At 38.9% G+C, this 1,153,433-nt stretch overlaps 1 protein-coding gene, 2 long non-coding RNA genes and 1 other non-coding gene across 11 annotated transcripts; all 4 read right to left on the reverse strand.

Moving 5' to 3' along the window:
• Positions 1 to 47,852: 47,852 nt before the first annotated feature.
• Positions 47,853 to 62,641, reverse strand: LOC122450849. Its single transcript, XR_006272242.1, has 3 exons — positions 62,631 to 62,641; positions 61,469 to 61,471; positions 47,853 to 47,987 (listed from the first exon to the last, which is right to left on the reverse strand). It is a non-coding gene; the product is annotated as an uncharacterized LOC122450849 (long non-coding RNA).
• A 51,794-nt stretch (positions 62,642 to 114,435) lies between these two features.
• RALYL (RALY RNA binding protein like) lies at positions 114,436 to 888,391 on the reverse strand. Of its 8 annotated transcripts, none has more exons than XM_043483548.1 (9): positions 888,118 to 888,391; positions 543,375 to 543,653; positions 269,987 to 270,062; positions 241,079 to 241,111; positions 203,667 to 203,714; positions 192,026 to 192,189; positions 169,068 to 169,181; positions 149,436 to 149,608; positions 114,436 to 115,413 (listed from the first exon to the last, which is right to left on the reverse strand). In XM_043483548.1, the coding sequence occupies exons 2-9, from the start codon at positions 543,628 to 543,630 to the stop codon at positions 115,396 to 115,398; spliced, it is 882 nt and encodes a 293-aa protein (XP_043339483.1). In that variant the 5' UTR covers positions 543,631 to 543,653; positions 888,118 to 888,391; the 3' UTR covers positions 114,436 to 115,395. The 8 variants fall into 8 exon arrangements, with proteins under 8 accessions (XP_043339483.1, XP_043339485.1, XP_043339482.1 ...); XM_043483550.1 differs by having other exon boundaries at positions 269,987 to 270,086; positions 888,118 to 888,215; XM_043483547.1 differs by lacking the exon at positions 888,118 to 888,391 and adding an exon at positions 887,204 to 887,796 and having other exon boundaries at positions 269,987 to 270,086.
• LOC122451580 lies at positions 688,311 to 688,417 on the reverse strand. The gene has a single exon (XR_006272474.1). It is a non-coding gene; the product is annotated as a U6 spliceosomal RNA (small nuclear RNA).
• Positions 888,392 to 952,336: 63,945 nt separating the features above from the next.
• On the reverse strand, positions 952,337 to 973,811 carry LOC122450802. The gene is made up of 3 exons (XR_006272229.1): positions 973,640 to 973,811; positions 957,608 to 957,613; positions 952,337 to 952,347 (listed from the first exon to the last, which is right to left on the reverse strand). It is a non-coding gene; the product is annotated as an uncharacterized LOC122450802 (long non-coding RNA).
• Between the last annotated feature and the right edge of the window lie 179,622 nt (positions 973,812 to 1,153,433).

The raw sequence follows: 1,153,433 nt of genomic DNA on the forward strand, positions 1-1,153,433 counted from the left end.
TCTGCTTCCCTTTTAGTACTACTGTTGCTGCATGTCATAGGTTTTGGTATTTAATATTTTCATTTATATGTTTTCAGATTTTTTTTTTTTGTTTGTGTTCTTCTTTGCTTTCTTCTTTGAACCAACAACTGTTCAGTACCATGCTGTTTAGTTTTAGATGTCTGTGATATTTCCAGCTGTTTTTTTGGTAATTGATTTCTAATTTAATACCCTCATGGTCAGAAAAGATGCTTGATATGATTTCAGTCTTCTTAAGCTTATTGAGACTTTTTTTTGGTGTCCCAACACATAGTGTGTTCTTGAGAATATTTCACATGCACTTGAAAAGAATGTGTATTCTGCTGCATTTTGATTAGTTGTCCTGTATAAATTTATTAAGTGCATCTCGTATAGTGTTTCCTTTAAGGCTGAGGTTATTATGCTGTCATTCTGTCTGGATGATCTATTCACTGACGGAAGTCAGGTTGTTAAAGACTTCGACTATTATTATGTTACTGTCAATTTCTCCCTTTAGGTTTGCTAATAATTTCTTAGTATATTTTGATTCTCCTATATTAGGTTCATTTATATTAATAGTTGATGGATTGTCCCTTTATCATTAATACTGTTCATATTTGTCTCTTGTTACTTTTTGGCTTGTCTATTTTGTCTGAAATAAGTATGGCTATTCTAGCTTTCTTTGAGTGCCATTTGTTTGGAGTATTATCTTGCATCTCTTTGCTTTTAAGCTCACGTTTACCTTTAGGGATGAGATGAATCTCCTGTAGGCAGCATGTAGTTGGGTCTTGTTTTTAAATCCATCTGGAGACTGAGTCTTTTGATTGGTAAATTCAAGCCATTTACCCTTATGGTGCCTGTGTGTGTTCTCTGTTGCTTCAGTCCTGTCTGACTCTGTGGGACCCCATGGACTGTAGCCCACCAGGCTCCTCTGTCCATGGGATTCTCCAGGCAGGAATACTGGAGTGGGTTGCCAATGCTCTCCTCCAGGGGGTCTTCCCGACTGAGGGATCAAACCCGCGTCACCTGCATTTCCTCCCCTGCAGATGGCCTCTTTACCCACTGAACCATCAGGGAGCCCTTACACTTAAGGTGATTATTGACAAATGAGAACTCAGTGCTGCCGTTTTATTTTCTGGTTGCTCTGTATCTCAGTTGTTTCTTTTCTCCTGTGTTTCTATTACTTTAGTTTGATAGTTTTCTATGAAGCTTTCTGTTTCCTTTAAAAGATTTTTGTGTCTGATCTATTTTTATATTTTGTTGTTTTCATGAAGTTTGTATCAAACATCTCATAGATAAGATAGTAGTTTTTCTGCTGAAAGCATCTTACCCTCACTTGCCTCTCTCTTCCTCTTTTATGATTTTGTTGACTCAAATGACCCTTTTCTATATCGCTAATTTTTCCTTCAACCTTCATGCTGTGATTGTTTACCAACCTATTCTGATGCAGAGCTGTAACTTTACGATTTTTGCCTGTTTGTTATCCTACTCAAAATTCTGTGTACTGCTCTCTTTTTGTTTCAGGTAGAAAAGTTCCTTTTAACACTTCTTGTAAGGCAGATCTGGTGGTGATAAACTCCCTCAGCTTTTGTCTGGGAAAGCCTTTCTTTCTCCTGCATACCTGAACAACTCTGCTGAGTACAACATTCTTGGCTGAGAGTTTTTAATCTGTCAATATTTTGAGAGTGTCATTCCACTCTTTCCTGGCCTGTAGAGTCTCTTCTGAGAATTCTGCTTTTAGCCTAATGGAGGTTCTTTTGTAGATTATTGTTCTTTTTTTTTCCATTGACTCTTTAGAGAGTTTTAATATAGCATGTCTTGGAGAAGATCTTTTTGTGTTGAGATAATTGTGTTTTCTTAGCTTCATGGAGTTGTGTATCCAGTTCCTTCCCCCGGCTTGGGAAGGTCTCAGCTATTATTTCTTTAAAGAAACTCCCTGCTCCCTTCTTTCTCCTCTCTTTCTGGGATACCCATTGCCTTATGCTGCTCTTCCTAATTAAGTCAAATATTTCTAGTAGAATTTCTTTACTTTTTAAAGCTCTCAACTGTCTCACCTTTTCTACCTGTATTATTTCTAGATTTCTATCTTACAACTTTCTAATTCTCTCTTTCATATATTATGCTCTATTTCCAGTGCTTTCTAATGCATTCTATATCTTGATTATCAAGTTATTCAGCTCCAGAATTTCTGTTTGGTTCCTTTTTTGCATTCTAATCTCTCTGGTAAAATATTTATTTAATTCGTTAATTTTATTTCTGAGCTCATTGACCTGCCTTTCTCAGTGTTCTTATTGCTCCTGAGTTTCTTCATGATAGTGTTTTGTATTCTTTATCAGTTATATCACAATATTCCATGACTTTAAGCTTGGTTTCTAGAAAAATATGTTTTGTTTTTTTTTATGGTGCTTGATGAGTTCTTCCAATGCCAATGCATCTGAAGTATTAATAGCAGATACTTTTCTTCTTTAGGTAAATTAAAAAAAAAAAACTGACTCTAACAATTTTACAGGTTAGTAATTAGAAGTCTTCGTTTTGTTTTTCAGGAGATGGCGTCACAGTTTCCTCTTACCCGAGCCGCTTCCGGCCACACTGGGGGTTAACACTTTGACCTTCCCGCCGCCTCTTGCAGAGGCGCTGCCTTGCCAGCTTGTTCCTTCTCTGCCTCCGGGCTCACGGGTGCTCTGATGCTTTGCTGTGCCGGATGTCACCCCCGGGATACTGCGAGGGCGGGTGTTTTGGTTGCATTTAAGGCTGCCTGGGTCCCGCCCTCCACTGCCGTGACGGGGGAGGGAGACAGTGAGACGGAGGCTGAAGGTGCCTCGGCGGCGTGTGGGGCCGTGGTGTGCAGGTGTGTCCGCTGCAGCCGCGGGGGCCGGGCCCGTGACTGTCTCTGCGGCTGGAGGGAAGGGTCATGTTCTCCTCCTGCTGCTGCCCGGCTCCCCGTGACCGTGGGACCTGCTGTGGCTGGAGACCAGAGCCGCGCGCACGGCCTCCCCGGCTGGGGCAGAGCCGGGGCTGGACCCCATACCGTGAGCCCAGGGCTCTGCTCCAGCCTATCTGGCTTCCCAGTGGGGAAGGGTTAGCCATTAGGGAAGAAACGTGGAAGGCCCTGAAGGCAGGGCAGCGAGCATAACCAACCAGTTACTGACTACCATGGATAGCAGTGCAGAGAGTTTGGGGACCAGAAACGAGAAGACTTGCTTCTCTTTCCATCTCTGATCTTAACTGGGTGCGGGACTGTGGGAAGTCGCTGGAGCGTTCTGTCATTCCATCTCTTTCCCAGTTGAGTGGAGAGGTTGGTCTAGCTAGTTTCCAAGGTCCCTCCCAACCTTAAAAGTCGTCATCCATTCTGCTGTGGGAAGGTATGTTTGGAGAGTGTCACAGAGCATGTGAAGCTATTCATTATTTCCATGTCAGTTTAAGATGTGATGAATGTCTTTTCTCTGTTTCTTTGGCATCAAATATGTGATTTTAATATAGGACATAACCAGAACTGTAGTTGCTTGCAGGGGTGATATTAAAAAAGTTTAATAACCACTTTGGCATAGGCACTAACATCATACAAGCACCAGAAGTGTGAACAGGGAGAAAGGTCATCTTGTGCACGCTAGCCAAGTGTCAGTTCTGATTGCTTGCATGTTTAACTCTCCTTTAGACGGGGAGTCAAGGTTAGGAACTGTGTCTCTCTAACTTTGGATCCCAAGTTCTAATGCTCACCTCAGAGTAGGTGCTCAACCTGTATTTGTTAGGTGAACAAATAATTTTCAGTGTCTCCTTAGTGATTCACAGGTTCATGTGCTCAGTGAATATAGTCATATCTCATGAGCTTGTAATGAAAGAGAAGGATGCCCCCCAAAGTCCTGTTTTCAGAAGACAGCTGCCAACCCAGGGGGCAAGAGTCACAGAAATACTCAATATACTGGGCATTCATTAATTTCCAACGAGATTTTATTTCTTCCTTATAGAGTCAATTATATCATAAAACTTGAACTACATACATTTTATTTTTTTCAAGAAAAAAGTATTTCAAGGGCAAAAAACTCATTACTTCTTCACACTTACTTTGTAAGCCGTGACATTTTTCAGTTACAAAAAAAAAAAAAAAAAAAAAAAAAGCCAATATAGGTTTAAGTCTTATCAGCATCTCAGGGCTGTCCTTCCTTAATCTCTTCCTGACAGTTTGTCCTTTCCCTTATTATCTAATCGTGTTACTCTGTGATTCTGAGCTTTCCACCAGACCAGGATGGCTGAGTCATCATTTTGAATTTATCTTGGAAGCAGCTACAAGAAGAAATAAAAACCTTGGCCAACAATCGTTGGTTAAAATTTCTCTTCCTTATATCATGGACTGTACAATCTCCAGTCCCCTTGTCTCCAGACTACCATAACCACAGCATCAGTGCCTGGATCAGAACAGGTAGAACAATTATATTAAAAGCATGGAACTCCAAAAAAATGTTTAGAAAATGTATATTTTCAAAGCTGTAATGACTTCACGTGCTTTTTTTCCCCTTTTCTTGTCTCTTTTTTTCTTTCCCATGGAATAGATCTCTTTGTCCATTTCTCCTTTGCTGTACAATATTTAGATTTCCTCTAATATAAACACTTGCTAATTTCCCCACAGGATTTGAATATCCTCCAGTAGAACATGTTAGTATCTGTTACAGATTTCTTTTCAAATAGATTCGGTTCTTCCATGTTTTGAGTTGATGGCATGTGTGTGAGTTAAAGCATGATGATGGATGTGTGACATGTGAAATGGAAGTATCCAGGCATGGCATGAAGACTCTGGACTCTGCAGCCTGAGTTCAAACCCTGCCTCTGCCCTGCCCTCCTCCCCCCACTGGATGTACGTCCTTGAGAAAGTTGCTTTATCTGAGACCTGGTGTTCTGGTATTTAAAGGGGGATGGTAATGATACCTAGACTGAGTCCCTGGCGGCTCAGAGGTAAAGAGTCTGCCTGCCAATGCCTGCCAAGGCAGGAGATGTGGGTTTGATCCTTGAGTCGGGAGGATCCCCTGGACAAGGAAATGGCAACCCACTCCAGTATTCTTGTCTGGGAAATCCGTGGACAGAGCTACAGTCCATGGGGTCACAATGAGTCAGCCATGACTTGTGACTAAACAACAGCAACAATGGTATCTAGGTTATTGAGGTCTTATAGCACACTTAACATAGGGTTTGGAATACAGTAAGCTCAAATAAATGTTGCTTGAGAAGTACACATATAATGGAACTCTAAAGCTCATATAGATACGTATTAGATATAACATTTTTTGCATGACTCAGCAAAAAATCATGGTTAGCTGTTCCAAATTTCATTTTTCAGATGAATTTTATTCCTTGACTTTGATTGATTAATTCATTCTTGCCTTTTTAAAACTTATGCACAGCACATTGTGAATACTAATGTAACCGCAGTGGTCATATTTGGCTGTTACCTGCCTCTAGTCATTGAGCATTAGAGCTAACCTTCCTTTACTACTTGGATAGTCATGGTTTAAATCCTTCTTGCCGTGATGAGCTACCCAGCATCTTTTCCAAGAAAATGTTTCTGTATTCCTCTCTTGCTTCTACTTATACTTCTTCAGTTATTGGCTATATTCACGCATTGTCCTCTATTTCCAATGTTTTCTATTCTCTCAGCAGCTTCCCTGGTGGCTTAGACAATAAAGCGTCTGCCAACAATGTGGGAGACCTGGGTTTTATCCCTGGGTCGGGAAGATCCACTAGAGAAGGAAATGGCAACCCACTCCAGTATTCTTGGCTGGAGAATTCCCTGGCTGGAGGAGCCTGGCAGGCTACAGTCCATGGGGTTGTGAAGAGTCGGATACGACTGAGCGACTTCACTTTCTCTTCCCTCAAGTCAACCCCAAATGGCCACGGTCCTCAAAACACTTGATTTCCCCAAGATAGCACTCACAGAAAGCACCTGTGTGAGTTAGACTGTTTTCTGAAGGATTTCCTAATCCGAGGATTGTGTTTCAGGTGATCCAAAATGGGATATTTCATATTTTCCTCCTAAGTGTCCCTCTTCCTCCCACCACAGGAAGCTTCATTCCTGAATCTTCTGTCCTCTTGCCTTGGGCTGCCCTCCTCTCTCCAAAGCCTCCCTACCCACGAACCTCCGTCTCCCGCATCCCCCAGAGCTCGCTGTTTCTCCGAGCCTATCGTGCGGAACCATTCAGGCCTCGGTACTTTTGTCTGAGTTCACTGTGGCCTTTGTGCCCAGGGCTTTATTTTTCTAAACAAACTTTTTCCCCTCAAGAGGAAATCTGCTGCCAGCTTTAAAAACAGTATTCCCTCACCACCCTTACCTCAGAGATGAATAAGCTAGAACTCTTCTCATCACCAGAGTTTCTTCTCAGCTGTGTCATACTTTAAAATCGTGTGTCGGGTCATGTCAGTCATCTGCCCCCAACTCTCTCTGGCTTCCCGGCTCACTTGGAGTAAGAGTCGAGGTATCTGAAGTGTCCACAGGGCGACAGGTCCTGCCTGGCCCTGTCTCCGCTTCCGTATTGCCCACTCTCCTCCTGTGTTTTCCCAACAGCAGTGGCTTCTTTGTTGTTCCTTGAACCCCAAATCGAAAAGCCACATATTCACCAAACATGTGTCCCCTTTAGGGCCTTTCTAATTTTTTTCCTTTCATCTGGAAAGCTGACCCCTAGAAAACTCTCTGAGAGAGAGGTATGAAGGAGTAAGGTAATTTTAGAAACCACAGACTTTTAATAAGGCCCAACCACAAGTTCTGCATGTGCGTGTAAGGCAGCATTGCTCCAAGTATTGGCCATGAACCTGGTGCCCTGGTGCCGATTTCAGCATAAGCTCATGCAGCTTCAGCATCCCTCAGTCACAGGAACGCCTTCTAAAGGCCTGGGGAGAGGCCTTATCAATGTGCTTAAAGGTTGTGTGTTTGCATAAAAGTTGCCAAAGTATTTTAGCCACATTTGGTTAAAATGATGACCTCTTTTCATGCTGACTCACCTTTGTCATATTTCTCAGGTTGGGTGGTGGTGAAAGTTCACAGGGAACTTAGATCTGGCCCCAGGGAAGAAGAGTTGGGGGTGCCTTTTATCTGACTAAAGTGGAATAAGCTTACATGGCTCAGAGTCATTGCTGTGTACAGTTAAGTTTTTGTTCACTGTCTGAGTGACTTCCGGGAATGCTACAATCTACAGTGCTCGACCCCTAAGGCCAGGAGGCATGCTGTGCGATGCACGCATCCTTCGGTGCTCAACACCAGAGGGGGAAAGGTAGCGGGGAGGAAAAACTGAGGAATCATCAGAGCCCGAAATTAACTGGCAAAAGTTCTTCAAAATCTTTCAGCTCATCTGTGGAAGAAACTGACATTTTCCCACTTTTGAAAACAGCCGTAAGGATTTATATGCATTACCTGCAATAAGCTGAAACAAATTCGCTGAACCGCACGCACTGCACTCGTGTGTGTGTGTGTGTGTGTGTGTGTGTGTGTGTGTGTGTGTGCGCACGTGCGTGTGTGTTAGTCGCTCAGTCGTGTCCGACTCTTTGCGGCCCCATGGGCTGTAGGCCGCCAGGCTCCTCTGTCCGTGGGATTCTCCAGGCACGGATCCTCGAGCGGGTGGCCATGCCCTTCTCCACGCCCCCCTCTGCTTTCTCTTTCACTGTTCATGTTGTTTCACTGCGAGCACAAACTTGTGAAGCTGAGCACCTCTAACGAATGACATTACAGATTCCTGTCCTCTGACGTGACGTGAGACAGGCTACCCTGCAGCTCAGGCTTCTGTGGATCCATCTTCGATGAGCTCCTATCAAGTTTACCCATCAAATTATTCTGAAATTTTCCTCTTAATCTCAACAAAATACTAACGCGCAGCCGCCTGACATCAGCAGCACTCAGCTGATGCAGTTAATGGTTACCATCCATCCCCGCTCGCTTGGGTCTCCCACAAAGCGGAATGCTTAGCGCTAAAATTGGAAAAATTCTTGGAAAACTATGACAGCTTGGTCACCCTGGGTACTTTTGTCATTTTTATCAAGAATGAGAACCTAAGTGATAGCTTCTGGGACTTCATCTTCTCTCTGCCATAAAATTAATCTTTGTTTCTCCGGTCTGCTGATAATTTATTCCTACTTGAGGAAGAAATATTTCTCCTTCTTTACAAATATGGTCCCTACCCCTGTGTCCTGACATTGGCCCTTGTCTTTCGAATGTTGTCTTGTTGATCGGTCTCTCTTTTTCTGCCCTTTAAATGCTTCCCTGTCCACTCTCTCCCTCTTATAAACACACAACTTCCCTCGACCTTTTCTCTCTTAAGCTCTCCTTCCATCTCTTTCCCTCCTACAGTAGAGTTCTTGAAAGTAGGCTAAAAACTCTGACTGAACACTCTCATTATACCTTCTCTTGCTTTTGTCCTCAGTATTTCACCAAAATCTTTCTTTTAAGATCAGTAACAATCGCCAAGTAGTTCAACTGATAGTCTTTGCTATTTTTATCCTTTCACTCTGCTGGAGTCTCTGATGCATTTTCCTGGTTGATTTTCCTCCTTGAAATGCTTTCCTGCCTTGGTGTCTTTACACTGCCCACGCCGATGCTCCTTTCAGTTTTTTGAGTGTTTTTCTGTTTCTTCTACTGACTTATTTTTCTCTTCCCATCCCCAAAAAGTTAGTGTTCTTCAATGTCTTGCCTGTAATCTTCTCTTTCTATATTCCACTTGTTGGCCACTTAATCTATTTCTGTGATTTTAACAATTATTTTAAAATTGGTTACAAGTCCTGCATCTTTATATCCAGACCTGGAGACTGAAACTTTTTGTCCTAGATATACTTTATGGATATCTTTAGCCAGAAATCCTTCTGAACTCTAACCTTAGCATGAAATCAACCTGAGTTTAGCATATTTTCTTCCCCATCCTTGCTACTTCTCATAGAAGAGAAGTCTTCTCAAGTTCTCTGCTGCTTCTAATAATAGTACACTTGTTTTTATGGTTATCTTTGCTTAAAATTCAAAATTGCATTTCTCCAGCTTAAAGATTTAACCAATCATCAAACTTCATGGAGTCTCTTGTATCTATGTTCCTTCTTTGTATTTTTACTTAAATTTAGGTGTCATTGATATACAATATTAAGTTACAGATGCACAATATAGTGATTCACAAATTTATACTTCATTTATTATAGTTCATTTATATTACAGTTCTTATAATATACTGGCTATATGCCCCATTTTGTACAATATATCTTTGTAGCTTATTTTATCCCTAATAGTTTGTACCTCTTAAGTCCCCATAGGAAGCCCCAGTAACTCAAAAGTTAAAGAATCCACCTACAATGCAGGAGACAAGGAGACGCAGGTTTGATCCCTGGGTCAGAAAGACCTCCTGCTGAAGGAATTGGCAACCCACTCCAGTGTTCTTACCTGGAGAATCCCTTGGACAGAGGAACCTGGTGGACTATAGTCCACAGAGTCACAAAGAGTCGGACATGACTGAAGTGACTTAGCATGCAGCAAGCATATATATACATACATATGTATAAAGTAGTAATAACAAAAACACAGAAATCTTTACATGGAATACCTTTATTTCCATTATTAGATGATGTGACTATTTGATTTCTGAACCCACACTTTATCATTTAGAGAGTACTTATGCAGTTCTTACATTATTCTATGTTAAATTTTGCAGCCCCAATAGGAAGATAGGCCCCATGTCTCATAAGGCTAATCTTGTATCTCCCATAGCTCCCACTGTGTAGACCTCAGCTCAGTAAACCTCTGGGGACTCTTCTTTGATGGCAGGTGAACAAACTTACCACGAGGAGAGTAAAACCATCACCATGGGGACTGTGTGCCTGCCTGATCTCATTCTTCACTGGCATTTCTAGTTTCACCATCTCGTTGACTCGTTATGTAAAGATCTTTATCGTGCAGTTAGCATCTGCAGGTAGGTGTGGGGATCACAGTTTCCCGGGCTTACAAAGCTATTTGTGATCTGATGACTGGAGATATTAGGTGACTCATTTTTAAGTGTCCTGGGGAACTGTATCAAGGGTGCAGCTCATGATTTAATGAATTGACTCAAATCATCCCCTTCCTACACCTCACTGACTTTTATGACTCCTATGGCTAGCTGTCTTTATTTTTCTCTTTTGAGTATATCTGATGGGAGCAGTCTGTTTCCCCCCAAATTTCTATATAATTCTGTTAAAGATGTTCTGCATTTGTTAAATTATGCTGAACTTTTAAGAGAAGAAGCAATGCAAAAATTAACCAAGATTCAGAAGACCTAGACACTGGTTCAGGTGTTGGCTCTTTAAATAGAAAGGGGTCTCTAGACACATATCCTCACAGCTCAGCTTTCATCAAAAATGACAGTTTTGAAGATTTGGACTCTATTACTTTATAAGTACTGAATTTTTAGTTGGAACCATTTCTGAAGAAATATTTTTTGCCAAACTCCCACAAAGAGTCATTGCTAAGATGCTGCTAAGAGAAAACAGCTGAAATGTGTCTAATATATAATTTATTAATTATAACCAGCTGCAGGGAAGGGAAAGTAGCTACTAGATGGTGGGATGAAAGAATTAATTTTTAGAAAGTAAAAAAGTAAAAAAGGGAATTATCTTCTAGATAGAGGAGTGACTGGGTAATTGACCCTGAGCTGGAAAAGAAAGCTTAACAATAACATAAAGTGTTCTTGGGAAAGAGGATCAAAGTTCTCTTTGAGGACTTTTAGCCAACTAAACAATCAGGTGGAGCTATAATAGTACCCCAACAATTTTTCCATCCAATGAAGAAACTAAAAGATTTGGTGGCATTACATTTATTGGCTAACAGAAGGCAGATAGATCCAGAGACACGGTGGATCCCCAGGAATCTGCCTCAGATCTTTAGAATCAAAGGTCTCAGTCCTGCTTCAGATAAAGATGGAATGACTTCTCTTCTGCCATCCCCCTATTATGAGCCTTTGCTTCTTTTTTCTTTTTTAGGTGTTTGAAATATAACTGTATTCAGATACTAAATGAAAAAAAAAATGGGGATGGCAGTAACAAAGAAGATTCCACCTCTCGATTCTGTCATGTTACTATTCATTGTTGTTGTTCAGTCGTTCAGTTGTCTCCAACTGTTTGCGACCGCATAGACTGCAGCACGCCAGACTTCCCTGTCCTTCACTGTCTCCTGGAGTTTGCTCAGACTACGTCCACTGAGTCAGTGATGCCATCCAACCATCTCATCCTCTGTCATCCCCTTCTCCTCCTGCCTTCAGTCTTCAACCCAGCATCAGGGTCTTTTCCAATGAGTCAGCTCTTTGCATCAGATGGCCAAAGCATTGAAGTCCCATCTTCAGCATCAATCCTTCCAATATATATTCAGGACTGATTTCCTTTAGGATTGACTGGTTGGATCTCCTTGCAATCCAAGGGACTCTCAAGAGTCTTCTCCAGCACCACAGTTTGAAAGCATGAATTCTTTGGCCCTCAGCCTTATTTATGGTCCAACTCTCACATCTGTACATGACCACTGGAAAAATCATAGCTTTGACTAGATGAAACTTTGTTGGCAAAGGAATGTCTCTGCTTTTTAATATGCTGCTTAGGTTGGTCATAGCTTTTCTTTCAAGGAGCAAGCATCTTTTCATTTCAAGGCTGCAGTCACCATCTGCAGTGATTTTGGAGCCCAAGAAAATAAAGTCTATCACTGTTCACATTGTTTCCCATGAAGCGATGGGACCAGATGCCATAATTTTCATTTTTTGAATGTTGAGTTTTAAGCCAGCTTTTTCACTCTTCTCTTTCACCTTCATCAAGAGGCTCCTTAGTTCCTCTTCACTTTCTGCCATTAGGAAGGTGCCATCTCCGTATCTGTGGTTACTGATATTTCTCTTGATTCCAGCTTGTGCTTCCTCCAGCCCAGCATTTCTCATGATGCACTCTGCATAGAAGTTAAATAAGCAGGGTGACAATATACAGCCTTGACATACTCCTTTTCCTATTTGGAACCAGCCTGTTGTTCCATGTCCAGTTCTAACTGTTGCTTCTTGACCTGCATACAGGCTTCTCTGGAGCCAGGCAAGATGGTCTGGTATTCCCATCTCTTTAAAAATTTTCCACAGTATGTTGTGAGCCACACAGTCAAAGGCTTTGTGTAGTCAATAAAGCAGAAGTAGATGCTTTTCTGAAATTCTGTTGCTTTTTTGATGATCCAATTGTTGTTGGCAATTTGATCTCTGGTTCTTCTGCCTTTTCTAAAACCAGCTTGAACATCTGGAAGTTCACAGTTCACATATTGCTGAAGTCTGGCTTGGAGAATTTTGAGCATTACTTTACTAGCATCTGAGATGAGTGCAATTGTATGGTAGTTTGAGCACTCTTCGGGATTGCCTTTCTTTGGGACTGGAATGAAAACTGACCTTTTCCAGTCTTGTGGCCACTGCTGAGTTTTCCAGATTTTCCGGTGTGTTCTGTGCAGCACTTTCACAGCATCATCTTTTAGGATTTGAAATAGCTCAGCTGGAATTCTATCACCTGCACTAGCTTTGTTCATAGTGGTGCTTCCTAAGGCCCCCTTGACTTCAACTTCACATTTCATTATGTCTGGCTCTAGGTGATCACACTATTGTGGTTATCCAGGTCATTAAGACGTTTTCTATATAGTTCTTCTGTGTATTCTTGCCACCTCTTCTTAATATCTTCTGCTTCTGTTAGGTCCATACCATACCTGTCTTTTATTGTGCCTCTTTTTGCATGAAATTTTCCCTTGGTATCTCCAACTTTCTTGAAGAGATCGCTATCTTTCCCATTCTTTTGTTTTCCTCTATTTCTTTGCACTGTTCACTTAAGATGGCTTTCTTATCTCTCCTTGATATTCTCTAGAACACTGCATTCTGTTGGGTACATCTTTCCTTTTCTCTTTTGCCTTTCACTTCTCTTCTTTTCTCAGCTATTTGTAAGCCCTCCTCCGACAACCACTTTGCCTTGCTGCATTTCTTTTTCTTGGGGATGGTCTTGCTCACTACTTCCTGTACAATGTCACGAACCTCTGTTAATTGTTCTTCAGGCACCATGTCTATCAGATCAAATCCCTTGACTCTATTTGTCACTTCCCCTGTATAATCGTAAGGGATTTGATTTAGGTCATACCTGAATGGACGAGTGGTTTTCCCTACTTTCTTCAATTTAACTATAGCAGTTTTATATTTGAAACCAAAGCAGGAAGCAATGATGTTCCAGCACACCTAAACATGCAGGTCCAAAAAGTGAAGGCATGTTTAACCTTCCCATTCACTCGGAAGCCCATCCACCTCCTTCAGCGTCCAGAGATGAAACACATGCTCTGCTTCACTGTGTGGGAAAGTGGCAAACATGCTGCATCGCTGACATCGCAGGACAGTGGCCTACGAAGGTAGACCTCTGACGCGGGGCCCCAGCCTCACTAGCTCACGGGGCAGCCTCTCCATCTGGGAGAGGAGTGTCTGGGCAGCCTCTGGATCGCGCTCCTACTGCGCTGCCCAGCCTGGGTCCACGACCACCTCTGGCGGGGCAAGAGCAGGCTCCGCAGCAGACTCCAAGTCAGGGTCTCTGGTCAGCTCTCCAGCACGCCAGGGGAAGGGCTTTCCAAAGGTGTCGTTACTTTCGACACAAATGCCACAGTACTGAAGATTCTTCTTTTGGTGGAAGACAGTTGACTGGCCTTAACATTTGCGTCCTTAATGTCCACTCTTGCCACACAGCACAGCGGGATGGTCTCACACGTTGGTCTTAGATCTCTGTGCCGGTTAGGCACGTTCCTGTAAGCCCTCTCGAGGTTACCTCGAATATTATAATGATACACTGAGCTTGGACGTAACACCCAATTTCTCCTGACCAGCTGAATCCCAGTCGTTGAACTTAATAGGCCCCCTGTTGGTATGGAGCACAAGGGGGATGTATCTCAACACCCAAAGGAGCTACATACGTCTCAGGTTCACCTGTCAGATGATGTTTCACGAATGTGGTTTTCCCAGCACTACCATCATGAACCAGGTTTGAACAGAACCTGGGGTTCTCCTTGGGCAGCTTTCATAGTGTTACTTCCAGTAGCATCTCCGTGCCTGTCTGACTGAGGGTTGGAAAGATAGAGGATGCCCTACTTTTTTCCTATTATTTTTTCTGAACCGGTGGCCTTGAGACCTTTCTGAGAGCCTGATCCATTGCTTATTCCACGTTTTGCCTTTTGGTTTCAGTTCTCATTGGCAGGACCACCTACCCAGTGGGCATCTGCAGGATCCTAACTGACCTGGAGACTTGCATGGGCAGTCAGTTTCCTGACAGGGACAGCCTGTACTATGAAAGATTCAGTCATGTCCGTCTGCAACTGTTTGGAAGCAGAAAACTCCCTTTATTGGGTTACCGGGAAGACACCTGTGGCAGTCTACAGTCAATAAATTCCAAAGCTTGTTCTAAGTGCACATATATGGTGGCTCAGATGGTAAAGTGTCTGCCCGCCATGTGGGAGACCTGGGTTCGATCCCTCAGTTGGGAAGATCCCCATGGCAACCCACTCCAGTACTCTTGCCAAGAAAATTCCATGGATGGAGGAGCTTGTTGGGCTATAGTCCATGGGGTCGCAAAGATTTGGACATGACTGAGCGACTTCACTTTCTTTTCTTTTCCTGTTGGAAATGTGGAACTTCTTTGTACATCTGACTATGGAGAGCCTATGAAGTGCCAGGCTTTTTCACAGGCATCTTTCATATTTCTCACAGTAACTTTGAAAGTAGATATTGCCATGCCCATTTGACAAAGAAGAAATTGGATTTTAAAGACCTTAAGATGTCAGAGTTGAGAGGTAATGGAAGGTGCCAACCGTATTCAAACCCAGCTTGATTGATTCTTTCCACTACTCCGCTGAGCCTGCATGGCTCTGAATGAATCAATTAGTTTTGTGTGGTTTTTCCATAACTACAATACAAATTGTAATATTTGCCTATAGGATTGTTGTTCACTTAATGAAATGTATTTATTATGGGCTACAATTTATAAGGCTAAAGTTTTGATAGAATCCAAAAGATAGAACTGAAAGGTCAAGTACTTGGCCTATAGAATGACTTTTTAATAACAACCACTTCGTGCCTCTGAGACATTTATGTATCAGGCATTTTGTGAAGTTTTAAAATGTCAGAGTGCCTGATGAACAAACCGCACCTCCCACCCCCGTTCCACACCATCAACTGTGAAGGGAGCGTGTCTATTTTATTCTCTAGTTTCTGGAAGAATCACTTAATTTCTGATTCTGACAAACAGCATGAAACTACTCAAATAACTGTCTCTAAAATGGTAATTTTTATATTCATGGCACTTTTTGAGTATTACTGACATATTCTCATGTGATGACTTGGATTGACAACACAGAAAAACTATTTTTTCTCTTGATTTGCTCTTTGTGGTAGACTAGGTTCTAAATGAATATGTTTACTTGAGCGTTGAAAGGTACTGTTGAAATGATGTGAGAAAAATCCCATTTTAAGAACTATGTTACCAGATTACTCTAAATTTCTCCCAATGTGTTAATAAAATGCAGAGCCGGAGCTAGGCATTTTTGTGCTAGAGGCAGTTTTTCTCCAGGGGGTTTCCTTTTCCTCTGCTTTGCTTTACAGACTGTCAAATAATGGAGTTTTCTTTGGAATTCTTTTGAAGCAGCAGTAGTTTGTTGCTTATCCATGAATAAGCAAGTAAAGTGGTCATCTATTTTGCTTAAGAGATCTTAATTTTTTAATCATATTAGCTAATAATTCATATGGGCAGGCACTCTGCTAGGCATTAGCATGTAACATCACAATCCCATGAGGCAGGTGCTATTGTTAACCTCACTTTATAGAAAAGGAATCTAAGAATCAGAGATGTTGAGGACTTGCCCAATTTCACACGGCGAGAAAGCAGTGGAGCTTGAGTTTGATCCAGGCTATTGCGTGGTCCCAGGTCCAGCATCTTAACCTCCCTTGTCTGCTGTTACCTCCAGGGCTGTGAAGCAGCCCCTGTATTTCTCACAGAGCCACTGGACACAAGTCTGTCTTCCTGAGACTTGCAAGAGTAATTTAAAAAGAGTGTTTATAATACTTCTTACATTTGTGCTTGAGAGTAATGACACTGTTCCCTTAGTCTGTTTCTCTCTGAACAGTCTGAAAGAGGTTTTAGAATCAGAATTAATTAAGGTTTTTACAAATATTTTGTTTGAGCTTTTACCACTGTGTTTTTGGCCTGAGTACTTTGTCTTCATGAATAATCTCTTGTATGTTGGTCCATGACTCACTGAATGAGAAAACACAGTTACCAAACTGAAAAATAATACTAAGGGCGTAAAACATAATGAGTCATTTTAGATCTCTCTTTCTTTTTTTTTTGGTTCCAATCAAAAGCTTAGAAATTTTTAGCTGTTTCTGTAAGAATATTTGTATTATAAGAAGAGTGAATGAGCTTTTAAATATAATGTGAAGGCAGAAGTCAATAGCCTTGAGGTGTCATCTGAATTTTCCTTTTGATCTACTAAGTGGTTTAGAATAACTTTTCTTTTGCTGATTTTATTCACACTGAAACTCTTCCTCCCTCTCTTCCTATTGCTTTTACTTCAAAGTGTGCTGATTAATTTTATTTCTATTCAAATATCATGTGCAAAAAATTTAGGCAAATGGTTTTAGCTTGATAAAGTAATTGTTCTTTGTATAAAGTATAACCTTATTAATATTGTGAATATAATTGATATGATTATAAAGCAATCATACTTCAACAGATACTGCAAATTACTCTGTAACCACATATTTTGAGGTCAAGTGTAGCTTTCAGGTCACACATGAGCACTGAGCATAATGTACTCCTTTAAATTTATTGGGATGATATCAGGTGTAAATCTACTCTTGATATCAGTATTGAAAAAATTTCCCATTGAACATTTGCTTCTTTATTACTTTGACCAAAGATTTGTTATAAAATTTAATATAAGGAGGTACAAATAAAAATGTTCTAGCTAGGTGAATACTGGAAGATCAAGGAACTCCTAGACTACACTTGTGAAGATTTTGTTAAATGTAAAATCCTACTTCACGTTCTCGGGTTAAACTTTAACAATGGCAGTTGCAGCAGTAAGAGAGATTAATGGATGGACCTAGAGTCCCTCATACTGCGTGACGGGAGTTATGGAAGAGAAAAGCAAATGTCATAATCAGCGTTTATCCATGGAATCTAAAAAATGGCACAGATAAGTGTGTGTACAGGGCAGGGACAGAGACGCATAACTAGAGGACAGACGTGTGGACAAGGGGCAGGGGGCGAGACAGACTGGGAGAGCAGCTCTGTGACACTCACACACACACACACAGACACACAGATACACACACAGACACACACAGACACACACACACAGACACACACACAGACACAGACACACAGACACAGACACACAGACACACACACGCAGACACACAGACACAGACACACAGACACACACACACACACATAGACACACACACAGACACACACAGACACACACACACACAGACACACACAGACACAGGCACACAGACACACACACACAGACACACACAGACAGACAGACACACACACAGACACACACGCACGGACACACACAGACACAGACACAGACACACACAGACACACAGACACAGACACACACAGACACACACACACAGACACACACACAGACACACAGACACAGACACACAGACACAGACACGCAGACACACACACGCAGACACACACAGACACAGACACACAGACACACACACAGACACACAGACAGACACAGACACAAACACACACACACACAGACACACACAGACACACACACAGAGACACAGACACACACACACAGAGACACGCAGACAGACACACACACAGAGACACAGACATACACACACACAGACACACAGACAGACACACACACAGAGACACAGACACACACACACACAGACACACAGACAGACACACACACAGAGACACAGACACACACACAGACAGACACACAGACAGACACACAGACAGACACACACAGACACACACACACAGACACACACGCAGACACACACACACAGACACACACAGACACACACACACAGACACACAGACACAGACACACAGACACAGACACACAGACACACACACGCAGACACACACAGGCAGACACACACAGACACAGACACACAGACACACACACACACAGACACACACAGACACAGGCACACAGACACACACACACAGACACACACAGACACACACACAGACACACACAGACACACACACATAGACACACACACAGACACACACGCATGGACACACACAGACACAGACACACACACACACAGACACACAGACAGACACAGATACACACACACAGAGACACACAGACAGACACAAACACAGACACAAACACACACACAGAGACACACACAGACACACACACAGACACACAGGCACACACACAGACACACACAGACACACACACACAGACACACACAGACACACCCACAGACACAAACACACACACACAGAGACACACAGACACACCCACAGACACACACACAGACACAGACACAGACACACACACACAGACACACACAGACACACACACAGACACACACACACACAGACACAGACACACACACACAGACACACAGCACACACAGACACAACACACAGACACACACACACAGACAGACACAGACAGACACAGACACAGACACACACACACAGACACACAGCACACACAGACACACACACAGACACACACACACAAACAGACACAGACACAGACACACACAGACACAGACACACACACACAGACACACAGCACACACAGACACACACACGCAGACACACAGACACACACACACAGACACACACAGACACAGCACACACAGACACACAGACACAGACACACACAGACACACACACAGACACAAATGCACACACACACACAGACACACAGACACACACACACAGACACATAGACACACACACAGACACACACACACAGACACACACAGACACACACACACAGACACAGACACACACAGACACACACACACACAGACACACACACAGACACAAACACACACAGACACACAGACACACACACACAGACACACACACAGACACACACACACAGACACACACACAGACACATAGACACACACAGACACACACAGACAGACACACACAGACACCCAGACACACACACCCAGACACACACAGACACACAGACACACACAGAGACACACAGACACAGACACACACATACACAGACACACAGACACACAGACACACGGCCGGTGGAACACAGACAGCTGGTGGGCGCTGCCCCATAGCACAGGGGGCCGGCTCGCAGCCCTGCGAAGACCTCCAGGGGCTGGAGGAGGGAGGGCGAGAGGAAGGCTCAGAGGGAGCGGACGCATGTCCCAGTAGAGCTGATCCACTTTGTTGTATGGCAGAAACCAACACAACGTTGCAAAGCAATTATACTACAATTAATGAAACACAAATCTCCAAGAAAAAAATTAACTGATATATACTAGTGAGCATATTAAATGCCTTTTGTGTGTTACTGTATGCAACTTACAACCTTAAAAGACGATATATGTTGATATTATCTACGCTTTGCAGATGAAGAAACAAGTGCAGTTAGGAAGGTTGGGTGCCGGAAGTTCATGGAGCGAAGTCAGTGGCATAGCCTGAGTGAGAACCTCTTTCTGTTCAGTATCAATGACAGTTATCCTCCAATTAAAATAAATGAATAAATTTTAAAAAAAGATGGTGTCCTTAACCATCAATGCTGTTAGCAGTTGCCTAAAGTAGCATTGGCACATTCTAAAATTAGCCCTTTTTTTTCTCTTTGGTTTAAATATACACCCAAGAGTTTATACCTTTGAAATATGTTATGACAATATATGATGTGTTAAAAACATATTTTATTGATGAGGTCATTAATATGTGAAATTAATAAACTTTCAAGTACTTTGAATTGAAAATGTTTTTGAGACTGTAATGAAGAAGTAAACAAAAACTATATGTAAAGAGTTACAGGAAACAGTTTTAATATTTGGAGAACATTAAAGTTTAAAACTTGATGTTTCTCCATTGCTCTTGTAAAAGAAGCCCATGGCCAGTTGTGTTTGCAGTAGAGAGCTCTGTTTACTAATTGCCAAATGGATGGAAGAATCAGAGACTTTTGCAGCTGGAGACCTTAGAAGTTATCTAGACAAACAACTCAAAATTTTCCAGACAGATGCTCATCTCATTTTCTGTTAAACACCTGCAGTGATGAAATGTGCCCTCACTTCTGGGATGTCAGATTTCATTTTAACAGCACTTGTTAATTCTTTCTTTCAGTTGAACCTAAATCTATATCTATAATTTCTATTCTATCACTCTCTTTCCTTTCCTTATCCAAATGACAGCCCAAATCTTGTTTTTCTGGTTCTGATGTCCTCAGTTGTTCCTATGTGACATGATTTTGTTTTATTTTGTCATTCTGATGGGTTTTCACAGAATATCCTTCATTTAAAAATGTTTGTCCTTAAGTTTGTGGCTTCAAACCAAAGACAATGCTCAAAGAACTGTTAGTAAACTGCAGAAGTGTTGCTATCATCCTTGATTCATACACTGTGTTTCATGTGAATAATACATCAAAGACTGAACATGGTGATTTTATGCAAACATTCTAAAGGCTACTTAAAAACTCTGGGTATTAAAATGTACATGTTATGAATTTGGGGACTGGAAAAAGAAATTAGTAGGATCAAGAAGTAAGTTGCTAAGAAGTTTGAAAAGGAGGCTGCTGAGATCGAAAAGGTCTTCCTCAAGTATCTACTTTAGTCTTGAGAAAATGGTTGTGAATACGGTATCACCAGTAACAGCTCCCGGTAGAAAGTGGAGACCTGCAAACATTAAGTGAGCCCTGGGATGTGGAGAATTATTATTAAGTCTGATTATGGATACTTCATTTTTTCTGCATTTATGGCTGGTACTTCAAGGAATATTGTTTGAGTTTACACATTTTAAAACAAAGATATTTGCTGTTAGCAAATATATTTCACCAAGCCACTCTAGAGTCTGACTGTTGTCACAAGAGTCAGCAGTCACTTTTAGAAAGCTGACTACAGTGCACACAAGTAGCATTTATTGATGTCAATTTTCTTTTCAAATTGTGGTAAAATGCTGGAGTCAAGTTCTGATAAGCTTTCACTCATGAGATAAGTTTTGGATTATATCACATCACTAACCAAACTTATAAAATCTTCTATCTATTGCTCCAGATTATCTTTAAATTTGGAGTAAGTCATTCCCATAGGCTTTACGGAGACTAGTATTCTAAGATTACCCAGAGTGTTTACCTTTGGTCCAGTCAGAAGGTCAACTGAAATGAACCTTGCTAAATAACATCAGGACAGTTTAAGCGCAGTTAGTTCACCAGGAGACGATGTGAACCTCACCGCTGAGGCTGTCCTGCAAAGTGGCTAGTGATAGCGAGAATGCCCATCAGCAGCCAGGGCCTGCTTCTTGGCACAGCGCGTCGTCACAAGTCACCCGGGCCAAAGTAAAGCTAGCTCTGTATTCATGTTTGGTTTTGTATACCTCACATTTCTTAAGAGTTTATTTGGCTTAAGGGGCAAGATGGCAATATTGGTAAGAAGCTGGGAGGATTCAAATTCTTCAAAGCAGATGATGGTCCTGCTGCTGAGACATTTTCATGTAAATTCATGTGTTGTTGCATGTATCTTCTTAGTTCAGTTCAGTCACTCAGTTGTGTCCGTCTCTTTGCAACCCCATGGACTACAGCATGCCAGGCCTCCCTGTCCATCACCACTCCCAGAGCTTGCTCAAACTCATGTCCATTGAGTTGGTGATGCCATCCAACCATCTCATACTCTGTCGGCCCCTTCTCCTCCTGCCTTCCCAGCATCAAGGTCTTTGCCAAGGAGTCAGTTCTTCACATCAGGGGGCCAAAGTATTGGAGTTTCAGCTTCATCATCAGTCCTTCCAATGAATCTTCAAGACTGACTTCCTTTAGGATGGACTGGTTGGATCTCCTTGCAGTCCAAGGGACTCTCAAGAGTCTTCTCCAACACCACAGTTCAAAAGCATCAATTCTTCAGTGCTCAGCTTTCTTTAGAGTTCAATCCTCACATCCACACATGACTACTGGAAAAACCATAGCTTTTACTAGACAGACCTTTGTCAGCAAAGTAATCTTTCTGCTTTTTTTAATCTTTAATCTATTTTTTTATTGAAGGATAATTGCCTTATAGAATTTTGTTGTTTGCTGTCAAACCTCAACATGAATCAGCCACAACATGAATCTGCTTTTTAACATGCTATCTAGGTTGGTCATAGCTTTTCTTCCAAGGAGTAAACATCTTTTAATTTCATGGCTGTAGTCATCATCTGCAGTGATTTCGGAGCCGCAGAAAATAAAGTCTGTCACTGTTTCCATTGTTTTCCCATCTATTTGTCATGGAATGATGGGACTGGATGCCATGTTCTCAGTTTTTTGAATGTTGACTGTTGAGCCAACTTTTTCCCTCTCATCTTTCAGCTTCATCAAGAGGCTCTTTAGTTCCTCTTCACTTTCTGCCATAAGGGTGGTGTCATCTGCATATCTGAGGTTACTGATGTTTCTCCTGGCAATCTTGATTCCAGCTTGTGCTTCTTCCAGCCTGGCATTTACCATAGTGTACTCTGCAAATAAGTTAAATAAGCAGGGTGACAGTATACAGCCTTGATGTACTCCTTTCCCAATTATGAATCTTGTAGTTTTTTTCTTGTAGTTTATTTCTAATAGTGTTGTGATCAGAAAAGTGGCTTGATCTAATCTCAGTTTTCTTAAATTTACTAAGGCTCACTTTGTGGCCCCAAATGTGGTCAGTCCTGAAGAATGTTACTTGTGCACTTGAGAAGCATGTATAGTCTGCTGCTTTTGGATAGAATGTTGTATAAATGTCTATTAAGTCCAACTGGTCTATAGTGTCATTTAAGGCCTGTGTTTCCATATTAAGTTTTTGTCTGGTGATCTGTCCATTGATGAAAGTGGGATATTAAAGTCTCCCACTATTATTGTGTTACTGTTGATTTCTCCCTTTCTGGTTGTTAGTATTTGCCTTAATATTGAGGTCCTCCTATGTTGGGTACATATATATTTATTATTGTTATTTCATCTTGGATTGAACCCTTGATCATTATATAGTGTCCTTCTTTGTCTCTTATATTAATAACAGTCTTTGTTTTAAATTCTATTCTGCCTGATACAAGTATTGTTATTCCAGCTTTCTTTTCATTTCCATTTGTGGGGAATATTTTCTCCCATCCCTTTACTTTCAGTCTGTTTAAGTGTCCCTGGGTCTGAGATGGGTCTGTTGCAGACAGTAAGTATATGGGTCTTGTTTTTGTATCTGCCCAGCCAGTTTATGTCTTTTGGTTGATGCATTTAATCCACTTATATTTAAGATACTATCGATATGTATGATCCTATTATCATTTTTCTAATTGCTTTGGGTTTATTTTCTGTAGGTCTTTTCCTTCTCTTGTGTTTTTTGCTTAGCATTTGTTGTAAAGCTGGTTTAGCAGTGCTCTTAGCTTTTATTTTTCTGTAAAACTTTTGATCTCTCCATCAAATCTAAATGAGGGTCTTGTTGGGTAGAGTATTGTTGATTGTAGCTTCTTCCATCACTTTAAGTATGCTGCGCCATTTCCTTCTGGTTTGTAGAGTTTCTTTTGAGAAATCAGCTGATAACCTTATGGGAGTCCCCTTGTATACTATTTGTTGTTTTTCCCTTGTTGCTTTTAATATTTTATCATTGTCTTTAATTTTGATTACCGTGTGTCTTGTTGTGTTCCTTCTTAGGTTTATCCTGCCTGGGACTCTCTGCACTTCCTGGACTTGGTTGACTATTTCCTTTTCCATGTGAGGGAAGTCTTCAGCTATTTTCTCTTCAAATATTTCCTCAGGGCCCTTCTCCCTCTCTTCTCCTTCTTGTACCCCTATAATGGGAATGTTGGTGCATTTAATGTTGTCCCAGAGTCTCTTAGACTGTCTTCCTTTCTTTTCAGTCCTTTTCTATATCCTGTTTTGTGACAGGGATTCTACCATTCTGTCTTCTAGGTCACTTGTCTGTTCTTCTGCATCAGTTATTCTGTTATTGATCCCCTTCTAGTGTATTGTTCATCTCTGTTTGTTCTTTAGTTCTTCTAGGTCTTTGGTAAACATTTCTTGCATCTTCTCTATCCTTTTTCTGAGGTCCCAGATCATTTTCACTATCATTATTCTGATTTCTTTTTCTGGAAGATTTTCTATCTCCACTTCATCTAGTTGTTTTTCTGAGGTTTTATTTTGCTCCTTCATCTGGGAAATAATCTTATGCCTTTTCATTTTGATTGGGCTTTCTGTGACTGTGACTTTCTTTCTGGACTTTAGTTCTGGACTTTCTTGTGGGACTGTAGTTCTTCTTGCTTCTTCTGTCTGCCCTCTGGTGGGTGAGGCTTAAGGGCTTGTGCAAGCTTCCTGTTGGGAGGGACTGGCGGAGGGCAAAACTGAGTCTCTCTGGTGGATAATGCTCAGTAAAATTTTAATCCGATTGTCTGCTGATACATGGGGCTGCAGTCCCTCCCTGTTAGTTGTTCAGCCTGGGGCGACCCAGCCCTGTGGTCTACACACTCTATGGTAAAGCTAACGGTAAGCTGCAAGGGGGCTTATGCCAAGGGGCAGCTCCCAGAACTGCTGTTGCCATTGCCCCCGTTTCTGTGATGAGCCTCTGCTAGCTCATGACTCTTTGGGAGACCCTCCAGCACTCACAGATAAGCCTGGGTCAGTCTCCTGTGGGGTCACTGCTCCTTTCTCCTGCGTCTTGGGGCACACAAGGGGTTGTTTGTGCCCTCCGGGAGTGGAGCGTCTGTTTCCTCCAGTTTCGTGGAAGTCCTGCAGTCAAATCCCACTGGCCCTCAAAGTCAGATTCCCTGGGAATTCCTACTCTTTGCCGGATCTCAAGGCTGCTGTGGGGCTCAGACTTTCATAATAGTGGGAGAACTTCTTTGGTATTATTGTTCTGTAGTTTGTGGGTTGCCCGCCCAGTGGGTATGGGATTTGACTTTAACATGCACCCCTCATACCATCTCACTGAAGCTCTTCATTTGTCTCTGGACATGGAGCATCTTTCTTTGGTATGTCCCAGCATCCTCCTGCTGATGGTTGTTCAACATCTAGTTGTGATTTTGGCGCTCTCACAGGAGAAGATGAGCAAAGACTCTCACAGGAGTCCTGCTCTTCCATCTTGAACCAATCTCCTACAATTATCTGTTTTAGAGGAATGAAGAGTCTTCACATTAACATAGAATCTTATATTGGCCCTAAGAATTTTTCAGGTGGATAGAAAAGACAATATAATACCATTTATTTTTTACAAAAAATGGAAAGTTTATGTTTCTTAGGACTATTTCACATAGACAGTATGTATACTGTATTATGGACCTAATACCCAATATAATCCAAATATTACTAATTGTAATGAATAAGTTATTTAATTCCAAATGAAATGAAATTTTAAACAGAGATGCTATTTTTTCTTAGCTTAGGCTATCACATTCTTCATAATTTGTTAAAAATATTACAGATCTTATCCTAGGGAAGATTCACCAGAAAATTGTGGCATTGTTTTTAGAGGTATGAATTTAAGAAATGTTATTTGAGAAACTCCTTGAGTGGTCCTAGAAAATCCACTTAGAACATCTCTTTCAGAGTTTATTTTTGAGAATCAGGATGATATTTGTGTTTTAACCTATATTACTGACATAGAAATCAAGATATGAACTATGTTTGAGTAGCTTTTCTCTTTGGACAGAAGACCACGGAAAAGATATAATGAAAACACACCCACTTGTCCACATTCTACTGCTGTCATCTAACCACAGGGAGAGAGAGATGGAAAGAGAGAGAGACATTAACAACAGAAACAAAAAAACAATCCTTGAAAGGTAAAAACTCACATCTATAGGGTCTGGACTGGCATTCTGTTTAAGACTTTCTTTTCTTTGATTGTGAGGAATAGACTTCTAAATGTATAACTTCATAGACTCTCCAAACTTACTTGAGTTGGAAAAAAATGACTTTTTTTTTATAATTTCAAAAAATAAAAGACTGCTGAAAGGAAGAACACTTGCTGTCATTACATTCACTTAAATGAGGTGCCACAGACTTTGAAAGTAATTCTAAAAGGGAAATAGAAGGAGCTTGAACAATGAAAGTGTTACAGGATTATGTATGGTGAGCTGACAACATCATTCACTTTTCATTGTGCATTTATATTCCACCTTATTTCCAAAAGGTTGAGAAAGGCTAACACTTATTTGGAAAAATACATATTTGATATTTTAAAAAAGACAGTCATATAACCTTATTATACTGTTACCACACTTAGAGTATAAGAATTTTTACCACTCTACATTAGGGTAAATGCAAAACATTTTCCAACATGTCATTTCCCCCCCTTTTTTGGTGTGTGTATGGATTTATGAAAGAAACATTGACTGGTAGTTCACATGATGCTGTTTTAAATAATTTTTGGGGTGGAGATGGAGGAAGTAATTTTTTTTATTTAATTGCTTTCACCTAAGCCAAAGTGATACATACATAGAAATATCACATGTGAAAATCAAAGTATGGTCTCTTTGTTAATATTCTGTTTGCCATCAGTTTAGTTCAGTTCAGTTCAGTCACTCAGTCATGTCTGGCTCTTTGCGACCCCATGGACTGCAGCATGCCAGGCCTCCCTGTCCATCACCAGAGTTTGAGTCAGTGATGCCAACCAACCATCTCATCCTCTGTTGACCCATTCTCCTCCTGCCTTCAATCTTCCCCTGTCAGGGAATGTTTGACCGGAGGATTCCTACATGCTGTCTCTCATGAGTCCTTTGTCCCTCTTCAAGCAGAACAGCACGCTGCTCCCAGGGACTGAGGTCATTGTGTGAGGCAAGCATGAGCCTCCTTTAGTAAACATTCTCCTTAGGACAAAACAGCTTAATCTCCTTCTCCTTTCTTGAGATATGGATTGTCTCCTGACCTTGTGACTAACATTACCCCTTGTTCCCTTGGTAACGGTTGCTGTACATTTGGTTTTCTGATCTCTATCATTCCCGAAAGAAGTTTCTTGTACTGCAGCCTATATATACTCATAGAAAAATCATTAAAGCACCTTTGCTCCATCAGAGCTTAAGTCCCCGGGTCTTTTTTGTCTCTCTCTCTCTCTTTTTCTGGCTGACTCTCTGGAGCGTGGAGACCCGTCATGCTCACTTTTCTGCCCGGGCTTCTAAGACCCCCTCGAGACGGAGCCTGGTGCCTTCGTGAGCGATGCAAGTCCTGTATCAAGGACTTTATTGGTCCTCTGCATAAACCAAGGGATATCAGCCTCTTTCTCTCTTTCACTTTTTTTATTGTCGACTCCGTACCACAAGGTTCCGGTCCATTAAAGGACCCCAACATTTCCCAGCATCAGGGTCTTTTCAAATGAGTCAGCTCTTCACATGAGGTGGCCAAAGGATTGGAGTTTCAGCTTCAACATCAGTCCTTCCAACGAACACCCAGGACTGATTTCCTTTAGGATAGACTGGTTGATTTTCCTTGCAGTCCAGGGGACTCTGAAGAGTCTTCTCCAACACCACCGTTCAAAAACACCACACGGTTTACCATAGTTTTGCTAATAAAATTACTTGCAAGAAAACCCTTTAAAAGAAATATATTTGACTTTGGTCATGACTCAAAGATGTTCTGTCCAGAAATTCAGGGCCTATGTGTTGTTGTGAAAGAAATTATGCAACCCCTTTTTAGCAGCAGTGAGTTTCTTACTTTTGTGTAATCAGTGAATGGAAAGCAGTGATTAATGAGCTTCTTGGCTTGCTCTTTGTCTCACTTGTGACACATTTCGCCAAGTGCTTCAGCCTTCCTAAGCTCAATTACCAACTCAATTATTAACAGTTTAAATTTCTGTGAATCCTTCAAAGCAATTGTGGTAAATAGGAGTCATAAATCTCTGTCATTTTCTTAATAAGAAATGTATATTCATTGACCAGCATTAATAAGACACTAGTCCTTATTTAGATAATCTTCAAATTTGTAAGAAATTTAGGTTCTTCAAAATCTTGGGTGTATATGTGGTCAGAAAACTCATTTTTACATTTTTATTATGCTTCCTAACTTACCTTTATGACTTTGGACCATGTTTCTCAAAATCTTTGTTGTGTCTCAGTTTCATTATTTTAAAAAGGCAAAAGATAATAGTGGCAATGACCTCTCAGGCTTGGGATAATAAAAATACTTTGTAAATAAAAGTCACAGTGAGTTGTTACTTGTATTATTGTGGACCGATTAAAGGAACTGTGGTTTGCCACCATCTTCATCACATTGTCAAGTAGGAAGACAGGAAATTACACATTGTCCATTCTGCTTTGTCTATTTCTAAATGAATTGATTAGGTATTCCCACCACAAGAACTGTAAATATTGTAAACGATCTCAAAGTGAGCAGAATATGAGAGGCCACTTGATGTGGTGGAAAGAGCATAGACCTTGGGTCCTGGCTCTGACACTCATACTGTGACCTCAGGAAAATCATGTGGCTGAGCTGAGCCTCTGCTCCCTCAGCTGCAAATGAGATTAATAAATAGGTGTCCTACAGGATTGCTGTGAAGACTGAAAACAGTAAACAGAGCCTAGCGCCTCTCACAGTGTACATGCTTCTCTGATGCTGAGCGTGTGCGTGTGCACTCAGCCGTGTCCAGCTCTTTGCAACCCTATGGACCATAGCCTGCCATGCTCCTCTGTCCATGGGATTTTAGCTCCTCTGTCCAGCTAAGAATACTGGAGTGGGTTCCTTTAATGCTATTGGCTGCCAATCAGCTATTTATATTTCTTTTCCTTTCCTCTACCCTGGATTCAGGAGAAGGAAACGGCAACCCCCTCCAGTATTCTTGCCTGGAGAACTCCATGGACAGAGGAGCCTGGCCAGCTACAGTCCATGGGGTTGCAAGTCAGACACGACTTAGCGACTAAACCACAACCAACCTGGCTTCTGTTCTCAAGCTATGTGATCAAGCACATGTCACTTAAAGTGTTAGTCCCCATCTATAAAATGAGGGATTTGGATAATTGATTACAAAACCCCTTTACATTTCTTGCATCTGGTGACTCCAGAAATGAGTGATGTGCTGCTGTGGCAAGACTTGCCCAGATCGGTCCTTGAGATGCTGGTGATGATTGGGCCAGCTGTGGATGTGAACTCATGAAGCTGTGCTGGGGTCCCCAGGATTCTGGAGGCCGACCATAAAGAAAGCCAGAGAGTCATGCCAAGGAATAGCACAAACCATTAGAGACCCATTCCTTCTACTTTATATTGGGATTTGGTTGCCACTTCTCTGCAGAAGAGACATAAATGATGGATATAACTTCCAAAGGTAGCCTACTAAGTCAGGAAACTCCTGTGGAATGCCCTTCCTGCCTCTGCCTACAGTGTGAGGGGTCAGAGTTCTACCTGCCCAATTTGCCCCAGGCTTTCCTATATAAGTTGCTCTCTTTTCAATTTATCATCTAGTATGACTCTCCAGATCAACAAATTCTCAGTCCTCTGAGTTCATTTGGATGAATAGTGCTGAGTACTTGTTAGGAATGGACAACAGTGGTTACTTCCTCTAATGTGATAGACTTTATCCAAAGTGAAACAGATTTGAACAAGCATAGTACGTGCTTCTGAACAGTGGCCCAGACCTCCTGGAGGGCAGCTACACGGTGATGGAAGCTCCATGTTCTTACCAGTGACAAAGGACATCATTAGAAAATGGCGGAGTCTGTGGGTGTCTCCAATGGTTTTCCACCTCTTTCTCTTGGTTCAACACTCCTGACCTTTTAAATTTAAATTTACTTGCCTTGGATTTGCCCACTGACCATTTGATTGATGGAATATAAAATGACATTAAAAAAACCCCACAAAACATCTAAGGTTAGGTATTGCCCACAGATAATTCTTCTGGATAATCAGTAAACTATCCTAATCTGTAATACCATCCTTACACCCAAATGAGCTGGGCCTTTGCCCTGCTCCTGTTCTTCATCATTTGTGACATTCTCCATGGTCAAAGAGTTCATGGGTCCAACTGGACATACCTGTGCAGTTTTTGCAGCATCAGCCCGTTTAGACCATGGGGTCCAACTGGACACACCCAAGGGCTTCCCTGGTGGCTGAGTAGGTAAAGCTTCTGCCTGCAGTGCGGGAGAGCCATGTTCAATCCCTGGGTTGGGAAGAGCCCCTGGAGAAGGAAATGGCAACATACTCCAGTATTCTTGCCTGGAGAATCCCATGGAGAGTGGAGCCTGGTGGGCTACAGTCCATGGGGTCACAAAGAGTCGGACACAACTGAGCGACAAACACTAACGCTATGCAGTTTTTGCAGCATCAATCCTTTTAGACCATGTTCTGAATATTCAGGGCACCAGAATTCCACTCCCCAAAAGCATTATACTTAGCAGAGTCTGAATGAGTCCCCTGAGTTTGACATCTGGCAAGATTAATGACAGACTAGTCCAGATGGAGAGGAGCATCAGTGGTTGATCCTAGAGGTGGCTAAAGAGTGGATTGTGCTTGTGCAGGGAGGGATGTAGGTACAGCCTGAATGTGTAGGCTGGAATAGACATTCTTATGGCATGAGAATCTCCATGCCAGTGCAGTGGATTTGGGGTGCCAGCAACAAGGGTCAAAGTGGGTACTGATGTGGAAACGGCTTGTCCTAGACTGCTACTTTCCTGGGTGGCAGTCTGAGAAATCTAAGAACCACAAAGGGAGGGGGATATAACATTTTATTTAAGAGTTTTTTGGCTTGATTTATAACTTTAAATATTTAGACATGTTCCATGTGACTCCCCTGGTGAGTCAGCTGGTAAAGAATTTGCCTGCCATGTGGGAGACCTGGGTTTGATCCCTGGGTTGGGAAGATCCCCTGGAGAAGGGAAAGGCTACCAACTCCAGTATTCTGGCCTGGAGAATCCCATGGACTGTATAGTCCAGGAGCTTGCAAAGAGTTGGACTCAACTGAGCAACTTTCGCTTCACTTCACTTCATGTGACTCTATGTTACTCTTGTTCCAAGCTTCCCAAATATCAGGCGATTTGCTTGGTTCTATTTAGAAATTCATCCTTGAAGTCCAAATAGAAACAGGATTCTCCCAACTTTCTTGTCCTTCTCAAACACTAGTTCTCTTTCTTACTTGAAAAGATAAGTGAAACCCCAAAGTTGATTTCACAAGTGTTCATTTACCATTTCCTATGATTATTGCCCTTGACTTGGAAGGATTTATCTTATGGACCCTAGGAAGGATGTGCATAGTGACACGGGGTGTCTATAGGGCTACTTAGAAAAATCGCAATTCTGACAGTTCTCAGTTCTTAGACCTGGGGGGATGTTGACAGTACCTCCTGCCCTCAACTTTAGTATTAATGCCTGCAGAGCTGGTGAGACTGGCAGGGGTTTAGTTCACAGGCCTGAGTCAAAGAATTTTAAACATTTGTGGGTTTGACACAACAGTTTTCCTGATATTAGGCCCCACAAAAAAGGAAAGAAAAAGAAAAAAAAAACTGTGGTTAAAGCACAAAGAAGGGGTACTACTGACTACCTTCAAAAAGATGTTGGAATGTGATTAATTTTTATAAATGTATTGGAAAAGATCGCTAGTTAATTGTATTACTATCCAGAGTGGGAGCATCTCTTTCATAAGCTCATTATTCTGGAGTCTTGCACATCAATGCTCACGATCCCCTAGGTACAATAATAGCAAAGCTTATTTACATCTACCTCTCATTTGAAGTTATTAAAATGATAAATATTAATAGCTGCTATTTGGAATCTGCCTCTACTTTAATACTGAGGTGATAGTGTAGTTGAGAACTTCATGGCTCATCTAGACAGTCTTGTTTGCTGTTTAAATGTTCTAAGCTTCATTTTCATGATGATGGTCATTAACAGGGAAGCTGCGTTGGTAACTGAGTCCATTTTTATAAAGGAAATCAAGGAGTGACAAGAATTGTAGTTGCTTTTATGTTCTAGAAATTATTTAGGTTTTAGCAACTACAGAGGAATTACTGCTACTGTGGATCTGGATATTTTCTCTTTTCTTATTATGCTTAGGATTGCTTATTTTTATAGTTTGTTGATCTTTCAATCTAGGAGGAAAAATTATCTCATTATTTTCCCCTAAGAAATAATAATAATTAGTAGATTTTAAGATGATCACCTAATAACCTTTCATAAAAGATTATTAAAAATTCTGCTTCACTAAATTTTCTATGTTCACCCAATATTACCTAGGGGATGATTTTGTGCCTGTTTGTCCATAACATTTTTTTTTCTTTTATGAAACGTCATGGAATGAGTCGTTTGTTAGGCAAAAAACTGTGTTGTCTAAAAACTCTTGTGTAAGGAGAAATCAAAGTGACTGCTATTGCACTGTTTATAATAGCCAGGACATGGAAGCAGCGTAGATGCCCATCAGCAGAAGAATGGATAAGAAAGCTATGGTACATATACACTGTGGAATATTACTCAGCCGTTAAAAAGAATACATTTGAATCAGTTCTAATGAGATGAATGAAACTGGAGCCCATTATAGAGAGTGAAGTAAGCCAGAAAGATAAACACCAATACAGTATACTAACACATACATATGGGATTTTAAAAGATGGTAACGATAGCCCTATAGACAGGACAGAAGAAGAGACACAGATGTATAGAACAGACTTTTGGACTCTGTGGGAGAAGGCGAGGGTGGGATGATCTGAGAGAATAGCATTGAAACATGTATATTATCAAGTTCGAAACAGATCACCAACCCAGGTTGGATGCATGAGACAAGTGCTCGGGGCTGGTGCACTGGGATGACCCAGAGGGATGGGATAGAGAGGGAGGCAGGAGTGGGGATCAGGATGGGGAACACATGTAAATCCATGGCTGATTCATGTCAATGTATGGCAAAAACCACTACAATATTGTAAAGTAATTAGCCTCCAACTAATTAAAAAAAACCACACAAAGTGACTGCTGTTATACTATACTGTTCCAAAGCCTCTCTACCCACCTGCAAGACAGGCTACCAACTCAATTCTTCAAATAGTGTAAAAAAAAGATAGTGAATGTTACCTAATGGTATGACAATAGGAAAAGCTGAGCAAGATATTAATAATTATCACTGCAACTCCTTTACTGCAAAACGGAATAAGGAACGACTACTAAACTATCTAATTTTTCTAAGATAAAAACATGGAATAAAGCATAATAAAATGAGAAATAGAGTTGACAATAGGCTACAAAAAGGATGATTTTTTTTTTCTAAATCTGACAGCTCACATATTCCTGGTGTGTGAGCTACTCATGCTTTGCCTGAGAATAGAATTTACAGAGTTAGAATAATATGGAAGGAGAATGAAAAATCCCTCAGAAGTCTAATTTCACATGGAAGATGCAGTGCATGTTCCTGAGACTGTGGTTCCCCTGGGACAGCTTCAGTGATGCGCTCTAAGATGGACAGAGCTGAGTTGATAGCCTGTTCTAAAAAGACAAGGGGGTGTTCCCAGATTTGGATCATGTTGCCCATTCTGCCCCCAGTGCTCTCTACAAGCAGCAAGAGTGGAAAGTCATCACTGCAGTTTCACCCGGGGTGTCAGCTATCATCAGCATTTATTTTCTTAGAGAAAAATGTTGTCCATTAATGTAAATACATTTAAGTGTGCTGTGAAGACAGCCAATATTTAATAGTAAGAATTCTAATAAATCAAAGGCATCTTCAAAATAATATAATTTAATATCAATTAATGGGGTTGAAATTATAATTTGTTCCCTATAATACTTACTGTAGTTTGACCAAAAAAGAAAATGAAGATGACATAACCTGACCAATGTTTCCGGCTTAAATCATGTCCCTGGTTTTCACTGACTATGTGGTCTACATCAGAGTGGTATTTTTGATGGAACTACAGGATACATTTCATAAAGGATAAGGGACAAAGAAATAAATCAAGAATAATTTCACTGGCAGAGTGAGCTCCTCCTGCTGCCTTATTTTATTTTTTGAGACCCAGGAAACTTAGAAGATTGTCAGTGAAGTGGATTAGCATTTAGATACATAAGCAAACGCAAAGCCTTTGGCTTTTCTTCAGTTTTATCCCTTGGTGTCATCCAGGAAGCTGGTTGGCCTCACATCTGATACAGGAGAGCGGAGGCACAGAGGAGGTGTCAGTGACCTAAGGGAAATGTCTGATGCAATCATAAACACCAGAGTGATGCCAAACTTTCCAGCTTTCTGGGCTCAATGTTATTGCAATGACTGATAAAATAATTGTATTCTTATTTTGAATTTTATCACAGAAAACTTGGAATCCTCTTGTGATTGGTGGGACTTTCAAGGGTTTGATTTGGGTCATGGGGTGTCCTGATTGTTGCTTATAAGCCTGTTCTTTCAGCTCTTCCTTCCCAGTCCTCTAGACTTTTTCTGAACATTTAGGTATAATTTCTCCACGCTACTCTAGCTTTTTCTTGCCTACTTCTACTCAAAATAACAAAGAGATTCTTTCCATAATGCTTCAGGTCCAGGGACCTACCTTCCACTTACCAGCTGGAAAACTAAATTTTCATACCGTTTTTGCATAGAGAGCAATTAAGACATTGTGTGTCAACCTGGATGTTGTCTATCACAATCAAAAGGCTTATGAATATGTTTTTCTAAACTCTTAACTTCTTGAGCTCAAGACCTCCTTATACTCTTAAAATACTGAAGGACCTAAAGAGCTTCTCTTTATGTGGGTTTATATGTAGTGTGTTAGTCACTCAGTCGTGTCCAACTCTGTGCGACCCCAGGGACCGTAGCCTGCCAGGCTCCTCTCTCCGTGGAATTTCTCAGGCCAGAATACTGGAGTGAGTTGCCATGCCCTCCTCCAGGAGATCTTCCTGACCCAGGGATGAACTTGGGTCTCCCGCATTCCCGGCAGATTCTTTACCATCTGAGCCACCAGGGAAGCCTTATGTGGGTTGTATCTCCTGATATTTATCCTACCAGGAATTAAGAGAAATGTTAAAACTATTTATATATTAATAGTTTTCCTAAATTAACAATAATATACCCATGCAGTTAACTTTTTATGAAAAATAATCATGCTTTCCAAAATAAAAAAATTCCTGAGAATGATAACCTCGTACATTTTCACAATTGTTTTATTTTTATTTGTTTTTTTATGGTTTGTATATTTTTATTTTATTTTTTAAAGCTTTTTAATTTGTATTGGGACACAGGTGATTAACAAACAGTGTTGTGATAGCATCAGGTGAACAATGAAGGGACTTAGCCGTACATATACATGCATCCAAAATCCCCTCCCATCCAGCCTGCCATATAACACTGAGCAGAGTTTCATGTGCTACACAGTAGGTCCTTCCAGGTTACCTGTTTTAAATATGGACATGTGTCTACATCCATCCCAAACTCCCTAACTATCCTTCCCCCCACTCCGTCCCCTGGGCAACCATAAGTTTGTTCTCTAACTTTGCGACTTTCTGTTTTGTAAGTTCATTTGTATCATTTCTTTTTAGATTCCACACATAAGGGATGTCATATGATGTTTGTACTTCTCAGTCTGACTCACTTCACTCAGGTCCACACCGTCTAGGTCCATCCATATTGCTGAAAATGGCATAATTTCATTCTTTTTAAGACTGATATATATGTACCTCATCTTCTTTATCCATCCCTCTGTTGATGGACATTTAGGTTGTTCCGTGTCTTGCCTATTGTAAACAGTGCTGCAATGAACACTAGGGTGTATGTATCCTTCTAGATCATGTGTTTCTCGAGATACATGCCCAGGAGTGGGATTGCGGGTCGTATGGTAACTCTTTGGGCTTCCCTGTTGGCACTAGTGGTCAAGAACCCTCCTGCCAATGCAGGAGACGCAAGAGATGCAGGTTTGATCCCTGGTTCAGGAAGATCCCCTGGGGTAGGAAATGGAAACCCACTCCATTATTCTTGCCTGGAGAATCCCAGGGACGGGGGAGCCTGGTGGGCTGCCGTGGATGGGGTCGCACAGAGTCGGACACGACGGAAGCAACTCAGCAGCAGCGGCAGCAGCAAGCGACCCAGAACAGCCCGCGTGGAAGCTCTAGTTCTAGTTTATTAAGGAACCTCCATGCTCTTCTCCACAGTGCCAATTTACATTCCCACCAACAGGGTAGGCAGGGACCTTTCTCACCACACCCTCACCAGTATTCATTGTTTGTGGATTTTTGATGATAGTCATTTGACTGATGTGAAGTGATATCTGATTGTAGTCTTGATTTGCATTTCTCTACTAATTAGTGGCATTGAGTATCATTTCATGTGCCTCTTGGCCATCTGTATGTCTTCTTTAGAGAGAAGTCTATTTAAAAGCCTTCTTCCCTTGTTTTGACTGTGTTGTTGGCTTTGATGCTGTTAGGCTTCACGGGCTGCTTGTAAATTTCAGAGGCTAATCCTTTGTTGGTCCCACCATTTGCAAATATTCTCCTCCAATCTGTGGGTTGTCTTTTCATTGTATTTATTATTTCCTAATAGAATACAATGGATTCACATTTCTGCTTCTGCGTGGAAGATGTTACAATACAGTGTTTTGGTTAAAGTATATGAAGAAAATCTGGATGAAGTTTATGGAGGATAGGTAGTATTCAAAGAAGTATTTGAAAAATTCTTTGGGAGGAGTACAGTCAGTTCTGCAATAATGATTCCTAAAAAGCTCTGGAAAAAATCATCTGAAAAGGAGGTTGGGAATGGATATAGCACTTCAAACCTTCTCAGTGAGATGCAAAGAACTAGTTAGGAATCAAACTTAAAAATGAATAGGAAAATAAAAAGTGAAAAAAACAAAGAAAGAAGCCCAAACGACAGTAACAACAACAACAAAACCAGGCTGGCATCTAGTAAAATGATAGTACTGTTTGCACATTAAATATAACAAATGAATAAACGCTATAATATAGCACAGTACCTTGCGAAAGACCCACAGTTTGTTCAGGTCTGGCACCCTGGCCAGGCTACCTACCGGCTCCCAGGTCTACCACTCTAAGAACAAAAGGAAGAAAACAAGAGAGACAGAAAAAATGAGAGAAGAGAGATGATGTAAGAAAGGAGAACACAGACACAGGGAAAGTACAAGGCGGACAGAGAGGAAATGGGGAAAACTAAAAAGGGGAGAGGGTGGGACCCACGTCCTTAGCAGCTGGAAGGGTTGCACTTTGTGAATTTCTGCATAGCGGTGGTGGGAGGGTGATGTGAAATCTAATGGAGCATTGGAACATTGGATTGCACGGCTGCATCTCAATATCCTTGTGAGACGCGTGCGTGTGTTTTATGTGTGTAAAACAGCTCGTTGCAGCTTGGTGTAGTTTTCTGCATTCATCTAGTAGGAATGTATTCCAATTGTAAGAATAAATTCCAATTTTCAAAACAAACATCAAAGTAGAACTATTTTTGTAATTTTTCAGATAATTGTATTCATATTGTACCAATTCAACAAGTTGTAGGTTCTTAAAAGTAAATTGCAGTGTGGAATCTAAAACAGTATTAATGAGATTTTTGTGCTCTTACGTTAAAGTCACATACGATTTTGTAACATCTTTTGGTCATTTGGTGAATACTGGTTCACTTAATTATGCAGATCTTCCAATGGTGATACATTTCATTGTACAATATTTTTAAAATTACGTTTGTTAATATCACCACTAAACTCATAAGAAAAGTTGCTGGAGAGCCACATTGTAACAGATTAAGCTTCCCTAAATTCTCAATATTTAAAAATTGGTTATTTTACTATTTCATCCGAGACATCTGAAGTGAAACCGGCGCTCTCTCTTTCTCTTTTGACTGAGGGTGTGGATACGGAGGTGAGGAAAGCAAGGCATGCTCGTGTAGCTTGGTGCCACTGCCTTGATTTGGACTAAGACGGCAGCATTTTCACCCACTGGTTTTTGTACCTTCACCGTGCAAATGTCAGTAAAAGGAAAAAGATAAAAAATGTCTAAGTAGTTTTATGAAAAAATTTAGCCTTTCAGATTCCCTGAAAATATCTCAGTTTGCACTTAATAACTTGAGAATTGTTCTGTGCCAAAGTGCCTAGTGCATCTGACCTTTTCCTTTTATCGTATAGAATATTGGACAAAGCTCTGAAATTGCAGCATTTCTTAAATAGCCTTAAATAGCCATAAAATTCTTAGAGTGAGTTCTAGGTCAGCTCTTTTCAATGAACTCTCTTGGAAAGTGGAATGGAGGATAATAGAATACCTTTTCTTCCCATTAAAAATATAGTTCTAGGATTTAAAAAGCCATATAGGAAAAATGTTTCACGTACATATTTTTTGTTTCATCTGAACATTGAATTTTAATAGCCTATATAAAGCATTTTATTACACTGAGGGATTTTATGTGTTAATGTTGACATTTTAGAATGTCAGTGGGCTCAAGGTCTGAGAAAGAGGGTCCTGAATGGTGTTTTGAAAGATCACTTTCTCACCCCCACCCCAGGACCATTGGTTATAAAGACAATGGACTTCCCGGGAAATACTGTATTGAGGCTGGAAAAAGTAAGAGAAGGAAGTCTAATTCTTTCTCTTAGGAAGAAGAAAGACATACAAGAAGAAAACTTTTTAATAATTTTCATTCTCTGTTAGTTGATATATAATTAGAAATTAGGAGACCCAGTAACCCCAATCCTGAATAATTCCAGCCAGCATTTGATACTGGGAAAGCCAGGTTGTCTCCGTTCCCGCAGTTTGTCACACAGGTTTGTGCATGTCTTTGTCGAGAACCTGGAAAGAAAAACACACGGTTGTGTTTGCAATCACATAATCCATGTAGAATCCCAGGGACGGCGGAGCCTGGTGGGCTGCCGTCTATGGGGTCGCACAGAGTCAGACAAGACTGAAGTGACTTGGCAGCAGCAGCAATCCATGTATTTTCCCCACTTATACATGATCCTGTTAGTGAAGTTTTCTCTACAGTCTTAGTTGATAGATTTCTGTTTCTTCTTTACATTGCCTACTAGAGAATTGGGAAAGAACTATAGAGACTAACGGTTTGAAGCATATAATGTTGCTTGAAACCACATGGAACTGTTTATATATGAGTTATTAGCAAGAGAAATTTCCAGTTAGAAATTAGAAAAACAGTATATAGGTTTAGGTTTGGAAACACAGAGACACGCACATGCACCAGAAAAAAATCTCACGAATAGTAGTGGTATAAACAAGACAGCAGTTTCTTTCTTTCATAAGCTAAGCCTGAAAGTTGATAATTCAGGAATGGTACAGGTTTTCCCCTATGTGTCAGGCATCCTAGTTTCTACGTTTCTGCTCTGCACCTCAGTAGTCACATTCCTGTTACCTTGCGGGATTCATTCTGGGATTCCCTGCAGATACCAAAATCTGTGGGTGCTCAAGTCTCTTGCAAAAAATGGTGCAATATTTGCCTATAAGCTACACATATCCTCTCATATACTTTAAACCATCTCTAGGTTACTTATAATACTTAATATTTAATAAAATGTAAATGCTCTGTAAATAGGTGCCAGCCTGTGCAACATTCAAGTTTTGCTTTTTGAAAATTTCTTAATTAAAAAAATATATTAAATCCCCGGTTGGTTGAATTTGTGAATGTAAAGCTCCTGGAGACAGCAGGCTGCTGGAGCTCTAGAGGTCATGTCTACATTCCAGGCAAGCTACAAGAATAAGAGGTTCTTATTATCCTGAGGTTATCTCCTTCCTTCCTGGAGACCCACATAACATTTTTGCTAACAACTCCTTGGCCCACATCTAGTCACATGATTTAGTCATAGAGCTGTGAGGGAAGAGGGAATACTTTATTTTTTAGTTGGACAAATGGATATCTGGAATAAAATTAAAGAACTATGTCTCTGCCACAGAAATATTGTTTGGTTTTTAAAAAAGTTTTGTTTTTCTTGCTTTCATTTAATTTTTATGTAAAATTTCTAACACGTGCCAAATAGTATATAAACTCTTGTACACCTATTATTAAATCATGGCCAGTGTTTTTCACCTGTATTACCACTGTCTTTCTTTCTCCTGGTTTTTATCCTTTATTTTATAATTGAGGTGCAATTCACATAGCATAAATGAGCCATTTTAAAGTGAACAATTCAGTAGCATTTAGGGGGCATTTACAATGTTGTACAATTACTTTGTTACCCACAAAGTAAGTTATCCACTGAGCAGATGCTTCCATTCCCCATTCCTCTCAGAAACCACCAATGTATTTTCTGTTTCTTTGATAGTTTTGTTGTCTGTGTTGTGCTTATTTTTGTTTTTTCTCCAATTATTTTATTCTTCCTGTTTTTAAACTGAAGAATGGTTGTTATTCAATATTGGTTTCAGGTGTACAAGAGAGTGGTTCAATATTTTTACAGATTATAATTGATATAAAGTAATTATAACATATTGGTTATATTCTCTGTGCTAAACATTATATCCTCATATCTTCTTTATTTTATAGTTAGTAGCTTGTACTTTTAACCCTCTGCACCTATCTTGACCTTTCCCATATCTCTCTCCCCACATGTAACTAGTACTTAGCTGTCTATATCTGTGAGCCTGTTACATTTTCTTATATTCACTTGTTTCTTTTATTTTTAAGACTCACATATAAATGAAAACAGTATTTGCCTTTTTCTGTCTGATACTTTATTAAGCATAATACCCTCTATATCCATCCGTGTAGTTGTAAATGGCATAATTTCCTTCTTTTTTTATGGCTGAGTGTTATTCCACTACGTATACACCACATCTTTATCCTTTATTTGTTGATGGTCACTTAGATTACTTGCATGTGTTGGCTATTGTAAATAATGCTTCTATGAACATTGGGGTGCATATGTCTTTTCCATTTAGTGTTTTTTTCCCCTTAGAAATGTACCCAGCAGTGAAATTTCTGGATTATATGGCAGTTTTATATTTGAGAACAGGAACGTCACTGTTTCCTATAGCATCTGTACCAATTTACATTCCCACCAACAGTGTCCTTGAGTTCCATTTCTCTACATTCTCAGTAACATTTGTTTTTTTCTTGACTTTTTCACAGTAGCCATTCTGACAAGTGTGAGGCTCTATCTCATGGTAGTTTTGATTTGCATTTCCCCGGTGATTAGCGGTTGGAGCATATTTTCATGGGCCTGTTGGCCATCAGTGTGTCTTCTTTGGAGAAAGGTCTCTCTGTGTCTTCTGCCCGTTTGTAAGTCAGGTTGTTCCCCTGTTCTGATATTGAGCTGCACAAGCTGCTTCTATTTTGGATCGTGCGTTCATGTAGCGGCTTCCGTTGTGTCCTACCTTTCGCTGCCCCGTGGACTGTAGCGGCCAGGCTCCTCTGTCCTTGGGATCCTCCAGCAAGAATACTGGAGTGAGTTGTCATGCCTTCCTCCAGGGGGTCTTCCCAACGCAAAGACTGAACCCTTGTCTCCTGTGTCTCTGGCATTGCAGACTGATTCTTCACTGCGGGGCCACTAGGGAAGCCCTATATTTTGCATATTAAGACTTTATCAGACTTATCATTTGAAAATACTTCACTAGGTTGTTCTTTCATTTTATCGACAGTTTAACTTGCAGTGCAAAGCTTTTAATTGTCTCCCATTTGTTTATTTTGCTTTTTTTTCTCCCTTTTCTGAGGAGGCAGATGCAAAAAATTACTGCTAAGACTTATGTCAAAGAGTACTGCCTGTATTTCCTTCTGGGAGTTTTATGACTTTTAGTTTTACCTTTTGAGTCTTAATCCTTTTTGAGTTTATTTTTATATGTGGTGAGAGAAAATGGTCTAATATCATTCTTTCAGACTTGATTGCCAAGCTTTCCCAGCACCACTTATTGAAAAAACTGTTATTTTCCCATTGCATATTTTTATTGAAGATATTAGCCACAGGCGTGTGGGTTTATTTATTTCTGGGCTCACTATTCTGCTCCACTGACTCATGTACCTGTTTCTGTGCCCTCCCCTACTGTTTTGATTGCTGTAACTTTGTAGCATAGTCTGAAGTGAGGGAGCACAGTACTCCAGTTTTGCTCTTTATTTTTCTCAGGATTGCTTTTGCTAGTTGAGGTCTTTAGTGATTTCATGTAAAATTTAGGATTATTTGTTCCAGTTCTGTGAAAATGTCATGAATATTTTGACAGGAATTACATTAAATTTGTATACTTCTTTGGGTAGTATGGACAGTTTAGCAATATTAATTGCTCCAATTGATGAACATGGGATATCTTTCTATTTAGATGTATATATTATCTTCAGTTTTCTTCATCAAAATTGTATAGCTTTCAGAGTATAGGTGTTTAACCTCCTTAATTAAGTTTATTCCTAGGCATTTCATTCTTTTTTGTGTGTGATTTTTAGTAGAATTGTGTTTTTTTTTTCTTTTCCTTTTGATGGTCCATTGTTAGTATACCAAAGCAACAGATTTTAGGATATTAATTGTATATTCTGCATATTTGCTTAATTCACTTACAATTATAATGTTTTTCTGGTGGAGATTTTAGAGTTTTGTATATTGCTTTCCTGATGGCTCAGTGGTAAAGAATTCATCTGCAATGCTAGAGACTCAGGTTTGATCCCTGGGTCAGGAAGACCCCCTGGAGAAGGGAATGGCAACCCACTCCAGTACTCTTGCCTGGAGAATCCCATGGACAGAGGAGCCTGGTGGGCTGCAGCCCACGGGGCCACAAGAGTTGGATATGACTTAGCAACTAAACCACCACCATATATAGCTACATGTCATCTGCAAATAGTGACAGTTTTGGATGCCTTTCCAGTTTGGGTGCCTTTTATTTCTTTTCCTTGTCTGATTGTTATGGCTAGGACTTCCAGTATTATCTTTTTAGAAGAAATACATTTATTTTTGGCCGAGCTGGGGCTTTGTTGCTGTGCACGGGCTTCCTCTAGCTGTGGCGAGCAGGGGCTGCCCTGCTCTGGTGCATGGGCTTCTCATCGCAGCGGTGTCTCTTATTGCAGAGCACAGGCTCCAGACACACGGGCTTCCGTCGTTGCCGCGTGTGGGCTCAAGCTTTCAGCTCCGAGGCTTAGTTGCTCCATGTCATGTGGAATCTTTCTGAAACAGGGATTGAAGCCCTGTTCCTTGCATTACAACCCGATTGCTATCCTCTGTATCACAAGTTCAGTTCAGTTCAGCCGCTTAGTCGCATCCAACTCTTTGCAGCCCCATGGACTGCAGCACGCCAGGCCTCCCTGTCCATCACCAACTCCCGGAGTTTTACTCAAACTCACGTCCATTGAGTCAGTGATACCATCCAACCATCTCATCCTCTGTCATCCCCTTTCCCTCCCACCTTCAATCTTTCCCAGAATCAAGGTCTTTTCCAATGAGTCAGCTCTTTGCATCAGGTGGCCAAAGTATTGGAGTTTCAGCTTCAACATCAGTCCTTCTAATGAATATTCAGGACTGATCTCCTTTAGCATGGCCTGGTTGGATCACCAGGGAAGTCCCCAATACTATGTTAAATAGAAATGGCCAGAGTGGGCATCCTTGTCTTATTCCTGACATTAGAAGAAAAACTTTCAGTTTTCACCATTGAGTATGTTAACTGTGTGTTCGTCATAAATAACCTTATTTATGTTGAGTTTTATTCCCTCTAAAACAACTTTGATGAAAGTTTTCTTTTTTTTGATGAAAGTTTTTACTGGAAATAAATGTTGAATTTTGTCAAGTGATTTTTTTGTGTCTATTGAGATGATCATGTGATTTTTATCCTTCATTTTGTCTTGTTTCTTTTTTTTTTAAACTGCTTTATTTTTAATATTTTGAAGTATAATTGATTTACAATATTACATTGGTCTCAGGCGTACAGTATAGTGATTCAGTATTTTTACAGATGATACTCCATTAAAAGTAATTACAAGATAATTGCTGTATTTCCCTGTACTGTATATCCTTATTGTTTATTAGTTTTTTGAGGAATCTCCATACTGTTTTCCATAGTTGCTACACCAGTATACACTCCTATGAGCAGTATACAAGAGTTCAATGTTAACATTCCTTACCAACATTTGTCATCTGTAGGCTTTTTTGAGGATAACCATTCTGATGGTTTTAATATGCATTTCTCTAATAATTTGTGATGTTGATCATCTTTTCATGTGTCTCCTATCCATTTGCGGAGAAGGCAATGGCAACCCACTCCAGTGTTCTTGCCTGGAGAATCCCAGGGACGGGGGAGCCTGGTGGGCTGCCGTCTATGGGGTCTCACAGAGTCGGACACGACTGAAGCGACTTAGCAGCAGCAGCAGCAGCTAGCCATTGGTGTGTCTTTGAAAAAAATATGTCTTTTATATTTCTTTGAAAAACCCATTTCTTTTAACTGGGTTGCTTGTTTCTTTGATATTGAGTTGCATGAGCTGTTTATTTATTTTGGATACTCATCCTTTGTTGGTCATATTATTCGCAAATACGTCCTCCCATTTTGTAGCTTATCTGAGTGCTGAGTGGGAGCAAACAGGTGTGTATGGATGCTCTCCTAGATTGGAGTCTGGGCTTCTTACAGCCCTCTGCAGCCCCACTGGCTTTTAAACCAGCTGAGGGAACTTGCCTTTTTGGTGTTGGACCCTAGGGCTGGGGTGCAAAAAAAAAAAAAAGCAGGAATCCCTCCCTCCCCAGGGAGGGTCCCCGAGCCTGCCAGGAGTGAGGGTCCTGACCAAACTGATTTTCCTCCCTTCCTACCAGTGTCAGTGAGAATCTTTTTCTTTTTGCTTTTAATAGACTTGGTCATAGAAGAGACTTTCTGCCAGTCTCCAGATTTTCTGTGAGGAATTTCCACTATTTTCAGGGACAGTTCTCCATATGCAGTTGTATTTTTGGTGTGTTTGGTCAGCATTCTCTTAGTTAGCTATCTTGATTGTATTTGGAATGGTCTTATTATCTTTTATTAACAATCTGGTGATTTTACTTCATGGCCATCAAGACACAAGGGAATATCATTAATCTTATTTTTTAAAAAATATTTCAATAACTTTCTATTCTTGCTCAAAAATCAACTGAAAACTAAGATACAAGTATTTCAATTTATTTGAGATAATTCCTTACTTTAAGGTTGCATTCTTTACTTTCTAATAAAAGCTTTATTTCAGGCCTTCAAAAATGCTGGATGAAGATAATATTTTCCTTGAATACCTCTGAAACTATAAAAATAACCACCTTTGGGTATTCTGTCTTGATTATTTATGGAGATTACTTTTTTAAACTGCCTGTTTTGTAATTATTAATCTGTGCTTGGAATATTTTATGTTCTTGGTAACTAGATTGATTTTCAGTAAAGTGAGTAAAACAGATTCTTAAGTAAAATCCAGGAGGAAGATTTTCACTTAATATCAATTACATATTATTGAAGATTTGATATAAGTTCTTTTGATATAACATCTCATTTCACTAATAATGGAAATAGTATATACTAATCTTGAAAAGAATTACATTTAGCACTATAGACCACATTCAAGTGCAAATACACTTCAAATGCAACTAACTTGATAAACAATCATAGCTTATAGGTACACAGTTCCTTATCCATTACCACATTTTTTCCTTCTAACTACCTCAAGTAGTAGGCAAAATCACATTATCATAAAATCTAAGCTAAAACAGTTACATTTTATGGTAAGAAGCAGTTGGAATGGTCCGGGGCTTCTTAGTGGGGTTGGATGTGAGTGGTGGTGTTAAAAGTATTTGTGTGCATGTAAGGGTAAAGATGCAAACACAGGACGCAGTTTCAGAAAAAAACTTATTTTATTTTTCTTTTATTTATTCTTATCTATTTTTCTTTTTATTGCAGAAAAAACATGTAAGATGTATCAATATTCATATACCAAGTGTATGGGTGTTGATGACTGTCCAACATGCTCAGTGTTTAATGTGTGGGAAGGGAGTTTGCCTGGCAGGACCATGAAGTACAAGCACCTTCTTCTACCAGAGAATGCAGGGACAGGAGCTGTTACCAAGTCTAAACTCTGAGTTCTTGCTGCACGACAGGCCAATAAATCCAGAGACAAATTGTTATGGCAAGGAATGGCAACTTTATTTGGAAGGTCAGCAGCTGAGAAGATGGTGGACTAGTGGCCCTGAAAACCACCTTATCTGAGTTATAATTCAGGCTTCTTTTATACTCAAAGGGGAGGGGATGTGGATGGTTGTCACAAACTCCTTGGTGCAGGAATCCTTTGTTCTTGTAGCTATCCAGCAGGCTTGGTCACAAAGTCCCTATAAACCTCTGACAAGACAACTGTTATTTTCTGTTCTACAACTTTTTATCTCTATGCGAATGGAAGAGTGTTATACCTTTAAGGTAAGAGTCTTGAGAATGGACTCTCATGTATATTTCAGGCTGTAGGCATCACTCTTACAGGTGCATAGCCAGCATGACTAAACACAGGCAAAAAGCACAAAGGTTGGAGCTAAAGAAATAGATCCAGCATGGAGTCAGCTCTGCTCTTTGTTACAGAAGGACTAGACCAGAGTTGGCCAGAAGAAGGAGTATGGACTGGTATGTACTGGTATATGTACTGCTGGGAGTACATATAACAAGTATCTGAGGAGTTAGGTAAACATACAGTGTATTACTGTGTAGGTCTGGGATGGGGATCCAGCGTGCTTGTTTGAAAAGGCACAGAAATGAACTATCAAGGAAATTAAAGCTCATTCTGGGGTAGTAGCATTTGTGATGCATCTGGGAGCCAGTGTCAGATTTGGGAAGCAAAGGCAGTGATTTAAAATCCAAGACATGAAGGAGAACTTTTTGTTTTTAAGACAATGATGAATTTATTAATGAGTCTACCAGTTTGAAAGCAGAGGACTGGTTAAGATATAAGGAAGAAGCTGAATTATTAGTATGTGGGTTTTACAAAAATGCAGTGGTTAGCAATGGACAATTTATGACTAGTGTGTCTCAAAAATGTAGACAAGATCTTTAGGAACACCTATCATGAGTGATGGGATCCCAACCTCTCAAAGGATTCAGAAGCTAATGCCTTAATTTTGGGAGGAAAGAAATGGGAAGAGTAAATAAGAAAACTTACAATCAATATTTAACAGGAGAAGGGACAAAATATATTAGGAGACAATTTACAGAAAAAAAAAAACACCAATGGCAAAAAATCTTAAGAAAAGTTGTCCAATATTTTTGATAATAACAAAAATACGATAAATAAGAAAGATAACCTTTAAAACTATTAAGTTGGCCAACATTTTAACGGTGGTAAAGTTTACTTTACTTTCCTATGGATACTGTAACAAATTATCACGAATTGGGTGACTTAAACCAACATAAATTTATTCTACAATTCTAGAAGCCAGAGCCTGAAATCAGTCTCACTGGGCTAAAGTCAAGGTACTCACTGAGCTGGTTCCTCCTAGAGGACAATTTGTTTCTAGCCTTTTCCGGCTTCTGGAGGCCATCTGCATCTCTTGGTCCATGACTGTTTCCTTGCATCACGCCTGTGTCTTGCTTCCACCAGGGTGTCAAATTCTTCTAAATTAAATCACTCTTATAGAGACATTTTTGGGTGCACATTCAGGTTATCTAGGACAGATTCCTTAAGATCCTCATGTTAGTCACATCTGCAAAATCCATCTTGCCATATCCGTGGATATTCTGAACTCCAAGTCCTGTGTGTGTGTGTGTGTGTGTGTGTGTGTGTGTGTATGTGGGGTTTCCCCACACATCACCAACAAGCAGTTATTGTGCACCAGCCGCAGCACGTGCAGCATGGCTCAGTCTCAGCTGTGTCCGGCTCTTTGTCACCCCGTGGACTGTAACCACCAGGCTCCTCTGTCCATGAAATTTCCCAGGCAGGAATACTGGAGTAGGTTTGCCATTTCCCTCTCCAGGGGATCTTTCCTACCCATGGATCGAAACCATGTCCCTGGTGTCTCTTGCATTAGCAGTTTCTTTACCACGAGCTCCACCGGGGAGGCCCTTAGAATCTTATCATGTGCTTGGGTAGATGTGTTCCCAACGTTTGAATGAAGCTCCTCCCCTAAGTGGTAGGAAATGGATTTTTTAATATCTAAAGATCCAAACCACCATCCTTCTTTTTGGTGGTGGACACACTGTAGTGTATATAAGAGTTGAAACATAACATTGTACACATGAAAATTATATAATGTTACAAACCAGTGTTACCTCAATAAACTTTTAAAAAAAGAATATGGTCAAATTGTAGCAATATAATTAAATAAAAAATCCATTTCCTGCCACTTACCTGAGGGAGCTTCATTCAAATGTTGGGAACACATGTGCTTAAGCATAAGACAAGATTCTAAATGCACTGCCTTCCTCACTCTATACAATGTGGTGCAAATACAGGTAAACACTGTGAAGAAGTTTTCTTTCTCTTGGGTCACCCGGCTGGCCTAAAGCTGGGATATGGTCTTTGTGTGGGCAATTGCTCACCGCATCCTCATCCCAGGAATGAGGCCGTTCTATAACATGAAGTCACCACAACTCAACTTTTCTCCTCTACCCTCGAAGCTGTTAAGAACACAGCTCAGTTATTCAGTCACTTTTTCTGGAATTAGCTACTTTCCTGGGTTGGGAAGATGCCCTGGAGAAGGAAATGGCAACCCACTCCAGTACTCTTGCCTGGAAAAGCCCATGGACAAAGGAGCCTGGTAGGCTGCAGTCCCATGGGGTCACAAAGACTCAGACATGAGTGAGCAACTTCCCTTCACTTTAAGGGTAGAATGTTCCAAACTTTCTTCTCTGAGTTTCTGTCCTGTCCTGGATCTTGACTCAGTGATTCTTCACTAATAACATATTTTAAACATTTATCATATCCTGATCACTTTTATATCATCACCAGATGGTCATTTGTGTGACTAGACTCCAAGAGTTTTTAAAGCCTAGACTAAAAAAAGTACTATTACATTTTTATGAGCTTGTTTTGTTAGAATATGGGGATAGACCACACACTTGGGACTGGCAGAAGTGTGGTTTCTTCTGAGAATGATAGCCACTTTAGTTTTCAATCATTCTTGGAAGAAATCAGGATAATGTACAAGAGATGGGTCTTAGGCTGAAGTGAGGAGTCACTTTGCTCTGATAAATAGAGTGTTGTTAGTCATGTTGGTGAAATCAGTAAGCTGCTCTGAGTCATGGAAAGTAGGTCAACATTGAGGAAGCTAGTCACCTGGTAAGGAAAATAGGATAGATCTGGGCTTCTGCAGAAGTTGTAAGCTAGTTCTTATATTTTCTTGCTTTCTTTATATCTTTAGCAACATATCATTAAATGCAACAGTCTAGCATCAATTGTCCCATGGGGAATTTTGGATGCATCCATCATTGAAAGGACTGATGCTGAAGCTGAAGCTCCAATACTTCGGACACCTGATGCAAAGAGCTGACTCATCGGAAAAGACCCTGGTGCTGGGAAAGATTGAAGGCGGGAGGAGAAGGAGATGACAGAGGATGAGCTGTTTGGATGGCATCACCGACTCGATGGACATGGGTTTGGGTGGACTCCGGGAGTTGGTGATGGACAGGGAGGCCTGGCGTGCTGCAGTCCACGGGGTTGCAAAGAGTTGGACACGACTTAGTGACTGAACAACAATAACATTACATTATGGTAGAAAGAAAGGAAGGAAGGAATGAAAGAAGGAAGGAAAGAAGGAAGGAAGAAATGTCTTGTCTACTGTAAATAATTCTGCTATGAATATTGGGGTGCATATATCTTTTTGTTTTCTTTGAGAAATGCAAGTGGAATTGCTGGATGATATAATAGCTCTATTTTTAGTTTTTTGAGAGACCGCCATAATATATTTCACAGTGGCTGTATCAATTTAAATTCCCACTAACATTGCACAAGGATTCCCTTTTCATCACACTCTCACCAACAATAGTTATTTCTTGTTTTTTTGATGATAGCCATTCTGACAGGTGTGAAATGATATTTCATTTGATTTGCATTTCCCTGATGGTTAGTGATGCTGAGTATCTTTTCGCGTGCCTGCTGGCCATCTTTGAAAAATTGTCTATTTCAGACTTTTTCTCATTTTAAATTGATTGCTTGTGTCATTGATATTGAGTTGAATGGGCTCTTTATCTATTTTGGATATTAACCCTTATCAGGTAAGTCACATGGAAATAGCTTCTTTCATTTAGTAGGTTACCTTTTCCTATAGTTGATGATATCCTTTGTTGTGCGAAAGCTTTTTTGTTTGATTAGGTCCTATTTGGTTTTTTGTTTTGTTTTTACTTTTGTTTCCCTTACCTGAGGAGACAGATCCAAAAACATATAACTCAAACCAATGTCAAAGAGTATACCATCCATGTTTTGCCCTAGGAGTTTTCCTGTTTCATGTGTGACAGTCGTCTTTAGTCCATTTTGAGTTTTGTTTTTGTAGATGATATGAGAAAATGGTCTAGTTTTATTCTGTTACGTGTAGCTATTCAGTTTTCATAACACCACTTACTGAAGAGACTTTCCCATTGAATATTCTCATCTCCTTTTTTTGTAGCTTAATTAACCATGAGTGAGTGGGTTTGCCTCTTGGTTCTTTATTCCATTTCATTCCTTTGGTTTGTGACAAGTCAGACATAGGAAAGGGGATGTGAACTCAAGCAGTGTGCATTTTCCCGCTGGCCACCTCACAGAGAAGTGAAAGGTTTACGGGGGTTGAGAGTGTTCATGATACGAGGCCACTGAACGGGTGCGGGGAGTCCAGGGGACCTTGGGGTGCAGAGGAGGAGTGACAGGAAGGGGGGTGGGTTGAAGGGGAGCATGGGAGAGGCTGAGGGAGAGGTCATGGGGGACATCGGCGTCAGGTCTGGGAAATCTGGAGGGGCACGTGTGACGAGTCTGTTGCAATCTGGGGTTTTAGGATGTGAAGGCTTGAATGTGATGGACCTCAGAGCCCTTTCCAAGTTTATGACAGAAGAGACCAGAGCTGTAGGATGGTGTTATGATTTAGGGACCCACTGAGGGGCCAGATCCCCTGATCCGACAATGGATGCTGCAGCCAAACAGTATCACCATAGAAGATTCGCTACTCTTTTTGAGAGTTTGGAGGTCAAGCTTGGTCCCATTTTTCAGACCACATCCCAGGACTTCCTGGGTGGTCCAGTAGCTAAGACTCCCTGCTCCTGGTGTAGGGATCTGGTTTCCATCCCTGGTCAGGGAACTAGATGCCATGTGCTGCAACTAAGACCAGGCACAGTCAAAATATATTAATAAGTAAAACATTAAAAAAAATTACATCCAAAAGGTGGGTCAGCAGGGATAGAGTGTTAGACCCATATTGGATCTTAACCAGGTATGGGCGCTTGCTCAGTCACTCAGTCGCGTATGACTCTTTGCGACCCCATGGACTGCAGCCTGCCTGGCTTCTCTGTCCACGGGATTCTCCAGGCAAGAATACTGGAGTGGGTTGCCACTTCCTCCTCCAGGGGATCTTCCTGACCCAGGGATTGAACCTGTGTCTCCTGCCTCACCTGCATTGGCAGGAGGATTCTTCACCGCTGAGCCACCTGGGAAGCCATAGCCAAGCATAGCCTCTACCCAAAAGGCATCCCTAGAAGGAGATGGGCCTCACTGTGTCCACAAGGGAGCTGAGGCTGTGATCTAGACTGGGGCTTCCTCCAAGAATAGAGGACCTCTCCAGGCACACACTGTCTGACAGAGGGCCTCTTGATCTCTGGCTGATCGGCATCCTATCTTGGGTGATCAGCTCAAGGGGAGTGGAAGGAGATCTCGGGCTAGCCAAGAGGAGAAATTCACCAGTTTTGTAGTGATTCATGTGAAGCACCTGGAGATGTTGGCAGATCGGGATGGATGGTCCTCAAGAGAAGGTGGAAAGAGAAAGGGTATCTCACAGCATGTCTAGATTCTCCCTGGCTGAGCCGCTGACTGCACAAGGAAGGTGTTGGGGGTGAGAGGTCCTAAAGCCAGGGCGGGAGAACATGGGCATTCCACTGGGAAGGGACAGTCAGTAGGTGTGGGACCCGCTTGCAGGTCCTTATTAAACCTAAGGATTAATATCAGGTTTCCCGCATTGCAGGCGGATTCTTTACCAGCTTGTTGCTTATCTATTTTATATGTTACAGTTTGTTAATCGCATATCCCTAAGTTGTCCTTCCCCCTCCCCTCTCCCCTTTGGTAATGACAAGTTTATTTTCTATATCTGTGAGTCTGTTTCTGTTTAGCGTATATGTTCACTTGTATTGTTTTTTTAGATTCCACACATGACTGATATCACATGGTGTTTGCCTTTCTCTGACATTTCACTAAGCACATTTTTAAGTCTATCCAACTGCTATGAATAGCAGTATTTCATTCTTTTTAGACTTCATATTATTCCATTGTGTCTCTGTCTGTTTTCTATCTATTTATCTATCATCTCTTCTTAAAACAACTGTCTGTGGGCACTTGGGTTGTTTTTATGTCTTGACTATTGTAAATAGTGCTTCTATGAACATTGACGTGCATGCAGGTTTTTCAAGTTGCAGCTTTCATTTTCTCTGTGTACATACTCAGGAGTGAAATTGCTGGATCATATGCTAATTCCATTTTTAGTTTTAGAAGAAACCTCCATACTCTTTTCCATAGTAATGCACCAATTTATATTCCCACCAAAACTGTACAATTGTTCCCTTTTCTCCACATCCTCTCTAATATTTGCTATTTTCTTAGACTTTTTGATGACGGCCATTCTGATAGGACTTAGTTGATACCTCATTATGGTTTTTATTTGTATTTCTTTAATAATGAGCAACTCTGAGCATCATTTGAGGTACTTATTAATTATCTATATGTCACCTTTGGAAACCTACATGGATCACAGCCCTGTCGTGGGGCCTGGGTAACTCAATGAAGCTATGAGCCATGCCTTGCAGGGCCACCCAAGATGGATAGGTCATACTGGAGACTTCTTACAGAATGTGGTCTACTGGAGGAGGGGATGGCTGGAAAGGGTCAGTTTTCATTCCAATCCCAAAGAAGGGCAATGTCAAAGAATGTTCAAACTGCAGGGCAATTGTGCTCATTTCACATGCTAGTAAGGTGATGCTCAAAATCCTTCAAGCTGGGCTTCAGCAGTTTGTGAACTGAGAATTACCAGATGTACACAAGCTGGGTTTAGAAAAGGCAGAGGAACTAGAGACAAAATTGCCAACATTCATTGGATTTCAGAGAAAGCAAAGAAAGTCCAGAAAAACTTCTGCTTCATTGATTGTGCTAAAGCCTTTGGGTGGATCACAACAGGCTGTGCAAAGTTCTGAAAGAGACGAGAATGCCAGACCCCCTTATCTGTCTCCTGAGGAACCTGTATGCGGCCAAGAAGCAGCAGCTAGGACCTTACATGGAACAACGGACTGGTTCAAAATCGGGACAGCAGTATGACAAGGCTGTATATTGTCGCCCTGCTTATTTAACTAATGTGGAGGGTACACCATGCGAAATGCCGGGCTGGATGAATCTAAGCTGGAATCAACATCGCCAGGAGACGTCAGCCTCAGATACGCAGATGATGTTACTCTAAGGGCAGAAAGTGAAGAGGAGCTAAAGAGCCTCTTGATGAGGGTGAAAGGAGAGTGAAAAAGCTGGCTTAAAACTCAAGGACCAAAAAGCAAAGATCATGGCTCCTGGTCCCACTCATCATCTCTTACCAAATAGAAAGGAAAAAAGTAGAAGCAGTGACAGATTTTATTTTCCTGGGCCTCAAAATCCTGTGGACGTTGACTACAGGCATGAAATTAAAAGATGCTTGCTCCTTGGAAAGAAAGCTATGACAAACCTAGACAGTGTATTAAAAAGCGAAGACATCACTTTGCTGACAATGTCTGTATAGTCAAAGCTATGGTTTTTCCAGTAGTCATGCATAGATGTGAGTGTCATATATATCAACATGTGTGTGTATTTTTTAAGCCATTAGTCATTTAAGTTTGAACACCTTCTAAAAGCTCTGCAGTTTATACTCCCCTGACATGTTTTATATTTCTGATTAAATATTTTAGACCTTTTCCTTTATTCTTTAACTGCTTATAGTTAAAAAAGAAAGTTGATTATAGTTGATTTTATGACCTTTGTCTGTTAACTTTCATAATAGCTTTTTAAGAGTTTGAGTCACTGCCTTTACTATATATGTACCTTTACAGTAAGTTTTAAAAATATATTTCCTTATTTCTTGTTATGGATTTTTCTTTTTCACTTAAATATTGCCCTTTAATATATTTTGCAAGGCTAGTTTATTGCTAATAAACTTTTTTAAGTCTCTGCTTATCTGAGAAACTCTTGATCTATCCTTTTCCTGAATGATAATTTTGCAGCCTGATGTATCCATGCTTGGAGGATTTTTGGCTCTCAGCACTTTACATAGTGTCATTTCATTTTATTCTGGCATGCAAAGTTTCTGCTAAAAAATCAGGTACTAGCCTTATGGGAGTTCCCTTGTATATGATTCTTGGCTTTTATCTTGCTTCCTTTAACAGTCTCTCTTTAACTTCTGTCAGTTTCATTACGATATATCTTGGTGTGGATCACTTTAGGTTCCTCCTGTTTGGGGCTCTCTTCGCTTCTTGGATTTGGATTCTGTTTCCTTCCCCAAGTTGGGGAATTTTTCAGTCATTATTTTGTCAAATATATTTTCTATTCTTTTCTCGTTCCCATCTCTTTCTGGGACCCCTGTAATATTAATGTTACTGCACTTGATGTTGTTTCAGGTGTCTCTTGAGGTATCTTTGTTTTTTACATCCTTTTCTTTTTGCTGCTTTGGCTTATTTTCACTATTCTTGCTTTCAGGTCACTTACGCACGCTCCTCTGTCACCCGGTCTGCTCTTGACTTCCTGTGGGGTACTTTTCATTTCAGTTGTTGCGTTCTTCAGCTCTAGACTTTTTCATATTGTCTAATTCTTTGTTGAAGTTCTCACTGTTTTCTCCTATTCTTTCCCTGAGTTTGGTGTGCATTTTCATGATCATTGCTTTGAGTTCTTTATCTAATAAATTACTTATCTTCATTTCATTAGAATTGTTTTTCTGAAATTTTTATCTTGTTTTTTCATTTGGAACATATTCCTCTGTTTTCTTATTTTGTTTGATTGTCTGTGTTGGTCTCTATGAGTTAGTGAAATGATTACCTGTCCCTGTCTTAAAGGTATGTTTTTTTAAAATTTATCTATTTTTTTATTAAAGGATAATTGCTTTACAGAATTTTGCTGTTTTCTGTCAAACCTCAACATGAATCAGCCAAAGGTGTACATATATATCCCCTCCCTTTTGAAACACTGAAGCAACCTAGATGTCCTTCAACAGATGAATGGATAAAGAAGTTGTGGTACATATACACAATGGAATATTACTCAGCCATAAAAAGGAACACATTAGGGTCAATTCTCATGAGGTGGATGAACCTAGAACCTGTTATACAGAGCAAAGTGAGTCAGAAAAAGAAAGATAAATATCATATTCTAACACATATATACAGAATCTAGAAAAGTGGTACCTAATTATTTACAGGGCAACAGTGGAGAAACGGACATAGAGAGAATAGACTCATGGACGTGGGGAGAGGGGAGGAGAGGGTGAGAGGTCTGCAGAGAGTGACGTGGAAACTCACATCACCGGATATAAAATAGAGAGCCAATGGGAATTTGCTGAATGACTCCGGGAACTCAAGCAGGGGCTCTGCGTCCACCCCGAGGGGTGGGGAAGGGAGAGGGATGGGGAAGGTATGTCTTTATGTGGAGCGCCCCTATGCAGACTGTCTCAGATGGATTTGATGGGAAGCCAAAAGAGTTCTGCTTTGGAGCCAAACTGGTCATGAACCAAGGTTTTTCCTGGGCGGGCCAAGCCCGCCGCTTCGGTGGAGCTGTGCAGGGCCAGGGTCTGTCCTGGACGGGACGGAGGTCACCGCCTTGGCTGCAGAGGCAGAGGCCGGAGCAGAGCGCGATGGAGCTGAGGATGCGCGAGAGTGGTCCTGGAGGGCTGGCTAAAGCAGCGGGCTCTGCTCGACGTGCCGCCTCCGTGCGGGACGCGGAGCGAGGGAGTTTAAGCGCGGAGCCTGGGTTTCTTACAGCCCTGTGACTCACCCGACTGAGCCCTTTAAGGGGATTTGTCCAACACGGGAAAAGCTCACGTCCTGTGGAAAAGCTCCGAGTTTCTGATTTCCCCTTCTACCTTTGGGTTGCTCATCAGAGCTGCGGGTCCTGACTAGACTGCATTTCTGCTCCTTCTAAGCATCTCGATGTGATTTCCCCTTTATCTCCCTCGTTTAGAAGAGCTACTCTGCTTGCCTTTAGGTTGTTTCCAGAGAGTTCCTCTCTCTGTTGTACTTTTGGTGTGTCTGTGTGAAGAGGTGAGCTCACCGTTTTCCTACTCTGTCATCTGAATCTCCTCTCTTCAATTGTTTATACAGTCTTATTTCTTCTTCATCCCCATAAGAAAAGTTAAAAAAAAAAAAAAAAAAGCACAAATCCAGGGGACCTCAGTGGGTGGAGCTGTGTATATCCCAAGGGACATTTGGCAATGTCTGAAGAATTCTCAGTTGTCACCGTTGCTGAGGGGGAGTGGGACGATTGCCATTAGAATCTAGGGAGTAGAAGTCAAAAACGCTGTTAATATCTTACAATGCACAGGGCGGCCCCATACAACCCAGAGTAAACTGTTCCAAAATGTCAGTGTTACTGCTGTTGGGAAACGCTAAACTGTAATCCAAGAGAGATTTGGATGTCAATTTCACCTCCAGACTACTTACATAGTTCACTTTGTTTATTGAAAAAAACCTAAAACTTGAGAGAATAAGTGATTTCAGAAGCTAAAATTTAGAAAACCAGACTCAGAAGACATTTTCAGCATCTTGGTAAACCAGAGGCACTCAGAATTTTGAAGTGTCATTTTCCCTGTAATGCTTGGCTGACTGTTTCCAAGCTGGTTTACCAGGACTCCATTCACTTGCTCAGTATGAAAGCAGCAGTTTAGGTCAGCTGGTTCTTTTTCTGAAGCCAATTCCTTAGGGGAAGGGGAGGATCCAATCATATCAATTGTCAGATAGCTGGAGCCATATCTAACTTTTCAGCAGTGATAGCCCATCATCTTCTGAGTGATACTCAAATATCAAGCATGTTCTAGTGAGCTTGGATAGCATTTTTTTTTTTTAATCTTCCAAATGATTTCAGGGATAAAGTATGAGAACAGTGGTCATGTTGGGAAACTGAGTGCCTTTTTGGGCTGTGTTTCTCAGGGCGTGTGTTGGAGGAGGCTGTGCTGTGGGGACACGGCCACACTTCCCAGTCCACACGCATTTCGCCATCCTCTCCGTCACCACATACGGTCACCTTGAGAGCAGGGCTTACATTGTGAATGTCCAGTTTATCAACAAGAATGCAAAGTAAGAACATTATTTTGTACAGGACAAGTCATACTTTATAGTATCGTAAGAGTTTTTAAAACCTTTATATTTTGGGAATGCAAATCAGCTACCATTTCCTTTTAACACAAGAAACTAACTCTTTTAGAAAAGTTGGCCAATTTCCTTTGTATGGCTCAAGCAGAGTACATTCTTGTCTTAGAAGGCTCTAATGACCTAATTTGATAAATTGAAGAGATAGCAAGATTCTCATCTAAGGTACTTTATTTATGCTAATAAAGGATTTCTATTTTACATTTCATCTAAAATTTAAAGGCTTTTTTCCTCACTTGTGTTTTGATAGAACAATGTCATTTATTCCAGATTTCTTACTTATGAAAATGGCTATATTGTAGATTACTATTCTTGGAATTGGAAATACAGATAGGCATGTCATAAAAATAGCAAAGCATTTATTTCAGAAAATATGCTGAATACAGTAATTGGCCACTAAAAAGATAAAGTTACAATTAGGGCTTTTTCCAAGAAATGAGAACCTGAGGATTTTATAATGAGATCATTTCTTCTAATATCTGGCAGGCTTCATTTTCACAAATTCTATTTTAATATACATATGGGTTATTTCATTCTAGGTTATTTTATTTCTACTACCTAGGGGACTATAGTTTTCTTTCATCTATGAAAGAGACTGTATAATATCCTGATAAATTTAGTATACTCTTTATATTATGGTGTTAGCCATGCAGAAAAAGACATAAATATCTTCTCTCTAAAAGGAGACATTGCATTATAATTAGATCATTAACTGTGGTGAGTTGGTCATATTTACAGGAGAAAAAAAAAGTCTATTTTTTTCTTTTTTTGTCATGCACTCTTGGTTTATATCTAGACAAAAGAAATTGAACTTTGTAGCATTTTTCTGACCATCTTGGTGAGAAATTTAGTTCTCCTCAGTTTTCTTGTTTTCTTGTACTCCTATTTAATTCCAGTTAATAAATATTAAATAGTTGTCTGTGTGTCACTGTAATGGGAGGCCATGTTCTTTATTCATGGTGCATTTTCCAACATGAGTTACCTCATATTTGAGAGCAGAGCTGATGTAGAAGGCATTCATGTACTGTTTTTTCCCTTAGCATTATTTTCTTTTTCTATAAAAGTACATTTTATAGTGATAAGATACAACTGGTAAAAGCAACTTGAAGGATAAAACCATGCTCTAGATCCTTAACAAAATATTTACATTCAGGTTCAGCTTGCCTGGTGTTCTGCAGTCCATGGGGTTGCAAAGAGCCAGACAGGACTGAGCGACTGAACTGAACTGAACTCAGCTCCTTCAGAATACCATGATTCTGGAGGGCAGAGCATCCTTATTGCGTTTTCCTCAATATGCCATTATTTCTTTAAATGAGGGAAACCTGTCCTTTTAAGTTTGAAATGTCCTGGCTTGACTGTTAACAGACTCTACGTTTGGCAGATGATACACAAAACGGCTTGGTTTACGTGTTAATGAGAAATTACGACTTGTCAAGTGGTTTCTAGCTCAACTGTAATGCACCTGTGTGCATTTATTTTGTAACTGAAATACGTTTTAAAAGATTAGCTTTTTTTTTTTTTTCATATTGAGCTCCATGAGCTGTTTGTATACTTTGGAGATTAATTATAGTCCATCACTTCATTTGCAAATGTTTTCTCCCATGCTGAGGATCATCTTTTCGTGTTGTTCATGGTTTCCTTTGTTGTGCAAAAACTTTTACATTTGATTAGTTCCCATTTATTATTATTTTTTTAACTTCTTATTTTGCATTGGAGTATAGCCAATTAGCAGTTTTGTAATGGCTTCAGGTGAACAGTGAAGGGACTCGGCCCTGCATAAGCTTGTGTCCACACTCCCCCAAACCCCCTCCCATCCAGGCTGCACATAGCACTGGGCAGTCCCACATGTGGTACAGTAGCTCCTTGTTGGTCATCCATCTCAAACATAGAGCATACACGTCCACCCCAAACTCCCTGACCGTCCCTTCCCCCTGCCCTTCCCCCTGGAAACCGTAAGTTTGTTCCCTGAGTCTGTGAGTCTGTTTCTGTCTTGTAAGTAAGTTCATTTGTTTCATTGCTTTCCATATTCCACATATAAGGGATAAGGAGTCATACAACATATCTGCTTCTCTGTCTGACTTCTCTCAGTATGACACTCTCTGGGTTCATCCATGTTGCTGAAAAAGACATTATTTCATTCTTTTTAATGGCTGAGTGATATCCCATTGTATACATGTACCACATCTTCTTTGTCCATCCCTCTGTCGATGGACCTTTAGGTTGCTTCCAAGTCTTGGCTATTGTAAATAGAGCTGCAATGAACACTGGGTGCATGCATCTTTTTGGATCGTGTTTTTTCAGGGTATATGCCCAGGAGTGGGATTGCGGGGTCACATGGTGTCTCTATTTTTAATTTTTTAAGGAGTGCCCGTACTGTTCCCTGTAGTAGACGTACCAGTTTTTACATTCCACCAAGAGTGTGTGGGTGAGACGTGGGTTCCCTTCTCTCCATAGAGTCAATTCCCAGGCAGGTTGATAAGAGGTCCGGGGTCCCTGAGGGGGAGAAAGGGGTCTGGGGCTCTCAAGGAGGCGATACAGGTCTGTAATTCTCAAGGAGGAGGAAAGGACAAGCGGCTTTTTTCTACATTCCTTCATAAGGATTATATAACAACAATGTATCCTGCTTGAGGAGAGTTTCTCTTTCTTGAAAAATCTTCTGACTAGTCATGTCATCTTAAAATGTATATTATGGGAGTGATCTGGTAAAATCTTTGCAACACTGAGACATTCCTTTGATTTATTGTAATAATTAATTAAAAAAAGAATATAGCTCCCTTGCTTAGACTGGTAAGTGGGGCACTCTCCGCCCCCTTCTGATGTCTGTGTCAGAACCTGTCTTTGTCCTCTTCCACTTTAACAAACTCTGCCACACAAAAGCTCTTGAGTGGTCAAGCCTGGTCCCTGGTCCCGAAGCTAAATCTTCTTCTTTGGAGATCATGAATCTGACATTGTTCACTGTAAGCTATCAATATGTCATTTAGGCTTTTAAAAATACTTTTTCTATGGAAAAAATGACCCTCAAAACTTACTTTAAAACCACAGATATTTTTATCTCATGGAGTTTCTGAGGGTCAGTAGTCCATAGGTGGCTTTGCTGGGTGATTCAAACTTGGGGTCTGTCATGAAGTTGCAGTTAAGCATTTGGCTGGCGTGGTGATTGTCAGATCACTGAACTGGAACTGGATGATACTTTCCTAAGATGACCCTCTTACATTGCTTAGAGGTAAGAGAGTCTTCTAAAGGACTCTTTAGATGTCCTTTAGGAGGGACATCTGTCCAAAGGAAGGATGCCCTACTTCCTAGCTGGTGACTGGCCGTGGGTCTCAGTTTTTCATCATATGGGATTTACTTCAGTGTCCTTTGATATCTCCCCTGTGATCAAAGATAGAAAGATGTAGATACAATAACTTTTATGATCTAGACCTTGGAATCACATACCACTTATTCTGCTCTTTTTTTAAAATTTATTGGAGGCAAGTAATTGTGTCCAGCCCATACTAAAGTGAGGGGAATTAGGCTGTACCTCTTGAAAGGGGCAAATCGAAGAATTTGTAGGCTCCTATTTAAAAAAACCTATTAAAACCCTTATCACAAAACAGTCTTCTCATATGCAAAATCCACTTTTTTTTCCCTCCCAGTACCCTTTACTGTCTTATGCCACTATAATATCACCTTGAAGTTCAAGATCTTGTCACTGAAATCAGATCCAGGTGCACTTGAGACGCCATGGGTATAGTTCTTTTAGTCCAGCTCCTTAAGTACAGTTTCTCTAAATCTGAAAGCCTGTAACTAAAGAGATAAGTATGTTCCTTTTTACATGTCAGTCACCTGGTGATGGAACAAGCATTAAAATAAGATTTCAGAAATTTCTGTATGAAAGAGAAACATTCTGAAAGTTCATCTGGGCCAGGGTTGGAAATTCTTGGATGAGGACTCAGTTCTATCTACTCCTCTTCGTTGAACCCTCTGGACTGTTGGTTCTACTCTGCGAGTCATTCTCTTCCCAGGAATGGTAACTCATCTTTACTGCTTCATAGTTTTTCAAGCATTTCAATGCCAAAATTTGTGGGTATAAAGACTGCGTTCATCAAGTGTCATTTATGTCCTTTTTCTTCCAAGCTGGAAGTGCTTCTGAAAACATAATTCTATTAAGAACTCTGTGGGTTTCCTGTGAATCTTAGTAAGGATTCACTCCTTTAGATAAAGGCCATCCCCACAAATCACATGCACATAAATCTCTTTGGGATAAGCCCCTTCTCTATTTTAAGCTTCTCCTGAGATAGCTGAGAGATGGAACCCTTAAGCTTCTTAGAAATACTGTTGTTGGGAGACACGCCTCAGTCAAACATACCCTATTGTTCTTTGGCCTAGGCACAGCTTAGAGCTCCAACTTAGAGCTCTTGGCAGCCTTAAGGAATAATTTTAATAAAGATTGAAGCCATGTTCTTTGCTTCATCACAGACCAAGTTTTTTTGGCAGTGCTCTGAATCGCATCTTTATTTGGAAGCCATTTCTTACTTTTAGCATCATTTGCAGTCTAGTGAGGCTGGGAATCTTCAAGCCAGCAAGTCCTGGTTCCTTTTGATTTAACAGTATTTTTTTTCTCATCTCTATACTCTTACACTTTATTATAAGCTTCAAGGATACATGCAAAAGAATGAAATTAGAACACTTTCTAATGCCATACACGAAGATAAAATCAAAATGGATTAAAGACCTAAATGTAAGACCAGAAACTATAAAACTCTGAGAGGAAAACATAGGCAGAACACTAAACGACATAAATCAAAGCAAGATCTTCTATGATCCACCTCCTAGAGTAATGGAAATAAAAACAAAAATAAACAAGTGGGACCTAATTAAACTTAAAAGCTTTTGCACAGCAAAGGGAACTACAAACAAGAGGAAAAGACAATCCTGAATGGGAGAAATAATAACAAAGGAAACAACTGACAAAGAATTAATTTCCTAAGTATACAAGCAGCTCATACAACTCAATATCAGAAATCAAACAACCCAATCAAAAAGTGGGAAAAAGACCTAAACAGACATTTCTCCAAAGAAGACATACAGATGGCTAACAAACACATGAAAAGAGCTCAACATCGCTCATTATTAGAGAAACGCAAATGAAAGCTACAATGAGATATCACCTCACACTGGTCAGAATGGCCATCATCAAAAAGTCTGCAAACAATAAATGCTGGAGAGGGTGTGGAGAAAAGGGAACACTCTTGCATTGCTGGTGGGAATGTAAATTGATACAGCTGCTATGGAAGACAGTATGGTGATTCCTTAAAAAAGCTTGGAATAAACCCACCATATGACCCAGCAATTCTTCTACTAGTCATACACCCTGAAGAAACCAAAACTGAGAAAGATACATGTACCTCAATGTTCATCACAGCACTGTCTACAATAGCTAGAACATGGAAGCAACCTAGCTGTCCATTGACAGATTCATGGATAAAGAAGCTGTGGTACATATACACAATGGAATATTATTCAGTCATAAAAAGGAATGCATTTGAGTCAGTCCTAATGAGGTGGATGAACCTAGAGCCTACTAACAGTGGAGAAACAGACATAGAGCTCAGACCCAAGGACACGGGGGCGGGGAGGTGGAGAGGGTGAGGTGTTTGCAGGGAGTAACAGGGAAACTCACATACCACATGTAAGATAGATAGCCAATGGGAACTTGCTGTATGACTCAGGGGACTCAAGCAAGGGCTCTGTGACCATCTAGAAGGGTGGGCTTGGAGGGAGGTGGGAGGGAGGTTTGGGAGGGAGAGGACGTGGGTGTACCTCTGACTGATTTGTGATGTCTGACAGAAAACCACAAAATTCTGTAAAGCAAATACACTTCAATTAAAAAAAGAAGTGTCAAAAATAAATAAAAAAAAAGAATAAACCAAACGACAATTTTAATATTATGGTTAAGCCTTTGCTAGATCACATAATAAATTAGATGCATTTTCTAATTTCTGCATAAATGCAAGTTAAAGTCATGCTAAACTTTCTGTCACTACAGAACAAGGACTTCCTTTCCTTCAGTTTCCAGTCCCATCTTCCTCAACTCCCTTCAACTTCCACCAGAAGCCTCTTCAAAGTATAGACTTTTACTCAGAGTCCACTCAAAGCACTCTAGACTTTCTCTGCCACCTCCTTAAAGTCCTGCCAGATTTCCCTCTGCCAGCTTCCTCAGCCACGCTCACATTTTCCTTCATCTACTATGCGAGCTAGGAAAGCTATGGCAAGCCTAGACAGTGTACTGAAAAGCAAAGGCATCACTTCGGTGAAAAAAGTCTGCACAGTCAAGGCTATGGTTTCTCCAGTAGTCAGGTATGGATGTGAGAGTTGAACCGTAAAGAAGGCTGAGCACCCAAGAACTGATGCTTTAGAACTGTGGTGCTGGAGAAGACTCTTGAAAGTTCCTTGTACTGCAAGGAGATCCAATCAGTCCATCCTAAAGGAAAATCAACCTTGACTGTTACTGACAGCAGAGATGCTAAAGCTGAAGCTCCAATCCTTTGTCCACCTAATGCAAAGGGCCGACTCATTGGAAAAGTCCCTGATGCTGGGAAAGATGGAAGGCTAAAGGAGAAGAGGGAAGCAGAGGATGAGATGGTTGGATGGCATCACTGACTCAAGGGGCATGAACTTGAGCAAACTTTGGGAGAGAGTGGAGGACAGGGAAACCTGGCGTGCTGCAGTCCATGGGGTTGCAAAGAGTCAGACACGACTGAGTGATTGACCAACAATGTTGAGAGCGCTCCACTTAATAGTTGTGAATATTTTTAATTGCTGTCTACTGCTATGTAACAAATTACCCCAAAAGTTAGTAACTTCAAACAACAAAATTTTGTTATCCATGTAGTTTTTAAATCCACGAGTGAATTAACTCGATTCTGTCTTCAGTGCTCTTTTGAGGTTACACTCAGCATATTGGCTACGGCTGAAGTCATCTGAAGGCTTGACCGGGCTGACATTTCTGATTCAAGGATGGCTTCCTTACGGGGCTGCTGGCAGGAAGACTTGGCTGCTGGCTGGCTTTTGACAGTAGGTTTATTTCCTTATCACTTGGGCCTTTCCACAGACTGTCTGAGTTTCCTCACGACATGGCAGTGGTTTTCCAAGAGGGAGTGAGAAAAGAGAGAAAGAGGAGGGAATGCTTTTCTTTTTTTTATGACCTAGTCTCCAAAGTCACATATCATCACTTCTGCTTTTTTGTTTTTGCTTTCTATTTGTAGGAATTCACTAAGTCCAGATCTCACCCAGCAGGAAGAGAGACAAGCCTCTTAAAAAGAGGGATACCAAAGAACTTGTGGGTATTTTTTGAAAACACCAATCCCCAATTTGTTTTAGTGTTAGATCTCTAGTTAAATAAATCCACTGCTCGCCACCAGCTATTTTAATGAAGTTTCTCCAGTTATTTATTGGTTCAGTGGAGAGTTCCTGTAGGAGATTCTTCAAGAAGAACACATGGGTACAATAATTCCTCTGTTCTGCATTTTCCAAATTCTTTTGGTACTTAAATTCATCTAGGCTAGATGAAAATTTGTATGTACACTCATTGCTTGGAGTACCTAGTAGATAGTGTGTGACTATTCCTGGAGTTCAATGTGTTTATGTGCACAAGATAGTTTTCTTTCTTTCATAAGTAGCTCTTTTTTGGTCAGAGTTAACATTGTTGTCATTTTACCCATGTCATTTACCATGTATCTGCTTATAGTGTATCTACACCGTTTTTTTATTCCAGAAAATGTCTTGAATTTTGAATTATGATTTTAGATGTGTATGTGTGTATATATGTGTGTGCTCAGGCATGTGTGACTTTTCAAAGACCCCATGGGTAGCCTGTCAGGCTCCTCCTCTGTCCCTGGAATTTTCCAGGCAAGAATAGTAGAGTGGGTTGCCATTTCCTCCTCATGGTTTCAGATACTTGTATTTAATTGTTTTAGATTTCCTCTTCAGAGAAACACACACACACACACACACACATATATATATATCTATGATTTTGTAAGTTGCATTATACCCTCCCCACCAAGAAAGCTATGTTGATGTCCTAACCCCGAGTACCACAGAATATGAACTTAGAGGGAAATAAGGTCAGAGCAGATGTAATTATTTAAGATGAGGTCTTGCTAGAGTATCATGGGTCCCTAATCAAATATGATTGATTTTTTTTTATAAGAAGACAGCCATGTGAAGACAGAGAGACACTCAGAGAATGCCATTTCTTTCATGTCAATTAAGATTGGGATTGGAGTTATAACAGAGTAAAAGCTAAGGAAAACCAAAGATTACATGCAAATCACTAGAAGCTAGGAAGAAGCAAGGAAGGATTCCCCAAAAGATTTCAGAAGAAGCATAGTCATAATGACCCCTTGATTTTGGACTTCTGATTTCCAGAACTAAGAGACCATAAATTTCTATTGTTAAGAGTCACCCAGTTTGTAGTTTTTGGTCTAACCACCCTAGGAAGCTAATGCAACAATCTTCTTTGCATGACTTTTATTTATAGCATTTTGTCTCTAATTCCTTTTATCTTTATTTCTGATCATTTTTCTCCTTTCAAAGATTCTTTCTGCTGCTATGTTAAGAGCACTTTATTTAGTATAGGATGCTTTTTCTGCCGTCAGGATTGCTCTGATTTTAAAAATCTGTTTCAATGGGATCATACTCTCAACTGCTTCCGTTCTTCTTTTTCATTTGCTAGCAGGTGATACCTCTAAACAGCACTGCATCAGTTTTCCAAAGTGTGTCCCTGTCTCTTCCTAAGACAGTCTTTCTGGAGCCCTTCCTATAAGTCCCTGTAGCAGTGTTAACAAACCTCAGACATACCTTCAGAAATCTTACTTTTTCAGCATGGAGATCTCTTCTTTGGGATCGCCCAAAGATTCGCCCTGGTTGGTCCTACTTACCACTTCTGCAAAGACTTTCCTACACAACTTTGTACATTTCCTGTTAGGCTCCCCAAGCTGCTCTAATCTGGGGGAACTTTTCCTCCTAATAACACAATGAGTAGTGGTTATGACCATTTTTTTCATTTGGAGGTCTATTTGTATGATAGGCTATAATTTGGGATCTAACTTAAAAGTTGAAGTGAAGCAAAAACACTAGGCTTCCTGTCTTAAATTAGGCTCTGCATCCTCATGTGTTTTGGTGCAGAGAAAACTATTTCCCTGGTTTCTAAAAAGCTGGGATCATTGATGCTACGACAGTTCTTTAATTTTATGAAGTTGAAATGGACTCCATTTCTGCTTTATCAATTCAGAGATTTATGAAAGTCATAGTGGAATTTATACCACCTGCATACGATGTATATAGGTATGGATTAAAACAAGGGCTTCCCTGGTGGCTCAGACGGTAAAGAATCTGCCTGCAACGCGGGAGACCTGGGGTCAATCCCTGGGTCAGGAAGATCCCCTGGAGGAGGCCATGGCAACTCACTCCGGTGTTCTTGCCTGGAGAATCCCCATGGACAGAGGAGCCTGGCGGGCTACAGTCCATGGGGTCGCGAAGAGTCCGACACGGCTGTCATTAACACCCACACACTGCAAGATGGGCAGCTTCCCCAACCTCTATTTCCCTTATTTATAAAATGCTTCTAATATTAGTAAATTTGCAATAGCTCTTAGTTTTGTATTTGCTAATTCATGTGAGTACAATACTTTTAGCCTAGAGCCTAGCATATTTTAGGCATTCAAAACTGGTATGTGTTATTATTCAAAATAATATGAATATTGCAGTCAGTGAATCAATTCTGTACAAGCTAATTGGGCTTACTAGCCATTTTAGCATTATAAAACTGACTTCAATCACAAAGCTCTTCTGAAGTCCTGGAATACATCCTCCTGTCAAAGGAAATGGAGAGGTGATTAAAAAGCCCTGGTTAGAGAAAGATACTTGCAAATTTGTTTTCTCACCTAGCTTAGAATGGCACATGCTAATACATTTTATACTCGGCACTCTTGATTCTTTTAAAGCCTTGGATTAAAATGAAAATAATTGACTTGGAAACTGCATCATCTGACCATTTCAGGGAATATTCAGCAGCTCCTGCTCTGGACCCAAGTGCCTTTAAAGCAAATATATACCCAGGTACTTTGTTCATTTTCTACTTGGAAAATAATGTTATTTCCTTCACACCAAGTGTCTAAGGACTTCATTTAATTCTTTTATGGGAATTCAAAGCTCATAAAGAGAACTGATTGTAGAAGACTGGACCTGTGTAGAAGATTGGACCTTTTCATTCTGTGGTAAACAGGGACAAGTTGATTTGCTATCTGGGTGTTATGTGACTATTCTGGTGTCATCATATTTGTTTAAGCTGTAATTTGGATCGCGGTTCCCAAACCTGGTTAGCCATTCGAACCACCTGAGGATCTGTTTAGACAAACATATCCCTATCTCCCACATCTACGGAGACATCATCTATCTATTAGAAAGTTCCTCAGAAGCTTGGTGAAGTCGGAATTCGGGATGTTTCTGACTAGCCTGTATTTTGCTGGACTTAGGTAATAAGGCCAGAAAGTGGTTATGCAGTTAGAACTCTTAGAAGAACAGCATCAGCCTCACCTGGGAGCTTGTTAGAAATGCAGAACTCAAACCTTTACTTAGATATGCTGTGTAAAACATATATTTTAGCACAATCCATAAGTGATTAGTATGCATGTCAAAATTTTAAAAGCACTGACATTGACCTTTTGTCCATAATGGTTTCCCTGGTGGCTCAGTGCTAAAGAATTCAGTTGCCAGTGCTGGAGACGTGGGTTCAATCGTTGGATTGGAAGATCTCCTGGAGAAGGAAATGGCATCCCACTCCATATTCTTGCCTGGGATGTTCCATGGACAGAGGAGTCTGCTGGGATACAATCTGTCAGGTTGCAAAAGAGCAACTAAACAGCAACAGACTTTTCATAGAATAGATTTTGACCTTTTTATCCAAAAATTGAACATAAAAATTTCATGTGCCAACCGAACAGAAAAGGGAAAATATTGTAGGTTATTCTATACACAACATCAAATTTTTATTGCAATTAAAACCAACCTAGTTCATTGTCTAGTCTGAAGTTAGAAATGGGTTCACCTACTGCCACTCATTATTTCTGTGCTGCTTATAAAGATATGCAGCTGGGAAGCTGGAGGCCTAAGTTTGAATTGTACATTATTCTTGCCTTATTGACATATGAAGTTTGTAATAGAAGCAGCAACAACTGCAGAAAAGCAAAACCTAGAAGTGAAAGGCTTGTCCTACCCTTCTTGAGGAAAATAATTTTCCAGTGTGGGACACTATGTTTGGTGAAAAGATTATTAATTTTTCCAGTGTGTGCTCAGTTGCCCAGTCGTGTCTGACTCTTTGCAACCCCATGGACTGTAGCCCGCCAGACTCCTCTGTCTGGGATTCTCCAGGCAAGAATACTGAGTGGGTTGTCATGCCCTCCTCCCGGGGATCTTCCTGACGCAGGGATTAAGCCTGTATCTCTTGCATCTCCTGCATTGCCAAGAGCGCCAGCTGGGACGTCTCCTTTGGAAGCCCAGAAGTGGGATTGCTGGATCATATCATAGTTCTGTTTTTACTATCTTAAGGAAATCAGCTGGTAAAGAATCCTCCTGCAATGTGGGGAGACCTGGATTCGATCCCTGGGTTGGGAAGATCCCTGGAGAAGGGAAAGGCTACCCACTCCAGTATTCTGGCCTGGAGAATTCCAGGGACAGTATAGTCCGTGGGGTCACAAAGAGGCGGACACGACTGAGCGACTCTCACTTTCACTTTTTCGAGGAAACTCCGTGCTGTTTTCACTGTGGCTGTACCAGGGTGCATTCCCTCTAACTGTACGCTCTGCCTCCTTGCCAATATTTTTTGTCTCCTGCCCTTTTGATGATAGCCATTCTAACAGGTGTGAGAAGATACTTCACTGTGATTTTGATTTGTGTTTCCCTGATGATTAGTGATGTTGAGCACCTTTTCATCTACCTGTTGGCCACTTGTGTGTCTGACTCAGAAAAATGTCTATTCATGCCCTAACTGGTTTGTTTTTTGCTTTGTGTGGTATGAGTTCCTTGCATTTTTTGACATTAAGCTCTTATCAGATATGCAGTTTGCAGCTATTTCCTCTCATTCTGTAATCCGCCTCTACATTTTGCTGGTGGTCTCCTTCACTGAGCAGAAACCATTTCGACTGATCTACTCTTACTTGTTTACATTGTACAGGAGGCCGGGATCAAGACCATCCCAAGAAAAAGAAATGCAAAAAGGCAAAATGATTGTCTGAGGAGGCCTTACAAGTATCTGGGAAAAGAAGAGACGTTAAAGGCAAAGGAGAAAAGGAAAGATATACCCATCTGAATGCAGAGTTCCAGAGAATAGCAAGGAGAGATCCAAAAGCTTTCCTCAGTGATCAATGTGAAGAAATAGTGACTTACATTTAGTCCTGCTATAATAAATGTTTGGAGGAATAGTAACATTCTTGCAATAAACTGAAAATATTTTAACATGACTATTTTGAGTAGTGACACATGCTTGGATGCACAGATTATGATGTGCTTGTTTAAAAAAATCCATTTCATTTTCACAGTGTAAACACAGCAAGTTTGTTACGGGGCCTGAATTTGGAAAATAGCTATTGCAGTTTAGAGATTAATATTATTTGGGAGAATTCATTTTCTGTCATTAAATCAATGATCTGAACTCTTCAATGTCTCTGTGTTTAGATTATAAACTTAATAATGTAGTGGAAGGTTGCCCATTCTCAAAAAACAGTATTTTCAAAAGAAATTGATAACATCTTACTAATTCTAGTTTGTGACTTTTTATAATATACTCTTTGGTAGAATGATTATAAAATGATTAATGATTTGTTAACTATTTCCTACACTTGCCTTATCAGAATAACTGGGAGATTTTAAGTTCTAAAAGCAAGTCTCTTAAACAAATTATTTGCTAGATTTAAGCAAAGCAAATACAAAAAAAAGGCAACATGTATTTTACCTGTCAGAAGTATAAATAAATCTTATCAGCTTGGTTGGGATTATAAAATACATTTTCTCCTTCTCAGGCAGAAACACACATAAGAAAATGACTTGTACAGTTGAAAATGATGGACAGCTGGCTTTTAATCTGAAAATGATTAGTACCGAATGATAGCTCATGAATATAAATGAAAGAACAAAGAGATGAAAGAGTGAAGAAATAATGAGATCAAAACTGTGCGTATCTTCTATGTGTTTAAGTCATATTTATTCTCAATTTCTGAACATTATTTTCAATAAAGTATTGAAACACCATGGCGCCTTGGCACAAACTCCTTTTTCTTTAACATGTGCTCGCACTAAGCTGGACTCAGCCCTTGAAATGCCATGGACTCTGTTTACTATAGCCCTCCCAAATTCCTTTTCCTCTCTATAAATACATTCTTTTTTCCTTGCCAAGCAGGAACTTGCACGTGATCCAGTTTTCTAAAATATATATATGTCTTGCAAGCTTGTTTATTCAGGTTAGTATTTTTCTCGCATTTGTAGGGAACAAAGAAGATCCACAGACTCTGGGACCAGTGAGGAAACAGGTGTGGAACCCATTGCTGCTCACTGTTCTTCCCACTGACCCTGGAGTTTGAAGGTGGGTCTTTCTCCTGGACCAGAGTTCATACCCTCTTTGTGTTTGAAGCCTTCTAGTTTTTTTCTTTTTTTTCTCCTTTAATTACTAAGGAAAATATATTGGTGAAGCTCTCCAGGTTTCATCTGAGATTGATGAAAAGTTTTCACCTTTCTGGCTGAAGCCTTGTTCTACATGCAAGCACTAAAGTGGTACTTTAATCTGATTTTGAGATCTGTCTGCTTCTACCAAGCAGTAGTGTAGTAGTGTTAGTTGCTCAGTTGTGTCTGACCTTTTGAGACCCCATGGACTATAGCTGGCCAGGCTCCTCTGTCCATGGGATTCTCCAGGCAAGAAGACTGGAGTGGGTTGCCATTTCTTTCTCCAGGGGATCTTCCCGACCCAGGGACTGAACCTGGGTCTCCTGCATTGCAGGCGGATTCTTCACTCTCTGACCCACGAGAGTGAAGCTATGTGAAAACACCTTCAGCCCATTTCTTTGGAGTGCGGGTGTTTCAGCCTTTAGCCTATTCTGTGTTGGGTTTTTAGCCGTTAGCCTATTACTTTGGAAGAGGCTCTATTCTGGGAAATCAGCTAAGACTTTGACCTGGCTCCTAGGGGACCAGCAGTTTTTTAAAAATCAGCTAGTATTTAAGCTTGCCAGTGGTTTAAATTGAGCTGTTGGAGCTGTCTAAAAATTGATCTTTTACTCTATTAAAAAAAAAAAAAAAACTCTGAGAAATGGGATCTCAGTTATCTAAGTATTTTGAAGGTGTCTCCCCTACATGGTATCCAGCTGATTTTACATTTAAGAATTGAAAGCCTTCCTTTTGTGTATTTCTAACTAAACTAACTGACCTGACCAAAGACAGTTTAGAATATCAATGACCATTGCGGGGAACTTTTGAAACCCCCAAGCTTAATTTTCTAAAAACTCAAAATTGGACTATAATCACTCAAAAATTTCCAGAACTCGGTGGGATGCTTGTCTTGATTGGTATTTTGAGTCCCCTCGATGTTATCAGGAGTCTAAACTTGCCTCTCTGCAAAATAAAATTTTAAGTTTAACTGAGATAAAAGATAAAGGAAAGAGAAAACGGCTCCCGAGGCTTCCAGCCCTTCCCCCTTGGACCTGTGTCCGCACCTTCTCTCTCCTTTGTCTTACATTGCCTACACCTCCTGCAAGCTCTCAGCTTCCCCACTCTGGTCTCTCACTCAAGTTGCCTTTTTTTGTTGAAATTCTCCCCACATCTTTTCCCACTGAACTTATCAGAACATATGTTTTCTAAAGTGCAGACTTCTGAGGACCTCAAAGCTAAATCCTTAATTTCTTACACGCCTTGACTAATGCTTAACTGTGAGCCACAGGCAAAGATTTTTTTCAAAGTAATCAAATGTTCTCACAGATTTGCTGGCGAGTCTAATATCATCATTCACATTTACCGGCCTGGTTTTTCTGACTTACATCAGTTAGTTTGTATGCTTGTTGGTAAGACCAGGCCTAGCACTGGATGAAAATCACTGATTCAATTAAACCCTATTCCTCTAGAATAAAAACTGGGAGATCATTCAGTTAACTTACATGATCAGGCTTCGGCAATTGCTAGCTTTTTGCTTAGGTCCTTTGAGAGATACACAGCATTTTCTGCTTAGTTTTTCTGCCCACTCATTTATTAAGCCAAGGGACGTCTCAGAAAAGTACTGTGCTGGAATTTCTTCCTCACAGGGAGGAACAATTCTAGTATTTGACAGTAGTCATGAAAGTATCCAACCAGGTGGATTAAATAATCAGTTGACACCTTTTACTTGTTCTGTTTCTGACAGTACTAGACCTGATTCTAGAAACACTGGTTATTTGTCCCTGTTGAATCGGCTACTATCTCCATTATGGGCAAAATCTCCAATTAATGATGACAAAATTCACAGTTCACCTTCCATCAAGATTTAAATAGATCCCTCCAAACTTCTTCCCGGCTTTTGAACTGTCGTGTTGGAGAAGACTCTTGAGAGTCCCTTGGACTGCAAGGAGATCCAACCAGTTCATCCTAAAGGAAATCAGTCCTGGGTGTTCATTGGAGGGACTGATGCTGAAGCTGAAACTCCAATACCTTGACCACCTGATGCAAAGAGTTGACTCATTGAAAAAGACCCTGATGCTGGGAAAGATTGGGGGCAGGAGGAGAAGGGGACGACAGAAGATGAGATGGGTGGATGGCATCACCAACTCAATGGACACGAGTTTGGGTGAACTCCGGGAGTTGGTGATGGACAGGGAGGCCTGGCATGCTGCGGTTCATGGGTTCACAAAGAGTCGGACACGACTGAGCCACTAAACTGAACTGAACTGAAAGTAAAGGAGCCCTTTAAGGCACATTGATAAAATCCATAATAAAATATCACCAGGCTCGTGGCCTCACCGTTCCCTTATACTAGCCTCTGTAATACTCCCATTTTACTAATGAGAAAACCTAAAGCCTGAGGGTGTCTAGGACCTCCAAGAAATAAATAACATGGTTGTCCCACAATATCCTGTTGTTCCTAACCCCATACATTATTAACATCCATTCCCACCAGAAGTAGATTCTTTATTATAATTGATTAATGCAGTGCATTCTTTATTATTCCAGTTGGAGAAGCAAGCTAATACCTCTTTGCTTTCACATGGAAAAAGATCATCCAGGTAGTAATGCTTCAGGGTTTTATTGAATGCCCTCCGATTTCTCACATACCTTTAATGCTAATCTGGATGTTATAAAGTTTCCTAGAGGTTCTGCTGTGTTTAAGTTTGTTGATGATTTCTTTGTTTTCCTTCTCATGCCTTATCAAAGAAAGACAATATCTACATGCTAAAGCTTTTATTCTTAAAGGGACATAAAATCATCAAGGAAAACTTGCTTTCTCCCCCAGACTTTGCTTTGATATTTAGGGCATGCATGTGTGCTCAGTCACTTCAGTCGTGTCTGATTCTTTTCAGTCCCATGGACTGTTGCCCACCAGGCTCCTCCATCCGTGGGACTCTCCAAGCAAGAATACTGCAGTGGGTTGCCATGCCCTCCTCCAGGGGATCTTCCTGAACCAGAGATCAAACCCATGTGTCCTGCATCTCCTGTACTGCAGGTGGATTCTAGATCGAGATAGACCTCATGGTGTCCCAAGTTTCCCCAAATCCAAAACTAAGCTCTAACTGCAAGGTTTTCTTAGCTAGTTTTTTATTGCCAAAAGTGCCTTCCAAATTTCTCTCTTTTGCCAAACCTCTGTATGGTCAAGTTATATTTAGAAAAGGCAGAGGAACCAGAGATCAAATTGCCAATATCTGCTGGATCATCAAAAAAGCAAGAGAATTCCAGAAAAACATCTACTTCTGCTTTATTGACTATATCAAAGTCATTGTGTGGATAACAACAAACTGTGGAAAATTCTTCAAGAGATGGGAATACCAGACCACCTGACCTGCCTCCCAAGAAACCTGCATGCAGGTCAAGAAGCAACAGTTACAACCAGACATGGAACAATGGACTGGTTCAAAACTGGTAAAGAAGTCCATCAAGGTTGTATATCGTCACCTTGCTTATTTAACTTATATACAAAGTACATCATGTGCAAAATGCCAGGCTGGATGAAGCACAAGCTGGAATCAAGATTGCTGGGAGAAATAACAATAACCTCAGATATGCAGATGACACCACTCTTATGGCAGAAAGCAAAGAGGAACTAAAGAGCCTCTTGATTAAGGTGAAAGAGGATGGTGAAAAAGCTGGCTTAAAGCTCAGCATTCAAAAACCTAAGATCATGGCATCCAGTCCCATCATTTCATGGCAAACAGATGGGGAAATAATGGAAACAGTGCCAGATTTTATTTTCTTGAACTCCAAAATTGCTGTAGATGATGACTGCTGCCATTAAATTAAAAGATGACTGCTCCTTGGAAGAAAAGCTATGACAAACATAGACAGCATATTAAAAAGCAGAGATGTTACTGTACCAACAAAGGTCTACCTAGTCAAAGCTATGGTTTTTCTAGTAGTCATGTATGGATGTGAGAGTTGGACCATAAAGAAGGCTGGGTGCTGAAGAATTGATGCTTTTGAACTGTGGTGTTGGAGAAGACTCTTGAGAGTCTCTTGGACTGCAAGGGACCCAACCAGTCAATCGTAAAGGAAATCAGTCCTGAATTTTCACTGATGGAAGGACTGATGCTGAAGCTGAAGCTCCAATACTTTGGCCACCTGATGTGAAGGGCTGACTCATTGGAAAATACCCTGATGCTAGGAAAGATTGAAGGCAGGAGGAGAAGGGGATGGCAGAAGATTGGATGGTTGGATAGCATCACTAACTTGATGGACATAAGTTTTAGCAAGCTCCGGGAGTTGTTGATGGACAGTGAAGTTTGGCATGCTGCAATCCATGGGGTTGCAAAGAGTTAGACACGACTGAGCAACTGAACCAAACAGAAGTGAAATATTTTTATCTTAGATTGAAGCCTTCCCTTGCAGACAGACTACTGCTTCATCTATAGCTCAAGTCCTTTTGGAAATGATTATCCCTACCTGGGGGACTCTTCTTGAACTTCATAGTGATCAAGGAACCCATTTTACTGGTCAGTTACTTTGACAAGTGTGAACTGTTGGCTTTATAACTGTTTGGTTTTATAACATTTTCAATGTGATTAACACCCCCAGTCCTCTGGTTTAGTCAGTTGCACTGATGGCATTATTAAGACTCAATGGCCAAATTTGTGGAGACCCTTTAAATACCTTTACCAGCTGAGCTACAAGGGGCACTTCCCTAGTGGCTCGGACGGTAAAGCGGCTGCCTACAATGCGGGAGACCCGGTTTTGATCCCTGACTTGTGAAGATCGCTTGGAGAAGGAAATGACACCCCACTCCAGTACTCTTGCCTAGAAAATCCCATGGACAGAGGAGCCTGGTGGACTGCAGTCCATGGGGTCGCAAAGAGTCAGACTCGACCGAGTGACTTCACTTTCACTTTAAATACCTGTCCAAAAGCATTGCTATTTGTCCTCCTAAATCTCAGATCCACTCCTTTTGGAAGGATCATAAACTCTCACCCTTTGAGATAGTCAAGTTATATGTCAAATGTACTTGTCTTCTACTTTTTTTGACTCACTATTGCTGAGTTGGGAGATGCTCCAATACTGCAAAGGCTTAACTGCTTCCATTACAAGTAAGCATGCTTTGGCAGAATAATCCTTTCACTGTGCACTCTTAGGAAACAAAGACCCTAAGCATCAGACCTTGCAATTGAAGATTTTGTCTATTGGATTTCCAAGGCACCACCAGAAGTCTCTTTGGTCTCGGTGGAGAGGCCCTGATCAGGTACTGCTAATCAACACTTGTACCACCAAACCTCAAGGAATAGATAGTTGTATTCAGACAACACATGTACAGAAGCCCTGACTAGACCTGCACATCGTCCGGTGACCAGAAAGCAAGTGTTATCCAGAATTAAAGCAGATGACACCTGATGACATGGTTTTCCCAAGATATCTTTGAAGGTGAAAGTGGCTCAGCTGTGTCCGACTCTTTCGGACCCCACGGACTATAGAGTCCATGGAATTCTCCAGGTCAGAATACCGGAGTGGGCAGCCTTTCCCTTCTCCAGGGGATCTTCCCAACCCAGAGATCCAACCCAGGTCTCCCGCATTGCAGGCGGATTCTTTACCAGCTGAGCCACAAGGGAAGCCCAAGAATACTGGAGTGGGTAGCCTATCCCTTCTCTAGGGGATCTTCCAGACCCATGAATTGAACCAGGGTCTCCTTTACGGCAGGCAGATTCTTTACCAACTGAGCTACCAGGGAAGCCCCTGTCACCAAATCTTTGATGATGATGTAACACTTCAGATGACCTCTAGTTAGACTTTGATCTTTGGTCTTAACAACCTATGGACTTTAGATTAAAAATGCCAGAGAGTTCTCTTCTTACCCCTCTTGTTACTCAAATGTAACCTCAATAGATTTCTGACCTATATGCTTTCCTTTTGACATGAGACACTACATACACCTAGGAAAAGTCTTTTCTTGTGCTGAGGGATAAAAAGCCACTGGAACTAGAAAACCTGACGCTTGCTCAATAAGATCAAGAGAAAGATCTTGATGAAAGTGGGAAATGTAAAAAAAAAAAAAAAATTAACAAACAGAAACTTCAACTCAATAGAGTTGGGAGCACAGAAGTGGGAGGTCTCATACCAGGTGACAATACAAAGCTCAACAGGAAGAAAAAAGAATTACTTCTTTGTTGTCAATGACTCAAGTCAATAAAAAGCCATGGCCTTTTCGTTTACTATAGCTCCCCCAACTTCCTTTTGCTCTCTGTAAAAGTGTTCTCCTCTTCTTTCTGTGCAGAATCTTATATGTGGCTCTCAACGGTTGTAGACCCAGAATTATGATTCTCTGTTGATCCTGGATAAACCCATCTTCGCTGGAGAACTACCTGGCAGTCTATTCATTTCATCTCAAGAGACCATGTTCCTCTGTGGGACAAGTGCAGTGGACAGCTGTTCTACAGAAAATATGCATCATTTACACCCCAAAGTTTGCGAGGCTTTATCCAGGTTAGCAAAAGAGGAATAGTAATGAGTCATTCCTGAAAGGTGACCAAGAGCTGCCCAGTCTTCCCATTACCTAACCTCATCATGTTCTTCCACATAGCTAGGGATGGGGAAAGCATAAAGGACGTGCTGGTACATCAGAGAAAGGGGCACGTTAGAACTAACGGTGTTACTTCCTTTAAATTTTGTAAAGCTTTCCAGACACAACCAAGGGAAAAGAGAGTTATTGCCGAAGTAATGAATCCCCTTACCTGCTACTATTCCCCTTCCAACCCTAAGGAAGATGTCTTTGCCTACTGGAAAATTATAATTTATGTGAGGAGATCACCAGTGAAGGGTTATGTCTTGGGGAATGGTGAAGGGTCTTGTGATGGCCACAGAGGACAATATTCAGTCCATTAGTAAGTTTCTACAGAGACTCTGGATGGTGGCCAGGGTGCTTTAGGATAGCAGCCAAAAGTGATCTTAGATGTAGTTGGTGATTTTGGAGTCTTCTCTGGAAAATACATTGCTTTTGGAAGGGCACAGAGTCAGCTGAGTCACACTGGGGTGTCTGTCACATTAAAGAGTTCCTAGCTGGTGTTCCTCCAACAGTTATCATGAGGCTGATTTTCAGAGAGATCTCAAACATTCAGTTCAGTTCAGTTCAGTCGCTCAGTCATGTCAGACTCTTTGAGACCCTGTGAACCGCAGCTCACCAGGCCTCCCTGTCCATCACCAACTCCCGGAGTTTACTCAAATTCATGTCCATCGAGTCGGTGATGCCATCCAGCCATCTCACCCTCTGTCGTACCCTTCTCCTCCTGCCCCCAATCCCTCCCAGCATCAGGGTCTTTTCCAGCTTTTCACATCAGGTGGCCAAAGGATTGGAGTTTCAGCTTCAGCATTAGTACTTCCAATGAACACCCAGGACTGATTTCCTTTAGGATGGACTGGTTGGATCTCCTTGCAGTCCAAGGGACTCTCAAGAGCCTTCTCCAACACCACAGTTCAAAAGCATCAATTCTTTGGCACTCAACTTTCTTTATAGTCCAACTATCACATACACACATGACCACTGGAAAAACCATAACCTTGACTAGATGGACCTTTGTTGGCAAAGTAATGTCTCTGCTTTTTAATATGCTATCTAGGTTGGTCATAACTTTCCTTTCAAGGAACAAGCGTCTTTTAATTTCATGGCTGCAATCACCATCTGCAGTGATTTTGGAGACCCCAAAAATAAAGTCTGACACTGCTTCCACTGTTTCCCCATCTATTGCCATGAAGTGATGGGGTGGTGCCATGATCTTAGTTTTCTGAATTTTAGCTTTAAGCCAACTTTATCACTTTCCTCTTTCACTTTCATCAAGAGGCTTTTTAGTTCCTCTTCACTTTCTGCCATAAGGGTGGTGTCATCTGCATATCTGAGGTTATTGATATTTCTCCCGCAATCTTGATTCCAGCTTGTGCTTCTTCCAGCCCAGCGTTTCTCATGATGTACTCTGCATATAAGTTAAATAAGCAGGGTGACAATATACAGCCTTGACGTACTCCTTTTCCTATTTGGAACCAGTCTGTTGTTCCATGTCCAGTTCTAACTGTTGCTTCCTGACCTGCATACAGGTTTCTCAAGAGGCAGGTCAGGTGGTCTGGTATTCCCATCTCTTTCAGAATTTTCCACAGTTTATGTGATCCACACAGTCAACATTAATCAATCTCAAACATTAGTTTCTTTAATTTTACACCTAAATTTTACATTTTATATTTTTTTCTATGATCCACTATGATTATTTTTTTTTTTTTTTTTTTTTGCAAAGGGATATCTTATTGAGCACAATTTGTTGTAAAGACTACTCTTGCTTCATTGAATTATCTTTGCATCTTTGTCAAAGGTCACTTGACTCTTTGTGTGATTCTATTTCTGGGTTTTCCATTTTGTTCCATTGATCTATTTGTCTATTCTGTCACTATTCTGTCAGGTAACCACACTGCCTTTATTTTACAATTTTATACTAAGTCTTAAAGTTGGATAATGTCTACCCTCCAATTTTGTTCTTCTTTAGTGTTGTGCTGATGATCCTTTTTTTTTTTCTCTTTATGTTTTCATGTGAATTTTAGAATGGATTTATTAATATTTATCAAGTATGTCCTGGAATATTAACTGAGGCTGTGTTGCATTTATAGATTAAATTGGGAAGAAATAGCATGTTCCTAATATTGAATCTTTCAATTCATGAATATGAAAGATTTCTCCATTTAGATTTTATTTATTTATTTAATTACTTAAGGAACTGATTTGTTTCATTTTAGTTCTCCATATGTATATTCTGTATAAATTTCATTGAAATTTATACTCAAAATATTTTGGAAATCTGAAGCTTTCTCTTGTTGATTTCTGGTTTAATCCCATTGTTCTGATAATACATGATTTCTATTCTTTCGAATTTGTTAAGATGTGTTTTATGACCCAGAATATGCTCTATTTCAGTTCCACGTGGGCTCTAGAAGGGTGTATATTATGCCATTGTGGGATGAAGTATTTTATAAATGTCAATATCCAATTAATTAATGATGCTATTTAGTTTGACTATATCCTTACTGGTTTTCTGCCAGCCGGATCTATACTAATTATTGAAAGAGGGGTGTTGAAGTCTCAAACTATGACAGTGGATTTATTTATTTCTCATCAGAGTTCTTTCAATTTTTGCCTCAAGTATTTTGACACTTTGTCACAGATGTATGCATTTTAAAGATTGTTTAAATATTGTTCTTCTAGTAGAATAGAACTTTTAAAAATTATGCAGCAGTCTTCTTTATCTCTGATAATTTTCAGTGTTCTGAAGTCTGCTTTCTAACCCATGTCTTTATATTTAGAGCAAGTTTCTTATAGAAAACATATAGTTGGGTCTTGCTTAGACCATCTTTTTAATTGGTATATTTAGATAATTCACATTTAAACTGATTGTTACTAAAGTTGGATTAATACCTACCATGTTTGTAACTGTTTTATGTGTTCAGTCGATTCAGTCATGTCTGACTCTTTGTGACCTTATGGACTATAGCTTGCCAGGCTCCTCGGTGGGAATTTTCCTGGCAAGAATACTGAAGTGGGTTGCCATGCCCTCCTTCAGGGGAATCTTTCTGACCCTGGATCGAACCTGCATCTCCTGTGTCTCCTACACTGCAGGTGGATTCTTAACCCACTGAGCCACCGGGGAAGCCCAACTGTTTTATACTCATTGCATTTGCTATTTCTTTGTTTTTAAAATTTCCACCTCTTTTTCTGCCTTCTCTGGTTTTCATTAAGCATTATATATTGCTATATTTTTATATTCTCTCTTAGATACTTAAAGATATTTCTTTGGTGTTTGCCTTAACATTTTCAATATATATTTTCAACTAATCTAAGTCAATTTTCAACAAACACTATACCATCCATGAATAATGCATATACCATATAGCAGAGTAATCTCAATTCTTCCCTCCCATCCCTTTAGCAGTTTTGTTATTCATTTTACTTATCCATATGCTATATTTACCCAACATTTTGTTACTATTATTAATTATGGAAAAGATAAAACATTTTATCTTTATTCTTTCTCTAAACTTTCTTCCTTAATGTAGATTAATTTCTGACATATATTATTTTCCTTCTTTCTTTCTACTTATTTTTAAATTTTTTGTCTGTTTTCTTTCAAACTGTATCCTGGTGCCTAGGAGAGTGCTTGCAGTATAGTATCTGTTGAGGGAATAAATGCTGGACAAGAGAAGTGGTAGGGTGTATTCTTTCATAGTCATTAAATTAAAACAAAAGGTATCTAACATATAAAAATTTCTAGTAAACATAGCTTTTTTATGTAAAAATGTTTTCTTCTATTCCTAGTATTCTAGTATATTTATGCAAAGGGTTTAACTTTATCAAATGATTTTTCTGAATATATTGCAAAACAAGTAACATAAAAGAGTGGTTAAAAACTGGAGATTGCTTCTGACATTTTTGCTGGTCAGCTGTACTGGTAAAAAATTCTCTCAATTTGTCATCTGAGAAGGTCTATTTCTCTTTCACTTTTGAAGAATCACTTCATTGGCTATAGTATTTTAGATTAGTGGGTTTTCCCCCACCAACTGAAATATTTCAGTAAAAATCTTCTTGCTTGTATGTTTTCTGATAAGAAATATTACGTAATTCTGTTGGGGTCCTTTAATGGACCGGAACCTTGTGGTGCGGAGTCGACGATAAGAAAGTGAAAGAGAGAAAGAGAGAGAGAGAAAGAGAGAGAGAGAGAGAGACCAAAGAGACCCGGGGACCTAAGCTCTGATGGAGCAAAGGTGCTTTAATGATTTTTCTATGAGTATATATAGGCTGCAGTACAAGAAACTTCTTTCAGGAATGATAGAGATCAGAAAACCAAATGTACAGCAACCGTTACCAAGGGAACAAGGGGTAACGTCAGTCACAAGGTCAGGAGACAATCTATATCTCAAGTAAGGGGAAGGAGATTAAGCTGTTTTGTCCTAAGGAGAATGTTTACTAAAGGAGACTCATGCTTGCCTCACACAATGACCTCAGTCCCTGGGAGCAGCGTGCTGTTCCGCTTGAAGAGGGACAAAGGACTCATGAGAGACAGCACGTAGGAATCCTCCCGTCAAACAGTCCCTGACATAATTCTTATTCTTTTCCTTCTGTAGATAAGGTGCTATTTTTCGCTAGTTCTTCCAAAACTTTCTCTCTCTCATCCCCATGGCTTTTAAAAAAGTTATCTGTATTTTTAATAGATTTAAGTGTAGATTTTTTGGTATGTTTCCTTCTTGATAGTCTCTGAGATTCCTGGATTTGTGGTTTGAGGTCTGTCATTAACTTGGAAAAATACTCTGTCATTATTATTTCAAATATTCCTTCAGATTATTTCCCTCCTTCATGCTATTTCTAGTGTGTGTAGGTTACATGTTTGTAATTGGTCCAAAGTTCCTAGGAATTCTATTTTTTCCATTCTTTTTTTCTTCTTTTCTCTCTTATTTCATAGGAGATTTCTAGTGATTTACCTTCAAGCTCACTGATTTCTTTCTTAGTTATTTCCAGTCTGCCGATGAGCCCACTAAAGAAACTCTTTCCTTCTCTATGGCATTCTCAATTTATAACCTTTCCTTTTGATACTTAGAGTTTTCATTTCTCTGCCTACAGTACTCATCTGTTCTTATAAATCGTCCATTTTTTTTTTCCAATTACAGGCCTAAACATATTAATCAAAGCTGTTTTTAATTCTGTATCTGATAATTCCAACATCTGTCTCATACCTGAAACTGGTTTGGAAGCTTGACTTTTCTTTTCAGATTGTGTTTCTTTTGCCTTTTAGCCTGTCTTGTAATTTTTTTGTTGGTAGACAGACTAGATTGGGCAGAAAATGAGCCTGTGTGAGGTTTTGTGTTAATCTAAATAGAGCTGAGCTATGTTTAACGTTTACTGTAGCTGGATGTGAAAGAAACTTCAGTAGTGTCCTTGCTTTTTTCCTTATTTTCTTTTGTCTTTTCCTAAAAACTCCTTATTAAATAAATTCTGTATCATGCAATCTTTCAGTTTAATCCACTGTTGTTATACAATAGCTCTGTTGATACAGTGATGTGGAAGGAGAAGTGGTCTGTGATCTTCTGATTAAATGTCAGTTTTTTGAGAGGCTGGGTCTCTGGACTCACTTCAGCCGTGTCTCTTATTCATTTTTTACCTCCTCTTAAGCGACACAAAGTCTAGAGGGCGCTGAATTGGGTAACTGTTCTCAGTGGATAAGGTGTGGGAAAGTCATCTTATTTGGAGAACAGGTTTTTGTTCTGGAGGCTACTTTGGGAATATTTCAAAATGGTTAATTTTCTCTCTCTCTTCCCTAAACCCAAGGGTAGTCTTTTTGTACTTTCACTTTGAAAACTTGGTGAGCTTCCTGGAAGTAAAACCCATGAAAGAGTGGAGACTCCTTAAGACTGAAGTCACTATCATAGTACTCTTCACTTAACTTCCAGTAACTGGTCAGATCAACCAATAGACACAGACTGGCTGAATGGATTCTACAAGGGACCCACTTCAGACCTAGGGACACTCACAGACTAAAGTGAGGGATGGAAAAAGTAGTCCATGCAATGGAAATCAAAAGAAAGCTGGAGTAGCAATATTCATATCCAACAAAATAGACTTTGAAATAAAGACTGTTACATCAGCCTCTGAAACATGCATGCCTGTTCCCTCATTAGCCCCACTTTTAGCAATCTGTCCTACAGAAAGATGAGCACAAATGTCTAAAATAAAAGCATATAAAGATTGTTTAAGGGAATTGAAATAGTGCTCTATCTGGTATTGAAACTAGTCAAATAAAACCAAATTACCACTTGCCAGGTGTTGTAACAGGGATTGTAGCGTCAAATAGGAGATTGGACTCACTGCCATCAGATGTCCATCCCCAGTGGTTATGCTGTGGTGTGAAGCTCCAGTATGCCTCCTCTATGTTCTCTGTTTAAAGAGTATCCAGTGGTTCAATGTTAAGCACACACTCTTCTGAAAAAGGATGAATTTTCATCATCATATACAGAAGAAAGTCACCATGAGACAGGGCACACAAAATGTCACACTGTACATTTTACTTATATATCTTGTTTCTTCCTATTTATTTGTTATGCTATTTTTTAACTTATTGTATTGGCATGCAATATTATATTAGTTTCAGATATAATCATTAGCTTCATTAATGATTATTTTAGTGATTAGTGATTAGATATTAGTGATTATGTATTGTATTAGTGATTCAATATTTTTCTAGATTATGCACCATACAGAATTATTACAGTATTATTGACTAATTGACTATACTCCCTATATTGTACATTATATCCCTATGACTTATTTATTTATTTTATAAGTGAAAGTTTGTATTTCTTAAACCCCTGAAGCTATTTTTCCCATTTTCCCACTCCCTTTCCTTCTGCTGACCATGGTTTGTTCTGTATCTATAAGTCAGCTCTGTTTTGTTTTTATATACATGTATATACCAGTAAGGGGGTTCCCAGGTGGTGCTAGTGGTAAAGAACCCCCCTGCCAGTGCAGGAGATGCAAGAGACACAGGTTCAATTCCTGGGTTGGGAAGATTCCCTGGAGGAGGGCATGGCAACCCACTCCAGTATCCTTGCCTGGAGAATCCTCTGGACAGAAGAGCCTGGAGGTTTACAGTCCATGGAATCACAAAGAGTTGGACATGACTTAGCAACTAAACAATAATTACAATATAGTATAATACAATATATACTATATATATATATATACAATATTAATATATATAAAATATACACAATATTATATATATATGTATATATATAATCACATCTTCTTTATCCATTCATCTATTGATAGGCACTTAGATTGCTTCCATATGTTGACTATTGTAAATGATGCTGTAATGAACATAGGGATGCATATATCTTTTTAAAGCTCCATTGGCAGACATTTTAATTTTTTAATTGGAGTCTAATTGATATGCATCATTATATTAGCTTCAGATGTACAACATAATGATCTAGTATTTGCATACATTAAGAAATTATCACAACCTGTCACCATGCAAAGTTAGGAGATTTTTTTTGTAATGACAACTTTTAAGATATATTTTCTTAGCAACATTCAGGTTTGCAACACAAGACTTTTTTTAAAGTGGGGTATAGTTATTTTCTAATTAGCATTTTTTCTTTGAGTAAGTGTCTAGAGTTGGTTTGCTAGATCTACAGTAGTTCTATTTTTCAATTTTTGAGGAAATTTCATAAAGTTTTTCATTTACATTCTCATCAACAGTGCAGGAGAGTTCCCTTTTCTCTACCTCCTTGCTCATAGCTCAGTTGGTAAAGAATCCACCTGCAATGCAGGAGACCCCAGTTTGATTCCTGGGTTGGGAAGATCCTCTGGAGAAGGGAAAGGCTACCCACTCCAGTATTCTGGCCTGGAGAATTCCATGGACTATACAGTCCATGGGGTTATAAAGAGTTGGACATGACTGAGTGACTTTCACTGGCCAATACTTGTTATTTTTGTCTTTTTGATAATAGTCACCCTGACAAGTGTGAGTGATCGCACATTGTAGTTTTGGTGTGCATTTCCCTGATGACTTGTGGTAGTTAGTATCTTTTCATGCATCTGTTGGCCATCTACATGTCTTCCTTGGTAAATGTCTGTTCAGGTTCTCTGTCTATTCTTTAATAAACTTGTTTGTTTTTTCATGTTGAATTTTGTGAGTTATTTATACCTTTTGGATTCATGCATGCTTGTGAAGTTGTTTCAGTCTTGTCCAACTTTTTATGACCCCATGGACTGCAGCCCTTCAGGCTCCTCTGTCCATGGGATTCTCCAGGCAAGAATACTGGGGTGCTGGAGTGCGTTGCCATGCCCTCCTCCAGGGGATCGTCCCGAAGTAAAAGTGAAAGTAACTCGGTCGTGTCTGACTCTTTGTGACCCTGTGAACTATACAGTCCATGGAATTCTCTAGGCCAGAATACCGGAGTGGGTAGCCTTTCCCTTCTCCAGGGGATCTTCCAAACCCAGAAACTGAACCCAGGTCTCCCACGTTGCAGGCAAATTCTTTACCAGCTGAGCTACCAGAGAAGCCCCCACCCAGGGCTCAAACCCACATCTCTTACCTCTCTCCCGCATTGGCAGACAGGTTCTTTACCACTAGCATTGCCTCGGAAACGTACATTTGTATATTAACTTCTTACTAGATATTTACTTGCAATCATGTTCTCCCATTGAGTTGTTGGCCTTTTCATACTGTTGATGATTTTCTTTCTTGTTCAGAAGTCTTTCAGTTTGATGTAGTCCCATTTGTTTATTTTTTCTTTTGATGCCCTTATGTGAGGTGATAGATACAAAAAGAAACTTGTGTGACTGATATCAAAGAACATATTGCCTATGCTTTCTTCTGGGAATTTTATGGGTTCAGGTCTGACGTTTATGTCTTTAAACTCCTTTGAATTTATCTTTATATGTGGTGTGAGAATGTGGCCTAGTTTCATTCTTTTGAACACACCTGTCCAATTTTTTCAACACCGTTTATTGAATGAAGAGACTGTCTTCTCTCTACTGTATACTCTCTGCTCCTTTGGCATAAATGAGTTGACCACATAGGCCTGAGTTTATTTCTGGGCTCTCTATTCTTTTCTATTGATCTATGTCTGTTTTTGCACTGGTACCATATAGTTTTGATTACTGTAGCTTTGTAGTATAGTTTGAAATCAGGGAGTATGATATCTCCAGCTTTGTTTTTCTTCCTTAAGATTGTTTTTATTTCTTGTCATTTAAACTGTAAGCTCCATTAAACTGTAAGCTCCAAACACCATTGTGTTTCCAGATCCAAAATAAGGCCTTACATTGCAGTGGATTTTTAATGAAAATTTTAATGAAAGCTGGTAGTTTTGTCCATCATCTTGCTCAGACACCATTTCTTCAGCTATTTTCATCTGGTTTTCATTGACTGGCTACCATAGACTCTGAAACACCTATGTTTCTTGCTCATCAGCTCCTCTGTGGATGCCAACATTACCTCCCTGGCCTTTACCACCTTTTGCCACTGCACTGAGCAAAACTGTAACTGAGGGAAGATTGAAGCACCAAGAGATTTAACAATATGTCCCTCAGGGAATCACCAACTGTGACTAAAGACCTCGCCAGAGGTGGTACATGAAGGTAGGGGAGAGTGGATATGATGATGACAGGGAAGTGTGGTTGGTCAGATTTTGCCTTGTTTCCCACTTTGAATTTATGTAATTTTAATTTTATATTCAGCCAGTATACTTAGTTTTAATTGGGCAAAATAGAAGGTAAGCTATTAGGTATTAATATACCCTAAGAAATTGTTAAGAGACAATTTTCATGGGTCTCTTTTGCTTATACATGTTTTGCAAACAGAGGCCCTGTCAGCCTGTGTTCTGGACTGTCTTTCCAAGAATGTTTTTAGAGTGAACAGCCTTAGAAGGTATAGTGTCTCTCTCCAAAGAAAAGGTGAACTTTTATACTGTCCAGTATGAAAAAGATGGCTCCTGAGAGGACAAAAGTAGGTTTCCTTGCTGCTCTGATTAGAGATTTTAGCTGCCTGAGCTTCGGGTTCCTCAGCTGTGACAGAAGCCAAGTGTGTAGATGGCATCCACCACGGCCTCAGCTGATCACCAGCACTTAGGACAAAGGGAACTGGCAAGCCTAGATATGAAGATCACATTGCACATTGTGGCATAAATGAAAGTGAAAGTCGTGTCTGACTCTTTATGACCGCATGGACTGTGGCCTGCCAGGGTCCTCTGTCCATGGAATTCCCCAGGCCAGAATACCAGAGTGGGTAGCTCCCTTCTCCCAGAGAAGGCAATGGCACCCCACTCCAGTACTCTTGCCTAGGAAATCCCAGGGACGGGGGAGCCTGGTGGGCTGCCGTCTATGGGGTCACACAGAGTTGGATATGATTGAAGTGACTTAGCAGCAGTATAAGCGGCAGCAGCAGCAGTTCCCTTCTCCAGGATATCTTCCCAACCCAAGGATCGAACCCAGGTCTCCTGCATTGCAGGTGGATTCTTTACTGTCTGAGCCACCAGAGAGGCCTGGTGGCATAAGTAATGTAGGCTTTTGTGTCTTGACCCAGAAGCCTTGTGTCTTTTTCAGTATCAATAAAGTAATAACAGGTCAACTTATTCATGTAAAACTTGAAACCTTTCACAGTTCTCACTTTGTCATTCCCTCCAAAAGCTTCTTAATAAATTCTGTTTTTATTAAATGTAATTATAATTTTTCACTTTCAAAGTGTGCTTTGAAGACAGAATATTTTAAAATGCAAAGTCTTTTGACCTCCTTGCTGCTGAAATTAAGAAATAACATTAAATTTACTGTGAGTTATTAATATTAACAACCTGATATATGTAGATAACCACTTGATCTAGTGAAGCAGGTATCAATGATTTATTAATATTAAAAACTTCTAGGTTAATATAGTGGTATAAATTATTCTATCTCTTCTTTCATTTTGCAGTCATCCAAGACACAGTCGTGGCATAGCTGGTAAAGAATCTGCCTGCAATGTGGGAGACTTGGGTTCCATCCCTGAGTTGGGAAGATTCCCTGGAGAAGGGAATGGCTACCCACTCCAGTATTCTAGCCTGGAGAATTCCATGGGCCATATAGTCCATGGGGTTGCAAAGAGTCAGACACGACTGAGTGACTTTCACTGTTGGGGTCTTCCCTGATAGCTCGGTTGGTATAGAATCTGCCTGCAATGAAGGAGAGCCTGGTTTGATTCCTGGGTCTGGAAGATCCGCTGGAGAAGGGATAGGCTACTCACTCCAGTGTCCTTGGGCTTCCCTTGTGGCTCAGCTGGTAAAGAATCTGCCTACAGTGTGGGAGGCCTGGGTTCCATCCCTGAGTTGTGAAGATCTCCTGGAGAAGAGAACTACCCACTCCAGTATTCTGGCCTAAATTCCATGGACATTGTAGTCCATGGTGCTGCAAAGAGTCAGACATGACTGAGTGACTTTCACTTTCAAGATACAGTAGATGATTCTATTTAGTGATTTAAAAGGAGAGATTTATTTTATGTTTGTATGGCATTTTTCTCCCTATTGAATTCTTCAATTTTCTTTGCTTATTCATTCCAGAATATTTCTATAACTCTATTTCAGATACATTTGCTTTTATATTATTTAAAGTAAAAATGGGCATTTAATTTATTGAAGCATGTATCAATTCTATGTAGGCCTGTCAACAGAAAGTAGTTTTTAAAAACTGATGTTTACAGGTAAGAAAATAACTATGAGAGTAAAGGATTTGGAGATACAAGATACTTTATTCACTGTCATATACAGTCTTTATTTCCTTGTTTTGTTTTTGGATTAAATATCTAATCCCAATCTTAAGTATGGGATGGTATTAATTAGTAAAATTAATAATATGGGAATACACCTCAGTGAATCTATGGATAGAAATGAAAGCAAATCAGTGGCAAACATTCATACGGTGTTTGCTGTCTACCAGATTTGCTAAACACTGCAGCTGAACTGAACTGAACTGAACTGAACTGAAGGAAATTGAGCCATAGGAAGCTCAAACAACTCCCTTAATGTCACACAACGAGGTTATGGCCGAAGGATTTCTGATCCTAGGGTCTATATTTATACCTACCTCACTATGTTGTCTTTCTTAAATTTCATTCTATTTCCCTGATGGCTCAGAAGGTAAAGAATCTGCCTGCAATGCAGGAGACCTGGGTTTGAGACCTGGGTTGGGAAAATCCCCTAGAGAAGAGAATGGCAACCCACTCCAGTATTCTGGCCTGGATAATTCCATAGGCAGAGGAGCCTGGCAGCTACAGTCCATGGGATCACAGATTTGGACATGACTGAGCAACTAAAATGGCTGTCTGAGGAGGCCTTACAAACAGCTGTGAAAAGAAGACAAGTAAAAAGCAAAGGAGAAAAGGAAAGATATTCCCATTTGAATGCAAAGTTCCAAAGAATAGCCAGGAGAGATAAGAAAGCCTTCCTCAGCGATCCATGCAAAGAAATAGAGGAAAACAACAGAATGGGAAAGACTAGAGATCTCTTCATGAAAATTAGAGATACCAAGGGAACATTTCATGCAAAGATGGGTTCGATAAAGGACAGAAATGGTAAGGACCTAACAGAAGCAGAAGATATTAAGAAGAGGTGGCAAGAATACACAGAAGAAATGTACAAAAAAGACCTTCACAACCTAGATAATCATGATGGTGTGATCACTCACCTAGAGTCAGACAGCCTGGAATGCGAAGTCGAGTGTGCCTTAGAAAGCATCACTATGAACAAAGCTAGTGGAGGTGATGGAATTCCAGTTGAGCTATTTCAAATCCTGAAAAATGATGTAGTGAAAGTGCTGCACTCAATATGCCAGCAAATTTGGAAAACTCAGCAGTGGCCACAGGACTGGAAAAGGTCAGTTTTCATTCCAATCCCAAAGAAAGGCAATCCCAAAGAATGCTCCAACTACCACACAATTGCACTCATCTCAGATGCTAGTAAAGTAATGCTCAAAATTCTCCAAGCCAGACTTCAGCAATACGTGAACCATGAACTTCCAGATGTTCAAGCTGGTTTTAGAAAAGGCAGAGGAACCAGAGATCAAATTGCCAACATCCCCTGGATCATCGAAAAGCAAGAGAGTTCCAGAAAAACATCTATTTCTGCTTTATTGACTTTGCCAAAGCCTTTGGCTGTGTGGATCACAATAAACTGTGGAAAATTCTGAAAGAGATAGGAATACCAGACCACTTGACCTGCCTCTTGAGAAACCTATATGCAGGTCAGGAAGCAACAGTTAGAACTGGACATGGAACAACAGACTGCTTCCAAATTGGAAAAGGAATATGTCAAGGATGTATATTGTCACCCTGTTTATTTAACTTATATGCAGAGTACATCATGAGAAACGCTGGGCTGGATGAAGCACAAGCTGGGATCAAGATTGCTGGGAGAAATATCAATAACCTCAGATATGCAGATGACACCACCCTCATCTCAGAAAGTGAAGAAGAACAAAAGAGCCTCTTGATGAAAGTGAAAGAGGAGAGTGAAAAAGTTGGCTTAAAGCTCAACATTCGGAAAACTAAGATCATGGCATCTGGTCCCATCACTTCATGGCAAATAGATGGGGAAACAGTGGAAACAGTGGCTGACTTTACTTTTTTGGGCTCCAAAATCACTGCAGATGGTGATTGCAGCCATGAAATTAAAAGACGTTTACTCCTTGGAAGGAAAGTTATAACCAACCTAGACAGCATATTAAAAAGCAGAGACATTACTTTGTCAACAAAGGTCCATCTAGTCAAGGCTATGGTTTTTCCAGTAGTCATGTATGGATGTGAGAGTTGGACTGTGAAGAAAGCTGAGCACTGAAGAATTGATGCTTTTGAACTGTGGTGTCGGAGAAGACTCCTGAGAGTCCCTTGGACTGCAAGGAGATCCAACCAGTCCATCCTAAAGGAGATCAGTCCTGGGTGTTCACTGGGAGGACTGACGCTGAAGCTGAAACTCCAATACTTTGGCCACCTGATGCAAAGAGCTGACTCATTTGAAAAGACCCTGATGCTGGGAGGGATTGGGGGCAGAGGAGAAGGGGGGCGACAGAGGGTGAGATGGCTGAATGGCATCACCTACTCGATGGGCATGAGTTTGAATAAACTCCAGGAGTTGGTGATGGACAGGGAGGCCTGGCGTGCTGTGATTCATGGGGTCGCAAAGAGTTGGACACGACTGAGTGACTGAACTTAACTGAACTGAGCAACTAACACTTTTTCACACAAGAAACAGAATTCCAATCTGTTTATATCCTTCTTTCATCCCACATTAAATTATCATTTTTTTAATTGATCATAATCTACTTCCCCTTCCTCAAAAAAACCTGTATTTTCCTTTAATTACACAGTGTTATATAGTTAAACACAAAACTGCACAGGGTATAGTCATCTAAGACTTTAATAAAGAATATTGGCATAGCAGGAGAAAGATGACACATAAATATCAGAAAGGTGTGAAACATGTAGCTATAGCTCATAGGGCTTTTTGGTTCTTTATTTTTCCACAAAATATGCTTCTTCTTCAGATTGCAAACCACCAACACAGTGAAAAATACCTTGGTCTTAAGGGAATCAAATCACAATTTGATGGGGGTCTTTTAACAAGCTGCTGGTCACTTTGCTACAAGCCACACCACATGACTGATGAAATCAGGTGCAAACTATTAATATTTCTTTTTATAATATATGAAAGTCTTCAATAGTTTCTATTGATATGCATTCAGATTTAGTAATCTTTTCTTCTACCATGCTTAACCTGTTGTTAATTCCATTCAGTGTACTTTTTTTTTTATCTCAGATAATGTATTTTTTCATTTTCAGAAGTTTGATTTGGGAGTTTAAAAATATCTTCCTTGTCTCTACTTAGCACATGCAAATTTCTTCTAGGTTCTTGAACATAAGGAATGCAATATAATAACTGATATGTTATCCTTGCCCATTATCTGTTATCTGTATCATTTTTGGTTCAGTTTCATTTGATTCATTTTTCTCCTCATTATGGGCCATGCCTTCTGTATTTTCCATGTCCGATGATTTTTGATTCAATGCCAGAAAGCATATTGATCTTTGCGTCTTCGTTTAATTTTTAGTAGGTGGTAACAGAGCCACGTTTAGCCTGGGGATAATTTTTCTCCACTCCTGAAGCAAGATCCCTTTTACTTCTATAACTTACATCCAGTGAATTATGAAGTTTCCCACTGTAACCATTGGGTATTGACACTGTTTCAAGTGCTACGAGATTCCTGGGCACTATTCTTTTTCGGGGATGGTTATTCTTCAAACTCAGGTAGTTTCCACATATGCAAGTGCTCACTAGCACTCAACTCAGTACTTAAGGAAGAATCTCTAATGGTTTCTGGAGGTATCTCTCTGTACAGCTTTTGCCTCTTCCTGCACGGCCCAGTACGACGTCTTCAATTCACGTACACTAACTTAGGGTTTTGCCTACGCTGCTCGTCTCTGCCATCACCTAGAAACTTATCTCCAGACAGTAAACTGGGGCAATTTTAGGACTCACCTTATTCATTTCCTAAATCTCGGGACACCATTCTTCATTTAACTATGTCAAAAGCTATTGTCTCATATATCTTGTTAGGTTTTTAGTTCCAGTACCTGTGACTCCATTTTGACTGGGAGGGAGCAGAAGTCTGTTCATTTTCAATAAACAGTGTAGACAAGCTAATAAAGAATGCCTCAAGGATTTTTAGATTTTAAACAGCATATTTTAATCACCAGCAAGTTTTTTCTTTCTTGACCAAGGGTCAGTTCCATGGTTCCTGGCTTCCCTGGAAACAAGCATAGAAGTACCAGAGACCAAATGCAAATTATCCTTATTCTTGCATAGGTCCCTGGAAATGCCACTGTTGCCGGCCTCCGTATGTTTTCCTGCTGCTTGCTGTTGTCTCCTTTGCTGCCTGGCTAGTGCTATCTAACTGTCTCAAGCCAAACTGAACCTGCACTCCTATTATACCTCCTTCATTATTGTACTGTTTTACATTTATCACTCTGCATTATAATTATGGATGTACATATCTGTCTCCCGATGAGATCATAGGATCCCTGCAGAGAAAGATTATGTCTCTATAGCCCCAGTGCCTGATCTTCTTGGGGTTTCATAATAACACACTGACTGAATTAATGAATAAAATGAATGAATATTTGAATACAAATTATTTTAACCAATAACAGCACAGCATATTTGGAAATTAATAATAGAACTGTAACAAAGCATTTTAAAGTTGTTACCTAAAATTGTGCTCAAAATAGCTGAATTGCATGGAAGAATAATGTTATTCCTTTTAATTTTTCACTTTCTCATGGAATCATTTTATTGTTTCAAGAAATATGGCTTAAAATAACTCTTTTATACTTTATATTTTATATATATATTTTTATATATATTTTAAAGTATATTTTATACTTTATATTTCAGAGACTGATTTAGTTGAAACTTCTCATGACTTTACTTAAAATCTTGTACACTAACAGGACAAGTTGGATATTACTATCATAGCTTTTGTAGTTAAAAGACCATATGTGACTCAGACGGTAAAGAATCCACCTTCAATGCAGAAGACCTGGCTTTGATCCCTGGTTTGGGAAGATTCCCCCCAGAAGAGGGCATTGGCAACCCACTCTCATATTCTTGGCTGGAGAATCGTCATGGATAGAGGAGCCTGGCGGGTCCATGGGGTCGCAAGGAGTCAGAAAGGACTGAGCGACTAAGCACAACATACATCTCCAAGGTGATAATGTAGGATTTTCTTCTATAACTGAACATACTTTTGTTGTTCTTGCCTCACTTATTTTGAGCTGCAGAAAATTAATTCTTTCACTCTTAGGTGCCAAGTTTAACCCAGAAGTTCTTCGGCTATATTTAGATGTTATTATTTAAGTTGGTTGATTCTACACACGTCAGTAGGAATTCCTCTCCCTTTCTCTTCCTCTGAGTTGCTCACAAGCCAAGCAGAACGTACACAGATAAACTTCAGGTCAGTTAGGGTGAGTGAACAGAGGCGGCGCGCCCAGCCGTTGGACTTCTTGCTGCTCGCTCTGTGTGAGTCCCAGGTCCGCAGTTCCGTCTGGGAGGAAGTCTGTAAGATGGCGCCGGTCGGGCTGCCACCCACGCGCTGACGCCCTCCTGCCCCGTGCTCGGCAGACCATGAGTTTGTACAGTTCTGCGCCCGCTGCGACCGCGCAGAGCACTGCGCATGTGTGTCACGAGGTACGTGCTTGGTCGTGGCCTACCTTGGGAGGTACACCTGAATGGGCTTCACCGCCATAGCTCTGGCTGCGGCCGCGTCGCGGTCACCTTGGAGCGACCCCGTGGTTATGCTGTCTGAGGTAATGTCATGGCTGCTCTTATGGCTGCTGCGTCAGCCAGGGCAGAATGAACGTGTGTGCAGGTCCTCCAGCTCCTCGCGTCTTCTTCCAGCCTCTTAGCTCACGCCTTGCCTACCCTGGGTTCAGTGAAAAATGCGAACGCAAGAGAGTTGGCGTCCTGAACCGGATCAGCCACATTACCGTAGCTTTAACATGGCCATATTTGATGCCGGCTGTATCCGCTGCCAGCTGTCTTTGGTGGCTTCTGGATCAGCATATTCCCCCGAACATATGTTGATCCAATGTTTATAGCTGGTGCTGAGGCTGTTATGAAGGAAAATAGAACATTTTGTGTGATGACTACTGCTATTAATCCACCAAAAATCAGTGCTTCACGTATTCTTTTGCTTCACAGGTAGAGCCTATTCCTCTCTCAGAGACTCACACGCTGCATGTATTTGATTCATTTGCCTCAACGTGGAATCTTCAAAGGACTTAGAAGGCATTTTACCTCAGTGTTCTCTAACACTTGCTAAAACTACCCTTTAGGAATCCTGGGAGGTAACCAAAATGAATTGAACATTATTTAACTGAGACATTCTGAAGCTTCCCAGGGTGTGAGGTCTTCTATTGCTTCATATCCTTTTTGGCTACTCTTTTGCTGTAAACAGCAGCTAGATTTCTTTCCTGATAGATTTATTTCAGGTTATCAAACATTTATATCTTTGGCTCTTCTACTCTTCAGGCATAGAATGGGAAGCTTTTATTCTAGAAGTCAAATTGGAAAAAGTCATTCTTATTCATTTTATTTTTGCTTGAGGCTATAGCTTGAATTCTGGTTTGAATTACTTTGCATTATTCTTCCATTAGGTAGGGATCTACATTCAACAGATGGTCAATAAATGCTCTATTTAAATTACATATAAAAAATAAAAATGACAATTCAGTTGGCACATGAGAAAGAAAATCTAATATTTCACAGTCACCCTAACTTTTGTAAAGGTCCAGTTTTGTTGATTATATAACGAAATGAAACTCTAATCTAGTTCATTGTATAGATGATAAATAAGCTTTACTAATGACATTAATAAGATAATAAAATCTAGAGTTCAGCACAATTTAATGACAGAAACATTTTTCATAATTACAGTAGTGAAATTACTGATAGATTTTTGATAACCATGCTTTACTCATTAAGTATGAATCTCTATGAGTGGTTTAAATCTGGTGTGAAACCTTTAAATCTGCATGCAACCTTCACGGCATCTAAAACAAAGCCATATATATAGGTTGTGCTTAAACTAGATAAAAGGGAAGAGAATGAGAATGCAGTCCTAATAAGAGGGTTGAAACAGCATTCTTGGACTTGCTGACTTGCTAGAAATCAGTGAGTCCACACTCAACCCAACCAGGATAAAACAACTGATCCTTGGGAGCCAGGCTCTGTGCAGTGTTCCCTTCGGTGATTCATGTCTGGCTTGGGTGGGCACCTCATCCTTCAGAGTAGGTTGCTGTGCCACCATTCAGTATAAGCACAAAAGGATCACTCAGTATTTACTCTGTAGTTTATGCTTCTGTCAACCTCCTTAGATTGTGAATTCTTAAAAAATGATTTTGTTTTACAATCCTTTGTGTCTACAGGATGTTATCTATAAGCATTGAATGAGAGCGAATGAGTAAACAATTATAAATAGTGCCCACCTTCATTCCTAGTAAATAGGGTGTATATATATGCATATGTACATGCATAGTTTTATTAAATATAAATGAGAAGGGGGAATAAGAGCATTAGCAACTCCCAGAAAAGGCAGAGGTTTTCTAGCCAGAATAGTGTATAAATTACAATGGATATTATACAAATATTTAAAATGCAATTGGCCCTTGAACAGCACAGACTTGAAATATGGAAGTCCACTTACACCTGAATTTTTTTCAGTAGTAAATACTATAGTCCTCCAGGACCCGTGGTCAGTTGGATCTGTGGAGGAACTGTGTATTTGGCTGATGGTAAGTGATATGAAGATTTTTGACTGCTTGAAGGGTTGGCAACCCTAACACCAGATTTGCTCAAGAGTCAAATGTGTTTGTTTAATTTTAATGAAATGAGAGACTGAAGTGTGCTTGTTTTTGCTAAAAACATTTTACTTCCCCAATGACTCCGTGGTAGAGAAGCTCCCTGTAATGTAGGAGACACAAGAGATGCAGATTTGATCCCTGGGTTAGGAAGATCCCCTGGAAAAGGAAATGGCAACCCACTCTAGTATTCTTGCCTGAAAAATCCCATGCACAGAGGAGCTTGGTGGGCTACAGTCTAAAAGGTTGCAAAAGTTGAACATGACCAAGCACACACGCACATAGGAAAGTAGGAACAGAGAAGCCCAGATACGTAAATTGATTCCAGATAATTCTGGATGTCAAATGCTGGATTGAGTATTTAGGGAATGCCAAGTCATTCATGTTTTAAAGAGTAATGTAATTTTGTTTTTTAAACAAGGAAAGTAATGTGACCATATCTGTGCATTAGAGAGACTTAGATAGTAAGAATATGTATTCTATTTAAAGATGAAGGTTGAAGATTAATAAATTGAAAATATACTGAAATGATAAGTGGTCTTTTTTTTTTTTTAATGACAGACTAACTTTCACTGCATTGCAAGAGTTAGAGCAAGGTGAAAGAGAAAGTATCAAAATGAAAAAAGGTCAGTAAAAATGCATTTGGTTTCTGAGAGTTTCTGATAGTAGTTTTGACACTTTTTAAAAGATAAAACCTTTTATATTAACTACAATGAACTAATCTCATTTGACTTGCTTTGAAGCCTACAGTTGTCAAGAAGGAATTTAACGCATGCAAAATAACTCAGGAAGGCTAAAGAGAAGGCTAGTCTTTTACACAGGCTTTTTTCTATTTATCTATAAAGAAAAGATGCTTTCAGCCTTACAGCCTAACAAACAAAATCATTAAAAAGTTAATAATACTTTCTCCCAAGCGTAAGGGTAAAACTAGAATTTTGAAGATATCTAAAAATAACATAAACAGAACACAATGCATAAAGGCAAATTATGACTCCAGAGAGGATTTTTACATCAAAGTTTCTTTCACTGGAATAGAAAATTGACAGCAAAGCTGAACCTGGATGCTCTTTTTGTCTGTTTGTTTGGAGGTAAACAGAGAGAACTGAAGTCGAGAGAGGAATAAGTGGCCCTGAATGGGACTGTTCTTTCTAAACTTTAAAAATTGTTGGTTTTGCTTTCAGCAGCTGAGTTGTGTCTGACTCTTTGAGACCCCATGGACTGCAGCACCCCAGGCTTCCCTGTCCTCCACTATCTCCCAGTTTGCTCAGATTCACGTCCATTGAGTTGGTGATGCTGTCTAACCATCCCATCCTCTGCAGCCCCTTTCTTATTTTGCCTTCAGTCGTTACCAGCATCAGGGTGTTTTCTGGTTTGATCAATTCTTTGGCGCTCAGCCTTCTTAATGGTCCAGCTCTCACATCTGTACATGATTACTGGAAAAATCATAGCTTTGACTCTACAGATTTTTGTCAGCAAAGTGGTATCTCTTGTTTTTTAATATACTGTCTAGGTTCGTCATAGCTTTCCTTCCAAGGAGCAAGCGTCTTTTAATTTCGTGGCTGCAGTCACCACCTGCAGTGATTTTGGCTCAAACAGTAGTAATGCTATACAGTAAGAAGCCAGAAGACTGTGAAATTCATGGGTGGCTTTGCTCAAAAGGCTTTCAGTTTCAACTTGAAAAGGAGCTAACTAAACATTGATTATTGGGGCATGGGACAGAGTTGTGGACGGGATATATGTAGAAGACATATTTTGACAATTTCAGTTTGGCTGGCATTTCATTAATGTCCAAAACAGACAAGCAAAGAATATCTTTCACTGGGCTAGTTTTGCCTATAGACTAGATCCTCCAGGAGGTATATAACCTGTTATGTACCTGTGTCAGGCTAATAATTTGGGGCATTTTCTAATAGATGATCATTAAAAATTTCTTTGACACAATTGTTTGTGTATGTGTGTTGTGTATATGTGTTGATGTGAAGGTGAAAGGTAGAAGAATGGAGAAGGATATCTGGAGGTTGATCTCTCATTTAAATATTCCGCAAACAGAAAAGAAGATCTGAATTAGTAAGGTTCCATCCATTCCTTCTTTATTATTAGCCTTCTTTGAGCAAAGGCGAAGTCATTTTTTCAAGAAATGTCTTGGCAAATAAAATTTTATACTTCTTCTATTTCCAATAACTCAATTTAACACATTTTATGAATTTTTGCCTTGACTTCTTCCACTCCTTAATTCTGCCCTGATTACCAGTGAATAAGGTCTTTTTCTGCTTAAGTTTTACCCTGAGTGTTGAATGGTATCCAAAGGGAATTTAACAAGGAACTGAGGGCTGAGATTTGAGTTTCTAAGATAGATTATCCAAAAGTGGGTGTGAAGTAGTTCACTGCTATCTATAAAAATTGTTAGACACAGTTCACCCATGCCCCTAATTCTGAGGAGGGCTTCATCTACAGGATGTAGAAATATTTGTAACAGCTTGTAACAAGCTGTTGAAGTCTGCTGATTATTCTTTCTGATAGATCTCTTGCCCCAGTTGCGATATTGTAAAATGACCATTTGTAGGTTCAATACAAAGGTTTTTGGTTCAGTGAAACCAACATGTACTATGTTTATATGTAGTAGTGATACTGTAGGTGCATTTCTCTATTTCAACAGTGATTGCATTAAGCCTGGAGATTGCTTTGGGTAGTATGGACATTTTAACAATTAATTCTTCTAATCAAGAGTATGGGATATCTTTCCATTGTGAATCACCTTCAGTTTCCTTACCAATATTTTATCATTTTCAGCATATAGGTCTTTTACCTCCTTGGTTAAGTTTATTCCTATATATTTTATCTTTTTTGGGTTAAAAAATATTTTGAAAGTTGATTTATAATACTATATGCTTTCAGATATACAATATAGTTATTCAATATTTTTATGGATTATACTCCATTTGAAATTGTCAGATATTGGCTGCATTCCCTGTGTTGTGCAGTATATACTTGCAGCGTGTTTATTTTACACATAGTACCTTGTACCTCTTAATCCCCTAGCTTATCTTGCCCCTTTCCCAGCTCTCTGTCCACAGATGACCACTCATTTGTTCTCTATATCTGTGAGTCTATTTCTGTTTTATTATGTTCATTTTAAAAATTTACTTTTCAGATTTCACATATAACTGTTAATATGCAATATTTGCCTTTCTCTGACTCATTTCACTAAGCAAAATACCTTCCAGCTTTATTTATGTTGTTGCAAATGGTACATTTTGTTCCTTTTCTTGGCCGAGATTTTTTTTAATCCATTTGGCTGTTGATGAAGTATTAAGTGTCTTCCATATTTTGGTTATTGTAAATAATACTGCCATAAACATTGGTGTGCATATATATTTTTGAATTAGTATTTCTGTTTTTTTCAGATGTCCACCCAAGACTGGAGTTGTTGATCTGCTAGAGTGTCTGAGGAACCATGGACAGAGGTTTGTGACATTGTACAGGAGGGAGTGATCAAGTCCATCCCCAAGAAAATGAAATGCAAAAAGGCAAAATGGTTGTCTGAAGAGGCCTTACAAATAGCTGAGAAAAGAAGAGAAGCTACAGGCAAAGGAGAAAAGGAAAGATATTCCCATCTGAATGCAGAGTTCCAAAGAATAACAAGGAGAGATAAGAAAGCCTTCCTCAGTGATCAGTGCAAAAAAATAGAGCAAAACAATAGAATGGGAAAGGCTAGAGATCCCTTCAAGAAAATTAGAGGTACAAAGGGAACATTTCATGCAAAATGGGCAGAATAAAGGACAGAAATGGTATGGATCTAACAAAAGCAGAAGATATTAAGAAGAGGTGGCAAGAATACACAGAACTGTACAAAAAAGATCTTCATGACCCAGATAACTACAATAGTGTGATCACTCACTTAGAGCCAGACATCCTGGAATGTGAAGTCAAGTGGGCCTTAGGAAGCATCACTATGAACAAAGCTAGTGGAGGTGATGCAATTCCAGCTGAGCTATTTCAACTCCTAAAAGATGATGCTGTGAAAGTGCTGCACTCAGTATGCCAGCAAATTTGGAAAATGCAGCAGTGGTCACCAGACTAGAAAAGGTCAGTCTTCATTGCATTCCCCAAAAAGGCAATGCCAAAGAATGCTCAAACTATTGCACAATTGCACTCATCTCACACGATGGCAAAGTAATGCTCAAAATTCTCCAAGTTAGGCTTCAGCAGTACATGGACCAAGAACTTGCAGCTGTTCAAGCTGGATTGAGAAAAGGCAGAGGAACCAGAGATCAAATTGCCAACATCCGTTGGATCATAGAAGAAGCAAGAGAATTCCAGGAAAACATCTACTTCTGCTTCATTGACTATGCTAAAGCCTTTGACTGTGTGGATTACAAGACTGTGGAAAATTCCTCAAGAGATGAGACTACCAAACCAACTTACCTGCCTCCTGAGAAACCCGTATGCAGGTCAAGAAGCAGCAGTTAGAGCTGGACATGGAACAACAGGCTGGTTCCAAATAGAAAAAGGAGTACGTCAAGGCTGTATATTGTCACCCTGCTTATTTAACTTATATGCTTAGTACATCATGAGAAATGCTGGGCTGGATGAAGCACAAGCTGGAATCAAGATTTCCGGGAGAAATATCAATAACCTCAGATATGCAGATGACACCACCCTTATGGCAGAAAGTGAAGAAGAACTAAAGAGCCTCTTGATGAAAGTGAAAGAGGAGAGTGAAAGAGCTGGCTTAAAATTCAACATTCAAAAAACAAAGCTCATGGCATCACTGCATTGCAAATAGATGGGGAAACAATGGAAACAGTGATAGACTTTATTTTCTTGAACTTCAGAATCACTGCGGGTGGTGACTGCAGCCATGAAAATAAAAGAGGCTTGCTCCTTGGAAGAAAAGCTATGACTAGCATAGGCAGCATATTAAAAAGCAGAGACATTACTTTGCCAACAAAGGTCTGAACAGTCAAAGCTATGGTTTTTCCAGTAGTCAAGTATGGATGTAAGAGTTGGGCCATTAAGAAAGCTGAGTCCTGAAGAATTGATGTTTTTGAACTGTGATGCTAGAGAAGACTCTTGAGAGTCCCTTGGACTGCAAGGAGATCAAACCAGTCAATCCTAAATTTAATCAATCCTGAATATTCATTGGAAGGACTGATGCTTAGAAGAAATGGAGCAGCCATCAGAGTCAACAAAAGAGCCTGGAATGCAGTACTTGGATGCGGTCTCAACAACGACAGAATGATCTCTGTTCATTTCCAAGGCAAGCCATTCAATATCATGGTAATCCAAGTCTACGCCCCGACCAGTAATGCTGAAGAAGCTGAAGTTGAACGGTTCTATGAAGACCTTGTAGAACTAAAACCCCCAAAAGATGTCCTTTTCATTATAGGGGACTGGAATGCAAAAGTAGGAAGTCAAGAGATACCTAGAGTAACAGGCAAATTTGGCCTTGGAGTACAGAATGAAGCAGGGCAGAGGTTAATAGAGTTTTGCCAAAAGAATGCATGGTCATAGCAAACACCCTTTTCTAACAGCACAAGAGAAGACATCATCAGATGGTCGACACTGAAATCAGATTGATTATATTCTTTGCAGCCAAAGATGGAGAAGCTCCATACAGCCAGCAAAAACAAGACCAGGAGCTTTGGTTGTCACAGAGCCCTTCTGCCAGTCCGCAGGTTGTTTTCAGTTTGATTTATTCCCCGTGACGATGCCCTCTTGATGGGCTTGTGCAGGGAGGTGAGCTTGGAGCCATCCTCCCCTGCCATCTTGATCCCCTTCCCTGTTTCTGCCCATCTTTAATTCTAAAGTTGTCACCATGTCATTAGAAATTCTACATAATCATAATGGCTGCACAATTTGCCAATGTTCTTGAAACATATTGAGATATATTGTCAAATCCCTTTCCAGAAAGTTTGCCAGTTAATACTCCCACTAGCATTTTATGAGAGTACTTACATATGCGAATTTAAGAGTTTGACCCCTACTGTTTCCTAATCAAAATCGAATATTATATATGCTTTAATATCTGCTATTTTTATAGATGTTAAACAGAATCTCAATGCTACTTTAATTTGCAATCTGTTTATGTTTATTAGCTACTTAGTCATAGCAGAATTTCAATTGTGTTTGGATCAGTCAGAAGAAATGGCCCACACATAACGCTATAAGGCCCCAGTCTAGAAAGAGATGCAAAGTTTATCAGAAAAGATATGGCTACACAGAGCAGAAGCAGATGAAATGTGTATCCATACAACTTGCTTATTGTTCTCACGCCCTGTGGGGCTGGCAACTTTTCCAAAGGGGAGAAAGCAGCAGAATTATCACTTCACCAGTTTCTGTTATATTCAGTATCACATCACTACTGCTAAGGAGTAATCCTCACAACTCTCCTATAAGGTTATGCAGACAAATAAGTCACCCTGGTTCCTGAGCCAAGCTCATTAGTAGGAAGACCATGTCCAGTTCCGGGCATCAGTGCTCAGGTGATAACCCTGTCTCCAGGTAGCTGGGATTCGAAGCTGTCAGGGTTTTGCAAATTGTTTGTGGCATTTGCCAAGATATCTAGTGATGTGCATGAAGTCTCTCATCAGTTTAATATTTTCCTAAATTGGATATTACTCTTAAACCTTCAAAGCTTCTTACAGTTTATTTGTTTGATAATGTTGGCTTACAAACATTCCTTTTTTTTCTTTTTCTTTTTTTGGTGATAAAATCTTTTCCCTACTGAGTTCTTACAGTTTTTATGCATAGAAAGTTCTTCTGTATCCAGAGAAGGGATAGTGTTAGTTGAGAGCTTAGAGTGTTTTTAAAGTTTGATTAAAAATACTAACTTCAAATGTAAATGTTTATTGTGATAAGCAGTGTAAGGATTGGCATTAAATTTTATATATATTTTAAGTACCTAATCAACTGCCCCAGATTTATTTATTATTGTATCATTTTTATTGATATAATAAATACTTTTATCAAATATTAAGTTCTTACATATAATGGGGTCTTTCCAGGGTGATCTAGTCTATTTAATAATCTGCTGCCATTTTTAAAATTCTTTCCTACTTTCTTGGTCTTTGATTTCTTAACATTCTGGTTTAATTATTATTGTAGTGGGATACCAAGTTCTCCATCCTTCATTGCTTTCCTTCAGATTTCTTTATTATTAATTTTTTGTTATATATTTTATTTATTGGCCAAAAGGTGGAATTTAAAATAAACAAGATTTCCATTAAAACCCAAATGTCATTGATGCTGTCACTGGTTTTATGCCATTGCAAGGCACTGAGCTAGATGCTGAATGTTGAACAAGCAGACAGAACCCATTCTTCTCAAGAGCTACAGTTTAGTCAGGAAGACAGGCAGTAAAAAACATCAAGAAGCATGTAAATTACAAATCATGAAATGCCACAAAGAGTAATGGAGTCAGGGCAAAGGGTGGGGCAGACTGCCTCAGGATGGTGTAAGCCCTTAGCTGGTAACGAAGAGGTGGAGGGTCAGCCTTCTGGACACGAGACTAGCAAAGGCGAGAGGCTGAAGTGTGAGAGACCCCAGTTTGTTGAAGAAAGAGAAGAGGCAGGGAAGGCCGGAAGGGGTTGGCTCTTTGGAGCCTCGCGGGGAACGCCAAGGGCTTTGGGTTTACTGTAATGGATTTGAAAAATATTTAGGCTAATTGAGATAATGTTTAGGCTAATATTGAGGCTCATTGAGAAAACATTTAGGCTTTGAATAAAGGTGTCACAACTTACACTGAAATTTTTAAGAAGATGACTTTTAGATTGGACCTATCGTTTCAGTTTAGTCGCTCAGTCGTGTCCGACTCTCTGAGATGCCATGGGCTGCAGCACTATGGGTGGTGTAGAAACGAGCTAATTTGAGGGGCGATTTCCAGAATATTAGATGGAATTGAGAAAAGTAAAAGGACCCAGGGTCTATTTGAGGATAGAAGCAACAAGATGCAACGGGAGATTGGAGACAGACGTAAGAGAGAAGAAATCTAAGATGATGACTCAGTTTCTGGTTTAATGGAGAGTAAAGGGGCTTCTCTGATGGCTTAGCAGTAAAGAATCCACCTGCAATGCATGAGACATAGTTTTAACCCCTGGGTCAGGAAGGTCCCCTGGAGGTGGAAATGGCAACTCAATCCAGTATTTTTGCCTGGAAAATCCTATGGGCAGAGGAACCTGGTGGACTACAGTCCATGGGGTCACAAAGTCAGACACGACTGAGCAGGAACGCAGTGAGTAGATAGGAGTAACCATTAACAGAGATGGATTCTCTAGAATAGGTTCCATTTTGGGTGGAAAATCAAGAGCTGAGTTTGACATGTTTGTGGGGCATCTAAGTGAAACTGTCCAATGAAAAGTTGGCTGTAGAAAATGAGAGGCCAGGAGGGTAAGTAAACTTTCGGGATTTATCAGCATATAAAATGGCATGAAAGCAAAAGCATAGACAAGATCTTTGAGACTTAGGGAAAATTTTATATTGAATTACTACAAGGATTGATTTATTTAAAACTTCAAAACTTACCAGCTAGTAGCACCTTATATCTATTCATATATTCATACCTTTTATTCTATGAATAAAATTTTGTGCTCTGCATTATGTAGTGTTGTGCATTTCTTATTGGGTTTATTCCTAGTATTTTAAGTGGATACTTTAGCATTATTAAAATGATTATTATTCATTAGATTTTCCACAGTCATTATTTGTATAATATAAAGCTATATTCACTTTTTATATTAGCTCATAATTAAGCCTAATACTGTTTTTTTCTTACTTTCTTGGGTCTTGAGGTTGACAATCACATCCTATGCAACCAAGAAATGTTCTCATCTTTCTAATTGTCATGCTATTAATTTCTCTTTATTGCTTTACTGCACTAACTTCCTCATCTAGAACAGTTAGAAATATTAAGCAGAGGGTATTCTTGTATTAGTGTAAGTTCAGTTGTGATGTCTTATAGTATCAAGTGTAATGTCATTTTATGATGCATGTAAGGCTGCGTGTTGCAATGGTTTTTCTTTAGTCACCAAGCCGTCTTCCGCTCTTTTGCAACCCCGTGGACCTTCCAGGCTTCTCTGTCCATGGCATTTCCCGGGCAAGAATACTGGAATGGGTTACCATTTCCTTCTCCAGTAGGTCTTCTTGACTCAGGGATCTGACCTGCATCTCCTGCATTGCAGGTGGATTCTTTGCCACTGAATCACCAGGGAAATATTTGCATGGTTGCTCATGCACAGGTATGTACCTATCTATGTATGTGAGTATGAGGGAATTTTTGTCATGAAGTCCTAGTTAATCATAGAGAATCTTTTACATCTTGAAGTTTTTGCTTATATTTTTATTTCAGTTATGTCTTCATTAGAGAGCTCTTTATATTTGACTTTTGGGTGTTACTTTTTGATCAAGATTTTATGTGATAGTCATACTACCTTCATAAAGTGAATTGGGTAGACTAAGTCTTTTTTATGTGTCTTAAAATGTATTTCACGGCACGGAAATGAACTGTTCTCTGAATATTCAGGAATAGCTGGGGATATTTGTGAAACCACTGAACTTAAAGTCCTTTTGAAGATTTATTTCTTCATTTTTAACTTTTTAGTGTCGTTTTTCTTATGACTCTTCTAAGCAACACGCCGCAGATATAGCTAACCCGATATTGGTTGTTTTTACCACTCCATAGGATGATTAAGCGGTTTCATTTATTATTCTAAATGGTGTTTCTCATTCTGTATTTAGGCGTAAAAATAAAGCTTTGCTTCAGGCTCAAGCGCCTGCCTGCCCGCCCCCCTGTCTCCCTCCTTCCCTCCCGCGGTCCTCTCTCACCTTCCTTTCTCCTCCGGGGGTGCAGACGGTGCCCTGCTCGATTTTGCCATCTTTGAGAATTTATCAGGTACACACTCCGTTTCTTATTCTGTTAATGATTGCTTTTATATAAAATATGGGCTGGACACTTGCCATGTTAAACTTCACCATGGTTGAGGGTTTCATCTCTTTTCCTCACTGATGCATTCCAAGAACCTAGGAGAGGGCCTGACGCTCTCAATGCACAGTCATCTGTTAAATGAATGGATCTATACAAGATAAGGCATCAACATGATGCCTTCTCTTGTCCTCTACTAATGAACTGTTCTACCTCAATCTGGAATTATTAACCAGGCTGTTGTCTAGCAGCAATTATATTTACATAAAATTATGTTTTTTTATGTACTTTTTGCTCGTTATTTTTATATTTCATTTTATAAATATCATAGCAGTTGCTGCTGCTGCTAAGTCGCTTCAGTCGTGTCCCACTCTGTGTGACCCCATAGACGGCAGCCCACCAGGCTCCCCCATCCCTGGGATTCTCCAGGCAAGAACACTGCATCATAGCAGTTATGTATGTGCAGTTCTCTATAATTTATTGAACTGAGTGATTATCATTAGGTATTTGTATTATAAGTGTCTCTATCAATGTTGTTTTTAGTTTTTGAAATCATATAGTATAATACTTCCAGGTTAATTTTTCTGTAACTTTTTTAGAAGCTCAACATGAATGGTATGTGTTCTGAGTCTATAGATATCTGAAATATTTCCTTGGTGCCTTAACACATTAAATGCAGGTTTGCGGGTGTAGCATTTTAAACATAAAAGGTTTCTTCTCAGAACTTTAGTTTTCCCTATTTTGGAATGACTGAGAACTTCCTAGGTTTTTTTCTTTATTTTTGGATTTTATATTTTTCCTGTAGGTGATGTTGGATTTTCTTTTAAAATTGATATTTTTGAGAATATGGTAAGTCTTTTCAGTCTGTCCAAATTTTCTTCAATTGTGTCTGATTTTCACAACTTTTGTTTTGATCTGGTTTCTTCCTGAGGATCCCCTGTGGTGTTTATGTTGGGTCTTCCTTCTCTGCCCCCAGGGTTTTTTGTTTTTTTTTAATTTATTTTCAATTGAAGGATTACCACCAGTGTTTAATGTCATCTTTTTTTTTTTTTTTTAATTAATGTCATCTTTTTATATGTTCACCTCTTCACTTTTACTCTGTACTCTTTGGAAGTCTCTTAAATTTGCCCTCCAAAACAATTATTTGGTTTGATGAAGCAAGAAGTTTGCTTTTGTTTATTTTGTTCTGGGGATTCTTGTATTTTCATTAAAAATTACTGTGCTTATATCAGTCCTTTTAAAAATGCATGTGTGGTCAAATTTTATTACATTTTCATTATCTTATACCTTTAAAAAACAGAACAATTGTTTTAAAAACATTCTCCTGTTTTATGAAAAAGGTACTTTTAGAAATTTGATCATTTTCTTCATTTTTGGCTGAAACATCCCTTCTTCTTTACAATGTCCTTGTTTTAGAAATATTTTGTGTTGATTCTCTCTCTGGTCACACACCCATCTGTGAATGCAGGGTTGTGTTCCCTGTTTTCAGTCACAGGGCAGGTGCGGGATTTCCTGACGGGCTCTCACTGCCCGCATGCAGGTCACTTCCCTGTTCAAGATTCGGGCTTCCATGGCAGGTTACTTGCCATAGTTAGTCTCTGGTACAATTTGCAATACACAGAAAGACTTTGGCTAGTTCGATTTTTTCTGGGATTAACAGATATTTTCTCCTATTTTACTATTTTTCTCTCTGCCAGAATAGAGCACCAAAAAAGGAAGCTCTTTATTGACACATATTATTTAAAAACAAAACCCTAAAAACTTTTTCCTCTAAGATTCACTACTTCTAATTAGCTTCTTATTTTTTTTTTTAAGTAACTACAACAATTATTTGGGATTTTTGTCCAGCTGCATTTAACAGAAAGCACAACTCTAAGTTATCTGAAATAGGAAACATATTCATTAACTCACATAATAAGTCTAGTGGCTGTGTGGATCCAGGCCTTTTCATTTAGTGGCCCAAAGACATTATAAAATCCCAGGTATTTTCCTTTTTTTTTTCTCTGCCATTTTTAATATGTTGGCTACTCTCCTCATCATTGAGAGGTGGCCCAGACCTCACATTCTCACACAGCTTGGCTTGCAAGCAGGAACAAAGAACCCAACTCTCTCCTCTGTCTTCTGAGGAGCAGGCATCCTTTCTGAAGGGCGATCCAGCAGGAACCCCTTCATATCTTGTTAGAAAGAAGTGTGCTGTATGCTTCTTCCTAAATAATTTGTTAGAGAGATACATTTCTATAACTGGCTTATGCCAGTGGTTCTCACCCTTGTTCAGCCGCTAAGTTGTGTCCAACTCTTTGCGACCCCATGAACTGCAGCACATCAGCCTTGCCTGTCCTTCACTATTTCAGGATCTTGATTCAAAGAAGGGGTGGCTGACGGGCCATCATTTTTATGCTGTTCAGCTGCCCGCCATGTTGTGTGCTGGGTATTTAAGTATCTCTATAGCTGTGGAAAGGAAGGAGCTAATGGGTATGCAGACATGTGACCACTGTGACTGACTTGGAAGACAGTGCCATTGTATTTGGGGAATAGCTTTGTTTTCTTCAATATTTGAGGAATCAGGGTAGAAAGTTGTGGTGAATCCAAGCTTTGCTCTTTATACTTTGGAGCACCTATGCTTCTGTGTTTCAGCAGATTGATCAAAGTTAAGTTAAAAAATGCATGTCCGTCCGCTTCCATCAGAGCTGTAAGGAACAGGACTTCGGCATAGAGTGTTCTTTTTAAATTGCAATGTTGTTTTAAACTTTTTTTTTCTATCTTTATTCAGCCATTTTCCAATATTATTCCAATTTAATTAGCTTTTTGTTTGTTTGTTTGATTGCCCAAGTAATTTAAGTACAGACAGGGTTGAGAACCACTGACCTAAGCCAGTTATAGAAATCTATCTCTCTTACAAGTTGTTATTTAGGAAGGAGCAGATAACACAAATCTTTCCATCAAGATATGAGGGGATACCTGCTTGATCTCCCTTCAGAAAGGTATGCCTGCTCCTCAGAAGACAGGGGTGAAGGTTGTAAATGTTGGTATTTTCTTATTCACTAGACTAGGTGCCCTGAGCAAAGAGACTGTGCCACACCTGCATGCCCAGCATCAAGTACACATATGGGATACGGTAAGGGCTCAACACAGGTTTGGTGAACAGATGAACAGGCTACTCTGCTCTGAGCAGACCAGGCTAGTCACAGGCCAGACTCATGGAGCTGTTTGTCAACCTAGAGTGCGGGGACTTGCGGATTCCTTACTTCTCTAGAGTCTATTCTGGACTCAGGAGCCCAAGTGGTTCTTTTAAGTTGGATCATATAATTCCTGCACTCAGAATCTCCCCCATCCAGTGCAGCTGATGCATCCAGTGAACTCAGAATCGCTTTTACGGCTCTGTGATCTGATCTGAAACCATGGCTTTTCTTTGGCCTCATCTACTTTCCTGTCCCACATTTCATTCTAACCCAGCTGCAGCGCCCTCCTTGCTTTTCCTGACACGCCGAGTACATCCGTGCTTCAGGGGTTTAGGTCCTGCGCCTCCCGCTCAGGACACTTTGCAGGAAATGGCCCTTGGATCGCCCCTGGCGGACTCCGCGTCCTTGCCAAACGCCCCTGCAGGGAGCCTTCCCTGAGGAGCCTGTGGGAGCACCCGTGTAGAACCGCACCAGGCTTGCATTCCTTCCCAGCTTTTCTGGTCTCTGTTGATCATCACGATTACCTGCAGCACTATACACTGGCTTCTTAATTGGCCTATCGTGTGTCACTTCCCTTAACATGTAAGCTTTTCAAGGACAGGGCTTTTCAGTCTTCGGTGTTTATAGTCGGACCCTATTGTTAGGAGTAGCGCTTAGCACAGAGTTGGTACCCAATTAAAAACTGACCGATTAAAGGATCTGTGTTCTTTACTTGGAAACTGGAGCTAACCACAGCTCTCCTGCAGTTTTTCTGTGCATTCGTGATAATGCATACAAAGGTATTGATGTAGTTCTTAGAACATAGTAGTTGCTTAACAAATCATAGCTTTGGCGCTTTTTTTACAGTAAGGTAGAAACTCAGACCATACCCTCTTTCATTTAATTCCACAGACATTTATGGAGAAATGACTAGTTAAGTCAAAGGATGCAAAGATAGAGAAGACATAGTCCTTATTATTAGAGATGCAACAGAGAAACACGGAGGCTATGCTACAAGCTCGGGCACCCCAAACTCTTGCATGAACCATGTTTAAGTCCCTAGAGTGGTTCTAAATATCTCAAAGGCTGACAGGAAGTCTTTTCATTAACACATAAGAAATTCACTTATAAGTTCTTCCTCTGCCAGAATGGCTTAGAACATTAGAGTAACACATCACTCTTTCTTTAAGTTTTGGTCTTTGGAATCTGAACCTCTCTAGAAAAGGTAGATCACAAACTTACAGATTTCTGATTCATTCAAAGACTTAAGTTTCTACCTTTTACATGTTATTTATACCACTCACATATCTATATCATCAATATGTATATTTCTATGTACCTATATATAAACATTTTGAAATAAATCACACACTTTCATCATTCTAAAGTACTTTAAGCCTGCAAAAGCATAGAGAAAATGAAATGAACACCAGTGTGTATGTGTGTGTTTGCTCAGTCGTGTCTGACTCTTTACAACTTCATAGGCTGTAGCCTGCCAGGCTCCTCTGTCCATGGGGTTTTCCAGGCAGGAATACTGGAGTGGGTTGCCATTTCTAATCCAGGAGATATTCCTGACCCAGGGGTCAAACCTGCATCTCTTCCATCTCCTTTGGTGGGTGGATTCTTTATCACTCTGCCTGATCTACCTTTGATTCAAAGCATTTGATTCAAATATTTTTCCTAATAAATTAAAAAATCTTACAGATGCTATTGAATACCCTTATTCTATTCTCCCTTCTTTTTCTTAACAGAGATAGCCCTGAATTTGTTCTCATTACTGTAAGCTTTTTAAATTTAAAAAATTTTTTCAATTGGAAGATAATTGATTCAAAATGCTGTCGTGATTTCTGCCCTGTGACAATGCAGATCAGTTATAATCACGTACACACGTCCCCGCCCCCTCGAGCCTCCTCTCCCCTCCCAGCCCTCCCGGCCCGGTCGTCACAGAGCAGCAGGCTGGGCCCCCTGGTATGCAGAGCGGCCCCCCAGTGATCTGTTTTACACGTGATGGTGTATATGCGCCAACTACATCCTCAATCTGCCCTTCCCCCATACTGCAGAATTTTTTTGCTTTGTTTTGCAACTACTAAATCCTAGATATGGTTTCATTCATATTCATATTAAAGCAAAACAAAATAGGAAATCTCATTTCAAACTCTGGGTGTCTGCCTTCTCTGGAAAAATCAGGAAAACGGGTGCATCCAGGTCTGCGTTTCTGAAGTAGGCAGCCATTGGGTCTCCTCATCTTCATAGTTGCCTTGAAGGTCTACCAACTTCCTTCAGGCCTGCTTTGTGCATTTGTGTTTCTTATCAGGCCTCTGCAGGCATTTGCACGTGTAATTCCTGTTCTCTGAACTTTATTTTTTTTTTGAACTTTAATACATTTAAAATAGTTTCTTCTTATCTTCTGTGTCACTTCTATCATTTTTTGTGTATTTCTGCTTTGAAAACTGTTCTTTTGTTGAAGCAGGTGGATGCAAAATTGGTATTTCCCCTTTCCATGATCACTAGTGCTCAGCTTACCGAACTTCCCAAGCCATGGGCCTGCTGTCCCATGTTTTTTTCTTGAATTGAATGCATTGAGAAATGCCACTTCTCTTTCTTTCATGAGACTGATGTAATCTGAGTTAGAAGTCCACACTCCTCTCATTTCTTAAAATCTTCCTTGTTACTTATTAAACTAAACCTTCAGGGATCATAAATCCCCAATAATCTATATTTCGTTAATCTGGTGTATATTTTGTTCCATCCTTGTCATCAAAGGAAATTCTTAAACCAAGAATGGGTAGTGAATAAAGAGAAAGACCCATGGTTTTATATTTCAAAGCCTGTGTGGAGAAAATCAACTCCAACACAAAGGATTATTTCATACATTTGAATTATTCATTTTACTTTGGGAGCAGTTAATGAATATCTGAGAAGGTGTACTGTTTTTAATTTATAATAATAAACTCTATAGATGCCACACTGTTCATTGTCCACTATGAGGATAGACAAATGGCAAATTTGGAAAAATATACACATGCGTATTTTCCTAGTAGACAGTATCTCCAACAGTTCTTTTCTGGAGCATCAGATTATGCCAGGCAAACGCGTCTACTTGACAGCAGACTGTGAAATCACTCTGTTGATTTTATTCTCCTACAGAAGTGTGCTGTGCTTAGTCGCTCAGTCGTGTCCGACTCTCTGTGACCCCCTGGACTATAGCCCACCAGGCTCCTGTCCATGGAATTCTCCAGGCAAGAATACTGGAGTGGGTAGCTATGCCCTCCTCCAGGGGATCTTCCCAACCCAGGGACTGAACCCAGGTCTCCTGTATTGCAGGCAGATTCTTTACTGTCTGAGCCACCAGGAAAGCCCATTACAGAAGCATATACAGGCTCTTTGCAGCTTCAGAATTAAAACACAGCAATTACAAAATCTCCAATGCTCATTATGGTTAAAACTGGTTTACTACATTGTGGTTTTCACATTTTCTTAAAAAGGAAACACATTCCTGATCCAGCCTCTAGGTTGTAGTGGGCAAATTGTTAAAGACTTTAAATAGGAAAATGCAATGTATTTATTTTCTTTAATAACAGAGATCCTTTTGTTCTTCAAAATTTGTTTTTTTGATATTCTTTGTTGGATGAAATTGTGTAAGATTTCATTAGTTTACAATTAAAAGACAGAGAAAGAGGATCACTCATCTTAGTGAAATTAAAGTAGAAAAATAAGACAAAACACACAAATGTGATTTTAGATCCTCAATTTCTTTGAAAAGTGGCCTTAAACCTCCAAAGTGCTCTTGATGAGGTTGCATGTTTTCTCTCTGCTCTTTAATGAGCTGACAATCATTTAGTAGCAGAGTTTAGTTGGGCAGAGCATAAATACCTGTATTCAAGTAGTTTTGCCTTCTATCCTGAAATACTTTCTCAAAATTCTGTATTTGGATTAAAAATGTGCTTCCTAGAAATATAAACCATACTATGCCTTCCATCATGGGTTGAGGGCCCTCTGACTTTCTATTACATACCAAATTAATGTGCCCCAGAATATGTCATCCCGTAAAACGTGTAGGCATATAGAACATGTAATCTGCATATTAATAAGGTTATGCTGCTTTCATTATTCCACTGATTTTGTGACATTGCAAAGGACTTAAAAATTCAAACTGAGTATTAAAACTAAATGCACCCCCAAAGAAAGATACACACCAACTTTGTTTTAAAAGAAGCAGTATTTATTAAGAAATTATACACTTAATTCTCCTAGTCTGTGAAGATGGTTTCTTCCATTTCCACAGCACAAGACAACAGCTAAGGGCATTTGGAAAGCACTTGCAATGCCAGGGAATGGAGAATCCTTAGTAACAGGAGATGGAATGAAGAGATGTATGCACTAATTTGAACTTTTGGATCCAAAGGCAAGACAATCTTCCTTGCCAATCTAGTTCTTATCTGTATTGGCATTAAAATCCATCCATGGGATCTCCTACCCAGACCGAAATACTGGGTATTAATTGGATCATTTCAGTTCAGTCAAGCAGAGGATGCTCAATTTAATTACAGGTCAAACCAACAATCCTTTAACTATTGAATCACATCTGAAATATTTGCATTCTTTATTAATAAAAATGGTGCTTATTGAGGGCAGAAATACAATTTTTCAAGTATTTTATCCTTATGATCTGAAGTACTTTAAACTATAAGTTAAAAATAAATTATAAAAACTAGCATACAATGTATCTTTTCTTACATGACATTGTTGGAAATAAATAAGTTTTAAGTTTATAATTGCAATATCACCTGACTTTTATATATGATCAACAGTAAAACATGCTAATCATAAAAATAGCTTTTACAAATATACATTTGTATACAGTGTCTCCCTTACCATTCATAAATGTCCTTCACATTTTAAGACTTAAAAAAAAAAAACATAATTAGCAAAGGGAAGAACACATTTACAATCTAAACCATAAAAACCTGACAATTATACAGCTTAGAACATAGAAGAAATGGAATTTCTAAAATTGAACAATACTGTCCATTTTATTTATTTGGGTTTTTATAAATTGAACCGAAGATGCTGCTATCCTGTAGGAAACCTCCTTTCACATTTCTGGGGGTTTTCACAGTTTCTCTTTTCTGCTTTGATGGCATCATTCATTACTTCAAATCACTTTATCTGTAGAAACTGAGAAAGAAAAATTATTTAAAATAAGAAATTTTTATTTCATTGCTGACAGCATGCAAAGATATATAAGTTAGATTTCAAGGCTCAATGAGGCAAAAGTCAAAAGGAGTCTTAGATGTCTAGGATAATTAATTCTGAGAAGCTTTAAGTTCTCAGAGCCTTTGTTGTATACAATACTAAAATTATCTATGTTTGTAGCATGATATGATTTTTTTTTAAAATCCAGTTGATTTACTGACTGAGACCAACAATTATTTTTCAATTATTTGTCGAGGTCAGAAGAGAACCACTAGTAGATCTAGGCTAAGAGGCCTGAGCTGCTCAGGAAACTTTACTGCCCCTAAAGAGTTAACATGGAGAATTTTTCACCTGGAAAAGGCTTTTAAGAGCGCATTCCTTAGCCTTACATACCTAGGATAGGAGAAAAAATCAATACAGGGAAATGATCTGAGTTACACAATGCTGGTTACAAAAGAAGGAATCCAGAGGCAGGAAGGACAGTGAAAGACTCAGGCTGCAACCATGAGCCAGGAAACACCATTTAAAAGTGAAAATTCAACTGGTTGAAGAACTGAATTGAGAAACTGAATATGAATATGAAGATAAAATGATGCAAGATTATTTAGACTAGTGGAGAAGGGCAATTATTTATTCTAGAATTCTACCAAGTTCAAGGTCTTTGTGTTTAGGTAAAATATATACTTAAACCTACTATCCGTCAACTTCACAGATTTTTTTGGCATTAGGAAATCTATGTCTTAGAGTCAAAGACAAGCAAATCAGTTTGGATGGGAGATGCTGCTGAGAAGATCATACATCAGCTATCAATATACCTTGCAGCACTCCTGGTTATCACTCCCAGGGGAGAACTCCAGACATCTTTGTCTTGGTATTGTGGCACCAAAGCTGTCGAGCCAAACCTGGTGTGGTCGGGCACTGGACGGAATGATACTTTACAGCTCACTGTGTGCTAGTCCCTACGGTTGGCGAGCCTCCCTGAGAGTGAATGGGGTAAGTCATCTACGGGCATCCCGCCCTGCCTGAGGAGCCGGAGCCCGCTCTCCTGGAGTCTGAACACTAGAAGACAGAGGCGTGTCCAGGGACCACTGCTTTACACCTTTATGCAGGACAAAGGAACACTCATTTAACCTAAAACCAGGAAAGTATTGGGTTGGCCAAAAAGTTCATTCTTTTTTTTCCCCCCTGTAAGCTGGCTCTCACTGCCTTTAACTTTATTGGAAACAATTTTGTTAGACTGTATTGTGACAGATGTCATATCAGTGTGCATTAAAAAAAAAAAAAAAGAACCTTATCAAAACTGGTGAATTTTTGTGTAGCCATTTTAATATTGAAGATGGAAAAATCAAGCAGCATTTCTGGCATATTATCCTTTATTATTTCAAGAATGTTAAAAATGCAACCGAAATGCAAGAAAGAACTTGTGCAGTGTATAGAGAAGGTTCTACGACTGATCAAACCATGTCAAAAAGTGGTTTGTGATGTCTTATGCTAGCGATTTCTTGCTGGACGATGCTCCAAGGTCCAAGGACACCAGTTGAAGCTGATAGCCATCAAATCAAGACGTTCATTGAGAACAAAGTCACACCACACGGGAGATAGCCGGCATACTCAAAAGTATCCCTGAAAAGCATTTGCATCAGCTTTGCATGTTAATCACTTTGATGTTTGGGTTTCACATAAGTTAAGTGAAAAAAACCCTTCTTGACAGAATTTCCTACATGATTCTCTATTGAAACAAAACGAAAATGTTCCATTTTTGAAACTAATTGTGACAGGTGATGAAAAGTGCATACTGTACAATAATGTGGAATGGAAGAGACCATGGGACAAGCCAAGGGAACCACCACCAACCACACCAAAGGCAGGTCTTCCTCCAAAGACGGTAACCTTGTGAATATGGAAGAATTGGACGGGAGTCGTCTATTTTGAGCTCCTTCCAGAAAACCAAACAATTAATTCCAACACTCCCAATTAGGCCAACTGAGAGCATCTCTCCCTGAAAATCGTCTGGAATTAAGTCAACAGAAAACGCGTAATCCTCCATCAGGATATGGCAAGACTGCATGTTTCTTTGATGACCAGGGAAAAGCTGTTACAGCTTGGCTGGGAAGTTCTGATTCATTTGCTGTATCAAGCAGACATTGCATCTTTGGATGTCCATTTATTTTGGTCTTTGCAAAATCCTCTTAAAGGAAAAACAGTTTCAATTCTCTGGAAGATGATTCTTTGCTCAAAAAGATAAGTTTGGGGAAGATTTTGGAATTACGAAGTTGGCTGAACAATGGCAGAAGGTAATAGAACAAAAAAAAGGTCTTGGTGAAAACGAAAAATGTGTCTCTTACTTTTACTTAAAAACCAAAGGAATTTTTTGGCCAGTCCAATATGTCCATACAAAGCTCTGAGGCTGACAGAAGCTTTGTGGGCTCTTTACTTCTCAGTAAGAAAATGCTGCAGACCAGAGCCCTGTCTCGTGAGGCTGAGTGAGGGCTGGCAGGTCACGTACACAGGCTGCTTTTTCTGGTAGTTCCTGATGCCTACGAGTGGCCGGAGAACCCGGTAACCTGACCTTTTACTAAAGTGTTGAGGCCTGTGATACAGATATTAAGAAAAAGATTGATATAGCAGTTGAGGTGGTGAGAATGGCCCTGGACATCTTCAGCTTTATGTCACATGCCCAGTCAAGATCCCAGGCTGAAAGGGACTCAGGGAGCCTAGATGGTATTTTCTCTTCTTTCATGGGCATGTGCCTTTCACACTCAAGAACAGATGTACGTCTCAATGGTTTCAGTTAACTGGATGTCGTCTTCCTTAGTGAGTACATACCTTTTAATTCTAGGAAGACTCAGAGTTGACTCTGATATGTTTACAGGAACAGAAATCAGTACTAATATTTCTGTGTTAAGAAATCTGTGAACATTTGGTACTGTAAACATGTGTTATTTCAAATAATTTAGTCTATTAATGTGACAGCCTTGTGATTTTGTCTTAGACTATGCAGTTAAAAATTGAGACATAATATTTCAGTTTTGTGATCTGTCTTATATCCACATCTTATATTCAAATATGATACTGGAAAGTCTAAGAAAACTTTAGGACATCATATTAATACATTTAACTTATTAGATTTTAAGAATTATTTCATTTTCAGAAAGATTTTATTTGTTAAACCAGACAAATGAAGTACTTAAAAAACATGATAAGCAATATGTTAAATTTACAAATGTCATTTACAACATTTAATTAATCAGGGACAATTATTTTTAAAAGAATTCTTAGAAGTACTTTGTAAAATTTGCTTTACTTATAATCCTAATAATTAATGCCTAACAATTTTGAGTTAAAAACTTACATAAATTAAACAACTAAAAATAGCAAAATATATACCCTTAATAATCTTTTCTCCAGTCAAAGCATAGAAAAAATCACCAGGAAAGAAAGTTCACGGGTTTGGCTTAAGTACACTTTAATATTTTGACATTCTCTCTCTTTCTGCTTCTTTCCCTTAGTCCTGCTTCCTTTTTCTTCTTCTTATCTTCTTCTCACACAATATATATTATATCCTTACTAATAAAATATATATGTGATTTTAAAAAATTAAGACATTATTCTATGTGTTCTTTATGTAGTTCCAGGCTGTGTGCATTTACATGAGAAGAGACAATGAAATCTTGAACTTAAGGGTCAAACTCAATGTGCTACTTTCTGTGTGGTGTAAAGAAATTTTGTACATTTCTTATATACATGTATCAAAAATTATCCCTTATAAATGTGGAATGAATACCTTAATAAATAAAATTAAACTTAGCCTATAGAAGGATAAAAGGGGAAAGTGAAAGCCGCTTAGTCATGTCCGACTCTCTGTGACCTGACCGCATGGACTATACACTCCATGGAATTCTCCAGGATAGAACACTGGAGTGGGTAGCCTTTCCCTTCTCCAGGGGATCTTCCCAACCCAGGGATCGAACCCAGGTCTCCCGCATTGCAGGCAGATTCTTTACCAGCTGAGCCACCAGGGAAGCCCAAGAATACTGGAGTGGGTAGCCTATCCTTCTCCAGGGGGTCTTCCCGACCCAGGAATCCAACTGGGGTTTCCTGCATTGCAGGCGGATTCTTCAACAACTGAGCTATGACTGACTTGCAAGCATGAGCCGTTGTGGTTTGGGGGTTCTGAGGACCGATTCATGTTGCAGGAGGCTGCATGCCTGCACTGCAGTCTTCCCTCCAAGACCTCCATTGATCACTTCACTATTACAGATGGGACTTGCTTAAAATGCTGCAGTGGCTGTGTATGCAAAGTTTACTAATCGTGCTTCTTCAGGTTAAGTGATGGCAGATTACATGAAGTGGCTGTTATTAACCATATGGATACAGGCATGAATATAATTCTCCTTATCTAAACCAACAGCAAAATAGATTCACCCTGCTTTCCATAGAACTTGTAGTCTGGGAAGAGACTAGTTGTTTGCTTCTAAAGACATGAGAGAAAGGGAACAACTATGACATTCTTGCTGCCTTTTTCTCAAAAACTACTGTCACTTAAAGAGATGATTTGTTTAGTATAATGTGAAACTAATTGTGCTTTCCTTCTGTTGAATAGTGGGTAATTTATCTACTGGCTGTACAGGAGCTTGGATGCTTTTAAAATAAATTCTCCTGATGATGAATGCATTTTCAACTCTCAGTGTCTCCTATTTCTGAAAAACAAGAAAAAGAGCCACTCACATGGGCTTAGTTTGTATTCAACCAAGCAATTTACTTCTATTCGACAACGTTGAAAAGGAGAGTATTAATCTACAGAGAAAGCACATTTAATTTTAAACCTCATGAACTAATATATTTGAAATAAAATAAGCACAGCAATATATTGAATAAACACACCTTATTTAGAACTCTACCACAAAAACATACTTTAAAGAAAGTTTTTCACGTCAGAAATGCTTGTTATCTTTTTTGAATTGAAATTTATAATCTATATTTCTATAAAAGCAAAAAAATTAAAAGAAAAATGTGAGTAATGGAAGTTATATAATATTTTATGGAAAAGCAAGTCTCATGAGCAGGAATAATCTATATTTTTGACACCACTAATCATGTTTACTGAGTATTATTCAACCATCCACTTTTTATAAACAATGTGAGTACATCTGGCTTTTACAAATCCCTTATTACAATTGGGATCCAATTCAATCCAAATTTCTAAATAATATAAACAGAATCCCAGAAGTGACTGTTTATTATAAATTAGAAGTTACCTTCTATTGATAAGCTCCGGGGCCAAAATTGCATTGTACTTTAAATTGGAAGACTGACCACAGAAAATCCACAGTCAAGTGAAAACCCAGAGGGTAGCGACTCATGCTGTGTCTACAAATGAAGGCAGCTGCCCTAGTCTGTGATTCTCGGAGGCTGACAGCCTCTGACCCTGGTGACAGGGACGGACCAGGGTAATTAAACAGTAAGCTCAGGAATCCCACCAGGGGATTAAAGGCAGAAAGGGGATATCGGGAGCGTGAGAGATGTTACAAGCTTGTACAGTTATTCCGGTGGGAGTTCTCCGGCTTCAGTTGTCTAACTGCCGTCAAGCATTTAAGTTGGGTGCAACTGCTGACTGACCTATAACGCTCGTTAACTCCAGTGCTTCTCGGAGAGTCAGGACCCCGCTGGCCGCCCATCTTCTGGATGTGCTACCCGGTCACTCGTACTGCTTCTTTCCTATCTCCATCCCATTTCCGCCCTCCTTAATTAGCTTTACCTCCAATTCCTAACAGTTCAGCTTTATCGTCCTCACTCATTATTCTGTCCATATTCCCATATCTTTATCTTATGCTCCATCTGTCTTTCAACATTCATTAGTGTGACCATGGGACAAAACCCTAGCTATTTATACTATAGTGGTTCACATATCTCCAGATCCTTAGGCTTTATTTCATACCAAATGAAAAGATGAAAAGACAAAGAAAATCAGTCATTTTCTATAAAATCATTGGATTTACTACAAAGGTAATGCTCAGATGTTTGATGTCCTCTCTTATAAAATGAAGAAAAATAGAAAGCACTCTTATAAAACCATCAGAAAACGAAAAAGAAAACAAAATTAATGTTAATTTAACTTTATTTACCAAATCCAAATAACTTGTATTCTTACAAATATTGTAAAGTGATTGCCAAACTTATGACATTCATATTTTAGTTTATGACATTGATGGTATAGATAAACTATAGTTTTTGATATTGAATTGAAAATAATGTGCTAATGTAAAATGACAATTAAAAATGCCATTTTCTTTATGGATATTTGGTTTGGGACAAGGCTTACTGTATGTGATTTTTAAAAAACTCTTTTCAGAGTTAATTATATCATTTTGTATCTAATTACTGCTATCTCTAACAGATACATTGGTACAGTAATAGTTTTTACATTCTGACACACAGATCATTTGTTTCTAGAGTCCACTTCATTTAATTGAAATCACAAATTATGTTCAAATAAGAGGTAAATATTGTCTTCTTTTGGATTCATTAGTTCATTGTTTACCACAGTGAATAATGTGTTTAGTGTGATAAAAGGCAGCAGCATCAGGAGCCATCCAGTTCTCTGTGGTCACTCCAGAGCGTTAGTAAACCAGAGTAACGGAGTGGTTAAGAAAGTGATTCGTGGGTGAAGAAGGACCTTGCCTGACTCCCCAGCCAAGGCAGGAGGGCTTTCCCTGGTAACCACTGCTGGTGGGCACACAGTTTTGACTTAACCAGCTTAGGAGGGCACAGAGCTCTTCACCTCACAGAGACTCCTGCTCCATTTGTGGACGAGAGTGGGTAGAAGAGAATTTGCTTCTTGAGTCTAAATCTGCTAATTGGCTGAGCTAGATATTGAGACAAAACCTAGAGAGTGTGGTAACACCAGACAGCCAGACCTAATTTGAGAGCTACAGAGATACCAGGAAGATCCCATCCATGGGACAAGAATTCAGGTCATTTCTCCAAAATAGTAAGAGAGAGGAAGGCAGAGACCAGCTCTACGGGGAGTGGACTGGTATTAGACAAAACATTAGGGCGGGAATCTGAAGAATAAGACTTCCTTGTTTTGATTCACTTATTCATTTCTATATTTGGACCCCATTTGTTACCAGGAAGAAAGTAGGATCCAGTTTTGAGAATAAACCTAGAGAAACTAATACGCTTACAATAAGAGAAACAAGAATGTCTTACAATCTGTGGCATCTGAATTACTCAGCTAAGACTCCCTTAATTTGCCCCAAGCAAGGTGATTGTGTTTGGGCTATTCTTAGTGTCTGCGGCTGGGTTAAGACGCTGGGCATGGACAAAAATCAACATAATAAATTTTATGTATATAGTGTGTGAAAGTTCATAGAACACTTTAAGTATGTTCTGTTTGATTTTAATTACAAACCAGTGAGGTAGGTCATTGGGCAAGAATCATCCTCATATTAGTCACTTATCCTTAACTTCAGGAGTTGGTGATGGACAGGGAGGCCTGGTGTGCTGCAGTCTATGGGGTCGCAAAGAGTCGGACACAACTGAGCCACTGAACTGAACTGACTGATCCTTGGATCAGACAGTGAGTGTCTTGACTAAATCAAAGCCGTGGTGCTTTATTTAGGGGCGGTGCTTTCTGCAGCATTCTATTCTGCCTAGTTGTGAGGAGGAAGACAGTAGGGAGTCAGGCATGTGTATGCTCAGTCGAGTCCGACTCTTTACGACCCCATGGACGTAGCCCGCCAAGCTCCTTTATACGTGGGATCTTCCAGGCAAGAATACTGGAGTGCCTTGCAGTTTCCTCCTCCAGGGGATCGAACCTAATCTGCATTGCAGGCAGATTCAGACTGGGCACGATATTAATTTTAGCACAGGTCATCTCAACTGGGATGTGAAAACACACTGGTGTTCTACTGGTGAGTGGGGTAAAAGAGAAGGAATTACTGAGAAAGTACTAGGATTCGTATATAGCCCACCACCTACCTTTCTCTGTTTGGCTTTTTTAAAAAGTTCTGCCTTGCATTAATTCAAATCATTAAAATTAAAATCTTACTTTAGGCATCTGTCTATAGGAGACCTTTTATGTTGTAAAAATACATTTGATTAAGAAAAAATAATGTTTAACTTCAGAGTAAAATTATCTAATGTGGGTTATAAGTTTATTTAAAATGTCTGTGTAAAAATTTAATTAAATACTGACAAATAATTGATGAATTATATGATTTATCAGAGCTTGAATGTTCTGTTCCACAAAGTAACACATTAATATTTCTCTTAATTCTTTCAAAACTGTTCTCTGATACTTTCTGAAGATACTTATGATTGTGTTTTGAGTGTTTTGGGCTCACTGACAATCATATTTGAGTAGCTGAGTTGATAAATCATAGTAATCTTATTTGGCCCATAACTGGTATTTGATCATGCACTGATTTCAATTTCTCATGCTAATTATATAGTGTCAAACAACCATTAGTTACTCCCAATGCTAGTAAAAGATAATGATAATTTTAGGATAATACTCCAAATTGCTTAAGTTAATTCCAATGCTAGAAGCCAAATGCTGATTAATGCTAAGATTATTATGAACTTTGAAATTTTACACATTTTTATTGCTTTATACAGTTCTTTCAGTAACTGCTTTTGGCACACAAGAAGAAATATTTTAAAAATTATTTTATATATAACTGAAAATGTGATTTAGAATTGATTGGTTTAGAGGTTGAAATTTAAAACCCCTTGACAATAATATAGTTAATTCACAACCATTCAGAATAGCTAGGGAAAGGTTTTCATGGTTATTTAACAATTTTCATTTAATTTAATTAAATTTACTGTATATACTTATCAAATAATTAGAACATAATAAAATATCTTCAATTTTAAATTGAGCAAAATTAATCTGAGAGGACAAGTGAAATAGTAAAGTGAAAGAAATAATTATACTATTATTTTATTAATAAAGTGTTTTTGTCAATATATTTGAGAAATTCAGTTGATTAAAAAATCTTAAGGTTTAAAGCTTTGGGATACTATGAAAATACTCTTGGCACTCAAATTACACTGGATCTAAGAAAATCCTGAATAATTCAGAGAGATCTCAGAGTCATATTGCCTGATTACTAAAAAATAAACCCCAGGATTGTAAAACAAGAAGGAGGTATTGGAAATTGGACTTTGTCTTATAGGACAAATTTATATTATACCACCCATCAGTGCTTTTTTGAAATAGGTTTTGGATACCAGCTCACTTACCTCTGTTTTCTCCTTAATACTCTAAGAGAAGGTAGAATTTAGAAATAGTATCAATTATATGATCATTCTGGTATGGGTCAAGACAAATAAGAGCTTGGAGCATTTTAATTCAATAAATTGATGAAATAATTTAAGATAAGCTGTGTTCTGGAAGATTTCTGTGAACAAATATGTCCTCAATTTTTATTGGAAGTGATTTTTTCCTTTATAATTAGATTCCTCTAGGAAATCACACTTTATGGACCTGAACAGAAGGCAGTATCATCATCTGTTCATCGGCTTTGACTTTGGAAATCTAGGAAAGACTCCTGACCACTAATCTGTGCTGTGTGTTAAAGAGGAAGGGCACTGTGTTTGCCTAGCTTTCTGTAATTATCACCTACACCTGGTGTTTATTGCTGAGTAATCCCTCTGTGGTATTACCTGGCACATAAATGCAATATCTCCTACAACTGCTATGTACATGGGAAACTATAAATGATTTCTATAGCATTTTACACATGCTCAAATCTTAATGAAGAGAAGTCTGAGGCAATAAGGAAAGAAAGTCACCTACCTGGGGTCTTACTGAAAGGGATAAAATAAATCCAGTCCAGAATCACACTGTGGCCCTTATTTGAAGGCCTAACTAAAATAAATACTTGGTTTGGAATAAACATCAAAGAATAGGTGGCTCATGTCTGAATGTAGGCAACAACATGCTCTCCGCCCAAAACTTCCTCTAAAAAATGTGTGTTCTCGATGAGAGGTGCTGGGAAAATAATGGTTCAGATGAAGTTTCAGACAGAATGTCCCCAACGACTTGTTGGTTTGTTCAGGCCTCAGGAGCTGCATTTTGTCTAATGGGGTTTTGGTAGATGAGTGCTCGGAAGCCAATAGAGAAGCCTTTTATGACACTATTCTGCAGATTCTCTATTTTTCTGCTAACAATGTAGGCAAGTAAAAGAGCACAGGAAATTGGCTTCTGAGTCACAAAGAAGAATTACAAATGTTTACTTATTTGCACATAACCTTAAAACCTTTTAAATAAATAAACTTTATTTTAGAGGGTCATAGGTAATGGTATTTTGTAATTGGACTTCTGTATCATGTTTTATTTTTATAGCACTATCAATGGCTACATAACTATAAGGTGATAGCAGCTACCCATTATTAATATTTTAGTGTAATCATTTCATTGGCTGAACCCATTTGAGTTGTGAAAAGAAGTAACCAATTTTATCTAAAGAAAATATACCATAAGAAAATACTATACCTCATATAGGAAAGACATCAATTTTATGGTGAATGTCTTCAACCTGATTTATTTTCCTGTTGGGCTGCATGAAGCTCAGGCTGGAATCAAGACTGCTGGGAGAAATATCAATAACCTCAGGTACACAGATGACACCACCCTTATGGCAGAAAGTGAAGAACTAAAGAGCCACTTAATGAAGTGTAAGAGGAGAGTGAAAAAGCTGGCCTAAAACTCAGCATTTAAATAACTAAGACCACGGCATCCAGTTCCATCATTTCACAGCAAATAGATGGGGAAAAAGTGGAAACAGTGACAGACTTTATTTTCTTGGGCTCCAGAATCACTGTGGATGGTGATTTTAGCCATGAAATTAAGATGCTTGCTCCTTGGAAGAAAAGTTATGACGAACCTAGACAGTGTATTAAAAAGCAGAGATATCACTTTGCTGACAAAGGTCCTCATAGTCAAAGCTATGGTTTTTCCAGTAGTCATGTAGGATGTGAGTGCTGGACCATAAAAAAGGCTAAGCATTGAAGAATTGATGCATTCAAACTGTGGTGCTGAGAAGACTCTTGAGAGTCCCTTCGACTGTAAGGAGATCAAACCAGTCCGTCCTAAAGGAGATCAGTCCTGAATATTCACTGGCAGGACTGGTGCTGAAGCTAAAGCTCCAATACTTTGGCCACCTGATGCAAACAGTCAACTCATTGGAAAAGACTCTGATGCTGGGCAAGATTGAGGGCAGAACTGGGTGACAGAGGATGAGATAGTTGGATGGCATCATTGACTCAGTGGACATGAGTCTGAACAAGCCCTGGGAGATGGTGAAGGATGGGGAAGCCTGGAATGATGCAGTCCATGGGGTCGCAAATAGTCGGACACGATTGAGCACTGGACAATTTACTTTCAGAAATAGTTACTCAATTTAGAGATAGTTCAAGGAAAAATGTCCTTGCTTAGCATTAGTATTTACAGAGCTCAAATGTGGCCTCAATGATTAGAAAATAAAATTAATCTTAAATTTTAAGGCTATTTAAAATTCTGGATAAAGTTTGACACTGACTTCATAGTTATTACTTTTTATATAAATACAATGATAATTTAAACTTTTTCAATTCATACTAACATTTTTCTTACAGTAAAAGTTAAGAAAAAAAATTTAAAAGAGATGACATTGAATGCTTTTTATAGAAACAAAAATTGCAAATTTTGAGCACACAGATAAAATCCAGAGGAATGAGATGCATCAAGGTATTTAAATGAGAAGCTATGCGCCTGATTAAAAAGAAATATCAAATTCTGTAACATTTGGCATACTTTCCTAATGCAAACTAACAAGTCAATTTGCATGTAAAATTTCTGCCAATTTCAAGCAGAAAACTACAAGGCAGACGACTGTAGGAGGGTGATGGCCAATCAGAATGTCATTCAGTCATCATCTCATCAAGTGTGGAGTGCGGGGCAGCTCGGCGGAGCTCCCTGTTCTCAGAGTGGTAAGAACAGCTGCAGGTGCCCGAGACGCTGTTAGGTGGGAAGATGCATTCGAGACGTGGACTCCACCGTGAGAAAATTGTCCCGCCCGGTGTTCTTACAGTTCTGATTGCATTAAAGAGAAAGTTTCTGCTCACGCTTATTCTGACATCTCTCTACCACTGTCTACATTTTCTTGTCTTTGTTTTCAGTGAGAGACGGGAGGGGGTGAGAGAGAAAAACAGGAATGCAAGATTTTTCAACATATGAAAACAGCAAACTAAATTTAAAAAGTCATGTCTTTTCATTATATTTATTTAAAATATATTCCTTACTTACGAAAAGGATAATATGGTTTTCCATTTACTGGACTGAACCAAAGTTTAGTTTTAAAGATACGTTTATTATACATTAAAAAGATAAGTCAATTTAATTTTAAAGTTAAGTTAAATTATCATCAAAGATCATAAAGGTACAGCACTGATTAAAATTAATATCATCTGTAAATACTAGTCTGTGGATCTTACAGACCCTTATTGAATTTTGAGTCTGCCTTTATTATCAGGATGACCTTAGGGACGTTACTCTCTTAAACCAGTTACTTATAAAATACCTATTCCCCAACATTATTTTAGTCAATAAATGAAATGATGTATATAAAAAAAACCTCATTATTAATCCTGGAAGGAAATGAAAATGGAATAAGTAGTTTCCTTGTCCTCTTTTATTTTTTGACTTGGAATGAAATAAAAATCTTCTCTCTCTGTGCATGTGTGTTTATGTGTATGTATATATTGTATCACACATTTTCAGTTTTCTGCCTTTGTAAGACAAGCTATTTTTCTACATTTTTGAAATAATTAAGCCCCCAAAGATTCCACACCTTATCCAATTCACAGAGCTTTAAATGGCAGCAGCTTTAGATGTTATTTCCAGTAGGCCACGGGTTAGCAAAATTTGCTTTAAGGAAATGTTACTGCATATTATTAATATGTATTCCTAAAAATGTGTGTGGCAAGGTAGAAAATATCAAACATGTACAAAGTATCCAGAATACTTATCAGGTTCCAGTTGATAAGAATTCTTATCAGTCTTCCAAAGGCCTGAACTTTCATCTCATCCCAGGTTACCCTGGAGCTTGTCATTTTTCCATATTCAGAGCAAGCCGAGAGGTTGTTGGAGTTTCTTGAGGGGAGATTCTGAGGTAGAGCGGGGCTGATGGTGCAGACTGGTTTGCTTTCGCCAGAGTTTTAAGCACGGGGACCAGCAAGACACAGGCCCCTGCTGCTTCGTAATAAAGGCACACGGTGTGGGTTGTGGAGGGGGAATGTGAAGCGAAGATGCCCTTTGCAATTCAAATGTTGCCTGGGTATAAACTTCATATCATTGCAGGCAAATAGATTTAGGAATTCACTTCCAGAATATGGGGCAAGGAGTGTAAAAGGTCAGCACCATTTAGACAATTAATTTCTTTTCCACTGGGACCCTGTCAGCTGAGCTATGAATCAAATTGAAAAAAATCTTTTTTCCCCTTTCTTTCAATTTCTGATTTAATGAAAAGCTTTCACACCTTTTCTCATTTCTTCTGTCACAGATTATTAGATTCAGTGTAGCTTGAAAAGGTATAACATTAGTTCCATCAGAAATACTGCTGTTAATGACTTTCTTAGATTGCTCAAGCACAAGTTTCTGGCTCTGATATTTATCAAATGATCATAGTCATTTAACTACTTTAAAAATTTTTGTTCTGAAGTTTTTTAAGCTTATCACACTCAATATTTTAAAAACCAGCAATAAAAAGTCAGTAAAGTCCTATGTTTATAATACTTGGTAATAGATCAACTATATTTGGAACATTAAAATTCAAAACTTAAAAAAAAAGAGCTAGTCATTTGGTGGGTAAAATTCTTAGGCCAATAAATTCAACAACCTTTGTATAAGACAATTGGAGGTTAGTATTTACAATTAACTGTCTCTTTCTGGAAATGTCTATTAAGCCATCCAATGGATAAATGTTGGAACATCATCACGTGTAATTTGAATATACTTTAACACTGTGGATAAATGAATTGCCTGATGTATCTAAGAAATAGTTTCTGATATTTCCAGATAGAATAATACTTGTGAATAACATTTTAGATTTAGAATAAAGAAAATATAACTGAAGTTTTCAGTGTTTTACAGATTTGATATTGTAGAAATAGAAATTATCACTAATATACAGATCTGGAAGAATAAAATGATAATTAAAAAAATGTAATATCATATAGCATTAGTGTCAGAAGATTGAAGGAATATATTAGTATTGTGTCAGGGATCCAACATTCATTATTTAATAGGATGAAATGAGTTACTTCTGTGGACATTCTTTGAATGTAAAGATAAGTAGGAAAGGTTTAAGACACTAATCTTCACCTGGCTGTTGAACAAATGCAGTGAACACATTCACACGCACTTCCGTGCCTGGAGTCTTTACCGACACACAGCTGTCCATTTAAAAACAGTGAGCAGTGGAAAGGCACCAGAGAATCTAACAGAATTTGCATATGCTGTGCCACAGAGCACACAGGATGCTTCAGAAACCAGGTCTAGGTCTAGTCTGTGACTCTAAAATGATGTTTCCATGGCTACAGGGCAATTTAAAGAATGCCCCTTACAAGATGCAATTTGTATTCTCTATGTTTCCCCTAAACTGAAAGTAATTCTAGTTAAAATGACCCTTTAAAAGTCAAATGAAGCAAATCTACACCTACTAGGCAATCAGTGAATTATTTATTTCCCATGAGTGACTGACAGGAAAATGGGAGGATTTTAAAAAACATGTAATAAGCTTTGTTGAGCATACTCATAAGCACATGTGTTCACTTATTTCAAAATTATTTTATTGAAATAATAAAATCATCAATTTTAATAATCAATACAATTATTAATAAATAATAAAAATTAATTCTTTTGATTCTCTTATGCTTTACATCATTTCCTCAAACTATTTTTATTTCTTAAGGATGAGTGAAAGTCGCTCAGTCATGCTTGACCCTTTGTGACCCCATGGACTATACAGTCCATGGAACTCTCCAGGCCAGAATACTGGAGTGGGTAGCCTTTCCCTTCTCCAGGGGATCTTCCTGACCCAGGAATCAAACTGGGGTTTCCTGCATTGCAGGCAGATTTTTTACCAACTGAACTATCAGAGAAGCCCTTTATTTCTTAAAAATACTGTATATTTGTTCCAACAGTATCTTATAATTTACAGAAAAAAGGGTCTTTTGCCTTCTTAGGTAGGTTTAAGATGATGATGAAAGAAACTGAAGGTAACACAAACAGATGGAAAGATATAACAGGCTCTTGGATTGTTAAATGACCAAGTGTCAGTCATTTAAATATTCTTAAAATGACCATACTATTCAAGGCAATCTATAGAGTAAATGCATTCTTATAAAAATACCAATGGCATTTTTCACAGAACTAGAACAAGCAATTTTAAAATTCATATGAAAATACAAAGGAATCCAAATAGCCAAAGTAATATTGAAGAGTTGGAGAAGTCGCGTTCCTTGACTTCAGACTATACTCTAAAGTTACAGCAGCCAAAACAGTACAGCACTGGTGCAAAAACAGACACTGAGATCAACGGGGCGGAATAAAGTCCAGGGAGAGACCCACGCACTCACGGTCAGTCAGTCTGTGGGAAAGCAGGTGAGAACATACGGTGCAGAAAAGACGATCTCTTCAACAAGTGGTGCTCAGCAAACTGGACACTTACATGTACCAGAATGAAATTGGAATATTCTCTTACAACACATACAAAAATAAACTCAAAATGAATTAAAGACCCAAATGTAAGACTGGATACTATAAAGCTCTTAGAGGAAAACATAGGCAGAACACTCTTTGACATAAATCCCAGCAATATGTTTTGGATCTGTCTCCTAAAATAAAGGAAATAAAAGCAAAAATAAAGAAATGTAACCTAATTAAACATAAAACCTTTTGCGCAGCAAAGAAATCCACTGACAAAGCTAAAAGACGGCCTACTGAATGGGAGAAAATATTTGGAAATGATATGATTAATAAGGGATTAATATTCAACCCATATAAATAGCCTGTTCAACTCAGCATCAAAACCAAATAATTCAATTAAAAAATGAGCAGAAGAACTAAACATTTTTCTGAAGCACCTCACACCTTTTAGAAAGGCTATCATCAAAAAGAACATTAATAACTGTTGGTGGGGATGTGAGGAAAAGGAACTTGTGTACGCTGCTGGTGGGAATGTAAATTGGTGCAGTTACTATGTAAGACAGTATGAAGGCTTCTCAAAAAGCTAAAAACAGAACTAGCATATGACGCAGCAATTCCATTCCAGGTTATATGTCTGAAAAAAACCAAAGACACTAAGTTGAAAAGAAACATGCATCCCAATGTTCATAGAAGCATTATTTATAATTGCCAAGATACGGACGCAACCTAAGTGCCCATCAATAGATGAATGGATACAGAAGACGTGATACATATGTATTTAAGGATGCTACTCAGACATAAGAAAGAACAACATGCTGCCATCTGCAGCAACATAGATGGATCTGGAGGGTATTCATGCTGTGTGCATGCTCAGTCATGCACTGAGTCGTGCACTGAGCGCTCAATCGTGTCTGACTCTTTGCTGCCCCGTGGACTGTAGCCCACCAGGCTTCTCTCTCCATGGAAGTGTCCAGGCAAGAATACTGGAGTGGGTTGCCATTTCCTTCTCCAGGAGATCTTCCTGACCCAGATGTCTCTTCCATCTCCTGGGTTGGCAGGTAGATTCTTAACCACGGAGTCACCTGGGAAGGTGTTACACTAAGTGAAATAAGTCAGACAGAGAAAGACAAATACTGTATGATACCACTCATATGTGGAATCTAAAAATATACAGCAAACCAATTGTTACCGGTGAGGGGAGGGGCGATACAGGGGTAGTGGGGAGACACAAATTACTGGGCATATGATAAGCGTAATGCAAAGTGAATAGACTTGAGTACACAATGGGGGAAGATAGGGTGGGGCAAATTGGGAGCGTAGCATTGAAACATACACAGCACCACACGTGAAACAGAGAGCCAGTGGGAATTTGCTATATGATGCAGGGAGCTCTACCTGGCGCTCTGTAACAACCTAGAGGGGTGAGATGGGGTGGGGTGTGGAAGGGACGTTCAAAAGAGAGGGGACATATGTATGCCTATGGCTGATATGTTGATGTATGGCAGAAACCAACACAGCATTGTAAAGAAATTATCCTTCAATTAGGAGAAAAAAAAAGATAGGCTCAACGACATATTGTACATGAGGAATATAGCCAATATGGTACAGTGACTGTAAATGGGAAGTAGGACTTTAAAATTGTATAAAAATTTTTAAAAATTAAAAAAATTAGCAAATTTTAGTAGCTTTAAATATCACATATTTTTTTAATACTAGTTTCATTAAAGGTAAAACTTTAGAAAGTGCTGGTTGATTACTGGTGGTTAACAAAATTCACTTTGTATTTATACTTCTATTTACCTTTTACAGGCCCTCTATCTAAAGTATCTATCATATTTATTTTCTTCAGGGAATTCCAAATAGACCTTTTAACTGGAAAGTTAAAATTTAAATAATGAAGGATTGCTTAACAATGAACAATCAAGTAACCATTAATTGAATACTCTAGTGATTGTGTTAATTTTATGGAGTAGGTTCAGATTGAATATGTTTTAGAATATGTCTCTAACTGGAATGTTAACCTCATTCTATATATTTTAACCTCAGATATGCAGACGACACTGCCCTCATGGCAAGAAAGCAAAGAGGAACTAAGAGCCTCTTGATGAAGGTGAAAGTGGACAGTGAGAAAAGCTGACTTAAAACTAAACATTCAAAAACCAAGATCATGGCATCCAGTCACTTCATGGCAAATAGAAGGGGAAACAATGGAAACAGTGACAGACTTTATTTTTTTGGGCTCCAAAACCACTGCAGATGGTGACCGCATTAAAAGTCACCATTAAAAGACACCTGCTCCTTGGAAGAAAAACTATGACAAACCTAGAAAACATATGAAAAACCAGAGACATTACTTGGCCAACAAAGGTCCATCTAGTCAAAGCTATGGGTTTTCAAGTAGTCATGTATGGATGTGAGAGTTGGACTATAAAGAAAGCTGAGCGCCAAAGAATTGATGCTTTTGAACTGTGGTGTTGGAGAAGACTCTTGAGAGTCCCTTGGATTGCAAGGAGATCCAAACAGTCCATCCTAAAGGAAATCTGTCCTGAATATTCATTGGAAGGACTGTTGCTGAAGCTGAAACCCCAATACTTTAGGCCACCTGATGCGAAGAACTGACTCATTTGAAAAGACCCTGATGCTGGGAAAGATTGAAGGCAGGAGGAGAAGGGGACAAAAGAGGATGAGATGGTTATGTTAGGCAATTAGAATAGGAAAAAGGAGTCCCAAATAGCGGTGGCTAAAAGACAAAGAAATGGAAAAGCCCGTGAAAATAGAACAAAGGAAGGTCCAAGGACCGGAATGAGAACTGCAGGTGAAAGAAACAGCCCTCCTGGCTAGCACAGTTTATATAGGGCAGGCTCAGGGGGAAGAGAAAAACATATAAAAAGAGGAGCCAAGATTGTGCCTCTCTCTTCTCTGCTCCTTTTTTGGGTTGGCGCACCCTCACACTTCGAGGATGTATTTTTCTTTGCTTGCCAAATAAAACTGAGCTGTAACTGAGCTGTAACACTGGTCTGCCACTTAAAATTTTAGCTGCAGCAAGACAGAGCTGAGGAAATTACACACTCCCATGACAGCTGGATGGCATCACCAACTCAGTGGACATGAGTTTCAGCAAACTCCGGGAGATGGTGATGGACAGGGAGACCTGGTGTGCTGCGGTCCATAGTGAGTCAGACATGACTGAGTGACTGAACAACAATATAAAACCAGAGTATAGGGCTTCCCCAGTGGTGAAGAATCTGCTTGCAATGCAGGAGACACAGGAGGCACAGGTCTGATCCCTAGGTCAGAAAGCTCTCCTAGAGGAGGAAATGGCAACCCACCCCAGTATTCATGCCTGAGAGATCCCGTGGACAGAGGAGCCTAGTGGGCCACAGTCCACAGGGTCACAGCACCCGAGCTTGAGCACCAGTGAATCAGAATGTAAGCTTTCACTCATCTACCTCCCAGAGAGTTTTCTCCTTCTTATTCACTTTCTTTCACCAGGGCTTAAAATGGTGCCTGTGCATAATAACCATCTGATGGGCATTTGCCAGCTGTCTGAATTAAAACGGCAGGAACGGAAAAACACACATCTACCCTCAGCTGTTTATGTTTTATGGCGCTCAGTGTCACTGAGGACCTTCTGTCCAGTAGTTTTTGCCTTTTGGGATTTGGGAATAATTTATAGGAAGAGAAAGATAATTTTGCCTCTTCAAATCTTATAAGAATTTATTGACTTAATGTTTGGTGAGACATCATGAGAACAACATGATGGGCCTTTTGTCCTTTTGACGTAAAAATAGGCATTATGAGCAGACTACACAGACAGGCTCCTTTAAGAATCCTATGTTACCAATATGAGTGTGTAGAATCTTACTCATCCTTAATGGAATAATGGTTGTCTCCCAGTTAGAACAGGATGCTTATTTTCCATAGATAAAACTTTGTGCGTGTGTGTGTGTGTGTGTGTGTGTTTCATTATTTGGATTGGAGTCTCTGCATTCAGATTGAAGACAGCTACTGGAGCCTGCATGCCTAGAACCTGTGCTCGGCATTGAGAAGCAACCACAGTGAGGAGAAGCCCTTGGGCCACGACTAGAGAGTAGTCCTCGTTCACTGCAACTAGAGAAAGGCCCAATCAACAAAGACCCAGCGCAGACAGAAAATAAATAAATAAAACTTAAGAACAAATAAAAAGGACAAAGGGACCAAATTCCCCTCACTGCTTTTCTTAGAGTGTTTCTTTGGAGGTCAAGTGAATCTGGATCCTTCTTCCAATTTTTGACACAGGAATAAATCTCAACAGGAATTAATCCCACTCCCTAATATTTACAGTGTAGAGATATCTCCAAAATCACGGGCCAAATAAACTCTGAAAGTGAAATTGTTAGTCACTTAGTCGGGTCCGACTCTTTTGCAACCCCGAGGACTGCAGTTCTCCAGGCTCCTCTGTCCATGGGATTCTGCAGGCAAGAATACTGGAGTGGGTTGCCATTTCCTTCTCCAGGGATGTTCCCCACCCAGAGGTCAAACCCAGGTCTCCCACACTGCAAGCAGATTCCTTACTGTCTGAGTCACCAGGGCAGCCTACATAATAATGCTGAATTTTACTTAAGCCCTGTGATCCTGAGAAACAGTGATGGTCAAGAATCCCGCTCTCCCCCAGGGCCCCCCATGCCCCCGGTCACTATTTCACCCTTTGTGTTTCTGGAAATGTTTCCTGCAAAGAACCACTAGGATTCTTGCAAGATCACCGATGTTTCCTTCTTTACCTATGATGCAGCTAGACACAGAGGCATTCTTATTCTTGAACCCATAAATGACTAGCTAAACTGTTTTATCCTTGTTGATCAATGATAACAAAATTCTCATTAACCAAACTTTGGATAAACTTCTGCCTTCTGGACACTGAACTTTGGCCCACCATCAACCTGAGCCAACATACAGTCCCTCCGGAAGAATCCCTCCTGGAAAACAGGCCGCTCCCATTATTTCCATTCACCCCATTTTCTAACATTCAGTTCTTTCTAGTCTTGTTTACTCCTCTCTATTAAAAGAAAAATCCGTTTGGCCTGACTCTTGAGATACTCACAGATCTTACATTCAAGCCTATCAGAATAGTTCCATCTTTCCTTACAATGATTCTTTCAAATAAATCATCTCCTAACCTTAACCCTAACTTAGTAAAGTCCATATACAGTGCAATTTTTCTTTGACATTAATTTTGTGGTCACTTTGGTGCTTGCATGCATGTAAATGTGTGAATGTTTACTCAAGAAATTGCACTTTCTCTTCTGTGTTGGTAGCCCAGGGTCTTTTTGTTGCCAGAATTGTTTTATGTCTCCAACAACTTTCATAACTAGCCTTGTGAAGTCTGACAGCATTAATACTTCAGATTGCTCTATTTTCCTGCAGCACATTACAGCATTACTAGAAAAACAGTGCTTTTTCCATCTTTTTATACACTTAAGACTTATTTTTGGACTGCTTCTCATTTCTTTTTTTTTTTTTTGCTTCTCATTTCTAAAGGACTTCAGTACCATTCTCTTCATCTTTTGTTTCTCTCCACACAGGAGCTCTGGGATTGTGAAAATATCTTATTTTGTTTGAGTCTATACTCTAGATTTATTATTCTGCCTCTTCACAGTAGTAGAGAGACTAGATTTATTATTCTGCCTCTTAACATTAGTACAGAGACCGTTTGGAAATTGCCTGTCTACCACAATACTTTTAACATCTCAAAATTCCTTAACTCTAGAGACCACATTGCTCTCCTGCTGAAGTCAGAATCATAACATCTAGTATACTTATCTGGGCATAGTTTAGTTTTGAATTCTCTGAAATTTATTTTCTTATGAACTTGTAATTTTTTGGGTTTTTGTATACTTTGGGGGCTTAAAAACTGCAGATGGGGAAACTTAGGTTCTGTTTGTTTTATAGCTTGGTGTTCTAGCTTTCCTAACTAAATTTGGGTTACTTAAATTCGCATTTTCATCCCTCGCAGGAGGTAACAATACAAAATCACAGAAAACCAACAGTGCCATGCTGACTTTGATGTGTGGTTTTAAGCCTCCTGCTGTTCCTCCTCAGCGCCGCGACGGTGCAGGTTGCTGCCGGAACGACCTAGTGAGTGAGTTATAATGAAAACTGTTTGTTCCTCTGCTTTGAGTAATATTGCTGTAAATCACAGAGAGCATCACACACAAGTGTTATTTAGAACACAGTACATAATAAAATGCACTTAAAAATGATACAAGCACTCCCAGTTTGAGGTAATCTGAGGATATGTTTCTCGCTTTCTTTAACAAATATTCATTAACATTAACTCGCGCTAAGCACCGCACTAAGGAAAAACACCAGAGAATACAGGCCCTGAGAAATTCACAAATCAGGGAGCCAGAAAGAAAGGAAATCACTAACCACAACATAGCAAGTTAAGCGTGAGGAGACACATACACTGGGGTCTAAGAAATAAGCAAACCCAGTGGTGTTCAGAACAGGCCGGGGCCCTTGTGCAGGGATGGATTCATGACATGTGACGTAGGTCTGAAAGAACAGCATGTGCTGACCAGTCAGATGGAAAAAAGAGTGGGGACGGATACTCAAGGAAGGAGGGACAGCGTGTACCCACATGTGTGATAGGATGCGTCAGATATTGTCAAGTAACCCAGCATCCCTCTATTCCACCCACCTCACTCATCCCTATGTCCTGCCAGACCATGAAGGCTGGGTTATGCATGAGAAATCCAAAACCAAAAGAAACCATCCAGCCTGCAAGGGGTGGAAATGAACACTTTTAAGAAGTAGTAGCAGCAGTGAAGTGAGTGTCCGAATAAGCTTCTGCACAAGTTAGGGGCCTCAATTAACTCTGGGAATATCAGGAAGGTTTCTAGAGGGTATGGCATTAGGGATTTATTTTTATTGAAATAAAAATGGATTTTCACCAGAACAAGGAAGAGAATGCCACTTCAGGAAAGTCAGTCTCCACTCCTAACTTACATTTCAGGCAACTTTTATTTATATAAGGGCAATCACACAATACTCTTTTGTACAAGGTCTCTTTCACTAAGCATGATGTTTCTAAAATTTGCCCACATTGTTACACATATCAATAGTTTGCTCTCTTTTATTACTGAGTAGTATCCATTATGTGAATGGACCCCACTTTATACATCCATTTTCCTATTGATGAATTGTTTCTGGTTTTGGGATACTATGAGCAGAACTGCTAAAAGGTTCTTATTCAAGTACTTCCCAGACACATAGTTTCTTTTCTTTTGAAGGCTTAGGAGTTGAACTGCTGCCTCAGTCATGTCTAGTTTTATAAGAAATTCCCAGACATTCTAAAGGACTGTTGCATTGTATCTGCCTAAGCATGTTGGACAGTTTCAGCACTCCACATCTTTGCCAACATGCCAACATTTGATCCTACCAGTCAATTTTGAGCATTCTGGGGGAGGGTGTTTCCTGTTGCTTTGTTGTTGGCTTAATTTTTATTTTCATGAATACTAGTGGTTTTGAGTGAATTCTTACGTGTCTCTGTCTTCTTTGGTTAAGAGCCTATTCATCCTTCTTCATGTACTATGTGCTTTATCTCACGGGCCCTCAGCCCTGGCTACACACTAAGCCATCTTTGGACTTTTGCTTGGGCCCCACCCCCAAGTTTAATCTGATTTAACTGTTACAGCGTGAGCGCCCTGTCACTGGGATTCATAAAAAGGCACACTTGGTAATTCTATGTGCACCTGGATTTGTAAACTCTGTCACTGTAGTCCAGTGATTCTCAAACTATAAGCAACAGAACCACCGAGAGGGCTTGTTAACACACAGGCTGCTGAGCTTCACCCCCAGAGTTTCTGATTCAGGGAGTCTGAGTCAGAGCCTGAGAATACGCTTTTCTGGAAATCTGCCTTTCTGAAATGTTTCCACACGATATGGTGCTGCGGGTCCTGGGATCACCCACTGAGAACCACATCCCAACAGACACTAAAGTCCATCCTTTCCGTTTGGTATGTTCTGTTGGTAACGCCATCTAAGCCTTTGTTTTCCTTGTACAAGCTTTTTCTTTAAGAATGAAACCCCAAATATGTCTCAACCTTTGTGAAGTCTGTCCAGATTCATTTGTTCTGTCATTTCACTCCCCATATGCTACTGTCCTGATGCAGGGATAACTGCACTTGTCACACGTTTTTGTTAATGTTTGTTTATTTTTTCTGGTTACAGCACGATCCTCTCCTACCCAGTGAGTGCTCCATGGAATCAGAAGCCACCGCGCCGTGTTCTTTGTTCAGCAACTAGCAATATCTGGTACATTACTGAGTTTCTGTTATTTCATTCAAAAATTTCTTGGTTCTTTTAATGAATGAGTGGCTGGATGACCACAGGAAATATGATATTTAAGGCTTCTCACATGCTCGGATTCTTCAAAACCACAACTGACCATCTTTTAAATTAAACTGGTGGACAGATCTCATGAGCCAGAAAACAAATCTATAACAAAAACTAAAATAAAAGCCGTATGTCACTGTAGGCTACTATTAGTATTATCTTGTTTTTTTCTTTTTAATTCATTAAAGGACTTGAAAAGGAATTCTTTTGAATGAAATAAGCTGGCAAGTACAAAACCAAGGAAAAACTTTACAAGATGAAAACAAAGTATAATTCTTCTCAGAAAATGACATTTGTTTCCTGGAGGCTTTCTTATCAAACAAGAAGTGCCTTTCAAACAAATTTGACTCTCTAGAGACTTTAAAGACACAAGTTTCCATATGAAAGACTATGTTGCTAGAAATTCTGTAATATTTTATTGAAAGCTTCACTTGCAAAATGAGATGGCAGCTATAATATTAATAATGATAATAGCTGCAATTAGCTTTTTAAATTGTGTTGGAGAGTTTGTTAAGTGTACATCATGAATTATCTCATTTAATCCTTCAGTTCAGTTCAGTTCAGAACTTACGAGAGCCTTATGTTGTTCAGTTGCTAAGTCCAGTGTGACTCTTTGAGACCCCATGGACTACAGCATGACAGGCTTCCCTGTCCATCCTCTCCCTGACTTTGCTCAAACTCATGTCCTTTGAGTTGGTGATGCCAAGCAACCATCTCATCCTCTGTCGTCCCCTTCTCCTCCCAGCCTCAACCTTTCCCAGCATGAGGCTCTTTTCCAATGAGTCAGTTCTTCGCATCAGGTGGCCAAAGTATTGGAGCTTCAGCTTCAGTGTCAGTCCTTCCAATGAATATTCAGGGTTGAATTCCTTTAGGATGGACTGGTTTGCTTTTCTTGCCTTATTTCGTTCAGTCATGTCTGACTCTTAGCAACCCCAAGGACTGCAACATGCAAGGCTTCCCTGTCCTTCACCATCTCCCAGAGCTTGCTCAAACTCAAGTCCATTGAGTCGGTGATGCCATCCTACCATCCCATTCTTCTGTTGCCCCCTTCTCTTCCTGTCCTTGCCTTATGAGGGGGTGTTATTATTATTCCACTTTCATAGGTAACAATGAAAAGAAGTTAAAAGAACTTAAATGATGTGTTGAAGGCCAGTATTCAAGCCTATTTCTATGGAGAGTTGCCAGGTAAATTATAGGAAGCTCAGTTGAATTCAGATTTCAGGTAAATGATACTTCTTTTGTTACAATTATATCCCATGGAATATTGGGAGCATAATAACATTAAAAAATTATTCATTGTTTATCTGAAATTAAAATTTAACTGGTATCCTATGTTTTTATTTGCTCAATCTGGACAACCTACTTCTATCTCACTCCAGAAAAACTTGCATCAGACCCCTAGGTTACACGCACCTTAATTCTCTCTTATATACAGGTAATTCCTGATTTATTTACATGACATTGTGGCATAAACGTCAAACATTTAACACAGCCTCAAGAACCCTTTAGGATGTGGATTCCATTTTGCGGACCTCCACCACCGGGGCACCCCACATGTGCTGCGGGGCAGGGGCTGGGCGGGGCGTGTGTCTGGGGTGAGTGTGTCCGCTGCGGGCGGAGTGGGCCGAGCTCAGAGCCGGGACGGGGGAAAGGTGTGGGATGCCGGCATCGCCGTGGGGACCTATGGCTCTCCTTTGAGGAGGTGGACAGCTAGCAGAGAGCTTCAAACAGAACGACCTGGCTGAAGTTTTTACAGGACCAAACTGACCACGGCTCGGAGAAGGCCGAGGGGTAAGCGGGGAAGCAGGGAGCGTCCGCGAACATTCAGGCAGCGGCTCAACCGGCTGCTTTCCAAGCACTCTTGGCCCTCAAAGATTTTACGGGCTCAGGCTTCCAGCCCCGGGTGATAACGTCTAACGTGGAGCGGGAGAGAGGGCTATCGCTCCCCCAGTTTTAGTTGTGGAGTGCGGGGTGGCTTCACACGGAGGCCTGAGGGGCCCGGTTCCAGGTGCGCCGCGCGGGTGTTGCATCCTTGGCTGCAGAGGAGGCAGCCCTACTGGCAGAGAGCGACATTCCGTCACCAAGGCAGCAGCGCAGGCTGCGGCACGGCTGTTCTCCGGGGAGGACAGGTGAGGGGCTGGCGGCGGGACACGCGCTCCCGCACACGGCCGGGAACCCCCCCTCGCCCCGCCCCCCGCCCCGGGGTCCCCGAAACAACCGGAGAGGCTGGGCGGGGGCGGCGAGGTCCTGCAGCCCTGCGAGGGCTCCTACGGTGCTCTTAGACTTCTGTTGTTAACTTAACCGGGACCTAATTTACACCGAGATAGGCATGGAAGATCCAACCAGTCCATCATAAAGGAGATCAGTCCTGGGCGTTCATTGGAAGGACTGATGCTGAAGCTGAAACTCCAGTACTTTGGCCACTTCATGCGAAGAGCTGACTCATTGGAAAAGACCCTGATGCTGGGAGGGATTGGGGGCAGGAGGAGAAGGAGACGACAGAGGATGAGATGGCTGGATGGTGTCACCGACTCGATGGACATGAGTTTGAGTAAACTCCGGGAGTTGGTAATGGACAGGGAAGCCTGGCGTGCTGCAATTCATGGGGTCACAAAGAGTCGGACACGACTGAGCGACTGAACTGAGGCATGGAAGCTTTCAGGGTAACAAGATTAAATGAATGAAGCTAAACACACATGCAAAATACAAATACCCTACAATGAAACTGCAAACACGTAACAAATTTTTCACAGAAAGTCTACTCTGGGCTATGAAAGACATAGATAACCAGCTTGTCCAAAGGCATAAAGATCTGAACTGCTTCTGTCAGATGGAAGAGAAGAGTTCAGTTTTTAACAACTCAGCCACCTAGCCTTCCAGGGAAAATGAAAGTTTACCCTAATGGGCTAAGCAGAGTTCTTCAGCTAAAATAAAAATGATTGAAATCAAGGGAGATGCCAAACAAACTAGCGTGAGATTCATTCTGAGGAACATTTATTACAGAAAGGGCAGAGGAAGAGGGTGGATTCCAAGGTGGGACGCCAGAGCAGAAATGTCAGCCTAGCACACCCTTTACCACAGACCAAAGGCTCAGCCATAGCCCATTTCCCTTGGGCAGCGCTGGTCACATGCTCCAGGACTGGTCATCCTATCCCTGACCCTTCCAAATTATGGGCGGAAATTTTCTTTCTGTCCTCATTATCTGTGGTCAGGAGGATTGGGAAGACAGCCTATGATGGCGTGCCAGAGGTTGAGATGAAGGTCTTGAATACAGACTCAACTCAAAAGGCTGAGTAAACACTTTCTTGCTCCCTTGTGGTACGTACCACTGACTAACTCACCTGGCACCACCTTTGGGAATGTGCTTCCCAAATTCTTGTTTGTCCTCTAACTAGTATTTAGTCCAAATGACAACATTAAAAAGAGACTGAAGCATGGAGGATATGGCGGAGCATTCAGGTGAAGGATTTAATTAAGAAAGGAACAGAAAGCTTCAAAAAGAAGGAAATATTTTCAGTCAAAGACCAAGAATATTGATTAAAATGCTTTATGCATTCCAGTTTTTCAGTGGTGTATCAGAATGCCTGCTTTGAGTTCTCTTCAATTACAGCATTGGATTTGCGGTCCACACCTTTCCAAGCATGCACAGAAACTCAATAGCTTGTAAGCCCAGGTGACTTCCTGCTTAGTTGAATATTTTGTTAAATGCTGAAAGATGTACCATAATGTAGTACTCAAGTTGCATACCTAAGTATGAGACTCTCTAGCTAGGTAATTCTACTGTGGATTCTTACTAGATTTGCCTGATTTGACTACATATACTCAGCAGAAGTATTTACAAGTAGAATTCAAAAGAGCTCCAATTCTCTAATGCATTTAAATGTTTGCACGATCTAGTTTCCTTTGGGATTTGACGTCACTCTGTCATGTCAAACCTCAGAACGATAAAAGGACAGATTCCTGAACTCTTCCCCATATAATCTATTTTAGCATTTTAAGAAGCACCTTAGGCCTTTGGATATAAGTCGACCAAAAACTTTGCTTTGGAAAACACTCATCAGACTCTCAACGTCTCCTGAATGAAGCTGACAGGATGTGATGTCCTTGGATGTACACAGTCACCTTTCTCATTTATCTTTTCTCATGCACCTGGGGAGATTTCATTTGCCCTTTTAAACTAGCAGGGCACAAATCAACTCCGAATGTTCATTGGAAGGACAGATGCTGAAGCTGAAACTCCAATACTTTGGCCAACTGATGCGAAGAACTGACTCATTGGAAAAGACCCTGATGCTGGGAAAGATTGAGGGCAAGAGAAGAAGGGGTCGACAGAGGATGAGACGGTTGGATGGCATCACCGACTCAGTGGACATGAGTTTGAGCAAGCTCCAGGAGATAGTGAAGGACAGGGAAGCCTGGTGTGCTGCAGTCCATGGGGTGGCAAAGAGTCAGACACAGCTTAGCGACTGAACAATAACAAAGCCCTTACTTCTCTATAGAATTTCCATTTCGGCACAGATTACTTCTTTATGGGTTATGTCATTTTATATGAAAGGGGATTACAACTCTGCTGGGTATGGAAAAAGTAAAAGAGTTTGAAAGGCAAGTATTTTATTTGTGAAGTTTTTAGTAGTTTTACCAAAAAATCTACTTAGCTATCTGTCTGTCTATCCATCCATGCTCCCACCCCCCACATAATACGAACCATCTAATGTATTTTGGACCTTAAATATACTTTCCATAAAATGATCTGAAAACAATGAAAGGTGATTTGAATATTCTTTCTGCATCTTAGCAGATGCTGTTCCTTAACTCAGCATCCTTTGAGGTAAATTTCTAATATCCCTTCTGCCAGGACCCTTTGTTGACTTCCCAGGTATGTGTGATTCCCCAGTTGTAAATTGCATCTTTCATATGGGTCTTATCATGATACACTGCTTTGTATGTTTTTCTTGTAGCCTTTATCCTCAGTTAATTCACTGCCTTCTTGAGGGGGAAAAAAAAAAAAGATTTCCTTCATTATTCCCACAGCAAAAATCTCATTAGTGGTCAGTCAATAAATATTTGCTAATGGATTTTTTCAGAAATGAGTATGGTAGCAGTTTGATAATGTATGCACAATATGTCAATCTAGAGTTCAATTTAAAACATATTCAAACCTTAACGCACAGGCACTAATGAAATATATGGGCATAGATTATTATAGAGTCACAGATTTTCAGCCTTGGCTGACTTCTCATAAATGATCAAGTCCAAGCCTATTACTTTTACATAAGGAAATCAGTCTTCTCTAGGCACTAAACTACTAAAGAACCATTTACTTATTTCATTTTACAAAAAAGCAATAATTTTAGTTATCTGCACAGCTTTTGTAGCACCTGGTTCATACACAACAGGCACCTAAACATAGATTGAATGGATTGCTTAATGGAAATGGAACCCACTAACTGGATATTTAGATCTAGACGATGTATAGAGCCAGAGTTCGTGCCGTCAGCTTTTCACAAGCTCTGCAAGGGGTGCCACCACTTATGGCTGTGCCTCTAACACATTTTTCCGGGTCTCTCTTGTTTGAGATACAAGTCTTGTTTCCCATTCATTTTAGATTTTCTCTGAGCAGCTGCCTAAGCATATGGATACCAGCTCTTCTTTTTAGTTCCAACTATAATCCCTAAAAACTTAATTATTGATAGACTGCATTCTTGCTGAATCTGTAATCATACCCGCCCTTCAAAAAGAGAAGATACGTGTCTTTCCTTTCCAGGAACCAAGGATGACTCAGATCATGTGGTCTGGAAAAGAGAGAACAGTAGAACAGGCAATTTTCTCTTGGCCAGTTCCTAGGAGTGACTCCGCAGTCTCCATTTAGACCACAGGGACTGAATTTACTGACTCTCACTCATATTTTTCCAAGTCTTAGAAACAAAAGGAGATACTGGAGACAGTGTCCTTACCTCCCATTAGCTAAGCTCCCCAGTTATAAAGCAGAGGTTGAAGGAGAAAAAACCTGAGGACCTCCGGCAGCAAGAGTTCTAATCAGTTACTTTCTGTGCATTTAGAGCGTAAGCCAAGCACCGTGGTTTGGCTTCGTTCTCCTGGCTGCATGCTAAAGCCTTGACCATCAGAAATGGTGTTCCTGGAACACAGATTCACTCAGAGGAAAGATCAAACAGAATCGATTTTAGAAATTTCCCATCTAACTTTGCTATTTGCAAATAAGAAAGTTGAGAGTCAGAGAAGTCACACTGAAGGTGAATCGACTGGATCAGACAGTGACAGGTCTGGGACTAGAATGGGCCTTGCCATCTTTTTCACGGCAGCTGGCATTTTCTACCTTTCTTCCTCTTACTCCTAGCTGGTATTTGCGGTGAGCTCATGCACATGTACACGAGCTGTCTTGCATCCAAGCCTCTCACTTTCCTGAGTTCTTCCTGACTCAGGGACTTTTCCTCCGATCCCACGCCCATCAGCCCCTCTGACCTGTCTTAGTCTCGGAGGACAGCCATCACTTTTCTCTTGTTTATCTCCTCTTCTTTCCTCTTGTCCCTCACGGTATAGGGGCTCCTGTTCACTCTATGCCTCTGTTTCCTCCTTCTCAGTCCCCCCTCTGCTCCCTGACTTCCCTGCTCAGGTTCAATTCCAGGATCTCTCTAGTTACCCGCTCTTTTTTATTATGTCCTCAACTCTACTTATTGGTTGTGTTTGATTTATTTGGCAACAATCCAACCGATAAAATCTGACGGAGAGAACCCCACAACTATGCTGGCTGACGCCTCCATAACAGCGGTTCTCAAAGAGCTCCCCACACTGCCAACAGCAGCACGAGGTGGGAACCTGTTAGAAACGTGAGTTCCCAGACACACTCAGCGAACCGAATCAGAGCCGCTTGGAAGGGGACACAGCAATCTGCATTTTTAACAATCTGGAATGGGAGTTAACAAGCTCCAGGTACTTCTGATACACCTTAAATTCTGCACAATACTACTCTAATTCTTGGTCTTTACACTCAGCTAGCTATGGACATTAACCATCAGTCTTTATATATTGTCAAATTAGTGGTCTTCTATGCTTTTCATATTAGCTTCTTCAAATCTTCTCAATGCTCCTCAAATCTATGATAATGCCCATCTCTCCTCACTCTGTGGAAACAGTGACAGGCCTTATTTTCTTGGTCTCTAAGATCACTGTGGATGGTGGCTACAGCCACAAAATTCAAAGACTCTTGCTCCTTGAAGAAAAGCTATGACCAACCTAGACAGCATAGTAATAAGCAGAGACATCACTTTGCTGACAAAAGTCCATGTAGTCAAAGCTATGCTTTTTCCAGTAGTCATGTACGGATGTGAGAGTTGGACTATAAAGAAGCCTGAGCACTGAAGAATTGATGCTTTTAAATTGTGTGCTGGAGAAGACTCTTGCGAGTCTCTTGGACAGCAAAGAGATCAAACCAGTCAATCCTAAAAGAACTGAACCCTGAATATTCATCAGAAGGACTGAAGCTGAAGCTGAAACTCCAATACTTTGGCCACTTGATGTGAAAAGCCAGCTTATTTGAAAAAGCCCTGATGCTGGCAAAGATTGAGATCAGGATGAGAAGGGGACAAAAAAGAATGAAAAGATTGAATGTCATCACTGACTCAATGGACATGAGTTTGAGCACAGTCAGGGAGATAGTGAAGGTCAGGGAAGCCCAGCATGCTGCAGTCCATGGGATCACAGAGTTGGATACAATTTAGCGACTGAACAACAACTCAGGCTTCAGAGATTATCACCCTCTGATTTATAGTTCATGCTTGAACTCCCTTAAGGACCTGCCACCACATTCCCAGACTTAATGCAGTTTGTTGCAATGAAACAGTGTCTCTCTTCATGTCAAAGTTCAGCCTATACACACATCTACATCCAAGATTCCTTTCCTATCAGTACCAGGGACTTTCTCCATTTTTCCTCACCAAGTTCTCTCTCTCTCTCTCCTGGCCTCTTCCACCCAACTTCATCATAATTTAAATTCACACACTTGGGGATTTTGATTCGAAATATGATAAAAAGCACTGTAGATGTTTAAGCAAAGGAGCAGCATTGTCTGGGTTACAGTTTAAAATGACTTTTATCCTTCATGTGCAGAGAGTGGATTGCATGGGCTGAAGCAAAAAGATCAGTTTAGCTGTACTGGAGATGTAACTAGCGTTGGGTTATGATTTGGAGGTAGAATTAATGGGGACAGGTGGAACAAATCAAAAGCAATCTCAGTCTTTTTGGTTTTTAACAGCTGTGTGGATGATGATGCTATTTATGAGAATGAGGAAGACTGGAAAGGAATAAGATGGCTGGAAAAATCAAGAATGTTTCTGGCATGTTAAGTTTCAATTGCTCATTGAACAGTTCTGAGGAGACAGGCATCTACTCGAGTCTAGAATTCCTGGAAGACAAAAGAAGTAGAAATATAGATTTAGAAATCATTGGCCTATGAATAATACTTAAAGCTCTGGTATTTGATGAAGTTACACTGATAAAGTGCATAGAGAGAGAAGGTAACCCTCGACAAGGCCCTGGGCTACTTCAGTTATTAAAGTGGGGATGTGGAGGGAAAAGTTTCCAGCACAGATGAGTGAGAATGAGCAGTTGGTGTTCTGAGAAATTCTCCTAAACAGTTTCCAGCCAAATTCCACTGAGGGGTAAATTGAAATAAGAACAGAGCAGAGCAGCAACCATGAGTAATGGCATCATGGAAGCGTCCTGAGACCTCCACAAGAGCAGTCACACTGAGACAGTGACAACAGGAGTCGGATTGGAATGGGTTGAGGAACTTGTGTTGGTGGATTAAAGTCCTGCCTGAGGAGAAGCAGAGAAACTCGTCAACCTTTCATTCTAGTCCCTGCTCAATAGATTCCAGAAATCAAAACAGTCCTAGAAATAGGTGCTTAAACCCTTCAAACTGAGGCAGACTTTTGTAGAAATAAGAATGGTTGTTAAAGGCTCCTATCTCAAAAGCTTAAATAAAGGTACCATGCAATTTAAATAGAGCTGGAATGCTAAAAAATCAATATAGAATTCCATACATGAAACAAGGGCAGGGTAGTTACCATGCTAAAATAACAGCCACAGCAAAATTACCTCAGCAACAACGGGTATTAAAACAGATTGGAATCTGATATTACCTAGGATTAAGTCAAGTTTAATATAACCAGTCCATATATGTTTGAGAGCTGGCAGCACACACACAGACACACACACACTTGCCTTCTCATCATTTGTATTAGGCAGTCCCTTAAAGATAGCATATTTAATTTCATGGCTGATAAAATATGAGAAATAGCATCCTCGTCAGCATATATTTACCAAGTCCCTGGTGTGTTTATACAGGAAAGAACATCTGGAAATGAGCAGCATAATTACTACAACATTGGGAAAATAAAACGCCTAAAGAATCAGGTCTTAATCAAACCCACAGCTCGTAAGAGCTGGTCGTCAAGCCGCCCAGGCACTTGAGATGATAAACTGGCCTCACGCTAAAGGGCGACCTGAGCGAACAGTGTCCAAAGCGCTGCTGACCACGGAGCTGACGCAGTCGGAACTGACCGGGGCCTCGCGTCTTCCAGTAGACGACTGTTTAGTTGCCGGGATATCATACGCGTCTACGGCTCATGCTAATGGCGCAGACGGAGGATTCCTGCTGTGATGAAGCAGTTGACAGACAGAATTTTTCATCTGAGCCTGCAAATGTGCCCAATTCTAACCTATCATGTTCTTGTTCGTTCATTTGTCCCCTCAAATTTTAAATTAGCAGAGATATATTGAGCACTTATTATGTGCAGAGCACCGCCCACGTTCGCCTTGAGCATGCACACGGCGGGAAGAAATAAGCCCCCGAGCATCCAGCTCCACCTTAGAACGACCGCGGCGCGGCCACGCGGGCACGGGCTCCTACCAGCTCGTGGGCGCCGTCCTCGTCGAAGTCCTCCTCCACGCCGTCGGTCAGCTCCTCCCCGTCGGCGTCCGGCGCCCCCTCTGCCGGCTCCTCCGCCGAGTGCTCCGCGTTCTCGGACACGCACTCGTCCTGGATCAGCTCTAGGCTCGCTTCCAGCTGCTTCTTCTGAGCTTCTGGGGAGGGGAGAAAGCAAACGGCTGCTACCTTGGGGTGCCCACGAGCCATTTGGATAAGCCATGAAAAAGCAGTCTAGGAATGGGTCAGCTCTGTGCGAGGGAGGGTGTGAGGAAGACAAAGGCATGTCAAGGTCGGACTAATTCAGCTGTGTAAAGTGTGTTCACAGACAGGCGTGTGTTTACATGTAAGCTTATTATGTGTTACAGAATTAGCAAAGTTTGCGGAATCCAGCGGGTCCGTGCATACAGAGAAACAAAGATTTACTAAACAGATTAATCTTCCTGGCTGTATATAGTCCTTTCTGATAAGGACGTTTTCTCTGAGGAGAAAATACAGCAACAAAAAAAGGGGAAATCAGATAAAACATTGAACTTGTTCACTCAAGGATGGAGGACGAAGAAAGCTCATCAATAAGTTCAAGCCCAAGTGAAAAAGACAAAAACTCACTAGGAAAAAAAGTGCAAAAGCAGGTATGTTGGCTGTCAGACAGCATGTCCATGTGACCAATCCTTTGGTACTGTATTCTAAATTTTGTTGGTAGATGTGATTAACTGCAATGGTTAAAATTCTGGGGTTGGAGAGCCGGGTTCAAGGTCGAGCTTCATCACTTACCAGCTTTGTGATTCTTAAATGATTAACCCTCCGTGTGCCTCCATTTTCTCACCCACACAATCGGGATAGATACCGCTTCAAGTAGTGAATCCAAGCGCTTAGTAGAGTGATTTGCAAATAATAAGTGCTCAACAAATGAAGCTACATTCTACATGAATAGAATTCTTTCTAATACCAGGGTGTGCACATTCCATTCACAGAAATTTGCCTAAGTGGGAATTATGCAGACAACAAAATAATTATTTTCCCTAGTGGCTGGTTTGCGTCTTTTGTGAAAATATCAAGAAGCATTGAGTATTGAATAAATGAGATTGTTCTTAGGTACTTCCTTCTCTTATTCCCATGTGAACATAACTATCCCCAAAACTGGGTGCTTCTCACTCATTTTGACTATTATTATTTGGTCAGATGGTTACTCCATTGTTTGCTTTGAGTTTTAAAAGATGTTACATTTTGAGTGGGCTTATATTTTATAGCAGTAAGAATAGTTTATAGGGCCAAAATATTTTGGGGATATTCATTCCTGGACTCTTTCATAATATGAGTTAAAAAGAAATAAACATTTTCATATACATTTTGACTCAGCACAAATCTTTGCAAATATGTAAATCAATAAATGGATAAACTTTATGTACAAATAAGCAGAGATCTTCTATAAATAATTTAAAATTGCAATAATAATTACTTATGAAATACAGATGTAATGTCAAGGAGATACTGTGGGTTCAGTTCGACCATTGCAATAAAGTAAATATCAAAATAATGTGAGTCACATGAATTTTTTGGTTTTCAGTACATATAAAAGCTATGTTTACACTATAGTCTATTAAGGGGGCAATAGCAGTATGTCTAGAAAACAATGTACATACCTTAATTAAAAAATACTTAATGGCTGAAAAATTGTAATCATCATCTGAACCTTCAGTGAGTCATAATCATTTTGCTGGTGGAGGATTTAAATATTTCAAGAAACACCAAGATGAGACACAAAGGCATGAAGTGAGCAAATGCCGTTGGAAAAGTGGTGATGATGCCTCTAAATGAGCTCTTGCATTTTAAATCTCCAAGTAATAAAGTTTATGTGTTGAAAACAAGACAGAAGCGTTGTGCCCTGGCCCTGCTGCAGAGGCCAGACTGATGGTTCCAGCTTAGTTACTCACCAGTGGATTTATACACAGAGGATTGGGACTGTTCTGGCTACTTGGTCAGGCCATACAAACATATTAAGCTGAAAACCTTTCAAAATAATATGTAGATGAGGAAGATTAACGAAGTTTATATTTGGGAAGTGTTTTGCAGAATGTGGAGGACAACATAAATGTGTATTGTTACATACAAAAGGGTTACATGTACTTCCTTGTGAATATGTCAAGATAACAAAAACGAAATCAACAAGTCTGAAACAAGAAGCCTGATAAGATCAGAGAATAACAGTGAAAAATCCTGTGGAACTGAGGTTGTTCAAAAGAAAAGAGCTGACATACTCAACCAAGGCTAAAAATAATTAGTAGAGGCATTTTAAAATGACAAAACTTTGATACTTTCTCTTCACATTTACTTTACATGTATAGATGCGGACTATATATTCCTTGATAGATATTTAAGTCAATTTGCTAGCTTCAGATTTTTCCATGTAGCAAAATAATGATATAAACTCTGCTTTGAAAGCTATACATTTTATCCTCATTTGCATACCTGAATGTTCTGATGGAAGCAAGAGGCATAAATTCTCCCCTTTTCTCTGACATCTAAATAAATTTTACGTAGAAAGTCCTATGATCACTACAAAGTGGTTACTGTTAGAGGTTTTCTTTTTTCCTAAATCTAGAAAATGATTTATTATTTTATTTCCAAATAGGGAAATAGGTTAAAGAAAAAATAAGTTTAATGTAGAGAAAATAACCTAAATATCTGGATTAAAAGGAAGGTAAATCAGGCAAGAGATACAACCAAAACCACAGTGAACTTGACTGTTACTGAAAATTGAGAAGTTTTATTCATTTCATCTCTCTTCACATATCATTGCTTTCTGCAGTTCCAGACCTTTAACTTAGGCTGACCAAGCTACACACATGACTCGTAAGTACCTGCTGAGAAAAAACTGTGACGAAAAACAGACTTACCATATAATCCACTCCTGATTACATATGTAACCCCACTCCTGAACATATACCCAGAAAAGATGAAAACTCTAACTGGAAATGACACATGCACCCCAATGTTCACAGCAGCCTTACTTTCAATAACCAAGATATGAAAGCAGCCTAAGTGTCCATCAACAAATGAATGGATGAAGAAGATATGTCTCACACACACACATACATACACACACAATGCAATATACTCAACCATAAAAAGAATGAAATAATGCCACGTGAAGCAACATGGATGGACCTAGAGATGATCAGACTAAGTGATGCAAGTCAGATAAAGACAAATACCATACAATATCACTTATATTTGGAATCTAAAAACAGTGCAGAGGAACTTATGTATTGGGTTAGACAAAAAGTTTGCTCAGGTTTTCCAGTAACACCTTATGGAAAAACCTGAACTTTCTGTCCAACCCAATACAACAGAGAAACAAACTCACAGACAGAAAAACCTGTGGTCACCAGAAGGGAAGGGAGGGGAGGGACACATCAGGAGTGGGGGATTAGCATACATAAGTTGTCACATTTAAAACAGGTAAACAACCAGGATTTACTGCATGGCACAGAGGACTACATTCAATATCTGGCAATAACCTATAATGGAAAAGAGTAGAAAAAAAAGTGTGAATCATTTTGCTGCACACCTGGAACTAAGATGATATTGAAAATAAACTATATTTTAAATTTTAAAACAAGCTATGACGGGCAGACTAGTGAGAGCATGAAAAGCTTGGACTCCTCCGGCATTAATCATGTCATGCGCTCCGCTCTGCTGCGTCTATATCACTGATCCCTTGGATGGCACCTGGATTTGCTACTCTGGTCTGATCTTCTACTCTTTCTCCTAAGTTTGTACTTGGCACTTGATGCCCTTACTTCTAGCCACTTTGGGTCACTACATTGCTTGCTCAAATGCTCTCAAATGCTGGTGTTGGCATTTTAAGATCAAAAGGAAAAAAAAAAAAAAGACAGAAAATGAAGGTTTGGGATTGGATAACTATTATTTTATTAAAAAATGTTCCCAATCTTACAATCTTTCCAACTGCCAAACTTTCTTATTTTAAATCATTGTGTTTATTCTTTTGTTATCATACATAAATGGGCTTCTGGTTGAAATTCACATTCTATTGGAAATTCATTTGATCTGGTATCTCTATTTCTTCTCTAATGATATCAGGAATATTGGTTCTTTAAGAATTCCCACTTTTTGATATCAGAAGTTTATATATATATATATATTCCCCCCACCCCCACCCCTGAAAATCTCTGGTCACAGAATCTATGCAGGACCAGATTTTGGAGCTGTGTTGTTCTCATTTGGCTTTACATAACAATATGATTCAGTTATCTTTGGAATCCAAGCTGACTTTCCTGATCTTCTTAGCTGAATACAATCCCTTCTCCTTTGATTAACCAAAGCTTGGATCAAATAGTTCTCCTGTGGTCCTCTCCTTTTCTCATTAGTGTTTAAGCTTCCTTGAAACTTGAGCTATTGCTTCAAAAGGTCATTGTCACACTCTAAGAGGATAATAAAGATACTGATCTTTTGTAAAGTGAAAAATGCAATACAAGTCAGTTATCAAAAAATATTTTGATGTGCGCTGAATGCCTCACACACAGAAGAGAGAAGGTATTAGAGAGAATATAGAATTTGAGATCCACACTTTTGCTAATTATTAGTTCTAGTAATTGTAATTTTCTTTTCTGAAAGATAAGCATAAAAATAACATCTTTCAGAAGGTCTCAGTGTACTGAAATGAGGAAAAAGAAGTGAATATGTTTTTAAATAAAGGCCACACAAACATGTTACCTTAAGAGGTTCCAAATAATTATTGAGTTGAATCTGTATTGATTGCTTAATGGCTACAGATAAACTGTCCATGGCAAAATAATTCATCACTACAGATCATTAAGAATTATATATTACAAAGACAATTTTGGCTTTGACATGGTCCCTTAATTTCTGTTTAGACAGACTATGTTTTAAGTTACTCTGTTTTGTGTGTTAATATGCAACATACCTGGAACTCCTCTGATGACCTATTTCAAAGGCAGTTGTGCATTAATATAGCTTACTGCAAAATACCCATAACATTCTCATTCATCCACTCATTAATTTGAAAGCTAAATGAATGGGAGATATTATCTGAGTTGAGAAAAAAGGCTTAATTGATTCATAGGCGTTTAACAGAAATATAATCAATATGTGCTTTAGTAATGTGGTCATCACAATTTGTTGTCATTATCACTGGAAAATGTTATAATCACTAAACGGTGATAAGTTTCATGAAAAAAGCACACATGAAAGCTTATCTTGTTTATTAAACTGTTGGTTCACAATAAGAGTTTTGATCGTTACTACATTGCTGAAATAGAAAGAAAGTAACTTGTTTTATTTGAATAATTATCTAATTTTACTTCCACTAGAAATGAGTAGCTTAGTAGTAGTTGTTAGTTTTTTAGTTTATTCTTAATGTCATAGCAGTCTCTTTAGCTGCATTTTTTTTCCTACTTATCATTTTTACCTTTTATTGTGATTGTATGTGTGTGCATGCATGTGTGCATTTATATCTCTACGACTGAAGTTTCTTTGGGTCAGAAACATTTTTATAGATTTTTGTAACTTGGAGCCTTATGTGCAAATTAAATATTTGTTGAATATATTCCTGAATTTTTATGGAACTAAAAAAAATGAGAATAAATGTTTAGGCGTCAAATTCTTTTCACAGAGTCAAAGTGATTTTTGAATTTGGCACCATGGTAGCAAAAATATAAATTCAGCAAGGAACTAAAAGAAACCTCCTTGCCACATTCTACACAACAGCCCCGCACAGCTAAGGCAAAGTCAACTGCGGAGTGTGAGAGAGTCTCAGAGAAAAGTTGTTCACGGTTATACTGACAGGTCTTGATGAGAAAAATAAACTGTGAAGACTTCAGGTGTAGGAGGGAGGCAGGTGCCTTTGAACACTGGTGTTGGGAGTCCTCACTGACTTTTCAAGTCAAAGTAAGTGTGACGACAACATTTCTTTTGGGAGAAAAGTGAGTTAGTTTTAGATTTTTTAAAAGAATATGTCAGGAGCCAAAAAGTTCACAGCTTGTGCTTAAAAGGTATCTCTAATATTATATAAATTATGAATTCCAACAGAAAAAAAGTTTATTTGGCTGCAAGTTAGTGGGTGCTAGGGTTTCCCTGGTGGCTCAGATACTAAAGCATCTGGCTGCAATGCAGGAGACCTGGGTTCAATCCCTGGGTTGGGAAGCTCTCCTGGAGAAGGGAATGGCAACCCACTCCAGTATTCTGGCCTGGAAAATCCCATGGATGGAGAAGCCTGGTGGGCTACAGTTCATGGGGTCGCAAAGAGTCAGACACGACTGAGCGACTTCATTTTCACTTTACCCTTAGGCACTGAGACATCCTGAAGGGCAGACTTATTTCTCATTTTCCAGAAGGAGAAAATGAGGCACACAGATGTTTGGTAAGGTGGCCACAATGAGCTGGAATTTTCATCTCAGGTTTTCTGACTTCATAGCCTGGGTTGTTTGCTAACATAGCTCAAGAAGAAGACCTAATTTAACACACCAGGTGAGTGCTGAATCGGAAACCAGACAATGTTTTTTAGCTTTAAATTTTTTTAATTTTAAAATCTTTTGTTGAAGTATAATTGGTTTGCAATCCTGTTAATTACGCTGTAGAGCAAAGTGATTCAGTTACACTCACACACACACACAAATGTGTGTGTACACTCACAGTCTTCTTTAAAAAGCACTCTTTCCTATTAGGGTTTACCATGGGCTATTGAATGTAGCTCCTGGGGCTAAGGGACTGCTTCTACAGTGAGGTAGAAGCCTGTTAATTCATCCTATATATAAAAGCTGACATCTGCTAACCCCACCCTCCCACTTCACCCTCCACCAGGCCCGGTGCCCTTGGCAAGCACAAGTCTGCGCTTTACATCTGTGTCTGAGTCTGTTTCATAGACAGGTTCCTTTGTGTCATATTTTAGATTCCACATATAAGTGATACCATCTGTTGTTATCTTTCATTCTCTGACTTAACTTCACTTAATACGATAATCTCTAGTTGCATCCATGTTGCTGCAAATGACATTATGTTGTTGTTTTTGTGGCTGAGTAGTATTCCATCATATATATATATATGTGTATATATATATACACCACATCTTTTTTATCCATTCATCTCTCCATGGACATGCAAGCTGTTCCTATATCTTGGCTATTGTGAACAGTGTGGCTATAAACATATGGGTGCATGTATCTTTTGAATTATAGGTTTGTTCAGATATATGCCTAAGAGTGGGATTGCTGGCTCATGTGTTAATTCTGTTTTTAGTTTTCTGAGGAACATCTATATTGTTTTCCACAGTGACTGCACCAACTTATATTCCTACCAACAGTATAGGAGGGAGGAGCCAGATAATTTTAAATTCAAGAATGAAGAAGTAAAAAAAAAAAAAAAAATGAAGAAGTCTGCTTAAAGTAAACAATGGCTGTCAAAGGCAAAGACGTGCAAGTGACAGGTAAATACTTCTGTTTAAGAAAAAAGGCCTCAGGTTCTAAAAAGCCCTAAAAAGAAAGAATTTGATACTAAATTTCAATTCTCACACTCAAATACTTTTTCTGTACATCTCATTTCTATTTCAACACATGTATATGATCTAGAAAACAAGTTAGAATTGTTGGGATTTATGTTAGAAGCATTTTTATTAAATTCAGTTTGCTGTAGAGCTATTATCATTAATATAACTCTGAAAATTGGTTGAGTTGGCAATTAAGCTTTTTGAAATGCTGGCTTAATTGCTAGCTAATTGCTAGCTGAATTGTACTTAGCAGATGGTTGGAAAGGATGTTGACATAAAACAGTCACATTACTCATCAGAGTCAGCTAGTATCCTGAAACCATTGTTTTGGCATTGGAGTATAAACTATATTTTTAAAAAATTCTGCAACACCTGTATATAACATGAATTTAACTCAATTATTTCAGTAAATGTCAATTAGAAAGATGTACATTTTATGACTGTCATTACTAATAATGACATAAATGAGCATTAGGGAAGTTATTCAAGGGGAATGTTTTTAGATTAAAATACTAGTTACATCAGTACATTCTGGGACAAGATGACCTCATAGTATTCACAAGAAGCACCCTTGATAGTAGAGGTAACCACAAATTCAATAAAATCATTAAAAAAATTACTGAGGTACTGTGTTTGTTTAAAGCCCACTAATTTTAAGGAACAGATATTATTTTACACATAAGGATCTTTCCAAATTTTTTGCAGTTAGTAAGTCCTGGAAATGAGTTTCTTGCAGGATGTGAACCTAGCTCTGTTTAATTTCCAAGACTGGGCCCTTGCATGTTTTCACAGTATAAATCTATGTGTCCCATGGAAGATGAATTAGGGCGGAAACAAACTAGAATTGGAGAGAACAGCTAAAAGTTCTTCAAACAATGAGGAAAGGGCAACAGAGCACGTGTGTGGGCTTGGGTATTAGCAGTACCATTGGGAAAAAGCACAGAAACCATACAGACTTAACAGGAGCAGAAGACATTAAGAAGAGGTGGTATAAATGCACGGAAGGACTATACAAAACAGATCTTCATACTCAGATAACCATGATGGTGTGATCACTCACCTAGAGCCAGACATCCTGGAGTGTAAAGTCAAATGGGCCTCAAGAAGCATCACTATGAACAAAGCTAGTGGAGGTGATGGAATTCCAGCTGAGCTATTTCTAATCCTAAAAGATGATGCTGTGAAAGTGCTGCATTCAATATGCCAGCAAATTTGGAAAACTCAGCAGTGGCCACAGGACTGAACAAGGTCAGTTTTCATTCTAGTCCCAATGAAAAGCAATGCCAAAGAATGTTCAAGCTACTGCACAATTGCACTCATTTCACATGCTAGCAAAGTAATGCTAAAAAATCTCCAAGCTAGGCTTCAACAGTATGTGAACTGAGAACTTCCAGATGTTCAAGCTGGATTTAGAAAAGGCAGAGGAACCAGAGATTAAATTGCCAACATTCACTGGATCATAGAAAAAGCAACAGAATTCCAGAAAAAAATTCCTGGGAAAACAATAGAAAGAGTGACAGACTTAATTTTCTTGGGCTCCAAAATCACTGCAGATGGTGACTGCAGCCATGAAATTAAAAGATGCTTGCTCCTTGGAAGAAAAGCTACGACAAGCATAGACAGCATATTAAAAAGCAGAGACATTTCTTTGTCAACAAAGTTCTATCTAGTCAAAGCTATGGTTTTTCTAGTAGTCATATGTGGATGTGAGAGTTGGAATCTAAAGAAAGCTGAGCACCGAGTAATTGATGCTTTTGAACTGTGGTGTTGGAGAAGACTCTTGAGAGTTCTTTAGACTGAAAGGAGATCCAACCAGTCCATCCTAAAGGAAATCAGTCCCAAATATTCATTGGAAGGACAGATGCTGAAGCTGAAACTCCAATACTTTGGCCACTTGATGCAAAGAGCTGACTCATTAGAAAAGACCCTGATGCTGGGAAAGATTGAAGGCAGGAGGAGAAGGGGACGAGAGAGGATGGAATGGTTGGATGGCATCACTGACTCAATAGACAAGATTTAAGCCAGCTCCGGGAGATGGTGAAGAACAGGGAAGCCTGGCATGCTGCAGTCCATGGGGTCGCAGAGAGTCAGACACGACTCTTTGAGCAAGTGAACAACAATCAGAAAATAGAAGGTGTTGAGTAAAAAGATGCCAAAGGTCAGATTTTGCAACACTTGTTATAGTAGGGTCAGAATATGATGTTGAGGTCGGCAGTGTGGTTGACAGGATTTATTACGTGGTGATGTGACTGAAGTTGGACATGGAAAGAAGTGTGTATTTAGAGGAGAAAGAGGTCAGCTCTGAAAGGCGATGACTGTGCCGTTACAAAGAAAACCTTCCTGTTACCCTCAGCGTGACTGCTCTTTGACAGCCTTCATTCTAACTATGGTCCTGATTTGCTTTTTCTTAGAGTGTTTACTTTAGAATCCTTGCAACTGTGGATTCTTTCTATGCTTCCTTGAGGTGTACATCTTTTTACAAATCTGGCATATCTTCTCAAGCCCTGGAGGCCTCCCTTTGACATGCAATCATCAGAAAAAGATGGGACGGCCCCTGTCTCCCGGTCTCCGTGGGCCCGCAGGAGCCTAACTTCCACAGACCCAGTCCGCAAATACAGATGGCCTCCTGGTCAACATATTGACCAGCCTCCCTACTGACATCCTCCAATACAGCTTCATCATCACACTCCTGCCTTTAAAAACCCTCCTGCCTTTTGTTTTAGTAGAGTTGAGTTCAATTTCCACCCCCTATTGCAATAGTCCTTTTTTTTTTGAAATTGCAATAGTTTTGACCCTGACCACAGCAGTCTTGAGTGAAGTCTTCCTTGTCATTTTTAACACATGTCCAGTGACACTTATGTGATGGATGTCACAGGATCTCTCCAAGAAGTAGTTGGGAAAGTTCTGATCCTTTTGCTAAAGACAACTCAATCTTGTTCCCCGCCCCCTTCCCAATAAATTGGGCTTCTTGAAAACAATTTTTGTAGTTAAATATTTCCACAAGATTTGTTAAGAAAAATAGCAAGTCCGACTTGCTTCACAATTCTCAGCTCTTTAAGGGCTTTACATTTGCATAGCTGATCTGCTAAAAACTTGGCTTTGTTTCCCAAACAGCATGTTTCTATTGCTACTTCTTGATTAGTTTTATTCATTGTCTACTGACATCACCCTTGGGAGGCTGGAGACTCAGTTCTCTGTCTCTAAGTCCCCACTTCCCATCTCCTTAGAGAGCTATATTGTAAACTAGATTAGATCAATTTTCAGTTTTTACAGAAATTTAACCATGTAAATGCTTTGGGAAGCTAAGCCGTTAGTATATAATGAGTAATTTTTTCTTTTCCAAACAGCATTTTACTTTCTTTGGAGGTAAAAGAAACACCCACTTCCTTTGAGTGTTTGTGTGTTGTTAATCTCCCTACGGCTCTTTGACTTGTAGAAATGCTTATGCAAACTTACCTGCTCCTCAACCGCATGTGTTAAGTCTCATCTCAATGAATTCACTTCCCCATCTATTAGCCACTGGATCCATTTCATCTTCTTGAAAAAGTCTCTCCCAGAACTTCTGGACTGGTCTATGTGGACTCCATTCTTTCCAGGTCTCTTCCGTAACTCATATGCTAGAATCTTCCTCACCATCATCCTGAGGATGCCCTTTGCCTTCGGATTCCTTGCTTTGGGAAAGTCATGTTTTTCCCTTTTAGAGTTTAACTCTTTGCTTTGGGAATTAGGTACGGAAATACAGCCTGCAAATACTCTTCTCAGAATTTTTAGGGCATGTTTTCTTTGCCTTCCAGCTTTTAGTGTGGTTGCTGAAAACTGCATTGGCATTCTGATTCCTCTTTCTTTATATAAAACATTTTCTTTCTCCTTTCCTCTATGTCTCTCTGGGAGCTTGTAGGATCTTATCTTTGGCCCCATGTTCTGAAATGTCACTGTTTCCTGCTTTGAAGTACATCAGTTACAGGCACTCAGAGGATCCTTTCAATCTTGTTGACTATGTTCTTCAGTTTGGTTAACTTTTTCCCTGAAAAACTTTCTTTGGATGATCCTTCTCCCCTTTCTTTCTGAAACCCTGCATTTCAGGTATTCATCCAGTAATTTCCATACCGTTCCCTTCCTATTTTCCATCTGTAGTTTCTTTTGTATAGTCTGGGAGAATTTCCTCAGTTTTGTCTTTCAATTCTGTGTTATTTATTTGTGCTATCATATCCTAATTTCTAAAAGCACTTTTATCTGCCTTTTAAATACTGAGTTTTAATCTTGTGCTCTTATTTCACAAATGTGTTATCTTCTCTTTCTCTCTGAGGGTATTAATCAGTGGTTCGCTGTTTTATTTTGAAGTTTTATTCTTCCTGCACAATCTACTTCCTCCAGTTTTTTAATTCTTTTTTGGTATTTGCTTTTAATGTTAACTGCTTTCTACCGACCTTGTCTGCTCATATTAACAGTATTAAAATATGGATGGACGGTTTTGTAAGAATAACGGGATCTTGTTTCTGCAGGGTGATACTGTTTCCCTGGCTTGTATCCATGCCAATGTCCTTAAATCTTTTTTCTTAAGCTGCTCATATTCCCAATTAAAACTTCTTCCGGTGGCCTACCAGTAGTCTGGCAGCTGAAGGGGAAAAGAATTCTTGGAATTTCTATAGTAACTGTGTAAACTTCTGCTTTTCTCCCTGTTAAAAAACTGCCTTCAAATTTGTTTAGTTGTCTATTAGCTCTGAAATCTGTTATTTTCACTTTCTTAGAGGAAACTTCTTAGGACTTCTAGTGGACCAGAAAGAGTTGAGAATGGTGACATAAGAATCTGTTTCCTAACAGACTTTTAGTCATTTATACCCTGTTTTCCATAGGAATATGATAGCTTTGATTCTGAGTCTTTCGGAAGTTCTGTGGTTAAAACTGGACTCATTTGTAGGATGTGTTAAGTCAGGCAGAGTTCTCCATCAGCTATCCAGCTTCTAAAATTTTGTTCTCACTCTCTTTTACGTCTAAGAATTTTCATTTTTAAAACCTAGACATTATTTTAATGCAGTATTGGGAGGGAGCAGAGTTTAATTCACGTGTGCAGTTCAACATCTGTAACCAGACACAATACCAATCTAATCCAAAGTCTAAGTGAAAGCTGTTAGGTTCTCAGAACAGAAGGAGCAGTCACTATAGGCTGCAGAGCAGATTATATCTGGAGCAACATCTTCCATTCTGAGTACCACAGTCTGCAGTTGATAAACTATAGAAAGACCAGAGAAGACAGATGACAGTGGTTCAAGATGCAAAACTAAAGTACAGGAGAAGTAGCTGAAAAAATCACTGATATTTATCCAGAGTCGACAAAGGTCCATCTGGTCAAAGCTATGGTTTTTCCAATAGTCATGTATGGATGTGACAGTTGGACCATAAAGAAAGCTGAGAGCCAATGAATTGATGCTTTTGAACTGTGGTGTTGGAGAAGACTCTTGAGAGTCCCTTGGACTGCAAGGAGATCCAACCAGTTCATCCTAAAGGAAATCAGTCCTGGGTATTCATTGGAAGGACTGATGTTGAAGCTGAAACTCCAATAGTTTGGCCACCTGATGTGAAGTGTTATGCCCGATGTCCGAATCCCTGAGCGGGAAGAGAGAAGGCCTCCAAGATAATGCAACTCGCAAAAAGGGAAGTTCATTGCTGACTCGAGTCAGGGCTCCTGCCGCATCCAACGCAGTGGTGCGGGGTCAGAGAGCCCCGAGCCCAAGCTGTTATACAAATTTATAGGGTGAGAAGCGGATTGGTTACACGTTTGTAAAGCAATTTCATTGGTCAAAACTTTCGAGCCCGCGGGACTTTCCTGGGGGTCTCCGCCCTGTTCCTAATTTCCTAATTGGCAAACAGTGGTCAGTATTAAGTGCCTAATTGGCTAATTGGTTGTATCCAGGTGGCCTGATAATCTTACCAAGTAGGAAGGCCTACTCCTAATCTAAGCTGCGTTACTTCTGCTCACCTCACAGAAGAACTGACTCATTTGAAAAGACCCTGATGCTGGGAAAGATTGAAGGCAGGAGGAGAAGGGGACGACAGAGGATGAGATGGGTGGATGGCATCACCGACTCAATGGACATGAGTTTGAGCAAACTATGAGAGTTGGTGATGGACAGGGAGGCCTGGCGTGCTGCAGTCCATGGGGTCACAAAGAGTTGGACACGACTGGGCGACTGAACTAAAATGATCCAGAGAATAGAAAAGGCTTCAAAGATTCTTTGACCAAAATTTGAATGCAACTAAGTTGAGCATCTATGGCCACTTATATTGACTTCTGATTCAGAAGTTTTAGGAGGGTTACAATACTACAACTCTTTTGTATATTTAATTGGCTACTACATTCACAAGAAATTAGACATTTCAGCTTGGTTTCAGAGGGCATAAAAGGATACATGAACCAAATGCAAACAAAGTCCATTTCAGCTCAGTATAAGGAGCACTGATGCACAAGTATGTGGTATTTGCTTGTAATATTCTAATTTGGGGGCATTATTTTTTTTAAAAATCTATATTTTTTGCCAAATATATTCAGTTCAGTTGCTCAGTCATGTCCAACTCTTTGTGACCTCATGGACTATAGCACGTCAGGCCTCCCTGTCCATCACCAATTTCCAGAGCTTGCTCAAACTCATATCCATCGAGTTGGTGATACCATCCAATCATCTCATCTTCTGTCGTCCCCTTCTCCTCCTGCCTTCAATCTTTCCCAGCATCAGGGTCTTTTCAAATGAGTCAGCTCTTTGCATCAGGTGGCCAAAGTATTGGAGTTTCAGCTCCACATCAGTCCTTCCAATGAACACCAAGGACTGATCTCCTCTTTGATGGACTGGTTGGATCTCCTTGCAGTCCAAGGGACTCTCAAGAGTCTTCTCCAACACCACAGTTCAAAAGCATCAATTCTTTAGTGCTCAGCTTTCTTTATGGTCCAAGTCTCACATTCATACATGACTACTGGAAAAAACATAGCTTTGACTAGACAGACCTTTTTCAGCAAAGTAATGTCTCTGCTTTGTAATATACTGCCTAGGTTGGTCACAGCTTTTCTTCCAAGGAGTAAGCATCTTTTAATTTCATGGCTGCAGTCACCATCTTCAGTGATTTTGGAGCCCAAAAAATAAAGTCTGTCACTGTTTCCACTGTTTCCATCTATTTCCCATGAAGAGAGGGGACTGGATTCCATGATCTTAATTTTTTGAATGCTGAGCTTTAAGCCAACTTTTTCACTCTCCTCTTTCACTTTCATCAAGAGGCTCTTTAGCTCCTCTTCACTTTCTGCCATAAGGGTGGTGTCAGCCATGTATCTGAGCTTATTGATACTTGTCCCAGAAATCTTGATTCCAGCTTGTGTTTCATCCAGCCCAGCATTTCTTGATGTACTCTGCATATAAGTTAAATAAGCAGGGTGACAATATGCAGTCTTGATGTACTCCTTTCCCAATTTGGAACCAGTTTGCTGTTCCATGTTCAGGTCTAACTGTTGCTTCTTGACATGCATACTGATGTCTTAGGAAGCAGGTAAATTGGTCTGGTACTCCTATCTCTAAGAATTTTCCACAGTTTGTTGTGATTCACACAGTCAAATGCTTTAGAGCAGTCAATGAAACAGAAATAGATGTTTTTCTGGAACTCTCCTGCTTTTTCTGTGATCCAACAGATGTTGGTAATTTGATCTCTTCTTCCTCTGCCTTTCCTAAATCCAGCTCGAACATCTGGAAGTTCATAGTTCACATATTGTTGAAGGCTGGCTTGGAGAATTTTGAGCATTACTTTGCTGGCATGTGAGATGAGAGCAACAGTGTGGTAGTTTGAACACTATTTGGCATTGCCTTTCTTTGGGATTGGAATGAAAATTGACCTTTCCCAGTCCTGTGGCCACTGCTGAGCTTTCCAGATTTGCTGGCATATTAAGTGTAGTACTTTCACAGCATCATCTTTTAGGGTTGAAATAACAACTGGAATTCCATCACCTCCACTAGCTTTGTTTGTAGTGATGCTTCCTGAGGTCCACCCAACTTTGCACTCCAGGTTGTCTGGCTCTCGTGAGTGATCACACTGTCGTGATTATCTGGGTCGTGAAGGTCTTTTTGTATAGTTCTGTGTATTCTTGCCACATCTTCTTAATATCTTCTGCTTCTGTTAGGTCCCTACCATTTCTGCCCTTTATTGAGCCCATCTTTGCATAAAATGTTCCTTGGTGTCCATAATTTTCCTGAAGAGATCTATAGTCTTTCCCATTCTATTGTTTTCCTCTATTTCTTTGCAGTGACCACTGAGAAAGCCTTTCTTATCTCTTCTTGCTATTCTTTGGAACTCTGCATTCAAATGGGTATATCTTTCCTTTTCTCCTTTGTCTTTAGTTTCTCTTCTTTTCTCAGCTATGTGTATGGCCTCTTCAGACAGTCATTTTGCCTTTTTGTGTATACGAAACATATAGGCAGGATGAATTTAACCTATGGGACTGAAGTGTTACCTCTCTAAATGGACATTTCTGTATTTAAAAAAATTCTATAGTTTTTATCAAACATATTGGCAGGATGAATTTATCCTATAGGACTGAACTGTGACCTCTCTAAAGGTCAGGTCTAATGGGTAGGATAGGTTAGCTAGTTTCACTGAAATTGTCCAAGTGAGTCTGACAGGTCACGCATGACACCTACCACTGAGAATAAAGTTGAAGTAAAGGATACTTGATTGCCTTTTCATATCTGAGAGTCTTTGCAGGAAATTTGATTTTTTAAAAGACGTCACTGTCCATTGTATGATACCATCTTTAGTTCTACTTCTCACTCCTTTTACCTTTTATGGCCATTTTGCATCACTGTGTAAACCACATATAAACTGCGCTCTTCGTATGTGTCAGTTTATGACTCTCTTTTAAAAGGATCATCTACGAAGGACAATTGGAGGCTAAACTGCAATGTGTTATTTGTTGTTTTTAATAATCCATAGTCACCATATTCCAAAGTAATTTTACTTGAATTATTCAAGTAGGAAAAAATAACACTTACAGAGTGGATTCATATTAATCATGATTTAAAAGCTAGAATATATGTTTGAGGCCATAATCCCTTCCTCTAGTTTTCATTTGAGGGGCCTGAGACCTAGAGAAGTTAAATGACTTGCTAAATCATGCCTAGAACATAGTACAGAGTGTTTGAAGATTTAGAAAAGTTAGTGAAAACATGACCTTGTTCTGAGGAAGTTCATATCTCAAAGGAAGAGACAGGATACCATGCAAACATTTATTAGCAGTAATTTAAGGCATAAAAAATCCAAAATGATGACATTATAACCTCACTACAGTTACTCCTGATCACTCAGGACTTCATACAAAAAAGGAAAAAATGATCTTATGAAACTGGAACTCAGGACGAGTTCCATGCTGTGTGGTTTATCCTGCTTGTAACCCTCTATCTCTTTGCTGCTACTATCCTAAGCTGGAAATTTTTGTCATCAGATGGAATAAATTGGAAATGAGAGGTCTATAAAAAGAGCAATAGTGAAGAGTGAATATTAGCTACTGAATAACTGGCCTATAATAAAATAAACAATAAAATGAGTATCCCCTTAAATTCAATAAGGAGGTATTGGGCACTTAAAAAGATTTAAAATATTTCTTTCCACTTTCCATCATGTAGTAGAGACACCATACCTACAACCCTGATTTCTTTTCATAAAGAAAATTTAGAAAGTGATCATCTTAACTCCACAAATATGAATATTGTTCAGGAGACAATTACTAAGAGAATGAAATTACAAATTAAATAATTCCATTTTCTTCCTACATGTTCAAGTAGGAAAGACATAAATATCAAAGGCTTAAGCCTATCATTTTAAAGATAACTGCCTTGTGACTGGGAAAGTTGAAACACATAGAAAAATAAGGTGACAGCCTTTCATGAAAAGAAAATGCAAGCTTTGAATTTTAGTGTCATGTTTATAGATGATCTTCTAAGAAGATATGTGGAAGGCATTTTTCATTGCAGGAAACTGTAAGTTATAATATGATGGAATAAGGATCACATTTTTCTCTTTGAGGTGATTTATATTTAAATGAGTTCTCCATAATCCTTTAAACTGAAGTGCAAATTGGTTATCAAAGTCCTTTGCTGTAAGGGTTGTTTTACATAATAACGAATTTCACAGAAGCTCCTCAAAGGGAAACACTGATTTAGGCAACATCACAGGATATTTCAGTTCCGGCAACAGTTTAGATTAGTGCCACAGACAGCAGATAAAAAACTTTCTGAAATCTAAATTTCTCTATTAAGAAGTACAGGCAGCATATCTTTTCTCAATAGAAAATGTGACAGAAGTTTTTAATAAAAATGATCTTATTTTGTTTATTATTTATCTATCATTTCTCCTCCACACTAACTCAATAAAAGTTAGTGAGAATCTAGGTACATGGCTTATGATTTAAAAAACTGGTGTTGTGAAAGTCGTAGGAAGTATTTGTTTGCCTATATATGCTTACATTTCTGTGGACACTAAATGGCTCCAATTATACAGCATTTATTCTGGGCTAGTAAGTAACTTACATTTGCTACTTGACTCACTTCTCACAATGTCAGGTAGCCATTACTGTCCTCATTTGATAAACGAGAAAACGGGGGCTAAGTGGCCTGTGAGGATTTGACCCACAGTGTACGTCTCTCATCCATTAGGCTCGACGCCCCCTCAACACCAGCTTCATTCTTCCACCCCGCATCACTAACCACCCGAAGGTCAGCGCTGGTCCCCTGCCCAGGGACACGGGCAACAAACAGGCTGGATCGCATCATCGGCTGCTACCCGGGGAGCCTCACTGCGGGGAGATCCCGGGCGGAACCCGAGGCTGATACATCAGAGGAGGCACTGCTTTCCCTCACCAGACCTGGCTTTGAGACTCTATCTAGGTCTATCACAAACCTTTTATGTGGTCATGGAAAAGTCAGTTTACCTCCGTGGGCCTTCCTTTTCTCATCTGCAAAATGAGAAAGCTGGATTTGATAAGCAGTTTTCAAAATTGTCTTGCTTAATTTTGAAAAGTGAAGCTCTTTCGGCCAATGAAATCTTATGATGAATTTCAGTGTATAAAACAGACCTAGGTAGAGCCACACTGTTTGGAGAACAGGGCTGGGTTTGGAGGAGTCGTGAGTTCCTCTGTCTCCGACGTCTCCTTTCAGCTCTCAGCTCATTTTCAAGGAGCTTCTGAGACATCAAAGACCCAGCAGAATGCAATTTGCAATTTAGGCACTAGCTCATCTCTAAGTTTATGCCAGTTCTGCTTAAAATGTTTTAAAACTCTCGGTTGCCATATAAAAGGGTATTGGACTAGGGAACTCAAATCGGCACTCTGTAACTATCTAGAGGGGTGGGGCGGAGTTGGGTGGGGTGGGAGGGGGTCCCCCAGGGAGAGGACACGTGTGTACCTCTGGGTGATCCATGTTGATGTATGGCAGAAGCGAACGCAATGTTGTAAAGCAATTATCCTCCAATTCAAAATGAATAAATAAATAAAGAGTATTAGCATGGAACTAGGGTCAGGGCTGATATTTCAAAGAGAGGACATTAAGTTAAAGAATTAAGTCAAATGACACAGCCTTGGGTGGCCAGGCATATGGCTGAAGCTGAGTTCTGAAGTTTTGTGGAGCTGCAGCAATTTAAGAGTGGGACTTTACAATCATGGCTTCTGAAATCTGTTCAATTTTGCTGCAGTTAATTTAATTAAATATGAATATAATTTTAGCTCTGATAGAATATTCAATTTATTGATTTAATTTTCTTAAAGGTCACTTGATATTGAGATATAAACCTTCAATATAATCCAACTGTTACTTATTAGTGTCAAAATACTTTTCCTTTCCCCTCTCCTTTTAAAAATATGAATTTTAGGCAAGCTGACTCATCTTCTCTGAAAAGTAAAAAGTCAGATTCCATCACCGCAGTCCTAAGTTTAAAGACAACGTTTGTGTATCTGTGCTAAATGCTGTCAGACTCAGCCAGTGTGCCTGGACCTGCTCTGTCTTGGTGACTGACAGGGTGTGAGTGGTTCGATTCCAACAGGTCTGCGGCCGCCGCTCTTTTTCACTTACCAGCCTCCGCCTTCTGCTGCTTCTCAATCTTCTCCAGGCGCCCTAGCAAGGAGTCAATTTTAGTTTTGATCTGGGTTAATTCTTTCTTGATTGTCTGTAACTCATCTGATTTCACTGGAAAGGGGAGAAGGGAAAGAATGCAATAGAAGGTCAAATGCACCATGACCCGATTAGAACGTAACTCTCAGACACCCTATATTTCCTCAACACTCTGTCACATCCCACAGGATACCTTTCAATCTTATCTGTTTCTCATTGCTTCCAGTGATCCAGGAATACTGGATGGCTTTGCCAACTACAAGCAGTGATTCTCAGCATTTGACACTGAACCTTTTCAGTGTCAGAAGGTTATGCAGTGGGACAGAAGGATCTAGAAATGTTTTATGCAATAACTAAATGATACTGAATTCGGTTTCGGCAAATGGTAGAATAAGTCTGTGCTGTCTGATGGATTCAGATTGAGAAATGATTAAATCATGACAGCTAAGTTAATACTACTTTGAGGAACTATGTTGCAATATCTGTTTCAGCAGTCCGTGATATTTGTAATCCAGTTCCTTGATGACTGATTGAAATCAGGGCATAACATTTATCCTCTAAAGAAAAATCTTTAATGCTAAAGAACTCTCTCTAACTTGCTGGACTTCTGCTACTTTCTTTATTAAAAATTGCAGCAGTGGGTTGAACATGCCTGTTTTTAAGCCCTGGGGCTAGAAGGAAAGGATATTCACTGAAGCTCCCACTGATATTTTCTACAGTAGTGATTCCTCTTCGAGGTTTTGGGTGTTTAGTGGATCTAACTAAAAATGGGATTAACACAAGATTGACTATTTTTAATTTTTCCAGGTAAAGATGTTAAAAATAACAAACATCTACTATCAATGATAATAACAATCATTTTATAAAGAGATGGGCTTAAGAAAAGATCAGTTCGCTATTTAAGGACAATCCTTTCAATGAAAAATGCTAAAAAAAAAAAAGAAAGAAAGAAAAATGCTTATGGTTATGAAAAATTTACTGCCCTGTTCTTATTTTCTCATTTCTCTGAGAACCACTGGAAAGTTTGTCATGAACCCTCAGTAATAAGATCAAAGATTTTTAAAACTATAACTCCAGAAGAGCTATACTTGTCTATGAGCTTTCATTAAGTGAGTTTTTGGGTACCCATGCCTCAGTGGAGAGCTATGCTTCAATATCTGCAGTAAGGATCTTGATGTTAGCCTACTATCCATCTCTTTCACTTTTCCTTTCAAGTTTATAATAATCTTGGTTGGATATTCCTGAAGAAATTGAGTGTTTAGTTTGAGTCTTTAGTCTTCATGAATTTTTGTAAGTAATAAAAAACTAAATGCAATATATATTTGCTTGAAACAGAACTGTCAACTAAGGCATATGATATAAGCTATATGATAAAGTATGCATCAATATACATTAATTGCTCACCAGACTTTCTCCAATATAAACACACAAAAAATTTTTCTATTATAAAATAAGAAATTTTCCATAGCAAGCAAATTTTTATTTATTATATAAAGTTGTTTGCAAAATGAAAACTGCAAGAATAAGTGACCCTGTAGAGAGTTTCTATTATGAAGAACCAGATTGAAAGGAGAACACAGTTTAAAATAGAGAATTACTCCTACATCAATTATTTCCAAGACATCAAAGTGCCATTGTTGAATCTCAACTAAATTTGAAAATCATCATCTGTCATAATTGCAAATTGACTCTGCTTTGAAGAATGATTTTAATTTCCTTTGACGGAAGCATGTCATGTAGTTTTACTTAAATCTATCAAACGTGATAGAAACTATTTTGTCTTAAAACATTAGATGTCGAGCCAAGAGAAATGGGACTGTGGCTGGAAACTAATAGAATGTATATTTTTAGTAAGTGGGGTCACCCCTCAGCCCAGAAATGAGGTTGACTAATTATCTCCTTAAAAAAACATAAACTAATAAATCACTAATACCCCACTTAATAGAATGTCTTTTAAGATTGCAGTGATATTACTACAAAATTTGGGATTACTTGTGATTCAAGCTTAGATAAAACTAACGATGTAACCTGTCTTCTCCTCTCTGGTCCCTACCAGGGAATTCTGAATTAAACCTCAGCCCTGTGCAAACAGCCCTGCCCAGGCTTGGGATGGTGAGCAGCAGATGCTCGTTGCAGTCCTGCAAATTAGGGCTTACACAATCTTGACTGCCTCTTGAGTGACTGGGAAAGCTGCTGGCTTCATGCCCTTCAGGGCTCTGCTCGGGAGAAGGCTGCCCGCCCACCTGGCCCGTGGTCCTGGAGCCTCCCCTTTCAGCGGGGTTATCTGTAGGTGGGGTCTGGGTCTGGGCTGTGGGGTTATCTGTAGGTGGGGTCTGGATTTGGGCTGCTGTATCTGGCTTCCACATGATGCTGCTGAGACAGGCCATCTCTGTGTCCGATATACTTTCCTCTGTAATCTTTTCTGCCCTGTTCTACTTTGGGAGGTGGGGCTCTTGTTTCTACTGAACCTGGGATTAAGCTCTTGTTTGTTTTTACTTACTCTGCCAAAATAGATGTATATTTTACAACTATAGATTTCCAAACCTAAAATTTTTAAAATTTTGCAGCTTAGATGTTGGACATTTTTTTTTAAAACTTAAGGTCAGTTCAGAATTGAGGAGAGTCTTAGGTGTAAAGCATCCCTCTCCATTTTCCTTTCTTTTCTTTTTACATCTTTCTTTTCCTGTCCATTTCCATTGAACTCTTAATTGGGTTTCTGCTTTTAGTTCATGTCGCCTCTTAAATAGTGAATGCAAAGTCATATATACAAAAGCCATAAATCCTCCCTATTGAAGACTTCCAGAATGTTCCAATTTCTATAGGAAAAAGACCAAAAGCACAAAGAAAGCTGAGCACCAAACTTTTTTGAACTGTGGTGTTGGAGAAGAATCTTGAGAGTCCCTTGGACTGCAAGGAGATCCAACCAGTCCATCCTAAAGGAAATCAGTCCTGAATATTCATTTGAAGGACTGATGCTGAAGCTCCAATACTTTGTTCCCCTGATGCGACTCATTAGAAAAGACCCTGATGCTGGGAAAGACTTAAGGCAGGAGGAGAAGGGGACAACAGAGGATGAGATGGGTGGATGGCACCACCGACTCAATGGACATGAGTCTGAATAAACTCCGGGAGTTGATGATGGACAGGGAGGCCTGGTGTGCTGCAGTCCATGGGGTCAGACACAACTGAACAACTGAACTGAACTGAACACATGCACCATTCTTCAAACTGGTCTCCAGGGTCTGCTCTAAAGTATATTTCCAGGTATATATTCCATTGTTTATCAAAGCAACGTCATTTGAACAGAATAACTTAATGCTTGATCTAACAGTGTGTGCAACCAGATAGACTGATTTGCATCTATGTTTATTGGAGAGTCACTTGTAATTGCTAAGATTCAGGTTCTTTATCTTCAACTTCTACCCTCTACCCTAAAGACTTGTTATGAGAATTTAATGAAACAATGCACATAAAGCACTTAGCATCATGACCAGAATATCATTAAGCAAAACACATGAAAGAAGCAGAAAATATTATTACCATGATTTACATACCTTTTCCAGCAAAGAGTTTTTCTTTTCTCTGTTATGTCTATCTGCTTTTTGGAGCTTAGTTTTAGTCTTACCTCCCCTATTAATTCTTCTTAGCTCAGCCCACTGGAAGGTAGATCTCTCATCTGCAATCTATTTAACAGCATTTCACATTTACTGATAGACACCATATGCTTGTTGGTTTTTCCTTTATATATCTACTTTTCCTATTAAATTGTAAGCTTTTTGAGAATGAAGATCTAATTAGGCATTGAAGAATTTGAGGCGTCATGTTTTCTGTGTTTAATAAGCTCTTTCTCTTCTTATAATAAGCTCCGTGGACTTCCCTGGTAGATCATACGGTAAAGAATCTGCCTGCAATGTGGGAGATCTGGGTTCCATCCTGGGTGAGGAAGATCCCCTGGAGGAGGGAGTGACATCCCATCCCAGTATTCTTGCCTGGAGAATCCCATGGACAGAGGAGCCTGATGGGCTACAGTCCCTGGGGCTGCAAAGAGTTAGACATGACTGGCAACTAACACTTTCCCTTTCTTTCTCCTCACTGACTGATGAGCCTCCTGATGCTTACCATGAGGTCCTGGGCTTTAGAGTCTGTCCCCCTTAATTAGAAAATGCCATCCATGGAAAAGTGTTTAGATTTCTGGTTAAATTATTCAGATCTCTCATGACACAACATTTCAAAGAGAAGAAACTTTGGGTGGTTGTCTGAAACAATGTGTATTAATGAACTTACCCTTCATAGGCTCTCTACAACCAAACTCTTTGAATAAAGAGAGGACATCCAATTCCTTCCTTCCACTTTCTCTCCTTTCTGTCCCCACCTCTAGTTCCTTCCTTCCTGCCTGCCTTCATCTTTTTGCATTCTTAATAGAACTTAGTTCAGTGTATTAAACACAGTTGTTCTTGTTGTTTAGCTGCCCAGTCATTTTTGACTCTTTTTGACCCACAGATTGCAGCATGCCAGGCCTCCCTGTCCCTCTCATCTCCCAAAGTTTGCCCAAGTTCATGTCCATTGCATCAGTGATGCCATCCAGCCATCTCATCCTCTGACGCCCTCTTCTTCTTCAATGCTCAATCTTTCCCAGCATCAGGGACTTTTCCAATGAGTTGGCTGTTCACATCAGATGATCAAAATACTAGAGCTTCAGCTTCAGCACCGGTCCTTCCATCAAGTATTCAGGGTTGATTTCCGTTAAGACTGACTGGTTTGATCTCTTTGTCGTCCAAGGGACTCTCAGGAGCCTTATCCAGCACCACAGTGTGAAGGCGTCTGTCCTTTGGTGTTCCGCCTTCTTTACGGTCCAGCTGTCAAACCGTACTTGACCAGTGGGAAGACCAGAGCCTTGACAAATTGTTGTTTGATATAAATCTTTGTTGGTAGAGTAATGTCTCTGCTTTTCAACACACTGTCTAGGTTTGTTATTGCTTTCCTGCCAAGAAGCAATTGTCTTCTGATTTTATGGCCGCAGACACCATCACAGTGATTTTGGAGCCCAAGAAGAGGAAATCTGTCACTACTTCCACCTTTTCCCCTTCTATTTGCCATGCAGTAATGGGGGCAGATGCCATGATTTTAGTTTAGTTTTCTTAATATTTAGCTTTAAGCCGGCTCTTTCACTCTCCTCCTTCACTCTCATCAAGAGGTTCTTTTGTTCCTCTTCCCTTTCTGCCATTAGAGTGGTATCATCTGCATATCTGAGGTTGTTGATGTTTCTCCTACCCATCTTGATTCCAGCTTGTAACTCATCCAGCCCGGCATGTTTCATGATGGGCTCAGTGTATAGGTTAAACAAACGGTGACAGCAGACAGCCCTGTCGTACTCCTTCTCAAACTTGAACCAATCAGTTGTTCCATACAGCGTTCTAACTGTTGCTTCTTGACCTGCATATAGGTTTCTCAGAAGACAGGTAAGGTGGTCTGGTATTTCCATCTCCTTTAGAGCTTTCCACAGTTTGTTATGATCCACACAGTCAAAGGCTTTAGCATAGTCAATGAAACAGAGGTGAATGCTTTTCTGGAATTCCCTAGCTATCACTATGGTCCAATGAATGTTGGCAATTTGATCTCTGGTTCTTCTTTCTTTTCTAAACCGAGCCTGGACATCTGGATGTTCTCATTTGCATAATGCTGAAGCTTAGCATGCAAAATTTTAAGCATGACATTACTAGCCTGAGAGATGAGTGCAACTGTCTGATTGTTAGCACATTCTTTAGTACTACCCTTCTTGGGAATTGGGATGAGGATTGACTTTTTCCAGACCTGTGGCCACTGTTGGGTCTTCCAGATTTGCTGACATATTAAATGCAACACCTTGATGGCATCATCCTTTAGGGTTCTGAATAGCTCTATTGGAATTCCATCACACCTACTGAATTTATTAACAGCAGTGCTTCCTAAGGCCCACTTGATTTCACTCTCCAGAATGTCTGGCTCTGGGTGACTGACCACACCATTGTAGTAATCTAGTTCATTAAGATCTTTTTTGTTTGCTTTTTACAATTCTTCTGTGCATTCTTTCCATCTCTTCTTGACCTTTTCAGCATCTACTAGGTCTTTACCAGTTCTGTCCTTTCTTGTGCCCATCTCTGGGTGAAATGTTCCCTTGATGTCTCCAATTTTCCTGAAGCGATCTCTAGTCTTTTCCCTTCCATTGTTTTCTTCTAGTTTTATGCACTGTTCATTGAAGAAGGCCTTCTTGTCTCTCCTTGCTATTCTTTGGAACTCTGAATTCAGTTGGATATACCTTTCCTTTGCTTTTTGTTTCTCTTTTTTCTTCAGCTATTTGTAAAGCCTCCTCAGATAACCACTTTGACTTCTTGTTTTTCTTTTTCTTTAGAATGGTTTTGTTCACTGCCTTCTGTACAATAGTACGACCTCTGTCCATAGTCCTTCAGGCACACTGTTTACTAGACCTAATCCCTTGAATCTATTCATTACCTCCACAGCATATTCATAGGGGATTTGATTTAAGTCATATCTGGCTGGCCTAGTGATTTTCCCCACTTCCTTTAGTTTAAGCCTGAATTTGGCTATGAGCAGCTGATGATTTGAGCTACGGTCAGAATTAGCAAATATTAGAAAATCTGTAGGCATGCTTATGTATTACAGATATGGCCACTTCATGCCAACTTCAAATAGACCAACAAATTTTATTAAAAGCTTTGTGTGTGTCCTGGCAATACTTTTGGATTGACTGTCTAATGGGGAGACAGACAGGTCTGTCTCCCCATATATATATATATATATATATATATATATATATATAATGGAAATATGCCTTTTCTCCATCAGGAGCACTGTGATGAAGGAATATGAAACTAACCCATGACTTGGGCAAGACTCCTTTCCCAGTTCCACCTTTGTACTCAATGGATAATCTTCATCGTTAAAGATGTGTTGTAGAGGATATAACACCATGAGTTATTTTTATATAGAGTAGCAGATAACATGAGTCAGGAGTATTTCTTTTACTAAGAATAATATTTTAAATCAACTTGTTGTTATGCAATTGTTCCCTAATACAGACAAGCTGGAAGCTTGGAAAGATTAGATCTGATTACTAAAGATTATGTCTCTGGAGAAGGAAATGGAAACCTACTTCAGTTTTCTTGCCTGGGAAATCCCATGGAAGGAGGAGCCTGGCAGGCTATAGTCCATGGAGTCGCAAGAGTCAGGCGTGACTTACAGACTAAACAAAAATAACAACTAAGTAGAATTCTAAAGATGTAGTTCATGGTCAACTATGACATGTACAGAAAAAAGAAAAATGCAAAAAGCCGAAATAATACTGATGACACACATTCTATAAATATTTGAGAATATACTTTGTGCAATGCAAAGGTGACTTGAAGGACAAATTTGTAATCTAAAATGGAATGATTAGATGTTCATGGAAATAGCTTTAAAATTAAGCAGAAAGGCTTAAGTATCCTAATCAGGAAGATGAATAACTGGTTTGGCTTTAGAGGACAGATACCATGTTTGTGGCACAGAAGGGTCCAAACTTGTTTCACAAGAATGGTATTACCTGGGTTGGATTTGAAAGACAGGTAATTTCATGAATGACACTTATTTGTCTATAAGAGGTAGATAATGTGTTGGTAACACATTTCTTGTGATAAAGGAAAGGACTTTCATATGGAGGTACATGAACATGAGTCTGGAAACATTTACGTGTTCAATTAAACTAGGAGGAGAGTAGCTGACAACTGGGAATGTCAGTGCCAGGAATGGAAGACCAGATATGCCTGGGGAACTACAATGTAGAGTTTGGATTCTTACCTGCTAAATGATAGTAATTTTGAGTTTTGAGTGAGCAAGTGACAAAGCATTTAGTTTAGAATAATCTTGCAGTTGGTCATGCAATTAATGAGATTGGGGGAGAATACAGAGTCAGGAAAATTAATTTGTAAGAGACTATTAGAGTAGTCAAGGATCTGCTTATTAGGCCCAGGCCTAGGACAAGAACAGAAGAGAAAGAAACAGAGGCTAGAAACATTACGTTTTACTGACTGGACCTAGTGCTCACAAACTTTTATAATCCCACCCTGGAACAACATGCTCAGTTGTGTCCTACTCGCAACCCCATGGACTATAACCCACCAGGCTTCTCTGTCCATGGGATTTTCCAGGCAAGAGTACTGGAGTGGGTTGCCATTTCCTTCTACAACTTTCTTTCTTTTTCTTTCTGGAACAATTACAACTTTTCTAGCGCTGTTAGTGGAGCACAATGAAAAAACATAAATTCTACAGTAGAACTGTATGCCCCAACCACTAGTGCCGAAGAAGCTGAAGTTGAATGGCTCTGTGAAGACCTACAAGACCTTCTAGAATTAACACCAAAAAAGATGTCCTTTTCCTTATAAGGGACTGGAATGCAAAAGTAGGAAATCAAGAGATACCTGGAGTAACAGGCAAGTTTGGCCTTGGAATTCAAAATGAAGCATGACAAAAAAAGCTAAAAAAAAAAAGCTAACAGAGTTTTGTCAAGAGAGCACAGTGGTCATAGCAAACAGTCTCTTCCCACAACACAAGAGATGCCTCTACACATGGATATCACCAGATGGTCAATACTGAAATCAGACTGATTATTTTCTTTGCAGCTGAAGGTGGCAAAGCTTTATACAGTCAGCAAAAACAAGACGGGGAGCTGACTGTGGCTCAGATTTTGAACTCCTTATTACAAAACTCAAACTTAAACTGAAGAAAGTAGGGAAAAACCACTAGGTCATTTAGGTATGACCCAAATCAAATCGCTTATGATCATACAGTGGAAGTGACAAACAGATTCAAGGGATTAAATCTGAGGGAGTGCCTGAAGAGCTATGGGCAGAGGTTTGTGACATTATACAGGAGGTGATGAGCCAAAAATATCCCCAAGAAAAAGAAATACAAAAAGGCAAAACGGCTGTCTGAGGAGGCCTTACAAGCAGCCGAGAAAAGAAGAGAAGCGAAAGTAAAGGGGAAAAGGAAAGATATTCCCATTTGAACGCAGAGTTCTGAGAATAGCAAGAAGAGATAAGAAAGCCTTCCTAAGTGAACAATTCAAAGAAATAGAGGAAAGCAATAGAATGGGGAAGACTAGAGATCTCTTCAAAAAAATTAGAGATACCAAAGGAAAATTTCATGCAAAGATGGGCTCAATAAGGGACAGAAACAGTATGGACCTAACAGAAGCAGAAGATATTAAGAAGAGGTGGCAACAATACAAGAAGAACTATACAAAAGAGATAGCGATGATGGTGTGATCACTCAGCTAGAGCCAGACATCCTGGAGTGTGAAGTCAAGTGGGCCTCAGGTAGCATCACTATGAACAAAGTTAGTGGAGGTGACGGAATTCCAGCTGACTATTTCACATCTTAAAAGATGATGCTGTGAAAGTGCTGCACTCAATATGCCAGCAAACTTGAAAAACTCAGCAGTGGCCACAGGACTGGAAAATATCAGTTTTCATTCCAATTCTAAAGAAGGGCAAAGCCAAAGAATGTTCAAACTACCACATAATTAAATTCATTTCCGTTTAGCAAAGTAATGCTCAAAATTCTCCAAGCTAGGCTTCAATAGTACATGAACCAAGAACTTGCAGATGTTCAAGCTGGATTTCGTAAAGGCAGAGGAACCAGAGATCAAACTGCCAACATCTGTTAGATCATAGAAAAAGCAAGAGAATTTCAGAAAAAACATCTACTTTTGCTTCATTGACTACGCTAAAGCCTTCGACTATGTGGATCACAACAAACTTTGTAAAATTCTTAGAGATGGGAATACCAGATCACCTGACCTGCCTCCTGAGAAATCTGTATGCAGGTCAAGTAGCAATAGTTAGAACTGGACATGGAGAAGTGCACTGGTTCCAAATCTGGAAAAGAGTATGTCAAGGCTGCATATTGTCACTCTGTGTATTTAACTTATATGCAGAGTACATCATGCAAAAAGCTGGACTGGATGAAGCACAAGCTGGAATCATGATTGCTGGCAGAAGTATCAATAACCTCAGATATGCAGATGACACCACCCTTATGGCAGAAAGCAAAGAGGAACTAAGGAGCCTCTTGTTGAAAGTGAAAGAGGAGAGTGAAAAAGTTGGCTTAAAACTCAACTTTCAAAAAACGAAGGTCATGGCATCCGATCTCATCATTTCATGGCAAATAATGGGGAAACATTGGAAACAGTGACAGACTTTATTCTCTTGGGCTCCAAAATCACTGCAGATGATGACTGCAGCCATGAATTTAAGACATTTGCTCCTTGGAAGAAAAACTATGACAAACCTAGACAGCGTGTTAAAAATCAGAGACATTACTTTGCTGACAAAGGTTTGTACAGTCAGAGCTATGGTTTTTCCAGTAGTCGTGTATGGATGTGAGAGTGGGCCATAACAAAAGGCTGAACACTGAAGAATTCATTCTTTTGAACTGTGGTGTTGGAGAAGACTCTTGAGAGTCCCTTGGAGAGCAAGGAGATCAAACCAGTCAATCCTAAATAAATCAATCCTGAGTTAGAAGAACTGATGCTGAAGCTGAAGCTCTAACACGTTGACCACCTGAAAAGCAAAGAACTGTCTTGTTAGAAAAGACCCTGATGTTGGGAAAGACTGAAGGCAGGAGGAGAAGGGGGTGACAGACGATGAGATCATTGGATGGCATCGCTGTTGCAACGGACATGAGTTTGAGCAAGCTCTGTGAGGTGGTGGAGGACAGGGAAGCCTAGAGTGCTGCGGTCCACGGGGTCACAAGGAGTCAGACACGGCTGGGGGATGGAGCAAAGACAACAACAGTGGAACTGAGAAAACCATTTCAAATGCTCAAAGGCCATGTTGATATAAAGATTTTATCAAACATTTTCTTTCTTTTCTGCCTGCATTTTAAAGTCTGGTTATGTTAATGAGCCACATTAAAACCTAGCAGAAAAGCCAAGCGCAGACGCTCACAAATGTATTTATTCATTTTAAACACGCTGTAACTGTTTTGATCTGGCTGCTGTGTGGCTAAATATCAGGTGGTGATTTCAGCAAGGACTTATTACTCTGTTTACACCAAGTGCTTGTCAGTGTCCAGACTGTGAAGCCACATGTGTCTGAGAAGTTCCGTGTGTTTACCAGGATGAGCTAAGTAAAAAATATCCAAGAAGTTGATTATCAAAATGTAAAGAGTTGAAGTGTATGCTGAGATCTCCACATTTAGCTTATTTCATACGCACCTAACCCTGTGTTATGTGATGAGTTCTGTATCCACCTCAAATTTTATATGTGACAGTTCTGGCCCCAATGCCATCCACAGTGTGACTCTATTTAGACACAGGGCATTTTTAAGGAGGTAATCAAGTTAGGAGGTCACCAGACCCAGGAGGCCCTAATCCCGTACAACCAGAACCCTAAAAAATACACATATACAGAAGGCCAAAGACGTGGAGACTCAGGGAGAAGATAGCCACCAACACGCCAAGGAGGGGGGCACCCAGACGCCTCCCTCAGGCCCTTCGAAGGAACCAACATGAGCGACACCTGGATCTCCAACTCCCAGCTTCCCGAGCTCTGAGGACACAGATCCTGTCCTCTAAGCCGCTCAGGGTGTGGTACTTTGTTACGGCAGCCTCAGCATGTGAACACAACCATCACATAAGTTTCTTAAACTATTAATGTCATTTTGATCAGACAGAACTTTTCTGAGAGTCTTTCCCCTCAGCCCTGCATAAAATTTCAACCCTTCAATAGTCTCCACGGTTTTTCACTCTCCTGTTAACCGTCTTTATCTTTTGTTTTGTTTAATCATAATATCCTTGGTTTCTTAACTGACACTGCTAGTGATAAATCTTTGCTTCGGACAGTAATAATAACAATATTATTATCACTGAGGCTTATTCTTAAGTCTTTCATATGGGAGACACTATTCTAAGAGCTTTGCACGTGTTAACTCATTTAATCCTCCCACAAACTTTATGGAAATGGTGGTGAGATTATCATTCCCACGTTATAGATGAGGAAACTAAGGCACAGCAAACAAGGAATCTTCCCGCAAAGCACACAGCTTGCAAACGGCAGAGCCACGACTGGATTCAAGTTACAGCAATTTCATACCCCATCCTCTTACCTAACAGTGACAACAAACCTCCCCAACCATTCACTGTTTGACAAGACTTGCCTAAGAACTTTACATGCATCAGTCATTCAATTCCCGTGACAAAGTGTTATATATAAAGTACTACTATTTCCATTTTACAGATAGGAAATAAATAGAAGCACACAGGGATTAGAGGATTTCCTCACGACCACAGTGTTAGTACGTTGTGCAACAAGAATTCCACCCCAGACAATCTGAGAGTAAAGCTTCTGCTCTTCTCCACTCAGGGAAACAGAAGTCTCTCGTACTTTCTTTCCAAATCGTCCTATCCTTCTAGGCACAATTCAGTATTCTCTACTAAGCCTTCTCTAACCCTGCTGGCCAGATATTTAAAAGCATAATAAATACCTTGGCCAAAATGATGGACGAAAAGGGATATTTAGTGATACTTTGCTGGATATTAACATTTGTTTCTCTGATTGATGCTTCAACTCTGTACTAAAATCATATAGGTTTGGGGGGAAAAACCAACACAACACTTCCTTAGTGTTGAGGATAAGGTCTCAACTACTACTTCTTAAATTTAATTGAACTGCCTTTAATTGCCTCTTAGGTGTTTCAGGGATCTTACAGTTGTATGTCACTAAAAACTGCACCAACAGAACTCCAAAGGCATAAAAATTTATTGGGATTTCTCTTGCTAGACCTTAGGATTTAAATTAATTACTTAAATTTATTTAATATTATATTTTTTTCAAAAGGGTGATTTTTTTCTACTAAGAACATCTGCCAAAGCTCATAGATGTTTATGTCTTCTCTTTTATAAAGTGTTTATTAGCAACATCACATCTTTATTTTATGATTCTATGATATGGAATGGGACAAGCTGGTTATAGTTTTAGCTCAAGTTGATTTGAAAAGGGACAGAAATACCTAGTGGTGATGTAATTTTTTAAAAGAGCAATCCATTTAAAAAGCTTATCAGTATTCAACCTTGGCAAATTACAGCACTAATATATTTTCTTTATATAGTTTTTCTCCTCAGTAGAATTAAGCATTATTAAAAATTCTGAAATAAGAAATGACAAATTGCCTAAGCTATAACATTAATTTCTTCCTCCTCTAAACTTACCAAATCATTTAGTACTGGGAAATAGTTATTAATAAAGGAGCAAAATATATACCTCGGCAAATAGTCATTCACTTAAGCCAATATTAACATAGTATATTTCACACTTCACTGAAGTTTTTCATGTGTGATTTGAATTTGAAAATTATTGTTGTTCCCACAGACCAGGCTAATTGTAAAAGTACTATCAAATAATCAATGTTTGTATTCACTCATATATACTCATATATACATAGTTCTATGTATAATATAGTCTGCTAATATACTTTCAGAGAGAATGTACAATTGTGAGTCTAGTTAATCTTGCCGATTAAGTATATAAATCTTGTTTAGATTCATGTTTCACTAAAATAACACTAAACTACAGTTTTTGTGAACTGAGTCTTTAAATATATAGAACTGTATGAAAAGTGCACAGAACTGATCAGTCTGTTGCCTTTAAATATTATTAATTGTATTTAAATTAGCATATTTGAGAATTAATACATCCATAATAAATTTCAAATAATTATTTTACTAGATGGTCTTTACAGAAAGCTAGTTTGGATTATGTTCTCAAGTAGCTGACTTTGGCAATTTGTGCTTCTGCAAACGTCCTTTCATTACTGATTTATTCCAATGTAAAAAAAGTCGTTAGACTTTTCAGTACTTGGGGATTTCTGAGAGATAGAAACATGCTATGCCTGGATGACTCTACCCCCAAAATATAATATTAAATTAAATAATAAAGTAAGATAAACTGGCTGACATGGAAACTGAAGGAGCATCCATATATACCTATGAGACCTCATAGCCTCTGAGAAAAGGCATGAGGTTGGAGTGTTTGCACATGCAGGGGCAAGAAAAGACACTAAATTTATAGATGTTCAGAAAAGGGCTAACTTGCCTCTCCTGGAAGACTGGAAAGAATGTTAATGTTCCCTGGGCAGGTTGGGCAAGAAGGAGTCCATTACATTCTCTTAGAGTGGTGAGGAGTATACCTAACACCTTGCAACGGATAGTCCTGGATAGTCTGGGAGAGCCTGAGAGTCCCATCGACACTAGAGGCGCTCCCTGTGGGGAGAGGCACTGTTGAGTGGACAATTAGCTCAGATGGTAAAGCGTCTGCCTGCAATGCGGGAGACCCAGGTTCATTCCCCGGGCCGGGAAGATCCCCTGGAGAAGGACATGGCAACCCACTCCAGTACTATTGCCTGGAAAATTCCATGGATAGAGGAGCCTTGTAGGCTACAGTCCATGGGCTTTGCAAAGAGTCGGAGACGACTGAGCGACTTCACTTATACTGGTGAGCAAAGAAGTCTTCTCACATGTCCTAACAGAGGCCCAAGATAGCTACTGCTCAAGGTGATTAGAGCATTGACTTTTAGTTCCTCACTTCCTGAGGGACCAACATAGCTTCAGATGCACAAACGTCAGGGAATTATACAAGAAAGCAAGTGACTAACAGAGCAGGCTTTTGCAAGAGAGTGAAAATCGCTCAGTCGTGTCCAACTCTTTGTGACCCCATGGACTATCCAGTCCATGGAATTCTCCAGGCCAGAATACTGGAGTGGGTGGCCTTTCCCTTCTCCAGGGGATCTTCCCAATCCAGGGATCGAACCCAGGTCTCCCACATTACAGGCGGATTCTTTACCAGCTGAGCCACAAGGGAAGCCCAAGAATACTGGAGGGGGTAGCCTTTCCCTTCTCCAGGGGATCTTCCCGATCCAGGAATAGAACTGGGGTCTCTTGCATTGCAGGTGGATTCTTTACCAACTAATCTATCAGGGGAGCCCCGTTTTGCAAGAGAGAGATGAGGCAAATAACTGAAGGAGATGGATACTATAGAAGCAAAACCAGTGATAGAAAATGTTAATAAAAGTTCCATGGCCTTAACCCTTATTCAGGCTTCTCAGGTAAAGAATCAGGCTTGTTGTAGTAGAGAATCCACCTGCCCATGCAGGAGATGCAAGAGACACGGGTTTGATCCCTGGGTCAGGAAGATCCCCTAGAGTAGAAAATGGCAACCTGATCTAGTATTTTTCCAGTATCTTGCCTGAAAATTCCATAAACAAAGGAGCCTGGTGGGCTACAGTCAGACATGACTGAACAAAGCATAGCAGCAGCAACCTTTAAACAGGAGCAAAATAAAATAAGAATTTCTAGAACTAAACACTTGATTTTTGAATAAAAAAGTGTTATTAGTAAAACTGCTAAAAAAGCAAATTTAGGAGAGCAAAGGTTGAAAGAAACCATCACACAATAAAGAAGAGTAAACATAGAAGCAATCAAACAAAAAAGAATGATAAGGACACAGGGGACAGAAATTAGAGCCCACACATGCAAATATGTGTCAAAAGGAGGAGAGACAGGAAGAAATTTTCCATTGATGACACATGAGAAAGACGAGATTGTCTGCAGAATAAAAAATATAACAAGCAATTCTAAAACTTGTATGGAACCACAAAATGGGACTTTATCACTAACGCAATTTTAAGAAAGAAGAAGGCTGAAAAAAGCATAATGCTCCCTGATGTCAAACTATATTCCAAAGGTATAAGTAATCAAAACAGAATAGTATTGGCCCAACAACAGACGTGTGGATCAGCAAACAAAACAGAGAGCCCAGAAAACAACCACCCACCCATAAGTGGTCAATTAATTTATGACAAACGAGCAAAAAATGCACAAGGGGAAAGAAGAGTCTCCTCAAAAAATGGCGTTGGGAACACTGGACAACTATACACAAGAGAATGAAACTGGGCCACTTTCTTACACCACACCCCCAAATTAACTAAACGGATTAAAGACTTGAATGCAAGACTTAAAACCATAAGCCTCCCAGAAGAAAATGTAGGCAGTAACCTCCATGACACAGGTCCAGGCAATGATATTTTGAATATGACACCAAAAGCAAAAGCAACAAAAGAAAAATAAGCAAATAACTATAGCAAACATCAAAGCTTCTGTACAGCAATTAAAAAAAAAATAAAAAGGCAACCTAATAAGTGGCAGAAAATAATTACAAATCATATCTGATAAGAGGCCAATATGCTAAATATGCAAAGAACTCATACAGCTCAATAGCAAAAATAAATAAATAAATAAAATTCTGATTAAAATATGGGTGGAGGGTCTGAATAGACATTTTCCAAAAGAAGACATACAGATGGCTGACAGATACATGAAAAGATGCTCAACATCATTAATCATCAGGGAAATGCAAATAAAAACCACTGTGAAAAACCACAGTCTGTGAGGAACTGATGCTGATGCTAACTTTATGTTCATATCTTATGCTTGTCCCTCATGACAAAGATCTCTTTAGAAGAGGCCTGCTAGTTAAACCTAGTGCTTCCTTGGTGGCTCAGATGGTAAAGAGTCCACCTGCAATGTGGGAGACCTGGGTTTGGTCTCTGGGTTGAGAAGATCCCCTGGAGAAGGGCATGGCAACCCATTCCAGTATTCTTGCCTGGAGAATCCCCATGGACAGAGGTGCCTGGGGGCTACAGTCCATGGGGTCACAAAGAGCCGGACATGACTGAATGACTAAGCACAGTTAAACCTAGTATTTAACCTTCTTTTTCTTTGTCCTCCATTTCTACTTTTTACACATTTCTGCTCTCTATGTAATAGGTTATTATATGTCATCTCCATTAAATTCATATATTATATTTATGTGCTTTGCTTAGTTTTGTTTAATGTAAGAATTGCACTTTTATTTTTACCATTTTTTTCTTTACACTATAATTGTGAGGTGTAACATTATTACAGGGAGTTGTTTAATATATATTTAGAATTTAACAAATATTACTGAAAGCAATGCCTCTGAATCTGCCACTGAGGGAAATACAAAGCATTCTGGCAGGTCTTGGGAAAGAAGAATGGCGCTGGAGGAATCAATGTTCCTGACTTCAAACTATACCACAAAGCTACAGTCATCAAGACAGTATGGTACTGGCACAAAAGACAGAAATATAGACCAATGGAACCAGATAGAAAGCCCAGAGACAGACACAGCACCTATAGGCACCTTATCTTTGATGAAGGAGGCAAGAATATACAATGAGAAAAGGCATTGTCTTCAATAGTTGGTGCTGAGAAAACTGGACAGCTATGTGTAAAAGAATAAATTAGAACACTTCCTAACAGAAAATAAACTCAAAATGGATTAAAGAACTAATTGTAAGACCAGAAACTATAAAGCTCTTGGAGGAAAACATAGGCAGAACACTCTGACATAAGTCACAGTGAGATCTCTATGACCCACCTCCTAGAGTAATGGAAATAAAAACAAAAATAAATAAATGATACCTAAATAAACATAAAAGCTTTTGCACAACAAAGGAAACCATAAATAAGATGAAAAGACAACACTCAGGATGGGAGAAAATAATTACAAATGAAGCAACCGACAAAGGATTGATCTCCAAAATACATAAGCAGTTCATGCAGCTCAATATCGGAAAAAAAAAAATACAACCCAATCAAAGAATGGGCAGAAGACCTAAATAGACATTTCTCCAAAGAAGACATATAGATGGCCAATAAACACATGAAAAAAATGTGCAACATCACTCATTATTAGAGAAATGTAAATCAAAACTACAATGAGGTATCACCTCACACCAGTCAGAATAGCCATCATTAAAAAAATCTACAAGCAATAAATGCTGGAGAGTGTGTGGAGAAAAGGGAACCCCCTTACACTGCTGGTGGGAACGTAAATTGATACAACCACTATAGGGAACAGTATAGCGATTCCTTAAAATACTAGAAATAAAACCACAACATGACCCAGCAATCCCACTATTACCACATATACCCTTTGCTATCTTTAGTCATGTCTGACTCTTTGGGACCCCATGGAATGTAGTCCACCAGGCTCCTCCGTCTCTGAGAATTCTCCAGGCAAGAATATGGGAATGAGTTGTCAGGCCCTCCTCCGGGGGATCTTCCCAACTCAGGGATTCAACCCAGGTCTCCCACATTACAGGCGGATCCTTTACCATCTAAGCTACCAGGAAAGCCCAAGAATACTGGAGTGGGTAGCTTGTCCCATCATCTCCAGGGGAACTTCCCAACCCAGGAAAAAAACCAGAGACTCCTGCATGCAGGTGGATTCTTTACCAGCTGAGCTACCTAGGAAGCCCTATATACTCTGAGAAAACCATAATTCAAAAGGACACATGTACCCTTAAGTTCACTGCAGCACTATTCACAATAGTTAGGACACAGAAGCAACCAGATGTCTGTTGCCAGATGAATGAATAAAGTCATGGTACGTACATACAATGGAATATTACTCAGCCATAAAAAGGAGTGAATTTGGGTCAGTTCTAGTGAGGTGGATGAGCCTAGTGCCTGTTATACAGAGTGAAGTGAGTCAGAAAGAGAAAAACAAATATCAAACATTTAATGCATATGTATGAAATCTAGAAAAATGGTACTGAGGAACCTATTTGCAGGGCATAAAGATGCAACATAAAGAACAGACTTGTGGACACAGTGGGGGCTGGAGAGGACGGGAGGAATTGAGGGAGCAGCACTGAAAAACATACATTACCGTACGTAAAACAGGAAGCTCGTGGGAAGGTGTCCAACACGGGGAGCTCAACCAGGCGCTCTGTGACAACCCAGAGGGGCGGGACGTGGTGGGGGCTGGGAGGAAGGCTCAAGGGGCAGGGAACATGTGTGGTTTGGGAGTGATGGAGTACAGTCTTTCTAAAATCCATGTCTTCGATGCAAGTTAGAATAGGTATTGTTTGATTTTAGGAGAGGAATAAATAAAGTAGTTTTATCTATGAAAGTTTAATATATTATTATAGTCACGAATGAAAAAGAGGGATGTCGTAGAATATCCAAATTAAGACTGTTGTGAGGGAAGAGATAGAATTAAAAGCAAATTCATTAAACAAGCATAAGGAAAGGAAGAAAAGAGGAAACGATAATTTAAATCCTTGGAGTTAGGATGGATGAAATATAAACTAATCTAACAAGCTAGTGAGTAAAACATACATAAAATAATTAAATTTCCCTGTAAAAAACAAAGACTTTCATATTGCTTTCAAAAACAAGGCCCAGATATGTTATTTTAGGAAAAAATTAATGCAAAAATAAAGTGATAGTGGTGTTGGTTAAAATGTTCTCTCAAAAGATAAGTCCCGATCCCAGTACCTGGAAATGTTACCTATTTGAAAATATATCTTTGTAGATGTAATCACAATGTTATTGAGTGAGTCCTAGTTCAATATGACTAACGTCTTCATAAAAAAAGGAGAAGATGCATAGACACAAAGACACAGAGGAAAAGCATGTGTGATGATGGAGGAGGAGACCGGAGCATTTGGTCAGTAAACCCAGGCATGCCAAGGATTGCAGCATTCCAGAAGCTAGGAGAAAGGCATGGAACAGACTGTCCAGAAGACAGTCTCAGACTGTCCGTGCAACTTCCAGAGACAGAGCAGAGCTCTGCGACACCTTGATCTCAGATGTTCAACTTCTAAATATCTGTCATTAAACCATGCAGTTTGTCATAATTTATCACATGTGTCCTGGGAAACTAATGACAAAGAAAGGTGGAAAATAAATGGTAGACTAGGGAAATGCAAACCAAAAGAGAGTCTTATCAGTAAAGAACCAAGCAACGTATCGAAAAAAGCAAAATTCTAGAGTACAGATAGAAAATGAAGTATTATATAAATGTGAATATGACAATTCTCCAAGAAGTTTTAGAGAAGCAGCACTAAAAAGGGCACAGACATAAGATCCTATACTCTAGAAACAGATGCTCTAGAATCAGGCCGTGGTTCCGGGCTCTGTTATTAAATAGCTCTGTGACTTTAGGGATATTACTTAACTTTTCCACACTTATAAAATGGGAATGATAACAATACTTCAGTTATTGGCAGTTATGAGAAACAAATGAATTAATATATTTAATTTATACATGAAAATGTATGTATTAATAATGTGTTTAAAACAATAGCTACCATAGAACAAACATCAAAAAAATGTTAGCTATCATTTAACTATTACTGTAAAACATCATATAAATACCAGCCAAGCAACATGGAATATAAAATAAAACCTCAAGGAAAGAAGAACTTTATAAGGTCACTAATTGGTAGAGAATTTTAAGTAATCACTTTCAGAATTTCACTCATCAATTTGCCACAAAAGAACAGAGTCTACAGATAATCGGATGATACAACCAACAAGATAAAAGACACACATAGTATTGTACCAAAGGCAGAAAATAGATTCTATTTCCCACTCACAAAATCTCGTTATTATGAAACCAAGAGAAATTCTAAGGTACTCAAAAAAGATTTTATAACTCACATTCTCTCTCTATGACCCAAGAGATTAGAAATCAAAAATAAGAGGCCAGAAACAAGTTAACCATTTGAAGATCAAGATATTTACACCAAAATAACCCTTGGAAACTATCACTGTTCGCTGCAAAACTGTTTACGGCAATCAAGTGGTTGAGTTGTACAAAGCTGCATTTGCCCAAGAATGGCCAGAAACCACTGGTTCTAAACCAGGGTGGTTACATCTCCTTAAGGAAAACAGAAATGCATAAGCACACATACAGTTGTTAGAAAGACTGAAGAGTGCTGCTGGCCTTGAAGGTTTGAAAGTTAGGGATGCTGAATGTTCTGCAAAGCTTGGAATATTCTTACACAACGTAGAACTGCCATGGCCAAAACATCAATAATACTCCCATTGCTAAACAGTGTTCTAAAAGTGACTCCAGGGCAAAGCATCCACAGATGCTCAAGGTATTTCTATTTAAAATTAACTTAATACAACTATGGTAAAAAAAAAAAAAAAAAAAGTCTTCTATAAACATAGCAGACAATTCAATGCTCAATTTTCCACAGCAAGAACCAAATTCAAGAACTTTCTTTGTTTTTAAAAATAGACAGCATATAAGATTGTTTAGAGATTGTTGCAGAAACTCATTTTCTTTTATTACTAAGACTCAAAAAGAGAATTCACATTTTTTTATCCACAGAAGAATTAGATAAATGGATGAGTCAGTATATGGGGAAATGTAAATCCACGTAATTTGCTATTTAGTTTAGATTAGCTAATTCAAATTGAGTGTACCAAACTTAGTTAACAGAAGCAACAGTGCTGAGGGTAACTATTTTTCACACTTCTTCGTATAAAAACAAAGTATCTCAACAGTGTTCTTTCTTAGTATTTCTGATGGCACAAAGGTACAAGGCAATGTTCTAGCGTAGACAGCATATGTAGGGATGAGGATGAAGGAACATGGGTTTAGTGTTGGCTCTACCATCCAACTATGGAACATTCTCTGTGCTTCAGTTCAGTTCAGTTCAGTTCAGTCCCTCAGTCGTGTCCAACTCTTTGCGACCCCATGGACTGCAGCACGCCAGGCCTCCCTGTCCATCACCAACTCCCAGAGTTTACCCAAACTCATGTCCATTGAGTCAGTGACGCCATCCAACCATCTCATCCTCTGTCGTCCCCTTCTCCTCCTGCCTTCAATCTTTCCCAACATGAGGGACTTTTCCAATGAGTCAGTTCTTCGCTTGATGATTTAGCTGCTCTGTGCTTACCCATGAGTAAAATTAAGATAAAGGATTTGCTTTGCTTGTCTTGAAGGCCAGAAGCAAAGTAACTGGAAACCCCCTCCGGGGACCTAAGGGGCTACACCGGAACCCGCCTTGCCTCTGCCTCATCTCCCACCCCGTTTCCTCTTCACTCTGCGGCCCTGGTCTCCTTGGTCCAGGGCAGGGTCTCGGCACTGACCCTTCTCTCTGCGCAGATGCTCTGCCGCCAACAGCCCCACGCGCACACTCCTCCCCTGCTTCCACGGGCTCTCTGCTCAGACAGCGCCTTGTCAGAGAGGCGGCCACACACCATCCCGTGAAACACAGCTCTCCTCTCTCTCTGTTGCTTGGTTCTACTTTATTCTTTGACATAGTGACAATCTACCGCGTTAAAACCTCAGATTTTACCTCGCTTGCTACTGTCTGTCTCTTCTCTGTAGACTGCAACCTCAAGAAATGCAAACTGCTATCTTTACCTTAGGAATAATATTCTCGTAACAAAAATTTTTTGGATCTGTCCATATAAAAACTTAACAATGTGTTCAGTTGGGAGGTGTGTAGCTCTACTTTTTATTAATTCATGTGAGGTTATATCAATATTATGCTTTTATGACATTATGTATGTTTTCAGACACCAATCTCCTGATTTAGAATAGTATGGAAAGTTACCCTTTTAGCCTTTCTACTATTTCCCTCTTAGCTATCCCAGGGCTCAAATATTCAAAACATGCACCGATTTTGCATACTGCTTCTCTGAAAAGATACTCTATGACTCTTTTTGGAAGTGAAATTTATTTCTTCACCAAAAGCAGCATGTTATATTTCAAGACTTGGATGTGTCACAAGCTAGGTCTGCCAAGAGCATGTTCTCGGCTCCGATAAAACACCTTCCCGATCGCTCCCGGGTTTGCTAGTCCTGTCCGTGTCCGCCTCCCGCGCTTCTCCAGTGTGGTGCAGTGGAAAGCAGAGGCCGTTGCCTATCCGTTTGATATTTCGCTCATGCATCGTACGTAGCAACCCTGCCATAATTCTTGATTAATTTACTGAATACAGACATTCATGCAATGGTACACACCCCCACCCTTCTTTTCGGGGAAGCGAAGATTACTTACATTTCGAGCCGGATGAAGAAGACCCGCTGACAGCAGACCTCGATCCTCCTTTCATGGAGAAAACTCCTTTTCCCCGGCGGGTGGTCGTCACTGCCGCTCGGGGCCGCTTCAGCGGGATGACCGCGCGGGGCGGCGGAGGCACACGGCCGTGGTAATCAAACAACCTTCACGAAACACAAACGCGGCTGAGAGCTGGCTTACACCCGCGCGTTCTACCAAATGTCTGAGATGATTAAGAGAATGGCCTTGCAAAAAATGTCAGTAAATTTTTTAATATTGTAATCAGGAAGATTCAATTTCACTAAAGGAATAGGATGCTAATATAGTCTATGCTTTCTGAACATTAAAATCTGACTCTTCATATGAACTCACTTTTATTAAGGCATGAAAAAACAAAGAACTTTGCAATATGTCGGAGTTAGGCTGACCTTCATTGCCTAGTATATTTCTTTGCTTGGTTTAACAGATTTACCCTTCTTAGCAACAGAAATCTTCCTTTTCCACGTCAGATACTTAGTAAGACATTGGTTTGAAAGGAGGAAAAGATCATGCAGAATCAGGGACAGAGCAAAGAAAATCAGTGTATAATCAGAAAGCTCAGAAGGGGGAAAAATAGAAGTATGACTAGTTTAAAGAGGGCAGCTGTGAGAGAAAAATCAACATGGTTCCTTCCCTCTCACTAAGGACTTTCTTAAGTAATGAAAAGTCTTTCCGACTACAGAAAAAAGGGAGCTGAACTTGGATGAAAGGCTGGTAGAATGAGGACAACACTTTCTTGACTAAAGAACTGATAGAAAATGTTATCAGGATGATATTTTATTTTTCTGACCAGTTGGTAGATGTGGAAATTGAGGCTAGAGATATTTGTAGTTAGCTATTAAAATTTCTCTAACAAAGAATACCAATAAAACTCTGAAGCTTCTGCTTAAAAGCGAAAAATGATATTCACTATAATCAATGTATTTGCATTAGACAATGAAAGAGATAAAGTATAAGAGTATTTACATATTTATATAAATATGTAATTAATATATTCAAAGTCTCATACTGCATACACACAACAAATTTTTGTGACTAAGCATATTTGAGCAGCATAAAAGGACCAGAGGGAAAAATGATACATATATATACTCATCTATTTTTAAAACTATTTGCCAGTGAGCCAGAGGTATTATTGCATTGTCTACTATAAATAAAATAGCATTATTGACTTAGAATGATGGTTATTATATATTTTATTATGACACTATTATATAGATTCTCATAACTGGTTTAAAACAGTCAATAGAAAATCTATTGTGAAAGACAGAAATGAGAAAATGAGAACAGCTTTAAATTTTAAAATATTTAAAACCTTGTATAATTGGTTATTTCAAAAAATTACATCTCATTTGTATATACAGACAGAAATGTGATAATCTCTTTTTGGAAAATAGTATATGAAAGACAATGATTAAGATAGGCTGGTTTCCAAGTATTCATTCAGAAACACTGAATACCAAGACACTGGGGGAAGAAAAGTTGGATACACACAAACCACATTTGAAGCAGACCTTGGTACTAAGAATATCTTTTATATTAGAGAGCTAAAGGATCCAAAAACAATGATTTGGGAACGTGCTAGGAAATACTAAGAGATGTCTGGAAAGGAAAAGAAATGAAAGGAGACAGAGTTCAAGAGAGGGGTCATCCTCTGTGCATAAGCGAAGTCCATTAGAGCCGAGGAACTGCCAGCAAAGAACAGGTCATGGATGTCCACACATTAGAGTTGACTTCAAAGGGTAGAGGCCGATGAGGCCAAAAGGTGCTGTGAATCATATTCATACCACTAGGGGCTCGAAAATCAGAGGGGTCAACTAAGCCTGCCCCTCATTTCAATCACAAAACAGGACCTACATTATCTATTTATACATTGAATTCACAGAGCAACCTGTCAGTGAACCAAAGTACAAAAGGTGCTTTTCATGAGCTACCACCCCCAAAGTTATTGCAAGAACAGAAATGTGACAACTGACCCATCTCTTCCAGGGTGGAAGTTGCTGCTTGAGATGAAAGGGAAGCTCTTTTGGAGGAACCGTTTCCCTAGGACGTCAAAATGCCTTTTAGCAGGTTCATGAAATAAACTAATCTACACACTGAGTTAAGAAAATCTCTAAAGCACAACTGAAATATAAAATGGTGTAAGAGTGATATAACGGATATCAGGTCAAGTGAAGACATCGCACTCCATACTACTTTAATGATAGTGCAATTCAATAATATTTTATACAAACTGCACTGTTCATCAATATATCTGTTGTTTTCCCTCGGACAAGGACTACAAAGCTTCCAGTGTTGGCCAGGTATGATCTCATGTTGAAAAAAGAGAGCTGCGTTTGTTCACTATATTTGTGACCTATTTTTAGCATGGGATGTACGTTTTAGTAAAGCAGTATGTGTTGTGTTCTTTGTCGTAAATTCCTATAGGGAGAGGCCCTTGTTTTCTGAATATTTGGATGTGTGACTACAAAGAAAGATGACTCCTTTCCCGTTCAGAATCGGGTAAGGTTTTGTCAATTCATTCTGTCTCTCTGTTGGGAAGATATGCAGTATTAGAACTTGATTTTGATAAAAGTGATATTGTAACACACAAAGCTAAAAGGACATTTCACATGAGAGCATGATTTTAAATTTTAATGGAGCTGGATGTTTGTTACTTTCCACTGGGCAAAGCTGAGCTTACCAGAAACCAAAAGAAGGAAGACGGGGAGTTGTTTTCAAGCATGAAAACATATTCATAACAAGATAAGGAAGGGAGGCAGGCTGTTCTCTGGGCCTGCAAGATGTAGGAGTTCTTCCAAATACAGAAGGAAGCAGGTAAAAGGCAGCCTATGAAGGAGACAAGAGTTGGCTTTCTCATCAGAATCCTGTCTACAGCAAATCAGAGAAAATAGTCCAAGAGAAATTTCCATCTGATAGAATTCAAGGGAATCCAAATCTCCAAGGTCACTTGAAAACTCAAAATTCCTTCCTTTTTCTTGGTATTTTGTTCTTCCACTCTCACAACTGTATTCCCTTTCCCTTCCTTTAATGGCCCTTCATTTTCCCTAATACTGTTAGAATACTGTTTTTCCCATTATGTTTACAGGTCAAACAAATAATGATTTATAATGAAGTCAAACACATAATTCTCCTTTCTCTAAGGCCTATTTTAAAACAAAAGCTTTAAAAGACCTACTCTCAAGCAATAAATAAAGTAAATGTCAGATTTTAATAAAAACAACAGATTGAGGAAGTCTGAGGGTCTGTTTTATTTAATAAACATTTCTACTTTTCATGTGGCCATTTCCTGTTTGGAATTTTGTTTGCTTTAATAATATCTGAGATGTGTGATTTCATTATCAAACAAAAGCTGGAAAATGGTAAGCAATTTTAATATTGATTTATTTGATGAAAAATAGACACAGCTTGTATCTAGAAAGAATAAGGATATTATTTTTAACAGTTGCTTTTTGGATAAAGACAATTTAATGGCATATTGATGTATAAAATGAATATAATTTTGAATTCTTGTTTTTACTAAAAGCCTGTTATTATTAAACTTCAACAATAAAAAAGCAACATTTTAATGCATTTTCAGAAAATATATTTAGAAAATAACCTCCTATCTCTTACCCTAAAACAATTACTGTCATTTTCTAATCTTTTTTCTATAAGAATTTGTTTGTATTTTTTTATGTAACTGAAAACATAATGTATATACAGTAACGTATCCTGGCTAATCCTCTTTGGTTTATATTAAAAACATTTCCCACATTTGCTAAATGGTCTTCCTAATGTTTATTTTTAGCTCAGTTGGTAAAAAATCTGCCTGCAATGCAGGAGACTCCAATTCAATTCCTGGGTAGGGAAGATCTTCTGGAGAAAGGATAGGCTACTCACTCCAGTATTCTTGGGCTTCTCTTGTGGTTCAGCTGGTAAAGAGTCTGCCTGCAATGCTGGAGACCTGGGTTTGATCCCTGGGTTGGGAAGATCCCCTGGAGCAGAGAAATGCTATCCACTCTAGTACTCTGGCCTGGAGAATCCCATGGACTGTATAGCCCATGGGGTTGCAAAGACTTGAACATGACTGAGTGAACTTAACTCATTCACAACATTTATTTTAAGTTCTGTGGTGCATTTTCTTTTTTTTTTTTTTGGTGCATTTTCATAAGTAGATATACCACAGTCTAATAAATCATTACTTGATTGCTGGACTTTTAATTTGATGCCCATTTTTCACTGTCATTGGAAAGACTGATGTTGAAACTGAAACTCCAATACTTTGGCCACCTGATGCGGAAAGATGGCTCATTTGAAAAGACCCTGATGCTGGGAAAGATTGAGGGCGGGAGGAGAAGGGGATGACAGAACATGAGATGGTTGGATGGCATCACCAACACAATGGACATGGGTTTGGGTGGACTCTGGGAGTTGGTGATGGACAGGGAGGCCTGGTGTGCTGCGGTTCATGGGGTCGCAAAGAGTCAGAAATGATTGAGTGATTGAACTGAACTGAACTGAACTTCCACTGTCAACCAATGTGATTTTAAAATTCATGAAAAAAATTGAAAATGTAATATTTGTGTATTATTTTGTCACTGAACACTAGATTATCATTTAGATAAATGATAACTTAAAAATCAGTAATTATCTGTTTTCTTCTAAATTTCCCACATAAAAATGATTTTTCATTTTCCTTACTTATGAACCCAAATTTACAGTCACTATGTGATTAAGTACTAACCAAAAAATGTAGTCTGGACTTCGGGTTAAACAACCGGCCTGCCCAGAACCAAAATCTGACCACCTATTCAGGGCCATGTTCTCCCTGGACCCTTTTAGCAGATAAACGAAGATCAACAACTCTACATTCCGAGATCTCTGGCTGTGTCTTCATTCAAGCTTGTTGAATGACAAGAAGGGTTTCTGTCTTCAGCTTATTTGACTTCTGATAAACATAGTCTATCAAGCCAAACTAAGACGCCTATTCATTTTTTAAAAAGGCTATATTTGAAATCCACATGAATTATTCTAGCCTATTAGAATATCTGATTTCTGTACTGTTTGAACTACTCAAAATTCATAAAATCTGTTTATAATTTCTACCTTGACTTCAAATAAATAAGCTTTTGGTTACAGCTGAATCCAAAAAATGCTTTTTATAGGCACACTTCACTTGAGACCAGTAAATAAGTAATTCTCATTTCTGTTTTTTTGTCACTAAACATTTCCACAATTTTCTGTGAAGCCACCCTTGCCAACAGCCCAACCCCTACCAGCAAGCCCCATCCCTAATCGTGTACAAATGCTTCATGAACATGCTTTTAAAGGGTTGACTGTAATCATCAATGATCTATTTTAGCAATGTTTTGACCTTAATCTAATCTTTATATTTTGTACAGTTTTGCTGTCTTCTATATCTTGTATACAGCTTTGGTGAATTAAAAAGTGAATGGATTCAAGTAGCAATTGATGCTGTTGCTGCTAAGTCACTTCAGCCATGTACAGCTGAAGTCTGTGTGACCCCATAGATGGCAGCCCACCAGGCTCCGCCATCCCTGGGATTCTCCAGGCAAGAACACTGGAGTGGGCTGCCATTTCCCTCTCCAATGCATGCATGCATGCTAAGCCTCTTCAGTAGTGCCGGACTCTCTGCAACCCCATGGACAGCAGCCCACCAGGCACCTCTGTCCACCGGATTCTCTAGGCAAGAATACTGGAGTGGGTTGCCATTTCCTTCTTGTGAGGTTATAAATCAGTAAAATGATTCTCCTATTTAACTCTTATAATTCTGTTACGTGTGTATCATTAAGCCATTTTGCCCATGAAGGAAACTTGTGGGAAAGGGATGAGATAACCTCCCCTCCCAAGTTTAACCAGTCAACACCCGCACATTGAGGCCTGCAACTCACCTTCTGACTCCGTATCACATCCTCTGTCAACTGTGCCATGCTAAGGCTTAAAACAAATGTTTTAAGTGGAATCCCATTCTACCAGATGGTAATTTAAAAATTTGCATAATGAAACAGACGTTGCTTCTTGCTAATATGTTTTTCCAATATTCATGAATATATACTGTGCTCTATAATCAATGATCTGAGACAAGTACAACTTGACTTAGAGTTTTTTCTCATTAACTGCAGCTCTGGTAGCTTTTCCTATGTTAATTTACTCAGTGTCAAAATGGATCCAGATCTGAGCAATGCCCCATTTTGAATCAGTGATGTGTATGTGTATACACACACAACACACACACACATATATTTGTGGTCAAGCAGCTCTAGTATTTCTTTCTTTTTTTTTTTTTTTCTATCATTAGAAGTTTGCTCATTACTAGAGGTTATAAATGTCTCAGTGCCTTTCCTGGTACTATTGAAGAGAGGTTGGATTAAAACTGCTGATACCTCAGAAATTGAAAACATTCCTTGGGGGTATGAATTATAGGTATACTTCTCCTTTTACTTTACTTGGGGTAGTACAAATATAATGCCTTTCATTTAGAGTTATACTTGACCTTTGAAAGAAAAAGCCATTGATGCTGTAATTATCGGGCAGTTTTTGTGTAATACACAAAGATAACTGTTTAGAATAAGCTCTAAAGTCTATTATTTAGTGATGCTCTTCCCTGCTGGCTCAGACAGTGAAGAATCTCCCTGCAATGTGAGAGACCCAGGTTTGATCCCTGGGTTAGGAGGACCCCCTGGAAAAGGGAATGGCTACCCATGCCAGTATTCTTGCCCAGAGAATTCCATGGCCAGAGGAGCCTGGAGGGCTACAGTCCATGGGGACACAATGAGCTGGACACGACTGAGAGACTAACACTTCACTTTCACTTCATGATTCCTGAAACCATGGAGAGCCACTAAAGTAGTTTTTGGAAAAGTTACTGTTGGATAAATGTATTGAAACATTCACATTAAGATGGAACTTTGTGTAGAGAAGTTTTCTAAGCTAAAACAATGCAAGAGTTGAAAATTGCCAATTATATTAGAATTCCCAAGCCTGGCAGAAATAGGCTAACAATAGGATGTAAATGAATGTCAGCTACTGAGATATTATGTCTCAGCTTCATGTGAGGCATTCAGTAACATCTGGAGTTGGGACTTGGTAAACCACACTTCTGTGGGGGCCAGCTGGCTCCTTGCTAGGCTCAGCCAATTTAAGGACTTGAGAAGGAGACTAAGCTTGGAACCGGAAGAGAGGACTTGACCCTTTCTGTTTTGCTTCCCGGTTTTGTCTTGGCTTCTTGTTTTTTCAGTGTTACTCCAGCCTCGTTTCTTCACCCTGACAGCAGCAATGCATTCCAGCAGCAGCCGCTGAATCCAGTTTGGATACTTTTGCAGCTTTTGCGGAGCAGTCTTCACACTCCCTCAGAGACCCAGGCAACAGTTGGGTCTGGGTTCCAGCCCCGTGGGTTTCTTCTCCGGGTTCAGATACAGAAGCAGCAACCAGGCAGAACTTCCTACTCTCCACGGGAGCTCTGTAAGTCTCCTTTTCTAGACTGGTACTTGATAATCCTACCGTTTCCTGTTTTCCAGCCCGAGAGGTGGCAGAGGCAGAGGTGTAGTTTGCTGACTCCATCATACCACTGTGGGTTTTGTGTTGTTTCTCTGTTTTTGCCTTTTTGGTTCCTTAATACATAGTTAGAAAGTTTTTTACAAGCAATTCTCCTTGTTCAGCATAACTCTATGTTTCTGTGTTCCTGACGGAAAACCAAGCAGCGTGCAGGGAATGGAAATAGCTGAGTGTTGATAAGAGTGTTCAGCTGCAGCTGGAATGCTCTAGGGGGCAGGAGGAGGGACAACCAAACAAAAAGAATGATCCAGAGGTGTCACAACAGACTTCTTACGGAAGGACGACTGACCAGTCAGTGTATTCCTCAGTCACAGGGGCATTGCTACTTGACTATCAGTGTAAGAAACATGTTCTCTATCACCATTAGTGGTTACTGTCGGCTACCAGTAGCTAACATTGATTAAGTACCAAAAACACACCAGGCATAATGCAGGTCATAAAAATATGCTACTTCATTTAATCCTCAGAACAATAATATGGGGTAGGCATTAATTTCATGTTCACTTCATTGATGAGACAGGTTTTGGTGGCATTAAATAAATTGCCCACACTTGTGCCATTAGTAAAAGGAGCAAAAAGTTAACGATAAACACAAGCAGAATGCAACTAAGGAGGAATTACTGTGGATAAAACTGTTGGCACAGGCCTGTTAGGCTATTTCTCTTGTCCAGCCTCTCCAGCCTTTTCCCTTCCTGGGGAATCTGTGTTCACAGGGAACTCCTGACTGCGTCTACTATGGCAGATGCTTCTCTCTCTCTTAGCCAAACGCAGAAGGTGAAAAATAAACCAAGGAGAGCACAGACTGCTCAGACGGTCTGTTAGCAGCACACCCATACTGATCTATAAACCAACAGACACCTATAAACCACCTATAAACCAAACAGGTTTTATATAAGACAAACAAGTGATTTTGGAAATTATTCAGAGTTAGATTTTTTGTGTGTGATGGAGAACCATCTGAAAGCTTCAGGCTCTGTAATTACTTGCGGATTAAGGCTCTTGTTCATTTGCTTGTAAAATATATTTATCTATCATCTATCTACATATAGATCTTACAATTTTTTGAGCTATAATATATGCATAGTAAAATGCAAATATTGGGTGAGTGCTAATTCACTTCAGGTGGCTGGCTTTTTGTGACCCTGTGGAGTGTAGCCTGCCAGACTCCTCTACTAATGGAATTCTCCAGGCAAGAGTACTGGAGTGAGTTGCCATGCCCCCTCCAAGGGATCTTCCCCACCCAGGGATCTAACGTCTCCTGCATTGGCAGGCAGGCTGTTTACCTCTGGTGTCACCTGGGTCGCTGAGAAAACTGTAAACCTGACTAGTTGCCCAAAGTTTACAGCTTGATTACCAGAATTTGGGTCTCCTACCATTGACTCCACTTTAGGTAGAAATTCTTTAAATGTATAAGGAAGTCACATGATAGAAAATATGTAAGAGGTAACAATGTGAAGATAGTTTCATATTGACAGTCTAAAATATATTAGTTGGCAACTTTATTCATAAAAATGAAGACAGTGTTCTGCATCCTGAAACACAAAAGAGTACCAGAAAATGTTTTGAAATTGTCAAAAACTGAAATATTCAAATAATCAAAAGACTACTTAAATGCTATCCTTTTTTTTTTTTATCATAGTAAATGGGATTATTTTAATGCTGCCGAATCTTCACATCATTGTTAGGATGGGTTATTACAAGCTATTAAATATTTAAAATTAAATATTATATTTTATATAAATTGTAAAAATTGAGAAAGTCATCCTTAAAAATTTGTATTTGGTCATAAAAGGGTGACTAGAGGAATCACTTGCTTAGCTTTGAACACAGTGGTGCTAAAGGTATGGCTGTGGATTTGGTTTTGTGTAGACAAGGCTGCTTCCTTTTATGTAAAACCATAGGCCAGTATTGCTACCCTTCTGTTTTGCGTATCTGCACAGCTGGTTACTGAATATAAATGGAGACCTAGTTTATGATTGTAGTTCTGCCACTAATTAACTATGTGACCTTGGAGAAAGCAAAATGTCTCTAAATCTAAGGAGTTGAATTAATAACCAAAGTTGAGTTTCCAGTATGTGTGAGACTTAATGATAGTGCCTGAGGACACAATAAGCAGAGCTGAGCATCTTTCCTGCCCTCTGGGAGGAAGGAAGGCACGCAGAAATAAACCAAATATTGTCACTGCAGAGAGAAATTTAGCAAGATAAACAAGGAGCGGTACTGTGAAGGAACAGTAACAGGTGTGGAGAGGGGAACAGAGAACCTCATTTAGTCTGAGAGAGGAGTCCATGCTGAGACCTGGAGAATGGAGTCCTTAACTAGATGGTGCAGAGAGGCAGGAGGAGAAGAAGTGAGGAGAGGAAGGGCCCCAGACAGAAAGGGACATGGGGCTCTCCAGGGACTGGAAGAGGACCCGCGCGGCTGAGCAAAGAGAATGAGACCCTTACAAGGGATTACGGAGCTTCTTCCCTGCGTAAATGTCTGTTCTGTTTTTCTAACTTTGCGTTTTTATGCCTTGGGATATTTGTTTGTTTGTTTGAATAGAACTTTACACAATATTTACTTTGTTTTCATATGTGTGTGTACGGTCCAGTGACCTACACACATTCAGTCCTTGTTTTGCATACCTCTACTATCAGAATTTCATTTGCCAATGCTAAGTTAAATAACTCCAGTCCCCCCAACAGCAAAAGTCAAATTTCAGTTTTACCACGTATATTAACTGTGAGTAATTTCATAAAGTCCAACTTTGCTGCTGGGTTTTCAGTCCACGAATCTCTACCTAACTAACAGGTATGCGTGATGATCAGTGATCAATCGTATCACCTCTTTCAAAGTCTGTTGGTGATTTGTCATTGTGTATTTGTTAGTTCACACACAGATCTCTCTGCTTCCTGGTGATGAATCCACGTGGAATTTTATGAGAATGGATAATCAAAAGAGGGAATCAGTACAGCAAAGAACTGAAGAGTGAAAATGGGGATAAAATTAAAATTAAATGTAAATGGAATTATAGGAGAAATAGCTGATTGTAGGGATGTGGACACTCTCCCACTCAAGAGACTCTAGAGATGGAGACAGGAATTTAGTAAAATAGAACACACTGACATAAATGAGGAAAGTGGTTGTGATGTGTTAAAAAGGGAGGACGATGTCCCAGAGGAAGTGAAACTGGCAAAGAAAAGGAATCATCTTAAGGATTAGGGGTAGTTCTCAACACTGATAAAGTGTTAAAGCTGACCCAGTATTAGTAGTATAACAATTCACCGAGGGGTAAAAGAGGTGCTTGCCCCATATCACAGTGAAAGAAGAAGGCTAGTACTATTCAAATCACTTTCAATAAGTCATTTTTACAAGAGACAAAACACACTAACTCTTAGTATTTTTACATTACAATGTTCAAATTTTAAATTAGTATACTAAATAACTGTTTCACTGTATTTCCCTATATGTATGCATGAGGAATTTCTATATATGTATACATGCATAATATATTTATAACATAGACTTTTTAACATTTTGACAAAAGTTTTTTAAAGGTCATGGAAAATCCTATTTCCCACGTTGATTATTAACATCACTCTGCATGGTTTCCTTTTATGGTCCCACACTACCATGCAGAGCAAGACTTGTCCATAATTTTTACTGAATTTGTGTGTTTTATGAAAGTGGATGTATTTTAGAAGGTTGGACTCATTGTCTGAATTTATAAATCTCTCAGTCTTGAAGAATTCCAAGTTAAGAATTCCAATTTCAAGATCTGAAAAATAACATTGGTTAATAAATCTTTAGAATATCATCCAAATATCAGAAACCAAATTTTAGGCTTAAGTACCACCAAAGTCTAAAAGCCCAAGATCTACTATACTGCAGTAGGTACAATCTAAAGAGGAAAATCTGTCCCTCTTATATTTTAATGGGACTTACTTTTTTACTGTAAAATATTATTTAAATGTATTAATCAATAATATCTGTGAATGAAAGGTACAGAAGAGTTAAAAGATAATTTAAACCGAAGGGAAACAAAGATGAGAAATTTACATACCGATTGTAGAAATCATCTCTGTAGTAATCATAGTCAAAGACATAACCACTGAGGAGGGAAACAAGAAATTAGTTGTTGACACTGCAATAATTTTGGTATTAATCTATAATGTGAGGGCAATATATTTATATTAATTTTATATATTTATCTTCCAATGTAATTATGTATCCAAAGGGCTTTACAAGATAATGTCCAACTGGATATAATGCCATGTCAAACTCTTATTATATGTTTGATAATGTAAACACTGATAATGGATTGAGTGGTTTCAAATGAAAATGAGAACAGGTAGCAAAATTAATTTTTTAAATACTTGTAGTACTTACTTGTAGAACCATTTTTCCCCAGACAAGATATAATATAGCTATTCCTTCTTCCTAAGGTATATATAATGAGGCTAAATAAACAATAAACAAATGGTATAGAAATAATATAAATGAAAAAGTTTAATGTAAGAAAAGTAAATACAAATGTGGTTTCCTCAGAAATTCAGCATTTTCATTTTAAAAACTTGCTATTCAGTACTTTATGTAGAGAAAAATTAACAAAAAAGAAACTTTGAGTCTTACCAACAATAACAATATTATAGGGCACTTAAAGAAGAGTTAATAAGTACATTTCAGGGATAAGACTATTACTAAGCTCTTTAAATGAATGTATAATAAATTTTCCCCCATCTACTTATGTAATTCTTAGAGTTAACAAAACACTTTATATGCATTATTACCTTTTATTAATAATTTTAAGCTCTCAAAACAGCTCTATTGGTTACTGCAACTGGAAAAAATTAAAGTGCAAGGGACCTCAGTGGCTAGCTCGAATTTTATATCTAGTAAGTGACAGGGCTGAGACTGGAGGGAAAGACTTCTGAATCCACTTCTGGAGCTGTTTTTCATCACCAGGCAGCCCTCCTCAGCCTGGAAGAAATTTAATCTTACACTAAATGGAGTACTGGTATTACAGGGGAGTAATCATTTTTAATATTTGTTCATTTATTTTACTGTTATAAAATATGCATAACTAAATTTACATTTCTAATCATTTAAGTCCATTTTAAATGTCAAGATTCAATGGAAATGTTGTGCAATTAACCATTTCCAAAAATTTTTTATCATCTCAAACAGAAACTCTGTGTCCATTAAACAATATTTCCTCATTCCCTCACCCCCCTGACCGTTCACCAAGCCTCAGTGACTGCTATTCAACTTGCTATAGCTGTGAATTTGTGTATTCTAGGTACCGCATATAAGTGGAATTATATACTCTTTTTCCTTTTTGTTTGGCTTATTTTACCTGGTGTAATTCTTCAAGGCTTATCTATGTTCTAGCACATATCAGAATTTCAATCCCTTTTTATGCCTGAATAATTCTCCACTCGTGTGTGTATGTGTGTGAATTTTTGTTTGTCTGTTCATTTGTTGATAGAATCTGAATTGTTTCCATCTCCTGGCTGTTGTGAATAATCCTACTATGAACTTTGGTGAGCAACCATTTTTTGGGGGGCTCCTACTTTTATCCCTTTTGAGTATATACCTAAAAGTAGAATTGTTAAGTCAGATGGTAATTTTGTATCTAACCACCATACAACAGGCAAGTAATTTTATATTCCCCAAATATCAATTTAATGGTCCTTCATAACTTTTCTTTTGTTAAGAAAATTGAAAGAACACATTGAGGAGGGCTTGTCATTCATGGCTTTCAGGATAGATTACGCATTTGTCCTCACACCCATTATGTACAGGGCAGGGGTACTGACCTAGCATGATTGACTTATCAGATAGGGCTGGTTCCTGTCCAACACAGCCTGACTGAACACAGTGAGTTTGAACTCAAGTTCTGAAATGTAAAGTGGAGACCTACTTCATGTAAATGTCTAGAAGGAGACTGAGCATTGTCTAACCAGAGCAACACTGCTGTTTATCTACCTCTGCTAGCCAGAGAAGACCAGGAGACCACTGCCAGAGCAGTAAGAACAAAAGTGGCCTCTTTTGCCCCACAGTTGCAGATTGCTAAAGTTATAATGATTTATTTATGTTTTAGTTGATATTACTGGTGTTAGACTCAACTATGGCATTGAGTCTAGGGATTTTAAAGACAACCTATTGGCTATCATCAAATTCAAGGGATAAATTTCACCTCAAAACTTTCCTGACATAGCAGTGCATATAATCTTCATTGTGAAAGCCAAACTTTTTGAAAATCTCAAGTTTAAGGTTATGCTACATTCATACACATTTGTCATAAGTAATCCCTGTTATCTCTTAGGGTTGGTCATTTTTTTTCCATTTATTTTTATTGATTGGAGGCTAATTACTTTACAATATTGTAGTGGTTTTTGCCATACACTGACACGTGTCAGCCATGGATTTACATGTATTCCCCATCCCGATCCCCACTCCCACCTCCCTCCCCACCCCATCTCTCTGGGCCTTCCCAGTGCACCAGCCCGGAGCACTTGTCTCATGCATCCAACCTGGGCTGGTGATCTGTTTCACCCTTAATGATATACATGTTTCGATGCTGTTCTCTCAAAACATCCCACCCTCGCCTTCCCCCACAGAGTCCAAAAGTCTGTTCTGCAGACAAATGGATAAGGAAGCTGTGGTACATATACACCATGGAATATTACTCAGCCACTAAAAAGAATTCATTTGAATTCAGTTCTAATGAGATGGATGAAACTGGAGCCCATTATAGAGTGAAGTAAGCCAGAAAGATAAACACCAATACAGTATACTAACGCATATATATGGAATTTAGAAAGAGGGTTGATCATTTTTAAGAGCATGTTGCTAGATGTCCACAACTTACTGATCTTACAACTGAAAGTCTGTGTCCTTTGACCGACACCTCATCGTTTCCTTCACCTCCAGTCCCAGCTAGCCACCATTTTACTGTTTCTGAGTTTGGCTTTTTCAGATTCCACATATAAGTGACACCACGTAGGATTTGTCTTTCTCTGACTTCTTTCACTTAGCATAATGCTCTCAAGGTCTGCCACATTTTCATAAATGACGAGATTTCCTTCTTTGTCATGCTGAATAATACTCCATTATATATACACAGCACATCTTCTTTATCCATTCAGCTGATGACAGACACCTTAGGAAGTGATAGTTACATGTTCTGATGGACCTGTTAACTAACTCTATGGTGGTAATAACCTCGTGGTATGTAAGTGTGTCAAATTAATATCTTGTATACCAGTCCATTCTAAAGGAGATCAGTCCTGGGTGTTCACGGGAAGGACTGATGCTAAAACTGAAACTTCAGTACTTTGGTCACTTCATGCAAAGAGTTGACTCATTGGAAAGGGCCCAGATGCTTGGGAGGGGTTGGGGGCAGGAGGAGAAGGGGACGACAGAGGATGAGATGGTTGGATGGCATCACCGACTCGATGGGCATGGGTTTGAGTAAACTCTGGGAGTTGGTGATGGACAGGGAGGCCTGGCGTGCTGCGATTCATGGGGTCGCAAAGAGTTGGACACAACTGAGCGACTGAACTGATGCCTTAAACTTACACGATGTTCTATGTCAATTATACCTCAACAAACCTGGGAAAAAGAATACTTCAGTTAAATACAAATATATGTGTAATAGCATTCCTGTTTGGATAACACAAAAGAGTTTCCTACCAGTCAAAGCAAAGGAAAAAGAAAAGACAATTAAAATAGTATATCATTTTAAGAGTTTTGTTGAGGCATAGTTTATGAAACATGGTACCTGAGGAGAGAAACATTCTAGGTTACTGAAACAATATTCTTGGTGCCTTTCCATACATAATCTGATTTGCCCTTGACAATAACCTATAAGATGGAGAATATTACTCCAACTTTATAGGACACTGAGGCCTAGAGATATTAAATACCCTAAATAACACAGATAAGTATTCTAGCATAGTCATTCATATGCTCATTTACCAAAATGTGATTAAGGACCTATAATCAGGAACTATATTAGGCACTTAGGTTTAGAAGTGAAATAGTTTCTTTTTTGCTCACAAATCTCACAATCTAGTGGTGATTAAGATGGTCCTTGATATCTTGTCCATCTTGACTAAACTATAGGCAGATTTCTTCCTAAACATGGGCCTCTGACCTCTCTTTTGTTAGAGCATTTAGTTAGAACACTCTGTAAATTGTAGTTGTAAATTCCCTGCCACTCACACGTCTAAAACTTCTCCCAGTCTTATGCCTTGTCTTTCTTAAGGACCTGGGAACTATCTTTGAAATTAAATAATACCAGTCACACTAATGATAATAATTATATAATGTTGAGAAGTTATTTACTTGAATAGATAAATTTGATATTAAGTATCAGACATGGTGATAGACATTTTAGATGCTTTAAGTAGCTATTGTTTGATGGGACAATGGTTTTCACATGGTGAAAATTCTCAATATTTTCTGATGTGACTGAATAGAGAGAATATGTAGCTAAATTGTTTCATCTTTTATTCTGAAACTCTTTTTAAAAATATTATAATATCAGAGAGTAGAGTAAGGTGAAAATATGACATGTTACTAATGTGGATGTCAGTGATGATTCTACTCATAATTCTAATACCTTTAAGAAATACCTCAGTAATTTACCAACCTTCTGGAAATTGAAGAGTGCATGAGAGAAAAATGTTCATTTTTATTTTTTTTCAGTTGATGCTTAAATTATCTTGTCCAATCTGCTTATTTTTTGTTCAATTCTGACTGGTGAGGCATATTTGCAAGGACAAGTTATAGCTAAGCACCCTAAATTGTTTGAACTCCAAGTTGCACTTTCTGCCATCATAAACTCAATTTCACCTGTCAAGTTAAAAATGAAATAAAATGTACAAGCAGTTCTGTGTAATCTTGACAAGGCTGCTTTTGCCTTTAAGGTCTGGACTTTTTGCAGAAGTGCCATGGCTGTAGTTGGTTCAGGGCCTAAGCTGTAAAATCAAGCTGGGTTTCCAAGGAAGAGAAAGAGATTCAAGGAGATGAAAAGAGATCAGCAGAGAACAAGTCTGATCTGTGATTGCCAAGTGCTTTCCTCAGTATTCCTCCTGCTCTCAATTCTGTCTTTTTGTTTCCTCTCACAGGTTCTCCCTCATAAAAATCCCTTCTTTTTTTTCTTTCTGTGTGAACCTCTATTTGAAATTAGCTGTCAAAAAGTGACATTTCCAGGAGTCATATCCAGCACTGTAAGTATCTTATGTATCCTAGAATTGTGGTGCCAGGAAAAACTTACCTATTACATTAGAAAAGGTCCTCTTTCCCTGATATAAGCCAAGAGGGATGCTGTTATGCTCATGAGTTAATCTATTTTGGCTTCCTTTTTTGTAAATTAATTTATTTATTTTAATTGGAGGCAAATTACTTTACAATATTGTAGTGGTTTTTGCCATGCATTCACACAAATCAGTCACGGGTGTACATGTGTCCCCATCCTGAACCCCCTCCCGCCTCCCTCCCCATCCCATCCCTCAGGGTCGTCCCAGTGCACCAGCCCTGAGCACCCTGTCTCATGCATCCAGCCTGGACTGATGATCTGTTTCACATATTTTGGCTTTTAGACAAGGAACTTTCGCAACTTTCACTGTGGTAGTTTTGTGTGACAATCTGGTTCTTAGGCCATTAAAATAAAAATGAGAATAAAAGAGATGTTTAGGACACTGTCCAGGAGGAAGTTCATTCCAGTGACTGAAAATGTTTTTGCCATTTGGGAGTATGGTCAGTGACAAAGGGTAAGTACTTGACTTTCTAGAAAAGTGAAACAGTAGCTTTGAATTTAACACAGTTTATATTTGAAATTTACAATATTGTACACATTTACAACATTTATTCTACTTTTCAATGTACCTTTATTCTATTTGCTCAGATCCCTTAGAAATTTAATGGGAAATAGGAATTGGTAAAATGATTGTTTAGAGTTGCACACTCACATTCTTTCTTTCATTATTGGGGATTGAATGAGACCTAGTAACTTTCCTGGAATTTCACTGAAACTGTTTCATTTATAGAAGAAGAAATCACAATTCATTGGGTTTTGCAAAATATGTGGTCCATTTTATATACCCCTTTTGAATTCATAAAACCAGTTCATATGAGTAGACTAATACACGGAAGTACTTTTTATTTTTTATCATAGAATGTCACTAAAATATGATCTTCAGAATATTAATAAATTTCTTAGCACAAGGATGGAGCATTTTAATTGTTTATTAGCAGACATCCTACAAATAATGATTGAAGCCTTCTCAATTACTATATGTGGATCCATAAATTAAATCAAATAATCAATTACTGAAATTTGTTTTAAATATAATATTGGGAATTGTGAATAATGATATCATATCAGCAAAGCATGGCTTCTAACCTCAAGGAATATCAAAGTTTAAGGGATAGGCAAATACACAGATGATCATAATTCAAAGTCAAATTTGACAAAATTTGACTTTGACAAAATTAAAACTACTATAAGGGCTTATAGGCAGAAGAAATAAGATGTGGTTGGGACAAGGACTCAGATAAGGTTTCATAAGAGAGATGATGTTTTAATTAGTCCTTGAAAAAAGATATAGGTATTTGACAAGTGAATGTTAAAAGGTAGTCCTTCTAGAAGGCAAGATTTAGTGGTAGAAAATGTGGAACAAGTATGGAAGTTTATGATGTTATTCCTTCTTTATCACAGCTGTTCTTCAGATACCTACAGAAGTTGTGAATGCAAAAGTTATAATATTGGACAGCTGAATTTCCAGAGTAAATTTCCCTATGGTTGAGGTTCCCAGTGAATCAAAAGTTTCCTCAGAGATACATACAGGATTCTAACTTCTAACTTACAAAATCTGATGTGGGTTTCTGACTGTCATAGTGTATACAGTTGAACAGACTTATAAATTTTGCTAAGATAACATGTGGACAAAAATCTATTTTCATTAAGGAGTACAAATAAACAAATAAATAAATTTACTTTGGAGTATGTGTGGGTGTGTGTGGGTGTGGTGGATACACAAAACCACACAGATTCAAAATGCAAAAACAATGGAATAAGCTATTAAGTCTACACTGCATTGGCAAAACACTCAGATTGACTACCAAGGATTCTGGAATGGGGAAGGAGGCTGGCAGGGACCCAAGGATTATGGCACATTCATAGAATATCTGGCTAACTGTGGATCAGGACCCGACAGCTTAGAAAGGTGAAGTGACTAGGAAGTTCAAAGATTAAAACAATCCACTCAGTTCATTTAAGAGCTCTGGTCTTTTAGTTGTGAGTCAAACTAACGGTCTCACACATTTAAAGGATGATTAATTGAAGGACTGTGTGAAGAATAAATTCTAGGAACAAGAAGGAGGAGGGAAAAAAAGAAAAATATTTTTCTCTCTCTTGCTGAGTTAACATAGGAATTCTGATTTTGGAAGTATCTTCTTAAATGGGGTATGATTCTTACCCTTTTCTATGCTGTGTTCCCGTAGGAAGGATGTTCACAGATGTAGCTCCAAAACTGTGTTTACACAATTCTTTGTTGTTTTATTTTTTACAGAATGTAAAAAATAAACAAAAAAGAACAGCAACAAACCCTCCAATGACTCCCCATGGTCTCCAGGTGATGGTCAGACTCCATACTTTCAGCAGTCTCTACATGCAGCTCCTTCTTCTGACATTCTTTAACAATTCCTTTAATTCCTCTTTTATTCACTCAGACTTCCCCAGTAACCTACTTTCTGGGTGGAAGAAAATAGCTCATTGCTCTCACACACAGGTATTCTTGTATCTCTCCACAATCATCTGCATTAGCCCAACTGGCAACTCAGCAGAAATTTCGTTATGGGACTTTGCTCAAGCTCTCCATTTGTCAACACACGAATCTTCTTTTTGTTGAATATGTATCCATACTTAGGGCCTAACTCAAGCCCTATCTCTTCCACAATTGAAAAGTTTGTAGAGTTAGGTTAAATTCCACTTACTGTGCTATTCTTTGATTACAGCTTTTTGTATTTACATCTGACTCATGCTTGTTAGTTCTCTTCTTTTCTTGTCATACAGCTTATCTAATATATAGATTTGTCTTAGACTTTCACAAACCAATCTCTCTATTCCATTTATCATTCCTGTCTTCCATCTTTGAACTTAATCTAATTTGTCTGATTTTCTTAACACTGAAGCTTTCAGAGTAAAATATTTCAGGATGATCCTTGTCAAAATCCTGTAGCATATTATGCATCTTCTTGTCCTAGGTGAATTTATTCACAAATGTGTGGACTATATTCTTACAGCTTCTTAAGCATGCTTCAGTCTAAACATATTATATTGTAATTGACAATACATGACTCTATCTCACAAGATTGTGAGCTTTGAAAACACAAGGCATTCATTTTTCCTTTTTAATTGGAGGAAAATCAGTTTACAATGTTGTGTTGGTTTCTGATGTATAGCAATGTGAATCAGTCATAACTACATATATATATATATATATATCCCCTTCCTCTTGACAGAGGGTGTTTGTAGCACCCAGTAGATATTTTTTTAATTGAATATTTGATTTCTGTGGAACTTTTCACTATACTATTTATTTTTATTGCTCTTTGTAAGGAAATAAAATGTCTCTAGTAGAATTTTAAAGACCTGAAGATTAATATTAGAACATACAGATCATTACAGTTAGGTTGGACCATGTTGGGTTAGAACTTTTTGCCAATAAGTATCAATTTTTTGCCTCTTAGCCTAAATCTACCTCCTTTTTGCTCTTGCTTTGTGATAATGGAGCTGAATCTTGTAAACATTTCTCCTTTGATAGCTGGCATCATAACTGAGTGACTGAGCAAACACACGCCATGTTAGAGTTAGCAGAGTCTTTATGGAAGAAAACAGAAAGGCATTGAAGAGAAAGGGGCTTCTTTTCCCAAATGCCCACATGTTTTCTTCCTTGCTTTTTCTGCACAGCTGAAAAAGCTTTTTCACACCACACAGGACATCCATGGAAGCTCACTGGCACCCCAGAAAGTGGGTGCCTACACATTATCCCCAGACCATCAATACTTCAACGAAGCTCTCTGACATGCAGAGGGCAGAGGACACCTCTCTCCTAATAAGATGTGCTTCTTAGCCTAGGAGAAGGAGGGTCTTCTAGGATGTTCCTTCCTTAGATACTCTCCTTCAGCCACAGAGATATTAATTGTTCCCTACGCTTTCTCCTCTCATACTGCTTTTCAGCCTCTTTTATCCTTCTTATGGAGTTAGCCATATTTTGCTAGGTAATAATGATTCATACTGGTGGAAAGATTGGCAGTAAAATTAGAAATGAAAAAGGAGAAGCTACAAAAGACACCACAGAAATACAAAGGATCATAAAAGACTAATACAAACAACTATATGCCAATTAAACAGACAACCTAGAATAAATGAGCAGATTCTTAGAAGGGTACAACCTACCAAGACTGACCAGGAATAAACAGAAAATATGAAGAGACTAATCACAAGTACTAAAATTGAAACAGTCATTAAAAACCTTCCAACAAACGAAAGGCCAGCAGCAGACAACTTCACAGACAAATTCTGTCAAACATTTAGAGAAGAGTTAACACCTATCCTTCTGAAAGTCTTCCAAAAAATTGTAGAGGAAGGGACTCTCCCAAATTCATTTTACAGGGCCACCATCATGCTGGTAACAAAACCAAACACAGATGCCGTAAAAAAAGAATATTACAGGTCAATGTCACTGATGAACATAACATAAAAATTCTCAACAAAATACGAGCAAACCAAATCTAACAACACATTAAAAGGATCATACACCATGATCAAGTGGGATTTATACAGACATGCAGTGTCCTTCAAATCTGCAAACCAATCAGTATGATATGCCACATTAACAAACTAAAGAATAAGAACCATGTGATCATCTCAATAAACACAGAAAAAGCATTTGACAAATTTCAACACCCTTTAGTGATAAGGAAAAAAAAAAACTTCTGAAATTGGGCATAGAGGAATAAAGATCATCTATGATTCCCTGATGGCTCGGATGGTAAAGAGTCTGCCTGCAATGTGGGAGATCCAGGTTTGATCCCTGGGTTGGGAAGATTCCCCTGGAGAAGGAAATGACAACCCACTCCAGTATTCTTGCCTGGAAAATCCCATGGATGGAGGAAACTGGCAGGCTACAGTCCATGGGGTTGCAAAGAGTCAGACATGACTGAGTGATTTCACTTTCTTTCTTTTATGAGAAACTTACAGCTAATGTCATTCTCAGTGGTGAAAAGTTGAAAGCATTTCCTCTAAGATCAGGAGTAGAACAAGGATGTTCATATTTATTCCACATATTTTTTGAAGTCCTAGCTGCAGCAATCAGAGAAGTAAAGGAAATAAAAGGAATCAAAATTGGAAAACAAAGTAAAACTATCACTCTTTGCAGAAGACATGACACTATACATAGAAGGTCATGAAAATACTACCAGAAAACTACTAGAGCTCATTAGTGAATTTAGTAAAGTTGTAGGATACAAAGCTAATACACATAAATCTCTACATCCCTATACACTAATAAGGAAAAATCAGAAAGAGAAATTATGGAAACAATCTCATTTACCATTGCATCAAAAAAGAATAAAATAACTAGGAATAAACCTACCTAATGAGGCAAAAGACCTGTAGTCAAAAAACTATTAGACACTGATGAAAGAAGTCAAAGATGACACAAAGAGATGGAAAAGTGGACCATGTTCTTGGTTTGGAAGAATCAACATTGTGAAAATGACTATATTACACAAAGCAATTTAGAGATTCAATGCAATACCTATCAAACTATCAATGGCATATTTCACAGAACAAGAACAAAACAAATATAAAATGTGTATGGAAACACAAATGACTCTGAATAGCCAAAGCAATCCTGAGAAAGAAAAATGGAGCTGGAGGAATCGGGCTCCTTGACTTCAGACTATACTATCAAAATGGTATTTTTATTGTGCTGGCACAAAATACAGAAATACAGGTCAATGGGACATTGATCATTTTATTGTGCTGGCACTGGCACAAAATACAGTAGTCATAACAGTATAGTTCTGGAACAAAATACAGAAAGATCGGTCAATGAGACAGGAGAGAAAGTCCAGAGATAAACTCATAAACTTATGGTCACCTAATGTAACACAAAAAGCAATAATATACAATGGAGAAAAGAGTCTCTTCAACAAGTGGTGCTGGGACAAATGGACGCTCCACATAAAAGAATGAATTTGGAACATTCTCTAACATCATACACAAAAATAAACTCAAATGGATGAAAGACCCACATTTAAGATCAGATACTATAAAACTCCTAGAGGAAAACATAGGCAGAAAACTCTCTGACATAAATCACAGCAAGATCTTTTTTGATTCATCTCCTAGAGTAATGAAAATAAAAGCAAAAGTAATCAAATGGGACCTAACTAAATTAAAGAGCTTTTGCACAGCAAAGGGAAACATATACAAAAATGAAAAGGCAACCCATGGAATGGGAGAAAATATGTGCAAATGAAGCAACTGAAAAGGAATTAATCTTAAAACTATGCAAACCGCTCATGCTGCTCTATGCTAAAGATATAAAGAACCCAACTGAAAAGTTGCAAAAGACCTAAGCATTTAACCAAAGAAGTCATATAGGTGGCCAAAAAGCACATGAAAAGATACTCAACATCACTAATTATCAGAGAAATGAAAATCAAAACTACAGTGAGGTATTACCTCACACTGGTCAGAATCGTCATCATCAAAAAGTCTACAAATGATAAATGCAGGAGAGAGTGTGGAGAAAAGGGAACCCTTCCCTACTGCTGATGGTAAAGTAAATTGGTAAAACCACTATGGAGAACAGTATGGAAATTCCTTAGAAAAACTCAAAATAGTTACTATATGAGCCAGCAATCTCCTTCCTGGCCGTATACTCAGAGAAAACAACAATTCAAAAAGATATATGTACCCCAATGTTCATTGCATCAGTGTTTACAATACCCAGGATATGGGAACAAACTAAATGTCCATTGGCAGAGATGGATGGTATATCTACACAATGGAATATTACTCAAGTCATAAAAAAGAATGAAATAATGCTATTTGGAGCAATGCAGATGGACATACAGACTACCATACAAAGTGAAGCAAGTCATACAGAGAAAGACAAATATCATATGATATGATTCATATGTGGAATCTAATTAAAAAATAATATAAATGAACTTATTTACAAAAGAGAAACAGACTCACAGATTTCACCTATGACTACCCAAGGGGAAACATGCTGGGGGAGGGATAAATTAGGAGATTGGGATTAACCTACACAGACGAGCCTGGGGGGCTACAGTCCATGGGGTCACAAAGGGTCCAACATGATAGGGCGACTTTCACTTTCACTACCGTAATTAGCCTCCAACTAATAAAAAAATTAAAAAAAAAAAAATAGATAACTAACAAGGACCTACTGTAAGCACATGAAACTCTACTCAGCATTCTGTAATAACCTATATGGGTAAGAAATATGAAAAAGAATACATAGGTTACTCATGGTATCTAACACAAGGTAAATACTATGTAATAATTCCCAGCCTATAGCAAGTTCAAGTTTTGCTTTTGGGGTCTTTCTGGAATAAAGTTGCAATACATTTGAGTAAGTACACATTTTAGCATTTTAGCTATTCAAAAACCATGTATATCCCCATTTAACTATTCACACTCAGAAAGTGAAAAATGGTAGTTGCTCAGCCATGTCCAACTCTTTGCAACCCCATGGACTGTAACCTGCCAGGCTCCTCTGTCCATGGGATTCTCCAGGCAAGAATACTGGGGTGGGCTGCTATGTCCTCCTCAAGGGGAATCTTCCTGACCCAGAGATCAAACCTATGTCCCTTCTGTCTCCTGCACTGGCAGGCATGTTCTTTACCACTAGTGCCACCTGGGAAACCCTCACTTTGCCGTGCACCTGAAATTAACACATTATAAATCAACAACTCTCCAAAGGAGCTAAACAAGAGAGTGACGCATGTGATATACAGTCAAAGGGTGCACATTGTTTATTTGTAAGGGAACCTTTGTTTCATAGCTTGTACAGTTGATATTTTTATTTTTACTATTATTTAATTTATTGAATTATAATTTTTATGAACAGTTTTCCTTCAAGGGTTAACAGATCAACTGCACATGTTCTCCATGGTAGAAACTAACATAAAACTATCTGGGAGCGATGTCAAATGGGAATAATAGTAATAATAATAACAATATCATCAATGATAATGTTTACTGAATGATTATTGAATTGTCTTAATAATCTTCTTAGTATTAATATTATCCTGATTTCAGAAATAAGAGAACCAAGGCATCATCAATATGACCAATTAAAGTCCAGAGCATAAATCACCTTGTCTATGGCCAGGTATTTTTGTAAGAAATATTTAGGTAGCTTTTCCAACTGCAGACTCAGTATAAACCAGGGGAGTGATACCACTACTATAAAGCTAATGCAATCTTAGAAGGCATTAAATGAACTGTAGTTTCTTTTAAAAAGGAGGTGACAATTCGAATGGACTTTCACTTTTGAGACATCTCTGTAAATGTTTAGTTCAGTGTATTTCAGTGAAGTTTCAGAAGGATTTCAACCAACTGGCACACACACAGGTGAAAGAAAAAAGAATGGCAAGAAATCTCAGAACAACACCCCTGCATAAAAATGGCTGAATTAAATAAGAATATTTGGCCTAGAGAGAAAAGCCTTTGGGAAGGAAGGAAGCTAACTTATTTACATATATGAAAGGCCATCTAGTGGAAGAGGTACTGAATTTATTCACTGTGACACCAGAAAGTAGGACAAGTTTAAAAGAGTAGTAACTACAAGAAAGAATGTTACTGTTAAATGTAACAAAGAAATAGAATGAGTCCCAAATATCTTGAGATTTTTAGTAGTTTATGAAAAAGAAAAGAATCATAAAAAGGAAAACACTGTGACAAAACATTGTATGATCTAGCATGTGGAATGAAGTGTTAGTTGCTCGGCAGTGTCTGACTCTGCGACCCCATGGAGTGCAGCTCACCAGGTTCCTCTGTTCATGGAGTTCACCAGGCAAGAATACTGGAGTGGGTAGCCAAACCTTTCTCCAGGGGCTCTTCCCAAGTGGGAGACTGAATCTGGGTCTCCTGTGTTTCAGGCAGATTCTTTACCATCTGAGCCATCATGATCTAGCATGACAGTGTAACAGACACATATGCTTCCAGAAGAGCCCAGAAAAGATTTGTTAGGGATTTTATAGCGAATTAATGCATTACATGTTTCTGGGAATGTTTACATGTAATGTTTACATTACAGAAACATTACATGTTTCTGAGAATTAATGCATTACATTTTCCAAGCTGAAATTTCATGATTTTTATTAAAATCAAATTACATGGCTAAAATGTAACATTTAGCTATTCACATACATTTTTCAGGAAGGTGGTGACCTGAATCTGACTTTCTTTCCTATTGGCATCAGTTCTAGACTCCTCAATTCAGTTCAGTCCCTCAGTCGTGTCCAACTCTTTGTGACCCTGTGAATCGCAGCACGCCAGGCCTCCCTGTCCATCACCAGCTCCTGGATTTTACTCAAATTCAGGTCCATGGAGTTGGTGATGCTATCCAGCCATCTCATCCTCTGTTCCCCTTCTCCTCCTGCCACCAGTCCCTCCCAGCATCAGGGTCTTTTCCAGTGAGTTAGTTCTTCACATGAGGTGGCCAAAGTATTGGAGTTTCAGCTTCAACATCAGTCCTTCCAATGAACATTCAGGACTGATCTCCTTCAGGATGGACTGGTTGGATCTCCTTGCAGTCCAAGGGACTCTCAAGTCTTCTCCAACACCACAGTTCAAAAGCATCAATTCTTGATTCCAGCTTGTGCTTCATCCAGCCCAGCATTTCTCATGATGTACTCTGTGTATAAGTTAAATAAGCAGGGTGGCAATATACAGCCTTGACGTACTCCTTTTCCTATTTGGAACCAGTCTGTTTTTCCATAGCCAGTTCTAACTGTTTCTTCCTGACCTGCATATAGATTTCTCAAGAGGCAGGCCAGGTGGTCTGGTATTCCCATCTCTTTCAGAATTTTCCACAGTTTATTGTGATCCACACAGTCAAAATTAATCAATCTCAAACATTAGTTTCTTTAATTTTACACCTAAAGTTTACATTTTATATTTGTTTCTATGATCCACTTTGATTAGATTTTTTTCAAAGGAATATCTGATTGTTTGAGCACAATTTGTTGTAAAGACTACTCTTGCTTCATTGAATTACCTTTGTATCTTTGTCAAAGGTACTTGGCTCTCTTTGTGTGATTCAATTTCTGGGTTTTCCATTTTGTTCCATTGATCTATTTGTCTATTCTGTCACTGGTAACCACACTGCCTTTATTTTACAATTTTATACCAAGTCTTAAAGTTGGGTAATGTCTATCCTCCAACTTTGTTCTTCTTTAGTGTTGTGTTGATGATTCTTTTTTTTTTTCTCTTTATGTTTTCATGTGAATTTTAGAATGGGTTTGTTAATATTTACCAAGTATGTCCTGGAATATTAACTGAGGCCGTGTTGCATTTATAGACTAAATTGGGAAGAACTGGCATGTTCCTAATATTGAATCTTTCAATCCATGAATATGAAAGATTTCTCCATTTAGACTTTATTTATTTAATTACTTAAGAAACTGATTTGTTTCATTGTAGTTTTCCATATGTAGATCCTGTACAAATTCCATTAAAATTTATACTCAAGATATTTTGGAAATCTGAAGCGTTCTCTTGTTGATTTCAGAATTTTCATCTCTTTCAGAATTTTCCACAGTTTACTGTGATCCACACAGTCAAAGGCTTTGGCATAATCAATAAAGCAGAAATAGATGTTTTTCTGGAACTCTCTTGCTTTCTCAATGATCCAGTGGATCTTAGCAATTTGATCTCTGGTTCCTCTGCCTTTTCTAAAACCAGCTTGAGCATCTGGAAGTTCATGGTTCACGTATTGCTGAAGCCTGGCTTGGAGAGTTTTGAGCATTACTTTACTAGCATGTGAAATGAGTGCAATTGTGTGGTAGTTTGAGCATTCTTTGGGATTGCCTTTCTTTGGGATTGGAATGAAAACTGACCTTTTCCAGTCCTGTGGCCACTGCTGAATTTTCCAAATTTTCTGGCAAATTGAGTGCAGCACTTTCAGGGCACCATCTTTCAGGATTTGAAATAGCTGAACTGGACTTTCATCACTCCACTAGCTTTGTTCATAGTGATGCTTTCTAAGGCCCACTTGACTTCACATTCCAGGATGTCTGGCTCTAGGTGAGTGATCATACCATCATGATTATCTGGGTCGTCTAGACTGCTATACTCTCTTAAATCAAATTGATTCAGGATTAAAGAAGAAATGAAAATTTAACTTTCATATTATCTAGAAAGAAATAAAAAAGAATGCTTTTTTCCAAAACCTATAGGTAACAGTAAGAACGTGACCAAAAAACTTGCAACTTTAGATGTTTCATTGTAAAAGACAAAAGGTGAAGAAGAAAGAAGTTCCGTCTTAATCTCATTAAAAAATTAGCAACATAGTACCACACTTACGGCAGAAAGCAAAAAAGAACTAAAGAGCCTTTTGATGAAAGTGAAAGAGGAGAGTGAAAAACTTGGCTTAGAACTCAACATTCAGAAAACTAACATCATTGCAACTGGTCCCATCACTTCATGGCAAATATATGGGGAAACAATGGAAACATTGTTTTTGCTTTTACTGGGCTCCAAAATCACTGCAGATGGTGACTGCAGCCATAAAATTAAAAGACGCTTACTCTTTGGAAGAAAAGTTATCACCAACCTAGACAGCATATTAAAAAGCAGAGACATCACTTTGTCAACAAAGGTCCATCTGGTCAAGGCTATGGTTTTTCCAGTGGTCATGTATGGATGTGAGAGTTGGACTGTGAAGAAAGCTGAGTGCCGAAGAATTGATGCTTTTGAACTGTGGTGTTGGAGAAGACTCTTGAGAGTCCCTTGAACTGCAAGGAGATCCAACCAGTCCATCATAAAGGAGATCAGTCCTGAATGTTCATTGGAAGGACTGATGCTGAAGCTGAAACTCCAATACTTTGGCCACCTGGTGCGAAGAGCTGATTCATTGGAAAAGACCCTGATGCTGGGAGGGATTTTCTGTTGGAATCCAGCTGCTTTACAATGTTTTGCTAGTTTCTGCTCTACAGCAAACTGTGTCAGTTATATATATATATGGAAAAGTCCTCAAAAAAATATTGTCAACCAAATCTAACAACACATTAAAAAGATCAAACACCACGATTAAGTGGGATTTATCACAAGGATGCAAGAGTTCTTCAATATATGGAAATCAATCCAAACTATATGATCACATCAATAGATGCAGGACAATATGATCCCACCAAGAACATGGTATATCTCTCTTTGTGTTTGTGTTATCTTTGATTTCTTTCATCACCACCCTATAAGTTTTCTGAGTATAGGTATTTTGCCTCCTTAAGTAATTATATCCCTAGAAATTTTTTTTATTCTCTTAGAGGCAATGGTAAATGGGATTGTTTTCTTACTTTCTCTCTCTGACCTTTCATTACAGGAATGCAATCTATTTCTGTATGTTAATTGTGTGTACTGTAACTTTACCCAGTTCATCGATCAGCTCTAGTAGTTTTCTGGTGGCATCTTTAGGATTTTCTAGGTATAGTATCATGTTATCTGGAAACGGTAACAGTTTTGCCTCTTTTCCAATTTGGATTCCTTTTATTTATTTTCTTCTATGATTGACATGGCTAGGGCTTTCAAAACTATGTTGAATAACAGTTGTGAGAGTGAAAATCCTTGTCTTGTTCCTGATCTTAGACGAAATGCTTTCAGTTTTTTCACAGTTTTTACAGTTGAGAAAGATGTTCCCAGTGGGTTGTCATATATGACCTTCATTATGTGGAGGTAGGTTCCCTCTATCCTCATTTTCTGGAGAGCTTTCATCATAAATCAGTGTTGACATTTTTCAAATGCTTTCTCTGAATCTACTGATGTATCATATAGTTTTCATTCTTCAGCTTGTTAATATGGTGTATCACATTAGGAAAAAGACTACTCTAGTAGTCTTTCCTGGAGAATCACATGGACAGAGGAGCCTGGCAGGTAACAGTCCATGGGATTGCAAAGAGTCAGATATGACTAAAGTGACTTAGCACATCACACTGATTGATTTGCATATATTGAAGAATCCTTGCATCCCTGTGATAAATCCCACTTGATAATGGCATAGGGTAATCAGTGATACTGGCCTGTGATCTTTTTTTTTTTTTTTTGGTGATATCCCTCTCTGGTTTCAGGTATTGATGGCTTCATAGAATGATCTTGGGACTCTTCCTCCATCTACAATTTTTTGGAAGAGTTTGGGCTTCCCTGGTGGCTCAGAGGGTAAAGAATCTACCTATAACATGGGAGACCGGAGTTCAATCCCCGGGTCGGGAAGATCCCTGGAGAAGGAAATGGCAACCCACTCCAGTACTCTTGCCTGGAAAATCCCATGGATGGAGAAGCCTGGTGGGCTATAGCCCATGGGGTCGCAAAGAATTGGACACGACTGAGTGACTTCACTTTCACTTTTTCACTTTTGGGAAGGATATGTGTTAGCCCTTTTCTAAATGTTGGATAGAATGTCCCCGTGAATCCATCTGGTCCTGGATTTTTGTTTGTTGGAAGTTTTTAAATCACTGTTTCAATTTCAGTACTTGTGATTGATCTGTTCATATTTTCTGTTTATTCCTGGTTCAGCATTGGTAGGTTGTACCCTTCTAAAAATCTGTTCATTTCTTCTAGGTTGTTCATTTAATTGGCATATAATTGTTTGCAGTAGTCTCTGATGATCCTTTGCATTTCTGTGGTGTCAGTTGTATCTTCTCCTTTTTCACTTCTGATTTTATTGATTTGAGTCCTCTCCCTCTTTTTCTTGATAAGTCTAGCTAAAGGTTTATCAATTTTGCTTATTTTCTTAAAGAACTGGCATTCAGTTTCATTGATCTTTACTATTGTTTTCTTCATTTCTATTTCATTTATTTCTGCTCTGATCTTTATGATTTCTCTTCTTTTACCGACTTTGGGTTTTGTTTGTGCTTCCTCTGGTTTCTTTACATTGAAGGTTAGGTTACTTATTTGAGATTTTTTGTTGTTGTTTCTTGAAGTAAGATTGTATTGCTATAAACTTCCCTCTTAGAACTCCATTTGCTGCATCCCATAGGTTGTGGATCAACATGTTTTCATTGTTATTTGTTCTTAGGTACTTTTTTGTCTCCTCTTTGATTTCTTCAGTGATCTGTTGGTTATATAATAGCATATTGTTTAACCTCCATGTTTTTGTATTTTTGCATTTTTTTTGCCCTGTAATTGATATCTAATCTCATAGTAGTGATTGAAAAAGATGCTTGATAAGAATTCAATTTTCTCAAATTTACCAAAGCTTTTCATTTTTGACCCAAGATGTAGTCTATCCTGGAGAATGTCCATGTGCACTTGAGAAGAAAGTATTCTGTAACTTTCTGATGATATGACCCATAAATATCAATTAAGTCTGTCTGGTATAATATGTCATTAAAGGCTTGTGTTTCCTTATTAATTTTCTCTCTGGATGACCTATCTATTGGTATAACTAGCGTGTTGAAGTCCCTTCCTAGTATTGTGTTACTGCTGATTTTCCCTTTTATGACTGCTAGTGATTGCCTTTGTATTGAGGAGCTCTCAGTTCAGTTCAGTCACTCAGTCATGTCCAACTCTTTGCAACCCCATGGACTGCAGTATGTCAGACCTCCCTGTCCATTACCAACTCCTGGAGCTTGCTCAAACTCATGTCCATTGAGTCGGTGATGCCATCCATCCATCTCATCTTCTGTCAACCCCTTCTCCTTTCACGTTCAATCTTTCCCAACATCAGGGTCTTTTCCAATGAGTCAGTTCTTCACATGAGGTGGCCAAAGCATTGGAGTTTCAGCTTCAGCATGAGGAACTCCTATGTTGGGTTTATAAATATTTACAAATGTTATCTTCTTGGAAAGATTCCATCATCAGTATACACTGTCTTTCCTTGACTCTTGTAATATTCTTTAAAGTCTATTTTATCTGATACGAGTGTTGCTACTCCAGCTTTCTTTTGATTTCCATTTGCATGGTGTATCGTTTTCTATTTCCTCACTTTCAGTCTGTCCTCACTTTTCAGTCTGATTTCCTTGTATGTTATTTTTACTTTTCCATTGCTGCTTTTAATATTTTTCATTGTATTTAATTTTTGTCAGTTTGATCCATATTTGTCTTGATGTGTTTATCTTCAAAATTATTCTCAGTGGGATTCTCTGCACTTCCTGAACTTGGTTGACTATTTCCTTTCCCATGTTAAAGAAGTTTTTAACTATAAGATTTTCAAATATTTTTCTCAGACCCTTTCTCTTTTTCTTCTTCTTCTGGGATCCCTATAACTCAAACGTTGGTGCATTTAATGCTATCCCATTGGTCTCTGAGACTGTCTTCATTTCTTTTCATTCTTATTCTGCTTTATGGCAGTTATTTCCACCATTCTGTCTTCCAGCTCACTCATTCATTCTTCTGCCTCAGTTATTCTGTTATTGATTCCTTCTAGTGTACTTTTTTTTTTTTTTTGTTCAACTATTGTATTATCTGTTACTATTTGTTTTTTCTTTATTTCTTCTAGATGCTTATTAAACATTTCTTGTTTCTTCTCCATCTGGGCCTCCATTCTATTTCCAAGGTCTTGAATCATCTGTATTATCCTTACTTTGAATTCTTTTTAAGGTAGATTGCCTATTTCCTCTTCCTTTATTTGGTCTTGTGGATTATTATCTTGCTCCTTTGTCTGCAAAATACTTCTCTGTCATCTCATTGTGTCTAACTCACTGTTTTTGGCCTTCTTCCCACACACTATAGGGTCGTGGTTCCTCCTGCTTCTGGTGTCTGCCCCCTGGTGGGTGAATTTAGTCCATAGGGCCTGTGTATACTTCCTCCTGGGAGGGACTGATGCCTGCAATCTGGGTGAAGCTGGGTCTTGCCCCTCTGATGAGCAGGGCTGGGTTAGGTGGTGTGTTTTGGGGTGGGTTTATGGGCTTAGTAGAACTTCAGGCAGCCTGTCTACTGATGGCTGGGGCAGTGTCACAGTGCTCCTGTATTCTTGGTTGATTGGCATGAGGCTCCAGCACTGGAGCCCACAGGCATTTGGGTGTTACCAGGTCAAGATGATTCCATCTTGATATCATGGACAAATATTCCCTGCGGGGGAGGGGGGGGGGGTTGGGCAATTCTCTGCAGGTCCAGATCCTGGACTTGGTACTCCAACCCTGGATACTGTGGCCAACTCTTGGCCTGGGAGCCAAGACACTGCAAGTATTGCAGCAAGGCAAAGAGAGAGAGAGGAAAAAGTAAGAAAACAGATAAAACTCAAACCAAATAGCAAAAACAAACAAGCAGTAACAATAACAAAAAACAAAGAATGCAGATAACAAGAGAACAATCAAACTCAGTTCAGTTCAGTCGCTCAGTCGTGTCCGACTCTTTGTGACCCCATGAATCGCAGCATGCCAGGCCTGCCCGTCCATCACCAACTCCCAGAGTCTACTCAAACTCATGTCCATTGAGTCAGTGATGCCATCCAGCCATGCCATCCTCTGTCGTCCCCTTCTCCTCCTGCCCCTAATCCCTCCCAGCATCAGGGTCTTTTCCAATGAGTCAACTCTTTGCATGAGGTGGCCAAAGTATTGGCGTTTCAGTTTCAGCATCTAAAGAACTCCAAAATGAAAGCAAACTAAAAAACAAAATTAACAGGGAAAGAAAGCAAACTAAAAAAGGTAAAGATAAAGAAAATACACAAAAATGATTTAAAAAGTATCAAAACAAGACAAAATAAAGAATGATAAGAAAAAACAAAAAGTTAATGTAGAAAAATTAAAAAATATATTAAATATTTTTTAAAAGAAAAGTATTAAATAATAAAAAACCACCACAACCACAACAGAATAAAATGAAATAAACAAAAATAATGGTAATAATAATATCTTCTAGAGACCTCTGCTGTCAGCATCCCTTCCCCGACAGTGAATCACAGCCAACCCCCGCCTCCCAGGAGGCACTCCAATACCTCTAAGTAGGCCGTTAGAGCAGCAGTGGGTACTGTGGGTGCAACTCAGCCTCTGACCTAGCCCAACTCCCACGTGTACATGGGACTCCCAAAGTCCACAGCTGCTAAAATTAGATGAATCTCAGTTGCGGAAGCGTTTGTTGTCCATTCAGATATTCTTCAGATGCAGGATTTACCAAGCTGATAGTGGGTATTTAATCTGCGGCTTCCCTGGTGGCTCAGATGGTGAAGAATCTGCCTGTAATGCAGGAGACCCAGATTTGATCCCTGGGCTGGGAAAATCCCCTGGAGAAGGGAATGGCAACCGACTCCAGTATTCTTGTCTGGAAAATTCCATGGATGGAAGAAACTGGTGGGCTACAGTCCATGGGATCACAAAGAGTCAGACACGACCGACTGACCAATGCTTCTGCACTTCAGCCATCTGTGGCTTGTGCATCGACAAGGAAAGATTTCCATTCCTCTTCCTTCGTCACACAGCCTTTGGGCCTCAACTTTGATTTTGGGTCCAGCTCTGCGTGTGGACCCCCCCTGAGTGTCTGTCCCCTGCCCCGGTGAGAAAGAGTGAAAGCAACACTTACAGCTCAGGCCAGGAGGAATAAGGCAGACAGAGTTGGGGTCTGTGTGAAGTGCCCTCAGTGGCAGCGACGGACCGGAAGTTGCGACAGACTGGGGCGCTCTCTTTCCGGTGAGCGTCCCTCCCGCGATCCTGGAGTGTGTGTGGACTGAGGAGGCCTTGGCCTGAGGTGCGGGTGAGCTTGCTCAGACTGGGGCCTCTCCCGGTGTCTCCAAAGGCAGGGGGCTGCACGAAGGGAAGGCATTGCAGGGGTGAGCCTGACCCTTCGACAGTGGTACCTTGCTTCTCCGGCGTCCTGGGCTTCTTCAGCGAACTTCCCCGTTGGGGAGCGCCTTCCTGCTGTCCCGTCAGGTCAGGTTTCCTCTTCACTGCCGACAGCAGTCCTCTCCGTGGGTCGGCTCTCCAAACCCCACGTCCCAGCGCTCAGTCCCCCTCTGCGCCAAGAGACACACAACTCAGCCTGGGGCGTGCAAGACTGCAGCGCTGACCCCGCGTGTAGTTCTCACTTTTTCCTGCTTCGCAGACCAGCTGCTGTGTTCCCTTCTGACCGTCTGAAGCGCCTCTTCTGCTCCAGCTGGTTTCCCTGCGGAGGGCCTTTTCTAAGTGTAGGGATTTCTTTTCACCTTCAGTTACCTGTCGAGGTTGCTGGTCCCTTTCAATTTTCTTTTCTGTTTTTTTCCTTTCTTCTATCGAACTTGGTTGTGTGGGGATTTTTCTTGAGCTTCGCGGTGTCTCAGGTCTTCTGCTAGTGTTCAGCTGGTGATCTGTGAGAACTCTTCCATTTGTAGATGTACTCTTGATGTACTTGTGAGTGGAAGCAGATTCTGTTTCCTCCTATTTTACCCTCTTTAGATTAGAATTACCAAGCAATGTATGACATTAAAGATATCAGCTCATTTGCTTTATCCTCTTTATTAAATAACATCCTTGAAGCAAAGGCTTAGTCTTAGCCAAGGCTTCTTAACTTATTGTGTTGATGGATTAGGTCTTTAATTTTAAAATTACCAATCCATCACAAACTGATGATTTCAGAAAATACAAAATCATACAATTAGATGTCACAGCAGTATCAAAAATGCTATAAAAGTTTCTAAATGCTTACTCCTCTTCTTTTTTACCTTAACTAGCCGTAAACTGGTCAAAAACAATTCATGGATGGGCATTGTTTTACTGAGATGATGGTGAGAAACACTAGTCTAGTTTACCTTTTTATCTTGCTTTGCACCTGGCAAGATGACTTTAACAGAATTTTACACTGCATAAATTTCATCCAAATATAACTGATTTGATATTCAGAACTAAGCATACAGATCTTGGAAATGAAGTCTTGATTAGAATGAAATGATATCATAACATCCACTTCTTGTTTTTAACTTTCGCTTTGAAAGTTTGAATGTTAAGCAATTACCACTGCTCAACAATATTGTGAACTGCAGAATATTTTCAGCATACTAGATATTTAAATAATTTGTCACCGTCCTTCACTTGTCATTGTCAAAAATAAGTGTCTAAACATTTTACAAAATTCTCCAGCAATGGTAATTTGGTGTGATCTTTGCATGGAGGGAAAGCTCAATATTCAGTCACAACAACAGGAAACTCTTCTTGTGTAGTGGCTGGTTTAGAACAGCAGCTGACGTCATTATCACATAATATTTTCCACACACTCTTACAGTGCCCTTCAAATAATGAATTGATGCACTTATTGGAATTGAATGGCTGTTCATTATACAAAGGGCAGAGATGCTATAAAATTCCTTCTCATCAGCTTCAAACCAAAACCTGATGACTAAAGAAACTTAGGATTAGGATGCTCCAATTTATTGGACAGACCCTTAATCTGTGACTTGGTGGACTTACACAGAAAGTTGAAGAACTTAGACTGCCATGGGCCTGCTGAGATTAATGTGGATAATCAAGGGCCTGTGGTCAAGGAACACAGTTTTATTTATTTATTTATTTTTCATTTATTTTTATTAGTTGGAGGCTAATTACTTTACAATATTGTAGTGGTTTTTGCCATACATTGACATGAATCAGCCATGGATTTACATGTGTTCCCCATCCCGATCCCCCTTCCCGCCTCCCTCCCCATAAATAACTTCTCTAGAGACTGTCACTTCTTAAAAAAGGTTTTCAAAATTGTTAGTATCAAGCTGGGCTATAACATATACTTCATTGAAATACCTCCTGCATGTTATGATAATTTAGCCAATTTCTGAGACTGTCTCAGAAATGTCTCATCAAGTATTCCATCTTTTATATTCTTTTTATTGAAGCCAAAGAGAAGTTATTGTCAAGGGTTGCCCACAACTGAGTCAAACTATAGGCACGATTATATCATTTTGAAGTTGAACATGGTCTGCTGGCTGTAAACACTGAGATTTAATGGGACCTAGTAAAAACAACAAAAAGAAATAATAATGTTTTTAAAAACATAAAATATATGGGACTTGGCTTTTCATTTTAAAATTATGCCTTAGTTAGCATGCCAAAATATAGCTGCTCAGTGCGTTTTTTTTTTTTCCCTGATAAGCTTTTGAAGTACAAGTGATGCTAGGCTTTTGCTAATATTTCAGTTAAGCTCAGTCACCCAGTCGTGTCTGACCCTTTGTGACCCCATGGACTGCAACACACCAGGCCTGCCTGTCTATCACCAACTACCAGAGTTTACTCAAACTTATGTCCATTGAGTTGGTGATGGCATCCAACCATCTCATCCTCTGTCTCCCCCTTCTCCTCCTGCCCTCAATCTTTCCCAGCATCAGGGTATTTTTCAAATGAGTCAGTTCTTCGCATCAGGTGGCCAAAGAATTGGAGTTTCAGCTTCAGCATCAGTCCTTCCAATGAATATTCTAGACTGATCTCCTTTAGGATGGACTGGTTGGATCTCCTTGCTGTCCAAGGGACTCTCAAGAGTCTTCCCCAACACCACAGTTCAAAAGCATCAATTCTTTGGCGCTCAGCTTTCTTATAGTCCAGCTCTCACATCCATGCATGACTACTGAAAAGCCACAGCCTTGACTAGACGGACCTTTGTTGGCAAAGTAATGTCTCTGCTTTTTAATATGCTGTCTATGTTGGTCATAGCTTTTCTTCCAAGGAGCAAGTGTCTTTTAATTTCATGGCTGTGGTCACCATCTGCAGGGATTTTGGAGTCCCCAAAAATAAAGTCTGCCACTGTTTCCATATCTATTTGCTATGAAGTGATGGGACCAGATGCCATGATCTTAGTTTTCTGAATGTTGAGTTTTAAGTCAACTTTTTCACTCTCCTCTTTGACTTTCATCAAGAGGCTCTTTAGTTCTTCTTTACTTTCTGCGATGAGGGTGGTGTCGTCTGCATATCTGAGTTTATTGATATTTCTCCCAGCAACCTTGATTCCAGCTTGTGCTTCATCTAGCCCAGTGTTTCTCATGGTGTACTCTGCATATAAGTTAAATAAGCAGGGTGACAATATACAGCCTTGACGTACTCCTTTTCCTATTTGGAACCAGTCTGTTGTTCCATGTCCAGTTCTCACTGTTGCTTCTTGACCTGCGTACAGATTTCTCAAGAGGTCAGGTGGTCTGGTATTCCCATCTCTTTCAGAATTTTCCACAGTTTGTTATGATCCACACAGTCAAAGACTTTGGCATAGTCAATAAAGCAGAAATAGATGTTTTTCTGGAACTCTCTTGCTTTTTCGATGATCCAACAGATGGTGGCAATTTGATCTCTACTTCCTCTGGCTTTTCGAAATCCAGCTTGAGCATCTGGAAGTTCATATTTCATGTACTGTTGAAGACTGGCTTGGAGAATTTTGAGCATTACTTTACTAGCGTGTGATATGAGTGCAATTGTGTGGTCATTTGAGCATTCTTTGGGATTGTCTTTCTTTGGGATTGGAATGAAAACTGACCTTTTCCAGTCCTGTGGCCACTGCTGAGTTTTCCATAGTTGCTGGCATATTGAATGAAACATTTTCACAGCGTCATCTTTGAGGATTTGAAATAGCTCAACTGGAATTCCCTCACCTCCACTAGCTTTGTTTGTAGTGATGCTTCCTAAAGCCCACTTGACTTCACATTCCAGGATGTCTGGCTCTAGGTGAGTGATCACACTATCATGATTATCTGGGATGTGAAGATCTTTTTTGTATAGTTCTTCTGTGCATTCTTGCCGCAGCCTCTTCTTAATATCTTCTTCTGTTAGGTCCATAGCATTTCTATCCTTTATTGTGCTCATTTTTGCATGAAATATTCCCTTGGTATCTCTAATTTTCTTGAAGAGGTCTCTAGTCTTTCCCATTGTGTTGTTTTCTTCTATTTCTTTGCATTGATCACTGAAGAAGGCTTTCTTATCTCTTATGCTAATATTTGGTCACTATTGATTATGCTGTGATAACTGATTTGTTCTGCAGAGTTAAGCAGGGAATCTTTTGAATCAAAAAATATTCTGTATTTTGAAAATGTCATTAAAAATGTTTAAAAGGTCACAACTTTGAGATTGAAGAAATAAAGTTCAGCCATTCTTGGCTGTATGAACAGGATTTAATTGGAAAGTGAGGCTTTAAAACTTCTGCCGGTGCTTTTATAATGCAAATCTGGGATTCGTAATGCCTCTGAAAGCAATAAATAACTTTTTATGTATTTTTCTGAATAATTAAGGGTATTATTTAGGTCTTCATGATGACTCAAATGAATATGAAACTCAGAAGAGAGCATGAAGTGTTAGTGTGCATGAAACTGGTAGCTCTGTAAACAAAAAGCCTAAGCCGTGTTCCATTTCAGTGGCTACTGATATGCCGTATGTCTTTATGGACATTACATTATCCTTCTGTCTGTTTTCTTGTATTGAAAGAATTATAGTATCTATAGTATCTATTTTATCTACATGAGAATTAGTAATGATTCAATGAGCAACAAAAAATAAAGGCTAATCAATACCTTGAGCCCTCTATGGAGAGTATTTACTGCTAGGGAATTATTTAGATAATCAAGTATGATTCAACTAGAAAGCCAGCTTTAGGTATATTTTATGGAGCTAAAAAAAAGCAAGAATTTATTCTCTTCAAATAAGCTTAACTAATTTTCTTTCCTTTGAGCTGGGTTGATTTCAGATGAATGAAAGAAAGCACTTTATTTTGCATACTTATTTTTAGTGAGTGATTGTGTTCAGGACAGATTCAATAAGCACATGAGACTAAGATTTTATTTCAAATTGGATGAATAGCCCTCTCTTCATGCAGTATTTCTACATATGATCTCTAAACTGTCTGAGCCACCATTTCTACTTTATTCATAAATACATTCAGTAAACCTATCTATCATCAATCAGATTATATGCTTACCCTTTCCAATGTGGCTTCACATTTTCAAAACTAATTCCTCAAAAACAGTATTAGTGGCAATATGGAAACAGTGGTAGTTGTGTTAGTTAACATACCTGTCAAAGCTTTAATTGTTTTGATTTGATTCCATAATATCACTCAAGATTAGTTCTTCTTATTGTGGAATTTTATGTATGCCAAGTTTAGCAATTTATTTTCTTATATATAGGTATTTGATGTCTATAGATTTGCTTGGATAAGTTAGAATTGTGTGATAAAGACAGGATTTTAAGTCTTCCACAGATTTTGTAGTCTCATTAGACTTGCCTTTAAAAATAATTATAGGGTGAAAATTGTAATGGCTGAGAGTTTAGATGGTACAGTTAGAGTGGTCAATATTATTTTTACAATTTTAACAACATTTATGTTAAACAGTCTTATAGCCTGTATGATACTAGATTTGTTGTTGGGTTGAATGGACTTAATGATTGAACAGGTGCTTTTTATTTCTACATGTATTTATATCAAATGATAAATTAATTTTAAATGACAATTATGATCAAAGATCTCATCCAAATTTTGGAGGGATGCTCCTTATGATATATAATGACAACAATTTCAAAATAAAACTGATATGAATTGTGACATTTGGCTTAATGTGACATTTTATTATATGAACAAATTAGATCGTAGTGAAAGTGCTGATAGCACTCTTTTGAAATATCATCAGCTATAAAGTCCTGCACCACTGCGTTCTTTATAAGCAGAACTTAAATAAATCTATTTAATGATCCTATGTATTTTCTTCCCTCCAAGTAACACTATATTCCTGCCTGCTATAATCTGCAATTACTTCCTTTTCCCCAAGGAGAACATTTCACTGAAGCAGTAAAAGCTGTTTCAGTCACAATCAGCCTGTTTCCTAAGACATTTTTTAAATTGTAAGAATTGAGGAAGACTCTTTGATGACTGTACTGTTTTTTAGTATTGAAGCATAATGATTGCTTCTTAAAAGTGTGTCCTGAAACCCATGCATTCAAGACACCACTGTCAAAATATATACATACATGATTGATTATCCAATTTATTGGTGATATTGTGTATGCTATCATAGTGCAGTTTAAATGGTTTTGACAAGTACAGAAGAGTGTCATTGACAAGTGCAGAAATAAATGATGGGTTTAAGCGTTCAAATGTTTTTATAGCATTTTACTGAGTGGCAGGTTGATAAATTAAAATTACAGTTGTAGCATCAGGCCTGAAAGCACAACTGCTTTAGATTACAAAAATAGCACTGTGGAAACTTTGTGTACTCTCCAGAGAAGTAGCCTGGAGGACCTTGGAAAAAATGAAACAAGTGCAGTTGCTGAAAGAATCATTAATTTTGTGGTAGCACAGTGTCTAAAAAAATTTAAAAAAAAAGATTTTTAGAAGAGGAAAATTGACTTTATCCCCTTATCCATTTTTCCCTGGAGACCTAGAGAAAATTGGATCCACACCATCAAAAGATAGGTTTTGAATTGGCCATTAGTGATCCCATGATGTCTGATGGGTGTATTTAAAGCTTAGAGGCAGTTTCTTGTTAACTCTTCCTTAGTTTCAATGTTACACCTGGATTTTAACCTGTCATTCTGTCACCACGATCCCACCAAATTCAGTTGAACTTCCCTAAGACATCACTCCATCACTCACTGACTTTGATACTATTAAAGAAAACAATATTTCATCAGGCATATCTTTTCCATTCATTTTTTTTCTTTGAGATTTGTTTTGAACAAATGAAAATTACATACATTTAAGGTATACAACATGATGTTTTGAAATTATGTACACATTATGAAGGGGGCTTCCCATGTGGCCCTAGTGGTAAAGAACCCGCCTATCAATGAGGAGACATTAGAGATGTGGGTTCGATCCCTGGGTTGGGAAGATCCCTTGGAGGAGGGAATGGCAACCCACTCCAGTATTTTTGCCTGGAGAATCCCATGGACAGAGGAACTGTGGCGTTGGAGAAGAAACTTGAGAGTCCCTTGGACTGCAAGGAGATCCAACCAGTCCATCCTAAAAGATATCAGTCCTGAATATTCATTGGAAGGACTGATGCTGAAGCTGAAACTCCAATACTTTGGCCACCTGATGCAAAGAGCTGACTCATTTGAAAAGACCCTGATGCTGGGAGGGATTGAGGGCAGGAGGAGAAGGGGACGACAGAGGATGAGATGGTTGGATGGCATCACTGACTCAATGGACATGAGTTTGAGTAAGCTCCGGGAGTTGGTGATGGACAGGGAGGCCTGGCGTGCTGCAGTCCATGGGGTCACAAAGGGTCAGACACGACGGAGCGACTGAACTGAACTGAACTGAATCCTAACAGGTGAAAGTGATGTCATTCTGCTCAAGTTCTGATTCTTTTGAAGTCATGCCTGAGCTACTGCAACAGTGTTCTAAGTGACTCTGTTACAACCTCACTTTGGAGAACATTCTTCAGTTAAAAGCAAAACAGACAAACAAATAGACATAGAATAATTCAAAGTGAAAAGTGAAGGTGAAAGTCTCTCAGTCGTGTCTAACTCTTGGCGACCCCATGGAATAGTCCATGGAATTCTCCAGGTCAGAATACTGGAGTGGTTAGCCTTTCCCTTCTCCAGGGAAACATCCCAACCCAGGGATCGAAGCCAGGTCTCCCGCATTGCAGGTGGATTTTTTACCAGCTGAGCCACCAGAGAAGCCCACAATAATTCAGTGACTCCACTAAATCCCTAGAAGGTAAAGACAGTTCCTTGCATTAGTATAATTTCTCTGTAAACAACCACTAATTTGACCCGCCAATCTTAGTCTCTCCTATCTTTTCATGAACCTTTGAGTTTGCTGGACTGGGGTACCTGATGTGCTTGCTGCAGCAGTTCTCCCTGCTGCCTGTTTTTCCTTCCAATTCCCTCTTCCGGGGATGCTATTCTTAATACTTCTCTATTGAATTCTTAGTTCACATGGAGGATAGACTCAGGTTCTCCTTTTTGTTTTAAAAATTTTCTGGACAATTTGGCCAGTTTCTTTAATGTCTCAATTCCTAGATCAAACAACATTTTAATTCCTAAGAGATTAGTCAACACCAGTCATTTTATAGTGGTCTGTAATTCTCTTGTTTACTTTTTGAAGCTCTTTTATAATTATCCCTAAGGTGGCATTGCTTTCCTATTTTCTTGATCTTATTGAAGTTTTAAATACTGTACTTGTTATTTTATATAAATGTAAGCACATTCCAAAATTGTGTCCTGTCTTTATGCTATTTTTTTCTTGTCTATCTTCCTCAAAGATCTCCAAGGTAAAGTCTTTGTTCACAACTGTGCTGATTTCACTCTCTTCTGAGCTTCTTTTCCAAGAATTCATTCCATTACTACTTTTCTAGAATATTCAGGCCTTTGGATTTAATTAGCTAGAATTTCTGTCATTCAGAAGTACTCACTGCTTTAGGAAAGATTTATAATATAACTTAGTTGTTGCACAAAGTGTTGATGACAAATGATACCTATTTTCTGTTTACTATATGTCAGATACTGTTCTAAGCACTTTGCAATATTAACTCCCTCACAACATGCCAAATAGTTAGTTATTACCTCAAGGGAGAAAATGAAGGTTCAGAGGACTTAAATTGCTCAAGGCACCTAGCTGGGAAATGACAGAATGGAATTCAAATCAAGGAAATCAATGGCAGAATTTAGTCTCTTAAAACAGGCAGCTATGGTATAATAATGTAAAGCATCAGTAAACACAAAGTTTCAAACAAAATGTGGATAGAAGTAAACTAATGTAAATCTTTGACCTAATAAGAATGTCAAAGTGTAATAACATCTTTATAACACCAGCAGAAGTATACTGAAGCTCCAAAATCAGTTCTAAGACTGGAAAGAAAAGGGGAAAATATTCCCCAAGGAAAATTATTTGACAAAATGTAGGTGTTGGAAATTATATGAGGAATACTTTTAGCTGCAGAGTCCAGAGTTTCGGTTCAGTCCAGAGCTTTGCTCTTTTGACAGTGTAATCTCCTTCTCAGTTGGACTTAGTAGAGTAGGTCAGGGACCTCTCAGGGTTGCAGGAACTCCAGGCTTGGCTGGGGCATGATCGGCTCACTCTTAAAGCCAGTGCTTTAACAGATAAATATAATAATTTTGATAATTTTATCCTTGATGTGTTTTTGAATCTCTCTCAGCCAAGCCTGAAAAACAATGCATTCTGAGCTATATTAATAAAAAAATTTAAATTCTTCTGAGTTATTTAAATTATTCTAATACAGTGAAAAAAGCCTGAAAAAAAATATTTACCCATGCAGTAAATAACCATCCTCATAATAAAGCTACTTATAGGAAAATTCATCAACCGAAAAATTAGTGTGATTCAAAATTTCAATTCCAAAATACAGCTCATTCATATTAAAAGTTTTCTTTGAAGAAGGTTAACTTCATGCTAAAGAGATAAGAGGAAACAATTCACATGGAAAATTTCACTTTCAAGTGGCTCAGTGTCTGCAGACTGTGGACACAGCCGCTTGCTCTTGAAGGGAATCCATGCATTGTCTTGACATGTCCTTTTACTCTGTGAATCTCAAATGTCAAGTGAACGGGAGTTTCCTTTCCCTGCATCTCTTTCTTCATTAAGAAGCTGTAAAACTTCTCTAATGCAAGACATTCTAAACTAAGATTTATATCTTAGATTCTTAATTGAGACCATCACAGGGTTCTTACTCACTTTGCTGAATGCAACCTTCTCTCCCAGTTGATTTCCAAAATCAGAATCTAACGATGCCACATACAAGAAAACATTTGCCAGAAGAGTTTTCTAAATCACTCTAAAATGTAATGTTTTGAGGATGAACAGACTATCAGCCACCTCGGACTTTTTAGCAGTCAAGCTAAGTTTTGTTCTAAAAACAGTTGATTTTTCTTTTCTACTATTGAGAGGTGAGTGAGATAGGAAAATACTTGAATTTTTGAATCTATAATTTAAATTTATTATATTTGTAATAAAATGTATTCTATGTGATATATTTTAATCAATTTACATATGTAATACATGTCACATATAAACTATACTTACATTAAATATATTTATGATTTTAAATATAAAGCATTTTATTTTCATATAACAAAATATTTATTAAATATCCCAACCTTAGGTCTAGGACAACATTGGAATGAGGTTTATGCACCTGAGCACAGGTGGTGTGCTCCCTATGAACCGTGGTGACCCTCAAGGCACATCTTCTGGTATCTTTACATCTGTCCTGGTGTCTGATGGAGAATTCTAGATCACTGTGTCCACCTCCACCATACACATCCAAGACAAGAAGATACCCATGGGAAGCTGTGTTTCAAAGATTTTCTGAAGAGATTCCACCAACCTTAAATGTCTGCACAAACAACCTGTGAACGTTTGTAAGGACAGGATGAGGGAGACTGCAACCACGATGTGGACAGTGTTTCCAGGCCTGGCTGGTATCAGAACTGCCTCAATAGCTTTGGAAAATACTGCATCTGTTGACCTACCTGAATTAACAGACTCAGACTCTGGGATGAGCCTTCATGTCACACTCTAGACTCAAGTTTATTTTTAATTTTTCCTAATGACATTATTTTACTAATATTTCACTGGTGCATATGAAAGAAAGTTCCTCTCATTTCACCACACCGTTGAAGGTCTAAGATCTGAAATTTCATTTAACTTCCTTTCATAATTCCCTAACCTTCTTCTGTAAGCAAATATTTATTTGTGTTATAACTTTCTGTGACAATTTTTTCCACTGGAATCTTTGTGTTTTTTTTTTTTTAAATCTTTGGCTTGAATTTATGTTTGTAACATTTAAAGTTTTTCTTCATAATTACTGTAGCACATTTGTCAAAGGAGGAATTTTGCTCCCTAATTTACATTAAGAAGAGATGCATATTAAAGTTTTATCAGTATTTTTTCTATTAAAAATTTAAATAATAATTATTAGTGTTCATCATTGAAATATGAAACAGAATATCTGTACTCATGTTTATTCCATTTACAATTTTTATGTCATAAAAACAACAAAGCTGTTTATTTAACTTATAAGTTAATAGCAGAGCACATCATGTGAAATGCCAGGCTGGATGAGTTATAAGATAGAATCAAGTTTGTAGGGAGAAATATCACCAACCTCAGATATGCAGATGATACCACTCTAATGGCGGAAAGCAAAGAGGAACTAAAGAGCCTCTTGATGAGGGTAAAAGAAAAGATCATGGCATCCAGTCCCATCACTTCATGGCAAATGAAGGTGAAAAGGTGGAAGCACTGATAGATTTCCTCTTCTTGGACTCCAAAAGCACTGCAGATAGTGACCGCAGCCATCATGAAATTAGAAGATGATTGTTGCTTGGAAGAAAAGCTACAAGAAACCTAGAGAGTATAATATTAAAAAGTAAAGACATTGCTTTGGCGAGAAATACAGTCAAAGCTATGGTCTTTCTGGTAGTCATGTACGGATGTGAGAGTCGGAACATAAAGAATGCTGAGCATCGAAGAATTGATTCTTTCAAATTGTGGTGTTGGAGAAGACTCTTGAGAGTCCCTTGGACTGCAAGGGGATCAAACCAGTCAATCCTAAAGGAAATCAGCCCTGAATAGGAAGGACTGATGCTGAAGCTGAAGCTCCCTGGAAAAGACCCTGATGCTGGGAAAGACTGAGGGCAGAAGAAGAGGGCAACAAAGGATAAGATGGCTGGATTGCATTCACTGATTTCAATGGACATCAGTGAGTTTAGTCGCTCAGCTGTGTCTGACTCTTTGCGACACCATGGACTGCAGCACGCCAGGCCTCCCTGTCTATCACCAACTCCCAGAACTTGCGCAAACTCATGTCCATCAAGTCAGTGACGCCATCCAACCATCTCACCCTCTGCCGTCCCCATCTCCTCCTGCCTCCAGTCTTTCCCAGCCTCAGGGTCTTTTCCAATGAGTCAGTTCTTCGCATCAGGAGGCCAAAGTATTGGGGTTTCATGAACTTGGGAACTCCAGGAGATGGTGAGGGGCAGGGAGGCCTGGAGTGCTGCAGTCCATGGGGTCGCAAAGAGTCAGGCAGGACTTGGCGCCTGAACAACAGCAACATAAAGCGTCCTTTTGGTTTCCACATGTAAGTCAAGGGGTAAACTAAGAGCAGAGGTTTATTCTCTGAGCTATGTCAGAGTTATCTCAATGAGAGCTACGAACAGTGCTAAGAACAATGCTAAATCCTCGATCTAAATTTTCTTTTTTGATCTCCTTTTCACAAATTAGGAACCTGAGGCTTGGGAGGTCAAGCAATTGCAGAAACCAATAAAACTAGCTTATAAATGTCAAAGCCTGTGAAGGCAAAAGCAAATTCTAGAAGTACATGTATACATAAAAGTGCTTTCAGACTCTGTCAGGCAGTGGACTGAAGCATGCAATATTTAGTATTGATTTAATCATTAATATAAGTTTTACTGACTATAGAATTAAAATTAATGTAAGTAAGGTGTGCAGAGCTCTAGAAAAACTCAATCGTATATACTCACATGTCAACTGATACCACAGGCAATACATCAGATTATATATTCCCTTTGGCAAGTGACTGGATTAATTCAGCCACAAATTTGAATCATGGTTCTTATAGTAGATTGCCTGTTGCCCAGTAGGCTAATAAGTGTCTATTATGTTCATTATCACCTCTTACTGAACAGGGTAAGGAGTGAGATTCATATATACTTTTGAACGGTCTTATTTAAAATCATTTTCTTGTAGGGGAATGGAGACATTTCACTACAATCAAAATAGCCGGTCAGCAGGACTATTTGGGCTGCTTGTTTCACCCCACTTTATTTTAAGACATATCTAAGGAAAGCAATATATTCCTGCTGTCACACCGGTTTTCCTATTTTGAGTAGTATTTGTGGAGTAATGGATCATTCTTTTCGGGAAACTTTTTCTCAGTCCTCTCATACCGAGTTCTAAACTTCTGAGATGGTTAAAACAAAGATTACTCAGGGTCTGCCCTTGTAAAATAGAAGTTTGCAATAAATGGGTTTTTGTCTCAAAGTAGTCAGGGGAACAGGAAATGCGGCTGAACAACTGTGTCAAGTGAGGCATGAAGAAAAGCGATTTCAGCCTCCGGACTTGAGGGCGGGACGCACATAAATTCAAAATAAAAGATTACTTCAGGCTTAAAGGTTTTTAACAATGGGAGCTGATGATGAATGAAGGAAGAAGCATGCTCTTAACGATTTTTTGGGGCCAGATCAACTTGACCTTTCATTTTTCATGAAGTCCTCCAATAAGTGCCTCTGCTCCGTTTTTCTCTCCTAGAAGCCCCAATCACTAGAATCACAATCACTGTGATTCTTATGATTCAAATGGCCTCCTGAAATACTTTTAGGAGGACTGGAAGGACGGAGGGAACAGTGTTGTTCAATGAGTGAGAGAAATATTCAATGACTGAGAACAAAGTAATAAAAGAAAACCAATGCCATCATTGAAAAATGTAATGCCATCCAATGTTTCTGGTCTTCACTGCCTACATGTGATTTTTTTTTCCTCATCAAATAACAGCATAATTTCTTCTGAACTAGACGTCACATCTTCCAATGCTTTCTGATATTTTAACATCTACCATAATGCTGCAAAAGTCCTTTAGTAAGACATTTTGGTATGTTAGTGAAAGATTACATGGTAGATCAGTGAAAACATTTTTGCAGGGTCTCAATTAGCTAAATGCCTAAAAATAGTACATGTGTATTCTTGTCAACAGTATATTATTGGAACATGTTCTGTGACTCAGAATGATACTATCAGAGAGGGCAAGGTTAGTCTTCCTTAATCTGCTCCAGGGTTCCTCAGCTTTGTGTTCAAAGAAGCAGTCAGTGTAAGCAGTGGAGAAATAAAAGTGAAATGAGAGACAGGGGAAAAGATAAAGATTTTGGAGACAGATTTAGAGGAAAAGGGGAAGAAACACCGACTGGGGTAGATGAAAGGGAACGGTACAAAAATGAGCAGAGTGATTAGGCAGAGTGAGGCTGTGGTTCAGGGGGGTTTTTAAAACCATCAAACCATACCTTCATCTGATGAGATAATCACTGTGAACCTTTTTTAGCTCTTACAGAGGATACAGGATTTCATATGCACTGGGTAGTTAAATTTCTGAGATCACTAAACAATCCAAAGAGCATTTTAGTTGTCTTTTAAAGGTAAATAGCCACATGGCTGAGGAAATGATGTATCAGTGGTAGGTTATGACCTTGAATATGGGGTTTGATGACTGAAAATATTGTCTCAGAAGACTTTGTTAATTTGAATTAAAGATCAATTAGAGAACTGAGATTTTGAAAATTTAGACATATACTCACCCAACTGACAGGAAAGGCTCCTTTGACTCAAGTCTATGAAAAAAATTTGAAAAACTTGTTTTAATATAACAATGTTCTATACACTTAAAATTACTTTTACATAAATGACAGAATTATTATACTTGTTTGGAGGAAAATGCACAATTTAATTCCATTAAAACACCATAAATAATATATTAAGACCTAATCTAGACTAATTCAAATTCTGGCTGGATTAATGCAGAAGCTAAATAAGATGAGAGAGACATGGAATGGAAATGTGGCATTTAAATAATACATTAAGATAATATTGTTAGTCTAATTCTGATTTGTACTTTCTACATTTATGTGTTTTCTTTTTTAATAGTAATTTGTGGAAGTTTTAATACATCTGTTTATGGTTGTTGAAGTAATGAAGTGATTTATAATGCATTTGGTTAAATATAGACTGAATAATTTATTTCCAGTGAATATTTTGTAATGAAGAGAGAAGCAGCATACCATTCATCGTCATGTATTGGAAACAACCCCTCTTAGGGCAGGGGGAGCCAAATTGGGGTACTTCTGCCTCCTCTGTGTTTTTTACAAGCTAGTTGTTTTTTGTGCTTCTTAACGTAGTGAAGGAGAATTATAATCCTGAAGCTTCTGGCTACTTGTGGCGTCTTGTGAATGCCAATTAAAAATCTCCTGGGGCTTACTTTTGCCACTATAATATAGGCTAGGATTGCTCTTAGCTAAATTTCTGATTTCGTAAATTAACTGTTTGTGAAAGGTAAATGAATCAAGAAAGGATCTACTTCTAAATATTTCCCAATTAATAGCTACAGAGACCAGCTGGTAGGTGTATACGGATCACTTCATTTTCATGTAAGTTTTTCAACTTTTAATTATGGGTCAAATGTACGCAAATATTGAGGGCATTTTAATCTAAATCCCAGTGTTTAAAAATTTTAAGAAATTTTAATCTTTTAAAATATTTTATTGATATATAAATAGTTGTAGGAAAATGTCAAGAAATTTAATTCTGTACCAATATTCACTGATCGCCAGATGATTGTGTTTTGACATGGGCAACTCTAAAGGGATTATTTTAGATTTAAGTCAAACACCTTTACTTTTCTACAAGTCTAAACAATGAAGACACTAATCTTTCTTTTTTTTTTTTTTTTTGGTCTCTATTTCATTCTGTATATATATAAATGGCTTATTAGAAATATGCCTTGTCCACTTACTGGATGAGCTGCTGTGGCTCTCTGCCTAAAGCCCTGCTGCTTTAGTGAACAATACTATAGGAGGAAGGGACTGTTTTAGGGAACAGGCACCCTAGAGTCCCTCTGAGCAGCAACACTTAGGAAAAAAGCAGAGAAAATCAATTTCTGGTCTTGAGTTGGAGACATATATTTATGAAACCTTTTCCCTTACTGAATTCCAATATTATTAAGACTTCCACATAAATTATTGGTCATATTATATGCTTGTTTTCCCCATATATTTATGACATGGATAGGCAAACAGATCTAAGAGAAAAACTTTGAGGATAAACAACAAAATATGTTTCTTTGTTTTATAACATATGACCAGTGACAAATGATCAAAAGAAATTGCCTCAAAGAAATGAGGGGGATTCTATATAACATGGTTCAGGAGACTGTTTACTTATTTGGACCATCAAATCATCATGATATCACTGCTCCCTTATTTTTCTGTCTAATAATACTTGAGAAATAGCCAACATGTGGGTATTAATAGAATCCCTTGTCCCCATGTTTGCCAATGATTCAACCTAAGATCAATCAGACTTCACTTTAAGTGTGTTATTTGCATGTGTAAGGTGCTTGACCTTACAGAAAAACGTCTATTTCTGCTTGATTGACTATGCTAAAGCCTTTGACTGTGTGGATCACAATAAACTGTGGAAAATTCAGAAAGAGATGGGCATACCAGACCACCTGATCTGCCTCTTGAGAAATCTGTATGCATGTCAGGAAGCAACAGTTAAAACTGGGCATGGAACAAGAGACTGGTTCAAAATTGGGAAAGAAGTACATCAAGGCTGTATACTGTCACCCTGCTTATTTAACTTATATTCAGAGTACATCATGAGAAACGCTGGGCTGGAGGAAGCACAAGCTGGAATCAACATTGCTAGGAGAAATATCAATAACCTCAGATATGCAGATGACACCACCCTCATGGCAAAAAGTGAAGAACTAAAGAGCCTCTTGATGAAAGTGAAAGAGGAGAGTGAAAAGTTGTCTTTAAGCTCAACATTCAGAAACCAAAGATCATGGCATCCGGTCCCATCACTTCATGGCAAATAGATGGAGAAACAGTGGAAACAGTGACTGACTTTATTTTTTGGGGCTCCAAAATCACTGCAGATGGTGATTGCAGTCATGAGATAAAAAGACACTTACTCCTTGGAAGGAAAGTTATGACTAACCTAGACAGCTTATTAAAAAGCAGAGACATTTCTTTGTCGACAAAGGTCCATCTAGTCAAAGCTATGGTTTTTCCAGTAGTCATGTATGGATGTGAGAGTTGGACTATAAAGAAAGCTGAGTGCTGAAGAATTGATGCTTTGGAACTGTGGTGTTGGAGAAGACTCTTGAGAGTCCCTTGAATAGCAAGAAGATCCAACCAGTCCATCTTAAAGGAAATCAGTCCGGAATATTCATTGGAAGGACTGATGCTGAAGCTCCAATACTTTGGCCACCTGATACAAAGAGCCGACTCATTAGAAAAGACCCTGATGCTGGGGAAGATTGAGGGCAGGAGGAGAAGGCGACAAGAAAGGATGAGATGGTTGGATGGCATCACTGACTCAATGGACATGAGTTTGGGTAAACTCCGGGAGTTGGTGATGGACAGGGAGGCCTGGCGTGCTGCAGTCCATGGGGTCACAAAGAGTCAGACACGATTGAGCAACTGAACTGAACTGAAGGTGCCCAACTCCAGTCTCCTCTCTCTCCATTTCCCATGGTCTCAGCTGGCCCCATGCCTCTCAGTGCTGTGTGCTTCTTAGCACTGAGCAATGCAGCGAAAGAATGTGAAAACATTGAATGTCTGACTCCTCTTTCCCGCTCCACATCTCAGTTAGCAATGCTCAGCGAGTTTTTCTTCTATATTCCTCTTCTGTCTCTCATCACTCAGTTCCCAGGCTTGTTCTCCTCCCTTATCCCAGCCTGGTCTCTCCACATGTAAATTCTTTGTTCAGAGTTGCTCCAGCTTGATGCACTTGACTCACACTAAGCTTCCTTCCATGTTGCTGCCCACACCACTTGTTTAGGGACTGCATTATGTCATTTTCCTTATAGGCATCATGTGCATGTTAGTTGCTCAGTCACGTCCGACTCTTGTGACCCCATGGACTGTATGTAACCCACCAGGCTCCTCTGTCCATGGGATTCTCCAGGCAAGAATATTGGATTGGGTTGCCATTAATAGAAGCAAGACCCACCACTTGCCTTTCCCTGTGTGATTACTAAAATTCTGAATTTAGAATGTGTTTAAAATAATTATTGATTGATTTTCCTTTTTTTTCCCTGAAGGTTTCATGTAAGTAGCTGGTAGATTGGAGCATATAAGGTACATATGTTGCCCCCGACCCCAGTGGTTAATATGATTAGTCTTACTAGTTAGTTAACCTTCTTCCACTTTTACCACATCACTCACCACTTCAACTATCTCCTTCCAAGTTCTCAACCAAAGATCTCAGAAGAGAATCCAAAGTTTTTGGAATGATGCTGGACAGCATTCTGACTGATGTGCTTGCTATAAACTAAGGGTTTACACATCCTGCTCACCACCTGGTTTTACACAACCCACAAGCTAGGGGAGTTTTTTAAGTTTAATGGTTGGAAATAGCAAAAGAAGAAGAATATTTTGTGAGCTTTTGAAAATTCACATGAAAATTATATGAAATACCAATTTCAGTGTCCATAAATAAAGTTTATTGGTACACAGTCATGCTCATTAATTCATACATTGTTTAAGGAGGTTTTGTGCTGTAATAGTAAGTTGAGAGTGGCTGAAACAGGAACTTTATCTTAAGATATTTACTATATGATCTTCACAGAAAAAAGGTGCCATTATGTGAAAAATGATATTGTTGGAAGGAACTAGAAACAACTCAAAACTGGCACTCTTTATTTTGATACAGACTTCAAAGTTCAAAATAATTTGCATTTCTTCTCTATATCACCAAGGCAGTCTCTGAGCCTACTGAAAAAATAATTTCCCTAAAATACAAATTTCGTGTTAACCACTTTTCTTGATAATGTTAATAACCGTAGAATGATGCCCAAACTTTCCAGCTTGCCATTTGAAAGCTTTTCACAAACATGCCTCATATCAACTTTCCTTGTTATTTTTTTTAAATCATTTCTCTTGCCAACCACATTATTTCAGGAGATTTGTCTATTTATAGCCCAAACAAATCTGGTTTAGCTTTGTTTTGGTATAATTTTTGCTCCTTTACTGGAATACTGTTTTCCCCTTCCTTTCTCTATCATGCTCTATTTATCTTTTGAGTTTATCTAATTTGAAAAGTCAGTCCTGACACCTTCATCTTCCAGGGACCATCCTGTCTCTAAGCTTCTATTACTTATTATCTCTATCACTATGTCATAGTCTCAGGACATTAATCCTGGTTAATAGGCTAACTGAGAGTTTCATTAAGACTGGTAAGAATATTAAACTTGCGTTTCTGCTTGGATAAGAAGTCCTGACACTCTGTGTTAAGCCTTCCAATGGACTCATGTAAGATGTACTTGCTGATGCTATATGAGCTGAGCAGAAAGGCAAGATTATTGTCCATTAGTCACTATAAGTCATGAAGACAAGGTACCAGGGCTTCCAAGCATTTTCAGTGGTGACAGGGGACAGGAAATCTTAGTGGGGAGCACTACCAGGAAATCCTGTCTCGTGTCTTATCCTCAAGATGATGACACACAGCAGAGGAAAAGGACAGTTGACCCACACTGAACCCTGCTGTGTTTTGTAACCAACTATTCAGTCGTTGCTCATTACGTGAAGTCAGCTTTTCTCACCTTGAGATGATTCAGAGCCTTACATTGTTCTCATTAATTATATAGCAAACATCATAGTCAACTCAAGGGGCTATTGTGAAGAATACAGAAAAGCTAGCACAGTTTCTGGCAGAGAGGGGATCTTGCCAGCTACGACTGTCCCAAAGACATATATTAATAGTTAACTCTAAGGGATGAAACTGCCTTTAATCTATGGATAGCTCATTTTTGCAATTTTAGTTCTGAAAAATGAAAAAAAAATGTGTAAAAGAAAAAAAAACTATTAGGAGAAATACACCTTTTGAGAAAATTGTTTATCAATTTTATCCTAGGCAACAGGTGATTATGTTGTGATATGCCCAGAGAAAACTTTTCTGAGCCTTTTTGTAAGGTAATTGTTTTGCCAAGAAAAGGATTGATTTTATCTTTCCTGATATTTTCTTTGAGCATGAAATAGGTGGTGCATTTGGTAATACTTTATTCAGGACTCCCTAGAATTAAGAGTAGAATAAGATAAACAAATGATAGCCTTCAGAAAAATAAGACCCAGTAGAGAATAAAATGGAATGAGAAACGAAGATCAATGTTTGGGGCTAGAAGATTTATAATACTTTGTATTTAACAACAATAAAAAAACTAAGCTGTCTTTACTAAGGGCCAAGATTACTCAAAATGCTTTATAAACATTGGCTTCTTTATGCATCATGATGCCTCTGAAGTAGATCTTATTTTGCAGAGGAGGAAACTGATCCCCAATGATGCTAACTGTCTTGCACAAGGTCACAGAGCTGAAGAGTGGTTGAACCTGGATTTGAATTTAGGCATCTGGCTCATATCTTGCACGGTGTGCTGCCCGGCATGTCTGTTTATTCTGTTGGTTTTGTTTTATTTGTATGTGTGCCTTCTGACACCACCACATTCTCTCTCTTTATACATTCAGTGCTCTACTGAGAAACCATGTCTGATTCCAGCTCTATTCCAAATGATGGATATTCATAAACTTATGTCTGCAGCACCACGCTATTTGTCAATGCATGGCTGTATCCACCCACCATACTTCTCCAATTGTAGATGCCTTTAACTTCACGTTTCAAACAAAATTCGTCTTCTTCTCTCCCTTTGCTCCTCTTTACCCTTAACTCAGTATCATAACCAATCACTCAGATAACCAAAGTAGAAAGGTTGGAATCTTTCTCCTTAATTCCTTTCTAGCAACGCTCACTTTCAGTAGATTCTCTTAGTTCTGCTGTTTTTATTTCCGAAAGTCCTCTTCATTCTGTTTTCCCCTGTCAATTATTATCACAATTCTAGTGATCATCAACTTTTACATGGGCTAATAAAATAATGTCCTCAGTGGCCCCCCTTCTTCTGTATTTCTTTGGAATAGCTGTGTCTACCAGAAAAAACTCTCTCTCTACAATACAAATGCTATCATGTAATTCCTTTCATTACACATATCTGAGTGCTTCTGGGAACTATTCCTTTATTAGGCACCATCGGGTGGTTAGGAGTGCTTCATAACTGTTCCCATAGCCCCCTGTAACACTTAATCATGATGTATTATGATTGCAGGTGTATTTTGCAAGTTCCTCTTTGAGACTGTATACTCCCTAAAGGTAGTGACTCACTGTCTTTCAAATACCCACAGACATGCCTACTTCATAGGAGTGTCTCAGTAAGTGACTTTGTCAAATGAACTTTCCATGCCAGGCTCCTTGACCCCTACTTCCATTATTTGCCTACAGAATAAGGTCCCAATTCTTTAATATAACTAAAGTTCATTCACAGTCTGGTTCTAGGATGCCTTCCCAGCCTTTGTCTGCTACCACTTTAGATTCTATATTTCAGCCACACTGAGCCAGCAGCTCACTGTTGGGTGGCATCTTCTTCCTCGAATCCATGTGCTTTGGTGTTTTGCAGAAATGACTTCAACCACCTTGGTTCTTGAGGTAGGAGTACAAGGATTGGCTCCTGGAGGAGGATTATAAAACTAGTAATCTTTTATGAAACTAAAGAGACATAAATATGATCCATTACTATATTTACATGATCTTGTGGTTAAAATTTTGAAGCAACAGCAATTCTTTACTACTATTTAATCTCTCCTCTTTAGCAATGATAACCCACCCCGACCGACATTTCAGATGGATGTACCAAAGGAGGCAATTTGCATAATCAGGCTGCCAGACTCTCGTCCTGACTCTACCGCCTTCTGATCGTGTGATCCTGGAAAAGTAAGGTGCTTTTCTTTGTACCTCAATGATCTCATCTGCAAAATGGAGGTGATAATAAATCTAACTCTTAATGGGCGTTGAGATAATTAGATAAATAACTAAATACAGCACTTACAGGGGGCCCAGGTTTGGGAATAAATTGTTGTAGCAGTTATATATGTTGGGCTATGTTGGTGAGATATGCTTGAGGCAATAGATGAAAATGCAGGCCTGGAACTCATCTGAGGAAATAGATTTAAGAGTCACGTCATCTACGCAAAGTTAGTATGTGACATCATAGGAGATAATGAGGGTCCCCAGAAGGAGTATGTAGAATGGGAGAAAAGGGTTTGGGGAGAATATATGGGGTCACTAGCAGGCTTCCAGAGGTCAGAGGGCAGGAGAACCGTGGCCATTGGCACTCATCTGTAACTGGCAGGACACCCAACAAGAGCTGGTGGCCCTCCATGTGGGCTGAGGGAGCAAATCTTCCTGGATCTCTCATCAGCCTTCAGTCAGTTCTATGGGATAGGAGTAAATTCAAAAAGGGAAGGTTTCTCTTTAGAAGTAGCTCCCATGTGCTAAGCCAAGAAAGGAGGAGAAATGGAGGAGGATTACATTCTTAAATATAGATCAGAGTCTATTTATAGGTCAAAGCTAGTACTAAAATCCAGTGATATTTGAAATATAATTTGTAATGAATGAATGAATTACTCTATTAAAGGGATTACTCTTTTATTTCATTGCATACTTTTTTTTTCCTCAAAAAAAGACTGATCTTCGTCTACATTTCAAATAGTGTTTTAAAGACAAACATGGGTGCAAAGGTTTTATGCAGAGAATGGTGTGCTTGATTCTTATCTGTTCCATCACGCTCTCCACAAACCCCAGGAGAGAGTAATAATGATCACCAGAGGCAGAGCTAACTATGTGCCAGAACCGACACTGGGCTCTCTGACACATTTAACTTTGAAGAGAGCGGATGAGAAAATTAAAGTTCAGAAACGTTAACTAATTTGCTCAAAGTCACACAGAAAATTTATAGAGGCTGCATTCAGTTGCAGGCCTGTCTCCCACGTCTGTATTTGAGCCTCTGCTCCATCCTCTAAGAAATGGGAGAGGACACGATAAATGCTATGCTAGCTAGACCTCTGGTCTCTCTGGCCCCTCAGGGGACACAGAGTGGGCCAGGTCACTGTGAGTTAATACTTGTTAACCAACTGTTCCTTACTTATGGAATAATTTGATACATTACTTTATAAATAGCTTAATAACCTTAAGGATTACAGGAATCTTATTTTGATACTTAAAAAATTTAGTCTGTATTTCATCCCCCTTCACGGATCACAGCCTTCTAGCAGGCTTCCAGTGGGAAGTGGGAAGGGGCTTGCATAACTCAATGAATCTATTAAAGCTATCAGCCAGGCCATGCAGGGCCACCCAAGAAGGAAGGGTCATAGTGAAGAATTCTGACCAATCATGGTCCACTGGAGGAGGGAATGGCAGCCCACTCCAGTATTCTTGCCATGAGAACCCCGTGAACACTACAGAAAAGCAAACAGATGTGAAATGGAAAGATGAGCCGCCCAGGCTGGATGGTGTCTAATATGCTTCTGGGGAAGAGTGAAGGGCAATTACTAACAGCTACAGAAAGAATGAAGTGACTGGGCCAAAGAGGAAAGGATGCTCAGTTGTGGATGAGTCTAGCGGTGAAAGTAAAGTCCAATGTTATAAAGAATAATATTGCATAGGAACTTGGACTGTCAGGTCTATGCATCAAGGTAAATTGGGCATAGTCAAGCAGGAGATGGTCAGATTGAACTTTGACATCTTAGGAATCAGTAAACTAAAATGGACAGGAATGGGTGAATTTAACTCAGATGACCATATATTTACTGCTGTGGGCAAGACTCCCTTAGAAGAAATGGAGTAGTCCTCACAGTCAACAAAAGAGTCTGAAATGCAGTACTTGGGTGCAACCTTATAAATGACAGAATGATCTCAGTTTATTTCCAAGGCAAATCATTCAACATCACAAAAATCCAAGTCTATACCCCAACTACTCATGCTGAAGAAGATAAAGTTGACTGGTTCTATGAAGACCTACAAAACCTAGAAATAGCACCTAAAAAGGTGCCCTTTTCATCATAGGGGATTGAAATGCAAAAGTAGGAAGATTAGAGATACCTGGAGTAGCAGGCAAATTTGGCCTTGGAGCACAAAATGAAGCAGGGCAAAGGTAATAGAGTTTTGTCAAGAGGATATGCTGGTCATAGCAAACGCCCTCCAACAACTTAAGAGAAAAATCTACACATGGACATCACCAGATGATCAATACTGAAATCAGATTGATTATGTTCTTTGCAGTCAAAGATGAAGAAACTCTATATAGTCAGCAAAAACAAGACCTGGAGCTGACTGTGGCTCAGGTAATGAGCTCTGTATTGAAAAATTCAGGCTTAAACTGAAGTAAGTAGGGAAAACCACTAGACCATTCAGATATGACCTAAATCAAATCTATTATGATTAAACAGTGGAGGTAACGAATGGATTAAAGGGATTAGATACGGTAGACAGAGCACCTGAAGAACTATGGATGGAAGTTCATAACACTGTGTAGGAGGCAGTGACCAAAACCATTCCAAAGAAAAAGAAATACAAGAAGGCAGAGTAGTTGCCTGAGGAGGCTTTACAAATAGCTGAGGAAAGGAAAGATGTGAAAAGCAAGGGAAAAGGGGAAAGAGGTACTCAACTGAATGCAGAATTCCCAGGAAATCCAAGGAGAGATAGGAAAGCTTTCTTAAATGGATAATACAAAGAAATAAAGGAAAACAATATAATGGGAAAGACTAGAAAGCTCTTTAAGAAAATTGGGGATATCAGGGAACATTTCATGCTAAGATGGGCACAATAAAGGACAGAAACAGTAAGGATCTAACAGAAGCAGAAGAGATTAAGAAGAGGTGGCAAGAGTACACAAAAGAATTATACAAAAAAGGTTTTGATGTTCCAGGTAATCATGATGGTGTGGCCATTTGCCTAAAGCTAGACATCCTGGAATGTGAAGTCAAGTGGGCCTTTGGAAGCATTGCTACGAACTAAGTCAGTGGAGGTGATGGAATTCCAGCTGAGCTGTTTAAAATCCTAAAAGATGATGCTATTAAAGTACTGCACTCAATACGTCAGCAAATTTGGAAAAGTCAGCAATGGCTACAGGACTGGAAAAAGTCAGTTTTCATTCCAATACCAAAGAAAGGCTAAGCCAAAGAATGTCTAAACTACCATACAATTGCACTCATTTCACATGTTAGCAAGGTAATTGCTCACAATCCTTCTAGTGAGGCTTCAGTAGTATATAAACTGAGAACTTCCAGATGTACAAGCTGGGTTTCAATGAGGCAGAGGAACAAGAGGTCAGATTGCCAACATTTGTTAGATCATGGAGACAGCAAGCGAATTTCAGAAAAAAACATCTGCTTCATTGACTACACTAAAGTCTTTGACTGTATGGATCACAACAGACTGTGGAAAAGAGACGGGAGTACCAGACCATCTGGCTTGTCTGCTGAGAAACCTGTGTGCAGGTCAAGAAGCAACAGAACTGGACATGGAAAAACTGACTGGTTCAAAATTGGGAAAAGAGTACGGCGAGGCTGTATATTGGCTCTTTGCTTATTTTATTTCTATGCAGAGTATATCATGCAAAATGCCTGGCTGGATCTATCACAAGTTGGAATCAAGAGTGCTGGGAGAAATATCAACATCCTCAGATATACATATGATTCCACTCTGATGGCAGAAAGTGAAGAGGAACTGAAAAGCCTCTTCATGAAGGTGAGAGAGATATGATAATGGCATCCGGTCCCATCACTTCATGGCAAATAGAAGGGGAAAAAATGGAAGCAGTTACAGATTTTATTTTCTTGGGCTCCAAAGTCACTGCAGACAGTGACTGCAGTGACTGCAACCATGAAATGAAAAGACATTTGCCCCTTGGAAGGGAAATAATAACAAACCTAGTTGGTGTATTAAAAAACAAAAACATATTGTGGACAAAGGTCTGTCTAGTCAAGGGTATGGTTTTTCCAGTAGTCATGTATAGATGTGAGATTTGGACCAAATAGAAGGCTGTGCACCAAAAATATTGATGCTTTCAAATTGTGCTGTTGGAGAAGACCCCTGAGAGCCCCTTGGCCTGTAAGGATATCAAACCAGTAAATCCTAAAGGAAATCAACTTTCAATATTTATTGGAGGGACTAATGCTGAAGCTGAAGCTCCAAAACTTTGGCCACTTAATACGAAAAGTCAGTCGGAAAAGACCTGATGATAGGAAAGTTTGAAGGCAAGAGGTGAAGGGGGTGGCAGAGGATGAGATGGTTAGATAGCATCACTGAATCAATGGACATGAATTTGAGCAAACTCTAGGAGTTAGTGGAGGAGCCTGGTGTGTTGCAGTTCATGGGGTTGTAAAGATTTGGACACAGCTTAGTGACATAGTGAACAGCAGTACCAACTACATTTCATCATTAGTCATTTGTAATCTAAACACATCCACATGACATTTTCATCCTTCTAAGGTCCTCTTGCTTTTTTCTCCAGGCTAGAATACTGGAATGGGTAGCCTTTCCCTTCGCCAGGGGATCTTCCCAACCCAGGGATTGAACCCAGGTCTCCCACATTGCAGGTGGATTCTTTACCAGCTGAGCCACCAGGGAAGCCCAAGAATACTGGAGTGGGCAGCCTGTCTCTTCTCCGGGCGATCTTCCCAATCCAGGAACTGAACCAGCGTCTCCTGCATTGCAGGCAGATTCTTTATCAACTGAGCTATCAAATTCACCTCAAAGCTGTGGCGAGCCAGGCTCCTCCAATCCTCTGGTGGAATTTCCCTACAATGGATTCTTTTTCTCTGGGAGTTTAAAAACAAAAACAAAATAGAAAAGCTTTCCTCCATATTTCCTGTGACACTTTTTCAAATCTCCGCCTAGGCTCTCAGGCTCCTTGGCACATTCTCTTCACAGTCACCACCATCTGTGTGGCTGACCCCAGGGACAAGTTGATGGATGGCTGTGGTGTCAACCAAGAATCTCAGGGGCGGCTTTGACACTCACAGTGATGACTTTTGCCACCTTGGAAATTGAGGCTGCAGGGCTCACGTCCCTTGGACAGGCATAATGCACTTTCCTAGCCGTACGGGGAGGCTCGAGCCACGGAAGAGGGATGGAGGTAAAGAATGGAGAGGAATCTCCTGGTAAGAAAGACCATCAACCATTGGCAGGTTCCCCTGGGAGACTTGAAGCTCTTTCTCTAACAGTCCTGCAAGGTTTAACAAAGTGTCTAAACACTGCTCTGTCTGATTCCAGAATCAACCTCGTCACCCCTCACATTGCAGGGGAAGGCACACAATTCTGGATGTTTCTAGTGAAATAAGAAAAATTATTTTCTGAGAAGACTTTCAAACTCCCTTATTTTCACATTGGAAGACTTTCTCCTGTCAGTTCCAACCCTATATAGTGAAGGGAAGTTAAATTCAAGAAAAGCTAGCAAGTGGTTGCTCACCTGTCTCTTTCCATTGTCTTATTTAGTTACTCGCTAATAGCTGTTAAATCCTGCAGAGAAATTGTGCAGCTGCCCAGAGCACAGACAGGAAGGCAGGTAATCAGTCACAGAGCCACCCAGCTTCCCATCTCAATCCTCAGTTCCGCACTGTGCAGAATTCTAAGGTCATGATCTTTTCTCCTCCATTTTAAACTAAGCTATCAGAGCCAATACACTTCTGTGCAGTCTTCTGATCGCCAGTCATAATGAGTTGTTCAGAGTGTGAATGGCGCTAAATGACACAGTATCCGGATTTGCGGGGCTGCCCCAGTCGGCTGAGATGCGTGTCCACTTTTGTCCTCACAAACCTCTCCAGCCCACACACAGCCCCTCTGCCTTCCCCCAGCCTCCAGTGCTGGCCGGTGCCCCACATTCTCACACCCGTCTGGTCCCAGGTGCCACCTCGCCCCTCTCCTCCGCCCTCTCTTCCTGACACACGAGAGGCTCCTTCAGCCTGAGTTGGAGCTGGTGTCCGATCCAGGCTTGGAAACAGCTCATGTTTATGTGTGTGGCTTAACTCAGCCCCTGCTCTTCCCAGTGACACGCTTGTCCCACTGACAGTCTCCTGGCTGAGTTCTCGTCTTGGAAAACTTGGGTTCTTTCAAACACAGTTCCTCAACTGGCTGGTTTTAAAAAAAAAAATTCTGGCTGTTAATATCAGACTTTAATGAACTCCGTGGTCACAGTTGGTCACAACTGTGATGCGAATTGTCTGCCTGGGCTACTCAGTATTACCTCTTTCTGGACTGCATTGAAAATTCCACCCGGCTGGTGAGGCTGTTCCAGGGCAAGGATCCGTGTTAGCATCCCTCTAACTCTGCTGCTGTGTCTGTCTCACAGGAGCGTGGCTTTATGGTTCTAGGTTCCAGCCCCTCCTGGGTTGCTCCTTCTGCAGGATCTGACCATGACCCCAGACCTGATGGATGCACTTTTGTTAAAGATTCCAACACTCCCCAGAATGCTGAGTCCACTGGTGAGTTACTAGTTAACACGACCTTTGGAGAGCACTGCCCCAGCTGACTACTTCTTCCTGAAAACATTTTCTTCTCTGGGTTTCATATCACTTAGTGTAACTACCTCCTCAGTTGTTTCTTTCGAGTCTCCTTTGCTAGTTCTTGACTTCAAATATTAGTGTGTTTTAGAGCCAGGTCCTTGGAATTCTTCTCTTGTCCATCTTTAATTACACTTTTAGTGTTTGTCTCCACCCAGCCTCACGGCTTCGAGTACCATCTACATACGGATGACTCACAGATGTGGATACCCAGTCCAGACCTCCACCTGAACTCCAGATTGGATATTGAACTATTTACTTGACATCTTCAATTGGATGTCTGAAAGATATCTCAACTTTAGTATGTCTAAAAGCTGCACTCCTAATCTCTACCACCTACCTGGGCATTCTCTGACTCCTGCTATGAGTATTTCTTACCTCATTTAATTGCAACTTCACATGTTTGGATGCTCAGTCCAAAAATCTTGAAAATATCTCTAGTAGATAGCCTGACCATCATCAGTTCCTTCCATCCACCCATTAATAGGTGAAGTCTACACCCCTCAACTTGTATATGGACTAGCTTTGAGACTTGCTTCAGTGAACTGAATACTTGACAGATGTAACGTTGTGCAGCTTTCAACCTGGATTTTACAAGGATAGGCAGCATCTTCTTCCTTCTTGGACTCAGTCTCTAAGTGAAACTCTGATTACTTTGAGCCCTCAGTAGTGTAATAAAGTCTGAGCTCATCACATGGAGACACCATGTAGAACAAGATGCTCAGCCACCCCAGCAGTTTGTTCTAGGCGGCTCCAGCTGAGATACCAGATATGTCAGTGCAGAAGCCTTCTTGGATACCACACAGAGCAGAATCACTCAACTGAACCCAACTTAGATTCCTGGGTATGACAAATAATACATTTTTTAAGCCAGTAAATTTTCCATAGCAGTGGATAATGATATCCTTGACTCTGTACGTTCCCCAGCAGTCCACATTCAATCTGTCAGCAAGTCTATTGGGTCTACTTTCAAAATATAACCAAAACATAACTACTGGTTTCATCTCAGATGCTACCGTTTTTATCTGAGTCTCCATAATCTCCTACCTGTTTTCCCATGTTCCTCCCTGACCTTTCATAACCTATTCTCAACACAAAGCTGAGATGACCCTTTAAAACTGAAGTCCTGTCATGGTACTACTTTGCTTAAAACCTTCCAAAGATCTTCCATTTCACTCAGAGTAAAAGCCGAATAATTTCAATGGTCTATAAGGTTATAAGGGCTTCCCTGACAGCTCAGTTGGTAAAGAATCCGTCTTCAGTGCAAGAGACCCTGGTTCGGTTCCTGGAGAAGGGATAGGCTACCCACTCCAGTATGCCTGAGCTTCCCTTGTGGCTCAGCTGGTAAAGAATCCACCTGCAATGCCGGAGACCTGGGTTTGATCCCTGGGTCGGGAAGATCCGCTGGGGAAGGGATAGGCTACTCATTCCAGTATTCTTGGGCTTCCCTTGTGGCTCAGATTAAAGAATCCATTTGCAATGTGGGAGACCTGGGTTGAATCCCTGGGTTGGGAAGATCCTCTGGAGAAGGGAAAGGCTACCCATTCCAGTATTCTTGTTGGAGAATTCCATGGACTGTATATTCCATGGGATCGCAAAGAGGTGGACATGACCAAGCGACTTTCACTTGATTTTCATAAGGTTTTACATGACTTGGTGCTCCATCAAGTCTCTACCATTTGCTTGGAGAAAACCTTCCTCCTTGCTTTCTCTTCAACACATGGATACGCTTCTGCTGTAGGGCCTTCGTGCTGCTAGTGCCTCTGCCCAGGATGCTTTTCTTCTAGGTAAATCCTCATCTGTTCATCACCTCCTTCAAGTCTTTGCTCAAATGTTACCTTCTCAACTATGTCTTCATGGAAAACCTTATTTCAAATCACAAACTTCTCCCGTTTCTGCTTCTTTATCCCACTTTCCTTGCTTTGCATTTTCTTTCATACCTCCTACCTTCTAACTTAGGATTAATTTAATTGTTTAGTTTTGTTTATCATCACTTACATCACGCTAGAAGGCAAGGATAGGGATAAGGAGCCTAATTAGTTAACAGCTGGCACTCTCAATTCCCAGAAACGAGTTCAGCCGGTGCACAATAATGATTTCATGAATGATTGTATCAGTGAATCTGTATTTTCTTCTCCTCCACTAGATCCATTGAGAGTCTTTAATATGGGCTGAATTTGGTCCATCCCTGAGCTAGCCCTGTTTACAGAGGCTTAGAGATAAGTCATTCTTCCAGGTTGGAGACTGTGTGAGCCATTTAAAATTGTTGCTATCAGAGATCCTCCTCCAGGTCTCCATCATTCTGCCATATACTCTTGAGAGTGACCCCATGCAAAATTCCTGTTTTGTCCTTTATCTCTCTAACCCCACCCCTCTGTATCTATCAGTTTGATTTGTCTCGAGCATTTGGTTTCTCTTTTGGCTCCTAATAGGTTCTAGTGGTACCATCTCAAGATCCCTAGTGAAGAGCAGCTGAGGGGGCCGCCCTGCCGCCTTCTCATCCTTTTTCGGTCGGTATCCCAGGACTGGGGCTTTGTTCTGGATCAGATCTGTGGTCGGTGCTCATAGCTTGGCTACTGGAAGACAATTCTCTCTGGCCAGGCTGAGTATAGAATGTCTGTCCGATAACTGCCTGTCCACATTATTCTCATCTATACACAAAGCCATTCTTTTTTGCATTTTATGTCTTCAGCATTATACTTAAAAAATAATATGCTTGATTTTTCAATTAAAAATGAATGCCTGGTATTACTTATTTCTTTCCTACTATCTTTATGGGTTTTTTTCATGCCACATTTCAACTTTTTTACACCCGATTTAGTTCTTATTTTAAAATATTGGTTGTATGATATTTCTTTTGTCAACCCTCTAAATGTGAGCTGTGCTATATTGAGCTTAGGTGATAAAGGGTAAAACAAATGAGAAAAACAAAGTCTTCAGCAAATCAAGAAATTAGACATTCCAATTCTACTTAAGTTCTTCTAGAAATGCCTTCACCCTGATGTTGTGGATAGTTTTAGTAAGGTACCTCTAACAGTTGCTAGGCAACCCAACTCGAAACGCTATTTCACACATGCTCATCTGTATTTTCCCTCTGCTTCCTTTTCAAAACTAGCTGTTGGCTGGTGTATTATTTTCCTAAAAGGACGTCTGATACGTTTACCCGCTCTGGACTCATTATGACCGGCTGTCCTGCCGTGAGAGGTTTTCCCGGTGAAGAGTCAGAGGTTCTGCGCTCTCTTCCTGCGTGGAGCGTGCACTGCGAGCTGAGGCTGTCGCCGGGCTTTACACAGAACCACTCCTTGCTGTTTGCAGCTCGCTGCACTGGGCGCTTTCAAAGCACCAGCGAGAGCGGGGCGGCAAAGTGGCTGGGATACGGCGTTAACTACCACGGGACGGTCAGTGTCAGGCCGGCACCGCTTGCCTCCTTACTGGCTCCCCAACCTGTAGTCGGAAGAGCTGCCATCCCCATGCGTCCCTGATCAGCTATTTTACTGCACCACTTGACGGGCTCATAAATGTTGAGTTTTTTGTTTTTGAAGACCGGATGACTTCAGCTGCGTCCCTGCCTGCACCCTACTCCTCTCCGCACTCTGAGCTCCGGAGCCTGCCTTCAGCCCAGGCAGGGATCCCTTCAAGTGGGCCGCTGGCCTGAGCTGACCTGTAAGACAAATGTTAATGAAGTTGCCCTTTGAGAAAATTAACTTTTCTAACAACCGCAGTGACTGAGAGTCTGGCTTTGAAGATGAAGGGCCCTGTCTGCTGGACTGGTCTCACCAGCACTGAGCACAAAGTCCTCATGCCTCCTTGCTTGTGTGCGTCTGTGCCTATCATCCACCGCTGGTAAAATCTGCTTTTCAAATCTCTCTCTCTCTGGTTATAAAATTCTCACTAGAGATAATTGGCAGTAGGTATTAAAGTTGCAATAAAAATATTATCCATATCCTCACTGTCCAAAGACAATTACAGCTAATATTTTGATCTTTATTTTTTCTCTACATATATTTGTTTCATTTGTAAGTAATTTTGGTTTTCTGTGTCTAGGATCCATACTGTTTATATAATTAGATGCTATTATATATGCTGTCTATATAATTTTTTTTTAATTCAACTCTTACATCTTTTCCTTTGTTACTTGAATACCTTGTGAGCATTCTATCTAGTGGAGGTGTCATATACATTACTGCATAATATTTGGGTTGAATCACATTATTCAATATTATAAATAAAACTGCAAAGAACATCTTGGGAATAATTTCACTTTTTTTATGTTTTAAAATGTTTGTGATTATTCACTTGGACATACTTCTGGAAATGGAGTTACTAAGTCAAAAGATATGAATATTTTAAGATACTGGGTAGAGTATGAAGGAATAAAAGCATAAACCTGCTAGTGAAGAGCCTATGCCTTACTTTACTCTCTAGATGAGAAAGTAAACAGCAAGATTCCAGAATGTTCCAAATGGGGATGAATGAAGAAATCAGTACTGACATTTAATATGCTCCATCTTGTGACCGAGCCAGGCCACTGTCTTTTGGAAGAAAAAGTCCAAAAGCAGGTTCCAGTCGGGCAGAGAGCACCCTGATGCCTGCAGTGCTCTCACTCTCGCTGTCTCATCACGCAAAGCGTGCAAAACGCAGAGTGAGACACGGAGAATGTATCACACAGAGGCGCTAACACCCAAGTTCTGCTTGTCAGGAGGCTTTTGTTCAACAGAAAACCTTGTTTTTACAAATGAAAGAAAGGAACTATTTCATGACATGTGGGACATTCTAAAGCACAGTAAAATCACCAGCTGGAAGAAAAGAGTTGTGTGTCTCCACCACACCGGCCAATTATAGGGATGGGGTGAAATTTCGGCTCCTTCTCTCCCATGCTAGGTTTATCACTCCTTTCCTGTTTCTCCCGGTTCCAGAAGACGAGTGTTAAGTCGCAGGTCTAGAGGCCCCCGCGTGAAGATCAAAACACCCAAGCGCGGTTTTTCTTCCTGCCTCCAGGGCTGGGTTGCCCACTCTTGCTTTCGCCCCCTTGCATCAGGCAGCTGTGTGACCGATGTGAACCGGGGCTGGTCTACAGACCTAGGCACCCTGGGACTTCACTCTCTTGAGTTTCACGCGGTTCATCACAGGATAGTAAATTGCTTTGGGAGAAGCAGAAAGGAAGGCTGTGTGGCTTGTTGCACTGCCGTTTATCCTTGATTTTTGTTGGGAGACTTCACGAGAAAACTCCCATTAGTTTAAAAATAGTGTGTGTGTGTTGTGTAACTATTACTGAGGGTTGTATCTGCTGTTGAGATGCTGTTTAGATGATATCATGTGCAATAGTAATCCTCTCAGAAGACAGAGTTAGGGAAAAAATCAATTTCTTATCACAGATTGGAGGGCTTTCTTTAAGAGATGATTAATAGATTATCATGAATTCCCTTTTGGGTTGACTGCTAGCAATCTCATAGCCAAGTCTGATGCCCACTTTTAATATCTTATTAGTGTATACTTTTTCTAAGTATAATTTTCCTGATCCTACCCACCCCCCGACACACACACACTCCAACTTCTACCTTGTTCTTGGCTCTTACGTCTTAAAATTGATTGTATGATTTTTGCTTCCTTTGATTTTATCATAAGTTGCCTCAAATCAAACAAATACAACTATAGTCTTTCAAAAAGTTTTAAAGATGAATTTTCTGCATCAAGGAACTATACTATTCAAGCTCTTTGTACCAGTACCATGTTTTTTTCTATAAGCAAGAATATATTCATGGATATTTATGCATTAAGAACATAACAGAAGACTGCAAATAGGTCATCCTTTAACCTAACTGAGAATTGCCTGCAGCAGAACTATTTTAATGGGTATTATGTCAGCATTTCTTTAAACATTTTACATTAAAAGGTTTATAAATTATATTTGCTTCATGTTGAAATATGAGCTATATACTATAAGTAAGCATAATCGTTTAAGTCTTCTCTTTAGGCAGTTAAAGGAAATGTTAACCTGTTTAGTTAACTCTGAATTTTAGCAACATTATCATAGCTCACAGCTCATTTTAAATAGCTTCTTAAAATACTTTGTTATGGAACTTTTAAAAAAATTATCATAATAATGAGAATAGCTAAGAGATGGAGAACATCTATCAGGGTTCCAGGCTCTTTAAACACATATTATCTTTCAGAAAACTTTTCCTCTTCCTTTATGAAGCTGAAAAAACTAAAGAATAAGCTCCACTTTGAATTACTGGTGGTTTTAGTTTAGCTGAGTTACTGGTGATTATGCTCTGCCGGTTTTAGGATCCAGGCCCTAAAACTCTCCTCATCAGCCGTGTGCACAATTTTGAAGCAACCACAAGGTAAGTGTTTGGAACCTATTCTGGCTCAAAAGCATTTTATGTTTGCTTGGCAAGTGTGAATTAAAGAGAAGTCACCCTCAGTTCCCCAGATATGTTCAGCTTTGAGTTTTCGAAGCATATGTTTAGTGCATATTTTCTCTCATGGATATGGGCAACTGCACTTTTCCATGATAGTAAGTTGGTTGCCCAAGGAAAATTGGATTAGAAGCAAGAAAAAGAGAGAGAGAGAGTGATTTGAGAGATAATGACTTCTACACAGCCCTGGCGACAACTTGCTTTCAAACTGAACCTTGGAGGCATATCAAGGCTGGGCCTGTATCCATCTCAGGACAGGATGCATTAGTACAGGGGGGAGAAATACATTTCCCTGTTCTCCATTCAGTCCGTTTAAAAGCCCCAGGGCCCAATTCTGAGTGGGTTCACTGAACTCGGCAGGTGAAATAGACGCCTTTACCAGTGCAAAGGGGGGCATTGATGCTGGAAGGACTGAGCTTCTGAAAGTGAATGTGGATTACCCTTTGACCTTATACAAGAAGATGTAAAACAAATGATCAATAGCTAACTGGTAAACATCTTTTTAGCACACAGAGCAAATCAATACAGTGGACATACCCAGACTGCTCTTCCTTCGTATTGATTTTTGGTGTTCAGCATTAGGTGAAATTAGCTTCTATTGCTTTCATTTCTATTGTGAAGGTTCTGCGGGACACTGTGGATCACCCAAGGGTCCCTCTTTGCTGTGCTGTGCCAGAGTCACCATGAGGAATGGTAGTAGAACTCAATACGTCAAATGGTAAACAAATCACCACAGATATTCTGCTGCAGAGTCACCTCACTCGGCCCACACTTTGAAAGTTTTTTGATCATTGAGTGTCCTTTAATGTAACCTGCATTTGTGGCTTTCACCTCTAATTTTGGTGATCTTAAAATGATAATACTATAGTTTACTATGTGACCATCTTAAGGAGTCTTGAAGGTACTTGAAGTGGCAGTCTTGATTTCCATGGTCATCTCTGTGGGGTGGGAAGGTTGCTATGAAAAACAACTTTATAATAGCAACAGAGCTGTATTTAGGGATGATCCTTAGTGATATCCGTGCGATGAGTGGAGTGACACTTGATGCCTCATGTGTCTTACTGAGCTGTCTCCCTGTGACCTGGAGAGCGTCCTCTGGGTGTTAGAACCTGTGCCCTTCAGCTTTGATACATAATATCTTTGTTCTCTAGTTGTCAGCTTTCCTCACATCAGAGAGGAAAGGTCTGTCTCCTTTACAAGCAGAAGCAAAACCATCATACAGCTATTCTCATTTAGCAATTGTTTGGCACTAATTGGAACTTGGCATGCTGGGAAACTCACTTCCTGGGGGAGAGTGATTATTTCAGAGCACCGCGCAGATACTTGTAATGTGCATAGCACATGTGAAGCAGCAATTGATGAAAAGTGACAACATTCTTCCTAGAGAATGGATTTGCTATTCATCATTAGGACTAGGTCTGATATTTATGGAGTATTCACAAATGATTAATTACATTGCATTTACAAATAGCCTCTAATACGAGACATTTTTATTTTTATAAGTGTTATTTTAATGAATTGTCTGTCTATGAGTTCATGGGCAAGACTGAAATAATTTTATTTTTTACTTCTTTTCCCCAACCCCAGACCCGAACTTGGAGAAGGAAATGGCAACCCACTCCAGTATTCTTGCCTGGAGAATCCCAGGGATAGAGGAGCCTGGTGGGCTGCCGTCTGTGGGGTCGCACAGAGTCGGACATGACTGACGCGACTTAGCAGCAGCAGCAGCAGCAGACTTGAACTTGCTGCTGCTCATCATGCTTTCTTATTCCTTTAGGAGAATCATGTGATCACCTCCCACACCCCCCAGTTGCCTAAGCTAGAAACCTGGGACATATTTGTAACTCACACTCATCCTAACACCCCATTTCCAGTCACTCATCATTTTCAAATGGCTCCTTGTTGCCGGCAGAATAAGAGCCAGATTCCTTTGTGTGGTCAGCAGTCATAGAGAGATGACTGAGCCACCATGCATGGTGATCCAAGAGGTGTATCGCAGTTCTCAGCACCAACCGCTGGCTTTGTCTCTGTGACCGTGTGTCCACGCGTTCTCTACCTGGCACGCCTGCCCTCAAGTCCTTTGTCTGCACAGTGAGTGCCTGCTTCTTCAGAAGTTGGCCTAACTTCTAAAGAAGCAGGCACTCACTGTTAACCAGGCCTTTCACTTCCTGTCCACCAGGCAGAACCTATAATTCTCTCACGTATTTCCTCATAGAACTGTATGTGTCCTTCATGTATGCTCCTTACCTATCTGTGTATCTAACTCATGTATATGATATTAATATGCTGAAGTCTTATTATGCTTTTTAAGAATAGCATCTCTGTGTACTGTGATAATCTAGCAGAAGTGATATGCTTAGTGAAGGTTGGCTAAACTGAGAATCCTGTTAGAAGTAACAAATCAAAGCAATGCCTCCATGAATAGCCCATGGTAAATACTACTTTGTGGTTGATGACGCAGGTAAAATGGACATAAGTGAAGAAAAAAAATCTAATGGCAGATCACTGACATCCCCAGTAGAGGAAATAGATGGAGAGACACAGTAGTTTAGGGCACAAAGATCAATCAGAGGTTACTCATAACCATAAAGATTGTTTCCTTTTATTTCATCATGCTCTCTCCTTGCCCTGCGGCCTTTGCATTTTTGGATTTTCTGGATCATTTGTCCAGAAGAGCAGCTACCTCAGTGCCTACACCATAGTAGACACAGAAGGAATATGTCTTGTATGAAAGAATGAATGAACAAATGAAACTATTCTAGCTCTTTCATTTTACAGATGAGGAAAGAAACCCGAAGATGCAAAGAGTTGCAAAGTAGAAACCACCCTTTTTCAAGCTGCTACTGTATTCCCTCCACTGAACACAGTGTTTTCATCTCAATTATTCCATTTTATATTATCAAGAAAAATGATATAGCTATTACATCAGGTAAAGAACTTGAAACTCAAAACCTGTGCCCTGTGAGAACACAGATCAGTGGCAACTCTTGCTGTTATGCTAAGTAGAGTGTACAGGCTCTCCTTTGTCACCTGCTGGCAAGATATTCATGGACAGAAACATAATTGATTATTGGTTTTGGTGGGTAGAAATCTCTGTGTTTTAGAATTTGCATTGTTTATACGGTAGCAGGTGAGTAAACACAGGGAGTTGTGATCAAGTGGCAATATCTTTAGACTTGAAGGTTGAATTCCTAATCTTGTTACCTTTTTCCAGGAAAATCCTTTATTGACTTGGAAACTTGGTTTTCTCATCTATGAAGCAAGGCACACAATACCAACGTTGTCGTGTTCTGCAGTGAACCAATGAATAATGACTGTGAAATCACAGTTGGTCTACATAAAGTAAGGTATTATTATTATTAAGCTTATGTAAGAATGAGGGCATGTGTATAAAAGGGATTTCTGAACTGCATGCTCACGCTCTTTTGTTCCCTCTGTTATTGTTTTTCTTGCAATTTCAGAATGTCTCAGCCTTCTTTTGTGTAAACAGATGAAACTAGGATAAATAAGCATTTCCCCTCTAATGTTTTGTATACAAAATATCAGATTTAAATAAACTTCTGCTTCTAAGTCTTCTGAATTCACAAGTCAACATAACTTAGAAAAATAACAGTTAAAAAGACATTTGTTTCTTGTCATAAGCTTCTATTCCCAAAAGAAAATCAAAACACTCCAAGAACAGGGAAAATGTGAAATTAACATCATTGCACAGATAGTGCAAGTTCTTTGATGAGAAGAAAAGTCATTGGCAGCTTTTTCTGATAATAATTGAAATTATGATATTTCAAAAATTCTGCATTAGCTGGAAATCTGTGCATACATTTTAAAATCTATCTGATTACAAATTATTTACACTTCTCAGTTTCTTAAACATTGTCCGTTACCTCTAACAAGGTACAGAAAGCATCATTTGGCATTTGTTGATGGCTTCATCTCTGAGTTTTATTATCAGTACTGCTTTATGGCCAATTACCAACATTTGATAAGTCCTGTAGCTTTCTCTTTTTCTATAAAAATGTTTATTAAATGAAATAAAAGGGCACGGCCAAAATGAAAAAGCAATTATATTTCCAGTGTGTCTTTTCAGATTGCTGATGGTCATACCTTAGAGATCCCTGGGGCATTAGGCGTGAAAAGGACCTTAGAACTCATCTAGTTCTGACCCTTTTACTTTACAGTCCGAGAAATGAAGCTGTGAGTAGCTGAAAATGAGATAGGCTAATTTTCAGAGAACAAAGGCAAGAACACAGCTCCAAGCTATCTTTTGAGGGCTCTTCATGCTATAGTATATCAGAATATAATCGATTTTGATATGCATAACTCAATTCTCCTTTATTCAAATGATATCAGGGAAAAGGGGCCTCGCTCACCACTTACATTAGCTCTTCGGATGTGGACCCTGGTGAATGAAGATACGTATCTGGGACAGGGCCAAATAAATTGGATGATAGGCAATCTCAACAGCGTGAAACAATTGGCTAAGTCTAACAAAAGGGGATTTAACAGAGATGCAGAGTCAGCACTTAGATTACAAAAAGCGATGGCAGAAGTACATGAAGTGGGACATATAGCTTAGCAGCAGAACTTTTATTTTCCCTAAAGTGGCTGTTTTTAAAGAATCAGAATTTTCATGAGTTTAATCTTGACATCTTCTCCAAATCAGTTGAATTTTACTTAACCAAACAGAAGTCTATATAGAACAATACAGTCTAGTCTAAGTAAGTGTGTTCTACTCCATCCGCCTGAAATTGAGATCATAAGCAATGACACTAAATTGGGGCATGTAGAGGAGAAAGACCAGACTGTTAAACTGACTCAGATTCAAGTACCTTAGGGAAGATTAAAGGAATCAGTTAATATCTCTCTAGAAAAGAGAAGGATTTTACTTGTTTTTTTTTTTTTTTTTTTTTTTTGATGAAATAGAGGTGAAAGAAACACACTCTTTGGAAGAGAGAGGCTGAATGATCTGTTGGGAAGAAGTCAGGACATGGCATCAGAAACCATGAGCTTGATTATTGGTGCCATCATTTACCAACTCGGTGGACATGAGTCTGAGCAAACTCTGGGAGTTGGTGATGGACAGGGAAGCCCGGCGTGCTGCAGTCCATGGGGTCACAAAGAGTCAGACATGACTGAGTGACTGGACTGAACCAAACCATTATTTACCAGTGGCATGACCTAGGGAAGATTTCTAAGAAATGGCACATCAGGTTCTTGATCAGCAAGATGAGAGTAGCACCATCTACATTGCAGAATTGCTGTGAAAATTAAATAATATATATAAAGTACATGTAGTACATGACATGCACTAGTCAGCAAATATTAACCTTTTGTTAGGTAGAGTCATGAGAGATTTTTATTAGATTTTATTAGAGGAATATCTTGTAGAAGGGTTGCTTAAGTGAAGATGAAAAGGTTAGGACAGTTCCCTACCAATGCTCCTTGATATAGATATACGACCAGCATTTTGCTGTACTTTATGCCAGTAAGGATTTTTCTTCAGAATATTTGATTCTTTACAGGTTATATTCTCTTTTAAAACTGTAAGAATTTTTACTACTACAAATCATAAAATAAACCACTTCAGCATTCTTGCCTTGAGAATCCCAGGAACAGTATGAAAGGCAAAGAGATATGACATTGAAAGATGAACTCCCCAGATCCACAGGTGCTAAATATGCTACTGGAGAAGAGTGTAGAAATAGCTCCAGAAGGAATGAAGAGGCTGAGCCAAAGCAGAAAAGACATCCAGTTCTGGATGTATCTGGTGGTGAAAGTAAAATCTGATGCTGCTAAGAACAATACTGCATAGAAACCTGGAATGTTAGGTCCAGGAATCAAGGCAAATTGGAAGTGTTCAAACAGGAGATGGCAAGAGTGAATGTCAGCATTTTAGGAATCAGCGAACTAAAATAGGCAGGAATGGGTGAATTTAACTCAGATGACCATTATATCTACTACTGTGGGCGGGAATCCCTTAGAAGGAATGGAGTAGCCTTCATACTCAACACAAAAGTCTAAAATGTAGTACTTGGGTGCAGTCTCAAAAACGACAGAATGGTCTCTGTTTGTTTCCGAAGAAAATCATTCAGTATCACAGTAATCCAAGTCTATGCCCCAACCAGCAATGCTGAAGAAGCTGAAGCTGATGGTTCTATGAAGACCTACAAGACCTTCTAGAACTTATACCAAAAAAAGATGTCCTTTTCATCATAGAGGACTGGAATGCAAAAGTAGGAAGTTAAGAGATACCTGGAGTAACAGGCAAGGTTGGCCTTGGAGTACAGAATGAAGCAGGGCAAAGGCTAACAGAGTTTTGCCAAGAGAACACACTGGTCATAGCAAACACCCTCTTCCAACAACACAAGAGAAGACTCTAGACATGGACATCACCAGATGGTCGACACTGAAATCAGATTGATTCTTTTCTTTGCAGCTGAAGATGGAGAAGCTCTATACAGTCAGCAAAAACAAGACTGGGAGCTGACTGTGGGTAAGATCATAAATTGCAAAATTCAGACTGAAATTGAAGAAGGTAGGGAAAACCACTAGACCATTCAGGTATGACCTAAATCAAATCCCTTACAATTATACAGTGGGAGTGAGAAACAGATTCAAGAGATTCAATCTGATAGAGAGAGTGCCTGAATGATGAATGGATGTCCATAACATTGTACCAGAAGCAGTGATCAAAGCCATCCCCAAGAAAAAGAAATGTGAAAAGGCAAAATGGTTGTCTGAGGAGGCCTTACAAATAACTGAGAAGAGAAGAGACATGAAGGACGAAGGAGAAAAGGAAAGATATATCCTTTTGGATGCAGAGTTCCAAAGAATAGCAAGGAGAGACAAGAAAGCCTTCCTAAATGAACAATGCAAAGAAATGGAGGAAAACAACAGAATGGGAAAGGCTAGAGATCTCTTCAAGAAAATGAGAAATACCAAGGGAACATTTCATTCAAAGATGGGCTCAATAAAGGACAGAAATGGTATGCATCTAACAGAAGTGGAAGATATTAAGAAGAGGCAGCAAGACTACACAGAAGAACTATACAAAAAAGATCTTCATGACCCAGATAATCATGATGGTGTGAGCACCCACCTAGAGCCAGACATCCTGGAGTGCGAAGTCAAGTGGGCCTTAGGAAGAATTACCATGAATAAAGATAGTAGAGGTGACGGAGTTCCAGCTCTGGTATTTCAAACCCTAAAAGATGATGCCGTTAACATGTTGCATTCATCATGCCATAAACTATGGAAAACTCAGAATTGGCCACAGGACTGGAAAAGGTCCGTTTTCATTCCAATCCCAAAGAAAGGCAATGCCAAAGAACGCTCCGACGACCGCACAATTGCACTCGTGTTACGTGCTAGTAAGGTGTTGCTCAAAATCCTCCAAGCTTTAAAGTATGTGAATTGAGAACTTCCAGAAGTACAGATTGGCTTTAGAAAAGGCAGAGGAACCAGAGATGAAATTGCCAACGTTTGGTGGGTCACAGAAAATGCAAGAGAATTCCAGAAAAACATCAACTTCTGCTTCATTGACTATGCCACAGCCTTCGAATGTGGATCATGACAAACTGTGGAAAATTCTGTAAGAAATGGGAATACCAGACCACCTGACCTGCCTCATGAGAAATCTGCAGGCAGGTCAGGAAGCACCAGTTAGAACTGGACATGAAACAACAGACTGGTTCCAAATTGGGAAAGGATTATATCAAGGCTGTATATTGTCACCCTGCTTATTTAACTTATATGCAGAGTACATCATGAGAAATGCTGGGCTGGAAGAAGCACAAGCTGGAATCAAGATTCTCAGGAGAAATATCAATAACCTTGTGGCAGAAAATGAAGAGAAACTAAAGAGCCTCTTGATGAACATAAAAGAGGAGAGGAAAAAGCTGACTTAAAACTCAGCACTCAAAAAATGAAGATCATGGTATCTGGTCCCATCACTTCATGGCAAATAGATGGGGAAAAAATGGAAACAGTGACAGACTTTATTTTCTTGGGCTCCAGAATCACTGCAAAGGGTGAGTGCAGGCATGAAATTAATAGACATTTGCTCCTTGGAAGAAAAGCTACGACAAACTTAGACAGTATATTAAAAAGCAGAGACATCACTTTGCCTCCAAAGGCTCATATAGTCAAGGCTATGATTTTTCCAGTAATCATGTATGGATGTGAAAGTTGGACTATAAAGAAAGCTGAGTGCTGAAGAATTGATGCTTTTGAACTGTGGTGTTGGAGAAGACTTGAGCGTCCCTTGGACTGCAAGGAGATCCCACCAGTCCATCCTAAAGGAAATCAGTCCTGAATATTCATTGGAAGGATGGATGTTGAAGCTGAAACTCTAATACTTTGTCCACCTGATGTGAACAATCGACTCATTTGAAAAGACCCTGATGCTGGGAAAGATTGAAGGCGGGAAGAGAAGGGGATGGCAGAGGCTGAGATGGTTGGATGGCATCACCGACTTGATGGACATGAGTTTGAGTAAACTCTGGGAGTTGGTGATGGACAGAGAGGCCTGGCGTGCTGCAGTCCATGGAGTCGCAAAGAGTTGGACACAACTGAGTGACTGATCAACAGATTCATAAAATAGTCCTTGCTTACTCACCTGTAAAGTGCAGAAATGGGCCTCTTATTTCCAGGTTTTGGTCTGTATGGTTTTGGTTCTCCTGCCATATTGATATCTGAAAACATAAAATAAAATAGCACTGATTAAGAAAGTATTAAACCTGTTGTGAAAATAAATCATGAAATCGCATTGTTTTGTTTTTATGTATAAAATGTTATATGACATTCATTTATTCACAAGTGTTTTTTGAGCACCTACTCTAGGCCAGGCTCTGTTTCAGATATGTACCAAATCCGTGCCCTCGTGGGACTTGTCTTCTATGGGGAAGGAGGGGATAGATAGTAAACCACAAACATAGCAAATAGGAAAACGATGTAACATATCAGAAGGTGCAAAGTACAACGAAAAAAGCAAATATTGGAAAAGGTAGAGGGGTCAGGAATGCTCGCTAAAACTAGAAAGGGAGAATGATTATAAAACATACTCCCATAAAAATTAATTTAAATAAAAGCAAGAGGCAGAGTGAGGTATCCTACTGATTTGCAGTTTTGCCTGGAATGTCTCTGTATAGACATTTTCATAGAATGAAGCTTTGTTCATGAGAGGAATTGTTACATTCCCTTTGGTAATATCTTCTCCACTTAAGCAGAGAAGTGTTAGAAGGGTGGAATTATAAAGCATACAAGGTTTACTGAGGGAACAACAAAATGCATTCAGTAACTGGCGTGTTCAATTACAGAGTTCTGGAGAGATCTGAAGGAAAGCACAGCATGTCACTTGCTTTCAAGAACCAAAACTATAACAAAGTCTCTAAGATAAGACAAGAAGATGCCTAAATTAAGTACATGACAAGACAGCATTTGCATCAATTACCAACCTTAATGTTTTTTTAAAAATGTGTAAAATTGTTATGAAGTTGGGTGATAAAGGTTTGGGAAGTGATATAAACTATTATATTTAATAAAGTTAACATTTCCAGAGGATGATAAAAAAGAAAATCTAAAGGAGGTGAACTTTAAGAAAAGCTTTGAAAGAAGTGAGGGACATCATTTTGACAGAAAAGAAAGGCAAATTTCTATTTCTCATAAGTGAAAAACGAAAGTGATAGCCGCTCAGGTTGTGTCTGACTGTGCAACCGCATGAACTGTAGCCTGCCAGGCTCCTCCATCCATGGGATTTTCCAGGCAAGAATACTGGAGTGGATGGCCATTCCCTTCTCCAGGGGGTCTTCCTGACCTAGGGATCAAACTCAGCTCTCCTGCATTGCAGGCAGATTCTTTACCGTCTGAACCAAATACAGGGGACTACATACACTGTCTGGAGATGGATGAACCACCCATCAGTAAAAGCAACCAAAATATGTAGATGGAAAATGATGTACCTCTTTTAAAGTAACTTATATTGGCATGTAGATGATTTACAAGGCTGTGTTAGTTTTTGCTGTATAATGAAATGAAACAGTCATGCGTATACCTCTGTCCACTCCTTGTTTAGGCTGTATTCCCATATAGATCATTGCAGGGCATTCAGTGGAGCTCACTGTGCGTACAGTAAGTCCTTGTTAGTTATTGATTTTATATATAATACTGTGTAGATGTCAATCCCAGTCTCTCCACTTACCTGCCCCTCTTCCCTCTTGTTACCCACAGATCCCACAGATTTGCTTTCCACACATCTGTGATGCTATTTCTGTTTTGTAAATAAGTTCATGTTACACATTTTTCAGATTCCACATATAAATGATTTCATATGCTATTCATCTTTCTCTGTCTGACTTACTTCACTCAGTAGGACGATCTCCCATTCTAATCAGGTTGTTTCAAATGGCATAATGTTATCTCTCTTAAAAAACACATTGGGCTAACATCAAAGTAAGGAGCTCACAGAAGCCTGTATCTGCGTGGGCGTGGCAAGTCAGTGGAGATGGAACACTGAACCCGGCTTGGGCTTGAGGACGTCTGCGGAAACCAGAACTTGAACTTTAGTTCTCACATCCTTGGGAATCCCAGGGGACAGGAGGCAGGGCCCACGTTAAAGGATAGGAAATATATGCTCATCTAATTCAACAGCCATATGTGGGGAAATCCTTAACTAGGAAGAGAAGGAAGCCTCTGCCACCTCCCAAAGAATATCAATATAAAATCCATACTAAACACTATACTCAATAGTGGGTTACTGGGCACATTTTCTTTAAGATCAAGGGATTTACTATCACCATCTCTATATAACATTGTACTGGATATTGTAGACAGTGAAGTAAGACAAGAAAACAATATCAGAAATGGGAAAGAAGAAATTGTCATAATCGCTGGTAACATGTGGGTCCAAAAAAACTCTGAGGCATCCACAGATTACTACAATTAAAAGAGAGTTTTATAAGTTTCTTATATTCAAAGCCAATATACAAAATTTAATTGCATGTTCCTACATAGTAATGCATATTTAAATATATCATTTTAAAGGATGCCACTTATGAAACATACAAGTACCAAGGGATAAAATATATTATAAAATTTGAAAGATGTTTATGAAGAAAATTATAACTCTGTATTGGGAGATTTTACAGTTAATTTACATAAAAAGAGAATTTGGAAGTCTTGATAAATAAATATCTCAATTCTCCCCAAGTTGATCTATTGATTCTACATATTTACAATAAAATCCCCAAATATTCTTTTCATGTCTGTGTGGCATTTGACATGCTGATTCTAAAATTTATATGATAGAGCAAAACATCAAAATAGCCATAATATACTTGAAAAGAAAAGCTGGCAAATTTGCCTTATCAGGATTTATTTTAAAGCTGTAATAATGAAGACAGCAGTTTAGATACAAAAAGAGAAGACAAACCAATGGAACAGAGTAGAGAACCCACAAACTGACTTCACATATAAGAAACACTTAAATTATGATGGAGCCGGCTCAGCTGACAAGTGAGTAAAAGGTAAACTTTTGATGCTGTAACAATTGGTTATCGGTTATTATTGGTTACTGGTTATTGTAGCAAGGACAAATATGAAATTGGACCTCTAATTTCATCATACAGAAAAATAGATTACTTATTGGATCAAAAACCTAAATGTAAGAGGCAAATATAAAACTTTTAGGAGGAAGTATAGCAGGATATCTTTATGAGATCAGAGTGTGGAAGGATAATCTTAAACCGGACATAAAGAGCTCGAGCCTTAAAGCATAAGAATGAAAAATTCTACTGTGTTAAAAATCAAGTGTTTCTGCCCATCCATCAAAGTCATGTTAAAAATGAAGAGTCACTAATTGGATAAAGAAATCCTTAATGAAGGATTTGTTTCAGGAATGTATAAAGCATTCATGTAATAGGAAAAAGAGACAAACCACCAAATAGAAAATTGGGCAAAAACTAGTTAAGGCACTTTACAGAAGAGGAAATATGAATGCTGAATAAACACATGAAAATATTCTCAACCTCAGTAGAAGTGGTAAATGCAAGTGAAACCACAATGACATAGAACTGATACCCACTGGATTTACAATAGTTTGCAAAGTCTGACAATATCACAAGTTAATGAGGCTTCGGAGCAAGTCAAACTTGTATACATTGTGACTATAAGCATAAATTAGTAAAACTATTTTAGAAATAATTTAGTAGTTTATAATGCACATAAAACGCTAAGTCCTATGAACCAGGAGGCATGCACCTATAGAAACTTTTGAATGTGTGTATCTTATAAGACTGTTTATTGCAGTACAGTAAAAAAAATTCATGGAAAAGCACAAACATCCATTGGCAGATAACTGGATAAAAGAATGTTGTGATGTATTTACACACAAGCATACTACAAAGCAGTAAAGTGTAGTGGGTAGAGAGAGAGAAACACTGAGCTATCGGCAACATCACTGAGGTACTGATGAACCTCAGGAACATAACACCGAGCAAAAAGATGATACCCTGGACAAACAGTCACAGACTGAATCCTTTTATGTTAATAAAAATACAAATTTAAACAATACGTTGCATAGGAATGAAAATACGTGCAATAAAACTAAGAAAAGCAAACAGAGATAAGCAAATTAGTTCAGGATGAATGTTGCCTCTAAAGGGGTAGATAAGGGTATGGATGGGACTTGTGAAGGGTATCTAAAGGACTTCAAAGTTAAGCATAATGTACTATTTCTTAAACTGGATAGAGGAGGTAAGTTTATAATATAGCATCACTCTGTATAACTTAAATATGTTATAAATTTTATATAAATATTAATTTTCTTCATATATTTAAATTTAATGTCTATCCAAAAATTTAATTTGTATGATAATTAATGCAAAATTACAAAAGAAAATGATAACAAACATGGTAAGCTGTGTGTTGATAAATATTCAGGTCAGGGCAGAGAATTTTGGTGAATAAGGATTTCAGTAGAGATGGTGAGTGGGGAACTAGAAGAAAAGAGCTGTTGGGAGGATGGATTACTGGATGAGAGAAGGTTATTAGAGCCTCCAGTTAGAAATTTTCATCTGGTTTGAGTGGGAAATAACTTTGGATTGTGAGTAAAAAACAGTCCTGAGAATGAATTAGGAAGACACTGACTCTTGTATAATTTGTAATAAGGCCCAACAAAGATCTCGGCTGTCTAACCCTTCACATATGACAGAGTTGGAACAAAAAAAGTGAGTGTAACAAATGAAGATTTCTATTATTTTTATAAGATCTGTAATGATGGTAGAGGTACATATCCAGGAAATATTATTAGACTCACTATTGTATTTCTATCTTAGACTTCTTTACTTTTGAACTGAAAACAAAAAAAAAATTCTCATAAGTAAATTAAAAAAAAAAGACTTGAGACTTAAGACTATCAAAGCAAGTATTGTAACATTTATTTTAAAAATAATCTGTAGCTAGTGGTTCTGAGTTTGACAGTGGATCCATACAAAGGTGGAGCTTCCTATGTGGCTCAGACAGTAAAGAATCCACCTGCTAAGGCAGGAGACCCGGCTCGATCCCTGGGTAAGGAAGATCCCCTGGAGAAGGGACTGGCTACCCACTCCAGACTCTTGCCTGGAGAATTCCATGGACCGAGTAGCTTGGTGGGCTACAGTCCGTGGGGTTGCAAAGAGTCAGACACAACTAACTAACTAACTACATACAATGGAGGGCTTCCCTGATGGCTCAGTAGTAAAGAGTCTGCCTGCCGATGCAAGAGATGCAGGAGCGATCCCAGTGTTGGGCAGATCCCCTGGAGAAGGAGATGGCCACCTACTCTATTATTCTTGCCTGGAAAATCTCATGGACAGAGGAACCTGGGAGGCTACAGCTCATGGGGTCACAAAAGAGTCGGACGTGACTTAGTGACCGAACAACAACATACAATGGCTGTATGTGTGCTCAGTCGTGTCTGACTGTTGTGGTCCCATGGACTACAGCCCACCAGGCTCCTCTGTGGGATTTCCCAGGCAAAGATGTTAGGGAGGTTTGCCATTTCCTACTCCAGGGGATCTTCCCCACCCAGGGCTTGAACCTTCAACTTCTGCATTGGCTGGCAGATTCCTCACCACTAGTGCCACCTGGGAAGCCCCAACATACAATGGAAGATGTTTTATGAAAGGTTGTTGCACAGCAATTTCAGACATCAGCGTCTTGTTGAAGGTAATAGAAAGTGCAAAAAATCTTTTTTTTCTCATAGACACTGGATAGTGTCTGAACACTGAATAGTGTTCAGATGCATCATTTTCCTTTGAATGTTTATAAGTGTATGCTTAAATATGGAAATTTATGCATGTTACACTGCTATAGTAAAGGTCGTCCATGTCCTGGTGTTAGTGGACAGGGACGCGTGTGGGAGGGGATGGATGTACACGGGGGAGCAGGAACAATGGGCATGAGCTCAGGAAATCAGGGAACATAAGGCATGGCCAGGGTCTGGATGAGTGAGCGTTTCCTTTGTGTTTAGCTTTATTGATACAATAAATACATTTCATTGTGTTTTTGGAACAATCCATCTTACTTGGAAGCCAAAGTTCAGGTTCTTCTATCTCAAGAGCTGTTGGCCTTGAAGAACGCCTACAGACAGTGTAAATGGCCTCTGGACACTGAACTTTGAGGTCAGCTGCAGAGAGACCTCCCAAGACTTCCTTGGTGCAAGTCACCCACAGGAGGGACTAGAGGAGGAATGACCGAGGCTCAATTTTCTGCCACTCTCACGAGATGGGAACTTCGGAATAAAACGGTGAGATACAAAAAATAAAGTGATGTTTCTTAAATTCCTGAGTTTGCAAAGATTCACACTAAGTACTAACATTTAAAAATCTTACATTACCCTTAAGAAAGAATGTAGATTTAATCATCGCAACAACTGCTTTTGAAATGGGTCAAAAAAATCCTAGTTAAATTCCTACTTGTTATGCAAAAGTACATATTGAGGTATTTATATACCAAGGTGATGAACTGTATTATCTGAGTATTAAAATCATATTCTCATAGAGGGCATTGATAAAACTAGACAAGCACTATGAAACAGAAGTGTCTTGAAGAGTTTCTGTTTGGGTTTGAGACAGGCTGAGACCTGGAGCCCTTTGTGGCCAGGCTGCAGTGTTGGCACCTAGACAGGTGTCTCCTCAAGCAACAAATTACAGAAATTATAAGGGGCTAAAAATAACTGCAGAAAGTGAAGAAGAACTAAAGAGCCTCTTGATGAAAGTGAAAGAGGAGAGTGAAAAAGTTGGCTTAAAGCTCAACATTCAGAAAACTAAGATTATGGCATCTGGTCCCACCACTTCATGGCAAATACATGGGGAAACATTGGAAACAGCGTCTGACTTTATTTTGGGGGCTCCAAAATCACTGCAGATGGTGACCACAGCCATGAAATTAAAAGAGGCTTACTCTTTGGAGGGAAAGTTATGACCAACCTAGACAGCATATTAAAAAAGCAGAGACATTACTGTGTCAACAAAGGTCCGTCTAGTCAAGGCTATGGTTTTTCCAGTGGTCATGTATGGATGTGAGAGTTGGACTATAAGGAAAGCTGGGAGCTGAAGAATTGATGCTTTTGAACTGTGGTGTTGGAGAAGACTCTTGAGAGTCCCTTGGACTGCAAGGAGATCCAACCAGTCCATCCTAAAGGAGATCAGTCCTGGGTGTTCATTGGAAGGACTGAAGCTGAAGCTGAAATTCCAATCCTTTGGCCACCTGATGAGAAGACCAACTCATTGGAAAAGACCCTGATGCTGGGAAAGATTGAGGGTGGGAGGAGAAGGGGATGACTGAGGATGAGATGGTTGGATGGCATCACCGACTCAATGGACATGAGTTTGAGTAAACTCTGGGAGTTGGTGATGGACAGGGAGGCCAGGCATGCTGCAGTCCATGAGGTAACAAAAAGTCGGACACGACTGAGCTGAACTGAACTGACTGAACTGAACTGAAAAATAACTTCAGGCATACACAGTTGGGGCAAATTCTGGACAAAAAGATACAAGAAGACCAAAAAAGCCCAAAACCACTATTGAAGAGTAGGGAGCAAAAGCTGGGGGTCAGAAGAAAAGCAGAGTGCTGCACAGGATCCCTGCACAAATGCCACCAAAGGAGTGGGCAACCCACCTAAGCCACCCCTCCAGCCCAACCTCTGAAAGCACTCATACCCTCACCCTATAGAAGGAGTCAACTTGCATCCCCTGAGTAAACAGGCAAAGAAGCCAACAAGTGAACCTGCTGGTTGCTTTCTCTGCCCCCTGCTGCATCATGAGCCCAATAAAGCCTTGCCTGAATTGCTTGTCTGGTCTCTGATCGATTTCCATTGATTAAAGAGGTCAGGAGCACTGGTTGGTAACAAGTTCACCATATATCACACCTGTGTAGAGACACCCCCCCAACCCTGTCCAGGCGTAGGGACAGTGCAGCTAAATGGAGTTAAGCTTTATCTACGCCTAGGAGATGACTTCCCTGGTGACTCAGATGGTAAAGAAACCACCTGTGATTCAGGAGACCTGCGTTTGAGTCCTGGGTGGGGAAGATCCCCTGGAGAAGGTAATGGCTATCCACGCCAGTATTCTTGCCTGGAGAATCCCATGGACAGAGGAGCCTGGTGGGCTACAGTCCATGGGGTTGCAAAGAGTCAGACATGACTGAGCAACTATCACTTTCTTTCAGGAGATGACTAGAGACCCCAGACCTCTACATGGAGGGAGAAGAGGTATTTGCACTTTGTCATATGACATTATGAGCCTCGGTAAGAACCAACTGTGAAGCTTATTGAACAGATCCTATATCTATTTTGAAGTTTTAATGTTTCAAATGAACATGAAAAAATGTGAAAAAATTCAAATGAACTCCAAAATAGTCCTTATACTATTAAATTTCAATTGAAAAATACCCTGTTGGGTTGCTAACTATATCTTTTCACAGTAAATTGCTTGAAGTATATTAAGTGTTCCAAAAACTAATCAATTTTCTTCTTTATTTTTAAACTAAATAAATGAAGCTAATACCATGAGAGAAATATGCTATAAAGTCACAGAACTGAAAAACAGTCAATGAGCTGAACCTATTCTGGTTTGAGGTAAATGAGATGAGGCTAATGGAGACAGGTACCGTTCCAAAGCATCACCCCTGAAAATGATATCTGACACATGCAAATATATTTATTGGCCAATTCTTGTTAGGGTACTACTAAAGGCGATAGTAAAAGAATTCCATAATTTGATGCTTTGGACTCTTGGGAAGATACCTCCAATTCTAAACCCAAACAGATGTGATTCTCCTTTGCACTCCCCGTTTTACTTCATTACATCCTTCTCCCAGAACTGACCACTGAGTGTTTGTCCCTTTGACTTTGGACTTCTAAAGGGTAGTCACAGCTCAACCTCTCAGGCCCATCAGTATCCTTCACAGAGCTGTTGGTGTGGTAGGTGCCCTAGGAGTCCATGGGCTAACCAAACTCATATAAGCCACAAGATGTGTTCTTGCATCGGTCGTAATGTGTCCAGCCAAACACGCTTTGTCAGAGCATTTCCTAAAGTGGTATTTATCTAAACAATGTTTTGGAAGGTGTTAATAAGTATGTTGCCAAACAAATAAGTCATGGTAAAATAAATTTGGTATAAATGTAATAATATTTCTCTTTCTCAGATATTTGTAATGCATACTGAGGGAAACAAATTCTGGAAACAAGAAACATCCAATAGCGTTTAACTCAAATGAATATGAGAGAGAGAAAGACATAAGTTTTTGGACAGCAAAAAAGATGTTAACATCCAGCAAAACAGAATGCCTCTGAACGGTGGTTTATGAGATACCCTGAAATATATGCAAAAATGTTTCCCATTTGTTTCTTTGTTGTGTTTTCAATTTGGAATATCCCCATTTGAAAAGATAATTTAACATTTTAAATTACACTACTACAATAAACAAATACTCGTTATTTATCCCTGCCAACAGTGATCCCTGATGGCATCTGTTATTTCTAGAGAAATTTGTGCTTGATTTTGAAGTGACCTCTAACTGATAATACGGCATCCACATTATCAAGGGTGGTTTTTTTTTTTTTCCAATGAGGAAAAATGAAAAGAGATATTTTCTAAAGAAATTAATTAAAAGTAGCACCTTTACTCTTGGGATTGTTTTGTGTTTGTTTCTTTCCTGAGGTTTAAATAAAAGTTTAAATAATTCAGCCATGGCATATAGACTGCCAGGAAAAGTCATTCAGAGTCATTTATTATTCACATTTGGAAGATTTAGGGATTCATTACTGTTCCATTGAATAAAAATTCAGGAGGTAAAGAAAATAATCTGTTTGACAAGTGAATGCGTAAAACCATACATTACCCTAGTATAAGCAGTATACCGTTAAAAAGTGCTTTTGCAGTTATTATTAGTTCAGAGCCTCAGAACCATCATGTGAAATGAGCAGAGCAGGGGTCTTTATTTCTGTGTCATCTATATAGATGTTTGAGATATTGAGAAATTAAATGGCTTTCCTAATAACATCGTCAGCTCGTTTCGCTCCCGTCTTTATTATTGAGCATGGCGCAGGTGCCAGGCCCTGAACTAGTAGGAGGGGGGGTGCCCTGCCCCTGCCCCTCGAGAGATGGCTGAGAGCTGGACACTGCACCTGACTCACGTTCTAGAACTTTCTGTACGATAGCATCGCTCTTAACCAGACTTCGGATGCCATATTTTTTAGCCACTTAAACCTGGTTTGGCTGTGGAAAGACCTGTAAAATAATACATTCTGAACCCCCAGGAGTTTGGCATCACTGAGGAAGATGTATGATAAAAGAATGCTGTAGGGAGATTTGGCTGGCAACAGTGGGGAAACACACCTGACTTTCAGCTGAGCTGCTTGTGATGTCTTGGCCAGGCAGGCTCACAGCCCTACGGTTTGATGGGGCTGCCCCAGAGTGCTTCTGGTTTAGTTGCTAAGTCATGTCCGATGCTTGCGCCCCGTGAACTGTAGCCCCCCAGGCTCCTCTGTTCATGGGCTTCTCCAGGCATGAACACTGGAGTGGGTAGCCTATCCCTTCTCTAGGGGATCTTCCAGACCCAGGAATCAAACCTGGTGTCTCCTGCATCGCAGGCAAATTCTTTACCAAAGTGCTTTTACTCTGAGAGAAATATGCACCAGATTTGCAGAGGCAAACGTATGTTCTAAAATATGACCATTTGAAGCATTTTAAGCCGAAATCTGAGAGTGGAACCAATTCCGCACAAAAGTAAATGGCTTTCTAATCTTGTTGTTTTTCCCTTCACAGAATCAAAGCTAGTTTTCATACTTGATATATATCCTTAATAGTATGTTAAAATATTCTCTGTTATGGGAATGAAACCGTAGTCTAATTTTACTGGGCAGTCACTGAATTGTGACCGTTTTAATGAGCCTTTGGATCTAGTTTCATAAATTGGCTCTGACACAGCTCTATGGCACACTGGCCTCTGTCATTAGAATGTGAATGCAAAGATCACTGGTTGGCCAGATTCCCATCTGTTACCAGAAAACACCCTGACGCTCCCAGGCCCCATCTGCAAGGACAAATGAAAAGGGAAACTTGAACTTATTACTAATTAACTGGGAAATCTGATCATTGTATGTGACTTACTCAGATTCAAACTGCTTTTAACTCCAATAGAAACTGAAGTAAAAAAAAAAAAAAAGAGTAGGCATATATACTTGGATCCTTATTTTTATTTATGTCTATTACTGCCAGTGGTTATATTATGAAGAAAATAGAGATGATGCAAAGCATTCATTTTCATTGATCAAATAACAACTGAACGTACAGAACGTGCCAGGAACTGTGCTAAGGATTTGGTAAACAGATATAAATATTGTCTTTGTTCCCAATTTTAAATGAGAAAATACTTCTATAGGTGTTGAGGAAAAAATAATATCAGTAATAATTATTAGTGGAAAGCATTCTCAATTCTATTTTTACATTGATATGTGTAACTATATTAGCCCAAATATTTTCATAGGTACTGTCTTTTTACCATTCATAGAGTACTTTTCCTCACATATTTTTTTAATAAGTTAAAACTTCTCCAACATGTCTAATGTCCTTTTGACTGTTTCAGCAAATGTAGATGCCATCCAACCACAAGCATTCTCAATTTCTTTTCATTCTGGTATAAAATACAACTATCTAATTATAAAGGAAGCACCATCAAAAGACTTTTTTGCCAAGTTGAGTTATTTCAAAGCATTGCATAGAAAAATAAAATTAAATCATGTATATCTTTGTAACATTCATTGTTTAATCTACTCCAGTCCTTTGCTTCTGTAAGAATTTGTCTTTTCATTTGTGAGATTTTCTTTTAATAATGGAAATTTTTAAAAACTCAAAATTTGAATTTTGTGAAACATTCCAATGAGAGGTTTCCAATTACTTTTGAGCAAAATGTAATCAACATTAAAAGCATTTGCAAAGTAGTTCTTCAAAAGCTCAAACATTTCTAAAATTCCAGTGATGACAGGTGGCAAAGGGAGACTATATGGTAACATACTTATGCTGTCTTTTTAGTTCAAAATAAAATTCATCAGCAAAATTTTGTAGTCTGGTTTTCTGACTATATAAACATAGTTCAGTTTAGTTCAGTTGCTCAGTTGTGTTCGACTCTTTGTGACCCCGTGGACTGCAGCACGCCAGGCCTCCCTGTCCATCACCAACTCCCGGAGTTTACTCAAACTCATGTCCATTGAGTCGGTGATGCCATCCAACCATTTCAGCCTCTGTCGTCCCCTTCTCCTGCCCTCAATCTTTCCCAGCATCAGGGTCTTTTCCAGTGAGTCAGTTCTTCACATCATGTGGCCAAAGTATTGGAGTTTCAGCTTCAGCATCAGTCCGTCCAATGAACACCTAGGACTGATTTCCTTTAGGATGGACTGGTTGGATCTCCTTGCAGTTCAAGGGGCTCTCAAGAGTCTTCTCCAACACCACAGTTCAAAAGCATCAACTTTTCTGTGCTCAGCTTTCTTTTTAGTCCAACTCTCACATCCATACGTTACTACTAGATAAATCATAGCTTTGACTAGATGGACCTTTGTTGGCAAAGTAATGTCTCTGCTTTTTAATATGCTGTCAAGGTTGGTCATAACTTTTCTTCCAAGGAGCAAGCGTCTTTTAATTTCATGGCTGCAGTTACCATCTGCAGTGATTTTGGAGGCCAAAAAAATAAAGTTTGTCAGTGTTTCCATTGTTTCCCCATCTATTTGCCATAAAGTGATGGGACTGGATGCCATGATCTTAGTTTTCTGAATGTTGAGCTTTAAGCCAACCTTTTCACTCTCCTCTTTCACTTTCATCAAGAAGCTCTTTTGTTCTTCTTCACTTTCTGCCATAAGGGTGGTGTCATCTGCATATCTGAGGTCATTGATATTTCTCACAGCAATCTTGATTCCAGCTTGTGCTTCTTCCAGCCCAGCGTTTCTCATGATGTACTCTGCGTATAAGTTAAGTAAGCAGGGTGACAATATATAGCCTTGACGTACTCCTTTTCCTATTTGGAACCAGTCTGTTGTTCCATGTCCAGTTCTCACTGTTGCTTCCTGACCTGCATATAGGTTTCTCAAGAGGCAGGTCAGGTGGTCTGGTATTCCCATCTCTTTCAGAATTTTCCACAGTTTATTGTGATCCACACAGTCAAAGGCTTTGGCATAGTCAATAAAGCAGAGATAGATGTTTTTCTGGAACTCTCTTGCTTTTTCGATGATCCAGCAGATGTTGGCAATTTGATCCCTGGTTCCTCTGCCTTTTCTAAAACCAGCTTGAACATCTGGATCTTCATGGTTCATGTACTGTTGAAGCCTGGCTTGGAGAATTTTGAGCATTACTTTACTAGCGTGTGAGATGAATGCAATTGTGTGGTAGTTTGAGCATTCTTTGACATTGCCTTTCTTTGGGATTGGAATGAAAACTGACCTTTTCCAGTCTTGTGGCCACTGCTGAGTTTTCCAAATTAGCTGGCATAATGAGTGCAGCACTTTCACAGCATCATCTTTCAGGATTTGAAATAGCTCAACTGGAATTCCATCACCTCCACTAGCTTTGTTTGTAGTGATGCTTCCTAAGGCCCACTTGACTTTGCATTCTGGAATTGGGCTTCGTTTGTGGCTCAGCTGGTAAAGAATCTGCCTGCAATGCGGAAGACCTGGGTTTGATCCCTGAGTTGGGATTTTCCCCTGTAGAAGTGAAAGGCTACCTACTCCAGTATTCTGGCCTGGAGAATCCCATGGACTATATAGTTGGACATGACTGAGAGACTTCCACTATGTAAACATAAAATATTTATAAAATGTGATACAGCTCAGTCTGCATAAATCAGAAATCACACGATTGCATTTGTTTAATGTAATTATGTGTTGTTTATGTATCATAACCAACTCCAAATGTATTTTAATTTGTATGTATCCTAAATTACTAAGATCATTATTTTTTACCCCCGTTCTGTATTCCACTCAAAGCTGTATTCAAAGTATCACTACAAAGGTCACATTATTTTATCTTCAATGCTGAATTTTTAAACTAAATTTAAACCATCATTCACATACAATGTCAGCAATTTCAGTCATCATTTAGTAATCAAGAATAAGGCGTTTTTTTTTACATATATGTATCTATTATTATAAATGTTTATTGATTTTCTTTTTTTGTTCTTGTTTTTGAGATTTTCTTTTCATTCTAAACTTTCGATTGTATGTTGGAGTATAGCTGATTAACAATGTTGAGATAGTTTGAAGTGGACAGCAAATGGACTCTGTCATACATATACACATATATCTATTCTCCCCCAAGTTGTCATGTATGGGTGTGAGAGTTGGACCATAAAGAAGGCTGAGCACCAAAAAATTGATGCTTTTGAACTGTGGTGCTGGAGAAGACTTGAGATTCCCCTGGACTGCAAGGCGATCAAACCAGTCAATCCTAAAGGAAATCAACCCTGAATACTCATTGGAAGGGCTGATGCTGAAGCTGACTCATTGGAAAAGACCCTGATGCTGGGAAAGATTGAGGGCGAGAGGAGAAGAGGGTGACAGAGGATGAGATGGTTGGATGGCATCACCAACCCAGTGGACAAGAGTTTGAGCAGACTCAGGGATGCAGTGAAGGACAGGGAAGACTGGCATGCTGCAGTTCACAGGGCTGCAAAGAGTCAGAGACGACTTACCAGCTGAACAGTTCTCCCCCAAACTCTCCTCCCATCCAGGCTGCCACATAATCTTTAGCAGAATTTCCAGTGCTATATTATAGGTACTCATTGGTCATCCATTCCGAATATAACTATAAGGGTTTTGGTTTTAAAATAAATATTTAATGCACATAAGCAAATTAACTTATGGCCTTTTAAAAGTTATGAATAAAATAATTAACTATTGTTATGTAAAAGCCTTTAGACTAGTTATTATGGCTAGAAATTGCTCATAGGATGAGAATCCAGGATGATAAGTGATTCCTCAAAAAAAAAAAAAACACCTTATTTTTCCCACCAGACCTGGTGAACAGGCTTGGCCCAGTCTCGGCCCATTCATAGTAACCCCTGCTCCACCAGATCCGGTGGATGTGCTCATCCAGGCCTGGAATGGCTTTACTGCAGCCCCCATACCACTGATCCTGGAAGGTGTGCACATGTCACGTGAAGAATCCCACTGAACGCCTCGCATTTCTGGGCCCTACGAGACTGAAACACAGACAGAGCCTGGCACCAAAGCACTGCACAGACAGACCACAACGCACACCCAGCCTTCCAGGGACTGCTCCTTCCAGACGGGCAGGGACAGCAGTTTCGTCTTATACTAGAAACAAAGAATCAGGCAACAGGAGGAGACAGAGAAATATAGTTTGAATGAAAGAACAAGAAAAAACTACAGAGAAAGACATTAATAAAATGGAGATAAGCATTTACTTGATAAAAGTTTAAAGTAATGGTCATAAAGATAATGAATTTAGATAAAGAATGGAAAACATGGCAACATTTTCATCAAAGAGATAGAAAATAAAGGAAAGGTCTGATGCTTTGGAACTGAAGAATATGATAGCTAAACTGAAAAAGACACTAGGGAAATTCAACAGCAGACTGGATGATGCAGCAGAATGAATCACTGGACTGGAAGACAAACCAATGACAATCATCCAAACAGAGCTACAAAAAGAAAAATAAATTAAAAAGTCAAAATTCTTTAAGGAAACTTTGAGACACCATCAAGTGGAATACATTCTCGTTATAGGGCTCTCATGAAAAGAACAGGAAGAGAAAATGCCAGAAAACGTATCTGAAGAAATAATAACTGAAAATTTCCCCAACCTGAGGAAAAATATAGATATTCAGGTGCAGGAAGCCCGAAACATCGCAAATAGAATGACCCCAAAGAAATCCACACAAAGAAGAATTGTACTTAAAATTGGAAGAGTTGAAGAGACATCAAAAACATAAAACGTGATGGGGGAGTAAAAATGTAAACATTTAGAATGTGTTTAAATTTAAGTTGCTATCAGTTTAAAACAGGAGCAATATGTGAGCCTCTCACTAACCGCAAAGCAAAAACTCATAGTAAATGCACAGAAGAGAATGCGGAAGGAATCTAGACAGAACAAGCAAGAAAGCCACCAAACCGCAGCAGAAGAGAGACAGGGAAGAAGAAAGAAGCAGGAGCAACTAGGAAAACAGACGTCTTTACCATCCCAGCCACCAGGGAAGCAAACAGACACCAAATGTACACAAAATGCCAGGGATTGTTTCATTTTATTTATTTATTTTTTCAGTGATTATTTTAAGTGTAAATGGGCTAACTTCTCCAATCAAAAGATAGAGTGGTTAAGTGAAGAAAAGACGGAAAAAGAAAAAAAAAAAAAGACTCACACAAGACCCATCTATGTGCTTTTCGTAAGAGATTCACTTCAGAAGTAAGGACACACAGAATGAAAGTGAAGGGGTGGACAAAGTTACTCCAGTCAAATGGAGACGAAAAGAATGCTGGTGGACCTGTACTCATACCAGACAAGTAGGCTTTAAAACAAGCACGTGTAACTCTATGGCTGATTCATATCAATATATGACAAAACCCACTGAAATGTTGTGAAGTAATTAGCCTCCAACTAATAAAAAAATAAATAAATAAATAAAAATAAAATAGTCCACATCCTTGATAGATATTAGAAATAAACAATAACTTAAAACTTGAAAAAAAATCTCTTTCACAAACATATTTTATAAAATAAAATGTTAGGTAAGTTTCACCAGGATAATATCTTACATAAAAAAAAAAAGAAAGTAAAACAAGCACAGCAATAAAGAAGAGCATTCTCAAAAAAATTCTCAAAGAAGAGCATTATATTATTGATAAAGGAGAAATCCAGTAATAAAATATAACATTTATAAATATATATGCACCCACCACAAGAGCACTCAAATATGCAAAGCAAATATTAATGGACATAAAGGGGGAAATTGACAGCAATGCAACAAAAGCAGGGTCTGTAACACATGACTTACATCAATGAATAGATCAAGCAGATAGAAAATAAATAAGGAAACAGACTTTGAATGGCACACTAAACCAGATTGACTTAATAGATATAATCAGAACATTCTGAACTGGAAAAGGTGCAAGCATGTGGAGATTAAAAATATATGCTATGGAATAATCAATGGGTTATCAAAAATCAAAGAAAAAAATAGAGAATAGATAGAGACAATGCAAACATACAACATCTAAAATCTATGACATGGAGCATAAGTGGTTCTAAGACAAAAGGTCATTGCAGTTAAAGTCTGTGTCAATAAAGAAGAGAAATCTAAAACAATATACCTCATTCCTAAAGAAATTAGAAAAAGAAAAAGAACAAGGCCTAAAGTCAGTAGAAAGAAAGAAATAATAAAGATTAAAGTGAATCAGATGACTTCACTAGTGAATTCTATCAAAAATTGAAAGATTTAAAACCTATACTTTTCAAACTCTTCCAAAGAATTGAAGAGGGGAGGGCCACATTTTACAAGGCCAACATTACTCTAATATTGAACCTGGACAATGTCACTACAGAAATTTCTTTAATGAACATAGATGCAAAAATTTTCAACAAAATACTAGCAAACTGAATTCAAGAACACATTTAAAAGGTCATAAATCATAATCAACAGGGATTTATTTCAAAGATACAAACAGCATTTAACATTCCCAAATTAGTGTGATACACCATATTAACCAGACAAAAGATAAAACTCATATTATCATCTCAACAGATGCAGGAAAACCATTTGACAAAATTCAACATTTATGATAAAAGCTCTGAACAAAGTGAGTGTAAAGGGGATGTATCTCAAGATAATGAAGACTATGCATGATAAACCCACAGCTAACATCATAACTGTGAAAAGCTGAAAACTTTTTCTCTAAGATCAGGAACAAGGCAAGGATGCCCACTTGTTACTTTTATTCAACACTGTATAGGAAGTCCTAGCCAAGAAAAGTAAATGAAAGGCATCCAAATCAAAAAGAAGCAAAACCATCACCATCTGCAGATAACATTATACTTTATGAAGAAAATCTTAAAGACTCTGTCAAAAAAGCTGCTACAACCCTAAAGACTCCACCAAAAAGAAAACCCTGTTAGAACTAACAAGGACTTCCCTGGTGACTCAGATGGTAAAGAATCTTCCTGCAACGCAGGAGACCTGGGTTCGATTCCTGGGTTGGGAAGATCCCCTGGAGAAGGGAAAGGCTACCCACTCCAGGATTCTTATCTGGAGAATTCCATGGACAGAAGAGACTGGCAGGGTATAGTCCATGGGGTTTCAAAAAGTCAGACATGACTGAATGACTAACACTTTCATTTCACTTTTCAGAACTAATAAATGAATTCAGCAAAGTTGTGGAATACAAAATCAACCTAAAAATCAGTGGCATTTATATACACTAATAAAAAACTGTCAGAAAGTGAAATTAAGAAAGCAATATCATTTACAATTGCATCAGAAATAATAAAATTGCTGGCAATTCAGTTAAACAGGTAGGTGAAAGACCTATATTCTGAAACCTGTAAGACACCAATGGAGAAAATTAAAGAAAGTGCATATAAAGGAAAGGTATTCTGTGCTAATGGATGGGAAAAATTGATATGGTAAAAATGTCCATGCTATCTAAAGTAATCTACAAATTCAATGCCATCCATTTTAAGACTCCAACAGCATTTTTCACAGAACTAGAATAATTCTAAAACTTGTATAGAACCACAAAAGAGCCTGGTTAGGCAAAACAGTATTAAGAAAAAAGAAAAAAAGCTGGAGGTATCATGCTCCCTGATTTCAAAGTACACTACAAAGCTACAGTAATGGTATCATAATAAAAACAAGCACATAGATTGATGGATCAGAGTTGAGATCCCAGAAATAAACTCACAATATATGGAAAACCAATTTAGGACAAAGGATCAGGAACATGCATGTGATGGAGAAAGGACAGTCTCTGCAAAAACTGGTATTTGGAAAATTGGACAGCCACAAGCAAAAGAATAAAACTGGACCACTCTCTTAACACTACAAAAAAACAATAACTCCAACTGAATTAAAGGCTTGAATGTTGAGATATGAAACCATAAACATCCCAGATGAAAACAGGGGTTACCCTCATGACAATGTCAGCAAAGATTTTGTGGATCTGATTCCAAAGGCAAGGGTAAGAAAAGCAAAAATAGACAGACGGGTCTACATCAAATGAACAGTGAAGGAAATCATCACCAGAATTAACAGACAGCCTGCTAGATGGGAGAAGATATCTCCTAACCACACATCTGACAAGAGGTTAATATCCAAAATATATAAAGAAGTCATGCAACTTAATAAAAAGACAAACACCAGGTTAAAAATGGGCAGACGATCTGAATAGACATTTTTCAAAAGAAGACACACAGATTGTCAACAGATATATGAAAATATGTTCATTATTACTAATTATTGGGCTTCCCTGGTGACTCAGAGGTTAAAGGGTCTCCCTGCAATGTGGGAGACCTGGGTTCGATCCCTGGTTCAGGAAGATCCCCTGGAGAAGGAAATGACAACCCCCTCCGGTATCCTTGCCTGGAAAATCCCATGGACAGAGGAGCCTGTTGGGCTACAGCCCATGGGGTCTCAAAGAGTCGGACATGACTGAGACTTCACTTTCACTTTCACTTACTAATTCTTTGGGAAATGCAAATCAAAACCACAGGTGTGAGATACCACTTCACGCCTGTTAGAAAGGCTATCATCAAAAAGATAGGAAATAACAAGTGTTAGAGAGCATGTGGAGAAGAGGAAACCATAAGGCAGTGTTGGTAGAAATGTAAATTGATGCAGCCACTGTGAAAAACATTTGGAGAATCCTCCAAAGGTTAAGAATACATCCACCATATGATCCAGCTATTCTACTTCTAGGTATTTATCCAAAGAATAAAAAAGAAAAACTTTAGTTTAAAAGATATATGTTCACAGAAGCTTTATTTATAATAGCCAAGCTATGAAAACAACCTAAGTGTCCATCAATGTATGAATAGATAAAGATGTTGTGTATATACACAATGGAATATTTCTCAGCCATAAGAAAGAATGAAATCTTGATGTTTTTAACATGAGTAGACTTGATGGTATTATATTAAGTAAATTAAATTGAAAAGGTGAAAGGCAAAAATGATATGATGTCACTCATATGGAGTCTGAAAAAAGTGAACAAAGCAATATAAAAAACAAACTCATAGACGTAGAAACAGGCTGGTAATTACTGGACTGGAGGAAGCAGAATGGCTGAAGGGCATCCGGTGCCTGGAGATGGGTGGTGACTAGGCTTTGGGTGATAAACACTTTATAAGGAACACACACGTCTCATCATAGCGTTGAACACCTGAAACTTATATAGTGTATATACCAACTTTATCTTAAAAAGAATGAATCAAAATTATTTTAAGGGCTCCCCTGGTTGCTCAGTTGGTAAAGTATCTGCCTGCAGTGCAGGAGACCTGGGTTCAATCCTTGGCCCTGGAAGACCCCCTGGAGAAGGAAATGGAAACTCACTCCAGTATTCTTGCTTGGAAAATCCTATGGACAGAGGAGCCTGGCAGGTTACAGTCCACGGAGTCACAAGAGTTGGACAGGACTTAGCGACTAAACCACCACCAAAATAATTTTAGGGGAGGGAGGTGGAAGGGATGTTCTAGTGGGAGGTTTACCTATGGTTGATTTATCTTGATGTTTGGGAGAACCCAACACAATCCTGTAAAGCAATTATCCTTCAGTTAAAAACAAATATATTTAAAAAAATAAAAGCCATTTTAGTTGATGTATAACTGACATATAACATCACAGTAGCCCCAGGTGTACAATATAATCATTTGATAGATGCACAAAAGTATCATCACAATAAGTGTAATTAACATCTATCACCAGAAACACATACAAATTATTTTTTCTGATGATAACTTTTAAGATCGACTCTCTTAGCAACTCTCAAGTATATAATACAGTATTATTAACCATGCTGTACATTGCATTCCCGTGACTTATTTGTTTTATAATTGGGAGTCTGTACCCTCTTCACCTATTTCACCCACCCTCCACCACCCGACCCCGCCTTGCAACTCTGACAACCACTAGTCTGTTATCTGTATCAATGATACAGAGATCGATGAGCATAATGCCATCAAAGTACATCCATGTTGTCACAAATGGCAACATTTCCTTCCCCTTTTTTTACCCATTCACTTATTGACAGACACGAAGTTTGTTTCACACTAAGTGAGTTAATTTTTTTAGCAAATATAAAAATGCTGCAGTGAAATAAGCCTGCAGATATTTTTTCAAGTTAACATTTTTATTTTCTTTAGATACATACCCAGACGTGGACTTGGCTGGGTCATATGATAGTTCATAATTTTAATTTTTTCCTCAAAAGGAATTCTTGATGTCTAGGTTAGGTATTTGTCTCAGGGGCTCAGAATTACAAATAATTGGTGGAATGTCTAGAATTTGGATTTAAATAAATATTGCTTATTAGTGACTTAGGGGCACTAAGGGAAAAATTTAATGTCACAGATATGTAGTGGGGTTAATAGTAATCACTTAATAAAAATATATTAGATTTTGGACAATAGAGAAGACTAAGTAACAAATAAGTTTCTGAATTATAAACTAATCTGCACAATATCTATGCAATGTTCTATATCATTTTTACCATTTTACAGGTAATTAAATTTTAAGCAAAAGAGAAAAATAGCTTGCATAAGTCTACTCAGGTAATGTTCTCGCAAAACCCACATTTAAATTAGATTCTTTCTGAATCCAAAAGTACAGTCTTCAAATTATACCCCAATTATCTGTTCCTGCTTTATGGGTAGAAATTTTATGCTATTGTTCTTGGCAATCACAAAAGCTTGAGAAAAAGAAAAGGAGAGATGCTTATCTCCACTGGATATTGAATGACCAAGGTGGCTTGTTTCATGAGTTAGTAGCGTCTGGTGAAGATCTTTGAGGGACATGATCTTGAGCGCATGCATTAGTGAAGGAGACAGATTCCAGGGACTTTATATGAGAGTGATTGATCGTGATTGATTACCGTGGTAGCTTAAAATTCCACCTATGTCCATGTCCACAAACTCTTGCAAACATGTAGTAAGCTGAATAATCATCCCCCAAAGGCATGCATGCCCTGAGTTCCAGAACCTGTGACTATGTTACAATACAGAGCAAAGGGTAACTAAGGTGACTTTAAAATAGGGCGATTAGCCTACCTTACCTGGGTGGATGGAGTGTAATAACAGTGATCTTTAAATACGGAAAAAGTCGGAAGGTCACAGTGACGCAGGGTGAGAAAGAATCAACCTGCTATTTTTGGCTTTGAAGATGGAAGAAGGGGACCATGAGCCTAGGAGTGTGGGAAGCCTTTAGCAGACAGAAAAAGACAAGGAGACAGAGTCTCCCTAAGCGCCCCAGAAAGGAACACACCCAGCTGAGACGTTTACTTTTACCCAGTGAGACCTGGGCTGAATTTCTGACCTACAGAACTCTAAGATAATAAATTCATAATGTTTTAATTCTCTAAATTTATGGTCCAGGCATGCTTAGGAGATAATGCAGGTTCAGTTCCAGACTACCACAATAAAGCTGATTTTCTCAATAAAGTGAGTCACATGAACTTTTGGGTTTCCCAGTGCATACAAAATTTATGCTCAGCTGGTAAAGAACATGCCCACCAATGCAAGAGACACAAGAGACACAGGTTCGATCCCTGGGCCGGGAAGATCCCCTGGAGAAGGAAATAGCAACTCACTCCAATTTTCTTGCCTGGAAAATTCCATGGAGAGAGGAGCCTGGCAGGCTACAGTCCATGGGGTCGCAAAGAGTTGGACTCAGTTGAGCACATGTGCATGCCCACACACACACACACACATAGTATAGTTTAGTAAGTGTGTAATAGCTGTATGTCTAAAAATGTACATTCCTTAATTCAAAAATACTTTATCATTAAAAATGCTAACTATCATTTGAGCCTTCAGTGAGTAGTAATCTTTTTGCTTGGCTTGATATTGCTGACTGCTGACTGATCAGGGTGGTGGTTGGTGAAGGGTCAAGTGGCTGAGGCAATTTCTTAAAATAAGAGAACAAAAAAGTTTGCTGCCTTGTTTGGCTCTTCCTGTAGCATGCAATGCTGTTCAATGGCATTTTACCCATGGTAGAACTTCTTTCAAAACGAGTCAGTGCCCTCAAACCTTGCTGCTTCATCAAGTTTTGGTGATATTCTATATCATTTACTGTCATGTCAGCAATTTCCACAGCATCTTTATCAGAGGCAGATTCCATTTCAAGAAACCACTTTCTTTGCTCATCCATAAGAAGCAATTCTTCTTCATTAAAACTTTATTATTGAACTTGCAGCACTTCAGTCACATATTCAGAATCTACAACTAACTCCAGTTCTCTTGCTAGTTACCCATCTGCAGTTTACTTCCTTCACTGAAGTCTTGAATCTCTCCAGGTCATCCTTGAAAGCTGGCATCAACTTTTTCCAAACTCCAGTTAATGTTGAGATTTGACCTCCTCCCGTGAATCAGAAATGTTCTTAATGGCATCTAGAATGATAAATCTTTCCCACAAAATTTTCAATTGACTTTGCCCAGATATATCAGGGGAATCACTATCTATGGCAGCGATAGCCTTACAAAATATATTTCTTAAGTAATAAGACTCAGAATTCAAAATTTCTCCTTGATTCATGGACTGCAGGATGGATGTTGGGTTAGCAAGCATGAAAACATTAATCTCACAGTACATCTCCATCAGAGCTCTTGAGTGACCAGGTGCATTGTCAATGAGTAGTAATATTTTGAAAGAAATCTCTTTTTTTTCCTGAGCAGTAGTTCTCAACAGTGGGTTTAAAATACTCAGTAAATCACACTGTAAACATATGTGCTGCCATGCAGGCTTTGATGTTTCATTTACAGACCACAGACAGAGTAGACGGAGCAAAATTAAGATGCCCAGGATTTTTGGAAAAGTACATGAGCTTTGGCTTCAACTTCAAGTAGCCAGCTGCATTAGCCTCTGACAAGAGAGTCAGCTTGTCCTTTGAAGCTCTGAAGTCAGGCATTGATGTCAGCCCTTGCTATGTAAGTCCTAAGTGACTTCTTTCAATAGAAGTCTGTTTTATCTATATTGAAAATCTGTTGTTGTGTGTAGCCACTTTCATTAAGCGTCTTAGCTAGAGCTTCCGGATATCTCGCTGCAACTTTTACTTTATCACTTGCTGCTTCACTTTCTGCTTTGATGTTATGGAAATGACTTCTTTCCTTAAACTTCGTGAACCAATCTCTGCTAATATCAAACTTTTTTTTTTTTTTCCTGCAGCCTCCTCAGCTCTCTCAGCCTTCACAGAATTGAAGAAAGTTAGAGCCTAGCTTTAGGTTAGGCTTTGACTTAAGGGAATATGGTGGCTGATTGATCATCTATCTGGACCATGAAGACATCCTCCTTATCAGCAGTAATGTTACTTTGCTTTCTTATCATTTGTGTGTTCACTGGAGCAGCACTTTTAATTTCCTTCAAGAATGTCCCCTTTATATACACGACTTGGCTAACTGTTTAGTGTGAGAGGTCTAGCTTTCAGCCTTCGACATGCCTTCCTCACTAGCTTAATCACGTCTAGCTTTTGATTTAAACTGAGAGACGTGTGACTCTTCCTTTTACTTGAATACTGAGAGACCATTATAGGATTGTTAACTGATAATTTTAATATCATTGTGTCTCAGGGAATAGGGAGGCCTGAGGAGAAGTGGAGAGAGGGGTAAACAGGTGAAGCAGTTAAAATGCCCACAACATTGACTAATTAAATTTGTCATCTTATATGGGCACAGGTCCTGGTAACCCCAAACAGGTACAATACTGATATCAAAGATCACTGATCATATATAGACATAACAAATATAATAACAATGAAAAAGTTAGAAATATTACGAGACAACCAAAATGTGACATACACACAAAATGAGCAAACGCTGTCGGAAAACTGGCGCTGATAGACTTGCTTGATGCAGGGTTGCCACAAACCTTCAATTTGCCAAAAAAAAAAAAAAAAAAATTCAGTATCTGCAAAGTGCAGTAAAATGAAGTATGCCTATCATTTGTTAAAGCAGCAATAGAAATGTAAAATAATACTCCTTTCTTCAACAAGTAGAGTGTAATTCACTTCTGTGTGAGTGTGGGCTGGACTTACATCTAATGAGTAGAATGTGAGACCCACTTCTAATAAACAGAACTTAGCAGGAAACGGAAAGGGCTTCCCGGTGGCTCAGCTGGTAAAGAATCTGCCTGCAATGTGGGAGAACTGGTTCGATCCCTGGGGTGGGAAGATCCCGTGGAGAAGGAAACTGCTACCCCTCCGGTATTCTGGCCTGGAGAATTCCATAGACAGTGTGCTGAGCGACTTTCATTTTCACTTTCACAGCAGAAAATGGAATATTACTTCCTAGATCAGGTTATAAAAAGACGGCGTCTCGCATCTCGGGGACACCCCCTTTTTCTTGAGTTTCCTCCACTTTCCCCGGGCGCCTGGCTGCCCGTCATAAGTCACTCTGCGAAGAGGCCGCATGGTGCAGAGCTAAGCACCGCCAGCAACCGCGTGAATGAACGAGGAAGGTCTTCCCCAGTCAAACCCTGAGGTGGTTGCAGCCCCAGCTGACACCTGCACGGAAGCCTTGGGAGAGACTTTAGATCAGAACCGCCCAGGAAGGCTGCTCTGAACTCTTTTCCCCCAGAACCTATGAAACAGTCAGAGCTTGTTATTTTAGATTGAGGCTTTATGACAGCTTGTTATGTAGCTACAGATGACTAACGTTGGTCGTGGTTTGGTCTTTGAGCTGTGTCTGCCTCTTGCGACCCCACGGACTGTGTAGCCTGCCCGGCTTCTCTGACCATGGGATTCTCCAGGCAAGAATATGGGAGTGGGTTGCTATTTCCTTCTCCCATAGATAATGAACACAGTTTCTCTAATGTTCTTTCTTCCCCCTAAAGTTCTTATTTACCTACTAAAAGAGAGAACAAGTAGAAAAGAAAAATGAAATGCAACTTAGGTGAATATTTCTCTTTTTCTACAAATAGGGTGATGTGAATGTGCTTATTTCACTGGTAAGTTATAAGAAAAACATGCAATATTTTAAATGTAACAATGGATACATACAAAAGCTGATATTTCTAGAAATGTAATGTTTTAAGCTTTTATTCAGATTATAAATGGAATTAAAACACCAATATTCAAATAAAGTTTCTCAAAACACAGTTTTACTGAGAATACAATCATCCATTTTTTACACATATTTTAATGGATCAGAGCTGTCAAAACTACTGTGATAAACTAAGGCAATTAACCTCTGATTTTTTCCTCTATTCTTTCTTCTATTTTGCCTTTCCCTTGAAGTCTATACTTAATAGAACAAAGCATGTCATAAACTGAGATTAATTAATGGGTTTTTCTAATTTGCTGTATAGTAATATTCTGTAGGCTGTAATTTATGAAGTTTAATGATTTCCAGTCAAATATATATACTTATATGCATATATACATCAGCTAAAGAAAATAGACATTAACTTCTTGATACTTCTAAGTTGAATTTCAAATTGAATATGATTATTGAAACAGAGCACCTTTTTTTCCTATTATAAGTGTAATTTGTCTCAACTAGAGAAATATATTTTCTATTTTCCACACTACACTTATCACATGAGAAGTAGCCAAGTTCTTTCCATCCTCTTTTTTAATTTGACTAACATTCAGATCACAAATTCAGCACTCATAATTTCTTTTAAATAGAAATGTTATTTAATCAAATCCACTGCTCTTGTATTGTTAAAATATAATTCCCCAAATTCAGTTTTAATATTGACTTATATGTTAATCAGCTCATGTTCAGATATAAACGAGATGTACAAACTGCACAGTGGGGATTTGTCTGCATGAGGTTGAATGTATTTCCCTAATTAAATTCTGCATAGTGAAAATCATTATTTTATATAAATCAGTATCTGTGATTGATTACTCAGTGAAATCAGTATCAGTTTTACCTTTTGAAACTAACTCCTAAGGAAATTTCTAGTGGATAAAGATTATATAGACTGCCAAGCTTCTCTATCCATGGGATTTCCCAGGCAAGAATACTGGAGTGAGTTGCCATTTCCCTCTCCAGGGGATCGTCCCCACCCAGAGATCAAACCCTCATTTCCTGCATTGACAGGCGGATTTTCACTGCTAAGCCACCAGGGAAGCCCGAAGTCCTCTACTGCTACAGTAATATTTGATATTAGATCTGATCTGAGCTTAATTTATAGCATATAGTCAAATATTCATGTTATCACAAATATTTATAAATTCTACTAATATTCAGTTCGGCTCAGTTCAGTCGCTCAGTCATGTCTGACTCTTTGTGACCCCATGGACCACAGCACACCAGGCCTCCCTATCCATCACAAACTCCCGGAGTTTATTCAAACTCATGTCCATCGAGTCGGTGATGCCATCCAACCATCTCATCCTCTGTCAGTGGCCAAAGTATTGGAGTTTCAGCTTCAGCATCAGTCCTTCCAATGAACACCCAGGACTGGTCTCCTTCAGGATGGACTGGTTGGATCTCCTTGCAGTCCAAGGGACTCTCAAGAGTCTTCTCCAACACCACAGTTCAAAAGTATCAATTCTTTGGTGCTCAGCTTTCTTCACAGTCCAACTCTCACATCCATACATGACCACTGGAAAAACCATAGCTTTGACTAGATGGACCTTTGCTGGCAAAGTGATATCTCTGCTTTTTTAATATGCTCTCTAGGTTGGTCATAATTTTTATTCCAAGGAGTTAGCATCTCTTAATTTCATGGCTGCGGTCACCATCTGCAGTGATTTTGGAGCCCCCAAAAATAATGTCTCTCACTCTTTCCAATGTTTCCCCATCTATTTCCCATGAGGTGATGGGACCAGATGCCATGATCTTAGTTTTCTGAATATTGAACTTTAAGCCAACTTTTTCATTCTCCCCTTTCACTTTCATCAAGAGGCTCTTTAGTTCTTCTTTGCTTTCTGCCATAAGGATGATGTCATCTGCATATCTGAGGTTATTGATATTATTCCCGGCAAACTTGATTCCAGCTTGTGCTTCATCCAGGCCAGCATTTCTCATGATATACTCTGCATATAAGTTAAATACGTAGGGTACTAATATTCAGTAACAACAAATTAGCTCCACATCTGTACATAGAAGATGTGGAGTTCTACTTCTCAGAAGTAATTTTTCTCCTTATTTTAAATTTTCCTTGTTAGTGAATCAACACATATGTTTTTACTGCTAAATTTAAGAGGGGGACAAGATATAGTATCACAGAAAATTTCAAATAAGAATGGTTGAGTTCGTGGTTGTTATCCCTAAATCAAGTAAGAATTGATAAATGAGAAAAATAATTTGTGCATATTTTTAAAAGGGAAAGTAATCGTGATTTTATTCACAGTGTAATCAAAATGTGCTTCCATTAAATAAAGGAAAATGTGCTCATCTACAAATCAATTAGTTCTGCTAACAAAAAGTAGAACAGCTTTTTAAAGTGTGTCTTTTATTATGCCTCTGCCCTGCATATAAAGCTTGGATAATAAATCATGACCAGCAATATGAATATTAAAATGTGAATATAATTAATTATGCACAACTGCATCCCTCCTCAGAGTGGAGCTCCGCGATCAGCAGGTGATGCTGTATAAATTATTATGTTAACAGGGGAATTGTTGGGAAGAGAGTCACATTATGAGTGGGTTCCTAAAATATGTACAAAAATAAAATGACATTAAACCATATCAATATTTTATCTTAGAAATGTGACAATTCAATGTGGGCAAAGCCAACATTTTCAACTGTAGGTGTGGTTTGTGGCGATGATGTAACTGTTACTAGAATGTGTTAGCATGTTTAAACTTCTATGTGTAGGAAAGAATAGGAAACTACTCCTGAGGGACTGCTACATGCCATCTGTGATTTTAGGGAAGTTATTCAGGTATTTTTATATGCTATCCCCATAATCTTTTCCCTTCATCTTAAGTGCTGCCTATTAATAAATTTGTATCACTCATACTTTTTATTTACCTCTCTTTTTTGCTTTACTGTTTCTTTTCTTGCTTACTTAGAAATTAGGCATCTAAAATGTCTGAAACATTTTATCACTTCATATTTCAATATTCCTGCTATGTTTTTGGTGGGGAGAAGGTTGTAGATGCCATATGGGTAATAAAATCCATGGTATGTTGGTATAGATAATGTATGTCCCTTATACTTTATGGGTATATTACTAACATCAAAATTCAAAAAGCTGTAGGCTACCTTTGTTTGTTGGTGGCAATAAATTAAAACAATGTTTCTATAAATCTTTTTGGAGATACTAGGGTTAACCACATGATTTAAAACTCCAACTTCTGTACTTTTAACTTATAGGTAAAGTGTCAAGGGGACTTCCTGGGTGGCTCAGTGGTAAGGGAATCTGACGCCCGCCAATGCAAGAGACGCAGGAGATGCCAGTTCGATCCCTGGGTTGGGAAGATGCCCTGGAGGAGGAAATGGCAACCTATCGCAGTATTCTCACCTGGAGAATCCCACGGATAGACGAGCCTGGAGGGCTACAGTCCATTGGGTCACAGAGTCAGGCATAACTGAGCCACTGAGTGCACACACACACACATACACACACACACACACACACACGCACACGCACACGCACACACACACACACACGCATGCACACACACACACACACACCCACGCACACACACACACACACGCACAGGTGTTAAGACCACTCAGTGAAAGGTTGATTTTTTCTTACAATATGCCCCATTTTACCTTTCTTGTAACAGCGGTCAAGTCATAAAACATTTGCAATAATGATTACATTAAGTGGATTACAGATTCAGTGACAACATTATATAATTAACATCTTGGATTTGTACTGTGGCTGTATAATTCTCTTATTAAGCTTGCATTAGTATGTAAAATATGTGCATTTGAATATGGTAAAGCAACATAAGATAGGTAATCTCCTATTTCTTAAAGAGGCAGCTTTATAAAGACACAGCACTCACACACATACAAAGTCAACCATGTTGAAAAATCTACGAATTCAGTAAAAGCAACAGTTCACCAGTTCTAACTAGAAAATCTTTAAACGTTTCAATGTGCCTTTGCAAGATGGAAATAAAGTCCACTTTATTCCTGGTTACAGCATTTGTTAGACGTGTGGGCATATTGAAACAGTACAAAAGAAGCCTCAATAGTCATTGAGATTTAAAGTACCTGCTGTACATCTGCGTCCTTGAAGCCTTAAGAAGGTTATTCTGTTGACAGCATGTTGCTCATGTGGGCAGCTGTGACAGAAAAGACTGATACGGGGTCAGCAATGATTTTTAATATCCCTTCAAAAAACTGTTACTTGCTTTAGGGAATGTAGCATCTGTCTGTAGGAGATAGGACGGCCTCTTTGGCCACATGAGAATCTTATTCTGACTCAGCCCCTCTCTCGTAGCTTCAGAGTGAACACATGACATTTCACCATGTTTCAATAGCTCCTCTAGATTGTACGTATACACTCTCCCTGTTAACTTGACACTCGAACCTCAAGGTCCCATGTGCCTAAGTATCCATATATTTGTAGCTGATCGTAGCACCAGGCTCAGGAGCAAGACTACGTGGGATCAAATTCTAGTTTTGATACTCACTAGACTGGAAGTGAGAAAATTATCTAACCTGATGCCTCAAAAAAAAAAAATATTGTACTACCTCAAAATGCTTAGGGGAGTAATTATGTGAAAGAGTATATGAAAAACTCTTAGAGAGAGGTTGGCATATCATTTTATGACACTCAGTGGTTAGCTGCTGTGGTGGTTATTTTTATTTCAATTCTTATTCTTCATCTTATTATCATCTACCTCCCACGCCTATTGTTGTTCTTCAGTCGCTCAGTCATGTCCAAGTCCTTGCAACCCTAAAGACTGCAACAGGCCAGGCCTCCCTGTCCATCACCAACTCCCAGAGCTTGCTCAAACTCATGTCTTTTCAGTCAGTGATGCCATCCAACCATCTCATCCTCTGTCGTCCCCTTCTCCTCCTGCCCTCAATCTTTCCCAACATCAGGGTCTTTTCCAATGAGTCAGCTCTTCACATCATGTGGTGAAAGGATTGGAGTTTCAGCTTCAGCATCAGTTCTTCTAATGAAATTCAGGATTGATTTCCTTTAGGATGGACTGGCTTGATCCTCTTGCAGTCCAAGGGACTCTCAGGAGTCTTCTCCAACACCACAGTTCAAATGCATCAAATCTTCAGTGCTCAGCTTTCTTTATGGTCCAACTCTCACATCCATACATGACTACTGGAAAAACCATAGCTTTGACTAGGCAGAACTTTGTTGGCAAAGTAATGTCTCTTATTTTTAATACATTGTGTAGGTTAGTCATAGCTAAACTTCCAAGGAGCAAGCATCTTTTAATTTTATGGCTACAGTTACCATCTGCAGTGATTTAGTAGCCCAAGAAAATAAAGTCTGTCACTGTTTCCATTGTTTCCCCATCTATTTGCCATGAAGTAATGGGGCCAGATGCCATGATCTTCATTTTCTGAGTGTTGAGCTTTAAGCCAGCCTTTTCACTCTTCTCTTTCAACTTCATCAAGAGACTCTTTAGTTCCTCTTTACTTTATGCCATATGGATGGTGTCATCTGCATATCTGAGGTTATTGATATTTTTCCTGGCAATCCTGATTCCAGCTAGTGCTTCATTCAGCCCAGCATTTCTCATGATGTACTCGGCATATAAGTTAAAGAAGTAGGGTGCCAATATACAGTCTTGATGTACTCCTCTCTCAAATTGGAACCAGTCTATTGTTCCATGTCTGGTTCTAACTGCTGCTCTTGACCTGCATACGGGTTTCTCAGGAGGCAGGTCAGGTGGTCTGGTATTCTCATCTCTTGAAGAATTTCCCATATTTTGTTGTGATCCACACAAAAGCTTTAGCGTAATCAATGAAGCAGAAGTAGATGTTTTTCTGCAATTTTCTTGCTTTTTCTGTGATCCAACAGATGCTGGCAGTTTGAACTCTTCTTCCTCTGCCTTTTCTAAATCCAGCTTGAACACCTCGAAATTCTCTGTTCACATACTGTTGAAGTCTGACTTCTAGAATTTTGAGCATTACTTTGCTAGTATATGAAACCAGTGCAGTTGTGTGGTAATTTGAACATTCTTTGGCCTTGCCCTTCTTTGGGAGTGAATTGAGAACCGATCATTTCCAGTCCTGTGGCCGCTGCTGAGTTTTCCAAATTTGCTGCCATGTTGAATGCAGCACTTTCACAGCATCATCTCTTAGGATTTGAAATAGCTCAGCTGGAATTCTATCACCTCGACTAGCTTTGATCATAGTGATGCTTCCTAAGGCCCATTTGACTTGGCATTGCAGGATGTCTGGCTCTAGGTGAGTGATCACACCTTCGTGGTTATCTGGGTCATGAATATTTTCTTTGTACAGTTCTCTGTGGATTCTTGCCACGCTTTCTTAATATCTTCTGCCTCTGTTAGATCCATACCATTTCTGCCCTCTATTGTGCCCATCTTTGCATGAAATATTCCCTTGGTATCTCTAATTTTCTTGAAGAGATCTCTAATATTTCCCATTCTACTGTTTTCCTTTATTTCTTTGCATTGGTCGGTCACTTAGGAAGGCTTTCTAGCTCTCCATGCTATTCTTTGTAACTCTGAATTCAGATAGGTATATCTTACCTTGCCTCCTTTGCCTTTTGCTTCTATTTTTCTCAGTTGTTTGTAAGGCCTCCTCAGACAACCATTTTGCCTTTTTTGCATTTCTTTTTCTTGGGGATTATTTTGACCACAGCCTCCAGTACAGTGTCACGTACCTCTGTCCTTAGTTCTTCAGGCACTCTGTCTATAAGATCTAATCCCATTGTGGTTTTGATTTGCACTTCTCTAATAATGAGTGATGTTGAGCATCTTTTCATGTGTTTGTTAGCCATTTGTATGTCTTCTTTGGAGAAATGTCTGTTTAGTTCTCTGGCCCATTTTTTGATTGGGTCATTTATTTTTCTGGAATTGAGCTGCAGGAGTTGCTTGTGGAGAAGGTGAGGGTGGGATGTTTCAAAAGAACAGCATGTATACTATCTATGGTGAAACAGACCACCAGCCCAGGTGGGATGCATGAGACAAGTGCTCGGGCCTGGTGCACTGGGAAGACCCAGAAGAATCGGGTGGAGAGGGAGGTGGGAGGGGGTATCGGGATGGGGAATACGTGTAAATCTATGGCTGATTCATATCAATGTATGACAAAACCCACTGAAATGCTGTGAAGTAATTAGCCTCCAACTAATAAAAAAATTAAAAAAAAAAAAGAAAAAAGAAAAAGATCTAATCCCATGTATCTATTTCTCACTTCCACTGTATAATCATAAGGGATTGGATTTAGGTCATACCTGAATGGCCTAGTGGTTACCCCTACTGTCTTCAGTTTAAGTCTGAATTTGGCAATAAGGCGTTCATGATCTGAGCCACAGTCAGCTCCCAGTCTTGTATTTGCTGACTGTATAGAGCTTCTCCACCTTTGGCTGCAAAGAATATAATCAATCTGATTTCAGTGCTGACCATCTGGTGATGTCCATGTGTAGAGTCTTCTCTTGTGTTGTTGGAAGAGGGTGTTTGCTATGACCAGTGCATTCTCTTGGAAAAACTCTATTAGACTTTGCCCTGCTTCATTCCGTACTCCAAGGCCAAATTTGCCTGTTACTCCAGGTATTTCTTTACTTCCTACTTTTGCATTCCAGTCCCCTATAATGAAAAGGACATCTTTTTTGGGTGTTAGTTCTAGAAGGTCTTGTAGGTCTTCATAGAACCATTGAACTTCAGCTTCTTCAGCATTACTGGTCGGGGCATAGGCTTGGATTACTGTGATACTGAATGGTTTGACTTGGAAACGAACAGAGACCATTCTGTCATTTTTGAGATTGCATCCAAGTACTGTACTTTGGACTCTTTTGTTGACTATGATGGCTACTCCATTTCTTCTAAGGGATTCTTGCCCACAGTAGTAGATATAATGGCCGTCTGAGTTAAATTCACCCATTCCAGTCCATTTTAGCTTGCTGATTCCTAAAACATCATTGTTCACTCTTGCCATTTCCTGTTTGACCACTTCCAATTTGCTTTTATTCATGAACCTAACATTACAGGTTCCTATGCAGTATTGGTCTTTACATCATCGGACTTTACTTCCATCACCCGTCACATCCACACCTGGTTGTTGTTTTGCTTTGGCTCCATCTCTTCATTCTTTCTGGATTTATTTCACACTCTTCTCCAGTAGCATATTGGGCACCTACTGACTTGTGGGGTTCCTCTTTCAGTATCCTACCATTTTGCCTTCTCATACTGTTCATGGGGTTCTCAAGGCAAGAATACTGAAGTGATTTGCTATTCCCTTCTCCAGTGACCACGTTTTGTTGGAACTCTCCACCATGACCCATCCATCTTGGGTGACCTTACACTGCATGGCTCATAGTTTCATTGAGTTAGACAACTTTGTGATCCATGTGATCAGTTTGATTAGTTTTCTGTGATTGTAGTTTTCATTCTGTCTGCCCTCTGATGGATGTGGATAAGAGGCTTGTGGAAGCTTCCTGGTGGGAGTGGGTAAAATTGAGTCTTGTGCTGGTAGACAGGGCCATACTCAGTTCAGTTCAGTTCAGTCACTCAGTTGTGTCTGACTCTTTGAGACCCTATGGACTGCAGCACGCCAGGCTTCCCTGTCTATCACCAACTCCCAGAGGTTGCTCAAACTCATGTCCATTGAGTCGGTGATGTCACCCAACCATTTCATCCTCTGTTATCCCCTTCTCCTTCTGCCCTCAATCTTTCCCAGAATCCGGGTCTTTCCCAGTGAGTCAGTTCTTCACATCAGGTGGCCAAAGTATTGGAGTTTCAGCTTCAGAATCAGTCCTTCCAATGAATACTCAGGACTGATTTCCTTTAGGATGGACTGGTTGGATCTCCTTGCAGTCCAAGGGATTCTCAAGAGTCTTCTCCAACACCACAGGGCCATGCTCAGTAACTCTTTAATATAATTTTCTTCTGATGGGTGGGGCTGTGTTTCCTACCTATAGTATGGCCTGAGGCCAAACTATGGTAGCTGTAATGGTATAGATGGTGACCTCCTTCAAAAGCACAGATGCCAGCATGCTTTGGCTCCCAGGACTGTTGTAGTTAGTGCCTCTGACCCTCAGCAGGCCATTGTCAACCCACACCCCCGCCAAAGACTCCCGGACACTCACAGGCAAATCTGGCTCAGTCTCTCGTGGGGTCACTGCTCCTTTCTCTGGGTCCTGGTGCACAGGTTTAGTTGTGCCCTCCAAGAGTGTTTCCCTGGGGGTTCTCAGTGTTTTTGCTGGATCCCCAGGTTGGGAAATCTTTGTGGGCCCTAGAAATTTTGCAATAGTGCAAGGACTTCTTTGATATAATTGTTCTTCTGCGGCTCTGTAGTAGGGATAATGGCGCCTCCTCCAAGAGAACCTATGCCACACGCTCTACCTCCCAGGTCCCCGTGGAAGGTCAATGGGACCCAGGCCTCTGCAGGAGACACTCAAACACTCAAGGACAGTCTGGCTCAGTCTCTTGTGGTTTTGTTTGAGCCCTCTGATTGTCTCTGGAAGGTCTGAGATTTGATATAAAATGTGATTGTGTTCTTCCTACCATCTTGTTGGGGCTTCTCCTCTGCCCTTGGATGCAGGGTATCTCTTTTTTGGTGGGGTCCAACATTCTCCTGTTGATGGTTTGTTCAGCAGCTAGTTATGATTTTGGTGTTCTCACAGGAAAACATGAGCACGTCCTTTTACTCTGCCATCTTATATGTGGGTTGTATAATGATGCCTATTGGGTGGTGTTATCCATCAGTCCTCTTTCCTCCTTATCTTTCTGTACTTTATTTAATAAAAGAGGAGTGGTTGGGATGGGTAGAGTTGCCTAGAGGGAATGTGCAGTACTTATGAACCATCTTTTCCTTTCTTCTTCACATTGAGAAAGTAGAGAGTGGTACCCAACTTGAGTACACTTCTAAATATTTCAAGAAACTCACTCATAAAATGTAATGATTTTAATATGAAAGGACTACTGATACCTTTGTCATTGGATGTCTACCTAAATACTCAGCTTATCTGATCTTCCTGGAGCTACCTTCAAAGGAAAAGGGGAACTTGGGAGCAGGTAAGTTGGGACAGCCTACTCATTGGAAAAAGACCCTGATGCTGGTAAAGACTGAGGACAAGAGGAGAAGGGGACAGCAGAGGATGAGATGGCTGGTTGGCATCACCAACTGAATGGACATGAGTTTGAGCAAACTCTGGGAGCTAGTGAAGGACAGGGAGACCTGATGCACTGCAGTTCATGGGGTCACAAAGAGTCAACCATGACTTAGTGTCTGAACCGCAACAGCAAAGATGGGATGGTTGATTAGCAGGGGGCAAGGATCACCATTTTGATTTCATAATTCAAATCTAGATTCTGCTCTGTCACTGACAACAAGTATGAGTTATCCATGGAGGGTAATTGGCATTTGCAACCATAGACTTGCCTGAAATTGCCTCAACCTGGGGACAACAAGTTGCACATGTCAGAACTTGTTGGAGTGATGCCACTAATTAGATATCAGGCCGATACCTAGACTCTCCAGAGACCAAACTCCTTGCCAAAAGAGCCTGTTTAGGCCATCACTCATACTTATGATCACATAAAATAGGCTCAAAGCAAGCTGATGTGCCCACAAAAGGAATAACACATTCTCAGAGTCAGATGTGTAAAAAGATAATGTCTAGAGTCCCGTTACCTCCTCTTGTCCACATAGGAGCAAAGTTAGTGCAGGGAAGAAAGAGGGGGCATCAGAGCAGGTGGGCCCCAGCCGCTCCCACTGGCTGGAATGGCCGGTTGACCACCTTCAACCAAGAGCAGAAAAACAATATTGCCGGTGTAAAATCATAACAAGATAGAAAAAGTCTGAGTCCCATGACAAGCTACCACATCAGTCACAGGTAGACTGTGTTCAGACATTAATGTGTGAAGTGGATTTCTATCTTGTTAAAAGCCCTGCATTTTGCTACAGTGCCTAATACCCATCTAACTAATATAGTATTAGTGCATCATTTCTTAAATGATTCTTTTAACTCTTTAATGAGCAACTAGTCTTGATCATGTGGGATAAAAAGCTTTTTATGTACTACATTGTAGATGCCCAAAGATGCTATATCTTTTCTCTTACCAGTATATACGCTGTGAACTTTTGCTTGATTGGTTTAAAATTCAGATCAACTATCATTTCTCCAGGGCAATTTTTTTTCTTGACTCCTTGGTAAAGTTCCTTTCTCCATGCAGTTCAAGTGTACGTCTTTCAGAGTATATAGAATATATATTTTTTGGTGACTTTCCCAAAAAAAGTGCCTAATAGTTTCTTAGCACATGATAAGTGTTTAAAAATGGTTTTTAAGATAAATGAACACAGGACTCAAAAGAAGGATAATTAGAAGTTATGCTCCAGACAAAGTGACATGACCACAAGTCTGTAGAAAAGTGTTAGGAGCAAATGCATCAGTCAGTGAAGTCAGTTAACACATTATTAAAATGATGTGGATGATAAATTATAAAAAGGCCATAAACAATGTTAGTGGTTGGGGTAAGAAACACTGCAAAAAGTTAGTAGTATTTATTTTCTTACAACTCCCATTATGTGTCACAGAAGGATTCTCATATCTAGACTTTGTGTCTCTTTGAACATTTGGCATATAATTTTTTTTCAACTTCACTACCTCAGTTGACTAGTTATTGGACAGTGGGGAGGTTAACTTATCATTCAGCTCAATTCTCAGAACAATGCCACTGCCACTGAGGAGAATTCTCTCTTCAGAAAGTATCGAAAACAGAAATGATCAGGTTAATTGCAGAGAACAGATGTTAGGACAAGTGAAGATTGCCAAGGAAAATAGTAAGGAGACAAAGGGCATAAAAGACAAGAGAAAATGGCAGGAAATGCCTGCTCATTGATACTTTGTATTGTATCAAAACCTACATCAAAATATAATCAATAGGTTAAAGAGTAATGGCTTGTATTCATAATGGTATTTGGGAAACTTTGGTATGATTACACAGTTCTAGATTATTAAACAAATATTAGGGTTTCCCTGGTGGCTCAGACAGTAAAGATCTGCCTGCAGTGCAGGAGACCCGTGTTCGATCCCTGGCTCAGGAGGATCCCCTGGAGAAGGGAATGGCAGCCCGCTCCAGTGTTCTTGCCTGGAGGATCCCATGGACAGAGGGGCCTGGGGGGCTACAGTCCGTGAGGTCGCACAGAGTTGAACACAACTGAGCATGCATACACGCACAAACAATTATTAAACATTTGCATTCAACCAGTCTGCAGACTCCAGATTCTGATCAAAGGACAAAACACTGCATAGTTTGAAGTCAGGATGCAAAGTCAGTGTATTTGAAGTGATCCATTCATGTAGAATGCTAACACAAGGAAGCGATGCTTTACTATAAGCTATATATATATATATATATTTTGCCACAGTAGCTATTGGCTTCAAAAATCTTCCAGACAATGTACCACTTCCTTTGTTTTTTATGTCACTGAAAGAGTTTCAGGTATAGAAACCTGAGGCAGAATTATAATAGGTCATCTTTTTCTTAGTGATTTTCAAAGATTAAATACGAGAGTCAGGCTAGAGGTAGATCTTATTATTTTTCATTTGAGCTGCTTCTCTCCTATCTTACTCATCTTCCATCCATATTATCCACATACTCTTCAAGCTTGTACTGCGATGACTAAAAGGTACATATTTTATTTGACATTTGGGTAAACTATGCTTAACATTCCACTCCAGACCTACTATTTCTACCTGCAAAGATACAGTTGAGCTTTCTGTTCAACTTTCTGTTGAATTATGGCCAAGATTTAGAGGAAAAAAATATGAAAAGAATTCAGAATCCTTTCAAGCAGTGAGAAGATTAGATGAATTCCTTCAGCTAGTGCTACAAGCTACCTGCCACCTTAGTGGGTTACAAAATTATACTTCCCCATCCAATGAGCTAACAACAGATTCAAGAGATCATGATAAACTGGAAAATAAAAGTGATTCACTAAGTTACAAAACAAATTCTCAGCTGAAATATGTGGACTTGTCTTTTATTTGGGACCATGCACATGGAATTAACTCTAAGAAAAATTTCAAGGCATTTACCTGTATCTTGCTTAGAATCTGAGAGAAAATATAGGGTCCAATATTTTCCTTTGGGCTCAAATACATGATAAAGAGACACATACCTATATTATGATCTTGGATTCTGAGTACAATGGAAACTCTATTCTCCTCCCTAAGTATCCTTAAACTCTGAAATGATGGAAAAATAAGTAGAGAAAAGACAAATTAAATTACATCATTATTACAATTTTTCTGTTAATTTTTTAAATATTTAGTGCAATCTGTTAAATTTTGTTACTTAAGTTACTTAAAATAATAATTATAGCTTAATAATAGTAAAACATCTACTATATTTATATCTTCCCTTTTAGGCATTTAAAATATTGAAAGAACCAGATGTACTAAAGTTATATATTTAGTTTCATGAATGTTTAAGACATTATAATTGTTTGTATATTGGATTAGTTTTATAGAGAAATTCAATTTCTTAGAAAAGAATTAACTTAAATTTCAAAGACTATATTAAGAATAAGCACTTATTTTTATTTTAATACAATTACCAAAAGTGTAAGTATAACTTAGTTATGTAAGACTAATGAACCTAAATCTTAAGAAAATTAAGACTTGAATGTGTAACTTAATAGATTAAAAGTTAACTTAAATAAGCAAAAATGAGCTTACTTAAATAAATTTAACTTCCTTAAATATTTAACGTTACACAGGGAGCACCTGAGACGTGGAGACCTGGGTTCGATCCCTGGGTCGGGAAGATCCCCTGGAGGAGGAAATGGCAACCTCCTCCAGTATTCTTGCCTGAGAAAACTCCCATGTGCCTGGTGGACCACAGTTCACGGGGTCTCAAAAGAATCAGACACAACTGAGCCCCTAAGCGACAACATTAAATTGCAGCCCGTTATTTGGTTTTTAAGTAAATCTCATTAATTATTTTGAAGGACTGTATTACAAAGCCTTTGGCTGTGTGGATCACAGCAAACTGAAAAATTCTTAAAGAGATGGGAGTACCAGGCCACCTTACCTGTCTCCTGAGTAATCTGTATGCCAGTTATGAAGCAACAGAAGTAGACATTTAAAAATGGACTGGTTCAAAATTGGGAAAGGGGTATGTCAAAACTGTATATTGTCACCTGTTGGAATCAAGATTTCTGGAGAAATATCAACAACCTCAGATATGCAGATGATGCCACTCTAAAGCTCGAGAGCAAAGAAGAACTAAAGCACCGATTTTATGAAGGTGAAAGAGAAGAGTGAAAACGCTGGCTTAAAACTCAACATTCAAAGAACTAAGATTATGGCATCTGGTCCCATCACTTCATGGCAAATAGAAGGGTAAAAAGTAGAAACAGTGACAGATTTTATTTTCTTGGGCTCCAAAATCACTGCAGATGGTGACTGCAGCCATGAAATTAAAAGACTTGCTCCTTGGAAGTATAGCTATGACAAACCTAGACAGCATATTAAAAGCAGAGACATAAAAAAAAAAAAAAAAAAGCAGAGACATTACTTCGCCAACAAAGGTCCGCCTAGTCAAGGCTATGGTTTTTCCAGTAGTTATGTATGGATCTGAGAGTTGGATCATTAAGAAGGCTGAGACTGAAGAATTGATGCTTTTGAATTGTGTTGCTGGAGAAGACTCTTGAGAGTCCCTTGGACTGCAAGGAGAACAAACCAGTTGATCCTAAAGGAAGTCAATCCTGAATAATCACTGGAAGGACTGATGCTGAAGCTGAAGCTCCAATCCTTTGGCCACCTGATTGGAAGAGTAGACTCATTGGAAAAGACCCTGATCCTGGAAAAGATTGAAGGCAGGAGGAGAAGGGGGTGGCATCACCAACTCAACAGACAGGAGTTTGAGGAAAATCCGGGCGATAATGAAGGACAGAGAAGTCTGGCAGGCTGCAGTCTATGGGGTTGCAAAGGTTTGGACACAACTTAGTGACTGAACAACAATTATTTTTCAATGTATGACAGTCAGGTAAATTGCCAGATTTCTCTGTATTCCTTCACTTTTATGCATGAAGCTAGTTTTTTATTGAGCTAGCTTGGGGAGTACTAGGCCATTTTAATGCAACTTCTTATCAGGTTATAAATATAACTTATTTTTCTCCCTACAATTATATGAGAAAGAATGCCTTCCAAGAGTTGTGTTTGGTGGCATAGTCCAATAAAATTAAAAGGTCACAAGACTCCAATTTGTGGACCAAGACTGATCCCCTGGTTGTCTCTTCATCATATACTCTGCCTTAGCCATGTTCTGATGAAGAAACGGCCATGCTCTTTCTGAAGTAGAAACTTACTCTTTGCCAAATTGTCTGAGAATTTTAAAAAGTATGAGTTTTTTCAAAGGACTCAAAGCATGAGTAGATTCTATGTGTTTTTAAATAGCTTTTTCTTTCTGATAAAAAATATTATGCCTATGTCAATCTAAATAGGTTATATACTTGTGACAAAGCTAGTATTTATTGAATAAATTCTCTTTATTATTGTTATATCATATTTTTTGGGGGGTGACTGTCCCCCATCCTGTGGGAGGTGGTAAGGGTCTACTGCCTTGAATTCAAATTGTTATTACAGGATGAAAAGAGAAAAAAAAAAGTTTTTTTTTTTTTTTTTTAGAAAAAACTTTTAAATGTTGATATCCAGAGGGGGCTTTTTTGATTCTGAAACTAGAAAACAATCTTGAAAGCCAGGCTTTGTTGAGAGATAAAAGAATTTCTACTCCTTTACTCTTCCCTAGTAAATACCAAGAGACAGCCTATAGGCCCAACCTTAGGTCCTTCCATAGCCTAAAGAAGTTAGCGCTTCCACTAATCTGCCTGAACCATGAGGCTCGTTGCCTCAGGAAGAAACATAACATATAAGACAAGTCCAAGCCAAAAACTATAGAAATGGAAATCGAACACTTTTAACTGCAAGGGGTCTAGGAAGGAGACAGGGGTCGAAGTAGGAGGAATGCAATGTGATCGAGACATCAAAAATGCAGTGATTGGATTGAAGGAGAAGACAAAATTATGGGATTTTTAGCCAGTTTCTGTGTGGGATTCTGAAGGACAGTTTCCAGACTGATATAACTTGCCTAAATAAGATATACCTCGTGAGTGTAAAATTCTATGTGCTACCGATCAAGTGGGAGCCTTATGCAGAAAACTGAGCAGTTGCAGAAAAATAGAGAAGCCACGTTTTCTTTGCATTACTGAGCAGAGGAGAGTAACCTCATGACATCAGCTTACCCAGGAGAGTCACTTCTGTGACAAGGTGTGCCTAGAAACACTGCGCTCTGCCCCACAGCACAATGAAAACCACAGAGCTGATGGGGAAAAGTGGGTCCGTGTACAGCGCTCAAACACTCCATCAGTGCTACATTGAAAAAAAGGAGCCTAATAAAAACAGTAGCAGTTTTACGAATGCTATGCTGTTGAGAAACACATAAACATTGCAATAAATACAGCACTTTATCTTGAAAAAAAACCTGACACTTGCTTGTGGAAGGGTTGTAACTTGTGAGTCAAGGTGAGTTGGTGGAAGCGGTGGGTGGGGTGGGGGGTGATTTGAAATCACAGGGGAGCCTGGAGCAGCAGGTATGGAAGGACTAAGGTGACTGGTGCATTTAGCTGTGGGTGTTTGAGGGTATGTTTCTGTGTGTGTGTTTCCTTGGCTAGAGTTCAACTGGGTGAATGTTTTATGCTTACTTAATGTTCAACCCACTCCAGTATTTGTGCCTGGAGAATCCCATGGACAGAGGAGCCTGGTGGGCTACAGTCCACGGGGTCGCAAAGAGTCGGCACGACTGAGCGACTTCACTTTCACAAAGTTTCTCATAGATAAACTTATAGACACAAAGAGATAATTCCTGTTATGCTTACTCTTTAGTAGATTAGTTACTTTGGAACAGATTCACAGTTTCAGAATAACTGCCTGCACTTTAAGGGTGAATATCATCATCTGTGGTTCATCATCTCCAGTGCAGATGAAACGGTTGAAAACGGAAGCACCATTCGGATACCGGTCCCAGATCTCGGCTTCTCTAAATAAAACGATTCCCTCTAATTTTAGTATCAGCAAAACGGAAGGCAGTTCGGGGCCTTCTATGAGTGATCCTCATTTAAGAAATCTTGAACAACCTTGACCTTTCGTGAGTAGATTAAGCTGGTGATTTTCAAAGTGTGGTTCACAGAGAAACACCAGAGCCCTACGCAGGCTGCGTTGTGTTTTAAAGGACCCCGCAACTAAACGGGTCTAGTTTCTTCCCAGACAGGCCAAGCACTTGGTGCTCCGAGCCTGCTGGGGTAGGCTCGCATTTCTTTGACTCTTTTAAGGCTGTGACTTCCTGCTTTACTTCTTTGGGACGCAAAGAGACAAAGGTAAGGGCAAGAGAATGCCTGGCTCAGTCCAGCAGCACTTTTAGGCAAACCGGAGCAATGCTGGGTTTGTGGGTGGGCCTCACAGTGGGGCTCCCAGGCCCCCCTTCACCCCTCCAGCCAGAGCGCAGCAGCGTCTGTGGGTCAGGGGTGTTTCCGGAGCTTTGGGCTTAGCCTTCAGGATATTGCTGAGTGAGCAGTAACAGAGAAGGCAATGGCACCCACTCCAGTACTCTTGCCTGGAGAATCCCATGGACGGAGGAGCCTGGTGGGCTGCAGTCCATGGGGTCGCTAAGAGTTGGACACGACTGAGCGACTTAACTTTCACTTTTCACTTTCATGCACTGGAGAAGGAAATGGCAACCCACTCCAGTGTTCTTGCCTGGAGAATCCCAGGGACGGGGGAGCCTGGTGGGCTGCCGTCTATGGGGTCGCACAGAGTAGGACACGACTGACGTGACTTAGCAGCAGCAGCAATCAACTATTTGCTCCTATTCCATCCCTCTCATAATTCTCCAATATTTCCTCCTTATTTCCTTTTATTTTTTAAGTTGTGATAAAATGTAACACAATTCACCACTTTAACTGTTTTTAGCAGCACACTTCAGTGGCATTAACACCGCTGTGTGATCATATTACCACATCCATCTCTAGAACTATCTTGTCTTCCCAAAATGAAACCACCTACTCATTAAACAACACCTTCTCACTTCCCCCGTGCCCCCAGACCCTGACACCCACCATTCTGTTTTCTCTTACTAGGAGTCTGACCACTCCAGCTTACCTTGAATAAGTGGACATTTGTCCGGTTTGATTCATTTAGTGTAGCATCTTCAAGGTTCACTCATGTAGTAACATGTGTCAGAATTTAATTCCTTTTAAGATTGAATAATGTTCCTCTCTAACTTTCTTTAGATGTTGACCCCAAAAAGTACTAAGCATTTATTCCTAGACCTTCTATGTCTTGGCCTTTTTTGTGGCCATGCTTAGGATAGGGTGACCAGATGTTCATGGTTGACAAAATCGGCTTGAAAATGCTGTTATTGCTCAGGCTTTTCTTCTTCAGACTAAATAATTCGAGCTTTTAAAACAGTGAGTTCCACCCAGTAACTCTCCAGCTAGGAATAAAATTGATGACTGAAATGCTGAAACCATTGTCTTAGACCAATCTGTTTTAAAATACGGAGTACAACTTGACAGTGTTTCCGCGAGAGGTACGTTCAGCTTGATGAGGGCAAGACAATTAAGCAAGAGTGCTGGGTGACATTTTCTGGGCCGGTACCTTCTATTTTCTGATACTCATTGTGGCTGAACTGTTTCAGATGGAGGAGTGAAGAATCACACTCAAATGCAAAGTGACATTTGAAGCAGAGGAAAGAGCAAAGCGGAGAAAACTTCTCCATTTAGCTTTACCCCATGTCAGGGAACCACTGTCTTATTTTAGAATGCTGTCATTTTAAAGCTTTGATTGCGTTCTATAGAAATGATTACATTAATCCTGCAGTCAATTTGTCTGAAGTTAGCAAGTGTACAGCTATCAGAAGTGATACAAAAATAATTGAATACATTTTTAAAACTAGTAGATAGTGTGACTCTAATTTATTTTCTTGGGATTGCCAGGAAATAGCAGGGGAGAAATAACTCTATCAGGCACCAGACAAGGGATAGATAAATTGAATAATGCCAAGCTTAATGTTATTCAGTGATCTCACTTGGTCAATAAGTAGCCTTAACCTCTGCTTTCAATTATTTTTCCCCTTAGGAGCACACAAAATTTAGGACAACTATCTATTCTTTCCTGATTTAAACTGTATGTGCCCAAGTCAGCCTGATGGATAACCTAATCCGATTGCTGAAGGACAAGCTGATTCTCTGTAACGGTTCGCCAGGACCAACACGTCACGTGTTATCCTAGGAAAGGTATTGTTTCCCTTGGGGGGTGTTCCATTATATCTGCCTTTCCTTTAAATGCTTGATGCACTTTGAAATCATTGCACTGACCTGCAGGAATTGATGTCTATCTCTCTCAATTTTCTGTAGCTGTTTCTTATGCCTGGAGTCACAGTTACAACATACGTAACTGAAGGCAGAGAGCCGATAAAACTCGAAACAGGAACTAACAGTTATTTGGGCGTATCCCCCTTTCTTCTTTTGCATAGAGTCAACTTTTGGGGATTGATTTTTTTTTTTTTAATCGAGTATTCTTGTTCTAATTAACTTCCTGGACTCTACCATTGTTTTCATGAATTGATCAGTTACCCCTTGCTTGTAATTGTATACTATCTGCTGAGGACATTTTTTTCAGGAAAACTAAAATTGCATGATGGAGAAGGAAATGGCAACCCACTCCAGTATTCTTGCCAGGAGAATACTATGGACTGAGGAGCAAGGTGGGCTACAGTCCACCGGGTCCAAAAAGTCGGACATGAGTGAGTGATTAACACACAAACACAAAATTGCATGATAGTTCAAGTTATCACAAAAAAATTTTAAAGTGCTGTATTATAAGATACAAACTCCTTTTGTTGGCAGAAACTTTTGCTATTATATGTGAAATGCTAACCAATTGTCCGTGAAGGTATTTGATGTTATACTGGATATTTATCCATTAAATTCATAAGGCTATAGTCCAATGCCTGCCTAGAGACTTGCCAGGATTTTTCTATCTAAACTCATAACAGACAAGGTTATCAAGGACATTTGAACCTTTAAAAATTAATCCTGATTTGACTATCAACCTCTCATTTATAAGTTTTCATCTCTTTTTTGTCTTTACGTCCACTCCATTCTGCACCCTACCTCAGACTTGAGGGGGAAGCTAAATTAAAAAAAATAGCCTTGGAAATAAATGGCCAGTCTAATTTCCAAACCTTGGATAATATTGGTTCACATTTTTAACCAGCTACCAACTTAAAGAATATGTAGTACAGACAATGATGAAAATTAAATCTCATTAAACTAAGCAAGGTTCTTACAGGAGGGGTTGTATATGTGCTATTCATGTCTGTCTGTCCGTCTGTCAGGCTTCCCTGGTGGCTCAGACGGTAAAGCGTCCGCCTATAATGCGGCTGTTGTTCAGTTGCTAAGTCATGTCCGACTCTGCAATCGCATGGACTGCATCACGCCAGACTTCCCAGCCCTTCACTAGCTCCAGGAATTTGCTCAAACTCATGTCCATTGAGTCGGTGACGCCATCCAACCATCTCATCTTCTATCACCCCTTTCTCCTCCCACCTTCAATCTTTTCCAGCTTCATGGTCTTTTCCAATGAGTTGGCTCCTGGCATCAGGGGACCAAAGTATTGGAGTTTCAGCTTCAGCATCAGTCCTTCCAATGAAAATCAGGGTTGATTTCCTTTAGGATCAACAGGTTCTCCTTGCAGCATGAGGGATCCTCAAAACTTTTCTCCAGCACCACATTTTGAAGCATCAGTTCTTTGGCACTCAGCCTTCTTTATGGTCCAATTCTCACATCCATACATGACTACTGGAAAAATCATGGCTTTGACTAAAAGACCTTTGTTGCAAAGTAATATCTCTGCTTTTTAGTATGCTGTCTAGGTTTGTCATGGCTTTTCTTCCAAGAAGAAACAGTCTTTTAATTTTGTGGCTGCAGTCACCATCGTCAGTGATTTTGGAGCCCAAGAAAGTAAAGTCTGTCACTACTGCTATTTTTTCCCCTTCTATTTGCCATGAAGTTAAAGACCAGATGCCGTGATCTTAGTTTTTTGATGTGGAGTTTTAAGCTAGCTTTTTCACTTTCCTCTTTCATCCTCATCAAGAGGCTCGTTAGTTCCTCTTCACTTTCTGCCATGAGAGTGCCATCATCTGCATAACTGAGGCTGCTGAAATTTGTCCCAGCAGTCTTAATTCCATCTTGTGACTCATCCAGACTGGAATTTTGCATGATGTATTCTGCATAGAAGTTAAATAAGCAGGGTGACAATATGTAGACAATATATAGCCTTTCCCAGTTTGGTACCAATCCATTGTTCCATGACTGGTTGTAACTGCTGCCTCTTGATGTGCCTACAGGTTTCTCAGGAGGCAGGTACGGTGGTCTGGTATTCTCATCTCTTTAAGAATTTTCCACAGTTTGTTGTGATCCACACAGTCAAAGGCTTTAGCATATTCAATGACGCAGGAGTAGATGTCTTTCTGGAATTCTCTGGCTTTTTCTGTGATCCAATGAATGCTGGCAATTTGATCTCTGGTTCCTCTGACTTTTTCTAAATCCAGCTTGTACATCTGGAAGTTCTCAATCCACGTGCCGTTGAAGCCTGACTTGAAGGAGTTTGAGCATGATCTTGCTAGCATATGAAATGAGTCCAACTCTATGGTAGTTTGAACATTCTTTGGAATTTCCATTCTTTTGAATTGGAATGAACACTGACCTTTTCCAGTCTACATGCATGCCATGGCACAAATTCTTTCCTTTCAAAGTGACATTTTCTTCTGTAAATTACCTAGACTTTCTGGATATCACTTTCCAGGAACAGACAGAAGTGGTGGAGCGATGGATCGTGAGCCTGGAAGAGACTTGTCTCAAAGGCTAACTGCGCTGCCGTCTTCATCTTTTCCACTCTCTGTATGAGACATTGTGTTCTTTCTCCTCAAGGTTTCTGCCCGAGTCTCATCTAGAGCATGACATTAAAGCAGTGCACGCTTAGGGGCGGGGTCAGATCCCTTTAAAATAACCCCTCCTCCAAGTCCATTTGCGGGGCCGGCTGATAAACCACAGCTCCTCTGCTGATGGCTCTCTAGTTCAAGACATGTACCCTCCCTCTTTCCTTCTTTCTCCCTCATCTTACTTCTTTTATGTCTCTTGCAAGACTCTTCAGGCCTTGGAACACATAACCTATTAGTGTACAACTATAATAGTAACACAAATAGGTGCCGTCTGGCAGTTTGGTTACATTAGGAGCATAATCCTTTCATTATATTTGCATTTCTAGGTGTTTTGTCATCACTGAACCCTCCTGTTAGGACTAGGATAACTTTCAATTACTGAAAGCTTTTGGCAGAATAACACAGAAACTTCTCAGCCACTTGTTGGAGCCATCAACCTTATGCCCTATATAATGTAAACCTCTGGACTTATACTTCAAGTTCAGAAATTATTAATGTGCTTTGGGCATCACAGTGCATCCTTAAATCTTTTCTTTAAATTACAGACTCTCTTTTTAGAATAAATCACACTCTGTTATATACTTTCTCTGTCACTGGTTGCTTTTACTCTACAACCAGTAGACTTTTAACAGTAACACCCAGGACTTAGTCTTTTGTCTTTTTTTTTTTCCCCTCAGCAATTCATCCTACAGAGAGAAAGTAACTCTTCAAGCTTCAAAGCTGTCTTCCCATGGATGACTCTAGATCTCTCAAAATCTTTTCACTTCATTTTTGAAGTCTTCTGTTTCCAGAGGAAAATGATATATAGCTAACATGTAACATAGAAACCTAAACTGGTGATCTTCCTTTCCTAAGGAAATCTGTTCCATCGGCTCTTTCCTAAGCATGAACAGTATTGCCTTTCTCCAATTTTTTTCATACCACTAGACCACAATTCTTAATTGTTCTTTGGCTTTGTTTTTTTTTTTATACTATGTAATTTCATATATTAATAAGCATTATGAGGAAAAAATAAGCTAAATAAAGACAATATGAATGAGATTCTAAAGATGGCTACAGAAAAATAGTAATTTTCTGGCAAGGGTACTCTGTAAACTCCATGTTAAGAGAGTATGCCTAGCGGCAGAATGGCTCTCTTGATTACTAGAGTGGGTCTCCTGCAGCCATGATTACATTACATGATTCTGTCCCACTGGCCGCAGTTGATTGGAACAGAGGTAAACAGCTGACCCAAGCTGCTGCTGCTGCTGCTAAGTCACTTCAGTCATGTCCGACTCTGTGCGACCCCATAGATGGCAGCCCACCAGGCTCCCCCATCCCTGGGATTCTCCAGGCAAGAACACTGGAGTGGGTTGCCATTGCCTTCTCCAATGAGTGAAAGTGAAAAGTGAAAGTGAAGTCGCTCAGTCGTGTCCGACTCCTAGCGACCTCATGGACTGCAGCCCACCAGGCTCCTCCGTCCATGGGATCCAGGCAGGAGTACTGGAGTGGGGTGCCATTGCCTTCTCTGTGGCTTTGTTTATTCACCACATTCACCATGGAACTAAGCCCTCATGATGCAATGATTGTTTTCAATTGCTCTAGCTACTCCCCTCAAACAAACCCATCAAACACATACACCCGGGCAAATACATGGCTTTCTTGTTCTGTTCATTTTAGTCATGTTTATTTAATTTTTGATATAATTTCATTTTTTTTGTTGTTAAGGTGTCTTAGTTATTTTTGACTCTTTTATATTGAGGTTTCACTTTAAAGATTCCCATTAAATCATACTCAATTAATAGTTCTCAGCAGCATTTTTCCAAAGTGATCTTTCACTATTATTAAAAATGATTCAACTGCTTCCTTCAACTGAACCACTTTCATCCATCCTCTAAATATGTTGCTAATTGTTTCCTTTATAATTTTGCTCAAATATTTTTTCTACATGAGATGTATTTTCACTCTTTCCTGCTCAATAATTTTCATTATTTTCCTCAAGACACCAAGCATAGCATTTCTCTTTGAAAAATTCGAGCTCATAGCTCTTTGTGTCTGTACTTCTCATTTCCTTGGCTTTTACCCAGCTGTTTACTTGGGGAGATCATCGAGGAGACTTGACTACCAGTCTGACCGGCAAGCAGGACCCAGGCGGTTGGAGACTCCTCTTCCCCTAACTTGTGCTTGGCGTGTGCGTCCCCACTGCACTCCTTATTCCCAAAAGCTGTCCCAAGGACACAGCTTGGGATGTCAATGGGATGATGAGCCAATGTGGACAGTACAGGTGACTGAACCCGGAGAGGTCTTCTAGATAAACTTCCAAGATTCTGGTCAGCAGGTGCAGAAATCCACTTGTCTTGTGGCTGCCCAAGACAAGTCTCACAAGTAAGTTCCCTTGCTTATTAAAACTGCCACGTGCCAGTCCCACTCCTGGGCATATATCTGAAGTAGACTATAATTTTAAAATATACATGCACCTCAGTGTTCATCACAGCTCTATTTACAATAGCCAGGACCTAGAAGCAACCTAAGGATGGACAGATGAAATGGATAGAGAAGATGTGTGTGTGTGTGTCTGTGTGTGTGGTGGAGTATTACTCAGCCATAAAAAAGAATGAAACAATTCTGTTTGCAGCAACATGATCATACTAAGTGAAGTAAGCCAGAGAAAGACAATTGTGCAACACTTATATGCGGAATCTAAAAAAAGGTTACAAATGAACTTATAAACAAAACAGAAATAGACCCACAGACATAGAAAACAAACTTGTGGTTACTAAAAGGGAAAGTGGGGAGGGATATATCAGAAGCTTGGGATTAACATACGCATACTATTATATATAAAATAGATAACAAAACAAGACCTACTGTATAGCTCAAAGAAACATACTGAATATTGTACAATAATTTATAAGGGAAAAATCTGAAAAAAAAATATATGTATAACTGGATCAATTGGCTGTACACTTGGAACTAACATAGGTAAATCAACTCTACTCCAATTAAAAAACAAAAACAACAAAAATACCTGCCACCTTCCAAGCTGGAGTGGTGTGTGTTCTCCTTAGGTCTCTCCTTGCCCCCCTTGTGGGAGATGGAGGTTTCAGATTATGCCAGGAGGCTCCTGAGACTGTGAACCAACAGTTCATTTGCATTGTTCTCTTTACATGTTTCTAGCTGATCTTAAGCTTTTCTAGTTTCTTTTGTACTAAAGTGTTTAATTCAGCAGGTTAATTGGTAACTGAGAGAGTCCTCTTTCCAGTGATAATACCAGGTGAAGCCCTGGATAACTGTCTATGAATCAACAGAGGCACTTGATAATTGCTTATGGACCTAAAAAAGAAAACCATAGCTTCAGACCTGAATATTTTTAATCTAAATTTAGTCATACTAATGAGCTTAATTTTCAATGAGAACTATGGAAGAAGCAATACACAAATTTAAACATTCAGACTAAAAACTGTATCTTAAAAATAGGTAAATACATTAATTAACTTTAAAATCTGCATTATTGATGTTTTTGCTGGTAATCCCAATGTCACCTTTAAAAAACAATAAGTATTTATATATTAAAAATGGTTCTTATTTAATGAGCCATTTATCTATTAATCAGCTTCATACCGAATGGTTAGTTTATGAATAAGTGTTTAATTTCACAATTAAGCTTCATCAGTTAAGAAAATAATCAATCTTAAATCTCCAAACAATTGCAAAGTTTAAACCCTTATAAATAGGTTTGGAAAGTAACTGTTTAAACGATTCTGTTAAGTTTCACTACATTTATTATAACATTACAGTTATTTAAAAAACCATATGCCCAAAAATATCAAAAGATTCAGAGATGTGGTTCAGATATACTAAAGTATGTTTAGTTACTACAGAGTAATATTTCGTTATCTATGATGCTCACATTAGTAACTATATACATGTATATGCCAAGTTCAAGATGTAGCTGCAAAGGTGATTTTTGTTTGTATTTTCCCACAGGATTTTGCTCTTTAGGGAGAAGGTTAAAAAATACAAAATAACAGAGGGTATGAAAAAATATCTGTAGGAGTTCTGCTGACAATGAGGCAAATCCAGGTTTTAAGAGTCTCTGTAAGAGCTAACCTCACTTGTTGCCCACAGTCCTGCAATGACTCCTCATAGATTTTAGCAGAGCATTTAAACCTTTAGTCTGGCACCTGAGTAAATCATAGCTTGGCTCTAGTCTCTTCTTAACCACATCTCTTAAGGACTTCTTGATGCTGTTCCTCTGTTTTCTCCACCTGTGATGTTAACTTCTTTTGAGTTCCTACTTTTCAAACTCAAATCAAGTTGCACCTCCCCCACCTTCCCTAATTACACCATCTGATTTGAATGGTGTTCCTCTGGCTCCCATGGGAATCTCTGCTTCCCTTTATCACCGTACTTAGTAAAATTATTGATTTGTTTACCTGAATATCTGGCTGCAAGTTCATCAAGGGAAGGAATCATATATAATTTGATCACATGTCAATACCTAGCACAATGTCTGACATACAGTAAGTAACCAATATATTTTTAATGAAAAAACATGATTGATTTGCATGACCTGATCTGAAAACATCTAATTATCCTGGAATTATGCTTACACATGAGGAGAAATATCAATAACCTCAGATATGCAGATGACACCACCCTTATGGCAGAAACTGAAGAAGAACTAAAGAGCCTCTTGATGAAAGTGAAAGAGGAGAGTGAAAAAGTTGGCTTAAAACTCAACATTCAGAAAACTAAGATCATGGCATCTGGTCCCATCACTTCACGGCAAATAGATGAGGAAACAGTGGAAACAGTGGCAGACTTTTATTTTTTGGGGCTCCAAGATCACTGCAGATGGTGACTGCAGCCATGAAATTAAAAGACGCTTACTCCTTGGAAGAAAAGTTATGATCAACCTAGACAGCATATTAAAAAGCAGAGATATTACTTTGCCAACAAAGGTCCCTCCAGTCAAGGCTATGGTTTTTCCAGTAGTCATGTATGGATGTGAAAGTTGTACCATAAAGAAAGCTGAGCGCAGAATAATTGATGCTTCTGAGCTGTGGTGTTGGAAAAGACTCTTGAGGGTCCCTTGGACTACAAGGAGATCCAACCAGTCCATCATAAGGGAAATCAGTCCTGAATATTCATTGGAAGGACTGATGCTGAAGCTGAACCTCCAATACTTTGGCCACCTGATGCGAAGAACTGAAAGAACTCATTTGAAAAGACCCTGATGCTGGGAAAGATTGAAGGCAGGAGGAGAAGGGGATGACAGAGGATGAGATGTTTGGATGGCATCATTGACTCAATGGACATGAGTTTGAGTAAGCTCTGGGAGATGGTGGAGGACAGGGAAGCCTGGTGTGCTGCAGTCCATGAGGTTGCAAGGAGTCAGACACGACTGAGCCACTGAACACCAATAAAAAATATTTCATTGTTTTAGTCAATTACAATATTTTTAAATGATGAGAAAAAATATTTTGCTCTACAAACAATTTCATTTAATAAATTAGTTTCTCAGAGATTTAAATTGAGTGATGATAGGCACAACAGAAATAGAAAATGAATTAACAGCAAGATATTCAAGGATAAGCAGAAATAAATCTGACTGCCCACTTGCTGATTCAAATAGACTGTGTAGAATTTGTATATTGCAATCTGTGTGCATAAATCATGCAGTTCATACACATAAAGCAAGACTCATTTTCAACAGTGTCCCCAAGTATAATGATTGTGTGCATTCTTAAACGAAAAGAATACTTTGTAAGTAGGTCAACACTCACATTTATTTTGCAGCGACAGCAAACATTGTTCTGCTTTTTTAAGTTGCAGTAGCCTCATTTGAACACTTAATCCAGAGGTGTGATTGTGTGTATGTGCGTGTGCTAAGTTCTTAGTTCATGTGTGACTCTTTGCGACCCCACGCGCTGTAGTCCACCAGGCTCCTCTGTCCATGGGATTCTCCAGGCAAGAACACTGGAGCGGGTTGCCACGCCCTCCTCCAGGGCATCTGCCCTACCAAGGGGATTGAACCCATGTCTCTTACTTCTCCTGCATGGGCAGGGGGGTTCTTTACCACTAGCACCACCTGAGAAGTCCCATCCAGAGGGAGATGGCACATTTGTGCTGCAGACGTCTCCCATCTCTGGACTTGACTGACTGTGACCCGTCAGGTGTTACAGGGCTGACTACCTTTCATCAGGGGCTCAGTGTGGCCCGTGCACAGGGCTCAGGGTTTTGAGGAAACTCCTATTTCATAAACAACCATATGATGTAAATCCTACTTATACAGATGGGCAAACAGGCTAGTGAGGCAGGGAAGTGGTTTAACTTTGGCCCACTTGATTCCAAGCAAAGTGCTTCTTTATTCATTGAAGCGTAGTTGATTTACAAAGTCATGTTAGTTCCAGAGGTACAGCACAGAGATTTGGTTATACTCAGGTATTTATATTCTTTTCAGAGTCTTTTCCTATAGGTGATTACAAACTATTGAGGATAGCTCCCTGTGTTAAGCAGTAGGTCCTTGTGGTTACCTGTTTTATATATAGAAGGGTATATGCTAATCCCCTTCTCCTCAGTTATCCCTCCCCCACCACTTGGCTCTGGTAACCGTAAGTTCGTTTTCTATAAAGCTTGGACTAAAATTGAGTTCTCTCATAAATGCCGCTGTATTGTTTCCCCGTTCCCTCCATCGTAGGGACTAACTTCATCTTCCTGTGTCCGGCACTGACACGAACATGACATACTTCTTCATTCTCTGTACTCACATAAACCACTGTGCTCCTAAGTGCACGATGATGCACAGATCAGGGATAAAACCGTGCAGTGTCGGAATGAAAAGAAATCCTACAGTTTTAGGTTAGTTTAATTTTTTAATTTGGTAATATGAGGACATTTTTATTTTGGACAAGTGAACGAGAAAGCATATCTTAGGGATCTGAAACAAACGACATGTGGATGACAGTTGCCAGGGCGTCTCCTGCATTGCAGGTGGATTCTTAACACTGAGCCTCCAGGGAAGCTCTTTTCACTCTAAACCTCTGCCCTATCTGTTCATTTAAACACTCTTCATCAGCTCCATGTACCTGATAGAAGTAAGTATTAGCATATCAAAAAGGTAACTTAATAGTATGGTGGGTCACAGTTTTGATTTTTTGTTGGAAAAGGACCGGTGAAATGACTTTCCCCAAACTAATATCTGACTCTGAGCCCTGAAATGATCAGGATACAAAGCATACTGATTTTCAAATTAAGTATTTAAAACTATGATTATAAAAATAGCCTTGTCAAACAGACTCACACATAGGGAACAGACTGTGGCATGGAAGGGCTGGAGTGGGGACGGACAGGGAGCTTGGGATTAGCTAAGGCAGACTCGTGGACAAACAGCAGGGTCTTACTATATAGCACAGGGAAAAATATTTAATATCTCATGACAAATCATAATAGGAAAGAACGTGAAAAAGTGTATGTATACATATCTGAGTCACTTTGCTGTACGGAAGAAATTGACACATTGCAAGTCAACTATACTTCAATACATTAAAAAAAATAAAAAATCGTCTTGTCAAGTAAGTTATAAGTACATCCTTTTTAGACACTGCTAAAAAATTAAAAAGTATTTTTATTTAATTTATATGAAAAGATATTTTCCCTCCAGTTAATATTAGTGTTGTCCTTTGAGATCTCTGATGTCTGATATTTTTACAGTATAATAATAGCTTCTTTTTTTAGTACCCTATATATATATATATATATATATAAGAGTTTTGCATGAATAACCTTACTCATTGGATTGTGACTATCCCTTCTCATCTAGTAGGGAAAGAAAGGTTTCTGGAATTTAAGAAAATTATCCAAGGCCTTACATTTAGTAAATGGAGGAGCCGGTACATAAACACAGATGGGGCTATTAATCATTCATGGTTCAATTGAACAAATATTTACTAAACACCTGCTTTGTCTTAGTGTAGGTTCTAGGTATAAAAAAACAAACACAACGTGTGATTTCTTTTTTGGGTGCTTCTAGACAAATGGCAGGAACAGATAGTAAACAAAGAACACGTTTGTGAATCCACATGTCCCAACAGAGGTGAGGGTTGCCCAGAAAAGCAGGGAGAGCTTGTGTGTGCAAGCTCAGTTGCTCCGTCATGTCCCGCTCTTTGTGACTTAAGGGACTGCGGCCCTCCAGGCCCCTCTGTCCATGGACCTTCCAGGGTGATGCTGGGGTGGATTGCCATTTCCTGCTCCAGGGGGTCTTCTTGACCCAGGGAGCGAACCTGTGTCCCTCGAGTCTCCTGCATTGGGAGGCAGATTCTTTACCCCTTTATAGAGTGAAGCTCTATAGAGAGCTAGTGAAGTGAAGTTGCTCAGTCGTGTCCGACTCTTTGCGACCCCGTGGACTGTAGCCTACCAGGCTCCCCCCTCCATGGGATTCTCCAGGCAAGGGTGCTGGAGTGGGTTGCCATTTCCTTCTCAGGGGATCTTCCTGACCCAGGGATTGAACCCGGGTCTCCTGCATCGCGGGCAGACGCTTTAACCTCTGAGCCACCAAGGAAGCCCATAAAGAGCTTGAGAGACCCATAAAAGGGAGACCTTCCCAATATGGGCGAAAAAGGAAGATTCATTTGACCTGCGGTTTCAAGGACACGAAATGTGTGTTACACAAAGAAGACGTGGGAGTGAGGATTTAAGAATGGTTTATGAAAGAAAACATCACGAATGGAGGAGTCCCAACTCGCTGAAGGATGGGAAATGATGGCGGGGTGGCTGAGATGACAGAGTGACACGGAATATAGGCTGAAGGTACAGGGGTGGTCCTGCCAGCCTAGGTGTGATCTTGTCGGTGGTTGAAGGACTTCGGTCTTTTACTACGGGCAATAGGAAGCCATTAAAGAGGCTTTGTATCAGTATTTTATTTTTATTTTGGGGAGCTAAATGTGAAGATGAGATTTGAGTTTTTACATCACCCTGGCTAGAGTATAAAAAGTAAACTGCACCATGGAACTAACGGATGTGGGAGGCACCACTTTAGAAGATTATTGCAGTAGCTCAGATACAAGACGTCTAATGCTTGCTCGATAGGTGTGAAGATGGAGAGAAGTGGATGGACTACAGGACGATTTAAGAGATACAGTCAGTGAGTCTCAGGGATGGAGTCAAGATGGAGGATAAAGGAAAAAGAGACTCAAGGATGATTACCAGATAAATTGCTTGCATAATCATTATGCACGCTGCTTCTCTTTATTCCAAAAGAGAGGGAGGTTTTTAAAGCAGAAAATCCCACCCTATGCTTTCAGGTGAAGTGCTTCTCTGAGCTTTATCCTGGAAAGAAGGTTAACAATCCCATCCTGCTCACCGCACAGAGTCACTGGGAGGTCAAGGGATCCTGAGCCTGCCCTCCATCCTCAGTTCCCTGTTACAGGCCCTGTGGCCCCTTGCCACAGAGGTTCTCCCAGCCTTCATTTCCCCGATACAAATCAGAGGTAATGATATCTGATGTACAAAGTTGTCATAAAAAGCAAATAAATGTTCCATGTAGCCTACTTGTTTGGTCTATTTCTTGTCAAATGGGATTTCTCAGGGAATAAATTCTCCTTTTCCTCCTTTTCACTTTTTCTTCTCCTCCACCGCTGTTTCTCCTATACCTTCTCTTCTATCTCCATCTTCTCCCCTTCCTCCTCCACCCACCCACTGCAGTTAGCATTTTTCTCTTTCTCCTCCTCCCATCTCTTCTTACTCATTAACATATTCATTCACCTCAACAGGACTTTTCCTTCCCGTTGTGTATTAGCCCTTTTATTTCCATCCCCATTACCACCACCGACTACTGGACTTTATTCCTTTATCCCTCTCCTAAGATGAACTGTGTCATTGCTTCCGGACTTGCCACCTCCAAATCATGTGATAGCCCCCCCCAACCCCCTGTCAGATTAGCCTTCCTAAACTTTTTACCACATCTCATCATGCTGCTCAGAACCTTTTGTTGCTTTTCATTGATGAGTGAGTGAAATCGAAATTTGATGAGGATTTATTTAGATCTTTGGAGTCAGAAAGGGTTGTTTTGTTCTGATTTTTTGTTTGATTTTTGGCTCAGGCATTCACCAGTTTAGAGGGAACTACTGTGTGTCTCTAAGTCTTGACTCCTTTTCTAAAAATGGAGACACTGACTCCTTATGGGCTTGTTCTGAGGATCACTGAGATAATCCATTCAGATGCTTGGAATCATGCCTCACACATGTCAGGAGCTATTTAACAGCTGATGTCATTAACATCATAGAATGAATGTCACACTTCCAAAGTAAACCGTTGGAGATCTTCCAATCCAACGTCTATTCATACTTACATCTCATAACTCCCTTTCCAGCAGAATTGTTCAAGAGGACTTCCATCTTGGGGATAAACTTAACCCCTCTTTATTCTCTAACCACCAACTTCCAAGTCTCCATTTCCATTTCATTGTATAACCTCCTCCCTACTTCCAATCACCAGTAGTCTACCTGCCCTTCAAATTTTAAATATCATAGCAGGAATAATCTTATTTTCTCAAGATGACAAGTGAATTTTGAGCACAATTTGTGTTGTATTTGTATAAACTTCTTGTTTATACAATGTTTATACATGTTTATTATATCTTGTTATACAATGTTTATAAATGTTTATTCATCAAACATTTGCGAAATATGTCAATGAATTTAACGTTCTTATCACTTAAAATATCCATATATATTGCATATTTTGTTTCCAATGTGGATTTAAGCCAATTTATATTTTATAAATATTGTTGTTAAAAATGGCATATGCTGTTTTCTCTCTTTCGAAAGTCTAAATAGAGTTTAAATCATATTATGTTAATGATCATCCTTTAATTATAGCCCACAAAAACCAAATAAACTGCTAGGTGGTAACTAAAACGTCTCTTTTCGGACTTTCTCTAATTTTCTGACAATTATCTGCAAGAAAGATATTACGTATGACTACACTCCCAGAAAAAGGTTATGTAAATATAATCTGGATCAATTATGCTGCCTCTTAGCAGGTTTGTCTATTATGAAACTATTCAAAATGATAGTTATTTAAGGCTTTCTTGATTTTATACATTCAACTTGCTTTAAGGTCATTTTAAATATCTGAATTCATTCTATAGTTTTTGTTCTCTTAAAATTTTGTGAAGTAGTAATAATTTATTGTTTTATATCCAATGAACATACAAACCTACTTGCTTGGAAAGAGTAATTATTTTCATAATCTTCATCTAAAATTTAAAGGAGACCAATGATTTCCAGCTAGATTGCTCAATGTTATTAAATTGTTTGCTACTCCTGTATGCATCCAGAAAAAAAAAAACATAAAATGTATTTATGCAGGTTGTTTACAATTAGATTAAGCTTTTCATCATTTCCAGTGTTTATGAGCAGAGTATATAGAAATCTGTATCATTCATTATGAGATTCACGTATCTGGGTTCTGGCAGTTTTATTATCTCTCTCACAGTAACTCATATTTCTAAATTGAAGGACTCATAGACATATACTACATAATGTTCACACTCAACTAGAACATGGAGAATGTAAAAATTATTATTAAAGGAACTGAAAATCACGTTTTTTTAAAGAAACATCATCTTTTAATGCGTGAACAGATGTGTTTTCTACTAAAGGACACTACAACACTTCTTGATTAAAGCATTCATCAAACTAATTAATCTATTTTAGTAGTCCATTCTAATCTTATCAAACTTCTTATTTAATGCTATCCTTTTTCCTTGGTAAACTGACTAGATTGATTGGATTCATTGTTCAAAATAATTAACTATCATTATCACAAATCAAATTTATACAGTAATGGGGAAAGAAACCAGTGTGGCCTATATCCTTTCCTGGTTGGTTTTTTGTCATGACAATATATCCTCATATATAATTTAATGACCCTGGCAATTAAGTTATATCTAGAAAGAAAAAAAAAAAACTGTAATTAAGCCACTTCTGAAAAGAGGAAAATAACATTTTGACACAATGCATTTGAATAACACTGGTGGCTCAGATGATTAAAAAAATAATACTGGTTTAGGAAGATCTTAAGCAGTGGGAAATTTAGAGCATATTCATTAAATACATACAATTAAAGTATATACAATGATCTTACCTGCTATTAAATTCAGACCATGATAAATAGCAGGTTGATTGCACATCAAGGAAAAGAATGAATGAAACTATGCTCATAATTAATATATGATTGCAAAATAGAATATTTTTAAAACTCATAATACTATTCCTATTATGGAAATAACACTGAAGTGTTCTATTGGGGGAGATTAATTAGGCATTGTGAAAAATACAGAGTACTTCTACTTAGAGTTTAATTATGAACTATTGATTTGATAGTTATCTGGTGAAGTTCCAAGCACAAATTTCAGGGAAATGAGGGCCTTGCCTATAACATATCAAACAGTGAAATGTGCATAGTATAGGGGGCAGAGATGATGAAGTAAGATCCAGAGAAATAGTTGAGAATTTTGGTAATCACATAGACAAAATATAGAGGAGGATTTTGTTGCTGTTGTTGTTTTTTTTTTTTTTTTTTGACTTCCTTATATAATGATTTGGTGAGTAACAGGGCAGAGGCTAGAACATGTTGCTTTAGAAGTCTTCAGTCAAAGACTATGGCTCTGGACCAGAAAAGACAGAAAAGATGGGTTGTAAATGAATGTCAAAGATGATACTTTTTAAGTTTGCCAGAAATTGGAGCAGTCGGTCAAGAGCCTTGGACATTGTTCTTATACCACAGATAAACAAATGGCTAACTGAATATCTCTAATAAAGGTGCCTAGCACTGTAAAGGGGTGAACAAATTATGATGAAATATCTTTAATTCAGATGTGAAAGATGTCTTTATATCATTACTGAAACACAGACTGACATTTTCAGATTATTAATTTGGAATAATTAGTAGATTGCCAGCCATGAAGAGGAGCTGAGGTTTACAACTTTGTAATTTTACACATGTAAAAAGCTGCCAAGAGGGACTTCTCTGCTGGTGCAGTGGTAAAGAATCTGCCTTCCAATGAAGGGGACGCAGTTTCAATCCCTTGTCAGGAACTAAGATCCCATAAGCCAAGGGCAAACTAAACCTGCAGGCTGCGAGCTACCGAGCCCAGGCACAAGAGAGAAGCCACATGCAGTGAAGACTCTATGTGCTGCAGCCAAGGCCTGACACAGCCAAAAACACATAAAAATTAAAAAACTGCAAAGAATATTATGGCTGCCTCAGGGACCATTTCATTAGAAGGTAAATAAATGTGTTAGTTTATGTTACTGAATGCAATCATGTAAGTTAAAAAATACAATAAAAGTGAAAAGTGAAAGTGAAGTCGCTCAGTGTCCGACTCTTTATGACCCCGTGGACTATAGCCCACCAGGCTCCTCCATCCATGGGATTCTCCAGGCAAGAATACTGGAGTGAGTTGCCATTTCCTTCTCCAGGGGATCTTCCCGACCCAGGGATCAAACCCAGGTCTCCCGCATTGCACGCAGACGCTTTAACCTCTGAACCACCAGAAGATAAAAGTAAAGTCAAAGACTTAACTATATTAGTGAATTCATTCATTTATTCATTAAATAATCATTGAGCTCTTACCATGAGCAGGGTACAGAGTCAGGTAAAGTACAAGATACGAAGGTTAAAAATAAATCTAGACCTGTGCAAAGAAATAGAATTTGCAATATGGTAAGTATTTCACTAGATATTATAAAGGATAGTGGAAGAGCATGGAGGGAGAAGTCATGTGGCAGAATGGTGAGTTTAGAAAAGGTGGCTGTACATAGGAAGATAGATGATTGTAATAATAAAAAGAGCTACTTGAAAGCTGAAGATCATCTGGAGAAGGGAATGACAGCCCACTCCAGTATTCTAGCCTGGAGAATCCCATGGGGAGACAAGCTATAGTCCGTGGGGTCGCAAAGAGTCAGGCACAACTGAGCCACTACCACTTTCGCTTTTTTCTTTCTTTCATTTGAATATAAGAAAACAATATTATCACATGTATTTCTATTAAACCTTAGCTTTTCAGTAGCAATGTTATTTTAAATGCAATAAATAGAGCTGAATAAACCTCTAATCCCTCACTTATTGGTCACAATAAATGCTGACGAGTAATGGAATAAATCCATTTCTCTTCTATGAAATGAAGACATTAGCATAAATAAATTTGTAGTCTTTTTGCTTGCTTCTATGTCATTGTTAGGTAACATTTATAAAAAATGTTTATAAACATTTATAAAAAATGGAGCATGAATCAAATGAAAGTCCTGACAATTCTGTCCAACCAGACCCATCTATGGAGTACTGTGATTGTGTGTGGTGAACATGGTAACTTTAGGTTCAAACTGGAAGTAAATCAGTATTCTGTCATCTACACTGTTAACGGAAGTGTAAGGCATGTGGTTATTAAAAAGACTGTCATCCTAACTAGATAAAATTGGAAATTTCACTACTAGTTTTACTTAAAGCAGGACCTGAACCCATCCTAATTCTTCCTCAGTGAAACAAATCTTAGATTCTTTCATGATCAGCAAAGTAAATTTTCTTAGAGAAATTTAGTCATGCTCCTCTGAAGTCTTGAAAGGACGGATAATAGAATACTTTATTAGTTTAGTGTCCTTCAGAATATCTAAAATTTAACTTATGCCTGCTAAAATGAAAAGACTATAATGAAAAATATTATTTGAAATTAACTTCACAACCTTCTGTGAAGCAAGACTTTTTGGAAATTGTAGACGTTTGTATTCTGTGAAATTCCAAGTGTAGACACTTGGCACTCGATCAAAGAGAAAGTTAAGGTGGTTGCGTTTATTTATAAGGCAAAATAAAACATAATTATTTATTCAACCAGAGGTATACTCCATTTTGTACATGAAGATGTCACAAGCAGTGTGACACAAATATTATATATATAAAAGTATATGAAAGAGACATTGTAGTTCTGATGGCTGTGTTTTGGCCCTAGCCTGGTCTGTCTGCCTTACTTCATCAGTGTTATTTTGCAAGGAGGTCATTCTTTGAAGGATGGCTGGGCAGGGTGACTACAGTGGTCCCTGATCCAGTAAAGGGGTTAAGCCATCTAGGACATAGAAAGCTCAAATCTGTGACCTTGGAACCTTAAGCTGGGTGTTCCAGCCAACTCAGGTAAGACATTTGAAATGCATTTATCAAGCATATAATATTTTACTTTCTTTATTGAATTCCTTATTGCTCCTCTAACAATTTTATCTTTTTTTCAATTACCAAGTCCAGAAAGTAAAATGGCTTGTCAGTAAAAATTCTTAGAAATCTCAATTATACTTAAAAAAGAAAAAAACATGCAGCATGCAGATCTTTTCAGAATCTCTGCTCTACTCTAATAGCTTCTTTTCAGCTCTTCCATTCTAAGCATTTATGTCAGAAATTTGCCAAGGCTGAGAAAAAATTTTGTGCTCTAACCATTCAGGTCAATTTAATGTGCAGTATTCATTATTGACACGGATTGTACATCCACATATTTGAAACATTGAAAGCCCTTGAGAGAGCTTTTACCTGCAATAACTTTAAATGCTTTGGAAATGAGGTCACTTTTAGTTACAATTCAAGAATTTCTAGTTGATATCACTACGGAGTAGTGAGAATAATAGAAAGGATGTTGAAAGAAAAGAAGAAAAAAGTAGGCAGTGAAATGACTTTATATGATCATTCTAATTATATCCCAAAGTTGAAAAGTGACATCCCCACTTAGTAACACAGATGTATTATGTATGACATGAAGTCTCAACTTTCATAGATTCAGCCGGTAGGTCCTGGACTTGGTTCAAGTTACTCTTTCTAGTCTGTCTCTATGATGCTGAGGTCTGAAAAAAATCAATCACTGAGTTACTGCTGAGATTAATAGCTACAAATCTGTGGAGAAACAAACAATTTGTTCTTTTAACTGATGCAAAATTGATTTAACAAATAATGAAACCTAGAAATACAGCCAACCCTGGATAGGGGAAAAAACTGAGAATGTAGAGAAGCAAGTTTTAATTCTGAAAGTGTTATCAGTCTTAAGTCTTCAATTCTTGTAATGATCCAAAAATCTGGAAACTTTAACTAGAAACTAGCCCAATGATTAGTGCAACAGAAGTCCTTGGGAGAAAGCTATTATTTCATATCAACTTTCAAAGTGTGCCTTTAATTTTGGGTAAGCAATATTAAATTACCCAAGACATAATGTAACTGGTTTTAGATTCCTCTTAATACATCTTCCTTTAATTCCTGTTAGGTATATTAGAGTTGTTGATGGAGAAAAACAACTCTAAAAACTGAGGCTCAAAAGGACTTGGTACATGAACATCATCCACAGATATTTTCGAATGTAAAAAGGAAAATATATTTTATCGATAGACTATCACAGTGATTCTGGGGGGGCGGGAAATAACTGTAGTTTCTAGTTTGTGAAGCAGGTGCATAAGTAAAGCAATCTATTCCTTTAATCCTTCAACAACTATTGATTGAGGGTCTCCCAATGCCAGACCATGCTGGGATGTAGCAGTGAAGAAAGGGGTCTAGTCTCTGTCCTCAGGGGCTATAGTTAAATGACTGGATACATTATAATTTACACACAGGCACACATTAGTACCCAGGAATACATATAAAGGTCAACTCTACTAGTCATAGGGAGCTTAGAGACATTAATGAGCAGGAGGTGATTGTCTAAACTGGCCCCTGAAGGATATGTAGGAATTAACTAAGATGGCAGTTAGGGTGTTCTAAATATAAGAAGCAATATAAGGAACTCATAATGGAAAGAATTCTTCACATAACAGAAGAATCATACACAGAACAGCGTCACACACTACACCGGAATATGCAAAGTGGGATGGCCAGGAATGAATCCACACACAAAGTAAGGTGATATCTGATCAGGAAGTGAATACCTTGTAAGTCTTTTAAAAGTCATAAAATTAAGCAACGCTCTCTTAACATATATTTTAATGCAATGATTGAAAAATCTGTTCATTATGACACCTACGCAACAAAGTTTAGATCGACAAGTAGTATGAAGACATATTATTGTAGACATTGACTCAGAATAACTGAAAGGAGTGACCCACAAAACTTTTAGCTGATAACACAGAGTAATGATGCTTGCTTGTCAACTGAAATGACCTCTAGACTTACATGGGTTGTAAGGAAACTTGGAAGTTAAAGTTTACTTAAATAAAGTGTATAATAAAGTGTAAAAATTGCCCACTATACGAGAAAGTCTCCAAGAACCAAGAATTGTTGGCAGTTATATTTTAAGTATCAGTCTGCACCCAGTGACTGAAATCTTAGTCAAGAAATGATACAGATGAACTTATTTAAAGAACAGAAATAGAGTCAAAAATGTAAAAAAAATAAATAAATAAATAAAACAATTTAGAGTTAGCAGGAGCAAAGGAGGGGAGGGATAAGTTAGGAGGTTGGGGTTGACGTTTGCACACTGTGTGCGTGCGTGCTCAGTCGTGTCTGACTCTTTGCAACTCCATGAACTGTAGCCCGCCAGGCTCCTCTGTCCGTGGGATTTTCCAGGCAAGAATACTGGAGTAGGTTCCCATTTCCTCCTCCAGGGGATCTTCCCAACCCAGGGATCGACCCTGTGTCTCTTTCATCTCCTGCATTGGCAGGCAGATTCTTTACCAACGCGTCACCTGGGAAGCACATATACACTCTACTATATATGAAATAATAACTAATAAGACCTGCTATATAGCATGTATACTATATTAAATACTCTATCATGACATATATGGGAAGAGAATTTTAAAAGAGTGGATATGTGTGTGTGTATAACTTTTTTGGACCCCATGGACTGGAGCACGTCAGGCTCCTCTGTCCTCCACTATCTCCTGGAGTTTGCTCAGATTTCCATGGAGTTGGTGTTGCTATCTAACTCTCATCCTCTGCAGCCCCCTTCTCCTTTTGCCTTCAGTCATTCCCCATCAACTATACTCCAATAAAATTTTTAAAATTACAAAAAAATCTTCAAAGATTAGTGGGATATAGTCATCATTACAATGTACTTTATATATTTCCAGGCTTTTAATTATCCTGGTCCCAAAATAAAGTATTGTCATAATGATGTGACTGAATTGAATTACAATATTTAGAGCATGCTTTGGGGGGAAAAAAAAGTATTACATTAGATATTTCTTTACAACCAATTCCTAGGTTAACACTGATATAATTTAACAATGTGGGCAACTTACTGAGAATTTCAGACTCCAAGCCACTTGATCCTTTAACGTTCAGATAAACAAGGCAAGATTTACTTAATTGGGCTTAAAGTAAATGGAAAATTATGACAACTGTGGAGTTAAGTACTGTCAGTGGTAATCTACGAGAAATAGTATTCCTTATGTTGACTCAAAGAAAATACGCATAACCTAAAAGTTGGGAGTTTTTATTCAGTGGGAATGCTAGGACTTGAGCCTGTGAGACAGTGTCCCAGGTGACCTCGAGAGAGCTGACTCAAGGAGGTGTGGGAGAAGCCGGGCTATATAAAAGTTTGCAGCAAGGGGCAGGTAATCTGAATATCAAAAGATTACTGTTAATTCAGAAAACCCAGATCTCTCACGTGAAGAGATTTGGCGACGTTCTCTGTATGGGCAGGGGCAAGTGTCTGACCTTACAGAAACCCTTCCTTTCATATCTGCATGGGGCCAATCCTGCTTTCTTAATAGCTCACAACCTAATTCCTTGCTTACCATCAGAGACGGCAGGTGTGGTGGATGGCCGCCCCTCACAGCCCCCCAGCTCTTTAGCTGACGTAGCTGATGGCCTCAGATTAGCTGGCTTTATTTCACTTGGACTCAGGAATTTTTATTTGGAAAAGGCTTGTTTATAGGTAGTGCGTAGGGCAGAAACATTTCATTTCATACTTATGTCCAATGGCTTCCTCAACTAATTACATTAGATGACTGTTTCCGTCAGACAAACACAGCTTATAAGCATCTTTAACCTGATGGATTACTAGTTAACTTAGTAAGGTTCCAATTTCCAGAGCCCCATTTTCATAGACTCAAGGAAATCACAGCAGTAGCCATATCTATGATCTTCATGACACAATTTCTTTTTTCTTATTCCTGCACTGGCTTATTAACTTCTTCCTTAAATATTCAAGTGACCAAGAACGTTTTTTAAAGAATTTTAAATGACTTGTTTTTCTCTCAATTTCAAGTAAATTTTTCATGTCCATTCAAATAGCCTCCTCGCTCCAAATCAGGCTTGGGTTCTGGAGAACTGGTGCATCATCTGAAGATGTTTTATGTCTAAATTGTTGAATAAACAAGCAAATCCTAGAAACCTTCATGGAGTATCACTGCTACAGCCTCTTTGGAAGACTCTGTACCCATTAATCAAATCTGAGTATACTATCTTTGTTAGAAATGATTGTTAGAAAAAGGCTACTTTCACATAAAAAGTTTTCTGAGGACAAACTCAGCGCAGAGAAACATTTTGTGACCATTTTTAAAATCCCAGGGTCCATTTTTCCCTTGCTACCTTAGCAAAGCCAAAGTGAAAAAGTAAATGAATTTTTCCTTTCACTCCAGTTAAAAATAACTGTTTTCTGAATTTGTGTATGTGAATTTTTATTTAATTCTGAACTAATCTCTTATTAATTACTGACACTATAAATTTAGTAGAATTAAATACTCCAGGGAGTCTGTACCTTTACAAGTGTAGTATATTTTTGATATTGTATTTACATTATGTTTGATAGCATATAAAATAAAATACCAAAAATATCATAACCCGAAAGTACAGGTAAAGGTTAAGTTATAACTATAAGCTGTTGTCATATAGTTTATTTAAAAAATACTTGAGTTGAAAGACACTGTTTAATTATGGAAGCAAAAAGGTATAAAATAGCCAGACACCTACAGGAACCCGGCAGAGGTGACTTCAAAGTCAAAATTCCCATTGCCTGTGGAGACTATTAAGAAGACAGATACTAGCAATTTAAAGAACAATGTGTGTTTATTTAAGGAAATACATCCAGCTGTTCCTCTAAGGCATTTTCAAGTTCACTAAGGGTCAAAAGAATCATATAATATAAAAATATACTTTCCAATGATAAGCAGCCTAAGGCATGAAACATTACAAAAATATATGCCACAGTCTCTATAAAGAGTTCAAGGAAATAGATATGGATTTTATCTTTATTTGAAAATACAAATGAAGTTCTGGAGATAATATGACGTCAATGCTAAGGCACCATTAAAACCCTGAATCAACACGAATACATATATAATGTAGCTCTGTATAACTAAAGGTGTCTGAAATTCCATAGTCAGAATGAGAGTGCAATTCAGTAAATACTGCCAAGAAAATCAATAACTACAAAAAGGAAAATGAATCAAAAGCTTATGCCAAACAACTTAGGTGTTCTAAAACAAAAAGAGTGTAACGACTCTTAGTGAATTACTAAATCTCTGTAAAGCACTTTGCTTTTTTAAGTTCTGAAATCTTTAATCTGTTTGCAGAAAAGATAGCACACAAAGTAAATGCATTCATATGTGAACGTTTCATTGAATATACACCTACGTAAAAGTTTTCCTCAGGATTTTTTTTCCTGCTTTTTTATGACTCAAAGAATAGGGATATTGATCAAACAATATATTTTGCCTTTTAAAGTTAATTTCTTAGTTTCCTCAGGAGACATATAAGCTTATTCTTTCACTCTAGTCAATAGGTATTTTAATTTAACTTTGGGCATACAATTTCCTAAAGATTAGATATCAAAATTATAAATAACATTTTGAAAGTGCAATGGAAAATCAAAAGTGCCATGGATTACTATATTATTGCTTTTAGATGTTCAATTATTGTTCTATTACATAAATTACATTAGCCAGAGGTACCAAAATGCTTAAAACAATACTTGGCCTATAGCAAGAATTCAATAAATGTCTAATGTCATTTTTATTGTTTTTGGTGTTATTTTTAATTCATTTACAGAAGTCCCATTTTTCATTTGGATGAAAGCAAAGTTCTAAAGTTAAAATCATGTAAAACTAGAAATCAAATTTTTAAAATAAACATTTTAAGTTTGGTGGAAGAACGGCAAAAATTCCGATACTGTTTGAAACCAAGTAGGAGGTGTCACTTGCAAAAGAAAGGTCATCTTAATTAACCTCTGTTGACAAGGCTGAGTACACTTTCTTTGGGGAAGGTTAAATTTACAAACCATAAAGAACAACAGTGAATACATCGTCTTACTTAATTCTACTCTTTTAGCATATGAAATACTCATCCTTAGCTTAGGGCTTCCCTGGTAGCTCAGCTGGTGTAAAACCTGCCTGCCTGCAGGAGACTGGGGTCCCATCCCTGGGCTGGGAAATCCTCTTGAGAAGGAAATGGCAAACCACTCAAGTGTGCTTGCCTGGACAATCCCATGGACAGAGGAGCCTGGTGGGCTGCAGTCCATGGGGTCACAAAGAGTCGGGCACAACCGAGCGACTAACACTTTCATGCTTAGCTATAAATGTCCTTGGCCTTTATAATGTCAGCTTGTGTCGCTGTTTTCACTACCTGGCCCCATCTATTTTTTGGCCAACTTCTGTCATAGCTGGTATTTACATTTAACAATGTGAAACTGCCATTTTTTTACTTAGAAAAAATGACAATTTACAATGGCTCAACCAAATGCATAGACTGTCCAAAAAACATAATTATACTAGGTTATGGTTTTTAAGAAAGTTGTTTTCCAAGTGGGACAAAGACTACTTCCTGTCTTTTTCCACTATCCATCAATGCTTTCGAATGGTCATCTTTTCAGATAATCATGTAAAACATCGCTGCATTCATGACAATATGTTAAAAAGGTGTGTTGAGATCCACTTTAACAGCAATCTTATTTTGCTAAGAGCCTAGTTGCCACATGTGTATCTTCTGTGCTCAATAAACACACATCTACAGCGTAATTTCTAACTCTAACATTCTTTGAGAGATAAACGCCATCTGTAGAGAACATTTACCTGAACAACCGGAGGCAGAGGCAATGCCATGGTCTTTATGCAGGTCTAGATAAAAATGCAGCACAGACTGTTAGACTAGAGAACCTAAGAGAACAGGTAATATATGAGAGCCACATTGTTTTCTGAATGTAGATCAGCTAAAAGAAAATGTACAGATGCTCACAAAGTGACCTTTACTTTTGCGGAGCATTGTTAGGTTGAAAAATACATGGAGTGGATTGAGAGAGAGAGAAATGAGTAAGTATTCCCACAGACAGAATCAGTCGCAGGCTGGAGCGTGTAAAAGCAGAGCAAATGATTAAGGTATGCAGGGCAGACCAACATGCTTTTCCATATAAGGTCAATTTGTATCAAGAGTGTCATCAGTCAGCCTTTGCACATCTCTGCTTCCAAACTGGCAACTATGGTCCCATTGAGCATGCTCAATCAGATCATCCTGATTCTATCCATGCAGACATAATTCCGAGGAGGAATGTACAAAGTCACAAATTATCAGTCCATACCAGTTATAGAATTCATATTAAGAACTTGAGATAAAAAACGATTTGAGAAATTTCAGATGTCAAAGCAGAATTCCCAATAAGCATCAATAACAGAAAAATCAAGGATTGAATTTAATAGTGTACACTCCAGAGAGGACAGTGGTCTCGTGTCTTTCTGCCCAAGCCTTAAGAAGTCTAATAACGATTCCATCAAACTATTAACTTATTTTTTCTCATAACAAGATTTTTAAAGAGAGTGTTAACATATCAAGAATGTAAGGGTATTTATAAGAAGATAAATCAGAAAATATTCTTGTTCAAATAATATCTTTCTGACCTCTGGATGACCACTGTTTGACTGTCATTCAATTAATGATTGGATGCCTTGGTTAGTATAAAGTGTAAAGAAATTAAAACATTTTCATAATTGTCATTTTAATCATATACTTTATATCTCAATTTAATTATACATAGAATATACCACTCCATTTAATTCTATGACTTGGTCTACCCAGTCAGTGCTCCCAATGCTTTTTATTTCAAAGTCTTTTTTATTGAAGTATAATTTATTTACAGTGGAGTGTTAGTTGTTTCAGGTATATAGCAAAGTGACTCAGTTAAATATATATATATATATATATATATATATATATATATACACACACACCCAAAACTATTATCTTTGAGATGATTTTTGATTATAGGTTATTATAAGACACTGAATATAGTTCCCTGGGCTATACAGGAGGCCATGCTATGCTGTGCTTAGTCATATCCGACTCTGTGACCCCAAGGACTGTAGACAGCCAGGCTCCTCTGTCCATGGAATTCTCCAGGCAAAACATGGAGTGGGTTGCCATTGCCTTCTCCAGGGGATCTTCCTGACCCAGGGATCAAACTGGGGTCTCCTGCATTTCAGTCATATTCTTTATAATCTGGGCCACCAGGGAAGAGATGCGAAGGTGTATTTTTAAATGTATTTTAAAATAAGCAAAGTCACAACCAATAAGCAATTGTTGTCCTTTATAAAACCAGTAAGTTCTCCTTTATAAAAATTACTCATTCCATAAGACCAATAAACATAAAACCTTTACCAGCTAGCTGAGCTACCAGGGAAGCCTACAGTAGGCCAAGGTTGTTCATCTATTTTATATACAGTAGTGTGTATCTGTTAATCTCAGTCTAACATCTTTTCATTAACTCCACGTATTGCCTCCTTCGTGGTCCTCCAGTATCCCAGGTACCCTAGGCACCTCGCACATGCCGTTGCTTCCTGGACCATCCAGGAATAGAGCAAACGATGGGAAAGGGATTTTGGAAGACGGGATGGGAAGTAGGGGATTCCTGGTGGCTCAGACAGTGAAGAGTCTGCCTGCAGTGCAGGAGGCCTCATGCAGGATGTTCAATCCCTGGGGTGGGAAGACCCCCCTGGAGAACAGGATGGCCACCCACTCCAGTATTCTTGCCTGGAAAACCCCATGGACAGAGGAGCCTGGCGGGCTATAGGACACGACTGAGCGGCTATCACTTTTCAGTGGGGTAGTCAGGAAAAGCCAGTGTGATTAAGGTGACACTTGATCGGACACCCAAGGGAAATGAAGGCGCAAACTCTGCCTCCTGGATGGCAGAGATGCTTTCTCTACATTAAGATGCAAGTGAGGCCACCCATCAACAGGAAGACACACAGATGAGACAGCACCTGATGAGCTTTGGGGATAATGATGTAGCACGATAAAGGCTAGAATACAGCTCTCAGGAAGGAAGGATGCCGTGAGTGACAATGACGTCAGTGTCTGCGTTACAAGGTTATGGTTGTGTTTCATTTTCTCATTCAGCAACTCCCAATATTTTGAGAATATGAAAACACCTTTTGAAAAATTGAAACATGAGATCCCTGTGTGATATAGTTGTCTTTCTTAAATATAAAATACAGGGCATTAAAAGCCATTAAAAATTCAGTACAACCTTTTAAATACATTAGTTTTCCTTAGAACCCAAAAATAGTATGTGGGTGTATATGTGCATGTATACAATATACATATACATATCTTTGTCATTATACGGGCAGTGATTGATATCCCTATGGATACTAGAGTCTCTGGCAGTAAAACCACGGTCACATGGGCAGGAAGCCCACGAGACACGGCCACGGCACAGGGGATGAGCATTTACGCCTGTCTTTCGGTCGGAATCTTACATGATGAGGCCTATGTTGTGAAAGACTGAGGGTTAGAGATGGACGACATGGTGGAAAACATCTCTGCACAGTCTGCTGAAGTTAGAGAAGAAGAAATTGCAACCCACAGAGATAACAGATATCGGCTGAGATTGTGAGCCGAGAACTATAACTAGGATTCAGATCCCTGAAGTGATCTCATCACCTATTTCCAAGATACTATGCATAAGATCACCCAAACATATCATTAGCAGTCAAAAACCTGTTCCTAGTTAGTAAAACAAAACGTTGCACACTTAAAATTCAATGGACACAGTTTTCTCTTCTCTTTCACTACAAGGATTATAATATTTTTCAAATTCGATATCTAATATCATATGGATCCTACCACAGTTTTTCTCTTAAGTCTCTATTTCAAAAACATATTCATCTTTAAGAATGTACCTCTACATCTCTTTTAAAAACCAAAAATTATTTTCTCAAGGTCATCTGGAATTTCAGCAAAGGAGATTACAGGTGTACCTTATTTTATGGATAATAAAGATTTTTGAAAATTAAACAGAACCCACACACTTCAATAAGTGGATTGATTCAATATGTATAAAAATTCAATATTTAAACACTAAAAGAAAAATGTATGCCGGTGATGATTAGCGCCACAACCTAATTTGTAAAAGCAGGCTTATATATGTTAAGAGTTCCTTAAAGTGGTTTCTACCTGCTTGGCTCTGACAAAATAAATCTCTTGATACAGGGAAATGTTTTTAATACCACTTGAAAAATTCCGTATCTAATTAAAAGCCCTCATGCAGTCATGCACAGGTAAGATCTGCTATCTGAATGAACACTGAAGCAGTTTCCTTTTCTACAACAACTGCTCCACTTTGATGGAGCAAGGAAACGGGGGCTCTTCCCTGTCTCTCCTCCTCCTCTACCGGGAATTATAAATAACCAGTCTAGGCATGACTACGGAGTGGGTTCCACAGTCCCCCATGGATTTCTAAGGACTTGGTGCAGGGTATACTTTAAAATGTCTTTTCCAGTATTTTTGCTCTCCTGCTTCTTTTCAAACCCCTGGCATAACCTTTTGCACCTTTCCTATTTCTCCTCTTGGAGCCTCTAAAAGAAAGTTGCATTATTTTCACCAAAGGACATTATATTAGATTGCTAGGGAATGAGGACATTAGAAACTTTACTTATGTAATGTTCCAATTCAAAAAAAAAAATCATAAGAACACTTTCTTTCCCACGTTGAAATTTGTTAAGTGTGCAATTATTGCTTTAATTGGACTACAATTGCCTCTAGGTTAGTTTATGTTCTTCACATGACCAAAAACACACATAAAACACATGATTTAAAATGGAAATGCACCGTATTTTGGTGCTAGGATAATTCAGATATTTTCAGATAGCAAATAATTGTATTACATTCCACTTTGGCAAATGTTATTAGTATAAGAAACAACTTCATTTAAGGATTCTATTTGTTTTTATTGCTAAGCTTTCTATATACTTTATTATATTCTTGCTCTCCAATATTTTATATGGTTAGAATATAGAAAGTTAATTCAATATAATACAACTAACTGACACAATTAAATGTAAGTAACATATTAGTTTTTTTTTTTTAAACTAAACCATTCAGTATACCCTACTGTGTTCAACCTGTATAATTATACATCTTCTAACTTGTCTCATGTAATTCACAATTTCTTCCTGCTGCTTAATCGCAGACTTCAGCAAGCACATTTTAGGGGGAGAGATTCAGTATGATTTTTCTGTGAATCTTTTATTTGTCATGGGCTTTAAGGCAATGATTACTCACATGGAAAGAAATGAGGGGGTGTAGAAAAGATACAGGAGTAAAGGTGCAAGATGGTTTTCAAGTACATGCACAATTTAGATTCATTCTTGTGGGAGGGAATCACAAGGGAATTAATCAGCAATATATCTGTAGATTTTGCACCAATCATTTCTATAAGAAAAAAGTAGCAAATTATTGCAAGATGTTTCTCAATCATAAGAAAGAAGTAGTATCAAAAGGCAATCAGGTGTGGAAAATCAGACTGGTAGGTAGTCCTGTCCCTCAGAGCTTTCTGTACTGCATAAAACTTTGAGGAAGAGAAATGTCAGTGCTCATGCCTTAAATGAAAAATGAACCAAAAAATCACTCTTAAAGAGATCATGTCTATCCCAGTTTGGTCATTTGATGGGGTGATTAATGTTAATGGTCTTCTATATATTAAAATACGTGATAGCATGTAAAGATATCACAGGGATCACGGAAAAGTGCCGACTTGGGCTGTAGAACACGTTGTAGTCACCCGTCTAAGACGGCAAACAGAGTCAGTGACAGGATACACTGGGCTCACCACGGTGGTAATTACTTTAGGCAACGCAGGAGAGCCAGGGGTCCAGATTTGGGCTGGAGAGCTTTCCACGACAGGCATGTTGCTTTACCATAAAACACAGCTTTACTGTAAGACTGCTGATTTTTAGCCATATCCTAAGGGCTTTCAGGTCCATAATCATCTTTGTTCTGGACTTTAGGCTCCTTTCCCGTCTGAATTGGTCCCTTTAGGTTAGATTACAGATGACTCCTTCCAACCCTTGGAAACGGTGCCTGGAGTGAATTATGTTACAAACATGCTCTGGACCAAGAAGTTTGGCAATGAAGATCCTGTTCCATATCCAGCTTGTCATTCACAATTAATTCTCTCCCCTCCATTCAGAACTGTTTTGTTTCCCCTGAGAGTTATGACTGAAACTGAATGAATAAATAGAAGTTTTTTTGTTGTTTTTTTTAAGAAGGGAGAGAGAGAGAGAGAACTGCCCAGTTACCATGCCTGTATGAAGGATGCTGAGCTAGACTGAAATTGCATTTGATCTGTTTCTCTGTTGATTTTGTAAACCTTTCCAAAGGTTTCCATAGTAACAAGTGAATCAGTCCGATTCCCCCCAACATCCTTCAAGCATGTAACAGGGATAAAGATGCAGGTTAGGATGAAAAAAGCTACAATATCTTTTCTACTCCCAGGATATATCTGAAGTCATGATTAGTCTTTTAAGAAATCGAGTATGTCTCTCCCACCACAGCCATATGAAAAAGTTGGTTCCGAATTTACTTACATCTCTGATGTCTGCGTTTGCTCCTGTACATGGTCATTCTGAAAAAAAAAAATCCGACTTTCTAAGAAGTAATTGCTTTGACCACGGAGACAAAGAGAGGGTTGTGCTCCTGCTTTGCAGTAAGACTGTTGCTCACTGACAGAAGGTAGCCAGCAATCACACAGTGAAAGCCAGGGTAATACCATTCTCATAAAATTACAGGGGAGACGCTCCAGCCTGTAACTACTCTATCTCATGCAAATCTTCTAGAGCAAGCTGTAGCTCCTTCACCTCCCCCAACTGATACCAGTTAAGTTCTCTAATAAAATCTCTGCTGCTGAAGTGTATGCTTGAAGCAATGTTGGATTAAGAAAGGATTCATATATTTAGCAAGAATAGCAATCCTGAAAATCTAAATGTGAAGTATAAGAACCTCTGTTTGATATTCACAGAAATTAAAAAACCATCCTGTGGGTTCCCATGTCTTTCAGCCACTCTAGAATGTTTAGATTTGCCTTTTATTCTGAAACGACTGAAGCCTTTCCCTCTCTGAGCTCCCAATGCACTTTGTGGGTTCAATAATTAAAGCCATTATCGCTTTTAGTGCTGTCTAATTCTCCAACCAGACCGTTTCTCGGGCAAAGCAGGAATTGCATGTTTCCACGTTATATCCTCAGGCCTAGTGCAGACCACACACCATGTCCCAGGTTTGGGGAGCGCCTCTCTCTGGGCTCCACGCTTGGCCCCCTCCGGAAAGAAGCCTGCCATGAAGCTTCCTCCCGCCCTCATCCTGCCACCTCAGGTTCGTCCGCCAAGCTCTTTTCACAGCACGCTTTCTCAGGATCTTGGGCACATCCTTATCTGAGCACCGTCACCCCAGCTGGGCACTGAGGAAGCTCCGGCTTTGGATGTGCGGCGCTCTCGGCTCCGACAGCAGCGCCCGGCGCCCGGCTGAAGCCCAGGGCCGACCCCCTCTCAACTCCGGCCCAGGAATGTCTGACTTCAGAGCCCCTTCGCCTGCTCATCAGGGTGTCTGCAATGCAGTGTTTATTTAAAATATAGAAGAATTTACCATGGTAGAGAATTTCTGTGTGCTGTGACTCGACTATGCAAAAACCTTCATCTTCCAGCCAAAACCAGGAAACACCTTCAACTGCCAAAATTCTTTTTCAGTGTTAGCGAACTCAAGCTACTTATTAATAGGAGGAGATATCATTCCCACAACTCTCCATAACAGAAGGACTCTTTCAGTGTCATTAATAGCTTTGTATGTAAGTAATGACTACAGTTCCTACTTCCGGATACCAAGAACAGCATTTTAAGTTTTTAGCAGAATTCTTCTCTAGTGTCCTTGATTTCAGGCTAACACATTGCACTGTTTAGTAAGACTCTGTCAAAGACCACGGTGGGTATTTCTTACAATAAGGCAGAGTTAGTATCTGTACTTATCTACGTAAAATGTGAAACCCTCGGAGGATTTTCCTTGGGTTTCCCATAACAGTGAGATAAAAATATTTCAAAAAGAAGGCGGGCCTTTTCTGAATGACATATAACCCACCTTACGGTTCACAGCCTTACTTGCTCAATTTTTCTCCGTAGCACTTTGTGACCACCTGATGTGATCTCTATTCACCTGTTTATTCTCCTCCTGTCTGTCTCTGTCTGTTGGAACATAAGCTTCCAGAAGATGGAGCTTTCTTCTCCACAGAGATGTATCGCCAGGCAATACACCCATGCCGGGCGTAAAGTAGGCTCTCAGTAAGCATTTGCCGAATAAATGACTTTTATGAGCAAACTTAAATTACGAAAACAGTATGATCACAGATTATTTTTTGATAAATTAATACAACAGCCAAATTCATACTTATTGACTAGAATTACTTTTTTACTTAATGCAAGTACTTGTCATTTCACATCTATCTTTTGGTCCCAGATTGGTCTGAAGAAATTCACTGATTTAGATGAAATTGTTTATAATCAGAGATGTGTGTGTGTGTGTGTATGTATGTGTGTGTGTTGTGTGTTAGTCACTCAATCATGTCTGACTCTTTAAGATCCTATGGACTGTATTCCACCACGATCCTCTGTCCATGGGATTCTCCAGGCAAGAATACTGGAGTGGGTTGCCATTCCCTTCTCCATAGGATCTTCCTGACTCCGGGATCAAACCTGAGTCTCCTGCATTTCAGTCATATTCTTTATAATCTGGGCCACCAGGGAAGAGATGTGAAGATATATTTTTAAATGCATTTTAAAATAAGCAAAGTCACAACCAATAAGCAATTGTTGTCCTTTATAAAACCATTAAGTTCTCCTTTATAAAAATTACTCATTCCATAAGACCAATAAACATAAAACCTATTATCATCAAACAAATTAAAACAGGGTTTGTCTGAGATATATGGTATATATATTTTTGACATGAATAACCATGTCATTACTGATTATTAGGCAGAAATAGCCTAATTACATAATGGCACAAATACTATTAATTTTAACAATATTACATGGTGCAATCAAATTTGTAGTTTTTCTTTATGTCATTTTTAATTCTTCATTATCTATAATTAGCATCCATCTAAACACTCTTTTCATGGATTGTGTAACAATGTAATTAACTTCATTTACATATACAACAATCTCTTCATTCACCTATACAATAATTAACTTCATTCACATATACGTTACACACACAACAATCCTTCATCTAGCCTCATTCATCAACACATGCACACACAGATACATGTTAAAGCAAATATCCTGACTCGTGATTATCAATATTTGACACATCTTGTACCAAAGTTGACTTTCTTAGGTTCTATACAGGGTTTTTTTAATCTCATCAAGTCCTTTCTACATCACTTTCCTCACCTCAGGGTATGTAGAGCATCTACTCCTAACTCTTATATCTGGGGCCAGTGGCTTAAATCCTGTCTTAAAACACAAATCGGGGATCTCAGACATACGTATGAGGTAAGGCCACACTGATGGGTCCCACAATGCAGTCCAGGGAGGAGGACAAGAGAGAGCAGGAGCAGGGGCTGGGAGAGGAGGCGCGTTAGTAAAAGCAGAGCCAGAACTGGGGAACTTGCAGCCAAGAGAACGGAGCGGAAGGATGCAGACACAGTGAGACAAGAGATCGTTAAAGGGAGGACATGTGTGGGTGTAGCCCTCGTTTTTTCCCACCCTCTTAAAAAAATCCAGATTGAATAGAGGTGTTCTGTCTTCAAAATCAGCTTTATGCCTATCGTGGACAGAGGTCAAAGCTCACTTGCTTTATAAAATACGTCCCCATCTATTCCCCTACAAAATGACTTCTTTTAACGGGATCAATCTTTTTACTTTGTAGTTAAATATCAATTCAATGAATGTTGATTAATGAGGAAGGATGAGTTCCCATCTAAAATCAAACGATTATATCAACAGTTTTTCCTTTGTGGATGGCAGGAATCAGTTTGACATAAAGTACCTGGCAAAGAGAAGGATGTGTCTTTTAACAGCGAGTGAATAACACTTACGGAAAGGAAAGGAAGAGAAAGAAAGAGAAAGAGGAAAAGAGGAAGGAAGAAGCTAACTTCTGTGTGTGTGTGTTTGTGTGTGTGTGTGTCTGTGTGTGTGTGTGTCTCTGTGTGTGTGTGTGTCTGTGTCTGTGTGTGCACGTCTGTGTGTGTTCCTGTGTGTGTCTATGTGTCTGTGTACATCTGTGTGTGTGTGCCTGTGCCTGTGTGTGTGTGTCTGTGTGTGTGTCTATGTGTGTCTGTGTGTCTTTGTGTGTGTCTCTGTGTGTGTCTGTGTGTGTCTGTGTCTGTGTGTCTGTGTGTCTGTGTGTGTCTGTGTGTCTGTGTGTGTGTCTGTGTGTGTCTGTGTCTGTGTCTGTGTGTCTGTGTCTGTGTGTCTGTGTGTGTCTGTGTATGTGTGTCTGTGTGTGTCTGTGTATGTGTGTCTGTGTGTGTGTGTCTGTGTGTGTCTGTGTCTGTGTGTGTCTGTGTCTGTGTGTCTGTGTGTGTCTGTGTGTGTGTGTCTGTGTCTGTGTGTCTGTGTGTCTGTGTGTGTCTGTGTGTGTGTCTGTAGGTGTGTCTGTGTGTGTCTCTGTGTCTGTGTCTATGTCTGTGTGTCTGTGTGTGTCTGTGTCTCTGTCTATGTCTGTGTGTCTGTGTGTGTCTGTGTCTATGTGTGTGTGTGTCTGTGTCTGTGTGTGTCTGTGTGTGTCTGTGTCTGTGTGTCTGTGTCTGTGTGTGTCTGTGTGTGTCTGTGTCTGTGTGTCTGTGTCTGTGTGTCTGTGTGTGTCTGTGTGTATGTGTCTGTGTGTCTGTGTGTGTCTGTGTGTCTGTGTGTGTCTGTGTGTGTCTATGTGTGTCTGTGTTTGTGTGTGTGTGTCTGTGTCTGTGTGTGTCTGTGTCTGTGTCTCTGTGTCTGTGTCTATGTCTGTGTGTCTGTGTGTGTCTGTGTCTGTGTCTATGTGTGTGTGTGTCTGTGTGTGTGTGTCTATGTGCGTGTGTGTCTGTGTGCGTGTGTGTCTGTGTGCGTGTGTGTCTGTGTGTGTCTATGTGCGTGTGTGTCTGTGTCTATGTGTGTGTGTCTGTGTGTGTGTGTGTGTCTATGTGCGTGTGTGTCTGTGTGTGTGTGTGAAACAGAGAACTACTGTGTGCTATGTGTGGAGCACTACGCTAGTGATGTACCGAGTCACTAATCTTCACAAGCATCCTGTTCCTCTGCTATCCTTAACTCGCATTCAGACACAGGTACACTTGAACCAAAGGCGGGCAAGGACCGGTAACGCCCCGGCACGCTGCTCGGCTCCCCCAGCCGTGCTGAGAGCTGTAACCGGGCGCTAAAGCGGAATCACCTGGGGACAGCGTGCGGCGCACTGCTCGGGGCAGCGGCTGCAGACGCCTCCTGTAAGGGTCGCTGCAGCGCCGGTGGCGATGTGCTGCAGTCGGCAACGTGAGCCCCGCGGGAGCCCGTCACAGGGCGTGAGCGCTGTGCGGTCTCAGAGCCAACGCTCGCTTAGGGAGCTCCCATCAGTGCTGGGCTCTTTCCCACACGGTTTATATACCGTACTCCAGTGGGTCCTGAAACAGTTCTCTGATGGACTTATCACCATTGGTATCATCATCATCACATTATTTATTATCATCATAATCATTTTACATTTCAAGCTGAGCGCAAAAGCGCTCCAACTGAAGTCTCCCAGACAACAAGAGGCCGTGCCCTGCTCTGAAGTGGCTGGTACATCTCCAGAGCCGGTTCACTACAACACGCCGTGTGAGGCTGAAGGGACACTTTGGGTAGCCAGTTAGGTGGTGGAGGACGAGGACTCACGAGGGGCGTGTTTCCATAACAACGAGTCGGGTTACACTGAGCTTTAAGCTGGGTGGATGGAATGAGCGCAGCGTTCTGGCTCCTGGCCGGGAGAGCCACGTCCAGACGCAGAGCAGACCACTCGCGACAGGACTCGTCTGCTCACCTCCGCGGCAGGGCTGGCTTCCCCTTGTCAGACAGGCCACCTCCCCACGTCTCCTCCCCAGGTCCAGTCTTCATCCCTTCCTCCAAGTAATACACCAAAAGGGCATTTAAGGAATATAGAGTATCAAATTATTAGCACGCTCACAGTTCTAACTCCTTATCTGGTTTTCTGGATAAAACTTTCAAGAATTTCACCAGGACATCACATGTAGACCATATAAAACTATTTCATTTGAATTGCATGATGCTTATATTTCACATAAACACTTGGATTACTGACAAAGGTCTGTCTAGTCAAAGTTATGTTTTTTCCAGTAGTCAGGTGTGGATGTGAGAGTTGGACCATAAAGAAAGCTGAGCACTGAAGAATTGATGGTTTTGAACTGTGGTGACTCTTGAGAGTCCCTTGGACTGCAAAGAGATCCAACCAGTCCATTCTAAAGGAGATCAGTCCTGAGTGTTCATTGGAAGCATTGATGTTGAAGCTGAAACTCCAATAACTTGGCCACCTGATGTGAAGAACTGACTCATTTGAAAAGACCCTGATGCTGGGAAAGATTGAAGGCAGGAGAAGGGGACGACAGAGGATGAGATGGTTGGATGGCATCACCGACTCAATGGACATGAGTTTGGGTGGACTCCGGGAGTTGGTGATGGACAGGGAGGCCTGGCATGCTGCAGTCCATGGGGTCGCCAAGAGTTGGACATGACTGAGTGACTGAACTGAACTATATTTCAGAGTATTGTTAGGATAATAAAATGCTAAAACTGAAAAAGTGTAATGAAGTTATGCTGCCCAAATCCCTCGTTGGTAGATATCTGGTCCATCACAGACAGCTCTTACGAGTTTGAAGGATGGAAAATGGAAGGCACCCGTGAGGATGACCTCAAGCCTTGGTGCTGGTACTTCCATCAGCGACTTCAGCCAGAGTGCCTCGGAGTGAGCCCACAGCGCCTCCCTCTGAAGGCCCTAGTTCTGAGCCTACATCCTTAAGTGATGTCCGTGACAGCTCAGCTCTCCTCCGGTCTATTTCCCTCCCGTGTGGACAGAGAGCTAAGCTCTCTCCTCCGACCTTCTTATCCCTCAGCAGCACGTGTTCGCGCTGGGCGTTCTCTGTCCGTCCCCAGCCGCCAGGCCAGCTGGCCCCAGGGAGCGCTGCTGCCCCTCCTCGCAGAGACAAACTCTGCTTTCTTTTCTAAAATTTATGTTCTTGGAGTACGGCTGATTTCTAATGTGATAGCTTCTGCTGTCCGGCAGAGTGATTCAGTTATACGTATATTCTGTTTCACATTCTTTCCCTTCACGGCTTTGACAGGATACTGAGGAGAGATCCCTCTGCTCTGCAGTAGGGCTTTGTTATCTGTCGATTTTATACGTAAGATTTTGTACGGGCTGATTTCAAACGCCCAACCCGACCCTACCTCTCAAATCCTCCTTGGCAACCACAAATCACTTCTCTAGATCTGTGAGTCCGTTTCTGTTTCGTGGACAAGTTCAGTTATATTACATTTTAGATTCCAGGAATGCAATTTTCTTTACTGAAACATCTCCTTGCTAGTGTGGTCCCCATATATTTTTGACAGAAGTCCTTTCCTCGGGTTCTTTCAAGGATAACATCCAATAATTTTCTGCCCCGGCACAATCACCAATCCCTCTTTTTAATAATTTAAGAAAATATATCTATGTTTTCTGTACATGTCTACACTAAGTGATTTGCTGTCTTGCCTAATGCCTCTGAAACTGTCCCCATGGCTATTTGTCCAGAGTCAAGTGCTCTCCTGTAAGTTATCCACTTGGATAATATGAAAATAGTTATTAATTAAAATACTGAGAGGCTAGCGTATAGAAAAATCTTTTCATTTTATCTAGCACCTCATGTTACTAATATATTTGACATTATTCTTTTTCAATCAGAAGAAACATAAAACTTCTTAATGTTTGATGCAAGTTTTCATTTGAAATATTGGTTCAAATAAAGGAAAAATTTTCCTGAATGATGCTTCTTTATACTTGACCATTGTTGAAAGTGACAATGAACAAACAGCTCAGTTTTGTGTTCCTCATTCTGGTTCATTAAACACTGTTAGGTATCTGGAAAAGACTTTTCTAAGATTTTTGTAAACTATAATTGGATTTTATTATTAAGTCTTCATTTATTTCTTTGGACTTCCTCCAATTTCTTATGCTCTGATATCAGACAAGTCTTTAAAATCATTAATTTTTTGAAACATTTAATACTTAGGAGTATTAAATACAGTTAAAATATTTCTCCTTTATAACTCACATTAGAAATGACTTTATTTTCATTGAATCTCTTGAGTGGTAATTGTTTTCGAGCATTTTCACATTTGCTTGCTACCCTTTCTTTGTATGGTTTCCATTGCATATTATCTCAGTTTTCATCTTTCCTTTTAGCTGAAATTTGATTATTCAGACTTAGTTTTATCTTCTTCATTGTCTTATTTGCCCATTTTTATTTGGATACATTTGCATCATCTCAAGGATAATGGCAGTCTATCTTTTTAATCACATGCTTTTGTTGTTGTCCAGCCACTCAATCGTGTCCAGCTCTTTGCAACCCCATGGACTGCAGCACACCAGGCTTCCCTGTCCTTCACTGATTCCCGGAGTTTGCTCAAACTCATGTCCACTGAGTTGATGACACCATTCAACCATGTGGATGGGGTCAAATACCGAATGGTTACTTAAAAAAAAAAAAATTTAAAGGAGACTAAAACATATATTTAAATCAACCTTGACTTAAGGTTGTACAAAAGTTGTACGACTTTTCAGAGTACGAAGTGAATTATTGATGTCTGTGTAAATAGTTTACCTCACTGCAACATATCTTAATAAATGTTGTTAACAAATTACCCACGAATGATGTAATAATCCTGCTGCTGCTGCTAAGTCGCTTCAGTCGTGTCCGACTCTGTGCGACCCCATAGACGGCAGCCCACCAGGCTCCCCTGTCCACGGGCTTCTCCAGGCCTAAATAAACCGGCTCTTTGAGGTCATAGGAGCTTCCCTGATGGCTCAGCAGGTCAAGAATCTGCCTGCAATGTAGGAGACACAGGACGTGCGGGTTTGATCCCTGGGCCAGGAACATCCCCTGGAGAAGGAGATGGCAGCCCACTCCAGCATTTGGCCTGAAAAAATCCCATGGACAGAGGAGCCTGGCAGGCCACAGTCCCCGGGGTTGCAACGAGTGGGACACGACTAAGGGACTGGCACTTGCCCTGTGACTTTGAGATCATAGCCACATAAAAGGTGCTATCCTGTGACAAGCTACCTTGCAGACACGGGAACACAGTAATATAATTTACCGGAGGTGGGCATGATGAGGGGCAATTGCGGTGCCACGTTCCTGGGAGGTGTTTTATTTATGAAAAACACGTGCTCAGGCATTCCCTGTTCTGTCTCAGAAACACCATATCCACTGTGTCCTAAGATGGAGGGACACTAAGGCATCTCTACAAGGCAGAGGGATGCGAAAGCATCACATCCCTCAAGTCATAATGGTTTCCGTGATTATGAAAATGATGCATAGAATTTCACTGTAACAAAATTTACAAAATAGGAAGCATGTACTCTGTTATCTATCTATATCTATACTTTCTCTTTTTCTGCCTGCCTATCTTAAAAACCAGTTGTGAGTTGTAGAACTACCTAGCAAAAGAGCTTCCGGGGTGCTTGGCATATATCATACTCCAGTGGAAGGAATGTAACTGGAGAGGATGCTTAAAAAGGTGGAGAAGATGCAGGCAAGATGGTACCCACCAAGCGGCACTCAAGTCAGAGGAAGACAAGATGTGGCAAAGCTCCACGGAGAAATAAAGCACGAGAAGTCCTGTTGCCCCAACTGTGGATTTCTCAGGGCCCTGCCTTCCTCTTTTTCTGGCTGACTCTTCCTCTGTTAGCGCCTTTCATCACACATCTGGTCCTGTCTTTCTTGTCTCTCATTTTTCCTTCTTGCTGTCTTTTGTCTCTATAAAACTATACTTCATTGTATACTCATATAGTGGAGTGTAAACTGAGGTTAATTACCTCAAAGTCTTACTGGTATCAGGCAAGGAAGAAGTACATGATGACAAAAAAGGCTGACCCATGAGATTTATCAGTTTACTGTTTGATTCATTGTGTTTATTGCTTTAAACAGCATACCTTATTATGGTTAGGACCAAATATTACAGTTTCACATCACCATCTCTAGAGTCCACCAACATTAGTCTCATAACATAAACAATGTAAATACACATGAGGTACTTTAATTAAGAACAGTTCACTAATTATAAAAATTGAATGGAATCATATAAACAATTATTAAGTGCTTACTTTGTGCCAGAACACTATTCAGCATTTATTTCAATTTGAATTGCTGGGCTTATTGCTATTAATTTATAAAATATACTTATGTTACTTTATCTAACCTTAAATCAGCTGTGTGAGGATGGAGTGGTCACCTCATTTTACAGATAAGGGGATGGAGGTTTAGGGGTCAAGTTCACAGAGCTGGCAAGAAGTAGAGCTGGAATTTAAATCCAAGTTGGGGAACTGCAAAAGTCACGCCAATCCATGATACCACTACCTTACACATTGATCTAGTAAATGTTAGACAAAAAAGCAAATTCAAAAACAGTAGATAACAGAAAACACTGTCTAGGATTTTACGTCTGTTTGAATTGTTAGGGGTTACTGCAATTATTTTGGAAAATAAATCTAATTTTATTGTGTGATACGATGGGAAAATAAATTTGATATACAGAATTTCAGTATAGAATTCATGCTGATACTCACCCATTCTAGTACTCCTAATAAAGGATTCTAGAGATGCATATGTGAGAATTCTAAAGATATTTATACAATGGCAGAATAGGAGCTAACCAATGCATATGATATATTTGTATTAACCTAAGGCGAAAGAGGAGAGTGAAAAAGTTGGCTTCAAGCTCAACATTCAGAAAACTAAGATCATGGCATCTGGTCCCATCATTTCATGGGAAATAGATGGGGAAACAGTGGAAACAGTGTCAGACTTCATTTTTTGGGGCTCCAAAATCACAGCAGATGGTGATTGCAGTCATGAAATTAAAAGACGCTTACTCCTTGGAAGAAAAGTTATGACCAACCTAGACAGCATATTAAAAAGCAGAGACATTACTTTGCCAACAAAGGTCCGTCTAGTCAAGGCTATGGTTTTTCCAGTGGTCATGTATGGAGGTGAGAGTTGGACTGTGAAGAAAGCTGAGTGCTTAAAAATTGATGTTTTTGAACTGTGGTGTTGGAGAAGACTCTTGAGAGTCCCTTGGACTGCAAGGAGATCCAACCAGTCCATCCTAAAGGGGATCAGTCCTGGTGTTCATTGGAAGGACTGATGCTGAAGCTGAAACTCCAATACTTTGGCCACCTGATGCAAAGAGCTGACTCATTGGAAAAGACCCTGATGCTGGGAGGGATTGGGGACAGGAGGAGAAGGGGACAACAGAGGATGAGATGGTTGGATGGCATCACCGACTCGATGGGCACCGGTTTGAGTAAATTCCGGGAATTGGTGATGGGCAGGGAGGCCTGGCGTGCTGCGATTCATGGGGTCACAAAGAGTCGGACATGACTGAGTGACTGAAATGAACTGAACTGAACTGAAGGTCTAGTACAGGGGCTTCCCTGGTGGCTCTGGGCTTCCTGGCTGGCACTGGTGGTAAAGAATCTATCTGTCAATTCAGGAGATGCAAGAGACGCAAGTTTGATCTGTGGGCCAGGAAGGTCCCCTGGAGTAGGAAATGGCAACCTGCTCCAGTATTCTTGCCTGGGAAAGGGGTCGCAAAGAGTTGGACACGAATGATCACGAATGCATGCAAGTCTAGTAGGGACTTTTAAAATATTCTTCAGGAAAATGAATTAAGTAATTCAGAATGATCCAGAAAAAGTTTTCAATTAAAAATGGATAAAATTAGGTCAAAAAGTTAAGTACACATACATACAAAATATTGGACTAGACATTACAATAATTCTCATTGTTTAAAATATAATATTTTAAATAGGCAAAGACCAATACTAGGTACATGATTATGCACTTTTACAACATATTAGCAAAAACAAATTTCTATTTATGGATCGCATTCAGCACATTTTGGTTTCTAATGGTAATATAAAAATTGTTACTCCAAAATGTCCAAGCATTTCCAATATAAAATGTGCATAAAGTGTCTTAAGTATGTACTAATAGAATTCATTTCAGCCTGTCTATAAAGCAGTATACACAGCAGTCCTGTTCTCCTGATTCCTTTCCTGTTCATATTTAGTTATAATTATCACATTGATGAGCTACTTCAGCCTGCTGAGTTGAATAGATTGAATTTTCAGGTATAATTTAGCATTACATAGCCCAAGGGTATTTCAGGAATCCAACTCCAGCCCTCATTTTGTGAGTATTTGTGTCTGCTAAAGGGCTCAGAACCACCTGGATAGTCTTTGACCTCGCATATGTGTTCAAAGACAACTGTTTCAATAAACTCTGCATTTGCCATTACCAGCACAGCGGTATGTAAAGAGTAAATATGTAAATGAAATTTCCCTTTTCTCTCACTGTCATAAAAACCATTTTTAGATGTTTACTTAAATGGGTTTAGATATAGAAACAGGAGCTATAGATGGAAAAAAAAGAGTCTCCACTTTTGTTTCCCAAACTGCCTCCTTTAGCTCCACAAACACTAAATTGCACGCTATCTTTAAATTATACCTCAAAAGCTTTAGAAAGCCCACCTGAATTGTGCAATACAAGTCATTAAGAGGCTCACAAAATATGAAGACAAATACAGTGTGTAAAAGGCTATTATTCAATTTTAAAAACTGTTGGTTCCTAACTTCTAAGACCAACTAGGGAAATGATTGTAAGGAAATAGTATAACGGAGAAGGAAGGGGGATTTCAGCTTGTAACTACCTGGATTTGTTGCTGTTCGGTCTCTCAGTTGTGTCCGACTCTTTGTGACCCCGTGGACTGCAGCACGCCAGACTCCCCTGTCCTTCACTATCTCCCAGAGCTTGCTCAAACTCATGTCCACTGAGTTGCTGATTCCACTCAACCATCTCATCCTCTGTCGTCCCCTTCTCCTCCTGCCCTCAGTCTTTCCCAGCATCAAGTCTTTTCCAATGAGTTGGCTCTTCACATCATGTGAAGGATTGGGGCTTCAGCTTCAGCATCAGTCCTTCCAATGAATATTCAGAGTTAATTTCTTTTAGAGTTGACTGTTTTGTTCTCCTTGCTGTCCAAGGGACTCGCAAGAGTCCTCTCCAGCATCACAGTTTAAAAGCCCCAGTTTTTCAGTGCTCAGCCTTTTTTATGGTCCAACTCTCGCATCCATATGTGACTACTGGGAAAACCATGGTTTTGACTATACAGACCTTTGTTGGCAGAATGATGTCTCTGTTTTTTAATAAGCTGTCTAAGTTTGTCATAGCTTTTCTACCAAGGAGCAAGCATCTTTTAATTTTGTGACTGCAGTCACTGCCTGCAGTGATTTTGGAGCCAAAGAAAATAAAATCTGCTACTGTTTCCATTTTTTCCTCCATCTATTTGACATGAAATGATGGAGCCAGATGCCATAATCTTAGTTTTTGAATGTTGAGATTTATGCCAGCCTTTTCACTCTCCTCTTTCACCCTCATCAAGAGACTCTTTAGTTGCTGTTCGCTTTCTGCCACAAGAGTGGTATCTGCATATTTGAGGCTGTTGGTATTTCTCCCGGCAATCTTGATTCTACCCCGTGATTCATCCAGCCCAGCATGTCACGTGAAGAACTGATGCTGAAGCTGAAACTCCAATACTTTGGCCACCTGATGTGAAGAACTGACTCACTGGAAAAGACCCTGATGCTGGAAAGACTGAAGGCAGGAGGAGAAGGGGAAGACAGAGGATGAGATGATTGGATGGCATCACCAACTCAATGGACATGAGTTTGAGAAAGCTCTGGGAGTTGGTGATGGACAGGGAAGCCTGGTGTGCTGCAGTCCATGGGGTCACAAAGAGTTGGACATGGCTGAGCAACTGATCTGAACTGAAATCTGCACAGAAATTGAATAAAGCAGGGTGACAATACACAGCCTTGATGTACTCCTTTCTCAATTTTGAACCAGTCCTTTGTTCCATGTTCCGTTCTAACTGCTGCTTCTTGACCTGCGTACAGATTTCTCAGAGGGCAGGTAAGGTGGTCTGGTATTCCCATCTCTAAGAATTTTCCACAGTTTTTTGTGATACACACAGTCAAAGGCTTTAGCATAGTCAGTGAAGAAGAAGTGGATGTTTTTATGGATATTTTTATACAGAAAATCTATCTTGACAAAATGAAAAAAAATTATGTTTTGCTTTTTCTATTTTCTGAAAGAGCTGTACAAGTTTCCGATAGCATAATTACCCACGTTCCCACCTGGATCAGGTTAACCTGATTCTTTAGTATTATAAAATTTAGGACTCCAGATAAGCACCTTCATTGAAATTAAATTAACTTGTTTTCTTTCATATACCTAATATATACACTTTATGCACTTTGGAGCTCTGAGCAAAAGCAGATGTGATTGCTTATGCAACTTTTATTTTAGTGTGGAATATAGACATGAACTGAGTGATAAACTGAGCGATATGAAAGAATATATTCTATAGGTTCAGAGTAGGTATTCTGAAAGTAGATGTGTAGTCAGTTCTATTCAGAATGTATTAAAAAAGTAGTCTTTGACAGTAATTAGGTCCACTCTATCTTCTCTGTCTTCACTTTATGGCAAATAGATGGGGAAACAGTGGAAACAGTAGCTGGCTTTATTTTTCTGGGCTCCAAAATCAGATGGTGATTGCAGCCATGAAATTAAAAGATGCTTACTCCTTGGAAGAAAAGTTATGACCAACCTAGACAGCATATTAAAAAGCAGAGACATTACTTTGTCAACAAAGGTCTGTCTAGTCAAGGCTATGGTTTTTCCAGTGGTCATGTATGGATGTGAGAGTTGAACTGTGAAGAAAGCTGAGTGCCAAAGAATTGATGCTTTTGAACTGTGGTGTTGGAGAAGACTCTTGAGAGTCCCTTGAACTGCAAGGAGATCCAACCAGTCCATCCTAAAGGAGATCAGTCCTGGGTGTTCATTGGAAGGACTGATGCTGAAGCTGAAACTCCAATACTTTGGCCACCTCATGTGAAGAGGTGACTCATGGGAAAAGACCCTGGTGCTGGGAGGGATTGGGGGCAGGAGGAGAAGGGGTCGACAGAGGATGAGATGGCTGGATGGCATCACCGACTCGATGGGCATGAGTTTGAGTAAACTCCGGGAGTTGGTGATGGACAGGGAGGCCTGGCGTGCTGCGGTTCATGGAGTTGCAAAGAGTCGGACACGACTGAGTGACTGAACTGAACTGAACTGTCTTCTCTGAGGTTACATGGAGGAGTGCCATGGATGCTGTGCTGAAAGAACAGTCATGGGTGATCATGAAGTATTTGTGAGAGAATTACTGAGATGAGTGGAAAGCTTCTAGGAAACACATGTGTTGATATAGAAAGTCAATGATTGTATACCACTGGTATTCAACAGATAATGTTGCTAAAAGTTATTAAGTTTGTTTCCAATTGTCATCATATTCCATATAATTGTTCATTATTCCAATTAAGACAATAGTAGTTAATAGAATTCTATTCCTCATTACTCCATCCTACAAAAACTTAAGTGTATACTTGTATAAGATATAAAAGGCAGAGGAAGACAGTAAAATGGTTATGATCTTAATCTTAAAATTTTATTTACTAATAGATAGTAGGGGAGTCTAAAGGCTTTAAAAATATGTTTTAATGAAGATATGTGTCTGTATCAAAGAGAATAAATGTATCCAGAACTCTGACATTTTAAATGTTGCTTCTAGTTTTGCAAAATTGGCAGTGAGTGGTGATAGAAATTTGTGTAATAAGTCAGTAAGTATCTGACAAGAGCTCATTCCAATGCAGATCACTGGACAAGATATTTGGGGAAATTTCAATGGAAGTAGAAGACATAATATCTGTCCTAGAGGACATCACAGAAATGTAAGCCAAGATACAAGTATGTGAGTTGGTGACCATCACACGAATGGGTTAGTGGCAGCTGCCTATATACACTGAAACAGATAAAACAAATAAATTGCTGAAAAGTATGTGCAAAGACCTGACATGTTACTGAGAAATAGTGACTAATAAATATAAATGTATAAAATGGTATTAAGAAAAGTTTATGAAAAGAACACCAAATCAAAGTATTTCTGCTTAATCTTCATTCTACTTGATATTAATTCATCAATATTTGACAATATTAATTATTACTTTTTTTCTTGAAAACTCCATTTCTTGGCTTATATGCCATTGTCAGTTCTTGTTTTCCTTACCAGAAAAATATTTTAATATGAATATTAATTAATTTTTAATATTCAATGTATTGATATTTATAGATCCAACTATGCAGAATTACAGATTCAAATTCTATATTTGCTAAAAGTGCTTTTAAGCTCAAGATTGTGAGCCAGACTGACCTGGTTTATTTGAATACCAATTCTGCCACTCACCAGCTTTATGATCTTGGGCAAGTTGCTTTGTATATACATATCACAGTTTCTTCATCTGCAAAAATTTCCTCATCTATCACATCTTCACATTATTATTTATAATGAATTAAGTGAGCTAATAAATAAAAAATGTTTAGAACAGTGACCAGCCTAATAGGTATTATTGCTAAATATATTCATGTAGATGTTTGAAAGTCATATCAAATCCAACATGGTTCAAAAAAAAGGGTGCTTCTTTTTATTGTTTCTGGCCAGATTACAACGTACCATCAAATTATAATACTATAATCTACCATGTCTATCTTATTTGCTACTATACCCCTGAATCTCACTTAGTATCTGAGATACGCTAGTTGCTCCACAATTATTTATTTATAAATTAGTATATTGGTTTTCTATGTTTGCTGCAAAAATTTCCACAAATTTTCTGACTTAAAATAGCACAAATTTATTCTCATAATTTGGGAAGTCAGAAATTGAAAATAAGGTGTTAGCTAGGCTACATTCTTTCTGAAGGTTTCAGAGGAAACTCTTTTTTTTTTCCCCCAACTTCTAGAGGTTGTTTATCTTCCTAGGTTCGTTCCTTCCATTCTTCCACCTTAAAAATTCATTATTCCAGTCACTTACTCCATCACCGTATTTCCTTCTTTTTGCTTTGACCCTCTTACCTCTCTCTTATAAAGATTCTTAACGTTTGTATCAGCCCACTCAGATAATTCCAGTATTTTAAGATCCTTAATTGACTCATACCTGCCAAATCCATTTGTCAAATATGGTAACATACACACAAATTCTGGAGACTGGGATATGGGCATGTTAGGAAAGTTGTTATTCTATCCACTACAGTCTTCCTTCTAGCTCCCAAAGCATTATGTCTATCCCACGTACAGCATGCATCCTATGAGGTCTCAGACCACTACATCATCAACGTATAGCTCAAAATTTCATTTTATCTCATCGACTTGAAAGTCCAAAATCCAACTGGGAAACTTTCATCATGATTCAAAGCCTGGGAAGACCCCTATGTGTTTCTCAGTTCCTCCCTCGAGGACCAGAGCTCTACCCTCTGGGGCCCCGGTTCTCTCCTCTGAGCCTGGAGCTCCACGCTCAGAGATGTTCTGATTCCTTCTTGAAGGCAGCAAACATTTGCAATAGAGAAATTGTATCATACTGTCTCCTTTTCCCACAGGAAAGTATTTCCAAAATACTGCAGAAGCTTGGGAGCTCAGTACCTGTTTCCTTTGTCCTCTCTCTGCCCCTTCAGTCCGAGCTGGCAGCATCTCTGCCTCTATAAGGCCCTCAAGAACCTGTGGACCTGCCATGAAGGGCATAGGGTATGACTCCATCAGACAAGATCATCCACGGTTCTCTTGTGGATAATCCTACCTCTATTTCTGGATTCTGCTGAGATAACTGACAGAATCCATGAGACACATGCTAATTATCTCTTCAAAGAACTCTCTGTATAACTGAACACACAGACTCTACTTATCCTCTCAAAGCACTAGCAAAAAATTGGCCAGTCACACACTTTGCAATACCTTCAGAACAAGCATTCCTGACTGTGAACTTTATCATTATTTATTTTAGCACCTTTTGCAGTCTGAACACACTGGGAATTTCCCACATCAACAAATCCTGGTTCCTTTTGGCTTAACAGTACTTTCCCGAACTTATTTCTTTCTTTTTGCATTTTATTACAAATAGTAAGAAGATATTAGGTCATACCTTCAATTTATTACTTGGAAATTTTATCAGCTAAATATCCAAGCTCATCATTTATCACATGGCTATATTATATGTACACATAACAATTCATCTGCTTTCCACAAAACTTCAGAACACAGCTAAGCTTTATACCATTTATAGGAAAAGGATCCACTTTCCTCCTGTTTTCAATAACATATTCCTCTTTTCCTTTGGCATCCTCACCAGCATGCCTCAATTCAGATTTAATGTCCTGTTCCTACCAGTGTTCTGCTTAATGAGTTAAGTGTTCTCTAAGACAATATAGATTTTCTCTATCATGCTACTCACTTCCTTTTGGGTCCTGTCTAGCTACAACTTTAACATCCATATCCTTACCAACAATTTGTTTAATGCAATCTAGGATTTTTATCATGCTCAAAATTTCTTCCAGCCTCTAGTCATTACAACACCCAATTTGAAAGCCACCGCCAAGAGTTTAGATATTTGTTACAACTACACCCCACTTCTAGGTACCAAAATCTTTTATTAGTTTCATTTTGCTGCAGTAGCATATTGTCATAGTAATAGTGGCTTAAAACAACCAAATTGTATCAAGTCTGGAGGTGGAAAATTTAAAACTGTAGGCAGAGTTGCGTTGTTCCATCTGGATGCTTCAGGGTAGACTCTGCAGAATCCATTTCCTTGCCATTTCCTGCTTCTAGAGGCTGCTGGCATTTCTTGACTTATGGCCTTTTCCTCTGTCTTCAAAAGTGCAGATCCTACTGTGGGCTTATAAGAGCACTTCTGATTATAAGGCCAATCCAGATAATAGAGGATAATCTCTGCCCATCTCAAGATCTTTAGTTTAACCACATTTTCAAAGTCTTGTTTGCCATTTAAGTTAATGTATTCACAGGTTCTGGGGACAAGGATGTGGGTATTTTAAGAACACTATTCTGTCTTCCACATTGAGTGAGAGGTATACCATACGCTAGCTATTTTTTACTCATATTCTAAGGCTCCTTCTCTTATAACTAGTCATGTTATTACTAATTTACCAACATATCCCTTTCATGTAGGTTTCTTTACCCCATTTATACCATTACCACCTTTTTCCACCCAGATCTGTCCACTAGTAATGGAGAAGTCTCTCAGCTCCAATCTTTCAATCGGCCAGTCTAGCTATCATGTCGCTACCAGAAATGTTTCTCCTTACCCCCTCCCATTTTGGCGCCTTGTTTAAGTGGCTCCCAGATAACCAGAGAATACCATCTAAAATTCTTGGCATGACATTTATGATCTTCCATAATCAAGACTCAACAATTTTTCTTTCATATTCTTAGCTTCCTCCACCTTCCATAAAATAGGCAAAGTACATGGATTTAGGTTGTTTCATAAACTTAACTGTCGGTTAGTAATATTTTCAGGATGTCTATTTTCTGAAAGCTTCTCCCTTCTACCTTAGTTAATTCAAAGAAAACATCTGTTTTCAAACTTTCTCCAAATACCCTCATCTGGGTATTTGCTTTTCCTTCTTTTATGTCAACATAATTAATTATTTACAATATTGACCACAATCTACTATAATAGACTACAGTGGGATTTGTTTTATAATTAAATGTAAATATTTCTGTCTGCTTCTTCCAAAAAGCCCAGACTAATACCTCTGCATGCAATATTCATGTGAGCAAAATTTGTATTGAAAGATGATATACACACAGAGAAGTGAACACAGAATACACGAGGAGTTTAGTACATTTTGACAAAATGAGAACACTCCGTACCTCAGCACTCACACCAAGAAATTGTCTCCATCCTGTGTTTTCCCAGTGACCTCTTCCCAAAGTTAACCACCACACCAACTGATAATACCACAAATTGTCTGTGCTTTTAAATCACTTATAAATAGAATCATACCCTCTACCCACCCCAGTATTCTTGGGCTTCCCTTGTGGCTCAGCTGGTAAAGAATCCATCTGCAATGTGGGAGACCTGGGTTCAATCCCTAAGTTGGGAAGATCTCCTGGAGAAGGGAAAGGCTACCCACTCCAGTATTCTGGCCTGGAGAATTCCATGGACTGTATAGTCCATGGGGTTGCAAAGAGTTGGACACGAGTGAGGGACTTTCACTTTCACTCTATACATTTGGCTTCTTATACCCAAAATTATGTTTGGGATATTTAAACATGTTGGTGGCTGTCATATATTCTATCAATTTTCATTTGTATTGTAGTGGTTGATTGTATCAATTAAAACAACTTTTTTTTTTTTTGGTCCATTCTACTAATGATGGACTTTTAGTTACTTTCAGTTTGGGGTTTTTAGAATTAACAGTGTTATGAATATATTTGAATGAGTCTTTTGGTAAACATGTATATTTGATTTTAAGGGGCATATATTTATCTGTAGGAATAGAATTACTAATTCATAAGGTAATGCACAATCAGGTGTAATAGATATGCCCAAGAAGTTGCTTTAATTATTGTAGCTTTATAATGTTTTCCAAAGTGCTTATACTAATTTACATTCCCACCAGATATGCATGTCAGTTCAAGATGTTCCAAGTCTTTGTCAACATTTGTCAGTATATTTATTTTAATCATTTTGGTGGCTATGTACTGGGATATCACTATGCTTTTAATTTGCATTTCCCTGGTGATTGAGGTTGAAAACCATTATATTTTGTTCATTTGCATGTCTTCTTTTTTAAAGTGCTATTTCAAGCTTTTCTCCATTTCTCTGTTGAGTTTTCAGTGTTTTTTCCTTGAATTTGATTTATAGGAATTGTTTCCAAATTCTGGATAACAGTCCTTTGTATATACATATACATATACATATACATAAAGGGAGAGCATTCAAAAGAAGTGATGGAGTGGGAAAATAGAGTCTAAGCTTTCTTATGTTTACAGACGCAGAAATCTAAACCAGAGCAACATATTAGCAAATCATATGTAGTGATCCACAGAAAAGATAGCATATCATGATCATATTGGGTTTGTTCTAGAAATCCAGGTCTGATATAGACTTAAAATCAATCAAATATTTCACAATAAATGAGAAAAAATCATATGCAACAGTAGAAAAAAAATACATCAGATTTCTTCTACACTGTGGCTTGCTTTTCACTCTCCAAAAAGAAGTTCTTACACTAAACAAGGTCTAAATTTTCAATTCTTTCCTGCTGTAGTTATTATTTCTGTTATTCTTAAGAAAACTTTTTGCCCACCAAGATAATGAAAATATGCTCTTATGGTTACTTATATATGTTTTATTATTTTCATCTTTTGATCTCTATTTCTTGTATGGTGTGAGGTAGGGCATCAAGATTTAGAGCTATTATTTAATGGAGATCCAATTTACTGCACATCATTTAAATAGACTATTACTTTCCTACTGAAATGTAGAGTTACCTTTGTTATGAACCAATTGACTATATATATGTAAATCTACTTCTGGAGTTTATATATCCAGTTCCTTTAGTCTGCTGATTTATCCTTGTACCACACACATTGTCTCAGTTACTGTAATTTTATAATGAGTTTAGATATCTAATGGTATATGCCTACCATTTTTTTTGTTTCATTTCATTAGTGTTTATATATTCTTAGTCCTTTGTATTTCCATATTGAATTTTAGCATAAGATTGTCAGTCTTTATTTAAAAATTTTGGGGGTTTTGATTAAGCTTGCACTGAATCTAAGGATTAATTTAGTTAGAAATGACATCTTAATGGCAAGTCTTCAAATCCATTAACAGGTCTTGAAAGTTTCAGTCCACATCTTCAATTAGATTTATTCTGAAATAGTGGGATTTTTAAGAATGATTTTAAATAATGTATTTAAAATTGCATTTTCACGTTTGCTGCCTTTGATGGTATAGATAAAAAATGTTGAATTTGTATATTGACCTTCTGGAATTGCTAAACTAATTCTAATTGATGGTAGCAGTCTATATTGTTTTAATTTCTTATATATCATCATGTGATCTGTAAATAAGGATAGTTTTTATTCCTTTCTACAAAGGAATATGACCTCCAGTGTAATGCTAAATATTAATGGTGAAAGTGGGCATTCTTTTGTCACTCTTGACTTCAGGACAAAAAGTTTCAATAATTGCCAGCAAGTATGATTTTGCTCTTTTTGCATATATTTTTATCTTCAGAAACATCTTAGCACATTAAAGGCAGTTTTCTTTATTTTTAAGAGTTTCTTTAAAGTCACGATTACATGTTGAATTGTGTCAAATCTTTTCTGCATCTACTGATGCATGTGATTTTTTCTCATTTATTCTGAAATATTTTTATTGATTTGTAAATGTTACACCAGACTTGTTTTCTACAACAAAGTCAATGCAATCATTAAATGTTATCTTTTCTATGGATTACTGCATTTGACTTACTAATATGTTACTCTAGTTTAGATTTTTGCATTTACGCACATGAGAAAATTCAGACTAGATTTTCCCACTCCACTGAGTTTAGCATTGCTTCTTTTGCATGCACTTGCTTTCTGTGAGGATATCCCTTCTCTGCCTTTCTTTCAGGAGAGATAGAGCCATTCTCTTCTATGGTCTTCGTAGCACCTAGAGCATTCTTTTGCGGTAGGCCTCGCCATTGCCACACCAGACTCAGGAGAAACAGAATGCCAGTGTTTGTAGCTAGGAGGTACCCCACTAATCCTTCTTAAATTAAATGGGATGGTGATTCATCCCTTAGGGACACAATCAGATAATAATTTGGAGATTTTACTCTTCATCTTTGATTCTTATTGTACCTTTTCTTTGTACTAATTCTTATTGTACCTTTTCTTATTGTACCTTTTCTACGAGCTTCCCTCATAGCTTAGTCGGTAGAGAGTCTGCCTGCAATGTAGGAGACCTGGGTTCGATTCCTGGGTCGGAAGATCCCCTGGAGGAGGAAATGGCAACCCGCTCCAGTATTCTGGCCTGGAGAATCCCACGGAACCTGTCGGGCTACAGTCCATGGGGTCGCCAGAGTCGGACACGACTGAGCGACTAAGCACACAGCACTCACTCCAACTACATAGTGATGAAAACAAACCGCTCTTATTAAAATGCCAATTTAATTTTCCTCTGGCAAATAGACTCAGAAACCTAAAACATAATCTGTACTTTCACCTAGCCAGAGATGGCTAGAATGTCCCAGATTCTATCTCAGGAGAGATGTGTAGACAAAGATAACCCTCCTTGTAATGCAAAATGCCATACTTCACATGTGACAGGAACCAAAGTCCCTTTGGCTTTCCTCAGTAGCGGTTCATCACCAGCATATTTATCATTTCCAGATCTTTTATAAAGTTATCCTGACAAACAATACAAAATGCACTGCAATAAAACGGAAGAAAGTAATTTTAACTTTTAGGTTTAATAAATACAAGCCATGTGGAAATTCTCCAAACAGTGCTTTAACTTGTCTGTGAAAATGTTATAAGAGTAAAATGCTTACAGATGCTGGATTTCTTTTCCTTTTAACCTCAAAAATCACTTTTACAAGGACAAGAATTTTGGCAATCACACTATCCTAAAGTGGTTATGTTATTATTTTTTTCTTTTTTTGCCTGTAGATTCACATTTCTCTGACTTAGTTTCATTGATAAACTTATAGATATATGAAATAGCACATGCCGTGTCCAAAAACTAGGTGATCATACTCCAGCTCCTGAGATTTTGTCATCCACTTCTCTTCATTTTCCTGCCTTAATTATTTAATATTTGGTCATAAAATTGAAAGATTGATGCTCCCCTTTATATTATTTGTATATGATTATGAAAGTAATTTTAAGCTGTAAGTGATCTTTGATATTTTACATTCAGTTCAGTTGAGTTCAGTTACTCAGTCGTGTCCAACTCTTTGCAACCCTATGAATTGCAGCATGCCAGGCCTCCCTGTCCATCACCAGCTCCCAGAGTTTACTCAAATTCATGTCCATCAAGTCAGTGATGCCGTCCAGCCATCTCATCCTCTGTCATCCCCTTCTCCTCATGCCCCTAATCCCTCCCAGCATCAGGGTCTTTTCCAACGAGTCAGCTCTTCGCATGAGGTGGCCAAAGTACTGGAGTTTCAGCTTCAGCCTCAGTCCTTCCAATAAACACCCAGGACTGATCTCCTTTAGGGTGGACTGGTTGGATCTCCTTGCAGTCCAAGGGACTTTCAAGAGTCTTCTCCAACACCACAGAATATTTTACATTAGTAATTTCTAATTTACTTTATTTGCATATTATCAATGGACACATCTTTGACTGTATTTGTACTTTGTCATTTTGCCGCCTAACATCCTTAAATGATAAGACTCCAAAGCGTGTGTTCATGCTCAGTCGTGTCTGACTCTTTGTGACCTCGTGGACTGTAGCCCACCAGGCTTCTCTGTTCATGGAATTTTCTAGGCAAGAATACTGGAGTCGATTGCCATTTCCTCCTCCAGGGGATCTTCCTGACCCAATGATTGAATCCATGTCTCTTGTGTCTCCTGCACTGAGCAGGCAGATTCTTTACCAACCACATGAACTGGGGAGCCCTAGGACTCAAAATAAATTTTATACTGATGAACAAGACATATTATTTAAAACACACAGCTAACTTACCCACAATTGTTTTATATTACAAATATTCATCCAAAGTTAAACAAAAAGAGAAATTAAACAATGAAGCATAGAGAAATAGCCTATTAATCAATGGTATTTGGAGAAAGAGCTAAATAAAGTAAATATTTAGCATTCTCATTAGTCCATTATAACCTTTTACTTTGATTTATCCCAATAAACAATAGTAAAATTAACTGATACTAAGTTTATTGTCCATGCCTTAGTATTTCTAGCTGCAAAATATCTAAAGTAAAGTGAATTAAGTGAAATCAGCAAAATGTCAGGAAGGGTCAAGGGAAAAAAAAAACAATGTGCATAACAGTTCTTAGATAATAAGAGTCACTACAGCAACTATCTCTGAGATTTGAGTAAAACAAGCAACCTCAAAACGTACTGGGAGAGTTAATAAATACCTAGAACACTAAAGTACTAAACATATTTTGTGGAAAATAAAAGAAGTATTTAGAACATTTCATAAACCAACTCAGAGCACCCTGAAGGAGACAATGTACTACACAGCTTGAATAGGTTCGATGATCCTGCTGATAATGTAATGTTTTTTCATTGCTACAATACTCTGTTTCTCAAGTAACTGCTTCATCTAAAAAGATATTTACCAATATGAAGTAGTAAGTTATGGAGAAACTTAGATTCCAGTCTAATCCTCCAAGGAATAGACTCTAAAACAAATTTGATCATCCATATGGAAACACAAGGACCATGTGTATCAGGAAATCAATTAACACAATCATTTGAGTGAATGAAATAATATTGTTGTACTTTGCTGAAATATTTCTTCTCATTCAGCATGCCTCCTTCAAAAGTGTTGTTAAAATACGTCCATGATGCTCAGTGCAGGAGGGAGCGTTGGAAGTCTTATGATGCATGAACTGAAATGAAGTAGAATCATAGACCGTATTACGCACATGGCAGGCATTTAATCAGTGATTGTGAATGTAATGAATCCACGTAATATAAGAACACATCTTCTGTCTTATTAACTTGTAATAGACTTTGAACTGTGGTGCTGGAGAAGACTCCTGAGAGTCCCTTGGACTGCAAGGAGATCCAACCAGTCCATCCTAAAGGAAATCAGTCCTGGGTGTTGATTGGAAGGACTGATGCTGAAGCTGAAGCTCCAATACTTTGGCCACCTCATGCGAAGAGCTGACTCATTTGAAAAGACCCTGATGCTGGGAAAGATTGAGGGCAGGAGGAGAAGGGGACGACAGAGGATGAGATGGTTGGATGGCATCACCGACTTGATGGACATGAGTTTGAGTAAACTCCAGGAGTTGGTGATGGACAGGGAGGCCTGATGTGCTGCAGTCCATGGGGTCGCAAAGAGGCGGACACGAATGAGCAACTGAACTGAACTGAATAGGCTAAGTAAATTAAATCCCTAGGAGCAATATTTCTTTAACTGAATTAAAAATTCTAACATTAATTTTAGTCACTATATTTATAATATTTGAGAATACGGATAAAGTAAAAACATAATTATCCCTGAATTAGAATTCATAAAGTTGCGATTTTACTCATTCCAAGTATTTAAATGGAATTAATTTTACTCATTCCAAGAATGTAAATTCCCCTTAATTCAGGACCTGGAAGGACTGTCTGTAATATTTAACACCAAGGCAAAAACCAATTCAGTTGTTAAAATGAAGGCATTTGAAATGTGTACGAATTGTCATGTTATCTGGAGAATTACACAAAAACAAAAACACATATGAACTGGTTTTTAGATATCAAATGAAGGCCAATAATTCCCCCCAAATTATAAACAATAAAAAATCAAGTATTGGAAAAGAAGGCAAATTAGAACAGTTACTATGAGGAAAAAAGAATTTTCAAAACAATAAAAAATATGTGTAAGGGATTAAGATAAGAAAATCACACATTGAGAAATTTGCCAAAGGTGAAATTCTCTTTCACACCTGGCCCCCTGCATGCACACTGTTCTTTTCGCCTACCTCTCGTCCCGCTTTTCTGCTGGTTCACACGTTTTCACGTCACCACCTTTAGGGTGATTTTCCCATCTGCTCCAGGCACAATTACACTCAGTTCTGCTCTGATGCTTATTTAGAAAACGTGAATTTGTTCCAGAACAATTGATAGAAGGGAACAATTTGAGCTTGCTTGTGTGTGATTTCCTCAATGAGAAACATGGGATGAATACAGAAATGGCGTTGGTTGAACTTAAGCCGAGTAGAAATACACAAAATGCACCGCACACACCCCTCAAACGTGAGGCCAGTTCACTGCACATGTCAGCCACGTCCGTCTGCATGAGCTACAACCTCCCCTCTGATTTCAGCTCTCCACTCCTTCTGCCCCTCACAAAAATGCACAGCTACAGCTCTTCCAATGGGAAATACAAACTTCAGGTTTTAAGGTAAAAGTAGCCTATGTGTTGTATTATTTATATATTTCATAGCAACCCACTCCAGTATTGTTGCCTGGAGAATCCCATGGACAGAGGAGCCTGGCAGTTCATGAAGTCATGCAGAGTCAGACAGGACTGAGTGACTAACACACACACACACACACACACACACACACTATATATATATACACACTATATATATACACACACATATATATCATATTTGTATATTGATATCAATTGTTAATATATATAATAGAAGAGGATGAAATGATTGGATAGCATCACCAATTCAATGGACGGAAACTTGGGCAAACTCTGGGAGAGAGTGAGGGACAGGGAAGCTTGGCATGCTACAGTCCATGGGGTTGCAGAGTCAGACGCGACTTAGCAAATAAACAACAGCAGTATATATAAACAGTGCTATACTTTTATTAGATTCTTATCAATGTAAATCCTGTGTTACTAATGAAATGTTTTAATGTTATGCTCCAAACACAGATCTTCTCATTAGTCCTGTATTTTTTTAAATTGCACAATTTTTCGTAGTGTGGTGATCTTTAGAAAAGCATATGTTGTATTATAGCAGAACTGACTGTACCTTCATTAGTCGCTTCCTCTTCTGTAATCCAGTAGTACTTAGCATATGGGATTGCATTTCTTTATGTACTTATCTATTTCTTCCACCAGAATATGCAGAGAATCAGGGAATTGAAGCAAGCCGTTCAGAGTCACTATGTACCCAGGAGGGTGGGTGAAGGACCGCAGTGGGAATAATGGGGGGTGATGTGTGAGGTGCAGGAGCGAAACCAGGATAAAGGCTGAGCAGTGGCCTCACCAGTGTCTTGGAGTTGATGGATGACAGTGAAGATGGAAAGAAGTGGACTGCTTTTTGTCCCAAAGCTCCAAACAATCAATCACCAAAGCCCACTGATTTCATCTCATTACTGCTCTTTTAATCCTCCACGTGAAGGCTTCATTATCCTACCCCCTTATTATGATGACAACCATTTGCTCTCCTGTTAACATAATGTTTTCATCCTCCTCAAATTCCTGTGCTGAAGTCTTAACCCCAAACGTGATGCGATTTGCAGATGGGGCCTTTAGGAGGTAATTAAAGTGAAATGAGGTCATGAGGGTACAGTCCTCGTGATGGGGTAGTGTCCTCAGAAGAAGAGATACCATAAAGCTTACTGTCTCTCTCCCTCTGTCTGCTCAAGCACAAAGAAGCGATCATGTGAGCACACAGCTACATAAAGGCCACCTAAAAGCCAAGGGAAGAAGCCTCAGAATGAAACCCTTCTTATGGCAACTTGATCCTGGACTTACCAGCCTCCAGAAATGTGAAAAAATAAATTTCTATTGTTTGAGCTGCCTGAACGTGAACATGAAAGTCACTCAATCGTGTCTGACTCTTTGTGACCCGATGGACTACACAGTCCATGGAATTCTCCAGGCCAGAATACCGGAGTGGGTAGGGGGTCTTCCCAACCCAGGGCTCAAACCCAGGTCTCCCGCATTGCAGGCGGATTCTTTACCAACTGAGCTATCATGGAAGCCTAGTTTATGATAATTAAGCTGCCTAGTCTATGACAATTTCTCCAGCTAATATATCCCCATAAATGCAAACTCTACCTTGAAATATATGTAAGACATGTATATAAGCAATGAAGAACGTTTGAAACCCTTGATTGGCTTCTCAAAGCTACAGGATAAAGTTTAAATATTTTTGGATGTCACACTAGTTCTTTCATGATTTTAACTATACATACCTTCCCAGCCTTACCTCTCATCAGTCTAAAGCTCCTCAATATCAAAGTCTTAGTAGCTCCCTAAACCCATAGAGTTTTCCCATTAATACTTTTGTGTATACAACTTTTCTGTTTAGAATGTCATTTTGCTTGACCTTTATGTGCAAAGCTTCTAATTTATCATTTCATATTTAGCTCCATCCTCATCTCTTCCAGAAAACTTTGCTAAGGGCTAGTCTGCTGCTGCTGCTAAGTCGCTTCAGTTGTGTCCAACTCTTGCGACCCTATAGACGGCACCCCACCAGGCTCCCCCGTCCCTGGGATTCTCCAGGCAAGAACACTGGAGTGGGTTGCCATTTCCTTCTCCAACGCATGAAAGTGAAAAGTGAAAGTGAAGTCGCTCTGTTGGGTCCGACTCTCTGCGACCCCAAGGACTGCAGCCTACCAGGCTCCTCCGTCCATGGGATTTTCCAGGCAAGAGTACTGGAGTGGGGTGCCATTGCCTTCTCTGAAGGCTAGTCTATTCTTCCACAGTAACTCCCATAGCATATCTTTATCATTGCCTTAAAGACATCTATTTCAATATTTGATTATAAGTTCTTTGAGGACAGTGGTCACTTCTCTTTTTCTAATTCCCCCATGTTACCGGATGTATAGCGCATACTCCATAAATATGCATTGGATAAACAAACACATGTGCCCAGCGCAGAGACTTGGCAGAGTGTCATGCTCTCAGTAAATGGCAGTTGCTACCAATACTTATGTCATGCTCTAATGCTCAATCAGCATTAGCTTTCTTCGGGAAATGTGAAAATAGGAAAGAGCCTTGAGAAACAGCATTATGTTGAAGTAGATTCAAATAATTTTTCTGACCTTTTGCAGCCTCTTGAAAACATTTTTATCACGCATTTATTGTTGTCTGTGTTAAAAAATGCTGCAGGAGGTTCTTCGAATAGTAGGTAACCCACAAAGCTGACAATTCAGCTCTAATACTCAAGTCGTTGCCCATTCTCATACAGACAATGTTCTTGAAAAAAGTGAAAAAGTAAAATATTCTTGTATAACTTACAATATAGGTGGAATTTGAAATTTATATCTAATGTTTTTTTTTTTCAGTTGACTGATAATTTGAGAGAAAAGTAATATCACTTCACTTTGAAACACACATCCTGAAAAGTCTATAGCTCCAGCAATCCAAAGACGTTCAACCTCCTATAAAGAGCGAAAGAGAAAGTGGCTTTAGTTTCCATTTGTGCTGTATGTGTTTATTTCTTTAAAAATGCTATCTGAAGTGGGGAAAGGGAAAGTAGTTCAAGCTAAGAATCTAGACGAGGAGGACATTCAGTGAAGGTACATTGAAAATGTCATAAAAAAGTCATCTCATGTGGCAGCCAGTTTAGCCATTGCTCTAAGAAGTTTTCCTTAAAAAACTGCTTTAACTGAGAAAGTAGTTGAAGTAATTGCATCTTTATTTTCTTTTATTGCACAAGATATCAATAAATACTGCTGGTCTTAAGCATTTTCCATTCAGAAGCGATCTTTGTTCTTTTCTATTTCCAGGTTTATCACCAGTTTAAACTGTTAGATCGAGATCGAGTATGTTGTGGCTACATTTTTCTGATTCAGAAAGTCTCTGAAAAACACATTTTGTTATGATCATTAAGGAATAGGCAAATTATTTATTTTAATATTATAATATGACATTTAAAGTAGGTAATCTATTCTTATTCCCATTTACCATACTTTCTTTCATTTATTTTTAAAGTTATAAGAAGAATCTTGACCAGGTTTTATTTGTTAATATCATCTCCAATCTATATTTAGTACTGTCTGAAGATAGCTGAACCGTGTTACTTACAATGCATTTTACTAGGACAACAGCGTTAACTGTTTACTATCTTACTTAGCAAGGACAAACCAAGGTCAAATTTCATTTCATCCAGGACTTTGACAGTTGGAACAAAACAAGCTAAGTCTTTAAGGATTAATTCAAATGGTCCCACTTTGATGAAATGTTTCTGCTTCTTCTTTCCTTTAATTCCCAGTTTATTCCTCCAAAGTGTATGTAATGAAGCTTAAGCAACAGAAAGCATTTTTAGAAGATTATAAACTCTTCATTCATTCTATTCATTCTTGTGTTCCTCATAAATGCTGAACACAGAAGGCCCTTGATAATCATTTGGTTGGTCATAACTATGGCATAACTAGCAATTATTTAGCTGAGTGGAATCCATAACATTTTTCTAGGATTGGGTGGGGATCTTAAATTGTCATCTGCTCTTATGTATGCGTAACACACTGAATCCATAGAGACAGATTTAGACACCTCATGGCTCACAATTTTACAGAAAATTGTAAGATCAGTTTTCTCTCCTGACTAAATGCTATTTGAGACATGGGATTTTGGGGCACATTAAGAATATTAGGCCATGGTTTTGATTGCAGCATCTTCCTAAAAAATCCACAGGTAGAGTGTCATGTCTGCAATCAAGCTTTGTATTAATACATTTACATGCAAGTCACAAACTAAGATCTATTTCTGCCATATGGACAGCTACAAAATCTCACAGATTATTTGAAGAAAGGAATAAACTGCACTTTTAATATAATTATAGGATAAATTAACACTTTTATTTCTGGATCAGTGATTCCTTCACTTTGGGATTTCATGAATCAGACTATCTCCAAGAGGGACAACTTCTTTCAAGTAAAGACATTAAAAAAATAGTATCTCCCATGATCATCATTTCATAAAGAAAAGATCACCCAATATCTGCAACTTATTATTAAAAGACATGCAGCATAGTATCTATGGAAAATGAAGGACTAGAAAATACAGACTTTTATGTGTCTGTATCATGAAACATTAAGGAATTTGACAAAGAAAAAAAAGTTGGCCTTCCAGAAGAAAAGATATGTTTTGAATTTGATAATACTTATGCTTGAAGCATGAATACCATCAAATATCTTTCCCTAAATTAAACATCATCTTCTAAAATTTCAATTAGTAATTTAGTTTTGAAAATATTCCCTAAGTTTTGGATGGCAGTTTTTGTACTTTTGAAGCGAATTTTAAACTATTAGTTGGGGAATCAGGCAATTACCTATAGTTCCCCTATGATCTGTATTGAAAGAGCATTTTGTAAGGTTTTATTTAAGATAAATTAGGTAAAAACATTAGTGGAAAAACAATTGAACTGGTAAATTGGTTATGTTTATATACATTTTTGAAAAAAGAAATTCCTCAAACTGATCTCTGAAACAAATTATACAAAGTTTAGTTAATAAACCTATCTAAGAAAGTCCTGCTGATGGGCAGGGCTGTGCTTCCTCCCTGTTGCTTGCTTGGCCTGAGGTGGTCCCGTCTTGGAGTCCACAGGCTTGATGGTAGGACAAAAGGCTACCTTCAGAAGGACTTAGGCCGACACCCACCTCCAGGACTGCTGCTTGCCAATGCCCCCGTCCCCAGGCAGGCTGCTGCCAACCCACAGCTCTTGAAGGGGCCCTTAGACACTCCCAGGGAGGTCGGCCCCAGTCTCTTGTGGGGTCACTGCTCTTTCCCCTGGATCCTGGGGTGCACAAGGATTTGTTTGTGCCATCTAAGAGTCTGTGTTTCCCCCATTCTGTGGAAGTTCTGTATCAAATCCTACTGTCCTTCAAAGTCGGATTCACTGAGGATTCCCAGTCCCTTTGCCGGATCACCAGGTTGAGAAGTCTAACATGGGGCCTAGAACTCTGCAGCAGTGCGAAAACTCCTTTGGGATTGTTGATTTAGTAATCAGGGCCCAGCCCACCAGAGCAAGACCCAGTTTTCCCCACAGCCAGTGCCTCCCATCTGGAAGCTTGCACAGGCCTTTGATCCTCATCCATCAGAGGGCAGACAGGAGAAGCAAGAACTATAATTGAACAGCCTCCATAGAGAGAAACATGATCACAAAAGCTAACCAAAATGATCACAGGGATCACAGCCTTGTGTAACTCAGTGAGGCTATGAGCCATACCCCAGACGGACAGGTCATGGTGGAGAGTTCTGACAAAACATGGTCCACAGAGAAGGGAATAGTAAACCACTTCAGTATTCTTGCCTTGACAGGTCATGGAGAGGTCTGACAAAACGTGGTCCATGGAGAAAGGAATGGCAAACCACTTCAGTATTCTTGCCTTGGGAACCCCATGAACAGTATGAAAAGGAAAAATATATGACACTGGAAGATGAGCCCCCCAGGTCAGGAGATGTCCAATATGCTACGAGGGAAGAGCAGAGAAATAGCTCCAGAAAGAATGAAGTAGCTGGGCCAAAGCAAAAACAATGCTCAGTTGCGGATATGTCTAGTGGTTAAAGTAAAGTCAGATGCTATAAAGAACAACATTGCATAAGAACCTGAATGTTAGGTTCATAAATCAAGGCAAATTGGACATGATCAAGCAGGGGATACAAGAGTAAACATTGACATGTTAGGAATCAGTGAACTAAAATGGACTGGAATGGGAAAATTTAACTTGGATGACCATTATATCTACTACCATAGGCAGAAATCCTTTAGAAGAAATGGAGTAGCCCTTATAGTCAACAAAAGAGTTCAAAATACAGTACTTAGGTGCAATCACAAAAACAACAGAAAGATCTTGGTTTGTTTCCACAGCAAATCATTCAGTATCACAGTAATCTAAGTCTATGCCCCAACCATTAATGCTGAAGAAGAGGAAGGTCAATGGTTCTATGAAGACCTACAAGGCCTTCTAGAACTAAGACCAAAAAAGATGTCCTTTTCATCATAGGGGACTGGATTGCAAATGTAGGAAGTCAAGAGATACCTGTAGTAACAAGCAAGTTTGGCCTCGGAGTACAAAATGAAGCAGGACAAAGGCTAACAGAGTTTTTTCCAAGAGAATTTACTGGTCATAGCAAACATTCTCTTCCAATAACACAAGAACTGACTCTACACATGGACATCACCAAATGGTCAATATTGAAATCCAACTAATTATATACTTTGCAGCCACAGATGGAGAAACACTATACAATCAGCAAAACAAGACCAGGAGCTGACTGTGGCTCAGATCATGAACTCGTTATTTCAAAATTCAGGCTTAAATCTAAGAGATTAGGGAAAACCACTAGACCATTCAGGTATGACCTAAGTCAAATCCTGTATGATTATACAGTGGCAATGACAAATATATTCAAGGGATTGGATCCGGTAGACAGAGTGCCTGAAGAACTAGGGGCAGAGGCTCATAAGATTGTACAAGAGGTGGTGACCAAAACCATCCACAAGAAGCAGAAATGCAACAAGGCAAAATGGTTGTCTAAGGAGGCCTTACAAATAGCTGAGAAAAGCAGAGAAGTGAAAGGCAAAGGAGAAAAGGAAAGAAAGATATACCCAACTGAACACAGAGTTCCAGAGAAAAGCAAAGAGAGATAAGAAAGCAACCTTAAGAGAAACCATGTGAAGAAATAAAGGAAAACAGTAGAACAATAGAAAGTCTAGAGATCTCTTTAAGAAAATTGAAGATACCAAGGGAACATTTCATGCACAGATGGACACAATAAAGGACAGAAACAGCAAGGACCTAACAGAATCAGAAGAGATTCAGAAAAGGTGGCAAGAATACCCGGAACTATATAAAAAAGGTCTTAATGACCCAGAAACCCACAGCGTTGTGGTCACTCACCTAGAGCCAGATATCCTGTGGTGTGAAGTCGAGTGGGCCTTAGGAAGCATCACTACGAACAAAGCTAGTGGAGGTGATGGGATTCCTGTTGAGCTATTTCAAACCCTAAAAGACGGTGCTATTAAAGTACTGCACTCAGAAAAGTGATCGTGTCAGTCACTCAGTCCTGTCCAACTCTTTGCAACCCCATGTAGTGTAGCCCACCAGGCTCCTCTCTCTATGGGATTCTCCAGGCAAGAATACTGGAGTGGGTAGCCATTTCCTTCTCCAGGGGATCTTCCTGATCCAGGGATCAAACCTGGGTCTCCTGCATTGCAGGCAGATTATTTATTATCTGAGCCCCCAGGGAAGCTCATGCTGCACTCAATACACCAGCAAGCTTAGACAGCTCAGCAGTAGGCACAGGACTGCAAAGGTCAGTTTTCACTCCAATCCCAAAGAAAGGCAATGCCAAAGAATGCTCACACTAATGAAGTATTGTGCTCATTCCACACGCTAGCAAGGTAATGCTCAAAATCTTTCAAGCTAGGCTTCAACAGTATGCAATCTGAGATGCACTAACTGGATTTAGAAAAGGGAGAGGAACCAGAGATCATATTGCTAACATCCGTTGGATCACAGAAAAAGCAAGGGAATTGCAGAAAAGCATTTACTTCTGCTTCACTGACTATGACTGTGTGGGTCACAACAAACTGTGGAAAATTCTGAAAGAGATGGGAATACCAGACCACCTTATCTGCCTCCTAAGAAATCTGTATGCAGATAAAGAAGCAACAGTTAGAACCAGACATGAAACAACGGACTGGTTCAAAATTTGGAAAGGAATATATCAAGACTTATTGCCACCCTCTTATTTAACTTATATGCAGAGTACATCATATAAAAGGCTTTGCTGGATGAATCAAAAGCTAGAATCAAGATTGGTAAGAAATATCAGCAACCTGAAATATGTAGATGACACCACTCTCACATCAGAAAGTGAAGAAGAATTAAAGAGCCTCTTTATGAAGATGAAAAAGAAGAGTAAAAAGGTTGGCTTAAAATTCAACATTCAAAAAACAGAGGTCATGGCATCCGGTCTTATCACTTCATGGCAAATAGATGGGGAAACAATGGAAAGAGTGGAAGATTTTATTTTCTTGGGCCCCAAAATCACTGCAGATGGTAATCGCAGCCGTGAAATCGAAGGAGACAGTTGTTGCTTGGAAAAAACCTATGACAAATCTAGACAGCATGTGAAAAAGCAAAGAAATCACTTTGCTGACAAAGGTCCATATAGTCAAAGGATGGTTTTTTCAGTAGCCCTGGACAGATTTGAAAGTTGGACTGTAAAGAAGGCTGAGTGCCAAAGAATTGATGTTTTCTAATTGTGGTGTTGGAAAAGACTCTTGAGAGTCCCTTGGACTGGAAGGACATCAAACCAGTCAATCCTAACTGAAACAACCTTGAATATTCATTGGAAGCACTGATGCTAAAGCTGAAGCTCCAAATATCTGGCCGCTTGATGCTAAGAGCAGATCCATTGGAAAAGACCTTGATGCTGAGAAAGATTGAGGGCTTGAGGAGAAAGGGGTGACAGAGCATGAGATGTTTGGATGGCATCACTGACTTACTGGGCATATGTTTGAGCAAACTCTGTGAGATACTGCAGGACAGCGAAGCCTGGCATCCTGCATCCATGGGGTCAAAAATATTTGGACACAACTTAGCAACTGAACTACAACAGCAAAAACATTTCATGGAAAAATACAAGTAATTTCCAACTGATATGTTTGCTAACCTTTCAGAATAACATATTTATCAAATAATTTGGAACTGGCAGTACAGAAAATCTTGTTGATTATGGGTTTTATGTTTGAAAAATCCTTTATTTTAGTTCTTTGAGCATATTTATATTTTAAGAACTCTAAGCAACTTAATATTTAAAACTGAATTTTGTCTTTTTTTCTGTGGCACCAAACACATTCGTATATGCCCTTTTATAATCAAATTTAATGTAAAAATAAGTAAGACCATGTTTAAGTCAACTTGTGTTTCCTTTGAAGGGATTATTCTAAAATATTCTATAATGTTGTATTTCTTGTGTTACTTAGTAAGCAAGAATGGACCACACTAATACACATATGAGAGCTGTTTTGTAAAATGGATTTTTATTGAGTGTCCAGTATATGCTAAAATATGCTAAAGCTAAAAGAAAATTATCCTGTCTACCAGGGTTATTCAGTCTTGAAGATATAAGGAAAACTACCTTTTTGATACTTTTAAACTCCTGTATAACCATCCTGACTATACAAAGGGGTCTGTGCAAGAAGAAGAGGCCAGAGGTTCCCCAGAGAGGAGCTGACATCAGGAGTGATGCTGAAGAGTGTGATGGACAGAGAGAGCGGGGGCGGGGGTGGGGGGGGCGGGAACAGCAAGTCCAGGCTTAACCTGTTCCTCCTGAAGCCTGCAGAATCTAGCAGTGCCCTCCTTTCTCTGGGCCTTGGGGCAATCGCCTGAAAAATGAGAGCTTGAAACTTAACCCTCTACCATCTCTTCCAATTCTGAAAATTCAGTAAATTTTTTTTTAAACCATAGTCACGTTAGTAAAGCAAAATCTCTGTGAATTTGTCCAACACAATTATAAGAACACATTTTTAGAAATCAGAACTTCTTGGTGAGACTAGATTATTAAAATTCTCACATTTATGGCAATCACCTCATGAGGAAAGATAAGATCCATGATGTTTCTTTCCCAAAGTGTCTTCTAAAGGGACAGTACACTGAGACATTGTTAATAGGTTTATAAGCATTGTGGACAAAATGCACTGAAGGCCTAGGAGAAAGAGTTATGAGTAATTCCTTATACAGGAAAAGAATAAAGGCAAAACAGATCTATGAAGTTATTTAGGTGTCTTCTCAGGGGAAAAAGTTAGCACTGATTCTGCGCAGAAAGTTCATAACCAGGACCCCAGCAGCAGGAGGAAATCAGGGCAATAGAGGGAAGAAGATGGTTTTCTTTTCTGTCGGCGAGAAATAGGTAGAGAAGATACCTTAAAGTGAAACAAGTTAAACCCTGCTGCGGAGGAGCAAGCTTTCAAGAATTTTGATGTCAAATAAGCAAGAGTCAGCTTCAACTGCCTGGGGGTGTTTTGAGACTAAATTAAGGAAGATGAATATAAGAAAAGAGCGGAAGGCCTAGGCATCAGCTTCGATGCGCACTATTAGACGTGAGCTGCTCTATTTACCGAGATATTATTAAGAAGTAAAATATTTATTTAAAGTTAGTTTGATGAAAATGAAAGGAGACCCAACCAATCTATCCTAAAGAAGATCAATCTTGGGTGTTGATTGGAGGGACTGATGTTGAAGCTGAAACTCCAATACTTTGGCCACCTGATGTGAAGAGCTGACTCATTTGAAAAGACCCTGATGCTGGAAAAGATTGAGGGCAGGAGGAGAAGGGGACAAAAGAGGATGAGATGATTGGATGGCATCACCGACTCAATGGACATGGGTTTGGGTAAACTCCAGGAGTTGGTGATGGACCGGGAGGCCTGGCGGGCTGCGGTTCATGGGGTCGCAAAGAGTAGGACACGACTGAACGACTAAGCACACAGCACAACCTAATATATTGTTGTTTTTACTTCCTCAGTTGTGTCTGACTCTTTTGTGACCCCATGGACTGTAGCCCCCAGGCTCCTCCTATCCATGGGATTTTCCCGGCAAGAATACAGGAGTGGGTTGCCATTTCCTTCTCCAGGAGATCTTCCCAACCCAGGGATCAAATATGCAACTCCTGAATTGGCAGGCAGATTCTTTTTCATTGATCCACCCAGGAAGCCCTAATCTGAGGTATAGAACCAGGGTAAAAGTTAGACACATCTCCACTAGTGATAGAAGCATGCCCTTCGCCTGAGGCCTGAACAGGAAAAAGTGAATAGTCACACTTCACTGAAGAGGGATTATGACTCCTTAACACACGCTCTGGACAGAGTGGATCATGAACATACTCAGATTCACAAACACACTCACAGGAGCGTTCTGAAGTGGGAATCCACACATGGCCCTGCCCGAGAACAGAGACTCTTCATGATAAGTTATAACGTCAATATGTAGCAAAAATGGGCAAATGTGACGTTGCCTTTGGTATAAAACATTGAGTCAAAGAGTGAAGAGTAGACGCAAGTGAGATAGGACAGATTAGGGTGTCGTGATGAAACTAACACTAGATTATTTCAAGTTTCTATCACCTGCTGGCTATAATTTACTTCTATATTGTAACAAATCCAAGGGCAGGACCACGTTTATTTTTCTGTTTCTTGCACATAGCATGTTACAATTAACAGTGACTTCAAAGTTAAAAGGGTAGTTGATATGTGTGTTTGCAGTATAAAGTACCTCCGTGGACATATGGGCACTATGCTGAGAAGATGATTCTGGTCAGAGAGAATGTGAATGAATAAATATGATCATTCATTCATGTAAATGAATAAATAAATGAATGAGGTGTTGAGCAAGTCAGTTAACCCCAATTCTGCTAAATAACTCATTTATTAGTGAATCTCTATGATTCTTGCCTACTTGACTTCTTTAGGGTGTTTGATTTTGTAAGTTCTTTAATATTTTTATCCTATTGATTTGTTTTTGAGCTTTAACCACCCTGGGATGGTCTCACTCCATTATCAACTGAATAATACCAGTCATCAAAACAAAATTATTTTGTCATCTTTATTTTTTTTATTACTGTTTTTTGGTTGTGCTGGGTCTTAGTTGCAGCATGTGGGATCAAATTCCGTGATCAGGGATTGAACCCCGGACCCCTGCATTGGGAATGTGGAGTCTTAGCCACTGGACAGCCAAGGGAGTCCCTTTTTGTCTTCTTTAAATCCCTCCCTCACATTCATTCACCAAGATGACTGCTCTGTCTCTAGTGTCTTAGCAATCTGCATCTCTCTTTACTTCTCACAGCGATGACCTAAGTTTAGGTAATATCTGTTAAGTGATCCCTCTGCCCTAACAAACTAACCCAAGTGTTTCAGCATAATAGTCAAACTTCCACTGAGGCTGTCTATGTGATAACCATGTGGATCAGCCACCCCTTTGAAATTCCTAGCTCTTACTTCTGATGTCCCGGTTGTTTTAAATAATACCTTGCGTTCTATTCTCTATCTCCCGTCTGCACCCCCAAAACCAAAGTTTTACTCCTTGCCAGACTTTTACTCAAAACCATCTTCCTAAAAAACAAACAAAAAAATAACAACAACAACAAAAAAACTCTTCATTCTCGAATGCTTGTCTCTTTCGCTCGGGGAGAATTCATCACTTCTCACTTCCTCCTCTGGGCTCCCGCAGTAGCATTTAGCACCACTTAAATGAGCTGAAGGATGAGGTCAAATAAAGTCTTAATCATGTTTGATCCCCTATACCTAATACAGTGACTCTTCAGTAAACATTTTCTGCTCATCATTAAACCTTGACACAGTTCCATGACGTGTAACGGTGGTCCTTTATAAGATAATCACCTGCTAGTATCACACGGCTTTTCTTAGCCAAGGAGATGAGCTTTCACCATGGGGGAACGGTGACACAGCCTACAAATATTTGCCTGAAAGGTTTCCTGAGAACGCTTAGGGGAAATGCTGGTCAGGAGGGCACTCTTTCCTCACAGAGCACCACACACCACGCTACATGGAAATACCCATTCCTCATGTTCACTCTCGGAAAGTCACCAGCATCCTCTCCAGTTTACACAATTCGGGTTAAAGGCTGCAAAAGTGGGTTCCTATACGCCATTTTTGACTAACGTACTTGAAGACTGGCTAACTCTGGCTATGGATCAGGAAAGGCAGAAGACGGCTGGCTACATTCTTTCACACCAGAAGCAGAGACGCTCTCAGAGATGACTCTGCTTCAGGTTTCTTTGGAGCCAGTCTGAAGTGATTCACACCGACTTAAGCTGGAGAGATTGTAGGAACAAAAGAGAATGTCTGTAAGGAATTGAAAACATTAAATATTTAAGCACATGAGTTCCTAATGATAGAGAAATGCTTCATCAGTCACATTTAAATGATAACTAACCAATTCACTATTCTGAAAACTGATAAAGAATCGAGCATTTATCTTGATTTTCCTATACACACTGTCCTGCAGCATAACTAGAGTTGATCAGAAGTTCTTTTCACAGAAATTTTACAGCAAATAAATTAAGAAGGAATAATAGAAATCACCACTTTGGAGTCCTTGATGAAATGTCAGATTTTAGGCAATGACCGTAAATGGTCGCTAAAATCCAAGAAGAGGAATGAGAGGATAGCTTTGGTCTCTTAATGGAAGTACTCAAACTATCTATGAAGTATTCCTGTCAAAACCTGAACCAGAATCAGATCAAGTCTTTAGATTTAACTTGCAGTTTATAGGAAATACAGGTCAGTGGGAACAAATATTTTAAAAATTAGAAGATTAAAGTTAAAAATACCATGGGACAAGTTACCCATTTTTCTTCCACAAATGAATTAAGTGGAAAAACAGAAAAGACAGAGGCAGACCCCTTCCCTCTGTTTCCCTAGCACCACTCCACTTTCTCGCTTTCACCTGGATAGCTGCAATTTATCTTACAACTCAGCATTTATCATTAGGATCCGTAATCAGATTTTTTACTTGTCTTTCCCAATCAACAGAACAGGCACAAGGTTGCACTAATTTTATATTGCTAGCAACTACCAGAATGTCTAGCATACAGCACACAACAAGTGCTCAATACATTTTTGCAGAATAAATAAGTGACTAAATTCCAAGCATCATCTAATTGCCATTTCTCCTATCTTTATAACTCATTTTTCCTCTTAACAGATCTGAGAGTAAACAATGGAAGGCAAGGTGGCAAAAAAGCTTTGCCTCTGACCTCAGAAAAGGGCTTGCAAAACCTTCCGTTTATCAGTGTTCTGAGTACTTGCTACATGTTAGTATTATCTGGAGAAATTTTAAAAACACCTATGCTGCTGCTGTTGCTGCTGCCAAGTCACTTCAGTCGTGTCCGACTCTGTGCGACCCCACAGAAGGCAGCCCACCAGGCTCCCCCATCCCTGGGAGTCTCCAGGCAAGAACACTGGAGTGGGTTGCCATTTCCTTCTCCAATGCATGAAAGTGAAAAGTGAAAGTGAAGTCGCTCAGTTGCGTCTGACTCTCTGCGACCCCATGGATTGCAGCCCACCAGGCTCCTCTGTCCATGGGATTTTCCAGGCAAGAGTACTGGAGTGGGGTGCCATTGCCTTCTCCGAAAAACACCTATAGTTGGTTCCAACTCCAGAGATTCTGATTGATTTCATTTTGGCTAGAACCCAGGTACATGATTTTTTTAAGGCTCTTGAGGAGATACAATTGTGGGGTTGGATGAAGACCTGCTCTGTAACTGTTTTTAATATCTTTCCACCCTACATTGGGCCTTCCCTGGTGGCTCAGACGGTGAAGCGTCTGCCTGCAATGAGGGAGACCTGGATTCAATCCCTGGGTCGGAACGATCCCCTGGAGGAGGAAATGGCAACCCACTCCAGTACTCTTGCCTGGAAAATTCCATGGATGGAGGAGCCTGGTGGCTTACAGTCCATGGGGTCACAAAGAGTCAAACATGACTGAGCGACTTCACTTACCTGCCTTGTCTTCCGAACCTTAACCTCCCAGAAGTACAGCCTTCATTGTTTTACTTTACTGATTCAGAGCCTGGTCTGTAGTGTTAACGTGTTAACGATATAACTGTGTTTGCACACATGCATTCTTCTTCCATCTTTTGTTCATGTGAATGTATGTGAAAACTCTTTTTCAAGAGAATGCCCTCATTTTGGTGTTCCTGATACAGGCTATGAAGTCAACATGGATTTTTCATAGCAATGCAAAATACATTATGCTGCTTGGACATTTGTGTTAGAGCTACTTCCTAATGCAAGGGTAGAGTCAACCATGGCTCACAGAATCAAAGTTCTGTTATCTTTGTTTTAAAAGTATCTCATACAGATCCAGGAGTCTGTCAATGCACATGCAATCAAAGTGTCTGCCGGTTCTCAATGTGCCAAGACCAAATATCTATACTCCAGAAAATACTAGATTAAGCAGAAACTGGCCCAGTATTTCTTCCATTCCTTGTTGCCAGATGGTTCCTTTCAGCATGATTTATCCATTTGATGATATGAGAAAGCTGAAAAATAACTTACATCAGATGGTTTAGTCAAGACTATTTTTTTTTATTATTATGGAAAGTTTCAAACATATACAGAAGTCAAAAAAGACTAGTGTAATGAATGTATGCACCCATCATCCAGCTTAATAATCATCAGTTCCAAAGAACTTCGTTTATCTACTATCCAATTTCAGGTTATTCGGAACCAAATCTAGACATTATATCATGTTTTTCATTAAGCATCTCAGCATAACTAAAGGATGAGATTTATTTAAACATAAATACAAAGCGATCACTACATCTATAAACCTTAACAATAATTTCTTAATATCATCAAAAATCCAATTAGCAGTCAAATTTCTTTGTCTCAAAAATATATTTCTTTATGCATGTTTCAAATATAGATGCAAATAAGATTCATGAATAATATTCATGAATAATTGAATAATGATAACTGAGCTAAAATGTATGTTAGCATGACTGTAGCATAGAGTACAAGAAGTTTTCAGAAGCGAGACAGGAAATAAAAATACATTCCTACCAGGAAAGGCATGCTAAGTTAACATGAAGGAGTTTGGCATTATCTTGAAAACAAGAGAAGCCTTTGAATTATTTTAAAGATTTGAAGTGAAGTGAAAGTCGCTCAGTTGTGTCTGAATCTTTGCAACCCCGTGGACTATACGGGCCATGGAATTCTCCAGGCCAGAATACCGGAGTGAGTAGCCTTTCCCTTCTCCAGGGGATCTTCCCAACCTGGGGATCGAACCCAGGTCTCCTGCATTGCAGGCGGATTCTTTACCAGCTGAGCCACAAGGGAAGCCCAAGTGTTAAAGATGTGCATATATTTAAAAGGAGAAGAAATTGAGTAAAGTTAAGGGAGCTGGAAAAAAGGCTGTGTGTTGAATCATGGGTTTCAGAGCCTGCAAACTTCTGGACTGACTTTAAACTTTCTGTGAGAACTGAACTTGTAGGTCTTGTAAGATCATGAGGAAAGCAATTTTCCAATTTGGATAACTCTCATTAGTGTGGGTCCATGAGGCGAGAACAAAATAAAAATGCTAATATGACTGATAAAAATGTTAACATAGATATGAATGTGACAAAATAAAGATGTTACTATGACAAAATAAAAATGTTACTATGAAGAACTGCTTCAACTCAACGAAAAGAGAAAAAGCACTCTGCAGAATTTCTTCCCAGTTTACCTGGGAAGATGGAGCAAAATCAAATGAGCATATGATTAGGTGAAGTCCCTGCTGCTTCTCAAAAAACACGCATAATAAAAGACAAATATGTAAACATAATAATTGCTATAAAAAAAGGCTCACCTATAACAAAATAATTCAGAGTCTAGAAACTAAATCTTGATACACTCAAAGAAAAAGAATGGAGATATTATTATAATAGTAAAAGTTATGTTTGACTTGAAGGTCAAGTCACCAAAGAAGACAAGGTTGCGTATGTTGTATAACCCACAATAAAGATTTTTCATTTAATATATATAAAGCAAAAATGGAAACAGAATACTTGGAAATGAAGTAGACATCAGAAAAGTAGGTGACTTTATGTTTTTTAATCTCCGGCTCATCACGTAGGGTAAAATGGTAAGAATTTATAGAATACAGGTTTAAAATATAATTCATATGTAAGGCATTTTAGCTGTATATGAATATATTAAATGCTATACCCTGAAAACAGAAAATATACTTTCTTTCAAATTCTCTTGGATATATATTCAAAATTTGCTACATTTTAGACTCTAATTACTCCTTAGGGAATTCCACAATCTATGAATTATATACACCTAGATTTCTAGTGACAATATCAAATAAAAATATGGAATCTAATGAAAGCAAAAACAAAATTATAGAATGTCTTAATATAATGATTTGCTGTTGTTGTCCAGTCACTCACTGATGTCCAACTCTTTGTAACCCCGTGGATTGCAGTACGCCAGGCTTCCCTGTCCTTCACCATCTCCTGGAGTTTGTTCAAACTCATTAAAAAACACCAAAAAACAATATCTATAATACAGGTCACATTTGCCATTACTGAAAAATTTATAGTCTTAAATACACACCAAAATTAGAAAATACAATTTGAATTAATTAGCTAACTAAAAAAACTAAAAATAAATGAAATAAATCTGAAGAAAGAGATGGGAAAATCTAATAAATACAGAAACTAACAACATTGCTGTTGTTCAGTCGCTCCGTTGTGTCTGACTTTTTGCAACCCCATGGACTGCAGCACGCCAGGCCTCCCCTGTCCATCATCGACTCCCAGAGCTTGCTAAAACTCACGTCCATTGAGTCAGTGATGCCATCCAAACATCTCATCCTCTGTCATCCCCTTCTCCTCCTGCCTTCAATCTTTCCCAGCATCAGGGTCTTTTCAAATGAGTTGGCTCTTCGCATCAGGTGGCCAAAGTATTGGAGCTTCAGCTTCAGCATCAGTCCTTCCAATGAATGATCAGAACTGATTTCCTTTAGGATTGACTGGTTGGATCTCCTTGCAGTCCAAGGGACTTTCAAGAGTCTTCTCCAGCACCACAGTTCAGAAGCATCATTTCTTTGGCACTCAGCTTTCTTTATAGTCCAACTCTCACATCCATACGTAACCACTGGAAAAACCATAGCTCTGATTAGACAGACGTTTGTTGACAAAGTAACGTCTCTGCTTTTTAATATGTTGTCTAGGTTGGTCATAGCTTTTCTTCCAAGGAGCAAGTGTCTTTTAATTTCATGACTACAGTCACCATCTGCAGTGATTTTGGAGCCCAAGAAAATAAAATCTGTCACTGTTTCCACTGTTTCCCCAACTATTTGCCATGAAGTGATGAGACCAGATGCCATGATCTTAGTTTTCTGAATGTTGAGCTTTAAGTCAATTTTTTCAGCCCTCCTCTTTCACTTTCATCAAGAGGCTCTTTGTTTAGTTCCTCTTCACTTTCTGCCATAAGGGTGGTGTCATCTGCATATCTGAAGTTGTTGATATTTCTCCAGAAATCTTGATTCCAGCTTGTGCTTCATCCAGCACAGTGTTTCTCATGATGTACCCTACATGTAAGTTAAATAAGCAGGGTGACAGTATACAGCCTTGACATACTTCTTTCCCAATTTTGAACCAGTCTGTTCCATGTCCAGTTCTAACTGTTGCTTCTTAATCTGCATACAGATTTTTCAGGAGGCAGGTAAGGTGGTCTGTTATTCCCATCTCTTTAAGAATTTTCCACAGTTTCAAGTGATCCACACAGTCAAAGGTTTTAGCATAGTCAATGAAACAGAAATAGATGTTTTTCTGGAATTCCCTTGTTTTTTGTATAATCCAACGGATGTTGGTGAATTGATCTCTCATTCCTCTGACTTTTCTAAATCCAGACTGAATATCTGGAAGTTCTCAGTTCATGTACTGTTGAAATCTAGCTTGAAGGATTTTAAGCATTACTTGGCTAGCAGTGAAATGAGTACAATTGTGTGGTAATTTGAACCTTCTTTGGCATTTCCCTTCTTTGGAATTTGAATGAAAACTGACATTTTCCTAATGACATTAGGAAGGTGAAAATACAGTACAGCTAATATATAAATCCAACAGGTGGTTCTTTGAAAGAAATATTAAAATAGACAAACTACTTATTAAGCAAATTAAGAACCAAATTAATTGGAAACATAAATAAAGAAAATATTAAAATAATTCTCAGTTTTCAAATCTATGTTCATAGTTACCCATGAGTTATCTTTTCTTTATACTAAACACTAATGGATCAACTATAATAGAGGAAGTTGAGAAATCTGTAAAATGTGCTGATATGATTTCAAAGGTGCTACCAACCAAGCTTCAATGGTATATATATTTTTTACTATTATTTAAACCAATTCAAAGTTCATTAAGACTAGAAAACTTTTTTTAACTTCAAAACTCTTTTAAAAAATTCCATGTATCATTGGAATGAAACCTGGTAAAGATATAATCACAAAACAAATAAAACTATGGCCTGATCACATTTATGATCAGTTCAGTTCAGTCACTCAGTTGTGTCTAACTCCTTGTGACCCCATGAACCGCAGTGATGCAAAAATTCATACTATAACCCCAAGTGAATAAATGTCCTATATGCTTTATTCTTGGATAGATCAACAACGTTGGAAAGGTGATGACTCTCCCACATTAATTTGAAAATTCAATGTAGTATACTCTTCCCCCCAAAAGCAAACAAATAATAAAATTCTAAACATCATTTTGGGAGACTTGAAATGTGATCCAGAGAAAGAATAAACATCTAAGAACAGATATAACTTGGGGTCAATGGGGAAGAGGGGTAGAAATAAAATAAATATTGAAAGGGAATAGCCTTATCAGATGTTAGAAAATATAAACCCATCATAAAGCTGGGTTTGGTAGTTAGTACTAGTTTTATATGTATATATGTATTTATCAGTTCAGTTCAGTCACTCAGTTGTGTCCAACCCTTTGCAACCCCATGGACTGTAGCACACCAGGCCTCCCTGTCCATCACCAACTCCCGGAGCTTGCTCAATCTCATGTCCATTGAGTCAGTGATGCCATCCAACCATCTCATCCTCTGTCGTCCCCTTCTCCTCCTGCCCCCAATCCCTCTCAGCATCAGGGTCTTTTCAAATGAGTCAGCTCTTCGCATCAGGTGGCCAGAGTATTAGAGTTTCAGCTTCAGCATCAGTCCTTCCAATGAATATTCAGGACTGATTTCCTTTATGACGGACTGGTTGGATTTCCTTGCAGTCCAAGGGACTCTCAAGAGTCTTCTCCAACACCACAGTTCAAAAGCACCAATTCTTCGGCACTCAGCTTTCTTTATAGTCCAACTCTCACATCCATACATGACCACTGGTAAAACCATAGCTTTGACTAGACGGACCTTTGTTGGCAATATATATGTATTTATATATGTGTATATATATATATGTATATATATGTATGCATACATATGCATGTGTGTGTGTGTGTGTGTGTGTGTGTGTATACACACATGTTGTTACTGTTGTTTAGTCTCTAAGTCATGTCCGACTCCTTTGCAACCCCAACTGTAGCCCGCCAGGCTCCCGTGTCCATGGGAGGATTTTCCAGGTAAGAATACTGGAGTGGGTTGTCATTTCCTGCTCCTGGGGATCTTTCTGATCCAGGCATCAAATCCAACCCATGTGTCCCGCATAGGCAGATGGACCCTTTATACTGAGTCACCAGGGGAACACATATATGTATATGTGTATATACATGTATGCACAAATACATGTATACACATATATGAAATGCTAAAGATACTCCAGAAATAGCTTCAAGATAACTAATATTATGAAGTACCATTTCATATCAGTAGGTAAATATGTTTTATTGAGATCAGTGATATAGAGACAACTAAATTGACACAGAAAAAATACCTTATCTCTTACTCTATTTTCAAGTGGGTCACAGTCTTAAAAATATACATATAACCATAAAATTTCTAGAAGAAACATTTTCTAAGAAATTTGTTTATGAAAGAGCTTCTGGGACTTCCTTGGTGGTTCAGTGATTAAGATTCCAGACTACCAATGCTGGAGGCATGGGTGTGATTCCTGGTTGGGGAACTAAGATCTCACATGCTCCACAGCAAGGCCAAAAAATTTTAGAAAGAAGAAAAAAAGAAGGCAGTCCTAGGCAGTCCACAGAGAAAGAAACGTTTCAAAGTTTGATTTATTTGACTGCATATCAATACTATATAGACGACAAAGCTTTATCTAGATATGATTTTAAAAGTAAAAATTAAAAAATGGTCATGATGCAAATAAAAATTTAAAATGATGATAATGCAATTACTTTTATCATAGAAACTATGTTTTGCAAATAAGTAAAAAAAATCTAATACTTAAGTATATAATAACAAATATTAATATGTGCTTCATAGGAAAAGCTTATGAATGTGAGCTAATTTCATTTATAGTTAAGGAAATGCACATACATCAACAATAATATATATTTTACCCACCACATTAATAAATGTAAAAAGTTTTATAAGACACATTTTAAACATGGGGCAGAAGATGAAACAGGCATTCTCATATACCATTTGTGTGAGGAGTATGGATTCAACATCTTTGGAAAACCTGCACTGTGTCTACAATTCCCTATTGGGCACTAGTTAAATAAATAATGAAATATTTATTCACTAGAATACTACTGCAAACAAATAAGCTAATAAGGAAAAACAATCACCATAACATAATAAGATGCAGAACAACAAGACTGATCCTAGGTATCTAAAAAGTCCATAGAAACTAAAAAGTCCGTAGAAATACACAACAGAAACCTTTCAAAATTTAAAAATATTTTGTATACATAAATATTTAGGAATAGAAATAGTGTGAAAACTTATAAGTAAAAGCAGTCATTCTCTGCCTCACTTCTCCTACTTATGTTATTTCCCTGGGAGTATTTAATTTTTAACAGCTTTAAAAAAATCCTCCAGGTAGTTTCTTATATTTCTCTAAATAATATTATTCCTACTCTCATATTACAAGATAGTTTATTTATGCTATCATTATTTTCCCATGTCATTCCTTGAAATATAATCACATCACTGTTTTCATTTCACTATTGGTAACCATGCAAATTTGAATAATTTACTTAAACCTCCACTTCTTGTCCCATTAATATACTTGATATTTGCTTCCCCACTTTACCTTGTAACCCTGTTCTTTCTGTCTCTACTTTCTACTCCCAAACATTTTGATTACTAGTGTGAAGAACAAATCCATTTTGTTTTATAACTATCAGTCTTCTGAATTTAAGCAGGTTGAATATAAAATCAAAGAAATAAATGATGTTGATGCTATTACAACTCTGTAAAGACAAATGGTTATTATATTGACTTCCTAAAAATTTTACCCTGTCTGCCTCCTCCTAGTCCACTGTCACAGATTTTAAAATGGTCCTCTTTTCCTTTCCTATTTTTTCCCCTTGCAATCGCTGCCTTTGTCACTGTCAAGCTTTGCTGATGTCTCAAGCATATTATGACACTACCTAGCTCCCCTCGAAGGAAGAACCTGCCTCAGCAGTTGAAAATTCTGCCAGCAAGCTGCCTTTTCTCAGCTGACAGTCCTTGCCAGGTTGCCTCACATGCATACAGCCACACTGACCAAGGACACATACTTGACGGTGGCTCTCAGGAGAGAGCTGATCCAGGCAGGGGGATAAAAGCTCTCCCGTCTTGGGCCCAATGGAGAGCAACTCGGACAGACAGTATTCACTCCAGAGCTTTCCTGGGATTGGCTGAGGCCTTTGACTCTGCATTGCAGGTCCACTTCTCCCTCCGCCCAATCCTGTTTCCCCCCAGCCTTTCATAAAGGTCTTGATCCCCATGGCAGTCAATCCCTGGTACTAATTTCATCCCAGAGTCTGCTTCCTGGAGAACCCATTTTCAACCACGCTGTTCTAGTCCGACTAGCACTTTGCTCAGTGACCTGGAGATAGGCCAATAAACAGAAGGCTGGTAGAGTCTAAAACCACTCAGTTCAGTCGCTCAGTTGTGTCCGACTCTTTGCGACCCCATGGACTGCAGCACGCCAGGCCTCCCTGTCCATCACCAACTCCCGGAGCTTGCTCAAACTCATGTCCATTGAGTCAGTGATGCCACCCAACCAAAAACCACTATTACTAAAGAAAAATCCTCCAGGTGAACTTTCTCAGCCATCCCGCTTGCAGTAAACTGTCCTCTCTGGGAGCAAGTCAGAGTCCATCCAGCAAGACCTCCCTTCATCCTTTTTCTAGTGGGGCACACTCATCTTTTGAGGGATCCCCTACCCAGCTGCCAACTGAGACATACAGCCAGAAGGAGAGCCTGCTTAAACACAAGTCCGAGATTCGGTCTTCTCTCTCCCTCTCTCCTTCCCTCTCTTTCTTCCCCCAGCTCCTCTCCTGATGCCTCCCCTTTCCTGCGTCAGAAGGATTCTAGACAGAGAAGGTCCATCATCTTCAGTTTTCTATTCGTCTTAGACGGTTTGAGCTGCTGTAACAAAGGACCACAGACTGCATGCCTTGTAAACAGAAACGCATCCCCTACGCCTCTGGAGGCTGTCAGTCTGAGATCAGATTGCCGGCGTGGTCATCCTGGTGAGAACCCTTGGCAGATTTCTGACTTTTCACTGTATCCTCACATGGTGGAAACAGGGCAAAAGAACTCCCTGGGATGCATTTTCTCAGAGCTTGAATCCCATTCCTGAGACTGGAGCCCTCAGGATGCAGTCATCCTTCAAAGGCCCCACTGCCTAATACTATCACATTGGGGTTAGGATTCAGCAGATAAAATTTGAGGAAACACATTCAACACATAACACTATTTCATGTCTCCTTATTTATGTCTTTTTATAACTCTGACAGCCACACAGAAAATCTTCATCTTCCAGCAGACAGGCCATCAGCTCTGAGGGGTCACTTCTCCTCTTAGGCTATTGACTAATCCAATATCTTGTAACAAAATGTCCCCCCATTTATAGGAAAGACACCCTCAAGTGACCCCTTGCCCCTCCAATACAGTGCTGCTTCACTTTGGGACATTCTCTGTTCTGCTTGCTCATTTGACTTTCTTCCATCAAAATTGGTCTCCTTGGAATTGTTGAAGGTATTTGTTTGCAGATGAACACCATTCTGTTCTTTTAAAACTTGCTAGTGTACATTGTTTTAAATCCTTTTATTAATATAGTATCATAAGGGAAAATGTATCTGTATGAATGCTCTCTGTCAGCTAGAAGTCTTCCAGGAAACTTGGATGATGTTCATCTGGCAGTAAGACTGGGATTCTAGGAATGAAGGGACACTTTTCTTTGATTGCAATTATTTTGAGCTATTGGAAGTTTTTACTATGAAAGCATATTCATTTGTTTTTTAATAAAAGAAAACTAATTTGACATATGGACAAACATTTAAAAAACAGCTACTATGTACCAGACACTGCTCTGAATAGTTTTTGAGGGTACAAGAGATTGAAGAAAATCCAACACCAATTAAACAATTTGAAAAAGAAATTATCACTAAAGCAGCACAGCAATTTCTGGATTTGTCACTATGTGGTAAGTCTGTTGAAGCCTATAGATTTTTGGTATGGTTTATAAAAGTACAATGAAAGCAATCTTTATAGCGTCAGCAGCTGAAATTCCTTTCACTTGCATAATGTGATCACTGAAACAATTTTTAGCATCAAGTAAAATCTGAATCAGCATCTTAAAGTGAGCTCATTCTGCCATGTAAAGGATTTTTCCATTGTCTTATGTGTTTGAGAATGATATTAGCTATAAAGTTATAATCAAAGTCAAGTAAAATGAAAGAAAAAACCTCCCAAGCTACTTTAGATATTTAATGGGAGAACAGACAGTTGATTAATCTCATATGGCTCCTTAAACTTAATGTATTTTAAGACATAATGAGTTTTACTCATTGTATATGCTTTTAAGGGATATTTACAAATATATAGTTAATACTTCCCTTAATTTTCACAATGTTTCTAATTTATAGGAAATCCATACTCAATTTTGGGTAAGTTTATATATTTACATTCAGTTTTCAAATACAAGGGAACTCTAAGGGCTGGTGAAGAAAATAAAATGCACTAACACTTTTTGAATGTTTACTGCTACCAAGCATGAGGAAGCTAGTTTAGAACTCTGCTTTTTTGTTTGTTTTTTTTTAACTACAATATCAGAATAATTATATTTTATCTTGACCTCTGGAGCAATATTAAACACACCAACATTCACATTATAGGGGTCTCAGGAGAAGAGAAAGAGTAAGGGTCTGAAAAAATATTTGACTATATTAAATCTGAAAAAATTTCTTAACATGAGAAAGGAAGCACTCACTCAAGTCCAGGAAGCAGAGTCCCATATAGGATGAACTCAAAGAGGAATATGCCAACACATGTATTAATCAAACCGACAAAAATTAAAGACAAAGAAAAATATCAAAAGCTAATGACCTATAAGGTCATCAGTTGATTTTTCAGCAGAAACCCTCCAGACCAGAAAGGAGCGGTGAGATATATTTCAAGTGATGAAAGGGAAAAGTCTACCATCACGAATACTCTAGCCAGCAAAACTGTCATTCAGATTTGACAGAGAAATCAAAAGCTTTACAGTCAAGTGGAACCTAGGAGAATTCAGCACCACTAAACCAGCTTTACAACAAATGCTAAAGGGATTTCTCTAGGTGAGAAAGAGAACAGCAATTTAAAACAAACTTATACCTTTATAGACTGCTAAATCAAAATCTCATGGGAACAGCAAACTCAAAAACTACAATAAATATGCACACAAAAAGGAAAGAGCAACCCAAATGCAACACTAAAGATGGTTATCAAACCATAAGTGAAGAGAAAAAAACAGTGAAGGCAGAAAAAAGACCTACAAAAGTAAACCCAAAGCAATTAAGAAAATGGCAATAAGAACATTAATATTGATGCCCTGGCCTCCTCCAGGGTATCTTCCCAAGTCAGGGATTGAACCCAGGTATCCTGCATTGCTTGCAGATTCTTTACCATCTGAGCCACCAGGGAGGCCCATTCATATTGATAATTACCTTAGATGTAAATGGATTGGATGTTCCAAACAAAAGACACAGACTGGCTGACTGGATACAAAAACAAGACCCATATATAAGCTGTCTACAAAAGACTCACTTCAGACCTAGGGACGTGCAGACTGAAAGTGAGGTGATGGAGAAAGGTATTCCACGCAAATGGAAATCAAAAGAAAGCTGGAGCGGCAATATTCATATCAGACAAAACAGACTTTAAAGACTGTTACAAGAAACAAGGAAGGACACTACATGATGATCGATGATCAATCCAAGAAGACATAAAAATTGTAAATATTTATGCACCCGGCATAGGAGAACTGCAATATATACGGCAAATAAATAAAGCAACAAAAGGGAGAATCCGCAGCAACAGTGGGGGACTTTAATGCCCCACTTACACCAATGGACAGATAGTAAAGACAGAAAATAAATGAGGAAATGCAAGTCTTGATTGACTCAATAAGCCAGATGGACTTAATTGATACTTACAAGACATTCCATCTGTAAGCAGCAGAATACACTTTCTTTTGAAGTGCACCTGGAACATTCTCCAGGGATAAATCACATCTTGGGTCACAAATCAAACTTTGGTAAGTTTAAGAAAATTGAAATTGTTTTAAACATTTTTTTAAATGTTTTTATTTTTTTATTTCTGACTGAGACACTCTGAGAGTAGAAATCAATTAGAGGTAAAAAAGCTGTAAAAAGCACAAACATGTGGGGGCCAAACAATATATTATTAAGCAACCAATGGATCACTGAATAAATAAAGAAAAAATAAAAACGTACCTAGAGAAAAATGACAACAAAATCACAGTGATCCAAAACCTATGTGATTCAACAAAAGCAGTTCTAAGAGGAACATTTAGGGCAATACAATGTAACCTCAGGAAGCAAGAAAAAACTCAAGTTAACAACATAAACTTACACCTAAAGCAATTAGAGAAAGAACAAACAAAACCTAAAATTAGTAGAAGGAAAGAAATCATAAATATCAGAGCACCAATAAATGTAGTAGAGACAAAGAAAATAGCAAAGATCATAGAAACTAAAAATTGGTTCGTTAAGATTAACAAAATTGATAAACCTTTAGCCAGACTCCTCAAGACAAAAAGGGGGAGGATTCAAATCAGTAAAAATAGAAATGTAAAAGAAGTTATGACTGACATCTCAGAAATACAAATTATCATGAAAGACTACTGCAAGCAACTATATGACCAGAAAATGAACAACCTAGAAGTGAACAAATTCTTAGAAAGGTAAAAGCTTCCAAGACTGAACCCCGGAAAAACTAGAATGTATGAAAAGACCAATCGCAAGTATTGACGTTGAAACTGTGATTAAAAATCTTCCAACAAACAGAAGTCCGGGACCACATGGTTTCACAGGTGAATCTAGCGAACGTTTAATGAAGAGTTGACACCTGCCCCTCTCTACCTCTTCTAAAACATTGCAGGCGGAACACCCTCAAGCTCATCCTATGGCACCACCATCACCCTGGTAGCAAAATCAGACCAAAAAATCATGAAAAAAAAATTACTGGTCTATATCACTGATGAACATAGATGCCAAAATTATCAACAGAATACTAGCAAACAGAATCCAACAACACATTAAAAAGATCATATACCATGATCAAGAAGGATTTATCCCAAGGACGCAAGAATTTTTAAATATACACAAATCAATGTGATACACCACATTAAAAAACTGAAGAATAAAAGCCACGTGATAATCTCAAAAGATGCAGAAAAAGCTTTTGACAAAATTCAACACACATTTACGATAAAAACTCTCCAGAAAGTGGGCATACAGGGAATATAACTCAACGCAATTTAAGGCCACATGTGACAAACTGACAGCAAACATCATTCACAATAGTGAACATTTGAAAGCATTTTTTCTAAGATCAGAATCAAAACAAGGATGTCTACTCTCACCACAATTGTTTGACATAGTTTCGGCAGTCATACTGACAGCAATCAGAAAAGAAAAAGAAGTAAAAAAGAATCCAAATTGCAAAAGGAGTAAAGCTGTCACTGTTTGCAGATGACATGGTACTATACATAGGAAACCCTAAAGACACTACCAGAAAACTTCTCAATGAGTTCCTCAGTGGATTTGTAAAGTACCAGGATACAAAACAAATACACAGAAATCTTTTTCATCCCTATACTCTGACACTGGAAGATCAGAAAGAGAAATTAAGGAAACAATTCCATTTACCATTGAATCAAAAAGAATAAAATACCTAGGAATAAACCTACCTAAGGAGAGATATACCATGTTCTTGGATTGGAAAAACCAATATTGTGAAAATGACTGTACTGGCCAAGGGAAACTACAAATTCAAAGTTCCTATAAATTATCAATGACAGTTTTCACAGAATTCAAAAAAGAAAGTTTACAATTTGTATGGAAACACAAAAGACCCTCAAATAGCTAAAATAATCTTGAAGTGAAGTGAAGTGAAGTCGCTCAGTCGTGTCTGACTCTTTGTGATCCCATGGACTGTAGCCCACCAGGCTCCTCCATCCATGGGGTTTTCTAGGCAAGAATACTGGAGTGGGTGCCATTTATTTCTCCATAATAATCTTGAAGAAGAACAGAACTGGAGGAAACCGGTTTCCTGACAGCAGACTATACTGTAAAGCTACAGTCACCAAAGCACTATGGCACTGGCACAAAAACAGAAATAGAGACAAACGTAACAGGACAGAAAGACGAGAAATTAACCCCAACACCCATGGTCACCTGATCTACGGCAAAGGAGGCAAGACTATACAACAGAGAAAAAACAGTCACTGCAATCATTGGTTCTGGGACGTCTGGACAGCTAAATGTGAAAAGGTTGAAGTTGAAACATTCTCTAAAACCATACAAAAAAAAGTAAATTCAAAAAGGATCAAAGATCTAAGTGTAAGGCTGGCCACTATAAAACTCATATAAAACTCTGGAAACATAGCCAGAGTACTTTCTGACCTAAATTACAGCAATAGCTATTCTGATCTACTTCCTAGAGTAATGAAAATAAAAACAAAAATAAACAAACAGTACCTAGTTATACTTTAAAAAGTTTTGCCTCAGAAAGGAAACCATAAACAAAACAAAAAGACAACCCATAGAATGGAAGAAAATATGTGCAAATGAAGCAACTGATGAGGGATTAATCTCTAAAATAAATAGCTCATGTAGCTCTATGTCAGAAATACAATCCTCACCCAAAAAATGTGGGCAGAAAATCTAAATAGACATTGCATCAAGGAAGTCATACAGATAGACCAAAAGCACTTGAAAAGGTGCTCAACATCACTAATTGTCAGAGAAACGCAAATTAAAACTACAATGAGGTATCACCTCACACTATTCAAAATGGCCATCCTAAAAAAGTCTGTAAATAATAAAGGCTGGGGAGGGTGTGGAGAAAAGAGAACCCTCCTGCACTTTTGGTGGGAATGTAAATTGCTACAGCTACTATGGAGGCCAGTATGAGACTCCTTAAAAAAGTAAAAACTGAGCTACCATATAACCCAGCAATCCAGTGTATATAAATACTCCTGGGTATTTATCACGAGAAAACCATAATTCAAAATGATACATGTATCCCCATTGCTCATTGCAGAACTATTTCCAACAGTTAGGACATGGAAGCACCTAAATGTCCATCATCAGAGGAACAGATAAAGAAGATATTGTACATGTATACAATGGAATCTTAGTCAGCCATAAAAAAGAATGAAATTATTCCGTTGCAGCAATATGGATGGACCTAAAGATATGCATACTGAATGAAGTTAGGCAGACAAAGGAAGATAAATATATCACTTATATGTTGAATCTAAAAAAAAAATGCTACAAATGAACCTATTTAAACAACAGACATCGAATCACACACAGATGAAGAAAGCGAACTTCTGGCTACCAAGGTGAGAGGGAAGTGGGAGTGACGTACACGCCCCGCGCTGTGCTGCGCTGAGTCGCTCGGTCGTGTCCGACTCTGTGACCTCGTGGACTGTACTTTGTGACCTCATGCTGGGCTCCCCTTTGCACGGGATTCTCCAGGCAAGAATATTGGACAGGGTTGCCATGCCCTCCTCCGGGGGATCTTCCCAACCCAGGGATCGAACCCAGGTATTCCGCATTGCAGTGGATTCCTTACCCTCTGAACCACCAGGGAAGACCAAGAATACTGGAGTGGGTAACCGATCCCTTCTCCAGGGGATCTTCCCGACCCAGGAATTGAACCAGGGTCTCCTGCATTGCAGGTGGATTCTTTACCAGCTGAGCCTCCAGGGAAGCCCCCAGTACACACTATTATATATAATATAAATAAATAATTAAAACCTATGTTACAGCACAGGAAATTCTACTCAGTACTCTGCAATGACCTATAGGGGAATAGAACCTAAAAAAAGAGTGGATATATGTATAACTAATTCACTTCGCTGTACAGCAGAAACTCACACACAATTGCAAATCAACTATGCTCCAATAAAAAATTAATTAAAAAATATAACCTTGTAAATTTCAAATGATGACTGGGTTTGCCTAGCATATGGTCAGTAATCAGTCAGTGATGTTATTTTTCTTTATTGTCCCATCTTCATGAGTTGATGTAAATGAGATTGGTCATATTATTTGAATGGAAAAAGCTGTTTCAAGGGAACAACTGTTTTTCATGGTTGCCCATAGAATCACTGATTAATATTTGCCTATCAAATGGGAACCTCAGTAATATCAGAAAGAAAGCTGTCCTGGGCCCTTGGGAATCAGCTCTTCAATATGGTGTAGCTACAAGGAAATGAGTCTGGATACACAGTCCAAGAAAGAACATCAGTCTCAAACTTTGTGTTCAGTCACACTGCAAAAATGTCCCATTGCAACAGGGAAAACAAAACAAACAGGCAAACAAAAAAAACAACTGACTGGTTATAAATAGAACCCCTGTCTTTCGATAACTATAAGAAAGAGTCATATTATTTAATTTCATATCCATCACGCAGCATTATTGTGAGTTTTGGTACTATGTATGCACAAAAGATGTAACCAGTGTTGGTTCTCAGAGATGGCTAATACCCGAGCAACCAAAGGAAGCTGCTGTTCCCGTGAATCACCATGTTAATCTCTGAAACATACTTCCAACAAGAGTGTCAGAGCATTCATCTCTAAGCTGAAATTCAGCATATTCAGAATCTATGTCTTCATTCTTTTGGTCAACAAACATTTATTGAAGACCTACAATATGTCAGACATTATGTATATATTGCAAGAGTATCAGTGAAAGAAATAGACACTAAAAAACAAAGCAAAGTAAAGTAAAAACCTATTCTCAATGGGCTGACATTTTAGAGGGGTGGATAAAGAATCAAGAAATATGTAAACTATACAGTATGTTAGAAAGCACGAATTTGTCGAGAAGAGTCAGGGGAAAAAATAAGGTCTGTGGAGAATGAGGGGAGTCCGGTTGAACAGGTTTGCATTAGAAGATGACCTTTGAGCACAGACCTGACGGAGATGAAGCAAGCAACGAGAGTCTCAAAAGGAACAAATTTCCAAGTACAAGGAATGCCAACTGCCCAGGCTCCAGGGGTCATTTAAAAACTGACCAGGTGCTCAGCTCATCTATATTTACGTATAGATGATTATTTTGATGATAATACTTTCAGAACTCTGTTGGCTGAAAAAATAGCCTATTTCGTTGTAAGTCAGTTAGAAAAATAATGGCGGGGAATCATTATAAAAGCACTTGAAGAAGAGTACCCTTTATTAGTAAATTTTAGTCAGGGACAGATTCTTTCTACAAATCATGTTTGCTGCAAGCAAGTTTCCAATACAAATCCCTAGTACTCACCCCATGTTTCACATCTTTTTTTTTTTTTTAGTTAGGCTACCTGGTGTACACACTGATACCCATGCAAATATCTGTTAGACACTAGCTTGAATAGTTGCTTGGATTCTCTTTTTAAATTTTTTAAAGCTCTTAAGTAGAAACCACATTTCTAGCTTTCCAGTGAATTGATTCTGTGTCTGAATCTTGATTAAGTAATTCTGGTTTCTTAGTGTGATCTAGAGTGACCGTTCAATTTATCATCTAAAGTAGGACACTTTGGTGGAGGACAAATGCTAAACTGGAAGGACATAAATCAGAACTGTCCCAGACAAGCAGACCATATGGGCCCTGGAGATAGATTGAACAAGAGTCTCGAAGTTATCAATATGTCTAGAATTGAAAAACAGCCTTACCTCTTATGGACGCTTACCCAGGCTGTGTTAGACCCATAAAATGGAGTTAGGAAACCTAACTCGGTTGCTTAGGAGAATTTATTCAGATGAAAACACAAACATGTCCAGAACAGAACCATTTTAAAGAGTCAGATCGAAGCAGAAATGGGAAGTTTGAAAGAATTATATTCAATTATTATAGAAATTATTGAAAGGGGTTATTATAAAATTTCCTGGGCTAAGTTTAAGGCCCTAGTAGTGTAGAACTATAATTACTCAGTGAGTATCAAAGTACCCAGTAGTGTTTATGAGTATACTCTGGCATGAATAATCTTGCAGTCCTTATTTCTTTAACTGAAATCATAATAATGGAAGTGATGGAATCATGAAACATAGAATCCATAGTCTTAATGTCAGAATAATGAACCTCATAATAGAGAAACAATTCTTAAGTTTTTAGGTATCAGATTGATTGGTTTAAAATGGGGAGTTGTGATAACAGAAGTCTCTTTGGTAGAAGAGATTTACAATCTTCCCCTCTTCTTCAAACTATAGTCCAGTGCCTTATGTAGTGTTGAAACAGTTGACACCAAATCACTTCCACCTCAGATTCCTAGTGGGAGTCCTCATGGGACATTCTGTGCTCCTGAGATTTAACAACATAACCCATTTTCATGTCAAACATAAATCTGAGTATACTGCCAAAGATTCTAAGATGCTTTCTATAAAAGACATTAAAATATTCTCATTTTCTGAAATTCAAGATATTCAGACTCCTGCTGTTCTTTTCAATGTCAACCAATCAATTTTTCTTCCCCAGCCTTTATTCACAGAATCTGACATTCTTAATAGGTATCTATTTTGCTCCCCAAATCTACTCCAATGATTATCTTTATCTCTTCCTTTCCACTAGACTGTATAGTTCTATTTTTTAAAAATTAATATAATATGCAAAGTTCAATGAAATTATGGTAATTTTCAATAGTTATCTTAATTTTGACAATTTGCATAATCTGTAATACAGTTCAAGTGACAAATCTACAGATTCTGTTGTTTATTTTTGACACTTCAAACTCAGATGAAATAACTTTAAATCCTTTTTATTACACAGAAAACATTTGCTCCTATCTTGAAACTTAAATACTGCCAAAACTTGGAGGTTGAAGTACCTTCTGGGGTTCCTTAAATTTTATTGTTTGTCTTAATGTGATATATATTTTGATCACTTCTTGTACTTTGAAATAAGTTGTCTAATATTGTGGTTCTATGCATATTACTAATAGTGTTACAAACATGAATTGTGTTAATAACAACATTTATACTATGTTCTCCATGTTGCCTGGAGCTATTCTAAAAGAACTTAATGATTTTAAAAATTCATATATTCCATATTATAGCAAAGTTTTGGATAAAACATGGGTAATCAGTATGTATACCTAAGAGAAGACTGAATATTATTAATTAATACAATGTTTTATCAAAATAATACAGAAGGTGGGAGGTCTTGAAAACAAAATACCACTACGTGAGATTTTAATTCAAACAACATTTGCTGAATGAATGAAACTATGTAATGTCATTATGATCAAAAGCCTGGTGGGTGGTAAGACATGGGCCTTTCATCCAGAAGAACGCACTTCAGTGAGAAATAACTTGGTGAGAAAACCTCCAGAGATAGGTGGATAGCATCATCATGTATTCCATGCATAATCTGTGTTAAACTGTTCCAGCATTATTAAAATATATATGTGTGTGTGTGTGTGTACACAACACACACACATACATATTTATAGTTCAATACATTGAATATATATTCAAGCCATGTGTGTAATATTTTTACTAACATATTGAAGTTGTTTAATTATGATTATGAGCCATTAGAATTAACTTTTTCCTTTCTAACTCATTTGAAATTTCTGCATTTAAATAGTTGTTGAACAGATTTGTAAGTATTCACTCCATGTACTATGTGAATCTAAAAAAGTTCTAGATTTTTCTTACGTTAACAATTCTTCAAATATGAGAACTGCTTTACACAGTCAAGAGAATAAGTCAGAATCCCAGCAAACACTTATTATGGCCTCACAGTGAGAACCAACTCTCTGGCACCATCTATTGACTGAATTGCTTTATTTTTGCATCAAGATATATGCAAATTAGTACTGAATGAATGAAACATCATCTTTCTGTCTTATTTTTTGTTAATGGTGAGTAGCCTAAGCCATCAACGCTGACAGTCGTCGATGCTATCAGAAATGTCGGTAAATGTATGCTGCGCCCTTGGAATCCAAGCTTGCCTTCTAATCACGAATGAAAACTTGCTTTAATGTCGTCTGCAGGGGCCCATCTCCACAGGTGACATTCATGCCGCAGTGTCTAATCAGAGGCCAGAATAATCTTTACCAGGATGAACTGGCTCTCTTGTGCGTCTTTTTTTCCTTTAAAGCATTTAAACCCTGCTGGCGAACCACTGACACCACCCTCCGTGGTGCTGAGTTTGAACCTGGGCATCAGAAGTACAACTGTGTAAGAAGCATCGGTTAGGTGTCGTTACTTAGCTCCTTGCTTTAGCAGGAATGATTCAATTTAATCCTAACCCAAATTATGGATGAGGAAACTAAGTGCAGAGATATTAAACATCTTGTGTTAAGCCCCTCGAGTCTCAGTATTTAATTAAAATGTCACTTCTTCCAGTAAGCATTGCTCCTGAAATTTTGAACACCACACCCCTCACATTTCTTATTCCCTGCATCGTTTAGTAACTACCACTATGGCACCTATTGTATGTACCTTGCTTCCCGTCTGTCTCCCTCCGTGGGCTGTGAGTTGCATGATACTAGGAATTTTAACCTGTTTTTGTTCATGACTGCCATCTCAGCACCATAACAGTCCCTGACAGAGCAGACACTCAGTAAACATCTGTTAATTAAATGAGTAAATTAATGAATGTCTAGTCGATGGTAAAGCTAGGATATGAATCCATGATTTTTTACATGGTCTTTCTACTGCCACAAGCTATGACACTTTCATCCTGGGGGCAACAACACTGTCCGCAGTCTCTTATTAACTGAAGCCATTCAAGAGTTTTACTTTTCAACTCTTCCGAATTAACCAGAAAAAGGACACACCTCAAGTGACCACTCATTTCTCCAGTATGTAATATATTCCTGGCGAGTGGCCTCCATGTAGCAGGCACACAGTAGGGATGCTGCCTCTCATGTGCCTGTGCAAACACCTACATGCTTGACACTTCTCTGCAGGGCCTTCCTGCAGGGTGCAGAGAGGGGGCCGCAGACCAACCTTCCGCTGACAGACCACGGCGGGAAGGAGGGTCAGGACGCATTGGCTTCTCCTGTTTGACATGAGATCGTGGGTCTTCTCCCTGACCTTCTCTATTTACGGCACACACTGCCCTGTGCTTTAATGATCAGTTTATAATTGTATCCATCCTTGTAACCCCATGCATTCCTTTGTTAGAGTTTGCTTCCTGACTCTCAGAAGCAAGTAACGCAGTTACTTGACTATATAGTATTGAATGGGGAGGGCTTAAAAGGAGTAGACTTGTTAAAAAGGCTCCTTCTCCCCTCTTTTATTTTTGGATCCTCCCAGTGCTCCTGATGAGAAAGCCTGTATCTAACAAACGGGAAGACAACACAAAAGGGACAGCAGACTCGCCTATCTTTTTCAATAAACCCAGTAATGAATTAGACACAAAGACATTTGAAATGTACAAAGAAATTTAAGGCACAGAAGAGAGACAATACAATCTCTGCTAGGTTATTTTAAAGAAGTCCATGCCCTTACCCCAGTTTATTTCCAGTAAAAGTGCTGTGAAATTTATTTCTTTGTGGTTAAAAGGGAAGGACATATCCCTTTGCTAAGGACGCAGAGTCATATGAGAAAGAGATAACAGCCTCGTGTCAATTATCAGGGGACGGCAGCGAGAGAGAAATAGGGAGACAGGGAAAGGCAGCTAGAGGAAGGACTTCACCTCTCTCTAAGAGTTCAATAGATTTTTGTAGAGATAATGTACTTATACTTGCGCAGAGAGATGCTTCTATAAACCAGATGAGCTAAATTCCATGGACAGACTTGGGGAAGCGGCTTAACTGTGCCTCAATTTCTTCATCTTTAAAACAGAATTGACAATATACTTAGCTCTTAGGACTGTTTTGCAGAATTAGTGACTGAATATACGTAATGGAATTATGATAGTTCCTAGCACATAATAGGCACTACATAAGTCAGTATTACAGGCTTGTTATTACATTGTTTCCTCTTTGCTTCTAATAAATCTTAGGTTTATTATCTTAGCTGCTATACTTACTATATTTTTAAAAGATTTACAAAGGTGTAAGATAAAGGATTGTCTATTTGTCTGAATACCATGTTAAAAGGGTTCAATTACTTCCTAGAACTGTGTGCAGGGATGGCAGGGGAAATGTCTAGCCGGCTCAGGGGAAGGGCAAACACCAGAGGTAAATTGGGTCCCCAGTGATATTTCCACACCAGAACATTATTGTACCAATCCAAAAATTGGAGAGTGTGCATTTTTAGCTTTAATTTGGGTGAACTTCATAAAATTCTTCATAAAGAGCATATTGTGCAAGGAACACAGGATGGAGACAGATTTAGATTTGAATACCAGCTCCACCAACTGTGAACCTCAGACCAGTTAATTCAGCCCACGCAGTGCCCCACGTCCCCTCACCCCTCTGATCTCCCACCCGACTCTTTCCCCACAGCTAAAGCCACATCCGCATCCACAGTCAGTCCCAGCCCCTCCGCCTCTGCCCATTTATTTCCTCAAACTTCTCAGACAGGAGCAAAGGTTGTGCAAAATTTGCATATCTGGAGTCCTTGAGGAAGAAAAGTAAAACCTTGGAACAGAACTAACATTTACAGCTATAATCCAAGATACCTTTCCATAAAATAAACTTAAATCAGCATATCAAAAGGGCCAAATGGTTATCAGAAAAAACTGAACTAGAACAAGCAACTCCAAACTATATCTGATTAAAACTATTAGACCTTAAAGAAAATTAACCTTCTCAGGACCCCCAGAGATGACAAAGGCATGAAAGGTAAACAGGCAATCAGACTTCTCAAAAATGAAATATAAATCAATGCAACATGAAGAAGCTTTTCCAGAAATAAAAGAAATCCTGACATGAGCTTTTTCAAGTGTCAAAGTAATGGAAAATTAGGTTTTTGAAATTTTTCCTTTTTTTAAAAGTGTAGTTGATTTACAATATTATGTTAATTTCTATTATGTAGTAAAGCGATTCAGTTACACACACACACACACACACACACACACACACATACTTACATTCTTTTATATTGGGTTCTATTATGATTTATCACAGTATATTGAATATAGCTCCCCGTGCTCTATAGTAAGACCTTGTTATTCACCCATTCTATATATACTAGTTTGCACCTGGTAACCCCAAACTCCCATCCCATCTCTCCCCAACTCCCCTTCCATGGCAATTGCATGTCTGTTCTCTATGCCTGTGAGTCTATTTCTGCTTTGTAGATAAATTCATTTGCATCATATTTTAGATTCCACTAATAAATGATATCATATGTTAGAAATCAGTTTTGAATGTGCAAAATCTCAAAGAACACATGCATCTTGCTAAAGGAATCCACTAGAGGATGAGCTTTTCCCAGTCAAAAGCTAACAGGAGATGGTGAGGGACAGGGAGGCCTGGCATGCTGCAGTCCACGGGGTCGCAAAGAGTCAGACATGACTTGGAGGGTGAACAACAGCAATGAAAACAACAAAAATTCTAATTTTTAATTGTAGAACTAAGAATTATAGAGGAAGGATATGTAAATACAATATACTCTGACAAATAAAATAAATATATATATATATAAAACACATATAAACATGTATACAAATACATACTAAATATAGTGTAAAATTTATACCAAAATATAGTATAAAATACCAAAGTGTAGTTTATACTTTGGTGTATATATGTATATATATATAAATCAATATCAGTTCAGTCGCTCAGTTGTGTCTGACTCTGCAACCCCATGAATTGCAGCTCGCCAGGCCTCCCTGTCCATCACAAACTCCTGGAGTTTACTCAAACCCATGCCCATTGAGTCAGTGATGCCATCCAGTCATCTCATCCTCTGTCGTCCCCTTCTCCTCCTGTCCCCAAACCCTCCCAGCATCAGGGTCTTTTCCAACAAGTCAACTCTTCGCATGAGGCGGCCAAAGTATTGGAGTTTCAGCTTCAGCATCAGTCCTTCCAATGAACACCAATATATAAGTATATAAATAAATATATAAATAAAAATACATATAAATATATATAACTATGTACCAAAATATAGTATAAAATTTATATCAAAATTTAATATAAAATACCAAAGTATAGTATAAAAATTTAAAGAAATAAATGATATTAACAACAAGAGGATATACCAAAACAGAGTAAAAACACAGTAAAAGTAAGATAACATATGGTAATTATAACATAAGATAGTATGACAAAATTGAGATCCAACATATTAGTAATCTAATAAATGTCTTTAGGTATGCTCATTTAATGAAAGAGCAGATTTCAAATTGGCTCATAAAGCAAAATCAGGCCCTACCCTGTACACAAGAGATACCTGAAACACAGTGATTCAAGCTCTAAAAACCAAAGAAACGGGCAAGGTTTACTAGGCAAGACGAAGCATAAGAGCGCAGAGATCACAATCCTGACGTCAGATGCAGCAGAATTTAAGCCAAAAGCTTTAACGGAGGAAGAGTGACTCTTTACCGTCCCAGACTCCCTGCCGTCACTGCAGCAACCGGATCTTCCTCACTGCTCCACTAGTTCTGTTTATTTATATTTTCTAGAGACCTATCCACCTCTGAAGTATAGTTTACCTGTCTGATAACAAGCGAGTGACTTTATCGTCAGCACGCCAGCCCACGGGGGCACTTAGGTCCCCTGCTTTTGAATGGGTGTGCACCGCCTGTCTGGAACTCCGGGCTGGGCTGTTTTCAGAGCTGGCTCCCTGGCCCCCTCCTGGTCTCCGGCTCTCGGGGGTTCGGGGTGCGCGGGGAGGGGGCGGCAGCGCCCGGTAGGGCCCCTGAGCCCATGCCTGCCTTCTCTTCCCGCCGCCCCCCGGCTGACCCGGAGGGACCCTCTCAGCCGGCGGGGCAGGGCCCACAGCGCAGGCTGGGAGGCGGGTCAGAGCCGCGGCCACGGCCAGAAGGAGGGCATCACTCGCTCACCTTCCCCGTTTGGCTGAGATAAAAACAATTCTCTGGGGTCAAAAAAAAAAAAAAATGCTCAGTAAATATTGGTTAAGTGAATGAATAAATAAACTTTATCTGTTTTTCTTACCTGTGATGTGAAAACAAGAGAAAACGCATTAAAATCTTTAGCAAAGGCTCTCCGGACCTCTGGATGCCTTTAATAATAATAATACTAATAGTGACAATAGTAAACACTTCAAATCTAGCTCCTTATGTCCTTAAACACCTTGGAATATTGTTTTGAAAGACCGAAATCATCCTAAAGGAAACAAACACTGAATTGAAGGAGTCTTATCTACTTGTTGCTATTTAGATCAAACGGCTGCAATTTGGTCTTCCAGGTTTCTCTACACCATCTTCTTCATTGACAGGAACACTTTTCCATTGAGTAGTAGTAAAATGTAATGAAAGAATAAACACATTTTAATTCAACAGAATTTAATTACTATGGTACACATCACACTCCAATTCCTGCCTTCAATATCCAGCCATCACAAACTCACTGAATGAATTAACATGTAAGAAAACACAAACAGTAAACAACCATAAGATATATGAGCAACTGATATTAAGACATATGGTTCTTTTTTAGCCTTGATTTTCTTCCATTTCCCCATTTTCATTGTGTATAAGTCTAACGAAAAGGAAATATTGAAAACCATTTTAGGCTGTTTAGGTGTACATTTAGGACCACAGGTAATGTGAATGATCGATAGCTATAATAACATCAAGTGAAGTAATAATTTGTGTGTCTCACACACATGTAGAATCATGAACTCACAGAACTTTGGAACGTGAAGTACAGTAAACTTTGATACTATAATTAAACATAGCTCTATTATATAGAGCTCTACTTATACATAGCTCTATGTGTGTTTTCTGAAAAGTAAAGAAGCTTGACTACATTCTTATTTTAATTTTTGTATTTGATCCTAAACTCAAGCTTCACAAAGATAAAGACAAGCAATAGCGCAATAGTTAGACGTCAAATAAAGAGCCCTTCTGGTTGGGTGAAATGGAGAAAAATAAGCAGTGAAGGTGTTCTTTTCCTGCAAGGAATGCAAGATATTATCTTATCCTTAAATAGATTTGAAGATGTACTTTAATACTGCTATATATTTTTCTACTTCTCACATTCTAAAAAAATCAATGTCACTGTGAGTGATAGATTTTTTTTATGGCCATGGAAGGATTTTCTTGGTTAAAAAGAAAACAGTATGGAATAGCCCTGCTTGTCAAGAAAAACACTAGTAAAGAATCAATGCTTGTGGGGACTTCCCTGGTGGTCTAGTGGTGAAGACTGTGCTTCAATGCAGGGGGCACAGGTCTGATTCCTGGTCAGGAGACTAAGACCCCATATGAAACATCTGGGTGTTGATGAAAGGGAAAAAAAAAAAAAAGGCAAAGTGCTAATCTTGCAGGAATGTGTTCCACGCAGGCTGGCCGGCTGGACAGAGGCATGGTGACTTGGTCCTGCTGCAAGTCACCCGGCTGACGGAAGCAACAGGTCCCAGGGGAGAGCTCCTACTGGAGGGTCCTTCTGGATCCCCGTACTCTCACAAATGAAACGTGTACAGCTCTTAATCATCCCCCTTACACGTCTCACAGGAAGTGCTCTTCCCTAATGATAAAGAGAGTTGCTTCAGCTTAACAAGTACAGAGGGAGAAGCACATGTTTCCAACTTTGAATTTATACCCTCCAGAAGGGAATCACTGCTAAGGGTCATGACTCCACATTTTAGGAGTGCAACACAGAAATTTTAGAGCAAATATAAGAATAATAACTTCAAAGAGTGCTGTTAGAAAGGAAAGTGGCTTTTTCTGAATGTGTACAAAATTAAATTCTGGTAAAACAACCAGATTTCTGGCAAGAGAAAATTCAGAGGCTCCAAAGAAAGTGTATAGTGCTACTAGACTCTCAAATGGGCTCTTGATGGAAAAGTGTCCTTTCCATTACAGAAAGAGATCAAAACGCAGAGTGAGTTAGGGTGGGAGGGCTGAAAAATAAATGGTGCCTGAAGGTCTCAAGTCAGGAATAAGCAGAGGGTCATGAGCCAAAGGTGGTCTTTGTTATTCTCAGAATGAGAAAACCAAAGTTTCCATAAATCCATACATTGGGTTAAAAGACCCAATAAAGTTGTTTGTTAAGAGTGAGAAACCTGAATCACTCAGTTTCCTCATCTCTAGAACAAAAAAAAGGTAGTAACAGGCCCTAGAATTTATTGAGTATGTGTACTCCTGGCATCATAAGCAGAGCCTTGTGTGGAATGAGATCCCTTCTAGATCTGTACTTCCAGTGCCATTTGATTTTATCTACTAGAACTAAAGAAACAATGACCTCCAAATTATTCATATCCGAGGACAAGGTGACGTAATTTCACTTTATATGAAAAGAATGACAGGTTTTCATGACTTTTGTTTAAATCTCTCAACAGGATATAACTGCAGAAAAGCTGGCCATGAAATAATGTCAGGAGACCTGAGTTCATACAATAAAAGAGATAATTATTCCGCTGTGCTTGAAAGACTATACCCAACAACGCCGTAGAAGAGGTCACTGTGCACATTTAGAATATCTTGATAAACTTAACTAGGAAGACAAAAGGCTTGAAAATTTTGTCATAAAAGGAATAGCTCTTCTGTAAAAGGCAGTACTTAGAGAACATGGCAGTTGCTACAAAAGTTGTAAAGGATGTAAAATAAAAGATAACTGGACTTATTTTATCTTCTCCCAACGTAGCAGAGCAATTAAAATTTCTTTCACTTTTTGTCTTCATTAAGTATAGATTATAATATGATAGCCTGGTAGAATCACTGTAAGAATCAAATGAGAAAACATGTCAAGAATACGTAGCGTATGAATTAACTCACTGTGAATGTTCAACAAGCACCGCCCTTAGTAAATAGGACGTGCGCTTCGTAATGGCAAGAATCAGGGATCACGACTACCTTTGCGTACCCGAATATCACCATTATCTGGCAAACAGCAGGTCCCCCTAACCACATGATGAATACCTAGATGTGGACTTTCTGGACTCAGAAACAGAACTGGGAGTGTGGCTTACAGAATAAAAGGCTTCAACTCGATAAAGACAGTGGAACCAACCCAGTGGAACCAAGCGGTTTATCACTTTCCCACCACCTGCATGTCAAAGGGCACATTTGTGGAAACTGGAGTGGCGGTCAGCTCAACACCTGACCTCCCCCAACTCAGGTGTCTCGGTGACCTCAGCGGTTTCCCTCTGACCTCATTGACCATTCCTTCTCCTTCTTTATTGAACCTTCTCCACTGTTCAAACTTTAATCCTAGAAGATTCACTGCCTTCACACTCTATTCACTCTCTCCGGTGATATTTGCATCTAATTCTGTGGTTTCAACTATCATTTGTATGCTGATGACTTCAAATCCTTGAAATGATTAGCTCAGCTGTCTAATCGGCCAGTAACTAAAGACTGCAATGTTAGTTTGACCACAGCTAATCCAAAGTTAATAACGTCTGAACGCTTCCCTGGTGGCTCTGACGGTGAAGACTGCAGTGGGTTCATCCCTGGGTTGGGAAGACCCCCTAGAGAAGGGAATGGCTATTCACTCCAGTATTCTTGCCTGGAGAATTCCATGGACAGAGGAGCCTGGTGGGCTACAGTCCGTGGGGTCACAAAGAGTCGGACACCACTGAGCAAATAGTGCTAAATTCTTCCAGGAAGCCAGATATATAATAATTCTCTTCTCACTCTATGTCACAATATCAATCCGAGGCTCAACAAATAATGCAATCTAAAATTAGATACTTCGGAATTATACGCCTGAGAGCTAACTGCTCTTCTCACTGTTCTTGCTGAATGCGTAGCCAAGTTAATCTATCATTCATCCACGTGATGTTTAACTCAACATGAGTTTTGACTAGCTGGATTTCCTCAATATATGGACTATGTCTTTTAATTATCTGTGAAATATTATTTAGGGAAATGTTACCCACTAGTGAAAAAGTCCTTTCTAAATAGTTACAGAACCCTTATTTTGGTAAAGATGGCCTACAAACCTTTGAGACTGTGCTCCTCTTGGATGCACTGCTGTGACCACCAGTGCTGGGGTAAGCCCCTGGGGTTCACTGTCTGTAGCCCCTTCTGGTTTCTACAGCTGTTTGTCATGGTGAGTGCATTCATCTCAGCTGACGCTGAATCATTCTATAGCTTCAAACTGCTGTCTGTTGGAGGCATGCTCATCCTTGGTGATAAACACTGTATTTCCACTCCGTAGGAACCCTTCACAATCCATTGGCGTAAGTAGAGTTGCTTGCTCTCCCACTAAAAGGCCCAGTTTGCCATTCTTATAATGTATTCTATATCATTCCTCACCACTGACACTTTATAACGCCGTCACTGGGTGTGCCCCAAGGGATTCCCTTCCATTCCTGATCATATTCTATGGTACTGGACTTAGGACTTAACGGTTGCCAGTGGAAACAAGGTAACTGATATATGAATCCCTTAGTTTAATTTTATGTATATATAGTTAAGTCAGGACACTCTGATCTGAGTACTGAGAAGCCTGCAGAGTAAGCCATCAGCTTTAGGAGAATTGTATTCATTAGTATTTAGAAGCGTTCCCCACCCGCGCCCGCCCTTTTTTAAATTTTAGGTCTATACCTGTGTTCTTGATGGCAGAGTCTACCAGAAATGTGACAGTTGGACAAGTCAAATCCTTCGCACAAACCACACACTGTTATCACTCACTGTTACTGATGTTTAATCCTCCCTCAGTGACTTGCAGATAGAAACAGCAAGAAAATTTTGTGGTAAACAAATAAACGTGTTGAGTACAGTAGACTGTGCTCCGAGCAGCAGAGAATATAGAACTGAATACACGCGTATTTTGGTCTAATGGGACAGACGAATATTTCATAAATAGCTGCAAGAACTGACCATAATAGATACTATGGGAATGGCAGACAAGGACAGATTTATTCGAATTGCAATATCTGAAAAGACTTCAAGGAAGATAAAACGGTTCAGCTGGGTTTTCACTAATGTGTATGTCTTTGAACAGCAGGTATGAAGGCAAGGGAAGACTTTGCTGGTCAAAAACAGGAAGGAAAGAAGCGCAAGGAGGAGGACACATTTAAGGGCAGCGCATAAACTGTGTGATTAGGGCATTCCATTTGCATGTGCACTCACTTCAGCTTGGAACTCACACACAAAGAATAATCTTATAAAATTCTATTCTAGTCTAACATAAAAATTAATCTGGTTGAATCTTAATCTCATCTGTATCCCTTACAATTACAACTATGAAGACAACTACTAATTAATGAGGATTTTGTTTGACAGGAACTGTGCCTAGTTCTTTCAATATATCATTTGTTTGTTAGTTAACACTTTTTTTTTTTTTTTTAGTTTTTAGCATTTTTATTTATTTATTTAATTTATTTATTTTTATTAGTTGGAGGCCAATCACTTCACAACATTTCAGTGGGTTTTGTCATACATTGATATGAATCAGCCATGGATAACACTTCTTAATCTATAAACTTATAATTCCATTTTGAAGACAGGTTTAAAATAGCTAAGTAACTTGCCCCAAATTAAAACAATAGCAAGTTGCAGAAGTATTCATTGCTGGGTTTGACTGACGGAGGAGCCTGGCAGGCTACAGTCCTTGGGGTCGTGAAGAGTCAGACATGACTGAGCAACTTCACTTTCTTTCCCTTTCTCTTATCTTAATTTAAAAAGGACTAACATGTTTACCGAAAGGAATAATAACCAGGACTTTATTTTATAAAGTTTTTGTATTTCAGTTGAATACCAAACCCATTTTAAAATGTTATTTTTATTGAAACAGCTATCTTTTGGTATCTCAGATTGTGCAGATAAAAAGAAAAAGAAAAAAAAAGACAGTGGAGATCCAATTTCCACTTTATTTACTTGGTATCCTAAGTAGTTATCTCCTACCATCCATGGTGTGTCTGGGTGTCGTCAGTTTCTGATCATATCTAGCTGTAAATTTTATTACTGAGAAACAGGGTATCTTAAAGTAATACAGTTTATAGGGTTATCTCTGGAAAAATGCAATAAATGGAGATACACTCAAGAACAAGTCTTCAGAATTTTAACAACCACAGACAATATTGGGGGGGGGGTGGTATGCTAAGTCATTTCAGTCATGTCTGAATTTTGGAAAAATGTTCAATTCTGTCAGTTGTAGTAAACAAACTAATTTATCCCAAGTCTAAATCTATGGCTAACTCTCCAATTTTACGGCCAGCAAAAAGTAGTCAATTGCAGTTACTATCATAAACATTTGTGAGATAGATATTTAAACTAAACCGTATTCATTATGGTCAGAAATGAGATACACACAGCATAAAGTCATTATAGAGATGTGCTCTGAAGATAGCGTGCAGTGAGAATTCAAAATTGCTGAGATAAAAACACCGTGTATTCCTCTGGGGAAAGCTCTATTTCGTTTCCTATTCAAAATAATGCTTGTTTGGAGATATTCATAAGGCTTTCCACAAAACTACCTTCCAGACAGTCTCTGCGCATACTTTACAAAATAATAGCATTTAAAGCATTGCTTTCAGCAAGACTAAACTAAGGTCACTACTACACTGGAATATGTTAAGTGTTCAGACAGAAAGATGCTGAAAAGAGTAGTAGACACATGTCTATGTGTGTATGTATGTGCATGGATGCATGCATGCAAATAGACATGCATGCAGTATTTGTATGTATATATGTGCTCACAGATCTTAATGTATTTTCAATAATTACAAAAGAGGACTTTGCTTAAATTCAGAGATGCTGCAAAGGCATTTATCGAGCTTATCAACCTATTGCCACGGCAGAAAAGGAAGCGTGGGGCTTGGTAGTAGTCACATGCTGTCTTCTCATGATCACCACTTTTTTTCTAGAATGTTCCTAAAACAAGTGCATGCTTTCCAGAATTGTACCAGGAATTATTCTCAACTTCATCAGTCTGTTGTTTATGTAATATTTTTTACTGTGGTAAGAACACTTAACATGAGATCTTCCCTTTTCACAAAATTTTAAGTTTACAATATCATGTTAACTACAAACCCAAGGTAGAAAATTAGCTCTCTAGAAACTTAATTATCATGTACAACTGAGACTTCATCCCACTGAGCAGCAATTCACATTCCCCCTTCCCCTTGCACCTGGCAGCCAGCACTGAACTCGGCTTATGGATTCCTCATCCAAGTGGGATCATGTAGTGTTTGTCTTTCTATGTCTGACTTACCTCACTTAGCATAATGTCCTCCAAGTTCATCCAGATTGCCACATACAGCAAGACTTTTTTTTAATAAGGTTGAGTAATATTTCATTGTATTAATATGTGTATTAATTTTTTCTTTATCCATTCATTTGTTGATGGACATTAAACTTGTTTCTACAGCTTGAATCTTGTGAGTGAATGTGCCAATGAACACAGGATTGCAAATATCTTTTTGAGATCAGATTTCAATTATTTTGGATGAATACCCAGGAATGGGATTGCTGGATCATATGACAGTTCTGTTTTTAATTTTTCTAGGAACGTCCATACTATTTCTTACAATGGCTGGATCATTTTACATCGCACCAATGGTGTACAAGGGCTCCAGCTTCTCCATATCCTCATGGACATGGACACTTGCTATGTTTCGTTTGGTAAAGCCATCCTGACAGGGGTGTGAGGTGATACCTCATTGTGGTTTTGATTTGCATTTTCCTGGTGATTAGTATTGCTAAGTATCTTTTCACATGCCTGTTAGCTACTTGTGTCCTTTGGAAAATGGCTATTCAGTTTCTTTGCCCATTTTTAAATTAATTCTTTTTTTTCCTTTGCTATTGAATTAAAGGAATTCCTTACCTGTCTTCTATACTAATGCCTTACCAGATATCTTATTTGCAAATGTTTTCTCAGTTCAGTTGAATGAGACGTTGTCTTTTCTCTGTTGATTTTCATTCTTTTAACTCTTGTTTCCTTTGCCAGGGAACCCTTTTTTTAGTTTGATGCAGTCCTTATTATTTATTTCTACTGCCCTTGCCTGTGCTGTTGGTGTCATATCCAAGGAATAATTGTCAAGATCAAAGTTACGAAGTTTTCCTCATGTTTTCTTCCAGGGATTTTATAGTTTCAGGTCTTATGTTTCAGTCTTTAATTCACTTTGAGCTCATTTTTGTGTATAAGATTAAAGTCTAAATTCCCTTTTTTTTTTTTTGTATGCAGATAGAAAGTTTTCCCAACACTATTTGCTGAAGAATCTATTCTTTCCCCATTGTATGTTCTTGGCATCCTTGTTGTAGAATAACTGACTACATATGCATGGTTTTATTTCTGGATTCTCTATTCTATATCAGTCTATATGCTTGTCTTCCTGCTAGCTTCATTTTTATGTATTTACAACAATCTATCTAGAAAGAGAAACTAAGAAAACAAACATTTTTACTACAGTCTCAAAATAATAAAATACACAGGCATTCACTTAACCAAGGGAATGAAAGAACTATACACTGAAAACTATAAAACACTAGTTAAAGAAATTAAAAAGACACAAATAAATGGAAAGACATATCATGTTTATATATTGGAAGAATTAACATTGTTAATATGTCCATACTGTCCAGTATGAACTATAGATTCAATGAAATGCTACCAAAATCCCAAATGGACAGAAATATAAACAGTTTTAAAACACACTTGGAACTACAAAAGTCTGCAAATAGCCAAAACAATCTCTAGAAAGATGAATCAAGCTGGAACCATCACCATTTTTCTTTCAAAATATATTATTAAGCTGCAGTATAAAGCAGTACACAATACATTTTAATTTTAGCTCTTGATAATTATGTTTTATTCACCTAATACTATCCAGAGTTTCCTGACTTTTACAGAATCAAATTTCATGATCAAGCTTATCTTCTTGTATTATAGGATTTAATCCCTTGGAAATGCAGATGGATTTATTAAAATGTGTATCTTTCTCTGAAATTCTGAGCAATTATGCTGTCTGTCCTCCAGATATTTCCTGAAGCAGCAGCCATTGAGTTATGCTCTGAAAATACGTTATTACCACTCTTACTAAGATACTTTCTACTTTAGCCATGCCAAAAAAAAAAATTTGATCTTTGGTTTTCTCAACATCAAATTTTTATAGTTCATAATTTGAAGTTGAGCTTTATTGAGGAAAAATGCGGAAGAAAAAGGGAAACTGCATGTCATTTTTTCCATGTTTAACATCTAACAAAGTGATAATACACACGCCAATGCTTGGAAGAACTGTCTGACTTAATTCATTCTTTTCACGTGCACGCTCAGCGGTGCCTGATTCTTTGCGACCCCGTGGACTGTAGCTTTCCAGGATTCTCTGTCCATGCAATTCTCTAGGTAAGATTACTGGAGTGGATTGCCATTCCTTTCTCCAGGGGAAGTTCCTGACCCAGGGATTGAACCTGGGTCTCCTGTATTGCAGGCAGATTCCTTACCATCTGATCTACCAGGAAAGCCCTATCTGACTCATAAAAGTGTCCAAAAATTCCTTTTAAACACATGTGCATTCCAGGCAATCAAGTTTACTCACCATAGTTCTTTCTGTTTGAGCATAGGTCTTTTTCATCTTAAAAGCAAATATTTTTTTTTATTACAAAAGCTAATATTTTATTGAAAATGCAGTTCAAACAATTCAGAATCTAAGTATTTACTGCATTTGTTCAAAGACTCAGCTTCAGGGAAAGAAAAGTCCACTTCATTGTGGAGGCTTTGCCAAAGCTTTATGGCCATGCTGTCTGTGCTGCTGGCCTTTATTACCCCCTCTCTACTGGGTTTTCAAAGTGTATTATAAAGATAAGCCTCATGTTTGGCAAAGTTAATATACCACAAAACGAGAACAGTAGTTAGAGAAACCAGCAATTAGGCTTAGAGTAGAATAATCTGTATGCTACTGGGGAAGAGTAGGAAAAAAATTACTGTCAGCTCCACTAAGAATGAAGTGCTGGTCCAAAGTGGGAATGACGCTTAGCTGTGGCTATATCTATATCTAGTGGTGAAAGTAAATCCAGTGCTGTAAAGAACAATATTGCATGGGAACCTGGAATGAATTAAGGCAAACTGGACGTGGTCAAGCAGGAGATGGCAAGATTGAGCATCGTCATTTTAGGAATCAGTGAACTAAAATGGACTGGAATGGGTGAATTGAACTCAGATGACCATTATATCTACTACTGTGGGCAAGAATTCCTTAAAGAAAATGGAGTAAAAGAGTCTGAAATGTAGTACTTGGGTGCAATCTCAAAAACAACAGAATAATTTTCATTCATTTCCAAAGCAAGCATTTCAACATCATAGTAATCCAAGTCTATGCCCCAACCACTGATGCTTAAAAAGCTGAAGTTGACCAGTTCTATGAAGATGGACAACACCTAGAACTAACACACACACACACACACACACACACACACACAAACAGATGTCCTTTTCATCATAGGGGATTGGAATGCAAAAGTAGGAAGTCAAGAGATACCTGGAATAACAGGCAAGTTTGGTCTTGAAGTACAAAATGAAGCAGGGCAAAGGCTAACATAAAATTTTGTCAAGAGAATATGCTAGTGTTCTTTTTCCAACAACCCAAGAAATGTCTCTACACGTGGACATCACCAGCTGGTCTGAAATTAGATTGATCATGTTCTTTGCAGTCAAAGATGGAGAAGCCTTATGCAGCCAGTAAAAGCAAGACCTGGAGCTGATTCATTGGAAAAGACCCTGATGCTGGGAAAGATTGAAGGCGGGAGGAGAAGGGGGCGACAGAGGATGAGATGGTTGGATGGCATCACCGACTCAATGGGCATGAGTTTGAGCAAATTCTGGGAGACAGTGAGGGACAGGGAGGCCTGTTGTGTTGCAGTCCATGGGGTTGCAAAGAGTCAGACATGACTGAATGATTGAACAATGATAACTATTTTTTACCAAAATATTAATGCTGAAAATTCTCATGTCCTTTCTCTTCACTGATACTTCAATTTGAGATTGTGGATTCTCTTTCAAAAGGCTTCTATTTTTTTCTGTTCCACCTCTCAATCTACCCTTATTCTCACTTGTTTTTTAAAGCTCAGTGATCCTCATTGACCCTGGCTCAGTGATCAGCTCTCTATCCCAACACTTTCATCAATAATATTTCATGATCCTGCTTGTCATTTTCCATGGTCATGTCTTCAGAATTTAACTACAATGTCAGTTGGTAAGCAATACATTTATTTAATTCTTTTAGTGAATATTAACAAACTACGTACTATTTAGGATTTACTTTAATTTTTAAAAATTTTCCTGTAGTGAGTGAGCAAAAGCAAGTTGGTTTTTCTTCAAAGATGCTTATATTGTAACAAAAGATGAAGACAAATGTGTACAAATGAAAAAGCAATATAAAGAAAATAACATCTAGTGGAGATATCATGGGACAAGGTAGTAAGGAAGATTTTCTCAGGTGTTGTTATTTAACTTGTAACTTGAAAGATGAGAAAAGACATGAGAAATGAATCCTAATACATCCTGTGCTGAAAAGAAATACCTAATAAGTTAAGAAGACGCATAAAGGCTGGTGGTTGCAGAATAATGAGAAGAGGGCAAAGTGACTCTAAATACAGGGGGAGGGTAAGCGCCACTCAAACCAGATCAGGTAGGTCAACAGAATTTTACTCTATATTCAAAAACAATTCACTGAAGTGTTTTACACAATGAGTAACACCATGCGTATTTCTATAAGATTACTTTGACTGAGGCTCTAGAGAATGGATTGAAAGAAAGGAAAAGAAAGAAAAATATGACATGGATTAGAAGGTTAACACCATAGTCTGAGTGGGAAATGATGGTCTGTTTCAGCTGAAGGTAATAGAAATGTAAAGAAATAGGAGCAAATTGGGTTGGATACATGATTTGAAATAAGCTGGACAAAGTCTGCTTATGGGGACGTTAGAGGAGAAGGGGGAACAGACTCAGGCATCAGCTTCCTGACTTGCACAAGCGAGGGAACAGACGTCATGTGATTCATTGTAGTGGGCTAGCAGACAACATCAAGAATTCAACTTTAGCTACAAGATAGGAGCTTAGAGAAGACGTCAGAGCTAGAGAAATAAGTCTGGAGTTTATCAGAATACAGAGTCGGAAGTGAAGGAAATAGGGGGAAAGAAATGAGGAAGAGTGGCCAGTAACCCAGCAAAAAACCTGGAAGCACAGAGCAACCCAGGAAGAGAAATACGTGTACCATTGCGAGACCCAGAGCCCTGGGCACCGCCCACTGGTTCCTGACCCGGCCGCTGGCCATGCGCTCAGGAAGACGGCTTTCTGGAGAGACTGGGAAGAAATTTAGGGGACAGGGAGGTTCAGAATGAGTGTATTAGCACTGACACTTCCTGCAAACCATGTCCTGATACAAAGATGTCACCACAGACAGGAACTTCAGAGACCCTGATTCTGAACAGAGAATTGGAAAAGTATCACAGGCTAAAAGGGAATTGTTCCAAAAGAATTGCACCACCTAATGAGAAAAATGGGATTCTGAACTGGGGAGAACTGGGGAGAGGAAGGCTAAATTTTAAGATTTTAGAAGCTTTTTTTGTTTTAGGTCATTCAGTCCAGTCCAGAAATGACATGAACCATGTCATTTTATGTTGCAACAATTTAAAACTACCCAGGATGCCAAATTAAAGATATTCTGTTAAAGAACAGAAGCATGGTGGTATAAATATTTAAGATGGAGGGAAGTAATGGTATCAATTTTACTTTTTCCAGAATCCATCAGGCCTTTAAATTTTCTTTGAAATAGAGATTTGATTGGTCTGTCAGCATCACGTGAAATAAAGCCCGTGAACACACAATAAACTGTAAGCTTCTCCACCAACACCAGATATTTGGTGGTACTCTGTTCAGATCAGTTCAGTCACTCAGCTGTGTCCGACTCTTTGTGACCCCGTGGACTGCAGCACGCCAAGCCTCCCTGTCCATCACCATCTCCCATCTAGTCGCTGATGCCATCCAACCATCTCATGGTGGTGTTGCTCTATTCTAAATTATTTAAATTATTATCTAGATTATTTGATTAATAACTACTCTAAAACGATCAAAGACCAAAGACAGATAATCTCTGGTAATACATGCTAAATTTGGCAGAAACATACATAAAATGGAAAGTAATTTGATGATGTACTTCTGCACAAGTACTCAATGATTTTTAGTAACCTTAATACTTGGCTCAGACTGTTAGGGATATTAAATGGAACTCGTCTGTTCCAGCTTCTGACCTGCCAGGACACTTACCTGACCGCATGCTTGCTGTGAGAGCAAGCCCAGGAGCACTGCAGACAAGAAAGGAGGCAGATCTTGATATTGTTGAGTCCCTAGAGGGGGGTCTGGGCAACTGAACCTAAGGCTTGAAAACATTCCAAGATTTGCAAGACAAAGCAAATGGGCATTGTAAGAAAGATTAACATAAAACCAGAGCAGCAGTTTGCTCACAAAATGATGAACATATCAGTTTAAGGCCTGAGACTGTGAGTGGGAACCCTCAAACTACAAAGATGGCAAAATAATGTACAAAACGGTATGGACCTAACAGAAGCAGAAGATATTAAGAAGAGGTGGCAAGAATACACAGAAGCACTGTACAAAATAGATCTTCATGACCCAGATAATCACAGTGGTGTGATCACTCACCTAGAGCCAGACATCCTGGAATGTGAAGTCAAGTGGGCCTTAGGAAGCATCACTACGAACAAAGCTAGTGGAGGTGATGGAATTCCAGTTGAAATAGTTCAAATCCTAAAAGATGATGCTGTGAAAGTGCTGCACTCAATATGCCAGCAAATTTGGAAAACACAGCAATGGCCACAGGACTGGAAAACGTCAGTTTTCATTCCAATCCCAAAGAAAGGCAATGCCAAAGAATGCTCCAACTTCCACACAATTGCATTCATCTCACCTGCTCCTAAAGTAATGCTCAATATTCTCCAAGCCAGGCTTGGAAGTTCACATGAACTGTGAACTGACAGATATTCAGGCTGCATTTAGACAAGGCAGAGGAACCAGAAATCAAATTGCCAACATTGCTGGATCATTGAAAGAGCAAGAGAGTTCCAGAAAAACACCTACTTCCACTTCTCTGACTATGCTAAAGCCTTTGACTGTGTGGATCACAACAAACTGTGGAAAATTCTTAAAGGGATGGGAATACCAGATCACCTAACCTGCACCCTGGGAAACCTGTATGCAGGTCAAGAACCAACAGTTAGAACCAGACATGGAACAATGGACTGGTTCCAAATTAGAAAAGGAGTTCGTCAAAGCTATATATTGTCACCCTGCTTACTTAACTTATACGCAGAGTACATCATGAGAAATGCTGGGCTGGAAGAAACAGAAGCTGGAATCAAGATTGCCAGGAGAAATATCAATATCAGATGTCATCTGATATGCAGATGGCATAACTTTTATGGCAGAAAGTGAAGAGGAACTGAAAAGCCTCTTGATGAAAGTGAAAGAGGAGAGTGAAAAAGCTGTCTTAAAGCTCAACATTCAGAAAACTACAGTCATGGCATCTGGTCCTATCACTTCATAATGAATAGATGGGAAAATAATGGAAACAATGACAGACTTCATTTTCCTGGGCTCCAAGATTTCTGCAGATGGTGGTGATTGCAGCCATGAAATTAAAAAACGCTTACTCCTTGGAAGGAAAGTTATGACCAACCCAGATAGCATATTAAAAAGCAGAGACATTACTTTGCCAACAAAGCTCCATCTAGTCAAGGCTATGGTGTTTCCAATGGTCATGTATGGATGTGAGAGCTGGACTATAAGAAAGCTGAGCACTGAAGAATTGCTGCTTTTGAAATGTGGTGTTGGAGAAGACTCTTGAGAGTCCCTTGGGCTGCAAGGAGATCCAACCAGTCCATCCTAAAGGAGATCGGTCCTGGGTGGTCATTGGAAGGACGGATGCTGAAGCTGAAACTCCAATACTTTGGCCACCTGATGGAAAGAGCTGACTCATTGGAAAAGACCCTGATGCTGGGAGGGATTGAAGGTGGTAGGAGAAGGGGACAACAGAGGATGAGATGCTTGGATGGCGTCACCGACTCGATAGACATGAGTTTGAGTAAACTCGGGGAGTTGGTGATGGGCAGAGAGGCCTGGCGTGCTGTGATTCATGGGGTCACAAAGAGTCGGACACAATGGAGGGACTGAACAAGAACAACTCAGACTGCAATTCTGAAGTCTCACCAGTGGAACAGGCTCCAGGGACCTTTATCCAACTGGGACTCCAGACTGTTATTACGCAGGACTTCCCAGCGCTGTTTGAGTCTGCCTGTCACTCAAAACCCAATTTGGAGATGTATGCACTGTTATTCCCCTTTACTGTTCTATTTCTCTTTCCATTTCATGATTGCTTATTTAAAGTAAGATAGATAACTCTCTATTAAATATTGGAATTATTTATTTGTATATAAGGAGTGTTTTTGTTGTTGTAAACAGCTCCTTCTAACCTGAGATAAAAGTTGAAACTTTCGGCGAAACGTTGACAAAATTTGTATTCAAGCAATCACAATGAAATAGCATTCTTTTCTGAAGTGATTGTATATTTATGTGGTTTTTTTTTTCATTGTCTCTTCTAAGAATTATTAAAATCAATTCTCCTGAATTAATTTTTTTCAGCCATCTAAAATTTCATCTGAAACAATCTGTGGCTGGTTGTGAATACTTATTTAATTAATTTCCCTTGTCAAAAGGAACCTAAAATTTTCAGAGGAATATCCTGGTAAGTTTAAACGTCTTGTATTACACCCAGTATTTACCTGCATGGATTTTCTTCACAATCAGTACGAGGAAAAATGGAGAAAGGGCGCCACCGTGTGGTCGAAGCTGAGTAACCCACCCGCAGCAGAGGGGGAGTGGATTTTCCATACGGTCCTCCTCATCGCGATCTTCAGAATCTTCCTGACAAACCGCTTAGCGCGTGAGCAGGCCGAGCGAACACCGCACAGACGCGCGAGCCGCGGCCGGGCCCCGCCTGGAACCCGGGGGCTCCGGGTCAGCGTGCTAACATTTCCCCGTCTTCTGCCCGGGGGTCCTCGCGCGGACTTGCGTGGGTGCAAGTGGCTCCGTCGGGTCCGCCTCTGCGACCCCACGGGCTGTAGCCCCCAGGCTCCTCTCCCCGTGGGATTCTCCAGGCAACATCACCGGAGCGGGCTGCAGGCCCTCCTCCAGCGCATCTTCCCAGCGGGGGTGAAGCCCGAGTCTCCTGCGTGCCGGGTACCAGCAGGCGGGTTCCTGACCGTGAGCGCCCCCTGGGAAGCTGTCCCCTAACTGGGTGAACGGCAAACCATTCTAAGAGCTGTTTGTAATTCTTGATTCCATGTGCCCACCTTCACCCTCTGCTTAATGCATCCAATTGAAGGCTCCCTCCCCACACTTGCCCAGAGAACTTTTTTGAAGGTCAGTGACGATCCCAATACTAAGAGAATACAAATTCAATTCTGCTGCTGTTGGCGGTTTACCACACGAAAAAGTGAAATTTAAGGGTGTCTTGCAAAATACTAATTGGGAGATTTATTAATTTCACAAACATCTGTTCTAATCACTATACTTCCTATACATAACAAGCAATGCCTTTTAAAACTGAGTATGGTAGTAGTTATTTCATGTGGTGAATTAGATCAAACTATTGTTTCATGCTTTTGAACTAATATTATAATTTAACTCATCAATTCTTTACCTAATGCACAACCTGTTCCTATTGAAATTTTAGATAATAAAATAAAATAACAAATACAACTGCATGGCATAACTGAGGAACAGAACTGATCTAATATTTGAAAATGGAATAGAACTAAGAGCAAGTTCTTCATACAAGGCCACATTCTAATTTCTGTTAGGCTTGTCACTATTATTATTATTTGTTACTAAGAACTTTGCATATTGTAATCATGATTAATTTTTTGTTAGCCAAACATCTTGAAGTTTTGAGCACACGTGATGTGTAACAAAGCCTTCAAAAGAGATAATCACTTAAAATTTTACAAGACCATCTCATGCAAGTGTGGAATCTATCTAATTCTCACTTTATACAAGGCTTCAGATCCATCATCTAATAGTTTATCCCCATACAGGTAACAACTTGGGATTTTTACTCCAAATATTATGCCTTGAAATAAGAATATGTCTGTTTTTCAAACACAAAAATACTTTTGCTCACTTTATTTCCCATTATATACTACATAAGCTTTTCATGATCCACAGGACTTTATGTTGGCAGAGTTTACACGCTGCGTAGATGCTTGGATCCTTCTCATAGGGTAGTAAGGAAATCAGGGGGTTATTTTATGAGCTTTAAAGGACTTTTCTAGAAAAATTATACCAATGCCCATGAGATTCTGTGGAGCGCTTGGCCTGTCTTCTCACCCAGGCACACTAGCCCTCAGGGAATTCTTTTTCTTCCAACATTTGTGGCTGCTGTTTTTCTGGGAAATTTTGACCACCTCTGTAAAAACCTGCTCAAAGTTTAATGGCTCCAATTAGGTTATAAAAATTGTTCAGTGCCTGGGATATGGTCTGGCCAGTAAATAGTGAATGTTCAAGTCTGTTACTGAATTCTGAGTTGGAGGAAAATCACTTTTCAGATTTATCTGACATTATCAATAAAACAAACACTTCTATGTTTTCCCTAGAATACAATTTGAACAAGGCTTTCATGCTGAAATACAACTTGGGACTAGCTTTTCGCTTGCATCTCTCTAGGTTATTACCACCCACTGCTGTCTCCGCTTTGAGGCATCAAACGTGTCTTTCCTCTCCCTTTTACAGGAGCACAGCTCCAATTCCCACTCACCACTACTTTTGCCTTGAATTGTTCCCTCTACAGTTCCATTATTGACATAGTATCAGTTTTCTGTGGCTTCTGATTCATTTGACTCATTTGGCTGATTTGATTCAATGGCTGATTCATTTCATACATTCAAGATTTTAACTCAAATATTTCAACTATTGATATTATTAAAATAATTATACAAATATAGTTTCAGGAATAAAAATTGCTATGACTAGAGAAGCCTTTGCTAAAGGGTAAATTAGCTTCAAAAAAGGGACCTAAAAATAATGCCTGATTTAACACACCCTAGATTTATGAATCCGCATAAGGTTGACATTACACACATTCAAAATAATCACTTTTCAGAGGGTGGGTTGAAATTTAGAACCCACCCTCTACATTCTATCTTAGCATCCTTGAGGTCATTGCCACCATAGTGTAAATTAATACAGCAAATGTTGGGCTGCACTGAAGTTGTATTTGTTCTTGATGAAGGGGCTGTAGCCGAGTTCTCATGGAACCCACTGACTTAGATGTAGTAGGTTGTTTAAAGCTGACTAATCGAACTTAATTTGACTCTGCAAAACTTTGGTTGGGAGACTCGGTGGTTGCAATTCTTTGATGGAATAAGATAGCACAAAACCTCATGCCAACACTGACTGCATGTTCTGTGCAAAAGCCCAAACTAAGCACTAAGATGCTGCCTGGCTTTCCTTTTTTTTTTTTTTTTATTTTTCATAATTTTTAACATGATAGTGGAAAAAGAAGGCTAACTGCTGAAAGCTGATGTAGTTGGGAACTAAGATTTAATAGGAGAGAAAGATTCCATCGCTCTTCTCTGAAATTAGTTAAATTAGGTGAACTAAACTCAATTTAGTAAAAAGAGTATAGCAAAAAAGTGATGATGCATTTCAGAAAAATTTCCATAGAATATCATAAAGCATCTTAAAGTGGAACTTTATGAGATGGTTCTACTTAAAAGGAAATGTGCCTAGATTTACTTATTAAATATTTTTGAAATACCTATTAGCCATTGGTACTGTAAAAAAGAAAATATGATGAAAATATAAAAAGAAAATATGATAGCACACAAGGAAATATGTGGCTTCTGCTTACATATTCTAATTTTACAGTAACTTATGCTATCATTCCCCAAGGGCAGGGATCGGGAAGATGTTTTCCTGAAGTCAGGAAATGCCATGTGCAACATAGACGAGACATCCTCTTACCATCCAAATTATGCACATGTTTTCCAAAGAATACATTGAGAAAAAGGGAAGAAGCATTTGACTGTGGTACCAGCATTTTATCAGCTAGCACACTCGTTTGTACAGACTTCTGTAGAAACAAAAGATATGAATTCAATGACATCCTAAGTCCCTTCCAACTTCCAACATTGAAGAATCTGCAAAGTGTCCCACAGACAAGCAACCTATTCTAGAGGAAGATTGAAGAGCTAGGCCCAGAGTCCGCTGGAGAGACAGGGAGGTGTACGTTGATTATACCCTTATAATTTCAGCACGGAATGTCGGCACAGAGGGAATGACTTCTCCCCTGTTCTTGAAAGATCAGTGCTGACACCAACATTGACACCTACACTGCGTGTACTACTGATCCCACTAATTATAGGAACAACAAAACTTACTTAGTCCTTCCTGTGTACCAGGCAGAGAGACGGCACTTTAAATTTGTTGTATTTGAAAATTAATCCTAACAGTAATGCTTACATCAATTCTATGACACAGCTACTACTTTTATAATTGCAAAATGTAATTTAATAAAATATTAAGAAAAGCATTATACAGGATTTCAAACTGAATCCCAAACAGGGTTATTGGTAAAAAGCTAGTATAAGCCACATCTAACTACACATAAAAGAATGTCACTGGGGAAGTTGCTATTGATGGATCTCATTTCCAGATGATATGAAGGCTTACCTACTTAATCCTGGGTGGCTCAGCTGGCAAAGAATCACCTGCAGTGCAGGAGACCACAGTTCAGTTCCTGGGTCAGGAAGATCCCCTGGAGAAGGAAATGGCAACCCCTTCCAGCATCCTTGCCTGGAGAATCCCATGGAGAGGGGAACCTGGCAGGCTGCGGTTGGACGCGACCCAGCGACAAAGCACAGCACAGAACTTATAAACTGTAGGGTTCTAACTCGAAAGGGCAGACGCCCTGCCTCAAAATACCATATGATGAAGCCCAAAGATGGAAGACGGCTTGTCGGCCTCAAAGTCTGTAGCTTTTGAAGTAGGAGTGGAAAAGTTTCCATATGGAATTTCTCAAGCATTATGAAGTAAATTATTCTGAGTAAAAGCTACAGAGGAAATTTTTATTTTAAGAAATAATTCAGTGTCAGTTCAGTTCAGTTCATTCACTCAGTCGTGTCTGACTCTTTGTGACCCCATGGACTGCAGCACGCCAGGCCTCCCTGTCCATCACCAACTCCTGGAGCCTACTCAAACTCATGTCCATTGAGTCGGTGATGCCATCCAACCATCTCATCCTCTGTGGTCCCCTTCTCCTCCTGCCCTCGGTCCTTCCCAGCATCAGGGTCTTTTCAAATGAGTCAGTTCTTCACAAAGTATTGGAGTTTCAGCCTCAGCATCAGTCCTTCTAATGAATATTCAGGACTGATTTCCTTCAGGATGGACTGGTTGGATCTCCTTGCAGTCCAAGGGACTCTCAAGAGTCTTCTTCAACACCACAGTTCACAAGCATCAATTCTTTGGTGCTCAGCTTTCTTTATAGTCCAACTCTCACATCCATACATGACCACTGGAAAACCATAGCTTTGACTAGACAGACCTTTGTTGGCAAAGTAATGTCTCTGCTTTTTAATATGCTGTCTAGGTTGGTCATAACTTTTCTTTGAAGGATCAAGTGTAATACAGTGTAAATTAGGAAAATATTTGAGAGATTGCAAAACCTATGATAATATTAATGCTTTCACTGAGTAAGGCAATATAATTTTTCACAGGGTAAAATGAAGAAAATGGTGCTCAAAAAAGTTAAAAAAAAAACAAAAACAACTTCTGAAGCTCTCAAAAGAGTCTAAATCAGGTTGAGTGATTTCTATGTGCCAAGCACAATAGTGACTTAAACCTGAGAAATTCTCATATCAGGAGAAGCATGGAAATGAGTTCTTCCTAATGTAGAGTTAAACTAAAAGGAGAATTCACTTATCAGAGAGATTACTGGTATCCCACGACAGCCCAGCATTTACAAGAAGCACTAGCTATCCACGGACAAGACAGATGTAGTGTATGTCATGGTGAATGCACTGTCCTCGCTGTGAGGGCGGCCGCTTCTGTGACACTGTGACCTGCATGGTGGCCTGGGCCCACTAAGAAGAACCTGAACTTGACTTAGCGCCCTGCCGTTTTCAGAAGTCACTAACCAGAGGCTCCACATGCATTTTGCATTGTGTTGCTGTTTAGTCTCTCCGTTGTGTCTGACTCTGCGTCCCCATGGACTGTAGCCCACCAGGCTCCTCTATGCATGGGATTCTTCAGGCAAGAATGCTGGAGTGGGTTGCCATTCCCTTCTTCAGGGGATCTTCCTGACCCAGAAATCGAACCCACGTCTCCTGTGTCTCCTGCCTTGGCAGGTGGGTTCTTTACCCACTGAGCCATCATAGCCAGCTCTGACCAGAAACATCGGCATCATTTGAGACGTTTTTAGCAATATGGCCTTGCAGGCTGCACTCAGATCTTCGGGTCAGAAGCTGCACCCCTAACAGGACCCCCGGGTGGCCGGTGTGCACGCTAGCTTTGACGAGCGCCGATGCACTCAGGCCGGGCCTGGGTCTGCGTCTCCACGTTGCTGACTGCCTGTGAGTTTGGGCAGATCACATAACTGCTCTAAGTCCCAGAATCTTCACTTGCAAGATGTGGAAAAGAGCAGTTACTAAATTAAATATCGCAGCATGATACTCAGCGCGGTGACATGCGCGTGGGGAGAGCTGGTCAATGTTAGCTCTGTATTACCATTGATATTACATTATGGCCTCACTACATATTTATAAAGCTATATAAATAGCTTTGCTGCCTCAGCAGTTACTGGCAAAGATAGTCAGGGGCTTAAAGCTTTGCCTAACTCCTTCTCAAAGGCATTACTTTATTTTAATGGGTTCCTGTGTGTGAAGTTGCTCCAGTCGTGTCCGACTCTGCACCCTATGGACCAAAGCTTTAGGGCCAGCCGGGCTCCTCTGTCCCCGGGATCCTCCAGGCGAGAATGCTGGAGCGGGTTGCCATTCCCTCCTCCAGGGGACCTTCCCGACCCAGGGATGAAAGCCAGGTCTCCTGTGTCTCCTGCGCTGCCAAGTGGATTCTTCACCTCTGAGGTGCTCTTCAGAGTCAGTATCTTGCACCTGGCAAGGAAGTATTCAGTGTATTCTAACTGTTGTTTTCAGGATTATTATTAAAAGTCAGGAAAATGTCATGTGAGCTTTCTGCCAAAATTTTATGATTACATTTGGAATCAATTATGTCTTGAAAGGATGAATACATGGTAAAACATTTTTAGGGCTGTATATTTTCAAAGAAGTGAACCTTTTATGTTTCTAGTCTTTGCAACTAAACTTACTGTGCTAACATTTATTTTTTAAAGGATTCTTTCTTAGGTCTTGTGAAAACAGAGACTAAGGTTCCTGATTGTAATTCTATAAGACAAGCATAACTTTTTCCGCTTAAAAGCTTTGACATTGAAATTCTGTGTTTACTTATATATTTTATATTTTCTAGCATTTGATTAAGTTTTTTTAAAATCTAAAGTAATACATAAGCCCCTAATCTTTTCAAGGAGCTTTTGTACTCCGTGAATTTGGATCACAAGCAAACACTCTGCAACCACCTTCAAAGGAAGGAGTGACTATAATCCATTCTGCACGGTGTATTTTACTACCATAACTAAATTATATTTACTGGAAAATATAAGCAGTTTACATGCAGGGACAATCTGTTTCTTTGCACGGTGTCACTATGGGTTCATTTTAAACTTACATTAGCCCTGCTGTTCTAAGCACATGGAACGAAGTTGTCATATTCTTTTTATCCCTTGTTTATTCAGAGCACATTTAAATTATTTTTGTAATTTTCCATTTTACACCGAACCACACAAAGCAGCCCTCCCAAAGTAACACAGAGATGTACATTTTTCAAAATTCTCATACTGTTCTAACAAAAAGCAAAGAAAATGTGATACCTCAAATAAAAGAATCATATACTCTCCGAAAAGAATATTGAAGATTATTGATTTTTATGGTGTCTTGTTCTGGAGCACAGTAACAGGCTGGATCGCCTTTCTTCCTCATAGTTACTTCCCAGAGCAGGTAATGGCTGCTTATTGGCTGTATAAAATGCATTAGTGGCCTTGGTCTGACTCAGAGATAAGCACCGCATGTACTGCTAACAAAGCGCATGAATGTGAGAGTCTGTCATAGGCAGACTGTGCTTTTGTGACATCTGCCTTCTGACAACAGATATGACCAGGTATCCATGACTTGAGTTACACATTGAAAACCGCACGAGCCACTTTTGATGCTGTCTTTCTAATAAATAACATTTTTTTTTTAGGTCTCACAGATGACACCAGAGCCAGATATCCTAAATAAAAATAAACATATTTGACCATGAGAAACAAAAATTCCCTCGATAGAAAACTTCTATGTGGCAAGCAGACAAACCACCATCCAAGAGAAAAAGTTCAGCCTATATCAGAAAACACGCTAATAGCATTACTAAGAAAGAGCTCTTATTATAAGACAAATATACAAGTAAACATTACAAAAAAAGGAATAGTGAATTCATAAAAAAAACAAAGACAAATAATCAAAAACATAGGAAAAAACTGAAGCTCAAAAAAAGAGAATCCCATATTTTATCCATCAAAAAGATAATGCTCTGTGTTATGGGGTTGTACACCCACCACAGCTGTGGCTGTAATTGTAAAATTTCTAAAGTATTCTCAAGATCACAACATATCTCTAGGAGAGAGGAAATACGGACCAATGAACTATGATGAAAAGAAAGCAGATGGAAAATATTTCTTTTTTTTTGGAAAATATTTCTAAGAACAGAAATGTGATATGTAAATGCCTAACAGAAGGCTTGGCCACATAATTATTGCATTAATGAAACATGCTACAGATTCATATAATCGATCATTCATTTAACTTACAAATATTTATTGAGCGTCTACTGTGAGTTGGGCTTCTCTGGTGCCTCAGATGGTAAAGAATCCACCTGCAATGTAAGAGACCCGGGTTCGATCCTGGGGTCGAGAGGATCCCCTGGAAAAGGAAAAGGCAGCCCACTCCAGTGTTCTTGCCTGTGGAATGCTGTGGACAGAGGAGCCTGGCAGGATACAGTCCATGGGGTCACAAAAGAGTTGGACATGACTTATTGCTAACGCGACTGTGAGTCAGGCGTTAAGCAAGGGATAATGTGATGAAAATACCCAGATAAAATCCCAACTTTCATATGTATTTGTGTGTGTTTATACACACATGAACACATAAACACAGATACCTCTGCATCTCTACCTGAGTCTACGCCTAACACCCAATGGCCATGGTTATAGGAGCTCTGGATAGGGGTTCCATCTAGACGGTGCTTGCTAAAACTCTCCTGGTTTTAAAAATCAAGGTCCTGCATTCTGGGAACTCCCTCAGGCCCAGGAGAACTGGGATGTTGTCACCCTTGGAAGAAAAAGCATTAGCAAAATAGAAAATATTAGCAGTATATTACTGCTAATTTTTATAAAAATAATTACCTTACCTCTTTGATGTATATAATAACTTCTAGGATGTTAATGACCTTCTCTATGCATTAACCCATGAGTCACTTACTGAAAAACCCTATTGAATAAGATATTTACATAAATTACCCAATGGCCTAGTCATAGAACACCACTTCTAGAATTTTGCAAGGTAAGATAAACCATGAACAAATAGCACTGTGGATGTGGACGTTAAGATCTGAATGCCTGAGAGAAACAGCCTGCCAGGAGCAACAATACGCCTAGTGCTGGGATCTTAGTTTCTAAAGTCATTCTCCATTGAACAAAATCACGAGCTCCCTGGAGAAATGGCTGATTCTGGGATTGGGACAGGGGGTAGACAACACAAGCCTGGAACATCTTGTAGCATCAGAGAGTAAGAAAGTTCTGCAACACACACACACACAGTGATGGGGCTATGTCAAAAAGCACAGGGCCCAACTGGAAGAGCTCCGAATGGCCCAAGCTGGAACAGTGGGAGCAACAAGGTAAATGAAGCACTACTGGACTATTCAGTTCAGTTCAGTTGCTCAGTCGTTTACGACTCTTTGCGACCCCATGGACTGCAGAACGCCAGGCCTCCCTGTCCATCACCAATTCCGGGAGCTTGCTCAAACTCATGTCCATTGAGTCAGTGATGCCATACAACCATTGAACCGTAGCTATAACTATACATATTTATGTATATGTATATGCTGCTGCTAAGTCGCTTCAGTCGTGTCCGACTCTGTGCGACCCCATAGACGGCAGCCCACCAGGCTCCGCCATCCCTGGGATTCTCCAGGCAAGAACTCTGGAGTGGGTTGCCATTGCCTTCTCCAATGCATGAAACTGAAAAGTGAGAGTGAAGTCACTCAGTCATGTCTGACTCTTCGTGACCCCATGGACTGCAGCCTACCAGGCTCCTCCATCCATGGGGATTCTCCAGGCAAGAATACTGGAGTGAGTGGCCATGCCCTCCTTCTGGGCATCTTCCCGACCCAGGGACTGAACCCACGTGCCCGACGTCTCCTGCATTGGCAGGCGGGTGCTTTACCACTAGTGCCATCTGGGAAGCCCCAAATTATGTAATACTCTATCCTAAAGGAGGGGAGTCATAGCTCCCCATTTCCAAGTGTGGCTTGTGCACAATAACTTCCTTCCAAAGAGGAGAGCAAGGGAAGGAAAGTATCTAGTGTAGAAACCTAACAAACACCACTTCAGCCAGGTGACCAAGGCCAGCATCGACAGCTGTAAATATATTGAGAGTATGAACCTGCCATGTGATGTGATGAAAGTGATGCTATAAACCTCTTGTCTCCCTTCCAAAAATCTATAATCCCTGTTTAGTCACAACAAAAAGATCATACAGAATTCATTAGAAGAGCATTTTACAATACACTTGATCAGTATTTCTGAAAACTACCAAGGTCATTAAAAACAAGGAAAGTCTAAGAAAATGTCACAGCTAAGAGAATCCTAAGGAGACATGACAATTAAATGGAACTTGCTATCCTGGATGGTATCCCAGAAGAGAAGAAAGACATTAGGTGAAAACCAAGGAAATATGAACAAGCTAAGAGTTTTGGCTAATAACTCTGTGCCAATGTTGGTTCATTAACTGGCGCAAACATATCGGATGTTAATAGCAGGGTAAGCTATGGAGGGGGCTGGCATTCACATGCACTCTTCAGGATCTGCTCAGATTTTTCCGTAAAGCTAAATCTATTCTCCCATGAGAGTATATTGATAAAAATCCAATACTGAACCAGGCATCAGTTATAATGAATTTATACCTCTTACTTAATAGTTAACATGCACAATTATATCTAACAGCTCCAAGTGCTTGGATTCAAGAAATGGACTAGAAAGGGAAAGGAATTCTCATTTGCTGAGTTCCTAATATGCCACAGCATGGGGGACAAGTACTTACATATATTTCGTTGTCTTAAATTTTCATAGGAACTAAATGAAGTAAGCAAATCCCCATTTCATAGGTGGGAACTGAGGTTGAGGGAGGAAGCTGATCAGGAAGACAGCGTTAGTTAAGATGCTCAGTTGGAATCTGAGAGTATGAACCTGTAACACTTTTGAGCCCCTAACTCTCTGCACTATTCCATGCCTCCTACAAGCTGGACGAATTTCACAGACCTAGGAGAAACTCCTGCTTACACAGATCTCCTGGACCTGTACCGTATGCAGCAAAGACGGACAGAATGCAGACGCTCCCACTGGCTTGACCCTCAGATGCCTGAGGAGGAATGATAACCGGAAAGTCCCTGGACTCTGAGCTGAGGGCCTGGGGGAGGGCCCTCACCTGCGCCGCGCCCGGGCTGAGGTTTGAGTACCGGCCTAAATGCTCTGGACTTTGGATCCCACGTCTGGTTAAGAAAGGCTGTGGGGCCGTGTGCTGCTGAGTGGATGGGCTCCGGTTTCCGTGGCCTGAGGCTCTCAGCACGCCTGTATGCAGCAGGTCTCTGCGGAATTAAACCTAGCCTAGGAGTCACAGTAGAGCTGGGGCCCGGACCGGGGTTCGTAACACACTGCTCAGAGGCAGCTTGGCAGAGAGGCAGTAAAGCCGCCAGAATTCAGAAACTCTAAGGCAGTCTGAGCAACATCTTGGGAATCCGTGCATTTACGATATGCACACTTTATTTCCCTGTGCTCAGTCATGTCTGACTCTTTGCGACTCCATGGACTGTAGCCCTCCAGGCTCCTCTGTCCATAGGATTCTCCAGGCAAGAATACTGGAGTGGGTTGCCACTTCCTCCTCTGTTATTTCCCCTTAGTTCAATTCAGCTCAGTTCAGTCGCTCAGTCGTGTCCGCCTCTTTGTGACCCCATGAATCGCAGCACACCAGGCCTCCCTGTCCATCACCAACTCCCGGGGTTTACTCAAACTCATGCCCATCGAGTCAGTGATGCCATCCAGCCATCTCACCCTCTGTCGTCCCCTTCTCCTCCTGCCCCCAATCCCTCCCAGCTTCAGGGTCTTTTCCAATGAGTCAGCTCTTCACATGAGGTGGCCAAAGTACTGGAGTTTCAGCTTCAGCATCAGTCCTTCCAATGAACACCCAGGACTGATTTCCTTTAGGGTGGACTGGTTGGATCTCCTTGCAGTCCAAGGGACTCTCAAGAGTCTTTTCCAATACCACAGTTCAAAAGCACCAATTCTTCTGTGCTCAGCTTTCTCTATAGTCCAACTCTCACATCCATACATGACCACTGGAAAAACCATAGCCTTGACCAGACAGGCCTTTGTTGGCAAAGTAATGTCTCTGCTTTTTAATATGCTATCTAGGTTGGTCATAACTTTCCTTCCAAGGAGTAAGCATCTTTTAATTTCTTGGCTGCAATCACCATCTGCAGTGATTTTGGAGCCCCCAAAAATAAAGTCTGACACTGTTTCCCCTTAAGAACCCATTAATAGTTTACAAGATCATTCTCAAAAAGAGGAGCAAGAAGAACCCTGGATGGAACTACGAAACAACTGCACAAAAAATGAAAACCAGCGCAAAGAGCCACACAAGAGGCAGGCAGGAACCCAGCTGGGGTCCAGCAGGGGCGGGGACAGCGGACTCCAGGGGCAGCGGGACTGGGCGGCATCAGGACCTCAGGGCAGAGAGGCATCGGCAGAACAGCGAAGCTCTCCCGGCCCAGCTCCAGCGTTGGCCGGAAGTGAGGCAAGACGGTACAGGAAGGTGTTGCGGGGCTTGGTACCTCCTGGGGGGCTGTGACCTCACTCGGGGACACCTGGGTGCACGTGCACAAGGGCCAGCACAGTCCACAGCCTTGGCCAACGGAGGCCCCAGGCCACCGCAGGCCTTGGGGTTCCTCACCCTCTCGGGGAGAGCGAACCTGGAGAGGAGGCTCCAGGCCCTTGGAGCTGGCTTGGAGCCTCTGGATAGGAAATCTGAGGGTCTCGAGTATTGAGGTTGCAATTTAGAACAAACTACTCCGTGAGTGTCTGTGGACAGCCGCTGCCTATTAACCCTCTGCTATTAGAATTCAAGGCGGGATCTGCAAAAGTTGGGAGGAAGAGCCTAAGAACTTAGCAACAACTTGATAGAGTAATTTTATGTCTGTTAAAACTAAGAGTAAAAAAACAATTGGAGGTTTACAATTTGTATATCTCTTAAAATAAGTTTTATCTTTCTAGAAATTTATTTTTACTGTATTTTATCAAAATATTGATGTGATCCTTCCCTCATGGGGTCCAGAAGAATGTTCTCTATGTCTGCATCTCCTTTGCTGCCCTACAAACAGGACCATCTTTACCATCTTTCCAGATTCATAGATATATGCATTAATGTATGATATTTGTCTGTCTCTTTGGGAGGATTTGAGAGAGTAGAATTGAAACATATACATTGCCATATGTAAAATAGATAGCCAGTGGGAATTCAGTGTATGATGCAGGAAACCCAGAGCTGGTGTTCTGTGATAACCTCGTGGGGCGGGATGGGGAGGGAGGTGGGGAGAAGGTCAAGAAGGAGGGGACATATGTATAACTACGGCCGATCCATGTGGATGTACGGCAGAGACCATTGCAAGATCACAACGTGATTACACTACAATTAAACATAAATAAATTTTAAAATATATTTTAAAAATCTTAGTGTTCATGCTAAGTCGTTTCAGTACACATGAATGCTCAGTTTAGGATCAATATATTTTAAAATTTTACTTCATTATTAATTGGAGGATAATCCAGTCCTAAACAAAGTGGGGGACAAAAATGAGTCCTTCCCCCAAGACAGTCTGAGGAACACTGTTGAGAAGGATGCCAATTCAAATGCACACACATGCCCTTGGACCTACAGATTCCTCACCACGTGAGGAGAAAAACGGAGGTGGAGGTTTTAAAGATCAGGGTTCAGTGGGCAAAATATTGCTCAATCTGACTGAATGACCCCGCTTTCTCCAGTTTTATAATGGATGAGAGCAGAGTTTGAGCTCTGATTAGGATTTATGTCTACCTGTGCACACAGGTATGTTGGAACACCTTTGAGAAAATTGTTGGATGGATATCTGATCTGATCTCAAACTTTAAGTGAAAAGCCTGATCATTGAAACAGGCTTTGTAAACTGGAACAATTTTTTCACGTGATGAGTGAGAATTAGTTTCTCAAGTGTGTGTTCATGAGTTGGCTTCATTCACAAACATGTGTTAGTCACTCACTCGTGTCCGACTCTTTGAGACCCCACGGACTGTAGCCCACGAGGCTCCTCTGTCCATGGGATTCTCCAGGCAAGAGTACTGGACTGGGTCACCATTCCCTTCTCCAGAGGGTCTTCCAGACCCAAGGATCGAACCCAGATCTCCTGCATTGCAGGCAGATTCTTTACCATCTGAGCCACCAAGGGAAGCCCATCCGTAACCGTAATAGTGAAAAAATGTTTCAAACTACAAGTCTTAATATGATGTCCCCCAAACACTCCTTTTGGATACAGGAAGTGCCCCAGCATTGTACGACAGCAAACATTTGCACAGATGGCTCCCTACTTAGGATAGTTTGACTGAGTACTTTTTGCTTTAGGATGGTGTTAAAGCGATACAAATCCAGCGGGAACCATACTGTGAATGTTGATCTTTTTTCAGGCTAATACTATCTGGTCCGATGTTCCCTCAGGACACTGAGCAGTAACATCAAGCTGCAGCTCCCGAGCAGCCATGTGGTCGCGAGGTTAAACTTCTGATACAATTATTAATACAACCATCTGGACCCATACAACTGCTTTTCACTGTCAGCACAGTATTCAACAAGTCGTATGGGATATTCAACACTTTATTATAAAATAGGCTTTGTTAAAAAAATTAAAAAAATAAAAATAAAGTAAAAAAAATAAAAAAGAAAATTAAAAAATAGGCTTTGTGTTAGAAGGCTAATGTAAGTTGTCCAAGCATGTTTCAAGCTGACTAGACTACACTATGATGTTCAGTAGGTTAGGTGTGTAAAATGCATTTCTGATTTACAGTGTTTTCAATGAATGATGATTTTGTCAGGGTGTAACCCCACTGTAAGTTGCAGAGGATCTGCACAGTGTTATGTCTCTTAAAAAGATCTGCTACATCACTTCAGAACAATTTGGATTTCTTATTTTGGCTCTTTTTGCTTTCAAATTTTGGAGTCTTCATGCCATCTTTAACTGCCTGCCAATTTAATGTTCAATTTTGACTTGGAAATTATGTAATAAATACTTTTTTATCCTTCATGTGAGTTTTATATTTTTGTGTATGTGTATATATGCAGATAATTTTTATATATAAATTGAAAAGTGAAAGGTATTAGTTGCTCAGTCATGCCTGACTCTTTGCGACCCCATGGACTGTAGCCCACCAGGCTCCTCTGTCCATGGGATTCTTCAGGCATGAGCACTGGAGTGGGTTGCCATGCCCTCCTCCAGGGGATCTTCTCATCACAGGCATCCAACCCAGGTCTCCTGCCTTGCAGGAGAATTCTTTACCATCTGAGCCACCAGTAGATAAATTGTATTTCCTTAAAACTGGTCTATCACCAAAGTTTCAATCTTTCAGTATAAATTACTTTTATGATTTTTAATGAGGTAATTACTTAGTCATATAGTCATTAACTTAGTGTGTATTTAAACTAAATAGGAGTTAAATAGTCTTAGGAGGCCTATTTCTTTTTGATGTGAAATGGGTTTTGTTTTCTTTACTAAGAAAGACCTTGAAAATAGACATATTTCATAATCTCTGGTAAATTAAATTTTAGGAGCAGGGATAAATTTCGTGTTAATTATAAAATAGCATGACATGAAGGTTTCAAAGTTGTATGTGTTAGGGAAAAAAGAAAGAGAAAATATATATTGAGAAGATCATTATATTGAGAATAAATGTATTCTAAATCATACTCTTCTCAGCACTTCCATAAATAATCATATTGCTAGAACACTAAGTGATTTCTAAAGATCCGTATTGTCTCAGCTTACTCTCATGATAACCGTATCAGAGAGGCAGAGCAAAAAGCTAACACCCTATTTTATGTATTTCAGAAACATGAGAAAATGGTCAGGCGACGGCCCACTCAGCCCGTGACTCAGTCAGCACCACGCCCAGGCTTGCTAACCTGGCCAGGGTCCTTTCTCCACTGCTGGGTGGTCATATGCTCAGTCAAAACTTTGTTAATTTTCTCCAACCTGGAACATGAGATGTAGTCCTGCAATTTAAAATCTGTCTTAGGGTCTGAATTCATATTTAATGACTCTCCAACCAAGATTACTTTTACAAATGTTCCTAAATTTAGTATTGAATTGCTGCAAATTCTATCTATACTCTGGCTGGAGAGGGGCAAAGGAAATGAAGCAATCGATCAGTAAAAATCTAATACATAATGCTTCTTTTTCACCTTCTACTGCTTTTCCAGGAGAAAGGAGAGGGAAGGAAAGACAAGCAGAAGAAAAGAAGAAAGAAGGAAAATGGGGAGGGACGGGAAGGAGCACAAAAGGGAGAGAAATGCTGTTTTAATTTTATTAAAATTAAAAAAAATTTTTAAACATTATGGAACAACTAAAGTACAGCAATCATGTGTACAACAACTTAGATTTATCATCTTGAATCACAACACACGCACACACACACACACCCCCAACCACACACACAAATATACCACTTCTAAAAGGACAGCATTATTTTCTCAGGGAACATTAACATTTTTCACTGAAATAAAATGCTGAGAAGTCATTAATACAGGAGCAGAATTAGAACTCAATTCTATGACTCCATGTCTTACCTGTGTAACAGTGTTTTTTCTTCCATATAATGACCTTAAGCATATATATTTATAGTATATTGCTCTTTAATGACTAGACTTTTTATACTCCTCTTGCAAAAAATATCCATTATCACTAGGCAACATCTATTAACTATGAAAAACCCCAGGGCCATGTATAAAGGTCCTTAGAACATCAACATCAGGTTGGATAAACATTTGGAAGCTTACACCCGTCACATCTGAGTTATGTGCAGGCAGTGGAAAGAGCCTCTGCTTCTGTATAGAAACACTTAAAATATACAGCTATCTTTAAAGGAACATCAAAGTAAATAATATTCAATGAAGAGATTCAGGACGCCATGCTGTTTTCTGTATACACAGAATGACATCAGGCTCTAGAGCGATATTCTTGTGCTTTTAAGTAAAATAACATAAAATGTGCCTTCAGTCTTTCTCAGTCCCAAGATTTCAGACACAAATGCAACCACCCACTAAATGCAGAGCAAGGTCACGAGTGCTTACGGCATGTTCCTGCTCAGATAACCTAGGGACAGATAATTTGCTGACGATATATATTCTATCCAATGACTGAAGAAACTGCTCAATTCTGTCCTGCAGGTCAACTTACTAGAGAAAACTTCATGAAAAAGGGAGGATGTAAGCAGTGCTTTTTTCAAAAAGGAAGGTGTTTAACATGTGTGTGAGGGTGCAGGGGCATCCCAGGAGTAGGGATGCGCCGGAGCAAAGTGAGGGAGTCAGGCCTCAGAGAGCAACGCGGAAGACCGGGCCTGTGGGATGCAGGGCGAGCTGGGAGGGAGTTAGGGCTCCAGGAATGGACTCCAGTGCGAGGCAGGCTTGTACAAGCTTGTGCATAGGAGCATGGGTGCCTGCTAAGTCACATCAGTCGTGTCTGACTCTGCGGCCCCATGGACTGCAGCCCGCCAGGCTCCTCTGTCTGTGGGAGTCTCCAGGAAGGAATTCTGGAGGGGGTTGCCATGCCCTCCTGCAGGGGATCTTCCCGACCCAGGGATGGGAATTTATCTCTTGTCTCCTGCCGGGGCGACAGATCCTTTACCACTAGCACCACCTTACCTGCAGACAAATTCTTTTGCCCCTGGTCCCCGGTAGGTCTGACCTGGCAGGGGTGGCGTTTCATAGGAAGTCTGCCCTTAGCGGGCCCCAGGCGTCACATCACAGTCCCATCACTTAAAGAGGGTCAGAATTCAGGGTAGTGTTCTTCACTCGGGAGTAAGGGATGTGTTCGGATCCTGGGACAGGAGCTGATGCTGGTTGGACCCACAGGACGGGGAGAAAGCATGGTGGACCTCCAGGGGGCCTGAGCGTCTGCAGGGCTCGTCCCAGGCACAGCAGAGTCTAGGGCTAGGAACAGCTCCCACTCACGGGAGGCCGCTGCGGCTGCTGACACGGACCCCTCGCCTCCAAGCAACCGGACCGGGCCGAGCCTGCAGGCTGGGAGCCCTGCCCGCAGCCGAGAGCCTCCGCGGAGGTTGGAGGCTGGTGGGGATGAGCAGTGGGTCCCCCGCGGGCGGTGGAGACGGGGCTCTGGGCCGTCGGCCCACACAGGCGTGGAGACCGTGGACAGGAAGGTGATTGCCTGGGGTGATGGCGCTTACTGCAAAAGGCCGGCGAAAAGGCTGAATGTTAGTTCTGGGGCCCTGCTTACAACAGTGCCTAGGCTCTAGTAAGCCATTTTAATGTCCGTAAACAAAATGAGTCACAGGACTGATGCTCTTTTAATTGGAGCGCAAATATACCCCTGCCTGATGTTGTGTACTAACAGAGAAACCCAAATGAGAGGTATTGATTTAGTTCAAAGATAATGGTCTTTTTTTTTTTTTTAATGCTTAAATGAAGCTTGTGAGTTAAGACTTTCTCCGTATTTCACATTAAAGAAAAAAAAAATAGAGAAAAATACTTTGGCTGAAAAGTTAAATGCTTTCCAAATCAATCTCTGACACTTCTTTGATTTACTTTATAATTTAAAAAAATCACCTTTCTAAGGATAATGAAAGGATTTTAAGAAGATAATGTGTGTACAAATAGATTGAGGAAACCAGTGTCTGAAAATAGTTGAAAAACACCACGTCTTTACCACAAGGTGGCACCAAGGGGCTTTTCAAAGACAACCTTCCTGCCTTTACACATCTGTTGCATCCCCTGGTGGCCTTCATCTATCACACATAATAACTAAAAGCTACAGAGCATTCTTCATCTCCTAAAAGGCAGCAGAAAACCTGACAGTTAAGTTTCTCTTGGTGGCGAATCCCAGGTGAGACACGTGGATGAATTTCAAATTAATATGAGGTTAAGGTAAGGAATAAGAAAACGCTATTAAAACGTACCACAATTTCAGAAACAATAAACCTTTTAAAGAATGTGTGGCTATTCTTCCTATATGTTTAGTTTATTTGTGGAAACAGTCTAAATGCCTTGGAGAAATTATTAAAATTAAGAGTATGTAGGAATTATTGCAAGGAAAGACAGTGCACCCTGCTGGCGCAAGCAGGAACACAAGATGATGTTTTTGCAGAGTGCAGACGGTCAGTGTATTTCTCATCAATCTCACACGGACGTGGAGGGCACTCAGACCCACCTTATTACATGTGTTAGCATGTGCCCCTTGTATAGGCAGCAGAGGTTTAAGATGAAAGTTGTTGAGGTCAACAAAAAGGAAGTCAAATGAAGATCCGGTATTGACAGACAATAAACCCCATGTTATTTAGGATATTTTCCCAAGGTTCACAGCTTACAGGCAGCCAAAATAAAATATTTTCAGTGAGTAAGACATGTAAATTTATTATTTATTGTTAGAGGTTTGCATAGATTAGTCTAAAGCTGTGCTTTTAGGTTAAGGGACCTGATTTTAAAAGAGGAGAAAAATACTCATCTTATTTTGAGTTGATCAAAGAAAACTTGTTGAGAAGGAAAAGCTAGGCTTTAGCTTTCTCACTCAAGTCGCTGGCTCCATACAGGCCCCATTCTCATAAAAAGTAGGCCAATGAATAGGAAATGCCAGATAGGGACAAGTGTTATTTACAAAATAGGAAGGAAAGGAAAAAAAAAAGAAAAGAAAAGAAAACTGAGAAAAACAGTGTAGAGTAAGAAGAGTGAGATTTCTCTTAAACAAGCCTCTGGGAAAGCACTTCTCAAGAAGTGTTATTTTAGCAGACTTGAGAAAACTAACAATGAGCTACACAGATACTAGATTTAATCAAATCATAACCACAGGGGCATATCTGTAGCCTATAGTGCAAATGTCCGTGTTTGTTACAGAAAGTATTACTTACAAGGGTAGCGCTTACTTTTCAGCCAGCCAGATTAGGGTCTCATCCGAGCTCTTTCACTTACTCAGGTACCAGATTGGGGGAGGTACCTGACCTCTTTCTCCTCTGTTCTTTTGTTTTAGCGTGGAGAGAATGATAACCCTGTCCGCATCTTGTTCTGCGAAGCCCAGTGAAATTTCAAACCTAATTCAGAGTCCTTTCTTCCTCTCTTCTTTTTTTTCCCTGATTCTTAACATATTTTCTCAGTTATCATATGGTAGCAATACTACAATGGTACAATTCTTTATTTATGCATCCTTTTATCCAATAAGCATTCATTAGGTTCTAATTATACACTAGGTTCTCTGCTAGCTACTGTTGATTTAAAGATGAATAAATCCCAGCATAAGCCTATAAAGAATTTAGTCAGAGGGGAGAAACAAGCATGTAATTACACTGGAATGTGATCATTACTATCAGAATTACTCACAGTGTGAGATGAGAAGATAGGAAGGGATACCTAATTTTTGTTCCCTAGAGGAATTTGAAAAAAGAAAAAAAAAAAGACCAGCATTGAACCTGACAAAAGTAAAAGAAGGAAGCTTTTTAGGTAGCACTAATTAAAATAATAGTAATAGTAATAATAACAATAATGCCATTGCAATTATAACCACACAAAAAGAAGAGATACTAGAAAACATGTCATTTTTGGGGGGAGATTAGACATAGTTTATCTTAACATCTCTCTCACTGCTTATTCTCCTCTATCATAGGACTTCTGACAATTTATAGAACATTCCAGCCTCTACCTCTTTGAGACATTTAATAATTTCTGATCCCCATGCTTAGGATATCATTACCTTCAACACTTCATGTGGCCGAGTCCTTCTCATCCTTTAAGTCAAGACTGTCTTTTCAGTGTGACCTTTTCAGATCACTCATTAGAAACTGTTGTCATTGTTTTAAATGATAGAACTCTATTTTATTTTACTCATCACAAGTTCATCTCCTGTCGTTGACTTTTAAAATTGTCTGCTTCCCTTACTCAACTGTAAGCACAGTGAAGGTCAGGAGAAGTTAGCCTGGTTCTCACACATCACATGCTCAGTAACTGCTTCTTTAGTGGACAAACGGATGTGAGTCCAGGGCAGGACAGCGAGAGAACAGGTCACATAACTAAGCAAAGGTCAGGAAGTGCCATGCAGCAAGCATGCACTAAATCCTAAAGCTCTGGAAAATCCTGGAAGGATCTTAGTGAACACGTGGAGCCAATGCGTGTTTTAGTATAGAAAATCCCTTGGGTGAAAATGCAGGGGAATTGACTGAAGTCAGGACAGGCTTAATTCAGGGAGATCTATCAAGGGCCTGCTGCAGGAATTCAGGTGATAAATGCTCCAAGACTGTAGGCTAAGTGAGCTGCTCTGAGGGCGGCCTGACTACATCCATGGGTTATCACGGATGGACAGAGGTTGGTGCATGACTAGAAATGAAAAGAGAATGCAGAGACATCTAAAAGGACTTCTTAGGCTCCTGACTTGGACAACTGAGACGATAACAAAACAAAAATTTGTGCGTGAAGATGAGAAGTAGGTATTGAGTGGTTTGAGCTTAAAGTGCTTTTGGATGTGTTTTGGTCTGGAGTTCCGGTGAAAGGTCTAGGAAACGCACTGGAGAGTCTGATGCATATGATGTCAGGAGCAGGGTGCTTTAGCGGCAAGGGCGCGCGGCTACTCGACAGCCAGGGGTGGATGAACTCTCGGAGAGCGTCTGTGGGGAGGATATTAGGGAGAATGGGGACGGAGTGACACCAGCTTCGGGCGATCAAACACCCATCATTTCTGTACCCCCTCCCCGCCCCCGCCCTGGCCCGCCCCAACAGCAACATTTTGGCGTCTGTCCGCAAAGTGCCTGCGTTGGGCTGTGAGATGCAGCAACAAGTGCCAAGGGGCCCAGGATGAGCCTCACAGCCCAGGTGCCAGCTCGGGTGCTGAGCACATAAACCCGGGGGCTGGCTGCGGACCCTGCCGGGCCCCCCGGGCTGCAGTCTGGAGGCCCAGCGAGTCCGCGCATCCCCACGGCCCAGAGCGCCTCCGCGGAAGTCTCCGTTTCCAGAGGAGTTCCAGCGCCCCTCTGGGCCCCCAAAGGCAGCTTAGATGCACTGGGGAGGGTAAGGGGAGCAGCTCGGCTGTACCCGCAGGGAATGCTCAGGCGGCCCGGCGGAGGACCAGGCTCAGACCTCGGCCTGTCCCGAGGCGGCGCCCAGCCCCGCGGCCGCAGGAGATGCTGCCCTGGCTGTTCCCGCCCGCCTCCGCCCCAGCGCGGGCTCAGGAGCCTGGCCGGGAAGGCTGGGGAGAGGCACGCGGAGCCCTCAGAGGGCACGGAAGGGCCGGGGAAGCCTCTGAGCCGCAGGCTCCACCAGGAGGCCCGCCCGAGAGCCGCTGCGAGCACTAGAGTGCAGAGCCCCGCCGACCGAGGGCATCCCCACCGGCATGCATCTCACTGGTACCCACCCCAACCAGGGGCGAGCTCGCCGGGCACTCCCCACAGTGGGGACAGGAGAGAGCTTTGGCACATGGCTAGTGAGCACACACTGGAGTTTTAGAGCCACCTTCTCACCCAGCCTGGAAGAAAAGGCACGCGAGCTTAAGAACTCTGCCACGAGGAGGAGCAAGACCGCAGAGGGAGCACCCACAGGAGCTCAGAGAGAGCCTCGGACACCCCGGTCAGCGGGCCCTGAAAAGGCGTCTCTCCACAGGCGGTGAGTAAGGACCTCATAGGAAAGACGGCAGTGCAAAACTTCAAAGACCGTGATTTTTTTTAAATCAAGAAACTATGACATCAGAAAAAAAAAAATCACAATAATCTTTCCGTGACCCATCCCAAACACATGGAGACTTATAATGTCCCTGACAAAGAATTCAAGATAATTGTTTAAGGAAACACAGTGAACAACAAGACAACACTGAAAAGCAATTTAATGAGATTTAAAAAGTGATACATGAACGAAATAAAAATACTAGCAGAGATAGAAATTATAAGAAAATTATAAAGAAATTCTGGAGCTGAGGAATGCAATGAATGAAATAAAAAATAAAATAGAGAGCATCAATATATGAAAAGAACAGAAGAAAAAGACTTGTGGATTAGAAGACGTGGCCCTTTTAAATTACACAGAGGAGAAGAAAGAAAAGAATTTAAAAGAGTGAAAAAAAGTCTATGTGATCTAGGGGATACCTTTCAAAAGAACCAATTTGCAAATTATTGGAGTTCCCAGAAGGAGAGGCATGGGAGAAGGAGGCAGAAAGCTTATTTAAAGAAATAATGGCTTAATACTTCCCAAACATATGGGAAAATTTGGAAATCCCTTTAGCATATGGTGTTCAGAACATTGGATAATCACATAATACAGAAGAATGAAATTGGGCCCCTTTTTTACACTACTCACAAAAGTAACTCAAAATGTATTAAAGTCCTAAACATTAGACTTGAAACTGTAAAACCATTTGAAGAAGATATAGGAGAGAAAGCTCCTTAACAGTCTTAGGAATGATTTTTTGGATATGACACCAAATCACAAAGACAAAAGCAAAGGTTCTTAAGAACTATGTCATGTTAAAACGCCTTCACACAATAAAAAATTAACACAATGAAAAAGCACCCAACAGAATGGGATAATATATCTGAAAATCATATACTTGACAAAGGGTTAATATGGAAAATATATAAAGAACACAGAGAACTCAGTAGCAAAAACAGAATCAACCCAATCAATATTAGAGGAGCTAGACTTTTGTTTTTCCAAAGAAGACATAGAAAAGGCCTACAAGTATATGAAAAAGTGTTCATCATTAATCATCAGAGAAATGCACATGCAAACCACAGTGAGATATCACCTCACACCTGGCAGAACTGCTGTAGTCAAAAAGACAAGAGACAGTGAGTGCTGGTGAGAACGCAGAGAAAGAGAACCTCTGTGTACTGTTGGTGAGAACGTGACTGCACAGCCGTTATGGGAAAAGTAAGGAGCTCTCTAGGATGTTAAAAAAGGGAAGTGACATATGATCCCGCAAACCCATTTCTGGTTATATATCCAGAAGAAACGACATCACTACATTGAAGAGATGTCTGGTATTCCATGTTTCTTGCAGCATCAGACACAGTAGTCAAGATGTAGGAAACAGCCTCCTGTCCACCAATGGATACATGGACAAAGAAAATATGGCCTATATACATGCGCCATATTGGCATATATATACGTGCGCCATGTTGGCATATATATACGTGCGCCATGTTGGCATATATATACGTGCGCCATGTTGGCATATATATACGTGCGCCATGTTGGCATATATATACGTGCGCCATATTGGCATATACACATGCGCCATGTTGGCATATATATACATGCGCCATATTGGCATATACACATGCGCCATGTTGGCATATATATACATGCGCCATGTTGGCATATATATACATGTGCCATATTGGCATATATATACATGCGCCATATTGGCATATATATACATGCGCCATATTGGCATATACACATGCGCCATATTGGCCTATACACATGCGCCATATTGGCATATATATATACACGTGCCATATTGGCACATATGAAAATATGGCACATATATATGAAATGAAAAATGAGGGACTCCTCAACTTGAAAAAGCACTGATGGACCTCAAGAACATTATGCTACGTGAAATAAGTCAGACAGAGAAAGACAATCACTGTATGATGTCACTTGTATGTGGACTCTTAGAAAGCAAAGCTCATGGTAACAGTGGAGTGGTTGTGGCTGCCAGGAGCTGGGGGAAATGCGGCCTTGCTGCTCAAAGGGTACAAACTTTCAGTTACAAGATAAATTCTTGAGATCTAACAGATAGTGTGAAGAATATAATTAATAATGCTGTATTTTATACTTGCAAGTTGCTCAGAGAGTCAACCATACACATTTTCATCACAAAGAAGAAATGATAATTATGTGAGGTCATATAATCATTTTGCAATATATAAATGTATGAAATCATACACTTTAGACTTAAGGTTATGTATCATTTATATATCAATAAAGCTGGAATAAAAAAGAATGGAAATCTGAGGAATAGTTGGAAAAGAACTGAGACAGGCAGTGAAAGTGTCTGCAGAAGAAATGTCTTATGGCTCACCAGACAGTTATCCCCAAACCAAGAATAAGTAAAGCTATGAACATCACTGAAGGCAAGAACATCCAAAAGGAAGAAGATAATAGCGTTATAGCATTAATGTGCTCGCATGCTCAGTCATTTCAGTCATGTCCAACTCTTTGCGATCCCATGGACTGGATAGCCTGTCAGGCTCCTCTGTCCATGGGATTCTCAGGCAAGAATACTGGAGTGGGTTGCCAAGTCCTCCTCCAGGGGATCTTCCTTACCCAGGGATCAAACCCCTGTCTCCTGTGTCTCTTGCATTGCAGGTGGAATCTTTACTCACTGAATCACCTTAGGTTAAAGGTGGATTTTGTTACTTAAATTTGCTCAGCTGCAAATATCAGAAAACCTGCTTTACAATGGCTTCACCAGCAGGGCATTCTTACGAAACAATAGTGTGGAGGAGGGCACCTATTACAAATGCTCATCAGGTCCTCAGAGCCAAGGTCTGCAGAATCTCTTGCACTTTTTTCCCACATTGCAAGATGTTGGCAGCAGCTTTGGCCATTGAACCTACGTTTAAGGCAGGAAGACAGGGTAGGGCGAAGACAAGCAATATCAGCCTCGTCTGACGTACTTAAGAACTTGTCAGTAGACCTTGGGCAGGATCTGTTCCAAGGGCATTATTTCAGGAAGGCTGGTAAAACTGGATCTTTCATTTTTATACCATTTCTAATGGAAGTGTGCCACGGCAGTGAGCACATGGCTGGCTTCCTCCCCTCCGTCTTCTCTTTCTCTAGGCTTCATTGCTTATTGCTAAATGTCTTAGGCTCAGACAGGCTCACTCCTGATGCCCTGCGGAACTTGAGGCCACAGCCTTGCATCTTCAGCTTTCACCCTTGTAAAATGAAGATTACTTGTCATAAGACTAAATTATTAAATGCAATAATATATATCATACTTTAGTGGAGTAAAAATATATAACATGAAGATACATGTTATCAACATCAATACTATCCTATCTGTGTATATAAATTATATTTCTCTCTGCATCTTAACTCTGCCATTTGGGGACCTTCTTGAGAGAAGGAACCACATCTTAGGTATCTTTGCACATATTAGATTTCTATAACCTCGCTTTATGCTTTATAGGAACTCACTTACTGTTTCCTGAACCTCTTGCTGAGTTTAATTAATTCCTGATGGTGACTAACAGCACAATAATACAAACTGTTAAGCAGAAATACACAAAAATCTTAAATCTAATGCCTTTCCCAATATACACAGACATTTTGACAGGCTCTCATGGATGTTTATTTCTAATGATGGTGTCAGTTTTTTCAGGATGGTGGAATCGTGTTCCTTCTAACAATGGGGCTTTGCATTAAAAGAAAAACAAATCATTATAACAACTACTTTTTCCAATTCCCTCTTCCTTCTCAGTCATATCCAAATCGTCTTGGCTTAGGGTTGCCTCACCAGATGGGCTGTGCCTGGAGCCCCAGGGCCTGCAAATTCAGCCTGGCTGATCGGCAAGGAAAGCAAAGGTCAGTGAGGAGCAGCCTCCTGGAAACACGTTTTGCCTCGAATACCAACCTCTCTTTACCTATTAACGTCTGGAAGAGAAGACCTTTCTACCCAGTGTGCGAAAGAAAGAGTGTGCGCTCAGCAGGGAAATAACACAGAGTGGATGGCCACAAGATAAGCTGAAGAAGTCACGCTGGGAGAAAGGCCCTAACACAAACCAAAAATGTAGGAAAACAGCTCACGATCAGTCCGTGACGTGTCTGTACAGAAAAGAGCGAATGCCTCAGCTCATCCCCAGGAGAGGTGTTATTATTTTACATGCTTTAAGAAAGCAGGTAGGTAGGGAGTTTGGGACTGACAAGGACACACTGCAATATCTAAAATGGATAACCAACAAGGACCTTCTTTATGTACAGGGAATGTTTATAGAACAACCTAAAAGGGAAAAGAATTTGAAAAAGAATAGATACATGTATGTGCATAACTGAATCATTTTGCTATACACCTGAAACTAACATATCATTATGTAATCAACTATACTCCAATATAAAATTAAAAAGTTAAAGAAAAGATTATACTTGGTGAACTGAGGATGAGTCCCACTTAAGGGTCAGAGTATAAGATTACATCAGCCATTTTGCTTTTAGTGAAAAAACAAAACAAAACAATAAAATCAATATTAAGGCAAAAAATAACAACAAGTTTTCAAATTTAAAAATTTTCCAAGTTTTAAAAGTTCAGGATTGAATGTCAAACAGTGACTGAAGACCCAAGAGTGTCTGTGCTTAAGATATTACCCATCAATTTGGCTAATTGGCAGTGAAACATTATATTCAAAACAGAAAATGATCCTATCCTTAGATTAGATCAGGGGAAGAGAATGGATATTTTGGTCCTCTTTAACATCAGTAAAGAACCTGCCTGCCAATGCAAGAGACCTAAAAGATGTGAGTTCGATCCCTGGGTTGGGAAGATCCTCTGGAGAAGGATATGGCAACCCACTCCAGTATTCTTGCCTGGAGAATTCCATGGATAGAGGAGCCTGATGGATTACAGTCCATAGGGTCCCACAGAGTCAGCCACCACTGAAGCGATTTAGCAAGTACTTAAACCCTGGAGCAATTTCTCATATTACTCTGGAATAACAAAAGTAGAGTGTCCTTTTTCGGAACAATTAGTTTGAAGGAAAATAACTTTTTTTTTTTCATATCAGAAACAAAGCTTCCCTTGTTTGAAACACACATATCCATTTCCATATAATTGAATCAATTAAAATGCTTTTTTGAAGGGAGGGGATATAAAGAATGAATGATAAAACAGTTAAAACACTAGATTCCCTCCCCCCCAGAAATATCAAAGAAAGTAATCCTTTTTCCTATGTCAATTATTTCAAGTAAATTTTAGCCATAGTAAGTTCACTAGATATATACTGTGTTAAATTTTTTAAATAACATTTCACTACTATTTAAATAGTGATATATTTAGTGTGGTTATTAATTTGCTATACAGTTTGTTGACTCACAAAATATAAACAAAATATCATCTAGAAATTTAATGCCACCATGCTAAATCTTTTCTTCTAGCCAAGATTACATACATAAAATATTTCAGCTACATGAGGTTTTAATTTTCTCTATTTATAACCAGTACATTTATGACATTTTTAATGGTCAATGATACATGTTAATAAGGGATAATGGCAAGCCTAGTTGTTTAAATATTTATTAAATGTGCTATCCAGCCCTATGATAGAAATTTATTTTTGCTTGTAAAAAAGTAGGTTAAGTGTATATATTTTTGCTTCAATATTCCCAAACTGAAAATCATAGTTTTTGTAATGATATCTAAAAATTAAATGTTTGGAAATAATTTTATGTTATTAATGCATTTGTGTGACAGAATACTTTTTTATAATTATGCACAAAGTTCTCTTTCAAACTTAAGTTATTGCTAATGAACTCATGTGCCAGATATTTTAAATTATTCAACACACACTACTTGAGCCAATATTAAGTGAAAGACATTGTGATATTCACTGGGGATAGAAAAATAAACAATACTCTTGTTCAGCCAGTGAATGTGACATCCAAAGCTTGCTCTTCAGACATGCATGAATCAATGCCCATAAAATAATGTGACATGTGGGACACGAGATGTCAGGGAGGACACCCCGCTCTGGGGAGAAGTCTCGGTCCTCCCTGGAGGAGAGGGCCTCAATACTGCTAAAGAAGGAGAAACAGGAAGCTCCCGAAGCCGGGAATGGGGCATCCCAGGGAGAAAAGCGCAGGGCCCCGGGCAGAGCATCGCCGCGCGGCGGAGGTGGGCTGAACGGCACACAGCCCTGCCGACCGCGGTCTGAGTAGCACGCTCCGGAGGTTGGTTTGTTCTGTAGGTGACGAAGCATCAGAAAGAGACTTTGAGCAGAGGAATCATGGGGTCATCTCTGTGCTTCAGGGCAGGGCTGGGCAGGCTCTCGCTGCGAAGGGCCAGACAGTAAGTATTTCAGACTTCATGGATCCTACGGTCCCCATCGCAACTACTCACATCTACTGTTAAAATTGCAAAAACAGCTTCCTTATCCATTCATCTGCTGATGGGCATCTAGGTTGCTTCCATGTCCTGGCTATTATAAACAGTGCTGCGATGAACATTGGGGTGCATGTGTCTCTTTCAGATCTGGTTTCCTCAGTGTGTATGCCCAGAAGTGGGATTGCTGGGTCATATGGCAGTTCTATTTCCAGTTTTTTAAGAAATCTCCACACTGTTTTCCATAGTGGCTGTACTAGTTTGCATTCCCACCAACAGTGTAAAAGGGTTCCCTTTTCTCCACACCCTCTCCAGCATTTATTGCTTGTAGACTTTTGGATAGCAGCCATCCTGACTGGCATGTAATGGTACCTCATAATAGCCAGACATGGAAGCAACCTAGATGCCCATCAGCAGATGAATGGATAAGGAAGCTGTGGTACATATACACCATGGAATATTACTCAGCCGTTAAAAAGAATTCATTTGAATCAGTTCTAATGAGATGGATGAAACTGGAGCCCATTATACAGAGTGAAGTAAGCCAGAAAGATAAAGAACATTACAGCATACTAACACATATATATGGAATTTAGAAAGATGGTAACGATAACCCTATATGCAAAACAGAAAAAGAGACACAGAAATACAGAACAGACTTTTGAGCTCTGTGGGAGAAGGTGAGGGTGGGATGTTTCGAAAGAACAGCATGTATACTATCTATGGTGAAACAGATCACCAGCCCAGGTGGGATGCATGAGACAAGTGCTCGGGCCTGGTGCACTGGGAAGACCCAGAGGAATCGGGTGGAGAGGGAGGTGGGAGGGGGGATCGGGATGGGGAATACGTGTAAATCTATGGCTGATTCATATCAATGTATGACAAAACCCACTGAAATGTTGTGAAGTAATTAGCCTCCAACTAATAAAAAATAAATAAATAAATAAAATAAAAAAATAAATAAATAAAATTTAAAAAAAAAATGTGCAAAAACACCCGCAGGCAATAAGGTAAACAAAGACGTGTGGCCCTGTTCCAATCAAGCTTTAATTATGGATACTGAAATCTGAACTTCGTATGATTTTCACATATCTCAGAATATTAGTTTTTGACCTTTTCAAAGCCATTTAAACACGTGAAAATCATGTTTTTGTTTGCGGGTTGTACAAAAGTAGACAGCAGGTCAGATTTGACATAGAAGCTGTAGTTTGTGCATCCTTGTAGACGTATCACTGTGGCCAAACCCACGGAGCATGGGGCTTGAGAGAGACACGGCTGGAGTCACAGAGACCTCAGTGGGTGAAGTGAATGAGTGCAAGCTGCTCAGTTGTGTGAGACTCCTTGCGAAACCATGGACTGTAGCCAGCCAGGCAGGCTCCTCTGTTCTCGAAACTCTCCAGGCCAGAATCCTGGAGGGGGTTGCCATTTCCTTCTGAGGGGGGTCTTCCCCACCCAGGGATCGAACTTGAGTTTCCTGCATTGACGGAGATTCTCTACCTTCTGAGCCATGGCGGAAGCCCCAGAGACATGCTATTGAGAGACTGTTTGTTTCAGGCTGTCAGTAAAAGAATTATGTGAGATCGAACAAGGATATTGATCACAGAAATTGAAAGGACGTAGGAAAAAATCTGGAATATGTGGGCAATAAATCAGCAGAATTGGGTAATTAAGAAATTAATCTAAGGAAGGAATCATAAAGTGCAAATAGGTTTCTGGAGTAAATGCCTAGGTGGTAGCCTCAAATATGATAGAGAAGTTAGGGAAAGTGGGTCTAGGTTAGGGCAAACAATGATAGATTTCGAGAGTTCTGAGAAATTTAAAAGCCATAGTGATCAAGCTTACTCGATGGACTAACTAAGCCATATTTCATTACTTTAGAAGACTTGCCTGTTCTCTATGCTTTTACATTTATGAACATACTTCACTGCTCTGAACACCTTGCATTATTTCAAATTTTATTATTTCAGAGAAACTAGCTTTTAAAATGGTTCATTTTCCTCCTGAAGCTTATACTTAGTTTATTGAATCTGTAGCCTCTTGGGTTTTTGTTTGTTTTTGTTTTCTGTTATTTATTTTATATTAACTTAAGCTTGCATGCCGCTTCTTTAAAGGACCGGGAGAATCTGCCAGTCTCTCCCTTTCTGCTCCATTGATCAATACAAATTCTTCTGGTTGCTAGATACAAATCACAGGATTTTCAGTAGAATCTGTGAGACTGTCTTCGTAGAAACCTTAAGCAAGTCCTTGACCCATAGAGAAGGTCAGTGTTAGAAAAGATGTGTATCTTATGAAACAAAATGAAACCTGTGAAGAAATAGTTTGGTAATTGGAAAAGAAATTTATTAAAAAAAAAAAAAAACTACAAGTGATTTTTATTGTCACTATCATCTGAACATCAAAAACTAAAAAACTTACAAAATGTTCTTATCTGAACACAGTGTATTAGTTGGAAATAAAGAAACATACATGAATGGTAATCAACTATTTTTTTTAAGCTCCCAGTTGGAATTTCTGTTGCTGGACAACAAAGGTAACTTTGAACATTGCGAGGGGCCTGGGTGGTGCTAAGCACATTGATGTGTGTCTGCGCTCTATCAGCTACCGGATCTTCCTAACTCCCCCCGAGAGCCCAGCTGGGCACACTGGTCACTGCTGAAGAGCTGGAAGAAGGAAGTTAGGGCAACAGCATGTCAAGGAAAATCAATGAAAGAAAGAAATGAAAGGCTTGTAAACCCAGGGATCCTTTCTTCCGTATACCCTCACCTGGGTAATTAAGAATCATTCAAAGGAGTTGGCACCAGGAAAAATTTGTCCCTAGGAGTCAGAAAGCAGGCTGGAAAGAAAACTAGAGGCAAGAGAAGTAAACTCACTTCTGTTTCTGTAATTGGGTTGCCTTCATTGTAACTCTTCCTTCCACCAGACAGACCCCAGCAGGAAAAATAACAAGAAAGCAGTTAAGGCCACAGATGTTTAGGTTACAGTCAGCCCTCAGTATCCGCGGGGTGTGCATCTTCAGGTTACTAACCTGGATAGAAAATATTTGAGAAAAAAAATGCAAGAAAGTTCCCAAAAGCAAAATTTGAATTTGCTGTACCCTGACAACTATTTCATAGCATTGATGGCATTGGGTATTATAAGGAAGAGCTTCCTTGGTGGCTCAGTGGTAAAGAATCCGCCTGCAATGCAGCAGTCTCAGGAGACATTGGGAAGATTCTCTGGAGGAGGGCACAGTAACCCACTCCAGTATTCTTGCCTGGAGAATCCCATGGACAGAGTAACCGGGTGGGTTACCGTCCATGGGGACCCAGAGTCAGACATGACTGAAGTGACCTAGCACACACACATAAGTAATCCAGAGATGATGCAAAGTATGCTGCAGTGTGTGCATGGGTTATGTGGACATACTACACCATTTTGCATAACAGACTTGAGCATCCATGGCTTTGGTATCCCTGGGGGTCCTGGACCCTGCCCTCTGAGGAAACGCAGGAGTGGCAGTACATAAATTGCCGAGAGGCTTAGCTTAACAAAAACGGATGAGGACACAGGCGTTCCTTGCTGACGAAGACTGCTTTTCCTAACCCTGGAAAACTGATGGCACCTTCCCAAACCCGCTTGGGAATTTAGAACCAGCTGTCAGAGGAGCATTCAAAATGAGTCTTTGCCAGAAAGGAGAGCGAGATGGCTTTAGAATCATTGTAGTCACTGAGAAAAAAAAAAAAAGAAAGGAAAAAAAAAACTATTGAAAGAGTTAAAATATGGATCAAATAAAATACAGTAAGTTATATGAACACAAAGCAACACAAAACTGCCAATAGCAATAATGACAACAAATGGACAATGTAACAAAATAGTGGGCTTCCCTTGTGGCTCAGCTGGTAAAGAATCCGCCTGCAATGTGGGAGATCTGGGTTTGATCCCCACTTTGGGAAGATCTCCTGGAGAAGGAAAAGCTTTCGCAGACCTGTTTGAAAGTGTCAGTATATTTGAGCTGAACCATAATACCCTGGGTTTTCTTCAATCTTTATGCTGGGGCCAAGTAAACAGAATTGTGGCTTATATATCACAATTTTAGGCTGTTTTATTTTGGGGGGCATTTGATAGTAAACTAATAAGATGTCTAAGAAATGCTTAGTTGAGCAAATTCTCTTTCCCATCTAAGGACCATGTATGTCACTTGAAATGTGGTAACTGGATGGAGAGGGGGAGGTTTGGGAAGCAGGTGTTTGAGTTTCTGTAAAACTCTGTAAATCTGTGGAAAATTCTTAAAGAGATGGGAATACCAAACCACGTGACCTGCCTCCTGAGAAACCTGTATGCAGGTCAGGAAGCAATAGTGAGAACTGGACATAGAACAACAGACTGGTTCCAAGTAGGGAAAGTACATCAAGGCTGTATATTGTCACCCAGCTTATTTAACTTATATGCAGAGTACATCATGAGAAACGCTGGGCTGGATGAAGCACAAGCTGGAATCAAGATTGCCGGGAGAAATATCAATATCTTCAGATATGCACTCTTATGGCAGAAAGTGAAGAAGAACTAAAGAGCCTCTTGATGAAAGTGAAAGAGGAGAGTCAAAAAGTTAGCTGAAAGCTTAACATTCAGAAAACTAAGATCATGGCATCCAGTCCCATTACTTCATGGCAAATAGATGGGGAAACAGTCAGAAATTTTATTTTATTTTTTTTGGGGGGGGGCTCCAAAATCACTGCAGATGGTGATTGCAGCCATGAAATTAAAAGACACTTATTCCTTAGAATAAAGGCTATGACCAATCTAGACAGCATATTAAAAAGCAGAGACATTACTTTGCCAACAAAGGTCCATCTAGTCAAAGCTATAGTTTTTCCAGTAGTCATAGATGTGCGAGTTGGACTAAAAAGAAAGCTGAGCACAGAAAAGTTGATGCTTTTGAACTGTGGTGTTGGAGAAGACTCTTGAGAGTCCCTTGGACTGCAAGGAGGTCCAACCAGTCCATCCTAAAGGAAATCAGTCCTGAATATTCACTGGAAGAAATAATGCTGAAGCTGAGACTCCAGTGCTTTGGCCACCTGAAGTGAAGAACTGACTCACTGGAAAAGACCCTGATGCTGGGAAAGATTGAAGGCGGGAGGAGAGGGGGACGACAGAGGATGAGATGGTTGGATGGCATCAGTGACTCAATGGACGTGGGTTTGAACAAACTCCGGGAGTTGGTGATGGACAGGGAGGCCTGGTGTGCTGTAGTCCAGGGGCTCACAAAGAGTCGGACATGACTGATGGACTGAACTGAACTGAACTCTGTTCCCTGGAAAGGTTAACCTCACTGAAGTTCATGACTGATCAGTTTTCATGAAAAGTGTCCTTTTTTTTTTTTTTTGGAAATGCATGTCTCAAACCTCAGGCTCATGGCACAAACCCTTCAACCCTTCTTGCTCTGATTTCTTACACTCTTAAAAAAAAAAAAAAAAACTTTTCTGATTTCAATTTCACTCTGATTTTCTACAGAGGGAAAAATGCTTTTGTCAGAAGATGGGATTTTCTATGGCCTTTGGTGGTTATGTTTCATATTTTATTGCCACTATCTATAGAGGGGCTATATTTTAGAAGTCACAACTACAAATACTTTGTCTAACATGTAAATTTATGGAAGCACATATTGCCCAAACTAAAGGGCTATTGGAAATTAAGAAACTTACCCAGAGGCGCATAACTTCAAGCACAGCTGCCTGGGCCAAATCTAGTTCTGCTGGACTCCAAACCTGCATTCTTGCTACTCCACCAAACGGTCTCCTTATCAATCAGTTTTCCAGGAAGCATTCGAGTGCTCTGTGAGCTGCTTAGACTGAGATAGTCACTCTGTGTGCAGTTCATACTGGGCACCATACTCTGTAGACCCAGGCAAATCGCATCCCAACAATTCGTCTTGATGAGTCAAGAGGCAAGTTGTATAACTGCTTGTTCAAGGACCTTTTCAACTGTTCATAAATATGGCTCAGTAATTTATTATCAGTAACTTATTATCATAATTTGATGCATGAAAGTTATCATTGAGGAATTATTATTTTTACTGGAGTTTTTGTTTTTCCTTTTTAGAATTATCAGTGAGCACTGTGTTCTAGCAGCTATGTCATAATACTTCCTACCCGCTCCACATGTCATCTAGCTTGCATATTTAAACATGTGCACTATTCATTTAGCTTGCGTGTGGGGAGGTTATTATAAACACAGTTAGTTAGCCCTAGTGTCCATCTTATAGCACTGACTCAGACTTGTCAATGATGTAAAATATTGGTGGAGATGATTTCTTGCTTGCTCACTCTCTCTCTCTTTAAAAGCAACCATGCTCTAAAAATTCAAGGTTAATAAAAGTGTGGCTGGACGATCAATTTTCTAAATGGAGGTGGTTCATTCAAGCTGAAACCCCAACTTGATAGACTTCTCTGGTTTAAATATTCCATTTAATGAAATGAATCAGTTTTATTTGAAGATGTGGATGCAGGATCAATAGGTTGGAATCATTTAAGTTAAAAGAACCTCAAGACTGTCAACCTGAAAATGTGTCCTCTCCCCTGGTAGCCAAAAGCACATTTGGTTTTAACTGAAGTAAAGATTGTAGAGACAGGAGAAATAATGATTTGTGCTATAATAATAAAACATATTCTCTATTTACAAAGATAGGTTTATTGTGGCTTGCCCATGTTTTTAAAGTATAACGCTTCAATTATTTTCTCCCCAGTGCTATTTATAACAATGTATTCTGAAAATTGAAATAATTTATAACTAATTATATTCATTATTATATATATATAATATAATATTGATAACAAAGTAAATCTTTAAAAAGCTTCCACTGTGGACCAAAAAAGGAAGAATTTTTTGTCTTATGATGAATAATTTAATAATTTAGAAGATTTTTTAGTATACCATTAAATGCCCACCCAGGGACACTTCTCTCTCTAGAGCTTCCCTGGAGGCTCAAAGAGTAAAGAATTTGCCTGTAATGCAGGAGACCTGGATTCAGTTCCTGGGTTGGGAAGATCCCCTGGAGAAGGGAATGGCTACCCACCCCAGTATTCTTGCCTGGAGAATCCCATGGACAGAGGAGCCCGGTGGCTACAGTCAGTGGGATCACAAAGAGTCCGACGCGACTGAGCAACTAACAAACGCACCATAACATAGTGCTATGGCTTGAGACATCCTATTTTGTCTAATTTATTGCAGACTGTACCATGACTTTTCATCTCTGACAAAAGGTTAAATTATTAAATGAGAATAAATAGTTCAGAGATATTCATGGTTTCTAGGTACTGGGGTTGAATGATAGATTATATTGAAAGTGGGCTGGGAAATGAGAAGCCACATATATGATCTGAATGAGGATTGCCGTAGAGACATGGCTGCAAAGGAATCTAAGTGGGAAATGTTGGGATCTGTAAGGAAACGTGGTGGGAACTGATGCAGAAAGAGCTACAAGAGGCATTAAGATGGGCACACATGCTACCATGATGAGACGGTAGTGGGTCATGAGCTATAGTCACATGGGAGATAAATTTAAGCAAGCAGGTGGGGAGGATCTAAGAAATACTGGTGTATGTATGGGTATCTAGGAAAGAGAGGAAAGACTAGACCAGTTGGTGATGGACAGGGAGGCCTGGCCTGCTGTGGTTCATGGGGTCACAAAGAGTCGGACACGACTTAGCGACTGAACTGAACTGAACTGAAACTTAGGCAGCTATGAAGGAAGATGTTCATGTTGCAAAGGAAAAGTTATACCTCAAACAAAAGAAGTATATGCAGTATTCCCCTAGGCCTAAGGCAAATAATCCCTAAGCTATTCTTGCCTCTGATTTAAGTGAATCAGCTTGAAGACCAAAAAAAAAAAAAAAAAAAAAAACCAATTTATGAAATTGCAAATGGTCTATATGTACAGAGATTTATACTCGGTACATAAATCCAAAAATACTTATGTACCTAAAGTTTTCCTTCTAACATTTCTATCACTTTTTCTCTCTTAAATAGGCACATTGTTGTTGTTGAGTTGCTTAGTCGTGTCCAACTCTTTCCGACCCCATGGACTGCAGCATGCCAGGCCTCCCTGTCCATCACTAATTCCCGGAGCTTTGTCAAACGTCAAACTCATGTCCATTGAGTCGGTGATGCCATCCAACCATCTCATCCTCTGTCATCCCCTTCTCCTGCCTTCAGTCTTTCCAGCATCAGGGTCTTTTCCAGTGAGTCAGTTCTTCACATCAGGTGGCCAAAGTATTGGAGTTTCAGCTTCAGCATCAGTTCTTCCAATGAATATTTAGGACTGATCTCCTTTAGGATGGACTGGTTGGATCTCCTTGCAGTCCAAGGGACTCTCAAGAGTCCGCTCCAACACCACAGTTCAAAAGCATCAATTCTTCGGTGCTCAGCTTTCTTTATGGTCCAACTCTCACATCCATACATGACTACTGGAAAAACCATAGCTTTGACTATACAGACTTTGTTGGCAAAATAATGTCTCTGCTTCTGCTTTTCAATATGCTGTCTAGGTTCATAGATTTTCTTTCAAGGAGCAAGTGTCTTTTAATTTCATGGCTAAGTTAAAAGGCACATAGCTATATATTATTTAATGTACTGTGTCCACATGCTATTTCATATGATTGCATATATGAGGGTAGATGCAAAAAAGTATGTGCATTTACTAGATTAAAAACCAGCTGATAAGCTGCTAGGGAGATTTTTCAAAAGTTCTGCCCAAGTTGAGATCTTGGTGTTTAGTATCAGCTAGATTTTATTTTTCAAGATTCTCAACTAGAGATTGGAGATACATGTAGAAAGTTTATCAGTTGATAGATTGGAAGCCAAGAGTCTTTAAGATAGAGTAAATAATATGAGACATCTGAAAGCTTGAGTTGCAGAAACTATGAGTAATCAGAAGTTATGAGTAGCAGAATCAAGAGGTAGAGAAGATCAGATATACAGGGGAGAGTTTAAATCAGGTTGTAGGTAAACTAAGAACTACAGAAGCAGGAAGAAAAAGGATTTGAACCCCTACTTCAAACCATACAAAATTAACTTGGAGCAAAAGATAAATGTAACAGCTAAAATTATAAAACTATTAAAAGAAAACATAGATGTAAATCTTTGTTATCTTGGATTAAGATCAATCTTCTTGATCATTTAGATATGACACAAGTACAAGCAACCAAAGAAAAAATACACAAATTGGACTTCTCAAAATTTAAAAAAAAGAAAACTTTGTGTTTGAAAGAGATAGTCAAGGAAGTGAAAAAAATAAAACACCAAAAAACCACAGAATAAGGGATAATTCTTACAAATCATATATTTGACAAAATAAATATTTCTCCAAAGAAGATATACAAATAGCTACTAAGTGCATTAAAAGATGCTCAACATCATTAGATAGCCAAGAGGAAAATTCCAATTAAAATAATAGTGAGATTCCACTTCACATCCACGAGGATGGCTATAATCACAGGCAGAGGAGAGTGTTGGCACGCAGAAGAACAGTGAAACCCGTTTACAGTGCTGCTGGGAATGTAGATGGTCACACTTTGGAAAACAGTCTTGCAGTTCCTCCAAAGGTTACACGTTGTTACCATGTGACTCAGCAATTCCACTCCTAAGTGTACACCCAAGATAAAGGAAAACCAGTGTGCACACAAAAAGATGCACATAAATGTTCATAGCAACATTATTCGTAATAGGCAAATAGGAGAAAAATCCAAATTTACATCAACTGCTAAATGAATACATAAAATGTGGTATAACATGGCACTTCGAGAACGAATCTTGAAAATATTATGCTAAAGGAAAGAAGCCAGTCACAAAAACAACCCCATTCTGTATGATTTCAGTTATAAGAAGTGTCCAGAACAGGCAGATACATAAAGACAGAAAGCAGATTTGTCGTTGGCTCAGACTCGGGTGGAGAGGGAAGTGGACGGGGTGGTGTTAAAGGGCACAAGGTCTCTTTTTCTGGGTGATGAAAATGTCCTAAAATTGACTCTGGTACTCGTACAACCTTCTGAATATGCTAAAAATGCATTAATTTTTTAATTAATGGATTGTATTTTTGTGAAACAGCTTAACAAGCTGTTATCAAAAAGATAGATTCTATCAGTTTACTAATAATTTTTCAAGGTCCATAAATTACAGTGACGTATCTTTTGCTATTCCCTTGTAGTCTAGCTGTGTGTCACAGGTACCTATCTGCCCATTTCCACATTTTCCATTTCATGAGTCACCCTCATTACTATATAATGCAAGTTTGACTCTATTATATAAATTCAGAAAATGCTAACAGGAGAGTTCACATGAGGATGTCTTCAATTTCACAGTCTCCACTGTCCTAAGTGTGTGCTATGAAGCTACGGGGTTATGAGAAAGATCTTTAATAAGAATTAAAAGGAAAAATCCCTGAATCTAATGAGCAGAAACCACTCTTTGCTTGGGTGTTTAGAATGAGTATCATGTAGAAAAATCCCATAGGTTTATCTGGGGGAGGCCTTGGTTCAAATAGAGACTTTCTTATTTTTAGGCAATTTCAAAATTTTACCTAAGAAAGACCAGTGTGTCAATATGTATTATAAGCATCTCCTTGAAATTTTTCCCCACAAATTAAACTTTAAAATTCACAGAAGGAGGTGAAGAGACTAGCCTAGGCCTTAATATTCATACTGTCATAACCTCTTATACTGCATAATCAGGTGTCTAGATCACAAGCTTAATGATCTTCCTATTCAAACCTATCAATTTATTTAAAACAGTTATTTTGTGTGTCTATCATAGATACTGTGTCCAACTGTTTTCCTAATATAGAACTGACATACTAGTGCACGCAGACATGAAACTCCAAGACACCCAACAGTGTTATTTAGTATTCGTAAAGCTATGAATTTCAAGTGGTGTCTATCTCCATTTTTCTAGTGCTGGAATTACATACCCTGACTCAACTGTGCTTGTCAGATGCCAAATCGTAAGCATATATTTTTTGAATGAGTAGTTGTGTTTGATTTAATAAACACATATGTATTTGATATGAATAGGTAAGTTGGAGTCCTAGCCCCTAGTACCTATGAGTGTGACCAGATATGGAAAGAGGATTTTTGCAGATGTAATCAGTTTAAAATGAGCTTATTAGGGTGAGCCCTCATCCAATACAACTAAAGAAATTGTAAGAACTGGCAGAGATGCACAAGGAGAATCCGGTGACAGAGAGATGGATGTGCCTACACACCCAAGAAGGCCACGGAGTTTTGGTCAGCACCAGAAGCTCAGAAGGAACCAACGCTCTTAATACCTTAATTTCAGACTTCTAACTTCCAGAACTGGGAGAAAGTAAATTTCTTTTGTTTGAAGCCACCCAATTTGGTATTTTGTTACAGTAACCTTCGGAAAGTAACACAGGGCCCAAAGGTGACTCATCTGACGCACCAAGTAAATCCACTGCGACCTCAGCTTTCCTTCAAGGAACCCTGTTCACCTCGGAACCCTGAGATTTATAGGATCACAGTTCTTTTTTTTTTTTTTTAACTACGGTACTAAATATCTCACAGGAAAAAGTCTTTTTATTGCAATATTGCAATTTATGTCAACATTCTGAAAGTAACAAAGTAACAAAACAACGACCGTGTGTTCCATGTACACTCTTTCTGTCCTAGGTATAGAAATTATTTAAGATGCACAGGGAATTTTTTTATTTATATATCATGGTAAAGGACACATATTTTTAGAAGTAGATATATTCTGCAACCTCATCTAATTCTACAGCCTCATCTATGACAATCAACTGATTCTGAGAAGAGCACAAATATTTCTCTCCTTTGAGAATAATATGGGGAATGTAGACAGGGGCTGGGTCATTGCAAACAATGCTTCGCAGGTCATGATTTTTAAAGTGTTCTGTTCAGCTCACTCTCATTTGGGCTGGAGGTAAGTGACTGCAAGAGAGTTGTGTCCTGCTCTTGGCATGTTCTGGACCTGATCCGCTCAATGTGTGGGACTCATGGAGGGCATCCTCGTGACGACACAACTAAGAGAGGCTGATTATTGGGTGAGTGAGGCAATCCCCAGATTAAGAGAGGAGACGAAGACAACACACTGCAGTACAAGGCAGCGACTGTTACAAGGGGTCTTTACAAAGCACTGCTAGCTTAGCGAGAACACTTCAGCTAAACATGTCCAGGGGATTTCAGCAGAACCTCAAGGACGCAGGAACGTTCTGCAAGGCTCAAGAGGGAGGAAGTGCCTTGCCCACATCCGATTAGGAGAGCGGTGGGCTAGCTTATTTCTGTTACAACACTGAACTGCTGAGGCAGTAGATACTCTCAAGGAATTCTGTCTGGAGGAGAAAAGCCCTGATGCTGTTCAAATGAACTCCATATATTTCACCTTGGAAGACCACAGAAGACCATTTGGAAAAGCCAAACCAGCATTTCTATGAGCAAAAATATGTAAGATTTATAGAAATATTTTAAGAGACATTAAGTTATTCCTTTAAGAGATATTAGGGTGATTTAATTTTTTTTTTTTTTTTTTTTTACCTTTTAGAAACTGAAATATAGTTGATTTGTAATGGTGCATTTCCCTGGTGGCTCAGATGGTAAAGCGTCTGCCTAAAATGCAGGAGACCTGGGTTCAAACTCTGGGTCGGAAAGATCCCCTGGAGAAGGAAATGGCAACCCATTCCAGCATTCTTGCCTCGAAAATCCTGAGGACGGAGGAGGTGCAGTCCATAGGGTCACAAAGAATCAGACACGATTGAGTGACTTCACTTTACTTCACATCAGGTGTACAATAAAGTGATTCATTTATACATGTACACATATAAAATATATATTCTTTTCTTACATTATCTTCTATTATAGGTTATTGAGAGATATTAGTATAGTACTCGACTACACAGTATGTCCTTGTTGGTGATCTATTCATATACAGCAGTGTATACATTTTAATCCCAAACTCCTATTTATCCCTCTTCCTTCTCGTCCCCTTTGGTAACCATATAGTTTTCCATATCTGTGAAATTTTTAGGCCAAAAGAGAAAAATCAAGTGTCAAACTTGGTGTTGTTTCAACATGTATTTCTTCAGGGGCAGAGATGGTGGCACTTTCTGTGTCTGTCCAGAGGAACAAGAGAGTATGTCAGATATACCAGCAATGATCTAACATAAGTCCTGAATCTATAACTACATTGGTAGACAAAGAAAACCCGTTTGGACTTCTGCATAGTACAGTGGCCATGAGGTCTCTGACCAGTTACTTTTATGCCTGTTTATGATTTGCTGTTGCTGTTTAGACAGTCATGTCTAACTCTTTGCAACCCCATGGACTGTAGCCCATCAGGCTCCTCTGTCCATGGGGTTCTCTGGGCAAGAATATTGGAGTGGGTTGCCATGCCCTCCTCCAGGGGATCTTCCCAACCCAGGGACTGAATCTGCTTCTTGCATGTAACCTGCATTGGCAGCTGGGTTTATTTTTACCACTAGCGCCACCTGGGAAGCCCCACGTGTATGACTGGCCCCTCTTACAGATTAAAACATCTACAGTTACAACTTCAAAGAAAGTGGGTAATTTTTCTGCAAATAGGCAATTGTTAAGTCAGATGGTAAAGAATCTGCCTGCAATGTGGGAGACCCAGGTTTGATCCTTGGATTGGGAAGATCCCCTGGAGAAGGAAATGGCAACCCAAACCAGTATTCTTGCCTGGAAAATTCCACGGACAGGGAGGCCTGGTGGCCTACAGTTTGTAGGGTCACAAAAAGTTGGATATGACTCAGAGACTAACGCTTTCACTCTGCTTAGTCCCATAAAAGATATTACAGACCCTGCTTTATTGCTATTTTTCATGCTGAATAAATTTTTAAACTTTAAAAAAAATTTAAACTACTTTTAAATATCTAATGTAGTATCAGATAATATCTAGACTTTCGGAGACAACTGAGTTGTCTAACAACACTGGGTCAGTTGGCCTTTACAAATATAAGGCTCATTTCTGCCTGTCATGAGCTGTTCTCAGTGAAAACCGGCCTTCCGTCCTGGAACTTGAATTCTGCTGGATGTGTATGGTCTCCGTCATACCCTGTCCCGCATGCTTTTTAATCATAACCTGGGCAGTGTTCAGGTTGTGGAATCCACAGGATGCTCAGTCTACCCCCGATTTCTGTCTAGGTTCCACTTCCCCTTTCTCTCTCTCTCTCTCATCCTTATCAATGATTTGTTTATCAAAGGGGAACCAGAGCTAGAAAAGGAGCAAGACTATGGATGAAAAATCCTCACGTATCATGTCTGACTGTTAGATGTCTGTCATGACGGTGTGGAATATATGATCATACATTTGTATTCTAGTCCCTAGGTCCTACATACTCAGTGGCAGTGGATAAAAACAAGCAAACAAAAATTGTCCCAAAAAGATAATAAAAGCAAGAAGAACCATATGCAATAGTAAATGAGGAACCCTAGGTCAAAAACCAATAAAGTTATAGCTGGAAATGCCTTAGAGATCACATAGTCTAAGCTTATCTTTAGAGATAAAGAAAGTGAGACCCAGACAAGCTGAAATAATACAGCTGAATATGTGCAAAGGATTCTGCTCAGTCCTCTGTATATATATATGTTGTCTCAGTTGATATGCAATACCCCAGTCTGGTAGGAACGGTCACGATTAAACAGGAGGAAGCTGAGGATTCAGCTGGTGATTAAGGAGACGGTGGAGGCAGCAGGGTTGAGGGGGGAGTGGAGAGCCCATCCAGCTGTCTTTTCTGCCTGTGCTCAGAATCACCTTGTCACACGGAAAAGGTAAGCGTCTCTGGGACCTCAGTCTAACCTTTAGAGACACCGTCTTCTCTTTGAAAACAAGTAAGATAGGCATTTCATTATTTGTCTGCTAAAGTAAAAGAATAAGATCCAAACAGGAACATTTTAAAGTTTACTGTAAGAAGATAATGTGCAAAAGTACATGTCTAAAGTTGATGCTTGCTCCTAATGCAGTTTTGGAGTCTAAGTGCATTCTATTTACCCAGGAAGCAAGTCTCAGGGACTTGCAAAGTCTGCCAGCTAAAAATGCACCTATTAAATGTGACAATGCTAATCTATTAGAGGATGGTATCCTTATCCTTGTACATAAATCAGACAGTGATGAAGGCAGAAATGACAAATTTAATAAAGAATATGATATTCAGTTCATTTTATAATTATTGAAACATTTATGAAAACTGTGATTTTTATTCTTTGTCCTCGAAAGCTCAGTCTGCTCAGTTCAACTATAAGCTGTGGAATACTTCCTCTGTTCCAGGTACTACTGTGAGAGAGTATATATCTCATTATAATCATCTACTTGATTTTGTATGCATTAATTATCATTGTTCAAGAGTATTCAAAGGCCCCCATTCAATTAGGTACTTCATAAATAGCAGCTGACATTAATGATGAGAACAGATTCCATGAAATTAAAATTAGTAATCATTTATAGCAAAAAGTTGCACAGAATTTAAAGAAATTTAAACCGTATATTCCAGGCATCTTAAGTAGACATATCTGTATAATTTACAAACCTTGCCTATCTACAGAAGGGGAAAAAAAAGAAAGCAAAGAGAATGAAGGCCTTGGTTATTTCGGAATAGAGTGAACACTGTTATTTTGGAAAGGGAACTTGTTATCTCTCAAACTTTTAAAGTAAAAAAGGATCTTGTTCCTGTGTAATTTCATGATAATATCTACTGTCATCTTCCTATGTCTTTAAATGGAATTGCTGGTCTCTGAAGAATGAAAACCAGCCACGTCACAGAAGTGTTTATAGAGGATCTGGCTTTTTGGAGACTGTGTTTTTATAGTGTCCCATCCTGGTCAGGGTCATCATCTCTCCAAAATGACACGTTAGCTGCTCACGCGTGTGACCAGGGAAATAAGAGCTAAAATACAGACTAACAAAGGTTCAAAAATAACACCTGAACCACAAAGAAGAAACGAACTATTGTGAAGATAAAACCAGAGGTTTCCTAACAGTAAAAATAGCTACAAACATCACAAAAGTCCATAGCTAGCCACTGCCATCTGTACACGGCACAAATCATTTTTTTAAGTTTAAATTTATTTATTTTAATTGGAAGATAATTGTTTAACAATGTTGTGTTGGTTTCTGGCACATATCGACATGAATCAGCCATCGGTATACATGTGTCCCCTCCTTCTTGAACCTCTCTTCCACCTCATCCCACCCCGCTAGGTTAGCAAAGAACGCCAGGTTTGAGCTCCCTGCATCACATGGCAAATTCCCACTGACATCTAATTTTCATATGGTGATGTGTATGTTTCCAGGCCACTCTCTCTCCCCGTCCCACCTTCTCCTGGACCCGCCGTGTGCATACATCTGTTCTCTGTCTGAGTCTCCACTGCTGTGCTGAAGATAGGTTCCTCAGCATCATCTTTCTAGATGCCATATATATGCACCAATATATGATATTTACATTTCTCTTTCTGACTTACTTCAGTCTGTATAATAAGCTCTAGGTTCATCCACCTTATTAGATCTGAGTCAGATGTGTGCTAGTTATTTACCTAAAGGCAATTTTCCCAGTCCTGAGGTCACTTCTAGCACAATGCATATATGAAATCCATGCTCCGTCTTTTCTTCCTCCCTCCCCATCATTATTGCAAAGTGCTGCATCACAGTCTGGACCAGACACTTCTCTGTTGACAAGGCAGAAACATTTTATGAGTTTGAGGCAGTTCTTCATGAGTCTCTTGCATTTGTGGATGTCTTGTGAGAAGCACCAACTAAACTTTCTTTGAACTAGCTTTTCATCCAAATGTAGTCAAATAACCAACAGTCTAGGAAGATAAAGATATGTTCTCCCCCTGCAGCAGAGGGAAAACTTGATTGCTATCCATTATAAAATGTTTTGTGTCCTAAAGCTCAAATTTATTTTCTGCAGTGCAGCCCACTGGGTCCATGCATTGCCATCTTCTCCCATTTGCATTACCCGCCCTGGTACCTAGTGGCAAGGGGGAACTGAGACGCATCTGCTGATGCTCATGTTCTTTGCTGTACTGTTATCAATTCCTCTGTCTCTAACCCAGGAGCCTTGGGTCGCTGTTAACATTCTCTGACCCAAGAATCTGGGGTGTTCAGTCAGCATCTATAAAACTGAGATCGAGCTAACCTCTTAGCATGTACACTGCATGTATATTCTCTCAAGCTCATAGTTCTTGAGAGCTCTCTCTCATGAAAATGGTGTTTTAATACTACAGTGAGTATTTCTCTTATATGTTGTTCAGGAAAGCACTGTGACATATTAACTTTATAATAGACCCAAATATTTATGGTGTGCTTTTATGTTCAAGGCTTCTCAACCTCCTTTAGGATGTAAGATTATAAATAAAATGCAGTTACTAGTCTCATGCAGGGCTTCCCAGGTGGCGCTAGTGGTAAAGAACACGACTGCCAAAGCAGGAGACGTAAGAGAGGTGGGTTCGACCCCTGGGTGGGGAAGATCCCCTGGAGGAGCACATGGTAACCCAGTCCACCATTCTGGCCTGGAGAATCCCCATGGACAGAGGAGCCTGGAGGGCTACAGTTCATAGGGTTACAAAGAGTCGAACACAACTGCAGCGGCTTAGCACTATATAAGAAAACAATCTAGCTTGAAACTAGACACTTACATAAGTGCCCGTGGTTTAGTAAGATAGAATATAAATGCCAGTGAGAGAGCTGATGAGTTACATAAGTGAACAAATACAATCCAGGAATCTTAAAATCAAAGAAACTTTACAAGTGACATAATCATGTCTTCCAGATTTGATTGCAGAAATGCTTTTTATATAATCAGACTTCCTGACATAGTTGCACAGTCACTGCTTGGAAACGTCCAAGGACACCAGAGACAAAGCACTCCCCATCTTGCAATGTAGTCATTTCCATATTTGATAGTCTGACTGCTAACATGTTATTTCTTGAATTTGAAACTGCCTAAAGGTTAAATTCCATAGTTTCACCTGCCTATAGCGCTAATCCTTCTTCCACAAGAGTGTCCTTCTTGTGTGATGTTCTCATTCTTCACTGGGCTCTTATTCAGCAGTTCGTTTGTCAACATATGTCTCCATATCCTACGTTCGCACAAATGATCACTAATGCCCAAACACATATGTTTCCATTTCTCCTTGTAAATTTCATCTTACAGATTCTGACTTTAACTTCCAGACAGTTGAAATAATTCTGAGTCTTGATTTTGTTTTATATCTGTACCAAGGTGATGACATAATTTGATGATCAGATAGGCTGCAGAAATTACTAAATGAGTTTAACAATTATATTCTGAACCAACGATTATGCATAAACTTTATGTTAGTTACCTACGGAAGTTTAACAAGGACTGAAAATTGAAATTGCAAGTGCAAAACTTTTGATCATTATTGCTTGAACTTCCTGTGATATTTCCCCTTGCTATTTTTAGGAGGAGGATAAATTAATTATCTGACTTGTCTCTAAAGAAATGAATTAGGAAGACTGTGTGCTCCAAAACGGACAGGACAGAGGAATTAAACCACACAGGGTTCAGTGTTATTCCTGATAATTTATGGCCATTGGAGCTAAAGAGCTCTCATATGTCCTCTTCATTTCTCTAAGTAATTAGGTCCTCTCATTGGAACACAATCAATTCATCATGTCCAATGTACGGATAATATGATGACTGATGTCTCTGCCACCAGCTACATGACATAGAGACATTATATATGGCTTTTAAAATAATTTTACAAAACCAAATGTCTGAGTTTGTTTCACACTCCTATGCTCCTTTTCCCCTTTTGGCGTTCTTATTGTTCTTCTCCTAAACTGTGACACAGACGGTTAATCTAAGTTGCCACGAGCCCTCTTGTTCTGACACTGTTAGATATGATCCGCAGAATATGATTAATATAATAACTGGGCTTTGAGCTATGAATTAGGGTAACAGAACACAATATTAGCTGTTTTAAAGCATTTTCCTGATACAAAGTCTGATGTTCTAAAACATGTATTTTCACAATGGATTATGCTATTATTTCATTAGCTATTATCCTATAAATTACATATCTGCATATGAAATATATGCTACTTCCTAGATGGTGACATCATCAACCTCATCTGAAGTTAGTAAATTTATATTATTTTAATGATGAATAGTTACCTTGATAATTCAACATAAAATCAGTTTCAAGGAAATTAAGCATAATGCCTGAAACTGGCATATTAGGCAAGCAGAGTCTAATAGGAAACGATTCAGAAAAGGAGCTTTATTTTTCTCAAGTCTATGTGTTCAATATGCTCTTCGGGGCATCCTTGGAGCCCTAGGATATATCTCATGTGATGGCTTTACAGTTCCTATCATTAATCAGAAAAATCCTGTAATCAGGCGATGGGGGAAAGGACAAAAACAAAAACTCTTTATTTATTAAGCGCCCCAGTCCTAAATACATCTGAAAATCACCCTGACAGCCAATTAAACGTTCTTCCCCCTTCATTTGGGTCTGAAGCGTGGTTCTGGAGATCCCGGGGAAGGCAGCGCGGCTTAGTCATCCGCCGTCCTGCCACCGGCATCTCCCGTGTTTTCCAAGGTCAGTGCACGTGAAGGGGAATTTCAGGCAGACGCGGAAGTCTCAGCTCCCCGGCGGGTCTCGTCCGGCTAACAGGCTGACCATACCAGGCCCTCCACTGCGGCACGTCTGCCAATACGAGCTTGTTTGGGAGGCACGCCTGTGATTCCTAGAGGCATCCTCAGACACTGCCCTACGCCTCGCTGGCCGCGCAGACTTCTGCACCACGCCTTGGTGAGGCGGGGGCTCTCGCGCTTCTCCCAGCGCCCGTGGTACACCCACAGCTTCTCCCGCCTTCTCGGTGGCCCGCGCGGTTTGATAATCCGCTTTAAACTCACACTTTCTACACACTCTGGACACGCAGAAACAGAGCCCTCCTTCCTCATTCCTTCGTGTAAACCATAACTGCCCGCAGCTTGAAAAAGCTGAGGCATGACACCCTGGTACTCCTCTCCATGTTCATGGACATTCCTTAACTTACTCACCTAAAGCAAGTTCTCCTAAGAGTCCTGTTGCTAAATGCACATGCGAGTTCCACCGGTTCCTTCAGCTCAGCACTTCAGCAGCTGAGAAGAGTGAAGTAGTGAGCCGCGACGCTGGGAAGTAGCTCCTTTGGCTTAGTGAGGCAGGCACGGTTCCCCACTCCTGTGCGTGCGTGCGTGCGTGTGCGTGCGTGCGTGCGTGCGTGCGTGTAGGACCGGCATGTGCCCAGAAGGCAAGTAGGCAGATGGAATGACATTTCAGTCTCTAGTGAGGCTGACACCTCTACTCCCCAGGCTTTGGGCCAGCATCCCATTGAATTTCCGGCCTTCTCTTCTATGGGTTGAAGACCTAAAAACTGCTGAGCACCCAGCCTTTGCTCAGCTGTAATGAATGTGCCTACCCGTTCTAAGCAGATTGTGGACTAGCGTCGGTTGTTTTCAGTTTTGGAGTTTCAACAATAATCTGAGATATGTAGAGATTTCCATTGAACTGGATACTTCATTCAAGTATATGGATACTTCATTCAAGTATATATACATATGCTTAATTTAAAATTTCAGCTAATAAAAACAGTATATTACACCTATTGTAGTATTTTGCCTGGAAAATCCTTAATTTTAGTTCTTAATCATAAAATATTTCTTAGTCAAATAAGTTTTAAGGTGCTGCATTCTATAACTCTTTTCTGGGAGATGAAAAACTCTAAAAAATGTTATAGAAAAAATGTACTTATTTAATTTTTTTAAAGCAACATAACATTTCTGCATAAACTGCTCTTCTATCTTGTGGAATGAGTATCTCAGCAACACAGTTTATGGAACAGATATTTAAAAAATAACATTTAAAACTAACACACAGCCTTCTGAAATTCAACACTACAGTTCTGAAGTGGGAATGGATTGTAGGTTAACGCCAATTTTCGATGCCTTAAGAAGTGAGTGAGTCTTTAGATCTTAGTCTCTTGCAATTCCATCTCAAGGAACTTGTAGCCTCATGTAGGTCTAGAAATTAATAGAAAATCGAGTTTGACACTATAACATGTAGTTGAAAAGGCTGTGTCTCAATGTTGCCATCATAAGGAGTGAATAAAACAGCCACTTTTAATATACATTTATTTTATAAGCTTTTGTTCTACAAATAGAATAATGGCAGCAGCAGGAAAACAAACTTGACTTTGCCAGGGCTGTGTCTGTAGTTTTTGCTCCTCGAGAGTTAGTCCTGCTGCTTGAAGCCTGTGCTGAGGTCGCTGACTACTGTATATAATGATACATATTGTAACCATCCATATTTCAGGCTTGGGCACATATGTTGCTTTTTAACCAAAGTGAATCAAATGAGTCATATAATTTTTGTGAAATGTCACGGGTATCACAAAAATATCATATGGTACTGTGATATTGGGCTTCTCTGGTGGCATGTGGTAAAGAATCTGCCTCCCAATGCAGGAGATGCAAGGGATGCAGGTTCGATCCTTGGGTCAGGAAGATCCCCTGGAGTAGGAAATGGCAACCCACTCCAGTATTTTTGCCTGGAAAATTCCATGGAGAGAGGAGCCTGGTGGGCTACAGTCTGTGGGGTTGCAAACAGTCAGACACAACTGAGTGTGCACACATTACTGTGTCAAAGTGTAAAAAAAAGTGCATCTCCCATAAGTACAGAGTATTATCAGGTCAAGAGACATATTTTTAAATATTAAGAATAATATTAAATTTACCTTTAGCCCTAAGAGCATATAGAAATCTTCTTTGTGTTTTTTTAAACAATGCTAGTATTATTTTCTAGCTTAATTTTATAGTATTAGCTTGATACTGAGCATTTAAATATTATTTATCATTCTTCTATGGATAATATCTATTAATAATTCAAACCATAGGTTCATTATACATCCATAAGTAGATCAAATGAAGGAAGGCATCCTAATTTTCTAAGTGCTTGCATCTGAGAGCTTTATAAAAGGAGGAATTAAGTAGACAGAGTTTTGGCCTCATGTGTAGCCAGCCTGAATTCAAATCTCTACTCTGAGATTTTGGACAAGTTAATAACAAAAATCACTGAATTTCAGTTTTCTCACATGGAAATGGAAATGAAATACCTTCTATGTTCTTCTGAAGCTTAACTTTGGCTAGTCCATGATAATGCTTAACAAGACCCCCCTCTTGGAATACAGAAAGACTTAAAAAAGGCAAATTTCCTAAGGGACTCTTAGATTAACTTTCCACCCTGACCCGTCTCCACATTTAGCACCCAGAACTGCAAGTGTCTGCTTACTCCAATGTACCTTGCATGACAGGCAAATTGAAGAGAGAGACCATCTCTTGTGTCTCCTTTGTCTTCAATATGTAGCAGAGTATTTTGCACATTTGACAAATATGTTAATGTATAAATAAAATGTATTTACTGAGTTAACTCAAATGCCTGCAATATTTAGATGTATGCTGCCTACTTCCATTGTCATTTTAAAGTATACTTAAACGAAGTGTAAAACAGTCATCCAAGAAACACTTTCTGTTACAATGTGGATATGGAAAACAATCATTGCTAAGCATATATATATATGTATATATATATATACACACAACTCTATTTTGCTCATTAAGAAAACTTAGGTCTAGTTATCTACTTCCAGTAATAATCAATGCATATTATTATCACTACTATGAATCAATAACATCCACTATTAATGTTGACAATTACATTCACTGATAAACATTTACTTAGCTCATGCAATGACTTTAGAATGTGCACCGCACCAAATTAGACTTTTCCCAGAGAGCTTTAATTCCAAATTAGACAGGCAGACCAGACACAAACACAGAGAATGAAGGTTAATGCATACAGGAAAAAAATGAGTGACATCATGGCACATACATCAATACCTGATGCTTAAGAGGAAAGCGAGATTCTAAATTGCTTAACACAATTCAATGCCATTATCAAAAGTACCCATAACAACCACAGAGAACTAAGCACACATTCTGGGTGAAGGTTGACTTAAATGTCTCAAGTCAAAGAAGGACCCCAGATATATTACTCATTAAACAATCAGTGAGGCAAAAACAAGGGCCGCATTTCCCTGCTGCTGCTGCTGCTAAGTCGCTTCAGTCGCGTCCGACTCTGTGCGACCCCGTAGACAGGAGCCCACCAGGCTCCCCCGTCCCTGGGATTCTCCAGGCAAGAACACTGGAGTGGGTTGCCATTTCCTTCTCCAATGCAGGAAAGTGAAAAGTGAAAGTGAAGTTGCTCAGTCGTGTCCGACTCCCAGTGACCCCATGGACTGCAGCCCACCAGGCTCCTCCGTCCATGGGACTTTCCAGGCAAGGGTACTGGAGTGGGGTGCCATTGCCTTATCCTGCATTTTCCTAGATGCTAGTAAAATGACATAGAACAGGCTAGTTCTATGAAATTCCATTCACACACACACAAAAAAAAACAGACAAAAAAACTTTTAGTGGAAGTGAAAACCATCTGTTTAGCAGTTTCTTCATGATCCTAAGAAAATATTAGAAGATGGAAAAGAGGTGTGTTTTAACCGATCTGTTACCCCTGTGTGACAGTTACTATTTTTTTCTCAACTCACAATCTCAGCTCTTTAACATACCCATCATCAAGTTTCTTTTGCTTCTGTGTATCTCAGCTGATTACAAAATATTACTTGAAGGAAAAAGAAACTTGAAATAAAATACATGTAAATATTAATATTTTTTTCAGAAAATAAGAAAAAATAACCAAAGTATTAAATCCTTATTAAATTTAATCCATTTAATCCTTGTTGCTGTTCAATCGCCCAGCCGTGTCGTGTCTGACTCTCTGCGACCCCTGGACTGCAGCAATCCAGGCCTCCCTGCCCTTCACCGCCTCCTGGAGTTTGCCCAGTTCATGACTATTGCATCAGTGATCCTGTGAAGCCATCTCATTTCATCCTTTAATCCCTAAAGGTACATGGTAAAGAGCAAATCCTTGAAGGTGTTTAAGAAAGGTAAGAAATGATGGAAATATGCTGTATTTGTTTGCATAAGCTTTCTGTATATATTCTTCCATATAATCTGTTCTGATATCATCCAATTCTTTTCCAGTTAAAAATATCTTCAGATATGTGGCTATCCAAAACTTTGTGATCATGGGTTATATGCACACTCTAAACTTTCCCAGGTGAATTAAATGTGGCTAATAACTTCACTATTTCTTCAGCCTCTATTTTCTTGACTTTTCAATAATAACTTCCATCCCTGTTGCAAGGATTTAATGATGCAATATATTTTAGGTTGGCATATACTATATCATGACTTCCCTGGTGGCTCAGACGGTAAAGCGTCTGCCTACAATGTGGGAGACCCGGGTTTGATCCCTGGATGGGGAAGATCCTCTGGAGAAGGAAATGGCAACCCACTCTTGCCTGGAAAATCCCATGGGAGGAGCCTGCTAGGCTACAGTCCATGGGGTCGCAAAGAGTTGGACATGACTGAGCAACTTTACTATTTTACTTACTATAGTATATCATGATGGTAGGGTTTTTATTTTTGACTAGGTTTTATAATTATGCAGAGATGTTTCCTTCACTCTTCCAGAAATTTAAAACAATCTAAAGATCATCTTAAGGTCTGAAAGTAGATAGGAAGAAAGCTTACTGTATACAGACACGGTTTTCATCAATTAAATTTATTAGCCATATTCTGAAATTCAACATTTAATTTAGAAAACCTTTGAACTCAACAATCTGGAAGTATTCTTTCCCTAACTAGCCACAATCCTGATTTCAGTAAGTTTACATGTGAAGTAAAGATTGAAAAGTCTATAAAGTTATTTCATTTCACGGAAAGAGCATTTTTATTTATCAGAAGATCAAGAAAATACTGGGCCAGTTTTTACTGAAAAAATAAAACACTGAACAAGGAAATCAAAGACCAAATCACTGTTATTGATCTGTTATTAAGGCAGCTCAACGTCTTTTAGTATACAGATAGATGGAAGTCAGGAAGAGAGTCAAGAATGTCATTGATTACTTAGGAATAAAGGAAATTTAAATTAGTATTTCATAACATCCCAAACTCTATATAGATTTTAGTCTATAAAATTGTATATTTAATATTGCTTGTTACAATGAGACACAAATCTATGTGCAGTTTATGAAATCAAAGAACATTTGTAGGTAAATGACCTCATATTTGGGCTTCCCCTTGGCTCAGCGGTAAAAAAAAACCGGTCTGCAATGCAGGAGTCCCAGGAGTTGTGTGTTTCATACCTGGGGAGGGAAGATCCCCTGGAGGAGGACATGGCAACCCACTCCAGTATTCTTGCCTGGAGAATCCCATGGACAGAGGAGCCTGGTGGGCTACAGTCCAGGGGTCGCAAAGAGTCAGACACGACTGGAGTGATAGCATAGCCCTCATATTTGCAAATCACACCAAGCAGTACATCCCAAACCAGCCTGGAAGCAACAAAATCATTTAATTTGTTAGCAACTGTGGGACGACTATAACCCCGGTCTCCTAACTCTCATCCTAGTGATGTTTTTACTGAATAACTTCACCTACATTCTAAAACAGTTTTCTTATCATTATATGTAAGCTACAAATAGGAGGGTAAAAACAGTGTTTCAGAAAAATTATGCATTTGTAGTAATATCAATCAAATGGGTCATGTAGAAAAATGACAGATCCTTTAACAAGCTAAGTAGGATGCCTGGCACTTTTTCAGTTACACTGTAAAGTGGGTAAGAGCTGCAGCTAACTCACCAGCCCAATGTACTATTTTCAAAAAGATGTGATTCTTTATGGATTTGTATCTTTTCCTGTTCAAGAAATAAAAGTAAAATTTGAACAAACATCCCAGTTATATTTGCTGTAACCGTAGTTATCTTTGTAATTCAAGAACTCTTCAATGTTTATTGGTAAAATTAACCAGCTTTAAACTTTATTAGTCGTGATTGGAGTATGAAGTTATGGTTGAACATATATGAAGAGCAATTCTTAGCCACTTAGGAAGTACTGGATATACCAAAATATATAGAATGGGAAACCACAATGAAATATTGTTTGGAGCTCTTTTACTTAATGTTCTACAGAAGTATAAGAATCAGTTATGTGAGAAGCCACCTGATTATCCTAATTTTATTTAATTATAAATGTTTTCAATGCTTTGTATTATTAAGGTCAATCTGGAAATTTACTTTGATTTGATCAGTCTTAGACTATGTCAAGGACACAAATGTATTATGTGATAAAATATATCATCATTAAACTGCCCCAGATTTGCCCTTCTCTACTGATTAGAGTAGATAACTACCTCTTCTTCTGAATTGTTGATTAAAAGTTCTTTCTCCGGGGAGTAATCTATAGAGAAATTTGTTGGAGTTAAAACTTCTGGACAAATTTTCATAAAAGATTTTGCTTACTGTGTACCAGATATTATAATAAGCATTTATATGAATTATTCCTAAAGTCCTATAAAATTGACTGTTATTATCATCCTTGTACAAAAGGGAAAAAGAGGCTTAGAGAACTGAAGCAATTTAATAAAGGCAAAACATGCAGAAGGCAGTGGCGCCGGAACTTAAACAAAGATTTATCTTTATGGTAATAGCTCTCCAGGACACAGAGCTAACCGTTACTGAGTATATGGAGTGTGCCAAGCCTCTGCAGAACAGTTCCCATGTTATCAGTTAAGGCGATCCTCACAAGTCCATAAATTATGTGTGCAGTGAGGTGGCATCATATCAGACTCTGGGCGTGCAGATCTCTGCTGAATCTCTGAACACAGTCATTATCTGAGTTACCACAGATGAAGACTGAGGGGAACTCAAAGAGCACACACGATTGTGGGCATGGGGAAGCTAAGTTTTCAGAAGGAGAAATTATGTGACGATTGTAAAGTATGTTCTCAAATTCTCCGACCCTTGAATGGAGAGCTGAGGTCTATGTCACCTCTTTTTGAATATGGACTGAGACCTCAATGGCCAGCATGTAATCAATCCAAAGGAGTGGAAATGCCACAGAGGGAGCTGTACGCCGACGCACATGGGTCTTAGCTGGGACACTTACACCCACAGCCCTGAGCCTCATGGGGAAGTCCAACCGCCTCAGGGCGCCACGCTGGCAGAGGCCGGGCCACACGGGAGTTCACGTCTCCCGGCTCCCGGATTAGACACCGGATAAAGGAGAGAACAAAGAGGCCAGAGGGTTCCGGCTCCCAGATACTGCGTCATTCTCCAGGCTTCCTGAATCACATTCAAGGCTCTAGAACTTGGGTATCATAGACATGTCACTCCTGCTCTGCTTGTTCTAATGCTGACCATAGAACTTATGAGCATAATACAATGGTTGTCTTACCCTAATAAAATGTGGGAAAATTATTATGCAGCAATAGCAACTGAACAATGTTTTAAATTAATTTTTAACAATATTTGTAATGATAAAATATACCTGAGAAAAACCCCTTAACAGTGGATATTCTTTAGCGGCGAAAGTGAAAGTTACTCAGTTGTGTCCGACTCTTTGTGACCCCATGGACAATACAGTCCATGGAATTCTCCAGGCCAGAATACTGGAATGGGTAGCCTTTTCCTTCTCCAGGGGATCTTCCCAACCCAGGGATTGAACCCAGGTCTCCCACATTGCAGGCAGATTCACAAGAGGAGCCCAAGAATGCTGGAGTGGGTAGCCTATCCCTTCTCCAGCAGATCTTTCTGACCCAGGAATTGAACTGGGGTCTCCTGCATTCCAGGCGGATTTTTTTTTACCAACTGAGCTATCAGGGAAGCCCATTTTTTAGCAGAAAGTAAAATATTACCAAAAAGAACTTGAAAATATAGCTTAGTATGCAGTTTAGAATATAAAATACACCTAGCATTAATTAATATCTCATTTATGACTGTTAAGCATATAATGAATGAATAAAGGTAAATTATCTAAGTCGGTGAGATTGGTTATGGTATGCAGACATTAGACACATGTGGCTATTGATGAAATTGAGAAGTGTTGTAGGTAGAAAATACACATCATTTTACTATGAAAAATGAGGTAAAAATCTCATTATGTTGCTTAACCACTTAAGACATATTTTGGACATTATCTCAATAGTTTCTATACTGATTGTGTGTGCATGTGCTGCGTGACTTCAGTCGTGTCTGACTCTGTGCGACCCTGTGGACTGCAGCTCTCCAGGCTCCCTGCCCATGGGATTCTCCAGGTGAAGATACCGGAGTGGGTTGCCATCTCCTCCTCCAGGGCATCTTCCCGACCCAGGGATCGAACCTGCTTCCTTTATGTCTCCTGCATTGGCAAGCGGGTTCTTTACCACTAGAGCTACCTGGGAAGCCCAAGGTGAAATATATGTTGAAATAATATTTTGAATAGTAGGTTAAATAAAATATACTACAAATTAATTCCCTCTGTTTCTTCTTCTGATTCCTAGAAAATTTAAAATTTAGCTGTGTTTCATATTGTATGTCTATTGGACAGAAGTGGATAACCATAATTCTTTCTCAAAAACTTATTAGATACTTAACTAATAAAAAAGTGGAACAGAATCTAATTAATAAATCTCATCTTGTCACAGTTTTCTCCAATTCTGAAAAGCAAGAAGACTGGTTTTAATTTATCTAATGACTTCTATAAACCAACTCATTAATATATTAATTTTAATTGTCTCTCATTTCAAAATGGGGGGGGAAGAGTTAGTATTAGAAACACATAGTAAAGCTAATGGTGTCACACTAGATGCCGAGATTTATTAAAGCAAGAATGCTTTATTTACTGTTTTGTTGTACTATTTAAAATTATGATTGTTTAAAAATATTTTCTTTATTTTTACACAGAAATACCATGAATCAAGCTTTTCACATTTTATTTTCTTATTAACTTTAAATTTATTTTCTCTACTCTCTGCCATCTTATCAATGTAATTTATTTATATTTTCCTAGATTTTCACCTCCCTTAAAGCAGAGGCCAGCATGACAAAAATGTAATAAATACATAAAATGACCTTCAAGCAGAATCTCACTATACTGGGAACTGTTGAAAAGGAGGAATTTATTCTACCTTTTTTTTTTTTTTTAAGTAAAGAGATTGAAAGCTTGATTTTACTAAAATTGTGGACGTTTCTCTTTTGGATGGTGAGATGATGGTGCGCGCATAGAGCAGGGTACATTCTAGGCTCTGCGCGGATCATCACACCCCGCAGAGGCTCTGGGCGCAGCCTCCCTCCCCGCCCGCCTCCCCCTGCCGCTCTTCATTCCAGACGTCCCTCGACCTGCCAGGCTGCCAGGGGCTGCGCCGGCTCCATCTTGAAAGCTGACATTTAGCCTTTCCTCCTCAGCGGCCGTCAGTCAACTGCTCGGACTCCGGATGTACCTGGCAAGCTCGGGGGAGAGCGCCCGCCCGACGGAGCGCGTGAGGCTGACGGCTTCCCTCCCGGACACGGCGTGATCGCGCCGCGCGCCGCCGTGGCCGGCTTGTCTGATGGCCTCCGCGCCCTGCGCCCTGCTCGGGGCGGGCGCCGTCGGACGGCCGCTGTGACGGCAGCTGCTGCCAGCCCTGGGGAGGCGCCCGCAGCTTCCTCCTGCGCTCACCAGTTCAGCCAGCAGGAAGACGTCGAGGCGGGGGAAGCCGGGAAACGCAGGGGATGCTGCGGGCTGGAAAGCAGACCAGGCCGGGCTCCGCCAGTCACGGTCACTCTCTCCTGGGACCGCGCGAGCCGCTCACGGAGGCTTAGCGCTTCTCTTACAAGTTCAAGTGTTTTCCGAGCCCAGCGGGCAAACTATTAGGGCAGAGACCAGATATTATTATTATCATTGCTACCGGCGTCATTGCCATGGTCGCTGGTTTTATTATCCATCAGATATAGCTTCAGGCGATATCTATATACATTCACTTAACTGTCACAAAAGTGGTAAGAGGTACTGCGTAATTCTCCTCATTTTACAGGTAAGAAAACTAAGGCCTGGAGTAGGCTCGTGAAGGTCATACGCTGTAAGCCAGTGTGCCGTTCAGCTTCAGACTTCTGCTTCTGGAGCCCGCCGTCTTCATCTCAGGCTCTCCTGATGCTGGGAGTGGCTGCATCTGTCTCAGCCCCGAAAACAGATGTGTTGCCTGAAGGCATTCACCTCTGGGGGCAAAAAAACCCCACAAACCAACCTGCTATTCAATTTAGCAACTGATTTATCTGCAGTCGCAGGCCAAATAAAAGTCGGCAGAATTTCTCTAAATTCCAGCCGTGTGTTTTCATGCAATCCAAAATTAAATATAAACATCTAACTGTGAAACAGTTTGATTTGTAACAATCAAACTGCGTGCTTTAAAAAGCCTTTTCTATACTTACATTCCTTAATATTTGGAAGGAAAGTTATGACCAACCTAGACAGCATGGTAAAAAGCAGAGACATTACTTTGTCAACAAAGGTCCGTCTAGTCATGGCTATGGTTTTTCCAGTGGTCATGTATGGATGTGAGAGTTGGACTGTGAAGAAAGCTGAGCACTGGAAAATTGATGCTTTTGAACTGTGGTGTTGGAGAAGACTCTTGAGAGTCCCTTGGACTGCAAGGAGATCCAACCAGTCCATCCTAAAGGAGGTCAGTCCTGAGTGTTCACTGGAAGGACTGATGCTGAAGCTGAAACTCCAGTACTTTGGCCACCTGATGTGAAGAGTTGACTCATTGGAAAGACCCTGATGCTGGGAAAGATTGAAGGCAGGAGGAGAAGGGGATGACAGAGGATGAGATGGTTGGATGGCGTCGCCGACTCGATGGGCATGAGTTTGCCTAAGCTCTGGGAGTTGCTGATGGACAGGGAGGCCTGGCGTGCTGCAGTCCATGGGGTTGCAAAGAGTCAGACATGACTGAGCGACTGAACTGAACTGATTCCTTAATATTTAAGTTCACTGCTTATATTATTTATATTTCTACAGTAAAGATTAAACTAAGATTAAAAACTTCACACTGCACATAAAAGAAAGTTGTTCATTTTCACAGTGTAAAATATAGAGTTAATAAGTCTTTTTTCCCCCCCCATATTAACAAGTACATTGTTGAAGAAAATACATGCTGATCAATGTTATGTGCCAGCCCGGACGAGAGAAGGGTTTGGGGGAGGATGGACACCTGTATATGTCTGGCTGAGTCCCTTCGGTGTTCACCAGAAACTGTCACACCATTGTTAATCAGCTATACCCAACACAAAATAAAAAGTTCAAAGTTGAAAAACAAACAACAAAGAAGAAAACATACACTGGTTGTCCCAAATGGTAGATAATTTTATGATCAAATGAATGATAATTTCCTCTTTAATATTAACTATCAGACAGACTATTATAAAGTATTCTTTTTGTTTTACAGTCAAGGTGGGATGTGCTATAATAAACACCTGCTTCACATCCAGTATTGCAATTGCTAGACTGTAGGGTCATCAAAGGTGGGACGTTCTTTAGTTGCTGTCTCGAAATTATCCATCAAACTTAGGTGATTGACATGGCTTCTGTTAATTTTCAAATACAGGCTCTTGGCTACACAATAGCAGAGTTCTCTCTCATTACCTTGACCTGATTAATAAAAAGAAGGGCGCATGCAAGCCTGTATTCATTATGGCACACCAGTTCTCATTGATGTACCTGTGCGTTAAGAATGAGCTTTTGCTGTGTCAGCAAGATAGGCCCCACAAGAATGATCCTTTATTGACTGAACTGTCCTGCTCAATCTTGTGAGGGAGACCATTTCCATGCTGCACTAGACAATTATTGACCAGCACGAATGCCTAAAAATGTAAAGCAAATTGTTTTATGGAGAAAACTGTTCTCAAATTAAAGTAAAGCAAAACAATTGTCCCCTTCTAGGATTTTATGGAAGGAAGCAAGTTTTTCAAACTATCTTTAATTACCTTTTTAGGATTTTTTAAAAATCAGCTTCTCCTACTTTATATAAAAATATCACAGATATAATATTTTATGTTTATATTTATTATAGACAAACAATAGACACACATTTAGTTTTGACTTGTAGACCAGCAACAGACATACATCATATTTTAATGGGAGAGTAAATGGGAGACTCAGAAACACTAAAGTAAACAGAAAATATTTTAAATTTCTGCTGCAAAATAAAAATGTAAAGTTATTATAAGTCACAGTCAAATTTTTTTTTCCATTTTAATTCACGAATCTGAGGCTGGAGACTTTTGCATCTTCATGGTAACAAAATGAAAGCAAAATTGTATTGTAATTATTGTGACATGGGGTGAAAATAGAACTTTCTACATCCCAGGGACTTTTACCTTATATGCCACATAAGCAACAACTGTCCAGTGAGGGACACAAAAGAAAAGGATATGATGAGGATTCTTAATCAATTTTTGTATGATGACGGAAGAATGGAGACATACCCAAATAGCTTTATGTGTGGCTTAAAGGTGCAAGGTAAAGCATGATTGATCCCCACTTTCAGCCATGACGGAATTACTAAAACCATCTTGCCCTATTGCCATAAATCTAAAAAATGCATATAAAGCAAACATGTTCAGACTCTGAACCGCAGGCAGCACAAGGCTGAGAAAACGGAGGGAAAGGAAACGTGTGAAATGAACCCTTTGGCAACCACCCCGGCGTGATCACCGTGCAGGAAAGGTAGAAAGAGGGCGGAGACAAGTAGGTGCAGCGGACCTTCTCAGTTGAGGGGGCAGATGTATGTTTGGTGACCGAAGCAGCTGGAACATCTAGGGTAAAGGACGAAAGAATGGGGAGCTGTGAGAACATGGGGAGAGAGGCTCAGGGGTCTGCATACTGGTCTGCCTGAGACTGCTCCACATTCTCATGGGTGTATAGCGGTATCTCTCAAACTCTATATATGAATCAATTTAGTTAAAGTATTTTATTTATTATTTAAATGGAAGAGGGAAGGCGTGAGCAGTGAAATGAGTTGAAATACTGAGTCTTAATTTGGTCAATACCAGTGTACAGACACTCTCCAAAGAATCAACAAAATGAGTGTGTGTGTGTGTGTGTGATTTTAAGACACAGGCTCACACAACTGTAGGAGCAGGCACACCCAGAATCAACAGGGCAGCAAACTCAGGCAGAAGTGGTGTTACAGTCCTGAGTCCACAATCCGTAGGCCAAGTTGAAGTGTCAGAAAGGGTTTCTATGTTATGCTTTTCAAGAAGGATTACTTCTTCTCTAGGAAACCTCAGTGTTTGTAAGGCTTTTAATTTAATGGATGAGGTCCATTAATTTTATCAAGGGTACTGTCCTTTACGTGAAAGGCAAATAAGCGTAAAAGTTCACCACATCTACACCTATCTTCAGAACCCCATCTAGACTAGTGTCTGATCATATGACTAGACACTATAGCCTGGCCAGTTTGACAACATTTAATCATCACAATCAGTAAACTTTTCTGGACATGCAGCTGTGCGGCTGGTCCTGCTCATGACTGGGGCTGGGCTTCCCAGGGGCCTAGTGGGAAAGAACCCACCTGCCACCGCAGGAGACGCGGGTTTGATCCCTGGGTCTGGAAGATCCCCTGGAGAAGGAAATGGCAAGCCACTCCAGTATTCTTGCCTGGAGAATCCCATGGACGGAGGAGCCTGGCGGGCTACGGTCCACGGGGTTACAAAGACTCAGACACAACTGAGCGACTAAAGAACAAAAGGCTTGTTACAATCTTTTTTTTTCTTTTTTATTGTGTTCCTTTTTGAATCATTCTTCTCTTCTTATTTAATCCAAAAGCCACCTCTTTCTATTTAAGTGTTTACTAAAAACTCCCTTCTCACAAGTCAGTCCATTCAGCATTGATTTTTTTCCTCCTATGTCTTTTTTATACAGCATGCATTTTAGTTTTCTTCTGCTTATAACCTATTTCTTCTCATGTGTATGACTTTATTTTCATTTATTTGATGGTAAATTGAGCAAGGCAAAGTCCATATAGTCAATCTTTTAAAATCTTTCTGTAAAGCCTAACTTACTAAAAAAGAAATCTCCACATATGTTTCCATAATACGTAAAAGAGTTGATTTAATAAGTTTGAAAGACAAGTTGTGATTTGCTATTCATATTGTTTTCAGAAACCTTCATTATCCTCAAAGCAATTTTTCTTGGTACCATATAGACAAATAATATAAGTTTTGAAAGGGGGAGGTTAAAGGAAAATATTACAGTGTGAAACACCATGTAAACTGATTTGCAAAGATGTTACTTGCTCTTTACACAAGAGGAAGTAAGCGTCTCAATTCTCTAAAAATTTTTAAGGACTGGTTTTGGTTTGCTTCAGAAGTCCTATCCTTTGTACTGACATAATTATTAAAGAAAGCCCTCCTTCACTCTCAAATGAGTCCTTATTTAGTGACTTCATTATATGATCACTCAAGTAGGAAGACATGCCAATATTTAGGCCTTAAATACTTGTTATGACAATGGGTTAATTTTGATGTGTTAGAGTCCCATTAAAAACAGAGCTGTCTACCATTCTCATTCTTATTCCCTTTACCCCAATAAATCTGGGGCAGGACTTGGACCTTTAAAACTTAAACAAGTTTGAAACAGTCCAAATTTTGAGAGCCACTAATCTCTAGATTCCAATATACTTTCAATTATTACACCTCGTGCAAATCCCAATTTACACTTCTTTGTGCAGAAAACATCACACATTACTACTGCAGGTCATTTGAGGGATCCTTACGGCTTAAGTTGTTACTTTTTTCCTTTTATATTCTGTATTCCAGAAAGACCTCAGAAGGCCTCTGAAACTATACCATTAAAATTCCTTGTCCTCGAGAAGCCATGAGGGAAAATGACGGCAAGAAATGATGTAGGCTGATAATTTAAATGACTCAAGATGTGATTCTGTCCATAGTCAACGAAAATGATGAAAAGGAAGAAGTTGTTCCAGGATATAGGAGAAGTTTAAAAAGAAATTGTCAAAGAAGAAAATTATATTCAAATATAAAATTTGAATATAATCAGTCTGGAACACAGTCAGTCTGGAAAACCTAATATAATCATAGACTAAACAATATTCTGGTTGTACAAAACAGTGTAACCAATAACTTCCCTCAAAATAATAATTGGTTTTAGAAAAACTGCCTGTCTCATTTCAGCTTTTAAAAAATACATTACCCAGTAAAGTTTGGATTGTATACTCTCAGGATTAGCTGTCTGACTCTATTTGTTCATTAACTTAGATAATTGAACCATAAATGTCTGCAACATCTGAAAAAAATCATGGATATGATGTCTCATTTAGTTGCATTAGTTTTGAAGAGACATACACAAGGTCAATATGCATTTGTGGTGCATAAGTAAAATAACTAAGGAAAGTAAATAATAAATGCAGTTTATATACATATATGCAGTAAACATAAATGCAGTTATATAATAAATATATGTAAACCAAAGAGAAAAACAAACGGCTCTAGCATATATAAAGAAGGAAAAAGAAATCCTTTGCTGTGCCTTAGCTTTCTAAACTCTTTAGTCACTTCATCTATAATTGTTTCTAAGTCAGAAATACATCCCCATTGTTTTCATTGCTTTTTCTCATAGTCTCCATACTTACTCCACCAATTTTTTCATTTTGTGAATTTATTTGGGTATTTGTAATCTTTATTCCAATATAGCACTATATCATCAGGATATAGTTCTTCAGTTCTCTTGTTGCAGAAGGACTTCTCTTGAAAAGGCAAAGAGTAAAGGGTATAGCATGAGAAAGCATGGAATGTTCTATGCAATTCAAGATCATCATTCTTTCTTCTAAAGACATTCAAATGGCCTACAGTCTAATGGCCCCTATGAAAAAACACACATCGTAATACATCCATTATGGATGGATACTTGTAGCCAAATGACTGAACTCCTCCCTGACCTAATTCAAATGAATTGGTTCTGTGTTCAATGTATTATGGCACAAGGCAATTAATCCTTTTCATTTTCAGTTACTGGGGGGAGAAATGGGATAAAGAAATGAAGACAACTAACAATTTTGTGCTGTTCTATCCACTGCATTCAATTTTTAAAAAATTTTTATTGTGATATAAGTGAAATATTATTAATATTTCACTTCAGATGTATAATTTAATGCTTTAATATTTGTATATATCACAAAATGATCACCACAATAAACCCAGTTAAGATGGGTCAACATACAGGCCTACAAAATGTCTTTTTTTTTTATGATGAGAAATTTTAATCCTCTTCCATTGCTACTTTCAAATATGAAATCCAGTATCATTAACTATAATCACCAGCCTGTACATCACATCCTCAGGACTTAGTCATTTCATAACTGGTAATTTATATAGGGCATTAGCCTATTGACCCCATCACTCATTTGCCTACTCCTAACCCCTGCCTCCATCTTGGGTGGCCCCACACAGCATGGCTTAGTTTCACTGAGTTAGACAAGGCTGTGGTCCATGTGGTCAGATTGGCTAGTTTTCTGTGATTGTGGTTTCAGTCTGTCTACCCTCTGATGTCCTCTCTCAGTGCCTACCATCATGGTGTAGAGGTCTGACAGAATGCGGTCCACTGGAGAAGGGAATGGCAAACCACTTCAGTATTCTTGCCTTGAGAACCCTATGAACAGTATGAAAAGGCAAAATGATAGGACACTGAAAGATGAACTCCCCAGGTCAGTAGGTGCCCAATATGCTACTGGAGATCAGTGGAGAAATAACCCCAGAAAGAATGAAGGGATGGAGCCAAAGCAAAAACAACACCCAGTTGTGGATGTGACTGGTGATAGAAGCAAAGTCCAATGCTGTAAAGAGCAATATTGCATATGAACCTGGAATGTCAGGTCCATGAATCAAGGCAAATTGGAAGTGGTCAAACAGGAGATGGCAAGTGTGAACATTGACATTCTAGGAATCAGCGAACTAAAGTGGACTGGAATGGGTGAATTTAATTCAGACGACCATTATTTCTACTACTGTGGGCAGGAATCCCTTAGAAGAAATGGAGTAGCCATCATAGTCAACAAAAGAGTCTGAAATGCAGTCCTCGGATGCAATCCTGAAACAACAGAATGATCTCTGTTCATTTCCAAGGCAAACCATTCTATATCACGGTAATCCAAGTCTATGCCCTGACCAGTAATGCTGAAGAAGCTGAAGTTGGACAGTTCTATGAAGACATACAAGACCTTTTAGAACTAACACTCAAAAAGGATGTCCTTTTCATTATAGGGGACTGGAATGCAAAAGTAGGAAGTCAAGACACACCTGGAATAACAGGCAAATTTGGCCTTGGAGTACGGAATGAAGCAGGGCAAAGGCTAATAGAGTTTTGCCAAGAGAACGCACTGGTCATAGCAAACACCCTCTTCCAACAACACAAGAGAAGACTTTACACATGGACATCACCAGATGGCCAACACCAAAATCAGATTGATTATATTCTTTGCAGCCAAAGGTAGAGAAGCTCTATACAGTCAGCAAAAACAAGACCAGGAGCTGACTGTGGCTCAGATCATGAACTCCTTATTCCCAAATTCAGACTGAAATTGAAGAAAGTAGGGAAAACCACTAGACCATTCAGGTATGACCTAAATCAAATCCCTTATGACTATCCAGTGGAAGTGAGGAATAGATTTAAGGGACTAGATCTGATAGACAGAGTGCCTGATGAACCATGGATGGAGGTTCATGACATTGTACAGGAGACAGGGATCATGACCATCCCCAAGAAAAAGGAATGCAGAAAAGCAAAGTGGCTGTCCGAGGAGGCCTTACAAATAGTTGGAAAAGAAGAGAAGGGAAAAGCAAAGGAGAAAAGGAAAGATATTCCCATTTGAATGCAGAGTTCCAAAGAATAGTCAGGAGAGATAAGAAAGCCTTCCTCAGCAATCCATGCAAAGAAATAGAGGAAAACAATAGAATGGGAAAGACTAGAGATCTCTTCAAGAAAATTAGAGATACCAAGGGAAAATTTCATGCAAAGATGGGCTCAATAAAGGACAGAAATGGTATGGACCTAACAGAAGCAGAAGATATTAAGAAGAGGTGGAAAGAATATACAGGAGAACTGTACAAAAAAGATCTTCACAACCCAGATAATCATGATGGCGTGATCACTCACCTAGAGCCAGACATCCTGGAATGTGAAGTCAAGTGGGCCTTATAAAGCATCACCACGAACAAATCTAGTGGAGGTGATGGAATTTCAGTTGAGCTATTTCAAATCCTGAAAGATGATGCTGTGAAAGTGCTGCATTCAATATGCCAGCAAATTGGGACAACTCAGCAGTGGCCACATGACTGGAAAAGCTCAGTTTTCATTCCAATCCCAAAGGAAGGCAATGGCAAAGAATGCTCAAACTACCACACAATTGTACTTATTTCACATGCTAGTAAAGTAATGCTCAAAATTCTCCAAGCCAAGGCTTGGAGAATTCTCCAAGGCTTCAGCAATACATGAACAGAGAACTTCCAGATGTTCAAGCTGGTTTTAGAAAAGGCAGAGGAACCAGAAATCAAATTGCCAACATCTGCTGGATCATCGAAAAAGCAAGAGAGTTCCAGAAAAACATCTACTTCTCTTTTATTGACTAGGCCAAATTATTTGACTGTGTGGATCACAATAAACTGTGGAAAATTCTGAAAGGGATGGGCATACCAGACCACCTGACCTGCCTCTTGAGAAACCTATATGCATGTCAGGAAGCAACAGTTAGAACTGGACATGGAACAACAGACTGGTTCCAAATAGGAAAAGGAGTACATTAAGGCTGTATATTATCACCCTGTTTATTTAACTTATATGCAGGGTATATCGTCATAAATGCTGGGCTGGAAGAAACACAAGGTGGAATCAAGATTGCTGGGAGAAATATCAGTAACCTCAGATATGCAGATGACACAACCCTTATGGCAGAAAGTGAAAAAGAACTAAAGAGTCTCTTGATGAAAGTGAAAGAGGAGAGTGAAAAAGTTGGCTTAAAACTCAACATTTAGAAAACTAAGATCATGGCATCCAAGTCCCATCACTTCCTGACAAATAGATGGGGAAACAGTGGAAACAGTGGCTGGCTTTATTTTTTTGGGTTCCAGAATCACTGAAGATGGTGATTGCAGCTATGTAATTAAAATATGCTTACTCCTTGGAAGGAAAGTTATGACCAACCTAGATAGCATATTAAAAAGAAGAGACATTACTTTGTCAACAAGGGCCATCTAGTCACGACTATGGTTTTTCCAGTGGTCATGTATGGATGTGAGAGTTGGACTATAAAGAAAGCTGAGTGCCAAAGTATTGATGCTTCTGAACTGTGGTGTTGGAGAAGACTCTTGAGAGTCCCTTGGACTGCAAGGAGATCCCACCAGTCCATCCTAAAGGAGATCAGTCCTGGGTGTTCATTGGAAGGACTGATGCTGAAGCTCAAACTCCAATACTTTGGCCACCTGATGCGAAGAGCTGACTTATTGGAAAAGACTCTGATGCTGGGGAAGATTGAGGGCAGAATGAGAAGGGGATGACAGAGGATGAGATGGTTGGATGGCATCACCGACTCAGTGGACGTGAGTTTGGGTAAACTCTGGGAGTTGGTGATGGACAGGGAGGCCTGGCGTGCTGCGGTTCATGGGGTCGCAAAGAGTCAGACAGTCTGAGCGACTGAACTGAACTGAACTGCATGCGTGCATGCTCAGCTGCTCAGTCACATCCAACTCTTACAATAATACAACGGACTGTAGCCAACCATGCTTCCCTGTTAATGGGATTTTCCAGGCAAGGGAATGGGTTGCCACTTCCTTCTCCAGGGGATCTTCTTAACCGAGGGATCGAACCCGTGTCTCTTGTATTGACAGGCCGATTCTTTACTACTGTGCCACCTGGGAAGCCCTACTCCTACTACCATGGGGTCCAATAACTTTTAGTCAATGAACCAAGTAATCTTTCAGAGTCATCTCCAGCTGCAGAGCCAATTCATAAGAACAGAATCTCCAGCAGGTCCATCCTTATCGATGAACTCAGCCAGACTTCGTTTTTTATTCCACTCTTAGTCGAAGACCCTTAGAATCCATTCTCATTTATTCTCCAGATTTCTGTTGATAAATATTTACAAAGATTTGCAATTCTTTTGCTCTTTAAGTTATTTTCTGTGAGGTAGTATTATATATCTGTCCCTCTTGGAATATTTTATTCCATTTATGGGTATAGAAGCAAGAAGAAGTATTATGTTTTGCAGATCAGATTCCTTTTTCAGATGTTCATCCAAAGTGAGGCCATCAGAAGGTTTCAAGCAAAAGAAAATCAGCATCCTCAGATACTGGCGGGAAAGCTACTTCCCCTGGGATGGGAACCTCAAAGTGATCTGGGGGCTCAAGATTGTCAGTTTCATCTATGTCGAATAACAGAGGTGCACTTTCCAAGACTCGGGGGCCCATTCTTTATCAGTCAGTGCTCTGAGTCACATGAGACATTTGCCGAGACTGTGAGTTCAACTCACAGTTGAATTGTAATACAACCATCCACACAATTACACTTTTTGTTTCACTTTTGGCTGCGTCAACCCTGAAGCTCCCAGAAATAAGAGCTTTGTTTAGGACTACTATGAAACCTCTCTAATTCTCAGATAGTTATTTGAACTCTTTAGAAACTAGCTTGAGTGTAGTAAAGCTAAATGATACTGAAATGCTAATATAATCTAAAATAAATATTTGCTAATTGAATAATAGAAATAGTATATAAATTAAAAGCTACAGCAATTGAAAATATTAACTTTGGCAAGATATTTCATAAATTTTCCTGTGCTAGTCAAATAGGCAATATTGCAGAAGTATGGTTATGTAAACAGCTTGGCAGATTTATGTCTTTGAAATTCTGCACTCAAATAGTATTAGATAATTATCTTATTTTATCCTCATGTACCTAGGTCACTTATACAGTTCTGAAGAGCTTGTCTAGGATATAATTTTATACTGCCCCATTCATTAGTCAAGTTCCTAGCGGGCGCAGTGGTAAAAGAATCTGCCTGCCAATGCAGGAGACACGAAAATGTGGGTTTGATCCCTGGGTCAGGAAGATCCCCTGGAGTAGGAAATGGCAACCTGCTCCAGCATTCTTGCCTAGAAAATTCCATAGACCAAGGAGCTTGGGGGTTTACAGTCCATGGGGCTTCAGAGTCAGACATGACTGAATACACACACACACATTCACTAGTCACCGAAAGATAGGCAATAGAAGTCTGTGAGTGGTTGCTAATATATTAGAAAATAAAATTTAAAAAAATTAAAACAATTTCCTGATGGGAAATTATGAAGCACAGTTAATAAAATGAATGTTAACAGTGATAAATATAATGCCTTGGTATTACATTGAGATAAATAAATTGCATGAACACAGCATGAAAGAGCATCATCCTAAATAGTATTTTATATGAACAAGATTTTAATATTTTTTGATTGAAAAATCATTACAATGTAAAATAAAGCATTGTTAAGTAAGACATCCATTAAATTTGGGTCATATTTGCATAGATATGGTAAAGTATAGCTTAAGAGATTCAGACCTAGGAAGACTTTCTCGTGTTCAGACAATAATTGAATAAGTCTGTATACAATTAAAATCCCCATTGTTTGGGTAGGAACTGGGTAAGGACAAGCAGGTAAACAAAAAGTCTGGAAACCATCCATGGGAAGAATCTTGTAGGGATTTGGACTATTTAGCACAGAGAAAATATGACTTTCATAGGACAATGATGGCAGTCTTTAAATATTTGAATGGATGTTATTTGGATAAAGGCTTAAGCTTCTCTACAGATAAAGATGGAGACCTTGCGATGTTGGGACATATTTATTGTCCCATATTAGGACGATATTAGACATTAGAAAAATGCAGACTTAAAGTTAATCCAAAATATATTTTGCAACAATATTAGTAATTCTTGAAAGCACTCAAGAGAAGCCAAATTATCATTTGTAAGGGATAATATCCAGGGGCATTTTTACACTGACTACAACATTGAGCAAGGGATAGCTAATGTCACCCCATATCTTAAGATTCATTATTCTGAGTACATACAAGCATCTACCAAAAGGAGATATATATATATCAAGAGATAATAGAGAAAGGCAGGGCTACTTAACTTATATTTTTGGATCAATTTTTTCACCAATTATATTGATCTTTAGGCTGGAATTGACAGAGCAAACATGGTTAGAAGAATTACATCTGAGAGAAGTAAGAAAACTGATAATATCCAGCCACCTGAAATAGTTTATATAAATACATACTTTGTATAGACATATATCGTCAATTCTTCTATGGAAATTTTCAAATACGCTTTCACATAAGTGTAAAAATCCAGGAAATCCTGAATTAATAACATTTGGCAAAACCTGGAGCAACAGACTGGTTCCAAATCGGGAAAGAGTATGTCAAGGCTGTATACTGTCACCCTGCTTATTTAACTTATATGCAGAGGACATCATGAGACACGCTGGGCTGGAGGAAGCACAAGCTGGAATCAAGATTGCTGGGGGAAATATCAATAACCTCAGATATGCAGATGACACCACCCTTACGGCAGAAAGTGAAGAGGAACTAAAGAGCCTCTTGAGGAAAGTGGAAGAGGACAGTGAAAATTTGGCTTACAATTCGACATTCAGAAAACTAAGATCATGGCATCCACTCCCATCACTTCATGGCAGATAGATGGGGAAACAGTGGCTGACTTTATTTTTTTGGGGGGGAGGGGCTCCAAAATCACTGCAGATTGTGACTGCAGCCATGAAATTAAAGGACGCTTGTTCTTGGAGGAAAAGTTATGGCCAACCTAGACAGCATATTAAAAAGCAGAGACATTACTTTGCCAACAAAGTTCCCTCTAGTCAAAGCTATGGTTTTTCCAGTAGTCATGTATGGATTTGAGAGTCGGACTATAAAGAAAGCTGAGTGCAGAAGAATGGATGCTTTTGAATGTGGTGTTGGAGAAGACTCTTGAGAGTCCCTTGACTGCAAGGAGATCCAACCAGTCCATCCTAAAGGAAATTAGTCCTGAATATTCATTGGAAGGACTGTTGCTGAAGCTGAAACTCCAATACTTTGGCCACTTGATGTGAAGAACTGACTCATTGGAAAACACCCTGATGCTGGGAAAGATTGAAGGTGGGAGGAGAAGGGAACAACGGAGGATGAGATAGTTGGATGGCATCACCGACTCGATGGACATGAGTTTGGGTAAGCTCCCAGAGTTGGTGATGGACAGGGAGGCCTGGCATGCTGCGGTCCATGGGGTCGCAAAGAGTTGGATATGACTGAGCAACTGAACTGAACTGAACCATAAAGTATATCGCCAAACATATATAGAATCTTATTATTAAAATAAGCAATAGATTCATAATATCATAAACTTTTAAGGTTAAATAACAAAGAAACATTCCTTTAAATCATTATCTTTAGCCACAGTTTAAGGAAAAGTTTTATTTCTAGTGAAGCAATTCCCTGCACATAAAAACAACAAAGAAAAGATCTAAGTTCACTGCAACATATTGACTTCTGGGAATCAGAGAAAAAAGAAAAAGAGAGAGAGAAGAGTTCCCCATTTAATCACTCAGTTTCTGCTTATACTAAAGACTCTAAATCTGTCCCAAACTTCTGGTGTTTCTAAGATAAAGCGCAGAGCTTTCCCCGAGGTCCCCTTGGTACCCAAAATTACACCTCTGCAGAAAATTGTTCAAAGAGTCTCACGAAATATAGAAGGAGAGCACCTCTCCATGCGCTTAACTGTTTAAAAGACATCAAATCAAAGAACACATAATGTGTATGTGATATACATTAATCACATATAACCATGTTCTGTGTCTAATGTCAGTTTCCATGAGATTAGAACTGTATTTTATATTTTTAGGTACTTGAATTTGATAGTAATTTTGTGGGGTTGCTAGGTGCAATTGCTAAGATAATTATGGTAACCATGGAGTAAGAACAAGATTTTCATTTTTTTTTTTAATGAAGTCTACCCCATCCTTATCCTCAGCCCCAACCCTGTGGTTGTGTGATTTGAGGTAAGTTTGTGGATAAATAGATATATTCGCCATTCTCAGGATTTCTCCAACAGAGGTATCTCTTCCTGTTTCTCTTTTTGAAGATATGCAACTCCTAGACTAGCCTAGACTAGGCTAGATTCAACACATGTTATGACCCCAACACAGTCCTGCTGAACAAACTGCCTATTGTGAGACCGGGAGAAGTGGGGCGGTGGGAGGAAGCAGAGGGACTCAGAAATGAGGACGCAGGTTGACTCAGATTGCCCAGGGCTGTGTGCAGTTAGAAGATTGCCCCCATTTTACAGATGATAAAATTGAGGCTTAGATAAAGGAATGGTCATCATGTATAGCTATATCATATTGGCATGCTTACTCTTTATTTTCTGAAATATATTTGAGTTTGAGTTAAATATAATCTCTTGACTAGTCAGGTTAAACTTCAGATATACATTTACATTGTTAAATCATATAGAACAACAAGCTATCATTAGAAAAGAAAATTTGAACAAGCTCATGAAAAGTTTGGGATCATTTCTGACATTCAAAGTGAACTTTCAGACATGCATTCAAAGATTCCAACTATAAATATGAGCAATTATCCCTTGCAGATAAGTCATCTGATAACTTTCCTTTCTAAAAAAGGCTATTTTTGATTTTTTTTCATGTTAATGATGACTGACAAAAGTAACTTGCTCCTACTCCAGAATCTGGACAATAAGAAACTTCAGATTTCCACACATTGCTGGAAAAATATAAAAACAGTATCCATCACGAGTTCACTTTTACAATTCTAAAGATGTAAAGTGACTATTAGGTCATTAAATATTAAATGGTATTGACAGTAACATTGATGCTAAACATTAGCCTCCACTGTCAACTTTGAAGAAATCTAGGTAATTCTAACAACCCCCTGACTCTAGCATTAAATCTTTCTATATTCTACTTCTACTCAGGACAAATGAATTTTTAACCATGGGCGGTTTCAGAGGGGCTGGTCTGATGACTGCTACCTGTCTAGTTCCCCGTTTCCTTTTCCATTCAGGAGAGGTCTGTTCTCCACTTCCACACTGGTAATCAACCGCGTGTTTCTCCATCGCATCAAAATAAAACAGAAGCTGTGTCTGTCCTCCCCTGGCTACGTGACTCCCCCACCTCCGTCTTCTCGCTTCCCTTCCAGTTGGATGCCTTTAAATTGCTCTCGCTCTTCACGGCTCCCCGCCTCTTCCTGCAGGAGAATGTGTCCCCTCCACTGAGTGTCCTCCTTGGCCAGCTTGGCTCTGCTGAGATGGTCTAAAATCTTAATCCCAAGCAATGATTAGGTTTTTCTCTAAGCACATTTCTTCTATTACAAAAATCTTTATTTTATTACAAACTCCTAGTCACCCCAACACTATTCATGTGGATTCATACACACGTGTACACACATGCACACAACCGGACTTGGCAAGCTTCGCTGCTTCCTGATGCTTCCTTATCAGGTCCCCTACTCCTTTCTCGAGGTTTCTGTTCTGATTCATTTTTAACAAAGTGATCTTAGGAGTATTTTTGACAGAGTATAAAATGGATATAATCTCTGAGTCCTTGTGCTCTTGCAAGTTTTTTTTTTCTTTTTTTCCTGACAGATGAATGGTGTTTTGGCTGGGTATATATTTCCTTTTGGTGGTACACTTTTTCCTTCAGTAGTGATCTGTCAAATTTATTCTATTGTCTTCAAGCTTATCGTGTTGTAAATGAGAAGTCTGATAATAGACTATTCTAAGTTATTTATAGTTTTGCATGAAAACTTGCAGTTTTTTTTTTTTTTCTTTTTTAGGCCTAGATTTTGAGAATTTTAGCAAGATATGTCTAAGTAATTTCTTTTGTAATCAAGCTTTCTGACAGCCGTTTCAACATGTACTCTTAGGAAAATGTTTCTCTATTATGTTTTACTTATTGATTTTCCTCCATCACTAACTTTTTCTTTATAATTCCTATAAAGCACTCCTTTGAAATGCCTTATCTCATTTCAACCTTTTCCTTCATGGTTTCTACCTTTTGCATTTTGGCTATACCTTTTTAAATGTTTCTTATTCTAGATATTCCAGGATAATAATCAAATTCTCAGCAGTAACCCTCCTCTTCTTTAATTCATTTATTTAATTTTTAGAGTCAAACATTTCTATCATCACAGGGTAAATTTTTATGCACTAGATTCCCTTGGTTGCTTTTGTTTTCATTTTTGTTTGGTGAAAGGAATGGTCTGTCTCCTCCAATCTGTACTCCCCCCTGCAGATTTCTATGGTGATCATTTCCTCAGTCTTCTTCTGTATAACATCCCAGTGTGCTCAGGGACATTTTGTTGTTTTGTTTTCTCATGAACCTATTTTATTATGAGAATCAGGCCAAGATGCTGTAGAATTATATGCAGAAGCAGTCTTATGTAGAATCTTTTATTCTATAGATCTTTGATATACCAGCTGGAGAGCAACCAGTCCTCAACTAAAGGCATCAGGTGGTATCTCTGCTCCCAGGTTTCCTTGCTGTCAAGACCAGTATTGGGTAGCTGATCTGTTTCAAAAGAAGACAGCTACACTCAGCACTGTACCACCAATGCCATTCATCTGTTTCAAAGGAATCATCACATATGTACTCTTAGAACTGCACATGTACAAGTGACTGCAATTCATTTCCAAAACTAAACTTCAGCGTTGGCCAAGCGAGTTCCAAGCATTCTGACCTCATAGAACTTCTGTGCCACAGAACTACAGGCTCCTAAGCTCCCTCTGGGGTAATTAAGTCCTGTCCTCAGGGCCTCTCTGCTTGGTCTCTGATCAATCTTTGCTCATCTCAGGAGATTAACGTGATGCTTCCAACTTTAATGTGTGCAAAAAGGTAAAAAAAAAAAAAAAATTACCTAGAAATTTTACTAAAATACAAGTTCTGACTCCGTAGCCCTCCATTTGGGCTCATATGTCTTCCAGGAGAGGTACTCGTTTTGTGGTCTGCAGACCACACTTTGTATAACAAGGAGGTAGTTGATGTAGATAGTAGTAATTTGTACAGAAAAAAGTGGCAAATAAGTCTTATTCTTATTTCCATATTCCTAACCTTCCTTTAAGTGTCCTGTCTGCTGGTGCCCCTACGTGCAGGACAGAGATAGCCCTGGGTCATGAGTCCAGCTCAATGAATGAATGATGCTCAGTGCTAAAGCTGGATGCCGTTTGCTTCATCTTTGAGAACCTTTCCCTATAAAATTCCTGTTATACTCATTTGCCCACTTGCTGGAGTCCCTAGTTCCAACAGGTTGGAATTCATTTTTTCATAACATTTTGATATTATTCTTGGCTTCTTTGACTCCATTCGCCACTCCAGTTCCAGGTCCTGACTTTGAATAATTTGCACAATCTGCTCTGATGGTTTGGGCCATGGCCTAATACAGAAAAATAAGTAGATATAGTAGAATTGCTGTGGACACTTCAGGTAAGACAATTGGCATGGATGCCTCAAGTGTTTATTTATTTATTTAAACAAGTGCCATTAAATTAAATAATTAGCTGATAATGTAATCAATATTTATGCTCTAAATATTGCTGTATATCAAAGCCTGTTGCTGCTGCTAAGTCACATCAGTCGTGTCCGACTGTGTGACCCCACAGACAGCAGCCCACCAGGCTCCCGTCCCTAGGATTCTCCAGGCAAGAACACTGGAGTGGGTTGCCATTTCCTTCTCCAGTGCATGAAAGTGAAAAGTGAAAGTGAAGTCGCTCAGTTGTGTCCGACTCTTAGCGACCCCATGGACTGCAGCCCACCAGGCTCCTCCGTCCATGGGATTTCCCAGGCAAGAGGGCTGGAGTGGGTTGCCATTGCCTTCTCTGACCAAAGCCTGTAGGCATCCTCATATTCTAGAAAAAAATGGTTGTTTGATTCATTCATTCAACAAACATGTATCAAAAATCCATTATGTGCCAAAGACCCTGCGAAGTGATTGTGATTTAACAGTAAACAAGGCAAGCATTGCTAGCAATCCTTAATCGTCATCACTGGTTAGAGAGAATTATAAATGGGCTTTAGCAGGTTAAGGAACCTCATTAGATTATACAATCTACATATGAACTGAATTTGGTTCAAGATCATTTAAAAAAATAATCTCATAATTCTGCTTGCCTTTAAATGATTTGTGGATCATATCAATATAAATGTATTCTAATAAACATTAAAATGGTGAATTTTTAGTGTAGAAAGTGAAAGTGAATGTTGCTCAGTTGTGTCTGACTCATTGCAACCCCATGGACCATACAGTCCATGGAACTCTCCAGGCCAGAATACTGGAGTGGGTAGCCATTCCCTTCTCTAGGGGATTGTCCCACCCATGGATCGAACCCAGGTCTCCCGCATTGCAGGCGGATTCTTTACCAGCTGAGCCACAGGGGAAGCCCAAGAATACTGGAGTGGGTAGCCTATCCCTTCTCCAGCAGATCTTCCTGACCCAGGAATCAAACCATTGCACGTAGATTCTTTACCTACTGAGCTATCAGGGAAGCCCGTTTTTTTTTTTTTTTTTTTTTTCAGTATATGTGTTCATATATGAAGACGTGGATAAGTTCTGCTTCTAGATTTTTGATACCATTAAAAATGGAGGGCATCTCAATGTTATGGCAGAAGTTACATAGGAAGGCAGAGAGGACTGTGCAAGCTTTAACTGTGATGGACAGCTACAGTTCACTCTCCATATGCAAATTACATCATAATGAGGAAAATCATAGGCAAATAAAAAATTATCAGTCAGGGATGGGTTCATATGAGAGCTGGTAAGCTCTCCTCTGGTGGAAGGAACTGGGCAGAGGTGGGTGGGGAATCCGAGAGGAGACCCTAGGGGAAGGGCCTGGAGAGTAGACAGGAGAGGCTGTGGAGAGGGCTCGAGCTGACCCGTGCCGGGCTCTGCACGCGAGGCTTAGCGGACACAGGCCGGGGGTGTCAGGGCGGCCTCCAGGGTCCTGCCCTTCTGCGCTGCGGCACTGGTGAGCCCTTCTGCTCGGAAATGTGGCCCCTCATTCCTTTGGCACACTTTCTGAGCTGGTGTGATTAGGGACTATTGTGCCAGGAGAGAATTTTTTAATTAACTAATTAATTATAATTCGAGGCTAATTACTTTAGAATACTGTGGTGGTTTTTGCCATACACGGACATGAATCAGCCACGGGTGTGCATGTGTCCCCCATCCTGAACCCCCTCCCCGCTCCCTCCCCACCCCATCCCTCAGGGTCGTCCCAGTGCACCAGCCCTGAGCGCCCTGTCTCATGCATGGAACCTGGGCTGGCGATCTATTTCACATATGATAATATACATATTTCAATGCTATTCTCTCAGATCACCCCACCCTCACCTTCTCCCACAGAGTCCAAAAGTCTGTTCTTTACATCTGTGTCTCTTTTGCTGTCTTGCATATAGGGTCGTTGTTACCATATTTCTAAATTTCATATATATGCATTAATATACTATATTGGTGTTTTTCTTTCTGACTTACTTCACTCTGTACAATAGGCTCCAGTTTCACCCACCTCATTAGAACTGACTCAAATGTGTTCTTTTTAATAGCTGAGTAATATTTCATTGTGTATATGTACCCCAACTTTCTTATCCATTTGTCTGCAGATGGACTTCTATGCCAGGATGTAATTTTTATTGTTTTCCCTAGCCTTTGTTACTGAGAGTCAAGCCCATTTGGGGTTGGGTCATAATATGTAAATTAGAATAATTAGTATATGAGCTTATAATAATTATAAGCTTATAATAATTAGTATATAAGCATCGTTGAGCTTACAGTCTATACTGTAAATATGTGAATCATTCCCAGCTCTAAAGGATGGCAAGAATACATATAAACCTGTGTCAGGAAAATTATATGCAAAGTCAATATGCTTCACGAATTATGGGGAATGATGTTTTTTATACTGTATAATTATATTCCTAATAATCAAACAATAGAAGACAATTAAAAAGTAGGACTACTAGGTCAAAATACAAACAAAACTAAGGAAATGATTATAACCAGTGTTCTAGAGAGTGTTTACTGAAAGTTAAATAACAAGATGCATCAGCTTTCTGCTGTTGCTGCTGCTGCTAAGTCGATTCAGTCGTGTCTGACTCTGTGCGACCCCACAGACAACAGCCCCCCAGGCTCCCCCGTCCCTGGGATTCTCCAGGCAAGAACACTGGAGTGGGTTGCCATTTCCTTCTCCAATGCGTGAAAGTGAAAAGGGAAAGTGAAGTCGCTCAGTCGTGTCCAACTCCCAGCGACCCCATGGACTGCAGCCCACCAGGCTCCTCCATCCATGGGATTTTCCAGGCAAGAGTATTGGAGTGGGGTGTCAACTTTCTATAATTGCCCAATTGATCAAAACCAAAACAAGGGTCACTCAAATGGAATTCTTCCAGATGTCTCTGTAAGAAAAGAAGCCAAGTGAATTGAACACTGATGTAGAAACAGATAATATCGTTTGAGTGCTTGTTATGCACCAGTACCTGATTCACTATTTTACATGAACACGGCAGGTATTTTTTAGATTAACTATTTTGCAGACAGATGGAAAGAGACTTGGAAGCACATATTTCAGTCACAGAAGTTGCCAGTGGTGTGATCAGGACTTAAATCCAATAGGATTTGGTTACTGAGTTTGGACACTTATTCACTCCTATGTCCGTGAATTTTCCAGTCAAGAATACTGGAGTAGGCTGCTACTTTCTACTCCAAGGGATCTTCATGACCCGGGGATTGAACCCTGCATCTCTTGTGTCTCCTTCATTGGTAGGCGGATTCTTCACCATGGGCGCCACCTGGGAAGCCCTAATATAAGCAGAACAGATAAGCTAACCCTTGGAAGTTAAACTGAACTACGGCTTCTGAAGCTTGGCCTGGCTGTGGACCCCTGCAAGGTGACAGTAGATAAAACCATCTCACACGCTGAAAATAGAGAATGATTGCTGAGTTAAATCTGAAAGGCGTAGTTGAAAACAGTTCATAGACACAGGCTTTGGCCACACTTCAAAGTACGTGGATGACCTTAACCAAAGCAGTTCCTAACCATCAGGTTTGCAAAAAGAAACACGGAATGCTTAGCTTGCCAATTTTGTTTTCTTTCTTCTTCCAGAGCCATCACTTAGACATTATTCTTTAGAATTCTTTATGTATTCATATATACTTAGTTCCAATATAAAAAGCAGATTAACTGACATGCTTTATCTTTGGTATTTTTGATGAGAGTTTTTTTTTGTTTTTTTTTTTGGATGAGAGTTTTTCACGGCCTTTTTAGGGAAGAAAACCATTGCTACAACTAGTAATTACAATTATGAAACTGAAATAGTGATTGTGATGGATCCTTAATAAAAACTTCATTATATTTTATGCCATGGTATTTCTACTTCCGTTGCGTTGTTCCTTCAGAAGTTGTTAGGTGTCTATAGAATTTTCTGTGGCGTTAGTTTCGATCTTTTGCTGCTATTGTAATTATTAATAGTTGTTGTATAGCACCCATTTCACCTTCTTTGGGTAATTCTTCGTCTGAGAATTTGTCTCCGCTCCTATTGTTTGCAGCCCAGGCAAGCTTTATGTAAGCTGTATTGCCCCGCTCTAGCCAAGAGGTAGCTGGATAACCTGAGCCTGGCAATTGCACCCTCTCCTTACAGTCTGAATCATATATAAGAACAAAAACTGAAAATGTACCCCCATGCGTCTAGGAAGCACTCATCCTTTTTAGACCCTAGAGTCACTTGGGATTTATTGTTTTCCATGTCTGGTTCTCTAATCTTCTGCTGGATGCTATAAGCTCTCACAAAGTCTTTCAATAAATTCTGCTTTTCTCTTACGCTAGCCAGAGTTAGTATCTATCTCTGGGAATTTAAGAAACCCTAGTGCATTGCTTGGACGTGCATTACTCTCGACGTGCGACACTCACTAGGCTCCCACAGCTCCCTGGGAGCTTGTCCCCCAGCCTCACTGTCTCTGAGCATCCTCCCTTGCCTCCCGTCTCTCACTCGTTCACAGCTGACCTGTGGTAGTTTTCTGCTCTCACTGGATCTCATCTACTTTAAAAACTTGACCGCAGATTGGTCATATCCTGAGAAGTCTAACTTTCCCCAACATGTGCCCCATATTCTGAAACAAGTTCTCACTGTCATTAACAGTAATATTTATCAGCCAGACCTTGGCCTTGTTACTCTTTATTTAGTAATCATATACTAATCTTCCCCATTCTACTAAACCATTTCTAACGCTCTCATGATTATTCAAAGTAATAATTCAGTATAATAAGTTAAAATCATGATCATCTACATGAAGTGAATCAGCATGAAATATAAATTTAAGTCCATCAAAGATAAATACTTCTCAAACTGTCTAGAGGGTTATAGCAAAGACTGTGTTAATGACTTCAAAAAAAATTTTTTTAAAAAAGCAAAGAACAAAGGAGTCTCATTTCTGCTTTTTGAGAATATCCTTAGATGAATTTTGTAGTTAGTTGCAGTGGAGGTTAAATAAACGTCTAGTTTGTTTCTAAGAAAATTCTGCTCCTACTTCCATAAACATTTACTTCTCTATGTTGTCACACCGTGCAGTTTTATGATTTCAAAATAAGTCTTGCATTAAATACTTATAAATTTGCTATAAAAATACTTCATTAATCAAACAACTAATATGAACACAAAAATACCATTTTATCATCTTTTCTTCCCAAATAAAGAGCAAATATCACTCAATAATTTCAACAGAAATGTTACAGAAAGAACCATATGGATGAATGTAAAGTACTATTTTGAGCTTAAGGGAACAAACATTCAATGACTTAGGAAAAAAATATGATAATTACATGAAAATGTGATTAATGTTTAATGTGCTATTGCATTATTTACAGCATAATGTTATTGTTGGTTGCTATTGTGTTCTGTCACAGTCTCAGGACAGCTGAAGCTGCAGAGGGCAAAGGCTAGTGACCTTCTTCAGAAGAAAGGGAATTGATGTGTTTCGGTTGCCGCTGAACTCAACGCGTGGTGCCAAGGACAAAATCAGAAAGTGCTAAAAGCAATTATGGAGGACAGTCCTCACTGAAATTCACAGCACATGTTGAAAAACTACATCCACACCGCCTAATTATCTCTGCAGGGGAACTTTCATCTCCGGCGACCAGAAATTTTAAATTCAAATTTTAGTATATATAGGTCAACATAAACCCAGAACGAAAAAAAAAAAAACCTGATAATTGCAAAACTGGCAAATAAATTAAGCCCACTGAAGTGATTTCAGCTAACAGAAATAGTACAGAAGTGAGTGCCGCTAACAGAAATAGCAACTGTCATTCCAAACCAAAATTTTAAAAAGCATTCTTTAATGTAATACAAGAAATAGTCTAATCTTCTACAACTAAAAGAAAGTCTGTAAGTGACAGTTCAGAAATAGTGACTCCTCACCTCTTAAAGGTCAGTTTTGCAGAATCATATCTTTTCACGGGGAAACTACAGCCTCAAATGGATCATAAATGTCAGTTGAAAGGAAGAGAAAGAGTTTGATGCATTTTTTTTCAGTGGAAAAGGTTTTTATCATTCGGAACCAAAGGGAATTTGGCCAGGAACATAGGTGCATTGGCTGGATCAGTTTCAAGGAAGAAATTTCTGTGCATGAAATTTCTGGATCTAATATTATTTTGAGGAACAGTTTAAAATGATCACACCAAGAAACTGGGCCACTTTACTCCGAAAATACTCAGATATTCCAGTGAACAACCTACATATTCCAGGAAGAAGAGGGTTGTTCAAGGAACTTTCATGCACCGAGGTCTCCAGGGTGTTGGGTTATATAGTTGAGAGAACTACAGGGCATCTAACGGGTACCTTGTTGTATAGGAGAACATCTGAAAACGCCAGTCTGGGTTGATGAGTGCAACATCTGGATGCATAACAAGCCAAGGAAAGCAGCAGCTAAGGATGGGTTGAGTTTAGGACACATAATTCTTTCTTCCCCTTGGATGCCTGTCAACATTCTCAAAACCTGGTATAAAGATGCTAGTGTCTGTGAGTGAAGCTTTTCACTGCTGTTGTTACATCAAACAACTGCCTTTAAAGGATTCTAAATTTTGTCAGTAGAGATTACTGGACTTCAAACAAAAAATGCTCTTTCATATCGTATCATATTGCTGCAAATAAAGCTATCATATGTCACATAAAATTAAAATCGGGCTCTTTCAAGAGCAGGCTTTGTCACAACCACTTCCCAAACTTCCTTGCAATAGAGTAGATTGTGAACTCAAGACTTCCAATCTCATTCTCTCTAAATATTCATTTACCCAACACAGATTTTCTATCCCATGCCCTGCTGAGTAGGAGAATTTTATAAAGCAAAATCACTTATGAATCTTAACTGCAGACTTCATAGTTTGCTCTCTTTGTAAGTTTAAGAATGGAGATACACTATATATATATATATATACATATATATATATATATATTCCCCTGGAGAAGGAAATGGCAACCCACCCCAGTACTCTTGCCTGGAAAATCCCATGGACAGAGGAGCCTGGTAGGTTACGGTTCATGGGGTTGCAAAGAATCAGACACGACTGAGCGAGATATATATATAGACAGATAGGTAGATGTGAGTATATATACATGTATATATATGTGTGTGTGTATATATATATACACACTTGGAGAATAGAATTTCTTTAATGAGTAAAATGCTATAAAGAGAAAAGCAAAATTCTTGCAAACCTCAGGGTTGAGTTAGATTATATTTATTATACTACTTAAAAATAGATAAACATGAAACTAAGTATAAATTATTTATATCAATATGTAAACTAGGTACAGAAGTAACACATAAACTAAACACATAAAATTAAACTCACACAAATTAAAAACAAAGTCATAATATCAATAAACTCAAATTATCAATATAAACTTAACATGGTAGATAAAGCTGTGTCACAAACTAAATTCTCACTGCCACAGTGAACACATAACCTAGCTGTGTGACGCAGGTTTTCTAGATTTCTGCTTTGTGGAAAACCTCAGGGCTATGTGCTTAATGACAGCATTACATGGCTTTTCTTGTTAACCTATTGCAAAATCTTCCTTTGGGCAGTGTGACTTGAAGTCTTATAACTTTCTTCCTCACTCAAATGTATCAGTGGCCTATTACATAAGCCTTTGTTCTCCTCCCATTAGTCCAGGAAATTATAGCTGTGACATTTGGTATCAACTCTATTGCAAACACATACTTTTGTAAGCTTCTAGCACCAACACTGTGCAGGATACTCCTTTAAAAGATGGTCATTCACATACTTCAGATTATGATGCATCATTCTCACCGACAAAGCACGATGCATGTATTAAAATGTTTAAAGAAAGTGTCAGCTCCAATAATATATTTGCTGATGCCAGTTTGTGTTACAGAGTGATCATAGGGATATAAAGGAAGTCACGATATTCCTTTTATTCTGCGGCCTGTGCCTCTTTTCCATCTGCTCTTAGGCTTCCATCCTTTCCTCCCTAACCAGTGAATACTGATCACTCAGGATCCACCCCAGATCTATCCAATCAGGGAGAAAGTCACTTTGATGAATGCATGCACAGCAGAGCATTGCTGTCATAGTGAGCAACCGCTCCCAGGATTATTTATAAGACAGCATCTATGCAGAGAAACCACGCTTATACAGAATGAATGATTTCTATCCCCTACCACTGTAAGGATACATATTTCTATAGAAGCCCTTTCTCGGTATCAGGTAAGCAAAACTGTGCTGGCAAATGGTATCCTGTCTATGTCAGCAGAATTAGGTTAAATTTAATCAGTGCATTCTACATAGGGCTTCCCAGATGGCACAGTGAGAAAGAATCCTCCTGCCAATGATGGAGACGCAAGAGACAAGGGTTTGAGCCCCTGGGTTGGGAAAATCCCCTGGAACAGCAAATGGCAGCCCACCTCAGTATTCTGCCTAGAAACTTCCACGGACAGAGGAGCCTGGCAGGCTATAGACCAGGGTGTCACAGATCTGGACACAGCTGAGCACGGCCCACACACATCTACACAGGATGAATATATTTTTCTAGAACAACTTCCTGTTTTCTATAAAAACTAAAAGAGGACTGTGACAAGTTAGGTTTTCTACTGTAAAATGCTACCAATGATCAATTTAGATTGATCCAGATTATTTCATTGGAGAAGGGCATGGCAACCCACTCCAGTATTCTTGCCTGGAGAATCCCTTGGACAGAGGAGCCTGGTGGGGTACAGTCCATAGCATTGTAAAGAATCGGACATGGCTGAAACAACAGCATTTCACAGATGCTTGGTACAAGAATTATTCAGATTTCTCTAAGTTAGGCTGAAGATCCACTAAACCCAAAACACCAGTGACTTTAGTACCTATTTCCCATTCAAATTACATGTGGCCATGCCTGTGGATCAGACTGTGGTCAGTGTGGTCACTGTTGAGTTCAGTTCAGTTCAGTCGCTCAGTCGTGTCTGACTCTTTGCGACACCATGAACCGCAGCACGCCAGGCCTCCCTGTCCATCACCAACCCCCAGAGTCCATCCAAACCCATGTCCATTGATTCGGTGATGCCATCCAACCATCTCATCCTCTGTCGTCCCCTTCTCCTCCTGCCCCCACTCCCTTCCAGCATCAGGGTCTTTTCCAATGAGTCAGCTCTTCCCATGAGGTGGCCAAAGTATTGGAGTTTCAGCTTCAGCTTCAGTCCTTCCAATGAATACCCAGGACTGATCTCCTTTAGGATGGACTGGTTGGATCTCCTTGAAGTCCAAGGGACTCTCAAGAGTCTTCTCCAACACCATAGTTCAAAAACATCAATTCTTCGGTGCTCAGCTTTCTTTATAGTCCAACTCTCACATCCATACCTGACCACTGGAAAAACTATAGCTTTGACTAAATGGACCTTTGTTGACAAAGCAATGTCTCTGCTTTTCAATATGCTATCTAGGTTGGTCATAACTTTCCTTCCAAGGTCACTGTTCAGATCTGCACTATTGTCTTCTCAGAGACTTAGGCTAAAGGAGCACCTCTGACATTGTCATGTTGTTACATTATCAATGGTCAGAAACAGAAGTGGCAAAATTAAACAATATGAGTAAAGTAGGTTGCTTCTTAGAAGTAACATAGTTGATGTCCATTCATCTTGTATTAGTCCCAAAAAGAGTTTCATCAGCAGGGTGAATAAATACTCTTCTTACAAGGAGTCACTGCAAGCGTCTGGGAGAAGTAAAAAACTGAGCCCAATGTTAACAAAACTTACCACTTTAATGTGTTAGGAATCTGATTAAGCAATATAGCCAATTTTATTATATTTTACAAATTCCTCATGGTGGCCAGGATCTCAGTCTTTTGGTCAAGTAGCCTTGATAAGAGTTCAACTCTGACACTCACAAGATGTTTGGAGAAAACTGTCTCTGCCTCCATTTTCTCATCTAAAAAATTAATAATAACTGTCTCACAGCTTTATTCTCAGTATTAAATGAGGTAGTGTAAAAATCTTAAATATCCTTTTAGAAAATTTAAGCTACTTTGTGTATTAATATGCTTTCCATCACTCCCTCATCCATCATCTCTACATCATATATCACTTCAATTCTGAAAAGTACAGGCAATGTGCAATTTAAATAGTCATTTTTAATACTATTTTGCATGAATCACTCTTGTCCTGAATGAAATAAAATGACCTTATTTTGTTTTTATCATTTGTCACATTGTTCCTGCAAATGTATGTAAGCGCAATCGATCTGGGAAAAGAGTACAAAAATTCCATTAAAAAAAAATATTCTGGAGAAGTAAGCCCAAGTGAGCATCAGGTCATTTTAAGTTCTGGCGTTCTTTCTAATGTTCATGACTTTTTTACAAAAGCAAATTATCCAAAACAGTGGAAGCTGTATACACCGCCCTATTCTTTCTAGTGTAAATTGTTCAGTGACTATCACGGCCGCCTCTGGGATCCCATGGCCGGCAGCACGCCACGTTCCTGCCCCCCGCCATCTGCGGTAGTTTGCTAGATTCACGTCCATAGGTTCGGTGATGCTATTTAACCACCCCATCTTTTACCTCCCCCTTCTTTTATTTGTTCACACTGTTCTTTACTTACTGTCTGTTTTTGCTGCGCGGGGCCTCTGTGGCTGCGCTGACCGTTCTCTAGATGCAGGGAACGCGGGCTGCTCGCTCGCCGAGGCGTGCGGGCTTCTCATCGCGTGCCTTCCGTTGTGGAGCGCAGGCTCTAGGGGGCCCAGACTTCAGAGTTCCGGCACTTGGACTCAGTACTTGGGGCTCCCAGACTCCAGAGCACAGGCTCAATAGCTGTGTGGTGCACCGGCTTAGTTACTCCGAGGCATGCGGGATCTTCCCCGACCAGGGATCGAACCCGTGTCTCCTGCACTGGCAGGCGGACTCTTTACCACTAAGCCACCGGGGAAGCTCCCTTCCCCTTTTGCCTTCCATCTTTTACAGTATCTAGTGCACGTATCTACATGCTATATTTATTTCACACGAAACTGTTGGCTAGTAGCTTCATGGTTATGTATTACTGTAAGGATTTCTAAATGACGACACATTATTAGCCTACGATGATCTTCAGACACTTAGGAAATGTTCTACATGTTGAGCATGGGGCTGTTTCCAAAAGATGGGAGGTCAGTTTTTAGAAGCTAAATCTATTTCCAAAAACAGAGAGAAAGCCTAAGTGAACTAAATAAAACCCTGGAACATATTAAATGAAAATTTCAGACCAAAACCTTAGCATTACTTCAAGCCATTCAAATGTTCATTGATTTGGAAAATGGTTCTTAGAGTTACACCATTTATGGAAAGAGAGAGGAGAGACTTTCTGCAGTGAGTCCGTGGCATGGACCAGCCTAACGAGGGTCTCCAGGGCCAATCACAAGCCCAAAGAATAGGTTACCTGCCAGCCACTGGGAATGTACAAGTGTATATAGCAGCGATTTGGCCCTAGAGCCACGGAAATTACAATTTAGATAAGGAAGAAACTGTTATATAATTGTGGGGGAGTAAACATGTCACACAAAGTTAGGATCTAGAGACAGCTTATGAAGACAAAAAAAAAAAAAAAGTAATAACTCAAAATTATCCTAGAAAAATTCCTTAATTAGACCAAAAATATATGATTCATTATGAAAGTTGATACTTTGCCATACTCTTTATTTTTTAGAAGAAATAATTTATAAAAAATTCTATATTAGACCTAAAGAATGCTTTAGACATTTCCCTTTTATTCACTTGGATTTATCTAGGATTGCTTATCTTAGGGAACAAGATGTTGTAGCCCATGAGAATCTTGCAAAGGAAGTAGTGAAATGAGGATGGAGGTGACTGACGTTTGGTTTGTGATTTTAAAAAAATGGAATATATTGTGGGCAAAAGGGTTTTTCTGAGGCAGGAGAGCAAGACTGCCAAGAAGTACCAGTCCTTGAAGAAAACAGTAGGTCAGAGGGGTGTAAGGATTATTGGAACAGCATGTCTAGAATCTCTTTAGCATGTTTTGATTGATACCAACACTTACTGGAATATAATTTGGCAAGTTTTATATTTTTGCTTTGTTCAACTGTGTTTATTTGTAAGTGTTCCTTGCAAAGACAGGAAAACCTGTGGATTTGGAATAGAAACCTGTGTGCATGCTCGGCTGCTCCAGCCGTGTCTGACTCTTCTCCTCTGTCCATCGGGTTCTCCAGGCAAGAAAACTGGAGTGGGTCGCCATCTCCTCCTCCAGGAGATCTTCCCAACTCGGGGATCAAACCTGCGTCTTTTATGTCTCCTGCGTTTGCAGGTGGGTGCTTTACTACTAGAGCCACCTGGGAAGCCCATTGGACAGCAATTAAACTACTTTGCTATTTTGCCTTCAAAAGATTTTCTAAAAAATTATGGGAATATACTTGATTTACAATGTTGTATTAGTTTCAAGCATACAGAAAAGTGAATCAGTTATGCATTTGAGTATATCCACCATTTTTTTAGATTCTATTCCCATATAGATCATTACAGAGCATTGAACAGAGGTATCTGTGCTACACGGAAGTTCTTAGTAACATCTATTTTATATAGAGTAGTGTATATGTCAGTCTCATCTTCCAATTTATCTGTCCCTCCTTCACCCCCTTGATAACCAAGTTTGTTTTCCACATCTCTGTGACTATTTCTGTTTTCTAAATTAGTACATTTGCACACTTTTTTTTAGGATTCCACATATAAGCAATATCATATGGCATCTGTCTTTCTGTGTCTGATATAGAGATTGTCAAGATACTGAGTGAAGTAAGTCAGACACACTCACATTTGACTGAACTCATTCTGATGGAAAAGCAAAACACAATGAATTGCCAGAAATTGCAACAAATTGTTACTTTTATTGCATTTTCGGTTTCTTAAATGTGTGATAGTCTAATTAACTTAAAGCGAAATATACTGAGATGATTTCAGCTAATGATAAAACATTGTTGCCTACAAACATGAATAAATGTCTTTCAGCCATGATTGGTTAACTTTGCAAGGAATTTTGTTATTATAAAACTACTATTACATCACGATAATCAAGTTTCCCAAAGAAACCTATTAAGCTTCAATTCAGTAAGAGAATTAAAGGAATATGAGAAAATAAAACTCCATTAAGAAAGTGATTATGTCACATTAATTCTTTGTTTTAAAGGCTTTCAGAGGTCAATTTAGCATTCTAAATTATCTTAAAATAGATATGTGTATGGAAAGATGATTCATCTCACAGCAAATGTTTGTACAATAGCTACTTGTTCTGTCTCCACCACTTCATATCAGTAGGCTAATATAAATATCTACTAACATAGATACACGTGTAAATGGGAAATAGGCAGCAAAGGCCAAGAACATTAATTTTCTTAAAGGTCCACTGTCACCTATAGCTTGGTTTTACTTGGGTTTATGACCTGATTTTCATTAAATTCTCATTCATATTTTTTCTAGGCACAGAGGCCAGGAAGTTACTAATTTTCATGGTGTTCTACATACCTCCAGAAAAGGTTACTCTAGTTCTTTTTAGAGGTTACTAAATAATTTACAAGACATTCTTATAGGAATACTTCTAATGTTCAGTGTTACTACTTTTGCCTTGAAACAGTTTGAAGTACAGAACTCAGCCCCCTAAACATGCCTCACTCAAGGACATGTGATGTAAGGCTCGTAGGTGAAATCTGCAAAAAATAACTGGCTCAGCCCCAGAATATTCTATTGGCCTCGCCTCCATGCTTGGCAACGAGGAATGGAGTCGTTTCCTTAGCAAACTGATTTGACTGTGTGTTTGCTGTATGTGAATTTGAAATCGTTTAAAATATGCCGATTTTGACATTTAGTCATTTTGAATGACAGCATAAGATTTCCTTCTTCCTCATACAGATCATTTACGTGTGTCTGTGTGAGTCTCTGTGTGTGTGCCTGTGTGTCTGTCTGTCTGTCTATATCTGCCTGTGGACTTTTTCCTCTCTAATGCCTTTTGACCTTCACTGCAGCATCTGAGTCGGACACGACTGAAGTGGCTTAGCATGCATGCATGCATTGGAGAAGGAAATGGCAACCCACTCCAGGGTTCTTGCCTGGAGAATCCCTGGGAAGGGGAGCCTGGTGGGCTGCCGTCTACGGGGTCGCACAGAGTCGGACATGACTGACGCGACTTAGCAGCAGCAGCCAGCATCTTAAACTCCTTTATTGAATAGCCACATCTCTGTTATTATTCTGTTTCATGTTGAAGACTCTTTAAATATAATAACTTTATTTCAACAGTTACTTCTTATATGTAGTGATTTGATGGAAGTATTTTAAATGCAAGACTGGTAAATTGGATAGAATCAATATGAGCGCTCCACTCCATGAGGCTGTAACAAGACTTCAGCAGTTGGAATGTGAAGAACAAAGTGGGTCTAATTAGAAAGCCAAAGTCAAAACAAAGATCCAAAATCATAGCACCAGTTGTAAACAACAGCATGATTATAAAACCAGGCTACATCAAGAAAGGACTGCAGATAATCTGAACAGGATTGTTTGTTTTTGCTTATAAGTGGGATTCTTCTCATCAGAAAATTGGGCTAATTTGCTTTATCCCATAAGAACAAGACATGTGTCTGGATGAGGCCATATAGGCAGACAGACACACAAACAATGACCCCACTTTGACAGTTACCATTGCTATATCCTCATTTTCCCAAACACACACACATCTCACTAAAATTCACATGACAGATAAAACAAAAATCTATATATGTCTTAAATTTAATTGGAAATATAGCTATTTTATTATTACTTTCACAGGACTTTTCTGAAACCACACTGCTCCGAGTTCAGCACAACTTTGGAGTTATTTTCAAACTCGTTTTCTCTCTCTCTTTTTTTTTTCATTTTCCATATCCGATAACCAAGTCATGAAATTTCTTCCCCTAAAAGTTTCTGACAGAGTCACTCCTACTTTATTCATCACAATACTTTTGAACTTATCAAATGTACTGAAATTATATATATTCCTGTCATTCTGTAGCCTCCAGGAAAATGTGAAGATCTGTAGAACCAGGGCAATGTTTTATTCCCTTTGCGGTAGGCATTCAAAGCAGAGTTGAGGACGAATGAATGATTAAATGAATCCCCTTCATTTACAGTTACTATTTTGGTCCAACCATGTAAGAAATGACAGGGATTTATTTCAACAAATATTTATTCAGCACCATTCACTAGCCCAGGAAATGGGGATACAACCCTGAACAACCTGATGTGGACCTCTGTCCCCCAAAAGTAATTATCTTTTGTCATTATTTTTCCTTGCTCTCCACTGTAGTCAGTCACTGCCTTTCAGTACCTCAGTATATCATCCACTTAAGAATTTTCTTTCCTTACAGCTCTTTGTAAAGTTATTCCTCTTAACAGGAATGCGGTTACCTACACCTCCACCAAGACATTAATGACAACATTTTAACTGAAAAGTCACCTTGTAGAAAAGAAACCTTTACCTAATTTCTCCTATCACAACTTCCTTTCTTTTTATACCACATTCACCTAGGAAGTATATATAAAATAATCTATTCATTCTATGAACTATAGGTAGATCTGGACTTGAAAGATTCTGAGGTACAAACTGTGTCATATATTACTCTCATTTTCAAACCAGAAGCAAAATGCTCATCAATAAATCTTTTTTTAAAAAGCTTGTTTACTGAAAATATAAAAAGTTTTACTGTGAAAAATGTTTGATGTTTCTGCTATAATTATTTAAAAAGGCTGATTTTGTGTATCATTTGTATTTTTTCCTCTAGAGTTTATCTAGAATATATCTAAATTTCAGTAAAAACAAAACAGGAAATTATAACAAATATAGTAACTTTAAAACTAGGAAGATTTGTCATGTTCTCTTGCTAATGCCTCCCTGGTTTGCATATTCGAAAATTCTTGTTGTATTTCATTTTCCTTGGGTTTTTTTTTTTATAATGTTAGGTTATATTTATAACATGAGTAATAGTTATAGAACTAAGATTCAGTTGCCATGGAGTAATTATTTTCTTAACTTGAAAAATAACTTGTTTCTGTGTTTCTTATGATATTTTAAAATGAGTAAACAAAATTTTTAAAATTCACTAAGAGATTTGGAAAGTCTACTTTTTTATTGTAAACCTTCATTTTTAATAGTAGAGAAACATTTCAGAATAATAGCATTTGTAGAAATTCTGTTTATTCTGAAATAATGAGACTATCTTATGAGTTTCTGAAGGTCTACAATATTTTTGCTGTAATGTAAACCTCCTTTTGCTTTGGCAAACCAAGGTAGAAAGCTGTATAATAAGAAGTGTGTCTTTTTAGAAGTGAATAGGTATTATTTTAACTAAATCTACATGGGCAGATTTTCAGTTCACTCAGTGATTAAGTGGTTAAGCAAGGAACGCTATAATACAATTTGAAGTCTAAATACACACTTTGAATATCATGCAAGGAACATAAAGGAAATAATTTTGTTCATGTATTTTGATTAAACTTTAATTGCTGTGTTTATCAAGGCTGTTCAATTTTTAGAAAATATTTCTATTATTTCCCCTGATACTTCTCTGGAATCTTTAAAGAGATGAAACAAAATAACTGGCAGCCTAGTTTTTATAACTTGTGAAAACGACCTTCTCCGTTTAGATTACTATGGATAGGTGGTGCTGGCAGCGTGGATTCTAACACGGCAACTCAGATGGTTGCGGTTCAAATCCAAATGTGACGTGTGCAACAAATATCAGTAAGGAGGTTGAAACGTTCAGCTCCCAGCTAGAAACGTTCTGTGATTTTTCAGGTCTCAGCGTAGGTGACGACAAGGCTTGGCCCGGCGGGCCTCGTGGTGGAAAGCTGCAGGCCTCCCAGCAGAAGCGCTGCCAAGCCAGCGCGCGGCCGTCTGGGGATGGAGCTGTGGTCAGGCCCTCCGGGGGCCCGCCTCACCATGCTCTTCTGCATTAGTGGCCCAGGCACCTCTGTTCTAAACTCTCTCTGTGGGAGCCTTTCCAAGATATTTTCCTCAGAGTCTCTGCCAAGACCTACCAGCTGCGGGAGGCAGGAATCCTTGAAGACACTCTTCCACTCTGACTCAATCCTCGGACTTTCCCAGACCAAGCCCTGCTCTTTGCTCTCCCCTGAGTGTCGGGTTCATAAAACGGCAGGACCCTTTGGTCCATGTCTCCTTCAGCAATGAGAAGACAGAGATGACCCCATATCTCTTCCGATCTACCCGACCCTCAACCAGTGTGGCAAGCCTTGGGGGAAAGGGAACAGGGAGGATTTGACCCTTTCCTGCGTCTGATATCTTCCTTACAACCTTTCATCACAGTAAATGGTGAAAGGCTTGGCCATTATTTTCTCTTTGGCTTCTTGTTTTAATCAGCTACTCTGATATCTGGCAGCTCGGCTTTCTCCAGCTCAGCTGATACTGACAAAAGAATGCCCGTGAACCTCCAAGGGGTTAGAAAGTGTATGGGACAAAATCATCACCTGTGAAAAGACCTATGTGGAATCACTGTATATCTGTGTGGGAGAAAGAGAGGTAAAAATAACTGGTCCAGCATTACAAGCAGTTACTCCTTGCAAATGTAATAGGCTGTGTGGAAACAGCAGTCAAAACCTTAAGATGGTTTTTATTATACCATTTGTTAAAAAGAGGGGTCTGAATTTTCAGCAAACCTTTTTGTTCCAGAGAAGCTTTGACCTTTAAACTCTTAACCAACAACTAGCAATGCTATTCCAAGTAAAATCTCTCCCTAAAATTGCACAAAAATATTCTAAACTTAACAGAAAGGCTGCAAAAGGGAAAAATAAAGAAAATAAAAAGTTCAGGTAAAATTGAATAAAGGAACACAGGAAAGATCTCAAATTGTAAGATGACATATTTTAAAGTTACTTATGAAAACAAGGTACAAATTTTAAAGTTGTGAAACTACAAAACCTATTCTGACCTCTCTTCTGAAAACATTGAATAATGAATTTAATTTTAAAATTATAAGCAAATACAACTGATACACAAGTATCAAAATAAGTTTTAAGAGAAAATAAAATAAAGTAAGGAAGATAAAAACACTCATATAGGCGATAAAAGTACACCAGAAACACACAGCCACGAAAAGAACAAAATCATACCTTATGATTTCTAAATCAGTTTAAAAATGTAAGGGAAGTGTAGAAGCTTACAAAACAACTACACTAATTAAAATAAGAAAATCTCTGAAATAAAGTGAGTGGAGGGGACTTCCCTGGCGGTCCAGTGGTTAAGATTCTGTGCTTCCACCGCAGGGAGCTCAGGTTGGATGCCTAACTAACACCCTGCATGTTCTGTGGTGTAGCAAAAAAGAAAAAAAAATTGAATGGAAAAGATATCTGTAAATATATAACAGAACTTGGAAGTTCTGAAAATAATAGAAAAATATTTTCTCAAAAAAAATCTAATACAATGAACAAATAAACATATCAAGTGTCTTAGGAGAAATAGGAACAGAAAGAAGGCAAATTATAAAAATCAAAATTAAGTGAAGAAAAAAGAGAAAAAGAGTTTGAGAATAGTTTTATATATATTATAGCAAAAAAAAAAAAAAACCCTCAAATGATACAACAACAATAAATTACAATTAAAGAATGCTTTCCTTAAAGCAAATTTTAAAATATATACTAAAAGAACACATTGCATTCCTGAGAGTATTGACCGAAAACAGCCAACCCAAACAGTCTAAACAAAGTGTCTTTTAAAACATACTTTAAAAATACTTAATCCATAGTTTAAAAATTCCTTCAAAAATATCAAGTCACTTATAATGGCAAGAAAATCAGTTAGTTATCATGGCCCTACAGCAAAGCTTTATAGCAGAAAAACATCCAGAAATTTATTTAAGAATTAAGGAAAGGAACACATACACCCTATATAAATAAAATAAGCAATGATGACTTACTGTATAGCTCAGGGAATTATATTTAATAACATAATGAGAAAGAATCCAAAACAGAACACACACACACACATGAATCACTTTTCTGTGTACCTAAAAGTGATTTGTTTGTATCTATCAAAATGTGGTAAATCAACTATACCTCAATTTAAAAAAAAAAGAAGTAAAGCAAAAGTAAGACATGGATTTCATATCAATTCAAATTGGCATTCAAAAATAAAGACTAGAACTTTGAGGAAAAATGCAAAAACTTGGGGACTATTATTTCTATGAGCCTTTCTGAGGAATCTGCTTAAGTCAGGCTTAAGACAAAACCATTTAAGTATTTGTGGTGAGCATTTAAAATATAGAAAGAGTATAAAAAACCATACACAATATGTATAGACAACAACACAACAATTATGATAGTTATTATTACAGTATATTAAATTATAAAAAATAATACTAGAGACTTCACTTCTTGAAGTTAACATGGAATCCTCACATGAATATTCACCAAAGCCTGGCTCCATCTTAGATTATAAAGAAAATTTCAATAAGACAAGAAACTAACTTAAAAAAATGGTATTCTTAGAAGTAAAAGAAAAATACTATTAAATAACTGGGATCAAGGTGTAGATAAAAATAAAATTACAGAATCAAAAAAACAAGAATGAAAGCATAAGATATCAAATGCCACAAATAATGCTAATACTCACTATCAATTATAAAATCAACATTAATAATAAAAGCAGCACACACTCAGAAATCTAGAAAAGAAAAATTGTTAAAAATATTGAAGATAAAAACAGAATTAACACATAAAAACAATAAATTGATTATTTATTCAAACTATTTTTTTAAAAGTTCAACAAAATAGACAAAGAACCATCACAGTGAAAATTAAATGAGTGGGGAGAGGTAAGATATCACTAATATTATTGAAGATATAAACAAATTAATTTAAGCACCTAAGCACAGATAGTTATCCAGGCATATTCTACCCAAATCTTTAAATGATCAGATAATGTCAAACCTACTTAACACACACCAAACATAGAAAAAATAGGAAAACTTCCAAACTAACTCATATAACGAAGAGAGTATAATATTATTGTCAAAATCTAACCAAAATTTCTTCAAAAAATAAAGCAATCAAATTCCCTTAAAAACCAGGTTAAATACTAAATTCTAAAATGTATCTAACAGAATACAGTAGCTCAATAACAAACATACTGTGATCAAGCGAGGCTCATTCCAGTAATGCAAGGATGGTTGATCGTCTCAACAGATGTTAAAATAATATTTGATGAAATTCAGTACACAGGCACATTAAAATCCCCTCCTACACACACACATGGAGAAGGCAAAGGCACCCCACTCCAGTACTCTTGCCTGGAAAATCCCATGGACGGAGGAGCCTGGTAGGCTGCGGTCCATGGGGTCGCTAAGAGTCAGACACGACTGAGTGACTTGACTTTCCCTTTTCCCTTTCATGCGTTGGAGAAGGAAATGGCAACCCACTCCAGTGTTCTTGCCTGGAGAATCCCAGGGACGGGGGAGCCTGGTGGGCTGCCGTCTATGGGGTCGCACAGAGTCAGACACGACTGAAGCGACTTAGCAGCAGCAGCTCACACACACACACACCAACACAAACACACACCAACCTACATACAGGCCAAAGAAAGACAAAGTCACACAAAAGATGAATCCCCAGGTTCACACCAATATACATTATAATTAAAATGGCAAAAAAGAAACAGAATCTTAAAATCACTAAGAGAAAAGCAACTATTTACATATAAAAGAACTCCCTAGGGCTATTAGCAGACTTTTCCACAGAAACCTTGCAGGCAAGAAAGGGGTACACAGTATGTTAAAGGATGCCAAAAGAAAAAAATGAAAAAGCAAACAAACAAACAAAAATGGCAAACAAGAATAACCTACATGGTGAAGTTATCATTCAGAATTGAAAGAAAGAAAGACAAGAATTGAAGGAGAAATAATGAATTTTACAGACAGGTAAAAGCTAAAAAGAACTATTACCATTAAACTGGCATTATAGGGAATATTAAAGGGACACCTTTAAGCAGAAAAGTAAACAAGGAAAAGTTGTATTTCTACAACTAGAAATAAAAAAGAAAGAAAGAAAGAAAAAATACCTCACCAGTAAAGGAAAACAAATAGTAAAGCTACAGGTTCAACCATATACCTAGAAATAAATTTAAAAGGCAAAAGTAGCAAAATTATCTACAACTACAATAAGCAGTTAAAGGAGACACAAGATAAAAATATAGAAAATATAAAACATTGTAGGAAAAGTAAAAATTTAGGGTCATTATATGCATTTAAAATTAAGAAATAATCAACTTAAAATAGACAGATACATGTAAATCATTATATACAAACTTCAAAGTAACCACAACTGAAAACTTATGATAGATACACAAAAAATACAGAGAAATAAATCCAAATATAATGCTAAAGACAGTTATTATAGAGGAAGTGAGCAAAAGAGAACAACTAATAAATGAGAACAATTAACAAGATGGCAATGAGGATATATAAATCAATAATTACTTTAAATGTAAGTAGAAAAGAGGCTCAAATAAAGGACATAGGGTGGCTGCTTGAATAAAAAAGTAAGACCCATGTATAACGTGAATACAAGAGACTCATTTTAGATTTAAAGATAGTCACAGACTGAAAGTGAACCGATGGAAAAAGATATTCCATGTAACTGGAAACGAAAAGAAGGTTTTAGAAGCAGTACTTACATCAGACAAAATATTTAAAACAAAGACTGTAACAAGAGATAAAGAAGAACATTACATTATGATAAAGGGAACAATTCAACAAGAAAACACTACACTTGCAAATATATACACACCCAACATAGGAGCACTTAATACACAAAGCCAACATGAACAAATATAAAACGAGAAATTAACAGAATTACAAAAGTAGTAGGGAACTTGAACACCCTGCTTACATCAATCAATGGATCATCCAGACAGAAAGTCAACATGGAGACATTGGCCTTGAACAGAGCGTTAGTTCAGATGAACTTACTAGGTGTATGAAGAACATTCCATCCAAAAACAAAGGATAGGTTTGAATTTATATTTATATGAAACATTCTGCAAGAAAGATCACATGCTAGACTACAAAACGTCTCAGCAAATTTGACCAGACTAAAATCATGTTAAGTACCTTTTATGACCACAAGGTGAGTGAATTCAGAAGACAGGTGAGTCTATCAATACATATGCCAGTGATGAATTTCCCTGGTGACTCAAACAGTAAAGAATCTGCCTGCAGTGCAGGAGACCCGGGTTTGATCCCTGGGTGGGATGATCCCCTGGAGAAGGGAATGGCAACCCACTCCAGTATTCTTGCCTGGAGAATCCCATGGTCAGAGGAGTCTGGGAGGCTACAGTCCATGGGGTCACCACTGAGTGACTAACTCCTCATGACCAATTAGGAGATGAAATGTCTAAAAGGATGACATTTAAATTAATATCAGTACTATTTACAGTGCAGTATCTATAGCACAAATATAACTATATACATACATTGACACTAAATAAAATTCTATGTCTAATTACATATATAATATACTTTATATTATATACAAGTATTTACACATTTGTTCTATATTCAGATTGACATTTCAGGGCCGTACAGAAAGCATAAATTCTTCAAAAATGTAATTAGTTGAATATTGTATGGGAATAAATAAGTGGATATGCTGACAGGCAACATAAAAAAAATTCAATTACAAATGTACAGTGATAAGGTCTAAATGTAAATGGTAAAATTAAAAAAATCTCCTTGGAAGGGAACCTGGAGAATGCATTCATGATAGCTGAGTAAACAGACACTTCTTCGACAGAACAGAGAGAGCAGGTGCCGTGATGAACATGAGTCCATCTTGGGGACTCATAGCCCATGGTCTGCTCATATATGACTAAGTCAGAACGCAGGCATGTCAATTCGTGAATAGGCTCAGCACCTCCAGAAAGCTCAAATTAAAGACCAGGGCTCCAACTTTCTGAATTCAGTTTTAGGAGGGTTTCAAAATCACTAAACAATAGGACTTAATCAGATGTCTGAAAGTGAAAGTGTTAGCCACTCAGTCATGTCTGACTCTGTGTGACCCCATGGACTGTAGCCCGCCAGGCTCCTCTGTCCATGGGATTCTCCAGGCAAGTATACTTGAGTGGGTTGCCATTTCCTTCTCCAGGGGATCTTCCGGACCCAAGGATCGAGCCTGGGTCTCCCCCATTGCAGGCAGACCACTGCCTGAATCATCAGGGAGGCCTAATAAGATGTCTAGTCTCTCACTTTCCTTTGTTTTTTATAGCACTTGTATATCCTGGGTGATGTTTTTAGCATTTTACATATATGGAAGCATTTAATCTTTAAAACAAATCAATGAGGTGGACTTTCTTAAGATTATCTCTATTTTACAGACAAGGAACCAACACTAAGACCTTTAGTAACTTGCCCCAAATTATCCAACTGGTCAGTGGAAAGCTAGAATTCTAACCTAGGAAGCCCGAATCCAGAACCTGTACCTTAATCACCATCTTTCACAAACAATGGAAAGCTTAATTCCAATTTCTGTGTTTTAATTTCAATTCATTTAAATTCAGAATTGCAGTATCTACATTTTTTTCAAGAGTTAATATTCTAAAATTTAACACCTATTTTAGATATTTCTAGCTATTTAAATTGAAATCTACATTTCTCAAAAGATCTTCTCCAAACAGTTTCAAAATATTGCAATCCTTTTAAAAAATTCCCATAACACTTAATACTGTGCATTACAATATGTTTTACCTTTATGGTTTCTACCTTCTATTGTGTGTTAAGTCATACCTGTATATTTTACTCCACAGTGGCCCCAATAAACTTATAATACTTTATTTTTTATGGTACTTGATATGCATTATGACAAGCTTTGTCTTGTATTTGCCATCTTCGTTTGCAGACTATTTTATATGTACACAGTTTACTACACAGTATATTTTCTAAGGGCAGTCTATTTTATTTTCTAAGGGAATTATTTTACTTTATATGTTACTTTATGTTACTTCACTTTATTTTGGTGTGGCATTGTGTTTCTATGTCCCCTTAGTGCTTCATATGGGCTGGGTAGCATCTAACAATTACACAGATCCTGGTGAAAGAATAAAAGCTTATATTAGTACGGTGCTTTGAGATCAATTCCCAAGTGACTTTCAGACATTTTGTTAAGATTAAAGGATAACAAGGTATTTTATTTGATCTATTATTGTGTCTAGGTTTGTTCTAGGGCAGAAATTAGAACAGGTTAGAGTTGATAAGGTCCTTCTAACTGCTGTTTAAGAGTTTACAGTGAGAATAATAAATGAACAATTGCTCAGGGACAGTATCTAACACTGCTTTCACTAATCTAGGTTCAGTGATTGAGTCAAATAAACAGTTATAGAAGTAGAAAAGATAAAAAAGCAATCCAGTGGTTAAGAGTCTGCCTGCCAATGCAGGGGACATGGGTTTGATCCCTGGTGTGTGAGGTCCCACGTGCCGCGGGGCAACTAGACCCCTGCACCACAGCTCCTGACTCTGCAGTCTGGAGCCTGGGAGTCGCGACTGCTGAGCCCAGAGCCGCGGCTCTTTAGGCCCATGCGCTCTAGAGCCCATGCTTTGCAAAGAGAAGCCGCCGCAAGGAGAAGGCCACGCACACCAGCTGGAGAGCAGCCCGCATGAGCAGCAATGGAGCCCCAGCGCAGCCAAAAAATAAAAGAAATCTAAAGAAAATCCCCCAGGCTTTCTGCCATATGTGGGGCATGTATCTCTCTGGCTGACATCGCTAATTCTGCAATTCACTATATTTTGGGATTTTGCTAATTAGTATTTGTTAAAAGAGCATGAAATATTGTAGTTCTGTTTACTGAAAACCTAAAAAGTCTTTGTGTTCTGCAGTCTACAGAGTATTGTTTTTAATACTTATTATCTGAGAATGATGAATGAAATGAATGATGAAGATGAAGATGGAAGGAGGAAGAGGATGAAGACTTCTTAAACAATTACCGGATGTTATATATATAGTTTGGATAGTAGAATTAAGAATAACCTACAATAATTTTGAAAAGTACTAGAAGGAAATTCCAAGACTTCTGTCTTCATGAAAAGATGCTCTCTATAACATTTAACACACTATAAGATTTGCTGTTTGTAAAATGGGGTTAATGAAACTAACGATCTAGAATCCATGACAGATGTTGGAAAGATGTTTTTAAATGTAACAAAGTGAATCTTGAATTTCTTTTAGAATTTTGATGAGTAAAAATAATGTAGAGCTGTTAATGTTACTAACGTCTACTATTTTAAAATAATAGCATATTTCTTTCAATTACAGAAAAGATAAAAGTGACATATTGAATACCATCCAATAAGTATTTCACTTGTGCATAACATTCAACAGCCTTCACCACTTTGTGAATTGAATTTTTAAAACAAATATAATGGTCATCTAAATACAACATTTTGTAACTGGGGACCATTTTGTATATCTGGATAATACAAAATTGTTGGAAAATTGGTTGTTTACAGAGATGTATTGGACATCAGGGGAGAAAGAAAGGTGAAAGATTCAGTTCAGTTCAGTCGCTAAGTCGTGTCCGACTCTTTGCAGCACGCCAGGCCTCCCTGTCCATCACCAACTCCCGGAGTTTACTCAAACACATGTCCATCGAGTCAGTGATGCCATCTAGCCATCTCATCCTCTGTTGTCCCCTTCTCCTCCTGCCCCCAATCCCTCCCAGCATCAGGGTCTTTTTCAATGAGTCAACTCTTCACATGAAAGGTAAATAGATCCAAAGAAGGAAATATTCAAAGATTTACTAATAATTCAATGTTCATATTCTTATGCAGCTAATGTTCAAATTAACTGAAAGATTAGTATATGATTTATATCTTGGGAAGTAAAAACTTTGTCCAACTATCAAGTTGATAATGTCTGTTAATAATACACTCTTTAGATACTGAAGCAGGCAAAAACTAATTTCTTATCAGTAAAAATTGCAATAGGTTTGTATAATGATGCCTTACTAAAAAATGCTCCTTATTACTAGCAGTACTCTGGGAGTTTTCTGCAAGATTTTCATGACTTAGATGCCCCTACAAGGATTGTGTATGTCTCAAGGCATTCTGCAATGGTCTAGCTTGTCCAAAATAATCATCTATACTCATCATTTTGGCTGAGGTTATCTGACTATCTGCCCTTACTGTATGTTCAGACATCACATCTAATTTGTACCTAGAGGCATTGAAGGAGCATAACTCTCACCAAAATGGAGGAGGACAGACGCAGTGGGAGAGCCGATGTATTTGTTAGAGAAAACACCACCTAGGGATGTTGCACTCCTAATCTCTTTGTTTAACAAGCTTTTAGAGCTACTATTAAATAACACATATTTGAGCATCTGAACAGTCTCAACACTCAATATTTTTCACTTGCCACTTGTATAAGGCTTGTTCGTCACAATTTCTAGCGGTGATCCGAAATGCTTGAATGGAAAGATTGAATGAAAGAAATCACATCTCTGCAAGGTACTATACTAAAGATGTGAAGAGAAAGAGAGCTTTAAAAACTGTTTAAATCAATAAACATATGAACCTGTCAACAGTACAGATGGACTAATTTGCTTCTTGTCTTTGTGTTTTCAAGGATTAAAAAAAAAACAAAACTGGTGCTACAAGTGGTAAGCTATGGCCATAAACACACTATAATAATTTCTCTGAAATGCACCTACTGAGTGCTCTTTTTCTGGACAAACAGAAAAGATCTATCAATATTATAGATAATGTTATTGCCAAAATAATGACAAGGCACTGTGTGTTTTCATATAGTTTATCTTATTTGAAACCATTAAAATTTTTCTAAATTAATGGAGTTTGTTTTGCTATGATTACTTTAAAAGAGTGCTAGTGATCCTAACCAGCAGTGGTTTTGCCCCTCAGAGGACTTCTTCATTATCATTACTGGGAGTGGGTGCCACTAGTGTCGAGTAGGTAGAAGTCAGGGATGCTTCTAAACATTCTACAATGCATAGAGCAAGCCCCCCAAACAAAGACCCAAAATTTAAACTGCACCAAGGTTAGGAAATATTGCTCTAAAGATAACTATGGCCATATACAGGCCACCAGAAATTTCAAAGTGCAGACACCATGTTAGTTAATGACAGATAACTATAACAACAAAGAAGAGAAATGAAATCCTCAGTAAATAGCATATACAATTGCACTAAATCTGAGTGTAATCTTCATTTCCAGCAGACCTCGCCCTAGCTGATGTCATGGCTGGTATAGAATATTAATAATTCTTTCACAAATGAAGGAAGAAGTGACTGAATATTTCAGCAGTACCAGGAAATCAATGTGCATATTAAATAATATATTACATAACGAAAATGTAACAGCCACTTAAATGATAGTTAACAAATATAAGATATTCTGTTGAAGCCAGTCTTCATTAGAGTGAATACAATCTCATAAATATTTCTCTATAATTAGATTTAATAATATATCTTGCAAGACCCTGCACAGCCTGGCATCAATCTAATCTCTCTTTACTCTTATGAGACTATTCTTCACCCACAGGGCTTTATTCACCTCTGCCTGAATTAGGACTCCAGATATAAAGCTTCAGCAAAGAAGAATTACCTCTCCATATCCACCCGTCCTTCTAATTATGATTCTAAGTATCTGCTTTTCTAGAGTCATCTCTCATCACACTTGCAATCACCTGAATTAATTTCTTATTCTCAGCAATGACTGACTCTACTCTTATGGCTATACCATCTATTCAAGATCTGCCCAGATTGATGCAGCCAAAAAAAAAAAAAACACAAGCCAACAGAACCAGCACACAGAGGACTTTTCACAGCACCAGGATGACTTCAGAGGCTGAGATCACCATGTACAAATTTTATCACCAGGTCTGTACCGTATGGAAGTAAGGTTCTAAGCTCTTCACAAATATGAGTTCTATATACACACCGAACTGAACACTGTTATTTCCACTTTACAGATTAGGAAACGGATCCTGAATGAATGACTTCTTCAAGTTACTTTACCCGATGTGACAGGGAAGTATCTGCCCGCTGAAGGCTTACTGGCTGTTGGTGGGGGTGGCAGCCCACGTGTGTCCAGGTGCATGCATGCTGAGTTGGTCCAGTCGTGTCCGACTCTTTGAGACGCTGTGGACTGTAGCCCACCAGGCTCCTTGTCCGTGGGGTTCTCCAGGCAAGAGGGCTGGAGTGGGTTGCCATGCCCTCCTTCAGGGGATCTCCCTGACCCAGGGATCGAACCTGTATCTCTTATGTCTCCTGCCTGGGCAGGCAGGTCGTTACCACCAGCACCACCTGGGAAGCCACTAGCATCAAGGTGTGGACACTGAAATATGAGCAGTGAGATGAGCACCATTTAGAGGATGGAAATGCAAAACTGCCAGGGCACCGGCCTCTTTTCCACTGGTTTGACATTTTTCTGGATCCATGGTAGTGATGGGGTTCAGGAGATGCCAAAATATTCCACTTTGGCATATTTATTATTATATTATTTATTATTTTGAATTAGAGTTTACTTGAGAGATAGCCAATGCAAGAAGGACACTCTGACCCTTTTTTGTGCCCCTGAAATCAAGAAATAAATCTCTCATGGAAAAGGTACTCACTCTCTCTGCACCACGAGTTAGAGAGACATCCTTATTACCAGAAATCAGGGATTTTGAGGCTCCAGAGACTGTACAAGCAAACTCTGTTACTTCTTAAATAATTCACTCCCAAGGCCAAACCACCTTATCTTGTCAACTCTTCACAAATTTATTGTTTCTTTGTCTAAAAGCTATAAAAGCTGCCTGCTTTGGCCACTTCTTTGAGTTTAGTATTTCTGATAAGTTCCTGTACATACAAATCAAATTTGCTCTTCTCCAGTTACTCTCTTACATCAATTCAATAATTAGATCGGCTAGCAAACCTTGAAGAGAAGAAAGAAAAGTTTCATCTTCCTTACAGCAGCCACTAACCGAAAAATGTAAGAACATCCTACAGCGTGGTCCCTGGATTAAAGAGGGACAGAGCTCTCATCCTCACCCATCTCCTCCTTAGGACACTGTATTTTATGTGAGAAAGAAATAAATTTCTATTGTGTTGACTATTAAAATGTTGGGGATTATCTGGTACTGAGGCTGGTATACTTTAACTAAAATACTGTAAAGTAATTGTCCTATAAGAAATATCAAGCAAGTTGACAATTCTACTTTAAGTAAAAGTGCAATAGATAATAAAGACCATGCATTCAAGTTGTCTGGTGTAAGCCTGGCATCACAGCATAAACAGCATCCCTTCTCACTCAGAATTATCCTGTTTTGGATGATAAGATGTGCAGTAGCTTTACTGATATATTCAGATGAAAAAAAAAATTGCTGGCAGGAATGAAGAGTGGGGTTTCCCTGGTGGCTCGGTGGTAAAGAATCTCCTTGCCAGTGCAAGAGATGCGGGTTCGAACCCTGGTCCAGGAGGGTCCCAGGTGTGGCGGAGCAGCTGAGCCCACATGCTGCCACAGTTGGGCCTTGCTCTGGAGCCCAGGAACCGCAGCTCCTGAAGCCCATGTCCCCCAGAGGCTGGGCGCCTCACCGCGGAGCCTCCACAATCGGGAGCACAATCTAGCCACGACCAGAGAGCAACTCTCACTCTTGGCAACTAGAGGAAGGCCGAGCAGCAGCGAAGACCCCGCACAGCCAAACATAAATCAGTAAATAAATGTTTCTTCTTGGAAAAAGAATAAATGGTGAAAGTAATTGGAATGAGATTATGTGAGTCTGACATCCAGCAGCAGCATCTGTGTGCCGTGAGGCAAGTCTCTTTCTCTGAGCTTCAGCTCCTACCCAGCAGAATAGACAGGACCACTCATATTACATCCCTCTCAGTATTGTTGTGAGAATCAAATAAGATGATCTGCGCTGGCGAAGCTTTGACAGTGATGAAGTACCGTGAAAATACCTAGCCATTAATAACAGTAAAAAAGCTACTAATGAGTGCCATTTTAAGGAATGTAAAGAAAGCATTCCATGAATAAAATCTCTGTTTAAACCCATATATCATTTACTACAACCTTTGGGCAAAACATGTATATGTTAATATTTGATGCTTATTAAAGATTGGGCTATACTTGGAAAAATAAAGTCAGGACAAATGAATAGCTGGGGCTCCCCAGGTGGCGTTAGTGGTAAAGAACCTGCCTGCCGATGCAGGAGACATAAAAGATGCAGGTTCAATCCTTGGGTCTGAAAGATCCCCTGGAGGAGGACATGGCGATTCTGGACTGTGTCTTCTCCAGTATTCTTGGCTGGAGAATCCCACGCACAGAGGAGCCTGGCGGGCTACAGTCCATGGGGTCGCAAAGAGTCAGACACGGCTGAAGCCACTTAGCGTGCATTGCATGGCCATCTCTGCGGTGTCTGATTTTGACACTGAATCCCCTCTAAAGGGGACCACAGCGCCTTCTCTTTACAGCAACCCCATTATAATTACTTCCTTCCTTGGCAACTTGCAACCGCCCCTCTTTCTTTCTCTGCCTTCTCTTCCTCCTCTTTCTCCTTCTCCATCTTTCCCTGTCTCTCTTTTTCTGTGTTACACTTTTCAGTGGGGGTAAGAGGCCCTTTGGGACTTCTCCAGTGGCTCAGTGGTAAAGAATGCACCTGCAGTGCAGGAGAAGCGGGAGAGGTGGGTTGGCTCCTCGGGTCCGGAAGATCCCCTGGAGGAAGGCACGGCAGCGCACCCAGGATACTTGCTGCAGAACCCCGTGGACGTAGGAGCCTGGTGGGCTGCAGTCCATGGGGTCACAAAGAGTCAGACACGACTCAGCAACTGGTCACAAAAGGCCCTGTAGTGAAATCCACCTGTTCCTCTAGACATTCAGTCATTCACCCAGAACACATGGAGTGTTTATCATGAAAGTGTCAGCACACCACAAGGTGCGGAAAAGATGAATATAAACATACAGTCAGTGTTCTCAAGGAACGAAACCTATGGGGAGAAGGAACAGGTACCAGTTGCAAAATAGCCAGTATAAAAATAGAACTGAGAAGAAGATAGGTGCTAGAAAGGGATACCGATAGTGTTGAGGTATCAGAGTAGGTTTGCTAAAAGTATGGACATTTGACCTGAGATGTGAAGGACGCACAGTCAACTGAAGGGAGTGATGAAGCGGAGAAGGGAGGCAGGATGGCAGGGAGCTTGGTAAGGGGTATTTCACAAGCTCAAACAGCATGTGCAAAGGTCCTGGGGAGGGAGAGGAGATGAGCTGTTCAAAGAACAAGCAGATTGAGATGGAGCACCAGGAAAGGCCGAGAGGGCAGCGTGGAGTGTCCACAGATGAGCAGAAAACAAGTCGCATAGAAAGCTGAAGGCCCCAGGAAGGGTTTCAGTCTCTTTTCTCAGAACAAGTAGGAATCACTGATAATTTTTTATCAGAGGGTGATAAGGGTAAATTTGTCTTTTGAAAAGATCACTCTGAATGCAAAATAGTGGCTGAGAATAAAAGCACTTTTGAAATCCATTACTCATAGGACATGCCTGGAGTATTACCAGCATGGAGTAACACTGGTGTATTACTAGCATTTCTTTGCTTACTTCTTTCTCCATACTCAGGATTGTTCTCCAATATCTCTCTTCTTATCAATTCATTTTCCATCACTTCTCTCATGATCAGGATTAAAGTTATTCACCAGATTTATTTTAAAATGAGCAATCTTATTCATGCACTTTCTTTGAATTCCTTAAGCAATTTCAAGAGATTTATAGTATTAATACAAATTAATTTAATTATCTATCTTATGTTCTTTCTTTTAAGCTAGACATTGAACCTCAACAACAGGAACCTGTGTATAGGTGTTAAAGCAAAATGTTTTCTACAGATAAATGATTTTTTCAGTGTTGGATTTCTCCTACTATTAATAACTGACTTCCTAAGTTCACAAATTGTGCTCTTGCAACCATCATGAGTGAAACTGTCTAAAAATAAAGACATTACAAATGTTTATTTATAGCCTGTGTGTAATCAAGCCAACTGTAATCAGTGCAGATTGGAACTGATCTAGACTTAGTCTCCAACCTCTGCATGATATTTTGGTACAAGATGACACTTTATGTGTGACCTCTCATATACAAATTGTCAGTATTAGACATTTCAAATGTTTATTTCATCTTTCACATAATGTGTTTGAGAAAAAGTAGTTCCACTGGCTAAATTTGGATTAAAAATATAATAAATATTTCTAACATTAACAAAACCTAGAATCCAATTTCTCTTCATTTTTTCAATTTAAATTATTTTAAATAACCAAATTGAAATGCATTTTTGTAAAGAGCTGTGTATTATAAAAATTATGCTTTTTTACAAAACATATTCAGAATAACTTCATAGATTCTGATTTTTTAAAATCCCCAAGTACTATGGATGAAATGCAATTAATTGTTCTTTTCCACAGTTCAGGAATCATTCATTGCATGTCAAAGGCAGGACACCAGGGATAAAAAAGGGGCATCACTTTTTCAACTGTTGCACAAAAGATGTGTTGAAGAACTGAAGATGTATACGCCAAGAAAATTAAGTTTTTTCCCAAATTTCCTCTTCCTTATCATACCCACAAGGTATGCTATTATGGGTACTAGGAAGGAGCAGTACACAAAATCCATCTCTCCACCCAGTTTATTTATTTAAATAACACTTCTCCAAGCAAAGGATAAAGGGTTTTTTATCAGGTAAATTTCTTCAGACTGTCAACTGTGCCCTGGGAATAAGAAGCGATCTCAATGGAGAAAAGAAGAGAGGGTGATTCTGAAACGTCACAGACTGTGGTCACAGCTGGTACCATGCCACATGCCACACAAGTTTGAACGAGTGAACTGTGAACTGAAAAACAAAGGCATAAACTTTAAATCGCATAGGAAAGGGGAGAAGGCCCCCTAATAAACATGTCAAATTCACAGTCAGGTTTGGGACATGTCTCGATCACAGATTTAAAAAAGAATGGAGACGTTCCATGCAGTTTGAGGAAATAGACATTTTTCTTTTTTTTTTTGTTGTTGTTGTTTAATCATTCTGGAGTAATAAATATATAGGAATCTAGTCACAAGGGAAACGCATCACCTTAATTACGAGCTTATGTGTGTGCTATAAGCCTTTAAGGGAAACAACGTCAGCAAACAGACTATGTATTCCATAAAACATTCCTTGGGTTCATTATCATGTCGATAAAATGGCTAGACCATGGAACTAATTCAAGGTGCCTTTTCATGAGTTATGGTATAAAATTTAGGAATGTTGTCAGCATAGTATGAATAAAAAATCCAAGAGAGAAAAGTTAATCAAAACATTAGACTGTGACCTACTTTCAAAATTCAAATTAGAGTTCCAATATTTTGAGCTCTAATTTCTGAGCTCCCTTAGTACTCTGTGCACTATAATTTTTTGGTAGAATCCAGCAATTTTTAAAATAATTTCTCATTTTATGTGAATTTGAGAAGAATGTAAAATATATACTTGCTTAAAATTTCAAATGAGAATTTGATGATAATTTCATGGTTAAAAGATGTTTTCACCAGAAAGATACAGAATATTTTATAATACAGGTATATATAGGAGTTCTGGTTCTTAACTGCTCAGGTATACTAATATAGTCAAGTGAGTAAAATCATCTTGACTGGGTCTGCAATGATTGACTTGAAATTGGTTGAAAGACATTTATGTCAATGGTTTTATTAAAGACAGACACTGAAATTTGGCAAGTTGGATAAAGTTTTCTCTGCTACTCAGCTGAGCAAATGACTTTGAGTATAGAAGACAATGGTATGGAAAGAAACTTAAGCTTTGAAGATAATAGGCTTAAGCTCTCCTAAATGAGATTTTAAATATTAAAATAAATAAGAACACTTGCACACATGGCCTTGGGAGTTTGGAAATCATTACTACTGATAGTGTAAGGGAGCTGACATAAGGATCAATCGCTAAGAAAGCAGTCATCAATACAGGAAGTTTAGGAAGGGCACAGTAACGGCCATTTAGAATTGGGAGAGCAAAGAGCTGTGCAAAACCAGTTCAGATGGAGATTTCCAGAAGGCTTATTAGAAAGACTCTTCTAGTTATTTGGACTCAAAGATCTCTCCACAGATCCATCTTCAGCCAATACTCTTCATGCTATGCACTTTCCCAGGGTGAGCTTATCCATCTCCACAGTGTTAGCACTGCGTTGATGACGCACATTTTTTACTTTTAGTCTAAATCTCTCCTCTTAGTTTGAACTTGCAAGATTCTACTAGATACATGTACCTGGATACCCTGAAGCATGTACATCAATCTCAATACATCTATTCAATCCTGAACTCACTGTCCTACGCAAAAATCTTTCTCCACCATCCTCATGACCCACAAGGCAATTCAACAGAGAACTCAACCAGAAATATGGGAATCATTCTTGATTCTTCTCTTTCTGGCTCACCCGTTTTGACTACTAGTCATTAAGTCTTATTGATTCTACATCATTTTCCTAATTTTTCCCTCTTCATTTCCATAATTTGAAACCTGGACTCTTTCAGAAGTCTCCCAACACACATCCTTGTTTCTGGTTTTATATCACGTTAATTCATCCATCAAACTGCTAATGGATTATTCTTTCAATAAAACATTTTCAACAACTTAAAACACTTCAGTGTCTCCTTACTTGCAGACACAAAATGGCTATTAATATTTTCCACTTGATAAAAGCTAGGTTTCATCACATGCATAATCAATTCTAAGTTTAAGGATATATCTATAATTTCATAGAACTATGAGAACTCACATTAAGATGTTTAATTTTTTTTCTGATACTATTGAAGTTTAATTTCTAAATTGTATTATAAAAAATTTAAACACATTGTAATATGAAGATTGTTTCTATTCAGAAGTTACTTGAATATGCCCTGAGATAAGATAATATAGATAAAGTACTAGCCCAGTGCATGCCTTAATATTAATTTTCTTCCCACTCTAAAGAAAAAGAAAAATGTTTATACAGGTTGTGGTACATGAAGTTAATATCAATTTTATATCAGTTTTTTATTTTTTAATATCAATTTTATAGTATTTGATCCATAATCAATTCACTTCAAATTAAGAGTTTGTAAGGTTTAGTGGGAGCTCCAAATCATAAACAATCTCATTGAGAGTCTAAAATTTCAAGAAGCAAGTGATTTTACCTACACCTAAGTATCCCCCTGTCACCAAAAACAAAATATATAAAGCCAGAAGTGGGTATACCTCCTGGAAAACTAAATATTTTCTTCAGGAACCAGCTTCCTGTAAGGAACAACATCTGGAAGACAAGCCTTTGCCTGAGTCTCTAGCAATATGGTTTAAGACAAGGTAGGTATATTGAAATAAAGGTAGGTATATTGAAAAGCAAAGTTATGAAGCTATAAAACACCTACTTTGTATGAAAAGGCATTCTGATCAGACGCAAGGAATGAGAGACTAGAATTCAACTGTAGTAAAAGAATAAAGTCTTTGACATGGATTGAGGCAGAAAGGGTGATTATGACTGATTAAATTATGTGCCCCAGAGATTAAATGGAGGACACATCTGAGATAGGATTCCAGAATGACTGAAAAGGAAAAAATGGCATCTTATCAGAAGCATGGTTTAATTCTGTGGCTCTCAAAGCACAGTGATTTGGCGTCATCATTTTTTCCCCTTGGGTTTTTCTAAGTAAGATGCTAAATTTTTAGTGTGGCTGTTGCCTCTTCCCCACTGCATTTTTCTCTGATAAGGGAGCGGTGATGGGTGTTTGGATCAAGGGTAGGTGGCCCCAAAGTATGCCTCATTGGCATATGGATTAATTTGAAATAAAGTGACTTAAACAGTTGATGCAACAGGGACGCTGAATCTCTTCTCTGTCTCTCTAAAGTTAGGAAATAAATCTCTCTCATGTGAAAGGTGCCCTCCCTACAATTGGGGGAAGAAGGACAGCCTCATTTTCAGAGATAGGGAATTCAGGCAGCAAAACCTGTGTGAAAGCAACTCTTCTAACTTCTTTACTAATGTACTACCCAAGCTCAAACTTTGTTTAAATTCCTTACTAATTAAGTCCCAAAGCCTGTTTCTTTGTCCCATCAATTCTTTCCAAATTTATTGTTTTATTTATTTATTTATTTTGTCTAAAAAGTATAAAAGCTGCCTGCTTTGGTCATTTCTCAGGCAATTCTGTGAGACCTCCATGTGACTGAATTACAATTTGTTTCTTTTTCTGCTGTTAATCTGAGCTGTGTCGGTTTTATTATTAGACCACTCACAAGAACTCAAGATGGGTAGAGGGGGAAATGTTCCCCTCCCCAACATAGGAAAAGGGACTCTGGAAAATTAGTTATAGTTCGTTAACACATGACCTGACTTTTAACTGACTTCACATTGATAATTAATTTTTTTTAAATTAGTAAGTAAATGCATTTCTACAAATATGTACTAGTCTTATAATAATCAGGATAGAGGTAATAAATGGTTACTTCTCTGATACTTGGCTCATATGTGGCCCTGAAGTAGAGATTTCAATTTAGAAGGTAAAGCAAAATTGGTAAAACAATTCCAACATCAAGGCAAAGGAGCAAAATCATGACACACACGTAAGGACAAAGATGAAACTTACCAATATATTTTGGAAAGCTTCATTTTTCTTTAAAATACAGAAAAGCGAATTGGAGAACTATAAATAAAACTGTATTCCTATATGTAAGTGATATTCCTTGGTTTTACTGCAAGCATTTACATAAAACTTCTTTTTTTTTCTCAAGACCGTTACCTCAGACTTTACTCTCACTGTATTGAATTCCATACCTTCTCCCAAATTTTTGATAATTACATTATATAACTTTAATGCAACATTCTTAACACTCTTAGCTTGATTTGTCTATGCATTTTTATCGTTTCTTTTATATACACCTTCATCTTTACATCTGTGGAACTGATAGAAGTAACATCATAAATTAAAATATGTAATTGCAGGGAGTTTCCTGGTGGCCTAGTGGTCTTAGGATTCTGAGCTTTCACTTCTCAGCCTGTTTCCAGTCCCAGGCAGGGGTACTGAGATCACGCAAGCCTCACGGCATGGCCACAAAATATAAAAAAATGTAATTCCAGATACACGAGGGCCATGAAAAAAATAAAAAATATAATAATCCAGTAGACAATGTAGGCAAGAGGGTGGAAGACTATTTTATTTTAGATAAGTTGGTCAGAAAATCCTTTCAGAAAAAGTAGAATATGATAACAGCATACAATACAGCAGGGAAAAAATAATTAGCATAGACCTGTCTTCTGAGCAGAGGGAACAGTAAATCCAAAGCCTCTGAGGTAGGAACAGTTTTAGAATGTCTGAGGCATATGTATCAAGACAGCCAGCGACCCTGAAGTGGTACGAGGAGGCAGAGAGAAGGAGTTGAAGAGGTGGTAGCATCATAGCCACGGCATAGAATATAAACTTTATTCTGGGAGCAATGTAAATGTATTGGAGACGTAAGAGAAAATTAAAGGCATAATCTCACTTATGTTTTAAAGGGATATTCTGGCAGGAGTGGAAAGAGACAGACCAATAAAGGGGTTATTTCAGGAGTTCCCCTGAGATAATGGTGGCCTGTGTAAGATGGCTATTGGTATAGATGTAAAAGTCGATTGGGTTTGGGATATACTAATGGTGAGAAACGTGATGATGGATTATATTCGAAGTGTGAGAGGAAGAGAAGCATCAAGGTTGACACTCAGGATTTTATTTGAAAACTGGAAAAATGAAAGTTCTGCTTATTACCATGGAGAAGTGTGAGGGTGGAGGAAGTTGTGATGTGAAAAATCAGGAGTACTGTCCTGTGCTCTAGGCATATGAAGCTAAGATGCCTGTTGCATATCCAAAAGAAGACAATGTATAATCAGTTAAATATAAGAACCTGAACATGACAAGAGATATAAATTAGAGAATCACTGAGGTATTAATTCTACTTTTTCCTTAAGTAGAAAAAGGATTGTCTAATATTTTATTTTTATCTGCATACTTGCTACGAAATATTTTCTCCTAAGAATTCTCTTTTTACTTCAGACTATATGCTCCTTTCTTTGAAAAAAGAGCTATATTATTTCCTGGATATGAGACATAAATCTGATTATTGCACATGACTGAACAGGCATGAAGGACAAGAGACGAAAGAGTACTGTATACTTCTTTTCCAGTTCTCAAAATTTACTTCTTTTTGCTATTTTATATCCCTTCTCCTCCCCAAATAAAAACAATAAGTGAGGTACATACATCAGCCTCTCAGAATAAGTACTATAAGTATAAAAAGTAATTATTATGATTCTTTTGCTTCACATAGTATTTCCTGGAAGATAAGACATTGATCAAGTCAAACAAAGTTAAATGTTGATGCATATTTTTCATTTGCCTGTTAAGACTGGTGATGATACTAAGTATTACAAATCAGCCTTGATCTCAAGCTTATAACTTGTAGAGAAAATGAGACACTTATATTTAATATAATACGAGAACAAGAAAACAATATCAGTTATAAATGTAAGATCACTATAGCTGGTTAAGAAGCAAATACCATGGTTGTGCTGGCTTTTAAACGACAATGCTGTGTCCAGGTGTGCTTGGAGGGAAGAACGCTAATGTGAAGCCACAGTTAAGCAGGACTTACCAAGCGGTTGGCCTGCAATGATCCTGGCGTTTTCTCCAGCCACTGCCGCTCTTGCGTGACGCTCACTCATGTACTGTACAAACGCATAACCTTTGTGAACGGAGCAGCCGACTATTTTTCCATACTTTGAGAAGATTGCTTCGATGTCAACTTTCTTGACGATGGCTGTGTTCAGGTTGCCGATGAAGACACGGGAGTTGATGGACTTCGGGTCGTTCTTGTTGGTGACGTTGCTGGTCTGTGTTTTGCCGGTCATGGTTGGCTCAGTTTGTTTCAATCCTTAAACAAAAGAAAGATCAAAAGGAAAATAATTAGATGGAATGGATACCCCTGGCTTTTAGCAATTTTTCAGTCATTTACCAGGTAACCTCAAATCCCCAAGCACCATTAATTTTATTGAGAAGAAAATTTAGTAATATAAAAGATGAATCCTGCATTGCAAAATGAAGTAGAAAAATAATTGTAATTATTTAGCATATAGTTACAAATACATTCCTGATTAACTTATCTAAAATTCAGGCCTACACAGTGATTAAACATCTTGTAGTGGTTTTTATTTTTACGTCTAGAAGTATTTCAGAAGCAAGTTTAAGGAACAAGCCACATTTTCTATTACTGAAAAAGAAAATCCAATATGACTATGGTCCGATGATGGAATATGGTACTGTAATTTATTGTTGAAACCCTGCATTTTTATTTCTACATTTTCTATAATAGGTAGACATATTGGCTGTTTCATTACCAAAATCCTTCTATCAGAAACTAACAATTCATTTCAATAAATACTGTAGAAGAGAAAAAAAGTATTAAAAATTTTTAATTAGGAAATTTAACATAAAAATATAATTTTGAAAGTAAATTATTTAACCAGAATTCATTCTGTATATTCTCTTTAACAGAACGAACATCAAAAGTCATTTAAAGAGAAACAGCATGTATAGCTAGTTTTCATCAATGATCAACAAATAGGGTAGACTGGGTATCTGTGTGGAAACATCCATTCTCAACCTCATTTTTAATTCATTTAACTGTCAGCTCATATGTTGCCTAAAGACTGCTAGTATTTCTAAAAACTGCTTTCTGAGCTTGGCAGAGTGTTTAATTGTGCTTAATTAAACTTAATGAAACTTTTATTTCCAAGTACTCTGGCACTTACAATTTATTTTTTAGGCTTTTAAAAATTCATCCATTCATCCAACAATATTATTAAGCATTTGGACAGATCTCATCTTCTAAAGTGCCAGACAATTTAAAGGAACTAGTATGGTGAAAATAAAATTTCAGCAAAGATATAATCTCTAATATTGATGATCATTGTGGAATACTAGCTAACTGATAAATTTTATCAACATTATGTTTCTGTACAAATAATTTCTTTTAAAATCTTACAGCTATAAAATAATTAACAAGTGCATTTTATTTTAAAAAATAATTTAAAATGGCATTTCTAAATTGAGCACTAAAGATGTGGAAATTTTAAAGGCATGTAAACTGGATATACCTGAAAATTTACTCATTACCTGTTTAAACTAGCTAATTCTAAAATCAAGAGCAACCACTTATCATAAAATGTTTAAAATTAGTTTATTAATTATGAATTCTTGGATTACTAAAATTTTACTAAATGTTGGACACATTATATATATCCACTTATAAAGAAGGCAAAGGACAGAGGATGAGATGGCTGGATGGCATCACTGACTCGATGGACATGGGTTTGGGTGAACTCTGGGAGCTGGTGATGGACAGGGAGGCCTGGCGTGCTGCAGTTCATGGGGTCACACAGAGTCAGACACGACGGAGCGACTGAACAGACTGGTGCCAGAAGCTTATGAAAAGTTACGGTTTTAGAAGAAAAACAATTAAAAAGTCAAATGGCTGCCACATGAGGACTAATTTAAGAGTAGGATTTTCATTCTGGAAATATTAGACTGAGTTGGTGACTGTTCTGTAAAATCTTAAATATGTTTACAAAAAGATGTTTATTTGCATTTGAAAGAGATTTTTACTCTCTAATCTAAAATATATACATTAATTATGAATTAAAGGCAATGTTAAAATGTACCTAAGAGAAAATATTTTTGGGACAGGCAAAATTAACAGGTCAATAAACTCTACCCTTCTTTTCATTTTATGGACCTGAATTTACAATCTAAATTTTAGATTCATTCAGACACTCATGAGAAATACCCAGGCATTCAAAAAAGTCAGCCAACAATATTAACACACACCGTATTCAAGAACCTGAGAAGAGATTAAAGGGATCCAAAAATGAATTTATAAAACCAAATCATACTATAAAATTCATCATCTGCTGAAATTTAAAGCTAGTACTCAAAAAAAAAATCATAAAAATAAGGTAAAACCTGGCAAATACTGCAAGATATAAAACTAAAGTTGTGATATCCGAAAAAAAAGAGAGCATGTGAAGAGCAAAGATAACTTCTTGAAGCAAATGATATATGAATTAACCATTAAATGATATTAAGAATTCACTGGGCATCTACTTAACTTCTCATTATTCACAGAAAGATGTTTTTCACATACTTTAACGCATAATACACATTCTTGATTTTTTTCATAAAAAGTGTTGCTATAAATTACTTCAATTTATAATTAGAAAAACAACTGAAATGAAAAACCAAAAGAAAGTCAGAATTTATTCTTCAGAAAACCATCCCCAATTCAGAAAAATATAACTTACACCCATTGGCGCAGTGACAATTCTTCAATAGATCTTAAGCATCATAAACACTATTTTGTGAAAATAGGAATCACCAAGTATATTTGGTGATACCTCTACCATTCTTAAAGACAAATGTCACAATTACAATTAAGATTCAGTTCTTAAACCTCAAACTGTTCCCTACTTTGAGAGAAATCAGAGTAACTTTTCAAAAGTAAAGATTTTTAGGGGATATGTACAATGCAGGAAAAAAATATAACTCCAACCTGAAAAGATACGTATTGTTAAAACTTTGATTTACTTTTCATTTCTTTCTAGCATTTAATAAAAATTGTAAATTACCAAGAAAAAGTCATCATCATTTACTTGCAAATAATTTACATACAAGTGCCATTACTTATTACTGCAATACCCATTTTATTGTGTTATTAAATAACCTTAATGTGGTAACAAATAGTTGTATGGTAATGAAGTTATAGCATAATACTCTTCATCCTCTTAATGAATATTAAGCTTGTTTCCAATTTTTTACATCACAAAATATCTCAGATGGACACTTTGGCAAATTCTGGGTTAAAAAATGATAGAAAAAGATATTTTTTAAGTTGTTTAATTATCAGTGTTCAGCTATTCTCCAGAAATACTTCACACCACTCCTCTCTCCCAGCAGAGGCTATTTTAGGATACTCAAAGCAGTTTTGCTAGTGCCAAGTTCTTTGTCCCGTGACCAGGGAGTGCAAACAAACCGAACCGTCTAAGTCGGGAGCAGAGAAAGGCTTACTGCAGGGCCCTGCGAGGAGATGGGGGCTCATGCCCTAAAAGCCCCAGCCCCCTATAGCATCTCAGCAAAGCATTCTTAAAAGCCAGGTGAGGGAGGCGGGCCACAGGGCCTGCGGTCGCTCGGGTACAATTCTCTGATTGGCTGATGCTGAGGAAACAGGTGGGGTCACAGGGAATAGCGTTATCATCCTTCGCTCCAGGAGGCCTGGTGCTGGATGCTCCTGGTCAACAGGCAGTAAACGTTTTCCATCTGGTGAGCGGTTTTCACATCTGTTTTCCTATCATATCTGTTTTCATATCACAAGGGCTTCCCTGGAGGCTCAGCTGGTAAAGAATCTGCCTACAGTGTGGGAGACCCAGGTTCAATTCCTGCGTCGGGAAGATCCCCTGGGGAAGGGAAAGGCTACCCACGCCAGTATTCTGGCCGGAGAATTCCACGGACTGTAGTCCATGGGGTCACAAGGAGTCGGACACAGCTGAGAGACCTTCACACTTGCATGTCTGTAAAGATAACTCAGTAATGTGCCTCACACAGTCCTCCAGGCACTGCAGAGAGGAGCCGGAGCAGGGGATCTGGGGAGGCCTGTCTCGGGAAGGCCCACGGGGTCCTGCTCCGTGACAGTTTGATGCCTGCTAGCTCCTCCCCACGTGCTCCAGTCTGACTCCGCAGGGTGTAGGAAGGAGTGGACAGACCGTGAGCTAAGTGAGAGAGGGATAATCTGATTTCTGCAATGAAGGAAAGGAAGTCTGTCTAAGAGCTTAGCTAGACAGGCTAATAATAGAAGCAGCAAAATTCCCCTGGTCTCGGGGAACATGAATTAATATTTGGAGCTTACCAGGCATATCATCAAAGTCCTCAGTATTAAAAAATATAATAAAATTTATTCTGATTGCATTTGTTAAATGCATACTTTACTAAATCCACATATTGTGTTTTAAAATATTGGTGAATAGCATGTGTTCAATGTTTATTAAAAATTTAATTGTTGTTAATATAGAAATTAAAAATTATGTATTAAAATGTTTGATAAGACAAAGAGCCCTTCTATCTTAATATTGCAATTAAATTGCAACAGCTATGAAAGACATTCAGGAAAAAAAACGAAATTTTCTGCTTGTACAGATCTTGAAAGTATATTGCTTATATTCACAGCAAGTTACTTTTTATAACTTTCTTAAACTATGCTCCTCAGAAATTGAGTGTAATATTGTGGCATTAGCACTATATAAGAAACTAGAAATCCAGTTTTCATTTCCTTTTATAACTACTAATCGGTGTGTAAAAATATTTAAAAATATAAAATAGCTTTATTTTAATAGGGACTCACTAATAATAAAGATGATATGATAAATTTCATAAAAATGGATTAATATGAGATATTATTGAAAGAAAAAATGACAATATGATATAGGAAGGTTTAAAAATGAGACAATTAATTGAATAGCTTGAGGCATAATATAAATATTTAATAAAATTATGTAAGAAATTGAAAAATTACTATACATAAATAAGAATGGCATTAATTTTGTAAATCAGTATTAGCTAATATAGCTTCATAGCAATGAGTATATTTGATTAGATTCATTAACTACTAAGAAATAAACATTTTTCATCTAGAGATAGAGTTCAAGTAGTTGAGAGCAAAAATAAATAAAAACATAATTATAAATAAGGTAACAATTATAGAGTTAATGATTTTTATTGATTATTGTGACCTTAAAGTTAGAAAGAAATGATTATTGGTAAGGCAACGTTAAGAATTTAGAATATTAATCAATTTTGTGTTATGCACACGTGTGTGCTAAGTCCCTTGGCCGTGTCCAACTCTTTTGCGACCCCATGGCCTGTAGCCCGCCAGGCTCCTCTGTCTATGGGCTTCTCTAGGTGACATCACTGGAGTGGGTTGCCATGCCTTCCTCCAGGGGATCTTCCCGACCCAGGGCTTGAGCCTGCATCTGTTATGTCTCCTGCACTGGCAAGTGCCTTTGGAAAATTTGGTCAACAGAGGCATGAAATGTGTTACACCATCTACTGGGAAACGTTTAATGAGTTTAGCAGATCCAATCATTACTGAGCAGAAGGTCACACCTCCAACAGACTGACCATCACCTAGGTTTGTGTGAGGTCAGACAGATCCATGTGGAAATCATGACCAATCCAACAGAACACTGGGTGGGCAGCGCCAAGCGTTACATAAAGTAGGAAACAAATGGGGCTTCCCTGGTGGCTCAGTTGGCAAAGAATCCGCCTGCAATGCAGGAGACCCCGGTTCGATCCCTGGGTCAGGAAGATCCCCTGCAGAAGGGATAGCCTACCCACTTCAGTATTCTTGGGCTTCCCTTGTGGCCCAACTGGTAAAGAATCTGCCTGCAATGCAGGAGACCTGGGTTCCATCCCTTGGTTGGGAAGATTCCCTGGAGAAGGGAAAGGCTACCGACTCCAGTATTCTGGCCTGGAGAATTCCATGGACTGTATAGTCCATGGGGTCACAAAGAGGTGGACACAACTGAGTGACTTTTACTTTCAGGAAACAAATAATCAATGTAACCTTTTTTTTTTTCTTCACACATTAGTCATCCTGGAATGCTATTAATAGAACAAATTACCATAGGCTGGGTGGCTGAAACAGGACACATTTGTTTCTCACAGTTCTAAAGCCTGTAAGTCCAAGATCAAGGTGCCAACCCATTCATTTCCTGGTAATATCTCTTTTCCTGGCTTTCAGATACCACCTTCTCCTGTCCTCACCTGGTGGAGAGAGCACTCTGGCCTCTCTTCCTTTTCTTATAAGGCGCTGATCCCACCATGGGACCCCTACCTTCATGACCTCATCTAAACCTAAGGACTTCCCAAAGACTCTTCCTCCCAACAACATCACGCTGAAGGTTAAGACTTCAATGTATGAGTTTCTGAGGGGATATGGTTTAGTTCTTACATGCTCACATCACCCAAGGTTAAGAACCTATTTGTGTTTGGAACTTTCTGGAATTCCAGCAAACTTCCTCTGAATCACTAGCGATGTTGTGATTGATGTTGTGTCTATTCTATCAGGGATCATGTAAACATTGTCTATTTATCTTATCACTATATTCAATGTAAAATATTCCAGTGAAATTTATATAAATAAGAAAAATTAGCTATCAGCTTTAAATTAAAGCCAAAAGATCCAAAGAGATAAAAGTTATATGGTATTTGAGTTACTGTGTAAATCAAAAACAGGCACTTAATACACTTCTGAGTCCTTAGGTACACTTACACTCATATCCTGCAGAATATGAACAAACTGATATAATTCTAGGAGAAAGTGAAAGTCACTCAGTCATGTCCAGCTCTTTTTGACCCCATGGACTATAGAGTCCCTGGAATTCTCCAAGCCAGAATACTGGAGTGGGTAGCCCTTCCCTTCTTCAGGGGATCTTCCCAACCCAAGGATGGAGCCCACGTCTCCTGCATTGCAGGCGGATTCTTTACCAGCTGAGCCTTTACTACATATGACAGTCTATTCTGCAAAACAGAGCCTTTAGGCGAACAAATTGTCTAGGATGATGACTGTAATTGTGCTTCTGGGATAATTTTCTACTGGTCCACATGACCTAGGCAGAAGACTGTTTTGAGTTATATATGGAAGTCAAGTCAACAAGAATTAGATGCTTTCTACTTGACTGGGGGGAACCGTTCAATCAGATTTGATACCTGCTTGAGACATAAGGGTTTTGTGAAAGGAAATGATTAAGAAACAAGCTTCCTCTGAATGACCGAAGATGCTGTAATTGGTGCTCCGTCTGTATTATCAGGGGTCATGAAGCAAGGGCAGACACAGTCTCAGAGCACTAACCGCTATTTGAACCATTATCTGTCAGAGAGCCATGGACCACGAGACACCAGTACCTCAGTTTGTGACTAGTTAACCACATCCGTGTAGAAACCAAGACCTATTTGAAAAGATCCCTTAGTGGACTGGTACCATGCAGTCAGAATAAAGTACGGGACAAGTATTCAGGGCCACTTCGTTATTTGTCACACACCTTTTTTAAAAATGTCTGTTAACAAATATTGCTAAAGGGGTTCCATCTAGAAAATTTTGAATTTTAAAAGATGGCCTATAAATTATTAGAACTATCTCAAAAGCAGTTTTACAACTACATTATATTTAACAAGCACTTCCCTGGTCGTTCAGGCTGTAAAAATCTGCCTGCAGTGCTGGCAACCTGGGTTTGATCCCTGGGTTGGGAAAATCCCCTGGAGAAGGGAGCAGTTACTCACCCCAGTATTCTGGCCTGGAGAATCCATGGACAGAGGAGCCTGTCAGGCTATCGTCCATGGGGTCGAAAGGAGTTGGACACGACTGAGAGACTTTGACTAACAAACACAGGGCACTTACTATATACCTTCTGTTGGCTTACATGCTTACAAAACGCCCATTCACATAGAGTAGTAAGGGGAGGGTGCCACCTTTTGCCCTCATTTCCTCTGAGAGCTTTGAGCATTTCCAGAGAAGGGTTCCAAGTTACTTAAGGAAGACACTTAACACTATAGGGGCCAAGGATTCTGTACCAAGAAGCCTCTTCACCACCAAGACTATTCACGTTGTGCTGAAGCAGGAACAACCACAAACGCTAAGACCTCATCTGTGATTTGTGTTAAAAATTGTATTAACAATGACAGGTAACACGTACTTTGAGAATGCCAGAGTTATTCTGATATTTTTTTTTCTCAGAATATATAAGATCCATCTATTTACCAACTTCAACTTTGTATTTGCCTTCTATGAGTCACAAGGAGTCCACGGGTCACAAAGAGTTGGACACGACTGGGCAACTGAAGAACAACATGAATCATACAGGGAAGCCTCGTGGCTCAGACGGTAAAGAATCTGCCTGCAATGCAGGAGACCTGGGTTCTCTCCGAGGGTGGGGAACACACCCTGGAGGAGCAAATGGCAACCCACTCGAGTGAGTCACAAAGGAGTACATGTATAGCAGAGTTCGCTTAGTCAAGTATAATAAGGAAAACATGGCAATTCAAAGTAAAAGTACCATAACATTCATTTGTAATTAACGCATGATATGAGGCCAGCGATGGAGAAATACTAAGAGGATTATTCTCGTGTATTCACTGAAATAAAATTCTGCTTACCCCATGTGCCTCCACTGAATAAAACATCCTTTTTCCATTTTAAGACTCCCGGGTCGGTTAAAGCTAAATTGCGGGAGGTAAACACTGTCATGCCCGAAGGAGAAATTCACTCACTCCTACTTAACAGGCCCATTCCACTCTCGTCTTCTCTGTTCAAACTGTCAATCATGGCAGTTCCCGCAAGAGTGAGGTTCAAACCGCTGAGTGATTTCACCTAGGCTACTAAACTGCCCACAGAGATAAACAATTTTCAGTCATTACTGATGTGGCTTTGGAAGACTGGCCCTAGAGTAAAAGGTCTTAAATCCCACAGCCGATCCCCTAAAATTTCTGTACTGTCTTGAAATATAAATAAAATGCCCTACTATAAGTGCAACGGTGAATTTCCCTCCACAAACTTGAATGTTTTGGGGTTGTATCAAGTAGCAATAAAAATGATATAGTGAAAATGCCTACTGTATGTCTAGATCAGATAAAATTGTTTACAAATTCCTTAAACTCAACAACTATGAAGGCAGATAATAATATTGTTATTCATGATAGCATCTCACAATCCATGTATCACAAAAAAAAAAAAAAACCCACAAAAAAACAAATTGATTCAGAACACAATTTCTTAGGTGGAATAAATCCCAGACCTGTAGATATAATTTTCTATCATGACAAACAAGACGTCACAATTCTCCCCTCACCTTAACGATGTTATTCAGAATCTCCACAAAATATTAGAAAATCCCAGGGGATGTAGAATCAAAAATTATGGATGCTCTTTTTGGAATGAAATATATAAAGTTATTATTAATGATCACGCATTCATAAGCTTAGTAAAAGTTAACATTTGTTAAGATTTTACTTCAGAAATAATTGTTAAGGGGAGGATAGACTCTAGGTAAGATAACGATACCACTTAAATGTCCTAATTCACTTGTATTCCTCATATATAATAAGGAAGCACAAACCTGACTCCATATTAGATCTGTTTCTTTTACTTTAACCATCATATTGTATTGGTTTGCTACAAGTTAATCACTAAAAGTTGGCTTAAAGCTCAACATTCAGAAAACTAAGATCATGGCATCTGGTCCCATCACTTCAGGGCAAATAGATGAGGAAACAATGGAAACAGTGACAGACTATTTTGGGGGGCTCCAAAATCATGGCAGATGGTGACTGCAGCCATGAAATTAAAAGACACTTGCTCCTTGGAAGAAATCTTATAACCAACCTAGATAGCATATTAAAAAGCAGAGACATTTCTTTGCCAACAAAGGTCCATCTAGTCAAAGCTATGGTTTTCCAGTAGTCATGTATGGATGTGAGAGTTGGACCATAAAAAAAGACTGAGGGCCAAAGAATTGATGCTTTTGGACTGTGGTGTTGGAGAAGACTCTTGGGAGTCCCTTGGACTGCAAGGAGATCCAACCAGTCCATCATAAAGGAAATCAGTCCTGAATATTCATTGGAAGGACTGATGCTGAAGCTGAAACTCCAATACTTTGGCCACCTGATGTGAAGAACTGACTCATTTGAAAAGACCCTGATGCTGGGAAAGATTGAAGCTGGGAGGAGAAGGGGATGACAGAAGATGAAATGGCTGGATGGCATCACTGACTCGATGGACATGAGTTTGAGCAAACTCTGGGAGTTGGTGATGGACAGGGACACCTGGCATGCTGCAGTCCATGGGGTCACAAAGAGTCAGATAGTGACTGAACTGAATCACTAAATGGATGTTATCTATAATTTAAAGTACACATATTGGCCCATCTCTGGGAACCTCGCCTCCCACACCTGAACTTTATGCTAACATACTTGCATTCAGCTCACAAGAAATATTCTGACCAGACCTGTCTATGCATGGTTGCCAGAAAGAAGAAATTAACTCATCCAAAATCAAGAAATACTTGCCACAATTAATGCCTTTATTATTTTATTGCCTCCCTTCTTTTTCTATAAAAGAAACTAGCATTCAAACCTGGGCAAGATGTTTCTTTGGGACAGTAGTCCGCCATCTTCTCATCCTGTTGGCTTTCTGGATTAGGTCCCTAGTACTTACCCGGCAGCTTGTCTCTTTATTTACTGACCTCTTGTGTGGCATGCAGTACAAGCCAGAATGTGGCAAACACATAGGCTAGGTTGTAATATTAGCATAACTAGTATAACGCGTCACACGTGAGGAGTAAGCGTACCTGTTAAAGAATGCTGTTACTAGAGTTACACAAACAAGGCTTCCAGTCTTAACTCTGCTTCTTTTTGGATGAGTAACTTTGAGGAGTTATTTAACCTCCAATGCTCATTTCCTATCCAAAATTTAGAAATAACAATATCAACTACTGATACGACTCTTAAGAGACTTAAGCATAGTAAAACACTAAATGCAATATTTGCCACATAGGAATTGATTAAAAGATGTTAGCTGAGTTATTATTCCGAATATACAGATACGTTAGAAATTCATGCCCTAGACTATTTTTTTTTTTCTGTGAAAATAGTATTTATCCATTTTCAGGTACATAGAGTTGAGTCAAAGATAATTTACATCTCCCCTTTGAATGCTTCCAGATTATCAGACAATGTTCTGGTAATCTGATAACTTCTCTGAGGCTGGATTTGAACTCTGATTTCTAATGCTTTACACCAAGTGTTTCCCAAAGTGCTTTTGCAGGGGACTCTAGAGATTTGACGCAGCTTCAGATAATATTGCATCTGAGATCATTGCAATATTAAAGTCAGTATATTGTTCTCAAAAGGTTGTCTTGTGAATCAACATACTGAAAATGTTTTAATGAACAAATGCCACACCACAGCCTTGGTTGATATTTATCATGTATTCTTCAGCAATTGTGATTGGACAGGTGTCTTGCCTTTGGTATTGTGACCTAGCCCTTAAACATCTCTGGCCTATACATAAGGACCTGATGCTATGGAAGTTCTGGTGTTTGGGTCTGTACGTACACTTTCAGAAATGACTTTCATGTTTTATGTATCTTCTCCTTGAGTCCTTGATTTTTCAAGCAAAGTCTGCAATAGCCTGCAGAGGAACCACAATGACCGTGCAGATCCAAGTTTCATCCAAAGTGTCATTTTATGTACTCAAGTGACACTGTTGGTCAGGGCTCTTTCTGAACATATGTATTGGAAATTTCTCCTACAAATCTGAGATGCTGTATGAAAGTGAAAGTGTCAGTTGCTTAGTCATGTCTGACTCTTTGCTACCCTACAGACTGTAGCCCGCCAGGCTCCTCTGTCCATGGGATTTCCCAGGCAAGAATACTGGAGTGGGTTGCCATTTCCTTCTCCAGGGGATCTTCCCAACCCAGGGATCAAACCCATATCTCTTATGCCTCCTGAATTGGCAGATGGGTTCTTTATCACTGTCCCCACCTGGGAAGCCCATACTATATATTCTACATACACACACACACACACATACACACACACAGAATTTTCAACTGAAAATTTATTCCATATATAAATGTCCTACACATGCAAAGAGTGATTACTATCCTTTTTGGCATTAGCAAAGCATCTAAATCAAAAAGAAGAGCCTAGATAAATTAAATACATATGTAAACATACATATGTAAATGCATATGTGTGAAATACACAGTATGGCAGGGATCATCATGCTTTTGGAGAGAAAAAGCACAATTCTGAGAATCAGAGATATGTAAGAAATGTTTTAGATTATTATTGTTAGTGATATGTTTTTAAATATCTTCACAATTTTTGCGAACAGGGTTGAAAGGGATATGTATTCAGTCTGGATTAAGGGGCATGCGATTCTATATTTGGAATGGATCTCATTATTTTAAAATGGTGTGTAAACACATTCCTCTCTATGAAAACACTTTTAACATCCACAATACACAATAGACTCAAACAGGAAAGAAGCTCTATTAAAAAAAAAATTGGCTGGGGACTGGTTCTCTCCATTGTATAAAGAAAAAGCCTGCATTTTACTAAAGTATATTTAGAAGTAATAGCTATCCCTATGTAGCTATTGTTTAGATGATAACTGCAGTTTATTCAGTAAAATAAAATTGAATGTCACTTAGGGTCATAAACACAAGCAGTAAGGTCCACAACTTTGCAAAGATTTGTACAGAAAAACATAGACATTGTAATACATGAGTAGATTTTATAGGCTTGAGAATCCAGGAGCCAAAATGACTTTTACAAGAGCGCTGATACTTTCTTACCTATTGCATATTCATAGGGCATTAACTGTAGTGTTATCTGATTATCTCTGACTTCTATAACACACTTTACATGTAACAGCCACTTCTAGAGGACCATCTGCTAGAATTCTAGGGGCTCTCCGGAGGACTTCCTCATCTCTAGTAATGCAAACATATTCAAAACCCTGTGCATTTTCTGGGGGAGCCCACGTCTGTAAACTGCAATCCACACACAGCACAAAGGCTGCTTAAAACTTGGATAAAGGCTCATCATACCTGTTCTTAGAGTCAGAAAAGTGATGTCCATTGTTAAATTTAAAAAACACTAGGAGACGGAACAAACCAAACCACAGAAGATCTCACCACGTTATTAGTGTTTATGACACGGCAATGATAGTAGAGTATGCTGTTATTTTTAGATGCAGCGCTGTATTTCCTTACTTTGTAAAGCTAAAGTTAAGCCAGGAGACTTAGATGGGTGTGACACATTGGTGTCTCTGATCTTCAAAGAAGGAGTTTATATTAGATGTGTGCATGTGTGTTCTATGTCACTTCAGTCGTGTCCGACTCTTTGCAACCCTATGGACTGTAGCCCACCAGGCTCCTCTGTCCAGGCAAGAATACTGGAGTGGGTTGCCACGCCTTCCTCCAGGGGATCTTTCTGATGCAGGGACCAAACCCACGTCTCATATGTCTCCTGCATCGGCAGGCGGGTTCTTTACCACTAGTACCAGCTGGGAAGCCCAATATGCTTTCATCAATATTAATTTTCTTCCATATTTTACATTTTATGAAACAAGCTATTTATATCTATTATGTGATTATCAACAATAAAGTTAATTTAGAATATATGCATCATTTAAAAAAACAAAACTACTGAAACCTTGTCTAAACATAACAAGATATTCCATTTCCTGATTTCAAACCTCAGAGAAGGATGTTCAAGAGATTGCTCAAGATCATGAGTTTGTGCATTGTGGAGCACAGACCTCAGTGAGTCAGTAGTTACATCCCCCATAGACCTTCACCACTTGTTAAACACTCTCTTCTGGCTCGTAAGTCTCTTCACTAATAAGGTATTGATATAAGGACCGAAAATCAGTGGAAAACGAATCCTTGTTACCTTCAGTCATTATGCACATTTTAAACACTTAAAAAGGTAACACTTCAACAATATTAGTGCTTACATATGTTTTGCTTTGTACATGTAGACAGTTTACAGGGAAAGAGCACCATCGAAGTTGGGTGTGTTGGTTATAAGTTATAACCTCTAAGCAGACAAATGAGACAAACCAACAAAAAACTAAGACACGGGAGAAAAGCTTTTTGGTGACTGAAAATTAAGAAGGGAGAAAAAAGAAAGAGCAACCAAGAGGGAAAAAAAAATCAAACAGAACCAAAGGAACTATCAAGGTTTTAGCTAGGTTTCATCCTGTCGGTCTCCGCTGGGTTACTAACAGCTGCCGTTTCGTGGGCCCCGACGTTTGACAGAGTCTGTCCCAGATGCTCAATAAACAACTCCGAAGCTACAAAAGCAGAGCAAGCAAGCAGCACTACTCCCGTTTCACTGATCAACCAAATGAGGCACGTGAAGGCCAACTTGTCTGAAGTGACACGGCTACAGAAGGGTGGGATCCGAGTTCAGAGCAGGGCGGGCCTCACTGCAGTCCCGTATGCTATGTGCCTCCTTCAGCAGCGCGGCTCCTCTCATTTCAGCGCTGGGGGATTTGGTAAGGAGCCCGAGCAGCTCAAATCACGCCGTCCCTTCTCGTCCTGACAAGGTCCCTCCCTTAGAGAATGCTTTGGGGAACTAGCATGTAGGTGCACGCTCAGTGGCTTGGTTGTGTAGGTCTCTGTGACCCCAGGAACTATCGTCCGCCAGGCTCCTCTGTCCCTGGAATTTTCCAGGGAAGAATACTGGAGTGGGTTGGCATTTCTTAACCCAGGGGATTTTCCCAACGCAGGGATCAAACCCACATCTCTTGCGTCTCTTGAATTGTCAGGTAGATTCCTTACTATTGGCCCACGTGGGAGGTATGGCATTAGCACTAGTGAGTGACCTTTATATCAAAAGGTGTATCCATCCATGCAGATAACCCCCTACCTCTTTAAACTGTAGCATAAAATACACTGTTTTCAGAAATTTCTCTTTCTCCAACCAAATGTCTATTGCAATGTAATATATATGTGTAATCAACATGCTATGTATGTTTTTTGTTGTTGTTCAAAAATTTTTGGCAAACAAACATGTACATAGAAAAACAATTTTTTGTTCTAAAATTTTTGGCCAACAAATGTGTAAGTAGAAAAATATTTTGGGAATCCCAAATTTATTTATCAACCAGAATTACATCCATGTTCATCTAACATGTTTACGGATATTTATCCTTCTTATGATTGATTCTTAAATTTTATAAACTATGTCTACTTGAGTTTAAAAGATCTGTTTAATCTCCTTTATTATTAGAATTTGTATAATGCATCATCAATCTGGGACAAAAGAAGTAACAGTAGCTTGAGAAACATAATCAAAAGCAAATGCATAACTTCTTTGCATTTTTGGTTTCCTCTGAGTAAAAAGGCTCATATTTTTTATCAGCTAAAACTCAATCACAAGGTAAAGTTTGAAAAATCCAGTTTAGAAATATTACAGATAACCTGTGCAATACTTAGCATATTATACTAATTAATAAATGTTAATGATCAGCATATGTGTCACACTACAGTTCCTTTCAGTGTTTTTATTTAAACTAAACAAAATGCTTAATTACTATTATCTCATTGATTCTTAAACCTCGTGACGTACATGGGACTTGTCACTCTGGTGCTGCTACACGGAAACCAACTAAGGTTCAGATAGCCAGTGATATTGATGTAGCTACAGAGTTCAGTACTAGGGACCAGTTAAACACCTAATGGAGCATTTATGTTATACAATACTCTGTCTGTTTGTGATGCATTTTAGTATAAACCACTGGATAACTCATTCATCGTAGCTTCAGTGGACGTCTCAAGCACTTGGAGAAGTGTTTACCTCGTTCACAAACTGAGGATCTTGCTTTCATCTCAAGGTTTTTAAACCTGAACATCACATTGCATGAGAATTCCATCCTGAGGGATAATAGTTTTAAAAAGTAGAGTTTCTGAAGTTCGATAAGCTCTTTTCCACAGACCTAACATACCTGCCTTTAATTTTTTTCTCTGAATCATTTCACTTTATAACGATAGTGACAAAAGCACATAGGCGCTAATGCACCATGTTAGTAAGCGTTTATTTAAATTCTTTGACACAGAGTCTTGGAAATATCAGTCATCAATGTACTGTCAGGTATAAACTATGAAATATGTCCTTAATTTCCCTCCTTTCAAAAGGATTAGCTTTGTATCCAAGGCCTTCCAGAGGAAAGCCCTACCATTCTCTTTTGGCTAACAGTGAAGTATACTGTTATCAGGGACTTAATAATTACTGTGTGAAACATAAACCCAAGGAAATGCCTTGTAGTTGTCTATGCCAGGGTCTAAAGTCATTGGCTAGAACTCACCTCTATGAACACAGGGCAAGGCTTTCTCTGTGCCATACATGTGCCCTGCTATTGGAGGGAAAAATAAACCTCTGTTAGCGGTAAAGTCACTGGGGCTCATCTCCTGGGTCACAGAGCAACAAAGGGGCAAAGAAAAGCCCTGTGTGTTTAATGAGACTTGACCATCCATCCTTGATGGCAAATTAATAGACTTTGTACATAGGCAGACCTTTGTGTGTCCTCCTAATTGCAAGATACTAACCAGATGCCACAGCTTGCATTTCAGACGGGAAAGCTATTGGTTTATCCTTCCCAGACACAGTTTCTGCATACTGCTTTCCTGAGAACTCACATTTGAAGAATTCATAATTAGATTTCAGTGTCTGATAATTAAATAATTAATTAGAGTAAAATGGGTCACGCATGGACCAATGATGCCCATGTCTCATGAACTGAGATTTAATTTAATTCAGTGCACTTGAGGTTAGTAAGAACCAATCAAAACAGAACCTTAAGCTTAAATAATTATATTTCTAGACTTAATGGATAAATAGCTTTTGGGGACACTATTTTAGTAATTCTAGAACATTTCTGTTTTTCTTTAAGAAAAAAGAGATGGAGCAGAGAAAGTGTAGAGTAGAAACAGTGAAGGACAATACCAACACCACTATCATTAATTTCCCAGGTCAATGGAAACAAAACAAACAAACAAACAAAAAACAGTTCTACTGTATATTTCAGACACTTTTTTCAAAGAACAGTGGTTTCTAAATAAATACCAGTTACATGACAGCTTTTCTCTGATTATATAAGTATATACAATTTTTGGTTAAATTGAGCTTTGCCTTTTGACAGATTTCAGATATGGAGACATATTTCCTTTGTTACCTTCAGAAAAAAAAACAAAATATCAGGTATCATGAAAGTTTAAAGAGCAGATTGATTTAGGTTGAAAGTATTCAATCTAAAAATGATATTTCGACCAGGTAAATTTTTACTTGTATTCTAGCTCAACTAAACTATTTAAAAGTCACAAATAGTAGCAGTATCTTATGCATGTAGATTTATTTTTGTGCATTTTATCTTCTTGGGGGGCAAAATACAAAGTAACTAGAAATTAGTCTATTGTTTTTTATTAGTTTATTGTTTACTATTTAACCTAAATTTATTATTTAACCTAAATTTATTATTTAACTTAAATTTCAAGACCATTTTTAATTCTAATTAGATTTAGAAAAGCCACTTAACATTCTTGTCATAAGTAAAAACACTATTTCATTTAGCATAACTAAATATATTCCCAAATCTGAAAAAAATCTAACAACCTCATACTTCACAATATATTTTGATTACTAGTGCTTTAGAAAATGATAATGTGAATTATAAACATGTCTTCCCGTGCAGCACAATGGTAAAAAATCCACTCGCCAGTGCAGGAGACACAGATGCGGGTTTCATCCTGGGTCGGGAAGATCCCCTGGAACGGGGCATGGCAACCGTTCCAGTATTCTTGCCTGGAACATTCCAAGGACAGAGGAGCCTGGCGGGTCACACAGAGTTGGACAGACTGAGCATGCACACATGTATATAATAATTAATGAAACAGATGACATTTGGAAAAATCCAATTTACTGTGAGTCAAGTTATAAGCATGGAGACAGTAACAGAGCTAAAAGCACTGACTCTGGAGTCAGAGGACCTCGGTTCAAATGGAGCACCGCTTCCTACCGCTTGTGTGTCTGAGGAAGAGATTCACCTGCCTTCACCTTTGTTTACCCTTTCTGTAAAACTGGAATAATGATACCCCTTTTCTCATAAACCTGGAAAGGAGCTGAAGGCAATCATTACAACCCCTGGGCACACAGTACACACTCAGGATCTTAGTGACGGCAGGATGATCTAGTGGGAACAGAGTTGGTCATAACAGGAAAATAACAATGATGCATGGAAGCAACTCAGAAGTTGCAGAGAAGAGTATCATTCACATGCCATGGTCAATTTAATCAACATTAACTTTGTCACCACCATGACTTACATAGTAACCGTGGAGTTCTATATCACAATATACTAACAAATACAAAGAAGATTCACAAAATAGAAAAACACATGATGATAATTATACATGAGTGAAGATGACAAAATGAAAGTAGCTACCATATAGTCAGTGATTCCTATGCATGATGCACTGTTGCCAACATTTTTATGAACCTTGCCTCTTAAACCTTACTACCTAAAAATTATTGTTGAAATTTTAATGAATTTCCCTTTATTTATTCTATTTCAAGCTTAACACATAAAAGTGTTTCTAATCTCATGCAATTTTAGATTTGTTTCATTTAATATTAAATCATCCAAAATTCTCCACTCCTTCTCTGGACTGACTACCTTTGACTAGCTACATCTGAAACCTAACATAGCTTTACTCGGCGTGTATGTATGTGTGCATGTGTCTGTCTGTGTCTGCATATGCTGTAACTTGCCTGACACACTTGAGCGTCATATGATACACATCATTTGCAACTTGTTTACATTACTTAACAATACAATATGGACATCTTTTCAGGTCAGTACAAACATCAGGTCAGTTATTCATTCTTTTTAAGTCTTGCATAATATTTTCTACAACAAATTAAATCTTAATATATCTTGTTCAACCACTCCCTTATACAATTACCATGCAAACACTTCTTGATTTTTGCATATAAATAAATAATTTAAAAATATGTGATTGTTGTGTGTGCGACTGTCCACAGGGTCATGAAGAGTCGGACACAACTGAAGCGACTTAGCACACATGTATGTATGCTTACTATATTGGCATTTTTGTTTATGTAGAAAAATTATCAAAAGTGATTACTGAGCAAAATTATATTTGTATTTTAATGTTTATTAGACATGGTGATATTAACTTCCAAATATATTATTTATAGTAACTCACAGTTCCAAAAACATTTGAGGTTTGAGGGTGCCAATTCTTCCATTCCCACAAAAGCATTAATTATTGAAAGTTTACTTTTTGCCAATGTGAAGGGTGAAATAGGTAGCTCATTGTCATTTCCCTTCACATTTATCTACTAATAGATTGTTAGCATCATTTCCTATATTTATTATCCATATGCTTTGCCTTCCTTTGAATTGCTTGTTAACACTATTTGTCTATTTCTTTTTAAAAATATTTATTTACTTATTTTAATTGGAGGATAATTACTGTACAATATTTTGATGGTTTTTGCCATACATCAACTATTTCTTAAACCAAATTAGTTTTATTTTTCTTATCAACTTTTAGTTGCTCTTTGCACAAGAACCATAGTAATTCTTTATTTTATTTAAGTATCTTCTAGGGTCATGTATGGATGTGAGAGTTGGACTGTGAAGAAAGCTGAGTGCTGAAGAATTGATGTTTTGAACTGTGGTGTTAGAGAAAACTCTTGAGAGTCCCATGGACTGCAAGGAGATCCAACTAGTCCATCCTGAAGGAGATCAGTCCTGAAGATCCATTGGAAGGACTGATGCTGAAGCAGAAACTCCAGTACTTTGGCCACCTCATGAGAAGAGCTGACTCATTGGAAAAGACCCTGATGCTGGGAGGGATTGGGGGCAGGAGGAGAAGGGGACGACAGAGAATGAGATGGCCGGATGGCATCACCGACTCAATGGACATGAGTTTGCGTAAACTCTGGGAGTTGGTGATGGACTGGGGGGCCTGGTGTGCTGCAATTCATGGGGTCGAAAAGAGTCAGATACAACTGAGTGACTGAACTGAACTGAGGAGTTTCTTTGTATCTTGGTTCTATGGTGACTTTCATCAGCAAGGCATTTTTATTCCTATGAAATCAGATAATACATTAATATTTTTCTTTAAGCCATTTGGATTTCATGTCTTCATTAATATACATTCCTCTATCTTTTTAAGATGTTACAAATTAACCTTTTAATACTTGAATAATTAATCTTCACTAAATTTTTACAGTCTTCTGGTTTGCTTTCATTACTTTTTTAGAGATAGAAGTTGCCCTCTTGCATTTCAAAAGAAATGGTTGTTTCAGGAGGTTGTCTGAGGGACCTTTACAAATAGCTGAGAAAAGAAGAGAAATGAAAGGCAAGCGAGAAAGGGAAAGATATACCCAACTGAATGTAGAGTTCCAGAGAATGGCAAGGAGAGATAAGAAGCCCTTCGAGAAAAATAATAGAATGAGAAACGCTAGTTCTCTTCAAGAAAATTGGAGATATCAAGGGAAAATTTTATGCAAAGATGGGCACAATAAAGGACAGAAATGGTAAGGACATAACAGAAGCAGAAGATATTAAGAACAGGTGGCAAGAATACACAGAAGAGTTATAGAAAAAATGTCTTAATGACCCCGATAATCACAATGTTGTGATCACTCACCTAGAGCCAAACATCCTGGAGTGTGAAGCCAAGTGGGCTTTAGGAAGCATCACTACAAACAGAGCTAATAGAGGTGACAGAATTCCAGCTGAGCTCTTTAAAATCCTAAAAGATGATGCGATTAATGTGTTATACTCAGTATGCCAGTAAATTTGAAAAACTTAGCAGTGGCCACAGAACTGGAAAAGATCACTTTTTATTCCAATCCCAAATAAAGGCAGTGTCAAAGATTGTCCAAACTACTGTACAATTGTGCTCGTTGCATATGCTAGCAAGGTCATACTCAAAATTCTTCAAGCTAGGCTTCAGCAGTATGTGAACCAAGAACTTCCAAATGTAAAGGCTGGGTTTAGAAAAAGGCAGAACTTGAGATCAAACTGCCAACATTTGTCCCATCACAGGATATACAAGGGAATTCCAGAAAGACATCTGCTTCTACTTCACTGACTACACTAAAGCCTTTGACTGTGTGGATCACAACAAACTGTGGATAATTCTTAAAGAGATGGGAGTACCAGACCACCTGACCTGCCTCCTGAGAAACCTGTGTGTGAGTGCAAAGTAACAGAACCAGACGTTGAACAACATATTGGTTCCATATCGGGAAAGGAGTACGTCAAGGCTATATATTGTCACCCTGCTTATTTAAATTATACGTAGAGCGCATCATACAAAATGCTAGGCTGGATGAAGCACAAGCTGAAATCAAGAATGCCAAGAGAAATATCAATAACTTCAGATACACAGATGATACCACTCTAATGGCAGAAAGTGAAAAAGAAATAAAGAGCCTTTTGATGTGGGTAAAAGAGGAGAGGAAAAATCTGGCTTAAAACTCAACATTCAAAAAACTGAGATCATGGCATCTTCTTCATGGCAAAACAAATAGAAGGGGAAAAAGAGGAAGCAGTGACAGACTTTATTTTCTTGGGTTCCAAAGCACTGCAGATGGTGATTGCAGCCATGAAATTAAAACAACACTAGCTCCTTGGAAGGGGAGCTATGAGAAACCTAGATAGTATACTAAAAAGCAGAGACATCGCTTGCCAACATAGGTGCGTATAATCAAAGCTATGTTTTCTCCAGTAGTCATGTATGGATGTGAGTGTTGGACCATAAAGAGCTGGCCGCTGAAGAACTGGTATGTTCAAATTGTGGTGCTGGAGAAGACTCTTGAAAAGTCCCTTGGTAAGCAAGGAGATCAAACCAGTCAATCCCAAAGGAAATCAACCCTGAATACTCATTGGAAGGACTGATTCTGAAGCTGAAGCTCCAATAATTTGGCCACCTGGCTCATTGGAAAAGACTCTGATGCTGGGAAAGATTGAAGGCAGGAGGAGAAGGGTGGAGCAGAGGATGAGAGGGTTAGATAGCATCACCAACTCAATGGACGTAAATCTGAGCAAACTCCGGGAGACAGTGAAGGACAGGGCAGCCTGGAATGCTGCAGTCCTTGGGGTCACACAAAGTCAGAGATGACTTCTTCACTGAACACTGACAGTAAGAGTTGTAGAACTGACCTTTATGGATGGATGGCCCGATATACCAATATTATTTATTAACTACAATTTTGCTGTATGGGCAGACTTAACATTAAAATACCCTTCCTAAAATTTAATCTGTATGTTTAATTCAGATTCCATCAAAAGCACATTTTTTTTTTTAAATTGGTTGATACTTCCAGTGCCATGCTGAATAGAAGCAGTCATGGGAAATATACTTGAATTTATTTTTTAATCATCGAGGGAAGAACTGTAAGTCCTCATCACAACGAATGAGGCCTCTTTATATAAATTCTCACAATAATTAAATTTTTCCCATATTTTCTCTATTGCAATGCCAACATTTCTCGTTTTGGTATTAGATTTTTTTTATCTCTCAACTTCATTCTTCAGAATAAACTCTAAATCACTTTCCCAGTTCTTTAAAAGAGTGGATTTTTATAAACATGTTTCAAATCATCATACTGTACATCTTAAAGGGATTTATACTATGTTAAATGTCAATGAAATCTCAAGAAAGCAGAGAAAAGAATCAACACCAGACATCATTTTAAACATGAAAACTTGAAGCTCTTCCCTCAATGATTAAAAAAAATCCAAGTATATTTCCCATGACCACATCTATTCAGCATGGCACTGGAGGAATCAACCAAAAAAAAAAAAAAAAAAAAACCATGTCCTTGATGGAATTTGAATTAAATATATAGATTAAATTTTAGGAAGGGTATTTAATGTTAAGTCTGACTATACAGCAACATTTTCAGTCATTCTTAGGGCAATTTTGGTCAAGGGATGTATGGGACTTACAGACCCTCATTTAATCCTTCCCCGCCTAGGAAAAGCCAATTATTCCAACACAACATACTGAGCAAACATGTGATTAGCCAATGGTTGCAATACCTTTCTGTAGGATATGACACAATCTTATATGGATCGGGATTATACTAAGTATTGTCTATACAGATGTGTATTAAGTGAATATCTAATGGTGCTGCTTTTACTACATTTCAAATAGCATTTAGAAATGTAACTACTTTTAGGTACGAACTTTAGATTAATATGCCACTTCCTAAATTGTTTTAAAAAATTGGCATTTGTTTGGATTACTATACAAACTATAAATTAATTGGAAAAAAATCTATATCTTACAGTAGTCAATCCTGTCTTCTATAACCACAGCTGGTATATTTTCATTTACTTAATTTATTTTCATTGACTTAAATTCTGAGTACAATTCTAATTTTTTAAATACTGATCAACAGGCCCCAGTCCTGTAAGTACAAAAGAACCTTGTAAGGAGTGTCTAAAAAATGAAGCCATCCCCACAGATTTTGATTTTTTAAGACTCAGAGAGAGCCAGAAATGCTGACTTAAAAATAGACATAGATTAATAAATCAATATAATCTAACTTTCTTGAACACTGATGTTTATTATAGTGATTTTTTTTTGGTTTATATAAATGGATCTTATGTAATCTGTAAGAAATGATAATTTCAATTATGTTTGTCTTATTGCATTGACTGACAGAGCAAATATTAAACAGGAGGGTTTTTGATGAGTTTAATTGTAATATCACAAACTTTCACAGTTTTATAAAGAATTATGTTGGCAGGTAAATTGTCTGTAAATGTGTATATAAGACATGATGCATTATTTCTGGCATTCTAAAATATTTATGAAGAAAGTTAAATTGGATGTGCAAATGACATTTGAAGGGTAAACAGTATGTATTTTAAATGTTACTTAATTTCGAAAAGCAAAATAAACAACAATTTATAAAATTGCATCATTTTAAGGAGTTCTAGAAAACAGTAAATTAAAATTGGAATACTGGCTTAGAAATTGTCTCCTTGTTAACTGCAGTATTTTGTAAAAACAGTAAACTCCTATACACACACAAAGCAAATTTGATGACTACAGTGAATATTCCATATGTAATGGCAGTATAGATGATGACTTATATGTTACATTCAAGGTCATCAACATGAACTTTAGTACTAAAATAAATGGCCTGATCAAATTTGACAGCCAGAATTGAAGATTATTGTTTAATATCATCTTGTCATTCCAAATAATTATAATATATGTGAGGAACGTTGAAAATTCTCAACTTAGTCCTGTCAACAACATTAATTATTTGACAGAACTAATTATTTTGAGAAAACAAATCTGCTCAGCGAGGATAGAAATTGCACTTTTACATGCAAACCTAGCTCCCAGGACATGCTGCCAGAACCCCCAGAAACACATTTAATTTTCATTAGTGAGGCCAGTCATTATTTTAATATGATTACCCAGTGTTGTAAAATGTTCTTTTTTATGAAAAGCAATTAATTTTCATTTAGTAGTATTTTGGATGCCAAGTATTTAGAAGTGACTCCTCAGAAGGCAGTTTTCCTACAAATACCTGAATTAACCCCCAAATCAGTATTGGATTGAAGATAAGGACAAACCAAGAAAAGCATGAAGACCAAGATTTTAATTGCCATCATTAACATCACATCACTTTTGAATATTTTCATTCATGTCAGGACATCAATAACAAGAACTTTTCTAGTTCGAGCGCTACAGAAAAGGGCATTAAATAGCAGCACTTAAAAATAGTTACTCAAAAAAACTATATATACACATATATATGAATGAAATAAGCATGTGTAAATGCTTTTTTCATCAGATTTGATTACATACTGATTGTAGATGTTATAAGTTATTCAGCCTTGATTATCAGTAAAGTTTAACAGATGGCATGAAGTAAAAGGCCAGAAAAAGGTTGCAAAATAAACACTGAAGCTCTGAAAGTCACTGAAAAGCAACCACTTGCAATAGTTGGAAAATTGCATTTCTAAAAATCATATTTCAGTTTTATAGTTAGTATTCTATCTGTTCAGTTCAGTCACTCAGTCGTGTCCCACTCTCTGCGACCTCATGAATTGCAGCACGCCAGGCCTCCCTGTCCATCACCAACTCCCAGAGTTTACTCAAACTCATGTCCATTGAGTTGGTGATGCCATCCAGCCATCTCATCCTCTGTCGTCCCCTTCTCCTCCTGCCCCCAATCCCTCCAGCATCAGGGTCTTTTCTAATGAGTCAGCTCTTCACATGAGGTGGCCAAAGTATTGGAGTTTCAACTTCAGCATCAGTCCTTCCAATGAACACCCAGGACTGATCTGCTTTAGGATGGACTGGTTGAATCTCCTTGCAGTCCAAGGGACTCTCCAGAGTCTTCTCCAACACCACAGTTCAAAAGCATCAATTTTTTTGGCGCTCAGCTTTCTTCATAGTCCAACTCTCACATCCATACATGACCACTGGAAAAATCATAACTTTGACCAGACGGACCTTTGTTGGCAAAGTAATGTCTCTGCTTTTTAATATGCTATCTAGGTTGGTCATAATTTTCCTTCCAAGGAGTAAGCTTCTTTTAATTTCAAGGCTGCAGTCACCATCTGCAGTGATTTTGGAGCCCAAAAAAATAAAATCTGACACTCTTTCCACTGTCTCCCCATCTGTTTCCCATGAGGTGATGGGACCAGATGCCATGATCTTAGTTTTCTGAATGTTGAGCTTTAAGCCAACTTTTTCACTCTCCTCTTTCACTTTCATCAAGAGGCTTTTTAGTTCCTCTTCACTTTCTGCCATAAGGGTGGTGTCATCTGCATATCTGAGGTTATTCATATTTCTCCTGGCAATCTTGATTCCAGCTTGTGGTTCCTCCAGCCCAGAGTTTCTCATGATATACTCTGCATATAAGTTGAATAAGCAGGGTGGCAATATACAGCCTTGATGCTCTCCTTTTCCTATTTGGAACCAGTCTGTTGTTCCATGTCCAGTTCTAACTGTTGCTTCCTGACCTGCATATAGGTTTCTCAAGAGGCAGGTCAGGTGGTCTGGTATTCCCATCTCTTTCACATATGATGTTAAATTTATACTGCTTCAGATTATATTGGTTATAGAAAATAATTTACAAATTAGCTTGTCTGTAAACTCTCAAACAAGAGAATAGGTTTTTGCTCAAGAAATGGCAATGGGTTTAATGACCTCTCAGTTAACTATCCAAAGTTAGATCTTCTTGCTGAGAAGGTGGGGAAGCACCATGATTTTTTTCTTGATTAACTTTGCCTTGCCTGAGAGTTCCCTAAATTAAGCTATAAAAGCATAAGACACAATAGGTCTCCACTGTCTGTGATCAGTGCTTAAAAAACACAACTGCTTAACTGGTTGAAAGATGGTGAGATAGGTATATAAAGTTTAAATAAAAATAACTGTCAATTGACTGATGAACAGATAAAGTTGTGAGATATAAGTATCACACAGTTCACTAACTTAATATACATGTATATATACATATACACATATGTGATATATACGTAGGGAATGACAGACGATGAGATGGTTGGATGACATCACTGATTGGATGGACATGAGTTTGAGCAACCTTTGAGAGTTGGTGATGGACAGGGAGTCCTGGCGTGCTGCAGTCCATGGGGTCGCAAAGAGTTGGACACAACTGAGCGACTGAACTGAACTGAAATATATACACACATATACATACAGTGGGATATTACTCAACCATGAAAAAAGAATGAAATAATCCTATTTGCAGCAACATGGACCTAGAGATTATCATACCAAGTGAAGTAAGACAGACAAAGAAAAATATCATAGTATATTGATTGTTTATATGTAGAATCTTAAAAAATGATACAAATGAACTTATTTATAAAACAGAAATAGACTCACAAAAATAGAAAACAAATTTATGGTTACAAAGGGGAGGGAGGAGAGAGATAAGAGTTTGGGATTAACAGCTACACACTACTATAAATAAATAGTAACCAATAAGGATTTACTTATAGCACAGGGAACTCTACTGAACATCTTGAAATAAACTATACTGGAAGATAACATAAAAATTATGTGTATAATATATATATATGCATATAGCATATATATATATATAAAACTTTACTCCTGAAACATTGTAAAGTAACTATATTTTAATAGAAGCTTAAAAATAATTCTCAGATCTTATTAATGATTTCCAATGCTTCTCATTTTGTTTTTTTTTTCAGCTTTACAGAAGTAATATGGGCAAATAAAAATGATATATATTTGAGGTGTGCAACTTGATTTTTAACGTATGTAAACATTGTGAAATGATCTCACTTACATAAAGAATCTTAAATAAATTCATAAAAGCAGAGAGTGAAACTGGTGTCCTCAGTGCTGGAGGAAGGCGGGAGGGAGAGATGTTTTCCAAATAGTACAAAGTTTCAGTTCTCTGTAAGTCCTGGAGATCCACAGAACAGGTGATGCGGTAGTTAACAATAATGTGTGCACATACTTGAAATTTGCTAAAAGGGTAGATAGGCATCCTTGCGAGGGTGTGAGCTTGGTGGTGGAGAATGATAAAGCTATGAGGTGATGGATATGTCATGCTAGCGCATGACTGTGGTGAACATTTTGTTTCTTTAAGATTTGCTAGGAAACCTTACAAATCACTGACTTAATATTTACTCCTATTTCCCCCAAATCAGTATTTTATTGATAACAAGGAAGAACATGAGATTGAAAAAGCAATTTTAAAAATTCATTATAAGCTCTTCCACCACAATATAAGCTACTGAAGAAAGATGCTTGCATAGTCTCAGTATTGTATTTCTACCTTTTATTCACAAGACTATTTCAATAGTAAATACTTAATAAGGTTTTGCCTAATGAAACATATCTTAAAGGCATCATAGAAAGAGAAAAGTATCAGCAAAAAATCTTTTATATCCTGAATAAACAGGAGTTTGCCAATCACAGCTAGCTAAAAGCGAAAAAAAGCTATGAATATAATTATCATGCTGGATATTACTTGGACTTGCTCCTTATGGAATCATAAAATGTCTTTCCTATCATCTCAGGAAAGAAAGCATTTCAACTTAATATGTTGAAAAGTATGTAATCATTATCCTGTTCTTCCTAAAAGAATATATTAGAAAAAAGCCGTTTCATTGGGATACGAATAAGAACAAAACATACACAGAGATCTATGGAAGCTTTGAAGATTGAACTTAAATGTATATCAATTCAAGTATTTCCTGCATCCCTCACTAGAGGTTAAAAGTCCTGTTAAGGGGCAGCTTCAATACTAGGAAGGTTAGAAGTACGTACTGCTATCAAGCATTGAGTGCTTTATTCAAGGTGCCATGTTAAAACAATCCTAAAAGGGATCCATTAGTAGTTGCAATGAGGCTTTTTAGTCAAAGTAAGTAATTAATGGAATTATGAATAATGGGTATTATTCAATTCAATCACTGAAAATGACACTGAATATAAAAAGAAGGCCCTGATATTGCTCAATAAAGTGGTTAGAATTTTGAAGAGCTAATCATATAATGGAAATAATATCCTAGGGTGATGATGCTCAGTCTACAAAATGCAAACTCAAGAGAGCTTATTCGTTTGGAGCAAGAAACTCTTTTATGAATTTCCAGTGTATAAAGCTAGGCATTATATTAGCTTCTACAGGACACGTGATAATTGTGTTGCCCTCCATGATTAATAATTACAGCAAAGTTACACTGGCTCCCAGAAAATAGGAATGGGATAATTTCCTTACTGCTGTTGCTAAGTCGCGTCAGTCGTGTCCGATTCTGTGCGACCCCATAGAGGGCAGCCCGCCAGGCTCCCCCGTCCCTGGGATCTCCAGGCAAGAACACTGGAGTGGGTTGCCATTTCCTTCTCCAGTTTCCTTACTACACAAAAATAAAAGCAAACTTAAAAATCATTCATTTCTTCTTCTGAAGTTCATTTCCCCTTTTTTATTATTACTTAGATGAAAGAAAACACTGTTGATAACGCACACACTGTTTCCCTGTGTATACAGTCTTAAGTGTTTAGTATATCATTCAATATCACAGAAATCCAAGCCTATGCCCCAACCACTAACGCTGAAGAAGCTGAAGTTGAACGGTTCTATGAAGACCTACAAGACCTTTTAGAACTAACACCCCAAAAAGATGTCCTTTCATTATAGGGGACTGGAATGTAAAAGTAGGAAGTCAAGAAAGGCCTGGAGTAATAGGCAAATTTGGCCTTGGAGTACGGAATGAAGCAGGGCAAAGGCTAACAGAGTTTTGCCAAGAGAACACACGGGTCATAGCAAACACCCTCTTCCAACAACACAAGAGATGACTCTACACATGGACATCACCAGATGGTCAACACTGAATTCAGATTGATTACATTGTTTGCAGCCAAATGGAGAAACTCTATACAGTCAGCAAAAACAAGACCGGGAGCTGACTGTGGCTCAGATCATGAATTCCTTATTGCCAAATTCAGACATAAATTGAAGAAAGTGGGGAAAACCACTAGACCATTCAGGTATGAACTAAATCAAATCCCTTATGACTATACAGTGGAAGTGAGAAATAGATTTAAGGGACTAGATCTGATAGAAAGAGAGCCTGATGAACTATGGATGGAGGTTGGTGACATTGTACAGGAGACAGGGATCAAGACCATCCCCCTGGAAAAGAAATGCAAAAAAGCAAAATGGCTGTCTGAGGAGGCCTTACAAATAGCTGTGAAAAGAAGAGAAGCAAAAAGCAAAGGAGAAAGGAAAGATATTCCCATTTGAATGCAGAGTTCCAAAGAATAACAAGGAGAGATAAGAAAGCCTTCCTCAGTGATCAGTGAAAAGAATTAGAGGAAAACAACAGAATAGGAAAGACTAGAGATCTCTTCAGGAAAATCAGAGATCTCAAGGGAATATTTCACACAAAGATGAGATCGATAAAGGACAGAAATGGTATGGACCTAACAGAAGCAGAAGATATTAAGAAGAGGTGGCAAGAATACACAGAAAAACTGTACAAAAAAGATCTTCATGACCCAGATAATCATGATGGCGTGATCACTCACCTACAGCCAGACATCCTGGAATGTGAAGTCAAGTGGGCCTTACGAAGCATCACCATGAACAAAGCTAGTGGAGGTGATGGAATACCAGTTGAGCTATTTCAAATCCTGAAAGATGACGCTGTGAAAGTGCTGCACTCAATATGCCAGCAAATCTGGAAACCTTAGCAGTGACCACAGGACTGGAAAAGGTCAGTTTTCATTCCAATCCCAAAGAAAGGCAATGCCAAAGAATGCTCAAACTACTGCACAATTGCACTCACCTCACACACTAGTAAAGTGATGCTCAAAATTCTCCAAGCCAGGCTTCAGCAGTACATGAACCATGAACTTCCAGATGTTCAAGCTGGTTTTAGAAAAGGCAGAGGAACCAGAAATCAAATTGCCAACATCCGCTGGACCATCGAAAAAGCAAGAGAGTTCTAGAAAAACATCTATTTCTGCTTTATTGACTATGCCAAAGCCTTTGACTGAGTAGATCACAATAAACTGTGGAAAATCCTGAAAGGGATGGGCATACCAGACCACCTGACCTCTTGAGAAACCTATATGCATGTCAGGAAGCAATAGTTAGAACTGGACATGGAACAACAGACTGGTTCCAAATAGGAAAAGGAGTGCGTCAAGGCTGTATATTGTCACCCTGTTTATTTAACTTATATGCAGTGTACATCATGAGAAATGCTGGGCTGGAAGAAGCACAAGCTGGAATCAAGATTGCTGGGAGAAATATCAATAACCTCAGATATGCAGATGACACCACCCTTATGGCAGAAAGTGAAGAGGAACTAAAGAGCCTCTTGATGAAAGTGAAAGAAGAGAGTGAAAAAGTTGGCTTAAAGCTCAACATTGAGAAAACTAAGATCATGGCCTCTGGTCCCATCATTTCATGGGAAATAGATGGGGAAACAGTGGAAATAGTGTCAGACTTTATTTTTTTGGGCTCCAAAATCACTGCAGATGGTGACTGCAGCCATGAAATTAAAAGAAGCTTACTCCTTGGAAGGAAAGTTATGACCAACCTAGATAGCATATTAAAAAGCAGAGCCATTACTTTGCCAACAAAAAGTCCATCTGGTCAAGGCTATGGTTTTTCCAGTGGTCATGTATGGATGTGAGAGTTGGACTGTGAAGAAAGTTGAGGGCCGAAGACTTGATGCTTTTGAACTGTGGTGTTGGAGAAGACTCTGAGAGTCCCTTGGACTGCAAGGAGGTCCCACCATTCCATCCTAAGGGAGATCAGTCCTGGGTGTTCATTGGAAGGACTGATGCCGAAGCTGAAACTCCAATATTTTGGCCACCTCATGTGAAGAGCTGACTCATTGGAAAAGACCCTGGTGCTGGGACGGATTGGGGGCAGGAGGAGACGGGGACGACAGAGGATGAGATGGCTGGATGGCATCACCAACTCGATGGACATGAGTCTGGGTAAACTCCGGGAATTGGTGATGGACAGGGAGGCCTGGAGTGCTGCAGTTCATGGGGTTGCAAAGAGTTAGACACGACTGAACTGACTGACTGACTGGCTGATATCATGAAAGGGCAGAATGTTAACTTTCTTTCCCAAAGGTCACTGTTTCCTTTCTGCACATTATGTACAAGTTAGGATGCAGGGGTTAATTAGGTACATTGATGTTGCATCATCTAATAAACTGCGGTCACCAGCAGGTGCAGTCACCGTGAGTTGAAACTACTAATCCATATTTGCTCCCTGTCTTAGAGAATTGGTCAGCATGCTGATTCAGGCAATAGGCTGACTCAAGAGGATCCACAAGCTCCCTTTCTCTGGTTGGTTGTCCACACAGACGTGTGAGCAAAGATCACGAGGACATGCTTCTACACCATGTTGCAGTGCTGATCGGTTCTTTACCTAGTATCAGATGGTAGTAGGATCCCAAGGTCTGGATGAAGGTTTTAATGGGCAATAAGAGGTTCCTTACTAGACCACTACTAGATCACAAGCCCAAGTGGTGTCCTGACCCAATTTATCCAGAGTTTGAATTAGAATATTAAGTGTCCCAGCAGCTATTCAGGCACATTTGGGTTCTTATCAGTTATTCTTTATGTATTTAGCCTCACTGGGAATTTCAGTAAGAAGGAGAGGAAGATTTCTAATTTTTTTTTTTAGAGGCCATAATGCCATGGGAAAAATATCAAAACTGTTCTTACATTATACTGATTACTTATAACAAACATTAAAATAGGGGAGAACATTGAAGACAAACAGCAATTACATTACTCTGAATCTGACAGATTGTGGTTTGATGTGTTCTTGGAAAGTTAAGTCAGGACTTAACTATATGTATCTAACTGTATACATATATATTTGTCTAACTATATATGTGTGTGTGAGTGTGTGTATATATGTATCTATAGTTAACTTATCTAGGTGTTGCATCTAACTGTATGCACAAATAGTTATCTATATACACACCCATATAAATATAGCTAGATACCCAGAGATATATTTAGATAAGTATTCCCAGATACATATATAGGAGTGATAGTTATGCCTTGAAATGATCTGAGTATACACTCAGCTGTTTCCTTTGCTTGGTTGGAGAACCGTGCCAATAAAGGATGGTTATGAGTTGACGGCAACTACAGAGGTAAGCATCTAACCACACTTGAAGGGGCAATAACCTGTGAACCCTGTCACACTCCCCTTTGAGGGAATCTACACTATTCCAGATGTCCTTATGCGATCCAAACCTGAACACCCAGGGACCGTACTAACAGGTTTGCACCCATTGGACCGTGACTATCTTTGATATTCCACATATAAACGGTCTTTTCACCACTTTGGCTTTATACATGGAAAAGAGACTGGGGTCTAAATGCCCATAACACTATGATTAAACTTAAAATTACAGAATATGAAGAATAATAAATTCAGAATAGTTTTCATTTGTGCTGACTGTAGCATTCTTGCCTGGAGACTCCCACGGACAGAGGACGCTGGCAGGCTACCGTGCTTGGGGTCACAAGGGTCACAAAGGTCGGAGGTGACAGAGGCTGAGCTCCGCGCAGCCCCGGGGACCAGCGGCTCTGTGCTCCCTCATTACTGCTCCTTCCGAGGGGATGCCCTGTGGGCTCTCTCTAATCATGTTGTGAAAAAGAGCCAAAAGTCAGAGGGAAGGGAAAACCTAAAACTGTTCAACTATAAGGCTGTAAAACGTAAGACAAGGAAGGGTGAGTGCCTACCTAAAGTTTTCAGAGTCGAGATAAATCGAAATGAAAGGTCCCTAAGAGAGTTAAAACAATTTTTGAATACCATGTGCCTTTATAAATACATTAGCTACCTGTTCCTATGCCAGATAAAAATGTAAAATTATGAAATTTCATGGTTTCATGTCAAGTTATATTTCTTTAAAAGATCATTGTCTAATGGATAGTTTTAAAATATCAAAGGATAATAAGCACTAAAAACAGAAAATAAAAAAATAAATCAAGAGTTTCAAATAAGCCATCACAAACTCAGTATGACACTTTTTAAACTGATGTCTCAAAATTTTTTACATCTCTCTGACACTGCAGTAGCTATTGTGAAAAGAAGGAGAATCCATGTACCACTGCAGGCACATCTAAAGGCATATAAAGTATTCACCATTTGCTAATTTGCCTGTGATTTTTTTAATAGAAAGTTTTTCCCCAAAGAAGAGCTAAAGTGAACATCTTAGACTTTATTGTGTATATCAAAGATTAATGCATGTCATGTCTGCACCAATAGGTGCTCTGGTATGGAAAATATGTGATACTGGGACGCTTCTGAGAGTTTATACTCTATTAAAGGGCAAATACAACCATAAATACAAATATAACTATAACACAAGAAACTATTATGTGTGATGCCTTGTCAAAGATGTATTCATTCACTTTATAATGTATACCCATTTGTATTATGGATATTCATAGTAGGTAAAAACACACTCTTCTATGGTATCCAGTATACTTTACGAACCTTGAGGCATTTTAATGGTTAGTTAAAGAGAAAGGTTTTCAACAGATTAAAAAAACATGAATAGCTTCATAGAATATTCAGTTTGATGAGTGCACTACATACATATAAAAAGCAGTTTGGAGATCTGCTGAAAAGACAAATTAAGGTCAGACTGTAGAGATTTTGAATGGTAAGCAAATGTAATTTAGAGAGCAAAGAGGATTTATTGAAGCATTTGTTTGTTTATGGAGCAGAGATATAAAATAGTTATCTAAATATTTGCAAAAATATTTTGTAATCAAATCTCTTTTAAAAGTTCTGCTTTAACTTATACAATTGAATTATATAAATGATTTCTTAAGAGTGATTGCTTCTAAGAACAGGAATTATTGTTCTGGGTTTGTGATGGAAAGTACTTTTGATTATATATCATTTATTTTTTTAAACCATGGGTCTGAATTACCTTCATATTGAATTTAAATAGAAGAAACAGAAAAGTGCAAAAAAAGCCTTATTACATTATGTAATATATTTGAGTCTTGCATTCTCTCCAATTAAATTTTTGTTATTGTCAAGTGGCAATGTACCAAATAACTTAGTTATTTATAGTTCTAAGTTAAATATTGATTCTATAACTATTGTATGACCTCTAAGCAATTGCTTTATTTGCATGAAAAATGTTGCCTTTAAAACTAGGATAGCACAAATTGCCATTCACCTATTAATTTCCATAATTTTACCAAAAAGTACAGTGACAAGTATCTAGGGAGTAAGAATAAAGGGCTGGATCTAATGCACCAATAGAAACCTAAAACTAGAAAGGAATCTGTAAGAGTGATAAGGCTACTTGCTTCTTAATATAGGAATTGATTCTGTAGCATCAATGAAAAATCATTTTCAGGAAATTATAAGAGAGTTCTTAGAACAATCAAAATCCAGAACGCTGACATCACCAAACGCTGGTGAGGGTGTGGGGCAACAGGGACTCTCATTCACTGCTGGTGGGAGCGCCAAAGCTGCTGCCATCATGGAAGGCAGCTCGGTGGTGTCGGACAAACTACGCGTTGCTGTTATCATCGTTCAGGCACCCAGTCGTGTCTGACTCTTTGTGACCTCGTGGACTGTAGCACGCACGGCTCCTCTGCCCTCCACTATCTCCCAGAGTCTGCTCAAGTTTATGTCTACTCAGTCAGCGAAGCCACCCACCCATCTCATAGGAACTGCCCTCCGCTTCTCCCCAGCAGCCTGTTGGACACCTTCTGATCTGAGGGGCTCATCTTCCGGTGTCGTATTGTTTTGCCTTTTCATACTGTGCATGGGGTTCTCTAAGCAAGGATACTTCAGGGAGTTGCCATCCCCTCCTCCAGTGGACCACGCTTTGTCAGAACTCTTCACGATGACCCGTCTGTCTTGGGTGGCCCCGCACGGCATGGCTCATGGCTTCACTGAGTCACACAAGGCCTTCGGCATGACAGTGCTGTGACCTATGAAGAGGAAAACTAAACATGCCCTTACTGTATTCAGCCATCATTCTCCCTGACATTTACCCAAAGGAGTTAAAAATCTATATCCACACAAAAACTCTCACCTGGATATGTATAGCAGTTTCACTCACAATGGCCAATCTTGGAAGGAACTAGTATCTTTTAGTAGGTAAGTGGTAATAAACTCTAGTACATCCAGATGATGAAATATTATTCAATGTTAAAAAGAAATGCACTATTCAAGTTATGAAAAGACATGGAGAAACCTTAAATACATATTATCAAGTGAAAGAGGTGACTCATTTGAAAAGACCCGGATGCTGGGAAAGATTGAAGGCGGGAGGAGAGGGGGACGACAGAGGATGAGATGGTTGGATGGCATCACCGACTCAACGGACATGGGTGTGAGTAAACTCTGGGAGTTGGTGATGGACAGGGAGGCCTGGCGTGCCTGGGGGGTGGGGGGGGGCGGTCACAGACTTGGACATGACTTAGTGACTAAACAATGAGTGTAAGAAGTCATTCTAAAAAAGCTACATCCAACTATATGATAATCCAGAAAAGGCAAAACTACAGATACAATAAACACTAAATAAGCGGCCCCAGTTATTAGGGGCTGGGAAGATGGTGAATAGACTGAGGACTGAGGATTTATAGGGCAGCAACAATATTTTCTATGATACTAAAATGACAGCTCAATGTTATAGCTTATTATTCCAAACCCATAGCACAACGCCAAGAGTGAACCAAACTATGGATCTGGGTAATTTTAATGCAAAAATGCAGGTTCACCAATTGTAACAAGTTCTTTGGGGTCTAGGGTATATGGAAAATTTCTCTTTCTCTCAGTTCTATTGTGAACCTAAAACTTCTCTAAAATAATCAGTAAGAGTGTGTAAGATTGATTTAAATAATAGGCTAACTACTTATTTTATGACATCCAAATTCAGTTTTAAAAAGAATTACTTGGTAGTAGAAAGATTTGTCCTGGAGCTTTCATCTTTAGTTTTTGTTAAAGCATTAAGAAACACCGAGAAAATGTTAGGGCCCCTTTTCAGAGCCCCCAGCTGTGCTCCACAGGTTGAATCTAACGAACTCGCCTGAGAGACTTAGTTCAGCACTAACAGGAGGGCTGGCTCTGGCTGCGTGCGGAGGACGTGCACTCCGCCGTGTACAATGGGAGTGAACGGCTTGTCTGGGGACCACGCTGCAGCCCTGAAGACTGGCAGCATGGAGGTGAGGCGAAGATCCGACCCTCCCTGGTCCACGGGGCTGGGCTGCGGCATTAGAGACGCATTGTCATGGCAACCCGCGGGCACGCGGCCCTGAACTGGAGCCCTGCGTGGCCACACCGGCATCCCACTCCTTGAGAGGAACGCCTGCCTCGTCTCCCTGGCTCAGCAAGAGCTGCTTTGAGAGCTATCCTAGTAGGTTGACTTCTGTCTCATCCCTGAGTCTGAAACCCGTCTAAGCCTTGAGACCATAAAGAACCGGGATCCAAGAGTCTTCTCGATGGACGACAGAGAGCTTCAGAGCTGATACACAGCCCGCCAGCGGAAGGCACTGCTGCCCCTCACTTCATCTGCTGGGTTGTTTTCTCTTGAGACATCCCACTGACTTGACCTGCCCCAAGCATCACCGGAAACAGAAGATAAAAGAGAGTAACAACGCACCTCAGATCTCAGAAAGAGGGAAAGGGGGGAAACAGTACTAGAATAGACGGCTCCTAGGGCTTCCCTGGTGTCTCCCATGGTAAGGGATCTGCCTGCAATGGGGGAGACCCAGGTTTGATCCCTGGGTCAGGAAGACCCCCTGCAGAAGGCAACGGCAACTCACTCCAGCCTGGAGAATTCCAAGGACAGAGGAGCCTGGTGGGCTACAGTCCATGGGTTGCAAAGAGTCAGACTTAACTGAGTGACTTTTACTTTCACTTCACTTTCACAGTGAGGTAACTGCTCAACAAGAAAGAGCAATTTTCCCAAACAGGGAAATGAAGGAAAGGAGGAAGGGAGGAAAGGAGGTGAAGAAGAGGAAAGAAAGGAGGAAAGACAAACCGCCTCTATAACTTTCCTTTCCAGAATGTCATATGGTTGGGGCCCTACAGGATGCAACCATCTCAGATTGGTTTCCGTCACTTAGAAATCATGCATTTAAGCTCCATCCCTGTCTTTTCATGGAAGACAGAAAGGAGAAAGAAAAGAAAGAAGAAACAGGCGCCCCCTAATGAGAAATTCAGCCTAAAGACTTAAGAACGTCAGGAACTAAAAGACAAAATATTGTTCACTCCCGAAAAACAAAATATATTTTGAAACATAGAGAAAACATGCAAAAATATAAAAACAGCCAAGGACATATAATAACGAGGAGGTTATTACAAAACTGGGAGAAGGAAAATGCAGACTCAAGCCATAGTAGAAGGAAAAACATTAACTCATGGAGAAGCTGCTGCTGCTGCTGCTAAGTCACTTCAGTCGTGTCCAACCCTGTGTGACCCCATAGACGGCAGCCCACCAGGCTCCTCCATCCATGGAATTCTCCAGGCAAGAATATTGGAGAAGCAACAGAAATTAAAAAATAAAATATTAATACAAAAGTTCCCTAGTTTAAAGGAAGATTTAGTTCTGCATCACAAAAAGGCTAATTCTAAACAGAATTTTTTTTAATACACATATATATAGCCACATAGAGTGTCAGATGAAATTTTATGACTTCTAGACAAAAAAGAAAATTACAGGGAAATAGATAAAATAAGATTTTCTTACTTATATCCTAGGAAACTAGAAATACAACAGAGAAAACACTATAAAGGCTTCTAAATTATAGATTAATATACAATATAATTAACTATGGTTATCTGAGTTGAAGACACATAAGGTTAGAGAGTATAAAGAAAAGGGGCCAAAGAAAAGAGAATCATACTTTTAAAGCTATTTTAAAAAATCACCCCAATGAAGATACCGTGTATCATATAATTATATTTCCCTCAAGTCTGTATGTAAGAATATTTATAGAGAAAGTAGTATGAAAAATACTTAGTAAAAAGTTTTTTGTAATGGAACTTCAGATTTTTTTTTCATTTTCTTACCCATGCTTTTCTTCATTCTTAAAAATTATTGTCATGCATTACTCATATTATCAGAGGAAACAATAAATCTATTTTTATTTTGGGGAAAAAAAGTTCTTCTGTTTTGACTCCTTCCGGAGGTCTTCAAATCTGTTTACAAAATTCCACGACATAAATGAAATTCTTCCTCTATATGAAGGATGTCTAAAAATATGAATGAATATTTGCAATGTATATGAAGGTAAATTTAAATCATTTGGAATGATCCCTCCAGAATTCTTCTATCTGTGCTTTAGAAATCCTTGCTTCCTTCCCAGAGAACTTCGACCACCAACTGCCAGTCTTAAAATTGAAGTATTCCCTCTGAGTTTACCCTCAGCATAAATTGAGCTCAAGTCTTTCTCTTCCTGGAAAGTCTTCCTGGAGACATCCATTTCCTTCACATAGTAAATGTGTATTCTCTTAGCAAACTGTTGTCTTGCCCTAGCCTTCCTTTTTTCCTCCCTCCTATAGTGAAATGTCTCAACAGATATTTGTCTCACTCACTCATGTTCTTACTTGACATTTCCAGCCTTCATTGTCTAGAGGTAACTTTAAAACACCAACATCCCAAAGCGGCTTGGCTCCAGGAACCTTTCTGGGCAACACTGTGAGGCAGATGTTAAACGTTATTTTAGAAACAGGAAGCTATATATAGTCCATTTATTTCCAAGGTGGGCCCAATATGACCCTGGAAATGATCTTTATAGGAGTCAACTAACTGCCTCTGGGCTATGCAGATGTCTGGCAAGTAATCACCCTTCAGAGGACAGGGAGTGGGAGACAATTTGACCTTCAAATCTAACACTACTCCAGCCAGTGTTCTTTGGTAACAAGAAATGAATGTAAAAGAGGAAATAGATCAATTAAAAGAGTCCAAGGAGCTTCCTGGGAAGAAAAGGAGCAAAACTCGGAGGTTCAGCCCAGGGCCCAGAGAAGCCTGAAATTTTATATTTAGGAGCAGTTTGTAGCCATGAAACAGGGGCAACAATAGGAACCAGCGGTGTGTGAAAATGGGAATCTCTTGGGTACTGACTCAGGTCCAAACTACTGGTATGTTTTTTAGACTAGGAAACCTCAAACCCTCTGCAATTCTGGATGATGAGGCCTCTAAAAGCTGGCTCAATTGGTAAAGAATCCACCTGCAATGCGGGAAACCTGGGTTCGACCCCTAGGTCGGAAAGATCCCCTGGAGGAAGGCATAACAACACACTCCAGTATTCTTGCTTGGAGAATCCCCACGGATAGAGGAGCCTAGTGGGCTGCAATCCATGGGGTCACAAAGAGTTGGACATGACTGAATGACTAAGGACCTGTTTTTTAGAATATGCAACCTCAAATCCACTGCAATTCTGGATTGACGAGGCCTCTGAAAGTTAATACTAAGCCCTTTGCTAAACCCTATAGGTGATAACTCATGCAATTAATTGGACAAGTACAGCATTCAATCATGTTTGTACCACCAAACTTGTGAAGCAAGTCATACAACTTAAGCTGAAGAGGGAAAAAAATCACATTTGTTATGATCTTTTCCAAAGACGAAGTGGTTGTGCCATGAAAATAACCGTCTCTATAAAGTGAAGTTATAAATCATCTCATGATAAATTATTTCCTCTTATTCTACCTTGCACAGATGCTAACACTTCGATCATTCTTTCTCTGTGATGCTATTTTGGTCTCAATATTAATGCAAAAGCAGAGTTAATGTTTCATAATCCCACTCTGTGGAAACAAACATCTTTCCTCTGTTGAATTCACAGACCTGTTACAAACACTTGCCTCAGTAACATTTTTCTCTGATAGTAAATCCTTGCTGCATACATCTTTGCCAAAGTAGATCAGTTTTATTTATTTTTCTGTTTCTCATTAACAGAGTTCAATAAATAAATTAATTATAAGGTAAATTTTAACACCTAATTTGTATACAGATGTAATAGAAAAGGTGTTCACAGCCTTCTTATAAATGGGCAGAGAGTATAAATTTTAGGCTTTGCAGGCCATTTGATATTTATTTCAAATACTCAATTCTGCCACTGTAGCTTAAAGCAGTCATAGACAAATGTAAATGAATGAGCATGGCTATGTTCCAATAAAACTGGTGGTAGACAAGATCTGACCTCTGGGCCATAATTTATGGACCTCTGCCCTATATTAAAAAACTGGGTAATAATTTCATACATAAAAGGCTTTTTTTAACCCCTTAATCTATTAACCAACCACCCGTTCCAAAGTGTATTTATTGTATATCAAAGATTCAGTCAAAGTGAAGCAGAACTTGATTTCTGTAAATGTATCTACATAAGTTCATTAAAGCATATTTACCTAATTTTTCTTATTATTACCATCCCATAATCCATTAGCCTACCAAGGGTGGGCAATGGGAGCAGGACATCAGCGCGCAGGCAATTTTAACTGGTATCAATGAAAAAAAATCCTTTCCCTGAAAAATATTACTGATCAGTCCAAAATCTACACAAGCGTTTTGGTTATTTTAAAATGTTCATGCTTTATTCGTACGTTTCAAATTGTTCTGTTTTTATTATTTATCTTTAAAAAGAAAAAAAAGCACATTCTACATGGACATTAATTCAGACAACTTTGTTAAACAGGTCCGAGACATTCATGAGTATTTCTTTCAAGGGTAAATTTGTGACGTTCTGGATCATCTGAACGCACTTTCGGCCCAATTCGTATTTCTAACCCCTGTGTTGGGGCATATCCCTGCAGTCAAACAGTAGGCTGGAAAAAAAAAACAAAAAACAGTAGGCTGGATATAAACAAGAGTGATGCGGCCACTACACACAGGGAGAAACCGAACGTGAGTTACTTCGTCTCCGTCACTTGATGTAATTACTTTCTGTTTTATGTATTTATAAATTTTCTGGATTTTATTGTGAAATGGAAATGTTTTCGCAACTACTTTAGTCTTGTATTAAGAATATGCTTCCAGGTTTGTGCATATCTTCTGCTTCCTGTGGAAAAGCTTTTTAAAATCAAAGCTAATGAAAGTGTTCTTCAAGCAGCTATGAGCATAGATAGATCAACAAATCTACTTATACTGTCTATTAAACATGAACAGACAAAGAAGAGTAATTTGGACAAAGTCATTGAAAATTTGCAAAGTGAAAGCTAGAAAACAAAATGTTAGTATTTATTTTTGCAACTAACTGAAACATAGGTATAAGTTTTTCCTTTATTTTCCAAAAAAATGTATTAATATAATTTGCTCATAAAGGACTATTACTGAACACTTGTTTTATGTTTTATTTTTTTTTAATTTATGTTTACTAGTATATATATACAAAGTTCAATAAAATAAAAATTTCACTGTCTGGCTATTATGATTACTTGTTTCTTTCATAATTACTATAGAATAAATATATTTTGTATAGAGGAGGGGAGTCTTAAACAAGAACCTGCTACGAGCATTAACTATAGTTGAGGGGCAGATCATGTGGGCCCCACAAGCCATTGCCAGAATTTTGACCCTTAGAGAAAAATAAGCTCCAGGTCCATCCATGTTGCGGCAAATGGCGTTACTTCATTCTTTTTTATGGCTGATTGATACTCCACTGTATACATGGACCACATCTTCTTTATCTACTCATCTGCCAAAGGACCTGGAGGTTATCATACTAAGTGAGATAAGTCAGACAGAGAAAGACAAATATGATATTCACTTATATGCAGAACCTAAAAAAAAAGGACACAAATGGACTTATTTATGCTACAGAGACAGGATTCCCAGGCGGCCTAGTGGTAAAGAATGTTTCTGCCAATTCAGGAGATGCAAGAGATGTGGGTTCGATCCCTGGGTTGGGAAAATTGCCTGGAAGAGGAAATGACAACCCACTCCAGTATTCTTGCCTGGAAAATCCCATGGACCGAGGAGCCTGCCAGCCTAGAGCCCATGGGGTCGCAAAGAGTCCAGTACCAGTGAGCAACCGAACATACACGCACAAGAGAGAAAGACCCCAGACTCACAGAGCTGGGGGGCGAGCCGCGCTACTGGGAAAGCCGGGGGTGGGGCAGAGCGGAGGGTGGGGCTGACGCTAACGCACCGGCACATTTAGAATAGATGGTCAGCTAGGGCCCACTGTACCGCTCACGGAATTCTGTTCAGTGCTCTGTAACGACCCAAGTGGGAACAGAATTTGAAGAAAAAATACATGTATTCAGGTATAACTGAATTATTTTGCTATGCACCTAAAACTAACACATTGTTAACAAATTATGGTCCAATATAAAATAAAATGAAAACTAAAAGTTATACATATATATATATATATATTAATTAGAGGGGTGACATGATATAACTCACATTATAAAATAACCAAACTGGCAGTTTTCTTCACAACACATTGCAATGGATTATAGGAGAGTAAGCATAGAAAAAAGGAGACTGATCAGGAGACCACTGCAAAAATAACAGATAACATAATAGATAATAGTGGTAACTATGAAGGCTGTGAGAACAGGCTTCATTCTGGATATATTTTGACAGTTAAATACATTTTGTTTCCTGGACAATTTTGAATCTTAGATTAGAGGAAAAACATAAGAAGAACTCCAAGTTTTTTTTTTTTTTTCTTTTTTTGTTTGTTTTTTTACATTTTGTGCTGAACAATTGTAAAAATGGGCTTCCCAGGTGGATGGGTGGCAAGGAATTCGCCTGTCAATACAGGAGACATGGGTTTGATGCCTGGGTTGGGGAGATTCTCTAAAGAGGGAAATGGCAACCCATTCCAGTAATCCTGCCAGGAAAATCCCCTGGACAGAGGAGCCTGGTAGGCTACAGTCCATGGGGTTACAAAGAGTCAGACATGACTTAGAAATTAAACAAGAATAACTATAAAAGTACAACTGTTATCAACTGACATGACGAAGGCTGTAAAGGAGATAGGCTTGGTGAGAAGAGTAGGGATTCAAGTTTGGATCTGCTGAGTATCGGATGTCTATTTGCCACCCAAGCGGTGATGCCAAGTAAGTAGTCTAACATATGAGCTTGTAGTATGGGCAGGGAGTGCAATCTTGTTCAACGCTGTGGATTGCATATCCTTCTCTATCCTAGCAACAACCACATTTCCATACCCAACGGGGTAGTTGTGATTGTTCTAAGGTGACTGTTGCTAGGATAGAGAAGGATACGCAATCCATGGCACTGAACAAGATTACCAAAGAACCTTGTATATGGAACCTAAGATGGAACCCTTAATCACTCCAGCATTAGAAGTTTAGAAGAAAAGTATCAATCAGTAACATTGCCTGAGCGGGGTAACCTAAGAGGAAGAACACATCCATATGATATATATGAAGTCATCTTAAAAAGCCTTTGCAAGAATAAGATAATGCCTGAAGCAAAAAAATAAAAAAAGTTAGTGCAGGGTTTGGCAAATAATATGCACTCAATAAAACTAACCATTGCTAGTTTTAATTATAAAAAGTCTAATTTGTGACACACTTAAACTGACTGATCTATATCTAATTCACAGGTCAGTGAAAAAAACTAGTTAAGAAACTAGTTCACAGCTTAATTGGCGCTCACAGGGCTCCAAAATAAAACTCACACATCACTTTAATGTTGATAATTAGATTGTAATTGGTTTTGTGATTCTGTTTATATTTAATGAATAAATACTTTTGGAACTTTACTGTTGCAGAATGAAATAAATATTACAGATCTGAAATAACATAGTAAAAAATTCGAGTCAGCACTACAGACAGGCAAGCTATCTCTTTCCCTTGGAAGTGCTCTGTTCATTACTCATGTTTAAGAGAATTGGCCCTAGACTGCAGTTCTTCTAGACTGCTCATCATTCCCTGCACACACCCTGACATTTCACACCTCCTTGCCTTTGCTTATGTTCTTTCCCCTGCCTGGATCCTTTCACTTGATGAGTTCTTTCCCCTCTGAATAGCACATCCAGAGTGATTAACTCCCTCTTTGGTTATCCTATGGCATTATAAATATATCTGCATTACACTGCAGTGATAATTTACTAGTTTTTATTCTATTTAATTTCTTACATATTTATTTTACCTTCAAAACTCTGAGAAAATTGAAATCTTGTCCGTCCTTGCTGCAGCTTTCTTAGCATCTAGCTTTATTTCTGGTAGGTGGAGGCACTCAATGTTTGTTAAATGAATGAGTTTATTGAATGACTTTTTTCTTGATTTTCAGGGTGCTATCTATGCCAACAAAAGCTGTAGACTTAATAGAAAGTTTTCCAGAAAGATAATCTGCATTAAACATATGCCAATTTAAAAGTGCAACTTAATTTCAGACATAGTAAATGGAAAGGTTATTTACATGTATGGATTGATATAATTCAGTAGTGTCTATCTAAAAGGAGATCTATCTGTAACTCCATTTTGTTTTCAAGATTTTGGATCATTTTTATTATCATTATTCTAAATTCTTTTTCAGGTAGATTCCCTATCTCCTCCTCTTTTGTTTGACTTGGTGGGCATTTTTCATGTTCCTTTACCTGTTGGGTATTTCTTTGCCTTTTCATCTTGTTTAGATTGCTGTGTCTGGAGTGGACTTTCTGTATTCTGGAGGTCTGTGGTTGCTTTTTATTGTGGAGGATTTACCCAGTGGGTGGGGTTAGACGATTGGCTTGTCAAGGTTTCCCGGTTAGGGAAGCTTGCGTCAGTGTACTGGTGCGTGGAACTTGATTTCTTCTTTTTGGAGAGCAATGGAGTGCCCAGTAATGAGTTTTGAGATGGGTCTATGTGTTAGGTGTCACCTTGGGCAGCCTGTATGTTGACATTCGGGGCTATGTTCCTGTGTTGCTGGAGAATTTGTGTGGTATGTCTTGCTCTGAAACTTACTGGCTCTTGGGTGGTGGTTGGTTTCAGTGTAGGTATGGAGGCTTTTGGACGGTCACTTATTGCTTAAAGTTCCATGTAGTCAGGAGTTTTCTGGTGTTCTCAGGTTTTGGGCTTAAGTTTCCTGCAACCTAGATGCCCATCAGCAGATGAATGGATAAGGAAGCTGTGGTACATATACACCATGGAATTTTACTCAGCCGTCAAAAAGAATTCATTTGAACCAGTCCTAATGAGATGGATGAAACTGGAGCCCCTTATACAGAGTGAAGTAAGCCAGAAAGATAAAGAACATTACAGCATACTAACACATATATATGGAATTTAGAAAGATGGTAACGATAACCCTATATGCAAAACAGAAAAAGAGACACAGAAATACAGAACAGACTTTTGAACTCTGTGGGAGAAGGTGAGGGTGGGATGTTTCAAAAGAACAGCATGTATACTATCTATGGTGAAACAGATCACCAGCCCAGGTGGGATGCATGAGACAAGTGCTCCGGCCTGGTGCACTGGGAAGACCCAGAGGAATCGGGTGGAGAGGGAGGATGGGAGGGGGGATCGGGATGGGGAATACGTGTAAATCTATGGCTGATTCATATCAATGTATGACAAAACCCACTGAAATGTTGTGAAGTAATTAGCCTCCAACTAATAAAAAAATTAAAAAAAAAAATAAAAATAAAATAAAAGGAGATCTAAACATTTTAACAGGAACAGAACATACATAAGTAGACAAGGGAAAGAAGACATGAAGCATTTTACAGTATAACTATATTCTATCTTAGAAAATGACATTGCTTAAAAAAATGGCTTTCAATTTGATTCAGTCTGTTTTGCCTCTTAATAGCTCTGCAAAAATATGATAATTCTATCTCTCTATTCTTTCTTGGTAATAACTGCCTTCCCAATTAATCATCTCATCCTTTCATCAGTTATTACATTCACCACCCTTGAGTTGATGATGTCCTTGATTGGTTGCATGTAGGTGGAATTAAGCTTGAGGACAAAGGTGCATCATTGAAATGATTTACAATCATTTGTGTTATTATTAAACAGAGACCAGAGGACTATTAAGGAGCTGTTAAAATGTTCAGAGTTTCAGTATCATAAGAAAGTTATTAATCAGTTACAGCCTCGTCGCCTGATTGACCCCAAGCACTCAGAGATCCTCAGCAGCTTCACAGGGCCGACGGACGTTGCAGCAGCAACTAATACTCTCCAACTCAAGGAGAAGATGAAGAGGGAAAAAACAAGTACCAGTTCTAGTATCTGAAAATATGATGTCTCATCTCCAGAGGAAAAATGTTAAGCTCTGCCTTTTCAGAGTATTAGCAAAGCACCACAGCAAGTTGTGAGTACGCTCAGTGGCATCTGCCTCGTGGCCACCTCAAGGACTGCAGCTTGCCAGGTCCCTCTGTTCATGGGGTTGTTCCACCAGAAATGCTGCAGGGGGTTGCTATTTCCTCCTCCAGGAGATCTTCCTGAGGATCCGAGGATCCCACCCAAGCAAGTCTCTATGGCCCTGTATTGAAGGTGGATTCTTTACAGCTGAGCCACCAGGCAAGTTCGGTCATGTTACACAGGTATGCAGATGAGAAGAATACAATTTCACGTTTAGACATAAAACTGAAATTTTCAATTAGAAATTTGAACAAATAATTTTAATTTTATTTTAAATGTTAAATCTCCATGAATGCTGCATTTCATTGATTCTTCTCTAATTCTCTGCTTTGTGTATTGTCAAGATCCTTAAAGTGCATGCCGTACCGCAAAGAATCACAAAAAGTATAAATATTACATAAGGATTGATTGAGACAGAATATAGGAAAATAATTTCAAATATAGTTTCTATATTTAGCATCTTAGCAATCTAGGGGTAAAATCAAAAGTGCTATTTTTACTGTGTCTGCTTGGGACTTTTATTTATCAATACTTATTCAGTGACCTGCAAGGGTGTCACTATTTTTCATGAAAGTGCAAATATCATTACACTTATGCCATCACACATGAAATTATTTGGTTATAATTCAGTTCTTTTAATGATGGGTGCATTAATGGAGGCCATCCGGTATATATAAGAGCAGGAACTGAAACCCAGCTCCCTATAGGAACTGTTAAAATAAAAGCAAGGACTGCTGTGAACCACTGTTGAAAAACATATTGTCACACACATATCATTGTAGTGCATGTCTATGTTCCGTTGGTCTTTATTCAAGAGCATTTTTAGCAACTTCAGTCCAGTTCAGTTCAGTCGCTCATTCCTGTCCCACTCTTTGCGACCCCATGAAGCGCAGCACACCAGGCCTCCCTGTCCATCACCAACTCCCAGAGTTTACTCAAACTCATGTCCATCGAGTCAATGATGCCATCCAGCCATCTCATCCTCTGTCATCCCCTTTTCTTCCTGCCCCCAATCCCTCTCAGCATCAGGGTCTTTTCCAATGAGTCAACTCTTCTCATGAGGTGGCCACAGTACAGGAGTTTCAGCTTCAGCATCAGTCCTTCCAATGAACACCCAGGACTGATCTCCTTTAGGATGGACTTGTTGGATCTCCTTGCCTTCCAAGGGACTCTCAAGAGTCTTCTCCAACACCACAGTTTAAAAGCATCAATTTTTCGGCGCTCAGCTTTCTTCACAGGCCAAATCTCATATCCATACATGACCACTGGAGAAACCATAGCCTTAACTAGACGGACCTTTGTTGGCAAAGTAATGTCTCTGCTTTTTAATGTGCTATCTAGGTTGGTCATAACTTTCCTTCCAAGGAGTAAGCATCTTTTAATTTCATGGCTGTGATCACCATCTGCAGTGATTTTGGAGCCCAGAAAAATAAAGTCTGACACTGTTTCCACTGTTTCCCCATCTATTTGCCATGAAGTGATGGGACCAGATGCCATGATCTTGGTTTTTTGACTGTTGAGCTTTAAGCCAACTTTTTCACTCTCCTCTTTCACTTTCATCAAGAGGCTTTTTAGTTCCTTTTCAGTTTCTGCCATAAGGGTGGTGTCATCTGCATATCTGAGGTTATTGATATTTCTCCCAGCAATCTTGATTCCAGCTTGTGCTTCTTCCAGCCCAGCGTTTCTCATGATGTACTCTGCATAGAAGTTAAATAAGCAGGGTGACAATATACAGTCTTGACGTACTCCTTTTCCTATTTGGAGCCAGTCTGTTGTTCCATGTCCAGTTCTAACTGTTGTTTCCTGACCTGCATACAGGTTTCTCAGGAGGTGGGTCAGGTAGCAAATTAAGGGCAGGCAATTGCAGACTGATGGAGATTTTGAGGTTGCTAAATGTGAATGGGATTCAAGACTGGCTAAATTCTTGCAGAAGTGTACGGTTAAATAGATCAATCATTTAACAGAAAAACAAACAAACAAACAAGTAAACAAAGCTACTCTTTGAGTGTAAAAGAGCACACAAAAAAAGTCAAAAACAAAATAAAATTAGTGTGGTAAGTATTCAATATAACCAGACCAGCAAAGCAGTTTTATTACAGACCATAAGATTAAAAACAAAATTAATTTTGTTACACAGGATATATTTTAAAATGCTACATAATATGGGATACTATTTTTATCCATATTTGGAAAATTTAAAAAAAGAAGAACTAAGATGTTATTCCTCTCTTTTCAATAATGTGGTTCTACCAATTTATTTTTTATGTATTCTTTTATTTAGTCTGTTTTAAAGAACTAAAGTAAAGCATAAGCATATATTAACTGAAGAAAACCCACAACTAAATATATTTATCAATTTTCTTAACATGGTTTTGCATGCAAGTTTCTAGAACAATATTAGAACACAGTTTATTTTTAAATTTTCAATGTTTATTCCTTTTGAAAATTAGTTGTTATTCATATATTAAAATTAGCACTTAAATATTCAATTTTATGAAGCCTAACAACTGGGCACAATTACACAATACTGTCCAAGCAAGCTACAGTGCATTTCTATGATCCCATGATTTTTTCTAATCCTTTTCTTTCTTTTAATGGAAACCAACAAGGGACTAGATTGTGACCAATATCTGGGTTCTCAGTGGAGAAGTATGTGCTTCTTTCAGGGGTGTGTCCTTAAACAACCAAGAAAAATTAGGTTCTGGTCCCTTATTTTTGCTGTGATGTCTGTATTTTAGCCAGTGGTATGGGTTTGGGTAGACTCCGGGAGTTGGTGATGGACAGGAAGGCCTGGCATGCAAAGAGTCGGACACGACTGAGTGACTGACCTGGACTGGACTGGACATATCTGTCTAGTGTGTGCAGGCGATAACAAAGCAGCCCTTGCCTTTTCGAATCAAAGGAACAATTTTATTTAATGGCTCTATTTTGTGGATAACATATGTAGAGCAAAGATTTTAAGTCCTAGATTCAAATTTCACCATGGGAGCTAATGCTGAGGAATTATAACAAGTTTAAAAATGTAAAACAAAAATTACCTAAGGATATATAACAGTATTAACTTAAAATTTAAACATTAATAAATTGAACTAAAACAGCAGTGCCAAATTCAGGTTCTTAAAAATCTTCTTTAAAATTTCAGCATACTTGCAATTAGAACCTGAAATTTTAAGAATGTACTAATTCCAACAATTAGGACCTAACTTGAGAATCACTGGAAATTTGGGTCAATCAAGCAAGGAAGGAGGTGTCAAGAAGGCAGAGTAGAAAGATCCTAAATTCACCTCCTTCGGGCACACCAAAATTACAGCTATTTACAGAAAACCTGTATCCCTGGGTGGGGAAGATCCCCTGGAGAAGGAAATGGCAACCCACTCCAGGATTCTTGCCTGGAGAATCCCATGGACAGAGGAGCCTGGTGGGCTACAGTCCATGGGGTCTCAAAGAGCCAGACACGACTGAAGTGACTTAGCAGACAGACAGAGCAGCTATTAATAAGAAATACAGGGAGACCAGCAGAAAAGATATTCCACAACCAACCGTAGGAAGTAAGAACAACAGGGCAGGTGGAAGGTGGCAGAGACGCAGTAGAGTTAAGAACCAGAAATAAGCTGGGGAGGGGGGCAATTTGCAGAGGGAGGTTCTCCCCTAGGAGCAAGGAGACCGAACCCTGAAGCTGGGGTCCGAGCCTGGGAAAAATCAGCCCCCAGGACTTTTGGCTTTGAAGGCCAGAAGGGCTCACTTTAGGGAAAGCGAGAGGGCTGTGGGAAATAGACTCTACACCTAAAGGACACACACACACAGTCTGTTGCTGTTAGTCACTCAGTCGTGTCCGACTCTGCAATCCCACAGACTGTAGCCCGCCAGGCTCCTCCGTCCATGGGATTCTCAGGCAAGAACACTGGAGTGGGTTGCCATCTGAGAACCAGGGAAGAAGCAGCAGTTTTGAACAGATCCTGGGTCAGATCCACGTGCTGATCTTTGAACGCCTTTCCGAGAGGCAGGCAAGAAGTGGAGCTCACCCTGGGACCCAAGACACTGGCGTCAGCCATCTCTGAGTGCTCGTTTACCGTTAGGTCACTGGAGCGGGTAAGCACCAGCTTGGAATCCTCCTTCTCCCTTGTTACCCTTGGGACCTGGCCACGCCCAGAAGCTGGTACTGGGCCACATCAGGCCAAGCAACTAGGCAGGCGGGGACACAGCCCCAAGCTCCAGCAGGCCAGCTGCCTGAGGACCCAGACCACACAGCCATCCTAGAAACTGACCCCGTATGCTAAAGATCCTACAACTCACCCTGCACACAAGTGTGCCAGCTAGTAGCCCCCAGGACTCTCAAAGCCCTGCCGCCAGGGACCCCAGGACCAGGCTGTGCCTACAGGTGGACTGGCGATCACTCCAGGACCATCCTCACTCACCTGCAGTCACATTCACAAGACCCCCCGGGGCCCTGGCCTCATCCACCAACAGGGAGATGCCAGTCCCAGAACGCCTACTGTCTTCACCCAGACACCCGGGGCCCAGGATCTGTACACCACAGGGCTGGCAGTAGTCCAAGGACCCTTGGGCCCTGGCCCCGATCATCACCAGGCCATCATCAGCTTCAAGGCAACTTGAACCCCTCAGTCAGCTTCCCCAGGACCCAGCCCCACTAGCCAGCAGGCCGACGTGCACCTTGGACTCTTCAGATCACTCAGCCAGCAGTGTCAGGAACTGGCCCCACCTACCACCCGGTCAACAACAGACCTGGCTCCCAGAGCCCCAGAGTCACCAAGCCCAGGTCCCAACTTCTCCAACCAGCGGACCAGGCATCCTCCCCGCAAAGGCTTTGCAGAAAGTCACGTTGTGACCCAACCGTGCCAACCAAGCACCAGTAGCCTCCACACAAGAGAGAGCCTGGCAAGGAACTAGGCCCGGGGTCGGCCACGCCTGACGGCTCACAGGTATTAGCTTGCCAAAAGGAAAGACCTATGCAGTGCACATGGGGGCATCCTCAGAGCACAGCGTTCTGGCCATCAGATGGGAGACCCGTAAGATGTTTCCTACAAAAGGCCACTTCCCCAAAGTTTGGCAGCAAAACCAACTTACCAAGGGGGTACACAGAAGGAAAACCAGCAAATTGGGAGAAATGAGGCATCAAAGTAACATGTTCCAAACAAATACATAAAAGACAAAACTACAGAAGAATGAGGGGGAGTGGAGATAAATGGTCTACCTGATAACAAGCTCAAGTTAATGATCTTAAAGGTGTTCAAAGAACTCAAGATAAATTGGATGAATAGAGTTGAGAAGTTAATTTTTTTTTTTTTTTTTGCTGTTTAGTCTCTAAGCCGTGTCCAACACTTTTGCAACCCCACAGACTGTAGCCTGGTCATGTCCTATTTTAATTCTGTGGATTGAAAGATTGAAATAAGGGATTGTCTTTATGATTTCAGCATGCTTGTATTAAAAGTTTTTAACAAAGAGTTAAACAACAAATTAGACCAGAGGGACTTAGACAGACAGAGGTAGAGAAAATATTCCATTCAAAGTAGCAGAATGTATCTTCTTTTCAAGCACACATGGAACATTCTTCAGACAGATCACATGTTAAGCTACAAGACAAGTTCCGGTAAATTTAAGGAGTTTGAAATCATATCAAACTTATTTTCCAATGAAAATGTTATGATTCTAGTAATAAACTGCAGACAAAAATTCCAAAATAAAGAAACACCAACACTCACATGACTAAACGATTTGCTACACTATTATCAATGAATTACTTAAGAAATTAAAAAATACCTGGAGACTAACAAAAATAATTATTTTTTATTTAAATTTAAGTTTTTGGGAGTCACTGACTTTATTTTTATTATTTATTTTATTTACACTAAATATAAAACAATTTACCAGTATCGTGTCTATTCATTATCAAGCCATACTATCCAGTCTCCAGAAATCATCATTTTAACTTCTAATCCCAAATATTAGCTTTACTTTTCTGTGTCCTCATACAAATGAAATGCAATATAAGCTATCTTCTGTCTAGCTTATTATGTTTTGCAAAATGTCTACAAGATTTATCCATATGTTAGCTGTTCCTTTCCTTTTTATTGCTGAGTATGAATATATTACTATGTTTAAAATCCACTCAAGTATTTTACCCATTCTTTTACAGACGAACATTTGGATTGATTTCAGGTTTTGCTGATTATAAATCCTGTGCTCCAGGATTTCTGTGAGCACAAGTGAAAATATATTTTTGATAAAATTCAAGATAGGATGAGAACTTAGTCTGATAAAGGGCATCTCGGAAAAGTTCTACAGTAAATACCTTACATAATCATGAAATACCAAACTTAGTTCCTTTCAGAGAAGGAACCAGGAAAAAATGTCTCCTATTACTGCTTTATTTCAAAGCTGGAATTTCTAGCCAGTGAAATACTCCAAGAAAAAGAAATGAGAAGCATAAAATTGGAAAGGAAGAAGTAGAATGGTCAGTGTTCTTAACATCATTGTTTATGGAAAATATCCTTACAAACATTACCAAAAAATCTAGACGATCAATATCTCAAGTTTGTAATGCTGTAGGATGCAGTCAATATACAAAAAGAAATTTTATTTGTATGCAATCTAGTGAATATTTGGAAAATGAGATTTAGAAAAATATAATTTATAACCATAAGTCTTTTTAAGCAATGCCATTAAGATGTAATAGACAAAAGGGCTGTACATATTTAATGTATATAGCTACATGAGTTTGGAGACAAGAATAGTAAATAAGGAGAATAGGAGGAAACCTTTAAACATGATGAATGTTTACAGCACAAATAATCCTTTAAAAACAGACTGTTCTCAAATTTTGGTTTTCCTTTATATCCTGCCCTGGCCAAGACTTCTTTACCCCCTTTGGCTAGCACACTATACCCCATTTCTCCTCTTATTATAATAACTAGCTATGGTAACAAAGTATGTATTGTGGAGCTAGTACATGCAGAGATCTGTAAACTCAGAAGATACTAAGCATCATATTAATATAAAAACATCAAAGGACTAGTCAATTATTTACTTCATTTTAAAACTTTCCATGGACCACTTTTACTAGCTGTTTTCTTTAGAAGGCCACCACCCCTCAGCTACAGAGCAGACTAATTACAACCACGACTATTAAATGTACCTTGGGCACACCTTCATACCTCTGTTTTAGAGCTCAGAATCAGTAATCTGTAGGGACAAAAAAAAGTCATTTCCACTATTACTGGTCTTTCTACTTTCTACCTGGAACTCTAGAAAATGAATTCTCTTTTCAGCCCAGTAGTAATGACAACACTACTTTGAACCCGAGTCTTTTGCTGCACTTCCTTTTCTCCCCATCTCCTCTTTGACCTACTTGTCTGCCTTTTCCAAAATTCTCTGTATATCTCACTGCAGAGTAGCTCCTCTGACCCAGCTTTTAAGCTCTCTGTTTTTCCTCCTCTATCCAATTTAGGCTGTGCTCAGAAGTCTTTAATTACAAAGGTAAAGGGGCTCATTAAGGTGCCTTGGTAAAAAAGACAGCTGTCTTCCTAAGGGAATCCTATAGACAGCTCTTACACTAAGCATTTTTCCCCTCAGTGAGTCAAGATCATTAGAAGCACAAATGTACAGTCAAACTGAAGATCACAAACCCACTTTAGTTTTCCTTTGATAATGAAGATGAGTCACAGTCATGAGTCACAATTAAAGTGTACTTTTCTACCTTATAGTCTCCAGTTATTCATCATAATATTCCAAATGTGGAATATATATTAGATGAATATATCTTGAAGCCTTTGAATAATATTTTTATATTCACTTTTAAATATAATTAATAACCAAGGCCTAATTATTTGACAACAATAGGAGCAAGGAAGGGTTCAAGACTCGGCCCCACTGGTCAACTAGTCTATTACGTGTTAGAGGATTTAGAAAGAAAAATACTGTTAATTATATCAAGCAGGGCATAACATAAGCTCTTAATAAATACCTGGGAATTAATTGATATCAGTTATTTTAGAAACAAAAACAGTTTCCAGTATTCTGTCTGTATCTTTCTCTCTCTTTTCTGTAAGAGTAGTCTGTGATGTTATTATGGATCAAAATCTATTTGCCTGGATCAGTTCTGAACGCAAATTCTCAGGATGCAACTTCCAACTTCAGTCAAAACAGACTGTAACAACTGCTGGACATTAAAATATGCTCTGATGATCGGAAATGGTTAATGTTTCCAAATTCTCAGCAGATTAAGTAACATACTCTGGGAAGATTGACTCAAATGGAAAACAGTTGGACTTTAGTTAAGAGACTACTTTGTAACAATGTGGCTAGAATTGCAGGGCATTATGCTAAGTGAAATAAGTCAGGGAAAGAAAAATACTGTGTGATACCATTATGCATAGAATCTAAAAATGCACAACACTCACAGATAAAGAGTTGGGCACGTCTGAGGGCCTCTCACCTTCACAGATACAGAGAAAAAACCAGTGGTTACCAGTGGGGACAGGTAAGGGGGAGGGACAATATAGGGGTTGAAAGTCAGAGGCAGAAACTCTTAGGTACAAAATAAGCTGAAAGGATATCTTGTACAATAGTTCATATTAACTATAGTTGAAGTATAATCTTTAAAAATTATGAATCACACAATACTGTACACACATAACTTATATTAGACAGAAGCTATACTTCAATTTTTAAAATGAGGATACTTTAGGACTACAATAAAGTGTGTGTGTGTGAGTCACGCGGTCGTGTCTGAATCTTTGTGACCCCATGGACTGGATCTGCCAGGCTCCTCTGTCTGTGGGATTCTCCAGGCAAGAATACTGGAGTGGGTTGCCATCTCCTTCTCCAGAGGACTACAATAAAAGATGGCTTTAACATATAGAAACCAGAGAAGGAAGGAGGCAGAAGCAGCATAGTAGTAGCCAACTGATCTGTAAGGTGCACTTCCTGCTGCACTGTGATTTTCCTCTCCTAAGAATAATTATTCTTCTAGGATATAAGACTAGACCGACTAACAATATACCGACGTTTCCAGAACAAAGCCCCCACGCTGTCAGTGACTGACTAATCTGAAGATATGAATTAAAATAATCTGAAAATAACTATTCATTGTTTCCAAGGTGAAATTGATCCTCAGTTTTGGAATGTCATACACTATTTGAATGCTAAACACAGGTTCCAGTCATTTTGGCGGGGGGCAGGGAAATCTTGTACCATTTTTGTGGCTAATAAAATGATTGACCCAAACGTTCCTCTGTGCTTATTCTATGCTGCCCACCTTCACTTACGATATTTATGGGGGGAGGCAGGAGAGACTGATTTCTGTATTCGAAATCAGGAGCTTTGTGTTAAGCGTCCAATTGTCATGTTATATTTGTGCATAATGATGATAAACAGTCCGGGTCTTCGGGAAAATGAAGCATACTTAGTGAAGGGCAATTTAGGAAATTTTAATAAGGAATTGTTTACACAATGTGTGCGACTGAGGGGAAGGTCCAAGAGGCACGCAGAGTCCTGTGCGTATAGCATCCGAATGGATAAAGCAAGGCGGCGATACAGAGTCTGAGGAGGGCACCCCTGGACAGAATCCATGGAGACACAGACAGAGCGACTGCTCACGTGTCAGTGCCGGAAGCTAAGACCGTCCGCGGCAAGCAAGACGCGTGATCATCCTATTTCTAGGTCATTAAATAAGACCTAGAGCTTCTTCAAATGCTAAGAGAAGCAGTTTACATCCCCAAGTATTCTGATTCAACTTATTTAAGGTAGGGTTAGACATCTGTAATTTTTAAGGCCAAAACACACGATTCTACTATATAGACAATATTGCTAGACTGCTTAGTATTTTGCTTGTGTAAAAAGTGATTATCGTAGAAATCTGGACATTATAGTTATTGTCGTGTAGACATAGACCGCATTTTCTTTTCTCTCTCCTATACCCTTCAGTTGCTTTCCATCTTCAGAACATGCTATAAGGCTTTGTGTGTATTTATTTATCTTTTTGTCTTTCCTCCATTTGGCAAGAAATTTTTACCTCTCTAACCTGGATACATTTGTGGTCTTGTGTGTGTGTGTGTGTGTGTGTGTGTGTGTGTTCAATCACATCTGACTCTTTTTGACCATATTGACCATAGTCTGCTAGGCTCCTCTGTTCATGGGATTTTCCAGGCAAGAATACTGGAATGGGTTGCTATTTCCGTCTCCATTTATAGTCTTTTAGTAGGCTAAATCAGTAATATTCTGAACAAAGGTAGAGACAGATTTTGTTAAGTCATGAGTAAAAGGCACAAATAAGTGACATCTATATCAATATACATAAAAATGTTGGATTTTAAAACTTTTCTAATCCACATTAACACATACTCTGTATCACGCTTTTACTGATAATTTCACACCGAGAATTCATCCTTGAAAGAAATAGGAACAGAGTTTTAAAGTAAGAAAAATTAAAATGTTATTTGAGCAGTTTAATTTTAAAAATTGTTTCATTTATTCAACAAGTATTTAGTTGGAGACATTACAAAAATTTATGAAAACTGTTCCTCACCATGAAAACAAAGGAGGTTCTATTCTGATACTCTTATACTTTACTTGTTTGGTCTGATGCAATTATTATTTAAGTCTATTTGACAGGAATCATATCTTTCCTCTGAATCCTGAAGGGAGTTAAAGATATCACTGGTAGTCATTTTATGGCAAATAATGCTAAAACACTATTGTTTCTGCTCTGAGAATCAAGATGAAATGTTAAAAGTCACTTTGTATGAAGCTATAGTCCAGTTCTTTTGTCTGCACTGCAACTTTCAAAAACTGCTTAGTATTTTTTACCTTTGCATAAAGTGATTATGAAAGGCAACTGGGACTCACATTGAATTTCAACAAATAGAGAGAATGCTGGTGGTGAGAAAGGCACAGGGTTGGATGCTAAAGAAGAAACTCGGACATCCAACACTTACAACATGCTGAAAAAAATTGAGACAAAGATGTGAAGAAGTACAAAGCCAGCTGTGAATTAGGTCAAAATGACCAATGCAGCTTATTGGGATAATAAGATCAGAAAGATTCGAGATTTAGTCTAGAAAATAAAGTAAGGGTGAAACTTGTATTATACTTTATAAAGGGATAAGTGAGTCAAACAGAAACAAAGAAAGTGGCATATCATGACCCCAAGTTTGCTTTCACGTTTTTGCCCTGTGCAGAGTCCAGAAGTACTCCGAGTTCCTATCGCTCTATGCTATCTCTGAATAACCTCACCTTCCAAAACTGTGCCTTAATTACCACATACAAATCTAACGCTGCAGGATCTGTTTTGCTACAGGTGTATTTACACCTGAGTGCCAGGTATAGTTACTGCAGTTACCTACAGAGCCTCTTCAAAATAAAAGCATTCACAATTCAATTAAAACTTTCTAACGCTGCACCCTTTCTCCAGCATTTTAGAGCTCCAACACTGTTCCCCAAGTCAGTGAGACACAAGCCTGGGAGAGGGTAAGAAAGGTGTTTGCTCTGGTTCCATGGATACCTTTACAAATAGAGAAAATGTATTTAAGAAATGTAGCAATGAGGTGGAAAAGATACTATTGTGATGGACATGGGTTGGAAGAGATAGTCAATGTGAGCCAAGACCTTCAGGTATGAAGAGGAATATGACAAATCTTTAGAGATTATCAGTGAGCAAACCTCTGTTAACTTCAAAGGAATAATGATGAGTTGAAGAAAAACCATTTTGATAAGATTTTTCTTTTTTAAAAAAAGATGAAGGATACTTCACTTTTCTGGATTTTGATCGTTTTAGAAAGCAAGACAGATTTTCCACAGAGTTAAGGTGTTGGGAATGGAAGTAGAAGCTTGAGTCATGTTTTGATATTTAATAGGTTGTTTGTGGAACATGAAAGTTTTATCCAGAGGTGATTCCATGTTAGCTTTCCTTTGATGCAAATAATCAACTGGATATGTGAAATAGGATTATATTCATCTCTCATTTTAATGAGGTAATTCAGACGGGAAAGAATCTGCTTGGCATGCAGGAGAAGCGGGTTCAATCCCTGGGTCAGGAAGATCCCCTGGAGAAGGCAACGGCAACGCACTCCAGTGTTCTTGCCTGGAAACTTCCATGGATGGAGGAGCCGGGCGGGGTCCATGGTGTCTCAAAGAGTCAGACACGACCGAGTGACTAACACTTTCACCTCTCGTTTTCACCTCACACTTTATTGAGCATAGCCTCTGATCTCACCATCTTGCAGACAGGCTGCTCTATGACTGCATTCCTCGTCTTAATGGTGATTTTCCATATGGAGCCCACGACCACCTCTATCTCAGATTGTAAGGTGCAGAAATGTCAGGAGCTGTATTCATTTTCAGTCACCATTTTATCCATGACACATGGCAATAATAACTCAAATATTTGTTGAATGAATACTTCCTATTAGTACAATCCTTTGGACCTCTTAACTGGTTTATATTTCACCTCATATCATTTAGTAATCTTAAAGCTAAATTGAAAAGTTTCCCATACTGTCATTCCTTTGACGAAATAATATTTTTAATTATCATGCATTCAACCAAAATATGTCAATTTAATAAGTTTTCTCAAACGTGTTCAGTAGTTCAGCAGGCTTGATCCACTCCAAAGTGACAAGATAAGACAACTGAGGAAAAAATAAAATATTAGTCATACTGCCAACAATTTCTTTAGCCATTAGGTACCAAAAACATCTTTATTAGAAGCCTCTTTTTACACTGTCTAATGAATCAGCTAGCAACTTTTCACAATCCACACAAAAGAAACTATAGTCCCCTCTCTTTAGTATATATATCTAAATATATTTTTCTTATTTTTCTGGTCCTTCACTAAGCTAGGGCTGTTTGCCCTCAGAAATTTTGCAGTAGGGATTTTCCCCATCCATCCAAACTTGTTTTATATATTTTAAAATACCTTTAGAAAGGAGTTTATGTTCGTGATTTTTCTGTTTCGTTATTTCAAAGAAATAGCAGGGTACAGAGTACACTCACCATACAAAACTTAGTCTAAGATACCTCTAAAAGCATCAAGTTTCCTCAGCAAAAGCACTTCCAGGAAGTACATGTCCAGGGATGGCTCTTTACCCTGCCATGGGCCTGGAGTTTTCATCTTCAGGACAAAGTCAAGGTAAAGCCTAAGAAATTACTACATATTGTAATTGCACACACATTTCCTAAATGGTGACCCACGGAGCTTGAAACTCCATTGGAGGAACTTATCCCACTTATACAATGCTTTAAAGAGCTAGAAAATTTACTGAAGCACCATGCAATTTGCTCATGAACTTGCACTTCTCCCATTCCCTGGTTATAAAAATATTTTATAACTAATTAACACACATTTCTAGCAGGGAAAAATAATTACAAATTTACTTTACCTGAACAGTTACTTACTAACTTATATTAAATGGATTTTTTTTAACTCAACCATTTCCAGAGATTTCCAAAATTTGGGGCAAATAAAAATAAGACCTTTTACAGAAACAAGCATGAAACTACTAAAGTGGAAATTATGTTATTAACATTTTGTATTCAGCTAATTTAGCCCTTCTACTTCGAAATAATCTTCAGTCAACAGTGCATTTTACTAGTAAGCCTCCTTTTCCATTTTAAATTCTGTAGCAAAGATGGTGCCAGCAGTGGTGAAACTGACAATAAATCAATTATTGAAACAGCAAATAAACTCAATTTATATTTCATCCTTTACCTTACGATGACAAGAATCTCATGGGGTACTTAATAAATCAGAAAGGTAAATTGCCTGAATTAGAAGGCACTTTAACAGAAATGAGAATTTCATATTGATAAACCATATTCCATTTTATTAATATTCTTTGAGGCAGGGATTTTTACAAATAGATTTTATGCATAACAGTCCTAATAGTATCTATAATAACAATATCAGTAACACAGAGTACTTCATATAGAACTTATTTGCATGATATGCAGGTTTCATAGCCAGACCAGGGTGATAAATGTAGCATAAATAATTACAGCTTGATACCTATAAATGTATGGAAATTTTCACTTCTGGAATTGACACTGTCTTTATCTAATAGGTTGGAGTGTTAAGATTTTCTCAAAATGATTTCTGGTAACTAATGAAAACTCAAAGCACATTGTTTAAATAAGAAATGTACACAAAATATACAACAGTGTGAGATCCACAGAATAATGCATATTATATTTAAAATACTTTATCATATGAGGATTATTTTTAAAGGCAAGAAAAGATCAAATAAAGAAGATTTCATTCTTTAAAGCATCCAATTTGAAAAATAATTAATAAAGGAGATCTATTAATAAAAGTAATAAGTAAATCTGAATATTTTGTACTAAATGTTAATTGCATAAATTTACATTAAATTTTTCATTTGTCTCTTGGTAAAAGTATTTTAAAGGTTATTAAACATTTTCAAGATGATAATGATGATGGTAAGAGCCTATGAAATCTAACATATCCCTTCGAAACAGAGTTAAGTGTATTCTAACATCATTTACCTAACTGGATTATCTGCTCAACCTAAAATGTTTCCTTTGACATTCCTTTGCTTTTAAGTATATAAAATTAGTATTTAAATTAAGGACTTCTTAAGATTTTGTTGCACAAATATTCTATTACATATGAGAGTTTAATTCTTTTAAAAAAATCTGAATAATTCAGTTGAAAAGATGAAAGGGTGGCAAATTAAACCATACTATTAGTATATGGATCAATCAAAGAACCACTCCCTCCCTCAAAGATATGTACAGGAATGTAAAGGACTACAATAAATTCATTTAAAGCTTTCTAATTTGTTCCCTTTTTTTTTTTTTGTCTGACAGAATTCTAAAGCTGTGAGCCCACCAAGGTCAAGGATTTGGTCTCACAGTTGCCATAAGAAGAGTCAAGGCACAATTTCAAAGAGAATTCCATTAAAACAGATCCTTATCAGGGAGCAAGTCAGTAGGTAATCCACAAGGCACAGTTTTCAGAAGAAAACAATATTTTTGGAGTTGTTAGAATGAAGGCGAGCTTTCAGAAAAGTAAAAATAAATAAGTCAAGTGGTATTTTTCATCCTCATTAAATCTCTAAATAGTATCCAGTTTTATTTCATTAAAAGATATGAACTCATCCACTATTTTCCATGTTCGAGTGCACACTGTCTGCACAAAGATCTCATTTGCATTCATAGCCTTCTGTGATCTGATCCAACTATATTTCCAATCTTATTTCTCCAGTCCTTCTTTATGTACTTGATGTGTTCCAATCACACCATTGGGACTAGGTTCGCAATACTAACATGTATGTTGGCTGACTCCTGGTTCCATAGTTTTCTTTGCTGGAATTCTCTCTTTGCTTGTCCCAAAGTGTTTCTTCATCTCGATTTAAAGTTTTACCCAATCTCTCAGAGAGAATCAATAGTGCCACAATTCTGAACTCCCCTGGGACTTTTCATCTTTCTTCTACCGCCAAAAACCTTTCTGTAATAGGAAAGAAAAAAATCGGACTCCATGTTAGACCTACTCTTTTTCCTGTGCTTAGTAATGCTGGCTCTGTGTCTTAAAGAATGTTATCTACAAATCCCGTCTCTCGGAACACTCTCTCCGAGTAAGCCCGGTGACATGTAGGAAATCTATCTACTCTGAAACCTTTATAATTTTTACAAGTTGTAATAAGTTTATTAAAATAAATATTCATCTTTACAAAACTTAAAAAAAAAAAAAAGAATGTTATCTACAGCCTGAAATATACAGGACAGCCTGTTCTCAAGGCTCTGACCTTTAAAAGTCCATTCATATAGAGATTAAAAAGTTGCAGAACAGAGATTAACATTTGTCTTGGTGGAGTTCACAGGTACATCATGACCTGACCAACACAGACAGCCACAAAAACAAAGGATTTCAACACCCAGCAGTTGGCCATAACTAATCATGCCCCCCCTCCCTTTGCCTCAACTGCTTTGCTGCGATCTTTCAGGGACTTGGGATTCTTGGGGTACACGCCACTTGTCTCCTTGCATGGTCCTGCGGTAAACCTTTCTCTACCCCTAACCCCCACGTTTTGGTTTCTTTGGCTTCACAGTGCATAGAGCACACTTGTGTTCGGTAACATTTTACCCCCATGCATTACAGAAATTCACATATTTATCTCCCTTGAGAGAGGAAAGGAGAGCTAAAACACCTTACACATACAGATTTGTATAGCCAGGGACACAGTGGATTCTAATAAATGATAAATGAATGAATGAGTGGTGAATGTCATATGAAAGAACGAATTGAAAAAAAAAAAAGTTTTTCCAAGTTGTACATCGATGCATGGCTACTGGATTAGCAGCAGATGAGAAAATGGCCAATCCAAGGTAATTATTAGGATATTTTATATAAAAGGATAAATACTAAAGTACTCATTGTGAATAAGGTCATAAATTACTAGATTTATTTCCCTTATATAACAAACAATCCTCTATGTTTTACGAGCCAACTAAATGTCCCACGAACTTTACCAATATAATTCACTTTTTCCTCATAAAATTCCTTGAGAAAGGTTAGTACCCCCATTTTATAGATGCAGAACTGATGCTCACAAGGTTAGGAGATTTGCTCAAAGTCATAGTGAGGATACACAGTCTATACTGTATCTTTCAAGTGCGGTGTGCCCTGCAGCATGCTTTTGGCTGTATGATAATCCTATATGTATTAATTTATGGTAATGTGACATTTGAGAGACTGGGAATCTTTTAATCCTTGTTGTCTTCTGTCTACTTTAAAAAGCCTCAAATCAAAAACTTTATTTTAAAAATCCATTATTTCCATTTATAGCGATAACTTTGAAATACATGAATTCAATATATTTCCCACTAGGTGTTGTATAATTTGATTTTCTAAGACAATTTTGAGGAGAAATCCTACTTCTGATAGCAGGTCTGTGTACTGATTCCAGTCTTAGCAATCTCAAAGCCAAGAAGCAACGTCCAATATTATACAAAAGTGACCCGCTGAACAGGACACGAACATGCTCTTCGTGAGACACCAACAGAGTCTGGGGGAGGGAGCTCCTGCTTAAATAATTGTGATTACCAACCAAAGCTCTGTACGCTCACAAGCCAAGTTTGATTGTAATTAGTTTGTGTAATCATCCCTCCAACCTATAATTACACACACGGCCAATGAATTAGGAACGAACACACAGGAAAAAAAAATGAAATGGAGTAACTTTGAGATCTAAAGAGGCAGGCTCTGGAACACAGGCTGGCGTTCAGCCCGCACGCTGCTGCTGCAAGAGCTACTCCAGGAGATCATTCAGAGTCACTGGGAACAATAACCCGTATTCACATGCGAGGTACCCCACCCCATGCCGGCAGGCCACGATGCCTGTAGAACAGCAAATTGCCAAGAAGACTTCATGTTGCTAGTAAAATCTGAAGTGTGCAATTACTTTAATTTCATACCGCTCTTGTTCAGCTCAAAAAAGCTTTTTTTGGCAACTGGAAAAAAAAAAAATCCTACACAATCAGTCATACCTTGGCCTTTCAATCTCACATGTTTCAAGAAAACCACCTCCTGTTTTTAATTTCATTTCAAACTACACGACTACAAACATGACCAAGTTATATTTTCTGAAAACTATGCCCTTGGGAATTCAATTTTCATCTCAAAGAAAGAGATACATATTTCCAAAATGATGGTACAGGGCTTAGGAGAACTATTAAATTATCATTGTTTTGTTTTATGGTAATACATGTATTACATATTTTTATTCAAATCAGTAACTTAGCAATAAATTCATAAAAGAAATACTTTCTAATCTTTTTCTCAAAATATATTAATTGGATTTTGATACAATTAAAAACACCTTTTCTTCATATACCAAGAAAAAGGAACAAAGTAGAGATAAATATGGTAGCAAGGGTAACTATCAAAGAATATTATCAAAAGTGAAGAAAGTCACATCCAGTATGATTCCATTTATAGAACATTCTGGAAAAGGCAAAACTATTAGGGCACATAGTATATTAGTGGTTGCTAGGGTGGAATCCAAAGAGGCTGCTGGGAATATGATGTTCTATACTATGATTTCAGTGGTATGTACATAACTATATAATAGAAATGTACACCAAAAAGGATGACTTTTACTCTATGTAATTTATTGCTCAGTGAATATTACTTAGAAGTTATTTTCATACATGTTTCCATATGATGGCTGTTGTTCAGTTCCTAAGTCGGGTCTGACTCTTTGCAACCCCATGGACCACAGCACAGCAGGCTTCTCTGTTCTTCAGTATCTTCTGGAGTTTTCTCAGATTCATGTTCACTGAGTTGGTGATGCTATCTGACCATCTCATCTGCTGCCATCCTCTTTTCCTTTTGCCGTCAACCTTTCCCAGTATCAGGGTCTTTTACAAAGAGTCAGCTCTTCACATCAGGTGGCCAAAGGACTGGAGCTTCAGCTTTAGCATCATGCCTTCCAATGAATATTCAGGACTGATTTCCTTTAGGATGGACTGGTTGGATCTCCTTGCTTTCCAAGTGTCTCTCAAGAGTCCTCTCCAGCGCCACAATCCGAAAGCATCAATTCTTCGCTGCTCGGCCTTATTTATGGTCCAACTCCCACATCTGTACATGACTACTGGAAAAACTATATGGAATTTTGTCAATGAAGTGATGTCTCTGCTTTTTAATTTGTTTTCAAGGTTTGTCATAGCTTTTCTCCCATCAAGCAAGCATCTTTTAAATTCATGGTTGCAGTCACCATCTGCAGTGATTTTGGAGCCCAAGAAAATCAAATCTGTCACTGTTTCCACTTTTCCCCTTTCTATTTGCCATGAAGTGATGGGACCAGATGCCATGATCTTAGTTTTCTAAATGTTGAGTTCTAAGCCAACTTTTTCACTCTCCTCTTTCACCTTCATCAAGAGGCTCTTCAGTTCCTCTTCGCTTTCTGCCATTAGGGTGGCATCATCTGCATATCTGAGGTTGTTGCTATTTCTCCCGGCAATCTTGATTCCAGCTTGTGATTCATCCAGCCCAGCATTTTGCATGATGTACTCTGCATATAAGTTAAATAAGAAAGGTGACGATATATAGCCTTGACGTTACTCCTTTCCCAATTTTGAACCAGTCATTTTGTTCCATGTAAGGTTCTAACTGTAGCTTCTTGACTCACATATAGGTTTCTCAGGAGACAGGTAAGGTAGCCTGGTAGTTCCATCACTTGAAGAATTTTCCACAGTTTATTGTGATCCATACAGAAGTCTTTACTGTAGTCAACAAAGCAGAAGTGGATGTTTTTCTGGAATTCCCTTGCTTTTTCTATGATTCAGTGGATATTATAGTAATTTGGTTGCTAGTTCCCCTGTCTTTTTTAAACCCCGTTTGTACATTCAGAAGTTCTCAGTTCATGTACTGCTGAAGTCTAGCTTGAAGGATTTTGAGCATAGCCATACCAGCATGAGAAATGAGTGCATATTTCCCAAAGTTCACTAGAAGATAGATGGGGCAAGTATTGCTATCTTCACCATTTCACCAAGGAGTATTTGGTGCTTAAAGAATTTAAATTACTCACTTGAGAACAGCTAGTTTATATATATCAGAAACAAGCGTAATTTGGGTCTTCCAATGCCAAATCCAGCATTTTTCCTATTATAGTATGCTACCTCTTCAGATACTTTTGTATAATATTTGATTCAATTAAAATTAATCCCCCACTCCTAAATTCACTCAAGGCATCTCATAGTGAGATTTTCCATATTGAAAAACAATATTGGACACGACCACCAGGCAAATGCTAACTTCATTGTGAATTTAATATAATGGTGTATCATGACATTTTGGCAGCAAACATATCAAAGATTTAAGTCTTACTTAATAGAGATGTCATTCAGATCACAGAAAATAAATAGACGCGCTGCACTATACCAGATGGATGACTTCTAGAGCAGGATATCCATCTGAGTAAATAATGTTTTGAGAGGAACACAGACAAATGAAATTTCATTCTGATTAAGGTACATCACTGTCACGTTAGCAATGTTTGAAAGAACAGCAAAGTGTTAAACTGAAAGGCAAAAGAGGGGCATTCTAACATCTATCAAAATCTGCATAAAAGAGGATATCGATGTTTATATATTGTTCAAGAGAGCTAGACCAAAATATTATAATTCTTAGGTTTGCTATAGTTTTTAGTTCAATATCTGATATACAGTGAGTGTGAAATGTATTTTGAATGAATGAATGAATTACAACTTGGGTTATCCAATCCAGGGATGAGTTGCTTTATTAAGTCATCACCTACCCTTTAATAAGGACTTGATGATAAGGTGCAGGGATGCTATGAAAGACATTTCTCCATTAGACAAGGGGTTGGTAAAAATGTGGAAGGTTTCTTCTAAAGGTATGTATTCTGGGGAGAAAACTTGAGGTACAGAGTAGAAATGAGCTTGAATCCCTGCAATTTGCACATGGAAATAGAAAGTCAGTGGATAAAATAGAAAAAAAAAACCAATTTTTTTTGTTGAAAGCTTTTTAGGAAATGATTTTGTAACAACTAGACATCCACATACAAGAACGTGGCGGTAGACACAGACATTTCATTCTTCACAAAAATTACTTTAAATGGATCATACACCTAAATGTAAAAATGCAAAAATATAAAACTCCTAGAAGATAGCATAGTTGAAAATCTCAGTGCCCTAACATTTAGTGATGATTTTCTAGATATAAAACCATTTTAATCTCTGAAAGAAAAAACAAACTAGACTTCATTACAATAAAAACTTAGACTGTATGAAAGACTTTGTTTAGGGAATGGAACAAGTCTCCAACTGAGAGAAAATATTCACAAAATATACATCTGAGGAAGAACTAGTAACCAAAATATACAAGGAACATTTATAATTCAACAATATGAAAAACAATACAGCAAAAAATGGGCTAAATATCTGAACAATCACTTCACCAATAAATACATAAACAGACAAAAAGTAAGAACATGAAGCTATGCTCAACATCATATGTTAAACAGAGAATTGCAAATCTAAACAATAGACATTACTACATAGCTATTAGAACTGTTAAAGTCCAAAACACTGATAGCATCGAATGCTAGCAAGGAAATGGAGCAACAGGAACTTTCATTCATTGCTGACAGGAATAGAAAACGGTATTGCAATTTGTGCAAATGCAATACTTGGCCAGTGAAAACAGTCTATATAACAACCTAATAGTGGATACTTGTCATTATAATTTGTCAGAACTCAAGTACAACATAGGATGAAGCCTAATGTAAACTATGAACTTTAATAAACTGCAATACATCATATTGGTTCATTAATTGTAACACATGTGCCACTATAAATACAAGATGCTAGTAATAGTGGTGATGAGGAGTAAAGGATAAAAGCTAACATAGTTTCAGAGCTTAAGAATTTGCAAAAGTTTATGTTACAACTCAATTAAAGAATATTTCAAAGACTCTAATTGTAATTATAATGGATACTTTAAATATAAAATATAAATTTTTAGAAATAATTATTTTGTCCTATGAACGAGTCTAATATCTCTTTGATCTCTTTCATGACTACATATTTAATAGCCTTGTAAATTAGCAAATGAAAAAATACAGTGGTATTTCAGATTTTATTTTACAGTTTTACTAAAATTCTTAGCTTCTGCCTGAAATCAAAATTTTGCAGAGATTGTACTTTTAAGATGTGCTCCTCTGAATGTTTAATGTAAGTTATTTCTTTATTGTCAATTATGCTGAAGACATAAAACAAAATAGCCATTCATTTTAGTTATGAGTTATGAGGGCCTTCTAAAAATCTATATTATTCTTCATTAGATTTTTCTTGGAGACTTATTCTTGCAACTTTTTCTTAATTTATATCAATGAATATACTTTATTTATGATAACAGATAAAAGTTCTTCACAGGTATTCTGTCACACAAGACTGATCTATTCAAATGAAAGATGTAATAGAAGAATCACACTTATCTCTATTAAATTTTATTGCAATCTGAAATATCATTTCCACATTTGAAAGGATGGAGTTTCAGGAGTTATTGAAAAGTATTTTTCAAAATGACTTTCCAATTTACCCAAATGTAAACAATGTATATGCGTTGAGATATATACACAATTGTTCTTTAACAAAAAGTAGAGAATAAATATTGCTTGAAATGCAATCCTACCACTTGTTATATCCACACTGATATTTTGGGTGTACTTTCTTATCTTACTATACCTGCTATATGTAGCTTTATCTTTTGAATTTTCTCTACTGTGTTCCCAAGATAATTATTTTGAATGTATTTCCAAATTACTAAAATAAAAATTTACAATAATTTTTATGTTTAGATTTATTATATAACTTGGGTTTTTAAAATTTCCAAATGGTAATACATTCTTATGATTCAAAATTCACAGAATGAAAAAGATCTCTAATAACATAGCTATGAGAGTTTTTCCAATAGTTTTCCTCACCCTCCAAAATCTCTTCTCATCGGTGACTAAATTTATGATTTGTACACATATACATATGTATGTAAACACATGTATGAACTTTTCCCATTCAATATAAGATGGCATTATACCACATACTCTGTTCTGAGCATGTTTTTTACTTTTTCAATTAACAATGTATCTTGGAGAACATTTCACATTAGGAAAGAGTTTTCAAATTAAATTTTTTTTTTCAAATTAAATTTTTATAGCTTCATAATATCCCATTAAATGGATGTAACAGGGAGTTCCCTACTTATGAGCATTTTACTCTTACCAATGATGCAGCTACAAACTACCTTGTCCATTTCGCATATGTATAAATATAGCTTTAGGGCAAATTTGTAGAAGTGGAATTTCTAATTGAATGACATTTGCATTTAAAACTGATGGACAAAGCTGAATTGCTTCCATAAAGGCTCGACCAATGAATACTGCCACAGATATTTTGATCTGTCATAATTCATTTAAACCCTTCTCTGTTATTGCAGGATCCCTGGGTCAGGGAAGATCCTCTGGAGGAGGAAATGGCAACCTACTCCAGTATTCTTTCCTGGGGAATCCCATGGGCAGAAGAGACTGGCAGACTACAGTCCACGGGGTCCCAAAGAGTTGGACATGACTGAGGTATTGAGCGTGCATGCACACACACACATTCACTTTTTTGTAATAATTTGGTATTATTTACAAAGCTCTAGTGAATATCTTAGGTTATTAATAATATTTGTGCCATCTTGAATTATTTCCTGGGGAATAATCATAGAGATAATAATGACAGGATCCTTTAAGATTGTTTAAAAACATTTTCACTTCATTCTCTTACAAAACTACATCATTGTTTCTGAAAGTTTTTAAGGTGAATCTCTCAAACTTTCCCAGAATTCCTCCACCTTTAAAACTGTAAACTCCAATACTTTACACTTTCAACATGATCATATACCCTTTCAAGATTCTCACACCCTTGTGTTTTCTAAACATGATCTAGACTAGTAGGCATCAATTTCTAATCTGTTGCTCCAGCCCGTCTTCACTCCCTTCTGTATCTAGTCAAGACTCTGCACCTTATCACTTTGGCTGCCTTCCTATACCCCTAACCTCTGTTCCTGTTTCTTATGTTTTTTAAAGCCCAAATCTCAAACCAACCTAAACTCAGATGTCTATGCCTTAGGGACTTAGTTGCAATGTTTCCTGGTCTTTCTTGGATGTGAACCAGTGCCACGACAAACAGAAAGGAAAGATTGACAGTGTGTGCCAATCACTTCTTACAACTTCTCAGGTCAATTCTCTGCCCCATTTCCCCACAGATGATACTATTAATTCTTCAGCACATTCCATAAACAGGTTACTCCATGCTCCTCATCCTCACTCACAGCGGACGATTTCTGCAATTTACTTCTAGAGAAAATAGAGGCTATCCAAGGAGAAACACTCTCCTTTCTCTCCAGACTCCCTCTCCTCTTTGATTATCAGCATCTTTGGCTGCAGAAAAAAGGATGTAAGACTAACACTGTCACTTCTGATTCGGTTCGGTTCAGTTCACTTCAGTCCTCCAGTCGCGTCCGACTCTTTTCGACCCCATGGACTGCAGCACGCCAGGCCTCCCTGTCCATCACCCACTCCCGGAGTTTACTCAAACTCATGTCCATCGAGTCGGCAACGCCATCCAACCATCTCATCCTCTGTCGTCCCCTTCTCCTACCTTCAGTCTCTCCCGGCATCAGGGTATTTTCCAAGGAGCCACTCCTGCTTAACTTCTTTCCATAACTTCCCATTGCCTTTAAGATAAACTCCCTAATGTGACCCAAACAGTCCTTATGGATTTGAACGCTTCCTGCCTCCTCATTTGTATGTCTCCATTTCCATATACAGCTTACACTTCCTCACAATTCCCTAATCTGCCATGTTTGCCCTAATCTCTTACCTGTTGAAATGCATTTCACTTTCCTTACTATTTTCATAGTTATGCCTCCTACTTTTTCAAGACTCAACCCAAACGTGACATCTTCTAGAAAAATCTAGACACCCTTGGTTTTGGCCAGATGTCACTTCTAGATCGTCTCAAGGTCAATTTGTAGACTTTAATCATAGCATGTATTATATCATATACAATTATCTATTATGTAGACATCAATTGCATTAGATGTACATACAGAATAGAAGCTAAATAAAATGTTATAAAGTATTTATACATAAATTGACTTAGATTCATTACTTAACTTCTTATCCTTTTTTACACTTAACTATCAAGTCTGATAAGTATCTAATACCAGATGCTTTTATTTAAAAATAAAATCAAATTAATTGATCGTTATGGTTTTGTTTCCACGAGAAAACTATATTCTTGTACTTTCTCACTTCATTGAAAAAAAAGTATGTCCTTCATTTAGGGTAGAGTGTGATCAAATAAAAATCATCCACTTATAATATAATAGCTTTATAAAGATCCATTTATAAATATATATTTCCTGATTTTACATTTTAAGGCCATAATAAATAAAATCTTTTAAAATTTTTTCAAATTAACCAAAATTCTCTTTACGTGCTATTTCATTCTTTTTATCAGTCATAAACTTAAGGTAGCATTATAAATACTAGTAGGTTCCAACCTAGATCTATCTTTTCTTTTTACATGTTTGTGAAATATATTTTCTGTTGAATTTTTCTCATTGCTTTCAATGTATGTTTTTAATCAAGAAGAGAGAAAGGCAAGATAATGGATTAGCTCTATACTAGGTGAAAGCATGTAACAATGTCAGGTGAAGAAAATTTTGGAAAGAGAAATGAATTCCTATCCCAAGACTCAAGACTTGTTATAACCAACACTGTATGTCATATCATATATAATGTTATAATATTACAATTTTAGATAGAGTATAGAACGTTAAACAATGTCCTTTAAAATGATTGGTGGAAAGATTTAATTTTGAGTCATGTTTGGAAATTTAGAATTGTACTTTTGTGATGTCATGGTTTTACCTATATGAAAATTTCTACAACTATCTATACTTGACCGGGACATGAAGATTCAAGACTACATGTCAATCATATTTAACATTAGTTATATCATTTAAATAGCAAAGGATCAATTGCCATGTTTAAGGAACTAGTAAAGAAAAGTGCAGCTGAAGTTGATTATTTCAACATTATTTCCTGACAATTAAGCTGAAGTTAAGCAAGATATTGATTTATTTGACTGCAAGAATCAATTTTTGCGCAGACGCCTAAGGTCTTTTATACTGTAAACTCTTCAGAAGTCTAAAAATACTTACTGAGGATCTGCTCTATGCCAGACACTATCCTTGGCAGTAGGGCTAAAAGCATAAATAAGATAGAGCTTGATATCTTGTGGATATCATCATATTAATCAGAAGACAGTTAACTAAATATAAGGTGGTAATTTGTCATAATATAAGAAAGCAAAAGGAGTTGTAGAAACACCAAGGAAAAGAAATATAACTTTTTTCTGACCTAATATTCAGTTCAAAAGAGTGAGTAATTCAAGTTCATTTCTTCAAGATGAATGAAAATGAGAAAAGCATCTGGGAAGAACAATTAGTCTTAAAAAGAGTACAAATGTAGGTAATTTTAGCTACTATTTATTGTTTTCTAAATCCAGGCACTGCAGTACAAGCCTTACCTAACAATGATATTACTCATCTCATTAGGAAGGTGAGATCCATAGGCAGACGATATCTCAGAAGCTAGAAACAGTTAACTAATTTCTGAGGAACAGCACAAATATACTCATCAATCGTACTTGCAGCAGTAAAAATCTGAACAAAGCATTAAATCTTCTTTGCTAGTTACCACCTGTAATTTCCAAATATAACCCTTTGGTCACCATTAATAATTATTTCCATCAATGCTTTAAAAAAATACCCTGATACACTCAAAGCTCTCTTTTAGAGGATTTACTTTAAAATATTTTTTTCTTAAAAGATTGCATAATTAGTAAATTATTGAAGAATTATTATTATTGTACTTTAGCATAAAATTATGTTTGTTATCAATATAAAAATGAGTGGAATTAAAGTTGAAACAGAAAGGCACTAATAATAAGCAATGGCTCAGTGACTTCCATATATGGGGTAATGAAATAGACAAGGCAAAAAATATAACAGAATGCATTAAATATACACAAGCCACAAAGCTTTATAAATCTAAAATGGTGTCATACAACAGCACAATTATAAAGTGATTCTATTCCTGGGAAGGAATGTTTCTAAACACAGAAACACAGTGGCGTGGCCCTTTTCTGTAATGCGGCAAAACAACATGCTATACGCAGAGAGTCGTGAGACATTCTGTAAAAAGTGAAATGGCTTACTAGATTATGGTTAAATCGGGACAGGAAGATGCTATCAATAAACACAAAAATGAAAGCCACTCCTGCCATCAAAGAGCATTTAAAAATTTTAAAGTATACTCAAGTTTTTATATTATCCATTGCCAGGTTTAGAAAAGTGCCTGTGAAAATGACATCTTGTAATATCCCTTATCTGCTCTATGAGTCATTGCTACATAATTCAGGGATGGGGGAAAACAACTTTTATTGCTTTTTATTCATGCAAAGCAAATATAACTTCCAAACTCTATATTCCACTTATTCTTCAGAATGACAATTGGAAAGGAAACTAAGATCCTAGAAGTGTTAAAGTTGTGCTTGGTTATGAACAGAGAATAAAATAAAAAAAATTAGATAAGCATTTTCATTGTCTGTGAAAAGTAAAATAGAGATACTTAATTTTAGATTAGGCTTTTTATTTTCTGATAGTTTTATAAACTGTGTATTTCAGAGAAATGTTTTTATTTTCTTCTGGTTTTATAAACTGTGCGTATTGCAGAGAAATGTATAGATGCAAAGAAACTCCTAAAATTGAGCCTCTATGGAGAGCAGTTATGATAATTCACTACAAAATGTTCTCTAATATCTTTGTCAGAGTCAAATGTCTACCTGGTAGAAGATAAATTTTTAAGCTTTTCTGAAAATTGTCATTGTACTTATTCTAAAATGAAGTAATGTAGGACAAATGTTCCTAGGACACAATGTTAACAAAATGCAAAATGTTATAATACATTTGCTTTTATGAGTCTCAGTCACTTGTAGTCAGTGTATAATTATTCATTTGTATATTCCCAGTGCATGCCTCAGGGTAGGGATGCAATAAATATTTATTGAATTAATGACAAGATTGAGGTTAATAAGTACTTTGAGGAGGCATAAGAGCAATAAATCATTCATCATTCTCTTGAGAACAAGGTCAATCATCCAATACTTTCAAAGATATATCAGGTGAGAAGGAGATATTCAGGAGAGTGTGCTCTGAAGCAGAGGCCTAGGGTCCTTATCACAATTATCGTGGTTATTCTATTATAGCAACTACGGCACCACTTACTAGCTGTCTGACCTCAGAAAAGCGGCTTAATCTCTACCTTAGTTTTCTCTACTTCCTCTTTGGTATAAGACAGACAGCAAGATCAGATGAATGTTGCACTAAATGAGTTAATCACTGTGAAGTGCTTAGAATGGCTCTAAGACTGGAGATTGAAAGGTCATCCATTAATTACTGCAAAATGTTTGAGAACTTGCCACGGTCCAGCACCTGTGCTGGGCACTAGAGAGAACCTCGTGCACCGCTTCTGGCCCCAGAAGCCAAAGTGGGGCAGAGACAAAGGCGTGTTAGAGCTGGGTACGCTGTGCTCACAGCGCAGAGAGGAAGCAGCTGAAACAGACTGAAAAATGCCAGGAGGTAGACTTGACCTGAATTCTAAAGGATAAGTAAGGGCTAAAGAGTTATCAGGTATCGTTACCATCTTTCTAAATTCCATACAGAACAGAATTTTGGACTCTGTGGGAGAAGGCAAGGGTGGGATGTTTCGAGAAAATAGCATCGAAACATGTATATTACCTAGGGTGAAACAGATCACCAGCCCAGGCTGGATGCATGAGACAAGTGCTCAGACCTGGTGCACTGGGAAGACCCAGAGAGATCAGGTGGAGAGGGAGGTGGGAGGGGGGATCGGGATGGGGAATACATGTAAATCCATGGCTGATTCATGTCAATGTATGACAAAACCCACTACAATATTGTAAAGTAATTAGCCTCCAACTAATAAAAATAAATGAAAAAAAAAAGTTATCAGGTAAAACTGAGACTGGATTTACGGTTCTAGGCAGAAAAAACAGCAAAGATGAAGACAGTTGGGAACTGAGAGGCTATTAGAAATATTTTAGGCTATCAGACTAGATAAAATGACCACAGGTAAGGTTTTGAGTAAAATATTTGGAGAATACATGTGTTTCTACGACAAGTACAATGATAAAACGGATGTGAAAATGTATATGCAAGCTGACATACAGATGATTTCAGTCCAGTTAACTTAAAAGTTCCTAAAAGCAAGAGACTGAATGACTGAAATGATTTACTAATATTATCTTACTAATCTTATTTACTAATCTTACTTATTTACTAAAATACGTAAATATAAAGAAACTCTTGATATTTGATTATTATAGATTTTTGTGATTGATTTTGGGTTCTATCAGGTTTAGGTTAAAACTATGTTTTTTGATATTCAAGTCCTGAATGATATAATTTTTGAAACTAGAAAATGGTCCAGAGTCCTATAAAATTATATATTTTCTCTACAAATACAAACATCAGTCATTTGGGGTATTTATTTGAACAAAAGCTAGTACTTTTGGAAGACAGCTAAATCACAGATTTATCCAACTGTATTTGAACTTGTTTTCCCTACTCTAATTAAAGACCTTTTCTTCTCTCATAATAAACTTTTTTTTTCTTTTTGGAGGAAAATAATCCCACTTTTCTGGTTTTGTATTCCATAGTGAATGCCTTATCTTTTATACCAGACTCAAGGTATGCCGGTCCTGAAGCCTTGAGATATTTCAATAAGAAAAAAGGGTTAACATGAAGAAAGCACAGTTTGTTCTGAAGCACAAGCTGAACAATCAGGGGAGATGGATTAACACCCAGAGATTTGCTCACATAATAGACCTCTACTTGAGAACTCTTCGCCAGTGTTCCCAAATTCTGTGCTATGCTTGGCTCATTGCTGTTCCCCTGTGCATGGCAGTGCATTTTGTATTATACTGCATATATGCATCCCAATTCAATTTGTATAAAAAAACTCGTTGCAGATTACATGAAGTTTTCTACGCATTGATTTAGTTTCTGAAGCTGTGGAAAGTATCCTAGTCCCTAGCACAGAGCAAAACTTTCTGTGTACAATATAGCAGTTGGCTTTTATTCATTCACAAGATAAAGATTTTCCCCCACATGCCTGGCACTGTGCTGGAAACAGAGATTCAGAAATAAATAAGACACAGTTTGTTCTCCCCCAAAGCTGTGTGACTTTATTACAGAAGAGAATTATGAGATTAAAAGAGGTACTGGACAAAAAAGGGTAAGGGCGAGCTTCCCGAAGGATTAAATGTCTGAATTGGTTCTTATATTAGATGACAAAGAACAGGACAAGTGAGGCAGGGCACAGAGAGTTGCCACCAAAGATCCTGCCAGCGCACATGACCAGGTCAGCCTGGTGGCTTCAAGCCGCAGACCTCCACGTCGTGGTTTTAATGCCGGTGACCATCAGGGAGGGCTTCCCTGCTGGCTCAGACTGTAAAGAATCTGCCTGCAATGTGGAAGACCCTGGTTGATCCCTAGGTTGGGAAGATCTCCTGGAGAAGGGGATGGCAACCCACTCAAGTATTCTTGACTAGAGAATTTCATGGACGGAAGAGCCTGGCAAGCTATAGTCTACGAGATCGCAAAGAGACAAGGATGTTATATTGAACACACATCAGGCTGATCTGAGATGTAAGGTTCTTTATCAACTGAAGGAAAATGCCCTCCTTCCATTATCCCTGCCTCCACTTACCCACTGGTCCTTAACCTGGTAACGGTTTCACATAGCCCATGAAGTCGGCAAAATTACACAGCAGTCGTTTGTATGTATTTGTGCAATTTTCGTGGAAGAACTCAAAAGCTCACACCAGAGTTCCAAAAATGTCTGCCCTACCTTCCCAAACAAACACCACCTCCAGATGTCTAATTGTCTATCTATGTGATGCTAGCTACCACTGCCCCCACCTTGCATCTCTGGAATGACTCTGGTTTGGAAGGATATTCTATCCATTTTTGATGTTCAGTCACTAAGCTGTGTCCGACTCTTTGCAACCCCATGGACTGCAGCCTGCCAGGCTTCCCTGTCCATCACTGTTTCCCAGAGTTTGCTCAGATTCATGTCCATTGAGTTGGTGATTCTGTCCAACCATCTCTTCCTCTCCTTCCCTCTTCTTTTGCCCTCCATCTTTCCCAGCATCAGGGTCTCTTCCAATGAGTCAGCTTTTCACATCAGGTAGCCAAAATATTGGAGCTTCGGCTTCAGCATTAGTCCTTCTAATGAATATTGAGGGTCGATTTCCTTTAGGATTGACTGGCTTGATCTCCTTGGAGTCTGAAGGACTCACAAGAGACTTCTCCAGCTGTCTGCCTTAACCTGAAAGAGGCTTTGCCCCCTTCTTGCTGGTACCCACCTGTGGGACACTCACATTACACTATACTCATTTTGTTCTTGGTGGAAGTATCCAATATACCTCAAAATCAGAGGTGTGCTACTTCTGATACTGAAATTCTGCAGGTGCAAGAGGTCCTCTATTGTACCTAATCCTAGCCATGCCTTCATACCAGACTGTAACTTCTGCTAGCCTTTTAAGTTTGAGACTGAGGTAGCTTATCCCTGGGTTTGGCAAATAATATACATACATATATACATACATACATAAAATGGTACAAAATCTTTCAAATATAGAAAGGCAGTCAAGGTTTCATTTTCACTTAAGGCTCTCAAATGTTGTCTTTATGTCTGCTTATACCAATATGCTCCCAAAGTATGCAATTTCCTTAAAAACCTGTGACTTATTTGAAATAACATTAACGAAACTCATGACATTGACACTGTGACCCTGTATGAGGACAATGTCAGCATCAGTCTGAGACAATTGTTCAAGGCTAAATTAATAGTCCTTTCCTCTCGCTGGGTCAGATTAGCACTCTGAGTCTATTTCTCTGATTGCCGTCTCTCGCTTTGACTGTAAATTATGTGCGTTCGTTTATCTCTCTTGTTAGATTTTAAACTCGTTGCAGGCATGAATCTGGCTTGTTCCTGTTTACATTTCTGTTTGCATTCTTGGCATGTGTCTCACTAAGTGGGACCAAACAAATAAATAGCGTGTACGCTAAAACGTGGCTTCCTCATCAGTCATTACGCCCATGCTCACCCTTTCCTTCCTCCCCTTGCTTTCAGAGACATCATGTCTAAAGTGACTATACAGGAAGCTGGACGGACTGCGAAGCACCTCTAAAGGCTGAACTTGTAAACAGCCAAGAGTTCCAATCGTATTTATATTATATGTATATGTACACAAGCACCCACATATATCCAGGCATGTATTTGTGAGGGTGTGAGTATAAAAAAACTGCTTATTCATATAATTTATTTATATGAATTTTTATACTCTTATAAAATTATATGGTGCAACATAACATCATTTATTATGAGTAAAAAGTTCTCAACCCTTAGAACCCTTATCAAATTCTATGTCAAGCTAATTAATTTTTTAAAAGCACTGATGAGGAACAGTAGGAAATACTGTATCGCAACTATTTAAACAGTGTCCTCAAATAAGATGAAAACGATCACTCTAAATAAAATTTATAAGATCAGAAAATGGATTGATTTTTCCTCTGAGGAATAATGTTCAAAAATATCTTAATTATAGGTAATACACATATACGGAAATGTAAAGAACATTTTCCTTTTTTTTTTTAGATATTTTTATCTCATGATCTATTATATTTTATATTTAGAAAATTAAAGGTCAAGGAAGAAGTGTAAAAAATACATTAAAAGTTCAGCACCAAATAAAATAATGTTTTGTGAACAATGCAATTTTGAAAATTGTGATGATATTTCTTTAACTCTTGAAAAAATTTTGAGCTGGCTAAGACTTACAACACAAGATTTAGTATTTTCCTTCTAAAGAGTTTTATAAACAATTCAATTAACAATCTAATATATCAATATTGATAAGCAATGCTTTCTCTATTTTTTTTTACTAGTGGGAGGAGAATCAAAATAATATTATAATATAGGCTAAAACATATTATTGGGCTTTATAATTTGGCAGAAATCTATACGTAAATTTTGTGCCTAACATAACTGACACATATACATTTTCTAACAGCTGTGTTCTATTTTAGATTATCTACAATTAGAACTGAAATAAGCAAAGAGTGAGCTATACATCTGACCACAGTTGACTGGCTTCAGACGCTAGTGGCGTGCCATTCTGCTGGCTCTCTAGTTAGCAACTTAGGAGAAAAGAAGCATCACCAACCACTGTCACCCTGATCAAAGGTGGGAAGGTCAAGATGATGCTCTGATGGTGAGACGGACTGCCTTATGGGTGAGAAATGCTTTTAAAGCCATCTTGAGAAAAACGGAAGAGTTGCACACTGCCCTATCTGTGGGGAACCATTTATTAAATGGGTCAAGGAACACATATTTCAAGTTAGACTGTTGGCAATAAAGGGCACAGATTCAGTCTGTAATAAACACCAGTCTGATGTTCACTGAAATAACACTGTCAGGACTGCCCTTTAGAACATTGATCCCTCACTGGTAAATATCAGGTACAAGAACAATAAAGAAAGTACAGACCTTGGGCATTTTGAATTGTATTACAGTTAAAAGCAAAGCACCAAGTAGAAAGCAAAGAAGAGAAGCAAGCAATGCCAGATATTCTTAATTTTGAGATGCTAGATTACAAAGTCTTAGCCATAAGGCAATGTGTCTGGGGTATTGTGAACTAATATTCAAAACACTCATTTTGATATAGTGGGGATGGCAAAACCAAATGCTCAATAAGATTTTAAAAATTTGTTATTCTAAGATGTTGCTCCCTCTCATTGTGAAAATTATCCAATCTTAATTACACCGATTTTAAGTCGCGACTTTTCTATCAGCTACTCAGAATTCAAGCCCTCATCCAAAATCTAAGTAAGGCGTATTTTAAGTCAGTAATTTACAATATTATTCAACAGTTTGCAAATGTGTCCACTATGTACACAAATGAAGAAAATAAACATATAACTAACTTGAAACTGTCATGTGGATTTAACTGATCAATGCTGCCTTTGGGCCAAAGACCTGACATTATTTTGGAGTCAGAATTTTTTAGCTCACCACTGGAACACCAGGGCACCCCCTCAGATGTAGTTTTTTAGTGCTACCTGAATTTGGGAAACAACCTATAAGTTGATGGGAATGTTGAACTAAAACTAGGTGTTCATGAAGAGTGACAAAGTATTTTAAGACAATGACCATTACCCCCACTACAACAAACATCAGTGTAGGTGCAATGCTGGAGGACTCCGGTGGATTTAGGAAGGAACCAGCCCAAGACCAAAATGTACTCAGAGTGACTCAGTTCTCCTTTCTTTGGCTAGAATTAACCACATTTACTCAAACGAGAATAGAGGATGATATTAGAACCTCCCTATTTACTTCTGTGCTCATGTGTGTACCACACCAAACTCGGGTGGAAGTGGGGTGCAGCTGTCTGCCTCTGGCTACTCCTTGGTTTTGAGAAAAGATATCCAGGCATGAACAGAACCCATGCTTGTAATAGAAATCTATAAAATGCGAAGCGCGTGCGTGCCAAGTCGCTTTAGTCGTGTCTTACTCGTTACGATCCCATGGACTGTATCCCACCAGACTCCTCTGTCCAAGGGATTCTTTTGGCAAGAATACTGGAGCGGGTTGCCATGCCCTCCTCCAGGGGATCTTCCCAACCCAGGGATCAACCCATGTCTCCTACATCTCCTGGGTTGCAGGCGGGCTCTTTACCACTAGTGCCACCTAGGAAGTCCTATAAAAGAAGGTGAATTATCAAAAGTTCAGTGCCTTTCTGGACCATGAAATTTGGCAGCAGTTAAATTAAGTCACTGATAGACTCTTCTAAAATATTTCACCCCTTTTGCCCACAAAATTAAGAAAACTAAGCACAATGAAACAGGACTCAATAAGATGCTATTTTCCTGCAGTTTAAAGTTAAATAAAATTCCATAAAGTGTCTAACTTTTGCATGAAATATATGTGGGAAAAAATGCAAGGATTTTTGCTCTTTTACAGGCTTTCAAGAAAGCAATTTAAAATTGAATAAAAAAGAAAGATATTATCTGAACTGTAGGTATTGTGAAAGTTGTGCTTCAAAAATTAAAATACTAGTTTGTGCCGCAGCCATAAATTACTAAACTAATTATCTAGTAGCAGGCATAACTGAATCATTCAAAGGGGTAATTAGCAATCAGACATAATGAGTACTGCTTCTATTTCTTGTCATACTGTATTTAGCTTCCATGCAGGCTGGAGGCACTGAATTATTTCCTATCCTTCTCAGAGGGCATTACTGCTATATTGAGTGCATCAGCCCATATTATTACTCCCAGTAGTTTAATTCTTCACTGGACTGCACATTTCTGATTTCCCCTGTCAAAAGTTTCCCAGTCCTCCCAGGTCCTTTAAAGGCAGTCATTTCCCTAGTAATCATTCTTTAATGTATATGTAAACTGCATCAGAACCAAATGATGTATTTTTCCTTATTAGTTTTACTGAATTCTAACCCAGTCCCTTAGGCGGTATCATTTTAAACAGCATTTTTGGAGTAATAGCAAAGGTTTTAATATATGCTTAAATTAAAATACTTCTAGAACTTTTCATATATGTTTTAAACAAATATCCAAACAATGCCATAACTCATCTATTCATTCATTTTTTCCCCCTACTGAACACCTTCTACAAATTCAGACATGAGTCTGCGTCCTGGGTCATGAAAACGAGGAAGATATGGCCCCTCCATCAAGGATCACAAAGTCTACTCTAGGTAGACAGGTACTTAAATTTTTGCACTAGAATGTGGTAAAAGCAATAATGAGGCCGTTACTTGAGCAGCTGAATGTATTAACACTCTGCCATACACCACTTCCCCTTACTGCCTCCACATATTAGCAAACTCAAAAGACTGGATGGAAGAATAAAATTAATAATGCAAATCAATTAGGGAAGTGAGTATAGCTTCGAGAAAAAATAAAAATTTAATTAAGTCCATTGTTTTATTCAGTTGAGATTTATTAAACACTCATGATATGAAAAAGCACTGCCTCTGAACCTTAGCTTCAAACGACTAACATTCTGAGTTATTCAGAAACACTCTCAGGAAGCCAGGGCTGGAAAGCACTGCACGTGGGCGTTGAAGAGTTAAAAGCAGCAAATCCCCTTCTCAGCCACTAGGCTTAGCCAAAGAACTCTTGGGGACATTTATGGTGGAAGAGAGACTATAGCTATAAAGGAAAGGGTTTTGATTAATGGGAAAGAGCTTTGCAGGCAGCGCTCAGATAGGATCATAAGCTTTTTTCTCCCCTGAATCCATCAAGGAACATCACATTCCTTCTCTCCTTGGTGCTGAAGGTGCTAAAGTGCTTCAAAGCCCACTACTTTTGCCTCTGGGGTGAGGACACACCTCATCCTGTCCTGCTGTGTCCTGAAGGACAGCAGAAATTTAAAAAAGGCAAAAGGGTAGAGCTACACATGTACAGACATATTTTAGGTGAGGCAAAGCTCTGTTCTTTAAGGATTTATTTTTTAATCTCTTGAGAGGAGATCATTCTGCAGTTAGCATAGAAATAGTGAAACTAAGAAGAAAATCAGATAGTCCATAAGCCCCGTACTCTGAGTTTAATATCTTGGTTCCATTATGTGGACGGGACTGGATCTCATACTTGCTATATACTTTCATATCATCATTATACATGGGGATAAACACCGCCCTTATAGCACTTGACATTCTGAATTTCTTTGGGGAGATGTAAAGCAGAGGGCCTCTTGATGAAAGTCAAAGAGGAGAGTGAAAAATTTGGCTTAAAACTCAACATTCAGAAAACTAAGATCATGGCATCTGGTCCCGTCACTTCATGGCAGATAGATGGGGAAACAGTGGAAGACTTTATTTTTGGGAGCTCCAAAATCACTGCAGGTGGTGATTGCAGCCATGAAATCAAAAGATGCTTACTCCTTAGAAGGAAAGTTATGACCAACCTAGACAGCATATTAAAAAGCAGAGACATTACTTTGCCTACAAAAGTCTGTCTAGTCAAGGCTATGGTTTTTCCAGTAGTCATGTATGGATGTGAGAGTTGGACTATAAAGAAAGCTGAGTGCTGAAGAATTGATGCTTTTGAACTGTGGTGTTGGAGAAGACTCTGAGAGTCCGTTGGACTGCAAGGAGATCCATCCAGTCTATCCTAAAGGAGATCAGTCCTGAGTGTTCATTGGAAGGACTGATGCTGAGGCTGAAACTCCAATATTTGGGCCACCTGATGAAGAACTGACTCATTGGAAAAGACCGTGATGCTGGGAGGGATTTGGGGCAGGAGGAGAAGGGGATGGCAGAGGATGAGATGGTTGGATGGCATCACGGACTCAATGGACATGAGTTTGAGTAAACTCCAGGTGCTGGTGATGGTCAGGGAGGCCTGGCGTGCTACAGTCCATGTGTTGCAAAGAGTCAGACACGACTGAGCGACTGAACTGAACTGAAAACAGAGAGAAAGAGAAAGGAACTATTACGACCCTAGCACCCATCCTGTACCAAGTATCATACTGAGAGTTTTAAATGTGAAACTTGTATATCCTTTCATCCGAATGAGATTCCTAGTCCCTGTTTTGAGCCTGATAGCTGTTCTCTTTACTTTGATTTTGGGCTTTTATTCCTTTTTTACCCCTTGAGGGTCAAGGATTCCCCAATTCAGAGTCACAGAGGAGTTTCTCCCCTACCCTGTACAAAATGTTTGAAATCTGACGTGTATTTTACACTTACAGCACTTTCTAGTTGGTGCAACATTTCTTTTTATTTTTTTTTAACACCAAAAACATTCTGTATTGGGGAACAGTCAATTAACAATGCAGCGGTAGTTTCAGGTAAGCAGTGAAGGGACCTAGCCTTACTTATTTCAAAACTCACTTATTTTAAAATACCCATTACATGATGAACAATGCTTTAGATGTGGTTATTTAAATAAGCATGTTATTAACATAGAAAAACAGAGTCACAGAGGAAATACTCTGACGTTATTTCTCTATTGCAGAAAAATAAAAGAAGAGTTTCTACCAGAGCCTTGTTAAGGCGGCACAAATTCTAGACTGTGAACAGTCCTGCATGAAATCCTGTACGCTGTTCGTCATCTCTCTTCATAAACCGATTGTGCACTATCTGGAGAGCAAGAAACTGAACTGAGGCAAAGAAGTCACCTTTTCAGAATTCACATTTTTAACACGTCATCAAATCGAAATTGTCCATGAACTGTTCATCAGTTCAGACATGTCAACAACCAAACAAGAAAACCTCTAAACTCTGTCCACCACAAACACACACACATCTGCTCACACACACATACACAACTCACACATATGCACAAGAACACAAGTCATATAATGCTTAGGATGAGAAACTAGGTGTGTGTGAATGGATGGTAGGGTGGTTGGGCCGGACGGTGGTTGCTAAGAAATGGAAGGTTCTTCCTCTCCCTTATGTGGCCCCTCCTAGCAATTTATCTCTTTTAATAACTGCAACAAAAATTGTATTGACTCTGGTCACTTATATATAAACTCATATACTAAGCCATACAAAATTCCTCTTAGTTTGAGAGCTGCCAGGTAGAATGACGGCTCATACGGTTGCTTATATACAACATTTTGTATGTGTGTTCTCCCACTGTTCACAATATAATGTACATTATAATGTATTCCTTTCTTACGTATCTATCTTTCTCAGTAGAATCTTAACATAGAAGGCAAAAAATAGATGTCTTGGTAGAGAATAGACTTCTGGACGTGGGGAGAGGGGAGGAAAGGGTGAGATCTATGGAAAGAGTAACATGGAAACTTACATTACCGGATGTAAAATAGACAGCCAACTGGAAATTGCTGCATGGCTTAGGAAACTCAAACAGGGGCTCTGTGTCACCCTGGAGGGGTGGGCTGGGGGGCAGGGGGTGGGAGGGAGTCTCAAGAGGGAGGGGACATGTGTTTACCTATGGCTGATTCATGTTGACATTTGACAGAGAACAACAAAATTCTGTAAAGCAATTATCCTTCAATAAAAAATAAATTAAGAAAGATAAAAACAAACAAAAAATAGATGTCTTTGCATAAACAAAAATACACATGCATCTGTAGCTCTGGCTGTCCACGCCAAGTTATTCATGTCTATCTTATTTTTTCATATCTCTCTGAAGGATCAGAAACAGGTCCCTGTCCTGAGCTTCCCACAAAAGGTTTTCATCTGGAACCAAATTTTTTAATGCAAAAGGAATCTAATTACTACATTGGAGCTGTTCAGTAAGTGTTTTTAGCTTAAATTAGGAGTAGATGAATGACTGTGTTAAACATCCAGTTACCCGTTGCTGTGGCTCATTTTAACTTAACTGATCTCAGATGAATCAATGCTTGGACAAAGTACAGGGGAAAAAAAAGGAAGAATTGGTTTATGAGCCACAGACTGCATAATCTGAGATATGTAGCCCAGAAGTCAAGGAAATTCAAAGGCAAGGCAGGTTGTCCACATAGGTGTCCCTCAAAAAGGAGCAAAGTCTAGGAATATGACACTAAGAATGTGGGGATCCAGACAAGATGCTTCAGAAGTGAAGCGCATTCCTGAGCAGGTGAAAAACCTGGAGATCCCTAGGGAAGCCTGGGGCTCAACCTGAGGAGTTGCTGGTGACACAGAAGGTCTTGGGGCAAAAGGCAACCCTCGGGACACAGGTAATGCACAGCGTTTCCCGATACATCACTCAGAACACAAACTCAGAGGCCTCCTGGGGTCTCATGAGTGCCATCAATGGCTGCAGTAGGCTGTGGGAAAAAAAAAAAAATAGTAGACTGACAGAACTTGGGGTGGAAAGAAAGCCCATGCCCTGAATTTAAGCTTTTGAAATTGATGGGCAATATACAACCTACAGTTCATGACTCCAGCACAATGCTGGGCCATTTGTGAATTACAGATTTAAACACAATAAAAGAACAACGTTGGTAGTAGACTACAATCCCAGTCCTGGTTCTCATACCACCTATCATTATGGCAATGCCAAAATGGTTTAGGCATTATAGAATTTAAAATATAAAACCGGGACTCTAGCTTGTGTGTGATTAACCACGGGGGAATGGCCTTTACGTGGCGCCCCTACCAGCTCCAGAACACCCTGCTCATCTTGGGCTGTGTTTTACAGCCCTCACTCAAGTCTTCACACTCACAAGCTGCCAAAGTCCCCATCCTATCACCCCATGGACAGTGCCTCTATGCTTAATACACACGTGAGTCATGGAAATACGCTATTTCCCACAGATGTGTTCCTGTAGAAAATCAGTTGAAAAGCACTGATTTGGTTTAATTATCTTATTATACAGGTGAGAAAATACACATTTCAAGAAGGAAAATGACTTGCCTAAGGTTATGCAAGTAGTTCATAACAGGGCCAAGATTAAATCTAGTTATTTTATTTCACAGCCTGGTACTGAAATGATCTTGAAAGACCCTTTCAGAGCTGGGTCCATAAAATTCACCATTAAACAATTTTTTCCCTGCTACATTCTCACATGCAAACACACAGGCGTAGACACACAACATATAGTCTTTCCTTTTAAAAACAGCTGCAGTTGTAATTCTTTCCTGTTTGGCTTTCCCATTACGGGCATTCCTAACAGTTCCTAGTGCACACCGCTTCCCTGAGCAATGTAGAAACAATACGCAAGGCAGATCGCAGAGCAAAACAGAGAGAAATTCCACACATCACGGGAAACACAAGCCCGTCTGTCACACGGGAACATTCAAGATATAAAGGAAACAGTAGGCATAGCTGGGAGTGCCAGTCAGCCAAAATATTACAAGGATTAATTTCTCCAAAATTTTCAAAAAATCTAATAACATTGCTACAAACAAAATGCAAAAGAAGGAAGGCAAATTTGTTCTTTCCTCTTTTCCTTGGTACTTTCAAATTAACTTTTAATATATTAAAATATATACACTTTTTAATACAAATCAGAATCTAATATTGGTCTCTTTTTCAAAAATCTGGAAGAATTAATTAACAAAGAAAATAATACTATTAAATTATAAAATAATTTTATATATAATATTATTAGAAAACAATTAAAGGACAGTTAAACAATTAGATGACTAATTGGCACAGAAAAATGTTAAAAATAATTTATTTTGTCACAAGAGGGAGCCCATGTTTTTCAATTAATTCAAACATACTGCAAATAAATAAAATGAAGTTAATTTGACCCTGACCAAATACAACGTTATAAATAGTATAGTATAACTTATTAATGATAGCAAAATATAAATTAATATTAAATGTCAGCAGACATTTCCTTTTCATTTGACTTTATCTGGTTAAAAGACTAGGGAAACATTTTTAATGTTTTATTTCCTAAACAGAACTAGAAGGCATGCTCTTCTTGATATGCAAGAAGCAAATGAAACATGTAAAACAGTTTTAATAGAAAAAATTAAAAACTCAAACACACTGCTCAAAAGTATTGTGCTCTAAAGAAAAAAGTAGAGTAGTTATCTCCTGTTTTATAATTATGTACTAACTATCCTTCTAAATGGACCTAAATCTTTCTAGAATAGCTATTGGATGAATAACTAACAAAAGGAAAAACACTGATTATAAAGTCATATACTTTCCTGATAAAACATGTAACTACTATGAAACTAACTTTCCCACACCTGTAACAGAAGGATGCTTAGCTATCAGCCAGCAGAGTCAGGAGAATCAATGAGATAATCTAAAAACATGTGGAGCCAGCACGTGGCAATTGTTAATAAAAAGTAGTTTCCTCCTAGAAGGGTGGGATGGGGAGGGAGGTTTAAGACGGAGGGGACATATGTATGCCAGTGGCTGATTCATGTTGATATTTGGCAGAAAACCACACAATTCTGTGAAGCAGTTATTCTCCAATTAAAATAAATAACTAAATAAAATCAGGGGAAAAAAAAGGTAGCTTCCTCCCCCTTTTGAGTAAGCATTATAGAAATTTCCTCGGCAATAAATATTTTTAAGTCCATTTCATAAAAATAAACTCCTTTCTGATAGTCAAGTCCCCATCTACTTACTTCAAACACCTAGTCTTCCTTTCCTGGTCTAAATTTCTCAAAAGAGTAGCATACGCCACCCATGATGATTCTTTGTCTACCAAAAGTCCTCCAATTAATTTCCCAGAAAATTCATAGTCTTTATTTCACTGGCTATTTGGGAAGCATATGATGTTTCCTTCTTCTAAGCTTGTTCCTCTTCTCTGATAATTTTTACTATTTCTTTTATTGTTTTATAGTGGAGTAGAGTTGATTAATCATGTTGTAATAATTTCAGGTGTTCAGGAGAGTGATTCAGTGGTACATACGTGCTGCGCTGTGCTTAGTGGTGTCTGACTCTTTGTGACCCCGTGGACTGTAGCCCTCCAGGCTCCTCTGTCCATGGGATTCTCCAGGCAAGCATGCTGGAGTGGGTTGCCACGCCCTCCCCTGGGGGATCTTCCCAACCCAGGGATCAATCCCTGGTGTCCCACATTGGAGGTGACTTCTTTACCCTCTGGGCCACCAGGGAGTTTTCAAATTCTTTTCCCATTTAGTTCATTACAGAGTATGGAGCAGAATTCCTTGTTCTATTCAATAGGTCCTTATAGATTATTTTAAAAGTAGCACTTTGTACATGCCAGTCACAAACTCCAAATCTATCCTCCCCCCACACTTTAGCCCCTTCATAACAGTAAGTTTGTTCTCTAAGTCTGTAAGACTGTTTCTATTTGGTAAATAAGTTCATTTGTGCCATTACATTTTAGATTCTGCATATAAGCAAGCATATGGTATTTGTCTTTCTCTGTCTTACTTTACACCATATGATGATCTCCAGCTCCATCCGTATCCCTAAAAATGGCATTGCGGTGCTCTTTTTACGGGCTGAGTAATACTCCACTGTGAGTATGTACCACTCCTGCTTCTTCTATACACCCTTCTGTCATTACCTGTTATGGCCAGGGTTCAACCATGGGCTCTTCGATTGCTCCATTTTATCCAACTCTCTGGAAATCTTACATTCTTTCATGGTTTCACTACAACCTCTGGGATGATATCACAGGTAGACAAATGGATCTGCTGCTGAATACTCTCCTGATATTCTCCTTACCTAGACCGAGGCATCTGATTGGGAGGGCACACAAAGGGTTTTGGCTGGTTCATACTGTTGGCCCATGCAATATTCTGTTTAGTATTTTTATTTGTATTACTTATCCACAAAAATAAAAACAAAACATGAGATTCCACTACTCTAGCTTTCCCTGAAAAATGGGGGAAAAATGAAAATACGGGGGCCTCATCCATCCGCAGTGAGGCAGAACTGTGTAGTGCATTGGCTTAGGTGTGGTGAGCTTTCCTCAGTTATAAGCATCCTCACTGCACCTCACCACTCTACTGGCACTGGGCGCTCTTATTCATCATTAAGCTTGTGTTGATTTATTTACTAGGATATAAACAAAAGGATAGTGAAGCATTTTTTCTATCCAAGTCAATATCACAAAATGGAAAAATTAAAGCTAAAAAAAAAAAGGGCTGCACACTTCAAGAAAAATTCAGAGAAAGATGTTCTGCAGTGAAAGAATTAACTTAAGAAATTATGACAAAATTAAACCTGCTGCCTTCCTCAGAATGTGTCTGTTCCTGGAGGCACTGAGACTGTGATTGTAGCACATGGCCCAAGTACCCACTCTGTACCAGCAGGAACCAAGGGCTTCATAGGCAAAGACTAAGCGAACAAAGAGGAAACTCATATTCCCATTGTTAGTATATAGGAATGCAAGGGATTTCTGTGTGTTAATTTTATATCCTGCAACTTTACTATATTCATTGATTAGCTCTAGTAATTTTCTGGAAGAGTCTTTAGGGTTTTCTATATAGAGGATCATGTCATCTGCAAACAGCGAGAGTTTCACTTCTTCTTTTCCTATCTGGATTCCTTTTACTTCTTTTTCTGCTCTGATTGCTGTGGCCAAAACTTCCAACACTATGTTGAATAGTAGTGGTGAGAGTGGGCACCCTTGTCTTGTTCCTGATTTCAGGGGAAATGCTTTCAATTTTTCACCATTGAGGGTGATACTTGCTGTGGGTTTGTCATATATAGCTTTTATTATGTTGAGGTATGTTCCTTCTATTCCTGCTTTCTAGAGAGTTTTAATCATGAATGGGTGTTGAATTTTGTCAAAGGCTTTCTCTGCATCTATTGAGGTAATCATATGGTTTTTATCTTTCAATTTGTTAATGTGGTGTATTACACTGATTGATTTGTGGATATTAAAGAATCCTTGCATTCCTGGGATAAAGCCCACTTGGTCATGGTGTATGATTTTTTTAATATGTTGTTGGATTCTGTTTGCTAGAATTTTGTTAAGGATTTTTGCATCTATGTTCATCAGTGATATTGGCCTGTAGTTTTCTTTTTTTGTGGCATCTTTGTCTGGTTTTGGAATTAGGGTGATGGTGGCCTCATAGAATGAGTTTGGAAGTTTACCTTCCTCTGCAATTTTCTGGAAGAGTTTGAGTAAGATAGGTGTTAGCTCTTCTCTAAATTTTTGGTAGAATTCAGCTGTGAAGCCATCTGGTCCTGGGCTTTTGTTTGCTGGAAGATTTTTGATTACAGTTTCGATTTCCTTGCTTGTGATAGGGTCTGTTAAGATCTTCTATTTCTTCCTGGTTCAGTTTTGCAACAAAAAGAATAAAATACTTAGGAGTATATCTACCTAAAGAAACAAAAGACCTATACATAGAAAACTATAAAACACTGATGAAAGAAATCAAAGAGGACACAAACAGATGGAGAAACATACCATGCTCATGGATTGGAAGAATCAATATTGTCAAAATGGCTATTCTACCCAAAGCAATCTATAGATTCAATGCAATCCCTATCAAGCTACCAACGGTATTTTTCACAGAACTAGAACAAATAATTTCACAATTTGTATGGAAATACAAAAAACCTCGAATAGCCAAAGTAATCTTGAGAAAGAAGAATGGAACTGGAGGAATCAACCTGCCTGACTTCAGACTCTACTACAAAGCCACAGTCATCAAGACAGTATGGTACTGGCACAAAGACAGAAATATAGATCAATGGAACAGAATAGAAAGCCCAGAGATAAATCCACGAACCTATGGACACCTTATCTTTGACAAAGGAGGCAAGGATATACAATGGAAAAAAGACAACCTCTTTAACAAGTGTGCTGGGAAAACTGGTCAACCACTTGTAAAAGAATGAAACTAGAACACTTTCTAACACCATACACAAAAATAAACTCAAAATGGATTAAAGATCTAAATGTAAGACCAGAAACTATAAAACTCCTAGAGGAGAACATAGGCAAAACACTCTCCGACATAAATCACAGCAGGATCCTCTATGACCCACCTCCCAGAATATTGGAAATAAAAGCAAAAATAAACAAATGGGACCTAATGAAACTTAAAAGCTTTTGCACAACAAAGGAAACTATAAGTAAGGTGAAAAGACAGCCCTCAGATTGGGAGAAAATAATAGCAAATGAAGAAACAGACAAAGGATTAATCTCAAAAATATACAAGCAACTCCTGCAGCTCAATTCCAGAAAAATAAATGACCCAATCAAAAAATGGGCCAAAGAACTAAACAGACATTTCTCCAAAGAAGACATACAGATGGCTAACAAACACATGAAAAGATGCTCAACATCACTCATTATCAGAGAAATGCAAATCAAACCACAATGAGGTACCATTACACGCCAGTCAGGATGGCTGCTATCCAAAAGTCTACAAGCAATAAATGCTGGAGAGGGTGTGGAGAAAAGGGAACCCTCTTACACTGTTGGTGGGAATGCAAACTAGTACAGACGCTATGGAGAACAGTGTGGAGATTTCTTAAAAAACTGGAAATAGAACTGCCATATGACCCAGCAATCCCACTTCTGGGCATACACACTGAGGAAACCAGATCTGAAAGAGACACGTGCACCCCAATGTTCATCGCAGCACTGTTTATAATAGCCAGGACATGGAAGCAACCTAGATGCCCATCAGCAGATGAATGGATAAGGAAGCTGTGGTACATATACACCATGGAATATTACTCAGCCGTTAAAAGAATTCATTTGAACCAGTTCTAATGAGATGGATGAAACTGGAGCCCATTATACAGAGTGAAGTAAGCCAGAAAGATAAAGAACATTACAGCATACTAACACATATATATGGAATTTAGAAAGATGGTAACGATAACCCTATATGCAAAACAGAAAAGAGACACAGAAATACAGAACAGACTTTTGAACTCTGTGGGAGAAGGTGAGGGTGGGATGTTTCAAAAGAACAGCATGTATACTATCTATGGTGAAACAGATCACCAGCCCAGGTGGGATGCATGAGACAAGTGCTCGGGCCTGGTGCACTGGGAAGACCCAGAGGGATCGGGTGGAGAGGGAGGTGGGAGGGGGGATCGGGATGGGGAATACGTGTGAATCTATGGCTGATTCATGTCAATGTGTGACAAAACCCACTGAAAAAATAAATTAAAAAAAAAAAAAAAAACACCTCATATTCCCAGTTCACGTCCTCACCCCAAGGCAACCAACCAGGCTCATAGCGGCTTAGACAGAATCCCCAGGCTGGGAGAGATGAATTACCATGCAGTAACTGAACATAAAAGTATCCAGGACACACTAGTTATTCTCCTTGTCTTCATTTAGGGCTTTTTAACCTTACTAGTGTCAGTGAGTCCCTAATTTCTGGAATCACAGAGGCGCAACTCCCTGAAGATATTTTATAATTGGAGAAAACATCCCCAAGGTGCTTTGTTAGGTGCCATTTACTCCCTGGGTGATGTTTGTCTTGTCAGTCAACCTCCCTGAGCCTCAGTTTCTCTTCTGCGAGGCAGGGCATTTATACATGCATCTCATAAAAATTGTGGGCACAATTCACCAACCCATGGAGAAATAGGATAATGGTAGTTGCTGCTGCTGCTGCTGCTGCTAAGTCTCTTCAGTCGTGTCCGACTCTGTGCGACCCCGTAGCCGGCAGCCCACCAGGCTCCCCCGTCCCTGGGATTCTCCAGGCAAGAACACTGGAGTGGGTTGCCATTTCCTTCTCTAGTGCATGGAAGTGAAAAGTGAAAGTGAAGTCGCTCAGCCGTGTCCGACTCTTTGCGACCCCATGGACTGCAGCCCACCAGGCTCCTCCGTCCACGGGATTTTCCAGGCAAGAGAACTGGAGTGGGGTGCCATTGCCTTCTCCAAATGGTAGTTGGACCTTAGTTAAATACTAAGTACTTAACAATGTGTCCATGATCTTCTCATCTTTACAGGCATTGATATAATTAACTCTCACAGCAGGCTTATAAGGTATATCTATATTACCTCCTCCGTTTACAGATGAGGAAGTTGATGGGTAGAGGGGGAGATACACAGAAGAGGACTGTTGGAACTAGAGGTGGAAGCCAGGCATACTGACTTCACAAACAAAAATAATATACTTGACCAATATAACATGATGGCTCCCTCTCAGTAAATGGTAGATAAATAGATAGAAGTCTGTAGCATGATATGAAAATTCTTAAATGACCAAATCCTGGTTGTTTTCTGTTATTCACTGTCTTAATCCTTACATTCAATGTAGCAGAAGTGCATGTTTTTCTGAAAAATGTACTTCTGCTTCATTGACTACGCCAAAGCCTTTGACTGTGTGGATCACAAAAAACTGTGGAAAATTATTAAAGACACGGAAATACCAGACCACCTAACCTGCTTCCTGCGAAACCTGTATGCAGATCAAGAAGCAACAGTTAGAACTGGACATGGAACAATGCACTGGTTCTAAATTGGAAAAGGAGTAGCTCAAGGCTGTATTTTGTCAACCTATATGCAGAGTACATCATGAGAAACGCTGGGCTGGATGAGGCACAAGCAGGAAGCAAGATTGTCAGGAGAAATGTCACCAACATCAGATATGCAGATGACACCACCCTTATGGCAGAAAGAAAGCAGGAACTTGATGAAGCTGAAAGAGGAGAGAGAAAAAGCTGGCTTAAAACTCAACATTCAGAAAACTAAGATCATGGCATCTGGTCCCATCACTTCATGGCAAATAGATGGGGAAACAAAGGAAACAGTGGCTGACTTTATTTTTCTGGGCTCCAAAATCACTACCGATGGTGACTGCAGCCATGAAATTAAAAGACACTTACTCCTTGGAAGGAAAGTTATGACCAACCTAGACAGCATATTAAAAAGCAGAGACATTACTTTGCCAACAAAGGTCCGTGTAGTCAAGGCTATGGTTTTTCCAGTAGTCATGTATGGATGTGAGAGTTGGACTGTAAAGAAAGCTGAGTGCTGAAGAATTGATGCTTTTGAACTGTGGTGTTGGAGAAGATGCTTGAGAGTCCCTTGGACTGCGAGGGGATCCCATCAGTCCATCCCAAAGAAAATCAACCCTGAATATTCATTGGAAGGACTGATGCTGAAGCTCCAATACTTTGGCCTCCTGATCTGAAGAACTGACTCATCTGAAAAGACTGATGCAGGGAAAGATTGAAGGTAGGAGGAGAAGGAGAAGACAGAAGGTGAGATGGTTGGATGGCATCACCAACTCAACGGACGTGAGTTTGAGTAAACTCCAGGTGTTGGTGATGGTCAGGGAAGCCTGGCGTGCTGCATGCAGTCCATGGGGTCGCAAAGAGTCAGACATGACCGAGAGACTGAACAATAATCCTTACAGTACAAAAACCTGCAAAGAACTTCTGCTTCCCCAAGCCTGCATCCAAACATGCAGCTGAACACTTCCTCACCTACTTAAAGGCTGTCTTCTATGACAGGAAAGTCTTCCTGTTTATCCTTCAATGCAGCCCAGATATGACTGAGTCAACATCTGCCTCCTCCTTCCATAGGCGTCCCACGGAAACTTTGAGCACACTCAGTGAGTTGGTGACGGACAGGGAGGCCTGGCGTGATGCAGTCCATGAGGTCGCAGAGAGTCAGACACGACTGAGTGAACTGAACTGAGCTGATGGAAACTTCATCCCACATTTCAATTAAGCATCTTGAGGTTAGGAAGGAGATATTACTCGCTCTTGTGCCTTAAAATTTTTTATAGTTCTTGATATATAGAAGGCAAGCAAAAAAGGTCATCATAGGATGAATGAGGGAATGAACAAATAATAAAAACACTATAAACGTTTTGATACTGAGGAAAATAGATTCTATACGCAACTTTTAAATTTGAAGCATTTAATTAGAATCAAATTGCAAGTGCTAAAATAAACTGATCTTAATTTAAAAACAGAGCATCCATAAAATATTTTGTTACCACTTAAATTTAGCTGTGTCATCACAATGATACATATTTATAGTCTTTTTCATATTTATACACAAATGAGTATGGCAAGAAAATTTAGAGCTTATAAAATAGAACTACTCCATAACTATTAGACACAATCCTGATAAAATAAAATAATGCCCAAAATGTCAAGCAGTTAAAACTCTCATTTCTTTCTGGTGAGAATGCAAAATGGCAAACTCTCAATAGGTGATGGATAAGCAAACTGTGACGTCCATACAATGGAATACTACCCAGCGTGGAAAGGAGCTCATTACTGACACATGGAACAGAGTGGACGAGTGTCAAATGCTAAGTGAAAAGAGAAGCAAGACTTTAAAAAAAGACTGTATACAGTATGTTTATATTCATATGACACTCTTGCAAAGGCAAAACTATAGGGACAGAAAGCTGATTTGTCTTTGCCAGGGACAGGAGGAAAAAGCAGATTAACAGTAAGCGTGCAGTGAGTCGCCTACACATGCACCTTCAGGTTGCAAATTCTCAAAGACGTGGACGTGGGGCTTACTAATGAAGACCTGATGGAAGGAGGCCCAGAGAAAGGACAAAAAGAGACAAGGGGAAGAAGTAACTGAAGGACCGAAGAGATTCAAGACACGGGAGGTGGCAAGGGGGTGTTCTTTATCTTAGGAGGCGCTGTTAGCTTTTGAGGCACAGGACCCAGAGGCGGAAGGTACAGAGAGGCTGCAGGAGCGCCTCAGAACGCAATCCGTGCTACCGTGTCATCTGTGTTCAGGAAAACATAGCCACCACCCAGACGTCACTGGGGCATTTAAGTGCTTAGATATGACTGAATCCAGCAAAAAAAGAAAACCCCAGAACTTGTGCCGTTAACCTCAGGCATGAGTGGAATTGCAGCTGGCCCTCCATCTCCTGTCGCTGACGAAACTTCAGCTCCACCATCTCCCACCCCTTTCCTTCCTCCAGCCAGTAAGTCCTTGTAGACGGTCTGCTAGATGCCCGCCCCTGTGTGCCAGCTACCGTACTGTCCGACTGTATTTTTCAGTCCTGTGCTTACGGTACCATAAGATTGAAATGGTTTTATTTATTTTCTTGTTTCATATGTCTTATTTGTGTGGGAATTATTACAAACATATTACAATGCAGTACTATATAGCTGACTGTGCTAGATGGGTGCCTAGGGTAACTTTTTGGACTTACAAACATGCTCTCAAAATGGAACTCATTCGTAGGTAGGGGAATTACTGTAGCTTCATTCCTGCGTGCTTGCCATGTACCATTATCTTATTCGTTTCCTCCAAAATAATCCTATACAAAGCAGAAACTATTTTTTATCTCTTCTCAGAAGACAATGAAAATTTTTAAAAAGCAGAATTTGAACTCAGGTTTTATTTTTAACCATTTTTCTATTCTGTCTCAGAGTTTTTATGTCAAAATTTTATTCATAGATATCATAAAAGAGATGACTTTTACCATTAACAAATATATACTTTTTCAGTCCTTGAAGAAAGCATGCATTCAAAATCCTGAAAATAAATATCACTAGTGTTGGTCAAATAAATATTCCAAATTATTACCTTCCTAAAATTCTAATATGGAAAGTAATTTGCATATGAAATTCTCTAAGTTTTTTCTTTCTGATAATATTTCATGATAAGTTCCTACATTCTGCCTTAATTATAATGATTTAAAAATATAAAATAACATAACATGGAGATATTATTAGTTAATAATCACTCTATAATATACTGTACTGTTTTAAAATCTGTTTCTAATAGTAACTACAAATACACACATCATCATGTATTATGTTACTTTAAATAATTTGAGGTTAAAAGTAAGGCTATTGGTATGCACGTATGAAGAATTAAGTATGAATCCGGCATAGCAAATCAACTGATTTTTTTAAATGCAAAGAAACTAACACATTTTCAAAAGCATTTATCTTAAGTATAACCGTAAGAATCTGACATGGTATTAATTTTGAGTGAAGAAGATATTAATACTTGTCTAATCATCTGTGTCTTAATTATTAAAATTAGGAACATCACTCACACACACACACACACACGTGTGCATGCTCTGTGTGTGTGCTCAGTCACTTCAATCATGTCTAACTATCTATCATCCCCTGGACTATAGCCCACCAGTCTCCTCTGTCCATGGGATTCTCCAGGCAAGAACACTGCTGTGGGTTGCCATTTCCCCTCCAGGGGATCTTCCCAACCAGATCCCATTGAATGGGCATCTCCTGCATTGAGGGCAGGTTCTTCACTGTGTGGGCCACCAGGGAAATACAGACATACACATATTTAACAACAAAATATCAATCACAATTAATCTAGTCTCCATAATAGAGAAAGAAAAGAGCATATCAAAAAACTCATATCATGCAAAACTGCTTCTATTATGCATACCTAGGCTTGAAATTAGTATTTGATCTAATCTAGTTGGCAACTTCTAGACAGGCCCCCTACACCATATGAAATAAGAGCGTCTCTACCAGGATAGTAGAGAGAACTCGTCAGAAGAATGGGAGTAAACTGGAATAAAAATTACTCCTATTAGCGTGCTGGTAGGAGATTATTAATCCACCATGCTTCCAGAGAAGGAACATCCTCTCTCTCCAATCCTGAGTCTCTGTTAGAAAGACAGCTGGAGGGGCCTGATCTGGGGAAAACTGTGCTAGAAAGAGAAGGGGAGACTTGATCCTGACCTTAAAACACAGTGTGATGCCCCCTCTGAGGAGTGAAAGAAAAGGCAGTTATAGAAGTAAGTAAGGGCCAGCAGGCTTCAGGGAAGACAGGCTGGCCTCAGTCTCTCTGGTAAGCATGGGAGTGGTTGCTTTGAACATCTGATTCCTGGAGAAAAGGAAGCTGTAGGATTTATGATATTTTCAGATAAACATGACAAAATCTAAGTAAAGCACCTCACATGACTCAATTATATACTGGGTGCATAAAAGTAGTTGTAAGGTTGTATATTGTCACCCTGCTTATTTAACTTATATGCAGAGTATATCATGCAAAATGCCGGGCTGGATGAAGCACAAGCTGGAATCAAGATTGCCGGGAGAAATATCAATAATCTCAGATATGCAGATGACATCACCCTTATGACGATGAAAGCGAAGGACAACTAAAGAGCCTCTTGATGAAAGTGAAAGAGGAGAGTGAAAAATTTGGCTTAAAACTCAACATTCAAAAAACTAAGATCATGGCATCTGGTCCCATCACTTCATGGCAAATAGATGGGGAAACAGTGGAAAACAGTGGCAGACTATTCTCTTGGGCTCCAAAATCACTTCAGATGCTAACTGCAGTCATGAAATTAAAAGATGCTGTTCCTTCCAAGTAAAGCTATGATCAACCTAGACAGCATATTAAAAAGCAGAGACATTACTTTGCCTACAAATATCTGTCTAGTCAAAGCTATGGTTTTTCCAGTAGTCATGTATGGATGTGAGAGTTGGACCATAAAAAAATTGAGCACCAAAAAACTGATGCTTTTGAATTTTGGTGCCGGTAAAGACTCTTGAGAGTCCCCTGGACTGCAAGATCAAACCAGTCAATTCTAAAGGAAATCAGTCCTGAATATTCATTGGAAGGACTGATGTTGAACCTGAAACTCTAATACTTTGGCCACGTGATGGGAAGAACTAACTCATTGGAAAAGACCCTGAAGCTGGGAAAGGTTGAAGGCAGGAGGAGAAGGGGACAACAGAGGATGAGATGGTTGGATGGCATCAATGACTCGATAGACGTGAGTTTGAGCAAGCTCTGGGAGTTGGTGATGGACAAGAAGGCCTGGCGTGCTGCAATCCACGGGGTCACAAAGAGTTGGACACGACTGAGTGACTGAACTGAACTGAACTGATGAAGTAACGGCACATGTGTGCTCAGTCCTATCTGACTCTTTACAACCCTGTGTACTGTGGCCCACCACGATCCTCTGTCCAGGGGATTTTCCAGGCAAGAATACTGGAGTGGGTAGTCAGTCTCTCCTCCAGGGAATCTTCCTGACCCAAGGATTGAACCCCCATCTCCTGTGGCTCCTGCATTGGCAGGCAGATTCTTTACCACTGTGCCAGCTGGGAAACCCATAAAGTAACTGTAGCATATGCTTAATTTCATTACATTAATGTATGTTCCTGGAGTCAAATTAAAAGCCCCTTCCAAATAAGGGATTTTCTCTTATTTTCTGTGAATATTCTGTAAACTACAAATTATTACTTAATGTTCTTTTCAGGACAAGCCTGAATGAGTCAATACACTCGGCACCATAAATTTGCACTTTGAGAAAAAATTTTCATCCAAGATTTGTAACATCTCTACCAATAACAGTGACAGTGTTATGTCTGTGCTAGATGTTTTTTTAGAAAAGAGAATCACATCTCTTCTCACACACAGAAATAAATTTGAGTTACATAAAACTATAAATTGTAATATCTGTGCTGGCTACTAAGCTCTGGTACAGAGTGAAATAATCACAGATTCCTAGAATCACAGAATCTGACACATCAAAGAATGTAAAAGCTTCCTTTTTTTTCCACACTAGCTATTTTCCTTACTCTTCAAAGTTTCTCAGACTGAAACATTATATCCTTTAAAAACCTAATGCATTTTTATTCCATCTAAAACCAATAGGTGCAAGTGAATAGGTCATGTTATATTTTTTAGAATAGTTGTATTAGTATCTTCAGAATATTAGTGAAATTAATAAATATTCATTACTTTCTAGAGATATTATTACTTGAAATATTAGGAAAAAACTATACAAAATCAAAACATATATTGCCAGTTTGAGCAGGTATTTTAACAAAATAAATATCAACAAAAATGAAATCGCAAACCGTTCAAGTTAAATACACTTATTTTTCTTACCTGAAGAAAATTACCAGGTTGAGAAACAATTATATTACTATTAAACATTGATGCTTGTTTACATAGTACTAAATCCTTTAAAGTAAAATATTAACTAGCCTTATGGATTCTATATTCAAATATTTCTCAGGGCTTTAAAAAGCTAGTTAGGTCCTTGGCTAAAAATCCATACAGACAAGAGTTATTTCATACCTTCTATTTTGGGACAACTTTTATTTCTCCAAAATTCAGATGTTAAAGTCCTAACCCCCAGGACTTCAGAGTGTGAGTGCACTTGGGGATGAGGTCTTTAAAGAGGTGAGGGCAGTGAGGAGCACCCCGGTGCCGCGTGACTGGCGTCTGAGCAGTAAGAAGAGGGAGTCAGGACCAGACATGTGCGGAGGAAGCGCGCGCGGAACACGAGAGGAGACGGCCGGTCCACAAGCCACGGAGGGACGCCCAGAGAGCCCGCTCTGCCGCCGTGCGGTCCAGTACCCCGCTGCCCTGCGAGGCGAAGATGTCTGGGTTTTAAGCCAGACGGTCGGCGGTGGTCTTGCTATGGCGGCCCCCCCACCACACTAGGATACCTTTCTGCGGTGTTTTCCGTGAGAATAAGAGACACCATGGAGGTGAACAATGGTGGATCCCACTCGCAAACTTCTGGTGTGAATAACACTGATTGTAAAAATAGTTCTTGAATTTGAAAAAAAAATTGAAAAAAAAATTATACCCCATGCATAAACATCATTCTGTTTTAGGTGTTAATGTTTTTTTTAAAAGTACAAAATAAAATCCCTGTTCTCTAAGACTTTACAATTGAAATACAGAAAAAAAAAACAACCGACGACATATATGAAATAAAAATAAATACTGCACAGTCATACCGATGCCCACTTGAGTGCTGTAAATTTTAAGTGCTGTGGGTATTATCAATGGCATTTTCTAGGTGCATCTGCTACTAGGCTGCAGAGAAAAGAAACACCTATGTTTACAGACGTATATATCTGTCTCCTGATGGAGTATACAAGAATTTCAAGGTTTGCAGATTTTTAATTTTAGAAAATGATATACAGGAAGAAGTTTTCTTACAAGATTGCTCTAAGCACAGATTCCCATACCACTAACCTATAAAAAGATAGGGATAAACATGTATGGAGTGATTATCATACCTAACACATTGCTTACAATCATATATTTATATATAATTATATATACATAATATAAATATTTGTAATATATAACTATATAATATATAAAAATGTATACTATATAATTTTATATACATATCATTAACATATTATATATTTCCCACGTTAGTTTCCTAGAAGTCCTATAAAGACGATCACAAATTAACAAGCTAGTTGGCTTAACACATCAGAAGTTTATTTTCTCACAGTTCTGTAGGCTGGAGGCCCCAAATCAACATGTCAGCAGAGCTGTTTTCCCTCTGAAACTCTGGGCAGTCTTCATCTCTTTCTGGATTCTGAAGTTGGCCTAAAATCCTTTCTGTTCCTTTGTTTGGAGCTACATAATTCTGTCTCTGCACCTGTCTTCACATGGCATTTTCTTTTGTATGTCCGCATCACTTTCTTATAAGGATAGAAGTCAGGTTGGGTTAGGGACTCACTCTATTCCATCGTAACCAATTACATCTGCAGTGACCCGTTCCCCAGATAAGGTCACATTCTAAAGTCCTGGGGGTTAGGATTGTAACATGTTATTTTGGGAGACACAAATTCAAACACAACTACACAGGCAGGTGGAGAGGTAGCAGATACATAAACAGATAGGTAGGCATATTTTCCAGAGAAATTGACTGTGTGGTAGGTGATGGGAGTCAGCACACTATACTGACCAAGTACGTAGTATGTTGATCTATGGAGTAAAGGCATCTGGCTTCCAATGCCGTGTAGTCTCCCCCTCTGCCCGTCCCCATGTGTAAGTGGGAGTCGCCTGCACAGACGTACCTTACAAGGCTGTTGCGAGGATAAATGTACTCTTGCCTGTAACTATGAGAAGACTGTGGACACAGTGCTAAGTGCTAACTATGCTAGCTGCCATCACCACACAGCTACACTGGTTGCTTAATTCTCCCTGCAGTTTTTATGAGATGGATGTTAACGTCCTGCTGCTGCTGCTGCTAAGTCACTTCAGTCATGTCCGACTCTGTGCGACCCCATAGACGGCAGCCCACCAGGCTCCCCCGTCCCTGGGACTCGCCAGGCAAGAACACTGGAGTGGGTTGCCATTTCCTTCTCCAATGCGTGAAAGTGAAAAGGGAAAGTGAAGTCGCTCAGTCGTGTCTGACTCTCAGCAACCCCATGGACTGCAGCCCACCAGGCTCCCCCGTTCATGGGATTTTCCAGGCAAGAGTACTGGAGTGGGGTGCCATTGCCTTCTCCGGTTAACGTCCTATTTTACTGAAAAGAAACTCAGGCTCAAGGAGGTACACTAACAAGCCTCACGTCACGGAGAAGGCAAATGTCCCATCATGAAGCCCAGCGGAGTGACTCAGGAGCTGACAGACTGTCTGCTGTTCCATGCCGCTGTGATGCTGTGGCCGGCACTGTCCCATCTCAGTGAGAAATGCATGAAATTAACCCAGGTACAAAAGAAACACGCTAGAGGAACATTTTCCTCACCACCATACTCTGAAAGCTAGTAGGTAATTCACATATGCTTACTTATTATATAGTATGAATCTATCGAGTAAGGCAATTTTAAAATAAATAATGCTCACAGTATTAAAAAAATCAAAACCATTATTCATAATTTTACTTAAAAAATACATTTGTATTTTGTGATGCATGATTTTATAAATAGCTCTTTATATAATTACACTAGTTTACATAAGTTTTACCATGCTATCTTGATTTTATACCCTGAGAACTGTAAAAAAAAATAAATAAAAAAGCACAAATGTATTATTCGGGAGAAAGAAAAAACTGTATTTGAATTTTCGCTTCAAATGAGTAGCTCTCTAATACTGGTTATTTAGGCACTTAAACCCTGACCTGGAATGACAGTTCACAGATAAAACATGAACCTTCTAATTTCTAAAATTTCCTCCCTGAAAATCCTTTCATGAAATAATTTCAAATTTTACACTAGAGTAAGCCACTGACACTGGTTTTCTCACAGTGGGTCTTACTGTCTCTATAAAGCTGAGTCTCAGGTGGAGAATAAGAAGGTTTTTCTAGTCTCTGCACATTATCACTTTGTAAGTGACTTTCTTTCCTCACTTTGAACAAAAAGAAGAGTACATTTGCATTTGAACTTAACAACACAGTATAGAAATAAAAAGGATCTCCAAAAAGCAGTGAATATTCCCCAAAGACAAAACTGTCTTCAAATTTAACTAATGCTTAAAATATACAATGGCATGATAAAGGGGAAAAAAAAATGCTTTTGAGGCAGGCAGAAGTGGATTGAAATCCAAGCTACAGGCATCCCTGAACATTTTTCATCACTATCTGCATTTCCATTTTCTCACTATAAAAGCAAGAAAAGGTTATTGTGAAGAACACACTAAATATAGAATTCAGGTAACTAGCAGATTGTCTAACACAGAGCACACACTCAACAAATGTTCCTACTGTGGCAAATCTAACAAGGGAAAGTGAAAATCTATGTTGCATAATCTTCATTAAAAAAATGGGACAGTTTGTTTAGCAAACTCTCTGTAGAAATCCATGCTCTGCCTTTTGCTGTTTCCTCCCTCTTCTTTTAGAGCAAAATGCTAAAATTTGGGGTGGGAATGATAACGGCTTCCCTGATAGCTCAGCTGGTAAAGAATCCACCTGCAATGCAGGAGACCCGGGTTTGATTTCTGGGTGGGTGGGGAAGATCCACTGGAGGAGGGATAGGCGACCAAGTCCAGTATTCTTGGGCTTCCCTTGTGGCTCAGATTAGAGAATCCATTTGCAATTTGGGAGACCTGGGTTCAATCCCTGGGTTGGGAGAAGGGAAAGGCTACCCACTCCAGTATTCTGGCCTGGAGAACTCCATGGACTGTATAATCCGTGGGGTTGCAAAGAGTCGGACATGATTGAGCGACTTTCACTTCCCAACACATTTAGGTTATCTGAAGGTAAAAGTTTTGCCCACGTCCGTGCCATCCATACAATGATAATGGCTATTGTTGAAAAGAGAGTAGTAAATTGTATTTGTCTAGTAAATGCAATATTTTATTTAAAATTGCTGATGCAAAATTTAACTGGAGATTTTAAGAGGCTGACACCTAGATTTTTCCCCCACTTCCATCATCTAATCTCTCCCCCACATCTGCCCCGCCGGACCTCCAAATAATTTGGAAATGTTTCCTCTGTGTCTGTTACTCTATTTACATGAAAGTTCAGGACCTAGGGGTCTTCTAACATGTTAAGAAAAGCAATTCAACTGCCTCAGCAGTAAATATGTGAAACAAACTAAAAATAGATGTATACCTGTCTACATCTATTTTTCATGCAGAAGTATAATGTAGCCTTTGGAGGAAAAATGTTGGTTTTCTTCCCTTAAAAACATTTAAAAGGGCTCATTTATTTCAGTTCTTATTTAAGACATTGGTCCAAAATACACTGGAACTTTATTCAACAATGGAATAAAGATCAAAACCACAGCTACAATATCAGCTTTTTAAAGATGTCAAATTTCAACAGCACTAAACCGGTTCCTCATTGTTCCTTATGTTATTCTTATTTTGTAAGTACTCAAACAGCCTGTGCAATTCTTCACTGCTTCTTTTCTGCAATGATTTCCTTTTCAATGATTTAAGCAGTCTATTCTCAAAAGCAATGCTCAGAAATCCAATTACGATTCCAACACCACGCTTTTGTGAGCCCAGAGCATTAAACCATAGAATATGCGTCTTCTTGCCCCTTCCTTACACCTCTCACTCAGGCTCTCTGCCTTCCCTATCAAAAGGAGTTTGGGTTTTGTTTGGCTTTGCTTGGCTTTCTTTGGATAAGGAAAACTGAACACAAATTTTGTTAAAACAAACAGATGAAAAAAAACTATAAATCTTTCACATGAAAATAAATCCAAGGAAATATATAAAAGAAAAATTGAACAATAGGCAATTTCTCCCTTTAAATAGTGTTTGTCAATTCTATCTTAAAAGTCAATTTAAAATAGTGTTTGTCAATTCTATCTTAAAATTCTATCTTACGAATTATAAGCTGAAACATTTTAGTAGACATAACCAATACCTAATTGCCTCCATATTCCATGTCTAGTTTGGCAGATAAACTAGGAGATTTAAAGTAGAGGTCCTATGGTAATTACAGCAGGTAACTTCCCACTTACATATGTTATCTTTGTGAATTCATTCATCTCATGAATATATTATATGTGTGTTTCTATGTAAGTCCATGCACGTGAGCATGTATTGTGAACAAATAAAAAAGGATGGAAATTGATAGAGATATTAGAGCAAATTTTCTAACTTGATTTCTGAATGCAATAAGCAAAGACATTGACAAAGGGTCAAGGAAAGAAAGAGGTCTTTAATTGGATTAAGGCTGACTGAATCCATTTAGAACAAGAGCTCTATGTTTTGTTTAACCATGAGCCATTTCAGATTAGCTGTATTCTAAAAAAGACAAAAGAAAGTAAATCATTTAAACGCTAAATCTGAAATGAAACCAATTTTTCACAGCCCATGTTAGAATGAAGCCAAGATACACAGAGGACTCCTTAGAAGTGATGGAAATTTTATCAATACAGAATCAAGAGCTCTTATGATCAATGACCATCTGGTCACCTGAGCGTTTTTTTAGTCCAACATTAGCTTTGAGAAATAAAAATATCCTTTATAAAGAAAATGATGAATAATACATTTATTTTATATATTCTACAGAACTCATTTTTAAAGTAATTTCAATATAAGCAAAGTATATTGAGTAATTTTATATATATGTATGTATGTATACGTATATATACACACGTATGTATACATACAAAGAGCGGAGGAAGAACATGAGAAGACAAGTAATTAGCAGATAGCAGAAGACGATAGTGAAAAATGGACTTTTGTTTCATGTAAATTTGTTTGGACATCATTATGTAGGTCAATGTTTTCTCCAAATGTGATTTTTGGAGCAGTAGCAACAGAGAAACACAGCATGTTTAATTAAAATGCAGATTGCTGGGCAAGCTCAGAATCTAAAATCTCTAGGATGCAGTCCAGAAATCATCATTTTATCAAGCCCCCTAAGAGCTTCTATGGAAGTCTAAATCTGAGAGTCACTCCTAGATAAGGTGCAGTAAGAACACTATCAGTTTCTTTCTCCAAAGAAGACTCTGAAGAGAGTGTCGAAAGGGCTGGAGGGGTTGAGGTAGAGGCTGGACTTCTGGTTGACCGGCTATTCCAGTTGCTGAGGCAAACTGTTGTCTACATCATCTTGTTAAAACGCTCCTCCCATGTATGCTGTTAGGGAAATTAAAATGGAGGTAGTCTTGTTTAGGCTTCAGAGGTAGGGGGACAAGGCCCTGACCACCTGCTGACCTTGCCTGGATCCTCCTGGACTACAAGGCTTGCAAACACACCAATTGTTACCAGCAAGTCAACCAGCACTTTAGACAACAAAGGAGTGCGTTTGGAATCTCTTAGGTCCCTGAGGGTGTAGGCAACCCCTCCCCAGCCTCCTCTGGGCCTAAGAAAATGTTCTGACTCAGAAGCAAAACAAACAGCCTTGTAAAAGTGAAAGAGAAACAAGAGCTGCATTTTTGCTTACAAACTGATGATGATATCAATTTGCGATCTGGGATTATAAGCAGAAGCCCCCAAAGCTGCAATTTGAAGTCTCATCCGGGGTGTCGGTGTGGGGTGGGGGTAGTGGCCACACCTCCCGGGTCAGACCCTTTCCCAGTTGGGAGTCCACATTGCTGTTTATGTGAGGGGCTTCCCAGTTCTGTTCCAGTCTGGATGTCGGTGGTTGACCCAACCTGGTGAGTACACGCTGTCACTTCTCTCTGCTGTTTCTATTTCCTTTCTTTTAGTAACTGTATCATGAAATTAAGTCAAATAATCTTCCATGAAAAATTGAAATTATTTGTGTGTAATGAGTGGTTTCTTTTGTTAACAATCCTTCAAACCTAAAACGAAAGTAAAGCATTCAGCAAAACATACACATTTGCTCTCTTCCATTTTGAATAATTGGAGGCAAATTCCTCTTTGTTTTTATCTTAGTAAATGGGACTGCAAAATTAGTAAAATGGCCCTGGATTTATGTGTGTGTGTATATATATATATATCAGAGAAGGCAATGGTACCCCACTCCAGTACTCTTGCCTGGAGATATATATATATATCCCAAAGTATAAAGAAATTCAGGATAACAGTACATCTTTTTACTTATCTGAAAAGATATATACTTATAAGATACATATATGCTTACATATATATGTGAAAGTGAAAGTCACTCAGTTGTGTCTGACTCTTTGCGACCCCATGGACTATACAGTCCATGGACTTCTCCAGGCCAGAACACTGGAGTGGGTAGCCTTTCCCTTCTCCAGGGCATCTTCCCAACCCAGGGATCAAACCCTGGTCTCCTGCATTGCAGGCGGATTCTTTACCAGCTGAGCCACCAGTGAGTATGTCTTATTCCCCATTTTCATTGCCTCAAGTGCTGCTGGCCAGAAGCAGCAGCAGTAGCAACCAAACCCAGATTTACCTTGCACCTCAAGTTGTCAATTATCGACGCTATTCTCCAAGCACCACACACACACACAAACACACAATTTTGTTTCCTATCAACTGATGCTGCAGTAGGACCCCAGAACTGGGCTGATCAAGTTTCCAGTGGAGCCAGTATAGAACATCTACTTTGATAATCTGCTGAATAGAAAAGTTTTGAATTGCTGTTTTGCAAAATCAGACAAGACGCTGTGGAAGAATATGTATAAGTTCAGATACTTTGTATTAGCAATTCTAGCAGGCATTTCAGTATAGCACTAGACAAGAAAGTCTTAGATTAACACAGGTAGGAAGGATGATGCAACAGGTGCAGAACGGGATAAAAAGAGTTGAAAAGACTGGAGAGATAGTGAGTTCCAGGCGGAACAACAAAAGAAAAACCAGAAGTGATGACACACAGTAAGGTTCCTAAAGCAGAATTCACGAGCCCTGAAATTAAAGGGACAAGGAGGTTTGGGTGTTCTAGTGATGGCATAAATCATGAACATGAAAATAAGCCATGAAGCAAAGACCTCCACGAATCTACAAGAGGGTCACAAGGAGAAATAAAACACAAATTGTCTAGAGAGCTATCAGCTACAGAAAAGCGGAGGCTAGACAAAACAAAAAGCCTAGAAAGCAGAAATATGAACTGAGATGCTCATAACATCTCCCTGACATCCTCATGTTTCCACGTACGGAACTGCAGAGGAAACACAGCGGCCCCCAGAGGCGGCTGCAGAGGAAACGACAGGGAACCAGGGAGTTTGTGGCTCAGAGAGCGCTGGAAATCCTCAGGGGGACATTGAGACGATGCAGGGGAGGGGCACTTAAGATCTAAAGGAGGTTCCAGGTGATAAGATGGAGAACGCTCAAAGATGTTAGCACTATGAGGGAGGTGAGGAGAACAACAGAAGTGAGAGGCTGGTTTCCAGAAAGGGGACAAAGAGTCAACTAAATTCACTGAATTTAAGGATCTTAATGGAACTACATTAAAACTAGAAGACTAAATTCAGAGTCCCCACTTACCTTCAAGTGAACGTAAGTTTTAGTTAAGTACTAAATTTGGAGTTTATAGACTCTATTGCATTCAAGCAAGGGGATGATTCATTTCTACTGGGGAAGGGAGTCTGAGGTCAGATTTTCCTCTCCTGACTATTTCTATTCAGACAGCAGCAGTTCTGGATGACATGCAGATTAACTTAAACATTTATTAGCTATTAAACATTTATAATACTAGCTAACATTGAGCGCCTAATACATGCCAAGGACTGTGCTGTATGTTCCATATGGATTATATCACTTTATTCCCAACAGAAGATTATAAGGAAGGCTTTATTATTACCTCCATTACCTCAGATACACAGCGAGCCTAAATAATGTGCTCAAAGTCCCATAATCAGTGAGTAATAGAATTAGAATTCAAATCCAACCATTTGACTCTACAGTCCTTACTTTAAACACCACATTGTATGGTGTGCTTGAGGGTGTATGACCACAATGCTTGAGCACCACTGTATGATGTGTGAGGATACCCAGATTAGATGCTATAGTTCTCATCAAGTGTGTGTACTTGGGCACTTTAATTGGAATATAAAGAGGTCAGCAATTACTCTACACCAGGAAAACCAGGTGATGCATTACAGGGTCAATTTCTAGTCCCATATTTCCTTTATGTCATTTGATCATCCTCTGTTCAGCCACTTAAGGAGAAAGAAGACCTTTATGTCTTCAAGAAAGTGCGTTTACTCAAAAAAAAAAAAAAAGGAGGGACAGAATAGAAAGGCAAAATTAAAATTCTTGACTTTTGATTTCCAAGAGCTGATGCACTGAGACAAGCAATAGAAATTTAAAAAAAAATACTAGGATTTTAATATTTTCCCAATTGAGAGCTACTTGGTGTTCTCTGGAATAGGGAAGAAAAGAGAGAACCGGGGTGTAAGAAGATCAGTATCAGTATGAAGTGTATCTCTGGGACGGGCCTTTGTCTTGCCTGTTCCCCCTACCCTGAGATAACCTCAGGATACACGCATGGGGTTATGGCATAGGGAGGACCCATCCCCCTTCCCAGCTTGGTATCTGAAGGCAGGTAGTAATCTCATACCATGTCATGAGGGTAAGAAAAAGATGACTACAGTCCCAGCAATAAGGACCATGATAAAAACTCAGCCCACCAAGGAAAGCATGCCATAGAAGAAAAGACACTGGAGGGCTCAAGGTCTCCATCTGACTTTGTAATATCATTTCTGCCCCTTGAATTTTCTTGCAACCCCAAAGAAAATTACTGTCACTATCAAAAGAAAATAGTCCATGTTTTACATGGACTGTGTTCCCAGCATATTTCCTCCATCTACTGAATACCACGGATTCTAATTTGGACTTTCCATTTTCCACCCTGTCTTGTCAAAATGGTTCATGGAGCTTTGGGCCTAAAGAGTCTGGAAGAACAGATTTTTCAGTTCATATTTTTGGAACACCAAGAAATGGACACTACTCTCCAGGAACGCTTCTAAAAATACTCTTTTCCTTTCTTAATTGGTGCATATAGTACAGCTGCTCCTGTGCTGTCTCAAAAACCTCCTCAGATTCATTGCTTCTTCCTCTCCCTTCACTATTCTGTATTCATTGCTTAGCATTCAGTCAGATACAGTGTAGATATTTGGTAAATATTCAAATATTTCTTTGAAATAAGAAAAGGAAGAAAGGGAAGAAAAAACGTAAATACTGATGGTTGGTTTATTGCTCTATGGCAAGAACTTGTATAAATTATATAAAACATCTAAGAAAGCTGTGTTTTCCTAGGGTATGATTTCATAAAAATTCCTTTCTCTGTAACTTGGTACAAGAATTAACTTAAAAAGTACTGGTTTTCATTTTAACTAGACTGATCATAAAAAGTATCATCCAAGCTAGAACACACTTAGTAAAAGGTCACTATTAATAATTAAGTCTGGAAAAGTGCACACTAGGACTGATACAATAGGGCAAACTAGGAAAACAATTATCCTAGTTTTCAATGACCTTCAGCAAAACCAAACTCACTAACTCAATATGCTGCTTGTACAAGGATAAGAGTGATGCTATACAATACAACGATATTTGTAACGTTTCATTTATCTTTAAATGATGCTTAATCATGTACTTTTGTTGGCATTGAAAAAGTCTGATGACTGATGTTGGTATCCAAGAGTAACAGATGTGTTAAAGGTTGAATACTTCATAAATGAATGAATTAGAAAGAAGCATGTTGATAACAGAGGATGATTGCATTTCCTAAAAAAATATACATAAAAATTGTATACACCCAAGGGATACACATAATTAAATAGTTAAGTGATACTGCCATGACAACTCAGCAATTTTTTTTGTTATCTATACAGGAATATCAGATTTTATTTCTAGATGAGGTCTGCACATCCGGACACAGTGCCTCTAGGACTCAGAGGAGTAACAATTCAGTTAGAATTGCAGAACAGACTGGTGGATCCAGGCAAGGAAACTGTTCACCAAGTTTGTGTTTAAACTGAAAATGAGAGTATCAGGTGGCCTAATTCTAACTTCAATTCTGCTAGTAAGAAATTACTTGTGTTCTTATATTCTTTCTGGAAAATTAAATGCATGAAATAAATATTTTCAGTTTTGACAGGCCATCACAATCACAATCACTAGAGATATAAAAATTAGGAATGCCTAGGACCCACTCTACCCACTCCAGTGTTCTTGCCTGGAGAATCCCAGGGACGGAGGAACCTGGGGGGCTGCCATCTATGGGGTTGCACAGAGTCGGACAAGGCTGAAGCGACTTAGCAGCAGCAGCAGCAGCAGCGGGACCCACTGTAAATCTCGGATTTCAGTGTCTCTAGGCTATAGGTCTAATCTTGTTTAAAGAGCTCCAGATGGTTACCATATACATTCAGGGATAGGGACCAATACATCCTGGGATGGGACTAGAACACAGAATTATTGCAACTTATTCCAGATTTCCTAAGCCATATAATTGGGTTTCAGCATGGACCTCTAAAGCCTCTCCCAGAATAATATATTTCTTTAGTTATTTTGAGTGAAAATAAAGTATAAATACCAGTAAGCCATAAAAACGCAAACAAAGAAAAATCACTTCCTTTCAGATATTCAGACATCACCTGTAGTGATAAAATGGCACCAGAACTTTATTACATTTTAATAATAATGTAAATGTTGGTAGCTGAATCCTAAATGAGCCTGTACATCAACTATATTCAAAACCATGTATCTTGGATGCTCTAAAATCACAGCGGGAGGTACAAAACCAGGAAAGACAGACGCTGCATGTTCTGTGTCAGTCAGTCACACTTGGTCTGCTTCTCCATTTGCTTTCCTTCTCCTACCATTAAAGGGACTGAAGATACTCAGTCATTTGAAATATTGACGTAAGTAAACTTTCTAAACCACAGTCACATATAAGAGAGGCTATTTTCAGCAAACCTTTCCTGGGAAAATCACATTAATGTACTCCGGATAAAATAAAAGAAAGACCATCAGAAATAGACCAAAACTGGATAAAAACAGAAAAATGTTAGTGTTTCTTTACTACAATGAATAACCATTGATGTAGAATTTATATTAACAGAGGTAAGTATAATTTCTAAGAAAATTATGAGATTATGGGAAAATAAACCTCATAGGGGACCAAGAGGGAGGAACATGATGAAACCACTTTGTAACACACCATGGTTAAACATATTCTTTTACAAATTCATATTAAGACTTCTTTACCTAAAAAATGATTTGAGATTATATTGAGTATAATAAAAAATCTGAAATACCAAAACGTGATTTCAATAAGTCGAAAGCCCCAGCAACATATTTGCCATGTAAAGAAAACTAAGATTAGAAATAATAATATATTCCAGTCAGCAAAATCTAAGCTACATTTCTAATGATGAAAGATTCAGATCATGACTTAAAATAGAAAACAAGAAACTGACCTTCTTGATTACATTAGTAACTCCCTATAATAACACTCATTCTATATGTAAATTATTTGTAAAATGAAGATTATCTATTCATTTCATATAAAGCCTTATGCATTTCTCCTTCATTTTGAGCAAAGCATGAAATAGACATTATAACAATTTGCACTTTTATGCATGTTCTAACTGAAGATCAACTGTGTTTGACAACTTTAAATATAAGGCTTTCTACAAAGAATACACTCCAGAGAATCATGAAAAAATAAGAAAAAGTGAGATAAATTCTCCTTTTTCACATGCAAAACATACAATGAAAGATGTTGGAAGTCCAACTAAGTTAAACTGTTCATTCAAAAACATTTCTAAATATATAGAATTTGGGTGTCAATAGAGTTATGTCTGACATGAAGAGGGGATTTTTTAAAATACATAGTGAGCAGTCAGAATAACACCTAACTTTCACCCCAAAATCTATATAATTCTTTAAATTAATGAAAATTACACAAGGTATCCCCTGCGGTAGGAAATGGCAACCCACTCCAGGATTCTTGCCTGGAAAATTCCGAGGACAGAGGAGGCCGGCGGGCTACAGTCCATAGGGTTGCAAAGAGTACATATGGTATAACAAAAACAGAGAAACGGATAACTTCAAAAATATTGAAAATAACCTAAAAATATTGAAAATATCTAAATATTTTTAAATTCCCAAGTCTTGCTGTTAGTGGTCTTTTTTTAAATTTATTTATTTTTTTCATTTATTTTTATTAGTTGGAGGCTAATTACTTTACAATATTGTAGTGGTTTTTGCCATACATTAACATGAATCAGCCATGGATTTACATGTGTTCCCCATCCTGATCCCCCCTCCCACTTCCCTCCCCATCCCATCCCTCTGGGTCTTCCCAGTGCACCAGCCCTGAGGACTTGTCTCATGCATCCAACCTGGGCTGGTGATCTGTTTCACCCTTGATAGTATATTTGTTTCAATGCTGTTCTCTCAGAACATCCCACCCTCACCTTCTCCCACACAGTCCAAAAGTCTGTTCTGTACATCTGTGTCTCTTTTTCTGTTTTGCATATAGGGTTATTGTTACCATCTTTTTAAATTCCATACATATGCGTTAGTATACTGTATTGGTCTTTATCTTTCTGGCTTACTTCACTCTGTATAATGGACTCAGTTTCATCCATCTCATTAGAACTGATTCAAATGAATTCTTTTTAAAGGCTGAGTAATATTCCATAGTGTATATGCACCATAGCTTCCTTACCCATGTTAGTGGTCTTAACATGACAGTTTCGTTGGAGACTTCTACTTTTGACAATGGATTTTGAATAGAGAAATTTCAGTACTTTACACATTATTACTGATGTAACTAATAATACATATGATTAGTACTGCACTGACAAAGCAGCAGTGAGGAAGGAATTATAGTAAAAATCTCTTTAGCAAGACCTTTATTAACCCTTCTGCTTTTTCCTCTGTTTCATTCCTCCTTGTTGATTTCTCTCTCTGCTTTCCTTTTAGTGAACGTGCGGACCATCCTCCAAAGTCTGTTGGGTTTTGCTCTCATAACCTCTAGGTAAGCTCACCAATTATGAACGCACCTTGGGATTCTGGAGCAAAATGTTTTTGCCTTACACTGTATGCTGCCACCTGAGCCCAATGCCTTGTACTATTAACTGTTAGAGAATTGCAGTTACCTGGGCCCTTAATGACAAAGCTTTTCCTGTGTGTCTAAACCTATTTTCTCTCTAAGGAGCCAAGAAGATATCTGTTTAATTGCTTTTAGCATAAAAGTTATTTCAGAGAGATTGCAGGTTACTTTTATCATTAATATAAAGGCTGGAAAAAAAAAAGCCTATTATTAGGAGGCTATTAAAGAAGTAAAACTGGGACCTTAATATCCCAACCACTAATATCACCTTACAACGTAAAAGCCTTTGGGATCTGCAATTCACTTGTGATATAAATGAAAACCACAGTAAGATCTCTCTAGACTGAAAGCACCCTGATTTCCTTAATAAGGGACAATCTTGGATCCCTGTGAGAAGAATCTAAGTGAACATCGGGTGACAACGCAGATGATGCTTTGCTTCTATTGTATTCAGAAAACCAAACACTGCCTTCATCAAAACAAAATAAAATGAAACAGAATTCAAGTGAGCACCTACGCACCTTAGGGTCTCGCACTCAATCCACAGTCAATCAGACCCCCTCAGTCCACTGGATGCTTTTCTCCCTAGCTCTTAATAGAGTTTGCAGTTTTGTTTGCCTTTTTGTATTTATTTAGTTAATTTTTGTTCCTCTTTGGAAGGAATATATTTTAAATTGTTTTCTATTCTAAAGTCATAATGATTAAAGTTTCAACATATTTGCTGAAATAATGAATGCTGAATACCGTGAAAACAGTCACAGCTAACATTGTTGAGTGTTCACCACGTGCAGCTTCTTAAAAGCACTTCACATGTACTAACATCCCCCCTCCTCTTTACTGCACTGGATGTAGACTCTCTTATAACCCATCTTGATTGGTGAGGAAACAGGCAAATTCAAGTGTCTGGATATTCATCCTGTGATAAAGGGGAAATTTGAGTCTAGGGAGTCTGGCTCCTGCCCCCTTGCTCCTAACCACTATTTTATGTAGTTATTTTTGAATATTAGAAAGCATATGGCAATTTCCACCAGCTGGAAATATATCTTGTTTAGAAAGGTAAGTATTTTTACTGAAGAAACACACACACACACACACACACACACAGGTTTTAAACAAATAATCCATGGTTGAACCTTTCCCCACTATTTAATATGGAAAAAAGAAATAATAGTTATCATGATTATGTGCCCGGCATGGCACTAAGTGTTTTACATGAATCACCTCATTTAATCCTCATGATGGTGAGGACTCTGCTTGCCAAAGTACCTTGCAGACAGACGGTGGTAGAAAAATGTCAAACGAAACTGCTTGTTCTACAGAGCAAAACCAGGAAAAACTTTCAGCCATCTCCGTTTAAATTAAGGAACTTGAGATCACACGGTTTAGAGGGAGAAGGAATAGAAAGAATGTGGGGAAACTGATGAGGACAAATACTGGAAAAGCCACTGAAAGGATAACAAAATTAACTTGTTGAAAATTAAAAGAGAGAGAGAGAGAGAGAAATGCCAGCTGAGAGTTAATCTGAAGTGTCATAGGCAGTGGACCCCGCCAGCAAGCTCTTTTTTTCCCTAATCGCGTTCCGCAATTCAGGCAGAGCAGCGGAAAGCACAGATGTTGGACTAAGGGTCCTCAGCGACGCGAGGATGCGAAAAAGTCAAGCATAAATGTTTGACTTGCTCGTTCTGAAAACAGCATACATTTTTGGGGAAAAAACCCCAAAAAACCAAAAAACAAAACACTGTCCTTGTTATTGCCAAATTCCCATCCATATGGCATTTATTTCCTTTTCAAGCAATTTCTGGGGGGAAAAAATGTTATCTTAGTTTCTAAATCTAGAATAAGAGTATTTATTAACACTGAGTGCTTTTGAAAAAAAAATCTTACTTTCAGAAAAACAGCAATAACTTACTGAAATGAGATTCATCCTAGAGTTTATTTCCTTTCTAGTTTTGTATGTATATCATAAGCTTGGAATTCAAGCAGAAAATAATTGCATTTTCTTTCTCTGGTTTAATATACACTCTAAAATTCTAACTTAAATACTAGAGTAATATTTTCTTTAAGCATTAAGATGACAATCATAAAATAAACACATTTTAATCAAACTTAGAAAATGGCTCTTATTAGATCATTTTTTTAACTTAGTCTGTAAAATACTCGGGACTTCCCCGGTGGCTCAGACGGTAAAGCATCTGCCTACAATGCGGGAAACCCGCGTTGATCCCTGGGTCTGGAAGGTCCCCTGGAGAAGGCAATGGCAACCCACTCCAGTACTCTTGCCTGGAAAATTCCATGGAGAGAGGAGCCTGGTAGGCTACAGTCCATGGGGTCACAAAGAGTAGGACAGGAAGGAATGACTTCACTTCACTTCATAAAATGCTCAAAAAGTTAACATAGTATCACTGTGGTAGGTTAACAGACTCATTCTCTTTTAGAGTTTGGCCTTAGCAATTAATGAAAAGCTGCATATTATAAATAGTAATTTCTTTTTGTTTTAACTGGCTATCGTTTACAAGTTCATAGTTGAAAAAAATAAATAAACCAAAAATAACAGAGCAATGAGATAAGGGATCTATTTTGTTCAAGAGACATAATACAATGACAAGAATTTATGTACTGTGTGCTTAATATACGACAGAACAGTCTTTTAATTGTTATTGTAAACTATATTATTTTACGTACTCAAATAAGATTATGCAGTCATTATAAATCCCATTTGACACATGAGAACACTGAGTGGTTAAGAAACTTGTCCATATTTCAGAAGCCAGGGTGATGGGCAGCAGGAAAGGAACCCAGGTGGGCTGGTTGTAGAGTGCAGATTCTTAGCATTACTTAATATTGTAGAAAAAAGAGAATGCTTAAATATACGCTAATTGGAGGTGAATTTTCACAGAGTATTTTTTGCTGTCTGGCATATGAAAGACAAAGAATACCATAGTAATTTCAAGTGAAATAATATTTAGTTATTTCTAAAAACCCCAAAGATGTGTTCTGCTCTTATGTTTATTGAAGGCCATATTAATGGAGATTCTGTGGGTTGGCCACTTCTTGGTTCAGCTCTGTGTCTGTCAAGGAGAGACAGGCCATTTGTTCTACAACAGAATCATAAGGATATAAAAATGATAGTCTCGACTAGAGGATGAAAATATATACATATATCATAAACTTCACATTAAACATACATCATTCTTAGTAGGTTTAGAAGAAATGAATATGTGTTCTGAAGGAATGAATACAGATATCTGTCACAAATGTGCAAGATTTAATTCAAGCCTTTAGAGTCTTAGCTGAAGTTAACATTGTTTTAGAGGGTAATGACCTTAGGTCCTATTTACAGATGTGCAGTGAATGATGGGGAAATTGTCATATTAATCACTCCTTATAAAAAAATGTCATCAACTTGAATGAGATTTGTTAATCTATAGAAAATATTCTTTATTCTCACTGACCCTCAGATTTCTCAATCTATAACATAAGATTATGTTAAATGATGTCTGTGAAAGCGTTTCTCCTCTAAGATTGGATCGATCATAATCTGGAATCCTAAAACAGTGTGGCCCGAAGTAATGACTTTTGCCCCAGTTCCTCATCACCGTCTCATTTTCACATGTTTTCTGGGATAATTACTAAAGATATCCCTTTACTTCTCAATGGTGTCCAGTTTGGCTCATAAACTATTCACATGAAAAATAATCAGAAATAGTCATAATTTTAACCTATATATCTTAGAGTACCTAGTATAGTATTTAACTATTTTTAATATATAATGAACAAAATAACATATCACAGATAGGTAAAGGGAGCTCAATAAGATATAAAAATATATATTGAATGTTGTTCAAATGCTAAAATATTTTATATTAAAGTTAGTTTATGCACCATTATGTGTGATCTAGTAAGGGGTGGGCATGGCTTCTAACCCTGGTCATCTCCTTCAGGGAAGTCAAGCATTTTCCCCCCGTAATATAATCAAGACAGATTTATCCCACTACTTGTCCCAAGTGACGATGTCTATGGTTAATTACACCATATTGCTATGCATTCAAGGGTAATGTTTTTCTAAGCATTAATAGAGAAGTATAATGCAAGATCAATACTTTCTCTTTTTCTTTTAAATTTTAATCCTACATACAATGTAGAGTTGCTAGAATTAATTAGCAAAGAACAATATAAGGCATCCAGGTAAATTTAAGTTTCAGGTAAACACTAATTATATTTTTAGGAAAAAGCATGTCCCTAATACAACATGTTTGGAGAAGGAAATGGCAATCCACTCCAGTACTCTTGCCTGGAGAATCCTGTGGACAGAGGAGCCTGGTGGGCTGCTGTCCATGGGGCCGCACAGAGTTGGACACGACTGAAGTGACTTAGCATGTGTGCATGCATTGGAGAAAGAAATAGCAACCCACTCCAGTGTTCTTGCCTGGAGAATCCCAGGGACAGAGGAGCCTGGTGGGCTGCCGTCTATGGGGTCACACGGAGTCAGACACGACTGAAACGACTTAGCAGCAGCAGCAATACAGCATGTTATTACATTTTTAAAATCTAGAAACCCTACCTATATGACATTCTTATTCCTAGACTTCTTAACTGATAGGCTTGAGCACTTTGAAATGCACCGTGGTAGTCAGAGGGCCTGCATATCTTGCCTCTGCCACGTCCTGGTGTTGTGTCCTTAGGTAATAATGTATAACTAAGAGTGCTAAGGAGCTGATTTGAACTGTGGTGTTGGAGGAGACTCTTGAGAGTATCTTGAACAGCAAGGAGATCAAACCAGTCCATCCTAAAAGAAATCAACCCTGAATATTCATTGGAAGGACTGATGCTGAAGCTGAAGCTCCAAAACTTTGGCCACCTGATGCAAAGAGCCAACTCATTGGAAAAGACCCTGATGCTGGGAAAGATTTAAGGCAGGAGGAGAAGGGGACGGCAGAGTATGAGATGGTTGGATGGCATCACTGACTCAACGGACATGAGTTTTAGCAAACTCAGGGAGATAGTGAAGGACAGGGAGGCCTGGCGTGCTGCAGTTTATAGAGTTGAAAATAGGTGGACATGAGTTAGCAACTAAACAAGAACAACAAATGATTCAGAATCCACATGTGAAAAGTAACAGTATTGGTTTCTAACTCAAAGAGACATTGTGAGGAGTAAATGAGCTGATTAGCCTAGTAGAGCGTATGCAACTGGTCAGTATGAGCTACATTTTAATTATTCTTACAAATAAAAATGTACCAAATAGTTTAGTCATTTCTCTAGAATGAGTTTTAACATACTGGTAGTCACTCACTGAAGTCCACAGTCTCCTCTTCACTCGGCATTCAGCTGGATTGCATTTCCCAGGTTCTCTTTCACTGAGAATGTGACACCATACTGCTGAGTTCCAGACAGGAAAGGCAAGAGGAAGTATTGTGCGATCTTTCCAGGTCAGTCCCATACAATTTCATCTGGAGTGCTCCTGTGGGCTTTCTGCCCATTAAACTAGCTGCAATGGAGAACCTTTCCTACACTTGTCAGGTCAACACTGTGAGCCCTGGACTGCCAACTCAGACTCACACACACACACACACACACACACAACCCCACAGATCTTATCCAGTGTCAAACTCTGTTGTTTATTTCCATGATACCAGAAGGCAAGGCAAAGCGGAGGAAATTTTAGGACCACTTTAGCATTCATTCTTGCCCAGACTGAACATGAATGTCTAAGAGATAAATACAGTCATCCCTAATACAACAGAGATTTTCTTCATGAAGCATCCCCATTTGATACTTCATTTTCATGTCCTTTATATGACAATTTCCAGGGATTTATGTGTCACACATTTGCATGTGATTTTAGTCTAACCAGGAAGGTTCCAATAGATGGACCAGAAAGCAAACAAACACAAAGCCTCTCCAGATGGTGAATCTCCCCAGTGTGTGTACAGGAGGCCTGTCACTGTCAGCCTGCTTACAGAAAGATGTGCCTGCTCACCTTTCCTCCTTTTGGGGATCCCCAAGTGAGGCACATCATGCATCACAAACCTATTGCAAATTCTTTCCTTTCAAAAAGCCAGGTGGTAGATGCAGAATCCTCAACCTGCTTGGGCTCCTAAATAACTAAACACGGTAGAGCTGCATAGATACTGTTAACTGACCTGGTGCCATCAGAATGAACAAGAATAAACTTTCCATCACTTTGCGCCATTACATATATTTAGATCTATTAGTGCAGCAAAGGACTTAGCCTATGTTGATAACATGGCTTCCCAAGTGGCTCAGCAGTAAGGAATCTGCCTGCAATGCAGGAGATGCTGTTTCAGCCCCTGTGACAGGAAGATCCCCTGCAGGAAAGCGTGGCAACCCACTCCAGTATTCTTGCCAGGGAACTCTCATGGACAGAGGAGGCTGGGAGGCTGTGGTCCATGGGGCCACAGAGTCAGATATGACTGACGGGACTGAGCATGCATGCAGATGTGTATGTATATTAACGCTATATCATTGCAGGTATAATTAAAATGGCAAATACATCGAAAAATTTTATCTTTAAATAAGAGAATATTTCATATCTTTTCTATTCCTCAATTATTAGGCTAACCAAGAACTTCCAGTTGTGGCTTTAGAAAAGCCAGAGGAACTAGAAATCAAATCGACAACATTGATTGGATTATGGAGAAAGCAAGGGAATTTCAGAAAAAAACTTCTGCTTCATTGACTACTCTAAAGCCTTTGACAGTGTGGATCACAACAAACTGTGGAAAATTCTTAGAGAGGTGGGCATATGAGACCACCTTACCTGCCTCCTGAAAAGCCTGTATGAGAGTCAAGAAGCAACAATTAGAATTAGACATGGAACAACGGACTGGTTCAAAATTGGGAAAGGAGTATGATGAGACTATCTATTGTCATTCTGCTTATTTAATTTCTATGCAGAGTACATCATGTGAAATGCTGGACTGGATGAATCATAAGGTGGAATCAACATTGCCAGGATAAAAATCAACAACCTCAAATATGCAGATGACACCACTAAAGACAGAAAGTAAAGAGAAACTAAAGAGCCTCTTGATGATGGTGAAAGAAGAGAGTGACAAAGTTGGCCTGAAACTCAACATTCAAACACTATCCTCACATCATGGCAAACTGAAAGTGAAACAGTGGAAGCAGTGACACATTTTATTTTGGGATCCAAAATCACTGCAGACGGTGACTGCAGATATGGAATTAAAAGATGCCTGCTCCTTGGAAGAAAAGCTATGACCAACCTAGACACAGTATTAAAAAATGAGACATCACTTTGCCAACAAATGTCCATACAGTCAAAGCTATGGTTTTACCAGTAGCCATGTACAGATGTGAGAGTTGGACCACAGAGAAGGCTGAGCACTGAAGAATGGACACTTTTGAACTGTGGTACTGGAGAAGACGCTTGAGAGTCCCTTGGACTGCAAGGAGATCAAACCAGTCCATCCTAAAGGAGATCAACCCTGAATATTCACTGGAAGGACTGATGCTGAAGCTGAAGCTCCAGTACTTTGGCCACCTGATGTGAAGAGCTGAGTCATTGGAACAGACCCTGATGCTGGGAAAGCTTGATGGCAATAAGGGCAGGGGACAGCAGAAGATGAGATGGTTAGATAGCATCACTGACTCAATGGACATGAATTTGAGCAAACTATGGGAGACAGTGATGGACAGAGGAGCCCTATGTGCTCAAGTCCATGGGGATGCAGAGAGACGGACATGACTTAGAGGCTGAACAAGAACAATAAATAGTGCTGAGGAGTAATCTCTGGAGACAGCACTGTATTTATGTTCTAGTCTTGTCACTTCTCTTGGGCAACTTATAATCAGGAAAAAGCCTCAATTTTTCATCTATATAATAAAAATTATTGTACTCTTTAATAAGGTTGCTGTGAGAATTGAGATGATGTTGTGTCTAGTTCTGAGTCCCTCATCAATATTTATAACTAACATTATCATTGTTGTTATGCTGATGAAAGATCTATCAACATGCTTTATTAATAGAATCAGCTTCTCAAAGTGAAACAGTTTCAAACATTTATAATTTAAAATTTCATTTTCCAGTAAAAGTTAATTCAGTTAGTTTTCTCCTGCTTGTCCACACCACCAGCAGACATAGTTCTTTGTGACAGAGATACAGCAAAGAGACACGTGCACCCCAATGTTCATCGCAGCACTGTTTATAATAGCCAGGACATGGAAGCAACCTAGATGCCCATCAGCAGACGAATGGATAAGGAAGCTGTGGTACATATACACCATGGAATTTTACTCAGCCATTAAAAAGAATTCATTTGAATCAGTTCTAATGAGGTGGATGAAACTGGAGCCCATTATACAGAGTGAAGTAAGCCAGAAAGATAAACACCATACAGTATACTAACACATATATATGGAATTTAGAAAGATGTAATGATAACCCTATATGCAAAACAGAAAAAGAGACACAGATGTACAGAACAGACTTTTGGACTCTGTGGGAGAAGGCGAGGGATGTTTCAGAGAACAGCATCAAAACATGTATATTATCTATGGTGAAACAGATCACCAGCCCAGGTGGGATGCATGAGACAAGTGCTCGGGCCTGGTGCACTGGGAAGACCCAGAGGGATCGGGTAGAGAGGGAGGCGGGAGGGGGGATCGGGATGGGGAATACGTGTAACTCTATGGCTGATTCATATCAATGTATGACAAAAACCACTACAATATTGTAAAGTAATTAGCCACCAAATAATAAAAATAAATGAAAAAAATAAATAAATACAATTAAAAAAATAAAGAGGTGCAGAAAAAATGCACGGGAAACTAAACCTGTTCAGTCTTGAGTCAAGATATTTTCATTATGTCTGCAAATTATTTGCTCCAACACTCTTTGCCACTGTTGATCATTGTTGAACCTAGGTGGGGTATATATGTTCCCTTCTATCATGGCCTCTGATTTTGTATGCTTGAAATTTACCATAATATAAATTTAAAAAAAATATACGACTCTCTTCTTGGCTTTTTTACTGATATCAACTCTGAAATCATTGACTATCATGCAGAAGGCAGGAACCTGTGTAGGGACACATATTCCACCATCAGTTACGCCCACGAACAGGAACAGAAGCCACTAAAGGATTTACCATCAGTGAAAGTGTACACCAAGACATTTAAATACACCACAGAAATCAAGTTCTAAAAACAACCTGATGCCCATATCTGAAAAAAATAACATTAAATGATCATACAAGAAAGTATTAGTACACATCACTTGTAACTCATTCTTTTATGTGTCATTCATTTCGGCCTGATTTCACCCTCAAACAAAACCGATGATATTTGTGCTATTATTACTCCCATTTCACAGAAAGGGAAATGGAGTGGTATCTGGTTATCTGGGTTCTTTGGGGCATTAAGATCTTTTTGTATAGTTCTTCTGTGTATTCTTACCACCTCTTCAAAATAGATTAGTATACTCAAAGAAATACTTCTATTCTCTTATTAAGACTTTAATGTCAAAGTCATCTTTCATACTACAATTCAAAGGGCAAGTTAATCTTTTTGAAATGCGGAAGGAGCACATAGTTTCCACATGAAAGTCTTGGAAATGATGTTAGCAGTAGGTAATTTCACCACCAACATCCAGCAGGAGTCAGCACTTCTTGCTTCTTAAAGTCAAAATCATCAAGCTGAAGGATAGTATTAACTCCTTTATTCACTATTGGGCCAATGTACTTGATCTTGTTTCAGTCAACTGGTAGGTAGTTGGGTAAATACTTTTTGTTTTTTAAGAGAAGTCATGAAAGCTACCTTTATTTCTAGAAAGCAAAAATCTTTATTACCATTACATGGTCTGCATATTGAAATGTAAGTCATGGATTCAAGATACAACAAACAGCAAAGGATATTAAAGAACAGATTTCATTTAATTCCTGAAGTGAAATGAACACAAATGCACAACGTAAGGTGAGCTCTCAGGTTCTTCATTTTAGGTAGCATGTTTAACAAGCTGATGCCCTTGTGGGTGAGAACGAGGCATTATTTCATTGTTTATCATCTAATTCTCTGTAGGATTTCAATTTGACATAAATAAAACAAAAGAAAAGCCAACTCCCTTGACCATTTACAAGGTTCTTTGCCAAACCTGACGTGGAAAGAAGAAATGGAACAGGGAGTGACATTATTCTCAACCTGCCTGTGCCTTTGGAGATTATTCATATTTGCATTCAAGAGAGAGGTTACACAAGGGCCATCAAAGAGTAGAAAGATTTTTGAGCATAAAGTGAGAGGTTTACAAGTGACTTCATCAAAGAGATGAGATCTGAGCTGAGCCTTAAAGTAAAAAACAAGCAGGATTTGGACAGGGCAACTGAAATACGTGCTCAGAGGCAGAGAAAGGATGAGCAAAGCAAGAAAGGAAAGTTCTACTCAGAAAAAGAATTAGTTTTACCTCAGTGATTTTCAAACTTCAAGGAAAAGACCCATTATGATATTTCTCATAAGAAGTTCTAATGATCTTTTTCATGAAAGTATTTTCCAACCTGTCTGGCCACATTCAGTCTACCTTGATTCATGGACCTACCACTCCCGGTTCCCATGCAATATTGTTCTTTACAGCATGGGACTTTCCTTTCACCAACAGACACACCCACAGTTGGGCCTCATTTTCACTCTGACTCAGCCTCTTCATTCTTTCTGAAGCTGTTTCTCCGCTCTTCCCTAATAGCATAGTGGACATCTACCAGCCTGGGGGGCTCGTCTTTCAAGGTCACATCTTTTTGCCTGTTCATACTGTTCACCGGGTTCTCATGGCAAGAATGCTGGAGAGTTCTGCCATTCCCTTCTCCAGTGGACCACGTTTTATCTGAACTCTTTACCATGACCTGTCTGTCTTGCGTGGCCCTGCAGGGCGTGGCTCATACTGCCATCGAGTTACACAAGGCTGTGATCCATGTGCTCATAGACTTTGAACTGTGTGGATCACGACAAACTGCAGACAATTCTTCAAGAGATGGGAATACCAGACCACCTCATGTGCCTCCTGAGAAACCTGTATGCAGGTCCAGATACAGCAGTGAGAATTAGACGTGGAACAACTAACTGGTTCAAAATTGGGAAAGGAGTACATCAAGGCTGTATATTGTTACCCTGCTTATCTAACTTACATGCAGAGAACATCATGTGAAATGACAGACTAGTTGAATAACAAGCTGGGATCAAGACTGCCAGAAGTCATATCAATAATCTCAGATACACAGATGACACCACCTTAATGGCAGAAAGTGAGGAGGAACTAAAGGGCCTCTTGATGAAACTGAAAGAGGAGAGTGAAAAATCTGGCTTAAAACTCAACATTCATAAAACCAGCATCACGGTATCTTGTCCTAGAACTTCATGGCAAGTAGATGGAGAAACAATGCAAACAGTTACAGTTATTTTCTTGGGCTCAAAAATCACTGCAGACAGTAACTGCAGTCACCAATTAAAAAACCCTTGTTGTTTGAAAGAAAAGCTATGAAAAACTTAGAGTATTAAAAAGCAGAGACATCACTTTGCTGACAAAAGCTCTGCATAATTAAACCTGTGGTTTTTCCAGTAGTCATGTATGGATGTGAGAGAGAGCTGGACTATAAAGAAAGATAAGCACTGAAGAATTGATGCTTTTGAACTGCCATGTTGGAGAAGACTCTTGAGAGTCCCTTGGACTGCAAGGAGATCCAACCAGTCCATCCCAAAGGAAATCAGTCCTGAATATTCATTGGAAGGACTGAGGTTGAAGCTGAAACTCCAATACTTTGGTCACCTGATGCAAAGAGGTGACTCATTTGAAAAGACCCTGATGCTGGGAAAGATTGAGGGCAGGAGGAGAAGGGGATGACAGAGGATGAGATAGTTGGATAGCATCATCAATTCAATGGTCATGAGTTTGAGCAAGCTCCAGGACACAGTGAAGATAAGGAAACCTGGCGTGTTGCATTCCATGGGGTCACAAAGAGTTAGACACAACTGAGTGACTGAACAACAACTTTTTCCAATCCACTGTAAGATGTTTAACAACATTCCTGACCTCTGGCTACGAAATAAGTTCCCTCTAATATTTTACTTGTGGAGAAAACAGAAAATTCCCCATACATTTTCAGATGCCTCCTAGTGGTAAGTAAGCTGCTCCCACATCCAGCACTGAGTCAAGGATTCAGTAAAATGTATTTTTAGAAATAGAAAGTAATACAGTAGAGGAAATGCATTAAGTGCATTATAGCAGAAATAGTTACCAAGAAATGAGGATCTTGTCGTAAATGACCATTGACCTGTTGAATTTTAGAGCTAATAGGGACTCAAGCATAGTCTCAGTGATTTTCAATTTTCATATTTTATTATCACATCCAGTGAAAAAACCTTAAAAATCACACACTAAGCAACATGACAATTAAAGGGCAGAAGATTTAAATAACTCATGAAATTAAGGATTTCTGCTGTAAATAAAATGAAGAGTTATTGGAGATTTTTGAGAAGAGAAAACGTAATTAAATGTATCCAGAAAGATTGTGTCTAATTCAGAAAAATATATTTTCTCCTTAAATAATCAAACACATAGCAAATGTTTTCCTATCCTTTTTTGTTAGTTGAAAACTAGGCAATGAAGATCCCTTAAATGGATTTCCACACCTAATGAAACTAATGGTACCTGCAGAGATTTTTCATAGCTTTTTCTTAGATAATCTAAGTATTGTGCTATCTTAACATTTTTATGTGCAAAATTTACACACAGTTCACCCCTCATCCCTCAAAAGTGACCCATGTCTACCTTCTACCGTGGCTGGGAAGTGCAGGCATGCTAAGTCGCTTCAGTCATGTTCGACTCTTTGTGACCCTATAGACCACAACCTGCCAGGCTCCTCCTCTGTCCCTGGGATTCTCCAGGCAAGAATAATGGAGTGGGTTACTGTGCCCGCCACCAGTGGATTTTCCCAACCCAGGGATGCAACCTGTGTCTCTGAGGTCTCCTGCATTGGCAGGCAGGTTCTTTACCGTTAATGCCACCTGGGAACAATCACCTACAAACATAGAAAGCTGATTTAGAAGTATCGCCTCAGCTGCCTTTACCAGCTGCCATCATCCCCCTCTTCGTGACCATAAGACAACTAATGCCATAGGCTGGATCTTAAATAAATTCTTCCAATCCCATCCGTCAATGCACCTTTCTCAGAACTCAATGTTTGCCTTGGCTTTTGAATCTGAACATTCCTCTGATTTCAGTATCTCCCCCAGGCTCAGATAATAAGCTCCCTCTTATGACCTGAGACCAGGACATGAAAAATGGGCAGGGCTTTGTCATAACAGGGTAATAGGACAACATAGGTCTGTTCACACTCTGTTCACGGGAATGTTTACATGCCCTGAGAAAACGTGAATAAGATTAAAATTAATTAAGGAATAATTATGCATACAAGTGGATGCTTTTGAGAGCAGCATGGCTTTGTGTAGAGCTTAAAACAGAGGCTGAAAGCTGAATAAGTTCAGTCACTCAGTCATGTCTGACTCTTTTCAACCCCATGGACTGCAGCAAACCAGGCTTCCCTGTCCATCACCAATTCCCGGAGCTTGCTCAAACTCATGTCCATCGAGTCTTGATGCCCTCCAACCACCTCATCCTTCTGTCATCCCCTTCTCTTCTCCGCTTCAATCTTTCCCAGCATCAGGGTCTTTTCCAATGAGTCAGCTCTTCGCATCAGGTGGCCAAAATACTGGAGTTTCAGCTTCAGTATCAGTCCTTCCAATGAATATTCAGGACTGATCTCCTTTAGGATGAGCTGGTTGGACCTCCTTGTAGTCCAAGCAACTCTCAAAAGTCTTCTCCTACACCACAGTTCAAAAGCATCAATTCTTTGGTGTTCAGCTTTGTTCATAGTCCAACTATTACATCCATACATGACTACTGGAAAAATCATAGCTTTGACTGGATGGACTTTTGTTGGCAAAGTAATGTCTCTGCTTTTTAATATGCTGTCTAGGTTGGTCATAGTTTTTCTTCCAAGAAGCAAGGGTCTTTTAATTTCATGCTGTGGTCACCATCTGCGGTGATTTTGGAGTAAAAAAAAATAATAAAGTATCTCACTATTTCCATTGTTTCCCCATCTATTTGCCATTAAGTGATGGGACCAGATGCCATGATCTTAGTTTTCTGAATGTTGAGTTTTAAGCCAACTTTTTCACTCTCCTCTTTCACTTTCATCAAAAGGCTCTTTAGTTCCTCTTCGCTTACTGCTATAAGGGTGGTGTCATCTGCGTATGTGAGGTTATTGATATTTCTCCTGGCAATCTTGATTCCAGCTTGTGCTTCTTCCAGTCCAGCATTTCTCATGATGTACTCTGCATATAAGTTAAAATTAGCAGGGTGAAAATATACAGCCTTGGTGTATTCCTTTCCTGATTTGGAACCAGTCTATTGTTCCATGTCCAGTTCTAATTGTTGCTTCTTAATCTGCATACAGGTTTCTCAGGCACCAGGTAAGGTGGTCTGGTATTCCCATCTCTTGAAGAATTTTCCACAGTATGTTGTGATTCACACAATCAAAGGCTTTGGCATAGTCAATAAAGCAGAAGTAGATGTTTTTCTGGAATTCTCTTGGTTTTTCTATGATCCAACATCTGTTGGCAATTTGATCTCTGGTTCCTCTGCCTTTTCTAAAACCAGCCTGAACATCTGGAAGTTCATGGTTCACGAACTGTTGAAGCCTGACTTGGAGAATTTTGAGCATTACTTTGCTAGTGTGTGAGATGAGTATAATTGTGTGGTAGTTTGAACATTCTTTGGCATTGCCTTTCTTTGGGATTGGGATGAAAATTGACCTTTTCCAGTTCTGTGGCCACTGATAAGTTTTCCAAATTTGCTGGCATATTGAGTGCAGCACTTTAACAGCATCACCTTTTAGGATTTGAAATAGCTCAACTGGAAAGCTGAATGCAATCCACAAATATGGATTGGTTACCCAGTGTGTGGTTTAAATATAAATGCATTTAATTTGTAATCAGTTTGCTACAGTCTTCACCATTCCGCGTTACATTTTACTGGCAAATTCATAAATCTGTGTCATTCTATGTGTTTGAATTTTCAGTTACTGGCAGAGTGTTTAAGAGCATGGACTTTGATGTCAGAGAGGATGATTCAAGACTACTGCTCTGCAAGCTACTTTTAGCTGTAAGATCGGAAAAGCCAATGCATTAAGCTAGATAAGGCATGTAAAGTACCTAGCACATGCTCTAGCATATAGTAATTAATAAATGTTAGTTCTCATTATTCTTTAGTAAATGAAACCCCTGCTGCTAATGACATCGTGTTAGAGCAGAGAACATGAGAAAAATGCTTTGCTTAAAAGCAGTAGCACCTGGGCATAATTTCACGAACATAATTTTTATGAGACTGCTTTAATGGGAACTGACATTAGGGAAGTGAATTTTAGTAAATGACAGAACTATAATAAGATTTCCTTGGATTGGTTTTTAAATGGGCTACATTGCACCAAAAGAATTCTGACCATTAGTTCTAAAGCAATGTAGATTTCAGCCATGTGTTTCATACATCATGTTTTCAGGTATGTAACACCATGAGCTAAGTGTTTACAAAATTAAAATTAAGGCAGAGAATGCAAGGAGGAGATGACTACTGTGAAAGGAAAATCCACGCTTATCTTGAGTTTTATAAAAATGAGATGTTTCCTAGGTCCTCTTAACTTTCACATTGTTTTCTGAAAGAAAAACTCAAAACTTATAACCTCCATTTTATCCAAGAGAACTCATGCAGGCTAAAAATGTTGTTCAGTATATAATACCTGAAAAATAATAGAGATTAATAATGCATTGGCAAGGTTAAATAAAAAAGGGAAACTTTACCTTGTAAAAATCAAAAAGGGTTCTGTTAACTGAGAGGTGGATTAGAATGTTCAAAGTGCGTGGGGACCAGGCGCTCTGTAAAGTCTGATTTATACTGCAGACATCATAATGCCTACCTACTTCAGAATGACAAATAGCACCAAGCTGAAGTCGCAGTAGCAGCCCTAGAGTGCTAACGGCAATGCCTTCCATCTCAATAGCTGAGTCTGTGCCATTCTGTACACTTAAAATTCTGAGCATTTAACACTTCTTGTTGCATCTAAATCCAGATACAAAAACCTTCAAATCAAACTATTTACCTCAACTGGAATCTTCCCTGAATAATTCATAAGGAGGGAGAAAGATGGCAGTGAAGAAAGCCAAAGAGAGTTTTAATGAACTCTAGAGTTTCAAAAATAATGGCACAGAACCTATTACAGCTTTTTCCCTCACCCAGGAAAAAAAAGGCTATCCATCTCCCTGACACTGATTACATCCAGAAAACAGGAAGAGCAGGATAGGGTTCAGTTTTATGGTTGTCTGACACTGATATCCAAATAGCACCGCTCAGATTATTTACCCAGAGAGGTTCTTTTTTGAATGTGTAACAGTTGAGGAAACATCTAAAGTACTCACATTCAAATGCTTTATTCTCATGGTGCTCTCTAAAATTCAAGGGGTTTCTGGAGATTCAGTTAAACAAAAACTGGGACAATCACGGGCTTCTCAGGTGGTGCTAGTGGTAAAGAACCTGCCTGCCAATGCAGGAGACCTAAGATGCCAGAGATGCGGATTCGATCCGCAGGTCAGGAAGATCCCCTGGAGGAGGGCATGGCAACCCACTCCAGTATTCTTGCCTGGAGAATCCCATGGACAGAGGAGCCTGGCGGGCTACAGTCCATGGGTCGCAAAGAGTCAGACAGAACTGAGGAACTATCACTTTCAATTTTTACTAGATAAGCATCTCTTCAGTGATTCATCCAGTGAATGAATTTAGGATTCTAATTAAAGTACCAAAACAGAGGCCTTTTGAAAGTGTTATTACTGTGTAAATCTGTATTTGTTTCCTACTGCTGCTGTAACAAATTATCACAAACTTAGTGGCCGAAACAATACACATTTATTCTCTACAGTTCAGCAATGCAGAAGTCCCAAATGAGACTTGTGGAGCTAAAATTAAACTATGAGGTGGCCGACTCCTTCTGGAGTCGGTTTGCATGCCTTGTCCTGCTCCTAGAGGTGGCCCTCATTCCTTGGCCTGAGCCCCTTCCTCAGTTTTCAAAGCATGTCACTCCAATCTCCATTTCTTCATCACATCTTCAGTCCTTGATGGTCTTTTCCTTGATCTCTTGTAAAGATGCTATGAATACACCCAGTCTCAGCTAGATCATCCAGGATATCTTCCTATCTCAGGACCCTTCATCTCACCAGCAAAGTCCCTCTGCCAAGTAAGGTAACATTTTCTCAGGAGGTGGGGATTAGGAGGTGGACACTTTAGGGGGCCATTATTCTGTCTACGACAAGGTTGGACTAAGCTAATTTTTTAAGGAAGTTTTATTATTCATTTTTGGCTGCACTGGGTCTTGTGTTCTGTGCCCAAGCCCTTCTCTAGGTGTGGGGAACAGGGGCCACTCTCCAGCTGAGGCTTCTCTGGATGGCTTCTCTTGTTGCAGAGCAGAGCTTCTCAGGGGCTGCGGGCTCAGTAATTTTGGCTCAGTCGCCCTGCGGCGTGTGGAATCTTCCCGAACCAGGGGTCAAACATGTGTCCCCTGCATTGACAGGTGGCTTGTTAACCGCTGGACCACCAGGGAAGTCTGTAAGTTAATCGTTTAATGGAAATATATTTCCACATTAGAAATTAGGTCCCATGTGTATTAATTACAAACAAAACTAGAAGAAAATCTCAATAATTGTAATGTGACTATTTTTTTCAAAGTGACATTTTCTAAAGCCATATTTCACAAAACTTTATAAAGCTTACTGACAAGCTTTTAAACACATGAATTTATGAGTTGCTCCTCTCTGTTAATTAAGAGAAACCAGACATTTCAAATATAGATAAGACTAAAATATCTGTGTCAAAGCCATTTTCATTAATTATTTCTTTTTAATGTGTCTTGTCATTCTCTTCTGCTTTGCAAATGCTTAGATACCTAGAACTTAAAATATGTGTTTTTTTAATGTTTATTAAAATTAATGAGTGAATGAAACTGTTTCAGATAGCTAAATGTTAAAATCTAGTCAAAGCTATGGTTTTTCCAGTAGTCTTGTATGGATGTGAGAGCTGGACTATAAAGAAAGCTGAGCACTGAAGAATTGATGCTTCTGAACTGTGGTGTTGGAGAAGACTCTTGAGAGTCCCTTGGACTGCAAGGAGATCCAACCAGTTCATCCTAAAGGAGATCAGTCCTGGGTGTTCATTGGAAGGGTTGACGCTGAAGTTGAAACTCCAGTACTTTGGCCCCTGAGGCGAAGAACTGACTCATTGGAAAAGACCCTGATGCTGGGAGGGATTGGGGGCAGGAGGAGAAGTGGATGACACAGGATGAGATGGCTGGATGGCATCGTGGACTCGATGGACATGAGTTTGAGTAAACTCCAGGAGCTGGTGATGGACAGGGAGGCCTGGCGTGCTGCGATTCATGGGGTGGCAGAGTCAGACATGACTGAGTGACTGAGATGTACTGAACTGAAATGTTAAAAGACAAAACTCTACTTTTACATTTCCACATTTATAAAGCAAAGTAGAATTGCTGTATGAAGTAGTAAATTCAAATCTGATGGTCAGTCAACTTTTAAGAACCATATAAATGCTTTTGTCAGACAAACCTTATTTCAAATACACATTAGTATCTTTTAAAAAGTCCTTAATAAGACAAGTCAGTCTTAAGATGGAAACATTTTCAATTAAAAATGATCCACAAATATTCTCACTTCATTTCAGAAGCATCCTGATCTAGGATCTACTCTAGATGCATGTGACAAGATCAACATGTTTCTAACAACCTGCTGAATTTTTGAGAACAGTTAGGACACTTTTACTATAATTCTTATCAAAGCCATGAGATAAATATTCAATTGATAAATAAGTGATGTGCAACAATGAATTAAATAAAGTTAATGTATTTAATACCTTAAAAAATAAATTTCCTTTAAAATTGTTTACAAAATCAACTTCCAAATTAATATATGATCATGTCAGGGATTACAAGCTTGTCTAAAAAGGAAGATCACTTTAACAATCTATAAATTAAAATTAGTTGACTTAAATTTATACCTCTGGAAAATATAAGTGAAATAGTTCCTCACAGGTATATTTAATTCCTAACTATTGCACTTTTCATATTTCTCATTCTAGAATTTTTTTTAACCAAAGACAAGACCTTTATTTCACTATCAGTCTCAAAAAGGAAAGAGAACTCATTTATGTAAAACAGTTTACCCTCATACTAAGATTCCCCATTACCTCAGGATCCCATGTGCATGCTAAATTTTGTTGGTGTTTTAAAAAATATTGGTGATAATGTAAATATTTGTAATATGTTAAATGTATTCAACAGAAAAATGATAAACGCTATTGGTTTGAATTCCTATTGTAACTTGAAGGAAAAGGCAAATGCTGATATTAAATTACTTCATTTACATTTTACACTGAAGATTTTTGAAACTAATTATAATGGCACTTCTTTTTACAAAAGAAAACAAACATAAATATCTCATTACAGAAACCCTCAAATATTTTCAATTCAAAATTCCAAGTTACTGAAAACAACCATACTGCATAATACACTAGTAAAATACATAGAAAATTACATTTTAAAATATTTTATTCTACTTTTTAATTGAAAATGGGAAAGCGGGAATTGCGTATTGGGGTGGTAGTAGCAGTGGAAATAGAACGTCTTTAAATAGAACATTGCAGCAAAGACAGGAGCAAAGGACACATAAAGCTTAACTCTCTTCCACGTGCATACGTATGTTTAAATAAATCATGCATCCAACCTGGGCTGGTGATCTGTTTCACCCGAAAATAATAATAATAATAATAAATAAATCAGAGACATTTTCAAAACTATTAAAGCACTATCTCAATAAAAAATGGGCATATGATAAATGTCTGAAAGAATATGCATTAAATGTGGATTGTGGTTGTCTATGGGTTATGTTGAATTTTTATTTTCTTCTTTATATTTTAAGTGTCTCCAAAGTGTTTTGCCAGGATCGTGTATTACTTTAGCAACTAAACAATATTGATCTTTCTGTTAAAAATATATTTCATGTTTAATTTATGAACCAAACTAAAGATAAACTTAATTGCACTATATTTTCTATAGAGCAAAAACAGAAAATGTTATGCCTGACTTTTTTTAAATAGTAGTTTCTATTTGTATGTGAACTTTTAAGAACTGTTCACTTAGTTAAAAAAAAAAAGTTTAAAGCTACTTTTATGCTTTTGTGGATATCCTCTGCACAAAGTTGTGAATTATCAAGAAAGAATATTTTATTGAATCATGAAAATCCATGGTCAAAAACATTTATAGCATATTTATTACTGGGTTAAAATTTCATCATAGCATATGGATAAATATTGCATATTTATAACTCTAAGAAAAACATCTGACCAAGCTGTTAAATGCTTATTTTAATCAAAATAAGCACTGAATGAAATATTTTATTCAAAAAATAAGAAATATCTCTTTGTAGAAAGAAATAAATTACAGTTCAACCTCAGAGCTTGATTTTAGGCTTGTATTAATATTGAGCAATGACAGAAATGGGATTTTTCACTCTATGTATCCTGAGTATATTACAAATCATCAGACTCATGTTGAATGAAATAGATAAAAGAACCATGAGGTATCAAATTGCATAGCTGCACTTCATTTTCAGTTCATTTCATGCCTATTTTCATGAATCTCTATTTTAGTAAGGAGGTAAATAATATCAATATCTACCATTAGGTCATTTGTAAACTACTATCATTTTCAAGAATAATCTTTGTGAATGTCATTGTACTAGTCAAAAACAAATTACTTAAAATTATTTTATGATTATAGGCTATCCATCCATTAGTAATAATCCCTCCTTTCTTCCTTCCTTCCTCTCTTTTTTTCATAAATAATTATTTGTATTACATGGATTAAAATATACCTGAAAATTTTTTTCAGTTTTGCACAACAACTTACAGATGGAATATAATCTAACAAACAGGTTGAGAAGAGAGTGACTCACAGGCTGAAGTCATGCTATACAAGGAACATTTACAGAAACAAGGGGACCTCGAATGTACAAGGGAGAGGAAAAAATGGAAGCAACACATATGCTGTCTTGTGATGTAATTTAAAGGCAGGGCTAACATTTGAAAGTGAATCTGACTTGATTAGTAAGTCTCATCTTTTCAACTAAGTTTAACAGGAAGAAGTTTCAGAGAGCTAGATTTCAGGTAAGGAGTAAGATTTGTACCCAGATTAAAAATAATAATAATATTCACTGAATGCTTACTATTTGCCAGGTACCATGCTAAAGCTCTACATTCATTGCTGTGTTTAATTTTCAAGGCACCTTTATCAGGTATTGTGGAACTGATACTTAAAGAGTTTAATAAATTCCCAGACACATGGCTAGTAAGTGGTGGAACCAGAAGTTAAATAAAGAATCTGATGAGAAGGCCCCCACTTACATTCTCTACTCTGTAATATGAAAAAGAATTAAAGCACTTGCTGATGCTTTTCTGATGGATTAAGCCTGGGTAGTTAGTTGAATCAATTAGGGTTCCTGTGGTAAGCAGCTTTTAAGATGCTTTCCAATGATGCCCTGCTTCCTGGTATTGCTATCTTTGTTAATTCCTTTCTCCTGAGTATTTTGTTTCTAACCGAGATTATATGGCAGTGCTGAAGGGATAGGACTCTCTGTTGATGATGATCTTGTTGTTTAGTCAACAAGTCATGTCTGACTTTGCATCCCCATGGACAGCAGCACGCCAGTCTCCCCTGTCCTTCACTGTCTCCCAAAGTCTGCTCAAATTCATGTTCACTGAGTTGGTGATGCTACCTATCTCATCCTCTGTCGTCCCCTTCTCCTCCCACCTTCAATCTTTACCGGCATCAGGGTCTTTTCTGAGTCAGTTCTTCGCATCAGGTGGCCAAAATATTGGAGCTTCAGCTTCAGCATCAGTCCTTCCAGTGAACATTCAGGGTTGATTTCCTTTAGGATGGACTGGCTGGATCTCCTTGCAGTCCAAGGGACTCTAAGCACCACAATTTTAAAGCATCAATTCTTCAGTGCTATGGTACAACTTTCAAAATCCTTAAATGACTACTGGAAAAACCCACAGCTTTTTTCCAGTTAATCACCCTGTGTTCAATTACAAAAATTATGACTTCATTTCCTTAGTCGAGTCTCTCCATTGCCTTCTCAGTCCGTGCCCTTTAATGAGGGGGTCGTATTGGATGAGGCCTTTAGCCGAGTTACTGAGAGCAGCTTCTAATCAACAGCCAGGAAGGAACTGAGGTCCTATGTGCAAAGGCACTCGAGGTACTGAATTTCGCCCATAAACACATTAGTGGGCTTAGAAGCAGATCCTTTACCCGCTGAGCCTTCAGATGAGAGGTCCCGGGCCTGGCTGGCATCTCGACGGCAGCCTTGTAAGACATCTTGAAATAGAAGGCTCCCTCAGGTAAGCGGTGCTTGGATTTCCGACTCACAGAAACTGTGAGATGATAAATGTGTGTCATCTAAAGCCACTAAATGTCAGGGATAATTTGTCACACAGCAGTAGACACCTGATACACCTTCCTGAGGCAAAGACTGTACCTTATACAACTTTATGTGTCCAACAACTGTCACAGTTCCCGAAACACAGAAGGAAGCTACGAATGTCAGCTGACTAAGTGGAGAGCAAACAAAAGCAGCAAAGATTAAACTAAACGATCTTGAAGATAATTTGAGACTTGAGATTCTATTATTATTACATGGAGAACATAATTAAAGTAGACTTTTCATGATGGCCCAATATACTTTGTCAGAATAAAAGATTTTATAAGTGAAAGAGCTGAAACTCAATTAAAGATTTTTTTTTTCTCCCCTGCTTCCCCAGGTTTATTGAAATATAACATAGATACAAAAGATTCACCCATAAGCATGTCATTTGACAAAGTTTCAAAGTGAGAAATAGTCATGTCACCATCATCATAATCAAGATATAAAGCATTTCCAACTCCTGGAAAAGTTTCTGTGCCCCTCTGCAATCAATCCTCCTTCCTGACTCCTTCAGGCAACTACTTACTGATGGTTTTTCTCAGTATGGTTTTACATTTTCTAGAATCTCATACACAGAAATGTTTTTAAATGTTTGGTGTGTGTTGCAAGTGTACTAGGTATAAAGATATTAGACTCTATGTCAGCTGTAGCTGAATTTAATATTTTTGTTTTTCATTCATAATTTCACATGTAAATCTCTTCAATAGGTTCTCTTTACAAATAAATAATATTATCTATAAGAAAGAGACTATTTTCTTTTTTTTTCACTTCTTTTTTTTTTTCCATTTATTTTTATTAGTTGGAGGCTAATTACTTTATACCAGCCCAGGCTGGATGCATGAGACAAGTGCTCGGGCCTGGTGCACTGGGAAGACCCAGAGGAATCGGGTGGAGAGGGAGGTGGGAGAGGGGATCGGGATGGGGAATACAGAAAGACACTATTTTCAACAGCATTTTTATTAATTGATCTTTAATAAATTAATCTGACCAAGAGAAGTTTTTCTAAAATTCCTCAAAAATCATTGGGATATACCCAGAATTTTCCCCTCTGAACACTGAGAGAAAAATCAAGCTATTCTGCAGTGCCCATTTGTCAGCATTTTTTTAATTTAACAACTGAAAGAATGTTGAAGCTATAGTGAAGTAGGAAAGGATTTTACATTTAGAGTTAGAATTCTCTAGATTTTGCTACAACTTGGGTCTTTTGAATTGGTTCTTGCTGATTAAATTTTCCACTCTGACACAATCAGGCTGCTTTTGAACAACCGGTCTTTCTCCTAGTTGCATGCAGTCACCTAATAAAAATGCTCAAGACATTTCCTTGAATGTAAGAGCTGATGATGGACGGATGAACCGCAGTGAGCCCCACACAATGCAAGCAGTGGGCAGAACTCGACAGTAGTCACCGTTTGCAAGGACTAGCTGCACCAGGCGACTTTGAATTCCTGCGGTCTTTCATTTAACACATATTTACTGAATTCTCCAAGTGAGCAGGGTACCAAATTTGCTATATCAAGTGTTTCTTCACTTGCTGGGAGAAAATAACTAATAGTTACTAATAGTTCCAGCACCAAGGCAGGAGTCAATTAAGTTGGAAAAGCCTTGATATGCCTACAGCATCAAAGCTCCATTTTACGTGGTAAGTATCTAAATAAACCCCAAAGAGTGCCGCTGAAGTGTGTCTCAAGTTGTAGATGCCCTTTGGTCATGACTTCTGGTTGAACGACTGCATTCGGAGATAAACAGGGCAGTGAATAGAACAGTCCGTTCGGGATCAGACTAACCTAGGTGCAAATTGGGTTTTGACTTTCATGAAATCAGTTTAGAGGCCATAGGAAAAATAGCCTAACTTCTAGAGACACAGTTTCGTCGGATGTAAATGAGTGCTTTATATATGTAACAAGACATGAAGCAGGGTTTTTCCTGTTACTTCAAACATTTCAGCTAAAGCCTAAAATGAGAACAGTAAGAGAAAGGATGCTAAAGAACAGCTGCTAGGCATCCCTCCTAGAGTTTCTAATCAAGCAGTGAAACTGGCTACACACCTAGCCCTTCATAGGGATTATCAAATGCAGAAATTTGGAGTGCATCTGGAGAGAAAGTCTTTAAGGCAATGAGACATTCTCCAAGGGAGGGGTTTCAGCTTATCCCCTCTCCCCGCACACACGCTGCACACACTTAGGCAAGGGGGCCAGACCCACGGGATCTAAAAGACTGAGTGGGGCACTTTTGACCCTGCAGACCAGTGTCTTGATTCTGACCACAGGCTTGCTGAGCAGAAATGTGCCGGCCAGTTTCTGCATGAGAAATCAGAATGCAGTTCCTCATCCCAGTTTCTGTGAGAAGACCTTGGACCAAGCTGACCTGTGGCCCCTGGAGTTTGGGGAAGCATTTGAACGTCGAGATGACTGTCCCCTTCCCTCCTGGAGAATTTAGAAAGCTGGAAGACAGCAAAGCAGACCTACATTCCATTACTTGGCAGGACAGGAATGCCTGCATCTCCTACAGGCTCAGCGCATCCCTCAGAAAGTAAACTGCTATCCTTACGGGCTCCTACAGAAAAGAACTTCCTGCCAAAGTAAGAGAAGGAGGTTAGAGGATTGATTACTCTGTGCTGGAGCTGGGTGATAGCTAAAATGCGTATGTCCGTTGTCAGAGAGCTGAGGTCCCAAATAGTGGTGTATGGGAGAGATAGTAAGTCTCCAAAGAGCCTACCACAAGGCTGCTAGCTCCTGTCAGTAACAGAGTATCGCTGAGACTAGAAAAACCCCAGTCAATTAAAAAATTATTCTAAAATGCAGGGCTAGAGCTAGCGGTAGGCTTGAACAGAGAGGATGGGAGACATTTTGAATTTTATTTGAATTACAGGCAGCTTGGAAATTTTAATAACTGAAAATAAATTTCAGTTGTGGAAATTAAATTGTGTTTATAACCAACAGTCTGAAAAACTCTGGCCTCTGCCTAACATAGTACCAGATCTCAGGGTCAGAAGATGTGATAACATGGATGGAAAAAAAAAAAAAGTAAAGGGGCTTGCTGCTTATATTAGCTTTGAGTTCAGATCACTGAATAAAATCATTACTTAAGGATTATAGATAATACATGTTAAATGCCTTCCATAGTACCTGGCACACAGAAAATGAGTTTAATAAATATGAATTATTGTTGGTTTTATTACCACGGCTCTGGCACTGTTAGTTACTTTACTTACATATATTGCCTCTAATCCCCCCAATAAATCTACAAGGCAGCTATTATTATATTTATTTTACAGATTAAGAGAAAGAGGAAACAAAAGTGAAAGAGGCAGTCTTTATCATGAGGAGCTTAATCTAAAGGAAGCCGGGCAGTCCATTAACAGTGCTAACGGCTCAAACAGAGACGGTACAAGGCATCTTCGGAAGCCAACTCAGACTACACGTAGGCTTTCCCAAAGGATCTGGCCAGAAAAATAAGAGTTAACTATCCAGGTAAAAAGAAGGGACAAAAATCCCAAACGCTAGGCTTTACAAGAGGCACAGGAAGGGAGGTAGCTAGAGGGGAACCGGGCGGCAGGAGGGAGTGATGTAAAGACCTGTGACTCCTCTTGGCTGTTTACCCAGAAGACAGTGTGGACGCAAGAAAGAATTTAAGCGAGGAAGTGGCCACTGCCACGTGGGGGTCTCTACACAGAACCTAGAAGTCTGGTGTTACAGCCTGAGAGTCCCTAGTTGCTGAATCAGGCCGATCTGTGAGCTCTCCCGACCTCCCAGCATCCTCATCTGTAAATGTCAGTAAAGCCGCTTAATGTCCTCATCATTATATGGAGTAAAGATAACACCTACCTCATGGACCTCTACTGAAATGCTAGATTACAACGTGCTACAGAAGTCTTACACTATGAGCTCAAACACTGAAAATGCCAGTCAGTTCTCCCCGATGTTTTTCACAATGAACAATTACTTTGATTACCACTGATTACATTTCCCCTCTGCTTTTTAATACGTGATGTACAACCAACAAATTTTTAAAAACTCATTCTCTGTACTCGCCTAAAAACATTCAGCTGGATTCTTAACATTTGTATTTCTACTGTAAGTTCTAACAAAGGCAAACAGAGGAAAATATGGCAGGAAAGTCAGGATGACTAAGGGCAAAAGCTAATGATGGAGGCTTCACTTGAAGGTCTCAGAGTGGCAACAGTAATTACAGGTTTGGAGCTTGTGGCAGTCATAGCAAATTCTCAAGTGCCGGGTTTCTCTTCCTCTATAAATCTGCAGTGACTTGGGGACCTAATCCAAGTATCAGAAGAGATCCAACTCTGACCGATGCCCTCTGCCCTAAGTGGATGTTTGCATTTCTTTGAGTAAGTGCCAGGAAAAAGGAGAGAGAGGGAGAGAGTTATCAGGGTGGAATATAATGAGGGCATCTTGTGAGGCAGCAGAACAATATAGGGGGTAGAAGATGGCATCTCCTCCTCGAATCAGTTCCTCTCTGTGGTCACTTAGAAGCATGGTGAGATCGACTAACAAACTTAGATCAGAAGGGAGAATGGTCAAGGTCAGGGCCAGCCACTGATCAGCTTACTGGGTGCGGTGTGGGGGATGTCTGAGAATGATCTAACACCCAAGGCTGGTCCTGACATTTCAGGCACCTTTCCTGGGCGCGGCTAGGAGAGCTACAGTGCAGAGGACCCGGGGCTTCACAAACTTAGGGCTTGTTTATCAGGCTCTGATACAGACAGTCAGCCTCGAGAAAGGGCCTGAGGAGATTTTAGGGAAGAGGTGCCAAGGAACAAAGATACAAGCCATGCAGTGATGGTCACAGGAGTAAAGTGTTCAAAGAATAAAGACACAAGTGGGCCAGAACAATGCCTAGGAATAATGGACCTATTCCTTCCAGCACCTGGGAAGAACTCCTTCAGAACTGAGGATGGAGGGTAAATGGATGGGGCATCAGAGTCCCTGCCCTTTTCATTCTAAACTGATCTTTAGACGAAGGAAGAATAATACCCAGGGTTCATTTTTATTATAACTTTTCTCTCATATGATTAGATGGTCTTTAAGGACTTCTTAAAAAATAACAGTACATATCTAAAATTTGGCTTATCTAAAAATACATTTATATACCTCTTAGAAGTTGATTAAATTTAACTTCTTGCATTTGCTATTCCAACCAGCAATGCTTTTCTTCTTTAAGAGATTTGGAAAGTAAAAGTAGTCCAGTATTATAACAATCAGATTTGCTAATTTTTTTTTCAAAAACTGGCAACTACTCATATGCTTGTAAAATGCTCTAATATATACTGTATATCTAGAGAATTTGAATGAACTGTTTTACTTTCCAGGTTTTGGTGGGGAGGGGCGTAGAAGGAGATGGGACTCATAAAACTTGTGCTCACCCAAGTAATCGTGCCACGCTTGTCATTGTTATGTCAACGTCCCAAACAAACGTAAGCACCGGAGCAGTAGGTGGTGCTAGTGGTAAGTCAATGCAGGAGATAAAAGAGGCCTGGGTTCAATCCCTGGGTCAGGAAGATCCCTTGGAGGCGGGCATGGCAACCCACTCCAGTATTCTCGCCTGGAGAATCCCATGGACAGAGGAGCCTTGTGGGTCATGGTCCGTAGGGTAGCAAAGAGTCGGACACGACTGAAGTGACTTAGCACGCGCACACAGCAGGTGAGTTAAAGAGAGACTTAAGAAAACTTAGAACTTTCTCTGACACAGAGCTTTTGGGTTTGGTTGGAACCAAGCGCCAATTCCAACCTGCTCTAAGTGTTGGGTCTGACTTTTACAACACCTGCTGCGCTTTTACAACATCTTCGCTGTCTGGTTCGATTTCTAGGACAGACTGGAACCAGCGGGTAGGCCCCACGGCTGGTGCTTGTCCTACAACCCAGACCCACAGGGAGGCAAAAGGTTAGGTGAGGAGAAAGGAGGAGGGGATGGACAGTTACATTTTCATATGATACTTTACCTGCTGAAATCATTTCTTTGCATCCATGTAATAGGGGAATAGGAAGCTATAAAATGAAAGAGATGGGGAAAAACTCTCAGAAGTACAATGGTCCTTGAAATGTGTATTAGTCTTCATCCAGAATTCAAAGAATATCTATTATAGAAACAATATTATGCTTTCATGAAAATGCATTTGTCGTTGATTAAAATAGAGTCCTATGATAAAAATCTGTGGGACACGCTCTACAGGAATTAGAAGAGTGACATGATAGATGAAAATTGAAAATTGTTTCAGGTTCACGTAGAGGGCACTGTATAATCGTAATGATGATAGCTTGCATTTGTAAAGGATTTTAGTTTTCAAAGTGCTTTCATGCCCATCATCTCTTCTGATCCTTGCAACAACCCCATGAGCTAGGTAGGGCAAGAATTATCATCTCCATTTTAAAGAAAGAGAAACTTTATATCTCTCTCAAATAAGTCATTTTGTATTTAAAATCATTGTATAACGTTTCACTCTTCTTGATATCTATGCTAGCCTGCTTAAACACTCATTTATAAGAATACATTTTAAAAATGAGAGTTACTGAAAACTAAGTAAAATTTATAAGGTGGAAATGTTGTAGGAGAAAGGCAAAATTAAAGAGAATGAAACTGTGTGAACATATACGCCAGTAGGTGGGCCTGGGACGTTATTTTGTATGATAGGGTTTAAGTAGTTTCCTTATTTTGGGGGATATTACCATGTAACTTCCGGCTACCATCTCAAAATTTCGTGTTAAAAACTAACCCTTATCTCTCAATTTTCTAGTCTCTAGCTACAGAACCCCAACTTATGTCTTTACCCAAATTAGCACGGTTTTAGTTTGCTCACCTCTTTTCTATTTGTCTGTGTGAAATCAATCACCCCCCCTTTCTCTTTCATTAATTCCTGCTGTGTCCACCTAAATTCCAGATCTTCCCTCATTCAATTTCACACTGTACTTGAGTTTATCTGATTTACAACTTACCTTAGCTCCTGCAATAGAAGGTGATTCTTTTCTTCACAGACATTCATTAGATCCCTATATATATATATATATTTTTTTTTTTTCTCTCTCTCTCTCTCTAAGGTAAAGAGTACTTCACTTGCCTTTCAGAATTCTTTTTTTGTGAACACAGAAATGCTATCTAACTTCCAGACACTCTCCTCTTTTAATGAGTCCTGGGTCCTCTTGCCCTTCCAATGCTCTGTGATTTTTCCTTCCTCAAGCCTTCAATGTCTTACTCCGTCATGGAGAAACCAAAGTTCCCCTCTTTTTTTTTTTTTTCTTTTTCTTTTTTTTTTTAAATATGAAACGCTTCACAAACTTGCGTGTCATCCTTGCACAGGGGCCATGCTAATCTTCTCTGTATCGTTCCAATTTTAGTATATGTGCTGCCGAAGCGAGCACCAAAGTTCCCCTCTTTCTTGCACATAGTTCTTCTCTACGCCTGCTCCTCTGCTATCACTTCCGTGACTCTGGTTCTCTTTAGAAGGCCCTTATTGACGAATACCTATGTGATTTATACGTTGTGAAATTCAAGCAGTATCTTAATTATATAATGTCTTATACTAATCCATATTCATTAATCTGTACCTTCGGTTATGCTGAAAGCCTCTGTCAGGAGGCAGCATGTTTTAATATTTTCTGACACCCTCAGGCACCGAGCAGTGATGAAGACCTAGGGGTGGCTCCTTTTTAATTAATAACTATATTCAAAAGCACAGAAACAGAAGTATGAAAATAAATGCATTCACTCACGCTAACCATGCATTATGTTAAGTGCTGAGAATATCATGTCAAGTCAGAAAGACCAGCTGCCACCCTCACTGAGCTCGCGATCTCCTGCCATGGAGAAACCCAATAAACACCCTCCATGGGGTGCTGCCTGCCTAACATCAAGTAAAGTCACGGGGAAAAATAGGAGAGGAGAGTTAATCAGTACTTATCACAAAAGAAGTTCACAAATGAAGCAACACCTTTTGGCTTTATGAAGCTTAGATGGTTGAGGCGTATTGCTATTTTCCATATGGCAGCACAGGGAACATAGATGCTTCTACATCACATGAAGCATGAAGATCAGTGAAACACTTGGCATTTCAAGTTGGCAGCTAGAGGGGAGATGATGTATAATTCAATAGCATATATTTTTATATTCATCAAACACTGTATGTTTAACATCATTTATTTTTTAAATAAAAATGAATAATTAAAATTACCCAAATAAGCATATAAAATAGCCTGAAAACTTTAAAATTTTGGTTCTTCACTAACAGAACAGATAAAGTATGCTAATTCAGTTAATTCTTTAAATTTTTACAGTAATATTGAATTTAACTTGCAAATGTTTGATAATCTAAGGTATTGTAGAATAATCTGGTTAGCTGATTGATTTTCTTTATGCTTCAATATGTATTATGTACAGATTTTTGTAGACTTAATTAACCATGTTAAACCAAGGGAAAAATTAAACCCAACCTTAAGAAAAACTATTTCAAAAGATATACGTTAGTCATGTTGCAATTAAAAAAAAAAAACCTTTACTGCAGTAATTTTTTATCACAGAGCTGATTAAATGTTGAGAAAGAACATATATTTCATTCCCATCCCAAATGTATTTTAACCAGCAGATGCCCACTTTTTGACATTCTCATAAATGATATGCCCAATCAATAGAGAGACAAAAAAGAAGCGTGAAAACATCTCTAATGCAAAAAAATAAAATTTTGATGATATTAATTTGATTGTATAATTTATTTATAATTTAGAGGCATTCAAAACCACATTAGACAGAAATTACATTTCTAATCATAAGTGAAACTTATGTAATCAACAAACCATAAATGTCTCAAAAGATGCTTTTAGTTTTCTTCTTACATAAAAAGTCATTAATACTTAGAGGAGAAAAGAGCAAGAGAAAAGCTACATAAATAATGATCAGGTATATAGAAAGAAAATAAAAGAAAAATAGCATCACAAAAACTAGTGAAGAAAACTCTATCAAGAAGATAGCAGGCCATGTTAGATGCATCAAGACAATTATAATGAGGGATGTGTGCTTAGTCGCTCAGTCATGTCTGACTCTTTGCAACCCCATGGACTGTAGCCTGCTAGCCTCCTCTGTCCATGGGATTCTCCAGGCAAGAATACTGGAGTGGGTTGCCATGCCCTCCTCCAGGGGATCTTCCTGACCCAGGGATCAACCATTGCAGGCAGATTCTTTACCATCTGAGCCACCAGGGAAGCCGCAAAATGAAGGATAAAAACAGGCCGATTAACTTATTAATTAGGTCACAGGTAAACTTGGCTTCCCTGTGGCTCAGACCATAAGGAGTCTGCCTGCAATGTAGGAGACCTGGGTTCGATCCCTGGGTCGAGAAGATCCCCTGGAGAAGGGCATGGCAACCCACCCCAGTATTCTTGCCTGGAGAATCCCAGGGTCAGAGCAGCCTGGCAGGCTACAGTCCGTGCGGTCGCAAAGAGTCGGACAGGACTGAGCAAATAACACACACAAACTTGGTGCAGTTTGAGCACAGTGAGGGCGGGGGGCTGAGGTCCTGAGGACCAAGCCTCTTCTACTTGTACATGTACTGGCTGCTTGCTTTTTTTTGACCTACACTCTGAATGAGTAAAAGGAACAAGCTGGCCTCTTTTTCATACCATGTAATCTAAATTTGTCTTCCATTATCCAGTCCTCATTCACAGAGGCAGGAAGCCTCATGGTCTAGTGAACTCAGGTGGAAAGATTATCTTCTCCGTAACATGAAAATAATTCTCCAGTGAAGGTCCAACACGGGGCAGTAGTTTATATAGAACTACGGGCAACCAGGGACTAGAGATTACCAAGGAAGAAAATACATTGGTTTATATAGCTCAGAAATATTACGCTTCTTAAATATTCTTGTACAGGAAGAAATTACAGGGATCAATAAGGGATTGGGTGTGAAGATTGAAGAAGTCTGTGAAATAGACATTATTCATCCCATTTCACAAATAAATAGACCAAGGCTTTAGGGGAATTAAGTTACCTGCAGAGCATCAAATGGGAGCCAAGACAGAACCCTAACCAAAGTGCATATTCTTTCTACTCCTAAATTATCTAATCTTTCAAGAGATATATAGGCTACCAGCGTTAAAATTTATTAGGATAGATGGATAAAACACAATTCGCTAAATATCCTGTGAAATCTGGTCATTCATGGAAACTCTCAACATAAACCTTCAAGCATTAATCAATCAGTACTAAAGCAAAATAAGCAATATTTTCCCTGAGATTGGAGGACAGTACAGTTCAGACGAAAAGCTTTCAATGCAATGCACAGCTGGCACCTGTGAAATTGTTTAAATTGTCATTACGTTTATTGCAAGGTGTCTTTATTACTAAAGCTGACATCAGTAGTATAAATAAATACACTGTCAGAGTAATATGAATTCTAAGAAGTATTCCTCTTCTATTGACAAGTACTTGCATGTATGTACTAACAACTCTTGACCTCGCCGTATGTGAGTGAAAGTTGCACAATCAATCAAAGTGACATAAAGCACTGTTTTTAAACCAAAGAAAAACACTTTAATCTGGTCCTAATTTGGTCATCTCTCTCACCACTGTTATTATTGATAATTACTACAATTAAATCATCATTAACTAATCCATCAGAGGCTTACAAAAATTGTTAAGTATCTTCCCAGTGCCTCCCAGAGTGAGATTTTCCATGGAGGCAATTAGAATTTTGTTGTTTTTTGAATGCACTGTTCAAATGTAAATTTCCCTATTCCAGACTGAAGCCTGATCTAAATGAGAAAGTGCTTTGGGACATACCCACAGAGTCTGAGAAAGCAGGCAGCAACAACAGCAGAACAGGTCCCGAGAGAACAGGCAGCTTCCAAGGGCAAAACTGAATTTGAAACCCAGGTTCACAGACGACCAGCAGTTCAACGTGTAAGGGCCAACAACAGAAATCTAGAGCTAGAACGCCTGATCTAGTGAGCACTCAAAAATTAGGAAAATTCTGTGTTTACCTGAAGCCATAAACTGCAAGGCCACATTATCATATGCCATATTACAGCAAACCCAAAGCAGGGTAAGGAGTTTTACTTTCTTCTGGAGAGCAGAGCAAAGAGCCAAATGAAATGTCTCAAGGACAGAAGTTACCATCTCATCGTGGCATGTTGGTGAAATCTTGGGGGAACCATGTGATAATCATCATTCTAGATTCTGCTCTATATTCCAAAAAGCTATCATTTATGAGTAAAGCATTTCCCCCATTTTATAAATAAATAACTCAGCCACAACTATATTGAGATTTTTATGAAGGTCAATTCTCCAGACTCATCTCTTTTTTCTTAGAAGGATGCTGGTTTCTATGCAGTTGAATTTTAAATATGTACATATCTTCTTAAATATCTATGAAGATATGAAATATCATAATTCCCTCAAAGGTAAAACTGTTATGTGAAAATCCACATTTAACTATAGTTGTTTAAGGATAATTAAGAGCAACACATAGTTCATCTTTCCAAGCAGGAAATTCTCAAAGTAACATGTTCTAGAAAGAGACCACTCTATTAAACATTACTTCAAAAGCACCACGTGGGAAGAATCATTCAGCCAATAATCTTACTGCTTTGCTAAATTCTTTAAATAAGGCATGGGGAAATCTTCACTCACAATTCTCATATTTTATTATTTCTTCTTCAATAGGGTGTACACTGACAACTTAGTAATACTGGTAATCATAATTTACAGCAGACCTTTGAACTATGCGGGGGTTGGGGCACCATCACCCTACCTTCAGTTGAAAATCTAAGTATAGTTTATACTCAGCCCTCAATGCCTGCAGTTTTATATCTGTAGATTCAATCAATAGTAATCTGTAGTACTGTTATGTATTCAGTGAAAAAGATCCATGTTTAAGTGGACATGCACAGTTCAAACCCATGTTTCTCAAAAGCCAACTGTATCTTGAAACTCTGGGGAGTTCTGTTCTAAGCATAAGATCAGTCAACACTGGTTTCAAGGATTTGGAGTTTTGACTGTGCTACCAGGGAAGCCCAGTTAACAAGAGAGGTCATGCTTCATATGTGTAGCCTCCCTGTCATCTGGGCTTCTGTCTCTGTCTCTGTCACAGGCCTCCCTATGTGCTAGGAATTGCCTCCTATGTGCGGAGCTAAGCAGTAACCTAGCCGTATGCATATCGGCCGCTTCCAAAGCATTATCTTACATTTGTTGACAATAAAACTCACACACAAATTTTATTTTCTTCACAAATATTTCTGGAATACCTGGAAACCCTCAGTATTACCTGCTAATTACAAACACACTCTTGTCAGGTCTTTGGTAAAAATGTAAAATGCAACTATTCCCAGTACCGAGCTTTAGTTCAGAGTTTTTCCATGCAAAGAAACACCTGTTGTTATCCCTTGTTTCCTGCCTGTAAATCGATTCTGTATCCATGACAAAATAAGCCATCCTACAGTGACTTAAATGGTCTTTAGTGTGTAGCCTTTACAAAGGGCTTCTTAAAGCTGCAAATACATTAGGCATGGTACGTTTTCCCTGTAAACATATTTAGTTTTCTCCTCAAAGAATTCTAGAAGCTTTGCCTTTCTGAAACTGTTACCTTCCTCCTTCTATTCTGCTTGTTTAATTCCACCAGGTTGCAAGAGGAGAACATGAAAATCACTACTCTTTTTTGAAGATGGCTGTCACATTACTTAATCAACCCAGATTTTGGCACGTTAACCATACAGAGTAGTGGATATGTTTCGGCCAAAGACTTCATATTTCACTCCTATGTATTTTCAGTCCTGTGTTGAATGACATTATCTTTATACATTATTTATATCTACTTCAGCAAATTAACTTGGATGTTCATTAGTAGGTGTTAGAATATTTTATTAACAAACTGATTAAAAACTATTAGAAATGGAAGTCTTTCTTAAAGCATGTGGCATATCTTGCCTACCACCATTGCGCTATTAATACCCCTGCCTATGCTAAATTTTCTGAAGAAGCTGATCAAGTAATTCTATCGCTTCCTGTTACCAGCTTTACTGTGTTCTGTAAAATAGCTTTAGGTCTTTGAATCTGTGAGGCTCAAACTTTTACTGAATTATGCATAAAATGCCTACTTAAATCCTTCATTCAAGAGGTATTTTTTTCTTAAATATCACTGTGTGCTCTCTCCCAGACTGCACGCAGTAAATTTATGGTAAGCTATAATTCTAAACTTTAAGAAGCTCACAATAGTAAAGAGTCATATGGCGAGATCTGGCTCACAGTGGAAACTGGAACAGTTTGTACCCACTGTGGCATTTGGGTATGATACACGGGTGGCGGTCAAGATTCCGGGTGACAAAAAATAGAAAATGACCCTGTATATCTCGAGCCGAAAAGAACCTTAATGGATAGATGACGGCTGGTTCATAGAGTCGATGGGCATGAGGGCGCTTTAGGCTTGAAACCAAAGGAAACCTGGTGGTTTAGAAAAACATCCAAGATGACTTCACAAAGACTATTTTTCAGCTGCGCCTGGCTCCTTTGCTTTCACACTGCTACCTTACACAGTCTGGTTGCTGCTGCCACTTGCAGAATAGATTTGATACTATTCTTGTTTATTACATATATATATATATAATTCTTACTTTTAATACTATTTATTTTTGATACTTTTCTGGCATATATATAATTTTTATTTTATTTGTATATATTTATTTTATTTCTTTTTCATCATGTATTTATTTTTGGCTGTGCTGGCTCTTCGTCGCTGCCGGAGCTTTCTCTAGCTGCGGTGCGCGGGATTCCCCTTGCGGTGTCCCCTCTCGCAGCGGGCGGTCTGCAGGGCGCACGCGCTTCAGTAGTCGCGCACGTGGGCTCAGGATGGTGCCTCCCGGCCCCAGAGCGCAGGCTCCGCAGTCGCGGCCACTGGCTTAGTTGCTCCACGGCATGCGATTCCCGGATCACGGATGGAACCCGTGTCTCCTGCACTGGCAGGCGGATTCTTTTCCACTGAACAACCAGGGCAGGCCTGGTCCTGTTTCTCAATGACACATCCAGACTCAGGACACACCAGGAGGGTGCTTATGGCTGAGTGAGAGTCGTCCCAGGTCCTCTGCTCCTCCGCCAGGCTTCTCGGAAGGCCAGTGCCTGGTCTTTCTTCTCCCCAGGCAGTAGATAACAGTCAGGGATGTTCACACAAAAATGGGCCCAGGGACTTTTATTTGATGTCTTCAGTTTGTGAAGGAGTATGGGACTTCCTCCATTAGTAATTAAGAGGTACGTCTCCACTGTTCGGCCTCTTTTATTGTATCTTGAAATCTCTAGCAGTGTGTATACAGAAATTACTTTAGTTGCTGCCAAGCACTTTAAATACTATTTTTTATCATTTTGGTTTTTATGTTTTTAAAATTCACGTAGAAGACTTACTTCTCTGGCCAGACTATGCTATCACTAATCCAAGCTGTTAAACAGTGTCTTGTAAGCTGGCTGCATGCAGGGTCATTCTTATTTTCCTGAATCCTATCTTACTGAATTCTCACTGTGTTTCCTGAATTCATCAAAATTAAAATTTACCAACTTTACTTGTTTTTCAAAAACACTGCCCATGAAGGCGGGCATCTTCAAAGAGTTCATTTACTTTTATGAACGGTTTTCCAAATTGCTCACTGATCTAAAGCTTTTCTCATCTCTAATGATATTATGGTATCCAAAATGTGTTTAATGGGATGGTTTCCCATTCATCTTGATTCAGGATGCTTTTCATGCTGCTTCTACCTGAATAAACATTCTTCTGTAAGTTTTGCTTTTCCTCTTGTAGGCTAGCAGAGGAGTAAAGCAGCCAACACAAAATGACCCTGCATGGCTAAAGATAGTGGTGATTTTATAGCATCCCGGGCATTTCATATTCCTGGAGCAGGAATCGGGGCTCTGTATTAGGTGCTTCTTCTTGAGTTTCCTCTGCCCTTTTGGAGAAGGATGAAGGACATCCTTTGCAAGAGGCATGTTCTCACGGAGAGGCCATCATCCCAAAAAGCCTAATAATAATAGTAATTATTATTATTATTTTTTTATTTTATGAGTCTGTATTTCAGAAGGTAGCCTCCTAAGGACTTTGAATTTTAGTGTCTAGTAAGTTCACTTAAATAAGATGTCCAAAGTTTCCTCCATAAACATGTGAATGACTGTCTGTGTGTGCTCAGTTGTACCCAATTCTTTGTAACCCCATAGACTGTAGCCGGCCAGGCTCCTTGGTCCATGGAATTTTCCAGTCAGGAATACTGGAGTGGGTTGCACTTTTTTCTCCAGATTTGAATGATTACTATAAATTTACTTTCCATTTTTCCTGAATTTAAGCTCCAGAGGTCTTACATTGCTCTATTTTCTCTACAGTTTCTGTCACGATTACAAAAAATGTAATATAGAAACATAAGAAGGAAATTATAAGTTATGAAGAATTTTGTCTGGAATTTTGTTTTTTGATTTGTTTGTTCATTTGTTGCAAAGAAAGAGTCAGAGGTACTAAATGCCGCTAAATGTCACTAAACATTTCCACTAAAAATCTCTAAACATGTTGCTCCTAGGATATTGTCTGCAGATATGTTTCATGGTGAAGAAGAAAGTGGTGTCAATCCCTGTGGTCACAAATTTGTTTAACTAGGTGATATTAAATACATTAATGTGGTTAGTCCAGCTCCTGGCACATAGTAAACTGAATAAAGAGAAATTGCAAAGATTTAACAGAGGAACAAGACAGTAGAAACAGACTCTGGGAGACTTTTAGGAAACTAAATATAATGCGAAATCAGTGGGCTTCTGCGAGGAGGCGTACAAGAGATGGATTATGAAGAAAGGGAATATCACAACAATCCTTCTCAACATCACAGACCAGGGTGTGTTTGCCTAATAATTTACACTTTCAGTACTAGCATTCTTTGAGGATATGTTACCTAGAAATAACAATAATCATCTCATTAGTGAAAGACTCATTTCCTCTCTTTTCTCTGAAACAAGGCATTTAAGTAACCTCTAATAATCTAAAGCTTTGTTTGATAACCTCTGATAAATCTGATAACCTACTGGCCACAAAGCCAGCCTCACCTCCTAATTCCCACGAAGTAAATAAAAGCCTGGCAGCCTTTCTGCAAGTTTGCTCCTTCACAGTGTCAAAATATTTCTGATCACTTGCCCACTGGTAGTTTATGTGATTATTCAAGTTCTAATCCATAGAGCTAACCACCCATATCTAGCAGTATTCAAGATTCTACATTGATAATCCCCTGCAGCACACCTACTGTTTCGAAGCTCAGAACTTTCATTGGTTTCCTTTGTTCGCACTTCTTTGTCCCGTATCACTGTAAAACACCACTTTTACTGAACAAATCATATGTTTTCCCATTTACACAATTCATGGTCGATATACACTAAAACACAAAACACCATTTTATGCATGTAAGGGTGTGTATTGCTGGAGGTATACCTTTCTATATTATTATTGTTCTAACTACTCTGAAAATACCTTTCATTTATATGAAAATAATAACTTCTTATTCTTGACACTCTATTTCAGCAGTAGATTCAGAATGTTATGTAACTCATTTGGTCTTATTTACCCAAATTTTCACATATAACCAAGTTATGCTGTCCTGGTGGCTCAGTTGGAGACAATCTGCCTGTAATGCAGGGGACCCAGGTTCAGTTCCTGGGTTGGGAAGATCCTCTGGAGAAGGGAATGGCTACTCACTCCAGTATTCTTGCCTGGAATTCCATGGACTGGGGAGCCTGGTGGGCTGGGATCCCTGGTCCATGGGATCACAAAGAGTTGGACATAACCAAATGAAAACAGATTAAGTAGCATTTCAGCTATACATAGTGAAATTGAATACTCATTGTCTTTTAAACTTAATTCTTCAATACCGATTGGGAGAAATGAGTTATTCCTCCTAGCAAAAGAATATAAACACATATACTTAGAAACAAAATGATGGCAAAGACCAATATTATTCGAAACTTGCTGGGTTTTGTAAAGCATCACTGTTGGAATGGTGTCCCATTGCTGTTAATGAAATTTGAAATTGATGGAATTAGAATGAAGAAAGGCCAAACAAGGCTCCCTGCTGAAATCGTAGCTTGTGTTGAATGTTCAGTATCTGAATGTTTCTAATCCTTCTGTTTTGAAACTGTGCCACCTAAATGATGTTCTATTTTAATCTATTACATTAATTGATTGAATGCTTAAATAGCTTTCTTTGGGAAGAAAAGGATTCATTAGAATTTTTTAATGGTTTGCTATAAGCTAATGTATCTTAAGAGGAGAGCACTTTCCTATAACTACTTAAGCTAAAGCATTATGTGAGAGATTAATATTTTCTATTCACTAGTATCATTTGTTTTCTTTGTTCTTTTACAATATGAAACCCAGCAGTGTTAGGAGGTCCAAAATAAATATAGTCTGACTTAAGGAAATCTAAAATAACATGCTTGACTGAATGTAAAACTAGTGATTAAAAGAAAATGAAGTTTTCCTGGAAATGTTTGGACAACCTACCCTCCCACTGACCCTTCCCAGTCCCCGTCATCTACCATTAGCTCTTGATCAGAAGACCTGTAGGAAATGACTGAATAGGACAGAAAGGTGTCTTCACACATTTAGAGACGAGAAACAACATGGAGAATCCAGAACTCTCATCACAAGTCTTTACTGACAGAAAACAGGCACATGGTCCCCAAGACAGGCTGTTTGCAATCTCGTTTCCTTTGACCTGCACTGATTACTTATTTTCTAAGAAAGAAAAAATAAATAAAAGTCTGCCCATCGCAATTGTTCAGCTTGATACCGGTTCTCCAGTCTAGACTTTACTGGATTCCAAGAGGACAGTGTGGGCGCTGCTCACTAACCCACGTGTTCTGCTCTCCACTTCACAGCCGAAGAGCTCTCCTTGCCAGCAGTGCAGCCACCGACTCTTTCTGGACAACAGGCTGTGCACGGAAGTGGAGTGCGTCACTCCTGACGCAAGCGTGTCGGAGATGGGAGTGGTGTGCGTCACTCCTGACGCAAGCGTGTCGGAGACGGAGTGGAGTGCGTCACTCCTGACGCAAGCGTGGTAGAGATGGCAGAGATGGGAGTGGTGTGCGTCACTCCTGACGCAAGCGTGTCGGAGATGGGAGTGGAGTGCGTCACTTCTGACGCAAGCGTGTCGGAGACGGAGTGGAGTGCGTCACTCCTGACGCAAGCGTGGTAGAGATGGCAGAGATGGGAGTGGAGTGCGTCACTCCTGACGCAAGCGTGGTAGAGATGGCAGAGATGGGAGTGGTGTGGTCACTCCTGACGCAAGCATGTCATAGCACAAGCTTCATCCGTTAGTCCTCTCCTCCTTTCCACGATGACCGAAAGACCACCTTCCCCACAGGTACAAGTAAAAGATGGTGGAACCTCTGTCAGCTTGGCCCGTGAGTGATCATGTGAGGCAGAGCTTTCTTCAAACTGATTTAGAGGAACTGTCAAGAAGAAACAAACTTTTGCTGTGTTAAGCAAAGGAGATTTCAGGGTCTGCCGCAGCATTCTTAGAGTAAACATGCTTTCCGTTTAGAGAAGCGGTATTAGTGGGCACCTGGGTTGCTCTGCGACTTCCCTGGTGGCTAAGGTGCTGAAGAAGCTGCCCTCAAATCAGGAGACCCAGGTTCGATTCCTGGGTCGGGAAGATCCCCTGGAGAAGGGAATGGCAACCCACTCCAGTATTCTTGCCTGGAGAATCCCATGGACGGAGGACACCTGGCAGGCTACAGTCCATGGAGTGGCAAAGAGTCAGACACAGCTGGGCGACTTCACTTTCACCACCTTTCTTTTGGAGTTTCTCGGCAGAACTCTTAAGACAGGTGGAGAGGCTCAAATTTCAAAATAAATATTTGCGGCTCAAAAAGATTTTTCATTCTTGGTTAAGGCTCTTTCAGATGAAAATAATTGAAACCTGGTTCACACTATTACAGGTAAATGAATATACACTGATTTGTCAAAGCCAGGGGACTCCCAGAACTCCTGGGAACGTGAGGGTTGCAGATGGGACGCTTCAGGAACCAGAACCACAGACTGCAATGCTGAGAGGACGCCCCCCAATTCTCATCCCGGCGCCTCTATAGCAGCTCCCTTCATTTACCCTCTGCGGCCAAACTGTTCCCACCGGCCAAGAACAGCTTCTGATGGCTCTCAAACCTCTGCCGCCAGCGAGAAAATGACAGATGGACTGGACCTTTTTGCAGTAAGTTAGAGATGCCAACGAAAAATATGATTGTCATAGCTGGAGTCAAATGTGGTCCAGGTGGACCAAACAACTGTGTCCAGCAAGGGAGGTGATCTGTAGACACCATTAAATTTCAGTGCAAAACATCTAGATGGATCAGAAAAGCAAACACAGAAACAGAAAAGCTGTTTTCAAAAAGAGGGAGTTTCTGGGCAAACAAAACACTCACAAACAAGTTCAAAATCTAGTATGATATAGATAAAACCTAAAAATCTCTTAGAACTAAAGGTTTTGTTTTATAAACGTTTGGATCCCATTTGATGGCAAAACTTGACTTGATCCCAACTAATTTGGCAGGTTAGGTATGAACTTGATGCGAGGCTACTGCAGTTTTGTTTTGTTTTTTTTTAATCAAGGTTTTATTTTCTAAGTGTACTCTTTGCATTTTTTCTTTTTTTAAATACCATTTTGATTTTTTAAGTGTAATGCATGCACATGGCAAACATTGAATTGCAGTTTATTTGTGCACAGTAAATACATTTCAATATAGAAATTTTTTTTTTTTTCAATATAGAAATATTTGAGTGTAGAAATAATTGTAGTGTTTGATTATGGGTTGCTGCCCAAATTCTTCTGGGGGTGTTATACAAAGCAGAGTATAAGCATTATATTACTTTGCAGAGTGTAAGTTCCATAACATGCTCCTAAAGGTTTCAGAGAAGAGACTGTGTATCAGGAATTATTATAGTACAAATATAAATATCCACAAAATAAATTGTTACTGTAAGTTTAGAACACTCATGTAATAGAAATTGAGATCTATCTTCCTGTATCTATAATTCTCTTTCTGAGAGAGTGAGAGAGTATATATCCATAGATCTGTAGATATTTGTGTTTCTTGCACATGTAACTTTCCATTTTCACATACACATTCTTAACAGGAGAGTTAAATATATCAAGAAATATCAGTTCAAAACAACTTCTGCATGCAGTATTAGTTTATAACTTGCTGAAGTAAGGAGTGGTGATGGAATCACACAGATTCAGAGATGAGAGTGATTTTAGAAACCATTTAGGATACTCCCTCATTGTCATATGATATGAGAAAACTGAAAAGGAGAGAGAAAAAGTGACTTTCTAAGCACAAAAAGTTGGTGATGGTGTGGTTATATAATTTTTTCCTCCAATTTTCAAATTTAAACAATGAGACACAGCTTTCTTAGCATTCTAGCCCACTGTGTGATTTGAATCCTTTCAGATTTACTTATTTGCTCAGATATCTTAGCTAAATTATGACCAAAAGGATAGGGAAAACTTATAAAAATACATACAGGCGTGGCCTTGGATGAAATGTTCTATAAAAGTATTATTTCTTATCAGAAGTAAGGAAGAGCCTGTTATGTCTTGTAACAAAATTTGTGAAACTCAAAATATTCTGAAAATACTTGAGTACTTCTATGCTGATTCTAACCTTTGGACTTGTTAAAACATATGAAAAAAAATGTATTTTTTCCTGACAGAGGTAAACTATATTGAAAGTTATGAAAAATTATGAAACATACAATGGTATATTATATGAGGTGCATTTCTCTTAAATCACTGTATAGCTGGCTTTATTTTCAAAAGAGTTTCTAAAAAGTGTTTTTCTCTAAACTCCACAATGTAGCTTGCCTCACTTTCTGTTGTAAATAACCTGAAAGATTGCTATGTTTTGTCACAGTCTATTTCCTGCTACTCCCCAGATCCCTCACCCTGTCTACCATTCTTGTGAAAGTTTGCCTTAAAAGTAATAATATCTAGCTGATATTATGGTGTTCATGGATGCGGCGAATCGCAATCATCATTTGTCAACTAACCTCCAAGTCACCCATCTCTGTATCGCGCGTTAGTGGCAGTGTGAACATTTTCCTCACCAGCACTCCATCATTTCGCCCTCGCTGGCCCATGTCTTCACTGGTGGTTATGTTTGCCCAGTGTGTTTGCATTATCTTGCCAAGTGAACCTAAAACCTGTGCTGCTTTAAGGGAGACATTATAGATTTCCCAGTCTTTATTCTGTAGGTTTAAAAATTATCTCCAGAGAAGTCAAATTATGTGCCTTCTTGGATAACACAACTTTCTAATGATTTTAGTACTCATTGGCTATTCTGATACATGCAGATTTCACATTTTACATACATACAATTCATAAACTCTAACTTTCTATAGCTTCCAGTTGCAAGTAGGGTCTTCACTCCCACAGCAGAACCAGAAAATTCCAGTTACTTGCTCTCTCTGGCTACAGGCATCACAGTATAAACATGTGACTCAGGTCACCCACTGGAAGACATTATCTGGGACTAATGTCTTCCTTTGGAAGAATTCAGTTCAATTGCTCAGTCATGTCTGACTCTTTGCGACCCCATGGACTGAAGCATTCCAGGTTTCTCTGTCCATCACCAACTTCTGGACCTTGCTCAAATTCATGTCCATCAAGTTGGTGATGCAATCCAACCTAATTGGAAGAATTAGGGACAGGTTAAAAGTCAACTTCCTGGGTGGCGCTAGTGGTAAAGAACCTGTCTGCCAATGCAGGAGATATAAGAGACACTGATTCCATCCTTGGGTCTGGAAGATTCCCTGGAGGAGGGCATGCAACCCACTCCAGTATTCTTGCCTGGCGAATTCCATGGACAGAGGAACCTGGAGGGCTACAGTCCATGGGGTCGCAAAGAATCGGACCTGACTGAAGCAACTTAGCACGCAAACAAAAAACAATCATAACTGCAGCCACAGTGCACCACCCGTGTGTTCTGTCTGTGCCAATAGCATCAATGGGGTCCAATATCAGCATAGGAATATCCCAGCCTCTATTCCAATAGATGCCTTAGGTTCCTAATAATTGCTAAATCTGTGGTTTCCAGCATTCCATTTAATTCTATGAGCTAACCACTTCCTTCCAAAAAACCATCTTTCATGTTTAAAACCAGTATTTGTTTTCTGTTGTTTAAACCAAAAACTCTGATGAATGTCAGTATAACACACAAGCTCACTGACCCTTAAAGCTTTATTCTTTTTCCATCATATAAACCTCACTGCTTTCATAAAATAAATTTACTTTAATTTTGTAGGTACTATCAGTGGTACCTTCCACTGCCAACAATTTCTTTTTGATTGTTCAATTTTTTATCCTTTTATTCATGATATAAATTGCATTATAATTACTAACATCAATTTTTTGTATAAATAGCTTATAGACTGTAGGCAAGGTATTGACTTTTGTGGCCAACATTAGTTTTGCAACACTGTAAATCTGTTTCATCCTACAGATGAAGACTGATTTATAGGTCATTAATACAATCTGAAAAAGAAAAACAAGTAGTGTCTAGCTGAGAATGAGAAAAACATTGGATGAATATATGAGAGAAATATTTGTGTCTTAAATATGCAATGGTGGAATATTATGTAAAGTATAAAATACATCAGACATGTATATCTCACAACTCCCAAACAGCTATGCATTTTAATGTTATAACTGACTAGTAGATAGCTTACGATTAAAAGGAAGACTAGTTAATAATCAAAGGGTAGAAATCACTCATTTGTTTACTTACTTATTCATTCATTTGTTTGTTTATCAGCAAACAGTTCTAAAAGCACCAACCTCATATGCCAGTTGGCATCACTGGTTTATTACCTAGGAAAGTTTAATAATGCCTCTCACTGCCAGAGGAGGTTTGTGCACTCACATGCATGGGAGGGACATATATAGAAAGTTAAAATAATTAAAAAGCATTTATTTGGAACTGAAAATAAGATTTTCTTTAAATTTCTGTATCTCATATATGGTAGACTTTGCTAAATCATATGTTAATTTCTCTTAAAATGCATTCAGTTAATTTTCTGATGTAACACTTGAACAATATTTAAAGAACTTAACCTGAACAACTAGAAAAAATTTATGAACTGAAGAACAAGTGTAGAATATATATTACTAATATGTGTTGTTTGCAAAATTTTAAAAATGCAAAGCACTGTTTTATAAGCTAGCATTTATAAAAACTAATATTTATCATAAGACACAGATTTTTTACTAACAAATATCATTTATTTTTCTTATTTCAGGATCATTTACCCTTTTAGTAACTTAATTTAATCATAACAGTAGATGGCATTTTACTCAATACCAAATTACTTTCACAGTTTTAATGTTAATAAACTCCTAATATTATTAGGTGGGGGAAGAATAAGCCAACATTATGTATTAATACATTCTTATTTTCTTCCAACTTACACGTATAAGTTGCAATAAAGGGCTTTTTCAATAGGTCATATGCTACTTCATTAAATATTAAAATACTTTGATTTCAGTTTCCATTACAGGGTTATTGTCAGGGCTGTTAGATATCTGTATTGATTATGAACATCATTTTTTGGTCATGGTATAATCCACAATACTCGATTATTTCATATAAGTCACACTGAGTGAAGCTTATGACCCTAGTAATAAAAGAACTTTTTCTATGTAAATGGTAACACCTGCCATTTTCTGGGAAGGGATGGCAGGCAGAGTGCAGAGGTCCCAGCTCTGACTACACCAGGGCGTATGGCAGGGGCGATGGCACACGAGTGCCACCTGGTCTCTCCCTCTCAAACTCGCACTCTTATTCTCCTCGCCCCCCACCCTCCTCTTCCACTCTCCTCATGTGAAGGACTTTAGGTGGCTCAATGGTAAAGAATTTGCCTGCCAGCGTAGGAGACACAGGTTCAATCCCTGGGTTGGGAAGATTCCCTGGAGAAGGGACTGTCAACCCACTCCAGTATCCTTGCCTGGGAAATCCCATGGACAGAGGAGCCTGGCGGGCTGCAGTCCACGGGCTCACAAAGGACACGACTTAGCTGCTAAAGAACAAGGACAACTGTTACTCTAGTTCTAGCACTGAACTCCCACCCTCCTCTTTGGTCTCATATTTGTGTTGTACATCTGGCCCTTGAGGGCACCTGAGTTTGAGAGCTGAGAGTTACTGCAATTAACAAGACTAAATATAAATTGTAAGACAGTGTAAAGGATGGAAGGGCTTCCCAGGTGGTTCAGTGGTAAAGAATTCGCCTGCCAATGCAGGAGGCGCATGTTCGATCCCTGGGTTGGGAAGACCCCCTGGAGAAGGAAATGGCAACCCAATCCAGTATTCTCACTTGGGAAATTCCATGGACAGAGGAGCCTGGCGAGCTATGGTTCATGGGGTCGCAAAGAGTCAGACACGACTGAGTGACTGAGCACGCATGCATGAAAGATGGAAGAAAAGTTATACAAGACTCTCTTCTTGCCTTTAAGGATCCAAGAATCTATTAGTTAAAAACAATCAATTACTACTATGGAATACACAACAGAGGTCCTCAACTTTATTCCACACAATACACCCAATGGAAGACGCACATTTCCACCAGCGTTGATGATTTCTGTGTGTGACTATAGCGATAGCAAGGTAGAGGTCTCTTCCTCTAAATCAAGATCGGTAATTAAACTCTCCGAATGTTGGGAGGTGAAGAAATGGAAGCAGAAGTGAGCAGTTAGAAAACGCTCCCCAAGTGAAGTCACCTGTCTCGACCCTTCCCACCCCCTCCTCCGCCTCCTACTGGGAATCACAGGGTTAAATGGAACCACACTGCGAGGCGCTGGGCAATGAGGATAATCACACCAAAAGACCTCCCGCTCTCAAGGGTGGTTTTGCCCTGTGCCGACCTAGTGAGGCTGAAAATGGAATCTCCCGGAAGTCTCTTTCCTGGGTGGTATTGGGTTAGGTTGGTAATACAGGAACACACATGAGGTATGGAAGGTGGGATAAAGCATCACTCCTTATTCTCAGGAGGTCTGCTCAGGGCCCGGGGAGTCACTGCATTTCACTCACTTGGGGGCTGATCTGATGGCTCATTATGAGCACAGAAAAGTGGCCAAATGGGCAGTCCATCCGAAATCACCCTTCCCTGCATCCTCTTCCACTCCTGGGCGTCCTGCGTGAGGGGCATCTTCAGGTTCCTGGCCAAGCCACCAGATTCTTCAGCAGATGGCCAGCTGACGCACGGAGCTTAGATGTAGCGACAGACGGACGTGGCTTCGGGACTGTCCTAAGAGCTCGGAGTCTGTCCTGGTGGGTTCCAGCGTGCCCTCACGGCTCCAGCTTTGCCCTCACGGCTCCAGTGTGCCCTCACGGCTCCAGCTTTGCCCTCGCGGCTCCAGCTTTGCCCTCACCGCTCCAGCTTTGCCCTCGCGGCTCCGGCTTTGCCCTCACGGCTCCGGCTTTGCCCTCCGGTTCCAGCTTTGCCCTCACGGCTCTAGCTTTGCCCTCAGGGCTCCAGCTTTGCCCTCACGGCTCCAGCTTTGCCCTCACTGCTCCAGCTTTGCGCTCGCGGCTCCAGCTTTGCCCTCGCGGCTCCAGCTTTGCCCTCGCGGTTCCAGCGTGCCCTTGCTCTGTCTCTGTTGCATCCAGCTGCCCAGCTGACTCACAGGGACATCATGCCCAAAGCCACATGCCCATCTGTGGTAGCTGCTTTCCAAAGGCCTTCCACAGAACTTCTTCACCGTGCAGGAGTGGTTTTTTCTCACTCCTCAACCACCCTTTTCAGATCTTTAGTTCCCCAGAGCTTTTTACACTAATTCCAATAAAAATAAAACTTATTTACTCTTGGTGGATATGCATTCCTACTCAAACGATGACATAATTTCTTATATATATATATATAAAAGAAATGTATATATACATACATATTTCATGTGTATGCAAACTTTGAGTAGCACCTCAATTCCTGTGAGACTGGTTAAAGTGCTATTATCCAAGGAGGAAGAAGTTCCTCTGGAAAGAATAATTACAGACACATGAAATGTTGAGAGGTCTGAAACCATTCAGTTCAGTTCTGTTCAGTCGCTCAGTCGTGTCCGACTCTTTGTGACCCCATGAATCACAGCACACCAGGCCTCCCTGTCCATCACAAACTCCCGGAGTTTACTCAAACTCATGTCCATTGAGTCAGTGATGCCATCCAACCATCTCATCCTCTGTCGTCCCCTTATCCTCCTGCCCCCAATCCTTCCATTAGGGTATTTTCCAATGAGTCAACTCTTCACATGAGGTGGCCAAAGTATTGGAGTTTCAGCTTCAGCATCAGTCCTTCCAGTGAACACCCAGAACTGCTCTCCTTTAGGATGGACTGGTTGGATCTCCTTGCAGTCCAAGGGACTCTCAAGAGTCTTCTCCAGCACCACAGTTCAAAAGCATCAATTCTTCGGTGCTCAGCTTTCTTTATGGTCCAACTCTCACAGCCATACATGACCACTGGAAAAACCATAGCCTTGACTAGACAGACCTTTGTTGGCAAAGTAACGTCTCTATTTTTAAATATGCTGTCTAGGTTGGTCATAACTTTCCTTCCAAGGAGTAAGCGTCTTTTAATTTCATGGTTGCAATCACCATCTGCAGTGATTTTGGAGCCCCCAAAATAAAGTCTGACACTATTTATTGACTATGCCAAAGCCTTTGACTGTGTGGGTCACAACAAACTGTGGAACATTCTTAAAGAGATGGGAATACCAGACCATCTGACCTGAAACCATTAGGATGCCTATAAGAACAGATACCCAACTCTTGCAGTTTCTCTCTGTACTTTACTTAAAGGCTTGGTGCCTCCCTCTCTAGAGTGAGTACTATGGTAATACTTTGCTACCAATGATCTGTATTCTAAAGGAAGTTTTAACCATCTCCTGATCGTATCCTCTGCCTGCAGCACTCTGTCTATTCAAGAATTATTGAACAGATTAATGAAGGAGTAATGCAGTGAATGAATGAATGCTGAAAGCACTTTCTACCCACTGAAATTTCAATATGATAATGTTCATTGATTCTCTACTGTGTTATAATTGCACAGCGTTTCTTCAATTTTAAATACAGTAACCTGGATGATAAGAATTATTGGAATTTTACAGATGATGAAACAGAGATGAAGTATCTTGCTCAGAATCACACAGCCAATATGTGAGACTAAACCTGGGCTTGTCTCACCCCAAAGCAAGGACTTTCTGCTATGTCATGCTGTCTATCAAAAGGACATTCTCGTTCACAGAGCCTCGTGTAGACAATTTTACCTTGACTTCCTCACCCACCCATCTCCCTGGAGAGTGTTCTCTTTCCAGGGTCAGTTCTTATTTTCCTTTGTTTACGTGGTCCACTATTCTCAAACACAGTTTTCTGCAGATTTAAAATGCCATCTGTCTCCAGACTTTGATTTGTGCTTCTCCCAAATTTTGCCTTGTGAGTATGACTCAGCCTGACCTGCTTCTCTTTTCCATTTTAAACTTGGCTAAGAATTACATCAACGGATGAAAAAAAAAAAAAGGAAAGAAATTAGTCATTGGCTTTTTGGGTGAGTTGTGGCTCTGGATTTCCTCTTTGATGTACCAGACATGTGACTGGAACCACTGCAGCTCTGAAGCAGCCACACTGTCCTCCGTGGCAGAAAGCTCAGCCCGGCCGTCCCGGGTTCCTACCCATCCAGTCTCTTCCATTGCCTCCCGAGTGGGTGTCCTGGGCCACTTCCCAACTTCCCGGTTCCCTGTGGCTCTGACCCATGTGCCCACAGCCACAGGCTTGAATATCGGCTGGAACACCAAGCTTGTGTCAGTCTGATGGAATATTTTCACAAAAAATGAGGAGTGGGGCTTATGTATAAAACTCTGTCACTCAGATTAAAGGCACAGATCATTATTTCGCAAGTATTCTCAAGTCATAGTAATTCAATTTTCTCTCAACTTAGTAGCATAATAAGAATAGGAGATTTCCCAAGAATAGTGTTCACATTAGGATTCAAGTAATTTCCTTCTTAGCAAAGGAAAGGAAATGCTAATCCACTTCAAGAAACACTGCTTCTCAAAATGGCAAAACACTAGCATTTTGTATTTTTCAGGGTTTGTTTTTTTTTTTAATTTCTTGAATTTGAAAAGTTGTTGAATGTTAGGTAATATTTTGGCCCTGATTCACTGTTACAAATAGCAGTCTGGAAACCTGACTCCCTGAAGAACACAGTGAGAATTATCCAATTTTATTGTCCTCTCCAGATTCATAGAATTGTTGGTGTGAAAAAACCACGGCAATGAATCTAATTCATCCTCGCACTCAATACCTACCAGCATATCACATACCTCCCTAGAGAGACTGAAATGTATTCTATTTTTAAAGATTTCCAAAAATCCCATAGCCTCACTCAATAAATCCTTCCAATGTGCAATCATTTTCCACACCAGGAAACATTTCTTTATATCTAACTAAAATCCCTTTCTCTGTAGTCTCGTGTCCTCTGCTTCCTCTCGTCCTGTTTGTAGTCAAGATTAAGAGTGGATGCTTTCTTTAATATATATATATGTATATATATCTACACATATATAAATCACTTTGCTGTACACCTAAAATTAACACAATATTGTCAATCAACTATACTTAAATAAAAATAATGGGTGCTTTCCGTTTTGCCTTATTTAGTGGCCTTTAATCTCCACTGGAATGAATAACTCATTTAAACTTTCTCGAACATTTCAGTGTCTCTTTCACTAGAAAGTTCCTGAATATTTCAATATCTTTTTCAAGTAGGTAGTTTTTATGTTAATACAGTGCCTTACAATATTCACAACAAATATTGGATTAATACAGATGTTCACATTTGTCATCGACTCCAGTGCTTACCTAGGATGGTCTAAGAAAATATTTCTTAATAGTTGACAAGAGTATGGGTTTCCAAACTCTACATTAACTGCAGCAAGTAAACCCCAACATGACCAAAGAGGATTCAGACAATACTCCCTTGCTCCACAACAAGAGATGAACACACTCTATTTTTTATTGTATTTCTTTTTCATTAAATTTAATGAGCCATACATAACTAATAACTACTGGATTGCACAGGGCATGTCTAGTAAATACAACTCTAAAATTATATTTAGAAATTTTATTTGGAAATTATTAAATTTTAGAAAAGGGATTTTATTTCTTTTTTAATCTCAGAGTATACCTATTAAAGGAGTGAATTCAGATTCTCAAAGTGTCTGTTTTTTTCTAAACAAACTGGGGAAAATCTATTTTTTTATTTTATTATACAGTATTTTTAAAGTGATTAGATAAAATATGAAATATTTTTCTAACTAAATATAACTAAATTTAAAACTAAATATAGTTATCATTAAAGATGCTTCTATTTTAAACTAAAATAAAAGAAACAGTTCCTGAAGATAGTTAAGAACCTTAAAGATTTAAATATTAAGTTCATATATAAAATAAGCATTTTGTAAGCAGAATAAATGCTTTCTTAATTTACTAAAATAAATTTATCTTTACATCTACAAGTGATTCATTTCTAATCCAGTAGCTAATTCAACCCTTCCTTCTATCTACTTCATAAGGATGTATGGTTAATTTAACAAATGTAGTTTTGCTGATTCAGTAGAAACCTACAAGACAATAGCATTAAGCTATGGAAATTTTTGTCTGGAGTTGTTTGCACTTTTAAAACCATGCCTCAAAAATAATTTAAGGATTTTTACCTTATAATTCAGAGTCTCTCACTCCCACCCCCTCCCTTTAGGAAATAAAATAAGTATATACTATAAAATAGTAAGTAAAATAGTGTTTCTTTTAATACATATTTAATAAAATTGATTAACTTGGTTTAATAATGTGTGTATATATGCATATATTCATCTACCTATAGATATATAAATAGATAACTACATACACATAGATCTTTTTTCATTGCCAAGTTCTATCTTTAGTATCTACATATTTTTTTTTTTGGCCAGCAATTTAATCTTCTAGTCTTTGGCCACCACATAATTGAACTACTTCATCAATTTTGCATCCATTCTGGATCCCTCTAACCTTGCTCTTATCCAATAAGATACCATAAATCTATTTCATATTGAACTCTTCTAACAGTACCCTCTTACCTAAAGCAGCATCTCTGGAAGATTTTGACATTTTTGTCATCTGAATCTATGACATTAAATCATCCATCTCCTTATTCTCAACATTCATATTTCTAACCACTTTATATTCTGCATTAACATACTTTTATCAGGGCAGCTAAGTCATTCTACCTCCATAGCCAGTTCAAGACTACCTTATTTTCTCCCTATTTTCTTAGCCCTCAACATCATATCATTATTCTCATTGTCACATATTCATCATTTCCTTTAAGCCCCTTAAAAAAAAAGCTCATCACTTGCTAATCCATCATTCACTAATCTCCTCCTTATGTATGTATGTGTTAATCGCTCAGTCGTGTCTGATCTCTTTGCAATCAGCCCACCAGGCTCCTATGACCATGGAATTCTCCAGGCAAGAATACTGGAGTGGGCTGCCATTCTCTTCAGGGAATCTTCCCAAGGGATGGAACCCAATCTCCCACGTTGCAGACAGAGTCTTTACCATCTGAGCCACCAGGGAAGCAATCTCTTCCTTAATCTTTTCTAAGCAGTCCTGCTTTAGAGTTTCCTGATCTCAAACCTCAAAGCAATAAGTTACACAATTTATATTCAGTGAGGCAGTAGTCTTTATTATTTTACAAAACATACATGTGCACTCACAGACACACATAATTTTGTCTTCCTGCCTAAACACTGTGATTCTGGGGTATTCTCAAAACTCCATTGTAAAGTCCTGTAACCAAAGTCCAGGACCAGATGGCTTCACATCTGAGGTAAATTGCATCAAACATTTAGAGAGGAGCTAACACCTATCCTTCTCAAGCTATTTCAAAAAATTGCAGAGGGAGGAATACTCCCAAATTCATTCCAAGACCAAATGCATTCCAACAAGACCAAAATATCACAAAAAGGAGAATTAATAGACCATTATCACTGATGAACACAGATGCAAAAATCATAAACAAAATACTTGCAAACAGAATCCAACAACACTTTATTAAAAGGATCACACACCATGATCAAGTGGGATTTATTCTAAAAATGCCAGGATTCTTCAGTATATACAAAGCAATCAATGTGATACACCATATTAACAAATTAAAGAATGAAAACCAAAAAAAAAAAAAAAAAGAATGAAAACCATATAATCATCTTAATAGATAACAGAAAGAAAAAAAGCTTTTGACAAAATGGAACACCCATTTATGATAAAAATAACTCCCCAGAAAATGTGCATAGAAGTAACTCAACATAATAAAGGCCGTATACCACAAACCCACAGCAAACATCCTTCTCCCATCCAAGAACTAACCAGGCCCGACCCTGCTTAGCTTCCGAGATCAGACGAGATCGGGCGCGTTCAGGGTGGTATGGCCGTAGACAAACATCATTCTCAATGGTAAAAAACTGAAGGCATTTCCCCCAAGTTCAGGAACAAGAAAAAGATGTCCATTTTTACCACTTTTACTCAACATAGTTTTGGGATTGAGAAATTAAAAAACCAATGCCTTTACTAACAAATTGCCAATGACAGAATTCCCTGGTAATGCAGTGGTTAAGACCCCATGTTTCCACTAAGGGCATGGGTCCCATTCCCTCTAGGGGAAATGCCATCCCACATGCCACATGATGTGGCCAATTTTTTTTTTTAATTCCAAGTAAAAAACAATAAAATATGACTCTTCAAATTTAAATTCATTTTTCAACATCTATTTCTATTTGTTACTTGAAATTGTTTGATTAGTGAAATAATTCTAATTTACCTTAAATGCAAAATGTAATTTTAATGGCTCTATAAATATCAATGGATTTTTCAAAATTATTTTTTTATTTAAAAACTATTTCCTTATTGGGCTATCCATGCAGATGGAGAACCAGACTGCAAAGAAAAATTCTTATTTCCTTCATGTAGCAGAAGAAAAAAGTCAATCATTTAAGTTTTAATGAAATTAGCCTTTATTATACTAATTAAATTTCTTATTTCTCAGTTCATCATTTTCAACTTTACTGCTTTTAATTTTTTATTTTTAGTGAGCAAATACCCTTCAGCAAAAAATGTTTTGCAAGTTAGATTACAGTGAATAATAAGAAAAGAAAAAGTTGAAGTCTGACTAGTTTGGTACAGGATGAGAAACTGTACGAGCTAATAAGTTAAAAGAAAACATCGTAAAGTGATGAATTTTATTTCTAGAGATTCAAAACTATAAGTTAGGTATTTCACTGCAAGTCTTGAGAACATGGATTAAAAGTTGTTTTCAGTGGATACATTTCCCCAGTGCCTAAGGTATTGAGCAAGATTTTGTAAGGAAACTTTAATTTCACAATTAGTGTTATCCTGGAGAGAATTAATCAGATCCCTTAGGGCTAGACACATAATGAGAATTAATGCAGGGTAACCTTTAATTTAGCTTGATGGTGAATGTCTGTAATAGCTATTGGCAGTATGTGGGAATGTATGAGATGCCACTCAAAGTCAGGGAAATCAATCTTTCTTTGCCTTCAGTTGCTCTTACATTTCTGCTCTGATCCACAGTGTGCCAATCACACTTTCTTCCCCTGAAATTTGCTTGTCACAAAGATCAGAGGCACTACTGGCAGAGATTGGGCCGTTGCGGGGCGGGGTGGTATCTGGGAGTGCCTGGCTTCAACATGAGGGAAAAAAGTTGCATGGAAGAATGCTCTACATTCCACACACTCTTCAACGTGCCTCCAGGACTGGACTTGGCATGTCATTAGATTTTGTGTGTGTGTGTGTTTAAATTCACCGAGCACTACCAAGACTTGCGCAAGACTTTGCAAAACGGTTGACCGCAGTACCAGGCATCCTGTTTGTGGCAGCATACAGCGTGCATGCGCCAGTCTCATCACCAGGGCCGTGCTGGGGGATTCCACGTGTTGCTGGAAACAGTATTTGCCCTGATGTACAGTGGGAAACATCCAACTACCTCATTTGGAATCATGCCCAAACATTTATGCATCCTTTTATTTATTTATTTTTTTCTATTTTATGACAAATGGAACATGATATATATTTTTTTCTTATGAGGTATACAGGTAGGTTATATTGTTCATGAATTTCATTTCAAATTACTAACAGGGAGTTTGGTGTCTAATCTGTCAACCACTGTCCTAAGCCAGCTGTGATGATCCCCTTCTCTTTCACCAAGCACTCACCATTATTTGCAGCAAGGGGAGGCCAAGGCCAGGGAAAGCTATAAAGAATCTTCTGGTGGTCTTAGGGGAAAGCATTTGCTTCCTGCTTATTCTAAAAGGGGAAAGAATGAGAGGAGGTCTTGTCAATCTTGACTCTTCCATTCTTGTGCCTTCAGTGAGAACATGACTAACTGTGACAAAATGCGGCAACAAGCTTGGACTAAAAGGGCAAATGCCACTGAACCAACGGATCTCCTTGGAACTACTTTCGATATATTGGGGTAGAGGAGTTTACATGGTTTAAATGACTGTTACTGGGATTTTACAGAGCCTAAATCAGTTGCACCTGGTACATAACTGAACTGAGTATATTGCCTTCAAATCTGGTTATCACCCACTGTTTTAAACACCACTTACCCAGCTGTTAATGCCAACAACCTTAGAGTTACCTTTATCACTGTCCATTCCCCCACATTGGGCTTCCCTGGTGGCTCAGAGGTTAAAGTGTCTGCCTGCAATGTGGGAGACCTGCGTTCAATCCCTGGGTTGGAAAGATCCCCTGGAGAAGGAAACGGCAACCCATTCCAGTATTCTTGCCTGGAGAATCACATGGACGGAGGAGCCTGGTGGGCTATAGTCCACAGGGTCGCAAAGAGTCGGACACGACTGAGTGGCCTCACTCTCACTTTCACTTTCACCATCCCCCACATCTAAGCAGTCCTGAGTGCTGTGGATCTGACCTCATGACTATGTGAAGTCCATTTATGTTTTTCAGTTTCCTCTTTCAACGTCCTAAGCCAGTATGAACATTACATTCTATCTGCATTTTCTGTTACAGCCTTCTAATTGACCTCAATGGTCTCCCTCAACCCCTACCATACAGTTTACCCATAACGGACTTACCTTTTTAAAATATAAATTTAATCATATTAGTTCTCTCAGGAAAAGCAACCTCCTCTTACTGCAGAACAAATTCCCAGAACTTTAATCAGGTACATACCATGAATCCTGCAGTCTATACATTAGCTAAGCTATTCCCCCTGCTTGAAAAACTATTCTTCCCACTGATCTCTACCACCCCACCACTCCACACATAAACTCACTTTGCATCGCTAATTCATAGTCACTTTCAAATAAAGTCAGTTTAAAATATCACGTCCTTGTAAAAGCCTTTTCAAATTCACATATTCAGTCAATCAGGAGTCACTCACTCTCATGAAGGCTAGGCAACATGAAAGCAGTTCATTTGACAGACTTATCACTGCAGGCCTGCTTCCCTGCAGAGTCCTTGTTCGAGACTAAGTGACCAAATGATGCTGGTAGAATGATGGGACAATGAACCAATCGATCTCCTCATTTGGATTCTAGACACAGCAAGCAATTGTCCTGGGATAAAATTTGGCTCTCTCCTTAGATCCTCAAGGAGGAAATGAACTAGGCATTTCAAACAGAGACCTGTCCTCTTAAAAACTGCACTTGCCAGTATAAATGAATCAGAGCCTGGAAGGCTGAAGCCCATAGGTTTGCACAGAGGTGGATACAACTGAACTGACTTAGCACGCATGCGTGCATTCTGATTTTTCACATGGGCCTCATATAATTGTGATTAGCGTGAGACAGAAGTGCTCTTTGATGCTCACAAAAATCAGATTCACTACAATGCTGAGAGATGGTATATTTAGCCAAGTAAATCCAACTTGTAAGCCCCTATTGGTGTGGCTTTCTCAAAGGACTATTGCCCAAAATTAAATTAAAATCCTAAATTCTTGCTCTGATAAGGACAAAAATACCAAAATACAAATAACACAAGCTTTCTGCTATCCATCCCTTCTAAGAAGCAATCTTCCATTGCTCTACTTGGCTCTAAAATCTCTTGTATTGATTTAGGAATTCAATGTAGAGAAAACTAGAAGACCACTTGAGAGGCTAAACAGGTATACAAGAGTGAATTACATGCCACAGAAAATGTAAAGTTAAGAGGCTCCAGCTGGTATGAGAAAGGCCTGGAGCCAAAGCCGGAGTTCTGAAAAAGAGACTGAGGGGAAGTGAGCTGGCATGGCCATAGAGAGCTGTCTGGATGAATCCGACACTGAGAGAGAGGAGGAAAAGGATTTCTTAGGAAGTTTGCTTCACGGCACAGTGTACAATCCCCCCCCCCCCCCACTGTACATTAAAAACACTGAGTAACAATTCTAAGAACTGTCTGGAGTTAGTATTATGTTTTATTTTAAGGGAGATCAAGCCTTAGGGTAGGCATGTAGGATTACCAAGTTTGCTGAATACATTTAGTAAATTGCCTTCCACAAACTTGAAAATTCTAACAAACCAACTTCAGCCAGGATGGCATTCCCCAAGCTGAGTCAAAGGAAAAATCATTATTATATATTGAATAAAATTATTATCCTTAACACAGATTCTAATAATTTATATGGGAAACCACAAGAAAATGTCTTTTAAAGGGTCAAGTGAAATAAAAAAGTTTAGAGCAGAAATAAATGAAATAGAATGGCAAGAGAAAATATTAATGAAGCTGAGAGCTGTATTTTTAAGGTAAACAAAGACTTTTAGCTAAACCTACCAAGAAAAAAAACAAGCAAAATGCAAATAAACAACTAGAAATGAAAGGGAAGACATTACAACTGATATCACACACAAATACAAAGGATCATCAGGGGCCACTATGAATAATTAAATGCCAAAAAGAATGACCAACCTAGAAGAAATGGACAAATTCCTTGAAGCATACAACCTCACAAAGCTGAATCCTGAATACATAAAAAATCTAAACAGATCAATTACTAATAAAGAAAGACATTGAATCAGTAATCAAAAATCTCCCAGCAAAGGAAAGTCCATGATTAGGCGACTTCACTGATGAGTTCTCCTGAAAATTTAAAGAATCAATTTCAGTCCTGGGATGTGCCTGGTTGTCCAGTGGCTAACAGTCCAGCTTGCAATGCAGGGGATGCAAGTTCAATCCCTGGCTGGGGAACTAAGATCCCACACGCCTCAACCACAGAGCCCTCATACTCTGGAGACTGTGTGCCACAACGAAAGAGTCCGCAAGCCATGACAAAAAGGTCCTGCATAACACAACGGAGGTCCCATGTGCTGCAACTAAGACCTGCTGCAGTCAAATAAATAAATATTAAAAAAATATCAATCCTTATCAAACACTTCCAAAAATCAAAAGAGGAAGAAATGCTTCCAAATTCATTTTATGAGACCAAAATTATCCTGATAACAAGGCAAGATGTGGACACTACAGGGAAAATAAATGTATAGGCCAATATTCCTGATGAACATAGACAAAATGTATAGGCCAATATTCCTGATGAACATACTCTTTAACAAATATTATCAAATCAAATGCAACAATATGTTAGAAAGATCATATACCATGATTAAGGGATGCAAAGAATGTTCAACATCCACAAATCAATTAATGTGATATATTGAATTAACAAAATGAAGGACAAAAATCATACAATCATTTCAAAAGATGTAAAAATGCATCTTACAAAATTGAACACCAATTTACAATAAACACTTTCAGCTAAATAATTGTAAAGACAACATACCTCAACAACACCAAGGTCATATGTTGCAAGGTCACAGTGAACATCACTCTCATTGATGAGAACTTGAAAACTTTTCTTATAAGATCAGAAACAAGACAATGATGCCTGCTTTTGCCACTTTCACTTTCCTTTCCTTCCAATTTGGATGTCTTTTTCTTTTCCTAACTAGAACTTCTAGTGCTGCTGGGTCATTGTCTGCACATGACCTGATCTTAAATACAGAAAACATTAAAGACTCCATCAAAAATCTATTAGAACAGATGATTTAAGTAAATTTCAGGATACAAAATCAACACAAATCAGTTGTGTTCTTGCACAACAATAAGTAAGTATCAGAAAGAAAAATTAAGGAAATAGTCCATGTATAAATGCATCAAAATGAATTAAATACTTAGGAATAAATTTAACCAAGGAGAAGAAAGATCTGAACACTGAAAATTATAAGACACTGATGAAATCAATAGAAATTGATACAGATAAATGGAAAGATATTCCATGTTCATGGATGAGAGGAATTAACATTGTTAAGATGATCATATGATCCAAAGTGAACTACAAATTCAGGACAATCCTTATCAAAATCCAATGTCATTTTCACACTAATAGGAAAGCAATCCTAAAATCTGTATGGAACTACAAGCACCACCAACAAAACCCAGAGAGCCAAAGAAATCTTAAGAAAAAGGAATGAAGTCGGAGGCATCACACTTGCTGATTTCAACTATAATACAATTTTTATGCCATAGTAAGGAAAACATTGTGGTACTGGCATAAAAACAAACATAGCTCAACGGAACAAAATACAGATACAAGAACTAAGCTCGTACATATATCGTCAATTAATTTATGACAAAGGAGCCAAGAATATACAATGGAGAAGGACTGTCTAATAAATGATGCTGGGAAAACTGGAAAGTCACATGAAAACGAATAAAAATGATTTTCAACTTATACCAGACACAAAAATCAACTTGAAATGGATTAAAAATTTGAACATAAGACCTGAAATAGTAAAATTCATAAAAGAAAACATAGAAGTTTAGCTCCTTGACACTGGTCTTGGGAACAATTTTAGAATTGACACCATAGACAAAGGTAACAAAAATTAAAATAAACAAGTGGCACTACATCAAACTAAAAAGCTTCGATACAGCAAAATAAACCTTTGACAACTGAAAAGACAGCCAGTGTGATGGGAGAAAATGTTTGTAAATTACATCTCCAATAAGTGGTTAATATCCAAAACTGACAAGGAACTCATACAACTGAATAGTAAAAATAATAACAACCCAGTTTTAAAATGGGCATTGAGGCTAAATAGACATTTTTCCAAAGGAGACATACAAGTGATCAACAGGCATATCACAAAGTGCTCAACATCACTAATCATTTAGGAACTGCAAGTTAAAACCACAATGAGATAGCATCTCATGCCCGTTATGACATCTATTATCAAAAAGACAAGAGATAACAAATGCTACAAAGAATGTGGAGAAAGTGAAAACTTTGTGTATTTTTGGTGGGAACATAAATTAATATAGTCACTACAGAAAACAGTATGGAGGTCTCTCAAGAAATTGAAAATAGAAATGCCATGTGATCTAACAATCTCACTTCTGGGTATATACCTAAAGGAAATGAAATCATTATCGGGAAGAGATGTACATATTCCCATGTTCACAGCAACATTATTGACAATAGGCAGGGCATGGAAGTAAGTGTCTCTTGACAGATAAATGAATAAATAAAATATGAGAGATGGGTAGGGAGATAGGGAAGGAGGAGGGATGTAGATATAAACAAGTAGATAGTCAACCTTGAAACAGAAGGAAATCCTGTCATTTGCAATAGCCCGGATGAATCTGGAGGGCATTATGCTAAGTGAAAACATAAGCCAGACAAAAAGAAAAACACTGTGTGGTGTCATTAACAGGTGGAATATTAAAAGTCAGACTTAGAGAAACAGGGCAGAGAAGTGGCTGCCGGGCTGGAGGTGGAGGAGGCAGGGAAAGTTGTGAAAGGGTACGACGCAGTTCAGTTACAAGACGGATGGGACCTGAGGATCTCACGTACAGCGTGCTGAATACAGTAATTGACAACACCGTTTGGTATAACTGCGATTTGCTAAGAAAGGAGGACCTGAGTATTCTGAGCAAAGACAAGAAAAAAATGTCGCAACGAATATCTTAATCAACTCAGTGGGGGAAATCTTTTCATGATGTATATGTACAATGCATGAAATCATCACATTGTGCACTTTTAAATATCACACAATTTTGCCAATTACCCCTCAGTAAAGCTTGGGGAAAAAAATCCTGATTAAAAAAAGGGCCCTGAGAAAAAATATTTTAATGAGAATTGCCTCAGGTATGCAAACAGAGGCCTACACAAATAGCACTTCTTCACGGTTAGCAATTGGCAGTACCTCCAGACTCTCAAAAACTATCCTAGAATATTTAATAACAAATACATGTGTTTGGAAACTGAAAACCTCTTACATAAAGTAATTATTTTGTAATATAATAACTTTCAAAGAGGAACAAAGGTACTTTCTGATACTATCAAATATGGGTGAAAATATTTATATTTCATTTTAGAAGACTTTATTAAAAAATTTACTCAGCCACTGTTAACACCACTGAGATAAGAACTCCTAGTTCTTTAACAAATTCTCACAAGTCTTTTTAAGTGGTTGAAACTTTTTCCATAAGTGAGAAATTCAGTAAATGTTCAATCGCATGAGTGTGCTAAGTCGTTTCAGTCGTGTCCAGCCTTTTGAGACCCCATGGACCGTAGCCCACCAGGCTCCTCTGTCCATGGGATTCTCCAGGCAAGAATATTAGAGTGGGTTGCCATGTCCTCCTCCAGGGGATCTTCTTAATCCCGGGGTGGAACCCATATCTCTCGCTTCCATCTCCTGCATTGGCAGGTGGGTTCTTTACCAATAGTACCACCTGGGAAGCCTGTCCAGTCACATGCCTTGTAACATTTCTCTATGACCAAAGAATGAACCTTACTTCCTAAGTGACTCATGGACTAACTGCAAATTTGCATTTCTAAAAGTAGAAATTTGATGAAAGTTCAAGCTACCAGGAAATTACAAATATCATCCCAGCTGGAATCTATTTAAGTTGAGAGAGAGATTTTAAGAAGCTGTGAGTTTATATGTTTATCACTGAGAAAAATGTAAACGAAGGGATGCATTGGGAATACTGCCTTGGTGGATTTCTATGAGAGATACAAAACTCAAGTAAACACGAGTCCTGTCCTGTAGGAGCATGAAGCCTAGATGGAACATGTACACATATTATCAAGACTTGTGTGTTAAATGCTCACTGGAGTAGTGATGGCAGTAAAAACAGCTGTATGAAGGCCCAGAATTTCTTCTTTATATTCAAGTATTTCCCTGCTTTGAAAGAGTCTGCAGTTCTTTTGTAGAGTAGAAAAGCCGTAGGTTTTGCAGTCAGAGCTTAATGGTCAAATGATGGTTGATCAAATGGGCAATGTAGGAAAATGACTTAACCCCGCTAAGCCTGTATTTCATTATCTGCAGAACGGAAATGATAAAATCCAACCCACGGGGTTGGGATGAGAAATAATTGGACACCGAATGACAGGAGATTATCTGTCATACAGTTTACATTCAGTGGGTTTTGGATCCTTTTCCATTTCACTGGTAGTTTTTTCCTAATGCAGTTTATTTCCATGTATAATCTGATTACCTAGTCTCTACCAACAGTTAGTCCTGTGGCTCCGGGTAAAATATTTAAAATGTCTGATCCTCAGCTTCCTCTTTTATAAAATGGGAATCAAAGTGGTACCCACTCACAAGCATCACCAAAGCATGTCAATTTGCCTTTTAAATATCTGAATTTTATTTGAGGTCTCTCTATTGGGATTTTTTTGGGGGAGAGGGGGACTGCCCTAGTGGCTCAGTCAGTGAAGAATCCACCAGCAATGCAGGAGACCCAGGGTCGGGAAGATCCCCTGGAGAAGGAAATGGCAATCCACTCTAGTATTCTTGCCTGGAGAATCCCATGGACAGAGGAGCCTGGTGGGCTACAGTCCACGGGATCACAAGAGTCACACATGACTAAACCACCAACCACCACTGGAGGTTTTAAAAATTTATTTCTATTCAGTATTTATAATGTCTGTATCTCCTGTTGATTCGTTTTCATTATTCAATTCTTATTCCTCATTAATTCTGGTGCAGTATCTATAAATGAAGGGAATATAATAACAGCAACCTTTTAAAGGGGTCTCAGCTTTTCAAAGGTCCTGCATTACTGAAGAATATCACCCAAGGAAGAACCAGATGAAATTAAAAACAAGGAGGATCTTTTCCTCTGAACTTAGCACAGGGGGATCTGTATTACTGGCCCTGGAAAAGCAAATTAAAGGAAAAAGAACATTTTCTAGTATCTCCAAAAACAAAGCAAGAATCAAATTAAATTGAAAAGATATTGGTGGATTAAACTTTCTTAATTGAGGAGCTCTTATAATCAACTTGCTTTCAGGACAAGAGAACAATCTCTGCCGCTCTCTCTCCACTGCAGGGTTGAAAGTCAGGCTTACAGGTATATTGTGTTTGCGTGTGTGCTCAGCCACGTTCAACTCTTTGGGACAGTACAGACTGTAGCCCGCCAGGACCCTCTGTCCATGGGATTTTCCAGGCAAGAGCAGGGGAGTGGGCCACCATGCCTTCCTCCAGGGGGTCGTCTCAACCCAGGGATCGAACCCACATCTTCTGCAGTTCCTGCATGGGCAGGCAGATTCTTTACTACAGAGCCACCCAGGAAGCCACCGTGGAGGTCTATATCTCAATGTAAGAGTAAACAATTATTGCAGGCTGTGAAATTAACTTCTCTATATCACTTGGCAAACCCTCACTCCTACCCCATTCCGTCTCCATAAACTTAAAATTCTGTTCTTTCCTAAGTAAACTGAAAACGTACCCAATGTATTAGAATGCCAAAAGGTTTATTATTATGAATAGATAAGCTCAATACGTATTTCAAGATACTCTGCAATATCAAGCAGCTTATACGCCCTCTAGTAAAGCTGTGGAGCAACTGATAGCAGAAACAGAAGCAAAATTTACTAATCTTAAGGAACTCACTGGGGCAAAGAAGAAGACACTGCCAGCAGAAAATGTTCAGATTAATAAGACAGTTCATCGGCGAGTACAGTCCCAAGTCGGGTCGTATTCAAGAACAGCCAGGTGGCCACGCCCTAGGGATATTGTAGACATAAGTCAGTTATCCACTGGTCAACAATGAGGTAGAGGGAAATCAAGTCATCCCCCTGTTTCATGGGATTCTGTGATGCGAGGTACAAAATGCTGAAGAGTTAACCACCTTTTAAAACGGATGCCCCAATACAAAATACACCTTCAAAGTAAACCACAGTAAGAAACGGCCTAAGGGAAAAGCCATGAGAATGTAAGTACTCAATATCATGATCATGTTCAGTAAAGGAATATAGGAAAATAAATTCAGATTTTAAGTATCCTCTCAGGTATTGATCAGTTTAGAACATTCTTAAAAAAAAAAACCTACTTAATCAGATCCAAGATGATAGTAAATAACTATTCATACCTGAACTGGCTTTAAATGGGTATCAAAAACAAGCATTTCATTTAAAGTAATATTGTATGATATTTAATGTTCAAAGGAAGAGTAACTCAGAACAAACAAAAGGCAATAAATTATTTACCATTATTCTTTGATAGCTTGTTTTGCTCTGACAACACGATTTCAAAAAACCACTCTGCGGCACAGCCCCCCAGCGCCAGGAGGCCCCTCCCAGCCCAAGGTGGTCCCAGGGCCTGAGAGCCCGCGGTCATTTTCTCCTCCGAAATAACTCCATTTTGCCGCTGAACAAAGATAGCTGAAAAAGCTTCTCAGAGCAGAGAAAATAACTCTCCTATAGATCCCTCTCCTTCAATGGGTGCTCCGGTCCTCCCCGCTAATTACAGCATTTTAGTCGCCACAAAACCCCTTGCCCGTGACTGTCTGCGGCTGCTTTCCTCTGGAGAGGTTTACTTGTGTTTTGCTTCTTTGGCAGTACTGCCCCAGTAACAGTGAGGAGGGCCGCCCGTCGCTGTAAATGGTGAGGCACTCTGATGAGTGCGCCTTTGTCAGCCGTCCCAGCGCCCTGATCCTGGAGCAACGCACTCATGGTCTGTGCACACCTGTATTTACTTATTATTTGCTGCTTTGCTTATTTCATCGCGGGGACCCCAGGCAGTCCAGTATAATACTGGGTAAGCCCAGGACAGTACAGATTTCAAAAGAACATTATAAGCACAATAAAAATAAAATGTAAAACTTGAATTCATGGGTACTATTAGGAAACAATTCCTTCATTTTTAGAAAAAGCTTTGCACATAGCACTCGACTGCAACTGCTTCTGCATAGTTCTATATGGCAAATGTTATTAATGTATTATTAAATGTTCTTAAAGTTGTCATTTGGAGCCTACAAATTGGTCAGCTGGAGGCGATGTTTAGGAGTGAAGAGTATACAGAGGTAATTAAGTTACAGGGCGAGTCAACTATGCTGGGCATTAGTCACAAATGGGGCTGCATTCTGTCTATTGAAAAGCCCTTTGGTGCTTGAACACATTTTCAAAATATGACTTTCTCCATTTCCATTCAAAGTGCAAAGTGAAATACCCAAATTCCCTTAAATTGAGATGGAGGTGTGTGATCCACGCTACAGAATCAGTTGCAGAAACAGACAAATTGCATTCGGATGGGAAGAATGTGAGGAAGAAGCTTCTAATTCTGTTGGAGGCTTGGGGGTTTTTTGGTAGCCTCTGGCCATTCCTGGTGACAGCATCAGGGGCAGTAATGAGCCAAATGATGCAAGGTCAAGTTCCCGGCGCAGACCTAGGCTCACTGGGGTGGTAGGCGCTCCTCTGTGCTTGGTAGTCACCGGGCTAACACTCCTGTACATGCACGTCAGCTCAGCTCCTCATGACAGAGCCTCAAGCCTGGTTCTCCAGGACGCCCGCCAATTCTGTGAGCTATCAGGTCCCTTATGGTGAATACCTTTGCTATTTAAAGCCTGTATCCACTGATTGCAATTAAGAACGATCACTGCTACTAACTAGATTCAAGATTGCATTGCAGGGAGAAAAAAAATATGAAGGCAGACTCAAGATCTAAAGCTCAGATAACTACACATGATTGACCCTCTGTCCAAAGGTGTCCAATCTGCCCCAACGGGTGCAGCAACAGACGTTCTGGGGAGCTTATGGTTCCCCAAGTTAAGTCAGAGACCAATGTGGGCTTGGATCTCAGCTCTTCTACTTGCTCGGTTTTTTAAACTGCATCACATAATGTTACTGTGAGAACTGGATATAATCCATGGAAAGTGCTTAGCATAGGTGTTAGGTTGTTGTTACAGATGACAAAGGGGCAACAGCTGAGGGTTTTGGGGTGACTCACCTAATTTGTGGACCAAGCCCAGGACAGCAGAGAGGGCAATGGCAACCCACTCCAGTACTCTTGCCTGGAAAATCCCATGGACAGAGGAGCCTGGTACGCTACAATCCATGGGGTCACAAAGAGTAGGACAGGACTGAATGACTTCACTTCATTTCACATCATAAAATGCTCACACGACTGAAGCGACTTAGCAGCAGCAGCAGCAGCCCAGGGCAGAGGCAGGTGTAAATGCTAAATGGGGTACCAGGAATCTTAACCAAACAAAATGGGTTTTACTCCTGGTTCCAGGTATGGTCTGAAAATATGACAAAACTTAAGAAGATAGATCCAGGAGAAGTCAGCAAATATGATATCTCTATGGTTACTTCCTCGATATGGGGGTGCCAAGATACTAATGTCAGAGACAGCGATCCCAAGGCGTAAGGCAGCAAATCCACACCAGTGATGGTAGACTGCCCCTCCCTGGCAGCACGTGTCAGCGTTGCCTGAAGATCTGGACAAAGCTCAGTCAGAAGGTGCGGGCAACTTTAACCACAGGTGAGTATACGGGGAATGTCAGACTCGCCACTAATCTCAAGCTAATTTCACACACACACTCACACGCCATAAACTTTCTATCATAGACCTGGAATCTGTAAACAAGTAAGCTCTCAATAAATATTTGTGGGATTGGATTAAACATAGAAATTAAATGCTTCTGAGAAGCTGCTGGAACGTGGTTTTCTTGTTATTTTGAACTCCAGAAAAATTTTCAAGGTCGGTAAAGCAGTAATAGTTCCTGGTGGTTTAATTGCCTTGGCACTGTGCAATGATTTGCTCAGTGCCATCCATATACTTCTGTACATTAAATGGACAACTGACTGAGTGAAATAACCAGCTTTGTGAAGTGATGTTCATGGCAATCTAGCTGCAAAGCCACCTGAGAGGAGTGGATGTCAGTGGGATATTCAATGAGCTCTTGCAAGGTTAACTGAAATGAAGCGACAGTAAACAGAGGACTCGGGAAAAAACTGCAGGGGAACCAATGTCAAGTTCAGTTGTAGCTTCAAACAACAAACCAACCTCTGGGAAAGTTACAGCATTTGACAAGATGGCCTGGCACAGAGATATCAAAGGTACAATCTTGACTCAAAAGTGATTCTGGCAACAGAGCCTGAGAGCAAAGCTGCAGAACCTAACCCTCTGCAGAGAGGCTAGAGCCACCAGTTCCAGTCAACGCTAAGCAACACAAATGATTAGAGAATTAAAATGTTTGGATGCAGTTTATGTATTATTGATTTTTTTTTCTGCTTAGAAAATAGGCTGTAGAGGCCTATACCCTTGCCTGGACTGGAACCAAGATGAACCTATGGGTAAACAGTCGTTTTAGGGAAAATATGAAGGATGGGGCAACTGGTACTGATGAACCCATGTGCAGAGCAGGCAGAGGTATGCAGACAGAGAAAGGCCTCGCGGACACGTGGGGACAGGAGAGCATGGGGTGAGCTGAGAGAGCAGCAGTGACTTACACACACCGCCGGTGTTCAGTGGAGGGCTGTGGGGCGTTCCCGCATAGCACGCGAAGCTCAGCCTGGCGCTCTGTGATGACCTGGGGGTGGGATGGCGGGGCGGGAGGGAGACTCACGAGGGAGAGGACGGGTGTGGACACATGGCTGGTTCACGCTGTGGCAGAGCAGAAAAAATGCCACACTCTAAAGCAGTTATCCTCCATTACAAACTGAAGTAAACTAAATAGGAAGAGGTTTCAGCCAACTGACAAGAGACAGAACATTCACCTTCGAGAGGATGCCGTGCAGGATTAGGCAGGATCCTCTGAAGCCCAGAATCACAGATGAAGTAGCAACATACAGACAGCAAGGTCACCGATGCTTAAGGGAGGAAGGAGAGAACAGTAAAGGTGAGGCATACCAGAGACCTGATATGGATGGGGTGGGGGGGGCGGGCAGAGAACGGCCAAGCTCAGGATCTGCACAAGAAAGATGCAAAAATGGAAAAGAAATGGGAAGGACAGCAAAGAGATTGAGAGCTTAGAGTTCTTAATGATAAAAAGATGGAGAAGTTAAAAAATACTACACTAGTAAACATACTTACTGTAAATATTTCATAAATATAAATTCTGTATTATTAGAAATTCTACTTGTGTACACTTTTATGTATTCTGACATGTTTACTTTCAAGCTAGGGACTGTATTCATTTTCAAGTCTCCAATAAAATCAATATTTTGGCATAAAAATTCCAGGCCTGAAAGAAACATTAGAAAATGTCATTTATCAATTTCTCCTGCAACGAGAATAACCATTCATTCATTCATGAAATACATATTCATTAAGTCCCTACTATAAATACAAATATAGTCTCTGGGTAAACAGAATCCATTTATGAAAATAAAAATCAACATGTAGGAATAGAACTATGTTTGAAGAAAAACTAGCCTGTCAGTCAATCATTAACACTATTAGTAGAAGCATTTGAGGTTAACAATCTTCTGAATTTGGCAAATCAAGTCAGAGGCTGGCTGTCAACTTGTTTTGATATTAATTTATATAATGTTAAACAATTAAGCCATGCGGTATTTTATTCCTCATTATTATTACTGTAGTATTGTATTCCTTATTATTATTGCACTATTTTATTCACTATTATTATTGCCCACTGAATAAGTGTCACAGGGCCGGACACCTTGCCAAGGGCCCGGCCTGCAAAGGAGATAAACTTATGCACTTGTCCTTAACAAACTTCAGTCCAGGGTGAAAGCATCCACCCTGGAAAATCACTGCATCCAGAGTCATTATGGATAAGCAAAATAAAAGAACTTCATAGAAGGCACAAGGGGGTTCCCGAATAACGAAACACGGATGCAGGTTGGAGAGCTGAAAGGAGGGTTCACGCCGCGGGAGGACAGGCGGAGCTAGCTTACTCCCGGCGGCAGGCAGCCTGGGCCACTGCGCCCCCACGCTCAGCCCTGGGTGCCCCGCGCTGGCCTCGGAGCTGCAGCTGTTTGGGAACATCCCCATTGACCTCAGAGACCCCCAGGGACAGGCTCGGGTCCTTCTGGGCCACTGGTGTTTAACCCGCCATCGAGCTCAGGGCCTGGCTCGTCGGCGCTGGATTCCCACTCCAGGATACGCGAAGGAATGCGTCCCTATTCCAGAACACGGAGCCAGAGAGAAGAGCAGAGAAGCGGGGCTGGGGAGGGACAAACCGGAGAGGGTTTTAACAGAGGGTGTTGATCACGTTCGAAAGGAGTTTAGACTTTACATCAAAGGAAATATTTCAACCAATGAAATTCATTAATTGCTTAGGGAAGACAAGAGAAGACCCATGTATATTCAAAAGATGCTATTGGGTAACTGTAAAACCTCTTTGTAAATATGATAGAATTCTGCTTAGCTTTTTAAAGATGATTTTCCAAACTGCCTTTATGATAAGAGACTGATGTTTCCTAATGCAACGCACTTGAGTACCGCGGAGCTAACAGGCTCTGTGAGCATCTTCCTAGGTGATGTTAAAAGGAAGCCTTCAGTTCAGTTCAGTCGCTCAGTCGCGTCCGACTCTTTACGACCCCATGAACTGAAGCATGCCAGGCCTCCCTGTCCATCACCAACTCCCAGAGTTCACTCAAACTTATGCCCATTGAGTCGGTGATGCCATCCAACCATCTCATCCTCTGTCGTCCCCTTCTCCTCCTGCCCCCAATCCCTCCCAGCATCAGGGTCTTTTCCAATGAGTCAACTCTTCACATGAGGTGGCCAAAGTACTGGAGTTTCAGCTTCAGCATCAGTCCTTCCAATGAACACCCAGGACTGATCTCCTTTAGGATGGACTGGTTGGATCTCCTTGCAGTCCGAGGGACTCTCAAGAGTCTTCTCCAACACCACAGTTCAAAAGCATCAGTTCTTCTGCTCTCAGCTTTCTTCATAGTCCAACTCTCACATCCATACATGACCACTGGAAAAACCATAGCCTTGACCAGACAGACCTTTGTTGGCAAAGCAATGTCTCTGCTTTTTAATACGCTGTCTAGGCAGCCTTAGTTGGAGGCTGTACCTAGCCTGGTACGTCACAGGACTGTATTTTCTTTGCCTCCCAAATAATTTTAACAGTAAATATAAAAGGCAAGTGTTAATGCTGGTTAAACTAGAACCAGATGGATGCTGTAATCTTACACATTCCCTGCTGAAGTCATTTTACTCACTCGTGTCAGTGCCCAAAGGGTGTTTAAGTGTATTATCCTACTTTACATAAAAAACAAGATAGCAAAGGAAAACTGTAGGATTTGAAGGTATGGTAAACAGTATTTCTTATGGAAAACAATACACCTTTCTAACTGTAATGTAACAAAACATGTTTTTTTCTTAATTAAATTTCAGAAAAACAAGCATTTGTTAGTGAGTTAATTTGTAAGATATATATACTTAATCACAAACTTCTGAGATCACACACTGCAATGCCAGAAAAGATAAACCAAAGAAGTTCCTTTTCAAGTTCCCTCTCACTGTGGCAAATGATTTATTATAAAAATGAAATTCCTATTACATAAGATAGCATTCTTGATGGTAAACATTTTAAGAAGTACTAATCATTTTAATGTGAAATTGGACACACTGGGGATTTTTCTAAGCGTGATCAGTAAAGCAATTGCCGTACCTCAGTGTAGATTCCATACAATGACATTCCATTTTTATATAGGTAATTTGTTTTATTTTTGTGAAAACATATGAGATTGTGGTTAGTCATCTGTTTATACTCAGTTTTTTTTTTTAGAGAGGGAGAATTAAGAAAAGGAATAACTTTAAATCAGAGTAGAATTATTTAACTCATTTCTTCCTTTAAATATTTCAATTATAAAATACAAGACTGCTTATTCTGTTTGGTCTTCCAGTTTTTCAATTTTGTATTATTTACATGATTCTTTGCTGAGCTAGGTAAAAAGGGATCAATGTCAGGATTGATAAATGTATGTACTTTATTTGCTTTTCAAAGTGTGAGGAGGATGCATCTGATATTCTGAGTGTTTATCTGCATTGCTGAAGCTCTGCAAAAGTCCCATAAATTGTAAAAAACTGACAGAACTAATATTTCACACCGCTGTGAATATAACTTGCTAATAGTATAAAGCTATTGACAGTAAATATCCTTTGTGACTTTCTGTGAGAGGATTTTCCCATGAATTTTCATTAAGAGGTAACTTACAGAACCAAATCTTTAAAATACAGCCCTTTGACAGAAATTATCTTTAATGCTGGGATCAGGAGTTGTCAATTTCTGATCCACTCTGAATTTAGAGTGACGTAATTCTTTACCTCTCTGATGTCTACCAAATAATCAATGCTTAAGCATTTTATATCACTCCTTGGAGTTTCTTTGCATTTGAGAGGTTTGCATGCTTCCATTGTCACTCTTCAAATGCCAAACAGTAGAAAAGCTGGAGCCCAGACTGGGATTCTGTTTATCTGATAGATATTATACACAGTGATTACAGTTAGGACAAAACACCAGCTTCAATAGACTTTCCCACGCAGGTCACCTCTCTTCTCTGTAATATATTGATATGCCAACGGAAGCCAAAGCAAAGCACAACTTGACTCAACAAAATATGACTCAGGCACGCAGAAGTGACGTGAGACGAATCCGCATGACCTTGGCTAGCTGAGTCCCACTGTCCCACATCAAGGATTAATCGGCATAGGAAGCTTAGGTCAAGTATTTATCTAGTCAGTAAGCAATTGTGGAAACCCTTGGCTTATCCACTTGGAAATAAACACCTACTTCACTGATTTCTTTAGATAATGGAAACTCACGGCATAAAGACCCAAGCTTTTGGTTTCATTTTCTGTGAAATATATTAGGTATTTCTCTGTTATCTCTGTGCTGAGGCTTCACAACGATTAACGTCTGTAGGCCTGGCTGTTCTCATACTAAATGACTTGGGATGACCATGCCTTTTGAGTCTATGTGTGTGTATGTGCTCAGTCGTGTCTGACTCTCTGTGACCCCATGAACTATACCCTGCCAGGCACCTCTGCCCATGGAATTTTCCAAGCAAGGATACTGGAGTGGGTTGCCATTTCCTACTCCAGGGGATCTTTAAACTGTTCTGTACCCTCACTCACTGTCAAAGTATTGTTAACAATTTTTGCTATTGTGAATTTAACTGACTTTATGATAGGCTTTTCTTCTTCACTTTCTTTTAAAAACATTCCTTAGCAATGGTTTCTTGAGGAAGAGTTTAGTTCTCCTCAAAGATAAAGTATATCAATTTTAGTGTGTGTGTGTGTTTATGTTGCACTTAACTGGTCGATGCTGTTTGCTTACAATATTTTTTCCTATCTCGATAATGATAATGATAATAGCATTTACTCTTTTCCATGTGCCATGCTCTGTGTTGGGCTTCCCGGGTGGCTCAGGTGATAAAGAACCCACCTGCAATGTGGGTGGCCTGGGTTCGATCCCTGCGTCGGGAAGATCCCCTAGAGGAGGGCATGGCAACCCACTTCAGTATTCTTGCCTGGAGAATCTTCACGGACAGAGGAGCCTGGCGGGCCACAGTCCATGGAGTGCAAACAGTCAGACATGACTAAGTACAGAACAGCATATTCTGTGTTAATCACTTTACATATGTAACATAATTAAATTGTCATTACAATTCTGTAAGGTATGACCTATTATTGCCTACTACATTCTACACATGGGAAGACTGTAAAAGATGTTAAATGACTTTTCCAGATTCCCACTGAAGTTAGTGTTAAGAGGTGGAGCTCAATAACCAAAGGCTGTTTGGCTTCAAAGACTCTAACTTCAACAACTTCCAAATAATTGATATTTGTTATTATCGAATAGTCAATTGAATAGTGACTTCAAGATGAATGAACCATATCTAAACAATGGAAGCATATCTAAATGGTTTTCTTTGCTACTGAATCACATTGACATAAGATGCTTATAGGTATATAAATGCAAAACTGATTCTTTATAGACAAGCAGCAATAAAAGCAGAAACATTACTTTGCCAACAAAGGTCTGTCTAGTCAAAGCTATGGTTTTCCAGTGGTCATGTATGGATGTGAGAGTTGGACTATAAAGAAAGCTGAGCACCAAAGCATTGATGCTTTTGAACTGTGGTGTTGGAGAAGACTCTTGAGAGTCCGTTGGACTGCAAGGAGATCCCACCAGTCCATCCTAAAGGAGATCAGTCCTGGGTGTTCATTGGAAGGACTGATGCTGAAGCTGAAACTCCAATACTTTGGCCACCTGATGCGAAGAGCTGACTCATTGGAAAAGACCCTGATGTTGGGAAAGATTGAAGGTGGGAGGAGAAGGGGACGTCACTGATTCAATGGACATGAGTCTGAGCAAGCTCCGGGAGTTGGTGATGGACAGGGAAGCCTGGCGTGCTGCGGTCCATGGAGCTGCAAAGATTTGGACACAACTGACTGACTGAACTGAGCTGAACTGACATTTTATATTGGAGTATAGATGATTAACAATGTTATATTAGTTTCAGGTGTATAACAAAGTGATTCAGTTTACAAAACAAACAGCAATTTAAAAAGGAAAATATTAAGCACTTACTAATCAGCAGGTGTTAAGGAACTGCATGTCTACTAACCTCATTTTTGACTCAGGCAACAATTATCTCAAATTTTAAGTCAAGGAAAGTGGGCTCAAAGAGCTAGAATTTGAACTCAGAATTTCTCCATGCTAACCAAATTAAGAGGAAAGTTAATGTGGTTATGTAATAATCAAAATCATGCCACATAAATACACTTGAAAGACTGGTAATGTTTAGTCTAAAAAAGGCAAAGCTTAACAGAGACATTAGTTAATGCCTGTCTCATAAAGTGAAGGAGTGGTTTCATGAAGACACATCAGATTTGCATTACCGCTTTCTGCCAGCAGGGCTTGGAAGGGCTGAAGGAAATTTCAGCTAATGGGAAGTTTCCTTGTCATTTCCTTGAAATCCCTAGAAAACGGAGGAATTTTCTGATCCATCGAGGTTACAGCTTCCTGATGGTCCCAAGCTGCTGTTGGTCTACCCCACAGAGCTCCCCCTCAGCCCTGGGTTAAGCCCACCCTCAGACCACGTCTAACCCAGTCTGAGGTTTGGCTTCTTTTGGCTTGTGGTGCTCTTTGATTTTCATGGTTTTTGAGGACATCCCTTAATTGTTTGTGAGTTCTTGGGTGCCTATACACAAGTTGCTATTTTATTTAGAATGTCTGGAAGTGATTTCAGGTTACCAATCTTCACCTATTTTCCAGAAGCATCACAATGAAAGTCCTTGGAAAAACCATTGTGTTCTACAAGAGTAGAACTTCCCTGGTGGCGCAGATGGTAAAGCGTCTGCCGGCAGTGCGGGCAAGACCTGGGTTTGATTCCTGGGTCAGGAAGATGCTCTGGAGGAGGAAATGACAACCCATTCCAGTACTCTTGCCTGGAAAACCCCATGGATGGAGGAGCATGATAGAGTATAGTCCATGGGGTCGCAAAGAGTCGGACACTACTGAGCGACTTCACTTTCACTTTCTACAAGAGTACTAAGTCTCATCATTATTTCTCTTTCTGAAATTCTAAATTATCATCCCTGGAAGATCGCCTGAAGATACAGATGAGCAGCAATGAAGCAATCTGTTAGTCAGCTTTGGATTTCTTTTTTCACAGTAACACTACATAGAATCCCAGAGTACAAAACAGGTCAGAAGGCGGGCTGATTTGAAAGCCTGTCGGCAGCTGCACAGTAAGTTTCGTCTCCACTCAAAGTTTACAGTAACGTTCTTCTTTTAATAGAAATCTTAAATGTTTCTCCAGAGAATGAGTTGGGTTAATATCACTAATAACATTCAATCAGCCCCAAGGTGTTTTAAACATTCCGGCATCACAGCTAATTTCAGCCTTTTAGATGTATTAAAATGTACCTCTTGATTAATTGATCTCAACATCTTTAGTTCTCTTTGGATAATTCTTATTCTATGTGCTTTCATGTTCCCACTGCAGTTATGTTAATTTCTTTCTATCACTTAGGAAATTAGAACTGTATACTAAAGCACAAGTGTCAGCATGGGGTTCTCTCTCTGTTACAAGCATTCATCTCTGTGTAACTCCCCTCACCTCTAAAATGGGATAGTGCATAAACTTCCCATTTTATAGAATTATTAAGGATACAGGTGTTGTAAAAATATTCTTTGAAGTCTTATAAAAGTTGGACGAATGTAAGGTATCTTTTATTTTCTAAAAAGAACATATATTAAAAACCAGAAAGCCAAACATTTCAGAACAAAACAATTTAAACAATCTCTAATTTCTTGGTGCACTCATTTATTATTTTGGCCCATGTGTAGTTTCACTTTTTGCTTTCGAGGTGACATGAACTGTAAAAATTGTCTGTAACAGTTTAACGGGTGGTATATACTATGGTACACAGAACGATGTGGTAACAGCAAGTGCCTAGTGCCTGTGAGGCTCCTTTTATATTATCTTTCCCTGGAGAAAAATCTGATGGTGAAACAGAGAGAGAGGAAGAAGAAAAGGCTCTGTGTGCGCAGAAGGTGAGCTGAGTATCATTTACCAGTTTTACAAGGTGTATCGCATGCCTATTTACAAAAGTAAGGAAACTGTCAGTTTGATGAAGTACGACTCACAACTCATTAGTGTTGAACACAGAAGAAGTATTCCGCATCAAAGATGACTGCTGAAATATTCACAATTACCAGCTGCTCAGAAACCATTTTATATGGATAAAAAACATGTCACATTTAATTTATCAGATGCTGTCTACTGTCATACTTTTCTTTCGTTCGGTGTTCTGAAAAGTTATGAAAACAACTTCAGTCTCGCTGTAACCATGTATAGACATTAAGAATAACACAAATCCATTATCTACCGCGATATAATTGTATCTACATGGATGAATAATCGTCTACAGCTCCTTTGCACTCAATTCTGAATTAAGTATTCCTTTAAAGATATTTGAATACACAACATTCAGTACCTCTATTAGAAAACTACCATTTCAATATAAAGGGAAAAAACCACATTCATTCCTGAAGCTATATTCCTTGAATGAGCTGGCATGATTAGCTCCATTTCTACAGTGACTACAATGGGAAACATCATCAGAAAAATAATGCTGTATTAATTTTCTAACAACATTGAAATGAACCAAATAAGCACTCAAACACTTGTGAAAAAAAATAGCAAGAGTTTAGCTTTCCACTGTGTATAATTCTGTGATGTAGGTTTCAAGTAAAAGTGTTGTCATCAAATTAACCCTTTGCAAAAATTATCAGACATCAGACACAGGCAACTGAGATGATCTACTACCAACTCTACCTTGGAAAGCCCAAGAATAAGCAGACTAAAACAGTCGTGTACACACCTGCACGCACAGTATAATTATCCCCAAATACAAATAAATGAGCAAGCCAATAACAATCCACGTGTAGGTTTCAGTCTTGCATTTAATTCACTGCAAACAGCGCAGTGTTCAGGCCAGTGTCTGAGGACAGCCTTGCTCTCGAGGCTCTGCTAAATGCGCAGTGAGCGGCGTTTCGCAGCACCGCGTGCCATCGGCTGGGTCCGCCACCGACTCTGAACGCGGCCCTCACTTTCTGCTGCTAGTGCCAGCTGCAGCTATGGTTACGGCTCTGGGTAAACTCTCATCAGAAGCTGTTTAAAACCATGAAAAAAATAAGGCCTGCTTTTCTTAGAGTACGTCATCTAAAGACATTTGAAACATTCCTAATATTACAATTTGTCTGATTTTTAAAATAATTCCCCAACCACTCTAAAAGGATCTATTAGAACATTCAACTCTTTATATACTTAAAAGTATATCCTATCCTGTCTTTAATGCATATAGAAACTTAGGATGAAGCTCTTCCCTAATATGAAATAAAATATTACTATCTATCCTTCCAATAAATTTATTCATATTTTTCCTGTTGCAAAAATAATTTTTCTCATGCCAGGCTATAATTGAAGGGAAAAGTGAAAAAATTCATGGAAATGGAAGGAAAATAAAATAAGCCTGAATTGTATCTATAGGCAAAACATGAACCTTAGAGTTTTGCACCTTTTCTGGAGGTGGACAGTGATATTAGCTCCAGTGGATACAGTGGTCATTACAAGTGAAAAACATTTCACTGCAGGGTGCATAACATTAAAAAAATAAATAAATAAAAGCTACTCAGAAGAAGTATAACTGTTCCTAGAACTGAACACTGAAAGAAAATTCTCCTGTAGTCCACAAAGAAAAGTCACTGTAATGTAGAGAGTAGTGTAACCAAGCAATCTTGAAAAATACATTAAGTTCCCAGGATGGTCTTATACTCTCAGTAGATGACTTATAGTATAGTTTTCCATGTTTAAATCAGTCCCATATTGAGAAACATCCATTGAATGTTGACCACTATTCTGGAGTGGCACATTTGAAAGCCATTCATTCTAATTTTTAATATTCATTAATTTATATATTGAGTAAATGTTTGATAATCCACTATTTGCCCAATAGTTCCAGGCTTGGAGAAATACTAGTAAAGAAGATAAACAATATCTCAGGTTTCCTGTGGTTTTTATTCTAGTCGAGAAGGGCAAAAAGGGAGCTGGCGTAAGTGTACACAGAGAGGAAATAGATAATAATAAAGGAATAATCGAACATAATAATTTTAGATCTGTACTATGGAATAAGATAGCCAATAATTAAAGCTGACCAATGAGCACTTGAAATATGGCTAGTGTGACTGAGACACTGAACTATTAATTTCATCTGCTTTGAACAAATTTAAAATTTAAAAGTTATGTGTGGCTGGTGGTCAGCATATGGCCAGCACAGTTCTGGACAGAGACAAGCGTGATGAAAAAGTAAAACATGGCGAAGGGAGATACAGGGAAGGAGATTATATTTGAGCTTAATTTTCAATAATATTAAGAAATGTTATTCAAACACCTGGTATATGGTGATCCAGAAAAAGGGCCAAAAAAATGCAAAAGCTACGAAGCAGAGTGCTTGAATAAAGAGACAAAGGAGTGTGACAGCTTGAAACAAGGACCATGTGACTAAAGCTTAACGGCAAAGGCAACCGCGGGAGGATGAGGCTTCAGAGGACAAGTCATCACTGCATATTTGTAACATTGGATTTAGCGGTAAAACCAAGAGGTTCTCTCCAAGAAAACAAGAATAATCTGAGTTCTATACTGATTGCAATCTCCTGAAGCCCATAACAGATTCCTGTCCAAACAAACAGAGCCAAGTAAAATTTGGAAAGCATCATAAAAAGATGTTCTTTTGGGTTTTCTCAACAAGTAAAATACTTTTGATTAGAGGTAGAAAACTAATGTTTTGAGCTTATCTCCTTATGAGAAATAATATATTTTCTATATTCTTAAGTTAGGTCTGTAATTTTGAGGGAATGAACTATTGACTCTCAAAAGTGGGGAAAAAAAAAACCCCACTCTGAATCTACCAAATGAGGCCTATACTAGTAAATTAATAAAGGTAAACACTGGGAAGGACAGGAATTTACATGATTGAGTGGTACCTGGAGTGTGTTAGGGACAGGCCATTTCACAGGGCTCTTTATTTAGCTTCATCGTCAACTGTGCTACGTGGAAGGGAAATCAGATGCCAGCTTGTAGTATAGATTTCAAGGCAGTTGACTTTGGAATGTAAACTAGAGGAAAGACACTTTTCCTTAGTCAACCAGAATCTGGGAAACCATAGTCCCACTCACTAAATTCATACCTCAAGTGATCATGGCAGATTCTCATCACCAAAACTGTGGGTTCGCCCCATGCCCCCCTAAATGATGTACTATGTTTCTCTGTAGCAAGACAATGCCATGTTGATGGTAGACTTTTCTTTTAATAAAAGTTAACCATCTTCTGAATGTAATCACTTTTGATTTTTTCTTTACATGTGATTTTTCTAAACTGACCGAGACTTATTATATATGCCATTTGTTCCTGACTCCATACATTTCACGAGTCAGAAATTAGAGGGGTTAAGTCTACATTTTGTGGACGTAGGGAAACACTGTTCCTTTCTTTTGTCTTTAACAACCCACTGAAGAGGGACAAGAGGGAAACTTCTTTCTCAAGGCAAGTGAGTTTGACTTGTTTTGTTTTGTTACGGAGTTCCTTGGGTAGACAAAGCCGAACCCTTTCATCCACAAATCAAGCTAGATTGGAGGACAGTTACACTAAGTTAAAATGATAGTGAAAGGTCCATGTTTTGCTTGGACCATGGTATCAGTGAAAGGACCGTAGAGAGTAGAAAGGAGATAATTAAAATGTATTCTGTGATGCTGGCATCCAGGTTGAAAACACAGTAAAAGCTGCTTCTACATTTATCCCACATGTTACCATCAATCAATGTCAGATTATTTAAATATAAATCTAAAAAGAAACTTTCTACTGTGATTATTGCCTTAAACTCTAGAAGAATGACCTAAAGATAATTCTCTTGCCTCAAAATGGCAATGCCCTCAATGTACCGAGAGTCAATGCAGAGATAATTAATATTGCAAAAGTGTGGATAGCATAAGTCAAAGATTGCCCATGTGCAAGCAGATGCCCAACCAAACAGTATGGAAGTTAAAAAGTAGAATGTAGGTGTCAAAATGAAAGCATATTCAGCTTGACAGGAACCAAATGCAATCAGGAAATGAGATTTCTCCTATATGAATACCAGAAAGCATATTAGCAGCTCCATTGAGATAGACAAAAATAAAGCCACAAAATTCTGCTTTCCTTCTGCCAAGTTTTTGATGATCAAATATATAAATGATTTTAAATATTGATTCCGGTGAGCTAAATGGGCCAAAATCTATTTTTTTTTAAAAAAGGATAAAGTATGGACTTCTAAAGCTAGACTTTCTTGTAAAATTCTTAAAAAAAATACTATTGAGGTGAATTTGTTGTTGTTCACTCACTCAGTTGTGTCTGACTCTTTGCAACCCCATGGACTGCAGCACACCAGGCTTCCTGTCCACCATCTCTTGCAGCTTGCTCAAACTCATGTCCATTGATTCAGTGATGCCATCCAACCATCTTGTTCTCTGTTATCCCCTTCTCCTCCTGCCTTCAATCTTTCCCAACATCGGGATCTTTTTTAAAGAGTCAGCTCTTCGCACCAGGTGGTCAAAGTATCAGAGCTTCAGTTTCAGCATCAGTCCTTCCAATGAATATTCAGGTTTGATGTCCTTTAGAATTGACTGGTCTGATCTCCTTGCCGTCTGAGGGACCCTCAAGAGTCTTCTCCGACACCACAGTGAATTAAGGTGAGTTCTCTAGGGGATTATCTGTATCTGAAAGCATGCAGCCATTGACTTTTCCAAAGATAGCTATCACGACTCCAACTCCCACATAAGCCATTTGACTGAGCTCCTGAAAGTCCAGGTCATTGTGAGGCGAGCAGAAGTAACGCAACTTAGATTAGGAGTAGGCCTTCCTACTATCAGGTAGCTTTCGCTTAACAATGACCACTGTTTGCCAATTAGGACCAATTAGCTTTCACCGATGTTTGCCAATTAGGAAATTAGGAACGGGGCGGAAACCCCCAGGAAAGTCCCGCGCGTGCGCGCGAAAGTATTGACCAATGAAATTGCTTTGCAAACGTGTAACCAATCCGCTTCTCACCCTATAAATTTGTGTAACAGCTGGGGCTCCGGGCTCTCTGACTCACACCACTGCGTTGGTTGTGGGCGGAGAGTCCTGGCTCGAGTCAGTAATAAACTTCCCTTCCTGCGAGTTGCATTGTCTTGGAGGCCTTCTCTCTTCCCGCTCGGGGATTCGGACATCGGGCATAACAGTCATCAGACCCAAACTGCAACATGTCATAGCTTTTCTCTAGAAATGAAGGTGTCTGCAAGCTGTCTAGGCCAATCTACCTGTTGGGGACGAGATCATTGTTGACCCAGCCAGGTAAGGATGATAAGGAAAACCTCCATGGACGACTATTAAAGAAATCAGGGCATGTGCTCGCTTCGGCAGCACATACACTAAAAGAAATGGGGGTAGACAATGAGTGGTCATTTCAAAGTCAAGTTAGAAGACTTTATGGTTCTTCTATTGGTTCTTCAGTTTCAGTTTCAGCTCAGTCGCTCTCCATGACCCCATGAACCGCAGCACTCCAGGCCTCCCTGTCCATCACCAACTCCCGGCATTTACCCAAACCCATGTCCATCGAGTTGGTGATGCCATCGAGCCATCTCATCCTCTGTCATCCCCTTCTCCTCCCGCCCCCAATCCCTCCCAGCATCAGGGTCTTTTCCAATGAGTCAACTGTTCGCATGAGGTGGCCAAAGTACTGGAGTTTCAGCTTCAATATAAGTCCTTCCAATGAACACCCAGGACTGATCTCCTTTAGGATGGACTGTTTGGATCTCCTTGCAGCCTAAGGGACTCTCGAGAGTCTTCTCCAACACCATAGTTCAAAATATTAATGGTTCTTAATATTTTTCTATTTTAGTTACTAATAAGATGTATGTATTATCTTCCTTGTTAGTCTGGGAACTTTCTAAAGATAAACTCTGCTTTTAATTCATGTTAATAGAATCTATCATGCCTTAAACAGGTGTTTCAGTTATAAGAAGAACATTAATATTAAAAGACACCTCTGGCTCTCTACTTTTATATGTCATTTCACTGATATTCATAAAAGACTGATCAAACAACTGAAAAAGTGTAGTTAGCTGTCCCATATTAGCACATAAAAGTAAGGTATGAATTATCTATTTAAAAGTGTAAATTCAGAAGGAAGGGAAAATGAAATTATTAATTGCTGGGCATGAAGTTTCAGTAAGGTAAGGTAAATAAGCTCAGAGATCTGCTGTAAAACATTATATCTATAGTCAACGATAATGTATTTTTATCTTAAACTCTGTTAAAAGGACAGATCTCATATTAAGTGTTTGGACCACAATTTTTAAAAAGGTATTAATTCATAGTTAGGCTTTCAATCATTTTCCTGGCAATGAAAAAATGAAAACAGAAAGAAGTAAGTGGTGCATAATTAACCACAGGTAAATGGAGTCTGAAGCAGCTATGATAGTATTTCTGTCTTCCTCTCCCTTTCTGGAAACTTTGTTCCTTAGCTCAGGAAGGTAGTACAGTCTGTTTTTATGCCTAAGTGGTGTGAAATAAAAGGACCACTGATATATTTTTAGAGAAAACACCCAGGGACCTTCTATAAGATTTAACTGTCTAGGTTTACTTCTGGATCTTAGCTTAGTTTCCAGGCCACCCTTCCTTCCCTCTGGCTCATCTCTGAATCCAGAGAACAGGCTCTGGGGACGCATCTTGGCTGCCATTATCCAGGCATACTTGTATCAGAGTCCTTCTCAGCTCTTAGATCCTCTTATGAAAGTCACTAGGAAGACACTAGCAGTCAGCAATAACAGGGAAATAGGTAAGAGTTTAAAATCATAAACTCAGAGACATTTAAAAGATGAAAATCCTTAAATACCTGAATATCATTATCAATATTCTTTGCAAAAAATAAAGTCAAGATGGCTCTTTAGTAACTTGCTCCATCATTGATAATTTGGTTACTAGCTTTTTGTGTCTTTGATTTGTTTTTTTTATAGGATCAAACCTTGTATAATCCTTCTATTTTCATTTCTTCTATTTCATTTCAATGTGAATGTCTTCTCCTTTGCCATTGTCTTTTTTTTTTTTTTAATCAGACTATCTAAAAATAATGGGCACTGGATCAAACCTTGTATCATGCTTTCATGTCCCTTTTTCCAGCTGTAGACCCTTTCCCTTCCCAGATGCCTCCTGTATTTTCTTGAGAATCTGACCCTGAAAGCACTAAAAGAAAAGTATGTGACAGGCAACCAGACCCGTAAGGCTCAACAAAAGTGAGATGACACTTCAAGATGACATTTTAACAAAATGCCCTTCTGTTTTACACACGAAAGTCACTGTCTTTTCCTTATAAGGAAAGACACTATTTGAGAAAGCCACATGGGCTACAGCACCGAGAAGCTAAAATCCTGTAAGACATGGATGGTAGAAATCCTACAAAAAGGAGATTCAAGAACTGCCAAATGTTGGAGGAGGGGCTATTAAATGAACAGTTAAATAGCTCTGACTGTTTTATGAACTTCATAACACACACATGTAATTTCCCATGATTCATATAACACAGCCTATACCTATTTACGATAATGTTTTATATAACTTAAGGAATCATCATGATTTGTAAGACTATCATCATGACCGAATCATACAGAAAAGATGGAAGCTATGCACTTGATTACAGAATATTATGCTTCACAAGTCAGGACACATATAATATTTATTCCCACATTGTCATTGATATAAGAAAATAAGACAATGATAAACTGGTTGACTTTTTTTCTGCATAGCTTAGTAATAGCAAAATGCACTTCACTGACAAAAATTTTGGGGAAAAGTTAATGTGCATAGGCTTTTCAGGTGAGGTTTTCTTAATCAGAAGACCTTTCTTCATCTCTGCCATGGACTTTGACTCTGAGCAGTTATTGACTTTAGTATGCACAATGAAGACAGAGTTTCTGGGGATTTCTGAGGATGCTTGAAGAAATATGTGGAGCCCAATTTCACAGAGTCTATAATCTATCAAAAATAGCTGCTACTTTAAAAGGTAAATTTGGGTTTTTGTGGACAGAGGAGCCTGGTGGGCTAAAGTCCATAGCTTCACAGAGTCGGACACTAATGAAGCAACTTGGCATGCACGCACACATCCAAATGATATGAGGAAGGTTATAAGAATTTAATGCTGGAACTCCAGAGTCACACATATCCTAACTGTATAAGATAAGATGAACACTCCTCTTTCTGTGATTTCAGACACATGTGCTCTGGGCTACTGGCTTAATAGTAAAGATCACAGATAGTTGTCAGGAGTGAAATATCCCTGAAATTACAATGATGAATATTATGGTGACCAGCTACTTGAATTATTTCCTAAAGTATCATTGATACAAGATCAGTTTCTGCAGAGATGTTTTGATGAGCATAAATATCATCCTACCCATCAGGATGTTACAATGTCTTATGTACATTTTCAGTAAATGGAATAAATCTGCACAACTCTTCCTGTTTATAGAATGCTGCTGCTGCTAAGTCACTTCAGTCGTGTCCAACTCTTTGCGACCCCATGAACTGTTCCATGGGATTCTCGAGGTAAGAGTCCTGGAGTGGGTTGCCATTTCCTCCTCCAGGGGATCATCCTGAGCCAGGGAGGAACCTGTGTCTTATATCTCCTGCATTGGCAGGTGGGTTCTTTACCACTAGCGCCACCTGGGAAACCCATAGAGAAAGTATATTAAATTCCTTAAAAAAAAATTGTTTAAAATATCAGTGTCTCTTCATCATTTTTAAGATAAAATACTGTCCGTTGTGCATAGCACACAATGCCCTCCAGGGCCTTCTCACCAGCCTCAACTCATAAATCTTGCCCAGATGTTTACAGAAATTCTTGAAATCCCTCAAAAATGCCACCATATCTGTACCTCTGCACACTCTACTTTCCTTGCAATAAACGTTCAAATTCTTGTTTACTACCCACTGTATTGATTTCCTGACTCATGATGTGGTCAACAACGACAATTTGAAAAAAGAAAAAACAATGACTGTGGGAAAGAGTATGAGAAAGGGGGTGAGAGGCAGAACTTCGTGAAGTCCAGAATTTAACTGCTAGGTTGGGGAGATGACCCTCCAAGGAGAGGCAAAATCTAGATACTCAGAGGCAAATGTAGGTATACTGGGAAGGAAGCAAAGGCAAGAGTATCTGGAAGAGAAAGAAATTGTTGTTTTACTCATCACTACAATATGATGCGTGCATGCTAAGTCATTTCAGTCGTGTCTGACTCTTTGCGACCATATAAGACTGTAAACTCACCAGGCTCCTCTGTCCACGAGATTCTCCAGGCAAGAATGCTGGAATGGAATGCCACGCCCTCCGCCAGGGGATCTTCCCGACCCAGGGACCGAACCCGCATCTCTTATGTCTCCTGCCTTGGCAGGCGGGTTCTTTCACCACAGTGCCACCTGGGAAGCCCCGCTTACAACATAGCAGCTGAATAATAACCGTCTGATGAAGGCACCTTATGGTATTCTGCCAGTTCTCAGTGATGATAACTTTGGATGTTTCTAGTTCCCAGGACCGATAAACCTGTCACGTGAGCCATATTATGCATGCATCTTGATGTCTTTGCACGACTATTTCCTTAGCATATATTTCTATAAGATTATCAAAATGGGGATGCAAATAACATGACATAAATTGTAGTATATATAGCCAAACTGTCTTCCAGAGACTAAAAACTGTACCATTGTAAACAGAAGATTAAAGTGTTTATGTTGTTATGGATCCAAACTACTGAACCTAATATTTTTTATTCATCTTTATAATCAGGTAGAAATATTAGTATTTCATCATGCTTTTAATTCATATTTCTATTATCCCAGTAAGGTTTTGCATTTTTTCACATATTTATTACCATTTGCATTGACAAATTTAATATCCATATTTTTGCTAAATTTTTGATATCAGTTTTATTTATGATTTTTAAGTTCTTTATGTATTCATGATAATATATTATTTTTCTGATTTACCAGTTTGTGCTTTTAAAATGTCTTGAGGAGATTTATCCAATGTGCTTTCCAATGAAGAAGAGACTTTCTAAAAACAGAAAGACCCATGTATGCATCTAAAGGCATCAAATCATTCTATATTCTCACTATACAAAACAAAAGGTAATTCCAAAACATGGTTGTCATTTAAAATCCAAGAAACTTATGGTAAATAAAATTTTTATGAGGATAAAGAAGTTCTAATAGAATCTGCTTATTTAATAACAGGTAACTGATTTATATTGCGTTAGTAAAAGAAAATACTTTTACTACAACAAACACAAAAATCACACAATGAACATTAACCTTAAAACTCTATGAAAAAAAGGCAATGAAACAAAAGTGCAAAAGTTCATGGCCATTACCTTTCAAGTACACATTTGCCAAGGCAAGACTTTTGTGTATACAAATATCACACTCCACAGTGACTGCTGTTGACAGGTGAAATTTAAGCTCACAAAGGACAAAGGTAACGCAGTAGGTAGTGATTATGTGAAGTATAATGTCTGTCAGATTAGTGTAGACTTAATGAGTGATGCTCATTGTGCATTAACACCCTATGGCAACTTCATGAAGAGTTCTTTAAAAGCTTCACATGTAAGAACAACTGGGGTAGCTTGGTTTTGAAAGAAGTCGTTCTGAAAACTGACAAATGTCTCAGTCTAGACGGAGAGTGAGCCGCCCCTGATGTCCTCGGCAGCCGTTCGGTGCTGCTCATGGCCCACAGCTGCTTTGCTGTGACGCTCCTGTTGTGCTGGTGTGACAGTGACCACAGCCAGGATGATCCCCAGTAATTAACATTACTCTGAAAGCTCTAAACGAAAGACAAACTCAAATGTTAATTAAAAGAGCAACCGAAGCCCATCACTCCTTTCAGTGTAAAAGTTTTGGTCCTTTTAATGCAAACTCTAATATCTTTTTGGCAAACTCTATAATCCTTTCTGAATTACTTTTCCCAGTGGCATTAAACAAACTATTTATAGTACATGCTCTTCTGATTTGTTTTTATTCTACTCTCAAAACATAATCTATACTAACAATAAAACAAAAACAAAGCAAAACAAAAAATATTTTATCAAGATATCCCAAATAAGTTGCTATTCCAAACTCTCTTGAAAGAGCTCCCCAATCAATAAACTTCTACTGCTTTAAAACCTCCAAAGAGGAATCCTTTTATTCTGTTATGTATTCTGATACACCTCACTACCTAGAATGTCTTAGCCCATTCTTCACGTGGAAAATTCTAATTAAACTAAAATTCATTCACTAATACCTAATCTTCTCTAGAGGTTTCTTACCCCTCCCCTATACACTGCATTAATGACCCCAGTCCTATGACAAATCTAGACAGCATATTATAAAGCAGAGACTTCACTTTGCTGACAAAGATCCATCTAGTCAAAAGTTATGAGTTTTCAAGTAGTCATGGACAGATATGACAGTTGGACCGTAAAAAAGGTTGAGTGCCAAAGAATTGATGTTTTAGAACTGTAGTGCTGGAGAAGACCCTTGAGAATCCCTTGAACTGCAAGGAAATCAACCCTGAATATTCATTGGAAGGACCGATGCTGAAGCTGAAGCTGCAATGCGTTGGCACCTGATGTGAAGAACTGACTCATTGGAAAAGACCCTGATGCTGGGAAAGATTGAAGGCAGGAGGAGAAGGGGACGACAGAGGATGAGATGGTTGGATGGCATCACCAACCATGAGTTTGTGTAAACTCCGGGAACTGGTGATGGACAGGGAGGCCTGGCGTGATGCAGTCCATGGGGTCGCAAAGAGTCGGACTCGACTGAGCAACCGAACTGAACTGAACTGAGCTTATGATGAGAGCTCAAAAAAATGTTGTTTCTGAAGTAAGACCAGAGAAGTCTTACTCATACAGAAGGTGGAGACTGCTAGTTGCCTCTCAGTAACCACTAACATCCTTAGTAGAAGAGTCTGTATTTTAAACCAAGCTTATGGCTGCTTTAAAAAAAATGACATTTTTTTTTTTCATAGAAAGGCATTCTACTTTAAATATAGCAATGTTTACATGTCAATCCCAAATTTCCAATCTATCACTCCTCCCACCCTAACCCCTCTGGTAACCATAAATTCACTAAGTCTATGAGTCTGTTTCTGTTTTAAAAATAGGTTCATTTGTATCATTTTTTTAGGTTCCACACCTAAGCATATATTTGAAAATGACCATATTTAAAGCCTCTCTGGCAACCAGTTCTATCCAGTGGGATTAGCACAGAATTAATGTATGCAAATTCAAGGTCATGCCCTTAAAGGGAAAAGACATACTTTTATGTGAGAAAAAACTTATGTTTTAAAATCACTCTCATTTCAAAAAAAATAAATAAATAAAATAAATAAAATAAAATCACTCTCATTTCAATGTCTATCATACACTGATTACATTTTCATCTTAATTATATAAAAAACTTAACATAATTATAATTTTTATAATTATAAATTATTAAAAAATTGATACACTTAATGTCAATATTCTGACTGTAAAACATGTTGCAATAGAATATGAAAATATTTAGGTACTAGGTGGGTATAAGATTTTTAAAAATACCTTTTGCTATTATACTATTATTTTTAAAATAAAATTAACTAAATGTTTAAGGCATAAGCTAGAGAATTAAAATTTTCAACTGTGTATTGCAGCAATTATTTCACTCAGAATAGGAAAAGTTAAGGAATTGACTAAGTGTAAGGAGAAAACACTCTGATTTTATCTCTTAGAAAAGGAATGAACAGTCCAATTAGGACAGTAAGTGGCTATAAAGTAATCAGAAAGGCTAGAATCTGATGCAGTTTAAAAAGGACCATGAGATTATCTTAAACAGCATATCAAGGATTAGAGTCATAAAAAGAATTTTCACTGAAATCCAGGTGCTGTAATCTATACAGTCATATATGGTACTAGAATATATGCAATCATGTATGTATATTAAATTGTAAATATGAAATAAACCTAGCAGTTTGTAGTAAGTGTTAATTACTTATTGTTTTTAAATAACACATAACAAAATGTCTTTACTCTTTTGATTTTTCCCCAAGAGATACAAACCAAAAGTTACCTGCTCCCCATACAGAATGATGGCAGCAAAGTATAACTTTTGCAAGGCCAAGAAGCAGGCCATCTTGAGATACTAACTGGGAAACTTTAAAACAAATTATCCTCACCTCCAGCAGAGGAGTAGAGGTGGATAAATGAAGAAGAATATATAACAGGGTTAAATTCAGGTTCAGATTTGTCAATTGTCAGTTCAGAGTTTGTTAGCTGTCAGCTTGAAGGTGGAGTACCTCTGAAGGATGACGCTTTTCAAGCCTTGGTATGACCACTGGTGGCTGAAGTAAAGGCGTGCCAAGTGCCAGGGAAGCTGAGGAGATCAGCAAACTACGAGTTTAGGATATTTCACCAGTTACGAAGTCATTGCAGAGGCTGTCAGAGAACAGCATAATTACAGGAACTTATCCAGGAAAGGGGAAATCTAAAATTCAGTGAATAAGATTGACTAGGATATCAAGATTACAATATAAAAGAATCACTTGCTCATTAAAAATACATGTAGCTTGATGACAATGAAATAATGACACTGGTATTCAAGAGTGAGTGGTGAGATGCTCTTTCCCCGTAACAGTGAATCTTAGACATGAACTTGGTGATCTCCACTGAGCATTCTACAGAAATGTGGGCACAGGAATGTAAAGGGAAATGGCACTCTTTTTCCACTAGTACAACGATCCTTCTGTTACAATGGGAAAGGTAATTTAAAATCTGGGCATAGAGGAATTATTTACATGGTTTTATTGAAGCTTCCTAGAATTTTTAAGAGTACCAGAGCAAGTAACAGTTCGGTAGGTACAAAGCCTGCATGATACACTCAGGACCATTTCCTGAGGAGAGCATGGTGATACAGGTCACGTGGGAGGCTCATGTCAGTGACAGAATTATGAATTTAACACCTTCAGAATCCCAGGTAGGTGATTAAGGGCTACAACCAATTCCTCCAAGTGAGAAGTCATGCAGGAATCAATATTCATGCACTCATGAAGTAGGAAGAAAGCAAGATGCAAGAAAGCATGAATAGCTCTAAGATAGTCAGACTAGGTCTAGTGAAAACAAGACCATCGCACCAGTCACCAAGAGTTCATTTTAAGTCAAATCCTCACTGACACGCATATGTGTGCGTCTGGTCGTTCAGTCACGTCAGACTCTTTGCGGCCCTGTGGAATGTATTCCACCCGGTTCCTCTGTCCCTGGGAAGTTTCAGGCAGGACTACTGGAGTGGGTTGCCATTTGCTACTCCAGGGGATCTTCCCTGCACAAGGATTGAACCCACATCTCTTGCATTGGCAGGCAGATTCTTTACTGCCAGTGCCACCAGAGAAGCCTCAGTGATAAGCAGAATACTGAAAAATTCAAACAAATACTTGAAAGATTTCAAAAGGAATACAATCCTCACAATGAAACGGCACAGATTTGGTTCTTAATATATTGAGAAAACTTGATGACGTTAACTTTAAATGACGAAACTGAGTCATGGAATGATTAAGAAAGGTCAGTAGGAAATGGCCCTAAACTATACCACCAGTCGAAGTTCATCTTGTTTGAAGTACAGACTGTGAATGATGTTATCCACAGTCACAGGCAGGCAGGCAGGAAGGAAGGAAGTCAGGAGGGAGGGAGAGAAGGAAGGAGAAAGGGAGGAAGGGAGAGAAAGAGGAAAATCAGCCACGGATCAATTAAAAAACCAGACTGATTCAAGAGTAAAACAACCAAGATATTCAATAGTCAAATAGTCAAATAACCAATTGACTTAGTTGAATAGCGCAAATCACCAATACACGGATCTTAAAACAGCTAGTGAGATAGAGACCCTTTAATTGTTCAAAATATGTGTTCAGTAGATGAAGTATCATCATTCACAGCCCACACACTACCACAAACACAGACGTCAAAATGCACCGCAGCACAGTTCTACGGTTGCAGATATTCTGTTGAGTACATTGTGTGATTCAATTATGTAACACAGGAGACTGAAAAATATCTAAAAAGACGATTACATAACTGCTGTAGTGACATCCCAAGCTCTTTTAACACATTCTAGCATTCCAACCCTGTGATTACCAGAATAATTAGCACTGAGTCACTCTGGAGCACTCATCTGCTTTAAGATGGCATGTTTAAAATTTTAACTGACAAAACGCTTGTTTGATGATGAGTGATGGAAGTCAGAATACAAGAGAAGCTTCCTCTCCTGGTAAGTCCCTGGAACATACTATGAGTGGTCATGTAGGCAGTCCTTGATTTTCTTAATTTGGTTTATTTGAAGATATTTAATTTAGAACTACATTTCAAGTGCCTTTGCCTACTGTTGTACTGGTCTACCAACCGAACACTGTGCGCTGAATTTCAAAGAGGAAAGCAGACTTCTTTCTGGAAGAGCTCAGCCCTAGGCCAAGAAATGGAAGGACTTTCTGTTTGTTAACAGACACATATGGAGATCAAAGGAAGCATTATTCAAAGATCCAAAGACGGTTTTTTTAAGAAACCTAGGTCATCTAAAATCCTCTATCAAACAGTTTTAAATTTAAAGGAACAAGAAAATGGAAGTGCTTTTTATAGCTAGCTTGTTAGATTTAGGCCAAATTTATGATACAACAGAGTTATTTTATTTATGTGCTATCTGAATGCCATATTGCATTCCTTTGTAAAAAATAGATTTAATTTTCTTTGCAATATATTTATCATACATTTATGAGCTTTTCCTAAGACCTGAGGCATGTTTTACTATTTTAAATAACTATGAAGGACTGCAACTCTTCTAACATTCATTAAAACAATTTCTATTTGCAAATCCCAAGCTGTAAGAAATAGAGATGAGTAAGTTATGACCCTTGCCCTTAAGAATCACACAAAGTACTGCAGTCCATCTTTGCTTGGTGGAATATTATATGACAATTTAGGAGGAAAAGATATGGTTTCCTTATTCTCACCAAATTCTCTAGCTTCTACACCAGTTGTGGTCCCATAAGCCAAGAACAGTTGATACTTCCAAATTCTATTTGCAGACCAAGTCACTAACTTTACTATAATAATAGCCTTTTCACTCATTTAAATCGCATTAAGTGATGGAGGCAGTGTACTTTATTCAAGCATCGTGGCAGCTCTAAATTGATCTGCAGAGTAAAACAAGCCGTATAGCAAAGGGGGTGGAAAGTCTGAGATCCAAGAGGGGCTGGAATTCGAGAGCCTGGAGACTGATTAGGGGAAGGACATGGGAGAAACAGGAGGAGCAGCGCCGGGAGTCGGTCACCCTATACGATGCAGACTGATGAAGGAAGCCAGCTAGATTTCAGGCATCCGGCTCAGCTTCATAAAAGACAGTCTTAACACCATACTGATAGAATCAAAAAAGGCAGGTTCCGGTGAAGGCAGGGTTTCTGTCTTTGAGTCTTGGCTCTGTCACTGACAAGCTACTAAACTTCTCTGGACTCTCTTTTCCCCTGATCAACTTCCTTCTTCTGATGTCTGCTTTGTCTGAAATTAAAAGAGGCACATCAGCTTTCTTTTGAGCATGGTATATTTCCCTCCATTCCTTTACATCTAGGCCTGTGTCTTGAAGCCCTTTCAGCTAAAATCTCCAAATAACCATACTAGAGCCCTGCTGGCATGGTGGTAATATGCAGAAAAGGGGAAAGCTCTGTAATCTTATGATTAAATCTCAGTCACGTCTGACTCTGTGTGACCCTATGGAGTAGCCCGCCAGGCTTCTCTGTCCTTGGGATTCTCCAGGCAAGAATACTGGAGTGGGTTGCCATGCACTCCTCCAGGGGATCTTCCTGACCCAGGGATCAAAACCACATCTCTCACATCTCCTGCACTGGCAAGGGAGTTCTTTATCACTAGTGTGACCTAGGAAGCCTATGTAAATAAATAAATAAATGTGTATTATATATGTATATAATTACATATGTATATAATTGTATAGGTATTATATATGTATTACAGATTATATATGTATATGTATATACTTATACATGCATTATAAAGTTGACCCTTGAACAACGAACATTTGAAATGCATAGATCTACTTATACCCAAATTGTTTTCAATAAATATGCATTACAGTACAACACAATCCATAGTTGGGTGAATCCAGCAGATTTAGAGCACTGACTATAAAATTATCGGGGAATTTTCTCCTGCAGGAGGTAGAGCTGATGCCCCTAAGCCCTGCATTATTCAAAGGTCAACTGTAGCTACATGTTGAATACAACGTTATTATAGTGATATAACTGAGAATGGGAAACAGGTTTGTTTGTTTTATCTGTGTGTATATACATGTATATACACATATGCATATGTATACATATATACATACACATATATATACACATATAGGCCATACATGTGTAGGTATATATGCTATACATAAATACATGGAGAGAGAGAGAGGAATGGATAGGGAATTGGCAACCTGAATAGATAAGGAAAATTTCAAGCTTAGAAAGCCCTGATGCTAGGAAATATCAAGGGCAGAAGGAGAAGAGGGAGTCGGAGGATGGGATGTTTGCACAGCATCACTGATGCAATGGACATGAGCTTGGGCAAACTCCGGGACATGGTGAGGGACGGGGAGGCCTCACGTGCTGTGGTCCAGGGGGTCGCAGAGTCGGACACGACTGAACGACTGAACAACAACAGAATGCCCATCATGTACCTATTTATAGTTCACATCCGTCTACGTTAGATCACACGCATTATCATTTGGTGTTATGCCCTTCATGATAACCTAAGCAAATATAGAGAATCTAAATCTCATATCATTATTCTGACTTTGATAGTTATATGTGCTTTCCTGTAAAGTAATTACTACTGCAGAAATTCAGAAATTTTACTATAATTGTTGGGATGTGAATACGGATAAAGCATTTACCTAGCTTACATTTTTTTAAAAAGAAAACGTGTTTAAAGACTTATGCACAACTGACTCCATTCCTGTACTTTAAGTATACTGCAAGACTCTTACATATATATTTAAAATAATTTGGAGAACAAGAAAGAGAATAAAACTGGTTACATTTTGAATTCTTTCACAAAATTCCTGAGAGATTTTGTACCGTTTGAAAAACAATTTTTCTGTGACTAACACTGTTCAAAAGATACATTTCCTTTGGAAGTTGAACAGGAACACATTCTAATATATTTAAGTGATGAAAGGATGAAAAAAAAATGTGTTTCTTCACTTCAAATAGCTTCATCTCTCCTAAGCTTTTTCTATGCACCAATGACTCAAAAACTGCTAATAAAAGCTTTACTTACCTTTGGAAAATATTGAAGCTTCCTAAAAGACCTGTCTCCTAGCTATGAATAAAGGAATGGGAAGTTTAAAAGACGACCAGCAAAGCACTCTGAGCATGTACTTGGTATCTGCAGCAAGCTTAAGAAGAACTTAAGGAAATCGCCCCGCCGCCGCCCCCGTGTCTTGCTATCACAGAAAACGAAAAGGAATTTTGGTCCCTCTCCTCAGAAGGAGAGAAGGTTATGCATTTGGTCAGCTATTCACAACATAAATGCAGTTCAGATTCTATTACAAGTATTAAGACAACCTTCAGACCAAGGGTCTAAAGTATTAAAACTACCTCTGACCCGTTGGAAAAGTCAAACATTTTTAAGAAAAACTTTATCGTCTAAATTCACTATGAAGACAGTACCACGAAGAAACATTGAGAAGTTATTTCCAGCTGACTTAAAACAACCTTAGGATCAAGAATAAATATAAACATTTCTTTACTTTAAATATAAGTAGAATCAATCTACTGATTGTGTGAGCGGAGAAGGGAGCCGGACCTTCTTCTAGATGCCCACCCGAACACTGCGTTCCAGCATCTGCTTCAGCCGTATACTCGTCTGAGACTGAGCCACACAGGGCAACGTGCACGTCTCACATTCCCTTAAGAAAATGCTCTTGGCTGAGCATCAGCGCAGAGTGTATGAAGCACTTCAATTCACTTCACTCTGTTAATGTCCATTCCTAAGCAAAACAGTCTTATCTATGTCAAAACCAAGCCATGTTGCAGGCCACTCTATTCTGCACCAATAAAACCTGTAAGAACTATATCAGGAGAAAAGTGATAAATCATCTTTCATTGATTTAATCTAAAATACATTCAAATTTTACACACAATGAAACAAATGCACCAGTTTCACAGAATCTCACTATTTGTCCGTATTATAAGCATGATTGTAACAAAAACTATAATTGCCCTGCACTCCACTCCATCTTCATCACCCCATCCTGCCATTCAGTTGCGGAGTATTTATGGACACATTTCTTTTTATGTGCCTGACAGTGTACCAGACACTACAATTCTAATCAACAAATAAAAATATTTGATCTTCCTGAGCAAATGGCCAGGAAGACAGTAAAAAAAAAAAAAGTATGCAAAACAAGAAAAAAATTTATTTTTAAATGTTACCATGGCTACAAAAAAGCAGGGCCACATAATGGAACTTTTCCACAGTTACGGAGTCAGTGGAAGTTTTCAAAGGATGTGATAACTGATATGGTTTGAAAAATGAACAGGGCCAAAGGGAATGACAGGCAAATACTGGGTTGGTCAAGAAGCTTGTTCAAGTTAAGATGTTATGGAAAAAGCTTGAAGAACTCCTGGCCAACCGAATAAGACGTCCAAATGTCCAGTGACGTGGCGTAAGCAGGACAGCGAAAGAAAACGTCTACGCTGGAGTCCGGGGAGGCGAGGGCACAAACTAGGGTGCGGCGGGCGCAGACAGAGGACGAGGCCACAAGCTCAGCTCGCGGGCACGGGGCGGAGCCTCACGCGGAGGCTGGCGGGGGGCCTCCGCGGGGCAGGGCGGAGGCCGGGGGCGGGGGCAGGGCGGAGGACGGGGGGGCGTGGGCAGGGCGGAGGACGGGGCGGGGACGGGGCGGGGGCAGGGCGGAGGACGGGGCGTGGGCAGGGTGGAGGACGGGGCGGAGCGGCCGCAGGGTGGAGGACGGAGCGTGGGCAGGGCGGAGGACGGGGCGTGGCAGGGCGGAGGACTGGGCGGCCGCAGGGCCCAGGCCGCGGGCACAGAGCCCTCGCAGGCGGTGCCAAGCCACGTGCTGAGTTTAATGCTCTGCTGTTGCCTTTTTATTAAGGTTGTTTATTAAGCTTTATATTAGAGCTTTAATACATTTTTGAAAACAAAACCTTCATTTTGCCCTTGGCCTCACAAATGATGTAGCCAGTCTGATTGGAGGGGGTCAACAGGGCATGAAGACAGGCAGGTTTTATGATATTTAAGTTGTCTACAAAAGAAATAACTGTAAGACTAAGCTGGAGATGGAAATGATATTTAAGAGGAAAAAAGGGCTGACAAATATTTAAGAACCGAAATGAAAATTACATGAAATAATACAGAACAAAGAAGAGAAAGAAAGAGAAGGAAGGGAAGAAGAACAAAGAGAGCATCACACAGCCAGTTCCCATGGACCTTAACATGAGCTTTTCCAACTGTGCCAAGACAGTGAGCACAGCTTTGATCCTGACACTGTGCTCCTCAAAACTGCTTAACACTATAGCAGATATTAGCAGTTACCTAAACCAAATCGACAGAGAAGGCAATGATACCCCACCCCAGTGCTCTTGCCTGGAAAATCCCATGGACGGAGGAGCCTGGTGGGCTGCAGTGCATGGGGTCACTCAGAGTCAGACACAACTGAGCGACTTCACTTTCCCTTTTCACTTTCATGCACTGGAGAAGGAGATGGCAACCCACTCCAGTGTTCTTGCCTGGAGAATCCCAGGGACGGGGGAGCCTGATGGGCTGCCGTCTCTGGGGTCGCACAGAGGCAGACAGGACTGAAGCGACTTAGCAGCAGCAACAAAGCAAATCTAGGCCTCTTCCCCTCCCTCCTTGCTCCCAGAGGCCTGATTTTGTTCTGCTGAAACCCCTCTTCAGTAAACCAATCTGGAGAAAAACCGTTCCCTCTGCTGGCTATAGGTTTAGAAACAGGGACTGTTCTGACTAATGGGATATGATGGGAAATGTGCTTGAGAGCTTCTGAAAATACTTCCCCATTGCTAAAGAAACACATCCGGTCTTTCCTCCCCCACTTTTCCACTTGACCTTACCACGTAACCCAGAATCAGGGCAGCACTCTTGACACGGTGAGGAAATAAGACTCCAAGCTCAGACTAACAGGGCAGCAAGATGCCCACACCCCACTTTCAGTGGCTGAATTACAGAGCCTCTGAGCACTTACTTCAGAAATTCTAATGTGCGGTCATAAAATTGCTTTTGTTTAATCCTCTACCAGATTTAATATCTGTGAGGTCAGAGGCTGTTTTATTCATCTCTGCTTTGCCCTAAGCATCTAATGCAGTGTTTGCAATCTTATAACTGTATCTCATGTTATGAAAGATGAGTTAATTTACGTGCCAACGATTGCATGTAGCTAAAATATCACAAAATAATATTTGGTACTGATTTACATGTACTCCACCCCTGCTGTTCTCACTATATTCCGTTTAACATGGGATCATTATCTTGAATAACAAGAGTATTTTTGCTTCTACAAATCATAAAGTTGAGCTTTGGAGTGCTTTTGAGAATACCTAACCTAATTAAATGAAGTGTTATTAAATTTTAATTAACATGTGCTATTCAAAATTAATCTGATCCGTAACTAAAGCTGTGCCCAGTAAATGATCACACACACACCCACACACAAATGAAGCTCTCGAGTAATCTCAAATTATGTTGTGTTTAAAAAAGGGCTTAGTATGTTATTTTCTGTGCTGAAATAGGAAGCCTTATATCTGGGCTTATTTTTAACGTGGTCAGAATAGAGACTGATAAAGGTTCTAGATGTAAAGAAGGGTTCAGTTCAATTCAGTCGCTCAGTTGTGTCCGACTCTTTGCAACCCCATGGACTGCAGCACGCCAGGCCTCCCTGTCCATCACCAACTCCCGGAGCTTGCTCAAACTCATGTCCATTGAGTCAGTGATGCCACCCAACCATCTCATCCTCTCTCATCGCCTTCTCCTCCCACCTTCAATCTTTCCTAGCATCAGGGTCTTTTCCAGTGAGTTGGTTCCTCACATCAGGTGGCCAAGGTATTGAAAGTAAAAAAGGGTACTGTCTTAAATTTCAAATTATTGAGAGCTTCTGAGTTTAAATCATTGAATTTATGGGCATAGAATGAGAATAAATATTTCCACATGCTGAAATAAAAAATAACTAGATCCACCAGGGAAACAGCTACAGTTAAATTTAACAATGTCTAAGCAAACGGTAGAAAGGATATTGGACAAAAAAATAAATCAGTTAAGATTTAGCTTTTACCCTAACTATACTTAATGGAATGCCTGGAGGAGGGCATGGTGACCTACTCCCCTGCTCTTGCCTGGAGAATCCTATGGACAGAGGAGCCTGGCGGGCTGCAGTCCATGGGGTCGCAAAGAGTCAGACATGTATGCAGGCACTTAACAGAATGCACATGTAACTGATAAAAATCACCCTTCCTAACTTTATATCTAATTTTCTATATCAATTAACAAAACATGTTAACACAAATGTTAATAATAATTTGACAAAACTTATAGAAATTAATTATCTTTCTCAATTTTGAGCATGATATACACAAATAGTTTTGGAGAAAAGTCTAATGAATGATTTTGAGTACATGACATATGATTACAGAAAGGAATACCAGTAGTAGTTTTCTATATCTTTCTTAGGCAGAATTTCTGTAAATTGCAAATGTAAATTGCAAACCAGGCATTCACACAGTTAGATAGAGATGTTGAAGAGTAAATTGATTAACGAGAAATTCCAGTAATTTCTGGGAAATCAAACTAAAGATTGGCTTTGATAAAATTGTGATAGAAACTTGAGTAAAAGAACTTTCTAAATGTCTGATTACCTGGACTTCTAAGTTAGCAAAGTGGAAGACACAGATATTACATACATCAGTACTCACATGCATGTGTAATTCCCAAACTGAAAATAATGTTTTTACAAGGCATTAGATTCTTTGCTTTTTAGTCAAGTAATTTTACTAAACATGATCAGTTATGCTAAAAGCTAAATCTTACTTCAATTTTTAATGAACTATTATCAAAGCAACCTATAATTTTCATTAAATTTAAAAATTCAAGGAGATATTATATACAATTTTAATATGTGTGTACCTGGTTCAGAAAAAAAAAATTGCTAGGCAGTGGGGTAGCAGAATGTAGGCAATTTCTCACTCAAATATTCATAATTGTCTATATGCAGCTAGTGACTATCCTATACTCTGGAGTTACATTTCATAAATAGGCTACAAGAAGCTTCATTGTACTTTAATATGCAAAGCCTAGTTAACTAGACTTAGATTATTAAGAAATTGGTCAGCTACTTCAACATCTTTGATCAATGTGTAGATTCCCCGGAAATTAATAATCTTCTTTATTCAACCTAAGAGAGGCAAAATGACATGGTTCAAAATTCAAGAGATACCAAAAAGGCAGTCACTGAGAGTCTCCTAACATGCAATTCTCCATCAGACCTGAAAGTTCTCTTCCTACGAGATGCAAATTTTATCAACCTCCTCTCTGTAAAGCAAGGTACATAGTTTGCACATTCAACAAATATGTTTGGATATTCTTTGCATCTCTTTGATACAAATAGCTGTATATAGACGATATAAAATTAGTGAACATTTCATTTAAAATGACTGAGTGATTATCACACATCAGTAGCTAAGATTTCCTCGGTTCTTTTTTAAGGTGCGTATTATTCTATAGGGTGGACCATAAATAACTGAAACACTATTCTCATATTACATGTAAATATGGAAATACATCATAAAAATTTTAGATGGATTGTTGTATAGTATGCAATTTCTTTTTTTTATTGAAGGACATTCATGTTGTTTTCAATGTTTCATTATCACAGAAAATATTAACTGAATACATTTTAGCCCATATCCCCTTATACATATGAGAATATACCTACAGGGAAATTCTCAGATATGTGCAATAATTTCAGTAACAACTGCCAACTTGCTTTCCAGCTATGGATGATAGCATCTGCCTCTTGAAAGTCACACACCAGAGAGGGATTTTGAAGGAACTTGACATGTTTAAGAGCTATTTATTTTTGTGAATTGTTACCTCATCTCTTTAGCCTATTTTTCTAATGAATTGTTCATTTTTTTCTTGGCTTCTCAGGTGGTGTTAGTGATAAAGAATCTGCCTGCCAATGCAGAAGACTATCTTTCTCTTAGGAATTTATATTCACTCTTTATGTAGCTTAGAAAAACATATATCACAGTCTGTCACTTTCATCATGCGTTTTATTGTGTTTTGCTTATGGTAATGTGTCAACAGAATATTTCTGAAGTGTTTGTGTATTTTTTTAATTGAGTTTGAGTTGTTTTGTATATTAAAAAAATCTTGTACATATATGTATACACACTTATATATGTATAACTTATATGTTACATAGACATATATATGTACATGTAATGATTTTTCTTCCAATATTTTACTCTTATTTTTCTTTTACTTATATATGTATTCTCTGCTTAATTTGCAATGTTGTGGGTTTAAGGTAGTACACATGTTATAGAATTTTCTTCATCCGGGTAGATACAAGATTGCCCAATCTCATTTATTGTATAATCCACCCAATTTTAATGTCACTTTTATCTTATAATAAATTCCTGCCTGTATGCTCTCTATTTCTGTTTTTACTTCCTTTTTGCTTTATTGTTTCAGCAGTCTATGTTTATATATAGTATCGCATTTTTCAGATAATCCCAGTTTTATAAATATCTCAATATCTGGTAAGGCTAGCTTCCCCTCATTAATCTTTATGTTCTGATTTTTCTCCTTTTAGCTATTTCTTCTGATTTTATTATTTTGAAACAATGCCAACACTTCAGTTCAGTTCAATCGCTCAGTTGTGTCTGAATCTTTGCGACCCCATGGACTGCAGCACACCAGGCCTCCTTGTAAATCGCCAACACCTAGAGTTTACTCAAACCCATGTCCATTGAGTCGGTGATGCCATCCAACCATCTCATCCTCTGTCATCCCCTTCTCCTCCCTGCTTTCAATCTTTCCCAGCATCAGAGGCTTTTCAAATCAGTCAGTTCTTCATATCAGGTGGCCAAAGAATTGGAGTTTCAGCTTCAGCATCAATCCTTCCAATGAATATTCAGGACTGATTTTCTTTAGGATGGACGGGTTGGATATCTTTGCATTCCAAGGGACTCTCAAGAGTCTTCTCCAACACCACAGTTCAAAAGCATCAATTCTTTGGCGCTCAGCTTTCTTTATAGTCCAACTCTCACATCCATACATGACGACTGTTAAAAACATAGCTTTGACTATAGTGGCCTTTGTAGGCAAAGTAATGGTCTGCTTTTTAATATGCTGTCTAGGTTGGTCATAACTTTTCTTCCAAGGAGCAAGTATCTTTTAAGTTCATGGCTGCAGACACCATCTGCAGTGATTTTGGAGCCCCCAAAAATAAAGTCTGTCACTGTTTCCACTGTTTCCCCATCTATTTGCCATGAAGTAAGGGGACCAGATGATCTTAGTTTTCTGAATGTTGAGTTTTAAGCCAACTTTTTCACTCTCCTCTTTCACTTTCATCAGAAAGATCTTTAGTTCCTTGCTTTCTGCCATAAGGGTTGTATCATCTGCATATCTGAAGTTACTGATATTTCTCCAGGCAATCTTGATTCCAGCTTGTGCTTCATCCAGCCTGGCATTTTCTCATGATGTACTCTGCATACTAGTTAAATAAGCAGGGTGACAATATACAGCTTTGACGTACTCCTTTCCCTATTTGGAACCAGTCTGTTGTTCCACGTCCAGTTCTAACTGTTGCTTCCTGACCTGCACACAGATTTCTCAAGAGGAAGGTCAACTGGTCTGGTATTCCCATCTCTTTAAGAATTTTCCATAGTTTGTTGTCCACACAGTCAAAGGCTTTGGCATAGTCAATAAAGCAGAACTAGATTTTTTTCTAGAACTCTCTTGCTTTACCAATGATCCAATGGATGTTGGCAATCTGTTCTCTGGTTCCTCTGCCTTTTCTCAATCCAGCTTGAACATCTGGAAGTTCATGGTTCATGTACTGTTGAAGTCTGGCTTGGAGAATTTTGAGCATTACTTTACTAGCCTGTGAGATGAGTGCAATTGTGTGGTAGTTTGAGTATTCTTTGGCATTGCCTTTCTTTGGAATTGGAATGAAACTGTCTATATTAATGTTGTTGACTTTTCTTAAGCCCATTGTTTTCATAAACTAGATGCTTAGCATATTTAAGTTCTTTTTTGTTTTATCCTAATATAAATCTTAGCTATGTGAATATACCTCTCGAGTTTTGCCTTCATCCCCAAAATTTAGATATTAATAGTAACCATTTCTATTTTATTAATTTTCTAGGGTTTCTACAACATTTTATTTTAAGATTACTTCTTCAAACAGAAGTTTGTTATTAATCATCTTTTTATTTTCTTATTTTTTCTTTCTTTAATTCTTTAATTTTTTAGACAGCAACTTTTTAATGTTGTGATTAATTTCTTGTTTTGATGTGTTTCATTAGAGAATGCTTTCTGAACTAGTTCTACTTTGACTGATTGATTGAAACTGTCTTTACAACCTAAGACGTTATCAGTTCCTACGATGAAGGTATATTTGATATTTTTAGATTACAGTAGTATAGAAATATTAATATAATGTACTTACTAACTACATTATTTAACTCTTCCTTGCTTTAATTTTCTGCGATTCATGGGGTTTCAAAAAGTCGGACATGACTGAGCGACTGGATTGAACTGAATTGCTTTAGTTTATCATTCACTTGGACAGGCAAATTCAGTTCAGTCGCTCAGCCATGTCTGACTCTTTGCAACCCCATGGACTGCAGCACACCAGACCTCCTTGTCCATCACCAACTCCCGGAGTCTACCCAAACTCATGTCCACTGAGTCGGTGATGCCATCCAACCATCTCATCCTCTGTCATCCCCTTCTCCTCCTGCCTTCAATCTTTCCCAGCATCAGGGTCTTTTCCAATGAGTCAGCTCTTCACATCAGGTGGCCAGTTACTGTTTGCTAATAATGTGATTCTGTTCTATTTTGTTCTATCTCATGGTTTCTGTTTTTTTGGAGGTCTTTGCTTTTACAGATTGCTTGTATGGATTTAAACTATATTATTTGTATACAAAATTATTGTAATTGCCCTATTTTCATTATATTATGTGTCCTTTAAGATTATGATTGTGTCTCAATTAGCAGTTATTGGCGTTAATCAACATTCTGCAATTTCACTGTCACAATCTTTGATAGCAGTTTATTAGCATTTGCTTTGTTTGTCTTTGCCCACATTTTTATTGTCAAGCTTATATTATCCATCATTGTTTAGTCACTAAGTTGTGTCTGACTCTTTGCAACCCATGGACTACAGCACACAGGCTTTCCTGTTCTTCACTGTCCCTCAGAGTTTGTTCAAACTCAAGTTTTTCCACTGAGTTGGTGATGGCATTCAACAGTCTCATCCTTTGCTGCCCCTTCTCCTCCTGCCCTCAGTCTTTCCCAGCATCAGGGTCTTTTCCAATGAGTTAGCTCTTCACATCAACAGGCCAAAAACTTCAGCTTCAGCATCAATCCTTCCAATGAACACCCAGGACTGATCTCCTTTAGGTTGGACTGGTTGGATCTCCTTGCAGTCCAAGGGACTCTGAAGAGTCTTCTCCAGCTCCACAGCTCAAAACCATCAGCTCCTCGGGGTTCAGCCTTCCTTACGGCCCAACTCTCACATCTGTATGTGACTACCAAAAAAAAAAAAAAACCAAAACCAAAACATAGCTTTGATTATATGGGCCTTAATTGGCAAAGTGATGTCTCTGCTTTTTAATACACTGTCTAGGTTTGCCATAGCTTTTCTTCCAAGGAGCAGAAAGTGACGTCACTCCTTTGTGTCTGACTCTTTGCAACTCCATGGAATAGTCCACGGAATTCTCCAGGCCAGATACACTGGAGTGGGTGGTAGTCTTTCCTTTCTCCAGGGGATCTTCCCAACCCAGGGATCTAACCCAGGACTCCCACACTGCAGGTGGATTCTTTACCAGCTGAGCCACAAGGGAAGCCCAAGAACACTGCAGTGGGCAGCCTCTCCCTTCTCCAGCGGATCTTCCAGACCCAGGAATTCAACCAGGGTCTCCTGTATTGCAGGTGGATTCTTTACCAACTGAGATATAAGTGCCTTTTAATTTCATGGCTGCAGTCACAGTCCGCTGTGATTTTGGAGCCCAAGAAAATAAAGTCTGCCACTGTTTCCATTGTTTCCCCCATCTATTTGCCGTGAAATGATGGGACTGTATGCCATGATCTTCGTTTTTTGGATGTTGAGTTTTAAGCCAGCTTTTTCACTCTCCTCTTTCACCTTCATTAAGAGGCTCTTTAGCTCCTCTTGGCTTTCTGCCATTAGAGTGGTTTTTCAGCTGAATATCTGAGGTTATCGATATTTCTCCCTGTCGTATTGATTCCAGCTTATGATTCATCCAGGGCAGCATTTCTCATGATGTACTCTGCATATAAGTTAAATAGCAGAGTGACAATATACAGCCTTGACGTACTCCTTTCCCAATTTTGATCCAGTCCCGAGTTTCGTGTCTGGTTCTAAATGTTGCTTCTTGAGGTGCATACCTGGCTCTCAAGAGGCAGGTAAGTTGATCTAGTATTCCCATCTCTTTAAGAACTTTCTACAATTTGTTTAGATCCACACTGTCAACAGCTTTAACGTGGTCAATGAAGCGAAATTAGATATTTTTCTAGAATTCCTTTAATCAATCATTAAGAATCAACATATTATGGAAGTATCTGTTGTTTAAAAGGACAAAATTGAGCTTTGATTTGTGATTGAATATGATATTATTTTCATTTTAATAGGTATACTTAACCCATATTTATTTATTTATTTATATCACAAATATTTATCTTGGTTTTGACCGTTCATTTTAATATATTCTGTCTGCTTTAATATGTGCATTTTTCCCCATTTAACATCTCTAAAATTGGGATGGATTATTAAAATCCATGAAGTCATACACTCTTCAGTCTCTTAATGTTGCTTTTGGGTAGAGGTTGTTACAGCTTCACTGCCAGGCAAGCACAAACTATCTGAGAAGCACACTGCTTTCCTCCTCATTCTGGTGGCATGGCTGGACATCTGAGTCAGCAAACCATTTAAGGATCATCTGACCATTATCTGAAACCTTCTGCTGACCACTCTAGGAAGAGAGCTAGAAAGTGCCAGGATCCATCAAATCAAAGGCATGTAAAAACCTGGGATGGAGCAAAGACTGTTTTAGATTTTTCAGACTTCACATGTAATAATAACAAGCTCCTTGTCTTTCCATACATCCCATGAGCTCTTGTTTCCCTCTGTTTGGTTCTTGGCCATAGATGGATAAGATTTTTAAATTTCCAGCAAAATGTTTCTCTACGATGTGGCTACAGATTTTTAGTACGTACTTTTTTGTTTGTTTTCTGACTTCTATGTTTGTTTTCTTTCTTTCTTTCTTTTTTTTTTAACAGAAGCTTTCGACAGACATTTTGCTGGTTCCTTTTTGATTTTTCATTCTTTAAGTCTCTGAGTTTTTCCTTGCTGATCTATTTATATGTTCTTTGTATTTAGGAGGAAGTAGAATTAAGTCCCAAGATGAGTGGGATTTTCTTTCTCTTAAATAGAGTTTGGGGTTGAGGCTCAATAAACCTTTATTTGTTGATAACTAATGGAAGCTGGCAACTCCAAGCCTTCCTTAATTCCCCTGCTATGGAGACTGGCTTGTCCCAAAAATACATTTCAGGTGCCTAGTCTTCATTTTTCTTCACCCTCTGTGGGAAACCATCTACATTCCAGGAAGTTCCTGATTCGGACAAAGCACTCCGCTCTAAGTTCTTCACATACAGGACCTGGTCTTGTGTCTCAGAATGGCCCTCAGAAAAGTGAATTGACCGGCTTTCTGAGAGGCACACTGCGGGGGTTCCCACTCCTCTCTCTTCCTAATTCTCTTCTCCTCTCCACGGGCTTGGCAACCTTTCTAATTTACTGTCTCCAAAAATATAGTTAGAAGTGTGTTTTCTCTTCTCCTCCTGGCCTTGAACAATTTTCAGAGGGAGAAAGAGGAAATGTGTGTTCTTAATGTTATATCATTTTTAATTAATATTACCTTAATCAATAAAATTACTTAAAAATATATATGGCTATGTATTTTAAAAAATTTGACTCTGAAGAGTGAAAATATGTAAACTAGGATTCAGAAGGAAAGATAGACTTTCTAATTTATTTTTATTTTTCTGATCAAAGACCCACTGTTTGTATTTTCCTACGTTTTAAAGCAAAGACCACTGTCCAGGGGTGTTTAGAAATTGATCAATCACATTAAAGGCCAGGGTAAAGTACATCCATAAGAGGCTGAATCGAAACAGAAGGAAGAAAGGCAAGTCTACTCTTCAAACAAATGCACAGAAGAATTCTCGAAAAGCAGGTTCTATCTTATCCTTAATTCATAGAAAGACACTTTCCTCTATAATGAATGCAAATCATCCTGGCAGCTGCCAGCGTGAGTCCCCATTTACTGTTTGCCTCAAGCTTCCATTGCTGCTTCTGAAGGAGGTGGGCAAGTTGACTTTGCTCATGTAGACACTGTAATAGAAGGTGTCACTCTTCCCACATCCACCCAAGATGGAAGGATCTTAAAGGCTTTCAAACTGTTTAATTCCGTGCCCCACGACGTACACACTAAGAATGGAAAACACTCCCTCAGGGTAAGGTACGGTGTCTCTCCCCAGTTTTCCTGATCTTGATCTTAGCACCAGAACACAGAACTCTGGTCACTGAACTTCCTCCCCTGAGGCTTAGTACCCTGCTTTTGTAGAACAAGTCTCCTAGAGGTACGGAAGGCGTTGTCCCTCATCTCTGCCCCAGCTCCTTAATCCTCAGAGTCTCTGTGCTGAGTGGCCGTGTCCCGTGCCCTCCACTTCAATCAGGGGTAACTCCTTCAGCTGAACCGAGGCCAGGGGGCCAGTCTGGCCTCAGCCGGTCAGTGGCCCTGGACTGTCCCCTAAGAGGAGATTTAACCCTTGGCCAGGAAGTTTCCTAAAGTTGAAGGGAGGTACCCCTGGTCCTCCAGCAGCTGGGGAAAGGTAGACTGGCCCCGAGGAAGAGTGAAAGAGGAGCTCCACTGAATCTCTACGATACTAAAGCTTGACCAAAGCTTGTTGGGAGATGATAATCTGAGAACACTTAGCCTGGTAGACAGGATTCTAGCATCAACCTACCTAGCAGACCCACCCAAAATCTAGGTTTGAAAACTATATTTTTCTTTTTACGTATCATTTATAAAATGTCCTAAACACTCATCACAGCCAAAATATTTGCTTAAGAAATCCTCTTTAGGCATAGTCATAGACATCTAAGATTTATTCTGAAAATGGTTGGAATAAATTTTGCCATTGAAAAGGGTTACTAGTTTTTTGAAATCTCTTTGCCTTAAGGTCCTGGAGCTACCTGCTGTTCTCCTGTTTTCTCCCCCTAAGGATTGTAGAATGCCTTCATTTATTTCACAGTAATATTTCACTTTACCTTCAGCTTCTCAGTCCAAATCATCCCACTGGTGTTGACTATTCAGGAAAGGAGGCTATGTCACCTCCTTGGATAAATGGTCACTGTTAAACTCAATTACCAGCCAGTATGGTTTCCTTACCATTAACGGAGGAACAGTAAGAATGGGATTAGAAGGTGAAATATAAGCTTTTTAGTAAGCAAATATGACAAATGACACATTGTGAATCTAATCTATACTCTTTCTAAAGCATCTATAAATAATGGAAAACAAACAACTACAATTCAGGGAATTTGGAAAACACACATTCATTTTATTTGCTTCCTTGTCATGCAATTTCTGTTCCCTTTCTTCACATTTCACACAATAAAAACTATATAGATTTTTTTCTAATTGCCTCATATATATCCCACTAAATTAAAGCTTCTTCATACTTTCTAAATAACTATGTGCTTTTCATCTCCCTCAATTCCCGAACATATTGTTTTTTATTTTATGTAAATGAGCATCTGTTGCTGAATAAATATCAGCTGAATGACTTGATGAATTATTAAAGGAAGGAATCAGTGACAGCTAGAGGTACATACAAGTCTTTTAGTACTCCATGGTAAGAATTTTTAAATGAAAACAATTTACCCTGAAACAAAAAGCTCTCTTGATTCAGTTTTCACGTGAGCAAATATTATATGCTTAATAAATACTGATTATATGCTTGGATGAAAGGATGAATAAATGTGTGGCATTTTTTTTTTTACTCAATAGTTCATGTTATCTCTTAAACTTTAAGCTTAAAACAGAAAAGCTAGAGCTATCTTCTAGTTTTATCATCTCAATTTGTCACTCTGTTAGGTTCAAGTAGTTTTCACAAATCAGCTCTCTAACTTTTGTTTCCCAAAAGTCATATGAAAAATACTTTTAATAAGAAAATAATGTAATTTGACAACAAAAGCTTTTATCATTAGTACATAAAATTTCCAAGATCAGAAAGTGTCTGGGTTTACCATAAGTCAAGTCGGCATCTAGAGTTCTCTGGAATCAATGTGTTTATCTAAAAGTACTTATACAACATTAACATTCTGCTTTCATCGCTACACAACCCCATTTATTCTGATTCATTGATATAAACTATAATATTACAAAACATAAAACAGCCATCCTATCAAAATGTACAATTATGTTGAAAAAGCAAAATAATTCTATAACTTTTCTTTAAAAACTTGTGTGACTGTGATAAAGGAAAAAAGTTAGAAATCACTCCTTTTTAAAAGAGCGCAGCTATTTGTGGGACTTCGTTTCACATCAAACAAAGAACATGATTTAAGAGTTCTAGTGGTTTTGAACTGTTTAGAAAAAGTATTTTCAAAAGAAGTAACTGAAGTTCAAGGATTGCTAGGTAAAATATTTCAATAATACCACATTAACAGGTGACCAGAAATGCAAAATTAATACAGACTTTAAAATACCACTTTAAAACATGGAAAAGACATGGTGAATTTTATGTTTTATCAATAAATTTCTAATAAAAAGAAAAAATGTGTTTCAAATATAGGCCATAGAAACGGGCACATACTTCCGATAATCTATGTTTCAGATGAAAACTGAGCTATCCATACAATCACAGGTGTGTTCATGTGATATCATTCTCTATCCAAAGGATCAAAAAGAAAATATCATTATTCTGAAGAAGAAAATGAAAATATTCAATTGTAACGATATTACTCATGATTATTATGTTAAAGCCATGGAATTTCTGCAGTTACTAAGCTTTAGCTTCAGGTCACACATTTCTGTTTTAAATTTCTTAGCATGGTTTAATGAAAGACTCCTAAATACCTACATCTCCCCCTGATTAGCTATCTTGGAAAGCTAATTAAGTAATCAATAAACAGAACAAGTATAAGTCAATAAGACTTCTGATAAGCATGCATGATCTTAAACCTACAACAACACAGTTGTTAGCAATTATAGGGGAAGCTATATCTTAAAGTTCATTAACACACACTTGTAAAGCTATTAAATGTTATCTGAAAATGGTTTCTATATTGCTTATAACGTGGCTCTTCATTACTTAGCTTTAACTCAGTCTATTTTTAAACACAGTAAATAATAGCACATTTTACCCAACTTAAATAAGGTAATTTGAATAATAGCTACATATTGTCCCTTTCATTTATTCATTCACTGAGCTAACACTTATTTATTATATTCCTAACATGTGCCAGGTGTTGTTATTACAAGACAGAAACATCCATACGTCACCCTATTGACCATCATTCATATTACTGTTTAGTGGAAGAGACAGACAGACACAGAGAATAATTTAACTTATCATTATAAGTGGAAATGTACCCTGAATGCTCCCTAACCTCAGCAAAATGTTGGTAAACACAAAATCATATTAGCATTAAAATTCAGTGTCTTTGGTTTATAGACTCCCATCTACAAAACTGTAGGACTTCAGATGCTCCATCTCAAAGTCTTCCGAGTTATTTCTGAGAGTGCCTCCGGTGTCCAGTATAAATTCTTCACTGGTCATTTCCCATTACTCTGCTCCAGTATCCTTGTGAATGCTCATCGCCTCAGAGGAATCTGGAGGACTCCCTTCAGCAATGTATCTCCTGCCAGCGCTCTTTATAGAACAACGTCCCTCCCTCTGGTACTGTCTCGTTTCCCAAAAGCTGTTCATACCTAAGCATCCAAACAGGTTGACTTCACCTCTCCTTGTGCCAGAGCCAGAGCTTCTTTTGCACGGGGATGCTAAGAAGACTGCTAACCCAGACTCTGACCACACACTGCCGCCTGTGTGCTGAGCCACTGACCCCTGCGTTAGTGCCTTGTGGGAAAAAAAAAACAAAAAACACATTTACATCTTACTCTTATTTACAGCTCTCCTGTTTTTTTTTTCCCTAAAGGTTCGACCTGGTCACCAGAGTGGGGTCAAGAAACTGAGACCATAGCTCTCCATCATCCTTGACACTCCCCAGGAGAAACTGGACAGAATACCCTCCTTCCAGAATTCTTAAATCCATTTCATTCATATAAAAATCAGTCCATGCATATTAATTCCCTGGGGCTCCTCCAGAGCCTACAATCATTTTGTTATACAAAACCACTGAGTTCCCTGCGTTAATGCCTAGTATGTGCACACACTCCACTGTTCAAGCTTTACGTGTTACACTAATCATGTAAATAATAGTGTCCATTATTTGATTTATAATTAAATCCCCTCTAGATGCCACTGCCCCTCCCTAACACCATGTCATTTTCTAAAATTCTGCATAGATACTTTTATAAGAATACAAAGCTATATATCATGTTTTTCTGCCTACGTATACTTTTAAATGGCTTTCCACTGATCTTACATCACCAAAGAGGACCCTCTAGGGCTTTCCTGGGACAGATCCTGCCTCCCACCACCACGTCTTCTGACTGTAGAAAAGCCAGAGTTTCTTAGGCCTCCCCTGAGTCATGGAAACCTGGCTCAAGAATTAATGACTGAAAGGATGTGAACACGTAGTGAGAAAATAGCTTCTGGGCCAGGAGAACTGGTCACACTTTAAACAGTAAATCGGCCAAATGTCAGCCACAGAATCTCCAGTTCCTCCGTGAAGTATCCAGATAACAATATCTGATACACATGTCCAGAGTCGTTTTACAGATGCTAAAACCCCCACCAAACAGAGGACGCAAACACCATGATGACACGGGCACAGACTCTTGAACCTTCTGACATCTGAGGATCGATGATGCTAACCGCTGCGACACCAACCTGTCCTTTACCAACCAAGCAGGGGACTCTGCAGGGCCTGTCCACACACCCTGGGGGTCCCTTCCCTCAACCTGCCGTTTAAAGCACTTCCCTGTCACTCAGCTGGGAGCCTGAGTTTTTGAGCATCGGCGGCCCGCGCTCCTTCTCGGGTACCTACAATCAACACTGCACTTTCCCTCACCACCTAGTGTCAACAGATGGGCTGTACTTTGTGCAGGCGAGTGGAGCCACGTCCGGCTTCTTACAGGATACTCCGACTTTCCTTAAGGAGACTTTTAGATATACATTTTGGTATGGCAAGTGCAATGGATAAAATATTAGACTCTGATTCACTCTTAGGAAGGAATACAACGACAATCTACCAGGGCAAAGAAAATATGTTCACTCCGTATCATAAAATATATGATAAGAAGATGCAGACAAGTACTATTCAAACTAAAATTAATGCTATTTTAAAAAATACAATAATTCTCAATGTTTCTAATTTTAATACTTTTTTTATAGCATTAAGGTTTAAATTATAGTATGCTAAGTAAATATTAGTTTTACAATTTTTTTTAAATTTACTTCTACATTTATACCTTAGAGTAATAGAGTTTTTGACATTCATAATTTCCCACAATGATTATCAAAATTATGTTGCATAGTTTCAGCTTGCACAGTCATTTTTATGGTCCCACACTCCCACCTTTGCCAACAAAGGTCCATCTAGTCAAAGCTATGGTTTTTCCAGTAGTCATGTATGGATGTGAGTTGGACTATAAAGAAAGCTGAGCACTGAAGAACTGATGCTTTTCAACTGTGGGGTTGGAGAAAACTCTTGAGAGTCCCTTGGACTGCAAGGAGATCAGACTAGTGAATCCTAAAGGAAATCAGTCCTGAATATTCATTGGAAGGACTGATGCTGAAGCTGAAGCTCCAATACTCTGGCCACCTGATGCAAAGAACTGACTCATTTGAAAAGACCCCGATGCTGGGAAAGATTGAAGGCAGGAGGAGAAGGGGGCGACAGAGGATGAGATGGTTGGATGTATCACCGACTCAGTGGACATGAGTTTGAGCACGCTCCGGGAGACAGTGAAGGACAGGGAAGCCTGACGTGCTACAGTCCATGGGGTCGCAGAGTCAAACACGACTTGAAGATGGAGCAACGTTCCCACACAAAGTAAGAAATACCTGTACTCTCTTAATTCTTACCTTACAGCACAGCAATCCACAGTTTTCCATTTTTCTCCATGATCAATCCACAGTTTTCCATTTTTTTCCATGATCAATCCACAGTTTTCCGTTTTTTTCCATGACCAATTCAACTGTTGCCTATTTAGGCCTCCCACCACATGTATATCTGCTCCATAAAAGTAACAATGCCAAGATTTCTAAATCTCTTTAAGAAACAGATGGAAGTGAAGTAAGGAGCTGATCAATCGTTACATATTCATTCTGTTGTGCAGTAGTAAGTGGGTGTCCCTATCAAAAGCTCATTACCTGGTTTGATTGATTTTTTTTTTTTTTAAGCAAGAGAAACTACTAATTACTTCAGATTTATGAAGAACCAAGTAAGCTTGGAGCAGATTTAATTTTTACTACTCTTTTTGAGTGGTATACCTCTCAGCCAAATAAATGCAAGAGAGGAATGTCTCTTGGACCATTTTTTTGACTCAGTATGCCACATTTTTACATGCAGAGCTCTGGAAACTGGATGGAATAATTAACATAAGGAGCCTGGGGCCTTTTCAAGGGAATGGGAAGATGACTGCAGTGAAAAGGATAAAATGTCACAGTCCCAGGAAATATGTATCCTGGGATATATGTGTGGGATTAAAAGCATTGTTCACTAAGATAATACTCTGGTTGCTTGGGACTCTTTCGGCTTTGAACTCTCTGATCTGAGTTTATTTTTAGGGAAATTTCCATGCCTTGAATAATTGCTACCTCTGCAGGAAACCTCCTATCAGCCAGTAGTAGATGCTACATTATGGTTTTGAGGATAATATAGCTTCAAGTTACTTGAAAGACACATACAGTAAAAAAAAAAAAAAGGCATGTCTGTCATGCAGATACAACTGAACACAGAAAAATCTACTTTCTAGACACTCCAGAACCTCCCACTCCTCCACTCCTGAGGAGGACACCTATCTTGCAGCTACTCACCAGAGCGAACAGTGCTTCCCCACCTCCCCATCAGCTCTGAGTATCCTGGGACGAGCAGAAGTATAGTTTATGTTATCATGTTTCAGATACACAGACTTTACTAACGGATATTGTTCAAGGTGTCCTCTGTATCATCAGCAGGACCAAACAAGATGAAGTGCCCAATGACCCTAGGATTCTCAGACCCAGGCCCGAGACCTCTGGCTGGATTAAACAGCATTTGCAGAGAATCTCTCTCTACAGTGACTCCCTGCTGCCTCAGATGGTAAAGAGTCCGCCTGCAATGCAGGAGATCCGAGATCGATCCCTGGGTTGGGAAGATCCCCCAGAGAAGGAAATGGCAACCCACTCCAGTATTCTTGCCTGGAGAATCCCATGGATGGAGGAGCCTGGAGGGCTACAGTCCGCGGAGTTGCAAAGAGTCGGACATGACCGAGCGACTTCACCTCGCTGTCTCACAATGGAACATAGGGTACAACCCTGAAGAAATGCTTTGTGTAAACAGGACGATGAAAGGAACAGGGCTATTCCATCTATTATGCAATCTTCAACAGGACAAGGGCATCTAAGGGGCACAAAGAGGAGATAGTCCGTTTGAAAAGAGAGAACGGAAGCTACCCACTCCCACAGTCACCCTGCACACGGAAAACCAACACCACACCTCACTGTATTTTTTTACAAAATTCTCAACAGATTCTTCAACTCCCCCACAACAGAGCCCTGTCAAAGTGTTGTGAGGTAGCTTCTCCCTGGTTCAGACGAGCGATAAACTCGGCTTTGTCTTATCAGCAGATTCTGGTTGGTAGTGGCTGGGGAGAGAGCCCATATATGAGAAAAGAACGCCAGCCCACGATCACTTGAGTAAGCAGCTCAGAGGGGTCTGGGCTTGGGTCAGTGACTGCCAGCTTTGCTGATTTCTGGGCCCACTGCAAATTCAGGCCCAGCCAGAAAGGGTCTAATATTCTCTGCAGCCAGTCACAAAAGCTGTCCTCCGTTCAGAACAGTCTATTCCAGCTTCCCGTGTCAACATCCTCAAGGAGAGAAACACTAACACCTTCCCAGATTGGTTATTACTCTACACTTCCCCACTCCCTTCTGCTGCTGAGCCTCTGCCCAATACAAATGATGGGGGCGGCCTCCACGGTTATGACTGCTTCAGACTAAATGGCCTCTGTTTTCCCCATTTCCCTGGTCCTCCTCGTTTTCCACAGGAGTTGGTTTTTGAACACAGAATTTCAAAAATGATCAGAGAAGCTTTTCGAAGAATGATATGGCAGCATATTCTTCAGAACTACTAATATTTTAGCCAAGCTTGTAATAGACATTGACAAACTCCCTGCCCATCCAATAGTTTAAAAGTTTAGCTCTGGATACTACTAATTTCCTATGAAATCAGGATACAAAAAGCAAGCATTTCTGAATAACATAATCTAGTTCACATATAAAATTTGCCATCAAATCTTGCCTCTTTAAAAAAAAAAACCAACAAACTGTTTTCTACTTTACTTCTCTCATTTTTCATTCTTTAGTTCAATACCTGGTTATCTAATCACAATTCACTTTTATTTTCTTCAGCACCACTTAACAATAATGCTAAATGCTCAATTTACTACCTTTAAATCCTTCTTAAATGTCAGTGACATTTTCCAGGTATCTATTTTTTTCAAAAGGAACCAAAATAAGTTAAAAAGTAAACTATAGAGGACTTTATTATTTTTTTCTTATAGAGAGTGGAGAAGGAAAAAAGTATCCTGCAATGTCTTAGGCCAGGAAGAAAGGAAACATACAACGTGTCCGCAGAGAGAGGCATGTAATTTTTCTCCAGGGTAGATGACGCCTCAGAAAAATCATGTTTCAGGTTGCTTTTCGTATAAATAAGTCAGAGCTTTCTGCAAACAAGAAGAGTAGAGAACTACATTTCACACATAATAAAATGTGGAGAAACTAGGAAGAAGGAAAATAGCGGGGAAGGTTTCAGTCGTCGAAGGGTGGGAACTGTGACTCTAAACTCGGGTCACAAACAGTGAGGATGCGGGTGTCCACTGGCAAATGACAGCTTGGGGGAAATTTCAAGAGTGGGAATAACTCAGACCGTTAATAATATTCTACCGATCGGTTTGTTAGTTTTCCATACTGCACAACCCAAACTGCCTTTTTCTTTTTTTTAACGTTTTATTTACTTCTTTGGCTGCCCTTGGTCTTAGTTATGGCAGAAGGGGTCTTTAGCGGCAGCATGTGGGATCTGGCTTCCTGAATAGGAATCGAGCTTGGGCTCCTGCGTTGGGAGCGCCGAGTCTTGGCCACTGGACCAGAGGGAAGTCCTCCAAACTGGTTTTAGAAAAACTGTGCTAAATTCAAGAGCTTTGTGATCATGAGTAATTCAAAGAACCAAAGAAAAAAGATGCCTGTATTTACAATCAACCGAGAGTGCACAAAGATGTCAGAAGACTGAGAATAAGAGGAAATGTGAAATCAGACCAAGAGGAGGTTGGAAGAAATGCAGATCCCAAGTATTTGTATAGATGTGTGGGGAAGTGCTGACTCTTTTTTATAATAATTGGGATGGAAACTTAGCTAACTTGTACTTACATATTAAAGGAAGAATAAAGGCCAGAGAATTTGGGAACTCCAGGCAACCCGTGATTCTGTAACTATAATCATATAAGAGTTAATCACTGGTGAGTAAAGACTCACAATCAGGGGTTGCTTTTTCTTTGTTTCTCTCTCTCTATATTTTTTTTTTTTTTACAAATGTCCTTTATTGGTGAGTTTGTTGGTATTTATAATGATTTATCTGGTTTGCATTGTAAGTGTAGAAGTAGTTCTTTTTCAATTCCTCTTTCTACTTTTCCCACTATCATATTAAGCAAAATGCAATATAGAAGTAATTAAAAAATTATTAGCATTCTAATATTCAAAGCATACAAGCGTGATAAGGAAAGGGAGGACTGAATGAAAAGCTATTTCCTTAGGGTTTGAGGTCAGGTTTTTAAACTGGGTTTTCTCAGTTAACAATTCCATGTGAGTAGGAAAGATCAGGGAGACTCAAATTTCAAATCAATGCTATGCTAAGAATAGAATAGTATCCATTTGTAAATTTGTAACCTGGGGTTCCAGGATAGATGTATTTGAAGATTATGTATGTACACATCTACATGCATTTAACATAAATATATTCACAGATATACATATATATTTCATATATATACAAATTCCATATGTGTATATTCCACATATATATCTTATATATACAGCTAATATATATTCTTAACATATTCATTATAGAATATATATAATCCCTGTATGTGTGGATTACATATACAATTATATCTTTATTTTAGTTACTTTCTTGGAATTGAGCCATGAGGAATTTGAGGTAATATCCTTTCTTATCTAACCAACAGCTCATTAGAGAAAGCATAATTGATTATCATGCAGCTTCACTGAGATTCTACAAAAATATAATGTTATTTTATTGATTATGAATTGAGATAGAAATTGTCATTTTTTTCAAAGGCAAGCCTTTTCCATTCAAATGATAAGCCCTCTTGAAACTAGATGCCAATTATATTTACAATAATTTCCATAATTAACATACATTGCACGATATTTAACTAGCTTTATTAGTATTCTCAATCAGCAATAAAGTCATGTTATTAACAAGTCAATAAAATGTCAGCTTTGGTTCCAAGGCAATGATTTAAAATTATTACTTTTATAATTAAAATTTATTAGGGACAAAAGTATGTGATGTTTTGATATCCATAATATTTATGAAAATTTATATATTATATTAAAAATCTATTAATGCTTGCTCATTTATTCCACATACCTTGTAAGACCAGTTTAAATGTCCCTTATTTCCCAAACATCTATATATTTCTACTGAGCAAGAATTTATTTAACGCCTACTATGGTCAGGTCCATGGTAAATTCTGAGAAGATTAAATGTAAACAGAGTTCCTCACAAATCTTTTTTTAAGTGAGACTAGAACTTCCTCAGGGTTTGGCAGTCAGAAGACATTTAATGAACTTAAGTACCCTCCCTCACCCTTCCCGAATTTCATCCTTTCTACCTTTGTTGAAGTCTATAGTTAAACACACAGCATTGAAACTGCATGTTTTATGACTGTTCTCTCTAGAATGAGCTTGTAGGGTTTCATATCAGTATTTCAAACCCAACGAATACATACTGTCTGTGTCAGAACAGGCAGTCACTTCATTAATTATTTGAAAGGCACCAGGAGGATAAAATTAATAGACAAAGAAAAGAGAGAGACCTGGAAGCCAGGAAAAGGGGAATTACGTTTCAATGGGCTACTTTTCTCCAATGACTTATGACTCCTTCTGAGAAAGACTGAAGCTTTCAGAATGTAATGAACACGTAGGAATGGGGACGCTTTTAAAAAGACCAAGTGTGCAAACAAGAGGCAGCGGACGTGTTACAACCAAGAGTATTTAGTGGAAGAAGCGGAACATCTAAGACACACACCCGGTGTGCTGAGGTGTGGCGGTGGGTGGGTGTTTCAGAGAAAGAGGTGGGCAGTCAGACAGAAGAAACATTTTCTTTCTTTAGTCAGAGTTTTGATTGTTATTTAATGTTTCTTGTAAAATATTTATCCTCTCCTTTTCTCCCTCCGATGAGCAGTGAGCGTTTTCTATGCACCAGAAACGTCAGCATCTAATATTTCACTAAAGCTAAGACACAGCAATTCCTTCTGCCTGAAGCCAAAATGAAGAAGGTACCTTCGAACTAGACATATTCTCTTACTGCAGCTGTTCTTATTCAAAACGAAGGAGTTCAGTCACAACCAGGTTTGAAGTGTATAGGGCAAAAACAAATAGCAAGGTTGGCAGTTAACTCTTGACACATCTGACTGATTTCTCTCCCATTTATGAACTGTTAAGCAGAGTGACACGGCAGTTTTGTTCTGAAAACAATATAAACAGTATAAGAGAAAAAAGAAAACTTAAAGAAATGGCGATTGCCAACAGAGGAATGGCAAATGGACAATAAATACACGTTTTAAAGTTCATTCTCACTGGTAATTAAAAGTATGATATTCATTCTTCAGTTAAAAATTGCTCAAAATAGAAATACCGTTTGATATCACATGTCTGTAGAATCTAAACTATGAAAACAAATGAACTTATCTACCAAACAGGAGCAGACTCACTGCCATAGAGAACAGGCCTGTGGTTGCCAAGACGGAGGTGGAGAGGGGCGGGATGGACAGGGAGCTTGGGATCAACGAAGGCAAACCGTCTATGCACAAGGACAACTGAATCGTTTTGCTGAACCCCAGAAACTAACACAGCGCTGTAAATCAACTATGCTTCCATAAAATAAATAAAAAAAAAAAACACACTGTTCAAAATAAAGGCTGAAAATAGCTTCTTTTACCACACCCCTGTTGGCACTCATATAGGAAAATGGAATCCCTCATGCCCTAATGGTGAGAACACAAATTAAAAACAAAACAGAACAATTCTGATGGTGATTTTCTACTCTGAATCAAATTGTAAAAGCATTCTTGCACTCGCCACGCAATTCACAGCTCTTGCTTAAGAATTAACATTATAAGATGCGCATTGATGAAAATAACCTTGACTAAACTTTAGTCAGACATCCTTCTGACTCTAGGCTCTAACTTCCCTTTGCTTGGAGTGTTTACTTCAGAAAAGGTGAAATTGCAAAATCTCTCTCTGTTCTTGGAGGTATACATCTATGTTAGAAGCCTCTTGCTTTCATTATGTCCCAGCAAAATCTTTCTCAAGGACCTGGGAGCCGTCCTTAGAAACGCGACACCAGAGCAGAGGGCACCCGGTCTCTCTCCCGGTCTCCGAGAGAGGGGGCGAGGCGAGCTCCTGCCTGCACTTTGCTCCGAATCATAAAGCTTCCTCCTGACGCAAAGGTGAAAGAAATGTGCTTTTCCTTTGAGTAAAAACGATGAGCAAATGCAGATGGCCTCTAGTCTCCCTCTCATCCCAGCATGTAAAAGTCCTCCTGCCCTTCACTTCTTAAAAGAGCTGATTTCAGTTCCGGTCTCTCTCCAGTTCGATTCCTGGGTTGGGAAGATCCCCTGGAGAAGGGAAAGGCTACCCACTCCAGTATTCTGGCCTGGAGAAGTCCATGGACTGTATAGTCCATGGGGTTGCAGAGAGTCGGACACGATCGAGTGACTTTCACATCCTCTCTCCACTACTGTGATACCTTTAAATAAAGTCTGCCTTTCCCGTTTAACTTTGTGCAGTGCGATTTTTAGTTTGGAAGCATGAAAAGGTATATGCAACTGTATTTATGTGTGATTTTTGATAGCAAAAAGAAAAATATTACATGTTCAGTGATACAAATTCCTTAAATTATAAGAATTATAAAACAAATAAAATACATCAGAGGAAATTTTTTTTTTCTTTTTACAGATCTCTACACACAGATTTTTAGGTAGAAATCTGTAGGGAAGTGAGGTATAAAATTAAACTACCAAGCGTTCAATCCCATTCTTTGGATCCGTTGGCTAATCATGGTGTCAAACAGGGCAATAAAAGTCAATACCAACCCAGGGTTAGAACCTGGGTCTCCTGTCTTGGAGGCAGATTCTTTACTGTCTGAGCCGCCAAAGGAAGCCCAATAGAACAATAACACACAACTAAAACGCAAAGGAGCACCAAGTGGCATTAGAAATCTTCCACACGCGCAGAATTTCATGCAACTGATGATTGGGAAGTTCTTAACTATTTGTGTAGCAAACCAAGCCCTTGAAAAATGAGGTCCTGTCAGGTTTGAACAGACAGCGGCTGAAGAAGGGAAAATCAGTAATGATGATGTGACAGACGCCTTCCATGATCTGAGTACTGCCGGATTAAGAGATACTGTGGCTCAGTGGTCTCCCAACATGGATACCTGTTGGAGTCGGCTTGGGCGATAATGAAAAATACTGATGCTGGGGGTGTGGCCTGAGGGTTGAAACTTATTTAAAGGCCCCAGATGTTTCTAATATGCAAAAATATTGCAGAACCACCACTGTAACCAAGAGTCTTGGTGCTCTGCATGTGAAGTCACTCAGTCGTCCAACTCTTTGTGACCCCATAGGTTGTAGCCCACCAGGCTCCTCCATCCATGGGATTTTCTAGGCAAGAGTCCTGGAGTGGGTTTCCATTTCCTTCTCCAGGGGATCTTCCCGGCCCGGGAATCGAACCCTGGTCTCCTGCATTGCGGGCAGACGCTTTACCATCTGAGCCACCAGAGAATCCTGATGCTCTGCATACATCCCTCCATATCAGCTCACTGTGTCCATGTACATGCTGTCCTGACTTCCAACCTGAGATTCAGCCTGTGGGCTTTCTCTGCCCACTGGAGCTGGATTAATTTCCTTACTCCTTTTATTTCAGAATACCAGCCGTCCTTGCTTGGCACAGTTCTATGGTAACTGAGATTTGATGGTAACACGACTTGATCTTAGTAATCACAAAACTGGGCCAAGTGAGGGTTGCCTGCATGTCTGTCATCACACGAAGCCCAGGATCCAAGGTCGTGGTTCATCCCCAACAAAAATCTTTTACAGCTTTCTACATCCCCCGATGGACACCACCCACCACTCTCCAATTCTGAAGTCACTAGATTTTTCCAGAATTCAGGTTTGATTATCAGCAAACTTCTTCACCCACAAACATTCTTCTCTGGATAGTTTAATCATCCTTACTCTAATTAAATCCTGTCTGTCCCTGAGAACAATGCTTGTCTCACAGCCCTTTAAATCAAGGTGGCTGTTTTCTCTCCCACAGTCCTTGAAACAATAGCTTTTCCTGTTAGTCACTACCAGTTCATGTCCCTCCATGCTTCCTAAACTCTCCTGTCGTGAAATCAGATACCACCCATAACCCCTTATCATTTTATTAATCTACCAACCACCTTGTCAACTGCCCTCCTTCCTGGAGGATATCGGCTCACAGTTTCTGTCACTCTCCCCAGCTCAGACTCATAATTGCTGGTGAGTTCAGGATCTTTGCAATGAACTGGTGCCATAATCTTTTGACCTCTTCTTTCCCATGAAGCAATCCCCACCCTATCTCCTCCACTCCCACCCCTATCACATCTTCGCCTTTTTATTTATCCAGGTGAGATGGTTGGCCCATCATAAAATGATAACTTTTTGTATATACACCCAACTCTGAAGCATCCTTAACACTGCTTAAGAGATTTCTTGCCCCTGTACTCACATAGCAAATATCAGACTTGCATACATCTAACTCTCCCCATATCTGCTTCTGCTGGCACATAATCAAACGTGGATGGAGAAAAAGACAAAACGATGCCAGCTAATGGCAACCCCACCTTTTCAGTTATGCAAATCAAAGATATTTAGGTTATGCTTGACCTCACTCTTTCTCTAGTACCATCAATTCAAATATTAGCAAATCCTGTCAGTTAAACCCTCCAAGTATATGTGATAGCTTGCCAGCACTTCAATTCTACCATGGTATAAACCACCATCAATTCTCACTGTTATTATTGCAATAGCCTCTTCAGTGGCCTTCCTTGTTCCCATCAACTCAGCATGCACAGGTATCCTTTTAAAATTGACTAGATATCCTTTCAAAATCACGTTACTCTTCTACTCAGAACTCTCCGAAAGCTTCTACTCTTGCTCAGTATGAAGGGCTTCACCATCACACACAATCGCCTATTCTGGCTCAGTTTTCTATGCCTGTTCTCTTACTTACTCTTCATCAGGCACACGGACCTCCCTGCCACTCCTCTCCCATGTCAGACATGCTTTCACCCCAGGGCCTTTTCACTTCTGTTCCCTGAATGTAGGATCATTTTCCCTAGATCCGTGTAACTCTCATCCCCTTCAGGGCTTTATCAAGCGTCGTCTTCTCCATCACTACCTCATTTCAAATTGTAACCTCTCCATCCCAACACTCCTGACCTCCCTTCCACGCTCCACGGCATTTGTAACCATTCATCACACCGTATAATTTATTTTCGTTTATTCATTATCTGTTTCCCATTGGTGGGCTTGTCCTTAGGCTTAGTCCCTGCATCTTGAAAACATGGTATAAAGTGTAGATCTCAATAAAATTTTTTGCCATCTAACAATTAGCTCCTTACGCATTGTTAATGCTAACTCTTAAATCACAGAACATATTATCTATTCTCTGGAGCAGTTATACTTAAATGACTTTTTAAATTTTTGAACTCGTGTAAAGATATTTTTTAACTGTGTCTTTGAAATGTACCAATGTAGGTTTGATCCAAGTTCCGAGATCCTCAATGGTATAAGACAGCAACACCTGAAATTCGAACAATATCCAAAACCTCATGGAGGGTGAATTAATGTGTTGAAATGAAAAATGAACTCACAAAGTTTTGCTTTCCAGCATCACATACAATTATATATTTCTCCTTTCATTTCTCCTTCCCTCTTTTCTCTTCAACTCCCCACTCCTTTGTACTTCACTTTTTTCCCCCCAGAGAAGTGAATTCACTTGAATATTCCAGTTTAAATACAGACACTCAAGCAGGCTTTGTGTTGAAAATACTCCTACCATTAGAAGTGACACTAATTTTAGGTTTCCAAATTATTATATCTTTCACTGCAACTAATATAATTCAAAGTGAATGATTTAAGATAATGGGGAAAAGCACTAGTTAGAAAGAAAGAGTTCGGCCCTAACCATTTTTTGCCATTATTGGATAGGAAGGGTCTCTTCCAAATGAGTTTTAACCTGTGCCTCTTCATCTAATGACTTCATGGGCTCCTTTAATCCAAATACCTCCAGGAAAGGCCCAGCCTAACTGTGATAACGTTAAATACTGTTAATCATCTACAAACTCTTTGCACTGAAAATCTTTTAATACTTCTGCAAAGCTCTCCTTCAAAAATTCTATTATGAAATAGCAAAAATATCTAAACAAGAAAAAAAAACTGAAAGCTATATAACTGGTCCTTAAATATTTCTAAGTGATGTATTTAAGAATCTAAACATTTCATTATTTAATTGGAAATGCCCTGGCTTGTTTAACAAAACACCAGTGTCACTGTTATAAGAGAATAAAAATGAATTTTATATAGCCAAACATTATACGTTTCTTTAATGCTAAACCACAGATGACTTTAGAAGCTAAACAACAATCATTGAAACAGAGCAATTTTCTGCATTACTGCTTGACTTTCTGAGAATAACTAACGTTTTACATAATGGAAAATTGGAAGAAAATAGCATTACTAAATTAGATACTTTCCCACCTGGCAATCTGAGGATGGAAAGACTTTATGCCTATCATTTAAAAAAATTGCATCTCATTGCAATATTTTCTTTAGCCACATTATATTACAGTACAGGAATAATTCTCTGAAGCCTACTTTGGCAACTATTTCCATCTGTTTGTTGTTTGATCTTTTCTTTACCCTTTAAAACAAAATTACAGTGTGTTTTATAAAAGGATAACCTATATTAATTGATTTTTAAATTTGCTGTCCTATAATCTCTTTTTAATTTTTAACTGGTCTAGAAATAATACTCTGTTTAATAAATATAACCAGTACCTCTTACTATTCCAGTAGAATATTTATTCATTTCTGAGTTCACTAACCATGAGAAGTCCATGGCATCATATAAATTCCAAGTTTCCACCTCAGAAGAAATTTTGAGTCTTTCATATATGCCACCCCCCATCCCCTTGTCTTAGGGAACCCCAGAAGCCTTGCTGATAATAAGAGTAACAAATCTATAAGGGATGCTTCTGGCTCCAAATAATAGCAAATCCAACTAACTGTGGCCCAAATTATAAGAATATTATTTGATTAATAAAATGATGTCTGGTTCCAAGTTTCATTCAGTGATTATACAAGGACCTAAATTCTTTTAATCAATTGAAACATCATGTTGCGACTTCTTCTTCAGTTTAATTATATGATGATCATCACAAGATGGATTCTACCTCTCCAGGATCATGTTCCCATACTGTAGTCCCAGGAACAAAGTAGTAGTATGGAAAAAAATGGAATGGTTGGTTTCTAGGAAGTGCTGCTGACAAGTGGAGTAGGAGGAAAATATGGATGTACAAACACGATTTCTGCTACAACAACTTGAGTCAAGTCAACAGAAAAAGCAACAGGTCAGCAATGTCCAAGGAAAATACCCAGTAGCAGGCTCAGATTAACTCCCCATTCTTAACTCAAAAATTATACATTATCCTAATTTGCTGGCACAAATTCTTTCTAAATCCTTTCTCCAAACTTGTTTTAAGAACCTAGTCATATGCGGCTAAAACCAGGGAAGAGAAATATCTTACCTTCCATGCCAACCAGGACTAAAGCAGATAATTCACTTAATTAAATGCTTTGCTCCATTTTGTCAAGTTCAAATGGCTTTCTTGGCTCACCTGACTTCTGAAAATTTTTAAAAAATAAAAGAATGCTGTTAACTTCCCGTTCTGTGTTTGGTCCAGCCCGTAAAGTCTGGGTGACACACACGGTCACTTGGTTTTGCCAACCTCACATATTTTATCTATTTTTCTTGCTTGGACGTCTGCTCCTCTGCCATTAAAACAGCATTCTCCTTTGATTACTACCAATGCCTCAAGAAAAATGGCAAAGCAAATATATAAAATTTCCTTGCAGCCTGTGGTTGATTCTCTGCAGTTGAAGGAGGAACATTTGGGTTAAAATTCATTCCCACTCCCCACCCACTGCTGCCTTTCTGTGTCCAGCCAGCCAAAATGTTCACAGTTTGAAAAGGATGACAACAGAGGGTAAGGAGAAGGGGGAAAAGATTAATAATGTTTCATATACTCACTAATTCATCCAAATATGCTTTTATCTGCCAGCCATCTACTAAGCACTGGGTATATACTACAGAACAAAGTGACAGGGTCCCTGGTCTTGTAGGACCTTTAATCTAGTGAGAAAGAGAGTCTGCAATCAACAAAGATCCATAATCAACATTTTTTTCAGTCCTATAAGTGTGGATATATGCTACGTAGTACATGTAGTAATAAAGTGCAGATTAGATAAAGGGAGCAACTTGGCTACAATTCCTAGGTGAGTAAGGTCTCTCCAAGAACATGTGTCTTAAGGACTGAAGGACAGAGGAGCACAGACACATGGTTCGGAGACAATAGTGGAATTAAGATGAAATAAAAGGTAAGCAGGGGACAGATCACAATATAATTTAGAATTCAGGGTTTTGTTCAAGTAAAATGGGAAATCACTGGTGGCTCTCAAATGAGAGTAGGAGGACAGGGTAAAATCATTATATGAAAATGAGTGGATATTATTATATAATTGTGTTATAAATAATACATAATTGATTATGAGTAATATTAATATATGTGTATATGTATTATGTATATATGTTTATATGTTATATATATATATATGCATAATGTATTAATATACATTAATATCAGTTCAGTTCAGTAGCTCAGTCATGTCTGACTCTTTGCAATCCCATGGACTGCAGCACACCAGGCCCCCGTGTCCATCACCAACTCCCCAAGTTTACTCAAACTCATATCCATCGAGTTGGTGATGCCATCCAACCATCTCATCCTCTGTCGTCCCCTTCTCCTCCCGCCTTCAATCTTTCCCAGCATCAGGGTCTTTTCAAATGAGTCAGCTCTTCACATCATGTGGCCAGAGTATTGGCATTTCAGCTTCAGCATCAGTCCTTCCAATGAATATTCAGGACTGATTTCCTTTAGGATGGACTGGTTGGATCTCCTTGCAGTCCAAGGGACTCTCAAGAGTCATCTCCAAAACCACAGTTCAAAAGCATCAATTCTTCGGCCCTCAGCTTTTTTATAGTCCAACTCTCACATCCATACATAACTACTGGAAAAACCATAGTTTTGACAAGATGGACCTTTTTAGGCAAAGCCATGTCTCTGCTGTTTAATATGCTGTCTAGGTTGGTCATAACTTTTCTTTAAAGGAGCAAGTCTTTTAATTTCACGACTGCAGTCACCATCTGCAGTGATTTTGGAGCCCACAAAAATAAAATCTGTCACTGTATCCACTGTTTCCCCATCTATTTGCCATGAAGTGATAGGACCGGATGCCATGATCTCAGTTTTCTGAATGTCGAGTTTTAAGCCAGTTTTTTAGCTCTCCTCTTTCACTTTCATCAAGAGGCTCTTTGAAAGTTCTTCTTCACTTTCTGCCATAAGTGTGGTGACATCTGCATATCTGAGGTTATCGATATTTCTCCCGGCAATCTTGATTCCAGCTTGTGCTTCATCCAGTCCAGCATTTCTCATGATGTACTCTGCATATAAGTTAAACACAACCTTGACATACTCCTTTCCCTATTTGGATCAGTCAGTTGTTCCATGTCTGGTTCTAACTGTTGCCACTTGACCTGCATACAGATTTCTAAGAAGGCAGGTCAGGCGGTCTGGTATTCTCATCATATATATATATATATATATATATGTATATATATACTTTCATGCATTGGAGAAGGAAATGGCAACCCACTCCAGAGTTCTTGCCTGGAGAATCCCAGGGACGGCAGAACCTGGTGGGTTGCCGTCTATGGGGTCGCACAGAGTCGGACATGACTGAGCGACTTAGCAGCATGTACATATACATATATATACATATACATATATACACACACATATATACATATACATACATATACATATATATATAGTCTCATTACTTTCTATTGCTTTCAGGTGGCTAGATAAAAGAAAAAAAATTAGGGTAGAGCTTTAGGATAGACTAGTTCCTTTTGAATTTTTCAAAAACTCTTTGATAATTCATATACTAGAGGTTGAAGATGATAGCAGAATAAATTATATAGCAAATGTCAAGGGAGTGAAGTGAAACAGTAGTATCTACTCAAAAAAGAACATTTGGGGTAGTTACATTTGACATTCTTTTTTTCATTCATGTGTTTTAAAAACCTATATTTTTAAAGCCATTTTTGGAAAAAAACATACTCAAGTGTGGAGATAGAACTATCCCTTCCCACTTGTCTCTCCAAGAGAATATGATATTTAAGAGAGGCAGAGCAACATTAATATGATGAATCCATACTGGAAAAAAATTAAATAACATTGCATTTGCTCATATATCTAGAAATTCTCCAGGTGTCCTTAGTACCTTCCAGTCCTGGATGGTTTTAAGAAACTGTTCCACTTAGATCTCCCACCATGAGCTGGGTCTTCAAACCAGAGCGACGCTTAGAAAAAGCAAGCCAGGACTCAGGCCTAAGAAACATCGCCTTATGAGCAGGTTAGCCTCCTTTTCAGGTCTACTGAAAGAGCTGCGTGGCTACCAGTGCGATTCTCACTCACTCCGCCTCCATCCTGCTGATAACGCACATCTCCAGGTGCAGGGAAGTCTGAAAACACGGCTCACAGCAGCGGAGCGCGCGAACGCTGGAACGTGAACTCACGCGAATAAATCAGTCTCATCGCTCTCCACATTTGTACATCATGGGATCACAACAAATATATTATCTCCTCCCAAAAGAGACTTGTTTTCACACAGATTAACCACTCTGGGGAGGGAACACACCATTTCCCCCAAAGAACTTTGTGAATCCCCTAACGTGACCTAGGATGTGTGTGCCCGCGCGCTCTGTCACAAAGTCGTGTCTGACTCTCTGCGACCCCGCGGACTGTAGCTTGCCAGGCTCCTCTGTCCACAGGATTTTCCAAGCAAGAACCCTAGAGTGGGTTGCCATTTCCTCCTCCAGGGAATCTTCCCGACCCAGGGATCAAACCCGCGTCTCCTGTTGTCTCCTGCATTGGCAGACTGATTCTTTACCACTGAGCCACTTGGGAAGGCCATGACCTAATACGCGTAAGTACCATTCTGGGTACCATGAATTCAAAGCTGAGATAGGATATATTGAAGGAAGCATGATCAGAACAAAGCTCAATTCAGGACCTCTGAAATCTCATGGACCATTATTTAATATGCATGGTGCTAAATTCAGAAATAAAACAGATTACCAAGTTTCTTATACTTCCCTTTAAAAATTTCCAAAAACCTAGAATACGAACATAAACATACTGTGTTGGGTAAACTTGGAAAGTGAAAAAAAATGGCATGGGATTTTACATTTTGGTGTCTGTCATTCAATGATTTTTTAAAAACATCTTTAAATTAATATTTTGTACATGGAAAGTTGGGCATATTTATTGTTCTTTGCTAGTGACTTCAGAGATATTAGTTGTTCAGATTTAATGTAAATATTCTGCTGTTGAAAGCTTTAAAAGACAAATTTTAAAGTATGACTATGTATTCATGTTTGAGATACAAATTTAATGTTGTTACAAGGAATTGGGAGAATCTATCCTCTTCTAGGTGCTAATAATTCTTTTCAGAGAAAACCACCACAGTGCAAGTTCCTAAACCTCCAAGACGGATGACTTCACCAGCACGGGCGTTAGGACTCAAGATTCTTCTCTCTCTCCCATTCCTCAGGACCTTCAACACTGCATCCTGGTGATGAGGAAACTGCTTATATTACATATGTGTGTGTGTGTGTGTGTGTGTGTAGATAGATAGATAGATAGATAGATAGATAGATATGGACTTCCCAGCTGGTCCTAGTAATAAAGAACATGCCTACCAATGCAGGAGACATAAGAGACACCTGTTTGATCTCTGGGTTGGGAAGATCCCCTGGAGAAGGAAATGGCCACCTATTCCAGTGTTCTCGCCTGGAGAACCCCATGGACAGAGCAGTCTGGCGGGCTCCAGGAAACAGATAGTCCCCTGAGGACTACAGAAATAACACAGCCCAGCCGACACCCTGACCTCAGATGTTTGATCTCCTGAACTGTATGAGAATAAATGAGTCTTGCTTTAAGTAAAAAATAGAAACAGGAAATGACTACACTTAATTTTCATTTTCTTCATAGCACTTGCCTCTACCTGAAGTTGCCTTGTTCCTAAATTGTATTTTTGTTTACCAAATTTGAATATAAAATTCCTAATGTAGGCACAGAGCTTATCTATCTTGTTGGCTGCCAAACCCCAGCACTGGAAAGAATGTTCTGTACATAGTAAGTGCTACATAAGTACTTAAGAGGTAAGCAGGAGAGGTAAGAGAGATGCAAAAAGATATGGAAATGCACATTAGACTTTGTTCCTCTGATAACTGTGTGCTTTCTTCACCGTTAAGTCAGCATTGTGTTCATTTCTTGGAGGAAAAACTGATAAGGGTAAACATGTTTTTGTATAAGACTACAATGCAGTAAGTGTAACTGCTTTACTGAAAAGCCTAAAATTCACTGGGGTCCACATATTAAATCATTTTATTTGTTTTCTAATTTCTAATCTACTCTTCCCTGCCCTAAAGCATGTTTAAATTTAGCCTGATTTAAACTTTAAACACCGTCACTAAGACTCACGTCTTCCTCATCCTCAATGATTTCTCCTTAAAGTCCTTTCCATCCCACTGTGGTCTGCTTATGACACAGGGCTAAGTCAACAGGATGACTTGCAGCAGGCAAGCCCAGATCAGATGCCTTTTAATAACTTTCAAGATGCATGCTTAAACTCTACTACTTCAACAGTTTCTCAGGTTGCATAACTGAAAAATGGAGATGACAGCTTTCTTACCATAAAAGAAGTCAAGATTCAAAAAGCACAAATTATAAGAAAGAGCTCTGCAAACTGCAGAGTGCTGTGGAGGCATGAGGCTAGTAGAAGAGGGAAGAGAGGTCACATTTTCCGAGCCGTGCTATGGTCCACAGAGACACCTGGAGACACTCCACACCATTTAACCTTCCCAAGTGCAGCTGAGTGCAGGAGAATCTGGGGTTCAAAGACAGTGAGAAGAAATCATATCCATACCCACACTGGCTGATAAGTGTCAGAGCCGGGATTCAAAGTCTGTTTCCAAAGCTCAACTCTTTCCAAAACCTTACAAATTATTAACAAATAAACGAAAAACAAGCAGTTTATTATCAGTGGGCTCTTTTTACTTCAAAGGTTATGTCCCATACACAAATCATATATATATGTGTGTGTGTATATGGCACAGTTAAGATTTTATGTTTAAAGAGCATATGTATAATGATGAAAGTAATATGATTTCTCATATACCATTGAGTGCAGGCTACTGAGCTTGAGTTGAATGATACCATATTGTTTTTAAAAATGAGTTTGTGGAAGTAAGCTTCATTTCTTCCTTAAAGAACCAAAATACAAAGACTGTCTCAAGGCCACTGACTCCTAGTTAGCTCACGTCAGGCATGACAGCCACAGAGAACTCAGTAAGAAATTAGAAAAATGGATCAGATGGGCTACTCTTTCCAAAGGCTCTCTCTCAGAAAGAAAGGAATGTTCCATTGAGAAAAATTAGTCTTGATTTTGGAAATTTAAGTTCTTTGTATAAGAATTCTAAATTTAATACTGGTATCCAACTCATATATCTATATCTATATCTATATATCTATATATATATATAGATAGATAGATAGATAGATCTACCCTTTCCAATGCAGTTACAAAATAGGGTATCAGCCAGGTGAAGTACTTTGATTGGATGACACAACATATTCAACAAATAGCAGGCTAAATTTTCAAAAATATGAGAGGCCGAGAGATGGAAAGGTCATTGTTTCAAACTTTCCTAGCATCCTTTCCTCCCTTTGAAAACTGATCCTCTTTCTACTCTATCTTGTTTTCCAGTGTAAGCCTGGAGCACAGAGACAATGTTTCTTTAATATTTTTAATAGAACTCTATAAAAAAAATATACACAATGTATTAGGCTTAAAGGCTAAAGAAGCTGATTCATAGTTTACATGTCTGCACATCACACCACCTGCTGAGTTGCAGCTGATCAGCACAAGACCAGCCCCAAGTAGTGTTAGTTACAGGCTCTTGATCCCCTGGACACAGAAAACTGACCCCAGGGCGGACACCTGACCTAATCCTGCACTGTCAGAGAAGGTCTCGGGGCTTTTCCACTCTGAGGGTCCAGATCTCCGCTGCGGATCCTTGAGGACTGTCTCTCTCAAGGCTGTATGGTGAAGACCTACTGTAGGAGGAAGTAGGGCAGAGTCTGGACAAAGCTCTAGATTTTCATGCACCTTCTTTTTTTAACCCTCTTTTCAGTAATATAGGAATCTTTCAGTAAAAATCTCAACTTCTGGGCTCGTACGAATTGGATTTCCATGACCCATAGACAAAGAATTTCTGAATCATAAAAAACATTAAGACCAAAGGAATAGTTCCTCATGGAGTCAACATTTCTATGTACGTCAGTGGTAAGACTAAAAAGAAAACGTTTTCAATTTGCTTTAGTGTTCAAAAAAGAAATCTGAGATATAAACACCTGTGCTTTTAGTCTTACGTTGTGTGTGTGGGGGGGTGTGGGTGTGGGTGTGGGTGTTCAGCTGTTTCTGACTCTTTAAAACTTTATGGACTGTAGCCCGCCAGGCTCTTTGGTCCAGGGATTTCCCAGGCAAGAATAGCAGAGTGGATTGCATTTCCTTCTCCGGGGGATCTTCCCAACCCAGGGATCGAACACACGTCTCCTACACCGTCCGCACGGGCAGGTGGGTTCTTTACCACTAGCGCCACCTGGGACGCCAGCTCTACTTTAGAGAATGAAAGTCCTATTCTTTCTTCTGAGCTACGTATCTAAATATTACCTAAGAGTGAGTAAACTTAGTTTCAAGATATTATGTACAGATTTTGCAGAGTAGTAATTACCAAATATGCATCCAGGTCTCTGAATTTAACCAACAGAGAACGTCCCTGTGTCTTCTCTCTCGATTATTAGATTTTAATAATACTCGATAGCAAAGCAAAATAATAATAGTAAATAAAATATCATTAAAAACAAGTTATTACGGGGGAAACATAAAGGCCTTCTACTCAGATTAGTTTACTCAAGCACACAGGTGCACCACCACTATCACATTTACGTAGCAGGATTGTTAAAACCTCATGTTCATATTTAAACAAAATGTCATTACTGGCATTTGATTGTAAACTTGGATTTTGAAGGCCTCAGAGCAGCCTGATAGGGGGAAAATGTGCTTTTGGCTATTAAGTAATCAAAAGGCAAGTATTAGTTTTACAATGAGAAAGAAGACAAGGATACAGAGCCAGTGGCCATGGGAGACACAAAAGGCGCCTCTTTCATGCTTACATCTTCCTAGTTTTGCTTTTCTTTTTTCCTCTCTTTAAATGTGTAAACAGCTTTTTATTCACAATGGCCTTGTCATCTAGAATCGTTAAATACAGAATAACAAATACTAAATCAAATTACATTATACTTTTCTTTCCTATATTTTCCTTCTCCCCCAAATTTCTGTCACACAAATGGGTAAAAGAAGAATAATATTTGGGCTTTCAAGCTCGTTTTAGCTTAGCTCTAGCTGAACCTAGTTTTCGACCTAAAAATAAATAAATAAATAAACAGTGACAGTTTACATGGAGGCATGATGCTTACTGTATTTGAGTAATCCTGCATCTCTCATTTCCCAGCAAATGAAATATATCTCCTCTCTCCTTTCTTATACTTATATAGTCTGATTTTTGCTCTGCAATTCAATGTTTCTTTGCAGGAAATATATTTCATCCTTGATGACATCTCAAACAAGTAGGCAGCTAAAGTGACGTTTCTCCTTAAATCTACAAACCAAAATGTGACTGGCACGCTGGGAGATGACTAGCATTGCTGTCTCCTGTATTTAGGCCGCTGTGTAATCTTATCCCCTTGAGTGGATCCTTAATGATTCGTTTCTACTGGGTACAGTGTGGCAGAGGGGACGTGATTGACTTGCGGTTAGTAATAAAACAACTGGCTTCTACTTGAGGCTGTCTTGCTCCCTTGCTGGGGGAAGCCGGCTGCCACAGCGTGAACTGCCCCTTGGACAGGCCCACGTGCCAAGTGCGTGGCCTGCAGCAGAGAGGAGCCGGGGCCTGCCAAGGGTCACACGTGACCGAGCCTGGAAGAGCATGCTTTCTCAGGAGGCCTTGAGGTGACTGGGCTGCAGCCTTGTGAGCGGCCCTGAGTCAGAGGCAACAAGACGCCAGGTTCCCGAGCTAGAGACAGAGATAATAAACGTGCGATGCTTTAAGGTGCTTACTTTGACGGTGTAGTAACACATAGCTAACACAAAAAGCCATAAATTTGCCCTCAAACTGTAAAAAGTTATGACTGGCAAATTCATTTTCAGTGCTGAAAAATGCAAATCCACCTAGCCAAACAATAATGCTAGACGGAAAGGCATCAATCTAGCAAATGTATATAACTATTTTTATATCTCTACCTCTATATCTGCATCTACATTTTTATATCCATGTCACCTATCTGAGAGGGTTGGTTGGCCACAGAAAAGGCCATCCCTGCTGCAAAACAAAGTGAACAAGCTATTGTATCCTGATTAACAACACCAGTTCTGACTGTTTTATCAAGCATTTTCTGATGTACCTTATAAGGCATTCATACAGGGTGAAATCTTTGCTTCTGTTACTCCCCAAAATATTTGTGTGTTTTCATCATGATTTATAAATAAAATTTCATTTCACTTGCCATGAAGTTCTGTCTAAAGTAGTAAATAAACTAGTTATATGGACACTAGTGTTCTGGCCCATGTGACAATGGTGTTTTTCATTTTCCTGATAAAATGTTTACTCAGCCAGATGTTCCATCACAGTAAATTGACCGCGTTAATGAAAATCATTCTGAAATCTCACAGGTAGTGGCTTCCTAGTCTTCTCTTCAGATGGATGCTTTTACAAACTTCAGTCTCTTTCTTTTCAATAAACATATATATATACACACACACATATATATATGTTTGTATATAATTTTTCTACTAATAATAGAAAGTAATCTTAAAATCTTATTTTCAGGGTAGCCTAATAATTATTAGCAATGCCACTGAATTAATCTAGGACCAGAAAATTTACTTATCTTAAATGCACAAGTCAGTTTGAGCACATTTATACATCTGAGCAGCGATCACCACAATACAACATAAATGCTTGGAATCACTCTGAATTGCTTTGTGCTCATTTACAGTCAGTCGCCACTCCCGCTCAGCCTCAAGCTGCCCAAGGTTTGCTTTCTGTCTCTACAGCTCAGTCTTCCCTAGAACTTCAGTATAAGTGAAGTGATGTAACATGTAGGGTTTCCCAGGTGGTGCAGTAGTAAAGAATCTACCTGCCAACGCAGGAGACGCAAAAGACATGGATTTGATCCCTGGGTCAGGAAAATCCCATGGAGGAGGAAATGAAATCAGTTCCAGTATTCTTGCCTGGAAAATTCGATGGATAGAGGAGCCTGGTGGGCTACAATCCACGGGGTTGCAAAGAGTCAGCCACAACTGAGCGTGCGCACACACACACACATATAACACGGAGTCGCTCATGGCTAGCTGCTTTTACTTGGCAAAATACTTTTGAGATCCATTCATGTTTTCTCATGTAGTGGTAGTCCATTCCATTTATCATTGAATCATATGCCATTATTTACCCCCCAAAATTGAAAACTTCTTTTAGAAGTTTCACAATTCTATTTTTTATATTTACGTCTTTTAGAAACTACCCTGAATGGGATTCTTACTGCTTTTTATGTTATTTCTGGGTTGTTTCTAGCTTGATATGCGTGCGTCTGTGTGTGTATAATGTGTATGTACTCCGTGACCTAGTTGAAATAAGAATTTTGAATAAAAAAGATAACAACTGTTTCACAAGCATAACAAAGACAAAATTAAAGGCATCTATTTTCATCAGGTGAGGTCATTAGCAAAAATGGATTTCTTAAGATATTATAAAAATATTTAATTTTCAAAAATTGATTAAGGAAAGCTGTAATGAAAGAAAGAAGAGGTAATGCCCCCAACCACCATACAGTCATTAAATAAGGACTAAAGGCAATAAGCTCCCGCTGGCTCCATCCGTATTCACAACAGGAGCCCTACAGCCCCACATTCGTCAATCAGTCCCACTAAGACTTGTGCTGAATAATGCAGTTGCTTACTAAAGCAGTCAATGTGTCATGGCAGAAGTGGCCACCAGTCCATAAATTTCAAATTAATTAGTTTTTAATTTATCTGTATTCACCAATACACTTCTACTCTAACTATGCAATAGAGACCTTCTTTCTCATATTAATTATATAATCCCTACAGTGTAAAATAAGAGAGTTTGAATGCACTAAAACCTTTAGAGAAAAAATGAGTTATAAACTCACAGTGGTCACCTGAAACGCAGCAACACCAGCAGTTTATCACATCTGTAATGCTATGAACACCACTGTTTACACTCACTACTAATTACTTAGTACTCTTTCCTTTTCTGGCTTTATTATATGCAGTAGGAAGAGTGTCAAAGTGACTTTTTAAACTGTCTTTGACTATATATGCTAACAGGTTACTATATAACATGCAAGTCTTCTCCTACCCGCTTCACTGTTAAAATGCTTCCCTTGCCTTAGAAGAACTTAGAAGCCAAAAAAAGCAGGAAACACTCATTCGGATGTGAGATGGAAAAGGACCCATCCAGTCTTCCTTCTTATTGGAGAAGGCTACTGCATGTGAAGGCGTCCTTGGGGACTCAGTGGTAAGGAACCTGTCTGCCAATGCAGGAGACGTGGGTTCAATCCCTAAGCTGGGAAGATCCGTTGGAGGAGGAAATGGCCACTCACTCCAGTATTCTTGCCTGGGAAACCCCTTGGACAGAGGAGCCTGGCAGGCCCCAGTCCACGGGGTCCCAAAGGAGTCAGACACGACTTAACGACCAAACAACAGACAGCTCACACAACAGTCAGTGATACTTTGTTATGGACATCGCTTGGACGAAATGGACTGAACAGAACAATCATGCCGGCAGGCAGGAAAAGCCCTAAGATGGCCTTTGTTCTGAACTTGTATCCAAATTAACACCGAGAGTAGTGGCTAAACCAGCCCAAAGAGAACGGCTGTCTGAGGAGGCCTAACATACCTGAGAAAAGAAGAGACGCTAAAGGCAAAGGAGAAAGGGAAGATACATCCATCCGAATGCAGAGTTCCAAAGAAGAGCAAGGAGAGATAAGAAAGCCTTCCTCAGTGATCAATGCAAAGAAATAGAGGAAAACAATGCAATGGGAAAGACTAGAGATCTCGTCAAGAAAATTGAAAATACCAAGGGAACATTTCATGAAAAGATGGGCTCAATAAAGGACAGAAATGGTATGGACTGAACAGAAACAAAAGAGATTAAGAAGAGGTGGCAAGATACAGAAGAAGTGCACAAAAAAGGTCTTAATGACCAGGATAACCACGATGGTGTGGTCACTCCCTAGAGCCACACATCCTGGAGTGTGAAGTCAAGTGGGCCTTAGGAAGTATAAGTGTGAACAAAGCTAGTGGAGGTGATGGGATTCCAACTGAGCTATTTAAGATCCTAAAAGACGATGCTGTGAAAGTGCTGCACTCGATATGTCAGTAAAATTGGAAAACTCAGCAGTGGCCACAGGACAGGAAAAGGTCAGTTTTCATTCCAGTCCCAAAGAAGGGCAATGCCAGAGAATGTTCAAACTACCATTAAATTGTGCTCATTGCACGTTAGTGAGGTAATGCTCAACATCCTTCAAGCTAGACTTCAACAGATTTAGAAAAGACAAAGGAACCAGAGATCAAATTGCCAACATCTGCTGGATCGTAGAAAAAGCAAGAGAGTTCCAGAAAAACATCTACTTCTGTACTGCACCAAATTCTGTGACTGTGTGGATCACAGCAAACTGGAAGATTCTTAAAGAGATGGGAATACCAGACCACCTGACCTGCCTCCTGAGAAATCTGTATGCAGGTCAAGAGACAACAGTTAGAACTGGAATGGAACAAGAGACTGGCTCCAAATCGGGAAAGGAGTACATCGAGGCCATATATCGTCACCCTGCTTATTTAACTTATATACAGAATACATCAGAGAAATGCCAGGCTGAATGAAGCTCAAGCTGGAATCAAAATTTCCAGGAAAAATATTAACAACTTCGGATATGTAGATGATATTACTCTAATGGCAGAAAGCAAAGAGGAACTAAAGAGCCTCTTACTGATGGTGAAAAGGGAGAGTGAAAAAGCTGGCTTAAAACTCAACATTTAAAAAACTAAGATCATGGCATCCAGTCCCATCACTTCATGGCAAACAGATGAGGGAAAAATGGAAACAGTAGAGGATTTTATTGTCTTTGGCTCCAAAGTCACTTCAGATAGTGGCTGCAGCCATGAAATTAAAAGACACTTGCTCTTTGGGAGAAAAGCTATTACCACCCTAGACAGCATATTAAAAAGCAGAGATATCAATTTTCTGACAAAGGTCCATATATTTAAAGCTATGTTTTTTCCAGTAGTCATGTGCAGATGTCAAATTTGAACCATTAAGAAGGCTGGCACTGAAGAACTGATGTTTTTGAACTGTGCTGCTGGACAAGATGCTTGAGAGTCCCTGGGACAGAAAGGAGTTCAAATCAGTCAACCCTAAAGGAAATCAACCCTGAATCTTCATTGGAAGGACTGATGCTGAAGCTGAAGCTCCAATACGTCAGGCGCCTGATGCAAAGAGCTGACTCTTTGGAAACGACCCTGATGCTGGGAAAGACTGACAGCGGGAGAAGGGGACGGCAGAGGATGAGATGGTTGGATGGCACCACTGACCCGATGGGCGAGTTTGCACAAACTCCAGGAGATGGTGAAGGACAGGGAAGCCTGGCGTGCTGCAGTCCACGGGGTCACAGAGTCAGATGTGACTGAGGGAGTAAACATCAACAATCACTGTAATAATTTTAGCTTCTCTTAATTTGTAAAGTGGATATACCTATGGTTTACTGAAGCAAACATGAAAGGAAATAAACTGCAAAGTAAGACAAACCACAGAAAATGCATTATTATTACCGTTTTCTTTATTCATGGTTTTATTTTACCTTAGGCCAAGTTCATCTCCAATAATTTTATGAAAAACACTAGTTTTTGAACCTACACTTTATACATTGGATTGTAAATTGCTTTTTCTGCAACAACTCAATAGAGGTGTGTTGAAATTTAAGAGATTAGTATTTTCATCCTCCCCAAAAACTTCATGTTTATTAGCAGACCGTCTCCCTTCCCCCTTAGCCCCAGCCCCCAGAGACTTCTTATCTACTCTCTCTCTCTAGGACTTTCAGGTTCTGTATATTTCACACACGTGGGGTCATGCCATGTGCGTTTGGGGGCTCCTTTCACTTATGATTTCAAGCTTCATCCGTGTTGCAACATTATCAGTACTTCACTCCTTTGTTTAATTTTAAATGACACTCCACTATATGGCTTACCACGTTTTATTTATCTGTTCATCAGCTGGTGGATATTTGAGTCATGCTACCTTCAGCTATTAGGAATAATAGGGCTGTGAATATTCATGAACACATTTTTGTATCAACGTGTCGTCAATTCCTATGTGTATATACCTAAGGGCAGAAATGCAGGTCATATGGTTAGCTCTACATGTTTAACATTTTGAGGAACTGCCAAATGGTCTTCCAAAATTGACGCATCATTTTACAGGCCCACCTGAAATATACAAGGGGTCTATTTTCTCCACATCTTCACCAAGACTCACTGTTTTCAGTCTTTTTGATTATAGCTACTGTAGTGGGTTTTGCGACTTTGGCTTGCATTTCTCTAATGGCTAATGACTTTGAACAACTTTTCACATGATTGTTGTCCATTTGCCTATCCTGCTTGGTGAAATGTCTCTTCTCATCCCTTACTCATTTTTAAATTGGGTTCTTTGTCTTTTTATTTGGAGTTATAAGAAATTCTTTCTGAGTGCAATTTCCTTTGCACTCAAGTACAATCCAGTGGCTCCTTCAGTCAAAGTCTCTTGGATAGTATTAACAGACTCTTTGCTCAAAAATGTCTCTTTTTCCATATTTGCCTTTCCTCTCTCTTCTGGTGACAGTCTGCTACCCCTGGGCTGTGGAAACATCCCTGCAAGGAGGTTTTGTGTTTGCTTCTGCTGGTCCCAGGAGGCTTCTGGGGTTTCACTGATCTCCACACCCTGCCTGGTGGTAAGTCACCCTCCACATTCACACACAGCCCAGCTGGGGACTGAACTCTCCCAAAAAATCAGGTTTTTTTCCCACGCATACCCTGAAGAAATCTGAGACGTGACCTTCCAAGCTTCCTCGGTCAGAGCTTTTTTAATCCTCCTTTCACTGGACGGGGGAAGGAGTCTAAGCTTTAGGTTCTAACTTCCTGTGAGCCGGGACCACATCTCCCGTTCTCCTCCAGACACGGAACTGATGTGTGTGTGCTCTGCTTAGCCGCTCAGTCGTGTCTGACTCGCTGTGACCCCACGGACTGCAGCCCTGTAGGCGTCTCTGTCCATGGGATTCTCCAGGCAAGAACACTGGAGTGGGTTGCCATGTCCTCCTCCAGGGGACCTTCCTGACCCAGGGATTGAACCCATGCCTCCTGCATCTCCTGCACGGCAAGCAGACTTCAGCTGAGCCATCGGGGAAGCCCCATTGAGCTGATATTGAGTGGTGAGAACACGCCTCACCACTGCTAAGTGGGGTGCCCCTGGTTACCGCAGCACTTCTTCCGCATATCCGGCACATTTCACATCGGACTGCAGATTGCTCTTAAGAGTGATGCCACTCATGGAGGTGATGATGACTTGTGAATGTATGGGTATGGCTGACACAGGCAGAATAATAATCTTCGAAACAGCCTCCGTAAGATAGATGGAATGTTTCCAGCAGTTCATGACTGCAGCTATTTGAAGACCCCTCACTATACTGGACTGCCTCTTAGAGCCCCAATATCCTGAAGCATTTGCTACAAAAGATGTACCCTGCTTCTGATAGCTTCATGTCATCTAGCGTTAGCCCTGCCACCATTCACAGCTGCCACAAGCTGTTTAAGTTATTCTCAGGGATCCATACAGAAGTTTCCCCTGTAATTCTCAGTTGAAACCATTCTGCGTATTATCCATTTTTTTAATGACCTGAAAAATGACGCAATTCTGACACTGGTAAACATCGATAGTCTTGGCAACAAGCCCTTGGAAAATAAAATCCGGTATTGAGTAGCCTAGTCCCCTGATACTGAATCTGGTATAGACAACATTCTTGAAATTCTCTCTACTCTGATTTCTATCGCAGTGATTGAGATTATGCAAGCCCTGGTGAAAAATAGCTCTCAATCACTGACCTGAAACTCTAAATTACTGTGGCCCAATCAGGTAAGGTATTCTGTATCCATGGCAAAGACATCAGTGAACATTCAAGGAACAAGCACGTTACGTTTTTAGATGCAGCTTCCAGGGTTTGCTAACAGATACTTTTAAGTGGCATTCAGAGAAGAGAAAAAGAATGTCGTGTAGTCAAGATGCGGGCATGCATAACAGTGCTTGAGTCACAGTAAATGCTTAGCAAATATTATTTTAATGAAAGCTGTTGGGGACCCCTCCAGAGGCACAACGGCAAGTAAGCAGCAGCAGCTTCCTTCCAGTACCTGGCGATTCAGCTATCAAGGTGTGACAAAAATAGACAATGAAAATACAATATATAACTTAAAAAAGAGAGAAAGCCCAAGCATAAGAGGCATCAGCCACTGTGGGATTAATCCGCAGTGGATGCTTTAGGTACTGCAGGGGTGCAGAACTTAGGACATTGTAGGTAACACAGCTAAAAGGGATTTAGAATTAGAACTGGGAGTCTTGGAAGGATCCTCAGGAAAGTAATCAGAGCCCTAAAATGCACAGATTACATTAGATTACACGAAACGATCCTCCTTTCTTGTGTGAAAGATGCAAAGAACAGATTATGATTATTCTCCTCTATCAAGACTGCCAAGCAAGATCGTTCTGCCCTTTCCTGTAAGATTCCTGCAGATTTGCCCTCAGAGTGAATAATGAGCGCATCTGCTGCTTAAGGCCCGGTGTTTACACTCTTTCTCGGAGAAGTCCCTGCATGCTGATGAGGCAGAGAGGCATCCTTTGTCTCTCACACCAGTGGAAAGGATTGGCATTTACCTACTGAGGTTGTAATTTGATTTCTCCGGGAGCTCTCAATCTCTGTCCTGGGGAAAGTTATGAAAAGCAAAGGGTCAAAGCACTTCTTGCCAGAGGACTAGCCTGATCTGTCTGACCCAGCTTTGAAGTCTAGGATAGCTTCGTATTTGCAGACTCCCACCTTTAGGACTAAAGATAAAAGTGATATTGGAAAAACCCTACTATACCCTGACACTGCATTTGATAGGCAGCAAAGGAAATATAAATCTCACTGGTCTTGTTCTCTTGGAGCTCTGAAGTTTCCTTCTCATTGTTATTAAGACAATAGCACCACAATCTATTTCAGAAGCAAAGGACTCCCCAGTGGGAAAGACAGGAAACAAAAGAGGACTGGGGTCTGAATAGACGAAGTGTGTCAGGGACCATGCTGAAGGTGAGAAGGACGACAGGCAAAAAATTGCAATGGCAAAGAACCAGGAGGTATATTTAGGGGATCTGCAGGGAGCCAACTTGGCTGGTGAAGACGATTTCTGCAGAAATATAATGGGATGTGAGGCATGATAAATGGAAGCTGAAACAAGGCTGTGGAGTAGCTTGAAAGCTATACTACAGAGGAGCCCATAAATGTCAGGGAACCAGTCAAAGTTTTTGACTCAGGCAGCGACAAGATCAAAAGGAGTTTTAAAAGATTATTGTGGGGCTGTCTCTAGGTAAGACTCTAGGAAAGGGTGAGAGAGAAGAGGCTTATGTAGTTGGTGAGTCAAGATATGATCCGGCTAGGATGATAAAAGGAGAAAACAGAAAGAGGGTGGAACGTGAGAACCAGAACTGCTCAAAGATGCAACGTCTGGTCCTGATGAAAAATCACAAGTCAGTGGGGAGAAGCTTTTGAGTGGCAGATCTCAAGACCAGGTAATAGCACAAAGGTGGTGCCCGTTAAGACAAGTCAGAGTTAGGAGCACCTGCTGGAACCACGCTCACCCTGATCAAACAAACCACCGAGGTCCTCAAACGTGAGACAGTGTGGAGCAGAGAGAAGACAGGACGGCCCCTCCTTTCGTATCCCTTCTCTCTAAATCCTCCAGGGTTATCGCCCAGTCCCAGGGCCCAGGCCCTTAATGACATCTACAAAGTCTTTCTGTGTATAAAATACCACTCTCAGGTTCTGAAGATAAGCACGCAGACAACTTGAAGGTGCCTTTTTTCTGCCGACCACAACCACCTAGAAGGGAAAGTCTACGGAGAAAGCTGTTTTCCTTTGGAAAGGGCAAAGAGGTAGGAAAGACCAGGCTTTACAAACACATCCAGCTCAAGAGAGTAGATTTGCTCCTACAGTCTCCCCGATCTAGGACCCAGCCCTCTCTAGCCTTTAAAACTCAGTTGCGGTCCAACCTCCTTTAAAATCTTTTCCAGAGCAACTGAGCTTATGTTATTTCATGCTTTTCCATGAGCATTTAAACTCATGAGCAATGCCATAGTTTTGTTTTTTTTTTTCTACATTAAATTAATTCATTCAATTATCCATTCATTCAACAATACTTACTGAGTTTTGTCAAAGGAAATCCTGAAGGTGTAATTGTTACAAGTATGCATATACATCACTGTTGACTTCAAGGAGTTCACGCATTTTAGGATCATAGTTTGTCTCAACTAAAATGCTGGCTTTGTGAAGAAGACTTACATCTTTGCTGCTTTAGCAGAATGCTAAGCCAAGGCATAAACATTAAATACATGAAAAACTAAGTACTGAAAGAAAAAAAAAATCAATCTTCAATATCAAAGCAACATATTAACCTTTGGTCAACACGTACACCCATTTAAGCATAAACTAGTGATTTAAATCACACTCAGAATGGAAGGATTGGCATTATTTACTATCCATCATCTCATTTTGAAAGTATCTTGTCAGCTCATGATTACATAAGATTAGTAGAACCATATATTCCTTAATATTACAGTTCTTTCTGTCCTATAAATAGATTTATTCCTATCAACAGAAAGTTTCCTGTCAAATTACTTCAAGAATGACTGACAACTAGCCTATGGTTATAAAGAATAAACTGAAAACTGTGAGTTAAGTCAATAGATTAGTCTCAAGTATTTTAATGTTAAAGAATAAACATTTAATGCAGGAGGCCAATATTTAATTAATATTTGCAAGGCCAAAATTTCACACTTTTTCTGACTAATAATCGCTCACCTTTAAAGTGGGCTGTGTTTCATCAAAATACAGCTGGAGACACCAAACTTAGGTCAACAGTGAGGAGTAAGTTTGTTACTGAGAAATTAAAATTACATATAGACAGCTACATGCACAAGTTGTGTCCGACTCTTTGCGACCCAGCGGACTGTAGCCTATCAGGCTCCTCCGTCCGTGGGATTCTCCAGGCAAGAATACTGGAGTGGGCTGCCATTTCCTTCTCGAGGGGATCTTCCCGACCCAGGGATAGAACCCAGGTCTCCCGCATTGCGGGCAGATGCTTTAGCCTCTGAGCCACCAGGGAAGCCCCACATAGAGACAGATAATTTTTTAAATGACTTGACTGTGACTCTCAGCCAGAGCCATATTGTACACTGCGACCAGCTCCATAGACACGTGTAAAACTGAAGCAGACCTTGCACCAAACAGCGACGTTTTCCCACACGCCCATGTCCTCCCCTCTTTTCTGTTCTAATCCAGTGTGCTCGGTTCTAGTCCAGTCTTCTAAAAATGCTAAATTTAGCTTAAAATTAATTTCATCAACCACAAATAGATCACCAAGAGGTCGGAAAACTATTGTTCCAGAACATTCTACACACTTCATCTAAAGACTTTCATTTTTTCTCAATTCAAAATATATATAGAAGATAATTCATAGCAGTTATTTTACAGAACAGGATAAGACAATTTGCTAAATTACACTTAAAATCTGTATCTTTCACTATACAAAGAGTTATGCTGCTGCTCCTGTTTCAGTCACTAACTCATGTCTGACTCTTTGCAACCCCATAGACGGTAGCTTGCCAGGCTCCTCTGTCCATGGGGTTTTCTAGCCAAGAATATTGGAGCGGGTTGCTGTCTCCTTCTCCAGGGGATCTTCCCAAACCAGGGATGGAACCCATCTGTGTCTTCCGTTTGGCAGTCAGAGTCTTCACCACTGAGACACCTGGGAAGCCCACTGGGAGTTATAAAATCCAATCATTAGTTTGTCTACTTTCTGTTTGCAAAAAAATGCTTAAAAAACAGATTCAGACTTTGTTCCATATTTACTATTTGATGTCACCAGAAAAAGAAACTATAAACATTTTGATAAACACATTGAAAGACAGTCTGCTTTCAGTTTAGTATTTGTAAATATTCTTAGCTCATAAGTAAACTGGAAATGCTATTTTGAGTCTCCAGTGTGAATCAGAGCGAACATTCTTATGCATATAAAAGCTGCGATGAAAGAGTGCACTATATTTTTCCACTAGTGAAAAAACAGTTTCCAGAATGAAATGCTAAACCAGAAGGCTAGGCTTGAAACACTGAAATTAATAACATCTACAAACAGAAAACCTTATCAAGACTTCTGACGTGGAACCATGGCTCCCACCGCCATCAGTATCACACAAATTTCCATCAGCAGAGAAGAGCTGACTTTATTCCTACGAAAATACTCTAAGTATGTACTGGTGAGAAAACTATTTAAAAAAAAAAACAGGTTCAAGATGAGTAAATGTTGAGAGAAAATTTTCTGTCAGGTGTTTTATTATGTTAAGCCTATTGTCAAGCAATTAGTTTATCAACACATATGGATTTTATTTTAAAATGTACAAAAACCTGAATTGATGGAATGAACTTTAAAAAAAGCAATCTATACATCTTACAACCACTAAGATAGCTATTTTAATGCTATATCATAAATAAAGCAATAAACATGTTGAAAATGAAATTTTCAAACATCAATGCCTAGAAAATGAATAAATTCAGATAGAATTAATGAAGACCTGCCCAAACATTTTGGACTAATATTAGGGAACCATATTTTCCTATTGCAAAAGAGCATATGGAGAAATGGAAATTTTCTTATATATTGATCAATAAATTATAAATGAAAGCAAGTGTCACTCAGGATTTTTCTGTGATAACTTATAAGTAAATTAGATATGTATTGAAGAATTTGATTTAAAATTCTTTATTCTATCTGAAAAATGATTTATTCTATCTGAATAAAATTCAGTAATCAACCAAAAATGAATACATAATAATAATACATGAATATTTGGAAACAGTTTTCTATACTTCCATAAAAGTTGGTTGGAATGATCATATTTAAACATAATTAGGGCAGCACAACAGTTTAACAATCAACATATTGATGACAGAAACTTGCAATACCAAAATTATCATCTGCTATATTTCAGAAAGTGTTTATATCACCTCAAAATTTCAACAGTAACTAAACAGATAAGAAAAGCAAAATCATAACAACAGAATTAGTGGTAAACTGGTTTACTCTAAGAAAATCAGGATTGTTAGAACTTTTAATCAGTATGGAGAGAAGCATCACTCATGTAATTTTTAGATAATTATTTCTACTCTTGACAAATGAGCGATATAATCCCAGAGCTCATGTCTTCCTTCTCTGCATGTTACGATTTTCCTGGTTGGCCAGTGTGATTAGCTGCATACACCTGTGGCCACCAACAATGGGCACCAAGAATCTGCCTTACTCTTTTACTCATTCAGAAGTGCTCCTACCTTAATCTGAGCTGGCCTTGTGAGTTGCTCTCATCAACACAGTGTGGCTGATAATAAACGTGAAGTCACGTCCTCGGACATTAGAGTCAGGCCTGAATAGGACTGGCAGCTGCTACTCCTCCCTTAGAAGGCTCAGACCCCCCATGCCATGAGATACCCAGATAGCCGTGTAGGCAGGCCACCTGGAGGAGAGCTAACTTAGGGCTCTGGCTAAGTTAGCCTATGACCAGATGAAAGGAGCTTCACAACTGATGACATCTAAGACCAGAGAGAAAGAGTCAATACACAGGGTCAGGAGGAAAAAAGAGCTGCTATTGTGTTACCACTGAGTTTCTGTGTGGTTTGTTACCCAGGGGTCGGTAACCGAAACGGTCAGTTTGCTTCCTCATACGATCTCAACCTCACTGCAGGACATATCTAATGTTAAGTGTGAACCTTTCATGTGTAACTGCCAGAGTAGGAATACAGACAGAACATAATAAAATAAAATGCATAAAAGGTATCTGATGCAATCCAAATGAACCCCTCTCTGATTCTAGCCTTGCCAGGGCATGAGCTGAAACCAGGTACCGCTGTCAACTGTGACGACTGGCCTGGAGCATCCCTGATGCCACTCTCAGGGGTCCTGATGGGAAATTCAGGGCGTATGTTCACATGGAGAGACTTCTATCACACACCCAGACTTTCAAAACATGTGATACGTTATCACGGTTTCCTCTTAGGCACTGCTTTATGTATATATATATATATATATATATATATGCTTTTCCATTGTCCTTGCTGCTCAGAACAATAAAAAACACCATGACTAAAAGTAGCATGAAAAAGACAAGTAGTGGTTTGATCATTTAGAAAAAAAATTAAGCATGCATAAAAGCACAAACCAGGAAAAATCTGTTTCTTAATGATTGTGTAAATGAGTATGTATCTCAAATGTCCAAATCGGATCATTTCAGATGCCTTTATCTATTAAAGCATGCTAAACAACCATGAGGAAGATGATACTCTGGTCTCAAATTTCATGCTGACAGAGTATCCCTGCTCAAGTCGCGTAACATCTTTATGCCTCATTTTACTGAACCATTAGAATGAGAATCCCTGCCCCTACATACATCACAGGAAATCTGTTCAAATAAATGAGATAATATATATGAAAGTACTTTTGAGGACTACCCAAGAGGGTAGTTAATGACACATGAGAAAAATGTAAGGCATAGAATACAGGGCCTGGAGGGGGATTTAGAGGTCAAGCTAAGCAACATCTCTTCCGCATTACCATTCACCTTGGGCTTCACCTACACTGTAAAGGCAGGCCATTTCATTTTCAGATGGCTCTAATTGCTAGTAATGAACTTAAATAATCTGTGTTCTTGTCGCTTCTGCCCTTTGGCCCTATTTCTCTCCCACGGCACAACGAGGCACATTTCTACCTCCAGTGCGATTCAGTACGGAAGCACACCATCGAAGCCTGAGCTAGTCTTTGAGCTCCAGACATCAGTAACATGGGGTACTAAGATGAGGTCTGTGGTCTCACAGTCATCCAGGCTAGCGGGAAGAGGCACGTCTGGTGAGCGCCGAAACTCTAAGGATGGGGCAGGAACACAGAAAGAAAATAAAAGAGGCACTGAATGCACTCGGGATGTTCAGGCAGCTCATCACAGAGGCTGCATCTCTAGAACCGAGTCTTGGCAGACAATTATGAGAATAAGTTAATACTGAAAAAAAGTGAACTTGTGAAAAAGCATAAACAGTAACAACCATTCAGTCATTTGCACGTAGGTAATATGCTCCCACTATCACCTGGGTGAAAATTTCTTACACAGTATTTACATTAACTTCATGGTACACAATTTACAGATCCACTCATCACCCAGGCAAACTGGCATCATCTTCCAAATGTGCTACAGATCTGAAGAATAAGGAAGAACAGGAAAGAAACAATAGCCCAAGTTACAGATTTTGAAATAGAGAATCTCTTGTTGATACCATCCAGGATAACAATTTGTTTGGGTGGGAGGAGGGAGAGTAGGAGAGTTACAAAGAAACTATGGCTTATGTGCAAAAAAAAAAAAAAATAGTCCATTTTCAAACTAAGCCTTTTAAAAGCCTAGCTTTCCTATTCTGTCTGTAGAGCTGTATTTACCATTTCAACCTCAATGTAAAATTTAATATTTATTCCTCTAAATTGCCATTTTATTTTCAGACACTGATTCCAGTCAAACGAAAATAATTTAATCTGACTCAATCATCAAGTACTCATGCCATTCATTTCATATCTGAAATTCTGAAATGCCCACCCTCTAAATCACTAAAAAATGATTTAAAAAATGAACAGCAAAAGCAAATCCTAATAAGCAACTCCTACTGCCACGGTGCTCCCCTTCACTGCAAACCTGTGGGTGTGTGTCTACCTCAGCGCCCAATCTCCCAGCACCAAAGAAGCTGACGATTCTAAAACTGAGTCTAAAGTCACGAGCTCTCCTGTAAGTTCAAGTATTATATGTCCAGTTATCTTCCAGAATTTTCACACACATACTCGACAAGGACTCTAGACCCAATTTTCAAAATGTCTAGTTATTTCCATGTGTCCTCTAGACCTGCTTTTCCCCTACTAGCTTCAGTTTACTTCAGTTCAGTTCAGTCGCTCAGTCGTGTCCAACCCTTTGCGACCCCATGGACCGCAGCACACGAGGCCTCCCTGTCCATCACCAACTCCCGGAATTTATTCAAACTCATGCCCATCGAGTCAGTGATGCCATCCAGCCATCTCATCTTCTGTCGTCCCCTTCTTCTGCCCCCAACCCCTCCCAGCATCAGGGTCTTTTCCAATGAGTCAACTCTTCGCATGAGGTGGCCAAAGTATTGGAATTTCAGCTTCAGCATCAGTCCTTCCAATGAACACCCAGGACTGATCTCCTTTAGGATGGACTGGTTGGACCTTCTTGCAGTCCACGCTTAAAATACCTTAAAACAAATACTTCATCCCACTTAAAATCTTTGCTGGGAATTCAAGCCAATGCAAATTCAGGAAATGTACCTGTCCAGTTAGGTAAGCTTATAGAATCAGAGAAAAGAAGCTTTGGGTATGATGTGAGTCTATGCATTGTGTGAGACTGCATTGGAATCACTCACAGCCAGCCAACAATTGACCACAAACCAAGCATGATGTAATTTCTGACCTGGTACCAGAAGGCATATGTTAGTATCACCGTGACGATGATGAAAATTTATAACACCGAAGATTTGCCTGCTATGAACTTTAGCATTTTATGGCCATACATGGCATTTTGCAGTCCCATTAAATAATTAAGTCGGTCTTCATTTCTTCCAAGTGTCATTGCTCTAAGTATGACCCTTCAACTCCAGGCATAGCCTGTAGTAATTGGAATTTAAGTAGGCAAAAACAATGAAATCCTGCATAAATTTTCCACTATAATTCTAAAATTCAACAATCTGTGACCTAATGCTCCATAAAGTAATTCAGGCTGAAAATGGGGGCTCTATCAACCACCTGAGTGTTTTCCAATTACCTTTACTGGCCACACTGTCCTCACAGTCTTTTTACCAGCAAGTGTCCTTTATCAAGAATAAAACATTTTGTAAAAGATTAAACCTTTTAAAATCTTTAAGTTCCAAAAGTTTACATTCAGAATCAACAACCATTTAATAAACACCTACTTGTTCAGGTATTATCTCATTTATGCCTCAAAAGAATCTTATAAAATAGATACTACTTGATAGATACAGGCTGAATGCCGGTGAATGGATGCCTTCAAACTGTCGTGTTAGAGAAGACTCTTGAGAGTCCCTTGGACTGCAAGGAGATCCAACCAGTCCATCGTAAAGATTAGTCCTGAATATTCATTGGAAGGACTGATGCTGAAGCTCCAATACTTTGACCACCTGATGCAAAGAGTCGACTCACTGGAAAAGACCCCGATGCTGGTAAAGACTGAGGGCAGGAGGAGAAGGTGGCGACAGAGGATGAGATGGCTGGATGGCATCACTGATTCAAAGGGCGTAAGTCTGAGCAGACTCTGAGAGATGGTGAAGGAAAGGAAGGCCTGGGTGGTCACAAGGAGTCGGACATAACTTAGCCAATTAACAACAATGGAAGAAAATGGGTAAGGCTATGACTCAGGGGACAGAGAGAAAGGGAAGTCGCTCAGTCATGTCTGACTCTTTACAACGCCACAGACTGTAGACCGCCAGGCTCCTCTATCCATGGGATTCTCCAGGCAAGAATCCTGGAGCGGGTGGCCATTTCCTTCTCCAGGGCACCTTCCTGACCCGGAATTGAACGAGGGTCTCCCGCACTGCAGGCAGACTCTACCATCTGAGGCACCAGGGAAGCCCTGGGGAGAGATGCCTGGTTCGGTTCCTAGCCTTAGATATTATCTGCTTTGATAAACTACTTGTACCTCAATGTCCTGTTATGACTACTATGGTATCTACTTCCTGGAGTGGTCTGAGAATTAAATTCTTCATGCAAAGCCCTTAGAATAAATAAAGTAAACTGTGACACGGAGAGAGATTAAATCATCTGTTGAAAGGTACACAGTCAATAAGTAGAACTTCCCTGATTCTGATAACTTTCTGTTAATTCCAGTCCACTTTCTCTACCACGGCTGCATGAAGATTCCATTTTCTTAGAAAATAAAATGAAAAAAAATAAATAAAATGAAATAAAAGACTTAGACAAGATAGGGATGTTAAGTAGAGCTAAGGTTACTCTAAAGGTCCTAGGATAACCTTCAGAAGCTGTTTATGTCAGAGGATATCTTTCAGTGTAAGTCACTTCGACTTATGACATAGGAAAACTTTTACCTGCTGTTTAAGACACCCTGACTTAGTGAAAACTGATGTATCAAAACATAAGTTTCTGTTGGCAAATAAAAAATCCTTTTCAGAAATTGGAAATGTTCTTCTTAGTGGAAAAACATATGTCCGGAGGGGGTGGGGACAAAAAATGCTTATATGTTTGCATATAACTCCACTCAAATGCCTAAGACATTTGAGATTTGTAAATATTAAGGCTAAAAACTAGAACAGAATGTGGCACCCTGGAACAGCTGACAGATGTTGACAAACAAGTCACCTCAGAGATAATTATACCTTTCACAAGGATTCAGACGTACCCTTTGCAGCTCTGGCCTTTGGTGGACCTGTGTAATTGTGGCAAATTGCTTCTTTTGCCTTGACACTGGGTATTTCATGATATTCAATCCATGTCTCTCAACATATTTTTAAATGAAACCTTACCATAATGATAATAATTTTGTTAAGTGGGATCCTTACTTAGGCTCCTGGTTACTAAAGGGGAAAAAAAATTATTCCAATTTAGTCTACAGTGAAATTATATGCAAATCTCATTCATTCATCTATTTCCATAAAATTGGTTCTGAAAAATTTAAATAAACTTCCTGAAAAAAAACAAAACAAAACAACTCTACCTGAGTGCATTTAAGCACATACATAGTCATTTCAGATTGTACAGTTACAATTATATTTTTATGATTTCATTTTATAGAAATAGGTTATTGAGTGTCTCCTGTTAGGCAACATTCTATGGATAGAAATATAAATAAGGAAAATTTTCTCTATGAATATGTTAAACTTCTGAGTCTGAACCTCAAAGGCGTCTACCCAACAGTCCTAACAAAACTCTCCAGAATAATTAGTACTAACCTGCATCAGTGTCCTGGAGCATCAGGTAAACCTCTCAAATTTTCAAGTACACCCTGACCTTACCCACTCCATGTATTTTTTTTCCTAAAACAATTTTTTTTTCATATACTTCTCCCAATGCTTTCTATCTAAGTTCAAAGTACCTTTTAACATTATCTCAAATAATTCTTACATGATATTCACCAACCAGAAATAGTTCTTTTCTAACTTTTAAATCACCTTTATATGATGTCTCAAGCTTTGCAGTCTAATAATATAGGTTTGGCAACTCTTTAGTACTATAGGGAAATTCTGTGAAGGCAGAGTCTGTATCTAAAGTTGTATGTCTTATACATTCTGGTAGATTACATATAAAAGCTATTCATTAAGTACATTTTGAATTAAACTTTAAAAATAATTATGATTTTCAGCATGAGCATGCACCATTCTGCGATGCAAAACTGACATACCCATACATTCTCATTTAACACACACACTTTAGAATTCCCAAAGTACTGATATTCTGGAACTCAGAATACATTTTTAAAAGTCAAAAACAGTTGGAGCCCTCGGGAAGAATACTTAGGCTAGACCCAGTTAAATGAGGATTTATCCACTGCTCTCAGGAAGGCTGTTGACGTCACTGATCACAGGGCTGCAGACCCTAGAGACCCTTCCTCTGCCTTCCTGTCCTGTCTGTGCCCTCAACAAGCTAAAGGATAACCATCTCCACTGGGAAGGGGGCCTCTGCTCTCCCAGTTCACAGGCTAATCTAGGAACACGCTCACAGACACACCCAGAAACAATGTCTACATGTATCTAGGCATCTCTTACTCCAAGAAAGCTGATACATAAAACTAACAATCAGTTCAGTTCAGTCACTCAGTCTTGTCCAACTCTTTGTGACCCCATGGACTGCAGCATGCCAAATTTCCCTGTCAATCATGAAATCCCAGAGCTTGCTCAAACTCATGTCCTTCGCGTCAGTGATGCCATCCAACCAACTCATCCTCTGCCGTCCACTTCTCCCCCTGCCTTCAATCTTTCCCAGCATTAGGGTCTTTTCTTTGCATCAGGTGGCCAAAGTATTGGAGTTTCAGCTTCAGCATCCGTCCTTCCAATGATATTCAGGACTGATTTCTTTTAGAATTGACTGGTTGGATCTACTTGCAGTCCAAGAGACTCTCAAGAGTCTTCTCCAACACCACAGCTCAAAAGCATCAATTCTTTGGCTCTCAGCTTTCTATATGGTCCAACTCTCACATCCATACATGACCACTGGAAAAACAATAGCTTTGACTAGATGGACCTTTGTTGGCAAAGTAATGTTTGTGCTTTTAATATGCTGTCTAGGTTGGTCATAGCTTTTCTTTTTTTGCTCCAACTATTTGCCATGAAGTGACAAGACCTGATGCCATGATCTTCATTTTTCTGAATACTAAGTTTTGAGCCAGCTTTTTAACTCTCCTCTTTCACTTTCATCAAGAGGCTCTTTAGTTCTTCTTCACTTTCTGCCATAAGGTCGGTGTCATCTGCATATCTGAGGTTATTGATATTCCTCCTGGCAATTTTGATTCCAGCTGATGCTTCAACCAGCCCAGTATTTTGCCTGATGTACTCTGCATATAAGTTAAATAAGCAGGGTGACAATATACAGCCTAGTTGTACTCCTTTCCCAATTTTGAACCAGTCCGTTATTCCATGTACAGTTCTAGCTGTTGCTTCTTGACCTCCATACAGATTTCTCAGGAGGCAGATAACGTGATCTGGTATTCCCATCTCTAAGAATTCTCCACAGTGTGTTTTGATTGAGACAGTCAAAGACTTTAGCATAGTCAATAAAGCAGAAGTTGATGTTTTTCTGGGATTCTCTTGCTTTTTCTATGCTCCAACAGATGTTGGCAATTTGATTTCTTGTTCTGCTTCCTTTTCTAAATCCAGCTTGAACATCTGGAAGTTCTCAGTTCAAGTACTGTTGAAACCTAGCTTGGAGAATTTTGAGCATTACTTTTGCTAGTGTGAATGTGAGTGCAACTGTGTGGTAGTTGGAACATTCTTTGATATTACATTTTTTTGAGATTGGATGAAAACTGACCTTTTCCGGTCCCTGTCTGTCTCTTTGTGACACCATGGACTGTATAGCCCACCAGGCTCCTTTGTCCATGGAATTCTCCAGGCAAGAATATTGGAATGGGTTTCCATTTCCTTCTCCAGGATATCTTCCCCACCCGAACACAGAACCTGGGTTTCTTGCATTGCAGGCAGATTTTTTAACTTCTGAGGCACCAGAGAAGCCCCAAAATTCAAAGTAGTGTCAAGTAAATAATATTACTATTGTAAGAATTATTTTATTTTGTACCAGGAGACTTACTACTTGAGAACAAAAGCAAGTAATAATCTAACATTCAACATCAATATACTAGCACCTTAAATTCCTGTAACCTGATACAATATCCTCACAAAAAGTTGATTATTTGATCTGATCAGCAGAGCTTCTGAGATCGAGTCTAAGGTCTGCATTCCAGAACCTCAATGAGGCAAATGAATTCTATTTTGTTGTGTTGTTTATTTTTTCCCAGCACTGTTGAGATATAATTAGCATATAACATTGTATAAGTTTAAGGTATACAATGTGATGATTTGTATATGTATTTATGCACAGGTTGGAAAATGACTACCACAATTGTTAACACATACACCTGTGTGTCTGTGTGTTTCTCTGTGGTACGAACATTAAGATCTACTCTATTAGCAAGTTTTCAAGTACATCATGCAGTATTGTTAACTATAGCCACCCCACTGTACATTAGATCTGCAGAATTTATTCATCTGATAGCTGGAACTTGGTACCATTTGACCAACATCTACCCACTTCCTCCAACTCCAGCCCTTGGCAGCAACTTAATTGCTCTGGTTCTATGAGTTCCTCTCTTTTAGATTCCACATATAAATGAGATCATACAGCATCTGTCCTTCTCTGCTGGCTTATTTCATATAGTCAAAGTCCATACATGTTGGGTTCCAAACGGCAGGATATCCTTCTTTCTTATGGCTGAGTAACATCTCATTGCATACACATACTGCATTGCATTTGTCTATTCATCTGTAGCTGCTGCTGCTGCTGCTAAGTCGCTCAGTCGTGTCCGACTCTGTGCGACCCCGTAGACGGCAGCCCACCAGGCTCCCCCGTCCCTGGGATTCTCCAGGCAAGAACACTGGAGTGGGCTGCCATTTCCTTCTCCAGTGCATGAAAGTGAAAAGTGAAAGTGAAGTCGCTCAGTCGGGTCTGACTCGTAGCAACCCCATGGACTGCAGCCCACCAGGCTCCTCCGTCCATGGGATTTCCAGGCAAGAGCACTGGTGTGGGGTGCCATTGCCTTCATCTGTAGAGACACAGGTTATTTCCATATCTTGGCTATTGTGAATAATGCTGCAACGAACATGGGGATGCAGATATCTCTTTAAGATCATGATGTCATTTCCTCCGTATATATACCCAGAAGTGAGATTTCTGGATGGCCTCAGTGACAAGCCTACTTTTAACTTGTTGGGGAACCTCCATATGAAATTTCCACAGTGGCTGCACCCATTTCCATTGCCACCAACATTCTATAAGAGCAAATCCACCATTTAAATATTACCTGCTTCAGTTTTCACAGTTCTATGGAGAGAATAACATCTTCCTCAACTACATTTTTACAAGAATATGGTGAGATTAAAAAAAAGGCCCGCTAGGTAAAAATGACTTGTAAACATCACCTAGAGCTTCTTTTTCTGTCATACTGCATACAGGGAACACTCTTTCAACATTACTCTCTTATTGTAGAACTTAAAAAAGTATTTAATACTGGAGAATAAGAGGCAAATAGGTTTTCAAAGAAAATATAAAACTCATCTGACATGCTTGAATAAAGGTAGACAAGAGAGACAGTTTTCCAAAGTATGACTTTAGAATGGTTACTTTCTAACATACTAGGGTTGGGAGTAGAAATTGAGTTGCTTACAACCCTATTTTCTACTCATTAGACCCTACTTTGCCTTTAACTTGCTGATAAATCTGTAGTAAAGGTCTCTAAGAGAGTACATGGCAGACTCTGCTTTTAGAAATCACCTTTTATACTAAAGAAAATCAGTATTGACTATAAACTTTGAATGATTTTTTTCCAGCAATTCAGCAGTATGTGTATGTTATTTGATTCCTTTTTTTCTAAACAAAATTCCCATAATTCTGTATTAATTAAGATACTGAGCACATTTTTTCCATTACAATATAAAAATGGCCATTGGTTCATGAAGTAATAGAAAAAAGACACTTAAAACTGGAATACAATATCACCACACTAAATCTGGATGCAGATTAAGTAGATTTTGTATGAAACATGAACCTAGGACACGCCTGAAGTTCTGCTTTGTTATCAACAGCTCAGATGCTTATGTGGATTTGGAGTTCAAAAAGAATTTCTTTTTTAAATTCTAGAACAAGGTGTTAACTGCTATTTGACTGTCATGATATTAAAACTTTTGATTGCTAGAAACCCTGCTTCCCTGAAACTAAAAAGGTATATGTATGTAAGTGGATTCTCCATTTCCTTTTTCTATATTATCTTAGCTATTTAGTGAAGTAAGAAATTGGACTTTATAATAAACCAATTTAAAATAAGACTAAAACCAGAAATCCTATATTCATTTTTTATAAACTCTGGACTAATCTTCAAAACATTTTCCTTACAGTCAAAAAATTGAGTGTTTCATATATTCCCATGAATGTCTTTTTTTTTCCATTTATTTTTATTAGTTGGAGGCTAATTACTTTACAATCCATTAATGTCTTATTGGTAGTTCAAATATATATGTATAAAGAAGAAACTCTGAATAGAGGTAGTATTAGTTTTCACATTTTCTCTCTGGGAAATTTTTCAAGACTTAAAATCTTCTAAATGTAGTGTGTGTGTGTGTGTGTGTGTGTGTGTGTGTGTGTTAGTCACTCAGTCGAAATTTTTCAAGACTTAAAATCTTCTAAATGTAGTATGTGTGTGTGTGTGTGTGTGTGTGTGTGTGTGTGTGTGTGTGTGTTAGTCACTCAGTCGAATCCGATTCTGCAATCCCATGAAATCCAGCCCTCTAGGCTCCTCTGTCCATGGGATTCTCCAGGCAAGAACACTGGAGTAGGTTGCCATTTCCTTCTCCCGGGGATCTTCTCAGCCCATGGATTGAACCGAGGTCTCCTGCCCTGCAGGCAAATTCTTTTCTGTCTGAGCTACCAGTAGAGTAGAGTGAAAAAGACATTCTCTAACACATCAAGAAATCGAGTTCAGTCCTGGCTTTGAAACAAACTGGCAGCATCCTTTGATTTTCTAGAAATCAGCTAAGTTTACTATAAGACACAGAGTGAATATCCTCAATTCTTTTTCCTTTTTAAGACTACAAGATTCCACTTTCATCTTTTTCACTTCCTCATTTGTCTTAAAAAAAAAAGTAGAACTGTAAAAATGAAGTTAAAAATTTCACTTACTATCTCAGAAATGTATTGGTAAAGATATATACTTTAATAGCTTATTGATAAATTTTAAGTTGCTGGAGAATCTCAAAGTAAAAAAATTAAATGAGATTTGTACTGTGATTACTCCCCATTGATGTGACTGTCAAACAGATGAGGAATAACCATTGATGTGATCTCTTTCAATGCAACTGTTTAATTGCAAAATTTAGAGAATTCTAGTGTCAAATAACTATACCTGGCTAACTATAGTAAATTTCACATAGTGGGATAAAGGAAGAACAGAGTAATCGTATAACTTAATTTTTCAACTTCCAGGTACTCTTCTTTTAATTTCTTACCTCAATTTGGTAATACCTTTTTTTTAAATATATTTTTCTTCATTTTTCTATTCAGCTGTTTCAATACTGTCTGCACAGTTGACTGTTGTTCATGATGCTGTCCTTTTAATCACAATGAATACCTACTTTTGTTCAAGAAATAGCTCTTCCATGAGTATGAAATAAACAGGTATATTTTTTTTAAAAAAGCATGAATACAAAGTGATATTTATTTTTACTTTCTCTTTTTTCAATTCCCTCTCTATTGATTCTGAACTCAAAATCTTCAGTAACATCAGGACAAATAGCAAGAGAGAGGGTTCAGAGGAATATATATATTTTTTCCCATCTGCAACTTCATGATGCAAATCTACAACCAGTAGAGAAAATTCTGGAGGTGAACACAAGATGACTAAGAACTACAGAAAGACAGGCTCTATTCACAGCAAGAGAGGATCGAATTGCTGCTGCTATTCTGGGGAAACTATATTAGAATAATCATTAATGATGTCTGAATTCTGACAACCAGGAGCTCCTAGGTGCGTTAAGAGGAATAAATCAGGCATTATCCCCTGGGGAAAGCATGGCATTGTTTGTCTATCAGCAGATTATTTGGTCCAGGCTTGATACATTTGCTGTAGACTAATCTCTACTTTTAATTACTCCCATGAGCCTCTGAATCATTCCTCAAGCTGTAAGACTCGACCTGGCCAATTTCTTTTTGAGTATTCTGAAGAGATGTCTTGTGCCAGCCTGATGTGGCCAACCTAATGTGTCCGAGGCAGATATTTTACCACCTAGCATATTAATTAGTGATCCCATTTTGTTTTCTCTTAGGCGCATAGAGGCATCCCTTAAGCAAATTAAGGAAGGAATAAAGCCACATGAAACTTATTGTTGATTATTATTATTATTGATACAGATGTAATTTATTAGTTCAGTAACATTAGTACTTTGGAAGGTTTCACTTAAAAAAGAGTGTTTATAGAATATATTCACTTGACATAATACATAGAGGGACTGTTTCTATTTGGTTACTTTTTAAGACTTCTAAATTAATGCAAAGTAAGGATAGTCTGGGTCTCCACATTGATTTTATTTGCATAACTGAAGAGTCTGGCAGGCTCTTTTTACTGTTATCCCTGACTAAACAGCAGAACTGTGAGCAGATGGTGAGCTGGTTCACGTCATTTAGACATGTCTGGATTATTACACTTGAAGGGATGTTTTATTATAGGTTCTTGGAAAATAATAGAAGAAATCCTTTTTAGAAAAGAATTTAGGAATAGACTTTAGAATAACTAAAACTAAACCACAGGCTTCCCAGGTGGTGCTAGTGTTAAAGAATCCACCTGTCAATGCAGAAGACACAAGAGGTACAGGTTTGATCCCTGGATCAGGAAGATCCCTTGGAGGAGGACATGGCAACCCACTCCAGTATTCCTGCCTGGGAAATCTCATGGACAGAGGAGCCTGGCGGGCTGCAGTCCACGGGGTCCCAAAGCGTCAGCCACGGCTGAGCAGCTGAGCACAGATGCACGAAACTAACGCATACTTAACAATCCGTTAATAACCCAGGCCTGCATTCTATCATGTTTTACAATCTTCTAGATTTGGACCAAGTATTTTACTCAATTACGTCATTAAATCATCGTACAAAGTTGCAGGAATAAACTTCAAACAGACCTAAATCTCTGACTTGTTAAGAGACAGAGGTTTTCAAACTTGAAGAAAAAATGCAGTAAGAATCTAGGGAGTATTAGCTACATGCACCGTCCTTTGGACTGCAAGGAGATCCAACCAGTCCATCCTAAAGGAGATCAGTCCTGGGTGTTCATTGGAAGGACTGATGCTGAAGCTGAAACTCCAATACTTTGGCCACCTCATGCGAAGGGCTGACTCACTGGAAAAGACCCTGATGCTGGGAGGGATTGGGGGCAGGAGGAGAAGGGGACGACAGAGGATGAGATGGTGGATGGCATCACCGACTCGATGGACATGAGTTTGGGTAAACTCCGGGAGTTGGTGATGGACAGGGAGGCCTGGCGTGCTGCGGTTCATGGGGTCGCAAAGAGTCGGACACGACTGAGTGAGTGAACTGAACTGAACTGAACTGAAGAAGCAATCATAAATACTGCAGCATGTCAAAAGCGGCTAAGGCTATCACATAAACACGGCAAGATAAACATCAAGCAAGACCAGTCACACTGACAGCCTCCTGGTCAGGGGAACGCTGGGGCACTGCTGATGGGCGTGAAGGTCTGGGGCCCCTCTCCCTGCAGCAGGGGTGAGGTGGGGGGTCTCGCCTCTGCACAGCCACTGCCAGCCAGTCAGCTCAGCTCACGTGCTGCTGGAGCCCGGCTTGGAGAGTTCTGAGCATGACTTTGCTACCATGTGAGATGAGTGCAACTGTGCGGTAGTTTGAACATTCTTTGCCATTGCCTTTCTTTGCGACTGGAATGAAAACTGACCTTTTCCAGTCCCATGGCCCCTGCTGAGTTTTCCAAATTTGCTGGCATATTGAGTGCAGCACTTTCACAGCGTCATCTTTTAGGATTTGAAATAGCTCAGCTGGAATTCCATCACCTCCACTAGCTTTGTTCATAGCGATGCTTCCTAAGGCCCACTGAACTTCGCATTCTAGGATGTTTGGCTCTAGGTGAGTGATCACACCACTGTGATTATTTGGGTCATGAAGATCTTTTTTGTACAGTTCTTCTGTGTATTCTTGCAACCTCTTGTTAATATCTTCTACTTCTGTTAGGTCCATACCATTTCTGTCCTTTATTGTGCTCATCTTTGCATGAAATGTTCCCTTGGTATCTCTTATTTTCATGGAGAGATCACTAGACTTTCGCGTTCTATTGTTTTCCTCTTTTTCTTTGCACTGATCACCAAGGAAGGCTTTCTTATCTCTTCTTGCTATTCTTTGGAACTCTGCATTCAAACGGGTATATATTTCCTTTTCTCCTTTGCCTGTAGCTTCTCTTCTTTTCACGACTGTTTGTAAGGCCTCCTCAGACAACCATTTGGCCCTTTTGCATTTCTTTTTCTTGGGGATGGTCTTGATCCCTGCCTTCAAAGTCATGAACCTCCCTCCATTGTTCTTCAGGCACTCTGTCTATCAGATCTAGTTCCTTAAATCTATTTCTCACTTCCACTGATAACTGTAAGGGATTTGATTTAGGTCATACCTGAATGGTCTAGTGGTTTTCTATAGTTTCTTCAATTTAAGTCTGAATTTGGCAATAAAGAGTTCATGATCTGAGCCACAGTCAGCTCCCGGTCTTGTTTTTTGCTGACTGTATAGAGCTTCTGCATCTTTGGCTGCAAAGAATATAATCAATCTGATTTTGGTGTTGAACATCTGGTGATAGCCATGTGTAGAGTCTTCTCTTGTGTTGTTGGAAGAGGGTGTTTGCTATGACCAGTGCGTTCTCTTGGCAAAACTGTATCAGCCTTTGACCTGCTTCATTTTGTACTCTAAGGCCACATTTCCCTGTTAATCCAGGTAGCTCTTGACTTCCTACTTTTGAGTTCCAAATTCAGATATTTTGCCTATGCTGTCTTTCCACAAATTACCATCACTACCCTGACAATATCCCAAAAAGTATAAAAAGGATATTTGTTTGCAACATATTTTAAAGTTTATGGGCCTGAAGATCAGTTTGCCTAGTTCATAACTACTAGTTCATATAGCTTGTTGGTGGTAGTGCTAAAATCTGGACACAGTTAGTCTTACTCCAGAGCCCATGTTGTCAGCCTTCATGCTTCCAAAGGGCCAAATACAACTGATGACACATAAAAAACAATGCTGGTAGATGATGACTTTTTTCTAGAAGCATTGGTGAATTATTGTACTCAGTGATGTTGACAAGCATCCTTCCACGTTTCTCCCCCAAGGCCAGCTCTCTAGTGTCTGCCATCAACATATGCCACCTGGACTGTGGCCGTAGCCTCCTGGAGGTCCACCCTGGTGTACATCTCCTCACCACCGGACAGTTACTTCTCCAAGTAGAGACGCCAAGTTCAGCTTTTGGACCCTGCGCAGTTGTTCAGGCCCATCTTAGACCCCTTTCCCACATCAGCGTTCCCCCAGCCCCCTGCAGCCCTCCGCCACTTTCTGGATGTGCTAAGTCTTTCCCATCGTGCCTTCTACGACAGCTTGCTTTCCCCGGCGATCTCTTATTTAGCTTTGGTTCTCTGCTTCAGTATCACTTCCTCAGGGAAGCTTTTCTGTTCTCCTCATCTCCTTGAGTTCTCTCTGCAAACCTCTTTCAATGTCCTCTGTCTGTTTCTCCGAGTATTTTCATGAACTGCAATCATGTGTTTGTTTGGCTTCGCTCACTACCTTGCAAGTTTCTTGATGGTAAAGACGATACATTCTGTTGACTCCTGTAATCTTTGGTTTAGGATAGGGCCTGGCACAAAGTAAGTGCTAATCTGATGAAAGAAAAAAGGGCAAGAAGGGGAAGGAGGGAAGAAGGGATGGGGAGAAGGAAGGAAGGGAGGGCAGGGAAGCGCGGGGAGGGGCGGAGGTGCTCGCTTCCGAGCTGGTTCTGTGCATCTCCATTGGCACCGGGCATCTCTGGTGGGTCCAAACTGGTCCCTGGCACTTAGGTTCAGGGCACTTGCCCTTCGTCAGTTTCTCACCGGCAAACCGAATAAACGCCTGTCAGTCTCACACAGAGCACCTCTCCCCTCAGGCCACTGCTCTGGCCCATCCTACTTCTGCTTCTGAACGCCCACCCCTGGCAGGCAGAAGAGTATTGAGGTCATGATTCCTCCGTGCTCTCTTGCCTGTGAAGCTCTTTGCATTTGCTTTCAAAGCCGCACTTTCTCTTTGTCAATTAAGATTCCTCCCAGTCTGTGCTTTAATTATTAACAGTTCTGCTGTGGGGTGAGGGTAAAGCTGCTTCCCTACAATCTTTATTCATTGATCTTCAGTCCGCGTCCTGGATCAGTGTAAGCTCCTTCCCCGCCGCCCCTACAGCACTCCTCCACATCATTTAAACACGGAATCATGCGTGGCCCTGAGTCTATCCTTCTCCAGGCAAAACATTTATTTTGATTGTATTAAATGTTCTTATGAAAATATGTCATCCAAAACTACTGAAGCATCTTAGATGTGATAAGTCATATGCATATGCTCAAACAGTTAACGACAATAATAACAATAAGACAACAATAGAAGATTTCCTCAGTATCGCATTTTCTCCCTTTGAACATTTTCTATTTGAAACTTTTTCTGAATCAAAGCCCCCAAGCAGAATATGCCAGATTGCTTTCAGGCCACCAATATAAGAAGTTTAAATTCCTTTATATTTATTCAGTTCAGTCGCTCAGCCGTGATTGACTCTGCGACCCCACGGACTGCAGCACGCCAGGCCTGTCCACCACCAACTCCCGGAGCTTACTCAAACTCAAGTCCATTGAGTCAGTGATGCCATCCAACCACCTCATCCTCTGTCATCCTTCAATCTTTCCCAGCATCAGGGTCTTTTCCAATGAGTCCATTCTTCTCATGAGGTGGCCAAAGTATTGGAGTTTCAGCTTCAGCTTCAGTCCTTCCAATGAATATTCAGGATATTCAGGACTGATTTCCTTTAGGAGGGACTGGTTGGATCTCCTTGCTGTCCAAGGGACTCTCAAGAGTCTTCTACAACACCATATTTATTACACTTACATAAAATTATTTGTTTATAACTCGGTTTGTTGTAACAAACTATTTCAGTATCCACCTGCTGCTTCCCTATGTTGAGACAAGCCTCTCAGAAGGTCTTGTGTGTTTCTGCACATCTTAGAAGCCCAGACACACTGACTGTCCTTTGCTCCAGATGCTGTTTCCAAGAATGTTTGTAGGCAAACAACGCTGTGAAACAGACATAGTGTCTCCCTCTGAAGCAAAGGTAGATTCCCTGCTGACAAGTATACTAATAAAGATAGCACTGCCTTCCAGTACAAAGTTGAAGCTGGTTTCCTTGCAACCCCTTGAAAAGTCTGAGGTTTCTGAAGCCTCCACAGCTGTGATGTATATTCTCTATGCGTCCAGCATCCACCTAAATCACCCTACCACCCCTCCCGCCACCGAAACCCGCTCTCCATGGGGGTTAAGGACAGTGTAACAATGTGAACGTGAAAACCATGCTGGCTTCCATGCCCTGAGTCAGTCTTCTGCCTCTAACCGTGGGAGTCTTGTACCCTCTGCCAGCATCTGAGATGCTGAGAACACATTGAGAACAGCCTCAGGACTTTCACAGTTCTTCACAAACTGCCAAGAATTTCAAGTAACACTGAGCATCCGTATTCAGATATTAGTGTAGGAGACTATTGATGATTCCTGCCCCCAGCCTCTGATTGCTCCAGCCCATCCCCAGATAACAGAATGCAGAGACTAGCCATAGCTACTGGGCTGTCTGCATTCATGATGCAAGCCATCATGAATGATAAGTGTTTTAAGCCAATAGGTTGTCAGGGAATTGAGTTAGCCACAGAAACTACTAAGGTGGGGGAGTGAGGTGCTGCCCTACCAAAAATCTATAAATATTTCCACACACTTGAGCCTATGTGGTGGGCAGAAGTTGGGGAAGTTCTGGGGGAAAAAAATCTGTTAGAGGAAGCCTGATGGCCTTCAGGATGACTTAAAGGGAAGTAAACAGGTGAGACTGACACCGGGAAGAAGTACCTCTGCCCGGCAGGACAACTCAAGCCACTCACGCTGTTCGGAAAAGCTGCCTGTGCACTTGGATAAACATAAAGCTGGAAGGTAATGCAATGGTGTATAACCTCATATATACAGTTAGCTTGGTTGATAAAATTATGTGAAGTGCAAAACATGAAGGGAATGTTAAACAGTTGTCCTTAATGTCAAAAAGTTTGGAATCCTCTCTTGTCATCTTCCTTTATTCTTCCTGAGATCCAGTGGGGAAAGTATAAGCCTTTCAGTCTAGCTTCATTTAACCTTAGTTGAATCTTGATGCCTTTTATGCTAAATAAAATAACTTCACAGGCTTACTAAGAAGTTTATTTAAAAAAAAAACACCAATAATAATAAAATTGCTTCTATTTCATTGTGGTAGATTGAACAGGTGTGATCATCTCCTGTCCTTCCCCCCACATCTCTAAGAGGGGAACAGAGGACAAAATTTTACTAAACTACATGGGCAAAGAACAGGAAAGAGGGGAACACCCATGTAGATTGATGGAAAGCTCTTAGAAGAATGACAACTGATTTGAAATTTCGTGTTCTAGTTCTGTGAAAAATGCCATTGGTAGTTCAACAGGGATCGCACTGAATCTGTGGATTGCTTTGGATAGCACTGGAGAAGGGAATGGCAACCCACTTCAGTATTCTTGCCTGGAGAATTCTGTGGACAGAGAACCTTGAAGGCTACAGTCCATGGGATTGCAAAGAGCTGGGCATGACTGAGTGACTAACACTTGGGTAGCATAGTCACTTTCACAATATTGATTCTTCCAACCCAAGAATGTGGTATATCTCTCCATTTGTTTGTGCCATCTTTGATTTCCTTCATCAGGGTCTTAGAGTTTTCTGCATACAGGTTTTTGTCTCTTTAAGTAGGTTTATTCCTAGGTATTTTTGTTGTTGTTGTTGCAATGATGAATGGGATTGCTTCCTTAATTTCTCTTTCTGATTTTTCATTGTTAATGTACAGGAATGCAAGGGGTTTCTGTATATTAACTTTATATCTTGTGGTTTTACTATATTCATTATAGCAACTTTCTGATGGCATCTTTAGGATTTTCTATGTATAATATCATGTCACCTGCAAACAGTGAGAGCTTTACTTCCTTTCCAAACACAAAAGACCTTGAATAGCCAAAGCAATCTTGAGAAAGAAAAGAAGGCATGGAGGAATCAACCTTCCTGACATCAGACTATACTACAAAGCTACAGTCATCAAGACAGTAGGGAACTGGCACAAAAACAGGAATACAGACCAATGAAGCAAGATAGAAAGCCCAGAGATAAACCCACACACCCATGGGCACCTTATCTTTGACAGAGGTGGCAAGAATACACAAGGGAGAAAAGACAGCCTCTTCAATGAGTGGTGCTGGGAAAACATGTAGAAGCATGAAACTAGAACACTTCCTAACACCATACACAAAAAGTACACTCAAAACGGAATAAAGACTTACATGTAAGGTCAGAAACTATAAGGCTCTTAAAGGAAAACATAGGCAGTACACTCTTTGACACACATCACATCAAGATGGTCTTTGAACGATCTCCTAGAGTAACGGAAATAAAAACAAACAAACAGAACCTAAGTAAACTCATAAGCTTTTGTACAGCAAAGGAAATGAGCAAGATTAAAAGACAACCCTCACTCAGAAGGGGAGAATATAATTGCAAACAAAACAACGGGCAAAGGATTAATCTCCAAAATATGCAAGCAGCTCAGGCAGCTCAATACCAGAAAAACAAACAGCTCAATCAAAAAATGGGCAGATCTAAACAGACATTCCTCCAAAGAAGACAAATAAATGGTTAATAAACACATTAAAAGAAGTCCAACATCACTAATTATTAGAGAAATGCAAATCAAAAGTATAATGAGATACCACCTCATGCCAGTCTGAATGGCCATCATCAAAAAATCTACAAACAGTTAGGGCTGGAGAGGATGTGGGGTAGAGGGAACCTTCCTGCCTGTTGGTGGGAATGTAAAGTAATACAGCCATTACTGAGAGCAGAATGGAGATTCCTTGGGCTTCCCGGTGACTCAGTGCTAAAGAATCTGCTTGCCAATGCAGAAGCCAGAGGAGACATAGGTTTGATCCCTGGTCAGGAATATTTCCCTGAGAAGGAAATGGCAACCCACTCCAGTATTCTTGCCAGAATAATCCTACAGAGAGGGGAGCTTGGCAGGCTAGTCCAGGGGGTCACAAAGAGTCAGACATGACTGAGCAACTGTGCATGCATGCACATGAAGATTCCTTAAAAAACTAGGAATAAATCTACATTATGACCTATCAAACTCACTACGGGGCATACGTCCTGAGAAAGCTCCTCTGTCCATGGGATTCTCCAGGCAAGAATACTGGAGTGGGTTGCCATGCTCTCCTCCAGGGGATCTTCCCAATCCAGTCATAAAAAAGGACAAATTTGAGTCAGTTCAAGTGAGGTGGACAAACCCAGAACCTATTATACTGAGTGAAGTAAGTCAGAAAGAGAAAAACAAATATCATATATTAACACACATATATGGAATCTGGAAAAATAGTATGAACCTATGATGAATAGTATGAATATGATGAACCTATTTGTAGGGAAGAACGGAGAGACAGATGCAGAAATTGGACTTTTGGACGCAGTAGGGGAAGGAGAGAGTGGGACGAATGGACAAAATAGCATCAATATAATAGACTCAGGCAGTTCAGTCGCTCAGTCGTGTCTGACTCTTTGTGACCCCATGAATCGCAGCACGCCAGGCCTCCCTGTCCATCACCAACCCCTGGAGTTTACCCAAACTCATGTCCATCCAGCCAGTGATGCCATCCAACCATCTCATCCTCTGTCATCCCCTTCTGCTCCTGCCCTCAATCTTTCCCAGCATCAGGGTCTTTTCCAATGAGTCAGCTCTTCACATGAGGTAGCCAAAGTATTGGAGTTTCAGCTTCAGCATCAGTCCTTCCAATGAACACCCAGGACTGATCTCCTTTAGGATGGACTGGTTGGGTCTCTTTGCAGTCCAAGGGACTCTCAAGAGTCTTCTCCAACACCACAGTTCAAAAGCATCAATTCTTCGGCACTCAGCTTTCTTTAGAGTCCAACTCTTACATCCATACAAGACCACTGGAAGAACCATAGCCTTCACTAGATGAACCTTTGTTGGCAAAGTAATGTCTCTGCTTTTTAATATGCTGTCTAGGTTGGTCATAACTTTCCTTCCAAGGAGTAAGTGTCTTTTAATTTCATGGCTGCAATCACCATCTGCTGTGATATAATACACTATCATGTGTCAAACAGACAGCTGGTGAGACGTTACCTATAACACACAAAGCCCAGCCCGGTGTCCCGTGATGACCTGGAGACTGGGATGGAGGGAGGGGAGGGAGGCTCAGGAGGGATAGGAGACGCACAATTATGGCTGATTCTCCGGTTGTATGGCAGAACCCCAACGCAACTTTGTAAAGCAATCTTCCTCTAGTCGAGAAAAAAAAAAAAAAGATTGCCAACCGAGCTCACAGCGCCGAGGCAGTCTGACTTTAAGGAGAACCAGCCAAGAGAGGGGTGCAGACTCATATCCTCCCAGATCCCCTGACTCAGAAGGCAGGCCTCCGACCCAGCGGCCATAGAGGGACACCCTCACGGCGCTACGCCAGGACTGACAATCTGGAAAGGCAGTGTCTCCTAAGAGAGAAACGATGAGAGACCTGGAGGGCAGCACATTCCCCCCAGTAGAGGGAAGTAAGTCAGATTAACTCAGGAAGCGAAATGAGGAGGCAGGGGGACTGTAACTGAGTCTATGTATTTAACTACGGGATCCTTAGTTCTTTTCTTTTCTCTCTCAGAGCTTCCAGAACTTGGGTAGAGAGGCACATAACTCCTAGATGGAAAACTTGAGCATTCCACTCTGGAAAATCAGATGAACTTCAAAGAAACACTCTACAGAGACTGATACTTGGAAGATCTCCTCAACAGACAGCTCAGCCCAGCTCATGGGTCACCCCCTAGGACACTTAGCAGCTGTCTCACCCCCCACGTCATGCCCTCCTAATTGCCCAAGCCCACCCCAAGCACCTGGAGCCTCAGGGCCTATTCTTAAATATCAGCATAACCAGGGGTCATGAGACATCCGAGGAAACATCCAACACACAGAGAGAGACCCATGAAAACAAGCAGAAAAATAAAACCGAGAGGAAACAGACACCATGAAAGCAAAGAAAAAACGACCTAAGAAACAAGAGCAAGCATATGAGCAATACCTGAACTTACTAAAAACTGCCAGGAAGCAGTCAGAGGGGAAGCATCTGGGTGTGTGCTCACGCACGGACCCGTGATGGTATGTGCATGTTTGTTTAAGAGGTGTATTTGGCCACTGTAATAGAAAAAGCAATAGATCATGTCCTAATGGATATACTTTCTCTGTGTATGTGCAGCATCCCTGTATTATTTTAGTGTATGCAGGTAAATATTAAAAGAAATACTTAATAGAGCTATTGAAACTGCATTTCTCTTTTCATGCAGAGAGGTGGAGGGTAGGGTCAGTATCCGCTGCTTTCTTTAGAAGCCTGTTACTACTGTTTTATTTTTAAGCTATGTGCCTCTATTGCTTTAACTTAAAAATACATATTTTTAAACACAAAATGCTGCTCCTAGAATATAGCTGGTTCTCAAATTTGAGCCTCTGTAGTTCACCCTTTCTGCTGCTTCCTGTTAAGATGGAAAGTCTGTAGCTCAGCTGGAAAGAGTTTAAATGTTAGGGAGTCAGTGTTCCCATAAATGGCTAATGCACACCTGTCTTGCCATGAAAACATAGTCAGCCACGTGGTGAAGCAGAGTTCAGAAAGTCCTCTCCTCTCAGAAACGCCATGTAGCACTTGCTGTCTATTCTGTTCATGTGGCAATGAGTCACACTGTCATTTGCGGCATTTCTTGTGTTAGCATGAAGAAGGAAATTTCCCTGCAAGAACGCATGTTACCAATGACACTTCTTTGGAACAATGTTGCACTTACTAGACGCTCAATAAATACCTGTTGATTGTAATTGATTATAGGAAAGAGGCCAGGATTTTCGATATTCTCGATCTCAGGAAGTCAGGAGGTCACAATCAGTAATACCTTCATCAACACTAATGAGAATTTTGGAACACAGTCTCTAACACATCAAATCAGAGCTGAAGAGAATATAAGAATAATTTTATGGAAAACTCCAAACTTTCACATGGTTTAATTTCTAAATAAAGATAACTAATCAAGAGTATAATTTTTTTACTTAATTTTATACTTTTATAAATTAGCTAAATTCACAGGTTAGGGGCTTTTTTGTTATTTGTCTCAATTCTGGTTTAGGAAATATGTAATTTTTAAACAGTCTGCTTACAATAATATTAACAACCATTGGTAAATCATTTTTACCAGTGGTAAAACACTGGTAAAACAGTCTCACTAATGATTCTTCAACAATGAGTTAAAGTAATACTTTTCTATGTTTCATCTACTGCTTTTTCACTGTAAAATCCATTTTGAAGAAAATGTACTAAGCATGATGCAGTATTTTGGCAGGTACACCAGAGTCAGACTGCCTTAGTGTGAATCTTGGCAGCCACCAGCTGAGGGATCTTGAGTAAATTATTAATCTCACTGTACCTCACTGTCCTCATCTGTAAAATGGGCATAATAAGTACCATCTCATACTACTATGAGGACTCAGTGAGCTGACATATGTCAAGGCTTTAAACAGTGTCAGGCACATTATAAATACAATGTAGCTACTTTAAAAAAATGTGTATATATATATATATATATATGAGTAAAGTTTTCTGCAGATAGGGTTAATGTTTTCTGCAGATAGTTTTAGTCACTCAGTCATGTCTGACTCGTTGCAATCCCATGGACTGTAGCCCACCAGGTTCCTCTGTCCATGGGAGTGTCCAGGCAAGAAGACTGGAGTGGGTTGCCATTTCCTTCTCCAGGGGATCTTCTCGGCCCAGGGATTGAATCCAGGTCTCCTGCATTTCAGGCCGATTCTTCACCATCTGAACCACTAGGGAAGCATACTCTTTTTTGTGCAGATAAGCATGCTCTGATTTGATTATGAAGTATTCACTATGCTGGTGGAACTAGAAAATGCCCCAGTGGTTCAATGCATGAAGGGAGTCAGTTACCATTATCAGAGTATCAGAATATGTTCTACTTGAGGTGATCATGAATGAATAACCAGCTGTATAAATGTCTGGCTGGTGAGAATCTGTTCTGTCCCCTATCATAAAAACATCTTAATTTTTATTTATTTGTTTATTGATGTGGACCGTTTTTAAAGCCTTATTTAATTTGTTAAAACAGTGCTTCTATTTTACATTTTGGTGTTTTGTGCAGGAGGCATGCAGGCTCTTAGCCCTCTGACCAGAAATCAAACCTACACCCCCTGCATTGGAAGGTGAAGTCTTAACCCCTGGACTACCAGGAAGACCCATTCGGATTTTTTAAATTTTTATTTATGCATGTATTTGGCTGTGTTGGGTTTTCAGCAGCCAGTGGGGCACGGGGGGATCTTCCCTTGTGCAGCATGGACTCCCCAGTCACGGCGCATAGACTCCAGAGCAGGCAGACGCAGCAGTTGCCGCCGGCAGGCTGAGTTACCTCATGGCATATGGGCTCCTTGTTCCCTGACCAGGGATTGAACCTACGTCCCCTGCACTGCAAGCCTGGATTCTTAACCACTGGACAACCAGGGAAGTCCTCCACCCTAATACGTAAAAAGACATTTCCTAAAAAAAAAAAAAAAAAAAGACATTTCCTATTCATTTTGGAAATGTAAAGCTAAAAATCAGGGGGCAAAACCCAACAATGTGACTGAGTAGCCTCACGCTGTTTTTATACGCTGATCCCCAGTGCCTGTAAGAGAGGAAGTTGCTACTACTACGTGTGGCCTGGCAGTCTGGAGTCTGCCACAAGACGCCTTTACCTCTGACAGCCAAGGTAAAGCCCAGGGTTCACAGTCTGGCCTCTTATTCTGCATGCATCCTATGAAATGCATCCTAGGAAATATATCCTATGGTATAGATGGTCATAAAATGAGACCGTGTGGGCTTCATTGTATTTTCGACTAGAGAGCCAGAATTAACAGACTGCGAAGCTGCCACTGCGCCTTCCGCTTCCAGGCGGCCATCACCCCGTGTCCCCTGGGAACGTGCTGTCCCCGCTGGGCCCAGAGGGGATGCTCCAGGTCTCCTCCTCACACCTGTCACCGCAGGCTTCACCACTCCCGTCCTCCCCACAGCCTCCCTGCTGAGCTCAGTCAACACCCCTCTCTGATCCGATTCCTTGCATTCATAGGGATTTTACGACGTCATAAAAGAAAAGTTATCCTCTACTAAAATCGGGAGGATATAAGGCAAGAAGCAGCAGGCTGACATGTGCTCTCATTCGTGGAATAGGCACGACCTGTGAACAAAGGATGCACAAAGCATCGTGACAAGTTCTGGGAATAGAAACATAAAGATGGAAGGACAAAGTCTGCCTTCAAGAAACTGGCAATCATTGAAGAAATATAGATAAACTGATACAGCTATACACATAGATGTATATAAAACCCGTATCAGTAAATGTGAGGCAAGACAGCAACACAGTGTCTCTGGCGGCATGCATAGGACTAACCTCTGGAAATCCCGACAGAGAGATTGTATTGATATTCCCCAAGTTTTCATTCACTAACGAATGTCAAGCTGTCTGAAAAAACATGCACCCCCTCTTTTGATAGTATTTAGGCCATTCCAGCTTCATGAAGGAGAAAGGGTGGATCATACCTTAAAATACTTTTTTCATCTTGCTAAAGTGAAGAGGAACTGAAAAGCCTCTTGATGAAAGTGAAAGAGGAGAGTGAAAAAGTTGGCTTAAAGCTCAACATTCAAAAAACTAAGATCATAGCATCCGGTCCCATCACCTCATGGCAAATAGATGGGGAGACAGTGGAAAATAGTGTCAGACTTTATTTTTAGGGGCTCCAAAATCACTGTGGATGGTGACTGCAGCCATGAAATTAAAAGACGCTTACTCCTTGGAAGGAAAGTTATGACCAACTTAGATAGCATATTAAAAAGCAGAGACACTACTTTGCCAACAAAGGTCCGTCTAGTCAAGGCTATGGTTTTTCCAGTGGTCATGTATGGATGTGAGAGTTGGACTGTAAAGAAAGCTGAATGCCGAAGAATTGCTGCTTTTGAACTGTGGTGTTGGAGAAGACTCTTGAAAGTCCCCTGGACTGCAAGGAGGTCCAACCAGTCCATCCTAAGGAGATTAGTCATGGTGTTCATTGGAAGGACTGTTGCTGAAGCTGAAACTCCAATACTTTGGCCACCTCATGAGAAGAGTTAACTCATTGGAAAAGACCCTGATGCTGGGAGGGATTGGGGGCAGGAGGAGAAGGGGACGACAGAGGATGAGATGGCTGGATGGCATCACCCACTCGATGGACGTGAGTTTGAGTAAACTCCGGGGATTGGTGATGGACAGATAGACCTGGCGTGCTGCGATTCATGGGGTCACAAAGAGTCGGACACGACTGAGCGACTGAACTGAACTGAACTGAACTGCTGCACAAGCAATTTTAGATTAACTGGATTAACTAACTTTGTGATGAACTTAATGTCTTCCTGGGCTCCCCTGGTGACTCAGTGGTATAGACTCTTCCTGTCGATGCAGGAGACACAGGTTCGATCCCTGAGCCGGGAAGATCCCACGAGCACCTAAGCCCGTGTACACGGTTACGGAGCCTGCACTCTGGAGCCGGGAAACCGCAGCTCCTGAGCCCAGCGGCCTAGAGCCTGTGCTCGGCAACAGGACCAGCTCCCGCGAGGAGAAGCCCGCGCGGCTCAGAGCAGAGCAGGCCCGCTCTCTGCAAACAGAGCAAGTCCACACAGCAACATCCCGGCACAGTCCAAACAAAATCAAGTAAGTAAGATGATTTTAAAAATTAACATCCTCTTACCAGCTCATATTTTAACACCTATTTTTTCCAAACACTTTTATGTTTCTTTGTCTTTTATTTCCTGATTTTATCAACTCTTGCTTCATATCCTCCAGGTTTTTGTCCAATCATATTCTGGGTTTTCAAATTTCCAATTTGCAATGCTCTTTCACATAGGCAAACACTGATTTAATGATATGTACGGCATGTTACATTTCCTCCCGCTCTGCGGATGGTCTCTGGGAAGTGTAATCATCTGATAAAAATACTCAGTCTTACCTTTTGTTTTCTTTTTATAGTAATGCAGTTGGATACGGCCTGATATTTTCTGTTCATTTTAAATTATCTTGGATTTTGTGCATCAGCAAGAAAATGGTTCTATCCAGGAGTGAAAGATTTGAACTCTTTGGTGTTATTGTTGAAGAGTGCCTTCTTCTTTGGGGTAATAAGCGTATTTTCTTATATTAAGTATAATACATTTTATTATGTGTTTTCAATTAACTTAAAAGTGTGTTTTTTAAATTAACTATTCGGCAGAAGGAGGATGATGCATTGTATGAGTTCATGACACTCCTTCCCCCTCTCTAACACCCTTAATCTCTACCATCTGCCTCTTGCCTCGTTCACTCAAAGCCCCTACGGGTTCCTCCTCCGTTCGTTTCCCCTTAGGCAAGCCTCCCCTCTACTCCTCATGTTCTCTGCTGGCCAGTGCTATGATCCTCCAGGTGACCGGCCTGTTCTCAGGCAAGACCTTCTCTGTATTTGCCACCAGCAAGACCCTCACAACTCACCTGTCCAATGCTCAGTCTCCACCTGATTCTTCATTCCAGTATGGGCTTTGGAACTGGCGGTAAAGATGCCATATAACTTACTTCCCACTTAGAACTATACTGAGGTCTGAAATTCTTTGTCTCCTAGTTACTCTGTAACTAGGAGTTAAAAGCAGTTTTATTTGTTCTCCCTGTTGATTTCAATTTTTTTTTTTGGCGGGGGTGGGGGGGTGGGGGGTGGGTAGGATGTTTGGAGAGACCAAATTTAAAACACCATCCTTAACCTGAAGTAATCTAGATGGTTTACGATTTAAGAACCACACAGGTTTATTTACTAATTAGGAGATAATTAAATAGATTACATTATATCATACTATTTCCTTCAGTGTAATAAAAGTTTTGTTAAAGAACATGTCATCCCCAATTATTTTGTTGCTTTCTACTCATGTCTTAAGCTTAGAATGACTTTTTCTTTTTTTTTTTTTCATTTTATTATGTCTTAGTTTTTTGACATGGTGAAATGTTATCATGGTGGTTACTGTATGAAATTATTGTTTGGAAAAGCATACTGACTGATCAGAAAGCAGAGTCCTTGCAACATCCGTATCTGGTGTACGCAGGGCAGTCTTTTGTGGACAAGTTCTCCAGTGGACCCTGCCCACATCTCTTTTCCTTTTGGCACAGACATGGTGCTTTACTTTCTTAGACAGAAGTGGCAAGCTGATCACCTGAATTAGGCCAGAATCACTATACTCCAGAACAAGTATCAATTATGAGCAGGCCCTAACTCTATTCAAATATTCATCCCTGAATGGATGAAAAAAAAAAAAAAAACCAACCAGGAAGAAAACTCCCTAAAGGGGAGGGTCGCTCAGCAAAGACTATGAATCAGTAACTCTCGATCACGGCTCACCTGGTGGGGAAAAACTCATTCTCACCCAATTCCTTGCATATCCGTAGCATGGACTGTGATTACGGTAAGTCATTTGTCTTCATTGTTTCTTTTTCATCCTGAATAACTTTGTTTTGTTGGATAGATACGGAATCAAACACTTGTTCATAAATATATGACTAAAAAAGGCATCGTAGCCCACATCCTCCCAAATACACCGTGTATACACTGTATGTGTGTGTGTATACACTGTGTGTGTGTATACACTGTATGTATGTGTGTGTATACACTGTGTGTGTGTGTGTATACACTGTATGTGTGTGTGTATACACTGTGTGTGTGTGTGTATACACTGTAAGTGTGTGTGTGTATACACTGTGTGTGTGTGTATACACTGTATGTGTGTGTGTATACACTGTGTGTGTGTGTGTATACACTGTATGTGTGTGTGTGTATACACTGTGTGTGTGTGTGTACATTGTATGTGTGTGTGTGTATACACTGTGTGTGTGTGTATATACACTGTATGTGTGTGTGTGTATACACTGTATGTGCGTGTGTGTATACACTGTGTGTGTGTGTACACTGTGTGTGTGTGTATACACTGTGTGTGTGTGTGTGTACACTGTATGTGTGCATGTGTGTACACTGTATGTGTGCGTGTGTATACACTGTATGTGTGTGTGTATACACTGTGTGTGTGTGTATACACTGTATGTGTGTGTGTATACACTGTATGTGTGTGTGTGTATACACTGTATGTGTGTGTGTATACACTGTATGTGTGTGTGTGTATACACACACTGCAAAATGTATTGCCCAGGTTGATTACACTGGATGCATATGTTACAATTAATTATCTGAATAAACTATGAAACACAGCCATCTAAGCAGGTTTAAATAAGTGGAATCATGTTGGTTATATCTAAGAAACTCACAAGATGTAGTATTTCATGTCAGTCTAGCTTTATCCAGTTTGAATCGGTAATACAGTACTTACAAAAAGCCCTAAGAATTACCAGCTTCTGAGTCGGGACCCCAGCACTGTTGCTGTGGTCAGTTGTTAACACTGGGGCTTTCATTCCCGGAGTCCCCCTTCTTTGATAGCGAAATCTTGCTGGACATTCTGAGCTTACGTTCCAGCTATCCCAACTTCAAGTTGTCTTCAACTTACGGCAACAAAAATTAGATTCATACAAATTTGGAAGGGCAGGCTGACATTTAGAACTGAAGTTTCCTGACTGCCTTTCCAGGAGACACAACTGGCTACCGTTGGTGGTTTAGTCACTAAGTCAGGTCCGACGCTTGAGACCCCACAGACAGTAGCCCGCCAGGCTCCTCTGTCCGTGGGATTTTCCAGGCAAGAATGCTGGAGTGGGTTGCTATTTCCTTCTCCAGGGGATCCTCCCGACCCAGGGACTGAACTCAAAAAAATCAAATCAGGTCTCTTATGTTGCAGATGGTCTCCTGCATTGCAGGCAGATTCTTTGAGGACTGAACCACCAGGAAAGGCAACCGTTAAGCAGCAATATTAAGGCAGGTAAAGGGTGTCAAAGACCTTCCCCACCAGACGGTTCCCAAGGAACAAACTGTAGCACTGACCGCAGGCCGAGAGGATGCGCGGGGGCATTGTCGAGGGAACCTGCCGTCCATACAAAGTTTCAAGGCTCTATTTCTGGCACAGAAAACCCACAAGAAACTAAGGAATGCTAAACAAGTCAGAAGAGGAAACCATTTTCCTTAAATGGTTTAGCTTTCCTCAAGGAATTTCATGGATCCTTTATTTGTTAAATAAAGAACTTTGGGATATCTAAAATGTAGTATCCTGTATTTTACATAATCTTTGCACAGTTTTTTTTTTCTAAATCAAATGTTTAATTTCAAAACATTAGCCTTTTTATTCACAAATTTAGAAGTACACAACAGTCTCCAATGCAAGATCTCCAACACCCTGTGCAGAAATACTCCTTTAACAAATTCCATGAAACCATTAAAAAAAAAAATGAAAACAATAAACACTACTTACTGTTATGTCTGCTTGTTTTCCATGGAGGCAGAAGGAAGAGAAGCCCCTCTAGACAAGGATGATTCTTATTCATTTGCATAACCTCAAGGGGCTTCCCAGGTGGAGCTAGTGTTAAAGAATGTGCCTGCCAACGCGGGAGACAGAGACTTGAGTTGGATCCCTGGGTCAGGAAGATCCCCTGGAGTGGGAAATGGCAGCACACTCCAGGATTCTTCCCTGGAAAATTCCACGGGCAAAGGAGCCTGGCGGGCTACAGTCCATGGGGTGGTAAAGAGCCAGACAGGAGTGAACAGCTGAGCGCGCACACACACACACACACACACACAAACTAAAACCCCTGGAGAAGAAAGCGGCAGTCCACTCCAGGGTTCCTGCCCGCACAGCCCCATGGACAGAGGAGCCTGACGGGTGTCAGTCCACGGGGCTGCAGAGTCAGGTGCTACTGAGCAGCGTGCACCGGCACGCAAGCTAAAGCAGATGAATGGCAGGTGAGTGATCAATGCTTGAAAAGTTATCAAAGAGGATTTTCAACAACATTTTCTCACATTTTATGTAGATATGTAGTATATTACTTTTCTCTCACATGTCTTGTATCTTTCATCCCCAGAATTCTGTCTCAGTAGTCAAGCAGTTAACATCCTTACGGAGGTGGAAAAGTTACAGCCCAACCCTCCGGCTGCCAGGACAAGGAGACAGCACACAGTTAAGTCAGTCCAAGGGAAGGACCGTTCTGGAGTTCACACGCTTACGATTTACATGCCTAGTGTATCAATATCTTGCAAACATTATAAAATATTCTTCTGATCATCACAATTTCAAGTGGTCCTTAAATTACGGTAACACAGTTAAATACAAACTGAGGAGGACAGTCCAAAATTCAGAACTAGAGTCGTCCATGACTGTGGTTCAGGAGTCACAACTGTCAATCTGAGGTAGATGTGTAAACCAGCTAAGTCATGAGACATTTGTTTAGCATATCTCTTAGCAAGTACATAAAACAAAGATCATGAAAAGAGACTCAGACGGCCAAAATGATACCTCTTATGTGAATTAAGTCCAAAGATGTATCCATGAACTAAGTAACTAAGAAGGTCTTCCAGACTTTGAGGGGACTTCAGTAAATAATCAAGAGTGAAATATAGTCTCTCAGTAAATAATCAGTAGTGAAATATACTCTCTCAGCAAATAATCAATAATGAAATATACTCTCTGGGATGCAAAAGTAGGAAATCAAGAGATATCTGGAGTAACAGGCACTTGTAGCCTTGGAGTACAAAATAAAGCAGGACAAAGGCTAACAGAATTTTGCCAAGACAGTGCATTGATCATAGCAAACACCCTTTCCCAACAACACAAGAGAAGACTGTAAATATAGACATCACCAGATGGTCAGATTGGCTATATTCTTTGCGGCCAAAGATGGAGAAGCTCTATGTGGTCAACAACAAGACCGGTAGCTGACTGTGACTCAGATCATAAACTCCTTATTGCAAAAATCAAACTTAAATTGAATCAAGTAGGGAAAACCACTAGCCCATTCAGGTATGACCTAAATCAAATCCCTTATGATTATACAGTGCAATTGACAAATAGATGCAAAGGAATAGATCTGATAGACAGAGTGCCTGAAGAAATTTGGACAGAGGTTTGTAACATTATACAGGAGACAGTGACCAAAACCATCCCCAAGAAAAAGAAATGCAAAAAGGCAAAATGGTTGTCTGAGTAGGCCTTACAAAAATCTGTGAAAAGAAGAAGAAGCTAAAGGTAAAGAAGAAAAGGAAAGATATACCCAATTGAATGCAGAGTTCCAAAGAATAGCAAGGAGAGCTCAGAAAGCCTTCCTCAGCGATCAATGCAAAGAGATAGAGGAAAATAATAGAATGGGAAAAACTAGAGATCACTTCAACAAAATAAGAGATACCAAGGGAACATTTCATGCAAAGATGGGCACAATAAAGGACAGAAATGGTATGGACCTAACAGAAGCAGAAGGGATTAAGAAGAGGTTGCAAGAATACACAGAAGGACTGTACAGAAAAAGGTGTTAAAGACCCGGATAACCATGATGGAGTGGTCACTCACCTAAAGTCACACATCCTGGCCGAAAGTTACGTGGGCCTTAGGAGAATTTGTTGTTGTTCAGTTGCTCAGTTGTGCCTGACTCTTTGAGACCCCATGGACTGCAGCATTACTATGAACATTACTAGGAGCAAAGCTAGTGGTGGTGGTGGAATTCCTGATGAGCTATTTAAAATTCTAAAAGACGACGCTGTTAAAGTGCTGCACTCAATATGCCAGCAAATTTAGAAAACTCAGCAGTGGCCACAGGACTGGAAAAGGTCAGTTTTCATTCCAAAAGATCAGTTTTCAATCCTAAAGAAGGGCAATGCCCAAAAATGTTCAAGGCACCACACAGTTGTGCTCATTTCACATGCTAGCAAGGTAATGCTCAAAATCCTTCAAGGTAGGCTTCGACAATACATGAGTCGAGAACTTTCAGATGTACAAGTTGGATATAGAAAAGGCAGAGGAACCAGAGATCAAATTGCCAACATCAGTTGGCAACAGAATGAAAAGGCAACCTACAGAATGGGAGAAAATATTTGCAAATCATGTATCAGATAAGGAGTTAATATCCAAAATACGTAAATGACTCACAATTCAACAGCAAAAAAATCTAATTAAAAACATGGGCAGAAAACTACATAAGATCTTTTTACTAAAGCAGACACACAGATAGCAAACAAGTACATTAAAAAATGTACTATAGCTCACTATTCATCAGGAAAATGCATATCAAAACCACCAGGAGCTATCACCTCACACCTGTGAGGACAGCTATCATCAGAAAACAAGAGATAAGTGTTGGTGATGATGGGAACAAAAGGGGATCCTTCTGCACCGTTGGTGAGAACGTGCACTGGTGCAGCCGTGATGGAAAACAGTGTGAGGATTCCTCACAAATTATAAATATGTTCGAGGAATCCCATTCCTATGTACGTATCCAAAGAAAATAAAAGAGAATCTCAAAGACATGTCTGCACTTCCGTGTTCATTGCTGCGTTATTCACAATAGCCAAAACGGACAAATGAATAAATAAGATGTGGTTTAAGTATATATATATATAATGAAATAGGTTTCAGCCACAAAAAAGAACATCCTGTCATTTACAACCACACGGATAATCCTTGAGAGCATTATGCCAAATGAAATAAATCAGAGGAAGACAAATATGGTATGATGCCATTATATGTGGAATATAAAAGAGCTAATAAACTCATAGAAACAGACTAGAACGGTAGTTACTCAGGAACAGTTGAGGGCGGAGGGTGGGGTGTTAGGGGAGATGTGTTGGTCAAAGGGCACAGGCTTTCAGTTAGAAGATGAATAAGTTCTTATGTGGTCCCAGTTAATAATACTGTATCACACACTTGCAAGTTGCTCACAGCAGCAGAGAGTGTGCTCAGTCGTGTACAACTCTGTGACCCCATGGATCATAACCCACCAGGTTCTTCTGTCCATGGGACTCTTCCAGGCAAGAGTACTGGAGTGGGTCTCCATTTCCTCCTCCACAAGATCTACCTGTTCCAGAGACTGAACCCGCATCTCTTGCGTCTCCTGCATTGGCAGGTGGATTCTTTACCCCTGGAGTCATCTGGGAAGCCCAGATCTTAAACACTCACACCACAAGAAAATGATAACTGTGATGCAATACAGGTGTCAGCCAAAGCTATGGTTATGATCGTTTTGCAATATGCAAGTGTATCAAAGCAACATAAACTTATTCAATAATATATCAATTATACCTCAGTAAACTTGGAAAAAATAAATAAAAACACATGTGACAAATCAATAATAAAGGAAGATGAATGCTTTAATAGAGATAAATGGGCAAGGGCACAGAGAAAATTTACAAACTGAGAAAAACAATATGCTGCAAATTTTTTAAAATGTGACAGAAAGGAACAGACACCCCAGTGAAGGCAAATCACTCAAACATGGTGGCTCTTTCGAGATAGAAAAGGAAACTTAAGGGGGTTAAAGAACTCTCCCAAAGCCATCCATCTGGATCAGTTATGCAAGAGATATTTACATCTGTTAAATATGTTAAACCAATCCCTCTCTCTTATCATTACAGATCAAATATTTAATCTCCATATCAAATTGTATCTTGGTCATCAGGCATAAAAGCCTAGGAATCAGGTGATTTCTGTTGGAAATATGAGACAGAAACATGTCATTTTATCATATTGAACAGAAAAAAAAAATGATAGGTTATATGTGATAGTGTTCTTAAAAGCAAGAGTCCTTTTTTCAGTTGAATCAAAAGACAAATGGACAACTGGTACAACCTGCCAAAACTAAGAAACGGCCAAGCAAAAAGGACTAATTGGAAATGACTGGGCTCTTGAGAGCATACGAGCAATTTAACTGTGGAATTTTTCCAAAATTCCCTAATGCACTGAAAATTAGGGGAGTTATCTAGCTTTCCTTTATATTTCTGTTTGTAATTTGTACCAGAGAGAGGTACAAAAAAATAAATAGGTAAAAGAGCTGCCAAAAACAGGCAAGAAAAGCGAGGTAATCAGAAGTGCAGCAGGATATTCTAGACAAATGAGATGGGAAAGTCAAGTGTGCACCAGCGCAACGACGGCTGCCCAGCTCCAGGTCTCACGGTCCACATCAAAGGCGCGGAAAGCAAAGAAGCCACTCTCCAGCAGGTGACGAGGAGCTTAGAGTCTGAGCTGTGTCAGGACATTTCCAGCAGTGTTTCCGCAGTGGCGTTAGAACAGGGACAAAGAGAGGGAAGGAAGCGCAATTGGAAAGTTAGCGCATCATCAAGGCACCCAAGAGCCCGAAGCATGAGGGTGTTGGTTCAAGTGGAATAAAAAGAACTTGCAGGGGAGCATTAACAGGACTCGGTAACAGCGAGGGCGACCGCAACAGAGGAAGGGGAATAGCACAGAGGATGTCAGCGTCTGAAACGGACAGAGAGGGAAAGGGGCCAGCGTCACAGCAATACGGGGCAGTGCCCGGCCTTTCTCCCTCAAAGCTGCAGAGACTAAAACACTGATTCTGACTCCACTCGGGTCCTAAGCCACAGACGACAAAGCTGGAGTGAGTCAGGTGCTCCGAGCCACTTAGCTGCGAGGTTTGGAATCCCCAAGGCCTACCACAGGAATAAACACGGCTCCAGCAGATCCACCCAAGTTTTCCCTACAAGATGGAAGCCTGTATTTCCCTCTATTAAAGGTGTCATAGACAAAAATCCAAATACAGGAACAAAAGAAATTATCCAAAACCTAATTGCCAAAATATATCTACAATATGTCAAAGGATTTTCCATGTCCACAAATATCAATCTGCTTTACCACTTTCAAATGGCTTTACTTTTAAATTACATAGCTTTTAACTAATTCCTTCCTGATAGGAATTAAAGTCGTTTCAAATGTTTTGACCTTACCCATAAATTGATAACTGTTAAAATACCTTTGTTGAACATCATTTTTATTAACTTGTAGGACTGTCTTTCTAGGGTACATTACTTGATGTATCTACCTATTTATATATACATATGACTAAATATATACATTTTTAAACATTTTCATACATATTATCACAACGAAATCCAGAAGTACATCATTTTACATGCCCACCAACAGTATATTCAAATGTCCATTTTCACTCAGAAAAACACTGAATATTGTTAACTTAAAAAATAATTTTTAATGGATAGCCTAAAATGATGTCTCACTGTCATTTTTGCATTTATTAATATTATAAAATGTGAATATATTTGCATATGTATTGGCCAATTAACCACTCCTATCTCACATGTTGAAAACAATTTTTACTTTTTTCTTTCAATTGTACATGTTATTTTACAGCAGAAACTTTTTATATTTTATACAGCTAAATGTATCTCTTCTTTTTGAATCTTTGTCCTTGGTATCACTTACTAAAAAAAACCTTTTACATTCCAAGTCACCTAAATTTTGAGTTAATACTTCTATTGTTTCAATGTACAATTAAATGGAGCTTTCCTGATGCCTCAGATGGTAAAGAATCTGTCTGCAATGCAGGAGACCAGAGTTCAATCCCTGGGTCGGGAAGAACTCCTGGAGAAGGGAATGGCAACCCACTCTAGTGTTCATGCCTGGAGAATTCCATGGACAGAGGAACCATGCGGTCACAAAGAGTCAGACATGACTAAGCGAAAGACACTTTACAGTTAAATATCTCATGCATTTGGAATTCATAGTGAAATAAGGAGTGAAGTACTCACCAGACTTTTTCTCCTAAATAACTACATTTTATCAACGCCTCTTTTGTAGTATCTGCCTTTTTATGATCGTCTGAAATGTCAATCATAATCTTACACTAAATACCTATATTCCAGGTATATGTGACTAATCCACACAACTGTATTTCCTCCTCAGTTTCCTGAACTGCACTTCAATTTCCTGAGCAAGAAGGGGAGACTCACCCAGAATCCTGTGATATTTAGCTGTCTCCTTATAGACAAGACCTTTAATGTGTCATTCATTCAGTTGAGTGTAACTGGAAACACGGGAAAGAAAACTTTGCGAGAAGAGTGTGATGGACCTAACGCAGCATCTGTGAAGGTATTCCCAACATCTCATGCATTTCCAACGCGCATAATCCAACATCGAGGCAGATGCGAGCATGTAAGAAATAAACAGAACCCTATTAATGCACTAGGGACCATATATCCCAAGAAATACGTTTTAACAACAAGAGAAAGTACCGTAAAATGTCCTTCACGCCTCATCTTGAACCTCTGTCGCAGCCTCCTTACTGGCTGCTGACCCTTCCCTCTGGGGTGGGCTCCTCCACGCACTGCCCAGGATGTCGAGTGACCACACAGAAAATCTGTGACCGAGTCCTCTATCTTACGCAATCACCACAGTGTCACAATAACTTCGGGATGTATTACAACCTCCTTCTCTTTGGACTTCCTAATTGGGCTTCCCTGGTCACTCAGGGAAGGGATAGGCTGCCCACTCCAGAATTCTTGAGCTTCCCTTGTGGCTCAGCTGGTAAAGAATCCGCCTGCAATGCAGGAGACCTGGGTTCGATCCCTGGGTTGGGAAGACCCCCTGGAGAAGGGAAAGGCTACCCACCCCAGTATTCTGGCCTGGAGAATTCCAGGGACTGTATAGTCCATGGGGTCGCAAAGAATCGGACACGATTGTGCGACTTTCACTTTCACTTTTCTAATTGGACGTAAGTTAATTATGATATGCATGTGCCTTTTCCTCTAGCCTTATATCTTGCTTCAGTCAATCTGAAAATTATACTTTTCTCCACACCATGTCATGGTCCCTTATTTATTCTCAAATGTGGGTGACCCTTCTCCTCTCTCATCCAACCAACACTTCCTAGTCTTAGCACAAGTATCATTTCTTACAAAAAGTCTGTCCTTTAAAACATGAGGTAGCACTAACATGCTTTATTTGGTGTCCTCACTATGTTCGATGTCTTTATGCTTTTCTCCTATAGCATCTGGAGGATTCCATTGCAATTATTTGTTAAAATATCTTCTCTTCCTGGAGAAGCCTGCAAGGGCCAAATCTATTCTTTTTTTTTTTTTTTTTCTCAATTTTACTGGAGTATAGTTGGTTTCTAATGCTGTTTGTTTCTGTTGTACAGTAAAGTGAATCAGCTGTGTGGCTGCATACATCCCCCCTTTTCTGGATTTCCTGCCCACTTAGGTCACACAGAGCACTGAGTGGGTTCCCTGGGATCCACAGTAGGTTCTCAGTTATCTGTTCTATACAGAGGAGAGCATGTATGTCAGTCCCAACATGCATCTTGGCCCCACGAGCATCTGGAAGAATGCCAATACGACGGTGGTAGTGGTTTAGTCTCAGTAGGGTCCGACTCCTGCAACCCCAAGGACTGGAGCCCGCCAGGCGCCTCTGTCCACGGTATGTCCCAGGCAAGAATACTGGAATGGTTTGCCATTTCTTTCCCCAGGGAATCCTCCCGACCCAGGGATGGAAACCCAGGTCTGCATTTCAGGCAGTTTCTTTACTGACTGAGCCACCAGGGCAACCCGCCACTGCCATATGGAGGCTCACAAAATATATGCAGATGGAACAAACATAGTTTAACATGGAAGTTAAAAGCAATGCTTTGGAATCAGAAAGGCTTGGACTTAAGTGTCATCTCTGCTACTTAACAGTTGTTTGAGTAATTTCCTTTTCTTCATAAGATCCCATTTCCTCCTCTGTAAAATGCAAATGATGAAAAAGAAACTTGTAAGCGTTATTAGAATCACAGGGCTTCCCTGATGGCTCAGCTGGTAAAGAATCTGCCTGCAATGTGGGAGACCTGGGTTCGATCCCTGGGTCGAGAAGATCCCATGGAGAAGGGAAAGGCTACCAGGATTCCAGCCTGGAGAATTCCATCGACAGTCCATGGGGTTGTAAAAAGCTGGGCATGACTGAGCAGATTTCACTTGCACTTCCAATGTAGAAAAAGGACTTAGTAGAGTGTTAGGCATAGAATATCTGCCCAATAGTGGTAGCTATTAGTAGTAAAGGCATAGAATATCTGCCCAATAGTGGTAGCTATTAGTAGTAAATTAAGTAACATTAAGTCGTGTCCATAGTAATAACCACTTCATTCCTTGGTGGCTCAGTGGTAAAGAACTTGCTGCCAATGCAGGAGACAGACGTGGGTTCAATCCCTTGGTCGGAAAGATCTCCTGGAGAAGGCAATGGAAACCCACTCCAGTGTTCTTGCCTGGAGAATCCCAGGGACAGAGGAGCCTGGTGGGCTGCCGTCTATGGGGTCACACGGAGTCGGACTCGACTGAAGTGACTTAGCAGCAGCAGCAGCATGAAAATTGATAGGAAAAACTCCATTTCTTCATGGTTTTAAAAATCTCTCTAAGGAGAATAACTAGAGAATAATTTACTATACAACTAATTTATATTTAAATTTATATAAATACATAAGTTTTTAAATACTACAATTTTGTTCACATTATTCACAGGATAATTTATGAAATTCACAAATATAATTACATTTAAAGAAACACAAGTGCTGTTTATACATGCTATTATTTATTATCTTCTTCATCCAAATTAATGGATTTGTGTCTTTTTAACAAACTGTTCAGTAATACTTAATAATGTTATGGGTTTGGTAACTCTTCATGTATAAATTATCTCATAAATTTTATGTTATTTAATTATATATGAACAAAATGCAAACTTCCTTAATTAAATCAGCACCATAGAAAATTTTATGAATTATTATATATATTTTTAAAATAGAAATTTGAATAAATTTATCATTATGTAGTCTGCTGGCACTAATGGAGATTAACAATGAACCCTGTATCTATGGACTCTATTAGATTACATTTTATTTAGTGAAGTATAAATTATTTGTCATTTATGTCTGTCTACTTTTCAAGCTAATTCGGGGTAGCATACAATAAAGAGGTATATAATAAAAGGGACAGTTAGCAATTGTCCATTTCGTTTATGTCACACTTAAGTTCTATTTTATTAATTCAGCAGAGTTTTATTACCCTGTATCACATAATCAGATTTTCTTAACATGAGGAGAAATTCATTGCAAGTCAGGAATCTCGGGTTCTAGTTCCAGGTCTACCACTGCAAGAACACCTGACCTCAGGTGTCACTTAACCAATATCTTCATCTATAAAATGAGAATGTGGGACAGGGAATACCTGTAAGTTATTCTAACTTACAGCATCTCTTTCTTCTAAAAGATCCATTCTCTTTTTTGGCTCTGAAGTCTCTATTTATTCTCCAGTTCAGTTACTCGGATTATAAACCTGAGTCATTTTAACATGAAGTGAGCAGCTACACAAATGATGATGATAAAATGAGAAAAGGTGTACGGGTTAAGTTAGCATAGGCTGATCTTGGAGTCAGTGAGTCTCAGTTACATCCCAAACTAGATGCTAATATTATGGAATAAATAGCTCCAAATTCTCTCCTGGTTGAAGCAGTGCAAGAGGAACGTGGCTATGACCCATTTAACGTGCGTTTCCCCTCCGCACTGGGGACCCGCCCGTCCTCTGCTGTGCACCCCACGTGCTGAAACTGCTCATTCAAGGTTCAGTTCAAATCCCACTGCCTCGATGAGACCATCCTTGTTTTCCTTATGAAGACACAGGGCAAAGAGCAATTCACATACACTCCCATCAGGACTCTGAACACATCCTCTTTTCTCTTCAAAGGCAGAGGGTCACATTTCAGATTATTTTGCCTACCAAAGAGACTGGAAGTACACCCCGTTTTATATCTTCTGCCCAAAATACAGCTCAATGATTGAAAGATTTTCTGAACATATGTATATTTTTATGAACAAAAGCTGAGTGAATGAATAGCATGAGATCAAATTGAAGAAAGAGCTGGGATCTGAGTAGTAAGGGCCATTTAAAGATGAGACTAGATGATGTTTAAGTCACAGCATGGAATGACACATAAGTTCCTACATGTATGTGTGTGTGTGTGTGTATGGGTGTGTGTGCATGCCTACAAAATAAAACCTTGATGACTCATTCACATTTAATAAAGCAAATGATATAAGAGAATACAGGTACTTTCTCTGTTTCAAATCTTTGAAGTTTTTCTTTGGAATACTGATGCTATTACCATTTCCAACTCTACAGAAAAATTACAGGATTTGTCACTTCATACTCTCAGCGTCCAGTGTTAGTCTTATTCTCAAGAGTCTAGTGTTAACCCAGCCATCCAGAGGTCAAGTGTGCTTGCATCAGCAGTGCCACCGAGATCACTCTGTGTCTGTAATTTTCAGCGTGCTCTCGTACGCTTGAATACTCGCTCCACCCCCAGGATTGGGGTGTGAGCCCTTTAGCTGGTCTCCCTTGCTCTGGCCCCTCCATTTCAGGGCCCTCCCCACCTTCACTCCCACACACTATGCCATTTTCTCTGGCTGGAACATGAACTACCACAGTCATATCTGGGGGTTAACCTGCATTCATTCTTCATGTCTCAGGTGAAATGACACGTTCAGGACACTGAACACTCAAGAATGAAAGAGCGTCTCTTCCGTTCACTCCCTTCCCGTCCATACACTGCCTACTGAAGCACTGATCTCACTGTATAAGGCTATTTGTTTATGAGTCTGCGTCCTCTGCTTAAATACATATTCTTGGTGGGCCAGGAGGGTAACTTCTCATTTGCAGTGGTAGGAACAAAATAGTCCCTTGAGTAATATTTGATAAACAGATAGGTAACTGTCACATATGATGGTAATAATTTTAAAAGTCAAAAAAGAAAAATTGCTTTCTAAATCACTATTGCAATAATGAAAATAATTTCTAAGACTTGCTGCATGGTGCCTAATGACCCATAGCTTTTGTAGCCATAATTAATTCTTATCAAGTTTACATCATTCCTTCACAGCAATAGGGGAGTCGGGAGGAATAGCTGTTGGGGGAAAATGTCATCACAGAGTGTGACTCATATGACAGGGGGACAGTCAGATGAAAATATAAAAAAGCAACATTTTTACATGAATTTATAAGTTTTAATTGTAGAGAAGAAGATTATATAACTTTTGTTTGTTAAGTACTGACTAAATTCTCATTTTCTGGTTATACCTACAGGTAACTATTGAATTCCCGCTTAATGCAACTTTGCATGAGACTGAGCTAGCAAGAATTAGACACCAAGTTTTTAGAATGATAGCACCTAGAACAGCAGCTTCAAATGTTTTTATTTTTTTAAATCACAATTCTTTCAAGAAATACATTTTTTCTTGAGCCCTACTAAAGAAAGATAGGGCTTCCCAAGAACCTGCCTGCCAATGCAGGAGATGTAAGAGACACGGGTTCCAATCCCTGGGTCGGGAAGATCCCCTGGAGGAGGGCATGGCAACCCACCAGTGTTCTTGCCTGGAGAATCCCGTGGACAGAGGAGCTTGATGGGCTACAGTCCATGGGGTCGCACAGAGTCAGACACGACTGAAGCGACTTAGCATGCAAAGAAAGAAAACATAAATGCAATGCTTCCTAGGAGGCTCAGTGGGCACAGAATCCACCTGCAATGCAGAAGATGCAGGAGTTGGGGGTTCAGTCCCTGCGTCGGGAGATCCCCTGGAGGGGAGCATCGCCACCCACTCCAGTATTCTTGCCCGGAGGCCGAAGATCCTGGCAGGCTACAGTCCACAGGGTTGCAAAGAGTTGGACCCGACTGAAGCAAGTGAGCAACCTCACACTCAACCTGAGAACATACAAACACATAAATGAATAAAGTTTAACGAAGCGATGTATAAACTAGCACGTGCAGTGAAAGTGTTAGTCACTCAGTCGTGTCTGACTCTGCAACCCCATGGACTGTAGCCTGCCAGGGTACTCTATCCATGGAATTCTCCAGGCAGGAACACTGGAGTGGGTAGCTATTCTCTTCTCAAGGGGATCTTCCCAACCTAGGGATCAAACCCAGGTCTCCCACATTGCAGATAGATTCTTTACCATCTAAGCCACTAGGGAAGTACATGCAAGGTAACCTATTTTCCAAAAACTCTGCAAACATGCATCAATTTTCACACTTTCTTAACAGACTTCTGAACAATAATTTATCCCCAACTTAAAACTACAAGTATACCAATTTTATGTTTCTTTGAGTTATATTCTTTGCATTTCAACTGTTACATTGAGTAATAGCTGCTTTATTTTAATGACCAATATGAATAAGTTGAAATAATAAGGATAAATGAAGGTGTGAATGATAAGTTTAAGCACTCAACAAATTTATAAATAAAATATTAAGCACTAACCTAATAAGCTTTTTAAATTTGTGAAGCAATATAACGTGAAGAAATGCAACGCCTCTTTGATCTAAATAAACAGGTAGTCATGCTCACCCCTCAATATATTAGTATCAAAATTGTATTTTTGATATCCTGCTACCTGTAGTGATCGGCTCTTCTACTCTTACTAAAAACTCACTAAAAAACCTACTTCTCATTATTTCTCAGTCATCCATTCTCTCAAAGGCATATTGGATCTGCACATGCGTAAGGCATAGGCTGCTGCTGCTGCTAAGTTGCTTCAGTCGTGTCCGCCTCTGTGCAACCCCAGAGAAGGCAGTCCACCAGGCTCCCCCGTCCCTGGGATTCTCCAGGCAAGAGCACTGGAGTGGGTTTCCATTTCCTTCTCCAATGCATGAAAGTGAAAAGTGAAAGTGAAGTCACTCTGTCCTGTCCGACTCTTAGCAACCCCATGGACTTCAGCCTGCCAGGCTCCTCCATCCATGGGATTTTCCAGGCAAGAGCACTGGAGTGGGGTGCCATTGCCTTTTCCAGTAAGGCACAGGGCCTCGTGATAAACACACAGCGGATAAATTGAGAGGCCTGGCGTCTGTCCTCGTGGAGTATTCATTCTACAGAAGCAGACTGATACCAGCCAAGTAGACAGCAGCTGGTGGCGCAGACAGTAAGGACTCTGCCTGCGATGCAGGAGACCCGGGTTCCACCCCGGCTCTCAGCAACTCACTCAGACACAAGGGAGCAACTACACACACACACACACAAGCAGACGGCGCACGCGGCCTACGCGGCAAAGGACACCCCGTGCTACAACGCACAGACGCCGGGCGCTGTGAGAGGGAAACCGGGAGGGGGAGAAGCCACGCAGGCTGAGACCACAGGACCCTCTCTGCGTAGACGCAGTAAAACCCGAGACCTCAAAAATCAGAAGCAATCAGCCATGCACACAGCTAAGAGCAAAATCCCCATGCAGAGAACTGGCCAAGACTTCCTGGACAGAAATCACTCCCTTGTGGAACCGAGGAAGACTGTGGCTGCAACATAATCACCAAGGAGGAACAGGACAAGGCTAGAGAGACAAGCAGGAAGGGAGCCAGACAGGGCCTTGTGAGTCCCTGCGAGGAAGCCGGACTCGGTTCTAAGTGTAAGGAAAGGCTGCTCAAGGGCTAAGGCAACTCCTGGCGTGGTCTGATTTACATTTTTGAAAGATCACCTCTAACTGCTGTGTTGAGAATGGATTGGGAAGTATAAACATGCAAGTCTAGTTAAGAGACTGCAAATCTAGGCCAGAAATGATGCAACTTGGCCTAGGGCCATGGGAGATAGGGAAAAAAAGGTGGAAACATTCAAGATCCATTTTGTAAAAGAACCTATAAGCCTTGCTTGGGACTGGGAAAAAGGGGCAAGGCAAAGAGAAGAATCAAGGTTATGTCACACTATCTACCTTGAGCAACTGGGTGGGTGTTGATGCTATCAACCGAGATAGAAACTTTTAGAGGCAGGCAGATTCTTCCATAATATGGGTGGGTTCCAGGACAGGGTGAGAAGAAGGTGCACAAACTATGAGCTACCTGCCACCTGTGTAGAAAGAATGCCATCCCTTAGCTCTCTCTTGATTTTCTGACTATTCCAAATTGCTGCCACTGTCCTTGCCCACAATGCCCTGCTACCCGTGAGTGGTACCAAAGAGGCAAGTGCTTTCCCTGACCTTTATCTCCTTCTGGATGATCACTTTTGAGCTGGTCAGAAGAAACAGGGGGAAAGAGCCTTGCCACATCTTGCCAGCATAATCCCAGTGGTCCACCAAGCATTCAATATAAATTTATACACATGGAAAGAGAAGGGGAGGAAAGAAGGGAATAGGGGCAAAGAAAGAGGGGGGAAGAGAGACAGAGAAAGAGATCGAGAAGACGCCTCCATCCTATGTGACCCCCAAACTCCCACTTTGAGTCTGACGATACCACATGGTTTTACTAGAGAAACGTTCCAAGGCAGACATGGCAGGTAGGGGATGCTATGGTAATAGCTCCTCTCCTGCTTACTGGGGTTCCTACAAGGCTCCCTTTTCAGGGATTTGCTGGATCCAGTTACATGTGTTACAGACACTCACATAGCCTCAGTGCACAACCAAAGACCTGGACACTTTATAGCATTCTTTCCCCATCCCTTCCCCGCTTTCGGTTACATCAGAAGCTACTTGGTCGTCAGAGGCATATGAACCCTTAAGGACCTTTCGTACATCAGGGACCAGATTACTATCGGCCAAAGTGATTTAATATATACTTCCAGCGAAGTGTTTTACAAGCCCATAATGTAATTTTATGCATAAACTTCCATGGTACAGGAGGACATGTGCTCTTTCATTTCCCAAAGCGAGACAGAGGAAATTGTTCCACACGTTCTCCACTCAGATTGAAGCATCACCCAAAATTTCATGGACAGAGGAGCCTGGAGGGCTCCACTCCACGGGGTCCCAAAGAGCTGGACACGACTGAGCACAAGCAAGCACATCTTAAGGAAACCCTCACAGGATCCTCTGATCAATCAATCAGACCCAATCAATGAATCCATGCCTCCCTGTATTTCCTTTCATTATGGCACTCAACACTCTGCACTTTAATTCAGGATCCAGGTTATATATTTGCTTCTGTACCTAGCTAATACACAAGCATTGCTAAATACACATTGTTGGATAAATAAAGTTAGTGTGTTAATAAGACACAGATTAACACAGAGAATGGAAGATGGTAGGTGTTCAATAAATAATTTGGACTTTTACTGATTTATATGGCCAAATTTCAACTTATGCTTGAAAGAGACTTTTTACTTATTTTAAGTATTATAAGCATAATAATTACTTCTGCATACCATTTATGTTTTCTAATTAACTATTTCAGAAAATAAGTAATCTCAAGAAGTGTTAGTCACTCAGTCGTGTCCAACTCTCTGTGACCCCGGGGACTGTAGACCTGTCACGCTCCTCTGTCCATGGGATTTCCCAGGCAAGAATACTGGAGCGGGCTGCCATTTCCTTCTCCAGGGGATAAGTATTCTCAAACGTCCCTCAAAAAACTCTTACGGGAACGGATGTCTACGTACCAGTCACACAGGTGACTGCCTTGCCAGGCCAAGTGGCTTTAGCCGTGTTCGACTCTCTGCGATCCTGTGGCCCTCCAGGCTCCTCTGTCCCTGGGCTTCTCCAGGCAAAACCCCTGGAGCGGGCTGCCATCCCGTCCTCCGGGGGATCTTCCCCACCCAGGGGCTGAAGTCACATCTCTCGTGTCTCCTGCGTTGGCAGGAGGCTTGTTTACCACTAGCACCACCTGGGCAGCGCACACAGGTGACTAAGTATGCTGATTTTATTTGCCTAACGTGAAGGCACAGTATCCATTTACTCAAAAATACTTAGAATAGCCATATTCTAGTTAAACACAAAAATGCATAGTTAAAATAAATCATAATTATACAAAAAAAAAAAAGAATTTACTTAAGGTCCCTGGTGGCTCAGACGGTAAAACAAACAAACAAAAAAAGAGGTTTGTTCCCTGGATCAGGAAGATCCCCTGGAGAAGGGAAAGCCAGCCCACTCCAGTATTCTTGCCTGGAGAATTCCACGGACAGAGGAGCCTGCATGGCCACAGTCCATGGGATGGCAAAGACTCAGACACAACTGAGCAACTAACACTCCCTTTTTCATAAAACGCAGCAACTGTCTGCTTTGTGTTAAAAACAAACAAGGAAACAAGACTGGCAGACTCTAGGAGGATGGTCTGTACCGGAACCCAAAGAGTACAGACATTTCCCCTACAGCCGTGCTCCCGTTAACCTACATCCAAGTGCATGAACACCAAACCCTGAGAAATACCACGTTCTCCTCATTTTAATTTCAGATGTTCTTTTATGTCATGAGACGATTGGGAAAAACACGTTTCTATCACCTGGACTTGTGATATCTAATGCCAAACAGGTAAGATTTATTTAGCATTATTTTGAACATTTTGTAATACCTTATTTAATACAAGGTAGTGGTTTACAGTACTTTTTGTTAAATTCTTTAAACAATTTAAAATTCTGTCATCATTCTATGATATGTGGATGCAGCCCAGGTTTAGAGAAGAAAAGTAAGATTTCATTGTTAATAACCAATACAATACGTATCTAAACCCAAGATTCCCCAAGTTCACACACTGCTGGCTTCCTCTGGATCAAATTCTACCCCTTGTTACCTCCATTCCTGTGAACTGTTGAGTAATACTTGTCCCTCTATGAATGTGAAAATAATTACTAGCAGTTCTGTTTCTTTTCGGTATATTTTGTATATATTCTACTCTCTATGTTCATATAAGATTAATTTATTTTTAAAATGTTGTTTATGGTGGTACCAAAACCTTCCAATGGAACTAATTAATGAATATTCCCCATTGCATTGTAATATGCAAAGTAATAAATGCATTCTCAGATTAATAACTGAGGCTGGTTAATGAATCTCAAAGCCTATTTACTCCAAGGCAACCGTGATTATTGTACTTTTACAGTCAACCATATCATTAGGAGAAAATGCAAGATAAATATATTCACCTCACCTAAAAGTGTTGAAGATGGTGTTGTGTAAAGGGTTCAGCAAGATACAAGCAAATATCATGATATATTAGTAGAATATTTTAAATGACTTGCAGTTTATTCAGGTTTAGTAAGACAGTGCACTTTAGATGAATAAAGAAAACATTTGAGATAAATTTTAATGAAGTATAGGAAAAAATAGTTATATTAATAACGTACTTCTAATCCTTTATGTACAAATTCTATTTAATTTTTCTGGGCTGTGGTTTATAGAAATTGTTCTTCATGTTTGGTTTAGTTGCACAAAACTCACTGCAAAAGAAATTCAAAATGAGTGGCTAGTTTCATCACCTGGTGGAAATAAAATATTGGTTAATATGGAAATTGTTTCAAATATGTATTATGTGTGCATAAAATTTATATTCTTAAGTAAAAATCATGAAGATATTTGGAAGTGGATTGTTTTTCTTCTTTTTATTATCATTTACCAAATCTTCAAGAAAAATAAAAACAGCATGCTCTCTATCAATCATTTCTGGGATAAACATTTCCCAAAAGACAGTGTTACAAAAATTTATCTGCTTTCCAGCTGTCGATTCATCGGGGACAAAAGGTACTGCATTCTGCCATATGCAGAAATACTGTCTTTGATTCACAGTAAAACCATACATATTATATCAAGTCAAATCATTCCAAAATGCATTACACTTATATAGATAACAAACTGAATGACTGAATATATTACTATGGAACAAACAAGTTTCTGTGGTCTTAACTTATGATGGCATAACTGCTTATAATAGTAGCAGCACTAATCTCTTAAATTAGTAACACAATATTTTAAAGAGATGATAATAGAGTAGATAACCACATAATCAGATAATCAATAGATTATCTAATCAGACTTATCTACCTTGTTAGGAACACCTGGATAACACATATCAAACAGGAAGATATGTATCCAAACTTCCCAGAGTACCCTAACCAAACATTCATTTAGATGACTGGGTTAGGAATATCAATGCAACGAAAAACATCTAATTGTTACTGCTGTCACAGCCAAAAAAAAAAAAAAAAAAAAAAACCAAGGGACTCTTTCTGTTGTTGTTCTATACCATCTAGGCACAGGAAGAAAGTTTGACTAATTCCAGGATTCCTCTTTGCATGTCTGCATGCATCTCCTGTTATCAGTACCTTTTATGAGGAAAGGGAGAGCACTAACCTGGCGCTAATGTTATATTTCTTGCCTACTCTCTGCGTGAGATCCACCTAAAGCTGATAATTTTCAATATTAGAATTTCTTTTTATTTCTTTGGTTCACATGTTCAGTGCTACACCACACATCCTCGTTTACTTTCCTTGAGAAAAATGTGCTTACTTTCCCCACTTTGTTAAGGAAAAAAGAAAAACCATGGAGGTGTTCTATTCATTTTAAGTTACACTTAACACAAAGTGTGAGTGAAAAATGCAAACTGATAATTACATTAAAAAAAATCAGAAAACCCACAAATGACAAAGTCTCAACTTTCCTTGCCTATAGTTTTTAATTTATGTTCACTGCAATGAACTCCAGGCCTCAGTTTGACCTCACATGATCTAAGGGTGTGCACCAAGTGTTACAGGTTCCAGGATAACTGGAAAATGTCACTGAACTGTGATTCAGATGTGGGAAAATCATGCCGTTAGCCTGCTGGAAGAGTTTAAAGAGGACCTTCATTCGGTATTGTGGATCCTACGTCATCAGCACCCTTTCTATTTATTGCTCATCCAGGCATTCTTTTGTGAAAAAGTCATTTAACACCAACCATGCACTGGGCACAATACAACAAATTTAAGTAAGTTTATCATATGCCCTGGAGGCTCAGAAACCATGTGGTAGGTAGAGAAGAGCAATCAATTGGTTGTTGAGATAGGCTTCCTCAGAGCTGCTCACAGTTGGTAGAAGCCAAGAGGAAGGGAACCTAAGTCAGACCTACACTGGGAACATTCTTCAGGGGCAGTGGAAAAACTGAAAGTGAAAGTCTCTCAGTCGTGTCCGACTCTTTGCAACACCATGGTCTACACAGTCCATGGGATTCTCCAGGCCAGAATACTGGAGTGGGTAGCCTATCCCTTCTCCAGCAGATCTTCCTGACCCAGGAATCAAACCGGGGTCTCCTGAATTGCAGGCAGAGTCTTTACCAACTGCGCTATCAGGGAAGCCTTCAGAGGAAGCGAAATGTCCCTAAACTCTAACCTGTGGGCATGAAGGTCTACCCTGATGTCAATCTGCAGTATTGCAAAAAACTATTGCACCAGAGGATTTTTGTAATAAAATCATTGCCCTATTTTATAACATTTAAGGCACATATTCTTCACTGCTTAACATTTCTGAAAGAGTCATATCATACAACTGAGAACATGGCATTGTTTAATTGATAGCATTTTCCCCTTATCAGTGCATACAATAAAAATACTTCTGACAGTCACAGGTGGCATAAGGATGAGAATACCAGGAAGCTATCATTCTGCAAAATATCATGCGGGCAATATTTCTACTGGGATAACATAACTAGCTGTTCTCCAATTATAAAGAGTTACACGTCCCTCTCCACAAAGACTTAAACACTATCATCACCACTGCTATCAACTTGGAAAGTGGCTTGAATAAATTGTCAGTGACTACACTAGCCACTTATGAGAAATGGCTGTGACTTGCCCATACTTTTCATAAATGGTGAAGTAAAATGTTTCAAAATCTCTCTTCTAAGGAGGCTAATTTTTTCCAGAAAATATGTTAATACAGTGCTTATCCTATTGGATCAGTGCAGAGGACTAGCTTATAAAATATCCCACTAGTTTTATTCTCAACCATTATTTTGCAGCCTGATTATGCAGAGCATATCAAAACAGGCATGTTTATAAAACATCAAATAGTGAGAGAAAAACTATTTCCAAGAATGATCTACTATAAAATCTTTCCAAGCATTCCATTTTTTAAGTGGATCTGAGAATTCCTACTATACATGGTCCAAGTTGTACAAATCTGAAAAGAAAACACATGTAAGACCAAGATATGAAGGGTTTAATACATGCATATTCTCAATTTTAACTCATAATTATTTCCTTCTCATTATTGCTGATCTAGGCTTAAGTGTCAGCCTCCAGTTCTTTAACATTACATAATTTGTCATCTTCTTTTGATAATTTTTTAGTATTGTACACATAAAACCTGAAGAATAACTTTTTTCAAACATTATTTAATATTTAGTATATTTTAACTACTTTAAGACATTTTCAAAATTGATTTTTAACATGCATTTCCTAAACAACTTTTGTTTTGGAAATTGTAATAGTCTCTATTGTAATAGAAAACATTGACTTTAAAAGGCATGGTAGTTTTAAAAACTAAACTCACACAGCAAATTAAAATGCAAAAATGTGCTTGTCTGGACCGATTATTCACAGAGAAACAAGGACACCCTAAGTGGATCACAGTTCTAAAAGAGCTTACCTGCGGAAGGTAAGATTTACATATTAATGACACAGAGAGTTTGCACAAGCTCAGAGGCTAAGCGGTGTTCAGTGATGAGCAGGCTTCTAAGGCATCACAACCCTTTGTGCTACTATTACAGACATTAATCTACTAGCACCTAAATATGTAAGCTAGTTCCATTTTCTTTCAGGACAATCACATAGAAAACTGGTTACAAGATCCATCTGATCAGATGCGCCATCTCTATTTAGAATCTGAATCAGCTCATATGGATAAGTGAATAGGATAATGATACTAGTATAACGTGAAAATCAACGGGTTTATGCCTGCAGTGCCCAGTCTGGTAGCCACTGGTTACTTGAAGGGATTGAATGTACATAAGTTAAAATTAAATGAAATTAGAAATTCAGTTTCTCTGCACAGTAATCACATCTAAAGTGTTCTTGAGCCATGTGCGGCTACTGGACGGAACAGGGCATTCATATTGTTGCTACCGTACAGCGTTCCCCTCATCACATAAATGGGGGGACTCTCACGATCCATCACGCATCCCCAATGACTCCAAACAGGAAAAGACAGTAGGCCTCCGTCTCCAACGGGACGGGGTTGCCTACTCTTCTAACCACAGGGAAGAACAAAATTTTATCTGCCAGTGACAGCCCAGCCAATCAGAGACTGTAGTAACCCAACCAATGAGAAGTCTCCGTGCTTCCTTGAATGGACTCTTTGGATGTGAAAGTGAAGTCGCTCAGTCGTGTCCGACCCTTTGCAACTCCATGGACTGTAGCCCACCAGGCTCCTCCGTCCATGGAATTTTCCAGGCAAGAGCACTGGAGTGGGTTGCCATTTCCTTCTCCAGGGGATCTTCCTGACCCAGGGATCGAACCTGCGTCTCCCACATTGCAGGCAGACGCTTTACCGTCCGAGCCACCTGGGAAGCTCTTTGGATATATTGTGCCCCCAAATCCCCCCTTTTCCCTAAAAAAGTTAAGCTCCCCTTCCTTGCTCTCTGGACTGCCTGTGGCCCTCCATAGTTCTAATATCCTGAACTGCAATTCCTCTGGCTACTCCTGAATAAACTCACTCTTGGCTGTTTAACTATTCAAGTTGACAACAGCACTCGTTTACACTTACTTTGGGGGCTTCCCTGGTGGCCCAGTGGTAAAGTATCCACCTGCCAATGCAGGAGACAAGGGCTCGATCCCTGAGTCAGGAAGATTCCCTGGAGAAGTAAATGGCAACCTACTCCAATAATCTTGCCCGGGAAATCCATGGACAGAGCAGCCTGGTAATGGTGTACAGTCCATAGGGTCACAAAGAGTGGGACACGACTTAGCAACTAAACAAAAAAACAATACTATTTGCCCAAGAAGTTAAGGATCTATGCCACCGAGTAGAATCGAACACAAAGTCCATTAGCAGAGCTTCAAGCCGCAGGAATTCTGTAATGTATCACGCCTCCTCTATCCTCTTGACTCAGATGCTGTGCTGCGGTTAGTCACTCAGTCCTATCGACTCTTTGTGACCCCATGGACTGAAGCCCGCCAGGCTCCTCTGTCCATGGGATTCTCCAGGCAAGAGTACTGGAGTCAGTTGCCCTGCCCTCCTCCAGGGGATCTTTCCAAGCCAGGGATTGAATGCAGGTCTCCCACATTGCAGGGGGATTCTCTACTGTCTGAGTCTCCAGGGAAGCCCGTGAGTACTGGAGTGGGTAGCCTGTCCCTTCTCCAGGGAATCTTCCTGACCCAGGAATCGAATCAGGGTCTCCTGCACTGCAGGTGAATTCTTTACCGGCTGAGCTATCAGGGAAGCTCTTGACTCAGATACTGTCTTCAATGTGCTTATTGCATGCTTCTTCCTGACCTTTGTGCTCTTTACTCGTCTTCATAACTTCACAGCTCTATCCCTCCCATCCCTGCCTCCTTCCACTTGTCACCTCCATCAATTTTAAGGTTAATTTTTACATCTGTTCTATTACTTCATTTATTGGGAATAACATTTCTTTTTAACTGTGCTGAGATTTCTATTAAAATAGTGTTATTTTTCTTCATGAACTGGTTATATAGACTTTGAGTGATTAAAAAACCTAGGTCTATTTTCCCCATAAGCCTTATAAATTTTAGTGCATGATTTAGCAAAATGTTTGATTTTTTTCAGAAATACATATATGTGTGTTCAACATGTAAGGCCCACTTTCACGTGTACCAGAGAGATAACTACACCTAGGGTAATATCTTAACAGGGAGGATGCTTTTAACATACCTTATTGGTAAGTGTAAATGCATGGCATTATTTACAGAAGCAATCATTTACTTTCATATATTTTACTGAGACTATAAATTCTGACTTCATGAATAATTTTTGTAATATATGTCTTCATATGTATAAATGTATAAAATATATACATTTTCTCATACAGTAGCTGGTAGAGTTTCTTCTAAGAAGTGAATACAGTGAAAAAAAGGGAGATTTCAGTTTTGGTTTATACCTTTTGTACCATTTATTTGTGTGTTTGTACCACATGCATAGCTACTCAAATGAATCTTTTTTTAAAATGTTCTTTAAGGATCTTTTGTCCATGTTCTTCACTGCAATCTTGGGAATGGATGAGGAAATTTTAATCAGACTCAGTTTGTAAAAATTACTCTGTCATTTTGCTATAAAGGTACTTAAACATTAATTCTCAGATTCTGGTTCCTGGCAAACCCAAAACAAACCACCAGTGAAGTAACTGTGGTCCCACAGACCACCTTCTGAGTATCTCTGAGTTAATCATACCACATATATTTTTCATGGAAAGAGAGTTAACATACAATTCAATAAAATGTCTCAAATTATTCTTGTCTCAAATAATTCTGGTCTCAAATATAGATGGATAGATAGATAGATGCATGCTCAGTCACTATGACTTTTTGTGACCCCATGGATTATAGCCAGCCAGGCTCCTCTGTCCATGGGATTTTCCAGCAAGAATACTGGAGTGGGTTGCCCTTCCTTCTCCAGGGGATCTTCCAGACCCAGGTATTGAACCCACGTCTCCAGTGTCTCCTGCACTGGCAAGCAATTCTCTACTTTGAGCCACCAGGGAAGCCCCCAAATATATATATATATTTGTGTATATATATATATATATACACACACACACATATATATATACATACATATTATATATATATATATATACATATACACACTTATATGTTATTACATATATACATATACATATATACACTTATATGTTATTGTAATTATTATATGACACGTTAACTAAATTACTTCTTTCACAATATTTGAAAATTTTAACAGGCTGCTGAAAAGACAAGATAAATTTTATTGAGTATTTTAGAAATATTCAGTTAAATAGGTTTTTTTGGTAAATATGTGATTGCATTCACATCAAATATGAAGATGTATGCAAATACATTATCTACTTAATTTATATAAACTTGATAAAGCACAAACATATATTCCATCTTACTCTATAAAAATTCTGCAAATAAAATGAAAGTTTGAACATATTAACATACCAAATCTCTACTGCCTATTTTATATATATGAAATAACATAAATCTCTTCTGTGCAACTTATCAATTTTCATTTTTCAAAGTTGATTTATAAGCTGTCTGATTACCTTACCTCATCTTTTCCACCCAAGGGTACAACTGTAATATGGCCTAATTTAGCATATTCTGTACATAATAGACCTAAAGTATTAGGTACAAGTTAAGACAATTGATAACAATAATGGACCACAGCCATAGCAAATTAAACTAGCTAAAGACAAAGAACATTGAAGTAGTGTTAATAATGCAGGGGGTGGGGGAAAGGGAATGTTAACAATGACAAATCTGTTTTATTAAACTGTTGAACTATTTTCATTCAACTTCCAAAAATACCAGTGAAAGAGGTATACTTTTGTTTACACGGAAATCCTTCTTACACTAACAAAATATGCTGAGTACATTCATGGTACATACATTGACAGTTATTTTACACATAACTCCATAGACTATATTAATTGTGAATATTAAGATACATACTCTGAGGACAGAATCCAAATCCAAATATGCAATTACTATACTCCTTAAAGTGTAATAATGGCAAACATATGAAAATAATGTCATGGATTTATTTTGAAAATGACAAGTGTAGATTTATGAAAGCTGATTTTTAATTTGCGTCTTGTTTCAGTGTTTTAAGTGATTGCTTTTATCTTGAACCAGAAATACATACACAAACACATACACACACACACACACACACACACGCATAATTTCCTTTTGAGGAAAACATAATCTACTTATTCCAAACAAAATAAATTTAAGAAAAATGGGGATCCCTTATGTAAAATTTGATGCAGTGTTTCAAAATAATAATCATTTTAAATATTTAACAACTTTTTATTACATGCAAAAATCTATTTTCACACAGTAAGAGAGTAACCAACTATATCTCTATTTTTAGAATAACCCAGAAAATAAGGAGAAAAAAGCAAAATAATTCTTGAGGCATAGCATAAAGAACAATGTCTAGAGGCTAAAAGAAATGTACTTTGGTAGACTGAAGTAAACGGAAATTTTTTCTTATTACTTAATTACTATTGAAATGCCATTTCTGTTACATAACTAAATCTTCTTAGGAAACTCTTCATGATAAAAATTGCCAATACAAGGGTATCTCAAAATATGAAAAGGCAGTTGAAAAAAAGAATGATTAAGAGAATAATGATCGCTTTCAAGTACACATTCAGAAGTTCACAGAGAATATTCTTTTAGTGAGATACTGAAATTATGTCTTGTTTTTCAGGAGGAGCTTTCGTGTTCGCATAGTTCTCAAATTTCCGCTGCCTCAACTGCGCTGGCGGAGGCAGCGCAGCCCAGTCCGGGACCCTCGCCCGGAGCACCCAGGGCCGGGCCGGCGGGCCGCGGTCCGCGGGGTCGCGCAGAGGCGGACAGGCTGAGGCAGCCCCGGTACTGCGCTACCGGCCCGCCGCCGGCAGCGCCCCAGACACGTTCGGAAGCTTGGTTCTTGCAGCCTGCGAAGCTGTGTCATCAAGATTTGGATGATGCAATAGCCTTGGCTTCTTCAGAGACCAAACGTGTGTTCGCCTTCTATGACTCAGATTCACTTGCTGGTGATTTGTGCTACTCATCACACATCTATGTGATTAATCTCCTTATTAAACGGTTCAGAAAACACCACCTGTCCCCAAATACAAAGGGATTATGAGGATCCCACCCATTTACTCGTTAAACATAGTTTTCAAAAAATAATACGTAAAGAAGCAAAGGACAGCAAACGTCATGATGGCAAGACAGATGGCTACAACAGCATTTTTCTTTTTTTTTTTTTTTAATTTTTTTATTAGTTGGAGGCTAATTACTTCACAACATTTCAGTGGGTTTTGTCATACATTGATATGAATCAGCCATAGATCTACACTTATTCCCCATCCCAATCCCCCCTCCCATCTCCCTCTCCACCCGATCAACAGCATTTTTCATGTTAAAAAAAAAATGTGAAATGTATAAAAACTTCTACTTTTTTGGCCAGGAAATACTACTCAGTAATTCCCAGAAAACATAATTTTCACTCAAGATTTATATTTAGAATTATTAATCTCTGTATAGTATCCTCATGGAAATTAAATCTGCATTTTATATTCAGAACTGCATTTACATCCACGTGAGGTTTTCTGTAAGACAGAATTCACAATGGTTAAGAACACAAGAGTCTTAGGGTGATGGATATGACTATTACCTTGACTGTGGTGACCATTTCACAGCCTGTATGTTTATGAAAACATCAAGTTATATACCCAAAGCATAAAGTTATACACCTAGAACAAACACAACTTTTATATGTCAATGATATCTCCACAGCATTGCTATAAAACAACAACAACGATAGACAAACACAGAATCTGGAATACAACTGCCTGAGCAGCAATGCTGGTTTTCTCCCTCTGTGACCTGGGTTTACCTTCCCTGTGCTTCAATTTCCTCAATGCTTACTGTGATTACTGAAGATATTAATGCATGACATATGCTAGAATATTGCTTGGAGAGTAAAAACTAGTCAAGCACTAAAAACGTTTTTGAGAATGTTGTTATTATTATTATTAAATACTATCTCCATAGATTTTTCCCTACAGATGGTTCTCCAGATCCATGAATTCTCTTTTCTATATCCTTAATATATTTTCCTGGGTTGACTGTAAACATTTATACCCAGCCATATCAAATCATAACACATCTTGATGTCAGCCAACACAGCAGTTTCCCGAATTTCATAGAATTCATCACCATTCATCAGTGCATCATTTCGGATCAAGGTGCAGGCGGTTTAGTGGATTAACCCAGCAGCCACCCTCAAACATAGAATACAGAGTTTCTTATTGCTCAGAGTGGGGAAGCTATGCATGCTAATCACTGACATTGTAATCTAATCACCAAATGACAAAAACATCATGGGAGGAAGCAAAATCTAAGCGCTGGATCTAATTACATTACTATTCAGTAGCTTGATGGAGAAGACCGGCAAGTTGCTACAGTCATTTACACAACCAAACACTCAATAGACCATTTTAGGCCCCAGTCCAAGCTGGGAGTTGAAAGCCAGGAGCTGCACATTTCAAATCAAGATGAGCTGCTAGAGAATTAACCAAAGAACGCTGGGGAATCTGATTCTTAGGATATTTGAGTAACAGCAAATGTGAAGTGGAGGTTATGATAATAAAACAGTACTCCTCACAAGAAAGCGGTCAGGTACAAGTCACACACACATGTTTTCAAATCTCTGCTCTGCTACTTGCTAACTGATATAGGGCAAGTGACCTAAACTTTCAGTTCCATAATCTATAAAACGGGGGTCATAAGGCATCTACCTTTCAGGGATCATGTCAATTCTAGAGACAACAACTACAGAGTACTTGGCACATGGATGGTATTCAGGAGTGGGTGCTGATCTTCACTGCTCATCATGAAATTACCAGATGCATTAAGGAGGAAACCAACATTTAAGCATCATACACAACTCCATTATCACGTGCTAGAATTATATGAACAACACAGAGATTGCACTAGTCCTTATATATCATTGCCCACCATACCTGAGGTAGACAAAGTGGGTTATGATGCCGGTGCTAATAATGCAATTTATGGAAGCAGTGAAATGAATAATCTATGTACGTGTGTCTCTCATGTAAGCATGATCAGTACAGAGTCTGATTAAAAAAGAACTAAGACTGTGAAAATAAAACTATAAAACTGTTGAGCCAGTTACAAAATAAACTTTCAGTGACCCAGAGCCTTACAACTTGGATTCTGCCCCAAGAGGAAAACAAAATACAAATACCATACATTACAAGCATCTCTCCATTTTCTGCACTGGTAGGGGGAATGACCCAGAAGAGCAGATGATGTACACTTAATTTCTGCTTGGATTTATCAATAAGTACTTGTATATATTTTGCTTACATCCTAGTAGCCTTCTTGTGTTTTCTGGAGGCAAATGGGATAGTTTTTTAATGGATGACCCATTAATTGAGAAAAAAGCAGTTCATTCTGGCACTAGTTATATAGAGGTCTACTACAGGAAGATAAGAAGGCTGCTAAAAAATATCCATCATGAGAAATCTATAATGTATTGAATACCGGTTATCAAAATGTTAAATATAAGACTCAAAGGTTTTGTTGTTGTTGCTCAGTTGCTAATCATGTCCGACTCTTTGCAACCTCATGGACTGTAGCATGCCAGGCTTCCATGTTCTTCATCATCTCCTGGAGTTTGCTCAGACTCATGTCCATTGACTTAATGATGCCAACCAACCATCTTATCCTCTGTTACACCCTTCTCCCCCTGCCTTCAATCTTTCCCAGCATCAGGGACTTATCCAGTGAATCAGCTTTTTGCATCAGGTGGCCAAAGGATTGGAGCTTGAGCTTCAGCATCAGTCCTGCCGGTGAATATTCAGAGTTGATTTCCTTTCGGATGGACTGGGTGGATCTCGTGCAGTCCAAGGGACTCTCAGGAGTCTTCTCCAGCACCACAGTTCGAAGGCATCAATTCATCTACACTCAGCCTTCTATATGGTTCAACTCTCACATCCATACATGACTATTGGAAAAACCATAGCTTTGACTACACAGTCCTTTGTTAGCAAAGTGATGTCTCTGCTTTTTAATACACTGTCTAGGTTTATCAGCTGTCAATGCATAGAATCTATAAAAGTAATTTTTAAATTTTGAAAAATAATTTAGAAGATATATATACACATACAAGTGTATGATAAAGCGTGTACTATTCTGAGACTACAAAACTAGACAGCATATAAAGAAGTGAGATTCATTTTTATTATAACACAGCAGAATATCTACCCTGGTATCTGTATTGTCAATCCAAAGTTGTCAGCTTCACAGATAGATACTTATTCGAATGAGGTTGTCATACTCCTCTTTAATAAGTGCCTTTGTATAGGTTTTGCCAGAGGAGAAAAGTAGCTGCCTTATTTTACAATCACACAATAGAAATTGTCAACTGAGAGTAAGATGACAATACAAAGAAGGAGCATGTTGTACAAATAATGAGACTTGCCTATTCAAAAATATTCATTGCATTGGAACACATGCATGTGTGTATACACATGTACATACACATGCATTCACGCACACACATGCGTGGGGGTGCAAAGGTCAAAGAACACCACACCAGAATGCTGAACCTACGTTGTAATATTTTTTATTTACCTTGATAGGATTATAGCACTGATTAACACCCCCAAAGCACCTTAAAATAAAAACAGGGAACTTCTAATACAGAGATTTCCAAGTTCCACCCTAAATCTCCAGGAATCTGAGTTTCAAGGCTACAGTCAGAGCACAGAGGATTTTTTTCAACTCCCAGATGCTTCTAAACTGGATGCAAGGCCACTGAGTTAAAAGGCAGAAGCCATCCTTGATTAAAAACATTATCGCGCGGTGGTTCAGTTTATGAAAGTTCATGCCCACAGCAGCCATTAGAGGCAGACGCTACTCTCCCCATTTTCCAGACGACAAAAGGAAGCTTTTAGAGATTAGGATGCAAAGCCTGTATGTGAGCCCAGATCTGTCTGATTCGAAAGATGTGCTCTGCACAATACACCAGAATTTAAACCGAAAAGCTTTCACGGAACTCACATCTGGGGCCACAAAGTGGCCAGTGAAAGACTCACAGAGTCAGCAGTGACGCTTTGTTCAGTCAGCAGCAGTGTTGTTTTGAAAACGACATGTGAATCTGTGGGACGTCAGCAAGTACCCAAAAGACAACACCTCTTGAAAAAATAGTCTCTCTGGTATATCTGACACGGAGAGCTTTCCGAGGGGAAGGAGTATGTTTGCAGTATTTGTCAGTTAGCTCTTTTGTAACATTTTATTTATTACCATTTTGTGTGCGTGTATGCAACAGGTTTCTCTAATTCAAAATTAAAGCGGAACACTGCATAACACCCAAAGGGAGGGGAACTTCGTGTAGTCAACAGAATCCTCCAACATTTTAAATGGCCTCGTTCCTTCTTACATATCTCTACCACGGGGGAGCTAGATGCAGAACGCTGGAGACAGAAGACTCATCATCAGACAGAGCCGCTCCTCTCAGGCAGCCACGCTACTACACAGCCCTCTTGGGTCACAAAGGGCTGGTTTCAGCCTTATCTGTGATCCCGGCGTTAAAACTTCCTCATGTTTTATGTACACCCATGTTCACTGCAGCACTGCTTACAATAGCCTGGACATGGAAGCAAGCTAGGTGTCCGCTGGCCGGCGAATGGGTAAGGAGGCTGTGGCACTTTTACACAACGGCATAGTACTCAACTATCAACAGGGATGCACCCGAGTTAATCCTATTGCGGTGGATGAGACTGGAACCTACCATACAGAGTGAAGTGAGGCAGAAAGAGAAGCACAAAGACTGCATATTAACATATATAGATGGAATTTAGAAAGATAGGAACAACGATGCCATATGCAGGGCAACAAAAAAGACACACATTAAAAACAGACTTTGGGACTCTGTGGGAGATGGTGAGGGTGGGATGATTTGAGAGAAGAGCACTGAAACATGTATATGACCACCTGTGAAATAGATGGCCACTGCGCGTTTGATGCATGAAGCAGGGAGGTCAAAGCCAGTGCTCTGGGACAACCCAGAGGGATGGGGTGGGGAGGGAGGTGGGAGGGGGCTCAGGATTGGGGACACATGTACACCCGTGGCTGACTCATGTCAATGGACATGCCATCCATCATGCCATCCATCAACATGAATGGCAAAAACCACCATGGTATCACAGTAATGTAATGATCCTCTAATTAAACTAATCTTTTTTAAAAAAGGAAAAAAAATTCTTTATGCTTTGAAATTGCACATTTAAATAAGAAATAATATAATTGAATAACACTAAATGTTCATCTTTGTCCATCACCCAAATAATCAGAATGGGCAAAGGAATTTAATGCCATTTTCTACAGATGGGGAAACCAAGGCTGAGTCAAAGAGAGTGTCACGTGAGTGCAAACGCCAGGGCAGGAAGTACCTACAGGTCTTCTTCCTACACTTGCAGGCTCTTTCCAAGGCTCTCCCTTCTGGAGGAGCTGAGAGCTCTCCTTCTGGAAAGTGCATGCTCCTCCTGCAGGGATTAAGAACCATCACAACTACACAACACCCCTAAGAACTGATTTAGGATTAACTGATTAGGATTAATCCTTATCAGGACTCCCCGACAGCTCAGTTCCTAAATAATCCACCTGCAATAACCCGGGTTTGATCCCTGAGTTGGGAAGACCCCCTGGAGAAGGGAATGGCTACCCAGTCCAATATTATGGCCTGGGGAACTGAACCTGCTAGTGCCTTGATCTTGGACTTGCAGCTTCTGGAATTGTGAGAAAATGAATTTCTACTGTTCAGGTCACTAGTCTGTAGTATTTTGTTAATGGCAGCCCTAACGAACTAGTATAATACTCATCATTTATTTGCTGGATTAAAACTTGTAATTTGTTATTTCTTTCTCCTTCTCTGACCACAATTTTTAAGGTAGGTTCACAAAAATAAATGTCTCAAAATTATGGATTTCTCTTTGTTCTTTCTATTGCTAACTTGGTGTTTCAGAAAAGTCCTGCTATTTCTAGCCCCCAGAGTCCCTAGCAAAGATTTACTGAATCTAGGTTACTTGTTCCTTGAAGTAATGAGCTGCAGTGGAAATCAAAGAATAATGAAAAGATAAAAGATCCAGGTAGAAGAGTGGCAGTGGTTTCTCCTTTTAATCCCTTGCATACGTTTGGAGGGGGACTATGCAGTATTCTCGGGTTACAATATTTTTGGAATCCTCTCCAATCCTAATTTAAATAGACCAACCCTTAATTCTTAAACAAGAAAGGGCTTCCGTGTAGTTGATTTAGCCTATGTTTAACCATATAGCCTTCCTCATCCTGATTTATCTTACCCTTAGACACCATAGACAAGAGCAATCACGGGGGTGGGGAGTAAAACTGTTGGTACTTCAGCGGGCTTGAACCCAGGTAGCAACTGTTCAATATTGAGAGCATATTGAGTATACTGAGTATATTGAGAGTATATTGAGAGCGTGATCTGAGATCAACGGCTTTGAAGATATGCTAAATGGTCAACACAGATTTTGCTCGTTAGAAAAAATAATCAACATCAGATGAAACCGTGCTATGGACTGGATGTTTATGTCCCCATAAAATCCACATGCTGAAACCCTAACCCCCTACGTGAGAGTACTAGGATGCTAGGCTTGGGGAAATGACAATCACGGGGGACCCCTTAGGAATGCCACCAGTGCCCTTGTAGAATTGACCTCAGAGATCTCCCTCACCTCTTCTGTCATGTGGGGAAGAAACATGAAGACTGCTGTCTATGAACAAGAAAGCCTCATCAGAAAAGAACCTGCCAGGAGTCTGATCTTAGACTTCCCAGCCTCCAGTACTGTGAGAAATAAATTTCAGTTATTTATAAGTCATCTGGCCTGTGGTATAATTATAGCAACCCAAACACATAAGACAAAGGGTCACATTGGTAAATAATCAAATCCTAGGCATTGTAGCATATACTATGAGAAACAATGAACCTCAGAAACCGATGTGTTTCCTAGTTCACTGGAAAAATTTAAATAGCTATTATGCATTCTTTTTTAAACCTAGTAACAGTGAATACTCTTTTTGCTTACTAAAATTATGTTTTCAGAGTAAATTATTTTTGGAAATGATTTTGGAAATACCCACATAATCTTTCTCTGTGAAGAAATCTGAGACAGCAGTTGAACATATGGCATGCACAAAAAAGATACGTTTAAGAATTACCAAATATTATAAAAAAGCAAAATGTCACTCTGGTACTTTGGGAACCATTACAGTGAGATAACATTTCTGTAAAAGAAAGTAACAAACAGATAATTCAGGTAAAATTGATATGGATCCGGGTTATGTAAAATAAACAGGTAGAAGCTGTAGCCAGTAATAACACACAGAGTCACAATGAAAGTTTATATGCATTCGAGATGAACCAAATGCCTCAGAATATGATTCCTGTAAGAAAAAATATCTTGAGACTATCATGTGATATTATTTATAGATTTTACTTCATCAATATTATTCTAGATATTTTAATCTGAAGCTAGAAAAGAAAAATATACAGAGACTGATTCTCAGGAGTTTACTCAAAAGATCTGAGAAAATACCAGAATCATCTATCAACAGACATACCCCAGCTCAGAAAGCAAAGGGGAGCACAACCCCCCCTCCAGTGCCCTTGCCTGGAGCACCCCACGGGCACGGTGAGCCAGTCCACGGAGCTGCGGAGAGCCGGACACGACTGGGCGACTGAGCGCACAGCTCTAAGCTTAAAAAGCCAGAAACACTGCAAGTGGACGCACACACAAATATTTATTTACTTCAGTCATACGGCAATTCTAAGAATGTTTATTGGATCTACAAACACTGGGGCAGCTACTCTCCTAGAGACAGTAGTTGGAGATGTTGAGACATAGGACAATGCTTTATTTATCATGCATGTTAGTAACTCTGGAGAAGGAAATGGCTATACACTCCAGTATTCTTGCCTAGAGTATCCCATGGACCTAGGAGCCTGGTGGGCTACAGTCCATGGGGTCGCAAAGAGTTGGATGTGACCAAGTGACTAAAACACATATTGGTAACTAACACTGTGTCAGCCGACAAGTACTGATGAATGAATGAATGAATGTGAGTCAGTGAGTGACTGAATTATAGTCTTTATTTTTAAGAAGCTTATAATCTAGAAAGGACTAAAAATGCATAAGTACAATGTGCTAAATAAGTTTTGTACCAGTGCTTCTGAAGCCAACTTGTGGTGAATGACCTTTTTTTTTTTTCATTCCCAACCAATAGCAAAGCAGTATTTTATAAGATACAATTTTAAAAAAAAAATGAAAAAATAAGGAACAATAAAAAGAGACATACAATGAGACATAAAATTATTCTGTAAAATTGATAGGAAGTTTCAATTTCTTGTCCCCAGCTAGCAACCAGCAGGCCACAAACTATATTTTGAGTGGCACAGTTTTTGACTATTGTTCTCAACAATGTGATAGGAAAAACCCCCAGTTAACCCATAAGTAAATGAAAGAAAAGCATTTGAAAACTTCAATTAAAATTAGTTTAGGATAATCTTCAGAGAAAATTACCATTTTCATTTTGTACTTTCCAGAATTCTATTGTGCTTCACACAACAGACCAAAAATTAAATCAATCAATAAATTACAGTACACCAAATGGTCCCGGTTCTTTTCAGCTGACCCTGCTCGTCTTGGCAACTCTGTGGGATTCAAGAGGAGGATACGAACAGCTTCTCGCTAGAAAAAAATTTCAAGGCGCCAGGCACTGCCCCGATGGCAAGTAAAAAACCCACCACTCAGTAATCGATGCCATAGGTGTCCTTCTCATTTCCATCCGCTTCCTTTTGAAAATATCTAATATTTCTTTACTGTGTTGTTGGAAATAATTTTCAACTTCAAAAAGTACTGATGTCTCCACTCTTTTCCCACGTAATAGTATTTTTAAGTTAATAGGTTTCAAGTACTTCTTACCTGTGAATGATATATTACTAAAAATTGCTTATTTGTGCTTAATAAGCCACTGCAGTACTCAAAACTTATTATATGCATATATGTGTGGTGAAAATATTAAGAAACCAGTGGAGTCTCCCTGGTGGCACAGTGCTAAAGAAGCTGCCTGCCAATGCAGGAGACCGGGTTTGATCCCTGTGTCAGGAAGATCCCCTGGAGAAGGAAACGGCAAGCTACCCCAATGTTCTTGCCTGGGAAATCTCATGGACAGAGGAGCCTGGCGAGATACAGTCCATGGTATCTCAAGAGTCAAACACAACTCAGCGAAGAAAAAAACAACCCACCATTTTAAATTTTAAATTCTAAAATGTTTGGCAATTTCTAAAATTTAAATGTTCGAAAGGTCTTTGACTATGCAAAAAAAAAAAAACAAACCTTTTTTTTCAAAATGCAATTACATAGCCTATTTCCTGGTGGTTAGGTTTTAGAGTTATCATCTATGGTTTGTAAAAATTGCTCCTGAAAAATACCTGTGATAGATCTTACACTACTTATACATTAATTTCTGTTTTTTATCTCATCTGTAACTAAGTTCAACCCAGTCAGTTTCATCTGCCAGTGCTGGATAAGGACACAAACTCCTTGAATGAACACCAGATGAAAGACTAGATGTGTGTTTTCACCAAAAGTATAACCAAAAGTATATTAATTCATATAAATCAAAAGCATACTATCCTACAACCCTGAAATAAAACAAACACAAAAAGAGGGAAATATGGGAATACACATTCTTTAAAATAACAATCAAAAGAAAAAGTAAAAATAACCAACTAAAATATTCACAGTGGAGTATGGCAAGGTACTTTACTACAATGAAATAGTACACAACCATTAAACTTAGGCTGCAAATAATAGTTAATGACAGTGTACTTAAAGTATATGGTTAAGTGGAGAAAAGTTTTCATTATAAATAATTGCATGGATTATACTATAAACATTTATGAGGTTATTATATATAAACTACATAAATATATAATGCATCATATAATTACAAGTATGTATTATAAATTATATCATTAGTTATTTAAACAAAAACTGAAAGGGTATATACCAAATAATATAAATAAGGAGGCAAATGTAATTTTGAATCTTCTCTCTAGAATGTGATTAAAATTTCAACATCAACACTATTATAAGAACAGTGCTTCCCTTTAAGATGTTTTGAGCATTTTTATTTAAATTTTATTTTAAAAAGTTATATATTTATAGTATGTACATAAATTTAATTATTTGGAGAAAAATCATCTAGTAGAGCATAAAATTTAAAATTTGAATTTTAAGAGTGAATAATATTCTATTCATATTGGTTGGATGGCATCAATGACTCGATGGACATGAGTTTGAGCAAGCTCCGGGAGTTGGTGAGGACAGGGAGGCCTGGCGTGCTGCAGACCATGGGGTCGCAAAGAGTTGGACACGACTGAGTGACTGAACTGAACTGAATGTTCTATATCAAACTGCTCACTCCTAATATTAAAAGAAATTACAAGGCCACACCGCTTATTTTCATTTGTAACAAATCCAAAGTTATGCTTTCTCCCAGTATGCTATAAACGTATCTGAGATTATTGAATTTTGGTACCTGCTAGATACATTAAACTGCTTCTTGTTAGATCAAAAGGAACTAAGGAATATTCCCCTAATTGAAGAGCTGAGCGCTAGACCAATAATGCACACTAGATGAACCAATAATGCACACTAGATGAATAAAGATATTAAATTCACAGGAGTATTTTTGATATGAAGGGAAAAAAATATCATGTGTTCATTAATACTGTGAAATTAATGATTTTTTGTAGTTTTCTGAACCAAAACCACAGCATATTCAGTCAAAAATTCAGAACCCAAGACCTGGCATTAATACATTTTGAGTATTTCCAGTTCCTTTCACGGATATCAAAGACAGGAAGTCCACCTCATAGTAACACAAAGAAATTTAATATCAGGCATCTTTTAGAAACAAAGATACATGATATCCAATAAATGGGCAAAAATAATGAGAACTACTCGCCAAATTTGATTCCACATGGCAACTAGATACCTAACAGCATTTTGTAAAGATGTTTGTAATCAAACAATCCTTTCCCCACCTTCTTACACGCGCTCACAGTCATATTTGCCCTCACTTACACAAGGACACACCTTGAAAGGCCTAAAAGGGAAATACATGCTTCGCTCTGAAACAAGGAGAGATAATAAAACAAAACCCAACGATCATATTTCCCACCTGATAATTTCAAACTATTGGTGACTCACAAGTAATCTTTCAACCAAAGATACTAAATCACTTTAAAGCTCAGAGTCAATACAAATTGCTTGATATTATACAAACTTGGGGTGCCTCAATTAATGCATCATTCCACACAGAGCCCACAAAACCTGGTTTGACTTTATTCATTGTATTAAGAACCTATTTTGTGAGTGGAATTAGAAAAATTAAGCCTCTTATTTAATATAGAATAAGATACCATTTTAACCATTTTATCCCAGAAATGTATTTTTACCTCTTATGGAATTTGTCACCACTTAAAGCAAGCTCCTACACTGAAAGCTCCGTTCTCCTACATTATGCCATACCTCACAACACACAAAATAATTAAAAAGTAAATTTTCAGGAAATACTTACTGGATAGATATTGATGTTCTTTGCCAGCTGACCATATTTTAGGATAACTTTTTAGTAAAAATGAACTTCAACGTGTTTCGGTTCAGCTTCGTAATAAAATGTGATAGCTAAAATTGAGACAATCAGAGAGTATTTTAAACTATGTCCTGACTAATCTCTGGTAAGGAGCAAGGTGCCAAAAGGAATTCAAAAACATGACATCGTCCTGAGATCTTCTGACCTCTCTCGATCTGAGTGGCCCTATGGGGCAGCCCCTCACACACGTGACCACTCCACATTTTAACCTTGGCTAGTTCTGTGCTATAAAACACAAACTGGATTTCAAATACTTAGTAGAACAAAAGGAGTCTGCTTAAAAAATAATTGCATATTGATCACTCATTGAAATGATAATTTTTGACAGGCTGAGTTAAATAAAATATATTATGAAAATTAGCTTGATTTGTTAATCTTTGCTTTCTAACTGTCTTTTTTAAAATGTAAAATTGTGTGTGGAGGCCTGCTCTGTGGCTGGACAGTGCTGACCTGGAGAACGCTTGTCACTGCTTCTAACCGGCCTCTTCCTCTCTCTCCCCTCCTCCCTCTTCTACTCTTTCCTTTCTTCCTTATTTTTCTTTTCTAGAACTGCAACAATGTCAGGAGAGAGGTCAGGAATAGGGAAGGAAAATATAGAGATTTTGAAAAAAAAAAAAAGACTGTAAACATGATGGGAAGAGTTCAGAAATTAAACAACATATTCTCATGTTATTGGTTCACTAAATTATTAATAAAGCTATATTGTTATCCATCTGAAAGAGAAAAAGCAAGGCATTTCTCAACTCATTTTACAGTTTTTATTGTCTTTGAGAATCCAATAAGATATTTTTATTTGAAATTTTGAATAATCTCAAAGTATTCCAACACAAAGTTCATTCCCCCAAACAATGGGCTCAATTTTAGGGCCTAATATGTATATAAATACAAAGTTTCACATATTAATTTTCTGCTGGCATCTTCATCTCCTCAAAAACCCATGATTCCTGTCATCTCCCAACTTTCTTTCCAGATGGCCCTCTCTAAACCTTTCTGTGGCTTCTGATCTCTTCCTGCTACACATTTCCCCTGCACATCACCTTTATCTTCCTGACTTTGGATAGCAATGTCAAGACAGTACTGTCAAATCTCCCAACCCAAGGACCTTGCCAAGTCACTGAGAAGAGACAGGCACTCCGTTCCAAAATTTGCAGGTGCCTTAATGACCTAAATAACCATAACTAATCACTGCTACTTTTCTGAATTCTAATAATTCATGCATTGTCACTTTTCACATGTGCCATTTCCTTCTCCAAGTAGATGGTCAGTTCATGAGGGTAGGTCCAATGTTTGGTCTTGTTTTTAAACTTCTTTAATCTCTTAAAACACAATGACTTAGATATGGTAGATTCCCAGTGAGGACTGGCTAAATGAATGAACAAGTATTCAAAAATCTCACTAATTATGCCTAGAGCAAAACACTACAGAAAACTCTAAGAAGACAAGAATTGAAACATGTATAGCAGCACAGTTCTCACCGAATGCACCGTGAGTTTTTAAATCTTCCATACATAGGGAGCTGTTGTGTGTCTGTGACAAAATGTCACTGATCTATCCAGGTACACGTCACAGTGTCTCTTTTCCTGCATATTTTAAATAAGGCACGGGGGTATAACTCAAAGTGTTCTTTGTAAGCCCATGGACTGTAGCCCACCAGGCTCCTCTGTCCATGGAATTCTTCAAGCAAGAATACCGGAGTGGGCTGACAAGTTTTGGGTCCAAGAAGTCTGGGGTTTCAGGTCTCTGCTCAGCAATATGACAGCTCTGAGACATGTGAAGAGTCACTTGTCTGATCCTCAGTTTCCTCCCGATCTCTCCCTAGGATAGTGATAAACTCCTCCAGGGTGTTATAAAGATGCGGCACAATAGGACTAAGCATTCAGCCATCAGTCTGGTCCAGGACGGATGGTCTAACAGTGGGGCTGAGGCAGTGGCCACTGCAGCAACTGATCTGGCAAAATAGCAACAGCCACAGTCGACCTACCTGCTAACTGGACTCCTCATGAAAAACAGGAATGTGTGAACTGGACACCGAAGTATAATAACAGACAGACACTGTGTACTGTTCTTTTCAACAGGAATCATTTGCTGCTTTGTTTATAAAGTACTAGCTATAGTAGCCTATATTTTTCTATCTGGTTTTGATCAGGGACATCCTTATAACACTGAACTTTTGGTTGAGGTATCCATTTTCTTCTGCAACCGTCTTTCGGCTGCAGAATTTATTTCGCTATTATCTAAAAATCTAATCAAATGCAAACAAGATAAACACACACACACACTATTTATCTACATCTCTCCTCAAAATGTTCCAAAAGACTAAAATCTCAGCAGTCACAAAAGAAAAAAAAATTCCTTTACGGTATCAGTTGATCATAAACCTCCAAGAATGTCACTGATCCTTTTAGCACATGTTTTGGTCTTCATTTTCACTTTCTTCCCTGTCATCCCCTTATGAATTTTTTTTTTTTGAACTTTTTAAAAGTGTTAAAAATTACCCCTTCAACACTCAGCTTCTTCTCACAACACTTCTCAACTTCTCAACCTCAGCAACATCTGCCTCAGTTAACTGCATGCCCATGAAACTTTGAAACATGTTCATGTCATTTGACTCTGCTCCACTTTCATAATCTGGAGATATAACATTCTCCTCTGATCAAAACCATCCATCCTTATACCTCTTTCGTCCTATTAGAACCAGTGAACCTACTACTATTGGTTTACATCTTGACCTTCAGGCTCTCAAATCTTCTCTCTTTTTAGTCTCCTCATCTCCTTCCCCAGCCCAGATTTATGATCACTCTGACATGAAATACCCACTACATCTAGAAAGCACAGCTCTCTGTTTTGCATCATGCAGGCCTTGCTAATATCCTTAAGGAAAACTTAACTGTTTGCTTGACCCATTCAGATTGCATTTTCTATTGCCAGAGAGAGTGATGCAATTGTGTCAGCTAGTAACAACAAATTGTTAATTTTGCCAAGTTCCTCCCTATGGCTGTAGAGTCTTTTTATGGATCTTTTGAATATTCTCTGCTACATTCCCTAAATTCTTACTCTCACGCTAGTTAATTTCAACCTACCACCTTGAGTATATCTGAGGAAACTAATCATTAGACCGTAAGCTCTCAGCGGACAGGGCCCTTAACTAGTTGTATTTACCACTGAGTCTCCATCCTCCAGGACAGGGCTGAATAAACAAGGCATTTAGCTACCTAACGAACTGATCCAACTCCCTTCCTTCTAAGATATAACCAGTCTTCCTGTGCTACCACCGATCATACCAACCTTCTTAGAACATCTTGAAATTTGCTCCTGAAAATTATTTCCACCTCCGCGATACCTCTATCTCTTCTAGCTAAGGAGATTCCATTCTGAAAGAAATTAATATACATGCATATTTCCTTTATTATAGCTTAAAAACACATCCTTCGTCCAACAACACTGTTCTTGTTGTTCAGTCACCAAGTCATATCCGACCCTTCACGACCCCAGGGACTGCAGCATGCCAAGTACACACACCAATAATATTACTCCCTTGAATAATATTTCATTTCTACAATTGACGCTGAACTAAATTTACTTCTTGTCTCATATCTTCAAAGGCCCCATGGGAGCTGAAACTCAGATCTGGATTTCTGCTTCTATTTAACCCTAATATGCACATTTTTTTTCTCAATGGCAACTAACAGACTTCTCTACACTTTTACTGAAAATATTCAAAAACAGTCTGAAAAAATAATACAATAGAACCTACATAGTCACTTCCTGGATTGAAAAATTATTAACAAATGATGTTTTACACACATACACACACAAAGACACACACACATACACATGCACGCATATGCATTTTACCATGACTCATGAAATTAGGCTGCAGACATCATGGCATTTATCCCCAAATCATTCAGCATGCACCTCCTAATATCACTTATTAGCTAGCCCATGGGCAAATTTTCCCAATTCAACCCAATTTTGATCTTCTGTGAAGTGAAAGCCACTTAGTCATGTCCAACTCTTTGTGACTCCATAGACTATACATTCCATGGAATTGCCCAGGCCAGAACACTGGAGTGGGTAGCCTTTCCCTTCTCCAGGGGACCTTCCAAACCCAGTGATCGAACCCAGGTCTCCCACAATGCAGGCGGATTCTTTACCAGCTGACCCACTAGGGAAGCCCAAGAATGCTAGAGAGGGTAGCCCATCCCTTCTCCAGTGTATCTTCTTGACCCAGGGATAGAACTGGGGTCTCCTGCTTTGCAGTCAGATTCTTTACTTGATCTTTTGCAGCCTTTTGTTAAAAACAACAACAACAACAACAACACACACACAAAATCAAACAAATCTCCAAAAACTGTACTTGGTTGTCTTTAGTCTCTTTTAATCTAGAAAACTCTCCCCACAATGGCAATGTCTTTTGAAGAGACTAGGCCACCTGTCTGGTATCTTCCATAACAAGTACTATACCCTGTGAATTTGTGTATTTCCTCATTCAGTTTAACAGGTTCTACTTTCCCTATATTTTTCTGTAAATTAGAAACTAAGCCTAAACAGGTTTTCTGTTCTGTTCAGTCACTCAGTCGTGTCCGACTCTTTGTGACCCCAAGGACTGCAGCACACCAGCCTTCCCTGTCCATCACCCTCTCCCGGAGCTTGCCCAGACTCATGTCCATCGAGTTGGTGCTCATCCTCTGTCGAGACAGGTTTTAGATTCAGCTCAAACATTCCGTCAACAATATCTCACAAATGACAATGACGACTTCAGACTGCATCCCTCCGAGACTCGTGGCGTCGGGCTGTCTATTAGAGATGCCGGGTTTGATCACGCAGCTGCTTAAGAAGGTAAACGCCAGATGCAATTAAGAAGCAATACTTGGACTTCCCTGGTGGTCCAGTGTTGAAAAATCCACCTGCCAATGCAGGGGACATGGGTTTAATCCCTGCTCCAGGAGGATCCCACATGCCACAGAGCAACTAAGTCTGTGCACTACAGCTAGTGAAGCCTGCGGGCTCTCCAGCCCAAACTCTGCAATAAGAGAAGCCACTATAATGAGAAGCTCAGAACCTCAGAAAAGAGGACCCCCTGCTCTCTGCAACTAGAGAAAGCCCATATGCAGCAAGGAAAATCCCGAGAGCAAAAATTAATAAATAAGTAAAATATTTTTAAAAATTAAGTAATCTTGAGTACCAGGAGAACACATTACTCCTCAAAATATTTGTAACCAATAGTGTTAGCACCTGGTGATGACTCTTGCCTGAATCATTTATTTCACTGGGAGTTATAAACAGAAATTTTCTCATTCTATCATTTGCTAGATACACTAACTTACACATTTTGTAAAGAAGAGCTGTCTTTCATCAACTAGACAAGAGTTCCTCCTAAAAAGCAGGCTAACCATTTATTTCAATTTAATTATTGTCAGAATCATTTATTAATTTTTTTTAACTGAGACTACCACAATGGACTCACAGACTTTCTTCAACGCTGCACTCTCTGTCACAGTCACTCTTGTGGCAGGAGCTCACCGAGGGCATATGATCGCTGGGTGGCCCTAGAGTGGGACCCAAACAGTCAGAGGCTTCCTGTCCCCTCTGCTGTCCTTGGGATGAATATTCAGCCCCTTCAAGGGCTCAGTCTTGAGAGAGCCATGTGTTGTTGAGAACATCCTGACTGGAGGAGAGGTGACTGAACCCCATGAAGGTTTCTATACAGGGATCCCCCACTTTGCTTTTACTAAAGATCTGCATTAGTACCTATTTCACTAACTGAAATAAATCCAAAAAGGATTTTCATTTTATGCACAAAAGCAAGAAGCGAAAACAGCACTCGCTATTTTGCATCAAGCCTTTACAGAGGCGGACCAGACCAGAGCAGAGGGGGCCCCCGTCGAGCTCCTTCCCCGGGAACCGCACTTGGAATCTCAGCAGTAAGCCCCTCTACCTTCACTTGTGTCTAAGAGCATCCGTGCTTTATCTCGACTTATTTTATGCAGCTGTTAGCAAGACGTGTCCGAGGGTGATTGCTTCTTCACTTTACACCACTTCAGTTCGCAAAAGGTTTCATGGCCATCCAGAGAGTGGGGGAGACCTGAACAAACTTTTAAGCTCCTGGTAGGTAGGGAGATACAGAAATTGATTTGCTTTGCAGCTGCCAAAGACACGCCTTGCACCTAAGTTGTCCTGATGATAAAACGGCCACGCACCACAATGGAGTCGTCTGCCTCTTTCCACAGTCTCTCCTCGCCCTCTCGGTCCAGGGGCCAGTTACTAATTTCACCTGGCATTGCGGCTTGCCAGGTGGCTCAGACCGCAAAGAATCTGACTGCAATGCCAATCCCGGGTTTGATCCTTGAGTCAGGAAGATCCCCTGGAGAAGGCTCCCCACTCCACTATTCATGCCTGGAGAATCCCACGGACAGAGGAGCCTGGCTGGCTACAGTCCATGGGATTGCCAGGAGTCAGACAGGACTGAGCGACTCACATCCTTTGGGAACCAACAACCACTGATGCTCAAATTTATCTGAATTTGGCAACTGAGAGGCCCTTCAGGCTAGCTCCTGGTTACCATTACAGTTAACACATAAGGTTTACACAACCTGATTTGTTTGACAGCATGTCCTCGCTTCCCGGAACAGTGATTGAAGTCAGGCTCATCTGGTACTTTTTCTGCCTAGACTTAGAATCGGCCACATTTCCAGAGAGTTTGGGCCCCTTGAATGGGAAATGGTGTTTAGAAACCATGATTTGTGCACTGGATGTGTTCACTGCTTCTGGAGATACTGCTTGGAAGTCTTTTAAGGAGCCAGCTAGTAAACCTACTTTCTTTTTTTATTTTTTATTCATTTATTTTTATTAGTTGGAGGCTAATTACTTTACAATATTGTAAACCTACTTTAAAAGCATGTGTGGTATATTTAAATAACTGACAGCTTAGACCCCTCTTTACCTTTCTGTTCCTGAGCTATCCTAGCTACTCTCGCTTTTTAAAATTTCTTCTATATGTAATTTAAAATCAATTTACCTGGTTGCAGATAACCTTCTTACTGATCTTCCTGTTGTCAGGTTACATTTTTAAATGCACATACACATAACACACACACACGAATGTGACATACAGTCTTGGGAACTGACCTCCTGATGTGACATGTCACACCATATCCAGAATCATGGCAAGCTTTCTCACTTAAGTCTAATATATAACATTCATTTAGTTTCTTCTTAAAATTAATGGATTTTAACCACAGATTCAAGGGCCTTTTTCTCAGGTCTCACCTTCCTTCAAGCCTACACAGCATTAGCCTTGCTGAACAACACACACACTCACACACTCACACACACTCACACACACACTCACACACTCTCTCTCTCACACACACACACACACACTCCTAAGCTTCAGTGGCTATCCTCCTTTTTCTCTTTGTCTGCCCTTAAGCAGACTCCTTTATATCCATTCAGGAAAACACAGGTGTTTCCCATATGTTTGCCTCCTAAAATTTTAATGTCAATAATCTTGTACCATCTTTTTCTAGCTTTCAGTATATTTTCCAGCTCTAGATCTGAATTTCAATTGCACATCAGTCATTCTATCCAGGTTAATACTGGAAGTTTGTATCAGTGATACATCCAAAACGGAACCATTCTCCCACCCCCAAGCAAATCAGCCCGCCTTCTAGATATTCTTATTTTCTCCTGCTTTCTTTCATTCTAAAACTCAAAAGCTGCTTTTGATAGTTCCCCCCACCCCCACCCCCGCCTTGGCCTCCAAATCCAGTGTGTGGATGAGTCAATTGATCGCCGACTCTGGAATCCATTTCATCGTGTTCATTCACACTGCCTTCACTATAGTTTGTTTCCCATTCTCTACTGAAAAATATTCACTTTTTCAAGTTCCAAGGAGATTATTTAATAACGGAGCCCTTTTTCACACATCCAAAGAGGCAATTAAAAACAGCATCCTAAAATAACATCTTGCCGTTGTATGTGTTTTACGTTATTAACAAATAGATAAAATGAGCTTGACACAAGCGTGTGTCACAGTGCAATCCTGAGTGGAGATGACGTTGGGCGTGAGATGCTGGCAGGCAGAAGACACACCCATGTTTATAGATGTGCTGCGTCATGAAGGAATTGGCTCTTCAGTTTTCCTTGCGTAAAAGAATAATCTTCCGCATCACACCACAAAACCTTCAAGAGTAGAGACTGCACTTGGGGCTAAACATTTGCCGAGAGTCTGCCCACAACCTCGGCACAAGCGCTGTGGCCACAGCGCCACATGCTCGGTCCTGACCGCAGGGCGTGAGTGCCTCCCGCGGACGGGGTCTGCTCAGAAAACCCGCGGTCCTGTTGAGCTGCGTGACGCCGGTCACTCGAACACCCTTTCAGCACCAGTAAGAGTCTTTCTGCAAATTTTCTGGGGTTTCTGACTGCAGCGCTCAGTAGTGAAAACGTGCCAAAATACAGCCATCTAAAATAACGCGCCGAGAACACACACACAGCAGCTGTTTTATCTTGAGTAGAAGAAACAGACAGAGATGTCCATCTTCGCAAGTGGAGCATCCCTGCACAGAAGCAGGGCCGCGGAGTGCGAATTCAGATATTCCCACCATTTGTCCCTCCAGTCCCCATGGAGACTTGAGAAAATTACATCTCTCCAAGGCTCAGTTTCCCCCAAAATGTAAAATAGTGATGCTATCACCTACTCATGGAAAGGAAGGAGACCTCAGAAAGTGTTAGTCCTACTTTTCTTTCCCTTTTCTCTTGATTTAATGGAAAATAGCCTTTCCCACTCCAGCCTGTTAAGTTTCCAAAGTGACTCAAAAATATGTTGCTCCTGTTGTAACTTAGCATGTGGCTATCAAAATGTGTATAAATATTTTGTCTAAATACATGGATGATGTAGGAACACAATTAATTTCCACTGTTGAAATTTAGACAAAATATTCAACTACTTTATTCTAAGCAAGGTAGATAAACTGATGTGTCAGATGTGATTTTATGAAACATACTGATGCAAATAAAATCTCCAGTTTTTCTTAAGTATGAAGGTACACAATGATGCATTTAATTGCACCTTTCAGAAAAGCTGGGTAGGGTTCCCCTGATTTCTGCTATAATTCTCTTCATTTAGATTTCTACATGGCCCAAGAAATAAATCTTGCAGTCCTGACCCCAGCTTCACTGTCTCCAGAGACAGTCCAGAAGACATTTATCCTAAATGAACTGAAGTTCTCCTACTACCCTCTCTGTGTCCAGGAATGAAAAGAAAAAAGCAATCAATAACTCTGTGTTTGCCAGAATGAAGCCCCAGAATAACTGCATCATAAGTGAAAGACTTTTAATTTTATGGGAGAATTAGAAAAGCACAAAATCCATTTTCCACAATGTCAGTGTGCTATTTAACGTGAGTCTAACAAAACAATGAACCTCCCCCAATATTTTCTTGAAAATCTAAAAAGCTTCAGGAAGAAGCAAGACTACTAAAAGCTGGCAACAAGGGTTAGATGTACATATTTTACCTGCCAAAATTTAATGATAAAAAGAAGAGTGATAACAGGCATTTTTATAAGACTTACTAAATATGTAACTAGTTTTTGGAACTTTCCAAAGTCAAATTATTACTTACATTTTCTTCAATAATTCTTGTTCTCAAAATCACATCGCAGTGAAACCGTTCTTGTCACTAACATGAAAGTTTGTTGCCCCACTGTCAGCAAGTGAAATTTATTAAAACGTCATACTGAATTATGAAAATGGGATTGGAAAGGTATTTGTGCATGTCACTAGAAGTAGCAAATAATAATGAAACAATAAGAAAGTAATAACAACAACCTCAGACCAGTAAGGAATTTTTTTTAATTAGATTTTAATTTCTTGCAGAACTCCATAGACAACTTGAAGAATACACTTCATCATTACCTTAGTTTTTTGTACACAAAATAGAATTTTCTTAGTGGCAATGTGATAAAAGAAATAAAGAAAACAGCTGTATTTTTTTTTTCCTAAGGCACAGCTAATTACATTTAAAAAATAAAATTTTCAAAACTCAGAGAGGAGGAAAAATTAAATTGTAAGTAAAATATTTCCTTTTTAGCATGCAAACCATTCTGAACATTGACTTCTTCCAGTGTGGAGTTTTATTTGATGTGATGCACTGTATAATTAGTTGCTGACAGTATCAGTAAACAGTAAGCAAAGCATGACCACACTCTTACTCCAGTCAAATGCTTTCAGATACAGGGAGCTTCTCCACATTTTTGCAGTAGCTTCTTTTTTTAAAAGCTGCTTTAAAACTGCTTTAGTTAAGAAACAGTTATCCACACAGCACGTGGTTCTAGCTAGGAAAATATAAGTTTTTGGATATCAGATGTAGTGCATTATTTTTGTATCCTGTTATTTTCACATTCTGATGGCATCATTGGTTTGCACAAGTTTGGTAGCTCTTTTAACCACTAACCTTTCATTACAATTAGAAAAAATAAACTATCCTTTTTTTTTTTTTTTTAAAAAAGCAATATATCTTTTGTAGTTAAAAGTGTGCCTTTATAAATATGTGTTTGAAACCTTTCCCCCTTATATATACCAGCATCACACTGTGGCTGCTTCATCCACACTAAGAAAAGAATTAGCGTGCTCCTTGCTAGCTTATAATCATGTAAGGATAAAAATATGAAACAATTAAATGTCTATCTTTATGATTAAAATTTCTTCATTTAAAAATTCTTGGACAGACCACACACTCAAGACAGAACTCCAACTAGGGTTTTCTTTCTCTACAATGTTGAAGAGTGGGACGTACAATGTAAAGTTAATGCAGTAAACCAGGATTTTCAAAATGTCCAAATTTTGGCACCTCCTAGTAAAGTTCTAGCAAATGTAGAAGGCTGCTTTAAATGTGTGATTTATTTATTTGTAGCATTCAGATAATCAAATACTTAAAGTCAGTTGGTGGTCCAGTAGCCAATTTAAATTTATGTGTCTTCTTTCCCTCATCCTCTACCTTCACCCTAAACCCTCTCTCTTGCAGCAAAATATTTATTTTGCTGTCAGTAAGCAATTAAAAGTAATCTGCGTGATTAAGTTGATCAGAATCAAAGTGTGTTGCTTGCTGAATTTAAGAATATTATTTTTCCATGAGAAACCAGTAGGCGGTGCTAAATCTTGGAAGCCATATTCAAAGATTTTAAACCAAAACACAGAGTTGTAGAATCCCCAGCATAAATTATGGAGGAGGAAATTTCAAAATTTCAACGTAATAGAAATTTAACGTAAGTATGTAGTATACTGAACAAGCAATATTTAATGAAAACCTAATACGACTAAAGGCTCTTAGCATGATCTTTATTTACAGAATTCAAAGCACAGCTACATATCTGTTCCCACTTGAAACCTTATGAATAGCTTCCATCCCATTAGGGTTCCAATCTCATTTGGAAATATCACACAGTACTGTCTGCATTCTGTAACAGCCTTAAGATACAGTTACCCCACCTTAGGGCAGCAAGTGATCCTCTTAATGAAAATTATGGTTTAATTACTCAAGCTTTTTTTGCTCATTCACTGTTTCTCTCTTCTAAAAGAACTAGACGACGTACAGTGTCTACAAAGAAATATTATACACATGCATTGTCTTGCATTTTTACGTAAATGAGCATTTCTACTTACATATTATTATGATAAAAGTGATTTAAAAAACACAGAATGTTGCAAGTGGCATCTTAAATAATTTGCTCCCTGTTTAAACCACAAGAAAGACTATATATTAGTACCATGTTTACCACAACCCCCCCCAAAAAAAATTAAAGCTTTATTACATAATATTTGTGTCAAATCTTAGAACTATGCCTTTCAGAATATCAAGTCTGGAGGTCCACACACGGGACATAACTATCTTTTTTATATAAATGCAACAGGACTTTCTTAACAGAGAAAAGCTACCCTACATACAAGAGTAACACATTGCTACATTCAAAGATCTCTGAAATGGGACAATACATTATGAATTTAAAAATACATAGCTTTCTAGATGTTATGATCATTTTTAACCTGCTACAGATAAACGATGACTTGCACTCCTCCGTCACCACAAAGAGTAAAGAAACACAGGCATAAAACCTCATTCCACAAACTGAGCTTAGAGACTTAAATATTTGCTTGAAAAAAGCCATAGCGTATGTCATTAACATGTTTGTAATGGGCTCTTCTGTATGTTGGATTTAGTTTTTATGCCTATAGATAACCTAGAATAAAACTTAATCTGAGAAGTAAGTTATTCCACTCGCCTCGTATTTATTTTAACAGAATCCAAGTTCTACACTCCAGAATCAAATCATTTAAATAATGGCCTCCAGACTTTAAGATTTAAAGTATAACACAAAATTTGTTTGGACAGCACGTTTCCCGACAGATTCTGTCACTGTGTTAAGTACAGAGAAAGCTTTTTATTACCAACCGTGGTACATCTCCAAGAAGCAGTACTAGATTACCCCGGGAACCTAACGCGACGATCGCAACATACAAACTCCACAGAACACATGCAACAGTGCAATGTCACCAACACAAGCGAACGCGTCACCACAGTCACGGACCCCAAGCCCGGTCCTCTGCCCGGCTCTCGGGGGAAACCCTTAGCGACCACCATCAGGTGGTTAAAAGGGGGGACAATACGTTGTCCCTTTAACACTTCATCCTATGGGTGTAGCCTCATGCATGCAAACTGGCGCTTTCATCCTCAACAGGAAACCCAACTGAGCATCACGAAAAGTAGCGATCTCCTCCACCTTGGAAGATGCCAGGCACTTAAAACCAGAGCAAGAAACACCCCGCGGAAAGAAAAGCTCCAAAGACACCACCGCGGAAGAAAGCCACAGCTTCCGAGCGAGCGGGCAAAACAGGCAGGGACAACCGAGTGCGTGGTTGACTCGGGGCAGAGGAGCAGCGCGCGCCGCGCGATCGGGAGCCACCCCCGGGATCTGCTGGGCTCTGGGGCCCGGGCCCTCGGCCTGAAGCCGGCGCCTCCAGAGGACGCGGCCCAGCCGCTGCGTCCCGCGGTCTCCCGGGCGCCCCCGGCCCGGTCCGCGCCCGCGCCCCGCGCCCCTCCGGCTCCGCAAGTGGCCCTCGGAGAACTTACGGGGCCGCCCGGCGCCGCCCGGGGCGCAGACGCCTCCCGCCGACCGAGGGGCGGCGTTTCGCGCTCATTCAAAAGCCAGCCCAGGCCGGGCACCGACCCGGGCTTCCCCCGGCTCCCGGCGCGGCTTCCCCGCCGCGGGCTCGGACGCTGCCCCGGGCCGCGAACGCGCACACACGCGCGCACACACACACACACACACGCACGCACACACGCGCACACACACACGTTTCTTTGCCAGGACGAGAGTTGCCGTTGCAAACCCGGGAAACGCCTCCAAAGGGACCAAGTACCTGCTCTGTGCGAGCTGCTCAGCTGTTCACTTCATCCTCCGTTGGCAAGGAAACCAAACCGCACTTCATTTTTTTTTTTTTCCAGAAAAACCTTCCACTGCCATCATTTGAAAATGGATTTACAGGGAGGGGAGAGGGAGGAAGAAGGGATAATATAGATATATAGATATCAGGATATCCTTCATAAAATGATATCGGGTTTTTTTTTTAAAGGCAGATGTGCAAAAGTCACACTTAATTTAAAGGAGGGAAAAAAATATTTGCTTAAAAATAATCCCAGGAACCAGCTACAAGAAAAGTTTCATGTTATCATTCCCAAAAACAAGTAGGGGAGGGAAAAAAAAAACAAAAACAAAAACGAATTTGTTCTCCCCGGCTTCCAAAAAAGAGCACAAAAAAAAAAAAAAATTAAGAAAATTCATGTCTTTGCTCAGTGGTTTGTACCAGTATCGCAAACCCACAAACTTGTAAACACTGCCGCAAGATCCCACCTATACAAAAATCTTATCAGAAAAAGGGTATGCAAAGAAAAAAAAAAGAGTTAGAAACATGCTTTTTTATTTTTACAAAGGGGGGGAAAAATAGGCACCACACTTCACATCGCTTTTTCCTTCAAACCAGTTGCACATTTTGCTGGACTTGGGAGTCGCTCCTCGCGGGAACCGTCGCCGCGGACTCCCAGACGCAGCGCCTCGTCTACAGAACCGTCGCATGCTAGAAAAACTTGGATTCAAGAAAAGGCTCAAAACCATGCTCCTCCAGCTTTCCCAAATGCAAACAATAATCAAAGAAGTGGAGAAAAAAGAAAAAGAAGAAAAAACAAAAAAACAAAAACAAAGGGGGGAGAAAAATAAAACCAAAAAAGAAGAAGAAGAAGAAGAAGAGGACAAGAAGGCCCCTGAGAAGGTACTCACCGAACGGGAGTAAAATGTTGGAATAAAAATGAGATTTAGGATAAAATACAGTATGGCGGTGGAAGAAGGACTGGAGCGCGTGTTTCTCTGTCTCTGCCTCGGGCACTGACACGTGACTCGGAGCCGGGCTGACTCGCAGGCACGGCCGGGGGGGACCCGGGCTGCCAAGTGGGGGGGCGCGCCGAGCCCCACTCCGGCGGCGGCGGCGGCGGCGGCTGGGAGCGCGGAGCCCGGCGCCCGCGAGCGGCAGCTCCCGGCGAGGCGGCTCCGCTGTGAGCCCGGACGAGCAGGTGCCGCTCACGCGGGCGCGGGGCTCACGCACACGCACACGCAGAGCCGGCGAGAGGGGGCGCCGCGCGGGGCCGGCTGCGGCTGGCGAGGCCCGGGCACCGCCGCCCACGGCGGGGAGCGCGCGCCCTGGGGCAGCTGGGGGCCGCCGATCGCACGCCCCGGAGGAGGCCACCAACTTGCCGCCCACCTCCAACTTGTTGTTCGCTTGCCGCTTCCCTCTGTTCGCCTGTTTTCCACGCCAGGGTGGTCACCTGCGGAGAGATGCCAACCTCTCTCCAGAAGTTTCACTGTGAACGCGCGATCGAACGCACCCACTGCGCCCCCCCGCAACCCCGGATTTCTCGCCCGACCCCTCCCCAGCTGCCCTCGCCTCTGCGGTTCCCCACCCGCCCCCCGGATCTGCGCGCCCCCCTCGTGGATCTCGGGGAGCCTGGCTCGGCGCGCTACCGGGGGGCGTTGTCAGGGGCCTTGACTGCCAGTGGCGCGCAGGGCATCTCTCCGGCCAGGCACGCCAGCAGTTGGAAAGACAAAACGAAATCTCCGCGTGAGGCAGTCGGGTCCCGGGTCTCTTCCCGCGGGCGGGGGTCCCGATCGTCCGTTCGCTCTGGGACCGGGCATGGTCGGCCTCGGCCGCGCGCGCGCGCGCCTCCGGGCGCCACGGGGAGGTCCCTGCCCCGCGGCAGAGGCCCTGGCCCGACTCCTGCCCAAGTTGCGGGCCGGAGCTGGAAGTCCGAGGGGCGGCGCGGGGGAGAGCGGAGAGCCCCGGTCACGGCTCCGGGTGAGGTGGGGGGAACCTCGGCCGAGAGAGGACAGGGAGGCGGCGGCGCACCCCGCCGGAGCCCAGGTGGCCGAGCCGTGGATTGTGAAGGTGAGGGCGACGCGGGGATCTCTCCACCTGCTCTCGGCTTTAGGAAGCTTGTCGCCTGAACAAAGATTGCATCGGCCAATCGCTGGATGCACTGAGCTTCTGCTCTTGCTGCCTGTTCAAGAATCAGTTTTCTGGGCACGGGAAGACATCTGTTGGTTTTTGGTTTTTTTCCCCATATTTGTGCACTAGTAATATCAGGACCGTTCCCCTGTGCTGCTTTGGATCTGGGTTGTGTGGCATTAATTGGCACCGCACTGTTTGAGAAGGAGCAATTAACATACGTCTGCAGTTCACAGATGCCGCCCCTGATCTCTATCTCGGTGTTTGCAGTGTTCACGGTTCGGATAAAACGGCTCCATCGCAGATGATCCAACCTGGACAGTTCTGGGGAAAAAAAAAAAAAGTACATATCTAGGACAGACAGCTTCAACAGCAGAAACATTCCTCAAGCATCCCGGTTCAGAATTCACTGGCCAAATGAAGTATGAATCCACAACGTCAATAAAAGGAACAAAAGAACCATTAAGATATCATTAAATATTTATTTCCATGAGTTGCCAACTCTACCCCCACTTATTATCCCTACTTTAAAGTGAGAGTTGCTGATTAGAAATACTGACTGAGAAAGATGAATCCATCAAAGTGGACCTGGTAATTTTGGAAGCGCTGTTAAGCTATATTCAGAAAATGCAGGATTTTGAGCTGGATCTTCTAGAACAAGCACTGTGCTTGTCACTTGCAAAATACATTGGGCTTCTTTAAAAAAAAACAATAAGATCTCTCCAAATGTGGTATTTTTCTTCTCTGAGTCATGAATTATTTTCTGCCATTAAGCCCTTAGTTTGCTAAATTTTCCAAAATTTTCCTCCCATTTCAAAAAGTACCTGATCCTAATCATTTAATAAGAAAATATTCTTTTAATACACGTTTTCAGCAGTGTTCAAATGTGAGAAACTCCACTTTAAAAATGAGTTTTGAACCCTTAAACTAGGTTGGGCAGTGCCTAGGTTTTAAAAAGTTATTCAAGAAGAACTTTGAAAAACAAGCTGTTTAGAATTACACTGCAGTAATGGCTGTCAGCCAATCACAGCGATTGTCAGACTTTTATTATTCAATAAAATGACTCCCCTTTATGTTAAATGCAGTTCTGCTGAAGAAAAAGCAAGACATCAATATCCTCTCTGCTTTTTTCCATTTACTTATGTAATTACAGTAAGGTGCTCAAAATATTCCATTTATTTCCAGCGTGCCATTTTCTTTTTTTAAGTTGCATCACCAAAAGTAAACACAATTAGACCAAGGGAACTAGTATTTACTGAACAAAGCCTCTCATTTAGCTCTTGCTACTGCTGTGTGACCTTGATATTGTTATACTCATTTTACAGATTAGGAAAATAAAGTCAGAGGATATAAGAAATTTGCCAAGCATTCAACTATACAGGTGGAACTGTACCAAACTTTCAGCTAGTTTTCTAGCTAGAATAAAATATTTCCAAAAAATATATGGTAGATACTAAATATTTTCAAATACTGCTACCAATGCCAATTAATAAAGATATGATATTCTAAATTAAGTCAGTAGATCTAAAATAAATGTATGGGATTGTTTTGGCTATATCATTGCCCACATATTCTCATTCACTTCTCTGATTTCATAAATCAGATGGAGAAGGAAATAAATCTTCAAAAGCAGAGATGAAGGGGTTACATTTTATCTTTAGCATAAATGTGAACAATCAAATGTGGTCATGTATACCCTGGTCACATCTTCAGGAGTTAATGATAGAAACTTTTTAAAGCAAAGTTGTAATTGTGAACTGTGACCTTTTATTAATATATCTACTCTGAACCAAGTTATGGAAGAATCATAATTGAAAAGTATACTATAAAGTATACAAAGTTTGCAACAAGACAAACAGATGATGATTAGGAAAAAATCTATTTTGAAGTCTATGCTACATAATCTCAATGTTTTCCCATTAGAAAATATTGAAATACATTACTCATATGTGAACACATATTTTACAAATGAATATATACACTTAAAAATTATGTGCTGCAATATCTTGGATTCAATGTACACTTTTACATCCAGTGCCCTCAAGTCATTTTCTTCTGTTTTGCTTGGTAATTTTTTCACAGCAGAGATTTTAATTTTTGATTTGTTTTACTTTTTTTCTCATTATATGTGCAATATCTGCCTATGAACATACTTCGCTTATGCTTCTCTTTCAAGTTTAGATGGTCTCTTTTACTTTTTCCCAAACTTCTGTTGGAGCAACTGCAAACGCCAAAACTTAACAAATAATTTTTGTCAAAGAAAGTCATTAAAAGATATGAAAATAAATAGCAACAATACAACATAGCATGAGTGAAATAAGGAAGAAAGAACTATCAAAGTTTCTATATAACTTAACAACTAAAAAATAATTTATTCTTCACATATCTTGTAGAATTCAAAAAATCAGATATGTAGAATGAAATACATATAAAATTATCTTATGATTTGTGTACGCTCATAATTTTCATATAAATTTAATAAAATGTGTATATTGCTAAGAAGATTAAAACACATTAACGTGACTATTAATATTCTCATTTTGAATGTGTTTATTTTGCATTAACTAGACTGAGTGTAGTTCTTTGATAAAGTGACCTCAAGTGGGTACACAAAAAGCCCTGATGAGTTTCCTGATAAATACACTTTAGACACAGACCGGTGCATAACATGTTCAGTGTTCTCCACCATTTATTATTCATTGATCGCTATTGTGACAACCATCCATTCTAAAGACGATATAAATTATGCCAGTTTTTAAATGTAGAAGCCACAGGTTTATCCACGGTATCTGTTTATATTCCAAGAGTTAAAGATGAAAACGTGACAATCCTAGAGTCAGAAACGGGCCTCTAAAAAGGTCAAAAATATTATCGATTTTAAAACATTGTCTTCTGTGTTAATATAATATAAACTAATAAAGAGCCCAAAAGGAACAAAAAAGGAGAGATTATGCAAAACAAAGCAAAACGCAAGTGAAAAATATCATAAAAAGAAAATGCGTTCTGCTTAATAACCGCTTGCTATGTTTTAGCTGCTTGACAAATGTACTGTCATAAAATCTTCATAATTAGAGACTGAGATTCTCAAAGACTCTGCTCAGGGACACAGGATGGAAGAAAAGAAAAACAGGGGACAGAAGAGCTTTCTAGTGAGAGAGCTACAGGCCACGCAATGGGAAAATAGCATTAATGACGCAACGCGTCCCTACAGCTAAGGAACTGAGAGCAGGATGGCGGGTGGAGGGCGCTCCTGGAGGACAGTGAACCCTGGGCAGAGAGGGGCGGGGGGGACGAGCAGAAAGGAAGGAAGGAGGGAACAGGGGTGGAGGAGAGCAGGAGGAGGAGGGGAAGGTGTGAGACCAGGCGCGGTTGGCCGGGGGAACTGGGAGGTCTTCCCCCAGACACACCACGTGAGAAACGCAAGACCAGCGCACACAGCGGGCAGACTCGGGTCACCCGGGGGAGACCTGAAAGGCTGGGACGAAAAGCGCCTAGGGAAAATACTGCAGACTTGGCAACGTGTTTCTCTGGTGTAGCTGAATGTTGCCTGCAAACTCCAGAAAACAATCTTGCTGAGGTTAACAAAACTGTATGCCAGCGGAAGTAACATATTTTTAAGAGAGAGAACTCCAGAAAGAGCTGTCTTCATTTGTGTTCAAAAATCAAGAAATTGATTTATCCTGTGACCCAGACTGGCAACAGAAGTCAGTATGGTTTCACTGGAAAAACAGTTCTGCCCAAGGAGAAAAATCCCGGAGATGTATGAGGAAAAAATGTGCATTTTACTGTGTCCACAAAAATCTCAAATTGAAAAGTATGAAGTAACTCCTTTATGTACAGTGATATAGTTGCATAGTTAAAGGTATGATTCTCCTATTGATTTTTTTTTTTAGTCTTTGTTTACTTGTAAGTTTTAAAACGTGGAGCTTAGAGATGATCTAGTTTTAAGTATCAGTATTAATTTAATTAAACTCTGAACTTTTTGTTTTCTTTAAGGTAAGGATTATTCATTTGCTGTTTGTTTAAGGATTATAGAATTCAAGAGATGAATGCATGAGATTAGTTTGCTATTATTAACCAACTCCTGTGGAGAGGTACTTTTAATTTCCATGAAATTTAGTAAGTTATTTATTTCTATTAATCTAAAGCTTACATTTGAAAACAAAATTTTTCTAGAAATGAGATTGAGTTTTCACAAGCCAGATAAGTACAGTAAAATAATTTTATGTTGATTAATTCTGTAACAATATACACTGTAGGCCTCTTACTCCAGAATTGGACCCTTAAATAATCAATATTTGCTCATGTACATGTTTTGTGTTAACAAATGTGTGAATAGGTATTTGGTTAAAAAATGATTACAGGAGATAATTAAATCTAATTTGTGACATGTGTACCTTTGTATTTTCCAAATTCTCTTTTTGGTCCATTGAAGTAATAAAGAGGTTGTTTTTATGTAAATGTTATGTTTTATATTCTTAATTTCCTCTGATATTCTCTATTCTCTTTTGTCTATCTCAGAACGCTTATATCTTCCTATATATATTCATTGTGTATGTGCGGAAGGGGTAGGACATGGCAATGCAATAATTCCTTGACCTTTACTTTTACTTAATTAATAGAAATCTTTGATAGTACCAGCTAATGTGCTAGTAGACATTTGGTTAAAAATGATTTTAGGGAATAGTCAATTATGAAAGATATGTATATATCTGTATTCCCCAGATTCCTTTTTTCCCGCTGTGGATAGCTCCCTCCTCAGTGTGGAGAGGGGTCAAACATGTTAAGATCTAAAAAGATCACAGCCTTTGGCTGTTTGGCTTCTGGGCAGTAAATTATTTGTTATTTTATTCATCTAAAGCTCCAGAGAAAAGACTAACAAGGATCAAACACAGACTTTCCATATAAAAGTATAATGAACTACTAGTCAGCCACTGGGCAAAATATGAATATTTCAAACTACAAACTCATAAATACACAAACGTTCCAGCTAAGCTTCACATTACAGGAAAACAGTGTACCATACATTATAAGTAGTCACATGTTCCTGCGTGAGCACCAATTGCAGATGCATTTACCTTTACAAATTACAAAAAATCAAACATCAGGCTTTTCTGTATTGTCACAGAGAGAACTGGAAAAGATTTCATTAAAATTTGATGCACATCATTTTTTGCTTGTTTTCAAGAAGAATTGGTAACTAAAAAACTTAAAGAGCATGTTTTATTAGTAGCATCTAAATCAACTATGTTCAAAGCGCAGGAAATAACAAAAATGGATACATTCCAGACAAAATTTAATATTTAAACTTGATACTTATTTTTTTTACAAATAAAGGTAATCTGTAATTTTTGTCACTTGTAGAGTCATAGATATAACCTATTTTAAGGCTTAGCAGAAGAAATCAGAAAAATATTCTTCAGCTATTTACTGAAGACAATTAATTTAAAAGGCTATTATCGAAATATTATAGTACACTAAATGAAAATTTACAAGGAGAAAACAAAGAGAAGCAATTAAAATTTATATTCTCCACTAAGAACACATTCCTTTTTGCAGAGGAAGAGAGATTTGGTTGATAAAATTTTGCCAAAAAGAAATGCATCTCCTGATTCTCTTCTGTCAGCCTGCTCTGTTGCTTGATGTTCCTCAAGTTGAGTGTAATTACCAATAAAGCTAGAGTCTCTACTGCTCAGGCTAAGGACATTTATTAGAATCCTGAAACATAATATCTCATAATGACATGCTAATTTAAATGTTATTTACAATGTATTTTTCTCATCAACAACAAAATCCAGTGATTATGACAATGAGTTGACAGGTGTAACATTTAAGTAGATAACAGAGAGGTAGATTATACTACTAAAACTACAAGCTGTGTACAATTTAAATAATGATTATAAAGACCTTCCTTTGTTAACAGGAAATAAATTTATTCTGTGTTAGAGAAATGCTTCTTTGATAGCCTAAAGCATGTGAATATTTGCAATTATCTAATAAGTAGAATTACTTAACCTATTCAAGCAAGGTTAGGGATGGATAATGGGGAAAAACTGATGGAATAATCTTAAGCAAAATTTTGTTAATGTGACTCTGAAAATGTACTCAAAGAAATGTGTGCTTCAGTTCACTTCTCCCAGAGACACTTGCAATATGGATCATACAAGGCTTTCAAAAATTCAGTCTTGGATTCTTTATTTGAGTCTCAGATTTAACTAAGATAAAACTGAAGTATGTCACGTAAAGATTCTCAAATTAGATTAAAATACTTAAATTCCATAAGAAATTTGTTTATTGATCCTATTTCATTTTTTTCAATTGGTTAAGAAGCATGATTTTGTTTAATAAAACAAATTATCTTCAAAAGTTGCAGAGCAACCAATCTACTAGGCACCTGGAAACAGTTAGTTTCCTTAACAAGGGATTACATATCTCTCTGAACCTTTGATATTATTGACCGATCAAGGAAATAGACTAATTCACCAGAAGGATTAACTTTGTTTAATGCTGAGATCTTAAAGGATTTTATTTCTTATTGCTTTGTAATGACTCTCTTGTAATAAATATAGAACTATTTTCAGATAAATATTCTATATTATCCTTGTATCAAAATTAAGGCCCTAACATTAAATCTCACTTCAGTGAAAGCATTTCTGCAGGATTCTGTTTTCTATAATCACACGGTATTAGGTTTTTGAGAATGTGGAGTCCTGGGCAGTTAATGTTTTCCCTACGCATTCTTAAATATCAGATTTCCAGGCAAGCTTTTCCCAAGTACTGGGTCATAGTCAAATCATGGTTGAATTCCTTGACAAGTGCCTCAAGTACTGATAGAGGGTGTTGCTGAATAGATATCCACATGCTTTAGATACCAGGCATTCAGGCGGCAGAAATGATATTCTCTGTGAGAATCCAGGGCTTGGTATGTATATTTCACTCAGGTGGAGAAGCAGACCACTTCTCCAAAGGGATGTGATGAAGGACAGATTCTCATAGATAGGTACACATTTTTGCTTTTAAAAAAGCACTGGGCAATTTGGCACCAAATCCTATGAAGATACATAATCCTGCCAAGAAGGAAAAACAAACAAACAAAAAAGAGCAACAAGTTCCTAAACCTTTTTAAAGACAATTATTTCAAAATGCATTCCAAATGAAAAACAGCTCTGATATTGAACAGATCTGCATTTTTAGGGATCTGGCAGGACATTGAGCTTAAAAGCATTCCCGGAAGTATCCAAGTCCATGGGCCTATTGAATGAAATTACTTACCATTATCCTTTAAACAATGCAGGATGCTTGTTCCAAAGAGTCATTCAATAAAATTATGAAACTTTTATTTCTGGTAGTAATTACCCAAGACTAGATTGCTTTTATAGATGCTATTGACCTGTGCCCATCTGAAATACCAAGAAACAAAAGTTTTCAGAGGCATACAATGCTACTTGCTCAGTCGCATTCAACTCTTTGCCACCACACGGACTGTAGCCCGCCAGGCTCCTCTGTCCATGGAATTCTCCAGGCAGGAATACTGGAGTGGGTAGCCATTTCCTTCTCCATGGAATCTTCCTGACCCAGGGATTTGAATCCAGGTCTCCTGAATTGCAGGCAGATTCTTTACCATCTGAGCCACCAGGGAAATGCTTTCAGAGGCATGGTTAATATCACTTATTTATTTATTCATTTGTTTCTTTGCTCATCCTTGAGTTTCTTTTACTCATGGAAATGAGCGTTATTTCAGACATGCAATGCTTTCTACACTGTGTTTGATGCTGGAAGACAAACATAGAGGAAGCAAGTGGCGACGCCCAGTGCACACATTTAGATGAAGGGTCTCCAGTCACTGCTGTATGGTCTTTTACAAGTCTGCCTGTGCTTGATCTTCTTGATTTCCTTTCCACCTCTACTGCTGTCTTCTCTCCCAGCACTTAATCTTGTCTCCTGCACTTGGTTGCAGCCAAGCTAGAGCTTGTAGGAGAATTTGGAGTTTTAAAAGGTCGGAGGAAGTACAGAGAAGGCAGGTGAGGGCAAGTGAGAGAGGAGAGAAGACAGAGTGAAAGATCTGAATGAAAATCTCTGTTGCATAGTTGGAAATATTTATCTGTGGCTCAGGAGAGTGATCTAAACCAGAGCTTATAAATATGGATAAAATCACCTAAAGTGATAATGACTGTTATGGCGTAGATATTCTTAGTATCCTCATTTCAGGGATGAGGAAAGTGATACACAGAGAGGTGATATGATTTATCTAGGGTTACACACCATTGTGCACTTGAATTCACACTTGACAGTGTTACTTCAAGCACTGAACAAGGTCCCAACATTTAAGGATGCAAAGGAGCTGTCAGAATACAATGGAAACTAGGCTAGTTTCGAGGAGGCAGGAATGGTCAAGAGAGGTCAATGTTGCTGATTGTTCAAGGGAAAGAAGTGATTTTTGTCCTAAAGCAAATGGTACAAAGAAAAGCATCGGAAAGATTCTAAACATACCGCTTTGGTGAGAACTGTGTAATCAGAACATCACAGCTGCAGAGGGGTTTGCTCCTGCTCTTCTAGGCTGAGGGGAAAACCTCATCTGTGTGGTTGGAGGAGGTCCTCAAGGGGACCTGACCACCACGGCCCCCAAGCTGGAAGCTCCTCATCCCACCTCCTTTGTCATGTACATTCCACTCCCTGTTCACATATCAAAAGCCTTTTCAAGAAGGAAGCTTTGGGAGAACAATCTGTACTGTACAGAGGACTGAGCGCCATTAAGGACTCTATATAAAACATTTAGGATTTTGATGGGGAGGTGCAGAGATCCACTAGTCTTGCAACCACCCTAGACCAAGACTCATATGTAAATTCCTGACTTTCTTTGGACTCTTGCCTTTCTGTGGACACTTGCCTTTCATGTCCAGAACAAGGAGGGAGTTTTGAATTTCATCCAGGAAACTCATGAGTTTGAGAACCAGCAAGTGTAACAAGATTGTCACTAGAGAGGTGAGATTGAGATTACCTTGCTACTGTTACTGCCCAAATCACATAGAAGCTAATACTATGGCCCCAGCTTTTGAGAAAAGAGTGAGCTTTATTTCAAAACTCTCAAATTTGTCTCCTCGATCCAGGGTTCAGGGGAATTAAAAAAAATTTGGTGCAAAAGCTGATCAGTGATTTCTCAAATCATCAATCAAGCTACTTGGACTTCTAGAGGCCAGAATTTCCATACTGGAAGACTTCTTCCTGAAGGGGCTCCAGGGGCAGCATTTCTAATTGAGTTCTGTAGACTGGAGATTCTGGGTTCCAGGGCCATCCTGGTTTGGAACATGAGGAGGGCGGGCCCTATAAAATGGCTTCAGGTTTGATTCATCAGCAACTTATTTAAAGACACAAAACCAGTATTTCCCATGCTGTTTCACTACCAGATTTTGGAAGACTGAGAAGAAAAGAGAATAGATAACTGAATACCGCCTGTTTCCTGGAAGAACACAGTTACTAGATTTTTTTTTTAAAGAGCAGGAGGATATGTTGGGGTTTCCAGTCATGATGGAAAAAGTTACTCAGCTAGTTTGGGGACATACTGTGCAGAAAGTGACAGCAAGATCCACAATGGAATTACTCAGTAGGTAGTAAGAAAAATGTGCTCTCTGTAACCTAAATTTCTCAGTTGTCTTTTCAGAGTCTTGAGAGTAATTGCTATGGATTTTGAAAGCAGAAGCTCTTTGAGTGTCTGAGCCTCCACAGGAACTAACTGTTGAGATCAGAGGGACTGAAGTTTCAGAAGTCTAGAATTAAAGACCAACATAGAAGGGACCAAATGGAAAAGGAGCTGCTAGAGAGTTTCAGTAGAGAGCACGGAGATGTCAGAATTTTTTTTCAAATGTGATTAAGTATCAACGCAGTGGTGTGCTGTGTTATGCTTAGCTGCTCAGTCGTGTCTGAGTCTTTGAGACCCCAGGGACTGTAGCCCACCAGGCTCTTCTGTCCATGGGATTCTCCAGGCAAGCATCCTGGAGTGGGTTGCCATGCTCTCCTCCAGGGCATCATCCCAACCCAGGGATCAAACCCAGGTTTCCTGCATTGCAGGCAGATCCCATACCCTCTGAGCCACCAGACAAGCCCATGAACTCAGTATAAATATGTTATTACCATATTTCTTTGATAAGAAACACATTGTCACATATTAACATATTTTATTGACATACTTTACAATAAGTATATGTAGTTAATATAGAGGCGTTTTCCATTCTTGAGACGCTCTTACTAAGAAGATGTTGCAGCTTACATTTTATAGTATCTCAGAATTTAAAAATGGGTTTTGCTAGTACTCCTGCTGCTCCTGCTAAGTCGCTTCAGTCGTGTTCGACTCTGTGCGATCCCACAGACGGCAGTCCACCAGGCTCCCCCGTCCCTGGGATTCTCCAGGCAAGAGCACTGGAGTGGGTTGCCATTTCCTTCTCCGGCTAGTGCTCCTAGATGGTCACTTATGATTTGTAGCTATAGTATTACTGTAAAGGAGAGAGACTATTTGTTATCTTTCATATTAGCTCAGGTTATGGAAAGACTGGGAAGACTTGATGTGTTTAGGAATTTAAGAATAATGATCTATTCAGGGCTCCAGTGGTGGTGAATGTATATCGATGCTAAAAGTCAGAGGAACAGGCTTACTTTTTAGTGCCCAAATTTCCTGCTATAATAATACCTAGGAGCATTAAAAAAGATGACATGCAGATATCTGCTACATATATTGCTAATACTGCCTATATTTATAGTGTGGACAAGTGACGAGGAATAATAATTATAATGAAGCGGTTTTAAATAGGTTCAGGAAGAATTAGCCATAAGGAAGATACTGCTGAGATGCTTATGAAAGCTCTGGAGTTGTCCCTTGTGATGTGCTTTGTCAGGCAGAACTAATTATCTGTGGATGATAAGAGAAAATATGGTGAAAAACAGCAGCCGTTTCCCATAGCGGGAGTATCCATTTAAAACCCAACAACTCCCTGAACCATGAGATAATTGAAACAGTACCAAAGCTGGCATGAATAACAAGGCCCGCACTATCTTTCTTGGAAAGTGGTAGGGGCAGGCCGTGAAATTAACTTCAAACACAGTTTTTAGAAAAATTAAATGTTATTTCAATTGATCAACACTATGCAGTTAGAATAAGAACAGAATTATTAACTACACCCAACTAAGGCTTTCCAACCAGAAACTTAGCTTAGCTTAGTTTATCTTGTGGAAGTTTGCAGATGGCATGGTCTGGTATGTCCTACTGTTCAGTTTTAACATGAAAGCCGTGTTATAGCTTGCCTTTGTCAATACATTCTGCAACCAAAATTAGCACTTGAGAGTCTTAATGAATGTTTGTGCTAAGCTGAAAGAGATATTTCCTAAGAAAACTTAATATTCTACCCAACTTTCAGAATCTCTGTTAATAGGAAGTTATTTTTGTACTCGGATTCAGTTATTAGCAGTAAAGAAAGATTTATAGGTGTGAATGCTGCCAATTCTATCTCACGGTGTCCTGCTTTAACACCTCAATTTTCCAGGTCTGGTGCATTGCCTCAACAAGTCCTCAAGGACCCAACATCTTCTGTAGGTCTTTTTTGCTAAGCTGAGACTATGGCTGTTTATCATCCTGGTACCAAAATGGGCGCTCTGCTGCAGGCATCCTTTCTGCCTTCTGCTGAGAAGGAAGGAGAGAAGGTCAAAAGGCAAAAGGTAAGGAAAGCCTGCAGGGTGACTATGTTTAACTCCTCCCGACCCAGGGGTCGGACCTGGGTCTCCCACATTGCAGGAGGATTTTTGACAGTCTGAGCCACCAGTTAAGTACTTCAACCAATACAGTGTATTAATGCATATAATAAGGACTTTAGAAAGATGGTAATGACGACCCTATATGTAAGACAGCAAAAGAGACACAGAAGCAAAGAACAGACTTTTAGACTCCGTGGGAGAGGGTGAGGGTGGGATGATATGAGAGAATAGCATTGACACATGTATATTACCATATGTGAAACTGATCACCAGTGCAAGTTCGATGCATGAAGCAGGGCACTCAAAGCCGGCGCTCTGGGAAGACCCTGGGGGCTGGCGTGGGGAAGGGGATGGGAGGGGGTTCAGGGAAGGGGGCACGTGTACACCCGGGGCAGAGTCATGTCAGTGTATGGCCCAAACCACCACAACATTGTAAAGAAATTAGCCTTCAATCAAAATAAATAAATTAAGATAAACGGAAATCAGGGTTTGTTAGCAAAGAAGAGGAGGATAAGTATAATTAAGGCAATTGTAGTGTTTGCAAATATACAAATCTGTTACCTGGTATTTAGAGAAATAAAAGAACAGGGTTTCTGTGTCTTTTAGAATTTTAAACTAGATTTATGGGTGAATAGCACAGGAACTGCAATAGTAGCACTAATGTGTGTTTATTCAATGGTCTGAAAGTAGCATAAAATTTGGGGGGAAGAACTTTTTTAAAATTCAGCAAAATTGCTAAAAGCATGTTTGAGTCAAACATGAAATCAGATGGGAATAAAAGTGGATATATGTTTTCTGTCTGTTTTATATCAATTTCCCATTACCAAGGATAATCATGAATTAGCTATAAATGAAAAAGCTGGTAAGGTAGTAAATGAAACATGTTTGTTTATGAAACAAAAAGATAGGATTTCTAATGTGACTAATTATTAGAAAAAATTAAGATTTTCCTGTAAACTTAAAATAATGATGAGATATGAGTAAGATTTTTTTAATGTGTTTTGTTTTAGATTCTCATTACTTTGTTCCTTCTGAATTCCAAAAGAGGAATGTATGTTACTGTGAACTGCATTGCTATTCATGTATTCCTTTCTTTTCCTCAGCCTATCTCCGCATCTCTTCAAATAGGCAGAATATTCTTTCAGGTTATAATGATACTGATAGTCAGTTTAAATGCAAGCTGCAAGTAGCAATATAAAACCATCTTAAAATCAGTAGATTTCATGAATCACTAAAAGGATTTTTTTCTAAAAATGAAGACTATGTATGAGAAGATTGAACTTATTATAATATTTGCAAACAGTAATAATATTGGCATATTTAGGGAGTATAGTCACTAGAGTATAAAACTGTTGATGATAACTAACATTATAATTAGAATATAATGGCTAACATAATTTCATAAAACAAGTAGATCTCCAGTTTTCAAGTTCAGTTCAGTTTAGTTCAATCGCTCAGTCGTGTCCAATTCTTTGTGACCCCATGAACCACAGCAGGCTTGGTTTCCCTGTCCTTCACTAACTCCCGGAGCTTCCTCAAACTCATGTCCATTGAGTTGGTGATGCTATCCAACCATCTCATCCTCTGTCATCCCCTTCTCCTGCCCTCAATCTTTCCCAGCATAAGGGTCTTTTCAAATCAGTCAGTTCTTTGTATCAGGTGGCCAAAGGATTGGAGTTTTAGCTTCAACATCAGTCCTTCCAATGAATATTCAGGACTTATTTCTTTTAGGATGGACTGGTTGGATCTCGTTGCAGTCCAAGGGACTCTCAAGAGTCTTCTCCAACACCACAGTTCAAAAACATCAATTCTTTGGCTCTCAACTTTCTTTATAGTCCAACGCTCACATCCATATATGACTACTGGAAAAACCATAGCCTTGACTAGACAGACCTTTAAAAGCAGATGTCTCTGCTTTTTAATATGCTGCCTATGTTGGTCATAGTTTTTCTTCCAAGGAGCAAGCACCTTTTAATTTAATGGCTGCAGTCACCATCTGCAGTGATTTTGGAGCCCAAAAATATAAAGTCAGAGACTGTTTCCACTGTTTCCCCATCTATTTGCCATGAAATGATGGGACTGGATGCCATGATCTTAGTTCTCTGAGTGTGGCATTTTAAGCCAACTTTTTCACTTCCCTCTTTCACTTTCATCAAGAGACTCTTTAGTTCTTTTTCACTTTCTGCCATAAGGGTGGTGTCATCTGCATATCTGAGGTTATTGATATTTCTCCCAGCAATCTTGATTCCTGCTTGTGCTTCATCCAGCCCAGCATTTCTCATGATGTACTCTGCATATATGTTAAATAAGCAGGGTGACAATATATAGCCTTGAAATACTCCATTTCCTATTTGGAACCAGTCTGTTGTTCCATGTTCAGTTCTAACTGTGGTTTTCTGACCTGCATACAGATTTCTCAAGAGGCAGGTAAGGTGGTCTGGTATTCCCATCTCCTTCAATATTTTCCACAGTTTATTGTGATCCACACAGTCAAAGACTTTGGCATAGTCAATAAAGCAGAAATAGATGTTTTTCTGGAACTCTCTTGCTTTTTCGATGATCCATCAGATGCTGGCAATTTGATCTCTGGTTCCTCTGCCTTTTCTAAAACCAGCTTGAACATATGGAAGTTCACAGTTCACGTATTGCTGAAGCCTGGCTTGGAGAATTTTGAGCATTATTTTACTAGCATGTGAGATGAGTGCAATTGTGTGGTACTGTGAGCATTCTTTGGCATTGCCTTTCTTTGGGATTGGAATGAAAACTGATGTTTTCCAGTCCTGTGGCCACTGCTGAATTTTCCAAATTTGCTGGCATATTGAGTGCAGCACTTTCACAGCATCATCTTTAGGATTTGAAATAGCTCAACTGGAATTCCATCACCTCCACTAGCTTTGTTCGTAGTGATGCTTCCTAAGGCCCGCTTGACTTCACATCCCAGGATGTCTGGCTCTAGGTGAGTGAGCACACCATCATGATGATCTGGGTCTTGAAGATCTTTTTTGTACAGTTCTTCTGTGTATTCTTGCCACCTCTTCTTAATATCTTCTGCTTCTGTTAGGTCCATACCATTTCTGTCCTTCATTGTGCCCATCTTGCTTGAAATGTATCCTTGATGTCTCTAATTCTCTTGAAGTGATCTCTAGTCTTTCCCATTCTATTGTTTTCCTCTATTTTTTTGCACTGATCACTGAGGAAGGCTTTCTTATTGCTCCTTTCTATTCTTTGGAACTCTGCATTCAAATGGGTGTGTCTTTCCCTTTCTCCTTTGCTTTTCACTTCTCTTCTTTTCTCAGCTATTTGTAATGCCTCCTCAGGTGGCCATTTTGCTTTTTTGCATTTCTTTTTCTTGGGGATGGTCTTGCTCCCTGCCTCCTGTACAATGTCGTGAACCTCCATCCAAAGTTCATCAGGCACTCTGTCTATCAGATTTAGTCCCTTAAGTCTATTTCTCACTTCCACTGTATAATCATAAGGGATTTGACTTTATTTTTTTTAAGGCTCCAAGATCACTGCAGATGGTGGCTACAGCCATGAAATTAAAAGACACTTACTCCTTCTTAAGGAAAGTTATGACCAACCTAGACAGCATTTTAAAAGCAGAGACATTACTTTGCCAATAAAGGTCCATCTAGTCAAGGCAGTGGTCATGTATGGATATGAGAGTTGGACTCTGAAGAAAGCTGAGTGCCAAAGAATTGGTGCTTTTGAACTGTGGTGTTGGAGAAGATTCTTGAGAGTCCCTTGGACTGCAAGGAGATCCAACAAGTCCATCCTAAAGGAAATCAGTCCTGAACACTCATTGGAAGGACTGATCCTAAAGCTGAAGCTCCAATGCTTTGGCCACCTGATGCAGAGAGCTGACTCATTGGAAAAGACTCTGATGCTGGGAAAGATTGAGGGCAGGAGGAGAACGGACAACGGAGGATGAGATGGCTGGATGGCATCACTGACTCGATGCACATGGGTTTGGGTGGACTGTGGGAGTTGGTGATGGACAGGGAGGCCTGGCGTGCTGTACTCCATGGGGTTACAAAGCAGATACGACTGAGCGAATGAACTGAACTGATCTGAACCAAATGAATATTCAGGACTGATCTCCTTTAGGATGGACTGGTTGGATCTCCTTGCAGTCCAAGGGACTCTCAACAGTCTTCTCCAACACCACAGTTCAGAAGCATCAATTCTTGGGCACTCAGCTTTGTTTATGGTCCAACTCTCACATCCATACATGAGCACTGAAAAAACCATAGCTTTGACTAGATCAACCTTTGTTGGCAAAGTAATTTCTCTGCTCTTTATTAAGCTGTCTAGCTTGGTCATAACTTTCCTTCCAAGGAGTGAGCGTCTTTTAATTTCATGGCTGCAGTCACCATCTGCAGTGATTTTGGAGCCCAAAAGAATAAAGTCTGACACTGTTTCCCCATCTATTTGCCATGAAATGATGGGACTGGATGCCATGATCTTAGTATTCTGACTGTTGAGTTTTAAGCCAACTTTTTCACTCTCCTCTTTCACTTCCATCAAGAGGCTCTTTTGTTCTTCTTCACTTTCTGTCACAAAGGTGGTGTCATCTGAATATCTTAGATTTCAAGGATGATGTTTATTTATCAGAAGATAAAAATATTTCCAAGGCCTTTCAGCAGAAACTAATTATGAAAACATTTACAGCAAAATATATGGATATAAAATGATAACTATTTGCATTCTTGCAATATGAACTAATAAAACTGTCTTACACAAAAAATCTGTTTAATCAGAAAAGCCACCCTTTCCAATCATTGAAAAATAGCACAGGTTTTGTAATTCAGCTGTTACATATTATAATTTCTATGTAGAAACCTTTAACAAAATGTCTATATTTTATTAGGCTAATATTTATAATTTATCATCCTTTCTATAGTATTTGCTAAAAATTAGTCAGATATAAAAAAGTTGAGGTAAAATCAAAGAAATAAATTATGCAGACATCATTTTTTAAATACCTTATTCTCAAATTTTAGCCATAAGAACATTACAAAGCATAAATACAAAACAGCATTTTTTTAGATCCTTTAAAATGAGAGCAACTGCAGAGCTAAAATTAGTTTCTGGCTTTTAGGTATTTGTAATTCATAGCAGTCAAAACTAATTTCATACACACACACATAATTTTAGGATGAGGCAATCCAAATATTTCAGAGGAACACCTTGGCAGGAGAATGTAGAATATTCTCCTTATATGCAAAGGAAGCCTCCCTGACTGATGAGAACTGAAAACTGGGACTAGCTGAGTAGCTGCCCAGAAAGAGAATGTAGCCAAAAGGGCTTAGTTTCTGCGTAGTTAGGAAAGCCTCGGAAGTGTGGAAAGAGAATTCCTGGCTGAGAGGAAGAAGAGTCCAAAAAGAGCATGATTTTTATTTTTGTTTTGTTTGATTAAAAAAATAAAAAGTGTCGGAGGGATGGATACAGTGTGACTTTGAAAAGGAAGGGGTAACACTATCTTCTGATGAAAGTGAAGTTTGGTGAATCGTGTATTTCCAATGGTACCGATGAACCTATTTGCAGGGCAGGAGTAGGCATGCAGACTTAGGGGACAGACACCCACGTGGAGGCAGGAGAAGGTGGGATGGGTTGAGAGAGTAGCATCGACACGTATTCCCCACCATGTGTGAAATAGACAGCTAGTGGGAAGCCGCTGTATAATGGGGAGGTCTGCTGAGTGCTCTGTGATGACACACAGGTGGGGTGGAGGTGGGGTGGGCCGGAGGCTTAAGAGGGAGGGGATATATGTATACTTAGAGCTATTTCATGCTTTTGCATGGCAGAAACCAACACAACGTTGGAAAGCAGTTATCCTCCAATTAAAATAAGTTATAAAAAGAGAAATTATACTACAAAGGGGAGCATATCCCCTTTATAAGCAGCAGAATTCAGAGAAATGAACTTTAAGCAACTGCTTGGTTGACATTTGGGAACTTGGGAGATGAAATGAACTGAAGTCTGGGCTAAGCCATCACAAATGCATCAGAGTAGTAACTAAACAGAATGGTCTAACTTGGGAGTCAGCCCATAAAACAGGAAATTTCCTGGTATCTCTTTCCTTGTCTTAAGCCTTACTCCTTGTGTTTCTAATCCAAAATATAGACATTTTGGAAGGCTTAAATTTCCATTAAAATCAGGTTCTAAGGGTTCCCTCCAATCATATTAGCAAACAGCAATTTCTTTCTTTGCTGAATCCTTCACAGTTGGTGTTGACTGACTTCTACTATATTATTTGGAAATTCATAAACCAATGTATAAGTAAATCTATGTTTCTCTTTCTATCGGAATATGCTTCATAGGGTTCCCTATGTAAAATGCAGCTCAGTTACAAGCCAGTACCTACACATTGAAGCACCAGCCCTCCTGGCCTGTGATTTGAGTCTCATGTCTGAAACAGGGTTTTCTGTGTCCAAACTGCCTAATCAGTAGGGCAGATCTGTTGCAGTTAGCATCTAGCAGTGTGAGCTTCTTGGGCTTCCATTTCAGTTCCTCTGGCATTGTTGTCATCTCTTCAAGTTGCCACCAAGGCACTTCCCAGTAAATTCTATGAACGCCACATAGCCTGCACTTGCAGTCTCAAGCATACTCTTGAAATTTGTTGAAAATCCATTCAGACATTTTCACACTATGCAAAAATAGAGAGCACATTTTTTTTTTTAATTTTATGTGTACCGCTCAGTTTGGATATCTCCTGTATTATTTATCTCTAACAATATGTGCTTCTGTGTGTGATTGTATGTGTGTATGTGCAAAAGAGAGGGAAAGAGAAAGAGAGTCTTATTTTTCTAACTAGATTCTAAAGTCACTGAGAGCCGTGAGTACTATCTACCCTGATTGTGTCACACACAATATTGGTGGCTAGAATAAAAAATAAACCTATAAACTGGTTGGCAGTAAACTGAGCCTTGTTATCTGGGACAGAATGTGGGAACATGGAATTAATCTATGGCACTATTTCTGTGTTCTTTAACCTTCTGGTGCGCACACACACTTTATTAGCTTCTTAAATACCTCTTATGGCATAAATCACACTTACTGATGGAAAATACACTGGGGTTGTACATGAATGTCCACCTTAAATAGGATGATATTGAAAGTCGCTGCCAGCAGTGGCGCTCTGGTAGTCTCATGCTTTGCACAGAATCGGAATAAATGCCTGTTAAGGAGATATTTGCGATGAGTGCGCGAGCCTCCAGGGACCCATGTAAGGCTCCGTCACATTGAGTTGGCCTGATGCTGTTGGTGAAAGCAGTTCAGAGCCCCAAAGGCCTCAGCGGAGCCTCTGTTTTGCTGGCACAGAGAGGAGCCGTTCCTAACCTCTTTGATTTTCTGTTGGAGCCGCAGAGGACTGTTCAGACGCTCAGCACTCCCCAGGGTTGCCAGCTTGCTAACTTCAGGCACGGCGTTCCTCTTCTCTCAAGAAAGCACGTCACCATAGACATGAGTCAGACAGACACTGTTTTATGGACATGTTCAAAAATTTAGTTTATCGAACTTGTAAATCATTCACATATTTCAGTGCTTTATTAGAAGCAGCAAATTGTCTGAGGCCTCAAAAAAAAACAAAAAATAAAAAGAGTGTTACATCAAAGTCCTGCTACCTGCAATTAAGGATAACCGCATAAAGAAAGAGCACTGCATTTTGATCATTAGGTTTTCCTTTAAGTGCTATTACATTGATTCTTAGATCACTCTCCTATCATGGTAAGTATGATGCTTTCCTTCTTGATGTGAATTTTTAGAATTCCTTTTTCAGTCAACTCGCTAGAACATGAGAGACCTCTTCTGAAATCCTTTTTGTTTGAAACTTTTATTTTGCACTGGTGTATAGCCAATTAACGATGCTGTGATAGAGTCCGGTGAATAGCAAAGGGACTCTCACTCATACACATGTGCCCATTTCCCCCAAACTCCCCTCCCATCCAGACGGCTGATGATGTGCGGAGTTCCCTGTGCTATTCAGCAGGTCCTTTTAGGTTGTCCATTCTAAATACAACAGTGTGCACATGTCCATCCCAAACTCCCTCACTATACCTTCCCCTCGGCAACCAGTAGTTCTTTCTCTAAGTCTGTGGGTCTCCTTCTGTTCTGTAAGTTCATTTGTATCATGTCTTTTTAGATTCTACAGATAAGGGATGTCAGACAGTGTTTGTTCTTCACTGTATGACTAACTTCACTCAGTAGGACAATCTCTAGGTCTATCCATACTGCTGCAGGAGAGATTATTTGCAAACGGTGTGACTGACAAGGAATTAGTCTCCAAAATTTACAGACAGCTTGCGATGCTTAGCAGCGTCAAAACAAGCAACCCAATCAACAAACGGGCAGGAGACCTAAATACGTATTTCTCTGAAGAAGACATACCAATAGCCAACAGGCACCTGAAAAGATGTTCAACAGCGCTAATTATTAGAGAAATGCAAATCAAAACTGCAGTGAGATATCATCTCAAACCAACCAGAATGTCTACCATCAAAAAGAAAAAAAATTCACAAACAAGAGATGGCGGAGAAGGTGTGGAAAAAAGAGAACCTATACTTTTGGTGGAAATGCAAATTGGTACAGACACTGTGGAGAACAGTATGGAGATTACTTTAAAAACGAAAAATAGGGCTACCATATGACCCTGCAGTCCCATTCCTGAATGTATATCCAGAGAAAAACATGATCCAAAAGGATGCATACATCCCGGTGTTCCTTGCAGAACTGTGTATGATAGCTAAAATATGGATGCAACCTACATGTCCATTGACAGAGGGATGTATAAAGAAGATGTGGTACATATATACAATGGGATATTACTCTGCCATTAAAATGAAAACTTTCGTTGCTCCAGCACCCCCAGAGTTATAATAAAAAACTTGGGGTATTATTGGTGTGTTCAGGGTGCTTTATTAGTATATGCTTTTATTTTTTGTCAGACTTATGCCAAGTGCTCAAACTGTAATAATGATATAAACACAGAACTCCTTTTTTTAACCTGATTTTATAAGTAATATATGATATATAGGGAAATGATCAGAGTCTGATTAGTGTTTATAACAAATCCTTGTGAACTCAGGTTAGACAGAGGTTTTCAGGAGGCAAAAATGGAAACACTGACTTTCAGTAGCCCACGTGACAGTTGGTAAAGGCTGGAACTAGACTGGACCTAAGGAAACTGGATCAATAAATGAGAGAGGGGGGTGTCTGGATAATCTTTCCTGATGTAAAATGAACAGGGCTTGATTGTTGAGTAGGACGCAGAAAGAGAGAGGAGACCAGAATAATTCTAGCAAGCTGCTGGCTGGCTGGGTAGACAGTGGTGCTCTTAATGGAGACTAAGAGGAGAATAATCCATTTGGAGAGGGAATGATGGTGAATTCAGTTTTAAATGTCTGGTTTGAGTCACCAGTGGGATTCATTTCTGTTCACCAAGCAGTTGGAGTCTTTAGTTGGAGGGAAAGTTCAGAGTTTATGAGCCAGCAATGTACAGGGTATAAGGTAACACATGAAAATAGATGAAATCACTTAAACAGTATAGAATGGGAACCTCAGGGATTGTGGATAAAAATACCAGCATCTGAGGGGCAGGCACAGAATAATCTGAATCAACAGATAGGAACCAAGGTTCTCAGTCCCTGGTGAATGAAGAGAATCAAGAATTCGAAAGGGACCAGTCTGCATAGCACCCAGAGCTTGGCTCAGAGTCTCTTTCTCTAATAAAAGGAGCCAGGACTGCTTGGAAAAATGGCTGAATTTATGGCTAGGGAAGGGAATACACAAATGATTTGGGGACATCTCGTACTGCCAGGAAGTAAGGGCATGCTAATACACACACACACAGACACACACACACACACATTTGAGCAACAAAGTAGTGTCAGTATCAGATTATAATCAGAGTATGAAATAAATATCCACAAGTCTGTACTGAACTGAAACATTCAATATATAAACAAATGAAGGTGAGTGGACAAATTTCCCATATGGATTAATTCCAAATATCTCATGTAGATATGCTGTCCTCAAGGAAGGAGAGCATAAATCCCTACTCCATAAATGCAGACTGTATGTGGCATCTTCCTTCTAAAAAGCATAGTCTGGAAGGAGGCCAAAAGGTAGCTCTGCGGTGGAGAAAACGTACAACTTGCAATCACCTAGCCCAGTGATCAAGGTGGACACTGACAGTCATGTCACGTTGAAAGAATGTCGGCTTTTATGACGTGATGAGCATGGCTCCTTGCTGGTGGTCTCCTTCCCGTAAATCTTCACCTACAGTCTAACCAGGGGACAAACCCCAGCTGCAGCACATCCTCTGACATATCTGACCAGAGCTGCCCCAAATTATTCGGGTCATCAAAAACAAGGGAAGTCCTTAACAAAGAAAAGATGAACAGTGTGATACATCTAGTGCAATGCGAAGAGAACGTAGCAACAAGCAAATACTCAAAAACACTTCTCTTCCCCTCTCCTGTCTCTCCCTCCCTTTCCTTCTTGTTGAAATTTAACAAACGGAAACTTTTGATGTCCATGATATGTGTATATATGCTTATTTGAGATTTAAGACTGAGCCTTCCTAAGCATTTCTCTTGACTTCATGTCTGTGTAACCCTCTCCCAGAACATCCTTGTTTATTATTTTCACATTTCAACTATAGATTAGATCAGGAAAACTGGAAAAATGAGATCTTATCTGTAATAACAAATCTGAGATAGTTTCGAATAGAGCAATTTCTTATAACTTCCAAGGAGTAGAGATAAATCACAGTGATTGAGAATGCTTGCAGCTTTAGACCTGTCCCACGCAGGAGACGTGCTGTGTGGCAGAGATGAACTTCTAACCTTATAAAGAGTGATCCTTCCTGGATTTCCCAGACAAAATCTTTTTAGCTATAATCTCTCCCTTAAGATCTCCCTTCCCTTTTAAGAAGTGATTATTCCAGAAGAATAATACAGGGAGCTGAGATCAGCTATATATCTTGTAAAACACTTGTCTAGAGCAAAGGTCTTGGTGTCTTGTGATGGAGAAACCCTGGAAAGCAGGCAAAATGTGACTTGGGCTTCTCTTTACCTCTTTTATTTCCACTCTTGGTGATTCTGTGTATCATTTGCTTTTTATGCCAGCCCATTTAGGCAACCAAAACTTGTCATTGAATCTCAGCACTCAAGTCTGCTTTTCCTCAAATGACCCCATATACTCTACCCACTTTCACTATCAAGAGCAAATTTATCTTTCTTTTATCTCATTCCTTCATACTTTCTATTTTGTTGCTAGTCTTTCTACCAAACAACAGATTTAGCAGAAGTCTACGAAGAGTACTATAACTGAAATGGATAGAACTAACGCTGGGAATTTGTAGCCATCAGTCATTAGATAAAAGCGATCATTTCAGGTGTGTGTTGAGAAATTTCAACTCCAGATCAGAGCACAAAAGTGGAGTCTAGGTAGGTCTCTTGTGATGTTTATGTGGATCAATGTACATGAGATGACCATCATAAAAGATGTATACATACAATCATCTCTTACTATCTGCAGGTGATTGATTCCAGGGCCCTGCATGGATATCAAAATCCATTTTGATCAAATCCCCATAGTTGATATTCCACATTCTCAGGCTCAACCAACCAAAGGTTGTGTAGTACTGCAGTATTTACGTTGAAAAAAATCTGCTTATAAGTGGGACCTGTGCAGCTCAAACCCGCGTTTTTCAAGGGTCAGTTATATATACGTATTGTGTGTGAATATAAATATATGTTGTTGTTGTTATGTTGTTAAGTCATGTCCAGCTCTTTGTAACTCCATGAACTGCAGCATGCTAGGCTTCCTTTTCCTTCATTATCTCCCAGAGTTTGCTCAAGTTCGTGTCTGTTGAGTCTCTGATGCCATCCAACCATCTCATCCTCTGTCGTCCCCTTCTCGCCCTGTCTTCAATCTTTCCCAGCATCAGGATCTTTTCCAGTGAGTTGGCTCTTTGCATCAGGTGGCCCAAGTACACTGCTCTTCCATCTGTGGTATGTATATTTATTTTTGCTCATTTGAAGATTTAAATCTGAAGACTTCCAAAACAGTTCTCTTAACTTCATATCTATGTGATTACATGAAAATGAAGTAAAAGTGAAAGTTGCTCAATCATGTCCAACTTTTTGCAACTGTATGGACTATACAATCCACGGAATTCTCTAGGCCAGAATACTGGAGTGGGTAGCCGTTTCCTTCTCCAGGGGATCTTTCCAATCGAGGGATGGAACCTAAGTCTCCTGCATTGCAGGCAGGTTCTTTACCAGCTGAGCCACCAGAGAAGCCCATGTGATTCCACGGATATGTAAAATACACAAATGGGCTTCCGGCTTCCCAGGTAGGCTAGTAGTAAAGAATCTGCCTGCTAACGCAGGAGATATAAGAGATGTGTGTTAGATCCCTGGGTAGAGAAGATCCTGTGTAGGAGAGCGTGACAGCCCACTCCCGTATTCTGGCCTGGAGAATCCCATGGCCAGAGGAGCCTGATGGGCTACAGTCCATGGGGTCACAAAGAGTCGGAAATGACCGAAGTGACTGAGCGCACACATATAAAATTCCTGCTTGCTAAGCAGATTTCTTAAAGAAATTCAGGGTGAATCTTAAAAACCAAAAGCAATGGGATTCCAGCCTTAACGCTCTTAGAATTGCACAGAGAAATACAGTTCTTTCGTGTGAAATTTGCTGTAAACGAAGTATACCGTTTGAACAATTCGTGCTGATAATCCCCTTCATTTGCAAGGTTTGCTCACATTCTCTGTATTCTAATGATAAATCAACAGAAATAGATGCAGCGGCATGTGGTGGATACACTGAAATTGCAGGTAATTTAGTCAAAGGAGAATGAGCACCCAGTACTCACCTTGTCTCATTAGAGCTCCGCAAGTTCAAAGTCAGGGCCAGGTGGGTAGGCCATCCAGGAACAAGATCATCTGTATTCATTAGAACGATAGAGTGCAAACGGCTACAACAAAAATGGTGAAAAGCACACAGAGGCTTAACTGAGATGGGAATTTGTTTCCCTTTCACCTGAGTGTCAGGCACGTCCAGGTTGGCGCGCCTGTCTCCTTCACAAGATCGCTGTGAGGCCCAGGTCTCAGTTTGATTTGCCCAAGCCTCACCACAGTCCTGATTTCCTGGCTGTTATGGTGGATCTCTTATTTTCTGTGTTCCAGCTCAGAGGAAAGGAGAAAGGCAGAAGGATGCCCAGGGCAAGCAGTTTCCTTTTCAGCAAGTGAGGCATGCTTGGTCCCATTGAAGAGAGCCTGATCATGCGGCTATCGTGTAAATGCAGAACTTTGCTTTACACCACAAATTGCTTGTTTGTGGTTTTCCACTTAAGGAATGGAATGCAGTGAAAATAAGTGTCTACACTACATGTTTTTTTGAGAAACAAAAAATAAGATCAGCTCTGCTTATCAAGACCTGTAAGTGATCATTCTTAAATATCTGGCATCTGCCTTCCTCTGCGTGATTCGGTTAGACTTAACGATCTAGGACTTCTTTGGCAAATTCATGGTCTGTAGTATCTAATAAAAGCACAAAAAACTGCAGGTTCTTATGTGAAATGTATTATTTCAGATACTTATTTTTCATTAGACAATGTGGTAACCGATTTCCATAGCTCAGGATGCCTATTTGGTATATTAAAAAGTCCTAGGAAATGCTGCACAACACCAGATGCTTGCCTAGCATTTTCCTCTAATATTATTCAAGTGATCTATCACTCACATTATTTAAAAGAAATACACTGTTTTCTGTTTTGGATTTCAACCTTACCTCCTACCTATTTCATGGCATTTCATTTGTCCCCTTGTGATACACTGCAGTAAGCTTGCCATGAATGAAATAGACAAGCTTTCCACTGTGATTCCGGAAAAGGTGAAAATGCCCTCATTTTCAATATTTTTTTTTCATTATTGAGTGTTTTGGAAGATGCCCACAGTCATAGCTCTTACATGCATCCCTTGGGAGATCACGGTCAACACTGAGGGATATCAGATTCTAGAAATGTGGTTATTTACAGTCTATTCTAGAAATGTGGTTATTGACAGTCTGAAGATTTCAAAAGAAAAAAGAAATTAGCTGGAAGTTGTGTTCTATGTTTATAAAATTGCGGTAGTAAATTTAAGATGATCAGAAAATGAATGGTTTTTCACATTTCTGCATTCTGTGGTTAAGATTCACATTTAGAGGATCTGAAGCATGAGAATCACCTGTGAGAAAGTCACTGGAAGTCAATACACTCAGACATCATGATGGATAATCTAGGATCATGAGTAAAGATGTAACCAGCATTAAGTGAATGGCATTAGGGAATGGTAGAGGAAGGAAGGGCTAAATTGTTTCAATATAAACAGGTTCCAAAAGCCATGACATTACAGGTAATAACAGTGATGCTACCTTTGTCTCATGGTGGGAAATATGAAATCAGTGATGAATGAAACATTTGACATTAAAAAACAGGAAGAAATGCTTTCTAGACATAAACAAGTGCCTAAACACCAGGAAGCACCCTCACATGCAGTGACTGAAGGATCAGTACTCTTTTCTCTACCCACTAGTCTAAACATTTATTGAGGCATAGCTATGTCTCATAGAGACCCATGAGTTTTATATTAAACATCTTAATTAAACTATTTATGTTGGCAGGGACCCAGGAAAATATTTACCCAAGAACTTGTACCTCCCTCTCAACTTAATCCTGTTAAGAAGGAGACACTGCCCTCTAAAATATTGAAAGAGGGGAAAAAAATTTATCTTAAGAAGTTTGGTTTTCTAGTTTTCAGTGTGTGTGAATTTTTCTGTATTGTGGGAGGATGTCTCTTTTGGTATCCCTTGGAGAAACTTTAGGCATGATTTAAAACGCTCTTCCCTAGGTTAGGCCAGTAATTTTTATAGGCAACACCTATGTTATAAATGAGAACATTGAGGCAGAAAAAGTGATAATACAGAGATTACTTGTAATAAAGAGAAGAACTGAGGCTTGTATCAAGGCGTGTCTGAGTCCACCACACAGCACGTCTTATTCCTGTGATGAGGGAGTATTTCAGGCCCTGCAGTTTTAGAGACAGTAGCACTTAGAGCCATCACACTCCTTTCACGTAACTATAGTTATCAAAGCAACCTCACGTTCCTTAGACTGCTTCAGTTCAGTTCAGTTCAGTCGCTCAGTCGTGTTCGACTCTTTGCGATCCCATGAACCGCAGCACGCCAGGCCTCCCTGTCCATCACCAACTCCCGGAGTTTACTCAAACTCCTGTCTATCGAGTCAGTGATGCCATCCAGCCATCTCATCCTCTGTCTCCCCCTTCTCCTCCTGCCCCCAATCCCTCCCAGCATCAGGGTCCTTTCCAATGAGTCAACTCTTCGCATGAGGTGGCCAAAGTATTGGAGTTTCAGCTTCAGCATCAGTCCTTCCAAAGAACACCCAGGACTTATCTCCTTTAGGGTGGACTGGTTAGATCTCCTTGCAGTCCAAGGGACTCTCAAGAGTCTTCTCCAACACCATAGTTCAAAAGCATCAATTCTTCGGTGCTCAGCTTTCTTCACAGTCCAACTCTGACATCCATACATGACCACTGGAAAAACCATAGCCTTGCCTAGACGGACTTTGTTGGCAATGTAATGTCTCTGATTTGTAATATACTGTCTAGGTTGGTCATAACTTTTCTTATTCTTCCCTAATAGAGAATAAAATCACTAGGATCATTAGGTCAGATCTTCTCAGCAGTTGTCTTATAATCAAAAACACGTTTGTTTGCTGTAGGTTTGATTGAGGGCAAATGTTCTGCAGGGTCAGAACATGGCCTCAAAATGATGTAACAAAGTTCCTCTGTGCAAATATTGAGGACTAGAGGTTAGATATATTTCTCTTCTCTTATGTTTCTGATTCCTCAGGAAAGCCTGACTATGTGGGTATCTATTGACCTTGCTTTTCATCACCTTAATTTCAACAGGCAGTGCCTGATGGAGTCTCTTACCTCTAGATAGATATTGTGTGCCTAGTAGATACATGTTAAAAATATTTTCAAATGAAGCCACTGATAAAGGATTAATCTCTAAAATATACAAGCAGCTTGTGCAGCTTAATGTCAACAAATACCTCAATCAAAAAAAATGGGCAGAAGACCTAAACAGATATTTCTCCAAAGAAGATATACAGATGGCCAAGAAACACATGAAAATATACTCAATGTCGAAATTATTAGAGAATTTAAATCAAGACTACAGTGAGGTACTACCTCACACCAGTCATAATGGCCATCATCATCAAAAAAGAAAAAAATCTACAAACAATAAATGCTGGAGAAAGTGTGAAGAAAAGGGAACCCTCATTCACTGTTGGTGGGAATGTAAATTGATAGAGCCATTATGGAAAACAGTATGTAGATTATTTAAAAAACTAAAAATAGAACTAACATATGACTCAGGAATTCCACAACAGGGCATATACCTAGACGAAACCATAATTCAAAAAAATACATGCACCCTAATTTCACAGCAGAACCGTTTGCGATAGCTAGAGCATGGAAACAACCTAAACTTCCATCAATGAAGCAATGGATAAAGAAGGAATGGTACATACATACAATGGAATCGAACCAGGGCTCCTGCATTGCAGGCAGATTCTTTACCAACTGAGCTATGAGGGAAGATAATGGAATATTACTCAACCATAAGAAGGAACAAAATTGGGTCATTGGTAGCAATGTGGAATGGACCGAGAGAGTGTCACCCAGAGTGAAGTGAGAAAGAGAAAATAGATATCATACATCAAATGGATAACTAATGAGGACATACGATGCAGCACAGGGAACCCTACGGTGCTCTGTAGTGACCGGGATGGGGTGGAATTCCCGACAGGCAGAGACATGTGTGCATGTAGGGCTGATTCATTTTGCAGTACGGTGGAAACCAACACAACATTGTACTCAAAAGCACCTATCCTCCAACAAAGAATCAATTAAAAATAAATACACACATAAACACATACATATTAAATGAGTGAATAAATAAAAGAATGAATGAATGAAATAACTACCTGAATACTTTCGTATTAATAATCTGACTTGAGATGAGGTGAAACTTTGAGTAATTTTCGTATCCTAAACTTACGTGCCAGATAATATCAAACAATTTAGCATACATTTTAAAGTTAATATTTTGACAAAACTCTAAAGATTCCGAAGAAAATAAGCTAGGAAAAATATATTATTGCAGTATATAAAATTGTTATTCACAAGAAAATATGTAGCTTAGATATATGAAGAGAAATGTTTGAAGCATAAATAGTCAAAATCCTCTGCTATGACTATATCACTGCTCAAGGATCACATAAGAAGCTATGATAAGGATAAAAATTCAGCACAAGAAAATCTCATAGACACATACTACATTATTTATTTAAAGATATTTGAAGTAAGTGCTATGTTCCTTTTTTAGTAAGTGCTTAACAATTAATAAAGCAACATTTAAAAATCATGCAATCTAATATTAATTCTGCTAGAAAAGGAATAGATTTTTTTATTGAATTGGATTTATTCCAGAGCAGTCAGCTTCTGGGGGGGGTCCTGGGGTATGGCTTTTATATGTTAATGAATTATTTTACTCTTCAAAGATGTTGCTGTGTAGTCAGGGAGCAAGGAGAAAACCCTCGTTGATCCAGAGTGTGGGCTGATCTAGGAGACAGCACAAGGAGCTTGCAGCAGTGAGCACGTTGTTTCTAACGGTACTGATGATCTAATTTATAATAAGAGGAGAATGTGTTTGCTGTTATCAAAGGTTGTAGTCCTCCTAGAAAAAGTAGGGAAGAGGGAGTAAAGGAAATGAGCTCCGTGGAAGAGGTGTACACTTAGAGGCCGGTCAAATAAAACGCATGCCCAGTTCAGTCTGTGTGTCTTTAGACCAAGGTTTTGCCCAGCCCCGCTGGTGAAATTGAGAGGCGTTGGCCACGCTCAGCAGTTAATTGATCCCCAGGTCCTTTAGAACATTCTATTTTATTTCACGGCATCCTTCACAGAGACCAGAATACTGTTTATCACCCATTAGTTCCTCTAATAAAATATTCAATGAATAAATTGATTAATTGATGAATAAAGTACTTAGCAACTGAACCATAATGGTTACTTTATTGATTTATTTATACTTTTCAACTGTTGGAATATTAATTATCTAGAATGCTTAGGTAGCTGTCTAACTGAAATGATAAAAATGTTCTATCATTTGGCTTTTTAATTACTAGAAATTATTTTGATATATTTCCTATCTCTCTGTATATTTCTTCAGATTTTATTAAGGTCAAATATATGCAAGGAACTGACTCATTGGAAAGGACCCTGATGCTGGGAAAGATTGAAGGCAGGAGGAGAAGGGGAAGACAGAGAATAAGATGGTTGGATGGCATCACCAACTCAGTGGAAATGAGTTTGAGCAAGCTCCTGGAGTTGGTGATGGACAGGGAAGCCTGGCGTGCTGCAGTCCATGGGGTCACAAAGAGTCAGACACAGCTGAGAAATTGAACTGAACTGATAAAATCAAGAAATTGAAAATAACTCCTGGTTAATAATGAGAGTCTTCATGCTATATCAAACATTGATGATGAATGGATTATTTATATCACTGAATTTAATATCACCCAGACTTCCCTGGTGGATCAGTGGTAAAGAACCCACCTGTCAATGTAAGAGATGTGGGTTTGATCCCTGGGTTGGGACGATTCCTTGGATAAGGAAATGGAAATCCACTCCAGTATGCTTGCCTGGGAAGTCCATGAGATCACAAAAGAGTCAGACAAGACTTAGTGATTAAACATCAACAATCAACAACAAAACTGATAACAGAAATGTGTTTTCTCAGTTCACTAGTTTTGGGGAAGTAAAATTCAAAACAAAGTCTTCTCCTGACCCAAAAAATTTCTTCATAAAAACAGTAGAAAAAGAAAACAACTGTATTATTAAGCAAGCATTAAACCAGAAAAGAAGGCACATCAAAAATAATATGTTCAGAGATTGTGAAGACAGAAAGAAATCTCGTTTCCACCTGTTAGAAATTCTCAAGATAAACAATGCTAGTCCTCAGGTAAGAGGTCTGGACAGCATCATTTGGCATGTGTAGTTCACCCTAGATTCACCAGGTAATTGTGATCATCTGTATTATTTAACTGACTTTATCCAAAGGTAATACAAACTTCCTCCATCTTTATGACAGGAGCTTTGCAAGTTGGAGCAAGGGTCCTGCCAAAGTTACCTCCTACCCTCCCATAGAAAGTGGGAGTTAGGGGTGCTGTCTTCTTTGATATTTACATTTCAAAGAAACAGCTAGCAGGGTCTTCAGACAGACATCCTTGGTTCACAGAGCTGACAAAAAAAACCCATCTAGTTTCAAAAGGAGTTATATACACTTGGAAGATGAGGAAAAGCACTTAGAAGATTTTTAAAGCAAATGTTCTAAGAAAAAGGAGGGGAGCAAAATCTCCATTTATTTTCAACAAGGTGGATCAAGCTACTTATTTTCAATTTGTATTTGTCCTCACATGGTCATACATTTCTTTCAGTATTACCTTGCTGATGGCAATGCATTAATATCCCAGTAAACATCACCATTTCTCTCTCAGAATTTCCTCATTTCTAGAGATATTAAGTAGGAAATATTTCCTAATTTTCGTTTCCTACTTAATATCACTCTCGCATTACTGAACTAGAATTCTTGGTAGCTTGGCTTTTAATAAGCTGTTTATTTCTGGGCAACATGATTGCTTTGTCTGAACCATTATTTTAAAATTTAGAATATGCCGTGTGTATACTTCTCATTCTCTGTGCATACTGAAGAAAGCTAATACTGGGGGACCTTGATGTCTAAGGGCCTCTTATTTGAGTTCTCATCTCCATGGTAACCGTTTTCTTTATACCCACTTGTATTTTTTCAATGTAGTTGATTTACAATGCTACGTTAATTACTGTTGTACAGCTAAATGCTTCAGATATGTGTGTGTGTGTGTGTGTGTGTGTGTTAGGTGTTCAGTCGTGTCTGACTCTTCATGACCCCATGGACTGTAGCCCACCAGACTCCTCTGTCCTTGGAATTCTCCAGGCAAGAACACTGGATCAGGTTGCCATTTCCTTCTCCAGGGGATCTTTCTGACCTAGGGATGGAACCTGGGTCTCCAGCATGGCAGGAGGACCCTTTACCATCTGAGCCACTAGGGAAGCCCCGGTGGCTCAAGCATTTTTAAAACTAATGTTTCCACGGTGGTTTATCATCACAGGACATTGAGTCTAGTTCTCTGTGCTATCCAGTAGGCCCTTGTTGCTTATCCATTCTATGTACAAAGGTTCGCATAAGCTAAACCCAGCGTCCCACCCCATCCACCCCAGTCCCTGGCCCCTTTCCTGTCTGTCCATTTCTGTTCCCCTCGAACCTTAAAAGGACCTAATGATAGACATGAAATCACTAGGCGATTTAACCGAACTCCTGAATGCACACTATGCCTTGCCTAATCTGTTGATTCTTTTCTCAGATAAAACGAAGTAAGAATGAAGACTTCTTGGTGACCACCAACCTGTTATCTGTGTCCATGATTCAGTTTCTGTTCCATAGATAGGCTCCTCAGTGTCATAGATTCTACATATCAGTGATATTATATGGCATTTGTCCTACTCTCATTTTTGATAAATGGAATTATTTTAAAATTGGGTTTGGTGGCCCTGTGACTGAACCTAGATTCAGTCACTAGCCATTCGTAAGCCGGTAGTAATTGAAGAGGCAAGGGTTGATAGAAAGGAAAGCAACTCTAATCAGAAAAATCAGCAGTCTGGGGAGAAGGAGTCAGTCTCCAAACCTGGGGAGAGAGACCGTCTCCAAACATCCTGCTCAGCCACAACGGTTTTTAAAAAGGAAGAAGGGAGAAGACTCTCAACGGATCATCAAGGCAGGAGTTTGGGCTCTGGCTCACTCCCCATTGTGCGGAATCACCATTCCAAAAGTGTTGACTCTTCCTTTAGGTGGTATCTTGACCCTGAGATCTGCCTGTAGGATTGCTAAGGGGACTGTTGGGGACGAACTGGTCACTTTTCAACTGATTAATTCCTCATCCTGACTTCTTTTTATCTAGGAAAAAGTCAACAGGTTAGGTAAAGCATCGTGTGCCTTCAGGAGAGCTTAAGTCAGGAGCTAAATTGCCTGGTGAATTTCATTCCTACCATTAAGTTCTTTTAAGGTTAGAGGGGAACAGAAAAGGATGAACAGGAGAAGGGCAAAAGAGCTGCTTCCACTGGGTTTCAAGTTACTCAGTCTTAGAAATACAAATGGCAAATATGAATAGAGGGATGGACAGGTACAGCTCTAAGCACACTGTATCTAGTAACACATTTACTGCTTAAAACAGCTGCGTGGTAGACACTAATATTAATACTATTATTATTATTATAGAAAGAAAATAGAAACAGAGTTTTAGCCATTTTTCCCAAACTTGTGTAACTAGCTAGCATTGGAAATTTGACCCAGTGCCTCTGGGGTGTAACAATGACTATATCATATGGTGTGAATTTTTTGATATTGCAATTTATTTTTCTTTTAAAATGCTAACTAAGTTCAAATGTAAAATGTCAACATATGGAGACTGAGTATATTCGGGGATTTTCTGATCCTAATGTTCATTCATTCATTGATTTGGTCATCATCTATATACTGAGTGTCTACTGAATGTTAGGCACTATACTAGGTGAGAAGGCCGTCTTTTAGAGATTTGAGGAGAATTACAGGAGTATTAGAGGTTCAAGACCCACAGAGATTGAAACTTATTATTAGAGCTTAGTCTTCAAACACATTTGTCATGAATGACACAGAAGGCTTAAAATTTCTTCAATATGACCCTGGCATCTTTCACTAAGTGATTTATCCAGAAATCTATTATTATTTCCTTGAGGCAAAATAGACTTAAATGACCCAAGGTTTTCATTAGTGGTTTTCAAAAAATTTTTTTTTCTCAGCTAATTGCTTTAGGATACCTATTTGCAACATCCTTATAGTTAATATTTTATGACTCTTAGATAAAAACTTAACTTTCATTTAGATAACCTGAAATTTAAAAAAGCAAAATGCTGAATTTATGGAGGGTGAAAGCAAGAAGTCTGACATAATAAAAGAAAATGCTTAAATTTTGAATAATTAGTCATAAAAATAATTATAACTCGGTGAAACAGTCTTTGACAGTTTCTTTCTGTGCTGCTCACTTCAAGGTCAATTTTAGCCACAATCATCAGTGGTGGAGGTGTAGGAAGGTTGTATGTAAATGTCACAGGATTTGGGTAGTTTGGTTTTGAATTCCGGCTCCACCTCTTAGTCACTGTGTGATTTAGGAGCGTTTAGTGGTACAGTATCCACTTGCCAGTGGAGGAGACTCAAGAGACACGGGTTTGATGCCTGGGTCTGGAAGATCCCCTGGAGGAGGAAATGGCAACCCACTCCAGTACTCTTGCCTGAAAAATCCCAGGGACAGAGGAGCCTGGCGGCTATAGTTCACGCGGCCTTAAAGAGTTGGCCATGACTGAGCAACTGCCCACACCTGAGCACTCAACAGCTTTATATCTCAGTTTCAGTAGTATAGTCTATGAAATAAAACTATCAATTGTGACACATTCTTCTCACTTTCAGAAGTGTTTACATCCAAGGAAAATTACGACCCATAAAATGATCTCTCCTAAAGAAATATATGCTACAGAATAGAAACAAATAATGCTGTGGTCTTACTTGACTTACTTTTATATCCTTGCTCACTTCTTAGGTATTGGATGCCTCAAATGAAATACTGTTATTGCTATTAGCTATATTCTGCATATTATTCAGTGGCTTACATTTTCTGTGGCACAGTCAAATGGTCATTACATTTGATAAAATGTGTTAAATATTATGTTTTTTTTTTGAATTTAAACTAATTGCATTTGTTTCAGTTACTGAGATTACATTCTGAAGCATTCTTTGCATTTATGTCTTTGCTTTTATTATTGTGGTATATTGAAGATTTTCTATATGTAAATTAGCAATAAGCAAAGAAATATTTATGAAGTAGAGTGAGGTTAACAAATTATTATCAATGTTAATTCTTATCAATCTTTCATATTACTATGCAACATGAAAAAGTTATTATTTAGTGAATTAATCAGATTTATTGAGTGGTCTTAAAATTGTTTTTCCTTAATGTAAAATGCATTAAATTCTTCTTCTATTGTAGAACTGATCACACACACTTTTGCTCTACTTAATAAAGGCAAGAATTATGTCCAATTTATTCTCCTATCACAGTATTTGATCAAGTCCATATAGAAGTTGTTCAGAAAATATTTGTTAATCATTTAATCACAGAACAAATTTTTTTTAAATTTTTCTCTATTTTTGAAGTTGCATTATTAAAACATAAAATCAAATATACTGTTACCCTCAAGAAACCTGCAGTCTGAAAATATAAATTTTTTCACTTCTGATTTTCCCTGAGACATCCTAAAGTATTTTCCCCTTTCCATCTCCATGTGCCCTGATACTTAGTTCACCTGAGCACAGGCAAATCAAGGTGCGGACTAGACTGGATGCAGAGGACTCAGGGGTGAATGGACAGGTGGTCCCTTTTGAGGCTCATGTTACTCAGAGCTAGTCTGAAGTATGCATTGGTTGTCCTTGGCAAGTCCTAATAAGACCTTTTGGGCTCGTTTCCATACATTGTAGCATTCTTGCTCTGAAATGTGTTCCAGCTGAGTTAATACATTGTATGGTCACTTTTTCCATGATCACCAGTTGGTCATCTAGATTTTCAAAGCTCCTAACTCATGACTACCTGAGAAAGTGTAAGGGTCGTTTAGGTAGTGGATTTTAGTTTTAGAAATTCTAAAATTAAGTGTAAATAAACACAAAATTCCTGCAAATTATCATTCCTTAGTTTGTTCAATAACTATGTCCACATAGCAGTGTCTGAGATTCAATGTGTGCATTGTTAGAGAATATTTAGACGCTTCCGTCCAAATGTACCAGATGCTTCATGTCAAGCACCAGTGGCAGCATTGCTATTAGCATCATAATAAGGGACAAGATGACGCATTAGATATCAAAAGAATGGCTTATATTTCTTTCTCTCACAAATTAAAAAAGTTGCCAAACATCTAAATTTGTATGGAAATCTCTGCTCTTTCTAGCAGAAGCTGGATATTGTTCCCACTTTACTTTTCCTCAAATTGCAAAATATTCCCAGAACATAAATATCTGGGTATGTGTACAAGTTAAGTATTATAATCACATTATTAAAATAATTTATCTTCTTGTCTGCTACACTTTTGATTTATGCATGATATAAATGACTTTGTTCATGGCCTTTTGATACTCAAAATGTTATTTTGTCCAAGTTATCAGAATAACAAATACAATTATTCAAACCAACCAGTCTCATTTTGGCAGAAAGGAACCCATAAGCTGTGAAATCTAGCTGCCTAGTTTTCAATTTTCTATATATTCAATTATCAAGAGGACATAAGGATCATTTAGGATTTGATGCACTTTTTTTCAAATGTGTACCTTAATGAATGAAGGATAAGCTTTACATTCAAGCAGATCTGGGCTTGAATCCCAAGTCAGTCAATTACTAGCTTTGTGAGCTGGGCAAGTTATTTGATCTTTTGCAGCTTCATTATCTTTGTTTGTAAAATGAGAAAATAACAATGCTCCCTTTCAGAATGTTACAGGATTACACAGGAAAAAATTGAAAGCATTAGTTGCTCACTCTTGTCTGATTCTTTGCGACCCCATGGACTATAGCCCACTAGACTCCTCTGTCCAAGAGATTCTCCAGGCAAGAATACTGGAGTGGGTAGCCATTCCCTTCTCCAGAGGATCTTTCTGATAATGCATTAATGTTTCCATCACAGTGCCTGGCACATACCTACTGTTTTTCTTTCTCTTTTTTCCAACAAATTTACTAGATTATTGAAGGAAGGAACTGTATTTATTATTCTTTGTCATATCTCTTTCTCACGTCTCTATCTTGTTTTCTCAAAATTGCCACCTACATGATACTCAATAAAAAAATGCTGCCTTCATTTAATAATTCCTGGAACTTGGCTATAAACCTGACATTTAAGTTTGGTCTGATAATACTCATCACTTTACCTGCACTGTAAATCCAATCTTCTACAGTCTCATCTGATAATCTCAACTCACAAATATCGCCACATTTCACCTTGACTTTCCACTCATTTTTATACACTAGCACTGTTGTGTAAATATTCTCAAACTAATGTTTCCAAGAAGCAAGAGGAGGAGGAGGGGGAGAATAAAGAGAGAAAGATCTGTTCACTCTACATTCTTACCTAGCATTCCAGTACTCTTCTCCCTATAACTGAAACCATCGGGTGTTGTTTCAAAGGGCTCCAAAGAACTCTGATACCAAAGTCCTTTATGTCTCAAGAGAATTCGGCAAGAGCAACGTGATAGGTAAGGAGTGAGGCTTACAAGCAAGGGGGTGCTGCACCCCAAGAACTTACTGAGCACAGTTTTAGAATCAGAAAGTGGGGAGGGTGAGAACGTCTCTGTCTTTCTTGAGTAGACGCCATGCTTCCATCCTCAGTTCCTCCTCTAGGCTGGCAGGGAATCTACTTGTGCCCACACGGTCAAGCTAGGTCCACAGGCTATTGTTTTGTGTGTGTGCAGAGAGCATGTCCCAGCTCACTGAGCTTGCGGGGCAGGATGTGGGTCTTGGGCCGCCATTGCTCGATGGTCGGGGGTATGTCTCTCTGTGGTTTTGTTACTAAACAAGCCTGCTCGGTTTTGTGGTTAAGCAAACTTGCCTTCTTGAGTAATCATTAACACATAGGTGTCTCCCAAGCATTTTCTACCTACAGTCCCCAAGTGGAATTAACCTTAAATCACCTGTTTCTCCCTGTGCTCCGTCCTGCTCAGAATCATGCTTTAGCAACAGCAGTTGGCGTTCTTCTCTTGGTTTTATCACCCATCATTTTTTTCCCCCTTAACCCTTGACAATCTGGTATCTGACTCCCTCTTCAGTAATTTTGCTCTCTCCAAAAGTGCAAGCAGCTGACTATTTGCCAAATCCTGAGATCTTTGTCATTCCTTATCCTGCTTTGCCTCGTTACTTCTCCTCTCTACTGATGTGACTACTCTCTGTCTAGTGTCTAAAATACCTAGAGTCAGAAGGAAAAGCTAGCTTTCTACTCATTAAGTCAACCAGTCGTAGAGAAAAATCACATCTGAATTTATTTGATTATCGTACTTTCTTCTGTTATACTTTTATATTTACTTAAATTAACATTGTTAATTAAACTGAAGCAGGGAGTTTTGAATGTTTTTCCATTGATATTGATTATTCTCTATTCATTGTCTCCCTTGGTAAGTACATAAAATTAGCACTTTAAAATAGTTTTGGAAAATAGACATAAAATTAATTTGATGTTATCAGAAATTTACCACCAAGTTCTGGTATTATGGATTTCCTGATATTTGTTTTGCTTTGGAAGTGATCATTTTTGCTTATTCAGCCAAGTCTAAGCAATCCGTATCAAAGAAGATGATAAGGATTTTCCTTAAGTGTATGTCAAAGAATTGTCTTAAGCATATCATTGTCACAATGATAGATCTTTATTTGGACAAAGACCAAGCACATTCTGCTAGGGGAGCAGGAACTGGCTGGAGAGAGAGAGCTGGGGCGGGACGATGAGGTGGGGCGGCTGCAGGAGACAGATTCAGAGGCAGTGGGTGCGGGGGGCTCTCAGAACTGAAAGAAGGCTAATGAGCAGGGAGAGGTAGATAGGAAAAGGGTGTTCACAGGCTTTCGGAGCATTTAGGGACTTAGGTCTTTATCCTAAAAATAATGCAAATATTCAATAGTGCTTTAAACTTCGGGAAGGGGGGATGAGGGAATGGATGAACTTTTTAAAAGCATCAGTTTGGCCATAGATTGGTCAGGAACCACAGTGAGTGCAAAAGCTCTGCGTGCGCCACTGTTGTGGACCAGGAAAGAGATGATGATGGCTCGGAGGACTAGAATTAGTGGCAGATGTAAGATACATTTCAAAAGTAAAACTAAAAAGTGAAAGGTGTTGGTGAAAATGTACATAAAAGATTATGAAGGTAAGAGCTGTATGAAGTAATGCTTCAGAATATTTAATTGAGCAGATACAATGTGAATGGTTGGATAAGTAAGATGGAGGAGGCTGGGTTGTGATCAGAGAGAATACTCAAATGAGGACTTTTGGTGAGAGTAGAGACGAAAAGATTGAGACAGTAAGGAGCGTAGAAAGAGGAGCAGGAAACTGAAATCAGCGAAGGGCAACATACTGAGGGCTCAGATGTGGGACTGGGCACGCAGCAGCATCGACCCTGGAGTCACCTAAGATAACGGAGACGAAATATGAGAAAAGGATCAAACATCTTCAAAAGATGAGCTGTTGGAGAAGCAGTATGTAACAGATGGGCAGAGGAGCTTGCAAACGCTACTGGCAGAAACACAAGTTGGTTTGTATCAGGAGCGGACAGTGCACATGCAATTGAATTTTCTCGTCAGGGGTAGCGTCAGCCTGCGTGGAGAAGCAAACCGCGTGCACGTTGCCGAGTGCCGTAGGGCTCAGTCTCATTTTCTTCAGGAGGGACCCTTTGTAATATATGTGGGAAGGGAAGATGACTCATATGCGTCACAGATCTTCAGCCGCATCTACTTCTTCAAGTTATACGCTTCTCATTGTCTGCCTCGAGTCCATCTGAGCTTTGTTCTTTAACACTGGAGTGGCTGTACGTTTGCTGTGATACTGCTTTTTCCAGCCAAATTCTGTTGCAGGAGGAATTATGTCCTTTAATTCTCATAATAATATTTCAAATACTGAATATGTGCAACAGACTTTAATGAAGGATTAGAGTGTGTGTGTGTTGTGTGTGTACACATACATATACAGTTATGCAGGGTGTCTGTATTAAGATTCATCCTTAACATTTCTCCATAGGAGATCATTCTTTGAACCATTTTTTCAGGAAATCTCCATATATGAAGCAGCACAATGAATTCAACATTTTTCAGTAAACAATCATTAGTCAGCATTGTGTGCTTTTCTTGTTCAATATTAACATTTAAAATCTGAATTTAAAAAAATTATACAAAGTTATGAAAGATTGACTTACAAGCAATCATCTAAATAGTCAATCAACCACAGATAGTATTTAGTATAACCTTATGCAAGAAAGAAAATTACATTAGATTAAAATTACATGGGCTTCCCTGGTGGTTCAGTTGGTAAAGAGTCTGCAATGCGGGAGACCTGGGTTCGATCCCTGGATTGGGAAGATCCCCTGGAGAAGGAAATGGCAACCCACTCCAGTATTCTTGCTTGGAGAATCCCATGGGGAGAGGAGCCTGGTGGGCTACAGTCCATGGGGTCACAAAGAGCCGGACATGACTCAATGACTTTCACTTTTCAAAGTTACGTTATTGCATTAGAAACTACTCACTGTTGTTTGGTCACTAAGTCGTGTCTGACTCTTTGCGCTGCATGAACTGCATCACACCAGGCTCCCTTGCCCTTCACACTACCTCCTGGACTTTGCACAATCTCATGCTCATTGAATCAGTGACGTCATCCAACCATCTCATTCTCTGCAGCCCCCTTCTCCTCTTACCCCTAGTCTGTCCCAGCATCAGCGTCTTTTCCAGTGGGTCAGTTCTTCATATCAGGTGGCCAAAGTACTGGAGCTTCAGCTTCAGCATCAATCCTTCCAAAGCATATTCAGGATTGATTTCCTTTAGGACTGACTGGTTTGATCTTCTTGTTCTCCAAGGACTCTCAGGAGCCTTCTCCGAAACCACAGTTCGAAAGCATCAATTCTTTGGTGCTCAACCCTCTTTATGGTCCCAACTCTCTCATCCACACATGACTACTGGAAAAACCACAGCTTTAACTATATGGACCTTTGTCAGGAAAGTGATATCTCTGCTTTTTAATATTCTGTCTGTGTTTGCTGTGGCTTTTTTCCAAGAAGCAAGTGTCTTTTAATTTCATGGCTTCAGTCACCATCCGCAGTGATTTTGGAGCCCAAGAAAATAAAATCTGTCACTGTTTCCACTTTTCCCCCATCTATTCGCGTGATGTGATGGGACTGGATATTGCAATAATACAAAAAAAAAATCACACTCATGTCTCTCAAGAAGACTTTAATATAATCAACCACATAAAACACAACATGTATGCACCCAAGAAGAGTGTGTTTATTTAGTTGCTACTTTTGAAAAATCATCTACTATGGCATGAAATTGTGATAGTTATTTTTAATATGTCACTTTAAATCCTCTTAATGTAGATATTTTTATTTTCATTTAATATATGAGAAAGCAAAATCTCAGAGTTTTGATGATAGAAAGTTAACCTTCAAACTTAAGAACTTATTTTTTCCCCAAAATAACATATTTGTAACAGCATTTTGAACTAAATGTACTATAAGTGAAGAAAGTTTAAAAAAACTAAAAACATATAGCACTTACTTTCTGACAATACTAAATTAGATATTTTAAAAAGCATGAACAATTATATGAAAAATAATTCTAAATAATAATCAAGCTAGAGTCATACTTGAGTTTAGAAAATACTTAGCACTAGTGATAACAAAAAATTTTCAGAGCAAACTTTGTGATATGCAGTGAAAATGAAACATAAATGTCTTAATTAAAATAGAAGAAAGCATAATAAATTATGATCTAAGTATCTAATTTATGAAACTATAAAAGGAATACTAAAACAAATATGTATAAATATGAGAAAAAATCATATGTATCAGAACAGAACTTAATTAAAAAATAAAACTGTGATGCAATAGAAAGAGCTAAGAAAGTTAAATTTGTTTGTTTTAAATGTCAACACAATTAACATCTGGCAAGATGATAGATTTAAAAGGATATACATAAAAATGTACAAGAAGTAAAGTGAAAGTGAAGTCACTCAGTTGTGTCCACTCTTCCCGACCCCATGGACTGTAGCCTACTGGGCTCCTCCGTCCATGGGATTTTCCAGGCAAGAGTACTGGAGTGGGGTGCCATTGCCTTCTCCAGAGGATCTTCCTGACCCAGGGATCAAACCCAGGTCTCCCGTATTGCAGGCAGATGCTTTACCCTCTGAGACACTAGCAAACTTTTGGAAATCTAACTTACCACAAATTGAGTCAAGAAGGTATAGCAATTCAGTTAGAAGATCATAGTTTCTTACCCAAAGTTCTTAGAGGACTTTGTTTTGAAATAGGAAGATTTTTAGAGTTTAGATTATGATGTATTTCATATATCTTATTTTATATAACATTCAGTTCAGTTAAGTTCAGTCTCTCTGTCATGTCCAATTCTTTGAGACCCCATGGACTGCAGCACTCCAGGCCTCCCTGTCCAGCACCAACTCCCAGACTTTATTCAAACTAATGTCCATTGAGTGGGTGATGCCATCCAACCATCTCATCCTCTGCTGTCCCCTTCTCCTCCTGCCTTCAATCTTTCCCAGCATCAGGGTCTTTTCAAATGAGTCAGCTCTTTGCATCAGGTGGCCAAAATATTGGAGTTTAAGATTCAGCATCAGTCCTTCCAATGAATATTCAGGACTGATTTCCTTTAGGATGGACTGGTTGGATCTCCTTGCAGTCCAAGGGACTCTCAAGAGTCTTCTCCAACACCACAGTTCAAAAGCATCAATTCTTTGGCTCTCAGCTTTCTTTATAGTCCAACTCTCACATCCATACATGACTACTGGAAAAACAATAGCTTTGACTCTATGGACTTTTGTTGGCAAAGTAATGTCTTTGCTTTTTAATATGCTGTCTAGGTTGGTCATAGCTTTTCTTCAAAGGAGCAAGCATCTTTTAATTTCACTGCTGCAGTCACCATCTTCAGTGATTTTGGAGCCCCCCAAAATAAAGTCTGTCACTGTTTCCATTGTTTCCCCATCTATTTGCCATGATGTGATGGAACCAGATGCCATCATCTTAGTTTTCTGAATGTTGAGTTTTAAGCCAACTTTTCCACTTCCCTCTTTGACTTTCATCAAGAGGCTCTTTAGTTCTTCTTCGCTTTCTGCCATAAGGGTGGTGTCATCTGCATATCTGAGGTTATTGATATTTCTCCTGGAAATCTTGATTCCAACTTGTGCTTCCTCCAGCCCAGCATTTCTCATGATGTACTCTGCATATAAGTTAAATAAGCAGGGTGACAATATACAGACTTGAGCTACTCTTTTCCCTATTTGGAACCAGTCTGTTGTTCCATGTCCGGTTCTCACTGTTGCTTCTTGACCTGCATACAGATTTCTCAGGAGGCAGGTCAGGTGGTCTGATATTCCCATCTCTTTAAGAATTTTCCATAGTTTGTTGTGATCCACAGAGTCGAAGGCTTTGGCATGGTCAATAACATTGCCAGCAGGTAAACACAAAATATTTAGTATAGCAAGGCTTCAACTCTAGAAGTTTGAGTTGTACAATCACTAAAGAAATTGCATAAATATTTTAAATGCTACCCACAAAGAAAGTATTGCAGCAAGTTTAACATATACCTAAATTAAAAATATTTAATATCTTGCATGTGTCTGTGAGACAGTTTTTCGAAACAAGTAACTCATCTTTAACTTAGTTTTCAATGTCATGAGTTTAACCTTGCTGGGAAAACAGGAAATAACCATATGAAAATGAAAATTACAGTGTAACGTCTTTTGTGTATGTGATGGGAACATCTTCAAGTTAATATTAGCATACCAAATCTAGTAACATAATAGCACAGATAAGTTAGTTGATTATAGAAATGCAAGGTTAATTCAATATTAGAAAATATATTAATGTGGTGTAACTTATTGCATTTACAAATTAAAGTATGATCATTCCAATAGATGCATAAAATGATCATGCAAATCTTTCAGGAATTGCAAGTAAAATTAGTTAGCAACGTAGGAATAGAGGAGAACTTCTTTAATATGATAAAATCTAGAGAAGAAAATAACATTTAATAGTAAAATGTAAAAGCAGTTCTCTTTTAAATAAAGAATAAGACAAGGATACCCACTGTCTTGATTGCTATTCAGTATTGTTCTAAAGGGATTAGTTAGAGTAAGAGGAAAGGAAAATACATACTGTTTTGAAAAAGAAACAAAGATATCAGGATTCACAGATGTATGATTTCTAACACAGAAACCCCAAAAGAATCTACAGACAGAGTTAATGAGAGATTTTAAAGTAATTGCTAGAAATAAGATGAATTCTGTGACATTTCCCTACGCCAGAAAAGCAGAGAAACTTTTATTGGAAAATATGTTATCTATGAGTATAAACAAAAATATAAGGTAAAAATAATTCTCACAATACATGAGAAAGATCTTTCCCAGGAAACCAGAACATCTTATTGAAGGATATTAAATATCTAAATAATTTGCATTATATGCAAGAAAAGCACAAACCAGGAATGTTTGTGCTGGTGTAAATTCTCCAATAAAATAATAAAACAATTCAGCATAATTCCAATCAAAATTTCCACAAACTAATGTCATGGAACTTGACCTGCTGATTCTTAGACATATAAAACAAAGAGCAAGAATAGACAAGCCAATTTTTGAAGGCTAAGTTGTTACACTTTTACCTAACAAGTATCAAGATTTGATAGGAATCTGCAGAAATGGTGCCCGTTTGATATTATGAAGAAAATAATAATGGTAAATGTCCTTATGTTTAAGATTGGAAATGAAAAAAAAATTTTTTTTTAAACGAAAAGTAGAAAAACTAGTTAAGGCGCTCCGCTGCTAGGTCACTTCAATCCTGTCTGAATCAACCCTCTGGACTGTAACCCACCAGGCTCCTCTGTCCACGGGATTCTCCAGGCAAGAATACTGGAGTGGGTTGCCATGCCCTCCTCCAGGGGATCTTCCCCACGCGGGGATGGAACCCACATCTCTTACATCTCCTGCATTGCCAGGAGGGTTCTTTACCACTAGCGCCACCTGGGAAGCCCAGTTAAGGTCTACGTACAATCAAAAGAGAGAGGAAAGTAATACAAACGTAAGTGTTGTATATAAAGTGGCGCTAAGAAGAGAGGAGCCTGGCAGGACATAGTCCATAAGGTCGCAGAGAGTCGGTCACAACCAAAGAGACACAGCACTGCATGGGCAGGAAGCAGGGCGGCCCAGCTCCTAAACTGGGGGAAGACTGGAAGAGGCGCGGAGAATCTTAAATCGGAATAAGGGGTTAAAAAGTAACAGGGAGAAGGTACTATTTAGATAGAGTAGTCAGGGCATGTTTCTTTGAGCAGCGAACTGAAATGAGAGAATAGGTTATGTAACTATTCCTGAAAACATCAATAGTGGAGCAGCAGACCTTATCTGGATTCTACTTAGAATAAAGCAACTATAGGAACACAGTTTTCAGATATTGGAGAGATTTGGTTATTTTATTTTGTTGTTAATTTTGTCACTTTTTTTTTCTGTTAGATGTAATCACATATGTGGAGGTTTTGGCAAGAGAATGCTTATTTTTTTTTTAGAATTGCATATTGAAGTAGGTTGATAATTTGGAAATTGGCTTTAACATATTTCAGCTTCATGAGCTTTATATAGTTTAGCAAATGAAAAAAGAGAAATGTGACAGAATTCTCACAGTGGTTGAATTTGAGTGACAGGTGAGGGGCATTGTTTGAATATGTAAGGGCTTTAGCATTTTATGTTCTGGGTTCATACATATTTGAGGCAAATGGCAGAACTTCCTTCTTTTTAAAGGCTGAATGATATTCCACTGTATGTGCAAATCATATTTCCCTTGTTCATCCATTCATCAGTAGACCTTCGTTTCCAAATCATGGCTGCTGTAAATAGTGACTGAAGTGAACATGAAAGTGTAGACAGACAGCTCTTTAATATCCTGATTTTATCCCCTTTTATATATACTCAGAATTGAGATGCTGGATCATATCATAGTTCTATCTTTAATTTTTTGAGGACAGTTCATACTGTTCTCCATAGCAACTGAGGCATTTTGCATTCCCTCCAAAAGTGTACAGGTAACGGAAAGACATACTGAGTGGTTATACTTACAAGAGGCATCTGAAACGGTCAGACTCTCGGAGAATATGGGCGTCAGATGCTGAGGGGAGCGGGCAATGAAGAGCGGCAGTTTCACAGTGTAAAGATCTAGTTATACAAGATTAATAAGTTCTAAAGATCTGATATACGTTTTTCTGTAGTGAACAACATTGTATTGTACACTTAAGAATTTGCTAAGAGGATCTCATGGTAAGTGTTCTTAAAAGTGAAAGTGCTAGTCATTCAGTGTTGTTGGACTGTTTGTGAACCCACGGACTGTAACCCTCCAGGCTCCTCTGTCCATGGAGTTTTCCAGGCAAGAATACTGGAGTGGCTTGCCATTTCCTTTTCCATAAATTCTCTTACTTCTTACTACAAAACAAACAAACAGAAGGATACATTAAGAAAGAATATTGTAAAGGTGAAGTGGGGTTTCGTTTATTATTTTTTTCTGCTTTTGTGTATGTGTGAAAAATTAATAATACTTTTAAAATCTGCTGATATTAAGTAATACGATTACAAAAGGACTGTTGGCATTGGCTTTGCAGTGGTGACTTTCAAAAGAGCTCACAGTGGTTTATACACATCCAAAAGAAATTAGGCCAGGAGCAGTTATCAAGAGAGACAACAGATGAATATTTGGAAGAATGATGTAGAGAGGAGCAAAGAAATGGAGAATGATATAGAGTGATATGTGAGATCAAATCCTGTTTCTTTTTTTTTTTTTTTCAATTGAGTTAATTCAACATGATTTGATGGAATCAGATTATTCTCTCCCTGTAAGAAAGTGTAGTCAGAAGTTCTCTTGTAAAACATGTAATCAGGATGAGTAGGGTTAGGGAAATTGAAAAAGACCAACTTTGTGTTTATCTCAAATAAGAACGGTTTTTCCAATGAGCTAAGACCACTTAGGCAAAATGCTTTCGTCCCTGGACCTGTGGATACGCCAACGCGTTGACTGCTAATCTTCCTCTAGTTTTCCTTAGGTTCCCAGCCATTTCTGTTTGATGCATTCTTTCTTTAAACACGTAAATACTCTCAATTTTGTCCAGAATGTCTTGATTTCAGACTACTGACTCACAGGGAGACTTTTGCATAACTCTTCTTTGTACCATTGTGCATTAATCTCAACTTTAACTCTGCAAGAGTGATGTTAGTTTCTTTAAAAAAATAATGGCACAAAAATCAATTCTTAGTTCTTGAAGAAAGCTTTATTTAAGCCCCTATATAGTGGCAACAAATGAAATTTGGTAACGTATTTCATTAGGCAATTCCTCCAAATGTAAATTAGTGGGAATTAAAAGCTATGAGACTAACAGTCTTTATTAATTTGTGGAGCATAACTAATCTTTAAACTTCTAGTGAATGTTTTCTGATGAAGCTGTCCTTTTAAGAAAGTGTTAGCCAAAATAGATTTTATAATTTTAAGTGTTTTTTGTTGTTGTTGGTTGCAAAGATACAAATATAGCTTGCTCCCTGAAATTCAGTTTAATAGTAATGTTTAAATATTGGAACGACAAATCAGTAAAGGTAATAAAGGTTCAGTGGAGTTACACAGCTTGAACAATATAAAGATTTTTAAAAATCTGGGTGAGGGATATAATTATTTATTTGAATCTATTTCACTTGTTTGTTTCAATTTCTATCCCCACTCCTCCCCCACCCCCCAAAACCTGATCACTCTAAAAATAGAGTTGCTTTTTATACTTGTTCTCACAATGCTTTTCATATTAAAAGGTAATGTCACAATCACTTTATTTTAGGTGCGAGGATAATATTTGGGTAAGACACACTCTTCTAAAACTGCCTCAATCCAAACCAGTGTTCATTTGGAATGAGATCATCAGGTGTAATTAGAAAAAAATCAAAAGAATTTAACAAGTTTGAATAATTTTTCCTATAGTGGGAATATCTCCCTTGCAAATAGGTACATTGCATTTTAATTTAGCTCCTTAAAGAACACTTTATATAACTGTATTATAATTTTTATAGTGTGATCAGTAGTTTATAATTTGAGATCACATATTCACATTTATATGACAAATATTTCCAAAGTATCACAGTATCAGACCTAACTTGAAATGGTGCTATTTCTCACAACTCAGGAAGAAGTGAAGTTGATATACTTTTTAAAATGTGTTAGAAGACTCAAAAAACTGTCCTTATTTTGACAAAGCCTGTGACATTAAAGAAGCTTTTGCAAAGGTTGACAATATTTAGTGAAATGTAGCAGCAGAAAAAAATTTTTAAAACAAGCATTTTAGTATAATTTGAATAATGGGGTGAACAATTATACAAAAGTCCACATGTGATTTATTCCCTCATGACATCTCAGCCTTTGTTGTCCCAGGAATATCCATCTCCCTTTTCACAATTAGAGAAGCCCAGGGCCTTGGGACAGTCCCTAATAGATCTCTCTGCCATACCCTGCATTCAACCATTGCTAAAACCTCCCTGACCATATACGCAAAAGCTATCTGGAATCCTGTCCCCCCCCACTTGCTCTCCCCCTCCCCACTTGCTCTCCCCCTCCCCACTTGCTCTCCCCCTCCCCACTTGCTCTCCCACGCTAGTCCGCACCTCCAGCAAGTCTTGCCCAGGTTGCTACAGCAGGCTCCCAAGGGTCTCTGCTTTTGCTTTCACTCTTACCCCAATAATATAATGGAACACACCAGCCAATGATCCTTTCAAAACTAGACCAGAGCATGTTGCTTCTCTACTCAAAGTAACTATGAAGCATTTCTCTCAGAGAAAAACCCAACTGTTTACAAGGGTCTGCAGAGCCGTTCATGGTCTGGCCCACCTGCAGACCACCCCCCGCTGCCTGCCGCACTTGCCCTCACTTACTGAGCCACAGCCACGGAGATCGGTCCAAGTTTTTCTCAAGACAGCTCACAGTTCCACCAGTGGACTTGGCACTTGCTGTTCCCTCCGCCTGGAGTGTTCTTTCCCAGAAGCCAGCATGTTCTCTCCCTCCTCTATTGCATGTCTGCTCAGACGTCTCGCTGTCGGAATGCTCTACATCTCCTGCTTCGGACCTGGAGTCAGTCATTTATCCAAGCAGCCCTGGTTCCTTTGAGTCGGAGATGGTATTTTGAGATCACAGTTTGATCAAAGGAGTTCCATTTCTAACGGACTGATCATTGTTTCTCTATTTTTCTGGGGAACAGAACTAGAAAATACATGTGTATTCTATCCCTCTGTCACTATCATCTATTTATAATCTATGTATATATTATCTATTGATACAAATATATGTGTGTGCATGTGCTTGCGCTGTTGTGTCCAACTCTTGTGACCCCGTGGACTGTAGCCCAACAGGCTCCTCTGTCCATGGAATTTTCCAGGCAAAAATACTGGATTGGGTTGCCATTTTCTCCTCCAGGGGATCTTCCTGACCCAGGAATTGAACCCACGTGTCTTATATCTCCTACATTGGCAGGTGGATTCTTTAACAACTGAACCACCTATATATATGTAGACAAAGTCATATAGAGAGATATTTTAAAAATAAAGCATCTTTTGATTTTATATGAAATTTCTATTGATAATTCAATAAAACTTAACCTCTACTTTTTAATATGCATACCTCCTTCCCCCCACATTGCCTGTCTTGAATTACAAGAATACTGGAGATGAGAGAATTGTTTATTTTATGGTACATTGCATACAAAGTATATCTAGAATAATAATACCAATATTAGCACCAATTTAGTTTAAAAGTCATTTTTGCAAATGCTCTCCTCTTTAACAGTTTTATGTGCCCAAGGTCAGAATATGTTGCTAATATATTTTTTACTCTCATCATTAAAGACTCCGTTAAATTTGTTTCTATAGGTAAATCACTATGTAATCCTTACCATCAGTCATTTGTCAAAGTTTTTCGCTCATTTTGGTTGTCTGAAGCTGATTCCTTAGTAGACTTTAAAGTGAAGATTCATGGGGAAAACATTTCCTGAGATCTTGCATGCTGATGACAAATTTTCTGCAAACTTTATACTTGAAAGGGCCTACTGAAAAGAAAAAATACACACCCTAAAAGTTGAGAATTATGTTTTCTTTGGCAAGCTAAACTGAGAACTTATGCCCGGGATGCAGTTTCTCAGATAGCTCTGAGAGACTGCTCAGAAGAATTAAGGGAGGAGACAGGATATATAGGAGTTTTGCAACAAAGAACATAAAAAGAAAAAAAAAATTTAAAAGATTATTTTTAATTAAAGAAAACCAAATATCTCAAGTTAAGGAATTTAGTCCTTTTCTAGATGTGGGGAAGATGCAAAGGTCTGGGTTTATTAAAACCATTCCTTTGATATGTGCCCCAGCTGTCTGGGCCAGGGTCCTGTGGGTTCACCTGAGTGTCCTCAGGGTGCACCCCGAGGAGTGGCTGCAGTGGCCGATGGCTTGATGTTGGCATCATATTTCTATCCTTAGTTCCCTCAGGGCTCACCTTCGGAGCAGCTGTAATGGCATGGCCAGATGGCCACAACATCCGTTCTTTACTGGTATGGCAGACAACATTTTTTTTCACTCACAGAAGTAATCTGAAGTGATCAATCTAGATGGTGGAGTAGGAGGACCTGGAACTCACTTGCACCCATGAATACATCAAAAATACATCTACAGAAAAAAAAATACATCTGCACGTCAAACATTCTCACTGAAGCTAACTGTGAACTGGCAGAAAGTCTCCTGCACAACCAAGGCGATAAGAAAGACCGCAGAGGATTGGGCGAGAAGGGAAAATATGACGTCAGGGAAGGGTCTGTGCCTTTGGGATGAGTCTTAGAGGAAAGAAGGGTATGCAGGACACACATCCGCCCTCTGTGATGAGCAGGCTGAGCCACATATGGGGCGCCCCAGCCACGGAGCCTGACACAGAGAAAATGAGCCCGCGTGGCTGGTTGGAGGGCAGCGGGAATAACAGGACAGCCGTGGGGAGCTGGCACTCGCTTGTGAGGAGCCTGTGCCCACTGACTGGCCGCAGAGATGGGGCAGAGAGGCAGACGGGAAACTGCTCTAGGGGATGCCCAGTGTTTTGTGACACTCTCCAGCCTAAGCTGAGCAAAGGCTCCAGCCTTACTTCACGTCACAGCTCCATACTGGAGAAAGGACTGCCCAGACTCAGAGCAGAGCTCAGCCAGGGGACATCCTTAAAGCATCTGAGTAGGGCAGGAACAGCCGTTGCTGCTACTTGCATGGGCAGAGCCCTCCGTCTGTAGCTGGAGCACCGTGGCCTGCGTGCATCGCAGAGCACGAGGCCACACAGGCCCCCTTGCCCCAGCAAAAGTGATACAGTGGAATGAAAGGATACCTTGTGGTCTTTGGTTGAAAGAATTCATATTGTTAAAATGTCCCTACTATCCAAAGCAATCCACTATCCAAAGCAAGTGCACATTTAATGCAATTTCTATCAAAATACTCAGGATGCTTTTCGCAGAACTAGGAAAAAAGATCTCGACATTTAGATGGAACTACAAAAGATCTTGAAGTTAAAAAGCACTCTTGAAGGGAAAAATATATGAAACAAAGCAGGAGCTACATACTTCCTGGCCTTAGACTACACTGCAAAGCTACAGTCATCAAAGCAGCATGGCATTTGTACAGAATCTAATATTACTATAAATCGATGGAACAGAATAGAGAGCCTGGAAATAATGTGACAGTCACTCAGTCATGTCTGACTTTGTGACCCCATGGACTGTAGCCTGCCCCTCTGTCCACGGAATTCTCCAGGCAAGAATACTGGTGTGGGCAGCTGTTCCCTTCTCCAGATGAGGTAATAAAGAAGCACGCGCGCACACATACACACACACTGGAATATTACTCAGCCACAAAAAAAGAATGAAATTCTTCCATCTGCAATGAAGTGTATGGATGGTTCTAGGGAATATTGTTCTTGGTAAAAAGTCAGAGAAAGACAAATACTGTTTGTATTGACTTACAGGTAGAATCTAAGCAATAAAAAAAATCACAAATGTATGTAACAAAACAGAAATAGACTCACAGATGTTAAAAGCAAACTAGAGGACACGGGTCTGGAGAGGGACATGGGAGGGGTACGGAAGTGATAAGGGGCTAACAGACACAACTATGTATAAAACCGATAAGCAATGGAGATGTGTCAATATTTAGAGCAGAAGGAAATGTATCCATTACTTTGCAATAACTTCAAATGGAATATAATCTACAAAAACATTGAGTCCATATGAGATACACTTGAAACTAAAATAATATTGTGAAGCAACTATATTCACCAAGAAAAAGGTATCCATATTTATCATATTAATCAACATGAAAAAAAGTTAAGTAAATGATTGAAATAAAAGAATAACATTTCTTAGTATCTGGGACTGTCGATAATACAGAAAGAGTGCATTACTTAAAAAAAGAAGAAGAAGAAAGGTAATGTTTTTCTTAAGTAGAGAGGACTTACGTTTCCTAACCAAGTCTATAACATGATTTCAGTAATTTAGGTTGATTTCCTTAAAGATTTACTTTCCAAAATTATATAATTTCTGTGCAAATTCTTCTGCAAGTATTTAGTGCTACTGAAAGACATGCATTCTATGATGATTTTTAGTACTTTAAGGCACTTAAAATGATGCTAGATGAAAATTATTTATGAAATCTGACATGTAAACATATAAATTATATTCTTATTTCAGCAGTCAAAATTTGCCAGTATCATGGTACATCCCTACATGACTAACTAGAAAAACTATAGCTTTGACTATCTGGGCCTTGGTCTGTAAAGAGATGTCTTTGCTTTTTAATATGCTGCCTAGGTTTGTCCTACCTTTTCTTCCAAGGAGTGAGTGAAGTGTCTTTTAATTTCATGGCTACAGTCACCATACACAGTGATGTTGGAGCCCAAGAAAATAAAGCCTGTCACTGTTTCCATTTTTCCCCATCTATTTGCCATGAAATGATGAGACCAGATGCCATTATCCTAGTATTTTAAATGTTGAGTTAAAGAGCCAGCTCTTTCACTCTCCTCTTTCACCTTCAATCTCCTTATCTGAGGTTATTGATATTTCTCCTAGCAATCTTGATTCTATCTTGTGATTCATCCAGCCTGGTACTCCACATGATGTACTCTGTGTAGAAACTGAAAAAGCAGGGTGACAATATACAACCTTGACATACTCCTTTCCCAATTTTGAACCAGTCCATTGTTACAAGTCTGGTTCTGTTTCTCCTTGACCTACATACAGGTTTCTCAGAAGGCAGGTAACGTGGTCTGGTATTCCCATCTCTTTAAGAATTTTTCATAGCTTGTTGAGATCCACATAAAGATTTTAGCATAGTAAATGAAACAAAGTCTGGAATTATCTTTCTTTTTCTATGATCCAGTGGGTGTTGGCAATTTGATCTCTGGTTCCTCTGCCTTTTCTAATCCAACTTGTACATCTAGAAGTTCTCAGCTCACTAACTCTTATAGTCTACCTTGAAGGATTTTGCACATTACCTTGCTAGCATGGGAAATGAGCACACTTATGCAGCAGTTTGAACACTCTTGGCATCCGCCTTTTGGGACTGGAAGGAAAATTGATTTTTCCAGTCCTGTGATCACTGATGAGTTTTCCAAACTTGCTGGCATACTTAGTGCAGCACTTTAATAGCATCATCTTTAAAGATTTGAAATAGCTCAGCTGGAATTTCATCATCTCCACTAGCTTTGTTCATAGTGATGCTTCCTAAGGCCCACTTGACTTCACAACTCCAGGATATCTGGCTTTAGTTGAGTTACCACACCATCCTGGTTATCCCTATCATTAAGATCTTTTCTGTACAGTTCTTCTGTGTATTCTTGCCTCCTCTTCTTAATATCTTCTGCTTCTGCTAGGCCCATACCATTTCTGTCCTTTATTGTGCCCATCTGTGCATAAAATATTCCCTTTGTATCTCTAATTTTCTTGTAAAGATCTCTAGTCTTTTCCATTCTATTGCTTTCCTCTTTTTTTGCATTGTTCACTAAAGAAGGCTTTCTTGTTGCTCTCTGTTATTCTTTGGAACTCTGCCTTCAGATGGGTATATCTTTCCTTTTCTCCTTTGCCTTTAGCTTCTCTTCTTTTCTCACCTATTTGTAAGCCCTCCTCAGACAACCATTTTGCCTTGTTGCATTTCTTTTTGTTGGGGGTGTTTTTGATCACCACCTCCTGTACAGTGTTATGAACCTCCACCCACAGCCCTTCAGGCGCTCTGCCCGTTGGACTTAATCCTTTGCATCTATTTGTCACTACTGCTGTATAATCATAAGTGATTTGATTTAGGTCATACCTGTGTGTCCTAGTGGTTTTCCATACTTTAAGCCTTAATTTTGCATTCCAGTCCCATATGATGAAAAATACTTGTATGTGTGTGTGTGTGTGTGTATGTATGTATGTGTGTGTGTGTGTGTGTGTGTGTGTGTGTTAGTTCTAGAAAGTCTTGTAGGTCTTCATACAACCATTCAACTTCATCTTATTCAGTTTTAGTGACTGGGGCATAGACTTGGATTACTGTGATATTGGATGGTTTGCCTTGGAAACAAACTGAGATCATTTTTGAGAATACACTCAAGTACTGCGTTTTGGACTCTTTGTTGCCTATGGGGGCTCTTCCTTTTCTTCTAAGGGACTATTCCCCACAGTAGTAGATATAACAGTCATTTGAACTAAGTTTGCCCATTCTGGTCTATTTTAGTTCACTGATTCCTAAAATATCTAGGTGCTCTTGCCACCTCCTCTTTGACCACCTCCAATCTTTTTTGCCTTGTTATACTGTTCATGGATTTCTAAAGGCAAGAGTGATGAAGCAGTTTGCCATTCCCATCTCCAGTGCCCCACACTTTGTCAGAACTTTCTACCATGACCTGTCTGTCTTGGGTGGCCTTAAACAGCATGGCTCATAGTTTCACTGGGTGACACATGGCTATGGCCTATGTGACCATGTGGTTAGTTTTCTGTAATTGTGGTTTCCATTCTATCTGCTCTCTGACCAGTTCATCACTCAGTCGTGTCCAACTCTTTGCGACCCCGTGAACTGCAGAACACCAGGCCTCCCTGTCCATCACCAGCTCCCAGAGTCCACCCAAACCCATGTCCATCCAACCATCTCATCCTCTGTCATCCCCTTCTCCTCCTGCATTCAATAATTTCCAGCATCAGGATATTTTCCAATGAGTCAGTTCTTCACATCAGGTATGAGATGCAAAGTATTAGAGTTTCAGCTTCAGCATCAGTCCTTCCAATGAATATTCAGGACTGATTTCCTTTAAGATGGACTGGTTTGATCTCCTTGAAGTCCAAGGGACTCTAAAGAGTCTTCTCCAATACCATAGTTCAAAAGCATCAATTTTTTGGTGCTCAGATTTCTTTATGGTCCAACTCTCACATCCATACATGAATACTGGAAAAAACAGCCTTGACTAGATGGACTTTTTGTTGGCAAAGCAATGTCTCTGCTTTCTAATATGCTGAATAGGTTGGTCACAGCTTTTCTTCCAAAGAGCAAGCATTTTTTAATTTCATGGCTGCAGTCACCATCTGCAGTGATTTTGGAGCCCCCCAAAATAAAGTCTGTCACTGTTTCCATTGTTTCCCCATTTATTTGCCATGAAGTGATGGGACTGGATGCCATGATCTTAGTTTTCTGAATGTTGAGTTTTAAGCGAGCATTTCACTCTCCTCTTTCACTTTCATCAAGAGGCTCTTTAGTTCTTCTTTGCTTTAGGCCATAAGGGTGATTCTTCAGGCACTCTGTCTATCAAATCTAATCCCTTGAATCTATTTCTCACTTCCACTGTATAGTCATAATGGATTTGATTTAGGTCATACCTGAATGGTCTATTAGTTTTCCCCACTTTCTTCAATTTAAGTCTGAATTTGGCAATAAGGAGTTCGTGATCTGAGCCACAGTCAGCTCCTGGTCTTGTTTTTGCTGACTGTATAGAGCTTCTCCATCTTTGGCTGCAAAGAATATAATCAATCTGATTTCAGTATTGACCATTTAGTGATGTCCATGTGTAGAGTCCTCTCTTGTGTTGTTGGGAGAGGGTGTTTGCTATGACCAGTGCATTCTCTTGGAATCTCTTGGGCTGAAGAACTATGGATAGAGGTTCATGACATTGTACAGGAAGGAGAGATCAAGAACACTCCCCAAGAAAAAGAAATGCAAAAAAGCAAAATGGCTGTCTGAGGAGGCCTTGCAAACAGCTGTGAAAAGAAGAGAAGCTAGAGGCAAAGGAGAAAAGGAAAGATATAACCATTTGAATGCAGAGTTCCAAAGAATAGCAAGGAGAGATAAGAAAGCCTTCCTTAGCCATCAACGCGAAGAAATAGAGGAAAGCAATAGAATGGGAAAGACTAGAGATCTCTTCTAGAAAATTAGAGATACCAAGGAAATATTTCATGTGAAGATAGGCATAATAAAGGACAGAAATGGTATGGATCTAACAGAAGCAGAAGCTATTAACAAGAGGTGGCAAGAATACACAGAAGAACTGTACAAAAAAGATCTTCATGATCCAGATAACCACGATGGTGTGATCACTCATCTAGAGTCAGACATCCTGGAATGTGAAGTCAAGTTGGCCTTAGGAAGCATCACTATGAACAGTTAGTGGAAGTGATAGAATTCCAGTTAAGTTATTTCAAATCCTGAAAGATGATGCTGTGAAAGTGCTGCACTCAATATGCCAGCAAATTTGGAATACTCAGCAGTGGCCACAGGAATGGAAAAGGTCAGTTTTCACTCCAATCCCAAAGGAAGTTGTTGCTAAAGAATGCTCAAACTACCGCACAATTGCACTCATCTCACACACTAGTAAAGTAATGCTCAAAATTCTCCAAGCCAGGCTTCAACAGTTCGTGAACCATGAACTTCCAGATGTTCAAGCTGGGTTTAGCAAAGGCAGAGGAAACAGAAATCAAATTGCCAACATCTGCTGGATGATAGAAAAAGCAAGAGAGCTCCCAAAAAACATCTATTTCTGCTTTATTGACTATGCCAAAGCTTTGACTGTGTGGATCACAACAAACTGTGGAAAATTCGTCAAGAGATGGGTATACCAGACCACCTGATCTGCCTCTTGAGAAACCTGTATGCAAGTCAGGAAGCAACAGTTAGAACTGGACATGGAAGAATGGACTGGTTTGAAATTGGGAAAGAAGTACATCAAGGCTGTATATTGCCACCCTGCTTATTTGACTTATATGCAGAGTACAACATGAGAAACGCTGGGTTGGAAGAAGTACAAGCTGGAATCAAGACTACCGGAAGAAATATCAATAACCTCAGATATGCAGATGACACCACCCTTATGGCAGAAAATGAAGAAGAACTAAAAAGCCTCTTGATGAAAGTGAAAGAGGAGAGTGAAAAAGTTGGCTTCAAACTCAACATTCAGAAAACTAAGATCATGGCATCTGGTCCCATCACTTCATGGCAAATAGATGGGGAAACAGTGGAAACAGTGACAGACTTTATTTTTGGGGGCTCCAAAATCACTGCAGATTGTGATTGCAGCCATGAAATTAAAAGACACTTACTCCTTGGAAGGAAAGTTATGACCAACCTAGACAGCATATTAAAAAGCAGAGACATTGCTTTGCCAACAAAGGTCCACCTCTTCAAAACTATGGTTTTTCCAGTAGTTATGTATGGATGTGAGAGTTGGACTATAAAGAAAGCTGAGGGCCGAAGAATTGATGCTTTTGAACTATGATTTTGGAGATGACTCTTGAGAATCCCTTGGATTGCTCATTGGAAGGACTGATGCTGAAGCTGAAACTTCAATATTTTGGCTGCCTGATGCAAAGACCTGACTCATTGGAAAAGACCCTGATGCTGGGAAAGACTGAAGGCAGGAAGAGAAAGGGACGACAGAGGATGAGATGGTTGGATGGCATCACTGACTCAATGGACATGAATTTGGGTAAACTGTGGGAGTTGGTGATGGACAGGAAGGCCTGTTGTGCTGCAGTTCATGGGGTCACAAAGAATTGGACAGGACTGAGTGACTGAACTGAACTGATAAGGTATCATCTGGATATCTGAGGTTATTAGTTTTTCTTCTGTCAATCCTGATTCCAGCTTGTGCTTCATCCTGCCTGGCATTTCGCATGATGTACTCTGCATATAAGTTAAATGAGCAGGGTGACAATATACAGCCTCTGATGGATGAGGGTAAGAGGCTTGTGGAAGCTTCCTGATGGGAGGGACCGATTGTGGGAGAATCTGGGTCTTGCTCTGATGGGCAGGGCATGCTCTGTAAATCTTTAATCCAATTTTCTGCTGATGGCTGGGGCTGTGTTCCCTGCCTGTAGTTTGGCCTGAGGCCAAATGGTGACCTCTTTCAAAAGGGCTTATGCCAGCAATATTTTAAATACTATGCCAGGATTGTTTTAAATGCATGTAAATACTTCCATTCCCTTCTCTATTCCCTTCTTCCTGACCCAGGAATAGAACCTGGGTCTCCTGCATTACAGGCAGACTCTTTACCATCTGAGCCACCAGGGAAGTTCAATTTTACTACACTTTGTTATATATTTAAATATATCAATATAAGTATAATATATAAAAATTAAATAAATAGTATGCTATATATTTTATATTTCATATATTATAAATATTACCTCCAATGATATATATTATATATTAATATATAAAATGGATTCCATGTATTCTATAAATGCTATAGATAACATGCATGATATTATAATGTATTATTATATAACATTATTTTATATTATATTATATATTATAATGTTAATACTCCCACACAGAAAGCTCATGAAGTTCCAAAAAATGAATACACACATGTGACCAACATCTAAATCAATTTTCAGAACATTAACATCCATAAAACCATTCCTGGGTCTCTTCCAGTCACTGCTAGCTCATTATCAGCATGTTTTAGGGCACAGTAGATTAGTTTTGCATTTTTTTTAGTATCTATTTGCCTGCATCAGGTCTTCACTGTGGCCTTGGGATCACCACTGTGTCATGAAGACTCTTCAATCGTGGTTCCCAAGTTGTCTAGCTGTTGTGCACGTGTCCATTGCCCAGTAGCCTGTGGGACCTTTGCTCCCAGACCAGGGTTGGAACCTGGGTCCCTTCCGTTGCAAGGCAGATTCTTAACCACTGGACCACCAGGAAAGTCCCCAGTTTTGTTTGCTTGTAACTTTATATACTTGAACCGTACAGTAGATACTCTTTATTGGCTATGTTTAACTTCCTATTTGTGAAATTTATTTGAATAATAAATATATCCAACTAGATATTCAATAATATAAATAATTATATCAGTATATTAAATGTGTTTTTCTTTTCTGCCGTTTATAGATTTGGAGTTGTTTACTGTTTGGGGCCATGGCAAAGATGCTTCTATGAACATTCTTCTTCCTGTTTCTGGTACTTATATTAACACATTTATGTCCAGGAGTGGATTTGTTAGTCATAGGATTGATTTTTTTGTATGGTGTGGGGTAGGAAAAAGATTGCTTTCCTTGTTGATATGCATTTGATTCAACAGGGTTAGTGAAAAGAACATGCTTTACCTAATATATTTTAGGGTTGCCTTTGTCATAAATCAAATGACTGTATGTATGTGAATCGTTTTAATAATTTTGTTATTCATTATGCAAACATGTTACTTTTCTGTTACTTGATCCATGGTTTTCATTGGACCTTAAGTTAGATATACTGGTAGATGTTAATACATCTTCTCAGACAAACAGTTAAGAACACTGTTAAAACTGCATTTCAAACCTGCCAAATCACAAGCTAAAGACATTTTATAGGGAAAATAGAGTAGCTAGATGATAAATATTAAATTGCATTCTCCTTAAAGATCGCAATCTCTTTGTAAATCTGTTTAGACTTCTTCTGCAGAATGAATATGTTTTTCAAAGTGACTCTAAGATAATTGGTGTCTCTTAAAAAATTACTAAGACATTTTATCAGGAATCCTGATTATTTCCCATAAGGGATAATAGAGCCTATCAGGTCACAAATTCTATCAAAGGTCAGTTTTAGAACAGTTTTCTTTTTGGTAGATTTGTTTTCAGCAAACACCAATAAATGTTCTATTCTGGTTTCCTTGATAGAAATGTTCTTCTAGATTTTGAAATGGAATACAGACTATCCTCTTTTTTTTTTTTCTAGCTTATTCTGATTTTAATCCTCAAACTAGTCATTTAAAAGAGGATTAAACTTTAAAAAAATATTTTTCTCCTCTTTTCCATAAGAGTGACTGCAGAACTCATGTCTCAAACCAGTTAGAATGATACTGAAGAATTGTGGATTATCCTTACATTGAAAATATTCTGCTATTTTAGCAAAATTTAAATTTAACAGCCTCTATCTGAATTTTTCAAAAGCAAACATAAATCACATGAGGAAAATAATTATCAATAAATGATATTTTATCTAATCACTTTTATGTCAAGTCCTGTCACTAAAAATATTATAATATGGGATTAAAATAAGTCAAAAGGAAAGGGAGAAAATCTGATTCAATGGGTATACGTTCATCACCCTTGCCACTTATTAAGAATGCTATCATGAGTAGTGATAATTTTTTCAAAGAATTGTCTTGAGGTGTTATTAGAAAACATCTGCTCAGATACTCATCTAATTAAAAAAAAAAAACATTTTATGGGGTAGTTATTGGACCCTAGGTGGGTATTCTCTATCTCCTTCAAAAATAAGATAATATTTAAAAAAGATATTAATTTTGCTTCAAAGCTTCCTTAACTTTTCTGATGATAAGGTTAAAGTCAAATTTAAATGTCCTTCAAAGTAAGCAATATAGCACTGCAACTATTTCCATAATGCAGAATTCTTGATATACATACTATTAGCATGGGTTTTTACAACTGAACTGGTACAAACAGAAAATAAATCAGTTCTACAGTCTCCAAACATGCTCCCTGGGCCTTGCATCTAAAACCATCTGGACACGATGACAGCATTCTATTTATTACATACAAAAGCTTGGATCCTGCCGATGCATAAACAGTAATTAAACGCACAAGCCAACCATGCATGCCAGATCGGCTAGAACTATCCTTTGAGTATCTTAGAGTTTCCATGCCAATGAGCTTACTGAGAAATTGGCTGGTGATTAAAGATTAATGATTTATGGTTGCAAGTGAGGTTCATTTGCTGCTTACTGAAATATGTTTAACAGCATCTTTATGATTTTTCATGAGTCCATAGTCTTAGAGGCAATTATTTTTAAGAAAATATCTCAATTAATTTCAAAGATGAATTTAAGGTACTATCACATAAAATCTTAAGATTTTAACATCTAATTATCATGCAACATATTTCTTTTCCTGTACCCTTTTCGACAAGCAGTTTTATCTCTTATGCTTTACGTACAGTTCTTACACTTGACACATTGGAGGGAAGAACTATTTAGACTGTTTTTTCTAACTTTGCTTCTGTAATTCATATTTTCCCTGGCTGGTCACACTCTGTGCTCAAAGTAAAAGGCCGTGATGGATGAAAAGGAAAAATACTGGAGGCACTTACAGAAAAGACTAGTTTTACCTTCAGTCAATCAGCATTTTACCTTTCAAAGACATTGTAGGCTTTTCAGAATTTGTTGATTCTCATCAGAAAGCTGTGGGAGAATTATTCAGTTAAGTATAAAATTAAAATAGTAGATTCTGCAGAGGGTGAAGGGATTCATAATTTATGATTCAGAGTAGAGTAGATTCTTGAGTGTTGTACCCATAGAGCTTTTGAAATCTGTTAATTCACCCATACCAAGATGACATATAATTTTCTAAATGCTGTAAAGTACAACAGAAAATATGACTGACCCCTTCAAAAGCTTAATGGTTCTATAAATACAGAACTAAAGTAATTTATAAAGCTGTTAAAATTAATTCTGCCATTAAAATAAACTCCATAGTACATTATATTATTACTGGAGTAACCTAAGTCTGAACTTCTCTGAGTCAGCAAAGGGAATCAGTGGTGATGAATGGTGATTACAGCTGAGCAGCCCATGGATTAAATGCTTGCCTGGTCAGGAAAGTATTTTCTTCCAACATAAACAGCCTTGTCCTCATGGACTACTTTCTACTGGCCTCTGGTCCTTCCCTTCTGTGACTTTTTTGGCTTAGGAAGCTAAGCTTTAGCAGGTACATATTTGGCCAAAGTTGCTTCTACAATTAAATTCTTCCTAAAATTCTCAACATCAGCTTTGGTTCACTGTAATATTTTGTTCAGAAGCTTTATAGAAATATTTGTGCTGGTTCTTGGGTTTAACCTGAGCTTCATTTTCTTCAAGAGATAGGTGTTTGCTGTGAATACCCTCAAAACATAGGTTGGTGGTTTTTAAAGTCTCTGAGGTATTACTTCCATGTTGATAAGTTGTCAAGGCCCTTGCTGAGAAGTGGCAAGAACTGCGCTGGTTTCTCTACTCACCGTGAGGTAAATGTGAAAATAGCTTAGATAAGAACTACAAGGAAGCTAGCGTGTTCACCACTTTATTTAAGCAAGGCTTCTATTTTCTCAAGGATATCCGCTTAAAACCCATTGTTTTGTCTAATATTTCTGCTCTAAATTTATAAGGTGAATGTTTTTTTCAGGCCTTATTTTTCACAGTAAACAAGAATTAGTGATTTCCCTAGGGATGACAAGATGAGTCTGCCAATAAATAAAATATGCAGATGCATTAACTAAATGACTCACTCCCAACCCAAACTCACATTACCATCGCTCACATTTCTGTTTGGCAAAACTTTTAATAATTATGTGAGCTAGACTTTAATGGTTGCTGTCCAATTTTTGAAAGTAGAAATGCTGAATCTCTGAATCACAAGACCTACTGTGCAATTTGAAATGGTAGTTTTAAAGCTATCCTAGGAATAAAAGGAGAGGCAGGGAAAAATACTAAAAAGCATGGATGTTTTTCATAATGAAAGTGTGTAAGCTGCCAGATCTGATTTACTTTTATATTAAGAATCAATAAAATAAAAAGTGAGCAATTATTACCTACAGTGTAGGTGGAGAACTGCTTAAATAAATTCCGCTATAAACTGTAAAATGAACTATGCCAGTTCAGGATCCAACTGATGATTTGGATAAATCGGATCCAAGAAATGATAAAAAGCATTTCAGCAAGCAATAAAATCAAAATCAATAACCTACTCAGAGGGAATGTAGGTAAAATATATTAACTGTCTAGAAATATTCATGTATTTTGACCCTCCAGTTTATTTTCTAGGAATTTTTCCTAAGAAATCATGAAAGTTATCAAGAATTTGACTAAAAGGAAGACTACATAAGGAATTTCTGACCATAAAGGAAAATTGAAGAAACATAAATGGCAAATGATAGGTGCCATTCAAGTAATGTTATCGAAAATATTTAATAATATGGGTGAAATAGCACAATTATAACTAGAAAAGTGGTTTGCAAAACATATTGCATGAGTTTCTTTTTGTTGAATATAGGTGATAAAGACAAAGCATTAAATCCTGAAGATTAGTGATAATCCCAGATGCTTATTAAGAGTCAGTTCCTGGAACAGTTTTAAATTATTTTTAAGCTGTTTTGCAAAATGTTTTAAAAGGATGAACACAGGGCCTGATGAGGAAATGAACTTTTGATAAAGCTCTTGAGAAAGTGCATATATCTGCTCTGAGGGTGTAGAGAGCAGGCCAGGGATGAAAAGGATGAGATAAGAGAGCAGGAAGGTTGATGGTGGTTTTATGGCTTGATAAGAGAGGGAAGAAGAGAGTCAAGTAGAAGGAAGCCTTATTGCCAAGAAAAGATGACTAAGGAGCCCTGCAGGGGAAGTCTAGTGCCCTTGCCAAGGTCACTTGGAGCTGGTCTCTTCTCTGCAGTTGTGGCAAAGTGCTGAATCTGGTCATGAGGTGACCCAGTTTCATTTAAACCAATCCACTACCAATACACATTGTCAGTGCTGGCCAATTCTGGGGGAATTTTTATGGTTTATCTTTGTGGTTTGTATTAGGTTAAAACAAATCTACACCCTAAGGTCTTCTTTAACATTTAATTGTTTTTATCTTGAAAATATAGCCTCCAGATTGTTATTGATCACAATCAGATAATATTAATGCTAGATGTTTAATGGACATTATAAAAAGTTCAATTCCTTATCTCTTCTAGCTTTACATTTATGAATAAAATATGCTCCTTAATTGTATTACTTGGTGCACTTGGAGACAGAAAACAGAATAAAGGCCTAATAGCATATGCTAAGAAAATTATATTTTTCTTTTCTAACGTCTTATTTAAAAATTTTTTATAAAAAAAATCTCAACCTTTTTTGGAGAAGTTCAAATATTTTGCAAAATACTGTGTCCTAATCTTGCAAATTAATTTAACAAATGAGATCATAAAGAATCAGAAATATAAATCTGCAGTGTGTTTTGGACTGACTCACTGGACTGGTATTCCACGTCTTGGCCCCAGGTTTGCTTTTACTGGAAAGCTTCTCCTAAAACTCTTAGAAAGTGAATTTATTAGATGCTAAATGTTGAAGTACTAGATAAAAGAAGACTAGTTTGAGACAGTCCCTGACTTTGTTTTTGTTACTCATAGCTTTATTTTTAATATATCATCTACGGTGTAAGAATCTAATTGAACAGATAGCCTTTGAAGAGAGGTACCTACTTATGTGGGTTTAATGAAGCCACACTCAGAGAAGCCGTCATGCTTACCTGCACTCTGGATGTCTCTGCTGCTGCTGCTAAGTCGCTTCAGTCGTGTCCGACTCTATGCGACCCCACAGATGGCAGCCCACCAGGCTCCTCCGACCCTGGGATTCTCCAGGCAAGAACCCTGGAGTGGGTTGCCGTTGCCTTCTGCACTGGCTGTCCCTGGTAACTCATAAAAGAATGGTCAGAGGCAAAGGGCCCAGTTTGAGTTCCTCTTCCCAGATCCCAGTTTCAAGTAAAGAGGATTCACATTTAACTGTTTTATATATTTCTCTTCCTACTAACACGAAGTGTTATTATTTTCACAGACAGTTCAATGACTTAAAATTAAAACCAAAAATCTAGTGACCTAAATACGCTGCGCCAGGCCCCGTGTTAGGGCTACTAGCCTAAATCACAGTATGTGGAGGGTTTTGTTGCTTAAATTATTCTTGAATGAGAGCTTCTTTCAGATATTAGTTGTTTTCAACTTTTTCATACGTACCTATTTGTATTTTGCCGTTGCTCTATAATAAGCATGTAGTAATCAGAAAATAAAATTTTACAAACGTCCCTCAGCTACGGTAGCATAATGCCCTTTTCCCACAGAAAACAGAATCTTGCAAAGGGAAGAAATGGTTTTCTTTTCTCAGCTACTGAGTTTTTCTCCCCTCCCTGTTAACACTGAGGTAATGCTGGATCTCTGCTACCCTGGCTGGTTTTTTTCCTCTGTGGTCTGACTGATTGATCATCGTTGTGAATAGCATCTTATTTACTTACATAGGGCAAAATATACCCCAGAATACCTTTTACCTCTTCCATCACCACCGCGCGGGTCCAAGCCCCTGCCGACTCCCACCCCTATAGTAATAACCTCCTAACTGGTTTCTCTCCTTCTGACTCCCACGTTCTACTCTTATCACAGCAACAAAAATGAATCTTTAAAAAGTAAATCAGAATATGTCAACAAATGCTGAGAAACCTCCAGTAGTTTCCTACTGCAATCATTTTTTTTTGGATTGTTTATTTGGCTGCGTCTGGTCTCGGGTGCGGCGCCCCGGCTCTAGGGCGCACGGGCTGTGATCGCGGGGACCGCGCCCAGCTGCACCCAGGATGTGAGCTCTTGACTCACTGATCAGGGATCGAGCCCACGTCTCCCACACTGGAAGGTGCATTCTGGACCACCAGCAAAGCCCCCACCCTCCCCTTCTGCCTCCAGATATTTTTGGTCTTCTACCTCATCCCCCTTATGCCAGGAATGCTTCCATTTCAAGACTTTTGAACAAGCTGCTTCCTCCCTGGAAGTGCTGTTCCCTTAGATATTCCAATAACTCCCGCTCTCATTTCCTCCAAATATTCCCTCAAATATCACTTTCACTGTGAGGCCTTGCCTCATCACTTTATTTAAAATTGCATTTTCTGTTCGTGCATTCCCTCTCTCTTACTTTATTCCTCTATATAATAATTTATTAACTTCTAGGACTATGTATCTTTCGCTTTATGTTGCTCCCATCCCACCACAGTACGGATTCTCAGATGGCTCAGCGGTGAAAAATCCACCTGTCAATGCCGGAGACACAAGGGATGAAGGTTCCATCTCTGGGACAGAAAGATCCCCTGGACTTGGGAATGGCAACCCACTCCAGTATTCTGGCCAGGAAAATCCCACGGACAGAGGAGCCTGGCGGGCTACAGTCCATGGTGTTGCAAAGAGCTGGACACAACTGTTGAAAAGAGTTGGATACGACTGTCCCAAGAGTAGGACAGGACTGAGGACCCACGCACCACAACGCCACAGTACCGTTTACCACTGCACACGCGTGTAGGGGTGAGTTTTTTTCCTGATGAATCTCCACGTCAAAGTAAAATTGACTTATACTATTGAGTAGACCGCGTTAAAGATTTATTCAATTTGTTAAGGAAGACTAACTGAATGGTAACATGGGCAAAACACATTTGAAGGACTGAATATGTTAGATACTGAAGAAGGAATAATATTGAAAGCTTTGAAATAAAAATGTTGAATATATTGCAGGTAGATACAATAATAAAGTTGGGATTAGATGTCTATCAGAAAAAAGAAAATCATTTGCATCTCTGCTAGACAAAAGTATCAAATAATTTCAGAGCTTCTGAGCTCTGGTCAACAAGAACACGTATGCTTCATAATTAAATAATCCCGGGCATACTTGTTAAACAATATGTCCAAAACAACCTTAAAAGGACAGGCGATTATTCCTAAAACTCAAATATCCAGAAGAGTGACTTAATTTAACAGTACTCAATAAATCAATAAATATTTGCTGACTGCATAAGTGAATATGTCTATACTCAATTAAACTAAAAAAAAAAAATTTCTGCACTGAAAGTTAACCTGTGCCTTTCTTTAAAGTGTTCTCATATGTTAGATTACTAAACTTCTTTTCTAGCTACCAATCTTACTTCCACATGCCTTTGACTATATTGCTCTCACTTTCTCACATAATCCAGTTGATGGATCATGAATAATGAGAAAAATTATCTGGGTGAGAGGCAATTCCATGTGAAATATATGCAGCATGGTTTATATAATTGTAAGGTTGAGAAAATCTCTCCAATTACTTATGACAGGTTAACCTAAGGTTTGGACAATAAAATGATATTTACACCTATAAAAGGAAAGTGTATTCACTCTGAAAGTCATTTTGAATAGAAAAAATTATAAGTACATATAGTTGATGACCCGTGGAGGAGGGCATGGCAACCCACTCCAGTATTCTTGCTTGAAGAATCCCATGGACAGAGGAGCCTGGCAGGCTACAGTCCATGATACTAATAGTATGCAGCCCAAGAGAAAATAAAGGTTTATTATAAATACTGGGATAAATTATTTATGAGTATACTTAGGTCTTAAGATAATTGGTATACTGCCAAATTACTGTCAGGTATTAGGTATCATGCACTTATAAATGCACCACTTCCTTTCAATGCTAAAAATACATTTGAAATATTAATTTCTTGTGCATATAGATCACACACGCAGGCGTGCACTCATGCACACGCTACATTAACCCCTGAGAAGACAATTCGAATTGAAAATCTACTGGGAACAATGTGAGAATCTACATGGAACTGCTGTTTTTCTCCAAAATAGGATGCCGCTGTACTTTTAGATTTTGTATTCAGTAGATTTTGGTGACCATCGTCAAGGATAAGTCAGTCATATTGATAACCTGTATTCTTGCTATGCTGTGAGAAGAACACTTCACTTCTGTGATATTCTTCCTAAAAAAACTCTCACCCTAGTCTCACCAGGAAAAAAGACAGCAGTCAAACCCCAAAGGAGAGCTGTTATATATTCATACCCTACCTTTCTGATATTCAAAAAGCTGTCAAGGTCATGAAGAACAAGGAAACCATGGGAAGAATAGCTGTCATAGACCAGAGGCGATTAGAGAGGCATGATTACTAAATGTAATGTGGTGCCCTGAATGGGGCTCTGGGACAGAAAAAGGTTAGCGGAAAGGCTAGCGAAATGTAAGTTGAGTTAGTAGTAACATGGCCGGGTTAGCCTCTTAGTCGTTTTAAATGTACCCTGGTAGCATAAGACGTTACAATTGGGAAAACCGGGTGATGAGGTAACAGAAACAGTTTTCCAACTAGCCTGGGAATATCAAACTCATCTAAAAAATTTTTTTAACTTAAGCATGTGTTCTGAACTTATGGTTGCCAGAGGAAGGGATAGTTAGGGAGAATGGGATGGACATGTCCACACTACTATATTTAAAAGGGTCACCAACAAGGACCTACTGTATAACCGTGGACCTCTGCTCAGGTGATATAGCAGACTGGATGGGGGGGGAATATTTTCAGAGAATCTGATATGTTCTTCCCCATCACCAAATGGTAAATTAGGGTAAGACTGCCCTGCATGTTCAGATCCTGCCACCAGATTTCAGTTCTTTGAGCATATGCTCATTAGTGAGTCTTCCTGAAGGAAGACACCTGCCTTTTGCAACCACGTTTTAGATGGAAAATTAAAAAAAAAAACCTCATTTCCTCAAAAAGCAACATTTCATTGGCAGACAGTAGAGCACTGGTCTGAGATGATTCCTGTTTCCAGAATCTTTATACTCACAGCATGTAATTGTTATTATCTGGATATCTCAGGGATTATTTCAGCAAATTAGGCATGAATGCTCAAGATAATTGTTTCAATTATCCACTTTACCTTTGTTTCTATACATGTACTGGGCTTGGATTTCTTTTACTGTGGTATCAGAAGTATCAGAGTCATTGTGCAAACCTTAAGAAACAGTGCAAATCCTTATGTGTTCATAACCATTTCCAAATCACAGGAAGCAGCCATTAGTTTAATCAGTGCAATGTGTGTGTGAGAGTGTGTGTGTGTGAGTGTGAGTGAGTCTGGGTGTGTGTGTGAGGGGTGTTGGGGAATATTAAAATTTGACTTCAGGGAGACAAAAGCTTAAATTAACTTTTGTCCTTCAAACTTTATTGTGTTAGCTTGTTAATTGCCTGCTGATAAGAGATGATTTATTGTTTTACCAGGATCATATATTTAATACAGCTATTCCTACACACTGCAAAGAAACTAGACCAATTTATAGCCTTCTCTATCACTATAATCATGTTTTCATTTCAGATATGATTTTTTGGCACCACTGTGGAAATTGTATTTCATGTGCAGAGGATGAAAATCATCTTTGCTCCATTAGTTAATATTACGGAACGTTAAAATGGCACTTTTTTTGCCTTAGTTTTTGTCCAGGTTCCAAGGGCAAATACAAATCTACAGCTGTAAGTCCTCCCACTTTCCAAATAACGTGGTGGGACTGCAAAGGAGACGCTGCGGAGTGCCTTTGCAGACATGCATCCACTCAAGGTGCTAACGGACTGACGCGGCCTGAGGATTACAGACGAGATTTTTTAGATAAGTTGCTGCAGTGACGTGACAGGACCCACTCCTTTCCACTCCTGGGATGAACAGAGTTTGCTTTTTAATCACCCCAAGCCCTGAGGAGAGGAGCCTCGAGAAAGACAGCTAACCCGAGAATGAACCTCAGCTGAGAGTTACCCTGTGTCCCCCGGAGTCTGGGACAATAGACAGAAGCCTGAGTTATGCCCATAACTAAACAGAACTTGATGTAAGAAGGGCAGGAAGAGCTGGGGCAGCAGGAAACAGGCTCTGTAGGGAATAATTTGCCAACACTGATGGTGGGGCCAAGGTCAGATGGACACTAGTGTCCTGGTCAGATGCGGTGACAGACGCAGACCCTGACGGGAGATTTTGGACAGCAAGTCAAAGAGAGGGCAGCCCCTTCCCATGGCGGCTGCAGTTAGTATGACCCAACAAGGACAGGGACTAAGAGAAAAGATTCTGCTTTAAGCACCTGATCAGTTCCGTTCAGTTCAGTCGCTCAGTCGTGTCTGAGTCTTTCCGAGACCATGGACTGCAGCACGCCAGGCCTCCCTGTCCATCACCAACTCCTGGAGCTTGCTCAGACTCATATCCATTGAGTCGGTGATGCCAACCAACCATCTTGTCCTCTGTCGTCCCCTTCTCCTTCTGCCCTCAATCTTTCCCAGCATCAGGGTCTTTTCCAATGAGTTAGGTCTTTGCATCAAGTAACCAAAGTATTGGAGTTTCAGCTTCAGCATCAGTCCTTCCAATGAACACCCAGGACTAATTTCCTTTAGGATGGACTGGTTGGATCTCCTTGCAATCCAAGGGACTCTCAAGAGTCTTCTCCAACACCACAGTTCAAAAGCATCAATTCTTCGGCCCTCAGATTTCTTTATAGTCCAACTCTCACATGCATTCATGACTACTGGAAAAACCATAGCTTTGACTAGACGGACCATTGTTGGCAAAATAACATCTCTGCTTTTTAATATGCTGTCTCGGTTGGTCATAGCTTTTCTTCCAAGGAGCAGGCTTCTTTTAATTTCAAGGCTGCAATCACCATCTGCAGTGATTTTGGAGCCCCCCAAAAATAAAGTCTGTCACTGTTTCCATTGTTTCCCCATCTATTTACCATGAAGTGATGGGATCAGATGCCATGATCTTAGTTTTCTGAATGTTGAGTTTTAGGCCAACTTTTTCACTCCCCTCTTTTACTCCCATCAAGAGGTTCCTTAGTTCCTCTTCACTCTCTGCCATAGGGGTGGTGTCATCTGCATATCTGAGGTTATCGATATTTCTCCCAGCAATCTTGATTCCAGCCTGTGCTTCATCCAGCCCAGCATTTCTCATGATGTACTCTGTGTATAAGTAAATAAGCAGGGTGACAGTATACAGCCTTGACTTACTCCTTTCCCTATTTGCAACCAGTCTGTTGTTCCATGTCCAGTTCTCACTGTTGCTTCTTGACCTGCATACAGGTTTCTCAGGAGGCAGGTCAGGTGGTCTGGTATTCCCATCTCTTGAAGAATTTTCCATAGTTTTTTGTGAAACATCTGATCAGGTCATAGAAAATGGAGCTCAGATTAAATCAGTACTGGTCAAGTGTGACTTCTTCTCTCTCTTAACTCTAACATCCTTTCCTCTCCCTCTTCAGCCATCAGGAGGCCCGAGACAGCTTGAAGAGCAGGTGTTGGGAAACTGGAAAGAGAAGTGTCACTGAGGACCCCCAGCTTTCAGTCTGGCAGCCTAAAGCAGCTCCAAGGCTGCAGGGTGCTCCATCCCTTTGCAATGAGTTTTGAGACCTTCCTTCCCTCCCCTTCTCTGTCTTCCTCTCCCTTCCTGGGCCTGAGATAACTTTTCTTACCTTTTCTGAAACATAGTAGAGATGCAAGATATTGAACCTGAACTGGAGATTTACCTTTACATGAAAGGTGGAGCGAATTTGCTTTTGTTATATGGGACTGAGCATACCATTCATTGAATCTGGCTGTCTTTTCGTTATCTGAGATAATAAATTTGCACTAGATCTCATCCAGAGTCAGGGGAAGAACTGAACCCACAGGAAGCATTTGAATGGACAAGGGGGGAATGATTAAGTTTTCTAAAACCTCCTGTCAATCCTGTTCATTCGGGATGCTAATTACAACTGCACGCAGCACATTTGACTTGGCTCATAGTAGCTGGAGTTGGTTCTGCTCTTCAGTCCCGCGTTCTATAGAAACGTCACGCTTAATTTCGATCGTGGCACAATTGCCTGTGCATATGTTTATGTTTTGTGTTATGTGCTTAACGTTTCCGGAGAATAAGTGGATCTTTAAAGACTTGTAAACCCTATTTGGCTCTCACTGTGCCTTATGCACACCACAGATGTATTATACAATCGTGTATTCAAAATCGGAGGATTTCTCCTGTGAGGCAGTGATTATGAAAATGTGTTCTTTTTGCTTTCTTGCAGCACGGTATTGTTAGTCTTTTCATTGACTGCCGCCAGCGTAAACCTCTGCCCTTTAGCCAGGGTAAGCTTCTGGGCTGCGCTTGCTTTCTTTCGATTTTTTTCCTTTCTTTTCTGTCATTGTTCATAGACTCTGAAGGAGTCTTCATTGTTCTGAAGGATTTGCTCTATTTTACTACCCATGGGATCAAATAATGTTTGTATATACTAGGGCCTGCTTGCTATTAATATCTTCAATTCTAATTTGATTGCTGTCTTTCATACTTCAGGAAAGTGATTTTTAGACTGTGCCCCAGGGTATCACCGAAGGCGCCGCTGAGGGTCGTGTCATCTTTATTTCCATGGTGCCAGCACTCTTTTCTACCTGTTTTGTATCTTCCATCTCCCGGTATGATTTTTTTCAAAGGGAGAGGTCTACAACTAAATAGATTTGAAAAGAAGAGCAGTCTTAACCCTTTGTTGAATCACTTTTGCCCTTCAAGATTTGATAATTGTAAAATATTTTTATAATTCCCCATAAGTTCAAGATGCATTAATCAAAACTTTTGCTACCTTCCTTGTGGCTCAGCTGGTAAAGAATTGGCCTGCAATGCGGAGACCTAGGTTCGATCCCTGGGTTGGGATGATGCTCTGGAGAAGGGAAAGGCTACCCTCTCCAGTATTCTGGCCTGAACAGTTCCATAGACTGTATAGTCCATGGGGTCGCAAAGAGTCGGACACGACTGAGTGACTTTCACTTCACTCAGTTGCTGCCTTCCTATATTTCTTCATAGAGTTTATAATGTGTAAAGCAGCCCTTTCATTTAACGGAAGAAGAAATGTTTTTTCTCTCTGTTAAGGACAGTTTACAATGATTCCTTCAGGTACTTGAATTGTATTTAGAAAGAATAACTAAATTGAATACCTCATATTCCTTTAAAAAGAAGTATTTTTAAACATTATTTAAGTTTTATTATAAGAGAGATGCATACTCACTATGGAAAAGTGGAAAATTAAAAGAAAAAAATCACAATCCTGTAACTCTGAAAAAACTACTAACAGTGTATATCAAGTAACAAACCAGATCTCTGGGAAGAAAATAAAGAAAAAAGAACCTGACTGTATCTGAGTGCTCAGCTGTGTCTGACTCTGTGCGACCCCATGGACTGTAGTCCACCAGGCCCTTCTGTCCTTGGAATTTCCCAGGCAAGAACACTAGAGTGGGTTGTCATTTCCTCCTCCATGGGATCTTCCTGATCCATTGAACCTGTGTCTTCGGCGGCTCCTGCATTAGCAGGCAGATTCTTTACCACTGAGCCACCTGGAAAGCCCTAACCAGATTGTAGTCTTGACTAATTTCTGTGGTGTAAATACTCCCACCATGGGGAAAATTTCAAATTACCAACACATATCTGAACATGCAGTTAGATGTAGAGTTGGATATACTGAACACAAGGAGAGACTTTTGACCTTATCCCATTAGCTAGAACTACCAGCAAGATGGTAAGAAGCAGTTATGAGAAGGAATGTCTATACTTGTCCCTGATCTTAAAGGGAAAGCTTTGAATTTCTCACCAATAATTGTGTTGTTTAGCTGTAGATTTTTTTTCTAGAGAGTGCTGTCATATTGAGAAAATCCCCTTCCATTCCTAGGTTCTGAGAGTTCTTATCTTAAAAGGCTATTGGATTTTGTTAAATGCTTTGCTGTATCTATTGTTAAGGTGATGTGATTTTCTTTTCTACCCAGTTGATATGATGGATTATCTTATTTTTCACATGTTGATCAAGCCTAGCATAAATGGGAAAAGTTCAGTTGGTGTGGTGTGGAATTATCTTCAAACATTATTAGATTAAATTTATTAATTCTTTTTTTGTTGAGGATTTTGTTCTATGTTTGTTCATTTGATCTATGTTCATGAGAGATTTGTTGTTCAGTCATTAAGTTGTGTCCAACTCTTTGTGACCCCATGGACTGCAGCATGCCAGGCATCCCTGTCCTTCACTATCTCCCAGAGTTTACTCAAACTCATGTGCATTGAGTCAGTGATGCCATCCAACCATCTCATCCTCTGTCACCCTCTTCTCCTCTTGCCCTCAGTCTTTCGCAACATCAGGGTCTTCTCCAAATAGTTGGCTCTTAACATCAAGTGGCCGAAGTATTGGAGCTTTAGCTTCAGTAGCAGTCCTTCCAAAGAATATTAGAGTTGATTTTCTTTAGGATTGATTGATTTGATCTCCTTGCAATGCAAGGGACTCTCAAGAGTCTTCTCCAACACCACAGTTCAAAATCATCAATTCTTTGGCACTCAGCTATCTTTATGGTCCAACTCTCACATCCATACAGGACTACTGGAAAGCCACAGCTTGGACTGTGTGCACCTTTGTTGGCAAAGTGATGATTCTGCTTTTAAATATACTGCCTAGATTTGACATAACTGTCTAAATTTTCTTCCAAGGAGCAAGCATCTTTTAATTTCATGGTTGCAGTCAACGTCTGCAGAAGTAGAAGATATTAAGAAGAGGTGGCAAGAACACACAGAAGAACTATTCAAAAAATGGCTTAGTGACGCAGATAACCATGATGGTGTGATCACTCACCTAGAGCTAGATATCCTGGAGTGTGAAGTCAAGGAAAACTTAGGGAGCATCACAACGAACAAAGCTAGTGGAGGTGATGGAGTTCCAGCTGAGCTATTTCAAACCCTAAAAGATGATGCTGGGTTAACGTGTTGCATTCAATATGCCAGCAAATTTGGAAAGCTTATTAGTGGCAACAGGACTGGAAAAGGTGTTTTCATTCTAATCTCAAAGAAGGGCAATGCCAGAGAATGTTCAAGCTATTCCACAATTGCACTCACATTCTGCAAAGTTTTGCTCAAAATCCTTCAAGCTAGGCTTCAACAGTAAATGAACTGAGAAATTCCAGATGTACAAGCTGGATTAAGAAAAGGCACAGGAACCACAGATCAATTTGTAAGCATTCCTTGGATCATAGAAAAAGCAAGAGAATTTCAGAAAATCACCTACTTCTGCTTCATTGACCATGCTAAAGTCTTTGACAGTGTGGATCACAACAAAATGTGGAAAATTCTTAAAGAGATGATATACCATTTGCAAATAAGTTCTCCCATTGTATAGATTGTCTTTTCATTTTATTGGTGGTTTCCTTTGCTGTGAAAAAGCTTTAAATTTTGATTAGGTCCCATTTTTATTTTTACTTTTATTTCTTTTGCCTTGGGAGACTGATCTAAGAAAATGTTGCTGTGATTTATGTCAAATAAATGTTTTGCCTGTGTTCTAGGAGTTTTATAGCATTATGTCTAACATGTAGATAGTTAAACCTTTTAGTGTTTATTTTTGCATATGCAATGTGAGGGAATGCTATAATTCCATTGTTTTATATGCAGCTGTCCAGCCTTCCCAACACCATTTGTTGAAGAGACTGTTGTTTCTCCACTGTGTTTTATTTTTGTCTCTTTGTTATAAGTTAACTGACCATAGGTGTGTGGATATATTCCTGGGCTCTCTATATTGTTCGATAGATCTATGTGTCTGTTTTTTTTTTTTTGCCAGTTCCATGCTGTTTTGATTGCTTTAGTTTTGCAGAATAGTTTTAAGTCAGGCAGCATCATACTTCCAGCTTTGTTCTTTTTCCTCAAGATTGCTTTGGAAATTCTGTGTCTTTTCTGATTCCATATAAATTTTAGGATAATTTTTCTAGTTTTCTGAAAAAATGTTTGGGATATTTTGATAAGGATTTAATTAAAATCTATAGATTGCTTTGGCTATCCATTTTGGCCATTTTAGCAATACTAACTCTTGCAATCCAAAGACATAGGAGTAAAGTCTGTTACTAATCTTGTTGATTTCTCCCTTTATATCTGTTAGCATTTGCTTTATATATTTAGGTGTGTCTGTATTGTGTGCATATATGTTAAATAGCATAATAGCCTCTTACTGAATTAATCCTTTTATCATGCATATTATATATAATGCCCTTATTTGTCTTTCTTTATGGCCTTTGTTTTAAAGTCTATTTTGTCTGGTATGAACTTCCCAGGTGGCTCAAGTGGCAAAGAATCTGCCTGCAATGTGGGAGACCTGGGTTTGATCCCTGCGTCAGGAAGATCCACTGGGGTAGGAAATGGCTACCCACTCCAGTATTCGTGTCTGGAGGATTCCATGGACAGTACAGTCCATGGAGTTTCATGGAGGCAGACACGACTGAGCTCTAACATACTCCTCTCTTGTCATTTCCGTTTGTCTAAAATATCTTTTTCTATCCCCTCATTTTCAGCGTGTATATATATTTTCACCTTGAAATAAATGCCTTAAGGGAGGTTTTTTTCAGGTTCTTTTTTTCAGTCCAATCAACCACTCTCTGTCTTTTGATAGAAGCATTCAGTCCACTAATGTTTAAAGTAATTATAGATAGATATGCTCTTATTGCCATTTAATTCCATGTTTTTAAATTGCTTTTACAGTTCTTCATTTATTTCCCTTTCCTTTTGTGATTTGATGATTTTCTTTTGTAGTAATGTTTGAGATCTTTTCTTTTTGATTTTTGTAAATCTATTTAGTTTTTGATTTGTGGTTACCACGGGATCATATATGTTGATCCATAAACATATCTATTTGCTTTAAACTGACAGTCATTCAAGTTCAAATGCATTCTTACTAATGTACATTTTTATCCTCCCACTCCTCACATTTTGTGACTTTGATCTCCTGTTTTACATCATCATGCTTATCCTTTTACTGTTTATTGTTGCTATAATCCTTTTTACAATTTTCTTGTTTGCTTTTTAATCTACATACTGGCTTATTTACATGAATTTCAATTCTTATTATATATTTCCCTTTCCTATTGTGATTTTCCTATTCTTATAGATTCCTTCTTCTTTTCTATTTAGAGAAGACCCTTGAATATTTCTTTTAGGGTCAGTGTAGTATTGCTGAATCCCTTAATTTTTCTTGCCTGAGAAGTTTCTTTATCAATCCTCTTATTCTTAATGATAATCTTGTATAAATTACCTGAAGTTGTAGGTTTTCCCCTTTCAGGACTTTGAATATATCATGGTATGCCCTCTGATCTGCAGTTTTTGTAGAGAAATTGGCTGATAGCCTTATGGAAATTCCCTTGCAACTGACTCTTTGTTTTCCTCTTGTTGCCCTTAGGAGTCTCTCTTTAACTCTTGTCATTTTAATTATGATGTGTCTTTTCATGAGTCTGTTTGAGTTCATCTTGTCTGGGACCCTCTGAGCTTCCTGTTCCTGAATATCTGTTTCTTTCCCCAGATTTGGGAATTTTTCAGACCCAATTTCTTCAATACGTTTTCCTTTTTGATCCCTTTCTGTCTCACTTCTCCCTGTGGAAGAAGTGAATCTATTATGCATAGGTTTATGAGTTTTATTTCACAGATCTTGTATGTTGCTTTCATTTCTTTTTCCATTTGTCTCTTTTTTTTTCACTGTTCTGGTGGGTGATTTACATTACTGTATCTTCCAGATTGTATATTCATTCTTCTTTGTCATTTAGTAAGCTATTCATTTCTGTTTGAGGGCTTTTTAATCTCAGAAATGGTATTATGTATTTTTGATGGTTTCTCTTCTATTTTTATAGCTTCTAGTTCCTTGTTACAGCGATCCTCATTTATATCAGTATGCTTGCTTGGTTTTGATATGATGGTTTGGGTGTATAAGAATTCTTCTGCCAGTTTCCAGTTAGTTTTTCTAACTGGAATTGTTCCACAATTGTGGGAACTGTGGGAATTGTTCCAACAACTGTGGGAATTGTCCCACACGTATGTGTGTTTTAGATGTGTCTGTGGGGGAAGATGAGCTCCACGTCTTAGTATCCTGCCGTCCTGATCCAATCTCGTCTGTTTGATTCTTTATTAAAATTTCCATCTCTGCTTAAATTTCCCACCTGTTCATGCATGTTTTTCACCTTGTACCCTACATAATTTAGTATATTAAATGTAGTTATGCTAAAATCTCTCATATGTTCAGTATTTTGGTTTGTTTCTGTTTATCCTGTTTTGCTGTTTATTCCTTCTTGCCGTGGGTTATACTCCTGTGCTGCATTGCTGTAAATGTCTCATAATTCTTGACAGACTGCTAGATATTATAAGTCAGAGAACACAAAGGCTGAAGTAAGCAGGATTTGCACCTAAAAATGTGCACCCCTCTGCTCTTTTCTGGCCGTGAGGGGAGGGTCCGTGCTGAAGTTGAGCTGAGGGTGGCGTTTGGTTGCCCGAGTTATCATCAGGGCACCAGAGGCTGCACGCTTCTTTGGTTGTAGGCAGCTAGTAGCGTGTGCAGAATGTAAGGCCTGGGGTGTTGAGGGGAAATTCTTGGCACTTCGGTTACTCCCCAACAACTTCTCTGTGTCTTTGCCGCAGAAGAAGCCTCTCTCCCGTTCCTCTTCCGCTCCTCGTAGGGGAGTGTCTTAGTTCTCTTGCTCTCTGCCTGGTAGACCTTTTCCAGCAGGGCCTCCGAGGGGGAGCGCTCTCAGCATCCTGACTCTCCGCACGGTGATGGCAGGATTCTGCCTCCTCTTAGTGCAGGACCCTGGAGCTGAGCGGAGGTCTCTCCTCCGCCCCCTCCTCTTATGTGTTACCTACAGTAGCAGAACTCCTCACAGGGCGCTTTGTGTTGATCAGAGGGGGCAGAAGGATAAGCCAGTTTCCTGCTCTTCCTCCAGCAGGTCATGGAGTCACCCGTGGGTAGACATAGAATCATAACCTTTCTGAAGTTTGCCTACGATACATTTGTGAGATAATGATCCCTGGATGATAGGTTTAAAATAATTGGAGACAAATTTCTAGTGCCTGGGCTCTTATGTCCCTTAAATTATCCTCAGTTTTTAAAATGGTGTGCTCATTAAAGTACTTGTTTCCTCAGAAAGCTTATAGAGTGTAATTTTTATAAACAATTAGTGCAGTGAAGAGGAACAAAATCAGCCAACAATGCCATGTTTTCAAACACCAGTCTAATCAAAAATCTCAAATAATTTTATTGACAAAAATTCTGGAGGTATCAGAGCTTGCCTCAAAACCTGAAGTTAAATTTATAGTGCCAATGGATAAATGAAATTCTCAGTTGATAAGCAATTATCATGAGGGGAAAAGCCACAGGAATGGGTGCCAGCTGGCAAATGGTACCCTTGTTGGCAGTCTCTGTCAGCGCCACAGCCTGAATCAACATCCTCACTGAACTATCATCTCACCCACGGAGGTGTTCTGTACATGGCACGGCTGACACATTTTTTATAAGAACACTGGAAAGCTTTTTTTGCTATGCCTACCCTGTATCCATTCTGTGAAAACACAATACGAAATAAAGAGACTTTCACTTCATTAAAATATATTTTCATCTAGAAACCCTTGTGTATATCCTTAAAAAATTTAACTGACATGGTCAATATGTTCTTAAAATATGAACATGATTTACACAAATAGGTTTAGCTCTTTTAAAAATTACATACTTTACTTACCCAACTTACCCATAAAGCCCAGGCAAAACTCATAACCAAATTTTGGAAACAAACACTAATTTTATTGGATTTAAATAAAATTGGGTTGCTAAACTCTACAGAACAGCCACCCTGTAAACCTGTAACAGAAAAGTCTCCAGCAGGAGGAAGAGTTTAACGAGTTAGATCTGACACTAATGGATAGACTCTCAGCCTAGAACAGCTAAGCTGCATATTTGTAATACTGTGTGAGGCAGGTCCTGGAATAAAGGATGTCACAGAAAGAAGGGCAAAAAAAAAAAAAAAAAAAAAAAGCTTAACTCCTAACAGGTCAACTGAACTCTACACTGATTTGCTGACCTCAGAAAAGACACTTCTACTGAGTGAATTGACATGTTTACATAGTGATCCTGGTGGCTCAGATGGTATAGAATCGGCCTGCAATGCAGAAGGCCCAGGTTCAGTCCCTGGGTCAGGAACCTGAAGAAGGGAATGGCATCCCACCCCAGTACTCTTGCCTGGAGAATCCCATGGACAGAGGAGCCTGGTGGGCTATAGTCCCTGGGGTCACAAAGAGTCAGACACGACTGAGTGACTGACACTTTCACAAAGCCAGTAACAGAAGGAAAAAGGTTTTTCTAAAAATTAGATTTATTTTAATGAAGTATAGTTAATTTACAAAGTTGTGTTCATTTCTGATGTACAGTAAAGTGATTCAGTAATATATACACATACACACAGACATACACATATATATATACCATATATATGTGTATTTTTTCATCTTTTTCATTATGGTTTATCAGGGAATATTGAATATATTTCCCTGTGCTATACATACGGTGGGATCTTGTTTATGTGTTCGATAAATGATAGTTTGCCTCTGCTGATCCCAAGCTCCCAATTCATCCCTCCTCCACCACCACTTCCTCACCCTTGACAACCAGTACTCTCTTCTTTATATCTGTGAGTCTATTTCTGCTTCACAGATATGTTCATTTGTATTGTATTTTAAATATTTCATTCTTTTTCATGGCTGAGTAGTATTCCATTTATATATGTATATACATATATGTACCGCATCTTAATCCATTTGTCTGCTGATGGACATTTAGGCTGTTTCCTTGTCTGGGCTATTTATTGCAAGTAGTGCTGCTATGAATATATGGTGTGTGTATCTTTCTGATTTATAGTTTTATTGGGATAAATGCCCAGGAATGGGGTTGCTGGATCAAATGGCAACTCTAGTTTTTAAGGAAGAACCATTCTGTTTTCCATAGTGTCTACACCAATTTACATTCTCACTGATTGTGCAAGAGGGTTCCTTTTCCTCCATACCCTCTCCGGCATTTGTTATTTGTACTTGTCCATGCTGAAAATTCTGACTGGTGTTTGTATTTTTAACCTAGCATAAACATGCTGCTGTTCTTTTCCAAGATGCACTTAACACCATCAGTGCATCATCTGGGTCAGAATTCTGTGGACAATCCTCAAATCTGCCCTTTGCACCTGGAGATAACTGGATTAATTGGCACTGAGTTAGGTTGGTCACAGAGGGAACTTGAATCTCAGTGACATTGTTTTGCTTTCTGCATCTATGTATCCAAAAGAATTACTAATTTCATGTGCAACTCTACTTAGAACAACTTTTATTTAATATCTTTTAGCTTTTAAATAGGCTTTCCTGATAGCTCAGCTGGTAAAGAATCTTCCTGCAATGCAGGAGGCCCCGGTTTGATTCCTGGGTCAGGAAGATCCCCTGGAGAAGGGATAGGCTACCCACTCAAGTATTCTGACCTGGAGAATTCCATGGACTGTATAGTTCATGGTGTTACAAAGAGTCGGACACAACTGAGCGACTTTCAGTTTCTTTCAACTTTTATATAAATGGAAGATAACTAAATAGATAGAAAGTTAAGTACATGTATAAACTAGAAAATAGATAAAACACTGAAATATAAAATATAGTGATATTAAAAACCATTTTCCTTGAAGTACAGATACCCCTAATATACAAATATCTTAAAAATTTAATATATTTCAGACAAATTCTCTTTTAACATCTACAAGCAGTTCTTTTCCTTAGTAGTGTATATTGTCATAGGTCATACATACAGGTAAATAGAAATGATGGCTGGAGATTAGCATATACTAACTCAAGTTAGTGAAGTCTTTTGAACATTTACTCTGTGTAAAGTGTTAGCTGTTTTGGGTTGTTACAGGATGAATAACCTGTGTCTGTCAAAGTCATTGTAACCTAGTAGAAAGGAACGGGAAGCTGCAGAACTGTGATATAAGGTAGAATTTAATAAGGCACAAGAAAAGTGATTAGTTTAGTTTGGAAGATCAGGGAACATTTCAAGGAGGAAGAATCCATTTTGTTAAAGAATGGCTAAGATTATGAGAACAAACAGGGGTGGAGACTGAGTTGCCAGGTAAAATACAGGCCTCTGAGTTAAAGCAACATTTCAGAAACCAGTAAGTATTATTTTTGCACAAGCAAAATCCCATGGACAGAGGAGTCTGGCAGCTACAGTCCATGGGGTTGCAAAAGTGGACATGAATTAGCAGTTAAACAACAACAACGTGGCTTATATAATATACGGGCCATATCTATGATTTTAAAAACTTGTTTATCTGAAATTGAAATGTAACTGGTGTTTTGTATTTTTCTTTGCTGTATGTGGCAATCTTAGTAGGTGTGTGCGTGCTTAGTTGCCTCAGTCCTGTCGGCTCTTTGCAAGCCCGCAGACCATAGCTCCCCAGGTTCCTCTGTCCACCAGATTTTCCCTGGAAGAATACTGGAGTGGGTTGCCAAGTCCTCCTCCAGGGGATCTTTCTGACCCAGGGATCGAACTCCCATCTATTGTGTCTCCTGCACTGCAGAAGTATTGACGCTGAGCCACTGGGGAAGCCCAGTCCTAGTAAGAGAGGATTCCAAATTGAGCAAACTACCAGAAAATACAGGAGGTTGTGAAGGTCAGGGGTTGTTTGGGGAAAAACTGCTCAGTTCAACAGAGAAGCCACACTGATAGATGGGTATCATCAGAAAAACCAAGTTCAAGTCCTGGTTCCAACCCTTGACATTGAACAGTGTTATACAAGGTGAGAGACGTCTTAGTTTTGTTTCAGTTCTGTTTTTCTCTAACGCAAAGATTAGTTACACCTTTCCTTTTCTCACACTTGTGTGAACATCATGAGAAAGATGCATGATTGTTTTCGGTGGGTTTCGGAAGCTGCGTAAGTTTTACTTGCCATCAGAGGAGGAGGCAAGAGGAGAATTTGATCTCCAGATGGGAAAGCAGAGACCTTAAATCAAGTTTACGCTTGGCAGTGGGAGAAGCGACATTTAAAGTGCTTGACAGTTGGTATATCACAGGCACTGACCAATCTGAGTAGATACGATAAAGAACTCCTGTTCTTTTCCACACCGGCTTCTCCTGCAATACTACTGACTTTCCCTGGGTTCAAGTGCCAGAGATCTAATGCAGGACGAGGGAGGAAAGAAAAGGCGGTTTACAACCCAAGGTCAAGACTGATAGCACTCCGGTTTTACCATCCTCCCACCCCTTGAGCTCTGCTAGTAGTATATTTTTAAGCAATATTTGTGATTTCTTTTCCTGAACAAAAATCTCACATGTTTATAGTAGAAAATTCAGAAATATGAGAATCAAAAAGTATATTTGATCAGAAATATGAATAATTTTTGATAAGTTTAAAAACACTGGCAGAGAGTTGAAATTGTAACCCAATAGTAGCTATAAATATACACACATACATGTATTACATTAAGTCCCTTACAAATAAATGGAATGGATAAATTTTAATAATCAACTGAAAAATAGGCAAAGATATAAAATATTCAAGGTAGAAGTATAAAAATGGCCAAGAAATAGAATGAGTTTATGATTCTCACTAAATATGCATATAAATGCAAATTTTAAAAAACAGCAGTCTATGTTAAATTCAGGAAATACTAAAGAAATAATAATACCTTTGTTGCTAAATATAAGTAAAAATGGGCAATTCCTCAGGTTGGTGATAGTGCAAATTCATATATCATTTTTAAAGGATAACTTAAAGTAGCTACTAAAACTTTTAAAATACAAAACCAAATGGTTGATAATATGAGATCCCATTTCAGAAAGGGAAATTGATCTTGAATAGACACGCTTATAAGGATATTCTCTGTAACATTATTGGCAACAGTGAAAAGTCTGAGATAGCATAAATGGCCATTGTAGGGAAAAAAGTTAATTATAGAGCATCGATATAATACCATGTTGTTTTTCAGTCACTCGGTTGTGTCCGACTCTATGCAACCCCATGGGCTGCGGCAAGTCAGGCTTCCTTGTTTTTCACTATCTCCTGGAGTTTCCTCAAGCTCATATCCATTGGGTAGATGATACCACCCAACCATCTCATCCTCTGTCATCCCCCTCTCCTCCAGCCTTCAATCTTTCCCAGCATGAGTGTTTTTTCCAGTGAGTTGGTTCTTTGCATCAGGTGAGCAAAGTATTGAAGCTTCAGCTTCAGCATCAGTCTTTCCAATAAATATTCAGGGTAGATTTCCTTTAGGATTGACTGGTTTGATCTCCTTGCAGTCCAAGGGACTCTTGAGTCTTCTCGAACACCACAGTTCAAAAGCATCAATTCTTCAGTGCTCAGCTTTCTTTGTAGTTCAACTCTCACATCTGTACATGACTACTGGAAAAACTATAACTTTGGCTAATTGGATCTTTATTGGCAAAGTAATGTCCCTGCTTTTTAATATGTTGTCTAGTTTGGTCATACCTTTTCTTTCAAGGAGCCAACATATTTAATTTCATGGCTGCAGTCACCATCTGCAGTGATTTTGTAGCCCTAGAAAATAAAGTCTGTCACTTTTTCCATTATTTCCCCATCTGTTTGCATGAAGTGATGGGACTGGATTCCATGATCTTTGTTTATTAAATGCTGAGTTTTAAGCCAGCTTTTTTTTTAAACAGGGTACCGTATACTGATGCTGAAGCCAAAGCTCCAGTATTTTGGTCATCTGGTGTGAACAGCTAACTCATCGGGAAAGTCCCAGATGCTGGGAAAGACTGAGGGCAGAAGGAGAAGAGGGCATCAGAGGATGAGATGTTTGGATGGCATCACCGGTGCAACGGCAGGACCTTGGGCCCACTTTGGGAGATGGTGAGTGGCAGGGGAGCTTGACGTGCTGCATGCAGCCCACGGGGTCGCAGAGTCGGACACGACTGGGCACCACCAGCGACAGCACCTCCTACTTTATTATTTCACTTGCACTGGTGCACTCTTCCCTAGTTTGTGTTGACTGCTTCATAACGTCAGTCCGTCAACGCATGCGTGCTGCGTGCTCCGTCATGTCTGACTCCCTGTGGCCCTCTGGACTCTGGTCTGCCAGGATCCTCTGTCTGCGGGATTTTCCAGGCAAGAGTACTGGAGTGGGCTGCCATTTCCTAGCCCAAGGGATCTGACTGACCCGGGGATCAAACCTGCAGTCCCGTGTCACCCGCCCCGGCAGCTGGATTCTTTACCACCAGGGACACCTGGGAAGCGCCAATCTTTCTATGATGAAAATGTAATCCATGTATCATACCTATCTTGCATGGCTTAAATGCTTCGAATGTCTGTAATTAATAAACTAAAAAGAAGAAAACACCATCTTGTGGCAACTTTTTCAAATTACCATCAGACTTTAAAGACATCCTCTAACCACTCAAATGAAACAGCTAGGCAGTCACATTCCACAACAAATGTCAATCTTGTACATAGCACTAAGTCATCAAAGAATCATGGTGACTTGAACCAAGAAACTATTTGCAATAGGTATAGAGTGGAAAACACAGGAGTTTATGAAGCAGTTATTGAGCGTATTGAAACAATTTCAGATTAAATCCAAGTCTCCATCATGGGTGTCCAATAGGGTTACTAATTTAAATAGGAAATATTAAAAAAGAGAATTTCTGGGACATAGTTGGCTGGAGTTGCTTGTTGAAGAAACCAAAGACAGATGTCCAGTAAACTGTTGGATCCTGAGCAGAGGACAATAAAATAAAACTCCAGATTTCAGAGCTATCGATTTCACCCACCATGAGAGTTGGTGGGATCAAAGTGAGTGTATCAACTAAGAATAGAAATATACATATACTGGTGGTTAAAAAAAAAAAGTCTGTTTCACCATAGATGGCATACATGTTTCGATGCTGTTCTCTCGAAACATCCCACCCTCCATGGCTGGTTCATGTCAATGTATGACAAAACCCACCACAATGTTGTAAAGTAATTAGCCTCCAACTAATAAAAATAAATGAATAAAAAAATAAAGTAAGTCAGCTAATTAAAAAAAAAAAAGTCCTAATCTAATGTTGGAAATGTGATGGAATAGTCAGGGCAGACTACTTAAGTATTATATGTAATATCTAATATTATTTATCTTGTACTTCTGCTCTTTGAGATTAAAAAGTTTTATGTGTTATTTTATCCTATGGCAATTGATTTTGTTCTGAGTCTAACCCTGTTTGTGCCTAACCTGTTACTTAATAATTGTCTTTTTATGCTTAATAGCAGTGATTTGCTAAGACTTCCAGTAGGAGCTATTATTTCATACCTCTGAGTATAGTATTTCTTATTTAACAGGAAACATTAGCATTAAATTTGTATAATGTCAACTCTTTTATTGTGTGCACTTTAAAAATAAGGAACAAAGCTTGGAAATGTATAATTTAACATGCAAGAAACTTGACTGTGGTATCTTTATATGATGGTAACAAACGGAACCATTTCAAGTAAGCAGCTCTATCCTACTGATTCAAAAACTCTTGCTGTTCAACAAAAATATTATCTATAAAAACTGATCTTTTGTAAACAAACGGAATACCTTCACCAGCCCATCAAAGGAGATAATGTGTGTGGAAGTGTTTATCATAGTACCTCCCGAATAAAGGGAATTAAATTGTATTTACCACTGGCATATAACTGTAATTTCACAAAATTTTAGATTCCACAGATTTTATAAATACCCCACAGACATGCAAAAAAAATTGATTTTTTTTCCACAGTGCTTACAGCCCAGTAATGAAAACTGGTGCCAGGATTGTTCTGTCACTGTTCCATATAATTTACTGCTTTTCTTATGAAAAGTAAATTTATGACTAGAGAATATGATTTAATGTTTTCCACTTTCAACAGAACATGTCATTTTTAATCAACTTGAGTGTATAAAAACTTCATATATCTTGAAATGTTATTTTAAAAATAACCAAAATTAAGCCAAACCTCCAGGCTGCAAAGGACATCTTCCACAGACAACTCAGCTTTAAACCCAATTATTTTCCTGTGGCAGTGTCTAAGGCCTTCTTCATTCATTTTGAACAAAGCTAAACTGTTCAACCATTTAAAAATTAAGAATGGTTGTTTATTTGTCTAAATCATCTGTATTATGAATTTATCAATTGAATTTAAAAATACTCATCCTCTCAAAAAAAAAAAAAAATACTCAGTCTATTGCACACACATGTGAGGAGAACCTCTATGACAAGTCTTTGTACAGTTTATCTGGGGCTTCAGAAATTAAAAAGAAGCGGATTTGTTATTAGTGTTGTAGAGGTATTCTTGTCTTCCAAACAGTCTAATAATAATGATAATTATTCTAACACTCTACCAGTCATTGAGTCAGGACCTGTGTAGCTTTGCTTGTAACTCTGAAATATGAATGGTGGATCATGTTAAACTCATGTTAAATGTGAATTAAGACTCAGACATGGGGAGTGACTTATACCAAAATCATACAGTTAATAATGCTGGAGAACAGAAAGGAAACCAGGATTTTCTCTTTTCAAACCCAAATCCAAGGTCAAAAATAGTACAGAGATAAGGATTTTTTTCCCCCCTGTGTGCTTCTTGGTGGATATGGTTATTGAATCAGTGGAACAAAATACTAATTGGATAAAGTATTTGAAAATTCTGAATGATGTCCACATAGATCACCCCTTGATGACATGGAAGCTAATGCTTTGCAAGTTTCTTAGAGAAAATTTAAAAAAATCTTGTGGATTATTGAATATTCTGAACTGTAGAGTCTCTAAATTTTTACTTTTCTAGTCATATATCAAGAGTTTTTGGGAAACTGCATACTTTGTGCAAGTATTCTTTTAGCATGACTGCTGCTGTGCTTTGAAGCAAATTCAAGTAAAAGAGTGGGAAATTTAAAGACTAAAATATGAATTTTTTTTTCCACCAGCTGCTTGTGGCCAACTAGAAGACTACAATTAGGAAGCATTACCATCTAGCTGGCCCTGCAAGAATACACGCTGATAAAGAAAATCAAGGACTACAATGAATCAAACATCTGTATAATTTGAGCTGCCATACGAACAATTGAACTGCAGTGCCTTTGTTTGTGAATACAGAAAAGACACAGAATCGTGCCTAAAATGAGACGAGATGGTGTGTTTATCGAAAGTGGAAACTTTGCCTCAAGGGTTTGTATGTAGCAAATCCTTGAGGCTAGTGCTGCAAAATGTTGAACATCTATTTCAACTGACTTAGCCTCTACCCTTTAATAAAACATGAACACTGTGTGCATTTTTCATTATTTTTCCCCCAAATGTGAGACAACACAAAAGGATAAAGTGAAATGTAAAACCTCCAAAGTTTAATTAAAATGCTTCAAAAGGAAGACTTTATTTTATTTTTTTTTTCATTTATTTTTATTAGTTGGAGGCTAATTACTTTATAATATTGTAGTGGGTTTTGTCATACATTGACATGAATCAGCCATGGATTTACATGTATTATTATTAATGCTTAACTTCCCTCTACTTCCTTTCTTGTAAAGATTCCTCACAAGTCAAAAAATTTCAGCCGAAGATGAGATAAGTCATTATTCCCAAACTCATGATTATTATATACTTAAAATGGAGCATTTTACTGTATCACATAGCAGATGACAGTTTGGATCATAAAAACTCACACTAAAATCTTATGTGTAAATATATTTGCAGAATGATTAGCTGTTTCTCCTCCAAGCACCGGGAACAAAGTAGGACATTGTAAACTGACAAAGGGATGCAGAAATAGGCTTAAGAGAGAATATCCTCCTGTCACACAGGAAAGGCCCTGGTTCTCTGCAGCCCACTGTGCCCATGCTCTTTCCCCTGTGACTTTCAGGATTTTTTACTTTTTACTGTGTTCCTCATCCTTACATCACCACCGCCACCATGAATGCAAATTAACCTTGCTGCTATCTTGGGTGAACTTAGCTCTGTGGGATATTAGCTGATGTGATGCAAAGAAGACTTGGAAATGTATTTTACTTGCCTTTCATTCCTTTGCCAGGGAACACGCCTGAGCTGGTTTGGTGGGGATGAAAGATTGTGGAACAAAGCCAAATTGTCTGAGTTTTGAGCTGAGGGCTTTGTTTATAACCTCTTAGCTATGTGAGAGAAGCCAGGTAAGGGCATTAGAACTGCCTAGATGACCCACCACTGATCACAGAAGACTAACCAAGATCAGCAGAGCCCAATCCAAGGCAGCTGAACTTTGCAAGCTCAGGAGCTAATGCATGCTTATTATTTTATGCCACTGATATGCTCTATTACTTAATATTTTGTGGCAATAAATAAATAATACACCTATCTAATGAATGAAGAAGCAAGCTATAACCCATCGGCAGGTATTTCCAAATGGAATCACATTCCATTATATGTGAAGAGACAGCATTTTTAGCAGATAAGAATTCACCAAACTTCTAATTAACTAGACTGTCTTCTTTGTCCTTTTCCACCAAACCCACTTCACGATTATGGATGATTTTCTGTGGGGGGGGGGAATAAACAAGGAATAGCTTTATCAGCACCTATATTCTATTCTGCAATGATTTCTGTCTGCATTTCTCCTTCTAGTGTGGGAGTGTGTGTGTGTGTGTGCGTGTATGTAATCTGCTACCAGACTTACATACTTCCTTACTTACTTCATAGTGAAACTCATACTTACTTCAAGTGAAACATGCAGGAGAATGTCAAAGAAAAATTGCACCAGAGATGTGAAACAGGGAAGGAAGTCTTTATTCAAAAATATTTAAATAAGGGAGTGAGATTGAATTTAAATCTGCTGAAACAAAAAGGAAAGTTTTTAAACACTGGGATGAGCCAGTGGAGCATCTCTGGTGGGTGTCAGAGGGGAGGTAGGTCAGTGGGACGAGACCATCTATGTCTGCAAATTAGCACTGATCTTGATCAAAGTTAGACACTACCTTCTCACGGAGAGATAAGGATACTGTCTTTCTTGGTGATTATATTTGAAAGGGATGACTCCCAGGTCCTTGAGAAAGATATTCTTAGGTTATAAAACTGACAAGAGGCTGGGAGAAAATTTATATTTCAAAGGGCAGAGGGGAAAAAAAAATTGATTTTGCAAGTTTTCTAAAGTAAAACTCCATGAAAAGAGAGGTCTAGGGCTTATAGTCAGGCAGAAACCAGTCTAAAGTTTAGTGCCATTGAGGGGAAAGTTAAGGCTGTCTTGGCCAGGAATTACATGGAATAGTGTTAGAAGGGGAACTTGAAAATTATGCCCAACCACACTCTTCTTTCTTCAGTTTGGGTGGATTTATTCTCTTTCTTTCCTCTCTCTGCAAAACCAACTATATTCCATTTTGCATAAAACAACTTTTTCTGGGCATTCAGTATTTCTAACAGACAGCAGCAACTCAACTAGCATATGATTTTTATGCATCAAAGAATTAACACTGGCCCTGACTTTGTATGTATTGTCAATTCTTGTTTCTCTCAGTTATGTTTTATAAAGTTACTGTAAACCCTGTTTTAGTGAATACCGAATCACTGCTCCTTACTGGGATACAGGGATAGAATTCCGTGAGTCTGAAAGTGAAAGTTGCTCCATTGTGTCCGACTTTTTGCTACCCCATGTACTATACAGTCCGTGGAATTCTCTAGGCCAGAATGCTGGAGTGGGTAGCTGTTCCCTTCTCCAAGGGATCTTCCCAATCCAGGAGTTGAACTGGGGTGTCCTCAAGTCACATTTTTGTCAACCAATAAATAAATACATAACCTTGTCTTCTTTGCTTTCTATTTAAAGATGCATTTTAAAATATATATTGAAGTTGTAGCCAACAGCACTTTTTCACAATTTATTTTGCAAAAAATAATATATTTCAAATAATAAATTCTGATGGAAACTGAAATAAAACAAGTTAATTGTGGAAGTAGTATTGAACAACCTAGAAATTTAGGTAGAATCTGAGTTTACTTCATTAGTCTATGTAATAAAATGAATAATTTTTTGTTTAGTAGGTCAGACATACTCTTTTCAGAATAAAAAGACCATCGGTTGTGAGATTCAATTAACCGGTACTTTATCATGTGTCTGGTAAGAAATGCCAATATAGCACATGCCTTAGACTAAATCTGTGTTAAGCAAAAATTCTGTGTATTTATTGTAAACAGTTCTAAATTGGTCTACTCTGGCTTGATAAGATAATCAAACTGACCCATAAGAAGAATAGAATTTGTCAAAGTCTGATACAGACCTTATTCCTCATTCTTTGATTATATATAGCTGCTATCCTCAGTTTAGCCATAGATATCTGCCATTGTCAAAAATACTGCCGACCTAAAAATATGTAGAAATCAGGGCACACATTAAATGAAGCACATTTATTCCTTTTCTAAAATATAAGAATCACATGGCGTATATGAAAATGTTTCTCTACTCCCAGGTGGATACCTTGAACAGTATTTTCCTATATGCTACATTTTCAGTGTGTGTATGGGGGGAGGAAGACTGCTACAAATCTTATAGGATTATCCACCAAATCATATTCTGATAGAAAAGAGGTAACAAAATTCAAAACAAAAAGAAAACCCTAAAAAGGTTGCTAATTCTTTGACATTTAATATACATAAATGAATGAATGGATAAACAAATAAATGAAAACATTCAAAGCCAGAAATATGAAGTGATGATTAAAAAATAAAATAACCCCCAAACTAAATAAGTAAGGACGCTTATTTGCAAATGTAAAATCAGCTCTTTTAAAGGAACTTTGCTCTAAGTTGTAAGTTCACTCCTAAAAATAAAATTAAGGCACACTTTCAGTGAGCCAAGGGTCTAACAGTGAGGTGCTACGTGCATCCAAGCAGGAGGAACCACAAGGCACTTTCTCTGGTGTTTCTAGAGTCTGTAGGTGGGACACACAAGTGGACATAGAGCAATGTCAGAATCTCTGAACACCCACACTTAAAGAGATTTTGCACCTTCCAACAGAAAGGTCAGGAACTAAAGGTTAGGAAGTTATCAGGTATTGTTTCAACTTTGTCCCAAATATATTTCAAAATTATTTTCAAAGGATGTGAATTGATTGTAGATGCCTAGGAAGAATGGACGTATTGATTATGATTTGAAAAATATTAATACAAATTTTATTTGAATTATAACATCCTTTCAGGAAGGAATGCAGATACTCAAACATACACACACATATATACAAATACATACATATATGTATGTATAAGGGAATGATTTCCTTAAAAACCAGACAAAACACATAGGAATAAAATATTTGACCTTGTAAATATCTACTGTTGCTGTTTTGTTGTTCATTTGCTCAGTGGTGTCCAACTCTTTGTGACCCCATGGACTACAGCAGGCTAGGCATCCCTGTCCTTCACCACCACCCACAGCTTACTCAAATTCATGTCCACTGAGTCGGTGATGCCATCCAACCATCTCATCCTCTGTCATCCTCTTCTCTCTTTTCTTCAAACTTTCCCAGCATCAGGGTCTTTCCCAATGAACTGGCTCTTAACATAGTAGCCAAAGTATTGGAGCTTTATTTTCAGCATCAGTCCTTCCAATGAATATTCAGGGTTGATTCCGTTTAGGATGGACTGGATTGATCTCCTTGTTGTCCAAGGGCATCTCAAGAGGCTCCTCCAGCACCACAGTTCAAAACCATCAATTCTTTGGTGCTCAGTCTTTTTGGCTGTCTAGCTCTCACATCCACACACAACTACTGGAAAACCCATAGCTTTGACTATATGGACTTGTGTAGGCAAAGTAATATCTCTGCTTTTTAATACACTCTCTAGGTTTATCTTAGCTTTTCTTCCAAGGAGCAAGCATCTTTTAATTTCATGGCAGCAGTCATGGTCCACAGTGATTTTGGAGCCCAAGAAAATAAGGTTTGTCACTGTTTCCATTGTTGTCCTATCTATTGGACATGAAGTGATGGGACCAGATGTCATGATCTTAGTTTTGTGAATGTTGAGTTTTAAGCCAGCTTTTTTAACTCTCCTCTTTCACCTTCATCAAGTGGCTCTTAAATTCCTTTTTACTTTCTGTCATAAGGGTGGTGTCATCTGCATATTTGAGGTTACTGCCATTTCTCTCAGAAATCTTGATTCCAGCTTGTGCTTCCTCCTGCCCCGCATTTCGCATGATGTACTCTGCATATAAGTTAAATAAGCAGGGTGACAATATGCAGACTTGATGTACTTCTTTCCCAGTTTTGAACCAGTCCATTCTTTCATTTCCAGTTCTAACTGTTGCTTCTTGACATGCATACATGTTTCTCAGGAGGCAGGTATGGTGGTCTGATACTCTCATCTCTTTCAGAATTTCTCACGTTTGTCGTGGTCTACATCGGTTCAATTCAATTCAGTCGCTCAGTCGTGTCCGACTCTTTGTGACCTCATGAACCGCAGCATGCCAAGCCTCCCTGTCAATCACCAACTGCCAAAGTTTGCTCAAACTCATGTCTTTTGAGTCGGTGATGCCATCCAACCATCTCATCCTCTGTCGTCCCCTTCTCCTCCCGCCCTCAATCTTTCCCAGATAGTCAGAGGCTTCAGCGTAGTCAATGAAGCAGATGATTTTCTGGACTTCTCTAGCTTTTCCTATGATTCAATGGATGTTGACAATTTGATCTCTGATTCCTCTGCCTTTTCTAAATCCACCTTGAACATCTGAAAGTTCTCGGTTCACGTACTGTTGAAGCCTAGTTTGCGGAATTTTGATCATTTCTTTGCTAACATGTGAAATGAGTGCAGTTGTGCGGTAGTTTGAACATTCCTTGTCATTGCCTTTCTTTGGGATTGGAATGAAAATTGATATTTTCCAGTTCTGTGGCCACAGTCGAATTATCCAAATTTGCTGGCATATGGAATGCATCATTTCAAAGCATGATCTTTTAGGATTTGAAATAGCTCAGCTGTAATTCCATCACCTTCTCTAGCTCTGTTCATAATAATGCTTCCTAAGGCCCACTAGACTTCACTAGATGTCTGGCTCTAGGTGAAGGATCACACCAGCACAGTTATCTGGGTCATGGAGATCTTTTTTTCTCTTCTGTGTCTTCACACCACCTCTTCTTAATATCTTTTGTTTCTGTTAGGTCTGTACTGTTTCTGTCCTTTATTGTGCCCATCTTTGCATGAAATGTTCCCTTGGTATCTCTAATTTTCTTGAAGAGATCTCTAGTTTTTCCCATTCTATTGTTTTCCTCTATTTCTTTGCATTGTTCACTTAAAAGGCTTTCTTTTCTCTTCTTGCTATTCTTTGGAACTCTGCATTCAAATGGGTATATCTTTCCTTTTCTCCTTTGCCTTTCACTTCTCTTCTTTTCTCAGCTATTTGTAAGGCCTCCTCAGACTACCATTTTGCCTTTTAGCTTTTCTTTTTCTTGGGGATGGTTTTGATCACAGTCTCCAGTACAATGTTATGCACCTCTCCACAGTTCTACAAGCACTCTAATTCCTTGAATCTATTTGTCTCTTCCACTGTATAATCATAAGGAATTTGATTTATGTCATATTTGAATGCCCTAGTGGTTTTCCCCATGTTTTTCAATTTAAGTCTGAATTTTGCAATAAGAAGTTTACAGTCTATGTATTGTGTTGATCCAATACTTTGGCCACCTAATGCAAACAGCCAACTTATTGGAATAGACCCTGATCCTGGGAAATATTGAAGACAGAAGGAGAAGAGGTTGACAGAGAATGAGATGGTTGGATGGCATCACCGATTTAATGGACATGAACTTGGGCAAACCTCAGGAGATGGAGAGGGACCAGCGACGCCGAGTGTGCTGCCGTCCATGGGGTTGTGAAGAGTTGTACACCACTCGGAGACTGAGCAGCAGCGACGTTATGCTGATCAATTAAAAAAGTGTTATTAGGGAGATACTGTTTTATGTGTACTGGTTCTTCACCTGAATCACGGTCTAACTAGAAGCCATTCTATGTATCACTTTATATCTGGAATTATACACCAAGTAAGCCTAATATAGCCTGGCATCCATTTTGGTACAGAGAGATAAAATGGTTTTTACATTTTAGATATTATTTTAAAGATATGTTACGTGTCAATTTACAAAAATTAAGAACATTTTCACATGTAAACTTATATAAAATGCAAACTTCAATGTCTGTTAATAATATTTTATTAGAATACATGCACATTTATTTATCTACACATTTGCAGAAAAATGACAAAAATGACATGGGACAAATATTGTATGGCTCACAAAATAAGAAATATTTCCTAGCTGACCATTTATAGAAAAATGTCTTGATTCATATTTTATAATGTGTGCAAATAATAAAACAAGCTCCTATTTTACTTCATTACTATAAATAAATATTTATGCTCTCCCACTTTAAATCTTTCAGAAACTATTATTGTTATTATTCATATATAGTGGGAGATGGGGAGCAAGCAGGTGGATAAAAAATGGGAGGAATTTCCACTTTGAATTAGTTTTGACTCAAATCCCTTTCCTCTTTGAAAAGGCATGAGGGTTTTCTAGAGTAATTCATCTAAAAGAAGGGAGAAAAGGAGGGAGAGAGAGACAAAGGGATGTCCTGAGAATAAAATATTTGACTTTTAATATCTTCAAGTAATACAATTTAAGATTATTGATATTAAGTCACTTGATAGCAAAGAATTTTAATGAATTAATTTTGAAGGTAAGTAATGCTGACTACCAAAAATGTGTAATAAATTTCACAATATGGATGACTGATCAGTTAGCTTGGCGGAGATGAAATTTCATATGTGCAGCCTTAAAATTTTCATGTGTTAAATTTCAAGCTTGAAAACTGTGCAGCTATATGTAGTAACTCCAAAGACGGCTCTTTCTTCCTGTGAAAATCCTAGTGACAACATACGTATTTAGTAAAGACAAACCACCAAGCCTGAAAAAGGAAACAATGTGAATAATCAGTTTGTCAAGAACATGTAAATAAAAGTGTTATTTTACTTATCTCATAGACCCAGAGCTTATTTATTAATAATTTCTCTGAGCTAAGAAAGGAAAATGTTCAGGTATAGCTGCAGTTTTTCTAGCTTCAGTATAAAATCTCAGCTTTCACAGGTGTTAATGAAAGAGATGTAAGTGTATGGAAAAGAGAATAGTCACTGAATTATTTATAAAGGTGAATAATAAAGAAGTGCAAAGAACTAGGTAGCTTGGAAGATAGTGATAAAATATGGGTCATTTTCGTTATCACTTCTGATCAGTGCTTTGATTAATAGGCGCCTGTAATCATCACATTAAACCAGTTCCCTTACCAGAATGCATTTATAAATCTGTAGTCAGAAGGACTAATTTGCTTTACTCCATATAAATAGTTTTTATTATATTATATTTAAAATTTGGAAACAAGAATACATGGCAAATTAAACTATATGGCGTATTTAATAAGGCAAGAAAAAACTATACATTGCTAACATTCTCTAACTTTTTACTATCTACAATCTTATGAATACTTAAACAAACATCCTCAACTCCATATTTAACAAGGTAATGTGACAGAAAAAAGCAAGCCACAGGTTAGGAATCCTCAGGCAACTGTAGATCAGCGCATATGGCACATCATTACCAGCTTGATTTTCACTGAGTTTTAGAGCGTTAAGTCTCACATCACAGTTGGTGCCAATATGCACTTGAGTGTTATTGCCTTCTCTTTGCCAAATAAAGATAATTGATGATTTTAGTGTATTTTGAAATTTCAATGCAATGTCTGTATTTAACTTTGATATTTTGTTTTTGTATTATCTTTCTTTATTCCCACATCCAATTTGTGTGGGTCACTGTTAAACATTTAAAATGAACAATTCTTAAAATCATCTTAATATTTCATTTAGTCTCAGGATAAACTGTCCAATCTGATGCCATTTTTTGAAATTAGTCATATAATATGTGGTTTTCAGGCAACCAAATATATTATTAAGAATTCTGAAATTTTATTACAATCTTTATTGTAGACTTTTAGTTCATATGAAGTGATTGTTATTTTGATTCTCCAAGTCTTCCAATTTGCACAAATCATAATAATTTCTACATTTTAAAAATTTTCATGAGGTATACCTTTAGTATCAACTATTTAATAGAAAAATAAAAACTATTAAATGTGTACTAAATTACTTACAAGTACATCTATGATGCTTCACAATAAAACTCTAGTTTTTCTTAGAGCAAGTGACACAGTCTGTCACATAACATTTTCCCAAGGTATTTCCACTATAGGTGGGAAAGGATCAAAGGAAGCCGTAGAATTCCACTCTGACCTTGCTTGGAACAGTGAGGCCCCTAGGATATCAGCGGGACTGGTTCCCAAACAATAACTTCACTAATAGGAGTGAAGGGAGGAAATGCCAACTGCTGAATGAGAAAAACATTTCCCTGTGGATAAGTTGCTCCACTCAAATTTGAAAGAAGTGTAGAGTCAAGTCAGTCTACTGATGGGCTTCAGTGGGGTGTAGAGTGAGTGTTTTGGGTGTTAGCGGGGAAGGGGGCGTCACACACAGGAACCAGCCTGACTTCGGATGAGCGTGCCTCCTGCTGTCAGGCACAGACCTGCACCTCAGTCTTCGGCACTGCGCGTTTTCTGTGACCTCACAATATGACAGCATATTGAAGGGATGAAGAAACTCTCTAAGAGCCGTTTTTATTTATAAGGAATGTTATAAATAACCAGGTTATAAAATCAATGTCTAATTAGGATAGTAGTAAACATTCTAAAGAGTGAATAATTGCGATTTATGGAGCTAATAAAAACCTGCATATTACTGAAAACATTTCAGCATCAGCAACACCACCATTAACACTTCATGAACCCCTAGCTTGTGCAGGACATCATCCCAGGTACTGTGACTTCAAAGTGAGGGAGATACACACACGTCTGCTTTAGAAGTTGGCATATCAGTTGTCTATTCTCCAGTCATTCCCTGTTTTTCCTTTTCAGTAGAAACTGGGCTTATAAACGTATCCTTCACTCTTTCCTCGCATGGCAACCCCCCTTTCTACCACGAGCCCCATGCAGCTCTAGGGAAAGCGAACACCGCGCTGGACCTGGGGGGTCACTAACACCTCTGGGAACTACTTCAGGCCAGTATCATCTGAGAACACTGTGGGCCTTTCGGAAAAGTGTCTACATTGTAAAAAACAAACAAACAAACAAACAGACACCATAACGGTGTCTCGTCTTTGTGTTTGTTTCTTTGCTTGTTTTTGCCGTTGCGACGTGTGAACGCAGAGGCCTTTCTGCTGTGGTTGAAAGAATGAAGCCACGCGGTGGGTGATGGAGCAGAGGAACTGAAAAGTCCGTCACTGCATCAGCTGACTCTCTTTGTTGGCGCGCTGGGTCTTGGCTGCCCCTGGGCTTTCTCTGGCTGCGGGTCGGGGCTCCTCTCTGGCCGCGGCGTGCGGGTCTCTCCCGGCAGCGGCTGCTCTCGGCTCCAAGCGCCAGCCTCTGGCGAGCGGACCTCAGCAGTCACGCACGTGGGCTCAGCGGTGACGGCTCCCGGGCTCCAGATCGCAGGCGCAGTAGTCCCGGCGCACAGGCTTGGTTGCTCCGAAGCACGTGGGGATTTTCCGGATCAGAGCTCCGACCCATGCCTCCCGCCTTGGCAGGCGGATTGGATTCTTCACCACTGAACCACCAGGGAAGCCCCTTCAACTGACTTTAAGGCCACTCCCCATTTACTATAGACACGCTTCTAGACTTCATGCAATATACAAAATATATGTTCTTACTAATTAAGGCAGTCTGAGCGAGGCATTTTAGTTATTTTGCAGTTGAAGCATATTTTAACATGCCCTAGGAGCTTTAGTAGCTTTTCAGAATGTGTTACAGATACACATAAAATAATAAAATAATAATGGTTGTCTGAGGGGCTTTCCTTTTTGTCAGGCCTAATGCCAAATATTTTAAGTGTGTTATTTCAATAATCCTCCCAGCAACACACAAAAACTAAGAGACAAGTTTTACTGTTTTTAGTCACATTTTAGACAACTAGGATGTATACTCTAAGATAGTGACAGAAATAGAATTTGAACTCAGGCATTTGGCCTTCAGGACTTGAATTATGATGGTTCTCTAGAAGGTTATATATTCTAAGAAAAGACCCAAAGCCTCACTGAGGTTTGCAAACAATTTCAGATATAGAATTTGCAAATCTAAAAACAGTGAAGAATTCATGAGTAAGTAGCATTTGAGTTGAGTGACAAAGAGAAAGGGAGGTAAAAACAACCAGGTTATCAGTCAGTTCAGTTCAGTCACTCAGTCGTGTCTGACTCTTTACCACCCCATGGACCGCAGCACGCCAGGCCTCCCTGTCCATCACCAACTCCCGGAGTTTAGTCAAACTCATGTACATCGAGTCGGTGATGCCATCCAGCCATCTCATCCTCTGTCATCCCCTTCTCCTCCTGCCCTCAATCTTCCCCAGCATCAAGGTCTCTTTCAATGAGTCAGCTCTTCGCACGAGGTGGCCAAAGTATTGGAGTTTCAGCGTCAGCATCAGTCCTTCCAATGAACATCCAGGACTGATCCCCTTTAGGATGGACTGGTTGGATCTCCTTGCAGTCCAAGAGACTCTCAAGAGTCTTCTCCAACACCACAATTCAAAAGCATCAATTTTTTGGCACTCAGCTTTCTTCACAGTCCAACTCTCACATCCATACATGACCACTGGAAAAACCATAGGCTTGACTAGACGGACCTTTGTTGACAAAGTAATGTCTCTAGAGAGAGGTATTTCAGGCCCAGGTGAGGACATGAAAGCAAAGGTAGAAGTGAGCTTATCACTCTTCTGTGAGGAGCAGTGGGTTGAGATGGCCAGATTCTTGAGAGGATCAGAGATTTTAAAAAAAGGCTGGAGGAAGGGGAGGTACCATGACAGAGACTGACGCCTTCATTCCCCTTAAGGTTTATACATGACAGTCCCTGAAACCTGCGAATCTGTTGTGTGTAGGGAAAAGTGTGTTAGTCGCTCAGTCCTGTCTGGATCTTTGCCACCCATGGACTGTAGCCTGCCAGGCTCCACAGTCCAAGGAATTCTCCAGGCCAGAGTACTGGAGTGGGTTGCCATTTCCTTCTCCAGGGAATCTTCCTGACCCAGGAATTGAACCCTGGTCTCCTGCATTGCAAGCAGATTTTTTCTCATCTGAGCCACTACATGCAAATGGAACTTAATAGATGTGATAAAGGTTAGAAATTGTGAAATCAGAAATTTGTCCTGGATCATCTGAAAGTGAAAGTCGCTCAGTTGTGTCCGACTCTTTGCAACCCCATGGAGTATACAGTCCATGGAATTCTCCAGGCCAGAATACTGGAGCGGGTAGCCTTTCTCTTCTCCAGGCGATCTTCCCAACTCAGGTTTCCAACATTGTGGGCAGCTTCTTTACCAGCTGAGCCACCAGGGAAGCCCAAGAATACTGGAGTGGGTAGCCTTTCCCTTCTTCAGAGGATCTTCCCGACCCAGGAATCGAACCCGGGTCTCCTGCATTGCAGGCAGATTCTTTACCAACTGAGCTACCAGCGAAGCCCCCATCATCTAAGTGTGCCCAATCTAATCACTTGAGCCCTTGAAATCAGAGAAGTTTCTCCTGCTAGAAGAGGATAGAGATGAGGCAGTAAAGAGATGAGAGGCCTGAAGTGTGGGAAGGACTCCACATGCCCTTGTCTGCTGTGAGGACAGAGAAGGAAGGTGCTAAAAAATGCAGGTAAACTGAGGAAGACCCCCTTACTGACAGGCCCCAGGGACACTGGGGCCTGAACTCCTGGAACTGAATTCTGCACATAAGGTGGCTGAGTTTAGAAAGAGATTCGTCTGCAGAGACCCAGAAAGGAACAGAGAGCTGCCCGAACCTTGAATTTGGCCTTGTGTAACCTAGAGCCGAGAACTGGCCATGCCCCGTTTATTCCAGGACGCTGAGCCACACGTCTAGGAGATCCTACAGGAGTGCGGTGCTCTTGGCCACTAAGCCTGTGGTTATTTCTTACAGGCAGCCTGCGTGCTAAGTCGCTTCAGTCGTGTCCGACTCTTTCTGACCCTATTGACTGTAGCCCGCCAGGCTCCTCTGTCCTTAGAATTCTCCAGGCAGAACACTGGAGTGGGTTTCCCTGGCCTCCTCCAGGGGACCTTTCCAACCGAGGGATTGAACCCTCATCTCTTACATCTCCTGCATTGGCCGTTGGGTTCTTTATCACTAGTACCGCCAACCCACTCCACTATTCTGGCCTGGAGAATCCCATGGGCAGAGGAGCCTGGTGGGCTACAGTCCCTGGGGTCGCAAGGAGTCAGACAGGCATGAGTGAGTAAGCGCAGCACGCCAGCTGGAAGCCCTTACAGGCGGCATGGAACACGATCAGAGGGACCCAATAAGTATAGGACATTGAGACAAGCAAATGCAACAGAAGCAGAAACTCGTGTCTTCTGCATGGTGGTCTATAGAAAACTAACTCTTTAAAGTAAAACGCCAGGTTAAGCAAGTTAAAGTATTTAATTAATTGACTTCTTACATTTTAAATTTGGAAATGAAATACTAAGGTGAGCATTCAAGACAAAGAATATGTGTTGCCTCTCAAACTTATTTAGGTTTAAGCTCCCTAGAATTTGTTATAAATCGCTGAGATAATCCATTCTAGTTACAACTACACTCAATTAAATACTCACTTAAAATTATACTACAGTTTGCCTTTCAATTCATTTATATCATGTTAAATTCATTTTTCAGATTATCTAATTGTTTCCTTAGATCTGAGTTTTTCTTTGTTCTCAGTCTTTTATTATTCCCTCTTCCTTTTCATTTTATTTATTATTTTACATAATTTTTTCTCTATTAGTGTATTTTAAAGCAAGCAGAAAATTTCCTGCCATTTACAAACATGTAAAAGACTGCAGTTCTCACAGGGCAATATTCTGCAGCTTTTAGACGGATGTGTATTGAGTATTTCAGACTTACAAAATTGTGTGGCCATAACACAGCCCTAGGGTGTAAGATTTAATGATTTCTCAAAATTTCCTGGTGAAAAATAATTAGAACTTTAGTCACACTGAAATGAGTGAGTGTTTCCTTCTGGCTGAGCTTCCAGCACACGTATATATGCATAAAATGCTAAGGGAAATTTTTAAATGAATTGTTGGATAAGACCAAGGAAGAGTCTCAACAGAGAATCACCTGAGTAATGAATAAAATGATATCATGTATGAATGGACAGAGGAAGCAATAAAAATTTATTAGGGTGGCATACCAAAGATCACCAAAGATCAATAGCAATATAATTTTTGCCTGACAACGTGAGAAATAATTTCAAGTATTAAAAGACAGCAGGTTATTGTTACCAATCAGACATTTTATGTATCCAATCTATATAATCTTGAATTTATATATATACATATTAAGTTTGTAATTAAAACAATAGAAAATGAGATTTTAATACAATTTCCATGAAATAACATATGCTAAAAGTGTGATCTGTTCTAAACCAACCATTATCCTCCATTTTTCTTATTTTATGTCTTGTATATTTTATCACATTGATATTATCAATAAATTCATATGTTGAAAACTAAAAACCATTTTTCTTTGCTGCTTCTTTCTTCACTGTCTAGTTTGCTTACTTTTTCATAAGCTCCTTTATGTATGCTTAATATGAAATTTTTGCTATAGAAAGCAAGTAAGAAATTTTAATCAATGACACAAAGCCCTAATGTTGAATATAGTCCAGGTCATATAAGCTTATAGTAAGTCTTAACTTTGTTCTTAGGTTTTCAAAATTACCTCTAGGTTTTATCATCAATATTTCTATGGTGTATGGACCAATAGATGAACATTTATAAACATGGTACCTCTTATGTACAAAACTCAAGTTATATAATTAATGTGATAGGTCAAATAATTTTGTTTTACATCACGGGCATAAAATTCAGCTCAGATTAAAGTTGGTTATTTACTATTAGCTTATATAAAATATAGAGCTTCCCCAGTGGTTCAGATGGTAAAAAGTGCCTGCATTACAGAAGACCTGACTTTGATCCCTGTGTCGGGAAGATCCCCTGGAGAAGGGAATGGCTCCCCACTGCAGTATTCTTGCCTGGAGAATCCCAGGGACAGAGGAGCCTGGCGGCTGCAGTCTATGAAGCTGCATGGACTTGCACACGGCTGAGTGACTGAGCACACCTGTGCTTTTCTCTCAAGAGCCTGTTGATACACATTTATTTATATAGAATATAAATTTAGACATAGTTTCTACACAGTTTTTTGCCAAGAATAATTGAAGATTGCAAATTCATTAGTCCTCTAGATATGAGAATTGATAGTTACCGATACACTTAGCAGTTATGACAGAGGGATTTATAGCATTCATATTCAGGTATTGGCTTCCAGGTAGCTCAATGGTAAAAACCTGCCTGCCAATATATGAGCTACAGGGGATATGGGTTCGATTCCCTGGATTGGGAAGATCCTCTGGAGGAGGAAATGACAACCCCATTCAGTGTTCTTGCTGGGTTAATCCCATGGACAGAGGAGCCTGGGGGGTTATAGTCCGTGAGGTCGCGAAGAGGTGAACATGGCTGAGTAACTGGGTGTGCATGCACTTTTCTCACAAGAGCCTGTGTTGGTGCACCCTTATTTAAGATGGCTTTGTGGCTGTAAGTATGAGTCATTTGGTGAAATTTAAATATTTGCTATTTGCAAATAGACATGACAATCTATTTTGTTAGTCATATTTGAATTTTCAGTTACTGTGATTTGCTCCCTTACTCTAGCCCTCATTTTCTTTTTTTAATAGAATGTATAATTTACAATAATGTCTGTTTTTCCACAGTGTATCTTATTACTTTCCTTTTCAAGAGCCTAATCTCCCCCATCCCAATACAAATACATGCTGTCTGGCACCAAGGTCTTCAGAGATCCAGTGGTTTGTAGCAATGTCTCAACTTTAAGTGGAAAAAGTGTTTCCTACCAGCCCATTCTCCCCCTGAACTGTCATTGTGAGGATAATCAAGGCTACAATTTGATGGGATTTGGTGGATAATGAGACAGAGATTGTACAACACATGCTGAAGCTCAGTTTAAAAAAAACCAAAAAGCTTGCTTATGTAAAATGTGCTAGGGATCATGGATGTTTACAGCATCTCACAAGTTTGGTAAAAATAGAGCTTTGATAGGAAAGCCCCTTTTAACTCCAAATTAGAAGCAAAATGATTTTGCTTATTACTTCTTTACCTGCTTTTTTACTGGCTATTCTGAGGTACAAAATAGAGAAAGATAGAATTGTTCATGCAATTATGGGAGCTGAATCAACAAAAATAACTGGCTCAGAAACAGATGCCAACATTTGGAAAAGTAAGTAGTTAAACTCCAGTTGAACAACAGGCAGTCTGGGATGACTCAGAAGTCAAAAGACAGCCTTGACAGTTCAAAACAGTGCAAAGAGCAACTCATTGCAAAAAAGTAAAATAGAATGAGTGGAAAAATAATCTCAAAGTTTCTGCTTAAATTTTAATTATCCTTATATTTACTATCACTTCTATGAATTATATTATATATACTTGTACTTTTAAAGAACAGCTTTTCTGTTGAGAGGAAAGCAAAATGGTTTCTATGAAACTGGATCATTGGTTTTCTCTGCAGTCTCCAAAATGGTGTATAATTCCAATGTTTTACAATTTTGAAGTTAAAATTTGTGAGCTGTGGAGACACATTTGTGCTGCAGTTATAATCCTGGACGTGGTAGGTACTTGGGCAGGTCTTCTCCATCAGCTCTCTAGGTCCATTGTCTGTCTTTTTCTGCATGAGTTATGCTCTGAGTAATTATCTCCCTGGATTGTAATATCTAAACATCTTTTGCCCTGTTCATAGTAAGTCAGGTAATTCGCAGTCATACTCAAGAGAAAGTCTGTTGAGTCTTTAACTTTGTTTTCTTCTCTCTAGTTTCTAGAATCCTAACCCAGCAGACCTTCTGTTTCCCTCTGTAGGCAGGACTGACATAGGTGAGAACACTGGTTGCTGATAGGAATGTACCAAGTGAGATGGGAAGATATACCATGCTCCTGGATTGAAAGTACTGACAGTCAAAGTAACTACACTACCCAAGGATATCCCCAGACTCAACACAGTCCCCATCAAATCACCAACGGCATTGTGAGAGAACTAGAAGAAAAAGATATAAAATTTGTATGAATACACAAAATCCTTGAGTAGCCAAAGCTATTTGGGAGAGAAAAACAGAGCCGGAAGAATCAAGCTACCTGACTTCAGACTATACCACGAATCTACCGTCATTAAAACAATATCAGACTGGCACAAAAATAGAAATATAGACCAATGAAACAGGACTGAACCCAGAGATAAACCCATACATCTATTGTCAATTAATCTGTGACAAAAAATACAAGACTATACAATGGAGACATAAGACAGTCTCTTCAATAAAAGATGCTGGCAATGCTGGACAGCTAAATGTCAAAAAATGAAATTAGAACATTCCTTAACACCATTTGCAAAAATAAACTCAAAATTAATGAAAGACCTAAAATTAAGACCTGATGCTCCAAAACTCTTGGAAGAAAACATAGGCAGAAAACTCTTTGACATAAATTGCAGCAAGATTTTTTTTGACCAACCTCCTAGAGTAATGAAAATAAAAACAAAAATACACAAATGAGACCTAGTTAAACTTAAAAACTTTTGCACAACAAAGGAAACCATAAGCAAAATGAAAATAAAACTTACAGAAAGGGAGAAAATATTTGCACACAATGCAACCATGAAGAGGTTAGTCTCCAAAATATACAAAGAGCTCATGTAGCTCAGTATCAAAAAAACAGTCCAATCTAAAAATGGACAGAAGACCTAAGTAGACATTTCTCTAAAGAAAACATACACATAAACAAGAGGTACATGAAAAGATAATCAATATCACTATTAGAAAAATGCAAATCAAAACTACAATGAGATGTCACCTCACACTGGTCAGAAAGGCCGTTATTAAAAAATACACAAATGATAAATGCTGAAGAGGGTATGGAAAAAAGGGGACCCTGCTACACTGTTGGCAGGAATGTAAATGGTACGGCCACTCTGCGGAGCTGTGTGGAGGTTTCTTAAGAAACTAAAAATAGAGCTACTATATGATTTATCAATCCCACTCCTAGGCATATATCCAGAGAAAAAAATTACAATTTGAAAGGATACATGACACCAATGTTCACTGTAGCACTCTTTACAATAGCCAAGACATGGAAAGAACCTCAATGTTCATTGATGGTTGAATGGATAATGAAGATGTGGTACACATATATGGTGGACTATTACTCAGCCATGAAAAGGAATGATATAATGCCATTTTCAGCAACATGGAGACTATCATACTAAGTGAAGTATGTCAGATGAAAGATATGCAGACTCTTAAAAAAAGTGATGCAAATAAACTTATTTAAAAATAGAAGCAGACTCAGAGACTTAGGGAAGAAATCTACTATTTTCAGGGAAAAGTGTGGCAGGGAGGGATAGATGGTGGTTTTTGATTGAAGTTACCTACTGCTATATTTAAATAATATAGATAAATAATATATATTATTATACGCTTCCCTGGTGGCTCCGAGTTAAAGCGTCTGCTTTCAATGCAGGAGACCCGGGTTTGATCCCTGAGTCGGGAAGATCCCCTGGAGAAGGAAATGGCAACCCACTCCAGTACTCTTGCCTGGAGAATCCCATGGAGGGAGGAGCCTGGTAGGCTACAGTCCATGGGGTCGCAAAGAGTCGGACATGACTAATACCTAATACAATACAATGCAATATATTAATATATGGTTATATATATTAATATATGTTATATATATTAATATGTAAATAAAATATATGATCCAGATATACTAGTCAATACCTTCATCTATAGATACATGTACATATGTAGTGCTTTATCTAATGGTCATCAAATAACCATTTCACATATTTAATTACATGGGTTATAAGATACCTATAGTCCTATACTATATATTGTATTGTATAGTATCTATATCTATATTATTATGCTATACAGTACATATTATAATATATATAAATATGTTAATTCATATAATCATTTTTAATCATTATAGAATATAACAGAGGAAAAAGATGCAAAGTCCACACATTTTATTTAACCTTTATGTGCATATGTACATAACTTTTTCATTCTTAAACAATATTTCATCATTAATCTTTTTTTATTTTTTTCCCATTGAGCTTTTATGGAATATTCTACACACTGGATTTGATTGTTTCTTGTATTGTCCTTTAACTTTGTCCTTTATCATAGCTAATACCTCCTACAAAAAGAGTGAGACCCAGAGATTTGATGGATATGTTGGCTTTGGTAGACTGGTTTGCTCTCTGAATTTCATTCTTCTGCCAAGGAGGGTAGGTCCCATCACCCAACTGCATGATGTAGGTCAGAAGATATGCTGGGTCAACCACCTGCTTATTAAGCAGACGTTCACCAGCCCCTTAATGTTATTGCCGCTTTCATTCCTCTCTCTAGGAGTCCTGCTGCCACTTACTTCTAGACTTATTGTAAGTTCTGCAGACAGAATTTATCCTCTGCTTACCCTGTATCTGTAGCTTTAGATACACAGTTTATTATTATTATTATTTTACTAAATTACTTCCCAAATCTTCTGCTTTCAGATTCTAAACTTTTGTTCTATTGTCTCTTTACTGTTATATTTGACTTGATGGGTCTTTTAAAAATACTGTTAAAGCTGAAATTTGGAAAATAACATAAAGTGTGTATTTTTGATTCATTTTATTTAGCTATTTTTACGAGGGCAGGAGGAGAAGGGGATGACAAAGGATGGGATGGTCAGATGGCATCACTGACTCAATGGACATGAGTTTGGGTGGACTCCAGGGATTGGTGATGGACAGGGAGGCCTGGTGTGCTGTGGTTCATGGGGTTGCAAAGAATCAGACAAGACTGAGTGACAGCTGAACAGTGGGTATTGTTCTTTATGTACGGGGCTTCCCTGGTAGCTCAGATGGTAAAGATGGATGCAAAAGTACAAAAATACTTTGTTGCTCTAGATATAGTCATACAATCTGTTAATGTGTAAAATAAAAACTGCCTGAGGAAATGTGCCTTCAGGAAAAGAAAGTGGTCAGATTGTCAAGAAACCTCATGAGTCATCTTACACTTTCTGGGATTTACCAGAGAAGAATATTGGAGTGGGTTTGCCATTTCCTTCTTCAAGGATCCTCCAGGGATCAAACCTACCTCTCCTACACTGTGACATGTGGAGTATTTCCCACTGAGCCATCTGGGAAGCCCACTTATTTATTTATTCATTCATTAATACAATGAATTGGGCTTCCCTAAAGCTTAACATTCAGAAAACTAAGATCATGGCATCTGGTCCCATCACTTCATGGGAAATAGGTGGAGAGACAGTGGAAACAATGTCAGACTTTAATTTTTTGGGCTCCAAAATCACTGCAGATGGTGACTGCCGCCATGAAATTAAAAGACGCTTACTCCTTGGAAGGAAAGTTATGACCAACCTAGATAGCATATTAAAAAGCAGAGACATTACTTTGCCAACAAAGGTCCATCTGGTCAAGGCTATGGTTTTTCCAGTGGTCATGTATGGGTGTGAGAGTTGGACTATGAAGAAAGCTGAGCACAGAAGAATTGATGCTTTTGAACTGTGGTGTTGGAGAAGACTCCTGAGAGTCCCTTGGACTGCAAGGAGATCCAACCAGTCCATCCTAAAGGAGATAAGTCCTGGGTGTTCATTGGAAGGACTGATGCTGAAGCTGAATCTCCAGTACTTTGGCCACCTGATGTGAAGAGCTGACTCATTGGAAAGGACCCTGATGCTGGGAGGGACTGGGGTCAGGAGGAGAAGGGAACGACAGAGGATGAGATGGCTGGATGGAATCACTGACTTGATGGGCATGAGTTTGAGTAAACTCCAGGAGTTGGTGATGGCCAGGGAGGCCTGGCATGCTGTGATTCAGGGGTCCCAAAGAGTTGGACATGACCGAGTGACTGAACTGAACTGAACTGACTGAGTGGCTCCGCTGGTCAAGAATCTGCCTGTAATGTGGGTGACCAGGCTTTGATCCCTGGGTTGGGAAGATCCCCTGGAGAAAGGAATGGCTACCCACTTCAGTATCCTGGCCTGGAGAATTCCATGGACTATATAGTCCATGGGGTTACAAAGAGTTGAACACGACTGAGCAACTTTCACAAATGCAATGAATAGCTTTCAGCTCTTATGGTGTTATCAGAGGAGGCTTTCTAGATGGCTCAGCAGGTGAAAGAATCTGCCTGCAATGCAGGAGTCTCAGGAGATGTGGGTTCGATCCCTGGATCGAGAAGATCCCCTGGAGGAGGGCGTGGTAATCCACTCCAGTATTCTTGCCTGGAGAATCCCATGGACGGAGGAGCCAGGCAAGCTACAGACCATGGGGTCTCAAGAGTCGGACACGACGGAAGGGCAGAGCACGGCACAGCACATGCATTAGAGTAGGAATTCAAATTCCGTATCACAGGAAAATGATATGTCAAATCACGCTGTCAGTTGCTAATTTCCAAAAGGAAATAGAGCTATCGTGTGGACATGCATATTTGCAGAAGCATGGGCAGCGCAATAATCCTTTAAGCAGGCCTACACTGGAAGCCAAATTATACGTGGAAGTTTGCTGAAGCAGGACAGAAAGTCTTATGATCCAGAGAGTTATTGGCATCTGAGCATGAGAGGCCTAGACTTGCCAGAGGACCTGGTGTGATTGAGTCACTGGCAGGAAAGTCATCTGCTTTGGACAGGGCTTCAGCAGGCTCTGCCAAAGCATGGGTCTCCAGTGCTTATTCTGTATGAACATCCGCCGCTAAAACAGCACTCGGAGAGAGAAACTTCATTTCAGGGGGGCCCTGGATCCTTTCATACCTTAATGTGACTTTGCTTATTCATTATGGATGTGCTATGCATTCTGAGGCTCAAAATTTTAGATTCCAATTTTATACCCAACGTGTTTGGTGCAGCCCCTAGTGTGCCCCTTATACTTACCAGTATTTACTGGGAGCTATTAAATGATTCAGTTCCATACAGCATATTATAAAACTGTTTAAAATTTACCCTCCAGAAAAAGGTAAACAGGAAATTATATTGAAATATTTTGCACAATTCATTTATCTTGCTTAATGAGCATGATATAAATATATACACATGTATGTACAAGATTTGAGTTTATATTTCATTTTCAATAATAGAAACTGTGAAATAGAAACATGTAATACATGTTATGGGCTTCCCTGGTGGCTCAGTTGGTAAAGAATCTGCCTTCAATGCAGGAGATCCAGGTTCCATACATGGGTCAGGAAGATCCCCTGGAGAACAGGAATGCCCACCCACTCCAGTGTTCTTGCCTGGAGAATTCCACGGACAGAGGAGCCTGGTGGGCTACAGTCCACGGGGTCTCAAAGAGTCGAGCACAACTGAGTCACTAACAATTTCACTTTCAATATATGTTATAATTTACTGTAGTATATTTCAAGCATCAAATTAATAAATTATTAATAAATATCACAGCTTTTATTAAAACCATCATCTCAAGAAATGGGAAAAGAAGTGTTATCAAGGGAAATCTTCATATCAATTAACTTTTTGTTTTAAAACGTAAGAAAAAAAAAATAGCTTAATGATGCATAGAGTAGATCTAGAAGGATGAAAGTGAAGTTTTGGCCTTGAGGCAAACCTGCTTAAACGAAAATGCTACTTGCCCAAATTAAGAAAAACAAACCTGGTGATTATAATTTTCTACTTCTTACAAGATTTTAATTTAATACTTGTTATCCTGTGGAAACAAAATACATGTTAAAGTTGATCCACAAATTTTATAATATCATTAGCTTTACTAGCCAATTTTATCTTGGTTTTTATAATGAAATTCACACACAGACCATCAAAACAGTCCACAGACAGGTACAGCCTCACATTCTGAGCCCTGAGAGGTATGGCCGCATCAAGCCCGTTTTAGATTACTGTCAGGCCTAAGTGGCTCAATGGTAAAGAATCTGCCAGCCAATGTAAGAGACGTGGGTTTGACCCCAGGTCAGGAAGATCCCCTGGAGGAGGAAATGGCAACCCACTCCACTATTCTTGCCTGGAGAATCTCACGGACAGAGGAGACTGGCGGGTTACACTCCACGGGAATGCAGAGTTGGACACTACTCTCCACACTTGCATGCCTTAGGTCAACCTCTTAGCTTTGAAATCGAGAGGAATGGAAACTGAGTGGTTATTGCTGCTGCTTCGGTTTTGTTTCACCAACTAAAGAGTTTAGAATTTGAAGGGGAACTAGCCATTCTTAATCATAAACAGAAGGGCTTTTCTGGGGACAAAAAATACAGAATACAATTAAAACTCTGTTGTTTGAATATTTACAAAATATAGAATTCTATTCAGTGTGAAATGAATGCTGCAATTTATACCTGAAACAAAAGAACCAAAATCTTTAATTATTAGAAAAAGACAAAATACTGACAAAGCATGGGAGGTAACAGATAATAGTGTACCATACAAGGACATTCAAGCTAAAGAAGAGAACTTTATTTATATAGTGCAAGAAAAAATACTTAGAGCTCATAGACCACTAGAAAATGATATTTTAAAAAACTCACCATCTAGGATAGTTTGAAAATCAGTGTCGAAACTCAGAAAGAAATATATCCATAAATGCGTCCAAGATGTATGGTCACATGAGCTTTGATAACATAATTAATTTTAGTGTTCTTTATATTTTTTAAGGGAGACCAATCACAGGGAGGTCAAACAAAGAACTTTTTTTTTTTTTTTAATTAAAACACTGAAAGATTGTGAACTTCTGCACCAATGAGAGATTTGCAAGAAAAATTTGTTTTATTCTGAAAAATCCAGTATGTGTTGTTTTATAGATATCATTGTTCAAATGGATCATTCAATCAATTCTCATGTAGCAGATATTTAAAGATTTCTTTTAGAAAAGTGCCCAGCATATTTTGATTGCATATGTTATTTTGTTCTAGATTGCCAGTCTTGCCTCACACGAGTGAGGTTTGTCAGACTGTTTACGTAAATCACCGGGTCCAAGTGCAACTTAGTGAGAAGGCTGGCACTTTCTGGAATAAGCTTTCAGTAACTAGCTAATTGTGCTGTTTTGAGTAAGGAAGATGTCTATATTTCAGAGGTTAAATGAAATGGGAGAACTCTGAAAACAGAAGGTGATAATTGTATGTAAGACTTTAGGATTAATGTTTTCTACAGTAAAATAAAAAAGCAACGAGAAATCTCATTTCTACACTCAGGCTTTGAACATGCATGCTGACTTTAAAAAATATATGTGTTTTATGATTTTTTTTCCCTTTCTAGTAATGGCTTTAGTCTTGGCCATCCACATGGTCTCATCTAGTTTATCTTATTTTCATTCTGTAATTAATTAGTTGATTCAACAAGCATGTATTTACACATCTATTTGGGTTTAATGGATACAACTATGAATAAGTCTCTATTATTAAGGCGCTTACTCAGAATAGCTTGCATTAGAGGCAGATATTGAAGGGGTGTGTGTGTGTGTGTGTGTGTGTGTGTGTGTGCGCGCATGTTAGTATGGGAGTCAGGGAAGAGGGAAAAGGTATTGTGCCTGTGACTCTGACTTCAGTAAAAGGAGATACTTAAAATTAACTAGCTTACTCCAGCCATGATTATGTTACATAAACTGTATCTTTTAGACATTATCTAAACCATTAAATTTATTACACACTTACCTTTTAAGTTGAAATGAAGAGAGGAGTCCAGACCATTCTTCATTCTAAGGAGAGATTCAACGGTTTTTAGCAATTTCAGACAAAAGGCTTGGACACATTGGTTAATGCTTTTCTTTCAGTGATATTTCCCACTAGGTCAAGCCATTCCTCATGCTTGCAATCCTTTTGGGGAGAAACACAATTTCTCCATGACTGTTGTGAGATAAATCGCCTTCTATCCCACTCACTCTTTTCTCGTCTAGAATGAGTTTCTATTGAATTCTTGATACCTTATCCAATACCCTGGTAGGAGACGCTGGGGAGTCAGCACCTCAGGCGGGGCCTGGGTCACCGAATCTTCATGCACAGTGCCAGGGAGATGTTTAAAAGAGTTCATTGGCTTCCCCTGTCTGAAAGAAAGTGAAATAAAAACTAGGGAAGAAGTCAGGAAAGAGCAATGCAAGGCAATGGGAGCTGAAGGAATTGACTTAAGAACAAAAATCAGCTGAATGCGTATAGTTTGTTGAAGGGCTTCCCTCACAGCTCAGTCAGTAAAGAATCTGCCTGCAGTGCAGGAGACCTGGGGTTGGATTCCCGGATCAGGAAGAGATCCCCTGAAGGAAACAGCAACCCACTCCAGTATTCTTGCCATGGACAGAGGAGCCTGGAGCGCTACAGTCCATGGGGTTGCAAGAGTCAGACAGAACTTAAAACTAAACCACCACCATAGTTTGCTGCAACAACTTGGGAAGCTATGACAGCTGACTACAAACATCTGTATCCTTGGGGGAGCTGATTCTTAGGAGCGGCCCACAGGCACTGCATCCTGGGTGGGAGTGGACTTAAAGGAAAGCGAATTTAAGTTCAAAGCAAGTCTACATTTCTAAAATGAAGTGTGTCAGTTTGAGGAACAGAAAAGTATTCCTTGGGGGAAAGTCTTGAGTTATTCTGAAAGAAGGAGAAACAAAACAGAATGTGATGTTGGCTGTTTTCAAGGAAAGCAGAAGACGCGTATCAGTCCTGAGAGAATTTATTTTTTCCTCAGTTTTATTAATATTCATGATAAATTTAAATGAGTCACTGGGGGACAACATTTTAGTGCCTAAAAGATAAAAGCAATATGTAAATATTTGGAGACTATCAGAGTTTCTAAAAATTCATGACAAGAATGATCTGTGATAAGCAAAGTCCTCTTATAAAACAGAAACCCACTCATAATTCAATACAATCAAACCTTGACCATGTGCTATATTTGAATGTAGAAAGTGTTATGTCAATCATAAATAACTTTCAAATTTCATTTTAACAAATATATTCAAGCTGCATCAAACTGTTTCTATGCTATTAAAAAGGAATCAATTAACTGATGGATATTTTATTTCTTTTTTTCTTTCCTCTGAGCACCTATTGAGGTAGTTTTGGATGAATAGTGAAATGACCAAAATGGAAGAGATCTTAAAGAAGAAACAATGGGTCAAATGCTCCATAAACAGACAAATACATTTAATAACATCGAGGTGACTGCCATTCATTAATAGTCATAAGGGACATTTTCTGAGAAAAGAGAAACTAGTGATACTTTTAAACTAGGCATAAGCATACTGCCTAAATCAAGCTGTATGATACTGTATTGTAAGTATTGCAGTGTGTTGGCATCTGGAAAAATTAGTATTCCCAAAGATCAAGTTAGGCTAGCAAATTTACTTGTAGCAAATTTTTGTTTACTGCTTACAAGTAATGTGGGTATACTATTTCAGAGAACGAAATGCAAACTGGACACATGATTTTTTTACAAATCTTCAGCTACCCCTTGACTATACTTTTATGGCCGTAGAGGCAGAAAGCCGTCTCTTGCCAGGAAAAACTTTAACGTCTTCCTATGTTGCTCCTGAATGGTGAATCACAGAAGCATAGAGCGAGGCATAGAATGAGGAGGTCTTGTAATCCTTTCTCCTGTGTTCAACATTGCTTTGCCCAAGCTGCCCCAGATAATGAGGCAACAGCTTAAAGATTTTCAACGTGTGAGTTGCCGTTTCTCTGTTGGTGACCTCTTCTGATGTTAAAAACTAGACTGATTTCCTCTTGTTCTGCTTTTTCTTAAAGTAAAAAACAGCTCCTAATTATTGTCAATGCAATAATTATTCTTACTAGGGGCCAGTCTAGTCATCTAAGAACATTTTCTTAGTGACAGCAGGATGAGACTTGGAGATAGGAAAGAATTTCCTACTGTACCTAATTATTTTCACTTCAGTTCACGGCTAAGCTTGAAATGACGTTTCTTGGTTTGGTTCTGTGTAGTCATTTTGATGAGGGATGTCCAGTGCCTTGGGAATTGTTACAGCCTGCACACCAGGGCTGTCCATGCATTCTACAGCTGCCTAAGGGAGATGTTTGCAATTGAGACACCAATCTGCATGGGAGGGGTTTGAATACCAGAGATATCTAGATCTGATTTTGCTCACGTAAGTTTTAGAATATGTCAGGAAGATAACTTAGCAAAAAAGAAAAAAAAAATTAAGAGTTACTCTTATAGATCTTTAATAATGTATCAAGCACTGTCAAACTTTACATTCCTTGTCTTATTTAATGCTCATTATAACCCTTTGATGCATATATTCTTCTCATTTCTATACAGAAAGAGACTAGGGTTTGGATGAGCTGAAAAACTGCCTAAGTTTGCACAGCTGGTTATGGCTTAGATATGCCTGTCAAAATTCTGAATTTCATACAAAGTGTTCATGCTCTCGTGGCTCTACTAAGGAGACAGAATTCAGCATTTCTAATTCATAGAAATGACTGAAGCAGAACTTATCCATTCATGGGTGAGTAAGGAAGCAGGCCTTTAGCTTGTTGTAAACTGTTGTGTGGGGAACAACTCATGTGGCAATCAATAGATGAAACTCACAGGAAAATTTCTTCAGGTTCTTGATTGGTGAGTGAGAAAAAGATCTTGATAAACACAAGACTATTATTAACATGGGGCAAGGATTAATAAAAGCAATCAGCAGAAGAGATAGACATAAAAGGCAGATGCATTTCCCAAGTAGAGTCTAGTGTTCATGTCCTAGCTACAGCTATTGATCCTGCATTGTTGGTGAAATATATATTTATGTGTAAGTGTATATATATATGTGTGTGTGTTTGTGTGTGTGTGTGTGTGTATACACACACATATATCTGTGTATATGTATATATACATGTACATATGAACCTAAGTTAACTCTGCAAAAAATATTGTGATTTCTTTTTCAATTAACTTTTTTGATAACCCTATACGGTCTAAACCAAAATAATATTTCTGCTTTGAATGGTGAATAGAGGATAGAAACAAGGCTTGGGAGAATTGCATATGACAGTTTTTGTGGAGGTGATGAATCTGTTCATTCAGTCAGTTCAGTTCAGTTGCTCAGTCGTGTCTGACTCTGCAACCCCATGGACTGCAGCACACCAGGCCTCCCTGTCCATCACCAACTCCCGGAGTTTAGTCAAACTCAGGTCCATCGAGTCAGTGATGCCATCCAACCATCTCATCCTGTCGTCCCCTTCTCCTCCTGCCCCCAATCCCTCCCAGCATCAGGGTCTTTTCCAATGAGTCAGCTCTTCACATGAGGTGGCCAAAGGATTGGAGTTTCAGCTTCAGCATCAGTCCTTCCAATGAACACCCAGGGCTGATTTCCTTTAGGATGGACTGGTTGGATCTCCCTGCAGTCCAAGGGACTCTCAGGAGTCTTCTCCAACACCACAGTTAAGCATCAATTCTTCTGCGCTCAGCTTTCTTCACAGTCCAACTCTCACATCCATACATGACCACTGGAAAAACCATAGCATTGACTAGACAGACCTTTGTTGGCAAAGTAATGTCTCTGCTTTTTAATGTGCTATCTAGGTTGGTCATAACTTTCCTTCCAAGGAGCAAGCGGCTTTTAATTTCATGGCTGCAGGCACCATCTGCAGTATTTGAAGATCCCAAAATAAAGTCTCTCAGTGTTTCCATTGTTTCCCCATCTATTTGACATGAAGTGATGGGGCCAGATGCCATGATCTTAGTTTTCTGAATGTTGAGTTTTAAGCCAGATTTTTCCACTCTCCTCTTTCACTTTCATCAAGAGGATCTTTAGGTCTTCTTCACTTTCTGCCATAAGGGTGGTGTCATCTGCATATCTGAGGTTATTATTGCTCCAGGCAATCTTGATTCCAGCTTGTGCTTTATCCTGCCCAGTATTTCTCATTTCTCTGTGTGTAAGTTAAATAAGCAGGGTGACAGTATACAGTCTTGATGTATTCCTTTCTTGATTTGGAACCAGTCTGTTGTTCCATGTCCAGTTCTAACTGTTGCTTCCTGACCTGCATACAGATTTCTCAGAAGGCAGGTCAGGTGGTCTGGTATTCCCATCACTTTAAGAATTTTCCACAGTTTATTGTGATCCACACAGTCAAAGGCTTTGGCATAGTCCTTAAAGCAAAAGTAGATGTTTTTCTGGAACTCTCTCACTTTTTCGATGATCCAGCAGATGTTGGCAATTTGATCTCTGGTTCCTCTGCTTTCCTAAAACCAGCTTGAACATATGGAATTTCATGATTCATGTATTGTTGAGGCCTGGCTTGGAGAATTTTGAGCATTACTTTGCTAGTGGGAGAGATGTGTGCAATTGTGCAGTAGTTTGAGTTTTCTTTGGCATTTCCTTTCTTTGGGGCTGGAATGAAAACTGACCTTTTCCAGTCTTGTAGCCACTGCTGAGTTTTCCAAATTTGCTGGCATATTGAGTGCAACAGTTTCACAGCATCATCTTTTAGAATTGGAATCTGTTCACTATATTTTGTAAAAAGATCATTGAAGTATAGTTGATTTATATGTCAATTTCTGCTATAAAGCAGAGGAACTCAGTTACATGTACACGTTATTTTCCAATATGGTTTATGACAGGATATTGAGAATAGTTCCCTTACTATAGAGTAGGACCTTGTTATTTATCCACATCGTGTATAATAGTTTGCATCTGCAAAGTCCAGACTCCCAGTACATCCCTCCTGTCCTCCCTCAGTGACCACAAGTCTAGTCTTTATGCATGTGACATTGTCAAGAGCTTGGTGCCCAGAATGGGGAAAACTACAACATTTATCTGATGCAATTATTAACATTTATTTGCTTAAGAGGTTTAAGTTCTTTTCAAGATCAGGGTTTATTTCAAGGCCTGGCTTACTTCAATATTCAGTCAACATTTCAGGATCATGGAAAGTTTTTATTCTCCCACTCCAATGATTCCTTTATTATCCAAAATGATTTTAAAAAACATTATTTTAGATCTTTTCTCAGACTTCATCTTCCTAGTAGGGCCTGACCTGACCATTTTGTTTAAACTATAATCTCCCTCCCAGCCCTCCTAAACCCCTTTACCTTCTGATCCGCGTCTGCTTTTAAACTTCACTTTTCTACTTTTCAGTTTTTAACTGTATCACTTGTTTCCTTCTAATATACGTGAATGGGTGTTTGCTTCTACATCTGTAGATTATAATCTAAGCATTATATTACCTAGCTCTCGCCCCTGGAATACAAGTTCCATAGATCAGGGATTCTTGTTTGCTTAGTTCATTCTGATATTCCCAGTGCCTAGAATAACGCTCAGACATTAGTAGGCACTCGATAAATATTTATGAATAAATAAGCAAATGGCCACTCATTATTGCTCTAACTTAAGGTCTTTGCTTGAAAGATTAGTTTTTCAAAGTATTATACATATATGGATTTTTTTTGTTTTAATGTGCAGAGGCAACTAATATTACTGGTTTCTGCTTCCCACAGGGCAACTACTTCTTAAGGGGTAAATATTTTAACTCTTTTTATTTACCTTATTTTACAAAAACTATCAGTCCAGATAATGTACAGGGAGACTTGACTTTGAGATAGTGCAGTGGGCATTTCCTTTCCCGTTCCGTATTTGTAGGAAACCACTGAGAAGGCAGAGTTTTTAGAGAACGCAATTCCTCACAAAAATTTTTGCAAGTTCAATTATTCAAATTAAGTAATAAAGTCCTCAGAGCTCTCCTATGATGTGTCTGTTCAATTACACTAGAGGTTTAAATATCATATACAATATCACTTCTCTAATAAATAAGTGAACTTTCTATAGCATTCTGACTGAAGCTTCCTGGCTTCAGAGTCTACTCTTTTCTACTATACTATGCAGGTTCTCATTTTAATTTCCTCTTTTTCTGAAGATGGAACAGAAATTAATTGCAGGATGGGAGTTGAGAAAGAGAGCTGGGTCCTGTGTTTCTTAGACCCATCCAGTGAAACCTCACTGTGTTCTTCCAGAGAACACTGAGCTATAACTCAAAGCCTGACAAGAAACATATTGGTCTGTAGAAATTCTGATGTCAACTATCAGGTCAATTTAAAGTATTCAGTGGTCCTAGCCTAAGGAAAATAAAAGTTTCACATCAGAAGCTTTGAAGTTAATTGGCTTCTACTGATAGCTCAGCAGTAAAGAATCTGCCTGCAATGCAAAGGACAAAGATACATGGGTTTGATCCCTGTGTTGGGAAGATCCCCGGAGGAGGACATGCAACCCACTCCAGTATTCTTGCTTGGGAAATCCCATGGACAGAGGAGACTAGCAGGCTGCAGTCCACGGGGTCACAAAAAGCCAGATATGACTGGAGTGACTTAACATAAGCATGAAAGAGAAATATAGGTATATACCAACTACCAGGCAATAGAAACAAGAGATTACGGTGAATCCCAGATGGTCCCCTAAGAAGACAAACATAACACCAAATGCTGCCTTGTGGATGCTGAGCGTCATCTAGGAGCTGTAGAAAGTGTCCAGGCCAACAAGAACATGTGTGTTACAAAGTCCCAGAATTCAGATGCTTGCTTTTTTAATAGTGAGAACTTTGAAGTTAGTGTATTGGAGATATTTCGTTACAAATGAACAAGGTCATAGGCAATCTACCAGAATGCTAAATATGTCTTTGAAAATTCACGGAGCTTTTTAAGACAGCATAAAATTCTACCCTTTGCTTGGACTCTACTATTGATTAGTGAGCTGGCTGTGCTGAAATATCAACATAGTAATTAGGATACCCTCTAATTAGTTCAGCCTCCTCCGCCTCCTCCTCTCCTGTGAGCATCGCTTGGCAATACAAGAGGCTAAGAGTTTGTAAATGTAGCGCCTCACGGAATTTTGTTATCAGTAAGTGTGTTTGATTCAACTGCAACTTGAAAAGGAATGATGACTTTCCTAACTCGTTTTACTTTAAGGCTTAACTCTGTTTGTATATTTCAGACTTAAAGTTGTAACTGAGAAGAGTTAATTTTGACTCCATAGTGTACCTGTTTCTGTGACTTTAATGCTTGTTTTTTTGTTTTTTTCCCCTGCTTTTGTGTTTAGAGCATCCATAACGGCCTGCCTCAGGGAACACTGCCGCCTTCTGCCTGACTGTTGAACTAAAGCGCCTTTGTTCATAACCCTGGCCCTTTCTAGATTTCAGGAGGAGAGACATTAACCGTGAACACATCCGCCTGCCTCAGGCTTGCCCTTCTAGGAGACATTTTCAAGAATTCAACGGTTTTTTTACTTTGTTTCCTCACCACCCGCCCCATCTCTGATCCGGGAGAAAATCTGACATCCGGTCCGACAAAATGGCTGCTTTGAGCCAGCTGCAGGGAGGAAGCCGGTTCTGACTCCATGTTGGAACTGCCTTTTTGATTTGCTTTTTGCTTCATTTGCTGTCATAGTCATACTTAACGACTTACTTAAAAGAACGCCGCCCCCCTGCCCGCTAAAAAGTGCCTTTCTTCCGAACCGTGTCCACCTGTGGATGGCAGGAAGGAAGAAATTGGCACATCCCCTGACTGAGGCTTGCCATTCTAGAGAGAGCTTAGCAAGGTTAACGGCCTTTTATTTCGCTTCCCCACCTCCCTCCGTCTCTGATCTGTTGAAGAACCTGGCATCCAGACCCTGATTCGATGGTTCTTTTGAGGCACTAGCCTGCCATCTTATCGGTCTGCTGCTTTCCGAATAAAGCTGTTTTCCTTGCCTCCACACCTTGTCTCTCGGATTCCTTGGCCTGTCGTGTGGGGAGTGGAGTGAGCTAGGACCTGGTAACGTGCCCTCTTTTCAGTCAGTCTTCTTTCTGAATAAAGGCATATTTTTTTTGCCTCAACACCTTGTGTCTTGGTTTTTTTGGCCTATCATGCAGCGAGCAGAGCAAGATTGGACTCAGTAACAAATTGATAATACATTGCTTACTTCTTCACTTATGAGTGAGTATGTTGTTTACCGTGTGAAAAATAGTTTACAGGTGACTTCTGGTAAAATGATATCTCCTTAGCTGTTTCTTTGCTAGCCTGAACCAACTATCTAACTTACTTTTGAGGATCAAGACTTTTAATAATATTGCCCAGCAAGTTTTAAAACAGTCAATAGATTGGCAAAGTCTGAAATGCCTTTCCACTAACTATAAAACTTCTGATATTGAAGTGGCCTCTGAAGTTGATGATGCAACTGTTTTGCTATTTGTACTACAGCAAATCCAAATATACTGTCCTGAAAATAAGTAGAGTTAAGAAATGTCTGTTCTATGCTCTATGGGCACTATTTCAAAGATCTTTCCAGCGATAAGGCCTAAATAGTGAAGTATTTATTGTGTCAGCATTGCTTGAAGAAGAATCCAAAGTATTGTCTTCTTGACCCAAATTATATGGCCACCTCATTTAATGGCTTATGTGAATGACTGAAAAGAAAAAAATAAAAAGAACCTGAGGGGGGATACTGGCAGTGAATCACTGCATCTTACTTCAAATAGTGAAGCTGTCCATGGATGGTGAGTGTCATGGAGGCCGAGGAAGAGAGCTGGCCACAGTGCATAATAGTATCAGTGTCTTTGAGTTGTCCATTCATTCACCACATGGGAGATTCAGTCATGGAGCAAGTGGATGCTTTATTGGCCTTCAGTGGGGCTCTACTGAAGGCTATGCCTACCCACACGCAAAATGGTTGTTTAAAACAACCTACCCTCTGCGTGCAGACTTCACAAGACTATTTTTATGACATCTAAGTGAATGTAACATGGAATAAATAAAGTTGTATCAGGTTGGTTAGTGAAGCTCTGTCTGGACAAAACTGATTTGAAGAAGAAAAAAATAGAATGCTAGGGTCTGTTGTTAGAGGCTATAGAATGAAATTAGAAGGTTATTCTGAAGATTTAGAGGAAGAGCAAGCCTCATAAAATAGGTTACATCTTAGAAGTTTTAAGCATATTTTGGGTTTTTAGGGGTTAGAATCACATTGCCTCTGAAAAAACACAAAACAGAATCTATATGAAAATAAAACTGATCCTTGGACAGTGCAGGGGTTGGAAACTCTCCTGCACAGTGGAAAGCCCATGTTTAGCTTACAGTCCACGCTCTGTATCCACAGGCTCAAGCTACCTTGGGTGTACTTGTGTAGTACTATGCGTGCGTGCATGCTGAAACTATTCACTTGTGTTGACTCTTTGCAACTCTATGGACTGAGGCCCACCAGGCTCCTCGGTCCATGGGATTCTCCAGGCAAGAATACTGGAGTGGGTAGCCTTTCCCTTCTCCAGGGGATCTTCCGCACTCAGGGATCCAAGCCCTTGTCTCCTGCATTGCCGGCCAATTCTTTCCTGCTGAGACCCAGGGAAGCCTGTGCAATACTATAGTATGTATTTACTGAAAAAAAAAAAAATCCATGAGTTGATACATATGGATCCATGCAGTTCCAAGTTCATGTTGTTCAAGGATCAACTGTATGAGCTTAAAAATTATTGAAAAGGATTTATCTCAAAGTCAGCATCTAAGATGACAATAGAGGTGAAATAGTGAAAAGACTGAAAGAAAAAATTGGTAAAATAATTAAAATCCATGTTATTGCTTTGGACTTCCCTTGTGGCTCAGCTGGTAAAGAATCTGCCCTCAATGTGAGAGACCTGGGTTCAATCCCTGGGTTGGGAAGATCCCCTGGAGAAGGGAAAGGCTACCCACTACAGTATTCTGGCCTGGAGAATTCCATGGACAGTATAGTCCATTGGGGTAGCAAAGAGTTGGACAAGACTGAGTGACCTTCACATATATTGCTTTTGTGGAAAATAGATCATTAGTGAATTGATAAACTTGAGAACGGCTTCCAGATTTAGAAGGAAAGCATATAGTAATAAAAATACTGAGTGTCTTCTCTTGTAAGGATGCTATTCCAATCCTGAGAGCACCACCCTGATGATCTCACTAAACTTATCTATCCCCTAGTGGCCTCGTCTCCAGATACTATTGCATTGGAGTTAAGGGCTTCAACATATGAATTCTGAGGAGACATGGGGCACTTAGTCATTAACATTATCCTACATTGATAATCAGTGCCTCTAGTTAGAAACACAAAATTGAATCTGGAGAAACAGGAAAAAGCCATACAGTAATGATCCTGACTCGATGTGTACGTTGATGCATTTTGAGCATTAGACAAGAGGGAGAAGATGCTCAGAAGGTACGTTTTCAAGTGACTGATGTTGTATGGACTTTTTGTCCCTGGGTGATTACAGTGACTGGGTCCATGCCACAGATACGAATAATAAAAGATAAAATTGCTTTAATATGCATAGCTGATGTACGGACACCATGTATCAATATGCCAAACTTCAGTCTCATAAACAAGATCTATTTTCAGATGTGACTGTTGCTTTCATACACTTATTGTTATTTGAACTATAATTCTGTTTCCCTGGAAACTGGGCACTGGAGTTATAAAGTATTCTAAAATTATCAAAATAAGTTTCTAAATTACTGTTTTACTACTGAAATTATTTTCACTAATTCATTTAAAAATGAATCCCTACAGTTTCTTTCAAATGGATTTTTTTTTTAAATTGGAGTAGAGTTGCATCCCAGTGTAGTCAGTTTCTGCAGCACAGCCAAGTGAGTCAGCCTTATGCATACCCATACCCCTCTTCCTTGGGTTTTCTTTCCATTTAGCTCACCAAAGAGCACTGAGGACTTTTCCCTGCACTGTGTATTGGGCAGGTTCTTTTTTCCGTTTTGCACAGAATAGTGTATATGAGCCAATCCTAATCTCCCAGTTCATCCAACCACTTCCCCCTTGGTATCCATGTTTGTTCTCTACATCTGTGTGCCTATTTCTGCCTTGTAAAAAGGTCATCTTTACCATTTCTTCTAGGTTCCACATATATATGTTAATATATGCTATTTGTTTTTCTAACTTCTTTCTCACTCCACTCTGTATGATAGTTTCTAGGTCTACTCACATCTCTGTAAATGACACAATTTCATCCCTTTTTATGGCTGAGTAATATTTCATTTTGCATATGTACCACATCGTCTTTAGTCATTCCTCTGTTGATGGACATTTAGATTGTGTCCATGTCCTGGATAAGGTATGTGGTGCTACAATGAACATTGGAGTATATGTGTCTTTTTGAATTATGGTTTTCTCTGGGTCTGCACCCAGGACTTGGATTGCTGAATCATATAGGAGTTCTACTTTTAGTTTTTTAAGGAATTTCTATACTGTTCTCCACAGTATCAATTTACATTCCCACCAACAGTGTAAGATACCTTCCTTTTTGCCACACTCTCTCTAGCATTTAAATGTAGATTTTTTTCATGATGGCCATTCTGACTGGTGTGAGATGATACTTCATGGGAGTTTTGATTTTAATTTTTCTAATAATTAGTGATGTTGAGCATTTTTTTCACGTGTGTTTTGGCCATCTTCTTTGGAGAAATATCTTTTTAGGTCTTCCACCCAGTTTCTGATTGGGTGGTTTCTTGGTTTATTTTTTTCATATTGAGCTACATGAGTTGTTTAATGCATTTTGCAGATTAGTCCTTTGTCAGTAGCTTCATCTGCAAATATTTTCTCCCATTATGAGGGCTATCTTTTCATCTTGTTTATGGTTTCCTTTGCTGTGCAAAGGCTTGAAAGTTTAATTAGGCACCATTTGTTTGCTTTTTAAATTTTGGGCCAAAAAAGATGTTGCTGCTTTTTATGTCAGAGAGTGTCCTGCTTATGTTTTCTTCTAAGAAGTTTATAGTGTCTGGCCTTACATATAGATCTTTAATCCACTTTAAGTTTGTTTTTCTGTATGGTGTTAGGGAGTATTCTAATTCCATTCTTTTATATGAAGTTGTCCATATAACTGTGAGCACCACTTATTGAAGAGACTGTCTTTTTTTCCACTGTATGTCTTTGCCTCCTTTGTCATAGGTTAGGTGACCATAGATGTATGTTTCCAACAGATTTTTCAATTTAGAACTAGATTTTTAAAAGTACACTAAGTTGGCTACTAAAAATTACATTTCAATTTTACATGAATACTATTTTAAGTGTATATTTACCCTATAAAATGTGGATTGAAAAAGTCCAAAAAGGCTCAGATGCATCTGATTCAGTGAAATGAGAATTCTCTCTGACTGTTTACATTGGCAGTTTCCCACCTCCTTCAAAGTAATATTGGAATCTCATCTTTTCTGGATGATAAATCTTTGCAATATCAGAATGTTTATGTAGCATGTGTTATTTCATTCTTGAGGTGCAAAAGGAAAATGACAATATTTTTATTGCATCAGTATGGAGCATGGAACTAGTTGTCATGAAGGCTGATTGAAGAAATGCACCTATCTCAAATCCATTTAAAGTGACTTTGCAAGAACTGAGCTATAAACATGAAATGACCAGAACACCATAAAGCCAATGTGACTATTTTAACCACCTTAGCAGTTTATTCCAATGGCAGTTGCTGATGCAATTGTGCAATCATCAACATTTATCAAAGGGTATGTCCCAAGATTGGATTGGCAATTCCCCCCAGGTTGTAGGGTGCATGTTTGTGTATATGTTTGCCTGGATGTATTCACACATCATACAGCTTATCAGCTATCATCAAATACAGAGTTCAGTGGGATAATCTGAGTTTTGCCAAGCAATAAACTCATGGTGAATTATTATATTGACAGCAGAATTTTAGAAAGGGTCAGATTTTCAAATGTAAAGGAACAAGTCAAATTATCTCCAGGAAGACACTCTAAATTTCAGGTACATTTTTTTCTGCAAGTTTGAAGATTATTTTTGTTGTTGCCATTCAGTCACTCAGTTGTGTCCAACTCTTTGTGACCCCATGAACTGCAGCACACCAGGCCTCCCTGTCCTTCCCTATCTCCTGGAGTTTACTTAAACTCATGTCCATTGAGTCAGTGATGTCATGCAACCACCTCATCCTCTGTTGTCCCTTTCTCCTCCTGCCCTCAACCTTTCCCAGAATCAGGGTCTTTTCCAGTGAGTCAGCTCTTTGTATCAAGTGGACAAAGTATGGCCAGTTCCCTGACCTCATATTAGTTAAAATACCCACCCTGTTACCCAGCCTATAACATTCTAACCAAATCGCTTAATGCCACCCTTGTAGTAGGAATTTTCTCTGTCTTGAGACCATAAAATTTGGCTTCTAGCCCATGAAAGGGTTTGACTCTCCCTTGAGCTGGCCTGCTGTTCTAACAGCATCTCCCACTCTCATAAACTTTATTCTCCTCTCTGCCTGATGTTTAGAAATTCTTTTCCAACCCACGCATGGACCACAGCATTGATGACCTGGTGATTTTAATCAAGTGTGAATGCTGACACAAGTTTGGGGTTGGGTCCAAGATTCTGATTTTCTAAAATTCTTCTAGGTCATACCAGTGCTGTGGATCTCTGACCTCACTTTGAGCTCTAGGAGTTAATGACTAAGGGATGTGAGAATCTTACTGAGTCAAGTTAGCTATGCAGACTTTCCCAAACTTTCTTAATCAAAAAAAAAAAAAACAAAACAAAACAAAAAAAAAACCTCCTGGAGGTTCTTCTCATAAATATGGATTCCCAAGACTTGTTGCTATATATGAAATAATGTGCTTTAAGGAAAACGGTCAAATTTGATTTTTTGATTTTTAATGATTATCCCAGATGGTTCCTGGGGTAATTACTCAAAATAAAAAATAAAATAAAATAAAATAAATTGACCCTTTTCCTTAAAGCATATTATTTCTGGACTTCCCAAGTGGCACAGAGGTAAAGAATCCATCTGCCAAAGCAGGAGATGCAAGAGACTGTGGTTTTGATCCTTGGATCAGGAAGATCCTCTGGAGTAGGAAGTTGCAACCCACTCCAGTATTCTTGCTTGGAAAATTCCACGGTCGGAGTGTGGTGGCCTGCAGTCCATGGGGTCACAAAGAGCTGGACATGACTGAGAGACAGTATGTGCGCAACAGATGGTTCCCACGATTAGCAAGTTTATATAACATGGAGACAGTGCAGCACTTTTCTGGGTTCATCTTCAGACCACGGCCACGCAGATTACACAAGGATCTGCTCTCCCAAGTTCTTACTGAAAATGAGCTTGGATGTCCTCACTAAGTGTTAGAATTCAAATTTCCCCAAGACTCTGATGCACGCCAAGCTTTTGAATCACTGATTATGTGTGCTACTGTCTGATGTGAGTTAACAGATATTCCCCAGACTTTATAGAAGCTGCTGAATATTCTAGCCTGTCTATATTCACCCGAGTAAGAGTGCTAGAGGCAATGCCTCCCTGAGGTCATCGTGATTATAACAGTAGTAATTAGCAAAAGGGCAGAGAGAACGGGCTCCTTGGGGATAGTTGGGCCTTCACCAACCTCCATTAATCTGAGAGGTTTCTGTGTAAGAGTGTTTTAATGAGGCTGACAAGGTTTTTCATGTAAGCAATTCTAGCCAGCTTGCTGAGTTTAGAGTAGAATTTTATTCTCCATAGGGAGCTTTTGGGTTTGGTGGATACTTATATGGTAGAAAACTTCTAAGTATATTTGAAAAAAAAAATGTTCTTTTGACTTGGATACATTTAGTTTTAGTTCTATTTATCATAATAGAAATGGTAATAATAACTAATAATACTAATAGTTTTTCAGTGGTTATTATGAACCAGGCCAATATTTGTCTAGGGGCCAAACACATTTCAATTTCTAAGCAAGTGACTTAACCCCTCTGAATTCTTTTAGCTACCTACTTTGGTTTCCAAACCATTATTTGATCTCTGTTATGCAAATAAAATATTTTCTACAGAAATGAACTTAAGTGACTTTATCTCCAATGTTGGCAGCACCTGTAGAACCTCAGATGCAGTCCTATAATCTCCTCAGTTACAGCTGATCTCTGCCTTCACTGTGCCTTATTCCACACCCCAGACTCAGAGCTGCTTCATTTTAGTTATTTCTAAACTCCTTTCTAAATAACACACAGTTGGCCTACAGTTCTATACATTTATCTCAAATAAGCCCTTGCTATATCTATCCTTTCACCTTATATCTTGTTGTTGTTCAATTGCTCAGTCGTGTCCGATTCTTTGTGACCCCATGGACTGCAGCACGCCAGGCCTCCCTGTCCATCACCAACTCCCAGAGCTTACTCAAACTCATGTCCACTGAGTTGGTGATATCATCCAACCATCTCATCCTCTGTTGTCCCCCTCTCCACCTGCCTTCAATCTTTCCCAGCATCAGGATCTTTTCAAATGAGTCAGCTCTTCGCATCAGGTGGCCAAAGTATTGGAGTTTCAGCTTCAGCATCAGTCCTTCCAGTGAACACTCAGGACTGATTTCCTTTAGGATGGACTGGTTGGATCTCCTTGCAGTCCAAAGGACTCTAAGAGTCTTCTCCAACACCACAGTTCAAAAGCATCAATTCTTTGGTGCTCAGCTTTCTTTGTAGTCCAACTCTCACATTCATACATGACCACTTAAAAAACCATAGCTTTGATTAGACGGACCTCTGTCGGCAGAGTAATGTCTCTGCTTTTTAATATGCTGTCTAGGTTTGCCATAGCTTTTCTTTCAAGGACCAAGCATCTCTAATTTCATGGCTGCAGTCACCATCTGCAAAGATTTTGGAGTTCAAGACAATAAAGTCTCTCACTGTTTCCATTGTTTCTCTGTCTATTTGCCATGAAGTGATGGGACCGGATGCCATGATCTTAGTTTTCTGAATGTTGAGCTTTAAGCCAACTTTTTCACTCTCCTCTTTCACTTTCATCAAGAGGCTCTTTAGTCCTCTTCACTTTCTGCCATATGAGTGATATTATTTGCATATCTGAGGTTATTGATTCTATGGCTTCATAATTCCTTTGTTTTCTTCCAGTTTATTTGGACATTTGCAGCTTCCTTCCTTAACAGACATAGATCCTCGTTCACCTGCACTATATCTCAGCAGATTCTTCTATTCAAGGCCTCTCCATTCCCAGAAATTTCTACAATCTCTTTGTCTTCACTGCTTGGACATCTGAGTACTAATACAAAAACCTATATGACCAGGTGGAGTGGTGAGATTATTGAGGGTCCAAACTGTGTAGCAGTGTGTTTATTCTTTCACTGTATTATGGTCTGCTCCCTGCAATATTATTCACAGGGGTAATTCCAAAACGTTATTTGCTATCCTTAAAGATCTAACCAAGGTTTCTTAAGTCTGGCTTTAATTTAATTATTTATTGAATTATTATTGATTCACTGAAGTAGATTTAGTCTCTCATGATCTCACATCAGAGCAATTAAATAATAATCTGAAGATTAAGCTCAAGCAGTTGTATTTAACATTTTTTTTTCCAAGTTGATTCTAACATGCAGCCAAGTCAGAAAACACTGCTATAATGCAACTCCCAATGGCTGCTGCTTTCAGCAAAAAGATTTCATCTCCTAATCTTTCCAAGGGTATACAGACTATCACACTTGAATCAGTCTCTTTCTTTCCTTTTTTTTTTTTAAGATAATTTGTAGATTTATTTATGACTCTCCTGGTGGCTCAGATGGTAAAGAATCTGCAGGCAATGCAGTAGACCCAGTTTTAATCCCTGGGTTGGGAAGATCCCCTGGAGAAGGGAAAGGCTACCCACTCCTGGTGGGCTACAGTCTGTGGGGTCACGAAGAATCCGACACAAATGAGCAACTAACAGTCTCACATTTTGTGCTTCCCAGGTGGCGCTAGTGGTAAAGAGCCCACCTGCCAATGTAAGAGATGTAAGAGACGAGGGTTCAGTCCCTGGGGTGGAAAGATCCCCTGGAGGAGGGCATGGCAACCCGCTCCAGTATTCTTGCTGGAGAATCCCACGGACAGAGGAGTCTGGTGGGCTACAGTGCATGGGGTCGCAGAGAATTGGACAGAACCAAAGCGACTTAGCAGAGCGGCACAGATTCACTCACTTTTCCCAGTCTTTCAGTTATACTGGCTAAGGCCTTAGAGTCATGGACTAAAACTAAAAACCTCAATGTATAGACACTCTGCATCCTAACTTTTTGCAAAAATTTAGATAGTAGGAGTTTTCTGTGGACAAAGCACTTAAAAATATCCAGTGGGAATATTTGCTTCTAATTTGTGTGATACTAGTTTTTATTTTATTTTTAAAATTTACTTATTTTAATGGCAGGATAATTACTTTATAATACTGTGATTTTCTTTTTTTTTGCCATCCATCAACACGAATCAGCTATAGGCATCCATGTGTCTCCTCCCTTCTGAACCCCCACCCCACCTCCCTCCCCACCCCATCCGTCCAGGTTGTCACAGAGCACTGGCTTCGTGTTCTCTGCATCATGCATCAAACATACTGGCCATCCATTATATATATTATATATATACACACACATATATATATGGTAATGTATATATTTCAATGCTATTCTCTCAAAGCATCCCACCTTCTCCTTCTACCACTGTGTCCGAAATCTGTTTTTTATGTCTTGTCTCTTTTGCTCCCCTATACATAAGATCACTGATACCATCTTTCTGGATTCCATACATGTGTGCTAATACAGTGTTTGTCTTTCTGATTTCACTCTGGATAGTAGGTTCTGGGAGAAGGAAATGGCAGCCCACCCCAGTACTCTTGCCTAGAGAATCCTGTGGACGGGGGAGCCTGGTGGGCTGCAGTCCACAGGGTCACACAGAGTCGGACATGACTGAAGCGACTGAGTAACAGCAGCAGGCTCTAGGTTCATCCACCTCATTAGAACTGACTCAAATTTCACTTTAAACTTAGATTTTCATAACATTCTGACCATTGAACAATTTATTATCAATTTCCTTACTTTAGAAAATAATATTAGACATTTTTGCAAGTCAACAAAAAATCTCAAGGACAAGAATATTGGTGCTATTTAACTAATTTAAGTACACCTAATTATCTTGCATTAAGTTAATTTCTAATTAGTTTCCTGTTCAATAGATCTTTCAAACCAAGAAAAGTTTTTCTGTGTATAATTACATTTAGGATTTGTTTTTAATTTTAAAAAAAGTGCATCTTTTGTGTATCTTTCTCTTTAATGTGTCCCTACTTACAAGTGTTATCAAAACATTGCCCTATAAGCAACCTTGGAAAAACTGGCAACTGCCCAACTTAATTTTGAACATTTTTAGTATTTTCTAATAAAGCAAGAAGGCTGTAGTCTCAAAGCATAAATAAAATGGATTCTGCATCTGAAATAAGCTCCAGTGAGACATCTAAAAGTGGAGTCAGGGCAAGCGAGGGTAGTTAGTGCACAAAATCCTGCCACAAACAGCAGAAACCAAAGTGGAAAAGAACAGCCTCTTCTTGGAAGGCAGAGTTCATTTTCAATTTGCTTTTTTTCCCTTTAAGATATCTCGGATATAATAAATTTTAGAATGTTTTCTGGATTGCTATCTGATTGCTCCCTCCTCTTTAATTTGTAAATTGATTTAATCTGGACTCTCAAGAGGCAGAACGATTTTCTGAACCATCAGTGAGATTACTTATCAAAGTTTGAAATTGTTTGCAAAATGACATCACTTAGAAAAGGCAATTCTTTTAAAAATTAAATGAGATCAAGATAACAATCATAACAATCATGTAATGGCACAATATAAGTTTCATTACTTATACCTTCTAGGGCAAAATAACGTCAGGTAGAGTAGCTGCAGAATTCACCATTTTCATCTAAAAATAGAAACACTTTCTAAAGGAAGAAGCTATTTTTTCCTAACAATAATTAGTAGGTAATTAAAAAAAATACAAATATGAGGAATATAATTGCTTTTAATGCTTTTAAAAATCGCAGTAAATTTAAAGGCTAGAAATAGTTACTATCTCTGGAGGAGGAAATGGCAACCCGCTCCAGTACGCATGCCTGGGAAACCCCACAGACAGACGAACCTGATGGTTTACGGTTCACGCGACCGCAAAGAGTTGAACATGAGTGAAGCGACTGAGCGGGCAGTAGTTACTCTCAGGGTTAATCATATGTGTAATGTTACTGTCACGTATGGATGTGCATGCCTTCTTTAGTTTCAGCAGGAAACTTCATTTAATATTAGTGGTCAGATACTTTAGTGTTTTTCAGAATTAGAACTTTATTGCTGAGACAGTTATAAAACACACGATCTGTAGGCAATCGTTCCAATATATTTAAGCACAGCAGGCCAAAAAAAAATTATACATGGATTATTTTATTATCAAGACAAAGATTTTTAGTTAATTTTTATTTTTGCAGTCTCATTCAAGTTAATTTTTGCATTATTTAATTACATTTAGTTTTTTAAAATGTTTATTGTCATTTTTCTGAAATGAGATGGGATGTTTTTATTCAATTATTTTTGCAAAATACTTTTTATATTCTATATCTTAAGCTTCCTCTTTTCTTTTAAATTAGTTTATGATTGACCTCAGTGAATCAAGCAGCCAAAGTAGACTCAATGTGCACTGAAGTCTTTGTTAAACTAAACTCTAATCATCCAATGATAGGCACTTATGTTGCTTCCAGTTTTTGGCCATTGTGAATAGTGATTCTATGAACATGGGTGTACACATATGTGTTTAAATTCTTGCTTTCAGCTCTTTTGGATATATTCCACAGAAGTGGAGTTGCTAGGTCATGCAGTTATTCTATGTGTAATGATTTGAGGAGCAGCTATACTGTTTTTCTTAGGGGTTAACTCACTCTACATTTCTACCAGCAACGAATGAATAAGGGCTCCAGTTTCTCTACATTCTTGATAACATTCAGTATATTCTATCATTTTTTAAATAACAGCCACACTAACATGTGTGTAAGTGGTATTGAATACTTTTGAGTATGATATTATTCATTCTGTTGTCAACAAATATAAAGATATAAAATCTGAAATAAATATACATAAAATAACTTATGTAATTGCAAACAAAAATATAAGTCAAGAAGTTTCACTCGTCCCACTCTCCATAGGTCACGTGGAAAGGTATTTTTGTGCAATAAAATTATTCATGCAATTAGCATAAAATATTTAGGACTTATTTGATGACTGAAGGCTATGTGTTGTTGTGTAATATATCACATTCATGTTTTTGTTAAATAATGAAAGAAAAATAGAAAAACAATCAGAGTACAAATTTTACAAGTAATTTAGATGAAAAATAATGTGATGGGCTATTTCCACATATAGGTCCAACCCATCTCTCATGGCAACATGTCTTTTTGTAACATGACTTCTATCTTCTCTCATCAAGTGCATGATCCTTTCCTCTGGAACGGTCCAGCTGACTGAAAAGTTTTCTTTTTCTCGTCTGCCTTTTGAATCCTTCTCTACTTTAATTATTCACGATCTGCAATCTGCATTGATCACTAAGTTTTCTTCTTTTCAGAAGGCTCACCTGTTATGCACACCGCATTTCCCGCACCTCTCGCCTCTAACTCTGCGGGAACTACGCTCCGCATCTATCATCCTGTAGCTCTGTGCGGGTCACATCCTGACCTGTAACTTTACAGCGCTCTCTCAGCAAACGCCCCTTGTCCTTTGTTTCTCCCTCTGTTGGCTTTATGCTCATCACATCCTGATGCTTAGCTTTATGGTACTCTCTTGGCAAAGCATCCCCTTGGAGCTTGCTTTTCCCTCTTGTTGTATTACAGAAAGAAAGTCGCTGTGCAGTCCACAAAAGACGATGTACCCAGCTACCGGGACTGGCTGCCAGATCCAAATGACCTGATGTCAGCCTACTGACTGTCTTGAAACAATGCAGAAAGAAGGAAGAACACAGGATCCTTACACTTTGCTCTTTGTCTCCAACGCCTGACTGGGAGCCCCAGCTATGCGGTCCCCTTGATTCTGCGTGGTGGGGGGACACAGTTCTGGAGGCCTGAGCATGCTGTGTTCTCTGCTGGGTGAGGATTAAAGCCATCGTTCTATGTCCCCCAAATTCTGTCTTCGTATTTTCTTACTCGGCTCCAGTGGGCAGAGAAAGCCAAGATTTTGACAGCAGCAACCAAGGACTCGCCAAGTGGAATATGGTCTCACAGGTAAGATCATACTTATTGTCTATAAGTCCATTTGCTTAGAAATCTGAAAAATTTGAGACGGTTCCCAGTAGACTCTCTCAACTAGACATTAAGTTCTTCTGGGAATCTTGATAGCTTTTTCTCACAGTATACTCACACATGCAAAATAGAAATAATTCTACCTTGAGAAAAATATGGATATTGTTTTGGGGGCATGAAGTGAATTCTAATGAAATTTATAGAAAAATCTGCAAATTTTAAGAGCCCTGGACTATCAAAAATACCAGCTGATTGGACTAAAGGGGACAAAGGCGTTTGGAAATGCAACAAGTTCCCAACTTTTAAGGGCAAGAAGCAGACTGAGGGATACTTAGCTCCAAATACCGGCTAGCTCTTCTAGAAAAGCTGGGTTAACTCTGAGGCAAAGCCAAGACTTTTGAAAAACAAAGGATTAGGAACTAGAAGTACACTCCACCCAGACTATTTCTGGTGTCTAAGAAAAGGGAAATGTTGCCATCTGATGCGAAGAACCAACTCACTGAGAAAGACCCTGATGCTGGGAAAGATTGTGGGCAAGAGAAGGGGGCAGAAAAAGATGAGATGGTGGATAACAACACTCATTCAACGGACGTGAGTTTGAACAAACTCTTGGGGATAGTGAAGGACAGAGAAGCCTGGCGTGCTGCAGCTCACAGGCTCACAAAGTGTCGGAGGTGACTGAGCAACTGAACGATGAACAACAACGACACGAATAGGAAATGCCTTGGGCCAGTGACAAAAAACTGCTTTCTATTCTTCTTTTAAAATGCAAGTGCCCATTGCAATTATTTTAACTGTGTTTTACCAGCTTACATAGATGGCTGACAGTCTATCATTTTATTTCTCATGTCTCTAGATCCAGAGCAGCTCAACCCGAGCAGCTGCATCCAATAAACCTCAGAAACACATGGACATAGTTTAGATGATGCCGTTCTGGAAGTTGAGACAGAACCTTGAGGGCACCGGGCTTTTGGAGCAGTGAGGGATGTGTTTTGCAGGTGGGAGGTCTGTAAATTGCCGTGGCCAGAGTGTAGACAGTGGTAGACTGTTTGCAAAGATGTGCACATCAGTCCCTGGATCCTGCCTGTCTGTTGTGTGAATTTTCCACTCCTCCACTGATAAGAGATTGTACTTCCCTTCCCTTTAAACTTATACAGGCCCTGCGACATTTCAAACAATGAGTACAGTAGAAATGACATTCTATCATTTCTGGGGCTAAGTTTAAGAAAACTTAGTTTCTATTTTAACCTTCATTTTCACCCTTGCATTTTCATCCAGTTACCATGTAAAGCAGCTTAAACCAGGCTTAAACCATGGATGGAGGAGCGTGGTAGGCTACAGTCCATGGGGTCGCAAAGAGTTGGACACCACTGAGCGACTTCACTTCACTTCTTCACTTTTAATGATGGTCATGGGACAGTAGACGGATGAGCATAACGGGGGAAGGGAAGAGACTGAGATACGTTCAGGAGAACCTTGGCTCCAGTGCATCTCCCGGCTGAATGGAGACACATGACTGACTTCCATGGACACCGTGTGAAATAGAAAATAGAACTCATCAGATCAATATACCTCAATTTGGGGGTGGTTTTCTTATACAGCAAAAGAGAACTTAGCTTTATTTATCTTAATAGAGAGATAGTAAAGTTCGGATAACATATTCCTTTTTATTTATGGGTTATATTTTTTTTCAAAATAGAAATATTTTCATTGACAGATGAGCATAGAGAATTTATGGACAGTATTATGCTGCTGCTGCTGCTAAATCGCTTCAATCATGTCTGACTCTTTGCGACCCCATGGACTGTAGCCCACCAGGCTCCTCCATCCATGGGATTCTCCAGGCAAGAATACTGGAGTGGGTTGCCATTTCCTTCTCCAGGGGATCTTCCCAATCCAGGGATCGAACCCAGGTCTCCCATGTTGCAGGCAGACACTTTAACCTCTGAGCCTCCAGGGAAGCCCAGGACAGTATTATAGGAAGAGCTAAAAACACCCTTATATCATGGCATCATTAGCCTTCCTTCTTTTCTTATAACCAATACTTTTTCTGACTATAAAACTGATTATTTTGTTAGTATTTTTAGAATAGTATGTGTATTCTTTTTCTTATTATAATATTGATCATTGAGTATCCCATTTATATTATCTAGTTTACTTTTTTGATATCAAACTAAATACCAAGAAATACAAATACCAAATGACTTCTTTGGAGTCAGGCCTAAATATCTTTATTTTTTTCTGCTTCTAATTTTATATATAAAACTATGTCTTAAAGTAATGAATGATTCTGGCATCTTATCACAGCCCCAAACTGCAAATTTCCAGTGGCTGCAAAGCTGCTATTCATAAAGTAATGCTTAAAGAATCACAGATTTCTAATTTAAACAGGAACTCAGCAAGAAAGACTAGCTTTTCCCAATCACAGCAAACTCAGGTGTTTCATTAGAAATATATTCAGCTGCTGTTTCAGAATAAAAGAAAGGCTAGTGAAATCTAAAATGCAAATTGTAGAAAAGTTATTACACCTATACACCATTTTTTGGTAATATCTGTTTACTTAACCAAGATTGAATTTACATCAATATCCTTTTATAATTATGCTGTTTTATTGTTATAAGTTATAATTTAACATTGTATATAACATTAAATACTTACTGACAACTTTATAGATTAAGTCAATACTCACTTTAGAAGATTCCTTTCTTTTAATTGACATTTCTTTAACATCATAAGTTAAAAATATTACTATTTTGGGTTGCTATATTTTAAGATTTTCTAAATAATAACAATTATATGTTAAATTATAATTTTAAGAAGAAATGAATAATTTTAGATGTTTAAATTCCCACAGATCTTTCAATAATAAAAGAACAGACAGTTTGGAGAAAAATACCTAGAGAAGTACTATATTCTGAACTTTGTCTTCTAGTAAGTATTTGATTCTTTTAAAAATAAAGGATTAATAACTAAAGTGATTTTGTGCTATCTTGAATATCAAAAGTCTTCTCCATTTTTAAATGATGACAAAACCTTCTCCTAAACACATGGCTTGGTGCTCACTAAATTAAATTTCTATAATTAAAAATTTCAATACTATGATGCTTAAATTATTTCAAACATTTTTGATATTTCTACACATATTTGGTGTGAGTAGAAGAGATTAAACTGAATTAGGAGTCTTGGTCTTGGCTCATTTCTGAAAATTGTATCATCTCTTTCTTACTGATATATATGAAATATTTATGTTTTGATACAAGTCCCTTTTAGGTCATATGCATTTTCAATATGTTTTTTCACTTTTATGCTTGCCTCTTCACTGCTTTAATGGTGTGGAGGACAACTCCCCACGGGGTTTCTGCACATCTGGGATCTGCTTCTATTCCAGGGTGTCATTTCAATAATTTATAGGAAATCATTTCGGAAGGTAGAGATAGTGCCTCCCGTTGGGTAGAGAGATTTGGTTCCTGACCAGGATGATAACAAAGTCTTCTTCTGGAACACCGTATGGGCTACTCTTGCTAGCAGCCTTCTTGTAAGCCTGGAGATTCTAACTCGGGTTCACTCCTGTAGCGCATCCCGCTGCTGGAAAGCATCATCTGATGTAGGCACATTGTTCTGCATGCATTGGTGCTCAGGGAACTGGTATGCGTATTACTCTGTCTGTGGCTCTTGTTGTAAATTAAATAAGCTCCCTTTTGCCTTTGACTTAGGAGCTTCATGCCCACTGCCAGTATTCTTATACCTCTAATCATTTTTTGATTTACATATTTTGAGACCATGTTATCTAGTATATTTTAAGTTGAATAATTTCTGAGTTGGTTGGCTCTTTATTGTTTTAAAATGCTTTTTTATTTTTTTGCTTATAGTATTTATTGTCTTATTGTGCATTTTGTCTAATACTAGTATCAATATATACTTTTGATTCTTATTTTTAAATCAAGCATGATCTTTTCAAAACTGGAGAATTCATTTTTGCTGTTCAGTCCCTAAGCCGTGTCTGATTCTCTGCGGGCCCATGGACTGCAGCATACCAGGCTCTTCTGTCCTTCAGTATCTCCCAGAGTTTGCTCAAGTTCATGTCCACTGACAGTGTGATGCTATCTAGGCACACCAACTTTCCAATATTATTAGCATCTTATATTAGTATGGTCATTTGCATCAATGAAGCAATACTGACATTTTTTTTATTACCTAAAGTCCATATTCTACTCAGATCCCTGACATTTTACCTAACATAATTTTCTGTTCCAGGATTCCATCTGGGCACTATGTTCCATTTAGTTATCATGTCTCCTGAAGTTCCTCTGGACTGTAACAGATTCTCAGAATTTCTTTGTTTTTCATGACCTTGACAGTTTTAAGTACTGAACAGGCCATTCATACAATGTTCCTCAGTTTGGGCCTCTTGACTATTTTTCTCATGATTAGGCTAGGGTTATAGATTTTTTACTGAGAATGCCTTGGAGGTGAAAAATTCTTTTCATAGCATTAAGCTTACATAATGTCAAGATTACTTATCACTGTTGATATTCACTTTGGTCACTTGGCTAAGATCACTTTTTTTATGGTATCCGCTGAAGCAGAAAAATTTTAATTTTGATGAAGTCCAATTTATCTACTTTGTGCTTTATCCCTTTTGTTTTTGGAGTTCTCTAAAAAGACTTTGCCCAGCCCAAGAACATGAAGGTTAACTACTGTATTTTCTTCTTATATTTTTACAGTTTTAGCTTTTATACTTAGATCTATGATTCATTTTGAGTTCATTTTTTTGTATGACAAGAGAAAAGGTTTTAACTTTATCATGTTTATATGTGAATATCCAATTGTCCCAGCACCATTTGTTGAAAAGATCATTCTTTCTGATTGAATTGTCTTGGGATTCCTGTCAAAATTCAACTGACCATTAACATAAGAGTTTATTTCTGAACCTTCAGCTCTATTTCATTGATTGATCAATTGTCTCTCTATGACTCTGTCTCTCTCTGTTGCTCCTTATTTTAGTTCTACACATTCTTGACCACTGTAGCTTTATTGTAAGTTTTCAAATTGAGAAGTGAGTCCTTCAGCTGTGTTCTTTTCCACTATCACTTCTCTTTTTGTAAAGGTTGCATTTCTGTATGAATTTTAGATCAGTTTGTCCATTTCTGCAAAAAAGCTTGCTGAGATTTTGATAGAAATTGCATTTACTTTAAGATCAGTTTGAGGCATGTTGCTATCTTATCATTTATTAAGTTTTATAATCCATGAACATGAGTTTTTTTTTTTCTTTCATTTATTTAAGTCTTCTGTAATTACTTTCAGTGATGTCAAAGTTTTTAGGTTATAACCTTTGCATTTGCATTACATTTATTCCTAACTATTTTATTTTTTGATGCCATTGTGAATTGAATTGTTTTGTGATTTCAATTTTTGATGGTTCATTGGTAATATATAGAAATAGCAATAGGTTTTTCTATATTGATCCTCTATCCTGCAACCCTTATGAACTTGTTTATTAGTTCTAAAGTTTTTAGTGTGGCCTTAAGTTATTTTATATATATACATATATATAATCATGTCACCTATAAATATAGTTTTATTTAACCCCATTCTAGAAAGGCATTATTGTGAACTATAAAGTAATGAAAAATGAGAATTACAGGATTCATATGGGTACCAGTGGCTTAACTGAATCTGGATGCGTCTATCTGAGATCAGAATCATTCTTCTTTATAGATCTCTAGCATAATATCAAAGTGAAAAAACATTGTAATGTATTTTAAGATCCTTGAAAATAATCTCACCCTTGGAAATGAACACATCAATTTTTCACTATATTCTCTAGCTTCAATCATTCATAATTTGGTAAAGTTGTAACATACTTATCATGCTAATAGTGGAGAGTACACATCACTAATACCCATTTCTCCTATTTCTATATTGATTAGAGAACAATTTCCTTTCTTTGTGTATGTGTGTGTGGTGTATGTTAGTTGCTGTCATGTTTGACTCTGGAACCCCACAGACTGTAACCTGCAGACTCCTCTGTCTGTGGAATTCTCCAGGCAAGAATACTGGAGTGGATTGCTACTCCTTTCTCTAGGGAATCTTCCCAACCCAGGCATCAAACCTGGGTCTCCTGCATTGCCTATTTACTCATTTACTTGTTCATTTATCATTGGATGAATTGCTTCCACCTTTTGACTATTGTGAATAATATTCTATGGACATGGGTGTCTCTTTGAGATCCGGCTTTTAATTATTTTGGGTATGTGCCCCAAAGTGGAATTGTTGAGTCATATGGGTCATATATTTTTAATTTATTCAGGACCTCACACACTGGTTTCCATTCTCACCAGCAGGTGACAAGTGTTTCAGTTTGTCTACATGTTGGCCCAAGCTTGTTATTTTCAGCTTCTCTTTTAAAAACAGAGTTCCAGTTTTACAAAAAGACGAGTCCTAAAGATTGTTTGCTCAGCGGTGTGAATGTACGTAACGCTGCATGCACGCATACTCAGCTGTGTCTGACTTTGTGATCCTAGGGACTGTAGCCCGTCAGGCTCCTCTGTCCATGAAATTCTCTAGGCTAGAATCCTGGAGCGCCTGCATGCCCTTCTCCAGGGATCTTCCCGAACCAGGGGTCAGACGTACAGCTTCTGCATTATAGGCGGATTTTCACTACTGAGCCACCGGGGAAGTCTGTGCTTAACACCAGTGAACTGTAAAATTCAGAGTGGTTACGGAGGTGAATTTTTATGCTATGTGTAACTTACCACAATTTGTAAAAATTAGAAAAGTGTAAAATACCAAAAAATGTGAATGTGAAAAAAAAATGTTAAGAATTACCAAAGTTAGAAAAAGTCATGAAGTTATTGCCTCTAAATATTAACATAGGGTAACATTTAATATTTCCTAGATGAGACTCTAACTGTGTTGTACAACTGTATTTTTTTTTTTTCATGAAATCCTTCTTCTTTTGGAAATAAGAAATATTCACCTTAAAAAGTTCTGGAATCTTCATTTTTGATTTAAAAAATGTCACAGTACTTGCCTTCAATTTTTGCAACATCATTCTTGATTTCTTATGTTGCAAATTTTGAATGGATATTAAAGCCACTCAGTACCGAATATATTTCATTCATATGGCAATTTTTGATAGACATTTAGTTTTATGACAAATAGCTCATTAACACTGTAACCATAAAGAAAATTGATGTGCAGTTGTAATTTTAAAATGTATTTTCAAATTTTTTAAATGTCTCTAGATTTGTATTAAAATATGGGCTTAAGTTTTTCACTGTTCATATAATTCAAGCTGAGCAGAACCCCAATTTAAGGGGCTTTATTTATTTATTTAATTTTATTCTGTTACTTAGAAGCAATCCGTTTCTGATGTATTGGCAACATATTAGCATAGCATATACATCAATCTTTAAAAACTTTAGGATTTAGAACCACATTCTAGGAAAGTTAGCAATGTGTGCTTAACTTGAAACTTACATTTCCTTCAGGTTAAATTGTAAATTCGGTGAATTTTCCATTAGACATAGTTCTTTAATTATAGTTCTTTATTAATATTATTATTATCATGTGTCCAATATGTAAAGCCTTTATTACATGTGAAGGGCTTTAAAAACAATCTTACAGGTTGGTAACATTGGACAAAAACTTGGAAAAGTTGATATATTTACCTCAGCGCATGTAATTTGTAAGAGATTGGACTCTGCTTTTGAATCAGTTACCCAGTAAGGCTGTTAATACCTATTATTCAGTTCAGTTCAGTCACTCGGTAGTGTCCTACTCTGAGACCCCATGAATTGCAGCACGCCAGGCCTCCCTGTCCATCACCAGCTCCCGGAGTTCACCCAAACCCATGTCCATCGAGTCGGTGATGCCATCCAACCATCTCATCCTCTGTCCTCCCCTTCTCATCCTGCCCTCAATCTTTCCCAGAATCAAGGTCTTTTCAAATGAGTCAGCTCTTTGCATCAGGTGGCCAAAGGATTGGAGTTTCAGCTTCAACATCAGTCCTTCCAGTGAACACCCAGGACTGATCTCCTTTAGGATGGACTGGTTGGATCTCCTTTAAGTCCAAGGGATTCTCAAGAGTCTTCTCCAACACCACAGTTCAAAAGCATCAATTCCTCTGTGCTCAGCTTTCTTTATAGTCCAACTCTCACAACCATACATGGCCACTGGAAAAACCATAGCCTTGACTAGAGGGACCTTTGTTGACAAAGTGATGTGTCTGCTTTTTAATATGTTGTCTAGGTTGGTCATAGCTTTCCCTTCAAGGAGTAAGCGTCTTTTGATCTCATGGCTGCAGTCAGCATCTGCAGTGATTTTGGAGCCCCCTAAAATAAAGTCAGCCACTGTTTCCACTGTTTGCCCATCTATTTGCCATGAAGTGATGGGAACGGAGGCCCTGATATTAATGTTTTAAATGTTGAGCTTTAAGTCAGCTTTTTCACTCCCTCCTTCACTTTCATCAAGAGGCTCTTTAGCTCTTCACTTTCTGCCATAAGTGTGGTGACATCTGCATATCTGAGGTTATTGATATTTCTCCTGGCAATCTTGATTCCAGCTTGTGCTTCTTCCAGCCCAGCATTTCTCATGATGTACTCTGCATATAAGTTAAATAAGCAGGGTGACAATACACAGCCTTGACGTTCTCCTTTTCCTATTTGGAACCAGCCTGTTGTTCCATGTCCAGTTCTACTGGTGCTTCCTGACCTGCATACAGGCCTCTCTATTGTAGCTTAATGCATTACCTAAGGGAGATTTAGGCATTCAAATACAACATTATTTTTATAAATTCCAAAGCAAGAATAGATTATGGAGGTAGATGTATATAACCATAAAGATAAAGCTAACTACTAAATATTAAAAAAGGCACTTCCACTTTTAACCCAGAATAGCAATTAAGGAAAGTATGTTCTGGTCAAATACACTTTAAAATACATGATGTGAGAGTTGACAGTAGTGATTTTTGTATCTTTCTACTCAAAGCATAGGAAAACTACATTAGATGCTCAATAAGTATTTGCTGAACTAATGAATGACAAGGGGCTATAGAGCATTGAATGATACCTGACAAATTCTAAGGTAGCATTGAAAGGGAAGCTATCAAAGGTCACCACCACGTAGCATTACTCCTGGTGGCTGGCCATATCTTGGCCTATTCTTTTTCAGTCAATGACTATGTCAAATGCAACAGCATAATCTTTGATGAAAATTTAATATCCAGTAACGAGTAAATATACTATTATTCCCAATACTGCATAAAATGAAATTAAAGAACAGTAAGACCTTTCATTGATTAATTAACAAAGATATTTGACATTTTTGACCAAAGCAAAATTAGTAAAGTAATATTGGCATGATCCGAAGCACATCTGTAGGCCACCTCAGATGCAGTGAAGAGAGTCAGCACCACATTCTAGTGATGGATTCTGTGTCCAGAGTAGACATGGGCCAAATTAAAGCACATTTTTCTTTGATGTTGTTTGTAGAGTGGCCTTATTATTCTCTTACATTTTACAAGGAAAGACAAATCAATGACTATTATTTTCATGATCACAGAAGTGATTTAAAAAGATTTCTCTTCTGAAATCTGAAATACTATTTGAAGAAAAATGTGTTTTCTTTGGGTAGCAGTTGTTTCTCCAGTGGGTTTTGCTTATATATTTATATGTCTTGTAGTGGAAGCCACATGTCTTTATTAAGGCCTATGTTCTGACTCCAGCTTATGGACTAACTAGCTTTGTGATTTATAGAATGGAGATATATGCATATATATATATATATATATATATATAAACTTTCCTTCAACTTCAAAATTTTTATTTCAAGATAATGTTTTTATTATGGTTTCTAAGTCTGTATGTGAATTGTCTTCTTTTTACTATGTGCAGCATTTTTTTTCTGTTTTATGCGTGCATGTGTTACTTTTAGATTGGCTGGTGGACAGTTACATTCATCGCACAAATATAAACAGCTTTCCCAGTGTTTGCACCGGGAGTTGATCCTGATAGAAACCTCTGTCCTTGCTCTCATTCTGCCCTTAATTTTTTTTTTTTTTTTTTTGCAGCCTCGTTGCTGTACAGTGCTGTGTGAATTTCTGGCTGAGTAGTGAGGTGAGGGGAGTCCGTTGTGCATGTACATATACCCACTAATTTTTAGACTTCCTTCCATTGACGTCAGCACAGAGACTGTGTAGAGTCACCTGTGCCATACAGAAGACAACTGAGTTATCTATTCTATACGTAGCAGTGGATACATATCAGTCGCCCTTCAATTTTGACAACTATTACATCTCCCTTTTTTCTGCCTCAAAGAGAATATTAAGGGCTGCTGATCAGAGAAAAGACATCCAGAAGAGTACAATATCCTGGTGTTAGAGATATAACAATGCTTGAATTATAGTTTCTTAAATTCTATAGATATTTAGGAAGGCTTTAAAAAGATGATGTATATTACATAAAATGAGATGCATTAAGAACAAATACCAAGAAATGTTGTAAAGAGGTCAAAGACTACTTAGCGACTGAACAACAGCAACCAATAAATGTATTTAGATAGATTCACAACAGTTAAGAGCATGCTGTTAACATTAGGTGAAGCTTTATAAACAATGAAGGAAAATAATAATTTATTTATAAGAGAATCACAATGCTGGGTATATTTAAATATTGAAAAATGAAAAGCAATAATAATAATGGGAGCGTAGAGTATAAAGAAAACACTTTCATTACACTAACAAATAAATTGCCTTCTTTTCCCCACATTCTCCTTGGGGCCTAAGGCAGAGCTGTGAGCGGCATCATAATTGTGGGGGTATGGATGGTAATGCATTTATTTTCTTTTTTTGAAAGAAGTGGGAAGGCAGAGAAGGGATGGTTTTTAAGATAATTTTTGAATAATCTTAAAACTTTAAAAGTTATTTTCTAGTTAAAAAAAATCAAGCAACATTTTAGCCTGGTAATCCAATAAAAAGAAAATTGCAGTGGAAAAGCAGGTCACAATTGTAACTGATTATATCATCCCACTGACGTTTATCTAACGCACGTGACCATTTAACTGCAACCTGAGCCTCACATAAACTTTGTAACTTCACCACTGAGGCTGAGTAAGGAAAAATCAATTCATCTACAGGGATCAGTGGCTTCTCTTGTGGCTCAGCTGGTAAAGAATCCGCCTGCAATGCAGGAGACCCAGGTTCCATCCCTGGGTTGGGAAGATCCCCTGGAGGAGGACATGGCAACCCACTCCAGTATTCATGTCTGAAGAATCCCATGGATAGAGGAGCCTGGAGGGCTACAGTCCATGGGGTCACAAAGAGTCAGGCATGGCTGGGTAACCTAAGCACACACAGTGATCAGTACTGACTCGTGAAATAGCTGAAATGCCCCTACTCATCATGATTCTCGCTGATTTTAACTCTGCATAGGAATGTAAAAGATGACTCAGTGATTTGAAATAATAGAGATCCAGCCACATGCTTGTATTTTGGGATAACAATAAATCATGTTTTAAAATACAATGTAAGTAATTTTAGTCATTGGTTTCCACTTTTTGGGGGCAGGTCACAGCTTCCAATACAGAGTGATAGTGTGATTATCAGTCTAGACTCCCAAGAAGATGTCAGCATGAGCCGAAAGTCTAGCCTCCTCATTTAGGAAATGTTAATGCAAGATCTTCTCAGTACACATGAACTCCTTAGCATGTACACCCAGACTGGAACTTCTGGTTCTTTCAGAGGCTATGCGGAATAAGTGAAGCTCCTCTCCCATATGAAACTCTGTGGTGGTGGTGGTGGTGGAGATCTTAAAAAGTCAAATCTTGCCTAAGGCTTTTAAAAAGTGAGGATCTTTATTCTTTTGCCCTGTCTATCCCAGGAGGCTTTTCAGCTGGAATGGAACTCTTCAGGAAATTGAGACAGTAAGAAGCTATAGTGTCCCAGAAGGGTGATAGAGGAAAGACTATCAATAAAGCCGGAGGAATCTAAGGCTGAAGATTCCGTGGGGCTTCAAGATGCTGACTTATCAACATGATTAGAAATCCTAGTCATCATTTTGATAAAAATTTTATGTAATTCTGATACCTTAGTAACTTTATTTTTATTTCTTTACTTCAATTTCACAGTAGTGTGTAAGTCTAAACATTTAGACATACTAAATTGGTATTTGAGATTAGCTGGAAATTATGTAGTTTCACAACTTGACTTGGGGGAGGAAGAAGCTTTTGGGTATAGATAAATATTAAAAATCTATAATATAAAAGGTGAAGCTGAGAATAAGACTATCTTTTCTCTTTGAGCAAAAAATGCACAAGTATAGAAAGAAAAGAAGAAGGAGATAACACCATTAAAATTAACAAAACCCAAAAATTTATGGGCAGTGAAATTGCAAAGTGAGAAGGTAGCAAAACATAACCTCAAGGAAACTTTGCCAGATACAAAATGCTCTAGATAAACTGATGAAGACACTAGGAACATGACTTCGTTTTCTGGGAAAGCATTGCAGTGTTCCAGGAAGGAAATTAAAGAAAGTTTGGTATATTCTATCAGCATTCCCTGTTTTGGAGAGATTATAGAAGGATGTATGTGTAGATTATAAAATAAGTGAGGAGCTTCCCTGGGAGTTCAGAGGATAAGAATCCTGCTCTCAAATCAGGGGCGCAGTTTCAGTCTCCGGTCTGGGAATATTCCACATGCCAAGGAGCAGCTCAGCCCGTGAGCCACCGCTCCTGAGCCCACGCTCTAGAGGCTACAAGCTGCAGCTCCTGGAGCCCCCTGCCTGCAGCCTGTGCGTCACAGGAGAAGCCCCCGGAGGGAGAACCCCACACTCAGGTGGAGCCCCTGCTCCCCTCAACTGGAGAACGTCCGTGCAAAGCAATGAGGAGCCAGCACAGCCAAAAATGAATTAATTTAAAAGAAGAAGAAGAAAAAAAAACAAAACAAAACACAATCTTAAAAAAACAACAACAAAAAAAAACCCAGAGCAGCATAAAAAATTAAATAAACGGGATCTATCATATATATCATCTGTCTTCTTCCTTCCCTGACTATGGATAAATAGCATTTAATGGTTCAAATGGAGGTCAAGGACAAAGCATATGATTATCTCTTCCATTTTTCTTTAATCCAGTTTCTTAAAATTAGCAGGGATTTACTCCAACTCATGCCAATACTGTCTAATCTAGGAGACTTAGGTCTAAAGACGAGAGAACACCATTGAGGAGCTGTTCCTTTGGGGCCATTTCCATGGAGGAGGAGCCAAAGCACAAATAAATTACACTGTCCTCACCAAAAAGGACTCGAGTCCATGGAATTTTGTTTTTAACTAACATCATGGTTTCAGATGTCACAATCATTAAAGAGAAATATCAACGCAAAACTTTTTAAGTAAGTAAAAGAGTTCAGGGTTCTGGTCAGTTGCAATGTGAATGTACAAACATCAAGTTTTTAAAACAAAGCATCATCAATAATTGTTTTGAAATAAGACTGAAATAGTTGTCAGTAGCAGTAATGATAATAGTAGAGCAGGGAATATTTTTTAAAATATATAGGGGATTTACACGACAGGGAAACATGTACTTTTCTAGTAAGGAAGAAGAGAGAAGGGGCAAATACAGCAACATGCAATATTGGATGGATATTGGATGGATAAAAATTAGATATTCTGTTTAATTCCTGAATTAAAAGATGATGCAATTTGAAAAATAATTCAGCATTTTTTTGAACTTGGAAAAATCATTGCAAACATTTCCTACAAAGAGAAACGTGAAAATACCTAGGATGTTTAAGAAAAAAGATTAAGAGAAAATATTAACATTTAAACCAATTAAGCACTATATCATTTAATAATAATCAGTAACGTGCAAAAATAGACTTATCAGTGAAAGCAAATATGAATGCCTAGAAAGAGACATAGACATATTTGAAAACAGTGATATAAGGAAAAATTTATCAATAAATGTTACATAGATAGGAGATTTTTCATTTGAAAATAGAAAGTTAGATACCAACCTCACATATCACATGAAATGTTTCCAGAGTTATTGAAGACATAAATTTAAAAAATCATAATTTTGGTTTTAAAAAGAGTTTTCATAAGATATAAAATTCAGAAATAAGAGAAAATCTTTGTTACCTTCATGCTAAAAAAGCTCCTGTCTCAGGGTTACCACTCAAAGAGAAAAACAATTTTTCTCTGGAAAAAACACACACACACACACACAAACAAAATCTGAAAGAAACAGGCTCATATCTCTAATATGCAAATATTTATTAAAATAAAAAAAAGATATCCAACCTTAATAGAAAATGTAGTGAAACAAAATGTCATCTTATTATAGCATATAGAAAAAGATGTAAAACATTGACTGAACACTTCAGTCAATAAGATGACATTTTGTTTCACTACATTTTCTATTAAGGTTGGATATCATTTTTTCTTTTAGTTTTAATAAATATTTGCATATTAGAGATATGAGCCTGTTTCTTTCAGATTTTATTTGTGTTTTTTTTTTTTTTCCCCCAGAAAAAAATTGTTTTTCTCTTTGAGTGGTAACCCTGAGAGAGGAGCTTTTTTGGCATTGACTAATTGTGTTTCTGTCCAACAAAACTTTTTGTGATGATGGAAATTTTCTGTATCTTTAGTATCAATGATGATAGGTATTAGCCATGTGTGATTACTGAGCATCTGCCATATGACTAGGGAGACTGAGAAAATAATTTTAATTTTATTTATTCAATTAAATAAATTTTAATTTTGAACAGTCCCTGATGGTTAGTTGCTGGACAGTGAAGTTACAGAGTTTTAACTGAAATATATCTGCTTCCCCATATCTTAAGTAAAATAGTTAAACATCATAATTTTTCAGGAAATCTGGCCATATGCACAAAATTTCCTGAATATTTTATCTCTGACATAATAATTCCATTCTCTCTGACCGAAAACTTTCACATTGAACTTTTTATTGTAAGAAAAGAGACTCAGAAGTGCAAAGAATACACATGCTGTGCTGCGCTAAGTCACGTCTGGCTGTTTGCGACCCCTTCGATGGCAGTCCGACAGGCTCCTCTGCCCACGGAATTCTCCAGGGAGGAATACTAGAGTGGGTTGCCATGCCCTCCTCCAGGGGATCTTCCCGGCCCAGGCACTGAACCCAGGTCTCCTGCATCGCAGATGGATTCTTTATCATCTGAGCCAACAGAGAAGCCCAGGAATCTGGAGTGGGCAGCCTATACCTTCTCCAGGGGATCTTCTCGACCCAGGAAGCAAATCAGGGTCTCCTGCATTGCAGGCGGATTTTTTTACCAGCTGAGATTCCAGGGAAGCTCAAAAATGTGTGTACAAGAGTGTTTGTTGAACTGGAAAATGTAGACCATATAAACATCTAAAAGTAGAGAAAATTTTAATTAATTTGATGCAATAAGTCAGCACAGCCTCCACATCATAGAACTTCCATGCTGCTTCTTCTCTGTGGTCATTATTCGCTTGAGTTTCAGATACAGTAGGACACAAGAGCTGAGAGGCGGTGTGATCAGTGCCTGGGAGAGTCACAATATCCCTTGTTTTGTTTCTGGGGCCATTCTGCCATCAGTTACTTCTCAGCGAATTTTGATTCTGTAGATCATGGCATCTTGTCCCATCACTTCATGGCGAATAGATGGGGAAACAATGGAAACAGTGACAGACTTTATTTTTTGGGGGCTCCAAAATTACTGCAAATGATGATTGCAGCCATAAAATTAAAAGATGCTTGACCACTGGAAGGAAAGTTATGACCAACCTAGACAGCATATTAAAAAGCAGAGATATTACTTTGCCAACAAAGGTCCGTCTAGTCGTTTTTCCAGTGGTCATGTATGGATGCGAGAGTTGGACTATAAAAAAGCTGAGCACCGAAGAACTGAAGGTTTTGAACTGTGGTGTTGGAGAAGACTCTTGAGAGTCCCTTCGACTGCAAGGAGATCAAGCCCATTAATCCTAAAGGAAATCAGTCCTGGATGTTCATTGGGAGGACTGCTGCTGAAGCTGAAGCTCCAATACTTTGGCCACCTGATGCGAAGAGCTGACTCACTGGAAAAGACCCTGATGCTGGGAGAGACTGAAGGCAGGAGAAGGGGACGACAGAGGATGAGATGGTTGGATGGCATCACCGACGTGATGAACATGAGTTTGAGTAGACTCCGGGAGTTGGTGATGAACAGGGAGGCCTGGCGTGCTGCAGTCCATGGGATTGCAGAGTCAGACACGACTGAGTGACTGAACTGAACTGATAGACAGTTCTTCATCCTTTATTCTCATATGGAGTTTACAGATAACTACAACTCTTAAGCATTAAAGCGGTGACGTTTTGAATTTTGTATATGCCATAATACTAAATTGAAATTTCTTCTCTTCGCCTCCATTAAACTATAAACTCACTAAGAGGTGGAAATGTTTATTAGTCAATAGTATTTCCCAGTGTTATGAAGCATTGTAGTCACACAATATATATGTTGAATCAGTTAAGTGAATGACTTCCATTCCTTTAAGAGACCTGCTCATTGCAATGGGGTAAATTTGCAAAAGTCTATTTGTTGTTGTTGTTCAGTTGCTAAATCATGTCTGACTCTTGAAGACCCCATGGACTGTAGCAGGCCAGGCTCTTCTGTCTACTATCTCCTAGGGTTTGCTCAGATTCATGTCCATTGTGCCGATGATGCTTTCTAAACATCTCATCCTCTGCCACTCTTTTCTCCTCTTGTCTTCAGTCTTTCCCAGTATCAGAGTGTTTTCCAATGAGTTGGCTCTTTGCATCAGGTGGCCAAAGTATTGCATCCTCAGCTTCAGCCGCGGTCATTCCAATGAGTATTCAGGATTGATTTCCTTGAAGATTGACTGGTTTGATCTCCTTGCAGTCCAAGGGAATCTCAAGAGTCTTCTCCAGCACCACAAGTTGAAAGCATCAATTCTTCAGCACTCAGCCTTCTTTATGGTTCAACTCTCACATTTGTACATGACTACTGGAAAAACCGTAGCTTTGACTATGCAGCCCTTTGTCAGCAAAGTGATGTGTCTGCCTTTTAATACCCTGTCTATGTTTATCACAGCTTTCCTTCCAAGGAGCAAGCGTCTTTTAACTTACTGCCTGCAGTCACCATCCAAAGTGATTTTGGAGCCCAGGAAAATAAAATCTGTCACTGCTTTCACTTTTTTCCTTCTATTTGCTGTGAAGTAATGGGACCAGATGCCATGATATTAGTCTTTTTAAGGTTGCATTTCAAGTCAGCTTTTTCACTCTCCTCTTTCACCCTCATCAAGAGGCTCTTTAGTTCCTCTTTACTTTCTGCTATTAGAGTGGTATCTTCTGCATATCTGTTATGAATCTCTGACCATAATCCTACAGACACTAACAGATCTACTCCTTGAATCTATTCCTCACATCCACTGTATACTCATAAGGGATTTGACTTAGGTCAAGATCATACCTGAATGGCCTAGGACCTCATGATCTGAGCCAGAGTCAATGCCAGGGCTTACTTTTGCTGACTATATAGAGCTTCTCCGTCTTTGACTGCAAAGTATATAATCAATCTGATTTCGGTGCTGACCATCTAGTGATGCCCATCTGTAGAGTCACCTCCTGGGTTGTTGGAAAATGATATGTGTTATGACCAGTGTGCTTTGTTGACAAAACTCTGTTAGCCTTCACTCTTTCTCATTTTGTACTCCAGAGTCAAATTTTCCTGTTACTTCCAGGCATCTCTTGACTCCCTCCTTTCACATCCCGATCCCCTATGATGGAAAGGACAGCTTTCGGGGGTGTGAGTTCTAGAAGATACTGTAGGTCTTCATGGAACGGGTCAGCTTCAGCTCCTTTGGCATCAGTGGCTGAGGCATAGGCTTGAATTACTTTGATGCTGAATGGTTGCTTTGGTAATGGACTGGGATCATTCTATCTTTTTTGAGATTGCACCCAAGTACTGCACATTAGACTTTTTGTTGACTATGAGGACTGCTCCATTTCTTCTAAGGGATTCGCCCACAGTAGTAGACATATGGTCATCTGAATTAAATTCTCCCATTCCTATCTATTTTAGTTCTCTGATCCCTAAAACGTAAATGGTCATTCTTGCTATCTCCTGCTTGACCATGTCCAATTTACCTTGAATCATGGTTCCAATATTCCAAGTTCCTATGCAACATTGTTCTTTATAGCATTGGACTTTACTTTCACCACCGGACACATCCACAGCTGAGCATGGTTTTTACTTTGACCCGGATGCGTCACTTCTGCTGGAGCCATCAGTAACTGCCCTCTGCTCTTTCCCAGTAGCATATTGACCACCATCTGACTGGGGGGCTCATCTTCTGGTGTCATATTTTTGCCTTTCATTCTAGCCATGGGGAGAAGGCAATGGCACCCCACTCCAGTACTCTTGCCTGGAAAATCCCATGGATGGAGGAGCCTGGTAGGCTGCAGTCCATGGGGTCGCAAAGAGTCGGACACGACTGAGCGACTTCACTTTCACTTTTCACTTTCATGCATTGGAGAAGGCAATGGCAACCCACTCCAGTGTTCTTGCCTGGAGAATCCCAGGGACAGGAAAGCCGGGTGGGCTGCCGTCTATGGGGTCACACAGAGTCAGAAAAGACTGAAGCGACTTGGCAGCAGCAGCTGCTAGCCATGGAGTTCTCCAGGGAAGAAGACCCCTTCATGGATCACTGCCTTGTGGTAGTGCAAGAGCTTGTGTAACTCAATGAAGCTACCAGCAATGCCATGTGGGACCACCCAAGACAGTCGGCTCATGGTGAAGAGTTCTGACAAAAAAATGGCCCACTGGAGAAGGAAATGGCAGCAACTCTATTATTCTTGCCTGGAGAACCCCATGCACAGCGTAAGTCTAATTAATTCCTCAAAATATATCGGCTATAGATGAGTGATAAATTCACTTTTCTGGATCAAGTTAATGATCAATTCTGAATATTGGTCTGTGTATTTGTCTTCTACTCTGCTTGGCATTTTTTTTAATCATTGGAATGATGATTATAAGTATATAAATTATTGAAAGTAAATAACAAGACAAAGATTATAAAGACTTCATTAATTGCAAAGCTTGATAAGCTATCTTGAAGATTTACCAGCCATCATCTGTACAGTTTTATTGGTGAAACCATAACTCACTTTATCAGATTTTATTATTTGATACTTAACCAATAGATTTCACATTATTGAAACAACTGATATATCTCTTAACTAGTACAACGTTTCCCCCCTCCTTTAGAAATATTTTTGGAAAGTTAGTTTAATTTCAAATTAAAGAATATTTTTCTTTTTGTTTTGTCACCTATTGATAGTATAATAATATTGATGTCACATTTGTAACATTATAGAAATCATCAGAAACATAGGCCATGTTTCACAGGGGAAAAATGCATTAAACAAACTCAAATTAAAATGTAAGAAAAATGGAAAAGAGACCAGTTAAATCAGTTTAGGACAGTTGCCACAGAACATAGAACAGAGAAAGCCCTTTCAAAGTGATATTTAGACGATTTATTTCATCTCCTCTTTACTTTATACGTTTTTCAAACAACAGATGGATTATGACTGGCTGTGTCCCCATGCATTGGTGTTTTATATAGGTATGTGATGCTCATTTTGGCTCAGCACAACTGAGCGCTTTCTCTTTCACGTGCCAGGGGGTCTTGAAAGTGACTTTCAAGATAGGCTTTTAAGTTGTCCTGGTCTTCCCTGTCGCTGGAATATGAAGTTATGAAAGGAAAAGAATATCATCCCTTTGAAATTGAGTCCTGCTCTTGTACTGACTGTCTGAAGACATGTGGTTACCAGAAAGTCTTGCTTTTTTTTTTTTAAGTTTAAAATATTAACTCTTAAAAAACCTGTATCACCACTTCACATAAATGAGACTTCTGTGAGTGTATGACTTTTCCCTCTAACTATACATTTTACAAATAGCTTTTATAATCTGTTAAAAACCTTGGAAGAGGATGGTGGTATTTTATATTTTGTTACCAAGATGCATCATACATGCCTTTTTCATTACAACAAAATGTAATCTATTCCAAATAAGTATCCTAGGTTCTACTTTTGGAAATGTGTAGTTGTTCAAAAACCTTTTTTACTTTTGATTTTCAGAATTTAAAATGGCTGCTTAAATTAGAAGGAATACTGTGTAAATATAGTTCAAAAGTACTGTTAAAAAATTACATGACATGTGTTTGTTGACATATGTTGATTCTGGAAGGAAAATGCAACAATTGAATAGGAATATTATGAAAACAGTTTTTCATAACTCAGGAAATAAAAATAATATTAAAAATAATATTTATTTCCTCTTTTTATCTGCTATTATACTTATAAGTTTTCTCTAATCACTTTTTATTTTTTAAGTGTATAAAGCTGACTCACTCTATAATATGTTTACTAATTTCTCTTTGGCAGATCATTCTCATTTTCTCAAAATCTTTTTGTGTCATTTTTTTGAAATATAACCTTCTGGGGTGAACTATCAACTGGTTGTGAGAATGTTAATGTTCTATAATTTTGCTACTTATTTGTATCATGAATTTGAGAAATTAAGAAATGATAGAGTATGACTGTGTTTACATCACTCAGTGAGAATTTTTTTGGTGATTTTTGAGATATTTAAATAAAACTGCTTAGGACAAATGACATTTTGAGTTTTAGTTGATTACTAAAATAAATACTTTGATCTGATCTTTATATTTAAGTGAAAGTCACTCACTCGTGTCTGACTCTTTTGTGATTCCATGCACTGTAGCACACCAGTCTCCTTTGTTCATGGGATTTCCCGGGCAAGAATACTGGAGTGGGGGGGATCTTCCAGCCCAGAGATCAAGCTTGTGTCTCTTGCATTGATAGGTGGAGTCTTTACCACTGAGCCAGCAGGGAAGCCCATAGGCTTGGTGCACTAATGCAATTATTAGCATTTTACACTAAAATACCCACATGCATGCATTCACACACATACACATAGATTCACTCACTTAGAAGAAAGCTGAAAACTATGATGGAAAAATAACCTATCACCAGACCCTGAGGACATTCCCCATTTAGAAGTGCTTGCCCAGCTATAATTAGACTCTGCATAAGGAAACAAGAATAATTGAAAGGTTATTTCATATTTCCCCCACTCTCTTTTATGAAACTCAATGTTTTATTATCTGTACAAACATAGATTCTTTAGCTGCATTCTATGTTAAATGCCACCCTTAGCATATATTAAATTGCTTTGCACACACATACCTAGAGTTCATTGCTAAACTTTATTTCACTCTTGCTATGCTGTTGCTTAAATTTTTTAAAAAAATTAATTATTTTTAATTGGAGGATAGCTGCTTTACAATCTTGTGCTGGTTTCTGCTATACATCAACATCAATCAGCCATAGGTAGCTTCAGTTCAGTTCAGTTCAGTCGCTCATTCGTGTCCGACTCTTTTTGACCCCATGAATTGCAGCACGCTAGGCCTCCCTGTCCATCACCAGCTCCTGGAGTTGACTCAAACTCATGCCCATCGAGTCAGTGATGCCATCCAGCCATCTCACCCTCTGTTGTCCCCTTCCCCTCCTGCTCCAATCCTTCCCAGCATCAGGGTCTTTTTCAATGAGTCAACTCTTCATATCAGGTGGCCAAAGTATTGGAATTTCAGCTTCAGCATCAGTCCTTCCAATGAATACCCAGGACTGATCTCCTCTAGGATGGACCGGTTGAATCTCCTTGCAGTACAAGGGACTCTCAAGAGTCTTCTCCAACACCACAGTTCAAAAGCATCAATTCTTTGGCACTCAGCTTTCTTCACAGTCCAACTCTCACATCCATACATGACCACTGGAAAAACCATAGCCTTGACTAGACGGACCTTTGTTGGCAAAGTAATGTCTCTGCTTTTTCTTTCTTTCTTTCTTTCTTTTTTTTAAATTTTTTTATTAGTTGGAGGCTAATTACTTCACAACATTTCAGTGGGTTTTGTCATACATTGATATGAATCAGCCATAGAGTTACACGTATTCCCCATCCCAATCCCCCCTCCCACCTCCCTCTCCACCCGATTCCTCTGGGTCTTCCCAGTGCACCAGGCCCGAGCACTTGTCTCATGCATCCCACCTGGGCTGGTGATCTGTTTCACCCTAGATAGTATACATGCTGTTCTCTTGAAACATCCCACCCTCACCTTCTCCCACAGAGTTCAAAAGTCTGTTCTGTACTTCTGTGTCTCTTTTTCTGTTTTGAATATAGGGTTATTGTTACCATCTTTCTAAATTCCATATATATGTGTTAGTATGCTGTAATGTTCTTTATCTTTCTGGCTTACTTCACTCTGTATAATGGGCTCCAGTTTCATCCATCTCATTAGAACTGATTCAAGTGAATTCTTTTTAATGGCTGAGTAATATTCCATGGTGTATATGTACCACAGCTTCCTTATCCATTCATCTGCTGATGGGCATCTAGGTTGCTTCCATGTCCTGGCTATTATAAACAGTGCTGCGATGAACATTGGGGTGCACGTGTCTCTTTCAGATCTGGTTTCCTCAGTGTGTATGCCCAGAAGTGGGATTGCTGGGTCATATGGCAGTTCTATTTCCAGTTTTTTAAGAAATCTACACACTGTTTTCCATAGCGGCTGTACTAGTTTGCATTCCCACCAACAGTGTAAGAGGGTTCCCTTTTCTCCACACCCTCTCCAGCATTTATTGCTTGTAGACTTTTGGATAGCAGCCATCCTGACTGGCGTGTAATGGTACCTCATTGTGGTTTTGATTTGCATTTCTCTAATAATGAGTGATGTGGAGCATCTTTTCATGTGTTTGTTAGCCATCTGTATGTCTTCTTTGGAGAAATGTCTGTTTAGTTCTTTGGCCCATTTTTTGATTGGGTCATTTATTTTTCTGGAATTGAGCTCCAGGAGTTGCTTGTATATTTTTGAGATTAATCCTTTGTCTGTTTCTTCATTTGCTATTATTTTCTCCCAATCTGAGGGCTGTCTTTTCACCTTACTTATAGTTTCCTTTGTAGTGCAAAAGCTTTTACGTTTCATTAGGTCTCATTTGTTTATTTTTGCTTTTATTTCCAATATTCTGGGAGGTGGATCTTAGAGGATCTTGCTGTGATTTATGTCGGAGAGTGTTGAAACATACCGTGTTCATGGATTGGAAGAATCAATATTGTCAAAATGGCTATTCTACCCAAAGCAATCTATAGATTCAATGCAATCCCTATCAAGCTACCAATGGTATTTTTCACAGAACTAGAACAAATAATTTCACAATTTGTATGGAAATACAAAAAACCTCGAATAGCCAAATAATCTTGAGAAAGAAGAATGGAACGGGAGGAATCAACCTGCCTGACTTCAGACTCTACTACAAAGCCACAGTCATCAAGACAGTATGGTACTGGCACAAAGACAGAAATATAGATCAATGGAACAGAATAGAAAGCCCAGAGATAAATCCACGAACCTATGGACACGTTATCTTTGACAAAGGAGGCAAGGATATACAATGGAAAAAAGACAACCTCTTTAACAAGTGGTGCTGGGAAAACTGGTCAACCACTTGTAAATGAATGGAACTAGAACACTTTCTAACACCATACACAAAAATAAACTCAAAATGGATTAAAGATCTAAATGTAAGACCAGAAACTATAAAACTCCTAGAGGAGAACATAGGCAAAACATGTCTCTGCTTTTTAACATGCTATCTACGTTGGTCATAACTTTTCTTCCAAGGAGTAAGTAAGCATCTTTTAATTTCAAGGCTGCAATCACCATGTGCAGTGATTTTGGAGCCCCCCAAAATAAAGTCAGCCACTGTTTCCCCATCTATTTGCCATGAAGTGATTGGACAGGATGCCATGATCTTAGTTTTCTAAATGTTGAGCTTTAAGTCAACTTTTTCACTCCCCTCTTTTACTTTCATCAAGAGGCTCTTTAGTTCCTCTTCACTTTCTGCCATAAGGGTGGTGTCATCTGCATATCTGAGGTTATTGATATTTCTCCCAGCAATCTTGATTCCAGCTTGTGCTTCCTCCAGCCCAGCGTTTCTCGTGATGTACTCTGCATATAAGTTAAATAAGCAGGGTGACAATATACAGCTTTGATGTACTCCTTTTCCTATTTGGAACCAGTCTGTTGTTCCATGTCCAGTTCTAACTGTTGCTTCCTGACATGCATATATGTTTTTCAAGAGGCAGGTCGGGTGGTCTGGTAGCTTAGATTGTTTTAAATGTTGTTACTTATCCATATCCGTTAGTATATACATTGCGGCAGACACACCCTGCAGTGACGTGGTAGATTATATCCTTATATAACTCCCTCCTCTTGAGAGTGGATGACACCTGTGACTCACTTTCAATAGAATATGTGCTTACAACCAATAGGATATGGCAGAAGTATTGGGATGCTGGTTTTTTGAATAGGTTCCTTTATATGACAGAGAGTCTCACTATCTTAATTGTTATAAGACTTTGTTTTAGCTGACTGAACGGACAGAAGTTCTTCTAACCCTGAAGCAAATGGGATTCAAAGCGGATTCTTCCCCAGTCAGCCCTCCAGATGAAAATGCAGCCTGGCTGGCACTTTGATTGCAGCTGCATGACAAGGAGGACTCAGCTGTACCCTACCCACTCTTGACCCAGGAAGCCATGGGATGATATATTTGGATTTTATTAAACTGCTAAATTTTTAGTGATTTTTTATGTAGCAATAGAGAATTAACAAAGCTATCTACACATCCTACTCATTTTAGGAATAAATCTAGATAAATTTTTCCATATAGCTTTGAGAATTACTTTGCTAGATTCCCATAAGTCTTTGATGTTTGATTGGGATCATATTAAAACTATAAACTATTTTTTAAGCAAATGTGCATTTTTGCATACATTTTGTTAAAGTCCAAAATTATGTTCTCTTGATTCTTGTACTCTTAAAAAAATTGTGGTAAAATACATAATGCACAAACCTTACCATCTTAAACAGTTTCAAGTACACACTTCAGTAGTATTGAATACATTCACGTGTTGTGCAACCATCACCACCCTCCATCTCCAGAACTCTTTTCATTTGAAGCTCTATGCCTGTTAGACATAACCTCCCATTATCACACTTGTCTCTGCCCTAGCTCCTGGCAATCACCATTCTTCTGTCTGTCTTTAGGATTCTGACTGCACTCTGTGCCTTAAATATTCATCTTTTTGTAACTGGCTTATTTCATTTAGAATGACTCCTTAGTGTTCATCCATGTTGTAGCCTGTTAGAATTGTCTTCTTTTTTATGACTAAATAATATTCCATTGACTATGGATGCCACATTTTTCTTCTCCATTCATTACTTGATGGACACTTAGGCTGTTTCCACATTTTAGCTATTGTGAACAGTGCTGCTATGAATGTGGGTGTACAAATGACTGAGTCCCTGCTTTCAATTTTTGTGTGTATATGCAGAATTGATATTGTTAGGTTAATTGGTAATTCCATTTTACATTTTTTGAGAAACTATCAGACTGTTTTCCAGAGTGGCTCTCCTATTTTACATTCCTATCAGCAATGCACAGGTGTTCTAATTTCTCTACAACCTTGTCAACATTTGTTCTTTCTGTTTTTTTGATAGTGTCCATCTTAATGCTTGTCTAGAAGTAACTTTTCTTGAGATAAAAAATGTAATTTATCATTGATCCAGATGATTATCTTTATATGTTTATACATTGACATTATTTATATTAATAAATAAAATTTGCTGATGTTAAATCAGCGTTATATTCCTACACAATGACTATAATGTCACAAAGACTATAGGAATGTCTTTCAATGTCATATTACAATATGACAACCCATGTTATAACTCATGAAATATAATGTCAAAATAAATTCATATATTAATTCATGTATTATTTTTGCATTTATTTTGAAAATAGCATTTGTAAACACTACCACTTTTTGCTCTTGGTCAGTTTCTGTATCTCCTGAATTTAATTTATTAACATCTTATTTGTTAACACTGAGAACTAGCTTGTGTAGCATGGTAATCAAATTCTTTGAAAATTCTGAAAAAAAAAGTCACTTTAAGATCATCTGGTTTCCTCAGTGTGTATGCACAGAAGTGGGATTGCTGGGTCATATGGCAGTTCTATTTCCAGTTTCTTAAGAAATCTCCACACACTGTTTTCCATAGCGGCTGTACTAGTTTGCATTCCCACCAACAGTGTAAGAGGGTTCCCTTTTCTCCACACCCTCTCCAGCATTTATTGCTTGTAGACTTTTGGATAGCAGCCATCCTGACTGGCGTGTAATGGTACCTCATTGTGGTTTTGATTTGCATTTCTCTAATAATGAGTGATGTTGAGCATCTTTTCATGTGTTTGTTAGCCATCTGTATGTCTTCTTTGGAGAAATGTCTGTTTAGTTCTTTGGCCCATTTTTTGATTGGGTCATTTATTTTTCTGGAATTGAGCTGCAGGAGTTGCTTGTATATTTTTGAGATTAATCCTTTGTCTGTTTCTTCATTTGCTATTATTTTCTCCCAATCTGAGGGCTGTCTTTTCACCTTACTTATAGTTTCCTTTGTAGTGCAAAAGCTTTTAAGTTTCATTAGGTCCCATTTGTTTAGTTTTGCTTTTATTTCCAATATTCTGGGAGGTGGGTCATAGAGGATCTTGCTGTGATTTATGTCGGAGAGTGTTTTGCCTATGTTCTCCTCTAGGAGTTTTATAGTTTCTGGTCTTACATTTAGATCTTTAATCCATTTTGAGTTTATTTTTGTGTATGGTGTTAGAAAGTGTTCTAGTTTCATTCTTTTACAAGTGGTTGACCAGTTTTCCCAGCACCACTTGTTAAAGAGGTTGTCTTTTTTCCATTGTATATCCTTGCCTCCTTTGTCAAAGATAAGGTGTCCATAGGTCCGTGGATTTATCTCTGGGCTTTCTATTCTGTTCCATTGATCTATATTTCTGTCTTTGTGCCAGTACCATACTGTCTTGATGACTGTGGCTTTGTAGTAGAGTCTGAAGTCAGGCAGGTTGATTCCTCCAGTTCCATTCTTCTTTCTCAAGATTACTTTGGCTATTCGAGGTTTTTTGTATTTCCATACAAATTGTGAAATTATTTGTTCTAGTTCTGTGAAAAATACCGTTGGTAACTTGATAGGGATTGCATTGAATCTATAGATTGCTTTGGGTAGAATAGCCATTTTGACAATATTGATTCTTCCAATCATGAACACGGTATGTTTCTCCATCTGTTTGTGTCCTCTTTGATTTCTTTCATCAGTGTTTTATAGTTTTCTATGTATAGGTCTTTTGTTTCTTTAGGTAGATATACTCCTAAGTATTTTATTCTTTTTGTTGCAATGGTGAATGGTATTGTTTCCTTAATTTCTCTTTCTGTTTTTTCATTGTTAGTATATAGGAATGCAAGGGATTTCTGTGTGTTAATTTTATATCCTGCAACTTTACTATATTCATTGATTAGCTCTAGTAATTTTCTGGTAGAGTCTTTAGGGTTTTCTATGTAGAGGATCATGTCATCTGCAAACAGTGAGAGTTTCACTTTTCTTTTCCTATCTGGATTCCTTTTACTTCTTTTTCTTGCTCTGATTGCTGTGGCCAAAACTTCCCAACACTATGTTGATAGTAGTGGTGAGAATGGGCACACTTGTCTTGTTCCTGATTTCAGGGGAAATACTTCTGGGCATACACACTGAGGAAACCAGATCTGAAAGAGACACGTGCACCCCAATGTTCATCGCAGCACTGTTTATAATAGCCAGGACATGGAAGCAACCTAGATGCCCATCAGCAGATGAAGTGGATAAGGAAGCTGTGGTACATATACACCATGGAATATTACTCAGCCATTAAAAAGAATTCATTTGAATCAGTCCTAATGAGATGATGAAACTGGAGCCCATTATACAGAGTGAAGTAAGCCAGAAAGATAAAGAACATTACAGCATACTAACACATATATATGGAATTTAGAAAGATGGTAACGATAACCCTATATGCAAAACAGAAAAAGAGACACAGAAATACAGAACAGACTTTTGAACTCTGTGGGAGAATGTGAGGGTGGGATATTTCAAAAGAACAGCATGTATACTATCTATGGTGAAACAGATCACCAGCCCAGGTGGGATGCATGAGACAAGTGCTCGGGCCTGGTGCACTGGGAAGACCCAGAGGAATCGGGTGGAGAGGGAGGTGGGAGGGGGATCGGGATGGGGAATACATGTAAATCTATGGCTGATTCGTATCAATGTATGACAAAAAAAAAAAAAAGATCATCTGATACCACTAATTTTCATGAAAAAAAATTTAATTTTAATTTTACGGTTGTTCATCTTCTGAATAAATTTTATTAATTACTATTCATAGAAAAATTTGATTAACAGGGAGGGTCAATTATATTAGACTAGATATTTCAATCCCTTATCTCAATTTAAATCTCCGTATCAGAGAATATATTGCCTGCTAAGAGTTGGACACGACTGAGCGACTTCCCTTTCACTTTTCACTTTCATGCATTTGAGAAGGAAATGACAACTCACTCCAGTGTTCTTACCCAGAGAATCCCAGGGATGGGGCAGCCCGGTGGGCTGCCATCTATGGGGTCGCACAGAGTCGGGCACGACTGAAGTGACTTAGCAGCGGCAGCAGCAGCGCTTTTAATTCACATAGTTTGATCTTCTTTCTTTTTTCTTTGAATATATTATCTTGGATTTCTCTCTCTCTCTTTCTGTGTGTTTGTGTGTGTATGTGTGTTTAAGAACCAGAATTTGAACAAATTTTTAATGTTTTTTCTTGCTTTCCTGTTTTATGATTAATTTCTATATAGATTCTTGTTTACTTGCTTTTCCATTATATCTTCCTGTAGTCAAAGCACGATTTCTTTTCATTGTTTTCTGTTACAATGACAATGTCAAAGCAGGAATTCTTCATTTGAACATAGTTTTAATTGTATACCATAAGCTACTACTACATGTACACCACTGGATGAGACCTAATGAGTACATGAGTAATTTTGTTTCTATTTTAAATAAGGAATGCTTATTGTCTTGAATTCTTTACGTGGTAGTACAGTTGATTTACACTGTTCTGTTAGTTTCTGACGTACAGCAGAATGACCCAGTGGTTTTCCATATTATTTTCTGGCACAGTTTATTGCAGGACATTGACTGTAGCTTCCTGTGCCATCCAGCGGGGTCTTGTTTATTTTGTACACGGCCGTGTGCATCTGCCAATCACAGCCCCCAAAGTTAGGCCTCCCCGTCTCCTTTCCCTATTGGTAACCATAAGTTTACTTTTTATGTCTGGGAGTCTGTTTCTGTCTCATAAATTCATTTGTATCATATTTTGAGTTCCACATATGTGTGATATCATATGGCATAATCTTTCTCTTTCTGACTTACTTCACTTAGTATGATAAACTCTAAGTCTAGTTATTACATTGACTAAAGAAAGATACTGAATTTTAAGGTAGCTTTCATTAATTTGATTTTTTTTTACATTTTATTTTAAACATACAACTTTATTTATTGTGATTTGTGAGCTGTAATTGACAGTGCTAATTAATATGTGCATAAATGCAGATTTCTTTTAATTGTTATATTTTGGACTGTGATGAACTATTTATATCTGCCTATAAAAATAATATGTTTTTACAGAGGCATATTTTATTTGTATTTTAAATAAACATATATTTCCTGTTGTCTGATACTCTGGCATATTATATTGAGTCTCCATTTATTTTTCATTCAAATTAATTTTCCTTAGTAATTTCATTTTTGTGTTTTTGTAATTATTGTTTGATTTCTTTGTGAATGGCTACAAGTAACACTTTATATAATAAATTACAGTTTTTATTGATTTTATACATTCTTCTATATTTACTCTGATATCCTATCTTACAGTTTTCATTAAATATGGATTGCTTGAAAAGTCTCATTTCTCAGACTGGTAAACCAGCTGGTTCAGACAAGCCGCCTGCTGAAATTAAAGAAAACTAATGGCATCTGGTCCCATCACTTCATGGGAAATAGATGGGGAGACAGTGGAAACAGTGTCAGACATTATTTTTTTGGGCTCCAGGATCACTGCAGATGGTGATCGCAGTCATGAAATTAAAAGACACTTGCTCCTTGGAAGGCAAGTTATGACCAACCTAGACAGCATATTAAAAAGCAGAGACATTACTTTGCCAACAAAGGCCCGTCTGGTCAAGGCTATGCTTTTTCCAGTGGTCATGCATGGATGTGAGAGTTGGACTGTGAAGAAAGCTGAGCACCGAAAAACTGATGCTTTTGAACTGTGGTGTTGGAGAAGACCCTTGAGAGTCCCTTGGACTGCAAGGAGATCCAACCAGTCCATCCTAAAGGAGATCAGTCCTGGGTGTTCACTGGAAGGACTGATGTTGAAGCTGAAACTCCAATACTTTGGCCACCTGATGTGAAGAGTTGACTCATTGGAAAAGACCCTGAGGCTGGGAGGGATTGGGGGCAGGAGGAGAAGGGGACGACAGAGGATGAGATGGCTGGATGGCATCGCCGACTCAATGGACATGAGTTTGAGTAAACTCCGGGAGTTGGTGATGGACAGGGAGGCCTGGTGTGCTGCGATTCACGGGGTCGCAAAGAGTCGGACACGACTGAGTGACTGAACTGAACTGAACTGGTGTTTAAAAAAAGTAGATATGATTGAAGACATAAAAGAACTTCTAAGTCACTAAGGAAATGAGTCACCATAAGCACAGCGAGAAAAGAACAATCCAGAATAGAATAATTATTTTCCTTGTAGGAATTTGCTAATTCCAAAAGATATGGCTGGCAGCTGAAAAGCTGAGTAGTAGTTTTGACTAACACAGGGATTGAGAGTGGGAGGAATTTGGATCTAGGGTCAGATAAGGAGGAAAATCCTGGTAAAACAACAAAGTTTTGTGCTGGTGGCATAAAAAGCCAACCAAGTGAGTGAGCCAGAACAGATCCTCTCTCACTGGCACGGAAACAGCTTTTTAATCTCATCCCTTGATTGAATTAAATACTCTGGGATTGCAGAGTCCCCAACACTGAAATATTCTCTAAAATTTGACACTGTCACCTGTTTGAACAGCAGAGACACTATGATGCAGAGTTCCAACTTAATTTTTTCCTAACATAAAGAGAGGAAATGAGAAGTCTATTCATACAGCCTTATTTGTAATAGCCCCAGGGGGCGGCGGGGGGGGGGGGTGTGTGGAAAATCAGTTTCTTTAAAGAGTGTAGTGGATTAATAAATCTGGCATATTCATCGAATGGGACAATATACAAAAAGGGAAACACATTAGGAAAAGATACTGATCAAAGAAGGCCTATCAGGAAAGCATATAGTACAAGTCCATCCCTAGCAAGTTCCAGTGCAGGCTCTACACTCTATTGTGAGAAGCTGGGATGGCAGTTCTACTTGGAGAGTAAGAGAATCATGAGTAGGAATGGATAGCAAGCAGGGTTCTGAGCTACTGAAATAGTTTGTTTCTTGAGTTGGGTGGTGGTTGCACGGATGTTTGCTTTGGGATCATGTATTGAGTTATACACTCATATTTTGAGCCTTTACTATGTGTATATTATGCTCTACAGTAAATAAGTAATAGTAAAAATACCGAATGATATAGCATTTTTTTTTGATATAGCATTTTTATAAGTGAAATTTTACTATTGGTTGAGATATTTTACTCATTCTACAAAGCAGGAAGCTGGAATTTAAAAATATTAAACCATTTGTTCTGGTGGTCAATATGAAATAGCTGTTATTAAGTTTAAATGTGTTAATATCATCTAAAACTTATGAACACACAGACACACACACAAAAACTTTTAATAATCACAACTAAATTCTAATCCTTAAGGTTAAGGACTAGAGTATAAGTATGAGCTGTAAGTATAGGAATAAGTAATATTTTCTGTAACCCATTTTCCTCTTTTATAATACTTATATACAAGCAAATATAGAATTTTTTTTTTTACCTTAATATGAGCCACATGTCTTTTTAACTCTAAAATCATAGAGGGCATAAACAGACAATATAGAAATATCGTCTCATCTAACCATAAATTAGTATGTGTTCCTGTTTATGGAATTTCTCTAAATCTGGGGGAGGCTTATTCTATCATTGGACAAGTCTGTCTTTAGAACCATAATTCTGTGGTTTGATGTTTAATTGCAAGCATTTCAGATGCAAATCAACTGGGTCTGACCTTGAGCATGTAATGTCACTGTACTTCAGTTTCTTCATCTGTAGAATCAAGGCAATAGTCACATTACTTCATAAAGTTGTCAGGAGAGTTAGAGAATTTACATATGCCATGTGTCTAAAAGTCTGTACCAAATATCTTCTGTGTTATCTGATATTATCAATGATAATAATAAATAATATTATTTATTAGTGTCAGTCAGTTGTGTCTGACTCTTTGCGACACCATGGACTGTTGGCTCCTCTGTCCATGGAATTCTCCAGGCAAGAATATTGGAGTGGGTTGCCATTCTCTTCTCCAGGGGATCTTCCCAACACAAGGATCAAACCTGGGTCTCCCACATTGCAGGCAGATTCTTTACTGTATGAGCCCCCAGGGAAGCCCGTTATTTATGAAACTTGTTAGCATTTCACCTCATACTGTTTGATCACAAGTGTCTCAACAGCCGTTTATAGCACTCTCAGGATTCCTCATAAGACACAGTCTCCTTTGCAATCCCATTTATGCGTCTATTGCATCTCTTTTTTTCTGATTGTGATTTAATGGTCAAAACTGTGCATATCTCTTTCAGCCATATTTTCTTCCTTTGCTTCTCATTTGGCTTTGAATGTGGGAAGGAAGGGGATAAATGGAAATCGAAAGGAAACATTCAGAAATCGCATTTCACGAAACTGAAGTCAGTTAGTGCATGCGCATGCATGCTGAGTCCCTCAGTGGTGTTCAGCTCCTTGCGACCCCATGGGCTGTAGCCCGCCGGGCCCCTCTGTCCATGGACTTCTCCAGGCAGAACACTGGGTGGGCTGCCGCGCCCTCCTCCGGGGGATCTTCCCAACCCACGCAAGTCGCGTCCCCTGCGACTCCTGCATTGCAGGCGGGCTCTTTATCGCTGACCACCCGGGAAGCCGGCAGAGAACCCAGTAGATATATATTCTAAATTATAACGGAGTAAACTCTGTGACTAACTGATGGAATGGGGCTAACGCTTCCTCAATTTTTTTCAGACTATAGTCCACGAATCTCACTTAGCTTGCACTTGAGCTGGCTTCCTACAGCACCAGTCTAACCATTTTACTAGCATTTCCACAAATCCTCTGTCTAGTTATGGCAGTCTGTTCACTTGGCTTAATTGAGAGGGTCTGTTATTTGCACTTATTGTCCTGGTGAGATTGTTTATAGTGTCAATAGTGCATCACTCAGACAAACAAAAAACCCAGCAGGGAGGACCGATAGTGTTTCAATATATTTCTCCTTGCCAGTTGAATTTTTAAATATTTATTCACAATTTTTTCTCCCCAAAACATTTGAGCCAATGTCATTTTCCTATCTTACTATGATGCTATCTGACTACTTGGCAGAAATTTCTTCCTTATTATCCACCAGGAAACAATATCAGCATTGCAAATCTAGTTTTACAAGTATGTACATATTTTTGAATACACCCACACATATTGGCAATATTTGCCTGTGGTTTAGATACAGTTCAATTATTAAAATAGTCTTTCAAATATTTTCCCTTGGAAACTAATGATGTGGATTTGATGCTGTCATTTTAAAATTTTAGTCTTTTCACCATAGATGTATATCCAAGAATATCGAGTTAAAATATTTTCCTGTTTTATATACAGAATAGATTTGAAAAATTTATAATTATGATTTGAGTCATATTTTAAGGTGAATTAGTCTAATCATACTGGGGTCAATTTCTTTTATTTTCCTGCCATTGTCATAAAATTATAAGAAATAAGCCTTTTGTACCTAACAGGTAGCAGGATTTAATAATTATTAAAGTAGAAGACACCCCAGTACTAGAATAAAATAGGTCAAATTTTTGTTAATAAAATATGTATATTTTATAATAATTTACTTCCTTATTTAAAACAGCTAGAAAATAATGTTATAAGATTGATGATATGCCACTGGAAGAGATACAAAATTCTAATGATGCTGAGAAATTAAAAAAAAAAAGCCTAGTACTAAAAATAAATAAGAAGAGATAACGTTTGACATTATAGCCAATAATTCTGTTAAACACTTGTAACATTGGTTTCAGGGAAAGATTAATTTTTCTTCCTACTTTATAGTTTGAAATGACTTCATCTTTTAGCCATGTGATGAGTAGTCTTTCATAAGATGCATTCAAAAATAGTAACTTTTACAAAAATATCAGAACTACTCACGAAATGTCTAGTCCAAAACACAGCTGTCCTAGCCCTCATAGGGATATGGAGTTTCTCAATTCTATTTCCTAAACAGAGATTGGTATGCATTCAAGATTTAGGCACCAACTGAAGCTAGTCTGACAAACAGTGGGAAAATTGATCACTTAACCTGCTGCAATAAAGGAAGTATAAGAGTGATACGTTAGGTTAACTATATTTACTGGTACGGCATTAAACAAATGCAGCATTCTCTACCTAGTTACTCATTTCAACTAGACAAAACCCAAAACGACAGAAGGAGGCAAAGTCTATATTTGAACCTAAAATATACAGCCCAGGAGAACATCCTGTCAAATACAAGATGACAGATAATTTCTCTTTCACCAAGTGCATGTAGTAATGAGTTTAAATCAGACTGAAATAGGACCATATCCCAAAATAGTTATAAAATCTGTAGCAAGAAATAAGGGCAGCAATAATATATGATACCTGCTATGTAAGGGAGAATTGAGTCTACAGTGTTGTACTAATGAACTACTAAATCTCTTCCCTAATTTTAAAGTATAATTTTATAGAAATGTATCCTGTAGATTTATACTTTGCTTAATCAGAGAATAATTTTAAAAAGAAATATCAAATAATAATCCAAAATATTGTTTGCATGTGTGAGTTAGGTATATCCTTTGCAATTTATTCCTATTTGAAACTACTGAAATCTTTCATGTATCTATCACTCAGTTTAGAAAGGCCTTCTCATCGTCTATAACAGATGCTCTTTAAATATACTATTTCCATATGTTTGTCAAGGAGAAGGGGACAATAGAGGAGGAGATGGTTGGATGGCATCACAGACTCAATGGCCATGGGTTTGAGCAGGCTCTGGGGAGATGGTGAAGGACAGGGAAGCCTGGCGTGCTGCAGTCCATGGGGTGGCAAAGAGTCGGACATGACTGAGCAACTGAACAATGACAAATATATTTGGTAGAATCTTTTTCTTTCAATTTTTATTTAACAAAAGTTTTATATATACATATATATATATTTAAGGTGTACAACATGATCTAGTGAAATGATTACTACAAATACCTGAGATCTACTCTCTTAGCAAATTTCTAGTATATAACACAGTAATTAGTAAGTATGGTCAGCATGTTGTACATTGGATCCAAGAACTTATTTAGTAGAAATTTAGTGACAATTGACATTCGTGCCAATCAGTATCAGGGACTTCCAATTAGAAAACCTCTTGAAAGGGCCATTACATAAACCTCCACAAGAACGAAATATATTTTTTTTTAACAAGTAATGAGCTTACCTTATTGGATGATCTACAATATAGTAAACATTAGCTTAGCTATACAAATAATCCTAAAGAATTTTTGTTTGATAATAACCCAATTCGTTCCCACTGGGTACCTGGTTGAGCCCTTATTAAGAAAGGCCAGGAGGAATCTCTCTCTCCTGCTTTCATTTGGATCTTGTTCTTCCTTAATCATGCCAGTCTCTCTCACCCTTGTCCTCTCCTATATTCCATGTTGACTTGTGTCTATTCATCTTGGATTGACCCTCTCCTTATTTTGAATTTGATAGATTATTTATTGAGTTCTCAGTGTCTCCAGCTGTAATTGCTCAATAATAGGAATTGTGGGTGTAGTGTGCTCATCAGTTGTATTTATCTAGCAATAGTTTATTATTTCTATTTGCATTTAACAAGCAGACTCATGAAAATGCTAGAGGTTAGGAAGATGCAGGCTGTCAACCAACATGTGCATTTTAATTATGTGCTGCAGCTGCTTGGGAAATGAATTCATCTCCAGGCTTCACCATTGTGGAAGGGCTGAATAATTTGTCATTTGTTGTAGAGGAGACAATTTCTGACCTGAATGGTATTTAAAGGCTCCTCACTTATTATGAAGATTAAAACAAATAAGGACAATGAAACCTAAAGTTTACTTCCTGTGTCAATTATAAAGATATCTTTAATGTAGTAATGTGCGGCTTTAACATTTAAATGTCACCTCCACTTGCATAAAATAGTGTGTCTATTTAACATATTTACATAATAAATCCCTAAAAGCAAGCTTGGCCATTAGAGATCAGAACGGAGGGAATCAACTGCCATTTTTCTTAGCATATACGTAATAATTATGACCCCCATTAATTGCGTGGGATTCCCCAGGTAGCTCGGCTGGTAAAGAATCCACCTGCGATGCAGGAGACCCTGGTTTGATTCCTGAGTTGGGAAGTTCCCTGGGAGAAGGGATAGGCTACCCCCTCCAGTATTCTTGGGCCTCCCAGGTAGCATAGATGGTAAAGAATCTGCCTGCAATGCGGGAGACCTGAGTTTGATCCCTGACTTTGGAAGATCCCCTGGAGGAGGGCATGGCAACCCACTCCAGTATTCCTGCCTGGAGAATCACCAGGGACAGAGGAGTGTGGTGGGCTAGAGTCCATGGGGTCACAGAGAGTCGGACATGACTAAGCATAGCACAAAACACAGCATAATTGCGTGTTTAATGTAGGATAAAACTTATTCATGTACTATGCCTAATATCAATAGCATTTTTTCAAGATTTCTATAATTCTTGTTTAATACAGGACAGAACTAGGGTCAGAGTGATTAGGTAACTTTAATTCCCTAATTCATGTAATAAATATTTATTGGTTACCTACCACTGATTATCTAGTCTGTATCAGGCATGTTGCTAGGTACTCAGTATATGGTCATGGGATGACAAAGCGTGTTTTTTGCCCATGTGGCACTTTAATTGGTGATATCTATCATCTTTGGCAGCATCAGGAAGACTGAGTCGCGTTCCAGCCCTGCTGTTTACTAATCGAGTGCCACTTACTGGCTATGTGTCACCTTCTACCTGTCTTTAATTCACTAGGTGGCCAAATTTCTTAAGCTTGATAACCATTGACTTCATCTGTAATATGAAGACTACAGTAATATTTAAGTACACAGTTAAGCCAGATGCTTGTTTAAAAGGCTTTAACCCACTGACGGCTCCAGTGACTCTCTGAGAACAATGTACATATTTCTATTTGCTGGTAGCTCAGTGGTAAAGAATCCGGCTGCAAGTGCAGGAGATGAAGGAGATGAGGTTTCAGTCCCTGGGTCCGGAAGATGCCCTGGAGGAGGAAATGACAACCCACCCCAGTATTCTTGCCTGGAGAATTCCATAGACAGAGGAGCCTGGTGGGCTACAGTCCCATTGGGTTGTAAAGAGTCAAACATGACTGACCAACTGAGCATGCATGCATTATACTCTAATACCAACTTTTTCCCAAGGAGAAATATCTGTATAGTCATAAAGTTGTGTTCTTGTACTTGTCCATTTGAGTAAGCTTTATTGGCACTAACAACATAGGATACCAGTATTTTTTGGAGTGAATCTTCATCCTTCCTTCCTACCTCCCTCCCCCATCGCTCTTCTTTTCTCCCTCCCTTTTTTTCTTTCATCCTCCCTTTCTTCATTTTCCTTTGTCAAGCAAACAAAAAATCCCATTCATTCATTCATTATTAAACATGTACCATGCTCCATGCTAGGGTCTAGAGATATATCAATGAATACAATATGAGGTTTCCTGTGTATAGTGTAGGAGGAAAGAAAAACAAATTCAGAAACTATAGTAGTTTCTACCATCTACCAGGTGACTGGATAGCAAATTAGGCTTTCTGTGTGTGTTAAAGTACTAGCTGGATATAAGGAAAACAGTCTTTGCCTTGCTCTTGTATTGATGGTAGACTCATAATTCCACAGGGACACTGAGGCAAAAGTGTTGCTTTAATACCTAAGCGCATTGAAAGATAGCACAGTGGCTGCATGATGGCCATCCTTGGTAATGGGAGCATGGCAGTAAATGGGAGCTATTTTGATTTCCCCAGAGCTGTGCTCCAGTCCCCAGCAGCCTCCCACTGATCCCTCTTACCATCCTCCCACTGCAAATAGCGGAAACAGAAGTTTCATTTCTGAAAGCCCATAGTGCAATTTTTGCTCAGCTTGACAGAAGCAATATTGACATTTTAATTTTAATGAAATGTATACATGAAGCATAATAAGGCTAAAACACTGCATTTTCCAGGTGTGGTGAAATCAAGCAGGTATCTGGACAATGTAATATTTGTTCTTGTTGGAATGCTTTCTTTTTCCTTCAGTGGAGGAGGACATTTTCTCCTTGTTAGGTAGATAAATTTCTTAACTTTCAATTTTACTTTGCCCACTTAGATACAACTATGCTTCTAAAACCCTGACAGTTTTTGGAGGGCAAGATCATATATTCCTTTTATTAATTTCTTTACCTTTTACAGACAGTCATTTCCACAAGGAGAATATTTAATAAAAAATGTACGGCATCCAAAACCTATGAAGTCAAGTGCAGTAAAAGGTAAGGAGAGTCAGCTGTTCAGGCTCCTTACTAACTGTGTGCTGTCCCTGCCTTCATCGCTGCTTCAGGATTTCAGCGCTCACTAAAGTAGCAAGGCAAAAAAAAAAAAAAAAAGAAAAAGAAAATACAGCATCTGGGCATTCAACCAAAGCTCACATGCTGTCATTAAAACTGAACTACCTTGTGAAAAAGATTTGCTTAAATGATTTTTTTGCTCAGAGCAGGTGCTTAAATTTGTCAAGCTGTCTTTTTAGTTTGGTTGATTATTTCAGATCTTGCAAGTTTATTTCTAACAATATGTACAGTCATTAACAGTGTGAGGTGACATATTTATTGTTGTTTCCCCCAAGGTAGAAATAAACTGTACTTATTGAGTAGAGTGATCTCGCTTTTCTATTGAATCGACTACTTTATTCAACTTATGTGAAAGTCTCATAATGATTGTTATTTTTTGATTCTCGAGCTTAACCATGCGACAGATTTTCTCAAGGAAAAGAAAAAAAATCAGTGAAACTGCACATCTGTCAACTTTGTATGAACTAAATTTCTCTTCCAATTAAAACATAATGTCTCTTCTATTTCTTCAGATGAGAAAGGTATTAGGAATAAGATGCACTGAAAAATAAAATTAAGAACCTATGAATTAATTTTTCACTCCAAGAATCCTTTATGTAGTATAAGAAACCAATAAAATGATGAGATATCAATAGCATATTTTATATTGGGATAACTATAAACAAATGAATATTTAGGGCTTTTTAATGCAAAATATAAATTAATTTCAGAGAAAGAGAGAGAGAAAGTCTTCCTAATAATTACAGGGGTTTGCCATGTAATTACTACCTCTCTGAAGTTTTCAAGACTTCTGCCAAACTTAACTTTCCAGGTCAACATCTTCTTACTTGGAAGAAATAATCTGTTGCAATATAGTATCACAAAAATGCATTATGTTGCTTATGTTGCTTAAAAATCTTAATAAAATCTTATTACAATTTGACAATTTTAAAAGAAGTTTCTTTCTAAGATGAAATTCCTTAGACTGATTTATATGCCACTTACATCACTGGAAAATAAGTTTCCTATCTCTATGGTAGGTTAGCACTACCTGCTTGGAGAATCATTCTTTCTTTGTTACATTTGATACATTTTCTTTTTTGTCTTTGCAGGAATGACCGATTGACAATTCTGTATTCTAATTAAGTGAAATTCCAAAGGCAAGTCCATGGCCTGAATAGATGCCTGCTGCTTTATGCCTTATCCATTTTTAATAATCCTCTAGGCAATGTCTGTTTATTTCCTCTCTTTTCACTGCTCCTCCTGTTCTCCCACTTTGTAAATCTTATTTAAGGAAATAGCAACCCTTTCAGTTGCAAAGAAGCTTGCAATAAAATAATCTTTCAGGAGTGCTACTGTGCATTTATCTTCCTGTCTCATTCTCATAAATTATTGATTAATTCTTTAGGACATAATCAGCTTTTCTTAATTTGTCTAGTTGACCACATATGAAGAAACACTGCTACTTAGTGACACTATCAAATTATATTTTTCATAATGATTCATCTTTTCATATTCTTAAATGCAACAAGTAATGAGATTTATATTATTTTAGTCAGACAAAATTCCCATTATACTTTCCATTTTATATGTAATTATCTCATTCTTGGTGTTCTTTTTTAACCACACAACATTTATGTCATTTACAATTTATTGAACAAGCTGTTCATTTGATATTCACAAAGAATTAAAAAGAATGGGTAAAATTTAAAGTGTTAATTCTTTACAATTAGCAAATGGCCACAAAGCAAATAAACTACAATCTTTATTTAGTCTGTGAATCATCCTGTAACCTCATAAACAGCTTCATGCTTTTGAACCAAAAATAAAATGCTTTTCAATGTAAAAATACAGAACAGTTTCTTCATTATCCTTTGTTGGCTGCAATATGCTATTCTTAATTTGAACTGGAGATACCTTCCTACTGTGCTCCTCTTATGATTTTCTCATTTAAAAGAAAGAAAAACACAAGTAAAAGAAGAAACTTTCTTTTGCCATTTTTGGTTCTATGGACATCATCCTCTTATCCACAATAAAATGAAAACCAAAAAAATGTCACAAAGAATACAAATTAAATCCAGCTACAAACTATACATTCAACAAAATCTTATCTATGACCTCCATGTGACATAGGCTGCGAAACCATATTTGTAGGGATTTGTGATTAGTTTGATGAGTGAATCTTTTATCACTTGCTGTTATTTCAGGATAACCAAGATTCTAAAGAACCTCAAAAATTTACTAGTTGTCTTATCTGGGTTGACTACTGCTGTGGATTTGGTGAGAATGCTGTCTGAGAAATCAGGATGAGAAAAGGACTAGAAGAATTAATTAAAAAAAGAAATGTAGTGGACAGTAAATAACACATTTCCAAACATTTAATAATTTTAACAGAATCTATAACGGAGTACATCACATATATATCTCTCAAACCACTAGTTTCTTAATGCTAGCACATTCTGAGTTAGTCAGAGAGCTTTTCTGCAAGACTCCTGGAGAAGGCATGTACTCCTAGTTCTGCAGATTACCACCTGAGTGCTTTTGTGTTGTTAATATCTCTTATCTGTATACTATCAATAAGAGACTCATTCCAGGTCTGAAAATGCACACAGATTAAAAGTAAGGAGATGGAAAAATATATTCTTTATGAATGGAAATTAAAAGAAAGCTAGGGTAGTGATATTTAAATCAGATAAATAGAATTTAATACAATGACTTTAATAACAGATAATGAAGGACAGTACATATGATAAAGGGATCGATACAAGAAGACATAACAATTTTAAATATACATATATTTAAAATTATAAATTATAAAATATAAATTTCCAATTATATATAAAATTATTAATAATAATAATTATATAAATAACAATATATAAATTATTATTTATAATTATTTATAATTACATAAATGTAATTATAATTATATAAATAATATTTATATAATATATTCATATATATTATATATAATTATATATTATAATAATATATAAAATTATATAAAATATGAATTATAAAATTATTATATATATATATTATTGGGTGTATATATATATATACCCAATACAGGAGAACCTAATTACATAAAGCAAATATTAGCAAACATAAATGGGGAAATTGACAGTAATACAATAAGAGTAGGGGATGTTAACACCTGACTTGCATCAATGGGCAGATCATAAAGAGGAAATTAGTAAGGGAAATTTGGCCTTATAAGAAAAGTTAGACCAGAATGGAAAAAAAATATATATATATATATAAATCTATCTATCTGTACATATACATATAACATTTCATTCTAATACAGCAGTATACACATTCTTTTCCAGTGCATGTGGAACATTCTCCAGGATACATCTCATGCTAGGCCACAAAACAAGTCTCAATAAATTTAAGAAGACTGAAATCACATCAAGAATCTTTTATGACCATGATGGTATGACACTGGAAATTAATTAAAAGAAGAAAATGAGAATAATACAGACATGTGGAAGCTAAAGAATATAAACAACTGATGGGTCACTGAAAAAAAAAAAAGGAGAAAATTTTAACAATACCTGGAGACAAGTAAAAATTGAAATCAAGATCCAAAATCTATGGGATGCAGCTAAAGCAGTTTTAGGAGGGAAATGTCTAGTGATATAGACTTAACATAGGAAACAAAGCAAAAAAAAAAAAAACAAAAACAAAAAACTCAAACAATCTAACCTTATACCTAAAGGAACTAGAAAAAAGAACACACAAAACCTTAAGTTAGTATAATGAAGGAAACAATAAAGATCAATTATGTGCTTTGCTGTGCTAAGCCACTTCAGTCATGTCTGACTCTTTGCAACCCTATGGACTATATAGCCTGCCAGGCTCCTCTGTCCTATGGATTCTCCATGCAAGAATACTGGAGAGGTTGTTGTGTCTTCCTCCAAGGGATCTGCCCAACCCAGGGATCAAACCCATGTCCCCTGTGGCCCCCACACTGCAGACAGATCTTTACTGCTGAGCCACCAGGGAAGCCCAAAGATCAGTTGACAAATAAATAAGAGACTGAAAAAAAAATGGAAAATATCATTGAAACTGAGATTTTTCTTTTAAAAGATAAACAAAAGGATAAATCATTAACTAGACTCATCAAGAGTAAAACAGAGGGAATCCAACTAAATAAAATCAGAAATGAAAGAAAACTGATAAACAGACATACAGATGATCATACAGGTTACTATGAACAAATTGGACAGCCCAGAAGAAGTGGATAAATTCCTAGAAATATCCAGTCTTATAAAATTGAATCAGGAAGATAAAGTATGAGCAGACAAATTAATAATGAAATCAAATCAGTAATAAAAAATACTCCCAATAAACAAATCCAGGACAAAGTTTCACGGGTGAATTCTATCAAACATTTAAGGAATAGTTAAAATCTATCCTTCTAAAACTATTTCAAAAAATTGAAGAGAAAAGAATGTTTCTGAACTCATTATGTTAGACCAGCATCTGCAAATGACATGAAAAAATATATATAGAAAGCTTTAAAAGTGCAACCAAGACTATTAGAACTAATAAATAAATTCAACAAAGTTGCAATATACAAAATCAATATGCAGAAATCTGTTTTTTTCTATATACCAATAATGAACTATCAGAAAGGGAACCAAATAAGACAATTACACTAACAATTGCATCAGAAAGAACAAAATACCTAGGAATAAATCTAATCAAATCAGTGAAAAACTTATATTCTGAAATATCTAAAACATGAATCAGAGAAATTACAGACAATACAAACAAATTGCGAGATATACTATGCTCATTAAATGGAAAAATTGATATCATTTAAATGACCACACTATCTAAGGCAGTCTACAGATTCAATCAAAATACCTATAATATTTTTCACAGAACTAGAACAAATAATTTTAAAATTTTAATGATATCACAAAAGACCCCAGATAGCTAAAATAACATTGAAAAGAAAAAATTAAAATGAAGATAACACATTTTCTGATATAAAACTATACCTCAAAGTTATAGTAATCAAAACTTCATGGTATTGTCAAGAAAACAGATACATGGGTTATGGGAATAGAATAGAGAGCCTAGAAATAAACGCATGCTCATATTGTCAATCTATGACAAAGGGGGCAAGAATATACAATGGGGAAAAGACAGCCTCTTTATTAAGCAGTGTTGGAAAAACTGAAATCTACAAGCAAAAGAATGAAGCTGGACCACTTACACCACATGCAAAAATAAAATCAAAGGAATTAAATACTTAAACGTAAAACCTGAAACTGTGAAACACCTGGAAGTAGCCAGAGACAGTGTGCTCCTTGACCCTGGTTTTAGGAACATTTTTTGTTTGTTTGTTTTTAATTTGTCTCAACAGGCAAGAGAAACAAAAGCAAAAATAGACAAATGGGGCTACAGCAAGCTAAAAGTCTTTTGCACAGCAAAGGAAATCATCCATCAAATGTAAAGCCCACCTACTGAATGGGAGATGTACATAAAGGGCATATCCAATAAGGCACTAATATCTACCAGGCAGAGTTCCCAGGTGGCACAGTGGTAAAGAACCTGCCTGCTAATGCAGGAGGCAAGAGGCACAGTTTTGATCCCTGGGTCAGGAAGATCCCTTGGAGAAGGAAATGGCAATCCACTCCAGTATTCTTGCTTGAAAAATTCCATGGTCAGAGGAGCCTGGTAGGCTACAGTCCATGGGGTTACAGAATAAGATACGACTGAGTGGCTGAGCACATATACGCATCTAACATATACAAAGGACACATATGGTTCAATATCAAAAAGACAACCTGATTTAAAACAAAATTGTGCAGAGGAACTGAATATTTTTCCAATTAAGACATATTGAAGGTCAACAGGCACAGGAAAAGATACTCAACATCACTGATTATCAGTTAGAACCACACTGAGATCTCACCTCACACAGGTCAGAACAGCTGTCATTAAAAAGATAGATAACACGTTTTCACTAGGACGTAAAGAAAAGGTGATGCTAGTGTACTTTTGCTGGAAATTAACTTGTTACAGCCACTATGGAAAACTGTATGGGACTTTCTCAAAAAATTAAAAGTATAACTGCGGGCAACCCAGAGATTTGACTCCTGAGTATTCACCTGATGAAAATAAAAATGCTAAACAAAAATATATGTGCACCCCAATTTTCATTGCAGCATTATTTATAATAGATGAAATATGTGAGCAATTTGAGCATCTACTGACAGATAAATGGATAAAGAAGATGTGGTATATATACAGTGAAATATTATTCTGTCACAACAAAGAAGGAAGTCTTGTCGTTTGCAGCAACATGAATGGAACTGGGAGAGTATTATACTTCGTGAAATAAGTATACTTCGTGAAAAAAAACAAATACTGGATGTTTTCACTTATATATGGAAATTAAAAAACAAAACAGATTAAGGTGAAAATAGACTTATAGGTACATAGAACAAATGAGTGGTTCCCAAAGGAAGGGTGGTACGGAGCTGGATGAGCTAAGTGACAGGGATTGCCTGGTATACACTTCTGATTATAATTAATCCACAGGAGTGAATACCATTTAATCCCTGACACTTGGTTCACCCAACTCCATATCTCCCTCCCTTAGGGAACTACTCATTTATTCTTTGTGCCTAGGTACTATACTGACTTCCCTGATGGCTCAAATGGTAAAGAATCTGCCTGCAATGCAGGAGGAGCAGGTTTGATCCCTGGATGGGGAAGATCCCCTGGAGAAGGGAATGACTACCCATTCCAGTATTCTTCCCAGGAGAAGGGAAGTTCTCCTTTCTGTCCATGGACAGAAGGGGCTGGTGGGCTACAGTCCATGGAGTCACAAAGAGTCGGACTCAACTGAACAACTAACACACATACACACATGTACTACAGTGTATAAGAAATAGGTCAATAATATTATAACAACTTTGTAAGGGGATAGAAGGTTGCTAGCCTTATCATGTTAAGCATGTTACATATCTATATTATATATAGATAAATAATATTGTTTAGTTGCTAAATCATGTCCAGTTTTTGCAACCCCATGGATTGTATTCTGCCAGGCTTCTCCATCCATGGGATTTCCCAGGCAAGAATATTGGAGTGAGTTGCTATTTCCTTCTCCAGGGGATCTTCCTGACGCAAGGATCAAACCTGCCTCTTCTACATTGGCAGGCAAATTCTTTACCCTTAAGCTACCAATAGATTCAGCAATTCTAGCAAATTCAAGAGAAATGAAAACATAAACCCACCCAAAAATTGGCACCTGAATGTTGAGCAGCACTGTTGATTGCAGCCCCAAAATTGAAATTTGTCAATGTATGATTGCAGAATGCTGTATATCTACACAACGGAATATTATCCAGCCATGAAAATGAATGGAGTGTGGATGCACACTTCAGCACGGATGAGTCCCGGAAAAAAATTATACTAATTCCAATAGTCAGGCACAGAAGACTGTATATGACTCAACTGATATAAAATGTCCATAATAGGCTAATCTACAGAGAAAGAAAGGATATGAGCTATGCTAAGGGATAGTACTGGAGGGCAAGAGTGGGGAGAGACTGCTGAGAAATATGAGATTTCCTTCTGGAAAGACAAAAAAGTTTTAAACTTAGTTCTTGATGATAACAGCAAAACTTGGAAAAAAGCACTGCATTGTAATTTTTAGCTGTGTCAATTATATAGGATGTGAGTTATACCTCAGTAGTGCTGAGAATGAGTATGTTTACAGAAAATTACCTAATTTTGTTCACTGTGTAAAATCACTGAATATAATATGAAAATATTACATTCTAATTTCCCCTCAGTGTTAAGAACCACAGTACCCTGTATAGAAAATGTAAACATTGCCTAATGCCTCACCAAGAAGTTCTTCATGCTCTATTATTCTATTCTCCTGTGACAGAAATAATTTTGGACTCTCTGATATCTCAAACTCACATAGAGAAATGGAAGTAGACTCGTGTAGAATGACAAGAAAAACCGGGGAAATTCGCGAAGGTATTCTTACTTTCAGGTATAAGGCTAGTTGCTAATTACTGAAATCAATAATTTATCAGCGGTTCTACTGTCTTCTGAATCTTTAAAGAAACAAACAAAACAGCTGCCTGCTTTCTGTTCAGTGGGCTCCGGAGGAGGAAGCAAGGGCAAAGCTGTCCCATCATGGGAGGTAGTTCTTCTAACCAGACCTGACAGCTCTCTGTACCAGTTTTCACATGGAGAGCCTGCACTATGGGGCCTAAAAATGTTTCACAAAGAAAGCTGTTACGTGTAGAGGTCAATCAGAGGTCTGTAGATTAAGTTCAGAGGTGCAAGGGGGGAGCAGCTTTTCTCCCAAGAAACCCAAGGCCAGTGCCCTCCGCGTAGATCCGAATCGGTGATCTTGCTTCTTGCTTCTTTCTGAGGAGGCGTAAGCTCAACAGCTGCGCCAGGCGGCAGGAAAGGCGGCTTTGCGTCGGTTCCTCAGACTGAAGGGCTCCCCCTGTTGCTTGGGCGGAGTAGCTGCACGTCCCTTCTCGGTCCTTGGGGGTGTCTCAGCGTTGCTTCCAGCGCTAAGTGTGGGACTGGCGGAGTGTGCGGAGCTTGAGGTACGTCATCGGAGAAATGAATGTGTGATTGTATCTCACCCGAAGTTTATGGAGGTATTCACACTGGTTATGTGAACAAAATGCATTCTTTAAAGTTCGAATTCAAATGTTAATACAATAGTAGATGTAAGCTAGGTTGCAAGGAGCGGATAACTTTATTTTAGTAAGGAAGAGTTTAAAAGGCATTCTTCTTTCTTTATTTGACACAAAACCTATTTGAAATTTCACTTCCACTATTAATCATGTTCTTTCTTGCCTTCCTCACCTAATATAAAAGACAATGACTTAGTTTCACCTTGAAGAATAATATTGCAAAATTGGCTTCAGTTGTGATGATTGTAGGCTATGTGTAGAAGGACTAAACCACCATTTCCTGTTCTCAGGAGATCTGTTGAACAAGAAATAAGGCCAATATATTTTGACTTTTAGCTTTCTTTTTAGCAACAGAATTCTTTCATACCTGTACAAGTGCCTCCTTACCCAATGAAATCTAATAAATAGCATGAGTATTTGGGCTGTTCCCAAAGGATGCTTTAGTGATAACCTTGGGAAATCTTTCAACAGAAAATGATATAACAAAAATGTAGCAAAGGAAAGTGGGCAAGAACTTGAAACCATGCAGGTATGTGGAAGAAAAGCAAGGATTCATAAAAGCTATTGACAGTTGCAAACAAGTCTCTATAATTTAAGAACTACATGTTTTGTTTAGATTTTGCCATGTAGTTTAAATCCCCCGCCCCAACCCTGCATCATGCTTGGGCTCTTCAAATGTAGTTTGTTCATGTCAGGGAGGTTCAGATGGGAAGAGGAGAGGATGCATAAATCAGTAATGATTTTTGGTAAGAATTTCAGTAGTGAGTTGGGTATATTTTTACACTATGCACAGCTCTTCTGATGTGACTCCTCACAAGGTAAAATCTTGGATATGCATGAAGTCACCCTACCATCCTCTTCCTCCATGAGTGATACTGATTTTAGCTGTTAACTGTGCTCTGTTTGACTGTACCTTTACCTGGTGTAACTGTTAAGGGACAAAGGCAATCAGAGTCCAGTATTTTGACCTGTAAAGTAAAGCTTCCACCCTCTTGAGGGCACCAGCTGGAGGAGGGAAAGCACAGACCTCTTAGATACGCTTGCCCAGAATATACAGTCTGCTACACAGACTTGGTGGGAATGAAGAACCAGCCCTGGCAGACGTAGAGAAACCAGAACCATAGATGGAATAGATCTTCTATTGCATTTATTAGTGGAGAGGAAGGGAGCAGGTCATTCCTCAAATGTTGCAGGCTCTCACTGTTTTAATCATGATTTAATAGATTTTTTTTTGAACTCGTGTTTCTCTATTTGCTGTATACTCTTAGGATAAACATCATAGAAGACAAAGTTTCTAAGTACAAATATTTGCTTTAATCAAGATGCAAGCATCACTGTCAAATTATACATATGCAACTAGTTTTTAATAATGAATTCATTTTTCTATAGCTAAATTTTTAATGTCATTAGGATTAATTCCAAAATTTAACTTGATAGATGGATTTCAATGAAGAGATGAATTATATGTTTAATTATCACAAAATTGTAGTATTTCATATTATAGAAGGCAATAAATTCAATTTTATATCTCAAGAGATCATAAGTCCATTTAGATACTAACATTGACTTCTTTGTGACTTGGACTTTGGAGATAAACTCTTGTGTTCTTTTTCTATGATTATATAGAAGGCATAGGCATGTCAACAGACATATTATTTTCAATGTTAATTATATTTGAAATAGGCTAAAATACTATTGAAATTTTGCTGTTCCTTTCAGGAAAAAAATGGAGCAATAAAATATAAATGTTTTAAGAAACTTGTAATAAAAATGTCTAAATATTAATATGTTGAAGTTTTAATATCAATAAAATTTTAAAGCCATGTACATGTGGAAAATAAATTGCAGAGCTTTTTTTTTTTTTTTTTTTTTTTTTTTTTGACTAGTAATTAAGACAGGAGGTTCTGAAATCTGAACATTTCCATTCAAATAAGTGCCCTCTCAACTGCTGTTAACTCTTTAACTTTGGACAGTTCACCTGATGACTTTCTTCTTGAGACTTTTAATTTTTAAAGTAGAAAGACAAGCACCTGTCTTATAGAGTTATTTTAGACATTAAGCAATATAGATACTTTAATATAAGTATTTTCAGGGCAATTTAAAACTTAACATACATACTCACAACACACATGTACACATGTGACTGTATATGTAACTTTTTAAAAACGATCCAACCATCTTTCAACTTTTCTCAAAAGCATCAGAAATCCTAGACAATAGACTGAGACTTTATGAAACTCTTTAATAGACTGTGTCCCCAGAAAACCTGAACCTGGAAAAATAGCCAGAGAATGATTTAAGTGACTATATGATCTAAAGCAAACTGTCTTATTTCTTTCATTTTAACATTTAATTTTCTTTTTGCTATTTCTGAAAATCAAGCAGGAGTCCTGCCATCCCATTTTCTGATCCGCACATTTATATGCATGATGCATTTCATTTTTAATCTTAAACTTGCTGCTCTTCTTCCCTACTTGTCTTCCCTTGAATTATTTTGCCTTTTTCTTTCCAGAAAGAGATAGCTATTTTATCTTTGCTTCTACACCTTATGACTTTCATATGTTCTGTATTCACTTTTTTTTTTATCACATTCTCTTTTAATGCTGTTAAGCATAAAGCACACTCTCATCAAAGGGTAATGAACAAACAGCTGGAAGTTTAGAAGAAGAGGGAAAATTATTACTGACATATTTAACAAATGTAGACACCTACTCAAGGTTAAAAAAAAACTTTATTTTTTTTCTTTGTAGAGGAAATATCCCTATAAATATTATGCAAACTATTAACTTTCTAACTTATCATTTGTATTTTAATCATAGAAATTAGTATTTAAGGCCATATATAAATACACACACACACACACACACACACACACACATATATATATGTATAAAACCTTTAGATAAGTACAGATACAAAGCACATACTGTAGTAAATGTAGGTCTTCACTTCAGTGAACACTTAATTGAAGTATAGGTCCCCTTGTGTTCACTTTATTAGATGAAAATCATTAAATTAGAATTCCTGGAGTTCGACAGTACAGAACTTAATGGTATATAAAGATTTTATTCAACAATCTATCAGAAGAAATAGCAAGTGCATGACTATTTTTTGAATAATAGAAACCTTTGTGGAAATAGTACATCTTTTCTGAAATGGTTGCCTTTTAAATGATCTTAATATTAAATTTTCTGTGATAAAATGACGTGTTTTTTTGCTACTCATTTGTATGGCCTACTGAGTGTCCAAATTGCTCACAAGAACACTCTCTAAACAAGAGGTTTCTCTTCAGATTCAGAGAGTCTCAAACTGGGTTTCTCAAGAAGACATTAGCAATAACAGTATATAAATCAGGGAACAAATCTAGAGGTAGTTTATATTTTCCTCTAAAACAAAGAGCTAAGCAAGCATATAAACCAAATAGACCATATATGCTGTTTTTAACAGCATTTGCTTGGGTCCTTCCTACTAGATTAAAATTTTCAGGGATAAGTATTATTCTGGCTCATTAAATATAATTAATTCTTGATAATTGTTGAATTAGTGGATAACTGAATGCAAAATTATGTATATGTAACCAGAATTCTATTATGAAGGAATGAATAAGCTGTATTCCATACTTATTTGGAGGGCTTCTAAAAAATGTTCAAAATCTACAATTAAAAATATTCAAAAGCAAAGTCTAGAGAGTGAATCTGAGCTCCACTTACCTCTGTAGGAACTCTGATATAAGACATTTAAATCCTCTATTTTGTAGATTGACTAAAACGTATACTTACATGTATGATAAAACTGCTCAAAAACTGAGAGCTGCAGAATCTACTTCTGACACATACTTGCCATGGTAGAAATTGCATTCTGCATTTGTGTCTACACAGGTTTTAGCATATTATTTAATGTATACTATTGGGCTTCCCTGGTAGCTCAGATGATAAAACGTCTGCCTACAATGTGGGAGACACAGGTTCAATCGGGAATGGGTTGGGAATGGAGAAGGAAACAGCAACCCACTCCAGTATTCGTGCCTGGAAAATCCAATGGACTGAGGAGCCTGATCGGCTACAGTCCATGGGGTCGCAAAGAGTCGGACACGACTGAGCGACTTCACTTCTTCACTTCACTTCATTGGAATTAAAATCTTATTGCCATTTTTGTAGAAATCTATGGAAGAAAAAAAAAAAAACCTTTTTCTGATTTTACTTTAAAACTTGAATTTATAATCTTTAATAACTATCTCATTAAGAGATCCTGTTATTTTTTCTTATTTACACACTTCTAAGAAGAATTGGTGCCTTTGAACTGTGGTGTTGGAGAAGACTCTTGAGAGTCCCTTGGACTGCAAGGAGATCTAACAAGTCCATCCTAAAGGAAATTGGTCCTGAATATTCATTGGAAGGACTGATGCTGAAGCTGAAACACCAATACTTTGTCCACCTGATGCAAAGAGCTGACTCACTGGAAAAGACCCTGATGCTGGGAAAGATTGAAGGTGAGAGGAGAAGGGGATGACAGAGGATGAGATGGTTGGATGGCATCACCGACTCAATGGACAAGGGTTAAGGTGGACTCCAGGAGTTGGTGATAGACAGGGAGGCCTGGCATGCTGCGGTTCATGGGGTCGCAGAGTTGGACATGACTGAGTGACTGAAATGAACTGATGGGCCCCTGGCCTCTTTTTTTCTTAAAACATTTACTTTAGAAAAATTTCAAATATAAATTCTTTCTCAGCCCTTTTGTGATGTAAATCTTCTTCCAAGTGCTTGCCAGTTTTATATGCTAGGAAATGTCTTCCTCAAGGACCTGGGAGTCATCCCACTGAAGGGCCGTCCTTGCAGGAGGCGGCCTTCTCTGGCCCCCAGTCTCTGTGGGGGGAGTAGAGGGCAGGAGCACAGTTGTGGGAAGAGGAAATGAGCAAACCCAGATGGCCTAATCCCACCAACCAACTTCCCATGGAATGTTCTCCAGGACTTTTCCAGCTGTTCACCCCAAGCACTTAAAAATCCTTCTGTCTTTCGCTCCAGTATAGTTGAGCTCAGTTTTTTCTCCTCTGTGGCAGTAATCTTGAGTGAAATATTCCATGTCTGTTTAACTGTCTGCACGGCCATTTTTCTTTGATGGATCTTATGCCCAGATATCCCTGCACTGCTGGAAAATGGGAGGTACATTCCTGATGCTACCAGACATTTTCAAATGCTTTTATGTTCCTTGAAAATCATACTGCAGTAGTAAAAATAGTCTATCGATTGGCCAGGTCAACGTTATTCTCATTCCTGATATAAAAAGGACACCTGTGAAAACTTTTTGTTAAATGGGGCAGGATATTTTTTCCTTTGGCTAGACTACCACATAACAAGTTGTTGTTTTCAACACATAGGCAAGACCAAACATGGTTGCCTTTTAATTAGCATCACATTCTAACCAGCTGAGCTAACTGGCCACGACTGGTTGCCTTTTTAAAAGAAGTCATATGCTGGACACTTAGGTTATGTCACAGGCTGCTGACATGGTTATCAATTTATTTGTATTGAATTCTCAAGTAATTCACCTTGCATTTACCAAGTACTCAGTTTTATTTTTTCCTAAAATGGCATCTGTGACTTAATATATTACACATTAACTTTTACGAGGAATTCTGTATGCTGGATTCTCTCAGATAAGGGTGCTGAATGATTTTTTTTTTTTGGTAACCCAAAACATTTTATAACAATCTCTGTTATCTAGACAGTTTTGGGATGACTGCTGACAGCAACAACAAAAACAAAGTACTTTCTTTGAAATTGAATCTATTTCTGGATCTGCTTTCTGTATGAAATCAAGCTATCAATCCATCAGTTTATCCATATGCATTTTTCCTTTCAACACCAGTGTCAGGCAATAGAATGCAGGGCTCTCGGCTAATGGTTTCTTTAGCAAAATCTTTGTCTACCTGCAGTGCTAATCTCTAGCTTTAAATTCAAGATGAGACCTGCTTTGTTTGGTGCTTATTTACTTCCATCTCTCTTCTGCCCTTCTACTTTTATTTTTACAATGTAATGGAAAAATATAACTAATCCCATTATGACACAGCATGCTCTGGTATCCACTTACTTTCCATCAGCCTTTTTAAAATCACTGTTTTAGAGCAATATTTTCTAATTTCTGGAAAAGATTCTGTCCCCTGACTGGTGAAAACCCATAATACAAGAATATAACCTACAACTTAACCTTATCAGTGTGTACGAATGTGTGTATATGTGTGTCTAGTTTTGTGTATAGTTAGTTATACATAGAGCAATATGCACATGTGAAGATAGGTATACTTATTTTCATGTAATGTTTTCTTCATGTTTTAATTTGTGGGGGTCATTATCTTAAGAAGTCTTTTCCAAATACAAAAGAATTGCTTGATAAATTATAGCTGTTTATATTTTCAGTGTTTTGAAATAGAAGTTTAAAGAATACTTTTAAACCATTTAATTGTGAGTCATGAAACTTCATGTGCTAATACTCTTTTCTTTTAATATTGTAATCACTTTGGTTTAGACACTATATCAGTGACTGAAGTTTCAAAGACAAACAAAATCTGTTCCTATTCTTGAGGTCTAACAGTCATCGTTTTCCACCCTGTGTATAATAAATCACTTGCGGAGCTTTGGAGTCTTATGCGTCCCCTTCCAGGAGATGATGATTGGCTTAACTTTTAAAATCTCTCTGGTTGATTTTATTGTGCATCCACTGTGAGACCCATTTCTTCTGAAAGGCGAAGCTGGAATACACATAAGCAGATACTCACCACCGCTTAGTAGGAGCCTTGAATAGACACGCACAGGAAGTGTGGGAGACGGAGGAGGTGCAGAGAGAGCTCCCGGAGCCGTTTCACGGGAGGTCCGGCAGGGATGGGGTGCGGTGGGCAGTGGGATCATGAGGCCTGCGCTGAGTGTGGCGCAGAGAACTTGTGAAGTAGTGAAGGGGAAAGTGGATAGGAATATGGAGCTTCAAGGGAAGGAAATCCAGATAGAAGAGACTATTCACCAAAGGAGTCATGTAACAGCCTGGCATGTGAGAACTGATTGCCCTTCGGCGTCGTGGAATACCCAGGTGCGCGGCTGGGCGGGGCAGCCGTGGGGCTGGAGAGGAGGAGACCACGGAGCATCATTAAAACTTCCCCTACCTTATAACGCATGCTCAAACCCCCCATTCAACAAAGAGGAAAATCCGGGAAAGTAATAAAGGCAAGAAGACTCTGAGCAAGCATTCAGTGTTAACAGTTTGCATATAGAAGAAAGATCAGTTACATAACCCTAACCTATCCTGGTGGTCATCAAGCAGAGGAAAGATTCTACACATTGTGTATAGCCATGTGTGGAAATATTGCTTTTGATACATCGCAGAAGATATAATGCCTAAAACATGTGTAAAATAAAAAGAAACTCCTTCCTTGCTAGTTTTATCTTCTTATTCCAGGATAAGGTTAAAAGAAGTATCAACTTCCCTAGCAAATAAAACATACTTATTAAGGACATGTAATAGTCCAGGCACACTAGATGAATTTTGGTCTGCAAAAATGAGTCATGTATTTTAGCCAAAATATCCTTCATCATTCCAATAAAGTCAATTAAATCATTGTTGGTTTTATGGCTACCCTTTAGAATTTTTTTCAATGGAAAATGTGCATTTCTGGATTAGAAAGAAAGAGCACACATTTTTAACTTTCCTTCTTCTGAGATGTCATTAAGATGATATTAATGGAATAAAAAGGATTTAGAATTCACAGTGGTAAATAAAAGCAGGTGATGACTTTATTTTTCTGGGCTCCAAAATCACTGCAGATGGTGATTGCAGCCATGAAATTAAAAGACACTTACTCCTTGAAGGAAAGTTATGACCAACCTAGATAGCATATTAAAAAGCAGAGAAACTGGAGCCCATCATACAGAGTGAAGTAAGCCAGAAAGATAAAGACCAATACAGTATACTAACGCATATATATGGAATTTAGAAAGATGGTAACGATAACCCTATATGCAAAACAGAAAAAGAGACACAGATGTACAGGACAGAATTTTGGACTCTGTGGGAGAAGGCGAGGGTGGGATATTTAGAGAGAACAGCATCGAAACATGTATATTATCTAGGGTGAAACAGATCACCAGCCCAGGCTGGATGCATGAGACAAGTGCTCGGGCCTGGTGCACTGGGAAGACCCAGAGGGATCGGGTGGAGAGGGAGGTGGGAGGGGGGATCAGGATGGGGAATACATGTAAATCCATGGCTGATTCATGTCAATGCATGACAAAAACCACTGCAATATTGTGAAGTAGTTAGCCTCCAACTAATAAAAATAAATGAAAAATAAATAAATAAATAAATAAATAAATAAATAAAATACAATTAGAACCACCAAAAAAATAAAAAATAAAAAGCAGAGATATTACTTTGCCAACAAAGGTCTGTCTAGTACAGGCTATGGTTTTTCCAGTGGTCATGTATGGATGTGAGAGTCAGACTGTGAAGAAAGCTGAGTGTGGAAGAATTGATGCTTTTGAACTGTGGTGTTGCAGAAGACTCTTGAGAATCACTTGGACTGCAAGGAGATGCAACAAGTCCATCCTAAAGGAGATCAGTCCTGGGTGTTCATTGGAAGGACTGATGTTGAAGCTGAAACTCCAATACTTTGGCTACCTGATGCGAAGAGTTGACTCGTTTGAAAAGACCCTGATGCTGGGAGGGATTGGGGGCAGGAGGAGAAGGGGACGACAGAGGATGAGATGGTTGGATGGCATCACTGACTCAATGGACATGAGTTTGAGTAAACTCCGGGAGTTGGTGATGGACAGGGAGGCCTGGCGTGCTGCGATTCATGGAGTTGCAAAGAGTCAGACATGACTGAGTGACTGAACTGAACTGAACTGAGAATTAAAATTTAATAGAATGGCTGAAAGATAATGAAAAGGAAATATCCCAGAAATATATAAGACAAAAGGAGTCAGGAAATATTATTTAAAAATTACAAATGCAGATAATTAAAGCAGGAAGTCAAACATCCAACTGATTGGTATTTAAGAAAAAGAAAATAGAGGAAACCTAAGAAGAAATTATCACAGAAATAATAGAGAATTTTCCAGACTGAAGATCACAAGACTATAGACTAAAATTCCTATTTAGATTATAATTCCTGTTCACCGTTTTGGGAAAGTTGGAAACACCAAAGCTAAAAAGAAGTTAGTGAAATTTTAGAATGAAAAAGCAAAACAAGTTAGAAGCAAAATAGATCAGCTACAAAGAAAGAATAAACTGATTTCACAATTTTGGCAGCAACAATAGACATAAGAGGACAGTGAAAAATGCCTCTCAATTTCTTTACTTTTCTGTTGACAATTTGGTGCCCAGGTAAATTATCAATCAAGTGTGAAGATGGAATGAAAACCCTTTTTAGACACTTCAAAAATCATGTTTATTTATTGCATCTTATGCACCACATTATTTTAAGAGATATTAATACTTCAGTAAAATGAAAGAATAAACAAAATAAAAAAGTGGATTTAAACCAGTAGAACAATGAACGAAAATCCAGATTGAAACTGGTACACAGATTTAAATGTTAAGATAGGGGCAATTCCCTGGTGATCCCGTAAGTAGGACTCCATGCTTTCACTGCCAAGGATATGGGTTTAATCCCTGGTCAGTGAAGGAAGATACCACCAACTCTGCCACACAGACCGAAAAAAAAAAAGGTTAAGATTGGGGCAAAAAGGAAGATTACTCTGGAGAGCTGGCAAGTTGATCTTCATAGATTTAGATAATATAATGGTGGTGCTTGAAAGCATAAAGTACATTAAAAAAGCAAATGGATTGTTTTTCTTAAAGGCAATTAGTAACTGCAAGAAGCACAAAAAATCTAATAATTGAACTGCCATAATAGAATTCTCGACATCACAACAGTCAATACTTTAATATGTGCAGTAATAGGAAAATGCATTCATTTCACAGGTTAAAATCCACATAAAGACAAAGAGCAGAGAGCCTAATTTTACGGGTTGGATGGGATCAATCTTGACAGTATGAAAGTAAAAATACACATGACAGAACTGGATAGAAAAAGAAGAAGAAGGTTATTGATGTCCATGTCTTGATTTTAATCTTATGTATGCAAAATATAAGTAACATTTAAATGTACCCAAACTAAGCAATAGACCAGATAAATCTGATGTTGTTATTATGCTGCAGGCTAAACAGTACAGTGTGTTTGATTAAACACATCATAACCCAAAAAAGTCAAACATTTAATAAGTTGATAAAAGAAAAGCATATCAACATGGCTATGTTATTGAAAATATGGGTGTGATCACCAGGAAAAATAGTTAGAAGAGATGAATATGTGGAGGGATTAGACAAGATAGTGTTATATTTGATTCTAAACTCTCTTAACTGGTTCTTACACAAATTCACATACTACTTGAATAAATATACAAGTTAAAATCCAAATTTAGATGTGTACTCTGCAGTTGCAATATTTATTAAGGTAGTTGCACTTCACTCTCCAGCAATTATTTTTTGATGATAACCAGTTGGCAGCCACCACCGGGAATAACAGACAGACTAACCGTTTTGCAATCCCTAAAATCTAATGAGCGTCACACTCAGTTTATTTGATCCACTCACCATCCTGACTGCACCTTACTCATCATATTTCTAGCTGTTACTGATTTTCTAAGCATATCATACCTCAACTGCCTTATTTTTTTGTATTTACCCCTGCCTTCTATAAGAAGCTAGCATGTGTTGGCACTGTTGATGACTCACTCTTGAAAACAGTGTATTACCTTATATTCTTGACAGCATTTCCTCCCCATTCCTTGTATCCCTTTTCACAGTTTCTTTTCAGTCTCTTTAATGGAGTTCTCTTCTTAGTCTTGATAATTTAAATCTCTAGTTCCTCTGTTTTCATGCACTCCTTTAAGTGTTCACTTCAGTTCAGTTGCTCAGTCGTGTCCGACTCTCTGAGACCCCATGAACAGCAGCATGCCAGGCCTCCCTGTCCATCACCAACTACCAGAGTTTACCCAAGCCCATGTCCATTGAGTTGGTGATGCCATCCAGCCATCTCATCCTCTGTCGTCCCCTTCTCCCCTGCCCTCAATCTTTCCCAGCATCAGTGTCTTTTCCAATGAGTCAGCTCTTCACATGAGGTGGCCAAAGTATTGGAGTTTCAGCTTCAACATCAGTCCTTCCAACGAACACCCAGGACTGATTTCCTTTAGGATGGACTGGTTGGATCTCCTTGCACTCCAAGCAAAAGCATCAGTTCTTCAGCACTCAGCTTTCTTTGTAGTCCAACTCTCACATCTTTACATGACCACTGGAAAAGCCATAGCCTGGACTAGACGGACCTTTGTTGGCAAAGTAATGCCTCTGCTTTTTAATATGCTGTCTAGGTTGGTCATAACTTTCCTTCCAAGGAGTAAGCGTCTTTTAATTTCATGGCCGCAGTCACCATCTGCAGTGATATTGGAGCCCAGAAAAATAAAGTCAGCCTCTGTTTCCACTGTTTCCCCATCTATTTGCCATGAAGTAAGGGGACCAGATGATCTTAGTTTTCTGAATGTCGAGTTTTAAGCCAACTTTCTCACTCTCCTCTTTCACTTTCATCAAGAGTGTTCACTTCTATAAAAACTACTTTATGTAATGGTTTCTGCATCTATATTTAAAGTCTAACTTCTTATCCAAAGTTATTCTTTAAAATATACAGTTATACTTTACACCTCTATTTGAATAACTTACTAGCACTTTAAACTAAAACTGTCATGAATTCAAAACAATTCTTACTCCACCTGTTCCATTCCATCAGTCTGCTGTTCCTCCTAAAATAGATCCATCATCTATTTATTTTACCTATGAGTAGGAAAAGCAACACTCCATTGGTAATTACTACGTGTACCTTCTTCACTAATTGTTCCTTTAGTCATCAAATCATGCTGATTCTTCCTTTGTAATAACTTCCAAAGAAAATTTCCTCAACCCTTCAATCTAATCTGCATACTGCTTTAGATGCCCTCTCTTTATGAAAACTTTCAGGGGCTGCTTATATATCATTCTTCCCCTTCACAAATGATCTGCCCTAGCTAAAGGGGACTTGAGTTTCTGTAAACACATGCTGACTATCTTATCTTCAAGGTTTTGCTTTCAAAACCACTTTTATCTCTTTACTCCACTTGCTTGTATCCTACCCTTACTTCAAATAGAGCTTGATCTCTTTCCTTCCATAAAATTTTTATTCATTCTTTCTGTTTAGTTCAGTTCAGTCGCTCAGTCATGTCCAACTCTTTGTGACCCTATGAACTGCAGCATGCCAGGCCTGCCTGTCCATCACCAACTCCCAGAGTTCACCCAAACCCATGTTCATTGAGTCAATGATGCCATCTAACCATCTCATCCTCTGTCGTCCCCTTCTCCTCCTGCCTTCAAACCCTCCCAGCATCAGAGTCTTTTCAAAAGATTCAACTCTTTGCATCAGGTGGCCAAAGGAATGGAGTTTCAGCTTCAACATCAGTCCTTCCAGTGAACACCCAGGACTGATTTCCTTTAGGATGGACTTGTTGGATCTCCTTGCAGTCCAAGGGATTCCCAAGAGTCTTCTACAACACCACAGTTCAAAAGCATCAATTCTTCGGTGCTCAGCTTTCTTCACAGTCCAACTCTCACATCCATACATGACCACTGGAAAAACCATAGCCTTGACTAGACGGACCTTTGTTGGCAAAGTAATGTCTCTGCTTTTTAATATGCTGTCTTCGTTGGTGATAACTTTCCTTCCAAGGAGTAAGCTTCTTTTAATTTCATGGCTGCAATAACCATCTGCAGTGATTTGGGAGCCTCCGAAAATAAAGTCAGTCTCTGTTTCCACTGTGTCCCCATCTATTTGCCACGAAGTGATGGGACCAGATGCCATGATCTTAGTTTTCTGAATGTTGAGCTTTGAGCCAACTTTTTCACTCTCCTCTTTCACTTTCATCAAGACTCTCTTTAGTTCTTCTTCACTTTCTGCCATAAGGGTGGTGTCACCTGTATATCTGAGGTTATTGATATTTCTCCTGGCAATCTTGATTCCAGCTTGTGCTTCCTCCAGCCCAGTGTTTCTCATGATGTACTCTGCATATAAGTTAAATAAGCAGGGTGACAATATGCAGCCTTGACATACTCCTTTTCCTATTTGGAACCAGTCTGTTGTTCCATGTCCAGTTCTAACTGTTGCTTCCAGACCTGCATACAGGCTTCTCAAGAAGCAGGTCAGGTGGTCTGGTATTCCCATCTCTTTCAGAATTTTCCACAGTTTATTGTGATCCACATGGTCAAAGGCTTTGGCATAGTCAGTACAGCAGAAATAGATGTTTTTCTGAACTCTCTTGCTTTTTTGATGATTCAGTGAATGTTGGCAATTTGATCTCTGGTTCCTCTGCCTTTTCTAAAACCATCTTGAACTTCTGGAAGTTCATGGTTCACTTATTGCCTGGATTGGAGAATTTTGATCATTAATTTACATTAACCATAAGATTCTCCTACATTTTGAAAATGTGAAAATGTGAAAAAATGTATCTTAGAATCTGAACAATATAGTATATGATATTGTTCTGAAAATTTAACAAGTTGTATGTGAAACTGGATTGAGAGAAAATAAGCATTTGTAATTGTTATCACAAATAGTATCATTTTATACCTATATAACCCAAGAAGACTAAAGTGAAGATGAAAATATATATTTAAAATAATTAGCTATTTGCAACTGATAAAACAATACTTAAATTACATGAATCTATATATGTATATATGCATGTGCCTTGCCATGATTGCTTAATGATATGTATGCATTATTTATCCATATTATATATATGCATTCATCAAAAATTAGGTTTGATCCTATTGCTGTTACTCAGTTGTGTCCGACTCTTTGTGACCCCTTGGACTGCAGCACGCCAGGCCTCCCTGTCCATCACCAACTACCTGAGTTTACTCAAATTCACGTCCATCATGTTGGTGATGCCATCCAACCACCTCACCCTCTGTCCTCCCCTCCTCCTCCTGCTCTCAATCTTTCCCAGCATCAGGGTCTTTTCAAATGAGTCAGCTCTTCACATCAGGTGGCCAAAGTAATGCAGCTTCAGCAGCAGCAGTTCTAATGCATATTTAGGGTTGATTCCTTTAGGATTAACAGGTTTGATCTCCTTACAGTCCAAGGGACACTCAAGAGTTGTTTCCAGCACCACAGTTTGAAAACATCAATTCTTCAGCTCTCAGCCTTTTTTTAATTGTCCATTTCTCATGTCTGTACTTGACCACTGGAAAAACCCTATCTTTGACTATATGTGTAGGCAAAGCAATGTCTCTGCTTCTTAGTATGCTGTCTAGGCTCGTCATTGCTTTTCTTCCAAGGAGCAGCGTCTTTTCATTTCGTGGCTGCAGTCACCGTCTGCAGTGATTCTGGAGCCCAGGAAAATGGAGTCTGACACTGTTTCCTCTGTATCTCCATCTATTTGCCATGAAGTGATAGGACTGGGTGCCATGATCTTAGCTTTTTGACTGTCGCGTTTTAAGTCAGCTTTTGATCCTATTTAACTCATCAAAATCACAACTCTTTAATCTGTGAAAGTTAAATATTTTTTAGAATTTTTTAATTGTAGGATAACTGCTTTACAGAATTTTGTGGTTTTCTGTTATACATCAAAAAGTTATATTTTTTGACCTTTATGTATTTGATGTGTCTTCCTTTTAAGAGCAATAAATACTTCCTAATTATATTTAAAATTGTTATATAAAATTATATTGTGACTATAAAGAAATGTACCAGAATATTAATAAAATTTGACTTATTACCATTGTACTATGTTTCATAATTAAAATACATCTTGAAGATGAAATAAAACATTTGTAATTTAATATTGTTATGACTAATAAACAATTGTATATTAGTGACTGGAAAATAGAAAAATTTTTAGAAAATGCTTCTGAGTTGTAATTATGGCTCTTTACCCAATTCCTACTTTTGCAACTAATACTTTTAGATTTAGGGTTTGATTTTTTTTTTTAATCTGGTTCTGCAGTTACTGAAAATTGATGAAAAGTCAAAAATATGTCAGAATACCAAAAATAGGATGTTTCTTACAGATTTAAATAAAATCAAAAGTAGATAAAGATAAACCCCATATTTCTTTTCTGAAGTTACATCATGCACATCAAGAATAAGGTAGGATGATTTAGTTAAAAAATGATTCCTAAAAAAATATAGGATTTAAAAAATACTTTATCAAATAGATGATCTAGGATTATTAGATTTATCTTAATAATCAATAATTTTCATATATAACATTAATACTAATTTTCTGGTCTTTCAATTTGACACAACTTTGGGCACAGATTCTATAGAATTCACATTTCTTTTTGACAGTAAAAGCAGTGTGAATAAAATGTATTAACATTTTCACTGCTGTGGTGAGGGAAATCTAATAAATTTGTACTATTTGATGAATGATTAGGAAGAAAATGAAAATTTATAAATGTGTAAATATGTAGTATGTAGTTATAGACAAGGATATAATAGATGTATTATAAAATTATTTTAAACAAAATCCCTTAAAATATTTATATAGTATAAAATATTTTGAAAATGTTTTCTAAGGGATTTATTTGTTACCTATTAAGTGGATTATTTTCTCCCCAAGTATTTTACTGTTTTGGGATTTTGGGGAAATGTGATAGATGGGAAGTAATTGCTAAATTATACTAAGTAAATGGTTTAATGTGCTTGATGACATAATCAGAAGGAAAAAAGTTATTGTAGGATTCAGAAGAGTTAAAGTGTATTTGCCTTTATTCTCACTCATTGTTTATTCATTCCTCCTTTAAGTAAACATTTATGTGTTAGTATCCCAGCTCTTTGAGCTTCATCCCTTCTTTTCCTGCTTATCATAACAAATTGCTTTACCTATGAGATATTTTTATTTATATTAAGGTGTGACTGATAAAAAAAATCCTTAATTTGATCTTTTAATCAAATTACTTAGAGTTGAAAATATAAAGAACATAAGTATTTTGAGTATTAAAATATCTATGATCTTAATTTTCAAAGCTGTTTCAATTCCATCTTGACTATTCATAGTGAATTATCAGAGAACAGAATCTTTTGAATTAGTTCTAGTTATTAGAAGTTGTCTCTACTTGTCCATCTGCATCCATTCCTCAACCAAAAAAAAATTAAAATAAAATAAAACCAGAAAATACAAAAGCGAAGCCTCGTACCTGTTGTTTGGCTCAGTGAATACCAAAGGTTTTGAAGACAAATAATGTTTTAAAATATAAAGTTATATTATATAATTTTAGGTTAAATTGCATATTCCACACACAATGTATGTATAGCATAATGAACAAATATCAACACGGACTTGTCATTGAATTAATTTATACTTTGATTTAATTTGACATGTTAGGAACCAAGTCTCAACACATGTTACCTGGTAATACATTAAGCAGTGTCAACGGATCTAAATGTAATTTTATAAAATTAGGAAAAGCCTTGACTCCCTATGAGAACCTAAATGTTGGTGCAATTATCCCATTTCAGGTTCAGCGACAAATTAAAGTTGACAAAGTAGAAATGAAATTAACATACTTTGAAATGGAAACATGTTCAGTCTAATGGATTAATTTCTACATTCACCTGCCATCTCTCTGTTTCAGCAATAACAAGGGAGGAAAACTTAATGAAGTTAGATGAACCTGTAAACTTCAATACAAAGTGAGTTCACTGATGTGATTATGGCTTTATCATTTCCTCCATTTACAAAGATATGTAGATTTTTTCTGAGGCTTCTTTTTGATGAGAATCTCACCTACAATTTAGCTCTTTTTCAATCTGATATTAAAATTGAGACTTAGTCCTTTTTCTTCCTGTTGTTTCCAAACGATCACCATGATTCTTAATGTAATAGTTTGAGATACTTTAACACTGTTTTTATTAGCTTATTTCCCATCTAGAAACATTAGCTTAAGTAATGGAAAAAACATAGGATATAACTATCTTATAATTTCTCATTGATTTATATTTTAGCTATTTGTCCATTTTCTTTATAAGTTTGAGTTTTATACTATGCCTGTACTAAGCATAATTATTCCAAGTCTGAAGAGAGGCATTTCATTTCTGTTTCCTCTTACTATCTAAGAACCAAGGGTCTAATGAACAATGGTGATGGTTAGCTTGAGCCTGTGTTTTCTGTGTACTTTCTTTATATTTTGTCCTCTGAATACAAATGACAGAGGAAATTTGGGGGGGGGCTTGTTTTTTAGCTTTTAAAAATTTTATTTTTAATTGGAGGATAATTGCTTTGCATGTTGTATCGATTTCTTCCATACAGCGATGTGAATCAGCCGTAAGTGTACAGATACCCCTTCCTTCTTGAAACTCCGTCCCACACCCACCCGTCTTGCCACCCATCTAGGTGGTCACAGAGCATGGAGTTGACCCCCCTGACTTATGCAGCAGCTTCCCGCCAGCCGTCTGCTTTACATGCGGTGGCGTCTAGGTTTCAGGGCTCCTCTCTCAATTCGCCCCACCCTCGCCTTCCCCCGCCGTATCCACACACCCGTTCTGCATGTCTGTGTCTCTGTTCCCGTCCTGCAAATAGGTTCATCGGTTGAACTGAGGCGGATGAACGTAGAGCTTGCTATACAGAGTGCAGTAAGCAAGAAAGAGAAAACCCAATATTGTATATTATCACATCTAAATGGAATCTAGAAAAACAGTTCTGATAACAGAGGGATGTTAACGGATGAGTAGAATGCAATATAAAATGGCCCAAATTCTTTGATCAGTACATGAAGTTGAGCTGCCTTTTGTATGAACAAGAAGTCAGGTTTCATTGTCTTCAAGCTCCTATTGAAGCTCATAATAATACAGGCATGCCTCAGAGATACTCCAGATTCAGTCCCACAACTATAAAGTAAATATTGCAACAAAGTGGGACTCAGGAATCTTTCGCTCTCCCAGTGCATATAAAAAGTACACTATACAGTTTACACTATACTGTAGTCTATTAAGTGTGCAATAGCATTAGGTCTAAAGAAACCAATTTCTATACCTTAATTCAAGAACATTGTATTGCTGGTCTTTCCGTTCAAGATGGCCGGAGTAGAAGGATGGGTGCTCATCTCCTGTGAGACCACGAAGGTCACAACTCACTGTTGAGCAACCATCAACAGGAGGACGCTGAAAGCTACCACAAAAGGATACCCCACATCCAAAGACAAAGAAGAAGCCACAGCGAGACGGTAGGAGAGGCACAATCAAGGCAAAATCAAATCCCGTACCCACTGGGTGGATGACCCACAAAGATGAGAACAATAAGACCAAAGAAGTTCTCCCAGTGCTGTGAAGGTTCAGAACCCCACGTCAGGCTTCCCAGCCTGGGGATCCCCAGAGACTCTGACCTTGAAACCCAGTGGGATTTTATTACAAGACTTCCACAGGACTAGGGGAAGCAGAGACTCCAGGCTTGGAGGGCACACACAAGACCTGCTCACACCAAAACTCAGAGGAAAGGAGCAGTGACTTCACAGGAAACGGAACCAAACTGCCTGCAGGTGTTGGAGGGTCTCCAGTGGACATGTGTGTCAGCAGGGGCTGCCCTGCCCCACAGGGATGCGGGGACTGGGCAGCATCTGTCTGGGGAGCTCCCCTTTGGTGTAGACACTCTTGCAGCTCCTCATTAACCTGACCATAGGTCCCTTAGACCTGCAGTCAAAGGCCAAGAATGGGTAGGATGGGTATGTTCCCAGCTACACCAGGGTGGGAACACAACCCCAGCCATTAGTGGATAATTGGATTAAAGATTTACTGAGCAAGGCCCTGCCCACCAGAGCAAGACTCAGCTTTTCCCACCACTAGTCCCTCCCATCAGGAAATTTAACCAAGCCTCTTAGCCTCCTCCATCAGAGGGCAGACAGAGGAAGCAAGAATAGCAATCCCACAGAGACTAAAACAAAACCACATTACAGAAAGCTAATCAGCATGTAAAAGCAGAAAGTTACATCCCAGATGAAGGGAAAAGATAAAACCCCAGAAAAACAACTAAATAAAATGGAGATAGGCAAACTTCTGGAAAAAGAATTCAGAATAATGATAGTGAATATGATTCAAGATCTAGGAAAAAGAATGGAGGCAAAGATTGAAAAGATGCAAGAAATGTTTACCAGAGACCTACAAGAACTAAAGAACAAACAAACAGAGGTGAACAATACACTAGAAAAAATCCACAGCAGAATAGCTCAGGCAAAAGCGTGGGTAAATGACCTGGAGGATAGAATGGTGGAAGTCACAGCCACAGAACAGAATATAGAAAAAAGAATGAAAAGAAGTGAAGACAGCCTAAGAGACCCCTGGGACAACGTTAAGCACACCAACATTCACATTATAGGGTCCCAGAAAGGGAGGAGAGAGAAAGGACCTGAGAAAATATCCAAAGAGATAATATCTGAAAACTTTCCTAACATGGGAAAGGAAATAGTCAACCAAGTCCAGGAAGCAAAGATAGTTCCAGGCAGGATAAACCCCAGGAGGAACACATCGAGACACATAGTAATCAAACTAACAAAAATTAAAGACAGACATAAAGTATTAAAAGCAACAAGGGAAAAATGACAACGTAAAAAGGAACTCCCATCATAGCTGATTTCTCAACAGAAACGCTTCAAGACAGAAGGAAACGGCATGACATATTTACAGTGATGAAAGAGAAGAATCTACAACCAAGAATGCAGTACCCAGCAGGACTCTCCAGATTTGATGGAGGAATCAAACACTTTACAGACAATCAAAGGAAGTGAAAGTTGCTCAGTCATGTCCGACTCTTTGTGACCCCATGGACTATACAGTCCATGGAATTCTCCAGGCCAGAATACTGGAGTGGGTAGCCTTTCCCTTCTCCAGGTGATGTTCCAAATCCAGGGATCGAACCCAGGTCTCCCGCATTGCAAGCAGATTGTTTACCAGCTGAACCACAAGGAAGCCCAAGAATTCCGGAGTGGGTAGCCTATCCCTTCTCCAGCGGATCTTCCTGACCCAGCAATCGAACTGGGGTCTCCTGCATTGCAGATGGATTCTTTACCAACTGAGCTTATGAGGGAAGCCCTGACAAGCAAAAGTTAAAAGGATTCAGCACCATCAAACCAGCTTTACAACAAATGCTAAAGGAAATCATCTAGGCAGAAAACAAATGAAAGGCCCTACCTAAAAAAAAAAAACAAAAAACAATTAAGAAAACAGTAATAAGATCATAAATATTGATAATTACCTTGAATGTAAATAGGTTAAATGTACCAATCAAAAGACATAGAAAGAGCAGAAGAAAATATGTGCATGTAGGCACTTCACCTCGTCATTCTGCTGGAATTATTTTATATTGTTAGGTTAATCATGTTCCCATTATGGTTTGCAGTTGTAATTATCTGTTATCTTTGTCTAGTAATTGATTATGAAAACTGATAAATATCTTTTACTATTGTGATTATGTAGCTATTACTCACTTAATACAATTGTATCATGATTGTCAACAGAAAAATTATAGAATTCTATGTCACCAACATTACCATTTAATAGAAAAACCTGTAATCTCTTTTTATAATACAAATGCATATCAGAATTATATTGGAATTTTTTGAAAAATATAAATGTCCAGGTATTGCACTATTTTTTTTTTTGCCAGAACTCCAGATATATTTCTAATGAGCAGCCATGTTTAAAAGCAGCTGGACTCTATGAGGATCTTTTATATTTATCTAGTTTGTTTCACATTTTCTATTTCATATTCAGTGAAATAGAATTTCATTTACTTCATGTTTTTCAATTTCTCTCTCTTTTTTCTTGATGTTCTTTCTCAAGCCTATATTAAGTGTAGTAGAAAAGTTTTTGTATGCATATATATAAACAACATGTATAATACATATATTATAAAACTTATGAATTTCTACCAATCTAAAAGATTTATGATGTTTTGATTTCACATGTTTGACTTAGTTATATTTCTAATTAAAAAAAAATAGATGCAACAAGCAACAAAGCTTTACTGTGTAGCACAGGGAACTATAGTCAATATATTGCAATAACATATAATGGAAAATAATTTCAAAAATAGCATATGTGTATATGTATAACTGAATCACACACACAAAAATGAATTCCAGTTTTTGAAATTTAGTAATATTTATCTTTTTGCCAATTTTTCTAAATGTCCTTTGACATATAACAACAATGTATGAGATACAAAATTTTAAATATATTTGTGTAGGATATGACTAATATAAATTACTTAAACATAAATCTGTTATATTTAAATTATTAATGACATCACTCAAGATGCTCCTATTCTTATTTTTTCTGCACTTGATCAAATACTCTCAGAGAAATGTTAGTATGTCTCACTATGACTATATATTTTTTCTTTTCCCTTTTATTTCTTCTAATTTTTGCTTTATGTATCTTTGTTTCTTTGTTTTTAAGGTGCCTAATTGTTTATCATGTCTATTTTCCCTGTGAATTGTACCTTTCATCATAAAAATATTTATCTTTGTTTCATTTAAAATACATAAATTTTAAAAATAAAAAAAGAATTTTATTGCTAAAAAACGCTGAACATCATTTTAATGAGTCATAATCTTTTTGCTGGTAGTGGGTCTTGCCTCAGTGTTAATGGCTGCTGACTGACCTGATTGATCAAGGTGGTGGATGCTGAAGTTTGGGGTGGCCATGACATTTCTTAAAATAAGATAGCAATGAAGTTTCTTGCATCAACTGACTATTTCTTTCATGAACAATTTCTCTGTAGCATATAATGTCATTTGATAGCATTTTACTCACAGTAGAATTTCTTTCAAAATGGAATCAATCCTCTCAAGTTCTGTTTATATACCAGTATATATTCTTTGTTGTTATTTCAACAATCTTCACAGCATCTTCACCAGGAATACTTTCCATCAGAAGAAACCACTTTCTTTGCTCATCCATAAGAAGCAATTCTTCATCTGTTACTTTTATCATGGGTTGCAGTAATTCAGTCACATCTTCAGGTTCTACTTCTAATTCAAGTTCTCTTAGTATTTCCACTATACCAGCAGCTACTTCCTCCACTGAAGTCTTGAAACACTCAAAGTCATCCATGAAGGTTGTAATCAACTTCTTCCAAACTTCTGATATTTTGCTCTCTTCCCATGAATCAAAAATTTTGTTAATGGCACTTGGTGAGCTCTTTCCAAAAGATATTCAGTTTATTCTGCCCAGATTCATCAGAGGAATCACTATCTATGGCAGTTATATTCTTACACAATTTATGTTCTAAATAGGAAGACTTGAAAGTTGAAATTACTCTTTTGTCCATGGGCTGCAGGATGGATGTTGTGTTAGCAAGCATGAAAAAATTAATCTCATTGTACATCTCCATCTGAACCCTTGGGTGACCACGTAGATTGCCAATGAGCAGTAATGATTTGAAAGGAACTTTTCTTTTCTTTTTTTTAATAAAAATTAGTTTTCAACAGTGGATTTAAAATATTTGGTAAATCATCTTTTAAACAGATGCACAGTGATCTAAACTTTGTTCAATTTATAGAGCACAGGCAAAATGATTTAGCTTAATTTTTAAGGATTTTTGGAATGGTAATGAACATCCGTTTCAACTTAAAGATGCATTAGCCCCTAACAAGAGAAGGCAGCCTGTTCTTTGCAACTTTGAGACCAGGTATTGACTTTTCTCTTGCTATGAAAGCCCTAGATGACATCTTTTTCTGACGGAAAGCTGTTTTGTCTACATTGAAAATTTGCTGTTTAGTGTGACACCTTCACTCATTACCCTGGCAAGGTCTTCTGGATGACTTACGCTCCTTCTACATCCACACTTATTGCTTCCCCTTGCACTTTTATTTTATGGATTGACTGCTTATTAAACCTCATGAACCAACTTGTACTAGCTTCAAATTTCCTTCTATAGCTTCCTTTCCTCCCCCAACCTTCACAGAATTGGGGAGAGTTGGGATTAGAAGGGCTTGCCTGATAACTCAGTTGGTAAAGAATACACCTGCAATGCAGAGACCCCAGTTCGAGTCCTGTGCCAGTAAGATCAGCTGGAGAAGGGACAGGCTGCCCACGCCAGTATTCTTGGGCTTCCTTTGTGGCTCAGCTGGTAAATGCAATGCAGGAGATCTGGGTTCTATCCCTTGGTTGTGAAGATCCACTGGAGAAGGGAAAGGCTACCCACTCCAGTATTCTGGCCTGGAGAATTCCATGGACTGTGTAGTCAATGGGGTCGCAAAGAGTAGGACACGACTGAGCGACTTTCCCTTTCCCTTTCACTTGGGATTAGCAAGGTCGTCACCCTAACCCTGGGTTAAGCTTTGGCTAAAGGGAATGTTTTGGTGGTCTAGAAAAAAGACCAACCCAACCCTCCATGTCAGCAATAAAGCTGTTTTGCTTTCTTATCATTCCTGTGTTTACTGAACTAGCAATTTAAATTTCTTTAAGAAATTTTGCTTTGCGTTCACAACTTGGCTAATTCATACAGGAGGCTCAGCTTTCAGCCTGCCTTGGCTTTTGATGTTCCTGCCTCTCTAAGCTTACTCATTACTAGCTCTTGATTTAAAGTGAGAGATGTACAATTCTTCCTTTCACTGAACACTTAGAGGATATTGTGAGGTTAGAAACTGGCTTCATTTCCGTGTTGTTGTTCCTTGTTTCTCAGGGGATAGGGAAGCCCAAGGAGAGGGACAGAGTTAGAGGTCCGGCTAGTCAACGGAGCAGTCAGAACACACACAGCGCGTGTGGGTTACGCTTGCTGTCTTCTAAGAGTGTGACTCATGGCACCACACAACAGTTTCGATGGTGACGTGAAAGGTCATTGATCACAGATCGCCATAAAAATATAATAATAAATAATACCAAGGTTTAAAACACTCCGAGCATTGCAGAAATGTGGCTCAGAGACAGGAAGTGAACACATTGTTTTGGGAAAATGATGCTGATAGACTTGCTCAATGCAGCGTTGCACACAACCTTCGATTTATAAAACACACAGACCCTGTGAAGCATATAAAACAACGCACAGTGAAGCAAGGTGTGCCTGCACAGAAATTGGTATTAGGTCAGAGGGAGGAGCATGCTACCACAGATTGGGCAAACTTGATTCTGATTTAATTGGTAGAGAAAATATTATTTTGAAGTTTAAAGAGTGAGAGAGCCCTGTCAAGCTGTGAAAATATTTGGCAAAACTGTCATATAATGGATGTTTCGAAAGAACAGCATGTATATTATCTAGGGTGAAACAGATCACCAGCCCAGGTGGGATGCATGAGACAAGTGCTCGGGCCTGGTGCACTGGGAAGACCCAGAGGAATCGGGTGGAGAGGGAGGTGGGAGGGGGGATCGGGATGGGGAATACGTGTAAATCTATGGCTGATTCATATCAATGTATGACAAAACCCACTGAAATGTTGTGAAGTAATTAGCCTCCAACTAATAAAAAAAAAAAAAGTATCAAAAAAAAAAAAAATATAGTGCTAGTCACTCAGTCATGTTCAACTCTTTGCAACTCCATGAACTGCAGCTTGCCAGGCTCCTCTGTCCCTGGGATTCTCCAGGCCAGAATACTGGAGTGGGTGGCCATCCCTTCTCCAGAAGATCCTCCTGACCCAGGGATTGAATCCAGGTCTCCTGCTTTGCAGGTGCATTCTTTACATCTGAACCATTAGAGAAGCATGGAAGCATATGCGGTAACTGAGAAGGCAGAGCAAATACACGTTGAATTTTTAGATCTATTGGAAACAGTTGAAGAAAATAGAAGGTCACCATCTGTTGACTACTGCTTACAGCTTTTGGCAAGGTACAATAGGATATGAGGTTAGGTGGGAATTGACAGGTTTATAAAGAGAAGGAAGAAAAGAGAAAGTCCAGAAAATGGGAAAAGGACTGAAAAAATTTAAGTTCATTGTTTCACATAGCTTCAGGGTATAACTACTATTTAAAAAGAGAACTGACAATAGATCACAGTTAAAAAAATAAAAATACGGTGGAACTAATAATAATGTTTAGCAAAGAAATTTGGTTTTGCCACTAGCATACAGAAGATGTTGAAAACAAAATATGACAGAAAACTACCAAGTTTTTGAGGGAATTTTATTGTCATATAAAACTGAGTTCTGCCTAAAAAGCCTGTGAATATTCAGACCTTAAATCTGTCTTCATGCTATCAAGCATCCATGAGCTGAAGGGCACTGTGAAAAGCAGGTGGATCTTCCAGGGGAACATTTTCTCTATGCTCTTTTCAGATATGGCCACAGGATATCACGGACAAGAAAAAGTCTTTGAGAGGACAAGACCATTAGCAAAAGATTAGAAAAATAACAGGGGTTAGGGTACACTGGGCTTTATATTCCATTGTAAATGACTTGGTTAGTTTGGAAAAGGGTGGGTTTATAGGATTTTGAGCTGAGCTATAAAACAATCTCAATTAAAGTATTAACTGCTTTTTTTTTTTTTTTACAGGAATTATTCTGGATGGTGAGTTTTTTTTTTTTTTTTTTTGGATGGTGAGTTGAGAATAGGTTATAAGAGGTAACCTAGACATAGCGAGACTGTTCAAGACATTATTGAAATAACCTAGAAGGACATGGTGCTGCACTGAACCAGGCTGAGTTGAGCAAAAGTGGTGAAAGTTTCTGGGAGTCTGCATATCACTCAGGTTGAGTCAAACAGACCTTCCCCGCATTGGATGTGGGGTATGAAAATGACTGAAGTTAGGGATTCTGTCTTCTGGCCTGAGCAACTGGAAGGATGGAGTTGTGAGCAGCTGTGTTGGGAAGGCCTTCTGAAGAGCAGGGTCAAGGAAGGAGAACAGCCTTAACTTCTGACGTGTGAAGTTTGAGATGTACATTCCATAGTCAAGGGAAGAGCTTTAGTGTGCGTTAGATAAAATTGGCTAGAATTCTTGACAGAGGTCTGAGTTGACTACCTCTGGGAGTAGTGAGCACATATCACATATTAAACCACACATCAAGATGATATCTCCCAAGGACTGAGGATTATAGAGGAAGAAGATAAAAGATTCAGGGATTGAGTCCTGGGCAATTCTAACTTTAAGAGTTCAGAGAGAAGAAAATAGTTGAGGAGACTGAAAAAGAACAGCCAATGAGATAGGAACATTGAAGAGAGTACAGAACCCTAAAAGCCATGTAAAAAAAGTTCACTAGGGGAAAGGGACATGTCATTGATGCCAGGCGCTCCTGTATGGCCAAGTAAAATAGTGTCTAGGAAGACTTTTTTCAGTAGATGTGTCCACGTGGCTATTTCTTTCTAACAGAACATGAACAAAAGTTATGTGAGCTATTTCCAGGTTTTTTAGAGAATTCTTATATTTCAACCACATCCTTCTCTTTATTAAATATGATACAAAAATGATCAGCCTGATTCCCCCAAAATGGAATTCCGAAGCCTGGTCACTGAGTCAATATATGGAAGAAAGTCACAAACCACCTACAGCAAGTGCCCAGACTTATTACATGAGCAAATAATAGTTTTTTAGTGATTATATAGCTCGAGTCTATTTTAGAGTATTTTGGCCTACCTTAATTAACACAGTAAGTTAGCATGACTCTTTGTCTCAATTTCTTCACCCAGAAAGTATAGCACAACTTTCACTATTCAGTAAGATGGTCATTTACTGATATGTTTACAAACACCTTTGAATGTTTAAATAAGTAAGCCCAATGCCTATTTTAATTTAGCTCAGATTGATGATCAGAGATCAGCATACCACTTATTAGGAACACTAAAATTGTATTAAATGATACTACACTGCTTAATTATTTAAAAAAGAGTAGATTAAAGTTATGAGGGTGGTTTAGCAAAAATAAGAGCAAACTCTGTACCACATTTTCCCTTTTAACATGACAGTTGAATCCATCCTGGCTTCTATTAGTAAACTAGAGTGGTAGCTGCTGCTGCTCCCGCTAAGTCGCTTCGGTCGTGTCCGACTCTGTGCGACCCCATAGACGGCAGCCCACCAGGCTCCTCTGTCCCTGGGATTCTCCAGGCAAGAACACTGGAGTAGGTTGCCATTTCCTTCTCCAATGCATGAAAGTGAAAGTGAAGTCGCTCAGTCATGTCCGACTCCCAGCGACCCCATGGACTGCAGCCCACCAGGCTCCTCCATCCATGGGATTCTCCAGGCAAGAGTACTGGAGTGGGGAGACATTGCCCTCTTCTAGAGTGGTAGAGGAGACTGTTTTTAATATTTGCCTAAATAACTTGGGCAGTGAAATGGTTTCATAGAGCCATACAAGCCTTTTCGTTATAAAAGAAACAAGAAGTTTGCCTTTTTGTCACATGACTACAAAGGTTATAGGAAATTTCAGAGCCTGAAAACCAAAAAATTCTTGGAAAGCAAGTTTCTACTTCTTGCTTTGGAGAAGAAGTGAATTCCAAAGACTGAACAAATTTGAGAGTTTTCAGTTTTGAGGTAGAATAGGAAATATTCTACCTTTAGAGATGTGAGGTGTGGTCAGCAAGTCGCTGGGGCATCCCTGGTGGTGTACATGCATGCTAAGCCTCTTCAGTTGGGTCTGGCTCTTTGCCACCCCATGGACTGTAGCCTGCCAGGATCCTCTGTCCATGGGATTTTCCAGGCAAGGATGCTGGAGTGGGTTGCCATGTCCTCCTCCAGGGGATCTTCCTGGCCCAGAAATCGAACCTGCATCTGTCATGTTACCTGGATTGGCAGGTGGGTTTTTTACAAGAATTCCTGGTGAATGAGCCATAAAGAATCCACCTGCCAAAGCAGAAGATGGGGGTTTGATTTCTGGGTCGGGAAGATCTCGTATGGAAGGAAATGGAAACCACTCCAGTGTTCTTGCCTGGGAAATCTTGTAAACAGAGGAGCCTGGTGGGCTTTAGTCCATGGGGTCCAAAGAGTTGGACATGACTTAGTGACTAAATGATAGCAACAACAGCACAGCAGGTTACTGGAACACCAAGAGGTGCTTTAGGATTGACTGTGGGTGCAAATAACATAGCAATACTTCAACGCTATCACGGTCAAGTTTAAAACCCCTTACGTAATAGCTCCTCTATATTCACAAATTATGTACCCACTATATTTTCCAATTATCTTTTAATACATCTGTGTCCTCTTTTGAGCTGAATTCAAATACTCTCACTTGGTATTCCTACATTTGGTAAACTGACCCATAGTAGACCCATACTGAGGTTGAAGTGAACAAATAAGCATTTCTTTGTTAGATGATGAAACGTTAATACTGAAGAGTGTGGAATAAAAATGCACAAGGTGGAATAAAAATGAGAAGTAGCACAAAGCCAAATAGTCTGAAATCTTACTCCTAAGACAGCTAATTTTTCCTTCCAGAATGTGATTTTTCATAATCTTACTCTTTTCAAGACACAGCCTGGGAGACACTGCAAAACAAATGACACCTGCATGAACACGTTATTTTTCTTTTCACAATTATTCTGCAAGATTGTAAGAGGAAAGCAGGGGATCTTTTGATAAGATAGATATATTTATCAGATTTCAGGATGAGTGTGCAAACAAAATAAGAAAAGATTGGACTCTAAACCACCAGAGGCTCTGCATTCCACGGTAATTCTAATAATAACATATATAGGTAGCTTCTGCATTGGTTAATTGTCTCTACTTTCTTTGTTGTAGGCCGTACCAAAAATGGGACTTCCTTGGTGGCTCAGTGGTAAAGAATCCACCTGTCATGCAGGAGATATAGGAGATGCAGGTTTGATCTCTGGGTTGGGAAGATCCCTGGAAGAGGAAATGGCAACCCACTCCATGTTTCTTGCTTGGGAAATCCCATCGACAGAGGAGCCTGGTGGGCTACAGTCCATGGGATTGCAAAGAGTCAGACACGACTGAGCAAATGAACAGGTGGTACCAAAAATATTAACATATACTCTACCTGAATTTCCATCATGGATGTTTACATCCTTTTCCTTCTCCCTATTTACCCTCACCAAGCTTCCCTGGTGGCTTAGTGGGAAAGAATCTGCCTGCCAATGCAGAAGATGCAGGTTTAGTCCCTGGTTTGGGAAAACCCCCTGGAGACGAATGGCAACCCACTCCAGTCTTCTTTCCTGGGAAATGCCATGGACAGGGACGCTTAGCGATTAAACAGCATTTACCCCTACCAGCCCCTGACAGCACCATTATACTGTCTGTTGCACATATAAGCAATACTATGCTGTCGTTATTTGTCTTTCTCTGGCTGCAATAGTTTAGTATAATGCTCTTCAAGTCTTTTGTGGCCAGAAATGGAAGAACTTTCTTTGCTTTTCTGTCTCATTAATATTACATCGTGTGTATATATGTTTATATACATATATATCACATTATCTTTATCCATTCATCTGTGACCCACACATAGGTTGTTTCTAAACCTTGGCTATTTTGAATAGCACCACAATGAAGAAAGGAGTGCATATCATTTCAAGACAGCGATTTTGAAGTCTTGTTTCTGATCTTAGAGGAAACACCTTCAGCTTCTTTACCATTGAGCATGATGTTAGCTGTGATTTTGTCATATATAGCTTTTATTCTGTTGAGATGTTTCTTTTACATTCACTTTCTGAAGTGCTTTCATCATCAATGGGTGTTGAATTTTGTCAAAATCTTTTTCTGTTTCTATTGAGAGAGTCATATAGATTTTACTTTTCAGTTTGTTAACGTGCTATAGCACATTGAATGATTTCTGGATATTGATGAATCCTCGCATTCCAGGGATAAATCTCACTTGGTCATTCATATTCTTTTTTCAGTTAGTTCAGTTCAGTCATTCAGTCGTGCCCAACTCTTTGTGACCCCATGGACTGCAGCACGCCAGGCCTCCCTGTCCATCACCAACTCCCAGAGCTTGCTCAAACTCCTGTCCATCGAGTCAATGATGCTATCCAACCATCATCCTCTGTTGTCCCCTTCTCCTCCTGCCTTCAATTTTGCCCAGCATCAGGGTCTTTTCAAATGAGTTAGTTCTTCGCATCAGGTGGCCAAAGTTTTGGAGTTTAAGCATCAGTCCTTCCAATGAATATTCAGGTCTGATTTCCTTTAGGATTAACTGGTTAGACCTCCCAGCAGTCCAAGGGACTCTCAAGAGTCTTCTCCAACACCACATTTCAAGAGCATCAGTTCTTCGGTGCTCAGCTTTCGTTATAGTCCAACTCTCACATCCATACATGACTACTGGAAAAAACAAAGCTTTGACTAGATGGACCTTTGTTGGCAAAGTAATGTCTCTGCTTTTTAATATGCGTTCTAGTTTGGTTCTTACTTTTCCTCCAAAGAGCAAGCATCTTTTATTAAGTTTTGCTTTATTATAACATTTAAAGAATTCACATGATTCAAGCTTTATTTTGAAAGAATATGACATAATTTAGGTGGCTTTGCAAATATTTTGTAGTCGTTTGTATTGTCTTGCCATGGATGTGGTTAGTATATATCTTTTCAAGTACAAAATAATATTTTGTTGTTCAGTCACTCAGTCATGTATGACTCTTTGCAGCCCAATGGGCTGCAGCATGCCCGGCTTCCCTGTCCTTCACCATCTCCTGGAGCTTGCTCAAACTCATGTCCTTTGGGTCGGTGATGCCATCCAACCGTCTCATCCTCCGCCATCCCCTTCTTCTCCTGCTTTCAATCTTTTCCAAAATCAGGGTCTTTTCTAATATGTCCGTTCTTCACATCAGGTGGCCAAATATTGGATCTTTCAGTAAATAATTCAGACATTACTGATAAGTATTAAAATAAAAAATGAGGAAGTTACTTTTGTATTCTTTAACCATTAACAGTTTTACACCCAAGTGGTAACTATGTTAACAGTTTGGTTTGTATCCTTCCATACTTTTTCTTTATGGACGTATAAATACAGATATAAATTGAAGCATAAAATATTATTGTTTACAAATTTTAAGTGCTTATTTTTGGCATCTTTCTTTATCATATATTCCTCTAAATATTATCCTGAGTTTTCACATTTTTATGGCATCTTTTGCAATAAGGTTTTTTGGTTTTATTTTTTTTTTAGTTTTTAGGTAGTAAATTATGTTAATTTTTACCTTTATACCATCTGGTTTTATCTCTTCTTGTGTCTTCAACTCTGACAGCCAAATTTTCACCCTACTGGATTGTAATAACAGGGATGTTGTCTGCTTTGCTTAAATCTATTTTAAAGTCACCTAGCAAAGATTTTGGCACATAAGAAGGACTCAACAGACATTCTGGACAGACTGACTGTACCTTTCTATTAAATGAGTTTTATCAATTGTACTCACTTTAAATTCTACACCAAGTCTAACTCTTTAAAATCTATGGGGTCTTTAAATATTAAGAACACTTGAAATGATTAAGCAAAACCTCTGTAATTAAGATAAGTTTTATTACCATCATTTTGAAAATTATATCTTAATCCATATCAGAACAAATGTATCCTTCAGGCTTTGAAAGCTTGATTCTGTTCATAGAGAGCTTACTAGCAGAGTTCTGAAACTAGAGGCCAGATGCCTGTACAAGACTATTTGCAGCACAACTCTCATGCTGTGAAATAAAATTATAGTGTAAGGCTGATTTCATTTTCTTGCATTTGCTAATTTGCTAAGGAAACCCTTAATTTTTTAAATATAAGAGGATTAATAGCTAACGCTATTATTGGAACATAATGCAAAAACCAATGGCTATTATTTAAACATAATAGCTAATAACTTATGGCATTAATTTTAAACTTTTATTTTTGAAACATGGCTGAATATCATGAGTTATTGCACTAATTGTCCACTGCTCTTGGAGGTAAATGGTGCCTTCAATATTCAAGGATACATAGGGGAAAAGGAGGGATGTTGTGTATAAAATATTGGAAAAACATGTCTACTGACTAGAAAAATTTCCCATCCCTAGTTATTATCCTGAATTTATTATTATTATTTTTTTTTTTGGTGTGTTCTTAGATAGTTCAGTAAAGCATTTCCCATTCATAGCTGTATTACTGTTAAGTGACTACCGTGTGATGGCCACCACACTTGGAAGGCTCCATATACCAGCTCATTAATCTTTACAACAAGCTTAGGTGAGAAGTCTTTCCACGTCATTTGACAGTTGAAGAAACTGCTGTTTAAAGGTATTAGGCAACTTGCCAAAAATTACATAGTGAGTAAGTGACAGACCTAGAAGTGCAACTCAGATCTGTTTCATTGTAAAGTTCACCTTCTTTGCTTTATTGTCCCTAGAGTTTCAGTTTTCTCAGGAAAGGCGAACTGGGTTCTCTTCAAACCCAAAGTCAAGGCAGGTCCAAGGGTTCTGTGAGATAACTACTGGTGTCACAGGTTATATAATGAGGTTGGTGACATAGCTACTGGTATCACAGGTTTTATAATGAGGTTGATGGCACAAGAGGAGGCCCAGTGATTGACAGAGCCTTTTGTGATGAATAAGTGAAGAATGTGTACCTCCATGCCATGAACTTGTAATCATGGCAATCATTGTAAGAGACTAAAAACCAAGACATATTTTCTGGAATTAATGCCTAGCAAGAGGGTTTGATTGAGTTTTACAACAAGTTGTGGGCACATTTGAAAAAGACAAATAATCTAAGCTTTTGAGCCAATGAAGAAGCAGAGATTGTGAATAAAGAAAATGTTGGAAAGTTCTAGATTCTCCCATGTTTTGAAATTGTGGATTTGAAACAAACTTTCCTAAATCATCAAGGTCCCAGGAAGCCTAAGATAGTTGTACCACTTTCAGTACCGTATATTTGCCTCTGGGGAGGATGAAAAGCAATGGGATTATTCTGTAAGGAAGGAGCATTGAGTAACTCTCCACCCGTCAGACTCAGCCTTGTGCTAAGCCCTGGAGACAGAGTGAATGCGCATGTGCATGGGTCTAGCGCCCATGCAACAGATGCAGAAAACAGGGAAAGACAACAATGATAACTATAATAGCGCAGCGGTGGCGTTCTCTGGAGACACATCGTATTTTCTCAGTTGTAAGATGCCTTTAAGATCAAAGAGCCTGATGTACCTTTGATTTAATAACACTCAATATTTTGGAAAACAGAAAAAAAAAAAAAACAAAAAACACATACTACTTTGAATGTACATGCCATTTGAAAGATGAGTCTAGATTTCAGAAATATTTGAACCTGTCTCAGAACTGAACACGTCAGGGAAGACTTTCATGAGGATCTAATATTTAATTGAAGACCAGAAGGTTGAGCCAAAGCTAAGGGGCAAATAATTGAGGAGGGAATGCAGCAGGCAGAAACAGTAATTTAGGTAACGATCCTGAAGCAAAAAGGAGCAGAGTTCATTGGGACTGAAGGACAGAAAGTCCTGGGACTGATCATCAACCGCAGCTCCAGGTAATGTTGACCAGCATGTGAGGACTCAGTAAGCTTGAAAATCATGAGATGGCTTTCACACCCAGTGCACCAAAAGCTTTAAGCACAGAAATGAAATTACTTAACGTCTATTAAAATATCTTGAGTTCCTTATGAAGGAAAAGTTTGACTGGGACAAAGAAAGATCAGTGCAGAGAGATATTAATTAGTATAGTATTATAGCTGTCCCAGAGAGACATGAGGCTGAACCAGAGGAACTGTAGGGATACGGGAATCAGATCTCTCTAAAATACGTGAAGGATTTTGAATAAGTTAAGGAAGAGATCGCTGAGTGAAAGCTTTGATAGACAATAGATTCATCTATAGGTGTGTTTGAGAATCCCTCATTGGTGAGTATGTCACAAACCACGGCCTGCAGATCACCGTTGGCCAGGCTAGTGCCCAGTGACCTGTAGATCTGTACATTTGTCAGTGAGTGTACATCCACACTTGTGAGTCAGCACTGCTTGAATTGGTAGGAAGATAATTTCTTTGTGTTGAGAAAAATTAAAATTTAATCAACTTTGGACTAAGATGTTTGCAATTTTAAAGAGCAAGCGATAGAACAGGATGTGGAAAGAACAGATCGGATTTAAAGAGGTGATAGAGGAATTCTGCCCAGGGAAAGCAACCTGGGAAAATGCAGAAGAGTGGATAGGAACAGTTTGTGCATAACATGAAGCTGACCTGAGTGAACGAAAAGTTACATAACCGGGCATAGGTCTTGCTACCACATAAAAACTTTCACATAATCACAAAGGCCTACCTATTCTGCTTCTTGTATAGTTCTGCTGTCCACACTTTTTTCTGAAGTCTTTTCCAAAGTGAATATCTGCTAATAGCTTTCGTGTACTTAGCATCCATGAATGCTTCCTCCACTGTTGGCAGGACGAAGTTTACACTCCTTAATAGCGCCAGAAAAAATGAAGCGACTGAGTCAGAGCAGAAATGACACTCAGTTGTGGATGTGTCTGGTGATGAAAGTAAAATCTAATGCAGTAAAAAACAGTGTTGCATAGGAACCTTGAATATTAGGTCCATGAATCAAGGTAAATTGGACATGGTCAAGCAGGAGATGGTAAGAGTAAGCATTGACATCTTAGGAATCAGTGAACTAGAATGGTTGGGAATAAGCAAAAGAGGAGAGTGAGAAAGTCAGCTTAAAACTCACTTTTAAAAAACTAAGATCATGATATTCATGGCAAATAGAAGGGGAAAAGGTGGAAACAGTGACAGATTTCCTCTTCTTGCATTCTAAAATCACTGCGGATGGTGACTGCGGCCATGAAATCAAAAGATGCTTGCCTCCTGGCAGGAAAGCTATGACCAACCTTGACAGTGTGTTAAAAAGAAAATATATCACTTTACTGACAAACGTCCCTATAGTCAAGACTATGGTCTTCCCAGTTGTCATGTACAGATATGAGAGCTGGGCGATAAAGAAGGCATAGCCCTGATTGATGCTTTTGAGCTGCAGTGTTGGAGAAGACTCTTGAGAGTCCCTTGGAAAGCAAGGTGATCAAACCAGTCAATCTTAAAGGAGATAAACCCTGAATACTCACTGGAAGGACTGATGCTGAAGCTGAAGCTCCAATACTTTGGCCACCTGATGCAAAGAGCCGATTCATTAGAAAAGACCCTGATTTGGGAAAGATTGAAGGCAGGAGGAGAAATAGATGGCAGAGGATGAGATGGTTGGATGGCATCACTGATTCAATGGACATGAGTTCGAGCAAGCTCCGGGAGATGCTGAGGGACAGGGAAGCCTGGCGTGCTGCAGTCCATGAGGTCAAGAAGAGTCAGACACAGCTTGGTGATTGAAAAGCAACAAAACATGACTTGTGAGATCCATGGTCTGTGTGTTGCCTAACTTTCTGGCCTCATTTATTACTCCACTATGCCTCTCTTTTTCACCATGAATGCTTTAGACAGAAGAAGTTCTTTTTTCTTTTAACAGCCATGCCGAGTTTGCGCTCATCTATCAAATGCTGCACCTGACTTTGGTTTATTCTCCCTGAATCCTCCGATCTTCATTTAGACATCACTTCCTCCAGAAACTGTTCTCTGTCAACACCGAAACTGAATTTACAGCTTCTCTCCTTACAATATCTTATATTTTATACAGATTTTAGCAATCTTACCCTGAATGATATTTGCTTATATTTCTATTTGAACCATCCATAAAGCACAACACCAACACCAAAGTAACCTGGCATGTAGTAGGTGTGTGTGCGCATGCTCAGTCGTGTCCAACTCTTTGCGACCCCCTGGACTGTGGCCCACCAGCCTCCTCTGTCCATGGGATTTTCCAGGCAAGACTACTGAAGCGGGTTGCCATTTCCTCCTCTGTATTTAGTAGGTTCTGAATACCTATCTGTTAAATGGATGATTAGTTGATGAGTTATCCCTGTTGAAAAGTGAGATTTGGCTTGACAACTTGGGGAACTCTTTATGAGTGGTTTTAGCCACTTATGAATTGAATAGGGTTCAAAAACTTTTTGTATTAGCAGTCAGTAGTCTCAGGCCAAACCTGGTATATGACTGACTCATATGATCTGTGAGCTAAGAATGGATTTTACACATTTAAAGAGTTGAAAAAATATACAATGAGATTTTATGTGGTCCAACTTGGAAACTATTTACTCTTTGCATTTACTATCTGGCTCTTTATAGAAACAGTTTACCCACCATTCTTCTATAGATAGAGGTAATGTGCCATCTTTGCAAATGTTCTCTAGAAAAATGATGATATCGACATGCTTTTAAAAATGTTTAGCAACTCATATTCTGCGACTTTTTGCTCTTGCTGTCAGTGTTAAGCCCTAGCTGCTACTTTTTAAAAATCCTATTACCTAAATTATGTCTAATTATCTATATTAGCTTTTAAAAAACAGGGAGATTAGCTAAATTACTTCTTTTATATATTTTGAGCTGATATTATTTTATAGTAATATGATCTGGTATAAGCTATGAGGTCACATTGTAATAAACACGTGGAGAATGGAGAAATAGAAAATGATACTTACATTTGCTTTTTGCATAAGTTAACCTCCTTAGTTTTCTGAACAACATATGAACCAAGAAATAGTTTACTTGTTTGCCACTACTCTTCTGGTTCATAGACTGCATCCACCCTCACACATCAAAGTTATCAAATAAATAATTGCTGAATAAATGAGCTAATGATCCAGTGGAGTATTTTGGTTCACAAAGGTTAGGAAACTTGGTTCTAGTCATATAACTAGTAAGGGATATAGTTGGATACTTTAACTTAAGGTTACTCTTAAGGCCCATAACATTTCCATGATTTTTAAATACGAATGCCTTTTATCTTAAGATTTCCTTAAGGAACATTACCATTATGATATGTTCAATTATTCCTAGTATTAATATTGAATATTTATTGAGCTGAGGATTGTTGCAAAAATGTTATATGAATAAAAACACTACAGAGTAAATAAGCTTATCACCTCAATTTGAGGAGACTAGAAATGAAGGCAGAGAAGAACAGGACATTACCAAAAATCAACTGTGAGCAAGTTCTGACTTGAACCAGCCTCACTGCCAGAGCTTATCACCACAGCTGTGCACAGCCCAAGCGTTACGATAGTGTGTAGACGTACCGTTGTGTCTAGCAGCGTGCCAGGTGACGTTTGCCTGATGACTAGCTTTCCTTCATAACCATACTGCAGGTCACTATCATTTTCCTCTTTTGGAAGCTTTGCAATGAGTTTATTTGTAAATCAATACAAATTCTATGGAGGATGAAATTGAAACTTAGAGGTTAAGTCATGTATTTATAAAAGAATATTAGTATGAGGAAAGCGGATTTGTGGAGTTGTGATCTCTAGGCATCTTATTAAAGAAATATACTATATTTTTTTCTCCTACTAATGTCATACAGTTATTCACTGGATGAGAGCTATTCAGAATTGTAATTCTTCTGTTCACAATTTGACAAAATATACATCTGATAATTAATAAAATAAGCAATATATTGAAGAGTGCACACTTTCAAATTGATGGCAGGTGAATAGCCAGCTACTTTGACTGAAGGTCATTTAATATCTGTATCAATTATAAACCCATTTTTGTAGCATAGAATGACTTTAGTTTGGCACAAAGAAAGTTACTTGATGATATCAGAGAGATACAAGCAATAAATTGCAGAGATATTTACAAAGAATGACTTATACTATTTTGTAGGTGTATATGCACATCCATTTTTAATAGTGTCTACATATATAGATGAGAACGATGTGTAGTAAAATGTACCTGAGCTAGATTTCTGAGTAAATATTATATGTAGAAAAAATACATTTATATTGCTTACTTGGAAAACCACTAAAGGTTGGTAAAGGGATTTTCAAGAGACATAAATCAATAGGGTCAAAATGAAGCAATATAAGAAAACAATAAAATTGTGGGAGCTAAACTTCAGCTGGGAAAAAAAAGTGATCCTTGATCTATAAGAAGTAAAAAAGCTCTCTCTTAAGGTGGCAAGTGAAAGCTGCAAAGTGAGCGAAGTCATCACACAGTGTGTTTCGAGGATGCAGGAACTGGTAGCGCTACTTGTTTTTGGAATTGGGATTATTTTCTTGAAGTGTGAATAAAAAACAGATGGATATCAGTAGAGCCTCTCTAGCTTCTCAGTACCAGGGAACTGCCTTTTATTAATTCCACATAAATGAATAAACAGCATTTGGTATATCCAGATATCAGAATATTGCTTGACAATAAAGAAGAATGAAATACTGTTACATGCTACGGCATGGGTACACCTTGAAAGCTTCATGCTAAGTAAAAGAAATCCATCAAAAAAAGACAAATATTGTATGACTCCATTGATATGAAATGTGCTGACTAGGCAAATCTATAGCGATAGAAAATAGACTAGTATTTTTCAAGGACTGAGTGTGGGCAGTAGGGGTAATGGGGATCAATTACTAAAAAGTATGTGCTTGCTTTTGAGGGAGATAAAAATATTCTAAATTTAGATTATGATGATGGATGCACAATTCTGTGAAAATGATAAAATAATGACATATATTGTAGATGGGTGAATAAAAAAGTACTGAAATATATCTCACTGAAGCTTTTATTAACAGAACAAAACAAAACGCCTCAGCATTTATTCTGCAGAGAAGGTGAAGCAAAGGGTCTCTGAACTAAGGATATAAGATACAGTTGACAGTAGGAAACCTTGTTGAAAATAAAGATTAACTGAATGTTCACATACTGAAGTCAGTAATCTGCAGCCATCTTTGGTCACTTAGCTCTAAGAACATTGTCGTCCAGCTGTGTGATTTCCCAAGACTGTCTCTCAGGCATCTGATCAGCCCCAAAGGATGTGCTTACAGGTAAAAGCAACAAGGATTTCCCAAACATGATCAACCTGATCACCCCACAGTGGGGATTAAAACAAACCAGTCCCATTCATCCCACACACTGAAAACCTCTCATTGGGTTTGAATTAGCACTCTTAATATGAACAGGCAACCATGGTCCCAAAGAACAGATAAAAGCCCTAAAAAACAGAGGGAAAAAAGCAAGCTAAATAAGACATAGTTGATGCAAAGGTTAAAATAATCCAACAGAAAGTACTAGGGCTGATATCTTTGGAGAAATGAAGAAATATGTCATCCCCAGGACCAGGCTTCCCAAGTGGCTCAGACAATAAAGAATCCACCTGCAATGCAGGAGACCTTGATCCCATCCCTGGATTGGGAAGATCCCCTGGAGGAGGGCATGGCAACCTACTCCAGTATTCTTGCCTGGAGAATCCCGTGGACAGAGTCTGGCGGGCTACAGTCTATGGGATCGCAAAGAGTTGGACACGACTGAGTGACTAAGCAGAACACAGCACAGCACATGAAGTTCATGTAGAAATTCAATAGGAAATAGTTGTTTGAAATTAAAAACATGAAATAATATGAAAAATCCATGAATAGCTGTGAACAAAAACTAGAGGGAAATATTTCATAACTCTTCTAGGGATTAAAAGAAAAACACTCAGGTAATATATACAAGCTAAGAAATTTGGAGAATCCATCAAGAGGTTTAATATCTGAATCAACAAAGCAGAGAAAATCATCACTGAGATAATTGAAAAAAAACTTTCAGAACTCAAGGCAGTATGACCCAGCAATCCCACTGCTGGGCATACACACCGAGGAAAGCAGATCTGAAAGAGACACGTGCACCCCAATGTTCATCGCAGCACTGTTTCTAATAGCCAGGACATGGAAGCAACCTAGATGCCCATCAGCAGACGAATGGATAAGAAAGCTGTGGTACATATACACCATGGAATATTACTTAGCCATTAAAAAGAATTCATTTGAATCAGTTCTAATGAGGTGGATGAAACTGGAGCCTATTATACAGAGTGAAGTAAGTCAGAAAGAAAAACACCAATACTGTATACTAATGCTTATATATGGAATTTAGAAAGATGGTAACGATAACCCTATATGCGAGACAGCAGAAGAGACACAGATGTACAGAATAGTCTTTTGGACTCTGTGGGAGAAGGTGAAGGTGGGATGATCTGAGAGAATAGCACTGAAACATGTATTTTATCATATGTTAAATAGATCGCCAGTCCAGGTTTGATGCATGAGACAGGGCTCAGGGCTGGTGCACTGGGATGACCCTGAGGGATGGGATGGGGATGGGGAGGGAGGTGGGAGGGGGCTCAGGATGAGGACACATGTACACCCATGGCTGATTCATGCCAGTGTATGGCAAAAACCACCACAACATTGTTAAGTAATTAACCTCCAATTAAAATAAATAGATTTTTAAAAATTAAAAAAAATAAAATATCACACACACACAAAAAGAACTCAAGACAGTGAGGATAAATGCTAGCATACTTGGGATTACTTAAGTAAAAAAGATAACAAACAAGATTTAGAGATGAGAAGATCATGTTCAAAATTCCTATTTCAGGTAGGTGATAATCATGGGCAGTGAATTCAGTGTATGAGAGAGAATGTCAGGGGTTTGTTGAATGACTGGAAGCCAAGGGAAAAGTAGGGGGTTGGGATGATGGTTTTGAATAAGCAATGGAAATAAGATCAATTTGTCTTGGTGGAGCTAAACCCCTGATATGGAGATAAGAGGAAATTTGGGTAAACAATGAAAAGTAAACCAAACAATAAAAAAAATCTTCATTTGAGAAAATTGCAAGGAAGGTATTATCATAAAGAGACAGCCAAATTGAGAAGGTGGTGAAGGGATTTCTTGGGGACACCTTGGAAATAGTTGAGGGGAAGGAAAAGAAGTGGGGGACTGAGTGAGATTGGGGTATGTGCCAAACATCACAGAAATATTTGTTGAAATGGAAATAATTTGGAGAACATACAGCTTCCAGTAGTAATTTAGGTAAACTAAACTCTGAACTATAGTTTTGATAGTTTCTTAGAGAAGGGTGAGTAGTTATTGTGGTGATATAGACTGTTTCCTACAGTTTCTTATAGGGTACCCAATCACAGATGGTATGATCACACACCTAGAGCCAGCCATCCTGGAGTGTAAGAGGGTGGGACTTAGAAAACATTACTATTAACAAAGTTATTGGAGGTGATGGAATTCAGCTGAGCTATTTCAAATCCTAAAAGATGATGCTGTTAAAGTGCTACACTCATTACACCAGCAAATTTGGAAAACTCAGCAATGGCCACAGGACTGGGAAAGGTCAGTTTCCATTCCAATCCCAACGAAAGGCACTGCCAAAAACATTCTAACTACTGTACAGTTGTGCTCACACCACATGCTAGCAAGGTAATGCTCAAAATCCTTCAAGCTAGGCTTCAGGAGTATGTTAACCGAGAACTTCCAGATATGCAAGCTGGATTTAGAAAGGCAGAGGAACGGGATATCAAATTGCCAACATCATCTAGACCATAGAAAAAATAAGAGAATTCCAGAAAAACATCTTGTTCTGCTTCACTGACTGCGCTAAAGCCTTTGGCTGTGTGTATCACAACACACTTTGGAATATTCTGAAGTAGATGGGAATACCAGACCACCTAACCTGCCTCCTGAGAAATCTGTATGCAGGACAAGAAACAACAGTTTAAAAAAAAAAAGAAAAGAAACAACAGTTAGAACTGGACATGGAACAACAGACTGGTTCCAAATCAGGAAAGAAGTACATCAAGGCTGTATATTGTCACCCTGCTTATTTAAGAGCACATCATGTGAAATGCTGGGCTGGATGATGCATGGGCTGGAATCAAGTTTTCCAGGAGAAATATCAACAACCTCAGATATGCAGATGATATCACTTTAATGGCAGAAAGCGAAGAGGAACTAAAGAGCCTCTTGATGAAGGTGAGAGGAGAGTGAAAAGGCTGGCTTAAACCTCAACATTCAAAAAACAAAGATCATGCCATCCGGTTCCATCAGTTCATAGCAAATAGGTGGGGAAAAGTGGAAACAGTGGCAGATTTCATTTTCCTGGGCTCCAAAATCACTACAGAGGTGACTGCAGCCATAAAATTAAAAGACGCTTGCTCCTTGGAAGAAAAGTTGTAACAAACCCAGGCAATGTACTAAAAAGCAGAGATATCATATTTGCTGACAAAGTCCATATAGTCAAAGCTATGGTTTTTCCAGTAGTCGTGTACAGGTGTGAGAGTTGGACCATAAAGAAGGCTGTTCTGGTTCAGTCACTCAGTCATGTCTGATTCTTTTTGACCCCACTGACTGCAACAAGCCAGTCTTCCCTGTCCTTCACCATCTCCTGGAGTTTGCTCAAATTCACGTCCATTAAGCTGGTGATCCTATTTAACTCTGCTGCCTCCTTCTCCTTTTGCCTTCAATCTTTCCCAACATCAGGATCTTTTCCAATAAGTCAGTTCTTCCCGTCAGGTGGCTAAAGTATTGGAGCTTCAGCTACCGCATCAATCTTTCCATTGAATATTCAGGGGTGATTTCTTTTAGAATGAACTGGTTTGATTTCCTTGATGTTCAAGGGACTCTCACGAGTCTTCTCCAACACCACAGTTCAAAAGCATCAATTCTAGTAAAGCGATAGTTAAAAAAAGAAGAAAAAGAATTAGGCTGATTTTGATATATAACTTCTACATATTTCATTTGTCTTATTTTACCTTGATTTTGATTACAAAATATTTAATTCAAATGTCATTATATGCTAATGGCTAAAATGTGATCATTTTTTCATTTAAACAATAGCATTTTGCCTTGGAGCAAGCTTTTCATTTAATTCCTTATCATTGTGAAAATTCTAACCAAAACCAAGATACAATTGGTTACAAGATACAATAAATTGCAATACTGCTTAGTCAAGCCACTGCCATATTCATAAAGTAGAAGGTAAAATTCAATTACGTCTTGTTTGAAATACTTATGATAAGAAAATTTAAATAAGTATGAAGTTATTAAATTCTGATGATTTTAGGAAAAAAGGTTATAGATGTAAGGGACAAAGTTATTTATAATATATATATGGTGAACTTTAGGATCTTGAAATGTTATGTAGCATTTCTTTTACTTATAATGAAATTTATAGTAGTCAATCTGTAAAACTTGGAAAAATAAAGAATAACATAAAAGTTAATGTGTAAAGCTTGAAAAAAATAGACTTTTTCAAACCAGTGAGAATCACTGAATGCATCTTTTTGTTTCTTCAAGTATTTTTTAAATGTGTATGTTAATATATGCATTTTATGTAAGTAAGCTATATTTAGTTTTATATCCTGAAATTTTAAATTTGGAATTATATATCATAAATATTTTTTAGATCATTAAAACGTATTCTACAATGTATTTTAAATGATTGCATGATATTCCATTTTGTAGCTATGACAAGCACCTACCATTCTAGGAGTATCTATCTAGTGTGGCTATTGCTTATTCAAAATATCAGGCAAAATATGTTTTTAGCCTTTGGATTCAAAGGTGGCATAATATGCTTTATTTGTGTTTGCACATGCGTGTGTGTGTGTATGTTTTAAACAGTTGTCCAAAAGAAAGTTGTACATATGCTCTTGACCTTATCTGTGTAGTTACTTACTATATAATCTAATACTAGCTATGTTCCCTAGAATGAATGTCAACCTTGCAGAGAATAAGCATCTCTAATCAATTTTTGATTGACTCATTTTAAAGAGTTTTACATTTATGTTCATCCAGTATTATTGTTTCAGCCAATGTTATTGCTGATGTATTTTAATAAATGACTCTCTCATTTAGTTAGAGTACGTTGCTAGCTTTAGAATTTGAAAGTGTGGTATTGTTGACTGAAAAAAAAAATTGCAAAACATGAGAGGCATGAGTTAAGTTTTATCCTGGGCAAATTGAGACTATAGTCTGGGAGACAGTATTTCAGATTTCTCTGAGAAGCTACTCTGAAGAGGCAAGAGGAAGGTCAGTATGTGAGTGATTTTCAGGAAGGGAAAGGACATGCAATCAAGCACACACTTATTTTTGGCAGAAAGTTTCTGCTAGTTTCATGAAGGTTACAGATAGTTAGGAGCAGACCTCACCATGAAGGATTTTAGTGTTGTTCCAGACATGAGGAGACACAAGAATTGGGCTCATGAAATCTGAAATATCTACCTACATGAAGCTGTGTTCTGCCAGTCTGCCCCGCAGCACAGAGCGCCTCATTTCTCATCTCTACCTTGAACTCCTTTCAGGGGGTGTTGAACTTTAGCAGCTGCAGAAGCTATTAATTTGACCCTTGTAGAGGTAGATTGCAAGTGTCAATTTGTAGGTGACACAATCTAATTATTTCTCTCCAATAACATCTAGGACCCTTCGGCTTGCACAGTAAGCAGAAGATAAAGTCAGAACATGCGGTTCCATGGATCATCTTGAGTTTAAATCCCTGCAGAGTCGTTTATTACCTATTTGATCACAATCCATTCTTTTAAAAGTTTTAAAATCAGTTTTGGTCACTGTAAAGTCCACATTTCTACAGGTAGCTTTGCAGAAAGCACTGCAATCCCTGTAATTCTTGATAACAATGGCACACGGAAGGAATGCCAACAAGTGGGGACAATTATTATTAGCGAGATTAGGATCTGGAAGCATTAGGCCTTCTTTCCGGAACTCAACATCAGATCAGCTACAGATAAGAGACCGTGAGAGGATGCTGTAGAAAGACAAGTGGCCCCCTGTGCGGGCAGTATTGAGACCTGTGACTGTCTCACTTTACAGCCTGCTGCTCTTCTTCTAAACCCCATTCAACAGCAAATCAGTGAGACAGACAGTTTTAATTATATGGGCCCCAAGAAAGGTAATAAACGGTTGTTCATAAACATTCCCAGTGATTTTCATGAGATAAAGATAAATCTGTGGAACTGGACTTCATTTTTGGTTGATGCCCACAGATGGGCATTTGATTTTGATGCATCATCAGTCGGCAGAGGCTAATAGTCTTCGAAGGAAGCTGTGGGGCCTCACTTAGAAGCTAATAAAGCCTACAGGAGTGATTCAGATCAGCAGCTTCAGAAATGTATCCCCCTCACATCGGATGAAACATATCTGTCTAGAATTTCTAACCATAAAGGAAGATCTACTTATTTAGTGTCACTACAGAGTTCTTAAAATTTACTCAAATTTTCTTTCAAAATTAAGGATAAGAGTAATAAAATGAATGTTTTCTATATTTTTACTAAAAAGTTGATAATTGATATATTGGTATATTTAGCTGGTGCAGCCACTTATAAGTCACTTATAAAAACACATATACAATTTAAAATAAAAATAAGAAGAAAGGTTATTTAAGCAAGTACACATGTGAATATTTAGTATTTTGCACCAGTTCAATAAAACAGAGTATATGCAAATATTTTAAAACAACCCTTCTTTAAAAAATCATAAAGTTTTTAGCTTTAGTTATTTAAAAGACTATTAATTTTCAGTTAATTTGAATAGTGTTAACAAGCATGTGATAGCTCAGATGATGAAAGATATAAGAAATAACATTCCTTTCTTTTTTTTGTGGTTTGCATATGGTAAAACTGGTGTTTATCTCTAATTTCAGACTAACACTGCTATTTCCAATAGCAAAAGGAAAATAAGAAAGCTAAATATTTTCTTCAAACTAACTGCACTTTCAACCAAGCAATTCCTCAGGGTACTAGAGAAAGAACTTCAGTTTATACAAAGAGCTTATGCTTTGTTACAGAAGGCATGGTTATTTTTGTGTCTATGTGATGTTTAAGTGCATACACTTTGTGCACATATACTATGAAAGAGCACTTTTCATATATAAGTGGATTTTTTTTATGATGAGCATATGAGGTCAAATTTATTACTGTTTGCATGAAAGTTGACTAATACTGACTTTTGTACAATGTATGAAGACGGGTTTTGCCCAAGTGCAGTAAAGTTCCTAATGATATTGTAACAACAATGTTCAAATTTACTTTAAAGCATAAAATATCCCCAATCCTTAAAATATTATAAAATGCTTCTTTTATTTTACAGACATCATATTTTAATTATAAGCCACTGATACTTTGTCTCTAAAAATTCTTCTAAGAGACTTTTTAAAATTAATATACAAGTTGGTTCAATGTTTAACTGAAATGTATTAGTTTGCAATCCATTAATTTATCTGTAGATTAAATATGAGGGTGGCTTATTATGTGCCAGTCAATTTTATAAGTGCTAAAAGTTAAGATAGTGTCTACATATAATTAGACATCATTTATTTAGCATCTGCTATTTAAAAATTATTCATCTATTGTTAATACATGAATGACGGCAGAGCAAAGTATTCCAGCACATGCATTCTTAAATCATACTAATGAGTTTTGATACAGGTTTTCCCCTCACTAGCTATGTAATCTTGCTTCAGTTCTCTCTGTTAATGATGTTTCTCATCTATATGAAGGAGGAAAAAATGCCTCCTGCATCATCAGGTACTTGTGAATATTAAATAAGTATTTCATATATAGCAAAAATTATTATTTTTACTTTAAATGGTAGTAATAACAATCCCAAATCCGAAATGGTGGAAATAATTATTGCTGTGAGATCACTGTAAGCCAAGTTCAAGTGACTTGTCACAAATCTCACAGCCAGTAATTTTCGGAACTGGGGGTGAAATGCTGGTCTGTCAGCTTCCAAATCCCAAGCTCCATTCCTGTTTCATCAAACGTTCCTGGGTCCATTGCCTATTAGGGCCTCTTTTTCCTATTTAAATGGAAATATTCAAACTTCATTTCTGGTTTTTGGGAAATCCAGAAGGGTTCCTAAAACACGTGAGTACTGAGAAAGAGGTGGGAGAGTCTTAAGTTCCTTAGGTCACTCTACATTCTCATTGAAATGTATTTATTCATTATTTTCAGTTTTACTTTTCACTCATCATTTCACAATCTATTGGGTATTCTTTCACCTTTTTGTTATTCACACTTCTTATTCCCTTCTAAACAAATTTTCTAAGGTTATTGAAAAAAGGTAAAAGTTGGTCTTGGAGTGTTGGATTAGCACTGTCATGAAAAAAAAAAAAAGAAATAACTTAAAATAAATAATAGACATAATTATTGTTTAGGTTTGTTGAGCATTTTTTTGTGAATCAGTGTAATAGAACCTGCCATTAAAAATTGTCTTCTCCCTGTAAACTCATCTTTCATATTTAAATTATTTTTATTGGAGTATAGTTACTTTACTTACAATGTTGTTTTAGTTCTGCTATATGGCAAAGTGGATTAACTATACATATACATATAGCTCCTCCTTTGTGGATTTCCTTCCCATTAAAGTCATCACAGAGTATTGAGTAGAGTTCTCATCTCTCAACTTTCATATGTTTTCAGTAACATACTGTATCGACATTTTCTTAGTGGTCATACAAAGGCATTCTGAAGAAACTCATGATACTTTTTGAAAGATATTTTATATGAAGTTAAAAATACAATCTAAGAGCACATTGGATTAATTTCCCAAGGCTTGTAAACTTCTTTGTTTCTTAAAGAAATGTAACATATAGGAAAAGTATTTACTCATGTTTTTTCCCTCACTTTCTTTTGAAAGCTGGAGGTTCATGGGATAATGCTGTATCTCTTTTCAACTGTATACTGAAAAGAGCACTTTATTAAAATATTACATGGACAGACATATGAATTCAGAGTATGGATGACTGAATTATATTTTACAGAGATTTTCAGTCAGTTGCTAAGGAGTTTATTTTAAAAAATTAAATTTAATTGAGAAAGTAAATCTTTGACAACACAAAAATGAATTGATGATATGTTAACATACATGTTCTCAATGCAAGATATCTATATTGTCTCAGTTTGCATATCTACATTGTTTTAAAACTGTGTATGTGTATGTGCTCACACACACCCCCCACAGGCTCACATGTATTTTTCTGAAAACAAATAAATAAAAACCCATGTAAACTCATGGTTCAGTTCAGTTCAGTCGCTCAGTTGTGTCCGACTCTTTACGACCCCGGGAACCATGGCATGCCAGGCCTCCCTGTCCATCACGAACTCCAGGAGTCCACCCAAACCAGGGTAGAAAAATGACTAAAACATCCTGCTTCAAGGGCTCAAGAGGTACTGAAGAAATGAAATATATAGTTGAGAAGACTCGAGGAAGTCTACAAGAAATGCTCACTTACACTGCAAGTTTATTTTATAGCAAAATAAAAGTAGTGAATGATACTACCTGAATTAAATATCAGCTCTATTAGTTGTTTGCTGTATGAAATTTACTTAATCTCTCAAAGTATAAATTTCCTTACCTGTAAAATAAAATACTCGTTACTATATAACAAAGATTTTAACAATAATAATGACAGCATTAATGTTATTGTGAACTTATAAGAATAGAATATTTTTTGTTAAGCTCTGTTGAGAACTTTTCATGCAATATATCTTTTATTTTAATTTATTTATTGTGGGCAGATTTTAGGTTTTAAGTTGTCTGAATTCACAAAGTTAAGTATTTAATATCTGATTTTAATTCTCTTTATAATAAAGATCAAGGTTATTTATTTTTTAGTTTGCATTTAATTTTGTATGTAATGTTTAAAGGTTGCACTCCATTTACAGCTTTTACAAAAGATTGGCTATGTTCCTCATGTTGTACCGTACACCCTTGCAGCCCGTCCTTACAGCCAACAGGTTGTCCTTCCCGCTCTTCCAACCCCATCTTGCTCCTCCCCCGCCCTGTTACCTGTTCGTTCTCTACATCTGCGAATCTATTTAAATACATAAGGAAGCAAAAAAGACCCCAAATAGCCAAAGCAGTCCTGAGAAAGGTGGGCAGAGCTGGAGGAATCACGCTCCTTGCCTTCAGACTACTACAAAGCGACGGCCGTTAAAGCAGTGGATGCTGACACAAAAATAGAGGCACAGCTCTGCGGGCGGGAGAGAAGCAGGTAAACCCGCGCACTCAGTCACTCAGTCTAGGGCTGAGGGGTCAAGAGCATACAGTGGGCAAAAGACGGCCTCTTCAGTATGTGGTGATGGGAAGACCGGACTGCTACGTGTGAAACAGACTAGAACATCATAAACAAAATAAACTCAAAATGGGTTAAAGACCTAAAAAGACCAGATACTATGAAATTCTTACAGCAAAACATAGGTGGAACACTCTTTAAATCACTGCAATATTTTTTGGATTTGGCTCCTAAAGTAAAGGAAATAAAAGCAAAAATAAACAAACGGAACCTAATGAAACTTAAAAGCTTTAACACAGTAAAGGAAATCATTGACCAGATAAAAATACCTACTGAATGAGAAGAAATATTTGTAAATGAAATGACCAATAAGGGGTCAATATCCAACATAGATAAATAGCATATAAGGCTCAGCTTTACAAAATCAAACAACGTGATCAAAACTCAGGTATAAGAACTAAATAGACATTTTTCCAAAGAGGAAATGAAGATGGCCAACAAGCATATGAAACATTGCTAATCATCAGGGAAATTCAAATGAGATATGACCACACTCCTGTCAAAATGCTTATCATCAATAGAACTAAAATAGCAAATATGACTAGGATGTGGAGAAAGGGAACCCTCATATACTTGCTGGGAATATACTGGTGCAGCCACTGTGGAAAATAGTAAAGACTGGGTGGGGAGGAGGGGGGGTCCCCTCCAAAAAAAGACTAAACTAAAAATAGAACTACTATATGACCCAGCAATTCTACTCCTGGATATAGATCCACAAAGGAAAAAAAAAAAGACAATAATTTGAAAAGATACATGCCCAATGTTCATTGCAGCATTATTTACAATTATCAAGGTATGGAAGCAATCTAAGTGTCCAACAACAGATGAGTGGATACACAAGATGAGGTTGGAATCCTACTGAGTCATAAAAAGAACGAAATTTTGTCATTTGCAGCAACATGGACAGGCTTGGAAGGCTTTATGCTAAGTGAAGTAAGTCAGAGAGAATGACAAATACTGCATGATGTCACTTACATGTGGTATCTAAAAAAAATACAACAGCCTAGAGAATATGCAGCATGTCTTTTAAAACATAATGTATAAGTTACACATGGAAATGTGCAAGTACTAATTGTTCAATGCTAGGAAATTTTACAAATTGAAAGCTTTAGTGCAATATGCATCAGATCAAGAAACTGAATATTATCAAAGATCCAGAATCTCTTATGTGACACCTTCCTGTCACCCTATTGCTAACAAACATTCCACAAGTGTACTCATTATCTTGATTTCCAACACTGCTAATTAGTATTTTCTGTTTTTAATTATATATTTTAATTCTCTCATTAGCTATTACATGTAAAAAAATTAATTTTATTCAAAACCCTTATATATTGATAAAGTCAAAGGAAATTCATTCCCATGGAAGGTTAGAGGAATATTTCTTGAAAAATTGATTCACCTACTTCTAATTGTGATTCAGCTGGTAAAGAATCTGCTTGCAATGCAGGAGACCTTGGTTTGACCCCTGGGTTGGGATGATCCCCTGGAGAAGGGAAAGTCTACCCACTCCAGGATTCTGGCCTAGAGAATTCCATTAACTATATAGTCCATGGTGTTGCAGAGTCAGACACGACAGAATGACTTTCACTTCACTTCACTTCTAATTCACTGGATTGGAATTAAAAAGCAAAACAATGAGCTTATGTTTGAATGTAACCCTGCCTCTTGCCAATCCCAGAATTCTGAGAAATTTATTTAATGTCACTGATCCCGGATTTCTTCCTATCTTAATAAGATTGTCATAAGGATCAAATAAGAAGAATTACTAAATTTTAAGCTCTATACAAATGTGAAATGTCACCAGCAGCAGAAGTAGTAATACAAAGAAAAACATGAGCAATAGCTTTGGGCAAAGCTGGCATGTACAAGGGTGTGTTCAGGAAATAGCAAGAACTATATTCAGGTGAGGTAGCAGTTACACTGCTGGGTACATGGCAAATAGATTATTTATGAGGATATAGATTAACATCTAGTTTAGGAATGTATAGCGTCAATTGTTTTCAATATTCAGCATGGCCTGAATTTTTTTTAAAAGTAAAATGTTCTTTATCAGTGTCAATGGACATTTAGGTTGCTTTCATGTTTTGGCTATTGTAAACTGCTGCAATGGACATTGAGGTGCCTATAATTTTTCTTGTTTTTTTAATTTTTTTATTTTAATTTAAATTTTTAAAAATTTTTTGTTTTTCTTTATTTTTATTAGTTGGAGGCTAATTACTTTACAGTATTGTAGTGGTTTTTGCCATACATTGACATGAATCAGCCATGGATTTACATGTGTTCCCATCCCGATCCCCCCTCCCGCCTCCCTCCCCATCCCATCCCTCTGGGTCATCCCAGTGCACCAGCCCTGAGCACTTGTCTCATGCATCCAACCTGGACTGGCGATCTGTTTCACACTTGATAATATACATGTTTCAGTGCTATTCTCTCAGATCATCCCGCCCTCGCTTTCTCCCACAGAGTCCAAAAGTCTGTTCTATACATCTGTGTCTCTTTCTTCAAATCATGTTTTTCTCTGGATATATGCCCAGGAATGGAATTTCAGGGTCATATGTAGCTCTATTTTTAGGTTTTTAAGGAACCTCCGTACTGATCTCCATAGTGACTGTACCAATTTACATCCCACCAGCAGTGAGGGCTCCCTTGTCTCCACATCCTCTCTGGTGTTTATTGTTTGTGGATTTTTTGAGGATGGCTGTAATGACTGGTATGAGCTAGTACCTCATTTTAGTTTTGCTTTGTATTTCTCTAATAATTAGTGATGTTGAACATCTTTTCAAGTGTTTGTTGGCCATCTGCATGTCTTCTTTGGAGAAATGTCTATTTAGTTCTTCTGCTTGCTTTTGATTGAGGTGTTTGTTGATATTGAGCTGCATGAGTTGCTTGTGTATTTAGATATTAATCCTTTGTCAATACAAAAAAAAAAAGAACTATCTAGATATATGCCCATAACATATAGGGTCATATGGTAACTCTGTTTTTAGTTTTTAAGGAATCTCCATGCTGTTCTCCATAGTGGTTGTACCAATCTACATCCCCACCAATAGTGTAGGCGGGCTCCCTTCTCTCTATACCCTCTCCAGCATTTATTGTTTGTGAATGTTTTGATGGTAGCCATTCTGGCTGGTGAGAGGTGATATGTTATTGTAGTTTTGATTTGCATTTCTCTCTTAATCAGTGGTGCTGAACATCCTTGCATGTGCCTCTTGGCCATCTGTATGTCTTCTCTGAGGAAGTGTTTATTTAGGTCTTCCACCCAAATAGAAATGGGTTGTTGGCTTTGAATTACTCAGACATTAAGAAGAATGAAATGATGACATTTGCAGCACCATGGATGGAGCTAAAGAGTGTCATACTGCATGAAGTAAGTCAGAGAAGGAGAAATGTCACATGACATCCCCTATATGTGGAATCTAAAAAGAAATGATACACATGAACTTACTGTTAGTGGCTAGGGAGAGTCAAAGAGGACCCCTCCTCAAGAATCTCCGTTCTTGGAGGCCTCACCCATGGCAAAAACAACTTTATTAAGGAAAGAACAAAAACAACACCTCAGGGGAGAGGTGGGCCCAGACAACGGTGGGCCGTTGAGTGATGAGGTGTGGAGGGTTTCAAGACAGGCCTTTCACATCTTCATATTAGGTGGGTGTGAACTGACCATTTTGGAAGTTGCATACCAACATTCTCTATTGCATGTATCTTTCCCATAATTCAGTCTGTTATAATCAGTTGTATATATGTAAAGAATATTTATGAACCCTTAATAGGCTACTGGCTGCCTAAGGTCATTTGAAGACACAGCTATTCATCAAGGGTGCATGCTCTGGAGTTGGAGAAGTCTCTGATTATTCTGTAACATATATGTGAGCTCTCCTGGACCTCACTGGGACATGTCTGGAGTGGGGTTTAGAGGTCTGCATCCTTTTTGGCTAGGCCATCTCTCTTTACTCATGCCTGACTTCCTACCTAAAACTTACAAAACTGAAAGAGACATGCTGACTTAGAAAATGAACTTAATGATTGCTGGGAGGGAGAGGCAGTTAGGGAGGTTGGTATATTTAGAAATGGATAACCAACAGGTGTCTCACTGGTAAAGAATCCACCTTTCAATGCAGAAGATGTGGGTTTAATCCCTGGATTAAGAAGATCCCTTGGAGAAGAAAATGGCAACCCACTCTAGTATTCTTGCCTGGGAAATCCCATGGACAGAGGAGCCTGGCGGGCTATAGTCCATGGGGTCACAAAGAGTCAGACACGACTGGGTGACTAAGCACACACATGGTGCTAACACTGAGTGTGCATAGGAATCACTTGGGCAGCTTGTGAAAATGTAGGCTCTAGGTCCCATACCTTCAGAGACTCTAGCTTATCACGTTTAAAGGGAGCTGAGTGATTTTGATCAAGTTATTCCAGAAACTGAATATCCTGACTCTCATTTTAAGGAAAACAAACTCGAGAAATATGCCACGTAGGCTAAAAGTTGAAGGGGGGCATTAGACAAAAATGAAAGCTGGTAGAACTTAGGAGGGGGAAGAGGGGAATGGGTGTTCAAATGAACCAGCAAAGAGGAATGTGGAAGAAAAGCTGCGGAGGCCCAGAGCGGCAGCAAGATGCAGCATGAGAATCACACAGGAGTGTGTGTAGCGGGGAGCTGGCTCAGAAGAAGAGAATCAAAGAAGTTTAGGAAAGAAAGCATTCCGGAGACTTATGGGGATATTGTGACAAATTGCACTTGAGAAACGTAAAAGAAATCTGTAAACTCTATGATTTATACACATGAAGACACTACACCAACCATTCACATCCATAGAATATGCACTAACACTAAGGCTAACCCAGGTTTTGTGGGCCTGGAATGCATTCAGTAACAAACATAAAACAAATGTAAAGTAGGAGTGAAAAATTAAATATGCAAAGGAATATTTACTTAGAATGAGAAAAAAAAAATCACAGAACATAAATTTTAGAAAGCGGAGAACAGTAACATAAGAAGCATCTCTCTGGCCCATATTGATAATGTGCTTCATAATCTGTTTCAGGTCTTTGGTCTTCATATTAAATGACAATTCAATTAATATTGTTAATTAGAATAATGGACCGATGGTACGTTATTTCTTCTACTATCATTTATTGAACTATTATTATTGCTATTGTTGTTACTATTGATGGTTTGGAAACTTTTCTTCCAGCTTCACAGCTCCTTGTTGGTGCTCCCGCATTTGTGTCTCCTTCGGTTCTTTCTCAGGTGATGGTGAGTCTCTTGCCAGGCGGAGGCATCAGAGAATTCCAGGACATTAGGCCCTCTTGGCAGAAGAATTGATGCATTTGAACTGTGGTGTTGGAGAAGACTTGAGAGTCCCCTGGACTGCAAGGAGATCCAACCAGTCCACCCTAAAGGAAATCAGTCCTGAGGATTCATTGGAAGGACTGATGTTGAAGCTGAAACTCCAATACTTGGGCCACCTGATGCAAAGGGGAAGAAATATCAATGAATCAAAGATTGAGTTATTCAGCCATATTAGCTGCTGTCCAGAGAACGGGGTTCAAATTCTTCTCCTGGGCACAGAGGCTGACTTGGACCATTATGGTCCCTATAGAAATGTAATTTCCACGATTGTTTCCAAGTATGGATTAGTATCAGTTCAGTTCAGTTGCTCAGTCGTGTCCAGCTCTTTGTGACCCCATGAATCGCAGCACGCCAGGCCTCCCTGTCCATCACCAGCTCCTGAAGTTTACCCAAACTCATGTCCATCAAGTTGGTGATGTCATCCAACCATCTCATCCTCTGTTGTCCCCTTCTCCTCCTGCGCTCAATTTTTCCCAGCATCAGGGTCTGGATTAGTATAGGCTCATGGAATAAAAATCTATTTATCATTATCATATTAAAACATAAATATAAAGATATACTTGTCACCATAAAAGATTACCTAATTTCATTCAAATTACAGCCAAATTATTAAATAATTAAAGCTAAATCATTACTGTGAGTGATGTGCCCCATTTCTATCCCACATACCCACACATTGTATAGCTAGCTGACTTAATGACATATTTAAATGTCTTACAGCTGTATTGTATCACATTCTATTTTCTGAGAACTTTTAGAAAGTTGTTCTTCAACTTTGTGTTCTAAATTGTAGGTTATCATAATCACTATTAATGATTTGTTCCATTGACTGAATCACTTAAAGGACTCTGCCAGTAAAATGATGAACATTTTTTTTTAGGGTATAATCTATGGAATAATTGAAGTCTCTAGAAAAACTGACTGTGAGTAATAATTCTAATTCTATTTGACTGACAGAAGGAACGCCTCATGATGAATTGGTGCGGGATCTAAAGCAACGTTTATTGTTGATCTGATTTTCCCGTCTTTGCTAAAGTCAAAATAAATTCATATTGTTGAAGAATGGAGACTAGAGAAAAAAGCTTGGGTTTTTGAAAGGTAACATGCAATGTGCTCAGTTACTAAGTCATGTCTGACTCTTTGTGACCCCATGGACTATAGCCTGCTAGGCTCCTCTGTCCATGAGATTTCCCAGACAAGACTACTGGAGTGGGTTACCATTTCCTCCTCCAGGGAATCTTCCCAACCAGGGATAGAACCCACATCTCCTGCTTGGCAGGCGGATTCTTTACCACTGAGCCACCAGGGAAGCCCTTTTGAAAAGATATACTGCCATTAAAAACAATCATATCCTGAAGTTTTGAACACTGTATTCTTAGTGTCTACGTCCTATGTATTGACTGGCACTCTTTGGGTCTCACCAAAGAGTGTTGGTGTGTGTATGTTGAGAGAGGGGTTTTTTTTTTTTTGAGGGGGGGAGTAGAATCCAGTGGAATTGGGAGAGTTCAACTGACATGATCACAATTTCCGTCAGTGTGTGCTTTCTCAACCATCTAAAGCCACCTTTGGATAACCACATCTACTCAAAATAAGCATGCAACTTCGTTAGTATTCATACACATGAAATGAAGGTTTGGGATCAAGACAAACCATCTAGCTCCTGCCTTTCAGCTATATTCTCATCAGGTTCCCTCTACCAAGGGTGTCCTATATAGGAATTTTGGAACTGCTGCTGCTGCTCTTCACTTATTTTCAGGAAAAGAGAAGTTTGTCCTATAATACCATTTGAATAGGAAGATAACAATTGAACTTTTCGTTATTAATAAAGAGAAGTTGAAAGAATAGTTACATTGTACTATATCAAGATTGTTGATATGTGAGACTATGAATTTTCAATATTTATTACACAACAATATCTTATTTATAAAACTTAATAGCACTTATACTTCACACTCATCTTATTTTGATCTGCATAAAAGCATAACACATTATATACACACATTTACCATTTCATAGATGAGAAGCTGAAGGAACACAAGTGGATAGCGGTCAAATGTGGAATCTTAGAACTCCAAGTGGAGGTTGCTGTGACCACACTGGGCTCTTAGGAGTCTGGTCTTTAATTTGACCATCCCACTTGCTTCCACTCAGGTTGGTGCTTTATTATTTTTCCTTTTTGTTTCAATGTTTCTTAAATTTTTCTCAATTATACCTATGACTTAGCTTGCATTTCAATTTTAAGAGAAATTTCTCAGAATCCAGGAAGATAAAGAGAAATTGAAATATGTGATATTTAAAGATTTCTAAAGATGTGATTTCTAAACATGTTAGTGATATTATGCTTAATCGCTCAGTCATGTCCGACCCTTTGGACCCCATGGACTGTAGCCTGCCAGGATCCTCTGTATAATAGTGATATTACATATGATATTAAAAGTATATTTCTCTAGGATATTTGTTGCTCTGTCATTATAACAGACTTGTCAGAATGTTAAGGTCATGTCTCTGAGTTGCCCTTGTCTTTTTCAATGAAGTTATGCATTCTCCCAGGAGCCAGCTCATTTTGCAGCTGATTTAATGATCATGGTAGGACCAGTGTTGAAAGTGACACTGTGCCGTCCTGGTGGTTGCAAAGAGGTCATCAAAAATATAGATGGCAAGGAACAATCAATACATTTCTATTATACACAGATGGAAGGGAAGTATTTAAGGCAACAGTTCTATCATTCAAAGGTGCTTATATATTCTCAAAGCAGCTGTCTCTAAAAGAATCAATTTTTAATGGGGTTAAGGCCTTACTTACCACTTTAAAAACATTTGACTGGTCTACAACTTTTGCAAATGCCGTTACATCATTTCCCATTTGTGAAGCTCTTTCTCAGCATAACTGCCTAAAGTAATATCTGTAAAAAACAAAGCAAACAAACAAAAAAAGCCTAATTTTTCTTTGAAAGAAGGTTGTTACACAAAAGTTTCAAATTTTGTTCAACTTGGAAGTAAAAATTATCAGTTAAAATATTAGTTTCCAAAAATTAATTAAAGATCATGTGTTAAAACAACTTTAGGCTCAACAGTAATAAAAATAAATTCTTCCCATAAGAGATTTAATAATTGGATAGGAGAGTGAAATGGGTTGGTGGGAGGTGAGTTTGGGCACTTTCATGCTGGATAATGATGACACTGATGTGAAACCAACTCAAGCTTCTCACTTGAACTTGACACCCTGGCATTAACAGCCTCAGGGCCTCAGCTGTTCTTGCTGAGACTTACTGTAGTTATCTGCCATACCTGAATCTCCCTGGCATTCCATGACACTTCTATTTTAGTATAGTGATGCTGATCCATTGACAGTAACTTTTCGCTCTGTGTGGAAAGACTGGCACTATCTGTTACATGTCAGATTGACCCGCCTTAATTTGATCTGTACATCCTAGAAATTTTACAAATTATTTTTGTTAACATTTTATTGGTACATAATTGACATATAATTCACTACACATATTTAAAGGGTAAAATTTGATATTTTCACATACGAAGTCAATGCCACAATCAAGTTAACGATGGGTCTATCATCTTCCAAAATTTCTTATGGTCTTTAGAAATCCTCCCTACCTTCCCGGTTCTGTCATATCCTTTAGCAGCCACTAATGCTTTGGTATGTTTAGTTTATTTGATCTTAGACATTCAAATAGTCTGTAGAGGTATCATTTTGTAGTTTTAATTCACATTTTCCCAAAGATTTATGATGATGAATATGTTTCTCCTGTGGTTATTTGCCATCTATATATCATTATCAATGAAGTAATTATTCAAATGCTTTTCTAATTTTTAAACTTTGGTTGTTTATTCTCTTATTATTGAGTTTTAAGTATTCTTTATATATTCATAATATGGCATTTATCAAATTTGTAATTTGCAAGTATTTTAATTCAATTTGTAGCTAGGTTTTTTTTCCAGTTAAGAATAATTTTCAGAAAGCACATGTATTTATTTTGTTATAGTCTAGTTTTTCAATTTGTTTTATGGGTCATGCATTTGATGTTTCCTCTGAAGAATATTTGGTTAAAAAAATTTTCTAATATCTTTCCTTACATCAGTTGAAGATTTTTGTCTTTATATTTGGATATAGGGCAAATTATTACTTATTTTAAGAACATATCAACACTTTTTTGCATATGGATATTTAACTGTTCTAACACCACTTGTAGAAAAGCTGGTTTTTTTATCCCAGAAAGTACCTTGAGCTTCTGTTAATCATTTGTTGAAACTGGTATGGTTCTATTTTGTTTCACTGATTTCTCTTTCCTTTATGCCAGGTCCATACCGTCCTGATTACTAAAGTTTTGCAACAGGTCCCAGACTCAAACCGGTCTATCTTCCAATGCTGTTCTTTTTCAACGTTGTGTTATCTAGTTTAAGTTCTTTTTTATCTACATATGAGTTTTTGAATCAGCTTATCACGTAGTACCAAAATGCCTGTTTGAAAATTTGGTTGGGATTGTATTGAATCCATAAATCTGCAGAAATATTCAGGAAGGATTAACATCCTAACATTCTGATTGAGGTATACAGCATATTTGTTCATTTACTTGGATTTTAAAATTTTTTTCAGCAATATTTTGCTATTTTCAGAGTACAAGTTTGAACAATTTTGTTAGATTTATCACCAAGCATTCTATGTTTTAATGTCATTTTAAATGACATTGTTAAAATGGCATTGTCATTTAATTGACATTATTTTCTTTATTTCAATTTCTGCTCAATTGCTGCTAGTATGTAGAAGTGCAATTGTTGTTTGTATATTGGTCTTGTAAACTTCAGTCTTGCTAAATTGGTCCTAGGAACATTTTTGAAGATACGATCATGCATTCTACAAATAAGAAGAGTTTACTTCTTCCTTTCCAATTTCTTAACCAGTGGTTTGTCTAGAATGGCCAGTACATTGTTGAATAGAAATACTGAGGGTGCACATTCTACATATTTTTGTGATTTTCGGAGGAAAACATTCAGTCTTTCATAGTTAGGTATGATAATAACTGTAGGATCTTATATTAACACCCTTTTTCAAGTGGAGAAAATCTCCCTCTTTTCTTATATATCAATATATTTTTATAGGGAATGAAAGTATAATTTTATCAGTATTTTTGCATCTATTGAGGTGATCTTATGTTGTTGGTACGTAGTCTGTTTATACAGCAATTAATTTAATTGATATTTTAATGTTAAATAAAATGACATCCTGAAATAAACTCCAACTGGTCACATGTACTTTCTTTTCTAAAAAAGTATAGCTGGGTTGGGTTGGTAAATTTTGATAAAAATTTTTGCGTCCATTTCCAGAGGTATATCAAGGTGTTGTTTTCCTCGTAATGGCTTTTTCTGGTTTGGACGTTAGAGTAACGCCAGTCCCAAAAACGAGTTGAGCAGTGTTAAGCCTCACCAACTTTCTAGAAACGTTTGGCAGAGTTCTCCAGTGAAGACATTTGGTGCTGAAATCTTCTCGGTGGAAATATTTTTAAGTGCAAACTTAATCCATTTGCTACATATAGAAATATTATTTTGGAAATTTGTCTATTTTAAGACCATCTATTTCATTTTATCACATTCTAAAATGTTTCATATTTATTTTATTAACCTTCTAATATGTGCACAACTTGTACCTATCATACCACCTCTCCCATTCCCCTTTTGATAATCTGTACTGTTTCCCTTTTTGTGCCTGATCAGTCTGACTAGTGATCATCAATCTTAGACACCACTCCATTGCTTTTATTTATTTATTTTTTTAATCTATTTTGATGTTCTCCATTTTCTGAGAACATATTTTGCACTATTTCAGTTCTTTTAAAATGTTAAAGTGGGTTTTATGGCCCAGAATGTCATCTATCTTTGTGAATGTTTGGTATAATTTTGAGACAAATGCTTACCTTGCTGTTTTAAGGTAGAATGTCCTGTAAATATCTGTCAGATCATATCTGCTGATGCTGCCGTTGATTTCCTCTTTATCTTTGTAGATATCCTGTCAAGAAGCTGTATCAGTTGAAGATAGAAGTTTATTGAAAACACCAACTGTAATTTTGAATTTCTCTATTTTTCCTGGTAGTTCTATCAGTTTTCAGTTTTCACTTATTATTATTTAGAAGTAAATTATTTAGGATCACTAGATGGTTTTGAAACATTGAAATTTTGTCATTATGTTATTTACCTCTTTGTTCTTGATTATTTACTTTGCACTGAAGTTATATTTATCTGTTCTTAGTATTACTATCTCTGCTTTTATAAAAACAACTCATGTTTGTTGCATAGTCTGTCCCGTGTTTTTGTACATTTAACCTATTTATGCTCTATCTTTATATTTGGCATAAGTTCCTTAAACTGAAGTGAAGTGAAAGTCGCTCAGTCATGTCTGACTCTTTGCGATCCCATGGACTATACAGTCCTTGGAATTCTCTAGGCCAGAATACTGGAGTGGGTAGCCTTTCCCTTCTCTAGGGGATCTTCCCAACCCAGGGATCGAACCCAGGTCTCCCGCATTGCAGGTGGATTCTTTACCAGCTGGGCCACAAGGGAAGCCCAAGAATTTTGGAGTGGGTAGCCTATCGCTTCTCCAGCTGATCTTCCCCACCCAGGAATCCAAACGGGGTCTCCTGCATTGCAGGCAGATTCTTTACCAACTGAGCTATAAGAGAGTACCTAATTTGATCATTTAGAAAAATCGACTCTAAATATTTTAGTTGGTTATTTAGACCATTTTGATTTAAATTAATGATCAGTTTATTTGGGATTTCACCATTTTATTATCTGTTTCTGTCTGTTTATTTCACTAAGGCACCTTTGTTATGACTGTTTAAAGCCTTCGTCAGATAATTTTATCAGCTGAGTCATCTCTGTGTTGGTATCTGTTTTTTATCTCCCTTATATAAATTGTCATTTTCATATTTTTTATGTGTGGTGAGTGATTTCAGTTTCATTCCGTATAAGTATATTATGAGAGTCTGTATTTTATTTAAATATTCTATTTTAGCAGGCACTCATCTTAAGTTTAATGCACAAGTCCTGGTCTGCTCTTCTGAAGGATACTTGTAATGACCATTTTGATTTCAGAGCCCTTCCAAAGTGCTATACTGGCCGGCCTCATTTGTTGTGTGGTGATGGGAGGCGACTCTGAGAATCTGGATGCTCTTGATTTGAGTCAATGTCAGATTAATTGGGGATCTGCCCAGGACATCCTTTGTATGCTTAAGAAAATCACTTTTATTTTTAAGTTAGGTAAGTTTCAGGTGCGTAGCATTGTAGTTCAACATCCACATACACTACAGTGTGATCACGACAAGTCCGGCAACCTTTCATCACCATGCACTGACTCCCTTACACATTTTGCCCAACTCTTAACCTCCCCTTCTTCTCTGGTAACCACGAATCTGTTCTCTAATGAGTTTGTTATTTTATTTGTTCATTTTTTTTTTCTTTTTTAAAAAACATTCCACATATGAGTGAAATGACACGGTATTGTCTTTCTTATTTAACTTAGCATAATACCCTCAAGGTCCCTCCAGGTTGTCACAAATGACAAGATTTCTTTCTTTTTTTACTACTAGTAAAGTATTAATCTTCTTTATGCATTAATTCATCCATGGACTTTTAGATTGTTTCCATATTTTGTTTATTGTACAACGCAATGAACTTAAGGGTTTGCACATCTCTTTAAATTAGTTTTGTGTTCTATAGATAAATACACATAAGTGGACTAGCTGGGTCATGTGGTAGTTCTAGAATTTTTTTTTTTTTTTTAATTTTTTCCTTTCTGAGATCGTTCTTCCAATGCCTCATTGGGGTGAGGATAGCTGCGACTTGCCATCGATGGGCTGTAATTGAAAATCCCCACTCCTTGAACCACACACTCCCTCTGCTGACACCACAGCACGCAGGGACAATGGTGCTGGTCCATCTGCTGCCACTTCTGCTCATCGCCACTCTGCCGGAGTGGAGGGTGCTCATATGCGGTATTTCATTAGGGAAAAACATGTATTACCAAAAAGCTTTGGGTCCTGCTTGGCCAACCCTTATCCCAGGCCTTTTTCTGGAGAGACTGGGTTTTCCTTTGGTGTGTGCCTCTTGATGGCTCAGAATTGCAGGCTTCTCTATCAGCCAACCCGTTAGATATGGGAGATTAAAAAACAAACACAAAACCCTGGGATCTGTTCCCAGTCAGTCCAGCTTTCTCTCACCACCTTTGGTACCCTCTCACTATTATCTGTGGTAGTGGGACCTCACTTAGGAAGATCAAGAGGAAAGAAATTTATACTCTACTGTCACTAAAATACATTTTTTAAAAATGAGTATGCTTACTAATATACTGTGGGATTGCCTATCTATGGAAGCCGTTTTATGAAATGCTTATACAAGAATGGGATAAACTCTCAATATTTGTCTTTCTCTGCTCTTTAGTCTTTTTTCCTCCACCTTTTCCCACTGGTATGAGCTACTCAAGAAAATGAAGAACTTAGTAAAATAAATATTGTGGCATAGATAAAGTTTCCAATTAAGAAGCCATCATTCAGCTACTGCAGGACTTTATTAAAACTATTTGACTTCTCATTCCCAATTTATTTCCAAAAAGGAAATGGATATGGTAATATTTTGTATTCTTCAACATTTTTTTTCATCTTTTATGCTGTTTCTCAATCAGAATAGCTACATGCCTCTTGCTTTAAAGAAGATTTAATCTAACTTAGCGCAATGAGTCATGAGGCTCTCCTCAAATCTTTTTGTTCAAGGCTCTGAGAAAGAAAAGTCAGTCTTCTTCTGGCTGGATGTGGTCAAGAAACATGCTGCCTTTTTCAACTGTTCTGCAACCATGATGTGAGCTAGACCTAGGATAAAAATCTATACTATGAATACACGATTAAAAGAAAAAAACACACACATGGATCATTGATAAAATTGATGAAATATTGAATCAAACAACCTTGAAACTTATCCTTTTTCTGAAATCTTCAAATGTGATTTATTATTTTTAAAAGTCAGTTTTTAGTTGTTAGAGTTGAGTGGTATAACTTAAAGTATCCTAACTAATGCAGAGAATAATAGTAACCCTCAGCTTATAGAACAATGAGAATTAAATGAGATAATGAATATTGAATGTACACTATAATTTCAGGTACAAAGAAGGAGTTCAGTAACCAAAATAATCTGTGTTAGGTCTTTTGATATGGAGATCAGAGAGAGGGTGATTAATCCCATATGTAACATAACAATTGAAGTTTTTGGAAACAATATATTATTGCTTGTAGCTATTCCTCCTTTGTGTTAGAGGTAAATCAAGCAAAAACAAGCATATTAATTTGTGTATTTGAATATTGAGCATGACACACACAGCTTTAGATTACTCCTAGACAGAGGCTTCCCAAATCTATTTCAAACTATTTTTTTTCTGTTGTTGAGGTTCACTGAAAGCCTTTTAGTTTAGAATTTCTTGGTTGAGGATTGTTATTTATCCATCAATTTTATTTAAAAAAATAAGCATTCTATCATCTAGGAATTTTTACTTTCAAATTTGTCACTTTTAATTAACTATAGAAAATTTAATGAAGTTTTAGTATAGAAAATACAATAAATGTGTGTTCTGTGTGTATGTATCACCACATTCAGATAATATGGTCTAAAAAGAAACATATTAAGAGACTTAGATGTGCCAAATTATTTTAAAATGTAGGCAACCAAATTCATACAAACATTCTGTTCCTTGGATAGACTATATTCCCAAATATTTATACCTTACCAAATCAATATACTGACTCACCAATATTATAGACAGTTCACAAAAGATCTACATGCCTTCCTTATATATCTTTACTATGATGAGACATTAAAACCATAAGTAGTTTCAGAGATATTGCTGATTGTGCAGTCAGCCAAGATTGTCAAAGTTATCACAATCATAAGTACCAGGATTTTTGAAACATTTTAACCCAGAGTTTAAATTTATCTGAATACAGCGTACCAATTTCTATGTTAATATCATACATATTACCAATACACTTAAACATTAATATAAGCAACTCTAAGTCTTAGTCTGTATTTGGCGAGTAATTTGATTTTCTAGGGTAAAAATTACTTTCAGAAGAGAAAGGTATTGCAATTGAAAAACTTACTTGAAGAAAATGTAAATATTAAAATTATGATGTTTTAAAATTCTGTATTCATTTAGTTGCATACCTGCATAGCAGGATACCCAGGTCTGATCCTTGGGTGGGGAAGACCCCTGGGAAAAGGCAATACAATACTCCAATATTCTTGCTGGAAGAATTCCATGGACTGAGGAGCCTGATGGGCTACAGTCCATGGGGTCGCAAAGAGTTGGGCATGGTTGGGTGACTAACGCTAGCTTTAGCTTAGTTGTATAAAACTCATTTTATATAAACCATTGATATTAACAAGGCTGTAGGATAGAACCTTTTGTCCTTCTGGCTGCAATGGCTAGGTTATCATGCAGAAAAGTGGCAAAATTTGGAAATATATGACTACTAAGCTTTCCTGGTAGCTCAGCTGGTAAAGAATCCGCCTGCAATGCAGGAGACCCTGGTTTGATTCCTGGGTTGGGAACATCCCCTGCAGGAGGGCACGGCGACCCACTCCAGTCTTCCTGCCTGGAGACCCTGCGTGGACAGAGGAGCCTGGGGGACTACAGAGTCAGACCCACCTGAGGGGATGAGCGCAGCGCATGGTTACTAAAGTGTGGAAATGAACGTCACCCGTTTAATGCCATCAGTGCTCCTGCTTTAACTCAATATTACCTCCTTCGGCTTAGACAATTTTATGGACTTGGTTTTAGGTCTTGATTTTAGTAAAAGTCCTATTTCAAGAACTCGGGTGTTATATCGTATGAAGAACATCTGCTTAGCCAGCTGTTGTCACCATTCAAGTTCAAGCTGTTTCCAGGAAGCATCTTCCCCCAGTCGTTTCATTTGTTTGTTTGGGGAGAATGACTGGGACTGAATGCAAGGCTAGTTGTGATGATTACGGTCAAGACTGACTCGGTGAGCCTCAAGTGGGCCCTCGTGTCTTTGCAAACCGAGTGGTCTGAGTTGGTGCCAGGACACACTGGAGTGTACTTGACAGATATACTAAGTAGCACTGTCACCGGGGATGGTGAAATACTCTGCTCTAGTGAAGGTGAATGTGAACTCTGCACCGGGGCCCGCTGCACGTGTAGTCATTTAACCAGAACAAAGTACCTGCTCGGCTCTGGACGCAGGTAAGAGAGCCAAGAGTCTGACCTACACCGTTAAAATGAAATGCAGGTTGAGCGTGAAACTCAGTTAATTTTGGCAGTGTACAGAAACACCCACATTTTCTAGGTCAGCTGTCTACATTTTCTTTTCTCTAGATGATTGCTAAACTCTTCACTTTCTATAAACAGGAAAAAAAAAAAGATCTGAGATCTAACAGTGGTCTGACTTAGTTGTAAAGATTAAATAGATGTTCAAATATCACTGAGAATTGCCTCCAATTATTCAGCAAGAGAATGAGATCAGAAACATAAAAATTATTTCCTTTGTACTTTGTCTCACAAATATATCTTTAATTAGAAGAAAGCAGTGATTTGTATGTATTTCTTGTCTGTTTGCCCCAGGCAATCACAACTCCCTGAATTGACCTGTCCATCAAGAAAAAGGAGAGCTGAACTAAATGTTGAACTTTTAAAATTGTGATACAAGCAAGATTCCACCAAGGAGAAGAAAAAAAATACTTTTTTACAAATGGTTTTACATTGTGCAAGGGAGGAAAGAAACTACAGGGTAAAATGACCTGTGTGAAAACGATTTTGCAGAAATAACCATTTACACATGTTTGCATGGCTTCATCATGGAGTTAAATGACTTATTTTTAAGACAAAGGAAGTACGCTTCACACTTCTGAGGCCGTGTCTCTAAGACATTCCAGGAGTATATGCTGGCTCATCTGGAGCACTAGGGCATCTTCTCTGGAAAAGTTATCTGCACTGCAGTACCGCCACACCCTTGTTTATCATGGGTTACGTAAGAGAGCTCAAGTTTACTTAGGTAGGGTTTCCATCGGGGCAGAGAGCAACTGTTATTAAGATCAGTATCAGACTTTTCAACAATTGAAACACATTATAAATCTTGATGAAAGAGTTGATAGACTGCATTCTTTTATCCTCAAAGAGGAGAAAAGTTGCCCCTAAGGTGGCAGGACCTAGTTCCTTGGAAACACCGGGATACCATCTTACTCTTCACTTTCAAGAATCTTCATTTTACCTTGGTTTGCTTTTCCTAGATTTTGCTTCTGTATATCCACCCTTCTAATGACAATGTCCCCTTCCGGCTCTCCTCTTATACCTGTAAATCATCAGCCAATCCTCACTCCACTTCACCACATGAACACTTCATGTCTGCAACTTGGCTGAAATGAGATTTAGTAAGTTTTTATATGTCACACCCAGGAGTTTTGGGTCTGTCTTTTTGGTCTAGCACAGAGATTGACTTCATCAAGCAACAAGGACTGGGCATCCTGGAAAGATTTAGCTTCAGTTTGTGAGGAACAAATGTGAGTGCTCCGGTGATATTTTAAGGCATTTTGACACAGCCAACTCTTGTGGCTCCTGCCTGATGCAAACTGAAGATGAAAAGGGGGCCCGGGCATGACGGCAAGTAGCCTGGTACTAACAAACTTGAATCCGCATCAGCAGTAGAGAACATGGGTGCTTGGCATGAGCCTGGGAAAGTGTTTTGACAATATCCATGCAGTCATGCCAAAAGTAGGCCAATCGCAGAATTTTCCTATAGCCCAGGAATCTGCTCTATTTTTTTTTTGAACCAAGTTTCTTTCTCATTTTGCCAAAAGAGGAACTGTAGTTTGGGGAACAATATCGTAAGTACTTACCCTGTACCAGGGGTCTACAAGATGACCAGATCTGTGAATTCTTCTCTCTGAAAATGAATGACTAAGCAAGTGATTGTAGATCCATTGGCAAGTGATGGATTCAGCTGTTTCTCAATGCACAGCTCATCCAGCAAGGCCTTTGCTCTGACTTCCAAGGCATACTATTTAACATTCAGTACTCAAGTACCCACATGAGTTATATATTCTCTGCTATTCATAGAACCCACTACACTTAAATAATCCTTGTCTTAATTATAGTGATTTAGTTGGGTTTTAGAATCAGACTGCCTGCATCAGAGAGATTGTAGCTTCACCAAGCACTAGATGTACCCTTGGGCAAGTGCCTGAAGGTATTATTCTTTTTAATTAATTTGTTTATTTTAATTGGAGGCTAATTACTTTACAATATTGTAGTGATTTCAGTTTCCTTAACGGTAAGGGCTTTCCTTGTAGCTCAGTCTGTAAAGAATCTGCCTGCAGTGCAGGAGACCAGGGTTCGATCCCTGGGTCAGTAAGATCCACTGGAGATGGAAATGGCAACCCACTCCAGTATCCTTTCCTGAAAAATCTCACGAACACAGGAGCCTGGTGGGCTGCAGTCCATGGGGTCACAAAGAGTCGGGCACGACTGAACAACTAACACACTTGCTTATCGGTAGGCTGAATGTAATAGTATAGGGTTATTTCAATGTTAAGTGAGATAATACATAAAAAACCCAATGGAGGAGTCTCTGCATGTGGTAAATGGTCATTAAATATAAACTAGCCATTTCTTTGGTATTCTGAAGTCTTGACCGCTTCCTAATGACATCAGTTTTCATCCTTTTTCTTTTAAAAACAATTCAGTTCATGTTTACTGAAACTAAGCTTTCCAAGCAAAGGTTTCCATGTAGAAACCCAGCATGGGGTTAATATCTCCAGTCCAAACTACTATTCCCTACTAAGGAGCCTATAGCCCAGGGGGTAAATCTGAACGTGCTTTACATAGGGATGGAAGGGGAGCAAAGACTCTTCTCCTTTGCTGATGAGTGAACACAAAGAAAAAAGGAGGAGGAAAATCCAAAAGAAAAAGACAATTTAACTTTTAAATGTCTACTTTGTTTATCGCTCTCATTTTATAAGAAGAGCTTGAATAATTTAATACCATTTCTCTTTATCTCAGGAAAAACTTGAGCATGCATGCACCTTATCACGAAATACATATTTTTGTATTGCCCAAACATGCTTGTTTGGGGAATCTCAGAAATAAAAGTCATGCTTGGGTACTGGATTTGTTTTAGGAAGGATAAGTATTGTGACATTTAGCAAGTGAATGTTTATTTGGATTAAAAAGCTATGCTTGTACACAGTTCTTGAGAGGCAATGTAGAGGACAAAAGATGTCATTTGGAAAAAGGGAAATATATTTGGAAAAGAAGGTGTGATTTCTTGATAAGAATTAATGCTTGATCTTTTGAGAAAGAAATAATGAACTCTACCCTCACTTAAATTTTTAATAAACAAAGCACTAGACTTTTTACTTTCTGAAAATTTGAAGAAGCTATTTCTGGAGTTTTCCACAAAAGAAAATGTCTCAGAGTTAAAAACGCACTTGTTTCAATGCAAAAGCAGGAAAGCACAAACCTCTAAATTACAGAAATATTTGGAAGAAACAGCTGGGCAACAGGCACTAAATTCTGGATTTTTCTAGGTCCTGGAGTGAATCAGCTTTGGAACACAAAATTTATAATAAGCAAGACATGCAGAACTTTGGATTTTTTCTAGACAAATATTCAGACTGAATCATAAAGAATGATTAATCCTTATTTTTCCTTCTATAACCCTCATGGGCCATGCTAAATTAAGCAAGAAGCATAGTTCATATTTTATTGCTCTTCTCTCTCTAGGGGTAGATTTTTCCATTCCCCATTCATTTATTTTATTTCATCTAGTACCCTGTATATGTCTGTTTAGTTTGATGATTGCTCTCTATTTATTTTCTTGTGCAGCATGTCAGTTAAGGGAAAGGAAATGTCTATCTATCTCTGTCTAACCATCCATCCATCCATCTATTCATCTATCCATCCCATCTATCATCTCAAGTAAAGGCTGCAATTTAAATAAAACTTTATGTAAATATTAATAACTATTTTAATATAAACAAAATACTATCATTATCACATTACCAATAACTTTTATTCATTCTCTCTTTCTTGATCAACATATCTAAACTTATGAGATTATTGATAGAAGGAGTATCTTTATATTTGAAAGATTGAAAACCATTTTTGCAAGTCAGTACTTCCTGATAGATATTAATTAGTGTGTAGAACAAAATAAGAATACATAGACCAATAGTTCCTGGAAATGCTCAGTGACATGAAGAAAAACTGGATTCTTAAACGTCAAACTTTACTGAGCTTTTGGCCTACTTATGTGTTATGTGTATGAAATAGTATTCAAACCTGTACTGACTGAAGGATTTTTCTACGCAAAGCCTTTTGAAGGACTGGTTTTGGAAGAAAATGTTTGTCAAATGTTGAAACTTACCTCTTCTGGATATATTTTAAAGTATGCAGTTTCATAGAACTGCTCTGCCTATAGATATTAGTATGAGTTTTGTGACATAGTGTCCTCATTTGTAAAATTAGGAGCTTGAGGAGATGAATTCTAAGACTTCTTTGTTCCTTGTGAGTCAGATAATTTTTTTATTATATAATTTTGTATGACAAATTACCACAATAAATTTACACTGCAATGTTCAGGACGAATAATTCATTTTTCATTAGTAAGCTCCATTTTACAAGAAAACTCATGTAGGTTGCAATTTTTAATTTAAGTAAAACTTACAAAATTTTGACTATCTTGAAAGACAAGTACAATATGCTTTCTGCTAATATATACCTTTCACCAAGATTTTGCTCTGCAGTCCTGGATGCTAATTAGGCCATGCAGCTGTCAGGAATGCCATACAGAGTCTTTATAGCCCATATTCAAATAACTGAATCTGGAATGGAGATAGATAACGTTTTATTTCTTTACACTCAATGCTGGATATATTATTGTACCCTAATATCCCCAAATAAAAGATTTATGCAACCATGAGCAGAAAGTTATGGCAGAAAAAGCATAAACTAGGTCAAATTGTTGCTAAAGATAATTAACAATTTTGAGTCTTATATTTCATCACTGCAAAATGAGAGAGTAATTTCTCTTGTCCATCTTATAAGTTGACTATGCAGTTTATCTTCTAAATTAAGAAACTTTTAAAAATGAAATGCGACACTATTAATAATGCTATCTAGTTAGCAGTTGTAGTCCAGTCTGTTCTGGACAAGCTGGGATGGATGGCTGCCTTTCCAAACAAGCAGGATCAAGTAAAATAATGTGATAGAGGGCTGAAAACTCAGTAGCTGTGTGAACACAGGGTCCTGTGAGACCTTTCAACACAAATGCTCTTTTGATGAAGAGATAGGGAGATGGTTGGGTTATTGGCAGTTTCTGAAAGGAGATACAGGGTTATGGCTCTCACTGGCTACCCAGACTTGAACTTGGAGGGGGCTCTGAGACTAGAAAGTTGCAGGACTGGTGATTAATAAATTAATGCTCTGAGTGCTTTAATGGCTGGCTAATTGCTTGAGCTAACGCCCTGTGTAGCAAAGCGAACACAAATGTTATTCTAGATATAAGGAAAACTGTCTCTAGCTTTTGTACCGTAGCTGAGCAAATTATATACGCAGAAATTTTCAGGGTCCTTTTCTCAGATTAGGCTATATTTTAAAATGCATGGATAGGTGCTCCTGTCTAGAAATATTTAGGATATTTGTTTTTCATTTTGTTGCTTAACAGAAAATATTTTATTCAATATTACCTTCTGCTGGGCTGTGTAGGCATGTCTACAATAGAAATAGCCAAATTCAAACATCCAAGAATGTCAAAGCAGGCTTTCCAATTTAACCTCCCTGTATTCTTTATTGAATTATGCAGAGGGTGGGAGATTGTGCCTGAATTACCATGCAGGATGAAATGTGAAATGTTTGGTCTCCCACATTATATCCATAGCATTCCAAAAATAAGATATTTGAAGTAAACCTTATATAAATCTCTCTAAGCCATTTGCCAGTATTGGCATGGCATTCTGGAAACATATATTTTTTTTTTGGTCCTCATATTCACTTAAACTTGTCATCCAAACAGGGACTATTTATTATATGGAGGCAAGAATAATATGAAAACACCGATCAGTGCTGGGATCATGAAATCTACTTTGTCATTATTTACTCTAGCAATCTAACCAAAGTAATTCTTTGAAAAATCTTATTAGTCTAGATATGAGCCTCAGCCCCTGCAGTCAGCTATCTGTGGTTAATTTATGCAGCTACTCAGCTCCATTTCCTATTAATAACGTGTTTGTCATATAACTGTATTCAAGGACTTAGCCTTTTATCTGATTTATAAACACATTTAATACATTTTGCTGATGCAAGCTTTAATGTATTTAATAAAACAGTCTACAAACTTTATTATTAATGTGTAAATTTCATAGATAACTGAGACTATCTTCTATCTAGGTCATACTCTAAACAATTTATAACAATTTTTAATGTTTTATTTAGAAGCCTTTGGAATGTGGAATGAAGGAGTTGAAATGAGCCCGAGGCACCTTAGATGGAATACTTATTTCAAGGGGTAGTTTTACAATTCTAATAGAGAGTCCATGCACAGAGGACCTCCTGTGAAGCCTAGTATTAATGTAGATCTGGATATACTATGGGCCGTTTTTCCCTCTAAAATAAAACTCATGAACAAGACAAAATGTATTGGTTTAATTTTTTCCCCCACAACATCTAAGTTACAGAGTTTCTACTCTAACACTCTTAACTTGTCTTGTTTTAACACAGAATTTACTTTCATGATACTAGGCTAGATGAAAGGAAGACAGTTATAAACAACGACAAAATGCTTACCTTTATGCTATGTTTAAGTCAGTGCTCAAAGACAGGTGCCAATCAAGTGGAACAGACTCCCAGATTATGTCAAGGATCTAGAAAGAAGGACACAGAGAGAGAAATGCTATGGATAGGGAGGGAAGCTAACAGAAGTTTAAACACCATGGACCGAGTAGGCTGTCTCAGAATGAAGACAACCAAGTGGGTAATGAAAACACACACAGAATTCCAGTGGCCTTGTAGCATCTCGAAAGGCAAAAGCTAAAGTGTTCTGGTCAAGACACTGCTACAGGACACCACCACGCTCTTTCTAAACTTGCTAAAGTGACTGTCCTTCTAGACAGTCTGGGAGTTGCCTGCCTGGACCACTTTTGATTGTTGAAAATGTTACAAGAGACAAATCAATTTTACATCTGATCTTATATTTCTCAGGAAAATGTTTTCACTTCACTTGTTTTCTCTGAAGCTGGGTCATTTAATAAAGTTACCCAGTTTTCCTTCTATTTATTTTTCTCATTGTGCATTACTAAAATGGGCTTTTTCCATTTTTTAATCAAAATATAGTTGAGTTACATTATTATATCATTTTCATATATAGAAAATAGTGATTTGTCACTTTTAGAAATTATGTAAGATGCAAACTTACTATAATATTACTGCCAAGCCACCAGGGAAGCCTTCAAGTTGGTGTTGGTTATCTATAAACCGTCTTCAGAAAAATGCCTAGTCAGGTTCTCTGTCCAATTTTTAGTTAAGCGCCTGATGTTGCTGTTTTTTTTAATTGAGTTGTATGTGTTCTTTATATATTTTATATGTTAACCATTTGCATCATTTGTAAATATCTTCTCCCATTTGTTTCATTGTCTTTTGTTTTATTGATGACTTCCTTTGCTAGGAAAAGTTTTTTAGTTTGATGTGGTCCTATTTGTATTTTTCCTTTTGTTGCCCTTGCCTGAGAAGACAGATCCAAATAATATACCGATAAGGCTGATGTCAAAACTTTACTGCCTGTGTTCTTCTAGGTGTTTTATGATTTTAGGTCTCACATCTAAGCCTTTAATCCATATTAAGTTTACTTTTGTATGGAGTGCGAAAAAAGTACTCCAGTTTTATACTTTTGTATGTACCTGTCTGGTTTTCCCTACACCATTTCTTGAAGAGACTTTCCCCCATTGTATATTCTAGCTTTATTTGTCACACATTAATTGCCGATGTAAGTGTGGTTTGACTCCTGGGTTCTTTACTCTGTCCCATTGATATGTAGATCTGCTTTTGTACCCGTACCATACTTTTGTGATTACTATAGCTTTGTAGTATTGTTTGAAGTCAGGGACCTTGATACTTCCAGATCTGTTCCTTGATAAGATTGTTTGGCTTTTGTCACTCCAATCAAATTTTAGAATTATTTATTCTAGTTCTGTGAAAAAAAATGCCATTGGTATTTGATAGGAATTGCATTGAGTCTGTAGATGCTTTGGGAGTATGGACATTGTAACTGTATCATTTCTTCCAATCCATGAATATGGAATAGCTTTCCATTTATTTATATTGTTTTCAGTTTCTTTCTTTATTGTTATAGTTTTCATAGTACAGTTCTTTCACCTTCATGATTAAGTTTATTCCTATATATTTACTATTTTTGATGTGATTATGAATGGGGTGTTTTCTTGATTTATTTTTCTGGTAGTTTGTTATTAATATAAGAAATGCAGTAGATGCCTGTTTATTGAATTTGTATCCTGTAAAGTCACTGAATTTATTTATTATTTATCATATGTTTTGGTGGAATCTTTAGGGTTTTCTATATAGAGTATCATAACATCTGCAAATAATGTGCTTTACTTCTTTCATTCCAGTAGAGTGAAAGTGGAAACAAAGCTCCAAAATCACTGTGGATGGTGACTGCAGCCACGAAATTAAAAGACACTTGCTCCTTGGAAGAAAAGTTATGACAAACCTAGACAGCGTGTTAAAAAGCAGAGATATCAAAGATCTGTATAGTCAAAGCTATGGTTTTCCCAATAGTCATGTACGGATGTGAGACTTGGACCGTAAGAGGGTTAGGAAAAAAAATTGAAATGTTTGAATTGTGGTGTTGGAGAAGGCTCTTGAGATTCCTTTGGACTACAAAGGAAATCAACCCCGAATATTCATTGGAAAGACTGATGCTAAAGCTGAGGTCCCAATATTTTGGCTACCTAATGTGAAGAGCCAACAAATTGGAAAAGCCCCTAATGCTGGGAAAGATTGAGGGCAGGAGGAGAAGCGGGTAACAGAGGATGAAATGCTTGCATGAGGGACATGAGTTTGAATAAACTCCAGGAAATAGTGAACGATAGGGAAGCCTGGCGTGCTGCTGTCCACAGGATTACAAAGAGCCAGACAGAACTTAGTGACTAAACAGCAAATTCTAATAAAATGTTGATTAAAAGTGACAAGAGATTGTGCCATTGACTTGTTCCTGATCTTAGAGAAAGAGTTTTCAGCTTTTCCCAATGATTAAAATGTTAGCTGAAGGTTTGTTTGTTGTTGTTGTTCAGTTGCTCAGTTGTGTCTGACTCTTTGTGGCCCCATGGACTACAGTACACCAGGCATCCATGTCCCTCAACGTCTCTCAGGGCTTGCTCAAACTCATGTCCATTGAGTCGGTGATGCCATCCAACCATCTCATCCTCTGTCCCCTTCTCCTCCTGCCTTCAATATTTCCCAGCATCAGGGTCTTTTCCAGTGAGTCACTTATTAACATCAGGTGGCCAAAGTATTGGAGCTTCAGCTTCACCATCAGTCCTTCCAATGAATATTCAGGACTGATTCCTTCAGGATTGATAGGTTGGATCTCCTTGTAGTCCAAGGACTCTCAAGAGTCTTCTCTAACACTGCAATTCAAAAGCATCAATTTTTCGGCTCTCAGCTTTCTTTATAGTCCAACTCTCACATCCATAGATAACTACTGGAAAAACCATAGCTTTGACTAGACATACCTTTGTCCTTTGTTGGCAAAGTAATGTCTCTGTTTTTTAATATGCTGTCTAGGTTTGTCATAGCTTTTCTTCCGAGGAGCAAGCATCTTTAATTTTGTGGCTGCAGTCACCATCTGCAGTGACTTTGGGGCCCAAGAAAATAAAATCTGTCACTGTTTTCATTGCTCCCCCATTTATTTGCCAAGAAGTGATGGGACCAGATGCCATGACCTTAGTTTTCTGTATGTTGAGTTTTAAGCCAACTTTTTCACTCTCCTCTTTCACTTTCATCAAGAGGCTCTTTAGTTCTTCACTTTCTACCATAAGGGTGGTGTCATCTGCATATCTGAGGTTATTGATATTTCTCCCGGCAATCTTAATTCCAGCTTGTGTTTCATCCAGTCCAGCATTTCTCATGATGTACTCTGCAAATAAGTTAAATAAGCAGGGTGACAATATACAGCCTTGACGTGCTCCTTTCCCAATTTGGAACCAGTCTGTTGTTCCATGTCCGGTTCTAACTGCTGTTTCTTGACCTGCACAGAGATTTCTTAGGAGGCAGGTAAGGTGGTCTGGTATTCCCATCTCTTGAAGAATTTTCCACAGTTTGTTGTGATCCAGACAGTCAAGACTTTGACGTAGTCAATGAAGCAGATGTTTTTCTGGAATTCTCTTGGTTCTCTATGATCCAGCGGATGTTGTCAATTTGATCTCTGTTTCCTTTGCCTTTTCTCCATTGGGCTTGAACATCTGGAAGTTCTCAGTTCACATACTGTTGAAGCCTGGTTTGGAGAATTTTTAGCATTACTTTGCTATCGTGTGAGATGAGTGTTAATTGTGCAGTAGTTTGAGCATTCTTTGGCATTGCCTTTCTTTGGAATTGGAAAGAAAACTGACCTTTTCCAGTCCTGTGGCTATTGCTGAGTTTTCCAAATTTGCTGGCATATTGAGTGAAGCACTTTCACAGCATCATCTTTTAGGATTTGAAATAGCTCAGCTGGAATTCCATCACCTCCACTATCTTTTTTCATAGTGATGCTTCCTAAGGCCCACTTGACAAAGTGGACTTTATTATGTTGAGATATGTTCTCATTATTCCAAATGCATTAAGAGTTTTTAATCTTGAATGGGTATTGGATTTTTTCAAAATGTTTTTCTGTATCTATTGGGATAGTCACATGATTATATCCTTTGTTTTGTTAATGTGGTATATCACATTAATTGATTTGTGAATACTGAACCCTGAAAGAATGTTCATCCTTAGATCCCTGGAATAAATCCCAGTTGATCATGATGTGTGATACTTTTACTGTGTTATGGAATTCTGTTTGTTAATATTTTGTTGAGGACTTTTCCATCTTTGTTTATCTGGGAAATTAGTCTATAATTTACCTTTTGTTAGAAGTGTCTTTGTCTAGTTTTGGTATCAGCATAATGCTGGATTCATGGAATGATTTTGGAAGTGCTCCCGTCTCTTAATTTTTTTTTTTTTTTTTTTTGCAATAGGTAGAGAAGGAGATGTATTAACTCCTCTTTAGATGTTTGGTATAATTCCGCTGTGAATCTGTCTAGCCTTTGGCTTGTTTTTAGGGGCTTTTTTGTTTGTTTGTTTTTAATTATTGATTTAATTTCATTACTAGTCGTTGGTCTGTTCAGATTTTCTATTTCTTCCTGACTCATTCTTAGAAGATTTTATGTTTCTAGGAATTTATCTATTTCTTCTAAGTTTTCTGAATTTTTGAAATATAATTGTTTGTAGTATTCTTTAATGACTGGTTTTATTTCAGTTGTGTTTGTTGTAACTTCTCCCCTTTTATTTTTATTTTATTTTTTTTTCTTTTAGTTTTATTTATTTGAGCCCTCTTTCTTATTTTCTTGGTGAGTCTGGTTAAATTATCAATTTTGTTTTTCTTTCCAAAAAAGAGGTCTTAGTGTTAATGATATTTTCTATTCTTGTGTTTTTCTGGTTCTCTATTTCATTTATTTCTGCCCAGATTTTTACTATTTCTTTCCTCTACTAACTTGGGGTTTCCCTAATTCTTTTAGGTGCAAAGTAAGATTGTTTACTTGAGATTTTTCTGGTTTCTTGATGTAGGTCTGTCTTAGAACTGCTTTGCTAGGTCTCATACACTTTCAAAAATTATGTTTCTGTTTTCAATTATCTCAGTGTAGTTTTCTTTTCCTTTCAATTTCTTTGTTGACTCCTTGGCTTTTTAGTAGCATGTTGTTTTGTCTCTCTATATGCATTTATTTCCAGTTTTTGTCCTGTAACTAATTCCTAGTTTTATTCTGTTGCGATTGGAAAAGATGAATGATATTATTTAATATTCTTAAATTCATTGAGACTTATTTTGTGGCCTACCATGTATTATCCCTGGTAGCTCACTGGTAAAGAATCGCCCGCAATGTAGGAGACCTCAGTTCAATTCCTGGGTCAGGAAGGTCCACTGGAGAAGGGGTAGCCTGCCCACTCCAGTATTCCTTAGCTCCCCTGGTGGCTCAGCTGGGAAAGAATCTGCCTGCAATGCAGGAGACCTGAGTTCAATTCCTGGGTTGGGAAGATCCCCTGGAGAAGGGAAAGGCTGCCCACTCCAGTATTCTCGCCTGGAGAATCCCATGGACTGTATAGCAAAGTCCATGGACTGGTCACAAAGTGTCCGACACAACTGAGTGACTTTCACCATCATTGTATTATCCTGGGCTTCCCAGTGTCACTGGTGGTAAAGAACCAGCCTGACAACTCAGGAGAGGTAAGAGAAGAGCTTTGATCCCTGGATCAGGAAGATCCCCTGGAGGAAGGCACAGACACCCACTCCAGTATTCTCGCCTGGAGAATCCCTTGGACAGAGGAGCCTGGTGGGCTACAGTCCATAGGGTTGCAAAGACTTGGACACAACTGAAGAGATTTAGCATGTGTACTATATTGGAGAATGTTCCATGTGCATTTGGAAAGAACATATAGTGCTGGCTTTAGTTGGAATATTCTGTGGATATTACTAAGTTCATTAGGCTTAATATTTTACTTAAGGTCAATGTATATTGATTTTCTTTCTGGATGACTTATCTGTTGATTTAGTAGAGTGTTGAAGAAAGCTGAGCGCTGAAGAATTGATGCTTTTGAACTGTGGTGTTGGAGAAGACTCTTGTGAGTCCCTTGGACTGCAAGGAGACCAATCAGTCCATCCAAAAGGAAATCAGTCCTGAATGTTCATTGGGAGGACTGATGCTGAAGCTGAAATTCCAATACTTTGGCCACCTGATGCGAAGAGCTGACTCATTGGAAAAGACTCTGATACTGGGAAAAATTGAAGGTGGGAGGAGAGGGGGGCGATAGAGGATGAGATGGTTGGATGGCATCACTGACTCAGTGGATATGAGTTTGAGTAAACTCCGGGAGTTGGCGATGGACAGTGAGGCCTGGCGTGCTGCAGTCCATGAGGTTGCAAAGAGTCAGACATGACTGAGCAACTGAACAGAATGGAACTGAATTCCCCTACCATTATTTTATTACTGTCAATTTATCCCTTTATGTTTGTGAACATTTTCTTTATAAATTTGAGTGCCCTTATATTAGGTGCTTATGTATTTACAGATTTTATATTCTCTTCTTGGATTAACATCTTTATTTTTATGGACTGTCTTTCTTTGTCTCTTGTTACAGTATTTATTTTAAAATCTATTGTGCCTGAATGTTAATCTCCCACCTTTCTTTTCATCTCCATTTGCATGAGATGTCTTTTTCTCTCCCTTCGTTTCCAGTCTGTGTGTATGTTTAGTTCTGAGTTGAGTCTCTTGTAGGCAGCACATAGATGGCTATTGTTTTAACTCATTTAGTCACCTTTTGGTTGGAGCATTTAATCCATTCACATCTAAAGTGATACTTAATAAGGAATGTACTTCTAGACATTCTGTTACTTGCTTCTTGGTGTTTTTGTGGTCCTTCTCTGTACTTCTTTTAGTTTCTCTGCATGTGTTTTGATGATTTTATTTAGTGTTATGCTTGGATTCCTTTCTCTTTGTTGTTTCTTGTTTGTTGGTTTTGAGTGTGTCTATAATAGAAGCAGAAAATATTAAGAAGAGGTGGCAAGAATACACAGAAGGACTGTACAAAAAAGATCTTCACGAGCTACATAATCACAATGGTGTGATCACTCACCTAGAGCCAGACATCCTGGAATGTGCTGTCAAGTGGGCCTTAGAAAGCATCACTACGAACAAAGCTAGTGGATGTGATGGAATTCCAGTTGAGCTATTTCAACTCCTGAAAGATGATGATGTGAAAGTGTTGCACTCAATATGCCAACAAATTGGGAAAACTCAGCAGTGGCCACATGACTGGAAAAGGTCAGTTTTCATTCCAATCCCAAATAAAGGCAATGCCAAAGAATGCTCAAATTACCACACAATTACACTCATCTCACATGCTAGTAAAGTAATGCTCAAAATTCTCCAAGTCAGGCTTCAGCAATACATGAAGCGAGAACTTCCAGATGTTCAAGCTGGTTTTAAAAAAAGGCAGAGGAACAGAGATCAAATTGCCAATATCCGCTAGATCATCAAAAAAGCAAGAGAGTTCCAGGAAAACATATATTTCTGCTTTATTGACTATTCCAAAGCCTTCGACTGTGTGGATCACAATAAACTGTGGGAAATTCTGAAGAAGATGGGAATACCAGACCACCTGATCTGCCTATTGAGAAACCTGTATGCAGGTCAGGAAGCAACAGTTAGAACTGGACAGGGAACAACAGACTGGTTCCAAATAGGAAAAGGAGTACATCAAGGTTGTATATTTTCACCTTGCTTATTTAACTTATATGCAGAGTACATCATGATAAACCCTGGGCTGGAAGAAGTACAAGCTGGAATCAAGATTGCCAGGAGAAATATCAATAACCTCAGATATGCAGATGACTCCACCCTTATGGCAGATAGTGAAGAGGAACTGAAGCGCCTCTTGATGAAAGTGAAAGAGGAGAGTGGAAAAAGTTGGCTTAAAGCTCAACATTCAGAGAACTAAGATCATGGCATCTGGTCCCATCACTTCATGGGAAATAGATGGGGAGACAGTAGAAACAGTGTCAGACTTTATTTTTTTGGCCTCCAAAATCACTGTGGATGGTGACTGCAGCCATGAAATTAAAAGACGCTTACTCCTTGGAAGGAAAGTTATGACCAACCTAGATAGCATATTAAAAAGCAGAGACATTACTTTGCCAACAAAAGTCCATCTGTTCAAGGCTATGGCTTCTCCAGTGGTCATGTATGGATGTGAGAGTTGGACTGTGAAGAAAGCTGAGCACCAAAAAATTGATGCTTTTGAACTGTGGTGCTGGAGAAGACTCTTGAAACTCCCTTGGACTGCAAGGAGATCCAACCAGTCCATCCTAGAGGAGATCAGTCCTGGGTGTTGATTGGAAGGCCTAATGCTGAAGCTGAAACTCCAGTACTTTGGCCACCTCATGCGAAGAGCTGACTCATTAGAAAAGACCCTGATGCTGGGAGGGATTGGGGGCAGGAGGAGAAGGGGACAACAGAGGATGAGATGGCTGGATGGCATCACTGATTGGATGGACATGAGTTTGAGTAAACTCCGGGAGTTGGTGATGGACAGGGAGGCCTGGTGTGCTGCGATTCATGGGGTTGCAAAGAGTCAGACACGACTGAGCGACTGAACTGAACTGAACTGAATCCATTCTATGTTTTCTATTTATATATATGCATATATATATATATATATGCTTTATATATATATATATATATATATATATATGCTTTAAACTGATAGTTATGTTCAAACTTTTTCCAAAAGTTCCTCATTTTTTACTTTCCCACCTTACATTCTAAGCTCTTGACTTCATATTATAAATCTTTTTGTGTATTCCTCAACTTATTGTGGTTATCATTGGTTCCTTCAGACTTTGGACTTCTGTCTTTTAACCTTCATACTGGCTTTTTAAGTTGTTGATCCACTGCCTTTAGTATAGAATTGCCTTGGATTTTTTCATTCATATATTTTTGTATTTATTTAAGGAAGATTTTTAATCTTCCCTATTTAATCTTCAATATTTCTTTGCAAGCCAATTTAGTGGTGACAAGCTTTTGGTTTTTGCTTCTCTGGGATACTTTTAACCTGTTTTTCAATTCTGAATGATAACCTTGCTGCATAGAGTATCTTTGGTTGTAGGTTTTACTTTTCTTTCCTTTCAGCACTGTAATTCCTTCATGACATCCATTTCTGATCTTGAAAATTTCTGTTGGAAAAAAAAATTGATTTGTAGTCTTAATCGGATTGCCTTGTATGTAACTCTGTTTTTCTCTTGGTGCCTTTAAGATTATCTTCTTATCTTTAACATTTATCATTTAATTATGACACATGTTAGTGTAGTTCTTTTTGGGTCTGTTGTTGGGGACTCTGTATTTCCCGGACCTAGACATTTGCTTTCCGCCTCAGCTTAAGGATAAGAAAACCTTACCAGTTTAGCTCTATTAGGTGACAGTGGTGGGATTCATTTCAGCCCTGAAGATTCTGCCTCTACACAACACAGCAGCATTGCTCTAATGAATTAAAAATAAAATAAATATTTCTCAATTACTCTTTCAACATACTACCTGGTCCTAAGGTCCACTTAAGGGAAAAAAAAAAAAAGTTTGATATTTCCCTGCAGGTGTTATGTGAAAGGCAGAGAGAAGGGAGGGGAGAATGAAGTGGAAAGCCCTCACCCAGCCTTCCCCCTCCTTCTGAGGTGTGTTGCCCCGTAAAGGAGATTTCTGACTTCTCTGTAGACATTACAGGGAAGTTAAAAAGAGCTGGAAAATAAAACCTTGGTTAGGATATAGAGAAACTGTAGCCTATAGAAACATAGCTTTGTTCATTACTCTTCCCACTTCTTAATTACTTTTTAATTTCAAAAGTAGTATTGTTCCTTTTGTATCATGAAACAATGAAAATATTTTTAGGAAAAATGCAAAATATTTCCCCTCAGCCTTTTTTAATATTAACAGCTTCATGGTATTTCAACAGATTCTTATCCATACACATATATGGAATTTACTATTTTTTTAATGTGATAATAACTGACTCCATTTCTTATTTAAAATATATTCTGGTCATTTTTCTAAATTAAAGTATAAGCAATTATTTTATGATAACTGCATTAGCAACCTCAATATGATCATAACCATAATGTCTATAACTATTTTCCTATTAAGACATTCTGATCATTTCCAGTTATCTTGCTAATAAGGATTTATGGGGCAGTATTCTGTAAGTACTGCTGCTTTTGTTTTATTGGCTAGATTTTCAAATGTTGCTAGTAGGAGATTGATATATATTTAGTTTTAATATAGAGTCAGATAGCTTTTTGTATCAGTCAGACTCTAACATTAAACATTGATACATTAAAATCATCAAGTGTGAGAAGAATTTAATAAAAGGACCAATTATATAAGAGTGAGCTGGATTTAGGGGGAATACAAGAGATAGTTCAATTCTCCAGTGCTAATAACACTGAGGAATTACTTCTAGAATTACTTCTAAGAATTCTTCTAGATCAGAAGGATTTAAAGGCAGATAGAATGGGTGTGAAGTGTGTAGCCCAAAGGAGTTGCAACCTTCCTTGAGAGGTGCAGTCAGCCAGTGGAGAATCTGACAACAGAGAGTTGATAAAATACTATGATCTCAGGTTTCTATCTTTCTTGTCTTCTGCTGGACTCCCTCACTGGCTGAATAAAACCAAGAAATTCAAAGGGCTGAGATCCTGTTAATATAATTTCTACAAGTCAT

This window comes from Cervus canadensis, chromosome 12 (assembly GCF_019320065.1).
Source record: "Cervus canadensis isolate Bull #8, Minnesota chromosome 12, ASM1932006v1, whole genome shotgun sequence".
Lineage (NCBI taxonomy): Eukaryota > Metazoa > Chordata > Mammalia > Artiodactyla > Cervidae > Cervus > Cervus canadensis.

Excerpts from the sequence above, each read along its gene's own strand:
- RALYL (XM_043483545.1), bottom strand. Across the intron at positions 192,190-203,666 it reads AGAGATGATTTCTACAATCG|GTTGTTTGATTACCACGGCC; the intron begins GTATGTAAATTT and ends TGTTTCGTGAAG. Across the intron at positions 169,182-192,025 it reads TTCTTCATCCGGCTCGAAAT|TGAAATCAGATGAGTTACAG; the intron begins GTAAGTAATCTT and ends TCCCCTTTCCAG.